General features: G+C 39.0%; 5 protein-coding genes and 1 long non-coding RNA gene across 28 annotated transcripts; 3 read left to right on the top strand and 3 right to left on the bottom strand.

Annotated features, from left to right (window-relative positions):
* Positions 1 to 157,057: 157,057 nt before the first annotated feature.
* ZBTB18 (zinc finger and BTB domain containing 18) lies at positions 157,058 to 165,311 on the bottom strand. Of its 4 annotated transcripts, none has more exons than XM_036887654.2 (3): positions 164,514 to 164,863; positions 163,072 to 163,155; positions 157,058 to 160,725 (listed from the first exon to the last, which is right to left on the bottom strand). In XM_036887654.2, the coding sequence occupies exons 2-3, from the start codon at positions 163,082 to 163,084 to the stop codon at positions 159,143 to 159,145; spliced, it is 1,596 nt and encodes a 531-aa protein (XP_036743549.1). In that variant the 5' UTR covers positions 163,085 to 163,155; positions 164,514 to 164,863; the 3' UTR covers positions 157,058 to 159,142. The 4 variants fall into 4 exon arrangements, with proteins under 4 accessions (XP_036743549.1, XP_036743551.1, XP_036743552.1 ...); XM_057507850.1 differs by lacking the exon at positions 164,514 to 164,863 and having other exon boundaries at positions 159,699 to 159,925; positions 160,038 to 160,725; positions 163,072 to 164,491; XM_036887656.2 differs by lacking the exons at positions 163,072 to 163,155; positions 164,514 to 164,863 and adding an exon at positions 165,184 to 165,311.
* Positions 165,312 to 272,607: 107,296 nt separating this feature from the next.
* LOC118913596 (uncharacterized) lies at positions 272,608 to 275,883 on the top strand. Of its 2 annotated transcripts, XR_005025268.2 has the most exons (3): positions 272,608 to 272,702; positions 273,326 to 273,617; positions 275,615 to 275,883. XR_005025268.2 is itself a non-coding variant. In XM_036887666.2 (2 exons), exons 1-2 carry the CDS (start codon positions 273,214 to 273,216, stop codon positions 275,655 to 275,657), a joined length of 447 nt encoding a protein of 148 aa, XP_036743561.2. In that variant the 5' UTR covers positions 273,212 to 273,213; the 3' UTR covers positions 275,658 to 275,883. The 2 variants fall into 2 exon arrangements, 1 of the variants encoding a protein (XP_036743561.2); XM_036887666.2 differs by lacking the exon at positions 272,608 to 272,702 and having other exon boundaries at positions 273,212 to 273,617.
* Positions 275,884 to 337,063: 61,180 nt separating this feature from the next.
* Positions 337,064 to 676,886, top strand: AKT3 (AKT serine/threonine kinase 3). Of its 3 annotated transcripts, XM_036887665.2 has the most exons (15): positions 337,064 to 337,297; positions 346,777 to 346,931; positions 399,210 to 399,271; positions 489,582 to 489,707; positions 514,946 to 515,057; positions 539,711 to 539,855; positions 544,333 to 544,464; positions 560,174 to 560,239; positions 561,600 to 561,668; positions 589,999 to 590,121; positions 596,600 to 596,728; positions 607,243 to 607,457; positions 632,308 to 632,395; positions 667,700 to 667,802; positions 674,449 to 676,886. In XM_036887665.2, exons 5-15 carry the CDS (start codon positions 514,957 to 514,959, stop codon positions 674,532 to 674,534), a joined length of 1,257 nt encoding a protein of 418 aa, XP_036743560.1. In that variant the 5' UTR covers positions 337,064 to 337,297; positions 346,777 to 346,931; positions 399,210 to 399,271; positions 489,582 to 489,707; positions 514,946 to 514,956; the 3' UTR covers positions 674,535 to 676,886. The 3 variants fall into 3 exon arrangements, with proteins under 3 accessions (XP_036743560.1, XP_036743559.1, XP_036743558.1); XM_036887664.2 differs by lacking the exon at positions 399,210 to 399,271 and having other exon boundaries at positions 337,158 to 337,297; XM_036887663.2 differs by lacking the exons at positions 337,064 to 337,297; positions 399,210 to 399,271 and adding an exon at positions 341,945 to 342,040.
* A 2,688-nt stretch (positions 676,887 to 679,574) lies between these two features.
* On the bottom strand, positions 679,575 to 954,874 carry SDCCAG8 (SHH signaling and ciliogenesis regulator SDCCAG8). 3 transcript variants are annotated; one of them, XM_057507847.1, is made up of 18 exons: positions 954,668 to 954,874; positions 935,989 to 936,141; positions 935,207 to 935,292; positions 932,474 to 932,587; positions 918,120 to 918,245; positions 901,065 to 901,205; positions 886,036 to 886,100; positions 881,562 to 881,750; positions 850,525 to 850,663; positions 835,458 to 835,610; positions 827,535 to 827,669; positions 824,650 to 824,766; positions 786,013 to 786,155; positions 753,790 to 753,917; positions 751,568 to 751,676; positions 742,470 to 742,601; positions 687,247 to 687,373; positions 679,610 to 679,849 (listed from the first exon to the last, which is right to left on the bottom strand). In XM_057507847.1, exons 1-18 carry the CDS (start codon positions 954,732 to 954,734, stop codon positions 679,820 to 679,822), a joined length of 2,154 nt encoding a protein of 717 aa, XP_057363830.1. In that variant the 5' UTR covers positions 954,735 to 954,874; the 3' UTR covers positions 679,610 to 679,819. The 3 variants fall into 3 exon arrangements, with proteins under 3 accessions (XP_057363832.1, XP_057363830.1, XP_057363831.1); XM_057507848.1 differs by lacking the exon at positions 679,610 to 679,849 and adding an exon at positions 683,407 to 686,262; XM_057507849.1 differs by lacking the exon at positions 687,247 to 687,373 and having other exon boundaries at positions 679,575 to 679,849.
* On the bottom strand, positions 700,140 to 706,971 carry LOC130684937 (uncharacterized). The gene is made up of 2 exons (XR_008999319.1): positions 703,222 to 706,971; positions 700,140 to 702,165 (listed from the first exon to the last, which is right to left on the bottom strand). It is a non-coding gene; the product is annotated as an uncharacterized LOC130684937 (long non-coding RNA).
* Positions 954,875 to 955,384: 510 nt separating the features above from the next.
* CEP170 (centrosomal protein 170) lies at positions 955,385 to 1,087,253 on the top strand. 15 transcript variants are annotated; one of them, XM_057507840.1, is made up of 21 exons: positions 955,528 to 955,843; positions 983,693 to 983,838; positions 997,096 to 997,185; positions 1,005,373 to 1,005,454; positions 1,020,150 to 1,020,205; positions 1,020,289 to 1,020,454; positions 1,021,267 to 1,021,401; positions 1,028,791 to 1,029,267; positions 1,033,547 to 1,033,710; positions 1,033,896 to 1,034,189; positions 1,045,338 to 1,045,487; positions 1,048,480 to 1,048,606; positions 1,050,192 to 1,052,024; positions 1,058,784 to 1,059,018; positions 1,067,720 to 1,067,897; positions 1,069,818 to 1,069,988; positions 1,073,288 to 1,073,376; positions 1,082,591 to 1,082,684; positions 1,083,392 to 1,083,443; positions 1,085,005 to 1,085,130; positions 1,085,596 to 1,087,253. In XM_057507840.1, exons 2-21 carry the CDS (start codon positions 983,734 to 983,736, stop codon positions 1,085,604 to 1,085,606), a joined length of 4,635 nt encoding a protein of 1,544 aa, XP_057363823.1. In that variant the 5' UTR covers positions 955,528 to 955,843; positions 983,693 to 983,733; the 3' UTR covers positions 1,085,607 to 1,087,253. The 15 variants fall into 15 exon arrangements, with proteins under 15 accessions (XP_057363818.1, XP_057363823.1, XP_057363821.1 ...); XM_057507835.1 differs by lacking the exon at positions 955,528 to 955,843 and adding an exon at positions 955,385 to 955,521 and having other exon boundaries at positions 1,085,005 to 1,087,253; XM_057507838.1 differs by having other exon boundaries at positions 1,058,892 to 1,059,018; positions 1,085,005 to 1,087,253.
* The last annotated feature ends 66,180 nt before the right edge of the window (positions 1,087,254 to 1,153,433 follow it).

Here is a 1,153,433-nt window from a genome sequence, read left to right as displayed (position 1 = left end):
TAAGGGAAACAATGAAAGGAACTGCATCCGCTCCTGCAGCATGAAGCTTTCACGAGGCCCTCAGCTCTCCCTGGCCTAATCCTGTTTTGGGTGAGGGAAGACACTGCTCTGAAGTGGCTGGTCTGTGTGTGCGGGGGAGGGGTGAGCATGACGCCCAAAGATCCCTACAGCCCTCGTAGTTTTCAACAATGAAATGCAAAACTGCCTCCTGGCTCCTTTCTGCTCTTGTCTTTAAATGTTCCCCTTGCCCCTTCAGGTGGTGTTAGAAGAAATGAAGAGATTGTCAAGGGCCTGCCTGCCTTGGCTGGCAGAGTGGCCACCAGGGGCATTTCTTTCTGCCCTAACTTGGAAGCAGAACCCTCCTGCCAAGGCCCATCTCTCCTAAGAGCAGCCATTATTGTGCCCTGTGTACCCTGCTAGCTGCACAGGAGGGACCCTTCCCCCAGGACAGGGATAAAGGAGCAGGCCCTTTCCCCCTGCTGTCCTGGAGGTTTCACAGGAAGTAATGGCAGTCTATGTCTCCCCTGCTCAGCACAAACCTGGGGGGCCACCACCAAGCCCTCCACGCAGACGGACAGCAATGGTGTCAGGCTCCTGTGTGCTGGGGGCAGGAGGCTGCCCTGCTCCTGCGGGTGCCCACAGGAGGGACGCTTCCCGGGAACCAGCAGTTCCCACTGCTCTTGGTTAAAGCACAGGGAGCCCTGGAGCCCAGAAACCTGGTGGGCACCAATTTCCCTGGGGTAACTGCTCTTCCCCAGTTCAGCGCTGTCCCTGCCCGTTCCCATCTCAGGGAGGGACATGTCTCCACCCTGAGGTGGCCCTCTTCCCTTCCACCCCTCTGCCCCTCCCTATCTCCAGCCTGGACCTGCCACCCAGTCCCGTTGCAACATTAATGCTGTCATGCCAGGGTTTCCGCCCCCCGGGTTCCCTGGATTGTTTAGAGGACTCCTGACTCTTGTTAGTGCTTCCTCTGTATCCTATTTGTTTATTTCACTGCAGGGTGGTTTTGTGGGTGAGCAGCATGGAGCTGATTTGTGTAAAGCAATCCTACTCCTTTTCGAATGAACGCATGTTTTGAACGTTAGCTGTTTACAAGGCACTGAGCTCAGAGCTTGAGGGGAGACCAAAATGCTTAAGAGAGAATTCCTTCTCCCTGGGGTTTGACATTTAGAGGCTCTAATAAGTGAACATGCCAATACCCCCCAGCAAAGCAGACCAGGGTAAGTGGCCCTAGAGAGGGCCAGTCTCTGCTCTGGAGATGAGAGTGGGCAGAAGCGCAGGCCTGGGGGAACCGCAGCGTGCCAACTGAGGCCGGGGTCCTGTGGGACAGCCCTGTAGTTAGACCTAGAGCTGAAAATTGAGTGTGCTTCAGTTCCACCTCCCTTAGGCCTGCTCTGCCCACCCCAGGCCTGCTCTTGCTTATTCCCATCCTGGACAGCAGGATGGGTGCAGGGCCCCTGCGTTCAGGAGCAGTGCAGCTAGGATGGAGCCTCAGGCCTTCTTCCTCAAAGCTGGACTGGCTGGGGAATTTCACTCTTTGTACTAGGTGCCATGAAGATCCTTCAAAATGTCTTTCTGCCAGGGAAACACCTCAGGGCAGGTGGGAACTGCCAACAACCGACCGGAGAGGAACAAGGGAAGAGAGTGCTCCTCCTCGCTGTCTCCTTTCTCATGGGCTCCTCCGGCTCTGCCCAGCCACACGGTGTGCAGTCGGGGCGGTGTCCCACTCGCTCCATACTGAGTCTGCAGTGCATAGTCTCCCTCTGGTCTCTTCAATTTGACAAAGACTCTCACCGCTGTGGGCCAGGCTGACAGACAGCACTTACTGGGGCACATCGTCCTCTGCCTGTACAACATCCAGCCTCAGATCACAAAGCCACACAGTGTCGCCCCAAGATAAGCATGGCCGACAGGCACCTTGCACAGGTAGCACTTTGTGCATCTCCAGGGAAGGCGGTTCCTCTCCCTCCAGAGCATCTGCTGGGGAATCAATAGCTGCTCCATCTCCTGGGACCAGGCCTTCAGTTCATTCCAGCCACACTGGAGCCTCACCACCCAGGCCTGCCCAGGAATCTCCTTCTAGGTCAAGGTCAACGATACCCCTGGATGGGGGGGAGCAGGAGGGGTTCTGAGGCCACAGTGTTGACGAAAGGACCAGAAAGAGGTGGCAGCTGACTTCTAACTCCTCCATTGTCCCAGACTTTGTGCTTAGAAAGCAAAAGACATGGGGTGGTCCATGGAGGTGAAATGGGGCTTTGATGGATGGAGATATAATTGGCATATAACATTAGATTAATTTCAGGCGCATGACATAACAATTTGATATTTGTATATATTACAAAATGATCACCTACTGTAAGTCTAGTAAACATCCTTCACCATACATAGTTATAATTTTCTTTCCTTGTGATGAGTGAGTTAGTTTATTCTGATTATGTGGCTAAGGACAATTGACCAGAAGGAGATGAGCATCATCACTGTGAAATATCTATTAATTAAATGTGAATGAGGGTGAGTGTGAATGTATCAGTGTCTCTGTGTGCCTGGGTGCCATCATTTCCCATTTTCAGGGCGCTGTGACATTTTGTGCTTCTTCCCAAATTTCTCTCCCACCTGCATCTGCCCACGTGCTCCGAAAAATGCTGTATGGCATGGACTTTTGCATTCTGTAAGAACATGTATTATTGTACATTTTTTCTACTAACACCCATCCCACATTTAAACTCCACATCTCCTTAGAATTGTTAAATTTAAACCAAAGTAAAGCAAAATTGATTTGGAGACTTTCTGAGAACTTCAGCCCTCATCCCCTCACAACTCGATCTCCTGGCCTATCGCTGTCGTGGTCCCATGCCTGGGAATCCTCGAGGAGGAGGGCAGTGAGGGACCTGGCCCACCGTTTCAGCATTCTTGTCTGACCATTACAGGCTTGACACGTGTGGTGTCTTACTCAGGCCTGGTTGCCATAGCAGAATACCTCAGACTGGGGGTTTAAACAACAGGAATTTGTTTTCTCACAGTGCTGAAAGCTGGAGGTCCAAGATCCACATGCCAGCATAATGGGTTCTTATGAGAACCCTCTTCCTGGCTTGCAAGACAGTGAGAGCACGAGAGAGAGAGCACATGAGAGAGCAGGCAAACGCTCTGGGGTCTCTTCCTATAAGGACACTAATCCCATCATGAGGGCCCCACCCTTGAGACCGCAGATAAACCTGATCTGCTCCCAAAGGCCCCCCTCCAAATATTGTCACACTGGGGGTAGGGCTTCAGCATGCAAATCTGGGGGAGACACTTCAGTCTATAACATGCAGGTTTCGTGTTTGATGTCGTTCCGGTAGTAGTGGCAAAAATAAGAGCCAACTTGTCAGGGTCCCAGTGACATGAAAATCCCTAGGTGTGTAAAGTATATTGATTTCTGAACCCCCTACCCAACTGCCACACACATGATCTCACTGGATCCTCACAGAGCTGGTACACTTGTCCCTGTTTTTAAATGAGGAAACTGAGGTTCTCCAGAGTTCAGGGGTCTGAAGTCCCTCCCAAAGTCAGAGTGGGAGCTCCGACTAGATGTCTTCTTCTCCAGATGGGAGACCACGGTAAGGAGAGAAAAGAGTGGAAAACAGTGGAGAAGACACGAGGCACAGGCACACAGAGAACATGTCACCTGCCAGGGTTTGAGTCGCAATAGCTAGTGGCACAGGTGAAAGCCCCCTCCTCTTCCTTTCTGCTCCTGGGACGTGCATTGCTTCTCCCAGGGGCCTGGGGACATAGTTCTCAGGGTCAGGGACAGAAGGTCCAGGAAAGCAGGTGTCTGTCCTTAGCTCATGACTGGCCCCTGGACCCACAGTGGCCACTCTGCTCTCCGGCTCCACACTGCCCTCTGAGCCTTTCTTCTCCCCTCTGACCAAAAGTCAAGGGAAACTTAGTAAGATTGCTACTAGTGGCACTTTAGCTATTGGTTCCCCAATGGAGTCCCCCCTCCAGAATCTTGGCAATAGTTATAGGCTCTTGTTTCTGTTTTTAGAAATAGCAAAACAGCATGATAGGACAGTGCTTCTCTGATAAGGGGCCACCTGATAAGCATTGGCCTCCTCCCACTGCAGCTGTGGCTGGGGGCTTTTCCCCCTCGGGTCACACCTGCCTCTATCCTGGTGGCGGCTTCCCCTGCATCATGTCCCTCTGCCAAGTCCACCTAGGGCTGCTACCTTGTGGTCCAAATCAAAATATGTATATGTGTGTATATATATATATATATATATATGCCATTAGATACATTATATATGCATATATATGTATATAGACTGACCTGTACACTGTATACATGTATATGTATACACACATACATATTATATACACATGTAGATGTCCACATACGTGTGCACATATGTGCATGTATATATGCATGGATGTACCTCCTTTGTTAGTATTTGCAATGCAGCCTGGCCCTGTGCTAAATCCTTTGCTCATTTTATTCTCACGCCCACTCTCTGAGGCAGGGAAGGGCTGTTCTACAGATGCGGAAGCTGAGCGCAGCTGGTGTCAGTTGGCCGCCCAGGGTTATGTGGCCAGTAGGTAGCAGAGCAGGGATGGAATCTAGTGTTTACTCACTCCAAGGAGGAGTTCTGTGCTCCACTCTGTGCCAGCCCTTTACATTTCTGAGTGCAGGTGGCCTATGGAATGAGCCCCCCGCCCTGCAGGTCCCTAGGCAAGCACTTGGACTCCCTCTGAGGCAAACCAATGTGGCTGAGCTCTTGCTCTCTTCCCAGACCTAAATTTTTTTCTTTCCTATCAATTTGACTTCATGTATAGACTGTTCACATTCCTCAGGAATCCATCAGGTTAATCAAGTGCTGGCTATAGACCACATCTGAGGAAGGGCCTGAGCCACCAGCCGGGTTCATCCACAGTTCACGTGGCAGAAATGAGTGAGTCACTCCTCAATGGCACAGCCAGGGCTGGATTACCCTGCGGCTTCCTTCCTTAAATGGACAGAGATTCCAACTGCTGCGTGAATAACAAAGACCGTAATGTCCCCTCACCAACGGAGAACAGGCCAGCGAGCAGAGGAACCACGGCAGCTGCTTTTTTCCAGAGCACTGAGGGCTGCAACCCTAGCCCCCCTCAGCTGTCACGGTCAGGCCTTGTGGGGTCCGACAGAGAGCACAGATGGCCCAGAGCCACCGGTCCCACCCTGGAAAACAGCAAGCGGAATCCTCGTGTCCTGCGGCCAGGGCTCCCTGGTGCGCTCGGCGGCCGGCTCCCTGCCAGGGAAGCTTTGCTCTTATTTGAAGGGAAATGGCGATAGCTGGCAAGGCTGCGGGTGCGGGGAGGACACTAAGAATGTACAGGACAACACGCCTTATCTTCTCCCTCAAACTTTTAGGGCCTTATCTACTTCTCACTTTCTCTGTCTGTCTTTTCATTCCCGGCTCTCCGCTCGCTCGTGTCTGTCTTTTGGAGCACTGGCTAAGTGCTGGATGACTATGAAGCGCTTAATGTGTTAAATGGTCACCGTGCGACGTACTTGCATGTAATTAAGCTGCAGCTGAGGGATAAAAAGATCACCCCATCCCGACTTCCTATTCTCTCCCTCATGAAGTGTAGGTCAAAGAAAAACTAAGCCTTTGCGTTCATTATAATCACCTATAAAAACTCAGGATTCTTCTTATGAAAAGGAGGAAAGAATCGATGGTAGAGCAGACAGAATGCTGTAAAGGGGATTGGGGCCAACGCAGAGAATGGGGTAAGATTACAGGGTCTGGAACTGGGGTGTGAGCCTGCCAGTGTTGACTCTGTTACTCTCTTGCAGGACCCTGGGCAGCAAGTTCTTTAAGCACTCTGCACTGCAGCTTTCCCATCTGTGAAATGGGGACAATAGTAACTTGCCTAGGAGGGCAAATAAGGAAAAGTGGGGTACTGTAGTCAGCAAGAGCTCAGGAAATGTGAGCTCTATTCCCCTACCCCCCTCACCCCCACCACCAAGGAGTGTTATTTTCCAACTCTAGGGAAAACATCACTTGGATAGGCTTTGGCAGATAATTGCAGGCAAGTTGGCTGTCCAGAGGAATTTGCTGCAGTCCTAAGACCTCTCCACATTAATAGCGCTGATTGTGTCGAAGCTGATGGAGCCGCTGGGTCTTGGCCAGAATGCAGAGGCATGCAGACCTCTTTCATGCTTGTGAATGACTGGGTTTGGTGAGCTTCTTTGATGAGCTTTTTTGTCCACTTTCAATGGGGTCAGTGTCCCTTCCCTAGAATGGGAATGGGGTCAGTGTCCCTTCCCTGGAAACATGGCCTCTGTATCTTTGCCCCTGAGAGAGGCTGCTTTGTTGCTGTTGTTGTTTCATCTAAACTTGCTTTAAATTGACCTCCCTTCTCCATAGTGTCTGCTCAAAGTCTGGGCCACCGTCAAATGCTTCTGCAGGGAGCCCTAATGCCTTTGGTTAAATGCCAAAAAACAGTCTCCCATGGAAAACTACCTTCTAACCTCCTTCAAACCCTGCAGAGCCCGGGGATGCTAGCCTCTGTGCTCTTGCAGAGGGCAAGAATCCCAGGGTCTCTCCCCCAGAGCAGAGAGCAAGCGCAGTGCTTGCCTGCCGTGTTCCCGATCCATCTCCCCACTCTTTGTCCGTCTGCCCTGCAAGGCACTCCTGCCCCTCTGGCTCTGCTACTGGTCCAGGATCAACAAACATGTTGACTTACAGTAAGTCCTCTTGGCTCCCCAGTTGCCTGCTCCCACCCAGTGCTGAGAGCTATTACATGGAGTTAAAACGTGGTTCAGAACCCAATGAAGCTATTGTGGTTTGAACCCACTGAGCACAACCTGACACTCCATGAGGCTTGCTGGGTTTCAGTGGCTAAAAGTGTCCAGTGTGTTCAGAGTTATTTCCTGACACAGATTTCAGCCTCTAAAATGGCCTCACAAATAAGGATTGTGGGAATTATGATTCCATTTTGAGGGTGGACTTGAGAAAGAGAGCGATCTTGAAGAATGTAAATAAAAATGTTACAAGTTACATGTCCATTATGGGATTATAGTTCCTTTACTTAATTTTTTTTTGTAGTTGTATTTTTCTAAATTTTTCCTGATGGTCATGTTTCATTCTTGTAATTAAAAAAAAAAAGATAAAAATTTAATTTTTAAAGTAAAGATTACCAAAGCAGTTGCCCATAAATGCATCATTCTTTCCCCCAGGACGAGCCAAATGCTGACAGCTTTCCCTTTTTTTTCAGGTATAAATCATTATTTGCTCTGTGTGAGTTGGTGAGTGCTATTTACAAGGCTATTTTAAACTAACAAGCTTGTTTTGGAAGGTTATGATAGACTTAGAGGGAATTACAGGATTTGAGTTGGGCAATGTCTTGGATGCAGTGCCTGTTGTGATGGACAAGAGAAGAAATGACTAAATGCCTCTTTGGCTGGAAGGAAGCAGGATCAAGCGTCTTTAAGTTTATCATGGATTCAGGTAATGGTATCCTCTTTTATGTCAATTAAAAGTCCATAGCCCCTTAAAGAGGCTATGCAAGGACCATCTCTGTCCTTATGTTTTGCCCTTAGACTATTTTCTTAAGGAAGGAATTTGGCTTGATTAGGACTCTTCGTGCTTGCAAGTATGAGGGCTGATGTTTTTGTCAGTGAGGGGCTACCTCATTTTTCAGAACCTCAGGTAATATTTGTAACATAGACATGTTAAGATGACTTTCCTGCGGCAAAGCAGAGGCTCTAGGCTTAGGTGCCAGGTGACACATTATGGAGGTGGGGGCTCTATGACCTGCACTAAAGTCTGGGGAAGGTAGAGGGCGCTGTGGTCAGAATTCCCACGTGTTCCCCATGTGTGCTGTCTGGATGGAGCCCACTCTGCGCTCCAGTACGTTCTCTCTGCCCATGGATAATGGGACTTGTTGATCCGTTGTTTCATTGAGTGTTTTCTGTCCGCCTCCCCTGTGGCCCAGAGAGGTGCAGACAGACGTGCCAGGGCCGAGGGCCTGTGTGCCCTGGCTATGGTGTTGAGGGCTGCCGCTGGCTGGCTGGCACTGAGACTGGACCAGAAACAGCATAGCTGTGGAATGCCAACTTTCAAAAGAGCAGATAAGGCTGGATTGACCCCGGCTCTGGGCAGGCCGGTGAGCCCTCCATTTTGGAAAGGCTTAGGAAGGCATCGGGAGAATTTGGCAAGCCTCAAGCCAGCTACAGAGAGTTGGTGCTTCTCCACCCTCCTGGATCTGGTGAAGACTTCGTAGACATGGCAGGCTGGTGCCAGGCTTATAACTCAATAGCCTTCCAGAATATCCCGGGGCTAAACTAAGGGGAAGTGCTGGAGAACTGCTCTCAGGGTGACTGGGAGGGGAGCTTTCGGTGTCTTCATAGGAAATGATTTATTTCCTTGATGTGTAAAAGAAATAAATGCAAACACATGCAATCATGTTACTGCTACATGTTATAAATGGTTTTGTATGCAGAGCCAATGGGGTGGGCTTGGGATCTGGTAAAGATCATAACCCTGGTACCTGTATGATAAGGCAATTTTTTAAAAAAGAACATTTAGTATCAGACACTTTCATCCAGGAAATTAGGATAAAATGTAGTTAGTTCCAGTATCTGACCCCTTAGAGCACGCTGGTGGAGTTTGCTTTATGTAATAGGAGTTCCCATCAGGGTTGTTCATGAGTGCATTGTTTTGTGGTGGTGGCAGTGTAAATCCTGTTTTCTTGTTGACTTACATTTCGAGTTCATAGACTGCCAAAATTACAAAGGTAGATCTTAGTTTGGACCATATACGTTCAGAGTTTGTGATAACTCAAATGTGATCTGTGAAAGATTATTTCTGTCTCCTTGGCTAGCTGGGTCTTCATAGAGAATGCAAATTATCTGAACAAAAACACTGATGAACAGTGTTTCAAAGCATTGGTGGAAGAAACTATGCCCAAGTACCCTCAAATGTTTTAGAACTAATTATAGAAAAATTACCATTGTCCTAAATAAACAAACATTATTGAACACTCTGCTGGTTACTATGGGAAGGATGGGGTAAGGATATAAAAATAAATAAGACAGTTTCTGCTTTCAGCCTTTAAAACCAATGCCTTGGCCTTAAATACATTGACTTTCATTTCCAACCTTCTTAAAAGGGGATCCTAAGGTCCTTGCTGTCCCTTCTGCACCCTGTATTCAAATCTCAAGCCCACGAAGCCTGATTTCTAATCCTACCAGTCAAATGAAATATTTAGCTTCACAAACCAAAAGGCAATCAAAAGTCTGTATTCAGTTCTCTTCCTGATTAACATTTTAGCAGCATTCTCTGCAGCTGACTGTTTACAACTGGTTGGTAGACCACCATCGCTGTCTTGCTTAACTTTCTGGTTTCCATCCCATCTCTGTGGATACTCTTTTTGAGTGTCTTACCAGCTCTGCTGCCATTGTTTCCCAAGGGTCCCATTCTCATATGCTTCTCTTCTTGCTCTGGATACTTGCTCTAAACAACCTCACAAGCTCCTGTCACTCCAGCCACAAGTTATAGTATCATGACTCAGAAATCCGCCCTTAATGCTGACCTGCCCAGAAACAAGAGGAAGCTGCCAAAACTTCTGTGCAGTAAGTGACAAAGTGGTGGCCATGTGAGTGATGGATGGATGGGGACACGATAGAGAAGGCACATGGACTAGAGACCCTTCGTGTCCATTGAGAGGTTATGAGCTACTTCCTGCACATTGATCTATGGCACAATCATTCTACTTCCATTATGCTTCTTGCCACAATAGTCCAAGACATCTCTGTGTGCACCTGCCTCCTCTACCAGGCTATGAGCTCTTTGTGGGGGGGACTAAGACTTTCAGCTTTGTGTCTTTGGTTCAGTGGGAGTTACTGGTGCCAAAAGAGCAGCAGAGGGTTTGGAAAGGATGGACCAGGGAGGACATTTGGGCTGTTGATGATACTTGTTGACCAGTTAGATGTGGAGCTTGAGGAGGTGGGATAAGGTAGGGGGACTCTGAGCATCAGGTTGGGGTGTCTGGCAATGGTGAGACCACTGATTGAAATCAAGCATACAGAGAGGAGGGGGTGGTGGAGCCGACATGCTGGTTTGGGGTGTAGAGATCGAGGCTCGTGGAATCTGGATGTGGAGGTGACTGGGAGGCAGCCAGAAGCACAAAATTGCACTGATCCACAGTGAATTATCCCATGCAACCAAAAGCATTAGAACTGGGAATTTAAAACATGAATTACTGATTGAGTAATAGCCTCTCTGGGTTTAGAAAAATCTTTAAAAATCATCTCATCCAGTTACTGGTCTGTCAAACGCCTTTATCCTCTGTGGGCTTTCCCGTGGACCCTCCTGCTTTGGTCTTGGAAGGCGAGCTTCTTCGTATCTCCAGTATTTCCCTTTCTGATTCGCCTTTGAAGACTACAATCCCTTTTACTCTCAGTTTTATATTTCTTTGGCCTTTTTATCAGAACAGACTTGTATAAGCCAGCTGTTTAGAGAGATTTGTATTGCACATTGATTTGTCAGGCTTGGGTGTTCACAATTTTACTATCGGACCATCTGAAAACAGGGTTCCTCTAGACTGTGTAAAAGGGGCTTTGCATTAGTTGAAAGACAAAAGGCAAGATCTGGGTTAGCTCGCAGCATCTGCCTCTTCTGATCTCCAAGACCTCCACTACTCCTGGATTTTCTAACTCTGGGGGAAGCTGGAAGCGGACAGCCTGGGTGTGGATCTTGGCCGTACTATATACCAACAGAAAGAAACTGGGCAGATGACTTAACTGCTTGGGGCTTTGGCTGCTTCCAGTGAGTGGAGATACTGATGGTGTTGGTCTCATAGGCTGAAATAATCTCTGACATGTAGTAAGCCTTAATAAATGTTCATTCCTGTTATTACTATTGCAGGCACACCCATCCACCCATAGATCAAGACCCACTTGGGGAAACATCAAGAGAACAAGTAAAGATGGCAGAAGCCGTCCTCGCCTCACCGAGTGGCAAAGAAAGGAAATGACTGGAATCAGTGAGTCTAAATGTAACAGAGAGGAAGCTTCAACCCTGAGCCAGGAGTCACCCTGCTCACAGTTTTGCAAGGGAGAGAATTACGGGAAGATGCAGCTTCCGGCATTTAGAAGTGAGAATGTTTTCATAATCATTGTGAGGCCTATTTTAAATAGTTTGGCTAATTAGGTGATGATTAAATTACACTGCTCCCATATGTTTGTGCTTTCTTCTCTGCAGAATGTATCTGCCTGAAAAGTTGTATGTGAATCATGCGTCTTGAAAGTTGTAGGTAACTTACGTGTTTGCGAAGGAATTCGTTGATGCTATGCACAGAGTAAGCATTCAAATGTATTGAATGGTAAATCATTTTATAAAGCTAATAATAGTAATAACAGCTAGTATGTTGGAGCACTTACTATGTGCTTCATAAAGTCATCCCATTTGGTCCTACAATAATAACTATTATTATTTCCAATTAATTCTTGAAGAACCAAAAGTCTAGACAGCAATGAATCCTTAGTGTCATTAAGATCTCTTTCTCTCATTTCTTTGTTTTCATGTTTGGATTTTTGTTGGGTATTCTTAGAACAGAATGCACCTGCGGAAGAAACGATAGAAATAAATTACTTTCAATGGATCTCTAAATAGATGTGGCTGTTAAAGAATCAGGAAGGATGGCATATGGCTAAGCCAAAGATAGGGCCCGTGAAAATGGTGTGGTGACTCTCAGAGTGTGATGGGCAGAGAAGGGGTGAGAAGCAGAAGAGTGCGCAGAAGCCACCTTTGAAAAGCAGACTTGCCAAGAGCCCATGGCAGAGTAATTATGGGTAAGCTTGTACGATGCTGGCCTTCTGGTCCCCTAAGACAGTGCATTATAAACTGACCCTGGTCAACCTGTTCCCCCTCATCTCTTATTTCCTCCTCTCAAGCCCTCCTTACCCAATGCAGTTAGCTAATTTTTGTTGCCAGAAAATTGTTTCTTTTCATATGTCTCATTTTTACACAAAGTATACCTTCTCTCTGAAATGCTCTTCTTCACAGACCCAGCTGGCTAATTTAATAAAACCACCCCTTATTTCATGCCCATTCCTTTGCCAACATTTAACATAGATTATCTCTAATTGCTATAACAATTCTGCAAGGTAGGCATTATTATTTCCATTTTGTGGATGGAGAAACAGAAGCCCATCCAGACTAAACAATGGAACCCAATGTTACACGATTAGATCTAGGTTTAGAAGGTAGGTCTAATTGATTTTGAAGTCTGTTATTCTCCTTTTCCCACTCCTTTAGAAATTCCCAGTCACCCCTCAAGGTGCAGTCCTAATGCCATTTCCTCAATAAAGCCTTAATGGAATTCCTCAGATAATTTCATATTCCTCTATAGTCCTGTAATACTCTGTACACATCTATAAAAACAGTATTTATTAAGGTTGTATTCTAATTATATGTCTATATGGCTGTCTTGCTCCCCCAGTATGGGCTTCAAAAAGAGAGGAAAGGGGTATATCTTTATACATCTTTATAATATCTTCTCTCTCCTCCATCTTCCAACCAAGCCTCCCATATTGCTTGTCATATAAAATGCTCTTAATAAATTATTATTGAATTAATGAATAAATTAATTACTGTGAAGGAGCTCATTTGTGAAGCTGTGAACTTCCTCCTCTTTGCCAGATTATTGATTCTACCCTAAGTATGTTCCCTGTCTGCATCCCACACTAGCCTGATGGGCATTAACCAGATGGCTAGCCATGGAGATGTCCAACCTTGGAACCTGAAGCCTGCTTCACAAGCCAGTGTGCTGGAAACGACTGGAGACCATACCAGGCCCTCGGCTACCTTCTCTGTGGCCTCAGCCACAGCAGCAAAGGCATGACATCTAAGGACCAGGTGAAACTTTTGGATTAACCCTTCAGGACCTGGCCTTGAAGCAGAAGTCTTTGCCATTCCCAATCTGAACCCATTTTGTAGTGTCTGCTGAGTCATTCACATCAGTACTCTTCACACAGACATGCTTTTAAGTGCAGTGGCTGCTCTGGCGGCTGCTTTTTCCAAATGCATGCTGTAGCCAAGTGTCCAAGCCCCAGCACTAATCTGCAGTATACATTTTAATACAAGCAGAGTCATTCAGCCTCTCAGAGGTCCACCCGCAATTCTTGTCAATCATTCCCTGGCCTCTCTGTCAGTTAGATTCCATCCACCTCTCCTTCTTCAAAACATTCTGTGGATTGTTTCCAGAACAACTGTCTAGAAACTGAGATGACTGGATAATGAGCTAAGCCAGCCTCCATCGTGGAAAGGGTTAATACTCCTTGCTAACAACTGACCAGAGCTGAGCTGCCACCTGGGTATAGATAGGGACATGTGGACACAGTCAAAACAAGGTGACAACAGGCATCCTCTGTCCTGGAGAAGCATTTTCTCCAGTGTTTTGGCCACAATGTGCAATGGCAATAAGTCACTTAAGCTGATTCTCAGAGTCGTTCTACAAGGACCATAGACTCCTTGCCAGAGTGACCATCCATCCTGGTTTATGCCAAGGGTTACCCAGCCTAGGTTTGCATTTGTTACAGACAGAAATGTCCAAGTTTGGAAGATATACATTTCCCTCCTCCTTGCTGTCCCCTCATCCCGTCCCAGCCCACTAATAGGACACAAATCCAGCTAGATATTAGGCTGAGGGTTTATTTTCCCATGCACCTGAGTGTGGGAAGAATGCAGCCATCCAAGGGCACTGGGTAGGCCAGGCTGGGCACACAGACACTTGCCAGGAACTTTCAGGAGACTGCTTTTTTTCTGGCTAAAGACATTATGTAAATGCTTATGGAAGAGCCATTAACTGATTAACAGATGAGTATAAATTAGCTTGTATGATGAAGTGATTAATACCTATTGTGAACTAGCAGAGCCCAAAGAGAATAGACTTTGATGAAATGAAACTAAATATTTTGCCTTTGCCATCACAAGGTTTTTAGGTAGGCGGTGGCTTCTCATTTGGATGTGATTTCTTCTGTTATTTTGTCACAGGGAAAGTAAAGATGATGAAGGGTGGAGGAGCTAATCTTTAGTAAACGTAGATGCATTGTACACATCACCACCTTAGCCCTCCCGGCAGCCCCGTGAGGAAGTGGCTGCTATCCCCACTTTGCAGATGAAGTGACAGAGCTCGGAGTGGCCGAGCAAATCATCTGAGATGACAGAACCAGGATGGCAGCCAAGGTGGACCAAATCCCATCACCGTTCCAGTCTTCCAATGGTGAAAAGAAACAGGAAAAGTGTGGCTTGTTCTGGAACCAGTGGTAGGGATCAGGGATAACTGTGAAAATGACAGTAGGGAGAACGTGACCTTGGGGCCGGTGACCACCGTTTTAAATACTGGGAACCAAGCAACCTGATAAGCTTTTCACAGTTATTATTTTATTTAATCCTTACAAAATGCCTGTGACGTAGGTGTCATCAACCTCTTTTTGCAAATGAGAACAGCCAGATTCAAACTCAGCTCTTCCTGATGACCAAGCCAGTGTGCTTGGGCCCCGCTCTCGCCAACCCCTGGTCTGATGGAGTGGGCGCAGGAGAGACAAAAACTCCCAGCTAGAGCCTGATGCCGAGAGGCCTCCAAGAGACAAACTCTGGAGACAAAGCTGGAGCTAGAACTTAATTGATCTCCATCAGGATTTTGACTCAAAAAGAAAAATTTTGAGTAATTTAATACTAGAAAAAAGTCTAGCATTAAAACATGTCTAACATAATCAAATATTAGTTAGAAAAGTATGGAGCTGGATCTAGGAAGATGTATTTTCTTAATTTTATTCTCTCTACTGTTTTTGTAAAAAAGATTGGCAGCCATGTTAACTAATTTAATTGGTTATACTGAGACAGGGAGAAAAGATAACTGAGCCCAGAAAGGTCTATTGTAGGAAGAGATTGAATGTTCAAGGGAAAAAAGGGACATTTGGAGGCTTATAGGTGAGAATCTAGCCAAAGAAGCCCAGGGTGGGGCTGGGGACTGGAATACAATTTGTTTCTTTCCAAAATTGCCTCCATGGGCTGAAACTAATGACAGAGTATTTTACTTGGGAAAAGCAAATCAAAAGCATAAATTCAAAATGGGATGGTGTTGACTTCGCTTCAGGGAGGACAAAAATTGACCTAGGCCAGGATCTCAGGCCTCAGCACATCAGTGTCAGCCAAGCTATGGGGTGGGGAAGCTCTTCCATTAGTGCCCCCCTTCCCATCTTCCTGTGCCCTTCACCGAGGTGCTGGGGAACGGAAATGGCTTTGGGAGATCCCAGATCCTCAGGGTGAGAAGATGGGGCCCCGGTTTCAGGCTTCTTGCCCTCTCATCAGACACTGAGCCTTCCTTCTGGGACAGATCCATGCAGGTACTCAGCAGGTTGCTATCAGACACTGAAGCAGGAGGGACTTCAACCATCAGGTGTGCTACCCAGCTGAGCACCTTACAGACCAGGGCAGGTGCTGTGCATAGGCCCAGACAGTCAGACCTGAGCCCAGGGCAGGTGGGGCTGCTGGTGGGACAGGGTTGCCACTGGGGAGAGCATGGAACAGGCCAGTGGGTGGAGGCGAATCGCCACCAGGAATACCAGGTGTACCCAGCCGCTGATCTCAGACAAATCACATTGCTGACTCGGGGGTTTTCCCCAGTAATGTGTGACAGAGCCTGTTAGGATAGGGACCCAAAGGACAAACCCTTTTGTTTGATGCAACCCCCTGAGTCTCTTGAGGGTGGGAGCACATCCTATTCCATGTGGAGCCAGCATGTTCTCCATACAGGTGTTGATTAATGTCACCAACACTAGTGAAGAGGAGAGTGTCCAGAAATTATCTGCCCTTAATCAGTGGCTCAACTCTTACTATCTGAGCACCTTATGATCCATATATCAGTATGCCATATTTTCTGTCCCACTCTAAATGTGAGGTCTCTGGTTTTTCTGTGTTATCTCCCTATATTTTTATGTTTTTTAACACATGTTCCTGCAATCCACTCATGAAATAAGTCAGTCTGTAAATAAACCAGTAAATAAAATCCTACAAAGCCCAGATTTGTAGGATTATCCAAGATCTACCCTGGCTATATTTAAAAGCCCCTTTTAAGAAACATGTCAATATCATTTGCTTTCTAGGTCCTCTAAATGGTCTTTTTCTGGACCTTCTCTTTGTGAAGTTTTATGAGAATAAGAGGCCACCATTTAAATGTATACTTTCCTCTGAAATCACTTTCTGTCCAATACTTTTTTCTATACTTAATGTCTTTGGAAATCTCTGCCGAAGTCGCCTGATGAATGTCAGTGCTTTGAATGCCACAGATGCATTCAAGCTTTGGGTTTTTTAGTATTTGCAAGTAAGGTTTAAAGATTGCTTACCCCAAGGGAGGGGGCATCAATTCTGTGGAAATCTAGGACACCACAGCATTAGGGGACCTCGTCCCCAGGTCCCCAGAGCAGGAGAGCAGGTAAATCAGAGCCCAGTTTGTGCCCAGTGTTGGCCACGCTGTCCCTGTCACTGGGGTTGGGAGGTACCTGAAGCCAGGTGGGCGAGGAGCAGAGCGGCTGTGATCTCTCTAAGGCAGCCAGATGGCAGGGAGCTGCCTGCTGGGCATGAGAACGGCCAGCCTGGGCATGGACACTTTTTGCTGGAATTTGTTCTCTGTTATCAGGGCGCCAGGTGACATGGGTCATCTTCTGCTTCAAGCCAAGTTACAGGACAACAGGAGGAATCTGCCACCTGGCCAGGACACCTCAGTGAACAGCCCTCACGTGGGCTAAGTGGCAAGTCAATGCTCAGAGAACAAAAGTCTTGTCTGGTCCTAAAGGGCTCCTCCTGTCCAGGCTGCCTGCAGGCCTTTGAAAGCCCTAGAAGCTTCCAGCCCACCTGGGAATCTCACTGTTGGGAGGCAGACCTAACTCCAGCCCCACCCATGCCTGCTGGGACCCTGTCCCTGTCATCTGTTTGGTTTTGTGTTGTTTATTTGAAGGCATTAGGATGAGTGGAGGTTGAACAAAATGACTTTACAAAGAAAGATAGTTTCATAAAAAATAATAGCCTAAAATAGAGAAGGTTGGGTGTGGAGGCAAGAGTGAGTGGTGCTGTCCCACAGGAGTTACTGGCTCTTCTAGCTGGGTTCTGGGACTTGGGGGGTTGCACCAGGAAAGGAAGGATCTCAGTGAGGTCTGCCCTAAATCACTCCCCAAGATGAAAGATCACAACTCCTCTTAACTATCCTCAGCAGCCTTGTTACTTCTCGGTGACTTGCAGGTGCTATAAATAGCATCAGAATCAGGGAACAGGACAGGATCTCACAGCTGCTCAGGCCCACCCCTCCCTGCAGGGGGCTGAGGCATGGGTGAGGGTTAGGTGTTTATGATGGGATGTCCCCGCACAGATTTTGTTAACATTCATTAACATTTGCATATGTTCTGAGGCCCCCTTCCCTTCCCACCCCTGCCAATAGTTTGAGAAAGCCCCTGCAGTTAGCAAATCATGGCAGAGAAGGAGGGTCAAGCCCCCACACAAAGAATTTCATCTGATCTGAACTTCAAGTTGGAGGCAACAAAACTTCAGGAAAGACTGGGAACTTTGGCTTCGGAGAACAGCCTTGATTCTGAGTCCTGCGAGGTTCTCCTTTGTTTTGTGAATGCATCTTTAGGAGTCTGAAGTATAAATGCTGACTTGGGGCCTAAGGTGAATAACCTTTTAGATGTGAGTCAATCCAGAAATAATAGCAAAAACAGGACATTGTGAGGCCCCATTGGGAATCGACGTGCTTGGGACTGAAGAAAGTTGTACTAGGATCTTGGAGATGAGAGATCCCATCTCTCTGCAGGGGCACTGGGAGACTTCCAAGGAGGGTGGGGGCACTAGCGGGAGTGGGGGTGGGGGTGGCAGGGGGAGTCCCTGCAGTCCCTGCCAGGCCCCAGCACACTCATGCGTGTGTACCGCTGGAAGGAGGCCAGGCTCTGGCCCAGGGGGGTGTCCTGGCAAGCGGGAGAGAATGGACAGAGCAGCCCTGCATCCAAACTGAGGAAGGACAAGCAGACAAGGCAGGATGAGGGTGCAGAAGGGGCCCGCCAGGTGAAGGCGTTGGGGAAGGTCCTCTGCAGGCAGCTTCTGTTAGTGCTCAGAGCCTTGCCCCGGCTCAAGTCAGCTCCTGACGGATGGTGTTTGGCAGTCTGACAAGTACCCAGAAGCGTGTGGGTGCTGCTGGTTGGAGGACCAGCTTTGAGTGGTGAGTGGTAGGGAACACACCTGTCCATCAGCCCATCTCTGCTGATTCAGTGAGGGTGAACTCAGCAACCATGCACAGCATTTCTGATATGTGGAGACCCCAGGAAGGAGGCCCATGAGGAAGGAAATCCCAGGGGGAGCAGGAGCCTCCAGTCCAGAGCTGGAGCCAGGTGACCACCGGTAGCTGTGACTGCACAGGCACCGCCAAAGTTTCAAGGATAACTTGTGCCAAGCTCAGGACTGGGATGGTGGGCTACTCAGGGCACTTACCTGGAGCCCCACCCATCATTCTCCCTTTGCTCAGCTTCCTCAAAAGCCCCCAAACATGCCATTTTCCTTACCTCTTTCTTTCCTCCTATCTATAGGGAATCTCTTCTATAAATAATGTTATAAATTCTTTCATCTGGGAGTATAAATGATGAGAAAACTTACATATTCCAGAAGGTTTGATATTTTAAGAATGGCAAGACCTTGACTCTAAAGAAGGAAGTCCTGGCAGAGTCTAATAAACAGGCCTGAGCAGTCGTGTGTGTAGTTTAGCACATGTGAGGGGATCCTCACAGGCGCAGACTGACCTGGGTCCTATATGGAAGGAGTGGGCCCAACACTATAGGTGTGGTTATGTTGTGTGCGTGGTGGAAGAAATGCTGGGCCTGCAGTCAGCTTATCTCCATCTCTGGATCTCTGTTCTCAGCTGATAAAGTGAGCAATCTGGCCCAGGTACATGACATTTAAGAGCTCTCTGTTTCTTGAAGTCAGCATTTTCCATCACAGAGAACCCACCATCCTGAGCCAGGAGAAGCAGCCAAGAACCCTGGATGCTAGGTCAGAACCATCTGGAAAGAGACCCTACCAGAATGGACACTGGAACATTCAAGCCTTTCAGAGTAATGTCAACATGACACTCACACATGGTCTCTTTCGAAGGGACGGGAAGGAGCAGGGAAGGTCAACACCAGAACGGGTAATCTCTTCTGCAGCTCCTGGCACTGACCCTGGGCCAAGATCAGCTTATAAGGGTTGGTATCATGATGTAAAGCTTGAAACTTGATCCTTTCTCAAGGAACAGAATGGGGGTGCGGCTCCTGAGAAACCAGACTGAACAGAAATGAGCCTTCACCAGCTGCTCCTGTTATTACATTTAAATTCAGTTAAACTAAGTTCTTACACTTGATAAAAGCAGTTGCCTTTCCAAATTATTCTCAGACTCATAGTATTTTCAAACACAACACAGATACACTATGGCCAGGTTAGAAGGTCTTTCTCTCTGGGTTTTCCTGTCACCCTGTTATTCTTGGCCTTTTGCTGGAATACAGTTTTTTGTTCAGAGCTCGGAACACTGAACTGCCCTATTAGCATAAGATTCTGTGACTCATTGACTCACAGATTGTAAATCAGACTAACATTGGATTTTAATTAATTATATTAATTTTAGGGGAAACAACAAAATTGAAAATTCTGCAGTGCTTCATTTACTGAGAAACTCTGAAATGTCTTTTATTTTTAGCAAGAGCCATAAAAACATCTCATACTGAAATAATGTAAAAATCAAGGAAGGGTTGTATTACTCAGCGTGATCACGCCCTTTAAAAGGCTTTGACATTTTCTTTATTTTTCTAAGTTTTTTTAGAAAAAAAAAATATATATATATATAATATTACATACACATCCACACACGCATACTCTACACCAGACCCACTCTGTGTTCAATCCAATATAAGGTGTTTCTATTTTAGATCCTCTCAAAGGGAGATTAATTACTGAATTATCATAAAGAACTTGCAATTAGTTAGCTTCACTGAGGAGACTGCCCTATGGCAAGAAACTCTCAAATACTTTTTGGTTATACATACACACTTCATTTATTCTTTATTATTCATTTACATTTATTCATTCACTCAAGTTAACATATATTAGTGCCTACTATGTGCTTGACACCTGGGCAGGTGCTGAGAGCATAAAGATGGACTTAAGAAGACCACAGGCTAGAAGCTGAGGTAAACAAGGCTCAACATGGTTAAATGGCATAACAGAATGAGATATGGGATTGTGTGAGCAAGGAGAGGCGTCTGAGGACCCCTGGGGGAAATGGGAAAGACTCAGAGGTGAAGCCATAAGGGAAAGCCAAAAGTAAAGATCTATAGTTTTTAGTTCAGGCACAGTGACTATTACCTGCCTTGTGCATTTAAGATGGTGATCAGGGGCTGGGGACTTCAGCAGTGAACAAGCTAGACCTCCACATCTTTGGAATTTACAAACTAGTTGAGAGATGTTAATTAAATAATAATAGGAGAATTAAATTGTTATTGTGGTAAGAGCCTTTAAAGAAAAGTACAGAGGCTTAAGAGTATACTTTGCAGGGAGCTAAGCTATATAGTAAAAATTAGGATAGGCTTCCTTGAGGAAGTGACATTGGAGCAGAGATCTAACCAGTAAGTAGAAGAGGCCAGCAGAAGGAAGGAGGGTGGAAAGAGTATCCTAGGCGGAAGGGACAGATATGCAAAGCACTAATTGGAGAGGAAGCTTGGAGTTTTCTAGAAACTGAAAGGAAGACAAATTGGAGCATAGCAAGGTGGGTAAGAGGATATTAAGACTAGGACTGGAGAGGAGGGCAGGAGCAAGATCACTTAAAATTTGGGCTCTAAGAGCAATAAAAGCATAATAACACACTCAAAAAAAAAAAGGAATCTGGGGAGAAGAATTATGAATTTAAAGGTATCTAAGACTGAAGGCTTAAGTAAACATGCCTGAAGCTTAAGAAAATTAATCCCTGTCTTTCTGTACTCAGCCTAGATCCTCTGCTAGGTTAATTTACATCCTCTGCACCTTCATCTTGGTCTCTAGGACTGTATTCTGTCTTGTTGTTCTGATTTTGATTCCTAACCTAGTTTTTCAACCTGTCCCCTGCCTCCAAGATAACCTATGATTTCTGCTATGATTACATAGCTGGTTGATGGAATTGCACATTCATCTGATTATTCATTCAACAAATGTTTCCTGGATACCTCTTTTGTACAGTGATCCATTCCTCTTTGAGCTTACAGTATTGCAAAAGTTTATACATGCATAAAAATTATAATACTGCATATTATACTGGAGACCCTGGTCTGTGCACTGAAGTTGTAATAGTAAAAAAAAAGTAAGAAAGTGTTCATAGGAAATCTAAATAACCTACAAATAATTATTAGAATTAATGAAGGACTTTACAAGGCTGGACACAATAGCAGTATAAAACTCAGGTGTATTCCCGTAAATCAGCAACTATATATATCTGTACATAAACAAGCAACAGAAATACATAAATATGTAAAAATTTGAAACAATTAATACAAATATTTTTGAAGATATCCAGAACCACTATGGATGAGTTTTAAAAGCTATATTGAGAGGTATTAAAGAAAATCTAAACAAATTAAGAAATATACCATATTCATGGATGAGAAGACCTAATATTGGAAAGATACTAATTTTCCCAAATTGATTTGTGGATTCCATGTAATCTGGCTCTCTTGAAGAAAAGCAGTGAACTAGGAGGACTTGCTCTACCAGACGTGCGATGTGATTTAAAGCATGGTAGAGGCAGTGTGCTATTAGCCCAGAGATAGACAAATTGACTAATAAGCAGAATAAGAGAGCAGAAAAAGGATATGCATCACATATACACTTACTATATGCTGGAGGTGAGTGGCAGGTCAGGGAGGAGTGGAATGTCTTTTCATGATGAATTCCAGGCAGATTAAAGATCTAAATGAGAGAGACAAAAACTATAAGCTTTTAGATGATAATATAGAATCTCTTCATATAAGAAATATATGCAGTGTTTCCTTAATCACAATTCAGTAATGAAAGATACATGAATTTGATTACATTAAAATTAAACACTTGTGTCTTTCAAAAGATAGGATGGAAGAAAGTATAAATGTTACTGTTACAGTATTTATAATATACAACTGATAATAAATTGAGAACCTATATAAAGAAACTACTCCATATCAATAAGAAAAACTTAACCCAATAGAAAAATGCCCAACAAATTACCAAAGAAGAAATCTGAATAGCCAATAAATATATGTAAAAGCATTTTATTAGTAATGAGGGAAATGCAAATTAAAACCGCAAAGAGATAACACTACATACTCATCAGACTTGCAAGAATTTAAAAGTTTGACAATAGCAAATATTTGCAAGGATGTGCAATAATGAGAAGTCTGTGGAGCAGAGGAGAGGTATAAATTGGTATAACTGCTTTGGAAAACAAATTAGCATTAACCCCCACATTTGAAGATATACACTTACAACTCATGGCTTTTGTACACTACATATGTCCTAGAGAAACTCACCACAGGACCTAGTCCTGCATAAGGATACAAAGAGGGAATTACATGGGACTAGGCTCTATTGGAATAGGGCATGGAAAAAAGAGACAGCCCACACACAGAACAGCAAAAACCTAAATCCTTAAGACAACATGCATGGTGTAGTTGCTGTTTAAGGGCAGTCATTCCAGCTCACAATGACAGTTGATCCCACTGTATGGCTGCCTTTAGCAACTCTGAGCTCTTCCCATCCCATTTACTGGAAACGGGATGCGGGATGGGGGTGGACAGATCATTTGAAGTGGACTAATCAGATTTTCTTTCTTGGAATTTGAAATTAGGATTAGTTATTTCCTGTTCAAGATGGCAGAATGAGCAAAGTATTTGTTTCTGAGGCTCCAATAGGATGTCAAGAAATAAATCCACAAATACAAAAAGTATCATCAGCAGACGATATTTCAACACATTTCTGGAGTATGAGGAGCACTTGGAAGCCTACTGGCAGACCAAAGTGAGGAAATATCAGCCCAGGTAACCCAGGCAACTACAACCAGTGGCCAGCTTGCTCCCCAGATGCTTGGAAGCTCCAAGCTCAGTTGTGGGTACCAAATCCTACACATACTGAATGGCTGCACTGGTCATTTTTCTGCTTCCCTCCCCTCTGCCCTCCACCATCCACAGGAAAGCAGCCCAGTTCCTTACCCACAAGCAAAACAAACAGGAACCAGTTTACAGAGGACCAGTTTACAGGGCTGCTAGGGTGGTGGTCAGGGCCTCTGGGGAAGGACCTCCCTAGCCCCAAATCTGGTACTCCACTTTGCCAACTCCTCTTCTGCTTACTCTGAAGGGAAGCCTGCCCATTGTTGGGCCCTGCTCATATCTACAAATGTCCCAATCATTTTGTTTATGAAAGAGGAGGAAAACAGACAAGCACACACACCGGCAGAGAAAACCCACCTGGCAGCCTAGAAACACTCAAGTCACTCTCCTATCCACAATTATAAACAAACAAAGTCAACCACATCACAGAATGAAATGAGCAGCAGGAAAACAGGACAAAACATAATGAAACACAATCAGCTCACCCTGGAAAAAGGAGATAATTAAGGGAAAACAAGAGGAAATTGAAAACCAAATGAATACACCATACAAACAGCTAATTCGTATCCTAAGTGAAACAGGAAAAGTCTGGAATTCATATGACAAGAACAGGATGCTTTGAGAAAAGAGCAGAGAAGACAGGCAAGCAGTGCAGAGGAGACAAGGAAGTGCTTGGGTGCGCCAGCCACTTGACTGCCAAGGGAAAATTCTAACAAGAGGTGGCTGTTCTGTGTGGGATGGGATTGAGGAACATTGGCAAACTCAGGCACAGGGTTAACTGTCTTCCTCACAGGAAGCAGCAACAGAGGAAGTCGACCTCAGAGAAGAGCAAAAGAGCAGAGCAAACAGAAAACAGAGAAAAACAGAGCAACAGTACAGCCTGGATCCCAATTTCTTTCCAGTTAGTTTTTGCTCCTTGAGAAGTCCCACTGCCTTTGACAATCCCCCCAGAACTCTCCATTAAATTCCCCTCTTGGTTCAAAAGGGCTCAAGCTGGTTTTCATTAAAAGACAAAGGAGCCTTAGCTAAAAGAAGGGTCAGAAAGATGGAAGGCAAGATGTCTCGCATCCCTTAGAATCGAATGTAATGACCTGGACGTTCAGAAGAAGAGTCAACCCAGTGAGAATCTTGTGCCTTGTTCTTGCAGTTAACTTTTCCTAAACATCACACTGACATTCAGATTGTAAAGTTGGACAGCAGATGCCCCACATGCAGTGTTACCTGCATTTACATTTATTTTCTTAACATCTTGAAAGAAAGATGGGGTTTAGCCTGCCAAATCTCTTAGCACCTTATAATAACCTATTCAGACATCATATGGAAGGATTAATTTAGCCATTTCACACATTGATACAGTAGCAAACAAATTAAACTATCTTTTCATGTATCCAAGGCAGCCTGGGAATTTTTAATGCAACTGTGGATTTACCTGAAAATAACATATTGTATCCTTAAAGCCAGATTTGGGAGAAAACAAAATAACTGAAGAGAAAGACAGCCTCAGATTAGCAGTTTGAGTGGGAGACCATTGCATCAGCCCCTAGTTCGCTTCCTTCCTTCTCCAGATGTTTTCCCAAAATGTCCTTCCTCACGTTGCGCTCTGGAAGGCACAGGAAGCCAAGTGCCCTGGAGACATCTCCTAAGCGGACCTTGGCATGCTCCGTCATGGGGAGAGCACGGCCCTGGAATGATCCAGCTGAAGAAGAGAAATACAGCTTTGGTGGGAGAAAAAGAAAAAAAAAAGAAAAGTTATCAAAAAAATGGAGATCTCACAAAAGGAAAGATGCACGCACTTTCTGACGCTAAAGCCAGTGTTCCCTTTTTCAAACGTGGTCATTTTATTTTTCTTTGTTGATTTGGATCCTGTATGTGTGCAGTTGGGGCTTGAGGCAAGTTGCTTTCTCAGGCCAGCCATGGTCCATGAATCTGTTGTTTAACCCAAATCCAATTGAGTGTTGCAGGAAAGAGAGAGGAAACATCTCACACCCAGGCGGCCCACACCACAAACAAAGGGGAGTCTTGCTGTGCCAGCTCTTGGCTTCAGTCAGGCCCAGCAGGAAGCTGATGTCCCCGTGCCAGGGTGAGGGCAGCCACGGAAGCAGATACTGGGCAACTGAGGGGGACTATTGATTTCAGATGCACAGATTCCTCGGGGTGGCCACCCTCCTCCTCCTCGGGGCGGAAGGGTGGAGCTAGCTGGGAGTTGTGCTGTCCACTGCTGGCTGCCAACGCAGCTTGAGCTGGGAGAGTTGTCACCAGCCTCTGGCTCCAACCAGGTTTGTTAGGAATCAGCATTGTCTGTTTATGAAGATTTACGAAGAAGCCAACAGACATGAGGCTTTAAAGTGGAACTCGGGTGAGCTCTCTCGTGGGGGATTCAGGAAGGTGGTTGGGATGATCAAGTATGATGTCTTCTCCCCTCTGGTTCCCACTGGTTTTCCAACCCTGGATCTGGCCCAGGAGGAAAAGTGAAGGTGAAGTGTGCATGGCTTTCTGGCTATATCCATTCTTCTTCAGAGAGAAAGAGAGGGACTGGCACTTTTTATGGCATCTCACACAGAGGGGAAAGGCCAAGATAAATGGATAGTTTCAAGGTCATTATCTTCCTGAGCTCACGGTTTGCAGTGCTCTGCCAGAGGGCTGCTTAGAGAGGTTATAAATGTTTTGCGGCTGGACCAGGGGAGCCCATTGCTGGATCTGGGGCTTTGAGACCTACTGCCGGTGGCAAATTTGGCCACCGGTCTGTGGAGTGTGCCTCTTGTCCCTACACACACATGCCTGATAGAGCCTAAGCTGCAAATTGGCCTTCAGAGAGGGCAGGGAACCCAGGAAAAGCTCAGAAAGGTTCCATTGGTGTTCAGTCTTTCTAACCTAAGACAAAAAGAGACATGAATCAGAAAGACAAAGTTTTAAAAAGAAGAGGACTCAGGGGCAGGCAACCTGATGGTGGGGGAGGTGAGAAGGCAGGGCAGGGTGGGAGGGGACAGCAAGGGGTTCTCAGCTTCACTGCACTGGGATCTGAGTTTCAGTTTTGTCTCTCTTGATTGCTTTCTGGGTGCTCCAATTCTCTTTGGCTATATGCCACATCCTTACTTCTCTTTTTTAAATTCAAATTTTTTTATTGTGACCTTAAGGATTTCACAGGCAAAAAAAAAGAAGTAAAGTTAGTTTCAACTATTTCATGGCTCCAAATGTATCCCCTAGCTTTGAAATTGTACACGGATGCATTCTTACATCAGTGTGAGCTATGCTGTGTTCTGTTTTGTCCATATGATGTTATGCGTGTACATTTCCCCAAACATTAGCACAGAGGGTGTTCTTATCCTTGTAAGTGGACTTCAGATGGGCCACTGTAATGACAGCCCATTCCACTATTCTGGATATTTGGGTTGAATATGTATATATCTGTATCTGTAATTTAATCTCAAGATGAAATTTATATATGTGTATACATACATATATTTTTATTTATAAATGTATTAAAAAATTTTTCTTCTTGCATTAGAGTTAGTGCTTTTCTGTTTTCCAAGTCAAAAAATATAAATCTATCATAATCCTTATTATCCGTTTGGTTCTCCAAGAAATAGAAACCAAAGTCTGATATCCAGTGCTGATAGCAGTGTGCAAATGAAGAGGTTTCCTCTCCTCACATTCAACATAGATTTTTCAAATCATTTTTCTTGTGCTTGTGGGAAGTCAGCCCTCTTCCATTCCTGTTTTGCTCTAGTTGACCTTTTTCCTGGACACTCATTTTCCCCAACCACTCTTGTGCATATCCTGTTTTCTCTCTTCACAGCTTGTTTAGGGAAACATCTAGCATGCTGTACATGGGGCAAATGATGGCCCCCATGCCAGCCACCCAATAGGCTAGCTTAGTGAGGTGCTCACTGGGGAGGTGTGACCTCCAGGTGCAGGATTTCTGGGAAAAAAGGTCTCTTCATTTATGCTACGTGCTGAGTCTGGTGCTTTCCAAATTCACCTTCAGGGGGAAGATGGAAGCTGGTGGGAGTAGAAGGTGAGGAAGGGCCCATGGCCCCAGCTCAGCTTTCCAGATGTGGGGAGGCAGGAAGCAGGAATGATGGGATGTCTTAGATGGGTGTGGCTATCCCATGGCTCCCTGCTCAGAAAAGGTCTCAGTGGCTGGGTAACCCTGTGAATGACCATCCTCCTCCACCAGAGATGCAGGCTCCCAGTGAGATGAATGGGCACAGGCAGTTCTCCACATGCTCTGCCAGACTGAATAGTACACCAGGGTGGGATTTTCTCTCGGGGAGGAGGACAGGGCCTGGGGACAGCACTCAAACCAGAGGCTTCTTGCAATGTGGTGACTTCCTGGAATTCTGGACCCACTGGGGCTACCCTCAGTCCCTCACTCACGGAGATGATCAGTTTGGGACTCAACCTTTGAACAGCCACCAATAAAGTGTTAAAAAGAATCCTAGCAATGGCATTACCAGAGTCCTTGGCACCCATTGGTACCCATATATTGTTTGGGTCCATCTGTAATGGTGGGTTTATGATGTCCACAAATGTGCCCCCTGAGCAATTTAACTTGTGGGTGCTCTGTGAAAAAGCAGCTGAGACTTCTACAGTGGATCACGTGAGTAACATTTCAAGGCCCCAGAGATGTCGCTGGAGCAGGCCCTTTCCCCTTCCTGTGCAGTCATCTCATTGGATCTGCCCACCTGTATCCCATTTAGGGCAGACGCTGAGGAATGGGTGCTGAACAATCGGATAAGCAAAGACGTGCTTAGTGTCCTATTGTCCTCGCTTTAGTGACGTGGAGACTTTGGTCAGGAAAAAGTTTAACAGCTGACCCCTGGCACATGGCTATCTGACAACCCCTGGACCAGAATAAGCCTTCTGCTTCCCCACTGGGCTCTTTCCTCTTTGTCTGTCTTATGAAGTAGTGATGACTAATTTTTGTTCATGCTTTCATAGGGCAAAATTTGAGAAATTAAAGCAACATAAAGAACTTGCATTTTGTAACTCTCTGAGGTGATGGATGTTAACTAGACTTACTGGGCTGATCATTTCACAATGTAGGCAAATATCAAATCATCTGAAACTAAAATATTGATATATGTCAGTTATACCTCAATGCAAATTTTATAAGAGAAGTTATCTACCATCAGGGTAACATAGCATCAGAGAGCACCAGGGACCAGCTCTGGAATCCCTCTCCAAACAAAGGCTTTTAAAGAAAGAACAGTCCCATCCAGTCCCCAGCACCACACACATATCATTGTGTAGCTTTATGCTGTCTGCAGAGCATCTTCGTTTCCATTACCTCAGGGGGTTCTCACAACAATTTTGTAGCTAGAGGTATCATCGCTACACTTTTTGAGGAGGAAAATGGGATGCAGAGTGGCCATGTTCTTTTCATGATCACACAGCTTGTAGGGGGCAAAACCAAAATCAGAATATACAGTATTTCTCACGGGCAGCCAGCCCCAAGGATAAGGGCCAGTGCTGACAATGTTAACAGTGGCGACCTGGGGACCATTATAATTGCTAACACTCCTTAAACACCAGTATGCCAGATGTTAACTTGTCTGACTCTCATAGAGACTCTGAAATGGACACGATCCTCATCTCCACTTTTCAGGTGAGAAAACTGAGATACAGAGAAAACGATAACTTGGTCAAGGTTATCCAGCTGGTAAGTTGCAGAGGCAGGACTTGAACTCAGATGGTCTGCCATTAGATCTTAATCACTAACCACTCATCTCCAAGAAGAGGTGAAGATGTGTGTGATCATGGCTATCAGATGCCTTCTGGAGGGTCTGCTTGCTTCTTTTAGGACAGTGTCAGAGGGGGCCCTGAAAGGCCGGGGAACATCCCCCCCCCACCAAGGCAGGACAGGCTGACACAGGAACTGGCCCCGTGTATCAGAAGCCTTTGTGACCTTAAGTCCTGAGAGACTCCCCAGAACAGGGAGGAGCAGAGCATTTAAAGCCGAACCCAAATAAGTCCAATGAACTGGAGAGGTGTGGCCCCCACTCAGCCTTAGGTGACAATCGGGTTCTCAAGGGCAGAAGTGTCAGCAGTATCCCAGACCTGGGCACTGGGGCTTGGCACTACAGGGTGTGCTCTGTGAGGGCAGGTACTGGGGTGTCCCTGAGTGAGAAGAGAGAGCCCTGCAAACCCAGGAACACAGAGAGAAACTGCTAATAACTCTGATGCATCAATATCAGCTAGTAGCCCTTAGCCAAAAGAAAAGGAATGACTTTTGCATTTTTCTTGAAGCTGCTCACTGTGGGCTGGGAGCTGCTATCCCCCAAATGTCAGAGAGGGACAAGGGTCTGGAGGGTTGCTGGATGAAGCGATTTGGCCGTGGTAGCGGAAGGTAAACTGGCACGGCTCCATGAGGCCTGGGCTTCGGAGGTGACATGCATGACTGCTCCCGGCAGCGGCATATAGGTTCTGACACTGAGCCCGGAAGGCCTGGCGGCTCAGAGATGGGGGACTGGCGCCCAGAGCCCCAGAGTTGGACAATAGGACTGTTCACAGTTGGGCCACTGTGGGCTGCTACTGGTTTCGGCTTTAGCTGGATGCTGTTTCCTTTTTAGCATCCCCTCCATTCAGGGTCCCCTTATCTTCCCTTCTGTTTCCATCCTCATCCTACATAAAGGATGAGGCTGAATGTTCAAGGCCCCCCGCCCTAGTATCCAGTCAATTAACTCATTTATTTATTAATTCATCCATTAATCAGTCATGGGGAATCATTTCATCATTTGCTGGCCCCTGACTGTACGTGGAGCCCTGTGCCAGGCCCGATATACGCAGCTCGGATATAAGGCCCAGCGCCTCCCTTGAGGAGTTTCTAGACTGCTAGTCTGGAAGGTCAAAAGCAACAATCAGTTGCAGCAGGAAAATAATTAACCAAGGATCCATGAGCCACTGTACCATTAGAGTCAGAATGTGGGGCTGATCCTCATTACTGAAGAGTCCCTGGGAAAATGGTCCTGGGTTGGGGTCCCATGATGTGACCATCTTCATCTGCTCTGTCTTCAGAGAGGAGACAGGAACTCAAATTGGAGCAGGTTGGAGTTCCAGTTCCCTGACTATCCCAGTGACTCGGAGGCTCTTCCTACTTCCCTAAAGCACTAAGGACTCAGGGACTAGTGTGGAGCCCGCAAGCAGGGAGGAAATGAGGGGCACGGGGGCCAGTAGCAACTAGCTGGAAGAATGTTTTAAAAGAAAATCTCATTATGGAGAATACTTTCATGAGTGTCTGCTACATGCCGGGGATTTTATATCCATTGTCTCTAGTCTTGTAACAAGGCTGCAAGGTGGGCACTAGTATCTCCAGCTTGCACATGTGGCAACTTGAAGCCCAGGGAGGTTTAACCTGTGCTGGTCTCACGACTAGCTAGGGACCTAGCAGAACTTGAATGCTACTTGTAGCCCACATTGCCCCTAAAGAGGAGGTTCTGGTCAGCTGTCCCACCAAGACCATGAAACTGGGCCACCCAGACTTGGGCAAAAAGACTCCCAAAAAAATGTCCATGGGGGAGTCAGTCAGCTGAACTGTGACTGAAAGGATGACTTTGAGTCTTGTTTCTATGGGCTTCTGGTTTCTGTTCATTTATTTAGGGAGAAGCCTGCCCCACATTCCCAGATGCGGAATAACTTGAAGCAGTGTGAGTGGCTATCACTACAATTCATTTAGTAGATTTACCTGAACAGTCACAGAGCAAGCACATGAGGAAAGTACAAGATGGGGACAGAAAAAGGGTCTGCCAGAGCATGCACAGTCCTGTAGAAGGGGCTCCGTGGGCCCTGTAGCCAGGAGAGCGGGAGGAGCCAGGTCCCTGAGTGGGCGTGAGGGAAATTCCTGGCAAGGTGAAGAGAACAGTGCCTGGGACTTTCAGCGACTCCACCATCCACTGAGAGCTGGTCCTGGAGGGAAGAAGATAGCACGTCCCACTCTCAAACCATAGAGTTTTCATCTTTGAGAGAAACTTCCAGATCGTATAGGCCACTTCTCTTGTTTTCAGAATAAAAAACCAGAAGATAAAGGGACTTTCTCAAAGTCACAGAGGTAATTAGAGATAGGGCTGAGCCGTGGCTGCTGATGAGCTATTTCTATGCTGCCATACTGCAGGCTGCAGGTCAGCACTCTCTCAGGAAAAGGTCAAATAGTATATGTTCTAGACTTTGTGAACCACACAGAGTTGGCTGCTACTCAACTCTGCTGTGGTAGCCCTGAAGCAGCCTGTGGCAATACAGAACCAAATGTGCATGATGTGCTCCAAGAAAAAAAAAAAAAACAGGGGCAGGCTGTGTTTCGTCCACAAGCCACAGTGCGCTAACCCCTGCTCTAGGTTTCTCTTCTTCAAACCTGCCACCATGGTAAGGACATGGTCAGCTTAGAGCCGGTGATAGATAGTTTGGAGGACAGAGCTTCAGCTTCCAAAACCCAGGGCTTAGAGGGCAGCCCTTAGCCTGTGCTACACTCTCACAGGAGCAAAAAGAAGTGGGATGCCACTGTGTGAGCTTGGCCAAAAGACACCATTTGAGGAAGAAAGAGGCAAGGCAACCCTGACAATTCATACTTTCTAGCTCAAAGAGAATGACTAATGAGGGGTGATTGTCAGTTATATGGCAGGGGTCATGCATGCCAATTTTCCAGTTTACCTCCAGGAAGCCTCTTCTTGATTTTAGAAGGGGTTCAGATTATAGCTGATTGAAGAATTGAAACAGGTGGATAATTGCTCCCAGAACCATCCCTCTGACACTCTGAAGGGCAAATGGATTGAAAAAGACCTCGTTCAAAGGCTGGAAGGTGTCTGGCCAGGTTATGACTAAGCCCACGTGGGGAAGGAAAAGCTTTCAGGGAGCGGAGATGCATGCAGAAGGCCTGTGAACCCACAAAGCCCTTTACTCAGCATAGCTGTACATTTAATGGAACTGCTTTCCTCAAGACTCAGAATTGATACATTTATGTGAGTTTTCAAATTTGGAATCATAGTATCCTTTATAGGATAAATCTCCAAAGCAGTAATTTTCTTTAATGGCATTTTTTTTTGTCTTTGGAGTTTACATCTTTCTGGGAGATTGTATTCTCTCTACTTCTTAAGAGGAATGATCTCCAAACTTTTAAGACTCAGGATTTCCCAAAGGAAAGACTCCAAGTGGGCTCATAGTCTCATGGTGTTTAGCTCACTTGGAAGTATCTAGAAGGTAAAGGATAATAGAAATAAATTTTATTGGCCTCTGCCAGTTTTGAAAAGTCTCTATAATTCCACCCTCTCCCAACTTGCTGTTTTCCCATGATGGACGTTCTAAGAGTACTTGGAGCTGGGAAGGCACACAGCTCCCCTTGAATCTTCCAGGCCTTGTCACTGTGTCTAGGGGCAGGAAGGCAAGGGGCAGCAGAAACTGTGGCATTGGGTAATTTGGAATTGATTATAAGATTTCTTAAATGCACCATGTAGTGGGTCACAAGTACAGCTTATAGATAGATTCAAAACAAATGATTTTGCATGACCCCTTTAAGAGCTTAGAGAAGGGACCAATAAGAACTACTATTATAAGCATCTACCTGAGGAGCATCATGCTAGTAGTATCAGCTTTAACTCTGGGATTTCAAATGAACTCTTTTCATGCCCACCAGCAGGGAGCTCTTGGGCTATGAGCCCATGAGGCTGTCCTGCTCGTGTGAGTATCTGTGACCCTTACTTTATTGGTTCCCTATCCTCTCCCTATTGGAACACTTTTGACTACTCTGAAAGGAACTAAAATTTACTGATCATCCCTATTAGGTGATCTCAACTTACTTTTGGGTTCTGTGAAGTGAATTTTGATTGCTAGGAGCTGAACCATTTTTAACCAAGTAGAAACAATATGGAAACATTTCCGCCTTGCCGTTCACATTTGATTGATACTTTTCACTTTGAAAGCTAATTATATCTGATGTGAAAGAAAAATGGAATTCAGAAATGTGGATGTTCTTTTCATGAATTTTCACTCTGAAGACGTGGGTCATCTGTTCAGTTTTCTTGTGCCTCAGTTTACTCACCAACTAGCTAAGGATCATTCTCTGTCCTCTAAGAAGCATATGTTGTAGAAGTAACGGTTATAACCCATGAATCTCAGCACAGGAAGGACCTCCAGGGCCACTCCGTCTGTCCCTTTGCTCATCGCAGGAATGTTCTCCACAGTGTCTATGACACATGAGGTCCAGCCCTGTGTAAACTCTTTCAGTCCCTGTAATTCAGGGCAACCGTTTCATTTCTGAATAGGTCTAATGATTAGCACCTTCTTCCTTATACTCAAACACCTTCTTGCTTTCTCTTGCTACCTCTTGAAACAAAACAGATGGAACTCTTCAGTCTGACTTTTCTCTTATAAACATACTTTAAGTTGTTTGAGGTACACTGTAAAAGAGCACTTTGAGAAAAATAAATGAAAAACAAAAATACATTTGTTGTGGACGTTGCGGTTATTAGTGAACTCTCAATTAAACAAGAGAACAAAACATGTCCCAGTGAAGTGAGAAACCTATTGGGTATGCTCGTTCACCACATTACGCTTCTGAGATGCAGGTAACTTGATTTCTGTACCACATATCACTAAATCCTGCCTGCACAATGGCTTTCCTCCCATTTGCAATGTTCACACGGCTCATGAGATCACTGTGTTTTCAGTCTGACTAGAGGGTAAAGGTCCCAGAGTTCCATAGGCCTTTCAGATGAGATATATTGGATATGATTATAAATGTTAGCACTTACTATCAAAAGATTACAGTACCATTTTTATTGAAGCCCCCACCTTATAGAATGGACAACATATTGTTCATTTATTTACTCAACAAGTATTTGTTGAGAATCTATTATGTACCATACAGCATTCTAGATTTTGTGTTATGTCAGAGAACAAACAGACAAAAATCCTTGTCTTTATAAGGCTTATGTTCTGGTGAGGGGATTTAAAATGTGCAAAAATACATCAAAATAAATAAATAAATTACCTTGTAAGTGAGAAAGTGTCAGGTGTTTTAAAGAATCAAAAAACCAAACAAGGTTAAGCACAGGCATACTGGGAGGGTGGGGTGAGGTTTGTGATTGTTGACAGGGTGTCAGGGTGGGCTTCCTGAGAACGTGACAGTTACACCAAAAGACTTACTAGGAAGGACCAAGGATGTATGAAGAAAACCAGTGGACAGTAAAATATGCAAATACTGCCTTGAGTATTTTTAAAGTCATGGCAGAAATCATTGAGGGGTGCCTTTAAAATGCTCGATGTACTTTGGTCCCTGTGAAGTGGAGATCTTGCCTTGCATGTGAGGGTGGGTCTGGAAGAGGAAGGTGGTATCTGCCAGGCTGAGGGTAGCGATGCCTAGAGGGTAGGGTGGGACAAAGCCAAAAGGTGTTGTTGTGAAACTCCTGAAAATGGCAAATTCCTACGGTCAGAGCCACACCCAAATGAACGGCCTGAGGCAAGAAGGGTGGACCTTGTTGGAGATAGGCCTCCACAGCACAGAAAAAGAGAGCGGAGCCCACAGTGTAACACAGAGCAAGTTCAGTCAAAAGGAAGGGCTCCTGGTTCTGCCTATGTTAACCAAGGGGTACTCAAGATATGCATCTCAGGTGATCTCTGCCCTGTTCAGAAAACAGAGTAAATCAGGGAGGTAAATCAGAGATGATCCCTCATCTGAGCTGAGAAGGAAGTGCTTGCCCACTCTCTTTGCTCCTAACAAGATTAGAAATGTTGTGCCTTGGGCCTAAATCCTAGGGAAACTCTCTGCTGAGCCAATACACAGGATGCAAAAAGCATGCCTTGGGGTCTAGAAAGACAAAGGATGAAGCCTTTGTCAAACCATTATCTCAAAGGTTAAAGACCTATTGAAAAGGAGATTTTAAAAAAAAGGGAGCAGAAGAAAGTGTGGGTCTCATTGTTTGCATCCTTGGAGCCATACTGGTGACAGATGTCTGCCATGCTGTGCGTCTCCCTGCCCTCCTTGCCTCCCAGGGCACCTAAGTGAGCACAGCGCTCCACTGTGGGAGAGCTATGGAGACGGAGAGCTGGGGCGCTCAGGCTGCAGGGAGGCAGAGAGCAATGAACGGAATCCCCCCACCATGCCCTCATTCTCGAGGACATGGTACAAGCCATGTGGGGCCCAAGAAAGTATTTGAGAACTGAAAAATGTATTGGCCCAAAAGAAAACTGTAAAACCAAAATGAATCAGTGTTTAATTTGCAGAACATGATGACAGGATGACCGCGTCTTTAATGCCTAAGCTTAGTATTAACAAAAATGGCACCACACTCGAAAACAGTGCATAGATTTCCTCTTCACAAGAACTCCTAGGTGCTGCCAGGAAACCACTGCCACCAACCATGATCTAAACGACTCACAGGCAAATAATTTCCAAAGCAAAATTACAATTGAAAATTTTATTTTTATAGTCAAAAAGAGATACTCTCTAATGTGGGATGTGGGTACTTTATTATAATATCTGATAAGGAGTCAGTCCTAAAGTAAGGTGTGGACACAGCCCTGACCTGAGGTCATATGAGGGTGGCAGGGGACAAGCATCCATTTCATACGTACAGGCGGGAAACCAATGTATAAAAAGAATAAAATAGCAGTTACATTCTAGGCTTTAGAGAAAAGGTCTCCAGGTCACACACCAGGTTCTGTGATAGAAAAGCCTCTTTGTGCAGCTTCCTGCACCTGAGCTCCACCCAGCCCCTGTCCTCACCTCTACCCCCCTTCATTCCATAACGTGGCTCCATTAATTTCTCCCAGTAGCTCTGTTCTGGAACAAATTCCCATACTGCAACCCTTTCCAGAATGCTACAGTGACAGAGTTTTCAAAGGGTTTGATGGATGACATTTGAAACACTCTTTTTGGAAATATTTATATTTGATCCCTTTTGGACAGACTGCACATAACCTGAGTTTATCACATTGCTGGAAATCATGGGCAGACTCGGAGAGACAGCAGCCCTGAGTCAGCCGAGGGCTGGGAGTGTAAAGATTAATATTCATTTGTGCTTTGCCATCTTCAATCCCTGATAACTGTAAATAGTGTTCGGAAAAGATTGGGGTGCATCATCATCTATTATGTGGTGGCTGTGATTCTGGTTGTTAAGTCTTTGACAGTGATTTATCATTCTCTGTGGTGACACAAATCATGGTTCTTGCCTGACACTCTGGAATGTACGTACATATGATCCGCTGACTGGAACGGTGATGAATTTATATCATAATATTTTCCCCCTGCTCAACCTGACCCCCTGCTCCAATTTGGAAATGAATCGAACATAAATTCTGAAAACCTCTTTGGTTTTGCTCGTATTATCATAAGATCCTCTTTTCCACCTCTTGAGGATTAATGAGAAGTGGTACAAATCATGAGAAGGTCAAATTTGAGAAAAAAACATTTCCCCACTCTTTTCTTACCTGTTATTCTTTTTGCATCAATAACATAGTGAGCAAGGGATCCGTACAGACTTGCCTCGTTCCAGCAATCCACCTCCGTCTTCAACAAAGAGAGCCTTGGTAGTTTGATCTTTCACAATGTGAAAACCAAGAAGAGTCTGCTAATCTCTCCCTGGGTCTTTCTTTTAAACATGTGTGGGCTTCCGTGCACGTGCCTGTGTCCGTGTGTATACACACTTGTCCCGTGAGTGGGGTAGGCGACTGAATCCCGGCCTTTTCAGGCTGCCCTTGAAATGCAATAACTTTCTCTGAAACAGAGTCCAGTGACTCAAGAAGGTCTTTGGGAGGTTCTACATTAAAACATTATATTTCTTTGAATCACATTCCTTTCTGTAAAGTGTGGGAGGTGTTTAAAATACCAAAAAAAAAAAAAATCTTGTCTTTCCCGTCTGGAATGATCTTTCCTATTCTATTCAAATTGACTGTTTTTTTTCCATTCATCTAAGGAACCCAAGGATCTTGGTTTAGGAGGTAATACTTGGATTGCAGTTTTTCACATTTATATGGACAGCTTAGAAAGGAAAACAGCTGCATTTTAGACCAACACCTTTTTTTTTAAGGTGTTTGTCCCAGATTTTCAGTTTTGAGACAGAAAATGGAATAATATTCCAACCTGGCAAAGCAGTGAGGAGGGTGCACTTTTCCCCAGGGTTCACCTTGATTAGAACACTCGCCCCACCACCCCAAAGTTAGTAATGGGCTCTAGCCTTGCCTTACTCAATGCCCCTGCAGTGTCCTTTCTCACTCACAGATTGCCCTCTGTTTTCAAATTCCTGTCAACGAGCTCAGAAGACAAATTTGCCTGGTATACTGTGCTGAGGCAGTATGCATTTTAGCTGAAGCCTCCTGAAATCCTGTGTGTGTGCTGCCGAAGCCCGTAGTGCTTCGAGGGTGGAATTTCAGGTGAATGTGAATCCAGGGAAAAGTGGAAGCGGGTCAATACTGGTTATAGCCCTCCTTGCACCCAACAAAGATCTGATCTCTTTTCTGCCTTATTTTTCTCATCTTTAGATGCAGAATTCTAAGTCACTCTCAGAACAATAGCAATTTCACAAGTATTGCCAAAAGTGACATTCATTTTCAAATTTAAAATGCGGATGAAGAGGAATGACAATGAATTTTCAGAGCATACCAGTACCTTGTCATATACAGCGGGTTATTAATACCGCCCTGGAGCCTTGGCAAACACCATTCTTTGCCACATTCTACTTTTCCATAAACATCTTATCTCATCCAACCCAACATAACTCCTAATACTTTATATAACCATGAAATCCAACACTCCACCTTCTTTTCCAAAGCCCAATCTTTCTTAAACTCACTTCATATGACAACAACATTAATTGCTATTTTATGCACATACACAGACAGACTTCTTCACAACTTTACTTCTTGGTAACTTACAAGTGCACTGGTTGACAGCATCTTCAATTAGCAGAGTCATTTCCATATCCTGGACATATACATTGATCAGAAAAGATGACAATTTATTTTTAGACAGACGCAGGCTGCATATTTTAAATATATTTCCCATTTGGCAAAAATGGTGTTGTAGCTAATGTATGTACAATATTTCCAAAAACATTGGTACTTTCCCATAAATATCTTCCATATTTTTTTTTCAGTGAGTAATAAAAAAGGTTGAGGTGGGATGTGTTTTATCCCACCACATTATATCATTCCTATTTTTCCTCTTTGTTGGATGGCAGTCAGGGGCCCTGATGCCAAGCTTTGGAAGCAACAGCATCTGGCTCCTTGGCAGATCCTGCAGGCAGACTTGTTGCCAGCCTCTAAGCTGTGTCTGGGTCTGTTGCATGGTTTGGCTGCAGATGGACTCTCTGGGTTGCCTCGTGCTTCTGGAAGCCAGTCCTGGCTTTCCTTTGATTCTGAGGACTTTACTCATTTTTATTCATTTGTGAAGACGGGTCCGTCCAAATGCTTTATGAAACCAAAGCTGGAGAACATTAATGGATCCAATTTTGCCTTTGAAAAGGCAGAGGTCAGTGTGTATTTGGATAGGAGACCCAACATGCTGAAGATGGGTCTGCATATGTCCATGTGTCTGTCCATGAACCTCTAGTCTAAGGAGTGTGGAAAGAGGCCAAATCTGTGTTACCATCTATCCCTGTCCCAGGACGAGGCTGTGTGGTTACCTTCAAAGACAGACACATGGGAGAGCTCAGGCTTCCTCAGATCAGTAAAACCTCCCATTTCTTTTGTCTTTTCAATGAATCAGACCCTGAGAAAATGAACACACATGACAAGAGAGGTCCTTTCATCTTATCTTGCTCCACATCATGGCCCATGTGAGTATGGGATTAAAACATGTGGGAAAGAAGGAGAACATTAAGTCTTAGTTTAGTCTGAACTTAGTACACGTATCAAAGCCAGATCACTTCCATTGCGTTCCCCAGGACTCAGGTCTCTGGGGAAAGGCTATCCAATTTCTTAGCATGGTGAAACCCTCCCACTGTCGACTTTTAAAAAATCACACTTATCTACTAAACAGCTGCCCTGCACACACATGCACACCTACCTTATTAAAACAGAATTTATTTTTGTTTTAAGGATTATTACATGAGTTTCACAAGAGTTCTTGGGTGTATCACCTCTCTCACTGATTCATTTGTTAGCAGCTATTACTCGCTGAACAGGAAGCTGCTCTCAGGCACTTTACATGCCCCTGGAAGAAGAGGGCAATGAACCAATGATCAAAGCGATTAACAAGAAAATTGTAGAGAGGGACTGTGCCATAAGGAAAATAAAGATGGTGCCGTGAGTCACTGGATAAGTGTTGTGGGTCAGAAGTGAGATATATAGGATGATGCAAAGGATTGCTCAAGGAAAGGACTTTAGATCTGATACCCAAATGTCAGGGAAAAGTGCCAGCTAATCTGGGAGAGCAGAGTTCCTGGAAGAGGAGGTCATGGAGGCAAAGGCACTCTAGAGGAAATAATCTTGAAACATGGAGGAGCAAGAAGGCGTTAGATATAATAATAGAGGGTAAGGAGAGGGGTGGTAAGAGCCGACTTAGGGTTATCATCCCCATTTAGTAGGTGACAAAACCATACGATTCCAACCTATGTAGATCTATTTCAGGAAGGCATGCTACCTCCTCATGCTATGAAACCAAACCAGAGTAGAAAACCATTACTGTTTTTTCAGTGTGCCTTCAAATAAGAAAGATATGAAATTAAAAAGGATACAGACAGATATATCAAAGCCTTACATAATAAAATGACAAAATTATTTCACAAACTCTATTTGGGATTAAAAAAATCATCATGGCAGATTGCTCTCAGAAAACATGAAGGCTTCAGATGGGGAGCTGTTAATGAGGGCGCAGATTACCTTTCTGTGCAATTTAAGAATCATGAACGAAATTTGGTTTCCTGTACAGAACAGTTGGGTTTTCCTAGAAGACGTTACATGGGCTATTCCTTCACCCCTAAATTCCAATAGCTTTTTGAATGCCTCCTAGTACACCTGCGGGGCATGGAAAGAAAGAATTCCTCCCCCTGAATTGATCAGGTGGAGGGTTGCACATCTCTTTCAGTCACCAAAGTTATCGATTTACTTGAGTTGATCTGGAGATATTGAGATAATTCAGCTCTAATATACCCAGAAGTGAGAACAGGCTCTGTCCACAGAGTTTTGGATATTTACTGTTGTCTATTTTTGCACATGTAACAAAAAACACAAAAGAACTACAAGCTAGCATCACTACCACAGAGATGACTATCTAATGGGGGAATCTGCAATATACCCTTTATGTGTCAGTTAACTTCTGTACTAGGTATTCCCATCTATGGTAACATTGGGCAAAAGAACACTGTGTTCAGATCATCATGACTTAGTTAACTTCATCAATTCTTGTCTTTTCTTTTTTTAATCATTACAAATGCCAATTGCTCACTACTTTTATGCTTGTTCCCACTTCTGGTAGCTTACCACTTTCTATAATAGCAGAACTTTGTTCTTGTACATTTGTAGTAAACATCATCAAACCTGTTCATATAGTTCCAATAAGTCTGAACTAATTATTGTAAACTAAAGTTTTTATCTTTACTGAGCAAGCAGATGTGACTGACATGGTGCTGTGCTCATTTGGACTCAAGTGATAAAATCCTTTGACACAAATGATCAGAAATTTCTTTATGTTAAAAATCAAATATGACTGAATTGACTGGTTATTTATATGCTCAACCAAAGTATTGAAATCACTTTCATTTGAAGCCCATTTTTTACTAATACCTTTAAACAAAATATTTTCCTTTATACTAAAATTTTGTATACTCCACCTAGGAGCAAATACTTCGTCGAAATTCTGCCACCTGCTTTCTGTCAGTTGAAAATGTTATATATTGTGGAATCTTCCCTACAACTTATTACTGAAATGTAGTTAGCTTCATAGCCTTGTTATGACAGTCATTAGGGTCTTGAGATTCCCCATTTAGGCATGAGCAGGGACTGTCACTGTTCTAATAAAAATACTACAAACTAATAAACAGGCATGGTCTTGAGGACTGACATGTCCTCTTTACTAAGTGGCTCAGAACCTTCCTAGAACATTTAACTTTTCTGGCTTCAAACCTAACAGCTTCTGAGTTTCTTCTTTAGACATGGAGTTCTTTGAAAACATGATATTCGAATTTGGGTAATTAGAATCAGATTCAGGAGAGAGGTCTGGTCAGCTTGGAAGCTCCTGGGGCCCAGCATTCCGTAGGGCACTCGCTCCATTGTAGGTGGTCTCTGGTGGGTCACAACATGCATGAGACTCCTGCACTGTAGCATTCTGTAGGCAGCCTGGTGGCACAGTTTACAACGGTTAAGTCTTTTCAAGCCATTTGATCTTCTGGCTGTGTGGCGAGGGGATTGACACTGCGGGTCCCAAGTCCTGGGACTCCCCTAAGTGGAGAGGGTCTGCAGGGTGTTGTGACAGTTTATGGCTCCCAGGGGGTAGCCCTGATGAGGCTGGAGCAAAAAGTGGGAGTGCATTCTGGCCGCCCCACCAAAATGGTCTTAGCAAACATCAAGAAATGCATTTAAGTTTCTTCTCTTCTCCTCTCCAGAAGCTTGCATGGACTTGCTGCTGTCACTGATGCAGGGTGGTGTTCTGAGGACCCCGCTTTCCTTGGAGCTCTCTCAAGTTGGAGCTATTTTTTTCTACACTCTGCATATCACAAGCCCTGGAGGTCTCTCACCACCGACAGTGTCAGCACTGAGCTCTTGACTTGTTTCGTCTCCTCAGGTCACTTCCTCCTCATCACAACAAGCTTTCAGTACACAGCACCATTGTCCACCCAAGTGCTCGGACTAAAGACCTGGGAGCCATTACTGATTCTTCTCCTTGCCGCAAACTCTACACAACCCATGAGCCAAATCCCAATGGTGCTACTACTTCTAAAAATGTATCTCCAACCCAACCAGGTCTCACTATCTTCTCTGCTCCAACCAGGCTCTACGGTCCCACCGCCTCTCATCTGAACAGCTTCCTCCTCCCTTCTCGCCCCTACCGTCCACCTTGCACAGGGCAGATGAAGTGATTTTTCTAAAGCATAAATCATATTTATGTCACACCCCTGCTAAAGCTCTCTTATGTCTTCAATTATGTCTAAATTAAAACTAAAATTAAACCTAAAGGGGCTGCTGTGGTCTGGACCCTGCCTTCCCCTCTACCTCCCCTGAAGCCCTTTTCCCTACTGGTCCACCAGCCCTGCTGTACTTTCTGCCATGCTCATTCTCCTCTCGGCACCTTCTCACATGCTTACCTGGTGGTTTGAAGTACCTTTCCTCAGACCCATGTGCTGGCCTCCCTCCTGCTGCAGCTTCAGAGGGCCCTCCTGCAGGAGCCCCACTCTCACCCTGTTTACTTTCCCTAGATTAGATTGGATCCCTCCTTACAGTCCCAGAAGCTCTCTCCTACAGTGCCCTGTGTTACCTCAGGGTGCATAGAAGCACCTGAAATGGTCACCTCTGTTTGCTCTTTCATGTGCTCCCTGTCCCCCTCAATTAGAATACAATTGAGTATTATATTCTCAATTCATAGTCCAACAGAGTAAAAGCTATTATGTCTCTTTCTATCTATCATAGAAACATGCCATATGGTTTAATAACATGCACCTATCTCTTTAATGTGATCATCCTCATCAGCAACTCTCACAGTAAGGAAGACACCAAGAACACCTGGTCTATGTACCCCCTACAAAGCTCAGGGTGAAACATGAAGAGATCACAGACCTATCTGTACCTGTATGGCTGGTATCTGTGTACTTCATGGTGATTAACTGGCAAGAACAGGTGTTTAGAGAGTAGTGACTACCTCTCTGAGAGGCTTTAGTAGGGTCTACAGTTGACTTTAGATTCCATCACTGAGATTACATGAAGCCCATGGTTAGGATGGGTGTGTTCCTGCGAACAAGGCATGATTTGCTCACTTTCCAAAGTGTAGCTTTTGTTCAGACTGACACCAGATGCAACTGATGCCTCCTGGAATTGGGACTTGCCCTGTGAGGGCTGCTCCAGGCCCGCTTATCTAACTGTGGGAGGGTTGGGGCAGCTCTATGGCACTTCCTTAGGCACGATGCAACCTACCCAGGCCCAGAGTGGACCACGGAAGGGGCTGGGGACACACCCCCAGGGACTGCCCCAGGCTGAGGCCAGCAGGGGTGATGCCAAAAGCTATGGAGATGGCATCATGTGGCCAGGCACACCTTCAGCAAGGCCTGGGAGCATGACGAGAGGCAAACTGAAGAAGCAGGGGGAATAGCACAGGCATTCAAGGAATCCCTTTGCACTGGGAGTACAGAGGCGGAATCCTGTCTGGGGGGCAGTGAGTCAGAGCTTGCCTACAGCACTGGAGGAGGAGCACAGTCATATTTGAGGCAGCATACATCCTTTAAACAATTCTCAGGTTTTTTTCATGTTCTGTTATGGAATCCTAGAGAAAGTGTCTTAGGAAGAATCCGCTGGTGGGGCGGAACAGGTCTGGGGTCTCTCTCTCTGAAGGACAACACTAGGGGCCCCTGAGGCCTTTCTGGTGCACCCAGCACCTTCCTGGGAAGTTAGCAGTTCAGAACGCTATGCCTTTCCTCCATTTAGCATATCAACTAATGCTGGATATGGTGCATTTAGGGAGGTGATCCCTAGTTTACATCGTACTTAGATTCCTAAAGCCACCTACAGTAAGTGCTTAAAATAAATTACAGAAAATCACACAATCTTGCAAACATTCATCTAATGCTTAAACAAAGGCCACCAAGAGACAGAGAAAGGCTGCCAGGAAGTGGTGTGCAGTTTGCCCGGGAGCCCTGGGGAGCAGTGGTAGGAGCTCGCAGGGGAAGCAGCCCGTCTGGACTGTAAGCAAACTCCATTTATTTTACTCTCTTTTTGCAAAATGTTTTATCCAATCTAATCTAAACTCATTCTCAGAAATTGAGGGGCAGCTCCTTTTCATCTTCCACAAACTAACCAATTTAAACAGCTCTGTGAAGCCGCTGAATTCTAGTGAAAGGATAAAACCTGACTGCACATTTCTCCCTGGCTGTGGAAGACCTTGTGTGACTCATCCTGCCATGTGGCGTGAAATTCTCATGTGAAACATAGGTGGCCTTGGAGGAGAGAAGGATCCTGGTGTCGCCACTCATCTCCTTATGAGGAAATGGGAAACCAACTATAAAAGCAGGCAAACAAACTGACATGTGTGGGCAAACAGCACTGCCGAGCCCCAGGAGAAGTGGCGATGTGCCCTGTGCCTCACCTCTTGTGGCATCGCCAGGGGCCTACCATGTCAAGGGGTGATAAGAAGCTGGCTGTTACCCTGATGGGTTCCGACTCACCATGGATGCTATCACCATGAAAGATCATTGCAAGTGTGGATTAGTAAAATTTATTTGACATTCATTCACAATCTTTGGCCCATTCTCTATGGGTCAGACTTGCGGAATTCCTGGGGACCCAGAGAGAGAGAAAAGAGCTCTCAAGGGGTTCTCAAGGGCCAGTGAGACACAGACCCATAGGTTGGCAATGACAACTCTCAGGGTCACCCTGTTTTGGGGGGCGTGCACAGCGAGTTGTGGGGGCTATGTCATGATAAGGGTACAGGGTAAGGTACTTAAGCCGAGTTTTCGAGGAGTGAGAGAAGAGGAAGAGAAAATACAGTCCCATACCCAGAAGAACAGCCCCTGGAGCCTGCATGTGGCAGGGAGCAAGGCCCTGTCAGAGCTCTGGCTGGAGGGGCGGGAGGGTGTGGGCTCCAGGGAACAGCTGAAGCAGGCAGGGACAGAGCAACAGAGATCCTTCTGGGCTGTACTAAGGATGTTGGCATTCACTCTGGAAGCTGTGGAGAGCCTGGTATTTTAGAAACTGCATCTTGGTAGGGTATAGGGACAATACAGAGGGGCAATACTAGAGGTTTAGGGTAAGGATGAAGGTGTGGAATTGAAAGATACCCAAAAAGAATTGACCCAAATGGATCATGCACTGTATCAAGAGGGAAAAAGCTGGCTGTGCTGTCCAGGATTCTGATTCTAACAAGCCCAGTTTGTTTGTAAGTGCAATGTCAAAGGGATTTTGTTAAAGGACACAAAACTTTAAAAGTTTCCAAAGCAAACATTTTAAAGTTTCTAAGGTAAACTCAAACATCTTAGTGTGACAAGCTTATGCTAGGTTTCACTTTGACTTTGAATCAAGAGACAGGGAGCTTTACACACCCAAGAGAAATCTAGATTGCAGAGTTGAGTTATGATGGCTTGATGTTCTCAGGGTATATTACAATTCATTCTTAAATGGGGTGTGACCTTGAATGCACAAAGGACGGGGATCTCAAGACCAGACATTCTGCTGCCATGCAGGCAAGAATATAAATATGAATGTCAAGCCACTCCAATGCGTGAAAGGCTTTCTAAAAGGCCAAGAGTTCCAAAGTGCACTGGGCCTCACATAAGCACAATGAAATGGTAATGCAGGCAACCAGTAGCGGGGACCACCCACCAGCGGTTTTATTGCTGTAACTAGGAATGAAGGGTCTCCCTGGAACTATTGACACTGGATGGCATTGTCATTTTTAGCATGTGCTAAAGCTGCCTTTGTGAAAGGAATTGTCTCTGTTAAACTCAAGCCAGACTATTTATGGACATCCCTGCTCCCACCACATTCTGGTGCCATGGCCATAGGTAGGAAAAAGTGGAAAATGGCTGCTTGGTTGCCACACATTTTCCCATGTTCCCTGTCTATGCTTAATTAGCTGAGGAAGAAATACACTTCAGAGACCTCTTTCTGGAGGGCCTCGAGTTTAAGTTCAGCACAGGCCCCTACCTTCCTATTTATTCCATTGTCTTCTGGCAAACCTCAGGTCACAGTCCCTACTCAGGCCACCCACAAAGCTATAGGTCAAGGACAGCCCCTAACCCTGAGGCAGGTTTTCTTTCTCCAACACTAAGAGACAAAATCACCTACTTTAGTATGTGGAATGCAAATATTCAGTATTAATAACATCATTGTCCTGGTTTAGACACACTCACATGCACACGTACACACAAAATGCTCCCACAGTCTAGGCTTTAGGAAGTGAGCCCAGAGACACAGGTGTTGTGCCATCTTTTCGTTTTACCACAGTTAAGGATCCTTGGTGCATGGAGAGTGTGGGGAGACATTACTGGCTTTCAAGTCCTTCCTACCGGATAACTCAGTCGTCCAAATGCACGGACAGGAAGAAAGACAGAGGGATGAGATGTAAGTGGTCAGCTTGGGCTTTAGCCGGCTGGGAGGCCAGGCCAGGCAAAAGACTCTCGGGTCAAGTAAGTTCATGTATCTTCCTTTCCTCCAAGAAGTGTGGTCTCTCTCATCCTCAGTGCTCTGTTCAACTACACATTTGGCTTTTTCCATTTGTTTGTTTTTAGGTGACTTCTGGAACAAGGGATTCATTCATTCAAGAAATGTTCCGGAGTGACTGAGGGGGTCCCCCTTGCAGCAACTACCGGGGCTGCCCAGCTAGCGGGGATTCTGCCAAGGCCAATGGACTGGGAGGAAGCCCTCAGGACCTAGAAAACTTGTGAAACAGACACTCATCCAACAAGCATGGAGACCAGAAATGTGCTGGTATAAAATAAAAACTATTTCTACTGTGTAGGTGAGTCACTTCATTAGGACTTGGAGAGCATGGACATCAGGAAAAGACACGGTGAAGCCTGAAGCTTACAGCTGATGATTAGTGGCCCTTAAGCTGTGACAGGCCACCGGAACAGCACCCCGACCACAGTGAAGCATGTTTGGGAGCCAGAGTGAGACACACCTGGCCTTGATTCTACCACTGCCTTTCACAAGCCGTGTAACCACAGGTATGTCAGTCTTGAGACTTGGTGTCTTCATTGGTAAAGTTGGGTATGAATATAACAAAACTGTTATTGTGGAATTGGCGTGAAATAGCGCCTGGAACATCATAGTTCAATGATGAATTAGCTATTAGTACATGATTGTATTCTATGGGGCCAGAACCAGGAGTGTGGGTAGGTGACAGTCCCAGGTTTAGGTACAGAGTAGGGAATGCATGACTTGTGACCCTGAATTTTGACCAGAATTGTGACTTCCCAATTAGACATAGCTTTGGAATATGAGACCTATTCTGGGTATTGCTGGCCTTGTTTACCCCCCATCTCACCTGTATCTCCACCCCCACCCCCTGCCACAACCACTGCCAACCTGCTTCACTGCTCATCCCAATGCCACAAGGATTTATAGGAACATGTCAGGCCACTGTCACCGATGATCTGTAGAATGTTTTGTTTTCAGCTTCCAAAACTAACAAGGAAAGTATGTGCTTGAGAACCCACTACCCTTATTTGACCACTTTCAGCAAATTTTCACATTGTTTGCATGTAAGTTTTGCTGCATTTCCAGCAAGAGCCATATACCAAATAGGCCTGCGGTTATACACTGCTAAGAAAATGCTCCATTTTCTTACTAAGGAGAATTATTTTTGACTGGAGTGGAACCAAAAGCTCCCCAGGTTATAGTTCTAACTGAGCCTCAGATGCGTCTACATCTCACAGACAAGTCGAGCTACAGACAGGCATATGGCAAATGCACACAGCTTCCTGTTTGCTAGCAGGGCAGGATGCAGGAGAAGAAGGGAGAAGGAGGAGGGTGGGAGAAGTGGTCTAGGAGGTAGACGGGAAGGTGGGCGGGAGTATGAGAAAGTCACTATATGCTTATCACAGATGGAATCTGACATGGTTTGAGAGAAGAAGATCCCTGAATTTAGAAACAGTAACTTTCTTATCTAATGCCTCCAACTGAAAGAGGAATAATTTTTATTGGTAAATTTGGCTACTTTTTACTCTTTATAGTTTCTAAAGATGAATATGTATTTCATTTTTGATGTCATATTACAACTATCGCTGAATGAAAAATTGAGGATATGGTATGGCAAATCATAATTCATGTAAAAAATTGGATATTTGTACCAAAACAATTATTTCTTCTTACACACCATCATGCAAAAGACTCTGGGCCAGAATGTAACATGTTGGTATTACTTGTTACAACACTGTGTACATCTAAAAGTCATGGGACTGTGAGATTTTAACTAATAATTCTTGATATAAATTCTATAATGTTCTTTGATTATTTAAAAATAAGCTTTAACATTTAAGTTTGTTTAGAACTGAGTTAACAGGTACTTGCATACACACAAGGACTCTAAATATTTTGAGTTAGGTTAAACTTTTCTCAGAAAATCCTTAGTATACTAAACAGATATCTTTATTTCCAGTTAGCTCTAAGCTGTTTATCCTCAAAAAGAAACCAGATTTATCTTATTCACATTAGCCAAAAGGTGGAAATAACCCAAACGTCCAGTGGCAAATGAATGGATAAACTAAATGTGGTATATCCATAAATGGAATATTAATCAGCCATAAAAGGAATGACATTCTGATACATGCTACAACATATAAGAACCTTGAAGATACTATGCTAAATGAAATAGACAAGGCACAAAAAGACAAAATTGTATAATTCCACTTATATGAGGTGCCTAAAGTAGGCAAATTCATAGAGACAGAAAGAATAGAGACTACTAAGGACTTGAGGGAGGGGAGTTATTGTTTAGTGGTTACTGAGTTTCTGTTTCAGATGATGAAAGTTCTGAAAATAGTGATGTTTACATATGATAAAGGTACTTAATGTCATTGAAGTGTACACTTAAAATGGTTAAAATGATAAGTTTTATGTTATTTATTATTCATCACAATTAAAAAGAATAGAAAAGGAAACGAGAGAAAGAAGAAATAAAGAAAAAGAAAGAAAAAGAGAAAGGAAGGAAGGAAGAAGAAAGAAAGAAAGAAAGAAAGAAAGAGAAAGGAAGGAAGGAAGAAGAAAGAAAGAAAGAAAGGAAGAAAGAAAGAAAGAAAGAAAGGAAGAAGAAAGAAAGAAAGAAGGAAAGAAAGAAAGAAAGAAGGAAAGAAAGAAAGAAAGAAAGAAAGAAAGAAGGAAGGAAGGAAGGAAAGAAAGAAAGAAAGAAAGAAAGAAAGAAAGAAAGAAAGAAAGAAAGAAAGAAAGAAAGAAAGAAAGAAAGAAAGGAAGGAAGGAAGGAAGGAAGGAAGGAAGGAAGGAAGGAAGAATTTGGACCTATCTAAAACTTGCAGATAACTTTTTTTTTTTGCTCTGTGTTCTAACAACAGACCATTAAACTACTCCTCACAATGCAATCAGGGTTCCCAGACATAATTTCTAGTTCACTAACTAGGCACAGACATAGAGACAAAAGAAAGATGTTCCCAAAACTTTCTGATTATTACATATTATGACTGAAGAAAAAAGGTGGGGGATGGGAGGTTTTAAAATAAAGGCAGTAAAAATATCAGAGTTTTAAAAGAGAAAAGGATCAGCAGTGAGAAATGCAGTGTCAAAAAATGAATAAGGGAACTATTTGTAGAATGATATCAGAAGCTCTACATGCAGTACTAGAAACTTCTTGCTCGCACATTTTTTTCTTAATCCCTTCAGGAGAAGTTGACATTTTTTTTCCTTTTCAAACATTTAGTGCTATTTAAAAAATAAAACACTAAGCAGTTCGTGTATTAGCCTATTCTAAACATTCACTCATGGTGATTAGGATTATGTACACAGGGGAGCTGACCCAGATTCCCCTGGGAGTTCACTGTGGATAAGCCACCTTAACCTGGGTGACCTTGCTGTAGACCCACTCAAGATCACCAGCGGTCAAACAGGTTTGGAATTATTTAGAAATAAAATTCTTCAGCCTAAGATATATGTACCAAGCTACAGATGCAACTGGTACCCTTGGAGAAGACAGAGTGGAGAACTCAGAGAAAATTGTCTGATGGGCTTTGAGGTTAATAGGGAGCATTCCAGCTAAGCTCAATCAGCTCAGTATCTGGGAATAAATATTGAGTATTACTATGAACAACATGGCAACAGCCAAGATGCAGGGGGACACCCATTAAGAAAGAACTAAGATAATTTAATCAAATTTAGTTTGTGGTGGTGAGCTGTCCATGTGCTTTGTTTCCACACCCCCCTTCAACCCTCCCTGAGACAGAAAAAGGGACAATAAACACAAATCTATCTATGATGTCCATTCCTCTTGGAGATGTTGCTTTGGGGAAAGAACCAAGAATGCAGCCAGATGGGGTTGCCCAGTGAGATGGTAGAGATGTCCCTCAGGCCCACTGAGCTGAGAGAGAACTCCCACTTGACCAGAAGCCCCCATCCAAATGACTCACACATAGAGATGACTTCTGACTGGAGCTTGCAACTGCTGCCGACAGAGCCCTGTGCACTGTGCCTGCTGGGAGGCTTTGCACCCGAGAAAGTTATTCTGTCCCTCCCTTCTGAGGCTTGAGTCAGGCCATCCGTCTGTCACCCTGTGGACGCTGCTGCTGCTGCTGTTTCTCAGCTGTCCACAGCAAGGCCATGTGCTTGACGCTGGGCACAGTGTGCCTTTGAGGTGGCTCTTTGGTCCTTTCATTGCAGCTGTCCCACCTGTGCTGGCACCGAGCAGCTGCCGGGCCCCTGCACACATCCTGCCCACAGAGCCCAGCACAGGCCAAGTGCCCCTTGGTACTGCGAGGCAGCTCAAGCCACTCCTTGCTGTCCCCCGTGACCATGTCTTATGTCCAGTACTGGAGGAAGACCTTTCTTCCAGTTGTTTAGCCCAGATCATGAGTCTGATGCCCATGTGGTCTGGTCAGTCACCCAAACTTGCTCTGTAACTCCAGAAGTCTCTACTAGCCAGGAACCTCGTAAATGTGAGCCCTGATTGCAGGAAGGCTGGTCAAGAAAACGTGGTGGAACTTATGAAAAGCTGTCAAACCTCCTGCAAAAACACCCCAGAATTTGCTCTCTGTGAACAACAGGCTTGTAGGAGCCCCAGCATCCTCAAAAGTGTATTACCCTCCCCACCTCCCCACTGATCTTCAGTGATATATTTAATGATGCGAGTCTTTAAATACACTATTGCCTTAATTAAAGATTTTGTCTCTTAGCAGTTTTTTGACTATACAACAAAATTTATTAATGATAAAATCTTGCATGATTTCTGTAAATCATTGGGGCATTTCATTGAAGAGGGCTGGAAAATTAAGTCAGTTTTGCCTAATCCAGCATAATGGGCTAAATTTATAAATTAGATAAAAATAATCTCCATGAACTCTATGTCTATTACAGACTTTAAACATATATACTGTTCCTACAGGATTTTCTCAAGGACTAAGAATTAAATTTATAGTATATTGAATAGGAAATATTTTCCCAGAGGGAGTGACATTATCAAGATGACAATATAGGTTGTTCCCAACTTCAGACCCCTCACAAAAAGACCAGCTATTCATTATTCACTGACAAGACACCACTGTGAAAATCCCAGAGCCCAGGAATGAGGCTACAGCACCCCTCAGATCACAGAGCTCAGAAGGGCTGCATTAAGAGGGTAAGAGAAGTAGCTATACTCTGACAACATCCCTTCTGCAGCCGGCACAGCCTGCACCAGAGGGCTCCACCGGCCTGTGGTTTCTCTGGGGGAAAACAGAGCCCAAGGTGGACACCCTCAGCACTGAAGGATCCTTCCCAGGAGGCCTACTTGGGTCTCAGCTCATGGGGATCACTGGGGATCAGACAGAAATGGAGAAGGATGCAAGGCTTGCAGACCAGCAGTCAGATCTTGGCAGACCACATTTCTGTTTACAGTGCCCCCCAAGCAGAGAACCCAGCCAGAAGCTCTTCCCATATACAGAGCCAAGCTGGTAGCCCCATATGGCCAGGGAGCTTGATTGTCAGCCTGGGCTGTGCTGGTCAGAGAGCCTGTTCTATGACTCTGCCCAGATAGAGAAGCAAAGTCATGGCCTCACTCACTTGTTGAGTATAGATAGCTTCCAGTCCTGCCTTACCAGGAAACCTGGCCAGAGAACTTAGGCAGCCATGGAGTACATTCTATAGCCCCAGTTGGTCAGGGAACAAAGCCAGCATCCCTGTCCAACTGTTAATATGGTGCCTGCTCTAGTCCCACATAACCAGGGAGCCTGAATAGTGCCCCTGGGTAGCTTTGGAGCCCAGCCTATGGTAGCACCAGTCACAAAGCCCAGCCTATAGTCCTGCCTGATTACTGCATACAACCTGTGGACTCTCCCAGGCAGGGAGCCCAGACTATGACCCCATCCATTTGTGGAGCACAGTCTTTAGCCCCACCCAACTCTGGGATACAGCTGGAGGCCCTTCTCAACCAGAAGGCCCAGCCAGCATCCCTTCCCAACTTCAGGGCACAGCCTGAAACCCCACCTGATCACAGAGCATTGGCTAAGGCAGCATCTGACTGTAAAGCCCTGCTTGTGACCCTGCCGGAACACAGAATCCAGTCAGTGGCATGTCTAGTTAGAGAGCAGAGCCTGAGACCCCACACAACCAGGAGTGATTGCAGAGTCTAGCTCATAGCCTGCTTCATCACAGAATCTAATCAGTGGCATTGCTGGCCAGGGAATACAGCCTGCAACCTCATCCAAACAGAAGGGATTATGAGCCCACCTAGTGGCACCACATGACTGCCATGCACAGCCAGAAGCCCTGTCCAGTTGGAGAGCCCACTCAGTGCCCTGCTTGAATGTGGAGTCCAGCCAGCCAGCCAGACCAACCACAGAGGTCAGCCAGTAGCAGCCCTGCCTTGACCTCAGAACAGAGGCAGTGGCCCTCCCTGATCAAAGATACCAGGAGCAAGTCCCACCTGCCCACAGATTCTACCGGTTGAGTCATCTAGTGATCAAGCTGAGCTGACTGGGGGAGGTCTCTCCATTCCAAAGTGAACCTGTAAAGTTCACTGCTTACTCAAATGCACATCTGCCAACACAAGGACTCAAGGATCATAAAGAATTAGGTAAACATGACAGCACCAAAGGAAGCTAATTAAGCTCCAATAATTGACCCTAAAGAAATGAAGACATGTGAACTATCTGACAAGGAATTCAGAATAATCCTCCTAAAGAAATTTAGTGAAGTTTAGGAAAACACAGATGGACAAATAAACAGAATTAGGACAACAATGCATAAACAAAACAAGAAGGTCAAGAGGAAATAGAAACCATTTTTTAAAAATGGAAACAATTCCCAGAACTGAAGAATATGACTGAACAGACTAATTCAGTAGAGAGCTTCAATAGCAGATTCAACTAAACAGAAGAAAGAATCAGTGAACTAGAAGATAGGTCATTTGGAATTATCCAGTCAAAGGAGTAAAAAGAGAAAAAGAATAAAGGAAGCTTAAGGGACTTCTGTGATACCATCAAAAGAAAAAATAAACACATTAGGAAATCCCAGAAGAAGAAGATAAAGAGACAGAAATTCTAATGAAAGCAATTAATAGCTGAAAATTTCCCAAACTTGGGGACAGAAATGGACATACAGATTCATGAGGCCCAAAAGACCCAATAGGTTGAACCTGAAAAAGGCTACACTGACATATTTTCATTGCCAAAAGTCAGCAAAAAGAGTACTTTGAAAGCAGCAAGAGAAAAGTGACTCATCACATGCAAGGGCACCCCTTTCCTGCCACAAGACCATCAGTAGATTTTTCAACAGAAAATTTGCAGGCAGAGATTGGAATGATATATTCAAAATATTGGTGGTGGAACGAACCTGTCAACCAAGAAGAGTATATCTGGCAAAGCTGTCTTCAGAAGTGAGGGAGAGATAAAGACTTTTCAGAACAACCAAAAACTGAGGGAGTTCATCACCATAAACCAGCATTACAAGAAATTCTAAAGGGTGTTGTTCAACAGAAATGAAAGGATGCTAATTAACATCATAAAAGTGTATGAATGTGTAAAACTCTTTTGTAATGGAAATCTGTAGCCGAAGTCATTCCCTAATATTGCAATGGTGATGTGTAATTCACTCACAATTCTAGTTTAAAAGTTTAAAAAACTTATTAAAAATAATCATAACTACAATGACGTGTTATTGGATACACAATATAAAAAAAGATGTAAACTGTAACATCAATAACCTAAAATGTGAGGAAGGGACAAGAAAAAGTACAAAGTTTCTGTATGTTATCAAAGTTAAGTTGTTATCAGCTTAAAATATGATATTATAAATATAAAATATTTTATGTAAGCTTCACAGTAGCCAAAAGCCTGTAGGAGATACACAAAAGATTATGATAAAGAAATCAAAGCATATTACCACAAGAAGTCAACAAATCACAAAGGAAGACAGCAAGAGGAAGCAAGGAACAAAGGATTTACAAAACAATAAGAAAACAATAAAATGGCAATAGTAGTCCTAATCAATCAAAACTTACTTTAAATGTAAATGGATTAAATTCACCAACTGAAAGACAGAATGGCTGAATGAACTTTTTAAAAAACAAGATTCAGTGATATGCTTCCTATAAGAGAGTCACTTTAGGTTGAAGGGAAACTGAAAGTGAGGGGATGAGAAAAAGATATTTAAAGCAAATGGTAAGCAAAAGAAATGAAGGGTAGCTATACTTACATCAGAAAAATAGAATTTAAGCTAAAAAATGGCCAAAGAGACAAGGAATGTCATTTTATAATAATAAACGAGTCAATCCATCAGGAAAATATAACAACTATAAATATGCACCACACATTAGAATACCTATAAACAAACAAACAAATAAATAAAGCAAATATGAACATAACTAAAAGGAGATATAAATAGCAATACAATAATAGATTTTAATACTCCACTCTTAACAATGAATAGATCTTCTAGACAGAGAAAAAATAAGGAAATAGTGGATCTGAATAACACTATAGACCAAATGGACTGAATAGACATATACAGAACATTACATTCTACAGCAGCAGAATGCACATTCTTCTCAAGTGCGCACAGAACATTTTATAAGATAGACCATATGTTAGGGCACAAAACAAGTCTCAACAAATTCAAGAAGAGAAGTTATATCAAGTATCTTTTCTGACTACAATGGTATGAATCTAGAAATCAATAACAGGAGAAAAGTGGGAAAATTTACAAATACATGGAAATTAATCAATGTATTCCTGGATCAAAGAAGAAATAAAAAAATACATTTTAAAAATCTGAGACAAATGAAAATGGAAACACAACATACCAAAACATGAGGCAGCAAAAGAAGTTCTAAAGAGGGAAGTATATAGTGTTAAGTGCAAACATCAGGAATAAAAGAGAGATCTCAAACAATCTAACTTTATACCTCACGGAAACTGGAAAAAGAAGAATAACTAAGCCAAAAATTAGCAGAAGGAAGGAAATAGTAAAGATTAGAGCAGAAATAAATGAAATAGTGAATGGAAAACAATAGAAAAGATAAACAAAAACAAAAGTTGATTCTTTGAAAAAATAGACAAACCTTGGACAGACTAACCAAGAAAAAGACAGTCAGGACCCAAATAAATAAAACTATAAAGGAAGGAGGAGACATACCACACAGATACAAAGGGTTATACAAGATTACTGTGAATAATTATACGCCAACAAATTGCACAACCTAGAAGAAATGGATAAATTTTTAGAAACGAAGAAGAAACATAATCAAGAAGAAATAGAAAATCTGAAAGCCAGTAACAAGTAAGGAGATTGAATCAGTAATTAAAGACCTTCCAATGAAGAAAATCCCTGGACCAGATGGTTTCCCTGGTGAATTCTGCCAAACATTTAAAGAAGAATTAATGCCAGTCCTTCTCAAACTCTTCTGAAAAGTTAGAGGAGGGGACACTCCCATATTAATTTTATGAAATCAGTATTATCCTAATATCAAAGCCAGATAAGGGCACTACAAGAAAAGAAAACTGCAGTTTAATATCTCTGATGAATAAAAATGTAAAAATTTTCGACAGCATACTAGCAAATGAAACTCAATAGCCTTGAGAGAATCATATACCATGGTCAAGTGTGATTCATCTTTGGGGAGCAATCAATGCATTCACCATATGCAAATCAATAAATGTGATACATCACATTAATAGAACAAAAACTAAAAACATTTGACCATCTCAAAAGATGCAGAAAAAGCATTTGACAAAATTCAACATCCATTTATGATAAAAACTTTCAAAAAAGTGGTTATAAAAGGAAGGTACTTCAATATAATAAAGGCCACATATGGCAAGTGAATAGCTAATAAACTCAATGATGAAAAGCTGAATATTTTTTCTTTAGGATCAAGAACAAGAGAAGGGTGCATAATCTCACCACTCCTATTCCATATAGTATTAGAAGTTCTAGTCAGAGGAATCAGGCGACGAAAATAAGTAAAAGGCATCCAAATCAGAAAGGAAGAAGTAAAATTGCCTTTGCAGATGATGGTATTATATATAAAAAACTCTATGGACTTCATCAAAAAACTCCTGCTAGATCTAATCAATGCATTCAGTAAAGTTGCAGGAAATAAAATCAACGTCTAGATATCAGTTGTATTTCTGTACACCAACAATGAAATATTTGATAAAAAATAAAGAAAGCAATCTCATTCACAATAGCATCAAAAACAAGAAGATTCTTAGGAATGAATTTAATCAAGGAGATGACAGACTTTATGTATACTGGAAAACATAAGACTTTGATAATGGCAATTGAAAAAGATGGAAATAAATGAGGAGATATACTGTATTCATGTTTCAGGAGAATTAATACTGTGAAAATGTTCATACTACCCAAAGCCGTCAATGGAGTCAATGCAATCCCTATCAAGACTCCAATAGCATTTTTTAAATAAGTAGAAAAAAGCAATCTGAAAATTTTCATGGAAGCAATCATGATGAGGCACAATGAAATCTCTTTGTTGCCACTATATAAAGCACTCTAAAACTTGATAAAGAGATTGGTCTCTTGTCCATATCCCAATAATTAAATTCTGTCATCACTTAATTTTCTGTCCACTTCCGGAAATCTGCAATCCCTACGAAGATGTAACTAATTTCCTCCAAGGCCTCAGTTGGGTTTGTGGTAATCTTTTACTTTTTTGTGATATGTGAATATCATCTTAATGGATCCTGAATATTTCCCAACTCTTGCCTGCTCAACTCTGTGCACACGACCAAAACTAATGGCAGCAATGGGCCATGTTAAAGGCAATGAAAGAAATATGCAGAGATGCTGTGGATGAGGGCTATCTAGCCCAGCTTGACACACAGGAGCCGGCAAAGTAAGAATGGAAACATTCTGGTTAAATCCATGGTTTAGCGAGAACTGCTGGCAGCAATGGGGACAATTTATTTTACAGGACTGAAGGCAGGGAGTGGTTGAGAAAATCTTAGTAAGAGATGCTAATTAGACAGTGAGAAAATATACACAAAAAGGAGACAAATGCATATATATTTAAGAGGTAAGTTGAGCAAGGTAGTGATTAACTGGAAGATAAAGAAGAAGAGTCTATATTTTTTCAAAATTCAATGTCTTAAGCAAGCTTCCAAAACAGTAGAGTTTGGACTGAAATTTTCAATAAGTGCCTGTAGGTAGGTATCCCATGTTGCTGCTTGAAGTGAGAACAGAAATTCCTGAATAGCAACTGCATTGGGGCTCGATGGGAGGACAAAGCTGTGTGTTATGAGTACTCAAGACCTGGATTGTACCCTCACTGTTTCTGAAGGTCATCTCTTCCCAGGCGCTCTCTATTCTGTCCAACTCCATGAAGGGGCGCTTGCCTGCAATTCCCCAGCTCTATGTCTCCCTTGAATCATACATCCAAGTTGTAATTAGGTAATTATTCATAGGGTTCTTTGGACAATGTCTCTCCCACTCTGAGAGCTGGGACCACATTTGTCTGCCTTGCTCTCTGACAAATCATTTGTTTTATTTCAATGGTAGAGAATTATATATTAAATAATCTGAAGCAATGCAATTGCTTCAAAATCAGCCTTCAGTATTTGCCTTTATCTTACTTTGCCTTGTATATAAATGTATAGAACCTCCTAGAATGTAGACAAGGGCATCAGTTTAAGCTCTACAAATAAGAGGAAAGAGACTGGGGAGGGCAGTCAGTAGACCTGAGATACTAGGCAACTCTTAAACATTATGTGTAGCTCTCAAAAACCATCAGAAGACGATTAGCACATATAATGTAGGCAGGGGGGACATGGGGAAGGCAGTATAACACAGAGAAGACAAGTAGTGATTCTATAGCATCTTACTACCCTGATGGACAGTGACTGTAATGGGGTATGTGGTGGGGACTCGATAATAGGGGGAGTCTAGTAACCATAATGTTGTTCATGTAATTGTACATTAATGATAGCAAAAAAAAAAAAAAAATCAGAAGAAAAACAACTCCCTTGTGAATTACACTAACAAAATGATTAAAAGAAATACTAAGTTGGAAACATCTTAAATGGCATTACAACATAGGGCCTATGAATAATTTTTTTTTTGAACTCTAATTTTAAAACCATTTATTTCCAATAACCTATGAGTAATTTAACCCTGATGTTTCATTTATCACATTTATCATGTACATCCAGCATAATAATTATTTTGGGTATTACATTTAAAAAACACAAACTGTAGAAAAAAATTTTTTTATCATTGGGAATTCTGACCCAGAGGCTTACATGAAAGTTGGGTTCTCGTTTATCTCCAGGCCTATGATACTCCAATTTATAGTAACATTTTAAAAAATACAAATTGTAGGCATGTTTCATATTACTAGGGACTTCTTACTCCTAACCTTACACTGAATGTGGCCTCTCAAGTTTATTGCCAGATTTATGGTTTTATGGTGCTCTGATTTATGATAACTGGAAAAGTTACTATAAGGCATTCTGTTTTTTAATTATACTCATCTTTGAATATTTGTTTATGATCATGTTAATGTTATGTTTTAGTATTGTTGTGCTTCTGAAATTTTTCTGGCCTGCAAGAAAAGGATCCACAGGATACCCACTCTGCCAACAACCCCGGGCCCTCTGAAACAACTCCTCTCATCAGAATTTATTGACATGGTACCACTACTTCACATAAAGCAATGATGAGAGTGTGTTTTTTTAATTAAGTGATATAAGCAAATGACTTATTCTATTAAACATATTCAAGACATTATTACAGATATTGAGTAGATTGTAATCTGCAATCAATGGCCACAGTCATTCCCAGAACACGTTTTAAGACCCTTGGAATTTTAGAGCTTCCTTTAAGTAGCAGGAAGTCAGAGGGCTACCAAGTGGGGCCAGGGGCACAAAGCGCCACCCTCAGTCTATTGCCTGTTGAGCGCTGTTCCCATTCCAGCTGGAACTGTCAGCAGAAAAGCAGTGTCTTGGGGATGAGGGGTCCTGACCAGGGCAAGCACCTCCCTAATGTGAAAGTTTTGGCTGCATGTACTGTACACAGAGGGCGTAAAAATTGGGCCAAAATGCAAATGAAAACCCACGTCCATCTCCACGCCTTGTGGGAGAGCACATGGAGCTCAGAATGCCTGATGTGCCCTCCCTTCGTCATGACATCGGCAGCCAGAGGAGGAAGGAGGCCTGCCCACTGTGTTCTCTGACGCTAGCTTCCAAAGATGTGGCGCCCAATCACTGTCATGCATAGCTCTGATCATGCTGCAGCGCAGCTGTGAAGTGTCACAACATTGGCCTCAGCGGAGTGGGCAAGGTCCCTATTTGTACATCACAGAACTTGGGGATCTGGGACCTGAACACGAGCAAAGTATTTCCAACTGATTCCTGGCCTTCAGGATCTCTGCATGGTGCCCTGGGGAGGGGGAAGCCCAGCAAGTGTACTTACCCCCTCAAACCACACATCCCTTCCAATAGGGTGGCATGTGCACTTGATTGACAGGCTGAGTCCAAGGCAGGAATTCCAGGGCTGTGGGTTGAATTCCTGCTGTGTTGGGTGACCCCAGGTCAGCCTCCTGTCATTCCTTCTGCCTCTGTGTCTGCATCTGTAAAAGGCAGGGAGGGCTGTACAGCTGGTAAGGATTAGTCCTGTGTTGCTGTTGAACTGACGCATGGGAGGCCCGCGGAGCTCTGTCACCTGCTCTGTAGAGGATGTGGAGCCACCTAGGGTTTCCTTAGATCCTCATGCAAATGCCTCATCCCATTTCTGGATAAAACCTCATCTTACTCTTCTTGGGGGTCTCCAGCCTGGCAGTGCCCTTGCTACGATTGCCATCTGATGCCAGTGCAGGTTGAAACCGCAGCGAGAGAGGGTGAAGAGGTGAAGAAAAAGGGAAGATCAGAGGCATAAAATGAAGCCATACCCAGGTTAGAGGTGCTTGGTGCCTAGGGACCCCACGGGCCTTAGAGGGAGGCACGTCTGTTCAAAGCCCACATGCGTGTGTGCCTTAACAGTCCTACACCTTACCTTCTCCATGAATAAAATGAAAATGGCGATGGTGCCACAGCACAGCGTTGTGAGAAGAGGAAGCCACAAGCGCACGCAGAGCCCTCAGTGCGCAGTTGGCATTTGATAAGCGGTAGCGAATCAGAATCATAACAATGCTGCGGCTCATTTGTGGAGGGTCTGGCTTCTTAGTTACCATCCCACCCTTTACGTGTGTACATCCCGTGGCCTAACTTGGGAACTGAGATCTGGCTGTGAGAGGGAGATCTGGACTTACTGTACATTATGCACCTTGGGAATTCACCTCCCTGTCAGTGCTTCCATGGGGCCCTGCTCATAGTAATAAGGCCTCGGCTCCTGCTTTTCTGTGGGAGCTAATTCCCTCTGGAGAAGAGGCACTGAGTAAAGCCAGAGCAGCCTCTGGAAGCAGCTGGGCAGAAGTTCAGGTGCGCCATGCAGGAAGGACAACATAGGTCTGGAAGAGCCTTGTAGGAAGACTGCCCATCACATGACATTACAGTCACGTGTCTCTCCGAGTTGTCAACCCCCTAGGGGCAGAGATATTGGTTCCCAGAGGTTGCAAAAGGAATGTATATAGAGTGGCCCGCACACTGACTGACACAGAGTTCTCAGAAAATGGTACCTCTCCAGATGCTGCTGCTCATCCTGATAGCCATGTTGATATTCGTAGGTTTTGGCCTGGAGGAGCCACTCAATAAACCTTTGTCAAACTTTTTTTTTTTATATCTGTGGCTATCATTTATGGAGTCTATTCCCATCCTGACTATATGATTTGATATTCTTGAGCCTACAAAGTAATGAGTAATGGAAAAAATTCTATTTTGTCTGACAGTCCAGGGAATGTTGTAGCTAAATCTAGGGGAATGGTTTCCTACCATTCAAGATGGAAAGGCAAATGGCAGAAAATCTCACAACTTCCCCTCAGTCACCCAGGATCCCAAACATTCAGACACATTCATTCTCAACAAAGTGGAAGTTAGGAAGTGGTTTTATTTTCCAGTGAACATTGTTCTTTCATATCCATTAATCTTATGTTGAACTATTTCAACCTCTCATTTTCTTGTAGTGATGGTCAAATATTGGCATCATAATAATAGAGGTGACTTTCATCAACATGTATTTCACTGAAAATATACTTGGGTTTCAATGTCCATTTCATAAAATGAGAAACTTGTAATGGCTCAACAGTTCCAACCTTACCTTCACAGAATTATGACCAAAATAATCTACATTTTCCTTTCCTTTACAGCAACAGGCTGTGTAGATGATTCATTTTTTTTAAGGCTTACTCTGGGAATTATGTTATCACTGAACAATTAAAAAAAAATTAACAGATACCCAGACAGAACTTGTTATGGGCCAGACACTATTCTAAGCACACTGTACATGGTAACTCATTTATCCTCTTAACAATTCAATGAGGTAGGTACCATTATTATCTACATTTTATAAAAGAGGGAATTGAGGCATAGAAGGGTTAAAGAAACTTGCCCAAGGTCACTCTTAAAGAATAGAGACAAGCTACATTTCTCACTGCTATACTATCCCTTTGAGATAGGGACCATGGGCTTACACAGAGCAAGGTGAGGGCCTCTGGAAAAAAACAAAAGCAAGATAACCATTGTGAGATTTGCTTTGGCCTGCTGGGGGTGCCCAGCTTATTTTTCTAACTTTACCCAAGTGCTGCTTTTCTTCCTCCAGCCCTAAACAAATGGTTTGTTGCAACTTAGGCGATGTAGCTAGCAAGTCCAAAACAGCATAGTAAAAACAGGAAGGATTCTATCTTAAAACCCAATTAGTTAAAAAAAAGTTTCTTAACAGACAATAACTCAGCCCACCTTGGGAGCAAAGCAGGCAGTCTTGAGTGATATGCTCCGAGACCAGGAAGCTGCTATCCTGGGAGGAAATCAGAGCAAATTCTTGTAAATAACCAGGAAGACTAAAAGAAACAGTGTTTCTTCAAACGTATTTGAGACCACTTAGCAGGCTACCTCCCTAGCCCTTTGTCTCTCAATTCCTATAAACCCCTAGACAACCCACCACCCTGGGACTCTCTTGTTCCCTCCTGGCCTAAGCCAGGAGTTCTGTCTTCTTGCTTTCTCTCTAAATAAAAGCCTCTGCCTTACTCTCCTACCTAGAGTGTTTGCAAAGTCCATTCTTTGACTCAGTGAACAAGAACCTCGGCATCACCTTCATGTTGAGATGGGCACTGAAATAATGATTAAGGAAGCACATAGGTGGACTAATACTGCATTTTTCTTCTTCTTTTTTTTTAATACTGCATTTTTCATGTCTACCAAAAATAGTTGACTCTGTATTATTATATTTTTTATGTGGTCAAATAAATTGGAATGACTATCCAGATTATTTGGTTTATGTTTATACAGTTTATATTCCATATAATGTATATATAATGGGAATTAGGATTATTGTATTAAAAAAGCTTTCTGCCACTTGTTACGGCACATCTGGTTATGGGGTCCTAACACTGGCAGGGAAAACCTCACAGCCTCACAGACACGAGTGGATTCCTTTCCATCAAAGCCCAAATTTAAGGGTATATTCCATATAACCTATGAAAGTAAACAGGTAAGAAAATATTCATATATTTGAAAGTGTTTTTTCCTGGTGTGTGTACCCATTTTGGTATACACAAAGAAATCCCAAAGACATCTAAGGAAAGCCCGGTTACCAAAGTACAGTTGAATTGCAACTCTACCGCCCATCAGCTGCAAGACCTTGGGGAATGTACTTGACCTTCCTGAACCTCTGTTTTTCTCTGTACAGGGGATGTAATAACACTTAGCTTAGTGAGTTGTGATGATGATAGGAAATAACATAAGCACAGTGCCCAGACAGTGCCTGGCTCTGGTTATTAGCACAGATTAGTGCATGTTCATTCCATCCCTACCAACTTTCAGAGCTCACAAGGTGGGCACTTAAGAGAATCCACCATGCTCAAAGCGAATTCCTCTTAGGCAAAATTCTAGCACATGTTTTTTCTCTCGACATTTTTTCAACAATTATAAGAACTGGATTCAAGTACATTAAAATCGTCAGTCATTTGTTCAGGGGAAAATTAGAAAATAAGGTTAAAAAGTTTAGGAGTTTAAAGCAAAGATGCCAGAGTAGAGCTGTTGCAACAAAATTTTTGGGAAGAGAGGCAGCGCAGTGCAAAGAAATCAAGTTCTTAAAATTGGACTTTGATGGAAAGGAATCCAGTTGTGTCTGTGAGGCTGTAAGGTTTTCTCAACCAGTGTTATGACACCATAACCAGATGTGTTGTGGCAAGTGGCAGAAAGCCTTTTAAATGCAATAATCCTAATTTCCACCAACAGTGCAAAACCCGGAATGTGAGAATCAAAAATGACGCAAATTTAAATATTTGGGTATCTGGAGAATCAAATACAGAGAGTTAGTATCTTTGCAGGACGGAGGTGTGATGATATAACCATTTGATTAAATGTTTGAAAAAGAAATTCTAGTAAAGAGTGCGTTGTAGATAAAAGTAAATTTTGTAGTATTTATTATTACCAGTTTGAGCAGTGCAAAACATCATTAATGCTTATCAATTATTGCTGTGCTATTTTATTTCAGGGAATATAAAAATATATACAAAGCTTTCATAAATCCAGTCTGTGGCCTCTGTCCTGGTAATCCTGTTTTTCCTACAAGATCTCAAGTTCCTCAGCTGTGGATTTTCTACCCTTCAAAGTAGGAAACTAACTCTTACTATCTGAGGAGCCCCCGAGTGGTACCTCACATTATTTTTGTGTTTCAGCTGCCTGGGAGGGACACTCTGTGGTACTTGACTGATGCATCCATTGGAAGCTTTGAAATTCTGTGACAATGAGAAAGGACACTTTGAGTGACTTGTTCACCACTGTTTCAGGTATACTCAATAAATATTTGGTGAAAGAATAATGTACTACTGTTTCTTTCCTTTAGTCACTTGAAATAGTTCAACATCATTAAATGACCACATATGCCTTGCCTGTCAAGAAACTCAGAACCAACCGCTATGCTTCGTTGGTACAGCTTTTCTAGGCAGGATTTCTTGACCTAATCTTTCTCCTCTTCTTGGCTGTTACCGTTTATTCCTTTAATTTTTTGATAATTGTTTGGGGCATTATTGAAGATTATAATTAAAGATCGCTGGAATCTTATTAAAGATTGCTGGAAGCCCCCTTCCCACATCTTCTCAAAGATGTTCATGATATATAAATAATTAAATAGCAATTTCAAATCCTAATATGGATGAGCCTAGGAGACATTGTACAGTTCAGGTCTTGGTATTTATTTAGTTCTTTTCTAACTTTTTTTGAAAGTGTTGGTTTTCAGGACACTTAGGCAGAACCCATGTTTCACTATGCATTTATTTAGCTGACTGGACACATTTACATTCTGTGGCTTTTTGCCTGCATTTATTATAGTCTAGGTTTTTCAATAGTGCTATTGACTATTTAAATGAATTATTTGTGAATACATTTAGTGCGCTTATATTTGCATTTAAGATAGATGCAAATCATTGCTCAGAAGATTGCATTTTAGCCTGTGGTGAATTATAGACTAATAATGAATAGCAGTAATAGAATGAAAGAAAAATTCTCCAAATTTATGTACAGGTAGCAAACACTGAAATAATAAATTAAAAGATGAGAAGCAACCAAAGTTGTCATAAAAAAAACTCCTTGCTTGCCTTCAACCAAAATCCAAAGCTGTATCAGAATCAAGAGTATATCTGATCAAGTCGTGAAGCTTTCTAGAGAAACAGCCCCTGCATCTAACAAGACACCGATTTCTAAACAGCTTAATTGAATTAACGAGAAGATTATTCACTTGGCAGGATGTTGTGTGTGGAGTGGGGGTGGAAGTTGTTGATCACAGAGCAGCCAGATTCAGGCACAATTGGCTACTGCTGTCAATTTAATTAGTAGTATAGATCCCATCTCAAATAGTTCTTCATTCCAGTATTTGGTGTTAAAAGAAGTATCAATCATCCTTGTTCTATTTGGTAAAGTGCATAATCTACTTCCCTGCTTTTCAAAGATCCCGTATCTTTTACTCTCCTATTCACTCACTCACGCGCTCAGCCTTGAACACCCACTGTGTATCTGGGAACTGGGGAACCAGATGATGCAGAACCTTAGAAGATGGACACTTTCAAGGCCATTTAGATGGGCTCAAGGAAACCACTTACTTTGCCTCCAGAGATTTCCTTTATGGCTTCGCTGACAATTCTGGGTTTTGCTTTGAAGATGTATACAGAACAACTTATTAAAATGTTAATGTCAGAATTCTAGGATTTAAAAAAATACTGTTTTTACCCCCTGGGTTGTGGCTTTTGAGATTATGTTCCCCGAAATACTTTGTGTTACGTTTTCCAGCATTGTCATTTAACATGGTAGAAGCAGAATTAGGACTCATTGAGGTCATTGCATGGGACAGGCTGGCCTCATGGCATACTGAACTGGTGGCCTTGTGAGTAGGAATTCTGTACGACAGCAAGACTAGGACAGGGGCACCTGAGGGTGGGGGACAGACACTTGCGAGAGGGGAATACAGGAGCTTGTAGGGGACTAAGGAACTCTGCAGCAACCACACCTGGTCTACACTAGACCCTCTCATCCAGCGACATTCAGAGAGGAGAGAAGGAGATCCGGGGTTTCCCCTCCTCGATTTCTAAGAGCCGGGCTGCCCTTCCTGATCCCCGTGAGGTGTTCAGTGTTTGTTAGCAACCCCTTGAGTGAAAACCCTCTGAGGACCTGCTATTTCATAACCATCGTACATGTGAGCATCGGCTCAACAGCTCAAGGAATGAGCCTCCCTGTTGGGTTGTGAGCGGAGCCATTCGTCTCCAGGGCCAGGCTGTGTGCGGCTAGTGGATTAGCAAGTAGCAGAAACAGACTGCCGAGTGGGTCCCAAAGCCACAGAGACTGCTCTTTGTCACAAGGAATAAGTACTGGGTTCGGTATAGAGTTCAGCCTCACTGATCTCTTGGCAAGCCCAGATAAGAACCTTGCACTCCTGCGCTGCTCTCCCAAGGCTGAGGCTATGGCAGCCTCTCACGTCCCTGGAAATGTAGTTTTATGTGCTCCCTGTGGGAAGGAGCCCAGTCAGAGCTCTTGCTCACGTTTGTGGCTTCAAGCAGTCATGTTCCCATATTCAGTGGTCCTTGGCTAAAATGAACATCACCAACATGAGCATCTGTATCTGTATGTAGTAACCGATCAGAGTAATCTGCTTCAGAATAGAAGTTATGTTTAATGGGATAATCTATGTGCTTAAGCCACTCTGGGAATGTCATGATGATGCTTTTAAAAGAATGTCTTATATGGGAGGATGTGTAACTGCAGCCATGTACATACAATTCTTTTCAATATTTAAAGTACAACATCTGAAGTGATTTATGCAATAATACCAATCCCTTTAACAGAGAGTATTCTGGTCATGTACTGCTGCAGAGTAAATCACCCATTAGTGGCATGAAACACCAACAACAGTCATCATTTACTATTATGATCATTATTAGATGATGATGAGGTTGATCATCTCTCACAGGCTGAGGGTTGACCAGCTCACGTGGACAGCCCTCACGCAGGGTGTCTGTAGTCAGGCACAGTGGCTGGGGCTGGAGTCATCTCAAAGGCTTCCTCACTCACACGTCTGATGTTGATGCTGGCTGCCAGCTGGTCCATTAAGCAAGTTGTTTTATTCTGATGCTTTGATACCTGGGCCTTGCTGACCCTTTGGGACTGCCCCTCCAGGGCCGGCTGATTCCCCAAGACAGCAAATGACTTTCATATGCAAACCAACTAATCCAGAGCCTACCCCAACATCACCTTTATTCAGCTCTCACACTTCAGGCCATTATTCTCCTACTTGATCACCCAGGGCCAGGTAGCAGACAACTAGAGGCAACTCCTGCATCCCAGAGCCCAACAAAAGTAGTCAAAGAAGCCAGTGCAAAGCCTTCTTACACTGCCTCACATGTTCCTTCCTGTGGAACTGCAAAGCCTCTCGCCCACACTTTGCCCTCCGTCCTTCTGCCTCCTGCCTGACCTTGGGGCTTCTCCATGTTGTCCTGCTGGCATGCCATGCCTTCTGTTTACAGGGGTCTAGAACATAAAAACCTCTGCATTCATGACTCTCTTTTCCATGTGTCTGCAAGTCTTACTTACCATATTTGACTAAAATAAATCCTGGGTACATTTTAATACAGTTGGGACCTCAGTCATTGGCCAGATCCCCTACATGTGGCATCTCCATGTGGCTTGGGCTTCCTCCCATTATGGCAGCTGTGTTGCAAGGAGGAGCATCCCAGAAAAGAAAGAGCTATGTGGAAGCAGGGCTGCCTTCCTCCCTGAGCCTCAGAAGTCTCTCAGGACCCCTTCTATCACATTATCTTCGTTAGAAGCTAGTCAGTAAGGCCAACCCATATTCAAAGGGGAGGGAATGAGACTCTGCCTGTCAATGGGAGCTGTGCCAAAGAATTTGCAGCCATGTTTTAAAACCACCACAGATGGATTTTATTCATGATCTATTCATGGGTCCTTAAATAACTAATGAGCTCAGTTTGAGAAGGACAGTTTTGCTCTGTTCAGATGGTACCACATGTGGAAGTCAAGTTCAGTTTTACAAGTGCCATTTTTGTCATTCACTTTGATCATGGCAATGTACGTAGTCAAGAAAGTGTACCTCTTCTAAGATTTTATGACTCCTTGCACTGTGATCTCTAATGTCTTAAGTAGTGTTCAATTATTTTAAATAATTCAAAATTATTTTAAGTTCAAATTTGAAATTTTATGCTCATCTTCCTGTCAAGCCTTTGCCTTAATACAACTTGGAGAACAGTTTCACTCAGAGAACTGGTTGTGGGCCAAAATGAAAAACAAAAATAAACAAACACTTAAAATCAGGCAGTTAAAATATTATAGACATTAGTCTGTGTGGAATGTGAGAAGTAGAGAGTAGATTTTAGCTGTAGTGTTTCTTAGAAGATCTTATGTTTTCCTAATCTAATTTGCTGCTTTGATTTTCATTAATTTACTTGAAGAAGGAAAGGATTTGAGGAAAATGATAGAGAGAGCATTCAACGTCCTAACTGATGCTGAGGTGATAATTCAAAATTCTTGATGACTCTTTTTAGGACAGTAGATGGAGAAAGAGGGAGGCTGTTATATAGTGGTCTGGTTTCCATGGCAAGTAAGACCAGAGTAGCTGAATTTTCTTCAAGAAAGTATGATTAGGACATTTGAAAGGTTGGCCTCAGCCTGAGGAAAAGGAAAAACTTGATTGTCTGGAGAAACTCTTAAAAAATAACCAACATGAGATGAGCTTCGAGTTTTGGAATGAAGGAGAACAGCCTAGGCATAAAATCCTACAGGTAACTCAATACGACCAAAGCAAGAAGGGAGATGTAACTTAATAAGGCCTTGAGAGGGGAAAGAAAGCACCCTTCAAGGCAATATGCAGGAGAGCAGGGAGAGAAAACCCCTTTCCTGATTTTAGATAGGTCTTACCAGCAGAAGACATGGAAAAGGCTGTCCTTTTTCTTTTAAGTAACAGCTTGGTACTCAGTAAAACAAAAGGGCTGTTTTTAAATCTACAGGTTTGGAAGGCTTCACCCCCTAAGAAATTTTTCAGGTCATTGTGGAGGTAATGGCTCTCCTCTTTGTGACAAGATGAAGCAGACAGCTATTGCAGAAGGATCAACACTGTTTGACAGCACCGACAAGAAAAGGAGGAAGTCTAAGAACTCTGGCCCCTCATCTCCGGGAAGGACCATTTCCAAACTCAGCTTGCTCAGCTGATGCCACCCTCCTCCTTTCAAAAGGCTGTAAGAGCACAGGAAGGCTCCGTGTCAGGCAAGGACTCTGAAGTCCCTCACCCAGCTCTCCTCCATGGCTCTGCTGTAAGAATGCATCTGTCTTATCTTCAGACCCTAAAACTGTGTATTAACTTTAGCCTCTCTGTGTTAGAAACCTCTTTTCATTTTCATCTGTGAAATGAAATGTGTCTATCCCTACTAATTTTCCCTTAAATCATGCAAACCAATAGCAGATTCCCTCATAATTTATATTTGCTGAACTTTGTTTAGGCATCCAAATGTCAGGTTCTTTGTTTAAGTTGTGCAGCCCTTTGCTGATTATTATCTTTAACCCATGAGACACTCTGACCCTCAAGATCTTTTTCTGTTTTGTTCCAAAATAACAGTAACCACTTCTACATCTTCTCTTGTATTTATGCAGGGAACGTCTGTCCCTAATTTTTCAAATGTTGTAAATTACAGAGTAATTCAGAGAAAATGATGCAATATTCTACTTTGCATTAGAATTTTTTGTGTTTTATTGTTCCTATTAATTAAAACTCCTAATTGGCAGGTACTATTTATGACTTACTATTGTGTCTTTTATAGTGTTCAATCAAGAGCCTTGCACAAACCTTTGTCAACAGTATAATATGTGTCTCTATGTGTATGTCGTGTATCTATCATACCATAGGGTAATCACTACTTACACTTCTTTATCTGCCCAACTAGACTGTCTTTCATGTGATTTTGTATACCCAATAACTGGCACTTAGAACACATGCAAAAAATGTTTTTGAATGAGATGTTAGTTAGATAAACTTTCGTAGGATGGATGGAACATCAACTTACAATAGTAACCAAAATCAGAATAAATTTGAACTTACACAGGTTTACTTCTATCTTACTTTTAGGCAGTCTTCAATCTGATTAAATGGTTAACGATTCAATCATCTTTTAATAAATTAACTAACTTAATTAAGTAATCCGTTTAATTAAGCTAACTTTTTAAAGTCATGAAACTTTTCTGAAGTGTTTTCATTTACAAGTACTATTGGAGTTCTGGGAAGAGGCTGTGCAGAAATGGATGGTGTCCCAGCCCTGCAGTGACCTGAGCTCTGTAGCAGACAAGTCCCCACGCTGGTGCTCAGCTTGCACGCACTCTGAGGCAGTGGGCACCAGAAGAGCTGCAGAAACACACTGTTCCTGTGCTGTTTATTTTCCAAATAGCAGCAGCAGAATGTTTTGGGAAGAGGTCATGAGCTGCTTGGAGGACATGGATCTGAAATGCCTGGGGAGGTAGAGGGAACAGTGGGAGCCCGGAGAGATCTTGGAAAGTGAGGATGGGGCCCTGCTTCCACTTAGCCATGCTGGGGCATTTTGCTGAGGCTCAGTTCTTTCATTAGGAAAATTTGGGGGTTGAACTGCTTGATTTTTGAAGTACATTCCAGCTGTCAATTATCTTGGTTCTATGTGAAGCCAACATCAACAAAAAATGATATCTCCTTCTGCATATGTTCTTCTAACCCAGTAGGAAAGTGTGAAGCGTGTTTCCAGCAATCTGCTTCAGAGATACCAATTCACAAGCCATTGTCTAATCTCAGGAACGCTGTTTGAATGCCTTAGGAAAGGGCATCTTTATTGTGTGTGGGCCAGGGTGTGCATGTGTGAGACGCAGAGCAAGTCATGGGGGGTATTTGGACTATTACCCCTAACTATAAGAGACCACCACTCTTAACACCACACCATCCATCATTTGGTTCATGCCATGATTTTCAAACCCATCAGTATTTTAATACAAATATTCCCAAAACATGGCCTCTCTTACTTTCTTTAAAAAGGAAGGAAGGATTGGAGGACTTCTGGGAAGATGAAAGAGCTTGAATCCAGCTCCTCCCACCTTTATACCCAAATCTGCACCTACGCATGGAGCAATTCATCTTGAGGAAGAACTGAGGACTGAGTGAGCACCTTCTGCACAAGGAGGGACAGAAAGAGCACATGAAAATGGCAGGAGAGATGGAGACACAGTACAAACATGCTAATGGAGGGAACCCTACCCCCAGAGTAATAGTAAAATTGTCACCATTTGTAGATGACATAACACTATATATAGAAAACCATGAAGACTCAGCAAAAATCTAATAGAATTAATGATATCAGTAAAATTGCAAGTTAAATCAATATACAGAAATCTGTCTAATTTCTATATGCAAATAATGAACAGAAAGAGAAATTACAAAAATAATCCCATTTACAATTGCATCAAAAATAATAAAATACTTAGAAATAAATCTAACCAAGGAGGTAAAAGACATTTACTCAGAAAACTTCAAGACATTGATGAAAGAAACTGAAGATAACACAAATAAATGGAAAGATATTCCATACTCATGGATAAGAAGAATTAATATGGTTAAAATGCCATACTGCCCAAAGCTATCTACAGATTGATTGCAATCCCTATCGAAATACCAATGGCATTTTTCAAAGAAACAGAGTAAATAATCCTAAACTTTATATGGGATCACAAAGGACCTCAGACTAACAAGATAGCCAAAGCAATCTGGAAAAAGAAGAATGAAGCTGGAAGTATCATGTTTCTTGATTTCAAACTGTATTACAAGGTTACAGTAATCAAAACAGTATGGTACTGGAAAAAGAACAGATAGATAGACTGATGGAACAGAACAGAGAGCCCAGAAATGAACCCACACCTATATGGTCAAAGGAGGCAAGCATGTACAATGGGGAAAAGATAGTCTCTTCAATAAATGGTGTTGGGAAAACTGAAAAGCTGTATGTGAAAGAACAAAACTGAACCACTGTCTTACACTGAACACAAATAAACTCAAAATGGATTAAAGACCTAAATATAAGATCTGAAACCATAAAACTAGAAGAAAACATAGGCAGTAAACTCTTGAACATCAATATTAGAAATTTTTTTCTGGATATGTCTCCCTAGGCAAGGGGAACAAAAAAGCAAAACTAAATAAGTAGGACTGCATTAAACTAAAAAGCTTTGTATAGCAAAGGAAGTCATCAACAAAATGAAAGCAACCTACTGTATGGGAGAATATATTTGCAAATGGTATATCTGAAAAGAAGTTAATACCCAAAATACATAAAGAACTCATTTAACTCAACACCAAAAAGCCACAAACAATCTGATTTAAAAAATGGGTGAAGGACCTTAATAGATAATTCTCAGAAGAAGGCATATTGAAGGGCAACAAACACATGAAAAGATGTCTAACATCACTAAATATCAGGGAAATGCAGATCAAAACTACAGTGAGATATCACCTCACACCAGTCAGAGTGGTTAGTATCAACAAGACAAGAAATAACAAGTGTTGGTGAGGATGTGGAGAATAGGGAGCCCTTGTGCACTGCTGGTGGGATTGCAAGCTGGTGCAGCCACTGTGGAAAGCAGTATGGAGGTTTCTCAAAAGACTAAAAATATAAATTCCAGATGACCCAGAAATTCTACTTCTGGGAATTGTCCCAAAGAAAACAAAATAACTGATTCAAAGGGATATATGCACCTCAGTGTTTATTGTAGCATATTTACAACAGCCAAGATATGGAAGCAACTGAAGAGTCCATCAATAGCTGAATGGATAAAGATGTGTTATATCTATATCTGTATCTATATCTATATCTATATCTATATCTATATCTATATCTATATCTATATCTATATCTATATCTATATCTATATATCTATATATCTTTATATCTATCTCTCCCTATATATACACATATAATATATACAATGGAGTATTATTCAGTCATAAAAAAGAAGAAATCCTGCTATTTGCAATAACATGGATGGACCTAGAGGGTATTAAGCTCAGTGAAGTAAGCCACACAGAGAAAGATGAATACTACTTGATTTCACTTAGAATGCAGAATCTGTAAACAAAACAAACCAACAAAACAGAACTAGACTCATAAGCAGAGAACGTATGGTTGGTTAACATGGGGGTAGGGGGACAGGTGATAAAGAGGTACAAACTTCTAACTATAAAATAACTTAGTCACAAGGATGGAAGTATATAGTATAGGGCACATAGCTCATAATACTGTAGTACCTTTGTATGGTGACATGATAACTACACTTATTATGGGGAACATTTAGTAACATACATAGTTGAAAAATCAATATGTTGTTTATCTGAAACCAATATAATATTGTATATGAACTATATTTCAATTTTTGAAATCTACACAAAATTTTTTAAAAAGAAAATGAGGAAAAACCATTATCTGCACTCCTGTTAACACTCAATTCTACTGTGTTTCTGTACCTGTTTTTTCTTAATCCTACAGTGTCAGAGATACGCATGCATTTTGTGGCTGTCTTCTTTGTTTTCAAACTGCCTTAAAAATGCTAGCAGATTCAAAGAAAGGAGAAGAGGTAACACTGAAGCTGCTTTTGCGGGGAGTGATCACAAGGCCAAAATGAGAATCTTAGGTGCCATTTGCCTGGAAAAGAGAGTAATAGGGAGACAGATGTTTCCTTGTTTCATTTGGAGATGCCATGGCTGCTCTGATAGGCACCATCTGAGGGCCAGCACAGAGCACAACAGCTGTGCATTACTATGCTTGTGACTTCCACCAAGGTGCAGGGAAGGAAACTGTAGCTTGAACTTCCCTCCCCACCTTCCCCACACTCCACGCCACTTAATTTAGAGGCCATGGATTTTGAGGGTAGAAACTCTGTAAGAAGCAAAAAACTAAGGAGGCAAATGGGCAAGGCCAAGGCCTGATATATCCCCCTTCTTTTAGTTTATTTTGAAACATACATGTCATTTTTTTTATATCCCAAAGGGCTGGGTTTCTGCTGCCTATTAGCACCTTTGGACACAGGTAATGATTTTTTCAGGTTTTCTAATTCAGGGAGAATGTAAGCATCTTTCCCAGGTTCACTCAAGCCCCAAGCAACCAACGGTCCAGGAAGTGCTGCATTCTTGTGTGTGTTGGGCAGGATTTCCTGCAAAGGGTCAAGAAAACATATTTTCCCATTGTCTTTGTTTAAACTGTAGAAAGCTCCTGTGTCCAACTGGAGACCCTGTTAGTCTCTGCCATGGCAACTAAGGGCGATGGGCAGGTCACTCTGGCCCTGATGGCCACCTTCACAACAAAAGCAAATGAGAAGACAAGGTGTTTCTGAATCTGTCCCTGGGCTCCCCATGCTCCACCCCCTTCCATTCAGCTGGTCGGTGAAATGGAAAAGCTGCAGCTGGAACTAACTGCAAGTAACAAAATATGAACCAGCACACTGGAGGAGCAGCTCGGTTTATGGGCACTCTTGCTTAATAGTACTTTTTATGATACATCTCCTGATGAATAATAGAAAAGAGTGTAGGTTGATGTGTAGGAACAGGGGAAGAGAAGGTCAGAAATAACCCCATGAATCTTGATGTGATTGCCTCAAAGTCTTGCCTACAAGATAAAATTGTAAAGGGACAAGTGATGTTATGACGGAGAGCCAACAGAAGGGGTGAATCATCTAGAAGGTGGTATTCTGGTCCCAGATTTGGTACAGCGTCTAACACTGAATTGGCACCAATGTCAATGACAATAGAAGCAGTGAGCAGAAAATCCTGGTTATGACTCTGAAGCTCAACAGATCTGAAGCTCTGCCCACCGCAACCTGGAGTGTGGAGCATGTTTCCTGTACTGCAGGCTCTGCCAGCTGGATTTCCCTTATTATTCAACTTCTGACTCCCTCGATACCCTTTAAGCAGCTTGTTCTGCTGTGAAATTTATAGAATTTGTTTGTGGCTGTTTGCAGATGGACAGTCGCAGTGAATACACTGCAGCCGTTTGCTAGGTCTGTTCCCCATAATGGCTCCATTATGAAACTACATTTCAAGGGCTTATTTCCTTATCTCTTAACAACTCATTAGCTTTGGTCCTGAGTGCAAAGTAGAGGTCAGTGCCTACCAGAATACTGAGGATTGAGAAGGCTTATAACATAGATGAAAATGAAGTGAAGTGTAGAAAAGTATTCTCAGTAGGGTTGCATGTTGGTTTTTTACAAAGGACCAGCCTGACTTTCAGCAAGAGTTAATGCTGATAATCTATCAAAGAAATTTTAAAAGAAAAGAAAAAGGAGACTAGGCCATAGGTGTAAGGCTGCTTTGATAGCCAATGGCAGCTGGGTGTTCCCTAGGCTGGGGAGGAAGACTGGACCACTTGCCATACCACTAGTGGTACGTGTGACGCTCTTGTCAATCAGTAAAGTCACCAGAAGGAAGCTTTCGAGGCTAAGAATAATGTTTCAGATAAACCCAAAATGTCAGCAGTTAAGTTCACTCCAGTCTGGAGAACTGTTCATTAATACTATTAAGATGGGAATAAAACCTGATTTTTTATTCTCATGCACATTTTCAGAAGTGCTGTTCAAATTAGGCAGTGATAAAGTGACCCAGGATAATTTTACACATGCTCAGTATAGTGTCCTGGAATGATGACTAGAATAAAAAACTAGATTCCCTTTGTCAGACAAGTTGTTGGTAAGGTCCTGGTCCACATCTCCATGAGCTTGGGTGGATTAGACAGGCTGGGAAGAACCCAGATTAATGTATTCTGTCCAAGGCACTATTCTAGATTCTGGGTTTTACTACCAAGAAGTTAACATAAAGAAACTTGCATTCTCATCATTAAAACACACACACATAATTTTTAAAATACAGCAATCTAGGAAGTATGTTATAAATGCCTAAAGATAAAACCTATGTGATACTATTTATATAAAGTATGAAATAGTCAAAAACTAGCTTATGCTCTTACAAGTCATCAATTACTCTTGTTTGGAGGGTGAGGGTTACTGAGTCTAAGGAGTTTCTGGGGTCCTGGTAGCATTCCATTTTTTCTATCAGGGTGCTGGCTACATGAGTACACTCAGTTATAATAGTGTAAATGTATGCACACTTTTTTTGCATATATGTTAAGCTTCAATTAAAATTTATCTAATTACCCAAAGATGCTATAGACCTTATTACAGATGCTCAGAGGAATCACATGCTAGAGTCTGGCCTACATTATGGAGACCATGAGATGGAAGCAAGTATTAAATTGACAGGGAAAATTTGAGTCAATGGAGCCAACTCTGTCTTGGAAGCCAGACCTGTTCCCAGGCCACAGCAGGATGTCAATGAATAGCTTTTGAATAAGTCAATGAATGAATGAAGTATGTACATTTTCCAAGCAAAAGATTCAATACCAGTTTTACAGATTGACTGATCAGGTGGAGCTTCTGCATCCTTTTCTAAACCTACCTGTCAGTAACTGCATTACAGCAAGTCAGCTTACTGCAGTAATGCAATTGTTAGAAAGCTCAGGCCTCCCGTGATGTGCCAGTATACAGGTATGCATGTCTAGACACATACAGATGCACAATCTCCCACTTGGAGCCAATTTTTGTTTGGTGGGTTCATGCAGCATGTGAACTAGGGGGCTGGCCGACAGACTCAGCAAATGACACACAAGTGTGTTCTGGAGTGTGAGCTCTCAAGGGCAAAGACCCTGTTTTACCCATCTTTAATTATGAAGACCTACCACAGGGGCTGGCACACGATAGATGCTCAGAGAATGTCTGCTGCTGGGTGAGTGAGAACCATTCCTGATTGCTCCACCTCCTTTGTGGGCTCACTAACTATAGGTAAATGCTAATGTGTGTGTGTGTGTGTGTGTGTGTGTGTGTGTGTGTGTGTATTTGATATTTGGGGTGGAGAGTGAAGGACAGGGAAAATTCTAGCCAGTTACTTGAGTCTCAGCTTTAGAAGGCGTCTGCCCTTAATATAACCTACGAGTCCAGGGCTGGTCCTTAGTTTTCTACGTCAAGAAAGTTATCTTACACTACTTCACCCAGGAGTGACACCCTCTAGAAAATGACTCATAATAATCAACCACACACTCAAAAATTGATTTTTAATCAAAGATTATATGGAGACATAGTTACATGTAAGATGAGAACATTGACATCATGTCATTAGTACTGTTTATTTCTTGTCCAAAAGTTTTCTTGAGAAATTAAGTTAGCATGAGAAGGCTGTTTGGTGCATGTAGTCAGAGTAAAGGGAGATGGCTGACCTTGTTGAGCACATATTTCAGTTTTATTGGGCACCTACTATCTGTCAAGCACTGTGAAGGGCTCTAGGTCCTTTTATATATTATTTCATTCAACCTTATTTAATCATCCCAGTAATCCTGTAAAGTTAATGCTGTCATGTCACAGATGAATTAATCAAGTTCAGAGAGGTCAATTCATATTCCTAGTATCATGACCAAGCATAAATAGACAAGCAACAAGTGCTTACAGAGTAAGTAAGTAAATTAATGAGTGGAAACCTGTTTCCCAGCGAGTAAGTAGCAGAGATAAGATTTTAATCTAGGTCCCGTGATTCCATGTTTATCACTCTTGAGATTATAATCACTTGATGTGCTCATGGAAAATGTAAGCATTTTCTTGCCAGTTAGATTGGAATATATCAAGGGACTCTCTTCCCCAGCTACTAGTAGAGATATATGGACACGTTATTTTTCTCATGCACACGTTCATTCATTGCTTCAACAAAATTTTAATGAACACATGGTAAGAGCCAGCACTATCAGTTAACCACTCAATTTTAGATAGATGGTATGTAAAGCATAGCAGCTACTACCTCGCACCTACTGTCAGGGCAAAGGGATTAAAGACACAGTTCCTGCCCACGAGGAACTCAATCTAGCGGGGAAAAGACAAGAAACCAAGTGAATAGGGCATGTAGGGAATTTGTCTTAGTTTGGGCTATTATAACAAAGTATTATAGGCTGGGTGGTTTATAAACAACAGAAACTTATTTTTCACAGTTCTGGAGGCTGGAAGTCTGGGATCAGGGTGCCAGCATGGTCGGGTTCTGGTGAGGACTGTCTTCTGGGTTGCAGACTGCCAACTTCTTGTTGTATCCTCCCAAGGCAGAGAGTGGAGGGAGGAAGCAAGCCCTCTCATGCTCTTACAAGGGCACTAATCCCATTCATAAGGGCCTCACCCTCATGACTTCATCTAATCCCCATCCCAAAGACCCACAACAAACATGACATCCATAACAAAACTCATGGATGAGCCTTGAGAGACTTGTCATTTTTATTTTGCCTTTCTGTTACTTTGATAAATGTGATAAATGACAAAATAGTGTTTAATATCAACCATATTGTTATGGTGTCATTTTGTCTCTAACAAGTGCAGAGTGACAAGGCATGCTATTGTACATGGTCAGTTGAGGCAAAAATCATTGTCACATGATATGACACTGAGATTAGCTTCCTATAGATAACAAGGAAAGGAATTATACCCTGGCATCTCTGCCTTTTTCATGGGATATAAAAATCACAGTGTTCTCATGTGGCCCAGATTCTCCCAGTGGAAACAAATCCAATTAAACTGTCTATCCTCTCAACACATCAGGCAAGGTAACTATTTTTGGTTGGAAGCTTTCCAAAATGGGGCTGTGCTTCAACACAAAAACTTTGTTTTCATGCATCTCTCAAAGCTGCTTATAATATTCCTAAGGAAAAGAATCCACATACAACCATACATCCTGGAAAATAGTCAAAAGACTTCTAATTTGGATCAGAGAAGGAATATTGAAACAGCGTCTCTTTCAAATAAAGTCATCCATTCCAGAATCACCAGCATTTAAAAAATAATTTCTTATAACCATTTGGTGAAGGTCATGGAAGAATTGGCTAATAAGCCATTCCCCTTGAAGGCAGTTACATCTTTCAATGCATGTAGCTCTTGGTTTTCATCCATTAGGTGTCCACTAATACTATCAGAGAATTCCTATTTTGTAACAACTGCCTTTTGGAAACCTCAAAGGCCACTGACATCTTTGAAACTGTTAAAAGTTTTTTTGCCAAACAAGGTCTGACTTGGACACAAAGTCATGGTGTTTGTTGAGCTGAAAGCACATGTTATGCTTGACATCAACCCACCTGGTTTTGGTTCTTTGGTAAATAAAGGAGCACAACATGCCTTTTGACATTGGCATGTGTTCACATCTAAGACTTGGCCAAAGGTTTTGAAATCATGTCCATTGTTGCATAACACTTGTCAATTTCATCAGCATCAGAGCCTTTAATCATTCATTAACTATATATGATGAAGAAGAGGCACTATTCAAGAGACTGTCAACGAGGTGGAAGAGAATATTACATTCTTCCTTAACGCACATAATTTCAGTGACTCCCCAAGTGTTAAGTCTTGAAGTATTTGCTTGAACCTCAGGCTAAAGCTGTTTTGTTTGCACTGAGAAGAAAGAAAGGCTATCTCTCAGAAAATAGAGAGACAGCTTATAGACTTGTCTTACTTGACAGATAATTTTCTCCAACAATAACGATTTCTATTCTTCCATTTCAGGCTTCATTAAGAGTGCTGCCACTCTGGAAGAAAAGAATGTGGGCAGACAATTATGTAAACTTTCTAGTTCTGAAGGAAGTTCTTCTTCAGGTTGAAATCAGAAGGGCCAAACCTTATCAATGTCTTTGAATGAAACTGATCTGCTGTGTGGTTATCAGCCTTGAAAGTGGCCCTCCACGAGTCTCCCCTCCTAGTATTCAGAGCCCTGTGCAGCCCCCCTTACAGGGAAGAGTGACTGGTGTTATCAGTAGGAAATTACAGAAATGATGGGATGTAATGCCTGAGGCTAGGTCATAAAAGACATTTGACTTTGAAATTAATTTATGTTCTTATTAGCTTCCATTTCTAAGTGTGCTATTTTGTAAATTATGTTCCCTTTCAGAAGGAGCATCTTTTCTGAGGCCAAGAGCTCCTAAGACTTCTAATGGGCACCTGGAACCCCCTAGAAGGCAGTCAGTATAACCAGTAAATGGGTTTGGGAAAAACAAGAGGTAGCTTCAGTGACTGGCTATCCTTGGGGATGCTGTCTAGTGACACAGAAGCATGGGAATTTCCTTTGTCTGCTTTGACGGTGTGCAATGCTACCTTTCCCTTTGTCTGGGAGAAAATCTGTTTAAAAAGAATCACTGAGATTAAGACTTATGGTCAGGATTTTATAAGTCTACTTTCCATGCAAAACATGAACAAATTTTGTCTAGGTACGAGGAAAAGAATTTTTAATCTTTCACCCAAACTGAAAGGTACTCAGATATATTCAAGCTTTATTAATTAGCAGGGATATCTGCGTTAACACAGAATCATTAATTTATGATCTAGTGAGTCTTTTCCACCTCTGACTTCCCTGATGAAAGAGAATGAAATAGAAAGGGACTGTTTGATCAAGATTTTACCCACAGTTTTAAAAGATGGCCCTTGAATAACATTAACAATATTGATTTTGCTGTTGTCTAGTGTGTTGTGAGATAAACATACTAACAAAAATGAAGGCATTAAAATTCAGATTTTGTATTACTGCTTGCTAAATCATTAACATGAAAGCACATTGCCATTCTCTTTCAATTCTAAATAGAACCAAACATCAGTAATGCTACTCCAAGGTGTACCATTTCTTAAAACTAAAATCACAGATTCCTCTGAGGGACTATCAGAAAATATGATTGAAATAATAGTTTTGTTACACTTGCTCATTTAGGGCACATCTTCATTCTTCCATATACATTGTCTTCTCTGTCTGGGTTTGAATCTTGGTGAGTTTTCCTTATATAACATTCTGGTAGCAGTCAGTGTCATAAATTCCAAATAGAATCCTTAGAAACAAAAAGAAATATGTATCACAGGTGTATTAGTTTCCTATTGCTGCTGTAACAAGTTGCCACAAACTCAGTGCTTTGAAACAATGTAGCCGTATCATCTTACCGTTCAGGAGGACTGACGTTTGACCTAGTGTCACTGGGCTAAAACCATGGTGTCCAGATGGTTCTGTTCCTTTCTGGAAGTTTCAGTGGACAGTTTGTTTCTTTGCCTTTTCTGGTCTCTGAGGTCACCTGCCTTCCTTGACTTGAGACTCCCTTCCCCATTTGCAAAGGCAGCAATGCAAGGGGGCTCATTTTCACGTCATAGCGCCCTGACCCTTCTTCTGTGGTCACATCTTTCTCTGCCTCTGCCTCTGCATCTTTCTTCCACGTTTAAGGGCTCTTGTGATTACATTAGGCTGCCTGGATAATCTCTCCATCTCAGGACCTTCCATTTGCTCACATTTGCAAAGTTGCTTTTGCCATGTAAGGTAACATATTCACTGCTTTAGGACATGGGCGTCTTTGGGGAGGCCTTTATTCTGCCTACCATAATATTCTAACACTCATTTAGCATGCGGTGCATTCTTCCTCCTGAAAAATTGTCTTGTAAGTTATGAGAAGCAAGTGAATCCCCCAGGTTTGCACCCACCAAACAATCAAACAGACCAACCATGGCAGCCAGCAGCAAGGGTAGCTGCTTCCCCTGCAATGAGCTTCCCTCAGATCTAACCATAAAAAGAAGAGCAGGAATGCACAGTCCAGGAAAAGCACTATCTAGAGAGGATCAGTGCATCTCACAGTAGCGGTATTGTTTCTCTTTTTCAGATTCCTCACAGTATCAAGCATTAGTCCTAAAAATGTTCCTGTCACATGTAGAAATTTTTATTTTTAAGAAAAATTTGATCCATAGGGAAGGAATATATGCCTTATATTTTTTACACATGAAAGAAATAGGGAGGGCAGCCAAGATTTCTTTCCATTTGGCATTATCCTAGTCTCTCTCCCCAAGAGGCAGGCACATCATGGATCCGTATTTTGGATTATGTCAACCTCTTTTTTCCCAATATTCAGAATTTAGGGACTTGAGCAAGCAAGACATTTCTTAACCATGTTCTTTTTCTACTAATACTTACAATGTGTTCTCATATGCAAATTTCTAAGTGTTCTTATTTGCATGATATACAATTGGTATCTTATAAAATTGGAATGGTTTCATAACTCTGATAGTATGGTATGTGCTTGATAATTTAATACATACATGTATGTGAAATTCCTTCACTTTTGGTCAGATTAGGACAAATAAATGAAAATGAATTAGCTACAATTACAAAGGACACATTTTAACCAGCCAGAATTTTCTGCCCGATGGATTAAATTCCATATGTGAATTTAATATACCTGAAAATGCTACCTGGAATTCCAAACATGAAATAAGATGAAACAGTGTCCATTTGGGCTTCTCAGATAGAAATAAGAGCAAAAGTGAGTAAAGGAAGATTTATTTCTTTGCTGGGCAAATGGCACAGATTTCCTTTTGATGGTCAACTGTTTCTGACACAGAAGGAGCCCTGGTGCTGTGAGCTCCACCTTGATCATAAACATACTTAAAGTTACACTAAGGATAAATGTAAGACATGTGCAGCCCACATTTTTATTCCTATAAAAGTATCTCAGACAAATGAGAAGGAAAGGCAGAGTGTTTTTTCAAATCCTACAGGTGGTTTCAGTTACTCAGTGTTTGTCTAATTGCTCAAATGTTACTTACACAGTATGGAGAGCAGACACTCTTTTATATAAAGTTCCTTAATCAGCTTCTGGATGTTGCCTGCACCTTCTTTAGCATAAATCTCCCATTTTCTGCATGCAAAAGCAGAAATACACCATGTTCTTATTGTACCCTTTGCCATCCAGTTTCAAGAAGCTGGATCTGACAAGCATAGCATTAAAAAAAAAAAGGGGCCTGGGACTGCCACCAGCTGTTGCTAATAAACAACCACAGCCCCTGTGATGTAGCTTCTTCCTCTAACTGCCTGTCCCCGTGGTGTTGGCAGTAGTTGGGAAGGGGGTTATAGGGGCATTTTGCTTCCAAGGAAGACAATAAGAATATTAATATTAATGCAATTGCTGCACCTTCAGAGGGGAGCAGGTAAGATGAAATGATTTAAAGAAGGTGTGATCAATCACCATTCCACTTCTTGGCAAGAAAATGATGCCTTTGCATTTAAGAAAGAACATCTGGGTAGAATCACAGTGGTTAAAAGAACTGGGTGGTTGGCAACCCAAAATTCACCTCTTTGATGGAGTTGGATTTTCCCTCCTCTGGGATTTCTGGCCCTGCAGAGGCAAAACAAAACTTTGAAATGCTTTGCTTGGAAACATGCAATTACATTTCACACTCTTTTTGTGACCTTGCTGCTTACTGATTTATCAGCGGGGTCTAAGGAGGCATCTGGGGGAGGTGGTCAACTTGTCTGATTCTGAAGAAAGGGTGGCCACCCTGGGAGCCTCTCTGACTCTGTGACCCCACATCTGGCCCATGAAGCTCTGTCCGCTCCCATAGCAGCTTGAGAAGTGTCTGCAACCAAGACCTCTTTGGAGCAATGTGGACAGTTAGGCCAGCCTTTCAAAGGCATGGAGAGTCAAGAGGTTGCTGCCTGCCTGTGATCAGGGTACCAGCAAGGCTGCAGCACAAAAGGAACTTGCACATGGCAGATAGACACGGATTTCTTAGGACATTAAGTTTTTCAAGGTTTTGCTGCTGCAAGCACAAGTGGAGCCTTGTGTATGAGACAAAGATGTGTGGCCTCAGGGAGTGGGTGGGGGCTCTCTTTGCTTTGACTGTTCTCTCTCTAAACAGGGATGACCCAGCGTGGAGACGTTTGTGACCTGCATCCCCCTTGCCAGATGCCAGACAGCTATTCGTTAACTAGGGAAGTGGCCTTTCCAGTGACGTTTCTGCCACCTGTCCACTCTCCCAGCTTTGGGAGTCAGAACTGGGGGTACAGAGCAAGGTGGGCTCATCAGAGAAAAATCAGCACACAAGACAAATGTGGGGGTTGCAGGAAGGCAAAGGCACCCCAACTCCAAGTCAAAATGAAGAGGCAGTCTTCTAACTTCATGTGAATGTTCAAGATCACAGTCACACCCAGAAGAACCCTCACCTTCCCAAGCAGTGCTCACTCACACAGTCTTCATGTTTGTCTGTAATACCTTAACTGTACAACCCCCAACACACCTTTGTAAGCTTTAGGACAATGAGGCTTACCCTAGATCTAGCAGAATCTCCAGCAGAAAAAACCTAGGAGTCACCTTATCAGTTACAATTGCTCCTAGCCTCTCTCCCCTTTTCTTTGTTTCCCTGCCTTTTTAATGTGTTGCTCTCTGCTACTGTATTCTTACAAAGTATTTAAAACATTATGAACATCAGAAAGGAGCACTTTTATATGCATATTTGCTCACAATGTGACATTCCTTGTTTAAAGAGAATTTTCTTGTCTCTCCCATAGATAAGCTCCATAATGTCACAGAGTTCCCAGTGCCTAGAACTGTACCTGACATATAGGTTCTTAAGAAGTATTTGTTGACTAAATGAATTAATGAATGAATGCCAATTTATTCCCTGCCACCTAAGAGCAGAGAACCTAAGAAAGTATTATACATATGACCAAAAGCCGAAGGCTGACATAATCAGGCAATAAAATACTGGCCAAGTTCCAGCTCATAAGATGAGGCAGCAACCTCTGTTAACATTGTTGTGCCATTTTTGGACCACGGGCAGGTGAGAGGCTTCAAAGCTCTTCATGGAGACATGCATCCATACACGTGGTTTCTAAAGAAACACTATTCCGCTGTTCAGTACATTATGTTATTGCTATGGAAACAGCAATATTTTAAAGAAGAACACTGGAACTTTCCAAATACAGTATTTATTCTTCTTGTACTAGCAAAATAATGTGCTTTGCCCAAGAACTTGTTAGGTGGCCTGCAGCTAAATATAAAGAAACAGATTCTCATCATGTGTAAGCCGATGGGAAAATTTGGACCACCGGCTTTTCAAGATACATTTTAAAATAAACTCAGTGCAAAACTCTAGACATAATTGGGGCCTTTGATGAAGCACTTAATATGTTAGACTTGTTTTTCAGTTAGAAAAACTATTTATATTTGAACCCCAAAAATCTGCTCTGCAGGATCACAAGCTGGCACTGCCTTTGGGTTTTCAGAGGATCAATTTCACTTGTTACTTTTGACTGTCACTTATGGATGCCCATGCAGTGCTCAGCTGCCTAATGTGGTCCTAGCTTTCCTGGGCTGGCATCACGTTTTAGCCGAAAGGTTATGGGGAAAAGCATGAACCCACATCTAGGCTCTAATAGCACAAGGGAAGGGGAACCAAATAGGACTGGGGGTTATCAAAGGGTCATTCTACTTCACACACCTGGACATTCAGTAAATATCAACTGACAATATCCATTTGCACAATCTTGCCTTCCTGACGGATCTGTTTTAAAAGCAAACACAGATAGAAGTATTTCTAAAACTCTCTTCCTGCTAATAAAGAAAAATCAGGAGCAATTTGTTAAGATGTACATTACAGGGGTCATAATTTCTACCTTATATCATGGGCAAAACTGATAGTGCTTTGGTATTTGTTTTTATTTCAGTACAGCTTTGGGAGTCAGAACTGGGGGTACAAGGCAAGGTGGGCTCATCAGGGAAAAATCAGCACGCAAGACAAATGTGGGAGTTGCAGGAAGGCAAAGGTACAGGTGGTAACACCTTCCCTGCTAGTGATGGGGAGACCTTAGCCTCGAAGCCAGTGACACCTGGGTAGCTCCTACCTTGGCACTTACGAGCTGTTCGCCCTGGAGCAAATTACTGCCTCCCTCAGCCTCACTCAGTTTCTGATTTTATAGGGTCACCTACATGAGAACACATGTGAAAAACCTAAAACAGACCTCAGTAAACATCACTTTTCTTCCTTTCCCTGATAATCTAATGTAACCATTGCATTTCTCCTTATTTTTTCCAACCTGTTCAAGTGCAAGCATCTTTCAAGCTTCCAGCATTTGAAAGATATTAGAATCATGTTTCCATGGACATAGTTCACTGAAACCAAACATTTCTCCCCTTAATAATTTAGTTCAGAGGAAAGATAAACACTTACTTGACATAATGCATCGCTCACATTGTTGTACCTTGTAATTACGTGTTGTCTTCTCTGCAAGAGCTCAAAGGGCTTTGCAAATAAAAATACTTGCAATCTATAAGGATATAGGTAAACATTCTATTTCCTATTATTATTATTATATAATAACAACAAATTAAGTGATTTGAACAACACTTAATACTATACTGGTGATGTACCTGAGAAAATACAAAACTTCCACATTCTATTTAAACTTCATGAGTGACTAGCACGTGCCATACATTCCCCTCTCGCCTCATCTGTGGCCTCACCACCACCACAGATTGATGGCAGCCCTGTTCACAGTGATCCTCAGGATTTCCAACACTGCACTCCAAGCTGCCACCGTCAAGCAGGCAGAGCTGGTTTGTTAGTTTGTTTGCCTTCCATGAGTTAGACCATTTCCCAGGTGTCGTCTAGGTTAGGAATTGAATTTGCATAAAAGAGCACAAAGCTTCATTTGCATGCCTCCTTTCTATTGCTTTTTAATGGTCATTAAAGTACATATTTGAAAATTATTTGTCAGTTTCAAGCGGACCTGGCACAATTAAAATCTCAATATATTAACCCTGAGAGACAGAAAACTTGCTGAAAATTCTCCTTCTCTCCCAAAACCTCCCTCACACCCAACCTGGGCTCTGTCTTCCTGTGCTTCACTACTGACCCTGTCTCCTCCTGCCAGCTCCCCAGGCCCGGCTTCCCCACAGGGCCTCTTTCTCTTTCTCTCTTTTGTGCCTCCTTTTCTTGGATCTTACCCTACTCAGATCATTAGAGGAAATCACCATCCTGTCTGGCTCCACCGCAAGGGCATGAATCCCTGTTGCAGCTGGGCCCTCAGGACTGCGCAGCAATCCTTCCACATAACCACCTTTGGCGCCTTTCCCATCCATTTCCTCAGAGCTTCTGAATCTTCATCAGTCTTCTCAGTACCCACCCCCTGGCTCCTTTGACTCAACAGATGCCAACCTGTCACTGAGAACACAGATGCCATTAGGTATGGACTCCCCAGCTCCCAAGCTCTGCCTGAACCTCTGCACACACTCGTTCTTGGCTTGGCCTCACCTTCTCTCTCCACGATGCTCATCCCGCCCCTTGGCCCTGTGCCCCTCATCTGATCCAGGACTCTCTGCTGCTGATTTCCCACCACTCCCTCAACACACCTTTAAAATCTTTTCTTGGACAAATTCCTCTGAGCCTAGAAATGAGATCAAGAGCATTCCTCCCAGAAAAGCAACAAGCAAGGAGGCAGGCAAGAACCCAGCACGCTCTTCGAGCTTGAGCCTGGCACTCGTGCTTCACCCCACTTCTATCTATGTGCTTCCCTCATGTCTCCTCTGCCTGGGGTAAAATCCTGCCTGCATCTGTACATCCAAATCCTGCCTGTCCCTTAAGACCCAAACTGAATGGATTTTCCTTCCCCAACATCCCCAAATGCGAAGCATCACTTGCTTTCTTGAACTTGTGTAGCAGTCTGTGCCTCTCTTACTAACAGCCTCTGTTGTGTCTGGCATCATGATCACGTGTATGTCTGCCCTGATAACTAATGGAAGCTAAATAAGGTCAGGAGCTGAGTCTGATGTACCTTTGTATTCCAGAAGTGCCCTACCTATGCCCATATACAGAGGTACTTATGTAGTCACCGCATTTGAGAGAGATTAGGAATCTGAGATGAGAAGGTCTTAGTGAAATGCCCTGAAGTGCAAAACTTGTAAATGGCAAAGTTGCCACTAATTTTAGTGCTCTTTCAACTCCTCACTCAAGTCCTGCATTCTTGCAGCTGGGTCACAATCATACCATATTTGCAGCCTGTAGCACGTTTCTTTTAATGTCTATTTTCCAAAGGCTTTTCAAACCCTTTAATTTCATGCTGCACATAGTTGGAGCTAAATAAACGTAGAATGAATACATGAGTAAGTTTTGGATGATGATAGCCATAGAGCTCAACTGTGTTAAGGATAGAAATCAGAAGTGTTTTGGTGAGAGAGACCCCACAGGAGGGGCCGTTCTGCTCCCTGCCTGGGATGTGCACCCTGAGGCCAGGCGGAGTGTGCGCTTTGCTGCAGACCATAGGACTGCTAATGAAAACAGCTGCCCCAAGGCCCAGCCGTGGGGTACCATTCTTTTTGTCTGCTACATTTCCATATTTAGGATCTTAACATATTTTTAAAATTACAATGTAAGTGTCATTTGTTTTGCAAATCTAGTTGTCAAATTCTGATCCTTAGGGTCCGAGATAAAAATATTACCAGCCATAAGGAGAATATTAGGAGATGATTTACTTCTGCTCCCAAATTTCATCCTGAAGAAGGATCTTCAAATGCTGAGCCAGGAAAGCAGTTTCAGAAGATTGAAGAAAACCAGTCAAGACCATTTTACTGTTCACTTTCTAAAAGGCCAAGTGGAATATAACTTTCAATATGGGTACAGTGGGGACATCTCCACTGAAGAGAATTTGGGCACCTTTGGTGCTTTTCTGGTTATTTATAGTAAATGATGCTTACCTGGATCTAAGTTCCATTATGTTTGATGATGATAGAATTATGTAAAAATCTTATAGCACTACAGGTATTTCCAGGAGATCAAAGTACAACTCTAAGATAATAAGCAATGTGCAAGTGCTGAGGAATGCACACTGTTATGGACAGTGCACACTGATTCTGAACAGGGCTGGTGAAAATAGGGCACATGAACCTAAAAGAAGAGTCTATTATCCAGAGTGTAAGAACTCTATTGCACCTTAAAAAACAAAAAGAGGTGTGGTAGCAGACAAGGAGAGTAATATCTCCCAGCACAATTTTCAGTAACTGCCTCACTGAAAAGGCTGTAGAGTAATAGAGCAATCACAAAATGGTAAACTTAACTGGGATAAAGAAATGATTGAGTGCATTGAGGTGGGACAGCTGAAGTTTGGATGTATTTGTTTTTCATTCCTCCCAGAAGGGCAGGAGCTGTGTTTTGTATGTATGGGAAGGAGCCATAGGACTGAATATGGAGATTAAAATACATCCTAATTGCTTTGGTCAAATGAACAGATTTTATATATAAAGGGGACCTGTAAGCATAATTTAGGGAAGGTTTTGCATGCAAATGAAGTGTCAGTTGCAACTCAGTTCCCAGCTACCTTACACAACTTGTCTCCCCAAGATGGATATTTTAATCTCTAATTTATTAAAACATGAAATGTTGGAATGTTGGATAGATTGAAATCATTTGTCAGATCACGAAGTCCTCATAACATTTCTCAGCCTTAATAACACATCTGCTCTTAGAATGTGGTCTCTTGATAATAGCTGTCTGAAAGTGTCTGAATTTAGGGATTATTTGAGACAACAGATTTCCTTCTATTTGGAATTGCATGTGGCATCTGCTCCCTCACCGTTAGCTTTGTGTGATAGTCTCAAGGCATTCATAAAAGGGCAGATCATTTTGAACATTATGAGAAGCAAAAAAGACCTTGACAATATGAGATTTGGAAACAGAAATTAAGAACCTTTAAGGCGGTGTGTTATGTTTAGAAGTATTATCCACAGTTCCTCTTCCCATCTGGGGAGAACACGGGCTAGAATCAAAGGACTAATACTTTACTCCAAAACTAACAATTTAGAGAAGACCTGGGTAGAACACTAAGTAGAAATTCACAAAGTTTTATCTGATTTGATTCAGCACAACCAGCAGAACTCAGTGGAAATGGACACTCATGATCATTGCAAAGACCATAAGCCAAAGTAAGCGTCCAGCTGTAAGAGTAGACTAAACATAACGAAAAATAATACCTAAAAATTACCTTCTCCATTTTACTTCCAAGAAAGAATATTCCAAAAGATGAAACCTTAGCAAAAACCCCTGTACAAGTTCAAGAATAAACTATCTATACAAAAAAAAATGGAAGACCTCTTTGAAAGTGTTTGACTGGTAAGTAGGAGGCCATTATCAGCTTCTTGATTGCCTTTAATTATGAAAGTTCCCATTTCTAGTTGGACAGGTTCATTTTAAAAGGATGGAGCTGCCCTCTTTTTTCCCACAAGATATTCTTTACCTTGAGAAAGAAGTAAAAGGAAAATTTTTTGCTAAGTTTCCTGATATTTGCATGTTGTCATCTTATAGATAGCTCCACAGATGGCTTTAATGGGTCTGTAACAACAGTGAGATAACATTTTCAATTATAAAACCCAACTCTGCCTATGAATCAGTTCATTTAATATGGACATATACAAACATATACACAAATAATGCATATATTAGATACATGGCATCTTTAATAGAGCTAGATTTTCAGATTGCACAACTGTACAAACATGATGATAACAAACATGAAAATTAGGCCCTATGTGAAAAAATTGCAGCTGTCCAATTACCTACCATACAGGACAGCACCTGATTGTCTGGGTATGTCTGGTGGTGTGATGAGAAACACCTCCCCAGTTGCCTCGTGCTTTTCAAGGCCTCCCTTTGTTGGTTTTTTGGTTACATTTGACACCATAGATTCTCCTCCCCTTGGAAGCCTTTCTGCCTGGGATTTTGTGCTACACTATTATCTCCTAGACCATTCTTTCCCTAAATCCAGATTTTCTTCCCTGGAGGGGTGCTCAATGGTCTTGGTTTGGAGGGTCGGAAACCTCATTCTGTGGAGAATTTGGGCCTTGTGGAGCCTTTTCCAGTTGCCTTAGTGATTGGGAAGTGTTCCTGGCATCTAATAGGTGAAAGGGGAAGGGGAGAGAGAAGCAAGAACTCATTTTCCAGGATACACAGAGCAGTCCCAATGACAAAGGCTTGCTGTGCCAAAATGAAAATAGCACAACACTTCTGAGAAACACTGGGTGGGAAAATTCCTGACCTTTCACTCATTGTTTCTGAACCCCTACTCTTGAGCACTTTGCTTCAACTGGGCTCCAGTCTCCCCTGGGCACACCAGACCTCCAGGTCATCTCTCCCACCTTGTCCCTGTTATCCCAGGCTCTCAAGCCCATTGCTGCCCCAAGTCTCCTCCTCGTGGGCTATTTGGACGAAGGTCCCCCAGAAGCCTGGTAGATGTTGAATCTCTTTTGCCACTTCTTCCTCCTTTCTCCCCACATCCAAATGACTGAGTTCTACCGATTCTCTTTACCTGCAATGTTTTTTGGAAATGTTTCTTTTCCAGTGCCATGGCTCTGCCCCAGTGGACACTCTGCTTACCCCATATATACCCTAACCGGCTTCCCAAAGGCAATCCCTGCCCTTTGCCATCCGCCTACACACTGTTGCTACAAAAACTATTTTCATGGACACCCCCCCCACGTTTTAATATCACTATGACAGAGCTTGTTTCTGAGTTCCCATCATGACTCTGCCTCCCACCTGCACATCCCCCTTCATCTGTCACTGTCCCCTTGCCTGTACCTTCTGCCTGACAGCACATGTGAGTTTTCAGTCCTTCCTGCATGTCTGTCACCGGTACTGTCCAGTCCCCTCTCTTCCCTTGGCTAGATCAGCAACAGAGCTGTGTGGACCCACATCAGAGACTGAGAAAAAAGGAAAAATCCATAATACTGACCCTGTTTTTCTTTAAAATTTGACATTTGGTTCGCTGTTAATTCTGATTTTTAAAAACTATTGCATTACAATATCCTTTACCTTGATTACTCAGGTTTTGGCACCCATTACATTTTGCTCCTCAGGCAAATGCCTCCCTTTACCCACCCTGCTGTGTTTCCTTCCTCCAGGCCTGCTCTTCCCCCAGCGACCCCCTGATGCAGGCCCCTGGTGTTGAGAGCCCCTTGACCTCATCCTTGTCTGCCATCAAGTACACTGGGGGGATATGTTGCCAGAAGAGGGTCTCGTCATCTGCAGGCCTGGGTATTCGTTCCCCAGCTAGGACCAAGGTTCCTGTGTGGGGCTAAGTACCCTGCCCTCCACTCAGTGCGTGCCTAACAGAGGTCTGTGAGCATCACAGAATACAGGAGTGGGACCGGGACTGGAGCCTGAGGAACAGGAAGGTTGGCCTGAGAAAACATAAGAGAAACAGACAAACAATAGATCCTCACATTAGTCCACTGCTTTTGCTTTGAAAATTATCTGTGAATAGGTTAGGTCTTGCTCATCAAGAATCCTAAAAGTCCATAGAAGAGTGAAGTGCGCGTTGGCACCAGTACTGTGTTACGGTCGCTTGGAGCTGAGCTCTGAGCACCCCCTGGCTTGTGCTGGATCCCCTCCCATTAGTCACTTACAAAACTGCCTCTCCCAAGTGTCCAAGAACCTTTCGGTTCAAACAGTCCATCTCTTTCTCAGTGAGAGTCTGAACAGCTCCTCCTCCCTCCGCGTGGAAACACATGGATGTCACATAACAAGGTTAAGTACTTCTGAGGCATGTGGCAGAATAAATTAGTTTCATCTCACCGAAGAAAGAAGACATACCATATTTGAAGATAAGCACTATGAATCTGAATGTGGGACTATGGCACTGAGCAGCCCTTTGGTGACCTTATTTTGAAAATGGATAGAATCAGATATTTCGACTCTTTAACATCAAACTTTTGGAAGTTCTGCTCTCTGCCCCTCCCCCAACAGCATCTGAGTGAGTTCTGATATTCAAAGAATGGGCAGCTGGGAATCTAGGCCAGACCTGCTTCCTTTCTCCTCTGGGCCCCCTTCTCCATGTCCCCACCTCCTCCTCACTCACTTCCCATCCAGCTGCTCGCCCTCCCTTCCCACCCAAGCCCCCTTTCACATACCCAGAGAAGGTTAAGAGCCCTAACAGTGCAAGAGCAAAAATAAAGTAAATTTGATGGTAATAAATTGTTTCTCTGGAAATATATACCTTTCTAAATAGTTTCAATGTATGTTAATTTTGATGCAGAGCAAACACATAAATAATACACAGAGCTGTTCCAGGCACTTTTAAAATGCAATCACTTCTCTTAGATTTGATTATTTTGAACATTAGACAGGAGTCAATAAAAAAATAACTTTTTCAACTAAAAAGGAACAGGAAAAGGGATATACATAAACATGAATCCTCTGTTGTTCTGCTGGGACCCACCTAACTCCCAGTTCTGATAAAGTCATTCAAAGGAGGCGTGAAATTGACCATCCCTCGCAGAAGGCAGCAGAGAGACTTAGGTGCGCTCCTTTGGGGCCACGCGGGCTGTTGGAGGGTGGGGGCTGAGCACAGAGGAGGCTCCCCGTGGGTCTCTGCCGCCCATCTCCCTTCCCAGCAGGGCTCCTCCCCCAAGGTATTAGCTCACTGGGTCTACTGGCATCAGTAATGCTCTAAGTGCTACAGCAAAATTTTGAATTTACTGAACAAAAGTTCTCCTATTTTAAAATATCTGAGAAGCCAAGAAGAGAGACATTTGAATATCATTATATATCTGTCCAAACAATATTTTCTATTTTCTGACCTCTAAACGATGACATTTTTGAAAAACCATTGTGAAGCATGGAGAGGGGTTTGGCAAGCACCAATGTTAAAAGAAAACATATGAAATGTATTTTATAGAAATATATACAATACATACAAATAGAAAAAAAGGGAGAGCATACAATCCAAGGAGAACACCTAAGGATAATATGAGAGAGTGTGTTAGTTTCCTGTGGCTGCTATAACAAATTTCCACCAACTTGATTCACTCATAGTTCTGGAGGCCCAAAGTCTGAAATCAGCATCTCTGATTGGCAGCTGCTCTGTTCCCCCTCCTGAGGCTCCAGAGGACAACCCAAGCTCTGGCCTCTTCCAGTTTGGGGGCACTGCTGTCTTTCATTGTCTTATGGCCATATTGCTGTAATCCCAGCCCGTCACAGTGCCCACCCACCCCCACTTCCATCTGGGTCAAGTTTCCCTCTGCTTCCCTCTTATAAGGACATGTGTGATTATAGTTAGGCCCACCAGGATACTCTCACCATCTCAAGATCCTTAAAGTTACCACATTGGGAAAGTCCCTTTCCCCATATGAAGTAATGTTTAGATTCCAGGAATCAGGGCCTGATACCTTTGCGGGCCATTAGCAGCCTACTCCAGGAGGCTGAAGCCCAGGTGTGCTGGTGAAATATGCCAAGACTGACAGAATGGCTACTGGGCCACCCGCAGAGAGAGATGATGGCCTCAGAAGCACAGGCTTATTCTGTAGGGATGAAAACAATGGGGCTACTCAGTTCCATTTTGCTTCTAGTGTTTCCAAAAGGGAGAACAGTCCTCACATTTGAACTGTTGAACACATCAACAGTTAAAGGCCAAGTTGAGGGAGGACCTGTGAAGTGCATGTTTAGCTCTTTGGGGTGAAGTGGCAGCTGTGGTCAGAATCCCACTTCCAGGGCCCTTCGGCATTGCATGATTTCTTGTTCTTCAGGTCATAGCTTAAATGCCACTTCTTCACAGTGTCCCTGACTGTCCCCCCAGTGGCCTGAGAACTCTGCAGAACAGGAATGGTTTCCTTTCACCAAAGTACACCCAGCCCCAGGCATGGCCCTTCGTACATGGGAAATGCTGGATCACTACTTGTAAATGGTAATAGCTAACATCTTTGAGTACTTTCTATGTGACAAGCACTTTTCTGAGTGCTTTATATGTACGTATGAACTCAGCAAGGAAGGGAGAGCGGGAGGGTGGGAACACAGGGAGGAAGGAGAGAGATCAAGAAGAGAGGAAAGAGAAGATGGACTGACGTAAGTCTGCATTTCCCAAAGGAGGGTTAACAAGAAATGGAAAACAAAAATTAGTGAGCCCAATGTGTATCCCCAACAAAAATCTGAAATGAACTATTCAACACAGAGAGGGTTTGAATAAGCTTAGGATGCATCCATAAAAAAGGCCTAAATGCTAGTTCCCCCAAACCCTTTATATGAGCACAGGGCCAATAGAATATATGTGAAACAAAATGAAATGAAGACATAATGCCTCAGCCTCATACCAAGATGAGTTAGCATTATGCTCCAGGCAGGAAGAAAGTGTCGTCAACATCCAAGGCTCCAAACAAGGAAGGACCGGGTCCCAGTTATGGGAATAACAGTGTGGGTAACACAGCTGCAGAGAAAGAACATGTGACTCAGGTTGACCTAGGGGACGTGAGCAAATTACTTAAAATTTCTGAGGTTTTCTTTATTCACCTACATAATACATGCCTGAAAGAGCTATTATGTAGATTAAAACAAATGAACAAAGAGCCCGGCACATGGTGACTTTAGTGTGAGTCCCCTCTTCCTTCTCCTCCTTTAATCTCTCTCTATTGTGCTTTGTACAAGGCCCCTCCTGGGTGGAACAGTAAGTTTAATTCTGGTCACCACATTTTAAGGAACACAAGGACAATCAGTAGGGATAGCCCGAGGAAGGTACCAGACTGGGGAAGTGGCTGGAAACTGTGCTTTATTGTAGTAATACTATCTTATGTTTCCATAGTACCCGAGAATTTTCAGAAGGTTTGACTCCTCAAACAATACTATCAGGTAAGCAGTCAAATGATGTTTTATACATGAACCTATAAATGCCCAGAGAGACAGAGTGGCCCACCAGATGTGACTTCACTCCCAATTAACCAAGGTGGGACACAAATGCAAGTTTACTGAGCACTCACCTAGCAATTTTCTCTTTATTACACTGCCTCGCTTACAGGCAATGGTCAAAGGACCTGGGAAATACTAGGGACATATCTAAGGGGAGACATGATAACTGCCTTAGAATATTAGAAGATTGTTCTTTCTAAAGGAAGTAGATCACTCCTCCAAGAACAGACCAGGACCAATGGGTGATTACAGCCCAGAAAGCTTTGGCTCAACACCAGGGGGAACTTGGTAACCATTAGAGGTAAGCAACAATAGACTAAGGTGGACTAGTGAGATATTCAGGGATGCAGAGCAGAGACATCCACATTGAGTTGTCAGTTGAACTAGATCCGTTCATTTATTTCACTGTTAAATCCATAATTATTGAGCAAAACCCATGCTAGATCATTGAGCCATTGTCCCCAGCGAGGCAAATCACCTCAAATGCCCCCTACAACTTTTGATATCATATGAGTGTTTGACATTTTTATTGAAACAGATTTTTAAGACATTTGGGAAAACACAATTGGCACTGACAGTGGAGACTTCAACAACTGACAGAGTGATGCTTATATCCACCTAAATGTTACTTTATTTTTCAATATCAACTGGACGTATGAACAGGCTGTGCATGGCCATGTATGGCCACGTGAGCACAGTGTTTGTCTTTCTAAACTGGAAACAGACATCACGACAGGGAGGTGGGTGTTTTTGTACTTCCTCCTTTCTAAGCACTCAATCTACTTATTCCTAAATGCTTGAATCGAGAATGTTGGCTGTCACCTGGGGGGAGGTTGGGTCAGTTTATCTCATTCTCCATGCCTCTGAAATTTTTTTAATGGAACTCTGTGGTATTCTAAAGCACTTCAATATTTGCATTTCTAATTCCTATAAATTACAAGCATTTATTTTATGAAACTTGGAAAGATCCCTATTTGTCTCGAATTATACCAGTTATGCGGGCATCACACCAGAATCAGAATTGTGGAACATATGAGACAGAAACCTGACACTCAGTTCTCTGCGATGTGTTAAACAGAGAAAAAAAAATTGTACTGCTGTTTAAAAGCCTGGATTATCATTCTCAAACCTCAAATTAGAAGATCAAATCAATAAAGAAAGCCATTGAAAAGGTACACTGTAAAGAGAGTACAAGCAACATCATGGCCACTCAAGTAATGAAATCCAAACACACTTTTAAACCACCCTGTGATTTAGAATCTTGATTAAATATGGATTTTGCTCAAATCTGTAACTCATGTAAATTTTCCTTGACACGGCACATTGAAGTGCATTTAGGCAGTTTGTTAGGAAGTTGTTGCTACTTCTTAAAAATAACAGACTACACACTACTGGCACATAGGGAATATTTTCTATGATTGAGAGAAAAAAAGACTGATTATCTTTGCCAACAAATTAGTTTTAAAGGCTAGACCTACTGGTTCACAAGCAATTTGATGCCCACAAGATTTTGCCAGGCCTTCCCATATTTATTAGTGTCAAAATAATGATGCATCTGGTAACATCAGAGCCTTACAAAGTCATCAGAGAATAGTTCTATGGATCAAAGTTCTTAATTTTATTAAAATGTTTTCTTCACTTAGGCAGATTTATCTTTAACATGATCTCACATACCTCTATGCAGGGGTGCAGACCAGAGACATCCACATTGGGCTGTCCATTGAACTAGATCTATTCATTTGTTCCACTGTTAAATGCATAATTATTGAGCAAAACACCATGCTAGGCACTGTAGGAGATACAAGATCATTGAGCCTATGCAGGTATGACATATGCATGTATGTCCTGCATACCTCTAGCAACGTATCCCAAACTATGATGTTCACAGATTAAAGCAGATTGCTTACTCTGTTGGGATGAACAACACTTTGCATGGACGTTTGTTGAATATCTATTGATCTTGAATTCCTGATTCAAGTGCTGCATACATAGATATTTTTTTCTATGATTAATGATTAATTACTCCAAGAAGTAAAAATTAAAAACCTTCATTCTATCAAAAAGCTATTATTTTATTTCTTAAGCTTTCAGAATGGAAGTGGACTATAAATTTAAGGGCCAATCAATGGTTGAAAAATATGTCCCCCCCTAGGAGCAATGAAAAGGGGAAATTTTTTTCTCATGTCAATGGCTTTATAGTATTAAATCTTGTTCTTTCAGAATAGGAAAGAGAGAGAGGTCAAATTGTATTTAATTAACAAATATTAAATCAGGATAAAAGCCTTTTGTTTGATTCATTCCCTTGTTTCAGCAATAACTTATTTCTTGTCAAGTGTCATTTTAAGGTTCAGAGGGATGGAATCTCATCGAGTTTTGACTCTCATGCTGGTCTTACCAGGGCCTGCTTACATTTGGCTATCCTGATCTCAAATGAGTTGTTACTAAAAGAATGTAGTGCCAGGATGCTCTTTAGAAATGGAGGATGATTACAGAATCCTACCGCAAGAGGCCTGGACTTCTCCTTTGGCTCTGTTGCATTTCTGTTGGAAAAAAAAAAATCTATCCCGTGTTTTTAAAGGTTGAAGTGGAACAGACTCTGTTGTGTTCCTTCAAGACACATTCCTGCAGCTCACAACTCTGTACTATGGGAAAATATTTTATATGTTTAACCTAAATCCTTCATATTCTAGTAAGTATCCATTTATTCCCCTCCAGTTTATGACTGGTGTGTTACCATCCTCTGGGTGAGCCTCGCTCTCATAAAGACTAGACTCAAATAGCCCTGCAGCCTGCAGTGAGGTCTTCCCCCTAGTCCTGCTCAAGTGTTCCCATTAGGAATGATTTGCTTCGAAGTTTGTATGCCGTGGTTAACTACTTTAAGAAATCTAAGCTACATATTTCCATGTTTACAATAATGATAAAAAAAAAACAGTTTTAGTTGTGAGGCCTTGGTCCCTATGCCGACTGTAATTTTATTTTTAGGACTTCCACCTTCTACAGCAGCGCGATGAGATGGTGCAGTGAGGTCATGCCCAGAAAAGGCTTAGCACACTGCCTAGTACACATTCAGTCCTCCATAAATAAGAGTTAACATCACTTCAGAACTTTATAAGCTGGGTTATCAAATCTGTAGATTCAGACATTGGGTTGCTATAAATTTAGGGCATTACCATGGGCTGGAAGCTTAGCCTCCTATGTGACTTCAAAACCAGGTTGAGCCTTAATATCAGTTCACATCAAGGGACCCTTAATCATCCTCTAACAGCATCACAAGCACCAGGTATTCTAGTACCTGGAACGTTTTGAGTGGACAAACGTTAAAATGACGTTAAGAGATGGCCCGTCATGATGAGTTTCTCTTGCAGATGGGTTTGGGCTCTCAAGGATGGACCAGCGCTTTGCAACTGTTTGTGTTAGTTACTGAAAAATATTAGCATTTTCTTTAACCCATCTAGAGGAAGATGAGATGAGACAGTGTCCCTGACCAAGCCCAGTGGCTAAGAGGGGAAAGCAATGCTTAGAGGTGAGACTTCCAGAATGTGATCCAAAATGTGAGGAGCAAGGAGAGTGTTGATACAGCAGGGAGGGTGGTTACAATGCCATGATGTCCCTCTGGGAAAAACGGGAAACCATTGCTGTGAGCATCATGACATAGGGCAGGGCCTGATCCAAGTGTGGGCTGATGAACGGGTGGGAGGAGGAGAGCCTCAGGAATAGTCACAGTCCCCCTTTTGGTTGGGGAAAGCTGGGCTTAAACCCATGTCTCAGAGAGGGCTTCACGGTGTGAAATGTGTGCTGAGCTGGGATGGGGAGGGACAACACAGCCTAAATCACACTTCTCCTTTCCAATGCGCCAACTATCAAGAGATATTTTTTAAAGACTCTCTAGGCTACTTCATGTGATTGGGGTATAATACTTGAAGAGTGTGGGGAAGGCACCTTAGTTCTCCATGTTGTCCTTGTAGCATCTAAACTCAGGGGGAGTTGAGGGAGTCAGTTCCCATTCCAGACGCCACTTGTCCTCATACTTGCACAAATGCAGTTAAAAGCTTCAGCTGTGCCTGCCTGCTTCTCCGTCCTCTCTGCCTCCCTCCCTCCTTTCCTCTCTTCTCCCCTTTCCACATGCAGAATTGGAGCCCTTACGCTCACTCTTTAGTTATAGATCCTCTATAGGTTTTCAAGTATATCTGAATCGCATCCCAGTAATGGAAATCTTATCAACACATAGTACTTAATATGGAATATTTATTGAGACAGTAAAGGGAGATGTCCTAATTGTATTTTTAGAGCAGCATAATATGTGTGTACAGGATAGATGATCAATGGATAATAAAATTATGGGTTGACCTAACTGTAGCTATAGAGTCAGAAAGAGAACTTCTCTTTTTTAAGGTGGTTTCTTAGAATAAGACTTAGAGTATTTACCAGTAAAATAGACAAAATTATGAGGTTGACCCTTTTTTTTTAATTGGTTGCGTCTCACCCTATAGGTATTGCCCAAAAAAGAAGGAATTTTGGCCTCAAACTTACCAAAAATCCATTTCTGAAGGTAAATAGTACTTTTTAAAATCATTATTAGATGTACTCTTAGAGAAGTCTTGGAAAAGGGGCCAAAGCTTCGGTGATGTGAGGATAAAACACCCGAGGTAGGAGCCTGAGTCACTTGCTCAGGGGTGTCAAATCCTAGTTTTGATGAGAGTCTCCTCTTAATGCTTCAGGATCTCATTTCCTAAACTCAGGAAATGTTAGAGCTCAAAGGACCTTGGATGTTCCTGGTCCCATTTTTTAACTTTACACTGGGGACCCCGGAGAGGTAGGTGGCTTGTGCCAGGTCTGAGTTAGTCATTAGCAGAGCCAGGACTGGAAAGGAGGTCTCTTGAGTGCCAGTTTCATGCTTTTTCCATTACAACGTGCATCTTCTCTTGACAGAAATGGAACCTGCATCAAAAGTCCCCTGGGAGACACCATGTTGGTTTTTTATTTAAGTGTGATACATTTTTTATTCCACTTTGAAAAAAATGCTGCCAAACTGTTCTCTAGGGACTGAGCCTCTATAAGGAGAAAAGGGCTTCATGCTTGGAGCTCACAATGAATAATCATTCATTTAACACCTAGGCTGCATCCCAAAGGCCACAACCACCCTGGGGAAGATGATCTGACAGAGAGCATCTAAACTGGGCTCGGGAGGAAGGGACCCCAAGAGAAGTGGAGTGACTTAGCAGGCAAGAGGTATTGGGGTAAGACTGGAAAGGGAGCAAGACTAGAGAATGGAAGAGCTCTAGGTAGTAGGAGAGATGCTCAGATCATCTCTACCTTCTGGAAATACAATGTTATCTTTATGCATCTATAAAATATGTTTTCTTCATATCCGCTGAAAGCCCAGTAACAAACTGGATAGAGACACTTTGGCTATCCTAGGGAGCTGGGAATCCAGCACCTTATTATGTGTGTGGCTTTTTTCATTCATTAAACCCTTCAGGAGTAGGGAACAGTGTGGGAGAGTAAAAGAGTCTGGACGGATTCAGACCGAAAGAAAAAAAAAAAAAACACCCAAAGATGAACAGAACTGAAACCTAAAGGGCGGGGATGGGGGTGAGACAAGCACAGTGTTCGTGCCCAGCTCAGCCTTAAACCTGTGATCAGTTTCCTGAAGACAGATACAGCGTGAGGATTTCCCATTTTGTCATAGAATACTCTCAAGTGGGTTTCCTTTATTTACCAAAAAGCTTATTTACATTAATCTAAGCCTACAGAATGAATCTAGGCATTCTACATTAACTACCAAAGTTGCAGATAGGACTTTAAAAAATTACTTTCTTTTCCAGAGAGTATTAGATATTGCCATATCTAGCATATTTCTTCATCTGTGGTAGGTGTTGAGTAGACACTGGTTTAGTAGCTATACAGTGGCTTGTTAATGGACTTCAGACGTAGTACATGTTTGATACCTAATTACTGACTTGTGTATATTCAGGAAGCATGCTTCATGCATTTTCTTCTTTAAACAGTCTCAGAGTGCAAGAAATCTTTAAAGATCTCTAAGTGATTTGAGATATCAAATTGATCTTATTTTTTTTCTTTTTTTCACTGATATTGAGAGAACAGTCTTTTCAGCTATTGCTAGGAATAATGCAGCTTGATGTTTCTTAGGTTTTTCTCTGCATGATCTGACCACAAAACAATGCAATGATGGGAAAGACCATATTCTTTCTCTGGATCAAGTTCGTGTTAATTCTGAGAGCAAGTCTTCTGAGATCTACGTGTTACCCTAATGATGAATGCAAAGACCTAGTAAGATGGAGAAAAAAAAAAGAGACAGGTCTTCCTTAAGTGTCTTCCCTAAGGGTCTTAGATCCTTGTCTCTGAATGCAGACCGTCCAAGTCCCTCTCAGAGGACTACCTGCTGTCTATACCCAGGGAGCTCTGCCAACGCAAGTGCCTGCACACCCCTAGATATTCCAGAGGGTTCATGGGAAGGGCCTTGAGTACAATTTTACAATGAATGAGTGATTCCCACTTCTGACCAAATTTTCAGTTATGACTTCTTCAAAAGAGAGCATCTGAGAAAACAAAACCATTTCTACTCACATGAAAATATAGTCAACAGAATGAAAAATGAAATCTCTATCCAGATAAGTATTAAATTTCCATTATACTTTCAACAAACTCATAAACACCACAGGGGGCTTGTTGTGACCCCTGAGTCATTCCTGTCTCATCCAACAGGCCCCCAGGCAGAGATAAGCAAACCAAACCCTGAAATTTTAAATGGGACCACACCCTCTAAGAGGGTGGTATTTCTAGAAACATGTAAAGGTTACATTATATTTCATCTGAAAGAAAAAAGATTCTAGGCAAAAAATTTTCTTTGTGACTTAAAATTCACTATTTTTTCTTTTTTCTTTTATTTCTAATAAGTAGTTTTGAATAGAACACTCATGATTTTCTAACATACAGCCTTTAAGCAATCCTAATGTTTCTTGTCACATAATAATAATAATATCATCATCATCATCATCACAGCTATTTCCAAATCCAAGGAACTATGCTTCCATGCTGTTTATTTGGAGTACCTTAAACTGGATCTTCCTTGAAAACACTGCTATGTTTTGTGATGCATTTGAATTAAAATGCTTAGAATTCAGTATCAACAGCAGCAAATGACCTTTTTAAACACACCCAATTTATTGAGTCCATTAGGTTTATGATAATAAATAAAACCTCTGCAATGCTGCATAGTAACAATAATGCCTTTCAAATGATTCTGCACTTAATGGCCAATTTCAGAGCATTAAATGTTGTTAACAATCAATTTCCTGGCTATCACTGTGCTTCAGTTTACAAATATCAAATTATATAGGTCATAGCGTTACCTTTGCAGGCCAGTTGCAGGATTTATATTGATATTCTGTAGAATAATTGCCAGACATCCTATCATCATGAATTTTTTTTTTTAAATCTGCTTCTCTGCAGGTTACTAGGCTCTTGCACTGACACTTTTCTCTAAGTTTCTCCCCCTCAGGATCAGATAATTAAAAAGGTACTGATGCAAAGGGAAGCTGAACACCACATGGCTTGGCAAAGTGTTTCCATAAAGTCCTGTCCTGTAGCTGTGGATACAAACTCAAGCTGGTCATGTGCAGAACTCCAGCATGTTGAGCCCACTACCCCTCGGCACAGCCAAATGTTTCAGCAGCTGCCCTTTTGTCCTGTTTCTTAAATAAACAAAGAACAGATACAAATTAATGACCTAGATTTATGGCAAAACATACTGCTTTCCCAGAGCAAATAGCCTTAAAAGAACAGATGCTAAAATCACATTTCTTACTCACAGACCCCCAGAGAAGATACTTCAGTGAGCAGGTTGGTTTATAGTCTATAGAAACTAATAATTGGTAGAAATGTAATCATGTTGTGCAATGTCACACTTACTTCCGATTTCACGAGCTTCCAGGCACAGGCACCCAGTTTGTTTCCTGATCTGCGGCCCCATTTTAGTTGTCTTATTTCACCTTTGCATTTTATTTGACTTTTTTGCTAAGAAAGATCAAAAGATCTTTTTTTCTGGGATTTTAGATGATAATGAATGGATTTAGTTAATATCACAACTATGGTTTCTAAAGAATAACAGGAATGTCAGAAAATCTCCTTTGTTTTACTCTGAACTGCAGGATGGAATTCTAAGAAAATGGGGTTGTTTCTATCAAACTCAGTTCGAAATTTTTCTGCTTTTTTTTCCTTGGTTTTTGTTATAGCCAGTGCCAACTGCACATACCAAAACCTGATAGAAACAATGAAAACCTCACTGCCAATTTTGCATCCAGAGACTTAGCACTAGCTTCATAATTTATGGCAAATGGGACGGGAGCTAGGTTACCTCCAGGCAGGCATTAGAGTGAAAAGGTATAGCATGTCATTGGCCACACGTTGGGCATTCTCTTTATCCCACACTGTACAATATTTCCAATCTTATTCAATAATTTAATATACATTTTCTTGTCAAGCTTCTTGGCAGCAGGCTATGCAGCTTGCAAGATGGACTGAGAATGCCACAGGTGGGCTGATTAGCGGGTGGCATTTCTGAATTCTAACAAGCTGTTAGCATTATGTCTGTTTGCTTTAGGTACAGATGTGAAATGATTTGACAGTAGATTTCAAAAGTGTGTGAGTACATTTTTGTATGTCAAACTATGGAAATACTTTTAAAAAAAATTTTGCACATTGATGATATATATTGTATTTATTAATTTCAGAAATGATATGCCACTGACATGACATAAAAATTACAAAGCGGTATCCATAATGTATAAAATGAACAGATTGAATAAACATCCCACCCCCGGTTAATCAGAAAGTCTTATCTTGTGCTTCAGAACAAGTCAGAGGTTGGCTATCTCAGCCAGGAAATAAGAGTCTTTGAAAAGTTTGTTTTAATTGGTTTTATGGTGGGATGGTGATTTTTTTAAAAGGAGGGGGGAAAAAAAGAACCAAAAGGGAAAACAACGACCACACACAACAAATGGCGTGCAGAACACTTGCCCATCACATGAAGTGACATCTGCCCTTGTCTAAAATTTCAAAGGTGATTTCAGGATTTCTCAAGGGAAGTCTGCTTGACATATGAAAAGGAAATTTAAAATAAGTCTTAGAAATTTAAGTTTTTGTATACGTTTGAGGCTACAACACAGACTAGGAACCAGAAAGACACGCCCAAGTTAGAGAGCAGGTGAAGCTGGGCTGGGGGAAAGGGAGGCTGGCGTTCTGAGGGCAGGCCAGCCACTGCACAGCAGGAATTCGAGGGGGGTATCGGGGCTCAGGTTTGCGGGGACAATTCTGATGGGAGGCTGCGGTGGACGATGATGATGCTTCGGCCGCCAGGAGCTGCCTTCTCGTAGCAGCCCGTGGAGCATCCACCCCACTAGCTGCAGCCCCACCTCTCCCTGCAGAAAAGCTTTCAAGTAGGTGTGGATGGGAGGGTGGTAGTACCTGAGGGTTCCTCGGTCACATTCCAGCAGGGGCAGAAGGAAGTCCTCAGAATCTGAGCATTGCAGACACTCAACATAATCCCACTGCTCACACAGGAAGCACTAGAGTGGACACCATGGATTGCAAGGAGGAGATAGCCCCAGACAAACCGTGGTCGGAATTCTGCCACCTTTGGGCACAGATGGAGGCTACAGGATGGCAGTGCCAGTCAGCACATATATCATCAGGCCTGAGACGTCATCGCAGCAGGCACCAAGCAAAGAGGATCAGATTTTGTCTCCATCAATATCATGGATGTTAAGAGAGCAATACGATCTTCTAAAGAATAGCAAGTGCGACCTTCTCATTTTAAAGACAAAGAACCTGTGGCTTACAGAGGGAGCATGTCAGGTCACTTCGCAAGCAGTTTGGTGTGTTCATCCCGGCAACACTATGGGGTGAGCTGAAAAGCCTGCTTCTCAGGTGGGCTGTTTGTTTGTGGCCACACAAAACTCCGAGTCCACTGTGGCAAGGTTGTCACTAAGTAGCTTCACAGTAATAACATTCATTCAGCCCATACTTATTGGACACTGACTTTCTGTGACACTTTTCTAGGTGCTAAGAATAAGCAGTGAATAAAATTGACAGAAATCCCTGCCCATGGGAGCCTGCCTCCCGGTGGGACAGACCAGAGATAAACACGATGGAGAAGTGTCTGGTGTAGTATTTTAGAAGGTGAAAGGGTTCTGGAGAGAAATGCAGCCCTCAGGGGTGACTCAGGGTGTGGTGGGTGGAATGATGGTGGTCAGGGAAGCCTCCCTGGAGGAAGAGGCACTGTTCCCCAGGCACTTCCATCCATTTCAATGATGACAATTTTAAATAAAAATCATCATCATCCTAGCTCTTAATCCTTAGAGACTATTTTCTTGTCTGTTTAAATTAATATTCCTCACAAAAAGCCTTTGGCTACTAAAATAATCTCTTACATTTCTTATATATTCTACCTCCTCGAATACACCCAAACCTTAAGAGCAACAAGAAGAAGAGTACAATAAGGATCCCAGATGGAGCCTTCAAGCCTCACCTGAATGAGGATCTGAGTTGTCACCCCTTGTCCTCCATACCCGGATGCTGTGGGTGCTTAGCAAAACTCTCTTGAATGCTAAAAGGCATTTTCATCAGAAAAAGAAAGTGGATAACCAAGGAAAATTATTTGTAATTTTACCTTCTCATTACAATGATAATGTGAGCTCTTTCCTCCTCCATCATACAACCTATTCCAGAAATAGCACATGCAGGAGAAATGTGAAGTTGGCTTCAGAAGGCAGGGGGCCAGCAGAAGACCTGTCTCTCCTGGGTCAGCATCCTGGGAGGGGGTTATACACAGAAAATGCACTGGGTGTTATTTCTGGCTGATCGGCTTTGATGTCTCCTACCATCCAGGACCCTTAGGGAGAAGTCAGTGTCCACAAACACGGCCTGACTCATGCAGTGGTCCAGCTGCTGCTGGTAGTTTCAGCCTCCCTGCTGGAGCCCAGCTGCTCAGGCTGCCATCGCGTGCCTGACATCACTCACCCACGAACAAACAGCAAGAATTCCTGGGGACTTGAGGCTTCTCCTAGGGACTTTTGCCTGCACCATACTTTTAAAGAGCCCAAATGATGAGGTAGATACCCGCCTACATTTATTTTCAGCACAAGAGAAAAAAAGTCTTCCTTCAGAAACAACACTGGTATTGTTAAAGAGCATTTCTTCATTGCATCGTGCCCATCTCTGAGGAGGAAGAGAATGCCTCTTGTTTGCTTGTGGAGGACCGGCACTTAAATGATGCATTTGGAGAGATGATGGATTTGCACTGATCCATCCCCACTCCCAGCTTGCCTGATCCCCCTGTGACCAGTGGCAGGCATTTGTGAGACAGCTGGCAGGGTGAGGGGTGCAGGCTGTGGCTGTGCTAGAGCTCAGTGGCCTCTGCACGGATCAAAGATTCATTAGCATCCCGCTCTCACCAAATCAACTTATTGGCTCAGACGAGCTGTACAGCTTTAAACCTTTAGACAGCTATAAAATTTATTTGTCAACAAGGCAGGGTTAGGATTTGATTTTTGACAGGTCTCATCCAAAGACAGAAAGGTACACAGTCCCAAAGCCACACATACTGCATATCCTATAATCCTAGGGTTTTTGGCAAATACAAATTATTACTTATTTCCCAAAGTGCCAAAATAATAACTCTGGGTTATAAAACATGACAAACGTAGGTCACAAGAAAATGCAGAAAATATCTCACCTGGAAGATCTGGTGACAAACTATTCAAAATATGACTTGTGGTTTGTGATGTTTTGAGAATTTCCTTAAAGATTTATAAGATTGCAGAATTTACAGTAGGGTTGTGTGTGTTTCCTGGTCTACTGACGATGAGTTTGTGTGGCTCAATGAACAAAATGAGAGTTGGGAACTCCAAAGATAAGGAGTCTAATTTAGATTTTACCCCTGACTTGCTATGTGTCTGGTATAAGTTATTTTAAGCCTCTGTCTCCTGATTTTGTCAGAAATAAGATAGGAATCACAATAGTCAGCTATTTACCCTTTGGGTAAACTGTGAAAAGAAAGATTTTTTAAACCTTGAAAAATCTCTTTATGAAATATAAAGGTCTAGCTACAGGATAATGAGCATTGCTTTTATTTATAAGGGAAACTTCATTGCTGATGTGGAAAACTTTACATTTTGGCCATGTACATTTGCCCATCCTGACGATTCTCTGTGTGGACTGTCTGGTCTGCTAGAAATAGTGAAGGTACCAGCTTTTCTGCTGTTCATTTTTCTTTGAAGAATCCTTCAGTCCCCATAATGAAAAGAAGGCGGCAGCTTATTTTCCAGCAGGAGCCCATGCTGTCTGTGTGTGTCTCAGGCACTCACAGCACCGGGAAGCACGCAGCCTCGGTGATCCTGTCCTGCCGTGAGCCCCCAGCAGCGATATCGGCCATGGCGTTGGCACGGTGCGCAAACTGCTAGGGCTGTGGCCCTGGTGGCTCGGGTCTACCTGTCCAGTTCATGGAGATGTTACACCTGTGGCAGCCAGACTCTTGTTTTGTGATGTCAAATATAGTTACTGGGGATGAGGGAAGATGAACAGTTACTTAGATTCCAAAAGGAAATCATGGAAGCTCTGTAGAGATCTTTAAAAAAAAAAAAAAAGGCTTTAAAAAACCTAACATTGTAAGGAGTGCAAGCAGGAAACAGCTGTTTGGTGGATGCGATAATGGGTGGCTGGTCCCATGAGCAGCGCGAGGAGATGGCTCTGTGGTCCTGGGCAGCAGCAAGGACGCCCCTGTCGTGGGGGTGAGAGGAAGCGTCAGCGCCATAAATCAAGTCAGGAATCCCAACCATTGCGTTTGCAGTGAAGGTCTGCTTCTCGGTGGGTTGCATTTTCTCACTCACAATTCTCCTCAGTGGAAGAGAGGAAAAAGTGAGGAAAGCTTCAGGACCATTTATATGATGAGCCTACCCGGGGACACATCAAATTAAACACTGCCCACTTTAGAGCTGACCTCGAATGAAGGACCTTCTGCCTTTTCCTTTTTGCTAAGCATATAATTAGGCACTTGAATTACTAACCATACTATATATGCCAGATAATGGGTGTACAGTTGTTTATATGACTTAAAATCAACTTTAAAATTGGAGAGGCTCTCCCTTTGATGTTTTCTGAGCCTAGACATTTCAGATTCTACATCCACATCTTCTACATAGTGACTCCCTATACACTGTTCTATGCAAGTTAAATAGTATGTCTACAGACATATTAGCATTTTTAATAGTTTAAAATCTTCCATTTGAGTATATATAAATTAGATTTTCAGATGCTTTGCCACGTATTCATACTTATCTATACAAGGTTAAATTTAGATCAGACTAATAAACCGGTTCATTTCTCCAGCGATAATAAAATATGTATAAGGGTGTTTAGTGAGCAACATGTTTGCACATCCAGATTGAGCATGTTGCTAGTGTTGGTTTTTTTTAATTCTATACATTTTACTAAAAATAGTTACCAAAAGCAAAGTCTGCTTTAATTTAATTGTGCTCTTAAAAAGATCCATATCTGCCAGGAATTAGTTACGGTAACGTTAGAATTTGAACTATAGTCAGCAGAACAAAAATCCCAAATGAAAGAAATGTCTCCACCAGGATGCAGAAATGCGTCCACTTGCCTTTCTCCTTTCTTTTCTGTGCTGGGTAGGTCACAGTTAATGGTGAAAGGAAAGGATTGGAGACAACCTGGTGTTCTGGGAGGTGGGTGGAGGGCTTAGCTGAGCACCACGGGATGACGCATCCTCTTGATGCTGATACAGAAGGAAGGGTCATCACCATGCCAGGACAGGAGCAGCAGGGGCAGCTGCCACCCCCACTGGCACATGCCACTTGACTTGGAGCCTAAAGATAACAGAACAGAGCCATAGGAAAAACAGAAGAATTCCATTAGCCCGAGCAGTCAACCTTCAGAAGAGGTGAGCAGGCTTCAACTTGCCAGAGTTGCATGAGTAAATTCATGGGTTCCACACTTCTCAGCCAACCTGTAAGGTTTCACTACGCCAATCAGCAATTTAACATGTATGTTTGTCTATTGGCCGCTCCACTGACAGGCTGAATGGGCAGCTTGGAAAGCCGAATTGCCTCTGTCAGTGAGATGCTGCCTTCCTCAGTGAGGAGAGCTGTGTTAACAGTTAGTACAGAAAAGGAGAGGAAGAGGAAAAAGGAATAAAAACAATACAGGCAGCAGGGATGCAAAGAGAGGGAACATTAGACACTGAAGTTAGTTTAGTGCCGAGCAAGGGAATATATGATCAGCAACAAGAATCCCACCTGCCGTCCTCAGGAGAGTTTTGCTGCTTATTCAGAAAAAGAATATGGAAAGGGGAAATCAAGATGTACAAAGGAAAAAAAAACCTCCAAGCAAAGGAAAGAATGACTATAGCATGAAGATAGAATGTGAGGTCTGACCCAAAAGTCAGAAAATGTGAGGTATCACAGGAAACACTGCAGGAAGGGTGGCCTAGGTGTAGAAATATGTAAATAGGAAAGTCAGAGAACAATAGAAAAAAGCAATCAAAAGGAATTTAAATTTCAGCTAATGTAAGTAAATTATTTGTCAATGTCATCTTTTGTTACCCAGACTTCTGGATAATTCAAGGTTAACCTGGAAAACCTTAACTGTGCCACTAAGCACTGACAGGTGAACACAGCTAACTATTGCCTTGAAGACTGAGGAATTCTTGTAACTTCAAGCCATCGTGAGCTTCAATTCTTACATTTTACTAGAAGCCCATTGTCTCTGGTTGAGTGCAGGGCTGAAGAGCCTGGGTCCTGAGTCACATGAGTTTACATTCGGATACCAGCTCTTCTCCTTACTAGTTGCAGAACTATTTATGTAACTAGTTATGATTATAAGCAAGTTGCTTAAAGCTCAACTGTATGATGGGGCTAATAATAGTAACTCAGTCTTAGGATGTGGTGAGGATAAGTGAGGCAATGGATGGAAATCACTTAGCACAATGTCAGCTCACAGTAAGCGCTCCACACACCTCAGCTGCTGTTTTATTATAACAATTTCCATTCTGTACGAGGAGATATAAAAGATCTACCTGTTAGCCCAAATACAGTTACCATATCACTTACAGCTATTACACACTTATTTTCCTGGGAGGCTCAGTTGTGTGTCTTTAAGATGGAATACATGGGAGGTGGGGTACACAGGCCAGGAGGGGAGGGAGAATTTGATCAATTGAGGGTTACAGGGAGGTAGGCTACAGTTCATTTTCATTGATATTTCCACTATGATGCATTATAGTGTATCTAGACACAAAATCATATTTGTAAATTTGTTCCCATCATAAAATGGAAATCCACTCCCACTTTGTTTTATGTCTCCCAATACTGAGGTTTCAGTTTTTTAAAATAACTCCACATGCAGCCAGTCACCTCCAGCAGAGCATGAAATTCTCAAACTATTTTTAAAACATTGTTTAGCCTAAATTCCTTTCTAAAAATAATACGAAAACAAAGTAAATACACACTAAAAAACTCTGAAGCACAGAGCCTAATTTTCGTGGACCACCGACTCAGGGGCAGCTGGAGACAAGCTGGCTCTCAAGGACTCGGGCCTCGCTCTCGCCCATTGGCCGGCAGCCGCGCGGGGAGATCAGCGCGAACTCGCAAGGGCGGAGAACCAAGTGGTGGGGCAGACAGTGAAGAGGGAGCTTTCTGATGTAACCAGGGGCTTCTGCAGATCCCACATAAATACCTGCGGGATAGGAGGCTGACTCCTCAGCCTAAACAGGACTTGAGGGGACCTGCAGGTGAGCCTTAGAATATAGAGACATTTGCAGTCAGAATTTGATGTCTTTTTTAGGAAATGGTGCGTAACAGCCCAGAGTCTCTCCACACAATGCAGGAGCAGGCACCGTCGGAGCCCTTCAAGTACATCCTTCCCCAGGACCAACCCTACTTAGCGTGGAGGAGTTGACAAAAATCATGGCCCAAGATGGTATGACAGCAGCTTGATTAATAACGATTATCACAACAGATGGAAAACTGTAGACAAAACTTTCCATAGAATGAGTCTACCACAAAATTTCTTGATGAGACAGAAGGATGGGTAGTTACTGCAGAATTATTCCTTACTTAACAGAATAAAGTTGCTGAATTTCTACCCACCCCTTTTGAAAATTGTCCCAAATTTCCAGTGACTTACACATGCACCTCAGACCCCTCATTGACTGCTGACAGGCATGGCTTCTGTAGCCCCGGGTGATACTTCCAGGAGCTGCAGAGTGTGCATCTGAAAGGTGTGTGCGTGAATGTGTCCCTGAGGAAAAGCCACAGCCACGCTGTGCTCCTAGTGGGTCGTCTTTCCAGTGGGGACATGAGCCTGGGCCTCTGCTGCTCAGAGAAGTGAGTTGCACACCCGTCCCCAGGACATTTGGGGATCATTTGGGTGGTTGTGCTGCATCCTTGAGTTTTGTTGTTAAATTTTGTTTACAGAGCAAATAGCCTCGGCAGACGCTAACCATTAATTCTGGAAAACAGAGCCAGTCTCTTTTTATTCTCTCCCTCCCCATGCGGCCCAACTCAGCAGGGCTGGGAAAGACTCTGCTCTCCTCCTTCTGCCACTACTGGAAGGGAAGGAGCCCTGGGTCCCCTGACACGTGCTGCAGGACAGAGGGCCCAGCAGACCCAGTGGGTGGGAGGGCTGCAGTGCACCGGCTGCCAGACGAGGAAGGCCCAGCAGCCAAGACAGCAAGAAGCAGGAAAGGCTCCTGTTTGGGACCCAGAGAGCCTTCCAGTGCCATGTACAGAGTGCCAGGAGGTGCCCGAGTCTTCAAACACCACCCCCCTCTCCCGTTCCTGTGCCAAGGAGAGCACCCTTTAGCAGCTTTGCCTAATTACCCTGGTTTCCTGAGAAGTTAGAAAACCCCCCTCAGCTGAATTGTCCACAGAATGAGCCTGAACTGCCAGCATTTTCCTGTCATGTATACCACTCAGGGTATTAATTATACCACTGAACATTCTCTGATCCTGCCCCACTGTTGAAGAACCAGCAAAAGGTGAATGAGTTTGCTAAGCAAACCTCAACACACGAAGCTCCTCAGCGAGAGCCTTTGGGAAGCCGGGAGGGAGAGCCACCATGTCTCTGCACTGGTTTGAGTTAAACTACTGGTCACAGGACAGTCATGGGTGAGGACAGAGGCCAAGCAGAAGGACTCTGAGCTGGGCCGGAAGATCTGGGTTCCAGTTCCTACCTCCATGCTCACCTTCAAGCCTTTGGACTAGTTACTCCTCTTGCTCAGTTTCCCCGACTGTGAAACTTGATTAAGGAATTCACACACCTGTCGTAGGAATGAATAAGATAACAAAAGTCAGAGCACTGCGTGGACTCAAAGGTACTGAAGAAATGCAGTAAGGCCAGGATTAAATGTAGTTTTGGGATCAAAGAGACTGTGTTCAAAACCTTTCTCTGCCACTTGCTGTGCAACGTTGGGCAAATTAACCATGCCAAGTCCGCATTTCCTCCACTGGAAAATGGGAGCGATTATGGCATTGCCTGCTGTTGGGTGATGGTGATTATTAAATAATGGGAGAATGCATGGTAAGCATTCGGCCCAGGACCTGGCACAGGGTCAGGATCAATAAATGCTATGCAATCATTATACTATGGAGTACAGAGCACACATTCTGGCTGTTCTGTCTGTAAATCTGTAAATACAGTGGGCACTGTGAGATATGGGAGTGTTCAGCCATTCATTTGAGCCATTCATTTGAGTTACTCTTTCAAACCACTCAAGGTTTAGTTCAAATGCTACCACCACCATAAAACCTTTCTAGATACAGTCCCAAAACCTGCTCTCCAGGTTGTACTAATTTAAGTGTTAGCCTTATGGACTAAGGCCTGTGCAACAGGAAAGGGCCCCACACTTGGTTTAATCCTTGGCTATTGTTGTCTTTTTGAACAAGGAACCTGCATTTTCATTGTTCATGGAGCCCTATAAATTACATAGCTGGGCCTGGCTAAAATACTTTGTTTTTGCCTCAACTCTGCCTTGTAAGTTTTATAATTTGTTCTTAGCATGCCTTTTAGAATACAGCTGATTTGCATTTTTCATGGATTCCTCACTATGCCTTTTGGTGGTGATTTCACTGTTTGAACTGGCCCCCAAGCATAGTCGGTAAATGCTATGCAGTATTCCTAAGAAGGCTGTGTTGTTCCTTATGGAGGAAATAGGTGTGTGAGGAAAGCTTTGTTCAGGCATGAGTAACAGTACATCTGGCCATGAGTTCAATGTTAGTGAATCAATGTTGTACCTTAAATAAGGTGTCTTTAAACAGAAATGCAGATAAAACAAGTTTATGTATTGACTGACTGATGAAAATGTTGCGGCCAAAGGTTCCCAGGAACCTAACCTGGGCATCCTGTAGGAGGAATAGTTCAGTATTCACTTAGCAGTGTTTGCAGTGGTTTTGTGGACAAAACCCCACTAGCAATGAGCATTGCCTGTTATTGTTTTAAGGGCAGTGACTGTTTTATTTATATTCTCATTTTCCCATCTTCCTGTTTTCCTTTCCCCAGTGCCTACAAGAGTGCCATGAACATCCTGGGTTCAGAAAAAGTTAACTGAACTAAGTTATGATTCTGGCTTGAAGAAGCATTTACAGCTGCTTGTCAATTCTGATATTTTACTGCTTGTTCCCTATGAAACCAGAGTCCCCTTACAATACAGTGGTTATAGGAGAGACTGCTCCACAGAGCAAAAGTTGTAGGTTGATCTCAGTGCTTTCCTTGGTGAAATGAAAAAGAGCCCAGCAGCGAATGGTCAGGTTCTGAGGCATGTAAATTCTTCATTATCTCTGACAGTGTTGACGCCCTAGACTTGAAATATGGTAAGAAGAAAGTTGTCATAGAGTTCTAAAGGATACATAGCAAGCAAAGGGGCCTGTATTTTTAGATAAACAATTTTGGATATCAGAGAAATTTCTATCTTGAGTTCCTCTCAACTGAACCATTTCCAAGAGGTTAGCTGGAATAAAGAGCCTGGCAATAAATGGCATCCACTATTGGGACAGGGGCTATAGACTTGTAGAATAAGTAACTCACTTGTCATCTGCTTACAGCAAATAGGATTACTGGATCCCAGACTGGGAGTGCCTGAGGGTCTGCAAAATGTAGAAGTGGGTGAAATAACTTGCCCCAGTTACCAATAGGATGATGGTCATGCCCATTCTATCATAGATGAGACTGTCTCCAAATCGGAAACATGCATTTTCTATTGGCTGAGTCCAAAACCTTCTACTGAAGATCTATCATGATCCTCCTTGGAGGAAAATAATTAGACTTAGTCATTCATGCATTTGAGGAATAAGGGGTATCTAAAGAGGTCCAATGAAGTCAGCGCCTGGCTCCGGATAGTTACTCTCCTCACTGCCCCATCCCCTCTATGCCTGTGGCTCTTGGCCTCTGGCTGCTGGCTCTGGCCCCTCAGTCTTCCTTCTATGAAAGTGTGTCCATCGCTAGATGAAGTGGCCTTCTTCAAAAGCAGCCAGCACAGACCACTAAGTAAACTAGTAAGGCTAAGATGGGCTTGTACACAGGGAAGATGAGGTTCAGCTTTGATGAACAACCCACTAATGAGATATAACAGGTAATGAAGAAACTACTGCTGCATCCTAAGCCTACGTGCAAGGTGCTCGACTATGTGTCTTTTGAGAAGAGAAAATAAAAAGTCCTTGCCACCTTGATGACAATGTCTCTGACTTTGGTTAGTTAACAGCAATAAGATTACTTGACTTGGAAGGCAGGTGAGGAAGAGGAGGTTCCAGTCAATGGGAAGAGCAGTCCACCGGGCCTGGAAGGAAGCTGTGGGACTGCAGACAGGGCACTAGGGTGGGCGTGTACAGTATGATGGGGGAAGGGGAATAAAACCTAAATGAGTCACGTGATACAAGCCCAATAATCAAGAAGAGATATGTCCTCCTCCAGGCAGCCAGGAGTCAGCCTCTTCCAGCCAGGGAGTCACACACTTAGCACTGCAGGTAGCAGAGGAACGCAGCAGCCAGGCATAATGGCTGGAGAAAGACAAGAACATGGAGGGAGGCCAACGGCGAGGCTCTGGCAACAGGAAACATCAGGGAGGATGAGGAGCACAGTTCCAGAGGGAATGACATATCGAAGCCTTAGTCTGTGGCCTTGGAAACTGAGTGTGGGGGGTGCACAGGGAGAAAGGTATTCGAAGATGGGGATTTTGAGCCCCAGAGACTGGGAAGCAGAGGTGTTTGGTGAGTGAGGTGGATAGAAGGTTTTGGCACATTGTATTTAAGATGCTGTAAGCAAATGAAAATTGGCAGAATTTAGATATGACTTCATCTGAATTACATTTCAGATAATAGTGTGCCAACTGTTCTGACTTTGTTTCTTTGTTACCTACCAATATTTCTCCAAGGAAGTATGTCCAGTCTTGATTTCTTCAACCTGAGGCAGTCTAGGCAGAGTGTAGCCTGACTCTGATGTACCAGTGTGTGTTAGAGATGAAATTTCTCCCAAAGACTCTGAGTGGAGATTTTGACACCTCTAGACCTCAGGTTACTTACAGAATTACTAAAATTTTTATCTCATCCTTTTTATTACCCCTCTGCCCCATCTCATTCTTCCAGTTAAACACACACACACATACACACACACACACACACACACACACACACACACACACACACATGCACAATATTTAGTTTAATGTTCCAAGCCCCATGGAGCATCTGTAAAGAACAGGTACCGAAGGGAAGACAACACTGCTATCTTGAATAGAGTTCATAATCTGGGGGGGACTCCAATAGCTGGCTACACTATGGTTAGGGGCACCCACTATGCACTGAACATGCACTGAACACTGATGTGGGAGGCCCTAAGCAATGTTGCTAAGCATGAATTGTAGTAGCTGGTGTGGGGATCTGGAGCCAGATTCACTAGGCTCAAAGTGTTGCTCTACTGCCCATTCACTGAGAAAACTTCAATCAAATTATTAAGGGTCCTGTTGTCTCACTATTCTTATAAGTAAAATGGGAGTAACAATAATTACTTTGTAGGGTTTTATGAAGATTGAGTAAGTCAATACATAAAACCTACCATATGTGCTAGGAATACCTAGCACATGATAAGCCCACAGTAAATGTTAACCAATATTAGACAATGCCTTCATAAATACAATCTGATTTAATCACTGTATTAGTTCTGCAAAACTAGTATTATTTACTCCATTCATGAATGAGGACCTCAAGACTCAGAAAGAATAACTGACTTTCCCTGGGTTGCCATGAAATGAAGGAGCCATGGCGTGAACCCAGGTAAATCTGGTGCTCATTCAAAAATATTTCAATACATCTTGGCACAAAGTAGAGTGAATTAAAGAAAGATGTTATAAATGTCAACCTGATCTAAATTCTTAAAACTGGAGACCATTTTTAAATGGCTAGTAGTTAATTAATCAATAATGATAATAGCTGCTAATACAATTCCTTAATTTAAGCTTATTCTACAGATAACTTTTTAACATTATATGATTGTGATAATGAATTAGATTGACCAGGTATGTTCCTCTTTGATTTTGTGAACTACCTCTGGAGACACAACTTATTGAAAAATTAGATTCTAATTTCCTATGTTTAAAACTAGTTTGCTAAAATTAATAAATAACCTGATGGATTTTTTAGAAAACATCAAGTTATAGTCAAGCATCTGAAGGCTCAGGGATATAATACACGGAGGCACATAAGGTCAGTAAAGAGGCTGCAAGAATGAGCTCTGTGTTGCACAAAATGAATCACATCATAGGGGTTGGGCACTTCCTGCCCGCCATGCTGACATGAAGAAGTCTAGCCAGGCTGACTTTCCCTTGGGCTCCCCATAGTATTACTACATTCCTCCTTTAAGATTCTTGTCAAGCGCTACCTTCAGTTTGCCATCTGGTCAACCTGGAAGGACTAAGCGTGGGTCTGGCTCTTGCTCAGGCTAGGTCAGGTAAGATGCTTGCCTGGAGAGGCCCCCAAATAATCTACATAATCCAAAGGAAGAACATCACATAATCCAAATCAACCCTAGCCAAAAATGAAAGCCAGAGATTGGTACAAAAAGATTTGCACCAGCTACTAAGACAGGGAGCCAGGTGAGATTATGAATGAAAACGTGAGATACATCTGGAATCAAAAAGATTCAGAATGGTTCCTGAGAGAGAATGCTGGGTGTGTTAAGGGGGACCCACTGTTCCTGACATACCGAAGCATTCCAGGCCATTCTTCCTGGGTGCCAGCCTGGATCTACCCAGGAGGGCAGGTATTTATACATGCGTCTTCTCCACACTGAACTAACTGTAAGCCTCTTGAGAGCATGATATGTACCTTGTCATTTTTGTATCTCCAACAGTGATCAGTTGAAAAATGCCACTGTCACCACAGCCACTACATCAGCCACTCCTAACACCTATCACTTTTTGAGCATTGAGTATGTGCCCAAAATTGTGCTAAGCACTTGCTGTATATATATATATATATATATATATATATATATATATATATATATACATTTTAGTTAATTCTCACAAAAACCTTATAAAGCAGATGCCATTCTTAGCTCATTTGATAAATGAAGAAACTAAGGCTTTGTGAAATTATCTTTTCCAATTTGCATACCTATCAAATGACAGAAAGAGCACACTAAACCCAAATCTGTCTGACCCTCAGTCCATAAACCTGACCAGACAATGTTCCTGTTTTGGAAGCCCAATCTTGCTTGGATTCAGTCTGAATTGGATTCTTAATGTTGTGTAAGAGAATTCCCTATACACCCATTCAAACCCCCCCACGCTGAGCTCGGGACCCCTCTTCCATACTCTGTGGCATCTGTCTCCACCAGTACAGTCAGCACATTGTCAAAATTCTGTTCAGATGAGCATCTTGACCCCAGGGACTTGTTCACTTAAGTTCCCTTATTTTGAATAGCATAGTGCCTGGGAAACAGTAAATGTTAAATAAATGTTTATGGAGTTGATTAATTATTGACTTCTGAATAAATGACGGTCATTTAGAAGACTATGTTTACTATAGACTATTTTGATTTTGAGCCATGGATTCCCTCATGTGCAGATGGAAAGGTCTGAGAGATAAGATAAATAAGGCTGATTCAGCACCTCTCAGCAGCTACCTCTGGGGCTGGATTTATTGCCTTCTTGGGTGACGTGCTGGTCCTCAACCTTGCTGAGCTGTCAAGAGCAGTGATTTTAGGCGTGGTGCTGTTGACTGCCAAGCTTACTTTCCAAGTCAAAAGTGCCGCTTGGCCCTGGTATGGGAGGTCTGTTATGAGGTGTTAACAGGATCACTGGACCACCAAGCTGGTGGGGAGGGGTGGCCAGGAGAAACAAAAGACGCCTTGTTCCAAACTTTAAAATAAACATAGCAAAACAATGGGAGAAATTTTGAACTATAAAAAATATAAAACTTTCAGGAAAAATAAAGATAATAATAAGAGCATCTTAGAGTGGTGGATAAAAGCATGGTCACTGGAATTTAACGTTTTCAAATTCTGGTTCATCTCTTATTGCCTGTATTATATAGGGCAAGATACCAATTCTGAGCCTCAGTTTTCTTGTCTATAAAATGGTACTGATAGTGTCTACCTCATATGGTAAGCATTAGGTGATACATGTGAAATATTTTAAAAGGCACCTATTATATAGCAAAGGCTTGATAAAAGATAGTTGTTATTCAAGCAGTTAAATTTTATTCATTTAATAAATATTTATTCAGCACCTGCTTTACCAATTAACATAGAATGGTGAGCACGTACATACAGGCTGTGTATGTCCTCATAGAGTCTCATGGTGAATTGTAAATGCGGCCACAGTCTCTTCCTCTCCCTGTATCCACACCCCCACTGTGCCCTTTGAGTGCTTTCCCACTTTAACTCTGAACTTGGCCATGTGACTTGTTTTGACAAATTGGGTTTTGGCCAACATGATACAAGCGGAGGTCTGAGTGGTTTGTCTTGTTGAGGACAGAGGTCCTGGGTGGCTTCTCTTAGAGCCCTGCCACCACTGCCATGTGAAAAATCCCCAGCTAGCCTGCTGGGTGGTGAGAGACATGAGGCCCAGTTACTGTTGTCTCCTAGGTTATCCTAGGATCATGGTCTCCAGTTGACCCACCTGCTGACCACAGACACAAGAGAGAGCCCAGCAGAAATCAGCTGATTAGGCCTAAACCAGAAAATCTACCTAGCCAGCTCATAGAATTGTGGTGTTTTAAACAACTACATTTTGGGGTGGTTTCTTACACAGCTAAAGCTAACTGATACAAGCTTACAGCCTAGCATGGGGGTCAATACATTTTTTCTGCAAACGGTCTGATGGTAAGTATTTTGGTTTTGCAAGCCATAAAGCCTTTGTTGAAATGACTCAGCTCTGCTGTGATAGCCTACAAGGAGCCATAGACAATATGGAAATATGAATAGTCTTGTGTGATTTGGCCTGAGGGCTATTGTCTGCTGACCCCTGATTAGCACAAGAAATAGATGTTTTCTTAATAATAAGAGCTTAATAAATAAGAGCTGTTCTACAGCAAAGGCCTATCTTGCTATAAGGAAGAATAATTGGAGAACCTATCCCATGTTGGTCATTCAGACAGCATCTTGGTTAGATTTCCCCAGGAGCAAACCCTGAGATAAGGATGTGAGTGCAGGCAGCGTGTCTGTGAGGTGGCCTCAGGCTTCATAGTAGGAGAGTGGAGACGTGGGACAAAGGAGAAGGCTGACAGGAAGCATGTTAGTGAGCAGGTTACCCCATGGGCAAGTGGGCCTCTGAGGATGCTCAGTGCGCCCAGGGGTGAGGAAGCTGGGCTGTGCATTCTCCAGCTCCCATCTGTCACTGCTGGAGGGTGGCTCCTGGTGCCCTTCTCCTGTGTTCTGGCCTGCCCTCACATGCTCCTGGAGCCAAAAGAAGACCTCAGGCAGAGAGGAGCACTTGCAATAAGAGGCCCAGAGGTAGTGAGACGTGCCAAGGGACGTGGGTGGGCACCGACAGCTGCTGCCGCAGAAGGCTTCCCTGTGGGAAACAGGTCTGAGCTGAGTTCTAAAAGGTGGGCAGGATTTACAGGTGGAGAAGCCACAGCTGAAGCGCTGCCATGCAGGAGGTCACCTGGGGAGGAGGATGTGTACAGAAATGAAGAGGGCTAGAGCTAAGTGTTCAGAAAAGCCTACATGTAGCATAGGATGAGCTGGAGAAGAGACTGTGTGAGTTCCCTAGGGCTGCCACAACAAAGTACTGCATATTTGGCAGCTTAAAACAACAGAAATGTATTCTCTTCCAGTTCTGGAGGCCTGTGAGGGTCAAGGTGTCAGCAGGACATGCTTCCTCTGCAGGCTCTAGGGACTGTCCTTGCTTGCTTCTTCCTCGCTCCTGTGACTCCCGTGGCACTCCTTGTTTCATGGTGTATGGCTCTCTCTGCCTCCGCCATCACATGGCCTTCTTCCCCCTGTTTCTTTCTGTGCCCAAATTCCCCTCTTATGGGGACACTTGTCATTGAATGGGGCCCACCTTGTCACCCTCCTCTTAACTTGACTACAGGGGCCAATGCCCTGTTTCCAAATAAGGTACTAGAAGTAAGGCCTTGAACATCCCTTTGGGGGAGACACAACCCAACCACAGCAGCAGAGACCAAGACAGCACAGAGGAGGGAAGTCAGGAGAGTGAGCTCTCCAGGGCACCTATGGGAAGGCAGTGCTCCGAGGAAGACAGGGTGATCGACCTCAGTGGGAGAGGGCCTGGAAGCATTCCCTGGAGTCAGAAACAGGAGCTAGTTCAGTGGTGACAGGCAGCATGGCAGCTGCGAGGAGCTGTGTGGACAGGGGACAGTGGAGTTCAGCTGCACCAAGATGCTGGGCAGCAGAAGGGAATAACAGGGAGTTGGAGGCAAGGGGTGATGAGCTGATGGGATATTTTCTAAGGTGGCAGAGACTGAGTGTGCCAGCAGGGAGGGCCCAGTTTGAGGAGCTGCGGAGCATGGAGGTGACAGCACCATGCAGGGCCCTGAGGAGCCGGGAGGGGTAAGGTTCCCAGGAGCAGGCTTCTCTGTTGTAAAGGGAGGGGGAAGCAGGGGCCAGGATCATCTCCTCTGTGTGCTAGGCCCTTGTTCTTCCCACCAAATGATCCCATTTTCCATTTGCCAGTCTTAGGAGAACCGACATGGTAACACTACATATGGTAACACTACCAACCAACCTGCCCTGCAAGGAGAGCAGTCGCTCCATGTGCTCCTAGTATTTCCTTTTCATTTATGACCCTTTACCAATGTTTATCAATAGGTGTCTGCCATGGCCCTGTCTAAAAAGATTGTCCTGGAAGGAGGGAGCATAGGGCACAAGGTTTTGGTAGATGCATGCATTGCTCTATTGATCTCAGAAACAGCCCCAACACAAAGGCAGGACAGGATTATTACCTTCACTTTACACAAGAAGAAACTGAGACTCCAAGAAGTCAATGCTTTACACAAGATCACCTGGATTTAAACCCACATTCTTGGATATCTTGTTGGGGCTTTTTCCACTGCAAAGAGCTACCTCCCTCAATTAAGTGTGGTTTAGAAACTACATTAGAGCAGGAAAATTATGTCTTCCAAAAGGAAATGGGACCTTCAAGAATATTTATGGCCTTGCTTTCCTAGGAATAAGGAAAAGGGTTGGTATCTTGGGAATTAAATGTGCCTACCTTAAGAAAGCCATACAGCCAAATGATCCAGATGAAATTATACAGAAACTATCTGCCCATCATCTTAGAGCATCATATAGTCGGCAAACATTTACAGAGCTGCTACCATGTGCCAGGAACAGTCCTAGGAAATCTGGGATAAAAATGAGCTGGGCGCCATTCCATTTTCAAGGACCTCAGAATCTGCGGAAAAGGCAGGCACGTGGGTGGGCAGGCCCCATGGTCACGTGGAACCATGAGCCCTAGGAATACACCCCTGTGATTGGAGAATGATGATCCTTAAAGGGAATTGTTGGGACAGAGTCTGCGGGAAGGGGCTGGGGAGAACACAGGGCCCTATGGGGAAAAGAGGGGTCAGACCCAGGAGGCAATCATAATAGCAAAAGTAAAATAGGTTTGCACAGCATTTACAGCTCACCAAACACTTTTATGTTTCTTGTTTTATTTAATCTTTACAACAGTGGTCTGAAAAATAAACAGTAAAGCCCTTTCTCCCTGCACAGGTAGCTCTGGAAATGAGCTTTCCCCAAGCAGCAGTGTATTCAGAGTGGATGAAGTAAGAACTCTCCCCGTATTATACTACATATTCATTAGACTTGTCTTTCTGAGTTACACTGGACAGCTTTTGCCTGGTGTGTGTGTGAGGGGGAGGTGGGTGCAGAACACTCTAATTTGTCATGTTTATCCCGAGCAGCATTCCACACTGTCTGGTCTTAAAGGTTCCTCATGCTGCCAACTGAACTCTGAAAGGTGGTCGACATCTTCATCCCTGCCCTCCTCACGTTCCATTTCCTCACCCAAATATGTATCTGCTATTACACGGCTGCAGCCCTTCCTGTCCTTGTGTTCACATTGGCAATGAGGGGACAAGAACTGACAGCGTCAGCTGGAAAACTCATTTAGGTGGAGTCCTAAGCAAGTCTCCCAATGATGAACTTCCTCCTTAACGAAGAGATTCATACAGCCCCGTTCATTTGTCAATCCACTCAATCAATAACTGTACCGAACACCTCCGATCTGCAATACACACTGATAGACTTTGTAAAGGGCTCAAAATAAGAAGAGATGCACAAAGGTATTTGGAGTCTACTGGGCAGGACAAAGATGTGCATGCAAATAACCAATATGCAGGTCAAAGTGATATATGAGAATGGGAGCTAGGGTCACACATTAGTTTATTTCTTCAGAAATCATTTATTAAGCACCAATTATCAGAAAGGAACTGTGCCAGGTTCTTTCCCATATGTTACCGTGTTTAATCCTTGAAACAAGGAAGTGGATGTTCTTAGCTTCGTTTTACAGATGTGGAAGCCAATGCCATCCTTACTTACTTCCATTTCGGGGACTTCAGGGAAGAATTTTTTTGTTTCTTTGTTTTGTTTTCTTCGTCGTTGTAACTTTTGTTCAAACGTGAAGCTGGTAGATCACGGGAAGATGGCAGTGTGAGTAGTTCAGAGGAAATCTCCTCCCCAAAACATATATATTTATGAAAATACAATAAATATAACTACTCCTAAAAGAGACTCCAGTGGATGCAGTACAACAGCCAGGATACATCTACATCTGCGAGAACTCAACATCACGTGAAGGGGGTAAGATACAAGCCGCGGCCAGGCAGGACCTGAATGCTCTCTCACCCCAGAACCCGGCAGGAAGAAAGGAGTCGGAACAGGGAGGGAGTGAAAGCCCAGGACTGCTAAACAACCAGCTCTAGAAATCTGCACCCGGAGCACAGACACAAGGTGCACGGGGTGCTGGATATTAGAGAAACGGAAAAGCAAAATCTGTGGGCAGGTCCCAGCAACCAGTGGCTCTGAGACAAAAGAAAAGCGAGTGCTTTCTGCAAGTCTTAAAGAGACAGGGACCCCATAGTTGGATTTACCTCAGAATTTTATTAGACATACAGAGAAGACATAATACCCATTCTCCTTAAAGTTTTCCAAAAAATAGAAGAAGAGGGAATACTCCCAAACTCATTCTATGAAGCCAACATCACCCTAATACCAAAACCAAGCAAAGACCCCACCAAAAAAAGAAAACTACAGACCAATATCCCTGATGAATGTAGATGCAAAAATACTCAACAAAATATTAGCAAACCAAATTCAAAAATACATCAAGAGGATCATACACCATGATCAAGTGGGATTCATCCCAGGGATGCAAGGATGGTACAACATTCGAAAATCCATCAACATCATCCACCACATCAACAAAAAGAGGGACAAAAATGACATTATCATCTCCATAGATGCTGAAAAAGCATTTGACAAAATTCAACATCCATTCATGATAAAAACTCTCAACAAAATGGGTATAGAGGGCAAGTACCTCAACATAATAAAGGCCATATATGATAAACCCACAGCCAACATCTTACTGAACAGTGAAAGGCTGAAAGCTTTTCCTCTGAGATCGGGAACAAGACAGGGATGCCCACACTCCCCACTGTTATTCAACATAGTACTGGAGGACCTAGCCACAGCAATCAGGCAAAACAAAGAAATACAAGGAATCCAGATTGGTAAAGAAGAAGTTAAACTGTCACTATTTGCAGATGACATGATATTGTACATAAAAAACCCTAAAGACTCCACTGCAAAACTACTAGAACTAATATCAGAATTCAGCAAAGTTGCAGGATACAAAATTAACACACAGAAATCTGTGGCTTTCCTGTACACTAACAATGAACTAATAGAAAGAGAAAACAGAAAAACAATTCCATTCACAATAGCATCAAAAAGAATAAAATACCTAGGAATAAACCTAACCAAAGAAGTGAAAGATTTATATTCTGAAAACTACAAGTCACTCTTAAGAGAAATTAAAGGGGACACTAACAGATGGAAACTCATCCCATGCTCGTGGCTAGGAAGAATTAATATCATCAAAATGGCCATCCTGCCCAAAGCAATATACAGATTCGATGCAATCCCTATCAAATTACCAACGAACTGGAACAAATAGTTCAAAAATTCATATTGAACCGCCAAAGACACTGAATAGCCAAAGCAATCCCGAGAAGGAAGAATAAAGTGGGGGGGATCTTGCTTCCCAACTTCAAGCTCTACTACAAAGCCACAGTAATCAAGACAATTTGATACTGGCATAAGAACAGAGCCACAGACCAGTGGAACAGAATAGAGACTCCAGACATTAACCCAAACATATATGGCCAATTAATATTTGATAAAGGAGCCATGGACATACAATGGGGAAATGACAGTCTCTTCAACAGATGGTGCTGGCAAAACTGGAGAGCTACATGTAAGAGAATGAAACTGGATCACTGTCTAACCCCATACACAAAAGTAAACTCCAAATGGATCAAAGACCTGAATATAAGTCATGAAACCATAAAACTCTTAGAAAAAAACATAGGCAAAAATCTCATGGACATAAACATGAGTGACTTATTCATGATCATTTCTCCCCAGGCAAGGGAAACAAAGGCAAAAATGAACAACTGGGACTAAAAAGCTTCTGTACAGCAAAGGACACCATCAGTAGGATAAAAAGGTGTCCTACAGGGCGGAGCCAAGATGGCGGCGTGAGTAGAGCAGCGGAAATCTCCTCCCAAAACAACATATATCTATGAAAATATAACAAAGACAACTCTTCCTAGAATAAAGACCAGAGGACACAGGACAACATCCAGACCACATCCACACCTGCGAGAACCCAGTGCCTCATAAAGGGGGTAAGATACAAGCCCCAGCCCGGCAGGACCCGAGCACCCCTCCCCCCAGCTCCCAGCGGGAGAAGAATAGGCAGAGCGGGAGGGAGACGGAGCCCAGGACTGCTGAACACCCAGCCCCAGCCATCCAGGCCAGAGCACACACACAGTGCATGCTCGGGGGGGCCCTGGATACTAGGGAAACAGGGCAGCAAGAACAGTGAGCGGGTACCGGAGGCCTGGCACCAGAGGACATAAGAAAAGCGAGTGGCCATTTTTTTTTTTCTGTCTTGTTTTGGCAAGCGCTTTTTGGAAGTCTTAAAGGGATAGGGACCCCAATACTAGGGAAACAGGGCAACAAGACCGGTGAGCAGATGCCTGAGGCTGGCGCTGGAGAATAAAGAAAAATGAGCGGCCACTATTTTTTTTTTTTAATTAAAAAAATTTTTTTTTTTTTTGTGGTCATTGTTTTGTTTTGGCAGGTGCTTTTTGGAAGTCTTAAAGGGGAAGGGCAGGGCACTTAATCCAGAGGTAGAGAATCTGGGGATCTCTGGGCACCCTAATCCCCTGGGCTGCAGGGAGCTCGGAGGCCCCTTACGGAGATAAATAGCCTCCAGGCTGGGCCCCCTCCAACGAGACTCCACCGTTTTGGAGGAGCAGCCTGAGCCAGGCCACGCCCACAGCAACAGAGGAGATAAACTCCATAGCAGCCAGGCAGGAAGCAGAAGCCCTGTCTGCACGCAGCTACCCAGCACAAGCCACTAGAGGTCGCTGTTCTCCCAGGAGAGGAGGGCCACAAACCAACAAGAAGGGAAGTTCTTCTAGCCGTCACTCATCCCAGCTCTGCAAACTATTCCTAATACCATGAAAAGGCAAAACAACAGGCAGACAAAGATCACAGAGACAACACCAGAGAAGGAGACAGACCTAACCACTCTTCCTGACAAAGAATTCAAAATAAGAATCATAAACATGCTGACAGAGATGCAGAGAAATACGCAAGAGATATGGGATGAAATCTGGAGGGAGATCACAGATGCCAGAAAAGAGATTATAGTCTGGAAGGGTTTATAAGCAGAATGGATAGGATGCAAGAGGCCATTGATGGAATTGAAACCAGAGAACAGGAACGCATAGAAGCTGACATAGAGAGAGATAAAAGGATCTACAGGAATGAAACAATGTTAAGGGAACTGTGTGACCAATCCAAAAGGAACAATATCCGTATTATAGGGGTACCAGAAGAAGAAGAGAGAGGAAAAGGGATGGAAACTATCTTGGAAGAAATAATTGCTGAAAACTTCCCCAAACTGGGGGAGGAAATAATCGAACAGACCATGGAAATACACAGAACCTCCAACAGAAAGGATCCAAGGAGGACAACAACAAGACACATAATAATTAAAATGGCAAAGATCAAGGACAAGGAAAGAGTTTTAAAGGCAGCTAGAGAGAAAAAGGCCACCTATAAAGGAAAACCCATCAGGCTAACATCAGACTTCTCAACAGAAACCCTACAGGCCAGAAGAGAATGGCATGATATATTAAATGCAATGAAACAGAAGGGCCTTGAACCAAGGATACTGTATCCAGAACGACTGTCATTCACATATGATGGTGGGATTAAACAATTCCCAGACAAACAAAAGCTGAGGGAATTTGCTTCCCACAAACCACCTCTACAGGACATCTTACAGGGACTGCTCTAGATGGGAGCACTCTTAGAAAGAGCACAGCACAAAACACCCAACATATGAAGAATCGAGGAGGAGGAATAAGAAGGGAGAGAAGAAAAGAATCTCCAGACAGTGTATATAACAGCTCAATAAGCGAGCTAAGTTAGGCAGTAAGATACTAAAGAGGCTAACCTTGAACCTTTGGTAACCACGAATTTAAAGCCTGCAATGGCAATAAGTACGTATCTTTCAATAGTCACCCTAAATGTTAATGGACTGAATGCACCAATCAAAAGACACAGAGCAATAGAATGGATAAAAAAGCAAGACCCATCTATATGCTGCTTACAAGAAACTCACCTCAAACCCAAAGACATGTACAGACTAAAAGTCAAGGGATAGAAAAACATATTTCAGGAAAACAACAGCGAGAAGAAAGCAGAGGCTGCAGTACTAATATCAGACAAAATAGACTTCAAAACAAAGAAAGTAACAAGAGATAAAGAAGGACACTACATAATGATAAAGGGCTCAGTCAAACAAGAGGATATAACCATTCTAAATATATATGCACCCAACACAGGAGCACCAGCATATGTGAAACAAATACTAACAGAACTAAAGGGGGAAATAGACTGCAATGCATTCATTCTAGGAGACTTCAACACACCACTCACCCCAAAGGATAGATCCACTGGGCATAAAATAAGTAAGGACACGGAAGCACTGAACAACACAGTAGAGCAGATGGACCTAATAGACATCTATAGAACTCTACATCCAAAAACAACACAATATACATTCTTCTCAAGTGCACATGGAACATTCTCCAGAATAGACCACATACTAGGCCACAAAAAGAGCCTCAGAAAATTCCAAAAGATTGAAATCCTACCAACCAACTTTTCAGACCACAAAGGCATAAAACTAGAAATAAACTGTACAAAGAAAGCAAAAAGGATCACAAACACATGGAGGCTTAACAACACGCTCCTAAATAATCAATGGATCAATGACCAAATCAAAATGGAGATCCAGCAATATATGGAAATAAATGACAACAACAACACTAAGCCCCAACTTCTGTGGGACGCAGCAAAAGCAGTCTTAAGAGGAAAGTATATAGCAATCCAAGCATATTTAAAAAAGGAAGAACAATCCCAAATGAATGGTCTAATGTCACAGTTATCAAAATTGGAAAAAGAAGAACAAATGAGGCTAAGGTCAGCAGAAGGAGGGACATAATAAAGATCAGAGAAGAAATAAATAAAATTGAGAAGAATAAAACAATAGCAAAAATCAGTGAAACCAAGAGCTGGTTCTTCGAGAAAATAAACAAAATAGATAAGCCTCTAGCCAGACTTATTAAGAGGAAAAGAGAGTCAACACAAATCAACAGTATCAGAAATGAGAAAGGAAAAATCACGACGAACCCCACAGAAATACAAAGAATTATTAGAGAATACTATGAAAACCTATATGCTAACAAGCTGGGAAACCTAGGAGAAATGGACAACTTCCTAGAAAAATACAACCTTCCAAAACTGACCCAGAAAGAAACAGAAAATCTAAACAGACCAATTACCAGCAATGAAATTGAAGCGGTAATCAAAAAACTACCCAAGAACAAAACCCCTGGTCCAGATGGATTTACCTCGGAATTTTATCAGACATACAGGGAAGACATATTACCCATTATCCTTAAAGTTTTCCAAAAAATAGAGGAGGAGGGGATACTCCCAAACTCATTCAATGAAGCTAACGTCACCCTAATACCAAAACCAGGCAAAGACCCCACCAAAAAAAGAAAACTACAGACCAATATCCCTGATGAATGTAGATGCAAAAATACTCAACAAAATATTAGCAAACCGAATTCAAAAATATATCAAAAGGATCATACACCATGACCAAGTGGGATTCATCCCAGGGATGCAAGGATGGTACAACATTCGAAAGTCCATCAACATCATCCACCACATCAACAAAAAGAAAAACAAAAACCACATGATCATCTCTATAGATGCTAAAAAAGCATTTGACAAAGTTTAACATCCATTCATGATAAAAACTCTCAGCAAAATGGGAATAGAGGGCAAGTACCTCAACATAATAAAGGCCATATATGATAAACCCACAGCCAACATTATACTGAACAGCGAAAAGCTGAAAACATTTCCTCTGAGATCGGGAACTAGACAGGGATGCCCACTCTCCCCACTGTTATTTAACATAGTACTGGAGGTCCTAGCCACAGCAATCAGACAAAACAAAAAAATACAAGGAATCCAGATTGGTAAAGAAGAAGTTAAACTGTCACTATTTGCAGATGACATGATACTGTACATAAAAAACCCTAAAGACTCCACCCCAAAACTACTAGAACTGATATCGGAATACAGCAAAGTTGCAGGATACAAAATCAACACACAGAAATCTGTGGCTTTCCTATACACTAACAATGAACCAACAGAAAGAGAAATCAGGAAAACTCCATTCACAATTGCATCAAAAAAAATAAAATACCTAGGAATAAACCTAACCAAAGAAGTGAAAGATTTATATTCTGAAAACTACAAGTCACTCTTAAGAGAAATTAAAGGGGACACTAACAGATGGAAACTCATCCCATGCTCGTGGCTAGGAAGAATTAATATCATCAAAATGGCCATCCTGCCCAAAGCAATATACAGATTTGATGCAATCTCTATGAAACTACCAGCAATATTCTTCAATGAACTGGAACAAATAATTCAAAAATTCATATGGAAACACCAAAAACCCTGAATAGCCAAAGCAATCCTGAGAAAGAAGAATAAAGTAGGGGGGATCTCACTCCCCAACTTCAAGCTCTACTATAAAGCCATAGTAATCAAGACAATTTGGTACTGGCACAAGAACAGAGCCACAGACCAATGGGACAGACTAGAGAATCCAGACATTAACCCAAACATATATGGTCAATTAATATTTGATAAAGGAGCCATGGACATACAATGGCGAAATGACAGTCTCTTCAACAGATGGTGCTGGCAAAACTGGACAGCTACATGTAGGAGAATGAAACTGGACCATTGTCTAACCCCATATACAAAAGTAAACTCAAAATGGGTCAAAGACCTGAATGTAAGTCATGAAACCATTAAACTCTTGGAGGAAAACACAGGCAAAAACCTCTTAGACATAAACATGAGTGAGCTCTTCTTGAACATATCTCCCCGGGCAAGGAAAACAACAGCAAAAATGAGTAAGTGGGACTATATTAAGCTGAAAAGCTTCTGTACAGCAAAAGACACCATCAATAGAACAAAAAGGAACCCTACAGTATGGGAGAATATATTTGAAAATGACACATCCAATAAAGGCTTGACGTCCAGAATATATAAAGAGCTCACACGCCTCAAGAAACAAAAAACAAATAACCCAATTAAAAAATGGGCAGAGGAAGTGAACAGACAGTTCTCCAAAAAAGAAATACAGATGACCAACAGACATATGAAAAGATGCTCCACATCACTAATTATCAGAGAAATGCAAATAAAAACTACAATGAGGTATCACCTCACACCAGTAAGGATGGCTGCCATCCAAAAGACAGACAACAACAAATGTTGGTGAGGCTGTGGAGAAAGGGGAACCCTCCTACACTGCTGGTGGGAATGTAAATTAGTTCAACCATTGTGGAAAGCAGTATGGAGGTACATCAAAATGCTCAAAACAGACTTACCATTTGACCCAGGAATTGCACTCCTAGGAATTTACCCTAAGAATGCAGCAATCAAGTATGAGAAAGACCAATGCACCCCTATGTTTATTGCAGCACTATTTACAATAGCCAAGAATTGGAAGCAACCTAAATGTCCATCGATAGATGAATGGATAAAGAAGATGTGGTACATATACACAATGGAATACTACTCAGCCATAAGAAAAGGGCAAATCCTACCATTTGCAGCAACATGGATGGAGTATTATGCTCAGTGAAACAAGCCAAGCGGAGAAAGAGAAATACCAAATGATTTCACTCATCTGTGGAGTATAAGAACAAAGGAAAAAACTGAAGGAACAAAACAGCAGCAGAACCACAGAACTCAAGAATGGACTAACAGGTACCAAAGGGAAAGGGACTGGGGAGGATGGGTGGGTAGGGAGGGATAAGGGGGTGGGGAGAAGAAGGGGGGTATTAAGATTAACATGCATGAGGGGGTGGGAGAAAGGGTAGGGCTGTACAACACAGAGAAGGCAAGTAGTGCTTCTACAACATTTGCTATGCTGATGGACAGTGACTGTAAAGGGGTTTATAGGGGGGACCTGGTATAGGGGAGAGCCTAGTATACATAATATCTGTCATGTAAGTGTAGATTAATGATACCAAAAAAAAAAAAAAGGCAGTTCCTGTGTGGAGACCTCCAATGAGTCCTACACAAGGGTATAAAGGGCATATAAAAGTGTATGCAAAGGGTCTGTTTGTGTTTATACAGAGGATCAAAGCCTAATTGGGCTACCCTGAAAATGAACTAAGATACGATATGAAAAAGAACTTCCAACATCAGCACTCTCTGGAAGACTCATGCCAGAAGATGATCATCAAAAACCCCAACAAAGATCCACGCACTGCTACAGCTGTAGATGCACTCATCCCACCAATTCCTGGACTTGCCATGGGAATGATGAAGGAGATATCTAAGCTGGCCTGTGCATACAGTAAAACAACAAATTTGACTGGATCTATACTGTTGGAACTCAAACAAGAATTAGGAGAAGTGCAAATTGTAGCGCTCCAAAATCTTACAACTACAGACAATTTACTGTTAAAAGAGCATATGGGATGTGAACAGACCCCAGGATGGGTTGTTTTAATTTGTCTGATTTCTCTCAGACTGTTCAAGTTCAGTTGGACAATATCCACCATATCATAGATAAGTTTTCACAAATGCCTAAGGTGCCTAACTGGTTTTCTTGGTTTCACTGGAGATGGCTGGTAATTACAGGTATGCTTAGGTTATGTAACTATACTCCTATTATGTTAATGTGTGTGCGCAATTTAATTAGTAGTTTAAAACCTATACATGCTGAAGTTACTGTACAAGAAGATATGTCAAAGAAATAATCAATCTTCCCATGTTTTCTTCCGCCTACTAGTTCTATAGCTTTTCTTCTTCCTTCTTAATTACAACCCTTAAATAGAATTCGTGCCTCATATCAAATTTACCGAGTATCATAATTCTTCCAAGTGGTAAAGATACCTCAAGACAAATGCTGGGCATAGAAGCCACAGGCCATAAATCTGCAAAGAAGTAAAAAGCTAACCTTTTCAAACAATAAGGCTTCTCTCTCACTTACCAACTTTACATTTCCCTGTATGGCCCCGGAAGATGACTGGTTAGCCAGAGACGGGTAAGATTCCTCAAGGGAGGAACAACCTAAGACAGGCACAGTCGCAGGGGGGCCATCAGGTGAGAAATTGGGGATCAACAGAGGTGAGGCTTAGAACCTCACCCCCCCTGTTCTGAGAGAAATCTTCTGCATACGTGGATGTTTTATTGCCCTTGTCTAGCTTGGATTAACACATAGTCTACAGGCACACACCTGATCATCTACATTTGCTCTCTTACAACACTAAACTATGTTTTCTACCTTTATCTTGTATCTACCTACCACTTCAGCATTTTATTATAAATAATAATAATAAAGAGAGAAAGGTGGTATCCACATATAAATCAAGTATAAAAATCAAATGAGTATTTATATTTGAACTGACTGTTTATAGTTCATAATGCATGAGCAAAACCAAAAGTTTCTGTGATGACTGCCCTTGTGCTGTTCACCATGTAACTTATTCACTATGTAAGAATTTGTTCTCCATGTAAGAACTTGTTGGTTATGTTTGAGAAGATTGGAGACTGATGAAAATTAGGCCTGGGGTGGATTAGTGATTGTGCATTGAGCATTGATTCCCCTATACAGAATTTTGTTGTTGTTAACAACCATTTGATCAATAAATATGAGAGATGCCCTCACAAACAAAAAAAAAAAAGGTGTCCTACAGTATGGGAGAATATATTCTTAAATGACAGATCCGATAAAGAATTGACATCCAAAATATACAAAAAGCTCACACACCTCAACAAACAAAAAGCAAATAATCCAATTAAAATATGGGCAGAGGAGCTGAATAGACAGTTGTCCATAGAAGAAATTCAGATAGCCAAGAGGCACATGAAAAGATGCTCCACATCGCTAATCATCAGAGAAATGCAAATTAAAACCACAATGAGATATCACCTCACACCAGTAAGGATGGCTACCATCCAAAAGACAAACAACAAATGTTGGTGAGGTTGTGGACAAGGTGGAACCCTCCTGCACTGCTGGTGGGAATGTAAATTAGTTCAACCATTGTGGAAAGTAGTATGGAGGTTCCTCAAAAAACAAACTAGAAATTCCATTTGACCCAGGAATTTCACTTCTAGAAGTTTACCCTAAGAATGCAGCACTCCAGTTTGAAAAAGACAGATGCACCCCTATGTTTATCGCTACACTATTTACGATAGCCAAGATATGGAAGCAACCTAAATGTCCATCAGTAGATGACTGGATAAAGAAGATGTGGTACATATACAGAATGGAATATTACGCAGCCATAAGAAAAAACAGATCCTACCATTCGCAACAACATGGATGGAGCTAGAGGGTATTATGCTCAGTGAAATAAGCCAGGTGGAGAAAGACAAGTACCAAATGATTTCACTCATATGTGGAGTATAAGAACAAAGGAAAACTGAAGGAACAAAACAGCAGCAGAATCACAGAACCCAAGAATGGACTAACAGTTACCAAAGGGAAAGGGACTGGGGAGGATGGGTGGGAAGGGTGGGATAAGGGAGGGGAAGAAGAAAGGGGGCCTTACGATTAGCATCTATAGTGCGTGGGAGGCACGGGGAGGGCTGTGCAACACAGAGAAGACAGGTAGTGATTTTACAGCATCTTACTATGTTGATGGACAGTGACTGTGAACGGGGATGTGGGGGAGATTTGGTGAAGGGGGGAGCCTAGTAAATATAATGTCCTTCATGTAATTGTAGATTAATGATACCAAAAGAAACAAAAAAAGTGAAGCTGGTATAAGATTTTAACATTTGAGCTGAGGACCAAAGGGAAACTGAAGAAGCTTGACGGGCATGGACCTTCGGTTACTTAACAAGGGTTCCTACGGTCCTGGGAGGAGCCTTGCAAATGTGCTCACATTCTCAGATGTTTTTGTAAAATTTGACAAAGTAATATATTTTAGCAGTCTTTTTTCTTAATTGCACACTTTCAGGTCCCACAAAATCTGGATTTGCCTGTGCATTTAAAGGTAGAATGAAGGGCATGTGAAAAAGAGGAAACCTCTGAGCAGATGCAGCAAGGTGGGGTGGGGGAAGCCGGGCACACGTACTGTGGGATTTGAGGCAAAGGCGGCCCCAAGTCCTGGCCCCACACCCCAGGATATCTGCATCTGCGCATCCTATCTTCTTGGCAATAGTGGAAGGGGTTCCCCACGGCCACGCCCCCTCCCAGCTCAGACTCCCTCCCCAGCCTTCCCTACAGCTCCTTCCCTTCCCCTCCTTCACCTGCTCCTCCTCCCCTGGCCCCTTCCCAGTACACACCATGATTCCCCTCCCCAGGGAGAGGCAGGAGGGGCAGGCAGGAAGGAAAGACAGAAAACCTCTTCTGAACGTATTTTTTCTCCAGACCCCGTCTTTCTCCTCCTCCCCATCCTTGGCCGGGGTTCTGGACAGAAGTCACCCTCACTCGCGTTTCCATCGCTCACCTTGGATGACTTCTCAGCCCTGCAGTCCGGCTTCACCCCTGCCAGCGCCACCTCCTCGGGAGCCTCTGCCAGGTTGTTCACACCTCCCTGCCCAGGACGACCTACAGCGCCCTTTGTCTTCCCTTCCTCGGCGTCCTGACCCTCAGGGCCCTCTCCCCTCCAGCCCCTACTCTGTCTCTGCTGCAGGTGCTCCTGAAACTCCGGCTCCTCAGTTTCTGTCCTAGGATCTCTGCTTTTCCTCAATCCCAGTGACCATTCCTCCTGATGAGAGTCATAGGCATCAAGGCTGGTACTGTCCCTAGCGGAGTCACCACCCCAAGCAGCCACCCCAGGTCTATGCTCCCATCCCAGAAACAGCACAGTGTCCACACGGGTGTCCACGCCAGAACCCTATGACAGGGGCTTGTCACCTCCCTTGCTCTACCACCCACCTCAAATAACTGCCACGACCTGCCCATTCAGTGCTCCAACATCGCCCACATCCGTCCAGTGCGGCCCACCTCATGTCACCCTCCATGGTCACTTCTGCCCGGATTCTGGGAAGAGCTTGCCAACCACTCTCCCAGCCTCTCTTCTGCCTCCTCTTCAGCCATTGCTCAGAGTGCAGGCGGAATGACTTTCCCACAGTGCACATCTGTTCAGACTGCTCTTCTGATCCAGCCCTCTCCTGGCCTCCCGTTGCTCTCAGGAGTAAGTCTGAGCTCCCCCACAGGTTTTTCAAGCCTTTGTGATCTGGGCCTACTTGCTTCTGGGGTCACTTTCCTCTCACAGGCAGATTCTTTTGCCTCTGAGCTCCTCGCTCCCCTGCACCCTCTCTGTCTCCCTGCCCACCCACACCTGCCTGTCTCATCAGGCCCCCTCCTACACCTTCTTCTGGAGACTTCAAGTGACTTAGATGAGTCACTTTTCCTAGGAAGCATCATTGACCTCCCAGGACTGGTGAAGGGGCTCCGGCTATGTAGTTCCCCACTGCACTGTAAAATCCTTGGAAGCTACCAGGACTCTGTCATTTTGTATGCACAGTGGCGATCCCAATGCCTGACACATGGAGGAGCATGTGTTGAATAAGTAGTGAACAGAGGGTTGGAGGAGACTAGATGCCTGTGTCCTGAATGCCAGGCTGGAGAGCTTGTGTTTCATTCTGTGAGTGGAGGGGAGCCACTGTCGGATTTGGAACAAGGGAGAGAGGACATCCAACCTCTGCTTTAGAGCATTCACTCTGCCAGTGCTGCGGTTGATGGCTTGGTAAAGCAGGAAACCCACTTAGGAGGCTGTTTGAAAGGTCCAGGCAGGAGGTGACCAAGCCCCTCCTGGGGCACAGGCAGGGGTGGGTGCTGCTGGGGAGCACACTGAAAGTCCCAGTTGATTAGATTGAGGGTGGGGAAGTGGGGCATGAGAAGCACAGAGAAAATGGTCATGGGTGGCCCTGGAACTGACATCAGCAATGACCAGGGGATGGGATGAAATTGACCGGCCTTTCCTCTGCAGTTCCAGCACTTGAGACTTTGTACTTCTGCCCCAAACTTTACACATAGAGCAGATATTTGCACAGCACTGGGTTATTATTGCTGTTTTTGCTATTTATCCAAAGAGAACTTTAATCACAAAATTGCCAGTGAGTTGCACTGGGATCTCTGCGCACAATCAGCCTCCCCCCACCACCAGGACTTTAAAGACTATCTAGGGCAGAGATCATGGGTTTGGCTTTTTACTTTGATTTTCAATCTTTAAATGTGCTTCTCACCGCGTCTCAGTGGAGCTGTCTCCCTCACTTTCCTGGGCAGCTGTGGCCACCATCAGTGTGGACCACTGTGTCACAGCTTTGGGGGCAGCAGCCACTGTGCCCACTGGACACAGGGACCACGGTCAGGAGGCCATAGGCTCCCACTGAGTGGAACCGGCAAGGAGCTCACATCTTCTCTTCTGCTTCCCCCCAAGCTCAACCTTCAGGGCACAAGGGCACCTTCCATTTGATTTGTTGCCCCCGTAGGGCCTCTCCAGCCTCCCTGGGCCCTGCAGTTCCACCAGGCTCAGTATCTGGAGCCTTTATCCCTGTTGGACCAGCTGTTCTCATGGGAGCAGGAAGGAGAGACGAGAATGTTTTTCCTGAGCTGGGATGGTTTCCCGATGGGCTGGGCTGTCCTCACAGGTAACACAGATCTGTGCAGTGAAGTGTGTGGACCTGGAGGCCAGACCACCCAGACTTGAAGCCAGATTTGCCATTTATGGCATCATGACTTGGGCAAGTCATTTAACTTCTCTACACCCCAGTTTTCCCATCGGTGAAGTGGGTGTGATCAAAGCAACTATGCCGGGGGATTATTATGAGCATTAGATGAAATGAACCATCTAAAACGCTTAGTCAGTACACTGGAACCCTTAGAGTGTGCGATTTTTCACCCTGCAGACCTCAGATCATCCAACTGGCCATCTGATTCGCATTCCAGGCCTTAGGGTTCCCCATCCCATGAGCTTCTTATTCTTATTGTTTTGTTTTTAATTCATGACATTATATTCCTTCTTGAAGAGAGCTTCCACAATGTGACTGCCCTTGGAAATGGTGAGCAATACCTTTTTCTTTCCTTGCCTTTTCTTTACATTTTAAAAATTGTGGTAAAATACAGACATGAACTGTCCCATTAGTGACAGCTAGTGCATTCACAATGTTCGGCAACCATCACCACCATCTAATTCCAGAACATTTCATCACCTGAACAATACTCTTCCCCAGGGGCAGTCAGCCCTCACCCCAGCCCCTAGCAACCACTAATCTGCTTTCTGCCTGCATGGCCTTTTCTGGACATTTCATACTCAATGGAATGCTTCTTTTATTCCTAAGGGAAAGCTTCATTTCCACCTGGAAGCCATAAGCTCAGTCAGGCCCCCCTGGGCCTGAGCCCGGCTCTGCCAGGCCGATGGGGGAGTGTGGGAATTATCAAACCTTTCTACAGCTTGGTTTCCTCCTCTAGAAAGCAAGCATGAGAGTCCTAGGCCCCTCACCCACAGCCATGGGAGGAACTCATAACATGGCACATGCCCATGGCGCAAGAAGCACCTGTGTGCTGGCAGTGGTCAAGATGCTCTTTCCAATGACACAGTAAAGCAGGCATTGAAAATGATTTGGGAAGCAGAAATGTATACAGAAGACAAGGAATCCACCCACGTCCCCCAGTTGCACTGCTGGCTGAAGTCGGTGCCCGCGTCTTACCTTGGTGCTAGCAGCAGCTTCAGTAGCAGGCTGGGGATATGTGCCCTGAGCCTGCCTCACTGCCCTGTCATCCTCTGGGTGGCCTTGGACAAGTCACCTACCTCCTGTGAACCATTTCTCATCTGTCACAGGGGAAAACATCTACCCCAATGTGAGAATCAGAATTGATGCCCGCTGTCAAGTGTGTGACTCCTAGGAGGGTCTCAGCCACCCAGGGCACTGGGCCCAAGGGGGGTACACTGAGAACAGCCATTCAGTCACAGGCACAAACTGGTGGCTGTGCAGAGCTGGAAAGAGTGGGGGACTGGAGGCAGTCAGCATTTCCAGGGCCAGGCGAGGAAGGACTTTGCAGGTGGGGAGAAGGTGCGGAGCATGGAAGCTGTGGGCCTCTTGTTTCCCCAGGTGACCTTCATCCTCTGCACTTTCGCCATCCCATTGGCTCTTCTCCAGGTTGCTGTGGCCTCAGGAAAGTGCTCTGTGAGGATGTGGAAGACCAGGAAGCCAGGAGAATGAGAACCACCACAGTGAGGGCGGCTTCCCCTTCCCTTTCAACCCCAAAGTGGGCCTTCTGCTGTCACGAGCCCCTGAGGACGGGCGTGGAGGGCCTCCACAGGCCTCACCTCTTCAGAGTCAAGGAGCCGCCTCTGAGAAGGAACAACAGAGAGGGCAAACACAGACTTTATATTCAATTCAGGAAGACTAGAAAGTAATAGGCCAGTTCCCCTCAGGTATTGGAACCTACTCTACTCCAACCCCCAGGCCAGAGCCAAAGAAAGGCCACCTCAGCTCAGAATATTCCAGACATCATTAAATGTGAACAGATGTCGTCGTGCACAGCGGAGCTGACACAGGGCTAAGCTTGCTCACTGGGTTTAGCCGACACGGCACCAGGGAAGCCTGACTCCTGGCAAAGGGCACAGCTTGGCTACAGGTACCCCACAGCGCATTGATGTTGGGAATAACTGCACTGCCATTTGCTCCACCAGATAAGAGGTGATGTAATCATGCTGAGCGCCTCCATGGGCCACGGATGATGAGGGGTAATGCCATCTCTTTTGCCATGTTGAGTAACTCCAGATGCAGATGTCACAATGGGCAAAACCAAGTCTCATCTCCCAACCACTGTCCAGCTGTGTATCCTTAGGCCAGTCACTGAACCTCTGTGGGTCTCAGTTTCCATACCTTCCGTAACAAGGGACTTGGCTGAGAGAATCTAAATTTCCTTCTAGCTCTAAAATCCTTTTTTGGGCCTTCTCACATTGACTTTGAGAATCAGCAAATGAGGTCAAAATGAGCTGTATATACTCTTCTAGAATGAGCCCCAAACACCTCAGCCAGCAAAGCCTTCTGCAGCCAAGTGAGGGACTTCCTGAAATTGTGGGTTTTAAGTCAAATGAGTGAAAACTGTACATGAAAGTTCTAGAATCACTCAGAACTTAAAGGTTTAAAGACCTGAATTCTTTTGCCATGGAAAGAATACTTTTGTAATGCCCCTTTCACTGTTTTTTTTTTAACTTGAATTTTCACAAGCAGATTTAATAGACTTTGGAGTCAACAGAACTGGTTGGAACCCTGGTTTCTGGAGAAGTTACTCCCTGAACCTGTTTCCTCACCTGTGAAATGGGTATTTATACCTACTTTGAAACAGTGTTGGAAAGATTAGCAGGAATTTGAATTGAGTGACACAGAATGCGTTAAACCTAAGATGCTCATTAAATGTCAGCATTTTTGTGATAGTCTTAAAGCCAAATGCATGTGCATCTACACTTGCCTTTTTCTCTCTTGACCCTCCAGAATAGAGCCTTTTCTTATTCTCCTTGGCCAACCTCACAGTGCCCTGCACAAGGCTGAGTGGAATAAATGAATTCACCAATTAATGAAATTACTCTTTCGTTCTTCCCTAAGTTTCTGCTTTCCCAGAGCTCACCCTGTTTCTCCCTTCCTCACAGCCACAATCTCTTTGAGGTGGTGGGTTTAATCCATCTCTCCTAACTTTCATTACAAGTCCTAGAGACTGTCCCTTATGAAGAGGACTCCTGACGCTTGCATCTCCCAGCAGAGCACATGCATGGGTGTAATGTCCCTGAGAGCCATAAGGTTCCAGGCAGCCTGAAGGTGGAAGGCAGAGGCCCTGCCACCACCCCTAAGAGCCAGCCATGCCCCTGTAGTGGGGTGGAATGTGGGAGGCCCTCCTCTTTGTGCATGCCCAGTCCCAGGAAACCACGCAGATTTTTATGGCCACTCCTGAAACGTGGTTGCAAGTAAGTAAGATATGAGATTTTAGTCCGGCCCTCTGGGCTTGCCAGACTAAGAACAGTGGGTATGAATGGGAGGGAGGTGGCAAGAGACAGCCAGGTAAATGTTGCAAAGGAGACTGGAGATACGCCCAAGAGGCAGGGAAGGGAGGGTGTGCTTTCTGAGGCAAGACCAGGCTGCTGCCATTCCAACTCCTGGGACTCAGTGCCCGGGTTAGACTGCAGATGCTCTCTCACACTCCTCTTTACTTTGCTTGTGGAGATTTCAAAGCCAGAGAGTGAAGTTGTGAACCCAGTGCATCAGGAAAGTCCGAGCTACCTGGTGGAACTAAGCTTTGTGTTCCCAGCCACTCCACATGGCTGCTGTGAGTGGACACGCAAATGCAGGAAGGAATCAGTGGGTGAATGAATGGCAGCAGGGATCAAAGTACACAAGTACTTCAGGCCTCTCATCAAGGGGCTGGGACCATCCATCTCACAGCTTGTGTGGTTTAGGAGTAACAAGTGAGAGAATATTTGTGGAAGGTTCTGGGATGGTGGGAATGGTAACTGTGGGCAGGTCTCAGGAGAGAAAGGGGGCAGGTGGGGGCCAGCTGCCCTGGAAGCAGATGGGAGATGAGGAGGAGGAGGGCACAGCTGAGGCAGGGGGAAGTCCCAGCAGGAGAGGGGGTTGGTCAGGCCAGGGAAGGAGAGAGAGCTGGCCCACTGCGGGTGCCTACATGGGGCCAGGCCTTAGCCAAACACCCTGCACATGTCACCATCTAATTTTTCCAAGAGCCCAGAAGTCAGTATTATCATCTCCACTTTACTGAGGAGAAAACTGAGGCTCAGAAGAAATAGGAAAAATAATCAAGGCCAAGAAGCTGGAAAGTCAAACCCAGGTCTAGCTAATTCCAAAGTCCACATTCTTTCCCTCTCTCAGTGTTGAGTCCTGGGGAAAATTAGTGTGGGGGCCACACAGCAGCCCTGACCATCCCTCTGCCTAGGTCCTACCCCTGCCACTCCACAGCCAGTCAACTCCACGTCCTGTTGACCTACTTTCCTGAGTAGATCTATGGTCTCTTCACTCAGCCTGACATCAGCCCCATCCCCTCACCCTCACTGGAGCCACTGCAATGCTCTCCTGCCAGACCTCAGCCCTGTTTCCCTCTCACTGCCCACTGATAGTCCACTTCCACAAAACAGTGCATTCTTTCTAGAATGCAAACTAAGATATCACTGGCCTGCTCTAGGATGAGGTCCAGATCCCCCAGGTCCTGGCCTTACCTGTCTGTCCAGAGCCACTCTCACTGCTCGCCCTTCTGTTGTGGATTAGTGTCTTGCCAATGGGTTTGAGCCCTGGGCAAGTTCACTATGGATTCAGTGTGACCCAAGAAAATGACAGCAAAATGCTCTTTGGGGTGAAAGGGTTATACCCAACTTTATTCTCACAGTGGCAGGTCAGTCACTAGAATCCCATTCACTCAGAGCGAGTCTGTATGCAGCAAGCCAGTCTCTGCCTCTGGGCCCCTCTGTCCACACAGCTGTCCTCTGGGCTTCTCTGAACAGCCATCCCACACAGCCATCCTCTGGGCCTCTGTCCTCGGCGCTGCCACCACTCCAGCCTCTGCTCTGCTCTCCTGCAGCCTTGCAGCCCTGCCACCATATCGTACCCAGAGCACTGGGCAGAGCTCTTTTTATAGAGTCAAATTGCCCACCTGGCCCTGGTTGCAGTGAGCTAGTCAACCAGGGCCAGGTGAGAATCCTGGCCACAGGAACTCTTATATTATCCACAGTTAGACAGAGGCCCCAAAAAGGTATGTCACAACTTATACCCAGACCCTCTGAATGTGACCTTCTTTAGTAAAAGGGTCTTTGCAGATATAATTAATTAAGGATCTTGAGATGAGGAGATCACCAAGGATTACCCAGGTTGGTCCTAAATCCAAGAACAAGTGTCCCTAGAAGAAGCAAAAGAGGAAAAAACACAGGCATACAGTAGAAGATGGAGGCAGAAACCAAGAGTATACAGCCACCAGGAGCTGGAATTTAGGAGGCAAGGAAGGATTCTTGGAAGGATTTAAGAAGCAAGGACATTTTGACCTTGGACTTCCAGCCTCCAGAATGGTGAGAGAATAAATTTCTGTTTTGAGCCACCAAGTTTGTGGTGTTTGTTGTGGTGGCCTTGGGAAACTAACACCCTCCAGGGCTCCAGTCATATTTAATGGCCTGAGAAAGAACTAACAGCCTTCCCAGAGCTGCCTGTTTTCAGTCTGGACCTTTGCACATACTGATCCCCTTTCTCCAAAATACTCTTCCACCTCCTATGTTGTGACTAATTCCTGCTCTCTTGTCACTTCCACTGAAAAATCCTCTATGACCCATCAGCCAGGTTGGACTCCCCTTATTGAGTGTTCCTGCTTGCAATATATATCCCTTTTCGTAACACTTTTGATGCTTTAGTTCTTTGTTTAATTGTTTCATTAACAGAAAGTTTGTTCATGAGGCAGGGCTGCTGCACCCCAGGGCCAAAGGTACAGTAGTCACTTAAGAAATATTGGCCCTGCATCGTATCTCTTTCCCCCTCCCCACACCCAACTCAAATCTGCCTCCTCTAGGCAGGGTCCCCTGAATAAAACTCTCCTTGTCCTTGGTTTCTTGTGTTTGGCCCCTCCTTCCACCTCTGGGAGGTTTGAATTAAGGCTTCTGCTAATGATGCTGTAAAGATCCTATTATGCAGCCCCACGCTTGCCCAGGCATGAACCCCATTTCCTGGTCATGGTGACCAGCTGTGGAGAAGCACACTGGGTCAGGTTGGAGCTCTTCCCTCGGGACTTAAACACACATGTTCAGAGGTGCCATCCTCTTCCTCCTGGGGTCGCTAGCTGGAATAGGGCAGCTGGCACCATCTTTGTCCACACCCAGTTCCCCCATCGTGTGAGGAAAGCCCACTTTCCGCTGCAAACACAGAAATAAGCCCAAGAAAACAGGTGGGAGGGGGCAGACAGAAAGACAGACGTTGGTGTCACACCCTCTGAGTCCCAGGGCCCAGCCATCCCAGAGACCTTTGCCACCCCTGGACTTCTTGGAATTGTGAGTTAGTAAATGACCTTCTGGCCTTTTCCAAGGTAGTCCCAGGCCACTTTCTGTCACCTGTGACCAAAAGGCTCCTGGCAGATGCAGTGCCTTGCCAGTCATCCTGGCCCAGCCAAGGGGATGGGGACATCTCTGTTTTAGTGAGGATGCCTGCCAAGTGCACAACCATGGTACTGGTGCCTGACCTGCACCCACTTCTGCCCACTGCCCAAGCACGGCCTCTCCTGTCCTGGCACCCCACAGCCTCCTTGCAGGAGGAGGGCAAGACAATGGTTGGGAAAGAGGCAGCATCCTCTGTCAGCCCTAAAGGTCCCCAAGGTAGACTGAGCTAATCTGAGTAAAAACAGCAACAATGAAATCCACAGTGCCTTAAAGCCTTCTGCTGGTTTCCTACAGTCTGTGTGCTCCAACTCAGTGAGTCTTATCCTTCTCCTTGGCCTTGAGGACCTAGTGTTAACCAGGTTCTTCCTTCAAACTATGATTATTTTGCCTCTTTAGCAATGGGACAGTTAGAATCTAAGGAGCAATGAGCCCAAACAGCCTGGGTCTGCATTTGAGGCACTTTGAGTGTTCTTTTTCCCTCAGCCAAGGGGGCCAGTCTCTTCTTCCAACAGCAGGTGCATTTCCCAGCTGTGACCCTGGCACGTGAGAGGTTAGTGCAGGTTTGCTAGGAGCCAAGCCCCTGGCTTTGAGGGCGTCCTTCACATTAACCAACACTGGCCCTTGGTGTGGCTCTGCATTCTGCCCTTATGGATACCTGCGTCCCCAGCAGACAGCATACGTTTCTCGCCTGCTGTGATGCACAGCTGTATATTGCACTGTCTCCTTCCCCATTCTATTCCCCCTGTTCTATTGTGTGATCACCCTCTCCTTGCCCATGGGCACACAGGTCATTATTACATAGTTGAAACTAAGGTCAGAACCAAATTCCATGGCCTCCCCAGGAAGAGCCAGCTCTGAGATTACAAAACAATATGTAATTTAAAGGAGATTAGATGAGCTAATCTCCCTTAAATTGAATGAAAGTTTGTATTTTATACTTTAAAAACCATGCATTCTTTCACTTAACTATTTGGCCATGGGTTAGAAATTAATAACTGCTCTTAGACCACAAGGGAGAGTATATGATTCTCCTTTCCAGATAAATAGCATTTTTTCCATTTGTCTTTAATTTCAGTAGAGAAATGTAATGGGCCCCTATTGTCTCGTCAGCTCAGCACATTTCAGGGAACTGTGTCCTTATCCCGTGGGGCTGTGCCCATGCCCTCCCATGCATGTGGTCACCACAGGGACTGCCAGTTGAGACAGTGGGCTCTACTCTTGGCACAGTCCATTGGTCAAGAGGTGGGCACCCGCTCCAAACAGGCCAATCAGAGTGCTCACCCAGGATTCGGGAACTGCAACCAACAAGAGAAGTCACCCTCTCCGGGGTGTCTGAAAATGAAGACATGTAAATGCAGAAGCAGTTGGCAGCCCTGTTCCACCATGTGGACTGAGGAATAGAAAATGCCAATCAGCAGAAAGAGAATCAGAGGCAAGGAAAGAACAAATCTTAACAGCCTTTGAGTTCCTCCTTCTAGCTGCTCCCCAGGCCTACCCATATTCCTCTTTTAGATCCCATTGAATCCAAGTAGCCTTATAATAATATTCTTTTTTGGCTTAAACTAGCTTAAGTTGGATTTCTGTTCTTACACCCGAAAGAGTTTTAATGAATATGAGAATGTAGTCCTATTTCAGTCTCACTTACATGCCAATCTTAAATCCCTTAACCATTTTACTTTGTGACTTCAGAATGAAAAAAATAAAAGTGAAAACATTTAAGTTAGATTCTTATACAAATTAGCCCACAATCATTCTCTTGGACTGTTTTTTTCACACAACACTTTGATAGGGTTTTCCTTCATACCAGAATGGACTAAATATGTGCTGGAAATGCGGGGAATGATGAGGTCAGTAGTCTGGTTGTCATGGGATTTTTATGATAATCACTAAGAATGTGGTTGTCCCTAATTTGCAGTCCTTTTGTGCATGTGGTGTGTTCTCTTTTGGTGAGCCACCTAACTCAAATGATCTTTGATCGGTAGACCTACCACCAATCTCCCTGGACACTCCAGATTCCAAGAAACGTGCCTACAGCAATGATTTTACTATGTCCTTTCCTACAGAAGCCACCTGGCCACCAGAACCAGCCCTATCCTGGGCAGGGCCTTGTCCTATCCTAGAAGGCGGCAGGGAGCTGTCCAACCAAGCCTCTCTAGATGAGCTGAAGAAGCAGAAAAAATCATTCTGCAGTACCCACAGGAAGGACTCCTCAGCCAGGGGCCCTCGCCATGTGTTCATTGCTAGGTAAAATAATGAGTCACAGCAACAAAAGTGACACTATCCCCATCCATGTTCCCAAAAGTATATGTGCAGTGTAAAAACACCAAGGAACTAGACAAGCTCTTGCCTGTTATCTTTTTAGGATTTCTCAGGCTCCTCCTGTTAAAAAAAAAACAGAAATTAACCCAAAACCCTTGGGTTAATTGACCAAAGGTAAGAAAGCAAGTGTCTGGCACATGTCTAGCATGTGCACATGTAAATATAGTTAGACATTAAAAATCCAAAGGCCAGTAGAAATGCTTTCCGGCCCCACCAGCCCTCCCTTATCTAAGTGTGCCTTTGATCACAATGCACCTCAGAAGCCTAAGCAGCAAATTAGTCACCATTCCTGCTCTAATCGGGAAATATTTTCTTGTTATCAGCCCAAGTTCAATCAGCATTGCGGTTACATGGTCAAAAAATACCCAAGAATTTAGAGCTGGAAAGAACCTCAGAGTCATTTGGCCCAAGAGGTTTATTTTAAAGATGAAGGAAGAGAAGCCCAGGGGATGAAGTCACTCGTTCAAGACTGCACAGCCAGTTAGCAAAGCCAATTCCTTACAGACTCTTAGAAACAAGCACTTTGCAGCAAGCCTCCTGAACCTTGGGAATCTCCCTTCCCTGCACGTGTGGAAGCTGCGGACGTCCAAGGAATGGAGGCCACGGGCTCGTCTTCCTTCTCTGGGGAGAAAGCTCCGAGGCGCGGGGTGCCGGTGCGGCTGGGTTTTCAAAGGCCTGCGGCGGGCGCCCTGTGAGCAGGGCTGCGGTCCAGATGTCCTCAGGTCCCCTCCGCAGGCGCAAGGCTCACACTGCTGCAGGGCACCCCACCTATCAGCAGAGCTGCACCAAGCAACCCGAGCCCCGGCGCACATTCAGCAGACACCTGGGATGCTGCCCTGAGTCCCCGCTGAGGGGAAAGGCTGTGGAAGCCTGTCCTCCTCTCCTGCATCCTCCTGCCCCCGTCGGTTGCAGGGGCCGCGCAAAGAAAGCAGTGAAACTGCAGGGCAAGAGGAGGCCACGCCGACGCAGAAGCACCCCGGAGGGAGGGCCCCACTGCTCAGCAGCTCGCGTGGGGCTGTGAGCAGACGGTGGAGGGGCGCGTTTAGCAGAGCAGGTGGAGTTCAGTGCAAACCCCAGTGTCCTGCTGATCTTTGGAAATGACATCTTTGTTCGGGTTGGACAACGGCAGCTCCAGGGGCATTTTTTCTTCCTTGAGAAAGGGACTGTGAAGACAATATACATTCGTTTAAGCTCAAGATGTGAAACTGATGTCATGCCTTCTCTGCTTTCTGAGTTGGGGTTGATGGTATAATTTAGCATCTCCTGCAGTAGAATTACGGATTCCATACCCGCGGAGAAATTGTCCTTCTCCAGGCCCCTCATCTTCTATTGAACAATAGACATGCCCAGGACACGTGGGTTTTGGAGCTTCCATTGGGGAGAAGATCTCTATGTGGAGGATTTCTCTACATGGATGATGTCTCAGTTCCTATCACTCCACTCGCTTTGCATGGTTTACGTGTCAGCTGCTACCTGAACAGAGGTGGCAATTCCATATAGGCTGGCTAAGAGAAGAAAACTGTTCTCACTCGGGCTCTATATATTGCTCACATTCTCACTTTAATATCAAGTATGATATGTATTAGAGTGCATGGTTTTGGCAAGAATCAATCTGGAAGGCTGTCAAATAAAAAATAAAATAGGAAAATAAATCCGAAGTAAAATTTATGACATGCTTTCACTCCCATTACATTCCACTTAACAAATGCATATGTTTTACAATATCTTTAATAATAATTATTAAACATAGTAAAATACTTCCAAACTTGGCTCATTGCATAATTGTACTTCGAGCAAAAAAAATTATCTGAAGCCTTGTCAATATGCCACTTCCTCCACCCCCAGCTTTTAACAGAAGCAGCCTCCAGTGGAATAATCCAAGCTGTGTTCAAGAAGTTGGCAAGTAGGTCCAATTAAATGTGGTTTTACTGTATTCTGGCGTTTGCATATCTAGTTTGCCAAGAAGTAATCTTTCACAAAAAAAAAATCTGTACTGGCCCAGACACAGCCTGGATGGCTCAATGCATCACATAACTTTACCCCATGACTAAGATCATCTTTTTTCTTAAATAACTGTGGAAAACCTATCATACATCCATCATATTCCTATATGAATCACAAAACACCATCCTTTATGGAGCCTCTTACATTTATACATGACAAACTGAAATTCATCTTAATAGCTCTGTTTATTTTAATTATTGAACTCAAAAGGGGTTACTTTTAGCCACCTGAGCTTGATGTATTTATTCAGGTGTACTCCAGTTGGATTATCTGAACGAGGCTCTAAATGATCCTATTGACTATTAAATGCCGACTTGTCAAAGCTGCAGTCATACACATTCACAAACGCAGATACCTGGAGCTCAGGGAGTGAAAGGCTTCTCTGAGCTTTGCAAATGAAATCCCGGGCCGTTCTTTGCTGATGACTTGCACACTCCTGATTTCTTATGGAGGAGCTGACTCTCGTAGCCCCTTCCAGCTAACCGATGCTCTACATGAACCTTCAGCCGTATCCAAAGTCCAGATGGAAAGCTGTCAACAAAGAGACTCCTTCCGCTCTGCCTACTGCATGATTCATCCCTGGCATGAAGACAGGCCCGGAGATGGCCCCACCACCTTGACTCCCATAGGTGAGCCAGGAGAGGAGCACAGGTGCCCATTCCCTGAGTCAGCAGGGAGGGATTAGTTCAGAAAATGCTGCAGAATACACAACCTGGTCTTTGTTACAAACCTTCATGAGCTCATTAACAACACATGCAGAAATGGTTAAACAAAACCCTCTAAACCTTTTACAAAATTGCCAGTCTATTAGAAGGACTAAGCTCACAGCAAACTCTCCCTTCCAATGTGTGCAATGGAGCAGCTAATGTCCTTTGGACTCTTGTCTATGGCACCAAGTAGGGGCAGGGGGTGGGGGGAAGTGCTTGTTTGTTTTTGGTTCTTGTTGTGGTTTTTTTTTAACTGCTTTTTACACCAAACCCTTAAATGTATCAACCACAAGGACTGTTTCACCAAACGTGTATTGTTAAAGTCATTGCCTTTTGAAAAATGTCTGAAAATTATAAAATAAAAAGGGAGATTTGTGCCATCAGATAAAGGGGAGAAAGAAGGAAGAGAGAAATAGATGACGGGTGTGAATGCTTTTGTGAAGTGGCATTGTATCAAAGAGTGAAGTGGATGCGCTGAATGGGGACTGGAGGCCTGTTTTGTGGAAAAGTTGGATAGCAAGTTTGATCCGGGCAATATTTCCTCCCAATCTCCCACTTGGAACACAGCAGCATTGCATTCCATTGAGCCGTGGACTTTCCCCCAGGTGCATCTTCCTCCGAATGGATTTATCCACTATTACACAATAAGACCACGGATTTGCATAATACCACAGTGACGCTCTGACAACTCATAAAATAGCACATTGGTGACCTGAGTCCTGAGACTGAGACACTCTGAGCTCTGATCTGGCATGGGCCACCTCCTCCTGGTGAGATCAGAGGAACTCATTTAAATCTCTGGGTAAATCACTTTAATACGTGTGTCTCCCTCGGAAGTTATGCCTGGTCACAACCATTATATATGTTCATCACTCTGGTGTTTATATTAATGATGCAAGGGTCAAAATACACCTAAGCTTCTGGTCTTTGTTTCTTCAGCCCTAAGAGAAATAATATCTCTATCCAATTTAGACTTTTAAGTTAGATTAATCAGAGAGAGTTGAAAGGGCTTTAAGAGATTTGTCAAAAGGGCCACCAGTATGATGGAAGCCCCGTGAGGTCTGCATACCTGACGTGTACAGCCCACAAGCCCAGCTGAAAACGTGGACTATGGCACTTTAACTCACATTTCGTGTACACATTGCTTTCCTTGGGTCCTGCTTAAAATGGAGAGAAAGTTGAAACTATTAGTGCTCAGTGAATTTAAATAATAAAAATCGACATTGAAAAAGCCTGCATTGGTAAGAAGGCTTTATGATAAGGAGATACTTCATCGTAGTGTAAAAAATAATGATTCTAATAGTGATGTCACCTCTAAGATACACAGCACCTTTTTTCTGAGAGCTTCATGCTTTTGCATATTTGCTTCCACATTACTCTAAGAAAGAAGGTGAGGTGGGTGAGGTGAGTGTTATTATTCTGGCCTTACAAATGGAGAAATGAAGGTGTCAGGCTGGGGTTCCTCCTGCTCACATTGGTAAACCCTCCCTAACTTTCTCTTGAGTCTTTCTAGCAGATGATGCTGAGAGAAGGCAGGGAGAAACATTCCAAGAGATCTAGGCCAATTTTCAGATTAAGTGGAAAAATATTCAATCCTCCCATTCCAGCAGCAAACACGTTTTGGGTTCCTATCTGCCTGTCACCTCTGCAGTGTCTCCTCTCTCCTTCCCGCATGTCCCGCACTGGTTCCAGCAGCCCTACAGTTACTAGCCTGCAAGTAGCAGTGCCCCTTTGTGGTTGAACAAATGCCGTGTTTTGGAAACCCAAGCAACCCTTTCATGGCTGGGAGCAGTGAGGGGAGCGCATCAGTTGGTAGAGTCCTGCCAGGGTTTCAGTTCTCAGGGAGGCTGAAGAAGAGGGGCCAAAACATGTCCTCCTCGGACACCAGGAGAGCCGAGTTCTGCTCTAGTGTTTTTTACATAATTGACAGGATCCAAGTCAGGAAGAGAAATAGTATCATTCCAATCTTGGGTCCAACTTGTAAGTATACATTGCAGACAATGGTAAGAGCAATGATGGTAAATACATGTTTACATATGCAAATTTTATTACTTGGGGCATAACGAGAATGTTGATTTCAGATTCAGAATTAATCAAGATGTTCCCAGAGCAAGGAACTCAACCTTCATGTATGTCTAAAGAGAGGAAAACCTCATGTCTAAGATGGCTTGGGGAGTATATAATACGTTTGCAAAGTCCTTCGAACCCCCTCCCTTCCCGGACACCTAGCCCTGCACCTGTTCTCTCACTTTTAGGATGAACAAACTGGACGTCACCTTGCCCCTTCCAGCTCTAAGTTTTCATGATTGTGGATTCGTCTCTGTGGAGGACCATGTGATACAACAATCTGTAAGGGGCGAATCTCAGACTCACAACACAGAGCTTCAAATAATGGGGAGTAATTAGGCCATTAGATTATTATCAAATTCTGGTCATTAGATTTTTGCAATTTGAATAACATAATTAACTCATTATTTCAAAAGCAACCAGTCCAGAATGCAAATCTTAAAATTCAGGATACAGATGTAAGCTTGGAATTGTTTTTCTTTGTAATGACATTAAAAGTTACATTATTTTAGGAGAGAGATAAAATTACATATGTATTATTAAATAAGAATAACAATATGAGGATTGATTGCCTCATTCCTCGAGGGTGTTATCTGACTGGCCTTCTAACAGAAACACTTCAATCATTTAAAAATCTTTCCATGCTGGTCAAGCCTACAAACTGCCTGTATTTTGACTAAAGTACTATTTTTACTGCTAGATAAGCACCTTTACAAAGCAAATTGAATAAACGATGACAAACCCTCCCTCCTCCTTTTGCATAGAATTGATTCTAGTACTGCTTTGAGGCATCCCTCAAGTAAAATAACATATAAATAGAATGTGAGAAATCACCACATTTTCTAGACTTCGCACTTAGTATGAAAAACAAAACTTCATTGTGCCCCAGCAGATCCTCTAATTTTTTTTTTCTTCACCTAAGGATTTCATCCAGTTTGATGTGGTTTATTATAATAAGACTTTGGAAATACATGCCTCAGCGCCTTGGTCCACATGCTCTGCTCCCCCTTCCCACCCCCACTTGGTATATGCAGTTCGTTGATGCAGACTGTACGTACATAAGGCCAATCTCCAATGTAGTTTACATTTCAAATCTGTTCCAGTTTTTCCAAAACGGTAAAAATCCAGACACAGAAAACAACTTGGTTGGAAAATCCAGTCGTGCAATAGCATCAAAATCACTCAATGCGTAAAATTTACCCTCCTAGAATTAAGAAAAGGACACTGAGAGAAACAGCAGACTATAAAATATGAATTTTACTTTCAGTCTCAGCAAAAGTAAGAACCTGAAGGAATATTCCATCTGCCAGCCCTCAGTTTCTTTCAGTTTATTTAGTTGCAAAATCTTGGGGATGCTGAAGAGATCCTAAACAAATTTTACACTCAGGGCTTGCGTATAATGTCCATACTTTGAATACAAACATGTAATATTTTTCCCTTCTGCCACATCCTTCAGAGACCCTCTTTCTCAAAGGCAGTTAGTTATAGAAATAACTTTATAAATTGGATTTTCTTGGAATATGGTTCTATGCTCAGATTTCTTGTATTCAGTGAGGACTTTAAGTGACAGAACAGTTATAAATTAGAAGTAGGGTTTTTACACTAAATACAAGTAGATGCCACTAACTTCTATGGCTATGGCTCACAGATAATAAGTATTTTTCTTAAATGTTTTAATTACCTATTTTTGTACCATTGTTCTTTTCTAAAAATTGTCCAAACAGATATCCTTGGGCAGCACTGTGTGTGTTTAGTAAGCATTACCAAACAGCTGTTTGTCAATGATGCCCAACAGCTCACTTACACGATACAGTTCCAAAGAAATGGTCCACAGAAAAGGTATATGTATGCTTTAGCCTGCTTTTAAAAGAAATTTTAAAGATTCAGATGAAAAACTTTAATGTTCTTACTTTGATCAAAGATCATTTCAGAGCATTAGACATACAAACATGTCAGGGTCTTTCATAACTCAAAGTTGAAGTGCACACAGCATTAAGTATGATTTTTAATGAAATGCATCTGTCCTTATTTATAAACCGTTTTAACTAGCATATATTTTTAAATCATATGTGGTTAAGATACATTCTTTTAAGCTCTGTCACATAACAAAAGCTAGCTTTGGTTTGGCAGAGCACCATAAATAAGGTTATGCTATTCTCTCAAGTTCAGTGTCATTATATATGCATTATGTTTTGAAACAACAGATTTCATCTATCCTTCAAATGTTTACCAATATTCAAATACATTTTTCCACATACCACTTCATAACTATACATATACTTTTTATAAACTTCAATATTTAGGCCAATGTGACTTTTAAAAATTCCCATGTAGTCATATTAAGCATGCACACTGACATTATTAAAACAATTTGGCTTAATGATTAACTACAGAGATAATAACAAACTGTAAATAAGTCATTTCCGTGAATGGACTCTATGGGTGTCACGGCCTCTCAAAGCCACTCTAAATATCCTCACTAAAACTGTTACTAATGTGCTACACTTTAAAGCCAAATTGGGTTTTTACTCCTCCTACCAAACTAGAGAATGCCTCCTATAGCAAAATGCAAGCTTTAACTCAAGCCCGTTCCTAAGGAAGATTAGAAAAGGTGGGTAAGTGCCTGAAAATTCAAGAAAAATTTTAGTTTTGAAAGAATTGCTTTGTAAACTAACCTTCAGCCCAAGGAAAGTACCACACTCACATAAACCTAGGGATTGACTAAAAGTAAATTAGTAAATGTTAGAATAGAATCAGGCAAGTTAACTGGATAATTCATCCTTCTTAAAAAAAAAAATCTGATTTCTTTCAATTGTTTGAATACTTTAGGAAAAAGCTATTCTATGAGCCTCAGTTATCTGGATAACTAAGTCACCCATTCAGAGTACGCAGATCTGATGTGGTATTTGAGCTTAAAAGAAAAACTTCAAGCTACTGTGTTATTTTTATGACCTTACCTTTCTGGTTACAATGTTTTAAATTTGAAGAGTTCAGCTTCTTTCACAAGAAATTACAAAAATTAACTAGTAAAGACTTTTAAGGGGTCAGTTTGCAAAAATACTAAAAGTTTAATCTCTAAAATGTCTCTGAAAATAAATTAGTATCTCTAAAAACCTCCAGTGACATCAGTAAGACTTGACTGCTTTAGCTATCATTTTATGATATTAAGAAAATCTAAGGAGTGGGAGGGGCTAGAAACATTGAATGTTTCTTTTTATGTAACTAAATCAAACTTAAGGTCAAAAGATAAGTGGCTGTACATTTTAGACCAAAGGATTGCATACAAGGATTGTTTTGCCATGTTTCTGGAGGCAAAAGGTAAAAAAAAATTTAACATAAGGGACAAAATTCTGTCAGCTTGATAAATTTGGACTACAGCCAAAATGCAACTCCTAACAGCTATTTGCTTTAAAAAAAATAGAACTATTGTTTTATTTTTCAAAATGGGCAATTATCTCTAGCATTTTAATGTCAAATGACTTGAATGACAACCATTGAACTCTTCTGTCCTGGATTTCAAAATTCATACATACACAATTCATTGTACCTTACCAGCAATTTCAAACATTCTAATCAAACAATTATGACAAAATATGGGTCAATATCTACAAATTAAATCCAGAATTATCTGAGTTTTCTATGTAGGAGTATGTAAAAGTTTCCCTCGTTATATCAGAAATCAAAGAATGTTTCAAGTGTTTCAGAGTAAAATGTAGTCCTACGATATAGGAAATTTGGAGATCTTTAGACTTTATTATCTTTAATGGATTTTTAAAGTCTAGTTTTTATGTACTTTGTGTTTCATTGATAAAACTTGGGAGAGTCAAGCATTTTTTAAAGTAGTGTTACTTCTTGGGTAAAAAGCCCAATGTTTTCTTTGATGATAGTTCAAAAGATTTACTTGGAAAATGAGTTATTTCAGCCATTTTAGTGTGTGCTATTATATAACTTGAATAATAGTGTTCACCTTTTTCTAATCTTCCAATAACCTGTTTGTAGATAATCATGGCAGTTCTCTTAAAGAAAAACTCCAGACTCACCTATTCATGTGACAACATAATTTACTAGAAAGAAAATCCAAAACCACTGACCTTAACATTTTATACTTCTTGGACATTCCCTAGGGCACAACTAGCACACAATGCTGGGCCCACAGGAATCTAGGGCACAGTCGATTATTTTTAAAAAAAGATGATTCCAAAAGCAAATGAAATCACGTATTTAAAATCTACTTATGTATCAGCCAGATATCAAAGGGGGATCAATTTGCATGGTTTCCAATGTTACATCACGAATTAACTTCCTTTTAAAAAATGTAGCAAATAAATGACCGATTACTTATCAAATGTAGTGATTTGTGTAATTAATATCCTGTTCTAGCTTTGCAAGGAATGTTTTAAGAAATTATTTGTTCCATATTACATGTCAAAATACTGCTTTTGTAAGTATGTTCAATTAAGTTTGTCAATACTCCCCATTTAAGATTAGTTGTTAGTCAGTGAAAGTAAATTGTAGCTCTCAGCATCTTCAGAAATCTTTTGAGATACTGTGACCAGTTGACAGAAACTGAAAATATAATTTTCCTCCTCTCCCCCCTGCCCTGTTCTCTTTATATGAACTTGTAATTGCTCAATAAATTATTTTATGGAGCTCAAATGCACATTCCCCTTTCTTCTGTAACAATGCTTAATTAGTTAATGCCAAGTGAATTGCATGTAATAGAAATCCTGTTTCAACAACAAAAAGAAAAATACAGGATTCCAAATTGTAAATTGTTGTGCGCCATGATAAAATCTTGGATTCTCATCCAAAGCTGTCAGGGAGCTCACAAATGACACATTTTTAAGCTTCAGACCTTAAATCCCACTTTTTCTACAGAAGTTAAGAATACTAACCTTACAATAGGCCATTTAGTATAAATGTATTTTGACAGTAGTAATGTGAAACTGTTTTCAAATGTAACTTTAAGGCTGGAAGTTATGAGCAATTACAGATTTCAAGCTCTACAACTCTCTCCATGTTCATGCTGGCCCTGCTCACATTCAGGACTGTGGGTGACAACTCCTCTACTGTTAAGTGTCCTGCACATGTGAGTGTTCCATCAATTGCTTAAGTCAACTAGCAAGGCGTCCCACCCTGGCATGCCCAACAAGATAATCATGAAGTTGGAAATGATCATAAATATCAGGGAACAGGGATCTTCTATGGTTGCATATACTTAATTACAATTATTCTTAAATTAAAACTCCAGAATTAAAATCTGGGAACTTTTGAGTTCTCCCAGCAACAACAAGGATGTGTAGAGGTCAATCTTGAATAATCGAATGCCTGCTAATTTGATTGCCTAGATTTCCAGTCATTAGCCAAGCCGTCTTCCAAATTAAGACATCCGGTCTCCTTCAATTTTCCACTTAAACCAGAACACAGAAGAATAGACTTGACCAGTCAACTTGGGATAAATTACCCATGAAAATGATTTCGGGTGTATGGCTAGGTAGTCATACAGTGTGCCATGAAAAACCAATGCTGCCACTTCATGCAGGTTTCATGGACTCAGATTCTCAGGGAATTACCTTAACTCTCCTGATCTAGGTTGTTGAAAATGGGTCACATATTTTAAATGTGCATTTGGTTTCTTCTTAAATGACTAGAAGCAAAATTTTTGCACATTTCCCTGAGTGTCTAAGGTATTGTGTACTAACTTCATAACCTTTGACTATAATATGAAAGATGCCATGTAGGATATATATTTAGGATCTATAGAGTACATAATCACAATTAAAACTCAAGAAATTCTCAGTTCATATAATTTATTGCAGTTAGCACACAGTTTAAAAATTCACCAACACACCAATAGTACAAAACTAAACAGCATTATAAGTTATTCCCCCCTCAGGAAAATAAAACATACTATGATTGTCAAAGCTAGATGTCAGTCTAAGTTTTAGAACGAAGGAAGAATGTGAAACTAATAGAAGGAAAAAAAGCAACCACTCACAATGACCACAAAAAGAAAATCCAAAAGAAAGTCCATTTTCTCAGACATTGATTGTCTTCTCTAAATTAATAAAAATTATTTTAACATAAACTGTATTTAAAAAAAAAACTAGAAACTTTTCAAGTAACTAAAGATAATGCTCCAAGGCCATTTTCACAGCTTTTTTTTGTTTGTTTGTTTGCTTTAAATGCCATTACAGCCAAATTAACACACATTTGACCAAATATTTCCAAAACAGTCCAGCAACACACAATGGAGTTTTCCATTCAGTATCTTAAGCACAAAAATAGGCTATGTTTACAGTAGTTAAGGCGATCAAATTTTAAACAAAAGCAATTTAAAAAAAAAAGGGAAAAACAGCAAACGTTTTCCATGCTACTCCCATAGACCTTATTTGTAAGTGCAAGACAGGAAAACAAACACTGTGCAAAATGCTTTTGCCCTGGTGCCGGTCATTAAACCACACGTTGGGCTGCAGCCTCTGCTGCCGCGATACACATAGTCCACTAAACCCCTTCCCCATGTCAATCAAGGCATCCAGTCCTTTCAGCCTGGGGCTTTTTCAGTCCATAGAATCTTTTCATGAGTTGGGGGGGATGGGTGTTGGAGGCGGGGAGGGAGGGTTAGGAAGAGAAGGGGAAAAAAGAAAAGGGGAGCAAAAAAAAAAAGAGAATGACCTATTGTCAATTTGTGCAGTAGTTATTCTAAAAATGCTCAACTGGGTAAATGTGTACACCTAAACTTTGAGCTGGCATGGGTTTTGTGCAATTAGAAGTTTGTTATGAATGCACACTGCACATGCAAATCTTTAAGCCGTTTGTAAACATTTATATTTTCCTTGTTATGTAGCGAAGTTATCAATTTGCAGCTTAAGTTTTTATTCAGCTTAACAGTTTCAACTTAAAGACAGTGGGAAAGTCAATTTAAATTATATAAAATAAAAATAAAAACAGTGCATTTATGTTCTTCATAACACCAGTTTTTCCCCAAATGGTGCTATTTTTCTAAGGAAATTAAATAATTTTAAACTCACTCGTTAAAGTTATACAAGGCAAACAAAGACAAAAAATATATTGAAACTCATGCATTTCTGTAGCGTTAATATTTACTTTTCAAGACTCAACTAAGAGCATCAACACAACCTGTCAAGTTCTTTGACACCCCCCCAGCCCATGTAATCAATTACAGTATACAGTAACAGTAATTCACATTTTTTAACACACAGTTCAACACTGCTGAAGCTGCAATATCCTTTTTCATCCCAAGCAAACCTTCACAAAGACAGCGTCCCAGTGACCCCAGTGTACTTGCAGAGCTTCTCTCATTGGGAACCGTCAGAAAACCAGAAGTTGCCACAGAAAGTTTTTAAGTCAACTGCTTGTTTAAAAATAGATAATCCAGCATTTCAGAAATTTTCCATTTGGGTCTAAAAGCATTCAGGTTTCCAACAGCCAGAAAGGATTCATGCAATTTGAGACATATAAAGAGGCTAATAAAACTGGAGGGTATTTCTACTTTAAAAAAACAAAGAAAGGAGAAAGAAAAGAGCGCTCAAGACAATGCAGTGTCGACAGAATTAAGCCCTATGGAAGCATTTTGTGATAGGACGATTTGTTTCAAAGGTTCTTATTGGCTTACTTCCACTAACCCCTAACCCCTGGAAAGAAAAACACCTCTCTATTCTCTGACTTGCTCTAAAGTTTCTGTTCTCAGAATGCTAAATTAGTGAGATTCTCATGCTATTCTAAAGTGCAAAAACAAGTTAATACCCCAACTTTTGAGTTCCAGGAAACAAGACTGCTTTTAGACCGTACCACGACTATATAGAGATCTATGTATATATATATGTGTATATATATATTATTTATATATATATAAAATTATTTCCAAAGTTCTTGAGAGCTATCTTCTAAGGTCCAGTCTCTGACCGTGGGCAAGCTCAGCGCTTCGCTTTTGACAGACAAGGAGCTCACCAGCTCACAGTGGAACTTGCGGATGTGCCTGTACAGGTCCCCGGACTGCGTGAACCTGCGCTCGCACCACTTGCAGGCATGTGGCTTCTCGCGTGTGTGCACCACGGCATGGCGGCTCAGGTTGTGCGAGTACTGGAAGCTCTTGCCGCACTGGGTACACGTGTAGGGCTTCTCGCCCGAGTGAGTCCTCTCGTGGCGCTTGAGCGTGTACATGCAGGAGAAAGTCTTGCCACACAGTGAGCAGGTGGGCACGTTGACGTCGGTGGCAGGCTTGCTGCGCAGGCCGTCCTGCTCGCGGAAGTGCGTGCTCAGGTGGATCTGCAGGATGTGCGGGCTGGGGAAGACCTTGTTGCACAGCGGGCACATGAAGATCTGGCCGGCTGGGCTCAGGATGTTGGAGACGTAGGGCAGCAGGCTGCTCTCCATGCCGCCCTCCACCGGCACGCGCTCAGTCTCCGGGCTCATCATCTCATCATCACTGGCTTTGTCCTCCCGCTCGAGCTCCCTCAGGACTGAGTCCTCCCTCAGCGGAGCCAGATGGGCCGGCTCATACTGTACCCTGCTATTAGCGCTCGCACTCTCTTTCACAGCGCTATGTTCCATGTCATACTCATTAGTGCCAACATCACTCTCATCACAGGACGCCTCTTTCTCCACCTTCACCTGCACCAGGTTGCTTCTCAGCACGTCCTGTGAAGAGAAATAAGAGCTGTTCAGATTTTCAACTCCTGAAAGGCTGGACTTGACAGACAGGTCCAGCACACAGTCAGCATCTGCTGAATCCCTCACGGAGGTGACAGACCTCTGGGACAAAGACTCTGTGGAGCTGCAGGGGCTGGCTACTGTTTTTCCAGCTGCCGTGGCGTGTGGCTCTGCCTCTCCGCCGGCCTGGGGGAGGCCTGTGGAGTCTGAGGGCAATCGCATCCACATGTTCCCAGGCTCGGCAGCCAAGTCCCTTTTGCTGGGCAGGATGTTCAATTTTTCATCTTCTCCTTCATCCTCATCACTGGGCAAATCGCCTGCCATGTGGCTGCTGCCATCCGAGAGGCTCTCGACTTTGTCTGAACAACTTGAAGCATCTTCCTCCTTCTTGGTGCTGTCTGCCTCTGTGGTGGCTTTCTCTTTCAGCTTCTTTTTGCAGACTTTGACAATGTCATACATGTGGAGATAACTGGCAGCTGCTAGCACGTCTTCAATGGGCAAGTCTTTGAACTGGAGTTTCCCTTCATACATGAATTCAAGCAGGAGAGCGAAAGCTGGGGCTGTAACAATGTCGCTGTTCAGATGAACAATGTCTCTTTTGTCCAGCTGGTCCTTGTAAAAGAGGTGGAAATACATGCTGCATGAAGCCAGTACAGCTCGGTGCGCTCGGAACTGGGCATCTCCCACCAGAACAGTGCAGTCACAAAGAAAACCCTGATGTCTCTGCTCACTCAGACACTGCAGCAAATGTCTGCTGTGGTCTGGAAACTCCATACTGTCTTCATAACCTGGGAAGAGAGAAATTTCTCATGAGAGCCTGGTCAGGAACAACTTTGCAACACTCTGGTCCCCTCTTAAAAAAAAAACAATCAGCTTGGGCTGCCGAGGTACATGTCCCTGAATTTTAATCAGGATTATGACCCAAAGGCTACCAGATCACACGCACAAAACCTAAACGCGAAAACAATGATGTACACCTTCCAAACTTCCTTATGCCAGCCAAACAGACTCTGATGCGTCTCCATCTACCTTGAACTTTTTCGGTCAAGTTTTTAAAAGCCTTAATTTCAGAACAGTCTCTTAACTGGCAAGAAATTAAAATCTCTTACAGAAGAACTCTACCCACCAAATTATGTCCTGCAAATCCCACAGAACAGCTTTCATTTCAACGGGAACAACTCCTATAAGGAACAAAGAAAAGTCCCAAACACAGTCTGGGAGATTTCATAAAACTTGTTCAGCCACCCTTTTTATTCTATTACTTTTGATACTCGACTGCACTTAGAAAGCACAATTTAAACACACATTTGGCTGAATCAAGAAAAAAAAAAAAAAGAAAACTGCATAATTAGTCCAGAAATTAGCAAACAACTTACTTTTAAAGTCAGAGTGTTAACAACAACAAAGGCCCTGTGTATAAAAACAGATGTTAATGCCTTAAGATCTGCAGGTACAGCACACATGTACGAGATCAGAAAGAACGACACCAACAGATGGAAAAGATCATCTTTACTATGATCAAATCCAAATTTTTTTCAATGAATTGAGAAAAAAAATGGTTACATTTCTTTCTAAAATCTGTACATCTAGGATATTAGGAAACAAAAGGGTTTTATTGAACTCTGAAAATTCTCATCTAAACTTTGATGAATGGCAAGGCAAAATGAGTTGCATATTAAAATTAATTCAAACTTTTAAATAAAGGCATGTTATGTTCAGATGAAACTTAAAAGCTTTACGGTTCACCAACCCCAAAAGCCTTGCTAGAAAAAGAAAAACTTTTTTTTTTCCTTCTGACTCTGCCTTACCTCATTCAACAGAATATACTTTGTTTCAACATAACTTGATATATTTTGTTTTCCCACTAGCTTCTATTCTCCCAAATGCATTGTCGCCCTTGTTTTCTGGGGAAGGAGCGTCTAGTAGTGGGAGAGGAAAGGTGAAGATGTACAAAGGGTCAGAATTCAACTGCAAAATTCAACTCCTTAAAATAATGAAAACCCGATTTCCCCTTTCCTGTAACCAGAAGCAAGGAAGGTGCCACACCAACCGTCTCAGAAAGTGCTTTTTGGGAATGGATACATTAATACTCAGAATTACTTACCTACTTTTTCTACACTTTGCCCAAGATGGACTGAAACTTTCACCCTAATCCCAAATACATTGCTAGAATAAAGCAAGATGCCACTGCTAGAATAAACCAAGATTTACAATACAATCACTTTAAGTGCCCCACAGCTAACATCAATCCTAATCCTGAGAGGGCTAAAAATAAAGATTGGAGGGCAGCTCACAAGGTAGCCGTGATCAAATTAGGAGGCTGAGAGGACAGAGAGGGACGAAGAAGGAAGCTTATAAACATCTGATCCAGCTGACTGTGGCCATATGGCAGCTGCTGCCCAGATAAAGAGATTAAGAATAGAGGACTGCCATTACAGCTGTCTGGCCAATTCAGGCGGCTCAAATCTACAAGTTCTAAATTAGTCACTAACACAAAAACTCCTGCAAATAATTATTGTTATGCTGAAATAAAAGATCTCTTAAATATATATTTGAAAGAGAAATGAGGAAACCAGTCAAACTATTCTCCTGGGACAAAAGTTTTTTTTTTCTTCTTTTGAAAAAAACCTTCGGTTTCAAAAGCACTACAGCTGTATGTTTCAGTAGTGCTGAATGTTTTGAAGAATAAAGTTTCACAGTGGAATTAATTACACAACAATTTAGCTTCTTAACTAGAATAATCTTCTCATATAAGTTTTGAATGCTGGATTCCAGTTTACTATTTCTCCCTCCCATCCCCACCCCCCGCCCCAAAGCAAAAGGAATCTAAAAAGCAGTGAACAACAAAAAGCATTTTAATCCAAAGTGATCTCAAAAACCAATAGTTCAAAGCCTTGCTTAACATTTCAAAACTTGAAATTTTTCTGTGTATTATTTACTTGCTCAAGCAGAAGGGATAGGTAAATTAAAACTAAAAAAACCCAAGACTTTGAACTCCAGTAAGATGTTCATTTAATACTCAATTTCATATATTACTCCTAAACTGGGTTAGAAAAGTAATGTGATTTTTTAAAATTAAATAAACAAAACACCAAAACAGAAATATGCTCAATCTAATCTCTTGCTACTCCTACCTTTAGGACACATAAACCTGATTAAGTCCTTTCCTCTGAGTCTTGCTGGCTCCAGGTCTGTTACATCGGTGGAAAAAAAGCAGACTAAGAGAGACAGATGCAAAGTGGAGATGTTAGAGAGGAATGAGACACCTTCTCCACCGCAGATCCGCACACACTAACTCCCTGTCTGTGTGTTAGAATAAAAGGCTGAGGGATGGCAGGCTGTCAGCTGCTCTGACATCATGTTCAGATGGAAATGCTACCTCCAGCTGTGCTCCTTTTAATGCCATATGCTACTCCTCTACACTCCTGCCACCAGCTTTTTCTTAGGAGAACTTTTCTCTTCTGTTAGTATAAACAAAATACTTCAAAGTCTCCCTTTTTTCCCAAACTTTCTAACAGAAGAAATTGAAAAACTCAGCATATGGAGTTCTACTGTATTTATGGAATAGCAACACTTCTGTCTGAAGTTGGTGGACTGGCTTACATACTGACAGCACACTCAAGCCACGGTGCTATTCAGGAAATCCAGATTCACTTTTATTCAACTCCAACGTTTGTTTCAAAGGCAGCTTAGGGTATTTTTAAACCAACCCATTCCACATCTCCAGTCCCATTTCAACATTATTAGGGTACTTTCATTTTTTTTTTCTCCTGAGATAATGGTATACATGTCTTAGAATGTTTCAAGACCGTTCCAAACTATTACTTCAGCCTGGTTCACCTTATTATTTCATTCTCATTTAACTACTTATCTACAACTACCTTCTCAGTAAAATTTCTCACACTGCCCGTTAATGCAAATTTCAATTCTCAGTATCAACAAGCTGAAACTGCACTTTCTGAAATCCAGGAAAGTGCGCCTTTCAATTCAATGAGACAGTTAATGAACTAACACAACCTGCTACCGCCACTTAAAATGAATGCTGCCCTGCACAAATGACTTTCTGCTCAGAAAAAGCAGAACTCTGTCTTCCCCTTGATCTGTGTCCCGTAACCATCTTTTTTTTGGGTCACTCTGTAATGTTCACGATCACAAGAAAACCTTTCAGAGGGAAAGGAGGTGGTGGGAAGCCAGGTTTAGTAAGTTTGGGAACTTTTTAGCCAGATTTTTGGTCTTCCCCAAGGGCTGATTAAATTGTAACGCAACCCGGGCAAGGTGACCGGTGTTCGGCAAGGTGCTGCGACATCTGTGAATGTCACATGCATCTCCACAGACTCTCGGGAGGGTGAGGAGCAGGAGAGGAGCCGGGGCCTGGGGCGTAGGTCGCAGCCCTGGTAACAAGCATTCTGTTCTCATTAGAGACCCACGGCCCCATCCTGTCCTCCTGGCTTCTCTGAAGTACAAACCTAACTTTCTCTAACTTCACGACGAATACCACCACCACGAGTGCCTACTTCGGAAATAAATTTCTCTCGGCCACAGCACCGACGCCCTGCCAACCCTAATCCGTCCTCACCGATCGGACTTCGAGTCCGCACTGGCCGCGGAGCGGCGGGCGGCGGTGTGAGAGTCCCAAGCAGCGCAGGGACCTGGAGGTTCCGTGGGCCAGGGGTTCCGGTTTTCGGGGAGGTGGGGGCGAGGGTGCGGAGGGGTGGGGATGCAAATCTTTACGTAGCTGGCTGTGCACAAAACGCACGGGAAAGAGGAAGGTTAAACCACAGGGAAGGAGGCGGCGGGCGTAGAGCCGGTGCAGCAGGAAAACACCTTCGGCACTAGCGCGAGCGCAGAGCCGGGTCACGGCAACAAAAGAAAAGTCGAAAGAAACGGCCGGGTGGCGGCCCGCGCCCGGCCCCGCCCGCGCGCTGCACCGGCCTCGAGCGCAGCGTCCCGGTGCAGCTGCGGCGCCCAGGCCCCCTCCCCCCGCGCGCCCCCCGCTCCGAGGCGCCGCAGCTGCACCGCCCGGCCGCCCGCCGCAGCTGCGCCGGCCGGGGCGCCGCGCCGAGCCCGCACCGCGACCCGCAGCTGCGGCGGCCCGGCCCGAGGCCTCCCGCAGCTGCGCCCCCGTCCGCCCCCGCCAACTAACTCCGCTCGGGGGCGCCTCCGCCGCCCGAGCCCCCGGCCGCCGCGCAGCTGGCGCCCCCGCCCGCGGGCCGGCGCGGGTCGGCCGGGCCGGCGCCGGGACTCACACGGAGCGGCCCTAAGTCACCGCGTCCCCGCCGCCGCGTCCTCCGCCTCCTCCTCCTCCTCCGCCTCCGCCTCCCGTCCGCCGCCGCCGCCGGACTTGGTGGGCTTCCTCCTCCTGCAGCCCCCCTCCCTCCCGGCCCCCCCGCCCCCCGGCCCCGTCGCCCGCTCCCTGCCCCGCCCGCCCACCCCGCTGGCAGCCGGAGGAGCGCGGCGGAGCGCAGAGGGCCCCACTCTCAACGGCTCCCCATGGCAGCAGCCCAGCGGCGGCCGCAGCCTGCCAAACACAGCAAGGGAGCGAACGCGGAGCGAGCGCGGAGCCGGCCGGGGGGCGGGAGACGGGCCGCGGGGGAGGGGCGGGGGCGGAGGACGCACACGCACGCACGCGGCGGCGCCGGCCAGATGTTGCCCCCCCGCCCGCCTGGCCCCTCTACCCGCTGCCTCCCTCCCTCCCTCCCGGCGCCGGGCTCCTGCTATTGACCGAGAGCGGCGGGCCCCACGCTCCCGCCCGCCCCCAGCCCGCAGGCTCCTCCAATAGAAGGGCGGCTTTTCAGGGGGGCGGGGAAATAGGCGGGCAATCGTCGGACTGACGGGTTGGCCTGGCCAGTGGGCGAGGTGAACGGGAGCTGCCGCTCGCGCGCGCCAATCGCCGGCAGAAACTGTTAGGGTGGGCGGAGCCGGGCGGGGGGCTGAGGAGCGCGCGGGGCGGAGTCGGCGGCGCGGCGGCGGTGGCGGCAGCGGCGCCCCTCTGGTGACTTGGCCGTGAGAAAGTGAAAGGAGCCCGCAGGCGGCGGCGACAGCTGCGCTGGGAGGGGCCTGTTTCCAGGCGCGGAGTCCTCGCGCGCCCCGGGGGCGCGGCGCGAGCGTTTCGGTGCGCATCGTGACAACCAGAAGCACACTTTGAAACCTAGTGCAGCTGGGCTGCTCCGAGTACGCAGGTGCTCTAGGCACGCAGGGCACCAGGGGACGCCGGACGCCGTGGGCCCGGCCGGCGGCTCCCCGCCCCCCACTGCGGCGCCACCGCCCAGGTGTGGCTCGCCGGGCGCGGGGACGGCTCACCCCACCGCAGCCCGTCCCCAGGTGCTCGGGGTACGGCGGCCGCGCGGCCCGAGGGCGGCTGGGCAGGCAGAGCCTCCTGTCACTTCGGTGCTTCCCTGGTCCCAGTGGACATTCCCAAGTGACCAGATTTTAGGGAACCACAGTGAAATTGATACTTGTTAGAAGCCTTAGCCTCATTCCTTAATTGGTACGTATCTAGCCACCGCGCTCACCGACCGAGGGAAGACGTCAAACCGCTGTGTGGCCGTCCTGCCCTTCAAGTAAACTTTTCTGCGATTCCCCTTCTTTCAATTTAACTGTGTTAGTCACGGCAACGAAGAGCGTGGAAACTTCCCTCAAGGAATTGGGAGATCTTGTTGAGGACGCAAGGACTACGAGTAAAAAGTTGAATAACAAGTTAAAAAAAAAGGTTCAAGAACATAAAATAGGAAACTGCAGAGTGAAAGAGTCAGTACACTAGTAATTGTCAAACGAAATGCTTGTTCTTTGCTAAGTGAACTGGGACTGGCAAGTCTGTTGCTAGCCAACTTGCCAGGAGACCTTTCAACTGGGCAAAATGTGGTTTCACTTTGTTCCAGGTCAAATGGATAAACTAAGTTGAAAGTATTGTGTGGGCAAATCAGACATGTTGAATTACTAATGAAGTGAAAAGAGGAGCACACAAAATTCCTGGAACTGAAATACTATTGAAATATCCTGTTAATAAACGCTAGTGATATCTCTACTCTTCCCTCAACCTTTACAGATGCCCTTATGAGTGATCGCTGAGGTCACTACCATCCTGTGATAGCTAGAGATTTTTATTCCATGAAATGTATTGTTGTATCCGTGCTTTTGATGAATTCTAGATCTTTTAGTCTGTTGGTAGAAGGCCAGATTTCAACCTGACCTGTTGCAAGTTTGGGAAATTTATAAATGTTCTTGATGGATGAAACACACCAAAAAAAAAAAAAATGTGAAAAGGAGTCCATGCTATGCCAATAAATTCAGGAGAAAAAAGGAAAAAGAAATGTTCCCATTCTCAAAGCTGTTTCTCACCTACGAAAAGTTACAGAGAAAGAAACAGATCTCTGAATGAATGGACATAAAGTAATTGATAGTGTCAAGATACTGAATAATAAATTCACCAAAAATTAGAACATTCAGATTACCTAAAAACGTTTAGAAACTCTGTGGCATGTAGAGCAAAGTCACAGCTCCAACAAAAGATATTTACAGAACATACCTACAGGTACAATAATAGATGTGTTGGGGAGGCTTTGATGCATCAAAAGTTGTATTATTTTCTGGATCCAACAGTAATTACTAGAATCCATTTTGAGAGCTGAGTGGTGTAGCCAGGAAGTACAGATTAAATGGGTATTTAAGGAAGCAAGTACATTGTCCCTCAATTATGTAAAAGATTTTATAAATTTATGGAAATGCATGGAATATTCATAGATTGTCAGCATTAATAAAAGCATTTCTGGAGTATTTATTGTGCTCAAGGAAGGTACTCTAATGGGATATGGAAGACAACCAAAAAAGTTTGAGACAGGTTCTCTCTTTCCTGGGGTTTAGACTTAGTTGTGAAAAAAATGGTGTAAATATATACAAACCTGAAATAATAGAGAAGCTAAGTAACAATATAATAGAATGTGAACGTCAGAGCTAAATATAATATTAGTTGTTACAACCCTCTTACCCCTGGTTCCCGGTGTAGTTATATTTTCTGTGCCCTTTTTTTACTTAAAAAAATTTTTCTTTTTACTCTTTGAGTTCTTTAAATGTGTCACCACTCTTACTGTATAGATAGATGGTACTTTTAGTTGTCTCTGGAAAATCATCAACATAAAAATTGTAAATAAATAAATAAAACTTTTTATTGAGCACCCTTTGGCACCAGAGAAGGTAGTAAGTCAGACTTTAAATAGCCCCCCTCAAGTAAGCTCCTCAAAGTAGGGTGTGGTTACCTCTACACTATAGGCTTAGCAAATTTCCAAGACACAAAACTACTTGACAGAATTTGAGAGCCAATACTCTGTTTTTTCTCTCTCAGTGGGAAAAAAATGTACAGTCTCTAAACTATTAGAAAAATACACCATTGCTTCCCTCCGGAGGAATCCCAATTCTGTACAGTTCAAACTAATCCATCCTTTTCTGGGAATTAAAAATGATGCAAGTCAACCTAACCATCTATGGTCAGATTTTTTGCCAGAGAACAAGTTTTATATTCTAATAACATGCATGTTGACCAATAACAATTTAACAGTGTAAAATATTGAAGGACCAAATCAACTTAAATTTGATGAGCAACTCCATAAAGTGAATGTCTGACTTTTAAATGTAAACCACAGGTCAAGTCTCTGGAAAAAAAAAAATCAGTGTTTTTATTACACTTTGTGCAATAGGTCATGTTGCAAAAGTTATCTAGGAAATTAATTTTTAAATATAGACTTTTTATAAACTTCATATGTAATTGAAATTTTTTCTTAAAACACTAGGGGGGCAATCATTAATAATAAAAGACCAGAGAGTCCAACGTGTGGTATTTTAAATACAGTAACTATAAAATGTAACAAAGGTAATGAAATGTGAGTAGAAGTCAGCCTGGTTTTGAATCTAGAGAGACAAAATACAGTAAGATGATAATTTGTTGAAGCTTCTATTAAACCTACTCACTTTCCATGTCACAGCATGTATGTAATACTATTCATTTATTTAGATTATCTCTCTTTCCTCCTTCTCTTCTGTGTTAGAAATGAACAGGTTGAAATAGCCTAAAGGGAGGGGGAGACACAGAAACATAGCTGAGACAATAATTTAAAAAGTAAATGAACAAACTAGAATGCACACCACAATAATGAAATGAACAGGGAGCATATTTCCTAAAGCATGGTTTTAAAATATATATATTTTATAATTCCCCAAAACACATTCTATACCAAATTACTCCTTGGGTTATAAATTCTGTAATACTTGAATCTATTTATTAAATTCCTGAACTGTGATAAGCCATAAATAGGAGATAACTCATCCTGATTCTCAGCTATGAAGACAAATCACGTTACCATAAACTCCTGAGGAAAGGTCCTTAGCAGATTTACAAGGGGCATGGGGGATATACCCCTTATACTGAAAGCAGAATGAGCCCACACTGGTAATTCAAACCTGTCTCAAGGTTAAGGGCAGAGAGGAGCAAAAGACACAGTCTTCCCAGAACTGTTTGTGTAGCCAATTTTCAGTTGCTTACTGTAAACCAGTGCTTTTACACGACCATCATAAATCCAGAGACAGCATAATGGCTGGAGGAGGCTGATAGTTCAGACTTGGTTGAGACCAAGACTGGCCACTTTAGAGAATTTAGAAAGATAGCACGGAGCCTCTCAACCCACACCTCTTTCCTCCTGCTCAGTTTCTCGTTCTCTCTCTCTCTCTCTTCTCTCTGTTTCACTCTCTCTCCACTCTCTCCTCTCTTTTTTTTTTCCTCTCCCTCTCCCCTCATCCCGCCCATAAATGCATTATGCCTATGGCATATGGAAGGAAAAAAGACATACAGTGATGCTTTTTAGTTACCTTTGTGCCTTAATACACGCATTATTCGCTTTGTATATGATCACAGGCAAACTTTTAAATCCCAGGTTGGCTCTCTTCCTTGCCACACAGAAAGCCTTCCTGCCATCCACTAATGTGAGTTCATTCAGTTAGAAATTATTTAAATACTATCCTAAACACCATAAGTTTGTATAGACAAGTCTACATACTTGAAAATCACATGATACCTCTAAAATCCAGGTGTCAGAATCGTTGTTTTGGAGGCGGCATTAATTTGGATGCATTCATTTCATCTGTGGGGTTTTTTAGATTGAATTTTTTTTTAAATATGATGAAACATAGGACTTCTCCAGATGAATATGTTCTGCTAAAGAAAGATTTAATATGAACCTATAATATTCATGCTCCATTTTTTAATAATGTAAATCTTTCAGAGTGTTGACTGTTCTAAAATTCTGTAAGATATATAATAAATAGAGGTCGTTCAAAATGAAAGAATAAAACTTTGTTGTGTTCAGAATGGAAGAATATAACTTCCAAATATTTAAATGCAAATATTCTTAATTATATTCCATTGCTTAAACTGGAGCTTGTAGACATTCAGGGGCAAATGAACTTGGTTATAAAAGGTGGAATAAAAAGAACAAGAGAGATTACCAGTAGGTATTGACACTGTGTACCTACTATGTGTCAATTAGGTGTTGTGCTTCTGACCAAAAGGTGGAAACATCTATCTTGTCTCCTGCACTCAAGTGCAGGGAGAAGTTTTTCCTTCCTTTTATGCTTGTCCCACCCTCAAATACTGCACCTTCTTGGACTTTAAACTGGCAGAAATGAAAATGATACATCCCATGCTTATTTACTGGGAACTTAGAATACACTAGAGAAATAGGCAACTGCATTCTCATGGTTCCTGTAAAATTTCCACCATGTGCTAGATGCCTACAATGCATGAAATAATATCATTCTCTCTTATATTTAGGACTTTCATTATGCATAAATGTCACTGTAATCCCACTGGACAAAGATATTTCGGTTTTTTGCTCAGTGGCTAATAAATGCATACCAACCCTAACTATTGAACATAAAATTCTCTTAATAAAATTCTTTTCTTATAAAGAAATTCTATAAATGTGATGCAGAAGTCTTAATACATACCAAATTCAAACTATTCCTGGTAGTAAAGGCAGACAGAAGGTTAAATTTCACTCCAGAAATTTACTTCATCCTTAGCGATAACATGGAACTCAGGAAGTTACTTCTCTTACAAAGAACTAGCATTTATGCTTAAGACTAAAATGATTATTTTTAAAGTACCCATTTTACAATGCAAATGTGTATCTAAATTAAACTCAGTAAAAATAAGCATTTTAAATTGAAGCTGCAGTAATGATTTTATGCAAGACAATAGGAAAAGTGGTTCTTGAATGTGAACACAGGGAAAACAGATTTCAAATTCCTTCTAGGTGTCTTGAAGCTTTCTTTGTTTCCCAGCTCTGTGCCTTAATGTATGGGCATATGCTTAACTGAGAGCCCATGGCTTTGAAGTTGTTCTACAAATCTGAGGCTATTCTTCAAGGTCATAGCCAAAAAAAAAAGGTGGAGTCAAAAGTAGAAACAAAAGCAAAAAACTGACAACTGGTCTACATTGCCAAGCCCTGCCTTAGCACTTGGAATATGGGACAGAAGCAGGAATACAGGCTCACTAAGCCAGAACAGCATCAAGAGTCTTTGTAACAAAGATGTAGGCACAACAGAGCATTTTAGACACAGATGAATGGCAAAGAAGGGCAATACAAGACACAGCAGCTTTACAGCAGAAAGGAGAGCTCTAAAGAGGAGTGGGAAGGTGGGGACAGGATAGATGGATCATTGAGGAGAGGTGGAGAGAAGGAAAGACCCCAAAGGGAACTGGGCTGTGAGCGAGGTCTTGGTGGAGGAGACTGTGCTGGGGGATATGGGGGGCAAGGGAAATCAAGTAGATATCCATATTCCTTCCTGGGCTCTGCGATCCTGTTCTACTATTTGTTGTCAAATCACATCTTGCTCATTATCCTTAAATGATGCTTTATGAAATAGCTAGCTGAAAGTAAAGAGAATTAGACTATACTTGGTATTTAACTCTTCCCAGATATTAAGTTGCCACACTCAGGACAATTATGTGTGTGTACACATGTGTGTGCATGTGTGGGCACATGCACGCTATGTCATTAGTTTGACTGGCTTTTCTCATAAGACCATTTGATGTAAACTATATTTTCTTAATATAAAGTCAGAGCTTCACTGAGCACACTCATTACACAGTTTTCGGTTGACCTTATAGAGAAATTGTAGAGGTGTATTGACATTTCTTTGAGGAGTATGAACTATTTATTTGCCTAACTAATCACATTTCAGAAATTCATTCATCCAACAGTCCTGAAACATCTAACACCATGCCTGGTGGTAGGCATGTTGGCCTCCATATCAAACTACTGGCATGGATCATGACCAGATGGATGAACTGGCATTGGAAGGAAAGGGTTGAACCACTTCAATAAAGTTAATGAGGAAAATTCCCATGATCTAAGATACTATTTTTGGTTTATTATTGTTCTTGATAGGATATAAGCTCCCTCAGAAGGAGGATGGACAGAAGGGAGGAAGGAAGGACAGAATAAGGCAGGGAGGAAAAGGGGGATGGAAGAGAGAACTCAAACCATTGCATTCTTCCAGGGCTGGAGGGAAGAGCACAGACTTACATGTTCAACAGCTCCCTTCAAACTCGGGAAAAAGTGAGAGGTACAGCTTGTGCAGTAGGCTACCAGAAAATTGCCTTTCTTGGGGGTCCTCTGACTCAGTAGAGAAAAACAGGGATGAATTGGTAGAGACTTTACTCCTGCTAGAATCATAGCAATTATCTAGCCTATGTAAAGAGTAGTTCACCTTGGAAGCATTTTAGAAATGAATTATTCCTCAAAGTATCTCACAGGCACAGAATGTGTTGCTATATTTGTTACTTGGAGGAGAATGTTGATAGGGAATGGCTAAGTGGCTTATCCAAGGGCCCAAAGTAAGACTGGTGAGTTGCAGAACTAGTTCGTCACCAGTTCATTGCATCGTTGCCCTTCAGATTTTTAGGCCACACTGAAATTGAAAGAAAAACCTCCATTGTTTTTATACCGATTAAAATCTGCTGTGCTTCGAAAAACTACAGTCTATTGCGTTTTTGTCCTTAAGGAAAAAGTTCATGATCTCAACTAAACCACACAGTTGAGCTAAAAATAGAATGAAAGGAATTATTCCTGACTTTTCAAGTGTAGCTTCAACTAAAGACAGATGCCATTGGTGGATGTAAATGAAGATGCCCCCAAGCAAGAGATGTTTTCCCTTTCTCGAGATCCTATTAAGACAGTAGGGTCCTAGCAGCAGTAAATCTGGCACAGAGGAATCCATAAGACTGTATGTATGGGTGCATCCTGTGTCAATGAAAGATAAAAGATTGTATTTTCATTTGCATGGTTTGCTGGGTTTTATTTGGCAGATACAATAATACAGGCTACACAGAGCCCATAAAACAAAGTGAGAACAGCGGCTCATTCGGTGGCAGAATGTAATGGTTATGGCTCAAGGGCTTACATAATTCATCACAAACCCTTATGCCTATATTTATTGTTGTTTAAATGAAAATCAAGCTCTCACAGCCATAAGGAGGGATCTGGTCAGAAATTTGTCTGAGATCCTTTCTTCTTACACAGCTTCTGAGAATATCAATCTGCAACACTTAAAAAGAGCTACAGAAATTACCAAGAGTAAGCATGCCTTACCTCAGCACATTAGTACTTCATTTCTCCAGTTCTGGTTCCCTAAACAACTCTATAATTCCCGCAGAATGAGAGTGAGTGAAGACAGGCCTTGGTCATGAGTCTGACTCAGAATTCCTAGTTAGACACACAGAAGACTTGGAGCAATTGTAAGCCATGGTTAAGAGATACTGTTTAACATTCAGATGATGTTTAATATGAAATAATACCTGGACAGGAGGGTCACTAGGAAGGGGGTGTACAAAAGCAGGGTTGAGTCATGTGATATTGACCCCAACCATTTCACACAAGTATAGTTTCTTCTAATAGTGCTATATGTATTTTCTTTTATATCATATTTCTAAAAGAAGATTTTTAAATTTATTATTTTAAATCACTTTGTTCTTGTTATGTAGCAAGAGTGAAAACTTTGGCTCTCAATTTTGAATGCTCAAGACAGTAGATTTTGCTGTTTTGCAGGAAGATTTCTTTCTTATTTTTAAGATTCAAATCTGAAATATCATTTGTTAAAAAGAAGTCTATACCATATTATCAAATGTACATCTGGATAAAGTTTAAAAATATCAGTGATGATCACACCAATTTAGTGAAAATGGAACTATATGGCTTAAAACAGGTGTGCAAAATAACATTATAGTTTTATTTTCTGCAGATCTCATAAAGTAACATATATAATATTGATATATGAACATATATTTTATAATGTTAATTAAAATTGCATACCCTTCAATGAGATATAAAGGTTTAGTATTTCTGGGCTATTGTAATATTTGTAATTAAAATAGTCTTGAAAATAAAAGAATGTATTAACTCTTAATCATTTTTAAAATGACCAGCATATCCTCTCTATACAAGTTAAATAAGTATGATAGTAAATATAAATACACGGCCTAAATTTTACCTACCATGAGCAAGTAGCTATTTTTGAAACTGGGTTATCCCTTTTCATTTTAGACATTCTTCATTATTTTTAGGTAAATCAATATGGTATTAAAGTGATTAGCTCTAACTTTCCAAATCTTTAGATTATATGCCATTTAGGTGGTTGCTATATACATACATGAACCAATTTGGAGGGGAAAGATAAATTTTTTGCGAAAAACCATTTTAAACCACAGCTAAGTGCAAGTAAATAATTCATCTTCTAAATAATGAGATAATTGACAGACTTCATCTGCTTTGATAGTAACCATGAAGTGTGTGTGTGTGTGTGTGTGTGTGTGTGTGTGTGTGTGTGTGTGTGAGAAAGCATAGCTTTCATCACACATTTCTCAAGTTTAATAGGAAACATACAAAGAAAATAAGTAAATCAAGGAACAAGTAGGCTACTATATATTTTCATTTCAAATGAAAACTTACTGTCAGAAATGTATGACAGCCTTGTGTATTTACTCTTGTCAGGAAGATGTTTCATTGCAAATCCGTATTTATCCTTCATTCAGCTGATTTGATGGCCTTGCAGTAGTTGCAGGGAAAAATGTCAAGTGGAAAGGAAAAAAAAAAAGGTAAGCTAAGACTGATAAGGAGAAGAAAAGAGAAAAAGAGAAGAAAAGAAAAGCAAAAGGGGAAAAAAGGAAGAAAGGAGAATGGAGGGAGTCAAATAGAATTAGGCAAAGTTTTAGGAACAAAACAGCTTTACAAATTTTTAGTTAATTCATTTTTTCCCTAACATACAGTTTTTTAAAATTGGAGACAATATGCCCTAATTTTTAAATTTAAAAGCAAATCTCCTTCATTAAACTAAAGGCATCTGATGCCTTGTAAACATGAATATTCAAATTATAAAATCTTGATAGCTAAAGGGGTAAGGCCACTCTTTCGGACTGTCATTCCCTGAGGGATGTGTGGACTTCTGCAATGAGAGAAGTGAGTAAGAAAATAAACAAAAAATTTTCTTTCAGAGACATGCTAGCATGAAGCATCATCATTCTCTGAACTGCCTGTTCGCAAGGCAAGTATTGATGACAGTTTGGTCAGTGTGAACATCTCAATTCTAGTATCCGCAGTGAGTGAATGGAGTAATTTATGTTTTTCCCACCTCCATGCTATGTGCCTTCAAACCTCATCTCCATCACAAACTCTTTTCTTTACTTTTTCTTACTTTTGAGTTCTTAAAGTATATTATTATTATTTTTAGTATTGCAATCTCCAGTAGTCCTCATTTTCACTCAAAATTACAATACAGGGGACTATGGCCAATGCTATGCAGATGGCCAAATAGATAATAAAGACTCAGTTCATGAATAATATCCACTCAGAAAGAGGACAAAAGCAACAGGAAAAAAAGAGCCCAAATTGGACAAAATGTGCATGCTATATTTAAAAAAAAAAACACACGCACGATCATTGTCAGAGATCATTAGGGATGCCCTGTAGTTTTAATGATATGCCAGGGGCACCAATTTGATGTGACTGTTTGCTCTTATAGTCAATAAAAAAAAGTCATAACTGCCATCAAATTTAAATTTAATTTATTTTCTACACAGCCCTTTCTGTTTTCCTTGTTTTTTTTTTCTTTTATAACATTAACACTTTTTTTGTTAAAAAATGTGTGAAAGATTAATTTGTAGAATGAAGGGAGCTGTGGGTGCACAGCACAGGACAGATGGCATGGGTGGGACATGACAGTTTTCGTCTGTGGCATCATCTTTTTGTTGCCGTTGCAAGTGAACAAAATAAAGCTACTGCTATTGCGATCATTTTTTGGGGGGCCCCTCAGATAAGGTGAGTTGCTTTTCTTCATGCCGGGCCCTACACATGGGGACACTGCCACTCTCTACCCTCTAACCAGCCCACTCACGAACACTGTTAGTCAGCCTGAGAGCACTTGAATTTAAAAATTGCCTTTATGTAGAATCCACCTCGTATACAACAGAATGCAATGTGTTCTTTCTGGGTGAGCTGACTGTTTTGGAAATGAATTAAGATCTCTTCTCTCTGAGATCCCGCATCATAAACCTAAACACATGAAACCATAGATGCAAAAAGGAATGGATTCATTACAAGGAGGGAATTTTCTCTTTTTTTCCCACACTGGTCAAAAATTCTTTTCACATTCCAAAGAAGGGGGACACGGGGCAGATTTATATTCAAACATTTGCTTTCTGCCTTGGAACAGCCCTGATTTACACATGAGTATTGGAGGAGTTTGCTATTGTAAAGGTTCTTACTGAAAACTAAAGGCATACACCAGAAAATTGCTGTCATATGGCACACACAGACATTCCGGGAAAAAGTAAAACTTTGAGAAGGAGGAAAAGGGGAATTCAGGACACCATGTGGGAGGGAAGATGCAAGTTCCTTTTTATGCACAAAGGGATCCGTGAAGAGTATCTCCGTTTCCCTCTTCCTCATTAGCTAAACCAGACCCCAAAGACAGGATTTGGGAACAAGGACGGGTGAGTCAGTGATGGCATAGGAAAATGGTTTGTGGTGAATTCATGGCAACACAAGCTTTGCCTGCAGCAACTTGTTCATAGAGACTTGCCTCCAACTGGTGCTCCTGCATAGGAAGGCAGGGTGACCACAGAGGGATGTTCACAGCCACTGAACAGAACACAAAATTCTTCTGTGGTCACAAGGCTGACTTAGCCTTGAGATCAGGGTGATCTGGTGGACGGGGCATCCGGGATGCCAGTCATTTTATATTATTGTGTTACTTTCCTAACTAGACCGTAGGCTTTCTCAAGGGGCAATGCTCCACAGAGGGCAGTGCTCCCCGAATGTGCTCAGTTAGCACAGCAGCACAGGGGATGGACCCACCAGGGGCCAGGAAGGAGGCAGCATGGGAGGGTGGTGGCGAGCATGGGCTTTGGAGGCGGACTCTTTGTACTGGCCAGCAGGTTGCCCCTGCCTGTGTAAATGTCAGCACATTCTGTTATCATGTCTGAGTCTTAGTTTCCACTTCTATATAAGCATGGACTTTACCAGAGAGTTTCTGGGGAATGACAGAGATAGTGGTTTATAAAGCATGAAGACAGTGCCTGTCGGTAGGTAACCGGCCACTTCCTAAGAGTCACTTTTTGGGCTTTCCCAACACCTGGTGCCCAAACGCACTCAACACCCCAAATCTTCTATTTCACTAGGGTGGCATGCAGAGACAGTGTTGGAATGCACACAGTTGGATAGCCAATGAGAGAGAAAGGTAGGTACAATTTTAGAACCAAATACACAGTATAACATGGGGGGGCTGATGTCATAGGTAGTTGGGGGACAACCAGTATACATATTACATGCCTGTAAAATCATGTACACAGAAAGGAAACATGGGGAAGAAAGGTGTCTACCACACATCTGCTTTAAAGAGAGTTAGACCTTTGGTATTTATTAGTTTCACCAGAATTTCTCCATGATTCAATATACTAGTAAGCATTCTAGAAATGGAGAACAGCATATTCTTGCCATTCACTCAAACACATGCAAAGACGTCTATAAGCCAACTCAGAACAGAGAACATCTAGCCATAAATCAACACCACAAAGACTAGCTCTACTTAAATTGAAACAATTTCAGACCCTGTTATTTATATGCATACTCACATGTAATTACTTATTTCTATGCATCCTGAAACACAAAATGTAAAGTATCCTTACTCTTCCTTTGTTGTCTGATGCAGTTATGTTCATGCCCAAAACACTGGAGAAAGGTTAATTCACTAACTTCAGAGGAATTCTGATGGGCTGACTAGGGTGGGAATGGTAAGCTATATGCATTACGTATTTTTAAATAAAAACAAAAATCTGTACATATGTACACAGATATATGTCTAATTTGCATTCTGTTTAAGTCCATTTTTCCTTCACAAAAAGAAGTTTGTATGTAGTAAATGTAGAAAGGGCTTCTGGGAATCAACCTCTGCATCTGCTTTCCCTTTCTTCTTTAGTAATAAAACTCTCAGTTTTTACTAAGCACATTGCTGCCCCAAATAAAAACTATAGTTCCCAGCTTCCTTTGCAGCTAGGTTTGTCCATATGATAAGTTTTGGAAAATGACAGAAGTGGAAGTGTTTTGTGGCAGTGTATAGGAAGCTACCTCTAAAAAATAGTTAATGGGCCTTTTGACCCCTTTCTTCTCTGTCCCTTTCTCCTGTCTGGAATACGGATAGGATGGCTGGAGCTTGGTCTCATATGATGGACCACGAGAATGAAAACTACACTGTAGGGAGACTGGAGCAGTAAGCTGAAAGAAACTCCTGGATTTAATGTTTTCCTAGAGTAACCACACCAGCCCAGGACTACCTACCTCTCAGCTTTGTTTCTATGAAAGAAATCATGTCTATCTTGTTTAACGTCTGGTCATTTAGAGTTACTTCACATGTAGGTAAGCCACACTCTTCTAACTGATGCTTTATATCTGCAGTTTCCTAACACCCAGTGGCAAGTAGGGTCTATGTTGCCACTAAGGCGTGCACCTTTAAGTTGAATGTATCATGTAAACACAGCAACATAACAAAGGCTATATTTAAATATTAGATTTTAAGATATTTAGAAAAACACATACTTAATAAATGTAAAAATATTAGTTAGGGAAAAGTAGTGCTAGCTGTTAGAACAATCAATTTCACTCCTAACCCCCAATCCCAGTGGCTTAGTAAACAAAGACTATGTATGATGTAATAGACTACTGTGGACTGTTCGGGATGGAGGAAGAATGAGGGAGCCTCTGTTCCATGGAGTTATTCAGAGATCAAGGCCTTGTCTATCTCAATCATCAGAGACTCGGGCCATTTTCCATATATGGCTTCATAAGTTTCAGCAGAATAGAGAGTAAGTGTGTAGGATAAGACATGAGAGATTTTTAATGGTCCAGGCCTGGAATGGTTTGATGCTCTACCCACATTGCTTTAGTGAGAACTCAGTCAGATGGCCCAAACCAACTGGAAGAGAGGTGGGAAATGTAGTTGAGCTGTGTTCCCAGGAAGAAGAGAAGGCACAAGAGAGCTAGTTCTCTTACCTAATAAACACACAGAAAATATAGCTCCCAGTATCCCTATTCCTAACATCTGTTCTAAAGGCCAACTTGAACGAGGAGTACATGCTCAAGGATATAAATGTGTAGGAAAATATTCTTTTTACGGCATTTTAATATTGCAACATCTAAAACTCAACATTTCTGACCATGAAAGAGGAGCTCCCCAACAGTGTGGCTTCAATCATAAGTTCAGGCCAAATACTGTTCTTTTTAAAAAAAATTTATTGTAGAGAGAGAGAAAGAGAGATACTGGACATCTTTAAATCATTCTATATAGGGGTTATAACAAAGCATTATAGATTGGTTATGGATAGAAAGGATCAAGTCTGATTCTTTTATTTTTTAAAACCAGTATGTGAAAGCCTTCCCTGTAATATACTTAGTTCAATATGCTTTATATTTTTAATCAATATTTTTAAATGAAACTCCAAAATAATTTCATAGCTAGATTACTTCAGAGGTCAAACAAAACATTTGTCCAACATGAAGACTTCTTTTTAGTTTCTTTCCAGCTTTATTGAGGTATACTTGACAAATAAAAATTGTATATATTTAACATGATGTTTTTGCTTTGTTTTTGTTTTTTTCTTTTTGCCTTTTGACCCCTTTCACCTATCTCTCTAACCTCACACCCAGTGGAACCACTCATCTGTTCTCTGGATCTATGAGCTCGTTTTGTTGTCTGTTTGGTTGGCTTTTTGTTTTGTTTTGTTTAGATTCACAAGTAAGAGAGATCATATAATATTTATCTTGCTCTGTCTGACTTCTTTAACCAAATGCCCTTGAGGTTCACCCATCCATGTTGTCACAAATAGCAAGGATTCATCCTTTTCTGCCATTTACTATTCTTTTGACTCCTACTATTTCCCCTTCTCCCTATTCATGTACTTTTCCCATAGAGGAGGAGTAATTCTTTAACATCTATGGAGGACATAGCAAAATTTTCCATAGGGCTTTGTATTGCTGAGAAAAACAGTTAAACCATGTCAAAGTAGTGGTCTGGGAGTAGATTGTTGGAAATAATAATGGCCTGTTAAGACCAACGGAGCTTTTCCATTTCTTCTTATACTATTTTGTGCTTATGTGCTATTCGATACTTGTGAAAAATTAAGATCATTTAGGGTATTTTTAATAGGGTCAGACCCTCCAAAAACAGACTGAGAGAGGAAGAGAGAGGGGTAGGGGAAAGAGATGATAGATAAATAGGTGGGTGGGTGGATGGGTGGATACATAGATAAAACACCATTTTTCCTCTGAAAATCCATCCTTATTGTTTTATTGAGCCAACATTTCCCTCAATTCTAGGCACTTATTAAAGACAACCCATTTGAGGAAATGTGACTGAGATAAAGAATAATAGATGCAAGAGGAATAAAGTCCAAGAGTTCAACCAAATTACTACTTTGTAGTTTGCATACTAGGAGAAGTTATTGTCCATCACATTTTATCTTAAGAATCCTTCCTTCATTTTTGTAAGTTTGCAACCTCCATATTCAGAACTGTCCAGATGTTGTTACTATTAACTATTATTTCCTTTCATAGTTTGATTTTGAAGGTCCACCCTCTTCCAGAGGTTTGAGGCATATGATAGGTAGAAGGCAAATTTTAGAGTATTTGTCTATTTCCCAAGTGAAATATAAAGCAAGTTTTAATGTTTTGGATTGTCCACTGGAAAGATGAGTGGATTTTATATTTTTGTTTTAATGAATGAAATCTGAAGTATTGACGTTCATATAGAACAAAAGAAGAAACTGTACAAAAATGCTTTTGTAGAACCAGAAGAATTTTAACTTCAAAATGAAAAGCCTTTTGATTTTTCTGTATGTTTCAAGGAAGCCCTGATTTAGGCTCACTGGGCCACAAACTAGGATTACTTGCTACATATCTAAAAATTCTGCCATGTAGTGGGCCTCATGTAGTTTTTGAGTGAGTATATGTGAATGACCAGGACCCCAGAGGACTGAGAGAAGAGGAGCCTGGTTAGAGACAAGAGTTGCTGTGTTCTTTACCTTCAGTGAGAAAGGCGAGGACACCCAAGGCTGAGAGCCCAGCAGGATGAACACCTGGACAAAAGGGATTCTACATTTCTCAAAAGACTAGTAAATAATGTTCCCAACCTGGAAGAGATTCCTCCCTTCTGATCAGCCACAGGGAATCGCCATGCATCTGCCAGAGTTTTGTAGCATAAGGAGAGATTTTTTTGGCTGCCTGACCATGGCTCTAAAGTTTAGGAAAAACATCAGGGATTCTGCAGCCTCCCTATGCTTTTGGTGTGAGGCCAGAACTGAGCTAATCCCTCCAGGCCCTCAAATTCTGGGCAGAGGTCACTAATTCATACCCTTTAGTGCTCATTAGAATCACCTGGGGGCTTTTCCCAAAATACTAAGCCTGGGTAGCTCAGACTTACTGAATCCAAAGTGTTCGGTAACATGAGTTGGGACGCGGCATCTGGAGATTGTGCCTTAAAAGCCTCCCGGTTGAATCTGTTACTTGCCAAAGATTGAAAAATTCTGGCCCACCTCCGCTCTGCAGTTGAGTGAAATTCAGTTCAGCAAATCAGGGCTTTGAATGCAGTTGTCACAGCTTTCGGTCACCCACTTGCTATAAAAGGACTAAATCCATGTTCTCACTTGTCAATGACTGAGTGACCAAGAGTAAAACATTTCACCTAACAGCAGTTTCTACCCCCATCTTGAAGAGGCAGAGCATGGCCTAGGCATCTTTACAATGTGCCATTGCCTTTAATGCTTACGACTTACCTAGCACCTGACTTTTGGATTGAGTTCCTGTGAACACAGGAGCACAGAGAAAGGAAAGACTGCATGAGTGCAGGTGGACTAGTTAACAAACAGGAAACCAGAACTCACAGCCTGGCTACTCATTTAATACCATGAAAGGAATTAATGGCATTTCTTAGTAAATAGCAGGCTTGAGTAGATGCAATACAATAGCTTTTTTTTTCACTTAGAAAGTCCAGAAAGTAGATTACATCCAGTTAGAACAATTTGGTCTACAACCAAAGACTTTCAAACAAGAGCCCAAAGTCAAATACTGGGTTGCTGTTATGAGACGATCAAATAACTAAAAAATGGGATCATCCATCACCATTTTTCAGGTTCTTTTTATTATTGCCAGCACTTTAACAAATTGCAGACAGAAAGAAACAAAGGACTGCTTGGGATTAATATAGTACAGTATTTTTTTATTTGGTCTGCTGTCTTTTTGAAATACTGATTTCCAGCTATTCTAAGACTTTTGATATAGATCAGTTAAACTTAAATGAACAGAGTCTTCTAGACTAGTTTGCCTTATCCTAACAACTAGAATGGAGTGTGCTTTTTTTCCCCCTTCAATAGTTTATAAATAGTCTGTATAAAACTGCCCACTATCTTTTTATACATACTAAGCTCATTATTGAAAAATTACACCCCCTCAACCTCCAGGCCTTTCTGCATCTAAATGAAACTCTTTGCATTCAAGTATATGTGGCAGGAAAAATCAGCAAATACTAATGTTTGAACCCCAAGGGGGCAGCCTGCACACAGATGAAAATATGACCGTGCATGTACACAGTATTTATTGCATGACACCAGGCCTAGAGGACATATGGAAAGCCTGCATTAAAGATTTCATTCAAAGAAGTAAAAGAACACAGTGCTGGGATATATACAAACTCGTATATGAACTCAAAAAATTCACTAGAAATCCTGACATTGTTTCAGACCACAGCATAAGATTAATAGTACATAAACCACCACACATTTTTTTAAAAATTCACATTTAGTTAATAATACACGACAAACTGCAGTCAGATGTCGAGGCAGCAAGCAAAACAAGTTATTTTTAGGAGTCTAGCCAAGGACCATTTGCTCATTCATGAGTGGGTTCTAAGAAGAAGGCCAAAGCCGAAATATCAAGACAGGCTATTATCTGAGCAGTGGTTGCAGGGCCAGACTGCCTCACAAGGGGAGTGCCGTCGGCCACACAGGAAACTAGATGAGAGACAACGTGTGGTTAACACAGGCCCATTACTATTACGAGAAAAACAACTATAAGCATAAATGCTGATGGTGGTCACAGCATTTTGTATTCAAAGAATGGCCAATGGATTAGTTTGGCTAAAGACCTGGCCAAGGGGTGTAATGTGCAAAAGCATCTGAAGACTAATTTGCTTCCTAGGAAAGGGATTAAGGTGAGGGACGAACAATAGCAGCAATTACATTTAATACTGAAACGTAATTTACTTGGTTCCTATTTTGCCTAACTGCTGCCAGAGCAGCAAGACCATGCTTCCAGTTCTCATCAAGACGAGTCATGGCAAGTCAGAAGTTATTTCAGGCTTGCAGAACGCCCTTTTTGATGTGGTATAACTGGGGTCTGCTGGGAAAGGACAGCAATAAGCAACGAAATGTGGAGTTACAGAAACAGATGCCGCCTTCATTCATTTGCTCAAGAAGACTGTTGAACTCTTTCCACGCGGCATGCACACTTTAGGAAGGAGGGATACCAAGACACACAGCGCTGCCCCTGCCTTCTAGGCCCCTTCATCCACACTTTGATGGATGGGTCACCACCATCGTCTTCATCATACCATAATGTAAACAAATACTCCACACAGCAAGTACAGCTCCTAGAGTTTCCCCTAAGAGAAAGGGACTGAAACATCTATCTGCCCTTGCCATTGATACTCATTTTTGGATACTGATTCTCATTTCAACTAGTACAGCAGGAACGGGGTTGCCGGCCACACTTCCCCTTAGGTGGAGCCACGTGACTAGTTGTGTGCAATGGGCTGTGACTGTGAATCTCACAGGTCAAATCTCAGAAGAGGCAGGCTCCGCCCTCCAGCTGTCTCTCTCCTTGCCAGGACAGTCAACGAGTCCTGATGACGGGCAGGGCTGCAGCATCAGCCTTGACTGTTGAGTTCCAACATGGGGGATGGAGCCTGGGAGGGTCCCCTGGGAGGGTCCCCTGGGAGGGTCCCCACCCACAGTGGACTTCTTGAGTGAGTAGTCGTCCTCTGTGGTGGTAGGTTACCGAGACTCAGGGGCTGTTCTTTACTGCAGGATAACATACTTATCCTGCCCAATACCATTATTAATGCTTGCATCGCTTAGGACTTCTACAGGAGACAAGGAATCACTGACATTGTAGAAATGGAAGGAACTTTACGGATCAATCACAGACTCACCCAGTGCATATAAAATTCCCAGTAGAAAACCCAACTCTCTCCCCGTGTCTTTATCTCTCAGTGGACTGCACCCTCACTGACTCTTGCCAGGATGCTGGGCTCTGACAGCTGCTGCTCCCTCATGCCTGGCTCCCTGGGGCACCCAGATGCCTGCAGGTATTCCAGCCTTAGGGTGACCAGATCTCCTTTATCCTCAGTGTAGTGGAAGCAGTATTGGGATTTGCCAAGTGGAGCCTTTTACTGAGAAATGAAGATAAAGGAAGTACCAACGTATAGAAATGTAGGGGTTTGCCGAGTGTAGACTTCTAATCAACGTATATTTGAGCCTCCTCTTCCAGAACATTGGCAGGATATTTTCTGATCCTTGGATTCTGAATCCATTGAGTTAAGTCATGCCTCAAGCAGCAGGGGAGCTCAAGACACCTCAATTGACGGCCAGATGTTTATTCACCCACAATTACAATGACATATAAACCACACTCCTTTCCATAGGACAGTCGTACTCCTTATGAACACTACAACTCTTCAAGAGCAATCTTCTCCTTAATAATTAATTTGTGATTTTACAGCACTTTGTATGTTCAAAGGAATAACGATAGTACTGAGAACAATAATAGTCATCACCATATTTTAAGCCCATTCATGCACAGAAAAGAGTAAGGAAGTTCTTTATAATGTAAATTGTTCCTAAGCCCTAGAAATTCAGTTTATCCTTATAAACATTACTTAATTTCAAATTCTCCTATTAAAATATTTAATTGTTGGGGCAACAAGCTCCATATTTAATTGCCAATTCTTTCAATATATAAAACTATATTGAATCTCACTTTGGGTGAGAGAAAAGTGACCCGCAGATGGTAAGTTAATGCTTTCAGGACACAGTTTAGCTCCCTAGAAGAAGGAAGTCACATTTACTTCCTGTTTAAAAAATGTAAGCCCTGTTCTTCATGTATTATGTTTTAATTTACCATACACCCAGTGTGTAACAGGGGGCTCAGAGCATCTACTCTGAAGGTAGATGTGTGGGTTTTATTCCTCCTCTGCCACTTAACTGGTTGTGATCTTGACCAACTTCTTAACCCTCCTGGGTCTCATTTACCTGTAAAATGAAGACTGTAGTTGTCTCTACCTGAAGTACTGCTTTACTTTTAAAAAGTTAAAGTGTTTGTTGAATAAAAATTAATTCATAACCTAGTTGTGAAATAGAAAAGTGAAAAAATACCAATCCTCGATTCTCCACAAAACTCCAAAGTTGCATGCAGACAAGATATTTTCCCACGCCAACCCCAAAAGCAACGGGTACAGAAGCTGGTAGTTTGAGGAACTCAAATTCAGAGGACTCTCTAACTCTGGGTAATTACATAGTGGCGAATTAGTCCTTCAAATATGCCAAACATGGATTTAAGATTTTCTAGGGCTAGATGGTCTCCTGGGGCCCTGCTGGTGAAAGGGAACACCCCACCAGCAAGTCCAGCGCAGTGCCCACAAGACCTGCTTTGGGAGCACAGGTGCGCATATGCAATCACAGAAGCCAGACACCAAAGGCTGGTTGGTTGGTTGTTTTTGTAAATGAAGAGCAAACTCATCCTGAACAAAGGCATCAAAACTCATCCTGAATGAAGATGAGGCCCTTTAATTTCTCTCTTTTGGTGTGACTCTTGATACATCTCACTAAGGGCACAATACTGCCTCTGTTTTGGTGCTTCCCCAGACCTCACTGGGATGTTAGGTGCCATGTTACCTTCCCAAAATCTGAAAAATCCTGAGGGCCATGTCCCATCTGGCCCAGAGGATTTCATAAAGGGATTATGGATAAACACCCAATGTGCAATGCTTTCATTTGCAAATGGGGAGGTCATTGACAGCTCTGTGCTGTCTCCAGTGTTGAGATGTGAGCTCCATGGAATCTTTTCTCTTACCTCCTTCAGGCCAGAAGGTGGGAAAAAGAATGGAGCCTCCAGCAAGAGAGGAGTCTTTTCAAAATTTTATAATCATTGTGGAAGTCATTTATCCCAGGGACTGCTGCCAGGAGGTCTGCTGTAAAGATTTACAAAGGGTGGCTGCATGGGGCCCAGGACAGAAGGCCCGGCTGATCAAGCCTGAGGGGCTCAGCAGCAATAATGTAATTCCTCCTCAGGAAGCCCTGGGCTGGGACTTAGCCCCAGAGAGGGAGAGGGCCATTCCCAGGAAGAGTGTAAAGAGAGCGTCAGCTTGGCATGGACCACACAGAGCCCCAGCAGAAAGGCTCCGCTGCCTACAAACCATGTTTGGGTTTGCAAATGATAACTAATGTGTTCCATCTCATCCACCGCGTTGACTTCAAACATCCCAGAAGGCAACCAAGTAGGTAAAGTGATACACAGCCTATTCTTCTTGCTCATCATAGGGATTTGCATGCAGTCATCACTTATCATTTTTAGAGGTTGGACTAGATGGCCTCTAAGTTTGTCACTTACAAACTCACAATCCCTACAAAACGATGCAACCCAGACAACCCCAGGGGCACTGCTACCTCTTGAAACTAGATGATTAAGACTCTGAGTCCCAAATCCACAGCCCGTAGAAGTCCAATCCCCTCCGTCCCCAGGCATCTATGAATTTCTGGGAGGCCTGTCTTCCTCATAATACCCTCTTCCTACATGAGCTGTCTCTCCCTGTACCAGTGCCCCACCATGAAACTTAATTTCTATTCACAGAAAACACACTCAGCATAGAGCAAGTTAAGTATATAGTACTTCTGCAAAGATCTGGAGGGAGTCCAGAAGGGTTTTAACACTGCTGCAACTCAAACAAGTTCAATTGATCATTAGGCACCACTGTGCATTAATAATAAAACCATCCACCATATTGTAGGGGCATATTTAGCTGGTCCTCCTCATCTTACTACTGACTAACACAGCACCATCCAACAGAAAAAGCCATATACACACCTCAGTATTTTCCAGTGGCCTCATTTAAGAAGTAATTTATTAGTTTTCACATATTTTATTTAACCCAATATTATTTTGGGGAATATTAGAGTTTCAACACATAATCAATATTTAGAAGTATTAGTGAGATCTTTTGCATTCTTTTTCTTAAACTCTCCCAACACATGTCATGTGCCTATTACTCTCAGCACACCTTAATTCTGACTTGGCCACATTTCAAGTTCTCAGTGGCTCATGTGTCTGTCACTGCCACCCTGTACAAACCAGGGCTAGCCTGGCCTTCCTCCACACTACCTCTCTTCCTGCCTCATGAATAGTCCCAGGAAATTCTGAATCCCTCTTGATCATATGAAGCCCTTCCCCAGTTTCTGTTCTTGTATCAGGGGCCTATTTCTCCTTAGTCAACTGCTATTTTAAGAGAGCCACTTTCCTTAGAATAAGTTGGGCATTCAATAGCAATTTCTTTTTTTCCTTTTTTCAATAGAAATTATCATCAGCAGCATGATCTGGCAGACAGGGAAACTTAGGTCCCAAGGTTAAGGATTTATCACAGACACACAATAAGACCCTGGAGCACACGGTGAGCACAGTGAGCTCATGACCCCTCTGGGCCTCTCATTAGCCTATGCAGGGCCTCCAAAGTCAGGGGCTGCTGAGCCTTTGATCCATCAGCCTGCATCCTTGGCTGTGTGCTAGAGTTCTCCTCCCCAGCCTGCCCCTCTCGCCCTGCACATAGTCCAGCTCCTCTGAGGCCTTTGTCTCTATTAACCCAGACTCAGGTCACCTTTGGTCCTGGCCCTTCCTGGCCCACATGCTGCCCATCTCCATGCCCTGCTGACTACAGATTTAAAAAAGTAATCTCAAGATTTATCATCAGAAGTTGAAGGTTACTAGGTCATTTTACTAAGTTTGTAAACACGATTCAAATGTCTGGTAGAACTTAAGAGTCACCATATTTATAACTCCCAATTTACCAAATTTAGCAAACTTTAATATGGGGAGGTTTTGCTTGTCAGTCATTAACTTGCCAGATCAGGCATTTGAAAGAAAGTTAAGTGTGTTACATTCATCACTGTGGTTTAAGGGAAGTTAATAGTTCATGTAAATGGCACTAGTGGTTGAGGGGGATTTTTTCTTTTTAATTTGAGTCACTCGAAAATGAATCAAAGGTGTTTCCTCTTATTATATATATTTTGGTAACTGGGCTCTTAAATGTGAAATTTTAGTAAGCTGAATATTAAGTTAGGCCCCTGGTCTATTGGGTTCCTTGCACTGGGGGGCAGCTTCCATGACAGTCTCCCACTGGGCCTCCACACGGCTGAGTCGGCCGAGGAAGACCATGTTCAGGAAGTTTCATGTGTATGGATGAGGGCTTGGTGATGCCACAGGAAGGCAGCGAGAGGGGCCTGGGGGCAGGCAGGAGCCGGTGGACAAGAGCAAAGTCGGATACCCAATCCTGAACCTCCTCAACCTTAAGGGGCTGGATTCCAGAGAATAGAAAGAGGCTTTCATCAGCAGTGTCCTTCCTCCACACGCTCAGGGCTGGCCTCGTCCTCCGAGCCGCTTTGTGGAAGCCTTCTCATCCGCTCACGAGCAAGCGGGTTAGCTCCAGCTGTCCGGCTGCGCCAACAGAAGTTCTGTGAGGTGCAGGGATGTGCTATCTTTGTCCATTTGAGCTGCTACAACAAAAACATCATAGCCTGGGAGGCTTAAACGACAGACATGTATTTTTTACAGTTCTGGAGGGGGGATGTCCAAGTTCATGGCACAGGCAGATTTGGTGTCTAGTGAGAATCCACTTTCTGGTTCACAAACTGTATCCGCATGTCGGGGAAGAGCCTAATGGGCTCTCTGGGGCCTCTTTTTTAAGGGCACTGAGTCCATTCTCAAGGACTCCACCTGCATGATCTAAGTGCCTATGAAAGGCCCACCTCCAAAACCATCACACTGGGGATTAGGTTTCAACATAAGAATTTTGGGAGTTCACAAACATTCAGTCTGTAACACACATTCCAGTCCCAGGACAGGGCCAACAGAACCTGATCTGAGATGTGGCCCCTGGTTCTCACGTCCCATTGTTGGTAGAGATCAGACACAAACTTTAACGGGAAGCACAAGGGTCCTGTCTAGCAAACTGAACCAACCCACAAGCATGTTACATGGACATCCTGAGATAAGGCCTGAAAATACTTGTTGTGGCCTTGGTGCTCCTATTCAGTGAATGTGCCTATTGTCTCTCTCAGCGGATCGCATTTTAATGACACAGCACTGTCCCCAGCAGGAGACTGTCTGGTGAGTGCAAACAGGGCCAACAGCATTTACATCACATTACACATCACAGACTCTCCAAGACGGAAGGAGAATGCCCTAATTAAAGTTTTGCTAGATGGATGCTTTAACTATTATGAATTTTTTATCAAAGCAGGTCTTCTATAGAGTGGTTCAGGGCCACCACCTTCACAGATGAAACTCTGCTTCTGAGGAGAAGGGGGGCGCACAGCACAGAGTAACAGGTATTTCACAGATGCTTAATGGAATAAAAGGTGGAAAAGACAATGAAGCAGGAAAGCAGCTAACCCATTCATATTTTTTGTTTGTTTCAAATCAATTGTAATTAAGAGGCAAAATAGAAGTTAATAAATGAGACCCATCATCAGTTGTCATTTTAGTCATCAAACCATATGCCCACCATCCTCTTTGATAGTAGCTGAACGCAGGAATTGGGAGGAGAACAACAAATTGTCATGGTACTGGGAAAAACAGTTTCTCCTGCCCAGTAGAGCTAACCTTTGTCACTTCTCTGAGTGATAAAAACAATGATTTATATGTAGAGCTGTTCGATTTAGCAAATAAAATACAGGACACTCAGTTTCATTTGAATTTCAGATTTAAAAAAAAATAACTTTTTACTGTTAAGTGTATCCCAAATGTTGCCAGGGAAATAATAAACTCCTTAGGACATCCTTATACTAAAAAATTATTACAAAAGATTTTTCATCGTTTAGATTAAATTCATATTTAACCTTAGGACATCCTTATACTAAAAAATTATTACAAAAGATTTTTCATTGTTTAGATTAAATTCATATTTAACTGGGGGTCTTGTATTTTATCTGGTGATCCTCATGTATGGTCATCAGGCTCATGTATGCCTAACATATATTATTTTGAATTAACATTAATGGAAAAAATAAGCCAGCATATAGCACTCGCACTGTCTTCTTTAGTTACTGTCTCACGGTTGGACAAAGAGATCACTCCTAACCTTAGAGAGTTTCCATCCTAGAGAAATGGGGTGTGGAGGAACTTTCCCAGGGTCCCCCAGTTAATATGCAAGGAAGCCAAGATACAGACCTAGGTCTGTGGGAGTCCGAAGCCTGTTCTTCACCATGACCCTGCACCACCTCTCAGATATTGAGTTAATAATGTAGTTAACGACCCCTTTTATTTATTTTTTATTCTGGTAAAATACTTGTAACATAAAATTTGTCATCTTAACTACCTTTAAGTATGCAGTTCAATAGGGCTGAGCACGTTCACATCATTGTGCAACCAATTGTCAGAACTCTTCATCTTGCAAAACTAAAATTTTGTACTCATTAAACAACTGCCTATTCCCTCTCCCCCAGCTCCTGGCAACTACCATTCTACTTTGTGTCTCTGAATTTGACTACTCTAGGTATTTCACAAAGTAAAATCATACATGTTTATCTTTTTATGACTGGCTGACTGCATTCAGTGTGTCTCCAGAGTTCCTTCATGTTGTAGCAGGTGTAAAGAATTTCCTTCTTTTTGAAGGCTGTATGATATCCCAGTGTGACCACATTTTGTTCATCCATTCACTGGTTGATGGACACTTAGGTTGCCTCCATCTTTTGGCTACTGTGAATAATCCTGCTGTGAACATGGGTGTGTCAATCTCTGTTTGAGATTCTGTTTTCAATTCTTCTGTGTGTATACTCAGCAGTGAGACTGCTGAATAATACAGTAATTCTATTTTAAGTTTTTGAGGCATTGCCATAGTGTTTTCCACAGTGGTTACACCACTTTACATTCCCACCAATAGTGCAAAAGAGTTCCAATTTCTCCACATCCTCGCCATCACTTGTTAGTTCCTGGACTTTTGTTTGTTTGTTTCTGATGCCATCACAGTATATGTGAAGAAACATTGTTTAGCCTCTGTGACCAATATCAAATAAAAACCATCATAGTTTGATATTTTTTATACTGATTTAGCTATTTGTTTTGCTGGAATCTGAAGAGACTGGTTCACACTATATTTGCAATTATAACTAACATCAGTTATTATTAATAATAATGACCAGTGTGCATTGAGCACCTGCTGGAGGCCAGGCATCGTGCTGAGTGCTCTGCAACTGTGCCCTAGTTGAGGCCTCACAACAATCTTATGAAGTAGATACTTACTATTATTGTTTCCACTTGACAACTGAGAAGAAAGATGCTTACAGAGAGGCTAAGCATCTTGTCCAATGTTACAAAGCTTGTAAAGCTGGGATTTATATCCAAGTAATCTGAGTCCTACACATGACCCTGCATTTTGGTGGATGTTGATAAGACAAACATCTTCTGAATCTAATTGATCCATTTGAAGGAAATTAAACTTTGCTATATCATGAGATCTTTGGAATATGAATCCTTTAAGAAAATATTAAAGTTCCTAAAAAAAAGTTTTATTGAGATATCATTCACTTACCATAAATTCATCCATTTAAAGTGTACAACTCAAAAATGTTAGTATGTCCGCAGATATGTGCAACCATCACAGTCAACTTTAGGACATTTTTTCACCTCAAGAAAGAAACTTTGAGAGAAGTGGTCCAAGATATCAGCATAGAAGACCCTGAACTCACCTCCTCCCACACACACCAAGTCTACACCTACCTGCACAGCAATTGCTCCTGAAGAAACACTGAGCACTAATTGAACTCCTTCTGTACAACAAACAATAAATGGGTCACATAGAGAAGGTAGGAGAGATGGAGACATAGTAATAATAGGAGTCACACCCCAATAAAGCAACCTGAGGTAGGGAGGGATATCGCTGAGACACCCTGCACAGACTCACCCACCCTGGGGCATAGTAGAGGAACAGCATTTTAAATAAAATTTGACTATAAATGATGGAAATCTATTCACTAACCCTATAGTGACTGTAAAATGGGTGGGGAACTGCTGGAATGCTCTCAGGTCAGAGGCAATGGTGAGCACCATTGTTTATACTCCTGCTCCATTTTGGTAGCATAGGCAGGATCAGGGACCAGGTGCTCTACCAAGCTTCCTGGGGCCACCCCAGCATGCCCTGTACCCCTGGGCCACACCATACCCACAAAGTGACCTTGGTACAGCCTGCCACACCCTGGACCCCTAGGACTGCACCTACTTCAGTTCCAGTCATCCCACTGGGGTGGCCCTGGTATAAAATGCCTCAGGATCCCCTGGCCCATGCCCACTCCAGCCATCCCATCAGGTGGCTCTGGCATAGCATACCCTGGAATCCTTTCAGACCAAGTACACACCAACTTCAGCTGACTCACTAAGGTGGTCCCAATGCAACGTGCACTGGGACCCTCTCCTGGGCCTATGCCTACTCCAGCTGGCCTGCCAAAGCATCCAGGCACATGCAGTCTACACACGGAATGCTGCAACCTTCAAGACTTGGAGAAGTAGCTGTTCCACCTAATTCATAGAAACAAAAAAAGAAAGTAAAAAGTAAAAAAAAAAACAAAAAATGTGGTGCAGAGGAATATGTTCCAAACAAAAGAATAAGGTAAAACCCCAGAAAAAGAAACCCTAATGAAACAGAGATAAGTAATTTACCTGACAAAGAATTCAAAGTAATGGTCATAAAGATGCTCACCAAAATGGACAAAGAGTGGAGGAATGCAGTAAGAACTTCAACAAAGAGAAAATATAAGAAAGAACCAATCAGAGTCAAAGAATACAATAACTGAAATGAAAAATACACTAGAGGGAATCAATAGTAAATTAGATGATATAGAAGAGCAGATCAGTGAAATTATCCCCATTGGAACATCAAAAAGAATAAAGAATTTTAAAAAATGAGAATAGTTTAAGAACATCTGGGGCAACATCAAGCATACTCACATTCACATTATAGGGATCCCACAAGGAGAAGAGAGAAAGAAAGCAGTGGAAAACTTATATGAAGAAATAATAGCTGAAAACTTCCTTAACCAAATAACCTAGGAAAGGAAACAGATATCCAGGTCTAGGAAGCACAGAGATTTCCATATAAGATGAACCTAAACATCCACACCAAGGCAAATTATTATTAAAATGGCAAAAAGTTAAAGATAAAGAGAAAATCTTAAAGGCAGCAAGTAGAAAACAATTCATCACAGACAAGGGAAAACTTGTATGCCTATCAGCTGACCTTTCAGCAGAAATGTTGCAGTCCAGAAGGGAGTGGCAGGATATATATTAAGTGCTGAAAAGGATAAAACTTACAATTCAGATTATTCTATCCAGCAAGATTATCATTCAGATTTGAAGGCAGGGTAAAGAGTTTCCCAGACAAGCAAAAACTAAAGGAGCTCATCACCATGAAACTGGCCTGGTGGGATCTTCTCTAAGTGGAAAAGAAAAGGCCATAACTAGATAAGAAAATATCTGAAAGAAAAATTCTCATTGATAAAGGCAAATATATAGCAATGACAGTAGATCATCCACTTAAAAAGCTAAAGAATTAAAAGACAAATGTAAACTCAACTATATCTACAATAAGCAGTTAAGGGATACAAAAAATAAAAAGATGTAAAATATGACATCATATACATAATTTGTGGAGGGGGAATAAAAATGCTGCTTTTAGAATGTATTCAAACTTAAGTGAACATCAACTTTGTATGCTGTTTTATATATAGGGTGTTATATATGAACCTCATAGTAACCACAAACAAAAATCCTATAAAGATATACAAAAAATAAAGAAAAAGGAATCCAAGTATAACACTAAAGAAAGTCATCTTGCAAGAGAGCAAGAGAAGAAGAAAGGAACAGAGAGCTACAAAAACAACCAAAAGAAAATTAACCAGATGGCAATAAGTACATACCTATCAATAATTATTTTAAATGTAAATGGAGTAAATGTTCCTTTCAAAAGAAATATGATGGTGGAATGGATAAGAAAACAAAAACAAAACCAGGACCCATCTATAGGCTGCCTACAGGAGACTCTCTTCAGACTTAAAGACACAAAGAGACATTTTCCACACAAATGAAATGAAAAGAATGCTGGAGTAGCAATACTCAGATAAATAGACTTTAAAACAGAGTGTAACAAGACACAAAGAAGGGAATTAATTCATGATAAGGGGATTAATCCAACAAGAGGATATAACATTCATAAATATTTATGTACCCAATGTAGGAGCACTTAAATATATAAAACAAATTTTAACAGATATAAAGGGATAAATTGACAGTAATACAATAATAGTAGGGGACATATACCCCACTTACTTCAATGATAGATCATCCAGATGGAAAATCAATAAGGAAACAGTGGCTTAAAATAATCTATTAGACCAGATGGACTTAATAGATAGATATATACAGAACATTTCACCCAAAAGCAGCAGAACACACATTCTTTTCAAGTGTACATGGAACAAACTGGTCTCAATAAATTCAAGATTGAAATCATATCAAGTATCTTTTCTGACCACAACAGTATGAAACTAAAAGTCAGTTATAAGAATAAAACTGGAAAAACACAAACATGTTGAAACTAAACAACCAAAAGGTCAACAAAGAAATCAAAGGGGACAAATGAAAATGGAAACACAACTTTCCAAAATCTATGGGACACAGCAAAAGCAGGTCTTAGAGAGAGGCTCATAGTGATACAACCCTACTTCAAGAAACAAGAAAAATCCCAAGTAAACAATCCAACTTTATAGCAAAGGAACTAGATATATTTTTTGGATCAGCCTCTTCAGGCAAGGCAAACAAAAGTTAAAATAAACAAATATGACTACATCAAACTGAAAACTTTTGCACAACAAAGGAAACTATCAACAAAATGAAAAGGCAAGCTACTGAATGGGAGAAGACACTTGCAAATCGTACATCTGATAAGAGGTTAATATCCAAAATATATAAAGAATTTACAGAACTTAATATCCAAATAAATAAAACCTGATTAAGAAATGGGCAGAGGACTTGAATACCCATTTTTCCAAAGAAGACATACCAGATGACCAAGAGGAACATGAAAAGCCACAATGAGATATTACCTCACACCTGTCAGATTGCTATTATCAAAAAGACAAAAAAATAACAAGTGTTGGCAAGGAGAAAAGGGAACCCTCATACACTGTTGGTGGGAATATAAATTTGTGCAGCCACTGTGGAAAAAGTGTGGTGGTTCCTCAAAAAATTAAAAATAGAAATACCATATGATCCAACAATTCCACTGCTGGGTGTTTGTCTGAAGAAAACAAAAACACAAATTCAAAGAGATATATGCTCCCCTATTTTCACTACAGCATTATTTATAATAGCCAAGATAAGGAAGCAACCTAAGTGTCCATCAGTAAATGAATGGATAAAGAAGATGTGGTGTATATACAATGGAATGTTACTTAGCCATAAAAATAATGAAATCTTTCCATTTGTGACAATATGGATAGACCTATAGGGTATGATGCTAAATAAAGTTAAGTCATACAGAGAAAACCAAATACTTTATGAGCTCATTCATATTTAGAATCTAAAAAAAACACAGAGCAAAATAGAAATAGACTAATAAAACAATCTGGTTGTTGCCAAAAAGGGAGGAGGGTGATGGGGAATGGGTAAAATAGGGGAAGGGGATTAAAAGGTACAAACTTCCAGTTATAAAATAAATAAGACACATGGATACAATGTACAGCATAAGGAATATAGTTAATAATATTGTAACAGCTTTGTATGGTGACAGATGGTAGCTAGATTTATCATGGTGATCATTTTGTATGTGTATAAATATTGAATCACTATGCTGTACACCTGAAATTAATATAATAATGTATGTCACCTACACTTCAGTTTAATTAATTAATTAATGAAGTCATAGGGATGTAATGTGCAGCATAGGGAATGTAGTCAATAATATTGTAATAACTTTGTAGGATGACAGATGGTAACTAGACTTTTGATGGCTAGGGGATCATCATGATGGTAGGGATCATTTCACAATGTATAAAAATAATGAATTACTATTATGTTATCCTGAAGTTAATAGGATATTGTATGTCAATAATACAATTTTAAAAATTAAAAGAATATGTGTATCCTTTAGTTATCACCCCTTATCCCCCATTCCCCACCCCCAGCCCTAAGCAGTCACTAACCTAGTTTTTGCTTCTGTTGACTTTACTATCCTGGGCCTTCATACGAATGGGATCATATAGCATATGGTCTTTTGTAACTGGCTGCTTGCACTTAGAATAATGTTTTCAAGGTTCATCAATGTTGCAGCATGTATCAATGCTTCATTTTTTATGGCCAAATAAAATTCCAGATGAATACTCCACATTTTGTTTATCTATTTGTCTACTGATGTACATCCACCTTTGGGCTGTTATGAATAAGGTTACTACATTCATATACAGATTTTTGTGTGGGCAAATGTTTTCATTTATCTTGGATATATACTTAGGAGTGGAATTGCTGAATCATATGGTAACTCCATGTTTAATCACATGAAGAACTGATTTCCAAAGCAGCTGTACCATTTTATATTCCCACTAGAAATATGAGGGTTCTGATTTTTCCACATCTTTTCCAAAACTTGTTCTTATCTTTTTTATTCTAGCTATCCTATTTGGTGTGAAGTGGAATCTCATGGTTATGATTTGCATTTCCCTGATGACTAATGATGGTGAGCACCTTTTCATGTGCTTACTGGCCACTGGCCATTTGCATAAGTTCCTTGGAGAAATGTCTGTTCAGACCTTTGGCCCATTATAAAACTGAGTTATTTGCCTTTTTATTATTATTCACTTGAACAAGTTATTTATATATTCTAGAGAAAAATCCCTTACCAGATATATGATTTTCATATATTTTTCTTCCATTCTGTGGGTTGTTCTTCATGTTCTTGATGGTGTCCCTTGATGCATAAAAGTTTTTCATTTTGATAAAGTCCAGCTTACCTATTTTTTAATTCTGTTGCTTGTGCTTTTGCTGTCATATCAAAGAATCCATTGCCAAATCCAAGGTCATGAATATTTCTCCAAAGAGTTTACTTTTTTTTATTAAGGTATCATTGATATACAATTTTACAAAGGTTTCACATGAGCAACATTGTGGTTATTACATTCACCCATATTATCAACTCTCCCTACACACACCTCATTGAACTCACTGTCCATCAGCATAGTAAGATGCTATAGAGTCACTGCTTGTCTTCTCTGTGCTATACTGTCTTCCCCATGACCCCCCTACATTATGTGTTCTAATCATAATGTCCCTTAATCCCTTTCTCCCTCCATCCACACCCATTCTCCCAACCCCCTTCGCTTTGGTAACCGCTAATCCCTTCTTGGAGTCTGTGAGTCTGCTGCTATTTTGTTTCTTCAGTTTTGTTTCATTGTTATACTCTACAAATGAGTAACATCATTTGGTACTTGTCTTTCTCCACCTGACTTATTTCACTGAGCATAACTCTCTAGCTCCATCCATGTTGTTGCAAATGGTAGGATTTTTTTTCTTCTTATGGCTGAATAGTATTCCACTATGTATATGTACCACTCCTTCTTTATCCATTCATCTCCTGACAGACACTTCAGTTGCTTCCTTATCTTGGCTATTGTAAATAGTGCTGCAATAAACATAGGGGTGCATATGTCTTTCTGAATCTGAGAACTTGTTTTCTTTGGGTAAATTCCTAGGAGTGGAATTCCTGGGTCAAGTGATATTTCTATTTTTAGTTTTTTTAGGAACCTCCATATTGCTTTCCACAATGGTTGAACTAATTTACATTCCCACCAGCAGTGTACGAGGGTTCCCCTTTTCTCCACATCCTCGCCAGCATCTATTGTTCCTTGTCTTTTCGATGTTGGTCATCTTAACTGGTATGAGGTAATATCTCATTGTGGTTTTAATTTGCATTTCACTGATAATTAGCAATGTGGATCATCTTTGCATATGCCTGTTGGCCATCTGAATTTCTTCTTTGGACAACTGTCTGTTCATATCCTCTGCCCATTTTTTAATCAAGTTACTTGTTTTCTGGGTGTTGAGGTGTGTAAGCTCTTTATATATTTTGGATGTTAACCCCTTGTTGGATCTGTCATTTACAAATATATTCTCCCATACTATAGGATGCCTTTTTGTTCTACTGATGGTGTCTTTTGCTGTATAGAAGCTTTTTAGTTTAATGTAGTTCCATTTGTTCATTTTTGCTTTTGCTTCCCTTGTCTGACAATATGTGTTCAGGAAAAAGTTCCTCATGTTTATATTCAAGAGATTGTTGCTTGTGTTTTCTTCTAAGAGTTTTATGGTTTTATCACTTACATTCAGGTCTTTGATCTATTTCAAGTTTACTTTTGTGTATGGAGTTAGACAGTAATTCAGTTTTATTCTCTTACATGTAGCTGTCCAGTTTTGCCAACATCAGTTGTTGAAGAGGCTGTCATTTCCCCATTGTATATTCATGGCTCCTTTATCACATATTAATTGGTCATATATGTTTGGGTTTATATCAGGGCTCCCTATTTGGTTCCATTGATCTATGAGTCTGTTTTCTGCCAGTACCAAATTGTCTTGATCACTGTGTCTTTGTAGTAGAGCTTGAAGTTGGGGAATATAATCCCCCCAGCTTTATTCTTTCTTCTCAGGATTGCGTTGGCTATTCGGAGTCTTTTGTGGTTCGACATGAACTTTAGAAATATTTGTTTTAGTTTGTTGAAGAATGTCGTTGGTATTTTGATAGGGGTTGCATTGAATCTGTAGATTGCTTTAGGCAGGATGGCCATTTTGACAATATCTTCCTATCCATGAGCACAGGATGTATTTCCATTTATTGGTGTCTCCTTTAATTTCTCTCATGAGTGTCTCGTAGTTTTCACAGTATACGTCTTTCACTCCCTTGGTTAGGTTTATTCCTAGGTATTTTATTCTTTTTGATGCGATTGTGAATTGAATTGCTTTCCTGATTTCTCTTTCTTCTAGTTCATTGTTAGTATATAGGAATGCAAGAGATTTCTGTGTGTTAATTTTGTATACTGCAACTTTGCTGAATTCAGATATTAGTTCTAGAGTTATATGTTCCAGAGAATCGTGATTTTGAAAACCTAGTGTTAGTTTTTAGGAAAAAAAGAAAAGTGAAAAACCATGAAGTTATGATTCTCTGTGAAATTCTGCAGACTCTCTCTGCCTCCACTGCAGTGACTAAGATTTACATTAAGTCCAAATGCTGCACTTACAAGTGTGACCTGGGGCAAGTTACTTAATCTCTCTGTGCTGAGGTTCTCTCTTCTGCAAAATGAGAAAAGGCATGCAAAGCACTTAGATGTGCATCTAGCCAATGGTAAGCAATAAATACATATTAACTATTGTTACTATTAGAGGGTGAGATATCCTACGTAAGCATGATCTGTGTTTACAACCCATCAAATCACTTCTCATTGTCTGCAGAGTGAAACCCAACGTCCTCAGTATGGCCCAATGGGCACAGTCTGGTCTGTATTTACCACTCGTTTTCTCTCTCAGCAATCCACCTTGAACTCTCAGCTTTATTAACACCACACAACTTGTCATTTTTCCAAACACCATGTTGTTTATAGTTCCACAACTTGCTCGCCTCTGTCTTGGCCCAGTTAACATGCACTGAGCCTTTAGGACTCAAAGAAATTGGGCTAGGGGCCTCTCCCATGGATTTTCATTGCCTCCTTACCCACCCTTTTATATTGAAACTGTCTGTTTAGGTGTCTGTCTCCACCAAGTAGAAAACACTTACCATGTGCCAGTAAAGTGTTATACTTTAAGGGTATAAGGAGGAATGACAAATATGGTCCCCATTGAGCAGAGTCTGGAAATAAAAAGGGACTGCATCTCTGGTGCCTGTTTATGTCCTTGAAGCAAAGCACATGTTTGGCATATAGTAGGTATTTAATGTTGTTGAGCCAGCCAGAATCTCATCTGTAGAGAAGGACAACCTAGCCTGGTACCAAACTTCCTCTTAACGTGTATTTTATTGAGTGTTTTACTGGAAGAACTGGAGCTAAGGAGCAGGATAAATTTCAGGTAAAATGTGTGGCACCTCTCAGGCACACTTCCATGCTTTAAGTTTTCTCTAGCACTTTTTGAGGCCACCAGTCCTTAGATACCAGACCCAGCATTGTCTTAGCTACCTGTGGGGTCCTGACTACTTGTCCATCGCAATATTTCCTCCCTTTTCTTGCAGAACAATGAATAGAACTGGTTTTATTAAACAAATCAATTCCTTTCAGGTTAAACAAAAACTCACCACTTTAGAGCCTAAAATTTAGCCTATATCCTTTTCCTATAGCATTGGCCTTTTTGATATGGAAATATAATGTAAAATTCTCTTATATACAGGGTAAAGAGCTCTTGCTGTCTGGGATTCAAAGATAACATTACTGCAAGTAGAGAATTAGCCCCTGCCCGTGAAGAGGCAATATCTAGACTATGGGAAATTTCTACCAGAAGAACTTGAGAGTCCTGAGGATTTCAAATTAATATGGTTAATATAAAGTGAAACTGGCTAAAGAAATAAGCTTCCTAAAGATGACTCATTTAAGAGGAAATGTTAATGCTGGCAGTAAAAATTGCCAGCCATATAGGAAGACACTGTTGGATGAAGATACATTCCAGGTACCAGCGGAAACGTTCAACATCCTGAATTACAATTATTTTTCCTGGATGGGCATTAGTGGGTCAGTTTATATATGTAATATTATATCAGATAAGTAATAATATTTCATATTACATTGGATAATATGTTCTGACTGGTACAATTCAGTTTAGTCCCACGGATAGTTAAGGTTACTTCACAATGTCTATGGCCATGTGATACCCAACCTCTGGGATTTTCCCAGTACACAGTCTCAGATAGTCAGGAAGGACGAGTGTGTGCCATATTGGATAAAGAGGTGTGACTCTTTCCCACCACACTGTGAATTCCATGAAGGCAGAGCCTTGGGCTCATTCATTTCTGGATCTATAACGGTGGAAAAAGAACCCAGAACTTCCTGCTGAATGGTAGAAGGAAGAAGGCCAGGAAAGAAAGAGAGAAAATGAAACTAAGAATTATCTTGGGTCCCATAGGGCCATAGATGGCTGCACTCCAGGGACTTAGATGGACAGTTAAGGTGGTAAGGACAGTGGTATCATTTACACTAAACAACTATAAATGGAATTCCCTTTGGCTAAAAGGTAAGACAATTGAATTAAATCAGTTTTACCAAAAGCTCTGTTGTTTCATTTAATTTTGTCTTCAAAAGTTGCATAGATTATTGTACATTTTGTCAGCTATAGAAGCAATTAACACTGTTATAACTGGAAAGTTGTCATAATAACTCTTTTCCAATTGTTCATAATATTAGAAAATTTCAGCATTTTGGCTAAAGTTTTCTCCATTTGCTACTAGCTCAAAAGCAACTTTTGGAAATTTGAGAAATAAATAATTTTTAATTTGACAAAAATTAAACCCTCATTATTTCCCCCTTATAATAAAACACAAAATAAAATATAGAACCAAATAATATATACTCAAGGTAAAACTATAAGAATTTGGGGTTCAAGTTAGGAAATACAAATTATTCTCTTTTTCTGAATGTTCAAAAATAACATTTAGTTACAAAGTTCACTTTACCGTTTTTTACACAGTCATAAGAACATTTTATCTTTAAACAACCCAAAGCTAAATTATGTTTTCTTTCAAGGAGGATGTGATTTCACATTGAACAAGCACAGCATTTTTCAGGCTTACCAACTAGGTCTGCAGAAGGGATTCTCACCCTTCAGTTACTATCCCTCTTCCTTAGCAAAAACTCAGAATGAACTGTAAAGGCACATATAAAGGTTAGGGAAGCAATCCAGTAAAGTGGAGGAACCTGGATGCTAAATTCTAAGAGCACCACTAATAACTGTTGTGTTTGGCATTAATATTAGTGTTCCTGCTTTAGAGAGGAGGTATTTCCAAACTTGGACTTTGGCATTGATTAAACTTGGAGTTTAATTTTGCCTCCCATCTTTCTTGCTCTTCTGTGGCTGGCTTCATTGAACAATCAAAGTAACCATTTGTAAAGTCAAATAACAGGAGTGGTTTTTAGGAAACCTGCAGTCAAACCCATTCACCGCGTTGGCCTCCTTCCCAGGGATAAAATAAAGCTAGGTAGTTGTAGTAGCAGTTATCCTGGGTGAGAGCAGAATGGTTACATTCAGGATTTCCAACTGCATGGCCGGTCAGGCGAGTTAAAGAATGTCTAGGATGAGAGTGATAATGGAGGGGCCTGGGCTGAGCAGGGCTTGAATTAAGTTGGTACATTCAAAGTTGCCATAGAAACCCTGTCTGAATGTCCTCACTTCTGCAGAACTGATTTGATGTTTACATGTGAATATGCCTTCTTACATTTAATGATATATGAAATACAGAGTAGATGAATATGGAAGAAAACATACTCTAATGTCTGAAATGCTTAAGCATGGAACATTTTTCCAAAGCTAAGTCATTCTTTTAAACCAATGACCGGGGAAGAGGTAGCGTGAGTAGCTGACACTGGGAGCTGTTTAGGAGAGTCTTTATGCCTTTACGTCAAATGCCGCACTCTGAAAGGCACTGCTGTAATTCGGCTAACCCAGCTTGCACTTGAAGCCAAATGAAATGCAAAGTTGCCTTTCAATAGCAAACCTCGCTGAGGAAATGACAGTTAGTAATTGTGAGAACTTTCAGCTACTGTATTTTCACATATTCAATTTTACCAGTAAACGTCCGTGAGAAAACATTTGGAGGCTCTTTAAAGCTGGCTACATTATCAATTAATCTATAGTATGTTTTAAATAAATATTTCTATTTAATGTAACAAAAACCAGCATTTGTATTGCTTGCACCTAAATTATCATCATCATTGCAAAGCAGATGCAGAACGCGGACTAGGCAAACAATCGGCGCTGTAATTTGCCCAGTAACATTGTTTTAGATCTAATTAGTGCTTATGCAGATCCTTTACAAAAATGTGAAAAATGCACCAGGATGTAATTGTTTAATGAATTTAGTGCAAAGCACATCTGCATAAATTCCATTTTAGCTGAAAAAACTGAGTTCAACTGCTATTTGCTCCAGAGCCAAAACATTGTGAATTGTGCCCACTGTGCGTTAGCCCTGCTCTGCTGGCTTGGATATTTCAAATAAATACTACAAAGTTAAAGGCTCCAGCTGCAGACCAACCCATCTGTAGATGTTTGTTATATTTGGCAGTATTGTAGAATGATTGTGCCTTCCTGCTAGAAAAAAAAAAAAAGAGGGAGAGGGGGGAAAAAAATAAGGTCCTGTCAGCAAAAAAAAGAGTAAAAGTTTGAAATATGCATCACTGAACAAAAGTAAAGTTTTGAATCTGAGTCTAGTTTACCTCGCAGTGAATTTAAACACCTGTTCATGTTGAGCCCACCGTGTTAGCCAGATGATAGCCCTTTTCTCTTTTCTTCCAAACATTTAATTTGTATTAAAGTCACAAAAGATTGAATTGGACACAAATGTGATGGAAATGTAATTTGAGCCTTTCACTTTTCAGAGACTTTACTAGTCGCTTTTTGTGATCAGCACTTAAATATAAAAATCTGTAACTTCCGCAAAACGAGATGAGTTAATCGTGGATATTTACACGATTGCCTGGAAAGGTAAAACTTCTTAGTGTTTTCTTTCTTTTTTTTTTTTTTTCTGTTTTCGCTTCAGCCTTTATTTGTGGTGCAGCCCCAAGGAACTGCTGGGCCAAAGCTGTTGTGTTAAATGACCCCGGTACAGGCGGGGTGTTGTGGGGTGAGGGGCTGGGGGGCTTGAGGATGGGCCCGTATAGTGGCGCTTGGGCCCAAGTTAGAAGAATCTTGTAAAATGATAAACTATAGATATCATTGTTCATCACTCACCTGAATGCTCCAGTCTGGGCTGCAACAATCCTGGGAACCTCACGTGTTCTGTTTCTGTGGAGTTTCTATCGCAGATCCAGTCTCAGAGTGTCAGGGTCAGGGCCCCTGGGAAACAGCCTTGGAGGAGGCCCACCTGGGCTGCGGGCCGTGCACCTGCGCAGGAGGCAGGAGGGCGGGGCAGGACCCGGCGCAAGAGGGCGGGTCTCGCTGCGGGCACCACGGAGGCCGCAGCTGCCCATAGGCAACTCCAGAGCCCAGCGTCCAGAGTTGAACTGAACTGTGGGAGCTGGGCTTTGGCCCCGCTGGGGCAGCGGCTGAGGCTGGACAATGAGCGCCTGGTCCTGGTGCAGGAGGAGGGGGTTGGCGATGCACCCACTCTGGTCCAATCCTTGCACACTAGGGCCCAATAATTTCGTGTAATAACTTCATCCCATCTGGGAGTCGTGCCTCCAGGATTTTCATTGGTTTCCTTTCCTGGAGAAACTTTGAGAGCAAGGTTAATGGGAGGAATGATAGCCCCTGTGGCTGTAGCTGGTCTTCACCGCAACTGCTGTCATCCCCACGTGCCACCCCACCCCCTCACCCATTCTGTATTCCCCCCAGTCTCTGCACCTCCGCTGGTACAGATGGCGTACTGGTGGTACCCTGAGCCACACTCCTTAGCCTCTGGTCACCCTGCACGCTCAGGCTGGGCATGCTAGACTTGTCTGTTGCTCCCAAATTTGCCCAGGGAGCACCAGTAGCAGCCAGCGTAGATCAACTGCCCCGTTGCCTGACAGCAGCCCTTCCTCCTTCAATAATCAGTTACTCCGCCAGGATGGCGATTCCTCCTTGGTCTGATGTCTCTGGTCACAAACATCCTGGAAGAACCAGTGGCAGCTGTGACTTCAAGTTCAGTGCGACTCTTGTTCTGCCCCCTAGTGGAAGCATCCCCTTTCCTGGAACCAAAACACTAACCAGGCAAATCCCTGGTGGAAGGGCTGGGAAGCGCCAGTTCCCTATGTGGGTCCCTGAAGTGCTAGCAAGTGGAGCTCTGCCTCCTTTCCCTCTCTGGTTCCCAGACCTGTGTATTCTACCTGCTGGCAGCACAGTATAATGGTCACTGACTTAGGGTCCTACAGGGTGGTGTCCCATACTTACAGGGACTCATCTTCAGGCCAGAGACTTAACTTCCCTGTTATAAGCCTCCTACATCTCTCTGTCAGGCCATAAGCTTCTAGGTGGTACAATATGTGAGGGGACTAGTAGAGCCCATGATCACAGGCTTCCCACTGCATTTTCTTTGCTGTAAAGCAGGTTGCTTGGTCCAGTGCAATGTTGTGTGGACTCCTCTGTCAGTGCAACAAACACTCTGCAGGCCTTCAGATAGTAGCTTAGGCCCTTGGGCAGGAAACTGAACTTATACCTAGGATACATGTCAGCTCTAAATCAAGGAACATCACCGCCCTTTCTGGGGTGGAAGGGTGCAATGTAATTAAGTTCCCACTAAGTGGCTGTTTGTGGGATTTGTCTCTGTGGCATGCAGGTTGGACATTCAGTGGTGGTCACAATCAAACCAGCTTTGTTGAGTGGGAGCCCATGCTGGTGAGCCCATACATAGCCTCCATCCTTGAAGGGGTAACTACTGTTTGTCAACAACTGTATCAGCCCCTGGGCAGCAGGGACAGAGGCTGGCTGACATCGACTGGCACATCATTTTATGTTTTGGTGGCTGAGTGCCTCTTCTGTAGTAGATGCTCTCTGGGGGGCATTAAAGGTGTTATGAAGGTCCTCACTCTGTGCCTCTTCCCCAGGGACTTAAGATGGATTGCTCGCAGGCCTGCCTGATGTCATGACGGCGGGGTGAACAGATCCCAGATTATCATGGGTGTTTCTAGTCCATGGGCACTCATGCCCCATGGTTGGGCACTCCAGCTCAACCAGGGCCCATTGCATGCCAGGAGCTATTTTTTCAAATGGTACATAATTCTCTGCTGCAGATGGCATGGCCTTGCTCCAGAAGTCTAGGTTTCTACACTGTGAATCTCCTATTGGGCTTGCCATAAACTCCACACGGCATCTTTTCCCGCCACACACACCTCTAATAACAGAGGGTCTGCTGGTTGTATGGTTCAAGCAGTGGAACAGCTTGCATCATGGTCTAGACCTGATGCAGAACTCTTGCTAACATGGTCCCCATGCAAAGTTGACAGTCTTTCATGTCACTTGGTGAATGTGCCCAAATAGTATTTCCAAGGGGAGAAATACTGCCTCCAGAACCCGAGGCGGCTTACCAGGTGGTGTCCTCCTTCCTAGTGAGAGGAACTGTGCAGGCGACAATGTGCCCTTTACCTGATGTCCACAGTTACTGGGGGCACTTCAGTCCTTGTAGGGCTTATCACCTACCCTCTGCAGCACATGTGACATCAAGGTCTCTAATCACTTGCCATGTCTTGCTCATATAGACCTATCAATTTGGTGTCATCAAACCAGTGGACAAATGTGATGTTCTTCAAATGTCAACAGTCCATATTCCCTGTAATTTGTAAATTTTAAACATTATGTTGTTGCAAAGAGCAGAAGAGTTAATAGTTCTACCTATTGCTCCTGGTACCCTGTATGGTAGAAGTGAAAAAGAACACATTTGCCAGATCAAGGCCACATACCATGTACCTGAGATTGTGTTTTCCTGCTCTAGCAAAGAAAAAGAGAGAGAGAGAGAGAAAAGGAGGGAGGGAGGAAGGAAATAAATAAATATCCGGAGTAACAGTAGGAATTGGGACTGTTACCTGGGTGACTTTTCAGTAGTTTATATCCTCCAGAATCTGTCTGATTCATTTTAAGGCCAAGACTGGTGAATTAAATGGGGTTTATGATTAGAACCACTGCACCCAGATACTTGAGGATTTTATGGTGCCAATAATCTCTATTACTCTCCCTAAGATGCAGTATTGTTTTCATTTAGGACTGTGGCTGGGAAGAAGGAGCCAGTTTCAAAGAGTTCTTGTCTGGGTTTCTCTACTATACTAGTTATTACTTCACAAACTCAAAACTGTGGAGTCATCATGAGGTTTTGCTAGTGATCCAGTGTGCCCATTCCAGAGCCTGAGGAATGACCATTCGGTGAGTCCATAGACCCAGGGGCCCACATGAATCAGTCCAGGTCCAGGTTTCTGTTTGTTCCCTGACCCCCATATGCTCTATTCTAACAAGAAGCATGCTGACACTTCAGAGACTCAAGTATGAATGTGAACTCAGACCCTGTGGCCAATAATTATGTTTATATAAATGCAAATATATTTGTAACAAAGAAGGAGGAAATGCTCATGACAATTACAGCACTCATTTCTGTAATTGGTCACATGATGGTAGCTGTTCTTTGTAACTACCATATTCTACTACCCATTCTGTATTCTCTGAGCCTTCAGCAAGCAGGTGAGCTGGTTGTGTTTCTTTACCTGGCAGAGTGGCCCAGATCTTCTTTCCTGAAAGGTCTGGGTCATTACTGATCCTGCCTACATTGGGATGAGTGTAGTTTTCCTTCAACCTTAATCACAGGACATGGTAGTATCAAGAAATGCCCTGAAAGATCTCCTGTACTCCCAGCATACTCTTCTTACCTCCGTTGTGGAGTTCTAGTTGAATTTGCCCTTGGAGTCAGGACCAATCACCCAGCCAGCACCGTTAACTCCCTTCTTTGCCTGTTGATCCAGAACACTGAAGAGCTCAAAGTGCCAGCCAGCAGTTTGAACTTCCGGCCCAATGGAATCATTGTTGTGTCTTCTGGGGGAAGCATTCCTCCCTCTGCAGCTAAGACCTCTAGGCCAGTAGAGCATAGGCATGGGAACAGGAAGCGAAAGTTTTGTTAGTGGGTCATTAGGAGTACTAATGAAGGTGCCTCTGCCATTTCTAGCCCTTGATTCCCAGACCTGTGAATCCTGGCTATTAGAGAAACAGCACCACATACTAGATGCCACTTCGGAGTGTACCCAGCTTTCTGGAGAACCTTGCCCCAGACCTGCAAGGTACTGCTACTTAGCTGGTGCTGCAACTGAACTTTAAAAGGCCTTTCTAACCTTCGGTCAAGCCAGCTGCTTCAGGATGGTGGCAAACATAGTGAGACCAATGAATACCCTGAGCATGTGTCCTTTGCCACCCTTCCACAGCAGTGTGAGTTCCCTGATCAGAAGCAGTGCTGTGTGGAATGCCGTGACTAGGGATAAGGCGTTCTGTAAGCCACGGATGGCAGTTTGGGCAGAACGTTGTGTGCAGGGGAGACAAAACTGCACCCAGAGTGTCTATTGCAGGAAGGACAAAACACTGCCCCTTCTGTGATTGAAGCAGTTAATGTAATCAACCTGCCACCAGGTACCTGGCTGATCACCCCACTAATGATGCCACAGTGAGGGCTCAGAGCAGTGTCTGCTGCCAGCCAACTGGGCACTCATCTGTGGTCTTAGTGGGGCTGGCCATGGTGAGTGGGAGTCCACCTTCTCTGGAGATACACTAACCTCATAACTAAGTTCTGGGTTTGATCTTCAGACCTTTTCCCCCATCTTTTTTCTTTTGGCTTCTGAGAGAGCTAAGCACACTTCATGGGCTGCTAAGGAGGCCCTGTAACTCCCAGTTTGCCTTAATTTGGGGATTAGTCACTCACAGCCTCTCACTGTCTTTCTCCAGGTGCTGGCAGCATGCAGCAAGCTCAAGCAGATGCTGCTGCACCTTTCAATACTATTCTCACCCACCCTGTGACCTTGTCAGACACCCGCGAGCATCCTAGGCCACTGCTGGTACAAATTCCAGCAGCTGCCCTAGGACATGATGCCAGGGGGGTGTGATCTGATTCCAAATCTCACTTAGACCCACACCCTGGCACTGACCATCTTAGGTCAGGTAATGAGCTCTGAGAGAGATCTGTGTGCATGAAGTTTACCAGGGAAGTGCCTGGGGCACAATGCCTGGGGAACTGAGAGAGAAGCAGGATTCTCTCAGTCTCACTTGCTCCTTGGCAATCAGGCACCTAGCATTTCCCACCTCTTCAAACAACCCTAAAATCTTCATCTTGTACCCTTCCTAAAGGTGGTCCAGGATTCCACAGTTTTGAAATAGATTCTAGATGAGGTAAGGATCAGATCACCCCCACCATCAATGTTTTGCTCAAAACATTCTCCTCAGGTAATTCCAGGTGTCTCTGTAGTTTTCCTTTGTCTCTCACTCCCCAATTCAGTCCACATGCAGACAGGCAGACAGACACACAGATGCACATGCACACACACCTCCCAGAACCAGTCCGTTCAGCTATCATAAGATGTGTGTCCACACCACTGACTCCCCAGGGATCTGGGTAAGAGACCGAGCATGGAGGGCTAACCAGTGATCATTAGACAACCGTTCATTTGTTTTACTCTTTCTTTATTGTCTACACTGGTGAAGAAAGAGGAGGAGGAAAAGGTGGTAGGGGTGGGGAGAAGCAGCGACTTTACCCTTGTGGTTTCCTTGAATTCATATTCATTCACCATATGCAGTTTACACTCTTTATCAGAAAATAATACGATTTCTCAGCATCTTCCTCTGTGGGGGGTTTTGTTGTTTTGTTTGCATCTTGAGCAGAGTCTCCCATAGAGAGAATCTCTTCTCAGGAGTGTAACCTGGCTCCCAACCATGGTGGGTTCACGTCACCGTGCAACTCACCACTCTGCTGAGCACACTTACAGGATCCAGATCTTCAATTTGCTCCTATTCTCACTCTGATTTCTTGCCTTTTCTTGGTTTCAGAAGAGATGGCAACTGTCGTTTCTGTTGTTTGTCCTCACTTGAATATGGAAACATTTTACCTATTTTATTTTAAAGGATTTTCTCCTACTTCACATGAGAAAAGACTGTGACCCAGGTTACTAGTTGCTTTCTGCACAAAGAATTATTCCATAAGCTATTAGAAACCATGTTACTCCAAGCAGGAAGTCTAGCATATTAACAACATTTATACCACTTGGAGAAACTGAAATTGACAGGTTGCAGTGGCATAATAGGATTAAGGTATTGGAAAGAGGTTTAGGGATTCTGATGGAGAATCTGTTACATGCACATGTCATCTACACGTTCCTGATGAAAAGCAGGGGGAAATACTTTTGCCTTATCAGAGCTTATCAGGAAAACACTGCGAGTAAGTGCCTCCAAACTAGCCCAGCGCAGGGAACAGAACCAAGCAGATTTCCCTAGTCTGTTTGAGAGACAAGTCATTGGAGTGAGTGGTAAAGCCATTCAGCAGCCACTGAAAAGGAAAAAGAAAATATACCCGTTGCCTAATATGGAATCCTTAAGGGTGAACCTTCGTGATGACTTGCACAAGTTGGAGAAATGGACCCACAGAGAGGATGGTATTGAACGAGGCCAGTGAGTATATTCAAGCTGGGATGCCAACATAGCACAGTACAGCAGGAGGGCCATCAGCTTTGCTCTGGCTCGTACACCAGCTCAGCCAGTTGCTCACCCACTTCTTAAGGGCTGGAGGAGCCCTGTTGTTTGGATGACCCACCATGAGACTCAGGGGACGTCCTGGTTCCTGTGGACCCTTGTGGTCCTTGTCAGTGACTGGCTCCGGAGCAGACATGCCATGCATTCTGGCCCTTGGTCTCCAGGGCAGATCTCATGGTGGCTTCTGGGGCAAGGATCTTAATGCCAGTGAAGAAACATAACAAAAGTAGCTCCTTTTGTCGGGTGCTGCCATGTCTCGCCTGTGTCATGGGCACAGCAGCAGCCAGTATATCCCTGAGACAGCCTAGCTGAGGTTAGCCATGCCTGGAGAGCTGAGCAGGAAGGCGGGACAAGCCCAAATTGCTGATGTGGCTGAATTAACCAGTTCTGGACTGTCCTACCTGTCCTCTCTTTCAGGTGAGATGATACTTTGTAAATATTTGTTAGAAATAGTTTTATATTAACAAAAAAAATTTTGAGAAGACAGCATAGAGAGTTCCTATTACATCCCCCTTGGCCCCCCAGTTTCCTCCATTCTTGGTGACTTACATTAGCATGGTACATTCACTACAATCAAGGAACCGATATTGATATGCTATTACTAACTAAAGGCCACAGTTTAATTCTGACGTCCTCAGTTTTCATCTAATGTCCTTTTTCTGCTCCAGAATCCCGCCCCAGATACCACGTCACATGATCACACGCCATCGCATGTCCCTTTAGGCTCCTCTTGGTGGGACAGTTTCTCAGACTCTGTGTTTTGATCACAGTTTTGAGGGTTACTGGTAAAACATTTTGTAGGATGCACCTCTGTAGGGATATGAATACAGTGGGGTTGTGGGTCCTGGAGGATGCAAACCACAGTGGGAAAGTGCTATTTCAGCACTGCGAAGGGTGTGTCCTAGCAACATGGCTTATCACTGTAGCTACTAACCCTGACTGCCTGCCTGAGGTAGCACTTGTCAAGTTTCTCAATCGCAATTTACTCTTCTCCCCTTTCCACGCTGTCCTCTTTGGAAGGACATCACTATGGAAGCCCCAGCCTTAAAGCAGTGAGGATCTCCACTTCCCGCCTAAGGCCAGAGTAGTTGTAGTAATTATTTAGAATTCTTTTGTGGAGGAGATTTGTCTCTTCTACCTCATTTAGGTATTTATTCAATTATTTATATCAGTATGGACTCATGGATATTTATTTTATATTTTGGCTTGTAATACAATATTACTTCATTTTGTTACTTGGATTGTCCCAGTGTTGGCCAGAAAACAGCCATTTACCCTCTTTCTGTACTGCATGGCCTGATCTAATTAGAAAACAAACAAACAGATCACCCCACTCCAGAAATTAAAACTGGTCCTTGACCTCCTACTGAAGGGTATCATAAATATAGTCAGATTAATCAGACTAAAAATTGGGATGCTGTAATCAACTCCACTGGAACTATTCAGTCATACATAGAGATACTTGGTAATGAATTACTTTTGTTACAAAGGCGGAAATCACAGGAATAGCAATACAATTCAGTGAAAATACATGTCAACTAATATCATATTGTAATCTTTGACATCAGAAGTTTTTTGGAGACCTCACGCGTCTGAACCCCAGCACCAGGCAAGCCTCTGAGCCTTTCTGCCAGGAGTGTCCTATTTAAAAGGGGATGACAGTATCTCACTCCTACAGCCACAGGATATGCTTGTAGAGATAAAAATGATGTGATAACTGAAAAACTGCTTTTAAAAATGTAAATACTAATATAAATCCAAGGTGTAATTATTACAATAAAGTTCTCCAAATGTGGGGACTAATTAGGGTACTGACATGATTAAGCACATATCACCTCTTTAGTCCTGTGCAGCACTGGAAATCTCAGACGCACATTTTTTGTACAGGTAAAATCAAGTCAGTGAACATCAGGAGCAGGTGAGAAGAAAACAAGTCACAAAATGGCAGCAGTGTGCATGTATGTGGCTATGTGTGGATGTGTAGTCTGCATGTGTGTGTGTCTGTGTGTTGTGGATGTGTGTGTGTGTATCTATGTATCTGTGTGTGCGCCTATGTAATCTGTGTGTGTGTGATGGGGAGAAGCCCATATCCAGCCCTCCCTGATGTTGTGTGGTGGCAGGGGGGCTGTTGGACTGATAGAGGCAGGGTGCAGTGACCAGAGACGGGAAGGGAGGGTGGACAGGGGGGGACTAGAATCCAGCTGCTCCTTCTTTTCCCAGCATTGATGGCAGAGCCACCTCTTTCCTAACAGCTACATCTAAGTCACTGTCTGGAGGCTGATGGCAAAGTGCAGGGTCAAGGGGAATCCACTGTGTCACAGAAGGATCTTGGTCCCACTGCCTGAAAGAACCATTAGGGAAGACAACGGCTCTTCCTATTGGATACTTACTAAGTTTCCACAGACCTCTGCCAGGTGCTGAAGGACAAAAATCAGCATGGCATAATCAGATTTTGATGGAAGCAAATTTGGTTACAGCATGAATAAAATAATTTCTAGTAGCCTTTGGGACATTTATAGACTTTGGGGAGGAGTGATCTTAAAATTCCAAAGTAGCTGTCCATTTCTAAAATTGAAACATTTCACATAAAACCTAGATCTCTGGCTTCTCTTGAAAGTGTGAGATCTGGCAAATCTGGTGCTAAATTCTTTCAGGGGGACCCAACTGGAGCTGAATGGTGGCAGCCTTCTCCTTAGCCAGGGAGTCCCCATACACCCCTCCTTTGTTACCACCTGCTCGCCATTTAAAATACCTGTGTGACCTCAGTCAGCACTTTGAGTATTCAAGCTCTGCCCTGTGCAGGAGGGACAGAAACAGTAAGGAGAGGTGGGAGAAGGAGGTGCTGATTCAAGGTCTGGGTTTAATCAGCTGGCAGGCTGAAAAGAGGGAAAGAGTCTTTTCAAGGATAAACTCTATTGGATGAATAATATCAATTAGATATTGGGAAACATTCCTGACTAGAGATTTTTAAGAAAAAATTTGGGGGAAATCCAACAGCTATATTTCTGTGGTAATTAAATGTAGCTACACAAAGATAAGCAGCTAGATGTGCTTTATAATGAAGGATTTTGTAAAGCACATGTTTGCAAAGTTTAGTTAGGGCTCAGGATCTTAGAAGCTCTGAAACAACAGTTCCTCCTAGTTGGGGATTGTCTCACATAAGGGTTTCATACCTGGGCAAGTTTACTTGGATTCAGTGAGACCAACTAAGCGCAACGGAATGTTCTTGGGGTAGAAGGGTTTATACCTGGTTTTATTCTCACAGTGGTAGATTAAGCACTAGAATCATGTCTGCATCCAGCAGTCTGCAGGTATGTAATCCACCTCCATCTCTGCCTCCCCCCAGACCACTGGGCAGAGCTCTTTATATAGTGACTCAGTCAATAACAGCTCCTTGCTAACAGGTGTGGAAGCAGTAGCCTAGCAGTAGGCCAATTACATCATCAAGTAGGGTCAGGTGAGGATATGCTGGCCCTAGGAACTTCCATTTCTCCACAGGGAAATCTTTTAAAATTACCCTGAGACCAGTTCCTGTGCTCACCTCAGGGGTGGAGTCACATCAATTGGGTATATTTCCATTTCTGAAAAAAGAAGTGTCTTGGCAAAGGATTTCAGCCCTGGGCAAGTTCGCTATGGATTCAGTGTGACCAAAGGAATGACAGTAGAATGTTCTTCGGATGAAAGGATTTATACCCAACTTTATTCCCATGGTGGCAGGTCAATCACTAAAATCCCGGTTACTCAGAATCCTGTCCCCTCAGAGTGAGTTCGCATGCAGCAAGCCATTTTCTGTCTCTGGGCTTCTCTACCCATGCAGCCATCTCAGTCTCTGCCCTTGGCGCTACCACCATTCCAGTCTCATCTCTGCTCTCCTGCAGCCTTGCAGCCCTGCCACGGTGTCTCCCAGACCACCGGGCAGAGCTCTTTATATAGAGTCAATAACAACGTATTGCCCACACATGTGTAGTGAGCTAGCCAACCAGGGCCAGGTGAAAATCCTGGCCAAAGGAACCTTCACTTTATCCACACTAAGTGTGGAGAAAATGGGAGTTCCTAAGGCCAGGATTCTCACCGGAACCTAAACTACTTGATGGTGTAACTGGTTTACTGCTAGGCTACTGCTTCCACACCTGTAGGCAATGAGCTATTATTGACTGAGTCACTATATAAAGAGCTCTGCCCAGTGCTTGGGACAGCGACAGAGACAGCGATGGATTACAGACCTACAGACTGCTGCATGCAGATGTGATTCTAGTGCTTAACCTACCACAGGGAGAATAAAGCCAGATATAAACTCTTTAACCCCAAGAATTCTGTTGTCATTTCTCGGTTTCACTGAATCCATAGTGCACTTACAAGGGATGAAACCCTCAGGCAAGACACTAAGTAAAATATCCCAATTTGATTAAAAATATTCCATATATGCCCCCCAAATTCTTGATATTTAGGAATAAAATTACTGCCAATGAACTGGAGCTACATGTGATCAGAAATTAGCAAGAAACTGCTTATTTAGCCTCTTCAAACAAAAAATGAATTGTTTTGATGAATGAGAATTCTTTAATGAATTATCATATGACATGCCATTAATTTTTTCAATGTTAAGGAGAGAAAGTTTTAATCTGTCTGTTGTTGGGCTACAGCTACTTAAAAATTATGGAACATCATGGCTGCTGAGACAACACTTCTCATGATGGCCCTGCAGAGGCCAGATGTACTATGAGCCTAAAGGGAGAGGGGTGAGCAGATATAGCTCTCCTGGGACCTCCAGATCTCTGCCTTGGTCTTATTTCTCTACATGGAGATATGTGGTGACATTTAAAGAATCCAGAGGAGGACATCTGGATACCAGCAGAGGTGTGTCCAGATTTCATATATTCTACACTGTCAGCACAAGGGTTGGGTGTTGTGGATGAAATGAGAGTTCCTGTGGCTAGGATTCTCACCTGGCCCTGGTTGAGTAGCTCACTGCACACCTGTGGGCAATACATGGCTGTTGACTCTATATAAAGAGCTCTGCCCAGTGCTCTGGGCATGACACGGTGGCAGGGCTGCAAGGCTGCAGGAGAGCAGAGGCTGGAGTGGTGGCAGTGCTAAGAACAGAGGCCCAGAGGCAGAGACTGGCTTGCTGCTTGCAGACTTGCTCTGAGTGAATGGGATTCTAGTGACTGACCTGCCACCTGGAAATAAAGTTGGGTATAACCCTTTCACCCCAAGAACGTTTTGCTGTCAATTTCTTTGGCCACATTGAATCCATAGCAAACTTCCTCAGGGCTGAAACCCATTGGCAAGACAGGTGGCCACTCTTGAAACTCTAGGCACATGGGTTGGGGACAGTGTATAAAAAAACTTGAGGGATGCTGAGTGAGTGGAGGGTTGGTTGTGGGAGCTTGAGATGGAAAGGAAAAAAGAGGATGCCTGATAGAAGCACACCATCAAAGTCAAGGTCTGAAGCCCAGAGGGTAGCACGCAGCCCAGATGCCCAACCAGGCACTCCCTTAGGGCTCAGGTGAGATCACATTTGTGGGAACCCTGAGGTGGGTTTAAGGCCTGTCTTGCCAATGGGTTTATTCCCCGGGCAAGTTCACTGTGGATTCAATGTGACCAAAGAAATGACAGTAAAATGTTCTTGGGGTGAAAGGGTTATACTCAACTTTATTTCTACAGTGGCAGGTCAATCACTAAAATCTAATCATTCAGACCAAGTCTTCATGCAATAAGCTGGTCTCTGCCTCTGGGCCTTTGTACCCGCACAGCCATCCTGTGGGCCTCTCTGCCTGCACAGTCGTCCTCTGGCCCTCTGTCCTCGGCACTGCTACCATTCCAGTCTCATCTCTGCTCTCCAGCAGTCTTGCAGCCATACCACTGTGTTACCCAGAGCTCTGGGCAGAGCTCTTTATATAGAGTCAATAGCAATGTATTGCCCACACATGTGTAGTGAGTGAGCCAACCAGGGCCAGGTGAGAATCCTGACCACAGGAACTTTCATTTTATCCATACCTGGGAAAGTTCACTGTGGATTCAGTGAGACCGAGGAATGACAATGGAATGTTCTTGGGGTGAAATGGTTTATTACCCAGCTTGTTCTCCCAGCACTAGAATTACGTCTGCATCCAACAGTCTGCAGGTCTACAATCCTTCTTTGTCTCTGCCTCTGCCCTCTCTTTGTATAGTGACTCAGTCAATAATGGCTTATTGCCTATGGGTGTGGAAGCAGTAGCCTAGTAGCAGGCCAGTTACATCATTAAGTAGTTTAGGTTCAGGTGAGGATCCTGGCCACAGGAACCTTCACTTTATCCACAAGACCCTTTTAAGAAGAGGAGACCAGTGCCGTCTCTCTCTGCAGTGTGAAGACATGCAAAAAGGTGGCCATCTACAGCCAGGAAGAGGGCCCTCACCAGAACCCAATTCTGCTGACACCCCATCCTCACACTCCAGCCTCCATAACTATGAGAAATAAATGCTTGTTGCTTGAGGCCCCCGAGCTCTGATATTTTGTCATAGCAGACCAAGCTGACTGTTGAGAAAGTGAAGGTTCCTATGGCCAGGATTCTCACCTGGCCCTGGTCAGCTTGCTCACTACACACGTGTGGGCAATACTCTGTTACTGACTCTATATGAAGAGCTGCACCCAGGGCTCGGGGCTGCACAGCTGCAGGAGAACAGAAGCTGGAGTGGTGGCAACACCAAGGACAGAGACTGAGACAGCTGCCTGGGCAGAGAGGCCCAGAGTCAGAGACCAGCTTGCTGCATGCAGACTGGCTGAGGGGACAGGATTCTAGCGAATGACCTGCCACTGTGGGAATAAAGTTGGTTATAAACCCTCTCACCCCAAGAAATTCCACGGTCATTTTTTTTGGTCTCACTAAATCCGTAGTGAACTTGTCCAGGGCTGAAACCCATTGGCAAGACACTGACCAGTGCACTCCACCACCTTTTCCCTCTGTCTGAGGGCTTGTGAGCAGGATTTGATCACATGGATGAGGACAGCACCCTGGGGGATGGCAGGTGGCCAGAGAGAAGGGCTCTGGGCCCCAGGGATAACACTGTGGAGCAGTGCCAGTGGAACTGGACTGGACACTCTATCAGCTCAGACATTTATATAAGAGAAATGAATCTACCTGGTTTGACCCTCTGTTTTTCATCTCTGTGAAAACAGCCAAGCCAATATACTAGTAAAAAACAATTTCGAGCTGTAACTGTAACAAAAGCGCACACAGGTCCCAGGTAACCCACCCTATTTCTGGCCTTTATACAGAACGGGCTGTCATTGTATTGTAGAAGTCAGTCACGGTTTCTACGTAATGGTTATGGATTGGATACGTCAGAATCAACCTGTCGAGGAGCTTTTTAAAGACTTGAAAGGGCTCTAGCAACCATCATTTGACCCAGACAGTTCTGATGTGAAGCTCTTGGGCCAGACTGCTCACCCAGTGTTTGCCCCTCTGCTCCGGTGCCCTGCTGCCCTTGTGCTCTGTGCGCATGCCTCCTCCAACTCTCCTCTGATCTCCTTTGGCTTCCTCCCAGCTGCTCAACAAGGCTCACCCCCCAGCTGTGGGGTCACAACATCTTCAAAGACGAGGCCCTCATTCCACCCCTGAGGCCTGGAGGAGCAGCTCACTGTCCAGCACAGCACCCACCTCCCTGCCAGGAAGGGGACTGGAACCCGGCAGATGTGACAAACACAGCCCACCCAAGCTGCGTCCTGTGATGGGGAGGGTCTACCAGGCCGGCCTATTCCATGACCCCCAAGAGAGCCATGGCCAGGTGGCCTGTGAAGGGAAGGCCTCTAGCTTTCCCATGTTCCAGGCAAAGATTGCAGGCATGGCCTCCTCTATTCATTGCAGAAGTACCTGGAGCATGGAGCCCTGTGCAGTCCCCCGGAAGTGATTTGTCCCCCTGTGTAGGTGAGCCCTGGAGAGTTCTCAGTCACTTCCTTGAATCACTCCAGGTACTTCAGGGAGATGTGCTGGTAAAGATCCCCAGTGAATCCCTCCAAGTCACTGGTTTCCTCAGAATCCCAGAATTCTTCAATCTTACCCAGTGAATCCCTCCAAGTCACTGGTTTCCTCAGAATCCCAGAATTCTTTAATCTTACCAGAATCCTCTATATAAAAAGCAGAGCTCTGTATATAGAGTCAACAGCCATGTATTGCCCACAGGTGTGCAGTGGGCATTCTGACTGTTGGAGGGCTTGTTATGGCACAGATCGCTAGCCCCACCCCAGAGTTTCACATTCAGCAGTTCAGGGGTGGGGCCTGAGATGGTGCAAGGCTAGTAAGTTCCAGGTGATGCTGAGGCTGCTGGTCCAGGGACCCCACTCAAAACCACTGCCGTAAGCATCCAACCCTTAGGAGGCGGCAGCTATGGGAACTTCCCTATGCAGCTCAGGTGTTTTAGGCTGAGTGGTTCTCTACAGGTAAGAGGAGAGAGCAAAAGGGAGGAAGGGAACCAAGAACAGAAGACAACACGAGATCACAGGCTGTGGAGTCCGACAGAACTCTCTGGGGTCTAGTTATGTCCTGTACTGGCTGTGTGACCAATGTCTCTAAACCTTCGTTTCCTTTTCTGTAAAAATGGGGATACAATACCCATTTAATAGGATCACTCAGAAGATTAAGTTAGGTAATGTCTAGGAAACTCCTGAGTGACTGACTCAGGTAGGTGGCCAGGAAATATTTCAAGCCCCCACCTCAGTTTCCCACAATTGTTCCCCATATAGTTTATGAGATCATTCAGAAAATCTGAAGGCACCATACTGACGAATTTCCAAGACTAAACACCATTTGTGGATGAAGCCTTTCTCATTTCTGAGTCTCAGAGTGAAGGAAGTTTACCCATAACATCTGCAAACATTATCCTCCACTTTAATAGTTTTATGTGATCAAGTCACACATGAGATGAGGGAATTAATTCCATTTTCTCTAAAATTACACACAAAGGGTATGTTTTCCAGGAAGATGGCCTTACAACTGCTGTGATTCACATGAGCGGCTCACTTTCCAGGTTGGGAGTTCCGAGGTCCTTTCCAAGAGACAAGTGAGAGGGTGAGAAGTGCAAAGCCTGCCCCAGCCCCAGCACTTTCCGGAAGCTCCCCTGGGCCCTCCAGCCCTTCCTTCCCAAAGAGGAAAGCAAGGGGCTCAGTCGCCGGCCCTGGCAAGCTCCCAGCTTCTGTCCGTGGGACCTTCTGATCATCAGCCATGCTTTATTTCATTTCTTAAGAGTTAATCATACAGTTTGTGGACTACCTAGATGTTTTGCTTCTACTTTTTCTTGTCTTGGGAGCAGTTTCTTTTTTACCTCTTAAAAAATGAATAGAATGTTCTGTACACAGTGGACTCAATAAATATCATTGTCTGGCTGAATGATGTCTTCTGCCTGCCTTTTTGACATTTCTCTGTTCATAAGTTCCAGAGGAATCAGAAAAAACTAAAGGAAAGGACACTCAAAGCAGGTAGAATTTGTTAGCCAACTCAGGGAAATGTGGGGTGGGGGGCTTACAAAAGCCAGGAATGTGGGTGCCTGTGGCTTAGTCACCATATTGGAGAATTTCTAAGACTTAACCATCTGGGTTCTTCCCTTTCCACTGTCACACAATTCATTACTGAGGTGGGGGCTTGAAATACCATTTCCTGGTACTTTCACATCCCCTCCCAGTTATGTTACCTAATGGCCTTTCTATACTGTTCACCAACTGGTTTGGAAAATACTTTTTTCTAGAGAAGGGCCTTAAACAATGAGTCAATGTTCTATGGAGGTAACCAAGGTGGTATATTAGGGGCAATGGAAGAGCAGAAGTAGGACATAGACTCCCTGTAAGCATCACAGTTCACACCTTACCTTCTTCCAGGTCCCTCTTAGTGAATAACACCATCATTCACCTAGGTGGTCAAGTCAGAAATCCAGGAGTGATTCCTGGCACCTCCCTCTCCCTTGAACCTTCCCCATACTCAATCCAGCACCATGTCCTCCCAAAGCAATTTCCCACTTAACTTCCTATCACATCTGTCCACTTTCTGTTACTTCTGCACCACCCCAGTCCAAATAATTGCCTCTCATCTGGAGCCTGAGATTGTCTCCCATCTGGCTCGCCTGCAGCTGTGCCTGCCCCCTCCAGTCTCTCTCCTCAGCACAATGGCAGAGCCGTCTTTCCATGTGCAATCTGGTCGGATTACAGCTCTTCTCAGACTCATTCAATGATTTCCATTTGCTTTTAGGATGAATACAGAACCCCACCTCACTGGCCCCAGTGGTCTGGTCTCTGCCTGCCTTTTCAATCTTACCATTTGCACAGTGCCTGATATATAGGGAGCTCCTCCATGTTTGTTGAGTAATGAATATGAATGAATAGATAAATGAGCATGCCACCATCCCCTTAGGACTTTGCAAAATAATCTCTCTCTATCCACCAGTGGACTCTTGAAGGGGGCTCCATGGTAGCAGACACAAGGCTCTTATAGAAAGTTAGATTCGACTGTGGTCCAATGTTCTGAATCTCAATTTGCTTCACTCACCCCATACCTAACTCTTGGCTTCCTTTTCACAACCCATCCTGGCAATGATTTCATCATCTCATGCATTTAATTCTTGATGCATAATCTTATTTTTCACAACTTAGTAACTCAAACTTAGTAACTCAGCTGTCTTCTGAATATGTTTGAATTCTTTCTTATGGATCCTGTGCCCCTCCAGTGCTGCCAGTCCTTTGGGGCCTTCCTTTCCTTCTTCCCAGATGGGCATCTCCCATCTGGTCTGTCCTAGGATCACAGGAGAGACCACACAGAGCCAAGGCGCTGAAGTTCTCAGGTGTCAGGGCCGCCAACCCCGGAGACTCTGGTTTAGTAGCTCTTGAAAGGATCCAAGAATCTGACTTTTTTACTAGCTCATCAGATAAGTTACTGTTCTGCATTCGGGTCACAACACCTACCCCAGTAGTTGCCTAGGAATCCTTCTGCTGACTCTCTGCTCTCAGCCCTGTGTCTGCAGGCTAAGATGTCAACTTTTTCTATACAAGAGTCTCAAGGGATGGCCTAAGGAAACATCCGTCCCTCCAATAGAGTATTTCTTAAGCCATCAAAGTGTTACTGAATAGTTTGATGGATAACATAGTTCAAATTTTAGTATAGGTCAGAATTTTAATTGAACAGGGAGAAAACAGGACTCTTACTTCAGACTGTATGTCCATTGGCATGGAATCCATGATCAGTTTATACTCTAAAGCTCTGGTTTTCACTCATGTAAAAGAATGTCTTATGAAGATCTTAACATAGAGTCTGGCACAGAATAGGTGCTCAATAAATGCTTTTTGAATGAGAAATGATTCAAACATACTCTCTCCCTCACCAAAAATCACCCTCTCAAATTGCATTAATGGATTGCCTTTGAAATCAGGGCTGGCAACTGTACCAACAGACATCCTCACAAGCATGTTCCCATTTTCTGTACTTGGTCCAAACACCAGGCAGTTGAACCCTATCTGACTGAATGCAGAGTTACTGATTGTCCTCAGTGTCTGGGATACTGAGATAAAATATTAATCAGACTATTGACTGAGTTTTGAAATGGTCTCTTTTGTATATAAAAGCTATATACATTTAAGTACACTTAAAATCCAATGGCTTGCACATTTTACTCTGAATGTCTTACCAACAAAATGTTAGTTGAAGTCAAATTAGTGTTTCTTTCATATTTGAAAAGACAAATGATAATATGTTAAGACTGAAAAATAGAAGAGTAGCATGGTGTGTTGCCTCCTCCCCTGAATCTACTTCTGGTTGGAGATGCCACAGAACAGATGGAGAGACTGAGGCTGGGACCACAGGGCTGAGCTCAGCAGCCAACATGGGAAGGAGTGGTCTGGAGTTAGAGAGGGCCAGAGCCCCTGGGTTCCTTCCCTCCTGTTCCCTTTCCCTCCCTTACAATTGTCTGGGGAGATCATTTTGTGCAGCAGCATTAGCCTAGCACCTAAGAAAGGTGGAGCTGGGAAGGTAAAATGAGGGTAACACCAGTGTTTGCCAGAATGGAGCACATGGCAGAGAGGCCATCGGGCTAGCAAGAGTCAGAGTATTTTCTCCCTGTCACCTACCTGTAGCCATCTTTCCTTGGGAGATCCCTGGGGGACAGATTCTAAAGTACAAAACCAGGGAATGGTTGATGAGGTATAATATTCACGGGTCTGTTCACCTTGACGGGCAGTCCCACCTTCCAAACCTAAACCAGCCTGGAAAGCACAAGCAAGCTTTTCTCCCCTTGTCCAAGGCAAATGCTGGTAGTCAATGGAGCTGAAAGTCTCAACAGATGAAAAGATGAACTCATAAGGAAAAATAAGAAGACAACTGCTTCAGAGGAAGCAAAAATAATGAGAAAGACAGAAGAAGGATTTAAAATGAGCATAATTAACATCCCCCAACAAAAAGGAGGCTATGGGACCCCTGCAGGAGGAACAAGTGGCTGAAAATAAAGGGACTAGAAATATTGTATATAGGAAAACATAATTTTCCAAGTAAAGGTTTTAATGGGTAGATTAAATGTCACAATGGGTACAGCTGAAGTAAGATTTTTATGAACTGGAAGGCCAGGGCAAAGAAGTATCAAAGAAAGCATTAGGAAAGGAAACAATGAGAGAAAAGCAAGAAGATATGGAAAACACAAATAAAATAATCACTATTTGCATCATAGAGGTCTCAAATGGAGCAAAGATAATAAATAAATAAGGAGAAAGATATTTGATGAAAGAATTTCCCAGAATTAAAGAAAGATAGAATGTTTAGATTAAAAGTTCTCATCCAGTGGAAACAAGAAAAGGGGTGAGAAAAAAACATAATTAATTAGATATATCATGATGAAATTTAGGAACATAGAGGCTAACGAGAACATGCTAAAAGCTTACAGAGAGGAAAGGGCAGGTCGCCTTAAAAGGAGCAGGAACCAGACAGACACCAGGCTTCTTGACAACATTGAAGAATCAGATTCAAAGCATTGCTCTTCAGCCAATTTTTTATTTAAATGTGAGGATAAAATGAAGATATTATGAAACTTACTGGGTCTAAGGAAAATTTATGCCACAGATTTATGCCTCTTTGTGAGACTTCTTAGGGTTACACTGTATGAAGGGAAATTAATCCAGAAATAAGCAACAAATATTGGGAAATAAAAAAATAATAAAGTACTATATATGATATAACTGAATGAACCTTGAAAACATTACTCTAAGTGAAAGAAGCTAATCTAAAAGGTCACATATTATATGAAATGTCCAGAATAGGAAAATTCAGAGACAGAAAGCAGATTAATGATTGCTAGGCACAGTGAGGAGTACTCCATTAGTGGGTATGAGGTTTCTTTTTTGGCGTGATGGAAGTGCTCTGGAATTAGATAGTGGTGATGGTTGCACAACTTTGTGAATATGCTAAAATCCACTAAATTGTATACTTTAAAAGCAAGTTTTAAATAAACTAAAAAAGATATTAGATAAGTCAAGTTAAAAAAAAGAGCAATGATCTGCTCCCTCCTCTGCCAAAAATAACTATAACATTTCAGATTTAAAACTCCAGACAATAGCAATGTGCCAGGAGGAGAGCGTGGAGGAAGAAGAGACCAGAAAGGGAGCAGACATAAATATGCATAAGCTTTAAGCATTGATAGGGAAAAATAAACGTAAGCAGAAATCTAAATAGAGCTGGGAGCTGCCACCAGAGAAATAACAGTATCTAGTGTAGTTGAGTTCGAGTACTTATATATTGCAATACAATTTTTGCCAAATTACTTTCCTCTTATTTATTTCCTTCTTATATTTAGTAAATATGTACTATATATATTTATATATTATATATAAATAAAATATATTTCATATTTATCATATATAAACTAAGGCATTTTATATTTATTTCTTATATATTTATATAAAATGTATTTATAAATGCACTTCATACTTAAAGTGCATTATATTAATGCACTTTAATAATTATATTTGTAGATATGTTATATTTTCTATGAATTTCATATCAGGGTAGTAAATGGAGCACTACAAACTTTCTTTTTTAGGGCCTTGTGTTTGATGGAGAGGGATCAACGGATTTAAACCATCCTGGAGTACTGCCTCACTAGCTGATATTTTCCTTATTTACGTCTTTGTTTCAAAGCGCTGGAATGCAGGCCCCATGTGAGCTGGACAGTGACAGCCTGTGATGTACCACATCCCCACTGCCTGGAAGGTGGGTGCATGGCCCCAGTGAATCCTGTCCATCCCCCACACTGTGCCCAACAGAGTGGAGCCAGGCAGTTCAGCTCTGAGCCCCCCCAAAGAAAGATGAGGGATTGAAAGTGCTTTAATTCAAAAGCCCTGGAGTCCTTCCACCAGCTGTAACAAGAAGGGGCAGCTCACTTTAGTGGAAGAAACCACTTTGGAAACAGCAGGTGCTACAGGAGAAATGGGCTTCCCAGGCTTGCACTTTGGATGTGATTCCCAGAGGAGCCCCTTCTCAGTAAGCATAGTGCCTCTGCAGAGGAGCACATGGAGTGCAGCCCACCTCATCCTATACCAAAAATTCCATCAAACCCCTACTCGGAGGGTTTGGAGCCTTGGAGACAAAGAGGGTCAGGTGGAGCAGAGGGGCTCAGAAACAGTACAGCCCCTGTAGCTTCGTGGTTGTACTTCATGGCAACTGCTGGCCATGTGGAGGCCACCTGAGGACATAGGATGGCAACTGCTTCCTCAGGGTTTGCTGTAGGAGGAATGAAAAAACAGTGCAAGGGCCTACTGGTGTCCGATGTGCTGTCAGCAACTGACAGCCCATTGATGTCTGCATGGAGAATGACTGTGCCTGGCCCAGAGTCTGACTCCTGGCTTGTCCTTCAATCAAAGGCAGCACTTACTTAGGCCTAGAGAGAAAAACAGAGACCCAGGTTTGAGGGAAGGGCAAGAACTGCACAGAACTTCTGGGGGTTCTCTACAATGTAGTTCATTTGGGGAGATGTCTTCATTTGATAGTGGTTCCTTGCTTGATAAAACATTCACCATAGGTTTGTTTTAAAAACTAAATCTTTTTCAAAATAGCATTCCACATATCACAAACTTATTTACACCCCACTTTACTGAGCAAATCTATTGCTTTGACTCAATCACATCTGTATTAATATTTTAATAATATAAAAAGTGGTAAATGAATGCTTCTTATTTTACTGGGGAAACCGAAAAGAAATTAGCTTAATTACATAAGAAGGGCTTAGTGTAGACATGAGGAAAAAGCACATTGTTATTAAGGGCAACAGTGAACACAAAGAAATTCCCAATTGCATTTGTTATGTGAATACCCCCCAGTTGCATTTGTTCTGTGAATCATTAAAAACACCCAGCAGTCCTCGGACTTTCGCAGGCTATTTTGGAATTGAGAAAGTCAGTTAATGGAGATCCCTCAATATTTACCATTTCTATGTTTCATTATTTTACAAATGCACTTGCAATCTGGTTATTGCAAATTTTTTTTTTTTAATAATTATTTTTTATTGAAGGGTAGTTGACGCACAGTATTACATTACATTAGTTTCAAGTGTACAACACAGTGGTAGAACATTTATATACATAATTCTAGGTTCCAGCTATCACCCTACCAAGCTGTTACAATATCTTGACTATATTCCTTATGCTATACATTACATCCCGGTTACTTATTTATTTTACCATTGGAAGTCTGTCCTTTTTTTTTTTTTTTTTTTTTTTTTTGTGAGGGCATCTCTCATATTTATTGATCAAATGGTTGTTAACGACAATAAAATTCTGTATAGGGGAGTCAATGCTCAATGCACAATCATTAATCCACCCCAAGCCTAATTTTCATCAGTCTCCAATCTTCTGAGGCATAACAAACAAGTTCTTACATGTAGAACAAATTCTTACATAATGAATAAGTTACATAGTGAACAGTACAAGGGCAGTCATCACAGAAACTTTCGGTTTTGCTCATGCATTATGAACTCTAAACAGTCGGTTCAAATATGATACTCATTTGGTTTTTATACTTGATTTATATGTGGATACCACATTTCTCTCTTTATTATTATTATTTTTAATAAAATGCTGAAGTGGTAGGTAGATACAAGATAAAGGTAGAAAACATAGTTTAGTGTTGTAAGAGAGCACATGTAGATGATCAGGTGTGTGCCTGTAGACTGTGTTAATCCAAGCTAGACCAGGGCAATAAAACATCCACGTATGCAGAAGATTTCTCTCAGAACAGGGGGGGTGAGGTTCTAAGCCTCACCTCTGTTGATCCCCAATTTCTCACCTGATGGCCCCCCTGCGACTGTGCCTGTCTTAGGTTATTCCTCCCTTGAAGAATCTTACCCGTCTCTGGCTAACCAGTCATCTTCCGGGGCCATACAGGGAAATGTGAAGTTGGTAAGTGAGAGAGAAGCCTTATTGTTTGAAAAAGTTAGCTTTTTACTTCTTTGCATATTTATGCCCTGTGGCTTCTATGCCCAGCATTTGTCTTGAGGTATCTTTACCACTTGGAAGAATTATGATACTCGGTAAATTTGATATGAGGCACGAATTCTATTTAAGGGTTGTAATTAGGAAGGAAGAAGAAAAGCTATAGAAGTAGCAGGCGGAAGAAAACATGGGAAGATTGATTATTTCTTTGACACATCTTCTTGTAGAGTAACTTCAGCATGTATAGGTTTTAAGCTACTACTTAAATTGCGCACACACATTAACATAATAGGAGTATAGTTACATAACCAAAGCATATCTGTAATTACCAGCCATCTCCAGTGAAACCAAGAAAACCAGTTAGGCACCTTAGGCATTTGTGAAAACTTATCTATGATATGGTGGATTTTGTCCAACTGAACTTGAACAGTCTGAGAGAAATCAGACAAATTAAAACAACCCATTCCTGGGGACTGTTCACATGCCATATGTTCTTTTAACAGTAAATAGTCTGTAGTTGTAAGACTTTGGAGCGCTACAATTTGCACTTCTCCTAATTCTTGGTTGAGTTCCAACAGTATAGATCCAGTCAAATTTGTTGTTTTACTGTATGCACAGGCCAGCTTAGATATCTCCTTCCTCATTCCCATGGCAAGTCCAGGAGCTGGTGGGATGAGTGCATCTACAGCTATAGCAGTGCGCGGATCTTTGTTGGGGTTTTTTGATGATCATCTTCTGGCATGAGTCTTCCAGAGAGTGCAGTTGTTGGAAGTTCTTTTTCATATCGTATCTTAGTTCATTTTTGGGGTAGCCCAATTAGGCTTTGATCCTCTGTATAAACACTAACAGACCCTTTGCCTACACTTTTATATGCCCTTTATACCCTTGTGTAGAACTCGTTGGAGGTTACCACACAGGAACTGCCCTTTTTTTTTTTTTTTTTTTTTTTTGCTTTGCTTTTGGTATCACTAATCTACACTTACATGACGAATATTATGTTTACTAGGCTCTCCCCTATACCAGGTCTCCCCTATGAACCCCTTTACAGTCACTGTCCATCAGCATAGCAAAATATTGTAGAATCACTACTTGCCTTCTCTGTGTTGTACAGCCCTCCCTTTTCTCCTACCCCCCCATGCATGTTAATCTTAATACCCCCCTACTTCTCCCCCCCTTATCCCTCCCTACCCACCCATCCTCCCCAGTCCCTTTCCCTTTGGTACCTGTTAGTCCATTCTTGAGTTCTGTGATTCTGCTGCTGTTTTGTTCCTTCAGTTTTTCCTTTGTTCTTATATTCCACAGATAAGTGAAATCATTTGGTATTTCTCTTTCTCCGCTTGGCTTGTTTCACTGAGCATAATACCCTCCAGCTCCATCCATGTTGCTGCAAATGATTGGATTTGCCCTTTTCTTATAGCTGAGTAGTATTCCATTGTGTATATGTACCACATCTTCTTTATCCATTCATCTACTGATGGACATTTAGGTTGCTTCCAATTCTTGGCTATTGTAAATAGTGCTGCAATAAACATAGGGGTGCATCTGTCTTTCTCAAACTTGATTGCTGCATTCTTAGGGTAAATTCCTAGGAGTGGAATTCCTGGGTCAAATGGTAAGTCTGTTTTGAGCATTTTGATGTACCTCCATACTGCTTTCCACAATGGTTGAACTAACTTACATTCCCACCAGCAGTGTAGGAGGGTTCCCCTTTCTCCACAGCCTCGCCAACATTTGTTGTTGTTTGTCTTTTGGATGGCAGCCATCCTTACTGGTGTGAGGTGATACCTCATTGTAGTTTTAATTTGCATTTCTCTGATAATTAGCGATGTGGAGCATCTTTTCATGTGTCTGTTGGCCATCTGTATTTCTTTTTTGGAGAACTGTCTCTTCAGTTCCTCTGCCCATTTTTTAATTGGGTTATTTGTTTTTTGTTTGTTGAGGCGTGAGAGCTCCTTATATATTCTGGACGTCAAGCCTTTATCGGATGTGTCATTTTCAAATATATTCTCCCATACTGTAGGGATCCTTCTTGTTCTATTGATGGTGTCTTTTGCTGTACAGAAGCTTTTCAGCTTAATATAGTCCCACTTACTCATTTTTGCTGTTGTTTTCCTTGCCCGGGGAGATATGTTCAAGAAGAGGTCACTCATGTTTATGTCTAAGAGGTTTTCGCCTATGTTTTCTTCCAGGAGTTTAATGGTTTCATGGCTTACATTCAGGTCTTTGATCCATTTTGAGTTTACTTTTGTATATGGGGTTAGACAATGGTCCAGTTTCATTCTCCTACATGTAGCTGTCCAGTTTTGCCAGCACCACCTGTTGAAGAGACTGTCATTTCGCCATTGTATGTCCATGGCTCCTTTATCAAATATTAATTGACCATATATGTCTGGGTTAATGTCTGGATTCTCTAGTCTGTTCCATTGGTCTGTGGCTCTGCTCTTGTGCCAGTACCAAATTGTCTTGATTACTATGGCTTTATAGTAGAGCTTGAAGTTGGGGAGTGAGATCCCCCCTACTTTATTCTTCTTTCTCAGGATTGCTTTGGCTATTCGGGGTCTTTGGTGTTTCCATATGAATTTTTGAATTATTTGTTCCAGTTCATTGAAGAATGTTGCTGGTAGTTTCATAGGGATTGCATCAAATCTGTATATTGCTTTGGGCAGGATGGCCATTTTAACGATATTAATTCTTCCTAGCCACGAGCATGGGATGAGTTTCCATCTGTTAGTGTCCCCTTTAATTTCTCTTAAGAGTGACTTGTAGTTTTCAGAGTATAAGTCTTTCACTTCTTTGGTTAGGTTTATTCCTAGGTATTTTATTTTTTTTGATGCAATTGTGAATGGAGTTGTTTTCCTGATTTCTCTTTCTGTTGGTTCATTGTTAGTATATAGGAAAGCCACAGATTTCTGTGTGTTGATTTTGTATCCTGCAACTTTGCTGTATTCCGATATCAGTTCTAGTAGTTTTGGGGTGGAGTCTTTAGGGTTTTTTATGTACAGTATCATGTCATCTGCAAATAGTGACAGTTTAACTTCTTCTTTACCAATCTGGATTCCTTGTATTTCTTTATTTTGTCTGATTGCCGTGGCTAGGACCTCCAGTACTATGTTAAATAACAGTGGAGAGAGTGGGCATCCCTGTCTAGTTCCCGATCTCAGAGGAAATGCTTTCAGCTTCTCGCTGTTCAATATAATGTTGGCTGTGGGTTTATCATAGATGGCCTTTATTATGTTGAGGTAGTTGCCCTCTATTCCCATTTTGCTGAGAGTTTTTTTTTTTTTTTTTTTTAATTATTATTTTTTATTGAAGGGTAGTTGACACACAGTATTACATTACATGAGTTTCAAGTGTACAACACAGTGGTAGAACATTTATATACATAATTCTAGGTTCCAGCTATCACCCTACCAGGCTGTTACAATATCTTGACTATATTCCTTATGCTATACATTACATCCCGGTTACTAATTTATTTTACCATTGGAAGTCTGTCCTTTTTTTTTTTTTTTTTTTTTGTGAGGGCATCTCTCATATTTATTGATCAAATGGTTCTTAATGACAATAAAATTCTGTATAGGGGAGTCAATGCTCAATGCACAATCATTATTCCACCCCAAGCCTAATTTTTGTCAGTCTCCAATCTTCTGAGGCATAACAAACAAGTTTTTACATGTAGAACAAATTCTTACATAATGAATAAGTTACATAGTGAACAGTACAAGGGCAGTCATCACAGAAACTTTCGGTTTTGCTCATGCATTATGAACTCTAAACAGTCAGTTCAAATATGAATACTGATTTGGTTTTTATACTTGATTTATATGTGGATACCACATTTCTCTCTTTATTATTATTATTTTTAATAAAATGCTGAAGTGGTAGGTAGATACAAGATAAAGGTAGAAAACATAGTTTAGTGTTGTAAGAGAGCACATGTAGATGATCAGGTGTGTGCCTGTAGACTATGTGTTAATCCAAGCTAGACCAGGGCAATAAAACATCCACGTATGCAGAAGATTTCTCTCAGAACGGGGGGGTGAGGTTCTAAGCCTCACCTCTGTTGATCCCCAATTTCTCACCTGATGGCCCCCCTGCGACTGTGCCTGTCTTAGGTTGTTCCTCCCTTGAGGAATCTTACCCGTCTCTGGCTAACCAGTCATCTTCCGGGGCCATACAGGGAAATGTGAAGTTGGTAAGTGAGAGAGAAGCCTTATTGTTTGAAAAAGTTAGCTTTTTACTTCTTTGCATATTTATGCCCTGTGGCTTCTATGCCCAGCATTTGTCTTGAGGTATCTTTACCACTTGGAAGAATTATGATACTCGGTAAATTTGATATGAGGCACGAATTCTATTTAAGGGTTGTAATTAGGAAGGAAGAAGAAAAGCTATAGAAGTAGCAGGCGGAAGAAAACATGGGAAGATTGATTATTTCTTTGATATATCTTCTTGTAGAGTAACTTCAGCATGTATAGGTTTTAAGCTACTACTTAAATTGCACACACACATTAACATAATAGGAGTATAGTTACATAACCAAAGCATATCTGTAATTACCAGCCATCTGCAGTGAAACCAAGAAAACCAGTTAGGCACCTTAGGCATTTGTGAAAACTTATCTATGATATGGTGGATATTGTCCAAATGAACTTGAACAGTCTGAGAGAAATCAGACAAATTAAAACAACCCATTCCTGGGGACTGTTCACATGCCATATGTTCTTTTAACAATAAATAGTTTGTAGTTGTAAGACTTTGGAGCGCTACAATTTGCACTTCTCCAAATTCTTGGTTGAGTTCCAACAGTATAGATCCAGTCCAATTTTGTTGTTTTACTGTATGCACAGGCCAGCTTAGATATCTCCTTCCTCATTCCCATGGCAGGTCCAGGAACTGGTGGGATGAGTGCATCTACAGCTGTAGCAGTGCGTGGATCTTTGTTGGGGTTTTTTGATGATCATCTTCTGGCATGAGTCTTCCAGAGGGTGCAGATGTTGGAAGTTCTTTTTCATATCGTATCTTAGTTCATTTTCGGGGTAGCCCAATTAGGCTTTGATCCTCTGTATAAACACTAACAGACCCTTTGCCTACACTTTTATATGCCCTTTATACCCTTGTGTAGAACTCGTTGGAGGTTACCACACAGGAACTGCCCTTTTTTTTTTTTTTTTTTTTTGCTATCACTAATCTTCACTTACATGACGAATATTATGTTTACTAGGCTCTCCCCTATACCAGGTCTCCCCTATAAACCCCTTTACAGTCACTGTCCATCAGCATAGCAAAATGTTGTAGAATCACTACTTGCCTTCTCTGTGTTGTACAGCCCTCCCTTTTCTCCTACCCCCCCATGCATGTTAATCTTAATACCCCCCTACTTCTCCCCCCCTTATCCCTCCCTACCCACCCATCCTCCCCAGTCCCTTTCCCTTTGGTACCTGTTAGTCCATTCTTGAGTTCTGTGATTCTGCTGCTGTTTTGTTCCTTCAGTTTTTCCTTTGTTCTTATATTCCACAGATAAGTGAAATCATTTGGTATTTCTCTTTCTCCGCTTGGCTTGTTTCACTGAGCATAATACCCTCCAGCTCCATCCATGTTGCTGCAAATGATTGGATTTGCCCTTTTCTTATAGCTGAGTAGTATTCCATTGTGTATATGTACCACATCTTCTTTATCCATTCATCTACTGATGGACATTTAGGTTGCTTCCAATTCTTGGCTATTGTAAATAGTGCTGCAATAAACATAGGGGTGCATCTGTCTTTCTCAAACTTGATTGCTGCATTCTTAGGGTAAATTCCTAGGAGTGGAATTCCTGGGTCAAATGGTAAGTCTGTTTTGAGCATTTTGATGTACCTCCATACTGCTTTCCACAATGGTTGAACTAACTTACATTCCCACCAGCAGTGTAGGAGGGTTCCCCTTTCTCCACAGCCTCGCCAACATTTGTTGTTGTTTGTCTTTTGGATGGCAGCCATCCTTACTGGTGTGAGGTGATACCTCATTGTAGTTTTAATTTGCATTTCTCTGATAATTAGCGATGTGGAGCATCTTTTCATGTGTCTGTTGGCCATCTGTATTTCTTTTTTGGAGAACTGTCTCTTCAGTTCCTCTGCCCATTTTTTAATTGGGTTATTTGTTTTTTGTTTGTTGAGGCGTGAGAGCTCCTTATATATTCTGGACGTCAAGCCTTTATCGGATGTGTCATTTTCAAATATATTCTCCCATACTGTAGGGATCCTTCTTGTTCTATTGATGGTGTCTTTTGCTGTACAGAAGCTTTTCAGCTTAATATAGTCCCACTTACTCATTTTTGCTGTTGTTTTCCTTGCCCGGGGAGATATGTTCAAGAAGAGGTCACTCATGTTTATGTCTAAGAGGTTTTCGCCTATGTTTTCTTCCAGGAGTTTAATGGTTTCATGGCTTACATTCAGGTCTTTGATCCATTTTGAGTTTACTTTTGTATATGGGGTTAGACAATGGTCCAGTTTCATTCTCCTACATGTAGCTGTCCAGTTTTGCCAGCACCACCTGTTGAAGAGACTGTCATTTCGCCATTGTATGTCCATGGCTCCTTTATCAAATATTAATTGACCATATATGTCTGGGTTAATGTCTGGATTCTCTAGTCTGTTCCATTGGTCTGTGGCTCTGCTCTTGTGCCAGTACCAAATTGTCTTGATTACTATGGCTTTATAGTAGAGCTTGAAGTTGGGGAGTGAGATCCCCCCTACTTTATTCTTCTTTCTCAGGATTGCTTTGGCTATTCGGGGTCTTTGGTGTTTCCATATGAATTTTTGAATTATTTGTTCCAGTTCATTGAAGAATGTTGCTGGTAGTTTCATAGGGATTGCATCAAATCTGTATATTGCTTTGGGCAGGATGGCCATTTTAACGATATTAATTCTTCCTAGCCACGAGCATGGGATGAGTTTCCATCTGTTAGTGTCCCCTTTAATTTCTCTTAAGAGTGACTTGTAGTTTTCAGAGTATAAGTCTTTCACTTCTTTGGTTAGGTTTATTCCTAGGTATTTTATTTTTTTTGATGCAATTGTGAATGGAGTTGTTTTCCTGATTTCTCTCTCTGTTGGTTCATTGTTAGTATATAGGAAAGCCACAGATTTCTGTGTGTTGATTTTGTATCCTGCAACTTTGCTGTATTCCGATATCAGTTCTAGTAGTTTTGGGGTGGAGTCTTTAGGGTTTTTTATGTACAGTATCATGTCATCTGCAAATAGTGACAGTTTAACTTCTTCTTTACCAATCTGGATTCCTTGTATTTCTTTATTTTGTCTGATTGCTGTGGCTAGGACCTCCAGTACTATGTTAAATAACAGTGGAGAGAGTGGGCATCCCTGTCTAGTTCCCGATCTCAGAGGAAATGCTTTCAGCTTCTCGCTGTTCAATATAATGTTGGCTGTGGGTTTTTCATAGATGGCCTTTATTATGTTGAGGTACTTGCCCTCTATTCCCATTTTGCTGAGAGTTTTTAACATGAATGGATGTTGAACTTTGTCAAATGCTTTTTCAGCATCTATGGAGATGATCATGTGGTTTTTGTCTTTCTTTTTGTTGATGTGGTGGATGATGTTGATGGACTTTCGAATGTTGTACCATCCTTGCATCCCTGGGATGAATCCCACTTGGTCATGGTGTATGATCCTTTTGATGTATTTTTGAATTCGGTTTGCTAATATTTTGTTGAGTATTTTTGCATCTACGTTCATCAGGGATATTGGTTTGTAGTTTTCTTTTTTGGTGGGGTCTTTGCCTGGTTTTGGTATTAGGGTGATGTTAGCTTCATAGAATGAGTTTGGGAGTATCCCCTCCTCGTCTATTTTTTGGAAAACTCTAAGGAGAATGGGTATTATGTCTTCTCTGTATGTCTGATAAAATTCCGAGGTAAATCCATCTGGCCCGGGGGTTTTGTTCTTTGGTAGTTTTTTGATTACCGCTTCAATTTCGTTGCTTGTAATTGGTCTGTTTAGATTTTCTGTTTCTTCCTGGGTCAATCTTGGAAGGTTATATTTTTCTAGGAAGTTGTCCATTTCTCCTAGGTTTCCCAGCTTGTTAGCATATAGGTTTTCATAGTATTCTCCAATAATTCTTTGCATTTCCGTGGGGTCCGTCGTGATTTTTCCTTTCTCGTTTCTGATACTGTTGATTTGTGTTGACTCTCTTTTCTTCTTAATAAGTCTGGCTAGAGGCTTATCTATTTTGTTTATTTTCTCGAAGAACCAGCTCTTGGTTTCATTGATTTTTGCTATTGTTTTATTCTTCTCAATTTTATTTATTTCTTCTCTGATCTTTATTATGTCCCTCCTTCTGCTGACCTTAGGCCTCATCTGTTCTTCTTTTTCCAATTTCGATAATTGTGACATTAGAACATTCATTTGGGATTGCTCTTCCTTTTTTAAATATGCTTGGATTGCTATATACTTTCCTCTTAAGACTGCTTTTGCTGTGTCCCACAGAAGTTGGGGCTTAGTGTTGTTGTTGTCATTTGTTTCCATATATTGCTGGATCTCCATTTTGATTTGGTCATTGATCCATTGATTATTTAGGAGCGTGTTGTTAAGCCTCCATGTGTTTGTGAGCCTCTTTGCTTTCTTTGTACAGTTTATTTCTAGTTTTATGCCTTTGTGGTCTGAAAAGTTGGTTGGTAGGATTTCAATCTTTTGGAATTTTCTGATGTTCTTTTTGTGGCCTATTATGTGGTCTATTCTGGAGAATGTTCCATGTGCACTTGAGAAAAATGTATATCCCGCTGCTTTTGGATGTAGAGTTCTATAGATGTCTATTAGGTCCATCTGCTCTACTGTGTTGTTCAGTGCTTCCGTGTCCTTACTTATTTTATGCCCAGTGGATCTATCCTTTGGGGTGAGTGGTGTGTTGAATTCTCCTAGAATGAATGCATTGCAGTCTATATCCCCCTTTAGTTCTGTTAGTATTTGTTTCACATATGCTGGTGCTCCTGTGTTGGGTGCATATATATTTAGAATGGTTATATCCTCTTGTTTGACTGAGCCCTTTATCATTATGTAGTGTCCTTCTTTATCTCTTGTTACTTTCTTTGTTTTGAAGTCTATTTTGTCTGATATTAATACTGCAACCCCTGCTTTCTTCTCACTGTTGTTTGCTTGAAATATGTTTTTCCATCCCTTGACTTTTAGTCTGTACATGTCTTTGGGTTTGAGGTGAGTTTCTTGTAAGCAGCATATAGATGGGTCTTGCTTTTTTATCCATTCTGTTACTCTGTGTCTTTTGATTGGTGCATTCAACCCATTAACATTTAGGGTGACTATTGAAAGATATGTACTTATTGCCATTGCAGGCTTTAAATTCGTGGTTACCAAAGGTTCAAGGTTAGCCTCTTTAGTATCTTACTGCCTAACTTAGCTCGCTTATTGAGCTGTTATATACACTGTCTGGAGATTCTTTTCTTCTCTCCCTTCTTGTTCCTCCTCCTCGATTCTTCATATGTTGGGTGTTTTGTGCTGTGCTCTTTCTAGGAGTGCTCCCATCTAGAGCAGTCCCTGTAAGATGTTCTGTAGAGGTGGTTTGTGGAAAGCAAATTCCCTCAGCTTTTGTTTGTCTGGGAATTGTTTAATCCCACCGTCATATTTGAATGATAGTCATGCTGGATACAGTATCCTCGGTTCAAGGCCCTTCTGTTTCATTGTATTAAATATATCATGCCATTCTCTTCTGGCCTGTAGGGTTTCTGTTGAGAAATCTGACGTTAGCCTGATGGGTTTCCCTTTATAGGTGACCTTTTTCTCTCTAGCTGCCTTTAACACTCTTTCCTTGTCCTTGATCTTTGCCATTTTAATTATTATGTGTCTTGGTGTTGCCCTTCTTGGATCCTTTCTGTTGGGGGTTCTGTGTATTTCCGTGGTCTGTTCGATTACTTCCTCCCCCAGTGTGGGGAAGTTTTCAGCAATTATTTCTTCTAAGATACTTTCCATCTCTTTTCCTCTCTCTTCTTCTTCTGGGACCCCTATAATACGGATCTTGTTCCTTTTGGATTGGTCACACAGTTCTCTTAATATTGTTTCATTCCTGGAGATCCTTTTGTCTCTCTCTATGTCAGCTTCTATGCGTTCCTGTTCTCTGATTTCAATTCCATCAATGGCCTCTTGCATTCTATCCATTCTGCTTATAAACCCTTCCAGAGTTTGTTTCATTTCTGCGATCTCCTTTCTGGCATCTGTGATCTCCTTCCGGACTTCATCCCATTTCTCTTGCGTATTTTTCTGCATCTCTGTCAGCATGTTTATGATTCTTATTTTGAATTCTTTTTCAGGAAGACTGGTTAGGTCTGTCTCCTTCTCTGGTGTTGTCTCTGTGATCTTTGTCTGCCTATAGCTTTGCCTTTTCATGGTGATAGGAATAGTCTGCAGAACTGGGACGAGTGACGGCTGGAAGGACTTCCTTTCTTGTTGGTTTGTGGCCCTTCTCTCCTGGGAGAACAGCGACCTCTAGTGGCTTGTGCTGCGCAGCTGCGCGCAGACAGGGTTTCTGCTTCCTGCCCGGCTGCTATGGAGTTAATCTCCGCTGTTGCTGTGGGCGTGGCCTGGCTCGGGCAGCTACTCCAAAATGGTGGAGTCGCGTTGGAGCAGGAGCTGCTGGGAGGCTATTTATCTCCGTAAGGGGCCTCCCTGCTCCCTGCAGCCCAGGGGTTAGGATGCCCAGAGATCCCGGATTCCCTACCTCTGGATTAAGTGACCCGCCCTGCCCCTTTAAGACTTCCAAAAAGCACCCGCCAAAACAAAACAACGACCACCAAAAAAAAAAAAAAAGAAAAGAAAAAAGAAAAAAAAAGTTTTTAATTAAAAAAAAAAAAAAAAAAAAAGGTGGTCGTTCGTTTTTCTTTATTCTCCGGTGCCAGCCTCAGGCCTCTGCTCACCGGTCTTTCTGCCCTGTTTCCCTAGTATTGGGGTCCCTATCCCTTTAAGACTTCCAAAAAGCGCTCGCCAATACAAAACAGCAAAAAAGCAAAAAAAAATGGTCGCGCGCTTTTCTTATGTCCTCTGTCGCCCAGCCTCCAGTGCCTGCTCACTGTTTTGCTGCCCTGTTTTCCTAGTATTGAGGGCCCTGCACTCTGGCCCGGATGGCGGGGGCTGGGTGTTCGGCAGTCCTGGGCTCTGTCTCCCTCCCGCTCTGCCTGCTCTTCTCCCGCCGGGAGCTGGGGGGAGGGGCGCTCGGCTCCCGCGGGGCCGGGGCTTGTATCTTACCCCCTTCGCGAGGCGCTGGGTTCTCTCAGGTGCGGATGTGGTCTGGATATTGTCCCGTGTCCTCTGGTCTTTATTCTAGGAAGTGTTGTCTTTGTTATATTTTCATAGATATATGTTGTTTTGGGAGGAGATTTCCGCTGCTCTACTCACGCCGCCATCTTCCGCCCCTTGGTTATTGCAAATTTTTTTATCTGTAAAAGGAATCTGAATAGTCATTTAATTGAATCTTAACATTTTCACAAGTATAATCTGAGACCCAGGAGGTGGAGCTGATTTCCCAAAGTTTGCACAGTCAGTAAACTGTGCACTCAAGGACTGGAGCCCAGTTCTCTCAAACACCATTTTGGTGCTCTTTTCTTCTATATTATATTATTACCACCCATTTATCCTCTTTCACTGCTGCCCTCTTAAGTCTTAATTCACTCAGCTCTATCCTCTATATTAAATCCAAGTTGGATCCCCCAACCGGTCTCCTTCTCTTGCTTTCCCGGTCAGTGTAGATGCTGCCCCCTCCTCATCACCTTCTTTATTTCACTTGGCTGGAGTCATAGTCATGCCTGGTAAGGGCTGTATCCTCTCCAACATTACATTCAATGGAAAATATATTCAACATGCTTAATAACAACATTCATGATGTTGATTATAGTAACGAGGAGTTACAGGTGTAAATCGACTTTTACCATTGAAACCATAATTTTTAGAAATAGGAAGAAAAGTACGGGAGAGTATTCTCACCACTGGTGAAGAATCACGTTTTCACAGGGTTTGCAAACAGGGAAATATTTGTGGTTTTGTCTCATATGTTTTTCTTTTTTTGGCAAAAGCAAAAGGCAGTTTTCTTTGCAATAAAAACGGCCTTTCGTTTTCGCCAATGCTTCACATCCATTTTTGCCAAGCAAAAAAGCTGTTTTCCCAGGAGGAAACAGCTCAAGCTGAAATAAAAGTGAAGCACAATTTGTAATATTTCCCTCTTTGAAAACAAAAATCATACCTCAATGCGAATGCCACCTAAGGGGCTTTGCACGGAGAAAGATAATAAGGAAGCATGGTTGAAACATACATATAAACAAGCTTTCTAGCGGATATAAAAATAAGTCCAAAGTCATATGGATGGAAGTCTTTAAATCATGCCAAGAATTAACCCGGTGAGTCCAATCTTCACCTCTGCAAACTACGTGTTGCCTCAAGAATAACTCTTAAAACTTTTCTTGTTGATCCTTCTGTGCCATGTAAGCTGCATGGCTTCTGTATTATAACAGCACCTTACATTGTATACCATTATCCATTCTGATACTTAATAAAGTCATGCAAATTAGAAAGAACAGACATTATCTCCATTTTATGTAAGTTCATCACATTTAATGCAGAAGAAAGTGTGTCCCTTTAATGGCTGGCCTAGATAAGAACATCAAAACTCACTAGGGCTTCTTTGCCTATTATGTACCAGAACCTGGACTAGAACTCAGGTGTTTTGACTCTTTTTGGGGTTTTACCACAGCACTCTTTATAATAAACTCTGATCAGAATTTCCAAATGTGGTCATGGAATTTGTTTTTATTTCTGTTCTATTTTGTTTTGCTTTGCATTTTCCTAAGTATAATGATATCTGAGTGCTCTTTGAAGTGTCATACATATTCTCAGCTCATCTCTGCTGTTAGAAAGATGACCCCTCTAGAAAATTTTAGTTTTGAAAAGATCATAAGTTTCCAATACCCATGCCAGTTGTAAACAGATGATAAAGAAATTGTCATCTTTATGGAAATGGGTCACTTATTTTACAGAAAGACTGAAAGTATTTTTGATTGATAGTAATATTTAATGAGTTATTCTTTGAGACTTAGCCTCTGGGAAGTTATTTTATTGAATGTATTCAAACAAAAGCTGTAACCAGCTTGCAAAATTACTCTCAAGTTCTTATTATGTTGAAAATAACATTTTTTATTTTAAAACTCCACATTGATCAGAATTCTTTTATAATTCATTATTTCCCATTCAAGCAGCCACAAAAGATAAATGTAAATATTTTTCATAATTTCTAATCTAGACATGAACTCAGGTAAATCTTGTTGGTGTGTCACAGACAGACACACCTCCACTTTCCCCACTAGCTATCCCAGTCCTAGCCATCTTCTTTGAGCCCAAGCCATACCACCTCTGAGAACCTCTCTGATCTTCTGCTTTTCCCAGTTTCTCCAATCATTCCAGTCTGCACTACAAAATGTACCACTATGTCCCAGAACTGTACTCTTAAAAATGGTAAATCTTTATGGTATATTTTGTTTGTAAATTTATCACAACAAAAACTTCAGAAAAAAACAGGAGCTTATTTTCACAAAAGACATGTTTAGATCTAAACAGCTTAAAAATAAAACATTTATGTAATTGTCCCCTTAAAAATATTTGCCACTTAATTGCATATTACTTGGATAGTTTCATAAATGTACATTATTTATTAAGTAACTAGATTGATTGTAAACTTCCTAAAAGCTTGAACCATGTCTAAACCTTTCTAAGTCCCTCTCAGAATTTAAAACAGTGCTGTGGCACAACAGATAACAAAACAATAATTATTGATTGATTAGGAAGGATTTAGTTGTACACAGCTCAATTTGATGATTCCCTTAGAGTTTTAGATAAATATTGGAAAGACAGCCACATGGAAAGTAATAACATCTCATTGCATTTATCTCAACTTTGTTAATTAATATTATTTAATCACTTGATGCCTTATCCATAACTACCCTTCACATTTGTGAGTAAGAGATTTCACAGGAGCAAAAATGGAGCATAAGCTCTGGCAGTAAATAGCAATTTGCAGTAAATAACTGTAGGGTCGGTACCTTGGACAGCACCTTGGCATGTTGCATGATTTCAACACTCATTTGATGGACTGACTGGGATATTTGATCAAGTGAGCTTTCGGAAAGCAAACAAACAGCTAAGAAAAAAGGGATGGGTGGGGATGGAAGCAGCATGAGAGACAGCAGAACAGTGATACTCAATTAGTGCATTAGTGCACTTCAGAAACCCCAAGGGCACTACTTGGAAGTCTTGGGCTTCCTGTCTCTTTGTATATCATGGGCTCCCCAGAGTCTACATCAGTCAGATGATGGCAGGACATCTGGAGCATGTCTGCTGATGCTGAGTCGCTCTATGTTGACAAGGGGAGAGGAGGCTTGGCTAGCTCCAGCCTTATGGCTCTGAGTGTGCACGCTGCCTGCCCTCCAGCACTCACCATGGGAGGGCTGTCAGTGCAGCAAGGACAGGATGGAGTCTGTCACCCTTCCCTCTCCAAAGTGAATGTTAAGAAGCTGACATTTATCAAAATGAACAAGCACCTGCTGCCAGTGAAGCATGCCCTGAACAAGGGCACATAAAAGAGCAGCTATAGTTTGTGACGAAAACCAGAGGCTCCTGAGACAGAGTGCCTCCAAATGCAAGCTCTCACTTAAACCATGTGTGACCTTCTCCTACCACCAGCTATACCCCTCCAGGAAGGGAATCCTGCATCCATAATCTTACTTTGGGGAAGTAGAGGAAACAGTATGCAGATTTCTTCTTGAGATATAGCCCAGACTCTCAGCCTTTGTTTCTTGTTTCTCATATACAGAAGTTCATTTATATTCCACTGGGCTTCTGAACATAAAATTTATCTCTGTGTGGGTGGAAGTAGCCCCAACTTACTTCCGCGCTGTTCACAGAGTTATTTTCATTATTGGTACATGATGTTGCTATCTCTGTAACTCACTGTACTCAGAGAAATAAGTGTTCATTCTCAGGGGGTAAAATCCACTTTAATTGCCTTAACTCTTTTGTTGCCATCGGGGTAAACATTGCTCTCCACTCTCCTCACCAAATGCCTACATCACCAAACCTGGGTCTATACCTTCAGTAATAAAACTGGTGTGGATTTCAGTGACTTAGAATTTGAATTGTGCTCAATGCCCTCCATTCCTATCACAGAAATGCAAATTGGTGAACTAATTTGATGTGGCCTGTATCCCTGCTGAGAAACTTAGTCTGGCCACCATGTAAGATCTTAAACATAATTTCAATCACCTGCAGGTAAGGATTTGGTCTGCTTTCAGGAGACAGAGAAAACATGTATTGAGTGCTTTCCATGTGCGAGACATTTTTACAGGTCTTATTTCATTAATTATGCTCATATCATTCTGGAAATTGAGTATTACTAACCTTATCTTGTGGATGAGAAAACTGAGGCATAAAGAGGTTAAATAATTTGCCAGCAGCCATGCAGCCAGTAAGTGGCAGAGCCAGGATGTAGATCCAGGACTGCCTCCTTGCAGGATCTATGTCCTTTCTGGGCACTGTGCTGTCTCTCTTACCGAGTACAGGACCTGGGAGCCAACACTGCCATCAAGTATCATTTGGAATACAGCAAAAGAAAAAGCCAAGCAGATCCTGATCAGGAAGTAATAAATGCCCTCCTTCTGCCTGATGTATGATGCCGTGGTGCTCACGGGAAGAAGCAGGCCTCCCTTCCATCAAGCCCCTTTGGAGGAAGCTGAATACAGCTGGATTACTACACATTCTTTCTATCACATTTCAAAAGCATTGTAAGGCACTGTTAGTCTTAAATTGCTCCCAAATATCTGACTCCGGCATGCCTGCTTCTAGATAAGAGGATATACCTGAAAGGGCTGCAAGAAAACCCCTCCTCAAAACCAAGACCTCAGGGCAAAGAGCATGAGAGCTGTCAGTCTCCACAGGTTATGGGGCCAGCCTGACTACGTTCAGATATGGCTTTGCCACTTACTAGCTGATTGGTCTTGGGCAAATTGCTTCCCTTTTCTGCATCTTGGTTTCCTCATCTGTAAAAATGGAAATAATAACAGTCCACACTCACAGGGTTTTGGTGGGGGTTTGATGAGCTAATGCACACACAGCACCTACATGATATCTGACCCTTAAAAAGGGCTTTTGACTATTGCTTCCATGTAGGCAGGTTTTCCCTTTGCACTTGGGGCAATGACCCTGGGAGATTTCCTTGCTCCCTCTGGAACCACGGCATCGCTGAGCAGGAGTCTTGATGAGGACTTAAGACTCACCAGGGCTGGGGAAATGCAGTTTTTGTTTTCTGTTTGATATGCCCTTGCAGCAGGCCTAGGTTCTTGCCTTTGTGTGCATGGGTTTACTCCTCATTTCAGACTTCTGTTACTTGGGAAAGGCAAGGGGGCAGGGCTAGATGTTTTGTGTTGGTAATGCTCTTCCACTGAGAATGGGACCTACCTCACGTCCTTCCCCCTGGCCCTTCCCTGGTGTCCATCACGACAATACAGCTCATGTAATAGGCCGGGGGTGTGCCCTGTGTCCTACAATTGTTTTAGAGGATCCAAAAGAATTGTTGAAAAGGAGGCCCTTGACCTCAAGGACCTTCCAGCCTGTATCCTTTTGTTCATCCTCCAATTTCCTTTGCATCTACAAGAATCCAACCTATGGATTTGTTGCCCTTCTGATGGTGGTAGCCTGGGATCCATGTACATATTCAGGTGAGATTGCAGAAGTTAGCAACATTTGCTATATCCTGATAACTTGATGCAGCTGTAGTTAAGTACCATGCCTGTGTGTATGCTCACACAAGTATTTTTAATGTCTCCTTCCTCCTCCATTTCTACAAGTAGAAACATTTGAAAAATGTGTAATGAGATATTTCTGTAAGATCTTGCCCAACATTTTAGAAATATTGGCCCACCTTTATGAGCCAAGTATTGTCCTCAGCACTGGAGAAAATACAAAGAAGAAAGCAAGCAAGTCTCTGCTCTCAGGGAACATGCATTCCCAGGAGGAAACCACCAATAAACAAGGCAACCAGACAAGCAGGATTATTTGTGCTAAGTACTATGGAAGAAAAGGAGGAAGAGGCAGAGGAGGAGGAAGGAGGAAAGGCAGGGAGAACAGGGTGATACGATAAAGAGTAAGTTATATTAACAGTGGCAACACCAGGGCTACTTGTGATTTGAGTCTGTGGGAAAGTCCTTTCTGAAGCAGTGACATTTAAGTTGAGGCCTAAAGGGGAGGGAGCCAGACACTTACAGAGTTAGGGGATGAACATTCTGGGCAGAAGGAACATCAAGTGCAAAACCGCAGCGGCAGAAAGAAGCATGGTATTCATGCCCAAGAGAGCATGCCAGTGTGGCTGAAGTGGGAGAGGGGTACAGTGCGAGACCAGAGGCATAGATGCAACCAGATCACCCGGGCCCTTGGGGGCAATGGCAAGTAGTTTGCATTTGATGGTGAAAATGTGTCTGGCATGTTAGCAGCTTGTACGGCATGCAGGCTCCACACAAAGATCTTTCCTTCCTTGGTCTGGCACACTCTTCCTCCAACTTTAACAACCATTTGCTACACCAAGTTTTTCAACAGTGCTCAAGCAGAGGAGAAAAAGAATAGGAAGGAAGCAAGTTTTAGAGAAATTTTGCAAAATCTGAAGTGCTCATAGTTTTAAAACTGCAGTGGCTCTCATCTGGTCTGTCATGAGAACAAAGATTGGTCAGGGAACAGCAATTTAAGTTCCTTTAACAGTTTTGGTGGCTTTAAAGTGAATTATTGATATCAGAAAAGGCAAAGTTTATCAGTTATAGATGCATTCAAAATCCCAGATGTAACTCATCAATTAATTTGTGTGAATAACATAACTTTCTCCTGGTTTCTGGATCTGAACTTGAAATGAAACAAAGCTGAGAAGCTAATTTCTGTTATGTGTCAAAAAATCAGAGCTCAGTATTCAGAAACAAATCCTGTGGAAGAAGGTAGCATAAATCCCTTTGATAAACTAGATATTAGATGATACTTTAGATAATTGCTCTGTATGATTTGTTAATTTACCTATTAAATGTTATTGCTCCACTAAGAGAGTATCTATTTCTTCTAGAATGTGGTCCAAAGTGTTATTTTAAATAACCACTCAAATAGTTTTAGAATATTAATACCACTTATTTTTTAAGGTCCTTTATTTTATTGTTTGCCTTAATTTATCTAAAGACTGCTGTGCCTTTTGTAACATTCAAAATGAAAAAAATAAGAAAGCCTATAGTGAGACCACATAACAATGATCACTTTCCCAACCACAGTGAATAGAAGAGAAACCCCTTGATTTAGTAATAACTTTCTCTCTGGCAGATTTAATTAAATATCTAAATGTTAATAAAGCACTTGTCAGTGGACTATTTAATTGCACTGAAAGCAATCCACTCCCCCATGTTCATTTTCCAGATGAGAAATCTGAGAATCACAACCATTTAGGAAATAATCTCCAGGACAATGCACTTTACAATCTCCAGCCAAGAAGAAATCATCTCACCTTATTCTCTTTCCTGTAAAACTAATGCTGATCATTGTCTTTCCATGTATTTGAAGCCAGGAAATAAAGATCTCCCCAAATTTAAAGAATAAGATCATTTTTCTAACATTTTCTTTTAGAACAGGCTCTGCATTGCAAAATAAAAAATACAGCATACATCTCCTGTCCGTATTTATATCTTCTGTATTTACATCAGAGTGAATTTTAATTTAGGAAGCACAGCAACTTGTATTTTAAGAACCAATTAGCCTCATTAGCTAGTACAAAATGCTGCCGCTCCCCAGCTATCACTTTGAAATTTTTAAAAAATTAGATTGATCTTTCCTTTGCCGTCAGAAGCCAACCCTCAGATTAAATGACAGCCTCCAGCCATACAGAGAGATAAAATGGCAGATCGATCATTGCTTCGGTCACTGCCTTTGCAGTTATCAGGAGCACCCAAAAAGATGGAGAAGATAAGCCATCTGCCACAAGCCCTTATATGGGAAACATATTGAAACCAAATTTTGAAACAGCCACCTCTGAGTGCAACTTTGTAGAGGAACATGCACCCAGGAAGATTTCTGGGGTCTGACAGATGAGCAGTTCCACGTAATTCTTCAGGATTGAAGGTCATGACCAGTGTAAATCTACTAGCTTTGGAATAAAAACTGTGATAATGATGTAAACTTGTATTTTTCCAGCCATGGCTCTCCCTTTACTCCCCTAAAAAGATACTTTAATAAACTCATAGCTTTTACTCACAAGTTTTTCTCCTTGTAAATTTCAGTCCTCCATTTTAAACCACAGTGTGTACTTTTATGCTAATGACACTTTAATAATTCTTGACTCATAGGTAAAAGACCAGGAAAACACACTTAAATTTAAATGCTCCATTCTTGCTACTCTTATAAACCAAATCACACAGCCCATTTTTCTCATCAATCTGCCCAACATTTATTAATCACTCTGTTGCTTTATGCTGATTTCCCTCTCGTTCCTCAATATCTGTCTGCTCCCAAGATATACAGACCTGAACACAGTGTTCCAGGTGCGCTTCTGCCAAATGCACTAAATTACTCCACCTCTCCCTCATGACGTGGTGTCTCTACACATAGAGCCCCAAATCACATTAGTTTCCATGGCATATTGCAAACACATCTAATTTGCTGTCCACTCTCCCCTAGTCTCTCTGGCATTATGGTTTTCTGGATTTTTCCCTCTTGCTGCTTACTTTTATAGCTTGTTTTTACCCCTCCAAAGCATTGGGATTACATCTGTCTCCCTTAATTCTCATTTTCTTTGATCCTTTCCACATTTTCAACCTCAGAAGCCCTGTGTAGCATTTTTCTTTATTCACTGTTGTGTTTCCAATGCTTCTTGATTTAATTTCATCTGTAAATCTAATTAACATGCTGTTTACTACATTTTTTCCCAGCTACGAATGGACATGCTCAGAAAAGAAAATAGCACTAACAGAGATTGCCGGGGCCCTTCTCAGCCCTTCTCCTACCAGGACAGCCTCTGAAAGTGCAATTAACTTTCTCCAGCTCAGGGGATGGCTGCTTCAGCCACTTTATACTATTTTGATGGACAGCTGGGTCTCTCCCCTGATCAGCCAATTTGGAGATAGAACAATTACAAAAGACAGCAATTACTGAATGCAGTCTGTCGTTGTGAAGATGGGGGTTGAAAGGAGGAAGAAAAAAGAAGAAATGGCCCAAGTTTGGAGACAGAAGGTGAGAAAAGATCTCAGCCCTATTAGGGAGTGAGCATAAACAGGGGGGCCTTTGAAAAGCAAAGACTCCTAGGTTTGGGGTGGTGATGATGCAGGCCTAGTTTTCCAGCAAGCCCCCATATATACTTTCTCCATATTCAGTGAAAAGACAAAAAAATGGGATACTAATCAATGAGAAAATATTATTTCTCAGTCGGTCATAGTCTTACCATACAATTAGAAACACATCATAAGAAAGACAATATGCATCTCTATTTAAATGTGCATTTAATGAGGACAATTTCTAATTAAATGTATTTTTTGTAATACAGGAGCAGGAGAACAAGAAAAACAGTTTAAAAAAAAGATTGAATCAATAGCAGAAGTTATGTTGAAAACTAGTGGGGCTTAATAAAGAAATTCTTCCCAATGTAGACTGGACATGTATCAGGAGGGGTAGCAAGACAAACCAAAAGGATGGTTGCCAGGGAGAATTTTGTCACATTGAGGGGAAGAGAAATCTTATTAGAGGAGCTTTTGAATATTTTACAAAAGTCTTGTGCCTTATTTCTCTCCAACTTTTTCTCCGTTCTCATAAAAGAAGGAAAAGGAAGGGGAAGCCACATAAAAGTCCAGCTTCCCTGTAAGCATTAAAAGGAGAAAAATATTTTAGGTGGGAGATGCCTTCAAAAGATGAGAACTGTGAAGGAGACCACATGTCCTCCATCAGGTTAATAGAAAACAGATTGTGGGAAGCTTTTGAAACAAAAGCACATAGGAACCTGAAGCAGGTGGAACATGCTTACCCTGGAAGCTTCTGCCCTGGAAGCTATCCAACACCTTGGGTAGGGTTGGGCTGCAGAATAACTAAAGCTCTCAAGGTGAAAGCAAGTCAAACATCTCTGTGGCACAGAGGACAGTCAGTCCACACTGGATTTAGCGGTGATCTCGTTGCTGGCTTTATCCTCTTCTGGTTGTGGGGTCTTTCCTCAGACATTTGATCTCTCCTCAGCTCAGCTTTCCCATCTGTTCAATTAACCCCTCCCACAGGGTTGTAGTAATGATCAAATGAAATAATGGAAGTGAAACCTCAAACTTCATACAGAAATAAGACATTTTTCATAGGTAAGACTGCACAAAAACCTGAAATGTTTTATCGTTACTGAGAGTATTCATAGTTCACTATTAATCCCCACTGGCAAAGCACTCAATTTTATATTCATGAATCCCAGACCTAGACCAGTGATATTAATACTTGCTTTCATTTTCAAGACCAGGAAACAGATAAGATTTGAAAATATTAAGACATTGGAAATGTCTGTTAAATATGTAATTACCTACACTTCCAATTGTACTTATTCTCTATTTTAAACAATCCAATTTGATATACAGTTTTTCATAGGCTTTCAATCTGGATGTTTATATTTTGGAATTATTTTATCATTTAAGTATTTTGCTTTATTTCCATTTATTTTATTTCTTTATCAATGATGTGATGTAAAAAGCAAGTCATGTACTGTGTACCACATTTAAGTTATCAAATATTTGACAATCACAATGTTGAATTTTCAAGCAATTAATAATATGGTAGAGGTACTTAAATTCATTTAGCCATTAGCATTCCTGAGATAACCAGACCTATCACTTGTAGACTGGTTGTATCAATGAATAGTTGATTTGGTTGCAAATATGGCTGAAATTAACCAGACTACTAATGTTCACTCAGATTACTGCAATTGCTCACTGATCAGTGACCTAATCCATTATGCATTGGTCAGCCTGCAAACAGTCTGTGCATTCGTACACACAGAGCATAGTTCTGACATAGCCCCCAGCAGTGTATAGGCAAGAAAAATACATGTAAAGTGTGCAATGGAAGAATTTCAGGTGTATTTGTGTGTGTGTGTGTGTGTGTGTGTGTGTGTGTGTGTGTGTATGTAAACTTGATAATGCCTACCGGCAATTCTCTAATAATACAAATGTCAGAGATTTTGTGTTAACAATTAAAGGACTTCCTGGTGATTATACGAAGATATTGAGATATCCATGTGTGAGAGGAAGATTAAGAATAGATGAAAATAGCCCTAAGGATCAAGAATAGATAGACCTGAATTTACCAATCAGTCTTAGCATCACTATGAGTGGGACAGCAGGACAGTGCATGCTCCATAACATGATGCAACAGGAGGTAATGAGAGCCCCAACTATGAAATGCTCCTGCCCACAACTTGAGGCTGAATCTAATCACATCTAAAGCTCTAAATACCAGTGTATAGAAAATACAGGGGTGAAGGGCCAGGGTAAATGTCTTTACAAGGAAGCAACTGGCGAAACTAAGAATGTAGGACATTCTAAGAACAAATGACCTGGTCTAGGCAACTAAAAAATGGAATTAAAAGGCAGAGAATAAAATTAACTAAAGGAGGCATAATCAGGACCTTGTTTTGATTTGAACAAACGAACGGTATAAAACCCCCTTCTGAGATTCTGAAGGCGGGCTAGGAATTAGATGATATTGAAGAAATATTATTTTTGGGCATTGTGTTTTTTTAAGTTTCCCTTGTCTGTTAAGGATGAAATGACAATTTGAATTTGCTTTAAAATACTCCAGAAAAGGGAGGGAGCAAGTGTGTAAGTGGATGGCAGAGGGAAAAATGAAATAAAATTGGTAAAAAGTTAATAATTATTAAATCTAGGTAATAGATACCTAAGAGTTTATTATTCAGTTCTACCTACTTATTTTGTAAGTTTTAAATGTTTTCATACTAAAACATGTTCAAAAGAGTAACTGTATCTACACTTCACTTAATTATTTATTCACATAACACAATGATACATATCAGCATAATGGTTTGGGGAAACAGATTGTAGCTTAAATCTTGATTTGCTGCAAGTTCTAAACTACAAATCATCAATAATAAACTCAATTCTAAGCTGCAATGAAACAATAGTCAATGGTCTCCTTACAGGACTACTCTGGTTTCCATTAAAAAAAAAGTCTTGCCTATTTCTCCTTCCCTCCTTTCCCACTTCCAGTAGATTAACATGAGTGGGTCATTTTATAGCTGTGCCATTGCATCTTTATAATCAGGCACAGCCTTCTGCAGTGGACTGCCTTCACATAAGCAAGCTGAGAGCTGTACCTAATGCATGAGTTGACACTCATCACCCCAGAGAAGAGCTGGGGCTGGGGTCTAAGATAAAGCTTGTAGCCCACGCCTCAGGAGAGCAAAGGGAATGTAGAAGGAGATGACATCCAAATATAAAATTTCCCCAATTCTGGAAATTCATATGCAAATTTCTCTTGGATTTTTTTTGTTTCACATTTTAAGTTTCATTTTAAATGGATATACTTTATTTTTGTTCCTCACCTCTCCAACATAACAGACTTTTTTTTAAGCCTAGGAAAAGCATGCCTCCTGATTACCATGTGCACAGGAGAGAAGCTGCCCCAGGGACAGTGGGGAGACATAATGTAGAGCAACTGTTTGAAGGGTGGAATGAAAGCACATCCTGATGTCTTGGAGCTAAGAGAAGGAAAAGGATATTTACATAAGATGAGACACCAATAAATTGGAAAGTTCAATGTGCATAGAAATAGATAGTGGCTGGGACAATCATAAAGGAATCATGTAGCTGCAGCAGATTGCATCTTTTATGTTTAATTTCCATTTAATTCCTGAGGAAGGCAGAGGCTGAGAGGAATGACTCACTCTCATCTTCATCCTTCAGGAGAACTTTTGCCGGCCCTTCAAATGCCAAAGCCTGGAAAAACCCCTATTTGTTACTCCCCCACACTGATCATTTTTCATATGGCATTTGTCAATTAAAAGCAATGTTCATCTGAGGTTCAGCCATGAAGCAGTTTCAGACCAGGTGAAGAGGTACAAGGTGGACCTTTCCATCCTGTTCAGCTGAACTGACTGACCTTCTCTTCTGTCTCTCAGTTGCTCCATCACACAAGGACAGTTAAAATTTAAGGTATTCTACCTGTTTTAAGCAGAAACATTTTTGTCATCTCAATCAAGAAATGCGCTAAAGTTAAGTGATAGAATTAAGTTCTGAATAATAAGAATAGTTTAATTGGGTTCAGTGTGAGGTTATAACAAAATAGAAGTAATGGAGAAATTGAAATCAAATATGTTTAAATTACCTTAAACAGTATTTTTTAATGATTAAATATAGGTAACAATATGCAGGGCCATCTGGAAACAAAGGCAGCATGCTTTTAATGGTCAAGAATTTGACATCCAATGAGAAATAATTAACCCTTATAATAGAGGTTTCCCAAAAGTCTCAAAGCACATAGACAGCATTCACTGTGTTGCTTTGATTATGAATAGAAGCTGGTTTATTATGCTGATTTTAGTTCAAGATAAACTAAAGAATTCTGGATTTTCTTGAGGACAGAGAGTAGATGACATCCAACTAATCTTTCTCATCTATGATTTCCCTTGAAGAAAGGAAGTTGGCTAAAATGTACGTGTCAAGTCTGGGGCTTTAAGGAGGACCAAAACCTTTGCTTTGTTTCTTCCTAACAGAAGATTCATCATTAACATGGAGGGTGATTCTTGATTTTTTAAAATTCTGAATACTGGTATTTCATAGTTCATGCATTCAACAAGAATTGGAGCATCTACTATGTTTAAAAGAATGTGCATATGGTTTAGAACCTATTAATTTTAATCCTTTACTATGTTTCCATTATGTTATAATGAGGTAATCATTTTTTTTCCCATAATATGAACAGACTTTGGTTACAATAAAAATATTAGAAGAAAACAGTGATTTCTAGCCACTAACAAACAAGTTGCTTCATTCTCTCAACTTTTCATCTGGCATTAAATGTTGCCCAAAAGATTTTCCTATATTGTATTTTTAAATCAAGCCCAAATTATAGCATTTTAGATGAAATTAGAGCCAAGTCCCATTGGTATTTGAAGGTGGCAATATCATGATTTCTCCATCTTATGTATTCCAGCGTTTTTTTTTTTTTCTCTCTTCTCCCAACCTGTTCTGTAGACAGGTTTCCAATTCTGAATCATGTCTTCAAGTGTGATTCTCCAGGAAATTTCACATTATTGGGAAATATCCACTGTATTTCAGAAACAGCCATCTAATTTGATAACAAATTTTGGGTTAAATGCAAAGGGGACCTTTATTTCCCAAAAGCTGACCTTCATTTCCCACAGAACTCCTAGGAAGACACTCCATTCATGAATTTTATTGCAATCAGAACAAAAATATCTAATCGCTTCGTCTATGAAGTCTGCATTTATCAATTATGGCTTTCTCCGGGAAATTCTAATTTGCAAAAATGCTCTATATTCCAAGCTTTAACAGTTGGAGGTAGATGTCCTTAAGGATGGAGGGGAAAAAAAGTTCTTTTTTAAATGGCACATTTACTAATTATAAAATGCTCTTATCTCTCTGCAGCAAAAGCCAAAATGAACATGTGCCTTGTACTAAGAAATCCCAGGATTGTCACAACTTGTGCCAGCTGTTGAGGTTATGACACCTGTGCCAGCATCGCCAGCTCTGCCCACTGTCATCTGTTCCAACTGTTCCATCTGCACTGTTTGTACCAATTCTCCCATTTCTGCATCTGTACCTTCTGCAGAAACGTTTCCAACAATGCCAGCTGTGTCATTGGTGCCAAATATGCCAGATGTTCTATTTGTCCACCCCGGGCCAAATCAATACAGTTCTGTGCTCATTAGTTTTAGCTGGTAGATTCTATTTTACAATTTTTTGAGATGTATTTAGATTGAATCCAGGCAAAAATTCCCCTTACAACAATTGTATATCTCTCTATCCATCTTTTTGCCACCGCAACTTTCTTGACAACACAAAGTTGATGTCATCTTGATCATATTAAACCAGTTCTTGATAACCAGTTCAGCATTAACTGTGGTAGGGCATTTCCCACAACACGGAACTATAGAGAAACAAATATTGCAGAAGCCATAGAGCACAACAATAAATTGGCAAAGTCAATTTTATTATTACAAATTTGTTATTTATTTACAAATTTATTATTATGAGAGAATAAACTTTGTTCTGATAAACAAATTGAGAATGCTCAAAAATCAATATGTTAAGCCAATTAGAGTCATTGATGGTATTATGTTCTACTAAGTTGCCTGTTTATTGGTCTTTTAACTGACACACATGCAGATTGATGCGTATGTCATACATTCCCATTTTCTGGGCTGGGCTCTGGGGAGTATTAACCAAGGGTGCGAACACAGGTTGGGGCCACATCCCTTGCACTAGCTGGTAGAAGTAAGCAAGCTCAGGACCTGGTCCTCCAGCCAGAAGCTAGCTTCTCTCTCCTCTCTCAAATGTCAATTCTACAAGTGCCAACACAAACCATTCTCCAAATAAGAGTGCTCTTTCAGCTTCAAAGCTGAGAAAAAAGTATTTTCATACTCAACATCTTTGACATTCTATATCACCACACCATAGAAAGTGATGTTTTCCTCTTTTCATTTCTTCCCTCATTCAGGAAAGACTGTTTTGAGCATTGGCACTTAGTCTTTGAATTCTAACCCAGATTCCTTTCTGTCAAATCATTTTCCGATGTGTAAGATGAGCCCAGAGTTTGTCATTTGAAAACTGGTGCTTTACCAGAAACGTGAGGTCCAGAGGACATGAGGTTACCTCCTGTTTATTCAGCCTGGATTATTCAACTTGTCCTTTCTAATGATGAGAGTTGCATCTATTCACCAGTGCTTGAAAGTTCTTGACAGTGGATAAAATATCAGCTCACAACTACATCCAAAGATTTGTACTGAGTCTATACATGTGACAAGGTACAGTGAGGAATTATCTCAATAGCCTTACTAGGTTTTCAAAATCCACACAGAAAACACTAAGCTTCCACAGTGACTCACCAAATTGCCCTTACACGAATGAATTTATCTGGGTCTTAAGTTAAAAATCCTACTAACATCATTTCTTCCCAGACAGGGGTCTGTGTGTGACACTCCAGCCTTATGTAGTCAATGGTCTCAGCACATGCCAGGATTCCGTATGGAATACAGAATACCCTCCACTCATTCGCACTTTTTCCTTATAGGGTCAGTGAATATTTCTCAATATCCCAAGTCCTTCACTCTCTAACCCAGATTTGATGTGTTTCTGATCTTTTCCTCTGTATCGTTTCTTAATCTTCTCTTAACATGGAGAGGAGATTGAATAAATATCAATTAATTAAAATGGTGTCTTTCTATCAAAATATGCCCAGTTCTTAGCTTTGAGGGATGCAGTCTGAGTCCGCAGACCCTACTTCTAGAAATGCCATAGACTTCTTGATGCTAATTCTCTACATTGATAGATGCCAAGAGGGAACATCCTTAATTAGAATTAAAATAGTTTTATGACTCATTGGAAGTGCACCCTGTCTCTTCTAAGAACATTTTAATTAATACAACTTCTGCTCCCTGCTGACAAAGACGTTTCCTATGATGTTTGGCCCAACATATTTACCGCCTTCATTGATGTGAGTCACTTGAATAGTTGGAGGAATCCATAAACTTTATGGTTTCATGTCAAATAGAGAATTGAGTGTTAGAAGTGCCAGGTAGGCATACACAGCTGAGGATATTTTCCATGAGTTACCTGCCTCTTTTACATAAATTCTTAATACAGTGACCAGGAGAACATTCAGATTCAGAGATAAAGAATAGAAAACCGTTGTCAATAAAGATGTAAAACCACTTTCAAAAAGAGAATAGTAAAACACTTATCTCAAGGTTCCCATAGCAAAGCAAAGACCCAAATGATTTTGAAATCTGCTATCATTATATTTCACTTCCCCTTTAGCCAATTGTTTCTCTAGAATAAGTAGGTCACCATGGAGAAGAACTTTCCAAAGATCCCCTGGCCATTTGGAATAAAGATAGTACCTCAGTCCTCTTAAGTTTCTTAGACATTTTTCTATCTACTTCCCCAATCTCACTGTTCATACTTTAATTGGTACCATTGCTATCATTTTCATCGCTTTCTCACTCATTCCTACACTATATTGTCTTCAGGAAAGTAATATTGCTTGATTCACTAATGTTCCCAGACTTATATCCAGCTTTTAAATGGCAGCCTCCAGACTCCAGTGTTGATTATGTAAGTAAGCAGTCTACACCCAAAAGTGAAGACTGTCCAAAGGTGGAAGAGTTTGAGAGTAGGAAAAGAGGTTAAGAGCAAAGTAGGGCAGAAAAAAATAGATGAAAAAAGGCAGAAAAGAATAAATTACTGCACCAAATCTGTAAGAAAACAGGCTATGGCTTGGCTAAGGAACAGGAAGAGCAGAGATTGTTAGGGATTAATAATTCACAAACTTACTGAAACCACCAGATAGAAAGGAGCCTTAGAGACTCTAATCCAATCAAAGAATAGGTCCTCAGAGGTTAAATGACATATCCTGGCTTACACAGCTTATTAATGGCAGAATCAAGTCTATGATTATCCTATCTTCAGGCTCCTCTTCTGTACAAGGACGATGATAAGGACAGTATCTAACCCATAGAGTTATTGTGAAGATTAATGGAGTTAATGGATGTAAAGCATGCAGAACAGGGTTTGGCAGGTAATAAACACTACATGTTAGCCATCATCATAATTAATGAAATACTTGAATTTGTGTGCTTTTCTAGGACCATACTAGCTGAATCTTGCAGATCTCAGCATCACTTTAAGTCATACTTTTATCCTTGGCTATATATCATCTTATTTCCATGTTTGTACTTTGACCATCAAATTTGTATTGTGAAAAAAGAAGTTGGAATGTGAGTCTGGAATTAAGCAATGACCCAACTACTTGATTTTCTGTATCCTACCCAGCACCCAGTGAAGATAGTCAGTCAATGCAGGGAACTCTGAGGTGCCCATGTTCATGGAAGGAAGAAAGGCATGATTAATCTAGGCCTACAGATGACACAAAAACAGGAGCATTTGGCAGTAGAAAGAAAGCACATCCACAATCAGTAGCATGCACACACATGTACTCATGCAGATACTTTTCAGCTACCTGTTTTGTGCTAACCACAGGTATGTGGGTCCTGCCAAGTGATAGAAAGAATAAAGCCACAGGGATTTCTGAAGAAAAAACTCCACTCCAAATGGAATGAGTAACCCATATTGGGAAATTAGGAGGAGAAGACAGAAAGGAAATTACTACAGTTACATAATAAAACTCATGTTTCATATTTGTAAAGCACTCTAAACTTCTCAGTTTTTTATTATCATCTTCTGATTCCAGGCTTCAGCATGTGGTGGCACATTAGAATCACGCAGGTGGACAGGGTGGAGGGTGGGGGAGGCTGTAAACAGGGTGCTAGACCAACTGAGTAGAATCACTTAGAGATGGAGACCAGACAGCTGTGATTTTAAGAGGCTCACCAGGCTATTCCGATGCACCAGGATAGTTAAGAAACCACTTTGGTAAGCCCGGCCAGTATTCTTTCTTCTTCATTAAAGCAGCCTCCTAGTAAAAAAACTTAAAGACCTTAAAATTAATTTTTTGTAACTTCAGAACTTTGAGCTTTAACCCTGAAATGTTACTTCATTACAAAAATTTGGATTAAACTGGGGTAAGTTTCCTTTCTAGGCTTCTGTTCTCAGAGTGATTTCTTGCCTCATCCCAATACATTCAGGTTGGACTGAATCACAAAGCCGGGGATGACACATGAGCTCCTGAGTTTGCTGCCTATGCTCTTATAGGAGTTTGCCTTGTAGTTAACCTTGTTACAACTCAAGATCCATCATAACAAGTGGGACGAGTGGTGATGCAGATGGAAACACGTTAGCGAAAGAGGTCATCATGCTGACATTTAGGACTGTCACAAATGCACAGGGATACCCAAACCTCACTCCTAAGTGTGATTCCACAGTACGTTGGATGTACACTAGGCAGCTTTTTTCAAGCAAACATTTCAGATTGTGTTTTTAAAGCATTGTTTGTTTTTCATGACGCTGACTCTTCTGAAGAATCCAGGCAAGCTGTCTTATGGAATGTTCCACCTTCTGAATCCATCTATTTACTTATGCTTAGATGTAGGCAGGAAGGGCATTACTTTCTTAATATAGAGGAAAGACAAAATCTAAACTAAGTGAATGCATTGAACTTAGTTGAGAACCCTCTCCAGAGTCGCTATCTTACTCCCCACAGAGTGCCCATAAATCAGTCACAAAATGGCACTTTCCACAGGCCAACATTAGGTAACCACTATGTACAAGACAAAAATGATTCTGCCAAGACCACCAGCCAACAGATGGTATCCCTGGAAAGACACCAGGTCTTCAGAGCACCAGCCTAAGGTTCTGCCGGGCTCACTTACAGGCACTGGGGCAGTTGTTCATTGCAATCCATTTATTAGGCTGGCATGGCTTTATCTTCCCTGGATACTGTCGATGGTCAGAGTAAATGTGCTGGGGCCCAAGGTCTACTGAACAGTTAACAAAAAGGACTTGAATTCAGCACCACTACTTGCCAAGGAGCCCATGCTAGACTTCTGTGGGCAGCACTCCAGGTACTAGGGAGGGCTGGAGCAGGGCCTGCAGAGGAAGCAGGATGGAGAGGCCCACCTACCTGCTTCAAGAGCTTGCTCAGTGCCTGGAATGTCCTAATTACCATGGGCCCTGTTTACTGCAGAGATTTCCAGTCATGACCAATAAAAGAGAAACACATTCACACATGAACAAAATGTTCTCTCATGAAACCCTGACTTGCATCAAAGGACTTCCTTAGTTACACTGATTCAGATTACAGTGCATGACCCCAGAGTCCAGGCTTGGGACAGACCCTGGGCAGGGTCACTGTCTCCTCCCTGGGATAGAGGGCTGGTCTTCGTGGGGTAATAGTTGTCTCCTGTGAGGAGGACTGTGGCCTCAGGTGCTGCCCTTCACTCCATCAAGGCCTTTCCTTACCCCCACAAGGTGCATTTAGGGGTGAGGCAAGAAGGAAGAGCTGCAGCTGCCTCTCAGGCTGGCAGGTCTGCTCCACTCCTGAGTCTGCCCCTCCACCCGGTGAAGGGTGTGCAGTCCAGAGTGCCAGACAAGGGAAGTGCGCTCCCAAGCGTCACGAGGCAGATGTCAACTTATTTAAAATGGACACTCATCTAGGATTTGCCAAAGGCTTACAGTAACAGACACTTCTCATGTGGCTTACTCCACTCCCGGCCCATTCTCCACGTCTGCTTCAGGCGGTTCCTGAACTCACTGCCTCGCAAGGCCTGCACTGCTGCTTCTCAGACCCGGTTCAGCCAGAGATGGCAGAGTGTGCACTTGGCACTCCCGTGGACCCTGCACACCGCCTCACAGGGCCCTTCCATGTTCTCGTCATCCACTCTGTCTCAACAGGACAGAGGCTGGGCACCAGATATTCAGAGAGGAGGAAGAAAGGGGTTCTGGTTGAGAAGGCTTTGCTGGACTGGCAAAAGGGATAAAATAAAACAACAAAGAAGGTCATAAGGGTCTTACTAGAGGGAGGGTTCCAACTACCTGCAGTAGGTGCCAGGACATGCAGTTAGGAACCACAGGGCCTTTGCACTTGAAGCCAGCCAGATGGCATGTGCTTTTTTCAGGGAATGGTAGGTAGATAAGATAGGTAGGCTTCATATGGCGATCAATCAGGTATGGCAGAGTCAAAGGGAAGAATCCCCTGACTTAGAGGTTTCTAGCCTGAGAACTTAACCTGTACATAAGGGCCATTCGCTAGTAAAAGAAATTCTGAGTGATTATGTTTGGAGTGGGGCAAATGAGTCATTTACTCATTTATCTTCCAAAAATATTTCATTAGCACCTACTGCGTGCTGGGAACTCTGCTAGTTTGGGATATATTGATTTTGACATGCCATCAGCATAACTAAAGGAAATGTTAATTTAACTAATTTTAAACATGAATCAAACCCCAATGAGCAACTGAAGATGGAGATATCCATTCAGAAACATCAGTGTTGGTCTCAGAACAAATTCTGCTTCTTCAAATACTATTTTCTCTTTTGACTATATCCCTTCTCTGTACACATTGTCTGTTTAACTGGGTTATATATTTATTCAGGATATTTAGTAACTGTCTGGCCCCTGTTCTGCACACCTGGCAAAGATCTGTATTTTTAAATTGCAATTGATTAAATTATATTCTGAGTTCTAGAGTCAACCTACTATCCCGGCCTATCGTTTCCTAGCCAGTAATTCATTACAGGTTGAAAACAAGACAAAAAGAGAGTATGTGTACAAGGTCAAAACTTGAAAAAGATCTAACACCCAGAATCTATTACATAAAATCATCAGCTTTACAGAGGAGCTTGTTTCTCATCTCATAACACTCTAAGATTATTCACTCTGCCATTTTATGGCCAGTATGTTAACCTGTTTTAAAAATGGCTAATTTTACAAAAATTAAAAAGAAACTGTAAAATGTGGTTATTATCTAGATCTTGGACAGACCACATGGTTGAAGATTTCACCTGTGGGATCAGACACCACCAGCCACATGGTGATTGCCTATCCTAACTTCCCACCTGCAAAGCACAAATATAAAACAATACAATTATATCCAGTGTCACCATCTCCTTCAGAGAACTCAACAAACCATTCATCAAGCCAAGGAGATTCATTTGTTGAAGATAAGTCATGCTGCCTTTGTTGGCCTCACTTAACTGAACTCACATCCTTCACTGGTATCCCAAGGTGATCCTTCCCTTGCACTGGAAATTTCCAACTTATTAAGAACACAGCAGTGCACTGTGTAAGACTGAGTTCCCAGCCTCCGGTAACAAACACCACTGTAATCCTCTCTGGCCCATCCTTGAACCTGTTCCACTGGACCCAGTAAACTGAGACTTTGACTTTTGGCTGCTGATATTACTCTGGAAACTCTGTACATCCCATGAGATAAAAAGTCGTTGGTACAATCCAGCTTGCCTGTCTCAGAAATCAGCATTGTTGCTCATTAAACCTTCAAAAGACAAACACCATGTATACGAGTTAGGGGAAGGGAGGTATGTCCATTTCCCAGGGCTGCTGCAGCAAAGGGCCACAAACTCAGTGTCTAACAACAGAAATTTATTCTCTCACAGTTCCAGAAGCTTAAAGTTCAAATTCAAGGGCCACTCTCCCTCAGAAGTCTCTCGGGGAGGCCCCTTCCACGCCTTTAGCTTCTGGTGGTGGCCAGCAATCCTTGGCATCCATCTTAATTGTCACATGGCATTTTCCTCATTGCTGTGTCTAAGTCCAAACTCCCCTCTTCTCTTAAGGACACAATCACTGGACTAGAACCTACCCCAATCTAGCAGGACTGCATTTTAACTTTATTACCTTTGCAAAGACCTAATTTCTAAATAAGGTCACTTCACAGCTAATGGGTTAGCTCTTGAACACATCCTTCCAGAGGACACCATTCAACCCACAACAGAAGGAAACTGCAGTTTTTCGGCCTTTGTTCTTTGTAACAAAAAGAGACATAGAAATCTTTTTGAATAAGTCCGGGATGCTGCAAGTTTTAAAGTTACAAAATAGAGATTTTTATTATAATTGTAAGATACACCTTACAAATTAAAAGATATAAACATCTGAAAATGTTATTAGCCTCACTGGATTGTAATTTGAACTTTTAACACATGACTCAAGCATGTTAATAGGACTGATGGAGACTCAGAGACAGAAATGCTACATGGCAGCAGTTTGGTAGAAATGGCAGTGGAAATGAAAAGAATTCCTTGGCCCCCAAAGATTCAATTTTGGCAATGACGCCATCAGCACCTCCAGAGACTATTGGTCATATCAAATGTTTAAGACTCCCATTGCAGAAACATGGCACACAGAGCCAGAACACCATGGTCATACACATACTTGCAATCTAGCAAACCATCCTCATGTCCAGCATGAGAAGCACAGTAGGGCCGCACAAAACCAAACACTGGACATGGGTATCCAGAGAAGACCACTGATTTAAATCAGCAAAGACAGCAGTCCACGCTGCTGGAAAGGAATCGCCATATGTGTTAGGCTTTTATACAACTATCTCTTCCAGCAGAACCAAATTGCTCTACCACCTTTCAATCCAGATTATCATTTTAAAGTGCTTCCAAAGCCATTTGTAGCATTTTGCTTCTTGAGACCATACGCTGCCTGGACAGTCACGCTTACCACCATCACTTTCTCATGGAGATTAAAGGGCAAGGATCAGCTCCAGAATACTGGAAGTTTCAACAAACGGATTTGCAGTCGCTCCAGAATAGCAGGTACGCGCCAGCCCACCAGCCACTCCCTACCAGTCGCTGCAATTATGAAGGGCAACAGCAGTGTCAGAAAAGTGAAACTGTGGCAGTAAATCACTCTAGCATTGGCTTTCTCACTGTAAACCTCGCTGTTCCCTGCCCTCCAAGGTGGGACTCAAGAATAAACCAGCTGTCACTTTTCCTGTCATCCCCCCGGGCTCCTGTGAAATAGTTCCAACAGAGGTTCTGCCCAACTGAAGGCAGGCAAAGGCTTCAGAGGTCACCTGATCCAGGGCAGTAAACACTCAAACCTGTCAGCCAAGCCTGCCAAGCCCTGGGTTATCACCTTGGTGGTCAAGGCGCACAGGAGATCTTTCACAGGCTGTTAAGTGAAGGGCAGGCTACAAGTCCTCTGCCCTGTAATATTTCCTTTGCCATAGAACCAACATTTGAGATTCTCCTTGCTTTCTCTCCACCTCCTCCCAAAGGCCTTAGCTTATCTAATGCAGCATCAACCACACTGCTCATCTGCTCCCCGCGACAGACTCCTCCAAGCAGGGAGCTTCTCTCAGCCATCTCCACACCCCTAGGCCTAACTCAGTGCCTGACACATAGGGATACTCAGAAAGTTTTTGTTCAGTGAAAAACTGCTCCTAGAAAGGACAGTAAGGAGGCCTGCCTTTACAATCTAAGGATAAATTTGTTGCATTGAAGTTTACCAAAGTAGCTACTTCACACAACATTATGAAGGGAATGAGATGTGGTTCTGGTGCATGTTTTCATAGGGACAGCAGGAAGAATGGAGGTAGAATTCAAAGATCTATTTAGGAAAATTACAGGTTTAACAGCAAATTCCAATCATCAACAGGGTAGGAGGAAGGGTTGGGATAGGGGTGGCCGACCCCTAGGACTGGCCAAAGGCACTGGGGCCCTTGAAAAGTGGGCAGAGTCTTCAACATGCAGAAGTCAGGGGCCTGGGAACAAGCATTTCTCCACTTTCCAAAGTGACATAAGGCTGTTCCTGCTATTACTCTTGGCAGGTCAGGCTAGTTCAAGCAGGAAGACATTTAACACACATTGTACTTTGAGTAGCCTAAGGAATACCTATCTCAGGCTAATTATCAGCAGTGAGGACAAGCCTCTTTTTATGGGTGAAGTTAAACAGTGCCTTGAGTCAAGACAGCTTCTTGCTGCCATGCCACAGAGATGCCAAGACCCTCCCTGTGACTGGCTTTGCACTCTCCCTTCACCCTTTCCGGCAGAAGCAGCCAGATTCCAAGCATCCTGCTGGCCTCTGTGGCCATAGACTCCAGCTTGTCTGGTGCTTTCTCCCCCTCCTCTCCCATAGCAGGGACTCAACGTGTGGTCAACTTGGGTGTCTTTTGTCTACGTTGAGTAAAGTTAACTCATTACTTGTATGGGGGACTTGCACAGTCAGAGGGTCCATGGAGTGAATGAAGTTTAAGATTCAGGAGGCTTCTCTTGCCCAGGAGTCTTCTGAGGGAGGATCCTTGGCAATATTGCATTTGTCCCAATGACATGTTCTTCAAGTGTGCATGTGCACACACACACATGGACTGCATTCCAGAAATCCGGCCCCACACCCGGAGCCATTTCTGATCTCACATAAAAGGCTTGCACAACCACTGACTATGGCTTCTCACTTAACTGCACCATCAGGCAGCCTGACCTGGCCTAGAAAATTCCATCCCCCACATCCAATCTCTGAGGCTCTCCCCAGGCCCTTCCACTGACAACAGCCTTCCATGCCTCCCATCTGTTTATCACAGATTACTACTTGTCTCTGATCTCTGAGCTTTTCTTGACCAGAATCTGGGGTTGTTCAGATAAGAGTTTTGTCTCTGCCTTGGCTTGCTTCTTTGTTTTTTCTAAGGCTTCCCCTTTTTAGTCATTTTCCCCCCACTGAGACTATAGTTCTTTCCTGCTTTTAAAGGCACATGTCATGGTACAAAATAGAATTCTGATTGGTGACAGAAATCACAGCACACCTGAAAGTCATAGGGTAAAACTAGGCAGCAGAATTCAAGGTCAGTTTGATAAGACAGATTCCTGAGCTTTTGTGCCTCTCTCAGAAATGATGAATTAAATTCTAGATCACTAGTTAACTCTAGCTACTCAGTTCATCTTCACTTGGGCATTTCTCCCTGTCCCTGAGTGATGCAAAGCAAGCAGTTCTTATGACCTTCTCATAAGTAAGCTCATCAAAGGAGTAACCTCTTTCCTGCCCCAAAGCATTTGAACCCACTTTCCCTCAGCCCAAAGTGCTCTCATCCCACACTCAAGTAGACTGACTCCTTCTCATCCTTCAGATCTCAGTAATAAATAGGACTTCTTAAAAGAGATTTCCCTGACTACCTAAATGTCTGCTGTCATTCTCTCTTTGCACGTTTTGTTTCCTTATCAGAATATGTAATTATGTATATATTTGTTTGTTTACTTCTTTCTGTTTTCTTTCTGTGCCTCCCTGAAGGCAAGGGCCACATCCATCTTTTCTCCATTGTATCTGCAGCACAAAGCGCTATCTGAGGAAAGATCATCCTGTAAGATCACCTTACAGTCCAGACAACAGAGGCATAGAACATTGTCCTAGTCTCCTGGGAGGGCTCTTCCCAAATGGGCAGGAAACTTTGTTATCAGTGTCATCTTTTTTGGAGCTCAGGAGCTGTCCTTTGACTTGTCACTGGTAATGGTGTGGCATCTCCAGGGCCTCCATTTTCTCTCCTGCTCATGACTTTCCCAACAGGCTAACCCCCCTGTGCTGGCTTACTGACTCAGAGAGGGCAATGGACACCACACAGGGCTGACTGCTATAACCAAGTTCCAGGTAGGGCTTCCCTCCACTTGGGACAATAGAGTTCCAAGAGACACAGACTATTTACGTAACTCTCCCCCACAGCAGAAACAGGAACAGGGCCGATGGTTCAGTTCAACACCCACAACAGCTCCTGGGCCTGAGGGGGCCAGGGGATTTCTTGTGCTCTGGTGCTGTACAGGTTCCTGGGGTGCAGCCCCTGCCCCATCGTTCCTTTGTCACAACTTTGAGCCACACTCCCTGTGTACTAACATCAGAGGTTCAAAGAACCATTAAAAGGGCCTATCGGGTTGAAGGCCAGGCTTCACTCAGCTGCAGAGCTCAAGGACTTTCCCCTGAGCCTAGTACCTCAGACTTACACCTGGCACATTGGGAATGTAGTATGGCCGGGAGTTGGGGGGGAGATTCAGAATTTTAGCTCCTTCCATCAGGAATTTGCAGTCTGGTCAAGTTGGGTTAGTCTTGGCAAAATATTAACTTGGCAGTTATTTGTTCCGGCTGCCTTTTCCTTTGTTCATTCCTACAGAACAGGATATATACATATGGATGTTGGATCAGAATACCTGCGAAGCTAGAGCTTGCCTCTAAGACAAATGGAAAACAAAGTAGGGTCCTCCAATATCTTGGAATGTCTAGGACCCAAGTCTTCCACTAGCTTTTAAGGATACAGACTTCCTTAGAGACTTGGAGTCAAAACAAGGGTCAGAAACATGGACTGTTCTCCCAGGAACACTGGCCCCGAGGCAGTTGCAACATGTTTAGTGGTTCTGAGGGCAGGACAGCTCTCGCCGGCGTGCCTTGAGGTAGCTGTGGAGATAGCTCAGAAGGCGCCAGCCCTGATGACCCCACCTATAGCTGGAAAAACCACCAGAAAAGATTCTCATTGGATGTAGAGTGGACTGTTTCTTAGGAGTTGTGTATTCCAGTCAGAGCACTGCAACCCAAGGGAGTTAGCAGATCAGTGAGAACAGGTTAGTATAGAAAGTGACTGCAAAAGAAGCCTTTCTTGGACTTGAACATTGTATTGTGCTGCACTCTATTTTTGCTACCCATTGATTGAGAAAATAGGTAATGACAAAAAGATGCTCTGCATTCATTGGTGCCTTTAGTGGATTTATATTTAATTAGATACAGAAGCATCCATCCACATTTCCAAAACATGATGTGTGTATTTACAGCAGCTGTTCCACATTCAGTGCACAATCAGTCTATAATAGACATGGGATGCTTGGACCCCTTGCAACATTTCAGCACTGTCTAGGCATTATTGCCCTCATTTTCCAACCAGCAGTCTCAGATACAGCTCTTCAGACACGACACAGACAGGCATCAGTAGGGTTTGTTCAAAGGGTGGCAAACCCAAGCAGTGTCCTGCCTCCTGGAACCAGAAACCAGGTAGATCCTGGGATTGCCAACCCAGTGAAGGAGGCATAGGGCGTGGACCAGCCCCAAGGAGGAAGGTGAGCAAAAGCCACAACTGGTCTGAAGAAATGCATCCAGCAGGCTATGGCAGGCCTGTACTTACTAGGAGCTACTAGAGGTAGGAGTGCTAGAGCCAGGTAGACATCTGATGGACTGGCCGCCCCAGGGCGGTGCAATACAACACACGGAGGGGCATAAAGAGCTCGGGGCTTACTCTCAGGGCTGGCCAGCAGCAAACGACACTGGCAGGCATGGGAAGTGGTGCAGCTGTGACCCCGAGTCTGCAGGACATTTGATTTAATTTTCAGAGCTACTGGATGGTGGATAAGGCTAAGATTGCAGGCATCTTTCTATCATCAGGATTGACTCAGGACCCAGGGCCAGACCAGCTCACCACTGGCGGGGCGGCAGAACATTCAGCTGGAGGGACTGAAGACAGGGAGTTCCAAGGCAGCAAGCCCCTGCTGGCAAGCCCGAGAGAGGGAAGGGACAGCCCAGCCTGGTAAAACAATGTCATCCAGCGGCCTAGGAGCACATCAGCTTGCACTCCCCAAGATGCTGAGAACTCAGTGAGCTATTTAGGAAAAAGGAGAGAGCGCCATGGGATAATTTCTGAGCCCCCATCTTTCTGCACTCCACATGTATAACTGCACTCAGTGGGGGAGACATGAATACCCGGGGCCTCACTCCCAAAAAAGAAAATGAGAGTGAAACAGCTTCCCAGGCAGAATCTTTGTGGGCTCTCTTGATTCAAATCCTTATTGTAATTCAGGAGCCAAAAGCTTTCCACACCGCGCCCCCGCAGCTCAGACTGAAGCTGCCTCTCCAGACTGGAAGAAACAGCTCCTAGAAACAGCCCCTCCTAAGCCCTACAGAAACAGCTCCACATCCTTTGTCTATGCATCAGAAACAGGATGATTAATGTAGATGGTGGTAGATGCTTAAAAAAGCAGCCCTGAGACCCAGGGATGTTATCTAACTGCAAGTGTCTCAAAAACACTTTTCATAAACCTCAAAGAACTCTCCATCAAACACACCCAATGGAGCAGCCTCGAAAGGCCAGGACAATAAATTGAGAAGAATAGTGTTTAGATAGTAAAAAGTTCTAGGAATGGGAGAAAGTCAAAACAATGCACTGTGGTGGGGAGGAAATTCTGCCCTGAGAGTAGCATTCATGGATGGTAATAAATAAAAACTTCAGAAAGAAGGAGAAAGCTCAAGTCAGGAAAAGTGCAAGCACAGGGCTGATGGGAGCTTCCTTAGGGTTCTGCTGGGGGACACACACAGCCAGCTCCACCTGAAGCTTTTGGGGAAGAGAGGATTACAGTTAATTCAGGAAATTTTCAGGTGAAGTCTTTCTATTCTGTGCTAGCTCAAATCCCTTAGGGGCAGTAAGGATCCCTACTCGGACTGAGGTTTCCACACACCAATGTATGAAGGAAGGCACCCTAGGATAGAGCTGACCCAGCCTCCCCGTCTACAGCTCAGATCAAGTGGCTTCCTCAGAGCCTATTTTCTTTCCTTCTGGCTAATCACATCATAGGAGAGTTTCCATGGCAGGAGGAGGCACGGCTGATCCTATTCTGACTTTATTATCTCCCTCCCCATCATATGTGAAGTTCGAAATATATAGTGCATCTCCTAAAGTCACCAGGCTTTAATAATCAGCAAAAAGAACAGCACCAAGAGCTGGTCACTTACTGTCTCCCAAATGGGGGCTCTTTGCCACATGCTGTCCATACGAAAGGCACTGCCCAATGGTTTCTGGTGTAGGAGACACATCTGGTCATCCCAGCCCCTCCACTCCTCCCTCCTTTCTTCCTAAGGGAACCCTGATCAACCTCTCTCCCATGAAGCTCCAGCAACACTGGAGAAATGGACCCCGACCCCATCTCTGGAGGTAGACGCTGATGGGTTGACATGAATTATAATGAGCCCATTCTTCTTGCCAGAAATTGGCTCAGGAATGCAGACAAGCTCACGGCCTTCCTCTAGCAACTGTCTAGGGGTGGGCATATGACCTAGGTTGACCCACTCAGCCTAAAGGGAAGGACTTCTGATGGATGCTTTCTTGCTCTCTCTACCTCCTTCCCTCGCTCCCTATCTCTCTGTCGCTCCTCATCTGGGTGTGAGCAAGGGAGCCAACAGCCCCTGCTCCTGCTGGTAGTCAACCACGTGGGAGGCCATTCTGAGAACCAAGCTGGCATGGAGATGGGCTTGGTAAGGGATCAGTGAGCAGTTTGACCAGGGCCCTAATCATGCTATGCCTGGAACCTCCCCTGCCTCAAGATTTGCTGGTAATTGAGATGATTGATGCCCTCATCGTAATTCAGCCAGTTTGAGTCAAGTGTTCTATTACTTACTACTAAGTGCATCTTTACTGATACATCAGTTTGGGGGTGAGAGCATGAGAGCACTATGCTTAAGGATCCAGTTCTTTCTGTAATTCTCTTTCTTGTTCTTTCTCTTGTTCTTTCCTTCCGCCCTTTCTGAGGAGGACTCCAATGCTGTGGCTTTCCTAGCTGTGTGAAATTAGGCAAACCTTTCAACCTCCCTGTCCTGAATATGAGGTCTTCAATGTCCTCATATTGAATGAAGGAGCTGGACTAGAATGATCTGCAAGCCCCGTCCAAGGCTAACATTTATGGTACAAGGATTAAATAGTATAATACTTCTACTAAGAAGGCAAGTGTCATATTAAATAAGTAAACCACTGAGATTAGTTCAAACTGGTTCAAGCTTAAGACACAGAGTTGCCAAGGCAATAAAAAAAGAAGGCTTGAGAAGACATGAAGCAGCCTCCCATACACAGCGGGCTTCAAGTCAATGAACACAGAAAATCAATGAGGTGAAAACTGTGGACCCCTGAGAATGAACGAGGTAAAAATAAATTGACCACAAAATCATATGTTCCCTTTTATACTCAGCCAAACAGACACTATCCTCCCAGTCACTCTGTTGTGATTGTGCCTCCTGGCTCTGGCTACCCCAAGAAGATAAGGAGGAAGGGACCGGATACCTTATTCATGAGAAAAGGAGAAGAGAAAGCACTGGAATGACTGGAGAAAGAAGGAGTGTTATACAGGCAGAAGGCTCTGAGAATCAATAGTAGCAGCTTTTTTTCCTTCTACATTCTCGTGGACATTTGTTCATGTTCAGTCTCCAGTGTACTGCCAAGACCAAAGACTGTCTGAGCTCAAAGGAGTTTTGCCCAGGAAAGGACTGCACAGGAAGGCTTGCTGCTCTGACCTATCTACTCCCACCAACAAGACGGGGGTACAGTGAAGGAATCAGGAGCACAAGTATTGGGTAGCAGGCAATTGGGGGGTGAGAGCAGGAGAGTACTCTGCTTAAGGATCCAGGGACAAGCAAGGCACTTTAAGTCCCAGGTAGCGATGGCAGTGAAAGCTTGGGAACAGTGCCCTTGGGACCCAAGTCAAGAAGGGAAGAGGATGCTTATTTATACCAGCTGGGATCTCTACAGCAGGGACACTCCAACATTTAGCATGGTCCTGGCATGAAAGGCAGTTTTGCTGCATTGAGGACTAAAGTGGGTAAAAATACAACTAAGGCAATTAAGATACTTTATGGCAACAAGGTACAGGGGACATGGAACAAAGGCAGGAGTAGTTGGGGATTGTGACTGGAAAGAAAAATGGATAGGGATCCAGTGTAGAAGAAAAACATTTGTACTACTGGTTCTCAACCCTGGTTGCACTTAGAGAGATTAAAAAACAACAATCATGATGCTTGAACCACATCCCAAGGAATTTCGATTCAGCTGGTCTGGATCAGGATTAGTTTGGACCCACTGGGCAGGGGTGAAAAAGCATGGTTCAAACCAGCTCTAACAGTGGCTTCAAGTCCATGGGGTTTTGACAGACAGCTGGCAGGGTGCTTTTTATGGTCGAATGTGTCCATGCTTTCGTCTCTGCTCACCACCACCAGAACTGTCTTCCCAAAGACTTCTCCTCCATTACTTTAAGGCTCCCCATTACCTGCAAGTTAAAAATCCTGGAATACACTAATGACTTTCTTATGCCTTCCTTTCTTATGATTCATCAACTGTCTTAGTGTCATCCTTTACACTTAGATGTGTCCCAGGGAGATTTCTGAACTTCAACAAGAAAATTTAAAAGAAAAAAAGAACTTTTCAGAAAATTGAGTTATGATCACTTGCTTCAAAAGAAGAGCCCCAAAACAAACTGATATGAAGATTTATCTCCTGTTGGACACATTTGTAGGAAAAAAGGATGGGCTTGAAAAGAAACTCCTATTAAAAATCATTAGATTCTTCCCTGATGGACAGTGACTGCAATGGGGTATGGGTGGGGGGGAACTCGACAATAAGGGTGAATGTAATAACTACATTGTTTTTCTTGTGAAACCTTCATAAGAGTGTATATCAACGATACCTTAATAAAAAAAACAGAAGGAATAAAAAAAAATCATTAGATTCTTGATGGACAGTCCACTCATCTCCCAGAGGCAGGCTCTCTTTAAGCTCATTAAAGTTTATTTAAAAATTACTTAAGCATTTTATCAGGATTGTTAATTTCTTCCCAGAAGGAAGTTAAGAAATACTTCATGCAAAAAGTTCTATCCAGACCAGGTTTAGGAAAATTTTTCCTTTCAGGCGGCATTCTTACAAAGCAACTTGCTTTCCTTTAATTTCTTCTAGAGAAAATTTAAAAAATCATTCTGACACCATCTCATACTCAATCCTAAAACCAGAAGACAATGAGTGATGTTTTCTGACTTCCTAGAAAAAAGTTGTGTGATCCACAATTTCTATACCTGACAATGAACTGTTCATATGTAAGGGCAAACTAAAAATATTTTTGTTATGCAAGGGTTCTAAATGTATCCCACTTTATACTTTCTGGAGAACTAATTCAAGGACGGACTCTAGCAAAACAAAAATCAGATTGCAATAAAATTTTTAGGAAGAGGGAAGCAAACTATGTAAGAATTATGGTAAGTGATCAATTAAATAAAATCTAGGGTTAAATAGGTGATGATGTTATTGTGAAGTGTAAAATAAGTGCTAAGAAAGGCTCTGTTAAGAAATAGAAGCACATATGAAAGAGCAGCAGCAACACTCCCTCCATTCTCTTTTGTGAGGTTCATTCATTCAGTCTCTGTTGTTTGAAGCTTGGCACAAGGCAGTAGGTAGGTAAGTGGCCCATGAGTCTTCTACCTGGTGGACTGAATTTTTTTCACATACTGATCTTAGCTTATAGCAACAGTACCAAAGATTGAGATATTCTCAACTGATTCCTAAACATGGCACTTCTTAGAAGTAACCCTAAAAAGACAATTAGTAAATAAAGCAAGATATTATAGTACGATATAAATATGAGAATGACCAGCATCTTGGAATTTTACCCTCCTAATCTCAAAGTACAGAGCAATGGTCAACTCCAAAATGCCTTCCTAAAAGAAGTTAGAGGAATTGCCTGACACACTGGGCAATCCATACATGATTTTTTGAAAGGAATTAAATGGAAACAACCAATTTAGCTGATTTACCTTTCCACTGAAATAATTTATAAGAGTATGTTTGGTAAGTAATGGGCAACCAGAGTTAGTGATCGTAAAGGCTCTTATTCACCTGATTTGTTAGAAGTGGCAGTTAGAACTCCGCCTTTGTAGGATTGCTCTACTCCTAAACTGCAAGTTTGTAACAAAGATTTGGCAGCCGAGCAGGTGGGAGGGGCCTGGGAACATCCCACAGCCTGGGGGAGGAGGTCACATGCCCAGCCCCAGCGGTGCAGCCTCAGCCCCTCCCTGGGAGCCACCCCTACTGCCTACAGCCCAGTGTCCTGCTCCAGACTCTCTAGCTAAAGGGACTTTGAAAGTCAGAGGACCCACTGGAAGGCAGCAATGGCTGGGAGTTACCAATCGGTAACTATAAATCTATCCTTCTGCATAACGTTGAAAATGTTAAGCTAGCTAGCTCCTCATTCTTTAGACACACACAAACTCTTGTCTCTCTTCCCCCACCCCCGCTCTGGGACCACAGCCCATCTCAAACATTCTGCAGGACCGAAGGCTACACGGACAGAGGCAACAGGTGACCTGAGCCCTTACGCTCCTAGCAACCAACATCGAAGTTTAGTTGGACTTGAGCAGGCGCAGTAGAAAGCCAGAGCCCCGGCGCAACCCTAGTCCTGCCCCTGTTTTCTCTCCCTCGGGCCTCTCCTCGGAAGACCCGACAAGGTTGCATTGCGAGGGTAGCAGAAGCGCCTAGCCACGGTCCGTCGGACCTGAATCTGCGTTTTCTGACAAGTGAGACATGCTTGGAGTTTCCTCCTGTGCCTGACGCCGTCCACCTATTCCGATACTTCGGTCTTTAAACGCCCAGCAGGCTACCCGGTGCCGAAGTCAGGGTCCGGCCGGGCTGGGGCCGGAGCGGAGCGCGCTGGGGACCGGGCGGCGGGGGTGGAGGGTGGAACGGGGCCGGAGGGCGGGGTGAGGGGACGGGGAAGCCGGGGGGGGCACCCAGGGAGAAGGGGTGGGACCCGCGGGCGGGGAGGCCTGGGAGACCCAGGAGCGGGAAGAGGGGAGGGGGGCGGCCGTGGGGGCACAGGAGGGCGGGGTGAGGGGAGCCCGAGGGCGACGGGGACGGGGGCCGGAGGGCTGGAGGGGACGCGGGAACCGAGCGGGGGGCGGTAGGGCGAACGAGGGCGGCGGACCCAAGGAGAGACGGGGCGCGGAGAGCGGGGCGGCGTCGCGGGCTGCTCCGCGCCTCCCCAGCGCGCGTCGCTCCCGGGCTCGCACCGCGGAAACCTCGGAAGGAATGAGAGGAATGAGCCGAGGTCGCCACCAGCCGCCCCCTCCCCAGCGGGACCATAATCCCCTCTTTGTGCCTCCCCAGGCCCAGCCGGTTGTCATTCCTGTCCCTCTTCCAGGTCCCAGGCGCCCGGCCCCGGCCGGCTGTGAAGCCCCCGAGACCCCGGGCGCCCGGGGTGGCGGCGCTTCCCACGCGCCCCGCCGGGAGCCCGGCCTCGGAGCCGCGCCCGCCGCCCGCCGCCCCGCTCCGCCCCCAGATGAGACGCGCGCGGGCCCCTGGAAAGCGAAAGCGGCTCCGCTCAAAGGAAAGAAAGCCGCAGCGACGACTGAATCCTTGCTGAGGCCCCGGGCAGGGGTTCGGAATTGGCTCTCTCTCGCAGAGCTACTTCGAAGCGGGCCAAAATTCCAGGGGTAGGACTAGAAACGGAGCTCGGCTGAACTTAGATCAATATACCCCGAGATGACTACTGGGCTGCAGTGTTCTGTAGGACGCTGCAGGGTAAAATGTAGAATAAGAAAGGCCTTTAAGAGAGAAGGAAAAAGAGAGATTCAGAGAAGGGTGGGGAAAACTAACTAGTCAGTAAAAATGAGAAAGTTCCCTGCACACTGTGTATATGCCCGGAACCTCCTAAACGGCTCAAATGCCAGGTCAGCTTTAATCTCGCCCCGATTGGATAGTCTGATGCAGATAATGCTATCACTCCCATGTTCCAGAAGAGGACACGAAGCACAGCAGAATTAAACGAATTTGGGACTGAATGGAGGTTTGAGTCAGAAGTTCAGCTCCAGCGCTGGACGGAACTCCCCTTAGTACTGTTCCTTTTTTGTTTCTCAAAACGAGGCTAGTTGGCAGGCCCTTGGGAATTTACCTGGTTTCACGTCAACTCTAGCTCCACTGCTTAGATAAATCACTTAATCTGAGTTCCAGTTTCTTTATGTGGAATGAGGTCGATAATTGTTGACTTTTCAGGAATGTTGTACAAATCAAATGAGATCATGTATTTCCATGTAGTTTGCAAAGTAGAAGGCACTTACCAAATATAAAATACTGTCATATTGTCCTAGTCCAGCCCTGGGGCAGAGGTCTTAAAAATTTCTCCTGAGAAGGGCATTCATGTACCCTCAGAGACACTTCTCCTTCACCACCACCATTTGTTGTACAGACATTGAAAAAGCCCCTATTCCAGATGGGCCTCCTTCCCCTTTAACAGACTTCTTTGTTCAATATTTGAATGTACTACTGAATTTAGGTCGCTTCCCACAGGTATTTCCTTATAACTAGAAACAAAGTACTAGACGTTGTGTTGGTTCTGTGGTTAAAAGCCTGGTCTTGGAGGAGAGTAAGGGGAGTCCAAGTCCAGTTTCCTTTTGAAGCCTGGGGACTGAGCTTGGGAAGGCACCAACTACCTCTTCATTCACTGCCCAGGTCAGCCTCCACAGCTGTGGTTGGGGGGCAGAGGGCTGTCTCAGGCCCACCCCTGCTTTTCAAATGCTGCATGGGGGACTGTCTGAGAAAATCAGTCAGATAAGCTCAGTGGAGGTCCTCCAGGAAAGGAAAAAGAGGCATGCAAGGCCCTGCACAAGCTGGTATATTATTAGGCCACTAAGGCTGCTGCAACAGTGGGCCACACACTGGGAGGCTTCAACAACAGAAATTTACTTTCTCATAGTTCTGGAGGCTGGAAGTCCAAGGTCAAGGTTTTAGCAGGATTGGTTCCTTCCAAAGGTTTTGAGAGAAGGCTCTGTTACAGGCCTCTCTCCTTGGCTTGTAGAAGGTCTTCTTCTCCTGTGGATAAGGTCTTCTCTCCATGTATGTCTGCATCCTAATCTCTTCTTCTAAGGACACCAGTGATAATGGATTATCTGCTACCACCCTAATGACCTCATTTTAACTTAATTACCTCTTTAAAGATGTTTCCCCCACCCCTAATTATAGTCACATTTTGAGGTAGTGGGCGTTAAGACTCGGATACATGAATATGGAGGGACACATTTCAGCCCATAAAGCTGGCAAGGAAACAGGGTATATCCTCTGCAACACAGCCGATAATAAATGCTTCACTAGAACCAGCACATAAAGTGCTGACCCTACACAATAGACTGTTGCTGAAAGAAATGCCTTTTGCAAGGCCTGCTGTGGCCTAGGTGCAGAGGTATCTTTCAGTTGCATGTTGACATTGCTCCACCCACGGTAGGAAGCCCACTGTAGTAGTCACTATTAGATAAAATTGCTGCTTGTTGCCTAGTACAAGAATCTGTGGCCGAAGATGCATGCCAGAATTTTTGTTAAGGCCTGAGAGGCAGGAAAAATTTGTTAAGTGGCATGCGTTTTTCCATGAAAATGTGAACTCAGAAATTGAGATTTCAAATTTTACATACCATATTTCCTTTTTTGCTCTGATAACCAGGAAACTCAGATCCAAATTTGTCAGCCAGTCTCGGTGGCCATAGAAGATGCTGTGACCCGTGCATCTCCACACCATCTTGGATCATGGTTTTCCAATCCTACCCATATTTTCTCTAGCCCTGATTCTATATTTATATTTTCTCATTATTATGCAATAGATCTTCTATATATGATATGCACCCCCTTGTGGAACATGGGAAGTAATATAAACGGGTAAAATAAATTAATTTTTCTACAACCCTCTAACTGGGACCAATAATAAACATCATCTAAGGAAAAGTTTCCTGTGCTGCGCGCCTGACTCCTCCATATACCTGTGAAGACACTAACAGGAATTCAATAAGAATTAATGATATAGCAGCTCTAGCGAACTTTAAGCTACTTCAGAAGCAGTGAATTTATCAATAAAACCACAACCACCAAGGAAGTTAATAGTCTTCTGAAACCAAGTAACAGCTCAGCTCTTGATGTCTTCCGCAAACCCTGCCCCTCCCTGCTCCTTGCCCCCCTCCCCCTCCAGTGCCAGCGCTGTTGCTTTATTTTCACAAATGGTTTTCTGGTGTTTGCCTTCCCTGCCATAACTTACAAAATTGCCCCTTGGGATCCTAAATGCAGAATACCTAGTTGGCAAAGCCAAATCCAAATGAACAGAGCAATATTGTTTATTATCATGATTAGATACATTAAAATATCTGCTTTTGTCTCATAATGAACTACAGGAGAGTAAAGTACTGCTGTCCAAATAGTTTCAATTAAGGTGGCAGGAGATCAGACACCACAAGGGCTGGTGCCACCTGAAGCTAAATTATCACTTACTATACATAGTGAGCAGCCAATGTCCAGAAGCCAGCATCAAGCTCCTTGCTAACATGAACAATGGCCATCTGTCCCCACAAAGCCAGGCAGCATGACCTTCAGTCCCAGGTGTTGCTTGCATCGCTCTTTGCCCTTGCCCGTGATGAGGGATGAGAGACGGAGCTGCTCTAATGATTTTCTGTTATTAGCAATAACAAAACCAAAGTGTTTGCCTCTATTTTTATTACGTATTTTCTCCTTAAAGAAAAAAAAGGTAGACAAAGAATCAACAGGAACCTGGACAGCAAATTAAAGCTTAGAGATGTGCAATTCCATCTCCTTAAAAGGGAGATGTATGCATGTAATTAATATGCAATCAAAGAGCAAAGCAGTGTACATGCATTAAACCAGGAATTCCTTCATGTTTTATTAATCTAAGCTACATGAAAATATCTAGCTGGAACAAAAGCCACAGCTCAAAACCTAGGCCTCTAAATTTCTGTTGATAAACATCAAGTTGCTCTACATTCTGTGGCTACTATTGTTGGCATAGAGAAAGTAAACAATAATAGAGGTAGGTGAGAACAAATCACTACAAAGATATAACTTTTCCAGTGAGGGGTTTGTAATCTAGATTGACTCATTAAATCCTTATGTGAATTGAATGCATCCCCCCATTTGTCTCCCGCATTCTTTTCTGTGTCTGTCATGCAAGGAATTGTGAGCATCATCAGAACAAAAAGGGGCAAAAAAAAAAGTAAGTGGCTGCTTTTCGGTGGGAATCCATCATTTGACAGAGAGTAAAATAATAATGTCCAAGATCAACAAAACCAGACATTATAAAATGTTTCTTCAAGCTTGAGTGGTTCTCACAATATCAAGCAAATATGTACATCGTGTGTTATTTTTGTAAAGAATCCCATTTTTCCATAACCTTTTACTTAGCTCTCAGGATTTAAAAAAAGAAGAGTAAGTGCTTTCCCAACAACTTGTTTTAATAGAAATATTTAAAGAAATAGTAAACACACACAGAGTTGTTAGTGTATCTCTTAGCATGAGTTAGAGCATGAGGGAAAAACCACTGGCCGTGGCTTACACCATACAGACTGTCCACAATCGGCCTCACAGGAGTCTGGCGGGTTGGGTGGCCTTGGGTCATTCAGCAGCTCTGCCCTTGAGGGCCCTTAGTCTGCATCCTGCTGTTCCACCATCTTCTGTGGATTGGCTTTTCATTCTAATATTTGTCAGCTCAGAGTCCAGAGTTGGGTAACAAAGCTTCAGGTATCATATCCCCTCCGTGGCGTGGCAGCGAGAAAGGACTGAGACCCGCATTTTGTCCTTGCTGGGCTCCCTCTGTATTCGGGAAGGGAAGCCCTCTGTAGATCTCCCCTGGCATCTTATCAGCAGAACTGGATATTTTGATTGTCTGTAGGCCAATCACTAGTGACAATGAAAACATGTTTAGGCCAATCATGATTCACTCCCTGAAAGAATCTCCTGAGAATTGCCGGGGAAAGATACTGGCCAATGGCTGTTGTGAAGGCAAAGAACATGGTCCATCCCACTGGGCCAGGTCCCAGCCTCCTCCACATTCCGCAAAAACTCTGCCATCGCATAGAATTTCCTTAGCTCTTGTCAAGAATAGCCCATGTACAACAGCTGCACACCGGATAGGGTATTATATTCAAAATCTGTTTCCTTTCTGTCTTTCCAGGTGTTTTCCTGCCATTTTTCATTCTTCTGTTGTTCTAGCTTTGGAATTTTACTTCTGGTAGCCTGAGTCTCACTCACATCTGTCTCTGAGCATTCATTCCTATTGCCTCCCTTCTTTGAACAACCTTGCCTTTATACGTCTGCTGATCTACTTCTTTTCCATTAAAAATTCAAAAATTCGGGTGAGTCTGCTTATAGTTTCTATAATCAGGTTTGTGTTGTCAGTGCTGTGACATAGTGTCTGCTGGGGCAGGTTTTCTCAACCACAGCACTACTGGAATTTGGAGCCAGGTGGTTCTTGTTGGCACCTGGCCTGTGCACTGCAGGATGTTCACGGCACCCCTGGCCTCTACTTACTAGACGTCTGCAACACCACTACGGATGTGACAACAGACAGTGTCACCAGACAGTGCCAGGTGTCTCTGGGGAGCAAAGTGTCCCGCAGTCAGAGCTGACAATGGAAGGGTTCTTCAGTGACAACACAGATACAGACAGAAGGACAGGAGAGGGGTTCCCTCAAGGCTCTTGTTATTTATCTTCCATGAGCATTAGATGCATTTCCTTGGACAACCCAATCCTCTTTAGAAGAAAGGGCTCCTGCCAGACTGCCGGCTCACCACTGGCTTCTGTCCACCTCTCCCCCATGGCAGGGCCCAGGTCCAGGTCTCCTGGGCAAGCCTGGCTGAGGCAGGACATGCTCAGTCTGTAGCACCCCCATGCTCTGGGGCTCTTCTTGCCTGTCCAGTCCTGACAGAACATCATCAGAAAACTGTTGGTTTCCTTAAAAAAAGAAAGAAAGAAAGCTGTATCTGCCTAGAGAGACTGATGGTGAAGGGAGAGTCTCCTGTGGGAAGAGCAGAGGGATCTTGAGGCCCAGAGAGGTGTCTTCTGCTTTCTGATTATCAGCCTCACCACAGCCCAGGTGGCCATGCTGCGGACCACACTCCACCTCCAGTTTCCTCCTAAGTCTGTGCTACAACTGATGTGAGGTTGCATCATAAACAAGACTTTTCTAAAGAGGCAAGAAAAAGAAAATAAATGGAAATGTTTACAATTAGATGATCTAGCTTACTACAAATGTGGCTTATTTATGGCCTTCTGGGGTCCACTTCCAGCCTGACTCTAGGCTCACCTTCCTACATCAGAAGCCATCTGCCACAGACTGACAGAACGGGGGCTCTCTGGAGGGCCAAAGGCTGACAGTGACACACAACTGAAGATATGCTGCTCAACCAGAGTGACTGCGCCCCAGAGACACCTGGCACTGTCTGGTGACAATGCTGGTTGTCACAGCCAGAGTGGTGCTGCTGACATCTAGTAAGTAGAGGCCAGGGGCTCCACGAACATCCTACAGTGCACAGGACAGCCCCAGCAAGAACTGCCTGACTCTGAATGTCAGCAGTGGCTGTGGCTGAGAAAACCTGCCTTAGAGATACTGGCCCACCTGAGCAGGAAAAGCTAGGAGGCTGTGGCCCTCGTTCTGCCGCCTCAGCCCATCACCTGGCTGAGGCTTAAAAGGGAGATGAATGAGGAGGCAAAGTGCTGTGTAGTAGAAAGCCTCAGGTGATCTCTGCAGGTCATGGCAGGGGAAGGGAGTGCTTCCACCTCACTTCAAGCCTGAGTAAGAGGACACTTCCAGAAAGCCACCCCACCAGCCACTAGATTTGGGTCCTCTGAAATTTAGGGGAGACAAGACCTTGCATATGGCTTTCTGGGGTAAGAATCCAAACCTAAGAGGCTCATTATAGCTGGCAAAGTAAAGAGAGCAAGAGGTCCTTGGGAGCCAGCACACCTTTACCAGTAACAGACAAGGGCTGGCCTGGAGCTGTCTTAGAAAATAGCAGGAAGACCCTACCTACAAGGCCCCCAGCACAGGGATGGACTGAGAGAATCCCAGGGCATGCACAGGTGAGGTAGGCTGTCCATGGGCACAGTTCCCTTGGGGGCTGGAGAGAGGGCCACAGTTTCCTGTTCCAAAACAGGAGGTTAAGACTTGGGAATCATGAAGAGTGCTTCAATTTGGGAGAGTCTGGCCTCTGCCTTCAGGCATTTCTTTTTAATTTCAGTGCTTGGTTATTACAGATACATTCTGTGTGAATACACCTCACAACAAATATTAACACTCTAACAATTGAGATTTCAATGCCAACTATTGAAAAAGAGCTTTGACCTGGTTTCAAACCCTGGCTCTGCCTCTTACCAGTAAGGCCTTGCCCTCCTGCTTTTGAAATTTGATTTGTAAAGGAGGCCTTCAGTTGTTACACGTATTAATAAGATAAAGCACTTAGCACAGAATAAGTGTTAGATAAACAGCAGCCTTCTGTGTGTGTGGGTGTGGCCTAAAATGAAACCCCATGGAATTGCAACATAGAACTTTTCTTTAATTCTGCCTGGGCAGTTATAGTATAAAAAAAATTACGAACACGTTCTGCTTCTATTGGCAGACTAACGTATACGTCATAGTGCTTCCCAAGGCTACATGCATCTGCTAGGATGCTTCCACTTTCAAGAACAGAAAACAAAAACTAAGTTAAACCAACAGAGCATTTATTATCACACATAACATCTATAAGTGGAACAGTTCTAGGGTCAACTGGCAGCCAAGTCTTTGTAATCAAGAATCTTTCCACTCTCCCTGGAGTTTGTTGTTTGGGGGCTTATTGATTGACTCAGGGTCTTAGGATGGCTGCAGTTTATCCTTACATGATGGCATAAAGAGGTAGGAAAATGAGGACATGCTCTAGTGTTTTCTTTTGAAAAGCAGAAAACCCTTTTACAGAGGATCACTACTCAGCAATCTTCCTTTCACACCCAGTTGGCCAGAAGTGTATCACATGCTTATGCTTTACCCATCACTGGCAATGGGAGATGAGGCCAGCAAGAATGGTTTGAGCCAATCAAGACTCACCCCAGCAGCAAGGCCAGGTATTTCCCCAGCATAAGGACAGGAGGAGTAGACAAGCAACTGTGGTTGTTACACCATTCAGAATATCTCCAGGCAAATACATTGTGAGAGCCCCATGAATTTCATCCCTCACATGGGATAAATATCTGGCACAAAGGGTGGGGAGACATGAGCTTGGAGTTTCTACCAGCAAATTGGGCATTAGAAAAGTTAGTTTCCTTTGTATCTTTTTGAATAGTCTTTCTCCTCAAGTTTCTGTCTTGTTTGACCAGATATTCGTTTTTTAAATGTAATGATTAAATTGTTTTTAATCTACTTATTATTTTTTAAATGAGAACTGCAGAAAATATAGGGAAAAAAAGTAACAAATCACCCCAAATCCCACTGCCCAGAATTAACCAGTGTTAACATTTGATGCACATAATTGAAGACATCATTGTATGTGTGAGATGGATATGGAAACGGAGACCTAGATGAGAGAAATAATTTAATAAGGACATGCTATTATTCTCTTAATAATTAAAAGTATTAAATTTAATTTTACTCGATTTTAATCAGCAGGAAAAATAACTTGAAGTGAAACTGAAGGTATCATGATATTTTAGACACAAATATTTCTTGACCATAAGATAGACTGTTCCCTAAAATATCTAAGCTTTGAAAAAGAGGAGAATAAAATGTTTGAGTATTTTTATTTTTTTAAATACAAGCTTAACTTTCGACAGTAAGGACTGGTAGATGAGGTAATTAGCCTCCTCCCATCCCTTAGTGATATTATTTTTATTTTGTCAAGTTTTATATTTGCACTTTGCTCAATAACCATAGTTCTGGGGCCAGGGGTTTTTGAACAAGTCTCCCTTGCTTTCTTCCTTCAGGCCTTTTTGAAGCAAAGTGCCTGAAGCCCAGGCCTCCCACCCAGATTCCAGAGCACGGATTCTCCATCTGGGCAAGTGGCAGCTTCACTGATGAACCGTCATTCCTCATTTGGAGCATTTTAATATCCTATTCCTTTCTTTCAGATTAACCAGGTCCTATCTGTTCTTCAAAGGCTCTTTTAAGGCCCAATCCCTAAGATGTCTTTTCTGTCTGCTCCATTTTACATCTTAATTTTCACCTTTCCTCTGAAGTCCTCCTAAATGTATTGTCTGTGCCATTCATTTCATTCTTGCATCTTCTACTGCTTGTTTCACATCTGTGTGTCATTTCTGCAGGTAAATCATTAAGTTCCTTGAGGGCAGGGACCAAATCTAATGCTGCATTTTTTGACAAGCATTTAATATACACTCAATAGACAACTGCTCTGTTGAAATTGCCATGTGCAGACTAAAAACAAAAGCAACAGATGCTGGTATAAAAGACTTAAAGCTCAGATATATCCCTGCTTGCTAATCACAGATAGCAAATGGCTGCTTTGGTAAAACACACAAAAGCATGTCTCTTGGCATTGAGAAAGATACTCTGTCATAGGAAATAATAATATGACTGGATCATTTTCTGTAGCTCCCACATGAAGAAATTTAGAAATTTTAATGCCAAAAGTTATAGGTCAGTGGAAGGATGGTATTTTCAATTTATGAAAATCCATATTTATTCACTAATTTGACAAATATTATTGGACAATTACTATGTGCTAGAACCTGGCATTGGTGAACTTGATATATATGGACTGTGTCCTCAAGGCGAATAAGGGAGTGAAAAAGACATTGAACAAATCAAAGCTATTTTGATGGGTAATTCAAGAGAAGAACTGCAGATGCTAATGGAGGCCAGGATCTAAGGGAACCCAATTGTTCCAGGGCCAAAAAGGCTTCTCTGAGGAAGGGCTACTTAACCTAAGAGCTGAAAGGGAGAACAAGTTCCCTTAATTTAATTAGAAAAATTTCCACTGGAAGGTTAGGCTTAAGGAAACCTCTGCATGCGGGTGTGGAGTAAAATGTTAATGCAGACGGAAGGAATGGCTTCAGAAGCCCTTCAGCAATGAATTTAGGGTAAAGAGAGAAAAAAGCCAGAGGTGACGTGTGTTACCATAGTATTCGTCAGAAGACTTCAAGCTTTAACTGTGAAACAGAAAATCAAGCTTGACTATCTCCTTAGTGAAGAAAATAAATCTTTCCGTTCTTGTATTTCAACATTCTCCCTCACACTACCACTGTCACTCTGATTTAAGTGGGGCCAAAGCCTCCTCTGACTGCCACAGAATCAGCTAAGTGGCTTGTTAAATACAGGTTCCCAGCCCCACCCTCAGAAATCCTCACTCAGGTGGGGGCTGAAGCCAGGGAATATGAATTTTGGTCACCTCCTAAGTCATTCCAAAGCATGGGCAGATTGGGGAGCCATTGCCAACACCCTCCTTGAGAAGTGGCACTTTCTCTTAGAAGCCTTGCCTCATCCTCGCAGCTCTGCCTCTGTTCTCCCAAGCAATGTATTTGTATTTCTATGTTTAAAGCAGGATATCTATCATAGTACTCTTCCTAGTCCTACCACAAGGCTCAGAATATTGTAATTACTTGGACACGTTTGTGGAATGAATTAGTAACTGGACAAATCGGGAAACACCATTCACTCTTTTTTGAAGATGCAGAGGTTAAGATGCGGTCTAGCCCTGGGGTCCTCACGTGTGTCTGCTGAGACCCTCTGTGGTCTTTTCAGGTGGGCTCGCCTGGCCAGCAGCAGGTGCCTTCCCCCCAGCCCCACCCAGATGGCCCTTCTTCCAGGAGTCCTGACTTTAAGTTTAACTCCCAGGATGGTTTCCTTTCCTTTTGACCAGGAGCAGGGTGGCAATATATAAGCTTCACCAAAAACGGACGTCTAACTGCAAAATTGCAAACTTGAGACTCCAGGTACTGAAATAGATCAGATTTGAGTGAAAGAAAAACACGGGGAGACGTGGGGGTAAATTTTGATAGGGTATCCCTGGCTTCCAACACCAGAACACAGTGCCATTTTCTGGGGACTAAGTGCCAAATGAGATGCCTGTGGGCAATTGCCTACTAGCCGTCTTCTGAAATCCTCACAAGAATAGGTAGGGAACGAAACACAGAAACGAGTGTGCAGACACGCGCACTGCCCTCTCCGCGACGGGAGGCGGCGGGCGGAGTCCTTTGCAGAGACTGAGACAGCGAGCCCAGGACGCCCCGGTGAGAGCGCCCGAGGCGCGCTCCTTCTCTACACCGCACTCGCGGTCGTCGCGTAAACAGGAAGGATTAGAGTGACCCAGGCGCGGAGCCCGAAGCCTGCAGGGAAAGCCCTGGTTATCTCGCGTCCTGAGCAGCCTGGCCTTGGTGACAGCTGTCGGGGATCCGCGCCCTTTGTGGCTGGTGGGAAAGCTCGGCTGATCCACGCCCTCACCCCCGGCTTTGGAGACAAGTCTAGTTAGCCTGGTCTTTTCCCTCGAACAGTACTTTCTCTGTTCCACCTGAGAGTTGCCCCACTTCTTAACCCGCCCCCCGCCCCCCGCCTCCTGGACGCTCTCAGGTTCCCTTCTCTTGGTTCCGTGAGAGCGCTCTGGCTCCAGGCTCTGTCCTAAGCCTTACAGGGGTAACTGATCTAATCATGCTAACAACCGGCAAGGAAGGTATATTTCACTGATGAGGACCCTGAGGGACCAACCAGCGGGGCACGGTGCTTCCAGACGCAGCTCTGCACCGCTCAGCCAGTGTTGCTGCGACTGCCACCAGCACAGAGCTTTTCTGTAATCTGCACCCAGAGTCGCCCTGACATCCGTGCATCTGTGTTTCCATCCCAACTGTTTTCTTTGGCGAGATGGAGAGTTCATACGCCAGTCAAATGGAGAAGACCGGCCGGAAGGGCAGGAGGAACATTCACAGCGGTTCACCAGGAAAGCGTGGCCACGTGCAGGTTCCCGTGCTTCTGTCAGAGCTCAGGGTCAGTGACAGCCCACATATCCACCAGCTCCAGTTTCCCCATTAAAGAGACTGAAAAAGGTCTGCTGGAAGGCAGGTGGTCTATAGGGGCTTCTTAACTGAGGACCAGTATCTCCCTGGTATCCTGGAAAATGCCCAAAAGTCTATACTCTGAACCTGGGAATAATTTGATAATTCAGAAAACAGCAAGACAGTGAACCACATCAAGAAAGTCTAAGCAGATTTGTTAAGGTTTACAGGCAAATTAAACAGAAAACTCTACTGAGTATGGAGGTGGTGGGGTAGGGGTGGGGGTCTTCTTCATTAGTGATTAAAGACACAAAACTAAACAACAGATACCAAATTTTTTACCTGGCCAAAACATAAAAAATAAAAACAAAACACAATTTGGTAGAGTTTGTCATCTCATATACAGCTGGCTAGAGTGCAAATTGAAGCAAATTTGTAGGAGACGATGTGGAAATACTTACCAAAAGCCCAAAAAGGTACACATTTTCGACCCAGCAGTTCTACTTGTAGAGTTTTATCCCAAGGCAATAATTTAAAATATGCCAAATAATTTGGCTAGAAGAAGAGTGAACACAACACTGTTCTTAATACCAACAGAATGAAACAAATGTAGATACCCATCAATAGGGGAATGCATAAGTAAGTGATGGTAATCTATACAAAGGAAAACTGCTATAATATATTGACAGGAAAAAAGATTGAGAAGAGTATGCATATTCACGGTGCCTTTTCTGAAAAGAAAAAGAAATGTCTATAGGAATATATCTGGAAAACATGAGTAACAAAGAAAAACAAAACATTTATTTTTAAGGAAAGCACATCTCGTCTGTTTCACTCATAGTGTAAATGGCAAAAGGAGAGCAGCCTCTGAGTTAAAGGTGGAACAGTCCTGCAAGTGGGTGACAAGACTTGTCAGGTTCTACCACTTTCATAGTGGAATATGATTCTTGTCACTTGGGTGTCTCGTACCCAAGCATAGAATGTCCTTGTCAACAGCACAGAGTGCATACACAGGCCTTCGGCTCTCACCAGGGAATTTAACTGGCAAGTATTGTCCAATGCTTGGCAGGTACCCATCCAAGAGAAGTAAGATTTAAAGTGGATAGTCTAAGGGGCTTACTATCCACAGCTTCTGTAGGTAGCTTATCACCAGTAAGATCACTAGCTTAAAATCTTTCTCATATTACAATTAACCAATAATTTTTTAATCACAGAGTATTACTTACAAAAGACATAGCCTGATACCATCCCAGTCAACTGTCTTGAATGCTTTACAAGAAGGCTAAGAAATTGAACAGATTTAAGTAGCTCTTTATGGAGGTATGACCTCATGATTGGAAGTTTCTAGATACCATTAAAACTAGCCTGTTAAAGATTTTTAATTTTTTTGGTCTACCAACTAATATGAGCATTTTTTAAGAATGAAATATATTTAATATGCAACATTTGTAAGTTTAGGGTGTACAAGTTATTGATTTGATACATTTACATGGCAATATGATTGCTATTGTAGCATTAGCTAACACCTCTGTCATGTCACATAATTATCATTTCTTCTAGTGTTAGGAACAATTAATATCTAGTCACTTAGCAAGTTGAATATTTATAATACATTTTTTTTGTCTATAATCACTGTCCTATGTGTGATTATAAGTCCTCCAGGACTTATTTATTTACTTAAATATAATTTTCTACAAAAATAAAGAAGTGATTATGTTGTAAAGATCACAAATACATACAGCTGACTCTTGAACAACATGGGTTTGAACTGAGTGAGTCCACCCATGTTGGATTTTTTTCAAACAGTATACTGTAAAATTTGGGGGGTATTTGGGACAATTTAAAAAACACACTTTTTTTCTCTACATATTTTATTGTATATGTAAAACATAACATAAAATATGTATTAATTGCCTGTGTATGTTATCACTTCTGGCTAATGAGTAGCCTATTAGTAGCTAGGTCTTGGGGGAGTCAAAAGTTATCATGGATGTTTGACTGCACGGGGGTCAGTGCCCCTAAACCCTTCATTGTTCAGGGGTCAACTGTACTGTAATTGTTTCCTAAGACTGTCATAACAAACTATCCCAGACTGGGTAGCTTAAAAAAACAAAAATTGTCTCACAATTCTGGAGGCTAGAAGTCTAAAATTAAGGCATGGGCAGGAACATACTCCCCTGAAACCTACAGGGGAAAATCCTTCCTTGCCTCTTCTGGCTTCTGTGTTTGGTGGCCATCTTTGGCACTCCTTGGCTTGGGAATGCATTATTCCAATCTCTGCCTCTTTTATCACATGGCTGTCTTTTCCTTGTGTGTCTTACTGGCTATCAGCTTAGGGGCCCATCTTATTCCAGTATGACCTCCTTTCAACTAAATATGTCTATAAAGATCCTATTTCCCAATGTCATATTCTGAGGCCCTAGGAGTTAGGATTTCAGCATATCTTTCTGAAGGGCACAATTCAACCCGTTACATATACCTACAGAACAAATTTTTTAAAACCAACTGGTCTTGTGTAAATGATATTTGTGTCTTGAGATAAAACTTCAATGATTACATCAAAAACTGCTGTATCCCAAATAAATTAGATGAAAAGATGATGTTCTCTAAAAAATTCCATAAGTGGCTCAAAAAGCAGCTTTTTTTGATGACAACGCTGTGTAAAAGTTAGTGTTATGTGTCAGCTCGACTGCCATGGGGTGCCTAGATGAAATATTAATTCTGGGTGTGTCTGAGGGTGTTTCTGGATGAGATTAATATTTGAATGGATGGACTCGGTAAAAAGTAGATTGTCCTTACCGACCTGAGTGTGCATCATTCAGTCCACTGAGGACTTAAATAGAATAAAAGGCAGAGAAAGAGAGAATTTGCCCCTTTTTTCTGCCTCCCTGCTTGAGCTGAGACATTCCATCTTTTCCTACCTTCAGGCTGGGATTTTACACCATTGGATCCCTTGGTTTTCAAGGCTTCAGACTTGAAATGAATTAAACCACTAGCTGTCCTGGTCTCCAGCTTGCAGACTGTGGATCATGGGACTTCTCAGCCTCTATAATCATGAGCCAATTCCTCATTATACATCTATCTAGTGTAAGTAAATATATGTATGTATATAATATATATATCATAAATATATACATTATTTAAATATCTATAAATATCCTGTTTTCTGGAGAGCCCTAATACACACTGACATGAAACATTCATTTAAAGAATTTGAATAAAATTATTCTTAACAGTTAGGAGTTGAAAAAGCACACATTCTAAATTAATATTCTATTTTACAGACTCACGATCCCTTAATATATAATATACACTGAGTTTCCTGATAATATTTTATTTGAAAGAATTCCAATTTTTCTTTTTAAGTATGAGAATAATCCTGGACTCTTGGCTTAGGATCCTACTGTATAATTTCTTCCTTTTCTATCCGATTTTTACTTTTTAAGCTTTTTTTTAGGAACACTATTAATGGGTGCCTATTATATATATAAAAATACTTGCTAGACACAGGGGAAATAGTAGTGAATTAAACAGGTGTGCTTCCTGCTCCTATGGCATATCCATCATTTATATTGAAAATTGCTTTGAATTCTGTTTAGAAGTGGGTAAATTAACACTTAAGGGACAATAAGAGATTATGAAGAGAAAGGATGATTTAATAAGGGGTTATAGGTGAACAATATTTGGTGTCCTCAAATTGTTAATCTTTAGAAATCAATGATCCATATCCTTGTATCTAGGCTGGGCAAAGATGGACTACATATAAAAGAAAAAGTAGTGTGCTTTCAACCAATCCACTAAAACAAACTCCCAAGCCATGACTATGGCCCAAGGGATAGAGCAGACTCCCAGACTGTGAACCTCCTTGTTCCAGGCCCAGAGTCCATGGTCTGCCTACCTGACCACTCACTGGGAAAACTGACCATCTATTCTCATCTTCTTCCCATCCACGGCCACAACCTGCTCTTCCACTGTGTCCGTGACAGAAAATGGCACCACTCTCTACTAGGTTACTCAGACATGCAAATCGATCTTGAATCCTCCTTCTCATCACCCCTATCATGACTACTATTGAATTAATCTCCAAGACTTGGCAATTCTACCTCATAAATATATTTTGAATCCACACACATACTTCCATAGCCACTGATAGAACCCTAGTATTAAAAATAAAGATTAGTATTATTGAGCACTTAATTTATCTTAGGCACATGTAAACCCTTTATTTGCACTGACTTCTAATTCCAACTACACCTCTATGTGATAGGTACAGTTACTATCCTGATTTTAGAGTTGAGGGAAGGAGGCACACAGATAACTACATAATATTCTCAAGGTCACACAGTAAGCAAGTAACAGAGCTTGGATTCAAACCACAGAAGACTGTCTTCTGAGCCCACATGCTTTATGACACCCTCCACAGCCCAGGGAGCCTGCTACTCTGCCAAGAAAGTTGGCTTCTTCTCTCAGAGATGAGTAGTATTCCTCAGACCCCCCTACCCCTGTCCTCCCTCCTCACTCTCAGCTGATGACCTTGCTTTCCTTGAGAAAATGGATGCCACCAAATCCACAAAGCGGCATTCAGCAGTACCCATCTGTGCTAATGTATCTCCTGGGTTATAAAGGAGGAAGTGCTCAGAGACCCACAGGAGTCCATGGAGATAATTTAGGAGTTTTGTGAACTTAGATGGAACTTACAGCTCTCTTTTGATAGCAAGACCTATCTTTATGAGCAGTGGAAATCACAGATGTTTTGATATGAACTGCAGTTTTGCAGATATCTCCAAATAGCATTTATGCTTCATCATGACTACAAAACTACAGTAGGTCTTATACCCACTGTTATATCTTGTAATGTAGTACATTACTAAGAAAACACATGTTACTACATAGTAAACTTGCCTTTTTTAACTACATTTACTAACAAACCCTTCCCCAGTCTCCAGATTTATAGAGCCAGCTACTTCCTATCATCTCTAGTTGAGTGTCTAGCAAATACTTCAAAGTTAATATATCCAAAACAGAGCTCTGATTTTCCTCCCTAACCCTGTGGCTCCCTTAGTCACTCACACCTCAGTGGACAGCTCTGCCCGCCTCCCAGTTGTTTACACCAAAGCCTAGGAGTCCTTCCTCATTCTCCCTTTCTCTCAGTCCCCATCACCACACTCTGCAGGTACACCTGCCAAACCTCTGAGCTCACTACCTGGCCTCTGCTCTCCCAATCACCACACTCAGCCTCACAGAACTTCTTTCTGTCCAGGAACATTCAAGGCTTGCTCTCTTCTCCAGGTCTTTGCACTCACTGTGCCTCTGTGTGCATCTCCAGATCCCCACATGGCTCTCACTTCCTTATCCTTCGCACCTCAGCTCAAATGCCATGAACATGTTTTACAACCTGTACCTCGGGCTTCTAGGTTCCTTGCCTGTTTCCTGCCTCTTTTCTAGAACAGGAACTTTATGAGGGGCAAGGGTTCTGTATGTTGTTTAAGTCTTGTGCTTCCCCAGAGCCTGCATATGGACCACATAACAGACCACTACAACTGTATTAGGTGAATAAATGCTTCATTAACTAATTAATATGTGGCAATTTTGAGGATTAAATAAAATAGTGTGAGTTTGTCCCTCTGCATGGTTCCCACCTGGGCAGTGCAAAATCACATTCCCTACCAAGCCCTCATTTCCTCCTAGCAGCAGCTCCACAGGCATGATCTAAGGTTGGTCTGACAAACGCATTCTCTTGATGACACAGACATAAAGCTGGACTTCAATTAAATCGCAGAAGAGGACACTGCCCGCACAGAATGCCTTTGGGCCAACTGAAATAGATGCAGGGTTGATTTATTTAAATAAATGCATGCCAGCAGCCCTTTTGGTGTAGTGGGTAGTGCATCAGTCTCATAAATAAATACATGCCCCCCAAAATAAATAAATAAATAAATAAATAAATAGACTCATGCCAGAAACAGTATGGATTTTGGAAGGAGGTGGTCCTGCTTTCAATTCCTTGTGTCTTTTCTTCCCAGATCTGCATATTGGCAATTTCTTCAAGGTCTCTGAGCCTCAGTGTTCTTAGCTGTACAAAAAGATAACAATAGCTACGTTACAGGCTCTGAGAGCCATGGGTCCTAGCAGATTAAGTGTACTCCATTCATTGCAGCCCCTCTCCCTGGTACCATCTCATTTGCCACTATAGCAAGTCTCCATAAAAGAGCAAGCACTTAGAGTTGCAAGGAGCCTGGCAGAGCTCCTGTTTTGTCTCATTTATCATTTTGATAATTTAATGTCAGGTGTCATGAAGTTTTTTGTTTTTTAAATCTACATACTTCACAGAATACACTGTCATAAGCAAGGAGAATTTATCAAGTATTTCTTTATGGCATAAAATTTTCTTTTTCTTTCTTGCCACCACTGCATCTGAATGAATCCTTTCCCCAGTAATCATGCTGACATGGAATCATATCTGTATTCAGCTTAGCCTCCCACTGTTCTTCAGGGGTAATTTTCAAATCTTTCTGCACAAGTCAACATGCAGCTCCCATTGATAAATAACAGACTCTGTGCTTTTACCTCCTGCATACTATTTTGACAGATTACTACCCTGAAGAAGTTTTTGTGTTTCAGAAAAGTAATTTGTCTAAAGGAAGAGGGTACTTTCAAACCATACTTTAAAAAAAATGTCAAATAAGAGGAATAAAGGATAAGATAAGCTCTGGAGTAAAAGAGCACCTGAACTGGAAAGAGCAAGAGAGAGCACCAAAAGGGAAATAGGAATGTAAACATTCATTCAAAGTAGGAAATGAAAATGTAGGTGCATTCTTATCCGGTTGTGAGAGCTTGAAATGATGTGTCAGTGTTGGCCAAACAGGAAAAGTGATATTTCAAACCAGGGGCTTTACCCTTTGAAAAAGTGTCTCTTTTTGTTTAGGATTTCAGGATAATTAGAACAAATTGCTGGTGCTCATACACACACACAAGTGTTCATTGTTGGTGATTTTCCTTTAGTAATTTTAATAAAATTTATAACTTCAAACAGAGATAAGAAATTAAGTCATAGTCTAACTCCAACTATACAAAATGTGAATCACTGAGCCATTCTGTTCAATGAAATACTAAACAATTTGCCGGTGCCCAGAGGTATATTCTGTAAGCCCCACCACAATGAGTCTTACTCAATTTTTACCTACAGCCTTTGTTTCATTTGTTTGTTTATTTTCATGATAAGATTTACTTAAAAGACTCCAAAACAGATGTGGACTTTAGAAGGCAGTTTTTATTGACCAAAGTCCTGAAAAACAGTTTCTTCATTAAATGGAAATTTCTTTCTCCAAGAATTTATTTCTTAGCAACCCTTTATAGTTCATGTAAATCTATCCTTAAATTCCTTTATTTCTTTAATCACTTGCCATTCTACTCTTTAGTGTTGGTTTGTTAATACTGCTCCACATTTCATCTCCCTGTCCTAAAAAAAAACACAGCCATATCAAACTGTAAAGCAATAATTTGCACTGAAATTTTGAATTTTTAAAAAAGAGTATTGAATAAGGGGTTGACATCCAAAATATATAAAGCAGTCACACACCTCAACAAACAAAAAACAAATAAGCCAATTAAAAAATGGGCAAAGGAGCTGAACAAACACTTCTCCAAGAAATTCAGATGGTCAACAGGCACATGAAAAGATGCTCCATATCACTAGTCATCAGAAAAATGCAAATTAAAACTACAATGAGATATCACTTCACACCAGTTAGGATGGCCACCATCCAAAAGACAAACAACAACAAATGTTGGTGAAGATGTGGAGAAAGGGAAACCCTCCTACACTGCTGGTGGGAATGTAAACTAGTTCAACCATTATGGAAAGCAGTATGGAGGTTCTTCAAAGAACTAAAAGTAAAAATACCATTTGACCCAGAAATTCCACTCCTAGGAATTTACCCTAAGAATGCAGGAGCCCAGTTTGAAAAAGACAGATGCATCCCTATGTTTATCTCAGCACTATTTACAACAGCCAAAAAATGGAAGCAACCTAAGTGTCCATCAGTAGATGAATGGATAGAGAAGATGTGGTACATATACACAATGGAATATTATTCAGCCATAAGAAGAAAACAAATCCTACCATTTGCAACACCATAGATGGAGCTAGAGGGTATTATGCTCAGTAAAATAAGGCAGGTGGAGAAAGACAAGTACCAAATGATTTCACTCATATGTGAAATAAAAGAACAAAGGAAAAACTGAAGGAACAAAACAGCAGCAGAATCACAGAACCCAAGAATGGACTAACAGTTACCAAAGGGAAAGGGACTGGGGAGGATGGGTGGGAAGGGAGGGATAAGGGGGTGGGGAGGAAAGGGGGCATTACGATTAGCATGTATAATGTTGGGGGGCACGGGGAGGGCTGTGCAACACAGAGAAGAGAAGTAGTGACTCTACAGCGTCTTACTACACTGATGGACAGTGACTGTAATGGGGTTTGTGGGGGGGACTTGGTGAAGGGGGGAGCCTAGTAAACATAATGTTCCTCATGTAATTGTAGATTAATGATACAAACAAAAAATACAAAAAAAAGTGCGTAGGTATCTGGAAACCTCATTTAGTGCTCTGAACAAAGAAAGAAATGAAAGTTTACTGGCTTAAAGCTTACCTGCCTTCTTCTAGCTCAATCACATTCTCAGTGACAGACTTTATATTTGGTCACTTTTTCTCCTGTTTGAATAGCACGTTACAGTCAAGAGTTTCACTCACAAGTTTTGCTCCTTTTCTTTCTTGTTCACATATGTTAATAGGAGCTAACATATATTGTGCATCTACTCTGTTCTAGTTATGCTATGATAAGCACTTGATGTATATTCTTTCATCTGCATGGATAAGAAGCTGGAGGCTTATACTGGATCAGTCACTTACCAAGATCACTCAGCTCTCAAGTATGGACCTGGGATTTGAGTCTCTCTGGTAGTGCTATCTGGATTCTTAGCAGCAAAAATAGAAACTGACTAGGTGGTTTTAGCAAAAAGAAAAAACAACTATTGAAAGGACAGTAGACCACTTATAGCATTTCCAGGAGAACTATAGACACAACCACGGAAAAATAGCTAGGAGCACAGGGAGGCCTTGCAGGCAGAACACAGCCCAAACCATGCCACCAAATTAGTCAGGCTGGGCCCTCTAATGGTATTTCATTCAGAAGTAGTCACCTCAGACCTGTACCATAGTAACTTGCAGCCCCAGCAGTACCAGTACCAGGCACTGGGCATGGATGATGTTACGGCTGTTCTTGGAGTCCTGGAAATTAGATGTTGCACCTATGACTTCCACCTCCAGAAAGCATCTTTCACTCTACCTGCTTTTTTCAGATCACCAGATCCTGATGAGAAGCAGGTGAGTCTAATTGACTGAGTCTAGGTCACGCACCTGAACTCCAGCCGCGAGGAAGACTGAGAAATGAGTAGGCAGCCCTTTGTGCTTCAGCGCCAGAGATGGGCTCTCAGGTGTACCATGACTCCTATGAGGAAAAATTTCCACCGAAGAGGAAAAGGATCATTTCCTTCTCATCCTCATCACACTTCAAACACTTAGCATAATACTGATACTAAGTAGATGTTCAATAAATATACATGAAACGAACAAATGAATGTATGACCCAGTTGTCTCTGGGGGTTTGGCACAAGGAAAAACAAGAACACACTATGAAGAACGGATAACACGATTGAAACGGACAAAAGGGAAGTTGTACTAGTGGAAAGCTCTGGGTAGCCAATGAGTTAAACTGGAACCCCCACTCTAGAACATGAAGCTGGAACTGCCAAGGCTGGGCCTGGGCTGCTGCCTTACATCCTGGGCATGTCATCGTCCTGGAAGAGAATGCCTTGGAAGGGCCTCGAGCCCTCAGTTCTGGTCACTATAGCTGCTGTTAAGTAGGTCAGAAGCATCTCATCCAGAATTATGGAGAGAGCCCTAAGTGCTTGCTCTGTGCTGAAGGTTTTAATGGCATTATCACATGTAATCATCAGAACAACCCTGTGAAGTATCTACCATATGTAGCTCCATTTTAGAGAAGAGAAGAGCTAAGTCTTAGATTGTCTAAAGTTGCGTAACTAAGAATGGCAGAGTCTGGCTTTGAAACCAAGTCTTATTGATTCTAAAGCCACAATCTTAAGAACTGTGCAACAGTATACAACAGAAACTTAAACTGTGAAAACAGTTTTTGTGGAAGGCATTTCTATTACAAAACTTACTAGTTTCAATGTCAATTTATCCCATTATTTCCTATTTCACATTTTTCAAAGGAAATCAGCCTCCACTTGAGCTGGCTCCAGTGAGGGAAATGGAGGGCTGGGCTTGATGCTCTCCAAGGTTCTGAAAAACCAATGTTTGAAATTAAAAATGTAACTGCCAGAGTAAAGGTAGTATTATTTTATATTGACTCTTCAATTTTTACACCTGGGGCAAGGCCATCTGTGAGCGATGAAAGTGAAATAATTATGAAATTTAGGCAGTTCTTAAGAAACTAAAGTTTTCAACACACCCACATCCATTCACTAAAATTAAGGGATATGAACTCTGAGAACAGACTTCCTTTCTACATTTTTGGCTTCCCTCCACGGCTATGAAAGTCAGTCCATGCCAGTAATGTCTAAAATCACGATGGGAATTTTCAGAGCGCTGCACTAAATGAACCCTCGTGGTTATGCATCATCAGTCCTGGAACGTTGCTGAGCCCGGAGGAAGCATCTGGAACCAGGGTACCTGGTGGCAAAGGCAAGAAACAGTCAGTGGGGGGAGGCTCAGAGTTAGACTTGGCAGCAACAGTCTGGAAGAAGAAAGTAAATCAAAAGGAAAGGAGGGGAGAAAAGATCTGAAATAAAGAATGAGAAAAACTAAATGCGTGAATGCGGCCAGTCAGGAAGGAGATTAGGCTGCGGCCAGCGGTGCGTCGTGGCTTTCACTTCGTGGGGAGAAAGGTATCATCTGCTCTCTCTTTGCTCTAACACCAACTGCAGTGATGCTGTCTCTTTCCAAGTCTTTCTACACGGCTCCGCAGGGGTCGGCATTGGGCTGGACTGACATCTGCTGCTGCTTCTTGCTGCATTCTGTGCTATTTGGAGATGTTCTATTGATAGCATCCTTCTTTGACCTTGCTTCACTCTGCCCCCTCCCCACACTCCTTCCGCTGGCCTATTTGTAGCAACCGCTTTAGTCCACGAACAAGGGCTCTTTTATCTATTGGTCCTGCTCTTGCTTTTGTTTCTCTTGTCTATTTGGAGTTAGGATCTTGATATGAAGCCAGCACGAATTCTCTCTTGTCCTTGGGAAGCTGTTGAATGTAGCTGACTTGCTAGAACTAGCAGGTAAAAGTATAAGCTCATTTTATGTTTCACAGTAGTCTGTTTAGCTTCCTTAAATGGTAGCTAAGCAAATAACCATTTTCCTTTGCAGAAACTGTCATCCTGCCCTTATAATCACAATCTCAAGCCACGAATTACAGAGACCACATGTGTTTTGAATAAATAAATAAAAAGAACTGAGCTCCTATGCATTCTGGCTTAGGCTGTTTGGACCCTGCCATTGCAGCTGAAAACAGGTTGCTGCTCACAGAATACTAATTGCTATTACTATTCTGAACTGATCTCTCTTGTGAAAGAAAAAATATGAGAGAAAATCTTATTTGGGGTTGGTCACTCCAAAATCATAAGCTTGAATGGGAAGAAATTTTATGTACCAAATACATATATCTCCCGAATTTTTGCTGAAATGCCTTTGGGTTTGTACCAAGTCAGAAGTGTCATAATTTTTTAGTTATCATATAAGTTTTGTGACAATACTTACTGAGTCTGTCAACAATACGTACTGAGGTCTCTTGTGTACACAGAACAGTAGAAGGCTGATCTTACTGTTTGTTTGACTCTATTTAGATAGAACAAATTGACCTAAAAGTCTGTTTACCAGAGAATCACTGTTGATCATGAATTCTTTGATGTCCCTTCTCTTCAGTGGATTTAACATCAGAGGTTAACAAACTTGAAGATAAGAGGAAAATCCCTGTGACTGGATGGAATTTTTCTTGGCTTGGTGGGACAGCTATGGATTTGGAGTCTGGGGGACCTAGGATCAAACCCCTGGCCTTGTTACTTACAAGTTACTTGATCTTCAGCAAAAGACTTACTATTTTTGAGCTCTAGTTTTCCATCTCTAAAAGAGAGGTAAAAACCCAGGCCTGACTATATCACAGGATTATCATAAGGATTAAGTGAGACCATGATATGAATTAGTTTTGTAAACCGTGAAATACCCCATAATGTAAGGGATTAGAAATTATGATCATAAATTAACACAGTGACTGTGAAATGTGCAAACTGTCAGGATTTAGGATCACAGTACAGAGGATGGCCACTTTAAATTGTCAGCCTATTTTCAGTACAAGTACAAGCTGATACTATTATAATAAATTCAAAATATGCTTTGATTTTCTCCTGGGGTTCCATTCCACTGGACAAATTAAAACTGAAAAATCACTAGTAGTGGCTGGAAGTAATTTGGTTCAACAAAGCTCTTTTCACTTTAACAATATTCTTTATAATGTGTATACTGTAAGAAGGATCATTAAAAGAATCTAGAATATATCTGAATGTGTCCCACCAAAAAATGAAGCAATTGCATACATTTTCTGATTAGTTACCTCCTTCCAGGCACCAAATGTGGAACAGGACCATGAGAGGTACTTTCAGAAAGATACATCCTCAATGAAGGCAGTTCTAAGAGGCATTAGAGAGCATTCTAAGAACATTCTCCTCAGATGCGTGTTCTCTGGGTAAGGTACCAATTCTGGCAACAATCTGGCAAAGCCTAAGTTCAAGTGTCACAAAAGAATTGAAGAGGGGATTCAAATGGTACATAGAGATTTGGGCTAAATCAGTAGGACCTAGTTTAGGGTCACCAACCTTTTCCCCTCAAGGTAAAAAAATCAACTTTCTCCATAATTTCATATTTTAAACAAAGGGCTATCTTCATACAAAAAAAGTAGTAAAGGGGCCATCTGGTGAGAAAATGGGGAGCAGCAGAGGTGAGGCTTAGAACCTCCCCCCTCATGTTCTGAGAGAAATCTTCTGCATACATGGATGTTTATTGCCCTCATCTAGCTCGGATTAACACATAGTCTACAGGCACACACCTGATCATCTACATTTGCTCTCTTACAACACTGAACTCTGTTTTCTACCTTTATCTTGTATCTACCTACCACTTCAGCATTTTATTAAAAATAATAATAATAGAGAAATGTGGTATCCACATATAAATCAAGTTTAAAAATCAAATGAATATTCATATTTGAACTGACTGTGTATAGTTCATAATGCATGAACAAAACCGAAAGCTTCTGTGATGACTGCCCTTGCACTGCTCACCATGTAACTTATTCACTATGTAAGAATTTGTACTACATGTAAGAATTTGTTCGTTATGCATCAGAAGATTGGAGACTGACGAAAATTGGGCTTGGGGTGGATTAATGATTGTGCATTGAGTACTGACCCCCCTATACAGAGATTTGTTGTGGTTAACAACTATTTGATCAATAAATATGAGAGATGCCCTCACAATATATATATATATATATATATATATATATATATATATATATATATATATATAACACACTTCCAATTGTAAAATAAAAAAAATAAAAAAATAAAGTAGTAAAGCTATCAAACCACAAAATAAAGAGCAGTCCTGAAAACAGAATCATTTAGGTTATTGAAAAAAATCACTACATGGTGTCTAGATTTTCTTTTTTATCTCAAACCAGAAAAGCTTCCTCAGAAGCCAGCACCAGTCATTGGGCCAATATTTGGTAGTAGCCTGGGAGGCCTTTCAGTCTTGAGACAGCACGATCATAAAAATGTGTCAAGACAAAATTCTTTATTATTCTTCAAGTACAAAATAATACATTTTGGTTAGAGTATGTGAGCAACTATTTCTCAGGTTATGGATAATTTCAAATTTTGAGAGCCTCTGCCATCATTTCAAGTTTTGATGAAAAATGATTTGCCACTTTCATCACTGAAATTCTGGTCACTCACCATCATACCATGAATTCCCTTAAATGGCTAACAGAAAAATGGGAAGAGAAAAATAAACGAGAAAATATCTACTGCGGCATTTCTCTACTGATAAAAGTGCACAAGTTATTCAGATATTGTGAAAGTGGACACCCACATTCTCCCCCAGGTGAAAGGAGGTGGACAGTTCAATTTCTCAGGATGTTGCACCAGTGATTTTCAGCTGCTCTTTGCCAGGAGTATGGGATTCATCTGCTGTTTGCTATTTCTATTAGCTGTGAGTTTCTCTGCATTCAAGTGCCATCAGAGAAACTGACTAATCTTAGCTCATTCCAGAAAGAACAGCTCCCACTAGGGAGGTGTCACTGGATAAAGTCTCACAACCTAGGTACCTGAGAAATACAAAGCCCCACAATTTTGTTCATCATAAGAAAGAAAAAATATGTTAAAATCTTTGTCATCATTTTTCCTAGCCATAATCAGATATTCACTAGGATGGGCCATTTTATATGGGAGCTCATGAATCAGGATAAATTATTTCTTTACAGAAAAAGAATTTTTTAAAACAAGTAATGTATTTCCTATAAATGGAATGAACAAGATCGTGGCTGTGTGATAATATTTCAAAATTTGGTAAATGTGCTATACATAGCACTTGCATTTAGTGTTTTAGGCATTCTCTGCCCAGTGGAGTGGCTGCAATGCATAATAGTTTGTCAAAATCAGGTTTCCTTTTTTAAAGCTCCTGAAGGGACTGAGTTGATTTCTTGTCCTTATTTTCTCCCTGTATCACAGCCTTTCCTGAACATTAGCAAATGCAGGATGATGAGTTTAGGGAGAATTAACCCACGCTACACTAATGTCCATACATTAATCTGCTCACTCCCTTATTCTCTGAGTATTTGTTTATGCCATGCAAGCAATTGTGCTAAATTCTGGGTTTACCACTCTGAATGAAGAGTTCATGGTATGATGGGATCTGAGTTAGCATGCATAAACCCTGAAGTGGTCAGGACAGTATTTCTCAAAATCAAAACTTTTTTTTTTAACTACAATCCACAGTAAGAAATAACTTTTATAACCCAATTTGGCACTCACGTACACCGTCATGAGCACATGTGCAAACACCTCATACAACCAACCAGAATGAAATTTTCACAAATCAAACGTCTCCTTTCACATATGATACACTGTAATATTTTCTGTTCTATTTCCTTTAATTTTTTTAAAGGCTCACATGCATGACTAAATTGATTTCAGAGCCCACTGCCACAACAGGCAATCTGAAGAGGGTCAGTAGGCAGCTAAAAATATCAAGAAAACAGTCAAGAAGCACATTGGATATAAAACCAAAATACAGTACTAAAATAATATTAGCATATTTAGGCTGATTTACAATAAGAAAGATATTAACCACAGGAAAAGACGGGACATTCTTTGCCATGGCAGTTGACAAGCTTAGATCTAATACAATAAGTACCGCTTCACAACTTATTAACTAACGAGTAGAGAATTTTAGGCCCTGATTATACTGCAAGTTGTGGTAAATATGGAAAAAAATGAATAGCTAAAAATTACCTGAATTTAATCTCCTGTTCTACATCTGCTCAACACATTTGCACACTACATCTTTTGCAGTCTAAAGAGAAGAAGGTGATGCGAAGATCTGATACAGTTTTCAGACATACGTCCAAATATTGCAACGAGCAGCAGAGAGAAAGCTGAGCTGTAAATGTAATTAGTATTAAATACACTCAAAGGTTAATTGATAAATTGTCTAAAATAGTAGTCTAAAACTGCATCATGTTTTCTCAGGGTATAAGTGCCCTGTTACTTCATTTCGGTTTCCCTTGAATTGTCTACTTAGGCTGCTCCCCAGAATGCCTGTCTTTTGCTCAGCATATCCTCCTTTGGTGATCCACCCATTTTCTTGTTTTGGACTTTCTCCCGAAGGTATTGACTGTGTAGCCATCCTAGGTTTCCTCCAGACACATCAGGCGGCTGCCTGGGGGCCTATAGATGCTGAAAATGCCAAACTCCCACCCCCTCAGGACAAACCTGCTTCTTTTCCTGTGCCTCCTAACACGCTGTGTCACCACATAGAATCACGCCCTTCCCACCTGAGAGTCACGCTTTCTCATGTCCCAGACTCAAGCAATCAATCACAAAGTTCTGCCAATTTTACTTCCTCAATATGTGTTTAAATCTCTGCTTCTCCTTCATACCCAGTGACTGTTTTGCTTGGGCCCTCACCTCCTCTCATCACCTCTCTCCACCTCTCACCAGTACCAAGGCCCTCCAGCTGCTCTCCTGCCTCTGGCCTTGCCTTACGATGCACAGGCCCAGGCAGGGTGGCTCCACGCTCATTTCTGAGGATCTCAGTGTGTCTGCCAGGCCTACAACCCCCTTCCTCGGGGGTTTCCAAGCCAAAGTGCTTCTACAGTATACCAGAAGCCCTAAATGGCCAGAGCATCTGACCCGAAGACAGCCAGGTACAGGCTAAGGAGGAGGTCCAGCATCAGAGACCAGCCTGGATGAGGCAGGAGCAGACGCTTCACCTGGATTAGAACTGGCTGCTGGCAGATCCTCCCTCTTGGGTTGCTGAGACACAGCAAGAAGCTGAGGGGTGCAGCTGCATTTCTGTGTGGAGGCACATCTGCCTGAGCCTGGTGGGTAATAAGAGGCACAGGGACCCAGGCTGTGTAGGACCAGGAATAACACTGTTCTGGTTTCCATGTTACCTGGGTGTGCGGTGGTTGACATGATACATGTCTTCCCTGTGTTCTCCACAGACCCACCCATAGTCCCCCATGAGCTAAGCAAGCCTCTATCCCGCACACTTGGAAGAGCCCAACACTGCTCACCTTTTCCAGTCCACCTCCTGCATGGCTGCAAATGTTTCTCCAAAATACAACCCTGGAGGCCCATTCCTGCCTCACAGTTCTCTAAGGCTGCCCTTTCCTGACAGGTGTCGGGCAGGTCATGACGTCCAGTCTCGCTCTTTCCCCTGGGCCTCAGCCCCTACCTCCCTGGCAGATGAACTCTACCCTATGCTGCAACCTCTCACATGCTTAACTCTATAGGCCTCTTCCTTGGGCTTCCATCCTGCCTGCTTATCCCCCTGACTTATTCATTTGTCTACTCACAGTTTACATACTTTTCCCTTAGTAACACCTTTCCTGTCTCCCAAACAATGCCTTCTATAACATCCTATGGAAGATATCTCCTTGTGCATTGTAAACATTCAGTCTGTGTCCCATTTCCAGCTAGGATGGGAAGGCAGGGCTTTGCTTTGTAATGTCTAGTGGTCCTTCCTTTATTAAACAAATACTTATTCAACACCTACTATGCACCAGCCTCTAAAAATACAACAATACATAAGGTGGACATCGTCTCTGCCTCCCAGAGCTGGGCAGGGAAGATCAACGTTAAACAATACAATGTGACAGGTGTTATGTTGTAGGTAAAACAGGGTGCCGTGGGAGGTAACCGCACAGTTGGGGAAGGCCTTGGTGACCCAGTGACATTCACATGTGACCTTAGTAAGGAGCACAGCTCAGCAGACAAGAGTTTTGAGGGAAAGAGAAAATGTGAAAAAATGAAGGAAGACATTAGCAGGAAGGATATAGTATCTGCAAAACCATTAAGGTAGGAGCAGCGTTGTAAGTTCCCTGCAGCTTAGAGCACCCAAATGTGCATGGCAGATGGGTGGGGAGGAGAGGGGCAGTGGTCAGCTCACCCTGGGCCTATCGGCCATGCCATTGACATGGAATTTTTTTCTGAGGGCAGTGATCACTTTTAAGCAGATTTTATTTTTAATTATCAGCTAGTTCAAGTATGAATTTGAGGGAGAGGAAAGGAGGGGAGTTAGAGGACCATTAGAGTAACTTAGGGACGCTCTGATGCAGCTGGGAGACCAAGAGGTTGAATGATCAGGACTTGGCGATGCAGGTGAGGTGGCTTCCTAATGTGTCCACTTGGCTGGGCAGAACTACCCTTCCTGGGATTCCCTGTTCTGTATATTTTCCATTAAGGTGAGTCATAAGAGAGATTCTTGTGGGTGATCTGGAGGACAGAGTTAAGTTAATTAAACAAGGAGACCATTAGACTGAGGTGGCTCTAATGCCCTGGTGGCCCACATAAGCAACTCAAAATCTAAGCCCTTAAATGCCTCAAGCTTTTGAAATCAACATGCTAACAACAGGCAATCACAAAGCTATAGGCAATTAATAATTTCCTCTCTTTGCTTAGCCACTGTCTCTATAATGTGTTTCCCCAGGCTCCTGTCACTGGAGGGCTCCTAACCACTTCCGGTTTGGCATTGCCTGAATGAATTGATAAATGCTCAAATAAATGCTTAAAATTGTTAATATGCCCCATTTCATCTTCTAACAGTGAAGCAACAACTATTTTGTTGCTCACACATGTGGTCACTTGTCTGCAGGCTCCCACACCTCGCTGTGGGGGCAGCGGTCAGGCCAGTCTGCCCCACCCTGCCCTGGACCCCGTGCAGCATCTCCACCCTACCACCTCCCCAGCTCTCGGTCCAGCTGAGGGGCCCATACTCTGGCTTGGGCAAGACACCACACTAACCAGGTCAGAGGCAGCAAGACCTCACTTGGGGTTCAGTCTGTCCTTGGGGTTCAGCTTGTGCTTATGAACTCCAGACTCATCTTTCCTTCCTGATTGCCCATCCTGTGGCCTTTAAGCTCCAACATCAGATGCAAAGAGAATAGCCTTTCAGAGACACATAACCAGAGCCCACATTGTGTGAGATCAAATCCCTGAAATAAATCCCTTGATGTGTGTGTGCGTGCATGTGTCTACTTACTCATATCTGTCTATAGATACACAGACATGTAAGGTGCAGATATCTTCTGGTGCTTATTCTCTCTGATTGGACTCTGATGACCCAGTATGGTTAGAGGTGGGAGGGAGAGGTGGGAATCAAGAATTACTTCTAGGTTTCAGACTTGGACAACTGGATGGATGGTAATGTATAGAAATAGACCCTGGGCAAAGAACAGGGTTGAGGAGAAGATGAAAATTCCATTGTGGACACGTTGAATTTGCAGCACATGTAAGACATAAGCGCAACAGGTAGTCAGACAGGGCAAGCTGAGCTTGAGGTTTAGGCAAATAGCATCAGTTGCAATGACCAAATTTAAAAACAAGAAGAACCCAACCAAAATTTCCTCAATTAATGTTAACAATTCTGTATAATAACAATCTGAAGCATTAATCTTTCTTCTTATTTAGTATGTAGTGATCATTTAAAATGGGGAATAGCTGGGAAGCTAGTTTAGTGTTTAAAGCAGAATAGCATGTAGTTTCCTAGTTGCTTATCAATAACCCAATTTGCTAATAACTTTATAACTTACTAGAACACACAAGTTTTATTATACCTACAAAAATTACATCAACTGTCATAACTAATAAAGATAATATCCTCCTCTCTAGTCTCACTCAGACCTTTGATATTCCCATCACATTCACCAGATTAAGAGAACACAAGAATCTGCTTTTACAAATGTCTTCTAAAGCTCCCTGACAAAGAGAGATGGACATGACAATGAAGAAGCAGAGTAAGGAGGGAAGGAGAGTGTGTATCTCAACTTCATTTACACCCATTAACATGTTTTCATCATGTGTGTCTGGTGTCATATTTTTTAAAAAAAGATTGTGCCCTGAATTAGTTTAGATCTCAGGTTTTCAGGTGATAGTGCTCCTTTTTCAAATGACAATGATAACCTAGCCACCTGTCCAAATTACTACATGTTTCAAAATGTGCTTGTTATTCTAAGAGAATAATATATACTTAGAGAACCTGTCTTATTACAAAAATGCTCTTGAGATTTCCTTTACTGCTCTAAATAAACAGCTGCGTGGTTCTCATTTGCACACACCCACTGTCAGTATCAGAATTCCAATATAAAAGAAACCGCTGGGAAATTCGTTCAATAAATTCAAAGAATTCTACACAGTAAAGATCTTCAGCCTTAGGTGAAGATCTTTTCTGCAGAGTGAAAATACTACATGATCTCAATATCCGTCATAATAGATACTGAGCTCACTCTCCCTGCTCTGCATGAGATAGTTCGGTATGTAGTTCTCATATTTTCCAGGAAGGAAGGAGTACCAAGAAGTTGCATGATGTGTGGCAACATAGTAAGCAGCTATGCAAAAACTAGAATTTACAACTTTTAATTCTCAATACCCAAGGTATTCAAGCCATAGTTGTACAAATTCTGCTTTCCCCATAATAAATGCCAACTCTATTATATATCTGAATTGTAAAATGAAATCTGCTATAGAATTCGATTTACCATTTTAACTAGAAAATTGGAAAATACAATCCAGGAGAACATGAATATTAAACCTGTAGATAATCTTTTTTTATAAATTGAAAAGTTTAATCAAACCAACAGGGCAGGTAAGGCAATTCTGTTATTTAGTGACAAGCCTCAGCTGTTTGAAATAACCATCTTAAAATCAATACCATGTTGAGACTTTCACCTAGCATTTATTTTAAGGGATGTCTTGTTTTGAACAATCATTTTAAATCCTAGTAAACTGAAGAATTAATTAGCAAGCATGTAGGCTCAGCAAACTAATGCTTTAGTCTGTCTAACCATCTGCTCAGAAGCACCCTTCTCAAATCTTGGTGTTATTGAGGATGGGGGCACACACTATTTCAGTGCTGTTGCTGGTAGACAACTTGTTCCTGAGTGTTCACTGATTCCATCTTCAAATATTTATGAAGACACTTGGTCTCAGGGATACACTCATAAAAGTTCTGCCTCCTTTTACACTTATGGTGAGAACCAACATCTTTCTTTAAGGGCAAGGGCCTGGTTAAAAAATGACTTATCTACCCAAATAAGGATTGTCCCTTTCAAAACAGGTATCCGAGGAGGTTCTAGTCTTAACCAATAATTCTTCTACTCAGATCACTTTTTTTTTTTCCGTTTATTATGCATTTATTTGTATCATTATGGACTTAAAAATTCCTCATTTTTTCCAGTGGCTTTTACTCTATTTATTTATTTATTTATTTATTTTTTAAATAATTATTTTTTATTGAAGGGTAGTTGACGCACAGTATTACATTACATTAGTTTCAAGTGTACAACACAGTGGTAGAACATTTATATACATAATTCTAGGTTCCAGCTATCACCATACCAAGCTGTTGCAATATCTTGACTATATTCCTTATGCTATACATTACATCTCGGTTACTTATTTATTTTACCATTGGAAGTCTGTCCTTTTTTTTTTTTTTTTTTTGTGAGGGCATCTCTCATATTTATTGATCAAATGGTTGTTAACAACAATAAAATTCTGTATAGGGGAGTCAATGCTCAATGCACAATCATTAATCCACCCCAAGCCTAATTTTCATCAGTCTCCAATCTTCTGAGGCATAACAAACAAGTTCTTACATGTAGAACAAATTCTTACATAATGAATAAGTTACATAGTGAACAGTACAAGGGCAGTCATCACAGAAACTTTCAGTTTTGCTCATGCATTATGAACTATAAACAGTCAGTTCAAATATGAATACTCATTTGGTTTTTATACTTGATTTATATGTGGATACCACATTTCTCCCTTTATTATTATTATTTTTAATAAAATGCTGAAGTGGTAGGTAGCTACAAGATAAAGGTAGAAAACATAGTTTAGTGTTGTAAGAGAGCAAATGTGGATGATCAGGTGTGTGCTTGTAGACTATGTGTTAATCCAAGCTAGACCAGGGCAATAAAACATCCATGTATGCAGAAGATTTCTCTCAGAACAGGGGGGGTGAGGTTCTAAGCCTCACCTCTGTTGATCCCCAATTTCTCACCTGATGGCCCCCCTGTGACTGTGCCTGTCTTAGGTTGTTCCTCCCTTGAGGAATCTTACCCGTCTCTGGCTAACCAGTCATCTTCCGGGGCCATACAGGGAAATGTGAAGTTGGTAAGTGAGAGGGAAGCCTTATTGTTTGAAATGGTTAGCTTTTTATTTCTTTGCGTATCTATGCCCTGTAGCTTCTATGCCCAGCATTTGTCTTGAGTCAGATCACTTTTTAAATTCCATTTTTGGAATTTTACATTGTTCTGCATATTCATTCTCAAACAGTGGGAAATAATCCTAATCTATTTAACAGATATTTCATGTAAAAATGTTATGTAATCATAAACTTTGTTTCATAGTTTATAAACTGACTCAGGTGGCAATTCAAAAATGGAGTTCCAAAGCAAAAAAACCAAAATATTTTTTAGTAAAAAGCAACGTGATTTGAACAAGCATATAGCTTCCTAAGGGGCTACTTGTGTTTGGGTATAAAGGACTTTTTTTTTTAAGTCTCATGTCCTTAAATAAGACCACATGATTAAAGTATAATCCTATTGCTTTGTCTCCTTGGCATCTACCCTTCCCTCTTCTGTTGACAGTATACAGATTTCCTTTGGGAAGGAGTCTCATACCCATTTTCCATCCATTTAGCTACTTGAGATGGGGGACAGCTCATACCTGACTAACCAGCTAATGCCAAAGGCTACAGCCATTGGTTCAGGGATGGGTCCAGCCTGAGATTCAATTCCAGGACTTTGGCTGAAAGGTCTTTGGGAGAAGGAAACTTGCTTTCTTTTGGAATTACCAATTTAAAAATATGAATCTGTGACTGCTAAAAACCATCATATGGGGAGACCTTCCTGAGGATGATGCCAGCACTGAGTGAAGCAGAGCCGAAAGATGGAGAAAGAGAACCCTAATGACTTCATTTGAGTAGCTAGTCCAGCTCCACCTGCAGCCAGTCCCTCATCTTCTCAGTTATATGAGCCGAAAAATTCATTCTTAAAATTTATACCCACTTAAGTGTGTTTCCTACGTAATGGGTTCAGTCAAGAAAAGACAAGGAAAATATACAACTTATACATATATAAGTATAATGTGGCTAAGGTTGGGCCCCCTTATCTTGTCATTTACTGGTAGTTTGACATCTTTAATCATGCATATTTTATTTTTTAAGTTCACAGCTACACAAAGTATTTTTAATTTCTGATCTATTTGACAGTGCTGGATATCTAGTGATGGAATGGGAAGGAAAATGTGGTTAATGTTTAAGGTTGTTTTCATCAATGATTCCTTAACTTTGGAATATACTGATTTTGAGTAAGATATATTTGGTCTGCCACATTACGTTAAAGGACTAAGAGACTTTAAACCAGAAGTCAACCATGACATCTTTTACCTTCTCCATGTGTTATAACCTTCCCTTTGCCTCTCAGATTAGCAGCTCTTCGAGTCTGGCAGGATATTTCCTGGGCTATCATAAAAAAACACTTCTGGTCTATCCTATCTCTACATAGTAAACCCACTGTGGGCTGTTTTTCTCTAAAAATCTGATCAATACATCTGTTTCCCCAGGGTTAGAGAAAGAACAAACAAGTCCTGATAAACCTCCTCTGGCATCGCTCATTTCCTCAAATGCTATACATGGCACACACTTGTTACTCCAGTTATCTGCTATTAATAAGCCTTCTTGAGGAAACAGTAAGAGCTCTAATTCCATCCAGATGCAAGGAGCATGTAATACCAGGCACCTCATCCCTGACGTTCCAGTGAATTACTAAGAGCACATCATGACTCATACATTCTCAAGTATTCCTCTCCATTCGAAAACCTGAAACCAGGGAATTTGGAGCACGTTGCCTTTTGGCAATTGAGTCTCAGCTACTGTAACTCACCCTGGCTCTGTGGTCTGTGTTCTCTCCTGGCAGAGGGAGGCAGTAAGCATTAATGAATGAGCTCAGGAGTTCACTTCCACATCCTTAAAGTCCCTCAGAGGAAAATTACAATGCAGCTCACTGCAAACCCAGAGCGCCATCAAAAGAAGATTTGCAAACAAGTCCTTTGCTGCAGATTCCACAATACTGGCACTCCACAGGCACAGAGTGGAAAAAATGCACTATGCTGTCAGGCCAGATAGAGAGAAATGAGTAAGAATTAGGCAGTCTTTTACATGTTGAACCAAATCCTCAGACACAATGCAATGATGAGCCCATGATTTCTATCTGTTCCTTTTTTCTACAGGAAACCCAATCTCCTGGTCCCCAATTGCTCAGTGAAACTTGCCCATCCGTCCTTTCTCCCACCATTCCCTTCCATATGATAGTCTGGATAGTACATGCTTCTGAGGGGCATTAGCATTGAAGAACTTCAGTAAATTTTTCAAGATGAGTATTCTGGAAACTTTGTGATAGAAAGTTTAGGAAAGACTATTTCAACCATTCAAACTTCTTATGAGGAGCTTCACTAGACTCCACCAACCTGCCTCAAGTCAGACTACATTAAGGAGGAATATCTGTTCAGAAGAAAAATAAGTTTACTGGAAGCTCCTGTTTTTGTTTTGGAATAATCATGGGCCTTTTGAATAAGATTATAGCTGTCAGAGGAAGACAGCAAGCCCTGGGATGAAAAGGCAGGGTATTTCTACAATACTGTTTTCCCTATTAAGTGTATTTTGGGGAAAGCAAGTAAGACATGGGGAAAGGTGAATGTTTTAACAGAAGAGTGGATGTTGATACAAAACATTGTTAATGAAAATGTTGCTTACTCAAAAAGTTGCTACTGCTTCTTGAATTCATTTCAAATAAAGGTCTCTGTTTAGGATCTTTGAAAGTAAATTTACACACATCACAATAACAATTGGTTTGAATTGTCTTTTGTCATTACATAATTTCCAAGTTTGAGGAAAATACTAGTATTTATAGATAATATTCACAATCATGCAAATTGAAAACATAATAGACCTTTAGTTGCAATGTCACATCACCACACAGAGTGACTAATTTTTCAAATTAGTAAAGGAAGTTAGAACTATGAGTCAGTGAGTAGACCAACCTAATGAATGAAAATAAAATTTATGCTTCTCCCAGATGGACTGTATTTTATTTTATTTTTTTAAATATTTATTAAGGCTTATTCGTTTTGTGCCTAAATTTTGTTCTCCATATGTGTTTCAACTCTTCAGTATGGTATAGTGTTTATACAGGCACAATCTAATATTGAGTCAGACATGGAACTTGACTGGTAATGAAGAAATACAGATAGTACAGAATACTCTAATTCACTCAGAAGTGCTGACAGGTCACCCTATTCTGTTGCCCCACTGGAGAACCATTGCTATATTTAACATCGTCTTCAAGGCAGGAAAGTAGTTCTGTTCTGCTAATCTAAATATCACCTACTACAACTTAAAAATAGTGATGAAACCCTTTATATGTCTACTTTTTAGGTCTTGTCAAGTTTTGCATTTAATTAGATTTGTGTAGCAGTTCTTGTTCAATGTAAGGGAAATCATCCTCTTATAGACTGAAGTAAGTGTCTGAATATATTCAAGTTTTGCTTATTTATTAAGCAAACATTCTTGAGCACCTACCACATGTCTAGCACTATTCCAGGTGCTGTGGTGAGCAAAAGAAAAGCAATCTCTGAGTTCAAGGAGCTGCACCCAGCATAGAGGTGACCATGTAAACAGATAAGACAGGAACATCATAGTAGGCTTCCCAAACGTATACGGAAATGGCTACTGAGTGAATTGTGCACAGATTAGAAATTATAAGGCTCTAGTTTCAAAGGGTAATGAGTTAAGATCAAGGGAAACAGGCTGATAATGAGTGGCATTTATTTAAAAAAGTAATAACACCAAGATTCTTGTGATCAGCTATGAGTGGCATTTATTTAAAAAAATAATAACACTAAGATTCTTGTGATCAGCATACAGAGCTTAACAGTGTGGCCACATCTTTTCTGGAAGAGAAAGTTGAGTTCCAAAGGGAAAGAGGCTAAAAAACCTCAGGGACTCGCATCAGTAGCAAAGGGAGTAGAGGCTGAGAGCATATACCAGGGGCTATGAAGGAGTCTTACAGGGACTTTACCACCAAAGTTCAAGAGCTGCTGGAAGCCCAAATATATTCAACCTGAGCCAATGAGTGCAGTGGAATCAGAGAGAATAAAGTCACCTGTTAATTAGGGCAGCTGAGTATTGTAGTCAAAAAGTTTTTTAATGCAGACCTGGCCTAAAGTCTCAGAATCTTATAAAAGTGGTCTCACTCCAAAAGAGATTTAGGATGAGTTTGATTTGCTTCCTTCTATTGGTTATTATTGAATTCTAAAGGAAAATTGGGCTGGAATAAATTACAATTACAAATTAATTTTGCAATCACAAATAGGTTAATTATAAAGGTGCTTCAGTTGCCTAAATTTGTATTTATTTTATAAATATGCTTACTTATTTTATAAATTTATACTTGTATTTCTTTAAGTTTTATTCCAGTATAGGCCAACTGGCTGCACTGTTCTTCAACATGTGTGCAAAGCCATTGCAATAAAGAAATATGTCTGTATAAAATATATGTGATTGAAATCAATAATCTTTTCAACTCAGTTAATTATGCTTATGGTTGTTTGGATCTTTGGGAGCCATAGTACCAAAAATCAGCACCTCTTACACACACACACACACACACACACACACACACACACACACACACACACACACACCCCTATAAAGGCAGTTTATCTTAAATGCAGGCAAGATGAATAGGAACAATTAATATTTGCCAATGTTTGCTCTATGCCAGGCATATATCAATTATTTTGCATGTTGTATTTTTAATTAATTATCTCAAGTACCTTAGAATCTAGGAACGATAATTATCACCATCTTATACATGAGGAAACTGAGAAGAAATTTGCACAAGTTTGCACAGTTGGCAAGTGGAGAAGCCAGAATTCCAGGCCAGAGGAGATCTGACTCCAGAACCCACACAGTGCAAACTTGTCTCATTTTTTGAGGTATAAGTGGCAGGTGGGTCCTGGTTTCTGAGTGAAAAGAGAGGAAACTGAAATGGGGGAAGAGCAACTGAGAAAGTGGAGCTGGAGCGAAAGTCGCGAAGAACAGAGACAGACGAACCCAAAAGAAGGAACATAGCAAAAACGTCATCACTGAAAACAAGGTTTGTGAGGGCTTCCTAAACACCCCACTCCCTTCTCACCTGATTCCCCAGCCCCAAACTCTTCCTTTCCCTCAAAACACTTGCCACAATCCTTATTTTTCTTTTGTTTTTAATCTTGATTATCTCCCACACTAGATATGTTTTCCTCCAATGTTCGTATAGTACAGAGCACTGCCTTGCACATGATCAGCAAGCAAGAATCATTTGTTGAATTAATGATTAAATCAATCAATCAAATAGTATAATTTCCAGAACTGGAGGCTAAGTTCCCAATCACGTGTTTCACCAGCCAGCTAAGAATTACATCTGCTCTTTTCCAACAACAGGAGAGACACTACACAGAACATCTCACAGCCTTGTCTCTGCCTCCCTGACTGGGAATTTATGTTCGTTCAGCAGTCAGGACTCAGAGACATATGGAAAGGAGGGAATTGTGTTTCAGGGGAGATGTATGGTCCTCCTTGAGATCAAAGATAGATTATTTTGATTAGTAGATTCTGTGCTACTTACATTTGTCGTTAAAATAGTTTTAGAATTGCCTTCCCAAAAGAGGTGAGCTTTGCTGGAGGAGTAGGTAGGAGAAAGGTGATGTCAGATGGGTAAGAGAGTTTTGTTTCCACCATGTAGGGCCATGTGGAAGCACATGAGGAGGTGGAAGTATAAGGGCAGAGTGGGGGTGGTAAGCAGTTGTGATTTAAGACAGTGGAGGTAGCAAACGTGGGAAGAGGAGGAAATGACAGCACTCAGTTGAGCAGTGGGCTTAACAATCTGGCAATAAACTGGGAGCTAACAAGGCCCACCTGGGGTGGTTAGCAACAAAAGACACATTTGCAGCTCACCAAGAAGATTTTAATTGAAGAGAAAATAATACGACGTTTGGCTAGCATGAGATGCATGCTCTGTCTTGGACCCAACTTCTTTTGGAATTTTGAAGTGGGCAAGAAATGACTGACATGCATGTGCTTCTGAAATGAGAGCTTGTTTCTTCGGTGGTGTTTTAGCACCCACGCCAGCATTATCATTGTTTTTCCATAGTGATTTCGTCCTGACTTTCATGTTTCTTAGCATGAGACATTTGTTACTACTATATTCCTTATCAAAGCTGTTTTGTTTTATTCTTTGGTTAATTTGTTAGCATGGAGGTACTTTTTGATACTAATTATAGATTTGTTTCAATCACAGATTGAAAACAGTATTTTATGATAGTTCATGATAGATATTTATAATAGTTCAGATTTGCTTAGTGATCCTTTTTGCTGTATGCTCATAAAACCTGTGTTCCATTTTTAGTCATAAAGGATTCATTCACCTTAGAGATTTCCAACATTCATTTTGTTAAAGCCTATGGTCCATCTGTTACCATTTCTTCTGACACTACATTTTGTTACCCTTTGTTGTTTCCTCCAACTTTTGGCAGAAGAGACTAATTCTCCAATAAGGCCATTTACTTCATATGACAAGGAATATATCAAGTTTTTATCAGCTTTTGCCACAGGCAAATCTTTAAACTCATCCCAAAATGTTTACAAATACTACTTGTTCATGTCTCTGATGCTGCGTGGGGTGAGGGCGAGGACATCACAAAAATGGAGGAAAGATCTGAAAATCAGAGTGCTGTATTCATTACCTATTGCCCTAGAATAAATCATCACATGCTTAGCAGGAAACAACACCCACGTTATCTCAGTTTGTGCAGGTTAGAAGTCTGGGCTCAGCTCAGCCGGACCTTCTCTTCAGGGTCTCACAAGGGTGCAGTCAACATGTCCGCCAGGCTCTTCCTCCCTGGAGCGCAGGGTTCTCCTCTGAGTTCCTGTGCTTGTTGGCAGAGTCCCACTCCTTGCAGCTATAGGACTGAGGTCCCCATTTTCCTGCTGGCTGTCAGCAGGGCCACCCTTGGCTCCTGGCAGCCATGTATGCCCTCACAGGCCATCCACACCACAGCTCACCTTCCAGGACAGCAGACTCTCACTCCATAGATAGCCCAAAGAAATCATAGGAGTATCTACCCCAAAACCTGGTGACACTGCTGTGTCAGTGGAGACCGGCCCCCTTGGTTGTACTGTTCTGCCCTCTACCCTCTGGGGTCCTGTTGGAGTAAGCCTGCAGAGGTACCGGACTTCCATGACCCTCCCTCACACTGTACTGAATTATGTCCCCAAATTCTTATGTTGAAGCCCTATCCCCCAAATGTGACTGTATTTGGATTTAGTGCCTATAAAGAGGTAATTAAGGTTAAATGAGGTCATGAAGGTGGTGTCCTGATACAATACAAGAGAGGTTGGTGCCCACCCTCTCTCTTTCTCTCTCTTTCCCATCTGAGGACACAGTAAGAAGGTGGCCACCTGAAGGCCAGGAGAGAGCTCTCACCAGGAGCCAAACCCTGCCAGAACCTTGAACACAGACTGCAAAGAAATGAATTCTGTTGTTTAAACCAACCAGTCTATGCTATTCTATTAGGGCAGATTAAGACACATTGGTAACAAGACCAAGCTTTTCCCCACCCCAGTGTCAGTGGAGGCCATCTGGGGGGCAAGAAGGAAACCCCTACCCTACTCAGCTTGAAAGTATCAGAGCAGGCTTTGTAGGGAGCCAGAACTCCACCCCGACTCAACAGCAATGAGGAACGTTCCCCCATAAATGGAATAAAAAATAGAATTTGTCAGCAAAAAAACCTGAAAATATAAAGAAGAAAGATACTGACATTTTCAAATTAAAAGGACAATAACTGAAAGAAAAGAGTCACTTGATGGGCTCAGCCACAAAACAGAGAGGACAGACGAAAGAATTAGTGAACTTGAATGCAGAACAATATAAATAACCAATCTGAAATTAAGAGAAAATATACTAAAAAAATTTTTTAAATGAATAGAGCCTCAGCAATCTGTGGGACAACAACAAAGGACTTAGTATTCATGTCACTAGCATTCTGAAGGAGAGAAAGAAACTGAGGCTGAAAAATATTCAAAGCAATAATGCTAGAAAATGTCCAAAATTTGGCAAAAGACATACATCTACAGATTCAAGAAGCTGAGCAAGCACCAAACATAACAAACCTAAAGAAATCATTGTCAAGACACATCATAGTCAAGGTTCTAAGAAGAAAGAAAACTAAAAGAAAGAAAAACTCTTGAAAGCAGCCAGAGAGAAATATCACCTTCTATATAGGAGAACAACATTTCACAGACAGAGATTTCTCATCAGAAATCATAGGAACTACAGGGAAGTGGCACATTTTTTAAGCACTTAAAGAAAAGAACTGTCAACCCCAAATCCTATACTTAGCAAAAATATCCTTCAAAACTTAAAGGAAAATTGAGAAATTTTTATAACAAGGAAAATAAAGGAATTTGTTACCTGCAGTCCTGTCCTAAAAGAATGGCTGACTAAAGGCAACTCTTTAAACAGAAAAGATAAAAGAATAGACTAGGGAACATCAGAGAGGAAGAACAATGGAAAGAGTAAAAATATGGCAAATCTAGTAGATGTTCCTCTTCCTTTTGAGTTTTCTAAATTGTGGTTGATGGTTGAAGCAAAAATTATAACACTGTCTGACTTTGTTCTCAGTGTATGTAGAGAAAATACTTAAGATGATTATTGTACCAGGGATGGAAAGGGAGGTAGGATTTCTACACTTCACTCAAACCAGTAAAATGTCAAAATCAGTAGACTGTGCTGAAGTGCATATAATGTAATACATAGGGCAACCACCAGAAGAGCTATACAAAGAGATACACTTAAATATGCCATAGATAAATCAAAATAGAATTCTCAAAGTGTTCAAGTAGCTCACATAAAGGCAGGAAAACGAAAGTGGAAAAACAAAAGACAGAACAAACATAAAAGTAAAATTAAATTGTAGACTTATGCCCGAAAATATCAGCAATTACCTTGTATGTAAACTGTCCAAATATACCAATTAAAAACAGAGCTTGGATAAAAAAAGCATAACAACCTATATGTGCCTAAAAGAAGATCACCTCAAATATAATAATGCAGGTAGATAGAAAGTGAAATGATGAGAAAAGATATGCTGTGCAAATGTTAATTAAAAGAAGGCAGGAATGGCTATGTTAATATCAGACTAAGTAGACTTCCAAGCAAATTAACTATTAAAGTCTATTAAAGTAGATGAGAAATAATTACCTATGAAGCAAAGGGAATTACCAGGGACAGAAAAGAACATTACATAATGATAAAAGAGTCAATCCACCAAGAACACATAGTAACCCTAAATATGTATGTTTACCAAACAACAAAACTGCAAAATATTTGAAACAAAAACTGATAAAACTTAAATAAGATAAAGATAAAGCCACAATTGTAGTTGGAGACATTAACATATCTCTCTTAAGAAGTGAGAGAACAACTAGAGAGAATTATCAGCAAAAATACAAAAGAACTCAACAATACTATCAACCAACAGGATCTAGTTGACATTTATGGAACATTCCACCCAATGACAGCAAAAACACATTCTTTTCAAGCACCTGCAACACAAGTACCAAAATGGATCTTATTCTGAACTATAAGACAAGCCTCAAAAATTTTAAAGAATTGAAATTATACACAGTATGTTTTCTGACTGCAATGGAATCAAAGTAGATATCACTAACAGAAAGGCAACAGGAAAATTGCCAAACACTTGTAAACTAAACAATGTGCATCTAATAATCCATGGGCCAATGAGGAAGTCTCAAGGAAAATTTTAAAAGTACACATAACTGAAAGAAAATACAACATATCAAAATACATGGGATGCAGCTACAGCAGGGCTGGAAGGGGGAAATTTCTAGCAAAAAAAAATGCTTATCTTATAGACAAGGGGTTGTGTCTCAAATTAATAATCTAATTTCCTACCTTAAGAAAATGGAAAAAGAGCCAAATAAACCCAAGAAAACAGAAGAAAGGAAATTATAAACATGGTAGCAGAAATCGGTGATACCCAAAGCAGAAAAACAATAGCATATTTCCCATGCTTAATGGTGAAAGAAAAACAAGGAAACAATGAGCTGGCTCTTGAAAAAGATTAATAAAGTCAACAAACCTCTAACAGAACTAATGAAGAAAAAGAGAGAGTAGATATAACTTGCTAATATCATTAATGAAAAATGGGATATAACTAGAGTCTCTGCAGACAGACACCAAAAGGATGTCTACGCACATAACTTTGGCAACTTAAGATGAAATGGATCAATTCCTTGAAAAGCACATAACTCTCATGACTAACCCAACGTGGGGTAGATACTTAGTAGTCCTATAACTGGTAAGGAAATTGAATTTGTAATTTTAAAACTCTGATAAGAGAAATATCCAGGTCCATATTGTTTCACTGGTGAATTCTACTAAATGTTTAACTCCTATTAACACCTACTTTACACAATCTCTTCCATGAAATGGAAAAGGAGAGAACACTTCTCAAATCATTTTATGAAGTCAGTATAACACTCATACCAAAACCAGACAAGGACAGTACAAAAAAAAGAGAACTACAGACCAATATCTCTCATAAATATAGATACAAAATTGTTTAAAAATGTTACCAAATGCAATTCAGCTAGATAGATAGACAAAGAACTATACACCATGACCAAGGAAGCTTTATTCCAGAGATGCAAAGTTGGTTCAACACTTAAAATCAATAAATGTAATCCTTGTTAATAGGTCAAAGAAGAAAAATCATGGCACTAAGTAAATGATGTAAAAAAAGCATTTGACAAAATTCAACAACCATTCATGGTAGAAACTCTCAGAAAATTAGGAATAGAGGGAAACTTCTCAACTTAATAAAGGATATCTACACAAAACCTACAGCTATACCTAATGGTGAAAGACTGAATGCTTTGCCTCTAAGATGAGGAATGAAGTAAAGACGTCCACTTTCACTATTGCTGTTCAACATAATACTGGAAGTTCTAGACAGCAAAGTAAGACAAGAAAGGAAATAAAAGGCATACAATTGGAAAGAAAGAAAAACTTTCCCATGTGTAGATGAAATGAAAATATACATAGAAGTTCTCAAGGATTACAAAAAAAAAACCATATAAAACTCTGGCTATTATCAAGAAGACAAGAAATAACAAGTGTTGGATGTGGAGAAAAGGAAACCCTTGAGGAGTACTCTTGGTGGGAATGTAACTTGGTGCAGCCACTGTGGAAAACAGTATGGAGGTTCCTAAAAAAATTTTAAATAGAATTATCATAGGATTCCAGCAGTTCCACTGCTGGGAACTTATCTGAAGGAAAGAAAAACACTACTTGGAAAAATATCTGCACCCCCATGTTCATTGCAGCATTACTTACAATATCCAGGACATGGAAGCAACCTAAGTATCCCTCAGTGAATGACTGTGGTCAAAAGGCACAAGCTACCAGTTATAAAAGAAATAAGTCATGGGGATGTAATGTGCATCATGATGTTAGTTAATAATACCATAGTGTATATATGAAATTTGCCAAGAGAGTAAAACTTAAAAGTTCTTATGACAGGAAAACAGATCTTTGTAACTATACGTAGTGATGGATGTTAACTAAATTTGTTGTGGTGACCTTTTCACAATATATACAAACAGAGAATCATGTTGTACACCTGAAACTAATAAAATGTCATATGTCGGTTATATCTCAATAAAAAAATAACTTAAAGTATTTGTGAATTCAGCAAGTTTGCAGGATACAAAATAACATAAAACTCCAGCTGACTCCAGCCATCCTGCCCCACCCCAAGGAGGGAGAGAAAAACTAGTGAAGAACATATGTGAAGTTCTCAGTCTGAAGGCATAAACTCAGTAAAAGACTCTTATGGTACCTAATTTTAGGACTATAGAATACTTTCTCTATCCTCATTTTTATCCCATTACCAAAGACCTCTTTACAGCAGTTCCTTCTACCCAATATATAAGGCCCAGCTATCAAGAAAAAAATTACAACATGTGCCAAAAGGCAAAAACACAGTTTGTAGAGACAGAGCAAGTATCAAAACCAAACATGGCAGGAAACTCAAAACTATCAGGCCAGAAATTTAAAACAACTGTGATTAATGTGATGGATATATAGATATAGATACATAACATATAGATTACCTATGATAAAGTAGACAGCATGCAGAAATAGATGGGCAATGCAAATAGAGAGACGGAAATCCTAAAAAATAGCCAAAAAGAAATCTGGAGTTTAAAAAATAAAAAAAGATGCTGTAATAGAAATAAATGCTTTTGATGGGCTTTTTAGTAGACTAGACATGACTAAAGAGTCTCTGAGCTTGAGAATACATTAATAAAGCAAGTAGACAGAAAATCTGTGAGAACATGAAAAACTTGAATATTAGCAATAAACGTGACCTAGTTGACATTTATTTTGAAATTTGCTCTTAAACTGCTATAATCAGTTGAGCATGGTATTGGCTTTAGTACAGATGTATTAATTAATGGAATAGAATAGAATAGGGAATCTAGAAATAGTCCCACATATATGGACACTTCATTTTGACAAAGGTGTAGAGTTAATAGTCTTTTCAACAAAAGATACTGGAATAACTAGATAACTATAAAGAGAAAAAAGAAACCTCAATCCTTGCCTCACACTACACACAAAAATTTAGCCCAGAATGGCTCATAAACCTAGCTGCAATAAGCATGATTATAAAATGTTTTGGGGAAAATATTCATGCAAAAAATTTCTAAGACATGACACAAAAAAAGCATAAAGAAAATATTCATAAATTGGATTTCATTAAAATTAAGAACTTCTGCTCTTCAAAAAACACCATTAAGAAAATAAAGGCACGACCAACTGGGAGGCAATTTAACAATTCATATATCTAACCAAGGATTTGCACCCAGAACGTGTTATGAACCTTACAACTTAATGACAAAGACATTCGAATAAGCAATGGGTAAATGACTTAAGAAGACATTTCATAAAAGAAGGTAAAAGCATAGCCAATAGATACATGAAAAGATGCTCAACATCATTAAAATTAAATTAAAACCTCAATGAGATCACACAGCATACCCATTAGAATGGTGAAAGTTAATGTGACTGATAGCACTAAGTGCTGGTGAGCATGTGAAGTAACTGAAAGTTTCATACACTGCTGGTGGAAATATGAAATGGTACATCACTTTGGAAAAGTTTTGTACTTTCTTACAAAGTAAGCGTATGATGCATTTGACCTCATTATTTCACTCTTAGGTATTTACCAGAGAGAAATGAAAAGAGTATGTTCACCCAAAGACTTACACAGGAATGTACACAGCAGTTTCATTCATAATGGCCAAAAACTGGAAACCATTACAATTCATCAGCAGTTGAAGAAACAGATCCACACAATGGGTATCTAACCAGCTGTGTTATAGAATAAACAGCTGGTACACACAACATAGGTGACTCGAAAACAGTGTGGTGAGAAAAAGACGCCAGATACAAAAGAGTACATACTGCATGATTCCATTTATATGAAATTCTAGAAAGGGTAAAACAAAGCAGTACCTGAAAGCAGAAAATAGTCACCTGGGATGTGGAAGTGGGGCATGGGGCCACTTCCATTGGGCAAGAGGCCCAAGAGGAATCTGTGCTGCCATGCAAATGTTTTTTATTTTGACTATGGTGGTGGCTACAGAAATCTATATATTTGAATATATAAAATAGACACTTGTATTCTATGCAAATAATGTGTGAATAAAGTTGATTTTAAACAAAAGAAACTAGAAATCCAAATTTTAAAAATGTGACACCTAATGAAATCTTTTAGAAAAATACCTACATGAGACTAGGGTAATACATCTGTGAGTCAGAATTCTGCTCTATAGTTTACCAAGCTCTGACAAGTCTCTCATGCTAACTTTACAACAACCATGGACCTAAGTACTATTATTATATCCATTTATAAGATGACAAAACTGAAGTTTTACTACATATTACATATTACATATTTTGCCCAGTTTCACATAGCTAGTGCATATCAAAGCTGGGGCCCAAACCAAAATCCCAGTCTTCAATCCTTTATCCATTTCACTCTATCATGTTTATTTGCAGGCTTTTCTAGAGAACATATTAATAATCCTAAGCCTCTCCTTCCTCAATGCTGTGAAGAACTTAATAAGCAAATGACCTCAAGCTACATTTATTTCCTTTTTTATTTTGTTCAACAGGAATAGTCTCAAAATTGTACTTGGTGTCAGCATACCTCCCTTGAGTTCTTTTTATTTACTGAATTTGTAATTGTTCCTTGCACTAAGTGCCGCCCCAGTCCAAATTTCCATCCTGGGGAATTTTCTTAGTGATTTCCCTCCTTTTGTACTCACAGGATTATGGTTCTTTAACCCATTTACATCACGTACTGTTAATAAATATAACATGGCAGCCACCGTTCTAACCTCCATGATCTAACTAAAAAAAAAAGAAGCATAAAATGTTATACAAATTTTATCATCAGAAAAACCACTTCTCCATAGTACACCAATGAAGGTGGGTCACTGGAAAAGGAGTTACTTATCAAATGGCAAAAATAATACAATATACTATTCATTAATTAGACAAATACAATCTCTGTAAATTGTTATGCTCATAAATATGCATACACATAAGTGCTACAGTTACTGCACTCAAAACAAATTTGGAACTTAATAAAATTTATATTGAAATTATGAACATATTTCTAAGTAAGCACTATTAATCAACCTAGAAAAAGAGAAAGACTCCTTTGATACAACATATAAAAGCAGTAACAAGTTCCAGTTTCCTATAAAGGTGGTTTTCCACATGAAGAAACTCTTTGGCAGCATAGCCTAGTACAAACATATCTTAGGATCCAACACTTACACTCCTGGGTGAAATAGAAATGAAATCATACATATGTGTAGCAAAGGACATACAAGAATGTTCATAGAAGCATTATTGATAACACCTGCAAATTGAAAATAATATAAATGTCCATAAACAATGGAAAGGATTTTATTTTTCAGTGTGACCTTTTTATACAATGGAATACCATATACTGATGACAATGGGCAAAATATTGCTACAGGCAGCAACATGTGAGTTTCAACAACATGATATTGAGAGAAATGAGCCAAAGGCTTAAAATACAGTATGATTTCACTTATATAACCTTAAAAACCAGGCAAAACCAACTGATGACTAGTCATTAGGATAACAGTTACCTTTGGGGTTGTTAGGTAGGGGTAACGGCTTGGAGGGGTACAAGGGCTTTTACATGGGTGGATCTGCTTTGTCAAAATTTATTGAGCAGTACACTCATGATATGTACAGTTTCTATATGTATGTTGTACTACATTAAAATGTTCAATTTTTAAAATGAAGGTTTTCAAAAGATATTTTCAGACACATAAAAATTGAGAGTACATTACTAGCAGGTGGGTCCTTACTAAGGAAAATGTTAAAGCAGTATTGTTCAAAGCAAGGTCCATGGACTAATGTCAGTGTGTAAGTGTTTTCCACCAGTCCAGATGAGAGAAGTCCAGGAGCTAGGAATAAGCATTTGGAAAATTTATAGCAGTTTGACAGAGTATATTTGTGTATATTGAATCTAATAACAAAATCTGGTGCTTTTAGTTGGTATGTCTTTGGTTTTTCCATTAAATTTTTCTTGTAATTCATGTTATTGTACATTAAAAAAAATTAGTCTGTGATGATTAACAAAAAAAACCCCCATGTCTTTCACCACAGATAATTCAAGGAGCATTATGTTAAAGAACATGTTTTTGGATGAAGGACAGTTTAAGATGCACCAGGAATGGGGAGAAAAGAAAATAGTAAATATTTGGATAAATAAAACAATCACTGATTACATAAACATTCATAAAAATGTCTTTCATGGATTTTAAAAATATATATATTTAATTAAGATGCATAACTGCAAAAATATACTAACTTAGTATGTGGGGAGGGAATTAAGTTCAAGCATTTTCTTTTTTGTGCTCTCTATCACTCCAGGAGGAGGGTAAAGGTATAGATTAACTTTAGACATTGATATGTTAATTTTGCATATTGTAATTTCTAAAGCAATTACTAAAATAATAGACAAAGAAAGTAATTGCCAGATCAATAGAGGATCAAGAAAAAGATAAAAAGTAATCAGTCAAGGTGGTGAGAAAGATGTTGGGCAAAGGAGTATGCACACATATATCACTAGCATGCCAGGACATCAGCATGAAGTCTGGTTTATTAGGGAAACTTGAACACACAGAGCAGCTGAAAATAACCACCCAGAACATTTCCCATAGTGAGGTAACTTTGAGGAGCAGAAGCTCCAATAAAAGGACCCTGTCCTATGAAATTCTAGCTTTATGAGGGACCTAAAAGGAGGCAGGGGACACCAATTCAGCTCTGTAACAGTGGGGGACTTGCTGGCCAAGAAAACGGCCTTGTTAAAAGGGGAGCCCCTGGACCTCAGCTGCATTATGTCCTTCCAATGAGCTAGGATCTGCTGAGGGTACTTCTTAGTAAGATACAGAAAGAAGAATAAATAGAAAGCATCAAATAGGCTGGTAGATTTCTTAAACCCAATTTTTGTCAATTGTTGTGTGAAATGTAAATGAACTAAATGTTCTGGTTAAAAAACAAAGTTGTTAGATTTTATTTTAAAAATTTCATATGAAACATAAGTATACAGAAAGGTTTAAAGAAAGATTTAAATAAAAGGTTGAAAAAATAATGTACACACTAACAAAAGAAAGCTGGTATAGCTTTATATATACACACACATAACATACACATGTATGTACAATGTATATGTATATGTGTGTGTATGCATGTATAATAAACATATGCAATTAATGAATTATATAACGAGCATAACATCAATAGTCATCTAACCTCAAAGTTGTATTTCTTAAAACATTGGTAAAATTGACAAACCTCTGGTGAGAACCAACCAGGAGAGAAGGAGGAGAGAGAATAAATAAGCAATATCAAAAATGAAAAAGAGAACATTACAGAATCTTCAGACATTAAAGGGAAAATAAGGAGATATTATTCTTTAAAGCTTTGTCACTAAATTTGACAGTTTAGATGAAATAAACTTAAAAATTATTAAACAATCACATAGTGGAATATTATACAGCAGCAAAATGGAAACCATACAGCTACTCAAAACAATATGAATCAATCTTAAATACATAATATTGAGAACAAGGAGAAAGTTGAACAAAAGCAGACTTATTATTTATGGACTGCTAAGTTAGAGGAAATACTGTAATGAAAACCAAAGAAATTATTATTCCAAAAGATAGGGTAGCAGTTAGTTTTGAGGGGAGAGGGGCTGAGTTGGGAAGAATATATTGCATTCAAACTACTGCCTATGCTCTAGTTTTTTGACCTGGATGGTAGTTACATAGGTATTTGCCTTAAAATTATTGGTCAATCTCTATATATGTTTTCTGTACTTTCTGCATAAATATTATTTTTCACAATTAAAAAGTGAAGATGAAAAATCAATATAGGACTAAAAAGAAAGTCCTATGTGCATTCTTTATTTCACACATATTAGCTCAATCTTTCTCCCTCTCATGCAAATATAGTATGTTGCACACGAACTAAACAAGACACCCTTTTCTAAGGAAAACAGTTGAGATGATTATGTCTCTTCTTAGAATTAGAACCTGGCTTCCCTATACACATATTTATGGAAAGCAGTCCTTTTAATTAAGAATTTATGAAAGCAAGAGAATTGAATATTAATTAAGCAAATTTAAATATTCCTATAAATTACAAACATGAGAGTTTCTATGCTAAATTTCAGTTTCTCTTCACCAAACTGGTGAGAATTCTTAGCCAGTAGGGGTAAAATAAGATCCTTATTCAAGGTTTCAGCCCTCATAACCCTTTTCTCTTTGTCAAGGTTCTGCTGATGTTCTTCTGTGTCCCACACTCTTATTGGTCTACGCTGCTCTGACACTTTCTTATACTTGGGTCTTTATTATTGTTTGTGGGAAACGATTTCTATAACTACTCAGAGATCACTTACTTTAAAAATCTTTTTGGCAGGAAAAAAATAGCTTCCTTCTGAGGGTTTGAGAAAAGAAAATGCTTTCTTATTGTACATAAATGTGGTCACCTTGACATTCTAGCTCATCGTTATCCATCCCCTCCAGGCTTCCTGTTTACTCTTTATTTTCCTTTTTTAAAATTTCTTGAGTCCCCCACTTCTTTGTTTTTAATTGAATAAATTTGACATGTAACATTGTATAAATTTAAGGTGTACAACGTGTTACTGTATTATGATGCTGTAATAAGATTGCTGTTGTAGTGATATTTATCACATCACATCATTGTAGTACATATTGTTCTCTATATGCCTTACACTGGTCATTAGGTCGCTATGGTTATTTACGATTCACTGCAAGTTTATACTCTTAAACAACATCAATCTTACCTCCCCAGCCCCTTCGCCTGTTAATTACCTTTTCACTCTTTTTTCGAGTCTGACTTTTTTCATTCCCACTATGCTGTAGGCTCTGCCATAGCACACTTAATTAACAACTCGGGGCTTGTTCTTATGTGTATACATCAAATATAAAGCATCAGTTGATTTGGAGAAAGGTATCAGGTTAATCAAGAAGAATACTGAGAGAAAAATCTAAGTTGACCAGAAAAGAAGTTTTGAATTTAAATATTCTGAATGGTTGAGACAAGTCCTCAATTGAACTGACGTCTGAGTTGAAGTCTGCACTGAAGGAGGGACCTTTTTTTGTGGCAAAGAGTGTTTTCTCTTTCAAAGTCGGGACAGGAATCATGTGATTGGTAAATGGATTTGAAAAAATACTCTGGGCTCAGGAGTAAAGAAGGCCTCTGATAAGCATGGAAACAAATAAAAATAAGGTGAGGAGAGAAGGTCAGGTTCCAGTTTTAAGCTAGACGTCCCAGGAAAGAGCAGCAGTTGTTGCAGTGGGTAGCCCTCTAAGCAGTCTTGGGGCAGTCAGAAGGGTACTCCGAAGGCGTGTCTTGACAACTGGGAAAATAATTCTGGAATTTGCAATGGAATAAGATACCTAAAGGGAAGCAGCCTTGCCTCCTGTTCTGTTTCCCCTAGTTTAGAGAGATTCATTTAAGGATAATTATTATTTAATTTTTAGTGATTTTTTTACAGTTATTTGGGTTGATACACAACTTGTATATTTAAAAAATTACCTCTATCTCTTTCTAAAGTTAAGATGTTATGATCTGAGACTACATTGGCTGAATTTGGGGCAGTACTCAAACACAACCAGACTCAAACGCTGAGTAGATGGGTTGACAAATGAGGACACTGTTACCAGTTTAATCCCCATATGGGCCAATTAGTTTCACATAGAGAAGAACTCTGTCCCAAAGCCACAGATTGCACCATTAACCTCAGTCAGCTGGCTCCAAATTGCTTGTCATTGATCACAAGAGGCCCTGGTATGAGTGTCAATAGCTCAGAGCAAAGCTATCATCACCTCCAGGAGCAGTCATTCTGCTATCTTGCACATTCTTCATCTCATAGATGGCAAGGAAAGCTACAGTAAGATGGACAAGGTGAAGGCCTCTCCATTCCCCTATTTCCTGCACCCCGTCATCTTTTTATAAAAGGTGAAAAATTACAACTGCAGAACTCCCATTTCTGTAGGAAACCTGGGTGCTTTAGAGGAAACTGATAATGGGATCATTGATAAGCAATGCAATGTGCCAGCAACAAGTGATTTATTGATTCACTTCATCAATACTTAATGGTACCCTAGAAATCCTAACATTGACACAAACAGATGAGAAAAGCCAAACATATGCTTTCCAGCTCCTGCAACCTTATTGTTTCTGGTTAGTTTGTGGAATAATAAAAACGAATTTTGGAAGCTGATTTATATGAAATGTGATATCTGCAAAATATAACACTGGGAACACTCAACAGACTAAGATGTAAATGTGTCTGAATCTTGTTTATTCTCAAAACAGACAAAATCCTACCTAATTTCTTAGAATAGAAAAAGTTTCAGAGTCATCCTTAACTTGGGACTAAGCCTGAAAAATTATCTCGAGAAGTAATTTGGGGTAAAATGAGGTTAAATTAATTTAAAAATACACATTAATAAAAATAGTGTCATCCTTAGCATCACTTCTGCAAACCTATAATAGATGTTTTGATATGTGGATCCACTTAGCATACTTATCTTTTGGTAATAAAATGTAATTAAGTTAATGGTAAAAGGGATTTTAGCAAAAAGCTGATGCAGTTCTTTGTAGCAGAGCCAATGCTCTTGGTTCTTTATGAATCTTTTGAATTAAGCCAAAAACTTGGAGAATAAAGAAAAATGATTTAAATCTAATGACTGGGAACTTGGGTAGATTCTGTTTGTGATTAACTCTCTCTGGTAGAACTGCTTTGCACACAGGACTAGAGTTCATGGATATTTTCTAAATGTTGGGACTGCTAAATTTTTCTTTCTATTCTACATTATGTTAATTTTTCACATTCTATGTCACCCTTTCTTTTCCTCACCCCAAAAAGCCACCCAAACACCAAAGAGTGGTTCCCTTCCAAAAGTGACAAAAACTTCAGAGAGTAAAATAATTTCCCCTTTCCTCCTTGTAAATTTGGGTCCTAATTGAGAAATACAACACAAAATACAGACATTGGAAAAGGAAAGGGAGCTTTATACTGTAGAAGTTGGGTTTAAGACTGTGCACTTGGGCCCACAGACAAGCAACTTTGCTATCACTTCACCCCAGAAACAGGAAACCACAGGCTGTGCATGTAGAGCAGGCCTCTTTTGGCATGGGGGAGCAGACTTGTCTCCAAACCTGGGGACCCCAGGATGGGCTGAGTGCCCAGTTATTTCCCTCCCAAACTTCTCCATCAGATAGTTCCCTTGGGGAGGAGGGAGGTCAGGAGTGTCACTTTAATCCTCATGGAAATGAGGGCAGGAGAGGAGGTTGTCTTCCACCACAGAGCTGCTCCTCTGGGGAGCTCATGTTCCTGAGGCCTGCTGCTGTTTTTGCTGAGGTTGGGTTCCCAGTGCATCTGGGTGGAGACTGGTCTGCAGCAAGGGTTTGGGGAGCTCCCTCAGGATGAGGGCCCATCAGGGGAAGAGAGCAGGACTGGACAAGCCCCATCTCCAGGAAGACCTGCGTTCATCTGTCCTGGATGGGGGCATGGAGGTGCACAGACTGGGGGGCCTGTAGACTTATTCTGAACTGAGGCAGAAGCAGACCTTATATATAAGACTGAACAATCACTGGGAAGGGGTGAAGCCGGGGTAAAGTGGCTCTCAGTTGAGGGCATTTCTGGGAAAGGGACTTACCTAAAAAGTATCACTGAACAACAATCCTAGCAGCTGCAGAAATGTCTGCTTCAGTCCTGGAAGGAGGGGCTGCAGATCTGGGCATAGCGCCACTACGGTGTGGAAGGAACTCAATCGAATGAATGACCTGTACCACTGGTGTTCAAGGCACTAAAATGCAGGATGTTAGGACTCAGGCTTCATCCTACATGTGCTACACTCACTGACACTTGGCCCAGCCACCTTCACGCCATCATGAAGCACCAGCACAGTCAGGTCCCCTCACCCCCAAATTCTTTCTACCTATACAAACCCTCCCCTGGTCACTCTTGTCTGGGAGAAGTGCCTGCCTTCCATTTCAGGCTTATTCCTTTATCTTTGTTCTCCTCCCATATATCCTTTAGAAGGTTCCTCCATAAATAATCCCCTATGTCCTTCATTTTCAGTCTCACCCTCTCAACCTCTCCTTTTCCCTTTACCCAGTTACACTGTCTAATTTCTCTCACTCTTAAAAATAAAAATAAAAATAAAAATAAAACAAAGTCTCACCACCTTGGATCTGCTTCTGATTAGCACTCCTCTTCTCTGCCAAACTTTTTGAAAAAGCAAAGTATACTGATGGGAAGAACATTGGCTTCAGTGTTAAGGCCTTGGTGGGAGCCCTGGCTTTCTCCTGTTAGCCTGGGAATGTTCTTTCATCTCTCTGAACCTGTTTCATTATCCATAATGTGGGAATGGCAACTCCTATTCAGTGAAGTTGTCATGAGGATTAAGTGTCAGAAGATATAAATGGTGGGTATGCCTTTAACTTCCCAAATTCAAGTGTCTAGGAAGTGTAACTTTATTTCTAAAACTCAACTTTATTTCTATTTTGAGTCTCCGTTTGGTCAGAAGCTTCCTTCCTGCCTGGGATATGATGAAGTCCTGGAATGAGGGCAGTGGGGAGGATGGCTTCCACAGCACCAGTTCATGGGAGGAGAAAGGGCTGTGGGTCTTGACTGGCTGCGTGCACTAGCGTCCTCTGAGACGTCAGGCATCTCCAGGGTCCCTTGGTGGTCATCCTTCAGTTACTGCTGTGCCGTTGCTCAGTTCACTAAGTATCATTTGCTGACACTGGGACTGCAAGGCTGGGACTGCATCCCTGCTGAGCATAGGGATCTCGAGTGTCTGCCTGTAGCCCCGTGCAACCTCAGAAATTCTGATTCCACAGGAATCAGTGTGTTGCTGCCCATGTCATGCTGGGCCCCAGGAAGCTCTCCGAATGCCTACATTAAAGCACAGGGACAAGTCAACCACGGGTCCTTCCCTTCATCCTGGCTCTCATAAGGGCAGAAACATAACTTCAGCATTTTTTGGAATCCTGAAGACGGTCAGGTTATATACTTGTTTTCCTACTAGGGCTGGTGCCAAAAGGCAGGGCATAGGGCCATCCCTTCCCCAGAACCCCAGCCATTAACTGCTGTACTACCGCTCTCTGCTAGCCCAAGGAGCCTTCTGGCGGTGGTGGTGGTGTACAAGTGTGTGAAGCCTGTTCTTGGTATTGCATACTCTCTCAAGTCAGCTGTTTCAAGCCCTAGAGTCACTTCCATTTCCCCCGAGGGCTAGGCTTTTGAAACAAAAGCCAGGAAAGGACTCCTTTCCTCATCAGCTGCTCTGCCATCTCCTTCCCGAAGCAATGATTTCCTAGCTGTCTAACTGGCAGGGAGAGCTAGAGGAATCAGAAACCAGAAAACAACGGTCAATATTTCAAGCTAGCCTCCTGCCACCTGTAAGCAAAGTGCCAGCATGGAACTTAGCTCATAGTAGGTTTCAATCAATATTAGTTCCCATTCCCGTTACTGCACCACCTCCTTCCTCAATTGGCCGGTGTCTCTTTAACTTAGTTCAGTGAAGCTTCAGCCCCATTATACCATGAAATTACTTCCACAAAGGCAACCAATGACTCCCCAGTTGTAAAAATCTACAGGGACTAGATATTCTCTTTTATTCGATCTCCTTTTCAGCATTTCCCCTGGTACATGTCCCCTTTTTGAAACTCTCTCTTACCTCGGCTTTCATAACTTCTTCTGTCTCCCTTCTTAAGTCATTTGGCTATTTTTTCTCCACCTCCTTCAAATGTTAGTGTTCCCCAAGGCTCAGTTCCTATGCCACATGACTGCCTGGTGCCATGTGCCCCTGCTCTGATGCAGACCTGTATATTCAGATCAGGTCTTTTAGTCATATCTCCGTGTTTTCATATCCCCAATTGCCTATTAAGTGAGTTGATTCCTGTAGAGTGTTTAGCTCAGTGTGTGGCACAGAGTGGGCACTAAATCACTTTAGTTACTATGTTTATGACTGTGTCTACCTGAAAGTCTCACAGGTGTAAGTTGTTTTTAACATGTGCAAAAGTGCTCATTTTCTCTTTCCTTCCTTCCTCATAATCCAGTCTCCTGACACCCTCCTCCTTACAAAAGCAATAGTGTGTGCATGCTCACACACACACACACACACACACACACACACACACCATTCCTTTTCCCAGTGCTAGTAGGAGGGCAGAATTCTGGGCACCAACCTTCATTCCTCTTTCCTTTACCCTCTGCCCACCGTCTGATCACTGAGTCCTGATTATTCTACAGCAAAACGCTTCTCTGGAGAGTCTGTCTTCTCCCTCTCCACCACACTTGCTTCAACAGAGATGCTTATTTCCCCTCATGATTATTCTTCCAGCCTAGCTCAAATGTCTTCATGTCACTAAAACCTTCCCTGCGCCCATCTTCTTTTCCTGGAGTCCTTGATATTACCCTCTCTTGTTTTTCTGTGTTCCTTTTGCTGCTGGGAGTGTCTCCTATCTGATTAGCCTCTGATCTCACTTTAAAGCTCTGCCAAATTGTCCTTAACCTCTCCTTAGGTGGACCTGACTTATTCCCTCTCTCCCCACTGTGAACTGTTCCCCAGTGTGTCCTTTTATCCCTTCATACATATTTCTATTGTCATACTCCTTTGAATTAAAGTTTTTATTTCTGTTGGCCTCCCAGTGGATGAAACAACTTGACAGTAGCCTGTGTTGTGCTCATATCTGTCTCCAGACTTTTGTCTGTCTGAAGGGTCAGCAAGTATTTATGGAATTAAATTGTTGAAGTGAATGTTAAAATGTGGACTTACGATCTGAGGACAGGCAGGACAATGGGACTTTACCCAAAGGTAGATATGCAAATAAATTTTATGAAACCCTGACTGAAGATTTAAGAAAAAGAGGTAGTGGTAACCCATCATAAAGGAGAAAGTGCGTGAAGAGTTAACAACCATGGGGACTTTGCCGTTTTCCTCATTCTTCATAAGTTTTCCCTCATGGATCTTCTAAATAAGCTTTTGTTAATAAATAAGATTTCTGCATGTCATGTAACTTGAGGACTTTGCCAGATATTTGGAAGTAGACATCTATACGGAAGTAATCTGCCAGAAGATAAGAAGTGGATGGAGGACTTCTGTGGCAGGTGCAGTGTGGGGTTAGTACACTGTCACTCTAGGACTTTCAGTCTCAGGATCACAGCAGCACTTCGAACCAAGCGAGATAAAGTTGAGCTTAAACTCGACACCGAAGTCCAATCATTTTCTGACTTTGTTATACTAAAAGAACAAAGGAAGGCAACTCCTCTTTGGGAATCACCGGCATTCAAGTAAAATCAAGGCCGTCTAAAACTGTTTTTAAAAAAAACTCTGTGTTTTGAGATTCATGCCTGTGTCCTCGGGTTTTCAAGGCTCAATGCAATCTTTGTCCAAGTGACCAAAGTTTGGTAAGAATTATACTTCTGTATTTTTATTTTTGGCTTTATTTTGATGGCATATTTACACATCAATACTTACATATCATGAGCTCTTTAGAGAGAAAATTTCATAGTGTCCAACTGTAAGTTTTTAAAGAAAGAATTTTGAGAAATTAACCAACGTCAAGAGTCTAAATATTTGATATCACTGATGTAGGTAACAATGTATGAAAAAGGCAATTTGTTGTCACCTATTTGTCAAACAGAAATGCAGAAAAATGTGGAGAAGATACTATTTTAATTAATTTTGTTCCCTGAACACCTGTTAACCTTAATATTTTTTTTTCACCATCTTAGAATTCTCAATTCATTTTTGACAAGGAGTCCAGCATTTTCATTTTGCCCTGGGCCCTGCATATCCTATAGCTGGTTTTGAGTGTTAGGCCAAGAGAGTGTAAAGCCAGCTTACAATAGTTCCAGCTGGATAAAAACTGTTAGTCCTTTGGCAGAGTCAGACTTGTGGAGTGGAAGAGAAAAAGGGATAGAGAGACAGAGAAGCTGAGCCTGCTTTCCTGGCTGCAGGCTTTCAGCCCACAGGAGGCTTGAATTCTAAATCGAACTCAGTGTTTTGATTAAAATCCAATTTCTGAATTGAGATAGTGTTTGCAGCTTAAAGTGGCCATAGTTCTGTCTAGTAAATAAAGGCCAATAGAAAAATTCTGACATTGAATTTCTTCCATGAAAAAGCAAACCAGTATTATGCAATTAAACATTGCAAATTCAACAGTTGAAGGACTTCTTAGTGGGTTAAGTAAAAAAGAAGTCAGTTATAGATTTGAAATTTGCCAGTTAATTCTGAAAGTATTTTCATTAGCAGAAGAAATTGTGTTTTAAAATGAATGGGAAAACTTTCTGGAACTGAACTGTATTTACATGTGATAACTATTCTCAGAAAGGAGTTGAGGTAATTATATGGGCAAGGGCTGGAAATTTACTGTCATTATTTCCCTGCTAGCTGTTGTACTGAAAAGTTCAGTCCCCACAGAGCAGTTCAGAAACAGCTAAGAAATGCACATCACCTCAGGAAGTTAAAATTACATCCTAATGAAGCTCTGGGATTACAATATGGATGTATTAGTTTTATTGCATGCCTTGATTTTCCAACACAGCCAAGAATAATAGTTATGCATGCTTGTTGCTTTGGAATTAGAACATGAATTCTAGCTCAATGCCCCATGGGCAGTTATTTAATTGTGGTCAATAACTTTCTGTGACCCAAGTGTCCTGAAATACTAACCGTAATGTCCAGAGATTGTTTAACAGACACAGCTAATAGAGAGAGAGAGAGTGACAATATAAATGAAAAAATTTTCCTTCATACTCTGGTAATGTAGCAGGATAAAAAATCCAACAGTGAAATAAGAGGGAGTTCCAGAGAGTTCTAAGTACCCCTGTTTCACAGGGCATCAGATCAGTGACATACCTGTTCCTCAGGTATTTTCATGTATTACTAATACACATATTTGACCTATACCATAAGAAAGACATCTGTGAAAAAGAGAAAAAGACATTTAGTGTTTCCACTATTGCAAAGGACTCTTCTGCTACTTATGTCTGGATTTAAACTATGCATTTATGGAAGCTGCTCTATTAATTATCTAGGATGTTCATTAATTCCAACTGTAGACTTAACATTATTATTTCAGAAACCCACCATGGCAGAGTCTGGCTGGCTGTTCATCGTATGTATTTTATTTCTTCCTGGACTAGACTCCATTTCATGGCCTGCCTTGTAGTTGGGTGGCTCGGGAGAGTTCTAATCAGTGGAATGTGAATGGAAGTGATGAGCATGAAATGTTCCCTGGGTGATCCTCCATGCTCTTCCCTTTTCTGCCAGCTTAATTATGTGTTGAACATGTCAGAACTCTGACGTGGAGGAAACTCTCTAAGCATTTATAAGGATAAGTGCTTAGAGGAGGCTTGCCTGCCATTCAGAACTTTACCTGGATGAGAAATATACTTCCATTGTTGTGCACCAGGATAGCTTTTTGTATTTGTTGTAGTAGTTGGTGTTAACAATATATTCCCATTTATGGTAAAAGAATTTTAGTTTGCTGACTACTCGCTATGTTTTAGATTCTATCTACTATTTCACCACATTTAATTCTCATAAGCTGTTTAAGTGGTCATAACATTTCACAAATGAGGATATTAAGGTTTAGAAAAGTGGAGCAACTTGCCTGAGACATAAATTCTGCTAAGAAGGACTTGAATGCAGGTCTACAAATCTGTTCATGTGTTCATGATCTTCCCATTAAGCCATCCTAAGAGATGAGTATGTATGAATTGCACATAAGACACAGATTTGTCTATTTGCTCATTCGCTGACTTATTTAACAAACACTTAATCTGTGTATCCTTCGTGCCATCTCCTATCCTAGACACTAGAGACAAGATGCCCTTTTCAACAGAGAAGCAGTAACTGATGTCTTAAAATTCAAAATGTACCTTGTTGTTTAAGTTTGCTCCCAAGAAATGGTGGAAGTACTAAGATATAGCTCTCAGTATTTAATTTACTCACTGGTAGGCAAGAAGAGTGAATACTTTTCTTAAGATGCATAAATTACTAATAAGATGTTAGCCTTAAGAATTTTTGGCTTCATGATGGCTTTCTCTCCTAAACTTAGAAGGGATATTCCCATGGATGAACATGACACTGCTCCCAGTATTAGTGGGATGTGATGACAAAGAAGAGAAGTGTGGCATGCACTCTCTTTGGAGGACCAACATGCCACAATTGGCAGATTCTGCCAAATTAGTGAGTGGCACAGTCTAGGAGAAAGAACAATGCTATTTAATAGCTTAATATACATAATAGTTCTATAACAAATAGTACTTCTAAAGCTGACACGCTTTTATTTTGGAAATTTCTGAAACTCCTGTAGAAGAGCAAAGTAGAGCAGAAATAAAAGTTGGTAATTTTTCAAATACGTGAAGCACAGAACATAATCCACTGTACATTATATAACACTTAATTTTAGGATTTAATCCAGCTAAGATTTAAAGTAAACTGATGAGACTAACAGAACTATTTCGAGGCAGTATGCTCAAAAGACCAATTTGTTTTTCACAAATGTTTGTTAAAATTGGAAACAAATGAAAATTGATGAGATACCTAGTAATTCAGAATGCCACAGCTTCCAGAGTTAAATATTTAAAAGAGCTTTCGAGACACTCTTAGTGCTGGTGTCATAGGGGAGTTCTTCCTTAAAAATAAAAAGTGGGTTGGGTTACTGCAGAATAAAAATATGACCCATTTTTGTGTTTACAGCAAGAAATCTGTAACTTTATCATTTTGCTAGTAGAGACTGTTAGAGGTCTGATAATTATGGGAATAAATTAGGTATATTTTATACACAGATAAACTAAATACAATTAGGGTAGTCTGTGTATATTAATCAGTTCATGACCTGCTGGGAAATAGGAGAAAAGGGAAAAGCAGCAATTGAGGACTTTTCTCTTAGATGGATTGTGTATCTTAAAATCGCAAAATCTACAGTGATCAGGGAACCGTTTCCCTTACAAATGGAGAATACTGACTTTAAAAAAAAGCCTTTCTTTTTTACTAGGTTTCATACTTCTGTTCACAGTCCCAACAGATGTGCATTTCATAAGAGAAAAGATGTGGACATAGATGTATAAATAGAATTCAGTATGTAAGTACCAGGGATATAGAATAAATGAATGAAAACTATGACAAATATGGTCGGGAAATGGAAAAGCAGAGGGAAATCCACGTCAGGAGAAACTCTTCTACAGAAAGTTGTCAAAAGCATTAGTAAGAATCTTGCAATGGGAGAAATAGCAGGTACACCAACAAGTCTAGAATCATGTGGCAAAACAATAGTTTCTTCAAAGTGTTCCAGGAGCGACAAAAACATAGTCAGAAAAAATAAACTTTCGTAACTTTAGGGAGTACGCTGTAAGAGAAAATACGGCTATTTTGCAAAAACAGTAGTCTATATACAAGTATTCTCAGGAGCCATGAACTTCAAAAGAAAAAAATGGTGTGTCGTCTTGTGGTGAAAGCAATACATCATGGCCTCCCCAAAGTCGATGGAAACAGATATTCCGAAAAAGGGGGTGATTTTGAGTGAGTTACAATGCCTCCGCAACTGGTGTGCGGTGTATGGCGATGACTGAACACAGGAGCTCGGAGGCAGGCTCTGCCGAGTGGGTCCCGGCCTGGACGGCGAGGTCAGGCTGGTGGGGACAGGCTGCACGTCGCCAACCGACCCCCCGGCGCAGAGGGGTGGGCGCGTCCCCGCCGGGCCCGCACTCTCGGGTCACCTCCGCACCCCGGGTGCCCAGGTGCGGCCCCGCGCGGTCCCAGAGCCGCGGGGGCGCGGAGGGGGTGGCGGGCTCCTCCCCGGGAAGGTACCTCCACTCCGAGCCTCGGGCGCCCGCCGCGGCCACGAGGGCGCAGGGAAACCCAGGACTTCCCGCCCAGGAACGGCGGCACCCGTTCGCGGCTCGGCTGGCTGGGGGATGTTCTCGCGAGAGGAGAGGGGGCGCGGGGCGCCGCGGGTTTGGGGGGCGCGGGGAAGCCTGAGGACGAGGGCGCGGCCGGGAGGGGAGCTAAGGCGGCGGGCAGGGCCGGGACGCGGGGAAGCCGCTGCCGCCAGTCGCCTAGAGCCAGCCCCTGACGTCAGGAGTTTTCCTCAAAGTCAACAACAAGCCCCGCAGCGGCGGCGAGAACCGAACGGTGGCGGCGGCAGCCCCGAGAGGGAGGAAGAGGGGGCGGCGAGGCAGCGGGATCCTCCCGGCGAGGCGCGGCCGGGCGACGAGGCCGCAGCCCCCGATCTGCACCGGACGCCCTAGGGTCCGCGCTGCCGAACCGCGGCCCCCGCCCGAGCGTGTTTTCTGGCGATGAATTGAATTTGTAGCCGATATCCGATTCCCACGTAGAGTCTCCGCCTCCTCCGCCCTCCGCCGCCTCCCTCCGTCCTCCCCCCGCCGCCGCCGCCGCCGCCGCCGCCGCCTCCTCCTCCCGCTCCAGCTCCGCGGCCAGGCACGGCCGGCTCCCTCCCTCCTCCCTGCAGCCTTCGCCTGCCCTCCCGCCGGCCGCTCCGGGCTCAGGGGGGCCTCAGGCTCTGCGGGGTGGGGGGAGGACAGGAGGGGAGGAGGAGGGAGGGGGGACCCCCGAGTCGCCCCCTCTCCTCCCCCCGCCCCCCGGCTCCATCGCCGCCGCCGCCCGAGCAGCTGTGGGGCCGCCGCCGCCGCCACCGCCTTTGCAGGTAACAGCCACCGCCCCCACTCTCGCCCCCTCCCCGCCTAGCCTCCACTACCCCGGGCCCCCGGCCCCGTCCGCCCTCGCGCCCTCCCGGCGGGCTGGCGCGGGGTGGGGTGGGGCGGGGGCGTCTGGCTTCTCACCGCGCCGGGGGCGTGGGCGGGGGCTGGGTCCCGGCGGCTGTGGCTGTGGGTGGGGAGGCCGGGGGATGCCCGCCGCGGACGACTCGGCACCCGCTCTTTCCGGGGGAAGCTGGGGGGCGGCGGGGAGCGGGGGCCGCGAAGGGTGTTCCCGGCCTAGCGGTCCAGCCCGCGTCGGGGCTACCCCGGCCCTGGCGCCTCCGGTCTTTGCGCCGCTCCCGCGCCCTCCTCCCCGGGCCGCGCGGCGTGGGGAGGGGGCGCCGCGCGGCCGCGGGTGGTGGCGAGGTTACATAACGCGCGGAGCGTGTCTGTGTGTTTGGGTGTGGGGGGAGGGGGCCGTCTGCGCGCGCGGGGTGGGGTGCGGCGAGGATGCGCCGGCGTCCCCGGGGTCCCCGTCCTCCCGCAGCGCCCTGCCGCCAGCGCGCAGGAAAAGACGACGCTGCGGTGGGGGAGGTGGGTAACGTGCTAGCCTGTGTTTTTAATAGTAGTGGGGTTTTAATCCTCTTCGGAGTTGTGTGCTAAGAATAGAAATGTGCGGAAGATGCTGGGTTTGGCGATCAGCGATGCTGTCGTTATTGGCGGCGGCCGCTCAGGCTGCAAGTAAACAAACCAGCCTCTTCCTCGTCCACCTCCGCCTCCTGCGCATCGGTCTGCATCAGCCATGATGCCGATTGGGCCCTCGGAGCGCAAAGTTGAAGCCTGGCGGGTGGCTGTGTCCACCCTGACTCCTAGGCGTGGGTCACCACTCGTTCGGGATTTCCCGGGACTGTACAGTTAGGCTAGACTGACTCTCCTTGGGGCCAGGTTTTCAATCCTGATATTTATTGTTTATACGCTGAAAGCAGAGGAAATACTGACCTGTAGTCCAGGATAGGGTGCTCATATTTCTTCCATCAAAATAAAGCTATGAAAATAAAACCAACCCATTTCGCCAATGTGGTGACTGGTTGAAAGCCCAGTAGCTTGTCGTGGATGACATTTCCAAATAGAAATTTAACAGAGACATCTATATTGATTAATTACTAGTATTGGTAAAACGTTCACACATTTTTAGTTCTTGTGGCTAAAGGATATGAAATAATGACTTCTTGCAGTTAGTACGTTGCCAGTTGCCCCAAATCCTTAATTTAGGTATGTGTTCCATATTTATTAAAGCATGGTTATGACAGTATTGTTTGGTAGACTATAAATCACTAGACAACCACTGGGTTTTTTTGGTGGAAACTCATTGAATTAGGTTATACATTGTTAGGAAATAACTGTAAAAGCAAAAGCTAGAAGAGTCCAATAAAGATGGTTTAGGAAAGTTTGTTCTGAGAACTTGAGTATCATTGCAAAATATGTATAAATGAATGTGAATATTCCAGGAGGTGGTTGTCCAAAACACAAACATACATATTCAGGAGGAAATTGTCTAAAATATGAAAATACTTTTTATTAAATTATGTACCTGTTAGTAAATGAGTAATTTTCCAAAGCAAATGAATGCTCTATTATTTGCAAGATACTTATCAGGACTGTAGTTTTTTTTTTTTCTTTTGCCAATACATAATCTTGACTTGGAAAGTTTACCCAAGGAGACTCAAGATTGCTTGTTTTTCTGTTTAGTGTTGACCCCAGTGTCTTTGATTGGCTTGAGCTTCTAATTTTAAAGTGAGGGAGTGCATGTATAGCACATGAATGAGACAGCATTGGGATTCAGATGATTGTAGACGTTTTAATTTTCAGTTGAATGTTTGCACTATGTATTTGTAAGGAGTATGTTTTCCTATCTAAAGTCATTCTCTGAAAAAATTTTATGAAACCGTTGTTTGTATTTTGTCTCTTACATCCTTCGTCCCCATAATGATTACTTCAGTGAATTGTTTTCCAACGTAATTTTTAGTTTGACTTTGACGCTGAATTTAAATTGCTTATGTCAGTGTACTGAAGGGTTCTGCTTTGGACTTATTTCATGTGATTCTAGAGCTGTAAAATGTTTTAAGTAAGATTTCATTCATTCATTCAACAAATAGTGAGTGTGAACTGTGTGCCAGGGGCTGGTTTGATGAAAAACTTTTCTTATTTATATTTTATAATATCCAGAAGATCACTACCACTTAGAAAGAGAGTTTGTTTTCAGAATCACTGCAAATCTAAACATGTTGGTTAAACATATGAGAAGTGTATCTAGCACAGTTTTGTACAAAGTAGATTTAAGATTTTTAAAAATTCTAGCTTTTGTTTTAAACGACAGATTTTCTTACAAAAATTCAATGGAAATTTACAACATTTGGTATTTTTTTAAAAGAGGAACCTGTTTTAGAAATTGATTTTGTGGAAGTTTAGAATTTACTTAAACTTTGCATGTTTTTCTGAAGAGATAGCTGTACTTTCTTTTGTTGTTACACTTGTTAGTTCAGGAATTCACCCTTGGGAGGATAAGGCAATTATGTTAACGATGTGTTAATTGGATTTTTAGAATGATTTGATAGTATCTTGTCTTTATAGTGTGATTAAGTTTCAAGCATTGAAAAATACTTAATTTAAAACCATTTTGATTTCAATAACATAAGATCCAAGATAGAAAAATAAACCATTTCATTTTGCTTTGACTAAATCAGACTTGTAATTTGACATGCATTTTTATTTTTCTTAAATTAATATAAGTTAATGCACATAATTTTTATACATTTTGTTAGCCTATTGAAATCATATAAAATTGCTCTGTTTTCAACTACAGGTCTCAGAGTTTGTATCTGTTCTAAATCCTGGTTTCGTACAGCATGCACTTTTCTCTGGTTGCCTGGAAAGCTAGACCTGAATTGTCTGATGTTAACTTAATATTTTATCATGGTCTTTTTCCCATGATAGAGCTAGGTTCAGGTTAGAGTTAATGCTAGCCATTGCCTGGTGGGCACTTGCCGTGCGCCAGGCACTGTTGTATGTGCTTAACAGGTATACATTGATTTAACCTTTAAAACAGTCCCTGCTCCACTTTTGAAAATGATTTTTGTATGAGAAAACACCCTGGCATCCATTTTAACTTTCCTAATTCTGAAACACCTTTTCTTATTAGTGTTTTTCCTAACTTGTTGGTACCTGTTATTAGAATTCACAGTGACAATGCTAAATTTCCATAATGTAGTATTTCCACAGAAATCAACTGAATAAAGAGTATATTGACTGATTGATAACATTCTTTTTTCATTTTAGTTGTTTGAAAGTGCCAAATCAAATGCCTCAGATGTTTACACATTTTATTGTAGCACCATACTCTCTCAGCATATTAGATGTAAACACATTTCCTTTGCCAGGTAGTCATGTAGTCTATAGGTAAATTAATATGTGCTCTTGACCTGTAGATTTGCTTCCTAGTTTTTTTTCTTTTCAGTACTCTTTTTATATTTAATTCATTACCAACTGCAAGCATTCCACATTTCTAAATGGGCATATTTTGCTAAAATTCAGAGGGAAAGTAAGATGATTTAATAAAAGAAATGACTCAAAGGCTTTCAGATCAGAATTTGGGGAGTCTGGGGAGAGAGGGAGAACATGGTATTTTGCCATTATTGAAGTTTAGTCCAGATTTTGCCTTAAGTGGAATTATTGTTTGAATGTTTTATCTTCCCAACTATATATTAAATTTAATGACGACAGGAACTTTGTATAATCATGATACTGTCATCTAAGATGCCATCTGTAAGTGAAGTGGATACTCAGTAGATTTGAACTTGAAGAATCATAAATATTAGCTCTTGAAGAGCTGTGGAGCTATACAGAGTTCATGTAATGCTACGGTTTCATTTTTATGGCTAAGGAAACAGACACAGTGAATTACAGGACCTTATTATATAGCATCACTTGGGGAGGGGCACAGTTGGGAACAGGGACCCAATTTCTTCACCCATCCAGTGCTCTTTCTAATGCACCACTGTCGTGTACTTTGTCATAGGATTCCATGTCTACTGGTAAACTTTAGTTTAATTGGGGGTGGAATCTGTCAGACTAATTCTTGACATGTAATTAATGTTCCATATACCAATTGTACTTTGTGTATATGTGTGGATTTTTTTCATTCCCCAAGGCAGATTTTAGGAGGATTTTATATATGTAATGGAAAGTAATGGCCAACTGTGCAACTGAAATTCCCCCTGTCTGTTGTTACTGGTGCCTTCACACAGAGACATGACACACTTCACCTGAGAAATGTAGGGGATTAATTTGCCCACAGCTTGTTCAGTGGTTTAGGGAAGCCAGAGGAATCCAATATGCATTTTCCTAGTTATTTCAAATTAGAGTATTAAATGTATCACCCTAGCACGAGTTGCTTTATTTGATTAATGATGGATGTGTCAGTTGAAATAGCACTGAAATGTCCTAAACAGGGGGAGGGAATCAGGGGAAATGCTCTGTTTTTCTGTATGTATTTCGAAGTTTTTAAAGTTGATTTTTATGAGTTTTTAGAAAATTCTTGGCACTTTGGGAAAACCAATATTTTGTGTGAAAGTTAGAAATCTTTTATGTTTATTCAGGTATCTTCCCATACATAGTGTGAAACTGTGAAGATATGACAGAAGGAATTTAAAGAAAATCCACAAGTGAATTATTATACTCTGAAGAAAGGAAAGGTATACCAAAATAGAAATAGTTTGTGTGGCTCACTTCCCTGTGTGATACGTTTTTTTAACAGGATAACAACTCTGAAAAGGGAGAGACTGGCTTAGAAGTGCAGAGCAAGTTGCCTTGAATTTCCCTTACACTTCAGTATTTTTCCTTTCCCTCAAATCTTTTAAAAAGTTTTTTATAGCCTTATGCATTTATTGTGGCATGTTTTAGTTTCATCTCTTTCTTGAAATGACTAAATACCAAAGAATGATATTAGTTACCTTTGACCATTTGTATTTCCAAGTAGCAGCATTCTGTTGTATTTGGACATTAGCGATCATTTATTAATTCAGATTGGCTAGTATATCTAAAATCTATGAAAAATTGTGGTGCAGAGCAAGTATATTGTACATAGTGTATTAATCATAGCCAAGTTTATAGTTTACAGAAAGTTGTACTATAGAATTGTATTGCTGGCTTTTCACTTAGAAATTAACACAAGGGGAATCATTGACCTAAGCATTTTGTTCATACTGGTAATAAAGAGTTGCTGGGGTGCCTTACAACTTTATGTTAACCTACTTTTAGTTTTCCATTGTAATTTTGTGATGCCACAGTATCACTTAATTTTGAATTCATTTGAAAACATTGTGCTTTCCTGGACTTCTGAAAAATAATTTGATATCAGCAAATATTATACATATTTTTGAGAGTTCATATTGTGTATCAGCATACCAAACTGGTAGAAGAAATGAACTGCAGGTACTCTTGTTACTTGTTACTAACTTGTTATGGTAACTGGGGAAATACTGGCATCATTATTGGTTGGTCACAGTTTTCCTAGGTTCAGAATTGTAGCTGCAATGGCTACTGCACAGATTCCATTTTTAGAGTCATATGAGGTGCTATATGTGAAAGCACTGTGATTATAAATTATTGTAGATTTGGAAAAGATTTTTAAATACTTTGCTTTCCTCCTGTATAGTTATATAGTCCTTGTCACGGAGTAAACAATCAATACATACTTATTGGATGTATTAATGTATGTGTATTATATGTTTTCTTGAGTGAATGATACTTAGTTTTAGTTTGCTTATACTTAGTATTAGTTTGCTTTCTAGTCTCTTCATCATTAGTTATCTAAAGCTGCATCTTCATTCTTTCATTCATCCACTCAATTCATTTATACCCTAGTTGCTGAGCCTATCTTCTGTGCCAAGTACTGCCAAACTGCTTTACTAAATAGTAGTGCTATTGAATGAGGTAAATTTTGTGATTAGTGAAGTGACATTCAAATGCAATTATTGTTATCAAATTCTCAGATCGTTCTGAATGGAAGTTCCTTTAGTATAACTGCTTTGTGTAAATTCTAAATTGAATCTGACAAGAATTTTGTGTGAATTTTTTATAAGAACAGGAAAAATTAGATTTTTCTAATTTTCAAGAAATGTCCTCATTTCTTAATTCCTGACTGCTGAATTAGATTATCTAGCAATGAAATGTTTAATGCAATAGGCTTAAAAGAATAATGAACTAAATTTTGTCTTTCATAGATCATTGCATAGAACACACAGGATGGTAGGAAGAGGTGAGGTTCACTCTACCTTAGGAAACAGATTACAGATCCGAAGTTCAGGACATCATTTTGGAGATTAGGTTTTCTGTAACACTGAGTGGGAGAGTGTAGATGATTTGGTTAAGAGTGTTGCTGCTGTAGAAAAAGTAAATTGAATAATATGATTTACTACTAAAGAGTCAGCATTGGCTTTATACACTGAAGATGGCATTTATTTCTAGCTTATTAATCATAATTGTAGAGTGCTATACCTTTGAACATCTTCTTTATGTCCAAAGAATGTATTATTTAGCCAGTAGAGACTCAGGAGCAATTTTAAAACTGAACATTATGATTATGGGTAGAATTTTGTGACATTTTAAGATGTAAATTGATAGAACCATTTCTGGGTTCACTGGCCCTGATGAAGATTATCAATTTGTCCTTAGATTTAACATACATTTTACAATGTAAATTATTTAAGCACTGGTGACCATTCTAATCTAAACTAGTTTTTGAAAGAGTTTCGTTTTATAACAGTTCATCGATTTTGGGCTGATCTAGATATTTCAGTATATTGTTCTGTACTGAAGAGGCAATGCTAGTAGAAAGAGCATGTGTCTGGTTCTCTGGTCTTGATTCTCATGAAATCACTATGACTTTGGGCAAGTCACTTACCTGTCTTGACCTCTGTCCTCAACTGGAAAAGTCCCCTTCCAGCTTAAGATTCTAACAATCAAGTGTCCACTTAAAAGTACAGAATCAATTTTGAAAATACTCTTGTTTTTCTAGTGTTCTTTTTAAGGGTATTGTGATGCAAATTATCTTAATAGGAAAGTATGTATTTTATAATATGTTAATTGATATGTATTATTTTTTGACTATTACTAAGTGTTGATCCCTGATCTCTTCCATTTCCAATCTCAAGAAAATGAATTTTAATATACAAATTTTCTTTTTATTCAGATTATACAATTTTACAGTCAGAAATAAAAAATGGCTTTAATAGACGTGAGGCCCCTTACGCAGACTGCAAGTATTACCAAAGAGAAGGTCTGCAGTGTACCTCTTCTAAAGATGATATTTTGCACTAGTGTTCCCAGTGTTTACGACTTATAATTATTTACATTATATAAAGAGTTAACCCTTTCAGTTCCTTAGCTGTATATTATGTAGCTTGTTGACCCTATTGAGGTCTTCAGGAAGTTACATAAATCAACTTAAAAAGATGTTTGGATTCTTAAGGTTTTTTGTGTTTTTTTTGCCTGCTTTTAATGGTGAAATGGGTCTTGAATTATGTAGTCATTTCCTGTGGTCATTTCTCAAAGTGTGTTTCTCTGAACATCAGTACATTTACTAAAGGAAAAAAAAGAGCCCTGTGTGTTCAAATAAGCTTAGAATTTGCTGAGATAAGTAAGATTATATTTTGCACCTTTGATATGTTAATAATGATGTTTCAAGAGAAAGACATGGTTTGTAGAATTTCCCAAGCTTACTTAGCCAAATAATTTCTTTTTCCAGCTTCCTTTTTCTTTGTATTTTTCTGGAATTCTGTTAGTACTGTGTCAAGCATAGTTTGGGAAAATACCTCCAGATTCTAATATCCCTTTTGAATCAGTAACAGACACTGAGGATTTTGACAGCCTTGGCCTCACCTGAAGGTGCTGCCCTCATCCCCACGGCACTGCATGCTGTGATCTTCTCTTCGGCCACACAAACTTTGTCAGTGTAAGAGAATATTAGTCTTGATTCCTGACTGCTAAATGATTAGGCTCTGCACTTAATTTGTATTGGAAAAAGAGCTGTAATTCAGTTTAGTGCTACCTGGGGAGTCTAATCTTGAACTTAACTGCTATGAACTATTTTTCAAAACCCAATTTGAGGAAACAGTATATATTCCATCCACCCATTTTTCTGGTTATAAAATTATGCCTGTGTTCCTGGACCGTGTAATGCTGGTGTACCTGGACGTTTTTGGGTCCCTTTTTTGTGGAAGTGCTGTTAACTCAATTTTTTCTTGGCATTTTCCTTTTTAGATTGAGAGGGACAATAAGAAATAGCTCTGTCATTGCTATGTATATGTAAGAATATTTTTAAGGACCTTGTTTATTATACGACAAGGTATCTTATAAAGATCCAAGGGACAAATTTCAGATTTTGTCCCAGGAAGAACTGTATTTTTTCTGAGCAACTTCTTTTTTAAAAAATATTTATGGATACTGTAAATACTAAAACTAATTGTGTTTCCTTCTTGGCATTGCTTCCTGCAAGCTTGGTGCTAAATTTTTGGCCCATCTTTCACTAATACACAGACTTCTACTCAGGTTTCCATTTATCTTTACTTAATTAAGGCAGTACAGTTTTAGGGTTAAGGATGCAGGCTGTGAAATCAGACATCCTGGGTTCAGATCTTGGCTGTATCATTTATTAGCTGTGTTGAAATCAGTCAGGCAGTTTAGTCTCTGCAAGCCTCAGTTTCCCCATCTGTGAAATGGTGTTCATAATACCCTCATAGGATTGTTGTGAAGATTACCTGAGAATAATAGATGTAAGCACCTATAATAATTCTTGACACGTCTTGAATACTCCATACTTTTTTCCACTTTCATATTCACTTTGTTTCAGTTTGTCTACTTGGTTATACATTATTTATAATATTTTATTTACTGTATCTAAAATTTTGTTGCAATCATGTTATGGTAATCTAAAGTATTTCTTGTAATGAGGCAGAGTATGCATACATAAATGTCATTTTTTTAACACATTGTATTTTACATAAAATGATCAATTAAAAACATTCAGAATTGCTTTGCCATAACTATTTCTGAATTTACAAGGATTTTGAAACTAGAGGTACATGAAGATTTAGTTCACTTTCATTCCCTTCCCTTTTTATCTGTAGCACAGAGCCCAAACAGTTTTTCTGGATTATTTCTGTAGGTGTGATGGTGGTTTCCTTAAGACATTTTTTTGTTGCAAGCTCTTAGGTAAAAAGTTTCACTATCATTTGAAATGTCACAAGACCAGGGAAGTGCATTCATTATGGAACTATATAATAAATAAGTTCCCCAGTTTAAAGAGCTAGACTTTTATGTGAGGTCAGGCCTGTTGAAGACATTTACAAAGAATTAGTTGTTTGTTATTGCTATGTGAGTTGCAAGAATGGAAAAAAAAGAAATTCTTTTCTTCAATACTTCCTTCCAGGCTGAGTCATCACTAGCGAGTGGGAAGGGCAGCCGCAGTGAAGCCAGACCCCAGAACTGGTATCACAGAGTACCCTTTCTCCAGGTTGGGGGCTCAGAGGGGAGCCATCATGAGCGATGTTACCATTGTGAAAGAAGGCTGGGTTCAGAAGAGGGGTAAGTGTTCAACAAAACCGAAAATAATATGCTTGGTAAGTGTGCTAACAGTGCTGTTAGGGAAGTTGATATATTTCTGATGCTGTTAACAAAGTAAACTGTGACATACTATGTCCAGTCAGAGAGAAATGATTCCCATGTGTGTTAGAAATTTGCTTGTTATGTAGGGATTGTTTATAATTCATGATTTTGATCACTTGTCATTAAAGTTATGAAGGTTTGGCTTTTTGCTGTGTTGTGTGCGTGCATGTTACAGAAAATCCGCGTCGTATTTTTCTGTTGTCCACAGGTTTTACAGTCCAGAGAGATGCCTTTGAATGATTTAATATCTAGAAAAGTGTCTAACTTGTATGCATTTGAAGATGTGTAAATATATAATAAAAGTACTCAGTTATAGTATGCCAATTTGGGTGGTGGTGGGGGAAGGACTTAAAGTAGCCCAGAAGGAAGGGTTCCCACACAAACTCAGGGATTCAGCAACCCCATAAATTCAGTGAGAAAATCCTAAAGTAAAAGACCAAATGAGGAACGGATTTTTGTGTGTGTGTTTGTGCTTACTTCCATATTTTTATTTTTCGTGCTCTACTTTCAGCATTTCTTGTTCACTCTGACTTTAGATACAATTCATGTGCATTCTTCTTTTTTAATACTAAATGAAGAACTCTTCAATGTAAAGCATAGTTTATCTTCTGTGAAATCACCTGCTAGTGTGGTCAATGTGTTCATTAGAAATCTAGAGTTTAGACTAGTTGCTAGGCAACTGCTGTTTATCCACATGGCTAAGTTCAGTAGGATGAGGACTGTTCCATTCTCAGGACTTCTCTAAGTTCCTGTACATCTATTTTCTGGTTAGAAGTTACCTCTTAAATAGTGATTTTAATATTCTTTGAAGGTCTGTAGTTAATACCTGTGATGAAAAGTGATTGTCAGTAGTTAAATGTGATTATGTATTATAGAGTTTTTAAGAATAGTCTCATTGAGTTATAATTTACATACAATAAAATTCACCAATTGTGAGTGTGCCCTGTGATAACTTTTGCTGCCTTTATCCAGTAGTGTAACAAAGAGTACTATTGTCCTGTGGATCACTGTATCAGATCCAAAGGCTCCCTCCTTCCTCTGAAGTTGGACCTCTCCTCCTCTCAGCCCTGGCAGCCACTCATCTGGTGTTACCATAATTTTGCTCTTCTAGAATTTCATATAAGTAGAGTCATACAATGTACAATCCTTTGTATCTGGTTCCTTTCACATAGCATAGTACTTCAAAGATTCTTATCATTAGTATGTTTCTTTCATTGTTGAGTACTATTTCACAGTCTGGACATACCACAGTTTTATCTGTTTACCAGTTAGTTTGATGAACATTTGGGTTGTTTCCAGCTTTGGGCTGTTATGAGTAAAGCCCCTCTAAATATTCGAGTTCTTGCACACATCTTTGTGTGATATGTTTTATTTTTCTTGGACCAATGACCTAGGAATGAGATTGCTGGGTTACATGGTAAGTGCATGTTTAACTATAAAACTGCCAAGCTGTTTTCCAAACTGGTTGACGTATTGTTACATTGAATTTCTTTCATGTTATTAAAAATGCTATAATAATGTGTTGGTGGTATAGTGGTGAGCATAGCTGCCTTCCAAATACTTATTTGTATTATAAATATATATTGTAAATTGTATACATTTGTAAGGCATTTTCAGATTTCAGTGTTGTATGAACATTTTTTTGGTTTGTTTTTTTAACTTATCTATTATATTAATATTACCTTTCTTCCTTCGTTTGGGGCAGCAAATCACTTAAGCCTTTTAGAGTTTTACCTTATTAAATTCTAAAATCTGCTCTCACAAGATTATTTTGAGGATTAAATGAGATAATAGATAAGGATGTGTTTTGACATTTCAGACACAAATGTAAGCTATTGCTGTCACCACATTTTATAAAGGATTTAGGGTGGTTCTTGAGTCTGTTTAATTGACTGTGTCTCATCTGAAATACCATAACAGAAGGCTTGTATATAGTGCATGGGTTACAGAAGAAAGAAAAAATGAAAAAAAATTCATATTTTTCCTGCTTTGGTTAGGGAAGGTGGAGTCTAATAATTTGTGTGTGTGTGGTTTTTTTTTTTGTTTGTGTGGGTGTATTTATTTTGGGAAGTAATAGTCATACAAACATAAGAATTTGGGTAGTTTACAAAGGTGTAAGATGAAAAGTAAAAATCTTTCTACTCTACCTCTTCCAACTAGTTTCTCCCCTTAGAGAATAACTGTTTTAGACTTTTTCTGCTTTCAGTTCTTTTATAATTATCATCCCAATTTTATATATAATATGCTAAGCTTTAGTTTTGGCTAATCTTCAGTGACTAGTATATTCCTATTGTGAAAATGAAGAATATAACTTTTAATACCTATTCTCTATTCTCCCCTCCTCTTTTTATTTCGGCCTTTATGGTTAAACTTCTGGCTCTTGCACCATTAATTCTAGAAAGAATTTAGACATCATATCTAAACTTGCCACTTTCTGAGTTGAGAGAAATTAGTACCGCTCAGAATCTTTCCCTTGACTTCCTCACATTTCCTTCCCAGTTTATGTCAATTACTTTCTGTTGTCAAGGTTTGTAGTAGTAACATTTGTTGATTCTGGAAAGCTATAATCAACATGAGGATTATATAGGTAATGCTACTGCTAAACAGAGAAGTATTGTGGGATCCACAGAGAACAGATGAATTTCTTATACTCTGTTGGTATTCAAGGTCATGCCATACTTTAGTTTGGTTGTACTGTTTTTCCTGGATTTTCTAGTTGCATGTTTTCCAATCGGTAGAAGAACATAACCTGCCTTCATCATATCACTTGGTTATCCAACTTTTTAAATAGTACTGTTTGTTGAAATTCTAATATGAACTGGCTTTTTTCTGGGTGTGATGCTCAGCTAATATATTATTTAATTGAATTCTTAGACAAGTTCTATGCTTTCTTAGATCTCATATCTTTCATCTCTTTGTTTTGCACGTGTTTTACAGTTTTCTAGAGTACTCCCTGAAGGAATTTTTTCAAAAAGAATGTGTGTGGGTGCTTGTCAACACAATGTGTGAAAATGTCCTTTTCACTTTCACAGCTGGTACATACCTTGGCTGGGTATAGAATTCAGTTTTAAAATCACTTTCCTTCAGAATTTGGAAGGTTGCATTCCATTACCTTTCAGTAACCAGTTTTACTGATACAAGGTTTAATGCCAGTATGAGTAATTCCTTGTAGGTAACCTGATTTTGTTCTGGAAGCATTTTTTGTTCCTGCCTCTCTATTCTTGCCATGAAATTGAAGGAGAATAAGTTAACAGTCCTTTTCAGTTCATCCTGTAAAGCATTTGGTTTACCTTTGAATATGCAGGTTAGGTCTTCTTCAGTTCTAGGAAATATGTACTTTCATAATTTCTTCCCTTGTAAAAGTATTCTCTGTATTCTCTCATCGCTTTTTCTCTAGAGCTTCTATGTCAATGTTCTGTTTTAAAAGTTTCGTTTCCATGTCTTTATTTTTTCTCTTTGCTCTGGGAGACGTCCTTGACTTTTTCTTCCAGCCATTTATTGAATTTTTTATTTCAGCTATTATTTTATGTTTCTGGGAATTCTTTCTGTGTATAACTACTTGGTTTTATTTTACAGATATATCATCTTTAATCTTAGAATACTAAATTGATTTTGTTTTCCAGGTTTTTTCCTCTGTTTGAGTAACTTTTTCAGTTTGGTTATTTTGGTATTTTTTTTCTTCACATGTCTGGTGATCCCTGTTTGTCTGTTTATATTTGTGGATGAAAGACTTGGGTTACTGGTAGCGTCCTCTACCTACTTTAAAGCCTATGTATTTCCCCTATGCTTATGACAAGTTCAGTCTACTGAGTGAGTAGTGTTTAACTGTACCTTGAAAGCATTGGTGGGAAAATTAGGGGAAACCAACATGGGCATTTTTTTTCCCTCCACCATTCTTAATTTAATCCTTTGTTAATTTTCAGCATTAATAATAATTTTGTGATTTAGTCAAGCAAATTTCATTATACAGTCTCTTGTTATTTGTCTATATTTTGGTTCAAAGGATTTCTTCTAGGAGAGCATTAATATTTGCTGCCTGTTTACTCTGGGCAGATTATCATCACCTGGACTTTGATGCACCTGCTTGAAAATAAATATGGTAATAATATTTGCCTCTTTATCTCAAGTGTGGTTGTAATATGTGTAAAAGAGTATTTTTAAACTTAATAAAAGCTATTGACATAAAGAAGTTATAGTACTTATCAGTCCTTTTTCTCAAACCTGTATTTATCAATCAGTTATTAGCTCCTATCTAGATATAATATCATTTTACTTGTACTTTTAATGTGAGCACTTTGCTCCTCAGTGCTTTTCTTCCTGGAAAAGGGAAAAAGACAATTAATGATATGTAAGATAAATGCTTTTCTTACTTTGGTTACTAGTGATATATCAGTAATGAAACCTTTTCTTCTGTACTTCTCTGGAGCAGTTACAAAGGTGAATATTAATTGAGATAACACATTAACACAGTATTGTTGGTGTTAGGAGACATCATATGGCAAACCTGGAGTAAAGTACTGCCTGCATTTTCCTCCTGATGCTCCTGGAAGAGCATCTCACAGTCTTCTGTACGTCAGCATAGGAGACAGCCACATAACACTGGTTAAATTACCTCCTTCAGTGACTGGCCTATAGGTATATATATGTTAGGTGACTCAAAATCTCTAAACCAGATGTATTAAAAAAAACTAGAAAAGATGTCTAAAAAACCCCTAAAAAACACAAAAAAAGTTTTGCTGTCTTTGTTCCATTAAAGCCTAGTGGTGAAGAAACTTAACTGCATTAATAAAGTGGGAAATTTAACCAACTTAAGAGGTCTAATTGTGGAATTAAGTAGATTTTAATAATAACCATCAAGGGTTTATTGTAATTTGTGACATTCCATTTGCTTAATAGTACTGTTTCTTAAAAACTTAAGTAGTCTCTTACAAATGTAGAGAGCCAGTTGCCTGATAACAAGTTAAACTCTGTAATGTATGTCTCTGGCAACTCAAAATCTTATTGTTTTGAAACTAGTATAAATCTAAGAGGTAGTTTTATCATTAAAAACATTTTGATTGATAAAAATGCTTCATGTATTAATTTTTTCACTTTTTATTGTATTAGTATCTAACAAAATTGAACTTTCCTGTTGTGTTCTGCATATGTAACCAGTTTGTGGTTTCAAAGAACTTTTTCTCTTAGTTTCCAATTCAGGGATATCCATAAACTGTGTCCTTTGAATGATGTTTGTTTTATATTCTAAGTAATGGTCTGTTTAGATGAACTAGAAAGTTATTATTTGGTAATTCTAAGATAAAACTTCATAAATCTATGAATTTTCTCACAAAAGGGCTTAGTCCTACTGTGCAGAATATATTTTAATAAATTGAGGATTGTAAGCTAGGTTATGTTTTAATGTGTGATTGTTGTGATCTAGCCAATTGTAAGCTTTTGTAGAAACAAAATGCACAGTTTTTGGGTGCTCACCTAAGTTGAAGGGCCTTTTTTTCTTTACTTTGTACATACTTGTGTACCTTTTGTTAATATTTTATTCACAAAGTGACTTTTGAAATAAATTATAAAGTGATTAAAGAAAAAGAAAATGACAGTATCATTTCCTGTTTACCATTCGGCAGAAAGCATTTTCCATAGGGTAAAGTGCTGTGGTAGTGACTGTATAAACCACATGATAGATTCAAAAGCTCACCTTGACTGTTGACATTGCAGATGGAGATAAACATGAAGAATTAAATTTATTTTCTAATGGCATTGAAACTCTACGATTTCATGTATTTACAATAATGTGAAATTTGCTTTTCTTGTACTTTCAATCTATTTGTTTTGAAAATTTTAATCAAGTAAACCAAATGGAGAGAGCTATCAAAGAATAAGCTTTCACATATGCATATTAGAGTTACAGAATTGTAAAGTTGCTGTTAGGCACACAAACACAGTTCCTTCCAAATCAACAATTGCATTTTATGTATTGACACTGTATCCTGCAGCTTTGTTAAAGTCACTTATTAATGTTAATTACTTTTAAGATTTTCTATGGAGATGGTCAAGTCATCTGCAAAGAGCCACAGTTCTCTTCTCCTTCCTCCTTTCCAACCTTCATGCCTTTAATTAGTTTTTCTGGTCTTATGTCATTGGTTAGGACCTCCAGTACCAAGCTGAGTAAAAGTGGTAAGAGTGGACATTTGGCTTTATTTCTCATCTTACTGGGAAAGCATTTATTTTTCCACTAAGTGTCCGTGTTAGCTGTAGGTTTTCCATTGCTTCCCTTTATCAGATTGAGAAAGTTCCCCTTTCCTATTTGGTGAGAATTTTTCCATAAGTGGTTGTTCAGGTTTTTCAAAAGATACCCTACATCTATTTAAATGACCATTTGATTTTTCACTTTATTTTGTTAATATGTTAATATAGTATATTACCTTCATTGTTAGAATAAATCCTATTTGGTCATGGTGTACCAGTTTTGAATTACTAATATTTTGTTAAGGTTCCTTTTTTTTTTTTGCATTTATCAGAATATTGATGTATAGTTTTCATTTCAGGTTTTGGTATAATGGTTATGCTGACTCATAAAATAAGTTGAAAAGTATCCCTCAACTTTTGAAGGAATTTGCTTAAGATGGGTTTTATTTCTAACTTCCATGTTTGGTAAAATGCGTCAATGAAGCCATCTAGGTTGAAGTTTTTTGTAAGGTTTTTAAAAATAAACTCAGTTTCTTTAATAGAGGACTGTTCAGATTTTCTGTTTAATCTTGTGTCAGTTTGGGTAAATAGTGATTTTTTAAGGAATTTGTCCTTTCTATTTAAGGTATTGATTTATTGGGCATAAAGTTCTTAATATTCCCTTATCCTGCAGGATGTATAATGATAATTCCCTTGTTAAATTCTGGTATTGGTAAATTGTCTCTTTCATTTCTTTAATCAATCTTGCTAGGGGTTTTTACATTTTATTAGTATTTGCAAAGAGCCAAGTTTTTTCTTTGTTAGTTTTCTTTGTCCTTTGTTTTTTATTTTACTGCTTTTGCTCTTTATTATTTTAATTTGCTCATCTTTAGCTGGCTTCTTAAGGTAAAATACTACATTGATTTTAAACCTTTCTTAAAGTATAAGCATTTAGAGCTCTGGATTTAACTTACTTTAGTGCTTAACTGTATCCGACAAGTTTTGATATATTGTGTTTTTATTAGCATTTAGTGTAAAATGTTTTCTAACTTCCCTTGTGTCTTCTTTGAACCATAGGTTATTTAGATGAGTGTTGTTTAATTTCAAAATGTATAATGTTTTGAAAATTGTAATTACTGAATATACTCTGTAAAATTTCAGTTGTCTGAAATTTTTTTTGTGTTTTTTTTTAATGGTCCACCGTATGGTCTACATTGATTTTCTGCTATTGTGAGTGCTAATGTCTGGTCAAGAGGGCTGATAGTCATATCTTCTATATATTTACTGATATTTTTCTTTAGTTTTATCAGTTACTGAGACAAGAGTAAAATCTCCAACTATGATTGTGAATTTATCTATTTTTTTATTCTTCCTGTTTTGCTATATATATTTTAGGGCTCTGCTCTGAGATGCATCCACATTTATGATTGTATCTTTTTGGTGTACGGTATCTTATCCTTACAAAATGTCCATCTTTATCTTTGGTCTTGAAATTCAGTGTGTCTGATATTGGTATAACCACTCCAGATTTTTTATGATAAATGTTTGCATCTTATATCTTTGTCAAAGTCCTTTTATATTTAGACTGTCTGTGTTTATATTTAAACTACCTTTCTTGTAGCCAGCATATGTGTGGGTCTGCTTCTGTTTTTGGCTTTTAAATCTCATTTAACAGTCTTTTACTTTTTTAATTGGAGGTATTCTGACCATTCATATTTATTAATGTAATTATTATTATGGTTGGGTTTTCTGTTTGTCCCATGTGTTCTTTGTTCTTTCTTCCTATATTCGTGCATTTTTTTTAACTCTTCCATTTAATCTCTGCTGTTAGCTTGTTAAGTTATGACTCATCTTTAAACATTAAAAAAAGTCTATAGTAAATGTTACTGTTGATAGGTTGAGTTTAGGTCTACTGTTTTATGTTAAAATTTCTATTTGTCTCACTGAAAAAAATTCCTTTCTATATTTTTTGGCCTTCCGTTGGGTTAATTACATTTCTAAAATATTTCGCTTGAATTCCTCTTTTAGTATGCATTCTCAGTGGGCGGGAAATCTCCCTGAAGGGGACAACAATTGGTTCTTGGGGTGGGGGCGCAAAAAAACTTCCCTTACAATCATTTGTGCCTAAGTAGGGCACAATATAAACAGATAAAGAGTGTGTCTGTGGCATTAAAGTTTCATGTGGGAGGCTAGGAAAAAAAATATGAAAAGTCTCTGTAGGTGGCCAAGAAGGAAAAAACTTTGAGTAGCATTGCTTTATCATCATTTAGCTTGTATTACTTCTGTAGCGGTTGTTGTAGGCCAGTGGTTTTTCAGCCTGGGTTATTTTATTCCCCAGGACACATTTGGCAATGTCTGGAGACATTTTTGATTGTTATGACTTGGGGTTGTGTGCTCCTGGCATACAGTGGGTGAAGCCCAGAGATGCTGCTAAATATTATACAACCCACAGGACAGTTTCCCCCAAACAAAAAAGTTTTCCACTCCAGAATGTCAGTAATGCTGAGGTTGAGAAGCCCCGCTGTTAGCATTACATTGCACATCCCTCATTGATCACATTCTGTGCTATGTTAATACTTTACTACTTCATGTAAAATAAAAGACCCTTGTAATGCCCTAATTACATTTACCCTTCCCCTGAGTGCCTTGTGCTACTATTTTCATATATATTAGATAGAAATATTTTATAAACCCCATTATCCAATGTTTTAATTTTTGTTTTATGTCTTTTTATATGTCTTTTAAAGAAGAACAGGAAATACAGTATTTGATATATACTTGTTTGTAGTCTTTTGATTTCTTTATTTCTTCCTATAGATTTGAGCTTCTGTCTGATATTTTCCTTCAGCCTGAAGAATTTTCTTGAACATTTTTAGAATAGATCTTTTGGCAAGCAGTACACCCTTTTTTTGTTTAATCTTAAAATGTTTTAATTTCATCTTTATTTTTGAAGGATCTTTTTCATTGTCAGAGTTCTGATTTGATAGTTTTATTTCTTTTATCACTTTAAAGATGTTATTTGATTTTCTTCTGCTCTCTGTTGTTTCTGATGAGAAGTCAGCTTTTATTTTTGTTTTGTTCCCTATGTATAACCTGTTATTTTTCCCTCACTGCTTTCAGTATCTTTCTTTCTTTGATTTTCAGTAGTTTGACTGTGATGTGACTAGGTATTGTTTTCTTTGTATTTATCCCGTCTTGGATTTACTGAAATTATTTTGGATCTATGAATTTATGTTTTCCACCAAACTTGGGAAGTTGTTGGCCATAATTTCTAAAGAACATTTTCTCTCTTCTGCTTCTGGGCCTCTGGTTACACCTATGGAGACCATGTGATAATGTCTCACAGGTCAATTAGATTCTTAGTTTTTTTCAAACTTTTTTTCCCCCTCAGTTCTTCAGACTGTATAATTTCTATTGTACTATTGACTTCACTGACTCTTCTGCCATCTCTCTTCACTTATTATGACCATATTTTTTGTTAAGTCCTTAAATATTTTTATAATAACTGCTGTAAAGTCCTTGTCTGCTAATTATAGCATTAGGATTTTCTTGGTGTTAACTTCTGTTGATTGTATTTTTTTTTTCGCCTCTTTTCTTGTTTCATCATGTCTGGTAATTTTCAGCTGTATACTATTCATTGTGATGATATATTGTACAGCCCTGTGATCTTTTATTTTCTCTGAAAACTGTTGGTTTTTGTTCTTACCTTGATTCTGTTCACACTCCAAACTTACTACCTCTGTTGTGAAAAGCAGCTAAAATCTCTGCTTTGTTCTTCACTTTTTACTTCCTGCTTTCAGGCTCAGTGGAGTCTTTCCTAAGCTTACACCATTCAGCGGTTAGCCAGGATTTGGGCAGAGTTTACATGTACATTTTGGGGCTTCCCTTCTGTCCCTCTCTCTCTTGAGGAATATCCCTCTCACTTGCCAGCCATTTTGATACCGCTGAACACCATCATCTGATTTTCTAAGCCAGGAAGACTATAGTTTTCTGTCTGAGTTTTATCCATCCTAATCTCAAACAATGGGGAACCTCCCAGTCAAAAAGCCGCATAAATGTAAATCTCACCCAATGCATGCAGGTCCCTTCTTTCAGGTGCCAACTTCCCTCCAGTTTCTGTTTGCTTTTGATGCTTTCCACTGCCTTCAAATAACTGTTTTTTATATTTTATACAGGGTTCATAATTTTATGTAGGGGAAGGTTAGTCTAATACAAGTAGTCACCTACACCTACTTTGAAGTGGAACTCTTGCTAGGTATATATATTATAATGTACAGATACAAAAATTTTTTAATGTTTATAATTCACTTAATTTTGTTTTTTATTATTTAATTACTTATAACAAGTTATGCAGAGTAGTAATTACACCTAAATTTATAGCTGAGGTAACTAATGGGTTTAACCAACTGAGTTCCCATAACCTGGAAACATAGCTGAAACTTTTTTCCACGTGAGATTATAGAATTTTAAACAGAAGCTTTGGAGTTGTCTGGTGTTATACCCATTTATCTTACAGATTGGAAAATAGGTCATTTTTTGAGTTAAGGGCAGAGCCAGGCCTAATACCTGAGATTCTTTATCGCCAATTTTGTGATATTTCACATGTTTGTTTTCCTTGACATTTGGGTATGTATCAGAGTTTTTTGAAAATCATTTATTAGTACCTGGTGAGGGAGAGGCTCAGAACTTTTGGACAGGAAGGTTTAAAACCCTCTGAGAATGGAAAATGGGGAGTATCTTGCATCTGGTAGAATCCTCGAGCTGTTTGAATAGTATCATTCACTGCTCTGTGTCCCAGAGGGGAATGCAGGGAAGCTGTACATTTTGACCTTTTTGTGTTATCTCCTTTGGAGAAACTGTCTCTATAGTTTCTATATCCTTTGACATAAAGAAACTGTCTTTAATATTCTATTGGAATTCTGTAATCAATTACATTATCTTGCTGATGTAATAACCGTGCATCCTCCACTGTATTTTCTTCTATGTATGTTTTTGTTTATGTCAGTTTTTCTATTTGGCATATATATATTATGTCCTTCTGTCTTTGTCAATGAAAATCTTCTACGTCCTTCAAGGTCAAATTCTAGTATCACCTCTTCAGTATTTTCCCAGATTGGAGTCTGCCACAGTTGGAATGATTTCTCTTGTCTAGTATTACATCACTTTCATGCCTTTGCTTTCTTGTGGCTTTATATTGACCGGTTATTACATAGATCCATTCTTCTTTTGTAAAATCCCTGAGGGCAGGGACAGTGTCAATACAAGAATATTTCTTTCCCATGTGGGGTCTACATACCTTGAACATAGTAGGTTCTTAATCAGTCTTTGATGAATGAATGAGGAAAAAGAGGAAGAAAACAGTTCAAGAAGTTGAAATAGTAATATGTCACAGATTTCAGGGCAAGGAACCAGAATTAGGACAGTTGAGGCCAAGCAGGGAACACAGAATAGATCACAGGTGTGAAAGCAGCCTGTGTCTGGGGCAGGGTTTTGGTAAGGGCAGTGCTGGGTTTCTAGATCAGTTTGGATAACTCACACTTTGTGTGTAGGAAAATGGAACTAATAGGGTAGGAATTGGTAGAGCTGATTGAATGCTTATTTCTGACTGAGGTGGCTGGACAGAAAGAACCCTGATAATCCCAGAATGGATTAGTAAATATAGTATATAAATTAAGTGGGATACTGTAGTGAGAATATAATAGTAGTCATATTTCTGGACGATTTATCCATATTTTAAAGGTAATTTTTGTTTTACTCTTAGAACTTTCTATGTTCATGAAACCTAACTTTTCAAGCTTATAAGAAGAATCTTTTGTATCATGTTTTGAGGGATATCATCCCAGATATTGTGGGTAGCTAAAATCTCACTATATAAGGCACAACTATTTTCATTAAGAGCTCTTAGCACTGGTGGTCTTTGTTTTGCCTTCCTAAGCAGCATAAAACAAGTTCTGTTCTCCATGAGATAGGCCTTTAGGTATTTCAAGATCACTATAATGTCTTCTCTAAAATGTTTTTTTAAAGCAAAATGCTCTCTTTACATTTGTTTATCGTATGACATAGTTTTGAGCCTCTCATGATCTTGGTGTCCTGCTATGGAAATAATCTCACTTTGTCAATGTTTCTTTTAAAATTTGGTGTACAGAAGTCAACCCCAAACTGCAAAGGTGTCAGTGGGGTAAGAGCTGAGCAGGCCCACTAGCTCCCACAGTCTTTCTCAGCAGGTCTGTCACTACAATCTAAGGCTGCAGTCATTTATTTCAAGAGGTTTTACCTTTTAAAGGAAGTTTTACTATGTTTTATTTGTACAAACCATTTACATATGTCAATTTGTTGTCCAGATGTTACCAATTTATATTCCTATCACTGGTATATAAAAGTTTTTACTTTCTCATATGATAGCTGTCACTGTCTTTATAGTTTTTGCTATTATGTTGTTATTTTGTTCCTTTGTTATTGAGGTTTAACTTTGTTAATGCTCTTAGTCATTTTTTTTTCTATGAATGAATTGCTTGTTCTTGTCCTTAGTCAATTTTTATAGAGGCCTGTGTCTTCAGTCAAGTTTATAAATTTTACATTCTTACTAATAATGTAAGACCTTTTTATATATTCAGTATACCATTTTTATTTTTGTTGCAAATATTTTGAATATACCTGTTAACTTTGTTATATTTTTGTCATATTAAAGTTTTTGTTACATAGTCTAATATCAAACTTTTGCCTTCTGAGGAGGCTGTAGAGGTCATACTTAGAAACTCTTGCCCTGTTTTCTTTAAGCAAGATTCTGATTTTAAAAGTTTGCGTTATCTAAGTAATATATTAATTCCTCTTGTAAAAGATTCAAGCGGTAAATAAGTAAGTAGAGTATGATTTGATTGCTCCACTCCCATTTTCTTCCCAGAAATAACCACGGTTAAGTGTGATGTGCCTATGTAAAGCCAAAATTTTTCTTAAATATGTAAGAGTCAGAAAGATAGACATCAAACTAAAAGTAGTATTTGCCTCTTGTTAAGAGATTGGGATTCAGAGATTAGGCCAGGAGGAGAAAAGGGACATTAAATTAAATAATTGAGACTTTTACACTTTATGTAAGTATTTGGATCTTGTTATTTTGTCTCACTTTACATTAATGGCATTGTAATCACATAACAGTATGTCACAGGGAGTTGTCTATGTCACTGCAAGATGGTAACTCAGAAAAGAAAAAATGGTTAGTTTGGTGTAACTTGATTTTACTGAATCTCTTCTCATCCATCTACTTTTTTCATTTTTAGGTACTCATATACTGTCAGTTTAGTCCAGTGGTTAAGAAGATAGAACTTAATTTCAAGTCTTGGCCTTGCCATTTAGTAATATCTGTCGCCAAAATACTTAATCTTCATATGCCTTAAATTTGTGATCTGTAAAATAGTGATGGTAATAGTGTCTATTTAATATGATTGTAAGACTCAAAGATCATAATGCTTGATTAGCTCTTATCACAGTGCATTGGACATACTAAATAAACAACAGCTGCTATTATTTTATAATAAACTTATCCTTGTTATAGGATATTGCTAAATTTGAAATCAAATTTGATAACAAATAATACTTAGGCTCACCCATTGTTTCTTCTTCTATAAAAACAGTAAGGATACTTGACCTTTTCAGGTTTTTTTTTTTTAATACCCTTTTGATGCTTTGCGTTTCTCAAAGATTATTGATGCTAACTGGTGCTAACTGGAGCTTAGAGTGATGTTACTGTCTCTGCAGTACCTTTGGACATCAGTGTTTGTATTGTGATGGTTCTCTTTTGAGAAGACAGAAGTAAAAGAGGAGTTACCAGTATTCCTTTCTTGTTTGCTTGACTGAATCTCATGCTCCCATCCTTAGGCTTCATCTTTCACAATTAAAAAAATTCATGTTTGTAACTATTTTTTTTCAGTTCATTATAGGATTTACAAGTTCTTTTAGATGTTTTCTGTATATGTTCTTTGTTTTGATACTTCCCTTTCTTTCCCAACACTTTTTCTTAAATGAATCAGTGCTAATACAAGTACATACATATTTTTCTTGCTTACTCAGGACTGGGTAAGGCCACATGATGTTCACATTTTAATCCTGTGGTTGAGTTTTATGACTATAAATGCTTGCCATTTAAGAAAACTAATTTCTTTATTTTACACAGTTGGAAGCTAAGATTCTAATATTTCAAATTTGTAGGTCAAGAAATAGAGGCTTAAGCATAATTTTAAAGTTACATCAATATTAGAAAAACTAAAAGTGAAAATAAAATTCATAAAAATTGGGAAGAAGGGTAAAGAGAAACTGAATTTTTCACCTTCATAGTGGGAAATCCGTTGATGTGGTTACAGGCAATAAATCAAAAGAGGCATAATGCCAAAAATACTAAAAGTGGTTATTTTTGAGAAGTGAATTTGAAACTGAAGTGGCGCGTGTGTGTGTATGTGAATGGTGGAAGAGATACTTTTATTTTTAAGTTGTACATTCTTTTCATATGCTAATTACTTCATGCATATATTAATAACAGTAATAAACTATGTTCTGCATGGTCCCAACTTATGAAAATAGGAAAACAGTTTTTATATTGATAGATGTATAAAAATTGATTGGAAGGAAATACACTAAAATATTAAGACTGGTTATTTCTAGTAGTGACTTTTTTCCCTCATATTTTTCTGTATTTTATAAAATTTCTTAAGTGAATATATTACTTTTATAGTCAGAAAAAATATTATTAAGGGAAAGTGTCTGGTACCTCCTGGACTTAATTTGTCATGCTTATTTGGCACCAACATGACTTTTTTATTTATACAAGTACTATAATTTTTTAAAAATTAAAATTGAACACCTTATTCTCTAACTTTGTAAATGCATTAGTAAGGTAGGCATTCTGCTACAATGATGGAAAACCCAGTCAACAGTAACAAAAAAAGACAGGTTTATTGTTTTCACTTAAGAAGGGTAAAGGTGGGCAGTTACTGGTTGTTTAGCAGATAAGGATAAAATTATCAAAGATTCAAACTCTCTTTTGCCTCTTCACTTTTAGCTTGTTGACTTTTTGTTCTAATACTTGTTCTGTAAGGTGTACTATCAGGCATTACATTCCTGTTCAGGTCACACAAATGGTAGAGGGCTATTTAGTGTCAGTCTCTCTCTGTCACTTTTATTAGGAAACTAGCAGCTTTCTCCAAAGCTCACCACCAGACTTCCTTCTCTATTGTCCATAACTGGGTTATATGTCTCCTTAGTTGTGAAAAAGCAAGAACAGGCACATCTCAGAGACATTGTTTGGTTCCAGACCACTGCAGTAAAGCAAATATTGTAATAAAGCAAATCAAATGGATTTTTGGGTTTCTCAGTGCATACTAAACTTATGTTCATGCTACGATGTAGTCTATTAAGTGTGCAATAGCCTTATGTCTAAAAAATTTACAGACCTTAAACAATTTTTATTGCTAAAAAGGCTCACCACCATATGAGCTTTCAGCAAGTTATAATCTTTTCTGCTGGGGGAAGGTCTTGCCTTGATGTTAATGGCTGCTGACGATCAGGGTGGTGGTTGCTGAAGGCTGGAGTGGCTGTGGCAATTCCTTAAAATAAGACTACAATGAAGTTTGCCACATCGATTGATTCTTTATTTCATGAAGATTTCTCTGTGGCATGTGGTGCTGTTTGACAGCATTTTATCCACAGTAGAACTAGTTTCAAAATTGGACACTCTCAGACACTGCTGCTGCTTTTTCAACTAAGGTTATTTATAAACAAATCTTTTGTTTCATTTCAAGTCATATTAGGGAAATCACTCTCTTTGCTCACCCATAAGGAGCAACTCATCTGTTCAGGTTTGATCATGAGATGCAGCAATTCAGTCACATTTACAGGCTCCACTTCTGATTCTAGTTCTCTTGCTCTTTCAACACCTGTAATTACTTCCTCCACCGAGGTCTTGAACCCCTTGAAGTCATCCATGAGGGTTGGAATCAACTTCCTCCAAACTCCTGTGAATGTTATTTTGACCTCTGCCTATGAATTATGAATGTCCTTAATGGCATCTAGGATGGTGAGTCTTTTCCAGAGGGTTTTTGTTTACTTTTCCCAGAGCCATCAGAGGAATCATTGTTTATGGCAACTATAGCCTTATGGTATGTATTTCTTAAATAAGACTTGAAAGCTGAAATTACTCCTTGACCCCCTTAGTTTGCAGAATGGATGCTGTGTTAGTGGGCATGAAAACAACATTCATCTCCTTGTCCATCTCTGTCAGAGCTCTTGGGTGACCAGATGCATTGTCAGTGAGCACTAGTGTTGTTTTTTTTTTTATTTTATCCTTTTTTTGAGGCATAATTGACATACATTAGTTTTCAGTATACAGCATAATAATTCAATATTTGTATATATTGCAAAGTGATCGCCACAGTAAATCTAGTTGATGTCTGTTGCCAAACTTAGTCATTGAATTTTCTCCTTGCAATGATACCTTTTAAGATTTACTCTCAGTAACTTTCAGGTGTGTGCTTGGTATTACTATTATTTTTAAAAATTTTGATATCAGTAATGTACAATTACTTAAACAACATTATGGTTACTAGACTCCCCCTATTATCAAGTCCCCCCCATACCCCATTACAGTCACTGTCCATCAGTGTAGTAAGATGCTAGAATCATTACTTGTCTTTTCTGTATATACTACCTTTCCCTTGTCCCCCCCCAGCTACATTATGTCTGCTAATCGTAATGCCCCCTTTTCCCCCTAATCCATCCCTTTCCACGCAACCTCCTGAGTCCCTTTCCCTTTGGTAACTGTTAGTCCATTCTAGGGTTCTGTGAGTCTGCTGCTGTTTTGTTCCTTCAGTTTTTTCTGTGTTGTTATCCTCCACAGATGAGTGAAATCATTTGATACTTGCCTGGCTTATTTCATTGAGTATAATACCTTCTAGCTCCATCCATGTTGTTGCAAATGGTAGGATTTGTTTTCTTCTTATGGCTGAATAATATTCCATTGTATATATGTACCACATCTTCTTTATCCATTCATCTACTGATGGACACTTAGGTTGCTTCCATATCTTCGCTATTGTAAATAGTGCTGCAATAAACATAGGGGTGCATGTATCTTTTCTAAACTGGGCTCAATCCATTCCAAGGAGTGGGATTCCCAGGTCAAATGGTATTTCTGTTTTTAGTTTTTTGAGGAACCTCCATATTGCTTTCCACAATGGTTGAACTAGCTTACATTCCCACCAGCAGTGTAGGAGGGTTCCCCTTTCTCCACATCCTCACCAGCATTTGTTGTTCTTAGTCTTTTCGATGCTGGCCATCCTTACTGGTATGAGGTGATATCTCATTGTGGTTTTAATTTGCATTTCCCTGATAATCAGTGATGTGGAGCATCTTTTCATGTGCCTGTTGGCCATCTGAATTTCTTCTTTGGAGAATTGTCTTAACCTCCACCCATTTTTTAATCAGGTTATTTTCCTTTTGGGTGTTGAGGTGTGTGAGTTCTTTATATATTTTGGATGTTAACCCCTTGTCAGATATGTCATTTACAAATACATTGTCTTGTACTGTAGAATACCTTTTTGTTCTATTGATGGTGTCCTTTGCTGTACAGAAGCTTTTTAGTTTGATGTAGTCCCATGAGTTCATTTTTGCTTTTGTTTCCCTTGCTTGAGGAGATGTGTTCAGGAAGAAGTTGCTCATGCTTATATTCAGGAGATTTTTACCTATGTTTTCTTCTAGGAGTTTTGTGGTTTCATGACTTACATTCAGGTCTTTGATCCATTTCGAGTTTACTTTTGTGTATGCGGTAAACAGTAATCCACTTTAATTCTCTTACATGTAGCTGTCCAGTTTTGCCAACACCAGCTGTTGAAGAGGCTGTCATTTCCCCATTGTATGTCCATGGATCCTTTATCTTATATTAATTGACCATATATGGTTGGGTTTATATATCCGGGCTTTCTATTCTGTTCCACTCGTCTATGGGTCTGTTCTCATGCCAAGTTAGCGCTAGTGTTTTGAAAGGAATCTTTCTAAGCAGTAGGTCTTAACAGTGGTCTTAAACTATTCAGGAAACCAGATATATTGTAAACAGATATGCTGTCATCCAGGTTTTTTTGTGCCATTCCTAGAACATAGGCAGAGTAGACTTAGCATAATTCTTAAGGGCATTAATATTTTCAGAATGGTCATTGAGCACTGGCTTCAGCTTAAAGTCACCTGCTGCATTAGCTTCTAACAAGAGGGTCAGTCCTTTGAAGCTATGATGTCAGACATTGACTCCTCCTCCCTAACAGTGAAGGTCCTAGATGACATCTTTTTTCAATAGAAGGCTGTTTCATCTGCATCAAAGTGTGTTGTTCAGTGTTCGGTAATCCACCTTCCTGAATTACCGCTGCAGTTTCTCCGTCGGCACTTCCTGCTTCACCTACATTTTTATATTCTGGAGACGACTTCCTTCCTTAAACTTCATGAACAACCTCTGCCAGCTTCAAGCTTTTCTCCTGCAGCTTCCTCACCTCTCAGCCATTATAGAATTGAAGAGAGTTAGGGCCTTGCCCTGGATTAGGTTTTGACTTAAGGGAATCTTATAGCTGGTTTGACCTTCTATCCAGACCACTAAATATTTCCCTATGTCAGCAATATGGCTGTTTTTGCTTTCTTATCATTCGTGTCTTCACTGGAGGAGCACTTTAATTTCCTTCAAGGGGCCCAGGTTTTGGCCTCTCTTGGCTTTGAACATGCCTTCCTCACTAATCTTAATCATTTCTAGCTTTTGATTTAAAGTGAGAGATGTGTGACTCTTCATTTGAAAACTTAGAGGTCATCAGAGGGTTATTAATTGGCCTAGTTTCAATATTGTTGTGTCTCAGGGGAATAGGGAGGCCCAAGGAGGGAGAGAGAGAGAGAGACAGGAATGGCTGGTTAGTGGAGCACTCAGAACCCACACATTTATTCATTCAGGTTGTTGTCATTTATTGGCAGTGTGGTGCCCCAAGGCAGGTATAATACAACATCAAAGATCACTGATCACAGATCACCATAAAAAAATATAACATTGAAAAGGTGTGAAATATTGTGAGAATTACCAAAATGTGACACAGTGATAGGAAGTGTGAGCAGATACTATTGGAAAATGGCACTGGTGGACTTGCTTGTTGCAGGGTTGCCACAAACCAAAATTTGTGAAAAAGTATCTGCGTAGTGCCATAAAGTAAAGCACAGTTAAATGAGGAATGCCTTTGTCTTTCAGTCTCTGTAGTGAGGGGTTGCAAGGGTAAAAGGGCCTGGGAATTGATAATGTGTTAGCCAACCAACAGTGTCCACCACAGAAAGTTTTGATGTGCATAACTGCAGTGTTTGTACTGCAGGATTTCCAGGAGAAACAACAGCCTTTCGAAGGTCGAATTGAAAATTTTGCACACAAGCATTCTCTAAAATTTACCCCTGTGGAGATTCTTCTAAAATGTAACCATTTTGTCTGGTCTTAGGAGTACTGGCTTGTGTTCCTGTCTTAAAAAATGATAGTTTGGATCCTAAAGTGAGAGTGAATTAGGGGGCATGTTTGTGAAATGATTTCCAGTTTGTTTTTGTTTTCCTTACAGAATTCAAATTTCAGTTTCTAGCCAGTAATATGAGGGTTGTGAGTTTTTAGTGTATCAAATAAATTATGTAAAGGTTCTTGTTTTTGTTTTTAAGTTAGAGCCTGCAATGAAACTGGTAGTCACAAGTTTTAAAGCTGATGACTCCAGCTCTTCAACTCAAATAATACTGGGTTAGCTGAAAATACCCAATTACATCATTCAGAGAATTAAGTCTTACATTTACTTGGGACTTTTTCATTCACATAGCTTAATGGGTATTATTCTTTATTTTATTATTCCTCTGTCACCGACTTGCTTGAAAAAACTTTTTTAACATGCAGACTTATATAGCTATCATTGTGCTGTTGTTGATGGGTGTCTACATTTAAATTGTGCTGAATAAAACATTATCAAATTAGACTTGTTGATAAAAGTTTAGGACTTAATAGTGTCTATCAGTGAATTGATAAACTTTTACATAACTTTTTCTTACCAGTTAACCTGGAGATATTTATTTGGCCCTAAGTTATTTTGTTCTTATTTCAAAAGGTGTCATTGCCTTATGCTTTTGAGGAGTGAAAAAATTATCCTTGTAAAGTAAATGAGTATAGTCACTTTTAATACTTGGGCAAACTAATTTCCTTAATTATAGACAGAGAGCTATGTGCAGGAGACTGGGGAGGATAAGGTGATAAAGAAGTTGGCCTCATGGACCCTGGAGTCCAGTGGGGGAAAAGACTCTTTAAGATGAGTCACTTTAGCCATCTGTGAGGGTGGGGGTAATGGGAGTTCTTAACCTATGTCATGAAGATTGTGAAGAGTGAGTGAGTTAAATCATGTGAAAGGCTTAGAATTATGCCAGGACATAGAAAGTGCTTCATAAATGTTAACTGCTATTACTATTATAATTGCAAAATAGAGATTTTTACAGTGCCTTGGGAGTGCAGACTAGGCAGGGATTAACTTTCTGGAAAAGATAGGGGAGTGATAAAATTTTTATGTGTCTTCAATTCTGCTTCATAGTTTCCTTCTTCATCTTTGCCACTTTAAGGCCCAGTGTATAGTAAGTCCTCAAAAATCTGTTGATAAGTGACTCAGAATGAGAAACACTTAGACGAGTGGAATTTTCTTAAAACATCTTGAAAGTAGATGTTGGTAAAATTTGAAGGTGTATTATTAAAATTTATTGCCCAGTCTTCCATGCCTGATGTAATCCTAGGATAGAATTTAGAATATTTTTTCAACTAAGTAAATATTAGAAAATAATTTAAGAAATAGAAAAGCTGTAACTTTAAACTAGTCTTCTGAAACAAGTTGGGGTTCTTTAGAAAGAAATAAACTAAAGGAAGTATTGTTAAACAAAAAGGAGCAAGGAACTGCTGCTTTTGAAAATTCATAGCTTCCTCATATGATCAGTATTACTACAATTAGGACGTAGACTCTGGGAAAGATCAAATCGAGGACACACTCAGGAAAACTTGGTCTAAAAATGAAGCTGAGGATGTGACTTTGAAATCCTCTAAGATCTCAGGAAGACCCAATGTGTTAACTCAAAGAACTCTTTAGTCAAGCAGAAGGGGTTCACGAACATTTGGAGAGTTGGTGCTCAGTGGGCTGAGGGATCCTCAAGAACAGTGGGGCTTCTCTCAGACAGTTGTGGCCTTTGTCTCATAATGGAGGAAACCATAATAAAATCCACAGGATATCTACAAAGTTTCTCCCTTCCTCCCTACTTCCTTCCTTTCTCTTTGAAGGATAATTAAATTGGTAGAAATATTGTCAGCTTGGACTGAAAGAGACAGAGACAGTACAAATGATAAGCAGTCTTTGGATCCTTGAACCTCAACTGGCAGGAAGTATGCTGAGAAACTATATAGCTTCAAATGTGGTCTACCCTTTATAGAAAAGAAAGGATGAGCCCCAAAAGCAGAGCCAAGAGCATAGAGGGCAGAACCAGGCCTTGTGTTTTCGTCAAGAATTGCCTGTGTCCCACTGGATTTCAGAATTGCTACGAGCCAGTGGCTCACATTCACCTCCTGTTTAGTCCTTTTTGAGCAGCCATACTATGGTAGTTTCCCTATGCCTTTCTCACCATTGGTTCTGAGTTCCTGAGCCACAGAAAAGGTGAGATAATAAAGGCTTATTATTATTTTTAACATACTAAGTTTTGTGCTATGCAGTGATAGATAACTAATGCAACGACAAGGTGAAATTGGAAGGCTGAGATGACAGTCCTGAAAAGACGGTAGGCAGTGGGAGTGGGGGAGGACATTAATGCAAAGGAAGAATAAGGCATCCAGTTTCAAAGGTCATGAGCTCTTAGAATGGAATGACTGTATTTCGTTGGAAAAGATGCAATCTCAAGAATATTCATAAGTGCATATCATACTAAACATTGGACAAAGGAGTTATCTGACCAGTATTTATTGTTAAGAACTACAGAGTTTTATGTGTAAAATGGGGAATAACTTTTTCTACTTCTTTTACATTTAGTTTTACCATTTAAGCTTGTTTGTTAGTAAGTGAAATTGTGTTTACATAGTGTTTTTTCTCAGAGGTTAACTTATTTTGTAGAAGTGTTTGAAATAAATATTAGGTACACTAGGGCTCTATACTCAGCTCTTCCTATTTACTTATCCTTGAAGTGAATGGAAAGAAGAAGAAATCACTTTCACTCCTAACTTTTTATTTTGAAAATTTTAAATACACAGAACAGCTAAATGTGTGTGTATAATGTTAATGAGCACATAAGCATCTAATGTTTTGCCACATTTGCTTTGTGTATATTTTTCTCCCCAGCTTTGTTGAGGTTTAGTTGACAAATAAAAATTGTTTATATTTAAGGTGTGCAATGTGATGTTTTGATATTTGTATATGTTCGGAGATGATTACCAGAATCAGCCTAATATATCCATCACCTTATATAGTCACAATTTTATTTTATTTTTGATTGAACCATTTGAAGGAAAGTTGTAGATGTGGCTCCATCCCTAAATTCTTTTAGCCTGAATCCCTAAGAATAAGTTATTCATAACTTCAACACAACTAACACAGCTAAGAAAATTACTGTGTTCACTAATCACATCTAATATGGCAGTCCAAAGAAGCTTTAAACACATTTAACAATCCAGGATCCATACTATATATTTGGTTATGTCTTTAGCCTATTTTATTCTTCCATAATAAAACTTTGATGTTATATTTCTTTCCATGACATTTCTTCTAATTTTTTTTTAAGGATTTTATGCCTCAGGTTGCTTTGTAGAATGTCCCACATTCTGAATTTGTCTAAGTTTTCCTCATTATTAGATTCAGGTTGAAACTTTTTCAGTGAGAATACTGCATAGGTGATGTTCATGTGATCAAGAAGGTGACTTATGCGTCTCTTCATTATGAAGATATATTTTTCCCATTAATTTATTTATGGGGTCATAGTTCCAGCAGTCCTTCCCCTTAGATTTAAACTTACATTGATAATACTTGCCTGAATCAATTTTTACACTCTGAATTATAGGGAAATTGCTTTTTAATGGCCATATGTAGTAGAACCATATTTGCAAGGAAAGATGCCCTACCACCACTGAAAGAACCCACTGTTGCCTTTTCTTTTTAAAAATAAATATATTATTTGGATCATGGATTTATTGTCTGAGTTTCATGTATGTTTGTTTCCCTTAATGAGTAATTTTGAAAATTTTTTATTTAATTTAAAATATTAAGTTAATAACAGATCAATCAGTTTTTTAGAATTCTTAACATTGAGGCTCATGGAACAGTCATGCATTACTACTGAATGTCTGCTAAAGTGCAAGGAATCACACCAGACAGTATAATGCACCTAACATTAAAACCTGTAGCCCTCAGGTACTTATCCAGTTGGAAGATAAGAGACATATGCATATAAAAATAGCAGATTAATCACAGCAGGAAACCGTAAATGCCAAATGACTGGTGTAGTCAATAAATGCTTTCAGTGTTCAGAAAGCTATCACTTTGAACTTTGACATGTGCAAAGTAGTGTAAGTATATGAAGTGTTTTCAGATGTCCATGACATTCTGAACCTGGGACTTTCAAGTGTACTTTTCAATAAATATCAAGTGATTACCATGTTATAGCAACCAAAGGGAAAGAATAAAACATGTCCCTTGCCCTGAAACACTTACTGAGATGAGAAACACAGGAATGTATATTACATAAAATTATAAAAACGTTATGAAAAGTTATCTATTTAGTGCCATGGCTCTATAGGTGAGAGAACTGGGAACTCATGTTGCTGAGGAGATGAGTGTGTGACTAGAAAGGCTTCATGGAGGGAATGGTATTTGCATCTCTTGGGAGGTTTTTAAATTGTGAATGGAAGAGTATTCTAGGCAATAGAAGATGGACCAAAATGCCCAGAGGTGTGATTGCACATGCCATGGTTTAGATGCCATTTTCAGGAACTTGAGGAGTGGTCCTGATTTGGGAGAGATGATAGGAGTGGTTATTCAGCCTTTCCTGTGTGTGTAATTTTTTTCTCATACAATAGAACAACACAGTTGGAATTTTAATGGTGGGTACAGTTTTTTAAAAAAAGTACATGGAAAGATGAACAGTGGACTGAAGAATAAACGTGAGGAACATGTTACAACGGGGAGTGGGAAGCAAAGGAAACTTCTTTAGGAAAGTGCAAAAGGAGCCTTTATTTAGGAAGGAAGGGAGCTAAAGGAGTAATGTCATTGGAATCACTGGGCAGGAAGTTTTAAAGAGGATGGTTAATATCACATGCAACAGTGTCCAAAGAAAACGGAAACTAAAAGGCCATTGGCTTTGATGATAGAAGAATGTTGTGAATTCTGTTTCAGTGCTTTGGTGGGGCAGGGAGAGGGGAAGCCAGATTTCTGGGGGAATAAGGAGAGAATGATTAGATGCTTAAATATCAGATTTAAACCATTTGTGTGAAAACATTGGCTGTGAAAGTAGGGTAACGACAGAAAGAGGACAGCTAGGTCAAGTGAGATTTAATTTATAGGTTGGAGAAAAACTTGTGTGTAGCTAGTGGCAGAGGGGAACATGCTAGTGGGGCAGGTTACAGTTGTCAGAATTGATGGAGTCAAGGGTGGGGGAAAGTATGGGAAAAGGGCTAGTCCTGGAATGCAGGAGAGGCAGTCAGTTAGTGCAGGGGAAGGAAGTGAGCATGGAGGAAGAGTAGAGCAGGAAGGATTATTAAGGAAGAGAAAGGATAACAGGAACCTATATGTGGTGACATTATATTGTCTGAATTTGGTGAAGGCACAATCATCTTGGCTTTAGAACTTCCTCTTCCATTTATGTATCCCAGAAGCATAAATGGAAGAAGTGCCCACCCGCCCAGTATAGTCTGAAGTTGGAGAGTAGCATGGCAGAGGGCTGAAGAGCAAGGGAGTAGACAAATGGTATTTTCTACCACTGGAAAATTTTAGTATGAAGAAAATACTGAACACCAAAGTACTCTAATGTTTAAAAATGCAACTATTGTTCATACATAAAGATTTAAAATTACCTTATTTAGGAACACTAAATATTACTGGATTTAATTTTAAAAGTGTTGATATGTAAATTTAAAGGTTTATTTTATGTAGATAAAATTGTTAATCTGATTTTTTAATGTTTAAACTTTTGCAGCAGTTTTTTTTTAAACTGAGAACTTTTCTCTATGAGGATAATTAGGACTCAAGATTTTAAACAACAAGAACCCAGCACAAGCTTAAGCATTGAAGGGAAAATTAAAAGGGAATGGATTTGTTAGATTATGTAAGTAAGGAATCCAAGATAGGCTGATTTTAGGTATGCCTGAGTCCAGGAGCCCTGATGATGATGTCAGGCATTCTTCTCTATTCTGCTCTGAGTCTGTCTGTGATGGTCTCATTTTCAAGTAGGCCTCTGCTCTGTAGCAGGCATGTGGTTACTAGCAGTCCCATGGCAACATCATCATGGCTCACTATACAGAAGAAAGATAGATTCTTTCGTACAAGCCATATGGTACATCCCAGAGTAGATTCTGTTTGCATCACTTTTCTATTCCCAATTATTACGGTAGCCAGGGGTATAGCATACTCTGATAGTCCAGGGCCTGGGGTATGTGATGATTTCTTGAAGGAGGTCACCCTGATTGTGAGTTGGAGAGGTGGTGCTCTAAAATTTTGGCATATTTTCTTCCAGTCTTAAGTATATGTATGTGTGTTTGTAAGGTGAGTATAGTGTATGGTTTGTTCTGTAAAAAACCAAGGAGTCTAATGAAAGCCTTGTGTTGAAGTTAAATTCCTTAGGAAATAATAAGCCTTTGATGACTTACATAAATGAGTCTTAAGAGCTTTTTAAGTTTATGATTTCATAAAGATACTGTAGAAGCCTTTTCTTTTTTGTAAGTAAAAATATTTTCCATGCTCCATACATAAACAGCAGCTGTATATGGGTTAATTTCAGTAGTAGCAAAAATAAACAAAAAGAAACAAAACAACATTATAGCACACACATGCAACCTGGGTTTCTGGTTGGGATTATGAGAGCAGTATGATGGAAGTGAAAGTATAGCTGGCTTTGGAGTTAGGCAGATCTGGATTTTGAAGATTCTTGGAAGGACTCAGGATAATTACATAGGGTACTTTACATAGTGTCAGGCATCAGTAGGTGCTTGATAAGTGATAGCTATTATAATTCTTACTGATAAGCATTGATCTTTTGCGATGTTGGGTGTAACTGTATGTGGATCTAGCAGAAGTTTTTTTTAATCATTAATCTGTTACTAACTGTGTAACCAACACATAAAACTACTTGACATCACTGGGGCTGTAAAATAGGTAGGTGGATTAGAGATTTTTGTCTAAGCTTCTACTATTTTTAATAGAGTAATTTGGGTTACAGAGAAATGTAAAGTAGGAGGAATCAGTATACTATAAAGAAAATGAATTATCTTAGTTTTGGTGTTAGATTTGGGTTTGAATTCCAACTCCTATACACACGAGTTTGCATCAACTTGGACAGATTGCTAAACCTTGTCTCCTTGTGTAATAATAATAATAATAGTACCTGCTATGAAGTTTAAGGATAGAAATGCATTTGATTTATCCTCAATAAAATCTTACTTTGATTAGTATATGTAAAGTCCCTTCCAGCTCTAAAATTTGACATTTGAAATTATTTTTGCTACATGAATATTTGTTTCTTCTATCATTTCTTTTCTGGTAGATTGTAGCTAGGAAGATTAGTAAAAGTCACAAGTATATATAGTTAACGAATGTGACTTGTCACAGTTAATGTTATGCCTGTAACATGCCTCTGGAACTTTGAGACCTTGTAGTGTAGAACGTTCATATGGACCTTTTCATAACAGGATTTGAGGACTTAATGGTTAGCTACCTTACCAATAGTTAGGCTTAATATGGATTGTGTTGGAATGAATATTCCTGATGAAAGGTAAATCGTGCCAGCAAAAAAGATGTGTATAAACTTACCAAAAAGAAAATCCCAACCAGGCATTTGGAAATAAGCTGTAGACTTGGGATCTACTAAGATTCCCACAGTCAAGCAAGAGTTAAGATTATTGTGAAGATCAAAGGATAATGTATGCAGGTCCTTTAGCACAGTGTTTTCCATATAGTTTGACTAATACTATTACTATTTTTGTTTTTAAGAATGTTTTTCTTCTTCATGAAGCCACGTTTATTCAAGAGCAAATCCAGTGGAAAATCCAATGCAGTTTTTACCCAAGGATTCTACTAGAATCTTACATCAAAAAACAAAACACAACAAAAAATAAAGAAGCTCAACCAAAACCCCATACTAGAATTTTATTTTCTTTATGATCTAGCCTTAATTACTGAAATCATTTTTCATGAGAAATGTTTTTAGTATTACTCATTCAACAAATACTTATTTAGTACTCAGTATGGGCTAGGTACTGAGAGAGCAGTGAACATAGATAGGTAATGTACTTTATATTTTAAAAAAGCCAGTGGTTCACTTAGATTTCATTTAAGATAACCTTGTAGTTACAAAATAAAATTAATTGAAACTATAAAGTCAGTTAAGACACTATAGTATACTAGTGACTTTTGGGTAGGCTAGATGGTAAAGAAAGCTTGTTCAACTTTATTTTGGTGTTCCTGAAACTTTTTTTACCTATTCCACCTCTAACCCCCATGACTGAACCCACTTTCAGAAATAATAGTATATGAGTAAGTTTCTCTAATTGGAAGTGAACAATATTAGTTTAACTATAATATTTATAGGGCAGAAATGGTTGCATATCAAAGTACTTTATGGTTCATCTCATTGGATGACACTGACCTAGTTTGCCTAAGACAATTCTGGTTTTTGCCTATTGCTCCAGTGTGATTATTAGTAGTCTCTTTAAATCTTGGAAGTGCCCTAGTTCGATGGTAAATTAGATGGTCCCCCTATAGCTAACACTCACGGATCACTAGTGTGTTGCAGCTGACACCCTAAACACTTGGTATGTACTAAGTCAATCCACTTAATGGCACTGTGGGTTGCAAGTGTTTTAGCCTTTTTTTTTTTTAAGAAGACGAGTAAATGGAGGCACAGTTACTCATTAAGTCTTAAGTTTTAAGGAAAATGAGAAAGTAGTCTTCCAAGAAGTTTCATGTGGTGAAGGGGACTAGAAAAGATTACAGGTTGAGTGTGTAGTAAGATCAAGTGAATGTTTTTTTATAATGAGATAAATACCTTTGCTACTATAGAATTGGCAAGGTGAGACTTAAGGTCACGAGAGAAGATAATGAAACAAAGTCCTGTAGGAAATTAGAAAGATAGTATCAGGAACATAAATAGAAAAGATTTTGTTTGTTCTTGTTTTTTGCTACCTAACATTTGAATTACAGAACAAAATAGATCACACAGCTTTATAATGTGGAAACTCTTATAATAACTATATGTGCTACAATCATTTAAAAATAAATTAGGTGAACTATATTGTCATGTTATCAGGTATTCCTATATGAAAATAATTAAAAAGTCCTCTTTTATCCACACCTTCCCCTTTGTTCAATCCTCTAGTCTAAAGCAAATGGGCCTTCATATGTAAGAAAAGAAAGGATCTATTTTAAGGGTCAGATGTGTCAGATTGTTCTGACTAGCTGAGGGGAGGGGTGCTATTTGACTCATACATAACAAGTTTTCTGTTTTTATAAATCAGTGTCCAAGAATCCCAGGATTCTCATTCAATAGGTCTGGGTTGGGACCTAAACCAATTAACTCATTTGTCTGCTGAATGCCTATTGAGTACTTTCCTACCATATTCCTATTACTATGATGTGTAGGTGATTCTGGAAGGTGGCCCAGGTGCCTACTCTGTAATTGGAGGACAGAGGTAATAAACAAGTAATTAAGTAAACAAGGATAATTTCATACAGCAATGGGTGCTAGAAAGAAAGTAAACCATGGGGTGTCCTAGAGAGTTACCCTGGCCAGGGAGAGAAATAACTTTGCTTATGGTATCTTGGAAGGAGTCTTTGAAGAGGTAACTTTTTAAAAAATCTTGCTTTTTAAAAACACTGTGAGGATGCCTATAGGAAGTATAATACTGTGTTCTTCCGAAGTTCCCAAGAGGATCAGCAGTGGGAGGAACCAGGTGCTGAGGAGGATAGAGGTCAGAAGTGGAGCTGAAAATGGGGGATTAGTTGGAAAGTCTGTATACTTACAGGTGTAGTCCTTAGGTTCTCTCCCCATATACCCTTGTAGATAGGTGCCCTCCACCCCCAACCCCTAGCTTCAGGAGACCGAGGTTTATTATTCATAAAATTAAAGAAGTGGTGCCTGCATTCAGAAACAAGGGGCAGAGGGCAGCTGATTGATTTAAAACTGGAAGATTAAGAGAAATCAACATCTGAACTGTGGCACTCTAAGCTTATTTCTTCTGCTCTCCTTCTAGAACTTCCCAGTCCAGCCTGTCTGCTCATCTCCTGCAGAATACTGAAAGATATTCAGATACTGATAGGCTCGCCAGCAGTGCACCCTAAGTGAATTCTACCAGTTCACGAGCCCTGTTCCCATACACAGATCTGTCAGTCAATTCTTTTCAGAATCCAATTCTTAAATATGAACTAATATCCAAGACTATTGTACATTTGGGGAAAGCCACTAGAAAAAGAGAGATCAAAATATGCATATAGAAATTGAGGTTGGAGGAGGGAGTGATACTTGGAGTACTAGGAGAGAACAGACACTGTGGGGATCAAAGGAAAACCTAGAAAAAACAACCTCTAATAATATTTTCAGAGAAGGTGCATATTTCTCTTTCCACTAAAATGATAGAGAAAACAAAAGCATTGATTGATGAGGGTTAAGAGAACTAGATGAGAGGCTGTCGACAGCAGACAAAAAATATCAAATAAATACGGGACGTGGAGAACATCATGCACGAGTGGTAGCTGATCTAGAAGAAGAGCAGAATGTAGTCCTGTGGCATGGGTAGTTTTGTGCAATCAGAAATTGTCCTCCCTTTAATTAAGGTGTGCTTTTGCTTTATTTGGACGCCAGTTCTTATTTCTTCAGTAGTATGCTTGCTCCCAACTGAAGCGGTTAATGTGCTATCCACCAATGGAGAAATCAGAATTAAGATGTAGTTCTTGTTTTCTTAGGGTTCTCTTACATGGTTAAGCCTTATATCCTTCTAATGGTTTGTGAGCCAACATTGCAGAGAAGTGGGTAGCTAATGCCTTTCTGGGTGGCAGTGACAATGGAGTTGAAAAGGATGCTGCAAAGAAAATACAAGCAATATTCAACCTAACAATGTATTCTAAATTTTGTTTGTAAAGCAGTTGTTTAAAACTTGGTACTTTCTTTTGAAAAAACGTAAAAAATTGACTTAGGTTCCCAGACTAAACATTAAAAGACTTTTTTCATCAGCAAGTAAATGGCATTGATAAGCTCTCTGGGAGACTTAACTGTTCTGTGCAATATTTTCCTACATTGATTTCAAGTCAGACAGACTTGAATTCAAATTCTGCCTCTGCCATTTTTCTGCTGTCTAATTATGGGTAAATTATTTAATGTTTCTAAGAAAAGAAGATTAAAAATATCAAACTCAGAGGATATCTGTGCTGGTTAAGTGACATTAAAATGGATAAAGAGCTCAGCCTAGCCCCTGAACCCCGTAGGTCAACAGATGTAGTCTCCTTGGCTTCTGTGTGGTAAACTGTAAGAAGATATATTATTTTTCTATGACTTATGGGAAGTGCAGGTCAATTGAAGCTATTTTATATTTTTGAAATGAAGTTCCTGTGTTTTCAAAATTTGCTTTATTTATTTGCAACACATACGTTCCTTGTCATTTGATGTATTTACTGCTACGTTGTAGAAAGAACATAGGAATGGGGACTCAGGAGATCCAGGGTCCAGTTAGCCTCCTTTCTACTATGAACTAGATGAATTATGTTGTATATGTTACTTCCCCACTTTGGACCCCGTTCTTGGTTTGCAAAATGCAAAGTGTTTTATTAACAGATGATTTCTAAAAGTTTGTTTCTGCTTTAACATTATGTGAACCTGTGATCCTTGCAGCTGAAGGTGTCTTTTTGTGACTTGGGTTTTATGGGGTGTTAAGCTTAAGATACACTTTTTATTATAAACTCAGGTTTAATTTGTTTGAAGCACTTGAGGTAATTGGACATTACTAGACTAACAGCTGATATTTAGCTTTTTCATTGGAAAATAATTCTAGCTATGAAACCTATTTTTGAGTGGAAATATACCAGGAGTGGCCATTGCTTTTCTTCTACAGAGATAAGTGATCTTTGGTGCTGTGTGTTTGCATGAAGCTGTTACCATTATTTTCAAAGTCACATGGATTTTTACCATTGCTCCTATAAACCTTTTTCCTGGCAGTGGTTATGGACATTCTTATTCTTAGGATGATTTGGGGTGTGTGTGTGTGCAGTCATATGTTTGTTATGCTGATCTCAGCTCAGTTGTCACTAATAAAGAAATCCTCCTCTGACCCCTGGGTAGATCATGTTGTTTGTTTACTTGGTATTTTTTGGTTTTCATAATTCGGAATATATATGTCAGATTTCATAATAGTCTTCCCAGCTAGATTGAAAGCTCTTGGAGGGCAGTGACTGAAACTCTCTTGCTTATTTTCATCTATAATATCTGGTACATAATTGACATCCAGAACATACTTTTTAAAATAAATGAATCAATTAAACTTGTCTCCCAACAAATACTAAATGAGTAGAAATATAATGGTAAATAAAAACTCAAAAGATTTACTAGAATTAACTATGATAGCCTTTGCTATTACCATAGAGCGAATTTAAAAGGAAAGGAAAGAATAGTCAAGGTGGTTGAATAAATGACTTTTATTATTGTTTGTGCAAGAACAGTGAACATTCCCTAGTACAGGAAGCAACTTTTAAAAACTGCTGGCAAAACTAAGAAGTCAGACTGTCCTTGACCCTTAGATCAGATGTTTTAGAGCCCGAGTTTCCTTAAATCTTCAGTTTAGAATAAACATTTTGACACAATGAAAGATTTATTCTGCATTTTTTTTTGCTGTTCATGAACAAAGAGTTTAACTACATTTGCTATAACAGAAAACAACTTTCTAATTCTTGACTAGTTCCATTTTTAAAAAGTTCGTTTCCTTTCAAGTGTATAACACTTTAAAATGAGCTCAGCTGTATTAGCAGATAAACATGTTGATTCATTTGGCCCCAAACTACTGAATGAAGCCTGGAGGGGCACAGTTTGTTCTTTCCCCACCCAGTGGCAGAATGTTTTTCTTCCTTTCCTCTCTGTTGAAGGAAGGGGACAGGAATAAGTGACTCTCTTTATTTAGGTTCACCTGAATCATTTTAGGAGGGAAGGGAAAAAGATTACTCCACCATGTACTTCTCCTCTCTGTTATTTTAATTTTTACCATTAACATAAGGCATATGTTTCCCATCCAATGTCATACTGCCAAGGTATGTTGCATAGTAACTTACTGTCATTATTACTTCACAGTTTTTAAAAAAGCCATTTTACTTAATAATCTGAGTAATTAACTTATTATTGTGAGTCAGAAGTGTCTTCAGGTGTGTTTCATTTTGAGGATGGACTTAATTTTGAATGCAAAGTATGCTGTATCTAGTGGTGTTGGGTTAGGATAATAGACTCACAAATAATGATACTGTAATACAGATTTTATGAAACATAAAGAACTCAGAAACTTAGGGTAATCCTTGGTATTTTGGAATAGTTTTTAGGAAATGACCAAAATATGTGACTTTTACTATTACATAAATCCTGTAGATAATTGTTTCAGCATACATTGTTTCTTACATGTTTCCAATGATGTTAATAAGAAATTTTCTCTTCCCTGAAGTAGCTTACCATCTGTGTACCATTTCCCAAAGGTAGGTAGATGTTCTTCAAAAATAGATTACTGTCCTTGAATAAGTTTTGGAAATAACTGGACTAAACAGAAGGTTTCTTTAGTACAAGGTTCTCAGAAGTGTACATTGTGGTGTTCCAGAGGGTAATTAAACTGTAAGGTTTTCCAAAATTCCTTGACACAAATTTTTTGCTCATGAAACTTCTGGAGTGGGATCTGAGAGTGAGCATGCTCAGGAAGAGGGTGCTGTGTGTCACAGAATGCTCTGGGAAATGTTAGACCTAAGGTACTAAATTTACTAAATGTTAAACTAAGACTGAATGTTACCTAGCCCATGCCTTTGAGTGCTGCCTCAAAAGTCCAGCGTTTACTGCAGAATCTATTTATGCCTTGTAATCTTTTATAGGTTGACTGAGGGGCTTGGATCTTTTCGATTGAACTAGTAAAATGGAAGTGGAGTGTGGCGAAGTTGGGGTTTCTATGACCAGGATCCTCACTGAACTTGAACCACCTGATGATGTAACTGGCCTGTTGCTAGGCTACTGCTTCCACACCTTTAGGCAATAAACTATTATTGCGCTATATAGAGAGCTCGGCCCAGTGCTCTGGGAGGAGGCAGAGAGGCTAGTGCTCGACCTACCGCTGGGAGAACAAGCTGGGTAATAAACCCTTTCACCCCAAAGAACGTTTTGCTGTCAATTTCTTTGGTCACATTGATCCATAGCTAACTTGCCAGGGGCTGGAATCCATTGGCAAGACAATTGGCAAAAGTCAAATGGTTCATTGTTGACCAAGGAAAAAGACAGGCTGCCCTTATGGGAGGGGTACTTCAGTGGGCTGCCCCTATGAATGGGGAGACAGTGGACTGTCCCCCAATGGGTATGTGGTCTGAGGTGGCTTGCCTTCTAGAGGACTGGGCCCCACCCCAGGACTGGAGCCAAGTGGAGGTGACACCTGAGGCTGTAGGGGTGGCCCTTGGTATAATAGTAAGTAGGTTTTTTGAGAAACAGAGTGCCTGTGAGGCAGCGGGAACTGTGGGTTGGCTGCTTCTCACAGTATTGAAAAGGTCTACAGAAGAGACCCAAGAAATGGTGGCACGAGAATGTGAGCTGCAAACTTCTGTGGATTCCCTGAGGAAGGAAATGGCATTGATGTGAGAGGAGGTGACACAAGAATACTGGCAGCAAGGTGCCATTGAAGAAGTAAAAAATTCCTTACAGAACGAGATGGCAGCACTGCTAGGTGTTCTGAAGGAGGAAGAGGCCATCAAGGAAAAAGATGAACTCCTGGGGGAAGCGCAGGCGAGGTGGCACAAGAACATCAGCTGTGAAGCGTTGAGGTGAAGGTAAGAGAGCTTCTGAAGACTGAGGTAGCATTGCTGCGGGGCACAGTAGAAAAGGTAAAGGTTGTAGCAGAGGAGGCACCTGGGGGAGGGGAGAGAAAGGTGCCATCAGCCCCAGAAATGGAATTGCTGGGGAAAGATAAAGGGGTGGTGCCAGAGGCACTGGCCCCTCCTGTATTGAAAGCACGCCCAGTGGTTGTAAAGAAAATAAAGACCCAGAAGCTGAAAGTTCCCCAAGGAGAGGAGCAGCCCCCTCCCCAGGTTGTGGAGCACTCTATGGTCTGCCCCTATACTCAGGCTGAACTGGTGGATTTGGGCTCCCAGTTTAGGCAGAAGCCCTTGGAGTCAATATCAGCTTGGCTCATGCATCTGTGGGACTTAGGGGTGGATGGAATTGTTCTGTTGGGATCAGAGATGGGAAAGCTGTCTTCTCTGACAGTCAGCCTGCCTTGGGGCAGCGATTACAAAATGCACATCAGACCCCAGGAAGTCACTCCCTCCTCGATTGGCTTATGGCTGCACTTCGTGCTGTGTGGCTCAGTCTGGGTGATCTACCATCCTCATCTGTTAGATTGCAGACATATGCTGAGCTCCAACAGGTGTTATGAGAGCTCGGCATAAGAAATGCCATCTATAGTCCAGAGAATTATGGCCCATATGAAGAGATTTTCACTACTGGGATGAGAAATATTGTACTTCAAATGGCTCCCACATCCCTCTTTGGGTCTCTAGAGGCCATTCTTTCCCCTCACTTAGGGCAGCCCATAAGCGAGGTAACATGTGCAGTAGCAGACTTAGGAGAGGCTGAAGCAATGAGAACCCGAAAGAAATAAGATCTGTTACTCACAGGAAGAATTTACAGGGCCCCATGAAGGTTATGAGGACCTAGATGTGGGTTAATTTAATATGGGCAGGAGCAGATGGAAGGAAATTTGATGGGAAGTCAAGTAGGATCTTACTAGAGCTATGGCAAGAGCTGAAACCAGAGCAGAAGTTCCAGCCATGAAGACCAAAAAGGCAGAGGTCAGAGACTGAGCCACGAGTCCAGCCTGTGTGCTTGCAAAACATCCTGCTGGAGAGCGAACCAACCTCACTTGAGCCCACACAGGAAGGTGATTGGGGAACCCGGTTTGACTGAGGGGAAGGTCAAGGTATCTGCCCTGAGGGACCAGGGGGCACCGGAGGCCACATGTTGAAATAGCTATCCATTGGTCCCCAGTGAGCATACGTGTCCTGGCTCTGGTGGACATTGGGGCTGAATGTTCACTGATTCATGGTAACCCTGAGGGAAGCACAGGTAGAGGTGACCCCACTGTCATAGATGGATATGGGGGTAAGACTGTCAGAGTGAAAAAAGCCCAAATCCCTTTGGGAATAGGGCATCTACCCCCAAAATAGTGTACCGTGTATATATCCCCTATCTCTGAGTATATTTTGGGGATTCATATCCTTCAGGGTCTATGGTTGCAGAACACTGCAGGTGAGTTCCGACTGAGAGTACTTGTGGTGAAGGAAGTTCTGAGGGAACATGCTGGGCATCCACCCATAGCTTTGTGCCTCGGGGTGGTGGGGGGCTGGGGGTGTCTAATACCGAACAATACCAACTGCCTGGAGGGCATAAAGAGATTGGAGAAACTTTCCAGGAACTGGAAAAGGTGGGTATTATAAAGCCCACCCATAGTCCTTTCAATTCCCCAGTGTGGCCAGTAAAAAAGCCAGATGGCTCCTGGCATATGACTGTGGATTACAGTGAACTATGCTTGCTGCTTCCCCTCTATTGCAGGCTCGATGGATACCCTCAGGAACATACCATTATGTGGTAGATCTTGCTAATGCCTTTTTTTCCATTGACATTGAGCAGGAAAGTCGGGAACAGTTTACCTTCACGTGGGAAAGACGGCAATGGACTTTCACCATCCTCCCACAGGGATACCTCCACAGCCCCACCATCTGTCATGGACTTATAGCCCAGGACTTGGCTACATAGGAGAAACCACCAATGGTGCAGCTTTACCGTTATATTGATTATGTCATGCTCACGTCCGATTCTCTTTCAGATGTAGAAGGTGCAGCCCCTAGACTTCTGCAACATTTACAGGAGAAAGGATGGACTGTGAACAGCACCAAGGTTCAGGGACCTGGTTTATCTGTCAAATTCTTGGGGGTCGTCTGGTCGGGTAAGATCAAAGTTATACCAGAAGCAGTTGTAGATAAAAGTCCAGGCCTTTCCTACCTGTACAACTGTAGCATTGCTACAGGAGTTTCTGGGTTTTCTAGGTTACTGGAGAGTGTTTATCCTACACTTGGCACAAATCCTGAAGCCTTTATACTGGTTGGTACAAAAGGGTGTCAGGTGGGACTGGGATGAGACATGTGTATCTGTCTTTACTACAGCAAAATGGGCAGTCAAGGCCATGCAGGCCAGGAGTGTGATAGACCCATCAAGGGCCTGTGAGCTGGACTTTCATGTGACTGAAGACAGTTATGGCTGGGGTCTCTGGCAGCAGCTTGAACGAACTTGCCAACCTGTTAGATTCTGGTCACAACTCTGGAAAGGGGCAGAGCTACAATACACTTTGATAGAAAACAACTGGCTGCCATATATCATGCCTTACTGGCTACAGAACCCATCACTGGAATGTCCCCCATAAAGGTAATAATCACCTATCCCATCTTGGGGTGGGTACAAGACTGGACCCAAAAGCCAAGGAGTGGTGGGGCACAAACACCCACACTAGCCAAGTGGGGTGCTTACCTACAGCAGTGTAGTGCCCTCTCTAGTAGCCTCTTGATTGAAGAACTCCAATGCTTATGGGAGCTGGTGACATATACTAGTGAAAAGCAGGAAGAACCTGCTTTTGAACCATTAGTAGCAGAGAGTCGCTATCGGGAGGGAAGAGCCCCTATACCCAAAGATGCATGGTACACAGATGGCTCCAGCCATGGGCAGCCCCCCAAAATGGAGGTCCATAGCTTTTCATCCTAAGACTGAGACAATATGGATGGAAGATGGTGAGGGGAAGAGCAGCCAATGGTCAGAGTTGTGGACTGTGTGGCTTGTGATCAGACAGGAGCCCTCCCCTATAGTCTGCACTGACAGCTGGGCTGTCTATCAGGGCTTGATCCTGTGGCTACCAACCTAGTACCATGCCAACTGGCTGGTTGGTCACCGACCCCTTTGGGGGCAAGAATTGTGGCAAGACCTATGGGCCTGTGATCAGACTAAAATAATTACAGTATACCATGTGACAGGTCATTTGCCACTGGCATCTCAGGAAATGATGAAGCAGATAAATTGGCCCAGATAACGTTGGGTAGAAGGAAAGCCTGCTCTGATGTAGCCCAATGGTTACATCAGCATGTGTTGCGTGCGGGGCAAAAGACAATGTGGGTTGTAGCCCGTCAGTGAGGTTTGCCTTTGACCTTTGAAGAAGTCAGCAGAGCCTGGCAGGAGTGTGTCGTGTGCTCCAAAAGGGACTTACACCGAGTTCCACAGCAACATGGGACAATAGCTAAGGGGCCTATACTCCTCATCAGGTGGCAGATAGACTATAATGGGCCTCTACCCGTATCAGAAGGATATCGGTATGCTATGACCTGTGTGGACACAGCTACTAGACTTCTGGTTGCTTTTCCTACCTGTTGTGCAGACCAGCAGATGACCAAAAGAGGCCTGGAATGTCTCTTTGCTGCCTATGGCTGATCACGGGTAATTGAGAGTGATCAGGGCACCCATTTTACTGGCTATACACTGCAGGAATGGGTGTGACAGCTGGGAATCAAATGGAAGTTTCATGTGCTATACAATCCTACCGCAGCAGGCATGATAGAGAGGCACAATGGCTTGTTAAAATCCGGACTAAAGTCAGATACCAGTAGTCTGCGAGGATGGTCAGTCCGCTTATGGACTGTGCTACGGCATTTGAACAAGAGACCCCGAAAGGGAGCCCTGAGCCCCGTAGACATGTTAACACATCTGGCTGCCTCCCCTTTTCAACTGCAAGTACAAACCAAGGAAGAATCACTGAAGCCGAGGTTTGGCCACCAGAATAACATCTTGCTGCCAGCACCAACTGCACTGAACCCTGGAGACTCCATTGAGTGGATGTGGCCTTGGACCTTTCGATGCATGGTTCAATGATGGCTGGCTCTCCTTGCACCTTGGGGACAAGGCCTGGAAGCTGGCCTCCTGTGTATTCCTGGAATAACAGCAGATTGGCCGCCAAAGGTCACAGTAGTATATCCTGAACAGCCAGAAGGTAGGAGCATCATTATGGCCAGTTTTGTTTTATCATTATGGCCAGTGCATGCACCTCCAGTAGCACTATATGTAGACCCTTCAGTAACCCCCACAGGAAAAGGAGCAAAAGTATGGTATACTAGACCTAGAAGGGACCCCCTTCCTGCTACAGTCCTATCACAGGACCACTCTTTTGCATGCATCCTACCTGATGGACAAGATTTGCCTATGTTGGTGTCATTAAAACATGTGTCTTATGTCCCCTAAAGTCTTTGTGGATTGGGAACTTCCTCTGGCTTGCGGATTATTATTTTTCGTTATTAGGAACCTCTTCTCGCCTGAGGATTATTATAATTTTTGTTACCTGTATCAAAATCTTGCTGTATCTTAATTTTTACTATCTTTAGGTTGTTGTTGTCCTCTGTTGCTATTGTGGAATCTGGTTACAGTGCTCCAGCTTTCTCGCACACGGACCATTGCGGAAGATTGAAAGTGTATAGATTGTAAGGCAAGAATCCTGGAGGGGTAGAGTGTGGGGAAATTGGGGTTCCTGTGGCCAGGATCCTCACTGAACTTAAACCACCTGATGATATAACTGGTCTGTTGCTAGGCTACCGCTTCCACACCTTTAGGCAATAAGGTATTATTGCACTATATAGAGAGCTCGGCCCAGTGCTCTGGGCGGAGGCAGAGACGCTATTGCTTGACCTACTGCTGGGAGAACAAGCTGAGTAATAAACCCTTTCACCCCAAAGAATGTTTTGCTGTCAATTTTTTTGGTCACATTGAATCCATAGTGAACTTTCTGGGGCTGAAACCTATTGGCAAGACATGGAGATTAGTAATTAATATGAAAAATGGTATGTGCTTATCTCAAACTCAGCTTGTTTCAAAGCAGACTACCCATTTCTCCCAAAGCAGTTACACCTCCCATCTTTTCTGTTTGGTTATACTGTTTTACCCCTTTTCTAGGCACTTAGGCATGAGACCACAGTCATTAGTGACCTTTTCCTTGTTCTTACCCAAGCATGGTGCCAATGCCTATAACCAGATCCTGCCTAATTTTTTGTTCGTGTTCATCAGTTTTTTCCCCATTCCCACTGCTATCATCTTGCTCAGATTCACATGAAGTAAGTGATCAGTAACTATGTGTCAAATGATAGAATATGGAGTACTGTAGTATCTTCCAAGGACAGATGTGCCCCTAGACTCATGGTACTCTTTTCAGTCCCATACCCCTTTGTGATGTGGCACTGTACAATTTATGTGTGTTTCTTCTCTAAGCCCTCAGTAGCTCACTGTTGCGTAGAAAATGACCCAAACATTGTCTACCATCATTCCAGCCTCAACCTCAGTACTTGATGATTTATACCATATGCTCTTTCTACTAATACAACTGCTTACCATCTCCCATGAATTTCTTTCTTTTACAGCTTCTATCTGATGACTTTTTCATTTTTTCTAAATGGGATGCATTTTTTCGGGCCACATATTTAATTACCTAAATCTTTCCCATCAATAGAACTCATGTTGATACCTCCACAGTCTCTCCAGCTAAGAGTACAGTTGTTTTTCTCTGAATATATATCTTTCTGTAAATAGAACATTTTACTACTCTTTTGGTGCTAGTTGTATTATATTATAATAGATATTAGTGTATCTGGCTTATATCCTCTAACTTAAGTTTGAGGCAATATGGTATAGAGTTTGACTGCTTAAATAAATAAACTTGCAAATCTCAGTGGATTAAGATAATTTGGGTTTTGTTTCTTGCTCAGTAAAGTCCAGAACAGATATAGTATTACTGGTTGGTAGGTTCCTCTGTCTTTGTGCTTCCATCGTTTTTAGCAAATGGTTTGACTTGTGCTTATCTGCATGAGTTGGAAAGGGAAAGATCATCTGGGAGAGTTTTAGTGGGCCAAGCCTGAAAGTGGCACTCTTCATTTCTCATATGTAATTAGCTAGAACTCAGCCAAATGGCCATATTTGACTGCAAGGGAGACTGGGAAACATGTGTCTAGGTAGAGAGGTTTTTGGGAACACTGGGCAGTTTGCCAAAGTGCTCAAAGGCTTGGCCTCTGAAGTCATACAAACCTGGACTTTAATTCTGGCTGTATCATTTACCAGCTATGTGATCTTGGACAAGTTGTTATGTTTTCGTATGTGAGACTAAACTAGTAATGCAGGTGAAGTACTTGGCATGTAGTAATTACTCAGTAAATTTTAGTTGTCATTGTCATCTTCAGTGACATATCTTGTGCCTTTGTTACATACATGCTTATTAAGTAGTTATTAAATGACTTTAAACATGGCTAGTGTAAGGAGTTTCTTGTGTCACAACCCCTTTTCTTTAGTTAATTGTATTATGGTAAGAACTATCAAGAGATAAATCTTTACCAGAACCTATAAATTATACAGTATTAAATTACATTATTCTTGCTAAATTGAGTATTTCATAAATATACTTTGAAAAGAAGAATAAACAGTATATTTTGGAAAGTTAAGAAGATAAAGTAGTGAAAGAGAAAATACAAAAGAAAAAGCTAGGATAATTAGAAGATTGGTCCAGAAGTTTCCAACATCAGAACATACACTTTCAGAAAGAAATCTAAAAAATCATGACCTTTGGTTCTAGAATATTTTCTTGATTTATTTCATTAATGACTTCCCCCCTCTGTTTCTTCTGATTGAAAGGGCCCATTGAATGACCATACATGGTTGATCATAGACCCACAATAACACCCATCATTGTGAAATTTGGGAACTAGACCCATGTATAATAGATGAGGAATCTGTCTTTGGAACTCTCAGCTATAGTAGCAGGAAGACAGTGGAGCACAGTGCCTTTAAAATTCTGAGGAAAAGCGATACCCAAACTAGTGTAACTAGTCTAACAAACTATTAATGAAGTTTGAAGGTAAAATCTATTTTCCAAAAGACAAGGTCTCAAAAAAATTCATCTCCCAAAAACCCTCAGGAAGCTGAGGAATGTACTGTCAAAATGAGGGCATATATCAAGAAAGGTGATGCCTGAGGCAGGAAAGAGGCATTGGGACCTGGGAGAGGGTGAAAGAGCACATCAGAGGACACAGAGAGTCTTCTTCAAGAAGTTGAAATGTGTAGAAGGCTGATGTGGATGAGTATGTCAAAGGAGATTTGTCAGACTGGAGATTCTGGGTTAATTAGGGGTAAATATATAGCCGATTAGTATATAGGGGTAAGTATGTAGAAAATGAAGTAAATGAGAAACCAGACAAATATTAATTCTAAGGATGACAAACATTGTCAGGAAAAGAAAGGTAATTATTTTTACTGTTTGGCTCAGCTCGGAACACCCTGTGTAGTCATGATGTTATGAGCCTTAAATATTGATTTAACCAAAGTATTGACATGGTGGGGGTGGGAAGTATGGAGCGTGGCAGGACTAGGAAACAGAACTCAATTTTGAACTTCATCAACAGGCAATTGCTAGGAAATACCCAAGACTGACCCTTTAAGAAGCAGTTATATAAACACACTATATTACTTAGAGATCCTGAGATAAATTCCAAAACAGCTAACTGAAGAAAGTTTTGGGGGAAAGGGAACATTGGAGAGGGGCACTGGAGACTAGTTTTTCTTAACAAATCTTGTAGATCTAGTTGATTTAAAAAAAATATTGGTGTGCAACATTTATTTGTGAAAATCTAGATTTTGGAGAATCCATTAACTTTAGCAATTTTTTTCTAAATTAGAATTTTTTCAGTTGTTTCAGCTTTTCCCTGAAATGTTATCTTAGTTAGGTTAAAGTTTCTGTAGTGTGTAACTGGATTTGCAGCACACAGATCTATCTTGCCATTGTCCTCATTATTTTGCTCCCAAAGACCCTCCTTATGGGGGAGGGGATGGCTGGTGGTTCTTCTGCAGTGACCGCTCTAGGACCAGGGCTTCCCAGATGAACCTGATCCTGCAGTGCTGGTATTCTCTGTCTCCCACTTCTACATTTGTCATCCATCTGCGCTGTGCTGTTTTGTGTGTGTAAATTCCATTGTGTTCTCAAATCAGCTCTTAGACCACCCCCAGCCCGCCCATTTTTGCCTTCCCTAATTAACTCTTCTGCAGTTTCTCTTTCGTTAGCATCTTAGTAGCAGGGCTGCTTTGGGAGTTAGAAGCTGGTGTGCTCTCGCTTGATACCTCTCCTTGAAGCAGGGATTGAAGGGTGGAAGGGGAGACCTGTGCGTTAGTCGCGAGGGTGAGGTAAGCCATCACCATCATCCTCAGCTCTTCTGGTTCAGCAGCTTCTAGTCATCTTGCTATCTCTACCCCCAGTGCTTTTAATAACACTAGAGTTTGTTACTGGCTGGTTTACTATTTCTTGCTTATTGCATACTGACCTATTAAATTCAGAATTCTTAATTGTTTGTAAAAACTAAGTTACTGGGTAAATTTTGCTAATTTAAGTGGGAAGAGGATTTATTAAGGATATCGGAGGTTTCCCTGAAGCATCGGATGGTCAGACTATCAGGATTTGGGCTACACAGCTGTTAACAGTGCCTCCACCCCTAAAATAGTTGCACTCAATGACTGATTATCTGGCTTTGGAAGGTTGCCATTCTTTATTACATTAATATAACTATTGTACTCTTTAATGATAAACTTGTAAGTTAAGAAATTATCATTTTTCTTTTCAAGTAGAAGTCATTGTGGGGGAAGTGATGGCATGACTGCATTTGTACTTCCTGAGATTTAAAATCCAGAGATGGGGATAAAGAGGCAACACAAATATTCAGGAAATGAAAGCATCATTTTGGTCTACTTTGAATACCCCTATTTGAGCAGGGTCAGAAGGTAGCCTTAGGTCAGCACATTTCCCAGTGTATTCCGGTTAAAACATAATTCAGATTCTTTGATTAAAATCCTCCTGATTAGTTTCTTCAGAATCCAAACTGATAATCTTTAAGGCTCAGAATGATGTGGACAGAGGTGGATTTTCCACGAAGCTAATTAGAGTTTAAGGCCTTTTGCTGGGATGGGGGCTGTTTACCAGGCTGGACTTGAGGGGCAAGGTCACCATAGTTTTCCACCTGCTCCCTGTCACACTTCCATCCTTTCAGGTTATGTGGGAGTGGACACAGGCAGTATTGGAATCCTAAGGAGAGATGTATGGGCTGTATTTGTATGGTTTGCAGTTCTTTTCATGTAGTGTAAGAACGCCTCCCAGCTGGGTCCTCGCATGAAGGCACAGGGCCGGAGAGGTGATCTGAACTTGTCCTGTGGTACCCAGCCGACACTGGAGAATGTGAGTAATGGCGAAGAAGCCAAAATTGGCCATCTGCAAGTTTGTTGAATATTCTTTTAATGTTACAGCTTATATGTATAAGAATGTAAAAGATGTTTTCACAAATTTGGTAATTTGAAATATTTACATCATCACCAGTAGTCAGTTGTGAAGCTGAAAGAAACTTTTCTAGGTGAGAGACTGAACTATTCTCTGGTATCTCTATAGAAAATGATACTACTAAATCATTGTCATAGGAAGAGGCAGTCAAGTACTGTCCTGCCAAGATGTGTAGGAAAATTTATTATAAACAGATGCCAGGGAGTTAATTATTAAAAATAGTGTGTCATTATTTAGGATTTTTTGACGGGGTTGACAACTTTTGAAAATTTATAATTTGATGTAGTTTCCTTTGTCAGTCTAAAGAAACGCTCAATTTAGGGCCTCATTTTTTTTTCATAGCTTTGTGTGCCTTTTCTTTAGAAAGCCCTTCCCCCAGGTGCATATGCTGCAAGCTCCCTTGACACCTGAATTTCCCCAGGATCCCCTTTGTCTGCCTGTTTACCCCCACCTCGTATACACCCTCACAGTCTCTGTCCAGCAGGTTGTTGTCTTCAAATTATTTTGTCTGTTGTCATGTCAGCCTTATGTACTTGCCTGTCACACTCCCTTTAAAAGGACTTTTCATTATATACTTCTTACTATTATTTATGAATAATATTTACTTTTAATTCGCAGGTATCTTCTCAGAGAGTCTTTGATTGCCCAATCGAAAGTGTCCTTTCCTTCCTTCCTCATCCTTACCACATCACCTGTTTTATTTTCATATCGTTTACCAGCGTCTGATTTTTGTTGGTTTACGTTTTTATTGACTGCCCCCACCTTTCTGAGTAGAAGCTCAGTGTATGAGAGCTCTGTTGGTCAGGGCTGTATTCCTAGCGCCTAGAATAGTGTCTGGAACTTACAGTGCACCCAGTGGGTACTTGTTGAATGAGTTAATGAGCCCCAGTTTGTACATTTGACTGTATATTTATTTGCTAGTACAATTTCTTACATTTTGTTATTTTTTCATATCATTTGTGTATTCACTGTATGTGGTGCTGGGTTGTCTTACCAATTTGTATAAACTCTCATTTGATCTTTTCTGCTCTAAACACTGCTTAAGCCTATTATCTGCCATTGTATTTTGGTTCAGAATATTCTGTTTCAGAATATTCAAACATAGACACAAAGTATGGAAAGTAATAAAATGAGGGCTCAAGTGCCTATATCCTAGCTCTGTCATCTGTTAGTATCAGGCCCTTCCTTCATTTATTCATACCAAGCATTATAGATACCCTTTAAGTTCATGCAATCCTTCCTAATGTTACTCTCTGCTTTTATCCTCCTTATTCAGAGGTATACTTAGTTCAGGGTTTATCATTCTCATGCATTTATATTTAAAATTTTTATATATAAACTGTGCATAAGAACAATAGAACCATGTGTTTTTCAAGCTTTATATAAATGGAACTATACTGTATGTATCTTATGCAACCTTTTTTAAACATCATGTTTTACAGATGTATTTGTTTTGATTCACAGAGTTTTAATTTCTTAGTTTTTCACTACTCTGTGGTGTTTCATGAATAAACCATACTTTATTTAACTGTTCTGTTGAGGGGCTTGAAGTGGTTGCTGGTTTTTTTCCCTATTACAAGCAATGGTGCAATTGGGCATTTTTATACATGTCCCATGTGTATATGTGAAATTTGTTTCTGGGACATATTATTGCAAGTAGGCAATTGCAGGTCACAGGGTGAGCTCATCTTGACCTTTACCAGATTCTGTGTGTTGTGTTCAAAAGTGGCTGTTACCAGCTTACCTCCACCAGCAGTTGATGAGGAGTGTCCGCTTTTCATGCCCTTGCCATCACTTTCTCAAACATAATTTTGTCAATCTCATGTGTGAGGAATGGTATTTGGTGTCTTATATTTGCATTTTTCTGGTTATAATGAGGTTCCAAGTTCTTTTGGTATGTTTATTGCTATTTAATTTCTTTTGTAAATTGCTTTTCCTATCCCTTGTCTCCACCCCCATTTTTGTATTGGATGATTTATCCTTTTTTATTGATTTGTAGAAATTCTTCAGGTACTGCTATTATTTGTTATTTGAATTGCAAATATCTTTCAGTTTATGCTTGTCCTTTTAGTTGTATTTGTACTATTGTTGTACCCCAAATTTTCATTTCAGTACAGATACATTTATTAACGCTTTCTTCATAACTTTGTTTCTGACACCATATATAAGAACTTCCCTATATTGCAGCTATAACAGTAGTCTCTTCATAATTATCTATTGCTGCATAGCAGATTATCATCAAAACCTATTTGTTTAAAACAAACAGTAAACATTCATTATTTCTCCCCATCTCTGGGAGCAGTGAGGCTGCTGTGGTACTGGTCTTGGTCTCTCATAAGTTTGTGGTCATCTGAAGGTATAACTAGGGCTGGAGGACTTGCTTTTAAAGATAGCACACTTGTGTGGTAGGTGAGTTGGTGTGGGTTGGTGGTGGGAAGCCTTAGGCCCTGTTCATATGGTCCTTTACTAGGGCCACTCGAGTGTCACCGTAGTAATGGAGGCTGCGAGCAGGGAAAGAGAATGAGGTGGAAATGAATATCTTTTATGATCCAGCCTTTGAACTTGCAGACTGTTGTTCTGCTCTCTTCATTGTGAGAGGAGGCTGTTCTGGGCTGGAACATTGGGGTGTAAGGGTCATGGGAGGATCTTGGAGGCTAGCTACCAGAGAGTCTTACATTTTCTTATAAGATACCTGAAAGTTCTGTCACATTTAGGTCTTCACTCCACCTTGAGGACCTTGTAGTTTGTGTGTGTATGTGTGTGTGTGTAAGGTGTCAGGAAGAGGATCTGGTCTTCCAACAAATGCGTAATGATTGTCCCAACCCCATTTACTGAATAATTCACCGTCATTGTTCTTTTTATATGTGGATTTATTTCTGGGCTCTCTGTACTTCTTCAGCCGATTTTTATATCCCTATGCCAACACAACTTTACAACAAGTATTGATCTAAGGTGAGTCTTAAACTCTTGTTCTTCATGGCTGGTTTAGCTCTTCTTGTCTCTAAAGGGCCATTAAGAGAAATTGTTAAATAAATCCATTTGATTTCTAGAATCAGTTTTCCAGGTTCCATGAAAAGTCCTGTTGGGATTTTGCTTATTTTAAGGAATATAAAAATATGACTGTTTTTTTTATTTAAAAAGTGCTCTGTAAAGATTACTGAAAAAAACCTTAATAAAAAAAAAAATCATCCATAACCCCATCACCGAAACATCATCATTGTTATTATATACCATTAGAAATCCTTAAGGATTTGATTTTGTAAAAATTAAATCTTCTCTATAACAAAAGGTATCATATGGTGGGGGAAAAAAAGGATTAAGATTCTTATTATATAGTGTGCTTCCATAAATTGTTAAGAAAAAGATAAATGACCAAGTAGAAAAATGGGCAACAAATCTGTTTAATTCCATTTTAAAATGTTTGCAGTATAACTTAAACCTAGTTTTGGCACAGCCTGAATTTATGCTTTGTAGTTGTAAACACTGGCCCACAGTATAATGTTCCTTAACTACAGAGGAGGATATACAAAGAAGTCCATATGTCTCCTCAGGTGTTAACGTAGTTTCACATTTGCATTACGTTTTTCTTTCTGCCTCCTCCCTTCCTCTCTGTTCCCATGTTTTAATCCCTGCTGCCCCTCCCTATACATGGTATTTTAAATATATTTACATACAAATATTTTAACTATATTTAAACATACATAAATATACTTATGTTTAAATACATAAAACTTTTTTCTGAACCATTTGAGAGTAAATTTGACATGTGATGCCCCTGTTAGCCTTTTAGAATGTGATACATTCTTAAGTCTGTTTCCTAAAATAAGGACTTTTAAAAATATAATTGAAGTTACAAAATGAAGAAATTAACACTGATAGAATACTGGTATCCAGATGGTGCCAATATAGCCTTTATAACCCTTCCCCTCCAAAAATATCTTGGCTGTTCGTGCAGGTCTCGTTATGCGACATCATGAAGTTTCATCATGCTGCTGAGACATGTTTTTCACGTCTCTTTAATCTTGTTTAATCAGGAGGTACATGGTTGTTGATGTGTCCCAGTACGGTAACTTTGACCACTGGTTCCGGTGGTGTCTGCTAAGCTCCTCCATTGTAAAGTTATTTTCTTTTTGTAATTAGCAAGAATCTTGTGATATTTCATGACTATATAAATATCTGGTTACTTCTCAGACTTTGGCCCACCAGTTGCAGTTTCCTTTATGGTTCTTGTTTGAATCCGTTATTAATGATTCTTGGTGATTTTCTTAGTTGTTGCTTTCTCATTTTAGTTGAGTTTTTAGTAGAATAAATTTCTTTCTCCCTTATTAATGCCACTTTACTCAATGGATTCTAATCTTTCACCATAATTACTGATTTTGAAATGCTCAAATTATCCTAAATTTGGTCATGGAAGTTCTTTCAAGCTAGCTCCTATATATTCTTTTGATGTTCCCATCAATGTGTGAAGACTTTCAGACATTCTGATACAATACAATATTCTAGGCTCATCATATACTTTCCCTTCTCTGCTCTAGAATCAGCCATTTCTCCAGGGAGCTCTGGTTCCTTTTAGTGGAGAATAATATTATCTTTCTTTTACTATATTTTTATTCTTAATTACCTTTATTCTTCAGTACTCATTTTTTATGCTATCCTGATCCATTCTGTTTTTGCATGAGTACCGTACTGCTTTAATTATTTTAATTATTTAATTATCTTATTAGATCTCTCTGATATATATTGCCTGTCCTCTAGAACCCCATGATTCTTGTTTTTTCTTAACCTCCTTGTTTATCTCATTTTCTTCTTGGATTCCCCCTCCTTGAATAGGTTTTTAAAGGGTAGAGGTAGATTCTGCTTTTCCTATGGGGAACTGGGCATTCTCACTACTCATTGTTGGTGGGACATTTACACTGGTTTCATCAGTCTGGTGACAGTTTAGTAATATTTAGAAAAATTACAAATGTGTATTCCCACTTCTCAGAATGTATCCTTCAGGTATAGTTATACATTCCATAATGATGTATGTAGAGGTTTATTTGTATGAATATTATGAGTAATAAGATTTGGAGATTATCCATAGTAATCTACAAAGTCTATTAATGTTCTCCTACTCAGACCTGCATGATGATAGATTTTCTTATACATGTCAACCAAAACAAAATACTGCAACAAAGTGGAAACAGAGCCCAAGTGTCCATTATAGTGGATTGGTTGAGTTAGTTATGATACAGCACTACAATGGAATATATACAGTTGAAGAGGAATAGGAAGAGTGGTATTTATATGGGAAATCAAGGAAAAACCACTGCAAGTAAAAAGGAAAAGAACAAGGTACAGAACATATTAAACATTACTTTTTGTGTAAAGGAGAGGAAATAAGATTATCTAGTTATATTTGCATATATATTGGCATACAGGAACTCTTGGAAGGAAAAACAAGAAACTAACCTTTTACCCCAGGAAGCAGTGTGATGAGGCTCTTTACTATATACCTTTTTAATCTTTGATTTTTGACATGTGAGATACTACCTGTTTAATTCCATTTAAAAATGTTTCCAGAATAACTTAAACCTAGTTTTGGCACAGCCTGAATTTATGCTTTATAGTTGTAAACCACTGGCCCACAGTATAATGTTCCTTAACATACTATTTAAACCCCTTTTTCTCTTCATGTCTTTGTATTTTCTACATACTCATAAGGATCAGTTTGTCATCTTCTCTGGGAAGCCATCATGCACCTCTGTGGGCTGAGTTGAGTGATTCTTACAACATTCAGTTTGTTACTGCTCTTATCATACTGCACTGCAATGATCAGTTCCCTTATATTACCAAGACATAGATGCTGAAAGATTTGCTTTGATTTTTTTTTCAATAGCTTTGCTTGTCAGGTAGGAGCCATTTGTCACATAGTTTATAATCTTTAATGGAGACAGACATGCAGGAATGTATTAACATAAGAAAGGGTGTAATAAGTGAGATACTAGGCACTATTATACTTCCAAAGGAGGTTTTTCACATGGGTCTTGAGATGGGCCAGAATCCAGATGGAGACATTTTAACAGCACCTATAAAGGAGAAGCAAATAATCTGGTAGCTTTAGTGTAGAGCAATCATAATTCAAGGTGAACTGCGAAGGAAAGGAAAAGCAGAGACAGGTTGTGAGAGGTAACATTCTAGTCTAAGGAATTTAGATAGTATCTTGTAGGCAGGGTAGGACTATTGAATGTTTTTGAACAAAGAATCAATCTAATCTGTGTTTTAGGATGATTACTCTTATTCTTTGCATAGGGCAGTTTGAAAAAGGAAGGAGTGAGAGACAGGCACCTGTTAACATGTTTTATATTGTAAACTACAGGTTAAATATGGGATCAGAAAAAAGAACAGTCAGCCACATTTTAAATACCATGCTTTTTTTGTTCTTGCAGTCCGTTCAGTCTGGAATTCGCTTTCCTTCCACCAGTGAAAATCTGTTCACCTTTGAAAAGATAGCTAACTGTTCTTTTATTAGTGATCCTTGATAAATTCCCTCCAAATATAATTAATTGTGTCCTATAGTGACTGCATGTCATTTATTTCTTTTGTAACTCTTTTCATACTTTACTTGTCTTAATAGTACCTTGTCTTATCACCCTCAAAATTATTTGCTTCCTCCTGGAAGCCTCAGCTTTACAGTTTGACTTACTCATATAACACTTAATCATATTGTATTGTTTGGTTTTTCTGTTTATGTCAGTAAACGTTTCTTGGGTAGCAAATCTGGAGGAATTGATACTTTGGAGTCCATATGCTTGTCTGTAACATGGGATTAGATGTATGAGCTCCTTCACGGCACCTTCATTTTGACCATTGCACTTAGCACGGTCAGCGATACTATTAGGCGCTCAGTGATGTAGAGCCATAGTGGAACAGTGGTGGGTAAAATCCAGGCTTGAATCTGGTCTACCACTCCAGCCTCAGTCCACTCTAGGGAAGTCATTTAGCCTGTTAAAGCCGTAATTTTGTTACTTGTAAAACTGGGAATTAATGTGGGCTGCCATAATAAAATACCATAGATTGGGAGGTTTAAACAACAGAAAGTTATTTTCCATAGTTCTGGAGGCTGGGAAGCCTGAGATCATGGTGCCAGCACAATTGGGTTCTGGGAAGGACTCTCTTCCTAGCTTATAGACAACACCTCCTTGCTGTGCCCTCACATGGTAGAGAGCGAGCGCACACTCTGGTGTCCCTCTTAAAAAAAGGGCACTAATCCCATCATGAAAGCCCCAGCCTTGTGACCTCATCTAAACCTAATCATCTCCCAAAGGCCCTACCTCCAGATACCATCACATTGGGGGTTAGGGCTTCCACATACAAATTTGTGGGGGAGGACACAGTCGATCAGTCTATAACACTATCTTATGCAGTGGTTATGAAAATTAGATAATGTGTAGAAAATATTTAGCACTGTGCTTCTGACATAAAAAGTGCTGTGTTTATTTAACCTGTCATTATCACCATTATCATTACTTTGACTTGGCATGAATTTTGCGTATGGGGTAATGGAGGAAAATTAGAAGTGATTTGGTGATACTGCTCTTCATTGATGGAGAATAGGTGATAACATTAAGAAAGAAAATGTAGGAAGAAGAGCAGGATTGCAGGCATGCTGATGTGAGATGTTTTCTTTATCAAGAGATGGAGAAAACAGTTGCAGATATCAGGGTTATAGGTAGAACATAACTATGCCAACAGTAGGAAAAAAAACCTTAAGGTTCTGTATGTGTGTGTGTCCTTTAAAATGTAGTTCTTAATTTGTTTTTATTCAAATCTTGATTTTCTTTTCTCTGATTTTATTGGTAGGTTGAGTTTTTCTGTGAGCCTGGGAAAGAAGTGCCACTTAGATCTTTATCACAAATTACATCAACTTAATTTTGCTGGATTTCAAAAAGTTCTGTTTCAAACATTTTGAATCTTACACATATGTTGATATTTTAAAATGGAGTAGAATCTACTCCTACTCTCTAGTATTTAGAAATAGACTTTGTTCTTTCTAGGTAAATACATCAAGAACTTATTTTATTAGATTTTCTAGAACTGTAAGAGTCTCCAGTTCTTCACTTTTGGCAATAATTGTCTCCACATTTACTTTATAGAGTCCTCTTTGATGGAGCCCACAGGCGGAGAGGAAGCACAGGATTCATAAGATGGCGGGCGGGTGAGTGACTAAGAATTGGGGCTGGAACTTGGATAAAAAATGGGTAGTTTTGTTGCCCCTAAAAAACAGTAGTAGAAGTAGAAGTGTAAGTTTGGACATTAGCTTGTCTTGGTGAGGTCCATAAAGACAGTTTAATGGCTTTGAGATTTTCTTTGTGTAAGCTTGATTAATATTTTAGATGGTATAGCTGTCATGCCATCTGTACTCTGATTTTATCAAAATTCATATAGTGACTGGGCACACAGTTGACACTTTGGGGAAACACAGGGCAAATAGCTTATCCTAGAGTACATCCTTTTTTTAGTGATAGTGGTCAAAGATACATCATTAAAATGCAGTTTGGGACTTCCCTTTTTCATTTTAAAACAAACATTTTAACTTAACAGTAAGTACTATTTTAATTATAATAAACAGACAAATACTCTGGAACCACAGAAATCAAACTTGAGAGACAGAAAATAAGAAAGCTTGCAAGGAGATGGTATATAATTAATATAAAATAATCATCAAGTGATAAACATTTTCATTAAGAAACATGTGTGCCCAAGATCCACCTTATTATAGTACATATTATATAAACTCAAAGCCGTGATTTGATACAACAGAATCATTATTGCATCAAAGACATAAAGGCAGTAAATTGAAGTGATGAAAGGAATAGAGTTTGTAAAAGTGGAACCATGTGAAAAAAGGAAAAGTCTCTGGGTCTGTATCTATGGCAAGTGCTTTTATTTCTCAATATTAAAAAAAACCTTAAATTGGTGTATGGTTTCCTGTTGAATTTATAGGTCTTCTATGAATGTATATAGTTGGATGAAACTGGTTATGGGTAATAAGATGAAGTAGAAAAAGTTTGTCTTTGGGGCCCTTTTTCTCTTGGTCCTTCAAGCTCCTCAGTCACTCTCCATAGTGCTTTCCCTGGTTCACACTAGCAGAGCTTCACAGTACGTTTGAGCCTTGACACGTTAGCTTTGAAAGATGAATACATACACTAAATGATTCACTGTTTTACATTTTGAAAATCCAAACAGATTTATGTGTAACTCAGTGTTCATGTGTAAAGTTCGTTACCTTGTAACTCCCAACATTGTCATCTATTCGCGTGTTGGGGGATATATTTTTAGAGAAGAGATTTTTGACTCTGCCCCTTAAATCACAACCTGTTGCCAAGTAGGAAATGACACTATTACAGGTCCATTATGTGCTGGTGTCTGGGTGTCTGTGCAGCCCCTGTGAGCTCGTGAGATGGGCATTTTCATTCACACTTTGCCGGAGGAACTGCAAGGGTTACAGAGAGGTGAGATGGCCTTTCTGCAGAGGTCACAGTGAAGGCACATCTTAAATCAGGGCTTTCAGACTCCAAAGATTTTACCTTTCCTGCTGGACCAGTATTTCGGTCATTTGTTCTTTTGTTTTACACATTTCTTTTTGAACATGAAGTATCTTGCCCTCAGGAATTTCTTTACAGGCTTCTATAGAGTTGTTTCCCCTGCCACCTGGTGAATTACCACACCAGACCATGTGGCTTGTGGTTGATTAGTCTTATTCAAAACTTTTGTTGTGTTTTTGCCTAGGAACGTTTTACTGGCAGAGCTGGTTGACAACTCCAACATTCAGTTCTAAGCATGCTCAAGTTGGTTTGTTTTTTAGCTGATTGGCTAACTCTGAAGTTTGTACTTAAGAGTAAGGACATATGGATGAGTTATGTGTGAATTATAATGTTTGGAAATGATCACAGTAAGAATTAATAAATTTCTTGTTATGGACACTTTTGAACAGATATATTCAGTACTACAGTTTGAGAATGCTCATTCAACAAAGAGCTATAAAGTGCTTAGTGTATGTCAGGGCTTTGCTAGATTGTATACTGAACACACAGGATTGCTGCCCTTGATGGGATGGTAGCTCGGAAGGGAACAGTATGAGGTGCTGATTAGGATACGCTGTAATCATTATGGTAGCAGAGGTGTGCAGAAGGAAGAGCAGGTCCTTTGGAAGAGGTGGCTAACTGTGCTAGGGGACCCAGGGAAGGATGCAGAGGAGAGGTCGTAGTTTAACCTGAAGTGTGAACTTATACTTGACTACGAGAAAATCCATGATCTGCTTGTGCATCCTGCACATACCACATTTCCCTCACATGCACACACAAATGCAGTAGTGAGCTTGAACCCTTGGTGTCTTCCCTGTTCCCCTGAGTCATACTTAATCATGTACCCACCCACTGTATATTTAAGAAGGCTTTTCATGTAGCTGCTCATTCATTTCCCTTTATTTTTCTACTTTCCAGCTCTTACATTTCTCTGGTGTTTGGAAGCAGGCAGGCTAATTTCTGGGTAGTAAAGGAAAGTCAAATTAATGTTGATTGTTTATTTCTGCATTTTTTGCAGCACTTACTAGTGAGTGCAGGATTGTGGTGGTGGTGGGAAATGGTGAAGCAAAGGGTCAGTACAACTAGGCATCTCAACTGCTTTATCATTTTTACAGTCACATAAATGGTTTTCTTCCAGCATTGGAAGAATTTTGGTCCTACCTCTGCTCTAATCAATTTGTTCTCTGCCTTTGAGATAGTCAGTTAACCTCTCTTAGGCCTCAGTTTCCTGCTTTTAAAATAATGGGGTATGATAAGGCTCCCTAAGCTATTCTTTTTTTTTTTGGGGGGGGTATTATTAATGTACAATTACATGAGCAACATTATGGTTACTAGACTTCCCCTATTAAGTCCCCACCACATACCCCATTACAGTCACTGTCTGTCAGCATAGTAAGATGCTATAGAATCACTACTTGTTTTCTCTGTGTTATACTGCCTTCCCTGTATCCCCCCCGCTACATTATGTGTACTAATTGTAACACCCCTTTTTCCCCTTTATCCCTCCCTTCCCACCCATCTTCCCCAGTCCCTTTCCCTTTGGTAACTGTTAGTCCATCTTGGTTTCTGTGGGTCTGCTGCTGTTTTGTTCCTTCAGTTTTTTCTTTGCTCTTATACTCCACAGATGAGTAAAATCATTTGATACTTGTCTTTCTCCACCTGGCTTATTTCACTGAGCATAATACCCTCCAGCTCCATCCATGTTGTTGGAAATGGTAGGATTTGTTTTCTTCTTATGGCTGAATAATACTCCATTGTGTATATGTACCACATCTTCTTTATCCATTAATCTACTGATGGACACTTAGGTTGCTTCCATATCTTGGCTGTTGTAAATAGTGCTGTGATAAACATAGGGTACATATGTCTTTTTCAAACTGGGCTCCTGAATTCTTAGGGTAAATTCCTAGGAGTGGAATTCCTGGGTCAAATGGTATTTCTATTACGAGTTTTTTGAGGAACCTCCATACTGCTTTCCACAATGGTTGAACTAATCCACATTCCCACCAGCAGTGTAGGAGGGTTCCCCTTTCTCCACATCCTCGCCAACATTTGTTGTTGTTTGTCTTTTGGATGTTGGTCATCCTAACTGGTGTGAGGTGATATCTCATTGTGGTTTTAATTTGCATTTCTCTGATGACTAGCAATGTGGGGCATCTTTTCATGTGCCTGTTGGCCATCTGAATTTCTTCTTTGGAGAAGTGTCTCTTCAGCTCCTCTGCCCATTTTTTAATTGGCTTATTTGCTTTTTGTTTTTTGAGGTGTGTGAGTTCTTTATATAATTTGGATGTCAACCCTTTATTGGATACGACATTTATGAATATATTCTCCCATATTGTAGGATGTCTTTTTGTTCTACGGAGGGTGTCCTTTGCTATACAGAAGCTTATTAGTTTGATGTAGTCCCAATTGTTCATTTTTGCTTTTGTTTCCTTGCCCAGGGAGATATGTTCATTAAGAAGTTGCTCATGTTTATGTCCAAGAGATTTTTGCCTATGTTTTTTTCTAAGTTTTATGGTTTCATGACTTACATTCAGGTCTTTGATCCATTTCGAGTTCACTTTTGTGTATGGGGTTAGACAATAATTGAGTTTCATTCTCTTACATGTAGCTGTCCAGTTTTGCCAATACCAGCTGTTGAAGAGGCTGTCATTTCCCCATTGTATATCCATGGTTCCCTTATCGTATATTAATTGACCATATATGCTTGGGTTTATATTTGGGATATCTATTCTGTTCCATTGGTCTATGGGTCTGTTCTTGTGCCAGTACCAAATTGTCTTGATTAATGTGGCTTTATACTAGAGCTTGAAGTCAGGGAATGTAATTCTCCCTGGTTTATTCTTCCTTCTCAGGATTGCTTTGGCTATTCGGTGTCTTGTCTTGTTCCATATGAATTTCAGAACTATTTGCCCTAGTTCATTGAAGAATGCTGTTGATATTTTGATAGGGATTGCATTGAATGTGTAGATTGCTTTAGGCAGGATGGCCATTTTGACAATATTAATTCTTCCTATCCATGAGCACAGGATGTGTTTCCATTTATAGGTTTCTTCTTTAATTTCTCTCATGAGTGTCTTGTAGTTTCCTTGGTTAGGTTTATTCCTAGGTATTTTATTTTTTTGATGCAATTGTGAATGGAATTGTTTTCCTGATTTCTCTTTCTGCTCGTTCATCATTAGTGTATAGGAATGCAACAGATTTCTGTGAATTAATTTTGTATCCTGCAACTTTGCTGAATTCATATATCAGATATAGTAGTTTTAGAATGGATTCTTTAGGGTTTTTTAGGTACAATATCATGTCATGTGCAAACGGATAGTTTGATTTCTTCCTTGCCAATCTGGATGCCTTTTATTTCTTTGTGTTGTCTGATTGCAATCTGGATGCCTTTTATTTCTTTGTGTTGTCTGATTGCCGTGGCTAGGACCACCAAACTATGTTGAATAAAAGTGGGGAGAGTGGGCATCCTTGTCTTGTTCCCGATCTTAGGTGAAAAGCATTCAGCTTCTTGCTGTTAAGTTTAATGTTGGCTGTGGGTTTTTCATATATGGCCTTTATTATGTTGAGGTACTTGCCCTCTATACCCATTTTGTTGAGAGTTTTTATCGTGAGTGGATATTGAATTTTGTTGAATGCTTTTTCAGCATCTATGGAGATGATCATGGGGTTTTTGTCCTTCTTTTTGTTGATGTAGCGGATGATGTGGAGGGGGCAATGGGGAGTGACTGCTAATGAGCTCTCGGTTTCTTTATGGGGTGATGCAAAGTCCTGGAATTTGATAATGGTGATGGTTGCACAATATTGTCAATATACAAAAACTCACAAATTGTACACTTTAAAATGGTGATTTTTATGCTATGTGAGTTACAGCTCAATAAAATGTTTAAGAAGACTTGGCCCTTTCCTATCTGGTGCTAAAATGAACCGTTGGTATGTAGGGATAGAAAAGCTTCCTGAGAGAAGGACAGGTATGACATTCTGTGTGTGTGTTCAGACTCCTAGAAAAAGTAATATTTAAATGGAAGCTGAAGAATGAATTGAAGTTACTCAGGTGATATTTATTTCTGTTTGCTCTTAGGTGATAAAATATTAATAAATTTCAAACAGGTACAAAGTAGAATAGTATGATCAGCACCCATGTAATCCACACCACCTTAAAAAATTTTCAGCTCATCACCCATTTTATTTATATATCTACCTATTCTTTTACCTCGTGGATTATTTGGAAGCGAATTTCAGAGGTCACATCATTTCATACATATGTTTTGTTTCTCTTTAAATGACAAGAATTCTATTTTTAAAAACATATTGAGTATTTTTTAACTTGAAAATTTTTTTCTTTTGGAAAGAAATTAAGTTAACAGTTTCTAGAAATGGTTACTGTGTTACTGTTTTATACAATTTAAAAAAGTGCTTGCATATTCTTTTCTAATAAATATTAGGTATGCTTATAAAATAGTAAAATTGATGTTATGAGAATTTGGTTCATATATTAGTCTTTATGCTTCTTGTGATTAATTATGATTAACCAGGACTTACACATGACAAAATTCTTCTTTATAACTAGTAATTAACTTCTTTTATCATATTCAATGGCCTTTACTGTTTTACTTTCCAGGAGTGTCCATATAATTTAGAAGTATTTTGGCCTACCCACTCCTTATTGAACACATATCTCTCTCTGGCTTCCCTGAAACCAGATTTCTTTGTTCAGCCCTGTGTTGGAACATTGTACTGACATTTTCTTTTGATACTCACAAAATGTTATCATATGCATCCTTACTGTCTTCTTGAGCCTCTTCTGCCCTCTGTGTATACTCTTAGTTCTGCTGTAATGGCTGTGGGATACATCATCCATGTATTAGTGAATCCCAAGTATTTGTTAGTAATGAATGAAAGGACCTCTCTTCAGAGGTCAGGTTGAGCATTTAAAATGTCCCCATGGATATCCCACAGTCATCATAAATTCAGGTCTTCAAAACTGAGTCCTTCTTCTGTTTTACTAAAGCATTTTCCCCTTCAGCTTTCCTCTGGCTTATGTCTTCAAATCCTTGGTTTGAAATACTAATACCTTCCTCTTCCTTCATATGCTTTGCATGTGTTACTTTTTTATTTTTATTTTTATTTTATTTTAAGGTATTATTGATATACACTCTTAGGAAGGCTTCACAGGAAGAAACAATCTGGTTACTACATTTACCCATATTATCAAGTCCCCACCTATACCCCAATGCAGTCATTGTCCATCAGTGTAGTAAAATGCCACAGAGTCACTATTTGCCTTCTCTGTGCTACACTCTCCTCCCCGTGACCCCTCATACCATGTGTACTAAACATAATACCCCTCAGTCCCCTTCTTCCTCCCTTCCCACCCCACCTTCCACACCCCTCCCTGTTGGTAACCTCTAGTGCCTTCTTGGAGTCTGTGAGTCTGAGTCTGTTGCTCTTTTGTTCCTTCAGTCTTGCTTCGTTGTTATACTCCACAAATAAGGGAAATCATTTGGCACTTGTCTTTCTCTGCCTGGCTTATTTCACTGAGCATAATGTCCTCCAGCTCCATCCATGTTGTTGCAAATGGTAGGATTTGTTTGTTTCTTATGGCTGAATAGTATTCCATTGTGTATATGTACCACATCTTCTTTATCCATTCATCTACTGATGGACACTTAGGTTGCTTCCATATCTTGGCTATTGTAAAAAGTGCTGCGATAAACATAGGAGTGCATGTCTTTTTGAATCTGAGAAGTTGTATTCTTTGGGTAAATTCCAAGGAGTGAGATTCCCGGGTCAAATGGTATTTCTATTTTGAGCTTTTTTAGGAACCTCCATATTGCTTTCCATAATGGTTGAACTAGCTTACATTCCCCACCAGCAGTGTAGGAGGGTTCCCCTTTCTCTGCATCCTCACCAGCATTTGTTGTTCTTGACTTTTTCAATGCTGGCCATCCTTACTGGTGTGAGGTGATATCTCATTGTGGTTTTAATTTGCATTTCCCTGATGGTTAGTGATGTGGAGCATCTTTTCATGTGTCTGTTGGCCATCTGCATTTCTTCTTTGAAGAATTGTCTCTTCATATCCTCTTCCCAGTTTTTAATCGAGTTATTTGCTTTTTGGGTGTTGAGGCGTGTGAATTCTTTATATATTTTGGATGTTAACCCTTTTATATATTTTGAATGTGTCATTTACAAATATATTCTCCCATACTGTAGGATGCCTTTTTGTTCTGTTGATAGTGTCCTTTGCTGTACAGAAGCTTTTTAGGTTGATGTAGTTCCACATACTCATTTTTGCTTTTGTTTCCCTTGCTTGAGGAGATGCGTTCAGGAAAAAGTTGCTCATGTTTATATTTAGGAGAATTTTACCTATGTTGTCTTCTAAGAGTTTTATGGTTTCATGACTTACATTCAGGTCTTTGATCCATTTCGAGTTTACTTTTGTGTATGGGATTAGATAATAATCGAGTTTCATTCTCTTACATGTAGCTGTCCGGTTTTGCCAACACCAGCTGTTAAAGAGGCTGTCATTTCCCCATTATATGTCCATGGCTCCTTTATCCTATATTAATTGACCATATATGGTTGGGTTTATATCAGAGCTTTCTAGTCTGTTCCATTGGTCCATGGGTCTGTTCTTGTGCTAGTACCAAATTGTCTCGATTACTGTGGCTTTGTAATAGAGCTTGAAGTTGGGGCGCCCCACAGCTTTATTCTTCCTTCTCTGAATCACTTTGGTTATTTGGGGTCTTTTGTGATTCCATGTGAATTTTAGAACGATTTGCTGTAGTTCACTGAAGAATGCTGTTGGTATTTTGAAAGGAATTGCATTGAATGTGTAGATTGCTTTAGGCAGGATGGCCATTTTAACAATATTAATTCTTCCTAACCATGAGCACGGGGTGTTTTTCCATTTATTGGTAACTTCTTTAATTTCTCTGAGTGTCTTATAATTTTGAAGGTATAGGTCTTTCACTTCATTGTTTAGGTTTATTCCTAGGTATTTTATTCTTTTTGATGCAATTGTTAATGCAATTGTTCTCCTGATTTCTCTTTCTGCTATTTCATTATTAGTGTATAGGAATGCAACAGATTTCTGTGTATTAATTTTGCATCCTGCAACTTTACTTAATTCAGATATTATATCTAGAAGTTTTGGAGTGGATTCTTTAGGGGTTTTATTTATGTACAGTATCATGTCATCTGCAAACAGAGACAGTTTAACAACTTCTTTACCAGTCTGGATGCCCTTTATTTCTTATATGCTGTTACTTTATCTGGTTAGTTCTTCCTTCAAAATATATAACTTACTTGCAATTTCATTATTATTGCGTATTCTAGCCATTTTTTCATTTAGTAAACTTCCTAACAGTTTTTAGGGCAGCTTAGTGCTCTTTTCTGTGATCTACAAACTTGTGCTCTCCATAGTCCAGATGATCCATTTACATATCTGTCCCTCATTAGAACTAAGCTCTTCAGGGCCTAAGATGGATTTTATTCATGCCTACACCATAGTACATGAGACATTGTAATATTCATTAAAAGTTAATTGATTTGAGTTGAACTCCTAATCTCTTTACCTATATTCTTGTAATATCTACCTAAGGTCTTGTCTTTTCTTTGCAAGAATATTCCATATAAAGTCACCGTAGCTGTTTGAGAATCTAATGAAAGAAGTGGAGTCTCTTTAAATGTACTCTGTAAATTCCCATCGTAGAATTTATTGCAATCTGTAACTATTATTTATTTTCTTTTTTCTTATGGATTCTCCCCCTGGAAAAACACTCTGTGACATGGTAGGGACCATGTCAGTCTTACATATTTTTGTGTCCTTTGTATAAACTTACACAGGATAGGACATTAGTAAATACTGAATGTGAATGTGTACTCTCCCTCCTCCCCGATTGCCAGCAATACACATATATGTAACATAGGTAATTTCACAGAAGTTAACAAACCTTAGACTTTGAGTCTTTGCTTTATTGTTATCAGACTCATCTTCCTAAAGCAGTATTTTATTATTGAAAAGTCCAGTTAGACTCCTATGCCAGCCTTCAGATAGATTCTGGGAACGCAAAGGTACATAAGAACATCATTCCTGCTTTTTATGGAATCTAGGAAGAAAGAGGAAGAAATACTTAAATCTTCTTGAGGAGGTTAAAGAAAGCTCCCTACAGCACATCTGGTCTCTCTGAGGTTTTTTTCCAACTCAAAAAGCATAATTCACAGGTGCCGTTTTTTTGCAGCTGGCAAAAACCTGGGTAGCTGCAAAGCAAGGACTGCTGGCCTCCAGCAGTTGTCCCCCGCTGCTGCTCCTGTGGCCGCCCTCACTCTGACTCACTCGAACATTTACCAGCCTAAGGGGTAACTGGAATTCAAACCCAATTCCTTGCTAGAATAGGGAGTGTTCTTAATCACCCGATGTGGTACCTGAAAGGGGAATTCACTAGGTGCTGCATGGCTTCCCTGAGGCCAGAGTGTTTGTTGTCTGTGGTTGGTTGGGTTTTTGTTTGGTTAACAGGGGAATCAGGAAACACGGACCTTAGCTCTACTGATACATTATTTACTTATACTTATTTATACTGCTAATTTACTTCTTATGTTTATTTCTTTTCGTTCTCGTTGGAATGTAAGTTCTATGAGAGCAGGATTTCTGTCTTGTTTCTCTCATTGTTTAATAAATACTTGTGAAATGAATAGTTAGGACATTGGTAGCCTTAATAAAATAACTTAAGTAAAATAGTGGAGATAGAAGCTGGTCTACATGATTGATTTAGATCAATCTAAATCAATGGCTGGTGATTTAGAATCAAACAGGAATGGTTTCTTCTCCCCCCCCTTTAAAAAACTTTGGTAAAGAGAATATTTATGAAAATTCTCTCCTTAGTCACTTTTCTTTTCTTTTTACTCCTGACAGTCTATAAAATGTCTTTTAAATTATCATGCCCTCTTAGGTTTCTTTTTTGTAATTTATATAAGTTTTATAGTCATTAAATTTATTACTGTAAGTCATATGATTGCAACTTCTTAAGACTTTAGATTTTTAGAGAAAATGACTGGTATTTTCTTCTTCAGCCTAAATTCAGCTTTGAAATGATGTATCAGAAAATGGTTTTAGGTCCTAATTTAATTTTTTTTTTATTACTAAGCAAACGTGCAGCAAAAGTAAATATATGTGTAAATTACTTTACATTATTCAAAATTCTAGAATTAGACATCTGTCTAGTGAATGCTACTCTAAATGTTGCTAAGTGATTAATAATAATTAAAAGGTTAAATATAAGCTGAAGAAAGCTTTGAATTTTGAAATGTTTGCAACAGCTAGTAATCTGACTGATGCAGACGTTTTTGTCAAAGTTGAAAAAGTTAGAACTAATTAATTTCTTGGGAGACATATGATGAAATTGTAGGTGTGATAACATATTTGAGTAACATATGGTAGCCAAGGGGGCACCTTTCTAATGACTTAGCAGCCAGTTAAATACAGACTTTTTGGTGTTTTTCTTTCATTATCCTTCTTTGTTACTGTGTATTTTAAAACTAATCTTGTTTTCTAGAGGTCAGTCCTCAGGATTTAAAGATTTACACTTAAAAATGATGACGTGAACATGTAATTCTATTGTAAATCGCCATAAATTTTGACATTAAAAGTTTTCTTAAAAATTCAACCAGTTTTCTCACAGTGTATACATGTGTTTATATGATTAAATCAACCGTGTAAAGGGAATTATATTCTCAGTAAACATTGTTTAACTCAGAATACCCTTGAATGAGATTCAAACAATGTTACGTGGTTACCTTTGACATACACACAAGTTGTTTTTTTTTTAATTTTTAAAATGGAGCTGTATTTTTCTCTCATAAGGATTCAGTATTTGCATTTTAACTAATTTCTTTTCCTGTTTTTCTTTCCAAATATTGCTTGATTATGACAATAGATGAAATGAATTAACCATTCTGTTATTAAAATAGTATGTAACATTTTGGTAGGGGAAGTTTTGAGTTAAGAATTGAGTGAGAAGAGGCAGTTTAAGGAGTGACTTACAGTTTTTTCCATTTAAAGGTTGGATTTTTGCGAAAATTTATATGATTATAATCTGTCAATCGAAACTATCCACAGTATAACAAGAGTCCAGGGTGCAGATGCTTCTGCAGAGCCAGCCACTGGAGGGGTGTTCAGATCAACTTCCCATTTTCTTAATAAATGGTGATGAGATTGGTGAAATGAAAAATAAGGCTGTGCCTTTCCAAGTCTTCTGATATGAAAGCAAAAGTAATATTTATATCCAAAATGAGAGAAACTGAAAGGAAATAAAATTTTAAACCTTAAATTGTGGAATTGTTAAGGATATAAGTGTAATATTCCTATGGTTTCTATTCTAGACACTATTCATAATGTTGCTATATTTTTGAATATACTTACTTTAAAAATTGGTCTATGCTTAGAGGATCTAACATGTCTAGAAACCTCCTAAATTGATTTACTAAGTGTGCTGTTATCATCATTGTTTTCACTTAAATTTGACTATCTTATGAAAAGTTTTGGTATGGACATCTGTTCTATGAATTCTTCCTTATTCTAAATCTCTTGCCAGTTTTCCTTGTCAGTTGACAGGTTTTTGGCCAATGACAATAAAGGCAAATATCCATGAGGAAACTGCTGGAATATTTTGTTCAAGGTGGGCTCTGAACTCAACCCTTAAGTAATCAAGGTGAACATTGAAATGATTCACAGTAAAGCATTAGCTTCTCCTTCGTTTAATAAAACCTGTAAAATTTGGATTATTACTTAATTATCTGTGAACACTCAGTTTTAAAGATAGCAGAATTCCATGAAATATGGCTTGAGAGTATGAAAGATGGCTTTAGGGATTTATTCTGGGACTGTAAACTTAAATTTAATTGGTAAGATTATTACAGTGATTACAGTCTCCAGAAACGAAATCCTAGTGGATAGCCTATTCACTTCTTAAAATTTATGTGAGTTTCAGTAGAGTAAAATCATGATTGAGAAACTAACTTATTGGTTTTATTAATTATCAACAATAATAATGTAAACTTTAAATTGGATCACTTTTCTTTATTAAAATAATCCACATAATCCTGTGTAGCTAGTAGGAAGTATTTAATGAATAATGGAGAGGTGACAATTTTTTCATTCAGAAATTTGATATTGGAGTTGATCTCAGAGTTAAGTAATTAATTATACTTAGAAAAGGTGTTTTTATTTTTATTTTTTTTGCTTTCATAAGTTCAAATATTTTCTATTCAGAAATGTCTATCTTGGTGACATATTTACTTGCTTAAAGTAAGCAAATGACAGGTACCAGATCGATTAGCCAACATTAAAATTCACTATAAAATGCTTGGCCCCAGTCCTAAAAGGTGTGTTTAATTCTAGAAATGTTTCTGGAACAGTGAATGAATAATTCCGGAAGATCAGAAGGTTCACGTTTTAAAACACCATCAACAACCCTTACCCTGCTGTGTGTAATTTGTGTTGCCAGATGTGCTGAGGTCAGTATTTCAATCACTCACATATCTTACTATTTCCTGAAATGACTTTAGTATGTCTTAAAGGGACTTATGATTGAAAAGAAGGGTTTGAGACAAAGTATGTTAACAGTCTTATGGGAAACAGTCCATTTTGTGAGCATGATTCATTCTGTCACATAGAAACATTTTTTTGGATACTTTCATAGCCATCTGTAGAGGGTGGATCATTGATTATATGTAAGTCAGATACAAAAGATAATTTTGAATTTATCTTTCCTTTCCTAAATACCTTGCTTCTGTGAATGGCATGATCAAATCATCATATAGGAGTCTCAAAGTTGGCAATTAAAAAAAATACAGTAAATTCATTATTTATGATCTTATTTTAATATTTTTTTTGTTGACATGAAAAAGTTTAAGAACAGGTGATCAGCAATCTAGCCTGAGAATAAATGATTATTTTTTGCCTCTAAGGATGAAGGATTAATTTTAATAAACATATTTTACATCTATTCATTTCACATAATTTAGTCACTAAACATATGTTGCCAGAATTTCTCAGAAACTAACAATTACTGTGAAGAAATTAAACTTACTCTTCAGAAATTGAGGGGGGATACCATAGATGGTTTATTCATTTACAATTAGTAGGTATACATGCTGACAAAAATATGTTATTTTGACATTCAAATTGTCCTAGGGTCATCATTTCTTATGCGATACTGGGCATTTGGATTAGTGTCAGTAGTTCAGCCAGCAAGAAGGATTCCTGGGTAAAGGAAGCAAAATTCTGTGCATTTTGGCTTTAATAATTTTTATTTTATTTCTTAAGATGCATCTTTATTATATTCCTTAAAATACATTCATATTATTTTCCTTGAAAACATTGTCTTTAAGTTAACTGGTATCCTTAGCTAATGTTAAGTTCTTACTATATATCAGGCATAGTGCTCTGTGCTTTGCATTAGTGTGATACTTATGTGTTCAAATGGTTAGAGAGGAAAAAAGATGGTGGCATGAGAAGTGTGGCAGGTGGAAATCTCCTCCCAAAACCACATTTATTTTGAAAATACAGCAGAAACAACTATTCCTATAAGAGTTACCAGAAGTAACTACACCAGCCAGTCTACATTTGGGAGAAGTGAATATCTCACAGAAAAGGGTTAAAGTACAAAGCTGCAACCCAGCGGGACCCAACCACTCCTCCCACCCCAGCTCACTGCTGGGAGGAAGAGAATCAGAGCAGGGAGGGAGTGGAAGCACAGGACTGCTAAATGCCAAGCCCTAGAAATCTACTCTGGGAGCACAGACCCACATTGCATGGTGCTCTGGAGATGAGGGACTGAAAACCAAAGTCAGAGACTAAGACTGCCAACAGGTTCCCACAAATGGCTGCACTGGGACAAAAGAGGCAGGTGCTTTGAAAGACTTCTCAACAGTCAGAGGGCTGCTAAGGAGCAAGGGTTTAGGAGAAGTAACAGGTGGACAAAATCGTCCCGCAAACTCAGCCCAGCAGGTTGGGAACTTTGAGGAGCTTCAGGTGTTCCATCCCCCTGGTTGGCAATGCAGCCCTGAGGTACCTCACTGTGATCAGCAGCCTGCTGCTCCTTCCTCCCTGCCAGTACCTGCACACAAACCCGCTGTCCCTGCCATTGTTGCAGACCAGCTGGAGGGCAGACTTGCCTACAGCAACTACACAGCTTAATGCAGAGGCTTCTCCCTGCGTGTGGCTAACTGGCCCTGACAACAGAGACAGACACAGAGACCGGGAAGCATGAGAGGGCTTTGTCCTTGTGGCAAACACCTGCGCTGCTCACCTGTGACCCCTGCCATTGCCCTAGGCCATCCTGATGGCCGCCCCACTCATGACACCTTAGGGGATTAACCCAAAGGCTGCTCCCTGCATGCGACTAACCAGCCCAGACAGCAGACACAGGCACTGCGACCGGGAAGTATGACAGGGCCTAGTCCTTGTGGCAGACACCTGTGCCACTCACCTGTGACCACTCCCATCGCTCCAGAACTATGAAAAGGCAGAAGAACCTTGTTCAATCCAAAATCCCTCAAGCACCAGAAAGAGGGCTCGGTGAAACTGAAATCACCAATCTTCCTGAAAAAGAATTCAAAGTAGAAGTCATAAAATAAGCATGCTAATGGAGCTACAGAAAAATATTTGTGAGAGCTAAGGGATGAATTCAGGAGGGACATAGACACCTTAAAAAATACAGTAACTGAAAGGGAACAAAAAATGCAGGGATTTAAAAGCAGATTAGATGAGGTAGAGGAGACAGTAAATGGAATAGAAATTAGAGAACAGGAATACAGAGAAGCTGAGGCAGATAGAAAAAAGGATCTCTAGGAGTGAAAGAATATTAAGAGAACTGTGTAACCAATCAAAATGGAACAATATTCATATTATACAGGTACCAGAAGAGAGAGAAAAAGGGATAGAAAGTGTCTTTGGAGAAATAATTGCTGGAAACTTCCCTGATCTGGGGAAGGAAATAGTCTCTCAGGACATGGAAGCCCACAGATCTCCCAACACAAGGGACCCAAGGAGGACAACACCAAAACATATAATAATTAAAATGACAAAGATCAGTGATAAAGCCAGAGTATTAAAAAGAGCCAGAGAGAGAAAAAAAGATCACCTACAAAGAAAAACCCATCAGGCTATGATCAGACTTCTGAGCGGAAATCTTACAGTCCAGAAGGGAGTGGCATGATGTATTCAATGCAATGAAACAGAAGGGCCTTGAACCAAAAATACTCTCTCTACCCAGCAAGATTATCCTTTAAATTTGAAGGAGGGATTAAACAATTCTCAGATACGCAAAAGTTGAGAGAATTTACCTCCCACAAACCATCTCAACAGTGTATTTTGGAGGGACTGCTCTAGATGGAAGTGCACCTAAGGCTAAACAGCTGTCACCAGAGAAAATAAAACCACAGCAGAGGAAGTACACCAATTAAATACTAACTAATGCAAAAGTAAACCAGCTACCCACAAAGTCAGTCAAGGGATACACAAAGAGTACAGAATATAACACCTAACATATAAAGAGAGCAGGAAGAAGAAAAAGAAGGGGGCAGGGGAAAGAATCTTCAGATTGTGCTTATAATAGCTCAATAAGTGAGGTAAGGTAGATTGCTAGATTGTAAAGAAGCTCCCTTGAACCTTTGGTAACCACAAATCCAAAGCCTGCAATGGTAATAAGTACATATGTATTGATAATCACCCTAAATGTAAATGGACCAAATGCAGCAATCAAAAGACATAGAGTTACAGAATGCATAAAAAAGCAAGATCCGTCTATATGCTGCCCTACAAGAGACTTCCTTCAAACCGAAAGACATATACAGACTAAAAGTGAAGGGATGGAAAAAGATATTTTATGTGAACAATAGGGAGGAAAAAGCAGGTGTTGCAGTACCTGTATCAGATAAAAAGACTTCAAAACAAAGAAACTAATGAGACAAAGATGGACATTCTTTAATGATAAAGAGGTCAGTCCAACAAAAAGATATAACCATTATAAATATCTATACACCCGACATAGGAGCATGCAAATATGTACAATAAACACTAACACAATTAATGGAGGAAATATAATGCAATGCATTCACTTTAGGAGACCTCAGCACACCATTTACTCCAAAGAACAGATCAACCAGACAGCAAATAAGTAAGGAGACAGAGGCACTCAACAACACATTAGAACAGATGGACCTAACACATGTATAGAACACTCCACCCAAAAGCAACAAGACATGTATAGAACACTCCACCCAAAAGCAACAAGATACACTTTCTTCTCAAGTGCACATGGAACATTTTCCAGAATAGATCACATACTAGGCCACAAAAAGAGCCTCAGCAAATTAAAAAAGATAGAAATTGTATATAAAAAACACTGAAGAATCCACTCCAAAACTACTAGAACTAATATCTGAATTCAGCAAAGCTGTGGGATACAAAATTAATACAAAGAAATCTTGCATTCCTATACACTGATGATGAACTCACAGAAAGAGAAATCAGGAAAACAATTCCATTCACAATTGCTCAAAAAGAATAAAATATCTAGGTATAAACCTAATCAAGGAAGTGAAATATCTACACCCTGAAAACTACAAGACATGAGAGAAATTAAAAAGGACACTAATAAATGGAAATTCATCCCATGCTCTTGGTAGGAATAATTAATATTATCAAAATGGCCATCCTTCTTAAAGCAGTGTACAGATTCAGTACAATCCCTATCAAAATACCAACAGCATTCTTCAAAGAACTGGAGGAAATAGTTTTAAAAGTCATATGGAAACAGAAAAGACCCTGAATAGCCAAAACAATCCAGAGAAGGAAGAATAAAGCTGAGGGGATTATGCTCCCCAACTTCAGGCTGTACTACAAAGCCACAGTAATCAAGACAATTTGGTACTGGCACAAGAACAGACTCATATATCAATGGAACAGAATAGAGAGCCCAGATATAAACCCACACATATATAGCCAATTAATATATGATAAAGGAGCCATAGACGTACAGTGGGGAAAAGACAGCCACTTCAACAACTGTTGTTGGCAAAACTGGACAGCTACATGCACGAGAATGAAACTGGATTACTGTCCAACTCTATACACAAAAGTAAACTCGCAATGGATCAAAGACCTGAATGTAAGTCATGAAACCATAAAACTTTTAGAAGAAAACATAGGCAAAAATCTCTTGAATATAAATATGAGCATCTTTTTATGAACATACCTCGTCGAGCAAGGGAGACAAAAGCAAAAATGAACAAGTGGGGCTATATCAAACAAAAAAGCTGCTGTACAGCAAAGGACACCATCAGTAGAACAAAAAGGCATCCTACAGTATGGGAGAATATATTCATAAATGTCCTATCTGATAAGGGGTTAACATCCAAAATATATAAAGAGCTTTCATGCCTCAACAACCAGAAAGCAAATAATCTGATTTAAAAATGGGCAGAAGATATGAACAGACACTTTTCCAAAGAAAAAATTCAGATGGCCAACAGGCACATGGAAAGATGTTCCATATTGCTAATCATTAGAGAAATGCAAATTAAAACCACAATGAGATATCACCTCATACCAGTTGGGATGGCCAACATCCGAAAGACAAATAACAACAAATGCTGGTGAGGTTGTGGAGAAAGGGGAACCCTCCTACACTGCTGGTGGGAATATTAGTTGAACCATTGTGGAAAGCAGTATAGAGGTTCCTCAAAAAACTCAAAATAGAAATACCATTTGACCCAGGAATTCCACTCCTAGGAATTTACCCAAAGAAAAGAGGATCACAGAAAGTCATATGCACCCCTAAGTTTATCACAGCACTATTTACAATAGCCAAGATAGGAATCAACCAAAGTGTCCATCTGTAGGTGAATGGATAAAGATGTGGTACATATACACAATGGAATATTATTCAGCCATAAGAAGAAAACATATCCTACCATTTGCCACAACATGGATGGAACTAGAGGGTATTAATGCCCAGTGAAATAAACCAGTTGGAGACAAGTACGAAATGATTTCCCTCATCTGTGGAGTATAAGACCAAAACAAAAACTGAAGGAACAAAACAGCAGCGGGATCCCAAGAATGGACTAATGGTTACCAAATGGCAAGGGACTGGGGAGGGTTGGCGGGGAGTGGGAGAAGGGGATTTAGGGGCATTACAATTAGCACACACAATGTAGGGGGTCACGGGGAAGGAATTAAAACACAAAGACAAATAGTGACTCTACAGCATCTTAGTATGCTGATGGACAGTGACTGTAATGTATTTGGTGGGGACTTGATAATAGGGAGAATGTATTAACCACAATGTTGCTCATGTGAAGCCTGAGCATAAGGCTGTGTATCAATGGTACCTTTGAGAGAGAGAGAGAGAGAGAGAGAGAGAGCGGTAAAGTAGAGAAAGTTCTTTAGAGCTGTGGTTATAGTCATGGGGATGCTTGTTGTATTTGTGCCCAGGCATCTATGTAGCAGGGCTAGGCTCTTCGTTGATGCTTCAGCTGACTGTAGGATAATCCCAGAGATTTGGGAAATTTTTGTAAACTTTTGTTCCTTGCCCAACTGGGTTTTCAGGAGCCAGGGAAGATGTTCTTTCAACTCCTAAGCTTTAAACTGAAAATTTGGGATTCAGTAAGTACTGGAAGCAAGGACTTAACATGGAAGGACTTACTGAAGTAAAAGAGCTTACCAGAATGGGAGTGGGTCTGGCTTCAGCCAGATGTTCTTCATCCATTCATTTATCCATTCAGTGAAGAAATGTTTGTCGGGGACCTCGGCAAGGGGAGGAGTCCCATTTGGTGAGGTGCACCTACTGTGCTGGCGACCTTATCAGTGAGCAAAGTCAAGTCCTCCTCCGCCTGGTTGATGGGCTGGTTTGATTTGTGCAGGTGGTTGGGCAGGAGTAAGCATAACCCTGGCCTCTTCATATCTGGGATGCTTATTCCTAGGCAGAAGCCACGGATTTTCTCAGCTGACAGGATGGGCCACCTATAGTGTGGAACCACATCATGCACCTATGGGACAGTTTGGGAGTACCATCGTGAATGCAGAGGGTCCTGTGGAATAAAAGCCAGGTGCCTTCCTCCATATAGAGGATGCAGTCTATGCTTACTGTTCATTATTGAAAGAAAGAATATTTTATCCATAGAAGTATATTCCTTAACATCACAGAAGTATGGCTACCTTGGTGGTCTGAGTAATTGTAAAAGAGAGACTGATGTTCTGAAGATACACATAAAATTAAATCAGTATTGTTATTGCTACTTATGGCTGTTAGTCTGGCTTTATCCCTCACCTACCATCTCTTAATAGTCTCTTTCTCCTTTAAGAAAATATAATATGTTTAAAAGTGCAATACATTCAGGTTAGCAGTGTGCCTCTAACATAGATTTACACCAGGATGAAAGATTATAAAGTGAACTTCCATTTGGTCACCATGCAAAGGAAGAGGTAGAACATCACCAGTACCCTTGGAGCCATCCACAAGTTCTTTCTTGATCACTTCTTGTTTTACATCTGGAGGTAAACCTACAAGTATTTGTTCTCCTGACTTTTCATTGTGTTAACTTACCTAGTTTTATTACAGTTTTAGTATCTGTATATGTCTCCCTAAGCCAATGTTTTGTATACTTCAAGTTAATATACCTTGGAATAGTACTTCTTGCATTCTTTGTATCTTAACTTTTCCTTATATATTATATTGTAAGAGCCATCCATATTTTGTCCATTGATTTTCTTTGCTGTGTAGTATTCCACTGTGTGATTGTGCTACAATTTATTTTTTATTTATTTTTATTTTTTACCCTCCTACCCTGCTTTATTGTTATCAATAACACAAACTTATTTATTAACTGACAGCCAGTCTCCTCTAATAGATAGAACCTCCAAGACCATGAGGACCCTGCCTGTTTTGCTCTCTGCTGTATTTTTTTATTAAGGTATTACTGATATACACTCATACAGATTTCACATGAAAAAACAATGTGGTTACTACATTCACCCATATTATTGATTCCCCCCCAAACCGCATTGCAGTCACTGTCCATCAGTATAGTAAGATGCCACAGAGTCACTGTTTGCCTTTGTGCTACACTGTCTTCCCCATGGTCCCCACCACACCATGTGTGCCAATCATAATACCCCTCAATCCCTTTCACCCTCCCTCCCCATCCATCCTCCCCAACTCCTCCCCTTTGGTAATCACTAGTACCTTGTTGGAGTCTGTGCGTCTGCTGCTGTTTTGTTCCTTCAGTTTTGCTTTGTTATTATACTCCACAAATGAGGGAAATCATTTGGTACCTGTCTTTTTCTGCCTGGCTTATTTCACTGAGCATGATACCCTCCAGCTCCATCCATGTTATTGCAAATGGTAGGATTTGTTTTTTTCTTATGGCTGGATAGTATTCTACTGTGTATATGGACCACAGCTTCTTTATCCGTTCATCTACTGATGGACACTTAAGTTGCTTCCATATCTTGGCTATTGTAAATAGTGCTTCAATCAGTATAGTGGTGCTTATGTCTTTTTGAATCTGCGAACTTGTATTCTCTGGGTAAATTCCTAGGAGTGGAAGTCCAGGATCAAATGTTATTTCTCTTTTTAGTTTTTTGAGGAACCTCCATGTTGCTTTTCACAATGGTTGAACTAACTTACATTCCCACCAGCAGTGTAGGAGGGTTCCCCTTTCTCCACATCCTCACCAGCATTTGTTGTTCTTAGTATTTTTGATGCTGGCCATCCTTACTGGTATGAGGTAATATCTCATTGTGGTTTTAATTTGCATTTCCCTGATAATCAGTGATGTGGAGCATCTTTTCATGTGCCTGTTGGCCATCTGAATTTCTTCTTTGGAGAAGTGTCTGTTCATATCCTCTGACCATTTTTTAATCAGGTTATTTGCATTTTTGGTGTTGAGGCATGTGAGTTCTTTACGTATTTTGGATGTTAACCCCTTGTCAGATATGTCATTTACAAATATATTCTCCCATACTGTAGGATGCCTTTTTGTTCTACCGATGGTGTCCTTTGCTGTACAGAAGCTTTTTAGTTTGATGTAGTCCCATGTGTTCATTTTTGCTTTTGTTTCCCTTGCACAAGGACGATGCGTTCAGGAAAAATTTGCTCATGTTTTTATTCAGGAGATTTTTACCTATGTTGTCTTCTAAGAGTTTTATGGTTTCATGACTTACGTTCAGGTCTTTGATCCATTTCGAGTTTACTTTTGTGTATGTGGTTAGACAGTAATCCAGTTTCATTCTCGTGCATGTAGCTGTCCAGTTTTGCCAACACCAGTTGTTGAAGAGGCTGTCATTTTCCCATTGTATGTCCATGGCTCCTTTATCATATATTAATTGACCATATATGGTTGGATTTATATCAGGGTTCTCTAGTCTGTTCCATTGGTCTATGGGTCTGTTCTTGTGCCAGTACCAAATAGTTTTGATTATTGTGGCTTTGTAGTAGAGCTTGAAGTCACGGAGCATAATTCCCCAGCTTTATTCTTCCTTCTCTGCATTGCTTTGGCTATTTGGGGTCTTTCGTGGTTCCATGTGAATTTTAGAACTATTTGCTCTGGTTTAGAACTATTTGCTCTAGTTTATTGAAGAATGCTATTGGTATTTTGGTAGGGATTGCATTGAATGTGTAGATTGCTTTAGGCAGGATGGCCATTTTGACAATATTAATTATTCCTATCCTTGATCAAGGGATGTGTTTCCATTTATTGGTATCTTCATTAATTTCTCTTGTGCGTTTCTTGTAGTTTTCAGAGTATACGTCTTTCACTTCCTTGGTTAGGTTTATTCCTAGGTATTTTATTTTTTTGATGCAATTATGAATGGAATTGTTTTCCTGATTTCTCTCTCTTCTAGTTCATTGTTAGTGTATAGGAATGCCACAGATTTCTGTGTATTAATTTTGTATCCTGCAACTTTGCTGAATTCATATATTAGATATAGTAGTTTTGGAGTGGATTCTTTAGGGTTTTTTATGTACAATATCATGTCATTGCAACAGTGACAGTTTAACTTCTTCCTTATCAATCTGTATGCCTTTTATTTCTTAGAATTGTCTGATTGCTGTGGCGAGTACCTCTAGAACTATGTTGAATAAAAGTGGAGAGAGTGGGCATCCTTTTCTTGTTTCTGATCTTAAAGGTGTACTATTTATTTTTTCCATTCTGCTGTAGATGGACATTTGAGTTGTTTCATTTCTTATTATTACAAACAGTTCCTCTGAATATTCTTTTACATGTCTCCTGTTGAAAATATGCACAGATTTCTCTAAGGGTTTATATTCAGAAGTAGAATTACTGAGGCCTAGGGTATGCATAGCCTCAACTTCACTAGGTCATGACAAACTCTTCTGCCATTGTTCACGTTTGTTGACAGTATTTGCTCTGTATTGTCTCCAGCCTTTGGTATTATACTTCTGATTTTTTCCAGTGTGCTGTGTGTGTATAGCAATGTCTTATGATTATTTTTGTTTGTAATTCCATGATTGCTACTGAGGTTGAACAGTTTTTTCACATTTATCTTTCTTTCATTTCTTCTTGTATCTATGATCTCTTATCTGGTATTGTTTGTTTTCCATCTTAAAGGTACTCCTTGTGTATAATTGGCTGGTAGGGATTTTTTTCATTTTTTGGCATTTTTTTTTATTTTTCAGTTTTTTCTTCATAGTAAAATATATATAGCTTAGAAGTTATCATTTTAGTCATTCTTAAGTGTACTGTTCAGTGACATTAAGTGCATCATTCAGTGACATTAAGTGCATTCACACTGTTGTGCAACCATCACCACCATCCATCTCCAGAATACCTTTCATCTTGTGAAAGTGAAACTCTACCCATTAAAGAGCAACTCTTAATCTGCCCCCCATCCCTTTGCAACCACCATTCTACTTTTTATCTATGAATTTGAATACTCTAGGGACATCATACAAGTGGGGTTCATACAATATTTGTCCTTTGTGCCTGGCTTTTTTCATTCAGCATAATGTCCTCAAGGTTCATCCATGTCATTGCATATGTCAGAATTTACTTTTTAAGGCTAAATAATAACCTGTTGCATGTGTATACCTCATTGATTTATCCATTCTTCTATGTCCGTTCAGTTTTAGTTGTGTGAAAATCTATTTTGACTATATTCTTGAAAGATAATTTTACTGAGTAGAAAGTTCTAGTTTGGGATTTATTTTCTTTTACTCACTGAAGATATCATTCCTCTGTTTTTTTGAGTTTCCACTATTAGTGTTGAAATGTTAGCTGTTAGTGTATAACTGTTAGCATTGGAAAATAAACTCTTTCTTCTCTGGATAGTAGTAAGATTTTTCTCTCTGTGTCTAAATGTAGGTTTCTTTTTTATCCTGACTCAGTACTCATAGCTATCTTGAATGTATAGATTAATGTCTTTCAGGAGAATTATTAGCCATTCACTCTTAAGGACTTCCTCCGACCCATTCTCTCTCTGTTGTAGGATACCAGTTAAAAAGTTGTAAAATTTTCTCTGTGTGTGCTGTATGTATCTTATCCTCTTCCTGTGTTTTCTATCTTTTTTCTTGTTGTTCTTCATTCTAGATAGTTTCTTCTGACAGTTTCCCAGTTCCCACTATTAATCCTCAGTGGTATCTACTGTGATATTAAACTTGCCCATTGAGTTCTTTTTTTTTTTTTTTTTTTGTACTTTTCAGCTCTGGAATTTATTTTTGTGTCTTTCAGATTAGCTGTGTCAAGTTGTATAGTTTTATATTTCACTGCTGAAAATTTCAAGTTTGACTTTTATCTCCTTGAACATAATAAGCTTAGTTGTTTTATTTTCCCTCTGTGGTACTTTCATTATCTGAATCCCCTGTAGGTCTGTGTAGTTTGTTGTTTTTGCTTCTGGTTTTGTAGATCATGATGTGCTCATTGTAAATACTGTCAATTCTCATTATTCATAGTAGCTCTGTGTTATAAAGTATTACAGAGAATCCAAATACTAAGTTATTGTATCTAGGGGAAATATTACAGGGTTGGGTTCCTGCAAACTTCTGGTTAAAACATTTTTATTACCTGATTGATACATGACCTTGTTTTATATGTTTTTTGTTTAAAGACACATTATATATATTTTTGATTTATTAACATTAGAACTCATGGTCAAAATCACTGTAACTCATGCCTGAATGAAGCTTATTTAACATACATATATTAAGTACATTTCTTAGAGTTACACTAAGAAATGGCCTTCAGCTTACTTTTGTAATATCAGAAATAAATACGCTGATTTTAAGAAGACTGGGAGTTGGAACAAGATCCTGAATTTCTTTGTTATTTTTCTTGTTTTTTATTAAAGTTAAACTTCAGGTTTCATATTATTTTGGAAAGTATAAAGCATGACTTATTTTAGCTTTCACATAAAGTTTTATTGTATTTTATAATTTTGGACTGGCTATTGTAGAGAAGTTAAATTTGATTAATGTTACCCTCTGACCAAAACTGTTCTTGTCCCCTTTTACTCTCTTTTCCAGCAGGAGCCCCAGTGATCCTATTAAACCTTAGGTCAGATGATGTGGCATCTCTGCCCAGAAACTTCCTATAGCTTGCCATCTCACTCAGTGTCCTCTGTCGGATCTGCAAGGCTCTAGATGGTCTGTGGCTCCTCATTACCTGGCTGACCCTGTTTCCTACTTGTTCCCTCGTTTGTTATGCTCTAACCATTCCAGCACTTTGTGTTCCGGGAACGTGTGAAGCATGTTCCCATCTCAAATCCTTGCTGTTTTCTGTGTGAAGAAAGTTTCCTCCTCTAGTTACTGCATCTAGCTTCCTCACATCTTTTCAGTTTTTTCTTAAAAGTCACTTTCTCCATGATGGCATCCTAAGTTACATTATCTAAAATATCAGTCTTCTCCCACAGTCTATATTTTCTCCCTCCTTGTTTTGTGTTTTTCTCCTTAGCACTTGTCAATATCTGATACACACTCTTACTTATTTCTCCTCCATCAAAGTATAAACTCTGTGAAAGCTGTAACTTTATCCACTTTTTCCTACTCTGTTCCTAGGGCCTACCATTGAGTAGGACATTCAGTATTTGTTGAATGAGTAATGAACAAATGAAATGTATTGCTAGAACCTATTTAGAGCTCTAATTGTTAGATAAGTCTTTATCAAATGCAAATAGAGAATGAAAGTGTAAAAGTCTTCACATTTTATATATTTTAATTTATTTTTGAACTAATTTCAAACTGACAAAAGTTTTAAGAATAACTCAGTGGCATTTTTCCCTGATCCACTTGAATGTAAGACGCCTCATTGTCCTTGAATACTTTGTACATTTCTTACAAACAAGGACGTTCTTCTATATGGCAAGAATAAAGCTACTAAATCAAGAAATTAATATAGATCCATCAGTCACTACAATTGGCAGGCCCTATTCAGATTTTGCTATTTCTTCCAAGAATGTTTTTTATTGAAAAATTGTAATCCAGGATCTTGCACTGCATTTGTTAGTAAGGTCTGTTAGTCTCCTTTACTCTGGAGTGGCTCCACAGTCTTCACCTTTAGATCTTGATGCTTTTGAACATTATGTCCTGGTTATTTTGTAGAATGCTGCTCAATTTGGGGTTGTCTTGATGTTTCTTCACTATTAGACTCAGGTTGTACATTTTGACTGTGTTCTTGTTATATCCTCTGAGGTGGTGTTCAACTTTGCTTTTCCCCATTGCTAGTGATGTTAACTGATCACCTGATTAAAATAGTGACTTCTAGTTACACTATAAAGGTGCTCTTTCCCCTTTAGTTAGTATCATTTTGTAAAACTGCCTTTTAAGAGATTTAGGCGTGTTTTTTCACCTATTCCTTTGAATCAGCTTACATTCTTGTTGCCTCCTGTTGGTGGGGGGAAGATCATAAATTTTGAAATTCAGGGCATTTGGGGAAGTTAAGGGAGATGAGGATGATAGGACACAATGGAAGAGATGTGAAGACCTTGAAATTTATAGAAATAACAATAGGATGTGTGTGGATAAAATGAGAGTACCTGTGGCCAGGATTCTCACCTGGCCCTGATTGACTAGCTCACTGCACACCTGTGGGCAATACATGGCTGTTGACTCTATAAAAAGCTCCGCCCAGTGCTCTGGGTGCCACACGGTGGCAGGGATTCAAGGCTGCAGGAGAGCAAAGCAGAGGCTGGAGTGGTGGCAGTGCCGAGGGCAGAGGCCCAGAGGACGGCTGTGTGGGACGGCTGTGCGGACAGAGGGGCCAGAGGCAGAGACCAGCTTGCTGCATGCAGACTCACTCTGAATGAACGGGATTTTAGTGACTGACCTGCCACCTGGAAATAAAGTTGGGTATAACCCTTTCACCCCAAGAACGTTTTGCTGTCATTTTCTTTGGTCACATTGAATCCATGGTGAACTTGCCCGGGGCTGAAACCCATTGGCAAGACAATGTAGGAGAAAAGTATGTATTGGAAAAGGATGTGGGAATTATGCCAAACGTACACTTGCCAATTTCAGTATTTGTTTATGGCCAATTCTGTTCCTGTAAAGAGGGATAAAAACTTTAATTTCCTTTTCCCCACCCTTCTATTCCAAGGACCTTGATTTAAGGCTGACTTAGCTGGTACTGATTAGTACTGTTTAAGTTAAGTAGACTTTTGTGATGACATCCTCAAATTTAACCACTATTTACAGTATTATTTTCTGGAACAAAGCATTGAGAGTACCCAAAACTTAATAGAGTACAGACCACTTATAAAGCAGGGAACTACCTGGAAAGTTTGAGAAAATAAGTTGAAAACACCAACTCTAAGACTTGAATGTAATTGAAATGAGCTGGTTTTTTTGAAAATTAAATTTGGCAATAGATTAATCCTTAATAAAGAATAATATTTTATCTATTTTAAGGATAAATTAATTTACAAACCTATTATTATGTGAAATTTAGGTAGTGAACATGGGCAGTACATAATTTCTGTAACATTTATAGCATCACAAAAAAGGCAGAATTAGTATCATCCAATACAAAGAGCATTCATTTCAGAATCAAAGCTGTTTGGAATGCACTGCTTGTGGTTACTATAATTAATTCAGCTTTTCAGGGCTGTTGGAAATGCTGTGCCATGTCACTTTAATAGATGCACCTTTCAGGTGCTTACATGCTTGAACTGTATAAGTGTCACATTTTTGTACTTCCAGTGTTAAGTAGATTTTTGTCTTAGTTAAAACTGTTCTCTTCCAGTGATTTTTGTTTTCTTATCAAAAGTAAATAAATTTACAGTTACATTAAATCATAAAACAGGCTTCCCCATGAGCACTGTTTCAGATCATGTACATAGCATTGGCTCTGGTTCAGCAGCTGGCTCTCATTAACCAGTCAGCCTTGTGTAGGTAGGTTCTCCTACTTTTCCCTGGAGCCAGAAGAAATTTCCTTGGGTGATACCCATATGAATAGGATATTGGCTAATCAAAGTAGTCTCAGGCCCAGAGCTGAAGTTCTTGACGGTCAGCCAACCTTCTGAAACCCCCTTGATGCCTTGAATACCTGTCTAAATCTTGCTTTCCTGGCCCTCCCCTTCCCAGTCTGTTCTCTGGTGGGTTGGATCCTGTTTCAGCTCTTCCTTGCATATCTTAGGCCTATTCCTGTAGACTAAAGTTCACTCAGGAGTAAGTGTTTCTTCCTTCTTTATTTTAAAATTCTGAATTGGGGTCATGATGTACCTCCCAGATCAAATTACTTCTCGTCCTTCAACTGTGGACTAGATTTGCCAAGGCCCTTTAGAACATGGCCACATAGCAGAATATCCTGACTCCCTCTTCACTAGATTAAGGGGGAAAATAAACAAAACAAAAAAACAAAAACAAATAATGTCCCATTTTAAAGATGAATATAGTATTCCCCCTCCAAAAAAAAGGGGAGGGATGAGAAAATATTATACATTAAGTTTAAGAATATTACTCATTTTAGCTTTCTAGGTACTTAAATACAAATTAAGCATTAGGCAAAAATGTCTACTTATCATTGCCTTGGATATATTTTAAACAGTCCATCACAGTTGGTCTATGAGTGATTCTTTGTAAACTTGCCTTGTGGCAAATGTCTTCACATTAGTGAAGTTGGATAGATGCTTAAAATGTGTTCTTCATGGTTCTGTACTGATAATTTTCTAGAAATTAGATTCTGTACTGATAACTTTCTTCCCTTTAGTAGTCTTTTTCAGAAACACTTTAAAAATGTATATCTGGTTTGATGTAACTTAAGAGTTGTGGCATAAAGCCATTTTCAAAGTAAAATTGGGTCAGATACCTCAGAATTAATAATCTTCTTTCTGAAGCATTATGTCGCTTCTTATGTTTATAACTTAATAGTGTGAGTACTAGCAGCTAAAACAAAAGGAAGTCAGTTTTTTTCTTTTTTTAAAATATGATTTTATTGTTTTTCAATGAATTGGCTAGTTATTTAAATATTAGACAATTTTAATCAACAAATGTTTACTAAGAAGCTAGTGTGTTCTAAGTACTAAGGGTAGTAATATGTTTAGATTCAAAGCCTTTTAGAGAAATAATCACAGTTGGAGGACAAAGGCCTTGAGATTGCTACCCTTGTAAAAAAAAAATGGGGGTGATGGGGGTTATAAAGGGGAGGAGGATGAGAGGAAGGGGAGGGATGGGGAGGGGAATGCTTATAGCAGTTTCAAGTAAACATGATGTAAAAGACCTTAGGACACGTCTAAAGATGACATAAATGTATTTTAATACAGTGTAAAATTTGGCTCAATGGAGACAATGAATCATGATTGGAATAATCAGGGAAGGTTTAAATGAAATAGGTTTAAAGCAGTGGTTTGAAGGAATGGAGGGCAGGCTAGCAGAATGTAAATTTGGAGTAAGTTCATAGGCAAATTAATTTCCACTCACTGAACCACTTTTTTCATAGAAACAATACTTATGTCTTTATTTTGAAGTGTACAGGAGATCATTCTGCATTTAGGCAGCATGAGAAGTAGTAGTCAGGGAAAGAGTCAGGAAGGAGACAGGAAAAGAAAAGATTGCAAAACCATAGAATCCAAGTGAGAGCAGTTATCACAGTGCCATGTAAGGATGTAAGGAGGAGGCCTGAAAAGAGGCTACTGATGGCCTCATTAGTGACCTACTAGTGATCAATTTCAATAGAGTAGTGATGATAAAAAGCAAATTGCAAGGAGTTGATGAATGGATATTGAACAAATGGAGAAAGTCATTGTAGATTTTTCTTTTGAGTTGTTTTTGACAAAAAAGAAAATCAACTGCAGCCGGTCAAAGAAAGATGATATTTGGATGGGGTAAACATGTTTATAGATTGTAGGGAAGGAGTCAAAATGCATAGGGAAATTGTGAAGATTTAAGAGAGATAATCATTGACATAACCAAATCTTAAAGATAGATAGCAATAAAAATGGGACACAAGAATGGGGGCTAGCTCTTGAAAAAGAGGATGTATGTCCTCCATTGAAATAGGGAAAGAGAGTATTCCAAATAAAGGGACTTTCAAATGGAGAGTTGAGAAGTTGAGGTTATTTACATTCAGTAGTTTACATGCTGTCTAGGAAGTAAGTTTATATTATAAGATGAGAGAGGTGGGGTTTGGGTATAGTGGAGAACATGTGGCATGACTGCTTTTGGTACGTGATCTGTCAATTTGACTTGATAGATAGATCAAGCCAACTAGAGGTGAATTAAACCATTTCATAAGTTTGCATGAATTATGGTAGATTCATTTGGCTTAGTTTCATGATTTAATGTAGTCATACTCAGAAAAGTTAACACAGAAAATGGATTATATAATACACAGAGGGTTGAGATGAGTAAAATGTGTACAATGGAAGAAAAAGTAGATGGGAAAAATACAGACCAACAGAAGAGTCCTTAGAGAATGAGATGTATGAGGATGGAAGGGGAACTTACAGACTGAGAAAACAGGGAGGGAATGAAGGAGAAGCAGTGGAAAGGAAAAAGGAGGAGGAAGTCCATTAGGAGTGGAAAAATTGTAATATTAGCTTTAAATATTAATGGTAGAGTAGTTTATTAATGCTAGAGTATTTGGGTACATACTGTGTGCTTAGTACCATTCATCTAGTTGCAAGGGATGTATCAAATGCATACTGTTCTACAGAGTTGCCACTAGATGTCACTCTGACTCATATGGCAAGGCTAGTCTTGACATACTCTTCAAGTATGGGCTTTGAAAGTCAAACATACATAAATGGGCAATCTTTAAGAAGTTGTGCAGACTGATTATCCAGGCATCTTATTTGTAGAGGGAATACCTCCTTTAGGACAAAAGCAAGTCCTGAAAAGTTCATGTGATTAATACCACTTTGCACTGTTGATTTACTTTTGCAGTGTTGATTACACTAAATAGTAGTCTTTCTCCAGTGAACTTCAAAATTTTCTGAAATTCTACATCAAAGTTTGTGAAGCTGTTTTCTTTCCTTAATACTGTCTTAGCTATTCGTCTGCTAGACTGGTTTTGGTTTTAGTGGGACTAATGAATTTTTATAAGCATTAATGAAGCTGCTTATTTCTAAATGGCCAAGGTTGTACATGTCTATACCAGAGCTGTGAGGGTAGTTTTCAGCTATAAGGAAAAACAAAATATCTATCCAGCTCCTTTTAATCCCATTAACATTTCCTGTCTCAACCAGGTAGAATCACCAAGTACCATTTTCTTTGCATCCATGTTCAAATAAAGGAGTCATGTTTAGAAAGCTTGTTGGACTTCCTGTTTACCCGTAAGGTTTTCCAACTTTGTCTTCTTAAAACCTCTGAACAATTGTGGACAGCTATTCAGTGTTATTATTAAACAAACCTGCAAAAAACAGACAAACTGACAAACCATGTTGTTGTCCTCAGAAATACATGGAAATAATACCCAGTATATTTTCTAAGACTTATTATTTTATAAGATCTGTGTATGTTCTGCTTTTCTTTACATTAATTTTTCTTCATTTGACTGAGGAGAGAGTGCTGGAACTATTGGGGTCTCAATAGAAAACAGTGGGGAGGTTATTATAGTAGAAAAAACATAATGTCATACTGTATGCGATGGCTAAGCACGTATATCCCAGTCCTTTTTACAAACCTCATTTCATTGCTGAACTTTAGTTAGCTTGTGATTCAGTATGATCTTAAAAAATTTCTAGCCATATTTACAAAAAACCTACACTATGTCCTAAGTAAGCTGTCTTAAATTTATCCCCTTTGAATATTGTGTTTATGGACAAAGTCAGTTTATGTATTAATGTGGTTTTCTGTGGTACTTCCCAATATAATATTAACACATTTGGAAAGACACCTGTTTGCTAGCATCCTTGTAATCTCTATAAAAATCAATATTAATTAGAAAAGTTGTTAGCATCAAGTGGCCAGGAACAGAAACTGTGGCACAGACTTGAAAAGCTACAAAGGATGAACATATACATTGTTTGGAGTAACTGAAAATTGGCAAAAGATGCCACTGTAACTTGCTTTGAGAAATGTATGTAAGGTTTTCCCCTGAGTGGAAAAATAATGTACTTTTTCACTTGTTTTTGAGATCAGTATTAGGTATTATTTTGTCATATTAGTTGCAGATATCTTACTTTAATGTCTTCATGTCTCGAAAAAAAATGTCATTTTGTTTTTTTGGACAAGCGCACACGAACATGTCATGATTACTGGGAGTATTGGATAGAATGCAAAAACAGGAGGCCATGAAAGCATCCCAGCAGGGCCATCATAATTCTGCTTTCTCAAAACTGTGTTGAACCAGTCATTCTAAATTACTGCCTCTATGATAAAAAAGCATTAGAATATGATGCAAAAGTGCTCCATTAACGAAATTCCACTGGAAGTTCTTCTGCAAGTTTTTATTCTTAAATTCACTTTGCCATGTAATTTTCAAAAGGAAACTTCTGACATTTTTGTTGGGTCATGAAGTGTTCATTTCATTTGTTTGTACATTGAAAATATTGTATAGTCCTTTTTAGGAATATATCCTTTGTTATGCTAGGAACAGTAAGTTTATTTAGATAATGGCATCTGTACTCTATCACTAATCCCCAAAGGCCTTAACCTCTGTTAGGAACAAATGTAGAGTTTTGTTTGCTTGAAATAGCTTCCTGGGCATGTAAAAACTCTTTTGACATCATTATTTAGGGATGCCCATCCTCCCACTGGGATCACAACTTAATACAAAACTTTCCAGCTGGTGAGCTTCCAAAGCTCCTTTTGACGATTGTTTTTAAGCTCAGCATGGCAGCTTGCAGTTATTCCTTTCCTATCCTGGTACCCCTCCCCACCCCCATGCTCATGCTCTTTAAGACAATAAGAATTCTCCAGAGGTAAAGTACAGGGCTGAAAATTTCTGATGCCTTCATCATTTGTTCTTTCTAATTCTTTTCCATATGCATATTCATAAAGTTTACTGGAGATTTTCAAGGGAAAGACCCATCTTTTCTCTCTGTCTCTGTCTCTATCTTCTCTGATGCCTCACTGTCTTTAATAAATTAATTTCTTAAAAGGTTTTTAAAGAAATTATCAGTGGCAGTAAATATCCAGAGGTTATGGAACTCCTATTCTCTTTAGAGTGTTAGGTTTGAGACAGAGCAGGGAACAGAGGTTCAATCTGAAGTTCTGACTATTTATCAAACTTTGAAGTTTCCTCACCTCTTAAAACGTTGTTCTCTGTTGAGAAAATGGGGCTATAAATAACCCAAGAAAGTGGTAGTTAGTGACTTACTAACTCAGTGACATACTAGTTAACAAGACATTGCCTCTAAAGTTTTTTTTTGTCTTGATTTATTTTTAACTAGCTTTATCTAATACCAGCTTATATTGGAATATTTAAAGAGAAAAGTATTACTCAAGATAACTAATGATTAGCTCATTGACATGTAAAAATGGAATGCATTTTAATTGAATAATTAAATAGGGTATGATTTAGATACTATGAAAATATGTAACTGACATGATCTAAAAAGACAAGTGACTAATAGGCCCAGTTAGAGATGGGTGTTATACTACTGAAAAAATATACAGAGAAATATGTTTGAATATAAAGTACTACCTATATTTTGAATTTAGTAAAATAACTATTAAATTAGGGCTAACTGGAAACAGAACAAAGCAAAGTGAAAAATCAGCCAGTGAATCTGAAAGGTCTTTTCATTTTGGTTCCACATTAGGAATTTGTGTTTTTGCAGTTTGTTGATACTTGCAATAAGGTTGTATTCTTGAGTCAATGCAGATTTTGCTAAATTAATTTTTTTAGAGGTCTACCCAATGCACTGATTTTTTTAAAGTTGATATAATTGACATATAACCATTATATTACTTCAGGTGTACACATCAATTGATATTTGTATATATTGTGAAATGATCACCACAGTAGGTATAATGTATTGTGTTTTGAAAGTTGTTTCATGATGAATGCTACTGTTAGTACAGGTACTCACTTTGTATAATTATTATGTCTTAAATCACTAAATTCAACTTCAGAGACATCTTAAAGGAAATCCCTTTGCATACTAAAACCTCCATTCCTAGTACCAGTGACTAAATAGGCAGGAGGATAGACCAGAGTTAACAATAATAGACTCTCATCTGGAGAGCTGAGTACTATTATCATCTATTACTGTCTATTTTCATGAACTTGGACAATCATTTTACCTGTTTTTTTTTGGTTTTTTTTTTGTATAATAAGAAGGATTGACCTAAATTATCTCTAAAATCCCTACATGTTTTAGCATGGTGTATTTTAAAATGAATGTTTTTGGTGCTGTATTTCAGTTTCTTACATAGTTATGCCCCATACGTCTATATTAGTACTGAGATCTTCCACATAATCATTACAAAAAAATTTTAAACCTCTACTACTTGCAAAGGAAACATCTTTTTGAGAAATTAATGAAAAAACATTTTTAATGAATAAGTAAAAGTATAGTTATCACAAATGAGATTCCCACATAGTGATGAAAATAGTCATTTCAAGAATTACCATTGAACATAGTAAGGACATTGAAGCTTTTAGATAATGTTATAAATATGTAACAAATGAAGAGATTCTATTTTTGTTACCAGTAATTATTTTTTAAGATAAATTTTTTCTTAAAATATGAGACACCTACAGAAAAGTAAAAAAATCAGAAGAATACCCCTATATGAATTTTCACAAAGTGAGCATACCATGCAACTAACACCCACAGAAAAAAACAAAACATTACCACTTAGTTACCCTCCAGTCACTATCCTCCGCCAAGCTAATGGAAGGACTTTTACACCTTAGATTAGTTTTACATGCTTTTGAATATAGAATTGTATGGCTTCTTTCTTCCAACATTGTATTTGTGAGATTCATCCATGGTACTGCGTGTAACTGTTTCATTCATGCTATTGTCCTGTTATGTTCCCATTGTATGACTATTTGTTCTGTAGGATACCTGCATTGTTTTTACTTTTTTGGCTTTGCCTTTTGATGTGCTGCATACTGATTTCTTCAGGTTATACACCTAGAAGTGGGACCACTGGATCACAGGATATGCATACATTCAACTTTTGTAGATACTGTTAGATACTTCCCTGAAACATTGGTTCTTTACATTCCCATCAGCAGTTTATGAGAGTTCCACTGGTTCTGCATCTTCATCAACACTTAAGATTATCTTTCTTATTTTAGTCATTCTGGTTGGTGTGCAGTGATATAGCATTGTGATTTTAATTTGGATTTTCCTGATGGCTACTGCCATTGAACACTTTAAAAAAATATGTTTGCTGTTTATTTGGAGTACTAAAATAATTCTATGACATTACATTTAAAAGAAAACATACGTGAAGAAGAGACATTAAAAATTAGATGTTATCTAAAACATTTGGCATAATCACTTGCTAATCTCTGTATTGGATAAATTGTGAAATTCTTTGGAAGTATTTTCTAACTTATTGAATCTACTCTTTGTATTTCAGACCATGAAGTTAATTTCAGATACTTGTCTTTAAGTATTCTTAGCCTCTTGATAGCAATTTTGAACAAAAAAAACTTTCAAAATGAAGTTAGTTTAAAAAAATAGCATACAATTTTTCCCACTGGGAAAAAAAATGCCAGACATTGTAGAGAATGTAATTTAAAGTTGATCTCTTTAACTGATTTTAGTTTTAATGGTCAGTTACAACCTTACCTTTTAACACTGAGTGTGCAATTAACTTGAGCAGTATTTTAGAGCTATTTTCTGAGATAGATACTAACTTTTATTTTCCAGCTTCCTCTGCAGTTCTGTTGGATCCAAAGGAGTAGTTTCTGGCCAGTGGATTGTGAATGAAAATATTATGTGTCACTTCTGGGCTGTTGCAGTGTACCTCCTTCCTTGATATTTGCTCTTGCCATGGTGACCTTGGAGGCCCTGTACTCCAAGTTTAGGTATTAAGCCTGCCAGTGCTGTGTGCTATGGCAGTCAGCGCTAATAACATAATACTACTTCATATCAGTAAGTGGTCTACACATTTGAAAAAGAAAAGATACCCTGAAACCTCTGAAATATTTTCATGTCCATGATTCTTGTGAGCAGAGTGCTGTTTTTATTTAGTAGAGTGCAGAGGATATGTTTACAAAAAGTAGGTTTATGATAGGAAAAAAAAATCAGAAAGCTTGTTTTACTATACTATTAAATAAGAAGAAAACAGAAAAACAAATGTGTGAGGATGGGGATTATTCAAGAGTCATATTTATCATTTACGTAGAGTTCCATTGTTTAACTTTCTAAGTTTTGTGTTTTAGTTTTCAACTTAGTAAGGTAGCAACTTTCACAGGAGGCATATGTCACAGAATATATTGAAGGATTATGAAGAAAGTATTGTAGTCCACAAGGATTTGCTAAATATTGTGAATAAAAGAATTTAGAACTTGAGATGAAAATACATTTTTTAGAAAAATAAAGCCCTTTTCATCTTCATCTACCATTTAAGGTTTTTTTTTTTATTTTGCACAAAAGTGATTTCTTTGAAAAGCTCTAATTTACTTATTTCTTATTACTGGCTTTGTTCTAGAAAGAATTTCCAGCAACCAAAAATAATCCTGAGGTAGGAAGTATTTTATATGCTATCATATGTCTGCTAATCTTCTTGTATTAAATTTCTTAAGCAACTTTAGTATAAACTTTGGAAATGTGAGATGTCTAGCACCAGGGAAATGATCTTAAATAGGACAAGATTCATTAAGAAATTGAAATGAATACAAAGTGTGATAACAATATGCAACATTCTCATTGACCTGTTTAAATATTTTTTTTTTTACCTTTTTAAATTTTTTTATTTAACAACATGTATATAACACATTTGTCAGTCACAGTACAAAGTCTTTACAACTACTAACTCATTTAATTCTCTTAATAGCCTTATATATTAGGTATTATTTTGTTTCCAATTTATGGATGAAGGAAATGAGGTACAAGGCGATTGTAACTATTACCCAAGTTACTCAGCTAGTACCTAGCAGAGCTGTAATTCAACTCCATCTGTTTGGCTCCAGAGTGTCTATATGCTGCTTTTCTGGCCCTATAATATCAATTTTAACTTTAATCTATATTAAGTTCCTTTTGTTTTTCTTCACTATTTTTCTAATTTCTTGTTTTCTATTGATTATGTTATAATCAATCTTTCATTTTAAAATATAAAAGCAGATGAAATATGCATTTTCCTATGATTATGATTCTAGAACTTTTTCATTGGTTTTCATATGAAGTTCTCATCCTTGTTGGTTTTTAACTAGTCTGTGATTTCAATTCCATTCCTTTGTGAGACTGTTTATTTATTTATTTATTTATTTTTTTGAGAGGGCATCTCTCATATTTATTGATCAAATGGTTGTTAACAACAATAAAATTCTGTATAGGGGACTCAATGCAAAATCATTAATCAACCCCAAGCCTAATTCTCAACAGTCTCCAATCTTCTGAAGGATAACAAACAAGTTCTTACATGATGAACAAATTCGTACATAATGAATAAGTTCTTACATGGTGAACAGTGCAAGGGCAGTCATCACAGAAACTTTCGGTTTTGATCACGCATTATGAACTATAAACAATCAGGTCAAATATGAATATTCGTTTGATTTTTATTGTTTAAATATTTTATGTAAGATTATTGGACTGTGTTCTATAAACTTGTAAAAGTAAAACCTTAATTTCCTCTCTTCAGCTTGTTTATAGTGAAGATCAATATTCTTACATGTAAATTTTTACAAGTATACGTGATAGAATTGTCACTGGCTAAAAGGTTTTAGTTTCAACAACATCAACATGAGAAAAAAAGACAAATGCTTCTTAATAAATTATCAGAATAGTTCCTTACTAGTATTACTGGAAATAAGTAATCAAGTGCCACTTTTTGTGTAATATTGATATGTTTTTGAGAGAGAAGCACAGAGAGAAATATTCAAGGAAACAAAAATCGGTAATGTCCAGAGACTAAAAACTTTTATAGAAAGTACAAGTACATGCTTTCATAAAATATAGGGCATAACATGAAAACTTAACACTGTAAGACTTTGAAGAACAAGGCTGGAGTTTAGAGTGCTAGTGTTCTTTTACTGACAGTAAAAGTAATGTACAATTATGAGTGTAATGAGGTTAAGATTAATGATACAAATTTCCCAGATGGAGAGAAAACTGATTTCCAGGTACTTCTTTGGAAAAGTACTTCACTAAGATCCCTCCCCTCAAATTTCATACCCTAGAAGTTTATAAATACATCTGGAAAATTCATATGGATGAAGGGTTGAGGTTTCCAAGGACACAGTAAGCAATCACTCTTTCCTTCCTGGTCCTCTCTACAATATTAGCTATTAAATGAAAAATAAAGGTGGAGGCCAAAACACACTCCTGATAAAATTGGAGGTCTTTGTATGAGCGCCAAATGACTTGCTGATTGAATTGCAGAATTAGGCAGACTTTCCCAAGTGCATTTCTGGTAGTACAAGTAAGACAGTGCTGTAGAGCCTAGGTCTTTTTCTGTAAAGGGCCAGTTAGTAAATAGAACTGTAGACCATAAGGTTTCTGTTACAATTCTGCTACTCAACTCTGTGCCTGTAGTGCAGGAAAGGAGCCATAGAGAGTATGTGTGGGTGTGGCTGTGGTCCAATAAAACTTTAATTAGAAAAACGGGCTGCAGACTTTGTGTAGTTTGCTGATCTCTTGCATATAGGAACAAAGGCAAATTTGAATTTTCTGAGCCACTAGCTCTAAAAGAAGAAAAACAGCAGAGCTTAATTCTGAGTATGAAGGTTTTTTCCCCCCAGATTTATCTACCAGATAAGTTACTCTTTCTCACCAGAATTAAAAGAGTGAGTAAAGGGAGAGAAAGAAGCCTGGACTTAACAGTAACTAATGAATGCCATTAGCAGCAGTGTGGAAGGTTTTCCCCTGATCTTCAGGTGTACCACCTTTCTAGTGGACACACCAGAATCTATTAGGCACGAAGTGTCACTCATGGTGAATGTCCCAACTCTGAGAGTCTTCGGTGTGTCAGGGTTAATTTTGGTATAGTTTCTTACTGGTCAGTCTATTCTTGGCTAGTGGTAGTAAAGCCACGTTAATGCGCTCACAGGAGAACTTCCTGCCACATGTGTTGATGTGAGGCATGTAATACAGCTCTATTATTCTGCTGATTGGTTCATACTTATTGAGTGCATACCAAGTGTCAGGTATTTTGGTAAGTGCTAGAGAAACAAGAGTGAACAAGACAGACACGGTGCCTTCCCCACAGAGGCTTGAACAGGCAGGGATTGGAGAAGTGATCTCTAAAGTTGATGGCCGGGCCACAGCAGTGGGGAAGGTAAGGGGGCTCGGGGTAACCACACAGGCCAAAGGGAGAGAGAGAGCTCTGCGTGCTCCCTCTAAAAGCCTCGTGTGACTGGAGCGCAGTGTAAAGGGGAACATGGAGAAATGAGGCTGGAAAGGAAGAGGAATTGAAATTGCAGGGCCTCTGTAAAAGTTGGGTTGTGTCAGACCCCTGAGAAGGGGGTCGGAGGACCCTAAGCTTTAGGTATTTTAAGAAATGGTATTTTAAGAAATATTTTAAAGCAATGTAATAATATTTACTTTTTCTTTTTAGCTCACATTTTAATGCAAACAGTTGAATTTTTAAATATCTTGAGTCTGGTTAGAAGAGGCAGAGGGCTCCGTGCTGTGGTTGTCCCAACACAGTTGCCCTGCACTGCAGGTGGCTGCCAAGCACTTGGGAGGTGGCTGATGTAGCTGAGGAACTGAATTTTAAGTTTCATTTAATTTTAATTAAAACCTGAAGCAATACAAAATATTTTTCCTTTAACTTTATTGTTTTGGTAGGTTGTTTGGTGACTTGTCAAAAATGTAGCTTTCGATTTTGAGATTTGGTATAGGGGTAAAATACATGCTGGATTTTGAATTTATGCTTTGGGGAAGAAAAGAAGGTAAAATATGTCAAGTTTTTAACTGATTACTTGTTGGAAGATACAATATCTTGGATATACTTGGCTAAGTAAAATATATTATTTAAAATAATTTTACCTGTTTCTTTTTTCCTTTATAAATATGGTTTATAGAAAATTTAAAATTACATACGTGGCTGGCATTATGAATCTGTTGGACTCTGGCCAGAGAGTAGTTTGGAGGCTCTTGAAGGAAAGCAGAGGTGACGTGCTAATCTGAGTTAGGGTTGTGGGAGTGGGGTTAGATGGAGAAGTTGCAGAGTTGTCTAGGAGGTAAAACAGGATTTGGCATTTGATTACAGAAGAGAGGTGGTGAATTAGTTGCAAGAGAGAAAAAGGGAGCCTCCGAGCACTAAAATATAAGGAAATGTATAATGGTAGCTGAATAGCAAATAAAGAAAACAAAAAACAATGCATCCTATTTTTCATTGATACTTGAACTAAAACTATGTAGTTAAAGCAGTATATTTGTGCTTTTACTATGGATTTTTTAGTATTTTAAATGTTTAATGTTCAGTAGATAGTTCAGTAGATGCTACCTAGGAATTACTTAGAATTACATAATATTGCATTTCTTAGATTGTAGCTGAAGACTAAATTTTGCAGTGTAATGTAATGGTTTGCCATCTTGATATCCTTGTCATTTATCTCCTTCAATCAATTACCAAGTGGAAAATAGGACACAGGGTTTTTATATCATTTTGAATATATGAATGGTCTAAACAACCTCAAATTTGATATGGTAATTGCAATTTATTTACACTTTTTCTTTGAGATTAAGTTTATTCCAGTTTAAAGAATAAGCACTGTATTTACACGCGAAGGTTTACTAGCCCCTTCTCCAAAGTTGAAGCCATAAAGTATCTGATGGAGTCTAAATGTTTAATACTTTTTTCTATTGTCCTCCTAAGAAATAGGATGCATTTCTCGCCTCATTTTCCAGTCTCTTAAGCTTATGAAAGTAGTCGAGACAGTTTGTTGACCCCAAAGAGACCTTTTAGTCTCTGGCTTGTTAGACAACAGGGTCTGTACTCTTCATTGGCATTCAGATCACAGGCAGCCGCTGGGCTCAGTGCAAAGCCAAGCCCAGCTTTAGGATTTAGACAAAGCCACTCTGGCAGAGGAACCCAGTTGTCAGGGTAGCTGGCTGTATTGTAAAGAACTGTTGCATAATGGGGAGACCAAGTAGAACTATTAGGATGCAAATGTGAAAAAAATGGTTGAGCTAACCTGCAAAAACAAACATTTCTTCTTTCGTGAAGAGTCTATTCATTGTTGCTTTCTGCTGTTTAACTTCTCTGGGCTATAGATGTAGTTGGTGCAATTTGAGTGTATTAGTTTATCTTAATCTCTGGTTATAATGCTACACTATATTATTTTAGAATGAACAGCTAATTTGGATAAAGAGACTGAAGTACTTCAGTGTTTTGGAATCTTTTCATAATTTACGAGTGTGTCCTACTTTAGCTTAGATCAATTTCTATGTGTGATTTTTATTTCCAGATTAGGATGAGAAATCCTTTTGACCCTTGATTTCATTTCATCTGATTTATAGCAAAATATTTTTCTCATCACTGACACCCAGTAACTTCCCTAATTGTTGTCTTCTTTAGTGTAGAATCTTTAGGGGCTCAAGAGGAAAGTCATATCCTTGAAACAGGAGATCAGTTTCATTTCAGTAATCTCTGATTAAGGAAATCTACCCTTTCTCTTGTCTCTTTCACTCTGTTCATCCCTGTCTTGAGTGCTCACTTTTCCTTTTGCCTTCTGCTTACCTCTTCATTTTTATTTTTCTCTTTCAACTTTTCATCTTTCTTGGAAAATACAGTGGAATCCATATTATGGCAAATGGCATGGTAGGTACAGAGATGTAATAGTAATAATATGTAAAAGAAACTCTTAACAAAGGTAGGTATGCCTTACTGAGCTGTTACTACTTGCCAAGCACTATTTTAGGCACTTCACATGAATTACCTCATTTAGTTCTCAAAGCAGTCTCATGAGGTAAGCACGAATATCCCCATTTTGCAGGTGGGCCTACTGAGGCATGGAGAAACAGAGTGACTTGTCCAAGCTTTTGCATCTTACACATGAGAGAGTCAAAAGAGGCTTTCTAGAGGTTGTGAAGAAAGTAAAGCCCTGACCTAAAGGAAGAGGAAGAATTAACTGTTAGAGTGGGAAAGGCAGCAGTTTACTGAAAGAGACTCCAACAAGAGTGTGAAGAATGGAACCTGGACCCTTCTGGAATGAAAGGAGATCTGTAGGGCTGGAGGTGGTCTGTGAGGAGGGGACGGGTGAGGAGTGATGCTGGAGAGAGAACTCCTGTGTGCAGGTGGTGTATTTTTGATGCTGTGGAAGTGATGCACCATAGACATTCATTCAGCAAACCTTTCTAAGTGTCCACGAAGTGCAAGTGTCACAGGCACTACCCACTGGGAGGGTGGTAAGAAAGCAGCCAAACGGGTAGTGTCTTGTCTGCTGGAATCAGTTGGGTGTGAGGTTAAAAATAGATGAATCTTGAGCAAGCCTCTATCCACCTCTGGGACATGTCTTGCTTTCCCACTTGTCATTGGGCTCCAGTGCTTCATCTTAGCACGTGGCACTTGGCAAGATTCCTAGTTTCTCCAAGATTGTCCTATTAACACTAGTCTTCATTCTTGTTTTGTTTTGCCTTTGAAATATCTTGAAGACCAACACTGCTGTACAGCTGTTATTTTCCTAACTTTCTAAACTTTTATCTATAGAGCCAGTTTCTTCCTAATTCTTGCTTTCTTCCAGAACTATGGTTTCTTCAGTACCCTTTTCAGTAAATTTTATTACCATTGGGCATCAGATGCAGCCATTGAGGCCTTTTGTTATTTCCTTGATCTCAGTTTTTTGGAATTTGAACGTTGATTTTTATAGTTGGTAATGATTGGTGATTGTAATTTCTAACATGTATTGATCACTCACTACAGTATGTGCCAGGCACTATGCTGAGTGCTTTATGTATATTGTATCGCTTAAGCCTTGTAACAACTTTATGTGGTGGGCATTGTATTATTATCCAGTTCTACAGTGAAAGAGATAACGAAGAAAAACGCTTTGAGGGAATATAGGACAAAGTACGTTTCTGGATATAAAATGATATTGCTCATTATTGTATGAGTAGCCTGTTAAAGTTTAAAAAATCTTGCTAAAATGGTATTTTAAGAAATATTTTAAGGCAATGAAATAATATTTACTTTTCCTTTTTAGCTCACATTTTAAAAATCAGTCATTATTCTAGCATTTCAGTTTGTTAGTGAACTTCACTTATTCTCTCATTCACTCCCTCCCTCATATACTCATTCATTCATGAGTTCTTCTGTGAGTCATACTTCCTGTTCACTGGAAGTGCTAGTACAGGAGATACCCTGACACAAGGGGCTGACACAACCCTGTGCCCATGGACTTGACAGTGTATCTATCACTGGATTGGAGTTTAGGAGGATCAGTATTGCCAAATTTTTCCAATTGTGACAGCCTGCCAAATTTGACGTTTTTGTTTTTTGTGCTTTGTGTTAATATATTTGAAAATCCTGACTTTTAGAATTATGCTTATAGTAATACAGGTATTGATTTGGTTACTCCAATAGGTATTGATTTGGTTACTCCATACTTTTTATGATGGTTAGCCTTTACTTCTTAGCATTCTGAAATTTCCTTTTTTTCACTCAGTATTATATTTTGTGCTCTACCCATGCTTTGTAATTATAGCTATATCTGTTAGTATGTGTCTCTCCTGAGTGTTTCAGCGCCAGGCAAGTACGCTCTGGATTTGGGGAGACTGAATAACAACAAACATTTTGGGGTTAAAGGTCTTACAACCAAGCTTTATTCTTGTGATGGCAGGTCAAGTGTTAGAATCACATCTGCCTCCAGGGCAGTCAGCATGCAGCAAGTCCATTTCTGCCACCAGGCCTTCTCACTCTGCCACACCAGGACACCAGGTAGGGCTCTTTATATGGAGTCAGTAGTAGCTCATTGCCATCACATGTGCAAGCCTGCACCTGCCAGCACTGAACAAGCACAGTGGACGAGCAGGCCAGGGTCAGGTGAGGATCCTGGCCATGGTAGCCTCCATTCTCCCTACAGCATGGCATACATTTTTAACTGCTGCATAGTATTCCATTTGAATAAATGTCACTACATTTTACTTACTCTTTGATTGATAGACTTTTAAAATACTTCCTCTTTTCCTCACCTATTTATCAGTACTACAGTAATTTGGGTCTTTCCTCAGTCAAAACCTTAAACAACTTTGGAAAAAGAACTTCTTTGTCTTAATAGCATATGTTTTAAAACAAAAGTTTGGAGTTTTGTCTTTAGTACTGATTAGGCTGTTTTACAGAAGGTTACTATTAAATTAGTTTAAATTGACTCTAGTCTGTCCTCTTTTTGTGCCTTAAGAGTGAAAGCCCTGAAATGGTCATTTTACTTAGAGTGTTATGTGTAGGCCCTAGCACAGTAATGAACAGGTAGAGGGAAACAAAGTGTAGGAAGGCAGCTAATTATAGTAATTGCAGCTGGTTTCAAAGTACTTCTAACAGTTTGTGCATAATGCTTACTTGAAAGCATCAAATGGGTGCTAGTTGTGAAATAGAACACCTGTTTGTTGTTGAGCATGTGTTTATGCAGATGATTGTTGCTGTCAAAGCACCTTGATGTAGAGTAGTCCTGTTTACATTTACATTCTCCCCAAAGGATTAACAGTGTTCTCTCAATAAATTTGCAGTCTATTCTCCTCTCAAAGGCTGCTGTTTGGAGGGTGGTGTGAAAGAGGCAACAAGTGCTTGCTAATCACTTGAATATACATAATTAGCTACAGTCTGGTGCACTGGATTCTTTGTAGAACCACAACAATGCTGGTTGGCAAGAGCACATGACAATGATGTGTTACGTACAGTTGTTGAGGGTCTTTGTTGTTTCTTCATTGGTATTCTTTATTTTTCTGAACTTGAATTAGGTTTTTATTTATCAGTACACAAACTTGTCTTTTTTTAAATGAACCAGTGTCAGTTATACAACAGCTCTTTAAAGTCAGCACTAAGCAGTAGTATATCAAATTTCTAGACCAACCGGAGTCTGCAGCTATTATTTAAAGACACATATGACATAATTTAAGAATTACAGAGATTGTGAAATATCTAAGCTTATTGGTTAGCTAAATTTAGTCCACACTGGAGAATTTTTAGACCAATAAAAAAAAATAACTAGGTTTAAATGAATAGATCTATCTTTTAAGCAAAGAAGCAGATACTTCATCTTATTTCTTAATGTTCTAACTTTGCATCACATTGTTGAATAGCTCTGCTGTAGGAATATTTACACCTCAAACTTTATGTCTTGAAATATGGGTGTGGATGAGAAATATGGGTGCAGATGAGGGCCACAGGCATTTCAAATGGCCATCCATATAACCATTAGTCTGTGGCAATTATTTCAACTTCTTCCACACTCAGACTCACTCAGACTTCTGGGCCTGGTCCCTGTTAAGCTGTGGACAGATGGTCTGACTTAGCATTCTAGAGTCTAACTGTTTTCCTCACGCCATAAAATACTCTTGACAGTACCATCAGACTTCAGAAATTCTGAATTAGAAGTATAAATAAAGAAGATACTTTTTATAGAGATTAGAAGGGAAGCTTGTTAACTTTATCTCCATAAGAGGCTATATATATATATATATATATATATATATATATATATATAGGGTTGGCCTGTTTCGCTGAGAATCCTGCAAGTGGTTAGCAGTCCCATCTATACCCCAGGTGCCATGCGTCACTTCCCAAAATGTGACATTTGATGATTGTTTCAGGTAGTACATGTGGGGGGACATTGTACCTTTTATTAATTTACTTTTTTCTATATATCTAGAAAAATGTGACTAGCCTATCAGACCTGTCCTTTCATGGTGTGGAAATTAACCCACACTATCCACAAATGAGAACAGAGAAGATTTACTCAGTTTTCATGGCAAGGTAGTCAGCCACCTCAACTTCTGTGTGGCTGATACTCGTCAGGCAGGGAAAGCTTTAGAGTAAACACAGAAGGCTTCCTGAGGGAGGCTGTTGGCATGGGGAGGTGGGCATCATATGTGATTGGTTAGGGGAGTGGATTTAGCTCTCCTCTCTCTGGTTGGTCAGAGTTGGAAGCAGAAGCAAAATTTGGGGAAGTGGTGGTCCTTGCCCAGGGCCTGAGTGTTCTAGCTGCAGAGCGATTTGGCTCCCCGAGCTGGCTGCAGAGGTGGTGGACCAGAGTCTGTTGTCGTATATGGTCTGATCATCATATGTTTTCATACTCAGCCTCTCAGTAGGTAGTATTGTTAAGGTGACTACATCTATTTAGGAAAAATATATGTACACCTATATAAAGAAACATATTAAATAGGTAATGCAGATGGCATATGGAGATGACAAAAATTATGAACAAACTAAAAGTTGTTAAGTTATAATTACATATCAGGTTTTACACTAAATATTATCCATATTTCATTTCATTCACTTAAGAGTGCTCCAGGTAGAATATTACAATCCTGAAATTAAAAGTGAGGATCCTAAGAGTTAGTGAAGTAAATGCTCTAAGGCTGTACAGCCATTAAACAGGAGGTCTAGGAGTCTAACCCAGAGCTTTCTGATTTGGAAGACATTAAAGTGAGGCATGACTTCTTAGTTTACAAATATGATCATTCCATGAGCTGAGATACTGGGCTGTATTATCTCAGCATTTCACTTTCAGTGCATTCTTTTGTCTCTCTTTTGTCACAGAACACTACTTTTTGGACAAAGGGGCATACAAAATAATTTCCCTATTGACTTTTAAATATTTGTGGCTGTTAGTTTCTAGGTCTGTGGCTATATACTTCTTGTGTGAAGCTGACGTTCTTTGTGCACAGAAGAAACTGGACTCATCCATGTTGCTAATGTGGGTCCTTCCCATTACCTCTTTTTCTTGCTATATGCAAATGTTCTCTAAATTCTTGTAGACCGTCCTCTGTGGCCTTATTATTGGTGATCTTAATCATTAGCTTAACTTAAAAGTATAGTAGCTATGGAAATAAACTGCTGCAACATGAGATTAGCTACAGCAGGTTGTTGTATTCTTTTGCTTTTTCTTTGGCTTGTAGTGGATTGCTTTTAATGTCCCAGATATTTACGTGTAAATTTTGATGTTATAAACAAAGTGATCCAAAGACATTTTTGAAAAACATAAATATTTAATGATCTTTGGAAGAAGTAAGTTGAGAGGGAAACATTTACAATATAGGCAAAATGAAAACAAATTATTCTGGTATTGAAAATGACCCATTTTCACTGGGGGGGGGAATTAAAAGTATTTCTGAAGAAGAAAAATTATAGTCTTTTATAAAATTTTATTATCCAGAAATGTTATTAATGTTTTGTGTTTCCATCATTGTATGTATTTGAAATCCAACTTTTGAAATTTTGTATCCTACTGTGGGGAAAGTTGAGGTTGACTCATTCTCCAGCAGGAAGCCTTGCAAACACACAGGCTGGACTTGCAGCTCTGTCTCTGGCCTCTGCCTCTTTGTTTTTAACGGCTGGAACTACTACTCTAGTTTCACTTGTTGCCACAGCTCCAGTAAGATTCTTTTTGACTTCCCATCTAATTACCTTCTGTCTGCTCCTTCCCATATTAAATCAACCCACATCTGGGTCCTTGTAACCTTCATGGGGCCCTTTAAATTCTTCCTCTGAGTAGCAGACCTTCTTTCTTTCTATGTTCTCACTGCTTCAGCCTCTCCTAAGTCTGCTACTGTATGGGTAACCTCACTTATGGGCTTCCCTAAGTGAGGGGCAAGAATGGCCACTAGAGGCCCAAGAGGGATGTGGGAGCCATTTGAAGTACAGCATTTCTCATCCCTGCAGTAAAAGGCTCCTCTTCTGGGCCATAATTCTCTGGACTATAGATGGCATTTTTCATGCCTAGTTCTGGTAATACCTGTTGGAGCTCAGCATATGTCTGCCATGGGAGGATGGTGAATCACCCTGATTTGGCCACACAGCATGAAGTACAGCCATAAGCCAATTGAGGAGGTAGTGATTTCCTGGGGTCTGATGTGCATTTTGTAATAGCTGTCTCAAGGCAGGCTGAACTGTCAGGGAAGTCAGCTTTCCCATCTCTGATCATGACAGAACAATTCCATCCACCTCTAAATCCCTCAGATGCAGGAGCCAAGCTGATACTGACTCTGAAGGCTTGTGCTGGAACCGGGAGCCCAAATCTGCCAGCTCAGCCTAAGTATAGGGGTGGCGCATAGAGTACTCCACGACCTGGGAAGGTGGCTGCACCTCTCTTAGGGGAACCCTTCATTGCTGTGTCTTTATTTTCTTTACAATCACTGGGCATGCTTTCAGTAGAGATTCTTTCCCCAGCTTCTCCATTTCTGGGGCTAATGGCCCCTTTCTCTCCACTCCCCTGAGTGCCTCCTCTGCTACATCCTTTATCTTTTCTACAGTGCCGCCTCGTCCTGTGCTTCCTTCAGGAGTACATCCTTCTCTTCCATTGCCTTTTCCTCCTTCAGAGCACCTGACAGTGCTGCTGTCTCATTCTGTAAGGAATCTTTTACCTCCTCCACTGGACCTCACAGCTCACGTTCTTGCACTGCCTCTTGTGCTTTTTGCAGACATCCGTCCTTTTCCTTCACGGCCTTTACCTCTTCCACAATACCTCATAGTGATGCCATTTCAGTAACCAACAAGTTTTTTACATCCTCAATGGCACCTTGCAGCCAGCGTTCTTGTGCTGCCTCCTCTCATAAAAATGCCATTTCGTTCTTGAATGAATCCACAGCAGTTTGCAGCTCACATTCTCGTGCTGCCATTTCTTGTATCTCTTTCAGGAGCATGTTCTTCTTATCTGTGGACTTTTTTAATACTGTGAGAAGCAGCCAACCCACAGTCCCTGCTGCCTCATGGTACCTACTTACTATACCAAGGGCCACCCCTACTGCCTCAGGTGTGACCTCCACCTGCCTCCAGTCCTGGGGTGGGGCCCAGCCCTCTAGGAGGCAAGCTACCTCAGACCACATACCCACTGGGGGGAACAGTCAATTGTCTTCCCATTCATAGGGGCAGCCACTGAAGCACCCCTCCCACAAGGGCAGCCTGTTCTTTTCTTTGGTCAGCAGTGAATCCTGCCAACATCACCAGTTGTTTTTCCAATAGGTTTCAGCCCTGGGCAACTTCACTATGGATTCAGTGAGACCAAGGAATGACAATGGATCATTCTTGGGGTGACAGGGTTTATTACCTGGCTTGTTCTTCTGGCAGTAGGTCAAGCACTTGAATTATGTTTTCATCTAACAGTCTGCAGGTCTGTAAACCTCCTTGGCCTCTGCCTTTGCCTAGAGCACTGGGCAGAGCTCTTTATATAGTGATTCAGTCAGTAGTACCTTATTGCCTACGGGTGTGGAAGCAGTAGCCTAGCAGCAGGCCAGTTACATCATCAAGTAGTTTAGGTTCTGATGAGGATCCTGGCCATTGGAATCTTCACTGTATCCACATTCACCACTTTAATCATTCACATCAGCTTATAAACATGCACTAGTATCTTCTATCCTAAAGAGAAAAGCCTTCCTGGACAGCTTGCATCCCATTGCAATTACTGCCTCTATTTCTACTTTCTCTGTCAATAAAATTTCTTGAATGATTTGTCTACATGGCCAGCTTACACCTTCTCATCTTCTAGTTACCTTTCTATTTCTTAAACCTTTTGTCTTGCCAATGAGTTTCAGCCCTTGGCAAGTTCACCATGGATTCAGTGAGACCGAGGATTGACAATGGAGCATTCTTGGGGTAAAAGGGTTTATTATGCAGCTTGTTCTCTTGGCAATAGGTCGAGCAATAGAATTACATCTGCATCTAACCGTCTCCTGGTCTGTAATTCATCTCTGTCCCTGCCTCTGCCCATCACACTGGGCAGACCTCTTTATATAGTGATTTAGTCAATAATAGCTCATTGCTTATGGGTGTGGAAGTATTAGCCTAGCAGCAGGCCAGTTACATCATCAAGTAGTTTAAGTTCACGTGAGGATCCTGGCCATAGGAACTTCAGTTTTCCCCACACCATTCTAGCCAATTGCCTTTCTTATCATGCCACTGAAAAGGCTTATGTCTGGTTCATGACGATCTCCATGTTTCCCAATCCACCAAACATTTTTTGTGCTAATATTTTTCTTCGATTTCTTAATACCATTCAGCACAATTAGTACTAGTCCTTTCTTATTTGGCTTCTCCTAAATCATTGGCCATTCCCTTCTGAACTTTTGTTGGCCCTTGAAACTCTACCTGCTGTCTAAATAATGGAGAGCCTTGTGACTCAATCTAGGGCTCTTTTCTTTAAAGAACTAGGTTCCTTAGGTGCTTTTATCCCCTAGTAATTCCCTCCCTCTCCTGGGAAGTCTGATATTTGACTCCTGCCTTAAAGTCTATATTGGAAATGGGTTTGTAATTTTAAGGATGTGTACTTTAAACTCAGTATCTTAGAAAGCTTTAAGATTTTTGGTTGTTTTGAGGTTTTCTTTAGGTTGATTATCCTTTGAAACCTTGAAGAATTGACAACATAGGACTAACATGACAATGTAGTTTTTCTAAAAGAGCATTGTGATCGTCTGTCTAGCCTTAACTGTTCTCATATAGTTTTAGCTAAAATAAGAAGTTTTGTAATCCAAATTTATAATTATCAGTATGATGGATTAGCAAGCTGAAAGTTCCAAAGAAACTCTTTGCATTTTTTTCCTGAAATAATTAATATTTATAACTGGCTTAGTGTCAAATGCTGGCTTTCCAAGTAGCTCCTTCACAATGTGTTGATAGTACAAAGCTGTGTTATTGTTTATTGAAAAGTAGGGGAGAACACCACCTGGACAGAATAAAGTCAGCATTTATTGAGGACCAGAGTTTAGTTTAAGTTGATAGATTTAGTTGATATAGAGTGAGAGTGTGTGTGTGTGTGTGTGTGTGTGTGTGTGTGTGTGTTTGATTAAGATTATATAAAGTTTTGATACAACAGTAAGGGATTCAAAGAATCTGAGAGAGCAGATTCTCTGTTGACACTTTCCCTTGAATGGGTGTTTTGGGAAGTGGCTGAAATGAACAGACCAGACCATTTGCCTTGGCTAGTGTCTCCTGGAGTAGTAAAGGTCTATTAATGTAGATAGTCAGTTGTTTAGGGAGTTGATAGTTTCCGTCTTCAGTATACAAGTTGTATGTAGTTTCTGTTAACCTATTAGTGTTATAGGATTACAACATTCTACTTTAAGCTGTTGAAATGGTGAATTTTTTTCACCTATTTTAGAGAGAAGTAGCTGAGTGCCACACAAGTCAATTCTTATAAAATATCAACATTTCACTATGGGTAACACAAATCAGTATTGTAATTCCCTTATTATTTTTTTAAACTCAGATCAGGATTAGATCTATTAAATTTTTGAGTTGGTGTTTATATAAAATATTCATGATGCTTCATTTTCTTGCTTTTACTTTTTTTAAATTAGAAATGCTGTGAAATATGAGGGTGAAGGTTCCTTTTCTGTTGACTAAGAGGATATGAAACTTAGTTTCATGAATTCTAATTACCCCTAAAGTATTGTTTCAAGAAGAATAGTTTTCAACTTTGCATGTTCCAACCTATAAATTGCCGTGAAGAGCAAGAATCCTTGTAATAATAAATCTTCTGGTAGGCAGATTTATGAAGACTGACCCAGAATTAAATGTTGCCTGTTGTCTGCTCTTTATGCTTCCTCTCTTAACAGATGTCAGGTTAAGCTGCCTTGTCCTGATTTTGACCAGCAGTGTGTATTCAGCCTCAGTATGTATTACATAGTTTGGGCTCCTTTTAAATGTTAATGTGTTCACATTAACTGAAAACATTTACATTCCTGTGAATTGCTTATTTTCTGTCATAACCAGGAGGTGTGGAAGGAATCTGTTGCTCACTGAGTGGGGCCCAGGAGGCAAGTTTTACGGCAGTGCTGACATCTCTGTCCTCTGTTCAGGCAGGAGTGTTGGTTGGGCCACCCATGCAACTGCCCAAATGGGATGGGATTGGCAGAATCTTACCTGCCTTGCTCTGATTTTATATGGATAGATTCACTGAAGGGTGCCAGCTGCTTTGGTAAAATGAATTCCTTTTTTCTCTCTGTCTGCATTCCTCCCCAATTACCTGCTTTTTCATGAGGATGCTGTGGCTTTCAAGGGCTTTAAGAACCATACAAAAACTAAAGAAGAAAAACTGGACTGTTAATTTGAGCATTCTGACCCATTTTGAACCTTGTATCTTAAACCTTTGGTCCATTTTTTTTCTTGTGTTCTTCTGACAACCTCTGTGGATGTGGGACTGAGCCCTTGTCCACAGATAAAGAACTTCCTGTTAGTTGGGAGAGTGTTGATCCTTAAGTAGAGTAACTAAAAATGAAACAATTTTAAGGGAAATTGTTGCCTGTTTTGAGAAACTACTTTTGTAAGTTATTATAGAAATTGAATTTAGGTATTATTAAGACCATATTAAATGTTTGCAATATTTTTGGTTGTTATTTCCACTAGTTGAAATCATTTAATGTGCATAAAATATTTTTACATCTGGTAGGGAGGTCAAATGATATTAACCCCATTTTTTTGGTAGATTTTAAAAAACTGACTCTTCTTCTAGGGAAGTTTTCCAGATGTTACCACTAGAGTTTACTTAAGTGCCCTCTCATGCATATGTAATCAATCTTGTTCTTTTATTATCTACCTTTTGTAAATAATTGAAGTAGATTAGGCTTACATGTTGGGGAGTATGTTATCTCCCCTTTGGAACTCCAAATTGATTAAACTTAAGATCCATTACAATGGTCCAGCAACAGAGTTTTATCAAAACAGACTTGAAAAGACCATTAGCCTAATAGATACATTATTGTTGGTGGGTGTTAAAACTCCAGATCTGCCCTGTAGTAAGCTTTATGAGTACTAGTACTAACCCTCTAAAAAGGGCAGTAGCCTTTCTTATCTTCTACCAAGCACTTGATAAATGAGTGAATGCACATACTCAGACTTCTATGTGGTTTTAGCTCCTCTGTTGAAAATTGTAATAGTGTCTTGCTTATTCATTCTGAACTGATTGTGACATCTTATAGCCACATATATGTGGCATATATAGTCTTACATTAATATACTGTATAAGACTGTTACCATTTTCACTCATTTGTCTTGTCAGTGATGTTTTGGAAGAATTGGATATATATGAGCTGCATAATTAAAAAGCCAAAGTGGCCTTCGAACAGAATGTAAAGACAGATGATTCTCTTATACACGTTATTTTATTTAGTTGCCATTGAAGAGCTAATCTTTTTCCATGGTTCATATCCCCACCCCCTAGTTCTTGCAAATCACTTTGTTCAGTGAGCAGAGTTAATGCTGGAGCACACTGCTGTTGTCTTTGAAGTAGACACAGAAAAAAGGCCGACATGTATTGCTCTGTTATCCAGCCATGTAGGTGGCCTTTTCCTGGAGAGTGGCATGTAATTCATCTTCCTGCATCTTTGCAGACAGCCCTTTCCCCTCCTGGAGTACAGTAGTCCCCCTTGTCTGTGGTTTCAGTTACCTGTGGTCAATCACGGTCTGGAAGCAAATGATCCTCCTTCTGATGTATCATCATCAGATCAGTGGTAGCCTGACACTGTGTCACAATGCCTGTGTCATTCACCCCACTTCATCTCATCATGTAGCACTTTATTACCTTATATCATCACAAGAAGGGTGAGTGCAGTACAGGAAGATACTCTCAGAGAGAGAGAGAGACCACATTCATGTAACTTTTGTTGTAGTCTACTATAATTGTTCTATTTTATTATTAGTTATTGCTGTCAATCTCTTACTGCCTCTAATTTATAAATTAAATTTTATCAGAACTGTGTATGTACAGGAAAAATGTAGTACCTATAGGGCTCGCTATTATCTGTGGCTTCAGGCACCTACTGGGGATGTAGGAACATTTCCCTCGCTGATTAGGGGAGACACCTACAGGTTCTTCACGACAGTCAGATGGTGACATCCTGCCCATCATTCCTTCAAGATGTAGTTCAAGTGTCATCACTTTCATCCAGTTTTCCCTTGTCCCATGCAAAAATGAATTCTCCCTTTGGAACTCTGCCGGCACTTTGTGGGAACTTTAGTTTTATTACTTGTGTGCCTTCTATATTTCAGAATAGTAGTTGCCTTTTATTCTTCTTTTTTTCCCCAACACCTCGTAAGTTTTTGTTGACCAGTGATTTGAGGAATGAAATATGGATTGTAATTTAAAATTCAAGTGTCTTCTCCCAGTAGAAATGTAGCATTTAAGGTAGAATTTCATAAAGGTTAGGCTATAGCATACCTATATTAGAATCCCTTGGAATGCTTATTAAAAATGCAATTCTCCAGAAACTGGAATTAGAATTTCTAGCTTTGAGATCCTGCAAGATGGGTATGTTTGCACTAAGTACCATGGTAATTCATATTTACACTTAACTATAGGACTCTTTCTCTTAAATTGTGATGGAAATCAGTAAGAAAATGTATTTCAGCTTAGAAATGTTTAATACATAATTTTGTCAGATATAATTTTAAATTGCAGTAAGTTTTATAATGTAGAAAATTTTTCCTGATTTTTGTATATGAAAGAAAGTCTTTGGAAACTAACTTTCTTACTAATTTTCAATATTTGATCTTGATTACTGATTTGTTCACATATTAGTTCTCTAATATGTATAGGGTTTATATAACAAAAAAATGGAGATAAAACCCACTGATTCTGTTACTATGCAAAGGAGAAAATAGGGCAACAGTACATTTAGTAATGAGTAGTCTTAACCTTTCTCTGAATTCTTAGCATTCTTTTTCCTTGCTTTTTCTTGATTTTGTCCTGCCTAATTGTCTCATCTCCTGGGGGTAAACTTTTTCCTTTGAGGACATCAGGAAAAGGGCTCTGTCTTCCCACCTATCTCACAGGACATTGGTACAAGTATTTCTGAATAATTTGAGAATTATCAATTTGTTATAAAATGGAATTTATTGTATCTCACTTATAAAAAATAAGGATGTACATTTCATAGGAATGAATTTTTTAAAAATTTTATTTTGGTATCATTAATCTACAGTTACATGAAGGACATTATGTTTACTAGGCTCCCCCCTTCACCAAGTTCCCCCCACATCCCCCATAAGAATGAATTTCAAATGAAGTTTCTTGAGAGAGACAACCTTATTTAACTTGAATTTCGTAGTGTCATCTAAAAAGAAGCCATTGAAAATAATCTAGTTTTTGTTGTGCCATTTTCCTTAGGAGTTGATGGCTGGATTGTACTTTTGTATCTTAGTTGTGAAAATAATGGCAAGGTAAAGGCTTTGAGCATAGGGATCAGATCCTTGAATCCGTCACAACATAAAGTGAGAAGGTAGTGTGACCTAGTGAATTATCTAGAATTCTAGAAACTCTGAGATCTAGAGATGGAGGGGCAATGAGTTGAGTCAGAGTCAACTGAGTTCAAAGTGATGAATTGTTTAGTTCTACTATCACATACAGAAAAAGAAATGGCTTTGAAAATATGGTTTTTTTTTCTTTCTTCCTTTTTCTTCTTTTTTTGAACAGTGTCAGGCATCTATGAATAGTGATGAATTCAGGAAAACTCCCAGGCTAGACATTATCTTGACAGTTGGCAGACAGATGCTCCTGATTTGAGTGTGAGACTGAGGTATTCAGAAAGCACTTCAAAACACTCAGGCCAGCTAACTATTTCCTTATACTGGGATCGAGTTTTTAGCCGCTTTGTAATAAAGGTTCTTGATAAAGAACCTGGTAAGAACATGGTCAGATATTCATAATTTGTATATTTTGAGTATAACAACATTAGTCATATTTATAAATTGTCTTTCAGACCTTGTTATTACTTTATACTGATGTATAAGAAAAAAAGGCAATGTATGCATATCAACAAGTTCACTTCGAATGTTTTGTATGGAAATGATAAATGAAAAGTAGCTTTGATAATTTCAAAAAAGAGTGTCCAGATTTATTTCATCCATTCCTTGAGAAAGATTAATTACTTCCTAACAAGGTATCTAAAGTGATTTCTGTATTCTATATTACTCATGTCTAATATTTGAAGTGTGATTTGCCAGGATATTTCTTGTTCTGAGTTACTGGATATTTTATTGAAGACATGTATCTTTACTTCATTTGTTGACATTTAAGAAGAAATTCTACTTTTCTAGTGGGATTTGGGCAGGGCATTTGTCATCCAGGGTTCTGAAGTTTGGAATTTGTTTTTGCTACTTTGAAAGAATTTGTTGACTCTATGTACAATGTAAGGGCTCTCTAACTTTATTTAAAGGCTTTGGCCTGGGGGGTGTGATGGTCACTGGAAACGATGAAGTTTTGTGATTGAGGAATACCCCTTGTAAAACAAATTTTTGGTAATTATATCTTTTCTCTTTAGCATTTTCTTCATATACATGAACTCAAAAGATTGCATAGAATATGTTTTAGAAATGTAAAAAATTAGATGGAACTGCTTTGATGAAATTATGAGTTTATGTGATAAATTTGCTTCTGTTTCAATTTATATATCTTTTTCTCTAAAGTTTTGTATTATAGTGTTCCTCATAATAATAAGTTCATATGTAAGCATAGTTGCAATATGAATTTAGCAGATATGTCAAATGTATGAATTGTTCTTAATGTTAAACATTTTGTTTGCAAGAACAATGTAACACCTGCTGTGACCTTTTAAGCTATGTAAATTTTAGTGACTATAAAATTAAAATGCATTTGTTTCCGAAATGTTTTGGGAAATTATTTGGACTGTTTTATGCTTGGCTCTTTTAGAGATTTTATTATGTAAAATGAAGAGATTAAATCTGGTATAAAAATGAAGTGTATCATAATGCCAAGTTATCTTTAAAAACTTACCTTTTTCAAAAAGTTATCTGTAGGCTAATCTCACCTCTGAAGTTTTTTCTTCAGGAGCAGCAGAAAGTGTTGTTTGTTACTACACTAATATCTATTTCCTTTTAGCACTGACATTCTTTGATTCTATGAATATGCTATACTGAGACCTTCTTAGAGGTATCAGATAGACAAGATTATACTGGAATAATAAATTTGCCAGGGTTGTGAATTCCTTTTTCTCTCCATGATATAAAAAATGGTAAGAAAAATAAAAGAATTTAGAGTACTACTGTTTATCTTTGGTAGCCCTGTTTGCCAATGGATTGTATTGCAACATACACTTTAAAAGAATGGTTTATATGATTATTTTTTTCTGAGAAATATACTGTGAGTCAAGAAGATAGTAAAAAAAAAAAGGTTGTGATTGCATTTTGATTTGCCCCTAATTGCATTAAGTCTTAATATTTATTGATTTGTAATTTTCAAAGATCCTCATATTTGAAGAAAGTATGTCTTTAACTGGTTAAACTTACCAAGTGTGTTTTTCTTCTCACATCTTTTAGCACAGAGCAACTAGGCCAAGTCAGGTTGAGGCTCTACTTAGGATAATGTCATAGGACACTATGAAATATTGTAAATCACACGAAGAGTGTACTTATTAGTTTTTACTTATATTTGATACTTGCTCATATTTGATGTATTTTTTATAATTAAATGTTTTTTGACTATTATTGTGTATACAGTTGTGTATCTTACTTAGAAGATTTTAAGATCCTTAGTGCAGAGATTACTTCTTTCTTTTCCCTTCCTTTTCTTTTTGTCTTAAAATGTACATAAGATTTAGCATGTTAACCATTTTAAGTTGTGTAGTTGCTTTTGTTTCTTATGTGTTCCTCACAGTACAAGGTAGTTAAGTCAAAATTTATTTAGAATACACAGCAGATGTGCAATATAGCAGTGATTGGCTGCTTGTCCAATAAATCCATTTGTATACCTCTCTCACCCCTACCCCAGCATACAGCTAGACTGTGTTTCCCAGCTGTCTTGGTGTCAGCTGTGGCCATAGGACTAACTTCTGGCCACTGAAATAGCGCAGCATGAAGGTATTTCACTTCTAGGTGTGACTCAGAAGCATCTCCTGTGCTCAGTCTTCTTTCTTTTGTCCCTCCTAATGGCAGTCATGAAACAGGAGATGATGGAGCCTCTAGAAGGAAGGAGTCTAGGTCCTTGAATTACTGCCTGGAGGAGAGCCCCTTACTGATGACGAGCATTTGTTTGACTTTACATGAGCCCAAAATAAAATTTTGGTTGTGTTAAGCTACCAGTTGCTCACAGTTTCTCTCTCTCAGCAGCTCACTAATACACTCAGAATTTGTTAAGAGTGAATGATTTAGTGTACTCAATATTTAATTTTCAGTTGTTTGGAATTAGAAGTGGGAGTCAGGAATACAAAACCTGGAAATTGGGAGTGTGAAATGAGTCTGACTCCAATTAGCAGGAGGAATGTCCCAAAGAAGGGAGATGAATAAAGGATAGTGAGAGAAATTTGGAATGTTAAGGAAAAAAATAGAGGACTGTGGGGCAGGGATTTACAGTACAAACCAATTAGGAGAGCAGTCCTTGGGAGTTGGAGGAGGAGGGGCTCGGAAATAAGAAAATCAGATCTTTGAGAGTTGGGTAGGATTTTAAACACTATTGGTTTTAAAAAAGAGGAATTTTTGCCTTGTTCCATATGCAGTTTACAAATGTGGGGTTGTTTTGCTTATTACAGGTTAATTAATGAATATCTTGACAAAAGCATGTTATTCAGAAAAAGGTGGCATGTTGAAATGAACACAGTTGCAAATCTACATGTCTTGTGTGCTGTGGTTTAGATTCATTACTTGAATAATTTCCTGAACGAGTCAGTCTCTTAGGTACATGAAAATAATTGAATTATGGCTATGTTTTATGCATATATATAAAAAATGTATCATTTTTACACTGGCTGAACATTGATGAAATTTGCTCTGAGTTTTAGACATGTAAAATATTAAGTAGAATATTTAAAAAGAAAAACATTCATTTTTTTATTCTTCATATTTTAAGTTTATTGATACCATTTAACTTTGTGCTGCAAAACAGGATATTATCAGCCAATAAAAACTAAAAAGCTTAAAGGTTAAATATTTGTGGCTTAGGTAGTTTTTTTTAAAGCTTCAAAAATGAAGAGTTAGTAATACATATAAGTTAAAACTATAATACATGACTGACCTGATTTCAGTTTTTATATAACAGAGAACATGGGCTGTCACTGACTTAGGAATACCCCTCCCGAGTCTCATACGTGGTAGCAATGGCTGTTAAGAGATGGGGATTTTCTTACCTACTGCTCATGGCTGCTTCAGCTGCAGATGAAATTATGCTTTTACCAAATGCTAAGAGACTGTGTGACCTGGGCCTTGGGTGTTCTTGTGGATGCAGTGGCGACTTCTCATTGAAGAGTAGGTTCTCTTTCTTCCTGTGCATGCATAGAGTCCAGCATAAACAGAACAGAGCTCTCTTCTTTTACCCTATACTACTACTATCCATATAAAAGATGACAGATGGGTTGTATATTCAGTGTCCTGTATTCAATACAGTGCATTTCAAAGTTAGACGTGCTATTAAAGGCAATTTGAGTCTCTAGGATTTTTTTTACAGGTAGAAATGTAGAATATGTGCTCATCAGCTGGAACTGCAGTAGACTTGAAGTCAAAAGAATGAACCCGTGGCCATGTCTCTTAACAGCTCTAAATCGTGGTTTCCTAATCTATAAAATCATAATATAGCAGAGTCTGAGTGTTAAAAGTGACCTAAGGAACAATTTGGCTCAAGCTTACACTCAATTTCTTTTGTAATATCTTAGATATATGACCATCCATTGACAGGCAGCTCAGTATCTCATCTTCTTCTCTCATCCGGTGCTTAGAGTTTGGAAACTCTTGAGCAGAACGTCTCCCCATTCATTGTGTGCTGTCTGTAGGAGTAGAGACTACTAATGGGAATATTAATACCTGACGTCTCTTATCTCACAAGTTGAGGGGAGAGTCACATGAAATAATGGGGTGAAAACAAAGTGTGATTTATGAAAATGCCATGTCATAATTACTATTGGGTAGTGCTTTTTCAACTAATGATTTATGTAGGAAACAACTACCATTTATATTAGTAAAAGTTTTTCTGTGATAAAATAAACTAAGCTTTAACTCTCTGATGAATTAAATTACCTTTGGAACCTTGCCTGTTTGTCAGATGGAGTCTGCCAGTGCTTCCAATATTTTTTATACTACCTAGTCTTTGAAAATTAAGATCTTGACCCACAGTTTAAAAAGTACTGGACAAGACACTTCTTGGGGAGACATTTAGACTGCTAGTGTACTTACTAGAAATAAAAGACTATAATACAATCTGAACTTACATCACAGTTGTATGGAAGTCACTTATACTGTAGCCCCCCTTTATCCAAGGTTTTGCTCTTTGTGGTTTCAGTTATCCACAGTCAACTACGGTCTGGAAACAGATGATCCTCCTTCTAATGTATTGTCAGGCCAGTGGTAGTCTAATGCTGCATCATGATGACTATGTCATCCACCTCACTTCATCTCAACCCATAGGCATTTTATCTCACATCATTACAAGAAGGGAGAGTGCAGTGTGAGAAGATATCTTGAGAGAGGGATAGAGACCATATTCACATAAATTTTATTACAGTATATTGTTATTCTATTTTATTATCAGTTATGAGAGAGGAATAGAGAGACCATATTCACATAATTTTATTACAATATATTGTTATTCTATTTTATTGTCGGTTATTGTTAATCTTTTACTGTGATTGATAAGTGGTATCAGGTATGTATGTATATGAAAAAAGCATAGTATCTACAGAGCTCAGTACTGTGTTCCAGGCATCCACTAAGTGGAGATACTGTATACTTCTGCTTCAGGATTAGTGCTATTGACTATATTATGTAACAACAGTTCACTAGTATAAAAACATGACTGTATTTTAAGTACTAACAGTGAGTGATAGACTCATGTTGAATTCTGCCCAAATACCTCAATAGTTCTGTCTAGTAGTCAGTCATATAAAACATAAAACAGTTTTGGGGTAAGTTTGTTTTTTAACGTTTCCAATAACTTAATCCACAAAGTCATTAGTAATTTTTCCAGTTGCTAAAACTAGTTCAGTAACCTAGAAATCTGTTTCTTTATGCACACGGCTGGCATGGCTAAGTGTACTAGAGATGGCAATAATTTACTGTTCTGTCCGTAGCCCTTTCCAAGGAAGCTGCTCTACCCTCACCTGCTATTGTTTGGGGAAGACACCTCCCCGCCCAGTCCAGCTGATCAGTGGACATCTGACCCAAGAGCTTCTTCAAGGAGTTGGAGAGGTGAGAGACTAGAGAAGCTAAGAGATGGAGAGGTGAAACCATGACACGAGATTAGAATTGCCGTGAAGGGCCAATGGCAAGGTGAACTAAATAAGGAAACAAAACCTCTGAGCAAGCCAAGGGGATAGTGGGTACAGAGAGTGTGGAAAATGCAGCAGATGTATTGTGAGAGATGCAGAGAGGAGTGGTGGAGAATAGGGTAGAGGGAGAGAGATGAGGGACAGATGGAGACAGAGGCAGACCATGCACAGTGCCTGAATAAAACCAATGGACATGGTGTTTGTCATTTTCTGGATCTGATCTGCTCAAGTTCTACGTACACAGCTCCCATCCTTGGATGAGGTGTTTGTATTCTTGTAATAAATAACTCTTTGCTTGTATTAGCGTCAGTGGGTTTTGCAACGGAAAGAGATCTAAAAGAGCACTAAGGTTAAAGATGAAATATCTTTGTCTGAGGCTTGCTTCTGAATACTATTCTGGAAATAACCTCTTCTCATTGTTTTCTGATAGTTTTCATGATAAAATATTAAATAATCATTCATTTGTCACTTTGAGACCCTCTTAATTTGAGATTGTATGGTAGACATTCTTATTGCTTGATTTGCTTTTATTAGAGAAATGACAAGTTTGTTGTGAACTGGTGCATTGCTGTTAACTTCCGCTGAGGAATTCTGTATGAATTATGGTAGCTTCTTGACTCTTGAAGTCTTGGATCTGGTTTGCCAGCAATGTTAGGGCCTTAGTAGGCCACTGCATGGTTTTCTTGGTGTGTCACAAACTGTGATCAAATATTTGCAAGTATGCAAGAGGACCCCATACATTATAAAGTGTATTTGGTACCTACCTGTTAATCTGTTATGAGGACTTCAGTTATTCTTTCACATTTAACAAGAAAACATCAACTTTTTACTTCTTTGGCATACATGAGCTCTTAAAAAGACATATTGTAGGTATGTCACGTCAAAATGAGATGCTTACCGGACACACTAGTATCATTTGGTTCTGTAATTCTACTTTATGAGCATTTTTCTTAACAGCTTGTTTTTGTCTCAGTTAACTTCTTCCATTGCCATCCCCAGTTAGGTAAAGGATAGCCTTCAGAATTGTGATTACACACAAAAAACATTTGTTACTACTATTTGTACTCTTGACAAATGCCTCTTACTAGAAGAGGCTTTTAAAATAGTCTTAGTTCTTGGGGACAGTTAGATTTTTTTAAATGGTTTCAGATAGTCTAGAATTATTGGTAGATTTAACTAAGAAAAACTAAGCTCAAATGCTCTAACAACACTTTTTCTGAAGTCAGCGCACCATCCCATTAAATTTTCAGATCATATGTTCATATCCAACATCCTAAGTATAATTAAATGGGCTTTTAGCTTACAAACATTTCCTCAGCTTGATTTTCCAAAAGAGAATCAAGATCACATTTCTCCACAAAGAATGGCTTGTTATTGTTGTGTGATTAAGAGATCAGTCTTTTGATTGTTTCACTGAACCTGTTTTCCCAAAATACTATTCTTATTTCTTTTGCTAATTTAATTAACCAGGATGATTGCTATATAATTCTGCACAGTTTTAGAAAAAGTTTGATTTTTCCCCTTCTGCTGAATGAGTCCTTGTTTAAACCAGATAGTGTCATGACTTTGTTAATATATTAGGATTCACCTAGTTTGAAAGTATACAGACTCAGACATGTCTTGCTGGTCAGTTGGTCCCCAAACAAAACATCAGTGTATGTCAAACCAATTCTGATCTAGCATAATGGACTTTTCAGACCCATTTTAATTTTTTTAATCAAATGTAATATTTGAAAATGTAAAGTATAAAGCAGAATAAAAAAAGGAAATTTTCTTTATTTTAAGGTAAATTGGCCCAATAAGCTGATACTAGTAGCATAAGAGAAATCACTATACCAGTAGTGAATGATTAGTGGATGATAAAGTTTTTATCTTCTAATCCAAGATAGAAATTTATCGTAGAAAATTATTGGTGGAGCTTGTTGGATGTTGCTGTTCCTTCTGAGTGTAATCATGCCTACCTGTCTTGGTGGGATTATAGTGTTACTGTACACTGTTGGGATATTATTACCTTTGGTATATATATATTTAGAAGTCACAGACTATTTCAAGCTTAAGTAGGGACTCTTGAGTTCTGTATTGAGCTCTAGTAATTTGTTAAAATATTTTACTTTTTCATGTCCACAAAATACTGATCAGAACAGTACTTGTAGATATAAGTAAACTAGAAATTCAGAGCTATTTTATTTCACTGCAGTTGAAGTTTTAATGATTCATGTGAGTTCTGATGAGTATGTCAGAATGTTTAGAAAAAAGTTTACAATGATAAACAGTTTAAATTTTTATCTAAAGAGGTACACAACTGGCATTAAAATCAATTTACTTCTGATTAGAGAAAAACTAATCTTACAATTTTTTTCTGCACAATTTTTTTTTTCAGAAAAATATCACTGGTATATATTGGGCCTTGAGAAGCAATACCCTAATGTTATTGAAGATTTTTTTCAAATAGTAGGCAAATTTTCATATAATTTTGAAGTGGATAAACAAAATATTAAATGAGTTTATGTTCAACTTTTGTTTTAGAAATTTAAAAACTTTTTGACATTATAGCCTCCTCCTAGTGCCTAGAATGATGCTTGGCACATACTATTTAATAGCTAGTTAATAGCTGACAGATTTTCTTGAAAAATTTTGGGTACATACAAGGAAATTCTGTTAAGTCTGGGTTTAGCTGATATATATGGAGAAGGGTTACATCTGCTTCAGTGAAATATAAAATTGAGCCAGACGGTCTTAATGAAAGGTCACTCTCTTGGTGATTTGGTATCTTTGAAATGGGTCAGTAAAAATCTTTCCAACAGCCATAGCTTATTGTTTGGGAATTTTCAAAATACACTGTACCTTAACTTAGGAAAACTCCATTGAACCTGTATTCATTCTTTTTTATTGAGTTAAAGAAAAAACATTTTACAAAGTGGACACATTGTTTAATTTTGTTTTGTATTTACTAGATTGCAGTGCAAGGCCAATAAATTAAACCCGGGCAGTTCTGTTGCTAATTACACACAACTTCTCTTGAGCATCAGATATTCAAATCCATTTTATGAATATGGTACAGAGAATAACAACTGTAAAACAAAGCAGTGTGCATGTAAGTGACTGTTAGCGTGCATTTCAGAAAGGATAAATGCTCACCATATGGTACAATTACTGTGTCCAAGTTTTCAAATTAGCTTCTCTCATCCTCCTTATTACTGTCTTTAAAAAGAGAGGAAAAAACCCAACATGATTTATCTACTCTGCAGCAGAACTCTTGACGCAAAACAGCAGCCCAGTTCTGTCCAGTTTTTTTTCCCCTTAGCATAATAGAGGCTGTCGGACTTTTTTATACTAATTACTGTGTGAGCCTCAGATGAACCCCCTTCAATTCACAGGGCTTTGTTAAGGGAGGAGCTGTCAATGTGTCTGCCCGTTTGCAGCTGTGCTGTGGCTTTAGCTTGCTTAACATTATGCTGCTTTTTAGACTTGACAGAAGGGATTTTTTTTTTTATTAAGGCAAAGCAGCCTTGTAGCGAAATGGTTTAAGCAGCTGCATTGTAGGGAAGCACAAAGAAGTTATTATTGTGTCTGTTTAGGGGGGTGTGATGGAGGGGGAGATATTCGGCTGCTGTTGATGCCGATTGTTGACTTGCCATCTGCCAGATAGGGAGAAGGAAAAATGACAGCTCCAGGAGGGTGTTCAAGAGGTTGTTTGGAGAGACGCATAAACATGTGCAGATGTCGAACTGAATAATGGCTAGAACTTGAGACGGTTTATGATGCTGCTGATGTTTGTGCAAATACAGAATGTATGTATGTGTGGATTTGGTTAACCAAGGGTACATACTAATTATCATTGTTTTCCTGCAAGCCCCCCCCTCCCCCTTATTTTGTTAATTAGTTTAGGGGCTTAATACTTCTCTTCCCTCTCTTATTCACATCTAGTTTTAGAAAGCAACTTCTTCTTTAAATGACAACACAAACTTTCTTAATTTCTCAAAGTAGAGAATAGATCATTTATTTGGTTAATATTAGGTGTGAATTGCTATCCTGTACCAGGAAGTCAGGTGAATTGCCATGTGTGTAATGCATACATTCACAGTTTAACACTAGTCAGTATTTAGAGTATTATTTGAAACTGAATTGATTTGTTTTATAGCTTCCCACTAGGGGTGAGATGAAGATTACCAAGTTTTTTACTAAGTCATTCTATCATGCTTTGAACTTAGATGTTGCTAATTGTGAAAGTTATAAGGGAGCCTGGCCTTCTTGGTTAATACTATTTCTCTTGGTTGTCCTTTGATTCTATAAATGACAGGCATGCAAATTCATCATGGAGTAATGATTTGGATGTATATTTTCATATCCAATCTTGTCATTAAGTATTAGAAACTTTATATAATCTGTGTTTTAAAATGCTATGATAACACATTTAGGGTGAAGTGAATGTTTAAATGTCTGTTTAATTACTTTCACTTTAAATAACTGAGAAGAAATAGTGTTGTTAGGTAATATTTTCAAAGGTACTTGTATTCTAAAACACAAAATTTTTGTAAGATTTCAAAGTATTCACAGTATGAGTGAAATTATTATTAGGTAATGTAAAGGAAACCCTCACTTTTTTTTCCTATGGGGATTTATGTTACCAGAAAATATGTGTATGCATAATTATTAAGCAAAAATGCCCAAACTGTGACTGAAAGGCAAGTATACTGGCAGAGCTTTGTGCCCAGGGTAATGTCCTTCTGAAAGGACTAAAGGAAGGTTGTCTGTTACCTTTTAGTCTTTGTAAAGAAATAGGGATCAGATCTGTTTAGAAAAACTTTCTGTCTCACTGCCAGTTTTTCCTCAACCGACTTTTATCTGTATTTGCTGAAAAGGCATAGAGAATCATCAGCGACACTGGGCCCTTCCTTTGTCTTGTCTGTTTATTTTTTTCTTTTATTTAGGAGGCCATGTGTCTGTACGTTTGTATATGGAATTATGTACATATATGTTTCTAATTTTTTAATCGGTTCTGATATCCCTGCTAAGTTTGGGAGCAAGCAACATGCCATTTTCCAGGTAGAGGTATTACTAAAATGAGAGTGAGTTTGACAGCAGCCTGCTCACAAAGGGTTAAAGAAAAGCAAGTTTGTGTGAAAGCAGACTTGCTGTTCTGTGTTTTATTCATCAGATCATATTACTTCTTTCTTTAGAGCCATTGGCAAAACTTAGTAGTACAGGGAAGTATACATACTAAGTTGATTGAAATATTAGAGGCAGGGTGTCTTTGAAGTTACACAGACCAGATTTAATTATCACTTGACTTAGATGAGTGACTTTATGAAAGTCCCTTAACCTATTTAATTGTTGGTTTTTTCATCCCTTAAAAGATGGAAACTAACTGCTGTGCAAGAATCTTGTGAGGACTAAATGAGATAATAATTTATTTTGAATGTCTGGACCATATGCAACTGCTAGTAATATTTTTGTTAGGTGTGATGTGTAAGTCTACAGGTCTGTAATTCTTGTAATTGAAGTCCTTATATGATGTCCTGATTTTTGCAAAATGAGCATACAAAGTCCTAGAGGCCATTTTAGAGATGTCAGGTTGTTTTCTTTAGAACCTTTTGTTTATTTACTGATTTATGATTGTTTCATAAATCTGAAGGGAAATCAATTGCTTAAAAAAAATAAAAGAAAACTGTTGAATGAAGCTATTTTTGGGGTGTGATATGAGTGGTTTTTCAGTAATGATGATTTTATATTACAACCTATAAAATAATGTTTCTACTTAAAAATTCAGCATGAGATTGCTTAAAATTGTATTTATTTTAATGCAGTATTAATCTCATTATTTCAGAGCTGCATTTTGTTTTTATGCTATAGCCTAAATACTTAAGCTGTATTTGGGCCATAAATATTTTTAAGATAAGATTTTGGAACACATTAAAGTTAATAAATACAGTAATTGAATAAACAACACTAAAAATAAATGTATCTCCTTGTGGAATTTTAAAGCATTATTTGATTGTCACAACTCTTTATTTTGCAGATGAAGAAACTGATCAAACTCATATAGGGATGGAAGTGCTGGTATAAGCAGAAGTATTTTCTTGGAGGTGTAAAGAGGAAATGGCTTTGACAGGCATGAGGGGCTCAGTAAATTCAGTGTATACTGACTTCCCACCCAGATGTAAGGTGGCACTTCAGGTTTTTCTTTTAAAATTGTAGTTTCTGGCAGGCATTTTCTCTTTACTAAATATTCAGTAATTTGAGATGAAGAATCAGGGAATGTTGCAGCTGGGAGAGAGCTTCCTGATCCAGTTTCTGAAAGTATTTACTAGGACTGGGTGGGTGTAGTGACTAAGGACTTCTGTTTTGGTTTTGAAGAGTAAATTGGTTATACTAAAGGAAATAAACCACAATTTGAATGCTGTGCTAACTTCATACAAGGACATTTTAATGTTTAATAGCACATGTGGTGGATACTAGTATTCATATACAAATAGTGTTATCATCTAATGTTTTTTTTAAAAATAATGCTGTGTTTACCAAAAACAACTTACAATACCAAATAAGTGGAAATACCTATAGTCTATGAAATGCTGTATCACAGATTAGGATGAATACATCCTAACAATGAAACCATCCTTAACAATGAGGACATTTTCATTTATAAATGAAGCTGTTCTTGGTCCATTTTCAGGATAATTTTTAAAAACTTAGGGAACTTCTAGCTTTAATGGTATATAGATGTATTTGAATCATGCCTCAGAAAAATCCTGCGTGAATAGTAATTTTAAAAAATATTGGCCAGTATGTTGAAAGAAGAGTATTTCACTGTCTGACATATTCTTTAAGGCATCTTGCTAAATGTTTTGGCTTAAAATTTTTAATGTGTTTTAGTCTCAAGAAAATCTGATTAAAGATGTTGGTAAACTTGGTAGCACTTTTTAGAACAGAAGATGATTAAGACACAAAGGCAGAAAGACAGAAACCGTGAAGTTCATATATTTTTTGGCTAGGCAAGTCACTTATTTGCTTGAGACTGGAACACAGCATCAAAGTTCATAATTTTATACTTTTAAGTGGAAGCACATAGAGCAGCAGCTGTTATTTCCTGGCATCTTTCAGAAAAGATATTTAAAGTTAAGTATATATATATATATTTATTATAGAGAAGAATTTTATGAAATGACCTCTCCCTTCTCTGTATTTGCATTATATTCAATTGACTCTCCTAAGATAATTCCTTGTACTTTCTGTATTAGTAAAATAGGCTTTGGAGCTTAATTAAAAAAACTTTTTCTTTGACCTTAAAAATTGCCATGATATATTTTAATTTAGTTCCAGCAGTACAGATTTTAAAAACCTAATTTATTCACAGTTTGCCAGGTAATGGCATAGTTCCTGAGTAGAGAGTTAGACCTTAAGCAGGGACTTTTCTTCAAAGTAAATACACATTTAAATAAAAATGCATTTCTACTAAATAGAAACCATGTGTCAGGAGATCTTACTGTGTAAAAATAAATTTGGTAATTCATATGCTTGGAATAATTTTTATCTTCCTTCAGTAGGTCACTCACTGCAAGATAGTTCTTTGTTTTTTAGGCTGGGTTTATTTTCAAGGGAGGTAGTAGTGGTGTGCAGCTTAGGCTTGGATAGTCACTAATTAACTTACATGTAAGACTCTGATAGAAAGATTAGCACTCTTTATAAATTCTTAACTTAAAAGTCTGTCATGCCACTGTTAATACATAGAGCTGGTTATTCAGTGTTTTGTACATCCTAAAAAATCTTTGACAAGATAATGTCAGGAAACTTTTTTCTTACTCTGGGAATAGGTACCTTCAGAGGAAGAGGAATAAATGCACATTATTTTAGATTCTGGAAAGTAAATTAATAATCCTTTGCTATATAAAAATTTTACAGTTTCAGAATCTGTATGAAAATTAAGTGGGTTCTTTGACCCTACACTGCCAATTTGCATTTGTATTATACTTTATTAATAAATGAGGGATTTGTAACAAATGTGCCTATTGGCTGTTGGCTGCTTATAAGAAGAAACATAATCAGTCATCTTAGGTTTGGGACTCAATGTCAATCTCTTTGAATTTATCTTTACTGAAAGATTTGTATGTTCTGATATCCTGCAATTTTTAAAAAAACAAATTATTCTTCAGAGACCATTATAAGAACATAATAGAGTATTTACATAATATAGAATCATATAAATAATTTTTCATTTTATTGTATTTTGAGTGATTTCCATGATAGTGAGGCTTCAAGTCATTTTCCTTTATGATGCTTGTTTTTAAGAAAATCTTTCCTTTCAAACTTACTGAACACATTTGAAAACAAACATTATTATGCTTGTAGAGGTATGGATAATGATGAGGAAAGGTATGGATAATGATATAATAAACAGATATACCCATTTCAGGGTTTTTCTTCCAATTAATTTTTTATTAGTATCGTAGATAAAGATTGTTTTCTGAAATTTCTGTCTTTGTGTTAGGTAATACTGCCCTCAGAGGGCCAAGGTAAGTAAATTCATTTTTTAAATTGAGAAGCAGCTTTTCTTCTATTTATCTGATCTATATGCTTGCTTTGAGGAGGAGAAATGGGACTTCTTTGAATAACTGAATAGTAGTTGATGTGTGGTTACATTTCTTTGATTTGTTGTGTTCTTTAAAAAATATTAGGTATATCTGTGCACTTCAATTTGATGACGATATTTAAGCACATTTAGTTCTTTTGTAAGAAAATGGTAACAGATGACTGATCACAAATTGCCAAATTAGATCGATTTACAAAGAGGATAAGAAAATTATGAGAGTTAAGATGATTGTACCTGGGTGTGTTTTATTCTTTGTCTCTTTGGTAACAGATACTCTGGTATTTAAAATTATTTGAACAACAGTTTTAAATGTACAGCAGTATTCATTGAATTGGAAGCATTATATTATTCCCTTCGGTTGTATAAATGTAAGCATAATCACATCTTTAAAATGCAATATAAATCAAGAATAATTGACTTCACTGTATATGTAATTGTTATATGTAAATATAAATACACTAGTATTTGATATATACTATTATTTCTAAACATTTATAAGAGCCTAGCATTTGTATGGTTTAACATGTCTGAATTTAGAGTATTTGAGATTCAGTGGTAATTAACTTATACAATAAAAAAGGAACAGTGGGAAAGTCCTGATGTCAAAATAATGAATTGTATAATTTTACTTTTGCTGTTTTTATATAGTAACTTTCTTATGAGATAATTTGAAAGAATCTTTGAGATGTTTAGTTGTAATCCAGCAGAGTGCTTGATTTTTTTTGCCCCCAGAGTCACTTGATATTGAATTAAGAAAAACTGTTTCTGTGACAGTATTTTTTTTAATGAAGTATTTCAACTTGTCAAGCATTAAATGATACATAATTCATTATTATCACTATAATGGGAGATGAAAATAGTGAATGACAAAAACTGAAACTATAGCCACAAAAACCCATCTACTTTGCACAACTGATGTGGGACAATGATAGTCTGGACAAATGAAATTAACGAATTACATTTTATTTTAAATACTTGATTTACTTTTGTCTAGCTAAATATGTCATATGTATTAGATACTCAATCTTTTTTGATTAGACATACTTTAAGAATTTTATTCATTTAACAAATGCTTGTATAATGCTTACTATGAGCCAGATGTTGTTCTGTGAGCTTTACAAATACTAATTTATTTATTTTTCACTATTATTGTTCCCATTTTCTAGAAGAAGAAGCTGAGGCACAGAGATTAAGTGACATGCCTGAAGGCACATGGCCAATGAGTGGCAGAGCTGACATTTTGAGCTCTGGATTTCAGAGTGTGTGCATTTATAAGAGCCCAACATTAGTGTATGGTTAGATACAGTGTAATATACCCCCAACTGTAATATAATGCCTCATTTTGAGCTTGAGTAGTGTGGCAGTGTGGATTTTGTTTATTTCAGTAACATCTGTTCAGATCTCAACTTTGTCCTTTACTTGTTCCTGGTGTCTCAGAGCCTCAGTGGGTTGTCTGTGCAAAGTGATGCCTTGTAGCACCCATCTCTCCAAGCTGCTGAGAGGGGTCTCTTTGGGGGAAGCTGAAGCCCAGTGGCTGGCTGAGTGTACCCACTCAAGTGTCCTTTTCTTCTTTGCTTTCATCCCATCTTTCTTTATGCCAGTATGTCCCATAATACAAGTCTCAGGAAGCATACGCCTAGGAAAACAAAGGAGAGAAGAAAGGAGCTGTGAAGGCCTGGGTCCATCCTCAGAACAATAGAATTTGGGGTTTGCTGCAGTATCACTTTTGGGTCCCATGCTACAGAAATTTATTATAGGGGACACTCTGTTGGTGAGAAGCTAAGGTAAAACCCTATTCTATTTTATTGAGTTTTATTCTGTAAGGCAATGATTTTAATACAGGGTCAGAGGGTTGAATCACCTGAGGGCTTTTTCAGAAAGCACAGGCCCCCTGATGAGCAAACACTTTCCCCCCCACACACACTTCTCTGCCAAGTCCCCATTACTGCCAGAGGGAGACAGTTATTGTAGCTGCCCACCCATCAGGCATGTTAGAACAGAAGATAGATTGAGCTACACAGGGTTGTAGTGTAGTTAAATAGTGAGAAATCTGTTTGAGAGAGCTTTTCTGACATGAGTATAGTCCTTATTTTGCATAGTGGTAAGTTATTTATCCATTTAAGTAATGGATAAATGCCAACCTGCTCTGTGGTAGATGCTGGGAATACCTGGTGAATAGCTTTGCTTTGTGGACTCACTGCCTCCATATTTGATGTGCATTAAGGCTGTTTACTGCAGTGTACATGTACTGTGCACTGTTATGTGGACTTAAATATTTAGAGAATGTGGTGTGAAATGGACCACAATTTACAATGAGGAAGCTGTAAAATTGCTAATGAAATTAAAATCAGTCCATTTCTTTGAAATAGTTTAAATTTCTGTGGCCCTAGCTACTTTGTTAAAATAGTGCAGGAATGACTATGTTTAGTGCAGTGTGTGGAATTGGAGACTTTTTGCTGTAATGCAAAAAGCAAACTAAAAAGAAAGCTCTGCTTTCACAGTCTACAAGGGTGTACATGTAAGCAAAATAATAATTTAGTTCAAATTTAACCCAGCAGGAAGCCGAGTACAGATTGAGTAATTCTCTACAACATATCTACTGCTGTGTAAACTAATCTCATGGTATATTCTTCATTAAATTTCCATGATGCTATTTTTCTGTTGGCTAGTTTGTATGGATGCTTTGTTCTATGTCTTTCTCCTTCCCTCCTCTCTCTCCAGCCACCTTACTTTTCTCTCAAAGTAAAACTTAATACCATAATTCTATTAAGATATCCTATGTTTAAGAATAATTAATAAGCATCACATTTGATTTATTTTATTTTTTTTTATTTTCAAGTCATATATTACACACAGCTCCAATATTCAGAATATAAAAAGAATTCATACAACACAGAAACAAAAAGATAAGTAACCCTATTTAAAAATTAGTGAAGAGTTTGCATAGACATTTTACCCTAGAATATATACAAATGGCCAATAAGCATTATGAAAATGTGCTCGACACTGTTCGCCAATAGGGAAAAGCAAATCAAAACAACAATGAAATACCACTTCATACCCATTAGAATGACTAAAAAATAAAATAACAAGTGTTGGTAAGAATAGGGATGGAATTGGAACCATCATACATTACTGATTGCAATGTAAAATGTTGCACTCATTTTGGAAAACTGGAAGATCCTCAGAATGATAAACACAGAGTTACCATATGACTCGGCAGTTCCACTCCTTGGTGTATACTCAAGAAAATTGAAAACACATAAACAAAACTTTTACACAAATGCTTATGGCAGAATTATTCATAATAACCAAAAAGTGAGAACATCTCAATGTCCCATCAACTGACAAATGGATAAACAAAATGTGGTATATTCATACAATACAATTTTATCTGGCTATAAAAAAGAATGACATACTGATACATGTTACAATATAGATGAACTTTGAAAACATTATGCCAAGTGAAAGATATTAGCCACAAAATACTACATATTATATAATTGTGCTTTTATGAAATGTCTAGAATAGGCAAATCTATAGAGACAGAAAGTAGAATAGTACTTGCCAGGGGTTGGGGGCTGGGGAAATGGGGAACGACTGTTAATGGATACAGGGCTTCCTTTGGGGATGATGAAAAGGTTCTGGAATTACATAGTGGTGATTATTGCACCACTTTGTAAATATGCTAAAACCCATTGTATTGTACACTTTTTTTTTTACCATTCCAATTTTACTTGTAATTGCGTAAATGTTCAAGGTAAAATATTAGGAAAAAATTAAACACAAACATAAAAAGCACAATGAGCAAAATGGGTTTCACAATGCAGCCACATCACTACACTCCTATTCAAACTCCCTGTGATTATGAAACTCTTAGTTTTACCCTACATTTTCATTCAAAACATTCCATTTTCATTTATCTAAAAAAAACCAGCTATGTGGGAATCTATGTTAGTTATTTTTCAGTTTTTTTTATTGTTCATTTTGTTATCATTAATCTACAATTACATGGAGAATATTATGTTTACTAGACTCCTCTCTTCACAAAGTCCCCCCCACAAACCCCATTACAGTCACTGTCCATCAGTGTAGTAAGATGCTGTAGAATCACTACTTGTCTTCTCTGTGTTGCACATCCCTCCCTACACACCCCCCCACATTATATATGCTAATTGTAAGGCCCCCTTTCTTTATTCCCACCCTTATCCCTCCCTTCCCACCCATCCTCCCCAGTCCCTTTCCCTTTGGTAACTGTTAGTCCATTCTTGGGTTCTGTGATTCTGCTGCTCTTTTGTTCCTTCAGTTTTTCTTTGTTCTTATACTCCACATATGAGTGAAATCATTTGGTACTTGTCTTTCACCGCCTGGCTTATTTCACTGAGCATAATACCCTCTAGCTCCATCCATGTTGTTGCAAATTGTAGGATTTGTGTTCTTCTTATGACTGAATAATATTCCATTGTGTATATGTACCACATCTTCTTTATTCATTCATCTACTGATGGACATTTAGGTTGCTTCCATTTCTTGGCTATTGTAAATTGTGCTGCGATAAACATAGGGGTGCATCTGTCTTTTTCAAACTGGGCTGCTGCATTCTTAGGGTAAATTCCTAGAAGTGGAATTCCTGGGTCAAATGGTATTTCTATTTTGAGCTTTTTGAGGAACCTCCATATGGCTTTCCACAATGGTTGAACTAATTTGCATTCAGCATCACATTTTTGGTTTAAAGTTTCATGTTTCTTAAAACAAAGGGGACCAAGATTTGATTAACTAATTTACAGAACATCATGGAACAAACACCAGAATGCTTAAAGATAGATGGTAATTGTGTAAATTTTTGGATAACAAAAGAAAATTATAAAGTAGATAAAGTACTGGTAGACCAGCCACTCTGACATCTGAGAGAAGTTGGCATTCTACCATCTGTGGTATTCAGTGCATAGGTGCTTTTCTCATCATTGCGTCAGCTTCAAACCCAAACATGGATTCCAGCCTTCTTTAGGAAGTAGATAGGAAAATTATGTATGATATAAAAAATGACACGTTCATACATTATGCAGTGGAAGCAAAATATCTTGACTGTAATATACTTTTCAAAATAATCATGAAAGAGCATGTGAGGTAAAGCAGAAGATTGTGGTACATCTGGAAAACTTTTAAGGCATCCTGGAAGCAGGATGCAAAATCACCAAAATCGTAAACACCTTCCATCTGGTCAGTTGCTGTGATGACATTGACCAGTACAAGAGCAGACAAATCTCTCAGTGACCTTAGGTGATAGCCACACAACCTGGATGAGATCATCATAAAGATTTGAATGTTCTGCAATATGACCTCATTAATCAATACTGTGCAGAAACCCATGAGACAAAAAGACAAGCATGGACAGCATCTTGACACTTGAAAGTCTCAGGTGTGTTAAATGTTACGCTAGATGGAAGTAGCATCATAGACCGTATTTCTGTGCTTCTGCTTGTATTGTCAGGAAGCTTCAAAGAGAAGCGGGTGCAGTGTCTCATCTCGGAATCAACACAGCAGCAGAGCAGTTCTTCCACAAAATATTAGATGGTCTGCCATGTCTCCCAGCCCCTCCCTTGGAGCAATGCATCAAACACCAACTATCATTGAACACTTTTTCACAAGGCATGTAGGATGCTATTTGAAAATGCCAAGGCATAGAAGACACTGCCATCCCTTTGTGTGACTTCTTAGATCACTAAGAATGATTAGAGAAGTGGGAGAAATTTTCATACATCATCCACTTTTCTACAGTTCTCTACTCTCAGCGTTGTCTACACTTACAGCTCCCTGACAGCAGGGAAGGCATGCATCCTTGCATTCTCAGTTCTTATGCTTATTCTGGCACTCACTAAGTACCTCTGAATGAATTAGAAGCCCAATTTTTCCAATTCTAAATAAAAATCTTTAAAGTACCTTATTCTCTGAACAGTGGTGCTCATTGAGCAGTACCTCAAAGTGAGTGAGCCGAACATGAGTCCGTAATGCTTTTGGAATGTTTTGTAGACATCACGCAATTTTCAGAGACTATCAACACACATCCAAAGCTGGTTGAGGACAATTGGTCAAAGAGATTGCATAAATGGCACCATGGACTTTAACACTTTTAATTTGCCCAAGAGCAAGGAAAAGAGCACACTTGAAAGGACTTCATAGTAAGGAGAATGATAACCTAAAACTTTAGGTATGTAGGAGCTGGAAAACCTAATAACATATTTAGTATTCACCCACAATATGCAGAAAGACTTCATTTTTTTAAGAGTTGCCTTTCACATTGTCTCTGTGTAGTTGAAAAACTGTTACTCTTTCCCACTGCAGTGTAGATAATACAAAAAAAATCCTTACGATTATTTTCATGACATCTGTAAAAGAGGATGATGATTTCAGTGAGAAACAGATTTCTTCCCCCTGAGAGACATTAATAGGGCTTTTACTTGGAACCAATTAGAGTATGATATTTGCAACCCACTATATAAAAATGTAACTGACAATTTCAAAGACTTCAAATTTTTTATTACATTTATCTTCATTGATTTCTTCAGTAACTATATTTGGTTTTAAGATATTTAAGATGTAGCACACTATTATGAATTACATACTCAGTATTGTTTATGGTGCTAATATTTATGAAAATCCACTAGTGGAAAAAAGGTTCTTCTGTATTTTTCTTGTAGTAGTTCATATGTGTGAATTTGATTGGCATCTCTCAACAAGAAACTAAATACTTGATATATTGTGAGCCATGAAATTAAGTAGATTTTAATGTGGAAGTTAACATTAAACCTCTTTTTGTCTTAGGTAACAGTTGACCCATTAAAACTTTTATTTAAGAGTAATGCCTTCTTAAAGTCACATAAATTTACTTCTACTGAAAGCTGCCACTTTCTGGTTTATAGCTCTTTGGAAATTCTTACAGTATTTGTTTTTTCATGGTACTGTACCCTGGGTATGTCATTTATTAGAATAACTCAGAGAGGTCTAGGACTTAAGCTCTTCTCTTTGAAAAACCAATTACCCCTCTGATATTCTATACCCCTATCTTAAAAAGGAAGTGAAAGTGTTACATTAATGCTGTGTTTTGATATTGGATAGCCTTTTCATTTACTTAGGGAGGATTCAAGTTTTATAACCTGACACTAGCTAAATTAGAGATTTTGTTTTTGCAGATGGAATAAATTTATTACTGATATTGCCCCGTTTGCTTGTTTATGTAAGTACTCCTGAGCAAGTGTGATACTGATTATAGAACAGGGAGCTTGGAGATAAATTATAATGATATTACCATAAATAATAATGCCCTTTTGTACTACATAACAGATATTTACATTGTGTCTTTACCAAAATCCTTCAGTTGGTACTGTTACAGTTCTCACTTTTCCGATGAGGATCCTGCGGAATAGAAAGGTAAAGGTCTTGTAGCTGATGAGTGGGAGAGTCAGACCCAGACCCAAGCTGTGTGGCCTCAGAGGCCTTGCCCAAGGGCGTCACATCTTACCTGGGGGATTTCAGTGAGAGACGGCCTAGGAAAAGAACTGAGGTGCTTTGAGATGCTTATTGACCTTATTTTCGCCATGACAATTTCTTTTACCTTTTATTACCCAACATAGCATTAGTTTTAAGTAAAATTTCTTTTGTTCTGGAAATTTGGCCACATGCCTTATCACAGTGACATGGTCAACTTTCTTTTTTGGCATAAAAATTATTGGCTCTTTACCTCTGTAAATAATGAAGGTTATAAAGAGGTTATGTTTTATTAAGATGCATTAAGTATGTATATCACCTATTCATTTTTTTCCCTCACAGATGACAAAGACAAATAATACATCTTAAAGACTTGGATTGCAATTAAACATGGAAATCAAACATAACAAATATTCTCAGGAAAGCTAAGCTTATAATTGTTTTATCTTTATGATAAGTCAAAACAATAGTGCATCTTTCCTGACATACTTGTGAGAATGCTTTCCCTTCTTAGGAGGTGATTAGTTTTTGAAGCCTGGGTTATAGCAATAGGAGTGGCTGTTGGGAATTTAGGAAGGTGTATCAACTGTATCAGTTATACAAATTAGAATTTCACTTTGTAGTACAACTGTGGTAACTGCTATCTTTTATTTTCTTTGTATTTTACCTAGGGAAGTAGCATATTTTAAAAATGATACTTAAGTATTTTGTCGTCTCATTAAATTGTAAATGATCATGGTTTAATGGGATTTGTAAAAACAGTGCTGTAGTTGTATAGATTTCTGGATTGAATCTGTATCCATTTCAAAAACATTTCAGTTAATCGGCCTAATTGTGTTTTTAGTATGTGACAGTTGAGGCTAGGCTTCCAGTAGAGGAGTATCTGTGAGCTCATCTCAGCCAGTATATACTTCACTGTACATCTAATGTTCTGTTTCTTGTGAAGTCAGAGTTACAATCAGGTTCTGGAGCACAGCCTAGCCTTAAAATAGAACCACATATTCATCAACATGATTTCATTTGTGAGGACACAAGCTGAATTACTTCAGAGTCTTTTTACCATTTGTATGTCTAAACAGACCTAGATACTCCCTAGTTATCCTAAACGTAAGACCATTTGAACATTAAAATCTGCATTTTTAGTCCTTAGACATATACGTTCCCAGCTCCTACTTTGGCACATTCTGATGATTTCAGCTTTTAAAAAGTGAAGATGTGATTATCAGTAAAGTGGTATTTGAAATTAAGTGAGCGGTAGGAAATGAGCAGTCAACTTTTTTGGATAACACAGAGTTGAATGCATATATATCATCCCTAATAAAGATGATCCATTTAAGTATTCTATCAAAATAGTTTAGGAGGAGAATATGAATTTAAACTCATACCATCTCTCAACTGAGGTTGTTACTAAAGATGAAGCCTGAGAGACAAAATACTATTTGTACTTAGCTGGGAAAATCAAGACTGTTTTGCATGGCCAACATTCACTCAAAAACATTAAGATGTTTTATTTGTTTTAAGAGATTATAGCATTGCAGGTGAAGGGGATAAAGAGGCACAGAATCTCAATCATTAAAAAAAAAACTAAAAGATTACAGGAAATATGTTATTCATTAAAAGTTGGCAAAAGTCCAGAATCTGAAGTCATTATAACTAAGTAAAACTAAATTCTACTAAGCACTCTCTTCCAACCCCTACATTTTCATAAAGAGAATTCTCTGCTAGTTACAGGAGTGATATGGGTTTTCCCTTTTACTTTCAGAAGGTAATAATATGAGTCTATACATTTCATGCCAAGAACTCAGTCAGTAGGGCTTTTTATGGTTCTATAAACAAGCCTCTGGTTATAGTGCTGAGAAGCTACAATTATACTCTTTTTTTAATTTTTATATTTTGGTATCATAAATCTACAATTACATGAACAACATTATGATTACTAGACTCTGCCCATTATCAAGTCCCCACCACATACCCCATTACAGTCACTGTCCATCAGCATAGTAAGATGCTATAGAATCACTACTTGTCTTCTCTGTGTTGTACAGTCTTCCCTGTGCCCTGCCCCACTACATTATGTATGCTAATTGTAATGCCCCTTTTTCCCCCTAATCCCTCCCTTCCCTCCCATCCGCCCCAGTCCCTTTCCCTTTGGTAACTGTTAGTCCATTTTTGGGTTCTGTGAGGATGCTGATGTTTTGTTCCTTCAGTTTTCTCTTTGTTCTAATACTCCACAGATGAGTGAAATCATTTGATACTTGTCTTTCTCCGCGTGGCTTATTACAGTGAGCATATACCCTCTAGCTCCATCCATGCTGTTGCAAATGGTAGGATTTGTTTTCTTCTTATGGCTGAATAATATTCCATTGTGTATATGTACCACATCTTCTTTATCCATTCATCTACTGATGGACACTTAGGTTGCTTCCATTTCTTGGCTATTGTAAATAGTGCTGCGATAAACATCGGGGTGCGTATGTCTTTTTCAAACTGGGCTCCTGCATTTTAGGGTAAATTCCTAGGAGTGAAATTCCTGGGTCAAATGGTATTTCTACTTTTAGTTTCTTGAGGAACCTCCATACGGCTTTCCACAATGGTTGGGAATAGTTTACATTCCCACCAGCAGTGTAGGAGGGTTCCTCTTTCTCCTTATCCTCGCCAACATTTGTTGTTTGTCTTTTGGATGGTGACCATCCTAACTGGTGTGAGGTGATATCTCATTGTGGTTATAATTTGCATTTCTCTGATAACTAGCGATGTGGAGCATCTTTTCATGTGTCTGTTGGCCATCTGAATTTCTTCTTTAGAGAAGGGACTGTTCAGATCCCAGCCCATTTTAAAATTGGATTATATGCTTTTTGTTTGTTGAGGTGTTGTGGGCTCTTTATATATTTTAGATGTCAACCCTTTATCGGATATGGCATTTATGAATATATTCATCCATACTGTAGGATGCCTTTTTGTTCTATTGATGGTGTCCTTTGCTGTACAGAAGCTTTTCAGCTTAATATAGTCCCAGTTGTTCATTTTTGCTTTTGTTTCCCTTGCCTGGGGAGATATGTTCATGAAGAAGTTGCTCATGTTTACGTCCAAGAGATTTTTGCCTATGTTTTTTTCTAAGAGTTTTATGGTTTCATGACTTACATTCAGGTCTGTGATCCATTTTGACTTTACTTTGGTATATGGCGTGAGACAATGACCCAGTTTCATTCTCTTGCATGTAGCTGTCCAGTTTTGCCAACACCAGCTTTTGAAGAGGCTGTCATTTCCCCATTGTATATGCATGGCTCCTTTATTGTATATTAATTGACCATATATTTTGGGTTAATATCTGGACTCTCTATTCTGTTCCACTGGTCTCTGGGTCTGTTCTTGTGCCAGTACCAAACTGTCTTGATTACTGTGGCTTTGTAGTAGAGCTTGAAGTTGGGAAGTGAGATCCCCTCTGCTTTGTTCTTCCTTCTCAGGATTGCTTTGGCTATTTGGGGTCCTTTGTGGTTCCATATGAATTTTAGAACTATTTGTTCCAGTTTGTTGAAGAATGCTGTTGCTATTTTGAAAGGGTTTGCATTGAATGTGTAGATTGCTTTAGGCAGGATGGCCATTTTGACAATATTAATTCTTCCTAGCCAAGAGCATGGGATGAATTTCCATTTGTTAGTGTCCTCTTTAATTTCTCTTAGGAGTGTCTTGTAGTTTTCAGGGTTTAGGTCTTTCACTTCCTTGGTTAGGTTTATTCCTAGGTATTTTATTCTTTTTGATGCAATTGTGAATGAAATTGTGTTCCTGATTTCTTTTTCTGCTAGTTCATCATTACTGTATAGGAAAGCAACCAATTTCTCTGTATTAATTTTGTATCCTGCCACTTTGCTGAATTCAGATATTAGTTCTAGTAGTTTTAGAGTGGAGTCTTTAGGGATTTTTAGGTACAATACCATGTCATCTGCAAGTAGTGACAGTTTGACTTCTTCTTTACCAATCTGGACGCCTTGTATTTCTTTGTTTTTTCTGATTGCCATGGCTAGGACCTCCAGTACTATGTTGAATAACAGTGGGGAGAGTGGACATCTCTGTCTTGTTCCCAGTCTTAGGTGAAAAGCTTTCAGCTTCTTGTTGTTAATTATGATGTTGGCTATGGGTTTGTCATATATGGCATTCATTATGTTGACGTACTTGCCCTCTATACCCATTTTGTTGAGAGTTTTTATCAGGAATGGATGTTGAATTTTGTTGAATCCTTTTTGAGCATCTATGGAGATGATTATATGGTTTTTGTCCTTCTTATTGTTGATGTAGCGGATGAAGTTGATGGACTTTTGAATGTTGTACTATCCTTGCATCCCTGAGATGAATCCCACTTGATCATGGTGTATGATACTCTTGATGTATTTTTGAATTCAGTTTGCTAATATTTTGTTGAGTATTTTTGCCTCTATGTTAATCAGGGATATTGGTCTGTAATTTTCTTTTTCAGTGGGGTCTTTACCTGGTTTTTGTATTAGAATGATGTTGGCTTCATAGAATGAGTTTGGAAGTATCCCCTCCTCTTCAATTTTTTGGAAAACTTTAAGGAGAATGGATATTATGTTTACTCTATATGTCTGATAAAATTCAGCAGTGAATCCATCTTGCCCGGGAATTTTATTTTTGAGTAGTTTTTTTTGATTACCGCCTCAATTTTGTTGCTGTTAATTGGTCTGTTTAGATTTTCTGTTTCTTCCTTGGTCAGTGTTGGAAGATTGTATTTTTCTAGGAAGTTGTCCATTTCTTCTAGGTTATCCAGCTTGTTAGCATATAGATTTTCATAGTATTCTCTAATAATTCTTTGTATTTCTGTGGGGTCCTTTGTCATTTTTCCTTTCTCATTTCTGATTCTGTTCATGTGTGTAGATTCTCTTTTTCTCTTAGGAAATCTGGCTAGAGGTTTATCTATTTTGTTTATTTTCTCAAAGAACTAGCTCTTAGTATCATTGATTTTTTTTCTATTGTTTTTTCTCAATTTTATTTATTTCTTCTCTGATCTTTATTATGTCCCTCCTTCTGCTGACTTTGGGCTTCATTTGTTCTTCTTTTTCCAGTTTCAATAATTGTGACTTTAGACTATTCGTTTGGGATTGTTCTTCCTTCTTTAAATAGGCCTGGATTGCTAAATACTTCCCTCTTAGAACTGCCTTTGCTGCATCCCATTGAAGTTGGGGCTTTGTGCTGTTGCTGTCATTTGTCTCCATATATTGCTTGATCTCTGTTTTAATGTGTTCATTGATCCATTGATAATTTAAGAGCATGTTGTTAAGCCTTCATGTGTTTGTGAGCCTTTTTGCTTGCTTTGTACAATTTATTTCTAATTTTATTACCTTTGTGATCTGAGAAGTTGGTTGGTACAATTTCAATCTTTCTGAATTTACTGAGGCTCTTTTTGTGGCCTAGTATGTGGTCTATTCTGGAAAATGTTCCATGTGCACTTGAGAAGTATGTGTATCCTTCTGCTTTTGGGTGTAGAGTTCTGTCGATGTCTTTTAGGTCCATCTGTTCTAGTGTGTTGTTCAGTGCCTCTGTGTCCTTACTTATTTTCTGTCTGGTGGATCTGTCCCTTGGAGTGAGTGGTGTGTTGAAGTCTCCTAAAATGAATGCATTGCATTCTATTTCCTGCTTTAATTCTGTTAGTATTTGTTTCACATATGTTAGTGCTCCTGTATTGGATACATATATATTTATAATGGTTATATCCTCTTGTTGGACTGCCCTCTTTATCATTGTGTAATGTCCTTCTTTATCTCTTGTTACTTTCTTTGTATTGAAGTCTATTTTGTCTGATACAAGTACTGCAACACCTGCTTTTTTCTCCCTATTGTTTGCATTAAATATCTTTTTCCATCCCTTCACTTTTAGTCTCTGTATGTCTTTGGGTTTGAGTTGAATCTCTTATAAGCAGCATATAGATGGGCCTTGCTTTTTTATCCATTCTAATACTCTGTGTCTTTTGATTGGTGGATTCAGTCCATTTACATTTAGAGTGATTATCGATAGATATGCACTTATTGCCATTGCAAGCTCTGGATTACTGGTTACCAAAGGTTCAAGGGTAGCTTCTTTACTATCTAACTGTCTAATTTTCACTCACTTATTATGCTATTATAAACACAGTCTGATGATTCTTTATTTCTCTCCCTTATCCTCCTCCACTCTTTATATGTTAGGTGTTTTATTCTGTACGTTTTTGTGTTTCCCTTGACTGCTTTTGTGGGTAGTTTATTTTATTTTTTGCCTTTAGTTAGTATTTGGTTGTTCTGCATTCTTTGCTGGAATTTTATTTTCTCTGGTGACATCTATTTAGACTTAGGAGTACTTCCATCTAGAGCAGTCCCTTTAAAATACCTTGTAGAGGTGGTTTGTGGGAGGCAAATACCTTCAACTTTTGCTTATCTGGAAATTGTTTAATCTCTCCTTCAAATTTAAATAATAATCTTGCTGGATACAGTATTCTTGGTTCAAGGCTCTTTTGTTTCATTGCATTAACTGTATCTTCTGGCTTGTAAGGTTTCTGTTGAGAAGTCTGATGATAGCCTGATGGGTTTTCCTTTGTAGGTGATTTTTTTTCTTTCTTTGGCTGCCTTTAATACCCTGTCTTTGTCTTTCATCTTTGCTGTTTTAATTATTATATGTCTTGTTGTTGTCCTCCTTGGGTCCCTTGTTTTGGGAGATTTGTGGGCCTCCATGGTCTGAGAGACTATTTTCTTCCCCAGCTTGGGGAAGTTGTCAGCAGTTATTTCTTCAAAGACACTTTCTATCCCTTTTTGTCTCTATTCTTCTTCTGGTACCCCTATAATGTGAATATTGTTCTGGTTTGGATTGGTCACAGAGTTCTCTTAATATTCTTTCATTCCTAGATCCTTTTATCTCTCTCTGCCTCACTTCTCTGTATTCCTGTTTTCTGATTTCTATTCCATTAACAGTCTCTTGCATCTCATCCAGTCTGCTCTTAAGTCCTTCTGTTGGTTGTTTCATTTCTGTTATCTCCCTCCATAGTTCATCCCTTGGCTCTTGCTTATTTTTCTGCAGGTCCACTGGCATGGTTATAACTTTTATTTTGAATTCTTTTTCAGGAAGATTGGTTCCATCTATCTAGCCAGGCCCTCTCTCTGGAGTTGTTTGAGTGATTTTGGACTGTACCAGATTCTTCTGCCTTTACATGGTGATGGAAGTGATCACCCACTGTTGTTGCATGTGTCAGCTGGGAGGACAAAGTCCCTTCCTGTTTTCTGGTCACCTTGCCCTTCTCCTCTGCCTGTGCTGGTTACCCACACACAGGGAGCAGTCTCTGGGTTAATTCCCTGAACTGCCCTGGGTGGGGCAGCCCTCGGGATAACCTAGGACACTGAGGCGGGTTGCAGATGTGCTGGGTATGTTCTCCTGTGAAAACTGCACCTCTTCATGCCTTCCAGACCTTGCACTGGCTTCCTCTGCCAGTGCCGGACAGCTCCGTGCTGGTGGCAGGCTCTGGGTCTGTCCTGGTTAGCTGTGCTCTGGGAGAAGACTCTTTGTGGTTGCTGTGGTCGGGGCTGCTCCCCGGCTGGTCCACAGCAGTGGCGGGTCATCTGGTTTGCTTGCAGTGCCAGCGTGGGTGAGTGAACGGCAGTCTGCTTATTGCCGTGAGGAGCTTCAGAGCTGCATTGCCACCCAGGGCGTTAGGGTGCTTGAAGTTCCTTAAGATTTCCAGCTTGCTGGGTTGAGCACTCCCGGATGATTTTGTCTACCTGTTAACCCCTTGTCCCTTTAAGACTTTTAAAGAGCCGGCTTTTCTTTTGTCCCAGGGGAGCTGGCTGTGGGTACCTGCCCACAGTCTCCTTCTCTGAGTTTACTTTTCCGTTTCTCTAATATCCAGTACACTGTGCCATGTGTGTCTGTCGTGCGGGTGCAGATTACTAGAGCTGGTTATTTAGCAGTCCTGTGCTTCCACTCCCTCCCCACTCTGACTCCTTTCCTCCTGCCAGTCAGCTGGGGTGGGGGGAGCGCTCAGGTCCTGCCGGGTCACAGCTTTGTATCTTACCCTTTTCGTGAGATGCCGAGTTCTCGCAGATGTAGATGTAGCCTGGCTGTTTTACTGTATCTTCTGGTCTCTCTTTTAGGAATAGTTGTATTTGCTGTATTTTCAAAAATATATATGGTTTTGGGGGGAGATTTCCACCGCCCTGCCCATGTCGCCATCTTGAGCGCCTCTTCCTACAATTGTATTCTAAGGCTGCTGTAACAAATTACAATAAATTGCGTGGCTTAAAACACTGGACACTTATTGTGTCACTGTTGTAGGGGCCAGAAGTTAGAGGTCAAGGAGTCAGGCAGGTCACACTCTCTTTGGAAGCTTTAGAGGAAAATACATTCCTGTCCTTTTCAGTATAGTGTCCTCAGGTGATCCTTGGCTCCATCCCTCCAATCTCTGTCTCCGTGAGCTCATTGCCTTCTCTTCCTCTTTGTGTGTCAAATCTCTCTCTGCCTTACTCTTGTAAGAATATTGTAATTGGATTTAGGGCTCACTCGATAATCCAGGATAAACACCTCTTCTGAAAATCCTTAATCACATCTTTTGTCACATTAGGTATTATTCCCTGGTTCCGGGGATTAGGTTATATATGTACCTTCTGGGGTTTGCCATTCAGTCTCCAAAAAATCCAAAGTATCGATTCTTTTTGGGAAATAAATATATGTGTTTTGATATTGGCGCCAGCATGGTTCAAAAAATATATAAAGCCTCCAGCCAAGGTGTATGAGAAGGAATTGGAAGCACCCTTAATGTAGATAGAAAGGTGGGAAGAGGTTGTGTCGGAAATGCCCAGTGTGACTGTGGTGCTTACTGAAGCTTTCTCAAGACAGTGCATGCACATTGTGAATGTATATTGGTGGGAGTCATAGAACAATCTTTTCACAGGACTTGGCACCCCTTAAATGCCGCTGCTCTTTTTAACAGAAGTTTCTCATTATATCCAGGCTGTCTCTTAAAAAAGTTGAAACCTGTGGGCTAGAAGTATGACACATTTGGTTTTAATGTAACAAGTATAAACTTCAGTGTAAATTCTGTTTAAAATAAAAGATGTGGCGGACTTTTAGTAGTCTGTCTTAAAAGGATTGGCAGCGCAGAGGGTACCTTTGTTTTTGGTTCTTAGCCCCATAAATGCCAAGAATTTGTGGCCGCATTTTTTGAAGAGCCTGAGAAAGTAGTGCACTTGCACTGCCTAAGCTACTGAGTCAGTGAGGAAGGTACTGAGGTCCTTTTCTATGACCAGCTGGACAAGAGCCAGTTTTCTCAGAAACCCCAAGGCTAAAGAAACAACTCCACTTTGCTAGCACTGTGCACATAAAAGGTATAACTTTCATACTCCCTGAACTAGGATCATCTCCTTCATGTGTGCTGTGTCTAATAGGTGGCAATAAAGTATATTTTTCTGTTTTATTTAAACCTTGTGAGTTCGTATCCTCTGTAAGGCCCATTTGTTTGGAGGATAAAGAACCTCATCCTCAGTTTCTCTTTTGGAACTAGAAAATAAATAAATAGACTAACACATCATGCTGTTATGTGAACTTTACTTGAGAATGTTAATGGGAACCTATAATAAAGGATCTGCTTTCAGAAAATATTCAGAACCATTCTCCAAATTTTATTGGGTACCTCAAATCTGGTGTAATACTGGAATATAAGTTCTATGTGTTAAAGATCTTGTCTTTCTTTCTTTTTTATCAACTCCTATGTCTCCAGTGTCCAGAATGAATAAATGAATGAATGAACATATAAGTAAACACACTCTAAGCATCTTTTCAGAAAGCCCATTCATATTACAGATGGAAAATGACAAGAAAACAAAAATCAGGAGTCTTCCACTGAAAATTTGAGATCTACTGTTAGCTTACTGTGTCTGTGTAATTGTTGATTAATTTAACTGAATTGGTTCAAAATTATACCGATATATATGTGAGAAGTAATACTTATTTTTCTTTTGTCAGGAAGGGACACTGACTTTTCAGTTGTTCTCCTGTATGAATGACTGTGGCACTGCCTTGTTCTATCGTGTGTCAGGAATGCACAATAGATTTACTCTCAGAGAACTCTTTGGCAATCCCAAGTCCTGCTTTAGGACACAAATGTTTTGAATGTCCTGAGATTTATGTGGTGATGTTGCGTGGCTTTCATCTGAGCATGTAAATACTTAACTGACTGACAGGAAGTTATTCTTAGAAATCAAAACTTGATGTTTATTTAATTCCTATTTCTTGAATAAGGGTATTCAGTACTTTTGTAAAATGTGTTATCCTAGTTTTATATGTGTTACCATGTCATTAAATCTTTTAAATGAATTTGTTTCATTTTCTCTTTGGAATACTTATTAAAGTACTACTTATTATTTAGTTTGACAGATAAAACATCTTGTTCCCGTATAAATATGTTACTGTTTTATAGTAGCATTTGAAATCTAAATGTTATACCACTAATTAGAGAATTAGTATCTAATAATTTAATATTTTATGTGGAATACATTAAAGTGGAAAAATAAGAGAAGTACAAGAAGGAAGAAACTATTTCTTTGTTAAAGGAAACCATGTCTAACGTTCTCAATTTTCAGATTTTTTAACAGTAGGGCCATATTTTTTTCAGTAAAACAAAAGTGAGGAGGAGCCTCAGGTTTTCTTTTCCTTTTCCTTCGAGTTCCTTTTATGTGCTGAGATGATGTTCATACACACATCCTTCATTTATTCATTTAGTAAATTTTACTGAGCCTCCATCCAGTGGAAAGCACTAGGTTCAGCACTTTGAGTGTATTACTGCGAGGAAAAGGAACTGACTGTATTTACTGCCAAAATTAGAATTTTGGAGAATCTCTCTGCCATCGTGAGCTGGACATCTTCCTCCTGCTTCCTTTTCTGATGAGATCTGTAGGGATAACGAGTGTGATTGCATAATGAACTATGTCAGTATTTGGAAGATTAGTAGTATAATTCAGTGAACCAGTGTTTTTTAAACAACCAATGTATGATGTTACAAAGTTATGCATAGTGTAATAGATTCATTCAATATACAGTATAGACCAATGAATTTTCATGTAAGAGTACAGAAAGTTCATTGACATGGTTTTAAATTCCACACTGCAATGAGCCTTTTTAGAAAACTACCACTGCCAAATGCTGGTGTAGTATCAAAGAAAGATGTCCATAAGTATCTGAATACTCTCCCCTTTTCCAGCTATGTATCTGTTTGAGTAAGGTTTTTTCCCTGTATTTCAACCAACACAACACACTGCAACAGATGGAATGCTGAAGCAGGGATGAAAATCTGGCTATCTTCTATTAAGCCAAATGTTAAAGAGATTTGCAAAAATGTAAAGCAATTCTCCTCACAATTTTTTTTTGTTTTAGAAAATACAGTTATTTTCATAAGAAGATGTTATTTGTTAGGTATTTATGTAATGAGTTTATTATTTTTAAAGGAGGTAATAAAAAAGAATTTAAATTTTCATCTTTGCATGCAGTAAAGGTTATAGATATAATCTACATAATAGAAATTTGTTGGCATTCTCAGTAAAATTTAAGGGTGTAAAGAGGTCTGAGATAGGAAGTTTAAGAATTGCTGATTCAGAGGAATGATTCCACATCTAAAGTATTTGTTGGGGTGAGATTATGGAGTTGCTTATGTTTTATGCTCAGAGACATGTACTTAAAAGTGACTAGTAAGGAATCAGAATGTTTGGGGGCAGAAAAATGATGAAATCAAAGTGGCTCACACAGACACAGGTGACCTGGAGCTGACAGACGGATGCGTTAGGATGGAAAGGCAGTCACAGAGCAGGAGCAGAAGGGCAGGTGCATGGTGTGGGCCCAGCGCTGGCAGGGCCAAATGAGAGAGCCTTGTGAAGGCAATGTTGACCTGGCTATTGCCAGGGGAAGGAGAGGGGGCTGTCCAGTGTTGGTTTGAGCTTGGGTAACAGGTCAAGAGAAGTTGATTTGCAGGGAAAGTTGAACATTTTCAAATTTTTGTAGTTCTATGATTAAGGATTTGAGATCGAATAACCAGGTAGAAATACCCTTTAGGGAACAAGAAATGTTGGGACCAGGTAGCCTTCCAGCTTTTGTGGTATCAGTGGAGCACCTCTGTGCTTAAAATTAAGAAGAATCCATTATGAGGTAAGCAAATGGTGATCTGGTTGCTAAAAATTTATATTTTGGTAGCTAGGTAATAGTTTATGTCAAAATTGACTAAAATACACATTTATTGACTATTATGTGCTTGGCACTGTACGATGTGTTGTTACAGATATTACAGACTGTGTGTGTGTGTGCATGACTTTTAAACTCTGTTAACCTATGTTCTTTCATTCCTTTGAATTAGTTACAGGCTTATACAGAAGATTATTTTCCTATACAAAATAGCAAAATATTGTTTAAATAAGTTATGAAGATTTAATGATGAAAATAGACTTTTTTCCATTTCTTTTTAAAAAATGACACACTGAATGTTTAATGGAACAGAGACATCTATTTCTTATCCCTCTTTATGATAAGTGGTTTTCATCGAAATTCCTTGATAGTGTGTGGATGATTTACCAAAGCTTTCTAAACAGTTGAAAAATATGCTCTAACAACCATCTGATAAAATGAAAAACTGAACAAAATGTGTACTCAGACGAATAATTTTCTGAAGAAATAATGGTGCAAATGAATTATCAAAGTGTGAAATCACTAAAAACAAAACATGTTTGGGTTTTTATTGAATCTTAATTGCAGGCTTATATATTTTCTTTTGTGAGCTACGTTAAAAGAAAATTGCCTAGCCAAATTTTTGGAGGCCAGTGTTGTAGGACAGATATTGTACCCTAATTTATTTTTCACATAAAAGCTGCTGTTCATTTTTTTCTCCAGCATTAACATGCATGCTTTCCTCATGCAGGAGAATATATAAAAAACTGGAGGCCAAGATATTTCCTTTTGAAGACAGATGGCTCATTCATAGGATATAAAGAGAAACCTCAAGATGTGGATTTACCTTATCCCCTCAACAACTTTTCAGTGGCAAGTAAGTTAATTATAATTGTTTACTCCCCTTGTATTTATGTTATGACCTCATGTGTTGGATATCTTGAGATACATGAGAAGCCCATGAAAAAGTTTAGGTTTACAGTTAAGAGCAGAGAAATTTTCAACTTAGAATTTCAAATTCCTTAATATACAGATTATTAGTAATATGGTCTTTTATGCAGTATAGTTCTATATTTTTTACAATTAATGAGTATGATATAGTTTCCTGAATATATCCCTGAAATTTTTCTTTATAAAACGTAGACAGAGACCTTTGAACTTGGTTGTAAGATGCCGTACTTGGTGCATTTCTAATCAAAGTTTCCTGTTATAATCGTAGCTCTTTTGATTAATTATATAATAAAAAACAAGTAATTTACATTAGAAATTATTTTCTGGGGAGATTTTATGTTTACAGTTAAGTTTTTCTTATTGATATTTAATAAAAGTGTTTGTAATTTAAGCTTATTGAGAAACTACGTATTTGCTTAAACATAGCACAGAATAAACTGAGAGATGATGATGACAAGGTTTATTATTGCTCTGACCAGGCTCTTCAGACTGTTCAAATTCTGATGAATCAATAAAAGGGTCTTTCTGTGTTAATTCAGAAGTAAAGCATTTAAACATTATGCTAGGTTCAAATAAATTTATATAAGAGCTAATATCTATATTATTGAGATAAAATCTTTAATTGAATACCATTCTTAATTTTGATTTTGGTTGTATGTTGTTTTCTGTTAGCTTCAATATGAGGGAAAATTGAAGCAAAAAATACAATAAAATAGCAACAACAAGAAATTCAAGATAATGAAAGTCTTGAATGTTATAAAAGTCATTTTGTCATTCTGTAGAGCCCCAGCCTTTCTTATGGATAGTATCTTTAATTTTCTTAAAGAATAAAACAATAAAGGGTTTGTGAAATTATTTAAATGATAAAGATACTAACTTTAAAAAAAGAACCTTTCTATTTATATAGATGGATTCATATGTAGGGATTTCATTTTTTAAAAAGAACACTGTGATATGTATATATTAGTTAAGGAAATGATTTTTCTCCCACTGAAATGCTCTTTGGATATTTATGACTTTCTTTCAACAGAAAATTATTTTTTAAACCCTATTGTCAATTGGAATAATATCTTGTATTTTGTATTGACTTAAGAACACATTTTCATTCTAAAGGTCTTTTGGGCAAGCATTTGCTTTAAAGTGATAGAAATTGGCTTTTAAAACCCTAGCAGCATACATTATCATATCCTACGTAAAGCCAGTATGGTTTCTTAGTTTCTCTATTTTATGAGCAAATGCTATTGGTTTGTCTGAAATAATTTATAAAAGTACAGAACTCCTGTATATGCTGATCAAAATGCAGCATTTTTTGACCTTATGAAATTTCACACCCCAACAAGTTTTAAAGACATACTGTATGTCAGAGTCTGCCAACATCTGCTCCAACACTTCCACTGGCAGAGGCTGAAATCAATGCTGCACTCTTGGGGAGAGATCCTATTTAGTGACTGACAGCCAGCTTATCCATGAAATAATTAATAGCTGACATCTGTAATCTTTACTTGTATAACCAGGTAGTTGTAGGCAGTTCACTCAAACTAGCAAATAAAGTTATAGACCAGCTGTTTAGTGTTTAGAAGTGTACTCACATGGATCACAAACTAAATAAATGATTTTTAGTTAATTATTCTTGAAGGTAAACTTTTTGCATTCTTAAACAGTCTACTTAATAATTACCTGAGGAAATAATGAGTAGTGAAATGGACACTGGTTAGACAAACAGTTCAAATTTCAGCTTTGCTACAAGCCCTGGGTATGACCTTGGGCCCCTCATTCTCTGAAACTCTCTGGTGTTTAGTTCCTTCATCGGTATAGTGTAAACATTTGGACGTACCAGATTGTCTCAAAATTCTGTGATTCTGAGAGGGAGTGAATAAGTGAATAAGGAGTTAAGCAATCATAATAGAAATGAAGGACGTTCCAGGCAGAGGGGGACAAAGGACGTCATGGGGCATTAAGAGAAGGAATGGTTGGAGCAGGAGAGGGTCACTTTACCAGTGCTTTCCCCTGTTTAATATATGATGAAAGAGACTTTTTCAAGGTATTTTGGGAAATGTTATAAATACCTATTTCCACAGATAGCTACCTGTGAGTCTCCAGTTTTTCCTGGTAATTAAAAGTGGTACTTCAGATTTATTCGATGTGAGTTTTAATGGAATTTTACCAAAAATGGGTTTTTTATCCATATGAAAAAATAAAGTATGAGAACTTGGAGGCACTTGGAATTGATCTTTCCAATCTCATTAAGTTTCAAGTTCCTTTCCTTCTGACTGAAATTTTCTGAAACAGTAGACTGTAATTGTCAGTCCACTGCCATCTAGCTTTCTGTTACTCACTTGATTGAAACCACTTTAGATAGTTCTCCAGTGACTCCTCAATTGCCAGGCCTGGTAGGTGGTTTTCAGATCTTTTCCTGGATTCAGATCTAGGCTGCATTTTGTCCTGTTGATCACTAGTTTTGTCCTGGGATAATCTCCCACTGTGTTCTGGAATGCTCCTCTCTCCTGGCTTTCTTCCTTTGCCTTTTGCATGCATTTTGGTATCTAACTGGGTCCTCGCCAAGCACTCCTCTCACTTGGTCCCCTGTCCCTGCAGTTGTCACATTCCCGTCTAAGTAAGCCATGTAAAGGTAGTATGCAGCTTAGGTACCTTCAGGACAGGCCTCTCTCCTGAGCATTAGGTTACTGTAGTCAACTGACTTCAGGGCGTCTTTACCTAGATATTTTTTGGATTCAACAGGTCCTAAGCTGAACTGAAGATAATCTGGCTTGGTTTCCTTTATATTCAGTATCCCAGTTCTGTTTTGGGCAGAAACCTGGATCCATTTCATTCTATGCCTTTTTCTCTATAATCTTCACTCCAATTCATTTCTAATCTTGCTGATTTTGCTTCTTATTTCTTGAACTTAAAGCCTTTCTCTGCTACAGATTCCTAACAGAAGCTCTGCCTCTGCTTTCTACCACTCTCATTCTTTCTCCCTTCATGTGACTGTCAAAGTGATTCTAAAATTAAATCCTAATGATGCGTTCAACTTTGAAAGCCCTGCCCTGGTTCTTTGTTGCCTACTGGATGAAGTCCAGCTTCCCGAATGTATCATAGAAGAATCTGCTCAACCTGGCCTCTGCTTTCAGCTCTCACTTCACCTCTCTTGGGGAGTTTATACTTTAGCAGATTGAACTGTTCATAATTCCCTGTACAAACTATATTGCCTTTTTACTCTGAGCCTTTGTTTATGCTGTTCCCACTGATTGGAATGTTCTTCTGTCCTCTTTTTGTCTGGATAGGGTTTTTTTTCCCCATCCTTTAAGACGTAATTCAGATTTAAATTCCCAACCTCATTCTTTGCTAAATTATTCCTCTGCCCTTCATAGAGCTGTTATCTTTTGTTGTTATCACATTATTCCTTGGTTATCTTCTTTATGTGTTAGGTCTTATCTTTTGTTGTTATCACATTATTCCTTGGTTATCTTCTTTATGTGTTAGGTCTTTCTACTAATCTGTGAATTATTTTAGGAGGAAGAGCCTACTGTTATTATCTTATATCTCCTAGTGCCTACCTGTTGTTAGGGCTTAATAACTATTTTTGAGTGAATGTCTGAAAACATCTAGTCCAGATTTCTCCTTTTTTAGATGAGAAAAATGAAGCCTTTAGAAATTCAGTGATCTGAGGTTGCTTTACTTGTTAATTGCAGTTAAGTATCAAGATTAAAGCTCATATTTGTCTACTGTCATTTAAATGTTATTTCCCTGCCCCACCCCCATACTATGACATTTTCCCTAGATTAAGAGCTTTAAGATCTGATTTTGAGTCTTCTAGCACTTAAATTGCTAGATATCCTTTGGCATGCAGAATGTAAATTTACCAAGCCCTATAAATTGTGGGTAACAATATTTGACCTTCATCCTCACCCTTCTTTGGTGGATCAAATATGAACTACATGTGAAAGTGCTTTCTAAATGTAGTGCTGTAAAAATTTAAGTAAAAAAATTATTTTCAAGCAAAGTATATCTCTAATCAGAATTATGGTTTGGTAAATTGCTAATTATAGATTGAGATTATCTTTGTCTAGGGACATTACATTTTGAGTGAAAAATAATGCAGGGTACACACAAGCATTATTATAGAGCTGTGTTCAAAGGCACTTCTTTGAGCACAAAAGCTGTCTGCCCAGTTGTCATGGTCTCTGACATTTTGATAGTTTTCAGCCCAACTCAAAAGTGAAACAGTTCTCACTAGAGAACTTGAGCATTTGTCTAAATGTGTTGGTGCTCATCCTACTTTTATCTGTTCGTTGTTACTCTCAGTGGTGGGGAGGGAGAAGTGCTGGCCTGTCCCCAGAAGCACCTAAAATTCTGCCTTATTCTGTTACTACTTCTGGTCCACTCTGACAGCATTCCTTTCTTTTCTGAAACCTTTCTTCCATCCCTTTAAAAAAAAAAAAAAAAGGTTGGTGTGCAGCTTTTAGGCCAGTTTTAAAAGCAAAATGAAATATTTACTTACCTGTTTTTCTTCTCTTCGAAAGAAAGTAATCATGGGGTTTGAGCTATGACTAAGTACTAGACTGAGATTTTCAATATGTATAAAAATCAGTTGAGTCCTATTAATGCTACCACTGGTTGTTCATGGGGATAAATTACCTTTGACTTGATTCTTAGTCTTATGTAACACATAATACAACTGAGAATAACAATCCTATAAATCTAGAATATCCCTGTAGTATGTAAGTATACAGGGATTATGAGACAAGGATTATGAGAGGTCAGAATAGCTCACTTTTAAAGAGTTTAGTTATCAAACCAGACTAGATATTAAAAGTAGTGTAAAATACAATTTTTGTGTGTAGGAATTTGTCATTGACTCTGGAAGACAGGCACATAGAACACATAGTAACATGAAGAAGAACGAGATTAATAGCCAAAATGAATTTCATAGAAAATAAATGTTGTACAAGTTGAGAGAATAGGTAAAGGAAAGCTAGGGTGACTAGATAAGGATTTATTCATGAGCTGAGATTAACGTGAGTCCTTAAGGATGGGTGACGTTTTAGTTTTTGGAAGAAGGAGGGCATTCTCTGTGAGGTTCACAACATGAGCAAACTTGAAGCCTGGAATTAGGGAGTTGCTTGTGTTGTGCAGAGTTTAGGCAATGTCCTGGGTGAACAGAGGATTTATGTTGGAGAAAAGAAAAGTTAAGATTAGATTGTCAAAGCTCCTGGATACCAGTTTGCTTTTAATGGAAACCAGTTGGAACCCTAACCCTGTTTTTGTTCTGCGTGATTTTTTTAGATCATTATATGTACTTGACCAGTTGAAGATTTGGTCTTTTTTCCCCTAATTATGATCAGATTTTTAGTAAACAAAGTTGTATTTGGGGGTAATAGGTGAATCTCACTGTAAGGAATTGATGTGTTACTTAAAAATTCATCAAGTGAATAACTATGAATTGAATCCTCCTTTCTTCCTGTCCTTCATTTTTATAGGTGGTACTGTATTCATGTATTTGCAAAATTTCAGTCAAGTTTGGAATGGGGAATAGGGAATACCTTTTTAAAAATTACCTTTAAAGGAGATAGTTTTTAGAAAATTCTTAAGAGTAATAATACCATGTTTAGTCACATATTTTCTTCCTCTCATTCAAATCACACTCCATTTTGAGAAGAAAAAAATTCCCACAGAATTTCTACTCTTCCCTTCCTCCTTTTTTCTATGTTAGACAAAAACTGTGCAAAAAAGAAAAAGTGAAGTCTCGTTTCGATGGATGTGACTGTGACCGTCTAGAGTTTCAAATCCAGCTCCTAGCAGTCCTCCACATCTCTGAAAGACTTCCTCAGTTGTATGTACTTTATGAACATGAATATATATGTGTATCATTTGAGCATTAGATAACCTCACGATTTTAATAGTTCCATCATTACAGCACTAGAGGTGATCTCAGATTTCTCTTAGATCCTGTGTCTTCCTTGTAGCTTTAATGATTTCTTACTCTCTTTCCTGATTTGCTTCAAAGCTAATTTATTTAGTATCAGTCTTTACCTTCTAAGTACCATTCATCGATATATAAATTGGTATGGCATGTATCTAGCATCAAGAGGAGTGATAAGCTTCTAGAGCACAGTGACTGTGTCTATTGTATTCATTTAAAATTTTTCTATAATGGTTATTGTAAGAGTTGCTATACTGGAAGGTTATTGGACTTGGAATCTGGAGACCTGAGTTTGAGCCTTGGTTCTGCTACTTTACTAGCTGTGTGACCTTGGGAAGATCACATAAGTTCTTTGATCTTCATTTCTCTCATCATTAAACATGAGGTTAATAATATCCATACCTCAGGGTTATGGTGAGGATTAAATGAGATGATATATGTGAAAACACTTCGTAAATTGTGAAATGCTATGCAAATAAAAGTATTGATATAAGATACTCAGTAATATTTGCTCAGTTGAGTGAAATGCATTCTTTCCACTCCAGCTAAATTACATAGGAGTAGGGAGGAAACTACTTTGTTGAGTTTTCTATAAAGAACATGGCAAGTCCTACATAGAACCTGTTCACAATAATCTCTTGCAGTTGAGGCCAGCTATTATTACTTGGTTGGGGGAAATATCCTCGTTTGCTTTAATGCCAGTCTGTAGGGACTTGCCCTTCTTGTAACTCAACACCATGAGCTAGACCCCCCAATCCATGTGTCTGGCCTCCTCTGGCCAATGAAGAAAATGTCACTGCAGCTGAAAGGCAGCACCACTGGACTGGCCTTGGAGGGACCAGGTGCAGACCAAATTCTTTGGCCTTTGGAAGGGAAAGCTTCTACAGGTGGATGCAAGTCCATGTGACTTTTGTTACCCCCTTTTTAGTGATAAGTTGTTTTGTTTTTTACTAAAAGTAATAAAAATCCTCAAATATCTTTGGGATTGGTTCTAAGAGGAGCCCTTGGTTACCATCCATTGGGGGGAGGATTAATTTGGTTCTTCCTTTGATGATTACTCTTCTGTAAGATGGAGGATGCAATAGGGATTGTTCTTAGGGGAAGGCAGGTAAGGAGTGATAATCTTTGTTTGGTAGCTTACATTAAGTGATGGGAGAACATGGAAGATTCAAACAAACCAGCCTCTTTTCCTTTTTCCTTCTTTCCTTTTCCCCTTTCTCCCTTCTCTTCCTTCTTTTCCTCCTTCTCTCCCCACCTGCCTCCTTCTTCCTCTGTCTCTTGCAGCTTCACCTAAGGTCAGCAGTTAACCATCATCATCCAAAGATGCCGCTGAAGTAAAAGAATGTTCTACATGTAATTGTTTCACTGAATTATTCTTAAATATGTTACTCTTGACTCCTTCCTTACTTCATTTCCTAGTCGTCCCAGATAACAACCTCACACCCTTAATTTCTATTTTTGAAATTTCCTACCTTGTGTGCATATGATATAAACACAATTTAGAAACATAGGAGTTATCACAATTAATATTTAAACATATTTTTTAAAAATCTAAGTTCTAATGAATAGAAAGCTTTTATTGAGGGTTTATTGTGTTCTCAACATTGTACCAGGTACTGAGGGAAAAAAGAGGGAAATAAGGAAACCAGCTTTTCTTTGAGCGTTACTATGTGCCAGGCACTTTCACGTGTTATCTCATTTAATCTTCACAACAACATTCTGAGATAAGTATTATGTTCTCTATTTAAAGAGACTGAGAGAGGTGATGTGACTTACCTGGCAAATGAACCAGAATTTCAGCCCATGTCAAGCAGAATGCTAACCTTGAAACCCGTGTCCATTTCGTTAATTCACAGACATATGATAGAGCCTGTTGTTTTGGAGAATTTATAATCTAGTGGCAAAAATCTGCCACAAACCCTTATTTGTATTTTTGATATGATTCAGTTTTGAAGTAAGTTTCACAACTAACATTCAGTAAGAATTTAGCAAAAGAAGGATCATTGAGGACTGGATCATTAAGAAAAGCTTCTTGGAAATTGAGATTGTTTGGAGAAATGGTGAGATTTCAAAAGATGGAGTATAAACCAGGTAACAGGAATAGCATTAATTTGAAAATTTACTTCTGAGAAACTTCAGCTGAATCTCTTATTGTTAATTTAAAATGAATATGAAATTCTCAGATATGAATGAAAGCTCCAGATGGTATGTTACTTTCTTTATCCCTGAACAAAAGTAAAAATATAAAAGGAAAAATGATAAATGCTAAGATTAAATGTGGCACTGGAATTTCTTAGTGGATTGCCACAATCATGTCCAACACTCTGTTTCTCAGGGTCAGATTCAGGCACCTGGTCCCCTGTTAACTTACCTAGTGTTATATGTGCAGTTCCTGTATATTACTGTTCACCTTCTTGCCTAGTAGAATACAAAACAGTTGTACTGATTTTAGCTTGGAAAAGGGTATGTTATCTGTTTATTAGAAAACAAACATAACTTGTTAACGTGTAGGAGAGGTGGGGAGTGGACAGTGGGCATGGGAGGGTCACCCCTACAGCCTGTTTGTGATAAGAATCTATGGTGGATTTATTGTATAGTTTTTTTATATTAAGTTAATCAACAGGTAACTTATTTCAGTTTTTCCATAAAAATTTGCTGAGTGTATAACATCACCCAACACCAGCAAGCCTTTGGTGCCAAGGATCCTTGTTTGTCTTTATTACTGATTCCCACATTTTCCTCCATGATACCCTTCCATATCCGAAGGGTAAAAATAATTCTGTTTGCACACCTTTCTGACTATACTCATTTATAAACTGATTACATTTATAGATCATTTTTGATTAAGTTAAATGTAGATCCTACCTGATTTGTTTAATGTTTACTTTTTAACTTAAATTTTTATTTTCTAGAAAGTAGAGGTTTATGTGCAATTAGTTTTTGAAATTAAATTAAAAATGATTTATGCTCATCATATTTGGTGCTTTAATGACATCTGACCTGTAATTAACACACAGGATATTGAGGGACTTGGTGGGGGGAAGAGAATTGACATTTTATAAGAGCCTACTATGTACAAGGTGCTTTATTTATATGACCACATTTTGTCATGACAAGAACAACATGAAATAAATAACACCTTAAAAAAAACCTAGATAGTTAAACTAAGACCTCGAGAGATTAAGATACTCTCCCAGAGCTTCAAAGGCAAGTACATGGCAGAATTGTGATTTAGACTCTGGTCCATCTAACACCTGACTTGAATGCATTTAGTCATGTATGGAACTGAGAGATGACAGCTGTCTTAAAGTAATGTTTATCAGCATCGACAGAAAGTTTGTGGTATGCAAGTATTGTACACCATAGGTTAATAGACTGTCATTGTTTTGAGAGATGTATTTTATGTTAACAGTGATGAGAATTTATGGTATAGTAGAGGGATAAGCATGGAGGTGGTAGCTAGGTGGCTGATTATTGTATAGAAACTTATTATGCAGTAATTGGACTGGTCACTTAATCATGCTGGACTCAAGAGTTTCATCATCTTTGGTGTGAAGGAGGTAGAATGAAGGATCTCTAAAGTATTTTATTCTAAAAATTAAATGATTTGCCTATCAGCAATATATAGTTTCTTGAAACATTCAGTCTATGGAGAAGAAATAATAATTACCACTTGTTAAGCACCTGTGTGTGCTATGTAATATACAGAGAGATGTTGATCCTGCTAACATTTTTGCAGGATCCAAAATAATCTCTTCTTTATAGCTGGGAAAACTAGGCTCCTTGAGTTTCCAGTGGTCTTTTAGGTGATGGAGCTGGAAACCAGACCAGAGCTTTAAGGTTTCCAGGTCAGTGTTTTTTCTACCCCACTGCTTACCTAAAACATCTCTGGCTGCCTTAGAGTCTTGAGATCAGAGGTCTTCTAACATGGGCAGTTCAGAAGGTGTGGGTTTTCCATGCCCATGCCTGTAGACCAGTTTTTGTGCCATTACCACAGATCAGTTCTTGTCTTTCTTCAGTAGTATGTGAAGATACATTTCAGAGCGTTTGGGTTCTTCTGTGTAAGGAGAATAAACCTTAATACATAGGATTCACTAGTATGTGAAGATTTCAGCCTTGTTCTTCTAATTATGTCAAAGAAGTCACGGGAGAAACACTAATTTTTAGAGGTGGAATCATCTGGGTATTTAGTATGAATATTGCATTTTTAACAAATCAGAATTGAGAGACACATGTTTTGTTGATCTGTCTGCAGATACATGCTAAATCACTGCTTTTCTGATTCTCCCTCTATATCTTTCTGTTAATTTAGAAGCATTTATTAATTATGCTTGAATAAAGCTAAATGAGGCCCAAGGCCTTAGTGGGTAGAAGGGCCTATAAGCTTTAGAATTTAGGAAAGATACAGAAGCATTCTTTTGGGTTGGAAATAATACACAATCAAGCAGATGCTAATGAAAAAATGAAATGCAGGGAAAGAGAAAAGAGATTAGGGTGCCTGTTTGAAAGTTTTATGGAGGAGAGTACATTGCCCCTTTATTACAATGATGTTTCTGCACTATAATAAGGCCTTTCATTGCAAGTTCAGCTTTTTTCATTCATTTGTTTTGTGCTCTGCTTCCTGTTACTAATTGTCAGCACAATGGTTCTTCCAACTATGAAGTCTCAGTGTCCTTTTGGACCAATTTGTCATTGTCTTTGTCCCTCAACCCCAACCCATGCACTCAGAATCTATTACTATGGCTCTGCATTTTTAGACATTTTTTATGTTTTAAAATGGCAATGCTTTTCAAACATGCCAGATAGTTTGTGATAATTGAATCATCTGACCAGCAACAGTTATGGCTTCCAAAGCACACTGATAAAGTTTGTTTCTATAGGATATTCTTGTAATTAAAAATAAACAGAATACTCTTTTTACATAAGATTACTTAATATGCATTGTTTCCTTTGAGCTTCACAATTGTCCTATCGAAATAGGACATTTTGTTACACTGTATTATTTACAGATTGACTGTTTACCTTTTGCATTCTTTGAAATTTCTGTGACTTTAAGTTGCATTTGATTGTTTTCCTATTAGTGACTCTTTATTCTTATAGGTAAACTTTTTTATTATAACTAAGGAATCACCAGCGTTGGCTTAGATTTGACAAACCTGAATTCCAGCATCACACTTAAGGCAACTCTGGTTACAGGTTAATTCATGTTAGATTTTTTTATATTTTGGCCAATAAGTCTTTCAAATGTGCCCTCAGCCTTGTACCAATAATCTAATATTGGCAGAAAGACATTTCTCAAATGTGATTTCTATAAAGAAACCCTGAAATACTGTTATTCCCTGACAGCTTTTCTGTCACCTAGAACTTTCCCATCTTATCCTCATATGCTCAGAATTCACTGGTTCTTTTAATTGTAATACCCTCACAATACATGGCAATTATTTTTAGTGCATGAATTCTCAACAGCAAGTTTGATCAAATTTCTTCTAGGGAAAATGATTTCAGTACTCTACATGTCACCTCTTTCTATCAGTGTAATTGCAGAAACTAGAAAGAGTATATAAGGCTTGTTTTCCCTCTCTTGTAAGCAGCTAACACTCCTAAAACAATATATGATATACTAAGAATTTAGACCTAGAAAACCTGCATTAGATATACAGTTTTACAACCTTAATGACTTGATGATTTTGAACAAATGACTTAAAAATTAGACAGCTTCCATTTTCTTATTTATGAAATGGAAATGATGAAAATACTTTGGAACTTTATTGGAAGGATTAAGTGAGAAATAATGCATATAAAAATCTTAATGTTGTGGTGAAGCAACTGATATTAGGCTAAAATAATGATTTAGCAGTTAATTGTTTTAAAAGAATAAATTTTGGAGAAAGATACAATGGAAATCAAAGTTTCCCTGCTGACCTAAATTGGCAGAAGATTTAAGATGATATTTTATTTTTTCTATTCTGCTAGAGATGAGTGAGCTGATTATTCCAAAGTATGCTCTTCATTTAGCTTGCAATGCATCAGTTAAACTAGATTTTTAAATGAACTGTTCTTCTGCTATAGTAGAGACCCAGAGATCTCTTTATGGCTATGATTGAAACCTTTTAAAGTTGCTTATTTGGAGTGAGAATTCCTGAATAGAAAGAGAGACATCTGTATCTTCTTAATGTTTCAAGAAGTTAGAGTGTTTTCCAGAGAGGTCAAATTCTAATAATGATTCTGGTTATCTTTATAATGAACTTATTAGGACTCTTTGTTTACAGTCAAAAATCCATTACTTTTTTGGATAATTCTGTGCTTTACTTTGGATAGGCCTACTTTTTTTTAATCCAAGGAAAAAGTCCTTTATATAAATTGAATCCTTCTATCACATTCCTAGGGAAAGAAAGAAAGATATCTCTTAAGTCTTAGAGCTGTAGCTGTGCAATCAAGAGTTTGATTAGGCTTTAAATATTTTTTTAATGTTAATTGGATTTCTTTATACATACATAAATAAATAAATACGTATATGCTTAAAGTATATCTCCTAGTATACTTATTACTAATGTTCTCAGAGGTGGTCTAAACTGGACAATTTAGACTTTGAAGAAATAAGCAACTTAGGTCTTGGGGGGAAGGAGATCATGAAGGAAATTTTGTTGCTAAAGGAGTGTGAACTTTAAAATATTGAGATTATTTTACAAGAAAAGGAGAGAATTGTAATAAACTCTGTGGAGTTGGGAATGTTCCTGAAGCATTTTTGTTTGGATTCAGTCTGTGTACATAGACTGTCATGAATAAAAAAGAACTGTAAGAAGTATTATAAATTCCCTGAAGCTTATAATATAGTTAAGGAGATACACTGGAAACAGTTAAATAGCACTTTATAATCAAGTATACTAGCATATGGGTTATAAAAATTAAGTACAATAGACCTTGAGAAGTAGAGAGGAAGGATTAGAGCCATTCAAGATAATTTTGAGTGACTAGAATCCGGTAGACAGTAAGGACTCTGTTTTAGGTGAGGGTGCTGTGTGAGTTAGATCCTGAAGTTAAGGATAATCAGGAATATTTAGGGGACAGTGGAGAGATATACACATCAGCAGAAACTACTCACTGTTTTTATGGTAAGAAATAAAGTTTGAAAAAGATTTGGCCTTGCTTATTAATAGCTTTGAAAGTAGACCAAGGAATTCGAACTTTATTCTGCACAGAAGAGTATATTTTTGAGGAGAAGAAAGACGTATGGGGTGAGAATTTGAGTGAGACTATCAGCTGTGGTCTGGAGGATGGGCTTGGATAAGGAGAAGCCTGGAGAAGGGGAGATCCTCTGGGGCCTAATGGGGATCCAGATTTGGGTAATGAGTTCTCTGGTTGGTGTCAGCAGTGATAAGAAGGGGTGGTTCAAGAGACGTTATGAAAGGACTGTTAGATGGAGGAGACTCAGGTGACTGAGGATCCATTTCTTTGGTGTCAGGACAATGGTACAGAAATAAACAGAAACACTGCTGATGTGGTGATTTTCAGTTTGGAAGACAAAACAAAAACCAAAAAAAAAAAAAAGCCCTTTTTAGACAGGTAGAGAATGAGGTAATAATAGGGCCTTAAAAGAGAGATGCCTGTTGTGCCATGTGGAAAGTGTGCTCAATGGAAGGGCTGGTCTTGGAGGTGCGGGTCTAAGAGTCATCAGACATCAAGTGATAATTGAGGCAAAGCCATGATGGAGCCTCTCCAGAATTATATCCAAGTCCTTACCAGGCCACTGAAGATCTCTGACCTCATCTCCTACCATTTCCCTAATGCTATTTGCTCCAGGCTCACTGGACTCCTTTCTGTTTCTCACCACCTGTGTGCACTCCTGTCAGCCAGAGGCTTTGCAACTGTATGCCTTCCATCATGTCACTCTTCCCGGCGAGCCGCACTGGGCCCTCATTTCATCAAAAGACACCGTTCAAACTACTCTTTCTAAAGTAGTACCACCTCCCTGTCATTTTAAGCTTTCTTCATAGTTACTAATAAGCACCTACTTTGTCACAAATCAGTAGTTTCACTTGTTTATTGCATGACCACTCATCCCCTTAGTAAGATACGAGCTTCATGAAAAAGGGGACTTAGTTTTGCTCACTACTGTAGTTCATCGCCTAGGCTCTTGCCTGGCATATGGTGGACACACAATAAATTTTTGTTCAATGAATGTCTAAATTTATTAAAGATGAAATTAGCATAAAAGAGACATATAACACAAGGGCTAAGCCTAAGGGAGTAGTTCAGTTTGGAGGAAAGAAGACTAATGAGTGGTCAGAGAGGTGGAAGTAAACCCAGGCAAGTTAATGTCAGGGAAGCCAAGGGGGGGTGACTCAAAGGTTGGGAGCCAGGAATATCACATGCAGCATAGCAATGAAAATGAGAATAAGGGGAAGACATCTGATGAGGAGATTTCAGGAGAGTGATTGAGAAACCGTATCTTAACTAATTGGCTCAGAAATAGGTAACGAACAAAGGCCACTCTTTAGATAATGTGTTTGAGTAGCAGTCCATTGGGGATGGAAGGTAGCATTCAGTGCACATCTATCTTGTCTGTCTATATATTTATTGTTTATTCACCTGCTGTGCATTGATAATCGACTATGAAGATCTATGAGTGGGAAGTGTCCCACTGAAACAAATAGAAGCATTTGAATTGTACATTAGAGTTGATACGAAATAACCTGATTATTCCTACAGTGATACCTTAAACTTCGATGCCCAATGACACATCCTGAAATTTAAATGAATTTAATTAACTAGAAGGTATTTATTTTAGATATTCTTCTTTTTATATATATATTTTAATGATTTCCTTTTCAACATTCAACTGGTTAAACTTTCCCTAGTTATTTCAGTGATACTTTGGGGAAAGGATCTAATACTATTTTGGAGGGGTTTTCTATTTTTGACTTTTTATCATGGAAATTTTCAAACATACAGATAGGTAGAGAAAATAGCCCATTGAACTTGCATATATCCATTACCTAACTTAACAATTAAAATTTTACCATATTTACATCATTTAAAAAAATACTTGAAGTAAATTGTTATCATGACATATTATCCCTTAATTCTTGATCATGAATCTCTATAAACAATGACATTTTCCTACATTGTTATAGTACCACTATCACACCTAATAAAATTTAGAAATTTTTAGTATCATCTAATACAGTTCATACTCGTGTTTCCCCAGTTCTTGCCTAAAATATCTTTTACAACTGGCTTGTTTAAACCAGAATACATGAAGGAGCACGCATTGCATTTGATGGGTCCATCTCTGAAACCTCTGTGAGTCTGGAAGGTTCCTCTGTCCTGTATCACCAACCCATTTCAGTTCCATTTGATAAGGAGACTAGGGTATTTGCCCTATAGCCCCTCTTCCTGAATTCTCTGATGATTGTTTCTATGAAGTGTCATTTAACTGTTTTCTTTATCTCTCTGTTTCCTGCAAAATGGAAGGTAGATCTAAAGATTCCATTATATTCACATTCAGCATTTCTGTGAAAACAAGTTCCTTGGTGATTCTGGGCAGCTCTTATTAAGTCATGTCAGACGGTATGCAATACTTGGTTAGCCAGTGTTAGCAGTGCTGTCATTGTTCACCAGTTTAAGGTGGTGACACCTTGATTTCTTCATTATAAAGTTGTTTCTCCCTTTGTGGCTGGCATATAATCTGTAGGTTGACACCTTAGCACCATGCAATATTCACCTAATGACTTTGGCCTCTTCTGTTGATCCTCGCCTGAGTCTTATTATTTTATTGCCTGTAAATTATTATTATTATTATTTTTTAAATTTTTTCTTTGCTTTATTTTTTAAATTGAAATATTATTCCTATGATAAAATTCCGCATAAAACTCACCATTTAAAGTGTACAGCTCCGTTGTTTTTAGTATATTCACAAGATATATGCCACCATTACAATTTTTCAATTCCCGGACATTTCCATCACCCCAACAAGAAACACCACCCATTCTCAGCAGTCCAATTTCCTTCTTCCTCCAAACTCCAGGCAACTACTAATCTACTTTCTGTATTTATGGATTTGCCTATTCTGGACATTTCATATGAATGCAATCATATGTGGCCTTGTGCACCTGGCTTCTTCATTTGGCATAGTGGTTTTTCAATTTCCCTCTATTATGTAGCATATATCAGTACTTAAGTCCTTTTCATGGCTGAATAATATTCAATTATATACAGGCATACCTCATTTTATTGCACTTTTCAGATATTGCATTTTTCACACATTGAAGGTTTTGTTGGCAGCCCTGCATCAAGCAGGCCTATCAGTGCCATTTTTCCAACAGTACCTGCTCACTTGGTGTCTCTGTGTCATATTTTCATAATTCTTAACAGTATTTCAAACTTTCTCATTATTATTATATTTGTTATGGTGATCTATGATCAGTGATTATGACTTGGTGAAAGCTCAGATGGCTAGTATTTTTTAGGATGTGCTATTTTCTAATTAAGGTACATACATGTTTTTTTAGACATAGTCCTAATGCACAGCAGACTGCAGTATAGTGTAAACAACTGTTATTTGAACTAGGAAACCAAAAAGTTCCTTTGACTCACTTTATTTTATTTTATTTTTTATTTTTATTTTTTCTTTAAGAGCAGGAACTATGTTTTATTCATATTTCTATTTTTTTTGAGCAGCAACATAATCTGACTTTAATTTTAAAAAAATTTTTTAATAAGGTCTGATTGATATACACTCTTATGAAGGTTTCACATGAAAAAACAATGTAGTTACTACATTTACCATATTATCAAGTCCCCACCCACACCCCAATGCAGTCACTGTCCATCAGTGCAGCAAGTTGCCAGAGATCCATTATGTGCCTTCTCTGTGCTACACTGTTCTCCCCATGATCCCCCACACCATGTGTACTAAACATAATATCCCTCAGTCCCCTTCTCCCTCCCTCCCCTCCCACCCTCTCACACCCCTCCCCTTTGGTAACCACTAGTTCATTCTTGGAGTCTCTGAGTCTGCTGCCATTTTGTTCCTTCAGTTTTGCTTCATTGTTACACCCCACAAATGAGGGAAATCATTTGGCATTTGTCTTTCTCCGCCTGGCTTATTTCACTGAACATAATGTCCCTCCAGCTCCATCCATGTTGTTGCAAATGGTAGGATTTGTTTCTTTCTTATGGCTGAATAGTATTCCATTGTATATATGTACCACCTCTTCTTTATCCATTCATCTACAGATGGACACTTAGGTTGCTTCCATATCTTGGCTATTGTAAAAAGTGCCACAATGAACATATGGGTGCATATGTCTTTTTGAATCTGAGAAGTTGTATTCTTTGGGTAAATTCCAAGGAGTGGGATTCCCGGGTCAAATGGTATTTCTATTTTGAGCTTTTTGAGGAACCTCCATATTGCTTTCCATAATGGTTGAACTAGCTTACATTCCCCACCAGCAGTGTAGGAGGGTTCCCCTTTCTCTGCATCCTCACCAGCATTTGTTGTTCTTGACTTTTTCGATGCTGGCCATCCTTACTGATGTGAGGTGATATCTCATTGTGGTTTTAATTTGCATTTCCCTGATGGTTAGTGATGTGGAGCATCTTTTCATGTGTCTGTTGGCCATCTGAATTTCTTCTTTGGAGAACCATCTCTCTATATCCTCTGCCCATTTTTTAATTGGGTTGTTTGCTCTTTGGGTGTTGAGGTGTGTAAGTTCATTTTATATTTTGGATGTTAACCCCTTGTCAGATATGTCATTTACAAATATATTCCCCCATTTTGTAGGATGCCTTTTTGTTTTGTTGATGTTGTCCTTTGCCATACAAAAACTTTTTAGCTTGATGTAGTCCCATGAGTTCATTTTTGCTTTTGTTTCCCTTTCTCGAGGAGATGGGTTCAGGAAGAAGATGCTCATGCTTATATTCAGGAGATGTTTGCCTATGTTGTCTTCTAAGAGTTTTATGGTTTCATGCCTTACATTCAAGTCTTTAATCCATTTCGAGTTTACTTTTGTGTATGGGGTTAAACAATAATCCAGTTTCATTCTCTTGCATGTAGCTGTCCAGTTTTGTCAACACCAGCTGTTGAAGAGGCTGTCATTTCCACATTGTATGTCCATGGCTCCTTTATCCTATATTAATTGACTATATATGGTTGAGTTTATATCAGGGCTCTCTAGTCTATTCCATTGGTCTATGGGTCTTTTCTTATGCCAGTACCAAATAGTCTTGATTAGTGTGACTTTGTAGTAGAGCTTGAAGTTGGGGAGCATAATTCCCCCTGCTTTATTCTTCCTTCTCAGGATTGCTTTGGCTGTTCGGGGTCTTTTGTGGTTCCATATGAATTTTAGGACGATTTTCTCTAGTTCATTGAAGAATGCTGTTGGTATTTTGATAGGAGTTTCATTGAATCTGTAGATTGCTTTAGGCAGGATGGCAATTTTGACAATATTAATCCTTCCTATCTGTGAGCATGGGATGTGTTTCCATTTATTGGTATCTTCTTAATTTCTCTCTTGAGTATCTTGTAGTTTTCAGAGTATAGGTCTTTCACTTCCTTGGTTAGGTTTATTCCTAGGTATTTTATTCTTTTTGATGCAATTGTGAATGAAATTGTTTTCCTGATTTCTCTTTCTGCTAGTTCATCATTAGTGTATAGGAATGCCACAGATTTCTGTGTATTAATTTTGTATCCTGCAACTTTGCTGAATTCACATATTAGATCTAGTAGTTTTGGAGTGGATTTTTTAGGGTTTTGTATGTGCAATATCATGTCATCTGCAGATAGGCACAGTTGAACTTCTTCCTTGCCAATCTGGATGCCTTTTATTTCTTTGTGTTGTCTGATTGCTGTGCCTTGGACCTCCAGTACTATGTTGAATAGAAGTGGGGAGAGTGGGCATCCTTGTCTTGTTTCTGATCTTAAAGGAAAAGCTTTCACCTTCTCGCTGTTAAGTATAATGTTGGCTGTGGGTTTGTCATGTGTGGCCTTTATTATGTTGAGGTACTTGCCTTCTATACTATTTTGTTGAGAGTTTTTATCATGAATAGATGTTGAATTTTGTCGAATGCTTTTTCAGCATCTATGGAGATGATTATGTGGTTTTTGTCCTTTTTGTTGATGTGGTGGATGATGATGGATTTTCGAATGTTGTACCATCCTTGCATCCCTGGCATAAATCCAACTTGATCATGATGGATGATCTTTTTGATGTATTTTTGAATTCATTCTGCTAATATTTTGTTGAGTATTTTTGCGTCTATGTTCATGAAGGATATTGGTCTGTAATTTTCTTTTTTGGTGGTGTCTTTGCCTGGTTTTGGTATTAGAGTAATGCTGGCCTCATAGAATGAGTTTGGAAGTATTCCCTCCTCTTCTATTTTTGAACTTTAAGAAGGATGGGTATTAGGTCTTCACTAAATGTTTGATAAAATTCAGTGGTGAAGCCATCTGGTTCATGAGTTTTGTTCTTAGGTAGGTTTTTGATTACCAGTTCAATTTTGTTGCTGGTAATTGGTCTGTTCAGATTTTCTGTTTCTTCCTTGGTTTCATCATCCTTGGAAGGTTGTATTTTTCTAGAAAGTTGTCCATTTCTTCTAGGTTATCCAGTTTGTTACCATGTAAGTTTTCATAGTATTCTCTAATAATTCTTTGTATTTCTGTAGTGTGCATAGTGATTTTTCCTTTCTCATTTCTGATTCTGTTTATGTGTGTAGACTCTCTTTTTTTCTTGATAAGTCTGGCTAGGGGTTTATCTATTTTGTTCATTTTCTTGAAGAACCAGCTCCTGCTTTCATTGATTCTCTCTATTGTTTTATTCTTCTCAATTTTATTTATTTCTGCTCTAATCTTTTTATGTCCCTCCTTCTGCTGACTTTGGGCTTCATTTGTTGTTCTTTTTCTAGTTTCATTAATTGTGAGTTTAGACTGCTTATATGGGATTGTTCTTCTTTCTTGAGGTAGGTGTGTATTGCAATATACTTTCCTCTTAGCACAGCCTTGGCTGTGTCCCACAGATTTTGCGGTGTTGAATTATTGTTGTCATTTGTCTCCATATATTGCTTGATCTCTGTTTTTATTTGGTCATTGAGCCATTGGTTATTTAGGAGCATGTTGTAAAGTCTCCATGTGTTTGTGGAATTTTTCATTTTCTTTGCGTAATTTATATCTAGTTTCATAGCTTTGTGATCTGAGAAACTGGTTGGTACAATTTCAATATTTTTGAATTTACTGAGGCTCTTTTTGTGGACTTGTATATGATCTATTCTTGAAAATGTTCCATGTGCACTTGAGAAGAATGTGTGTTCTGTTGCTTTTGGGTGTAGAGTTCTGTAGATGTCTGTTTTATTTTGTTGTTCATCTGTTTTATTTTGTTGTTCAGTGCCTCTGTGTCCTTACTTATCTTCTGTCTGGTTGATCTGTCTTTCAGAGTGAGTGGAGTGTTGAAGTCTCCTAGAATGAATGCATTACATTCTATTTCCCCTTTTAATTCTGTTAGTATTTGTTTCACATATGTGGGTGCTCCTGTGTTGAGAGCATAGATATTTATAATACTAATATCTTCTTGTTGGATTGACTCCTTTATCATTATATAATGTCCTTCTTTGTCTCTTGTTACTTTCTGTGTTTTGAAGTCTATTTTGTCTGATACAAGTACTGCAGCTCCTGCTTTTTTCTCTGTTAGTTGCATGAAATATCTTTTTCCATCCCTTCACGTTTAGTCTGTGTATGTCTTTGGGTCTAAAGTGAGTCTCTTGCAGGCAGCATATAGATGGGTCCTGTTTTTTTATCCATTCAGTGACTCTATGTCTTTTGATTGGTGCATTCAGTCCATTTACATGTATATTATCTTTTAACTTTTAAAAAATGTAGTTAGCCAAGGCACAAATACATTACTGAATTTGACTAGTGTTAGTCACATATTCTTCTATTATTATTCTTTTATTGAGGTACATACAATAAACCGCACAAATTGAAATCTATAGCTTAGTGAATTTTGATACATGTATACACTCATGTAGCCATTGCCCAGATCAAGATCTCAAATATTCTCATGTTCTCTATGTTTAGTCACAGTTACATAATCAAATTGTGTGGATCTTGCCCTCAGGGAATTTGCAATCTAACATACATTCTTGTTGGTTTTCTTTAAAATTTTGTTATTAAATCCTACTTTCATCATACTTCAAATATAAATTAGTTTTTCTTACTGAGTTAAAACAAAAACAGTACTTATGATTATTTTTTAGATTTTAGCACAATGCCCAAAGCAAGCTATGTTAAAATGGTTAGATACCATCCTGTTTACATCCAGATAACTCTTTTCTATTTGTTCCATGGATTATGTTCATACATAAACTGCTTACTCTGGTATATGTGTATAGTAAAGTTCTATGCCACTATTAAATAAGATTATATAGATCTTTATTGAAATGAAAGAGTCACAACATGTTAGATAAACAAAGCACTTATGTAATATATTTCATGTGTTATGGTCTCATTTTTTATTTTTAAAGTTTTTATATTGAAGTACATAAAATGCACAAACCTTAGTGTAGAACTTGATGGATTTTTGATATGTGTATACACTCATGTAGTCGTCACCCATTACTCTCCCTTTCTGTTCACTCTAGTCCATCATTTTTGAGTATTTGTCAGACCTGCCTAATTTTTAGTGTCTGTCCTCCATTCCTTACCTTAAAAGCCAGGTAGTCAGTTGCTCAGTCGTCCAGTATTTACTATGTGTCATATGCGCCGTCACTGTTGTAGGTGGTGTGAGGAAGTCATACACGTAATTTATATAGCTAGGGCATCAAACTAACATACATTACATACCTGTGGGACAATGTAGTGAACTACTGGCTAGAAACCTAACAGGAGTTTTGTGAAAAAGGAAATGGTGGAACAGTGGGCTTCAAAGAGAATCAAATTCATCTTCTCTCTTATAGGTGGAGTAAGTCAGGAAATTATGTGGTTCTTTATTGGTATAAGTTGGTATAATATCTTTGATATGTAAAAATTTTAATATTTTGAACAAGAATATAAATTGGCATACCGTATGTGGTATTTTTAACATTCATATTTCAAAAAGTATGCAACACTGCTATAAAACACTTAACTGTGAAACAGTAGATTTTAATGGTCTCTCCATTCTACCAACTTTTCATGATCTTACACACCACCAGGTTCTCACTTCCCCCCTTACCCATCTTAAATTCCTTTGTTGATTATCTAAACCAGTCCCTTGTCTTGCATCCTCACTTGTGTTTCATTTCCTTGCTTTGTCAAACTTGCTTGGTTAAATTACAGCTTTGCTTAAATCCAGTCCTCTGTGCTCCCTACCTGCACCCATTCAGCTGAATCTATCTGGGGGAAAATACACAAGCATAATCCCTGGTATTACTTTGAATTCTTGGGCACTAAATTAATGCTTCTCAGCTGTCATGTTATAGTCTCTGAGTCTTACATTCTCCAGGCAGGCTGTCTGTTCTCTTCTGTAAGTTGTAAGCCCTAATGCATCCTCTTCCAACCTTATTCTTCAGGATGGTTTTACATCCTAATTCATTGGAAAAAATGGAAGCATTGAGAAAATTATTTCTACCAGCTCCTACTTGTATCTATACACCTAACTGCATTTGGGCCTTTTTATGTTCACTACAACCATCACTAAATTGCCTGTCCTAAGTAGAACCAGCTCTTTACTTGTCCAGTAAATCCCAACCTTTCCTGACCATGTAAGGAAGTTGTTCGAGAAATTTTCTCCTTCCTGTATCACCAGAATTACCTTCTTATTGTATTATTACTCTCAGAAGTCATTCACTTGGAAATACTATTGTCTGCTATGTTTTAGGCACAAGTTTAGGTGCTAACAATATATAAGTGAAGCTTGCATTCTTGTTGAGAAGACAGACAATAAACAAGAAAGATACTAAGTTAATCATCTCATGTGTTCTAAGATAATAACATGCTGTGGGAAATAAAAAGTAGAGCTGCCAATTGGTGTTGGGGAGTCCTGAGTAAGGGGTACAGATTTCAGTAAGTAGCATGGTCAAGGTAGGCTTCAGTGTGAAGGTTAGATGTGATCTAAGACTTGAAGGAGGTGAGGGGATTAGCTATGGCGATGTGTAATGGGAAAGAATGCCAGGCAGAGAGCACAGCTAGACCAAAGGCCTGAAGGAGAGAGAGTGCGGTGCCATGCTGACAAAATGCAGGGAAGCCATGGTGGCTGGCAGAGTGACCTGAAGGAGACCCTTAGGGAAGGAGAGGGAGGTCAGAAACTTAGTGGGGTTGGTGGGAAGCCCAGATTATGCAGGACCTTTGTTGATCACTTAAAGACCTTTGTCTTCTAAGTGAATCAGAAATTACAGAATTTCTTTGCAGTCATTCATTGTAAGATTTTTGGCTGCATGTGTTGAGAACAGACTACAGTGAGGGGCGGGGGAGAGCTGTTCTAAGGTTGTTGGAGTGTTCATATGAGTGGTAATGGTGGCTTGTTCCAAGGTAGTGGAAAAGGTGAGAAGTGATCCTGGATGTATTTTGAAAGCAGAGCCAATAGGATTTCCAAGATGAGATGTGAAAAAAGAGAGGACTTAGGATGATTGCAAGGTTTTTGACTTGGCAGGGCAGTGGGAGTGAGAGAAATCAGGAGTTCAGTTTTGGACAAGTTGTGATGTTTTTTAGAATTCTCTATCTTTGAGTAACTTGTCTAGCCTTTACACATCTCTGAGTAGGAAAAGGTCTGGTTTTACATACATGGGGAGTTTTAGGCATTGGATGGCGAGAGTAAGAAGTAGGATTGTGTTAGTGGAATAGCCAGGTGATGTCAAATACTACTGATATCACAAAGAAGGTCACCCCATGTTTTTAGTCTAGATGACAGAAAAAAGAAGAAAATCCAGGAGGAACCAATTTGGGGGGAGAGCTAGTGGGTTTGGATTTAGGCGTGGTAGCAGTGATTCAACCAGGTAAAAATATATCCACTGTATAGTTAGACATCTGTATCATAAATTAGAGGTCCAAGATAGAAAGAAGTTTGGATTTTGATGTTGTTAAGCTGAGAGATGATGGCTGTAACCATGAAAGCTCTTTAAAAAGATAAAAAAGTAAGTGGAGACCATTGGGTGAATAATCTTTTAGTGTAAAGAGTCAATGAAGAATTAGGCCAGGTGACTAATGACTTGGTCCTATAAAGACACAGAGATGGTAGTTGATAGTCGCTACTGATGGAGATAGGACAAAATAGATAAGCACTGAGAAAACCCTGTTGAATTAGTTAAGTAGGGGTAAATTAGTTTCTTTGAAAAGAGCAGTGTCTATAGACAACCCTTACCCTCTTGTTGTCCAACACCACGTATCCTTTAAAGTCCAGCTCAGGTGTACACTTAATGATAATAGCCAACAGGTATTTTAAACTTAACTTTGTATCATGCTGAGTATTACACTGATTTATCATTGATTGCTTAATGATAATAGGTACTCTTTTTATGGTTTTAAGATGTAGGTACTCTGTTGTTTCCCATTTAATGCATGAAGACCAGAGAGATGAACTAACATGAAGTTAATGGTAGGAAAAAAACTGAATCCAGGCACACTGGTGTTAGAATGCATACTTGTAGCCATTACACTGTGCTCATTTTCTTTGAAGTCTTCCTGGATATTTCCTGACAGAATTTATCTTTTTGCGGACTGGCTGTAGAGGCTGTGATTACCAAGAATTTCAGGCAGTATATACTAAAAATATCTAAGGGATAAATATACCTTCTTAAAGTGATTAATAATAATGTTAAGTGAAATGAAGGATACAATAATAGAATATAGAAGGGGGATGATCAGGAGAGGACCAGGTTGTTACAAAAATGCTTTGTGGAAGGAGTAGGATTTGAGCTGGACCTTAAAGGACAGGTATTCTTTTGCCTGTTGGTGATTGCATTATGGGTGAGGGTAAGATAAATGGAAAGCTTTCCAGATAGTAAGAACAACTGGAATAAAGGTATAGATACAGGAAAGAACTAGATACATTTGGGGAAAGGTAAGTAGTCCAGTGTGGCTAGTTAGTAGAGCATGTGGCCAGAATGGGCAACGGGTCAGAAGGCACTCTGAGGTCAGGCCGTGACCAGCTTGAGTGCAGACCCACAGAAAGTTGGGAGATTGCAGGGGCTTTGAATACAGCTGTGCTATTCTCAACTACTTACTTCTTGGTTTAAATATATACTCAAAGAGACATATTTTATTTTATTTCTAGAATGCCAGTTAATGAAAACAGAACGACCAAAGCCAAACACATTTATTATCAGATGTCTCCAGTGGACCACTGTTATAGAAAGAACATTTCATGTAGACACTCCAGAGGAAAGGTAAGAACCTCATTTTTTCTATTTTGTGAAAAAGCAACAATCAACCTAAAGATATGGGTGTATCTGACTTCACCATTTGTAAGTATATGTAAGTATATTTGTAAAATGCTCTACAAATAGCCCCTAAATTATTCTGTTTCTGGTATAACAGATGAATAACAGAAGCTTTAGAATATTAAATCAAAACCTCTAGAAGTGCTAAAAGGTAAACTTCTTAAAAGAAAACAGAACATTTAAAAGTTAAAATATGAAGAAAACATTTTTGTAACTTTTTTTAAAAAACAGTAGAATTAATTGTGTGTATATTTCAAATTCTGAGGCTAGAGATAAAAGAAAGATTACAAGTAGCAGGCCATGATGTAAGTGCTTCCAGGAGTTTTATGTTGAGAAGGATTCTGTGACTGGGTCTATGCTCAGTGAGATAAACTATATCAGGGTTGATTGGCATTGACTGTCATCATTACTAAAGGGGCGGGCAGTGGCACCACATTGGTAATAAGCTCACCAACTTCATCAAGGCCACATTTTCATCCTCTTGGTCAACTATCAATTTGTGCTACCGCCCTCCCACCTCTCAAATCTGTCTTTTTTTTTTTTTTTTTTGTAGATAATTATTTTTTATTGAAGGGTAGTTGACACACAGTATTACATTACATTAGTTTCAGGTGTACAACATAGTGATTCAACATTTATATACATGACAATTCTAGGTACCAGCTATCACCATACCAAGCTGTTACAATATCTTAACTATATTCATTACATCCCGGTTACTTATTATTTTACCATTGGAAGTGTATACTTTTTTTTTTTTTTGTGAGGGCACCTCTCATATTTATTGATCAAATGGTTGTTAACAACAATAAAATTCTGTATAGGGGAGTCAATGCTCAATGCACAATCATTAATCCACCCCAAGCCTAATTTTTGTCAGTCTCCAATCTTCTGAGGCATAACAAACAAGTTCTTACATGGAGAACAAATTCTTACATAGTGAATAAGTTCTTACATGGTGAAGAGTACAAGGGCAGCCATCACAGAAACCTTCAGTTTTGCTCATGCATTATGAACTATAAACAGTTCAAATATGAATACTCATTTGATTTTTATACTTGATTTATATGTGGATACCACATTTCTCTCTTTATTATTATTATTTTTAATAAAATGCTGAAGTGGTAGGTAGATACAAGATAAAGGTAGAAAACATAGTTTAGTGTTGTAAGAGAGCAAATGTAGATGATCAGGTTTGTGCCTGTAGACTATGTGTTAATCCAAGCTAGACCAGGGCAATAAAACATCCACGTATGCAGAAGATTTCTCTCAGAACAGGGGGGGTGAGGTTCTAAGCCTCACCTCTGTTGATCCCCAATTTCTCACCTGATGACCTCCCTGCGACTGTGCCTGTCTTAGGTTGTTCCTCCCTTGAGGAATCTTACCCGTCTCTGGCTAACCAGTCATCTTCCGGGGCCATACAGGGAAATGTAAAGTTGGTAAGTGAGAGAGAAGCCTTATTGTTTGAAATGGTTAGCTTTTTATTTCTTTGCATATTTATGCCCTGTAGCTTCTATGCCCAGCATTTGTCTTGAGGTATCTTTACCACTTGGAAGAATTATGATACTCGGTAAATTTGATATGAGGCACGAATTCTATTTAAGGGTTGTAATTAGGAAGGAAGAAGAAAAGCTATAGAAGTAGCAGGCAGAAGAAAACATGGGAAGATTGATTATTTCTTTGACATATCTTCTTGTAGGGTAACTTCAGCATGTATAGATTTTAAGCTACTACTTAAATTGCACACACACATGAACATAATAGGAGTATAGTTACATAACCAAAGCATACCTGTAATTACCAGCCATCTCCAGTGAAACCAAGAAAACCAGTTAGGCACCTTAGGCATTTGTGAAAACTTACCTATGATATGGGGGATATTGTCCAACTGAACTTGAACAGTCTGAGAGAAATCAGACAAATTAAAACAACCCATTCCTGGGGAATGTTCACATCCCTTATGTTCTTTTAACAGTAAATAGTCTGTAGTTGTAAGATTTTGGAGCACTACAATTTGCACTTCTCCTAATTGTTGATTGAGTTCCAACAGTATAGATCCAGTCAAATTTGTTGTTTTACTGTATGCACAGGCCAGCTTAGATATCTCCTTCCTCATTCCCGTGGCAAGTCCAGGAACTGGTGGGATGAGTGCATCTACAGCTGTAGCAGTGGGTGGATCTTTGTTGGGGTTTTTTGATGATCATCTTCTGGCATGAGTCTTCCAGAGAGTGCTGATGTTAGAAGTTCTTTTTCTTATCATATCTTAGTTCATTTTCGGGGTAGCCCAATTAGGCTTTGATCCTCTGTATAAACACAAACAGACCCTTTGCCTACACTTTTATATGCCCTTTATACTCTTGTGTAGAACTCATTGGAGGTTACCACACAGGAACTGCCCTTTTTTTTTTTTTTTTGTTTTGGTATCACTAATCTACACTTACATGACGAATATTATGTTTACTAGGCTCTCCCCTATACCAGGTCCCCCCTATAAACCCCTTTACAGTCACTGTCCATCAGCATAGCAAAATGTTGTAGAATCCCTACTTGCCTTCTCTGTATTGTACAGCCTTCCCTTTTTTCCTACCCCCCCATGCATGGTAATCTTAATATCCCCCTACTTCTCCCTCCCCCTTATCCCTCCCTACCCACCCATCCTCCCCAGTCCCTTTCCCTTTGGTACCTGTTAGTCCATTCTTGAGTTCTGTGATTCTGCTGCTGTTTTGTTCCTTCAGTTTTTCCTTTGTTCTTATATTCCACAGATAAGTGAAATCATTTGGTATTTCTCTTTCTCTGCTTGGCTTGTTTCACTGAGCATAATACCCTCCAGTTCCATCCATGTTGCTACAAATGGTTGATTTGCCCTTTTCTTATGGCTGAGTAGTATTCCATTGTGTATATGTACCACATCTTCTTTATCCATTCATCTATCGATGGACATTTAGGTTGCTTCCAATTCTTGGCTATTGTAAATAGTGCTGCGATAAACATAGGGGTGCACTGATCTTTCTCATACTTGATTGCTGCATTCTTAGGGTAAATTCCTAGGAGTGCAATTCTTGGTTCAAATGGTATGTCTGTTTTGAGCATTTTGATGTACCTCCATACTGCTTTCCACAATGGTTGAACTAACTTACATTCCCACCAGCAGTGTAGGAGGGTTCCCCTTTCTCCACAGCCTCGCCAACATTTGTTGTTGTTTGTCTTTTGGATGGCAGCCATCCTTACTGGTGTGAGGTGATACCTCATTGTAGTTTTTATTTGCATTTCTCTGATAATTAGTGATGTGGAGCATCTTTTCATGTGTCTGTTGGTCATCTGTATTTCTTTTTTGGAGAACTGTCTGTTCACTTCCTCTGCCCATTTTTTAATTGGGTTATTTGTTTTTTGTTTGTTGAGGCGTGAGAGCTCTTTATATATTCTGGACGTCAAGCCTTTATCGGATGTGTCATTTTCAAATATATTCTCCCATACTGTAGGGTTCCTTTTTGTTCTATTGATGGTGTCTTTTGCTGTACAGAAGCTTTTCAGCTTAATATAGTCCCACTTATTCATTTTTGCTGTTGTTTTCCATGCCCGGGGAGATATGTTAAAGAAAAGGTCACACATGTTTATGTCTAAGAGGTTTTTGCCTATGTTTTATTCCAAGAGTTTAATGGTTTCATGACTTACATTCAGGTCTTTGATCCATTTTGAGTTTACTTTTGTATATGGGGTTAGACAATGGTCCAGTTTCATTCTCCTACATGTAGCTGTCCAGTTTTGCCAGCACCATCTGTTGAAGAGACTGTCATTTCGCCATTGTATGTCCATGGCTCCTTTATCAAATATTAATTGACCATAAATGTCTTTGAGAATGTCTGGATTCTCTAGTCTGTTCCATTGGTCTGTGGCTCTGCTCTTGTGCCAGTACCAAATTGTCTTGATTACTATGGCTTTATAGTAGAGCTTGAAGTTGGGGAGTGAGATCCCCCCTACTTTATTCTTCTTTCTCAGGATTGCTTTGGCTATTCGGGGTCTTTGGTGTTTCCATATGAATTTTTTAATTATTTGGTCCAGTTCATTGAAGAATGTTGCTGGTAGTTTCATAGGGATTGCATCAAATCTGTATATTGCTTTGGGCAGGATGGCCATTTTGACGATATTAATTCTTCCTAGCCATGAGCATGGGATGAGTTTCCATCTGTTAGTGTCCCCTTTAATTTCTCTTAAGAGTGACTTGTAGTTTTCAGAGTATAAGTCTTTCACTTCCTTGGTTAGGTTTATTCCTAGGTATTTTATTTTTTCTGATGTAATTGTGAATGGAGTTGTTTTCCTGATTTCTCTTTCTGTTGGTTCATTGTTAGTGTATAGGAAAGCCACAGATTTCTGTGTATTGATTTTGTATACTGCAACTTTGCTGTATTCCGATATCAGTTCTAGTAGTTTTGGGGTGGAGTCTTTAGGGTTTTTTATGTACAGTATCATGTCATCTGCAAGTAGTGACAGTTTAACTTCTTCTTTACCAATCTGGATTCCTTGTATTTCTTTGTTTTGTCTGATTGCCGTGGCTAGGACCTCCAGTACTATGTTAAATAACAGTGGAGAGAGTGGGCATCCCTGTCTAGTTCCCGATCTCAGCGGAAATGCTTTCAGCTTCTCGCTGTTCAATATAATGTTGGCTGTGGATTTATCATAGATGGCCTTTATTATGTTGAGGTACTTGCCCTCTATTCCCATTTTGCTGAGAGTTTTTATCATGAATGGATGTTGAACTTTGTCAAATGCTTTTTCAGCATCTATGGAGATGATCATGTGGTTTTTGTCTCTCTTTTTGTTGATGTGGTGGATGATGTTGATGGACTTTCGAATGTTGTGCCATCCTTGCATCCCTGGGATGAATCCCACTTGGTCATGGTGTATGATCCTTTTGATGTATTTTTGAATTCGGTTTGCTAATATTTTGTTGAGTATTTTTGTATCTACGTTCATCAGGGATATTGGTCTGTAGTTTTCTTTTTTGGTGGGGTCTTTGCCTGGTTTTGGTATTAGGGTGATGTTAGCTTCATAGAATGAGTTTGGGAGTATTCCCTCCTCCTCTATTTTTTGGAAAACTCTAAGGAGAATGGGTATTATGTCTTCCCTGTATGTCTGATAAAATTCCGAGGTAAATCCATCTGGGCTGGGGGTTTTGTTCTTTGGTAGTTTTTTGATTACCTCTTCAATTTCGTTGCTGGTAATTGGTCTGTTTAGATTTTCTGTTTCTTTCTGGGTCAGTCTTGGAAGGTTGTATTTTTCTAGGAAGTTGTCCATTTCTCCTAGGTTTCCCAGCTTGTTAGCATATAGGTTTTCATAGTAGTCTCTAATAATTCTTTGTATTTCTGTGGGGTCCATTGTGATTTTTCCTTTCTCGTTTCTGATACTGTTGATTTGTGTTGACTCTCTTTTCTTCTTAATAAGTCTGGCTAGAGGCTTATCTATTTTGTTTCTTTTCTCGAAGAACCAGCTCTTGGTTTCATTGATTTTTGCTATTGTTTTATTCTTCTCAATTTTATTTATTTCTTCTCTGATGTTTATTATGTCCCTCCTTCTGCTGACCTTAGGCCTCATTTGTTGTTCTTTTTCCAATTTCGATAATTGTGACATTAGACCATTCATTTGGGATTGTTCTTCCTTTTTTAAATATGCTTGGATTGCTATATACTTTCCTTTTAAGACTGCTTTTGCTGTGTCCCACAGAAGTTGGGGCTTAGTGTTGTTGTTGTCATTTGTTTCCATATATTGCTGGATCTCCATTTTGATTTGATCATTGACCCATTGATTATTTTGGAGCGTGTTGTTAAGCCTCCATATGTTTGTGAGCCTCTTTGCTTTCTTTGTACAGTTTATTTCTAGTTTTATGCCTTTGTGGTCTGAAAAGTTGGTTGGTAGGATTTCAATCTTTTGGAATTTTCTGAGGCTCTTCTTGTGGCCTAGTATATGGTCTTTTCTGGAGAATGCTCCATGTGCACTTGAGAAGAATGTATATCCTGTTGCTTTTGGATGTAGAGTTCTATAGATGTCTATTAGGTCCATCTGCTCTACTGTGTTGTTCAGTGCTTCCGTGTCCTTACTTATTTTCTGCCCAGTGGATCTATCCTTTGGGGTGAGTGGTGTGTTGAAGTCTCCTAGAATGAATGCATTGCAGTCTATTTCCCCCTTTAGTTCTGTTAGTATTTGTTTCACATATGCTGGTGCTCCTGTGTTGGGTGCATATATATTTAGAATGGTTATATCCTCTTGTTGGACTGAGCCCTTTATCATTATGTAGTGTCCTTCTTTATCTCTTGTTACTTTCTTTGTTTTGAAGTCTATTTCGTCTGATATTAGTACTGCAACCCCTGCTTTCTTCTTGCTGTTGTTTGCTTGAAATATGTTTTTCCATCCCTTGACTTTTAGTCTGTACATGTCTTTGGGTTTGAGGTGAGTTTCTTGTAAGCAGCATATAGATGTGTCTTGGTTTTTTATCCATTCTATTACTGTATGTCTTTTGATTGGTGCATTCAGCCCATTAACATTTAGGGTGACTATTGAAAGATATGTACTTATTGCCATTGCAGGCTTTAAATTCGTGGTTACCAAAGGTTCAAGGTAAGCCTCTTTAGTATCTTACTGCCTAACTTAGCTCGCTTATTGAGCTGTTATATACACTGTCTGGAGATTCTTTTCTTCTCTCCCTTCTTATTCCTCCTCCTCGATTCTTCATACATTGGGAGTTTTGTGCTGTGCTCTTTCTAGTAGTGCTCCCATCTAGAGCAGTCCCTGTAAGATGTTCTGTAGAGGTGGTTTGTGGGAAGCAGATTCCCTCAGCTTTTGTTTGTCTGGGAATTGTTTAATCCCACTGTCATATTTGAATGATAGTCGTGCTGGATACAGTATCCTTGGTTCAAGGCCCTTCTGTTTCATTGTATTAAATATATCATGCCATCCTCTTGTGGCATGTAGGGTTTCTGTCGAGAAGTCTGATGTTAGCCTGATAAGTTTTCCTTTATAGGTGACCTTTTTCTCTCTAGCTGCCTTTAAAACTCTTTCTTTGTCCTTGATCTTTGCCATTTTAATTATTATGTGTCTTGGTGTTGTCCTCCTTGGATCCTTTCTGTTGGGGGTTCTGTGTATTTCCGTGGTCTGTTTGATTATTTCCTCCCCCAGTTTGGGGAAGTTTTTAGCAATTATTTCTTCTAAGATACTCTCCATCTCTTTTCCTCTCTCTTCTTCTTCTGGAACCCCTATAATACGGATATTGTTCCTTTTGGATTGGTCACACAGTTCTCTTAACATTGTTTCATTCCTGTAGATCCTTTCATCTCTCTCTATGTCAGCTTCTATGCGTTCCTGTTCTCTGGTTTCAATTCCATCAATGGCCTCTTGCATTCTATCCATTCTGCTTATAAACCCTTCCAGAGTTTGTTTCATTTCTGCGATCTCCTTTCTGGCATCTGTGAACTCCCTCCGGACTTCATCCCATTTCTCTTGCGTATTTCTCTGCATCTCTGTCAGCATGTTTATGATTCTTATTTTGAATTCTTTGTCAGGAAGACTGGTTAGGTCTGTCTCCTTCTCTGGTGTTGTCTCTGTGATCTTTGTCTGCCTGTAGCTTTGCCTTTTCATGGTGATAGGAATAGTCTGCAGAACTGGGACGAGTGACGGCTGGTAGAAGTTCCCTTCTTGTTGGTTTGTGGCCCTCCTCTCCTGGGAGAACAGCGACCTCTAGTGGCTTGTGCTGGGCAGCTGCGTGCAGACAGGGTTTCTGCTTCCTGCCCGGCTGCTATGGAGTTTATCTCCGCTGTTGCTGTGGGCGTGGCCTGGTTCGGACCTCTGCTCCAAATTGCTGGAGTCGCGTTGGAGGGGGAGCGGCTGGGAGGCTATTTATCTCCGTAAGGGGCCTCCCTGCTCCCTGCAGCCCAGGGGTTAGGGTGCCCAGAGATCCCCGGATTCTCTACCTCTGGATTAAGTGTCCCACCCTGCCCCTTTAAGACTTCCAAAAAAGCACCCGCCAAAACAAAACAACGACCACAAAAAAAAAAAAATTTTTTTTAAATAAAAAAAAAAATTTAAATTAAAAAGAAATTTTTTTTTAATTAAAAAAAAAAGGAAAAAAGGTGGCCCCTCGTTTTTCTTTATTCTCCGGCGCCAGCCTCAGGCATCTGATCACTGGTCTTGCCCTGTTTCCCTAGTATTGGGGTCCCTGTCCCTTTAAGACTTCCAAAGAGTGCTCGCCAAAACAAAACCGCAAAAAAAAAAAAAAAAAAATGGTCGCTCGCTTTTCTTATGTCCTCTGTCGCCCAGCCTCCAGTGCCCGCTCACTGTCCTTGCTGCCCTGTTTTCCTAGTATCCAGGGCCCTGCACTCTGGCCCGGATGGCGGGGGCTGGGTGCTCGGCTGTCCTGGGCTCCGTCTCCCTCCCACTCTGCCTGCTCTTCTCCCGCCGGGAGCTGGGGGGAAGGGGCGCTCGGCTCCCGCCGGGCTGGGGCTTGTATCTTACCCCCTTGGCGAGGCGCTGGGTTCTCTCAGGTGTGGATGTGGTCTGGATATTGTCCTGTGTCCTCTGGTCTTTATTCTAGGAAGGGTTGTCTTTGTTATATTTTCATAGATATATGTGGTTTTGGGAGGAGATTTCCGCTGCTCTACTCACGCCGCCATCTTCCGCCCCTCTCCTCAAATCTGTCTTAATACCATTTTATCTGGTGGCTCTGATCCTGAGTTAGGTTCAAAAACCATAATTACAAAATCATTTCCCTGCACATTTGTTGCCATATTTGATCCAGATCAACTTTGTGAAGTTAAATGTTACTAGCATTGTTTTGCAAATGAATAAATTAGACGAGACTTCTGTAAGACTTAAAAGGAAACAAAAATCTAGTAAATAGTAACGTTCATTTTTTTGATCAATAGACAGTAAACTGTAATGTATGGTCCCTTTAGGAAATAGAGCAAAGAAAGAAAAACAGAAGAGAACTATAAATTATTCACTGTTCTGGTTTTATAACCAGAGTTAAAGACTGACAGTATTTTCTTGTATACACATCAGTCTTATTCTGTGCAGCTGTATTTAGGTCTTGAGTACAATTTGGATGTCTTCCCTCCCTCTCTACCACCATCTTCCCTTGTATATTTTTATATATGCTGAGTCCTCATTTTACTTCTATCTCCTTTCATAATCGTGGTTGGGCTAATTAATTCCTATTAAGATCTGAGCTTAAATTGTCACATTTCCTACAAAACCTTCCCTGACTCTTATAGACAGGTAGGCCTCCCTGCTATATACTTACTTTCTCCTTGTCCCTTTTATATCAAGTATATCACCACTATAGTTTTATATGCCTTTCTCAGCAGACTAGAAAATTCTTGATCATCAAGAATCATATCTCCCTTGTTCATTATTTTATCTTTGCACAGTGTCCAAGGGCTGACATGGTATTTGTTGATGAGCTGAGTGAATGGAACTTTCCCCATGCCAGAATATATTCTTTGAAAATACTATTCTTGCTGGATTTGTAACATCCTATTGAAGCATGATTCATTTTACCATTGAGGTTTGCAAAAGCATGACTTAAACCATATCTTAAGGCTTTAGGTTAGTTTTCTGTTCCTGCAATAATATCACACTATTTTCTGACAGTTTTCATTTGTATTTATGACTAGAAGAAAGCAGTCTTAGTAAAAATGGAAAACAGCACATTTTTATTTGCCATTAGAGTGTATTTTTTCTATATACACCTAGAATCTTGTGTTTAGAGCTCTTACATAACTTTCATGTTAAGATTTAGAAAGACATTGTGAAAGCTAGAGAAACTATTAATTTTTTTTCTATATTCTGCCTGCTGATCTAAAATCCTTACCTGATGTAAACTAAACGTATATTTCTGTCTTAAGAAATCTTGTAGTTATTTCAGTGCATGATGCAAGTTTGGAGTCTTTTTTCCAAAATATGAGACCGTTGTCACAGCCTCATTTATTGAATAATTCATTCTTTTCTCACTGATTATGGATGGCACATATTCATAAATATTTGTACTTTTAGTTCTTAAAATTTTTTCCTGTTGATTTTTCTGTCATTCTAGTACTAGGATCATGTGATTTTAATTAGAGAGCCTTATAAAACTTTTAATTTTAATAAAACAATTACTACTATTATTTTGAAATGTTCTTAGCTTTTCTAGTATATTCTTTTTTACTTGTTATATATATAACATGAAATCTACCCTCATAACACATTTTAAAGTGTACAGTATTGCTAACTATATACACTTCGCTGCATAGCAGATGTCTAGAATTTTTTACCTTGCATGACTGAAACTCTGGGCCCTTGAACAGTAACTCCCCATTTCCCTCTCTCCTAGCCTCCCTCAGTTACCATTCTGCTTTCTCCTTCTATAAGTTTGTCTACTTTAGATATCTCACACAAGAGGAAGCACACAGTGTTTGTCTTTCTATGACTGGTTTATTTCACTTAATGTCCTCAAGGTTCATCCATGTCATAGCATGGGTCAGGAGTTCCTTCTTTTTTAAGGCTGAATAAATATTCCATTGTATTTTTATACCTTTTTTCTTAATCCATTCATCTGTCAGTAGATGTTTTAGCTGTTTCTGCCTCATGGCTGTTTTGAATGATATTGCAGTGAACATGAAAGTACAGATACCTCTTGGAGACCCTGAGCTCACTTCTTACTAATAAATAGCCAGAAGTAGGACTGCTGGATCATATAATAGTTCTATTTGTTTGAAGAACCTCCGTAGTGTTCCCATAGTGACTATAACATTTTACATTCCCACCAGCAGTGCACAAGGATTCCAGCTTCTACTCGTTTTTGCCAACAGTTGGTCCTTTCTCCCTGTCTGCTTCCCTCTTCTCCTCCCTTCTTTCCTTCCTTCCTTTCATAATGATCATCTGAACAGGTGTGAGGTGATATCTCATGTGGTTGTTTGATTAATTACCCTGACGATTAGTGATGCTGAGCATCTATTCATGTTCCTCTTGATTGTTTGTATGTCTTCTTTGGAAAAATTACTGTTCATGTCTTCTTGCCATTTTTGAATGGTTTATTTATTTGCTACTGAGTTGTTGTAGGAGTCCCTTACATATTTTTGATATTAACCTCTCATCAGATACATGGTTTTTCCCATCCCAGAGCTTGCCTTTTCACTCTGTTGATTTTCTTTGCTGTGCAGAAGCTTTTTAGCTTGATGTAGTTCCACTTGTCTATTTTTGCTTTTGTTCCTAAGAAACCTTTGCCAAAACCAGTGTTAAGAAGCTTAGCTCCTATATTTTATTCTATTGAGTGTTACAGTTACACGTCTTAGGTTTAAGCTGTGTATGGCATAAGATAAGGGTGCAATTTCATTATTTTGCATGTGGATATCCAGTGTTCCCAGCATCACTTATTCAAGAGACAGCCCTTTCTCCATTGTATAGATTTGGCATCCTTGCTGAAGATCATTTGACCATATATATGCATGGCTTTATTTTTGACTGTTTTCTTTTGGTCTATATATGTCTTAATGCCAGTACCACACTATTTTCATTATTGTAGTTTTGTGATAGGTTTTGTAGAAAGAAACAGTGATACTTCCTGTTCTGTTCTTTCTTGAGATTGTTTTTGCTGTTTTTGGTTCCATGTGAATTTTAGGATTGTTTTACATTTCTCCAAAAATGCCATTTGAATTTTGATAGGGATTGCATTGAATTTGTGGATAGTATGGACATTTTAACAATATATTAACCTTTTAATCCACGAGCACAGACTGTCTTTCCATATCTTTCTTTCTTTAATTTCTTTCATCATTGTTTTGTGGGGGTTTTTTTTTTTTTTGGTATCATTAATATAAAATCACACAGGCAACATTGTGGTTACTAGATTCCCCCCATTATCAAGTCCCCACCACATACCCCATTATACTCACTGTCCATCACTGTAGTAAGATGCTGTAGAGTCACTACTTGTCTTCTCTGTGCTATACTGCCTTCCCCGTGCCCCCCTCTGTGTTATGTGTACTAATCGTAATGCCCCTTATTCCCCTTCTCCCTCCCTTCTGACCCACCCTCCCCAGTCCCTTTCCCTTTGGTAACTGTTAGTCCATTCTTGGGTTCTGTGAGTCTGCTGCTGTTTTGTTCCTTCAGTTTTTGCTTTGTTCTTATGCTCCACAGATGAGCGAAATCATTTGGTACTTGTCTTTCTCTGCCTGTATTATTTCACTGAGCATAATACCCTCTAGTTCCATCCATGTTGTTGTAAATAGTAGGATTTGTTTTCTTCTTACAGCTGAATAATATTCCATTGTGTATATGTACCACATCTTCTTTATCCATTCATCTACTGATGGACACTTAGGTTGCTTCCATTTCTTGGCTGTTGTAAACAGTGCTACACTAAACATGGGGGTGCATAGGTCTTCTTCAAACTGGGATCCTACATTCCTAGGGTAAATTCCTAGGAGAGGAATTTCTGGGTCAAATGGTATTTCTATTTTTATTTTTTTGAGGAACCTCCAGACTGCTTTCCACAATGGTTGAACTAATTTACATTTCCACCAGCAGTGTAGGAGTGTTCCCCTTTCTCCGCATCCTCAGCAGCATTTGTTGTTCCTAGTCTTTTCTATGTTGGCCATCCTAACTTGGTGTGAGGTGATATCTCATTGAGATTTTAATTTGCATTTCCCTCATAATAAGCAATGTGGAGCATCTTTTCATGTGCCTGTTGGCCATCTGAATATCTTCTTTGGAGAAGTGTCTGTTCATATCCTCTGCCCATTTTTTAATCAGGTTATTTGCTTTTTGGGTGTTGAGGCATGTGAGTTCTTTATATATTTGGGATATTAACCCCTTGTTGGATATGTCATTTACAAATATATTGTCCCATACTATAGGATGCCTTTTTGTTCTACTGATGGTGTCCTTTGCTGTACAGAAGCTTTTTAGAATGATGTAGTCCCATTTGTTCATTTTTTATTTTGTTTCCCTTGCCTAAGGAGAAGCGTTTAGGAAAAAGTTGCTCATGTTTTACATTCAAGAGATTTTTGCCTATGTTTTCTTCTAAGAGTTTTATGGTTTCATGACTTTCATTCAGGTCTTAATCCATTTTGAGTTTACCTCTGTGTATGGGGTTAGGCAATAATACAGATTCATTATTTTGCATGTAGCTGTCCAGTTTTGCCAACACGAGTTGTTGAAGAGGCTGTCATTTCCCCATTTTATATCCATGGCTCCTTTTATCGTATATTAATTGACCATATATGCTTGGGTTTATATCTGGGCACTCTAGTCATTGGTCTATGGGTTTGTTCTTCTGCCAGTACCAAATTGTCTTGATTACTGTGGCTTTGTAGTAGAGCTTGAAGTCAGGGAGTGTAATTCCCCCCACTTTATTCTTCCTTCTCAGGAATGCTTTGGCTTTTCCGGGTCTTTTGTGGCTCTATATGAATTTTAGAACTATTTCCTGTTGTTCGTTGAAGAATGCTGTTGGTATTTTGATAGGGATTGCATTGAATCTATAGATAGTGTTAGGCAGGATGGCCATTTTGACAATATTAATTCTTCCCATCCATGAGCATGGGATGTGTTTCCATTTATTGGTATCTTCTTTAATTTCTCTCGTGCGTGTCTTGTGGTTTTCCAAGTATAGATCTTTCACTTACTTGGTTAGGTTTATTCCTAGGTATTTTATTCTTTTTGATGCAGTTGTGAGTGGAATAATTTCTCTTTTGGCTAGTTCATTGTTAGTGTATAGGAACACAACAGATTTCTGTGTATTAATTTTGTATCCCGCAACTTTGCTGAATTCAGATATTAGATCTAGTGGATTCTTTAATTTTTTTCATGTACAGTATCATGTCGTATGCAAACAGGGACAGTTTAACTTCTTCCTAACCAATCTAGATGCCTTTTATTTCTTTGTGTTGTCTGATTGCTGTGGCTAGGACCTCCAGAACTATGTTGAATAAAAATGGGGAGAGTGGGCATCCTTGTCTTGTTCCCCATCTTAAAGGAAAAGCTTTCAGCTTCTCGCTGTTAAGTATAATGTTGGCTGTGGGTTTTTCATATATGGCCTTTATTATGTTGAGGTACTTGCCCTCTATACCCATTTTGTTGAGAGTTTTTATCATGAATGGATGTTGAATTTTGTCGAATGCTTTTTCAGCATCTATGGAGATGATTATGTGGTTTTTGTCCTACTTTTTGCTGATGTGGTGGATGATGTTGATAGATTTTCGAATATTGTACCATCCTTGCATCTCTGGAATAATTCCTACGTGATCATGATGGATGATGTTCTTTATGTATTTTTGAATTCATTCTGCTAATATTTTGCTGAGTATTTTTGCATCTGTTCATCAGGGATATTGGTCTGTAATTTTCTTTTTTTGTAGTGTCTTTGCCTGGTTTTGGTGTTAGAGTGATGTTGGCTTTGGAATGAGTTTGGGAGTATTCCCTCCTCTTCTACTTTTTGGAAAACTTTAAGGAGGATGGGTATTAGGTCTTTACCAGATATTTGATAAAATTCATCAGTGAAACTATCTGTTCCAGTGTTTTCTTCTTAAGTAGTTTCTTGATTACCAATTCAATTTCTTTGCTTGTAATTGGTCTATTCAGATTTTCTATTTCTTCCTGGGTCAGCCTTGGTAAGTTGTATTTTTTTAGAAAGTTGTCCATTTCTTCTAGGTTATCCAGTTTGTTAGCATATAATTTTTCATAGTATTCTCTCATAATTCTTTGTATGTCTGTGGTGTCAGTAGTTTTTTTTCCTTTCTCATATTTTAATTCTGTTTATGTGTATAGACCCTTTTTTTCTTGGTAAGTCTGGCTAGGGGTTTATCTATTTTGTTCATTTTCTCAAAGAACCAACTCCTGCTTTCATTGATTCTTTCTATTGTTTTATCCTTCTCGATTTTATTTGTTTCTGGTCTAATCTTTATATAATGTCCCTCCTTCTACTGACTTTGGGCCTCATTTGTTCTTCTTTTTCTAGGTTCATTAATTGTGAGTTTAGACTGCTTATATGGGATTGTTCTTCTTTCCTGACATAGACCTGTATTGCGATATACTTCCCTCTTTACTGCATTCTAGAGATTTTGTGGTGTTGAATTATTGTTGTCATTTGTCTCCATATATTACTAGATCTCTGTTTTTATTTGGTCATTGATCCGTTGATTATTTAGGAGCATGTTGTTAAGCCTCCATGTGTTTGTGGGCTTTTTCATTTTCTTTGTGTAATTTATTTCTAGTTTCATACCTTTTTGATCTGAGAAGCTGGTTGGTACAATTTCAATCTTTTTAAATTTACTGAAGCTCTTTTTGTCACCTATTATATGATCTATTCTTGAAAATGTTCCATGTGTACTTGAGAAGAATGTGTATTCTGTTGGCTTTGGATGCAGTGTTCTGTCTGTTAGGTCCATCTGTTCTAATACATTGTTCAGTGCCTCTGTCTCCTTACTTATTTTTTGTCTGGTTGATCTCTCCTTTGGAGTGAGTAATGTGTTGAAGTCTCCTAAAATGATTGCATTGCATTGTATTTCCCCCTTTAATTCTATTAGTATTTCTTTCACATGTGTAAGTGATCCTGTGTTGGGTGCATAGATATTTATGACAGTTACATCCTTTTGTTGGACTGACTCTTTTATCATTATGTGATATCCTTCTTTGTCTCTTGTTACTTTATTTGTTTTGAAGTCTGTTTTGTTTGATACAAGTACTGCAACTCCTGCTTTTCTCTCCCTATTATAGTTGCATGAAATATCTTTTTCCATCCCTTCACTTTTATTCTGTGTATGTCTTTGGATTTGAAACGAGTCTCTTGTAGGCGGCATATAGACAGGTCTTTTTTTTTTATCCATTCAGTGACTCTGTGTCCTTTGATTGATGCATTCAGACCATTTACATTTAGGGTGATTATTGATAGGTATGTACTTATTGCCATTGCAGGCTTTAGATTCGTGGTTACCGAAGGTTCAAGGGTAGTTCTCTTAGTATCTAACAATCTAATTTAAGTCATTTAGTATGCTATTATAAACACAACCTATAGGTTCTTTGGGTTTTTTTCCTCCTTTTTCTTTCTCCTCCATTCTTTGTGTATTAGGTATCATATTCTGTACTCTTTGTCTATTCCTTGATTGACCTAGGGGGTAGTTGATTTGATTTTGCATCTGCTTAGTAATTAATTGTTCTACTGTCTTTGCTGTGGTTTTATTTCCCTTGGTGACATCTTTTTATCCTTAGAAATACTTTCATCTATAGCAGTCTCTCCAAAATGCACTGTAGAGATAGAATCTGTAAATTCTCTCAGCTTTTACTTATCTGAAAATTCTTTAGTCCCTCCTTCAAATTTAAATGATAATATTATGAGATAGAGTATTCTTGGTTCAAGGCCCTTCTGCTTCATTGCATTAAATATATCATGCCACTCCCTTCTTGCCTGTAAGGTTTCTGTTGAGAAGACTGATGTTAGCCTGATGGGCTTTCCTTTGTTTGTGATTTTTTTCTCTCTCTAGCTGCTTTTAAAAGTGTGTCCTTACCTTGATCTTTGCCATTTTAATTAGTATATGTTTTGGTGTTGTCTTCCTGAGGTCCCTTGTGTTGGCAGATCTGTGCACCTCCATGGCCTGAAAGACTATCTCCTCCCCCAGATTGGAGAAGTTTTCAGCAATTACCTCATCAAAGACACTTCTGTCCCTTTTCCTCTTCTTCTGGTACCCCTATAATGCAAATATTGTTCTGTTGGGATTGATCACACAGTTCTCTCAGTAGTCTTTCATTCTTAGAGATTCTTTTTTCTCTCTGTGCCTCAGCTTCTTTGTATTCCTCTTCTCTAATTCCTATTCCATTTACCATCTCTTCTACTACATCTAGTCTGCTTTTAAAACCCTCCATTGTATGTTTCATTTCAGGTATGGAATTTCTTAATGATTGAATCTCTGTCCTAAATTCTTCCCTGAGTTCTTGAATATTTTTCTGTGCCTCCATGATCATGTTTATGGTTTTTATTTTGAACTCTCTTTCAGGAAAAATGGTGAGTTCAGTTTCATTTGGCCCTTTTTCTGGTGTTTCTGAGATTTTTGTTTGACCCAGGTTCCTTTGATGTTTCATATTTGTATGTGGCACCCTCTAGTGCCAAGAAGCTCTAGTCTCTGGAGCCACTCAGCCCCTGGAGTGATGTCTGGGGTCTCAGAGGAGTGCCTGGGGTGAGGGAAGAGCTGTTTTCTGCTTCCCGGCTGATGCGCCTTTCTCGCTGTCCGAACCAGTGGGCTGAGCACACAGGTGTAAGCCTCTGTACTTTGTATCTGCAGCTGCGGTAGGCGGGGCTCCCACTGGCATGACTGCCGCTTTGTGAGCCGGTGCCTGCAGGGCAGGAGAAAGGCATAGTAGGCTGCATATCACAGTGGGGGCCTCAGAGCTGAGTAGCCAGCCAGGGGCATGGAGCACCTGAAGTTCCTGAAAGTTCCCAACCTGCTGGGGAGAGCACGCCCAGACAACCTTGTCCACCTATCCCTTCTCCCGCGTAGCAAGTTACGTGCAATTCCTGCCCTTCAGCAGCTCTCTCACTGCTAGGAAGCCTCTCAGACTGCCCACCTTTCATTTGTCCCAGAGCAGCCGGATGTGGATCCCTGCCCCCCACAAACGGCTGGAATCTCAGTCTCTCCAAGTATTTCGCCTGTTTTAGCTTTCCAACCCCACTAATCTCCAGAGCACCATGCAATGTAGGTTTGTCCTCCCAAAGCACATTTCCAGGGCTGGGTGTTCAGCAATCCTACTTTTCCACCCACTCCCCACTCCGTTTCTCTTCCTCCAGCCAGTGAGCTGGGGTCGGGGAAGGGCTTCGGTCCTGTGGGATCAAATCTTTGGTACGTTACCCTGTTTCGTGAGGTCTTCTCTGTTCTCCAGGTATATGCAGTCTGGTGCATCCTTCTTTCCCATTACTCTTTTAGGATTAGTTGTAATAACTGTATTTTCATATTATATGTGGTTTGGGGAGGAGTTCTCTGTCTCACCTCTCACGCCACCATCTTGAATCTCTAATTCTCTGTTTTGTGTTTTTTAGCATATACGTCTTTCCCATCAACTTGTGCCTGGGTTAAGTTTATTCCTAAGTATTTCATTCTTTTTGATGGAAAAGAAAGTAAGTGGGATTATTTTCTTAATTTCCTTCTCTTGTTAATGTATAGCTTTCTTCTCCTTTCTCCTTCTCTTTTCTTTCTGGGAGTGCTATAGGGTGTTTAGTGGCCTATTTGATGGTATCCTGTACATCCCTTAGGCTTTTTTTTCCATTCTTTTCTCTTTTTGCTGCTTTTCCTGGATAATTTCAAAGTGACATGTTTTTGAGTTTGCCAATTATTTCTTCTCCTTGATCAAGGCTGCTATTGAACACCTCTGGTTAATTTTTTCTATTCAGTTATTGCATTCTTAAGTTCCAAATTAAAAAATATATATATTCTCTCTCTTTGTTGATTTTCTCATCTTGTTCATGATTATTGTACTGAGGTTGTTGAGCATCTGTCTAATGGTTATTTTGAATTCTTTGTCAGATAATTGATATACGTCTCTTTCTTTAGGGTTAGTTATCAGAGCTTTATTTCATTCTTTTTACTGGGCCATGTTCCCTATTTCTTTGTTTGCCTTGTAAGTTTGTGCTGGATTCTACACATTGGAAAAAACAGCCACCTCTCCTGTCTTTACAAACTGCCTTTGTATATGGAATGACCTTCGCCACTCAGCCCAGCTAGAGATTCTAGGGACCTCTCATACCTTTTCTGTGAATGTCACTTCTTTGGATTTCTTAACCTAAATCTCCAATTAGAGAGACTTGTGAGTTTCTTTCTCCTGAAGCTCATAATCTCTTGTTCTCTGTAATGCCTGTCTTTAGGATTTAAGGTTCTCTGGAGCTACCACAAGCCCTTAGCTTCTCAGTACCCCCTAGGCTTCTAGATTATGTCAGGTCCCATCAATACTCTGAGGCAAGCAGACAGAAACCAGTCCCATAGGCAGTTCTCTGAAAAGTCAGGATATTGGATGCACACTCCACTCTTGTCTTTCCTCCCTGAGGGAGAGACTACTGAGTGGTATTATCCTCTCTCTGTTATAGTTGTGACTTGTGCAGCAGCAGTAAGCCACACAACTCCCTTTAGTTCTTAGCAGCCTTCAAATAGGCAAAAAAGAAACCAGTTCCTTGGGCAGCCCCTTTAAATGCTGGGACATTGGATACATGTTCCGACTCTTCCCTTCCTGGGGAGAAGCCAAGATTTAAAGATTTTCTCCTGCTTATTCTACACTGAGCCAGGAGGAGGGGAAATGGTGAGTTAGTGCATGCTAATGCAGACTGCCACCTTTGTTCTCAGTGACCTCTGACCTGGTGCCCTTTACTATCCATGCTTAGACTCTGGCAAGACAGAAACCAATCTCTCAAACAGCCTTCTTGAAATTGAGAATATTGGACATATGGCCCAGTCTTCTTTTTTGCCTCCCATGGGAAAAGCTGTGAGTTACCTGTTGTCCCTGCCAGGGAGCCTGGAGGAGGGGACTATGGTGATTGAGTGCCACGCATTTCCCTACTAGCTTTGATACAGCTGGTTTCATGTTTGCTTGGGATGCAGGAGCGTCTCAACTGGATTTTGGATTTGTCGCAAAGCTAATTAGTCTATGTATTGTTGTTGAGTCAATGTCTCCATGAGAGGAAGGGAAGGGCCTGGGGCTTCCTATTCTGCCATCTTGCTGCTATCTCTACTGCATTCTTTAAGGAGAACTTCAGGTTATTTTTTTAAGTTCTAAAGAAAATTCCTGTGAGTATTTTTAATGAGTTACCTTAAAACTTACAAATTAATTTGGAACACTCTGATACATTTATAATATTTAGCATTCCACTATAGTACATGTTGCTTATATTTACTTAATTCCTTTGGTAGTTTTTCCCTCTTTATTTGAAGTAGTTGATAGTAAGCTTATTAGTAGCTATTTCATATTTTTACTGCTGTTGTGATCATGATGCTTTTTCATCATCTTTTCTTTTATTTTTTGTTTTAGCTGTTGGTTTCTGTTTATTTTGTAACTCAAAACATTTATTCTCTTATGGACATAGCATCTGCAGACTGAAGTCTAGCTTTATTTCAGGTTATTATTTTTTATTGTTATTCAGGCTGTAATTATTTAGTTAACATGATCTACTTTTGCTTGTCTCCTTAGAGCCAGTTAAAAGCAAATATAAATAATCTTTAAAAGAAGATTAAATCTTCCTAGGCATCAGTATCTTTTTACTTTTTTGTGTATATTGTACAGTACTCATTAAAAAATAAACAGGTACACAGAGAGTCAAGACAATGTGATCAAACCACAGAGGCAAAACATACAACAGAATTGTATTCATAGGGGCTCCAGATAATGGAGTTAACTGATAGAGGTTAAAAGAACTGTGAATTAATGTGTTCAAGGGTATAGAAGTTAAGATTGGGAAATACACAAAGCTAGAAGTCATAAAAAAAGAATAAAATGGAATTCTAAAATTGAAAAACAAAAAATTAAAAAAATCATGAGTGCTAGTGGATGTTTTTTAACATTAAATTAGGCCTAACATTAGGGAAAGCTAGTAAACTCAAAGGTAGGTTTAACAAAATATCCAGAATGCAACATAAAGAGTTGAAAGGATAGAAAATAAGAATAAGAGCAGAATGTAAGACAAAGGAAATGCAGTGAGTTATTACACATAATTGGAGTCTTGGTATGGAAGAATGAAAGAACGGGACAAAAAGTAATTGAAGAGATAATGGCTGGGAATTTTCAAAAATGACTGAAGATACGAAACTACATATTCAGGAAGTTCTATAAATCCCAGGAAAAATTACAAAGAAAACTGACATAGTTCCATCTGACTTTTCAAAACAAAAGGCAATGGAAAAATCCTCAAAGCAGATAGAGAAAAAAGATACTTTACCTTCAAAGGTGCAATAATTAGACCAAAAGATCTATGAAACAATTGGCATGAAATATATGGATGGCATGATAATTGGAGGTAATAGAATGATATCCCCAAAGTGCTGAAAGAAAATAATTGCTAAGGAACAAAAATACTTTCCAACAGTGAAAGTAAAATGAAAATAGTTTAATCAAATATTTCAGTAATTTCAGGAAAAACTGATAGTTTATCACAGCAAATTTGCAGTTAAAGAAATACTAAGAGTGTCCTTCAGACAGAATCAAAATAATCTCAGATGGGAAAAGAGATGCAGGAAAGAAAGAAAAACAATTAAAATGGTAAATAAGTTGTAAAAGCTAAATGAGTATTTATCTCATGAATAATAATAACATTTTGTGATTTAATTATATAAAGAATGAAAATATCTGAAATAATATATAAATTGATGCTGAAGGAAAAATGGAGTTCTTACAATGTTGATGCATTTTCTGGGAAGTTAAAAATATGAACCTATATTAGACTTTGCTAAGTTGAGGATGAATGCTATAATTTCAAGGATAACTACTGAATGGAGAGCAAGAGTATGATAACTAATAATAAAGAGAATTAGAATCAGGAAAAATTTATTCATCCACAGTACATTACATAGTGGACAATGTAAAGGTAAGGATGTAGGTAAAAATAATTCAGAAGAAAGTATTGCTAAAAATTTAAAATTTTTTATGAAAAAATTTAGAACAAGAACAGGCAGGAGAAAAAGGGACCAAGAAGAGGAGAAAGTAGAAAAAGTAAAATAGTAGACTTATGTGTAACCATATGATTAATTGCATTAAAAAGTAATGGATTAAACACTGAAGTTAAAAGGCAGAGAGTTTCAGAACTGATGAAAGTACAAGGCCCACATGTGTACCATCTGTAAAAAATGCATTCTAAATATAAAGACACAGCTAGGTGAAAATAAATGGGTTGAAAAAGATATATCATGCAACACTAAATGTAAGGAGGAGATTTGCTATATTATATCAGGTTTCAAAATAAAACATATTTCTAGAGAGTACCAGGGTTTATTGAACTGGATGATATAACAATCATGAATATTCATGCAATAACAAAATTGGAAAGAGAAAAATTGCAACCTCAAAACTATATGTAGAGATTTTTAAATTCCTTTCAGCAATTAATAGAGCAGCTAGACAAAAAATCAGCAAAGACAGAATGAAAAATAAAAGGACATAGATCAACCACTTTGATAAAATTGATACTTATGGAATAGTGCAACCCCAAAGTGGCAGAATACACATTGTTTTCAAATGGATATGGTACATTCACCAGAAAAGATAATATTCTGAATCATAAAACAATTCTTAATATATTTAGAAAGATTGGAATTATACAAAATATGGCCTCTGGCCTCAGTAGAATTTATTAGAAATCAGTAAGAATAAGAACCAGAAAACTCCAACTATTTGGAAATTAACATCCCTGTTAACAATTGTTGGGTCAAAAGCAAATTTCACAAGAGCCATTAGAAAATAGTTTTAAGTGAATGATAATAAAAATTAAGTGTATCAAAATTTGTGGATGTGACTGAATGAGTGATAAGAGGGAAATTTATAACCTTAAATGCCTATATTTGAAAAGAAGAAAGTTCTGAAGTCAGTAACTTAAGTTCCATCTTAAGAAATTGGAAAAAATAAATTAATCCAAAGCCAACGCAAAGAAGGAAACAATAGAGATTGAAATCAATGAAATAGCAAACAGAAAAACAATGGAGACTGTTCATTAAACCAGAGCTAGTTAGTTCTTTTTTCTGGAAAAAAGGTTAATAGAATTGAAAAACAATTGGAGGTTGTTAAAGAAAAAAAAAAAGGAAAGGCACAAATTATCAGTACTGACCCTGAAAAAAACTAGAAAACTCAAACAGCAGCATCAATGAACAGAACTGAATCAGTAATTAAAAAGCCTTTCCTCAAATAAAATTCCCAAATGTAGATGGCTTCACTGGTGAGTTCTGTCAAACACTGAAAGAAGAAATATTGCCAATCCTACACAGTTTCAGAAAATAGTAGAGACAACACTTACCAGCTCATTTTGTAATGCCATTGTCACCCTTATTACAAAAACCAAGCAAAGCCGCCATAAGAAGAGAGAACTATAGACTGATATACTTGTGAACATGGATAAAAAAAATACGTTAACAAATTTTGAAAAAATTCAAAAATATGGAAAATGGGCAATTCATCATGACCAAATGGAGTTTACCCCAAGAATTCAGTTGCATTAGCATCTGATACTATTCAACTAAATTTGTTATATTAATAGGACAAAAGAGAAAAACTGCAGGGTCATTTCAACAGATGCAGAAAAAGCATTTGACAAAATTCAGCACCCTTTCATAATAAAAACACTCAACTGACAATGAATCATAGAAGGGAATTTACTCAACCTGGTTAAGGGTATCTCTAAAAAATCTATAGCTCACATAATACTCAGAGATAAAATGCTCAACATTTTCTCTTTAAGATCTAGAACCATGTTAAGAATGTCTGCTCTCATCTCTTTAACATATTGCTGATGGTCTGATTTAAGGCAAGAAAAAGAATCAAAAGGCAAATAGATTGGAAAAAAAGAAGTAAAACTGCCTGTATTTGTGGACAACATAGTTGTATGTATAGAAAAACCCAGAAAAATAAAAACTACTAGAATGAATAAATCAGTTTAGTAAGGCTGCAGGATATAAGGCCAACATATAAAAAGCAACTGTTTTTCTAAATACTAGCAAGAAAAATTACAAAATGAAATTAAAAAAACTCCACAATAGTATAATAGAAGTTCAATTAAAGATGTAATTGTTCATTTAAAGTAAGTTCAATTAAAGATGTACAAGACCTTTTCATTGAAAATTAGAAAACATTGCATTGGGAAATTAAAGACCTAAATAAATTGAGAGCTATACCATATTCATGGATTGGAAGTTTTATTTATTAAGATGGTAATTTCCCACAAATTGACCTTTAGATTTAGTGCAGTTTAACTCAAAATCCTAACAAACTTTAAGAAATTGAGAAGCTTGAGTTTTAAAGTTCATATGGAAATAAATGATCCTTGTTCTGGTAGCACAAATGTCAAAAAATAAAAGCTTGATACTAGTGCTCCTGACTCTTATTTTAGCTACAAACTATGCCTATTATTATTACTTTCTTTTTTTAAAGAAACGTATCTATGATCTGGGAACAATAAAAAGTTTTGGCTTTGAAAACTTTTTCTTAGAACTTCTATTGGACTATGGTAAAGTTCTTGAGTATGCCAATGATGAACTTACAATGTCTAAGCAAAATGTTTTAAAAGGTGCAGTAGAGTAAATTTACTTTATACGTAAGATGTGTAGAGATAATCAAGACTTAACTGTACTTTTAAAAGATTGTAACTGAATTTTCTTATAATCCTTTCATCCTTATTTAAATTTAACATACCTCCAAATAAATAGTGCTACAGACTTTAGGCCTATAATGTAAAATGCTTTTAGGATTAATTTCAAGTGGGAGTAATAGTGGGAGAATATGTTTATGTATATGTGTGTGTTATTCTGGAATAGGCTTTATTTGTGTTGATCTCATATTTTATAAAAGAGAAATACTTGAATCATTTACTGTCCTCTATGAATGGGAATTCATACTTGTTTTTATAGGGAAGAATGGACAGAAGCTATCCAGGCTGTGGCAGATAGACTTCAGAGGCAAGAAGAGGAGAGAATGAATTGTAGTCCAACTTCACAAATAGATAACATAGGGGAAGAAGAGATGGATGCTTCTACTACCCATCATAAAAGAAAGGTAGAAAATAATCACTTATCCCTCTACTCAGCATGACATTTATGTATGGAAGAAACGTGCTAAAAATTACTATGTTCAAATTATGGACAAGAATTACTATGTCTGATTATCTTATGATATGCAAATATATGGGTGTGGGTGATTTTTATTCAGGTGAATCTGAAACACTTATCATTGTTTAAATCCAGATAATCAAAACATCACTTCATTTCACTGGTTCAGCATTTGGCCCTGAATGCTGCTAGGGTTTGTTAGGTAGGTGTTGACTGATGTACCATCATACTACTCATAATTTGCATTTTTCTCATATTGTTTTTAATGTCGTTTTAGAAACTTGGAAATAAAATGTGCTTCTGAATTATTTGGTCCTTTTCCATTTGGCATTCTGTGTGCTCCTGAAAGCAAAAGCAGAATAGGCTCTGGTGTACTTCCTGCTTAGTGCCCCAGCCTCACTAATGTCACCTGGAAAGTGAAGTCTTGGAAATAATAGTTTTTTTTATTTTGATGGCTGCTCCTGTCTGTGCCAATGAGGGAAACAGACTTTTCCTTCCTTCAGTGCCAATTTATGTATTTATGGAAATTGTAAATTATGTTTTTCATTGCTAAAGCAACTTCTTTATATAAAAAATGGTATTTTAAGATTCACCTAAAGATATAGATGTTCTGAAAAGATGAACATGCCATTTATCATGTTAGAATGTATTTATTATAGTAAACTAAATTTAATCTTAAGATGGGAAGTTCTTACTCCAGTTCTTCGCATTTTATTACCTATTGCCTGGCTACACTAACCCGAAGCAGTATGTGGCAGTATGTGGAGATTGAATGCAGAAAGAAGAGATGGTGGGCCCTGCTGAAATCATGTGATCTCTTACTGCCTGTTCAGAGAGGGCGGGCAGCAGAGTCATGGTTCCCGAAGTGCACCCATCAGATTATTGCTTAGAAAGAGCCAGAGGAAGTGAGGAATACGTGGGCAGAAAGGCAACTTCCTCAGAGCCTCCCTTTTTACTTAGTGCCCCATGTGGCTCTTACATTTGTAAATGTATGTGGAATTTATCTTTACTGACCAAATATGCTAAAACCTCAATATTATTTTCTGAAAGGTTCCTTGTATGCCTCTTCAATCATCTATTCCTGTCTTTTAATCTAAGTTTTGGACTAGACAACCAGTCTTTTTCTTATATTCTAACATGGGTGATATGAATGTTTTTTAAGCATTTGTTATGTATGCACACTAACCTCTTAACCTAAAACAGCCACGCTGACACTTCAGAGATTTTGTAAGAGGAAGAATATAACTATGTAAAATATTTCCTTAATAAATGCTTAGGATTGGGTTTTGGCAGATTAGTTTTTCTGGAGAATATTCATGCTCTCATTTTTAAAATAAATCTTATTATATCTCTTTGCCTAAAATCACCCAGAAGAGGAAAACACTTTGCAATAACTTATATTTCATTTGTAAAAACTAGGAAATTATTGTGTGTACCACCCTGAAAATAAGCATTGGTACCAAAGATACTTTTTAAATTTTTTGAAATTTTGTCAAAATAGATGTGAAATATTCTGATTTTAATCACAGTGTCTTTTTACTTACATTAATTTCCATCAAATTTGTTTGTTTTTTGTTTTTTGGGGTTTTTTTTGTCTTTTTAAGATTGACAGTCAAACTGACAGAAACTGAAATTTTGAGTTAAAACTGTCATACTTTTTTTAAACTTCCTTGTCCCTAAGAATTGCAATCCTTAAGGAAATAGTAATATTGTATAATTGTATATTAATTTTCATCTGAAAATGTCATCATGTAATTTATAAATTCCTTTCTAATTTTTATCCCCCAGAGTGCAGTTTCAGTTTATATGGTATTTAGGAACAGGGCACAGCAAGTACCATTTTCCAGTGTTTTTAGAAGAAAATTGAGGGAGGGTTCTGCTCAAATGAAGCTCTTTATTGCCACTAAATGAACCACCCAAGTTTAATGTCTTAAAACAGTAGCAGTATGCTATTTCTGATGGTTTTGTGGTTGGGGCAGTTCTGCTGGTCTCACACGGATCTCTGAAGCAGCTGCTGTTAGCTGGTGCACGGGCTGGGCTGGAAATCCAAGAAAGGCTTTCTTACATGTCTGGATTCTTGGTTCTGCTCCACGTGATCTCCCTGCATATGTTATCTCTTCTTCCAGAGCTTTTACATGGCCTTTCTCTGTCTAGCAGAGAGCCTGGACTTCTTATACATGACTGCTGGCTTTCAAGAATGACTTTTGCAGAGGTAGAAAGCAAAAGTTTCCAGGCGTAAAGGTGGGGTTTGGAACTGACACAGCATCACTTTGATCATGTTCCATGTAAAAAGTAGGACACAAGGCCAGCCCAAGGAGAGGGAAAGTTGACTCCACCTCTTCATGGGAAGAATGGCATGTGCACAGAGGGAGTGGGGGGGATTAGTGGCAGCCATTTTTGGAGATTAAGTAGTTCAAATAGCTTTGTAGTTATATGGAGTTCCTTGATTTTTAAAAAGCTGTTAATGGAAATGAAATTACTTAGTGTTATCTGTTATTCAAATGGCACTAGCTTTGTTAACTATATTCTGTATATTTGGTGCCACATGTTTGATTTTTAGTTGAATTTAAAAATGCATTTTATTTTCCCCAATACCTTTTGCTACTTTTCTTTTAACTAGAGCATATTATTGAGTGGTTAAGACATTATAACTTGACATTTGGAAAAGGTATTAAAATTATAGGCAGCAGAGAGTGTTGAAAATGAATGTAGACATTCATTTCTAAAATTTTTAGGATTTTTTACATATATCTACTTGAAGGATATTGGTCTATAGTTTTCTTGTAATGTTTTTGGCTAGTTTTTGTATCAGAGTTAAATGGATTCATAAAATGAAATGCAATTTTCTGTAGGAGTTTATAGAATTGGTATTTATTTTCAGTTTTCTGTAGGAGTTTATGAATTGGTATTTCTCAATGTTTATAAAATTCATGGGGTTTTCTTTGTTGAAAGGTTTTTGATCATCAATTTCCTTAAATAGATATAGGGCTATTCAGCTTACCTTATTTATTTTTGAGTGAGCTTTGATAGTTTGAGACTTTTAAGAATTTCATTCATCTTATGTAAGTTTAATGTTTATGTTGATTTATGGGCATAAAAATGTAAGCTGTTTATTAAAATTCCCTTGTGATCCTTTTAATGTCTGCAGAATCTATAGTGATGTCACTTCTCGCATTCCTGATACTGGTAATTTGTGTCTTGCGCCTTTATTTTCCTGATCAGTCTTGCTAGAGGTTTATCAGTTGTATTGATCTCAGAAAACCAGATTTTGGTTTCACTCATTTTCTCTGCTGTTTTTCTTTCTTTTTAAAATTTAATTGATTCTGCTCTGATCTTTATTATTTCCTTTCTTATAATTCTTTTGTATTTAATTTGCTCTTTTTCTGGTTTCTTAAGCTGGAAATTGAGATCATTGCTTTGAGACATTCCTGACATTTACTTCAGATGGGTGGTAAAAAGGAAAAAAAAGTTAGAAAAAAAGCATAAAAATCTTAAATAGTTTCTGATTGGGAGTGAGATAAAATCCCTAATTTATTATTCATAAACCCATGTAAATTGAATTTAAACTTAAGATGGTAAACTGAGGATACCATTACCTCTTCTTCCATTTAAAGCCCATTAAAATGGTAGTAAAGGATTTAAAAGGAGCAAGTCCACCAAAGTGCAAAGCTGGGTGTGGAAAGGGAATTAGTGGACAGGCAGTATTGGAATTTTGAAAGTTTGTGAAAGAGTGTTCATAGATAAAGCAGTGCAGGAAAAGCACACATAGAAGGGTCTATACAAACAGATCTGTTTGGAAAAATCCTGAAAATCACTTAACTTAGAAATGGGGGTGAGAAATGAAACTGAAAATAAGCAGATTAATTAAAGGCATTCTTGAGTTCCCCGATTTTCTGTTCTGAACTGCACCAATTGCTTTCTTAGAAGTTACACTGCTGTCTCAGATTTCTCCGCACTGGGTTCCAAGGTTGCTTTCAGCTTTTCTTATACACAGATCTTTCACTTTCGTGGATTCTATCCTTACTTTGCTAGATTACATTCTCAAATAACTCTCTTCAAAAGTACTGCTCCCTTAAATATATTTGGAAATGTTTGTGGGGAACATTGTCTGGGGATGTTGGCACTCCTAAATCCTTAAAAATTTGAGTCCTTGAAAGTGAGTGAAAATGATTTTATTTTCCCTTTGCTCTTACACTTGACTGATAATTCAACTAGCTGAGGAATTACAGATTCCACTAAGATGCTTAAATAATTTCCATTATCGCTAATGAGACAGACAATGCCAGTATAATTTCTGCTCATTTAAGAGTGCTTAGAAATTGATAAAATTTGCTTTTGAGTAGATATTGCAAATATATGCATATGTGTGTACAAATAAATGGCACCAATTTTTCTAATTGTATTTTTTAATTTGTATTTTTCAGACAATGAATGATTTTGACTATTTGAAACTGCTAGGTAAAGGCACTTTTGGAAAAGTTATTTTGGTTCGAGAGAAGGCAAGTGGGAAATACTATGCTATGAAAATTCTGAAGAAAGAAGTTATTATTGCAAAGGTAACCGATTACTAGAGCTGATTACTAGATTTTTGTTTGTGGTGTGCACACGTGGTGTGCTTATGCATGCATGCCCATGTCTCATAGAACTACCATTAAATAACCAAGATGCTGATTGAAGGCTACTGCTACAGTAATAGCTGTATATTAAGATTTATTTATAATGTTAAAATTTTCAGAAGTATATAATACTATCTGAATATCATATACCAGAACTATTCCCTTGAGGATATAGAAATATTTATTCTATGTTTGTATGTTTGGGAGAATGTTTTTACTGTTATATTTGTGACATATATCACTAAATTAAACTAGTGTTGCTTTTTAATACTTCCCCCAACATCTGAATTTCGTATTAAATAAATGGTAATTAAAGTAGTGTAGATGATTTACACACATAAATTTTTACAGCTTTGGTAAAAAACAACATTTAATGGAAAAACATCCTTAATAGATTTGAAAATACTTGAATAATGAAACTAGAAGAAATGATAGGCTTTGAAATTCTTCCAGGAGGCCTTAACCCCCACCCTGGTAACTTTATTCAGCTTAGACCTACACAGTAATTAACATGTTAATGGTGCCAATTTGCATTCAGAGTTCTGAATTGAATCCCAGTTCCCTCAATAGACAAATTTGATATACTTTACAAACTGGTCCATGCTTTATGTCTTGCTTAATTCACAAATGATGTATGATTTATTGTTATGCTGTATAGACTACTTTCACTTTCAGTTATTTATGTGGTTTCCTCATCAGGAGTATGTGGTTCCACATGTTTTGTGAAGCAGTGCTCCCTGTCTTTGTACCTTTGTTTCAATTTCAACTCCTTCACAAGTCAGTGTCTGGTACTAGAAATAACACTGACCTTGAAGTTACCTAGATACCTATACCAGCTTTGCATCTTACTACCTACTGACATTTAGCAGCAGAGTTTGGGGGAGTACTGCTCCCTTAGGGACATTTGAAAGTGGTTATGGGGGAGCATATTTGCCTATCACAATGAATCAGAGAAGGGAAACTAAAAGGCATGCTAAATATCCTATGACATGTTGACAGCCCAGCTGAGCCTTAGTTTTTTTGTTTGTCTGGTTGTTCTATCCCATTATTAAGAGTAGGATAATGGAGTCTCCAGCTATTATCGTACAACTGTCTGTTTCTCACTTCAGTTCTGCCCATTTTTGCTTCATATATTTTAATGATTTATTATTAGGTACATAAATGTTTGTAATTATTATTTTTGCTTGCTGTATTGGACCTTTTATTAATATATAATGTGCTTTCTCATCTCTTGTAACTTTTTAAAAAAGTTTTGTTTGATGATGGTATAGCCATCTCTGCTCTCTCTTGGTTATTATCCACTTGGAATATATTTTTCCATTTTTGCACTTTCAACATATTTGTGTCTTTGTAGTTAAAGAATCTCTTGTAGATGGTGTACAGTTGGATCATGTTTTGTTTTGTTAATTTGCTTTGTCAGTTTTTATCTTTTGATTGATGTTTAATCCATGTAGATTAAAATAAATACTAATAAGGAGAGACTTCTGTCTCTTTGTTATTTATTTTCCATGTGGTTTATAGTTTATATATCCCTCAATGTCTGCATCACTGTCTTCTTTTGTATTTAGTTGTTTTTTTGTAATGAGACATTTTAATTTCTTCTCATTTCCTTTTTTTATATATACCATAGCTATTTTCTTTGTGGCTGCTGTGGAGATTACATTTAATGTCCTAAAGTTATAGTATTCTAATTCGAATTTATACCACCTTAATTTCGAGAACACAAAAAAATTGTTTTTCTTTCTCTCTGCCCCACTCCTCTTAAGTGATTTATGTTGTAAAATTATATCTTTGTGCTTCTCTGTCTAAAACATACATTAATAAAACTTTTATGTATTAGTCCCTTAAAACATGTAGGATATAAAAAGTGGAATTACAAGCCAGATTTACAATAATACCAGTTTTTAATATTGCCCATGTATTTGCCTTTACTAGAGATCTTTCTTTATTCATACAGTTTCAAGTTTCTGTCTAGTGTCCTTTCAGTTTAACCTGAGGGACTCTCTTTAGCATTTCTTGCTGTGCAGCTCCAGTAGTAATGTACTCTCTCAGCTTTTGTCTATCTGCAAATATCCTAATTTCTCCCTTAACATTTAGAAGGATTGTTTTGCCAGATAGAGGATTCTTGGTTACCTTTCTTTATTCCCTTCAGCACTTTGAATATATCACCCACTGCCCTCTGGCAAAGCTACTGATAACCTTATTGAAGAGTTCTTATGTGTGATGAATTGCTTCTCTCTTGCCTTTACAACATACTTTGTCTTTAGTTTTGACGATTTGCTTATGATGTGGTGCTTTGATATGGGTCTCTGTGAGGTTAACCTGCTTGGAGTTCACAGAGCTTAGATATTTATGTTTTTGATCAAATTTGGGGAAGTTCCATTATTTCTTCAAATAATCTCTCTGCTTCTATCTCTCTTCTCCTTCTTGAACTCCCACAGTGTTGGTACACTTGATGGTCCTATAGATCCCTTAACCTCTGTTCACTGTTCGTCAGTCTTCTTTCTTATTCTCTCAGACTGTGTAATTTCTATTATCCTATCTTCCAGTTTGCTGATTCTTGCTGCTGCTTCCTCAAATCTGTTTCGAATCTTGCTAGTCAATTTTTCATTTCAGTAATTATACTTTTCAGCTCCATAATATCTTTCTGGTTCCTTTTCACATTTCCTGTCTGTTTTATTTAAAATGTAGATATTTTGTCATTAGATTAACCTTCAATTCTGACAGTCCTAAATATCCAAGAGCTACAGATGCTGTCTGATTGCCTTGCTCACTCACTGTCACATTTAGCAAACATCTGTGGAGTGCCTGCTTTCTGCAGGCACTGTACTTACCAGTAAGACTCCATCCTCAACCTGAAAGAAAGCTAACAGTCTGGTGGGATGACCAACCCCTGAATAGATCATTGTGGTACTATGATAGAGCTATGCCGGAGTATGATGGTATAAAAGAGGGCAAGCAAAGGTAGCTGATGGTGGGACAGAGACTTCCTGGAAGAGGTGGTTTGATCTTAAGTCTTTTTTAAAAAAATTGAGATGTAGTTGACATAATATTGTATTAGTTTCAGGTGTACAACATAGTGATTCTATATATATGTATTTATTATAAAATGATCATTGTAATAAATCTAGTTGAAATGCATCACAAACACACATAGTTATAAATCTTTTTTTCTTTGATAACTTTTACTTAATCTCTTACAACTTTCAAATATACACTAGAGTATTACTAACTGTGTTCACCATGCTGTCTATTACCTCCCAGAACTTACTTATTTTATAACTGGAAGTTTGTACCTTTTGACCACCTTCACCTGTTTTGCTGTTTTGCCTGCCCCTGATCTCTGCCAACCACCAATCTATTACCTATGTCTATGAGTTTGGGTTCTTTTGCACTTTCTTTTTTCAAGATTCCACATATAAGTGAGATCATATGGTATTTGTCTTTCTCTATCTAACTTATTTCACTTGGCATAATGCCCTCAGAGTCCATCTGTGTTTTTGGAAATGGCAGCATTTCCATTTTTTTTATGGCTGAATAATATTCCATTGTATTTTTATACGACATTTTCTTTATTCATTCATAATTCATGAATGGATAAACTTAGGTTGTTTCCATGTCTTGGTTATTATAAGTAGTGCTGCTGTGAACATGGGGGTCGCAGATATCTTTTTTGAGTTACTATTTTCATTTCTTTAACCCCCCATTTCAATTCAGTCCCCCCAGAAGGGAAATTAGTGGTTCATATGGTAGTTATACTTTTAATTTTTTGAGGAACCCCCATAATATTTTCTGTAGTGGTTGCATCAATTTACATTCCCACCAAGAAGGCAAAAGGCTTCTCTTTTCTCCATATCCCTGCCAGCACTTTTATTTTTCTGTCTTTTTTATAACAGCCATTTCAACAGGTGTGAGGTGATATCTCATTGTGGTTTTGATTTACGTCTCTCTGATGATCAGTGATATTGAGCACCTTTTCATGTACCTATTAACTATTTGCATATCTTCCTTCGGAAAGTGTCTGTTCAGATCATATTCCAATTTTTTCAGTCAGATTGTTGTTGATGTTGTTTTGAGCTGTACATGTTCTTTATGTGTTTCTGATAATAATCCCTTATCAAATATATGATTTGCAAATTATTCTCCCATTCGGTGGGTTGCCTTTTCATTTTGTTGATGGTTTCTTTTGTTGTGCAGAAACTTCTTAGGTTTATGTAGTCCTGTTTATTTATTTTTGCTTTTGTTGCTGTTGCTTTTGGTATCAAATCAAAGAAATTGTTGCCAAGACCAAATGTCAAGGAGCTTACTTGACTGTTGGAAGTGCCATTGGAATTTCGATAGGGGTACTTTAAATTTGTGGATAGCTTTGGGTAGTATGGACTTTTTAATGATGTTAATTCTTCTAATCCATGAGCATAGCATATCTTTCCATTTATTTGTGTCATCTTCAGTTTTTTACAGCAGTGTCTTATAGATTTCATGTAGAGTTCTTTCACCTCCTTAGTGAAATTTATTCCTAGGTATTTTATTCCTTCTGATGCAAGTTTAAGTGGAATTACTTTCCTAAATTCTCTTCGTGATAGTTCATCATTAGTGTATAGAGGTGCAACTGATTTTTGTATATTGATTTTGTATCCTCCAACTTTATTGAATTTTTTAGTTTTGTTTTTTGGTGGCATTTTTAGGGTTTTCTCTATATAAGATCATACCATTGGCAAATACAGTTTTACTTTTTCCTTTCCCGTTTGGATGCCTTTAATTTCTTTTTCTTGCCTAATTGCTTTGGCTAGGACTTCCAATACTGTGTTGAACAAAAGTGGTAAGAATCGGCATCCTTGTCTTATTCCTGATCTTAAAGGAAAAGCTTTTAGCTTTTCTCTATTAAGTATGATGTTAGCTGTGGGCTTGCCATATATGGTTTGATTATGTGGAGGTGCAGTACCTCTTTACCCACTTTACTGAGAGTTTTTATAACAAGCAAATGTGGAATTTTGTTAAATGCTGTTCTTGCATCTTTTGAAATGATCATATGAATTTTATCCTTAATAATGTGGTGTATGATTTTGATTGATTTGTGGATTTTAAAATGTCTTTGCATGCCTTCAATAAATTCCACTTGATCATGGTGTATGATCCTTTTAATGTATTGTTGAATTCATTTTGACAATATTTTGTTGAGAATTTTTGCATCTGTGTTTGTCAGGGATATTGTACTGTAATTTTGTCTTCTTATAGCATCCTTGCTTGTTTTTGGTATCAGTGTAATGCTAGTATTGTAAGATAAGTTTGAAAGTGTTCCTTCTTCCATTTTGGGAGAGTTTGAGCAGTATTGGTATTAATTCTTTTTTAAAGGTTTGATAGAATTCAGTGAAGGCATCAGGTCCTGCAGTTTTGTTAGTTGGAAAGTTTTTGATTACTGGCAGGTTTTGATGTCCTTATTGATATTTCCATTTTGTGTGGACATCATTTTCTTAACTTTTCCACATCTTCTGTAGTTCCTGAACATCTTTAAGACAGTTGTTAGTAATGTTTTTGTCTAGTAAGTTATCTGATTTTTCTCAGGAACTTTTGATTGCTTTTTGACCCTTCTAATGTTCCATGCTCTCCTGTTTCTTTGTATGCCTTGTTATTTCTTGTTGAAAACTGGACATTTGCATCTTACAATGTGGTAATTCTGGAGATCAGATTCTCCTCCCTTTCCTAGGAATCAGCCTGAGGTACCAACTTTTGGTTTTCTCATGTCTTTTTGAGTCTGTGCCTTTCCTGGGACAGGCTAACTTTATAAATTCCCTTGTATATATGGCTGCTTTTGAATGTCTTAGTTCTTAATTGTCTGGCTCCAAAAAGAGGGACAAGAAAAAGAAAAGGGGGAAAATGCCATTGGAAGTTGCTTTAGCTGGGGTGGGTTACAACAATGGCTGCCTGCCTATATGCCTGCCTCTGTGATTAGAAGCAGCGATCAGTCCTTACAGCACAGATTCCTGACATTTGTCCTTTCTGGCTCCCTCCATAAGCTGTGTTTAAGCTGCATAAGGAGTGCATGCACAGTTGCCTATTATAGGGTTGAAATGTGTAGATGGGTACTGCAACCCTGCTAAGAGCTGAAGTTTACCAAAATTAATGCCAGTTTACTATCCAAGCCTTGCTCTGGAATTTCAAAGCCTTCGATATACTCCAGAGTTCCTAAATAGATTACTTGGATTCTACAAGTGAGTTTTCTAGGTAGAGAATCAGATTCCTAGAGTTTCCTACTCCTACAAAGAGTGTTCTTTGTCCTCCATTTATTTATTTATTCAGTAATTTATATTAGTACAGAGTTATGGATATTCATGAATACTTATTTCATTGTACAGATTATAATCCTATACTATCATTTAGTTTATTGTTGAAATTTTTCTAGTTTTAGGTATTTGGACTCCATCAGGTTATTTCTCTTTTTATATACCCTCATCTTCATTTTAGCATTTCCTTACCTTTGGCACCACAAGATTCTCCATGCTTCTGTTGTATTTCCCTGCTCTAGCCTTGGGCTCGCCATTTCTCCAGGGATCTCTGCTTTGAGTCCCTTATTTTTTACAGGTGTAGAAAATTTCATGATGTTATAGATATTGCAAGTACTTGGTCTAGTAGTAACATAAATTGAGTAGAAGATACCACAATCTGGAATAGACCAAAGAAGGGAATGTAGGTTAGGTGGGAGTCTTCCTGTCTGGGAAAGTCCCATAGAAATACCCATGACCCCCCCCCCACCTCCCTTTATTTATTTATTTTTTAAAGCAACTCCTGAGAGTAGAAGTAGATAATGAAGCAGCATACAGGCACACCTCAGAGATATATTGCAGGTTTGGTCCAGACTACCACAGTAAGACAAATAATACAACAAAGTGAGTCAAATGAATGTTTTGGTTTTCCAGTACATATAAAAGTTGCTTACACTATCCTGTAGTCTGTTAAGTGGGATTGGAAATGAATTTGGGGGAATAGCTGAGAATGAAGAACCAAAACTACAGAAATGTAAAAATCCTGAGAGAGTAGTTAGGACTCAATGAAGCCCCAAAAAAGGAAACTCAACATCTATAAGAATTTAAGGGGGAGAAAAGATTAGATCTAATAGGAGAAAATAAAATTTATCAGAGCTGAACAAGTCTTCAGATTGGAAGGGTCTTCTAAATTCTGAGCAGAAGAAAAGAACAGCAGACTCTATACACACTCTTTTACATCTTCAAGAAATTTTTTATTTTAAGGCTAAAAGGATAATCTTAAATGTTTTCAGAAAGCAAGAAACACATTTCTTCCAAGCAAAAGAATGTTGAAAAAATTTTGTCATACTTCTCAGCAAAACTTAGAAGGATACTGAAGAATCAGAGATAGAATCCATAAAAAAATAGAACTAAAATTCATTGTAATGATAAGAAATCTCAAGATCACATATGTATAAATAGCCACTCAGTCCATATTAGATTATTTGACATCATTGATCCTAATGGTAGAATAAAAAAAAAAGGAGCAAAAGGGGCTTAGGAAGTTAGAAGAAACAAGTATTTATTTAAGAAAGTTCAAATGTGAAGCAAAATAACATATGGAATGATTTTAAACAATGGGTGTAGTAAACGAAAGAGAAATTTGGCATCATATGAAACCCTGTCCTTTGGGGAGCCCAGGATTATTCATGTAGAGTAACCTTTCTTCCATTACCTGTCTAACCATACTATTTGGTTCCACTGTAAATGATATTTGCTTATAATTCTGCAAACGCTAAATTGTTGTTCAGTTTTCAGAATCAGTCAATAGATAAAGCAGTGAAGATAGAATTATAGTTACAGAACAGAGTGGAAATGTTACAAACCATGTCAGAGCCCTTGAAGTAAAGGAAATGCTGGCCTTGTAAAAACAGTTTGGAAGTATTTCTTCCTCTTATTTTGAAGAATTTGAGAAGGGGTGGGCTTAATTCTCTGGGGATCAGCTTAGTGACTGAGGATTCCAGGTAGAGGGGGACATAGCAGGGGCTTGGGACTTGAGGGCAGGAGCTGTCGTGCACACCTTGTGGATGGTCTGTCAAAGACCCTACTCTGGCCCCAGGAGTTGCATAACAGGAACATCTTAGCCCCAGTGATACTGGGTCAAGAAGCTTCTAGGGGTGGGTCATGGATCTGTGGCTCCCAATCTGGTGATGATGGATCAAAGCTCTGACTTAAAACCTGGAGCTGGGTGCACATGAGCTACAATGGCGTGGTCCGTGTGATGATGGGTCACAGCTCTGACATAGGAGACATAGGACTGTGGCGGGGTGCAGAGCAGCAGCAGTATGGCCCTGGTTATCATGAGTCAAAGTCTTGGCTTAGGGCCCACAGCTGAGGTGCAGAGCGGTGGCAGCTCAGCCCCATGGATGGCAAAGCTGTGTGGTATCCCAGTCCCAGAGTGCAGGGCACAGTAGCCCTGGGCCAGTCTCACTGCAGCGACACTCCAGTCCCCAGAAGGAGATGCAACATCAAGGACTCTGGGCAGCTGTCAATCGAGATCAGTGTTAGTGAAGACTGTGAAAATCCTTGGTAGCAAAGGCCGCAGACATCCAGAGTGGTGATAAGGCTTGCTGGGTCTCTCCTGCTCTTATTTTTCCCATGAGGTGAAATCCCTCTGATGGGGTGCCTCTTGGTGCTTGGCCACTCTGGACTGGGGGATGGAGTATTGCAGGTAAAGCTTCCTCTGCTCTTCCATCCTTGGTTTTAGCTCTGCTCCTTCTGCTGTTTCATTGCTGCCTGCTGATTTCATTGTAGTCCAGAGCTTTCCCAAACTATTTTTATCAGTTTGTAGTTTATTGTTTTGTTGTTTCTGTGGCAGAGACTAGCATGAGGACCTCCCAGCCCTCCATCTTGTTGACCTTTTGCCTAACAAATTCTACTTCTGCTACTAACTGTGTCAGTGTCTCCCAGGCTCAGTATTTCATTAAGACTCACAGGATTCAAAAAAGCTGTTAATACTCATTGTTATGGTTTATTATAGCAAAAAGAACCAGATTAAAATCAGCAAGGGGAAAGGCATATGGGAGAGTCCAGAAGAAACCAAGTGCAGGCTTCCAGGTATCCTCTCTCATGGAGTCATGTGGACATTCTTAATTTTCCTGGCAACATTGTGACAAGTGCAAAGCTCACCTGAGCCTTGTCCAGGATTTTTATTGTAAATCAGTCACTTGGGCAGGCAGTACCTGCATGACTTTGCTTGGCTGCTCAGATTCTAGCCACCCTAAGTAAAATCAGGCACATAGCATATATCATTCTTACTGTTGTTTGCATGAGCTGTCTAGTCAGACTGGTATCGTGTGGCCCAAGATCTCTGGCAAACACTCTTATCAGGCAGACTGTTCCAGGGGATCAGGACTTAATCCTGGCCAATGGCCAATCCTGAATACTGGCTTTTCTTGTGAATGTGCAGGGTTTGAGCAATCCAGGCCTGCTGAGTTAATCCTTTCCTACACGTGCGCCTAATTCAGTACCAACCCAGTTCTTTGGCTTGACCACTGACATCTCTGTCTCCCCGGACTCTTAAGTTACTACTGGTGGACCTAACGAGAAGTTCTTAACATCATCTGCCAGCACCTTTGTTTCATTTTTCAGATTCTCTTGAACCTCTGTGTTAAACAGTGTACACTGACAGTGGTTTTCAGTAGAAGCACATAGTGAATGTGTTCATTTTGATCTGCTGTTTCCTCATCAGCTGTCATTGTGCTGTTGGTGGTTTGTGTTGGGAAGTTGCTTTTTGCAGTTCATGAAGCTTCCATCATTCTTCAACAACATATGCTGTGGTTATCACTCATTTTTTTTACTGATTAATTCACTCATTCTTTCAGTAAATATCAACTGCACTCCTAATTATTTGCTTGCTGTGACTCTAGGCATTAGGACTCTATGAATGCATAAAACTGACAAAAATTCCTCACTTATTAGAAATTACATCCTAGTCAGGAGACAGATGATAAGCAATATACATAAGTGAGTAAATTATATGGTATATAAGAAACTAATACATACTATGGGAAAAATAAAGTAGGAAAGGGAAATAGGGAGTAATGGTGGTAGTGATTTCTGTGGTCTGTGCATTTTTAAGTAGAATGATCATAGAGGGCCTCACTGAGATGAAATTTCAGCTGAATATTTCAGAGGTAAGTAAGCAAGCCATGTGGATATTTGGGAGGGAAAATTTTCCAGACAAGGAATCACAATTGAAAAGACCTTGAAGAAACAGCATACTTAGCATGTTCTCAGAATAGCAAGAGGTCTAGCATGACTTATACAGAGTAAGAATAATGTACAATTATTTAGGTACTTGTAGATGTTGTAAGAATATTGGTTTTTATTCTGAAAGAAGTGGAAAGCCATTGGAAGATTTTAAGCAGTACAGTAACATGATCTGCTTTTCATTTTAATAGTAGCACTTTAGCTGCACATTGAGAATAGACTGGGTGGAAGCAGGGGCTTGTTAGGAGTTAGTTGCTGTAATTCAGGTGATTGGTGTTGATGGCTTATACCAGGGTACTGGCAGAGGAGGTGACAAGGGGTCATCGGATCCCAGTTGTATGTTGACAAAAGAACCAGCAGGGCTACCTGACAGATTGAATGTAGGGTATGAGATAACAGAAGGGAGTTGAGGGCAATTGTGAGATTTTCAACCTGATCTCCTAGAAGGATAGTGTTGCCATTCACTGCATTGGGACTGATTTGTGTTGTTGTATATTTTTTTGCTAGAGGAACAAGCTTTTTGATGGCACATTAGAAATCAAGTTTGGCCATGTCAAATTTGATATTTTTGTTAGACACCCAAGTTTAAGTCATCTAATAGACATCCATGTCAAATAGGAATTTCTGGAATTTAGGGAAGAAGCCTGGATTTGAGATACAAATTTGGAAGTCCATCACCATGTAGACTGTATGTACAGCTATCATCTGAATGAAGTTACCAAGGATACAGGTATATACAGTGAACAGGAGCAGTTGGAGGACTGAGTCCTGGGGCACCCCTGGAATAGGAGCTCAGAGATGAAGAGCCAGCAAAAAGACTGAGAGAAGGTAACCATTGAAGGGGAGGAGATCAAAGAGATTATGATGTCCTAGATACCAAGAGAACATGTTTTCAGGACAGAGTGATCAAAAGCATCAGCTATTATTAATGACTTCTATTCTGAGTAGGAAGTAAGATCACATTTTGAAAGTGTGAAGGAGTGAACTTGAGAAAAAGAGACAACTTAATGAAAAGCACTTGGGTGGGAAAGTCTGATGGACCTGGGTCCCAGTGCCTGCTGAGTAGCTTAGCTAAGTAAGGAAACCTTGTGGGGTGTGTACATTTTCACACACACCAAACATGGTGAAAATAGGAATATAAAAGTGACACAGTAAAGGTGGTTAAAAAAACCCTCAGAAGATTCAGTTGAGATGGGGAGGGAATTGTTTAGTGCTAGTCAGTATGTAGAGAGATCTCAAGGGGATCTCTCCCCTTTAGATGTGGAATAGAGAGGTGAGGAAGTAGACTGACTTATACCAATATTGGGAATTGGAAATGACAGAAGGAAAGAAGGAAACATGAAGGGCATTTAGACAAGCAGTGTCTCCACAATTTCAGAGACTAAGTTCCAAAGTGATTATATCCTGGTGAGGAAGTCCTCCATCCAAGTAATGTTTGTAACAGGAGCATCAAGCACAAAGCATCAAAAGAAAACACTTGAGAAAGGTACAATGTTCACAGACAACAGAGAACAGTTGTGTTTTCATTTTGTCTATCAGGTGAAGAATCTTCAGAAGGAGACTAGAATCAAGGAACAGTGAGGACAGTGTGGCACCTGCAGAATGGGAGAAGTAGAAGGCTGGCTCTGGGTCAATACTCAGGTTTCAAAAGAGGAAGTTAGAACCCAGAAACTCAGAGCTTAGTAACTGTGACATCTTTTCAATGAAGATAAAAGCAGATTGCTAGCATGGCTTGTCAGGACAGAGAACAAGTAAATAATGATCACTGGTAGTTGTCGTGGAGTACGTCTTATGTAGGGTATGAGATAACAGAAAGGAGCTGAGAATCAGTGTGCCACGAGAAGACCACCTCCCTGCTTTCCCACCTGCTCCGTCTTACCCTCTTGGTCTCAATTACTGCTTTGGGTGAATGAAGGACATGCTTTAGACTTGATGTTTTTTTATTTCAGCTGTCTTCTGAGAGACTCAGTCATTACAGTCTTGTTCAAGATGAAGAAAATAATGGAATAGAGTTAAAGTGCCTAGTTGAGTAGATACTAAGCTGTTTGAAGTGGGAAGTGGTGTTGTGAAGCAGAAATGACCATTAATGTTGGACTCAGACATGGAGTTGATACTGACCTTTCACTCGCAGCACGAGCAGTTTAACTTCTGTGACCCCATTTTCTCAAATAAAATGGGAATTATAAAACCTACCTTGCTGAGCTACTACTACAGGGAGTGGAGAGATGACACCCTTCGTGTCCCCAATAGTGGAGTGGAGATGTTCTCTTTCTCGGCTTCTCTGCCATTTCCTACTCCTTGTCCCCCACGAAAACCAACTACCACTGAACAGTAAGTGGGGAGATGAAAGAAGAATTTGAGACCATGTGCAGTAGGGGAAGAGTTCCTACTTCATCGGGGGGATGGGGGAGTGACTGCTCTAGTGCCTCCTGTCATTAGAAAAGAAGTTCCATTTCCCCAAAGTCGCTTCTTCGAAAGAAACTAGATTTAATAATGCATTATTTAGTATTTTACAGTGGATGAATATATATGAAACTGTATTTCAAAAGCTTTTTCATGAAAACATTATACTTGTATACCCAAGCATTCTTAGAACTCTTCATTTATAATCATGATCAACGAATGTATTTTATAAAAAACTTCACATTGTTTTAGCCTCTAAGCTTTATCACTGTTATTTTTAACTTTTTGTTTTGACATGTTGCTTTTAACTGTAATTAAAAATTATTGGCATCTGTGTTTACTTTTTAGCTCATGCATACCTTATCTTTACAGCAGAAACTAATTAGTATGTGAAATACAGTACTGTAAATTTGCATTAAAGGGGAAAAATTCTAATCTAATCATATGTAAAATATGGTAGAAATACATTTTAATATATGAAAGATAAGTATGTGGTATTAATTCTGGTCCATTCTTATAACAAAGAAATACCATTTTAGCATTTGTTGCCATGTGCCTGTACTGGGCTCCTTCAGTGTGGTTAAACAGATTATGGAATTTAGAAAAAAAACTAGTCGTCTTTTATGAAACTTACCTAGTGTTTAGAAAAATAGCAATTATATGTTATGGGCTTGTTTTAACAAAGTGAAACACCCTACAGAAATATTTTCTGAAGCTCCAGAATATCTTTTCTGGTTCCACATGGGTTTCATACTTACCTTTCTTTTTAGTCTTAACTGCCTTAAGTCATTTGACATCTTAAAACATAACAGGCAAATGTTGCCTCTTCTGTGGTTCTCTTTCTGATGGACTGTGAAGAAATGTTTCTTTTGATTCACCCTCATTTTGGAGGCATGTAACTTTTAGATTGTTACTGTCAATTTTTTAATCTCAAAAATATTTCAAAACTGTTCACAACTTTCCTTTTCCTGCCACCATCACAGCGGTCCAAGTCATCCTCATTTCTCTCCTGAAGTCCTGTTATTGTCTCCTAACTGATCCCTCCTATTTCTGCTGATCTTCTTGGAGATTAACGTTTAAAAACAGAAACTTCTCACCCTCCTTCTAACTCCCATCACATTACTGAATTTATATTATTCCAAGAGCATTAGTTTTCCTTAATTACTCCATTTACAATCGTAGATACCTCCATTTTTTCTTGATACCACTTACCATAATTAGTAATTATTTATTAAATTGGATACTTAACTTGTTTGTTATGTCTTCTCCACCAGCCTGTGATTCCGTTTTGTGAAGGGATCATGTCTTTTTTTAAACCAATTTGTACCTGCATTGTTCTTAGCATTTAGTAAGTGCATATCAAAGATTTTGTTTTTTAATAAATCGGTTTGGTTCTGTTTATCACAAAAAAGCCACTTACATAAAGTTTAGTTACGAATTTCATACTCATTACCTGATGCTCATGAATTGCACTGTTCCCTTTTCTGCTTCTGCTCTGTTTTTCCATTGACACTGATCACCAGCCACCAGACTGAAAGTTTCTGGGAGGGCAGGGACTCTGCCTATGTTGTTCAGTGCCCTGTCTTCAGTGTGTAGAACGATGCCCAGAATATATTTGTTGAAGGAATGAGTGATTGAATAAATTAAGTCCCACACACTTGACATCTTGGGTTTCGTTCCTATGATAAGCAATTCAGTTCAACAAACATTTATTCAGTATCTACTACATGTCAATCATGCTAGACACCATGGATATAGAGATCAGTAAGTTATGGTCTCATTCCTGCTTCTGATTTATTTTGTATTAAGATGTTTGCTTTTCTAATTAATTTAGAAATTATAGTATGCTATGACAGGGGCTTTCAAGTTGTTTGAGCACTTAAGCCTGGCTCTTATTAAACAAGTAAAACTGGAGTGGTTACATACTCAGGCTTTGTTTCACTCATTTTAAATACTGTGTTAATTACACTTTACTTTCTGTTCAAACATAATTGGTCTTACCCTCTTGGAATGGTTTTTGGATCTTAGCATCTTTGATCAATCTCTTTCTCATTTATCTTCTGGGCCTAAAGTCAGATGCTTTTGTAAAGATAATAAGTGTAATGCAGTACCGTAATGTTTTGCTCTCCACAGCTTATAATTTAATTGTGATTTGCTGACATTATTAAGATATTGATCCAGCAAGGGCTTTATTTGGGATCTTGCCAGAAGCATAGACTAGAGACGCTGTTAGTTTCAGGAGTGATCTTCCTTTTTCTTTAAGGTGGTGTTATTTTTGAAGCATGGAACATTTTTCCAGTTCTCTATTTGTTGAATAAAATTTCTCCTGGTTCACTTTTGATATCAAGATGAGATTTATGTACAGAATTGGGGAAATACTCTTATTTTTGGTTTGTAATACACCCAGATTTTAAAATTTTCACCTCAAGTGGTTGTGACTTTTATTTTAAGAAGCATGTTAAAAAGCCACTAGCAAAAAGATACAATTTTTATACTTTATTCCTATTTTTAGATTGTATAATGCAGAATTAAATCTTACATGTATATTTTGTGTTCCCATTTTCAGTAACTGGTTTTTCTTTTAAGTAGGAGACTTACAAATTCTGTGATCCTTACTGAAATATATCCTTTATATCCAAACATGGAAGTACTACCTACTCTGTGGCTAAATGTTAGCTGAGAAGGCATTCCCTGCAAGGGAAAAGCCTCACTATCTAATTTCCTGTGTCCCTGATCACCTTTTTTGTGTTTTTTGTATCATTATTGATGTACTTAAAGTATGACCAAGTTACAAGAGTTTTTAATTTATAGCCATCTGTTTTAAATCATTACTTGGATTAGAAAATTTTTTTGTGTGTGGTGGAGAAGCATAGCAGTAAAAGGAACATGGCACTGTGTTTTTAAATCTTTTTCTGTTTCTGGGCTTAACCTTTCTTTGTCTTAGAGAAATATAGAAATTTTTATATTATTAATGCTTAGTACATATGTTAAAGGCTTGCCTTTTTCTTTTGTAGGATGAAGTGGCACACACTCTAACTGAAAGCAGAGTGTTAAAGAACACTAGACATCCCTTTTTAACAGTAAGTGACTAGAGGACATGTTATAATCATAACATTTTAAATTTAAGGGAGTTTTATTGCAGAAACTAAGCCATGAAAAATAATATTTTACAAGATGTGCATTTAGATATGCCATTTTCTTTGTGGAAAGACTTTCAGTCAGATTTCCTTGAAATTACAGGAGTCTATGAATTAAGTGTACAATGTGCATGTATTTGTAATCCCTCCCCTTATGCACCCATTATTTTCTTGAGACTTTTTTTTTCTCCTATGAATTTCACTGCCTTAAAAAAAAAGCACCAAATTAATCACCTTTGACATTTTAAGGAGACCACTGAGAAACTGGTAGACTTAAAAAATATTCTCAATATTAAATGTAAGGATTTTTTGTTTCTCTTGTTTATTGGATTCTGATAAATAGTTAAGGGCTCAGACAGCATTGTTTTCAAATATGAAAGGCAGAGATCTTTGCTGAGATAAATAGATGAAAAAGAGATCTATTTTTTTATAGAATTGAGACTTCATACCTTAAGAAATACAAGAATATGGAGTACATTAAAGATAGGATAAGTCATGTTTTCTTCACTAGACAAAGTGTAAACTGTGACTTACATGCATATTACTTAGTTGTTTTTTAAAAAAAAAAATTTTTTTTTTTAGTCCTGCTCTTAGATTGCTTTTAATAGAGGCATAATTTGTAGAGTTTCTGTATTTTCCTGGCTCCAGTGAAGTATATTAAGATGAAAATTAAACAGCTAGACTTTCAAAAGTGGGAACCTTTTAAAGATTTAGGATTATCTAAAGTAGGAATTTTCAGAGGTGTCACCAGATACGTAGACTTTTTTCCTTTGTTGTGTGTTTGTCCAGTGTCATAAGATAGTTCTAAAGTTATGGTATCTTTATAACCTATAAAATTACATAAGCCAACTCTGTTGGATTGGGTCAGTTATGCAGGCAGTATGCAAAAAATGATGTTGAAAGGATATTAGAAATCCAAATGTAACTATTGTAACTACATTCCCAAGACTTGACTAGAGTAATGTGTAGTCCTCACTTTAAGGTTGCGTGCATAAAAGCCTTGGGGACTAATACACTTTCAAATAAGTTGAGAAGTGCTCATCACAATTACTAAGTTTATGATTACTTAAAATTTTATTTAATTTGAATTTTTCCCCTAACAATATCCAATGCTAATCTAAATAAAATTTGTTGTGTGTTTCTCATAAACTCTTATTTAAGTTCTTTTAAGAAGTAAATAGACTCTTGAAGAACAAGAACAATTCATTTCATCAGTGATGCTTACTGTTTCTAAGTGTTCTGTTTTTGTGCCATTATAAGAATGTAGGATTACAATATAACATTTTTTCTTTTTCATTTCAAGTCCTTGAAATATTCCTTCCAGACAAAAGACCGATTATGTTTTGTGATGGAATATGTTAATGGGGGAGAGGTGAGTCTAGAAGCAAACCCAGCACTTGTGTTTGCATGGTGGTATTGTCATTTTTTAAAAATTAAAATATGATAACATAACTGTTCCTTGTAGGGGCTTGTGTAGCTTTTTCTACTGTTGAGTTAGGTGGGAACTGAATAATTTTTAATAAAATGTAGTGATTGTTTATTTTTTATGGCTACTTTTAGATACTAGAAAACATAATCATGTCTGTTTCTTCCTTTTTTTTTCAGTTTACAAAATTTTACCACACGTGTGATTTTTGAAGTCATGTTATTAAATTTTGAAGATCAGAAATACAGAATTTGTGATGCTTTACAAAATTCTTCCTCAAGTTTTTGTGAAACTTGTAAAAGATGTTTTAACCTATTTTAAACTTTTGAATAATAGTACATAGACATACTATGGCTGAGTTTTTTCTTCTTCTACATAGTAGTTAGAGTAACATTGACTATATTTAAGAGATTGTAAGGGATCTTATAAAGTTTTCAGGAGAAACTCAATCAGTTCAGTAGGTAATTTCACCTATTCCTTCATTTCTTGTCCTTTCTCCCCCTGCCTATTTTTAATCAAAATCAATGTGAGGGAAAATTTTAATTTACTGGAATAGTTAATGGAAATATTTTACATTGGGCTTTCCAAAATAAATATAATTATTAAGTAGAGGCTTATGTCTCACAGACCTTAAAATGCTCCTCTCCTTTTCAAACTAAAAGAATAAATTAAATATCTTCTAAAGAATTTTCTCCTATAGAGTTATTTGACTTGTAAGGATTACTTTGCTGCAAAATTCATTCATTCATTTGACAAACACATTTTAACTGCTGAGGCAGTGTAGGATTGCCAAAATATGTTAAGACATCCTTTCTATGGAGCAGTTTATAATTTAGTTTGTATCATAAACTGCAGTGGATAGTGAAGAACTAAGTGCTAATAAATTCATTAGGGAAAATGCTTTCTGGATGATCTAGAATTTAGGTTAGGCCTTAAATGCCAAATGAGATTTCAACAAGGATCTGATTTGAGAAGATACTACAGGCAGAGAGGATGATGTGTGCATAGTCATCACCCATAGATGGTGGGTGAGTGTAGAGTAAGAGGGACTTGAGCAGTTAGATAATAGCCCAGCATTCAGCATTGGGCTTTTTCAGAACTGAGAAAATGCAAGGGAGATAGACATCATGGAATTGTATAGGATTGATAGGTCTTAATGACCAATTAATTGGATGTGGGTAGAAAGAAGTATCAGAAGTGGTTTTGGGTTAGAACCAGGGAGAATTAATAGATAGAGTGAACTTGTGATGAATATGTTGCAGATAAAGTTATAAATTTGGTTTGGAAAAGGTTTTTCCTAAGTCTCCAAGAAAATGTATATTTAGGGATATCTCAGAAAATAAACAAAGGGTCAAAACTATGAATATGGATTTGGGAGCCATTCCCATAAAGGTTATAATTTAAGTTATGGAGGTAGATATTTCCATTTCATAGGAAATTAAATAGATGAAGCCTCTATGTTAGTATCTATCAAAATTAAAAAATGCATCAAATTTTTGGACCTAGCAATTTTTTATGGCTACTTTTAGATTCCTCCTTGGAGGAATTTACCCTACAGACATACTCATAAGTATATCACAGAATGATACGTGGATAAATATATTCATTGCAGCATTGTGACACCTTAAACGAGCATCCAGTAAGGAGACTGCTTAAATAAATCATGTTAAGATATGTTATGAAGTGAAAAAAAGAAAACAACAAGGTACAGAGTGTAACACATGCTAGCACTGTATTGAAACCGGACCATATGTGTGTGATCTGTGTTTCTATGTGCCCTAAATATCTCTGGAATTATGTGCTGGGCATTAGTGCTTATCTTTGGGCAGATTCTTTGAGTGGCTGGGAACAATATGGAATGAAAACTAGCTCTTCACTTACGTATTCTTGAGCAGCTTTTGTATTTTGTACCAGAGATGTATATTATCTGTTCTAAAAATGGAAGGAAGTTAGGTAGGTGGATGGATGGATGATCAGAAGAAAGAATAATATTGGGAGAATGATAAACAATGACAAAAACTTGAAGAAACACTCTTAAATTGGAAAAATATTCTTACACAGTATCATGTATTTACATCTGTTAGAATTATCACATTGTTTTATAATGGCCTTTCTACCTGTCTGTCTTTCCTATTAGACTGTGAGCTCCCTGAGGGCTTTGTTTACTGATATAACCTATACACCACCTGGCACAAGTAGGATATTGACAAATATTTATTGGATGATTTGAATGAATGAATAAATAAATGAATGGATGAACAAATTCCCTCAGAAAACAGGGAATAAAAGAAGTTAACAAAAGTGGTAAACTAGGAACTGCTGAGAAGTAGGAAGAAAAATAGAAAGTAATATACTACATAGTTTATTTAGAAAGAAAGTGGAAAATGTTTTTTCAGGAGGGAGTATCTTTGAATACATTTAAGAAATATGTATTTATTAAGTCTGTGCAAAGTGTTCTGGTAGATATTGTGGGGCATACGAATCTCAAAGAGTTTATATTCTAGTGGGGAAGAAAAAATACCAAATTTACACTGAGTGTAGAGTAATAATTATCATTCATATCAGATTAAGTACCATGGGGCTTCTCTGGAGAGAAAGAAGAATTTTGTGTGATAGGAGCTACCTGGAACCTGTAAACCTACAGTACTTAAGAGATTAATTAATTGATTGTTGAAAAAATTTTGTACACAAAAACAGATTTTCATTCTAGGCAGATGGTTTTCTTTAGCATTGAAGCTCCTACATCATTTCTCTTGTTTGTCATTTCTTCTCTTTTTTAGAATTTCTGTTTTGGGAATGTGTTATAGATAAAGATTAAATTAATGTATTGAAGCAGGTGAACTAATTCTGGATCTAACATAGTTTTAAAGTACATGAAAAGAAAAGCAATTATAGCATGAAAAGTAATTAAAGTACATGAAAAGTAATTGAGGTACATATATAGAAAAATGAAAATTTCATTATTTATAGTTACATAATTTTAGTAAAAGTGAAACATTTGTATATGTAATCTCCCACCTTTTTAGTCTTTATTAAAAATACTTTTAAACATATTTTAAATATACTTTATAAATACAAATAGTTACTTAGTTCTTGGAACTTACTGGGATTATTTCAATTCTTAAATTTATTATTTCTGGGAAGGAAATCTATGTTCAGTATATCCTTGTGGTGACTGACTTAATTTTGATTTTGCCTTAGGTTCACCAAGCCATTTACTTTGCCAAGGGACACTTCTTAGAAATGCAGAAAATTCAATTGTTATAGAGTATAAACACAATACTGATGTTTTTTAAAGACTGAAATAGAAGTAAAATAAGGGGAGCTGTAAACTCACACAGACAATCTACACCAACTCTTATAGATACACCTTGAGTTACACAATGGGGAATATTGTGATATCTAGGAGACTTGAGCAGAATGCTGGCCTGTTGAAAACTAAGCTCAGGTGAATTGATGGGACTCACACAAATAGCAACGTCCTCAAACCTCTTTCTGTCCAGCTTTTGCCTAGAGATGGGCTTCTCTAGTGGACTCACTGAAGTAATTATAGTAGCCCAATTTTTATTTAATTCATACTGAGTGATATTTTTATTTAATTTATACTTATTGTTTGTTGATTTTTAATTAGCAATAACGTCCTTTTAGCCTATGTTCTGGAATGTTATCTTGAAATATAAATATAACAGTTGACACTTCCCTGTATTTAGACTTTCTTCACTTTTTTGTGAATACCTGAACTTATTTCAGCCTAATAGGCCCTGCAGGAGTTTAGCATGCTCATGGCCATGCTTGCTGCTAAATATTCTTGATGGAAGTGGGTTATGAGAGAAATACTGACTGTGAAAAATCAACAGTAGATGCTTATAGGCATAATGGAATCACAGCATAATTGCATTTTACTTAATATGAATCCAAAGAAATAGGCTCAGCAAGAGAGAGCATGCATTGTGGATGGATGTAATATGGTGATTCTGCCATTTTGGTGAATGTATTCACTGACTGACCGCAAGATGAGAGAGAGAGTAATTTGCTGCTGTTTTATTCCTTGTGAGTTCCTACTTGCCATCCTTAGAGTTTCATTGGATATAAACTCAGGTGCTCAAAAATACATAGCTTTCATAAGATACTGTCATTTAATACATTGCAACTACAGGTGTTCATTTAAAGAAACTATTATTTCAGTGCTGGAGGAAAAGCTGCCGACCTTAACTATATTGAGACAGTATGTTGTGTTTCCAGTGTAGTACCTCCTAAGCAATTTTCCACAGTGATTTTGATTACACTTCATAGTTTATGTATTAACTTTAGAACCCACTCCATTATAGTCCATTTGCCTATTAAAATTTAATGAGCAGCTACTATGGGCTGAACTTAAGAGGTTGTAGAAATGAGGAAAAAGTGATATTTCCTGTAGAAGATGAGTGTCTAATTGTAGAGATAGGAGTATGCATTTACTTTGTAGTGTAATTATTGCTGTGGTAACACTGGTTGCTTTGGGATTTAGCTAATGGGCACTTGAATCAATCCAGAAGGAAGAAAGAAGAGGAAGGGGGAGAACACCAGGGTAGGAAACACTCAGAGTGGTTACTAACTAAGACTTAAGTGTAACTGTAAGTTAGATCAGTAAGGATGAGAAGGAGGGCATTTCTACACAGAGGAAATAGAATGTGTAGAATGTACAGGAACATGCAAATTCTCCCCCCACCTCCCTAGGTACAGCACAGGATGGATGATCCTTAAAGTCCTGCGCGGGAAAGCCAGAGGAGTCTGAGAAGCAGTCAGGGTCATCTCAGGACAGATCACCTCTCCCACTTAATTTAGATTTTATCCTAGAAGCAGTGGAGTGTCATCAAAGGATTTTATAAGAAAATGTGTTAGAAAGAATACTTTGTAGTAGTGTGAAGCTTGGACTGGAGAAGACAAAACTGGAAGCAAGGAAACTATTTGGGAGGCTTGTTGCATTTTGAAGGTTTTCAGTAATCCAGTTATTAAAATGATAAAGTCATCAATTGAGACAGTATCAGTGAGAAGGAATTAAATTCTAACAATGTTTATGTACTGGAATTTCCAGGATGTAATGACTAAATGGAAAGAGAAATATCACAGTTTCCTACATGCTACTTGGGGAATCGTATGGATACTGGTGTGCTCTTAAAGGCAGGAAACATGGGAAGAGGAATGAGTTCTGGGGTGATCATCCTGTATTTGAGGCACCTAGTGAGGCTATCAGGTCAGAGATAACAAATAGGCCTCATCAGCACTGCTAAAACCAAGGAAGTAAAAAAATGTCAAGTGTGGGAAAACTATATAGAATGAGAACATTCTTGGCCAGAAATGGTGCCTGGCGATAATACTGGCAGACATATTTGGTGATGAGAAGCTTCAGGAGGGTCCTGGGCAGAGGAGCAGACTTGAGAAACCTTAAAAGTGAAGTGGAGAATAGAATGTAGTAAATCCTACAAGAAAACACTTGAAAAATATCCATTGGATTTGACGCTGACTAGTTCCTAAGCAGAACCATGGATTCTGCCTTCTTTCTGGATTGATGCATGGTGTGCACTTTGGCTTGTAGTACAGAATGTACAAGGGTTGGTTCAGAGTTTAGTAGGGCAAAGTTAGGAAAGTGAGCTCAGTGCAGCCTTTGGTGCACAATGACTCCACAGCTGGAGAACTAATTATAGAAGCATGCTGATACTGTGATCAGTCACACTGCAGCTAACACCCACACTGCTCTTTTTGTAGCTGAGGTATTACCAAGTTTTACATGAGGAGCAGACAAGTATTCTGAGGAAAGAAAAGTAAACTCAAAAGTGACTAAGTTGATGGTGGTGGTTAGTTTGGTTCAGAATGTTGCTATTTAGGATTCTTCCCCAAATTCTTTCTTAAAACTGCATTTCTTTCAGGCCTATAAATTGGACCTCTGTAAATCCCCTCTCTGGGCTGAAACCTGGAGGTTAAGAGATTCATTAGGGGATAAAGGAAAACCATTATGTAGAAGTGCTATTCATCTGATAAATTCTTCACATTCCTCTATATTTTACATGTAGCTACAAAGGAATCTAACACTTTCAGTTATTTACTATCCTTGTCCTTATTTAATTACTTGTACACTCTAGATTAATTTCTTTGATAAAACTCATTTTATTTTCTGCATATGACTTTTAGTTTCATGCCAATCTTGAGATTCTCTCATACTTATTTCAGATTCCCATTATTTGGCTGGCATTTTTGTCTTCATTGAAACCAAAATCATCTCATTTTAAATTCACATAAGACCGAAGTGCCGGCAGGCAGCATTCAAGTTCTACTTACTAATTTATGGAGGTGCAATTTGAGTGATTTGTAAATTAAAAATATCATTTCATATTCATACTGATGATTTTAATAATTCGAGTAAATTTATATGTATATAAATATGTTTATTGTCAGGAGTCTGATGAGCTAATTTCTTTGCTATTTTAGTTATTAATATTGTACATAGTTTATATCAGAATTCTATTGCTTTCATCCAAAGCTTTTCCAGAAATTCCCAACCCCAAAAGGATGCATATTCAAGGGTGTGTATGAAGTTCAAGATAAAATAAATTTGGGAATATTTTTAATATACATACTTTTATAATATTTCATGGCTAGTTTCCTAAAATAAATCATTAAATCAGTATATCACTACATCTAAAGTAATAATCCAAAGACTTGATTAGCCTCAACATCTATGATGCTCACTTTGATATGTAGACTCTCAGACAAAGTGACTGAAACTACAGGAGCTGACCAGACATTTGTCTTTCCACACTTCGTTTGCAAATGGTTATTATGGCACAGCATGACAATTTCAATTAGTCAAACTTCTTACACAAAACTTGGATTACCCCAGAGTGAGCATTTCAAGAGAATGAAAACAGAAGGTACAATATATATAATTGGAGACCCTGAAGAACTAAAATAGGATATTGGAACAAAGCTATATTTGAATATTAAAAATTAAAATCCTCAGACAACAGTATGAAGTTATTTGTGTTCTGTATCTTTGACTTGTGTAATACTTTTAAAATTTATCAATACTGTTGCATGTATCAGTAGTTTTTTTTTTTTTTTATGGCTTCACTCGATTATACGGATGTATCATTGTGTGTTTATACAGTCACTAGAAGATAGACATTTGGGTTCTTTGTTGTTTGGGACTATTATGAAAAATACTTGTCATGGTTGAAATACAAATGTTTATGTGGATGTAAATGTTCAGTTACCTTGGATAAATACCTAGGAATTAAATTTCTGTGTCATTTGGTGTGTTCAGCTTCATAAGAAATTGTCTGTACAGTTTTGTATTTCTGGGATGTTACTAAACATTACCACACTTAACAGTCAATATTTTTAAATTTTACATTCTAGTAGGTATATAGAGATATCTTGTAGTTTTGATTTGTGTTTTCTGAACAATTCTGATATTGACCATCTTTTTCTGTGATACTGGCCACTTATATTATCTTTGTTGAAGTATCTGTTAAAATCTTTTGTCCATTGTCTAACTGGGTTGTCTCTCCTTTTAATAGTGAGTAGTCAGACTTCTTTACATATTGTAGATACAAGTGCTTTACCACATATATGTTTTGCGGATATATTCTCTCAGTCAGTGGTCTGCCTTTTCACTTTTTTTCTAGGAAAGTTTTTCCTGTGCATATATTTGTTTAAACCTGTTTTCAAATCTTCATGTATAATTTACATTCAGTAAAATTCATCAATTTTAAGGGTACAGTTCAGTGAGTTTTGAAAATGTATGAAGTAGTTTACCAATCTCACAGTCATAATATAAAATGTTTTATCACTTTGCCCTTGTCCACTGGTATGCTTTGTTTTTTGAAGGAATCAACTTTTAAATTAAATGAAATACAATTTATCAATATTTTTATGATTTATGCATTCTGTATTTAATATAAAATGTCTTTTTCCTAGCCCAAGTTTCAGATTTTTCTCCCGTGTTTACTTCTCAAAGTGTTAATAGTTTTACCACTTACATCTAGGTCTGTGATCCACTTCAAGTTAATTTTTGTATATGTTGCTATATAAGAGTCAAGATTTTTTTATTGTAATTGGATATCTAATTGTTCCAGCATATTGTTGGAAAAGCTATCTTTCTCCCATTAAATTAATTTGGCACCTTTGGCAAAAATCAGTTGACCAAGAATGTGTGGGCCAATTTCTGGATTCTTATTCTGCTATGTTGATCTGTATCTGTCCATTTTTATGCCTGTACCACACTATATTTAGCAGTTTTGCTTTAGAGTAAGTGTCAAAATTAGGTAGTTTGAGTCTTCCAGTTTTGCTTTTCTTTCTAAAAATTGTCTTGGCATTCCTATTTCCTTAATACTTAAATATAATTTATAAGCTAAGATGGTTGATTTCTACATAAAGACTTCGATTTAAATTGGGATGGTGTAAAATCTGTTGAATTTGGAGTGAATTGACATGTCAGGAAATACTGTGTTCTGATCCATGAATATAGTATATTTTCCCATTATCTAGATCTTCAAGGTTTTCAACAATATTATGTAGTTTTTAGTGTACAAGTCTTGAATAGCTTTTGTTAAATTTATCCTTAATTATTGTATGTTTTTGATATTGTAAGTAAATTGTTTAAAAATTTCAAGTTTGAATTGTTTGTTGCTATTGTGTAGAGATGCAGTTGTTATTTCCTTATGATTAGCCTTGATTTATGCATCTTTGCTAAAAGTTTTTTGTAAATATATTGAGATTCTCGGTATAGATGATCACATCATGTGAGTACAAACAGTTTTACTCCACTGTTCAATCTCATTCATTTTCGTTCTTTTTCTTTATCAACCTGTCTAGGACATTTTTTTTTTACTAAGGTATCATTGATATACACTCTTATGAAGGTTTCACAAGAAAAACAATGTGGTTATTACATTCACCCTTATTATTGAGTCCCTCCCCATATCTCATTGTAGTCACTGTCCATCAGTGTAATAAGATGCCACAGAGTCCCTATTTGTCTTCTCTGAGCTACACTGTCTTACCCGTGACCCCACACACACCACATGCTCCAATTATGATACCCCGTAATCCCCTTCTCCATCCCTCCCCACCCTCCCTCCCTCACCCCTCCCGTTTGGTAACCACTAGTCCCTTCTTGGAGTCTGTGAGTCTGCTGCAATTTTGTTCCTTTAGTTTTACTTCATTGTTATACTCCACAAATGAGGGAAATCATTTCCTATTTGTCTTTCTCTGCCTGACTTATTTGACGGAGTGTAATACTCTCGAGCTCCATCCATGTTGTTGGAAATAGTAGGATTTGTTTCTTTCTGATGGCTGAATAGTATTCCATTGTCTATATGTATCACATCTTCTTTATCCATTTATCTACTGATGGACACTTAGGTTGCTTCCATATCTTGGCTATTGTAAATAGTGCTGCAATAAACATAGGGTTGCATATGTTTTTTTGAATCTGAGAAGTTGTTTTCTTTAGGTAAATTCCTAGGAGTGGAATTCCCGGGTCATATGGTATATCTCTTTTTAGTGTTTTGAAGACCCTTCATATTGCTTTCCACAATGGTTTAACTAGTTTACATTCCCACCAGCAGTGTAGGAGGGTTCCTTTTTCTCCGCATCCTCACCAACATTTGTTGTTCCTAGTCTATTCTATATTAGCCATCCTAACTGGTGTTAGGTGATATCTATCTCATTGTGGTTTTAATTTGCATTTCCCTGATAATCACCAATGTGGAGCATCTTTTCATGTGCCTGTTGGTCATCTGAATATCTTCTTTGGAGAAGTGTCTGTTTATATCCTCTGCCCATTTTTTAATCAGGTTATTTGCTTTTTGGGTGTTGAGGTGTGTGAGTTCTTAATATATTTTGGATGTTATCCTCTTGTCAGATATGTCATTTACAAATATATTCTCCCATACTGTAGGTTGCCTTTTTGTTCTGCTGATGGTGACCTTTGCTGTACAGAAGCTTTTTAGCATGATGTGGTCCCATTAGTTCATTTTTTATTTTGTTTCCCTTGCCTGAGGAGATGCAGGCAAAAGTTCAGGAAAAAGTGGCTCATGTTGATATTCAAGAGATTTTTGCCTCTGTTTTCTTCTAAGAGTTTTATGGTTTCATGACTTACATTCAAGTCTTTGATCCATTTTGAGTTTACTTTTGTGTATGGGGTAAAACAATAATCCAGTTTCATTCTCTTGCATGTAGCCGTCCCATTTTGCCAACACCAGCTTTTGAAGAGGCTGTCATTTCCCCATTGTATGTTCATGGCTCCTTTATCCTATATTAATTGACCATATATGCTTGGGTTTATATCTGGGTTCTCTAGTCTGCTCCATTGGTCTATGGGTCTGTTCTTGTGCCAGTACCAAATTGTCTTGATTACTGTGGCTTTGTAGTAGAGCTTGAAGTTGGGGAGTGTAATCCCCCCTGCTTTATTCTTCCTTCTCAGGATTGCTTTGGCTATTCGGGGTCTTTTGTGGTTCCATATGAATTTTGAACTATTTGCTCTAGTTCATTGAAGGATGCTGTTGGTATTTTGATAAGGGATTGCTTTGAATCTGTAGATTGCATTAGGCAGGATGGCCATTTTGACAATATTAATTCTTCTTATCAGTGAGCACGGGATGTGTTTCCATTTATTGGTATCTTCTTTAATTTCTTTCATGAGTCTCTTGTAGTTTTCAGAGTATAGGTCTTTCACTTCCTTGGTTAGGTTTATTCCTAGGTATTTTATTCTTTTTGATGCAATCGTGAATGGAGTTGTTTTCCTGATTCCTCTTTTTGCTAATTCATCATTAGTATATAGGAATGCAACAGATGTCTGTGTATTAATTTTGTGTCCTGCAACTTTTGCTGAATTCTGATATTAGATCTAGTAGTTTTGGAGTGGATTCTTTAGGGTTTTGTATGTACAATATCATGTCATCTGCAAACAGGGACAGTTTAACTTCTTTCTTGTCAATCTTTATGCCTTTTATTTCTTTGTGTTGTCTGATTGCTGTGGCTAGGACCTGTTGAATAGAATTGGGGAGACCATCTAGGACTTTTAAGAACAATGTTAAATAGCATGGTGAGAGCAGACATCCTTGCCTTATACTGATCTGAGTGCAGAAGCATTCATATTTTCACCACAAAGTGTGTTGTCAGCCATAGGTGCACTTTCTTAGATGTCCTTTATCAAGTTGAAGTTCCTTTCTATTCCTGGTATGCTGAGTTTTTTATTAAAAAAGTCCTAGTTGGACGTAGTGTTTTGTCAAATGATTTTTCTGAATCTGTTGTGATGGTCATACAGTTTTCCTTCCTTATTCCATTGATATCTCACATTTCATTGTTGGATTTTTTTTAATGTTAAGTGAACATTGCATGTCTTAGATAAACCCAACTTGGTTATGATGTATTATCCTTTTGATTATGTTGCCTGATCCAGTTTGCTAAAATTTTGTTAAGTGTTTTAAATCTTCATTCATTAGATATATTATATAGGTGCCTCCTCTTCCCTACCCCAAGTAATGTTTCTGGGTTTGGATTCAGGGTAATGCTAACTTCTTAAAATGAATTGAGAAGCATTGCTTCATCTTCTGTTTTCTGATAGATTGCATCACTGGTATTTTGGGACCAAGAGTTTTCTTTGTAGATTTTTAACAATGAATTGAAATTTTTAAAATATGTATATGTGTGTGTGTGTGTGTATATGTAGTCATATTTTTTATCTGTTTCTTCTTGATGAATAAGCTTTGGTAGTTGTGTATTTCCCAGAATTTCATCTAAGTTTTTAAATATATTTGCTTAAATTGCTACTATCATTCCCTTATTGTTGTATTAATATCTATGAGTAATTAAGTTCTCTTTTTCCCCCTAATACTGCAGTTTGTGTTTTCAGTCTTCCTAAAGGCTAATAATTTTTATTCATAATTGCAGCTGTAGGTTTTATTAATTTTTCTTCTATCAATTTTGAGTTATCTATTTCATTATTTTTCTTATATCTCTATTAATGCATTCATATTGGTTGCTTTGGGATTAATTTGCTTTTCTTTTCTTTGTTTCTTAATGTGGAAACTTAAAGCATTTACTTAAATCTTTTATCTTTTCTACTATAAGCATTTAATATTATAAACTTTCCTGTAGGCACCAATACTTATATATGTAAATATTTGTAACATTTTTAATGATATATGTTTTTACATGTTATTTTGTATCTGTTAATACTTTCCCCAAATTTCCTAATTTCCCTTGCCATGTTTTCTTTGACCAATGGACTATTTCAAGGTGTATGTTCTCCAAATAAGGTTTATTTATTCATTCAGAAATCTTTACTGAATACTTACTGTATTCCAGTCAGAGAGTGAATAGAACAGTCCTATTATAAAATAAGCCTAGTAAATGTATTCTTGTAATAGCAATTAAATGAGTACTATGACATGAGAGAATAATGGAGAACCTGCTCTAAACTGAGTTCTTTCTTTGAGGAAGTAGCATTTACATATTTGATAGCAAAAAGTATGGGGAAGAGGGTACTGGGGAAGGAACTTCCTGTGCAAAGGCTATGATAAGAGAAACTCTTTAAGAATGAGACTGTAGCACATAGTTACAGATGCATTGATTTTTTTAAACAAACATTAGGTGAATTCCTATCTAGTTCTAGACCTCAAGAAGGCAGCTGTACCCTGCACAAAGTTCTTTCTCTTATGCAGTTCATATTATACAATTACAAAGGGAACTTATGAATGAAATTTCTACTTAATGGAATAATTTATATATTTAACATACTAAATTAAAAAGAATTGTACTTAGTATAATAAATAGGATGATATGCTTTAGAGATAAATGACCTAAGTTTGAATTCCAACTCTATCATTGAATAGCTATGTGATGCTAAGTTTAAAAACATCTCTGAAATCTGTTTTTGCATCTTATGATGGAGAAAATAATTGTGCCTATTTTATAAAGTTGTTTTGGCAATTATACAGGTAAGTTAGCACCATGCCAAATAAGAATCAGTACTCAAAAATAGTACCTATTGTAGTAGTAATAGTAGTAATAACTTAACATTTACTATATTTAATCATCTGTAATATGGAGATAGCATTATGTAGCTTTTATGATTTTTAGAATATGATACCCTTAATGCTCAATATGGCAGTATTTATTATTTTTATTGTATTGGTGTTGGATATATTTTATAAATAGTCCAGCTCTTTCATATGTATTCTAATAGATTTAAATACTTAAAAATAATTCCTTGAGAATTTTTACTCTTCTAATGGTTTATTTTATTCTCCAAATGAAGAATCTATTAATATTTAATGTGGTAAAACTGAAAAATCCCTTCTTTAATCTTGTTAATACTGTTTTAATATAATATTTAATATAAATTATTTTAATTATACAAATAATTTGGGAATTTAAAAATTATTTTTTAAAAGAACAATTTTTATACTTACCACATTATTAAGTATTTTCATTAGGTGACATTTTTTATTGAAATATGGTTAACATATGTTGGTTTCAAGTATATAGCATAGTGAGTTGACATTTATATACATTAAATGCTGACCCAACTAGTGTCATAGCTTTCAACATAGGAACATGTTACAGAACTATTGACTATATTCTCTGTGCTGTATGCTCATCCCTATAGCTAATTTATATTATGATTGAGATTTTGTGCCTCTTTATCCCTATCACCTATTACACCCACCCATCCCAAGCCCTCCCCCATCGTAACTACCAGTCACTTCTCAGTGTTTACGAGTCTGTTGCTGTTTTATTCATTTTGTTCTGTTTTGTTTTTAGATTCCACACTTAAGTGCAATCATATGATATTTGTCTTTTTCTGCCTGGCTTATTTCACTTAGCATAATACCCTTTAGGACCATGCACATTGCAAATGGCTGGATTTCTTTCTTTTTTATGGCTAAATAATATTCCATTGTGTATATGTACCACATCATCTTTATCCATTTATCTATTGATGGACATTTTGGTTGCTTCCGTATCTTAGGTATTGTAAATAATGCAGCAGTAAACATAAGGATGCACATATCTTTACGAATCAGAGATTTTGTTTTCTTTGGGTAAATTGCTAGATGTGGAATGACTGGGTTGTGTGGTATTTCTGTTTTTAGTTTTTTGAGGAACCTCCATACTGCTTTCCACAGCAGCTACAACAATTTACATTCCCACCAACAGAGTAGGATGGTTCCTTTTTGTCCAGCACTTGTTATTTCTTGTCTTGTGGATAGTGGCCATTCTGACTGCTGTGAGGTAATATCTCATAGTTTTTATTTGCATTTCCCTGATGATTAGTGATGTGGAGCATCTTTTCATGTGATTGTTGGCCATTTCTCTTTCTTCTTTGGAGAAGTGTCTGTTCAGGTCCTCTGTCCATATTTTAATCAGGTTATTTGTTTTTTGGGTGTTGAGACATATGAGTTCTTTATATATTTTGGATGTTAATCCTTTATCAGATGAGTCATTCACGAATACGGTCTTCCATACTGTAGGATGCCTTTTTTTTTCTGCTGGATGCTATCCTTTGCTTTACAGAAGCTTTTTATTTTGATGTAGTCCCACTTGTTCATTTTTCATTTTGTTTCCCTTTCCCAAGGAGATGTCTAGGAAAAAATTGTTCATGTTTATATTCAAGAGATTTTTTCCCTATGCTTTTTTTCTAAGAGTTTTATGGTTTCATGACTACATTCAGGTCTGTGATCCATTTCAAGATTACTTTTGTGTATGGACTTAGACAATAATAAATTTCTGTTGTTTATAAGCCACTCAGTCTATGGTATTTTGTTATAGCAGCCCAAAAGGACTAAGACAATATTGTTGATTAATTTCCCTGTACGTGAGTTAGAGCCATTCTTTTCATCTTGACTCTTTTGGTGAATTCAAGGGATGTGTTCATCAGCATTATTGCACAAACTGCCATGTCTTTTTGTATAATTAATTAGTTATCTTTAGGATAATCAGATTCCAAGGTCAATATTACAATAATTAAAGTAATCACTGAAATTAATGAGATGTATATTGATCATGTATTGTTATTCTCTAGTTAACCAATCTTTTACCATTACAAAGGAAGGACTAAAAATTATATAGACACTATTTGCAAGAAGAAAAAGATGATTAGGTTTAAAATCTTGGATTGTAGTGATAATTTTCAGGATATTTTTTAAGTCCAGATTCTTATTTTTTTGGGGAAAGTTTGTTGCATGAAAAACTAAAAAGCGTTTGCACAGCAAAGGACACAATCAACAAAACAAAAAAGCAACCTACTGAAAGGGGAACAATATTTGCAAATCATACGTCTGATGGTTAATATCCAAAATATATAAAGAGCTTACACAAATTAGTATCAAAGAAACAAAGAACCCAATTAAAAAATAGGCAGAGGACTTAAATAGACATTTCTCCAAAGGAGACATACAGATGTGGCCAACAGGCCTATGAAAAGGTGCTCAGAATCACTAATCATCAGGAAAGTGCAAATCAAAGTCACAATGAGATACCATTTCACACCTGTCAAATTGGCTATTATCAGAAGACAAAAATAACAGGAGTTGGCAAAGAGAAAAGGGAACCCTTGTGGGAATAAACAGGTACAACCACTGTGGAAAACATGGAAGTTCCTCAAATAGTCAAAAATAGAAATGCCAGTGATCAAAAAAATTTCAGTTCTGAGTGTTTATCCCAAGAAAATGAAAATACTAATTCAAAACAATGTAAGTACCCATATGTTCATTGCAACATTATTTATGATAGCCAAGATATGGAAGCAACCTAAGTGTCCATTGATGCATGAATGGATAAAGGAGATGTGGTACATATATTCAGTGGAATATTACTCAGCCATAACAAGGAATGACTTATTGACATTCGTGAAAACATGACTGGACCTAGCAGCAACTAAGTCAGACAAAGAAAAACAAATACTGTGTGATTTTGCTCATATGTGGAATCTAAAAAACTAAACAAATGAGCAAACGAAACAGACTCATAGATATTGGAAACAAACCATTCGTTACCAGGGTAGGGAGACTTTGCGGGGGTAGACAAAATAGGTAACAGATACAGAGTTCCAGTTTTAAAATAAATAAGTTATAGAGATGTAATGTACAGCATAGGGAATATAGTTAATAATATTGTAGTAACTTTGTATGATGGCAATAACTAAAGTTACTTTGGGGATCATTTCATCATGTACAAAAAATACTGAATCACTATGATGTATACCTGAAACTAACAAGATATTATATGCCAATTGTATAATTTTTTAAAAAGAATATAACTATTTTTTAAAATGCAGCCATTTATTTTCAAAATAAGCATTATGGGTTTATGATGTAATACAGATTTTTATGTTTAGTATGTTAATGTAATCTATATTAACATAATTTACATTACTGTGTTCCTATAACATGAGTAAGCACAACACAAAATAATATGTAGTCTTTGCCTAAAGGTACTTAATTTCTAAAGATATTCTCCTTGCATGAGCAGCATATAACTTACTCTTCTTGAAGAAAAACAAAGTTACTCAGTTACTCTATGATTTTTTTATGCTTCTAATAAAACTACTCTATCTTCAAAACCCTTCTCTGCAGAGTATTTTTGAATTTAACTTTATTCTTTGCAATACCTATTTATTATAGTTTGTATTACATACTAGCCTTGGTGCTGAGGATTCAAAGCTATAGAGTAATTTCATAGACTCTTTTTTGTCTGTGTCTCTGCCAAGAAAAGAAAAACAGCATTTAATTTGTCACAAGCCTAATAAGTCAGCACAGGGTCAACAGGACATTTATTTAAAACATTTATATAATTTTTTTTTCAAATTATAAATTTAACAATAGTGCGTGTTCATTGCAGAACATCAAAAAAGCCAGTTACTTCAATTAAATTGAAAAAAAAATTTACTGACTGCTTCCTACAATCTGTCATTGTGCCATGTACTTACTGTATAACATGAACATGACAGATTTTCTCCACTTTAAGGAAAGCATACTGTTCTAGGGAGTGAATATTAACAAATAAAATCAAGAAATTTTCAAGGTATGAACCAGAAGATAAAGCCACTGTAAATCTCACCTAGCAATAATTGCTATTTTTGTACTGTACACATTTTCCAAGTTACTATAGTAAGATACATACTAATAGGCTAGTGACTAATTATGTAAATACACTATAACTTATTAAATTCTTACCAAATTTTTGAGCTTTTAGATTGTTTCCATTACTTAATCAATTTTGCTTGGGTATGATCTACATATGTGATAATGTATTGTACACATGCAGGTAAATGACTTTGCATAAACATATAAATGCATGTACAGTAAAGATGTAGAACATTTCCACTGCCTTTAAGAGTTCTGCCTTACCTTTTTGCAGTCATTTTTCCCTGTATCATAGTGTCACCTCATCCTGCACTCACAACTGGCCCTAGGCAAAAATTGATCTACTTTCTGACACTAAAAACTTGACTTATCTTTTCTACAATATAGAAATGAAATCACACAACATTTACTCTTTTGTGTCTGTTTTCCACAGACTAACATTTTGGAGATTATTTCATTACCTCTCTCAGTAGTTTGCTCCTATTACTGCTGAACCATGCTCCATTGCATGGCTATACCAAGGTTTGTTAATCTACCCTGTTCTTGGGGTGCATCTGGATTGTTTCCAGTTATTGCCAAATATAAATAAAGCTGACAGGCATGTTCACATCCAAGTTTTCACTTCTGTTGGATAAATACTGAGGAATATCATTTTTGAGTTTATAGTAAGCAAATGTTTACATTTTTAAGAAATTCCAAACCTGTTTTCCAGAGTAGTTGTGTTCCATTACATTCCCGTTATCACTGTTAGGAGAATTCTTGTTCTGTTCCTCACTAACATGAGGTGTGGTCAGTCTTTTATTTTTAGTCATCCCAGCGACTATATAGAAGTATATTGTGGTTTTAAGTTGCATTTCTCTGCTGATTAATGATATTAAGTATCTTTTCACACATTGACTGGCCATTTGCATACATTTTTGTAACATCTCTGTTCAAATAGTATGCCTGTTTATTAGTTAGTTTTCTTATTATTGAATTATAAGAGGTTTTCTTTTATGTCTTCTGAGAAACAATAGTTTCTCACTTAGTATAACTTGTCTTTTCATTTTCTTGGATATTTTTTTGAGTAACATAAGTGTTTAATTTTGAAGTCCAATTTATCCAATTTTTATCTTCTTTTTTTTATATTTACTAAGAAATGTTTGTCTACTCTTTGTCACAAATATTTTCTCCTATGTTTTCTTTTTTTAAAATTTATTTTTCATATAAGTGTAGTTGACATACAATATTATATTAATTTCAGGTGTACCACACTAAAGTTGAAGATTTATATACATTGGGAAGTGACCACCAACATAAATATAGCTACCATCTATACACTACAAAATTGTTGCATGTTAACTATGCTTCCTATGTTGTACATTGTATCCTCATTTCTTAATTTATTTTATAATTGGAAGTTTGTACCTTTTAATCCCCTTCCTTTATTTCATGCATCCTGGCAACCACCAGATTGTTCTCTGTATCTATGAGTCTGTTTCTGCTTTGTTTTTGTTTTTTAGGTTACATATGAGTGAAATCAGAAGGCATTTATTTTTATCTATCTAACTTATTTCACTTAGCATAATATACTCTAGGCCAACCATATTGTCACAAATGGCAAGATTTGGTTCTTTTATATGGCTGAGTAATTTATTGTTTTTGTATGCCACACCTTTATCTACTTATCTACTACTGATGGACACTTAGGTTGCTTCTGTATTTTGGCTGTTGTAAATAAGGGTGCATATATCTTTTTTAATTAGTATTTTTGTTTTCTTAGTATAATTACGAGAAGTGGAATTGATGGATCATATGGTATTTCTATTTTTAATATTTTGAGGAACCCTTCTACTGTTTTCCATAGTAGCTGCACCATTTTGTATTTCCACCAGTAGTACATGAGGTTTTCCTTTTACCCACATCCTCACCAACACTTGTTATTTCTTGTCTTTTTAATAGTAGCTATTCTGATAGATGTGAGGTGGTATCTCATTGTGGTCTTGATAGGCATCTACCTGATGATTAGTTATGTTGAGCATATTTTCATGTGTCTGTTGACCATCTGTATCTTCATTGGAGAAATGCCTATTCAGATCCTCTGTCAACTTTTTAAGTGGATTGTGTTTTTGATAGAGTTGTGTGAATCCTTTATATATTTTGGTTATTAAGCCCTTGTCAGGTGCATGATTTGCAAATATTTTCTCCCTTTCAGTAGGTTCCCCTTTTGTTGATGTTTTTCTTTGCTTTGCAAAAGCTTGTTAGTTTGATGTAGTCCCATTTGTTTATTTTTGTTTTTGTTGCTCTTGCCTGAGAAGATGCCAAAAAATATTACTCAGACTGATGTCCAAGAGCTTATTTCTAGGAGTTTTATGGTGTCTGATCTTACATTTAAATTTTTTTTCCAGTTCGTTTAGTTTTGATATATATAAAAGTGGTCCAGTTCCATTCTTTTGCATGCATCTGTAAAGCTTTCCCAACATCATTTATTGAAGATACTGTATTTCCCCCATTGTATGTTCTTGCCCCCTTTGTCAAAGATCAATTGAATAGATAAATTGTGAGTTTATTTCTGGACTCTATTCTGTTCCATTGATCTATGTGTCTGTTTTTGTGCCAGTACCACACTGTTTTGATTACTGTAGCTTTGTAGTGTAGTTTTAAATCAGGGATTGTGATACCGTCAGATTTGTTCTCCTTTCTCCAAATTGCCTTGACTATTTGGGGTCTTTTGTGGTTCCGTACAAATTTTAGGATAATCTGTTCTAGTTGTGTGAAAATGCCATTGGTATTTTGATAGGGATTGCATTGAGTCTGTAGATTTCTTTGGGTAGTATGGAAATTTAATAGTATTCTTCCAGTTCATCAGCACAATATAACTTTCCATTTATTTTTCCATTTTTTTCATTATTAAAGAAAGCATTCTTTCTTTAAGGTTTTGGAAAAGTTTGATGATATATATTAATTTTTCTTTATATGTTTGATAGAATTCACCTATGAAGCTGTCTGGCCCTGCACTTTTTTTTGTTGGGAGTTTTTTGATTACTGATTCAGCCTCATTCTTAATAACGAGTCTATTCAAGATTTCCTATTCTTAATTCAGTCTTGGAAGATTGTATGTTTCTAGGAATTTATCTATTTCTTTTAGGTTGCTCCATTTGTTGGCAGATAATGGTTCATAGTAGTCTCTTAATGGTTCTTTATATTTCTGTGGTACCAGTTAAAGTTTTCATCCCTGTTTTTATTTGTTTAAGCCCTCTTTCTTTTTTTCTTGATGAGTCTGGCAGAGATTTATGAATATTGTCTATCTTTTCAAAGAACAGCTCTCAGTTTCATTGATCCTTCTTGTTGTTTTTTAGTTTCTGTTAAATTTTTTCTGCTCTGATCTTTATTATTTCCTTCCTTGTACTAACTTTGATCTTTGTTAATCTTTTTCTGAGTCCTTTAGGTGTAAGGTTATATTGTTTATTTCAGATTTTTTGTATTTCTTGAATTAGGTCTGTATTGCTATAATATAAAAGAGATTAAAAACAAGAAAAGTCAATCTATATTTACCCATAAAATTAACCATTCGAAGTCTCTTCTTTATTTTGTGTATATCCAGTTTTCCAGTTGGTATCATTTTCCTTCAGCCTGAATTAAAGTATTACCTTGAACATTTGTAGTGCAGTGTTTTTGGTGATGATTTCTCTAACCTTTTGCTTGTCTGGAAAAGGCTTTATTTTGCAGTCATTTTTAGAAAGATACTTTGCTGTGTATAAAATTCTAGTTTGCCAGTTCTATGTTTAATTACTATAAAGATGCCTCCCTTTGCAGTTTCTGACCAGAAGTGTGACTACATTCTTACCTTTTTTCTTTATGCTTAATGTGTCTCTCCATGCCTCCACCCTAGTTACTTTTAAGTTTTCCTCTTATCACTTGCTTTCAGCTATTTGATAGTGATGTGCCTTGATTTCATTGTCATGGCCTGGTTAGCCTTTGCTCTGATGGTTTTCTTCACATTTCTTCTGCTTCAGTTCTTTTTTTAAGCCTTCATAAATCTATAGGCTTATAGTTTTCATGAAATTTAGATACTTTTTAGACATTATTGTTTAAGTATATTTTTCTGTTCTCCCTCATTTCTCTTCTCCTATCCTGAGAGTCCACTTACACATATGTTAAACTGCTTGATGTCAACCCACAGGTCTGTTCCTTTTTCTTTTCTATTTTTTTTGTCTTTAATTTTAGATATTTTCCTGTGTCTTAAAGTTTATTAACATTTGTTTCCTCCACTGTCTAACATGCTGTTAATTCAATACAGTGTATTTTTCATCTGAGACATTTCAGACTTCATTAATTGATGTTTAATTTCGGACTTTTAAAAAATATCCCATTTATTTCCTTATTATGCTTCCTTCTCTACCTTTTGAACATTTAGACTATATTTTAATAACTATTTTATCCTGATATCCTTCTATTTCTGTCATCTATTATTTTTCTGAATCTTTTTCTATTCATTCATTTTCTCCTAGTTATGGGCTATATTTTCCTGGTTTTTTTTATTCCTGAAAAATTTTTCTTGGATGGCTGACATTGTGAATTTTACATTGTTTGAATTTGTGTTTTTTGGAATCACACACACACACATACACACACTCTTCCTACTTAAAAGCAGTATGATCTTTTCCAGGCTTGCTATGAAGCTTAGACTGGCCTGGTTAGCCTTTGCTCTGATGGTAATATTGCTGCACTACAGGGGCAGTATGCTTAAGGACTCTGTTGGGTGCCACATTTCTTAGGAAGTCTTTCTATTTTGCCTGGTGAGGATAAAAAGTATTTGGGGCTCTGTGTGCGGCTATGGTTTTTCCCCCTGATCCTTTCCAGTGACTCTTTCCCCAGCCTCAGAATCTCCTCACATACATGTGTTAATCACTTAAGACTTGAGGGCACTACATTTCAGATCCCTGGGTCTCTTCTCGCTGTGTTCCCTGCCTCATGAATTATAGCTACTTTAATATCCTCAATCTCAGCTCCATCCTTAACTCAAGGATCCACCAGGTTCTGTTGTGGTCTTCCCTTCATTATGTTACATCCTGGATAGTGTCTTGAGGCGGCAAACTTGGACAATCTTAATTATCCCTTTGTTTCCTTTTCTGTGGATTCACTATACTCAGAAACCTAATGTTTAATTATGAAAATCCTCATTTTATTTATTTTATGTGGTTTTCCAGTTGTTGATGAAGGGATTATAAATATATCGTCACTCAATCATGATCAAAATAAAAGCCTCTTATCCTCACATTTTACCAATATTTCCACTGGATCCAGAGTTTTAGGGTACCTTTTTGTTTTTTCTTTAGCAATTTGGATATATTATTCCTTTGCCTCCTTGATTATTATAGTCTCTGAGGAGAAGTCTGAAATTATTCTCCTAATTTTTCCCCTTTATCTAGTGTTTTTTTTCCCATTGTAATTTTGAAAAGATTTTCTCTTTACATTTCACTGGTTATTCAGAAATTTGAATTTGCTCTGACTTGTTATATTCTGAGTGTTTATGCATGTTTGCATAATTTTCATTTTATTGGGGTTCATTGAGATACTTCTGTGCATATATTGGTTTTATCCAAGTTTGGAGAATTTCAAGCATTATTTTGTAAATATTTCCATCCTCCTCTCAGGAATTGCTGTTACACAAATATTAGGCTCCTTGATGTTATCCAAAAAGTACTGAGTCTCTCTCTTTTTTTTCTTTTCCAGTTGCAGTTCATATACTTTTCATGATTTCATGTTATTGGTCTTTTTCCCTGCACTGTCTAATCTGTTATTAATCCCATTTAGAGGATTTTTCTATTTCAGATATTGTGTGCTTTATTTTTAGAAGTCCGATTTATTTCTGTATCTATTTCTTCTGATCTCTTCTTATGTCCATGTACTGTTTTAAAGTCACTTGTCTATTAATTCCATCATCTCTGATTTTTTAAGGTCTGTGTCTAATGACTGATTTTTCTCTTGGTTATTTGGTGCATATATCTTATATCTAGTAATTGTTGATTGGATACTAGCTAGTCTGGATTTTATATGAGTGTCTGGATTTTGTTATCTCCTTCAAAAAGTGTTACACCGTGTTTTGAATGCATTTTTTTGTAAATATGGTTGATATTCTATAGTCTTATTTGTTAACATTGTTAATAGAGGTTTAGCTTTTCTTCTTTTTTCGTAATATCTACTGAATGCTTGGGTGTTCAGTAATGATGCTTTTCTGACTGGTTAGAAATTGAATATCTCCAAGCACTGTGTGAGCTCTGGAAATTATTTGGCATACAGATCTTCATTCTTCTCTGCTTGTTCTCAGAGTTTAACATTACAGTATTCAGCAGCAGACTCAACTGTGCATGTTTTGTAAACTTCTTTCTCACTGGTGTTTTGTCCTGCAAATGCCATCTACCTTGCCTTCCTCAGTATCTAATAATCAGATAATTAACTCTCCAACAGTAAGACCTCTGAGTTATGCTTGAGATTTCTTTTGCTGCATAATATTCCAGAAAGTGCCCTCAGACAGAAGGTGGTGATTTTAGGGCTTATCTCATTTGCTTCTATTTACACAAAGATCATGGTCATGCACTGCTATTGTCTGATATATAAAAAGAGTTCTGTTATATATCTACAGTTTTCATTTCTTGTTTTATATGTTTCTGTCCAGTTCTTTAGGGAAAGAGGGTAGGTAACCTTAGTCTCATGAATTTTTTATTCTTACTATCTAGTTCTTTAATTTGTTTCATATTTCATATTAATTACATCTGAAATTTATTTTGTTATGGAATTAGATGAATATCTAATTTTGTTTTTCATCGTGGTTAAAAGGCTGTTTACACATTTATGTCATTGCCTATACTGTTGCAGAGAATATCCTTGTGTAGAAGACTTCTAAATTCCCTTTTTTTCAAAGGAGATTTCTAAAAGATTAACTACTATGCTTGAAAAATTATCATGATACCTATTGCCAACTGTTCTGTGAAAAGTTTCTGTTTATATAACAGCCATTAGTGCCTAATGATAGTCGTCTCACCTTACTTTCGCTGACAATGCAATATATCTTGATGAGATGGCATGTTGTCATATGCTTTGTTTGTATGCTATTTTAATTGTGTCCTTTCCCCTGTTTTTCTTTGTGTTCTAGTCTTATTATTTTTCATATGATTTCTTTATAGAGTAATGATATGAACCGTATCACATTTGTTATAAAATATCCAATTTTATTTATATTTTTGCTATTGAATATAGTTAATTCTACAAGTTTCTCCTTTTATGATTTATTCTATAGGCATACATTGTTTTATTGTGCTTCACTTTTTGAGCTTCACAGATACTGCATTTTTTACATATTGAAGGCTTATGGCAGCCCAGTATTGAGCAAGTCTGTTGGCACCATTTTTTTAATAGCATTTGCTCACCTTATGTGTCTGTGTCGTATTTTGGTGATTCTCAACAATATTTCAAACTTTTTCATTATCACTGTGTTCGTGATGGTGATCTGTGATCAGGGGTCACAACTTGCTGAAAGCTCAGATGATGGTTGGCATTTTTAGTAATAAAATATTTTTTAGTATATGTATTTTTTTAGACATAATACTGTAGCATACTTAATTAGATTACAGAATAGCATAAACATGACTTTTATATGCACTGGGAAAGGAAAAAATTCATTTGACTCACTTTATTGTAACATTTGCTTTATTGTGGTCATCCAGAACTGAAACTGCAATATATCCAAATTCTGTCTGTGATTCCTTTCTGGTTGGAAATTCTTCATTATCCTGAGATCAAATAGTTATTGATTCCTATTTTCTAGCTTTTGAAAAATAAGTTTCATATTTTATGTTTGAAATTTAATCTGAAATTTATTTTGTTACAATGTCAGATGAAAATGGAATTTTATTTTTCTCCAAAGTAAAGCAAATATTGTGGCACCATTTATTAAGTGTTTTTTTTTCCCATGTATTTTGTCATCAACTTTATCATCTATTAAAATCTTATTAAATAACTTGTTTCTGGCTGACTGACATCATTGATCTTTCTTTTTAGTTGGTGTGCATCCTGTACGTGATTTTCAACATTGTGGTATCTCTCAAAGTCTTAAGGCAGAAGTTTTCTTATCATTGTGTCTTCAGCTGCTCACAACAGTTGGAGTACATAGGTGCTCAGTGGCACTTTATGTGTCATTCACCTGACTGTAGTCTCAGATCTTTTTAATTGATTCTCTAATCGCTGTCAGAGTTCTTTTTAAAATTATGCTGATTTTTTAAACCCCAACCCTTTGACATTCTGTATTTATAGGATAAATCTCAAACCTATATCATGTCAGTCAAGGTCCTAAAAAAATCTGGCCTCACCTTTTTTTTTTGCTGAAATTCTGTCATTGCCCTGTGTATTATTCTTCAGCTACACGTGTTCCTTGTGTGTTTCCTCGCCATTGCTTTTTTCTCTATAGAATAAATTCTTTCTACAAACATTTATTAATTGTCTGCTGTGTGCAGTTAATATACTAGGCTATTATATTAGAAACATAAAGATGGCTAAAACTTGCATATCAGTCTTTTGTAGGCTTCCCTCATATCCTCCACTTGTGAAAAATCCTACTCTTCAAAAACCTAAGTGAGGTAGTACCTTATCTGTGAAGTCTACTCAGATCATTCCAATAAAGATTAATCACCCTGTGCCCCCAAAGCATTTTTAATATCAGAATTACAAAATTTATCACAGCCCTCTTGTTTTTTAATCTATTCATGTATCTCCTTCCTTGGGAAATTATGGTCAGGGATTATGTCTTAATCATCATTGTATGCCTCTTTTCCTCTTTCTAGTGCCCAACACAGTGACTTTAATAAAAGAGTTGATGCTAACTAAATGGAAAGATGGTTAAAAGCCAAGGTAGAAACAGAAAGAATATCTAGAGGGTTGGGTTGGAAATCAGGAGAGAGTTGTATTATCAAAGCCAAGGGAGGTTTTCAAGACGAATGGAGTGATGGGCAGTGCTCCAAGCTCCAGAATGGGAAGAAAGGGTGTAGACTGTAAATAGATCATTGGATTTGGCAAGTAAGAGGTTCTTGGTTATCATAACAAGAATAAGTTCCGTTAAATAACAAGGGTAGACATCAGAGGCCAGCAGATTGAGAAATAAATAGAATTCTTCTCCTTAAATATCTTTTTTTTTTTAGCTGATATTTTCACAGAAATTGGCTGGAAGACAAATTGAAGATATATGATCTAAATAAAATCTAGAAGCCTGCATATATTATATTGATTTAGGGAAGATCTATATTTTTTGTATAGCAGATGAGGTAGGCCTGACATTATTTTTGAAAATGTAGAAATCTTACCAGTTTTCAAATTTTCATCCCATTGGAAGACTACCACAAATCTACATAGAAGTCACAGGGATCCTTTCATCAAAGTTAGTGATATTTTGTGTAAAACATGGCAGAAATTACTTTGTCCCAGAAATTTTTCAGAATGGTTTTACTGATGATCCATCATGCTTCTTTCTATTTACTGTACTTGTTTGAATGGTAATGCATTAATAATATATATATGACAATGTAAAATGAATGAATTTTGGGAAGTATCTCTGAATAATTGTATATATATATGGTTTGACTTTTGGATACTGTATGTGATCATTTGTAAGACATGTTTAACATTTCTGCAGTCAGAATGCCTTTTTGATGTGTCATAATTTCATTTGGCAACATTTTTTTTTCTTTCTTGGTGTTAATAAAAAAGGATGATGCTGTTGCAGCCAATAGCATTTTAGATTTGATAAAACAGGACAATATAATAGAGAGTACTAACACCTAGAGACTATCTGTCATATATTTTAATTTTGCTATAACTGATGTTGAGCCACCCTTGTTTTGGAAATAGTTACATGATATTACCCCCTTCTCTTTATTATGACAAGGGGTTAGGCATGAAGTTTATCTTAAAACAACGATAGACTCTTAAGTGAAGGTATAGTGGGAAAAAGGAAGAAGGAATCTGTAAGGAACCTTTTTTATGTTACCTAAGTTGTGATTTGGTGTGTAAGGAAGAAATCTTAGTTAACTGTAATTCTTACAGTTTATAGAAGGACTCAGGGTCAGTTCATGTGAAGGTTACTTAATTTCTGATCTTAAAGTTAAGGAATCATATACTGATTAGTTCATTTCTTTCATCACAGACATATATTGAGTACCTGCCATGATACATGGCAGTGTACTCAGCACTGTCAACAATACTTTACTGTTCCTGAAAGATTTCTTAAGACATTGAAAGGGTACAACAGACGTCAATAGTCAATTCACAGTGCTGGAAACCTATTCCTACCTCATCTACCTTGTTGAACTGAGAGATGAGTTGGGGTTTCTTAACTAAAGAGGCTGGCCTACATGGAGAGCGGGGTGCTTGGGTGCAGGGAGCACCCTGTAAAAACTTGCCGACTGCTGAATGGTGTATTAGAGGACTAACAGGAAATGAGCGGGCTTACAGTATTAAGTGATTATATGAGGAAAAGTTGGTGCTGGAATTTATTATTGAAAGAGAAGGAATATACAATGAGAACAGTAAAGGGAATAAGGGGAGCTTCTCAGTCCACCTTGGACATTACTAAAATAAATTAAATCCTTATAGTTTCTTACTGTAGAAAACATAGATTCAAACTTTGAAAACATTTCTAGAGATACCAATTATGGAATACAAGTTCACATAAGTCAGTTGCAGTGAATTATCAGTCCTTTCTTTAAATCAAATGTAAATAAAGTAAGTAGAAATATTACCTCTGCTGTGTTCATTTATTTTAATAATATCTCAATACCTAATCCATGAAAGAGCAAAGCAACAGTATAGTGAGGGGGAAAAGCAATCTAAGGATGCATACTTCTTTCCTCTGGTAACTGAAGGTTAAATGGGTAGCAAGCAGAATGCCTTAAACAAGATTGGGATATTGATTAAAACGCTGATTTAACAGCTCGCAGTCTCCCCTTGGAAACCTGGAAAAGATAAGCCAGCTGCTGTCTAAGAGTGCTCAGTGTCCACTGAGAGTATACTATCTATCATCACAATATGGTGATGAGAGGTGTTTTATGTTTGTGTTAATTTCCCCCACTAAATCAGTAATTATTACAATCCTGTCCCTGCTGTTTACCCTGCAGCTGTTTTTCCATTTGTCGAGAGAGCGGGTGTTCTCTGAGGACCGCACACGTTTCTATGGTGCAGAAATTGTCTCTGCCTTGGACTATCTACATTCTGGAAAGATTGTGTACCGTGATCTCAAGGTAAAAAAAGGAGTATCAAAATTTTTTTTTGCAGGGACTATAGGGACAAACACAAAGTAATTACAAAGTTACAGTTTGGAGAAAAGCAGATTTAGCTAGGAAAGAAAGCACCCTGTTTAAGAATGTAGTTCACTGCATTTGATAGAACATTTCATTCACTGATATATAAGTAGTCCTTTATGCCCAAGTTTTTGATGAGCAAAATTACTTATGCGTGACTGCTTTGAACAGTCTACCAATCCTGTTCCATTTTTCTGTAAAAGTTAGAAATAATGTTAAACATCTGATTAAAAGTTAAGTAACTTTTCAAGTGAGTTTTAAAATAAATTTCATTATGTTCTAACATCATTTGATGTATTATGAAGAAACTTCAATAATAAGTAAGATTATTTGTTGGGAGGAAAATACTTGTTTTGGTTTTGGTAGGTTTAAATACCTGAAGCATTTTAATAGAGCCTTTTAAAAATGTGTTTAGTTTCCATTTTTAAAAGTACTGTATTGTTTTATGGGCAATAGTGACTTGATTTCTTTAAACTCCTTTCTAATGAGACCCTCAGAATAGGTCAGGGTTGGCAAACTTTACATAAAGGCCAGATAGTAAGTATTTTCGGCTTTGCTGCCCATAGAGTGTCTGGCACCTCCTCCACTCAGCTAGTGTAGGGTGGAAACAGCCCCAGGAAGCTCATAAATGAGTCTGTCTGGCTGTGTTCCAGTAAAAATTTATTTACAAAAAGGGGCACCAAGGCTACATTTCACCCACAGGCCATAGTTTGTTGACCCCTGGAGTAGCTCATAAAAGGTAGTAGGAATTTTCATGACACTGTTCTGAATTAGATTCACATTACGGAAATTTGTACCCATGACTCATTTTAAACAAATTCTAAATGTGACAATCTTATTTTCTTACAAGGTAAATCATATCTAATTTTTTAAATTAAAATTTGCACAGGATTGCTTCATTTATCAAGTACTAGTTCATTTAAACTATGATTTGTAGAAATCGAAGTTACATGAGTCTTTATGAAATTCTGTTTGTATGAAGTGAGGAATATATCTACATATTATGGCATGTGAAAGAAATCACAGTTTAGCCCCTCCCATCTCACTCCTTTCTAAACACCTGTGATTCTTAAGTGACCTAATTATTTAAGCTGTTTTCTAGGTTATTTCACGATGTTCCTATCATGTGCCTTTATGTTATGAATGACCCTAAGGAGTAACTGTCTCAGAAAGTTTCATTTACACAAGGACAATGAAATATAGGACGTATGTTCACATAACATAACTGAAAAAAAGCTTTTAAAAAGGTATAAAACGCTGTATTTAGGAAAAATGAACTATATAACAAACATCTTGATCAGAAATGACCAGCTATCTGATTGCTGAATGGAACAAAGGTGAATATAAATCAGCAGGTAATGGTGTTTATCCTGAAACTTTTTATAACCAGGAATGTAACAGAATTCAGCATCCCTGTATCTTGATGTCTGTATGGCCAAACAATCCTATAATGTTTCAATATCTTGAAACTAGATTTTAAAAAAAATTAATTAGTTATATGGCATGACAGAACTTACAAATTGAGTTTTTTGGCATTTCCAAATTTACTTAGAGATAGTTAGCTGTTCTCTGCCTGTGTCTACTCTCCAGCCACTTTGTATTTTGTGATTCCTATTTGTAGGGAGAAAGGGGGGAATTTCCTGAATTCAAGAAAATGAGAATCATTTTGAAGTACTGAGTAACATACTCAAAATTCTTGAAGCTGAAGGTAGAATTATTAGCCTAGAGAAACAAAGAAAAGAATGCACATTGGATTACCAGCATTGATTAAGAAATATAATTGAGATAGTCTAGGTCAGCATTCTCTATTAAATGAATGAACATATTGGTGTATTGACATTCATTTAACATGAGTTTTATTGTCCCATCCTTTCTGATGATGGAATTAGACTAAATTTATTAAACTGCAATATAAAGTTCCTGCTTAATACCAGCCATGTAGTCACCATATGCAGATCACTAAATATACTAGACAATTAAGTGGTGTCTTTAAGGTTTTTAAAAATAGAGCATTAACTTAAAGGTCTAAGTAAATATATAGCATAGGACAGAAATAATATGAATATACTCCAAAAGAATACACATAATGTAAAAAGCCAAGCATTCAAAACGTACACAAGTGTTATTTGTATCATAGTGCACAGGGTTATGCATAATTGAATGATCATAAAATAGGGCTTACAGGTGAGGTCACTGAAGCCGAGAATAGAAGTCTAGTAAGTGATTTATTCAAAGTAGTGGACTAAGTTGGTGATATAGTCAAGATTATTGGAACCCATGAATCCTAGCTCCAGGCCTAATGTTACTTTCATTATACCATTTTGCCTTTCTAGAGTTAAAATGAAATCTAGATGGGAGAATGAATGCATTAGATTAATATTGGAAGATATTTGTTAAGTCTAAAATCTGAGTAAAGCTAGTGAAGATAAGAGAATGAGTGTTTTAAATATCCTTATACCGGATGTAACAGCATCATCAAAAACTGATTTAGTATCTGCTTTGACTGATCACAGATTGGTCTTGATCGTCTCCTTACTAATGAGTTTGTGTTTATTCAAATGCAAATCCATTGGAGGTGCCTATGGTAGCTGCACCTCTCAAGTGAAGCAGTACCTATTTGCTGCTGCCCCATTATTTCATGTGCAAGTTAATTAATTTTATCAGCTCAGAGTAACTAATAACTTAGTGTTCATAGCAACAGATAAATTATTGCAACCTTCGTTGTACTTTAAAAAGTCAGTTTGCTTATTGGTCTATTAATATATATCATGATATGAAATTTTGTTTCATAAAGACCCAGATTCCTTGTGATTACTTGGGAAAAACTAATGTTGCTTCATGATACCATCTAAGGCTTTGTCAATAGCACAGATTAGATAAAAAACTTCTTTTCTGCTTAGTTCTTATTTTGCAAGTATTACCTTTCTTTTCAAAGACCATGGCCATGCAAGTACAGAATAGGCTGAATAGGGACATTAGCAAAGGTGCATATAATGATACTGAAATTTACTAAGAATTAATTCACCAGGAGTTTATGACAGGCCAGGGGGTAGAAAATAATACATAGGTTGCTACTCTCTTTGTGAAAAACCTAATCTTGTTTTCTACCTAATCAGAGTTTAATGCTTAAGTTAGCTCTTTAAATTATTAATAAATTCCATTACATTAGGAGAAACCGCCAAATAGATTTAATTTCTAAGACTCGGTGATGGCACAGAGTGATGGTTTCAAAGAGTCTTTTGTCACAGCCCTCCCAGTCTTCCTCATCTCCCTGGTGTTAACTCCAAATAAACCGACAGTCTAAATGAAATCAGCATGCCTTACATGCTGAGTCTCAAGACACAGCCCCCAGCACCCGCTTCTAACAAGGCAGTCACTCTGGATTCCCTCTTTTACAGAGATTTAAGTAGCTCTAAAATTAAGTTGTACTATTGGTCAAGGTTCCTTATTTGTAGTAAATACTTAAAGAGCTTGCTGGGGTGTCTGCTATTATACATTATGATTCTGTTCCTAGCTTAAGAAAGTTGAAAGTGAAGAAGTGTCTTCCTTTCAGTATTTTAGCACACCCTCTTACTTCCATGGTCATAGGTCAGCTTGCAAGACGTTTGGTACTTTGATACCCATAAACCTATCCAGTGCAGTGTACACAGGAGGATTTCCTCACTGCATTCTTGTGCCTAAGGCCATCTTGGTACCAAGCACAGTTTGATGTCACCATGCTTGCTACCCTGGGATGTAAGAGTGAATGACAGGAATGGTTTGTTTACATTGCTGCTCTTAGGAACTGCTGTTCTCATTCCTTTTTAAATCACAAGTCAGCCATTTAAATAAAATGACCTCAAAGATATATACATATATGACAGATAGATATTAGAATGTAACATACATATCTCAGGAGTCAATGATATGCTCATAGGAGTCAATGGCACATCCACAGTGAGCTGCCCAGGTTGGCAGGGCACAGCCCGAGCACACACAGAAGCCCGGCTGTGCTCCATGATCATACCCACGTGGCTCTACCCCTCCCATGTGACACATGCCTTGCCTCCTTCACCACGGCCCTTACCCCATCTGTTCAGGCCGTACCTTAGGCTGACCTTAATTCTTACTGTATCATTAGATTTTTAAGCTGATTTATAAAAGAAGTAGGATGACCAGTTGTCCTGGTCTCTTGAAGACTTCCCCTGTTAAGCCCTGTGTCTTGAAAACCCTCCCAGTTTTGGGAAACTGGGACTCTTGGTCCACTTCAGCCTGCCCCTTTCTCCACCTCTATCCCTGCATCTTGTCTCAGTCCTCCTCCCTGAACCATTGGTGTCCTAGAAATGAGGTAGGAGATTAGAGAAATAGTTGCAAATCAGGACTTTTTAAAAATATATATACTTCTTAGTATTAAAAACAATGTTATGCATTTGATACTTACGTATCCATCCATTTCAAAATGACCTTGTCAAAATGTGGAGAAATAGTGCATGTATCATGTTTCCACAAATACTTCCCAGTGCATAGAAAGAGGAATCAGCATAATATACAGCAAACAGGGATGGGAGTTGGAATGAAATGGAGTAGATAGGACATTCACGTTTTATTCAATATGATTATGTATTGAAGTTTTTAAGGAATTTTTATACAACATTAAGAACTAATTTGCTCTTGTTTTTATGTAGTATCATATATTCATATATTAAAACAATAAGCATATTTTTCAAAAAGAGGAGGGCATAATACGTTTCTATTCAACAAAACAACAGTCTCCAGTATAAACTTCTCTGATGGGGAGGGAGAAAGAAGGGGGTGTTTTTTGAAAGAGAAGAAAAAAGGAGAGAAAATAAAGCAGGAAGAACAAAAAGTCCAAGGCAGAGAGAAAGATAATGGCAAGAAATAGAAGTAGACAGTGAGATTCTCTCTTGATGCTTCTGACTGATTTCAGTACTTAGGACTTATTGTCATCTGTGTAAAGTGGGCTTAAGTTTAGCTTCCAGTTAGAAGGAAGTAGAAGGAAGATGCAGGGTATGACTTCAGACAAAGTAATAGAACTTTTCTTTTTGAAAGTTTCAACAGTATGTTTAGGGTTCATTCAGCTTTCTACAGACAAGTAAAAGGAGACTCACTTCTCAGAAGTAAATACAATAGGTGAAATGTGCATTGAGCATGAAGTCCAGTGGGGCAGCACATGTAAACACTCTACCTGAGTTCTGAGGTCTCTTGTGACCGTTCCTGCCATGAGCACAACTTGCTTAATTGTACTTAGTTTCTGGTCTGTAAGACATTATAAACAAGATCTTATGGATAATATAACAAGTGTTTCATCATACTTGATTTGATTGGTATCTTGTTTATGCTCTTACGGAGTTCTGTGTTGAATTTGGTATTGGCATCAGAGTTCAGGTAAGCACTTTGATACACTATCACATTAAGGAGTAGAATAAATATCTACTCCTTAAGTAAATTAATTTTCATTTATCCTGCGAACATGTTTTTCACCTGTTTCTTATTTATTTCTTATGTGCACCTTTAGGTTGTATCTGCAAGACTGGGAAAGGTTAGGGGCCCCATCTACTTAAGGTTATAGGATCACAACTCATAGCTTATGTATGTCTTTGATGATAATCATAACTTTGGTTCCAGTTAGGAGGAAAAAGAGCAATTTTTGTTGCCATTTTTATTTGCACTGGCTTTGCACAACTTCCTTCCCTCCTTGCGTTTCATAATTTTCACTTGAGGCAGATGATCTTGCTACTGGGTTAAACCTTTAATATTCTCTTTGGTGTTTTTGAATTAAAGGTTTCAAAGAGATTCCAACTTTATACTATTTATGATATATATTTTCATTACCTGTTGAATGTTTGACTTTGATATTTTTTCTTTTTATGTTTAAAAGGGTTGGTATTTCTTTATTACAAAGAAGTGCCAAAGAAGTGCAAAAGAGGATATCGCCTTACCTTACAAAATAAGATTTAGGTTTGATTTACAACCACCACCAAAAAAACATTTCTGTAAGTGAACATTTTATAGTAGCAATAGGTTCCCAAGAGAAATTGTTGAAAACCATCTATATGTATGTAGAACAAAAGTTCATTTCTTTGGGATTGTTTACATTATAATTAATTTTTTTTAAAAAAGGATTGATGTTTGCTTTGAAAAGTCATTCAAACTTCAGTCTTCAGAACTTACACAGTAATGGCTTTGACTCCCATTGGTTTAAAATTCAGTAATTTTATCATTGTGAAGTATTTGATAAAATGTTTCTTTTTACATATGAGTTAGAAATTACAGGGTTTGTAATTACTGAAAGTTTCGTTAACTACAACTATATCCTTTTTCCAAAATACCGTACTCAGCAGTCATTAATTTTTTGAGGCAGTATTTTCCTATTTTTGAAGACCATAGAACAAATTATGTGATTTTTCTTACCTCACAGTTGGAAAATTTGATGCTGGATAAAGATGGCCACATAAAAATTACAGATTTTGGACTTTGCAAAGAAGGGATCACAGATGCAGCGACTATGAAGACGTTCTGTGGAACACCAGAATACCTGGCACCAGAGGTAGGCTGCGGCTCCACTTATAGGGAACAAAAGCATTAACATAATGTTGTGAAAAGGAAAGCACTTAAGCACTTTTTAAAATTACAGTACCTCCTATTTTTTACTTGGATTTTAACATGAATCAAATCTATTTTGCTCCCAGTTGTTTAACATAGTTTTACAGGGCAAGAATATATAGATATTAAATTTTATGAACTTTATGAGTACAAATGTACTAACTCAATAGAGTAAGTGCATTTTTATTTCTTGGCCATATACATTTCTTGGTTATTCCCACTTTGGTTCATTTATTACAATGAAATAATTGAATGACTTCAGCAAGAATGTTTAAGTTTTATAAACCATCTTGGATTTTCCTTAGGAACAGAAATAATGATAATTTGGATTTGTGGTATTGTGGCCTTTCATACTTAATTATCAGAAAGTAGTTCATTGGGAAAGTTAATGAAATGACAGTAGCTGCATTTTGGAATTCATGCCAAAGCAAGCTCCAACCAATGACATCCCCATACTGAGGGTTCCATAAACATTCATTAATTTGTTTACTCAACAAATATATTTCATGCATCTACCGTATATTGGGTATTTTTCCGAGTGATGTGGTTATAGAACAAGACAGAAAGTACCCTGCTCTCAGGAAACTTACTTCTCTGGTGGAGGAAGACAGAATAACAATTAGTAAATAACATAATGTCATGAATAAATGCCAGGAAGGGAAAAACCTAAAAAAAGGGAAGAAGGGTGTGGTATGCTGGCTATTTTCAATAGTGTTCAAATTGCTATTGCTGAGTAACAAATCACTGCAAAATCTAATGCTGAAAAACATCTGTTTTATGTGATTGCACATCCTGAGTTGGGAATATAGTCAAGGGACAGCAGGGGTGGCTTATTTCTGCTCCACAGTAAATGAGGCCTCAGCCAGAAAGACTTAGAGTAGGGGAGTGACTGGCTGGAGCCAGAGTCTGGAAGCATCTTCATTCATATGTCTAACGTTTGGTGCTGTTATCAACTGGTGCCTTAACAGAGCTATCAACAGAAGCATTTATAGATAGCCTCAGCCTCTGATTGTGACCTGGGCTTCCTCATAACCTCATGGCCTAAGGTAGTCAGACTTCTTTGGCTCTAGGTTCTAAAGTGAATATCCTAGGGAGCAAGCCAGAAGCTGCTTCCTTTTTTTTTTCTACCCAAGAAACCATCAAGAAATGCTTTATTAGGTTTTTGAAAATTTATTCACAGTATTTTAAATTTTATTAGGGTGCAAGTCATGTACCATAAATAAAGTATGCAGTAGTGGTTTTTAGTAAATGCACAAAGTTGTGCAACCTACCACTAAATCCAGAATATTTTCATGCCTCCACCAAAGAAACCCCATACCCATTATCTCCTCCCCTGTCTTCCCTCCTCCCCAGGAAACCACTAATCTACCTAAGTCTCTATAGAGCTGCCTATTCTGAACATTTCATATAAATGGAATCATACAGTATGTGGCCAGTTGTGTCTGGCTTCTTCACTTAGTACCTTTTCAAGATTCATCCATGTTTTAGCATATTATTAGTACTTTATTACTTTTTATGGCCAAATAATATTCCATTGTATGGATATACTACTTTGTTTATCCACTCAGCAGTTGATAAACATTTGGGTTGCTTCCAGTTTTTGGCTGTAAATCTGTGATGAACATTCATGAATGCATCTCCCTTATGGCCTAGTTTCATAAATCACACATAATTTCTGTCATGTGATTGTTGGTTAAGCTGCCCTAAGCCTATGCAGATTAAAGGTGTAGCAACACAGACTTCCACCTCCATTGCAGAAGAGAATGTGCGAGATACTGTTGCCTGTCTTTAGAAAATAAAATATTTTGCAAGTAGGGTGGACATTCAGAAAAAGTGATGCTTGGCCAGAGAACTGAATGCTAAGGAGGCAGCTATTGTAAAAATAGGGGAAAAGAACTTTCCACACACAGAGAGCAGCTAGTGTGGAAGCCTTGAGACTGGAACAAGCTCAGTTCTTCCCTCAAATTCCAAGAAGGTTAGTGTGGCTAGAACCAAATAATTAATCTTTGATGGATGAAGATTGCTTTTTATTGAGCATCTGCTATGTACCACATGCTACATAAGTGCATTACATATAAGGAGTAACCTTTTGTGATAGCAAATCTGTTTTTTTAAAGGTGAAGGACCTGAGAATCACAATTTTTTTTACGTTTCTGTACACAGCTAGGAGGTGGTGGAGAAAGAATCAGTTCTAAGTTCATCTCATAAAGCCCAGTTTTACTCTTCTAGCTACACACATTATGTCCCAAGGAAGTCACAGTTTCAATGACATTAATAGATGTATAAATGTAAATAATTGTTATTTTTAACTTGGATGTTTTATATATGCTCAACAGGAAAAGGTGATGAAAAGAAATTATGAAGGAGGAATGGATTCAGAATGATGCTTGTATTCCTTATACATATAATAATAACTCAGGCCAGTTTATTGTAATAGTTCTTTTCAATTAGGGATTAAATTTATGTTTTAAAAATATTGAGTTATTGTAAATAAGTGCTAATCATTTGAAATACATGAGATTTCTAAATATTTTCTTGAAGGCTGACAAAATTACCATTTTATTTCTTAGAAAATCTGGAGTTTAAAATTCTCTTTTTTTGTGGTTCCATTAGGTAAAATTTTAGAAATGCTTTTCTTGTTTAGTCAAATACAAGACCATATTTTCTAGAGTAGGGTTGTTTTTGTGAATGTCATGAAAAAACATTCTTTGTTCCTCTTGAGAGTTCAGTTACCTCCACTATATATTTTCCATGGATGATGATGTCCCATTTAAAACAAGAAAGAAAACATTTCCTTATACCTTTTTTTGAAATGTTGGAGAGGTCTGGCTAAAAGCAGTTTATATGCCTGTGACTGATGTATGCTGATTAATAATTAAAATCTTAACACCTTATTTTTATAGGGAGAATGATCATTGAAATTACTATTTAAGGATGACAAATTTTGAAACAACTAACTCTATCATGCGGTTTAATTCTTATATTTTAAGTATTTGTGTCAAACACTGCATTTTTGTTAAATTAGGATAACTTGGAATGTTTACTCTTACTTATGAAAAACAAGATTTTAAGTCTTTTTTTCCTGGTCTCTGATATGGGTCATTTCATTGAAGAACACAAATACATTCATTAAAGAAATATTTATTGAACACTTACAAGCTGTCATATGTTATGTTAGATGCTGGGCATACACAGCTAGTACGAAATGGTTTTTGTCCGGAAGTAGGCTGCCATTTACCAAGGTGGTAAGATGTGGCAAACAATCATTATTCTGCCAGGAAATGATTGCTTTACTGGAGTTATGTACAGAGCAGAGGAAGGAAAAGTAAAGGTGTGTCAGCCTGTGGGGCAGTGGGCAGCAGCCGAAAGCCAGATACGGACATCGGGGTCCAGATGTAAAGTTTAGATTTGATCTTAGGGTTGAGAGAAAGTCACTTCTCAATTGAGATCAAGGCAGTAACATGAGCAGACATCCATGGTTGGAGTTAGAGAAGCAGTGCTGAAACCAGCCTCCTCCTGTGACTTAAGAGGGTGTGACTTAAGAGGGTATCCCTCACTTTCTCAAATCTTGAAATGTCTAGTAAATTCTATCATAATACTAAACTTCTCTTGACAGTATGTGAGCAGTGGTGGTTGTTTCACGTTGCTGAGTGCTGCTTCTGCTGTGAGTGGCTCATGGTCAGGATTGTCCCTTCTCTCCTTAAAGAAAGCTGTTTACCCATTATGGTGAGCTCTTACTGTTGTCTGTGCTCATCAAGCAGTGGTCGTTCTTTACCTTTTAAGTTGTTTTACTCTGGTAGAAATGCTTTGCTATTTAATGATAGATGAAGGGATTTAAAAGAGACTTCAGAAAGACTGTTAGGAACAGTTTAAAACAGGTTAACTGTCCTATGTATCAGATTCATAGATAATTTTTAAATAAAGTTTTAAATGAACTTAAGTTTCTTTTGTGGCAAAGATACCAGAGAAGGTAACTCTTACAGTACAGAAATGACATTTTTTGAAAAAAAATACTTTTTACAAGGATTTGCTCTCTTCTTTTGATGAAGAATTATAGATCTTCATTGTTAACAGGAAAAAAATCATGTCTTTTTTTTTAAAGGTTGCAGAAATACAGTTCTAGCAGGCATCTGAATCATGTGTTTAGTGTTCTGCATCTCTAAAAATGCATTAGTATATATAATTTTAAATGAATGATTTTTGTTCTTACATTAGAAGGAAATAAACTTGACTTGCCATACATAATGGACCATAGATATTTTGAGGGGATTTTGTTTTCGTAATTTATATTTTCACACCTAGAAATTATAAAGGAAATTAGAAATCACATATAAAATCTTACTGTTAAATTTTATTATTTGATTTGGCTCCCGTTGAATCCAAACCATTTTATGCAGTGCTAATTATTTAGAGTCTCAGCTTTGCTCTTGAGTTAGCAGTACCTGATCAACTTTCCAACTGTAAAACAGTTTGAAAATCAAATGTAGCTTACATGCAAGACCCAACAAAATTAAAAGTGTTAAGTACGTTTTGGCAGTTCACTTTTATTATGCCCAGTCCTCAAATGTACCAGCAGATAATCATCTGAATGTTAGTTATTTTTCACATGCTTATGTGATCACACAAAAAGTACATGCTAAAAAGAAGCAGATGGTGACAGATGGGGAAGGTTGAATAAGGTGGTTTTGGAAACCTAGAGAAATGCACTTCTGTAATAGTGTAAAAGTAAAAATTATTTGATAATCAAGTTAGAACTAACAAAAATATTGCAGAAAATGACTTGATTGTTGTAAATTCATAGAATCTAGTTGTGGTCGCTATTCAGGAAAAGAAAGTATATCATTTTATTTCATATAGCATAAAATATTATTTCTTTCAGTGGCTAAGATAACTTTTTGATGCATTCTTAGTGTCCAAAACCTCATTTTTAGGAAACATTCACTTGCTGCTGGTCATTTTAGTCACCTTTTTTTGATGCCTACTATAGTTAATATTTTTTAGACAACATATATTTTGAAAATACCTGAAAAGACTAGAATATTTTGATACAAAGATATACTGGATAGGTAATAGCATAAATGGAAATTAAATTTTATATAAATTTAAAGTCAGAGATGTACATTAACTGCTTTGGAATGAATTGAGAGAATCATATAAATTAAGGGTAAAAGGCAATAGCTACCATGGAGTAGTGTAGGTGGGAAGAGTAGTTAGAACCTATGTTGATTTAAGTGCCTTTATTGGAGTTTTACTTATGATTTTAAATGGAAAAAAGAATAAATGTAAAAGACATCATTTTATGGGCTGTGTCAAAATTATCTTTAGGAGATCTTAGGAGAGATGAATGAGGCTAAAGTTACATATGCTTGCACATTTAATCTGTACATGGTTATATTTTGCTTATCCCTTGGATGAAATTCTGCTGCTACAGATTATGAAACTGAGTCTTAAAACTTCCAGCTTTTTGTTAAAACAAAAATGTTGTCTTATTAGACTTTCTAAAGTTGTGCACATCCCTAATGTTTAATTATTAATAATTCATGTAACACTTATGCTTTTGAGGTGTTTTTGAAAACTATCATCTTCCTGAATGGTTCTGAGAAGGTCTCATCACCAGTATTAAGGGAATATTCAGTAAAGGAGCATAGTGATTAATTCAGATAGAAGTTGTCTGCTTTAGAGTTAGAATTTATATTTAAGAACTTCTGTCATGTGAGTTGGCTTACTATTTATACTGTTTCTGGATATTAAAAACCATCCCATTTTATCCCCAAATTCAGTAGTGTTTAAATATGAACTAAAACGGCAGTTTTTAGTTCAATGTTAAGGTCTCTCAAAGGTTGTAAGTAGTGGCTTTTACTTTCCCAGACATCTGTCGGTTCTTACAGTAGCTATTTTCCACCTTAACTTCTTCTCAGTGCTATAGGGTCTAGGGTCTTATGGCTTTAATAGTCAGAATATTTGCATTCGGTACTTTGGAATGAGCCTAGTTTAAGCACAGATTTTATTTTAAAATTTAAAGGTTATAATAATATAATAATTTTTAATGTTCTGAAGCATAAGAATATAGACAAAACTCACCCTAACTGGGAACACAAGTGATTACCTATAGTATTTTACAATGGCTATTTTTCCTTGGATTACAAAGACCTAGTTGCTTGGAATCCCATAATGTCAGGATAAAAAGGAAGGAGAGAAATCTCTGGGAAGATGTAAATAAGTATGATTTAATCACCAGTATTGTATCCACTTAGCTTTTTTCTTGTTTGGAACTACTGCCAGTTCTAGCCAGAGATGGTTTCTGAAAATACGATGTTAGTTGTATGAAATACTTGTGTGTGCATGGTAGGAAAATAGCCATAACGCTTACAGCTTTCTAATTAGAGCAAGTGGTATTTACAGTTTCGTCTCTTAATTATTAAAGCATCTGAGAACTGGGTATAAAATATATGTTTCTGAAGAAAATATTAAAAAACCATGGAACTTGGAATTCTTAGGAAATACGTACTTCTCCCGAAGTGGAAATACATTTTAGAATCTGAATTCAAAGTTTTATTTATAGACCTCTCTCTCTCTCTCTTTCTTCTATTTTTTTTTAATTCTTGTGATATTAAGAATATGTAAAGGATGTCCATAAAAGATAAAGTATATAAATGTGTATTTATATATAAAATACAAACATTATCAGTTACCTGAAATACAAGGTTACCAGAAAAGAAATTTTTTTTTGAATTAGTAGTAAATTGGTTCATCCAAGTTCGCAGTTTACTTTCACAACATAGGTGTGCAGACAGTTTGTTTAGATGTTTAATTTTTTCCCCCATCTGTTCTGTCAGGATTATTGATTGAGCAGTAAGCCACTCCAGGGCATACATAGCCTCCTTATAATTGCCTGCCTTGGGTGCATGATTGTGTGGCCTGGCTGAGAGAACAAGCTGAGAGGGGTATTCCTTCAGCCTCCCAGTAAATCCTAACTGGTAAAAAGAATATTGAAGTGAATATGTTCTTTAAAAGTGCCCAATACCCAAATATTTACATTGGGAACTTTAATTAATAGTATCATTTTTTAAATAGTTTATTATTTAAAATCATTATTTGACATTAGTAACCATTCGAGAGCTATTCATGGTGATTTCTTAACTCATCTGGTGGTTTTACCAATGGAAGTGTCTACATCAGATACTACTAAATTAATATTAATGGATACTTGCTGTGATCTCCTTGAATCTTAGATTTTATTATATCAGAAACTGAAGAAATGTCTGGCTCCTGATAGAAAAATTGAAACTAAGCCTTATTTCTTCGATGTTATGCTCTCTTTGAGTGTCGATTTGATGTGATCTCTCATCACTTCTAACATTTACATTTCTTTTAGTGTTCTGAACCACCTTCTGTCCTTTATCTCTGTTTGGGCATTAATGTCAAATGGAGGTATGAAGGAAAGCTCCACCTTTGGTTACAGAGGGCAGTACGGATAGAAGGAAATACCACATGTCTGCAATCATACCTAAACACTGAGTTAGTTTAGAGCATCAATTTTTATGGAAAAGATACACTTGCTTAAGATTAATTCAAGATAAGCCTTTCAGTGGATTATTTCTCTAGGAGCAGGTTTTGATCTATATTTATATCCAAATTATATAATTAGTAGCATTGTAATAGAATTGAAATATACTTTACCATTGTTGTACCTCTACATTATCAATTATCCTACCCTTTGGATTAACCTTCATGATAACCAAGAAGTCATTATTAACCTTTTTATTGGGGAAAAAAAAATCATCAGATATAGCCAGGAAAATATAACAACTCTTAGCTTAAAGAGTATAAATTTTATTTGTTACTGTGATTTGGAGAAAAAATGCTTTCAGTAAGGGAGGAAAATTATATTCTAAAAGTAATGTCAAAGGCTGTGAATTTTCATTTCACTCTGGTTTAAGGTATTTCAAAAATATTATATTGTGTACATTAAATACAAAAAAAAGTATTTTGAAATAGATTTAAGGAGAGAAATGCTGTTGTATGAACAGTGGTAACATGTTTTATATATCTACATGCAGAATATTATAATCATTTTTATATTTTTATTTCTTGTGTATTTCATCCTGTTTGGAGATAGGAGTTGAATAGAAATCTTTCTGTTTAATTGATAGCAAAGAGTTTTTAGACAAACAAGGTTGGCAGAGTTGTTAGGGTATTTTCTCCTCAACATTGCTGAAGTTTGCATGTCAATAAGATAATACATCAGAATTGTTCAGCACACAGTAATACAGCAAACAGTTCTAATTGTAGCATTATGTATCTATATATCAATTAAAGCACGTATGTTTAAAGGCAAAACCACGTATTTTGAGAACCAGTGTTCATTTTACAAAGCTAAATAAAATATATTTTATTTTATCAAACAGGTTTTTTTACAATGCGGTTTTATTTTTCAGTTGTTTATTTCTCTTCAAAAATAAAACCCTTTTTTTTTATGTACTCACTTTCCCTTCTGGCTGCAAACCAGGTATTTAAACAAAAATAAAGGGTTGCCAGTTTTGCCAGCTGGGGATGAGATCCCGGCTGGTGAAACGTGGGTCCGGGAGGCAGTTAATCCAGCTTTTATGCTTTTTATGTTTTTATGAAAAAAGAGGTTAAAAACCGCATTGGCTCTTTTTCATGTGCCACTGTTTTGTTGATGTTGTAGGAATGTAGTAACATTAAAAAAATTTTTGTTACTGGGTAATATCCTGGATCTACTTAGATAAAGGCTCACAAACAGCAAGCACATTCTACTAAATTAGACATGAGATAGATTCCTGAATAATCAAAATAACTGATATTTTTAAATTTACATGTATAGCATTTCCTTTAACTTCAGTGCACATGTCGAATTCCTTCTTCTTGTTTTCTGGATGTTCTCACAGTACTCATTTCAAACAAGTAGAAATTTGAAATATTTTTGGCAAAAGATGGAAACTAAAATTTGTTGTTCTTCCCAACAATATTTTGTTAAGTTTGTTATTTATAAAACATTTTTGGAAAAACATAGGAACTGGACTTGTGCTCCTGTCATGCCAGTATTGTCCCTCGTTGTCCTTAGCTACAAAATAAACAGTGGTACAACTAAATTAAAAATCTTTTCATAACATTTGAAAAACACTACTAAATTAACTTGTAAGTAACAGAGTTTTTTCTTGCACTTCTGTTCTCCAACTTTAAATACCCTGTCTACCATAGTGCCTTTCATGGTATTTATAGTAATCATTGACTATCAAAAATATATGCAATTCTATGAAATTACTGGTAAATGTTAAATAAAAACCACAAAGGGGTAAGTAATCTTCAACAGTATGTTTACTTAATTCAAACTAAGAAAGTTTGGAACATGAAGACTTCTTTTTTTCTTATCAAATTGTCTTATGCAATCAGTTATAAGATATTTTTTAATTGATAAATTTCATGTTTATGGTTTTTGATATGTTTATACCAAAGGTAGCATTATCTGATAAAATAAGCTTTAGGATTATTCAAATATAGTGATTTAAAATAAAATATTGAAAGATCCAAACAGATGAAGAAAATTCCATGGGATGAGATGCATATCTAATATAAAAGTAAAATTAAATTTTTCCTGGGACAAATGGAAGGTTGTCATGTTCCAGTTTGGACAGGTTGCTCTAACATAGCCTGATACTTTCATATAATTTCTTAGTAAATTTATTTTGCACATAATGTATTTTGGGAAATAATGTCAAGGACATACTACGTAGATATTGAATCTGTGATTATTACTGTTAGCATTTACCAGAAATTCTTGTAGTTACTAAAGCTTTGGCTGCTAAAGTTTACTACAACCCAAATAATATATCTTTGTATTTGCTTTGTTGACTACATATTTCCTAAAAGAGTGTAAACTTGTGGGGGCCTCCAACAAAAAATTTCAAATTCATTGCCATGATTGCCATGCCCAGTACACTTCTCAGTTATGCTGTCTTTGTTTACTACTCTCTTTCCTTGTTTGATCTGTGTGACTTAGTTCTTCTCCGTACAGAATGAGTAAAGCACATGATATGCTGCTCTGTAATCAGCATGGTGTAGCTCTGAGTCACTTAGAATCCACATTAGCGGAACCAAAATGAAAAATAAAGTCTGCATCAGAGAAAACAGGCAAATAGGCTGGCAGTTTTCATCGACCCTAGTACTCTCATATACTAATTCACCTGGGATTTGTTGGATGGCCTATCCCCTTTTTCGTACACTGACCATTTCTGGGTCTAAATGGAACATTTCACATATTTGGTATGATTTATATCTTTTGTAGGATACTTCATAGTTTAAATGTCACAATCTCAGAGTAGCCTATCTAGGCTTTGAAAGTTAGGATTTACTTTTTATGTTAAAATTTTATATTTTATAAATAATGCTTTATAAGTCAATGTGTAGTAATTAATTGCCTACTGGTTTCACTTCTAGGTGTTAGAAGATAATGACTATGGCCGAGCTGTGGATTGGTGGGGCCTCGGGGTTGTCATGTACGAAATGATGTGTGGGAGATTACCTTTCTACAACCAGGATCATGAGAAACTTTTTGAACTAATACTAATGGAAGACATTAAATTTCCTCGAACCCTCTCTTCAGATGCAAAATCATTGCTTTCAGGGCTCTTGATAAAGGATCCAAATAAACGGTAAGCCACATATGACACTCAGTGAGCTACTGATGAATGTGATTAGAAATTGTGACATGGGAATTAATTCAAAAATGACTAATTCCAAGAAGCAAGTGTTTGGTGTAGAATCTTCCTAGTGAGATACTGACTTATCTTAACTGCATAACAGAACTTTAAAGAATGTCCTCATCTCTTTCTTAACTTGGAAATTTTACAGATTTTACCACATGAAGATTTTGAGAATATTATTATCCATATTATGAGCTAACAATTTCTTGCTAATTGCCTTGGTGTTTGTTCTTCTGGGGATGGAAGGATCTCTTTTTTTCCTTTCTATCTCTGACCTTAATATTTCTGCTGACTTACATTATAAGAACGATGGGACTTCTCTGTAGTCTTCTCCTACCCTAACCTGTGCTCACATATCTACTACTTTTGTTTGGCATTTGAAGATACTGTTTTCTGTGCATAGCTAAAAAGACTAATGGCAAGAAAATTCTTCGCCTACTTTTTCTTTTGTAGCTATAGCTTTGACCTCAAGAGTCCTACAGCCCTTTGTTTAATGAGCTATAGTATTTTTTGTTCATGTTTATATATTCATTTACATATATATTTTGTAAGTCATATGTGAAATGACTATTAATTCAAAAATGTCCCCTAATCTGTGTGTTTGTGTACACATATATATATCCATCTTTCCTTCTAGCTATACATGTACAGTATTTCTCTGAAAATGTCTTAGATTGTAAGCATCTTAAGGATAGATCATTTCATATATGGTTGAATCTTCCATAACACCTCACATAATTTATTTTTACAATATTTTGTTTATGGCTCAATATGTATCTGTTGACAGACTGAATTAATGAGTGAAGGAATAAATGCATCCTAAACTTTGGATGTTGTCTACCTCAGAGATGTTTTCTTTTACATACTCATAGCTTCTAAATTTATGAGGAACATGATTTACCTTCAGCAGAAATAAACAAACATAATAAAAGAGGTACCATCTTTTTGCTTTGTGAAGAACCATTCAAAAGTGTGTTTTATAATCCTACTAACTGAGGTCTCACCCTGTATTTGTAAAGTGGTTTGTTTCCTTTTTCAGGCCATTTGCATGTCTGTTGTTCCCTTGCTTTTTCAGTAGCTTTGGGAAGTAGGTAGATAGAGTGGGTATTATTCTCATTTCTGTTTGATTGAAGAGAACACAGAAGCCCAGAGAGGGTTAAGTGTTTTTTCATAGTTCTTACAGAAATTTTACATGGAACAAGAGTAGAAATCAAACTCTTGGTGCCTATTTGATATTTCTCTAGTATTTTCATTGCAGTGCATCAACTTCTCAATTGGTTCAGACTTTGAATTATGTTCCATTTAATGTGATTATTTCACAATTAATGTAAAAAGCGTTTAGTGATAGGTAATCTTTAAACAGAGCTAGGATTTCTATTTTATCTACTACGTTTTGAGATCCAATATTTGGCTTCGGTTTCAAGGAGAGTAAATTTTCACCCCATCCTTTCCTGACTCCTCCAGGTAACTTTGAGAACCTTTTCCTTTGTGACCTTCTCTTTAAAATTAAGTGTCTGTTAGAATAAAATTATATTGTAGTTTTCATGTCTGTGTCTTATTCTTTTTTTTTAATCATTAATCTACAATTACATGAAGAACATTATGTTCACTAGACTCTCCCCTACCCCAAGTCCCCCCCACACACCCCATTACAGTCACTGACCATCAGCATAGTAAGATGTTGTAGAATCACTACTTGTCTTCTCTGTGTTGCAAAGCCCTTCCCTTTCCCCCATCCCCAACATTATACATGCTAACCATTATACCCCCTTTCTTCTTCCCTGCCCTTATCCCTCCCTACCTTCCCATTCTCCCCAGTCTCTTTCCCTTTGGTAACTGTTAGTGCATTCTTGGGTTCTGTGATTCTGCTGCTGTTTTGTTCCTTCAGTTTTTCCTTTGTTCTTATACTCCATAGATGAGTGAAATCATTTGGTATTTGTCTTTCTCTGCTTGGCTTATTTCACTGAGCATAATACCCTCTAGCTCCATCCATGTTGTTGCAAATTGTAGGATTTGTTTTCTTCTTATGGCTGAATAATATTCCATTGTGTATATGTACCACATCTTCTTTATCCATTCATCTACTGATGGACACTTAGGTTGCTTCCATTTCTTGGCTATTGTAACTAGTGCTGCGATAAACATAGGGGTGCATCTGTCTTTTTCAAACTGGAGTGCTGCATTTTTAGGGTAAATTCCTAGAAGTGGAATTCCTGGGTGAAATGGTAAGTCTATTTTGAGCATTTTGAGGCACCTCCATATTGCTTTCCACAATGGTTGAACTAATTTACATACCCACCAGCAGTGTAGGAGGATTCCCCTTTCTCCACATCCTCCCCAACATTTGTTGTTGTTTGTCTTTTGGATGGTAGCCATCCTTACTGATGTGAGGTGATATCTCATTGTAGTTTTAATTTGCATTTCTCTGATAACTAGTGATGTGGAGCATCTTTTCATGTGTCTGTTGGCCATCTGAGTTTCTTCTTTGGAAAACTGTCTGTTCAGCTCCTCTGCCCATTTTTTAATTGGATTATTTGCTTTTTGTTTGTTGAGGTGCGTGAGCTCTTTATATATTTTGGATGACAAGCCTTTATCGGATCTGTCATTTACGAAAATATTCTCCCATACTGTAGGGTACCTTTTTGTTCTATTGATGGTGTCCTTTGCTGTACAGAAGCTTTTCAGCATGATATAGTCGCACTTGTTCATTTTTGCTTTTGTTTTCCTTGCCTGGGGAGATATATTCATGAAGAAGTCGCTAATGTTCATGTCCAAGAGAATTTTGCCTTTGTTTTTTTCTAAGAGTTTTATGGTTTCATGACTTACATTCAGGTCTTTGATCCATTTTGAATTTACTTTTGTGTATGGGGTTAGACAGTGGTCCAGTTTGATTCTCGTACATGTAGCTGTCCAGTTTTGCCAGCACCATCTGTTGAAGAGATTGTCCTTGCCCCATTGTATGTCCCTGGCTCCTTTATCGAATATTAATTGACCATATATGTTTGGGTTAATGTCTGGAGTCTCTAATCTGTTCCACTGGTCTGTGGCTCTGTTCGTGTCCCAGTACCAAATAGTCTTGATTACTATGGCTTGTAGTAGAGCTTGAAGTTGGGGAGTGAGATCCCCCCCACTTTATTCTTCTTTCTCAGGATTGCTTTGGCTATTCGGGGTCTTTGGTGTTTCCATATGAATTTTTGAACTATTTGTTCCAGTTCATTGAAGAATGTTGTTGGTAATTTGATAGGGATTGCATCAAATCTGTATATTGCTTTGGGCAGGATGGCCATTTTGACAATATTAATTCTTCCTAGCCAAGAGCATGGGATGAGTTTCCATTTGTTTGTGTCCACTTTAACTTCTCTTAAGAGTGTCTTATAGTTTTCACTTCTTTGGTTAGGTTTATTCCTAGGTATTTTATTCTTTTTGATGCAATTGTGAATGGAATTGTTTTCCTGATTTCTCTTTCTATTGGCTCATTGTTAGTGTATAGGAAAGCCACAGATTTCTGTGTGTTAATTTTGTATCATGCTACTTTGCTGTATTCCGATATCAGTTCTAGTAGTTTTGGAGTGGAGTCTTTAGGGTTTTTTATGTACAATATCATGTGATCTGCAAATAGTGACAGTTTAACTTCTTCTTTACCAATCTGGATTCCTTGTATTTCTTTGTTTTGTCTAACTGCCGTGGCTAGGACCTCCATTACTATGTTAAATAACAGTGGGGAGAGTGGGCATCCCTGTCTTTTTCCCGATCTCAGAGGAAAAGCTTTCAGCTTCTCGCTGTTCAGTATGATATTGGCTGTGGGTTTATCATATATGGCCTTTATTATGTTGAGGTACTTGCCCTCTATACCCATTCTCCTGAGAGTTTTTATCATGAAGGGATGTTGGATTTTGTCGAATGCTTTTTCAGCATCTATGGAGATGATCATGTGGTTTTTGTCTTTCTTTTTGTTGATTTGGTGGATGATGTTGATGGATTTTCGAATGTTGTACCATCCTTGCATCCCTGGGATGAATCCCACTTGGTTGTGGTGTATGATCCTTTTGATGTATTTTTGAATTCGGTTTGCTAATATTTTGTTGAGTATTTTTGCATCTACATTTATCAGGGATATTGGTCTGTAATTTTCTTTTTTGGTGGGGATTTGCCTGGTTTTGGTATTAGGGTGATGTTGACTTCATAGAATGAGTTTGGGAGTATTCCCTCCTCTTCTATTTTTTGGAAAACTTTAAGGAGAATGGGTATTATATCTTCTCTGTATGTCTGATAAAATTCCGAGGTAAATCCATCTGGCTCAGGGGTTTTTTTCTTGGGTAGTTTTTTGATTACTGCTTCAATTTCTTTGCTGGTAATTGGTTTGTTTAGATTTTGTGTTTCTTCCTTGATCAGTCTTGGAAGGTTGTATTTTTCTAGGAAGTTGTCCATTTCTCTAGGCTTTCCAGCTTGTTAGCATATAGGTTTTCATAGTAGTCTCTAATAATTCTTTGTATTTCTGTTGGGTCCGTCGTGATGTTTCTTTCTCATTTCTGATTCTGTTGATGTGTGTTGATTCTCTTTTTCTCTTAATAAGTCTGGCTAGAGGCTTATCTATTTTGTTCATTTTCTCAAAGAACCAGCTCTTGGTTTCACTGATTTTTTCTATTGTTTTATGCTTCTCAATTTTATTTCTTCTCTTATCTTTATTATGTCCCTCCTTCTGCTGACTTTAGGCCTCCTTTGTTCTTCTTTTTCCAATTTTGATAATTGTGACGTTCGACTATTCACTTGGGTTTGTTCTTCCTTCTTTAATTATGCCTGGATTGCTGTATACTTTCCTCTTAAGACTGCTTTCACTGCGTCCCACAGGAGTTGGGGCTTTGTGTTGTTGCTGTCATTTGTTTCCATATATTGGTGGATCTCCATTTTAAATTGGTCGTTGATCCATTGATTATTTAGGAGCATGTTGTTAAGCCTCCATGTGTTTGTGAGCCTTTTTGCTCTTTTGGTACAATATATTTCTAGTTTTATACCTTTGTGGACTGAAAAGTTGGTTGGTAGGATTTCAATCTTTTTGAATTTACTGAGGCTCTTTTTGTGGCCTAGTATGTGGTCTATTCTGGAGAATGTTCCATGTGCACTTGAGAAGAATGTGTATCCTGTTGCTTTTGGATGTAGAGTTCTATAGATGTCTATTAGGTCCATCTGTTCTAGTGTGTTGTTCAGTGCCTCTGTGTCCTTACTTATTTTCTGTCTGGTGGATCTGTCCTTTGGAGTGAGTGGTGTGTTGAATTCTCTTAAAATGAATGCATTGCATTCTATTTCCTCCTTTAGTTCTGTTAGTATTTGTTTCACATATGCTGGTGCTTCTGTTTTGGGTGCATATATATTTATAATGGTTATATCCTCTTGTTGGACTGAGCCCTTTGTCATTATGTAATGTCCTTCTTTATGTCTTGTGACTTTCTTTGTTTTGCAGTGTATTTTACCTGATACTAGTACTGCAACACCTGCTTTTTTCTCCCTATTGTTTGCATGAAATATCTTTTTCTATCCCTTGACTTTTAGTCTATGCATGTCTTTGGGTTTGAGGTGAGTCTCTTGTAAGCAGCATATAGATGGGTCTTGTTTTTTTATTCATTCAGTGACTCTATGTCTTTTGATTGGTGCATTCAGTCCATTTACATTTAGGGTGATTATTGATAGGTATGTACTTATTGCCATTTCAGGCTTTAGATTCGTGGTTACCAAACGTTCCAGTTTACTCTCCTTACTATCTAAGAGTCTAACTTAACTCACTTAGTATGCTGTTACAAATACCATCTAAATTTTTTTCTATTTCTCCTTCTTTTTTCTTCCTCCTTCATTCTTTATATAGTTGGTATCAAATTCTATACTTTTTCTCTATCCCTTGATTGACTTTGGGGATAGTCAATTTAATTTTGCATTTGCCTCGCAATCAGCTGCTCCACCCTCCTTACTGTGATTTTACTACCTCTGGTGACAGCTATTCAACCCTAGGAACACTTCCATCTATAGCAGTCCCACCCAAATAGACTGCAGAGATGGTTTGTGGAAGGTAAACTCTCAGCTTTTGCTTATCTGGAAATTGTTTAATCCCTCCTTCAAATTTAAATGATAATCTTGCCGGATAAAGTAATCTTGGTTCCAGGCCCTTCTGCTTCATTGCATTAAGTACATCATGCCACTCCCTTCTGGCCTGTAAGGTTTCTGCTTAGAAGTCTGATGTTAGTCTGATGGGCTTTCCTTTGTATGTGCTCTAATTTCTGCCTCTGGCTGCTTTTAACAGTCTGTCCTTATCCTTGATCTTTCCCGTTTTAATTACTATGTGTCTTGGTGTTGTCTTCCATGGGTCCCTTGTGTTGGGAGATCTGTGGATCTCCATGGCCTGAGAGACTATGTCCTTCCCCAGATTGGGGAAGTTTTCAGCAACTACCTCCTCAAAGACACTTTCTATACCTTTCTCTCTCTTCTTCTTCTTCTTCTGGTATCCCTATAATGCGAATATTGTTCCACTTGGATTGGTCACACAGTTCTCTCAATATTCTTTCATTTTTAGAGATCCTTTTTTCTCTCTGTGCCTCAGCTTCTTTGTATTCGTCTTCTCTAGTTTCTATTTCATTTATTGTCTCCTCCACCGTATCCAACCTGCTTTTAATACCCTCCATCGTGTTCTTTAACGATTGCATCTCTGACCTGAATTCATTCCTGAGTTCTTGGATGTCTTTCTGTGCCTCCATTAGGATGTTGATGATTTGTATTTTGAACTCCCTTTCAGGAAGAGTCACGAGGTCCATATCATTTAAATCTTTCTCGGGAGTTGTATTAACAATTTTACTCTGGACAAAGTTCCTTTGGCATTTCATGTTTGTATATGGCGCCCTCTAGTGTCCAGAAGCTCTATTCTGGAGCTGCTGAGCCCCTGAAGCAATGTCGGGGGTCGCAGGGGAGCGGTACTTGGTGTAGGAAAGAGCTGTTCCCCGCCTCCCGGCTGCTGTGCCTGTCTCCACTGCCTGAGCCAGTGGGCTGGTTACACAGGTATAAGTTTTTGTCCCAGAGCCTCCAGGTATGGATCCCTGCTTTCCACAAGCAGCCAGAATCCCATTCTCCCCAGGAACTCTGCCTGTATTAACCTTCCAACCCAGTAGTCATGCGAGTCTCAAGCAAGCACCATGAAATGTAGGTTTGTGCTCCCAGAGCAGATCTCTGGAGCTGGGTATTCAGCAGTCCCAAGCCTTCCACTCCCTCCCTGCTCCGTTTGTCTTCCTCCCGCAGGTCAACTGGGGTGGGGGAGGGGCTCGGCTTCCGTGGAGCCACAGCTCTGGTATGTTACCCTGTTTGCTGAGGTCTGCTCTTTTCTCCAGGTTTGTGCAGTCTGATGCCGTCCTCTTTCCTGTTGCTCTCTCAGGATTAGTTGCGCCAGTTAAATTTTCTAATTGTATCCAGTTTTAGGAGGAAGCCTCTGTCTGTCCTCTCACGCCGCCATCTTTCTAGAAAAGCTCTTACTCTTTTTTTATTGCTCCCTGTACCACCTCCCCCCAAGCAGGGGAGGATAGCACATAGTAGGTGCTTGAGATAAATTTCTAGAGTGTTAGTGGCCTGGTATGTAGGACAAGTATTAAAGGCTTGTCCACACAGAGTTTGGTATTGTCTAAAGAGAAATGTGCTATTTTCAGTTATCTGCTATTTCCTTCTAATGTAGATGTGTCAAATCCCTCCATTGCTGCATTAAAATATTGGGAATGAAGGATGAACAAGACAAATAACCTCTGCTCTAGATGCTCATAGAATAATGTGAGGCACAAAACATACTCACTTCTGCTCAGGTTCGGCCACATGCACATTACTGTTGAAATTACCAGTTCTGTCTAAGGGCTTGGAAGACTTGAGCTCGCTCCTCAAGAAGTTTGCATTGCTGTTCTTGCAGAGAATTGACATATAAAAAACAGCTAGAGTTGCAGATGCACATGGCGTTTGAGAAGCTGAGTGAGTAAACCTTGTTATTATTCCTATTTTAAATACTGCCTGGAGTAGAGTGTAGAATATGAGTTGAGTAACATTAGGAGACAAAGCCGGTGTGTTAGATTGTAAGACCTATGTTCCTTAGAAAATATTTGCTCTTTATCCAGAAGGGTATTAGAAGCCACTGAATTATTAAAAGTAAGGGATGGTTATATTTGGGTTTGTGATATAAAAAAGAAATTGGCAGCTTTGTCATTCATGGATCAGAACAGTGGCAAGTAGGCCAATTATTTAAAAATGCATGTGGATTGTCCAGGTGAGAAATGGCGTCTGACCTAAAGCAGGGCTGAAAGAATGAGGAAAAAAAGCCTTTTAAAAAATGGTAAGGAAGTGGAAGTAGTCAGGGATCCCTCTGAGGTTTCCACTATAGATGACTAGTTTAGGGCAGGGAGTATTGTTAACACATGGGGAGTATAGGCAAAGGAGGAGGCTTGGTGGACTTGATTTAGACACTAGCTTTGGCTACACCTAGGCTGAGGTATCTGTAGAAAACTAGATGGAAATGTCAGGTAAGCAGCAGAAAATAGTACCAGTACCTAATAGAATCACAGTAACACACAATGCTTTTGGTATCCATAGACATCTAGGAGGTAATTGTCATCCAGGAAAATAGTGGAGATTGTAGGGTATAAAAAGAAAAGGGCTTAGGGCAGAATCCTGGGAAACATTACAATTTAAGAGCTCCAAAGAAAAGAAAGAGCCAACAGAGGACCCTGAAAAGTCTTTGAAACATAACCGAAAATAGCATTATAGTAAACCTTGTTATTATTCCTATTTTAAATACTGCCTGGCTTTTTCTGGTACTCTTACTGAATTGCTATGGACAACTGTCATTCATTTTGCTTTTATTCTTTTTTTTTGGTATTAATCTACAATTACATGAGAAACATTATGGTTACTAGAATCCCCCCATTATCAAGTCCCCACCATGTACCCCATTACAGTCACTGTCCATCAGCGTGGTAAGATGCTATAGAGTCAATACTTGTCTTCTCTGTGTTGTACAGCCCTCCCCATGCCCCCCCCACCTACAATATGTCTGCTAATCGTAAAGCCCCCTTTTTCACCTTGTCCCTCCCTTCCCACGCATCCTCCATAGTCCCTTTCTCTTTGGTAACTGGGTTACCATTCTTGGGTTCTGTGATTCTGCTGCTGTTGTGTTCCTTCAGTTTTTTTCTTTGTTCTTATACTCCACAGATGAGTGAAATCATTTGATACTTGTCTTTCTCCACCTGGATTGTTTTACTGAGCATAATACCCTCTAGCTCCATCCGTGTTGAAGGGAATGTCAGGATTTGTTTTCTTCTTATGGCTGAATAATACTCCATTGTGTATATGTACCACATGTTCTTCATCTGTTCATCTACTGATGGACACTTAGGTTGCTTCCATTTCTTGGCTTTGTAAATAGTGCTGTGATAAACATAGGGGTGCATATGTCTTCTTGAAACTGGGCTCCTGCATTCTTAGGGTAAATTCCTAGGAGTGGACTTCCTGGGTCAAATGATATTTCTATTTTGAGTTTTTTGAGGAACCTCCATACTGCTTTCCCCAGTGGTTGGACTAATTTACATTCCCACCAGCAGTGTAGGAGGGTTTCCCTTTCTCCACAACCTCGCCAACATTTGTTGTTGTTTGTCTTTTGGATGGTGGTGATCCTTACTGGTGTGAGGTGATATCTCATTGTGGTTTTAATTTGCATTTCTCTGATGATTAGCGATGTGGAGCATCTTTTCATGTGTCTGTTGGCCATCTGAATTTCTTCTTTGGAGAAGTGTCTGTTCAGAACCTCTGCCCATTTTTTAATTGGATTATTGGCTTTTTGTTTGTTGAGGTGCATGAGCTCTTTATATATTTTGGATGTCAGTCCTTTATTGGATATGTCATTTATGAATATATTCTCCCATACTTCGGATGCCTTTTTGTTCTATTGATGTCCTTTGCTGCACAGAAGCTTTTCAGCTTAATAGAGCCCCAATTGTTCATTTTTGCTTTTGTTTCCCTTTCCCGGGGAGATATATTCATGAAGAAGTTGCTCATGTTTATGTCCAAGAGATTTTTGCCTATGTTTTTTTTTCAGAGTTTTATGGTTTCATGACTTACATTCAGGTATTTGATCCATTTTGAATTTACTTTTGTGTATGGGATTAGACAATAATTCAATTTCATTCCCTTACATGTACCTGTCCAGTTTAGCAAACACCAGCTGTTGAAGAGCTGTCATTTCCCCATTGTATGTCCATGGATCCTTTATTGTATATTATGTTTGGATTAATATCTGGACTTTCTCTCTTCTGTTCCACTGGTCTGTGGGTCTGTTCTTGTGCCTGGACCAAATTATCTTGATTACTATGGCTTTGTAGTAGAGCTTGAAGTTGGGAAGCAAGATCCCCCCTGCTTTATTCTTCCTTCTCAGTGTTGCTTTGGCTATTCAGGGTCCTTTTGTAGTTCAGTATGAATTTTAGGACTATTTTTTCCAGTTCATTGAAGAATGCTCTTGGTATTTTGATAGGGATTGCATTGAATCTGTAGACTGCTTTAGGCAGGATGGCCATTTTGACAATATTAATTCTTCCTAGCCAAGAGTATGGGATGAGTTTCCATTTGTTAGTGTCCTCTTTAATTTCTCTTAGGAGTGTCTTGTAGTCCTCAATGTATAGGTCTTTCACTTCCTTGGTTAGGTTTATTCCTAGGTATTTTATTCTTTTTGATGTGATTGTGAATGGAATTGTTTTCCTGATTTCTCTTTCTACTAGCTCATCATTAGTGTATAGGAAAGCAACTGATTTCTGTGTATTAATTTTGTATCCTCCAACTTTGATGAATTCAGATATTACTTCTAGCAGTTTTGGAGTGTATTCTTTAGGGTTTTTTATGTACAATATCATGTTATCTGCCAATAGTGACAGTTTGACTTGTTCTTTACCTGTCTGGATGCCTTGTATTTCTTTGTTTTGTCTGATTGCTGTGGCTAGGACCTCCAGAACTATGTTGAATAAAAGTAGGGGGAGAGGGCATCCCTGTCTTGTTCCCGATCTTAGGTGAAAAGCTTTCAGCTACTCGTTGTTTAGTATGATGTTGGCTGTGGGTTTGTCATATATGACCTTTATTATGTTGAGGTACTTGCCCTCTCTGCTCATTTTGTTGAGAGTTTTTATCATGAATGGATGTTGAATTTTGTCAAATGCTTTTTCAGTATCTATGGAGATGTTCATACGGTCTTTGCCCTTCTTTTTGTTGATGTAGTGGATGATGTTGATGGATTTTTGAATGTTGTACCATTCTTGCATCCCTGAGATGAATCCCACTTGAGCATGGTGTATGATGGTCTTGATATATTTTTGAATTCAGTTTGCTATTATTTTTTTGAGTATGTTTGCAACTATGTTCATCAAGGATATTGCTGTGTAATTTTCTTTTTTGGTGGTGTCTTTGCCTGGTTTTGGTATTAGAGTTATGCTGGCTTCATAGAATGAGTTTGGAAGTATTCTCTCCTGTTCTGTTTTTTTAGAAAACTTTAAGGAGAATGGGTATTATGTCTTCTCTGTATGTCTGATAAAATTCAGTGGTCAATCCATCTGGCCCTGGAATTTTGTTCTTTGGTAGTTTTTTGATTACCGATTCAATTTCATTGCTGATAATTGGTGTGTTTAGATTTTCTGTTTCTTCCTTAGTCAGACTTTAAGGTTGTATTCTTCTAGGAAATTGTCCATTTTTTCTAGGTTTTCCAGCTTGTTAGTATATAGATTTTCTCAGTATTCTCTAATAACTCTTTGTGTTTCTGTAGGGTCTGTTGTGATTTTTCCTTTCTTATTTCTGATTCTGTTTATGTGTTTAGATTCTCTTTTTCTCTTAATAAACCTGTCTAGGGGCTTATCTGCTTTTTTTATTTTCTTAAAGAGCCAGCTCTTGGTTTCATTGATTTTTTTCTGTTGTTTTATTCTTCTCAATTTTATTTATTTCTTCTTTTATCTTTATTACATTCCTCCTTCTGCTGACTTTGGGCCTCATTTGTTCTTCTTTTTCCAGTTTCAATAATTGTGACGGTAGACTATTCATTTGGGATTGTTTTTCCTTCTTTAAATAGGCCTGGATTGCTAAATACTTCCCTCTTAGAACTGCCTTCGCTGCATCCCACAGAAGTTGGGGCTTTGTGCTGTTGTTTTCATTTGTCTCCATACATTGTGTGATCTCTGCTTTAATTTGGTCATTGATCCATTGATTATTTAGGAGCATGTTGTTAAGCCTCCATGTGTTTGTGTGAGCCTTTTTGTTTTCTTTGTACAATTTATTTCTAGTTTTATACTTTGTGATCTGAGATGTTGGTTGGTAGAATTTCAATCTTTTTGAATTTACTGAGGCTCTTTTTGTGGCCTAGTATGTGGTCTATTCTGGAGAATGTTCCATGTGCACTTGAGAAGAATGTGTATCCTGTTGCTTTTGGGTGTAGAGTTCTGTAGATGTCTATTAGGTCCATCTGTTCTAGTGTGTTGTTCAGTGCCTCGGTGTCCTTATTTTCTGTCTGGTGGATCTGTCCTTTGTAGTGAGTGTTGTGGTGAAGTCTCCTAAAATGAATGCATTGCATTCTATTTCCTGCTTTAATTCTGTTAATATTTGTTTCACATATGCTGGTGCACCTGTGTTGGGTGCATATATATTTAGAATGGTTATATTCTCTTGTTTGACTGAGCCCTTTATCATTATGTAATGTCCTTCTTTATCTCTTGTTACTTTCTTTGTTTTGAAGTCTATTTTGTCTGATACTAGTACTGCAAAACCTGCTTTTTTCTCCCTATTGTTTGAATGAGATATCTTTTTCTATCCCTTCACTTTTAGTCTGGATATGTCTTTGGGTTTGAGGTGAGTCTCTTGTAAGCAACATATAAGTGGGTCTTGCTTTCTTATCCATTCTAGTACTCTGGGTCTTTAGATTGGTACATTCAGACCATTTACATTTAGGGTGATTATCGATAGATATGTACTTATTGCCATTGCAGGCTTTGATTCGTGGTTACCAAAGGTTCAAGTGTAGCTTCTTTACTATCTAACCATCTACCTTAACTCACTTATTAAGCTATTATAAACACAGTCTGATGATTCTTCCTTTCTCTCCCTTCTTATTCCTTCTCCTCCATTCTTTATATGTTAGGTGTTTTATTCTGTACTCTTTTGTGTTTCCTTTGACTGCTTTTGTGAGTAGATAATTTTATTTTTTGCCTTTACTTAGTATTTTGTTGTTCTCCTTTCTTTGATGGGGTTTTATTTTCTCTGGTGACATCTATTTAGACTTAGGAGTACTTCCATCTAGAGCAGTCCCTTTAAAATACCTTGTAGAGGTGGTTTGTGGGAGGCAAATACCTTCAACTTTTGCTTATCTGGAAATTGTTTAATCCCTCCTTCAAATTTAAATGATAATCTTGCTGGATACATTATTCTTGGGTCAAGGCCAATCTGTTCCATTGCATTAAATATATCATGCCATTCTCTTCTGGCCTATAAGGTTTCTGTTGAGAAGTCTGGTGATAGCCTGATGGGTTTTCCTTTGTAGGTGATCTATTTTCTCTCTCTGGCTGCCTGTAATACTCTGTCCTTGTCTTTGGTCTTTGGCATTTTATTTATTATTTGTGTTGGTCTTGTCTTCTTTGGGTCCCTTGTTTTGGGAGATCTGTGGGCTTCCATGGTCTGAGAGACTATTTCCTTCCCCAGCTTGGGAAGTGTTCAGCAATGATTTCTTCAAAGACACTTTCTATCCCTTTTTCTTTCTCTTCTTCTTCTGGTACCCCTATAATGCAAATATTGTTCTGTTTGGATTGGTCACACAGTTATCTTAATATTCATTCATTCCTAGAGATCCTTTTATCTCTCTCTGCCTCAGTTTCTCTGTATTCCTGTTCTGTGTTATCTGTTTCATTAACAATCTCTTGCACCTCATCAAGTCTGCTCTTAAGACCTTTTATTGATTGTTTCATTTCTGTTATCTCCCTCCAGACTTAACTCCTTAGCTCTTGCATATTTCTCTTCAGGACCATTAGCACAGTTATGACTTTTATTTTGAATTCTTTTTCAGGAATATTGGTTATATCCATCTCAGCAGGCCCTCTCTCTGTGGTTGTCTGAGTGATTTTTGACCTGACCAGATTCTTCTGCCTTTTCATGGTGATAGAAGTGGTCTCAGGCTGGTGGCATGTGTGTCAGCTGGGAGAACAAAGTCCCTTCCTGCTTTTTCATTGCCTTGTCCTTCTCTGCTGCCTGTGCCATCTACCCATACACCTGGAGCAGACTCTGGGACAGTCTCCTGAGCTGCTGTGGGCAGGGCCACCCTCGACTAGCCTAGTGCACTGCGGGGAGTCGCAGCCACCCTGGGTGTGTTCTCCTGTGAGAACGGCACCCCTTCTGGCCTTCTGGACCTTGTTCTGTCTTCCACTGCCTGTGTCGGTCACCCACACACCAGAAGGCAGTCACTTGAAAAATCTTCTGAGCTGATGATGTGGGCCCGGCCACCCTCGGGCTAGTCTAGAGCACTGTGGTGGGTCCCAGCCACACCAGGTGTGTTCTCCTGCAAGAACAGTGCTCCTTCATGCCTTCCGGACCTTGCTACATCTTCTATTGCCTGTGCCTATTACCCACACACCGGGAGGCAGTTGCTGGGACAATCTCCTGAGGTGCCATGGGCAGGGCTGCCCTTAGGCTAGCCTAGAGCACTTCTGGTGGGTCGCAGACACACTGAGTGTTTTTTCCTGTGAGAATGGCTCCCCTTTGTGCCTTCCGGACCTTGTTCTGGCTCCTGCTGCCTGTGCCGGCTATCCACACACTGGGAGGGAGTCTCTGGGACAATCTCCTGAGCTGCTATGGGCGGGGCCGCACTTGGGCTAGTCTAGAGCCCTGTGGGAGGTCGCAGCTATGCCAGGTGTGTGAGAACGGTGCCTCTTGGTGCCTTCCAGACCTTGCTCTGGCTTCCTCTGTCTGTCCCGGTTAGCTGCGCACTTGGAGGAGACTGTGTGGTTGCTTTTGGTGCAGCTGTTCCCCGGCTGCTCCACAGTTGTGACGGGTCAGCCAGTCTCCTTGCAGCGCCAGCCAGGTGGAATGAATGGCAGGTTGCTTATCACCAGGAGGGGCTTCAGGGCTACTTTACCCCCCAGGGGGTCAGGGGGCCTGAAGTTCCTCAAGATTCCCGCCTGCTGGGCTGAGTGTGCTGGCATGATTTTGTCCAGTTGTTGAGCCCTTGTCCCTTTAAGACTTCTAAAAAAGCACCCGCTTTTCTTTTGTCCCAGGGAGCCGGCTGTGGGGACCTGCTTGCAGTCTCTGACTCAGATTTTACCTTTCCATTTCTCTACTATCCAGTACACCATGCAATGTGTTTCTGTGCTCCCAGTACAGATTACTAGGGCTGGTTATTTAGGGTCCTGTGCTTCCACTCCTTCCCTACTCTGACTCTCTTCCTCTGCTAGTGAGCTGGGGTCCAGGGAGTGCTCGGGTCCCACTGGGTCATGGCTTTGTATCTTACCCACTTTGTGAGATGCTGAGTTCTTGCAGATATAGATGTAGCCTGGCTGTTGTACTGTATCTTCTGGTCTGTCTTTTAGGAATAGTTGTATTTGTTCTTTTTCAAAAATATATACGGTTTTGGGAGGAGATTTCCACGGCTCTACTCATACTGCCATCTTGAGCCCCCTCTTTTATTCTTTATTTATTGCTTATTCTCCATTACTTTATGATCATTCTGTCTCCTTTGTTCTCTGCAGTTTATTGGAAAAGCATCCAACAACACAAGGAAAATGTGAATTCTAGTATGTTCCTCATAATGAAGCATCCATACTTGGGGATTTCATTTGGTTTCTGATATTGGAATTTAGTGTTCTTAACACAAATAGTTTAGTGCAAATGATACTTTGATATTATGTTGAAATTTAAAATTTTATATCTGGAAGTTATTGACATTGAAATTTTTGAGTTTCACACTTTGAGAAGCTTGTGTTAAAGAATCTCTCCCAGCTTCTAAAATGGCAGTCTAAAATTAGATTCTCAGACTTTACATAATATTCAAGCTTTGTTTTATATGTATTTGATAAATATAGATTAAATGCTGGCTATGTCCGGAGCCAAACTTGTTGGATAACTGAGTGACATAAAAGGAATAATCAAAACTAGATTAAAACCTTTTATTTACAAAATGATTATGGTTCACCACACCAGCTCCCAGTTCACTCACCAGGTCATATATAATTCGGAATGAAAACAATACTGAAATAAGCAATAATGTAAGTGTAATAAAATATAGTCAACGTCTGATTTTTATTATGTAGACTACTTTGATGCATATTTCAAAGGCATACTTTTCAGAAACATGATTTTTGTGTTGCTCCTGTTCTGCTTCCCTAGCCACAAGTTTAAAATGCTTTTCAAATAATCAAGTACTGATTTCTGCCCTCAAAAGAATTTGCAGTCTACCTGGGGAATGAAATACACAACTTGGAATGAGAGAAGAGTGATGGCAGGGAACAGAGTTCTAAGTGTCTTAATATAGAATCACCAGTCTAAAATTTACAACTAAGGAGAGCTATGATCTTGTCCTACATAAAAGTTCTGCATCAGGGAGATTAAAGATGGCAGCATGAGAAGTGAGATAGAGGCCTCTGAAAACCATATATAATATGAAAATATAGTTAATACAATTAATCCTGAAAGAGCAACAGGAAAGAAGGCTGCACCAGACTGCATACACCTGGAGAAAAGAACAGACCTGACGGAACAGAGTAATGTACCAAAGCCGTGATCTGGCAGGACCCAAGCTGTTCCCCCACCCCAGCTCACTGACAGGAGGAAGAGAAATGGAGTGGAGAGGAGGTGGAAGCCTAGGACTGCTGAACACTCAGTCCTAAAGATCTGCTCTGGGAGCACAAACCTACACTACATGGTGTTCTAGAGATTAGTGTGGTTGGAAAGCTAAGACGGGTGGAATACTTAGAAAGACTGAGATTCTAACTGCTTGTGGAAAACAGGGATCCACATCTGGCTGCTCTGTGACAAAAGAAAGTTGGGCAGTCTGAGAGACTTCCTAACAGTGCGAGGGCTGCTAAAGGGACAAATATTGCACAGACCTTGCTGCTCAGGAGAAAGGACAGGTGGACAAATTGTCCAAGCACACTCTACCCAGCAGGTTGGGAACATTCAGCAGCTTCAGGTACTCCATACCCCTGGCTGGCTAAGCAGCTCCAAGGCTCTCCAAAGTGATAATGCAGCCTGCTGCATCTTCCCCCCCACTGACACTGGCTAGCAAACTGGCAGCCCCTGCCCTGGAGTCAGGCCAGCCAGAGGGAGGCCCCACCTACAGAAGCTACAATGACAAAGCATAGAGGCTTACACCTGTGCACTCAGCCCACTGGTTCTGGCAGTGGAGACAGGCACAGCAGCTGGGACACAGGAAACAGTTCTTTCCTCCCCCCAGGCACCAGTGCCTCTCCCCTGGGACCCCCAACATAGCTCCAGGGGCTGAGCAGCTCCAGAGAGTAGACCTTTTGGGCACTAGAGGGCGCCACATACAAATATCAAATGTCAAAGGAACCTGGTTCAAACCAGAATCCCACAGACACCAGAAAGAGGGTCAAGTGAAACTGAATTCATCAATCTTCCTGAAAGAGATTTCAAAATATAAATCATAAACATGCTCATGGAGATACAGAAAAATATTCAAGAACTCAGGGTAGAATTCAGGACTGAGATGCAATCATTAAGAAATACAATATCTGAAGTGAAACGTATAATGGACAGCTTTAAAAGCAGACTAGATGAGGTAGAGGAGACGGTAAATGGAATAGAAATTAGAGAAGAGGAATACAAAGAAGGTGAGGCACAAAGAGAAAAAAAGGATCTCTAGGAATGAAAAAATATTGTGAGAACTGTGTGACCAATCCAAGCAGAATGATATTCTCATTACAGGGGTACCAGAAGAAGAGAGAGAAAAAGGGATAGAAAGTATGTTTGAGGAGGTATTTGCGGAAAAATTCCCTAATCTGGGGAAGGAGATAGTCTCTCAATTTAGGCCATGAAGGTGCACAGATCTCCCAACACAAGGGACCCAAGGAAGAAAACACCAACACATATAATTAAAATGGCAAAGATCAAGGATAAGGACAGACTTTTAAAAGCAGCTAGAGAGAGAAATAAGATCACCTACAAAGGAAAACCCATCAGGCTATCATCAGACTTCTCAACAGAAACCTTACAGGCCAGAAGAGAATGGCATGATATATTCAATGAAATGACACAGAAGGGCTTTGATCCAAGAATGCTGTATCCAGCAAGATTATCATTTAAATTTGAAGGAGGGATTAAACAATTTCCATATAAGCAAAAGCTGAGAGAATTTACCTCCCATAACCCATCCCTACAGTGTATTTGGGAGGGACTGCTATAGATGGAAGTGTTCCTAAGACTAAATAGCTGCCACTAGGGGAAATAAAACCACAGCAAAGAAAGTAGAACAATTAATTACTAAGCAGATGCAAAATCAAATCAACTACTCTCAAAGACAGTCAAGGGATAGACAAAGAGTACAGAATATGATGCCTAATATATAAGAAATGGAGGAGGAAGAAAAAGGAGGAGAAAAAAATAATCTTTATATTGTGTTTGTAATAGCATTGTAGTTGTTATGTATGCTAACATATATGTTAGCATAGTAAGTGAGTTAAATTAGACTGTTAGATAGAAAGGAAGTTACCATTGAATCTTTGGTAAGCAAGAATCTAAAGCCTGCAATGACAATAAGTAATCACCCTAAATGTTAATGGTCTGAATGCACCAATCAAATGACACAGAGCCACTGAGTGGATATAAAAAGAAGACCTGTCAATATGCCGCGTACAAGAGACTCACTTCAAACCCAAAGACATACACAGACTAAAACTGAAGAGATGGAAAAAGATATTTCATGCAACTAATAAGGAGAAAAAAGCAGGTGTTGCAGTAATTGTATCAGAAAAAGTAGAATTCAAAACAAAGAAAGTAATGAGGCAAAGAAAAGCATTATGAAATGATAAACAGTCAGTCCAACAAGAGGATGTAACCGTTAAAATATCTATGCACCCAACAGAGGAGCACTTACATACTTGAAACAAATACGAACAGAACTAAAGGAGGAAATAGAATGCAATGCATTTATTTTAGGAGACTTCAACACTCCACTCACTCCAAAGGGCAGATCAACCAGACAGAAGATAAGAAAGGACACAGAGGCACTGAACAACACACTAGAATAGATGGACCTAACAGGCATCTACAGAGCTCTACACTGGTAAGCAGCAGGATACACCTTCTTCTCAAGTGCACATGGAACATTTTCAAGAATAGATCATATATTAGGCCACAAAAGGCCTCAGTAAATTTGAAAAGATTGAAATTATACCAAACAGCTTCTAACCCACAAAGATATGAAACTAGAAAAAAATTAGTCAAAGAAAACGAAAAGGCCCACAAACTCATGGAGGCTTAACAGCATACTCCTAAATAACCAATGGATGAATGACCAAATAAAAACAGAGATCAAGCAATATATGGATACAAATGACAACAATAATTCAACACTTTAAAATCTGCGGAACTCAGCAAAGGCCATACTAAGAGGGAAGTATATTGCAATACAGGCCTACCTCAGGAAAGAAGAACAATCCCATATGAACAGTCTAAACTCACAATTAATGGAACTAGAAAAAGAAGAACAAATGAGGCCCAAAGTCAGTAGAAGGAGGGACATAATAAAGATTACAGCAGAAATAAATAAAGTCAAGAAGAATAAAACAATAGAAAGAATCAGTGAAACTAGGAGATGGTTCTGTCAGAAAATAAACAAAATAGATAAAACCCTAGCCAGACTTGTAAAGAAAAAAAGAGAGAGTGTACACACATAAAGAGAATTAGAAATGAGAAAGGAAAAATCACTATGGACACCACAGAAACACAAAGAATTATTAGAGAATACTATGAAAAATTATATTGCAACTAGATAACCTAGAAGAAATGGACAACTTTCTAGAAAAATACAATCTTCCAAGGCTAACCCTGGAAGAAAATGAAAATCTGAATAGATGAATTAACAGCAACAAAATTGAATTGGTAATCAAAAAACTACCTAAGAATAAAACTCCTGGACCAGATGGCTTCACTGCAGAATTTTATCAAACATTTAGTGAAGACATAATACCTATCCTTCTTACAGTTTTCCAAAAAGTAGAAGAGAAGGGAATAGTTCCAAACACATTCGATGAAGCCAGCATCACTCTAATAGCAGAACCAGGCAAAGACACCACAAAAAAAGAAAATTACAGACTAATATCCCTGATGAACATAGTTGCAAAAATACTCAACAAAATATTAGGAAACCGAATTCAAAAACACATCAAAAAGATCATCCATCATGATCAAGTAGGATTTATTCCAGGGATGCAAGAATGATACAATATTCGAAAATCCATCAACATCACCCACCACATAAACAAAAAGAAGGACAAAAATCACATGATCATCTCCATAGATGCTAAAAAAACATTTGACAAAATGCAGCATCCATTCATAATAAAACTCTCAACAAAATGGGTATAGAGGGCAAGTATCTGAACATAATAAGCACCATATATGACAAACCTACAGCTAATATCATACTTAACAGTGAGAAACTGAAAGCTTTTCCTTTAAGATCAGGAAAAGACAAGGATGCCCACTCTCCCTGCTTTTATTCAACATAGTTCTGGAGGTCCTAGCCACAGCAATCAGATAACACAAAGAAATAAAAAGCATCTAGATTGGTAAGGAAGAAGTTAAACTGTCACTGTTTGCAGGTGACATCATATTGTACATAAAAAAACCCTAAACAATACACTCCAAAACTACTAGAATAACTGAATTCAGCAAAGTGGCAGGATACAAATTAATACACAGAAATCTGTTGCATTCCTATACACTAACGATGAACTAGCAGAAGGAGAAATCAGGATAACAATTCCATTCACAATTGCATCAAAAATAATAAAATACCTAGGAATAAACCTAACCAAAGAAGTGAAAGACCTATACCTTGAAAACTACCAGACACTCATGAGAGAAATTAAAGTAGATACCAATAAATGAAAATACATCCCGTGCTCATGGATAGGAAGAATTAATATTGTCAAAATGGCCATCCTGCCTAAAGTCATCTACAGATTCAATGCAATCCCTATCAAAATACCAACAGCATTCTTCAATGAACTAGAGCAAATTGTTCAAAAATTCATATGGAACCACAAAAGATCCCAAATAACCAAAGCAATCCTGAGAAGGAAGAATAAAGCTGTGGGGATTCCACTTCCCAAGTTTAAGCTCTTACTACAAAGCCACAGTAACCAAGACAATTTGGTACTGGCACAAGAACAGACCCATAGACCAATGGAACAGACTAGAGAATCCAGATATAAACCCAAGCATAGTATACTCGAAATGGCTGAAAGAACTGAATGTAAGTCACAAAAGCATCAAACTCTTAGAAGAAAACATAGGCAAATATCTCTTGAATATAAACATGAGCAACTTTTTCCTGTATTCATCTCCTCAGGCAAGGGAAACAAAAGCAAAAATGAACAAATGGTACTACATCATGCTAAAAAGCTTCTGTATAGCAAAGGACACCATCAGCAGGACAAAAATACATCCTACAGTATAGGAGAATATATTTTTAAACAACTTATCTGATAAGGGTTAACATCCAAAATATATAAAGAACTCACACGTCTCAACAAACAAAAAAAGCAAATAACCTGATTAAAATGTGGTCGGAGGATATGAACAGGCACTTCTCCATAGAAGAAATTCAGATGGCCAACAGGCAAATGAAAAGATTCTGCACATTGCTAATTATGAGGGAAATGCAAATTAAAACCACGATGTGATATCACCTCACAGCCGTTAGGATGGCCAACATTGAAAAGACTAGAAACAACAAATGCTAGCGAGGATGCGGAGAAAGGGGATCCCTCCTGCACTGTTGGTGGGAATGTAAACTAGTTCAACTATTGTGGAAAGCAATATGGAAGTTCCTTAAGAAAACTAAAAATAGAAATGCCATTTGACCTGGAAATTCCACTCCTAGGAATTTACCCAAAGAAAACAAGTTCTCGGATTCAAAAAGACATCTGCACTCCTATGTTTATCGCAGCACTATTTACAGTCACCAAGATGTGGAAGCAGCATAAGTGTTCATCAGTAGATGAATGGTTACAGAAGATGTGGTACATATACAGTGAAATACTATTCAGCCATAAGAAAGAAAGATATCGTACCATTTGCAACAACATGGATGGAGCTAGAGGGTATTATGCTCAGTGAAATAAGTTAGGCAGGAAAAGACAAATACCGAATGATTTCCCTCATTTGTGGAGTATAACAATGAAGCAAAACTGAAGGAACAAAACAGCAGCCAACTCGCAGACTCCAAGAAGGGACCAGTGGTTACCAAAGGGACAGGTGTGGAGGGAGAGAGATGAATGGAGGGGTATTATGATTAGTCCACATGGTGTTGGGTGTTCATGAGGAAGACAGTGTAGCACAGAGAAGACAAGTAGTGGTTCTGTGGCATCTTTGTACACTGATGGACAGTGACTGCAGTGGGTTATAGAGGGACACTCGATAATATGGGTGAATGTAGTAACCAGATTGTTTTTCTTGTGAAACCTTCATAAAAGTGTATTTCAATGATACCTTAATAAAAATAGTTCTGTGTCAGTGTTGTGTTTCATTCTGTAGGATCTGGGGATAGGACATCTAGATTGTGGGAACCATGGATCACCACTATACATACTCAAATACCAGTTAAGTGTTTTGTATTTTGTTCTGAAAGTGTGAGAGAATCCTGGATTCTTTCCAGTCATGTGTTTTTTATACCTAATAATAACCAGAATTCAATTGTATAATTGTTTTCTGTGACCTATTTGTTTTTCTCCCTTCCCAGTGGTTTGTTGGAGTTGACACGTACCAACTCATAAAGAGCCAATTGTTATATTTAAAGAATTTTGTGAACTGGTTGTTTCATACCATCCTTATTAAAATTAAATTATATAAACTTTAAATCAAGAACATTAAAATAAAAGGTAGCAAGTACTCAAAAACTCACCGCTCTTTAGTGATGATGTTACACTTCAGTGCTCCCTGTGCTCTGGAGGTTACTTGTGTCTGTTGTGTCTCTATAGAAATACCACATGAGTGTTTGTTTCTCCTTACCCTTCCCAGTTTGGTGCTGGGTGACATCAGTTTGCTAACTCGAATTGGGCCACAGTGAGAGTACTGACATCACTAAAATTGGCAACTGCTGTAAGTCAGGCCTGATTTACTGTTTTTAAGGAAATGATAGAGAAAATATTAATAATACAGATTAAAATTCAAAGTTCATTATATCTGTGTCCATTACATTGTGAATAGCACAAAAAAATGAAGAAATATTCTTCCACTGTTTCAGAATCATTAATCATTCAGCAGAGAAGTCACTCACACAACTGACAAACAAGCGAAGCTCTAACTTTGGTCTTAGTCTTTACCATAAACAAAAATATCTGCCATTGTTCCTGTTGGAACTACTCAGATGTCATTGGTGGCTTTGAAGTTCAGCAAAGTTGAGCATCAATTGGTTAAATTGCAGTAAAGAACATTATATATTTTATTGTTCTTAGTAAATTTTGTGCTTCACATCCTTTATATCAGTAAAATTTGTAATAAACTTGTTATAAATATGAATAAACATATTGAAGTAATATATTCATTTTAAATATATATATTAGCATGTATGTGTTTATGTTATATGTGCATAATTTTCCCCAGAGAGCCGGTGATTTACCAGCACACATCATTCTGAACCATGAACAAGACTAAATATAGCTTACTATATCAAATTCAGATTTGCATAGATTGCCTTTTCTTTCTTTTCCTCATTCTTTCCCTGTTCTTTTTTTTCCCTTTCCCTCCTTTCTTACATCCCTCCCTGTTTTTTCTGTTGCTCTCATTCTTCCTCCACAGTGACTTGTTACACACTGTATGAAACCAAGGAAGCCAGAAGACACCTGAATTTCATATTTTGTCAGGTGTCAGTTATATGAGTACCTTCCATGATTGGAGGAGCATTTTTAAATTTGTATTCTATATTGCAGTTTGCATATCAAATTATATTTCATACATTAACAAAGTCATTTCTGTGGAAATTCATTTAAGATATGAATATAGTGAGTTTCTATCTGTTAGTAATGTTCTAAAACCAATTTGTCTTTTCTAACCAGTTACTTAGTCATTTCAGAATTTATGTCTCAAGGGTGCATTTTGACTTGAGTCACTGTGAAGTGAATTTGGTTTATAGGATTGACAAAGATAATAGCTACCTCTTAATGTGCTAGGTGCTTTCCTGTTCTGTTTCTAACCCTTGCAATAATCCATGAGGCTGGTGTTGTTATTCATATTCTACAGATGAGAAAGCAGAGATTGAGCAACTTTGTAATTGTCACACATCTTGTAAGTTCTAGAGCTGGTAGCCTGTTTCAGGTCTGTCTCCAAAGCTCTTTTCAAATACCAGACTACCTTAGGTTAGTTCTTATTAATAGCACATTACAGAAATTAGATCTTACAGCAAAACTTTTTATTCTTAATGGCTGTTTATCTCAAGAACTATTTAACATGCAGAAAATTGCACTTCACAGAAACTTTCTTGTCATGCATTGGACTGATGTAAATGTTTCATACTCATTTAATTTTATTTCTTTCCTCATAGTCTTGGTGGAGGACCAGATGATGCAAAAGAAATTATGAGACACAGTTTCTTTTCTGGAGTAAACTGGCAAGATGTATATGATAAAAAGGTAAGTTATCTTCATGGCATACTCTTTATATATTCTGGTAAAATGAATTTACAGCAAAAAATGTTTTAAATGAATAAAAGGTAATAATGTGATATTTTTCATTTTTACTCTCATTTAATTGAATATTGAATTTCTTAGCACAAAATTTTATTGATAATTTTGACTTTCAAATTCATCTTGAAATTTTATTCAATATGATCTAGTTGATTTTTCTTTTTTAAATCAAAGTAATTTCTCAGTTTGCTGTTCATTGTTTCCTTAATATGGAAAAAATAAAGACATATATGGTATGTTATTTTTTAGAAGAACTCATGAGCAAAAACAATTTTTTTATTTGTCCTAAGCCTTTAATTTTTAAAGTGAACTGTTCAGATTTATACAAATCCTTATTTTGAAAAAATTTGAAACAATTTAGTTTTAATATTTAACAGAACAATAATTTTTTTATTTGGGACTTCTCCATTTTTTGAAACAGAGCTTTAATGCCCACAAAATGGATGCTACTAATTATATAACTTTATTTTTATTGCAGTATGCTTATTCCTTGTTTTTAATACTGTAGTTTCTGCTTAAGTTCAGGAATAGGAAATTGTTTTGTCTGTTCCATCATTGTTTTTATTTTATTTTACTATCAGTTTGTAGTATAGACACTGATTTTGATTTTTTGATTTTCAAATAGTCATAAAAATTCTATGAAATTTTTATATAAATATTTGCTTATAATTTGTATATAGTTAGTCCTTCCATTTCAATTTATTACAACTTTTCATATTTTTCTCTAAAACGTGTATCAGTCAACATTTATGGGTATCTGTTTTCTGCCAGGTATTCTTCTCTATTAATCCCTAAAGTAAAGAAGAAATGACTTTTATCATATGATGTATCAGGAATTGAGACAAGTATTTCATTTCTGTATTACATATGGTTGTAGGGAGTTTGGTGATTTTCTAAGCATTTCTTCTAAGTATGTCTTTAAAATAGTTGCCCTGTATGAAATACCTCTACTCAAGCTTAAGTTCAATTAAACTCTCACATCACTTGAGTTTCTACCATGTAGCACATGGGTAATTACGTATTGGGTCCTTCTCTTGTGAAGAAGGGCTGTGACCATTCTTAGAAGCATGTGACCATTCTTAATACTCCTCAGTGTTTATTAACTTCATGCAGACATTTATACATCCACTTTGTAACAGCGGCTGATGTTCCTTATGAGATGCATCTATGTATAGCCCTTTATGAGCTGTGTACTGTTTTTATCACGTCAGTACGCCAGAGAAGACCCTGAAAAAGATCAAAGTCTTGTTATGTCTCCCAGAAACATGGTAAGAGGTTTTCTTTAGTGCACAAAGCTATAAGCCACCACTAAATGTCCCTTTGATACACCCTGACAAAGAGGACTTCATTTAGAAAGAAGGAAAAAATTTCTTGGAGAGACAGTTTTGGAGCAGCAGTGTGATACTTCTGATTTAAAAACAAGGCAAAGCATAAATTTCTCTTCAGTCCTTCTAGGGACTAAGATATGCTGAAAAGATGAGTGTGCAGCTCTGTGCAGTGAATCAAATGACAGTGTGGCTTACCTGGGGGTGGCTGACAGCATCCTTACGTACATGAGGAGACTGCTGCAGTGTTACAGCAGCACCCTTAACTTTTGAGTCTCTTTCTAAAAGGCTGTGAAGATAGGATTGGGTCCATTTAGGTTAGTATCTTACCACTAATAAAAAAGGAATTATGGGAATGCTGATGCCAGTGTCTATTTTGATGAACACCCTTACAATTCTAGTGCCAGGGACAGTATAAATTATGAAATAATTAAAAATAAACACACCAGTGTCTTTATTTTTTATTTTTTAAAAATTTTTATTAAGGTATGATTGATACACACTCTTGTGAAGGTTTTGCATGAAAAAACAATGTGGTTATTACATTTACCCATATTATCAAGTCCCCACCCATACCCCAATGCAGTCACTGTCCATCAGTGCAGCAAGATGCCACAGGTTCACTATTTGCCTTCCCTGTGCTACACTGTTCTCCCCGTGATCCCCCACACCTTGTGTACTAAACATAATACCCCTCAATCCCCTTCTCCCTCCCTCCCCACCGGTCCTCCCCCACCCCTCCCCTTTGGTAACCACTAGTTCATTTTTGGAGTCTCTGAGTCTGCTGCTAGTTTGTTCCTTCAGTTTTGCTTCATTGTTATACTCCACAAATGAGGGAAGTCATTTGGCATTTGTCTTTCTCCACCTGGTTTATTTCACGGAGCATAATGTCTACCAGCTCCATCCATGTTGTTGCAAATGGTAGGATTTGTTTCTTTCTTATGGCCGAATAGTATTCCATTGTGTATATGTACCACATCTTCTTAATCCATTCATCTACTGGACACTTAGATCGCTTCCATATCTTGGCTATTGTAAAAAGTGCTGTGATAAACATAGGGGTGCATATGTCTTTTTGAATCTGAGAACCTGTATTCTTTGGGTAAATTCCAAGGAGTGGGATTCCTGGGTCAAATGGTATTTCTATTTTTAGTTTTTTGAGGAACTTCCATATTGTTTTCCACAATGGTTGAACTAGCTTACATTCCCACCAGCAGTGTAGGAGGGTTCCCCTTTCTCCACATCCTCACCAGCATTTGTCTTTCTTAGTCTTTTCAATGCTGGCCATCCTTACTGGTGTGAGGTGATATCTCATTGTGGTTTTAATTTGCATTTCCCTGATGATTAGTGATGTGGAGCATCTTTTCATGTGTCTGTTGGCCATCTGAATTTCTTCTTTGTAGAACTGTCTCTTCATATCCTCTTCCCATTTGTTAATCGGGTTATTTGCTTTCTGGGTGTTGAGGTGTGTAAGTTCTTTATATATTTCGGATGTTAACCCCTTGTCAGATATGTCATTTAGAAATATATTCTCCCATACTGTAGAATGCCTTTTTGTTCTGTTGATGGTGTCCTTTGCCATACAGAAGCTTTTTAGCATGATGTAGTCCCATGTGTTCATTTTTGCTTTTGTTTCCCTTGCTCGAGGAAATGTGTTCAAGAAGTTGTTTGTGCTTATATTCAGCAGTGTCTTTATTTATGAAATAATTTATGAAATACTTTTATGGGGCACTTAAATCTTTAAAACATGTAATATTCATAAGAGGTTAATTCATCTCTGAAGTCAGGCGTTTCTAATTACAGTTTAATAATTAATATGCTTTGGGCGCTACACTATTTTTTTGGAGGTTTATTTTTACCTGATTACTGACCATTTCTCTGTGTTTTGTGACAAATCTAGAGGTAAAGACACATGTAGAGATACTAGTATCTTTAGGGGAAATCTAGATTCCTCCCTAGGCAAAGTAAGAAATAAATTAATGTTAATTATGACTATCATGATATACCACTGTAAAGAGCACAGTGGTGAAATGTGGAAATTCTCATCCTGGATTTGCTTCTTCCTTCCTGTGTGGAAATGGACAGGTCAGTTTACTCACAAATGAAATTAGGATGTCTGAAGTGCCTTCAAGCTTTAACATCTCTGGTAGGATGTTTTATGTTAATTTATCCAGACAAATTTCTATATAGCTTTTACACTCAGTTTGTTAATGTCTACAAAAAAGTCTGCTGGGGTTTTGTGTGATACTGTGTTGAATCTGTAGATACATTTTGGGGAGAGTTGCCATTTGAAAGTATTGAGCCTTGAGATCCATGAACACAGTGTGTCTCCATTATTAATGTCTTTTCTGATTTTTCCTGTAATGTTTCATGATTTTCAGTGTTTGAAGTCTTACCCATATTTTGTTAGATTTATCCTTAAGTATTTCATGTCTTTTGATGTAAATGGTATTTCTAAATTCCATCTTCACCTTTTTTGCTGCCAATTTATAGAAATATGATTGATTTTTGTGTATGGGCCTTGTATCCAGCAAGCTTGCAAAACTCACTAGTTTTAGTAGCCCTTTTTGCAGATTATTTAGGATGCTTTGAATAGATGATAATATCTTCTGTAAACAAATACTTTTACTCCATCTTCAATCTGTATGCATTGTATTTCTTTTTTTGCCTTGTTTTGTTGGCTGAGACCTCACTACAGTGTTGAACACAAATGACCAGAATAGACATCATGACTTTGTTCTTGATCTTACACAGAAAACATCTTTTATCATGAATATGATGTTAATGACCACATCTAGTACCAAGATCGTGGTTTCTAACTGTTGTTCTCCAACAAAAAGAACCAAGGTTATTTGGAGAAGTAGTTGATTCCAGAACTGGGAAGGGGAAATAAAAGATGAGCCTGAGGAATAATGTGGTGCCAGAAAGTAAAAAACAAAAACAGATAGATAGGAAGGGACATGTTAATAGGACACTGAAGCCAACCTTAAATAATTCCCAGTAGTGAAAGTTAGAACAACTTCAGTAGCAAAATAAACATAGTATTATATTATGTTCCAAATAAGGAAGTAATGTAGAAATATAGAAAAGAATGAGGGAACTAGAGAATCAGCATGAGAGCCCTGGAGTAAAAATTGCTGCATGCAAGAACATACCAATGAACATTAAAATTAGTGGGCAAAAGTTTAAGATTGAGGTTTTTGGCATAGTCTCAACATATTTCTCCTGAAACATTATTTACAAAGATTGATAGTGGAGTAATCTAGCAGGCACTGTCTTAAACCAGGTGATGAAATTTAACATCACCGGTAGTAAGGCATACCAATATCATGTTGCCCATGAGACGAAGCCCCGAAAAGGATTTACCACTCTTGCAGTATTCTTCCTCAACATGCATAACCTCAGTATAGTCGTGAGGGAACCTGAACGACCCATGTGTAGGGACATTCCTCAAAGTAACTGGCCAGACAGTTTCAAAAGTGTCAATTTCATGAGATGCCAGGAATGATGTGGAACTTAAACAGACTGGAGGAGACTAAATGCAGTGTAGGATTCTGGACTGGATCGTAGAACAAGAAAGGGAGGTAGTGGAAAAATGGTGACACCTAAATAAAGTTGGTAGGTAATAGCTTCTTAGTTTTGGCAGTTGCACTATAGCTGTATAGGTGTTAGCATGAGGGAGGTGTATGTGTGAAGGGTATATGGGAACTGTTAGTATTACTTTTGTTAAGTCTTCTGTTAGCCTGAAATTATTTCAGCATAACAAATTATGAAAATTCGATGTTAGTGTAGGTTTTTTATACCTCCTTTATTAGCTTGAGGAAGTTCCCTTCTATTCCTAGGATGCTAATAGTTTTTATCATGAATAGGTGCTGAATTTTATTAGAGGTTTTCTGCATCAACATGATGCACATACAGTTTTTCTCCTTTATATTCTATTAGAATGGGAAATTATGTGATTGGTTTTCTCATGTTAAACAAACCTTATATTCCTAGGGGAAAACCCACCTATTCCTTTTGTGTTATTGCTAGATATGATATTATGTATTTTTTAAGGATTTTCGTATCCTTAAATCATGAGTGATACTGGAGAGTCGTCGTCTTCTCCTAAAATATCTTTGTGTAATTTTCATTTCAGGATCATTTTTGCCTTTTAAAAACAAGGTGGAACAGCCTGGTAGGGTGATAGCTGGAACCTAGAATTATGTATATAAATGTTCTACCACTGTGTTGTACACTTGAAACTCATGTAATGTAATACTGTGTGTCAACTACCCTTCAATAAAAAGTAATTATTTAAAAAAAAAAAAAAAAACAAGGTGGGAAGTACTCCCTACTCTCAGTTGTATGGATTTGTTTGTGCAGAATTTGTATTAACTGTTCCTTAAATCTTTGATAGAGTTTACCAGTGATGCCACTCAGGCTTAGAGTTTTGTTTCTTTGGGGAAGTTTTTAACTATGAACTCAATATCTGCAGTAATTTAGGACTATTTTGGTTATCTATTTCGTCTTCATTAAAGTTTGGTATCTTTATGGCTTTCAAATAATTTGTCATCTAAGTTTTCTAATGTTGGCTTAAAAATATTTGTAATATTCCCTTATTATTTTTATAGCAATTATTATATATGTATGGATGGCTTCTCTTTTATTCCTGATATTGTTCACTACTTCTCCCAGCTTTTCCTTACCCCTGTTATCCATAGTATCTTTTTTAAGTTCTTCACCTCTTGCATCACATTTTCTTCCAGAGTCAAGTCATGAGAGAACGTAGTTATCTTTATCTGTCAACACACTGCCCTTGTTTGAAGAATGCACATTCCACAGATTTGTGATCTGCACTTTTACTAATTTTTTGAGCAACAGCTACAGGTTTGAATAGCGCATTTAGCTCTTGTAATTCTAACTTGTGATCTTTCTTCAGTTTAGTCTCAGCTTCACTTTATGCTATCTGATGTGGATTTTGTTGACCAAATTGAATTTGATGAGTAACAGCCTTGATTAACTTAGTTGCTTTGGTCCTTTTAAGTTCTTTAGACCAAAAGTTTTATCGTCAATAATCTTCTCTTTCTGTTTTAACTTTGTGCTGTCCCAACCAGAGCCTATTTTGGGGGGACATTGTGGAGCTAGGTAGATACTTGTCAGGGGATCAGGGGACCCCACAGAGGAGAAGGAAGACACAGGCCACCTTAGCTGCCATACCAATCATTACTTTTGTCCTACTCATTAGATAATATATGACTTTTAAATGGAATGTATAGCACATTTTCATTTAATGCAATTATTGACATAGTTGAGTTTCAGTCTACCATCTTCCAATTTATTTTCAGTTGTTCCATTTTTTATTCCTTTATCTTTGCCTCCTTTTTTGATTTATTGAATATATTCATGGTTCTGTTTTTATCTCAGCTATTGTCTTATTAGCTGTACATCTCTTTTTATTGTTTTGAGGTTATTTCTAGAGTTTGCTGTATATATGTTTAACTTAATGCAGTCTACCTTCAGTTAATATAGCCACATCACATCCAACGGCATAAATCTATTTCCCATCCCTTCTGTATGCTCTCATTTTCATACATTTACTCGCACGTGTTACAAACATCACAGCACATGGTAATTTTATTTTGCTTTAGACAATTATATTTTAATGTGACTAAAAATGCTATATATTTGCTACTGTCAACACCCTCCATTCTTTTATGTAGAGCCATGCTTCCATCTGGCATCTTTTTTTTTTTTCTTCATTGTTTTTCTTTAGCCTTTATTCTAAGGCTCATTTAGCCCAATTCTGAAATCCTTAGGCTTGGAAAGGTTCATGGAAAAAGAGTGCATTTAAAATGATAAGAATGTAATATGTCAGAAGGGGAGACCTATATGGAAAAAAAGTAGTGTTGAATGGAGTAAGTGAAGATACAGTAACTGGGAAGAGCTAACAATTCATGGTGGATAGAAACTGGAAGCAAAAAATGAAGAAGTGTGCCTTAAGTCAGTGTAGTTTCTTGCAAGTTTAGCTCAGGTTTGCGAATTTAGATCCTGAAATAGGGAAATGATGTTAGATAATTGGACATTTCCAGGTCTTATTAGTATAGACTTGTAGGCAGAAGAGTTTGGATAAAAGAATCTCATTAAGAGACTGTTGCAATGATTTAACTGTTCTGTGATGGAGGCCCCAGTAAAGCAGAGTAAGGCAATGAGCAAGGAAAAGGAAGTGTGAATTCCATAGATGATTATAAAGAAATGAGAACTGGTAATCTAATCTGACAATACTAAGGAAATAGAGGAGGATTATAGCAGCTTTGGTAATATTAAATTCCATGCAGAATTATCAAAAGGTTATAGAAACACAACTAACATTTGGAAGCAGGAATAGGAAAATGGATATCTGGAAATTCAGTTATATTAGAGTTGTGGGAATGGGTGTGTTCTATAAGGAGGAGAGAGGTGAGGAAGTAGATGGGAAAGAAGGAGCACGTTAGGGAGGGGGGAGGTATGAACACAGCTGGGATTGAGTATTGGAAAATATTCATGGTTAGGAATGGATGTTGGTTTGAGGACACATTTTTGAAAGGTGTTTCAAAACCTTTGTGAAGTATGCAAATTCCAGTGTACTTTTCTCCAAATTGTGCCTATTCTCTGGCTAAAAAATTCACCTCAGGGAGTTTGGTGATTGATGGCACTTATGCAGATGTTATTGATTGTTACTGTTTTCATAAGTGAAGCATGAACATTAACAGAAAAGAGAGATAATAGGCTTAAAACATGCTTCTAGGTAGCTTCACATTGATATTCTCCTTATCACACAATGGTTCATTTTTAAACTTCAGGTTAGAGAAAGATAAGCTCCATATATCTACCAAACATTCTTATGGTTTAACATTAAAATTACCATCTTCTATTGATCATGTCATTGTACTGAGGATATACAAGAACTCAGACAGCTGTCAAAATGTAATTATGTTATGAAATGCAGAGTTTAAGAATTAAAGTTCCTAAAATTGAGTAAAAAAATATATAACTAGATGTAATATTGCTGTCACTAATTTCACTTATCTATAAGCCATAACTACTGTACACATTCTTGCATTATTACTTTGAACAAACTATCTATTAGATCAATTAAGAAAAAGAAAGAGTTTATCTGTGTTTATTCCTTCTCTAATACTCTTCCTTTTTTCCTGTAGATCCAATTTGCTGAGCTATTTAATTTTCCTTTTTTCTGATTAACTTTCAACATTTATTACAAGGCAAATCTGCTGGTGACAAATTGCCTCAGTTTTTGTTTGTCTGGAAAAATCTTTATTTTCCTTATTTTTGAAAGATAATCTTGCTGGATACAAAATACTAGGTTGATTTTTATCCTGTCTTTGATTTTCTGCAGTTTTAATAAAATACGGCTAGGTGTTGATTTTTGAGTGTTTATCTCTATTGATAGTCTCTGAACTTCCTGAATCTGTGGTTGGGAGCCTAGCACTAGTTTTGGAACATCTTTAAACATTATTGCTTCAGATATTTCTTCTTTTCCTTTCTCTCTTGTATTCCCATTACAAATACCTTACACCTTTTATAATTGTCCCACAATTCTTGGATATCCTGTTCTGTCTTTTATATTCTTTTTTCTCATTGCATTTCAGTTGTAGAAGTTTCTATTAACATTTCTTCAAGCTCACTGATTCTTTCTTTGGCCATCTCCTAATTATTGATAAGCCCATTGAAGGCATTCTTAATTTCTGTGTTAGGAGTTTTTGATATCTAGCATTTCCTTTTGATTCTTTCTTAGAGATACCATTTCTTCATTTATGTTACCCTTATGTTCTTGCATGTAGTCCACTTTTTCCATTAAATCCCATAGTATATTAATCATTGCTGCTTTAAATTGCTGGTCTGATCATTTCAGTATTTCTGCCATATCTGAGGCTGGTTCTGATGCTTTCTCTGTATCTTGAAACTATGTTGTTTATCTTTCAGTATGCCTTGTAATTTTTTGTTGAATGCCAGATATTATGTACTAGGTAAAAGAAACTGAGGAAACTGAGGTAAGTAGGTCTTTGGGGGAGGTTTTATATGTATCTCACTAATTTATCAGGCTGACCTACTACTTCTAGTACCCTACCTATTCTTTAAGAGATACTCTGTATACATGATCATGTCATCTCTTTCCAGTTTGCATGCCTTTAATTTCTTTTTTTCTTGCCTTGGCTAGTAAAATCACCAGAAAATATAGAAATGGTGAGAACAGACATTTAATTATTAATAACCTTGGAAAATAGCATTCACATTTCCTCTACTGACATTGATACTAGCTGTAGGTTTTTTTATACATGCCATCTCTCAGCTTGACAAAATTTTCTACTATTCCTATTTTTTTAAACATTTTTATTATGAATGGATGTTAGATTTTGTCAAATGCTTTTTCCTTTACTAGGATAATCATGTAGTGTTTCTATTTTGGTTTCTTAATATGGTGAATCATATTGATTGATTTTTCAAATATTACATCTATCTTGCATATGTAAAATAAATTTCAAACAGTTGTGGTGTATTATCTTTTATATATTGCTAGATTATTTTTGTTGGTATTGTGTTAAGGATTTTGTATCTATATTTATAAGAAATATTAGGCTAGACTTTTCTTTTCATGCACTCTTTGTCTAGTTTTAGCATTAGGATAATGCTGGACACCAAAAATGAGTAGTGTTCCCTTCTATTTTAATGGAAGACTTTGTTAGTTTGGATGTGTTTAAGGGAATTTGTAAAAGTTTTATCTAATTTAATTCATTGGCAATAAGTTGCTCAATTTTTGTCTTGATTTTTTAATATTCGTTTCAACTTGTTTTTAAAATAAGCTCTTTTTCTGGTTAATTAAGTTGAAAACTTAGATTTGAATCCTTTCTTCTTAAGGAGGTTTGTATTGCTATATATTTACTTCTAAGTACTCCTCTAGCTACATAATGTAAGTATTGTTATTGACATTAAGTTGTGATTTAATTTTCACATTGTGAACATTAATTTTCACATATTGTGATTTAATTTTCATTTCAAAATGCATTCTAATTCCCTTGTGATTTCTTCTTCGGCTTTTTGGGTTATTGAACTGTGATGTTTGATTTACAGTATTTAGAGATTTTTCAGCTGTCTTTCTGTTTAGGGCTGTAGTTTAATTCTGTTGTTAACATATTTTTTTATAATTTTAAATCCTTTAAATTTATTGACATTTGTTTAATGAAATTTGGTTTATAGTGATGAATGTTTGTGTGCATCTGAAAAGAATGTGTATTCTTCTCCTGTTGTATATAGTGTTCTATAAATGTCAATTAAGCCAAATGAGTTAATGGTGTTAAGTCTTTTATATCCTTACTTATTGCTTGCTTTTATCAATTCCTGAAGAAGAGAAATAAAGTCCTCAACTGTAATTGTGGCTTTGGCTATTTCTCTTATAGTTCTGTCCCTGTGGTTTACTTTAAAGTTCTGTTTTTCGTTGTTCCCAAACTTAAGATTATTTTATCTTCTTCATGAATTTACCTCTTTATCATTTCATCTAGGTTAGCCAATTTTTGTGTAGAGTGGAAATAAATGAAATAGAGAATAGAAAACAATAGACAAGATCAGTAAAAACCAAAAGTTGATTGTTTGGAAAGGTCAACATACTCAACAAACTTTTAGCTAGATTAAATATAACTGAGGGGAAAAAAAGAGAAAAATCAAATACTAAAATCATAAATGAAAGAGGAATATTACTATTTACAGAAATAAAAAAGATTATTAGAGACCACTCTGAACAGCTGTATGCTTAAAAAGTGGATAACCTATATGAAATGGATGAGTTCCTAGAAGCATATGCAAACAACCAAAATGACTCAAGAAGAAACAGAAAATCAATAGACCTATAATGAATAGGTTATTCATCATAACCTACTGACTAGGTTATAGATTGAATCAATAATCAAAAAACTCCAACCAGATGCCTCACTAGAGAATTCTATCAGATATTTAAAGAAATGATGCCAATCTTCCTCACATTCTTCCAAGAAATTGATGAGAGAGGGAATACTTACCAACTTGTTCTGAGGCCAGCATTACCTGATTCCAAAGCTACAGAAAGACATTATAAGAAAAGATAATTACATACCAATATTCCTATTTAATATAAATAGAAAATTCCTCAACAAGATACTAGCAGACCAAATCACTAGCATATTTAAAGGATTATACACCATAATCAAGTGAGTCTTACTCCAGGAATGCAAAGACAGTTCAACATACAAAAATGTAATATTCCATATGAAATATAGAATAAATAAAAACCCACATGATCATCTCAATTGATGCAGAAAAAACACTGGACAAATTCAACACCCTTTCAGTAAACGAGTACTAGAAGGAAACTTCTTAAACATGGTAAGGCCATATATGAACCTACACCTTACTATACTCGGTGGTTAAAGGCTGAAAAGCTTTTCCCCTACGATAAGAAAGAAGACAAGAATGCCCACTTTTGACACTTCTGTTCAACATAATACTGGCAGTTGTAGTCAAAGCAATTAGAACCGGAAAAAAAAGCAATCAAATTAGAAAGGAAGTAGTAAAACTATCTCTATTCACAGATGACATGCTATACGTATATGCAGAAAACCCTAAGGAATCCACACAAAAAAAACTTTTAAAGCTAACAAACAGATTCAGCAAAGTTGCAGGACACAAAATCAACCATAAAACACATTATATTTCTATATATTAGCTATGAACAATCTGAAAAACAAAGCAGTTTCATTTAAAATAGCATCAAAAGAATAAAATATTTAGGAATAAATTTAACCAAGGAGGTGCGGGACTTTTGCACTGCAGACTGCAAAACAGTGCTGAAATAAATTAAAGAAGACATAAATAAATGGAAAGACATCCCACAAAATAAACATAAAAAGATTGTAATAGAAAGCAGCCTTTTGAAAGAATCAAGAAAATACAGTAATATAAATGAGTACTAAAACAGACAAATCTCAAAATTACCCACTAAAAGCATAAAAACATTAGGAATGAAAATGGGACACAAGTACACATACAGAAATTAAAACATGATATAACAACCTTGAGGAATTTTATACTGTTTTTGAAAAAGAGTTAATGGATAATTTTAAGAAAACTGTAAATTACCACCTGACCAAAGAAAAACATGGACTTTCATCTAATCATTAAATTAGTATAAAATCTGTCATCTCTCCAACTCCAGTGTTCCCACCCCATTACAAAAACAGTTCAAGCCCAGGTGAGTTTTTTAGGTAATCTCCATGAAACATTCAAAGAAAAGGTAATCCTTATCATTAAAAATATGTTATATAAGCTGTTCTGGAAAAAAAGAAAGAAAGCCTATATCCTTCTCAAATTTATGTTGTAACCTTGATACCAAACCCTGTCAAGACTTACTGTAACCAAGAAAAATTATAGGCCATTTATGAATATTGATTTAAATATTCTAAATAAAGTATTAAGCAGTTATTTCATAATCCATAAAAATATTTATCTTATATCCCAGTTGGATTTAGTCCTAGAAATGTGATTAGATTAGAAAATGTGTTAATAATTAAACATCACATTTACAGATTAAGGGAGATATCTACATGATCAACTCAATCTTTATAGAAAAACTTTTATGAAAATAAAATTAGAAACTATTCATTCTTATTAAAAAATACTTAAAACACTTTTAGTTACCTAAAAGTAAAGGAATCTTCTTTAAGTAGATTTTTTTAATCAAAAACTTTTCTATAAACATTATACTTATTGGTTAGTGCAGCCATCACTACGGTCTGATTGCAGAACGCTTTGATCTGTAGTTCCTGCTGAAGAGCCGGATCCTCTCGAATCATTCCCCTTTGGCCTACAGAAAGTCCCTTATGTCTTATAGTGCAAGTCGGCTGGCATGGAATTTATCTGATGTCTCTGTTTTGCCTTCGTTCTTGAATTATATTTTCATTGAATTTAAAATGTGAACTCACCGCTTAGTGATTATGTATTCAATTATTTGCTCCCTTGTAAATGATGTGTTTCATTTCACCAGAACCTCTGGTCTGACTGAGCTCCGGCATCGCACAGGTAGCGCCGCCCGTCTGCAGCGCTAGGCCCACTCAGCGCGTTGGCCCGAGGCCGGATCAGGTTGCACCGCGCCATCTCCTCTGGGCCTTGTTTAGCTTTACCCACCCCCGGCCTCAGTGTGTGTTTAGCTCACGAGAGTGCATCAGGGACGATAGAAATGCCGTGCGTGCCTGTCTATGCCACTTCGTCCTTCTCCTTCCCACCCTCCGGCCCTGCCCTGCCCCACCTGTCCCCGGAGCGGAGGGCCGTTCAGACGCGCAGGCACATACACGGACAGACAGACACATACACAGGGACACGCAGACACACTAGTTCTGCCTCGGCGTCTGCACCCTAATACTTTGGTTTCCAGCATTTGACTATGATGTATCTGGGTGAGGCTTTCTTTGTGAGCCTCTTAGTTTTCCCTTACTTTGAAAGGGTTTTAGCCATTACTTCTTGAGATGTATTTTCTGCCTTGTCTGTCTCCCATCTTTTGTAATTTCAGTTACACTCACAGTAGACCTTTTGGTATGGTCCCGTGGGTCTTTGAAGTTCTGTTCATTTTTTTCTAATTTTTTCCTATACTCTTCAGATTGGATGATTTCTATTGATAAACATTAAAGTTTACTGACTCTTATGTAATCTTTAATCTCTAAATGCTTACAGTGAATTTATTTCAAATTCTGTATTTTTCCATTTAAAATTTTCCATTTGATTGTCTTTTTTAATAGTTCCCATTTCTCTGCTTTCATTTCCTATCCATTTATTAGGAACTTATTTTACTTCACTTCAATGAGCCTAGTTAAAAAAGCTGCTCTAAAATTCTCTGCTAATTCCAAACATCCAGATGGTCTCAGTGTCACTCTCCTTGATTATCTTTTTCTAGTATATGGGCCATCTTTTCCTATTTCTTTTTATGTTGAGTCATTTTGGAGTATGTCCTAGACATTGTGAATAATAGGTAGTAGTGACTCTGAATTCTGTTCGATTATAACAAGGATTATTGATTTTCATTTGTTTGTTTTAGTAGGTAATTTTTAATGGCTAAACTCAAACTGCAAACTCTGTCTCCTCTCCAGGGGGTGGCAGTTGTATTTCAGGTCAGTTTGTTTAGACTTCACTAGGGAACTTGGAGCCTGCCCTGTGCATTCATGGGCTCAGGAGTCAGCCAGAGAATTTGGGTTCCCCTCTCTTTAGTTCTCTGTTTTCTGGTATATCTCCTTCCTCACTTTAAAGCTGCTGTGCTTATTCTGAACTCTCTCTTCTGGTTCTTCATGTTAGGAAGACTGCCTTAAGTTTCTAATCCAAGTTTAAACCCTGCGTGGTTGAGTGGGGCCAACCTTCAGGCTAAAAGCCACAAAAATGGGAAGTTCACACAGTGCCATTCCCTTCTTCTTAGTGTCCAACTCCCATTCAGTATATACCTGTTTCTAGCTGCTTCCCATAACCTTCCGATTTTTCCAGAGTCTCCAGTTTTTCATATTTTTCCAGTGTTTATAATTATCTACAGGAGTGTTGACCCAATAGGAGCTGGTTGGCCATTAACAGAAGCAAAACTTTGTATTTGTTCTTAATTATGCATTATTGCATGCCAAATAGAAATCTTTTCTTCTGGGAACACAGTAATATTTTCTGTTCATGACTAATGTTTTCTGTTCATGCAAAGAAGTACCCCACAAATTCACATTTGTGCAACATTTTAAAGAGTTGGTGTAAGTGAAAGACCTCGTTTGAGCTCTGAATTCCCAGCCACTCTTGTTAGTTCACTGCATTCCAACAAGACAATCCAAGGTTGGTCCCTTCCCCCTTCTCCCAAGTCTCAGTAACAAACACAGGCTCTTCTAGAAATTGTGTGATTTTCATTGCCTTTCAGTGCCGAGAAGACACCAAGAGCTGAAAGACCAAAGAACCGCATATGAATATTTTCTGGATAGTCACATTTACTGCTTATCCACTTTGTATTGGGTATTAAGCTACATGCCGGGCATGTGAAGATAAGTAAGACAAGATCCCTGTCTTCAAGTTGCTCACAGTTTAGTAGAGGAGACAGATAAGCAGACTCACATTTCTATGTGATTAGTGCTTTGTTTCAGAGGTGGTAGGAGTATTTCAAAGGTTGTTTCACCCAGGCTTTAAGAATAAAGGACCTGGGAGGATCACGGGAAGATGGCGGCATGAGTAGTTCAGAGGAAATCTCCTCCCCAAAACATATGTATTTATGAAAATACAATAAATACAACTATTCCTAAAAGAGACACCAGTGGATGCAGTACAACAGCCAGGATACATCTACATCTGCGAGAACTAAGCATCACATGAAGGGGGTAAGATACAAGCCGCGGCCAGGCGGGACCCGAATGCTCCCCCACCCCAAAACCCGGCGGGAAGAAAGGAGTCAGAACGGGGAGGGAGTGAAAGCCCAGGACTGCTAAACAACCAGTTCTAGAAATCCACACCTGGAACGCAGACACAAGGTGCATGGGGTGCTGGATATTAGAGAAACGGAAAAGTAAAACCTGTGGGCAGGTCACCGCAACCGGTGCCCCTGAGGCAAAAGAAAAGCGAGTGCTTTCTGCAAGTCCTAAAGAGACAGGGACCGCATAGCTGGACAAAGTTGTCCCGACAGCTGGGAATATCGGGGAAACTTAGGCGCCCTAAACAGAGGCAGTGCACCTCTGAAGCCCCTCACAGGACTAGGCAGCCTGCCAGTCGTTCCTCCAACTGGCACAGACCCCGACACATGGGCCCAGTAGCAGGAGAGTGGGAGCGCGCACCAGGGGCGGAAGCGCTGGAAGGAACCGAGAGCTGATCTGTGCCAGCCTGCAGCAGTGCGACCGAACAGCCCGGGCACAGCTCGCGCGCACCGGCAGCAGTGAAGCCAGAGCCCGGTAGAAGCCTGTGCAGAAAAGCCTCGCATGCACCGGCAGTGGAGCCAGAGGGAGCAGGCGCGCTCCCAGGAGCCGACCGAAATCCCAGCCCAACGCACAGCCACCCAGGCCAAACCCAAAGGCCGCGGCTGCTACACAGCTGCACGGTAGGGGCACCGCTAGCACGGAGGAGCGCACCTGGCATGCCTGCCACTCCCCGCAGGGCTCCACACTGCTCTGACAGACACCCCTCCCACAGCAGCTTAGGAGATTAACCTGGTAGCTGCTCCAGGAGTGCAGGTAGCCGTCACAGGCAGTGGAGAAGGGCAAGGCATCCAGCAAGCAGGAAAGGACTTCCTTCTCCCAGCTGACACACCCGCAACCTGCCTACAGCCATTGCTATCACAATGAAAAGGCAAAAAAATGTGGTCCAGTCCAAGATAGTTATACCTGAAAAAGGATCTGCAGAGGCAGACCTAGCCAGTCTCCCTGAAAAAGAATTCAAAATAAAAATCATAAACATGCTGACAGAGCTGCAGAGAAATATGCAAGAGCTAAGGGATGAAGTCCAGAGGGAGATCACAGATGTCTGGAGGGAGATTACAGAAGTGAAACAAACTCTGGAAGGATTTATAAGCAGAATGGATAAGATGCAAGAGGCCATTGATGGAATAGAAACCAGAGAACAGGAACGCATAGAAGCTGACGCAGAGAGAGATAAAAGGATCTACAGGAATGAAACAATATTAAGAGAACTGTGTGACCAATCCAAAAGGAACAATATCCGCATTATAGGGGTACCAGAGGAAGAAGAGAGAGAAAAAGGGATAGAAAGTGTCTTTGAAGAAATAATTGATGAGAACTTCCCCAAACTGGGGGAGGAATTAGTTGCTCAGACTACGGAGGCACACAGAACTCCTGAGAGATGGGATCCAAAGAGGTCAACACCAAGACACATAATAATTAAAATGGCAAAGATCAAGGAAAAGGACAGAGTATTAAAGGCAGCCAGAGAGAGTAAAAAGGTCACCTACAAAGGAAAACCCATCAGGCTATCATCAGACTTCTCAACAGAAACCTTACAGGCCAGAAGAGAATGGCATGATATATTTAATTCAATGAAACAGAAGGGCCTTGAACCAAGGATACTGTATCCAGCATGATTATCATTTAAATATGAAGGAGGGATTAAACAATTCCCAGACAAGCAAAAGTTGAGGGAATTTGTCTCCCACAAACCACCTCCACAGGGTATTTTAGAGGGACTGCTCTAGATGGGAGCACTCCTAAAAAGAGCACAGAACAAAACACCAAACATAATAAGAATGGAGGAGGAGGAAAAAGAAGGGCAAGAAATAATCATCAGACTGTGTTTATAACAGCTCAATAAGCGAGTGAGGTGAGACAGTAAGGTAGTAAACAAGCTAACCTTGAACCTTTGGTAACCACAAATCTAAAGCCTGCAATGGCAATAAGTACATATCTTTCAATAATCACCCTAAATGTAAATGGACTGAATGCACCAATCAAAAGACACAGAGTAATAGAATGGATAAAAAATCAAGACCCATCTATATGCTGCTTGCAAGAGACTCACCTCAAACCCAAAGACATGCACAGATTAAAAGTCAAGGGTTGGAGAAAGATATTTCACGCAAACAACAGAGAGAGAAAAAAGCAGGTGTTACAATACTAGTATCAGACAAAATAGACTTCAAAATATAGAAAGTCGCAAGAGATAAAGAAGGACATTACATAATGATAAAGGGCTCAGTCCAACAAGAGGATATAACCATTATAAACATATATGCACCCAATACAGGAGCACCAAAATATGTGAAACAAATACTAACAGAATTAAAAGAGGAAATAGAATGCAATGCATTCATTTTGGGAAACTTTAACACACCACTCACCCCAAAGGACAGATCCACCAGACAGGAAATAAGTAAGGACACAGAGGCATTGAACAACACACTAGAACAGATGGACCTAATAGACATCTATAGAACTCTACATCCAAAAGCAACAGGATACACATTCTTCTCAAGTGCACACGGAACATTCTCCAGAATAGACCACATACTAGGCCACAAAAAGAACCTCAGTAAATTCCAAGAGATTGAAATCCTACCAGCCAACTTTTCAGACCACAAAGGTATAAAACTAGAAATAAATTGTACCAAGAAAGCAAAAAGGCTCACAAACACATGGAGGCTTAACAACATGCTACTAAATAATCAATGGATCATTGACCAAATTAAAATGGAGATCCAGCAATATAGGGAAACAAATGACAACAATAACACAAAGCCCCAACTTCTGTGGGATGCAGCAAAAGCAGTCTTAAGATGAAAGTATATAGCAATCCAGGCATATTTAAAGAAGGAAGAACAATCCCAAATGAATAGTCTAATGTCACATTTACCGAAATTGGAAAAAGAAGAACAAATGAGGCCTAAGGTCAGCAGGTGGAGGGACATAATAAAGATCAGAGAAGAAATAAACAAAATTGAGAAGAATAAAACAATAGAAAAAATCAATGAAACCAAGAGCTGGTTCTTCAAGAAAAGAAACAAAATAGATAAGCCTCTAGCCAGACTTATTAAGAGAAAAAGAGATTCAACACACATCAACAGAATTAGAAACGAGAAAGGAAAAATCACGATGGACCCCACAGAAATACAAAGAATTATTAGAGAATACTATGAAAACCTATATGCTATCAAGCTGGAAAAACCTAGGAGACAACTTCTTAGAAAAATATAACCTTCTAAGACTGTCCCAGAAAGAAACAGAAAATCTAAACAGACCAATTACCAGCAACGAAATTGAAGCGGTAATCAAAAAACTACCCAAGAACAAAAGCCCCGGGCCAGATGGATTTACCTCGGAATTTTATCAGACATACAGAGAAGACATAACACCCATTCTCCTTAAAGTTTTTCAAAAAATAGAAGAGGAGGGAATACTCCCAAACTCATCCTATGAAGCTAACATCACCCTAATACCAAAACCAGGCAAAGACTCAACCAAAAAAGAAAACTACAGACCAATATCCCTGATGAACGTAGATGCAAAAATACTCAACAAAATATTAGCAAACCGAATTCAAAAATACATCAAGAGGATCATACACCATGACCAAGTGGGATTCATCCCAGGGATGCAAGGATGGTACAACATTCAAAAATCCATCAACATCATCCAACACATCAAAAAAAAGAAAGACAAAAACCACATGATCATCTCCATAGATGCTGAAAAAGCATTTGACAAAATTCAACATTCATTCATGATAAAAACTCTCAACAAAAACAACAACAAATGTTGGCGAGGCTGTGGAGAAAGGGGAACCCTCCTACACTGCTGGTGGGAATGTAAACTTGTTCAACCATTGTGGAAAGCAGTATGGAGGTACATCAAAATGCTCAAAACAGACTTACCATTTGACCCAGGAATTGCACTCCTAGGTATTTACCCTAAGAATGCAGCAATCAAGTATGAGAAAGATCAGTGCACCCCTATGTTTATCGCAGCACTATTTACAATAGCCAAGAATTGGAAGCAACCTAAATGTCCATCGATAGATGAATGGATAAAGAAGATGTGGTACATATACACAATGGAATACTACTCAGCCATAAGAAAAGGGCAAATCCAACCATTTGCAGCAACATGGATGGAGCTGGAGGGTATTTTGCTCAGTGAAACAAGCCAAGCAGAGAAAGAGAAATACCAAATGATTTCACTCATCTGTGGAATATAAGAACAAAGGAAAAACTGAAGGAACAAAACAGCAGCAGAATCACAGAACTCAAGAATGGACTAACAGGTACCAAAGGGAAAGGGACTGGGGAGGATGGGTGGGTAGGGAGGGATAAGGGGGGGAGAAGTAGGGGGGTATTAAGATTAGCATCCATAGCGGGGTGGGAGAAAGGGGAGGGCTGTACAACACAGAGAAGACAAGTAGTGATTCTACAACAGGTTGCTACGCTGATGGACAGTGACTGTAAAGGAGTATATAGGGGGGACCTGGTATAGGGGAGAGCCTAGTAAACAAAGTATTCGTCATGTAAGTGTAGATTAATGATTAAAAAAAAAAATGCAGTTCCTATGTGGTGACCTCTAATGAGTTCTACACAATGATATAAAGGACATATAAAAGTGTAGGCAAAGGGTCTGTTTGTGTTTATACAGAGGATCAAAGCCTAATTTGGCTACCCCGAAAATGAACTAAGATACGATATGAAAGAGAACTTCCAACATCAGCACTCTCTGGAAGACTCATGCCAGAAGATGATCATCAAAAAACCCCAACAAAGATCCACGCACTGCTACAGCTGTAGATGCACTCATCCCACCAGCTCCTGGACTTGCCATGGGAATGAAGGAGATATCTAAGCTGGCCTGTGCATACAGTAAAACAACAAATTTGACTGGATCTATACTGTTGGAACTCAACCAAGAATTAGGAGAAGTGCAAATTGTAGCCCTCCAAAATCTTACAACTACAGACTATTTACTGTTAAAAGAACATATGGGATGTGAACAGTCCCCAGGAATGGGTTGTTTTAATTTGTCTGATTTCTCTCAGACTGTTCAAGTTCAGTTGGACAATATCCACCATATCATAGATAAGTTTTCACAAATGCCTAAGGTGCCTAACTGGTTTTCTTGGTTTCACTGGAGATGGCTGGTAATTACAGATATGCTTTGGTTATGTAACTATACTCCTATTATGTTAATGTGTGTGCGCAATTTAAGTAGTAGCTTAAAATCTATACATGCTGAAGTTACTCTACAAGAAGATATGTCAAAGAAATAATCAATCTTCCCATGTTTTCTCCCGCCTGCTACTTCTATAGCTTTTCTTCTTCCTTCCTAATTACAACGAATTCTTAAATAGAATTCGTGCCTCATATCAAATTTACCGAGTATCATAACTCCTCCAAGTGGTAAAGATACCTCAAGACAAATGCTGGGCATAGAAGCCACAGGGCATAAATATGCAAAGAAATAAAAAGCTAACCATTTCAAACAATAAGGCTTCTCTCTCACTTACCAACTTAACATTTCCCTGTATGGCCCTGGAAGATGACTGGTTAGCCAGAGACGGGTAAGATTCCTCAAGGGAGGAACAACCTAAGACAGGCACAGTCGCAGGGGGGTCATCAGGTGAGAAATTGGGGATCAACAGAGGTGAGGCTTAGAACCTCACCCTCCCTGTTCTGAGAGAAGTCTTCTGCATATGTGGATGTTTTATTGCCCTTGTCTAGCTTGGATTAACACATAGTCTACAGGCACACACCTGATCATCTACATTTGCTCTCTTACAACACTAAACTATGTTTTCTACCTTTATGTTGTATCTACCTACCACTTCAGCATTTTATTAAAAATAATAAAGAGAGAAATGTGGTATCCACATATAAATCAAGTATAAAAATCAAATGTGTATTCATATTTGAACTGACTGTTTATAGTTCATAATGCAAGAGGAAAACCAAAAGTTTCTGTGATGAGTGCCCTTGTACTGTTCACCATGTAACTTATTCACTATGTAAGAATTTGTTCTCCATGTAAGAACTTGTTCGTTATGCTTCAGAAGATTGGAGACTGACGAAAATTAGGCTTGGGGTGGATTAATGATTGTGCATTGAGCATTGACTCCCCTATACAGAATTTTATTGTTGTTAATAACCATTTGATCAATAAATATGAGAGATGCCCTAACAACAACAACCAAAAAAAAGTACACACTTCCAATTGTAAAATAAATAAGTAACCGGGATGTAATGTATAGCATAAGGAATATAGTCAAAATATTGTAACAACTTGGTATGGTGATAGCTGGTACCTAGAATTATCATGTATATAAATGTTGAATCACTGTGTTGTACACCTGAAACTAATGTAATGTAATACTGTGTGTCAACTACCCTTCAATAAAAAATAATTATCTAAAAAAAAAAAAAAAAAAAAAAACTCTCAATAAAATGGGCATAGATGGCAAGTACTTCAACATAATAAAGGACATATATGATAAACCCACAGCTAACATCATACCGAATAGTGAGAGGCTGAAAGCTTTTCCTCTGAGATCGGGAACAAAACAGGGATGCCCACTCTCCCCACTGTTATTCAACATGGTACTGGAGGTCCTAGCCACGGCAATCAGACAAAACAAAGAAATACAAGGAATCCAAATTGGTAAAGAAGAAGTTAAACTGTCACTATTTGCAGATGACATGATATTGTACATAAAAAACACTAAAGACTCCACTGCAAAACTACTAGAACTAATATCAGAATTCAGCAAAGTTGCAGGATACAAAATTAACACACAGAAATCTGTAGCTTTCCTATACACTAACAATGAACTAATAGAAAGAGAAATCAGGAAAACAATTCCATTCACAATAGCATCAAAAAGAATAAAATACCTAAGAATAAACCTAACCAAGGAAGTGAAAGACCTATACTCTGAAAACTACAAGACACTCTTAAGAGAAATTAAAGAGGTCACTAACAAGTGGAAACTCATCCCATGCTCCTGGCTAGGAAGAATTAATATTGTCAAAATGGCCATCCTGCCCAAAGCAATATACAGATTCGATGCAATCTCTATCAAATTACCAGCAGCATTCTTCAATGAACTGGAACAAATAGTTCAAAAATTCATATGGAACCATCAAAGACCCCAAATAGCCAACGCAATCCTGAGAAGGAAAAATAAAGTGGGGGGGATCTCACTCCCCAACTTCAAGCTCTACTACAAAGCCGCAGTAATCAAGATAATTTGGTACTGGCACAAGAACAGAGCCACAGACCAGTGGAACAGAATAGAGACTCCAGACATTAACCCAAACATATATGGCCAATTAATATTTGATAAAGGAGCCATGGACATACAGTGGGGAAATGACAGTCTCTTCAACAGATGGTGCTGGCAAAACTGGACAGCTACATGTAAGAGAGTGAAATTGGATCACTGTCTAACCCCATACACAAAAGTAAACTCCAAATGGATCAAAGACCTCAATGTAAGTCATGAAAGCGTAAAACTCTTAGAAAAAAACATAGGCAAAAATCTCATGGACATAAACATGAGTGACTTCTTCATGAACATATCTCCCCGGGCAAGGGAAATAAAGGCAAAAATGAACAAGTGGGACTATATCAAGCTAAGACGCTTCTGTACAGCAAAGGACACCATCAATAGAATAAAAAGGTATCCTACAGTATGGGAGAACATATTCATAAATGACAGATCCGATAAAGGATTGACATCCAAAATATATAAAGATCTCACACGCCTCAACAAACAAAAAGCAAATAATCCAATTAAAAAATGGGCAGAGGAGCTGAATAAACAGTTCTCCAAAGAAGAAATACAGATGGCCAACAGGCACATGAAAAGATGTTCCACATCGCTAATCATCAGAGTAATGCAAATTAAAACCACAGTGAGATATCACCTCACACCAGTAAGGATCGCCATCATCGAAAAGACAAACAACAACAAATGCTAGCAAGGTTGTGGAGAAAGGTGAACCCTCCTACACTGCTGGTGGGAATGTAAACTAGTTCAGCCATTGTGGAAAGCAGTATGGAGGTTCCTCAGAATGTTCAAAATAGAAATACCATTTGACCCAGGAATTCCACTTCTAGGAGTTTACCCTAAGAATGCAGCACTCCAGTTTGAAAAAGACAGATGCACCCCTATGTTTATCGCAGCACTATTTACAATAGCCAAGAAATGGAAGCAACCTAAGTGTCCATCAGTAGATGAATGGATAAAGAAGATGTGGTACATGTACACAATGGAATATTACTCAGCCATAAGTAAAAAACAGATCCTACCATTCGCAACAACATGGATGGAACTAGAGGGTATTATGCTCAGTGAAATAAGCCAAGCGGAGAAGGACAAGTATCAAATGATTTCACTCATATGTGGAGTATAAGGAGAAAGGAAAACTGAAGGTACAAAACAGCAGCAGAATCACAGAACCCAAGAATGGACTAACAGTTACCAAAGGGAAAGGGACTGGGGACGATGGGTAGGAAGGGAGGGATAAGGGCGGGGAAAAAGAAAGAGGGCATTACGATTAGCATGTATAGTGCATGGGGGGCACAGGGAGAGCTGCGCAACACAGAGAAGACAAGTAGTGATTTTACCACATCTTACTACGCAGGTGGACCGTGACTGTGAAGGGGTATATGGGGGCGTCTTGGTGAAGGGGTGAACCTAGTAAACATAATGTTCTTTCTGTAATTGTAGATTAATGATACCAAAATAAAAGAAAAAGAAGAATAAATAAATAAAAAAGAAAAAAATAGAATAAAGGACCTGTTCAGTATAGCACAGAGAAGACAAGTAGTGACTCTATAGCATCTTACTGTGCTGATGGACAGTGACTATAATGGGACATGGGGGGGGGCTTGAAAATGGGGGAATGTAGTAACCACAGTGTTGTCCATGTGATTTTATATTAATGACATTAATTAATTAGAAATTATAAAAAAATAAAGGACCTGTTGTGAAGCCTGTACTTCATAGTTGGAATATAATTAATTAGAAGTTAATTTGTATTATGATGCTTTTGGATAACTTTGACTAGTATGAAAATCTTTGGCCCCGGTTTTCATTTTTAAATTACGGGATTGGATTAGATCTACAAGATTCTTTTCAATGAAAATATTTTATAGTACAATTAAAAATGCATTGAAAAGGGACCATCCTCAAAAACCCACTTCATTCTTCTTTAGGAATTGCGTATTTCAGATCATTTAAAGTCCAGTTTAACTGAGAGTTTCCCCAGTTAGCAGGTAGTGTTCCTTTGCTGTTCTTCTGTGTTCTGTGGTTCTGCTCTTGAGCTGCCCAGCATACATCTGTACAGGGACCCTTGGACGCATAGTCAGCTTAGGGAAGAAAGATATGTGTGTGTTTAGAACCTCTTATGCCCCTCGCAGTTTTTTATGCCTTTCTGGAGCTGGAGCTTCACAACTTCTGATTCCTTCATTGAATTCCGGTTAGTGTCTAGAGGTCAGTGATCTAACACAGCACCTGGGCACAGGAGCTACCCCAAAATCCAAGTTCTCTCCCCGTAGTTTCCTTGCTTTTAGTAACTGCCTCTCATGAGAAAATGGTTGTGACGTTAAAGGCATTTGTCCATGTCAGCAGAATTGTTCAGTTTATTGATGTAAAGATTTTCATATTTCCTTATTATCTGTTTAATACCCATAAAATCTCTAGTGGTGTAACTGCTCTCATTCAAGATGTTAACAGTTTTTCTTCCTGCATTTCTGTTCAGTTTGGTTCGAAATGTATCTATTTTATTAGTTTTCTCAAAGAACCAGTCTTTTTTCCATAAGTTTTCCCTATTCCTTTTTCTTTTTTCCTATTTCATAGCCTGCTGCCCCAATATTTATTATTTCCTTTCTTCTGCTTACATTGGGTTTGATTTGTTTTTCATTTTCTAGTTTCTTAAGATGGACACTAAGGTTACTGATGTAGACCTTCTTTTCGAATATAGTTGCTTGGCACTAGTAATGTCCCTTGAAGTATTGTGGTTGCTGTATCCTACAGCTAATCATGTTTTGTTTTCAGTTGTAGTCAGTTCAAAATACTTTCTAATTTTCTTTTTGATTTTTTCTTTGATCCATATATTATTTAAAATTATATATAGTTTCCAAACACTTGGGGATTTTCTATGGGTCTTTGTTTTGATTTCTGACTTCATTCCTTTTCATTCAAATAGAACATGCTTTAAATTAGTCCAAATCTTTTTAAGTTTAAAGAGTTGTTTTGCCCAAAATATGGTGTATATCACAGTAAATATTGCTTAGAGTGTGACCTTGAAAAGAATGAGTTTCTTCTATAAATCTCAGATTAAGTTGGTTGATGATATTGTTAAAGTTTTCTATCACCTTAATGATCTTCTCTCTACTGCAATACCTATCTTCAGTTATTTGAAGGAAAGTATTGAAATGTCCAACTGTAATTGTAAATTTGTCTTATTTTTCTTTGCAGTTCTATGAGTTTTTCTTGTCTTCTGCTTCTGTGTGTGTTGTGGGGGTAGGGGACCATATGACCCAACTCTTCTGCTCTTGGTATTTGTCCAAAATGAATGAAATCTTAGGTCTCAAAGTCATGAACATAAAGATTCCTAGCAGCTTTATTTGTAATAGCCTCAAACCAGGAGCTGCCCAGATGTCCATTGGCAGGTGAATGGATAAACAAGTTGTGGTTCAACTGTAGGATGGAATGTTACCCAGCAGTAAAATGGATGAGCTACTGATACACGATGTGACATGGATGGATGTCAAAATAATCATGCTAGGTGAAAGAAATCAGACAATGTGTACTGTGTGATTCCATTGACATAGAAGTCTAGAAAATAGAAACAAATCGATCATGGCAGAAAACATGTCAGCCATTGCCTCAGTGGGTTAGCACTTGCCATCGAGTGAGGGGCACAGTCACCATCTTGATCATGGTGACAGCTTCATGGGTATATACCTACGTCAAAACTTGCCAAATTGTACATTCTTAATATTTGCAGTTTATCATATGTCAGTCACACCTCAATAAAACTGTTCCTTAAAATCCTTCCCTCACGGAATTTACATTTTGTTAAGAGGAGATATAACATTGACAATACACAAGTTTTGCATGTTCGTGTGTGTATGTGTGTCAGATGTTTAAAAGTCTTTTGAAGAAGAATAAAGCAGGGTGAGGATGGAAAGTAATAGAGGGCAGCTGTTTGAGGGAGTGATCACAGGTGGGCCTCTGTAGAATCATGACACTTGAACTGACTAGTTCAAGCTCCCCTGTAGTCATTTGAAAATGGTTGTAGGATCTGTTTCAGTTTTTTGAAGTGTCAACTACCATTCTCTCTCCCATCTAAAAGGACAGCAGCTTTCCCCTAACTTGAAGGCACATTTAAGTGTTGGCTGTCAGAAAGAAGCAGATGGGAAAGGTGGGCAGAGGTAGGCACAACCTACCCCACATGCCCAGTAGAAGCCCACTTCTGTCAGAGAAGTTACTTGGGGTTAATTTTAGATTGGGAAGATGGAACCTATTTGTGATCTTTGTAGAATGCTGAGTCAGAAGGGAGATGACAATCAGAATCCCAGTCTCCCTATTTCCTGCCAGGTGGAGGCAATTACCCTTAGTTTTGTAAAAGGCAGCTCAGCAGTTCTCAGCGCCTCTCTCCTGTGCTGTGCTCATGAGCACCCACGTGATGCTTGTGGAGCGAATCCTGTATCTGATGGAAGAAGGCAGGTTTCCAGCCATGGAGCAGGCTGCTTGCCTGCTCAGGCCTGTAAGAAAACAGCCAAAGCAGCAAGCTTCTCCTTCCTGCCCATGGAGGTGATTGTTCCAGGTGGGTTAAAGGACCCTGAGATGAGCCGTGGTCTCCCCAGGAGCCATTACCAGCTGATGAATGGAACCTGACTTGGTGCCATCCCCAAAAGAGTACTTGCCAGAACTAGAGACTTCAGAATATCTGTGTCCTGGGGGCAAGGAGAACAGAAAAATAAAAGGGGTGAAAAATGCTCTGTAATGTGCATAAACTGAAATTTGGCCTTTTATTTTGAAAACATGCTTTTAATTCTGCTCATTCCCTTTTGTTTATTTATTTTTATTAAGATATTATTGATACACTATCTTAATGAAGGTTTCATATGAGGAACATTGTGGTTACTACATTCACTCATATTATCAGGTCTCTCCCCAACACCCCACTGTCGTCACTACATCAATGTAGTAAGATACTATAGAGCCACTACTTGTCTTCTCTGTGCTGTACTGTCTTCCCCATGACCCCCCCTTCATTATGTGTGCTAATCATAATGCCCCTCAATCCCCTTCTCTCTTCCTCCCCACCCCACCAACCCCTTCCCTTTGGTAACTGCTAGTGCCTTGGAGTCTGTGAGTCTGCTCCTGTTTGGTTCCTTCAGTTTTGTTTTGTTGTCATACTCTACAAATGAATAAAATCGTTTAGTACTTGTCTTTCTCTGCCTGGCTTATTTCACTGAGCATAATACCCTCTAGCTCCATCCGTGTTGTTGCAAATAGTAGGAATTGTTTTCTTCTTATGGCTGAATAATACTCCATTGTGTATATGTACCACATCTTCTGTATTCATTCATCTGCTCGTGGACACTTAGGTTGCTTCCATTTTTTGGCTATTGTAAATAGTGCTGTGATAAACATAGGGGTGCATATCTCTTTGAATCTGGGATCTTGTTTTCTTTGGATAAATTCCAAGTAGTAGTGGAATTACTGGGTCAAATGGTATTTCTGTTTTGAGTTTTTTGAGGAACCTCCATACTGCTTTCCACAATGGTTGAACTAATTTACATTCCCACCAACAGTGTTAGGAGGGTTTCCCTTTCTCCTCATCCTCACCAGCATTTGTTGTTCCTTGTCTTTTGGATGTTGGCCATCCTAACTGGTGTGAGGTGATATTTCATTGTGGTTTTATTTTCCACTTCCCTGATGATTAGCAGTGTGGAGGATCTTTTCATGTGCCTGTTGGCCATCTGAATTTCTTCATTGGAGAAATGTCTTTTCAGATCTTGCACCCATTTTTTAATTGGGTTATTTACTTTTTGGGTCTTGAGAAGTGAGAGTTCTTTATATATTTTCGATATTAACCATTGTCAGATAAGTTGTTTACAAATATATTCTCCCATACTATAGGATGCCTTTTTGTTCTGTTGATGGTGTCCTTTGCTATACAGAAGCTTTTTAGCTTGATGTAGTCCCATTTGTTCATTTTTGTTTTTGTTTCCCTTGCCTGAGGAGATGTATTCAGGAAAAAGTTGCTCATGTTTATATTCAAGGAATTTTTGCCCATATTTTCTTCTAAGAGTTTTATGGTTTCATGACTTACATTCAGTTCTTTCATCCATTTCAAGTTTACTTTTGTGTATGATGTCAGACAATAATCCAACTTCATTCTTACATGTAGCTGTCAAGTTTTGCCAACACCAGTTGTTGAAGAGGGAGTCATTTTCCCCATTGTATTTCCATGGCTCCTTTATCATAAATTAATTGACCATATATGCTCAGATTTGTATCTGGGCTCTCTATTCTGTTTCATTGATATATGGGTCTATTCTTGTGCCAGTACCAAATTGTCTTGATTACTGTGGCTTTGTAGTAGAGCTGAAATTGGGGAGCATAATCCCCCCAGCTTTATTCTTCCTTCTCAGGATTGCTTTGGCTATTTGGGGTATTTTATGGTTCCATATGAATTTTAGAACTATCTGCTGTAGTCTGTTGAAGAATGCTGTTGATATTTTGATAGGGATTGCATTGAATCTGTAGATTGCTTTAGGCAGAATGGCCATTTTGACAATATTAATTCTTCCTAGCCAAGAGCATGAGATGAGTTTCCATTTGTTGGTGTCCTCTTTAATTTCTCTTAAAAATGTCATAGTTTTTGGGGTATAGGTCTTTCACTTCCTTGGTTAGGTTTATTCCTAGGTATTTTATTCTTTTTGATGCAATTGTGAATGGAATTATTTTCCTGATTTCTCTTTCTGCTAGTTCATCATTAGTTTATAGGAATGCAACAGATATCTGTGTCTTAATTTTATATCCTGCCACTTTGCTGAATTCAGTTATTCTAGTAGTTTTGGGGTGGATTCCTTAGGGATTTTTATGTACAGTATCATGTTATCTGCAAACAATGATAGTTTAACTTCTTCCTTACCAATCTGGATGCCTTTTATTTCTTTCTGTTGTTTCATTGCCATGGCTAGGACCTCCAGTACTATGTTGAATAAAAGTCGGGAGAGTGGGCATCCTTGTCTTGTTTCCAATCTTAGAGGAAAAGCTTTTCACTATTAAAGTATGATGTTGGCTGTGGGTTTGTCATATATGGCATTCATTATGTTGAGGTACTTGCCCTCTGTACCCATTTTTTTTTAGAGTTTTTATTATGAATGGATGTTGAATTTTGTCATGCTTTTTCTGCATCTTTGGAGATGATCATATGATTTTTGTCCTTTTTTTGATGTGGTGTATGATGTTGTTGGATTTTCTAATATTGTACCATGCTTGCATCTATGGAATAAATCCCACCTGGTCATGATGGATGAACTTTTTGATGTATTTTTAAATTCAGTTTACTAATATTTTATTGAGTATTTTTGCATCTGTATTCTTCAGGGATACAGGTCTATAATCATCTTTCTTTTGTGGTGCCTTTGTCTGGTTTTTGGTATTATAGTGATGCTGTCCTTATAGAGTGAATTTGGAAGTATTCCCTCCTCTTCTACTTTTTGGAAAACTCTAAGGAGGATGGGTATTAGGTCTTCTCTAAATGTTTGATAAAATTCAGCGTTGAAGCCATCTGCTCCAGGGGTTTTTGTTTTTAGGTAGTTTTTGATTACCAATTCAATTTCATTGTTGGTAATTGGCCTGTTCAGATTTTCTGTTTCTTACTGGGTCATTTTTGGAAGGTTGTATTTTTCTAGAAAGTTGTGCATTTCTTCTAGATTATCCCGTTTGTTAGCATATTATTTTTCATAGTATTCTCTCATAATTCTTTGTATTTCTTTGGTGTCCGTAGTGATTTTTCCTTTCTCATATCTGATTCTGTTTATGTGTGTAGTTTCTCTTTTTTCTTGATAAGACTGGTTAGGGGTTTAGCTATTTTGTTGATGTTCTTAAAGAATCAGCTCCTAGTTTCATTGATTCTATTGTTTTATTCTTCTCAATTTTATTTATTTCTGTTCTTTATTATGTCCCTCCTTCTACTGACTTTGAGCATCATTTGTTCTTCCCTTTCTAGTTTCCTTAATTGTGAGTTTAGACTGTTCACCAGGATTGTTCTTCTTTCTTGAGGTCAGCTTGTACTGCAATATACTTTCCTCTTAGAATGGTCTTTGCGTTGTCCCACAGATTTTGGGGTGTTTAGTTGTTATTCTTGTTTGTCTTCATAATTTGCTCAATCTCTGATTTTATTTGTCATTGATCTGTTAATTATTTAGGAGCATGTTGTTAAGCCTCCATGTGTTTGTGGGCTTTTTTGTTTTCTTTGCATAATTTATTTCTAGTTTCATACCTTTTTGGTCTTAGAAGCTAGCTGATACAATTTTAATCCTGAATTTACTGAGGCTGTTTTTGTAGCCATACTAGGCCACATACTAGTGCTCTATCTGGAAAATGTTCCATGTGCACTTAAGAAGAATGTGTACCCTGCTGCTTTTGAGTGGAGTGTTCTGTGGATTTCTGTTAGGTCCATCTGTTCTAATGGGTTGTTCAGTGCCTCTGACTCCTTACTTATTTTCTGTCTGGTTGATCTGTCCTTTGGAGTGAGTGGTGTGTTGAAGTCTCCTAAAATGAATGCATTACTTTCTGTTTACCCCTTTAATTCTTTTAGTGTTTGTTTCACATATGTAGGTGCTCCTGTGTTCGGTGCATAGATATTTATAATGGTTATATCCTCTTGTTGGACTGACCCCTTTATCATTATGTAATGTCCTTCTTTGTCTCTTGTTACTTTTGTTGTTTTGAAGTCTATTTTGTCTGATACAAGACACCTGCTTTTTTCTCCCTATTGTTTGCATGAAATATCTTTTTCCATCCCTTCACTTTTAGTCTGTAAATGTCTTTGGGTTTGAATTGAGTCTCTTGTAGGCAGCATATAGATGTGTCTTGCTTTTTTTATCCATTCTGTAACTCTGTGTCTTTAGATCGGTGCATTCCGTCCATTTACATTTAGGGTGATTATCGGTTGCTATGTACTTATTGCCATTGCAGGCTTTAGATTTGTAGTTACCGATGGTTCAATGGTAGCTTCTTTACTAACAGTCTACCTTACCTCACTTATCACTTATCACTTCTCTAATTTCTATTTCACACACAATCTAAGGGTTTTTTTTTCTTTCTTCTTTTCTTCCTCCTCCACTCTTTATATGTTAGGTGTTGTATTCTGTACTCTTTGTGTATCCTTTGACTGATTTTTTAGGTAGGATTTAAGTTTGCATTTGCTTAGTAATTAATTGGTCTGCTTCCTTTGCTGTGGTTTTATTTTCTCTGGTGACAGCTATGTAGCCTTAGAATCACTTCCGTCTATAGCAGTCCCTTTAAAACACACTGTAGAGATGGTTTAGAAGATAAATTCTCTCAAACTTTTGCTTATCGGGAAATTGTTTAATCCCTCCTTCAAATTTAAATGATAATCTTTCCAGGTAGTATATTCTTATTTCAAGGCCTTTCTCTTTCATTGCATTAAATATGTCATGCCACTCCCTTATGGCCTGTAAGGTTTCTGCTGAGAAGTCTGGTGACACCCTGATGGGTTTTCCTTCTTAGGTGATCTTTTTTCTTTCTCTGGCTGCTTTTAATACTCTGTCCTTGTCCTTGATCTTTGCCATTTTAATTTTTATATGTCTTGGTGTTGTCTTCCTAGGGTCCCTTGTGTTGGTAGATCTGTGCACCTCCATGGCCTGAGAGACTATTTCCTTCCCCAGATTGGGGAATTTTTCAGGAATTACCTCCTCAAAGACACTTTCTATCCCTTTCTCTCTTCTTCTTCTGGTACCCCTATAACACGAATATTGTTCCATTTTAATTGGTTACACAGTTCTCTCAATATTCTTTATTTCCTAGAGATCCTTTTTTTCTCTCTGTGCCTCAGCTTCTTTGTATTCCTCTTCTCTAATTAATATTTCATTTACTGTCTCCTCTATCTCAGCTAATCAGCTTTTAAATTCCTCCATTGTATGTTTCATTTCAGATACTTTATTTTTCAAAGTTTCTATCTCTTTCTTGAAGTCATCCTTGAGAACTTGAACATTTTTCTGTAGCTACATGATCATGTTTGATTTTTATTTTGAAATCTTTATCAGGAAGATTAGTGACTTCAGTTTCCCTTAGCCCTCTTTCTGGTATTTGAGGGATTTGGGTTTGTACAATATTCTTTTGCTGTTTCGTCTTTCTAATGATTACTGTGGAATAGTAGCTTTGTGTAGGTGGTGCCCTCTAGTGCTCAGAAGTTCTACTCTCTGGAGCTACCCAGTGGGAGGTCACAGGTGTGCAGTGGGAGGAAGGAGCTCCTTCCTGCTTCTCAGCTGCAGTGTCTGCTTCCACTGTCAGGGCCAGTGGGCCTAACACGCAGGGAGGAGCCTTTGTGTTGAGTCTCTGTAGCTGCCATAGGTGGGGCCTTCCTCTGGCTGTGCTGGCATAATGGCGGGGGCAGCAGGTTTGTGAGCTGGTGCTGACTGGAAGGAAGGAGCTGCAGGCTGCGTATCACGGTGGGCGGCCCTGGCACTCTGTTGCCAGCCAGAGGGATGGAGTTCCTGAAGCTCCTGAAAGTTCCCAACCTGCTGGGCTGAGTGCCAGGGATAATTTTGTCCACCTGTCCTTTCTCCTGAACAATAAGCTCTGTGCAGTCCTTGCTCTTTCTGAAGCCCTCTCACTGTTGGGAAGTCTCTCAATGTGTCTGCTTCTTTTTTGTCCCGGAATGGCTGGTTGTGGGTACCTGTTCTCCACAAATGGCTGTAATCTCATTCTCTCCCAGTATTCTGCCTGTCTTTGCTTTCCAGCCCCTCTAATCTCCAGATCACCATGTAATGTGGGTTTGTGCTCCTAAAGCACATCTCCAGGTTTGATGTTTAGCAGTCCTGGTCTTCTACTCCCTCCCTGCTCCATTTTTCTTCCTCCTGCCTGTGAACTGGGATGGGGGGAAGGCTTGGGTCCTGCCAGATCATGGCTTTGCTACTTCACCTTTTTCTGTGATGTCTTCTCTTTTCCCCAGATGTAGGCAGTCTGTTGCAGTCTTCTTTTGGGTCACTCTTTCAGGATTAGTTGTGTTTGATGTATTTATGTGGTTTTGGGAAGAGGTTTCTGCCTCACTTCTCATGCTGCTATCTTTTTCTGCCGTCCTCATTCCCTGGTTTTTAAAAACATAGACTGTCTAGAGAATAAATATTTCTTGCCTTATTATTTACCATAAATTTGGTAACAGTAGGAGTGGGAAAATAGATTGATCTAAAACCAATTGCATATTTGTTTCTGTGATATTTTTATAAAATGTCCTGATTTCTGTCATTCTGTTTTCTACTTTTCTATCCACATGGGAATTTTATCCTAAAAGCAACATCCTTTTTTCTGAATTGTACTCAGCGGAGTTATGTACTCTAACTCCAGGCTGGGACCTTGCTTTTGTGTTAAAAGGAAACCTTGCACTTGCGCTGTGCCACCCAAGCTCTGAGAAGCAGGGGCCCATGTTGCCTCCTGGTCCCTCCCAGTCCTGTGAGGTCACACAGCTCAGGCTCCTGTGACCTTCAGCAAATGGCTGCTGCAAGTTTGAAGCAAATGAGTCCAGTCTGTCAGTCCTAGAGCATTACTGTTCACCTCTTTTGGGTCATGGTCCCCTTTGAGATCTCACGAAAAAGCTATGGACACCTGTCAGGAACCCCTATTCAGAGCAGGGGCAACTATGAGTGACCCTCTCAAGTAAGCACAGTTTTAATTCTTTGCCAGGTACAAAGGCAGAACTCTGTCTGTGGCTTAGGGTATACTTGCATATTAAGTTGTGTTTCTAATAATAGTGTGGTCAGCCGGGCACTGGGAGGGGAAGTGGGGGGGGCAGCAGGTGGTATCTGTGCTGCGCTGGGAAGAGCCTGCACTTCTGTGCAGCTGGGTGCATAGTTCTCTAGGTAGGGTTTTTATGGGGGAAAAATGAGGACAGACTTTTCAGTATCCCCTCCTCATCCTATTCTTTGGTTTCTCATTTTTTCTGTTTCACATAATCCCTCAAATTTTATATAGAACAACCAAGTACCGACTGTTCGGTGTTTAGACCGTTGGCTGGGAAGCCGAATGTCGCATCTCCCTTACAGTGACTCAGCAGTCTGGTCTCTCACACTGTCATTTAGTTATTTGCTCTCCAGTTTTATCCTAGAAATAAATTTTCCTAAATTGAAATCTGTTAATAGCATTCTTTTTCTTTCTTCTTCAGCTTGTGCCTCCTTTTAAGCCTCAAGTAACATCTGAGACAGACACCAGATATTTTGATGAAGAATTTACAGCTCAAACTATTACAATAACACCACCTGAAAAATGTGAGTAAATTTAGAAGGTGATTAATAACATTCTAATATATCATTGAAGAAACAGCCTTTTTTTATTTGGAAATTTTCAAGACCAAATTCCACATCAACTTATTCCATTCCAGTTAAGGCTCTGGAATTCCCAATGTGGAGATAGCTAAAGACATGTAGCTGAGAGAACGGTGTTTTGGGGTATAAAAACTCACATACAGAGAAATTATAGGCCAAATTACAGACTAATGAGCCCTTCCTTACTGTTCTCCAGTAGATTCTTTTGACATCAGCTGAAAGAATTCTGAAACGAGCCTCCTTGTTTCCCAGACTTGCTGCATCACATATCAGCTTCAGAATTTTGCTAATTCTGGTCTCCTCATACTTAGTATTTTTTAAATTCACTTTAAATTCAATCATTCTTTTTTACTTAGCATTATCTTAAGCAGTAATGTCTGTGAAGACATAATTGAATTTGGTAGTAAATTATTGATACATACAAGTTAAATTACATACCTCCTGTTTTTGTGTACCACTTAAGACCACACCACATACACTTATGACCACACCCCTGCTTTGATAGATGTCCTGAGTAAGTGGGCTTTAATGTAAGAACAGGCCATAGGTCGAATGTGTCACAGTTCTCTAGTGCTGGCTCAGTCTGCGCCTGTCATCAGTTTAGCAGTGTGGATCCTGGTGTTTCAGGGACAGACTCAGTCAACTGCAACACTGCTGCAGGTCACACGTCTTCTGGCTCACACAGGAACGCCTTGTTAGTTTTTCTTTGCTGCTTCTTTATCTCCTTCTCTGCCTTCTCAGGGCAGATGCGTTGAGAATGCTAAGGCTCCAAGTACCCTGAGAGGGAAGGTGTGGGGAAGTGCTGGTCCATCTGTGGCCATAGTCAGCTGACTGTGGCATTGACAGCCAAACAAGGAGTCATCCAAGCTGGGCCCTTGGCCTGACAGTGGGGGACTTGGAACTTCCAGAAATGGAGAATATAATTGTGTATGCATATAAGTACCTTTCTTCCTTTAAATTTGCAAGAAGCTTTAAGAACTGTTTAACTTTCATTTTGTAAGGGAAGAAATTGAAACTAAGAGAGAAATTGAGCTTCCCAGAGTTCTCCAGTTAGCGTCAGCCCCCGCGAGGAGCAGGACTCACCACCCAGGCAGTGCCTGCATTCAATGTGAAATAGGATGTTAAAATGCTGGTTGTTGAGTATTAGCAGTGGTGGGGCGATGGGCTTCCGTTCTGCTTCACGTGACATTGCTTGAATCTTAGCATCTCTAAGAGTAGAACACAGTGCCAGAAAGCCTGTGGAATTGGGGGCAAGTGGCTAAGGCCCGTCTGTGTAGAGTCAGTGGGCACAAGCCATGATGCAGTTTCTCCTGGCCCCAGCTTGGACTGACTGTGGGGATACAATTGTCTGGAAATCTGGGCAACACCAGTGGGTTGTCAGATTGGCCCATGGGTACTTTCCACCACAGAGCGTTTAAGAACTTTAATTGTAATCAGACTATGTCATGCCCCTGCTTAAAACACTCCAGTGGCTTCCCACTGCACTTTAAATCCAAACCACTCACACTGGCCCACACGCCCATCCACACTGGGTCCTGTTGGCCTCTCTGACCTTGGCCTGTTCCATCTTTCCCCACTGTCCCTGGGTTCCAATCACACCGTGATCACACCATGTTTCACAGTACCTTGGGACTGTTGTATTTACTGTTCTCTTGCCTAGAATTGCTCTTTCCCCCAACATTTGTGTGAACGGCTACTTGTTCTTCAGATCTCAGCTTAAATGTCACTTCATCAGAGAGCTTTCTTTGACCTCCAGAACTAAAGAACAGTGCAGCCTGTTGGACACCATCCCCCACCTCTTAATTCTCTACATTGATACCTTTACGTGCTGATACTCTTCTGGGTAATTTGTTTGTCTCTTTGTTTGCTGTCTGTTTCTCCAACCAGAATGCAGTAGCTCTGAGAAGAGTTTGGTCTGTCTTACTACTAGCCCCAGCTCCTGGTTAGTTACCAGACCCAGTGTAGGAATTCAATAAATACTACATAAGTGAATAAACAAGTTACGGTGAAGGCCAGGTAGTTTCTGGACTGGAAGCTCTTTGCAGACAGCGCCATTGACCATCACCACCCTTAATTCTGTAAGTTTTACTTCCCTTCCCACATGACATCCACCACAATGGACATTGGAGGGGTGAGGCCCTAACATGTCTCTGTCTCAGCCTTAGCCTCTTAGGGACAGTTTCCTTTGTTAAATGGAGTTTGGCGTTGTGGGCTCTTTTTAGGATAAATAAATATGTCATTTTATAAGTCAAAGAAATAGGTAGGCTCTGTAAATGCAAGACCACAAGTACATACTTTACTTCAGGAAGTTAAAAAGCAAAATCCTAGCAGGGAAGAGAGTGGTAAGATTGAAAAAACACAGGGCTCAGATCCTGTTTGGTGTCCTGGCCTTGCCATGCACTAGCTCTGGGACGTGGGAGGTCCCTTTGCCCTCTAGAAAAGGAAAGGACAAGCCTGAGTAATCTGGGGGAGCCCCATCTTCCCCCATGCTGTGGGCTGAGAAACCACCTCCTTAGGAAAGGCACCAAGAGCTCTACAGGCTTGAATATCCCTTTGTTTCATTTTATTTATGCATCAGATTAACAAATTCGTAGTGTTCTTTGTCCCTTGATCCACTACAGGAAGGGTGGTGATAGGCCCAGTACAGTAAATACCTAGCAAAAAAGAATGGACATGGACAGGGCGTGATGCCAGCAAATAGAAGACTAAATAGCACAGCAAAGTTTTAAGATGTATTTGATTGTAAATTAAATGAAAAGCTTTCTAATACATGCCTCTGTAGCCATCAGTTTCTTTTACATGATGGACTAGAATTTCAAAGCCCTAACTTCTCAAAAACTGAATCCAGGGTTCAGATGGAGTTATTTTTTAGAATAAGTCAGCAGCAGAAAGGCAAAGCGTCCCTTTCCTGCAAACAGCTGTTAAATTCATCTTACCTTGCCTTTTCCCTGACTCACATGGCAGTTGTCATGATGAGAACATATCATTAATAGTCATCTTATTGCTCAATTTACAGAACTTCTGAACTGAGACTGAAATGTTGTCAGGTGTCCAAGTCAGTTTCTAGAATATAATATGAACCTAGTATCTCAAGTTATTGATCAATAATATGAAAGAATTAAATGTTTTAATAGAATGTCTCTCCTGGTATGTCACATGTCATCACTAACGGCAACTCTGTTCCTGAAAGAAGAGATGGCATTTTTAGATGTGGGAAGCACTGTCTAAGCCCAGTGACTCGGTGTCTTTAAAGTATAGTAAGTATGTTTCTAGATTGAGACAGGGACAATAGGAAGCCCATACATTGTAATAACTTACAGAGGCGGGTATCAGAGTCTCCCTACAACTGTTAGCCTGTGAGAGTCTGGCTTTTGTGGGTGTCAGAAGTGGGCAGGGCCCTGGACGGCCCTGGGGTGTGAGTGCTGCAGCGTCAGTGCCCACGCAGCGCCTCAGAGCCGGGGGCAGGATGCTGTGGACTTGCCACCTTCTTTCCCGACTCAAGGTCTGCAGAGCAAACAGATGGAACACTCAGCAGAAGGGCCGAGGTTAAGGCAGGCCCAGCAGCCTGGCCTGTACAGCCGTTCCACACGGCTCCCGGACAAGGCTGTGGGCCTGGGCTCCTGCCGCCAGGCAGGCCACCAGCACTTGGAGCTGCAGCTCCTGGGTTCTTGCAGGGCACAGGGCGTGTGTTTAGCTTGATGGCCCTTGGATATCCTAGATTCCTTGAAGAGGCAGATCAAAGGGGAGATCGGTGGAGCCTTGAACTGTGATTACATTTAACACAATCTCCTCTTCCTGCAGTCTTGAGCAATGTTGCACGTGAGAAACCAGTGCAGCTCTCTAGCTGTTCTGACAGACGTTTTGTTCATAAAAGCCCACAGAGCACCATCAGTTAGCAAGTCTTCTCAGTTGCCACCCTGCTTCTGTAAAACAGAATGGAGTTATTTTTTAGAATAAGTCACCAGCAGAAAGGCAAAGGGTCCCTTTCCTGCGAACAGCTGCAGTGACAGGCCAGAGTGTCCTCACTGATGTTAACTAATGAAACAGATTTTGAAATGTGTCATCTTGCATTATAACCATTACTGGTCTTCTGCCTCCTTACAGAAAAAGAGGATTTCTTTGAGATCTAGGAGCTTTTGCTGTTGCTGCCGTATGATTACATTTGTTAAATGTTCTAAGAAAATTAGACAACTGATGCTACTTGGTCCAGGGTTCAGATGAAGAATGCACAGCTGATCGTTCTACTTTTCTCTGTTCAGAAGCTTGTTGCCTGGTTTTTAGCATAGTTGCGTTCATTGCCCTCATAGTCCCTGTGAACCTCCTTTCAGAGCAGGAGCGTGCGTTCACCCTCTGACAGGCGATGACAGCCTCCAGCTGGGGCGGTCAGCTGCCGGCCCACGGTTGCATCTAGCTCCCCTCTGTCCTTGGCCCCACCTGGCGGTGCGGCCCAGAGAGCCGGGGGAGCCCGCGTTCCTGCCCCACTGTTGACCCGCTCGCAGTTTTGGGGCCATGATCAGACCCTTGGCCCCACTGTTACCCAGCATGAGAGGACAGGAGGGAGCCAGAGCAAGAGCCATAGGATTGGTTTTCAGGGCTGTCAGGGGGTGGGGCCCACACATGTCACCCCTGAGAGTTAGCTCACCTGTATATCCAGCAATGTGATTGATTTGTTACTGAAGTGACAGAATGAAGACTCTTCATTCTCGGCTGACATGCAGCCTCATAGCAGTAAATACTCCTCCTCCTTCACAGGGCCTGGCCGAGCGGGACTCCACACCTCCTTGCCGGCCCGGCTGTGGCCCTGGCAGCAGGCAGCCTCTGCCCCTCTGACTGAGGCCAGACTAGCACAGGCTTCCCACATGTGCTGTCTGAGGCTCTGCACAAAACAGTGTTTTCTGTGCAGTAACACTCTCAGCAAACCGAAGCTGTCACTGGGGAAAACTGTTTCTTTGAAATGTGATTGGCACATCTGAATCTAAGCATTAATCTCAGCTAACTTTTCTCTAGAGCGTTTTTATATTTTGTGACTCAACAGCAGAGAGGCCATCAGAAGCTTCCCCTTTATGAAGTACAGCTAAAACCAGTGTGGAAGGTATTTGACCTGAACCATGCATGAGGCTCGCTTGGTGCCTAACCACTATTTTCTGATAAGGAGGCAGAAATTTCCCAGAATCACCCTACTATCTGAAATGCTGATTATAGCCAAAGAGGTGTGTTTGCAAAGGAGAGAGGCCCTCAAGAGGCCAGTGGTTCACACGGAGCAGGGAGCCACAAAGGCGATGGATAGAACCCCACCTAATACAGTGACATTTTCTAGTACACGCAAGGCCACAAATTTTGATTAGCAGCATGACCCCATTTCTACAATCTTCTGTATTAAGAGCAGAATACTGCAAAGAGCAGTGAGGAAAGGGAAGCACAGAAATGTTTTTCTTCAGAGACGTGCAGAGCATCCTCCTCTGTGAGTGATGGGGTCCATGCCCATGATCCACTGAACTGGCCTGTGTTCCTGCTCCCACTGCGTGAGGCTGACGCTCTGGAGAGGCTGGGAAGCTAGTAAGAACTTGTGGTGTGCTTCCTGTGTGTATCTGAGGAAATGGGATTATTTTGCTTGTAGAAAAGAAGGATGGGTATTTGAAAGACTCTGACTTACCTCACCATAGGACAGCACACAACCCAGTGTGGTTCAAGTAGAGCAGAGAGCCGGGGGCACCCCACACACACGGTGCCCCCCAGAGAGTGCGGGGACTTTGCCCAGAGCCCACGGGCTGAGTGGCTGAACGTCCATCCAGACCTGAGGAAGAGCATCCTGACTTGCAGGGTTTCAGTCATCTGATCAGTGTGGGGAGAGGCTGCGTGGCCATTTGGAGTCTTTCAAACACAGGAAAATGGGCAATGATGGGGAGCAGCCCCGTCCACCCCGTCAGGCCGCTTCCCCCTGTTGTTTGCTGAGGGGCCCGTACTTGGATGTGCCCGTCTGTCCCACCTTCCCTGGTCTTTGTCTCTTCACTGCGGTCCGCAGCTCTGTCATAGGGAAAGCAGGAATGCTGCAGTAAGGCCAATATTAGATGTAGAATAAATATGTAATGTGAAAACCTTAAACATGGACTCAAGGTCTTAAATGAAATGGAATTATGTGAAGCTTTATTTTGCAGTCACATCTAAAGCACCATGAGGAAAATATAAAAGCATTTGAAGACGGTGGGTACTGGGTTTCCGGCACTGCCTTAGGACTCCCTGCCTTCTGTGCTTTTGCCATGCATAGTTTCATGAAATTAAAGGATATTGAAGGCCTTTTGTTCCTTCTTACTTAGAAAGTGTTTGTTAACAGTATTTTTCCAAGTTTGTTGAGTCTTGAAATTTTAGTATCTTAAAGGAAATGATTTGATAGTATTCTTCATAGGTATGTTTGAAAATGAAAATAGTTTTTAAAGTAAGTTTAATTGCTATTTGTTTTGTTGATAAGCACAAGTTTCTGGGTGCTGTTGCGTCAGTTAATCTTTAGATGTTAGAAGTTAGAACTATATAGGCCAGAGATAAGGTTGCCAAAAATAAATGTAAACTTAAAGTAGTCAATTCCTGCCTACAGACGATGAGGACGGCATGGACTGCGTGGACAACGAGCGGCGGCCGCACTTCCCCCAGTTCTCCTACTCTGCGAGCGGGCGGGAGTAAGCCTCCGCGGCCTGCCCGCCGCTGTCACCTCAGAGCTGCCACCGGACACGATTCCTGGCCATCCCAGCAGCCCGCACTCTCACAGCCGCAGGAGCGCCTCCACACGGCGGCCCGGCCCGCCCTCACCCTCGTCGCCTCCCACCCACCGAGAACACACACACTCCAACACTCTTGTTTCTGCATGGAACTGTCTCTGTCTGAGGTCTCACGCTGTTACTGCTGCTGTCCTTCTCTCATAGCGACTGTAAGACGTGATTCACAGTCTTCGGAAGTCATGAGCCCACTATTGTTCATGTGTGCACCAACTGTCACCTTCTGGACTTTAGTTTTTGTTTGTCCCTAACAGTGAAGGCGAAATGAGATACACTGATTCTAGGTACATTTTCTAACTTTCTAGAAGATAAATAAAAAATGAATTAGACTAAGAAGATTTAGTTGATAATTCAGAACAAGCAGTTGTGGGAGGGTGGTGATGTGCATATGCAGAATTTTAGCAAAGCCTGTCAGCTCAGTGCATGAAGTAGGCATCTGTCCCTAGGCCCTGCTGGAATTTATCAGGAGGCATTGGAGAGAAGGACCAAACACCTGGTGAGGTAGAGAGAGACACATGCGTATTAAATTCCTGTTGGGTACTGCAAAGGAAGCCCGTGGTACATGTGGACGTCCATGGGCAGTGTTGGCAAATGAACACATTTGGCAATGAACATTGGCAATGGCAAATGAACATTATTCTTCCAAGGAAGGAGGCATATGCACAGCAGAGTCCAGGTCACTTGAAGGGTCTCTGATATGATTTGCACCAGAGAGCATTTTTCCCCCTGTGCTTGGAAGCCTTTTTCCTTTCTTGGTATTTATCACCTCTGATGGCTGAAGAATGTAGACAGGTGTGATGATCCTGCTTTTCACCAAAATTTGTACACCAAGGTGAACAGGTGTTTGCCTTACTTGTTTCAATTTTTTACTTTCAGTTCTACATGAATTAGCTTTTTCTCAGATGTTAAAACTTTGTCCTTTTATGATTCTGTTTATATTGCAGTAGTATTTATTTTTTAGTGATGAGATTGTATGTCCTGTTAGCAAATGCAGCTCCAACTTACCTAAAATAGACTTACTGCAGTTTAATTTTGACCCATGTGCAAGAAATGCGCACACCAATGAGAACCATGCACTTTTTCTCCTATGTAAAAAAATGTTTGATGAGGCTCTGAAATTGTACATGCTGCTTAGAATTTGGCTTTTGGAGAAGAGATGCTGTCATTTAACCCCTTGGTGCTACTAATAAGAAAATCCCCAACTATCCATGCCAAGGGGGTAGTGAAAAATTAATGTTGCTGTTTGCTCATTTGAGAATTGAAATGTTGTGTTGGCCTGGCAACATAGTGTAATGAAGAAAATTGAGACCTGATGAGATGATAAGAAATGAACTTTACTTGGCAAAATGAACACATCGAGAGTATTTACAAAGTAGGTAGTAAAGGATAAGAACCTGGTGTGTTTATTTTGATCATGGTACATTTATCACTGAATTAGCTATCAGGGAAAAAAAAACTCAAACAAAAAAAGAACACCTCCAACTTTTCTTTTTCTGTTTATATTCATGTCCCCAAATTCCAACATTTCTCACTGAAAGGGGATGTGTATGCAAACCTCATCTTTCTCCTTCATTAATGATGATCTTCAGATTAAACCCTTTGGTGCTAGGAGCTGACATTTTCCAAAGCAGCCTAAGAAGTCCAGGGGGCAGAGGACCCTTGTCCCGGCACGCAGGAGGCGTCTGATCCCGTGGAGTGATTGTGGAGATGGGTTTCAGTTAGACTTACCTGACAGCTCCCAAATGGAAGACCACAGCAGGATGTAGTATCAGCCCTGCATTGTATGAAACAGCGAGTGACTTTCTAGGTGGGATGAATGATGTTTGAGGGCAGGTGTCTCAACCTCTTGATGTTAGAAGTGTGGCTTTACAGACATGGCACCCCTGCTGGCTGGAGGGGCCACTGGGACGGACAGGGCTAAAGGGCATTTACTAAGGCAGCTAAGACATATTCAGACGTAGATCTTACCTTCACTTCCCATTTCTACCTGAGTGAAGTTTATCATTAGCATCAAATAGTAAGTTACAGGAATTGGTAATTCATTCTCTTACATAGCTCAACTTTTTTTTCACTTGGAATTACGTTGAACGTTTCACTTTGACAAGAAAGTAGAAGTATGTCTTGTAAGTTGTCTTGGATCCATTATATAAGAAAGAAACAGGAGGAAGAGAAGGCCGCTGAGCTGGCAGACGCTCAGAGCATCACTCCTTCAGAAGGAAGGAGTGTTACCGCACGCTAAGCACAGTGATGGCCTTTTTTTTTTTTAATTTTAAGGTGATTTCCATGGCCTTGGCCAAGGATGGTTCCTGAAAGCTAAGGACATCATTGGCAGTACCCTGGGCCAGCCACGCCTCACAGCTGGCCCTTAGGCCCCAGCCAGTGCCCAGGAGCTGTCACCACCACCTCCAAGATTCCAGTAGTGTTTTCTTGGCGTCAGTTGTGGGAATCCCTCACTTCCGGTCCCAGATCTCAGTTAGCTGGCATGGAGGAGTACCAGAAGAACAGCAGTGTGTGTAGCAGGAGATTGCTAAAGCTTCCCTTGTGTCTGCCCATAGCGGTAGTGTTGGGTTCTGGCAGATGGGGAGGCCTAAGCCCTGGAATCGTCCCACCAGAGTGCAGTGTGGCCTGGCGGGCTCCGTTCTCCACTACCTCGTGGGGCCTGCCCTCTTGTCCCGGTGCAGCTGTCATGGAGGAAATGGGCCATTTCTGCTTGGATTTGGGCAGGGTTGCTCACCGCTTTGCTTTCTGCACTAATGACACAGCATTACTGCAGTATTGTTTCCATTTCCCGTCCCTGGCTTCTGGCTTCCTAAAGCTGACTGTTCTCGCCGGGGCCACGTGCTTCTCTGCGAGTACGAGCGTCAGGGCCTCCCTTACTACCGCAGGGCCTGTATTTCCCCCCTCAGTGTCCGCACTTTGCTGCTACTGCGCCGTCCACAGCAGAACTTCCTTATCTTGCTCCTCGTAGTGCATTACAGGCAAGCATGAAATGTAAAGTATTTATTTAAATAAAAAGAAAACCTCTAAATTGGTAATCGAATTACCTCCCTGTAGCTTTATAGTTTGTGACATTTCTTGACCTTGCTAGTTCTTTCATTAGATCCGCACAAGATCTAGTCATCTGGTTAAGGATTTCAAGCAGACGCAACTACAAACCCAAGAGACTGTATTACTGTCACTGTCGGTCATCCTGAAACTGTTGATCTCCTTAAGTATATGACCCACAAGGGTGTGAAATAACTATAAGAAACTGTTTTTGTACACTGTACATCCTTAGTATTTTTACACGTATATGATAGGGATGCACATTATTTTCCTTCGTACAGACAGCTTAAATAAAGCACTATGTCAATCTGCTACTTCTCTGCTTATTGTTGTTGGATGTGGTTCTGTAACCTCAGAAAATTACATCTTACTCTTTTCTGAAAAAGAGGTTTTCAGTAGCTCCACCTTATATTAACCTGACCTATACAAAATGTGACAGGAAAATATGTGAATTTCTTACAGCTCAGAACACGCATGGGGTTATTTTATTGCTGCAGTACAATGGCAACTGCCCAGTCATACAAACTTTGATGACGGGCTGCCTCCGAAGGGGAGATGCTGACCTCTGAACACCAGTTAGAACAGATCTGTGAAGCCAGGGATGGAACAAGTCTCTGTGGAGACTTGTTAAGACCCTAATAATCTTCACACCAAGCACCAGATGGTTTGGACCCAGAATTCCTGAGGAGTGTAGCACATCAGTGATGTCTTCCTGATGATGCGTTTCTCTGCATACCTCCTCCTTAAAGTCTGTTCTGGCAAATGAACAAACTTAGATGTGAGTAGTGGATGGGTAAGATTGGACTACAGTCTGAGTTACCTAGCCTTGTTCTGGATAGGGCCTTTTTCTGATTTTACCTCATAATTCTATCATAGAAACTTGGCTTTGCTCCTGTGACTAAACCGGATAAGGAGTGAATGGCTTTGGGACCAAAGTCAGTGAAGCGTGCGCGCGCATGTGACGCACTCAGATCAAGGGCATTCTTACCCGTGCTCTTCCTCACAACCACAGGCTGACAGACCCAGGAGTCTGAGACAAAGTGACCTCTGTAGTTCTTTAAAGGTGCTATTTTTAGAATATTGTATGATCTATTTACTGTATTCCTGAAACAATTAGGGACAATTAACATATCTTAGGGGACAACTTTAATGTCTAGCACAATCCAAAACCTATGCCTCTAGATAGCTGTACTTTTTCAGGCTTGAACCTTTTCCACCCTCCAGACTCAAATGGTCTTTGCATGGGTATCATCCTGCTGCCTCCAGAGCCCAACCACAGCCACACTGAGAGGCAAAGGTGGGAAGGATGGTGGAGGGGCAGGGGCGCATCCCAGTGGCAGCCTCGCCTCCGGGGTTGCACTGTCACCCTCAAAGGCAGCACACGCCTCCGTGCCCGTGCTCATTACTTTAAAGCATTTGAGGGCTTAACTGTGTACAGCAGAAATACTATTTTAAACTAAAATAACCATCTGTGTACAGGTATTTGATAGAATTCATAAGTAAATTTTGCTATTTCATTCAGTACGTGTGTTTTTAGGCTCCTCCCAAACCCTGCATCCTGAAGAAGAACCTGACACCACAGAGCCAAAGATGCTTTTTTGTCTGTTTTTGTTGTTAGAGGAGAAGGTAATGCTTAGTGCTTCCTGGTGTCTCCCGATTGTGCACAAAATAAAGGATGATAAATTATGGAGTCTTACAGGGTGTTGATTAAGAGCAAATAAAGTTGAAATATGATACAGATCATGAAGAGACAAAACATGAATGGCAGGAAAGTTTTGTCCTTAATATCCTTTGGCTGAGTTAAAATATGTGCCTTTTTGGTGTATTTTGTTCATCGCTACAAGGTAAAAAGGGGACATGATAACTCTAGTCTTCACGAAGGTCATTTATTGAAACTCGTGTGTAGTACAGCATCAGATGAGCAGATTTAAAAACATAGTGACTTCAAGCCATTTCTGAAAACACACCAGGGGGTCTCCTACATAGTGTCAGATGTGTCAGCTCCAGTCCGTCCACCTTGCAGGGGCCACTTGGCAGTGAACGTGGGGCGTCCGCTGGAGGGTCATGCTGCATTGAGGCACACTACGTACAAATCAGATGAATGTAAATATCTCTGTAAATCATTTCTTCCACTCTGTTTCACCCAGGTCAGCAATCAGATTGTAGCATGCTGGGTAACTGGAAAAAAATTATAATAAAAAGTAAGTTTGAATAGATCATGTTCTTCAATGTCATTTCTCTTCTAACTGGTTTAGTTTAGTTACCTCTTCTAAGTTTGTGGAAAAAAAATTTTTCACTAAAAATTGTAAAAATGTAAGAATTGGTTACCAATTGTTTGAAAATTTTGTGCTTCAACTTGATCATAGGTCAGAGGCCTTGTTGAAGAAGAATATAAGGTGAACTCTTTTGTTTTAATGCTCTAAATCTGAAAACAACTATATTCCAGATGTTTGTGTGTCTCTCAGACAAGGGAGATCTGGTGAGAGGGCGTGGCTGGGGCCATCGCCTCCCCTGCCCAGGGAAGGAGACACTGACTCGTGCCTGGGCCTGTTCACTGATGCAAGGCTGTCACCACAGGGAAAGCTTGCGAGACAGGAGGCCAGCCATGTCCCTAAGGAGTTCTTGGTGACCTGATACCAGCGAAAACCTCCACATTTGTAGGTGCAGATAATTTACTGTAACACATATATACAAAAGCATTTGCACGTGGAAACCACCTCCCACGTGCTGGAAGAGGGAGTTTGCGGGTGTGGTCTCTCAGTTTCAAACAGGAATAAATGTCTCAAAACTAGCTTATGAAAGCAGGGTTGAGGGTGTCACCAGTTAGGAAAGTGCTGGCACCACTGCCTGCCCTGGCTGCCACGGCTGGTCCGGGTGGTATAGACTATGTCGGGAAGTGGTTTCAGGAAGCTCTGGAATACTTAACAGTCCATAAAACATTTCTTGAGTACCTACTGTGCATACCTGGGAACATGACTAGGACGCAGTCCTTGAGCTCTAGGAGTGTGAAGTCCCTAAAATGATGGGGCCTAGACAGCAAGATGAGACTCCCCAGCCCCCTGTTCACAGTGGTGGGGCTGTGGGCCAGAGCCACTGGCCCACTCTGGTCTGCCTTCAGCTGGGCCTTTGTGCCGCACAGTGTGGGTCTCCTGAGCTAATTAAAATTAAATTTAATTAAAATTAAAATTGTTTAAGCCACAATTTCCACGACAGGACAGCAAGTGAAACATCAGAATCCACACAAAGGAAATAGGAGAACCAGCCTGTTGCCTTTTTTAGAAGAAAAGGTAATGTTTACATTTCAAGTAGATTCCCAGTATGTGTGAGACACTGATCATGACTTAAGGAAGAGCATTGTGTGTGTGGCCCGTCTCCCAGGGACCCCAGCTGGGGTGCAGCAGGAGGCACTGCACAGGGGGAGCCTCTTCCTCGGCCCCCAGGGCTTCTGTTCTCTGCACCCTTTGGAGTGGGCTGCAGGGAGGGCACTGTGCCCCAGGGCCAGCTGATGCAGAAAGGGCTCCCTTCTGTCCTCGAGCAATACTGCACAGCTGCCACCAGCTGGGCCTGGCCCTCAAAACGACATCTCCACCTAGATCTGTTTTGCCTTCCAGTCTCAATGGAACTGATGCAGTGGCTGAGTGGAACGACTCCAGAGGCTCTGGAGACAAGCTTACTGGCTAACATTAGAGATTCAAGGATGTCTGAATGCGAGGACAAGCACAAACTACAACAGGCATTTTTCAAAAAGACGATCTACCTGGATGTGAGAAAACACATCCCTGGAATGCGCAGGAGGCAGACAGTGGTCAGCCCTGCAGGACCTGAGGATGTGCTGAGGCTTGTGTTTAAACGCAGCTGCAGGAAAGTGGCCTTTCTCAGGAGGAGCGTCTGCAGGGCGACCTGCGATTTACCTCCACCCGCCCCATGCGGGTGGCATGCAGACCTCAGTGCCGAAGCCAGGACCTCAGACACTTGGGAGCGGCGCAGCTGCAAGGTGCCCACTGTGAGCAGATGAACCCAGTTCCTCCCGCTGTGGCCAACCTGTGTTGACGGTCCATCGCTTTCACGTTCTACTTGGTTTCAGCACTGAGCCCTGCCTGCATTTGTCCCCGCTCTCCTCTCACAGTTCCTCCGTGCACTGCTGAGCCCACGCACACACTGCTGCCATGTGAATGGCTGTGACAGGCATGGTCTCCTTGCTCAGAAAGTGCTCAGCATTGCCCTTTGTTGCCCGTCTATAGTAAAGGACACGTCTTAGAGCTCCCCCAGCCACATCCTGCAGCCCATCCAGAGACAGAAGCTTCCGTTGCTGCCTATGTCTGCCTGATTTGCCTGGCTTCTTAAGGACACACCAGGCTTTTTCCAGGACCATGGATCTGTCATCGCACTGCAGTGGTCATGGTGTCAGAAGAGACCAGGACGCCTGTGCAGTGGGACATCAGCTGGTTTGAGCTCAGGCTCCAGCCCTCACCCACCACCTTTCTGCCTTCTGCTTTTCAGCCTGTCACCAAGGCCCCTTGCAGTGGCCTCCTGGTGGCGTGGCCACATGTGCAGCTGTCTGTGACTGCTTTCCAGACTAGAAGCGGGCTGACGGCACCCTGACAGCTGCTCTGAACACCGTCCCCAATGAGAGAAGTGCTCCCCATCTGCAAGCCACTACCCCTGCCCACTGTCTTTATTCTCACATAAATCCTAACAGAGCCTTCGAGCCACAAACCCTGACTTTTGTGTCTAATTTATTTCTGAAGTTTGTCTTTAAATTCAGAGTTTATAAATGAGTCTCTCTGGGTGACCTGAGTTGTTCCCCAGGCAACCACGCTGTGGTGTCACATGGAGCCCTCTCTGTGGCTTTGTTCCCAAGCCCAGCCCAGGGACAGCAGAGTGGCACCTCGCCCTGCTTGCAGAAGGTGCCCACAGCCTCACCCTGACCCAACTTCGCTCAGCAGCTTGCCCCAAACAGAACCCCTCCCTGCTCTCTACCATGATCATTTGCACATTTTCTCCCTGTGTGGCCAGGTCAAAATATGGTCTTTTTTCCTGTGCCTCTGGCAAGAAAGAGTGTTTTTTAACCAGAGAGGGCAGAATCCCTGCCCCCATCTGCACGGGTATTTTGGAGCTGGCCCTAGGTTGACAGCTCTGGGAAGCTACTGATACTGTGGCTTTGGGAGACCGGGCCCAGGGCCTCCTCACCCATTGGGACATGCTGGCTCCTCCAGCCCAGGAATGAACACCAATCTCTTGAAGTTCACTTCCCAGTTCTATCTACTTCATTTGTCCAGGCCTTAATTTCCTTCTGTATGAAAAGGATGTTGAATAATGTACCCAAGTGGCCCTTCTGAGCCTGTGGCAATCTTGGTGTGGACCTCCTGGCATCTCCGTCTGGCTCCAGGTAATGCACAGAGCTTCCTTTTAAGGGGCAACCGGTTTCTTGTTAAGTTGTATATTTTTTTGCATTTTTATCTTTACTTTTTACCAGAAACTGGAGTGACAGACAAGCTGACAGATTTCCCAAAGAAGAGGGACAGAGAGATTTCCCAAAGAGGCCTCAAAGTCCAGGCTCTTCCATGCTGCCCTGACCTGCAGCAGATAAGCAATCAAGTGGTATTTGTGGGACTGAGTGCACGTCAATCTGGAAGGCAGCCTGGAATGAGTGAGCCAGGAACCACCTCTGGGTGGTCACCAGTCTATTCAGGCCTCTGCAGAGCTTTATGGGAATGTGGCCTTAGGATGGGAATGCAGTCATTGCTCCACCAAGCCACAGGGCATGCAGTACAGAGTCCTGTGTTTCCCCAGCTCCAGCGCCCCACCCAGCTCTGGTGCAGCCCTTCACAGAATCCTTCTGGCTGTCACCAGCTACAGAGCAGAGGTAGGAGTTCACGGCAGGGTCACCGGAAGGCCCCACCATTCATTCTTCCCTGCTGGCTGGCCGGCTGGGCCTCTGACAGTGACACCACGCAGTTGAGGGCAAAGCCCACAGCCCTGGACTCTGGGGCCTGCCTGGTTCTGCCTCTGGGCCCCAAGAAGACAAACACTGCAGAAGCCAGAGAATGGAAAGGGAGAGGCAGGAGAGCCTCCCCACGGGAAGGAGGTGGGGACACGATTCCTCAGCTCTGGGCAGCAGCATCTCAAGTTGCACTTGGGCCTCGGGACACAGGGGCAGGAGCCCTGTGCACGGACAGGGTCTGGTGTAGAGGACGCGTGCCAGGCTCGGCCCCAGGCTCTGCTCCCCAGAGCACACTCAGACACAAGAGGCCTCCCACAAGTTGTGGCGTCCTGAGTGTGTCACCTTCCAGTGTTCTTGACTCCCTTAAGTCATGGAATGTCCTCTGCACATGGGCAGGTGTCTGCGTTTTATATGAACCATGTTTCCATGGTAAATAGATTTTACGAATTCCCAAAGGACAGACAGTGTCACCAACAGCAGAGAGTGGAGCCTCTGGCTGCCTCATGTTTGAAAGCGTTAAAAATAAAGACAACATTGACATTTGGGGTTGTAATGTGACGGAATTACAGTCTTTTAAAGGCAAGAACCACTTATCTGCACTACATGTAATATTCAGTGTTTTGTTCACTTGTCTAATTGGATTAAAATATTTAGCTCCCTTTAAAATCTTGATTGTGAATTTATATTGCAAAATGTAATGTCTGACTCGGGAAGCAATAAGAGGAGCAAATGTCTCTGAAGTGATATAAAATTCAATTTATTTTTCTTCCATGAGTCTTATTCTGAAATTATTCACTCTTGGACAAAGTGAACTGTTAAGGAAGAGCGAGTTTGGCTTAAATGAAGCTGTATGTATGTTTCAATATTAATTCCACACAGGGCCGGGCCACTAGTTTAAAAAAAAAAAGTTAAACTATACTATTTGAGTTGCTTGGGGAAGTTTCTCTGAGAGCCGTATGATCCTTATGTTAGACAAGCAGCACCAGGGGTCTTATGTCATTCTTTACAAACACTCAGGCAGCAGGGAGTTAATGACATTTTAGCTGCATATGTTCAAGTTTATTTAAAAAAATATGCAAGTCACTTTGGTTGACAGTGTCTTGTACACAGTTTTGAAAGAATCAGGGCAAACTTTAACAGAGTCAGTTTTTATTTGAAAAATATTTTCTGGGAATGTATCAGTGTTTATTTTTGAGACTGACAATTCGGGTGAAAATCAGGATAAAAACAAAAAAACAACAATTTGGTTGAAATCAAATTGTTTGTTTTCATCTATTTAGAATTCTTTCCAAAAAATCCTCGCTCAGGAGGAGGCTTTTTAATTTACTTTATTCAGTGTATATGCTGTTCTATTCAAGCACCATCTGTCTTGCAGGTAGCTAACTTCATGGAGGCTCCCCCGTCAGCTGGGCCAAGCCCCCAGGGCTGGGAAGGACCACCGTGACCCATGCACACCTCAGGTCCCAGCGAGGGTGGCCCTCGCCCTCGGTCCCCTGCCCGCACGGCTCCCCAGCTGGCCCTCACTCCGGCTCACATCCACTCGCTTCAGGCCACAAACAGGCCTGCCCCCACCTCATTTCTGGGTCTGTTTCTTGTGCTTGCTTTCACCTCCTCCGTGGGGCCTTTGGTTTAATGGGGTAATGTCTCCCATCTTTAATATAATCACACATGGCTGCTGGATCCATGCAGAAGTTTAAATCAAATTAGAAAGTAAATTCATTGCCAAGAATGCTCAAATGTCATAGGGCCAACTGATTAATCACTGATAAGTCAGTTTCAGAGGCTGTTTTCTAAGCTGTAACATCCAAAGGGTCTAAAAAGGAATCCCTCCTAGGCTGAATTCTGAGGGAACCAGACAGCCTGTTAGTTGGGTGAGTGGCTACCAGAACACATGTCCTGGTACCACATTCATCACCGAATCCATGCATAAGCCCGTAAGATCACCTTGATGTAGCAGATAATCCTCTATTGGTGGAGTTTCCATTCTTCCCAAGACAAGACTACTTTCCTCACTATCTGGTGCCCCCTTCCTGGCCAGATGTTAGACAGTAGGTGGTGGGTCACAGACCCCTGAGCTCGCTCCCAGCTGCTGGGCCTTGCCTGAAGTTCCCACCCTCGAGGCCACCCCCGCCACCACTGCCACGGGTGGGTCCTCCCCTGGGGTCTGCCTCCCGGGAGGCAGCGGAGGGACGAGGCTGGTGCCAGAGGTCTCTGTGTCTCCACAGGGACCGGCACAGCCAGTTCATGTTTTAAAAGGCATTTATACACGTCCTTCTGCCTCCTACCCCAACCAGAGGGAGGCAAGGATTCATAAGGCCGTTGTTTTTAGTCATTCTTAACTGGAGAACAAGTCAAAAAGAAGTCTTGGGCTCTGTGGGCAGTGCTCCAAGCCACAGCCCCTGCCGTGAACTGCAGATGCTGTGAACCCCGAGATGCTGCCTTGGTGCATGTGAGGAGAGGCCCTGGAATCAGCTTCCTTGTATTTATTGTTTACGAGCATCCCAGGTGACTGCAGCATGTGGTGTGTGGTTCAGACTATGAGCAGCGTCCCCACCTATTCCTGGTGAACCGTCACAGGGGTGTGGTGGGGACAGCTTAGGGATCTGGTGGGCTGAGTGGGAAAAATCACTCAGAGGAAATGTTCATTCTGAAAGACGAACAAGAGACAATTTCTCATTATTTTCATTTCCAGATGCATTTTTCCCATTAATCATTCCAAGCACTTACTATGCGACATCTCCAGGGTACTTCTGGAGCACCTAAGTGTGACCCTAATTAGAGGCTGAGGCCAGGGCCAACCTGTGGACCACCACAGTATCCTAACAAACTGCCTGATGGGGTAGCAATCACAGCCTCAGCGACAGGAAAAGGAGCAAGTTAGGAAGAAAAGGTTGCATTCCATACTCCAGACTCACCCTGACTCTCCTTCCCCTTGTTATCCCTGCTAGTGACCCCAGATCTGACCTGAACAGGGAAGTCGGACTGTGGGGTCAGACTTAAGTTCCATTTGCAGTGTCCCCACTTGCTAGCTGTATACACTTTTTTGAGCCTCAGTTCCCGTCTGTAAATTGGAGACAATAATCAATCTTGCAGCTTGTTCAAGGGTAGAGAGAGTTAATGCACATTCTGTAACAGGCCCTCTGCAAGCAGCGTGATGGAGCTCAATTAGCAGCAGGCTAATCTAGGACAAGACTCCTGCTTTCCACTCACAGTGACCCCTGTAACTGGGGCACCCCTTTTTTCCACCCATTCAAACAGAACATATCTTCTAGGGGCAGGCAAAACCTAGCCCCTCCTGAGAGCCTTCCCCTCTTCCACCACCTGAAGCCCTCTGCAGCTGGGCCTGTACTTGATGTGCTTTGTTGATTCACGAGTCTCTTTTCCCCACTGACTGTAGCTCCCTAAAGAGGGCAGGCCAACAGCCCGCACTGCTCTGTGTTCCCACTCTGCCTGCAGTCTGCAGGATCTCCCGCCCTGCCTCGTAGCTGACCAGTGTGTTCACTGGGAATGGCAGCCTGTTGAGATGCAGCTCTGAAAAAGGAATGAGAAAAAGCCCCATGTGCTGACCCCAGGGTGTTCTCTGGTGGGTGAGGCCGCCCTGAGGCCCCTACCGCACCGGTCTGCACAGTACCTGGGATCTCAGACGGCCCACTTCCTCCGACAGGCTCTGTCTCTCCAGCAGGAGCTCATTCTGCTTGTTGAGGAGCTGTACCAGCTGCTGGGCTGTGGCCTGGCTGTGCTTGTCCAGCTGCTTGAGCCTGGAGAAAATCCACTGCAGTGTTAGAGATGGGTCTTGAGAGCTGGGGACAACTGGCTTCAGAGAGCAGGGGCAACGCCCAACTGAGCCCTCTCAACATGCTCACTGCTGTGTCTCTACAAGGGGAGGCCTGACAGTGAGCCGTGGGCCAAGAGCACGGGGCGACCCTGGAGTGTGGTGTGCGGCTTCAGCTAGCAGTGGGCTGGGGAACTCACTTGTTAAATTGAACGGAATTATATCAAATGTGAAGGGGAATTGGGAGCATTCTCAATGAGTTGCCAATTAGAAAACACACAGATAAATTGAGTACTAGAGGAAAATCTGAAACCTAATCTCACAGAGGTCAAAGGTGAGGGGCCTAAATGACTCCTTTGTTTAGCTGGAAATGTCTCTGGCTGGCTGGAGCAGAAGGTGGCCCTGCAGGGGAAGCAGGTAAGGGCTGGAGGGTGGATACACTGAACTAGGGCTTTCCATTATTAATCACCCAGTCAATCACAAGCTCTGGCATCGCTGACCAGATGTCTTTAAAGATCCTAAATTTGTCATTCTGCTGATGGGCTCTCCTCTCCAGACTTGCTAATTCAAACTATTATCCTCTTTTGTCCACAGACAGCTTCCTACAGCCAGTACCACACTCACCCGTGGAAATGTAGGCTTGAGATTAAATTTAGAGCTGAACAACTACCCAGAACTGTTCTGGAAAGAAACTGGACATGTCATAGATGCCTTTCCTCACAGTCCTCACCCACCAAAAACACCAGCGGTGAAATTAACTTGTATTTTCACTGGAAAAGGGTTTTGAAAGCTCAACATGTATTTTAGACCCCAAGCTATGTGTCCAACACTGAGTCAAAGACCTTGAAGACTGTTCTGCAGACTCTGGCCTTGGGCTGCCCTCCGTTTCAGCTCCTGTGGCTGCGTTTTGTGTGGGCTCTGAGCACAACTGCCCATTTTACAAGGATAGAGGTTCTGGCCATTAAAGGTGGGCAGACTCATTTACTAAAAGTGATGCATTATCTGGAGACAGGTACGACTGCATTCCAGGAAACCTAACAGTAGTCTAGTACTTCACTCATGCTTTTCCGAGATCCCTCTGCCAAGTGCAACCTGACGGCACCTGCCATTTACCTCTCTGGCCCTCTCACCCTCGGTTGGATTTTGCAGGCGTCTTCATTCAAGGTGCTCCAGAAGCTCACCTGCTGCCGCCCCGGTGTCCACCCTGTCTCCTCCTCCAAGAACTCAGTGGCCCCTGGTTTCCCATCACACCCAGCCTTGGGTTACTCTTGCCACACTTGTAGGGCAGGTAGGGAGGAAACAGAAGAGGCGGCCTCACCCGCCCGGGCCACGCCCTCTGGCCCCTGCCTGTAGGACCAGAGAACGGACTGCGGTTCCACTCGGCCCTCCCCACCTTGCCTGCAACTGTTAGGGGAGGCCTTGCGCAGCCTCCCAGCCCCTGGATCAGGCCGGGGTGATCCCCTCAGCAAGGGTCTTCTGTGTCGGCGTGGGTGCCGCCCTGCTTCTGTACTGTAGAAATGATGGTGATGCCTTCCTTCCCCCACTACCCTTACCCTGATCTTGGAGAAAATACGTTTCCTCAGGTGAAGCCATGGCACTGCAGCTTTGGGGAGCCCCGTGTGCCCCCACCAGCATCCACACGCTGTCACGTGGGTACAATCTTCCTGAGAACACAGTCTCCACCCCACTCATCAGACCAAACAGAGGTCCTGCCCCGCTGCCTCCCAAGCGGGGAGCGGCTGGGAGAAGCAAGGACATCTCGGGCGGGCAGCAGAGAAGCCGGGCAGGCTGCCTGGGGGTGGGAGAGTCACGGGCATTCTGTCCCAGCTGACCACCGACAGACACAGGCAGCCACCACTGTTAGAGCAGTTACCTTGCCCTCCAGCACTGGACTGGGGCCCCATTCAGAAGCAGAGATGATGAGAACAGCCTTTTTCCTTAAGAAGTGGACAGTCTAAGGCTTCCATACTTAAATCAGACGGCAAAAAAAGCATCATTAGCAATTGAGCTCTCTGAACCCCGTGAGTGGCTTTCCCCCTCCAATCAAGTTCTAGGTGTGGAGCCACAGGCTAAGACCTACTGAGGCAGTAGCCCTCTGGCTTCATGCTTGCTCCAAACAAATGGAGCAAAAATGTGATAAAAAGAGAACAGCATTAAGGCTCCATGGCAGAAGGGCGCGAGGAGCGGCCACTCTCCATGTGGCCCCTGTGCTTTGATCACACGGGACAGTGGCCCTGCGGACTGGTGGGTCCACAGCATGTTCTGGGCTCCGGAACGGGGCGGCTGCCTGATCCCAGAGCTCTGGGCCAGGCCGGTGTCTGCTCTCACGGCCTGGAAAGCTGGCTCACTCGGTGCCCTGCACTCTCCTCCTATGGGGCCCAGCTGGCTCTACAAGTCGCGGGCCTTGGATCACCAGCAGCTGGCACCCTGGGGGTCTCATTACCATCAGTTAGAAGAGATTTCTCCAGGCGGGTCCTGCTAACACGGGAATTGTCTTCATTTTCCATGGTGGTTATCCTCCCATTTATGTTATCTTTCAGGGCATCAGCCAAGCCCAGCTGACATTTACTGAGCGCTGGGCTTTTCCTCCACACTGATTACCCAGTTAAAAGTTCATTACAATTCCGTGAGGCAGGTGTTAGTGTTCCATTTTATGGATGAGAAAACTGAAGCTGAGATGCTGGACTAACTTGCACAAAGTCACACAAGAAGTGACAGAGTGTGGGGGCAAATCCAGGCAGTGCCCAGATGTTCCTGAGCCTGTTACACACGGTCGGTTAATTCACTGAGTTGTCAGCAAACCAACCAATCCTTGGTAAACACGTCTCATGGCTCGGGTACCAAGGCAGATACTGGGACTACACCAAAAATCACAAATGGTCCATACCCCCAGGGTCTTCCCAGCCATGTGAGGAGAGAGCAGCTTGGAAACAGGAAGGCACTGCACTGAAGCAGCTTCCTGCGACTTCCCGTGACGCAGTCTGGTGGGGCGGAGCCTGCCTAGGAAACCAGGCCTCTTCCTACTCGTCTGCTTGCTAGTGACACGCACTGTGCAAGTGCTCATTTTTTATTAACTCTTTAGTGCTCACGACAGTCCCATGAGGCAGGACCTATTCTTATCCCTACTTTAAGGGTGAGGAGACTGAGGCACAGCTAGGATAAATGACTAGCCTACAGTCACCAGGCTGGCAAGCTGGGTTGGGAAGAGGTGACTGGATGTTGTTCTGGGCAGGAGGCAGGGCTTTCCTGTGTGGGAAACAGCACTGCCAAGGCCCTGGCACCTGGAGGCAGGGGCTGGGCAGTGTGTCTCTAACAGAGGGAGTGGGCTGCTCAGAGGGCAGTAACGCTGGACCCAGGACAGCCTTGCAGCCAAACTAACCAGTATGGACACTGTCCTTCAGACAATGGTGGTGCCATTTACCAAGCAAGAGAGGAAGGGAGGAGGGACGGAGCTGGGGTGGAGTTCTGGGTCAGGTTGAGACACCCACTCACTGAGCAGTTTTACTCAGAAAGGGTCTGGCTGGGTCTCCAGCTGTATGAACTTCCTCTCCTGCTGAAAGGTGAGGCTGTGAACATGGGGCAAGATTCACCCAGGAAGCCAGTGGAGATTTTCCAGTTTATTAAGGCTGCAGATATCCAAGCCCCCCACAGCCTGCTGGCAAAGAATGTCCCCCGCAGTGAGAGGACACAAGGACGGGGCCTTGGGGAACAGTCACATGTGAAGGCTGACAGAGGACGCAGAGCCAGCAAGACACTGAAGCTGATGACCAGGAGGCAGGAGGAAAGCCGGGAGAGCAAACCCTGGCGTGTGAGGGAAATGAGGCCCCCGAAGAGGAGGGGCGGGCAGTCGGCGAGCTGAGCCGGCTGGCTGTGGACGAGGGCGCTGCGCCCAGCCGTGGACGCCCGCTGCTGTGGGAGGTGCGGCAGAAGCCTGGCGAGAGGGATGAGAGGGGACTGTTCTGGAGAGGAGCTTGCTGAGGTCAGCAGAGCAAAAGGAGGGGCAGAGGGCGGCAGAGACTCGAGCAGATGGGCAGGAGGCCCTGGAGGAGGGAGGGGAAAACCTCAAGGCAAAGGGTCCCAGGGCAGCAGGCGCCTGGGCAGGCAGGAGCCTCCCTGGGGCAGGAAGGAGTCCTGCTCGGCAGCCTCCATTTTCTGCCCAGGTAGAGGGCAAATGTGTGCCAAGAAAAGAGGCAAGGTGACAGGGTGGTGGCCTGGGGGCTGCCATGAAGGGTGAGGGCACTGGCCAGCGGCAGGGACATAGAGGCCACGCTGAGGAGCACCCCTTCCCAAATTCAGCAGGGCCTCCTGCTCTTTAGTCACCCAGGTGGCCTTCTGCCCCTCTTGCCCATGATCCCCCATTGGTGGTTCCCTCCACCTGAATTGGGACTCCTGTTGGTTTTCACAGGGCTGGAAACTGGTTTTTCAATGTTCAGGTCTCAGCAAAATTGCCATACTGAGAGGTTGCAATTTCTTGTTCTATTTGCATCCCTTGTTTTGAGCCCTTTCCTCTACAAGGCATGAGGTAAGCAAAGGAGAGAGGGGGATGCCATCCCCTCTCCATTTAGGGAGCATCCCCCCTGCGAGGGGGAGCCTGCACCTCCAAACCGCACGCATGTTCCAAGAGAAGCACAAGAGGAGTCATCAGATTCCAGAGCTCTGTCCCTAATTTGGACCTGCCTTCCCCATGACCTGTATCTCGTCCCCACCACAGGCAGGTATTCTGTTCCTTCCCAGAGCCTCCAAACTAGTGAGAATCTGCCCAAACCGTCATGGTGCCCAGGGTCAGCTGGGCCACAAGGAAGGTCACTGCCAGGCTGCTCTGCACCCCCCACTGGGGTCACCATCCTGAAGGTGGCACAGGGCCCATTTCCTTAAGGCTCGGCCTCTGCCCAAGGCTGCCGCTGGGAGACCTGGGGCCTCTTGTGGCCAGAGCAGCTGCCCGCGCTGGGATAGAGCCTGGGCCAAGGCCCCGCAGAAGCTGCGGGTGGGGAGAGCGGCAGTTAGCATGGAAACAAGCAGGCCCAGGTTTCCAAAGCCCAGGCTGCAGATAAAAGTACAGGAGACTCGCCTGTGTGCTGGGCCCAGCACATCTCTATTGATCCAACAAGTGAGCCTCTCCGCCACACCCCGCCTGCATGATCAGAACCAACATTTTTTCTTTAAATATGCAAGACTTCAAGATAAGATGGAGCAAGTGGTGAAATACAAAACAACTTTATAGAGCTGAGTGGGCTGGGTAAAATATCTTATGCAAAACAGAAGCGGTGCAAGCTGCCAGCTCTGGTCCTATGCTTCAGACACTCATTTGCTATGAATACTGTGAAAGCAAGTGAATACATATATTTAAATTTTTTTTCTGTTGTATGTGATACATACAAATTATATGCAGTTATAAATAAGTTATGAGGTATAATCATCAAATGAACACTTGTGAACCCAGTACCAGTACCGTGGGGCCACCCCTACGTATTTCCCCCAGGCTAGCCCCTTGTTCCCCCAGAGGTGGCCAGTATCCTCACAAGATGTTTTTTGATTAGAAGTTTTAGGTTAACACTCAGCAGTTTTACCTGGGACTTCTTACATATTACTGTGTGGGTTTTTACACACTGCTGTGCGGGTTTTTGTTTTGTACTTTTTTGGTGATAAAATGTCTTCTGTCCTGAAATGCTTTCCAACTGGGGCCCCTATGGCTACAGTACAGGTTTCCCTTTCCCTTCCTAGATAAGTGTTCTCAAGAAGCTCGGACCCATGAAGTCCCTGGGAGAGAGGGCCTCCCCATGGAAAGGACAAACATTTTTCAAAACGTAGATCAAAAAGGTACAAATATTTTGACTATAAAATCTGCACTCAGTTCTCTACTATTCCTAGTAAGTAGTGAGCATTTTACATACATTGACCAACTTAATAATCCTCATAACAATACTGAACAGTGAGTGGTATTGTCATCATTTCTTGCATGAGAAAAGCAAGGCACAGAGGAGTCAGTCATTTGCCCAAACTCACGCAGCCAGAAGCAGCAGGCCAGGGTTCCCAAACCACAGGGGCATGCTCCTCCCTCTGAGTTGCTCTTGAATGGGTGGGACCATCCCGGTCCTCTGTCTCCAAGTCAGTCCTCCTTGCCTTCCCGCTTCCCTCCATGTCCACGTGGCTGGCACCCCCACTTCTGTAGATAGGCCTCCAAGTTTCTCACCTCTGTGCTACCCCTTCACATTCCACCAGCCCTCCCAGCCTCACTACAGCCATTGCTTGTCAGCCTCTCCCACAGGACGATGACATTCTTAAGGCCAGAAATGTGAATTGTTTAGCTCTCCATCTCCAGCACTTAGGGAGAAAAAGCCTGACATTTAAACTATGTTTGAGAAACATGTAGGAACGAGGGAGGGAACTACTTACAATGGACAATGCCTGTACCAAATGTAGGGCCTGTAATTTCCTCTGTATACAAGTATGCTTTTGTATGTAATACCTTTGCTCCTGAAAGAGCATAACATCAAATTAAATAATTTTAAGTACACTGCTTAAATTTGCCACATAATTGAAAGAATCCTAGATAAAGGCGTGCTGGACTTGGAAACTGGAGACATGGCTTTAGTCCTACCACAAACTTCCTACTTTACTTGGGCAAGAGGCTTGATCTCTCTCAATCTCAGGCTCTCCATTGCTAAACCTGAGGAAAAATACCTTCAGACCTCCGGAATCAGAAGCTCTAGGAGTGGGGCCCAGCCATCTTGGCTTTAATAAGCCCTCTGGGTGTGCATGAGGAATTCATGTCCAAGAACCACTGGTAAGCTGTCATTGACAGTATTAATCACACACAGAAAATCATTCTTCTGGAGAATACATTTTTTGTGTGGCTCCAATTTTGAGTCTAACTGAAAACTATCTTAGTCTACTTCTAAGTTCTGGTGTCAGTCATGAAAGGCTAAGCAGATCATGTGACCACTCTGAAGTGCAGTTCACATGCGAAAAGAGAGGACAGGCAGGCACAGGGGTCATCAAACTGGACACCACAGGCTAAACCCCCAGCCTGGTCCCCTGCCTGGTATTGAACCATCTGTTAGTTAAGAACGGTTTTATATTTTTAAATGATCGAAGAAAAGATCAAAAGAAGAATGTTTGGTGACATAAACATTGTGTAGAACTCAACTCAGTGCCTCAGATAAACTTTGAGACATAGCTATGCTCATTCATTCAACATTTGTCTGTGATGGCTTTTGCACTCTAACAGCAGAGCTGAGTAGCTGAGACCACAGGACCACAAAGCCTAAAATATTTACTACCTGACCCTTTAGAGAAAAAGTTTGCAGCCTCTGGGCTAGAAGACAACCAAGTTCTCTTCCAGCCCCTACCTTCCATGTACTCTGACTTCACAGAATTCGCTGTGCTCCTGTGTGTTCAAGCACTTCGGCTCCCTAATCCTAACAATTCACCTAGGTTGCCCGAGGTGAGGTCTTAAAAACCCATTTACCCTAATTACTGCTCTAGGTTATTAACTTTGGTGAACATGCCATATCAATTTAAGTTGTACACTTTGTTCCAGTAATTGAAAATGGCTTGCTGCGTTTACAGAATTCCATCTCATTACTGAGGTTGTACAGAATCAGCGAGGATAAGCCATGTGTCTGGGAATCTGGAATACATTCTAAGTGGTTATCCTCACTTAGGAAATTAAGGCAGTTTCAATGGCTGATTTGCCACTTAAACTTCGTTTGCCTGAATCCACCCTCTTCCATAGTGGTTTCAATAGAGTAATTCATTCAAAGGAGCGTGCAGTTCTGCAGGGAACTGACATGTCCAATAAAGAGAATTTCCATTACCTCAAATTTCCAATCAGCTCTGGCTGTCTGTAGAAGAAGAGCATGTGGCAGCTTAGGGGCAGTAACTGGGGCAAAGACCCCTGCTCTTCTCTTCAAGGGATCAAGCCATGAAAGAGCTGAAAGGGGCTTGGAGGCTGTTCATCCCAGCTCATTGTGGTGAACCAGACCCAGAGACTACCATGGACTTGCCCCTGGTCACACAACCTGTAGTAAATGAAGGACTGTCTCTCTCAACTTCAAATCCAGTGCATTTCAGACTCCTTCTTTAAAAGGCCTGACTTCTGTTCCATACTAAAAAAAACATAAGGATTTTTAGGCAAGGACTTTGAGGTGGGTAACACAGTGAGGCATGGGGGCTAGAAGGGAGCCCCAGACTGGTGTTTCTCCACCGAATTCAGGGAAGAGAACCAGTCTGGGTTTTGTTTTTTGCTCTTTTTAACTGTCACTCTGTTGCAGACAGAGAGTTCTGTGAAGTACAGTAAAAATGCTGTTGCACTCCTAAGTGCTATGAACGTTTCTAAACAGTCTCAATTTCTGTCCTTATCCTGTCACCAAGCAGTTTGAGGACTCCTCCAACTGGGAACCACACTGGACTAGCCCACAGACTGCTGCTGGCAGGAAGCATGCAGAAACGGGAGGCCAGATGCGCCAAAGATCAGCTTGGGAACTGGCCACCGGCGGCACTCTCTGCGAGGGCTCAGAGAGGGCCCGAGGGCCAGGCGGCACCCGAAGCCCCTGCCAAGGTCACCCAGGCTCCTCACAGACCAGCGGCTTAAAACAGAGTCCCCAGACCTGAGATCAGCATCATCCACAGCATCAAGATTCAAGTGCGGCCTGAGCCAGGGGGTGCTGAGCCTGAAGAAAGGGTCCTGGCATGAGATGCAGCAGGGGCAGGAGTCAGCATGTCAGAGTCTTAGGCTCTCAAGGACCTAGGAGATTACCACCTAAAGCCTCAGTTACCTGGGACCTGCTTTTTCTAAAGCAAAAGCAGAGAGGTGGTGAGCACAGCCCCCCTGACTGAAGAAAAGCAAGGCAGAGGAATGGAGAGCACTGATGACCACAGTAGAGTAGAATCCGTCTGGCTCTGGGTCATCTGGGTGCACTGGCAGAAAAACCCCCACTGCCTCTCAGAGCATCTCTGCCTGAGCCGACATGGAAGCACCCTCTTCCAAAAGACTGTTCATTTGGAAAGAATTTCATACGTAAAACAAGTTGCAAGAATAGTATAAAGAATACCCACATGCCATTTATCCAAATTCACCAGTTAACCATTGTACTGCATTTGGTTTCCTAGTCTCTCTCTCTATATATGTCTTTCTGTATGTATATATATATATATATATATATATACACACACACTCACACAGATACACATGTGTATATATGTATGTACATGTATAATGTACTTTTTCTGAACCATTTGACAGTAAGTTGCCAACACTGTTGTCCTTTCTCCTAGCTACCTCAATGTTTATTTCCTAATGATACTCACATAATCTCCCCTACTACCAACTACGGTAACTTCACATTGACACAACCCTTTTACCTAACCTACTGAATTCCAGTTTTGTTGCTGGACCAGTAATGTACCTTTTCCCCTCTAGAAAAGATCTTTTGCACTTAGGTGCATGTCTATTTAGCACCCTTTACTCTGAACAAGTAAAAGATGGGTTTATTTTGGTGAGTGCTACCCACACTTCGAGCACCATAGTCTTCAAGGGGGACACAGACTCTTAGAACCTGAGGCTCCTGCCTTGTTGCCCTCTGGGGTTTGCACACGGTGTGGTGGTTTCCGGAGGAGTCTGTTCAAATGAGGTTCTCCTGGTGCTGCCAGAGGGCACAACCCTCCTGAGTGGCCTGGAGTCCCCACTGTGGTGAGGCTCCCCTCTATTTCTGTCATGTTGACCATCCGCAAGCTGGTCAGATTGGTCATAGAGGGGTGATAGAAGAGCAGCAAGCCCACGGCAGCTAAGTAACTAGATTCAGTCATCAGTCACAACAGTGCACTTATTGGCACTTATCTTAGATTTTAATGCAAGTAATTTGATAACTACTCCTGGCCATCCACTACAGAACAGTCAATACTGAAAGCTTTTTATTTTGCTCCTCTTCTGTCTATACCAAGGCAGTGTCCCTGCTGACCCTTGTCAACGAACCCCATCTGCTGGTTGCCACGGTAACTGAAGGCGACCAATTGAGCTGAACACAGTGACTCAGAAATAAAATTTGCAATCAAAGGAATTCTGCTAAGAGTAATAAATCATTTCGTAAAAGGGGGTCCTCACACAGTGTGGAGTGTGGGGATAATATGATGGCATGATTCCTCCAGCTAGAAGGCCCACGGCAGAGCGGTGATAAGGCCTGCCGGAAGACCTCCACGGCAGGAGAGCCAGATCCTGCCCAGCTACATGCCATTGTGTGGGAGAAGGAACCAGATAAATCAATTGTTTAATGTTTGAGCTAGGAAAGTTTGAATTTTCAGAGGTGCCAAGAGAACCAGTCCAGGCTTGTAATGCTTGTAAAGTAGCACAAGTAAACAAAATGCCCCACGTAGCCCAGGAAACCACTGTGGCCTTGACGAAGGTGGTAGAAAAAGCACATATCAAGAGTGCTTTGCAATAAGAAAGGCACCAACTCTGCCATTAGTCAACTTCTAGGTGCTCCAAGCAGAAACCACCTATGTGCACAAGACACGCAGTCCCTGAGGCCACAGGGGACAGGGGTTCAACTCAGGGCTGGGGGACCATGGCAGGTTGGTCTCTGGGGTCAGGGGCTCTCTCTCCACAGGAGTTGGTAGGTGTTCCTAGTAAGATTTCCTGAATAAGAGGGGCGGAAGAGAAAAGCAAGAGAGGCCTTCCCTGCAGCTGTTCTGGGTGACTACAGGCAGCACATTGCTAGCCTCCAGCAGTGGCTCCACGCTGTCCCTGAACCCCTCAGAGGCCAGGCCATTGCATCCAGTCATGCCCCAACTCCTGCTGATCACCTGCTGTGTAGACTAGGAATCCCCTTCAGTCACAGTGTCCAGATTTTAGGAAGAACCTCCCCAAACCCCCCAGATATGCTACATCATCCATGTAGCATTTAATGTCTGTATGTGTGTCTGTTCATGGTTGTGATGGGAGAAGACTCGGCATAGGAACAGCTGCCCTGACAGCCGATTACAATCAGGGTGGGGGCTACCTGGCCTGTGTGGGGAAGTGTGGGTGCCCGTCCTGTAGTCTGCAGACCATTTTGAGAGGGGCACGAGGGACGCCCATCCTCCCGCCCCCGGCCCGTATGCTAAGTCACCCCCAGGATAATTTTCTGCTGCAGAAAAGAGCAAAAGGTGTGTCTCCCCCATCCTAGGTGCTGCCAGTAAGAGGCTTCATCCTGGAGTTTCAGTGCCGTTGACGGGGCCCCCAGCCGGGCCGCACCGCGCCTCTGCGTCCCCCGGGCAAACCTCTCCCGCGGCGGCAGGTGCCTCCTGGGCCGCGGCAGCCCCCACCGGTCCCCACCGACCTGGCGCTGCGGGAGCGGGCGGGGAGGCTCCGCGGGCCCGCAGGGCCTCGGACTCTGGCAGGACGCCGGGTTGAGCCGGGATGGCAGCTGGAGCGCGGCGATAGGCGAAAGCGTCATCAACTGCAGGCGCCAAGTCCCCATTTCTTTCCCCTGAGAAGTAATGTGTAAAAAGTTCGCGTTCCTTTTTTGGAAAAGGTGCTGCGTGACTGCAACTGCTTGTCTTGCCTTCTCATTCCTTATTTGTAAATAAAATTAATCATTGTTTGTTGAAGATCATGGAGGACTCAAATTTTAATTAAAGAGGACGAAGAAATATTACAACCCGTTTTAATTTCTCTGTTTGTGATTCAGCTTCTCATGTGACTTACTGAAACTGGCAAATGTCTTAAGAACGCAACGGGATGAAAATTAAACGGTGCTGGGCAGAACATTTCTTTATCCAGCCCCACTTCTCGTCCAATGACTAAACTGATTTCTAAAATGTGCCATGGAAAACAGGAGTCTCTGATTCCATATTTTGAGTGAGTACTGTTTATGACTCATTGTTCGTACTTGAATTCCCTCTCCCTCCTTTCAAGTTACCATTAGTTTCACTTCTAAACAATACTTCCAATTCTTTGTCTCTGCTCACTCTCCCGAATTCCCCTCCATATTTCCATTCCCAGATACTCTTGAACGTTTGCACACGCTGCCAGTTGGAGCCCGCACAGAATAATCAGTATATTAATTCCACTCGGAGACAGTGAAATTCTTGTAACACAATCTGCCCAACCTGAACTCTTTCCCTCAGAAACACTTTGCCTTTAAAAAGAAACTCCCAGCATGAACCTCCTAAGCGACATGTAACAGACAGTGCATGTGGCGCTGAGCATGCAGCTCAGAATTAAAAGAGAATTTTTTACTTTGTTTCTTCGGTGCCATGTGCATAATGTACATGTGGACGAAACTGACATCAGACATTTAAAGCAAAAAAGGGGTGGGGGGAGAGGGATGTGATGGTGGTGGGAAGGAAAGAGAAAATATGTTGATAAAAACAGTAACTTCTGTTAATCTACATTTTTCAGTTACTGTCTTAATTAAGAATGTTAGGAAATATGTTGCAGTTTAATTGCATTGTTTCAAGAAATTCAAATGCTGACAAATTTGGGACCATGTACACTTGGATGGCAAAAGGGATTAAAGTGATAATTCCTTCCAATTGGTGGAAAACAATCAAAATCATGCTTTCCACTGACACCCACCCCTCATCCTGAATTCAGAAGACAAAGTAAGAATAGCCCAACACTTAACTCGTTTGGCTTGAAACAAGCTCTGAAAAAAAAAAAAAGGAAAAAGGAACTTGTTTTAAACCTATGTATGTGAGATAGGCATAATTTTTTAGTACAAAGAATTCGCAAAATAAAATAGCACTTTATCTGACACTTCTGGATGACATCATTATCCTTGAAGAAAATATTTATTTATGAAAGAAATTGGTAACAATCTTCAAATGATTCTCAGATGACCTTAAGAAAGTAAAAATCATCTTTCTCACTCAAGTACATAAAAATGATTACAGTCTGAAGGCACATTCAGATTTCCAGATTCTGTGTCCTCTCCTCGCATGGGAGCCTCACCACACATGCTCTGGTCTCGTTTCTCTTTGGGGGGGAAGCCTCTGCCTCACTGCACGGCAGAGTGAACTCGGATGCATTGTCATTGCTCAAAGTACCTTTGGCAGAGGTTGTACACAAGCCTCCTCTGTCCTACAGTGGACCACAGCTAACTCACTCAGCATGGGCGCTACAATTCTTACTTGATCTGTTTTCCGGGGCCTTACTGCCTGTGAGAAGGGAGGGAGCAGCTCGACCCCTAAGGAGGTGTTTCTGTTCAAGCTGTTCTGCTCCCATGGGGGGCAGTATAAACAAGGCAACCCCCAGCGACTCCCACTGCCCTGACTGACCACTTACTTCATCAAACTGATTGGTGGTGTGGTCAGATAAATTGTCCAGTTCTTTCACTGAATCTACTAATTTTACCTTCCATTAACCACAGTTATGATACCCCATAGCCTCAGAGTTAGTCATCCATCCCATTGAGGGGGTGGACCTAACTTTTCTAGCAGTAAAGATATTGCATTGCATACATCAGTGACCCTACCTACAATGACAACAGAGATCTCTTTGCCTAAAAAGTAGCTGAAATGTCCAAAGAGCTTGGCTAAGACAACAAACTTGAAAGATCTGCTCTTGCTGGAAGTTCTCAAGGCTCCTTCTGCCTTAGCCTCTCAAAACAAGAATGGTCCAGGAACTTGACCACAGCTGAAATACTGCCAGTAGTATCATTGTGACTCAACTCTTAAACTTACATTTTACATTTTGTGTTAGGGAGTTGAATCCCGACGTCTCAAATTGCTGAGTAAACGGCACATGAGATCCAAAGATCCAAAGACATCACTGCTAGGAATTAGTGTAATTTTTTTTAATGCCGCACATAAGGTCCAAAATAGTGAAGGGACACATCTCTCATGTGCTCAACACTTGGGACTGTACAAAACCTCAGCTGACTTACTAAGGAATGAACGATTTTCCATCCTGGGGGTTTTTGGGAGATTCTGGTGGGAGGGCACATTTCCCCAGTGGCCAGGCAACCTCCCCGAGAAAGGCACTCGAGTGTGGGTGGGCTGAGCCTCGCCCCCTGCAGAGGGCTGGGGAGCTCATGCGGTGCTACCGGGGCATCATTAATTACAAGATCAGAGAGCAAGGCAGTTCAGGCAGACACAGAGCAGGGAAAGCCTGCCAGCCTAATTAGAAGTTGAAAAGTTCTGAGTCAGTTCTCAGAGTTTGATGAACATTAAGAGTGCATAATACTGGGGGAGGGGAGCAGTACCCGCCCGAGGGCCAATTGCCTCCCCAGCAGCGGCAAGGCTGTTCCTGGGCTCTGAGGACCATTTGTTCCATTACACAATCTCCTGAAGCCATTTAGAGAGAGCTCAAACAACTGCCTGTACCAACACGACACATGGCTTCCCATCCCGACTCTTTGCTAATCCAGACGCTCCGACCATCTTTCTTTAAGATGCCATATGGTTGGCAGAAGCCTGCAGACGTAACAGCACAGCTGCTTGTTCGCTTCCCCTTCCCGCCACCCCCCCAACAAAGGGGGAGACAGACCGCGAGGAGGGCAGGCAGGGCACCTCTGCGCGGACCGTGCCTCTTTATAAGGCTCTAACTGAACCGAACTATTAAAGGGGTGACTGCGAATTATTCAGGGCTCCACCATTTTTAACTAGACCACAGTGATAATATCTGCTTTCCAGTGATTTAAAACAAGATGAGAAAAACAAAGGATGGATGGTCCCCTCTCTCCAGAGGATTATTACTTGAAACCTACTGCAAAGCACTCCCTCTGCGAATCCTTGGAAGGCTTTCTTGACACAGGAGAGGAACAGCACCCTCATCTGAAGCTATTTCTCCTTTTCTTTCTGGTCAAGGAAGACAGACAAGCTGAGAAACCATCAGATACCCAGAGCCTGCTTTGTCAGCAAGCACGGCGCGGCTGTATGCTAATGAGCGGGCACCGACACACTGCTTTTTTGGTATGATGAGCAAAGATTGTTGACACTGTTGAAATCCTGGCTCTCCTGGCCTGTGAGCACATGGGCTGCCTCCTTGGAATCTGGCCCCCAGAAAGACAGGCTGCAAAAAAATAATACATTCTACTCTCCTGATGACTGAAATCTGGCCGTTTGTAACTTACAGCAGTTGCGGGGGTGGCGGATGGGGTAGTGGCACATTAGAAAAATATTCTAAAATATTCTATCAGGCCAGGACTCGAAAAGACACAGGTGAAAATTATGGGTTTCTTCCAAACCAGAAGCTAAACCTGTAGCCACATGTGAGGGATCAAGGCCAGGATGCTAGCTTCAGGAGCAAAACCTGAAAAGCAGACGTGAGGGGCAGTTATTGCGGCCTCTGTGGGACTTTTGCTCCATGCCTGGGTGGAGGGCACTCTGCAGATGGGACAGCCCCATCTCAGCTACAGCTGAAAAGCTAAGTTTCTGATCTTCTTGTAAATTTGTTTGAACCATGTGTTGGGTGACCTTGGTCTTCCAAGTCTACAGAAATATGATAGCAAAAAGCAAAGCAAATATTCCACTGCTGCACAGTAGACCTTTATTTTATTTTATAAGTAAAGAAGGGTAGGAAGGGTAGCTGTATCTTTTGGGTGCTGGGAATATTAAATGAGATCCCTTTACTTGCCCAGAAACTCTAAAAGAGAAGTATTATCATTCCAATTTAACAGATGAGGAGACTGGGGCTTAGAAAGGACAAATAAAAGGACCTCCTTGCCCCAAACGTTAGAAAACCTATGAGCTAGGAATGCTGAACTCAAAAGGCCACGCCTAGCTCACCACGGAGCAGGAGGCTCCCTGTGTGCGGGCAGGCATGCACACTGACCCGCTTCCCCAGGGGTCCTCCTGGGACCCAATGTGCCAGCCAGGCAGATCCAGTTAGCTGGTGAGCATGGAATGAATTACCATTACTATGCAGGCAGGGGCACCAGTTGTAAATTCCATTTACTTGTAATCCACAATATGAATGAAAATTCATGTAACTGAAATGTAAAAACATGAGGAGTGACTAAAAAAGCATCAAACATTATAATAAAAACATAAGAAGTCACCCATTCAAAAAGCATGCCCTTCAAATTATCCCCCTTGGGGATACAGTCCGTGTATCAACCACACTGCCATTGCCGAGGACTTGCTGACATGTTCCTTCTTTTTTGGAACTCCCTTCACAGCCCCCAGCTTAGTGCGTGGATACACATGCAAGTTTGTGAATGAGTACACAGTAAATGCATTTCATCAAAATCATGTCTTAACATCAAATACATGCAGTGTATGCTAGCTTACTCAGTGATGACACGACAGCCCAGACTAGGAGACAGGAAGGAGCTTGAGTCTATTATCCACAGGAACAACAACCTAGTATCAACAGTTCTAGTATTATCATTGAGATGTGGCTATGTAGAATGGTAAATTGAATTAAAAAAAAAAAAAAGATCTAGGTTGAAATCTGAGCATGATCCCAGGCAAATTCTTCTAAGCCTGTTTCATTTCCAGTAAAAAATACCACCACCTACCTTAGAGCATTGTTGTGGAGATTTAGCAATAATATGCAAATGCCTGGCATTTAGATTCTCAATAAATGAAAACATAAGCATTATTGTTATTATTTCTAACAGAATGCTTCAGCGCATATACAGAGTGTGTTCACATACACTAGCTCATTCAACTCCAAAAATAGCCCCAGAAGGTAGGACATGTTTCTTCCATCTAATGAATGATTTAATTGAGATTCAATAATAAAACAGCTCAAACAATAAACCGTATGAGCCATTATTATTAGTGTTATTACTATCATTACTTATTAAGCCCTTTCTGCATGCAGTTGTTGTGATAAGTGCTTTTCCAGCATTTTGAAATTATAACAGCAACACTGTGAAAAAGATATTATTGATATTATCATGATCCTCATTTTATAGACTGGTAACTGAGGCTGAGATGCTACCAATATCTTGCCTAAGTAAGTGGCACAGCTAGAACCACAATCCTAGGTCTGTCTTTCAAACCCATTATCCTAATAAATAGATTCTATAAAACAGTGAAGACGGGACCAGAAGCCAGATTTTTCTGTTTAAAATCCGGTGCCTTTTTGTCTACACCACACTGTCCTCAGGTGGAACTTATCGAAAGCTACTGGACATTTGACAAGGAAGTTTCTAGCATAAAAACCCCTGCCCTCAATAATCTTCATGTATGATACCAAATCCTATATATAGGGCTCATGGTTCAAGCATCACATGTGTTTATACACATTCATACAGAGCATGAATGCTGGGTGCTCCCTACACACTGAAAACTTAAAGCAGTGTCATTATAAGATGGCAGGACCTGCTCCATGCATTTCAATGCACTGCACACATAACACACACCTACAAAGCTGTCATCATATATTTGGAATCTAATTTAACATCACTGAAATTGTCAAGAGATTTCTTATGAAGAGAATAATCTTTCAATAAAAATTAGTTATCAATAGAAGGCTTCCAAATCAAAATTATTTGCTAGGAATGCTAGAACATTTAGAGGCTGCTGATCAGATGCTGACATGAGGAAATGGGAGCAGCAGCAACTAAAATCTGGATTTATGGTGCACAGATGTGCTGAACCACACAGCGCTCTTCAGATAAAGCCCCTTAACTGCTCTCGTGAACTCCCTTCTCACTTCTGCTGCAGCAGGAGAGGGGAGCCATAGTCTCAGGTAGGCTTTTCCATCCCTCTGCCCGGTCCTTCCTGTGTCTCCTTTATCTGACTGGACCTGGAAGTGAAGTTCCCCCACTGGTTCTCTCTGTACCACCACGGCTTCCAGGTTCCTGATTTCATTGCTGACTTCAACCCAGTTCAAAGAGGAATAGGATTCTAAACAAAGCCTTTGCAATCACTCCCAAGCTTCCAAATTCGTAAGTCTTTGATCACAGTCTCCGTCAATGGTCAAGAGCAGTTTTTGGGAGGTCTGAGCACCACAGATTGTGAATGGAGGTGTGTTACTTGGAATGTACTGATGTGTAAACACGAGGTGCCCCACGGGTTTCAAAATTAAAGGATATAAATCTCAAAGGCTGCACAGCAGTATTCTGGAATGTGTCATTATGAGGCAGCCTCTGATCTACCCAGAGTGGAGACCTGCATTAACTATGGCGCATATTAACCGTCCCACTGAGAATTAAGACTAGGTTCCCCAGAGGCTGACATTGTAAGTTATTTGTCCTTTGTTAATTTCATAGCTGGAGCAGTCCTGGGTTGTAGCAGAACAAAAATACTGTTTCATTCTAACTTTGCTAAAGGTATGGGTAAGATGGGCTTCCCTTATCAGACTGAGTGTGCTTGCCTTATCTGCTCTGAATTGGACCTACTGAATACTCACCTCCCAGAGCATCTCATACAGCTCTAACTTCCTATTGCACAGGTTCCCTGTGCTGAGCACTTTAGCAATCACATAGCTAATGTTTTTTTGGGCACTAAGTACATGCCAGGCACTGTTTTGAACATTCTGTGTAGTAAGTCATTGAATCCTCTTAAAAACTCTGGGAGGTGATAACACAATGTCATCATCTAGACATGAATAAGGTTAGGCCCACTTAAGTAGCATGCCCCAAGTTGCACAGCACAGAAGTGGCAGAGCCATGCCACTCTTAATGACCTTTCCCCTCCATGACTCTCAGAGATATTAAGAAGGAAAGGGTATGATGTGCAGGCTACCAGCCATGGGAATCTGGTGACCTTTAGTCCCTCTGGGACAGAATTCAAACTAAACTGTCATTTTAACAATACTTGAACCACCTACCTGTCTCAGGTAGGAAATTTTATGTGTATGTGTTTATATACATGTTCACTGCTTTCTTTTTCTCATGTGCAAAGGTCTTTTCTAGGCCCAAGTGGGTTGTGCCCTCTTGGAGGGGAGGGGCCGGTATCTACTTGGTAGCTGCTGTGGCCAGACCTCATAGTTACCACCACTGTCATCATCACCTCATAAATTGCCACTTTGGGTGCTAACTGGGGCCCCCAAGATGAAAAGCCAAGTGTCCTCCGCTTTGCCAGTGAGAGACGGGGCAAAGACCTGCACATCCTGCACATGGTGCCGACATACCTTTTCCCAAGTGGTCTTAACTGCACTGAAAAGGCAGCAGGATGGACCAGCCCCACGAAGCTATGAAGTGACAGTCTGGCAAAACCTGGGGCAAAGAGAGCGCTAGCCCGCTTCTGGAGGCCCACGTGTGCAGGGACTCTGAAAGTAACACCCCAACCACTGACTAAGCACAGCTGACAGAATGAAAAGGGGGACAAGATTTTATCTAAAAAAGAAATCCTGCCTCTCTAGGGAGAGAAAAATCGTTAATACAAATGAACAGCTGTTTGGGAAGAAAACAGTATATTTCCAAAACCCAGACAAAGCTCTATTTATTACATTTCAGAGACACCTAAATTACAGTGTCTGAAAACTATCTTCCATGGGTAGTTTTATGGGTATCTCTGACACCTAAATTATACAAAAATCAGGGAGGTCAGGCCAACATACAGACTTTACTGCTAAGAAAGGCTTACAGGGAGAAAGCTCTTCATTTTCCTCAAAGGACCAGGTGACTGAATTCACTACGTAGCATAACCCAATGAGTACTAAGTTCCAGCACTAAACTTTCTGGAAACCCAATAGAATATTACATGCAAAATTCATTCAGAGATGCTAATACATGCAATTTAAAAATCTAAATGCCGTATCATAACTCCTCCAAGTGGTAAAGATACCTCAAGACAAATGCTGGGCATAGAAGCCACAGGGCATAAATATGCAAAGAAGTAAAAAGCTAACCTTTTCAAACAATAAGGCTTCCCTCTCACTTACCAACTTCACATTTCCCTGTATGGCCCCGGAAGATGACTGGTTAGCCAGAGACGGGTAAGATTCCTCAAGGGAGGAACAACCTAAGACAGGCACAGTCGCAGGGGGGCCATCAGGTGAGAAATTGGGGATCAACAGAGGTGAGGCTTAGAACCTCACCCCCCCTGTTCTGAGAGAAATCTTCTGCATACGTGGATGTCTTATTGCCCTGGTCTAGCTTGGATTAGCACATAGTCTACAGGCACACACCTGACCATCTACATTTGCTCTCTTACAACACTAAACTATGATTTCTACCTTTATCTTGTATCTACCTACCACTTCAGCATTTTATTAAAAATGATAATAATAAAGAGAGAAATGTGGTATCCACATATAAATCAAGTATAAAAACCAAATGAGTATTCATATTTGAACTGACTGTTTATAGTTCATAATGCATGAGCAAAACCGAAAGTTTCTGTGATGACTCCCCTTGTACTGTTCACTATGTAACTTATTTATTGTGTAGGAATTTGTTCTACATGTAGGAACTTGTTTGTTGTGCCTCAGAGGATTGGAGACTGACAAAAATTAGGCTTGGGGTGGATTAATGATTGTGCATTGAGCATTGACTCCCCTATACAGAATTTTATTGTCATTAACAACCATTTGATCAATAAATATGAGAGATGCCCTCACAAAAAAAAAAAAAAAAAAAAAAAAAAGGACAGACTTCCAATTGTAAAATAAATAAGTAACCGGGATGTAATGTATAGCATAAGGAATATAGTCAAGATACTGTAACAGCTTGGTAGGGTGATAGCTGGAACCTAGAATTATGTATATAAATGTTCTACCACTGTGTTGTACACTTGAAACTAATGTAATGTAATACTGTGCGTCAACTACCCTTCAATAAAAAATAATTATTAAAAAAAAAAAAAAAATCTAAATGCATGGTTCACAGCTCCCACTGGTCTGTTCTATGTTCACATTTGTTCTCTTGTCCTTCCACTGCACCAAGCCTCAGGCCAGCCTGGGTGCTCCACGGAAGTCCTGGGAAGTTCTCTGAGTTTGGAGATGCTGGATAACGGCTGCCAATTTGTTCCCATCGACCCTGACCCTCCCAGATGGCTTGCACTGTCTTTCCCACTGACTAGCATATGTGTGACTGCCTTTAGACATTTCTGGAGAATGGATTGTCACTCTCTAGTAAAAACCCTGGCTAAGGAGAAAAAAGGAAATGACATTTGGTTGGACCTAGGAAAGTTAAACAATGGGTCAGGTGGCCAGATGCAGTGTAGATTTAACTCTGCATCTCTCCAGCGCATCACTCCTGTCAACTCAACTCAAGTAAAATACAGGCTTCAGTCTAGATTGGTAAGATGTACAAAAAAACCGGCACCAAAAGCATGCTAAAATCCACGATCACTGCAGTCCATGTTTCCTTACAGGGGCAGGGGGGACCTGAACTTGACTGAGGGGCTACCCAACAGGAGGCTTGCTTCCCTATGCAGGCACCCCTGCCTTCCTCCCTTCATCAACTTCTTGTTTATTGTTCTACCTTACTTCTGACACACCTCATGGGGTGTTGTGAAGCTTGGAAGTTAGTGAAGGCTTGAAATTTTTCTAATGAAAGGTGTTATGGTGTTATGTAAATACACAGTATTATTTTGTCTTTATTCCAGCAATACTGGTTTGAAATAGTTTGGTGTGTGTAAATATGTTGAATAATGTGTATTAATTGGATTTTTTTAGTACTTCCTGGCGCCCCAGTTAACCAAATGGCAGCAGGCTTACTTACACGAACAAATATTAACTACAGTCTCAGACAACTATCCATTGGTCTTTGTCCCTTCAAATCAAATGCTAGCCAGATGAGTCCTCTAAGAGCTTACAGTCATTTACTTGAATACTAGACAGGAAGTTGCAACCTCCCATGAAAGTAAACAGAAGCAAAGGCTGAAGTTCACAGCATAGTAAGCAGCGCATTCCAGAGGATGGGAACACGTGGGTAAGTTCCCTGTAAACAATTAGCATCACTGAGAAGTCTAAGTGTACAACATTCAGAAAAAAATTTTAAAGCACCACCATATGCTTTAAATTGGAATTTCCAAAAATATTACTCTGAGGGTAAAAGCCATGTGACCTCTTGATAGCCACATTTCTTCCCTTCTGTAAGTGCCATGATGGCCATCCAGGGCTGAGGGTATCTGACCACGGCAACCAGCTTTCTTCATTAGGTTCGGAATAAAGGGTTATGTCTAGCCTTCTCTCCAGACAAGTCACCTACACCTGCTGGCTCTCACAGGAGTGCCGAGGGCTCATGTCACCACATGGACAGACCTCTGGAGGAGCTCTCATTTTCGATAGCCTGTGTGGGCACGTGCCACTGGCAGCGTGGTCTCGCTATCCTCCCCATCACAGACAGCAGACACCACCTCCCATGCAGTAGAATCACAAGCATGGGCTCTAGAATTAAAGTTGGGGAGAAGGTGTAAATGGATTACTGAAAAACTCACAAAACTCATCATATGGTGAGTTAAATGAGTAATGTTTCCATAGATAACATTTTTTGTTGTGTGTAGTACCTTCTCCCTCTCAAGATAAAAAATCTGCTCAGAGGCCCATACTGTGATTAGATTGTGCTGCACAGGTTTTATAAGACATGACTTGAGTCAGTGTAGCCCTGGGGCTGCACAGCCACAGGAAGGCTGCAGGCCAGCTGGCTGGGCCGTCTGGAGGTCCAACAAGGTACAGAACCATGATGTGACATTGGGAATGTGAGGGCGACCAGCCAGAAGTCACGGCTGCTTCTAATCTGGGGTCTTTTGTCTACAATGGTCTTCCAAGCTGTGGAACCCAAAGAACATTATTAAAGTGCCTTATTCTGCTCTCTGCATACACCCTGTCTCTCCTGGGGGGTCAAGTGTCACTCCCCTACAGAGCCTTTTCTGGCCCCTCATACCTGCTCCTCTTCTGTGTTTCACATTATGGCACCCTTACCACTGCATCACGACTGTCTGTCGATTCCTGCACGAAAATATTAGCTCCTTGCGAGCAGGGGCTGAATCTTACAGGAACCCATAGGTTCTAGCAGAGGGCCTGGCACAAGTAGGTGCTGAATGGAAGAACGAACTGAAATGACAGCATCATAGATTGTGCTTCTAAAGCACCTGTTGGCTTGGGATCAGATGGCACCACAGTATAAATTTAAGGCTCTGTTTACCCTTTTTATATAGATGGCTTTCCGAGAACCACTGGCAAATGCTGCCATGTCTACCCTTGGTTGAAGTAGAGTACTAGTTACATTTGTGGCAGTCATGCTGCTTTTGACTTACAAAAAGCCTGGGCTATTTACTTAATTATTTGCAAAAAGATTAGATGAAAGAAGGCAATGCTTTGGTGCAGGAAAGGCCTTGGGGACTTAATGGGAAAACAGTTTCATTGGCAGCAGCTAGGGACACAGCACCACTGTGATCTTGCTAAAGCTGTTTAAATGCCATCTACACTATAAATGCTGGTTTTGCAGCTGATCAAGATGCAGGACCATAACACAATGTGAATAAACTTCCACAATATTCATTTGTCCTATTACTCACTCATTCATTTGTTCAATAAATATTTATCAGTCACCTACAATGTCTTCTCTATTGTGTATGGGGAAACTGGAGAATAAGGCAGATAAAATTTTACTCCCAAGAAGTTGTGCAATTGTTAGCAAGATCCACATTTGTGGAGGTTTTGCAGAGATGCTTCTAGGAAATTACTAATGGGGAAACCTTGCTGGTGGAAAGAAGGCAAGTTAAATTAAAACTTCAGATTAAGGACTCAATGATCTCATCTCAAAGATGGTGCCTTTCAGTGACCTTTGTTTAAACAGGAGTGCAAATACATTTTATGAGCTCTGGCCACAGTGCCTACCTGAATGTATTAGATACTAGCCCCTCCCCTCAAAGCAGTCACAACCCATTTGGGAGCAGAAAAGACCCTTGCACATGGGAAAAATAAAGCAGTAAAGTTATATGAGGGGAGTGGCCTGGTGAGTGGTCTTAGAATTTGTAAGAGAAATTCATTCAAGAAAACTTCTCAGTTGTGTATTATTGATAAGAAACGCAACAGTATATTTATATGCACCAATAAACCTGAAATAAGGAGTTGGATGGAAATGAAACTGTCTCATGGGTAACAACGGTTTCAAAGCAATAAATTTCAAAACCCAGTGGAATGTAATGGAGCTCAATCTGACTGGTATGCCAAGAAAGAAAATGTTTCACATCGATGCAAATTTTTTTTTGGAGACTAAGGAAGTGGACTTCTACAGCCTCTTAAAGATTCTGCAAGTCATGCCACAGACAGTTACAAGGAACTGGTAACTCCTAAAAACCATGTGCAGGATTAAAACAAACCCTGCTGCTCTCCCCAGCCAGAATTCATGGGATCACAAGGTCAGGGACACCTTTCAGAGCACATACGGGAATAGTCAGACTGACCCAATGTACTTTCTCTTTGATCAACCTTATATTTGACTGTATTTTAGTAAATTATCCATGTAGTTGTATTTTGACAGCTCTCTTTACAGCAGTAAAACAAAATGTGTGCATCGCAAATGGCAAAGATTCAAATTTCAGCTATGTTTATCCAAAATAGCACTGAACTGCTTCTGTACTTATGCTATACTGCCTACAGCTCTACGGAAGGGAAGACAGATGGGATGAATTTAGCAGGGAAACAGCTGTGGCTTGAAGAAGAGACAAGCAAAAGTTTTGCTATCAGGCTTCATTATGTATCAAGGTACCAGTAAAATGTGTATCCGTAAGGCAGCCAAAAAAGTGTTTTTCATTTGACTAGTGATAATTACCTGTTCTCAGCAGCTGACAATGTTCTAAGTGGCATTAAATAGGTATAATAATTAAGCAGTAAGATACAACAAGGCAGTGCCTTGCTGGGAATTATGGTTCTCCCAAGTATGCTGGGAGGCACAGGCTAAAATAGACACTGGCTTCACCATCTAAGAAACAGCCCAAGAAGTTGCTGGGGGGAGAGCTCAACAATAGTGAAAAGGGGGGAATCTCTCCAGGGAGACTGGAATCTAGGTGCTGATTTGTGTAGCCATGACATGACCAAAAGAAAGTTAAGTAAGCACCTACCTCTGCCTTTCACCCATTTCTGAATAATGAACATGCAACATGCACACTTGGCCCCAGTCAACTGGACCTGGTATTCCTTCAGCTGGTGAAAATGGAGAGTTGGGCCGGTTACCTCCTGAATCATCTTTGTCTGTGTTAACAAAGGACAACATGAGATGTCCTTCAAGACTGATGTGCTTCAACTTTCCTGTTTTCACAGGGATGAGTTGGTGGTCTGTCACTTTGCGAGTGACCTCACTCAGCATGACTTTCCTCGCTGGTGCCCATCCATTCTCGCCATGGCCTCAGGAACACTGACGAAGGCGTCACTGCCAACCCTACAGACCTGCACACGGTGGTGCTCCCTGTACGAACTTTGGGCTTAAAGTAAGAAACCATGCATTTTGCCAAAAAAACTGTGCCTTTTATTAATTACCTGAAGTAGAGGCCTCTATATCTAGTGACCAAATATGTGTATGTATAATACATGCACATTATCAACACCTGATAAATTACTCAATGAAACAGATTTTTTTTTTATGAATCTAATTTATGCCACACTGGTGACCAGCATCATGCTCCACCCAGGTCAGTAACATGAATATTGCCACAGTGACAGGAGAAAGGCAGAGAAAGCCTAAAAGGGGAGCAACAACACATGGCATCTATGCAGTAAACCCTGGTGTGACAGTGACACTTGGTGACATTAAGTTTTCCTAAAATCCTTGGAATTACTATATCACCATTGAGTGATATTAAATGGAAAGCATTAGCATTCTCAAAAGCATGTGCAAACTCTAGAAGCTTATTTACTTCCCAAGTATTTTACCAACACCTTCCATTCCCACCAAAGTACTTTACCGACACCTTCCCTTCCCACTCTTATTAAAGGCTGTGCATCTTATTCCTTTTTATGTACAACTACTCCCCCCTCTCTAGCTTTCTCGTGCAGCTCCTCTACTTTTCTGGTGACTTTTGCTCCTGGCAGCATGCCTCAGGCCTTCACCTGCCTGCGTCTTTAAGAGCTCCCTGACAGGCACTGGTTTCCTGGGTCCATTAACACCACCTGCTCTTTAGAGGCAGCAAGACGGTGAGATACTGCAGAGAGAGCCCAGGCTTTGGAGGCAGGCAACCCTGTTTACAATCTACCTTTGCCTCTCCTGGGCTCTGCAACCACACTCACACTTCTTCCCTCCCTTTGAGTCTCAGTTTCCTCATATGTAAATTGTGGTAACCCTTGGAGGGCCATTGTAGGGCACCCAGTGTAATGTCAGAGCAAACTGTCAACAGTGAGAAATGACTTTTTTTTAATTTTGGGAAAAAAATATTTTGCTGAATTGCCCTTTCTGCCATTCTTTTATTTCAAATTATTGCTTCCCTTCTTTTTCTTCTGATTATTCATCAATCTACCTTAAATTTAAGGTAATATGAACATACTTGAGACTGTTAATACTTTATTCTCTCTACCACATTTTATCCCATCTATCAGAATATCGGCTTTTCACACACAGACAGAGGATACTCAAGGTAAGATTGGCAGCAACAGCTGAAGGTGTGCCCGCTGGGACTCAGTTTCTAAACAGGCCAGGTGCTCCTTGTGCGTCAACAGTGGTTTAGTGGCAGGAAAACAGGTCAGAGAGCAAAGACTAGGAACATAAACTAATGCCATACCTGACTGGAACTATAGCAGGAATTTTAACAAAAAAATTGCTATTATGGGAGCTAACATATTCCTAAGATTCTTCCTATCAGCACTTGGAGGCAACACTGTCTGGATTAAGTTCTGGCTGTCACGAAGTAGCTGTGTGACCTTGAGCCAGTTACTTAAGCTCAGCCCCTCAGTCTGCACATTGGTAAAATGGAGAAACTGCTAGTCCTTGCCTTAAAAGGATGTTACAAGGATTAAATGTGTTACTAAAGGTAAGTGCTTAGAACAAGAACAGTGGCTAGTGTGTAGGAAGAATACCTAAGGTTAGCTGCTGCTACAATAACGATAATAATTATAAGGATAACTGTTATTATGTATTGATTATATGTTGTATAATTATATGCCATAAGATTATCACTATTGTTAAGAGGTGTCAGGAATTTTGCACATGGAAGCAAAGGTGTAATACAATGTTCGGTGCCTCTCAAACTATAGAAACTGGAGAACCAAGATGAGGGCCAGGAGATAAGAGGCCTTACAGCACAAAATGAGAGCAGACAGAGTCCTGGGCCAAGGAGAAATAAATACACTGCGATGAACTTCTCTTATAGCAAAGATCATCTATTTGAATAGTTAGACTTCTTCATAAGAAGTACTCTCCTAAAATCAGTAACTTGCTCAGACTCACACAAAGGCCAAGATCATATAGAACTTTGTCTTGAGTCTCCTGGGCCCTTATTTCATGACAGGACCTGAAGGTTCCTACTGGGAGTTCTCAATCCACACCAGGATGCTTGGCCATTGTATTTCTGACAGAGAGGGAGATCTTGGGTATGGCAGCCAAAAAGAGGAGAACACACAGCACAGCCTTCTAGTAGCAATGCTGCCCCACGGCATTGCCAATAAAAGCCCTGCCTCTCTGTCTCCTCCTGCTGTTAACAATAACCACCCACACTTCCCAGAGGGCCTGGAGAGTGCTAATGGACCTTCAGAACACACTCCTGGGCTTGCAGCTATGTAAGCACGGAAATGAACTCTCTTTTAAAGATCAGTTTTGAGTGACTTAAATCAATGTGTTAAGGACGGAAGCTTTATAAAATGAAAGAAAAACTGGACATAGATACTGTACTTTGAACACCACCCATCAGCATTACAAATGTTATGTCTGCACAAGGACTGCTACCAACAGAATGTTCAGAAATAAATACACTGTATTTGAAACACTGTTTCTCAATGCACGATGCCAGTAAGCAATGCAGAGCCGTTGTAAATATGGAAACTGGTAGGCCAAGCAAAGCAAATACATTTTTATTTTCCCTATATTTTCTACAGGGTTCCTATATTACATTTAAAATTATCAGCTATACCAGGCAGAAAAAGACAAGTACCAAATGATTTCACTCATCTGTGAAACATAAGAACAAAGCAAAAACTGAAGGAACAAAACAGCAACAGACTCACAGAACCCAAGAACGGATTAAGAGTTACGAAAGGGAAAGGGACTGGGGAGGATGAGTAGAAAGGGAGGGAGAAGGGGAATAAGGGGCATTATAATTAGCACACGTAACATGGGGTGGGAGCATAGGGAAGGAGGTACAACACAAAGAAGACAAGTAGTGATTCTATAGCATCTTACTATGCTGATGGACAGTGACTGCAATGGTGTTGTGGTGGGGACTTGATAATGGGGGGAATCTAGTAACCACAATGTTGCTCATGCGATTGTATATTAATGATACCAAAATAAAAAAAAATTTTATGACAAAATAAATAAATAAAATAAAATCCTAGTACAGACAAGAAAGAAAATTATCAGCTATAAATGATCAATTTAAAAGGAAAAGACTATGCCTTGGATCCAAAACCAACTATTAAGCAATGTGGGCCTTTAAGTGAATTATCTTCAGTTTTGTGATAATTTTCACTGTTGACCTGCCACTGAGGATGGCATTTCTTTCATGTCTTCAGGACACAGGCTGAGCTTGAATATTACAAGGTTCTTTCCATACAGAAAAATATGAAATGATCAATAAACTAACTGTTACAAGGCAGAATGTATCTGACCAAGTAAGAATAGAAAGTCCATTTAAGCAGCAGTGTTTCTGGCTAGTGTGATAAATGCCTCTGATTCCTCCACCTATTTTCCTTTTTGGAAGTTCATCACGGTATATTCTGTGACAGTCTGCTCCCTTAGAATATGGAATTTGACTAAAGAACAATTGGTTGCCCCCACCCCCTATGCCCATGAATGCACAAAGACCCTCAAAAAACAAATGTTCTTTAAAAGACAGTGTGAGGAGTGTATTTAACATTTATTAAAAATACAGCACCTACCAAAAAGATCTTCAAGCTGAACCCTAGCTCTTTCAGTCCAATTCTACAATGAAAAGTTCAGTAAGACAGGGAAAAGGTCTAGGAAAAGCACAATAGGAAAGAGAGGGATAAAGATAGAAGACTACCTCCCAAAATAAAAAGAAAAGAAAGCAGTAACTTCCCACCTCACCAAAAACAAAAAAGTAAACTACTTCCCTGCCTTTTAAAAAAATGCTGGGAATGATCCAGTTTGACCTAGGTATATTGGTTCAAAAATAAAAGCTACAAGACTGGTTTTCCTTATACATTTGCATGAAAATAATTAAAGACACAGCTCACAGCTCCCTTTAATTTCTTGTAAGAAATCATTTATTTTCTTTAAGCAGATTTTCCCATGTCAGTTTCATTACAACTGGAGGCATTCATTTTTTAAAATGGATACTATTTATTTTGCCTCCATCTCCCCAAATCTGTCATCTGACTATATTTCTGCAGGTTTGTTAAACTATCCCGATAGGTGCACACTTAGCTTTTGATAACCTGACTGGCCCAGCGACCTAGGTCACCTGCATGGCCACAGAGTTAATCAGGGAATGTCCCAAAGGGCAGGGCAGGATCAAGGATGAGAACAGAAGCTGACCACTCTCCTGAGCCCTGAGCAGTCAGGCTTTCCCTTCCAGGGAACCAGGATGAGAGAAAGCTGAGGAGCAGGGCTTTTCATCAAGATAAACTCTACATGCTCCTGGTTTATCCAGTGGATAATGAGTTGGAGGAGACGGAAAAGCAGAACGATGACAGCTGAAGAAGGGAACCAGTGGTCTGAGCATGCCTGCCTGTGCAGAGGCCCTTCAGGGCCAGGACGGTGCCAGACCAAGCACAGTGACCACTATGAGACCGCTGGTTTGTTGGGTGATGCTTTTAAATGTCCTCTGCCCTTGAAATGTGGCACAAACAGAGGGTTCTTATAAACGGAATCACATTTTACAAGCACTACAAAGGGATCTCACCACAACAGATTATGTTGCTAAGTAAAGAATGACCACTTAACTAATCCATTTTGTAAATTTGGATTTAATATGTTGGGTTTGTCTAAAGTGAGATATAGTGACAATAGCTTTGATTTCTATCAAGCTGAATTTGGAATTAGACATTTTGAGTTAGGGTCATTTATTAAATTTCAGAGCCTCCAGTCTCTCAGTGCAATTGAGCAGGGGAACAAGACAGACGTAAAGCAATTATGTGTTTAGCAATTTGCCCACTTTTTCATGTTAGGGGAAAATAAAAACTTCAAAATTCCCTAGGAATTTTTTGTTATAGCTTTAAGACCTTTCATTCTTTTATTCTGAAAGTTTCTCTTCTTTGAAAAATTGTACTTTTCTTTAAGAATGTGCCTGAGATTTTTCTTGTCTTAGCATTATGGCATTTTTATCATAAGAAGCTTTATATAACTTCATGTAAGTTTAAACTTACATCCATTTGGGTTATTCAAACTAAAATGAACACTATTACAAAATTATGTGATGATGGATTCAGCTTACCTCATCAGGCATTTATTTCTCCCTCTTTTGGGAGGTTTTCTCTGACCACCCAGACGCCCAGCATGGTGGATGGCACATTTGTCATGTTTACTGAAATCCTGACCAGACAAAGCCCCCTTGGGTTGCCAGCTGCTGGGTTGCTCAACAAGATTCAGGAACAAACACACTCTTCTCTCCAGTGGCTCACCATCTTGTGGGGAACCCAGGACCCTGTACCTGGGAAACTGAGGGTTACAGAAAGAGCATGGGCTTTAGAAATCTCAGTTCGCTAATAGTTTAACCTCTGACAGAGACTTTCTCCTTGACCAAACCTTTGCCCACGTGCTCTTCTGCAGCAGGCTTTGACCTTGGGCTTCAGTGTCTGCTGGTTAGGAAGAGTCTTGTCAGTTTAGAGAGAATCTCCCACCCTCCATATCTGATCCACCTTGGTACCTGATCACAATTCTTCATCCTTCACCTGTTCCCCAGGCGACATCTGATCTTGGCCTGCTCTCAGGAAGAATCCTGTTTGGTCTGTTTAGCTAGAATGCCCCTTACCGTGGGTGGTCTTCTCGGTAATTTTCCACCCACTGATTCTCCCACCCTGCTCCCTGGCTATAACCCCCCACTTTTCCCTGTTTTATCTGAACTTGAGCCCAGTTCTAGCTTGAGGTCTCTCTCCCCCTACTGGCAATGGTTCCTGAATAAAATCCCTTTACCGCTTTAACTCTTGTCAGGCTCCGTTTTCTCTTCGACATCTCCTGAGCTTCACTTTGCTCATTCAGAGAATGAATGATAAGAAGTGGGATAATGTGTTATGCTCAGCTAGAGCCAAATGCATTCTAGTTACTAAAAAACATGCCATTTTTTACTTATACTTAAAATATATGTCCTAACACCCCCCAGAGGGCACAGTGATACAGGCAGTCATCCGCTTGGGACGGCAGGGCAAGGAGAAAGGCATTTGGAGTGGAGGCTTCACTTCACAGCTCCAGACAGCCATGGGGCAGGAGACCGTCAACAGGAAACTATGAATTTTAGCTGTGTCACTATTTCCCAGATGCTCTGCTTGGCCTCTATGTCTCATATTCATGGTGTCAAAGGGAAGACAATACTAATAATCCATTCTGTAAGGTATATATGAAAAGAAATATCTGTTTCATATTTTAAAGGTCATTGAATATATAACAGCTAGATAGTTAAAGCAAAATACCATATTCATCAGTGAAATAAAAAAGTTTAGCAGCATTCATCTGTTCTCATTTTAAATTTACCACAGTATGTAAATTAGAGGATTTAAAAAAAGCATCAGGCAAAAATCTGAGCTAGGTGCGAATGAAAAGCACAATCAGAAGCAAATTTGTGACTGCTTCAAGTGTGCGAGTTTGCCAAATGGGCTGGTACTTAGGTTTTACTACTAATCTGAGTTTATGTAAAGCCAATAGGAAGATCCCAATTATTGTTAAATACCCAGAGTAGAGATTTGCTGCTAAACTGCTGTATAATATAGGTCTCAGGTTGGCTTTTGTAAACATCTTATTTCAAGTGCTGAAATTATCACAGGAATACCACACAGAAAGCTGAACTTTAAACACACAGTCCCAGCCATACATACAGTCTGAGGAAAATAAACCAAATACACTTTGCATTAGAGGCTGAATTACCTGATTTTTAAAGTATTTTCTTGTAGCTGAGAGAACCTTCTCAGCCAGGAACAGCAGTTATTCTACCAAGTTAACATCTGAAGATACGACCGATGGCAGAATGAGGCAGCCTGATCATTCTTACCAGGCCTTTCTTACGTTCAGAACACTCACGCTGTAGCAGAAATGTAGAGGCGGTGCGTGATTCACACTCCTGGAGATCTCAGTGGGCCGATACGGTACACTGAGACATCAGCCTCCTATTTAAACAACACCCTGTCTGGTTTCTATGGAACAAACTACCTTCACAAACAAAATGAACTGCATTAAATGAAGCCATGGGGGCATGAGAGTGAGAGTCCTGAGTACCGCATTTCTCCAGCGCGAGGCTGGCCGCCTGGGCTTGACACCATGCAGCTCCATGGAGCTGGGAGAGTCCTCCGGGCAGCTGAGAGGAGCGACCCACAGAGTCAGCATCCTGCCTGAGAGGAAAGGAGACAGACACCCATTGGGTGCCAGGTTAAGCCCTGCTCCAAGACCAGTTCTGTGGCAAGACTGTAATGATCATTACATTTTGTATACATTTTCTGGAGAGTCACAGCCCATCTATGGATTTCAACTTAAGAATCTTTATTGTAGAAAGACAGGAGAAGGGGTCTATGGTGATGATGAACTGAAGACAGGAGGAAAGGTCTGAGAACTAGGAGGAAAACATGATAGAAACAGATTATAACGCAATAATACAAACGCTGGGCAAGATAAATCAAAAGGGCCAAATGGAAAAACGGACAGATGGATCTAACCCTGCTTAGAAGGGGTTAGTGAGGGAAGGCTTCAGAGATGTAAAACCTGAGCTGAGCCTTTTTCTTACTGTTTACATTTCCTTTTACAAAGGTGACACGGGCACAGTGCAGAAAACTTACAAATTATCAGAAAAGGTGAAGAAAGAAAATATACCAAGAGCCCCACTGCCTATAAATGGTTCATACATTACATTCCCTGCGGTTGGTGAGGGGGTGTGCGAGTGAACGAGGTTGCAAAGTTAAATTTACTATTTTCTTGAGATCCAGGCTAGTTTGGGTATATGTGTATTCTAGGCAGGAGCTGGGGCAGATCAGATTTTTCTGTACACAGAAGGGTAATGAATTTGGGGCCCCCAGAACATGAGAAAGCAAAGAATTTGAAAGGTGTGGGGAGAAGGGAAGCAGGAGAGAGGAAACATTTCCAGAGTGGAAATATAGCCTAGAAAGGGCTTTCAAGGAAAGCACTACCCTTGAGGATTGTGCCACTGTTCCAAGGACCGCGTGGGGTCAGTGCTCTCCATCTTCCTTACACATCCTCAGCACAACCATGCTGACCAGCACTGCTTTGTGCACAGAAGTCTTTTGGGACCTCAAGGATGCTGGGTTCCCCAAGCAAGCTGGCATGGGGAAAATCTGAGTCCACATGTGTGGGATACAAAAGCTAGAGTGTGAAGAAGACATGATATGTTGGGTACATATCTGTATTTTTTGCAAAAAATGGAATCATATATACTCTTTTATTGTATTTCCCCTTGGGGAACTGTATTTTGAACATCTATCATGTCAATAAACACTTTTCTTTCAACAAGTGATTTTAATGGAATTTCAGAATTCCATTGTGGGAAATTTTGATCATTTAATATTGTGATTTGTTTATTTTCAATGTCTTCTATTAGAAATAATAGAGTTGTAAATATAGGGCTGGCCAAAAAGAAGTATTGTTATACCTATTTACTGTATTTTATTACCTATTCAGTCTGTGCTGTAAGGGAAGACTCATTTACATAGCTCCAAGGTCAGTGCCAAGGTCAATGCTAGGGGCATGGCAAGTGTACTTCAGGGAGGAGGGCTCAGCCTGTCCGGAAGGTGAAGGGAGGTTATATATTGGCAATGTTAGGAATTGGTATTTCAGTGACAGTCTCTCTTCTGATACAATTCTTGAAACCCATTTCTTGGGATTTAAAATACTTATTGTAAAAACTATAAATCTAGTTTGAATTATCACAGAAATAAGGGACACTAAAGATAAAAATGTAGACTTGCTTTAGGGAAAATGTAAACCAAATGAAGATATGACTAATAAAGATCATTTAAAAATCATTGACTTTTAAGGCATTCTGTAGGTTCATTCCCAGAGACAGAAAAATATGTCATTGGAATTTAGACCAAAGAAACAGGTACTAACAGGAATAGAGACACAAATTACTTGATTCCTCCTTTTTTCTCACTTCTCATGTCCTATCAATTGTTAGCCAATTTTACCTCCTAAATACTTCTCTAATCCATCCCCTCCTCTTCATCATTATTTCAGGTGCTAATCATTTCCTATCTGGTTTTCCTGCCTTCTTCATTACATCCTTCCTTCATGCTGCCACCAGAGTGAGTATTTGGAGCGCAGGTCTGCCATGGTGCCCTGTTTAAAACCCTTCACTGGCCCTCTCATAGCCCCAGGACAAAGAGACAGACCCCTGGCCTGGATCTTCAGTGGGCCCCTCCTCTTCCACTCCAGCAGCACGGCCCCGGGGTGGCTCCCACTCCACATGACTTCACTTCTCTCTTCAGAGCTTTCTCCAGTTTCCCTCTCCGCCTGGCATGCAGCCTTGTGCAGCCTCTAAAGTGAAATTTTGGCCTCCCTTCCTCCAAAAAGTTCCCCATCTCCCAGGCTGAACTGTGCCTCTCTTCACTGACTCTATGCTGGCACATGGGTATCTCTACTGAAGTCCTTACTTACCACACAGGCTGGTGTGGCGGCGCAAGGGCTTTGTACCTCTTTCTGCAGAGAAAAAGAGGCCAGTGCTGAAATCTATCTTCTCTGTCTCCATGACCTGCAGCTCCTATCATGACACAGGCACCCATTCACTTCTGTTGGGTTTTTCATGTTTTGGGTGGGTCAAACCCTACTGTAGTTTAAAAGAGTTGAAAAATAGCTAATAAAGCCAGGTGAGTTCCAATCCTAATGGACTGGTGGTAAGAAATAGGATACATATGGAATCAGCATATATTAATCCTCACCATTAGCTAACAGCTTGTAAGTTAAAACTATTTCAGTTCCTAGAGAATTATTTATTAATTCAACATAGTTTTATACACTGGGACTTCAGAGACTGGTAACACACATTTCACACTGAAGACTTCACAGTCCATGAGAGAATGACATAAAATGCCATGAATATGGGGCTCTAAGTGCTAGAAAATAAAAACATTGACTTTAGCGTCAAGAGGGAGACTAACTGACCAGAACTGAGGAATGCTGGCTCCTGGTGAGAGTGCAAATTTTCTTTCAGTCCCACCCCAACACAGCCCCCAATCCTACCCCAAGATTAGCTTGTGGAGTATCTGGAGTCAGGCCCAGATACATTTCCCAGCCTTTCATTGGGGTCATTTTACTCCCATAACGAAGTGGGGGAGATCTAGAACCCCTAGTGGGGGTGTGGACCAAAGGGAAAAGGGCTGGGGGCTGCCTGGGCTTCTCACTGGCAGTTGCTTAGGCCGCCCTGTTCTGGAGCTTCCAATATGCCAAAAGGAGTCCAGGACTCTACAATCCAGCCAGGCCCCCGAAGGAGGTAACCTGGCGGGTGAGCACAATGCTATCACTCAAAATACGAAATATGAAGTGCAACACCAACACTATGTTTTAAGAGCCATGTGGAGAAACTTGAGCACATCCAGAAGTAGGGCATAAAAATGATGCTTTTAAATGGGAGAGATATAGAAGTACATATTTGGTATGAGTAGGGAATGATAATCTCTTCCCAAGGATCATTTTCCATGGGCTGTTCTGCTTGGCCATGTAAAAGAAGAAAAATGTTTCCCAGTCTCAATTTTATATTATCTCCTTTGTCTATGATACAGAAATCACTAGTGTTATATAAAATGTCAAATTTCACTGATTAAAAAAACTTCTCACCAGATATGCCATTTAACAGTCATTTGTTAATATATCAGGCCACTGGGGAAACCAAAAGCTTGGAAAACATGTAATTCATTCCAAATGACTGTCCCAAAATTTGTAAAGTCAAAGTCATTTACATGACTGCTAACAACCTTAACAAGCAGCTTCATTAAACATGACCCACAAACCTTGCAAAATAAGGACAAACTAATAACATGACGAAAAATGGCCTAAACAGAGTGAGGGGGCCATTCTAGTTTTAATGAGATCAAAGCATTGTTAATAGTTGTGACTAATACTTACTGAGTGCACATCGTTATACAATAAAAATGTAGATTTACATTATTCAATGATAGTAATTAGACACGCATATATTTATTAGTTTCTCCAAATGTGAGGATATAGAGACAAGGTTATAAAATATTTCTTAAAAGTTGTATGTACACATCAAACTGTTCTTTTGTCTTACTATTTTTTCCCTTCTACAGTTTGGGAGACTGAAAAAGATGAGCTCGAAGATAAAAATGACTGCAAATTCATGTAGTGAGTGCCATCTAAGTGCCTGGCACTGGCTACATGCTAGAGAAACAGATGACTGGGGAGTCGTTTCTACTCTAGAGGGACTCCTAGTCTGAGAGTCAGACATTCAGAGGATGGTTTTATGATGTCCTGAGTCTTGACCAAAGTACTGTTTGAACAATGTGTTGAGCAATGCAGAAAGTGGGGGAAAGGGCACTTCACCCAAGGCATGCCAGGCTTCAGGAGGTACAGGCAAGAACAAAGTGTGCAGACTGAATTCTCAAAGGCAGGGATTAAGTCTTTTAAATCCCTACACCAACTACCTGTCCCGTTACTATAGTTGGCACTCACTAAATACCTGAAGATTGTAGGTATAAACAGTGAATGAACATGGATCTTTCTTCTAGGTATATATTCATGATTCTAGATAAAGAATGATTCTAGATTAAGAGTCACTTGATCGAGAAGAAGGAAGAATATGACAAAAAAAAATCTCTTTGAGAGCCCATGAACTAAGAAAAAGTACATGTTTACTTTCTTTGTCCTTCACGACCAGACAGATGGTAATAGAGATGGCAGAGTTATCCAGGACCCATTTCTCTTTAAATCCATTCCTTGACACAGTCTCAAGGCCCGGGAAATCATACCACAAAGTCCCCGTGTAGATAACTGACTCCTGTTGTTTGGCACTGTGGGTGTATGCAACAGCCATGAGCAGCAATTCCTGCCTAGGAATTAGAAAGCAAGACTTGGCAATTCACACTAGAGTATAAAGGAAATAAAGTGCAAATATAAACCGGGTTGGAACAAGTGGGGTGAAGGGACTATAGAGGATCACAGAGCCACGGAGAAACTTTGCAGGTCCTCTGTGAAGTGCCAGTTGGTCATTTCTGTACTTAGACTGGTGACGTGTCTCATAAACCAGCCCTTCAGGGTGGTGGTGCCCTTCATGCCATATCCTCATACCCTTATCCATTACATTTTTCATTTTTTTCAAATATTTTTATGTTAATTTAATTAAAGTCAACTTAAACTTAAAAAAATGATTAATAATTTCTAAGATTTATCAAGGCTTTTAGTATACTACTGTGCATTTTGACTCTCCAAAGAGTGAATAGTTACGCAGCATGTCCCAAACTAAAACATCCTGCATTTCTTTTTTCAAAGGCCCTTTTGTAGGACTGATTGTCCATTGAATACATATGAAAAATGCTGCCCCACCCCTCTGGGCCACAACAAATTAGCAAGGGAGTGAGGAGGCAGTTATGCTGCACTTTTTTCTTTCTTTTTTTTTTTTTGTGAAGCAGCTGTGTGCTATAATAACCATCTAATCAAGAAAAGAAAACAGAATGGATGCTTGGGCCAAAAAAAAAAATGGTAAAAGGAGAAGTGAAAGGATTATATTCACCCAATTTAGAGAGAAGATAGTTGTTCATTGCTTGTTGGTTTGGTCGTTCATTATTTAGGAATGAGACTTAATGCACGCCCAGGACCCTTTAAAAACCAGGCATGGCTTCTTAATCCAAGAATTCATCTAACCCATTTTGAAACCACATGCATTTTTAGCAGTGCAACCTCCTAAGAAAGCAATCTTTGCAGACTTTATGCCAGGAGCAGATCAGCTCCCTAAAGAAAGCAGGGCTGCAGCCCTGAGCATCCCCAAATAAGTAGCAGGTCACTTTATTCAGTGTGTATGTGAGAAGGTTCTCCAGGTTAAGCAGTGGTGCTGCTTCGCTGCCAAGCAGCTGGGACAGTTTCTTTGGTGTAAGAAAGCCCCCTTGGTCTGTCTTCTGGGTGGCATGAGGCTGGCCTTCTCTATATGGGGGAAGAGAAAGCAAAAAGGAAACAAAAAAGTTATCTTTCTTCTACTGCAGGTTGGCTGCCTCCTCCCTGGTATGTGGCCAATGCAACGCATATGCTTCTTCCTTCCAGTGAACAACAGAAGCTTCCTGGATGGATAGCCACCTTCCCTGGCCACCCAGGAAACCACCACTTTCCTTTTCTCTCTGTGGAATGACGTTCAGGGCAAACTCAGTACTTATGGCCACTGACTGCTCCCCCTGGTCACGTCATACTTCCCAGGCAGTTGTGTTTCTCCCACAGCCTGTTTGTGCCGCCTACATAAGCATAACCTAATGTTCAGTGAACTCTGAAATACGACTGATAGTTTGCTGATTGTATGAAAACAAAGTAGAATAATTTAGAAAGAATCAACAAAACTGAGGTTAAAAAAAGGGTCAAATTAGGTGTGCATGAAATAACTATAAAAGACTTGGTGAGAGAGGGTCATTAAAACAGCAAATTCTACATAGAGGCTGCTTCCAAGTGCCTTTGTGTCCTCAGCTGGTTTAGAAACCAAAACTGGGCACATGAAAACATGCGATTTTGGTGTGGTTTATCCAGGAAAAATGATGTGGCACTCCATTTACGTAAAATGATTAAAATAAGATATGTTACAAACATAAAATTGATCACTGATATCCTTATAATTTGAGAATGGGAAAAAAGCCTCAAGAGGTTACATCTCAAATGTCCACCCTTTCTATAATAAAAACTTTTGGAAGAAACTATCCTTACAAATTTACAGTTCCAAAGTGGATTATAAAGCTGAAGTTTTATAAATAACATGTAATATCAAATTGTTTAAATAATTTCCAGGATCAGTTTTAATTTTACAAATATGAAACTACAAACAATTAATGATTGAGAAAATGAACTGCTCAAAGAAACACACACTGCCTTCTTTAAAGTCTTTAGTTTTGCATCAGAGCTAAAATGAAAAATCAAGCTCAAGTCTCAGCTTAAGTCATAAGTGAATCTCGTCAGCAGCAAGGAGGCTCGTCAAAAATGTGTGATTCTAGATAAAATGAAAATTATTAGACAGCATTGCCTATCACATTGTTTTCATATATTTTCATTTTAATTAGAAAGGTGCCTGAATTACTCTTTATGCCACAAAAATTATACAAACTAGACTCAGAGAGGAAGGTAAGAGATTTAAATCTAAATACACATCATCTGCCATTTGTGACAGGGAAAGGCACCTGTGGTGTTCAGTTCACATGCTGCCTTGGAGTCCGTATCAATTTCAGCTTTTCTTTACAATTCAGCTATTCCAAGAGTCTGAAAATATTTCATTAAAAATTAATGTGTTATCCACACAAATGGCAAATATTGCAAGATAGGAATATAAATAAAAAATAATAAAAATAGTAAGTCTACTAATACTGAAGAGGAAGGAAGACAGGAGAGGGAGGAGAGCATGTGCAAGGGAGAGAGATTTTAAACATCCGGTTTCTATTCTGGACCGTTTATAGAAACAGACAGACACAGCAAGCAGGAGCCAGATATATTCTCGGGCTCTGACAAGATCTGTTTTCTATCTTGTCATTATTTTTACTATATTCTTCCTAATAATACTTGTACACTGTTCTAGAGTTCCTGATCGACAATGCCTGTCTTCTGAAGAACTCACGAGCTGTGGAGGATTTGGGCATACGCGTGGAGCCTACTTGCCGGGGATTTGAAGCTTTCCCCGGAACCCTTCAGCACAAAGGCACACGACCAAGGCAACTTCCTCCCCCGTCCTAGGCAGCCTCCCCAAATCCCTCTGAATGAGTTTCTTGGGACCTAATACAAGATCGATCCCCGGCAGAGCAGCAGGTACTTGGTCTATCGTGCAAAGGGAAAGATGCCTGTGTCACTAATGCTGGCACAGTGGTAACAAACTCAGTCAACACGCATCCTCTTTGCTCTTTTTAAAAGCGTGATTTCTTGTTACATAGCAAGTAAGTACTTACCTTATTCTATCTCAACCCTTTCAATTTAACTGGCATCGAGAGAAAGTCACACTGCTCATTCAACATGCAGCCATGGACACACACTTATCCCTATATCAAAATGAAACACAACTGAGTTCCCCTTCACCAAAGATAACGAGGGGACTATTTTGAAAATAGGGAAGATTTGTTTGTGCAGACTATAAAAACATGCCTTTGCATCAAAATAAGTGTTCCTCTTTATTGCACACTGATTATTTTCTATAGAACCTAAATTGTACATGAAAGTATAATTGTGCCTTGTTTAATGTAAATTGATTGTCTCAATTATTGGGAAAGGATTTGAATTTTAATGGACTACTTGGTGGGAGATGTGCCAAGCAAATCAGCAAAGCCCCTAATAGCTCTAACGTGGAGGTGCACAGCCAGACATTTAGGGAAACCAGGAAGGGTGGCATGGTCTCAAGGACTGATGCTCAAGTGGCCCAGAATGGTTAGTAAGCTTTTCTCCATGAAGAAGAAATCAGCCATTAACTTCCAGTGTTGAAGGAAGTTGTGACAGTGAGGCTGTAATTTGGTTTTTCTCTCTGAAAAAAAGGGTGAAACCCACATATTAGTAGAAAGGACTTTTGAGGCTACTGTTTGGTTTTTTTTTTTTCTTCAGTTTAGATCATCCGTGAAGATCAGGGCTCTCCCCTGAAGGTGGAGAGAACATAAAATCGGCAGCACTGTGTCACACTTGACGTCTGAGGGAAGGTCGCCCCAGGAAGGTGGCTGCAGACACATCCAGCAGCCTGTCACAGAGCTGATGCTCGACAAATCTCCTTCTTAGCAATCCAGTGTCTGTAAAGCCAGACAAATCTCCTCCATACTTACACTCACAGGCTAGAGCAGCGCTCAGCCGTTTTGCAACCCAGATGGTTGCAACATTTTTATAGTTAAATTACAACCAGTGATGCCGAAGGTATAGATCCACATCTGCCTGCGATTGCCAGCTTTCTAAGATTTTTTCCTCAAACACTCAGCCTCAAGAAAGCACTGCTGATGGAGGTATAAAAATCATCTCCAGGTATAATAGGATGAACAATTTACTACACAGCCAGATTTATACCTCAGCTATACACCATCATGAACTTATTTTAACTGCTATCTATTTGAGATATTTAAAATACAGTTTTATCACTTCAGTCTTAAAAGAGCCTCTTTTTGCAATGGGGACCTTGTGGTATTAATCCAGACATATATACAGATGTCATGTACAGAGCATACAATAAGATTTGGGCCGGTGAATAAGGATTTCTTCTCCTATTTATCAGCTCTCCTGAATGAATTTCTATCATGCTCAAAAAATCAAGCTGAAGGCAAGGCATTTCCTTTTATAACAAGTCCAAAAAGGGTGATAAATTATGACCAACTATAATTTCGATTGATTTCTTTCCTTGCACAAAACAATCTCAATGTTAAGATAGCGCAATGTCTACCTGCCCTATAACTTTTTTTAAAAACCAGGGTTTCCTGGCAACTAGGTGCTTGGTTAAAATTTCATGTTTCACAAATAATGAGTCTCAACTTTTGGATAATAACAAGCCTAACTGTGAATTCTAATAAAATGCACACGTAAGGTGCACTGGTTCACTGAATAAGAGAATGAAATCTGGCTACAAGTGGGTATTTAGAAATAAAGAGCCAAAGCAAAGCAAGAGAACCATAAAAAGAGAGGGAAAGTAAAATAAAAGTGGGTGGAGGGGCAGACAAAGCGGGAGGTGAAGAAGTAGAAGATGAACAGTGCCAGCCAGAAAGCAAGTCCACAGGAACACCCCGTGTGGCATCTCCACCCTGCCCATCCCCTACCCTTACATCTGCAGAGGACTACTGAGCTTCACTTAGCAGTCAGAGTCAGCAATACATCAGCTAGATGGATGTCTACTTTCTCTGAATGACCCATTTGCCTAGCACATAAACATTAAAATTTGCATTGAGTGGAAAAGAATGACTCAAAAGCCACTTGAATGTTGCTTTTCCATATTTCTAGAAAATGCTTTCAAAATACCTTTGAATGCTGTTTAAACTGCTGCATATCTTCCATGGATGATAAGGAGAAAATGGTTCTGCCCATGCTCATGTACATACAAAAAAATGTATTTCATGGATGGCAGCCATTTTAAAAACCAATCAATTTCTAGAGAACAAATGCCCAGGAAACATCATCAAGATATGATCACAAAACCAAACACTTTCTTTAATCTGTTAAATTTCCATCACCAGCAGTCTGCATGTTACACATGGTGAAACAATGCATGAAATTGCTTTTATTCCCCTAAACATACATGTCCAATTAAACAAAGGAAAACCCTTCTAAGAAGGACTGAAGGCATTGCTCTCCTTATGTAATCACCTCAGAAGTTATTTTGTTAAAATCACTAAAGAATTCAAAAACAACATGGAATCCAACAAAGGAGTCCATTCACTATACTTAATTGATTCTAGATTTCAATCTTTTGTCCAACATCAAAGAGCTAAAAAAGCACCCAAGCAGCATAAAGCCTACAGCAGGTTCACCTCCAGGCACCTGCCAGCCAGGCGGGAGAGCCCTGCATCCTTCCCTGAACGGACCCACAGGCTCTTCACCAGGCAAACGGAACGGCCAGTTCTCACCCTGTGAAGAGAAAGGTCTGCCTTGGAATAAACCCCCACAAAAGCAGCCTAAGATGGTATTTCCTGAGAGAAAAGTTAGTTGTTTGCTGTCCTATCAGTGGAGTTTATTTAGTTTTAAAGGGAGACTTGTTATTCTGTGTTTTTCTTTTCCTTCAGATTTTATTTAATGATGACATACTATTAAATTTGAATTGCAAAATAAAACCCAAGAACTTGTTACTTTATTTAACAAAAGCATATACTGTTTCCTGTGTGCTAGGCCAACTTGAAGCCTCTTCCAGTCTCAGGATGGGCCTTGGCACTGGGAACCACTCCTTCTCCTTTCACAGGTGAGCAGGCAGGGTCACCCAGTGAAGTGACTTGTCCAAGGCCCACGTGCTTCAGTGGCGGTGCTGGGATTAGAACCCGGGCAGAGGGCTCCAGAAACTGCATGTTCTTAACCACTATGCACCATATGCTCTATTAGTGATTTAAAAAAATTTTTAAAAGCTCATTTAGAGTTTCTATAACCTGGGGAGATCTCCAAGCCACATTAGCCTGGAAGGTCCCTAGCACAGAATTTGAGTCTAAAATGCCACACTGTCACTCACAAGTTGGAACAGGGAAATCTGCCAGGGAGCTTTGAGGGCTGGGGCTCTGGGGGCCTGGAGTCCAGAAGCAGCTCTGGGGCTGGCTTTCTGGGAAAACTTGGAGAGGCCCCACAGCACATTGGTTAAGGGGTGAGCTCCCACGTCAGAACACCCTACATTCCTAGACAGGCAATGCCACATATCAGCTAAGTGGCTGTGGGTAAGTCACATGACCTCTCAGAGCCTCAGTTTTCCCCTCTTAAAAGTAGGTCACAAGAATACTCTCAACAGAGTTGATCCGATGGGTAAATTTAATATGGCTTCTCTGCTGCAGATTCTTGAATTATCAAACTGCAGTCTTCTGCTAGAGATCACAAAGTCCTGCTGTTCTGTGAGTCCATGATGCTGCGACTACAAGGCAGCTGACTCTAATCCTACTACTCTGCCATATTGACACAGTGCTCAGGTTTTTCCAAAACTGTTCATACCTATGATCTGATTTCATCCTCAAAACTGTCCTGCATGGTATTTAATGCTCATATGGATAAGGAAGTTAAGGCTGAAAAAGCTTACTTGGGCTCCAAAATCGTATGTTGGCAGGTGACATGGCCCACAAACCATGAACATTTTCCCCCTTACAGTGTTCTCTCCTTGTTATAATTTGCTAGGTTTCCACAGAAGACATGATACTTGCTTGCAGTAAGCTACATTATAAGTAGAGAAAGAGAATATGAAAAAATAGAAATAAATACTAATTGCTCTTAGATCCTGGAGAGAATGGAGTATCTGTCTCCGGTTGGGGTCTGTTATGTAGCTGTACAGGGGTGGGGTGAGGGGAGTTTACAGCATCCAAAGAGCAGAGAGCACCCAGGCTAGCTGGGAGAGGAAAAGAAGCCAGGAGGGACTCCAGGAGGAATACAAAGAAAAGAAAAATGAGGGAATGATGCATTTCCACAAATGCTCAAGTGTGGTAAACAATGGCTCTGGAAGGGAAGGGAAGCCAAGCAGTAGAGAGGGTAGGGATGCATGTGAGGAAGTCTCTCTCAACTGCTGGCCTGGAGGCCGACATCACTTACTCTTATTACCCACAGCAGGTGTATCAGCTACTCTCAGTGCTAAGTCCCCTGTTGCTGCAGCTCCAAGCTCACCGATGCCACCGTGGCCCCTCTTGGTCCACCACCCGAGGCTCCCTGCACACTCCTCAGGGCTGGCGCTCCTCCTGCCACTTGGAGTCCAGTGACATGCCAAACCCTAGAATTTAGGATTTGGCTTCTGAAGTGGCTGCTATTGGTTAATTTAATTTAAAATGCAGAGGAATTATCTCCCATGGGGAAAGTTTTGGAGAATTTAGGAGACATGAGATGGAAGCTGGGCAGAAAAATTCCCTTTTTTCCTCCCTCCAGTAAGCTATCTAGAGGCAGTTTCTCTGTTTAGCCTGCCCAGAAACACCCGTACGGTTGTGCCTCTGTGGTTTATCATCAAGTAGGATGACACACTGTCTTCCTTTGTATTCCATTTTTCCATGCTTCACCTTCCTTACCCTCACTCTTGCTGCCCTGACACTGAGGCCATATGAACATTAGCACTTAATCCTTGCTCAAGTTCTCAGACAATAGAAATGAAGGAACTGGCAGAATCTTCATTGAAATCACTGGCTTGGTGTAGAAAGATACACAGCAGAGGAATATGCCATAGAAATGGAAGTCATCTGATAATACAAGTAAAATGATGAAAAAGTCAATAAACTCAGGAATTAGAAACAATTTACAAAGTTAGAGGAAATGATAAGCAGAAAGCTATCAGAGGGCAACTCTGGCTCATCAAGTATGAGGTAAACATCACAGTGTATAAAGGCAAACATCACAGAAATGTCTCCCTCTGCTTAAAATCTTTCTCATAGTGCTCAGAATAAATTCCAAACACTTTTATGTGATTCGGAAGACGCTACTACATTTTACTTCTGAGGGGCTCACCTTCTCATAGGATGTAGGAAGCCACAAAAGAACATTAATTACTCCTACCCTAATAATGAGAAACAAATATAATCAACAAAGGAATCATTTTTCTTGCACTATAAGAGAGCTAAATGAGCAGGTAAACTAAATTCTAAAAGGCAATATGCCCCTGGGAGGACAGACAGAAACATGTTGGCTGTGATCTTTGGCAGAGCTTGGGAAAGAGAAATGGCCAGTATAAAAGTAGATAGAGGAAAGCACGCAACATTTTAGGGATTCTCAGAGTGTGGGTTTGACAGCCTAGAACCACCGGGAGCTCCAGACCTAGGAGGACAAGAGAAGTCCGCACTTGTTCTCAAGCACTTCTCACAGGTTTCCTTCACTGGCTGCTGTAGAGAAAGCCTGGGGCCAGGAGAGGAGACCTGAGAGCCCCTCCTGCCCCCTTCTCAGGGGCATAAACACAAAACCCCATCTACTCACTAGGTTCTATTTTTTCATATGAAGAAAAGATCTTAAACTTATGGAGGAGGGGAAAGAAACCTTTCCAGGAAAAGGTTCACCTCTTCTGGGGACTGGTTAGAAGCAAAAGCTCTTTTCCTCTGGAAGGTGGGTAGAAATCTCTTGCACTGGCTCTAGAATAGGGAAACTTTCACTGAGGGAGGTGGAAGTAAAATTTCTCAGTGGTGTAATGGCAAATGTTTGAAATCTAGCTTTCTGGGGGAAAAGAGGTCCTGTTTCATAGTGTCTGCCAATTTCTGTGATATGAATACTTCTACAATGGCCATTTTAAATCTACCAACATGATGTCAAACGGTCTGTGCATTCCTAAACATCTAACAATCAGCTCCAACATGGCACCTGACCCTGAGGAAGCAGCAGGAAAGCCCATCCCCATCTTCAGCCCCATCATGAGCCATGATGAGAGTCAAATGAAAAGGTTAGAAATAAAAAACAAAACACAGCATTAGAAATAAAGAATTCCTTTAAAGGGCCTGTCATCAGAATGGATTAAACAGAGGCGGGAAGATGAGTAAATGTGAAGATTGGCCCATAGGAATTACCCAAGCTAAAATACAAAGAGAGAAAGTTAGGGGTGGGGGAGGGAAGAGACTAGAACAGTGCATCTAAGAGCTGTGGGACAACACTGGATGATCTGATGAATGTGTAACTGGAGTCCCAGAAGGAGAAAAAGGAAGCAAATAGGGAGACAGAACTCTTGCTTACTTCCTCTTCCTCATCTACTGCCAATTTTTGTTTGTGTTTTAAAACCATAGTGCCGGTTCTTTAAGAGACCATGTTCTCCTTGACCTGTGACCTTCAGACATGGATTCTTTTTCTCTGTTAAGATTACTTACTTCTTTGCAGGATTCAGTTATAAATTATTCCTCTAAGAAATTGTACCTGTTCCTCCAAACCTGGGTAAGGTGCCTGTCTGAGCTGTTCCCAGAGCATTCTGGGTTAATCTCATATTATTCCAGAGCATATTATTCCTACGTGATTACTGTGTGCCCCACCATTGGGATTGGATGATCCCTAAGGGTAGAGATCATAATTTTTGCTTTTGAATGCTCAATGCTCAATAAACATTAATAAGTATAGAGGTACATTAATAAGCTAGAAGATAGAACACAAGCCAGGCCATCTACTTTAGGTTTTCATACTTAATATGCAATCTTTAAAATTATGGAGCATTTACAGCAAAACAACAAGCAATGTCACAGAAATGAAAAACAGACCCTATTTAACTTAAAAGCACTATATTAAATTTTAAGTCATAAGGTTTAGGATAATGAAAATGCTAATCATAAATTCTCAATCTACCTGAATGATAAAACCAGAAAGAAATTTAGCTTTAAAGAGTGAACTCTCAAAGAGGATAAAGGATAACTTTAGATATAAAATAAATTTTTAGGATTTTAAGCCTGGAAATACACCTTTTGTCCTATAATATAAGAAAAGAAACTTACCTGCTCTGTCTTTTTATCAAAAATTCTATCCATGGAATGATATTCAAATGCTGTGGGTTAAACAGCAGTATTTCCAGAATCTCTCACCTGGCCTTGGTGTATCTGCATATCAATAGGTGTCTCCAAGGGGTGGAGAGCAGCCCATCTCCCTATCAATAGGTGATTATATAGCATAGGGAGGGCATATCCCTAACTATCCAGAGAGGTTTGGGTGGGTTCCCTTTCTGCAGCCTGGGCAAGAGAGACATGGGCAAGCAGAAGCGGACAACTGCTTATAAGCAACAAATGGGTTTCTCCCACTTTATTTCTCCCTTTGACTGATCTGGGTTTCAAAGGTAATTTGCCGCAGGTTGGGAATGTATCTTCCCCTGGAGTTACAAATGCTCATAACCTCTCTTGGCTCTTTGTACAATTCTAACATGTCTTTAGCACTTCTTTTTAACTGAGTATTTTTTATTATCCAGATTTAACTATGGAAAAATCAAAATTAATAAACACTACAAAAATATTTAAGCTGGCTGGTTATTTGGCTTGCTAGAATATTTGCCTCCAAAAAGGCATTAGCTATTGCCTAGTACTTTATGTTCTTAAGAGGTTTTTCTTCTTTAATTTTTAAATAGTGTAACATTTTCCCTCCTAGGAATAGAAGTTAAAATCTGTTAGGCTTTTTTTTTTTTCTAACAAAAAGACCTTATAGATAAAGTAACAATTAGGAATTAGAAGAGGGATTCTCACTCCTCACTATGCTGAAAATAAGACTTTTTAAACAACAAAGTAAATGAAACTCTTCTGAAATTGTATTTGGGGCTCATTTTGAAAACTTTCACTACTGAATAGAGGACACAAAAAAGCACACACATACACTCACATGCTCAAAAACACTTAGAGTATCACAGGCATATTCTAAGGATTATTTAGGTAATTATCACAACTCTATAAGGTAGCATTTTTCAGATAAAGGAAGTGAGGGACATGAAACTTAAAATTAAAGGATTATGCTCAAGGCCACATGGCTAGGAAGCAGTAAACTAGAAAAAAACCGAAAAGCCTGGTTCTGGGGTGTATGTTCTTAACTACTATACATACTATCTCTCTCTACTTTCAGTTTTAGATTCTAAAGGCAGAGGTCCGGAACCTGAAGGTAGCTTAGAGAATGTATGTTCCATAAGGGCAGGGATGTCCATTTGTCCAGTGATTTATCCCAAGCACATCAGTGTCACATAATAAGCACTCAAAAAATATTGATGAATAAGTGAAATGGAGTCTTGTGCTGGGTACTGGGCCAACTCTAGGAATGTCTTAGGCATTTTCCTCACTCTCTTATGTTGGATATCTTTCCCATTTAATCTCCCAAGTGTTCAGTTATGATAGCGCCTGCCTTGTCCCAACAACACTAACTGCACAGGCTTCTTTAAATGACTTATAATCCACACCCAGATCAGAATTCTAACACCTGTAGTCAGAACTGTTAGGCAGAAAAGCAGATATGAGCAGGATGAAAAAAGGCTGGAGACCACCAAGAACTCAGGGAGTTAATCAGATTAAGCCAGAGAGCTGGAAAGGATGCATGTCCTTTGCAATGTGAGTTCATTCTACATGCTCTGAATCTGGGCTGACCTTGAGACTTGCTCTAGCTAATTCAGGTGAGATAGAGCAGAGACAAGGGACAAGCACTTTGATTAATTTTCCTAAAAAAATGCCAAGAGTAGCATAATAAGAACAGGAGGTTATATTAAGGCTAAGATTTCACTTTTGAAAGAGAATTCAGAAGTTAGATTCCTAACATTCTTTGGTAATCAGCCAATGACTTATTTTAAGGCAAGCATTCTTAAAGAACCCCAATACCTTAGAGAGGAACAAAAGGTTTGTCCTACTGAATTACCTAGAGGACTGGCTATAGACAATGATATACTGTCTCTCACCAGAGATAGACATCATGGGACTGCCTGACAAGTCTACAACCCCTGCCTCCCACCCCCAACCCTTTACCTTTATCCCATTCTTAAAACTCCTTAAAAGATAGAATACCAGCTTTTGGGTGTGCCTTCCCTCTCTGAGGTGGCCTGCACTCACCTTTCTTTGAGTGTGTCACTGTCTCTGTCCTATTTCAGATTAGTAGGGAGGAGCTGCTGAGAGCTCTGATTTGGGCTTGCAAGTTCCCATCACTTGAGTGACCTGGATGGAACTGTAGCTATACAGTCATGCTTCTTAGTTGTCTGCCTGAAAATCTCTTTTCTTTGCTTTAGGAAGTTACCAGAACATAATCTCACTCCATCCAGTAGTCTGCGGCTCCCCCAAACCCTGGGGTGGTAGGAAATTGGTTCTCATGCCATGCAGATTCAAGCAGACACTGGACACTGGGTGATATTGGCTTTAGCTGGCAAGGGATTATGCTGAACAGCAATTCAGTGGGCTTCCCTTTCCTCCATTTTTCCTTCCTCTCTGCTTTATTCAAGTAAACTTGCGTTTTTTTTCTACCTTGACTCTAGCTTGCTCCTCCTTGGAGTGTATTCAAATAAAACTTTCATTCTGCTTCACTACTGTGTCTCTGCCCTACAGTTCTTTGTTGTGGCGGGGACAAGAGCCGAGGGGAACAAACTCAACCCTCAACAGAATCTCCTGTTATTGCGAAGAAAGTGATCTGAATTCAGGTCTTCCCAATAAAGTACAATGGAACATGGCGTCCAGTCCTCTTAGGAATTTGTCAGTAGAATAACTGAATTTTAAAGAGATTGTTTGTTAACCCCAATTGGCTTATAATTTTGGAATAATGTGGTTTTCACTGCTTCCTCCTATCCTCTACAAAATATTCTCAGGTTGTTTGTCCTTACAGGAGGCACCCTACCTAATCCACCCATTTCCATGAAAGGAAAGCTAGTGACAACATAGAAACATTTCAAAACAAACAAGTTGCAATGAATTTCTTAATTAGGAACATATGGATTATTTAACATTTTTCTACAAATTGACATTATAAAATAAAGGCATATAAATCTAAAATAACATAGCAATGATGTTAATGTATGTTTAATAGCTATGTTGTCAGTTATTTGAAAACATAGATTCCCAAGCAACACATCACATAAGGAGTGCCTTTCTAAAGTAAACTGGTGGGGGCAGGGGGACATGGAAAGTGGGGATTATGCATACATTTGCTTTAGCAAAAGATGCAGATAACTTACTTCTGAATTACAATTCATACAGGACTTGAAACACTGTTATTGAGAAACCAATACACTGCTGGTGAAAGTATGCAGTATTGCACTGTAGGAGGTTAACAAAACAAATCCCAACAAATGAAATTAATTATCATGAAGCTAAATTAAGAGCATTTTATAATTAAAAGCAAGAATAGTAGCATCTGAAAAACCAAGGTGACCTCAGTACAACACTGATAATGCAATAATAATTAAATGTCCTTCCCCCAAGTCATCAGAAGTCAAGTGACTGGAGCTTGTACAGTATCACAGGGGCTCTGCAAGGCATGGAGCCCAGTGGAATACTGTACTTCCTTTCTCAGTAAATTGTTTTATCCTATAAAATCCAAATGTCAGTACTTTAAAAACATTTACTTAATACTGTTTAAAACTGTCCATAAGAACTGCAGAAAGCAGCTGTGATTTGGGGTCAGTTTTCTGGTCATCAACAAGCCAAGGAGCTTTGGTCTATACTTTGATTGCTCTTCTAAATGAGGCATAATCAACTCAAGAAATTTCCTTAGGGATAGGGAAAGTTTTATGACTATATATTTCAAATCTAACATAAACAGACTTTTGGTTTATACAAAACAGAGAGATGAGATTAAAACAAAAACAAAAACCCCCACAAAATTCCACAGTAACCAACTCCTGCCAGGTTGCCAGGGAGATTAGGAAAGGGACTGACTTTCATATATTAGCCTTGTATCCTACAACCTTGCTCTAATTGCTTATTAATTCCAGTTTTTTTGTTGTTGATTCTTTCAGATTTTCTACATAGATGATCATGTCATCTGTAAACAAAGACAGTTTTATAACTTCCTTCCCAATCTTTATATCTTTTATTTCTTTTTCTTGTCTTACTGCATTAGCTAGAACTTCCAGTATGATGATGAAAGGAGTAAAGACAGGGAACATCTTTGCCTTATACTTAATCTTTATAGGAAAAGCTTTGAATTTCTCACCATTAAGTATGATGTTAGCTGTAGATATTCTTTATCAAGCTGAGGAAGTTCCCCTTTATTTCTAGTTTACTGAGAGCTTTTATCATGAATAGGTTTTGGATTTTATCAAAAGCTTTTGCTGCATCTATTGATATGCTCTTGTGATTTTTCTATTTTAGCCTATTAATGTGATTGATTAAATTAATTTTTTAATGTGTTAACAGCCTTGCATACCTGGGATAAATCCTACTTGGTGTGGTGTATAATTCTTTTTAAACACTGTTGGATTCTATCTGCAATATTTTCTCTTATTTTGTTTTAAATGATGAAACAAAGGTTAAGATTTTAGGCTTCTATCAAGCACTTCTCTGAAAATAGTGAATTGCCTTAATTCCTAAGATTCTCCCAAAATGAAATGTCAAATTAGATAAAAATCAATTCTCTATTTCCTATTTTTATACTGGTATTGAAGGATTAAAATTTATATTAGAAAAATACAACCTACAGATTTGATAACAATCACTCTGAAGTAGTTTATAGAAGAATTACCAATTTAAAACTCATTATTAGTTTGCTACATTTCAATCAGCAGATTCATGTCTTCAGTCAATATTTTTATGTATGTAATTTAAATAAAGAAAGATAGGAAAAAAGTATAATATGTAACTGAGTGACAAGCAGGATTTCTAGGGGTTGGTGACATAATACTTGACTACCTGAGAGCTCAATGGGTCTCCACTAGCTCTAGAGCTTATTCCTTCTGTACACATTGTAGAGTTTTCACATGGTTCTATTTTCTAGAGAGAAACATATAAATCAATACTCATTTAAAAATATAACTAGAAAAAAAGTGCCATCACTCACTATCTTTAATGTAAGTTCTCTGGACTGTCTTTGTGGATACCAGGAGTTTCAAACTACCAGTTAAAAAATGTAACTTTCCTGACTTTACAACTTGAATGATCTTGACAACCAGAATTTAATATTCAAATCTAATTCAACTTCAAACAAAAAATTACCTGTTCCAGAGTGTCCCTCCTAATACATCCCCCACCAGCACTTGGTTGTTCTGTCTTCTTGCTTCCCACTTTCCCTTGCAGACAATTCTCATGAAAATGTTGTTTAAACTTACTATTTTGGCTTTTCAATCTACTCCACTATGTTTTCTGTACCCACTCTTCTACTAAAAACATTTTTGTTAACATAACCAGTGATGTCCATATCACTAAGTGAGATGGATACTTTTCAGTCTTATTTAATCACTCCGCAGCATCTGGTTGATTCCTGAAGCATTTCACACCCTCCGCATGCATGATAACATGCTCTTCCAGTTTCCACTTGTTTCTCAGGTTACTGGTCTCAATCTCTTTTGCCAACCTTACCTTTAAAAATGTTGATGTTTAGGATTCAGAAGTCCTTCTTCCTTCTTTATTTTTTCTCTAGGCAACTTCAATTAAAGTTTCAAATATCCTCTATCGGCCAATGAAAGTTTCTATCTCCAGTGAGAGAGTCTCCTGAACTTTATCCTGGAGAGTCTCCTAGAAAGTCTCCTGAGCTTTGTCCCTGATGTCTACCTTAAACATATCCACTGTATGATGTATTTGAACATCAAATTCAATGAGGCTGACACTTAACGCTTGGTTTCATTCCAAACCCAGGCCATCTCCGCCACACACCTGCTTCTTTTGCTCCATCTCTAGTTCTCAATAAGTGGCACCACCAAGTACACACTGCTTATTTCAGAAGTATGGGTGTTATCCTTGACATGACCCCCTACTCAACCCAATAGAACAAATCAATTATTAAGTCTTGCTGATTTCACATCCTATAAATTTCACCAATCTGTTCACATACCTGTCAACATTATTATCATTATTATCACAACATTATTATCATTATGATCAATATCATAACATTATTATTACCACAACCATCATCACTTGACTAACTGCTCCAGCAGCTCCCTGACTGGTCTGGTACTCTAATCCCTTATTTACTCTCGAGCTGGGATGTTATTTTTAAAATGCAAATTTGATCCCACCATTTTCCTAGTTTTTATAAAAACCTTTTGATTTCTTCCCTTTAGTAAAAGGTCTGTAATAAAACGTAAAGACTCTGCCTTTAGGTCTGGCTCTCTCCTGCCTCTCCAACAGCATCATGTGCCACTCTTTCCCTTGTTCTTTGTGTTAAACACACATGGTTTCTTTCCTTCCTCAAAAGTCCTACCTCAGGACCTTCAATTTTACACTTTTCCTTTCTTTAGAACAGGAACTGGCAAGCTTCTTAGGAGAGAGGGCCAGATAGTAAGTATTTTAGGCTTTGTGGACCAACAGGTCACAATCTCTGACTCAACTACTCAATGAGCACTGCAGCACAAGTGCACAGCAGCAGCTGCAGACAATGTGCAGATCAATGAGCCTCTGTTCCCAGCCGTGCAAAAAGGGCTGCGGGCAGGGGCAGTTTGCCAGCTCTTGCCCCAAGGCTAGTAATCCCTGCCCAGTGGCCTAAAGATTCAGTTCAAGTGTCATTTCTCATCGAAACTTACCTACTCACGTTAATTCCCCTTATTAAATGTGCTTATACCACACAGTATATTTCTCTTTCATTGAACTAATTATTACTGTAATTAATTAGGTACCTGTGAAATATTTTTGCCAAAATTCATCTTTTCTATAAGGCTATAAACTCTTATTAGACTGGGAACTGTATTTACTTGGCTATTTTATTCCCAGCATGTGGTGGAGAACATGACACATAGTAGCTGTCAATAGTGTCCATTGCATGAATGAATGATTAAATTTCTACCTGACCTTCAGTTGGCAGCTTTATCTTTCTGAGCCTTAGTTCTCTATCTGGAAATGGAGAATAAGTTATTTCCCATGTTTGTTTTATGGTAAAATAATCTGGGGTGAGTGCATTTTGTGAATTCTTAAGCAATATACAAATGTAAGAAAAGAAATATTAGAAAAATAAAAGAAATAATAGAAAAATGTCTTATTTGCCTAGAAGGGGGCAAATTACAGCCCAAAGGCCAAATCCTCCAGCTTGTTTTGTTGTCCTTCTAGTTAAGAATAGTTTTGCATTTCTAAAGCATTGTAAAAACCAAAACTAAAACCAAAACAGAGACTATGTGTGGCCCACAAAGCCTAAAATATTTTACTCCCTGGCCCTTCACAGAAGTTTGCTGACCTCTGGCTTAGAACAGTAATTTTACTCTGGTTTAAGTAAAATTTTAATGAGTAAATAAATGAACGGTTAATACTTCACAAATATTGCCATATTTTAATATTTTGGTGACTGAAAAGCAATGCCATTTTCTGACTGCCTTTCTTCTCTTCAGTAGAGTGAGTGGTCAAAGTTGTAAGATTAATGCGCCCCCCCTCCCCAGGGGGGACTTCAAATTTTAAAAAAAGTAAAAGGAGTGTAGAAACATTTTCATTTTTTCCTCAATTATATCAACAATTGGTTTTTGAAAGAGAGAAGGCATAGAGTGTCTGGATAGCTGGAGGCAAAGAAAACCATCTCTACCAGAAGGTTTTAAACCAAATATTCTATATAGGTTGCTTTAGTTGCTTATTAAACCTTTATTACCTTTGCTTCATTATCTCATGTAGTCTCCCATGTTGGACACACTGTTCCTCCAATTCATCATTTCTTCTCTGTAACTTTTCCAGTTTGTCATACGTATACCTTTTTTCTTGACTGAGCTGAGCTATTTCAGATCTAGGGAGGTAGAAACACAGAAATGACAGATGTTACAGGTGCCTATTACCCAAGCATGTTTTTATTGTATAACCTTTTCATTCTTAAAATCCACAGTTAAATGTAACAGTGTAAATAAAAATTATTTTATGTAAAATATTTCAGAAATTGTATAAAATATTACAGAAATGTCTAGTACAGAGATAGAGCATTGCAGGGACTCAGGTGGTAGAAAGATAAAGGAATAACAACTTGAAGAGAGATGGCTTCTCCAAGGAAGGAGACAAAAATGGTAACGATCAGATCCCATTTTAAAAAGACTATCATTTATTTACCAAATATTTACTGAGTGCCTAATATAGGCCAGCCACCATGCTGTTAAAGCAGAAACCCAGGCCTAATCTCTATGACAGAGAGTTAGTTCTTTAATTAATTAATTAACATAGCTAATTTAATGACACATGATTAAAACCATACAGTTACAAAAGGCATAATAATGAAAAATGGCAGTCCTCTGCACCCTGACCTCATCTTCAGCTTGTCAATGTAATTACCAGCATTTCAGTTTGTAGTTAAAACAGAATCAGTATTTACATTATAATGACTCCCTAAATATTGGTCCTTGCTAAGTAGTATATTATGATTACATGTGCACATGTGTACATTTATTTTCCCCAAACAAGTGGCTTTAGCATAGAGTGACTGAGCAGCAAGCCATCTATTCCGATGGCAGATTCCCCAAAATGGTATCTGTAATTCGTCCCACTGTGGCAATTCTGTTTCTCAAGAGAAGGATCCTCCAGTTTCCTGCTTGTTGTGTACAAGCACTAATGGCCTAGGAGCTGGCTTGAAACAGAGGAGTGGGGATCTCACCTTTAGGACTGCACACTTTTAATTTATCCTGTGTCCTAACTTCAGAGCCCCCATGTTACCCAGAGCCTGCTGGTTTAATCTCTTCAGTGAGGAAGCTGTGAGGTCTCTGAGTGGAGGAAGGACATAGGGTGCATGGGGTCCGAGCAGAGCTATAAATTTTGGTTTCAATCCTATGTTTCACACCTGCCTTCCAAGCTTTTTTGGAATCCTGGGAGTAGATCAGCTTGCTTCACACGTAAGTATCCCCCTCTGTACACACTTAAGATTCACCTTCCTTCACTTTGCGAAGTCAGGTGCCATGCCCCCTGCATTCCCTCTCCACATATTTCATCTGGGATCACAGATGTTTACTTTGGTGATGGTTGATGTCCCTCAGGAAAACGCCTCTTCTTCAGTGTCTTGGAGGACAACCTCAAGTCTCCAAATTTGAAGATAAGAAAAATCTCTATCCAACAAACACTGTATCCCTGTCCTTGTTGTGATTCAACATTGCTCCTACTGCCACCAGCTCCTCATGCTCCACTGTCTCAGAGGTTAGAACTGAGAGCTCAAAACTCTTGCATAATAAAATACAAGTAGCTAACAATTGGTTTCTTTACTGAATTTTAAGTGACACTCTTGACGTAAAATTATTTCTTTCTGAAGAAAGGATTCCTCCAATAGACGGGATAGCCAACGGGACAGGCTTTTCTTCCTGAATATTTGGAATTGCTGGGGGAATTCATCCCAAGGACCAACCAAGCCGTGCCAAATACATGAAGCTATCTCTCACTTTTAGGTCACCCCATTCCTCACTGTGTTTCCATTTTGGTTCAAGTTCATCTCAAAGAAAACTTGCTCCGATTAGTATCCTGCAGTTCCCAATATGTCAGCACATTTTTTTTATACTACCTCTAGCTTTTATGCATATATTAGCTTATAATTTATTCTTCTGAATTGTGTTTCATGCCTCATCTTTCTTGCTAGATTATACACGAGGGCACAGATCATCTCATTTTAAACTCAGATCAAGCACTCAGTCTACATTTGCTTCTCCTAATAAGAATTTACCTATATTTGAAATAGTCTACACCAGTTAATAATGACTGCATTTCTCCTTTCAAAATCAAATACAATATAAAAGAATTTAGAGTCTGTTGTAAGAAATTGTTAATTTAGTATTCTTTCAAGATTAGTATCTCCTATCACAATATGCACTGTGCACTAAAAGAAATTCTAAAGGAACAAAAATATTCTTATAGCAGATCAGGAAAAAATTCAGGGTCTCTCTCTGTTCTCAGGTACTTCTCCAGAAAACTGTCAGTTTTTAAAATAGAAATCACAAAGGAAACATAGATTTTACAATAAAAAAATGTAAAACATTTGCAGAAAAAATAATAATGTTCATTGTGGCACTGTTTCTAGAAGCAAACTTGCTCTGCAACTCAGTATCTGGAAACTTAACCCCAAAATTTGTCAATGTAAGTAAATACAAAAGAGTACCAAGATGCTACTCTGGGGTTATTTATTGAACTAAAAGCATGACATATTGGTAAGAAAGGAAGATATTAAAAATCAGCTGATATAGAGATATAATTTTAGAATTAAAAATATTTTGACATATGTACCACATATTAACATTGATTATCTCTAGGTGTCAGGATTAGGAATTAAAAAAAAAAAAAATTTCCTTTAACATATTTTCTGGGTATTCACAATGGGCATATATTGTATTTAAAAGACAATGATGACTTTAGCTGAAACTACTGTGGTAATCATTTCACAATACATGTAAATCAAACCATCATGCCATATGCCTGAAATTTATAGTAATGTATGTGAATTATTTCTCAATTAACACTGGAAAAAATTTCATTAAAGTCTTCTTGATTTTTAAAAATTCAAGAAAAACAAAAAGAACTGGAAAGATTTTTTTCAAAATTTAGAAGAACTGGGAACACATAAAACAATGAGACAAATGAAGTTAGAAGCATCATTTAATAAAAGGTCATCCTCAATCTCCATCAAATTTCCAATAAGGTAAGTACAAGCAGCATGAAAAATATTCACAGAGGAAGAAACATAAATGGTCAATATACACTTATAAAATAATTTCATTTTTTATTCAAAAAAAGGCACAATAAAACCAGATTATAGTCAAATCTTTATTGCATGCCTTCTCTATGCCAGAGAGTGAAATCCATCTTTTACATTAATGGTGTGAAATGCTACAAATAAATGTGTATCTCCTTTTCTCTGTGAGGTAAATATGAGGTTTAATGATTTGCCTAAGATCTCCCAATGATGATTATCCACAGATACAAACACCTCTGTCCAACGCCCACAGAGTGTTCTACCCACTATGCAACAGTGCCTCTCACTCATTTTTTTGTTGTTGTTCTTAAACCTCTCACTTCTTTTTGTCACTTACTGAAATGTGTACATACAAACTAAGCACAATTTAGTGTAGTACTTGAGCAAAGTAATACACATTAATAGGCTTAAAAGGGTTCAGAGACTCTGGACCAGCAATCTCCTTTCAGGCATCTCACCTAAGAGAATTATGAAAGATCCAGATTTATGTGCAAAATTATTATTATATTATTCATTAACAGTTAAATATCTTGGAAATATCTTAAACATCTAATGAATTATTGTGCATACAAATGATGCAATTAAATTTATTTCCAGAGTACTTAGTGATATAGAAAAATGTTCCTCGGATAATAATAAGCGAAAAAGCAGGATGCAAAGGTGTACTTTTGGCATTACCTCCCTCACACTGTAAGAGTATGTACACATACACATGGAAAATGACTGAAAGGAAATATGCCAAAAGTTAACAAGAGCTAGATGGTAATGCCACAGAAAAATTTCCCTTAGTTCTTCTTTGTATTTATATGCCCTTTATTGAGGATGTCTTACTTGCATAACCATAAAAATATGTTATTTGTAAAGTATGTATTTCAATCAGGTATTTTATTGCTACAATGTTTTTGTCTGCTCTGCATATATTTTTCTTCTCTGTTTACAATGGTAATTTGCCTACCAACTTCCAATATTCAATAAAAATTTGGTAAATGTACATGGACATCATCTTTTGTCTGTAGTAGAGCCCATGATAAAATGAAAAGTTCAAACTTACAAGTTGCTGTGTAATTTTGAGATTACATTTGTGGCATGATCATCCTGATGTGGTATAAAAAAGTAATTGACTCTAATCAATGTTCAGAGAAAATTTAGGTAATTTCTGGATGGCTTCACAGAAGCATGAACTTTCCCCTACATTTTTATATACCAGTTATATTGTGTAATCACATTTGCATGAAGTGTAATATTTTACCGCTAAAATTAGAATTACAGTGATAATTGCTTTTGAAGGGAAAACATGACCCCTTAGTTTTTTTATTCTTTGATATTCTCCTTTGACTTTTGGTAACAATTAGCAGAGCCCAATATCAGTCTGTTTTTGTAGTATATAATTTTTGTAGCATCCCAACCTAACATCATCTAAATATGCAAGGAAAAAAAAATAGTTCGACTGGGTGTATGTTCTTTACTTCAATTAAACTGACACAGTTGGACACCTACTGTTGCCAGAACAGTAATATAATTTATACATTATAGTCCACACAGTAAAACTACACTAAAAGTCATTTAACAATATTTATAACACCATAAAATACAGTGTTAAAATATATGAACTGCAATATGTACCAAAATCATAAAATTTGTTTCTCATCATCAGTGATTAAAACCAGGATCATTGCTCTAGCCTCAATATCCACAACCCTGGTGACAGATTAGAATTCAAATCTTAATGATCAATTTACAATTAACAAGATAGAAGTGAAACAAATTAAACCAACCATTATATATAACGAGACCCAATGGACTCCCATTGTTCCTCTTAATTACAAAATGCGAATCACAAATACACAATGGGCAGTGTTAGACATCAATCCACAAGCCTAGCAACCCAGAAAGTGACAATGACAAAGAAAGAAGAGAAGCAAAACCATGGACAGAGACACCCAGCTTCTGTGCTCTGCATCCTGTTCTTTTCAACATGCGAGTGTTACGAGGCTGAAGCCTGGCACAGCGTGATCCCCACTCCACAGCTGGCGGAGGCTCCCTGCTAGCCAGGAGGCAACCTCCTGAGCTCCTCCCAGACCACACTGTAGATCTCCTGCAAACTGTACTGCAAACATTTTGCTGCTGATTCATCTAAGTGCCTAGGGAGAAGCACTTCCTTCACTTCCATAAGGAAAAATCACAGTGGCACCAAAGATATTTAAATATCTCTGCTCACCAGCCTCAAAAACCACCCCATAACTAATAAGCTCTCAGAGTCCTGGGGAATAAAGACGAAAGGGTAGCTAAAGTTTATGCGCGCTTCAACTAAAACCGGTCAGAATGTGCGCCTGGTGCCAATTAAAAGCAAAAGGGAATGAATTATCTTGTCTGATGGTCAGAAACCAGCTACATAAATTGCACAGAACCAGCAGTGCATTTTTAGTCTGTCAGTGGGATGTGCCACTCACAAACCCTGGGGTTACAGACGCCACTCCAGCCCAAGGGAAGGCACGCTGCGCGGGAAGTACTGTGCTAATCACTGTGGAGGGCTTCCAGAGAGCAGCAGCCAGAGGCCCTGCGGGAGGGACGGCGCCTCCCGTTCACTTGGGGAGAAATGCGCAACACACACGCGCGCACATACACACGTGCGGAGGAGCCGTTTCTAAACACACGCACAGAGCAGCCTAGCACGAGGCTGGGGTAAGAGCAAGAGAGAACGCGCTTGGGAGCCCAGGCTGTCAGCGCCCCGGCCGGGCTGGCTGGGCTCTAGTCAGATGACTAGATCTGTGAGTAAAGAAAGCTTATTTTAAATAGTATGAATCCACTTGTTTAGTATGGGGTTTGAATAACACAACACTCTCAGAGAAATGTCACGAGATGTATGAAAAGGGGAGCAAAATTGTTTTAAGTTGTTGATCAATACAAAATAAATAAAACTACTTTCAGGAAAATGTTTACTATAGTACTCTGAGGAAAGCCTGGATCGCCATCACCATGTGGTGGTGTAAACAATCATTTTGAAGATTGAGCTGTGCCACAGTGACACTCAAAAAGTGCAAAACCTCCAAGATTTTCCTCACCTCAAAGCACAGAGGAAATGATTTCTCCCAAAAGTTCAGGACAAGATGTGTAGAGGCTTCTACAGGTCTTAATAGTAAGTTTCTAATTTTTATTAAAAAGAGATACTCTGAGCCCTTCCAGTTATATAGGCAGTTTCAAAGCAAAAGATAATATCAAATGGAATGTTAAATTTTGCACGAATTTTGAAAATTTCATAGTCTTCATGTAGGGAGACAAGGAAATACACGGATTGACGAGAAATGAAGAGTAAACAACCAAACAGCCTTAAAATAATAATTTAGCCTAACTACTTGTAAGATACATAAAATGCATACTTTATATACTTTTGGGGCTCTTAAAAATTTTAACCATACTAAATAACAATTTATTGAGAGATTCCTATTTGCCAGGCCTTAGTTTTGGATCAACTTGTAAAGTTACAGGAGATGCCTATTTTAATTCTTCAGAATTACAAAACAAGATACCAGAGCCAGACCTGAGACTCGAGCAGAGCCACATTTTCCTGATCCTGCTTTGCCTTTAAAAGGATTTTCACTGTGGTACAGACTTTATGTCTGCCAGAAAATGGTACTCAGAGCTTCCCTGGCAAAGACAATACCAGCCAGGTGAAGTGATAGCCAAAACGCCAGTCAAGACCCATTGAAACAATGCCATCAATGCCAGCCGTAGCCACTGCTCTACTTCTGCCTGTCAAGCATCATGCTATGTTCTTTATTCATGCATGACTGGATGTGTAGCTACCTCTCTCAATATGTATTTCTAATTTCCATAATAATCCTGAAAATTTGATTTTAGAAATGTTTCTACAGATGGAGAAGCTGAGGTGTTCAGAGATTAGGCAATGCACCCAAGGTTAACAAGCTAAGTGGCAGAATGAAGTTCAAACCCAGTTCCTTCTGAATCCCAAGTGCTTTTTACTGCACACTGTCTGCCATCAACAAAGGAACAGGCTGGTACCAGAGACAGACCAGGATATAGGGGGCAGCACCACACCTGTTTGTTTCATTCATTCATTCGATAAATATGTATTGAGTGCCATCTGTGTGTCTGACATAAAGAAACATATTCAGTTTACAAAGCAGTGGTCAAGAGCTAGATGAATCAGAAGCAAGAGGAGCCAGAAAGGGACTGAGGTTCAAGTTCACCACATCAGTACATGGTGAACTGACTGATCTAGAGCAGGAAAGAGGGGGGCCTCTGGGCACAGGGCACAGGTTAACCAAGGGTCACAAAGGGCACAGATTAACTCTCACATGCCAAATGGGCCTATTTCTCCGTGGGAATTTAAAGATTACTTTTTCTTTCCCAAACTTTCTCATAACTACTTTGGCCTGGATTTTCTTTAGTAAGTAGTAGATATAAAATATTAGACTTATTGTAAGAAAGACCATTAAGCTTTGGAAGCAGAAATAGCTAAGTTAGAAGTATAGCTCTCCCACTTAGCTATGGAAACATGAGTACCGGTTTCTCATCTGGAAAGGAAGAGAATCATAAAAATAATAATTCCTGTGTCAAGATGTTGTGAGAATTAAATAGTATATACCAGCATATAGCACCTCCTTCTCTTTTAGACACTGAAATTCCTGCATTATGTTTCCTTAGAAAGCAGGATAATTAATAAGCAACCATAAAGCAATGTTAAGAGAACACAATGTTTGAAGCCCCAGATCAATAAAATTTTTTTCTTAAATTACATAATCCAATTTGTCTCTTAACAAAGTACTTACTTTTGGATCTACGTGAGGCAAAGTAAAGGTTTATAGTCAGGAATAGCTGCTGTTGATATATTATGAGGGTCTCTTCCTTGACAAAATGTAGGTCTCTTTGCAAATTTCCTGAAAATATCTGGTATTTTGGCAACTTGAGATTTTTCCCTACCCAAACAAGATATTTAATCAGTGTTTGCTAAGTGCACATGTCAGAGCACATTCTGGATGGCTATAGGAGTCTCTGCCTTCCTGTGAGCAGAAAGAACTGGATTCATAAGCCCTCTGATTCCCTATAAGATTCAGGGTTGGGGATTCCATCAACTAAGCCAGCTTATTGATAGGACTCAGCGTGATCAGATGTGCTCTGATCCTCCTGGAAATTCTTTCTGAATGAGATACCTTAGTTGGTAGTTTGTTTGCTGAGCTTTATTGCTTCCTGTGTAGATCTAAGTGAGTTTCAGAAAATGCAGAGAAGATATATAGGTTATTTTTCCATTAGGTTAATTGCAATGTGATGTTTCTAGTTATATGATGACGCTTTTTATATTCAATTCAAGGTGATTCTGTCCAATACCATTCATTTACAAGAGGAGACCACAGGTCAAGAGATTACACAGGTACTGTCAGAGCTGAGATATGAACACAGGCTTCTTGCAATTTAGAATATAAAATAATTCATTCATTGAGATAATGTGATTAGAAAATGTACAAAAAAATTCATTAAGATCCTACTCAGTGGATTTATAAAAAAGCAGTGCACCTATAAACTAATGATGGCTGTTTTATTAAGATAAAACAACTTTAGGAGAAACAAAGGATGGTTTTGGTTTGTTTCAAAGTATCATTTTATATATACACATTTCACCTATTATCATTTGATCTAAGACAGCTTTCATGTGTTCATGGAGAACTGTGATAATAGGTTAAAATATTTTAACTGTATCAACATAAGACTTAAAAACTGCTTGATTTATTTGCATCCTTTATTAGAATAATTGCCATCTTGACCTCTGTGTTCTGAAATTTCAGTTTCCAATTCTAAACATTAAAGAAGCCAAATAAAAGTATGCCTACAAAATCATGGAAAAACACCAAAGTGTAAAGACAATTAAGACAATGTTCATACAAAGAAAATATTTTCATAGGAAATATGTCAACATGTCAAAATTTGACATTAGACTATAAAACAGACAAAATGCCATTTTTAAAGGAAAAAATTACAGTACTCACACAAACAGTGCTCTGGAAGTATTGTACAGTATTACCTACCTGCTTTTTTGAGAGATCTGTTCCAGTTTCTTGGCTAATGTGCAGCACTCTTCCTTTAACTTTGTCAAAAATGTATTCTGGGAGGTCAGCAATGAATACTGTTCATTTTCTAGAAATAACAATAAATCCCCCAACATAAGATGTTTATGGCTGTGACACAGCAGCACTTCCATATGCAGAGTGGGAAAATTACTAAGACCCTTACACATTCCCTGTAAGCCAGTAGGTCAGTTCCAATGTCCTAAGTCAAAGGACTGCTCACTTGACAAGACACTAGATCATGTGAGACATTTATTTTTCTCATAATTACATACCAGAAACATTTTTTATCATACCAGCTTAGTGTAATATCTCAAGATGCTAATAAATTTTCAAATACCTCAAATGGAGTCATAGATGCTTATATCTTTGTATTATGCAAGATTTTCCATTTTTATTTTGACAATTTTACTATAAACAGAGTGTCAAAAATGATCACAACCACATAATTCAAAACTAAAAAAACTGAGGGACTCTCTTCTACATTTACTCATACTTTATGTTTCCTATTTGCTCACATATTTCACTAACCACCCTCCCTGCCTCCTGTATACACTTCTCTAATTATGAAGGTGAAATTTGTAATTTTCCTTAGAATTTTGATTTCATTGTCAACAGTGTGCGCTTCAGTGACGATCCGGTCAAAGAAATTGAAGAGAGTGTGATACTTCTGCACAAAATAAAAGGAAGTGTTCTTTAAGTAGCTCTGACAGTTAAACACTCTTATCCAGCATTCAGAGATTCTGCCCAAGATTCTCTGATCATTAGAGTTCTGCTAGCAGTGGGGCAAATGATAATACCCCAAAATATGCTCCTTTTGCTGTTAGCTGAAAAACATCTCCTAAGTCTGGTGGATTTTCATTTCTCCAGGTCAAGTGCTGTTAGAAAAAAAATCTCTACTGAAAGTGCAGGAGGGAATTCTGTGAGTCAATATGAGATGTGCCTCTTTATTAGTAAACAGATTACTTAAAGAATTTTACATTAGCAATTTTTCACCTATAGGACAAGCAATAATGTTTTGCCATGTCATCAAATATAGTATATGTTAAGTCACATGAAAGCTAGTAAAGTCTAGTAAGGCCCTTTATTTCTCTTCAATTTTAGCTAATGATTGTCCGAAAGCATACAGCATACAAAGCAAAACAGATCAAGGCACTAAAAATTAAACAACATTTTTCTGGAAGAGAGAGGATCAATTAAACTTTTGTTGTAATAGTACCATCAGCTTGGAATATGTGGTGTGGAATTATAATGACTAGCACTGTCTTGTTTTGACTCACACTGTCTGTGAACACACAACTCAAGAGTGAAAGGAACTACATAATGCTCCGACTGAACGCATCAAACTGCCTATTTTCAAAGTGCATTTTACTTTCAAATTAAAGGTAAAGAGTTACTGGCCAACTCAGTCAGCAGAATAGTGCCAATGTGATGAAAGATGGCAATTTTTAGCCAAGCTGCCAGCTGTGGTCAATGCCTTGTATTAGTAAATTTTAACAGCAGTTGTGAGAACTTGAAGAATGCAAAGGATTAAACATCACTCTAGATTGGGCTGGGGAGGTGGGGAAATCATACAAATGCTAAAAATGTTCGAAGCTGCAAAGATTAAATAAAGGAACATATCAATTTGGAGCCACTGAATTACATCCAGCTGCGACAGTGAATTAAGAACCGATTAATGGCTAAAGCTTTTCTCCAGTTTGGATGCTGAAGCAAACTCATTAGGCTTTTAGAGTAGCTATAATGTGTGTACTGTGGGAACTGTTCAGTGCTATTCAGGAGACTCTAACTGTAAGCTCAGAGCATTTCCCGCAGAGCTTCTGATGCTATTTTCTTTATATAACATGTGTGCTGGAAAACCCAGCCAAAAACAAGCCCTTTGTTTTTCTACTTTGTTGTGGTCTCTCTCAGCTTTACATTTCTTGAACACAGGTAAATAAACTCATAATCCAGATGGTGCAACAGATGTGAGAGCAGCACTCTGAAATCAACAGACAGTGGGCAATACTTTCCATTTTCTCTTTTAAACGCTAACTAATATGTAATTCGGAAGCTCCGGTGTAGTTAGCATCTGCTCCCTTCGGCCAGCCAAAGGTTACAGGTGTTCCTGATGCCATTTCACAGTAAGGCGTGGGCCTGGCTTGTGAGCAAGCGCCCGGGCTCTAATCTGTCCTACCACCTACCCGTCTTGTCATGCTGGGCCTCCATTTGCTGTATCTTCTGTGTCAGCTCCTGCTCTCTTTGCTGGGCCTGAAGGGCTTGGGCCTTTGCTTCGTTGCTAAAGCTCTGCTGAATGCTATCTTTTTCCAGTCTACAAAGCAGAGAGGAGACAGACAGAAATTTAATCTACAGATGCACAAACCCCTATCATTTCCCCCACAGACCACAGAGGGCTGATACGTAGTAAATTGTTAAGCATAAGAACACAACAATCTTTCTACAGACAACCCCCTTTTAGGGGGAAAATCCAAAGCACCTTCCATACAATGTTAAATACACACCATAAATCCAAAGGGACAAAAGTATGCAACTTTAAAAATAAAAAGATCCGACAACTGATAATGGTATTTCATACTTTAAAACACAAACATCTTTCTCGTTAAGATTCTCAGTGTTTCGTTCCATCACTTAATCTTTTATCTTCTGAATGGCCATTATCTCCTAAAGATCCTGGAGTAATAAAAGCAGCATAACTCAATACACCAAAACTTAAATTCTTGAAACTAAGCTTTGTAGACTACCTCTGCTTTTCCTCCCAAACTTAAAATGGAATCTCAAATACAACATAGGAGATTCATCTAGAGGCAAGAAAATGACTCTGCAATGCTACATGCATGTTTTTGTTAAACAGTTTCACACATTAGACCATGTAATGTTAATATAAATAGGAATATGAAAATGAATGACTTCCCCCAGTATTTCAGAATCAAATCCCTTTGGGTTCACGTTGAAAGAAGCTGCAGGATGAGAAGCTTCCATCATCAAGGACAATATCCCATCTCACTGTGATTGGATATCGACCCATTGGGTGGCTACATAAGAGAGAAACTTGCTAAATAATTAGAATCTGAACAATGCAAAGGACCTTGTCGCTGGCAGTACTGTGGATATTACCAACACTGCACATGCACACACACACAGACTTTGTTTTTCATCCTTTAAATATGGTAAGTGAAGAGAGCTTCCTTCAATTAACTGACTTAGTTATTTCTAAATTTTTGTCTCCTGTGGGCATTTCTCCTCCATGCTGCTCAGTTTACTAATTGAGATATTTACTGCCTTGCCTTTGCCAAACTAAAAATAAACATTTCCATAAAGCTATCACTACTGGTCTAGGTACCGCTGTGGAACTTCAATCCACTGGCTTCTAATTGTAAAGCAACATAAGGAAAGTCTGTTATGAAATTGGTCAATTCATGAGGTAATGTTATAGTGTAAAATTCCAGAATGAAAATACACCCATACCTCAATGGAATCATCAGGGGTCTACACTAAATGTGAAATAAGGTCCCTTCTGGTACTTCTAATAATAACACCCCTTGGATTTGCTCTAAGACCTTGCTTCACACTCAGTTCCAAACTGGTACATTGCAACAAATAGATAGTCACTCTAGGCCACTTTTTGCCTCCCAGTCACACCAGGTACTTTCTGGCCATGGATCACTTCACATGCCTGTTTTCTTGGGATGTTGCCCCCCGGCCACCTCCCAATGCCTGTCCCTCTGCTCAAATTCTCCTCCTCTTCTTCCAGTCTCCCCTAAATTAACTCTTCTTTCATCAGTGATCTCAATATATATTGTATATGGATACGTTTGTCACACTTCAGTTACTGGGTTACACGTCTGTCTGTTTTTGTCATCTTTGTCTCTATTCCTGAGCCCAGCTCAGTACTTGGTATGTAAAAGTGGACAGTGAATTCTTAATGAATAGATGTTCTGACACCCTTGGCATAGGGGAAGGAAGGCAGCAATCTTTAAGTGAAGCTGGAGAATTTTCTCAAGTCTCTTATGAAGAGGCAAAAACTTCAGACGTTTTAAAAAGAAGAGCACCTGAAAGAGAATGGCTCTAAAAACAGCTTTGCCAGCTGGAAACCATGTTGCTGAAGGAATCAGCCTAAAAAGAGCACAGCAGAGTCTCTCCCAGTAACCATCTCCAAATCAGGCCCCTAGGTAGAGCAGGAGATACAGAGAGGAAGACCTGGAGTTCTGATATCCCTAAAAACTGGGTGAACATTAAGTGCTCTGCTCAAAACCAATACCCATTTAATAGTGAAAAGGGGCACTATTAATAATTATACTGAAACAACAGTCATAATTGGGACTGCCCTTTGCAAACTGGGGCTTATGGGTCCCCTACATAAAAGGGTTGCAGGCTCACCCTCAAGTTTTAGAGTGAGAAGCTGCCTAATTACTGATATCTCAGATTTACTATAAAAAAAGAACTACTATTATTGTAGTTCTCCTTATAAAATACAACAATTTAAAAGAATACTCTACCAACAAATGCTGTGTTACCCACTGACTTCAGTTTCTTGAAATTCTTTCCCAATTTTAACTGTATTTAAGAAACTACACATTTTTTTAAAATTGAGATATAATTAGTTTCAGATGTACAACATAATGGTTCGATATATGTTCATACTGCTAATCATCCCCACAATAAATCTAGTTAACATACATTGTGTTTTTCATGGCATAAAAATGTGGCATATTTTTACTTTCCTACCTCCTCCCTATCAACCCCCTTTCCTCCTCTGTTGCCTTCTCCCCTTGCAGATTCTTTCTGACTTAGCAGGCTTCTTATTAAACCTTAGGATGTTAGAACTTTGAGGGAATCTCAAATTGGTTTAATCAAACCCTCTCACACTACAGCTGAGAAAAAAAAAATTAGGACCATAAATAATTAGAAATCTGCTCAAAGGCTGTACTGTAAGTGATGTAAAGGCAGAGGTGGGATCTGAAGTATTTTGATTTAGGGAAACCCATTTTAAAACACTGAAGAGGTAAGGAAATAATAGAATGAAAGAACTAATAAAAACTACTTATATCCAAGGGAAAGGGTGAGGGATGAATCTAAATGAATACATTTAGTATTTATTCTAACTCTATTATATGAAAGACACTCTGCTAAGCACTGAGTCAAAAAAGTTAAACATGGCATCTGATAGGGAATTCAAAATGGCCAAAATAGAAGGCAGACAGTGAAATACAGCATAAGAAAGATACAAGCATAGAAAAGTGAAAGGTCAGGTCTGGCTGGTTTGTGAGCCTCATGGAGGGGAGCTGAGACAGTCTGCCCCACTGGTTTTTCTTTCAGTTTATACTCAACACATTGATGATCTCACTCAACCAAACTTGTAGTCAGTCAGCCAAATTGGAATAAGAGCAATGACAGTAAAGTAGAATTTCTTGGTTGTTTTATAGTGAAGCTGAAAGATTTATTCACAATAGCTAAAAACTGTAAATAACCAAAATGCCCATAAACTGCTAAGTGGATAAACAAATTGTGGTATAGCCTTACAAGGGAATACTGAGAATAGAAGCAATAAAAAGAAACAAGCTGCTGTTACATAGGACACATGGCTGAACCTCAAAAGCAGTGCACTTAGCTACAGAAGCCAGACACCAAGGACATACCATATGATTTCATTTACATGACATTCTAGAAAAGTTTAGACTGTGGCAGATCAGTGTTGCCAGGACCTGAAGGTAGGGAACAGGCATGAGGGAACCAAGGGGTATGAGGGAACTTTCTAGGTTGGTGGAAATGTTCTATATTATAATTATGATGGTTCCACAACTGTGTACATTGTCAAAATACATTCAATGGCACTGATCTTTAAAAGGAGCAAATGCAATAGAATAGGAACATCTGCCTTTTCCTCCAATATCCACGTCACCTGTGACCACACATGCATGTGTGGACCATGCTGATATTTTCTTGATAACAATGTAGTTGGAAGGAGGGAGCAAGGACTGGACAGATCTCAAACATGGACTAGTACATGTACAGGTTTAGTTACTCCTGTTTTCCTACTATAGTGCTGGTTGATTATATTTTGTACAAATGTCTGGAACAATATTTACCATCCCATTAAAAAATTGGACTGAAGAAATTAACTTCACATTTCTGACTCTCAGCTTTTCCATGTCATTTATTATTTTAAATGCTGCTATTAAAAAAAATCCTCGTCACACAGCAAAAAGGACTTACTAAAAAGATTTAAGTATTATTTTTAAGCATGTTACATTGAAGAACTAAAAGTTTCTGATGATGCTAAAATTCATCAATGAGTCTGGGACAGAAATGATGAAAACCTCAAGTCTAACTTGAGAGTGAGGACCTAGGAGTGGCAGTGATTTGAGGCCATCTGCCACATTTCTATTCCTAACCTTTTACTGATGACTGAAGTTCTAGTATTAAGCATTAAACCCTTTTGGTTAAGAGGTGTTTCCCTTTTGAAGAACAGTGTGAAGAGCTTTGTGACAGAACATTGGTATGACAAACTTATGAGACCATTTGTAACATGTTTACTAGCTGAGAGCCATTCTTGATGGAATTAAATAGCGGAGAAGCAAGGAAGTACAGGGTGCTCCTGTGAGATGAGATGCATAATTTCCATTTGTCCCAATATTAGTAATATTATCTTTGATCACTTGGTTAATGTTATTGGTGTGCTGGAAAATGTTTAATTACTGGCCTCCAGGGGGAAAATATGCTCCTTTGTAGTGTTTACCAATTTTCAATGTATTTCTACCAGGGGCTCTTTCAAGCTACCAAAGTGACACCTCTTTGCACAGAGTTGGGAAGAAATGCATACAGCTGGTTTTCATGGGTGGAATATGCCAGCTGTGTCACACCTGGTTAGGTGGTCTCTCCCAGGCTTCTCCACTGTAAGATTACTCTTTTCTCTTTGTAATTTATAGGTAATTTGTTGGGAGATGCTAAGACAATGCAAATATCCTATTTCCCATCAAACACTCATCTCCTAGTTTTATATCCAATGGTAACTTTTCTACTGTTACATTCTTTCTTATTTATTAGTTAACATTGTGCTGTAAGGAAGAGCTTCCCTTTCTTTTCCAATTTATTAATTTATTGATTTAGCATAGACTCATGTATTCTTATTTTATTCAGTAGGTTATAATCTTATTATGATCATTATTTATTTTTATGTTCAACTCATCCTAGATTTGGCCAGTGGGAACTGCTTCAAGCTGGCTCCTGTATGATATCTCTGTTACTCTTATGTACTTCTTGGCTTTCTATTCCCACAAGATATTCCAGGCTCATCCTGTACTGTCCTTCTGCCAGTCTTAGAATCAGAATTTGTCCAAGGAACTCTTGTCTTTTAGTGGAGAATGGTATCTAGAAACCAAGGTCTGTCACCAGGTGGTGCTTATTGCTACTGAGAAGTCTTTGCTTCTAGGTCACCTTAGTAGACAGTCAGGATATGAATATACATATAGATATATAAACATACATATAAGTATTTTTCTATATGTTTATATGAATATATACACATACATTCATACTGATGTTTCTAATTATAATCCATAATATAGATAGAACTTTGTCTCCTGTCTTTTCATAATTGTAACTTCCCTTCCTCAACAGTGAGAAAGAAACTTGGCTCCCATTATCTTCAACATATTTACTCATTTGCCCAAACTTAGTGTACATAGAAAGTACTTTCATAATTGCTAATACTATGGAAAGCAAATCTAATAGTAACTAATTAAATATTTGCTTACAGTTTTGTTGCTTCATTATTTTACAAATGCATACATACCATTTTCAGTTGATTCTCTTTGTGTTCTGGGAAAACTACGTCTTGAGAGGCACTGGAGTATTGCAGAAAACCCACAGAGCTAGAGGGTCCAAGTATGGCATTTACCTCCTTTTTACTTATTGGTCATGGACAAGTAACTTGATTCTTTTAATCCTGGGGTTCTTTATTCAAACAGAACAGAAAAAAACAATCCTACCTTAAAGGATTAATAATTTATGTAAGCTACTGTTATTAATGTTTACAATAAGCTAAGCATTTTTACATGTAACTTTGTTGAATCCTCACACCAATCCTTTCTCTTACTATCTTTATAAATGAGGAAACTGAGGCCTAGAAGGTTATATAATTTGTTCAAAATCTAGTTCTTAAGGGGCATAGCTAGGAAATCTAGGCTACCTGACTGTAAAGTCCATGGTATGAATATACTTCAGTCTCTTACTTTATCAGGGGTGGGTGCAGAGAAATGAGAGAAGGATAAAAGGATAACAAGAATCTTACTTCAACTATCCACATATGTGTGTCATTTAATGCCTATATTATCCATTTTGACAGGCAAATACCAAGCTAGTTCTCCTACCCCTTTCCCATTTGCCCCAGATGTTACTGGATCACTCCTCCTACAAAAACTCCATCAGTTAGTTGTATTCTTCTTAAAGAAATATACTGATCTTTAAGAGAATATTGTAAGGCACACAAATGTATCTCCTGCCTCAAACTGATCAGATTCCTAGGGAAAATGAAACATGCACATCTTATCTGGAATGTAAATTCCTAAAGAATAGAGACCTTTGTTTGTTCATTAATTTATTTCAAGAGGCTGGAATGGTGGTGCCTAACCAGTTAATGTGGTTAACAAATATTGAATGAATGAATGAATGAATGAATGAATGAATCACTGTTAAGACATAGAAAGTACTAAGAATCCACTCAGGTTTAAGGATCTTCTTATCTACTGATTAGAAGAGAATGGCATTAGATTTTGGCCAATAATTTAAGTTTTATTCTTGTTATTGATATAATAATTTTAAAAAACAATTAGTAGACAGCATGATGTCTTCCATTTGTGAGAACCAAAAATCCTATACTTGTTTACTGCTAACATGGGCTATGTTCTAATATTTGGGCAGATGCAGAAATACTGGGATGGGACAAACAGGGAAAGGAAAACACGAGAAGATTAGGATTCAGTAACTCCTATTTCCTCAAGTATGCAGAACACTAATGGCATCATACATAGTCCCTAGAAGAAATTATTTCTATTTTCTTCACTGCAAAGTATGTCAGAATATTTTAAGTACATTGTTGAAAGATGAGTTGTCAGATCAAAGCGTGAGTCACTTCTAAGGAAAGGGAGGAGAAACAGAAAGGGGGTCAACTTCTTTCAAAGGAATACCTAAGAGAAAGGAAATAAAGAGCAGAAACATCCTTAGAAATAATTTTCCCTCCAAAAATGTTCTTGTATAATATCTTCAAAATGATTTGAAAACTAACCTTCAAGGCAAAGGAGGGTATGCTTGTCTGGATAATGCCTGCTTCTATTACACCTTTTGCACAGCTCACATTTACCTGAGACAAAACCATAGACTGACCATCTCATCATGCTCCACGTGTCTGTGCTTTTGGTTTTACACAGCACATTCAAATGCACTGTCCTCTCTATTCCTCATGACAAATCTGTCAGGCAGGGAGATGGAGCGGATATCCCACCCAATGTGACAGATGACGCATCTCAAGTTCAGAGAATTAAGAGATTTGTCCAACTCCATCCAGCTGATAGTAAGTGGCAGTGGCAGTGCCAGGACCAGTCTTCTCACACCAATTGCCAGTCCTTTGCTCTCCATGGCATTGTTTCACATAAGGGGTTCCATCAAACTCATACTGCTTATCCACCCAACAAATACTTAAACACCTTCTCTGTGCCAAGCACAAAAGTATAGGGATGCATCATTATATAAGACACAGACCATGGGACAAGGAAGAACAACTAAATAGTATGGTAAATATTAGAATAGGGCTGAATTCCTGCTATCACTCATGTAGACAGGGCAAGAGCTGGAGAGTGGCTAGGTACAGTGATGGAGGATTTCAGGAAGCTTAAAAATTATTTGTTTGAAATGAGTTGTAATTAGCCATGCAAACTATGAGAAGAACATTGCTATGAGTGAAGTGGACAATGTGTACAGAGATCCAGGGAAGAGAGATAAGCAGATGCCTTTGGAAAATTGCAAACAATTTTGGCATGCTTGGCAGGTGGAATATGTATGTCGTGGGGTAAAAGCGAGCAGTTGGTGTAGGGGAGATTGAAGAAAGATGAGACTGGAGATGTAGGCAGGAGCCAGAATATGAAGCTATTTTTAAGGACTTCATCCTGAGGGAAATAGGGAGCCAATGTAGGGTTTTAAGCAGGGGAGTGTGTTGTGATCACGCTCATGCTTTAGAAAGATCACTCTGGCTGCAGTGTGGAGAACAGATGGGGAAGGGACAACATTAGAAGCAGGGAGAGCACTTATTACTACAGCAAGAGCAAGAGCAGTTTCTGTGATTGCTTCTTAGATACAGTAGGTACCGTAGGTAGATACTGAGACTGAACAACCATCAAATGCACATTTCAGTAATTTTTAGCCTTAAAATATTTTTGATGGCTCAGAGGACTCTGATGCATCAAGTGATGGTATAAAGCAGAGTTCCTGTGGGATAGGAAGGCCCTCCTATATTAGATTTTACAATTCACCAGACTAAAGAAAAAGACAAATATGGTACCACATAAAATACATGAGATCACGATTTTGCCTTTGCAACTTTATATTGTCAAAATATTTATATTTTCCATTTCTAACTTTTCTGTGTAAACTATCACTTTGGTCCATTCTTGCCTCTCCTCTCTGAAAGAATCCTTTATCTATGCATTCCCAATAATTAATCCCTCTGATGAGTAACTTCAAATCAGACATCAGTAGGCTCAATATATATTATAAAGGCCTTTCTGTAACTTGTCAATGGATATACAACACTGCCAAACTTTAGTACAACTGATAAAGTTTCTATTCTATTATTAAAATGTTTTTTAAATTAATTTCTAGGATCCATGATTAAGTGGGGAACATGTTGGTTATACTTTGCAGTTATTAAATGTATTCAGAAATATGCTATTTAATAGCAAGAATTACAATGATTAAATACACTCACTGTATAAAACTTCTTAAGCATGACAGAGTAATATTTCCTTTATCTGTATCTGGAATGTTAGGATGAAGTTTTCCAGATGAGAGAATTTTCCAGGTAGGTGTTAGACCTGTAGAAATCTGGCCATTTACAGTAGAAACATGTCTAAAATATGTATTAGTTATGTCTTTGTTCCTTAAGCAAACTGCACCAAATATAACAACTCTTCTTGATAATCAAGGTTCATAATTTCAAAGGACAGAGGCCCTCCTGCTGGGGCTCCACTGGTAGATCCCTGCTAGGGACCACTGCTCATTGTTGTACTGTCAGGGGTTTAACACAGAAACTTGGAAGCAGAAACACTACGTAATATTTGCTGCATGAAAGACCTCAGGTGCTAAAGAATCCGACAGCATACAGAAGCATACTGATCTGCAGCCATGTTTTTTATTTCATTTTGATTCGCTTGATAATACAAACACAGTTCACTTTAAAAGCTTGATTGAGATCTCTCCAATTTGCACACAATTAGTTCATTTTTAAAGCTTGATGGAGATTTCTCTGTCTTGCACACAATTCCACTTACAGAAGACAAAACTGATCTGAGCTCATGTTCTCAGTTCCCACTCTACAATTATTCTCACTCTCCCAAGTAAGACATTGTTCTTGCCATAATAATGAGGCGATTTTCTTCAACAAAACATTTTTCCTTTCAGTCATTTTATGATTTAACAATATTTCTATTGGCTTGTAATGCTTGCCATTATTTTTATCTACATTCTTGGCTGTTTCCTCCACTTCGGTAACTTCAGTGTGTGTTGGATCTTCCTTTTTCTCTAGTCATTTCTAAGCCACCGTGTTCACCACAGTGTCAATGGTGTCATACCCCATAAAAATTAGACATTTCTACTTTTTTCTTAATTAATACAAATTAGGTATTTTACTTTTTTTTTCTTATATTTCACAACCCAGTGCATATTACTTACATTAACAGCTCATCTCGCGTGAGTCTAGCCACATCTCAAGTGCTCAGGAGCCACATATGGCCGGTGGCTGCTGGGCGAGCCATCATAGCCCTCCACCTTTTATTCCTCCGTTTCCAGCTTTGGAAACGGAAATGAATTATAATCTTTTAATCTAGATACAGCATTTCAAAGGAACTGCTGGCTTGCTATGTCTTACTCCTAAATATCATATAATTGATACTCTGACTCAAAAAATAAGGCCCAGCAGAGCAGAGATAATATATTCTGTCTTGGAAATACATGTAGGAAGGATCAGAAAATAAAATTCATCAACAGGCACAGAAAAATTTAAGTATCTTTCCTCTTTCTCTCAGAAACCTTATCCTCCCAGAAGGTAGGAGTGAGGGAGTGGAGATACACTCCATATTATGATCTATAATCCACAAAGGCCAGTGTAGGTGCAGTTAGTGTCTCTTGAGCCTAAACCCTGCATTCTGTTTCTACAAAAATTGGAATTGTTCTATTGAAAACAAGAAAATCATATCAGATCTTTACTTTGGAGCCAGCAGGCAGGATTGTTTTTGATTAGTCCTTTTCTGAAGAGCTGTCACTGAGGAAGAGGAGGAGGAGGACAGAGGAGGCTGCCCTTTTTGCTCCTGAGGACCAGCATCCACCTTTATCCTAAGTCTATGTTCAAACTCATTTCTACAAGGTAGCCTGGCCTCAGTCTACCCAAACCAAGGGAAATCACGCCTTGAGAAAGACTACAACACATCTAAAACAATGTTGTGCTATCAGCCTTTACCCTAAGCAGGTGTCACTTACCCTATGACTCAGTTTTCTCAAATGTGATGGGGTTAATAATAGTACCTGTCCATGTAGTACTAGAAGGATACTATGTCAAATGTACTTTGTACAGCAAGGGCACATTGTAAGTGTTCAGTGTTCAAAATACTAATTAGACCATTATTATTGTTATCATTATTTTCTTCTGGAGGATGACTACTCAAAGTATAACAATCATATAATTATAAGAGACAAACAACCATGAGGAAAGAATAAAGTTTCCTCAATTTACTGATGAAAGCTACGTGGGGAAGTGCTATTACCTAACAGTGGAGGGGAGCCTGGGCTTCAGGCACACAGAGGCCTGGATCTGCCACCCGGCCCCACCATGCGCTGGCTGTGTGACACTAGACTGCAACTTCAGGCTAAGGTTCATTTTCTCATCTAATAAATGATATTACTAGGATCCCTGAGATATTCTACATAAAGCAACCAGCAATGTCCATCCCAGATCACCATTTCAAAGGCATCTAAATTCAACAAATAGACTGGCATCTAGTTATTTAATTGTCCAATTTATTTTTAACAACTCTTAAGGTGTAAAGACAGTGACAGGACAGTAAGCTCTGAAGATCTCATTGTAATGCACTGCTGGGACACTGGTCTTCAATGTCACCAGCTGCTCTTCAAGTCACCAGGAGTAAGTGGCAGCCTCCTCTGTCCTCCTCCTCCTCTTCCTCAGTGACAGCTCTTCAGAAAAGGACTAATCAAAGACAATCCTGCCTGCTGGCTCCAAAGTAAAGAGCTGATATGATTTTCTTGTTTTTAATAGAACAATTCCAATTTTTGTAGAAATAGAATGCAGGGTTTAGGCTCAAGAGACACTAACTGCACCTACACTGGCCTTTGTGGGAAAGGTGGAAATGGAGGAATGAAAGGTGGAGGGCTATGATGGCTCACCCAGCAGCCACCGGCCATATGTGGCTCCTGAGCACTTGAGATGTGGCTAGACTCACACAAGATGAGCTGTAAGTGTAAGTAATATGCACTGGGTTGTGAAGAATAAGAAAAAAAAAAAGAGTAAAATACCTAATTTGTATTAATTAAGAAAAAAAGAGTAAAAATGTCTAATTTTTATGGATTACATGTTGAAATCAATACTATTTTCTAGATACTGGGTTAAATAAACTATGCTATTAAAATTAATTTGACCTGTTTCTTTTTACCTTTTAAAATACAGCTTATTTGAAAAATGTATCAAATATGTGGTTTGCATTGTGTGGCTCTCACAATGTTTCCCCCAGAAACTGTCGGTCTGATCTTTGTCTACTTCCCTGCAGCAAAGCTGACATCTTTAATCCCGATGTTCCACAAATCAAGATCACCATGTGGCCACAGACTGCTAATTGTAAATGCCTCAGGAAGATATAAAATCCCATAATTTTTAGGGAGACCAAGAACATTAAGACAACATTTTTTGACCTTGATAAATTTCTCACTTGAGTCAGACAGTCACCATTACTTGAAAGGAGAAGCACAGGAGAAGAAGTATTCTGATAGAAAACTAAGAAGAGCTGATGCTGAAGCAGCTGCCATATTATTCAAATGTAGGGAACACAACCTTTTAAAAACATTTTTTGTGTATCAGATCTGGTTTGGAGCAACTCCGAAAAATACATGTTCACATTTAAAATTAAATTATAAAGCAGGCTAAAAAGATTATTCCACACAGCCAAGCTGGCAGATTATAGAAAAATGTCCAGTTATGTAAATGGATTACAGATTCCTAATAAATTAGTGTATATACAATTAGATAATCTTCATCATTTAATAGTCTTTCTAATAATTACTAAATGGGAAATGCAGATTCTCTAAGCAACTTTTTCCCCACAGATTTCTTTCTTGAATTTCCAGTAATCAACCTCGAGTCATCTACCACTTGTTTCTAGTAAAAAATGAACACTTGAGAGGTTTATCAAGAGAACCATGTAGTCTTATTAGTTAGCCAATTAATCTGTCAGCCAATTTAATAAACTACCCCACTGCCTGGTAAATTAATCTGTTGCCTTGGTAGTTTTCACTTATTGCAAAACATTATTTGCACTTTGTGGAATACAAATCAACCAATGAATGGTGTCAAGCCCCTACAAAAATTACTGGAGTTTATTTGTTGGAAGAAACATAATTCAAGAACTCAGAAAGCGGGTAGGCAGGAAAGCCAGGACCACACATAGTCAGCCCTGGTGTGAATCACATTTCCAGTCATCATTATCATTACAAAATCATGATTTATAGAGAATCTCACCAACAGAAGCTGCTCAAAATAATTATAATTATAGGCACCTCCAAGTGTATTTAGAGAAAAGTGCATACATTATGAGTGCTGAACTTTTTGGCCTCCAGAGCTGACTGTCCGTGAGTTTTTCTATTGCTTCAGAATATAGGAAAGGATACACTTGAAGGGAGGATTGCCAGCATACTAAAGGTTGGAGGACAGTAAAAGCTATTGTAGAGTCTGGTGTTGGGGCCCAGACTTTAAATCTGTGCCAGTAATTCCTGGCAAAAGATTGTCTAAAAGGATTTATATCCAAAAGTATCCACAATAATTTGCTCTATGAAAGCTTAATTCTGAGAGTCAAGCTTTGAGTGGTCCTAAATTCAATTAGCTAACTGGCACCTAGTTATTTAATTATCAAATTTATTTTCAAGAACTCTTAACATATAAAGGCAAAGTTGGAACAGTAGATATGGGAGAATTCATTGTAATGTGACTCTGACACATTAACTTCAATTGATGGTCAAAGTTGCTCCCCCACTCTCACCACTTTACAGGACTGACCTAATCTAAGTGGAAAGTCACCTGCCTACCTGCTCTCCTCAGAAATGAAAGTCAAGTGGGGACCTAGGCAGGGAGAGAAGTTCCAGAGTCACTGATGAGAAAAGAAAATAAGTAATTACTACAGGAGTATTCTAAGATGTCTTATCACAAATTAGTTTAGATTAGTTTTTCCTAAAGTGCATTCCGTAAAACCTGATTTCAGGGAGGTATGTGGAGATTTAATAGAAAAGTTTTCATAAGCATTTAAATTTGGGAAACACTGAAAACTAAATTCCTTCCTAAGAGAGTCACAATGTGTGTTAGCATATTAGAGGCTCTAAAAAGCCCTACTGTCCAGAGCCCTATTTAATTCAACTTTCCAAAAGTAACTGACCACAGAATCCATTTTCTCATAGCAACCACTATCAGAAGCAAAGGGAGAAAACTGCTTTCTGGAGCTGAACTGCCTAGGCTTGGATCCTAACTCTCCCACTTGGTAGGGCTGAGACTTCTGTCAAGGTATTAATCTCCCTATTATTCACATAGAGATGCCTCTAGCAGCATCTCTCTCTTATCTATAAAATGGCAGAATCTACCTGGAAGGGTGTGTAGAGATTAAGTTAATGTGAGTAATGTCCTCATCAGGGAGTAAACAGTGTGTCCAGAAAGCTGTCTTTACCACCAGCCCTGGAGGAGTATCCAAGGAGGGCTAATTGCTATCTATAAGCTACAGCTCTTTTTTTTTCTTCACGAACTAGTAACCAGGTGCCAAAGTTCAGGAAGAAAATTATTTTCCCTTTCAGCAACAGTTTGTGCAAGGCTTCTAAAGAGAGATTTTAATGGACTTACTCCAACAAGTCATATTATCACTGACTACAAAGGAGTTTAATGCATATCACAGAGAAGAGCACCAGGCTGAGAGCAAAATGGAGATTCTACCTCTAGCTTCCACTAAATGACTTCTGACCTTGGGCAAGTTACCTAGCTTCTCTTAATCTTAGTTCCCACATATTGTAATGAATGTTGGACTAGATGGGTAGTTTCATGAATTCATTCATTAAGATGATCTTGAGTTAAAGAAAATTTACAAATCTAGATATTGTTTTCTAGAGTTTACACACACACACAAGCACGCACATATCCACACTTGCACATGTTGTAGCTATGTAAAACTTGACCACTAGGTTGTAGAATACCTGTAAAGAAGGATCATGCCCTCTTCATTTAAAAAATTTAGTGCCTGTGGCAGCTGGGATAGAACACCCACTCAATAAATGTTGAATGAATGCCTGTTTAAGAGCAATCAACCCGTTACCCATCCATTCAAAAAAAAGTTCCAGACCCCTATGATCTAAGCCACTATGTTAGGTACAACTAAAAACATATTTCTGGAAAGCAATTAGTTCCATCTAGAAGAGCTTCCAGTTTAATTTGTGGTTATGTGTATCAAATGATGTCACCAATCGTTGCTGTTTCTTTTTACTAATTTCAGCTTGAATCCCATAATTCAGGTGAGTTTTATGGTATTATTGTACACAGTAGCACCATGCTAGTAAGTAGCATTATTATATGAAGTTTTTCAGAAACTATGATGGAAAAGATGGCTAAATCAGTACATTACAATTAAAGCAAGTATGCTCTAATCAATTTTGTATAAAATTTTAGATTAATAGGAATATCTAATGCATGAAAACTTCTTAACGAGTGGGGGAAAAGAGGCACACTGGGATCTGATTTTAAAATACAGGTTACCAATTTCTTTTATTAGAAGAAACCACTTAATATTTTTCCTTCAAATATATAGTTGTACATAGCCTCATCCAGTCTTAGAATGACCAAAAATGTTGATCTCCATAAACAACATGGGTGTAAATAAACTTCTTCTATAATTGCTCATCACGTTTCAGTTCTTTCTTTTCACTGATAAAAGCAAGTCACGTGTCACAGACATTATCTCTAAAATGAAAATTTCCCAAAATGCCCTGCCCTAATCAAGTACAATCTACTTGATCCAGGCTGCTCCGAAATGGGGAATGTGAACACGGTGCTCACTGAATTGACTCTGAGCATTTAATTTTTGTGACAGATGTGCAGAAACTCTTGTGGATAAATTACTAGATCTTTGAAATCTCAAAATAACTGTGCATTTTCATCATTTTTCCTAGTGACTGCTTCGTATCAGCTCCTCCTCTAGTGGCATCTCTTTATCAGTAACGTAAAGAAGTAAGCTTTTCAAGGACAACAGTAGACAAGGGCCCACGTAAATGGTGTGCTCAATGTGACCAGACAGATGACTAGCAAGGCCATCTTTGGTTTGCAGAAAGTTTAGTATTAATAGGTGTAAGAAAGTATGAAAGTCCTCCTTCTTTGCCCCACTGTATTTTGTTCCTATTGTAAATGATACTTAAGTTTGCCGGTGTCTGCCAGAAGGCAGGTCAGTGAAAGTCAGTGAAAATCAGGGCAACCTCAGCCGCAGCAATTAACCTGCAGATTGTGGCAGGCAAATGTGTATTTTACAGAGCGTAACCTCAACCAAAACAATCAAACTGGACTTCATAAAATGAACAGAGACTCAAAACAACAAAAGCAACCAACGGCATCCATTCTAACATTGCAAATTTCTTAGATATTACAGATGTCACCCAACAGTGCATGCATTTGCTTCCCATATGTGAACAAAACTGAGGCATCACAAGATAAATTTGAATGGAATGTTAACCTTCTCTTTAAAATTTCTCTTTTCCTAGCTGACGATACAATTTTAGCATTATCACAACGGAGCTTCTGGCTGGAAAAAAAATAAATTAATGGATGGATAAAAAAAGCTTAGAAACTTAAAAAAAATAAACAACTTTCAAATATCTATACTTGATCATGTCAAGAGCCAAGATGAATGTATTTCAATTGCAACTTCCAAACTAAACTCACAAATTACTACCATTATGCTCAGCGTCAGCTACCCCACTGTGCAGTTTTGCTTTGTGAATTTTTACCTTCCTCTATGCACACTTTTAGCCACTGATCGCACAGCCTTTCAATGTTTTCTGCCTTTTCCTTTAAATAAACTGGCTCTGGCTCCTTCCATCTGGTTCCCCTTCCGTCAGCAACCCTGCACCTGTTCACACCTCCTCTCCTGTTGGATTCCACTGAACATTTCCTCCTCTGCCAGGGCTATTCTGGCACTCGCAACCTTTCTGTCATTCAATCCATCTGTCAGAAGTGAACTTTGTTTACCGCAAGCTTCTGCTTTCTTCCTCAAGAAGCAAAGCCCCTCAAGGTCATTGTCAAATGAACTGTCGGCATGGATTTAAATCCTCTGCAGCTAACTAGCAGAAGATGGAGTTCTGTTGTGCAATGTACTTGTGAAAATTACTTCTGGGTTTGGGAAGACAATAATTTGGAGTCAAAGTAGTAAGACATGGTGTTTTAATGATCATTTGTAAAACCAGACAGCTGATATATATTTCCTTCATGTGTGTCTGCACTTCTTATTATATCAAGTAGGCACTATATGTATAAGGAGCAAAATAAAAGTTTTAAAGTGAAACCAAAATATCATAAACAAGTTTACACTATGTAAAAATTGCTTCATACTAGACAGCATTAACTTGAGGAATAAATATTTTCACTAATGAATTAGCCAAGGGAAAGAGTATTCCAATTAAGAAATTTTACACTGAAATGCCTAAAATGTACAAGTATGTACCATTTCAATTATAAGCTATAGATTAACACATAGCTCCAGTGCTGCTTTGAAAAACTTAACCCATAATATACACAGCAATTTGAGTGTATTTTAAATTCCATCATTTAGAAAATAAATGATTCTGCTTCAGGAGTACTCACGGCTATGTTGCCAAGCAAATGCATTATCTATCTAAAGAAATATAAGTTGTTTCAATAGGGCAGTTCTGTGAAAAAATAAACTCAGAGAAATTAGGTGAAAATTATACTCTCCTCTGAATTTACTGTGCCATCTACAGTTACCGAGTACTTACCTCCCTTCATAAATTGGACATGAAATCACTGTATATTGAGTTATTTACCAGTGTTTGGGACAAGCATATTCTTTAGGAAAGGCAAAACAATAACTCAATTGAAATTTCTCATAAGGAAAAGGGAGGTCACTTTTTAGGAGAAAATACATGACAAAAATTCTAACCAAGGCACTGTTATAAATGTGAAGCTAAGTGGCACTTTTCATTTATAATGCTGCTTTTACATTTGGAAGAATTACCCCAAGGTTTGAAAATTAATCTAGTCTGTCTATGTTTCTAATTTTTTTTAAGAAAAAATTAAAATTAAAGATTTTTTCAATGACATAAAACTGAAAGCAGGTTTTCTTAATAAAAGCAGTCTAACCTTGTGTAATGTAAAATTTAAATCTTAAGGTTTTAGTTGATTAAATATTTATAATTTATAACGAAGTCTTTGTCAGAACAGTTTTTCAGATGTATTAAATAATTTTGATGCTAATACAAAAGCAAAAACAAAAAATGAAAAAGCTAAAAATCCAAGTGCAAAGACATTTTTTAGCTCTAATTTCAATTTTCTCACTAATCTCCAAAATACCCCCAAATCCTATAAATCATTCTTATGTAATGTATGTAATATAATTTAGTATATGGATTTGGAACACAAAATAGGCATATTCTAAGAGGGTTTTCTCTTTCATCTTCCTAAAACATAATTTTTAAATAATTTCTTTTCATGTAGAGGAAATGTCAGAACTTGTATCTCATTTGCCCTGCAAGTTTGTTCATACTTTTCTAGAAATTCTTTTCCCTTTAGTGCAACCTGTGCTTGATTGTAGTTTGGTTACCCAGATCCCTAGTCTGAATCACATGGAAATGGCACGGTAATTCCATCACTTCCCCAGTCTGATTTGTTATATCAAAGAAACAAGTATTAGCAAATGCCAGATTAATAGAAGCTGCTTAAATCACCGTGAAGGAGCTCTTCATTCTCAGCAAATTGTGTTTCAAAAACACACTAGTAGGCTTGTTTGGGAAAATTTGTATACGAACATCAACAAATGAAAAAACATTCAATTTCACATCACTTATACTCACACAGATGCATGAATGTGCACACACACACACACACACACACACACACTCTCCCCCTCCATAAATACGTAAGAAAAAGAAAAGGGAAGTAATATCTGATTACTTTTACAAATGGACTAATTTAAAGAATTCAGAGAACACTGTTAATATTCATCTGCCAAAGGTGTAAATGCTTATTTTATCTTTTAAATAGAAAAACTAGGGAAAAAGTTTTAGATAGCTTGATATCAACATCTGAAACAAATTTTACAGGAAAAAATCCAGAGGCAGTGAAGCAATGTTGCCAGGTTGCACCATTGAACAGCAAAGCCGTTTTTAAGTGTGCGGCTAGAGCTGACTTCGTTCACATTCTTTAGTATCAGTTTTCCTAAAACAGCCTGTGGGCATAGGATGGAAGGTAAAACACTTAAATTCCTTAATAAAGAACTGACCTTAATTTTTCTATGTTTGGAATGAGACAAACAGTTTTGCTTTCCTAAGAACTGAAAATGGTGAAAATACTACTGTTCTCTGGCTTGTTCATTTTCCTGCCTGTATATTCATGAAGTCTTTTAACAACAGGATATTCATTCTTCCACCCCCTTCCTCAATTACCTTAAGGCAAGACCTTCTTTCAGATGTGGAAATATTTGCAGGACTGCAGGACAAAGAACTGGGACATTTTCATAGAGTTGATCAAGGGGGAAAGAAAGATTTGCGGGATTCTGTTAAGAGTAAGAGACTAAATGACAACTTTAAATCTGCCACAATCATTTACTAATGTGCTGCTATATCAAATAAGTCTAATTTTTTGACAGCACCAAATTAGATTTATTGCAGAAACTGCTGCATAAATAGCATATGGCTATGTTATACCACCTATTTCAAATCCTGGTAATGCTTCTCCCACCCCCTTTCAAAATGAATAAATTGAGCCAAGCTACAAACCTTCTGCAAAAAGAGAAATATACTAGTTCAAAAACAGATGTAGGAGATCTGGATTTCTTTGTTAAAGTAGTAATTTTAGCATGAATGTCCCAACTTTCTATTTTAAAAAATATGTCTCCTTAGTAAGGTATTAAATGTAATAGATCAGTTTTCCCTTATATTTCTTTCAGAATGACAATTTGATTTTTGTTTTAAGGTTTGGGGCTGAATTATGCTTAAACATTTTGATGTTCAATCCACAGTTACACAGTGGAAAAAAGAAGGACAAGTGGCTCTGAATCAAATGTGGCTTAAATTAGGTTATGAGAAATTACTAAGCATTAATGCACATAGTGTATGGGCTGTTTTTGGTTTTCATTTGTGAAAAACACATGTGGTAGAAATCCTATCGGAAAGTCTTTTCTGATTCAAACAATAGCCTTGATACTGTACACTCTTTGATGTATAAAATAGATACAGTGATCACTCCATGTACCACACTATACACATTAGGATGGCAGAGCCACAAAAACAGCAAAAATCAGAGTCCCATGGAAGATGCGACTGAACACTCACACCACAAATGCCGAGATGGACAACTCTTCCTTTCTTGATCTCTACCCTGATTCCCACCCTGCCCCCCAACTGTGATATAATTCAACTCAATTTTCTTTTTGAACAAAAGTTTCAGTTCTTGTAGATGGGAAAGACATTGCAAGGTCTTATCTCAGACCAATGGGCACACCACTGCAAACATCATGGCACTCAGCTACCCCGCAGACTCCCTCTCTGTGGTCAGTCTTCCCAGCTGCCCTATCTGTTACTGTCTGATTAGTTCTGCTAAGGAGCCCCTCCCCTGCCAGCTTTCGGTGCCATCTGTTCTACACAAGATGGCTGCTGCCCAGCAACCTCACACTGCCCTCCTACCTGGCACCCGGCTACCATCCTTACCCCAAAGTGCTAACACAGGTTCTCACTGCTGGCAAAGTCAGGATTTCATTACCACTACTTTGACAAGTGCAGGGTTGTTTGTAATTTCTCTTTTATCCTGATTTTGATTGTACAACCACCTCCCACTGATTCAGTTTGCTTCAGTTTTGTTGCTCACAGATTTTACTCTCCACATTAATCTCCCTCTGGCATGTTACTGCATCTGTTCCCTTTTTTATTATTAATTTTCAAATTCCCACCATTTTTGACAAAAAGGAGGTAATCTACACTCTGTTTCTGCCCATTTCATTTTCTTTAATTTGGAAGATAAGTATGAAAGCATGCCAAAGAAGTTAATTCTCCGTTAACAGTTTATTTTCTGGCATCCCTAAGCCTTTGTATATGAAAAACAGATAGGAATAAATGTTGACTGAATCACAACACAGTCGAAACCATTCCTGAATTTAATGAAAAGCAAACATATGAAACAGCATCTAAAAAGTTTATTAGTTACATGAGTTGTCTCAGGCTGTCATTCTTTCTTCTACTTTTAACAGACAATTCTTTGTGCAAATCAGTCTGAGCATAGGATCTGAATTTGGGTTCCTCTCAGGTCTGACATAGGCTCTTTTTCACTGCAGATGAATGTTATTTGTTATTCCCTAATATCACTATCATCTTTCCTCAATCCAAACATTGTTGACCAATTCAAAAGCAAATGATTCTGAATAAATGCCTTATTTCAGAAATAGGTTCAGAACAGAGAACTGTCATCAGTGGAACAAAGCAGAGCTTAAAGAGCCCTCTGGTGCAGAGCTGCTTCCCTTAGATCTTGTTGGGCAAACAGTATCAGGAATGGTAAAGTGGCTTTTCCTCTAAAGACAAAGAGGGTCATTTAAGAATTTGACAAATCATATATTTAACGTATATTCTGTGTCAACACCACCACCTTGCCAAAAAGGACTTCCATAATTTGATCATTCCTCCATTGCTCTAAAGTGTTCTAGATTGAACAATGCATTATGATTGCTTGTTATTTACTTTACATGAATTCATGTTAATAGCATTAGAGTCCCTAAATAGATGAGCGCCACCTCAGATTTACAGAAACCTGAGTGAGTCTCAAGGATTTTTTTACTCATATACCTCCTCATAAATTACAGTTAAGATCTGTAGGAAATAAAGTGCAGTCAGAGATTTTCCCAAGGTGACAGACGATCATCAGAAATGGAACTAGGACTAATGTCAAAATCAGGCTATGCCCACCTCAGTGAACCACACTTAAGGTCAGCTCCTGGAAAGAAAGCAGATGTCGAATGCTGCTAAAACCCACTTCTGATGCCCCACCTTGAACACTGCTACCTCCACCCTTTACATATATTCCAACAGTGACTTGTGACTTTAATTTACATACTTCTTTTCCCGGTATAGTCACATTTATAATAATAACTCCCTCAGCACTGGGGGCATTCTTTTGGTGAATCTCCTGGTCAGAAATAGGCTTCATGGAGGTAGACACAACCTAGGTGTCAGAGGGATCTATTAGTTGGACACTGGTGCCCTCCAGCAAGCCTCCTCACACTCAGCCTGTTTCTCCCAACCCTCCCCGACTTGGTCAGAGCAGGAGATGCTCAGCCTTCCCACAGGTGAGCCAGGCCTGCTCGGGGAGGTCCCACGGAGCCAAGGCAGCGCAGGCTTCCCCTCAGCTGGACATCAGCTTTACAGGCTCCTTCCAAATGTTTTCCAGCCCATCTGGTGTCCATTCTGAGTTCCTGCATTTGGGTAAGCATGTCCTCTGCTCAGCCGCTATAACCAAGGCAGAGCCTAACACAGATGTGTTCCTGCGCAGTGTGGGCCCTGGGTCCCCAGGAGACATGGCCTGGATAGGCACTGAGAGACAGGCTATTCTCCAAGCCTCTTTTTTTCTTGGAGTCCTTGAAAGAAGCTTTGATTCCAGGACTTATCAATCAATGAAACACTGTAAAACCTACTTGTGGTATCAGGGAAACATTAAACAAGTGAGTAATGCCTAATAATTGGTCTAACACATCTAATGAGGAAGAGGTGCTTATGGAGAGTTTAAACATCATTAAGTTGGGGATTTTTTTCCTGCTTCTTTTACCCTAAGTTAATACTGGAGAGCAGAGCTTTCTTTTAGAAAAGTATTCCTACTTAGGGATACTAGAATGACAATTTTATGTTTTTATTTTTTCTCCTCCTATTTTCATTGAACTTGACATTCATTGTTGTTGAGTCAGGCAAGTGGTGTGGGCAATACTGTCTGGGTTTCCTCTGGGTTTCCACAGAAATGAATTGGCAGTCACCACCACCATGCTCCAGGCTATGGGCCTGTGTGGCAGAGAAGAGCTATCCCAGCATAGATTTCCATTGCACACACATTGGGCTTCACAGAACTGCAAGGAGTGAGCCAGGGAACATTAGGCACAACTCGCAGAGGCACATTCCCTGGCAGCTCTGGCTCTACCCTCTCCCACCCCAAGGCATGCCGAGACCAGGGTCCTGGCCCACCAAACAGGTGGAGCAGAGCAGCTCAAGCAATGTGGGGTCCACCAAGCAAAATGGAGCGTCTTTTCCTTTCTGGCTCTCTGACAGTTTGTTCTGTCTGATACTGGGTGGGGGAAGGAAAAGAAGACGCAATTTAAAACAGTACCAAGGCCATCTATTTCAAGACTTGAAGATGTTGGTTGCACATATATCCATTTAAAATTATTTTTGACACGTTCTCTGCTTAATTTATTCATGAAAGGAATACAAGAAAAAATGAGCTTAACTTTTAAATGGGAACTTTAGGCTAAAAATTCTTCAATAAAACTCAGGAGGAGAAAAAGATAAAGTTCACCATGGAATAGCAAAAAAACATGTCAGTGTTATACTATCCACTTCAAATGAAGAGAGATTGGACATTTGTCTTTTGACCTAGACTAAGTGTCACCTGAAGATGAGTGCAGTTCCTTCTGAATCTTCCTTAACAATAAAGAACAGAGGCAAATTTCTTCAATGTTCAGAGAGAACCTGCCCAACTTACCCTGATGCCAAACTATACAGGACACACAGAGATGAGGGAGACCTGCTCCCTGGCCTAGGAACGGGGATTGTACAATCCAGAAGGCATTTCTGTTCAGCTTTGAAATCTGTGTTGGCACTTATTTGCGAAATGTAACTTCCAGAGCACAGGTCTGGAGGCTGACGGACTTAGTTCAAACCCTGCCCCCTCTCCCGTGCCTTCCTCCTCCCAGCTGTGTGACTTCATGCTTCAGTTTTCTAAGAAGTCAGCTTCCTTGGGCTTGCTGTCAGGACTGAGAAGGCAAGGTGTTCAAACTTCTTGTGTAAAAGACAATTTTAAAAAAATTTCTGACCCTTAGCAAAGCATTAGCTTTGTAACATGGACTAAAAATGAATTACTAGAAAAAAATGAAATATTTAAGAGCTACAAAAAAAAAAAGCCCACTGATCATGCACATGGATATCGTGGCAATTTAAAATTGATATATGTGTCCAAACACTCTCAATTTTTATACTTTTTCTCATTGAAAGCTAGTAACATGCACCCCACCACTGCCCACATTTCATGTTAGCACGGCTGTAGGGAACTGTGCAGTGTGTGGCCAGTGCCAGATGCTCATCTAAGCATCCTTTACATCTCTCTTTATATCTTGAGAGTTCTGTAAGGAAGACCATGAAGCAACTCTGAAGAACAGAGCATGCCTCTTTGAACCTAGACATGCTGACAAGTGGAGGATGTCACTCAAACCAAAAGGAAGAGAGATGTACTCTTCTTTCCCTTCTTTACACTTAAAACCACTCAGTTCAAGGAAAAATCAGGGATTGTATTTTTCAAAAGGCAATAGAGAGGACACCTGCTGTTTTATTTACCCAGGGTCCCTGACTCCCTCCCTGGCTCCTTGCAGCTCTCCCCGCCTATTCTGTGTCTGCCAAGGCTGCTGGGTGCGGGCATACCCGTGACTCAGCTGATGTCCAAGGGGTGGCTGTGGAGCTTAAGGTGTTGGAATTGGAAGTGGAGAAGCTAGGAAGTCGTGTTCACAGCCTGAAAGCAAGGGCCTCCCCTTCATCCTCAGGTCAGAGTGCAGGATGTGACTTCATGGTACAGAAGCACCTGCAGGAAAGACCCAGTGTTCAGGCAGAAGTCAAGTCCTGAGATGGACTTCTCCCAATGAGAGCACCCTGGTGCTTCTGTGAGTCCCCACTCCGAGAAGCCTCACAGCCAGCTGCACCTGGATTTTACCTGATCTGGTTAGCAAACTGATCACTACCCCCTTTGGGGGTTTCTGTTACTTCAACCACAGAGTACTGACTTACGCTAGTAATCTAAGTGGTCAAACAACTAAATTCAAGACAGCATCCACATAGTTAAGTATGTGGAAGCTAAATGCTCCACAGTGCTCTGGAAAGGAAGGCTTAACCATCTCTCCCCAAGTACACCACCAATGTGACAGGGTAATTGGGTGCTCCTGTGGTTGGCAGATCTCTCTCACTGCCAGAAAGATACCAATAGCATAGCTCAAGTTGCTGTCTTTCTAGGTGATAGGAGAGATCTTCCCACTTGGATCACAGAAGCAGGTCAGAGCATAGTACCCACCTATGGGCTTCACTAAAATTCCTACTCTGAGAAACCCTCGACATAACATTGTCATCGGGAACATCATTCATGTAAACGGGTCATGAACACGTGAGAGGTGGTCCTGCTAAAACGAGGCAGACCCTGCAGGCTTAAGGGCAGGTCAGTCTCCTGTTGGTTTTGCACACAGGGCAATGCAAGCTAAGTGCTCTGGGCAGTGAGCAGGGCTTTGCCTTAGGTACCTTTCATCTAGGTCAGCTCTCGGGGAAAGGTGCAGGATTCCAAAGAGTGCGTTTCTACATGCAAACAGGTATGGAGAAGTGTTTGCCTGGATAAGTAGTTATCAACAATCACACAATCATGCAGGAATGGTTATTTTAATATGTCGTACCATAAAGTGATCTGCCCACACATGTGTCAACAGTACATTTGTGATAGGGATTTGAAACCTGTAACGGTTTGGATGTATTAAATACACGTGAAGGAATTTCCATTTTTTTAATGAAAGCCTCTCTTTCCTCTTGGGTCACAGAGTGACATAGGAAGTAAAGGAGAATGACAGTTGTGCCATAATATATTAGTGACTAAGGCAAATGATGAGCCACAGGTTTTCTTAGGAAAAGCCCCAGCAATGACAAAAATTCACTGGCATGTGTTTGTGATGGTGTGTGAGAGAGAAGCTAACACTCACTTCTATTATAAACTTATGTTACTGACTTCTCAGTTGTTTCCCAATTTTTGGGAACAGTTGCGTTACTCCATTTTCCTAGTAATTTACATAGATTTATAGCCTGATGGGTAGCAGTACGGGCTTTATAGGCAAACTACTGGGGTTCACGACCTCCTTCCATAAGATATCAACTGTGAGACCTTCGATGAAATCATTTTACTTCTCTGTGCCTTAGTTGCCTCAGCTGTAAATCTGGGAGGATGGCAGTCTGCCTTACAGAGCTATTGGGAGGACTAAATGAAAAGCACTCAGCCCAGTTCCCAGAACACAACAGGGCTTTGGTGAATGACGGGCCTCTGCCATTGGCTCCTATGGCTATGACTTTCTAAAGAGCTACTACATGTAGTATGGTACCAGGCAGATCCTAAGATGAATACCTTCTGAATCTTCAAGACTGATTAGACATTTAAATGACAAGTTGTGTGTATTAAACTTACTCTCATGTATACCTCCCAAATGCCATTGTTGCACCTATTGTTCCCATTTCCTATATCCAAATGCTACAAGATCAGCAACAAGTTATCTGTCCCTCCAATACTTTATCTGGCATCTCCCTCATTATCTTACCAACTCTTTATGACGTTTTCTTCTTCTCCACTAACCTGTCAGCTCCTGAAGGGCAGCACCAGAGGCCATTTGATATCTCTATCTCCCAGCATCCTCAGCTCAGTGTCTTGAAACAGGAAAGGCTCCATGTGGAATGAGCAAAGAAATGAATGGGTATTTTGAAATATACTTGAAAAAGAAAAGGGAGAAGTCATTTGAATACCAGTAATAAATACAACTAGAAGAAAGAAACCTTGCTGTTCCTTTCCTGTGTGGCTGTTGGGCACTGGATTCAAACATGGTCAGAGAGGCCACCTTTTAATTACAGAGAGCTCCAGTTTAAAATTGTGTGTATGTGTGTGTGTCTGAGGTTTTTAAGTGAGCATATTTAAGTGAGAGATCTGGTACACTTTACCAACCTTACTTGAATTGTTGAGATTATCATTTGATTCTGCTATGCTTAAATATATATTGCATACAAAGTTAAAAAGGAAAAAGGCTAAACTATTATAAAATGATAATAGAGTATCATATGGACAAGCAAAGTTCCTAATCAGAAACTTCTGTCTCATCTCCATCTCATACTTTTTACCCTGATATATCTGAGAAGATATCTATCTACATACCTACCTATGGACCTATCAATACTGGGCTTTCAAAGAACAGTCATAAACTTTCAATACAAGAACCATTTCTATATAATGACTTATTGAGCTCCAACTCTTTACAAAGGGCTAAGCTAGGTGCTCTGAGAAATATAACATTTGTAAGACCTCTCCTACATCGCTTGAAGAATAATACATTCCAGAAGGGAAGAAAAGCAAGTAGATAAAAATCCTCAGAGTATTAATTTGTTTTTTCAGATTTTCATTTCTCCTGTTTTAAGGAATCCATCCAGTATGTAGTGCCTTCAGCTGTAAGTGGGAAGGAGGATTCAGAGGGAGGTATGCTCTCCTCTGGCAGGGGTGATCAGGGAGGACTTATTGTGGAAAAAATTAGGACTTCAAGGAAACCTGGAAAAGAAGGTAAGGTTATATATAACAGAGCTAGAGAAGGTCCAAGGAGTATTCTAAGTGTAGAGAACAGTAAAGGGGGTGAAAAGTCCAAAAGTGAAAAGGTGGCTGCATCTGTTTAAATTTGGCTGGACATTAACGAGTGAGAGGACAAAATCGGAGCAATGAAATAAACTGGGAAGGTTGGGACCCTGTTGGGGAACCTTAAATGTTGAGTAGTCGGGCCTTCTATAATAGCATGGCATCAGGGAAGGTTTCAAGGGCAGGTGACAGAGCCACTTGGCAACAGTTGGCAAAAGAAATTGGAAGGATCCTAGGAGACTGTTTTCATAAACCTTGACAGAGGTCACTAGAGCCTAAATTATGATGCAGGTAAATGATCGTATGAGGGACATTTCTATGAATGAACTCTGAGGTTCAAACTAAGGATTCATCTGAAACAAATATTCTAAGCAATTTAAATGCCTAACATCTGGCAATAGGAACTTAATAATGGGATGTGTTAAATCATTGCTAGAATCCCTGACTATCAGAGCTAGAAGGAAGCTTAGAAATCATCTAGTTTAACCTCATTTCACAGGTAGGTAAACAGGTTAAAAACATAAGTAACTTGTCACAAGTGAATGTCTGGGGAAGATACTAAAACCTAGTTTCCTCAGCCCTGGGATGCCTGAGGGCCTCCCCTAAGAAAAAGAGTATGGTTTAAATTGTTATGTCACCAAGGCATCCACTGAGTTATCCTTTCCTCTTTCTTACACACTGAAGGTGCATCTCAGCATCTTAGGCTGGTGGCTCACCTTCCATGGATTTTAGTAACATGTCCTCACCATGCACTTTCACCCACTTCCTTGGCCACAACTAAACCTTCATGTAAAGGCACCCAGATCTAGTCAGAACCTTTCTCCTCACATCAGACCTGCCCTGGACATCTCCACTGGAGTTCCAAAATAAAGCATATTATTTTTCTCTATCCCTTCTTTTAAGTTCCCAAGTTGGATTAATGGATCATCCAGTTAACATAGACTAGAAACCTAGGAGTCACCTTTAATTCTGGCCACTTACTCACTACCCTAAATGCCTCTTGAAGATGCTATTTCCTTTCTGTTTTATTGGCATAGCCATGGCCCAGGACTAGTGAGTTATTACCCCCCTGGACTAGTGAGCTTATACTGTAGTGGGAGTCCCTGCCAATCATCTCATCTCCCTCAACCAATCTATTTTCAATTATCTTCCTTAAATACAAATTTGAACCCCTCATAGTTCAAGCTCTCTGGACTTCTTACCTGGATTAAACAGCCTCCTAGCTGAAATGTTGGTAAACTTTTTCTGTAAAGGGCCACGCAGTAAATATTTTAGGCTTTGAGGACCACATTCAACTCTGCCATGAGAGTCCCATATATAATACATAAAGGGTAATCGTGGCTGTCTCTGATAAAATTTTAGTAATGTGTAATTTTTATGTGTCACAAAATATTATTTTTCTTTTTTTTCCCCCAACCATTTAAAAATATAAATGCTATTTCCTTTCTGTTTTATTGGCATAGCCATGGCCCAGGACTAGTGAGTTATTACCCCCCTGGACTAGTGAGCTTATACTGTAGTGGGAGTCCCTGCCAATCATCTCATCTCCCTCAACCAATCTATTTTCAATTATCTTCCTTAAATACAAATTTGAACCCCTCATAGTTCAAGCTCTCTGGACTTCTTACCTGGATTAAACAGCCTCCTAGCTGAAATGTTGGTAAACTTTTTCTGTAAAGGGCCACGCAGTAAATATTTTAGGCTTTGAGGACCACATTCAACTCTGCCATGAGAGTCCCATATATAATACATAAAGGGTAATCGTGGCTGTCTCTGATAAAATTTTAGTAATGTGTAATTTTTATGTGTCACAAAATATTATTTTTCTTTTTTTTTCCCCAACCATTTAAAAATATAAAAACCACTTTTAGCTCATGCATCATATAAAAACAGACAACAGGCCCTATCTGGCCAACAGGCTGCAACTGCAGACTCTGCCCTAACTGGTCTTCCTGTCTCTGCCATCGACTCTCCAAGTTTGTTCTCCCCACTGCTGATTTAGGTTCCCAGTTCAAAAAGTTGATCATGTTAACAGCCTGCTTTTAACACATCAGTAGTAACTCATTACTCCCAGAATGGCCAACACTCCAGAAAATGCCCACAAGGTCCTTCCTCTGGTCCCTGCTTCCCTTTCCAGGATCTCCTGCCAAATACCTAACCTGATTGTAGAGTTTATATTCTCACTCATCTTCATGTCTTTTCTTATATTGTTCTCTTTACCTAGGGTACCACCACACCTTTTTCCACTTTGAGAACTCCTACTCATGAACTCATTAATCAGAATAGCTACCAAATATCTCCTCCTCCAGAAAACTTTCCCTGACAGTCATCCTCACCTTCAATGCAGAAAGAGCCAGTTCTCCTTCCTACGTGCTCCTGCAGTAATCTTTGTTTTTATCTTTGCACCATTACCTCACACTCTGTCATAACTGCGTATATAGATCTGGCTCCTTGGCAGGAGGTGTGCAACAGGAACTGAGTCCTATATTTTTTCTCTCTGCTCAGGGCCAAGCAATACACTTAAAAGATAGTAGGTGCTCCATAAATATTAGTTGACTAAGTGAATGCTATACTTACTAACTGGGTCCTTCAATAGATGTTGAGTTTCTATGTTCTACTTTTAAGTCCAATTAGACAATAAAGGGGAACCCAAAAAGTGATAGGTTATTTTTCTTTCAGATTAGTCTACAGATTGATATTCTGGCCTTTAAATTGCCTTTGCCTTGGAAGATCTGGATTCTTATTTCATCATTATTTTACAACATGTTTTTCATATTCATTTGCAAACTTTGTTTAGCATATGCCATTCAAAATGTTTAAGACTACATGAGAGCTACCTATTTGAGATTTATTTATTTCAGCTGGCCTACACCAAAAAAAAACATAACGTTTCTCAGCCACACCTGAGTATACTGAATTAATAAAGAATGGTCAGGGGAAGCAAACTCTAAAAAACCCCAAAAAAGTAGATCAGAAATATTTAGCCCAACAACCACGTCACACTTCCAGTGCAAAAGAGAGATGCATAGTCCCTTTATTTCATTTTAAATTGTCATCTTTAAATTTCTAAATGTAGATTTTATAAAACACAAGCATAAACTAAGTATAAAATGCTTACAAAAGAGTAATGCACTTAAAAAATAGGTAATTAAGTTTTATTTTCTATAAAACTAGGTTTAAATTTTTATAGACTTGATGTAAATAGAGCTCAATAGAAAAAGCTATGGAACCACACAAAACTGTTCCTCTTAAGAACAAAGGAATTAGTTACCACTGGCCCATTTTCAGCAGTTGCTGAATCTTAATAAGCTCTACTTGCAAGAAATTGATCTTGTCAGACAGTACAAATTGATACTGCACAGGAAAACTCTCTACAGGACTTTGACTTCAGAAATTAACTCTCTGGATGAGATAGAATGGCAAAGGGGCAAAGCAGCATTAATATTTATTTACTGAAGCTCAGCCACACTGAGACTTTGAAAGCTGTCCTGTTTCTGCGGTTTAGTGGTGCTTAGCACACAAATGGCTGGTTCTCAATGGAAATCTGACAGAAGAAAAACTATGAACAATGATGAAGCTAAATTCTGGAACTTCTAAGATTAAAAAACCATAGGAGCTACTTTCACATTACATCCTCAGTTCTACAAAGACAGTACTTTAAGTGGGCATTAAAAGAACAGTTACTCTGCAGTATTAAGCAGTTGTTTCTCATCAAAGTGTTTTATCTATTGAGATTTTTCCAGATACCACACATGTATAAATGACCTATTTTCTTTCTTCCTTTCTCTTTTTCTTTTTCTTCCTTCTGTTTTTCTTTCATTGTTTGAAAGGAAAAAGTTGGCAAACCATTTGGAATATTATCATAACAAAATGTTTTTAACAAAGTTTGATTTTAACAGAACTAGAGGCATCTTAACACTAACCCAAAACTTTGGGAGGTTCACCAACCTCTACAATATTTTTTTCTCCAAACGCAGGCTGTTCAAGTGGTGCTTTTCTCCATCTGTTGTCATACCGTGCTCAGAATTACATTGTCATATTTAATGTAAGAGGGATCAGTCCCCTTTCATAGTTTAAATTCAACATATTACTATGATTAGAAGACCATGTTTTTCTAATTTTTGAACCGAACCAAATCTCATAAACTTATGTGCATATTTATACAAAGTTCTCCATGAAAATTGGAAAAACTCTAAGAACTGAACAAACCCAAAGACTTAATCTGAAAAATGAAGAACTGTACTAAAACACAGAGTGAGAAAAAACCACTTATATGGTAATGTGAAATATGTACAATCTCTATTTGAATTTTTCTTGATTTATGTGTATTATGTATATGTGTGTGTATATTTTCAATACAGCAAATTACACAATCTTGCTATCTAAAATGCCTTATTGTAATTTAGGGCTGAGCCTAGTTTTACTTAAATGATGAACACATCCCAGTATCTCATGACAGAAACAATACAATTTGAAAGCACGGTGGTCCAAGCATGGTTATAATAATAGTTTGAACACAAGCAGTGTCAGTCGGCTTCATGTCCAAGTTTCACCCCTCCTGGGGACTCTGTTCCTTACTGAGTACCAGTTCCACTCAATTTGCTTCTTAGGATGTTTCTACTTTGTCTCTTTCACCACTAACAGCATCTGATTCTTTTCCTAAATATATTCCTCAGATCCTTCAGTTCAACATTTTTATCAGACATAGAATTAACAGGAGAGGTAGGGTGGTGGTAGGGTAAATATGTCACTTGGCTTATATTGATAGAGAGTCACCTAAATATTTGAGCACTGTAGTTGAAAGGTTTTGTAATATATCAGTAATTCCCTGCCACACTTATCATTCACATGTCTGGGTGTTTTGCTTACCACATCTCCACTTTTCTTAATATGCCTGAAAGCTGTGTGTGAATTGAATGAGTAAGACTAACTCTAACAACAGTTTGAAAGCCGGTGGCAAACACCAGTGGGGTGAAATCAGAGCTGTGGCAAGTAAGGGACGAGGGAGTACCTGGTGAGGTGTAGTCGGTGCTCAGATTCACCCAGCAGCTCTGTCAGTGTCAGGCTCTCCTCTCTGGCCCGGGCTGCCTTCTGCAGCTCCTGTTCCAAACGCTGCTTGCTTTCACTCAGTTCTAATTTCAATTTCTCTATTTCCTTAGATAGAGAGAAGAGGGAAAAAACATATCCACTTAACTTATTATCTTGTTTTTATTTTTGCCATGACTTTAAATGAAATGAAAAATTATTAGAAAATTTAGGCTAGCATCCATTTTATGACAAAGGGAGTTAACACAGCCAAAAATGCACATTAGTGAGGTTTTCTTGGATCGTGAGATGAAGACTGATTTTAAAAATGAAGTGAGTTAATGAGAGTACTCAAAATGGATAATTTGTACTTTCATTCTTAAGGCTCAATCTCTTAAAAATAAAAATTAACTCAAAATGTCACTACTTTGAAAATATAACATTTTGTCTGTGAGATCTGATCAGACATATGCAGTGATTCACATCAAATATGTGAGTCTTTATCCTAAAAGGTATATTTATGGTTTTATTTGGATGTTTTGAAAACCAAATTAAAGGGTAAAATAATTTAAGACATCCTTTAGAAAAACGTGACATAAAAGAAGGCATTGTTATCTAAACATTTGGAAAAAATAATTTAAGAAAAAATATAGCATGAGAACCTTTAATCATTTAGAGTGAATGAGATTTCTGAGCTAAAATATTATTACCTGAAAATTGCATTTTAAAAAGGCAACAAAAGCACTCTAATTAATAAATATGAATCTAAAATATGAAAATTTATGATGGTTTATTATTTGGTCTCAGGGTGAAATTATTCTTATTTACTCAAATTATTTCAAAGCAAAAACACCTTATATAGAACATAGTAAAATTTATATATTAAGGTAGTAATATTTATTTATCATAGGGCATCTATAAAAAAATTTTTAAAAGAAAATAGATAGATATCAGACTTAAAACAAGAAAAAGAGGAAAGGGAAAATAAAAAAATAGAAACATTTCAAATTCAACATAAAGAAAGAAGCAATTTTAATACACAAAAATATGGTCTCCTTTTGGAAAGCAAAATCATATCTAAACTTAGTATTTAAGTATATTTCAAATTTCCTCACATCATTACTCAATATTCTGAACAATCTCCAACTATATGTAATACATCAGGCAAGATAAACGAAATAGTTCATTTGTTAAAATTTATTATGCTACAAATATTCAGTTTATCCCCATCCAAACTGTGCATTACCAATAATATAGTAAGACAACTTATTGCAAATTCTAAAATATTATTTTATTTTTAAAACCTTATGTAATAATGAGTATATCACTTTCATCATGAGTAGATTTCCTATTATCTTTCAGGTTAGAATAGTCAATGAAACTGATTTCTTCGAAGTATTTTAAATTGTTAAAGTTATACCAATATATTTCTAATCTCTTAATTAAATGTAACTAAAAAGATGGAAGAATACAATAGAAAATCTACTAAGTTTTGTCTCACATTTATGAAATTAACAAAAGCAAAGAAGTAGAGAATTGAAATTGTATGTTGACCTTAAATTTCAAAAATACATTCATTAATTTTTTTAGACATGCTATATGCAAAAAACTATAGTAAATATTATGGGGGACTCAGAGTTTCCATCTCTACACTCCGGAGTTAATAATTAAATTGGGTAAATGAATATAAACACACAAAGAGACTATCAAAATATGAAGCATATAAAAACAACAAATGAGTAGTAGATAAAGTCTGTGCCTCAATAGGCCAGAGGAAGGATATAGTAACATGGGCATGAAAAGAGGGAAGGAAGATAAGGGTACATAAACTCATACAATAATAGATTAGACCACATTATGAAAGGTACTGAACTCTAGATTGATAAAGTTGTATTTTTCTCATTGTAATGGGTTATCTCTCATAAATGAAATATGAGAGAAGCTGAACTTAAAACAACTGAATCAACATGTATGACCAATTTAAGATGTCAGAGAGTGGTGGAAGGAAGAGCATGAAGAGATAGTTGTAATTTTCCAAACATGAGTAGAGACACAAGATAGAAATACAAAGAGAACATAGTAAATAGATGGAAATGAAAGGAGAGCTTAAGGGAGACATCAAAGATGAACTACAGAACTTTGAATTGAGAGCATACAAAAGAATGACAGATGTAGAAAATGTAACAAAATTCAAACTTTCTTAAAAAGAAAATATTTTCTTTTATATATTTTCAACACTTTTTATAAGCATTGTACAACAATAACAATGTATGTAACCTTACATTGGTAGTTAGGCTTTAAATATATATCAGTTGCTTTCTTACTCTCATGTAATAAAGTCAGAGGCTGCACTGAAAGCTAGTCAAGCATAGAGATAAAGAACATGGGTCCAAGAGTCAACAAAAATCCATTTCAGGCACAGTTCTGGTACTTTCTGGCTCTGTGACCTTGGACAAGTCACTCAACTGTTATGCAATGTCTGCATTGTGGGAGTGATAACTGTAGTCAGCCCCTAACGTGATTGTGAAGGTTGAATGAGATGAGTACTTAGCAATGTCTTCCACATTGCGCTGAGTAAGACACCTAGTAACATTATTACTACTGATTTTTTTCTCTACTTGTCTTTTAAGAACACCAAGTGACAAGTAGGAAAAATGGCCAAAGGATATATGGCTGTCCCTGAGAACTAAAGAGTTCTTGATTTAATCCAATGAAATTCCCCCACAAAGCACTGTTTTGGTGAAAACAGAACAAAACCTTACATAATTTAAACATGCAAAAAGTGTTTTTGTTAGGAAGATGAAAAATTACTTCCCACTTCTGATTATTTCGCCAGAAAAGAAAAGAGCTTACTGGTGCAGATAAATCAAAACCAACAAATAATCAAACCAGCTGGACCAGGCCTCAACATTGACTCCCTGAGTCAGGAAAATCTGCCACAGCACCAACTCCAACAGTTAGAAGAGGTATCTTGTGCCAGAAATGCCATGCTCCCACTGGCATGATAACCCCATGTCTCACCCAACTAGGTCAGGGCTGCTTTGCTGGCTGTATATAGTGGTTCAGGATGAAAGACCAAGAATCATAGGCCAATTGTACATTACTCTCCAAGTACATTATTAACCTGCAATGTCTACAATGCAGTTGATGTAGCCATCTTTTGGCTAACTGGACAAAGACAAGTCCAGATAGTTTTACACTTTATAAAAAAGATACGCTTCAAGTCATGAATGTAACCACCAGAACAACTAAAGGTGGAACTTTTAAAAGTGGCTACCTCAGGAGAAGAGTACCAAGGTGGAATATAGAGAAAGGGAGACTTGTTACTGTTCATTTATAATCTTCTACACAACAGAAATTTTTTTTGTCTTAATCGTGGACATATGTAACTTTATTTCTATTATTAATTAAATTTTCTTATCAAAGTAATGTACTTGAGTTAAATAGTACTTAACTGCTCATAATGAAGAAGGGCAGGGCCCATTCTACACCTCATCCATCTCCAAGCTTAAGTCTCAGTGGTACACGCTATCCACTCTTCTGATACTTATCTTCATATTTTTATATGACATAACTTATAATGCTATTGCTTGATTTTGCAATATTAGGCATTATCTTTGACTTCTTATGTTATAAAAAAGTAACAATTTAGGTCTCTTATATCACTCTCCATATAACAATTTTGGTTAAATCATTAGTCAGTAAGTCTTTTACATTATGATGATTATGGAAATATTGTTCACTACTGAGACAAGCATTATTTTAATTTTTGTGTACAGCATTTTATTATTTCTGGAATTAACCGCCTAGTTTTTAATAGTTTATTTTTCTAGTAACTGACATTTTACCCAAATGTTCAAACAGATCTGTCAAATAACCACCAATAATACTTTTTCAAATAATGAAACACAACAGACAAATGATCAGTTCCTTTTAAATATTTTTCCTAGATATATCCTTCTTGGTGCCTTAGGTCTGGCCTGGTTGATACCTTTCTTGGGTCAAGCCCTCCCCATGCTCCTATTGGAGTTCCCATTTTTCTGTTTTCTGGGTTTTAAGTCATCCTGGTTTTCAGTTTACTCCCCTTTTTAAATTTTTAAATTTGCTTTCAATGTTTACTTATTTTTTGTAAATTTTATAATGCACATGGGTTAAAGAGGTCAGCAGAGTCCTGAAATAGCAGTCCCCATTCCCAATGAGAGAGGCAACCATCTTTAACTTTTTTAGCTGAGTCTTGATATCTAATTCTGTATCTCAAAATAGCATGCTTATTTGGTATCTTCTTGATTTTTCCTTTCTAGGTAGCATTCAGAGAAGATAACTTCAGCTCTCTTTGAACTTCCAACACACACCAACACCACATTTTCATTTTTCACATCCCTTCAATATAGACATGCATAATTTTGTTAAAAACATTTTTTTTTCATTGAAGCACATTCTCTAGGTAGCTTTCAAAAGAAAGGGCACATGAATAGTACATTTTAAAAAAGTGTTTGTATGCCTGAAAATGCTGTTATTCTATGCATACATTCAACAGTTTGGCTAGGTATAAAAATCTATGTTGAGGGGGCTACTCCGCTGTCTTCAAGATTCTTATAATCAAAAAGCCCTATACCATTCTGATTCCTAATACTTAGTCTATGCTTTGCCCTTTTGTTTCTGAAATAAATTTTACAGTGTTGGACTTTGGAATGAGCCTTTTTTTCCTTTGTGCTGGGTTTTCAGTGGGCCCTTTTCACTCTGGAGGCTTGCATTCTTTAGCTTGGGGAGGTTTTCTTGTATTTAGTATATTTTGATGCCATACATTTTAATATTTGCTTTTCCTGGAACTCCTGGACAATGGTTTTTGGCTCTGTTGGATTGATCATCTAATTTTCTTACATTTTCTATCTCTTAATCTTCTGATTCTAACTAATGGAAAATTCCCTTGACTTCATTTTCCAAAATTTCTAGTGAATTTAAGAAAAGATTTCTATCACATTTTTCATTTCCAGAAGCTATTTCTTGTTTTAACTGTTTTACATAGCATGCTATTTTTATCTTATGGATATGGTACCTTATCTATTAGAATATTATAGTATTATAAATATTTCCCCCGGCTTATTATATATTGCCTCAATTTCTCTTTTCCTGTTTATCTGTTTTTAGACATTTCCTCATGTTAGAAGCTTTCCTCAAATACATGGCAATACTTGGCTGCCTTTTCATATTCAAGAATGAAGTAGCTAACAAAAATGGTTATTGGATAATGTGATAGTTTAGATTATTGTTTAGCAATTATACACTGGGAATGGAATACACTACATTTCCCCAGTGACTTTGGCTTCAGCCATATGATTTAACTTTGCCAATGGAATTTTCATGGCTATAATATAAGCAGGAGTCATTAACATATTTGTGTGATTTGGCTTCAGTTTTGTATTCTGGTGATTCTCCATAAGAAAAGCATGCCCTGGATAGCTGCTGCTCCTTTTGCCTGTACCACAGAATAAATACATGTGATACAGAACCAAACTCAAACCACAGCTCAGACACCCTACAGCTGGAATCAGAGCCACAGTCAAATGCAGCCTAGATCAGACAATCTTGGTTGACTTGCAGATTCCTAAACATGAGCATAAATTATTGTGATTGTGAGTTTTTCTAATATAAAATGAATGATAAACCACTTAAAAGGAATAAGGAGTGCTATGACTCTACATCACCTTAGAATTTTATTTGATTTTTGGAACAGCTACATGAAGCACGTAGGGCAGGTATCCCTGTTTATACAAAAAAGAAGCTGAGGGTCAAAGACATGGAATGATTGCCCAAAGAAGTAAATCTAAGATGTGAACCAGATCTTCTGACATTACTGACTCTACACCACACTGTAAATTAGACAAAGGCTTTCAATCTTATTCTTTTTAAGCAAGACCTATAGTAATAAATGCATTTTACATCACAATTCAGAAAATACACACTCACACACATGTGTATTAATGTAACTATCATTTCATAAAATAATATTGATCCTTACTACCTGTGAAGCCCTCAGATATGTCTTATTCCTTCTTATTCTATTCTACTTATTTTAAAAAACTTTTGGTTTCAACCCATAATATTGGTTTCACAATCCTGCAGTTTGGATGCATTTCTGGTAATTAATAATGTATATTTTAACATAAATTAAGTAGAATCAAATAAAGAGTTTCAGTAAGACAAGTTCTATTAATATATTTCTCCTGATTTCCTAGGAAGAATATCTGAATAAATGAATAAAAATCCTTTTGAAAAGTATATATTATTTTAATATTAAAGGAAAACTTTATCTGGAAAGAAAACATAGCATACAGGAATTATTTTAATCCAGTGGTAGTAATTTATCCCTGCTACTAAACATTATGTGACTTAAAAAGGTGACACTAGCTTTAGGAGTTGGCAGGAGACTTGCCTTACGCTAAGCAGCAGTTGAATGAGCTTCCCTTTCCTCCATTATTCAATTAAACCTGCCTTGGTCTCCTTGGACTCTGGCCTGCTCCTCCCTTGGACTGTATTCAATAAAACCTTAATTCTGCTTCACTACTGTGTCTCTGCCCTTCAATTCTTTGTTGAGGCAGGGACAAAAACTGAGGAAAATAAACTCAACCTCCCCCCACCAACATTAAGAACAATTTTACCAAATTATTAATAAGGTTTTATTTGTAATTACACTAGCTACCTGTGGCTATTTAAATTTAAGTTAATTAAAATAAAAAATTTGGTTTCTCAGTTGCACTAATCACATAAGTGATCAATAGCCACTTGCAGATCATGGCTGCCATACTGAACAGTGCTGGGGTAAAATATCTTCATCACCACTGAAAACTCTATTGGACAGTGTTGCTCTAGAATATAGCAAAATTTATTTCTAATACTCACTCTCCAAACCAGACTCTTGGAAAACCAGCCTATGTGAATAAAAGGATAGTATAAGAAGCAAAAATGTCATTTTAGAAACAGACAAAAATGGTTGTCCTCTTTACTATAGTAGATGTGGAAGGCTGATGATAACCATTCTAGAAGTTTTGTTCATGGTTATCATTATTGAAGGCACACAACATTGATTTAGTATGTTTTTACTGCAAGTCTAAACTAACATTGATGCATACCATCTATCATTTCTGAGTGTATACCATATGCCAGGCATTGTCTTAGCATTTTGTATTTTTAAATTTTTTATTTTTTATTTTATTTTATGTTCAGGATAATTTTGTAAAAATAGGCACCCTATCCCTGTTTTATAAATGAGAAAACTGAAAATCACAAATGTTTAGTAACTTACTCAAGATTATATAGTGTCAGAGCTGGGATTCAAAACTGGGTTAGTCTGATTTCAGTTCTATAATCTTTCCGCTCTACCATATATTGTCTCCCTAAACAAACCTTCTAAATGTAGTAGAAGATGAGGAAATGACACAATGTGCTTTATAAAACCTCTCTGCCTACAATCTGGCAGGGTAGAGAACACAAATAACAAAGACACTGGTTAAAGAGGTAACTCAGATGGCTGGATCAGATATCACACTAACAAACACAAGCGTCTTAATTTGCAAAGCCCTGGCCAAGATTCACGTTGAAGAAGCATTTCTCCAGGAGGCTTTAGGGGTGGTGACTTGAAGTGGCGTTTGTATTTGCTTAGCCTCAGGTCCCGGGTTTTACAGCTTTTACAACACAATGACTTTACACTATGTAAGAACCAACAGCCACTTGACCTTTTAGCCTTCCAAGTAAAATGTGTAACATTTTGGTGGAATTTTTCTGTTTTCTAATTGTCTCTAATGTGACTGCTAAACCAATGCTGACTTTAAGCAACTGTTCTTTAAAGAATTTTAAGAAAAGGTGTTTTTTTCTCTCCATGTTAAGAGAAGCAGCATCAACTGATCACTTATATTCAGAAGCACTTCCTCAGAGCTAAAGTAACTCTCAGCCAAAACAAGTGTTCAAAACAGATGAGATGGAAGTGTGGCAGAAAGGAGTGCCTTTCCCAAAAGTATGTATCTAAAGAAGAGAAGGATCTAAGACATCTGATAGAGAGCTGATTCTGTTACACCGTGACAATACTGCAGACTTTTTGTTAAGCCAAGCTTATACTGCTGTTTGGTGAAGCCAGGAGACTCAAGGCAAAAGTAAGAATCATTGCAGCTCTATGGGCAGTTCACAAAAAGGAGCCCAGATGACACCTCTGCTTTGCGGAACTGGTTTAGTGAATGCTTTATGCTTGCTAGAAGCAGAGAAAGCGCTTGCTTTGCGCTCTCATGAAAGTTTCTGTTGTCATAGAAAAAAAAAGCAGTCATTCATAAAGTTCATGATTTTTCTTTAAAATATTGAGGTGCCTTTTTTTTTTGCCAAATCTATCACGCTTTTTCAAGTGTCCTAAAAGGGTAAAATATTAACAATGTTCAAATTATCATATGCTTTTACATTCATACTATAAATGCCATGGAAGGAGAGATCTTGACTTTTTATGTCTACTGCTATTAGGAGTACAGTATTATTGGAAATATAAAGGAGGATTACAATGACCCTAGAGGAAGTGAAATCTGAAATGAAGTGTTGTATTTTTCAAATGATGCATTGAAAAAGGGTTGTTAAGGTTGTATGACCATGGCTAAGCGTGATTGGGAGAGCCAGGTACAGGTTGCAGATGGAAATCTACAAAGACCCAATGCTGGGTAATGTTGAAATAAATGGAAGATTCTTAAATTAATGATGGAGTCAAATACACAAATTTGAGGACTGTTGACCACACCAGTTATCACTATCAATGCCGTAGAGTTTTAAAGTTGTCTGAGAATAAATTCTGCATTGCTTCAATACCAGAAAATGTATCAAGAGCTGCGCTACAGAAAAAAGAGACAGCCATCCATCATGTTAAGAAAGAACTTACTACTTCAGAGGCACACCTGCCTCCTATCAGGGCTGAATCCTTCCTTTTCTACTTTGAAGGTCCACTGTCTCTGCTCCATGGTTTGATGCCAAAGGCCCTCAGTACAGGCAATTTCGTGTCACCCTGCTGTGTGGCACATTTCACCCTTGTCTTGATGTATCATGATCACAGAATCAGACAGTTTAGAGTTAAAATTACTGCAACAGGACTATGTAGTGGAGTTGCAATGTGTTAAGAGAAGCAGCATCAACTGATCACTTATATTCAGAAGCACTTCCTCAGAGCTAAAGTAACTCTCAGCCAAAACAAGTGTTCAAAACAAATGAGATTAAGTATGGCAGAGAGAAACAAGTAAGTGGAAGTGACTATCCACCATTTAACTCAGTGGGTGAACACCTTGGAATGAATGGAAAGAGAAGGCATGCATCTGTGGAGCCCTTGGTGGGTCACGGTACATGTGTACCTCCCACGGTACGAACACCCCATCACACTAGGTACAATTGCATCTCCGAAACAGGTTTGAGCCCACAAAACAAGCCACCTTGTTTATATCATCTCTGACTGAACAAACAGCAATCTGTCCCAATAATGGAAGTAAAATTATCTGAACTAAAGTTTTGGAGTATGAATTTCTCCAAAGGGGTAGCAATATATGGCTCTAAAATACACACAAAATCAACACAGACAAATCCATGCAGATGATGTAAATTAAGAGCAATTTATGAGATTTTCAAAAGTAGTTTTGACCATATGGAATATTTACCTTTCAAACTAAATTTAGAACATAACCCCCTCCTGAAATGTCACTCTCCTATATGATGAAATACAGAGTTTATTTTAGTAGTGGAATTTATTTCAATAACTTCAAATAATTTTAGCTGTATATTTATAAACATTCTAGATGTTGAAGGGATCAATTATACTTTACTGCACTTAATGGGGGAAATTAATTGCTTTTGCTATCATTGGTAAAGAACTTAGCATTTATCCCTACAAGTATCAAGGGTCTCCTATGACTTCAAAGATTTGGAAACAGCTTCCTAATACCATCCCCTGCCCCACAGCTGTGAGTTTGCTGAGTTAACAAAGCAGACTACTAGAGACCTAAAGTTTAAGTATCTTTAAGTTAAAATGTCCTAGGAATGGTTGTTGATCACTTATAAATCCACCTACTTGAATTATCATCCAAGAGAATATTTCTATGTTCTATTGTTCTATTCACAGCTATGTCATGAAAGATATGTTAACAGAGTTAATAAGCTCAAAACACTTCAGATTATTGGCAGCTCCTTGTTTTACAAAGCTGGTAATCCTATGGCATCTATTCTCCTGCACATATCATAAAATGCATGTACATTTATAACATAAACATGACAGTCTTGTAAGGTTGTTTATGGAGAGAACATAAATAAAAAGACTAATGTATGGGGGGGGTCTCACTCCCCAACTTCAAGCTCTACTACAAAGCCACAGTAATCAAGACAATTTGGTACTGGCACAAGAACAGACCCACAGACCAGTGGAACAGAATAGAGACGCTAGACATTAACCCAGGCATATATGGTCAGTTAATATACAATAAAGGAGCCATGGACATACAATGGGGAAATGACAGCCTCTTCAATAGTTGGTGTTGGCAAAACTGGACAGCTACATGTAAGAGAATGAAACTGGATCACTGTCTAACCCCATACACAAAAGTAAATTCGAAATTGATCAAAGGCCTGAATGTAAGTCATGATACCATAAAACTCTTAGAAAAAAACATAGGCAAAAATCTCTTGGACATAAACATAAGCGACTTCTTCATGAACATATCTCCCCGGGCAAGAGAAACAAAAGCAAAAATGAACAAGTGGGACTATATCAAGCTGAAAAGCTTCTGTACAGCAAAGAACACATCAATAGAACAAAAAGGTATCCTACAGCATGGGAGAATATATTCATGAATGACAGATCTGATAAAGGGTTGACATCCAGAATATATAAAGAGCTCACAATATGAGTCAACAACAAAAAGCAAATAATCCAATTAAAAATTGGGCAGAGGAGATGAACAGACAGTTCTCCAAAGAAGAAATTCAGATGGCCAACAGACACATGAAAAGATGCTCCACATCACTAGTCATCAGAAAAATGCAAATTAAAATCACAATGAGATATCACCTCACATCAGTAAGGATTGCCACCATCCAAAAGACAAATAACAACAAATGTTGGTGAGGTTGTGGAGAAAGGGGAACCCTCTACACTGCTGGTGGGAATGTAAAGTAGTTCAACCATTGTGGAAAGCAATATGGAGGTTCCTCAAAAAGCTTAGAATAGAAATACCATTTGACCCAGGAATTCCACTTCTAGGAATTTACCCTAAGAATGCAGCAGCCCAGTTTGAAAAAGACAGATGCACCCATATGTTTATCACAGCACTATTTACAATAGCCAAGAAATGGAAGCAACCTAAGTGTCCATCAGTAGATGAATGGATAAAGAAGATGTGGTACATATACACAATGGAATACTATGCAGCCATAAGAAGAAAACAAATCCTACAATTTGCAACAACATGGATGGAGCTAGAGGGTATTATGCTCAGTGAAATAAGCCAGGCGGAGAAAGACAAGTACCAAATGATTTCACTCATATGTGGAGTATAAGAACAAAGAAAAAACTGAAGGAACAAAAGAGCAGCAGAATCACAGAACCCAAGAATGGACTAACAGTTACCAAAGGGAAAGGGACTTGGGAGGATGGGTAGGAAGGGAGGGATAAGGGTGGGGCAAAAGAAAGGGGGCATTACGATTAGCATGTATAATCTGGGGGGAGGCACAGGGAGGGCTGTGCAACACAGAGAAAACAAGTAGTGATTCTACAGCACCTTACTACACTGATGGACAGTGACTGTAATGGGTTATGTCGGGGGGACTTGGTGAAGGGGGGAGCCTAGTAAACAAATGCTCCTCATGTAATTGTAGATTAATGATACCAAAATAAAAAAAAACAACAACAAAAAACACTAATGTAGGTGTATATTCCTGGGATTTATAAAGGAATTCCTAGGATTTATAAAGGAAATCCTTCAATATGCTGTAACCACCCCATGTTATAATTTTTAAAACAAAAAGGATTTAAAAAGGTAACAGCTTAGCTTATTTTCTAGAAAGAAATTTATGACAACAATGTACTTAACATTCCAATCTAATAAAAAGAGAGGCTATTTTACATTTAAATTGTTAATATATAAAATTAACTTCATAGGAATGTAAATTGTTACAAACGCTATAGAAAATAGTATGGAGGGTCCTCAAAAGATTAAAAATAGAACTACCATATGACCCAGCAATTCCACTTTGGGTATTTATCTGAAGGAAGCAAAATCATTAACTTGAGAAGATGTCTGCATCCTCATTCATGTTCACTGCAGCTTTACGTACAATAGCCAGGCATGGACACAACCTATGTATCCATCAATAGATGAATAAAGAAAATATGGTACACACATAGGGATATTATTCAGCCATAAAAAAGAGGGAAATCTTGCCATTTGTGACAACACGGTTAGACCTTGAGACAATACGCAAGGGAAGTAAATCAGACAAAGACAACTACCACAGGATCTCACTTACGTGTGGAACATAAAACACTGACCTCATAGATACAGAGAACAGACTGGTAGCTGCCCGAGGTGGGGGGTGGGCAAAATGGGTGGAGGTGGTCAAAGGTACAAACTTGCAGTTGTAATACAAGTAAGTCCTACAGACATAAGTACAGCATGGTGACTTAAGTTAACAATAGTGTATTCTTTATTTGAAAGTTTCTAAGAAAGCAGATCTGAAGAGCTCTTATATCACAATACAAAAAAATTGTAACTACATGAGGTGATGGATGTTAAATGAACTTACTGTGATCATTTATATATATATATATATATATATATATATATATATATATATATATATATACACACACACACATATAGCTAATAAAAGGTTATGTGCCAGTCATATCTCAATAAAACCAGAAAAAGTAAATCAAATTAAATTTATTCTTACATATATTTACATATAAACATGTTTTAAATCTGTATATATTATACATTATAACCTATATGTACATATATATTATGTATATCTGCATATATATATAAAATATATATTCAAATTAACTTCTAAGGCTATTTAATAAATTAATAGGGGACCTTGGTAAGAAAAAAAAGCCAAGAAAAAACTGGCTCCTTGCATTCTTCCCTGAGAATGATCCCTGGGAGACAGCAGGGGGTGGTTGGTACAGATAACTCTACTGCTTCTGAGGAGCAAGTCACCAAAGCAAAGGAGTCTTTGCCTGTATTTCCTATCAAATTGACACAATTGTTCTTTATATTAACTCTAAATTTAATTCATGTTAAAAAAAAATGTCAGACTAGTCTAACCCAATCCCTTTGATGGCACTTCAAACATATTTTGGTTGTTACAATAATCAGAAGAAAAATAAACCTGGAGCTGTTTCTCTCAAAATGAGCTATAATAAAAACAGGAAGACCTCTTTTCTGATGGAATACCCAAAAACTTGTTTCATATGGTTTTCCCTCATATGAAAGAGAAACTATCTAATATATATGGGAGTTGAAAGAATTCTTAAAGAAAAAAATCGTTTAGTTACTCCAAACTCAAATGTTCATTATAGTTGATGATTTTTATTACCATTTGAAAGTTGTTTTGTCACCAATTGAAAAAAATCACCCAAAGCAAAAATAAAGTAATTCCAATTTAGGAAAACAAACTTAATTTATTCCCTTAAGCAATTCCTTCCCAAGCCCTCAATTCAACACATATTAGTAGTGGGCAATATGACCTATTTTTGAGAGCCTACTATGTGCCAGACATTGTATAGTATGTATATTACATATACAATCTAGATTATATGTATTATATATATACAATCTAGATAGCCAATATATATATATATATATAAACTTGCTATTCAATTATATATATGTAAATAACCAATCTGCCACTCTTCACCTCACTGTGTCTTTTTTGTCCTTCATCCTTTATAACTATAACTATAAAAATATAAACTGATTCCCTTTTATTCTGATAAAAAGGCAAACTCAATGATACACACCTAATTTATCATATCATTTCCTTCTCAAATTTACAATCATCTGGGCTACAGTAAATAAAAGAAACACTGAACCACTTTGTTTGGGTCTTGTGAACATTTATAGCAGAAAAAGTCATATAAGCATTAATATTAAGGCTCCAGGATTCATGTTAAATGAAGCCTAACCATACCTTTCACATTATATTATTATATTTTTTGATATGCCGTTCTTTTTATTGCCATGTGTTAAAGCTATTAATATTTTCCAATAGGATTATTTAATTGAAAATACATTGAAATTGAAATATAAGATTAAAATAACTTTGGTCATATTGCCCACTACTAATTACAGTGTTGTTCCTAATGCAGCATTCCCAATGGGTAGAAATATAACTAAACATAAATATGAAAATAAGACTAAATATAAAACCACACTAAAACAATTTTAATAAACAAGAGAAGGAGAGGCATTTTCAAGTAAGAGAAAGATGCTTTCACTATCTATAAAGATAAATAAACTGAAATGAACTGAAAATATTGCTATTCCTAAAGTCATATCTGATTTTGCTACAGGAAAACATTGCAAGTAAATTTTTTTTTTTTAGTGTACAAGTCAACACTTTTTGTTAAATTTATTCCCATGCATTTTATTATTTTTGAATCTGTCATGAATGAAATTTTTAATTTTAATCTTTTTGGTTGTCATTGCCAGGATATACAAATATGATACTTTTTGTATCAGTTTCTGTATCCTTATGACCTTTTCATATCAAATTTTGTACTCTGTCACCTATTGCAAATAAATTAAATAGGTGAAGTTTATTATGTATTTTTGGTTTAGAAAATATCTTTAATGTATTTACAATACCTTCAGGTTCTCATGAGAAGATTAAAAATATGTAAAAAGGCATCAAGGATATCATTTACAAACCTAAATTAAGTAGTTTTTGAAAACTATTACCTTAAATGAAGTCATTGCTATATGGTAGTTCAACAACTTCCTATATTTTCCAGTTATGCTTCAAATGTAACATTTTTCTAGTTATGCTTGAAATATAACATTTTTTGAGATACCATAATTAGAGGAATGCCAGTATAATAATCAAGTATGCTTTCCCAAGCCAAGAATTTTTTAGAGTAGTCATAAAACTATTGACAAGTACAAAAATCACAATTTCCCAAAGAAAACTAGTTAATAAATCTGCTACTATTCCAATAGTAAGCAAGGTTTCAGTTGCTGTATTGGCTATTAAACACTGTGTGAAAATAAATTGGCCCATTTATTCTTAGCCAGAAAAACAAACAATTCTGGCAAAACTATTTTGTGTCTTAGATAATGCACAAATGTGTATTATGCTCCAACTAGATCAAATTAAAACTCTTATATTCAATGTTATTTTATTAGTTGTTGTCAGAAAAATATCTGTTAAAGATTCTGATTCCTAAAGGGAAAATACAAAGAAGGTTAGGTTATTTTACACCTAACTTTCACGATTTCCATGTACATTTTTAATTTACCACACAAAATTCCTCTTCCTTAAATATTGTGCTAACTATGTTTCTTTTAAAATGTGCTCCTGACAAAAGGACCCTAAAACATTTGGGCCCTGGCTCCCCTGATTACCCTAAGACTTTGTTTAATAAAAATAAAGGCCTTTAAAAAAAGATACAATTAGAGATAGAAGATACCTCAGTCATCTTTATCTATCCCCTCTCCCTTTACCCAGGAGTCCAGGGAGCTTACAAGACCCACAGAAGCCCATCAACTGGACTAGAACCCAGGCTTCGCACTATTCGTCAATACCTGTTTCCCTTTAAATGTGGAATAATGCCAAACCACAATGCTAACTCAGTTATGAGCAGAAACAAGCTTCTATTGGCAATAATAAATTTTTAAATGCAATAAAGAAAATACATCATCTGTTTCTTCTCTGACAACTGTTATTCAACAAAAAGTTTTTCTTTCTGCTCTGTGTATTCTCCTGTTAGTTAAATTCTGTCAATCTCTGACAATCAGAACAAATCTAAGACTCACACACCCTTTTATAAAAGCTTGTTTCATAAGATCATACATACATCATTTCTTAATTTAGAGAAAAAATGTACTTTGTTGGATTTTATTTTTATCAACATTACTATGTAGCACAGGTGCTGGGGCAAAATAAAATATTTCTTTTCTCTCAAACCAAGAAAAGCTTGAACATTGAGATGCATTCAAAATCTCCCACCCTTTCACTTCAATTTGAATTATTTTATTTTAGATGAAATCATATTTTAACGATCAGTTGCAGATGACTGAGAAAAAGAAACCCCTATCTAAGGAGTCTGGACCACTTTAAAGTACAGATGATGGACTAGAGCAACTCTGCCTCCCCATGCAAATAGAGCGGGCCTCCATGAGGTCACGTCTCTTTCTACCTACCCAGTTTCTGTTACTCCTTGGTACACCTGGTGACAGAGAACATCAGTACCAGTGCTCTGGCTGTAAAACTCCAAAGAGTAAGAGAGGTAGAGTATTACTTAAAGCATACCTAGAGCATTCAAACCTACAGCATTCAAACCTTCCCTGAATGCTTACTTAGGCTTGGTTTCAAAATATCCTAATGACTGAAACAGCATTCTGTCTTCAACTCACCTCTCAGCTGCTAATCTGCTGATGATGCAAAGAGGATTCTCTTCCACTGGAAAACTGGACTGTTTAACCTTATCTTGTTGGAGGGTTTTCACCAAAATTAAGGAGATGTTCTTATGTGAAGAGGAAACAGCAAATTTTAACAACAAAACTAGGTTTATTTTTAGAGACATAACTGATTGAAAAAAAAAATCCTTCTGTACTGAGACATGGTGTACGTGATCTCACCTTATGGGGAGTTTTTGGAAAATTCACTTTAGCTGTGAATTATATAAATATTTCTGTAAAATCCTATTTGGATAACTTAAGAATTTATTGTACTTCACCTCAAAAATAACAATATTTCCTAATTAATGTTGGCAAGAAACTTCCAATGTAAAGTAGATGCTTTAGTAATTTAATTTTTTTTTAGGATGATTCTTTTAAATTAACAGCATCCATATACAGAGGAGTAAATTCACCTGTTTTATCATAAAGCTCTACATATGTGTATGCCTTCTCATAGTTTGGAAAATGCTTTTATATACAATACTGACTTTACATGCTGAGGATGAATAGAAAACAAACATAATTCTTGACTTCTCTCATTTTCATAAAGAAAAATTAAACAGGCATAGAACAGAAACATAGGGTAATAATTAGGACAAAACACCTTTTTATTGAGATATAATCATCATATAACATTGTATTACTTTTAGGTGTCTGATGCAATGATTTGATATACATATATGGACACAACACTTTTCAAAGGAAAGCAGATAAACAGACCGAATAGATGAAACCTCAAAAAACTATTTTACAGACTCTAATTTCTCAGTTTTTCAGTTTCCTCCAATTAACTAGATTATTCAGATGAAGAGGCTAGAATATCAGGTAGGGCCATTCCTCCTCCACTGGGAGATCCCCAACACAATTTTAAGTCCTGCCCTCTATGAATCTTCCATGTTGACAAAGGCACTTTGATTTCTTAGCCATCCATGCCTCATTTCTTCATTATTTGCCATCAGTGTAAGCTTCTGTCACATGGTTCAATGATACTTATGCACAAGTGTACATAGTAGGTACAAAAGTAAATGTCTTTTGATTTGACTAGATTTACTTTGAATAAGACAAATGGTCTGGTTCTTAAACAGGAAAACAAATACATCAGTTAAAAAAAAACAGGGAAAACAGAATGGAAAGTATCAGGCTATAAGGAGGTGTGCGGCTGCAGGTCACAGGGCTCTGCCCTATCATCTGTGCTACACTGTTTAAACCACTGAATTTAATGACGACACTAGTGTTATGCTGGTCAAATCTGACTGTGACATAAACCTGAGAGGATTAATTTATTATGGTGAGATGTCAAAAATGGAATCCAGAAGGGTTCAGACAAGCTGACACAAAAGGTCCAAACTAAAATGGCAATTTCAGAGAGAAAAATGCAAATACTTGTATTTATTGCCCAACTGTAGGGTACCAGACATTTGCCATTAGGGGTTTTTGAATTGAATTTAAGCTCCATAGAGTTCACACTGGGACATGTTTGATAAAAACATAACCCAAATGATAACTGGCTCTCAAGGTAGATTAATGTAAGCTTGGATGACAATGCCACTTCTATGCTCTGGTCAGGTCATACAAAAATACCATATTCAGTTATCATCATGACTCTGGAAAGCAGCTAGGTAAAACAAAACACAGTCAGGAGAGAGAGATAAGGATGGAGGATGTAAATCATACTCATAACAACATGTAAAAATAGCAATTATTAACAGTTATACATCAGTTATTATATGTCATGTACTGTGCTATTAGGTTAACATAGATTATCTCAAATTTTTCAGAACCTGTAAAAATAGGTAATTTTATCTATTCTTATTTCAGAGATATTACTGAGTCTTGGACATATTAAGTAATTTTCCCAAGATCACCAAGTAGCAGGTACTGAAGTGAGAACCTGACTTCAGGACCTGAGCTCTCAGCATCCCCCCTGCCCAGCCACCCTCCAGTTGCTGTGAAGCACTGAAGCACTGCCATGCACAAGCCTGAAGGTAAGAGTCTCGGACCTTGAATAACTTGTGTTCCAATGACAAATTCAGATTTTTAAAGGCAAAAAATAGTAAAATAATGAACAATTATAGGAAGTTCCATGAAGGAAGGAAACAAGGTACTAGGGGAGTGGAAACCCAACAAAGAGAAAGACCTGGTTAAGCACAGGACAAGTGAGAAGCACATAGGCAGACATTTGCCCAAAGGCCCTGGCATGTTTGAGAAGCTAAAGGAAAACCACCGAGGCTTGATGCAGTGGAGACAGGAATAGTAGGCGAGCAGAAGGTGAAGAGACAGGTAGTGGTCAGATTACACAGAGCCTTGTACATAAGCTACGGAAGGAATCTGGATTTATGTTTCTAAATGCAAATGCGAAGGCTCCCCAAGTCATTAAATAGAACAGTAATGTGGCTCAAGTCACATGTTGCTTTTAATAATTGCTGAGTATGGACTGAGAGACATGACTTCATGAAGCTAACACAGTGGCAAGGGGAAGACAGATCATCAACAAAATAAACGACTATGATAGGGAGTAAAGTAAAGCAGAAAGGAGAGTAAGAAGTACCAGGGGAACGGGGTCCAATGTAGAATATGGTGGCCAGGGCAGGCCTCACAGAGGAGATGAACCACAGCAGTGATTGAAGGCATTGAGCTGGTAGGCCACAGGCTATCATGGGAACAATGCTCCAGGCAAAGGGAACAGCAAGAGCGGAGGCCCTGAAGTGGGCATGTGATGTGTTTGAGGAGTAGCAGAGGAGCCAGTGCAGCTAGAGCAGAGTGACAGGGGAGGAAGCTGGTGATGAGGGAAAAGAGGCAGCAGAGGGCCAGACCACAGCGCCTTGTAGATCATTTCAATGTGACTGAGACAGGGAAGCACTAGATGGTTCTAGAAAGAAGAGTGACAAGATCTGAAACAGGTTTTAACAGGATCCCTCTGGCTGTGAAGGGACTAAAGTGGGGAGAAGCAGGGAGAAGGGAAGCTAAGTAGGACATTATCACAATAATACTGGTGAAGATGACAGTATATTGAATCAGAGTATAGCAGCAGATATAAATGCAGAAGATATAGGGATGGTAAGTAAGCACCTGAAAAGATGTCTAGTATGATTAATCATTAGGGAAATGCAAATTAAAACAATGAGATACCATTACACTCTCATTAGAATGGCAAAATATAAAAAGACTAGACAAACATTTTAAACAAATAAAACTGCTAAAATATAAATATCATGAGAAAATAAGTTATTTTCATTCTGATTCTAAAACTTTCTGCCTGATATAGCACAACAAAGATGAACTGGGAGTTAGAGGACGTATAATCTAGTTTAGGCACTATTACTAATTACTTAGAGTACTTAGGCATTCAACCATGTTGTACAATTTATCAGTACTTCATTCTTTTTTATTGCCAACAGATATAGATACAGATATACATGATCACACTTTGTTTATCCATTCATTAAATGATGAACATTTGGGTTATTGCCAGTTTTGGGCTATTATGAATAATGCTGCTATGAACATTAATGAACATGTCTTTGTGTGAATATGCTTCATTTCTCTTCCATACATATATAGCAGTAGAATTGCCAGGTCATATGTAACTCCATGTTGAGACTTTTGAGAAACTGCCAGTCTGTTTTCCAAAGCAGCTGCACTGTTTTCCAAAGCAATGGAATAGGCTATAAGCAATGGATAAGCAATACCATAAGCAATGGATGAGGCTCCAATTTCTCCATATCCTCACCGACAACTATTACTATCTGTCTTTTTTATTTTAGCCATCCTAGTAGGTGTGAAATAGTATCCCACTTTGGTTTTGATTTGCATTTCTCTGATAGCTAATGATGGCAAGCATCTTTTCACTTACTTCTTCACCATTTGTGTATCTTCTTTGGAGAAACAGCTATTAAGATTCTTTGCCTGTTTTTATTTATTTTGTTTTTTATGAAAATAAAATGAAATTGTTTTTAAAATATTTTTTTATATTATTTTTTTAATTGAAGTATCATTGACATACAATCTTATATTGGTTTCAAGTATATAACACAATGGTTCAACAGTTGTCCGTATTATTAAATTCTCACCGCTGCTAGTACAGTTACTGTCAACATAGGAAGATGTTATATAATCATTGGCTGTAGTTCTCCATGCTGCACTACCATCCCCCTGACCAACTTGTATTATGATTAAGAATTTTTGTGCCCCTTTAACGCCCTCCCCTCCCCACCTACTCATCCGATCCCCTCCCCCATAGTCACCACCAGTCACTTCTCAGTGTCTATGCATCTACTGCTATTTTGTTCATTTGGGGTTTTTTTTTATATTCTACAAAAAGTGAATCATGTAGTATTTGTTTTTCCCTGGCTGTCTTTGCCTGTTTTTAAAATGGATTGTCTTTTTACTATTAAATTGTAAGCATGGCTTTATAAATCCTACTTGCAAATTTCTGATGTATCAATCAGATATGATTTATGAAAATTTTCTCCATTCTGTGGGTTATCTTTACACCTTCTTGATGGTGTCCTCTGAAGCACAAAAGGTTTTAATTCAGATGATGTCCAACTTACATATGGTTTTCTTCTGTTGCTTGTGCTTTTTATGTCTTCTCCAAGAAACCAATGCCTAGTCCAAGGTCATGAACATTTGTTCTCATTTTCTTCTAAGAGTTTTGAAAGTTTAGTTCTTACATTGAGGTCTTCCATGCACTGAGTTAATTTTTATATGGTGTAAGGTAGCAGCCCAACATCATTCTTTTATATGTGGGCATGTAGTTTTCCCAGCATCATTTTTCAAAAACAATTCTTTCCCCACCGAGTTCTCCTTTTATCCTCGTTGAAAACTAATTATGAGTGGAATCTTTTTGAACCCTTTCTCATCACAGTAAGACACCTCTTCCACTGAGTGCTCATCTTCTCATATTTAACTTCCTCACCAGACTGGGAGAGTTGTTTTCTTATTTCTCATTGCAACCCTCAGTGCCTACTTGTGAGTAACACATAATAGGTTATCAGTAACTGTTAAATAAATGAATGCATAAAAATGAGGTGGTCATGTTTACCTCACTCACAGTCTAATCATCTAAGAAATGAAGGGGATAGACTAAGTCATTAGTATTTTTGCTCTCAGTGCCCATCAAGTCACTGCTCTTTACTACCTGAGGCCTTTCCTTCATCTGGAGCCACTGAAACAAGGCAGACTAAAGATAAAAATGACCTTCATGAATTTTATTGCTATGTGGTTAAAAAGCATCTTCTGAAAAATGCCAAGCTACATGAAGATAATTCAACAACCAGCAATGGCTGAAGGGTAGAGAGGTGGGGAGAAGGAGGTTATCATAGCAATTATAGTTTTTAAAATCCATTATTGTGGATCCCTCCTGAAAATACTGATGAAATATAATGATGGATCTGTGGTCATGTTTGCCTCTTCTGAGTTATAGTTTAATGTGAAGCAGAATAAACAGAGGCAAAATCTCAGTTGTTCTTAGTGTCAATGTCCTTATAATGTCTTCTAAAATCTTCCTTATTTTCTCCTCCTACTTTTTTCTCCTTTTCCTCTGCTCTTCTCTTCTTGTTTTTATAACTGGGACAATTGTAAGATCTTCTTTCTTTCCTGGCTAATGAAGTAAGTCTAAGTTATCCTAAATTCAGCACTTAGAGACTTTAGACTTAAAGATCTGCTCAAGAATAATTATCTGTTAGTCAAACCCCTTGTATTACATATCTAGTAAGATGTGTATAAGATAAACACCATATATAAATTTTAAATAAATAGATATTTGACCCATTCATTGTCTAAACCCCCACTTTGGACTAAAACATCTGGCTCTTGTTATATGAACACTTACATGGCTTCAGTCACTCTACACATAGTGGTCTTCAGTAAATTAGGTAAGAAACACTGCCCCAGTCCTATTATTCTACGATAAACTTAAGTGTGGAGAGTAGTTGACACTGACACCCTAAAGTTTCTAATTAGGATTTAACAATTACCTTTCAGTATGAGTGAACTCGCATTTCTATGCATAAAGTTCTGAGCAAGAGAAGGAAGGGTCCAAAAGAAAAGGTAGTTCTTGCAATGATGGGACAATCTTTCAAGTGGAACAATTCTCCTACCTCTTCTTTAAGCTCTCCCTGAAAGTTTTTACCTCCCCTCTTCCCATGGCTGCCACTCTCTCTAAGAAGACTGGAGCACCCCCTCACACTTTAATAGAAAGTTTCGACCACAGCTTGAGTCATCATCTCTGAAGCCAGGCTAATGCTATTACATGCATGGTTTTTGACCATGGTAAGTGAGAGAGAGAGCAAGAAAGAGAACATGAATGAATATCAGAACTTCAGCTGTAAGTAGAGATTCTATTCAAAGAAGAATTTTCCATTCCTCATAGGGAACTCCACAGAAACTCTCATAGAGAAGGCAGAAGGCAGGCCAGGAATAAGGACACTACTGCTTTCCTGTCTTTTCCCTAAAAACTAAATGTAAGTGTAAACTGATCCACTTAAATACAGATGTTCATACCAAAAAGGGTTAAGTTACCTTGACCATTTGTTAAGAATAGTGTGAACACCTAAATACCTTGCAATTCAGCACAAGCCCTGAGCAGCCTGCAGCTGTCTCTGGGACCTCTGTCCAGGGCCGTCCCTCTCCTGGACCCCAGTGAGGGTGAGGGAAATGTGCCAGGGATATGTGAAATCTCTGAGAAAAATGAAAAATGGTTTGTTTTCATTCTGATCATTAAAAAATATATCAAAATACAAAAACTTAATATTTGATCATATTCTGGATCATCTGGGTCCAGAACTGCCACAGCATTTCACTCCAGGGCTGTACTTCATGAAAATGGAGAGGGAAAGTATTAACTACCAGGGTGGCATTTCTCCAATGGGCACATGCAGATGTATTCGTGGGGATCAGGGCTTCAAGCAGATATGAAATGAACCAAGGATATTTAATTCCACACGTTTTCATGAAAGCTGGCTACTCCCCTAAAATACTACCTTGGGCAGTCCGCCTAAAACCTTCCCAACAGAACTTCATTCTTAATTCAGAGTAGGGTTTAATCATTGCAAATTAGATTATATCTGTCTTATAATTAAATTCAACTGTTTAAAACGCTAGACATTTTATTTTCTATTACTGATCATAATGAAAAGAACATGATATAAAATTGATGATAGTGATAAGATGTCATTCTTATAATCTTAACACAAGTGTCATTTTTATAAAGTCAGGGTAAGTAACTAGAATATTTGGAATGACAGTAGAGACTCCATGTAATTTTTATTGATTTTATTAATAGTTAATTCATAATTAAGGGCAGAGAAATATTTCCTATGTTTCTGGAAACAGGAATATAGAGCTAAACAAAACCTCAGCTGTCACTTATTCAAGCTTTTCACTTCACTGGGGAGAAAGGTAAGGATCTGAGAGGTTCACAAAGAATTTAGCTGAAAAGCCCAATCAAGAAGTGAATCTTTGGACTCACAGACCACAGATAAGTAGTGCCCTGAACATAGTGTGTTTCAGCTCCATCATTAGTCATGTAGAAATCTAGTACGCATCATTAAAGTACTGCTCAGTTCTTTTTTTTTAGAAAATGAATCCTACTAGATCTAACATTGTTAATAAAATGACATGTTATTACATGTTATCTGAATTTGAAAATCTTAAAATTATTCTATTTCATAGAACATAGTACAAAGGACATAAAAAACCTATGTAGGGGGCAGAGCCAAGATGGCGGCGTGAGTAGAGCAGCAGAAATCTCCTCCCAAAACCATATATATTTTTGAAAATACAACAAATACAACTATCCCTAAAAGAGAGACCAGAAGATATAGGACAACAGCCAGACTACATCTACACCTGCGAGAACCCAGCGCCTCGTGAAGGGGGTAAGATACAAGCCGCGGCCTGGCAGGACCCAAGTGTCCCTCACCTCAGCTCCCGGCGGGAGGAGAGGAGTTGGAGTGGGAAGGGAGAGGGAGCCCAGAACTGCTAAACACTCAGCCCTAACCATCTGCACCGGAGCGCAGACACACAGTGCGTGGTGTGCTGGATACTAGGGAAACAGGACAGTAAAACCTGTGAGTGGGTCCCTGCAGCTGGTGCCCCTGGGACGAAGACAAGTGAGTGCTTTTTGAAAGACTTAAAGGGACAGGGACCCTACTGCTGGCTGGAAACGTCCCAGGACACTTAGCCCAGCAGCTGAGAATCCTGGGGAACTCCAGGCGCCCTAATGCCCTGGGTGGCAGTGCAGCTCAGAGGCCCCTCACGGAGATAAACAGACTCCTGCCTGTTTCCACTCAGACGTGGCTCCGCCATAATGGAGAAGCAGCCTGAGGCTGGCCATGCCCACAGCAGCAGTGCAGAGATTCTTTAACAGTGGCCAGGCAAGAATAAGAAACCCCATCAGCGCACAGCTTCCCAGCACAAGCTGCTAGGGGTCTCTGTTCTCCCAGGAGAGGAAGGCCACAAACCGGCAAGAAGGGACGTTCTCCCAGCCGACACATGCACCAGCTCCCCACAACTAACTCTATCACCATGAAAAGGCAGAAGAATTTGATACAGACCAGACTAACCGAGACATCTTCCCCAGAGAAGGAATCTGGGGAGAGAGATCTAACCAATTTTGCTGAAAAATAATTCAAAATAAAGGTCATAACCATGCTGATCGACCTGCAGAGAAATATGCAAGAGCTAAAGGATCAAGTTAAGAGGGAGAATACAGAAATAAAACAATCTCTGGAAGTATTTATAAGCAGAATGGATAAGATGCAAGAGGCCATTGATGGAACAGAAATCAGAGAACAGGAACGCATAGAAGATGACGCAGAGAGAGATAAAAGGATCTCCAGGAATGCAACAATATTAAGAGAACTGTGTGACCAATCCAAAAGGAACAATATCCACATTATAGGGGTACCAGAAGAAGAAGACAGAGAAAAAGGGATAGAAAGTGTATTTGAAGAAATAATTGCTGAGAACTTCCCCAAACTGGGGGAGGAAATGGTCGCTCAGAACATGGAAGCACACAGAACTTTCAACAGAAGGGACCCAAGGAGGACAACACCAAGACACATAATAATTAAAATGACAAAGATCAAGGACAAGGACAGAGTTTTAAAGGCAGCTAGAGAGAGGAAAAAGATTACCTACAAAGGAAAACCCATCAGGCTATCATCAGACTTCTCAACAGAAACCTTACAGGCCAGAAGAGAATGGCATGATATATTTATTCCAATGAAACAGAAGGGCCTTGAACCAAGAATACTGTATCCAGCACGATTATCATTTAAATAGGAAGGAGGGATTAAACAATTTCCAGACAAGCAAAAGTTAAGGGAATTTGCCTCCCACAAACCACCTCTACAGGGTATTTTAGAAGGACTGCTCTAGACGGGAGCACTCCTAAGGTGAAACAGATGTCACCAGAGAAAATGAAATCACAGCAAAGAAAGCAGACCAACCAAATACTAACTAAAGGCAAAAGATAAAATCAACTACCCACAAAAACAGTTAAAGGAAACACAAAAGAGCACAGAATAAAACACTCAACATATAAAGAATGGAGGAGGAGGAATAAGAAGGGAGAGAAATAAAGAATCACCAGACACTGTCTTTAATAGCTCAATTAGTGAGTTAAGTTAGACAGTAAGATACTAAAGAAGCCAACCTTGAACCTTTGGTAACCACGAATCTAAAGCCTGCAATGGCAATAAGTACACATCTTTCAATAATCACCCTAAATGTAAAAGGACTGAATGCACCAATCAAAAGACACAGAGTAATAGAATGGATGAAAAAGCAAGACCCATCTATATGCTGCTTACAAGAGACCCATCTCAAACCCAAAGACATGCACAGAATAAAAGTGAAGGGATGGAAAAAGATATTTCATGCAAACAACAAGGAGAAAAAAGCAGGTGTTGCCGTACAAGTATTAGACAAAATAGATTTCAAACAAAGTCACAAGACATAAGGAAGGACATTACATAATGACAAAGGGCTCAGTCCAACAAGAGGATATAACCATTATAAATATATATGCACCCAACACAAGAGCACCACCATATGTGAAACAAATACTAACAGAACTAAAGGAGGAAATAGAATGCAATGCATTCATTTTAGGAGACTTCAACACACCACTCACTCCAAAGGACAGATCCACCAGACAGAAAATAAGTAAGGACACAGAGGCACTGAACAACACACTAGAACAGATGGACCTAACAGACATCTATAGAACTCTACATCCAAAAGCAATGGGATAGACATTCTTCTCAAGTGCACATGGAACATTCTCCAGAATAGACCACATACTAGGCCACAAAAACGGCCTCAGTAAATTAAAAAAGATTCAAATTCTACCAACCAACTGTTCAGGCTACAAAGGAATAAAACTAGAATTAATTGTACAAAAAAAGCAAAAAGGCCCACACACACATGGAGGCTTAACAACATGCTCCTAAATAATCAATGGATCAATGAACAAATTAAAATAGAGATCAGGCAATAAATGGAAATAAATGACAAAAACAACACAAAGCCCCAACTTCTGTGGGACGCAGCAAAAGCAGTCTTAAGAGGAAAGTATACAGCAATTTAGGCATATTTAAAGAAGGAAGAACAATCCCAACTGAATAGTCTAAGGTCACAATTATTGAAATTGGAAAAAGAAGAAAAAATGAGGCCTAAAGTCAGCAGAAGGAGGGACATAATAAAGATAAGAGAAGAAATAAAATTGAGAAGAATAAAACAATAGAAAAAAAAATCAATGAAACCAAGAGATGGTTCTTTGAGAAAATAAACAAAATAGATAAGCCTCAAGCCACTCTTATTAAGAGAAAAAGAGAATCAACACACATTAACAGAATCAGAAACGAAAAAGGAAAAATCATGACGGACCCCACAGAAATACCAAAAATTATTAGAGACTACGATGAAAACCTATATGCTAACGAACTGGAAAACCTAGAAGAAATGGACAACTTCTTAGAAAAATACAACCTTCCAAGACTGACCAAGGAAGACACACAAAATCTAAACAAACCAATTACCAGCAAAGAAATTGAAGCACTAATCAAAAAACTACCCAAGAACAAAACCCCCAGGCCAGATGGATTTACCTCGGAATTTTATCAGACATACAGGGAAGACATAATACCCATTCTCCTTAAACTCTTCCAAAAAATACAAGAGGAGGGAATAGTCCCAAATTCATTCTATGAAGCCAACATCACCCTAATACCAAAACCAGGCAAAGACCCCACCAAAAAAGAAAATTACAGACCAATATCCCTGATGAACAGAGATGCAAAACTACTCAATAAAATATTAGCAAACTGAATTCAAAAATACATCAAAAGGATCATACACCTTGACCAAGTGGGATTCATTCCAGGGATGCAAGGATGGTACAACATTCGAAAATCCATCAATATCATCACCACATAAACAAAAAGAAAGACAAAAACCACATGATCATTTCCATAGACGCTGAAAAAGCATTCGACAAAATCCAACATCCGTTCATGATAAAATCTCTCAGCAAAATGGGTATACAGGGCAACTACCTCAACATAATAAAGGCCATATATAATAAGTCCACAGCCAACATCATACTGAACAGCAAGAAGCTGAAAGCTTATCCACTGAGATCGGGAGCAAGACAGGGATGTCCACTCTCCCCACTGTTATCCAGCATAGTACTGGAGGTCCTAGTCATGGCAATTAGACAAAACAAAGAAATACAAACAATCCAAACTGGTAAAGAAGAAGTTAAACTGTCACTATTTGCAGATGACATGATATTGTACATAAAAAACCCTAAAGACTGCACTCCAAAACTACTAGAACTGATATCGGAATACAGCAAAGTTGCAGGATACAAAGTTAACACACAGAAATCTGTGGCCCTCCTATACATTAACAATGAACTAATAGAAAGATAAATCAGGAAAACAATCCCATTCACAATTGCATCAAAAAGAGTAAAATACATAGGAATAAACCTAATCAAGGAAGTGAAAGACCTATACCCTGAAAACTATAAGACACTCTTAAGAGAAATTAAAGAGGACACTAGCTAATGGAAACTCATCCCATGCTCTTGGCTTGGAAGAATTAATATCATCAAAATGGCCATCCTGCCCAAAGCAATATACAGATTTGATGCAATCCCTATCAAATTATCAACAACATTCTTCAACAAACTGGAACAAATAGTTCAAAAATTCATATGTAAACACCAAAGACCCCGAACAGCCAAAGCAATCCTGAGAAGGAAGAATAAAATGGGGGGGGGGTCTTGCTCCACAACTTCAAGCTCTACTACAAAGCCACAGTAATCAAGACAATTTGGTATTGGCAGAAGAATAGAGCCACACACCAGTGGAACAGAACAGAGACTCCAGACATTAACCCAAACATATCTGGTCAATTAATATATGATAAAGGAGCCATGGACATACAATGGGGAAATGACAGTCTCCTCAACAGATGGTGCTGGCAAAACTGGACAGCTACATGTAAGAGAATGAAACTGGATCACTGTCTAACCCCATACACAAAAGTAAATTCGAAATGGATCAAAGACCTGAATGTAAGTCATGAAACCATAAAACTCCTAGAAAAAAACATAGGCAAAAATCTCCTGGACATAAACATGAGCAACTTCTTCATGAACATATCTCTCCGGGCAAGGGAAACAAAAGCAAAAATGAAGAAGTGGGACTACATCAAGCTGAAAAGCTTCTGTACAGCAAAGGACACCATCAATAGAACAAAAAGGTACCCTACAGTATGGGAGAATATATTCATAAATGACAGATCCGATAAATGGTTGACATCCAAAATATATAAAGAGCTCATGCACCTCAACAAACAAAAAGCAAATAATCCAATTAAAAATTGGGCAGAGGAGCTGAACAGACAGTTCTCCAAAGAAGAAATTCAGATGGCCAACAGACACATGAAAAGATGCTCCACATTGCTTGTCATCAGAGAAATGCAAATTAAAACCACAATGAGATATCACCTCACACCAGTAAGGATTGCCACCATCCAAAAGACAAATAACAACAAATGTTGGTGAGGCTGTGGAGAATGGGGAACCTTCCTACACTGCTGGTAGGAATGTAAATTAGTTCAACCATTGTGGAAAGCAGTATGGAGGTTCCTCAAAAAGCTCAAAATAGACATACCATTTGACCCAGGAATTCCACTTCTAGGAGTTTACCCTAAGAATGTAGCACTCCAGTTTGAAAAAGACAGATGCACCCCTATGTTTATCACTGCACTGTTTACAATAGCCAAGATATGGAAGCAACCTAAATGTCCATCAGTAGATGAATGGATAAAGAAGATGTGGTACATATACACAGTGGAATATTATTCAGCCATAAGAAGAAAACAAAACCTACCATTTGCAACAACATGGATGGAGCTAGAGGGCATTATGCTCAGTGAAATAAGCCAGGCAGAGAAAGACAAGTATCAAATGATTTCAATCATATGTGGAGTATAAGAACAAAGAAAAACAGAAGGAACAAAACAGCAGCAGAAATCACAGAACCCAAGAATGGACTAACGGTTACCAAAGGGAAAGGGACTAGGGAGGATGGGTCGGAAGGGAGGGATAAGGGCGGGGTAAAGGAAAGGGGGCATTACGATTAGCATGTATAATGTGTGGGGGGGCATGTGCAACACAGGGAAGACAAGTAGTGATTCTACAGCATCTTACTACGCTGATGGACAGTGACTGTAATGGGGTGTGGGGGGGGACTTGGTGAAGGGGGAAGCCTAGTAAACATAATGTTCTTCATGTAATTGTAGATTAATGATAACAAAATAAAAAAAAAACCTATGTAAAAGTTGCCAAAATATAACAGGACTCTATGCCTGACTTCAGACATGCAGTATGTTTTATAGGCAATTATACTGGGACTTGGAGCCTTCTAGAAGCCCATTTTCCAAGAGCAATCCTTTGTAATAGAGATGGGGTGCTTGCAATGTTGGGGTCAGTTCTACAATATGCTGTGGAATCAAAATTCACATATGTTCCCTGAATGCATCCTCTCCCCCAACCAGCTCCTCCCCACACTATCCCCATTCCTTCGTTTAAGCTGCCACATTGGACCTTCCAACCAAAATGCCTTCTCTCCCATCTATGTTGGGCAATGACCTAACCATCCTTTAAAGATGTCATCTCTCCGTCTTTTAAATTCCCATACCCTTTTGTAGTTGGGAAGTGACAGTTACTATGATCTCTTTGACAATATATATTTGCATACCTGTCTTAAATATTCATTTCTTCAAGAACTTCTAGGCCAGCACAGTGTATGCAATATATGATCACTGAATTAAAACAACAAATGAAGTTTAGGGTGAAAGGATTCTAAACTTGTAACAGTGTCTGTTCTGTCCAAAACCTGACTTATCCTTTCCCTTCTGAAGTACTGTAAATGGCCATGTTAAAGTGGCCACCATGAAGAATAAGCAGTGGGACTTAAAAGTTCTTAAGTTATTGTTCAGTGAAAAAACTAAAAACCAAAATTCTATCTAGGCTCTGTTTCCTGCTTGCAAATATTATATATGCATATGGACAAACAGTGGAAAGTAAAACAGAAAAATGAAAACAATTTGCTCTTTTGGATGATGGAATTATTGGCTTCTGTGAATGTGCTTATGTTTATACAATAAATATTGTTTTAAAGTGTATACATATGTAGCAATTAGCAATTTTTATACTGGTACTGATATGCCTGGACTTTAAAAAAGTGGATGTAGTTGTCCTATGCCTGATGCCTCTCAGCTGGCTGCCTGCAAGGACATACACTCAAGGAACTGCTGCCCCGTGGTACTTTCCAGAATTGCAGACGTGGTACCTGAGAAGGTATTCTGCAAGGCTGGCAGGCTGGCCTTGTGAGTCCAACTTTTAAAGTTAAAATAAGCATGCAGAAAAAATTTTAAGGACCAAAATAGGTATCATCCACTGTAACCGAAAATGTAGCAAAAATTATTTCTTGTGGGCCAGTAGCTGATAAATCTTATGACTTACTTAAAACACAAAAATATTCCTTGAGTTCAGTTTATAGTTTCATATTCCTATTCAAAGGCAAATATTTATATCTAAATGTTTATCCCACAAGGCATATTATTTCTCAATGGTCTTGTTTTGTTTCCTATTTGTGCCCTTATGTATAAATAGCCCTAATTGCTATCTTCACATATACTGTTTCTGCTTGGACGTTTGATTTAAAAAATATGTATTATAGTGAATAGTATTATCATCTTTGCTAGTGAATCAAATGACTTTCTTGAGCATATGAATTTGAATGCTTTTATGAATGAGGTAAACACATACTGCCACCTAAAACCATTGCTCAAATCATTAACCAAGTTACTAAATGTTAAATGCACCAAGGATTTCTAACTTGGTATTATTCACTGGACTGATTTGGAACTGTTTCTTTGTGCAAAAAAAATCAAACTCACTTTTTTACTGCTAATTTTGTGACTTTACCAACATAATTGTGATTTAAAATGAAGAAATTAACTTTACATGGTGTTTTAGAAACAGGATAAATTCAATAATCTCTTATTAAATGGAGATGTTTTAAATTATTTACATAATCCTATTTGTCCCATTCAAGCATCACACAGAGCAGGAACAAAAGAGGCTGATTTATTAGACATATGCCAGGCTGAAGAATATTCTCAGAATTCTTGGTTAGGCTGTGATAAGAACACAAATTTATCTAAGTATGCTGAACAATGCTTTAGGGCATACTTAGGGAAGATGCTATAAAAAAAAAGCTTTATTGCATCACACACATGGAACCAGATTCTCCTTCTCATGGGCTGTAGCCAGCATGAAGTTCACACTACATTAATTTGCACTTGTCGATATGCTGCTTTGCAAGTATTTTAAGGCATGTTCAAATGTGTACTCTGTCTCCTCAACTAGAATATAAACTCCCTAAGGGCAGGACCTGGGTCTTCTAGTTCCCACCCCCACTGTGCCTAGCATCCTGGTCTGAGTAGGCCAAGCCCTCCTGGATGGCTGTTGTCTGAGTGAGAAGTAAGGAAAGGAATGTGCTAAGCCTCCAGCCCTGGAAGAGGGTGTGAAGAACACTAGAGAGCAACTCTGTCATCACCAGGACCGAGTGATTACATGTGCTACCGGCATGCCCAGGTGGCCCCTCTCCCAGTCATACTTTAGAGAGAGAAGTGAGACCGCAGTGGTAGCTGGATACACACACCTCTGAAGCCTAGCTCTCCAGAAGCCATCCGTTATCTCAGTATATTCCCCAAAAGCCTTCTGAAGAGAGTAAACAGCTTTACAGACACAAAGCAGAGAACAAAGTTGGACAGGATTTTAATCTGTAGGTGCTAAATTACAAGTAGAAAAGACTAATACCATCATGAGCCACTTTTAGCAGATTCAATGAAATAACCCCAGGATGTTTCCAGAATCAAAACAAAGACAGTGGACCTCAGAGGTCCATTAGCTGGGTCTTCAGGTAAAGCATACTGCTGCTACTGTGTAAAACTAAACATTTCAGGAGAGAAAGTTCCATGGCCTGTTGCAGCAATCTGTTTCAATCTTTTTGCTGAAATCAGAAAGTTCTTATTTCAGGCTATTGTGATTTCCAGTTTATTGTGATTTAATTGCTTTGTTCTTATTCTTTCCATATTGAAGATCAAGAGCAGGTGTTTAACATTCTCCTTGAAAGAATCTGGCAAGTCCTTGAAGATGGTGAAGCCATGTTTGTCTTTGCCAAGAGAAAAGGCCAATTCTTCAACTTTTCCTTATTGCTTTTATTTTTCTGGCCTTAAGTAGGACTTACTTTTAGGACTTGCTGGGCTTCCTCTCATCTTTAAACAAAGCCTTACAAAATACATGCACTTCTTCCAACAACCTAATTAATTCCACTAAACTTATGAAATAATTCCTATGTTGATACAGTCCACATTTAAGGTCAGTATTCAAGCGCTGAATCATAGTGCTGGACATAGGAGCAACCCACAAATTCTTTTTTGCCCTAATTCTTCCAGTCAAAATTTTCTAACTTATTTCTTTTGTGTATGTGGTCCACTCTTATAGATTTGCTTGGATTATCCCAGTCAGATAATTTTGAACTTCAATGCTTCCTACTCAATTGTAGCCTCTACTTCAAAGTTAATAATTTAAACAATAAAGGTAAGAAAGTCTTATCTCTGAAAAAAACTGTACCAACCTAAAAAAATTATAAAACAGTTTTTATGCTTATATTTATGTTCCCAGCCAAGCCATTATTAAGCCATGTGCCACTAATAAGATAATGACATTGTGACACTGACCTGACAATATCAAGAGGTAACTAAGAGACAGAAGATGAGGCACATTTGCTGTAATGCAAAATACTCAAAAACCATTACGTTATAATTTAAGGCTGATAGGTTTTCAGACTCAAAGCTCAAATTGTAGTAAGGAGGGTTTCTCTTAAAACACACAGTTGTGTTTCTGTACTTAGGGAAGGGGATGGCAAAGTTTTTCTGTAAAGACTCAGTAAATATTTTGGTTTTTGCGGGCTCTGTGGTGTCTGTGGGAACTCTTCAACTCTGCCTTTGTAGCAGGGGGGCAGCTGCAGACCCCTTCACAAATGGGTGTGGCTGTGCATTAAGCTTTGGTAAAAAATGCGGCAGATCATATCCGGCCCAGGGCTGCAGCTGGCCATGCTCCCGCAGACACGGGGCACGTGGGTGTGTTAAACATACACGCATGTGGTGTATGTAAGTGAGAAGTGGTGTGTACCTCAGCACACGAACTTCCACCTGCCTATCTCCACGGCCATGGTAGCCTCATGGGCATGTGACCAGTGCAGTCACACAGGGCCCCCAGTTGAGAAGGGCCCTGGCTGCTGTTAATGCTGTGGCTGATGTCTTGAATCCTTAATGCCTTTATGTTAGAATTTATGTTTTGTGAGGGAAACCGATGGGCCACTGGAAGCCCTGCCCCCGTCTATGGTCTTCCTCTCACTTGCAGCCCTGGGAAGTTCTCAGACAGTTGTACACCCCCAGCTTCCTCTTTCCTGTCCCTAATTTGGAACCCTGCTGGCCTCTGCCTTGGGTGGGACCAGGTCCTGGCGGGGTGGGGGCAGGGGGAGGCACATATTCTGTTCTTATCTTTTGCCTCAGATGTGAGTCCGGATGTGAGCTGGGGAAGGCTGGGTTGAGTGTGTCAGGGCAGGAATGGAGGTGGCCACCCCTCCACTGCAACCTCTAGGGGGTCATCCACCTGACCACCTTGGGATGGAGAAGATTCACTCCCTCCCCTCCCCACAGGGGTGTAGCGTGTCACTCCTGTGGCTCGTGGCGAGGAGAACCCACATATCAAGGGCCCATGTGCTCACCCAGTCATGGGGCACTTGCGGGGGTCTGCACTCCCCCGTGAGTATCCCTGTGCTGCAAGGAGGCCAACAGAGACAGACAGAGTGCAGAAGAAAGGAAAACATCTTATATTTTAGTACCTTTAGTATCACTTTTTTTCTTGTAGTTTCCTTTTGCACTAGGGCCTGATCAAAGGTTAGGAGCTAAAAAGAATCACCTTCTGAGATTCATCTACAAGAATGAAAGTTGACAAAGAAAATCCCAAGTATGCATCACTCAGTTCAGAGTCAGCTACCTCTGTAAGGCCAGGGTAATGACAGGGCTTCCTGCAGCATTCCTAAACCTTAAGTGGAAGGCTCTGAAATTGTTTTGGGTTTCAGACTCTACAGGGATCCTTTCAGGGCATGAAGATTGGGGGTGCTGTGGGATAGCCATTTCCCTCTGATAGTGTGATACAGGACTGATTCCTTTTTCTTTAGAATGATGAGAAGGTATCTTATAAATACAAAGCACAATCAGAACATTATGTATGAAATGTAGGAAGACAGCAACAGACCGAGAAAGCTGAACATTTTCTAAGCTTTCCCTTCATTTCCTATTTCCTATTAAAGAAGGTAAGACATCACATTCCAACATACAAAAACATACCTGTTTCCCGTATTTGAATAAGGCAACTGTGAAACACACACTATTGAGATAGTCTAATAACTCTGAGTGATGGGTTGGGCTTTATATGACATTAAAGAACTACTGTTAAAATGGTTAGTGTGATGATGACATAATAACTAGGAAAAAGTCCTTCCTGAAATAACATGATGTCTGAGACCTTTAAATATATCAGCAAAACAAGTGGACAAAGAAGAAAGAAAAAGAGGATGAGGAAGAAGAGAAGATGGAGAAGAAAAAGATGGGACAGAGATGACACAGATGATGAAGACGAAGAAGGAGAAAAAAATGTGAGATGGAACCGAATTGGCAAAACGATGAACCTAGGTGATAGAAATGTGGGAATTAATTAAAATACTCTCTTTATCCTCTCACATATGTTTTTAAATCCCCATAATGTAGAGTGTGTGTGTGTGTGTGTGTGTGCTGCCTAAAAATTAGAATTCAGGTTTTTCCTTCTTCTCTGAACCAAATGTCTTTTTTTTGTGTATGCAAGAAGCATCCTCTGAGGCTGACCAGAGCTCTTCACGATGTGATGCAAAGGAGCTGATGGAAAGGATAAACCTAACACAATATAAAAAAGAAAAGGAGAAAGTGGGAGGAAGAGAGTGCCATTGTCACTCTCCTGACCTTTCCTTCTAATTGTGCCAGAGTCAAGCCTGGGTCACAAGAAAAACAATTTGGGTGGTCAACCATTTGCCCTATTTTGTATACATCAAAAAGCTCTTGTTCTCCCCACATTCCAATCTCACAGTTTCCCACCTACTTTTAAAATGTTATCAAGAGGCCAGATTAACAAAAATATGAATCAAATGATTGTATTACAAGGAACACTTTGTTTGTAAACCTAGAGATACCCTTCTTATTATTCCAAATAGAATGACATGTAACTTTTTAAAAGTTAAATATGCTTTATATTATTATAGGTATTTCAGGTAAGTGCTGCACATGCCCAGCTTTCAAAAGTTAAATGTAAATTTCTCTCTTGAGTGCAGATGGCGGCCAAGCAAAGTAGCTCTTGGGTCTTCCAGACAGAAGGTCAGGTCATGGCTGAAAGACCAAAGAACAATTGCTGCTTTGCTACTCCAGATCATCCGTGGAATGAGACACCACTACTTTCTTTTTTGAAACTGGGCAATACAAGACCGTTACAAAGAGTACCTATAAGATTTCCTTACATTCTGTACAAGAAAAAATGGTAATAAGCATTTGACATCACAAACATCTTGTAACCATTTGTAGGTTTTATTTCTAACTCTCTGACCTCGTAAAAATGCATATCTCTATCTAAAAGCAACACTACACACCACTATGAAAACTGTTAATGCTTCACTATTTTGCAGGAACTGTTTAAAAAGAAAACTGCCCCTCTTAAAATCCAGCAACTTCAGAAAAACCAAAATCATTACAGATTAATTGAGATAAAGTGCTAAAAGCAAATATTACATACTTTCTCTATCCATGCTATTAATTTACAAGTGATATTATAATCTTACTGTTTTGATAAAATCTCATTGTTTTTTCTCTCCAGAATATTATAATGTAATTTTCAACAACTCAAGAGACTTCTCCACTATATTTTGCCAGTTAGTGCAAAATGTTATGCTGGCATATGCTGTAGAATAACACAAAGGCATAATAATGCTAGTGGGCCTGCCAATATGATACCTTAAAAAAGAAATCATAACACATCAGGAAAGGAAAGTTCTGAGTTTGGTTTGATAGTCCCACAGCTGATAGAAAGCATTTTCAATTCCACTATCAGGCACGCCCCCAACTGGACGGAATAAAATAGCTTCATATTCTGAACATGTTAATAATGAAAATTCTTCTGAAAATGTGAAACTCATAATACTTGGAATATAGTGATACAGAAGCAGAATTTAAGTATGGCTGTTTAGATTTTAATTTAGTGCCAGGGATTTCAGTTATGACTTGGAAAACTCTGTACTAAATTTCATTATCATTCATTTTTAATACTTATCACAATTATCTTCATGTCATCTGCACAGAGTTGATTGAGTTGAAAGGAAAACATGGGAAAATACAATAAAAAGCTTTGAACTAGAAATATGTCTAAAAAAAAATTTACTTGGGGCTACCTATTTTGAAATTGTGGTGAGTTCTTTAAAATATTGCCACTGAGAACTCAGTCTTATTTTAATTGAATAGATTTATCAACCTGCTTTCACTGAATATAAAGGAAAAGCCTTCAATGTTCTGTATTGCAATGTAAAAACAGAAAATCAAAAGCCAGCCTATTAGAACTGCATCTCTAAAAACTTTATCCACATTGTCAATTAAAATTGGAGTATCTACATGGTCTTAACAAAGACATAACATAAAACATCTGCTCAAAATGAAATTGAAGTAAGCAGCATTTTCCCCTAACATTTCTAACTTCACTGTATTTAGGCTTCCTGAGCGAACATATTCATGGTTATCTTAGTTAAAACTGGTTTCACTCTGCCAACAATCAATTTGATTGACATATTTACATATCAACTCATCTCATCTTACAAATTTTAAACTTTTTCACTTAAAATTGGATTCAAGTTGGCATCTTTCAAGAACTTTATGTACGTATATTTTAGGTTCAAACTGTGCATTAGAATGTTTTTTTTTTTACTTTTGTAAGTAATAGATACACATATCCAAATGTATATTTATGACCTGTCAGATTGGAATTTTATATGCATGCAGTTGTATTCTTACCATTTCATGTGAAAGGTGATAATTTTAGGCAACTATAAATGAAATTCTTTTAATAGTATAAACTGGATCGTTCCATTAGTTAGAAACAATATAATACAAATTAATGTCTCAGGAAATAAAATCACCTCAACTTCAGAAAGAACATTAGTTATGGCTTTAATTGCTGCAGTTACACTTGAATCATTTCTTACCTGGTCTTTAATGTCGAGTTCCATTTTAGTTTTTGTCCTGTACTTTCTGTGCTCCTTCTCTTCCTCCTCCTTCTCCATTGTGGTTTTATTCAATTGATAGCGCATTTCCCCACACACCTGTTAGATTATTAAAAACTAGATCAATAGCTGCTGAAATCTACCAGGCAGTGACTGCAATTAGATCTTTTGGTGCCCCCTAGAGGTCATATGAATAAACTACAATAGAACTTTGCTAAGAATGGCATTTTCTGTCAGAATATTCAATATATTCTGTTAGAATGTGGAGGCAATCTCAGGTATTACTGAGTCTAATAATTTTAAATTACAGATAAAGAATGCATTGCTAAGGAATTTAAGGAACATGTACAAGATTTTTTATGGAAAATAAGTTTTAATTGCATACTACCATCCAAAAATGTACTATTATCTCAATTTTAACTAGGTAAAATTATTAATTACAATATTAAGGTATGTTATCATTCATTACAATTGCTATGGTTAAATAGACATTATAAGTCATAAAACTCCTTTAAATATTTTATCAGTTAGGTTTTTATTTAAATAAATTTATAAAGTAATTTTTCTCTGTTAAACTACACCATTGATATTTAGATATATGGTATTTACATATCAGTAGATAAAAATCAATCTTATCATGTACAATACTATGTACTTAAGTTAAGAAAGATTGTGTGGCAAAAGTCACAGACTGGATCTAAGCAAAATCTACATCTATAACTGTAGCATTCAACACAATAGGAAAATATTAAAATGATGAACACACACAGTATCTTTAAACTGTTGTATATCATCCTTTATACACTTGTTTTTTCAATCCAGGGCTTATACAAACAGGCAGGTATGTTCGAAAATTCAATTAGCAGATAAATCTAATTCATGAAATTATATGAGCCTATGAGATAACTGAGAACCTACAGAGAGATCAATTAATACAAGAGACTGCTAAGTCAGGTTCTAATGTGCAAATATAAGCTTTTAAAAATTATGCATCATCCAACGGTTATACTTGCTTGAAAATTTTCAATTTTGGTATTTCTCCAAAAGTAATGATTAGAACTTTAGAAATTAGTTTCATCATATTGAAGTACTAGACCTATAAATCCTATAAGCATTTCCTATGTTCAAATAAAAAATACTTTAAACAATAAACTAGTTTGTGTTTAAAAGTTCCAGTGACAAGACAGAAGAAAACGTCAGTAAGCTTCTCCCCAGTGGCCCTTAGAAAGCTACAAAAAGGATAAAATTCCTAAAAATTCTATTTGAAATTCAAACATCTTCAGTGTGAGTTGATCCTTCCTATTTCAAAAAAAGTAAGTTATAAAAAGGTATTAATTTTTAAACTATATAAAATTTAAAGATTAAGAGTGACAGAAAAAAATAAGGTGCCCAAATTACGTTCTTTCTTAGTTTTTCACTATTCCAATCTATTTGATTTACATATATTGAGAAATTTAAAAGTCCAAATTGATAAGAAAGACCAGAAAATAATAATTATACAACCACAGTGTTTGAAACCCAACATCAAAACAAAGTTATTATGTATAATAAAGGTCTAAGCATTAGGTCCTATTTAAAAGTGTTTTATCCCTTAATTTTATCTTCAAAGTTCCTTTGCCTTACACTTAGCCATAACACTTAAATTCCATCTAACATAAGTCAATAAATTAAATTGTACTAGAATTATATTATCCCAGGGTTGGAAGCAACCTCAAGACATTCTTCTGATACTTGAGGCCTTTTGGACAATTCTATAGACAAAGGGCTCTTTCTTCACTGTCACATTTCAACAGAAAGTTCTCTCCTGGTAATGAACTGAAAACACTCATAGCTGTCACCCATAAATTTGGGTTAACTATTTCCATTCCTTTGCACCAATTACCTAACTTGTACCCCTACCTCCACACAAACTCATCAGTTATATTGGCAAATATGCTATTTTTAAATGTCTACATTAGCTAGCCAGAATTCTAGAAAACAAGTGGAAAATTATAGAATTTCAAGGCAAAATAGGTTTTCTTTCCCAAAATATATTACCTTTACTTACTAAACTATAAAGCAACAATGGCATTAAAACTGTGTCAGCATTTAGGAAACTATGTTGAGAAGTAAAATATAGTATGAGAGGGGTATACATTATCTATGTATGTATTGGTGAAAAATTGATTTAACTTACTGTATCATGCATACCAGTTTTCAGTTTCTTAGTTTCAAAGTAATTGATTGCTGAAATCTACATGGGTTTCTGGTGTTTCTTAAATATGTACCTTACATTAGCCAGTTAAGATCATGAAACATTTTAGTTCTTGGCTCACAAATTTGTGATACCACAGATTCTGTGGTATTTTAAAGTATGAATTTAAGGACCAATAATAAAATAAGAAGTTTAGTATTAGAATCCTAATTTTAGAGACCAGGTCTGAAAAGGAATGGGAAATGGAGAATTTTTTGTTAAGCATACTTTTCATGTTGTAACCGTATGTCTTAAGAGTATTATCGTGAAGTCCAGACCTCTGTGCTATCTCTGGCAAAAATGACTCTTAACTGACTAATTTAGAAATACAAGTTTTATCGAAGATTAGATAATTAAAGTAATAAAACTTGCTTATTTACAAGTCTGGGCTACTTAACTCCTGAGCTCTTCAAGGACACTGTCTCTGTCCGATTCATCTTCTTATTGGGGGCGCTGGGCACAGAGCCTGCCAAGAGGAAGTCAGTGTCTGCCAAATGGTCATCATGCGCACCCTTATTAACTTGAAATAACAAAACTTTTCTATTCCAAATGTCTTTCTGAGATTTCTACATTAGGAAAACTTTTTTCAAATAAAATATTTAAGTCCTTACTAAACTGAAATCTCTCTTTGTACCTTTGTGATATCCATTTCCCGAGAAGTGAGCTGGCTTTGAATTTCCTCTAGTTGATGAGTCACTGAAACCTTCTCCCTTGTAACCCTTTCCACCTGGGCCTCCAGCTGGGCAATATTCTGAGACAGGGTCAACATCTGTAAAGGGAAATGAAAGTCCTAAACAATAATGTCACTTGATGATAAAAATATGAAAGCTATCTTGAATTAAGAGAGTCTCAGCATGGCCACTGGTCTCTGAAAGTCACTTCTCTACTTCTCAACTCCATTATCCCCCATGACTTAAATATGTACTTCCCCCCAGTCATTCTTTGGTCTTCACACTCATTTTGGAAAACACATAACAAGATAATGAAATCAGAGATTTGGTTGTAATTCTAGGGTGACAGGTATCAGCCAGCCATGTAAGCTATGGAAGAGACTGACATGAATACATTTCAGTAGAGATGTCAAGGAATCAGACAACTCTTGAGCCCTTCTCCCACATGGAAGGCATAAAAGGACTGACTGGGAGAGCTGGAGAGGTACAGGTCTTTGGAGAGAGCCACTGGTGTCTATGAATCCCAACCCTCTTCCCCCAGTATCAACAAAGAGGAGGTTCTATACAATGCCCTTTGTTGGTAAAACCCCACCAGCCCTCCCATCATCCAGCTATCCCTGTTCCTCTCAGCATCATCTCCTCTCTTCCAGGAGGGCCTCTTTGACCTTTACCTCCCAGCACAAAGAAAGAGTCCCAGTTGCTTTTCAGCCAGTGTAGACTGGGAATCATGCCTACTGTCTGCAGCTGGCATCCACTCTCACTGGCTGCGGCCCCTGCTGTACCTGTGGGTTAATATTTTGATTATCACTCTGGCATGTGCTTCTACAGCAACCTGTGTAAATTTCTACCACACCCCCACCTCTACTTAGCTTTAGCACACTGTTATCACACTGTTTTTAGTTGTTTGCTTTTCTCATTAGACTAGAAGCTCCTCAAGGGCATGTTCTTGAGAAGCAACAAATTTGATGAATGAATGAATGATTAGAATAAACGGCTTTCTGAGAGACTCTGTATATCAGATCCTTAGTTTTTCTTCTCAGGGTTAGAAATGCTTTCTAGATCTCAGATTTTTGTTTGCAATTACATTTTACTCTGCTCCAGTAAGTCACAGTTCTCTAGGCTCTTAATTCCTCACTTATATTATCAGTTCTAAGATGAAGAAAAATGCTACCCTCCTCCAGAGCAAAACAGATAACAATATCTATCAGTTTTTAATCTGCTAAAACAAGAACAAGTAACAAATTTGAAATAATATTTGAAGCCTACTGTTTTGCACTGACATGGGTGTAAATTCAGTTGTACAGCTGAAATCAATAACTGAAATTTTATGGCAAAAGTCAAGAATTGCCTTTCATTATAACTAGCTAAGGCTGACACATGAAAATAATGAGCCCTGGTAGCCATTTGCTGATTAGATGGCAGATGTACTCATTAACTTGCCCGGGGATCGTGAAGAATAGTTTATTTGACTAATAGTTGTTTACATGTCCTTCTTGTCATCAAAAGATCAGCTAGAAATCTAGTTTGCACATAAAATTAGTTTTACTAATACCAAGCTATGAGCTATCTTAATGCATATTATAAGCTGAATCTAAAATTAAAGGTCAAAAGAAGTTAAATGTAACAAATAGAAAATATTAATTTAATTTCCTTAATTTAAATATTCAAGTCCATGAGTATCCATATTATGAATGTGTAATTAGAGCTTTTCTGGAACCATCCAACAGCAAACTTCAATTATCAGGTACTAAAAATATGTAGGTGGAGCTACATCTTATGGTAAATGTATTAACATTGTGTGGTTTTGGAAGCAAATATGCAGACATTTATTTTGCTGCCTGTAAATTCTGAGTCAGTTTCTACTGTAAGGCATGTAACACATCACACTCTTTCCATATGATTCCCTCCCTTTGCCACCCATCACTTCTTTCCTCTTCCTGCTACCTGTCTGCTTCCTCCTGTCACCCACTTCCTGAGGCTTCTGCTCCTGTTGTCACACCTTCTTTTTCCCCATGCCCACCATCTGGAAGTCAACATTACACCGCAGGAGCTTCTCCATCCACATCTGTTGCAGAGAAAGAAGTAACACAGCCAGCTGCAACACTGCTGGATGTCCAGGGCATCGACATCAGGTGAGTCCTTTAAACTTTGACAGGGGCAAGTCAGATACAAGGACACGCAGGCAGGGAGAGTGTGATAGAAATCTCTACACTAAAGCAGTCCCTAGCATGCTGAACATGGTATAAAGCAGTACTCCCTATATAAGAAGGACAAGGGTTCTGGATGCGGGCCAACAGATTTTGCTCTTATCAAGGGAACCAACTGAAAAAAACACACAAGTCATGGGGGGCACTTAATAAATATATGATGACGGCTGACCTAACAAACCTAGCGGTACAGGGCAGGCAAGGACCATCACCAAAGACAACAAACCACCTTACAGCAAGTACTGTTCATGGTGGATGATTCAAAATCTGTAGAGGTGGGAGGCATCTGCTCTCCTAGAGCATCCCGCACAAATGAAATTTAAAAAGAAGGAGTAAGAAGGAAGGAGAGAAGAAAAATAATGAAAAGATAGAAAAATCTACAAGTCTCGAAAGCACTCCTTACTCCCCTAGGAGAGCAAGGGTGGCTTGCTCTAGCATGAATCACAGAGCACTCAAAGTGTTAGGATCAATTGCTCAGTCTCCTTATTAGATTAACTTCCTGTGCTAGGCAGTGCAATTTACAGTCTTTTAATCCCCTTTGATGAGGAATTACATCAGTTTAATTTTCAGTTGAAAAAAATGAGATTCAGAAAATTTCAGAGAAGTAATTTTCCCCACTACATTCAAGCTATTAAGTAGAAGGGTAGGCTTTATATTAATCTGTTTGCTTTTATTAACACAAAAGTCCAAGAAACCTGTCCAAAAAGGCTACTTCTCCCTTTCTCAAGAGTAAGCATGATACTAGCCACAAGCTAAAATTTATTACATGTCTACTCGAAGCCAGGTATTATATCAGGTACTTATAAAACATGTTCTTATTTAATCCTGTCAATTCCTTGAGTAGATCAACTCCATTATTTACTCCCCTGAAATTTGGAGAGGTCAAATGAAATGTTCCAGGTCACAGAAAGGTCAAATTGGTTTCCATCCCTAAACCCTTTTACCCAAAGCCACTTTCTGCTGCTGGCGAAAGCACTCGCCTCAGGGCAGGACCACTTTCAGCTCTTCACTCCATACATCTTTATTGAGGGCAGAACCTTAAGATTATGTGTCAGCCAAGGTTTGCTGGGGGCAAAACAAATGACTCAGACTCAGAAATACATTGCATTTCTGTTGCCACTTTTCTTCATGAAATAATTGTCAGTGTAAGAACGAGGTTCTGTTACACACCAAAGTCCCTGGAATGCCGCTTGCTGCATTTCCACTTCCCTCTGTCCTTTTTTATCGGGAATTCTTATCAATCTATTTTTATCAGTAAAGCAAAGGTTTCCACTGAGCAACACAGAAAATAAGTCTCCTAAGTGTTAACAGTAGTCTTTGCTATTGATATTTTCTCTTACACACAGCACTCAGTTTACAACTTTACCTCCCTCCACACCTTATTTATTATAATGGCTACAGCCAGTGTTCCTTCCCCCATATTTGAATTCCTAAATCCTACCTATTCTTTGAAGCTCAGCTAAAAGGCCACCTTCTCCACAAAGTCTTCCATGATCTCTTGAAGAGAGGGACCTTTTCTGAGCCTCTGAATCCTCGCATTTTAGTCATACTTTTCCAAAGTTACAGGCTTTTTTTCTTCCCATTGTATTATATTCATTCATTCAGCAAATATGTATTTGTCATTGAAGTGGTGCTTATAAATGAGGTAACAAAAGACTTAAAAGCTAGCGTGCCTTTTCAGCTGTGCTCGCTTACAGGAAATGACAGGATGCTGATGATTCTTAGGGCCACACTGCAGAACTGGTGAACACCAGGAAACCCAAGATGGCAGCTGAGCTTCAGCTTGAACCTGCTTGTAACTCATTATACCCTCATAACAGTAAAAATCATGCCCACGAAGGAGATGCACTTTGCTAGGCACATTTTGAGCCATGTGCAAAATCAGAGAAACTGCACATGCTCCAGCGGTCCCAGAACTCTCGGCCCCTTTCCTGGGATGGAGAGGTTGTTCCAGAGGCTCTGTCCCCCAGTCCCTGGAAAGATAGCTGTCTTTCTCCCCCAGGGAGAGGGTGCCATTCCCAGCATGAGCTCACCTTCTCCATTCTTTGATCAAAGAATAAAGTTTCTGCTCTTGTATACCAAACCCGATGAGGTTGTATTGGAGTAAATGATTCCAGGCAAAAGTCTTTGAAATTAGGATTTGTAACATATTGAGCACATTTTGTGTGAATGTACCAAGCAATGAGGATGATAACAGACCATATATTCAAGGGTCTCCCAGGAAATTAGGAGAAACAAACAATTTAACAAGACATTTCAATAAATTGAGTTATGGGAGCCCATTGGAGAGGCTCCCAGTCCAATTTTGGGAGACTTTGAAGGGAAGTGTTACCACAGAGAACTCTGAAGAGTAAGTCAGAAGGGGCAGAGGAAGATTCCCCTAGGCAGGAAGCAAAGCACAAACAAAACCTTGAAGTGAAAAGATAGTATGGCAGATTGGCATGTCTACACTTCGAGGAGGTGCACGTCAGTCAGTGGGGTGGCAATGCAAGGAAGAAAAGCAAAGAAAGGTGACAATGGAGAGCCAAAGAGAGGAAGACAACTGTAGAGTCCTTTTGCTATGCTAAAGGACTGTAAATTTTATCCAAGGGGTTGCAAGGAGACAGGAAAGGATTTTAAAGCAGGAGGCAGACATATGACATGTTCACTCTGGAAAGATCGCCCCGAATGTGCTTTACAGAACAGAGGGGACAGAGGTGAACTTGGAGCAAGGAGACCACTGGGGGCTGCAGGAATCATCCAAGGGTGAGCCATGGATGGCCGTGGAATGGAGAGGCAACGGGAAACTCTTATGGGCCTGAATCTCTAGAACTTGGTGACAACGCGGGGGAGAGTGAGGCAGAGGGAGAGACAAGGTGACAGCAAGAGCCTGAGTCTGGGCAACTGGACGCACAACACTGAGAGGGCGGATGGGACGTGAACTGGTTTGGGGGCTCACTTGAGAGCTACAGATTTAGAAATCTATATCTTATATATGAAATTAGAACAGCAATAGTGCTAAAGATATCTAAATCTAAAGCTCTCTGCTAAACTCTAGAACCTTCTATCAAGCTGCTTTCTGGATGTGTCTCTTTCATTGTCTCAGAGGCACTTTAAACTCAGAGTAACCTAAAAGGATCTCATTATCAGTCCCCCAGACCAAGAACATAAATTCAGAGAAACCACAGAAAGAACTAAAAAATATTCACTAAAAATAGCACGAGGAGGTCTTCAGTGACTATGGCCATGGTAACTTCACTGGCTGTGGGAACAAAAGCTGAAATGCAGTGCGCAGAAGGGTGAACAGGGGTGAGAAGATAAGAACATGTGTGGGCAGATCCTTCATGGACCTTGACTAATAAGGGAGAGTGAGGAGGGCTGTGGAATCACTGAGGTGGCTTCCGACTTTTGGCCACACCTGGGAATCACATGTACAACTTCAGCAGATGCTGACACCTGCGTCCCACCCTCAGGTGTTTTCAGCTGACTGGTCTGGGTTGCAGACTGAGCAATGAGATTTTTGACACTACTATGCTGCCAGTGACAACCACTAAATCAGAAGAAAGTTTCTTTCTTTCTCCAGATGAGAGAAGTTTACAAGTATTTTCCTGATAAGGAAGAGGCTATGGTGAAGGTCAAAGACTCAGAAGAGAGGGGCAATCTAACAGGACAATGTCCCTGAGGTGGTGGAAGAGGGTGAGATCCAGGGCAAGGGCCAGGACCCAGTGAAGCCTCTCCCATCCTGACAGGGTGAAGACATAGAATGTCCTCTTGAAATTCTACTTGAAGGCAGAGATGAGGGGAGATAAATAGTTGAAGTGGATACCATCTAATGGCTTCAATTTTCTTTGGTTAGGTAAGTAAGGTTGTCTGCTGAAAATGAGTAGAAAGGTGTATGGTAGAGAATTTAAAGAGAATAGAAGTGATTTGAAATTGTCCTTGAAAATGGGTCCAGGATACCATCACTTCCCACCCAGACTACTGTAATGGCCTCCCACCTGACCTCCAGGCATTTATTCTGTTTCTCCTCCCAGTCTATTGACAGATGACTTTTCTCAAATATAAATGGCATTATGGCACTGCCCAATTTGAAACTATTCAATGACTTTCCATCTCTTTTTAGATAAAATTTAAAATCCTTCACATGGATTTTAAGACCATTCATGATTTGGTCCCTGCATGCTTCTTCAAATTCATTTCCCATAATTCTGTCCCTCACTTCCCATGCTTCAGCCACCTGGGCCTTCTCTAAATTCCTAGAAAGTATGACGCTTCCTGGCTTCAGAGTCTTGGGGGCATTGTTTTCTGGGTCTGAAACTCTTTCCCTCACCCCTTCGCCTGACCACTCCTACTCAACTCTTTTGAGTCTCACTTTCAAAATCTCATCTTAGGAAAGAAAGTCTTTCACGACCGCCTAGACTGTGTCATACCTGAGTGTCCTACATTCTCACAGTCCCCTCTGTGTACCACTGTGCCTTCATCACAGAGGTAATAAAAACCTGCTTGTGGAAGTATGTGTTTAATGTCTACCTCTCCACTAAGCTGCAAGCTTCATAAGGGAATTGCACTGGTTCTGTGACTACCACATTCCTGGGCCGTCCAAATGATATCTGTTGAAAGCTGAATGAATGTGAGAGATTAGAATGTGTGGGAGGAATGCCAGACAGCACTGGAAACCCAGACACTGAAGTCCAAGTGTGTGCGGTGGTGCCATCTGCAAGGTCATAGGGTTTTCACCACTGAGACCACCAATCCAGGCTGGAAAAGGTAGATGGTTAGACTGAACTACAGTTGAGTTTTGACAAGCACAATTTTAAAAAAAAGGATTAAGATAAGGGAGTTTACGTAAATGCCTCAGATATCCATAAAACTTAACTCACTGAGCAGAATTTATGATTTTTGTCTTTACATATTCCCAGGCTTGCAAAGTGCCTCGCACACAGCAGCTACTCAGTAGATATTTGCTAAATGAGTTAATTATCACATGTTGGAATCTTAGAACAACACAGCATTAAGGGTACAGGCTGTGAGTTCAGCATTAAGGGTACAAAACAAAAACAAAACATGAATCAGTTGTGTTGGTTACTTTGTAACTTTAAAACTAGGTTTCACTCAACTCTGTATTCCAGTTTGTTACTGCTTTTCAAACACTGCCCATTTCATGTTACCTGTTTTTTTAAATTTCTCCTTCCCATTTATTTACCTGGTTATGATCATTTTTCATCCTGTAATTTGCTAGAATCCATTTTATACAGTGTATATAATCACCTTTTCTTGGTTATTTGATTTCCTACATGTGTTCTACCTTCTGCGAGTCTAATTAGGGAGTGGGGAATTAGGTGGGGGACTCTTCTCTCCTTGATTTTAGTCAAGATTGAAATAAAATCTGGGTATCACAGGGCATCTGCTCTCCTCTGACAAACATGAGAGAGGACCAAACAGAACGGCAGGATTAAAGTAAATTTCACAATCTCATTTCATGGAATCTAACTGGTTATTTCATTTGGAAAGGTCGGAGAATACAACTTTTATTGACAATACACAGAAAAACAGAAAATTTTTAGGAACTCTAAATTATAAGCAACTCAACCACTTACAAGGGTTCACTCAACATTGCAGCCTATAGAATCATCAGTGATATTACCAATTACCACAAACATTTCCTCTGCAATGTAGGTAACAAATTTAATCTGCAGTTACCTTTGATTCCATTTCTTCCTTTTCTTTTGTCATTTCTTTCTTCATTATTTCTTTCTCAAAGGCTCTTTTTTCTTGCTGAGATGCAAGTTCTTTTTCAAGTCGCTCTGTCTGCCTCTCCAGTTCATTCTTCAACTGCTCACACTGGATTAAAGCCTGCCAGAACAAGACCAAATGAAAATGGACCATAGAATTAGAAAAAGTAAGGAGAAAATGAAACAAGCTTTCATCTTATTTAACATAGTTGCAACTCACTATAAAGTTTATTATAGTAATTTTATATTTAATGATACCACTTATTGACCTAAAATAATATTCAAATGTTACATTATTCACCTATTTCAATTCTCATAATTATGGCTATATTAACTAATCAACTAAGAAAATTCAGGTAACAGATTTAATGAAGGTCACAGATGAGCCTGAATTTTGAAAAAGGGGTCAGAAAAACCAAGTGTTCTGGTATTTTCAATTATATATCATGTTTATATCACATGAAATATGTAAGTATCCAATTTAATTGATTTTTCATTTGCATATGATTAACAATTATTTGAATACTTTAAATGATAAATAGATCAATAATTTTAAATGAGGTGTTATAACTGTCATTACATACAGGAATTTATTGTTTAACATTACATAATAACTGCTTACTTAAATATAACTAAGATATGATTTAGCTCACATTTCTTACAGATATAACTAAAGTAAAAAATAGATAATAATCAAAAGTTTAGATAAAGTAAGACTTAAAACAGCATTTACTACTTAGTTTTATAAATGAAAGTACCATCTTTCACTTCTGGCAATTTAAAAGTCCACGACTGTCTTTTACACAAAATTTCCAACTCTCAATTTCCAGAAGTGAAAAAACTCTCCAACTTCCTTTTGGCTACATTCACAATATCTTCATGCATAACACCCAAAACAATTAGCTAACTTCAAAATTCCAACTAAAAAATCCTAATAAAGTTAAAATGCTTAACACAGAAAATCTGATCATTCTGTGATGTCTTAGTCTCATCCTAGTGGCCCTTATCTATAATATCCACCTCGCTCAACCTCTATGTTCCCCTGAATTGGCAGAAAGAAACCCAAGTCTCATATGTCTTATATGTGTATAATTACAAATTTGGTAGTCACATTTGTTGTTAATGTAGATGGAAGTGGTCTCAGTTAAACACTGCAATTTTATGCATAGCTATGTTTCCCTCTGGTGAAAGCTATAATAAAAACATTTATTAATATCTAGGATATGTGAATTTTCTTCTCTTCATCAGGAAAGCATTAAACCCTAATTTCTTTCAAACTCTTCTGGAAAGTTTCTGTACTCATAGGCATATAATATGAGCATAAAATCCAATTGTCTCAGATTAACTGATAAGCATATATGACTGAAAAATGATTTTCCTAGAGAGTTAGTCCCAAGTCCAATTCTAGTTGAGAATGTCTGGAAAATAAAATTTTACATTAGATTTTAAAAGATGTGAAAAACAATATTGCTATAATTTAAGCCCTTGGAGCTTGAAATGTTATCAATTTGAGACTTTTGTGCTTCAGAATTTCAGAGGGGGGGTTAAGTTTGTTCTCCTCAGGTCTTGTCCCCACCACAACAAAGAACTGAAGGACAGAGACTTAGTGGTGAGCAGAGTTAAGGTTTTATTTGAATACACTCCAAGGGAGGAGTGGGCCAGAGTCAAGGCAGACAAAGGCAGGTTTACTTGAATAAAGCAGACAGGAAGGGGAAGTTCCCTGAACTGCTGCTTTGCATAGGGCACATCCCCTGCTAACTCCTAAAGCCAGTGTCACCTGGTGTCCAGTGTCCATTTGAATCTGCATGGCATGGGAACTGAGTCCCTACCACCCCAGGAAACGGGGGAGCCGCAGAGCACTGGATGGAGTGAGATTATGTTCTTAGAGCTTCCCAAAGGCAAAGAAAGGGGATTTTTAGGCAAGCTACTAAAGAGCATGGTCATATAGCTGTAGTTCTGTCCAGGTCATCCAGGCGACAGGAACTTGCAAGACCAAATCAGAGCTCTCAGCAGCCCCTCCCTACTTATCTGAAGTACGACAGAGTAACACACTTGAAGAAAGGTGAGTGCAGGCAACCTCAGAAAGGAGGCACACTTAAGGGCTTAGGATTCTGTTTTTTAAGGCTTTCAAGAATGGGGCAAAGGGCAGGAGTGGGGGTTGTTGGGCGTAAGCTTGACTTGTGGTCTTATGATGTCTCTCTCTGGTGAGTGACATTATGTTACTATCTACAGCCAGTCCTCTAGATAATTCTGTACGATAAACTTAACACAAGGAATTTATTGATCTGGCTCCTTTCCAAGATAGTGGTTTCCCTCAACCACTGGGAATATATCAGTTAAGACTGCTTGCCCTGTCAGTGAAATAAGCCAGGCAGAGAAAGACAAATGCCAAATGATTTCCTTAATTTGTGGAGTATAACAATGAGGCAAAACTGAAGGAACAAAATGGCAGCAGACTCAGAGACTCCAAGAATGAACTAGTGGTTACCAAAGGAGAGGGGTGTGAGAGGGTGGGTGGGGAGGGAGGGAGAAGGGGATTGAGGGGTATTATGTTTAGTACACATGGTATGGGGGATCATGGGGAGAACAGTGTAATGCAGAGAAGGCACATAGTGGATCTGTGGCATCTGGCTACATTGATGGACAGTGACTGCACTGGGGTATGGGTGGGGACTTGATAATATGGGTAAATGTAGTAACCACATTGTTTTTTCATGTGAAACCTTCATAAGAGTGTATATCAATCATACCTTAATAAAAAATTAAAAAAAAAAACTGCTTGCCCTGCCTTAAGATTGAGTGGGTTGTTGTCTGATTAACAAATAATATGTTAGGAATCTAACTTCTCAACTCTGCTTTTAAAATGGAATCTTAGCCTTAAGCTGGAGTCCCTCTTGTCCTCACTAAGCTATGCATATCTTGGCATTTTTAGGATAATTGTCATGATGCTTTCCCATGTCTCTGCTCTATGTCACCTGCATTAGCTCAGATTCAGGTTAGCTCAGATTCAGAGCATGTGGAATGAACTCACATTGCAAAGGGTGTTAACTCTGTGAGTCCTTTCCGGCTCTCTGGCTTTATCTGACTAACTCCCTGAGTTTTTGGTGGGCCCCACCTTCTTTTCAGCCTGCTCATACCTTTCTGCCTAACAAGAACACAACTGCTCTTGTGAAAAATACCTTATATAAATCCAGTAAAAATGTTCATAATTTTTGCTGACACAATGAAAACTACTAGCATAAAGTAATAAAGTGATTGCCAACTATAAACCAATAAATTCAACCAGTAGGTTTTTCATTGAACAAGAACTCAAGAATCAACATTATTAAGGGCAGTAATAGTGGAAGGGACAGCTGAGTGAAGAACTCAATAAATTCAGGAACAGGGAATAGTAAATGTTCCTGACAGGACTAAGAGGCTAACAGTAAATGATCCTAACAGGATAATGCCAAGATAAGATCACATAAAAGCACAAAGCAAGAAGCTGTAAATCACTTAAACAGAACCAGTGCTGAAGCCTTGGCTTTATGGATGGCCTTATCTCAGGACTAGCCACTACTCACTGACGATGATGAGTAAGGATGAGAACAGTTATGAAACACTGAATAAAAATATTAGTTTAAGAACTGGTTATTGCTGACTCTTGTGTATAACCAATGATTGTACAGAAAATAACTTCTTTTCGTTTTGATTTTAATAGATACATCTGGTCACAATGAAGAAAATATTAAGGATTAGTAACACTTGGAATTGGGAAACTGATTTAATTTTTCCAACAATCTCTCTATTTCAATGTGACCTTACATACTAGAATATGAGGGTCTACTAAACAAATATTTATACACTATTTCCATTAAAGTTTTGTCTTTTATTCTAGGGCCCCTCTCCTGGTGGCCAGAATCTTGGCTGATTTAGAACTTCCTCATTATATTCATCTAATCCCTCAGTAAAGTCATAATAACTAAATTCTGAAAGGCTAGGTTAGTAAACAGTCAATTACAATGAACTGATAGTTCCTCATGGGTGACAGAGTTCATTTGAAGCCTAAGCTGCCATTTCTCTCAGTAGTTCCTTTCTTCTTTCTTTCTCTGAGCACAGCCCCTTTCTTGGTGGAAATGGCTGTATGTCCCAGAAGCTGGGGAACCACATTATTCCTCCCATGCAGTAGGCTCAATCCTTAAGGAATGTCTTCACTTCTGGGAAATTTCTTTATTTGTGGTTATTCTATGTTGGCCACATTAACATATTCTTCAAAAGATAACTTATTGGATTTGATATTCCTGGTTCTGGTTTTATTGAGCCAAAGAGTATGCATTACTATCTTAATAGGGTGAAAACATTTTCCAAAACAAATTTACATCTAGTCAATTCAATTTTTTAAATAGGAAACCTATTTTAGTACACATAAAAATCCTTCCCAAGTGCCAGGGTTAGGTTCCTAGAAATCCTTGTGGTCAAAGAATTCATGACTAAATAATTAAAGATCTTATGAGAAATAATAGTGTTCACACTCACAAGCATAAGCTTAAAATTTATGAAATTGTTTTCATTTTTATGAAATATGGCCCACAAAATACAAATGATTGTCAACATGTTTTAAGCATTTAACTTATGAATAATGCAAACTATTGATTTGTAATTTAATATTTTTTGCTCATTAGAAACCTAACACTCAGTCTATCCCTATCTCCCATTTTCAAGGTTTTATACTTTGTGTTTCTTTTGTGGCAGAAATGTACATATGAAGAAGTGTTATTTTCTATCTCTGTACTTACAATCAAATGCCCAGTGCTTTTCTGATTTTCTTTATACTTTGCATTTCTATCTCTTGGCTTCTGATTCTGCTATTATCCAAGAAAAATAATAATTTGGGTACTTGAAAAGGAAAAAAAGGTTTTAGGGCTATATATTCAACCTACTTGGCATTAAAAAAAATCTTTCTTCAGAGGGTTATCTCATAAATATGCTCATATAACTTCATGCCAAAGCTAACAATTTCCCTTTGAACAGATAAAAGAAGGTTTAAGGTCTGGTTAACCTTTTCATCTTGTAGCTTTACTAAGGAATAGCTGCAAAAGCCTCTGCTTTTCCACCCTTATTTACCCCCGGGTTAATTTACTACTCCTTTTTAAAATTATCCCCAGTTGTAATGACTTACAATTTTCAAAGAAAAATAGAAAGATTTATTGATCACTTACTATGTGCCAGATATTTTTTTGCTTAAATGGCTTACATGGATTAATTAACACCCTCACAAAATTTTTTTTTTGGTATCATTGATCTACAACTACATGAGGAACATTATGTTTACTAGACTCCCCCTTTCACCAAGTCCCCAACACATACCCCATTAGTCACTGTCCATCAGTGTAGTAAGATGCTGTAGAATCACTACTTGTCTTCTCTGTGTTGCACAGCCCTCCCCGTGCCCCCTCCCACGTTAGGTGTTAGCACGTTATACATGCTAATCGTTAGGCCCCCTTTCTTCTTCCCCCTCTTCTCCCTCCCTTCCCACCCATCCTCCCTAGTCCCTTTCCCTTTGGTAACCGTTAGTCCATTCTTGGGTTCTGTGATTTCTGCTGCTGTTTTGTTCCTTCTGTTTTTCTTTGTTCTTATACTCCACATATGATTGAAATCATTTGATACTTGTCTTTCTCTGCCTGGCTTATTTCACTGAGCATAATGCCCTCTAGCTCCATCCATGTTGTTGCAAATGGTAGGTTTTGTTTTCTTCTTATGGCTGAATAATATTCCACTGTGTATATGTACCACATCTTCTTTATCCATTCATCTACTGATGGACATTTAGGTTGCTTCCATATCTTGGCTATTGTAAACAGTGCAGTGATAAACATAGGGGTGCATCTGTCTTTTTCAAACTGGAGTGCTACATTCTTAGGGTAAACTCCTAGAAGTGGAATTCCTGGGTCAAATGGTATGTCTATTTTGAGCTTTTTGAGGAACCTCCATACTGCTTTCCACAATGGTTGAACTAATTTACATTCCCACCAGCAGTGTAGGAAGGTTCCCCATTCTCCACAGCCTCACCAACATTTGTTGTTATTTGTCTTTTGGATGGTGGCAATCCTTACTGGTGTGAGGTGATATCTCATTGTGGTTTTAATTTGCATTTCTCTGATGACAAGCAATGTGGAGCATCTTTTCATGTGTCTGTTGGCCATCTGAATTTCTTCTTTGGAGAACTGTCTGTTCAGCTCCTCTGCCCAATTTTTAATTGGATTATTTGCTTTTTGTTTGTTGAGGTGCATGAGCTCTTTATATATTTTGGATGTCAACCATTTATCGGATCTGTCATTTATGAATATATTCTCCCATACTGTAGGGTACCTTTTTGTTCTATTGATGGTGTCCTTTGCTGTACAGAAGCTTTTCAGCTTGATGTAGTCCCACTTCTTCATTTTTGCTTTTGTTTCCCTTGCCCGGGGAGATATGTTCATGAAGAAGTTGCTCATGTTTATGTCCAGGAGATTTTTGCCTATGTTTTTTTCTAGGAGTTTTATGGTTTCATGACTTACATTCAGGTCTTTGATCCATTTCGAATTTACTTCTCTGTATGGGATTAGACAATGATCCAGTTTCATTCTCTTACATGTAGCTGTCCAGTTTTGTCAACACCAGTTGTTGAAGAAGCTGTATGTCCATGGCTCTTTTATCATATATTAATTGACCTTTGGGTTAATGTCTGAAGACTCTATTCTGTTCCACTGGTCCATGACTCTGTTCTTGTGCTAGTACCAAATTGTCTTGATTAATGTGGCTTTGTAGTAGAGCTTGAAGTTCGGGAGCGAGATCCCTCCCACATTATTCTTCCTTCTCAGGATTGCTTTGGCTATTCGGGGTCTTTGGTGGTTCCATATGAATTTTTGAACTATTTGTTCCAGTTCGTTGAAGAATGCTGTTGGTAAATTGATAGGGATTGCATTAAATCTGTACATACCTTTGGGCAGGATGGCCATTTTGACGATATTAATTCTTCCTAGCCAAGAGCATGGGATGAGTTTTCATTTGTTAGTGTCCTCTTTAATTTATCTTAAAAATGTCTTGTAGTTTTCAGGGTATAGGTCTTTCACTTCCTTGGTTAGGTTGATTCCTAGGTATTATTTTTTTTTGATGCAATTGTGAATGGAATTGTTTTCCTGGTTTCTCCTTCTATTAGTTCATTGTTAGTGTATAGGAAAGCTACAGATTTCTGTGTATTAATTTTGTATCCTGCAACTTTGCTGTATTCCGATATCAGTTCTAGTAGTTTTGGAGTGGACTCTTTAGGGTTTTTTATGTATAATATCATGTCATCTGCAAATAGTGACAGTTTAACTTCTTCTTTACCGATCTGGATTCCCTGTATTTCTTTGTTTTGTCTAATTGCCAAGGCTAGGACCTCCAGTACTATGTTGAATAACAGTGGGGAGAGTGGGCGTCCCTGTCCTGTTCCCAATCTTAGAGGAAATGCTTTCAGCCTCTCGCTGTTCAGTATGATGTTGGCTGTGGGATTTTCATTATATGGCCTTTATTATGTTGAGGTACTTGCCCTCTACACTCATTTTGCTGAGAGTTTTTATCATGAACGGATGTTGAATTTTGTCGAATGCTTTTTCAGCATCTATGGAGATGATCATGTGATTTTTGTCCTTGTTTTTGTTGATGTGGTGGATGATGTTGATGGATTTTTGAATGTTGTACCATCCTTGCAGCCCTCAGATGAATCCCACTTGATCATGGTGTATGATCCTCTTGATGTACTTTTGAACTCGGTTTGCTAATATTTTGTTGAGTATTTTTGCATCTATGTTCATCAGGGATATTGGTCTGTAATTTTCTTTTATATTGGGGTCTTTGCCTGGTTTTGGTATTAGGGTGATGCTGGCTTCATAGAATGAGTCTGGAAGTATTCCCTCTTCTTCTGTTTTTTGGAAAACTTTAAGGAGAAAGGGTATTATGTCTTCTCTGTATGTCTGATAAAACTCTGTGGTAAATACATCTGGCCCAGGGGTTTTGCTGCTGTGTAGTTTTTTGATTACCGATTCAATTTCTTTGCTGGTAATTGGTCTATTTAGATTTTCTGTTTCTTCCTTGGTCAGTCTTGGAAGGTTGTATTTTTCTAGGAAGTTTTCCATTTCTTCTAGGTTTTCCAGCTTGTTAGCATATAGTTTTTTGTAGTATTCTCTAATAATTCTTTGTATTTCTGTAGGGTCTGTCATGATTTTTTCTTTCTCATTTGATTCTGTTGATGTGTGTAGATTCTCTTTTTCTTTTCATAAGTCTGGCTAGGGGCTGATCTGTTTTGTTTATTTTCTCGAAGAACCAGCTCTTTGTTTCATTGAGTTTTTCTATTGTTTTATTCTTCTCAATTTTATTTATTTCTTCTCTTATCCTTATTATGTCCCTTCTTCTGCTAACTTTAGACCTCATTTGTTCTTCTTTTTCCAATTTTCATAATTGTGTCTTTAGACTGTTCACTTGGGATTGTTCTTCCTTCTTTAAATATGCCTGGATTGCTATATACTTTCCTCTTAAAATAGCTTATGCTGTGTCCCACAGAAGTTGGGGTTTGTGTTGTTGTTGTCATTTGTTTCCATATATTGCTTGATCTCTATTTTGATATGGTCGTTGATCCACTGATTATTTAGAAGCATGTTGTTAAGCCTCCATGTGTTTGTGAGCCTTTTTGCTTTCTTTGTACAATTTATTTCTAGTTTTATACCTTTGTGGTCTGAGAAATTGGTTGGTAGGATTTCAATCTTTTGGAATTTACTGAGGCTCTTTTTGTGGTCTAGTATGTGGTCTATTTTGGAGAATGTTCCATGTGCACTTGAGAAGAATGTGTATCCTGTTGCTTTTGGACATAGAGTTCTTAGATGTCTATTAGGTCCATCTGTTCTAGTGTGCTGTTGTTCAGTGCCTCTGTGCCCTTATTTATTTTCTGTCTGGTGCATCTGTCCTTTGGAGTGAGTGGTGTGTTGAAGTCTCCCTTAATGAATGCATTGCATTCTATTTCCTCCTTTAATTCTGTTAGTATTTGTTTCACATATGTTGGTGCTCCTGTATTGGGTGCATATATATTTATAATGGTTATATCCTCATGTTGGATTGACCCCTTTATCATTATATAATATCCTTCTTTATGTCTTGTGACTTCCTTTGTTTTGAAGTCTACTTTGTCTGATACTAGTACTGAAACAACTGCTTTTTTCTCCTTGTTGTTTGCATGAAATATCTTCTTCCATTCCTTCACTTTTAGTCTGTGCATGTCTTTGGGTTTGAGGAGAGTCTCTTGTAAGCAGCATATAGATGGGACTTGCTTTTTTATCCATTCTATTACTCTGTGTCTTTTGATTGGTGCATTCAGTCCATTTATATTTAGGGTGATTATTGAAAGATATGTACTTATTGCCATTGCAGGCTTTAGGTTCGTGGTTTCCAAAGGTTCAAGGTTAGCTTCTTTACTGTCTTACTGTATGACTTAACTCACTTATTGAGCTATTATAAACACAGTCTGATGATTCTTTATTTCTCTCCCTTCTTATTCCTCCTCCTCCATTCTTTGTATGTTAGGTGTTTTGTTGTTGTTGTTGTTTTATGCTCTTCTGTGTTTTCTTTTACTGCTTTTGTGGGTAGTTGATTTTACTTTTTGTCTTCAGTTAGTATTTGATTGTTCGCTTTCTTTGCTGTGATTTTATTTTCTCTGGTGACATCTATTTAGCCGAAGGAGTGCTCCCATCTAGAACAGTCCCTCTAGAATACCCTGTAGAGGTGATTTGTGGGAGGCAAGTTCCCTCAACTTTTGCTTGTCTGGGAATTGTTTAATCCCTCCTTCCTATTTAAATGATAATTGTGCTGGATACAGTATTCTTGGGTCAAGGCCCTTCTGTTTCATTGCATTTAGTATATCATGCCATTCTCTTCTGGCCTGTAAGGTTTCTGTTGAGAAGTCTGATAATAGTCTGATGGGTTTTCCTTTGTAGGTAATCTTTTTTCTCTCTCTGGCTGCCTTTTATATTCTCTCCTTGTCCTTGACCTTTGCCATTTTAATTATTATGTGTCTTGGTGTTGTCCTCCTTGGGTCCCTTGTGTTGGGAGTTCTGTTTGCTTCTGTGTTCTGAGAGGCTATTTCCTTCCCCAGTTTGGGGAAGTTTTCAGCAATTATTTCTTCAAAGACACTTTTTAACCCTTTCTCTCTCTTCTTCTTCTGGTACCCCTACAATATGGATATTGTTCTGTTTCTATTGGTCACACAGTTCTCTTAATATTCTTTCATTCCTAGAGATCCTTTTATCTCTCTCTGCGTCAGCTTCTCTGTGTTCCTGTTCTCTGATTTCTATTCCATCAATGGCCTCTTACATCTCATCCATTCTGCTTTTAAGTCCCTCCACAGATTGTTTTATTTCTGTATTCTCCCTCCTTAGCTCTTGCATATTTCTCTGCAAGTTCATCAGCATGGTTATGACCTTTATCTTGAATTCTTTTTCAGGTAGATTCGTTAAATCTATCTCCCCAGATTCCCTCTCAGGGGAGGATGTCTGGGTTAGTCTGGTCTGTATCAAATTCTTCTGCCTTTTCATGTTGATAGAGGTAGTCATGGGCAGTTGGCGCATGTGTCAACTGGGAGAAACAAGTCCCTTTCCACTTGCTCCTGGCCTTCTTTTCCTGGGAAAACAGTGACCCCTAACGGGTTGAGCTGGGCAGTTGCATGCAGACGGGGTCTCTGATTCTTGCCCAGGCCACTGTGGAGTAAGCTCCGCGTGGTTGTTGTGGGCGTGGCCGCTTTCAGGCTGTTGCTCTGCTATGGCAGGGCTGCGCCGGTGGGAGAACGGGCGGGAGGCTGTTTATCACCGTGAGGGGCCTCCAAGCTGCCCTGCTGCCCAGGGGTTAGGGCGCCTGGAGTTTCCCAGGATTCCCAGATGCTGCGCCGAGTGTGCTGGGACGCTTCCACCCAGCTGTGAGGCCCCTGTCCATTTAAGACTTTAAAAAAGCACTCACTTTTTTTTGTCCCAGGGATTCTGGCTGTGGGGACCCACTCACAGGTTTTACTGTTCCGTTTCCCTTGTATCCAGCACACCACGCACTGTGTGTCTGTGCTCCCGGTGTGGATGACTAGGGCTGGGTATTCAGCAGTCCTAGACTCCCTCTCCCTCCCAGCTCTGACTCTTCTCCTCCCACTGGGGAGCTGGAGTGGAGGGCACACTTGGGTCCCACAAGGCCACGGCTTGTATCTTACCGCCTTCGTGAGGTGCTGGGTTCTTGCAGGTGTAGATGTAGCCTGGCTGTTGTACTCTATCTTCTGGTCTCTCTTTTAGGAATAGTTGTATTTGTTGTATTTTCAAAAATATGTATGTTTTTGAGAGGAGATTTCCACTGTCCTGCTCATGCCGCCATCTTGGCTCCTCCTCCTTCACTAAATTTTACGTGGTTCTTATCACTCAGCTGAAAAGTCTGAGGCTTTGAGACATTAAGAAACTTGCCCAAGATCCCAGACCCAGAAAGCGGCTGTAGAGCGACTGGATCCAAGGCAGTTGTATGACTCAGTCTATGCATGGCATTAAAATTTTCTCACGTTATAGATATACTTTCTTATGAAATCCTCATGTGTTTTCACTGTCACTATAAATGTAAATACGTAATTCCTATTTGCTTAGCATGCAGTATGCAAAATGGAACACTAGATGGCAACAAATGTCAAGGAACTATAAGAACAAAGTAACCATTTCCCATGTCAGGAATATATAAAGAGGCTTTAAAATTAAAACATAATGCTGTTTCACTTTTTACTTTCAGAAAGCAAAATTCCAAATGTGTTTTAATGTACATACTAGAACTGCACTGCATTTTGTACACTGCTTAAAAATCAGTCACTGTTTTATTACTAATTAAGTGAAAAATGCAATAGATTTATAACACACAATCGTCTCTCTAGTTCTTAACTGTTAAATTTTTAAATGCACTAATTACAAAATTCCTATTAATATTTAAAGCTAATAATTGGTTTCAATTTAACAAACATTTATCATGCAATGAATCATAAGTGGCAATGTGAGGAATACAATAATAAGATGTCATAGACCTGTCTTGTCTTTTAGGGTGTTTTAGTGGAGAGCTCTGTGAATAGCACAAGTATACACAGCTGAAAAGGAATATAAAGGAGGAAGAGAGTAATTCAAACAAGAAGGGGCTAGGGAAATGTTTGGGTAGACTGCCACCTAAGTTGAGCCTCCTAGGCTGAAGACATATTTCACAAAAGGGTACAGTGCAGAAAAGCCTACAGCATGCTTTCCCAATTCATGGAAACTGTCAATTGTAGGTTACATTTAGTAAACAGCACAGGTTACATGAAAGGAATGTAGTGGAAGATACAATTGGAAAAGTTAGAGTGGGGCCATAATGTGAAAGATCTGGAAGGTCACACTAAGGACTTGGTCTTTTATTCTACTACAAGAGGGGAGATACCTGAACAGGGAGAATTACAATTCAAGTAGACTTTGGCAGCAATGTGAGAGATAATGGAAGGGGCTGGAACTGGAAGAGACCTGAAGGAGACAACCAGAAGGCTTCTGCGATCTGCACAGGTTGCAGAAGAGAATGTGAAGATGAACCAGGGCAGGGGCATGGGAATGGAAGGGGTGGTAGGGCAGGCACAGCTCAGCAAGGGACTGTAAAGAGAGAATGAGGTGGGCAACCGACTGGATGTCCAGGGTGAGGTATGAGGATGAGCCAAGATATCTTAAAGGATGCAAACCAGGGCTGTTGGTAAGATGATGATGTCATTACCTGAAAATGGCAGAAGGAAAAGGAGTACAGAGGAAGGTAGAGAGAATAATTTGGCTGTAGAGAGTTTCAGATGTCAAGGGGATATCATGAATACCAATCTGTTAATGTTGCTTTTCTAAATGAAGGAGAGGACAACATTTAGCCTCCCAGGCAGGACACGGTAGTGCACAAAGGTGCCATCCAACAAGCAGAGAACACACAAGTTTAGGGGAGTGAATACAATCAGCTCAGTCTGGGACTGTAAAATCCATATTTAAATGGAAAGAGAATAAGACCAGCCCAGAGACAACAGATAAATGAGACAGGAGAGGAGGCTAGAGGTAGGAATGGGAACACTGAGTAGATTTACCTGCAATAAGGGGAAACACCTAAAACTGCCCTGGTCAGAGAGAGTGGTTTCAGAGTCAGGGATCTCACAGACACCTCAATTCATGTGCAGTTACAGCTGAATACAGGAAAATGGTAGCTTTAAGGAGGCCAATGTGTGTTGGGCTGAGGTGTTACATTTAACGTGAATGTAGAAATCTTTCAGAAAGGTGAATGGAGATAAGGTGCAGGGTGCCACAGACTGTCTGTGGCCACCAAGTTCATAGCTTGAAAGACCTCCAATGTGATGGCGTTTGGAGGTGAGGCCTCTGGGGGTGCTTAGGTCATAAGGGTGGAGTCTCATGGGTGGGATTAGTGCCCTTATAAAAGAGGCTCCATGAGCTTCCCTGCACCTTCCTCCATGTGAGAACAGAAAGAAGAGAGCCACCTCTGAACCAGAGAGCAGGGTCTCAGCAGACACGCAATCTGCTGGTGCCTTGATCTTGAACTTCCAGCCTCCAAAACTGTGAGAAATAAATGTCTTTCAAGCCACCCAGCCTATGGTACTTTTCTCACAGCAGCCTGAATGGATAAAGACAAGGGGGAAAAAGGATCAGATGTGAAAGATCTTAAAAGTGTTGAAGATCCTGTAAGTATTTTATAAACCCAAGTAATAAAATGGATGATTTTACTTTTTAAAAGAAGTGTAATTAGTAACTTATAGATTGAGAGTTTATATTGATTACAGTATGGGAGAGAAGAGACAACAATCATTTCAAAGAGGAGTGGTAACCTAACTGCAGAGAGGAATGGTAACTGAAAGTAGATGCCAAAACAGAGGCTGGGAATGGCAGGAAGGAGTGAAGGAAACGTTGATTCCTCCGCCATGGCCAGATGAGAGGAAATGGGTGGCAAAAGACCTTCACTGAAGGTTTCAAAGGTCATGATATCATCAAGGGACAGCTAAATTCAGCACAAATGATGAAACAGAAGTGTCTGAGGAAACATTAAAGTGTGCTAGGGAGTTTGGATGAACATGAGTTTCAGCAGGTGCAGAGGCATTAGCAACGTGAACAGTGAGGATCAAATAGTCTGGGAGATTTAGGGATGCACTGGCCAGAGGCAAATGGATAAGGCAATGACTGAGAAGCAGCTTAATACACAGTTGAATAGTCTAATATTTTAATAAATGCTGATATTACTATATAATCTAGACGAATGCTATCCAGAAGAGCTTTCTGTGATGTTGGAAACGTTCTTTATCTGCACTGCCCCAAACAGTAAGCACTTGCTGCAGGTGCCTATCATGCCCTTGAAGTGTGGCTGGTGTTTCTAGGGAAAATACATAACAGGCTTTAATGGAGGATGCTGTAGCCCCCAAATAGCAATGAATCAGTAGTAACCTCCTATTATTCCATGTCTTCAGAACACCGCCTGATTGCTGTTAACTATTACTGTCATTATCATTATTAATGTGTTTGACTTAGCAAACAATGGAGCCACAGTAATAGCTGAGGATTCTACTAAATACACATGTCTCATTGGATGTGGCATTTGGATGTCCTCAAAATTTCCCAGGTATAGAGGAAAAGCCTTAGTCTTAGTCATACAAGAACCCATACAGATGGCGGACTATGAGTATTATGATTTTCACAGCATAAAAATGATTAGCAAATAAAAAGATTAAGCAAAGGAGTCTCTTAAAGTACTTTAACACATTGTACGCTAGTCCCTGAACAGTGACGTAACAAGCAAATTTGCAGAGGAATAAGAATTTCCCACATAGTAAATCTGTTTCATAGAAAAGTCAACATTAATAGATTGGCATTCACTTCAGATGTTTGGGAAAAAAAAGAGTGTAGTTATACAAGAATAAGCAAAGAAATACTCAGCAATGAAAACAGGGCAATCATGGCATGCCTGTATTTTAATCTCGTTAGACTTGCCTTGGTTTTTTCAAAATGGGCTTCCTCAGTCATATGCACCGCTTGCTTCACCTGCTCATAAGCGCGTGCTTCTCTCTGCTGCACATCTGGCAAGCTGCCCTTTACGGAAAGTAGTGCAGACATTAAGTCGTCTCTTTCTCTGTCAGCACAAAAAGAACATTCAAAGCAAGAAATGATCAAACACTCGTGTATTTGTAAGTCAGGAAGGAAAAAGCATTAATACGCCTGAGAAGAGCCAGGGCACTGGTGCCCGGCATATGAAAGTGGTGCCCAGAGAAAGCCCCTCTGTCCTCGCTTGGCCAGCAGCCGGCGCAGTGGCCAGCAGGGCTGTGAGCACTCATGGTCCAATGCATCTGGGTGCGACAACGCCCGATTGTGAGGACTGCAGGCTGCAGAGCAGAGCCCAGAGAAGAGCAAATTAGCTTAAAATTAGGAGGGGGAGGGGGTGGAAAAGGAATAAGAAATCAGCAAAGCAGAGAAGTGGGGATCACCCCTCCAAGTATAAGTAAATGTGTTAAGATGGGGCTGCCATGGCTCCAAGTATACTACCAGCCCTCCTTGCATTTACTTGAAAAAATATATATCCTTCCCTTCTTTTCTTCCTCCGCAATCCTCATTTTCACCCTTCTTTTTCATTACATTCTTTCACTGACTTATGAACACATTTATTCTTTCAACAGAAAGTCCTGCTGAATCCCTCAAATGCCCCGGTTATGAGAAAATGGTCATAATTTACCCAAACCTTCTCCCGCTGGGATGAGCCTTGCCTAGCCCCACTCCCTCCCCAGCAATTGTCAGAACTGCCCTAAGCTAACCTATTTCGGGGGGACAGAATTGAATGGAATGCCAAAATGCTTTGGCATGTAAAAAAGCAGGTTCCAATCTCATGGGTTAAATAAATTTCATATGAGAGAGTCCAGGATATTTGGAACTTATCCACTGGATAAAAATTACCAGTGGGGGGTGTGTGTGTGTGAAGCCAAGATGGCGGCATGAGTAGTTCAGTGGAAATCTCCTCCCAAAAACATATATATTTATGAAAATACAATAAATACAACTATTTCTAAAAGAGACACCAGTGGATACAGTACAACAGCCAGGATACATCTACATCTGCGAGAACTCAACATTACACAAAGGGGGTAAGATACAAGACACAGCCAGGCGGGATCCAAATGCTCCCCACCCCAGAACCTGGGGGGAAGAAAGGAGTTGGAATGGGAAGGAAGTGAAAGCCCCAGGACTGCTCAACAACCAGCTCTAGACATCTGCACCCGGAGTGCAGACACAAGGTGCACGGGGTGCTGGATATTAGAGAAACGGAAAAGCAAAACCTGCAGGCAGGTCCCTGCAACCGGCACCCCTGAGACAAAAGAAAAGCAAGTGCTATTTGCAAGTCTTAAAGAGACAAGGACCCCAGAGGTGGACGAAGTCGTCCCGGCACACTTACTCAGCAGCTGGGAGTCCCAGGGAATTTAAGGCTCTCTAACCCACTGGGCGGCAGCGCAGCTCTGAAGCCCCTCATGGCACTAAGCAGCCTGCCAGTTGTTCCCACAACTGGCGCAGACCCCGACACACCGGCCCAGTAGTGGGAGAGAGGCAGAGTGCGCCAGGGGCGGCAGCGCCAGAGGGAACTGGGAGAGGTCTGCGTGTGCCAGAGGCACCAGAGGGGACCAGGAGCAGCCTGTGTGAGCCCAACGCAGAAGTGACTGAGCAGCCCGGGATTGGCCTGCACGCGCCAGTGGCAGCAGCGCCAGAGGACGTGGGAGACGACTGTGCAAGCCCGCGGCGGCAGTGACCGAGTGGCCCAGGAGTGGCCCGCGTGCGTCAGTGACGGCAGCACAAGAGGGGCCTGGGAAGAGGCCCGTGTGAGACCGCAGCGGTGGTGACTGAGTGGCCTGGGAGATGCCCGCGCGTGCCAGCAGCAGCAGTGCCAGAGGGGCACGGGAGAGGTCCGTGCGCACCTGCAGAGGTGCCAGAGGGAGCAGCCGTGCTCCCAGCAGACAAAAGGAATCCCAGCCTGATGCACAGCCACCTGGGCCACACCCAAAGGCCGCTGTTGGCACGCAGCTGCCTGGAAGGGGTGCCGCTATCATGGAGGAGCGCACCTGGCATGCTTGCTACTACCCGCAGGGCTCTGTGCTGCTCTGATGGAGGACCCGCTGACAGCAGCTTAGGGGATTAACCCGGTGGCTGCTCCAGGAGTGCGGGTAATCGACACAGACAGCAGAGAAGGGCAAGGCGTCCAGCAAGCAGGAAAGGACCTTCTTCTCTCAGCTGACACACCTGCAACCCACCTACAAACACCGCTATCACCATGAAAAGGCAGAAAAATTTAGTCCAGTCCAAAATAGTCCAGACAACCCCTGAGAGAGGATCTGCAGAGACAGACCTAACCAGTCTCCCTGAAAAAGAATTCAAAATAAAAATCATAAACATGCTGATGGATCTGCAGAGAAATATGCAAGAGCTAAAGGAGCAAGTACAGAGGGAGACTATAGAAATAAAACAATCTCTGGAAGGACTTAAAAGCAGAAAGGATGGGATGCAAGAGGCCATTAATGGACTAGAAACCAGAGAAGAGGAAGGCATAGAAGCTGATACAGAGAGAGATAAAAGGATCTCCAGAAATGAAACAATATTCAGAGAACTGTGTAACGAATCCAAAAGGTACAATATCCACATTATACAGGTACCAGAAGAAGAAGAGAGAAAAAGGGATAGAAAGTGTCTTTGAAGAACTAATTGCTGAGACCTTCCCCAAACAGGGGGAGGAAAGAGTTTCTCAGACCACAGAAGCACACAGAACTCCCAACAGAAGGGACCCAATAAGGACAACACCAAGACACATAAGAATTAAAATGGCAAAGATGAAGGACAAGGACAGAGTATTAAAGGCAGCCAGAGAGAGCAAAAAGGTCACCTACAAAGGAAAACCCATCAGGCTAACATCAGACTTCTCAACAGAAACCTTACAGGCTAGAAGAGAATGGCATGATATATTTAATGCAATGAAACAGAAGGGCCTTGAACCAAGAATACTGTATCCAACACGATTATCATTTAAATAGGAAGGAGGGATTAAACAATTCCCAGACAAGCAAAAGTTGAGGGAATTTGCCTCCCACAAACCACCTCCACAGGGTATTTTAGAGGGACTGCTCTAGATGGGAGCACTCCTAAAAAGAGCACAGAACAAAACACTCAACATATGAAGATTGGAGGAGGAGGAATAAGAAGGGATAGAAATAAAGAATCATCAGACTGTGTTTATAATAGCTCAATAAGTGAGTTAAGTTAGCCAGTAAGGTAGTAAACAACCTAACCTTGAACCTTTGGTAACCATGAATCTAAAGCCTGCAATGGCAATAAGTACATATCTTTCAATAATCACCCTAAATGTAAATGGACTGAATGCACCAATCAAAAGACACAGAGTAATAGAATGGATAAAAAGCAACACCCATCTATATGCTGCTTACAAGAGACTCACCTCAAACCCAGACATACACACATTAAAAGTCAAGTGATGGAAAAAGATATTTCATGCAAACAACAGGGAGAAAAAAGGAGGTGTTGCAGTACTGGTATCAGACAAAATAGACTTCAAAACAAAGAAAGTAACAAAAGACAAAGAAGGACATTACATAATGATAAAGGACTCAGTCCAACAAGAGGATATAACCATCATAAACATATATTCACTCAATGCAGTAGCACCAACATATGTGAAACAAATACTAACAGAATTAAAGGAGGAAATAGAATGCAATGCATTCATTTTGGGAGACTTCAACACACCACTCAGTCCAAAGGACAGATCCACCAGACAGAAAATAAGTAAGGACACAGAGGCACTGAACAACACACTAGAACAGATGGACCTAATAGACATCTATAGAACTCTACGTCCAAAAGTAACAGGATACACATTGTTCTCAAGTGCACATGGAACATTCTCCAGAATAGACCATATACTAGGCCACAAAAAGAGCCTCAGTAAATACCAAAAGATTGAAATTCTACCAACCAACTTTTCAGTCCACAAAGGTACATAACTAGAAATAATTGTATAAAGAAAGCAAAAAGGCTCACAAACACATGGAGGCTTAACAACATACTACTAAATAATCAATGGATCAACGACCATATCAAAATAGAGATCAAGCAATATATGGAAACAAATGACAACAACAACACAAAGCCCAAACTTCTGTGGGATGCAGCAAAAGCAGTCTTAAGAAGAAAGCATATAGCAATCCAGGCATATTTAAAGAAGGAAGAACAATCCCAAATGAATAGTCTAATGTCACAATTATCAAAATTGGAAAAAGAAGAACAAATGAGGCCTAAGTTCAGTAGAATGAGGGACATAATAAAGATAAGAGCAGAAATAAATAAAATTGAGAAGAATAAAACAAAAGAAAAAATCAATGGAACCAAGAGCTGGCTCTTCAAGAAAATAAAGAAAATAGATAAGCCTCTAGCCAGACTTACTAAGAGAAAAAGAGAGTCAACACACATCAACAGAATCAGAAACGAGAAAGGAAAAATCACGACAGACCCTACAGAAATATAAAGAATTATTAGAGAATACTATGAAAACCTATATGCTAATAAGCTGGAAAACTTAGGAGAAATGGACAACTTCCAGGAAAAATACAATCTTCCAAGACTGACCAAGGAAGAAACAGAAAATCTAAACAGACCAATTACCAGCAACAAAATTGAAGTGGTAGTCAAAAAACTACCCAAGAACAAAACCACCGGGCCAGATGGATTTACCTTGGAATTTTATCAGACATGCAGAGAAGACATAATACCCATTCTCCTTAAAGTTTTCCAAAAAATAGAAGAGGAGCGAATACTCCCAAACTCATTCTATGAAGCCAACAACACCCTAATACAAAAACCAGACAAAGATCCCAATAAAAAAGAAAACGACAGACCAATATCCCCAATGAACGTAGATGCAAAAATACCCAACAAAATATTAGCCATCCGAATTCAAAAATACATCAAGAGGATCATACACCAGGACCAAGTGGGATTCATCCCAGGGATGCAAGGATGGTACAACATTAAAAAATCCATCAACATCATCCACCACATCAACAAAAAGAAGGACAAAAACCACATGATCATTTCCATAGATGCTGAAAAAGCATTCAACAAAATTCAACATTGATTCATGATAAAAACTCTCAACAAAATGGGCATAGAGGGCAAGTACCTCAACATAATAAAGGCCATATATGATAAACCCACAGCTAACATCATACTGAACAGCGAGAGGCTGAAAGCTTTCCCCTGAGATCGGAAACAAGACAGGGATGCCCACTCTCCCCACTGTTATTCGACATAGTACTGGAGGTCCTAGCCATGGCAATCAGACAAAACAAAGAAATACAAGGAATCCAAATAGGTAAAGAAGAAGTTAAACTGTCACTACTTGCAGATCACATGATATTGCACATAAAAAACCCTAAAGACTCCACTCCAAAACTACTAGAACTAATATCAGAATTCAGCAATGTTGCAGGTTACAAAATTAACACACAGATATCTGTGGCTTTCCTATACACTAACAATGAACTAATAGAAAGAGAAATCAGGAAAACAATTCCATTCAAAATAGCATCAAAAAGAATAAAATACTTAGGAATAAACCTAACCAAGGAAGTGAAAGGCCTATACCCTGAAAACTACAAGACACTCTTAAGAGAAATTAAAGAGGACACTAACAAATGGAAACTCATCCCATGCTCCTGGCTAGGAAGAATTAATATCGTGAAAATGGCCATCCTGCCCAAAGCAATATTCAGATTCGATGCAATCCCTATCAAATTACCAATAGCATTCTTCAATGAACTGGAACAAATAGTTCAAAAGTTCATATGGAAACACCAAAGACCCCGAATAGCCAAAGCAATTCAGAGAAGGAAGAATAAACTGGGGGGGATCTCACTCCCCAACTTCAAGCTCTACTACAAAGCCACAGGAATCAAGACAATTTGCTACTGGCACAAGAACAGACCCACAGACCAGTGGAACAGAATAGAGACTCCAGACATTAACCCAAACATATATGGTCAATTAATATTTGATAAAGGAGCCATGGACATACAATGGCGAAATGACAGTCTCTTCAACAGATGGTGCTGGCAAAACTGCACAGCTACATGTAAGAGAATGAAACTGAACCATTGTCTAACCCCATACTCAAAAGTAAATTCAAAATGGATCAAAGACCTGAATGTAAGTCATGAAACCATAAAACTCTTAGAAAAAAGCATAGGCAAAAATCTCTTGGGCATAAACATGAGTGACTTCTTCATGAACATATCTCCCCAGGCAAGGGAAACAAAAGCAAAAATGAACAGGTGGGACTATATCAAGCTGAAAAGCTTCTGTACAGCAAAAGACACCATCAATAGAACAAAAAGGTATCCTACAATATGGGAGAATATATTCATTAATGACAGATCCAATAAAGGGTTGACATCCAAAATATATGAAGAGCTCACACACCTTAACAAACAAAAAACAAACAATCCAATTAAAAAATGGGCAGAGGAGCTGAATAGACAGTTCTCTAAAGAAGAAATTCAGAAGGCCAACAGACACATGAAAAGATGCTCCGCATTGCTAGTTATCAGAGAAATGCAAATTAAAATCACAATGAGATATCATCTCACACCAGTAAGGATCGCTACCATCCAAAAGACAAACAACAACAAATGTTGGCGAGGTTGTGGAGAAAGGGGAACCCTCCTGCACTGTTGGTAGGAATGTAAATTATTTCAACCACTGTGGAAAGCACTGGGAGTTTCCTCAAAATGCTTTAAAGAGAAATACCATTTGACCCAGGAATTCCACTTCTAGGAATTTACCATAAGAATGCAGCAGACCAGTTTGAAAAAGACAGATGCACCCCTATGTTTATCACAGCACTATATACAATTGCTAAGAAATGGAAGCAACCTAAATGTCCATCATTAGATGAATTAATTATGAAGATGTGGTACATATACACAGTGGAATATTACTCAGCCCTAAGAAGAAAACAAATCCTACCATTCACAACAACATGGATGGAGCTAGAGGGCATTATGCTCAGTGAAATAAGCCAGGCGGAGAAAGACAAGTACCAAATGATTTCACTCATATGTGGAGCATAAGAGCAAAGAAAAACTGAAGGAACAAAGCAGAAGGAGAATCACAGAACCCAAGAAGGGACTAACAGTTACCAAAGGGAAAGGGACTAGGGAGGACAGGTGGGACGGGAGGGATAAGGGCGGGAAGAAGAAAGGTGGCATTACAATTAGCATGTATAATGTGGCGGGGGTAAGGGGCAGGCTCTACAACACAGAGAAGACAAGCAGTGATTTTACAGCATCTTACTACACTGATGGACAGTGACTGTGAAGGCGTATGTGGGGGGGACTTGGTGAAAGGGGGAGCCTAGTAAACATAATGCTTTTCTTCATGTAATTGTAGATTAATGATACCAAAATTAAAAATTAAAAAAAAAAAAAGACCAGTGGTAGAAAGAGGAAGTGAGGTGGAAAACTACACACTGCAAAGCAAAAAAAAAAAAAAAAAAGTTGGACTGTTACGTATGCTGTTCCATGCTTTGTTAAAGAACTCAAGTTTTAAACTGTGCTTTCAAATTCTGCTGAAGTAACTGCTTGCAATTTCCTTTTCATTGCCAAGTTTTAAACTACCAGTAAAGATCCAACTGTGATTTTTTTTTTTTAATTTAGCAACCTTTGGGGAGCCATAATTTAAAAGATTTTATCTCTGGGTTTGAATTGTTTTCAGGATTAACCAATGACTCCATTGAAAAAAATCTCTTAAGATAATTTTAACTATTCATGGTACTTGGAAAGCAGCATATTTTAAAGAAATATGTAATACTGAGCAAAGTTACAATTATTAGAAGTCTCATAAAAGCTCTTTTTGTTTAAAAAAAGAATAAATTGCTACAAATACAAAATTCATGGGAGCATGGGGGTCTTCCTTTTAGAATTTCCTGATTTGTTTTAAATTGAGAAAAATCACTTACTTTTATTTTTTGTTCTAAAGTTAATGAAAAAAAGAGTTAATTATTTTGATCAAACATAATCAAACATAATGGTTATAGGAAAAAGAATTAAAGCAAGATTAAATTATTCTAGTTCAGTAAAAAATGAATTAATTATTTGCATTTCAAAACAGTTCTAACATAAAAGGGGACGAGCTTCATCAAGAATAGGCACTCCAGCTGGAACCTATAATTCTAGAAGAAAATAAAAATTCACTTTTTAAGGACAGCAAGTCAAAATGGGCATCATTTAGAGTTCCAAGACCTACTAAAAAACAAAAGTTAATATTCAATGATATTCTTACCTGTTCCCCATCACCAAAGTGAAAGTTCTAAATAATTAACAAAAAAGCTCAGTGTTTATGTTAACAGACAGATCACAAAAACATCAAAGTCTACCAAATTTGCCTCTTAAAGGAGACTTAGGTTTAGTACATGTAACATCTTTTCAGTATATCCTGTTGCTAAGAGTAGTATGCCCCACAGTATTCAGTGAAATAAATGGCAAAAAAACAAATGAATGAAGAATGACTCTGCTATAGGGAGTCATTAAAAGAGGTGCAGTAGAACTCTCAGTTCTAATATTTTGCAACCTCAATTTAAAAAGTCACCAGATCTTTTAGAATTGTAAACTCTAGTTCAAATTTTTTTGCACAATATTAACTCACCAATGTCAGACTATTAAACCACAGAAAATCACTGAAAACCCCAAATACCAATGTCTTATTAAGCTCATCATTCAATGGTGAGACCTTAAAATGATTATACTAAAAATCTGGGTAGCCACTGGACTGACACACTCCAGTTTTCTCTAAGAGAAATGTACTACATGCTCCAACCATCAGGGAAGCTCAGGAGAGATACCTAAATTGTCTGTACACTTACAGGTGTAGGTAGTCGTTTTGGCAGTTTAGGATTATCCACTCAGTCACTACTTTTTTTTGCTTTGTTTTGTTTCAACTCAGCCAGTCCCTGTACCAAACAGAAAGCACTCAAAAGAGCAGCTCAGGGCATGGTGGCACTGTCGCCAACACACGGCCTTGCTTCCTGTCCTGCTGCTACGGTCACCTGGCTGTCCCCTCTGGAGTCAGCTTCTATGCTAGGCCTCATGACGGCCCTGTCAGTTGCAGTCCTGCTGCAGAGCTCCCAGTCTGCAGGGCCAGGCCTGAGTCAGCCTCTCACAGTGGAAAGTCATAGAAGTACACTTGATATATCAATGTGAGAGTGAGAGGACAGTGCTCCAAAATGCCCTCTTCCAGGGCAAAAGATCTGTGAGTGCTTAACACACTGTGATTGCTCTGATGAAAGATCAAGGAATCTTTTGAACAAAGCAGGTAACAGCATCAATGCTGCAGCCTCCTGGGACCCAGATGAAAGGGCAGCTCAAGTAGATGAGATAAGGACACTGGTGTTGGCTCTGGGTTGAACTAACCACTGAGCATGTGATATTTAAGGAACTTAGTGCAATAGTCAGAGCAAAAAGAACTGAGAAAGTCCCTGAATAATCTTGGCCAAATGTTTAAGATAAGGAAAAGAGAGAGTTGGTCTGATACATATATCAGAGCTTTATCTTGAAATATGGAGCGCCCAAGAAATACCATTAATTCCGAAGTTATTCCAGTTATTACCGATTTTGAGCGTTATTAAGCATCACTAATATGTATTATATCACTGTTTTTAAAAAGTCTAAAAGGCTGACTGCAATGTTTCCTTGTTTCTCATTTCTGGGAAGTTCCTGCCATAGTCTTTCAGAGCCAACGACATCGCCAATGACCCACACCAAAGTCAAAGGCTGCGCTAACATCCCAGGACAGCACAGTGGTGATCATCTCTGCTTTCTGAAAGTACACTGAAACTTCTCCAAGGCACTTGGTCTCCAGAAATGAATTTAATATAAAGCAGTTCCATCTGGACTCCCATTTGAAGTATTTTGATCAGCAGGAAAGAAAGGTTACTGTTGCTCTTAATCTACCTTATGGCATAATGAGGCCTAAGGAAAAGGCAGAAGTTCAGAAACACTATGAGGACTTTCAATCTACTTTTACACAAGTGTCATCACTAGTTGTTAAGTATACTCTTCAAATAGTCCCTAATGTCCTGACAAAACCCACAGACATATGGATGGTCTGGTCTCTGGGCCATGCCTGACCCTCTTCCTTTCAAGTGTCCAAGTCCTTTCTGTCGTACTTTCAATACATTACATGCTACAAAATCAACAGAGGAGCTTAAAGCTGCTGTCACAGTACCACCTTGCAAACAGAGGCCAGGCAACTCTTTTGATTTACCATACCTGGGATATAATTTTTAACAATTCCATATTAAAGCCTATAATACAGGTCACTGCATAACTGTCAATAATTATGCTTAAAACTAAAAATTAAAACCTAGAAAGTATTGGCCACTGTTCAAAGTCAGCATAGCACTTAATATTCAGCATTCTGCATTAACAAATTGAGAGAAGCCTTAGGCCAAAGAAATCATATAGACAAAGATTTTCATTGACAATAAAAGCAGAAACCTTCCACTGTATTCTGTTATTAAAGTAGAACAGGAGCCAATGATATGCTGACAAAGCATAAAATTTAATTGAGAAGGTTGACATTTATTTTAAAAGGCAAAGAGCTGAAATTAAGGATAAAGACAAAGGAATACATAACTGAGAAAGAATCCAATTTCTAAATGACTACCAGACTTGGAATCAATGTAAACATTATAGCTTCCTTTTAAAATATTTTCTGATGACCTACAAGGATAATATGAAATGCAACATACTCAGGGGGAAAAAACCCTGTTTTTTTTATTTGTGACTGGTTTGCTAATGTAGGGAAAATGGAAGTTCCATGGACAGGATCCTCATCCAATACCCATTTATATGTCCGAGGAGGTAATACTTAGCCCACTGTGCAGGTGGATGCTTGTATACACATTGGCAATAAGCCATTACTGCCAGTATTGCTATAAAAAGACATTCCTTGGTGCTAAGAGCAGAGCCTAGAGAAGAGAGCAAGAGAGCAGGAGAGAGGGGAATAGGAGCTGGAGGAGAGGGCAGAGGCCTAGGGCAGAGGCTGAGCAGGAGGCAGACAGGATTCTAGTGACGACCTACCACAATGAGAATAAAGCTTGGTAGGAGCCCCTTTCCACCCCCAACATTCTGTTGTTGTTATTTGGTCTCATCGAATCCAGAGTGAACTTGCCCAGGGCTGAAACCCTCAGGTGAGACAGCTAGATTACTGAAACTCTGCCCCTATCTGTGTGACTTTGAATAAGATTTTTCCCCCTTTTACATTAAATTTTCATTACATTTTCCATGGATATTAATTACCAATATGATTAAAAGTCCTATTTGACAAATACTTTTAATTTCAATGCCTTCTTCCACCTGTCCAGTGGTAATCACTGTTAAATACTTGGTGTTTATTCTTTCAAATATTTTTCTATGTTAAGTATGAACCCAGAGAAAATATATAGTATGGCTGTATATGGACTTTTTAAAAATACAAATACAAGTGACATCATACCAGGTATCACTGGCCCCCATCCTTAAAGGATTTCCAAAAGTCATCTCATTAACATAAACTCAGGTGTGGCTGAAAGGGACTTGTTAAGAATAACAAAAGATGTTCCTCTAATCTTTATGCTCCAAAGCTATTGCAGGAGCAGAGGACAAAAACAAAATATTATAATAAAAGATGCTCCTTTTGCTCGTATCACTTAGGAAGTTACAGGGGTTTTAGCAGCTCTGTCCTGGGAAATAGAGATTTGACTAAAACACTTATTTCTTATTATATCACAATATCACTATTCTGTTGCAAGTAATGCTGCCAAAAGTATTCCTTATAAATGACCCATTATGCACATATATACATTCTCTACGGCAGATTTTGAAATGTGTAATACACAATTTAAATATTAATGGCAAATGCTCAATTATGCTCCAAAGTGACACCAATTTATACTTCCACCAGCTGGGTATGAAAATACTCCGTTACTCGAAGCTTTACCAATTCTTATGATTATCAACCTTAAATTTTCACCAATTTGATGGATTGTATTGGATTTCCCTGAATAATAACAGAAAGAGTATCTTCTCTTGTATTGAAATCTTCCTCTTTCATTACTCACCAATTTTTAATCTTTATATACTTTGCAACCGGGCAGTTTGTCCATCTCGTTTGTTTCAAAGAAAATTCCTTCTACATGATAGCAGTTTTTTATGTAAGATGTAAATATTTTTCCCAGTCTTTTTATTTCATTTGTAATACTGTAAGCAAGGAAGTATTTTTTAATGAAGTGAAAGGAATCGCTTTTTTTCCTTTATGACTTTCACTTTTCATGTCATGCTTAGGACATTAGCTAAAGGCCATAAAGATATTTTTCTGTATTTTCTACTAATTTTACAGTCTGAATTGTCTCTGGGTCTTTAAACCATCTTGAATTCATTTTTGCAAGGTACAGTTCTACTCTTTTCTTCAAATAAAAACAGGCAAATTTTTAACTTTTCTGAGACTCAGTTATCTTAGCTGTAAAATGGGGATAATAACATTTACCTCACAAATGCTTTACTAAGATTTAAAGAGATTATGTTTATATATTCCTTAGCAGAGTCCTTAGAATATAATAAATGTTTGCTACACATTAGCTGGATCTGAAAATATACTTAATGTATATTTAGTAATTTATAAAGTCATATTAAATACACTAATAATTTAATAATACAGTCAACAATATAATATTTAACACAAAATAAATATTTAACATAAAAGAATTTCTCAGCAAAAATAACAAAAACTACCAGTTACAAAAATACATCAAAAAGATCATCCACAATGATCAAGTAGGATTCATCCCATGGATGCAAGGATGGTACAACATTTGAAAATCCATCAAAATCAACAAAAAGGAAAAAAAACACATGATCATCTCCATAGACGCTGAAAAAGCATTCGACAAAATTCAACATCCAATCATGATAAAAACTCTAAACAAAATGGGTATAGAGGACAAGTAACTCAACATAATAAAGGCCATATAAGACAAACCCAGAGCCAACATTATACTTAACAGCGAGAAGCTGAAAGCTTTTCCTTTAAGATTGGGAACAAGACAAGGATGCCCACTTTCTCCACTTTTATTCAACATAGTTCTGGAGGTCCTAGCCATGGCAATCAGACAACACAAAGAAATAAAAGGCATCCACATTGGTAAGGAAGAAGTCAAACTATCCCTGTTTGCAGATGACATGATATTGTACATAAAAAACCCTAAAGAATCCACTCCAAAACTACTAGATCTAATATCAGAATTCAGCAAAGTTGCGGGATACAAAATTAATACACAGAAATCTGTTGCATTTCTATACACTGACAATGAACTAGCAGAAAGAGAAATCAGGAAAACAATTCCATTTACAATTACATCAAAAAGAATAAAATACCTAGGAATAAACCTAACCAAGGAAATGAAAGACTTATACCCTGAAAACTACAAGACACTCATGAGAGAAATTAAAGATGAAACCAATAAAAGGAAACACATCCCATGCTCATGGATAGGAAGAATTAATATTGTCAAAATGGCCATCCTGCCTAAAGCAATCTACAGATTCAATGCAATCCTTATTAAAATACCAACAGAATTCTTCAGTGAACTAGAGCAAATAGTTCTAAAATTCATATGGAACCACAGAAGACCCCAAATAGCCAAAGCAATCATGAGAAGGAAGAATAAAGCAGGGGGAATTATGCTCCCTGACTTCAAGCTCTATTACAAAGCCACAGTAATAAGACAATTTGGTACGGGCACAAGAACAGACCCATAGACCAATGGAACAGACTAGAGAGCCCAGATATAATCGCAAGCATATATGGTCAATTAATATATGATAAAGGAGCCATGGATATACAATACAGAAATGACAGCCTCTTCAACAGCTGGTGTTGGCAAAACTGGACAGCTACATGTAAGGGAATGAAACTGGATTATTGTCTAACCCCATATACAAAAGTAAACTCAAAATGGATCAAAGACCTGAATGTAAGTCATGAAACCATAAAACTCTTAGAAAACATAGGCAAAAATCTCTTGGACATAATCACGAGCAACTTCTTCATGAATGTATCTCCCTGGGCAAGGGAAACAAAAGCAAAAATGAACAAGTGGGACTATATCAAACTAAAAAGCTTCTGTACAGCTAAGGACAACATCAGTAGAACAAAAAGACATCCTACAGTATGGGAGAATATATTCATAAATGACATGTTCAATAAGGGGTTGACATCCAAATTACATAAAGAGCTCACGCACCTCAACAAACAAAAAGCAAATAAACCAATTAAAAAATGGGCAGAGGAGCTGAACATTTTTCCAAAGAAGAAATTCAGATGGTCAACAGGCACATGAAAAGATGTTCCACATTGCTAAACATCAGAGAAATGCAAATTAAAACCACAATGAGATATCACCTCACACCAGTTAGGATGGCCAACATACAAAAGACAAACAACAACAAATGTTAGCAAGGATGTGAAGAAAGGCGAACCCTCCTACACTGCTGGTGGGAACTAATGTAAATTAGTTCAACCATTGTGGAAAGCAGTATGGAGGTTCCTCAAAATGCTCAAAATAAACTTACCATTTGCCCCAGGAATTCCACTCCTATGAATTTACCCTAAGAATGCAGGAGCCCAGTTTCAAAAAGGCATACGCACCCCTATGTTTATCGCAACATTTACAATAGCCAAGAAATGGAAGCAACCTAAGTGTCCATCAGTAGATGAATGGATAAAGAAGATGTGGTACATATACACAATGGAATATTATTCAGCCATAAGAAGAAAACAAATCCTACCATTTGCAACAACATGGATGGAGCTACAGGGTATTATGCTCAGTGAAATAAGCCAGGAGGAGAAAGACAAGTATCAAATGATTTCACTCATCTGTGGAGCATAAGAACAATGCAAAAACTGAAGAAACAAAACAGCAGCAGACTCACAGAACCCAAGAATGGACTAACAGTTACCAAAGGGAAGGGAACTGTGGAGGATGGGTGGGAAGGGAGGGATAAGAGGGAAAAAGGGTCATTACGATTAGCATGTATAATCGTAATTGGGCAGAGGATCTGAACAGACATTTTGGCTGCAGCATCAGGAATCTAACAGGAACGGGTTCTGCTTTAGGGAACAGGGGGCAGTTTGTGGTTCTGAGAACACAGAATACTTGTGTGGCTTCCTGTCAGTACTTGGCCATCTGACTTCATTTGGGGGACATGGGGAAGGCAGTATAACACAGAGGAGACAAGTAGTGATTCTATAGCATCTTACTATGCTGATGGACAGTGACTGTACTGGGGTATGTGGTGGTGACTTGATAATAGGGGGAGTCTAGTAACCATAGTGTTGTTCATGTAATTGTACATTAATGATAGCAAAAAAAAAAAACTACCAGTTACTCCATAGTGAAGAAATTCAGTTTAATTTTAACCAACAGGTTAGTATTGTATGGAAACCATGGCTACTAGACATTTTGATAGCTCTTCAACTATGCGATTTTTAATATTTAGCAAGAATTTACTACATGGCAATAACTGTTTTAAACACTATATAGGTATTCTTTCCAATGACCCCCTCAAATAGCCCTATTAGGTACTTACTAGTTATTAGGTGTCTCCATTTTAAAAATGGGGAAATTGAAGCATGGAAGGTTAAGTAACATTTGTGAGGTTATATAGTAAGTTAGCAGTAGAACCATAATATAAATCCTGGCTGTTGACTCAAAAGCTAGTGCTATACCACAGACTTATCAGCCTCAGTAAAAATCCCAAGAGATAGATATCATCTTCTCAAACAAAAGGAGACTCCAGATTCAGAGAAGTAGTTTGTCCAAATGTCAAAACATAGAACAAAATCAGTCTGACTTTAATAACCAAATCTTTCCATTTTCCACACCAATTCCAACTTGAGGATCTCTGACTGTTAAGCAGTAAATGACAAATGCCTTGTCATGCAAACAGCAAACATTTACTGAGGGACTACCATAGGCTAGTTACTCTGCTACAAGCCAGGGTACAGAAATAACTAAACACAGCTGTTGCATCCAAGTACATATAATTTATTATAAAATCACAGAACAAAGGAGACTAAGTCATTTGAGGACAAAATGTGGTGAGGCTGGTAAGAGAAAACTTCTAAAAGGAAGAGATTTTTGGCCCTTTAAATGAGCCCCAAAAGACAGAGAGGTGACCTTGAGCATAGAGAAAAGTAAGGGGCATGGAGAACACACTGCATAAATCACTACTGGATAGTACTGCAAAAATAAGATCAAACCAAGTGAGTCCCACCTCCTCCCAAATCCAGCTATGCCAGAAAACAAGATGGATTCCGTCAGTCTGAGGCCCAAATAAAATGAAGTCAGATGGCCATGTACTGACAGGAAGCCACACAGGTATTCTGTGTTCTCGGAACCACAAACTGCCCCCTGTTCCCTAAAGCAGAACCCGTTCCTGTTAGATTCCCGCTGCAGCCAAAATAGACAATGGCTGGAAGTCCACCAATCAGCTACAACCTGCATCAGCCAGTCAGGACTAAACAACCTTGCACCTTTCATTTGAAAAAAGGACCTGAGGAGGCTTAAAGGTGGTGGTGTAAGAAATGAGCCAGAAACTTACACCAAAACCACATATAATATGGAAAAACAGCAAATACAATGAATCCTGAAAGAGCAACTGGAAAGAAAACTGTGAAAGACTGCCTACATCTGGGGAAAAGAGGAGACCTCACAGAAAAGGGTAAAGTAGCAAAGCCATGACCCGGTAGGACCCAAGTCCTCCCCTTAATGCAGCTCACAAGCAAGTGGACGAGAAAGGAAGCGGGGAGCAGGGTAGAAGCCTAGGATTCTTGAACACCCAGCCCTGGAGATCTGCTCCAGGAGCAAGAACCCACATTACATGGTGCTCTAGAGTTTAGTGGGATTGGAAAGCAATGACAGGCAGAATACTTGCAGATTCTGGAATTTGAAGCTGCTTATGGTGAACAGATACCCACAGCTGGCTGCTCAGGAACAAAAGAAAGGCAGGCAACAGCAAGAGGGCTGTTAAAGGGGCAAGGATTACACAGAACTTGCTGCACAGGAGAAAGGAGAGGGGGATAAAATCAACCTAGCACACTAGCCTAGAAGGTTGGGAACTTTCAGGAGCTTCAGGTGTTACATCTGCCTGGCTGGCAACATATGCTGAGGACCCCCACCGTGTATGCAGCCTTTTACTCCTTCCATCCAGCCTGCACCAGTTCGCAAACCTACTGTCCCTGCCGTTGCGCCAGGCCAGGTAGAGGGAGGCTCTGCCTACAGAAGCTATGGGGAGATAGTGCAGAGGCTCCTCCCTGAACACTCGACCAACTGGCCCTGGCAGTGGAGGCAGAGGTCTTTCCTACACCCAGTGCCACCCAACTGCAACCTCCACCATTGCTCCAGGTGGTAGGCAGCTCCAGAGAGAAGAGCTTCTGGGAAATACAGGACGCTGCCTACACAAAATTTTTATTGCAGAGTAAGCAGTAGAAATATGAAATGACAAAAGAACCTGGTACAAACCAAAATTGAACAAAAAACAGAAACAGGTCTAAGTGAAATTGAAATCACCAATGTTTCTGATAAAGATTTCAAAATAAAAATTATAAACATGCACATGGACCAACAGAAAAATATTCAAGACCTCAGGGAAAACTTCAAGAAAGGGACAGAAACTTTGAAAAATACAGTATCTGAAATGAAACATACAATGGAGGGATTTAAAAGCAGATTAGATGAGGCAGAGGAGATGGTAAAAGAAATACAAATTAGAGAACACAAATACAAAGAAACTGAGGCACAGAGAGAAAAAAGGATCTCTAGGAATGAAATAATAGTAAGAGAACTGTGTGACCAATCCAAACCGACAATAATTGCATAATAGCCGTACCAGAAGAAGAAGGGAGAGAAAAAGGGATAGAAGGTGTCTTTGAGGAAATAATTGCTAAAACTTCCCCAGTGTGGAGAAGGAAAAAGTCTCTCAGGCCATGGGGTTCACAGATCTCCCAACACAAGGGACCCAAGGAGGACAACACCAAGACATATAATAATTAAAATGACAAAGATTGAGGAAAAGGACAGACTACCAAAAGCAGCCAGAGAAAGAAAAAAGATCACATACAAAGGAAAACCCATCAGGCTATCATCAGACTTCTCAAGAGAAACCTTATAGGCCAGAAGGGAGTGGCATGATGTATTTAATGCAATGAAGCAGATGGGCCTCCAACCATGAATATTCCATCGAGCAAGATTATCATTTAAATTTGAAGCAGGGATTAAACAATTTCTAAATAAGCAAAAGTTGAGGGAATTTACCTCCCACAAACCATCTCTACACTGTATTTTGGAGGGACTGTTATAGATGGAAGTGCTTCTAAGGCTAAATAGCTGTCAACAGAGATAATAAAACCACAGTAAAGGAAGTGGACCAATTAATTACTAAACAAATGCAAAATTAAATGAACTACCCACAAAGTAAGTCAAGGGGAACAAAAGAGTACACAATATGACACCTAATATATAGAGTGGAGGAAGAAGAACAAGAAGGGAGGAAAAAAAAAAGAACCTTTGGATTGTGTTTGAACTACCATACTAAGTGAGTTAAGTTAGACTGTTAGATAGTAAAGAAGCTAGCCTTGAACCTTTGGTAACCATAAATTTAAAGGCTGCAATGGCAATAAGTATATTATCTAATGATAATCACCTTAAATGTAAATGGTCTGAATGTACCAATCAAAAGACACAGAGTCACTGAATAAATTTTAAAAAAGACCCATCTATATGTTGCGTGCAAGAGACTCACTTCAAACCCAAAGACATAAACAGATGAAAAGTGAAGGGATGCAAAAAAGATATTTCATGCAAATAATAGGGACAAAAAAAGCAGGAGTTACAGTACTTGTATAAGACAAAACAGACTTCAAAACAAAGAACGTAACAAGAGACAAAGAAGGACACTACATAATGATAAAGGGGTCAGTCCAACATGACAATATAACCATTATAAATATCTATGCACACAACATAGGAGCATCTACATATGAAAAACAAATACTAACAGAATTAAAGGGGGAAACAATGCAATTCATTCATTTTAGGAAACTTCAACAAAACACTCACTCCAAAGGACAGATCCACCAGACAGAAAATAAGTAAGGTGACAGAGGCACTGAACAACACATCACATGGACCTAACAGACATCTACAGAACACTCCACTGAAAAGCAGTAGGATACACATTCTTCTCAAGTGCACATATAATATTTGCAAGAATACATCATATACTAGGCCACAGAAAGAGCCTCAGTAAATTCAGAAGAATTGAAATTGTACCAACTGTACCAACCAGCTCTTCAGACAACAAAGGTATGAAACTAGAAATAAATTAAGCAAAGAAAACAAAAAAGCCCAGAAACACATGGAGGTTTAACAACATGCTCCTAAATCCTCAATGGATCAAAGACCAAATAAAAACAGAGATCAAGCAATATATGAAGAAAAATGACAACCATAACTCAGCACTGCAAAATCTGTGGGACGCAGTGAAGGCCATGCTAAGAGGAAAGTATATTGTAATACAGGCTCACCTCAAGAAAGAAGAACAAACCCAAATGAACATTCAAAACTAATAATTAATGAAACTAGAAAAAGAACAAATGAGGCCCAAAGTAAGTAGGAGGAAGGACATAATAAAGATCAGAGCAGAAATAAATAAAGTTGAGAAGAATAAAATAGAAAGAATCAATGAAAGCAGGAGCTTGTTCTTTGAGAAAATAAACAAAATAGATAAACCCCTAGCCAGACTTACCAAAAAAAAAAAGAGTCTACACACACAAACAGAATCAGAAATGAGAAAGGAAAAATCACTATGGACACCACTGAAACACAAAGAATTATGAGAGAATACTATGAAAAATTATATCGTAACAAATTGGATAACCTAAAAAAAATGGACAACTTTCTAGAAAAATACCTTTCTAAGACTGACCTAGGAAGAAACAGAAAATCTGACCAGACCAATTACCACCAACAAAATTGAATTGATAATCAAAAAACTCCCTAAGAACAAAACTCCTGTACCAGATGGCTTCACTGATGAATTTTATCAAACATTTAGTGAAGACCTAATAACCATACTCCTTAAGGTTTTCCAAAAAGTAGAAGAGGAGGCAATACTTCCAAACTCATTCTATGAGGACAGCATCACTCTAATAATACCAAAACAAGGCAAAGACACCACAAAAAAAGAAAAGTACAGAACAATAACCCTGATGAACACAGACGTAAAAATACTCAACAAAATATTACCAAACTGTATACAAAAATATATGAAAAATCGGAGGAGCCAAGATGGCGGCGTGAGTTGAGCAGCAGAAATCTCCTCCCAAAACCACATATATCTATGAAAATATAACAAAGACAACTCTTCCTAGAATAGAGACCAGAGGACACAGGACAACATCCAGACCACATCCACAACTGCGAAAACCCAGCGCCTTGCGAAGGGGGTAAGATACAAGCCCCAGCCCCGTGAGAACCAAGCGCCCCTCCCCCCAGCACCCAGCCAGAGGAGAGGAGTCAGAGTGGGGAAGCAGAGGGAGCCCAGGACTGCTGAACACCCAGCCCGAGCCATCCGGACCAGAGTGCAGCAACAGTGCATGCGTGCGGTCCTGGATACTAGGGAAACAGGGCAGCAAGACCGGCAAGCAGGTGCCTGAGGCCGGCGACGGAGAACAAAGAAACGTGAGAGGCCATTTTTTTTTCTTTTTTTTGGTGAGTGTTTTTTGGAAGTCTTAAAGGGACAGGGACCCTAATACTAGGGAAACAGGGCAGAAAGACCGGTGAGTGGGTGCCTGAGGCCGGCACCTGAGGACAAAGAAAAGCGAGCATTTTTGTTGTTCTTGTTGTTGTTGTTTTGTTTTGGCAAGTGCTTTTTGGAAGTCTTAAAGGGACAGGGTGGGACACTTAGTCCAGAGGTAGGGAATCTGGGGATCTCTGGGCACTCTAAGCCCCTGGGCAGCAGGGAGCACAGAGGCCCCTAACGGAGATAAATAGCCTCCCAGCCGCTCCTTCTCCAACGGGGCTCCACCATTTTCAAGCAGCAGCCCAAGACAGGCCACGCCCACAGCAAAAGCAGAGATAAACTCCATAGCAGCCGGGAAGGAATCAGAAGCCCTGTCTGCACACAGCTGCCCAGCACAAGCCACTAGAGGTCGCTGTTCTCTCTGGAGAGGAAGGCCACAAACCAACAAGAAGGGAAGTTCTTCCAGCCGTCATTCCTTCCAGCTCTGCAAACTATTTCTATCACCATGAAAAGGCAAAATTACAGGCAAACCAAGATCACAGAGGCAACACCAGAGAAGGAGACAGACCTAACCAGTCTTCTTGACAAAGAATTCAAAATAAAAATCATAAACATTCTGACAGAGCTGCAGAGAAATATGCAAGAACTAAGGGATGAAGTCCGGAAGGAGATCACAGATGCCAGGAAGGAGATTACAGAAGTGAAACAAACTCTGGAAGAATTGGTAAGCAGAATGGATAAGATGCAAGATTGAAGCAATAGAAACCAGAGAACAGGAACGCATAGAAGATGACATAGAGAGAGATAAAAGGATCTCCAGGAATGAAACAATATTAAGAGAACTGTGTGACCAATACAAAAGGAACAATATCCGTATTATAGGGGTACCAGAAGAAGAACAGAGAGGAAAAGGGATAGAAAGTGCCTTTGAAGAAATAATTGCTGAAAACTTCCCCAAACTGGGGGAGGAAATAATCGAACAGACCACGGAAATACACAGAACCCACAACAGAAAGGATCCAAGGAGGACAACACCAAAACACATAATAATTAAAATGGCAAAAAACAAGGACAAGGAAAGAGTTTTAAAGGCAGCCAGAGAGAAAAAGGTCACCTATAAAGGAAAACCCATCAGGCAATCATCAGACTTCTTGACAGAAACCCTACAGGCCAGAAGAGAATGGCATGATATATTTAATACAATGAAACAGAAGGGCCTGGAACCAAGGATACTGTATCCAGCACGACTATCATTCAAATATGACGGTGGGATTAAACAATTCCCAGACAAACAAAAGCTGAGGGAATTTGCTTCCCACAAACCACCTCTACAGGGTATCTTACAGGGACTGCTCTAGATGGGAGCACTCCTAAAAAGAGCACAGAACAAAACACCCAACATATGAAGAATGGAGGAGGAGGAATAAGAAGGGAGACAAGAAAAGAATCGCCAGACAGTGTATATACCAGTTCAATAAGCGATCTAAGTTAGGCAGTAAGATACTAAAGAGGCTAACCTTGAACCGTTGGTAACCATGAATTTAAAGCATGCAATGGCAATAAGTACATATCTCTCAATAGTCACCCTAAATGTAACTGGACTTAATGAACCAATCAAAAGACACAGAGTAATAGAATGGATAAAAAAGCAAGATCCATCTATATGCTGCTTACAAGAAACTCACATCAAACACAAAGACATGCACAGACTAAAAGTCAAGTAATGGAAAAACATTATTTCAGGCAAACAACAGCGAGAAGAAAGCAGGGGTTGCAGTACTAATATCAGACAAAATAGACTTCAAAACAAAGAAAGTAACAAGAGATAAAGAAGGACACTACATAATGATAAAGGACTCAGTCCAACAAGAGGTTATAACCATTCTAAATATATATGCACCCAACACAGGAGCACGAGCATATGTGAAACAAATACTAACAGACCTAAAGGGGGAATAGACTACAATGCATTCATTTTAGGAGACTTCAACACACCACTCACCCTAAAGGATAGATCCACCGGGCACAAAATAAGTAAGGACACGGAGGCACTGAACAACACAGTAGAACAGATGGACCTAATAGACATCTATAGAACTCTACATCCAAAAGCAACAGGATACACATTCTTCTCAAGTGCACATGGAACATTCTCGAGAATAGACCACATACTAGACCACAAAAAGAGCCTCAGTAAATTCCAAAAGATTGAAATTCTACCAACCAACTTTTCAGACCACAAAGGCATAAAACTAGAAATAAATTCTACAAAGAAAAAAAAGGCTCACAAACACATGGAGCCTGAACAACATGCTCCTAAATAATCAATGGATCAATGAACAAATTAAAATAGAGATCAAGGAATATATGGAAACAAATGACAGCAACAACACAAAGCCCCAACTTCTGTGGGATGCAGCGAAGCAGTCTTAAGAGGAAAGTATATAGCGATCCAGGCACACTTCAAGAAGGAAGAACAATCCCAAATGAATAGTCTAATATCACAATTATTGAAACTGGAAAAAGAAGAACAAATGAGGCCTAAAGTCAGCAGAAGGAGAGACATAATAAAGATCAGAGAAGAAATAAACAAAATTGAGAAGAATAAAACAATAGCAAAAATCAATCAATGAAACCAAGAGCTGGTTCTTTGAGAAAATAAACAAAATAGATAAGCCTCTAGCCAAACTTATTAAGAGAAAAAGAGAATCAACACAAATCAACAGAATCAGAAATGAGAATGGAAACATCATGACAGACTCCACAGAAATACAAAGAATTATTAAAGACTACTATGAAAACCTGTATGCCAACAAGCTGGAAAACCTAGAAGAAATGGACAACTTCCTAGAAAAATACAACCTTCCAAGACTGACCAAGGAAGAAACACAAAAGTTAAACAAACCAATTACGAGCAAAGAAATTGAAACGGTAATCAAAAAACTACCCAATAAGAAGACCCCCGGATCGGACACATGTACCTCAGAATTTTATCAGACACACAGAGAAGACATAATACCCATTCTCTTTAACGTTTTCCAAAAAATAGAAGAGGAGGGATTACTCACAAACCCATTCTATGAAGTAAACATCACTCTAATATCAAAACCAGGCAAAGACCCCACCAAAATAGAAAACTACAGACCAATATCCCTGATGAACGTACAGGCAAAAATACTCAACAAAATATTAGCAAACCGAATTCAAAAATACATCAAAAGGATCATACACCACAACCAAGTGGGATTCATCCCAGGGATGCAAGGATGGTACAACATTCAAAAGTCCATCAACATCATCCACCACATCAACAAAAAGAAAGACAAAAACCACATGATCATCTCCATAGATGCTGAAAAAGCATTTGACAAAATTCAACATCCATTCATGATAAAAACTCTCAGCAAAATGGGAATAGAGGGCAAGTATCTCAACATAATAAAGGCCATATATGATAAACCCACAGCCAACATTATACTGAACAGTGAGAAGCAGAAAGCTTTTCCTTTGAAATTCGGAACTAGACACGGATGCCCACTCTCCCCACTGTTATTTAACATAGTACTGGAGGTCAGAGCCACAGAAATCAGACAAAACAAAGAAATACAAGGAATACAGATTGGTAAAGAAGAAGTTAAACTGTCACTATTTGCAGATGACATGATATTGTACAAAAAAAGCCCTAAAGACTCCACTCCAAAACTACTAGAACTGATATCGGAATACAGCAAAGCTGCAGGATACAAAACTAACACACAGAAATCTGTGGCTTTCCTATACACTAACAATGAACCAATAGAAAGAGAAATCAGGAAAACAAATCCATTCACAATTGCATCCAAAAGAATAAAATACCTAGGAATAAACCTAACCAAAGAATTGAAAGACCTATACCCTGAAAACTACAAGTCAGTCTTAAGAGAAATTAAAGGGGACACTAACAGATGGAAACTCATCCCATGCTCGTGGCTAGGAAGAATTAATATTGTCAAAATGGCCATCCTGCCCAAAGCAATATACAGATTTGATGCAATCCCTATCAAATTACCAGCAACATTCTTCAATGAACTGGACCAAATAATTAAAAACTTCATATGGAAACACCAAAGACCCTGAATAGCCAAAGCAATCCTGAGAAATAAGAGTAAAGTAGGGGGGATCTCACTCCCCAACTTCAAGCTCTACTACAAAGCCATAGTAATCAAGACAATTTGGTACTGGCACAAGAACAGAGTCACAGACCAGTGGAACAGATTAGAGACTCCAGACATTAACCCAAACATATATGGTCAATTAATATACAATAAAGGAGCCATGGACATACAATGGGGAAATGACAGTCTCTTCAACAGATGGTGCTGGCAAAACTGGACAGCTACATATAGGAGAATGAACCTGGACCATTGTCTAACCCCATACACAAAAGTAAATTCAGAATGGATCAAAGACCTGAATGTAAGTTGCAAAACCATAAAACTCTTGGAAAAAAACATAGGCAAAAACCTCTTAGACATAAACATGAGTGACCTCTTCTTGAACATATCTCCCTGGGCAAGGAAAACAACAGCAAAAATGAACAAGTGGGACTATATTGAGCTGAAAAGCTTCTGTACAGCAAAAGACACCATCAATAGAACAAAAAGGAACCCTACAGTATGGGAGAATATATTTGAAAATGACACATCCGATAAAGGCTTGACGTCCAAAATATATAAAGAGCTCACCCACCTCAAAAAACAAAAAACAAACAATCCACTTAAAAAATGGCAGAGGAAGTGAACAGACAGTTCTCCAAAAAAGAAATACAGATGGCCAACAGACACATGAAAAGATGTTCCACATCGCTAATTATCAGAGAAATGCAAATTAAAACTACAATGAGATATCACCTCACACCAGTAAGGATGGCTACCATCCAAAAGACAAACAACAACAAATGTTGGCGAGGCTGTGTAGAAAGGGGAACCCTCCTACACTGCTGGTGGGAATGTAAATTAGTTCAACCATTGTGGAAAGCAGTATGGAGGTTCCTCAAAATGCTCAAAATAAACTTACCATTCGACCCAGGAATTCCACTCCTAGGAATTTACCCTAAGAACACAGCACTCAAGTTTGAAAAAGACAGATGCAGCCCTATATTTATCGCAGCACTATTTACAATAGCCAAGAATTGGAAGCAACCTAAGTGTCCATCAGTAGATGATTGGATAAAGAAGCTGTGGTACATATACACAACGGAATATTACTCAGCTATAAGAAGAAAACAAATCCTACCATTTGCAACAACATGGATGGAGCTAGAGGGTATTATGCTCAGTGAAATAAGCCAAGCAGAGAAAGAAAAATACCAAATGATTTCACTCATCTGTGGAGTATAAGAACAAAGGAAAAACTGAAGGAACAAATCAGCAGCAGAATCACAGAACCCAAGAATGGACTAACAGGTACCAATGGGAAAGGGACTGGGGAGGATGGGTGGGTAGGGAGGGATAAGTTGGGGGCAAGACGAAGGGGGGTATTAAGATTAGCATGCATAATGGGGGTGGTGGGAGAAAGGGGAGGGCTGTACAATACAGAAAAGACAAGTAGTGATTCTACAGCATTTTGCTATGCTGATGGACAGTGACTGTAAAGGGGTTTATGGGGGGACCTGGTATAGGGGAGAGCCTAGTAAACATAATATTCTTCATGTAATTGTAGATTAATGATAAAAAAAAAAAGCAGTTCCTATGTGGGACCTCCATTAAGTTCTTCATAATGGTATAAAGGGCAAAACAAAGGGTGGGCAAAGGGTCTGTTTGTATTTATTCAGAGGATCAAAGCCTAATTTGGCTACCCAGAAAATGAACTAAGATACAATATGAAGAAGTTCCAACATCAACATACTCTGGAAGAGTCATTCCAGAAGATGATCATCAAAAAACGTCAACAAAGATCCTGGTGCTGTTGCAGTTGTAGCTGCATTCATCCCACTGGTTCCTGGAATTGCCATTGGAATGAAGAAGTAGATATCTAAGCTGGCCTGTGCATACAGTAAAATAACAAATTTGACTGGATCTATACTGTTGGAACTCAACCAAGAATTAGGAGAAGTGCAAGTTGCAGCGCTCCAAAATCTTGAGACTACAGACTATCTACTGTTAAAAGAACATATGGGATGTGAACAGTTCCCAGGAATGTGTTGTTTTAAATTGTCTGATTTTTCTCAAACTATTCAAATTCAGTTAGACAATATCCATCATATCATAGATAAGTTTTCACAAATGCTTAGGGTGCCTAACTGGTTTTCTTGGTTTCACTGGAGATGGCTGGTAATTGTAGGTCTGCTTTGGTTATGTAACTGTATTCCTATTATGTTAATGTGGGTACGCAATTTAATTAGTAGTTTAAAAACCTATACATGCTTAAGTTACTCTACAAGAAGATATGTCAAAGAAATAATCAATCTTCCCATGTTTTCTTCCGTCTGCTACTTCTATAGCTTTTCTTCTTCCTTCCTAATTACAACCCTTAAATAGAATTCGTGCCTCATATCGAATTTATCGAGTATCATAATTCTTCCAAGTGGTAAAGATACCTCAAGACAAATGCTGGGCATAAAACCCACAGGGCATAAATCTGCAAAGAAGTAAAAAGCCAGCCTTTTCAAACAATATTGCTTCTCTCTCACTTACCAACTTTACATTTCCCTGTATTACCCTGGAAGATGACTGGTTAGCCAGAGACGGGTAAGATTCCTCAAGGGAGGAACAACCTAAGACAGGCACAGTTGCAGGGGGGCCATCAGGTGAGAAATTGGGGATCAACAGAGGTGAGGCTTAGAACCTCACCCCTGCTGTTTTGAGAGAAATCATCTGCATCCGTGGATGTTTTGTTGCCCTTGTCTAGCTTGGATTAATACTTAGCCTATAGGTACATACCCGATCATTTACATTTGCTTACTTACAGCACTAAACTATGTTTTCTACCTTTATCTTGCATGTACCTACCACTTCAGCATTTTATTAAAAATAATAATAACAATAATAATAATAATAAGGTAGAAATGTGGGATTCACATATAAATCAAGTATAAAAATCAAATGAATATTCATATTTGACCTGATTGTTTATAGTTCATAATGCGTGATCAAAACCAAAAGTTTCTGTGATGACTGCCCTTGTACTGTTCACCATGTAAGAACTTATTCACTATGTAAGAACTTGTTCACCATGTAAGAACTTGTTTGTTGTGCTTCAGAAGATCAGAGACTGATGAGAATTAGGCTTGGATTGGATTAATGATTGTGCATCGAGTCCCCTGTACAGAATTTTATTGTTATTAACTGTTAACAACCATTTGATCAGTAAATATGAGAGATGCCCTCTCAAAAAAAAAGTATATAAAAAAGATCACCCATCATGATCAAGTTGGATTTATTCCAGGAATGCAAGGATGGTACAATATTAAAAAACCTATCAACATCATCCACCACATAACAAAAGAAGGACAAAAATCACATGACTATCTCCATAGATGCTGAAAAAGCATTTGACAAAATTCGACATCCATTCATGATAAAAACTCTCAACAAAATGGTTATAGAGGTATGTACCTCAACATAATAAGGACCACATACGACAAATCCACAGCCAACATCATACTTAACAGTGAAAAATTGAAAGGTTTTCCCTCTTAGATGAGGAACAGACAAGAATGCACACTCACACCACTTTTACTGAACATAATACTGCAGTTCCTAGCCACAGCAATCAGACAACACAAATAAATAAAAGGCATCCAGACTGGTAAAGAAGAAGTTAAACTGTCACTATTTGCTGACGACATGATGTTGTACATAAAAAACCCTAAAGAATCCACCCCAAAATTATTAGAATATCTAAGTTCAACAAAGCTGCAGGATACAAAATCAATACACAGAAATCTGTGGCAATCCTATATACTAATGATGAACTAGAAGAAAGAGAAATCAGGAAAACAATTCCATTCACAATTGCATCAAAAAGAATACAATACCTAGGAATAAACCTAACCAAGGAAGTAAAAGACCTATACCCTGAAAACTACAAGACACTCATGAGAGAAATTAAAGAAGACACCAATAAATGGAAATGCATCCCATGCTCATGGGTAGGAAGAATTAATATTGTCAAAATGGCCATCCTGCCTAACGCAATCCCTATCAAAATACTGACGGCATTCATCAACAAACTAGAACAAATAGCCACCCTATTGTATGGGACAATATATTTGTAATGACATATCCGATAAGTGGTTAACATCCAAGATGCCTCACATGCCTCAACACCCAAAATGCAAATAACCTGATTAAAAAATGGGCAGAGGATAAGAACAGACACTTCTCCAAAGAAGAAATTCAGATGGCCAACAGGCACATGAAAAGATGCTCCACATCACTAACTATCAGGGAAATGCAAATTAAAGCCACAATGAGATATCACTTCATACCAGTTAGGATGGCCAAGATTGAAAAAACTAGGAACAACAAATGCTGACACAGATGGGGAGAAAGGAGAACCCTCCTTCACTGCTGGTGGGAATGTAAATTAGTTCAACCATTGTGGGAAGCAATATGGAGGTTCCTCAAAAACTAAAAATAGAAATACCATTTGACCCAGGAATTCCACTCCTAGGAATTTACCCAAAGAAAACAAGATCACAGATTCAAAAAGACATATGCACCCCTATGTTTATCACAGCACTATTTACAATAGCCAAGAAATGGAAGCAACCTAAGTGTCCATCAGTAGATGAATATAATTCAGCCATGAGAGGAAACAAATCCTACCATTTGCAACACCATGGATGGAGCTAGAGGGCATTATGCTCAGTGAAATAAGTTAGACGAAGAAAGAGAAGTACCAAATGATTTCACTCATTTGTGGAGTGTATCAACAAAGCAAATCGGAAGGAAGAAAACAGCAGCATACTTACAGACTCCAAGAAGTGACTAGCAGTTACCAAAGGGAAGGGGTAGGAAGGGTTGATGGGGAAGGAGGGAGAAGGTGTTTAAGGGGCATTATGATTAACACACATAATATAGGGGGCTCACAGTGAAGGTGATATAGTAGAGAGAAGAGAATTAGTGACTATAGGATCTTACTATGCTAATGGACAATAACTGCTGGTGGGTGTGTGAGGGGGACTGGATAATATGGGTGAATGTAGTAACTACAATGTTGCTCATGTGAAACCTTCATAAGATTGTACATTAATGATACCTTAGTGAAAAAAAAAAAAAAGAAAAAGAAAAAGAAGAAAAGGACCTGAGTGGGAACGTGGGTGATAACTTTTTCTATGAAAACGACCCCCTCTCTGGTTCTCTAGCATACTTGAGGTTCACAGCCAACCTATGCCTCCCAGTTTGCAAACTGTCCCATTTTTTCCTTTTTTTTTGCAGTGAAGTTCTCTACTGAACTTCCTGTATTACAGAGAAATTTATTAAAAGTATATTAAATAAAAATTCTCTGGAAACAATGAAAAGGCTTCCTCTATAACAGTGAAAAGAGAACAAAAAAGATGTGCACAGTACTGTGGTCTTCAGCCTAGATGAAACTTTGTCCAAATAAATGCTCATTTCTAACCTGTCCTTAGGTGATCCTCAAACATTAACACTGGCATATGGTGGGTTCTTCTGCCAATGTACAACAGGTACACAATGAATACATTACAATATACTGTACCTAAACAGCAGGGCAATCCAAGATACAGTAAAATCAAAAGAATTCCTCTCAAATTCAGTAGGAATAGTGCTGGATTTGTAGTTACAGTGATAAAAATGAACAGAATTGTAAAAATTATCTACTTCAATTCTCTCAATTCAAGATAAGACAGAAACCAAGAGAGATCAAATTATACTTGTCGAAAATGACATGAATGCACACAGTTGGCAAAACCCACCTATTCTGTCCTCAAGAAAGCTACAATGAAGGAACCTTTTAAAACATTTTATTTGAAACTTAACATTAGTCACATGTGACTAGCATGGGGCTAAAGAACACAATGCCCCTTTAAAGACATCGTTTTCCATGTGCCAAAGGCTCTACAAGTAGAAACATACTTACTTCGTCAGCCTTTCAATAGTCTGCTTGTGGACATCATTATGGGTTTGGGAAAGCACAGCTTCATGCTGAGCACATTTCAAACACAGACCACTAGCACGGTTAGAAATATTAGCAGCAAGAAGAGACTCTTTGTGTTTTAGTCGCTCTTTAAGATCTTCACAGTTTTTCTGAGAGTCAGCTAACTCTTTCCTAAAAAGAAGGGAAAAACAGTTTCAGCAAATGGCCAGGTAAAAGCACACTACTTCCAAATGTCTCATCATAGTGATAATGACTACCATCGTTTATGGGTGTTTACCTTATGAGGTGCTTTAGGTACAATATCTAATTAATTCTTGCCACAATCCTGAAACATAGATGTGATTACCCTGACAGTTTGAATAAAATGAGACTTAAATATATTAAATAATTAGCCCAAATTCTCATGTGACATTTTAACACAGATTGGTTTGCCTCTGATACTGGCTCTCTTTTCACAGGGTCCCATCTCCATTACATTATTATTACTCACAAAACAAAACTAAAACTCCAAACACAAATCTTAAGTTGTTTTGAGATAGAGCAGGGACATGGAAAAGCACCACAATGAAAAAATGCCAAGTTATAAAAGTATGGTAAGAACAGGAGAGACTCCATCTTAAGACTAAAATTCCATTTTAAAAAATGGAGTTAGGAGGCAAGATTCCGAACATTTTATGGTGATTAGCCAATCTTAAGGCAGAGCAGGCAGGTTCTAAATGATATGTTTCCACTGCTTGAGGATAATCACTATCATGGAGAAGAACAGGATCAACAGATGCCTTGTGTAAAGTTTACCTTACAGAATATCTAGAAGACTAACTGTGGATGGTGACATAATGTCTCTAACTGGAGACAGACATCATGAGACCACACATCAGCCTACTTTCCCCTGGCCCTTTTTCCCATTCTTGAAATCCTTAAGAACCCAAATTCTAAACTTTTAAGTGCACCTCCCCTCTGAGGTCTCCTGCACTCCACTCCTGTCTATGTACTATCTTACCAAGTAAACTTTCTTGTCGCATAAGCCTATTTCACTTCATCTCTGAACTGTTTTTTCATGATAAAGACAAGAACTCACTGATCTCCACCTCCACTGGTAAATGTGCTTGTCCCTTTGCTCTTTCATTCAATTTTCTAGTCTTAAGCACAAGTCTTCTCTCTCTCTGTTCTACTTCAGACAAGCAGGGAAGGGCTACTGGCATCTCTGATTTGGGCTTGCAAGTTCCTGTCATCTGGGTGACTCAGATGGGACTGTGGCTGTGTGATCATGTTCTTTAGCAGTCTGACCAAAAAAATCATTCTTTGCTTTGAGAAGTTCTCAGAACATAATCTCACTCCATCTAGTGCTCAGTGGCTCCCCCAAATTCTGGGATGGTGGGGACTTAGTTCCCATGCCATGCAGATTCAAGCAGACACTGGATGCCCAATGACCATGGCTTTCGGAGTTGGCAAGGGATTTGCCCTATGCTGAGCAGGAATCAATGAACTAAACTTCCCTGTTTCTCCTTGCTCTCTACTGCCTGCATATGTGCTGCCATTTGCTATGAATTCCTTCCTTACTTATACTCATTCAACCTGTTTGCAAATTCTTTCTTCACCAGAGTCAAGAACCCTCTCCCAGGTTGAGGTCTCACCTAGCATGCAGGGGGATCTCTCCAGATTGGATTGCCAAAGAACAGTTTCTATTTATTAACAAAGAGGTGGGGTGGCAAAACACAACATCTTTGAATTGAGGGAAAGACCTTATTTCAAGTGTTAACTCCTTAAAATTTGTAGAGTATCTTAAAAGATTATGTAAAGGACATGGATTTTACCCATGAGTAATTCATTTTACCCATTTTTCTTCAGGAGGAAAAAAACATTAAAAAATGATCTAACTACAAAGTTCTATAAGGAGCTTTTTCAAAAAAGCATAGGCTACAAAAATAAGTCATACAGAATCTGCCAATCATAGGATTTTGTATGTAGCAGCTATGGGCTGGAAATACACAGTTTGCTAAAGAAAGGGCTGGGAATTTGTGTATTTGTGTGTGTGTGTGTGTGTGTGTGTGTGTGTGTGTGTGTGTGTGTGTGTGTATGTGTGTATTCTTTGTTTTTATTTATAGGACAGTCCCTGCATGAGGTTTTTCTCCAAGTTGACTTTGTAAGGATAAAATGACCATTGTATGGACTAGGTTTTCCACCTCTTCCCAGTAAAGCTTTGGTAAAGTCAACTTGGGAAAATGAGCTTCCTTGCATAGACATACCTTTCCTACTGTGTGTATATTTATATACACACACACATACATACATATATAAAGACCTAACTTTAAAAAAAGAAAATTGCTTTTAAATTTTTGGACTACTGAAGGCAGGCATATTACCTCTAGTTCAGTCTACTCTTGCTGTCAGCTGCTACTATACTCAGAGATCTAACACTACCCTAACTTGCCCACTGTCACAGAGAAGAAGTCAATAGTCAAGACACTGGGCTGACCCAGATTACCTTAATTCTTGGGATTTGGGGGATTTTCAGGAGCCCAGAAGAGGTGGAAAAGGTCAACAGGTAATCTAAGGGTTAAAAAAAGAGCTAATCTAATGAAGTTGAAAAAAAAGGAGTTGTTTTTGCTCCATTCCAAAGATAATATCTCTAACATAATAAAGTTTCTTTTAAGTATCATATATAGAAAAACCTGACTTTCAAGGACTTTGAAAAAGAGTCAAAGGGTCTCCATTACAATTTCTGTCAGTATCAAATTCAAAATGCTCAGGTAGATTTGGTTACTTGAAGTGGCAAAAAAGAAAATATAAAAGAAAGGGGTACCATAAAGCCAGAGTTTCTGAGAGTAGTAATTTTCTTTCACTCATCAGGATGAAGTATGAAAAGCATAGAGCAATGTGAAATAAATGAACAAAAACATGTTCAGTGAAAGCCATAAGTTCTGGTACTTAGTATTATTCTAGTTACGTCTCTACACAATATATGGCCTTAACTATTTAAATTTTACTTCAAGTTGGACTAACTAAAATTGTAAGAACTATTTTAAAGTTTATTTGATTTGAAAGTATTTCATTACTACTATCTAAAATGACGTTTAATAAACAAAAAATTAATTCCTGTAATCTTTTCCTATTCATAATACATAATAAATCACTAATGGCTAATCTATAATATAAAGGTTTTATGGGAATTAAAAAAAATACATCAAAAAGTACATGAAAACACACTATGTATACAGTAGTCCCCTCTTATCTGCAATTTCATTCCATGATTTCAATTACCCACAGGGGACTGTGGTTCCGAAGCAGATGATCCTCCTTTCTGGTGGATTTTCAGAAGGCCCATGGTGGCCTTACAAGACATCTCAATGCCTACATCATTCACTTCACTTCATCTCAGCACGCATGCACTTTATCATCTCACATTATCACAAGATGAGGCATGAGTACAGTACCATAAATACCACATTCACGTAACTTTTATTACAGTGTATGGTTATAATTGTCCTATTTTACTTTAGTTATTGTTAATCTCTCAGTATGCCAAATTTATAAATTAAACTTTATCACTGGTATGTATATATAGGAAAAAGCGGTTTATATAGGGCTCAGTACTACCCCCCGTTTCAGGCAGCCACTGGGAGTCTTGAAACATGTCCCCTGCAGATAAGGGAGGATGACTGTACTTAAATTCATCATGTTTGCAAAAATACTCCAACTTATATGATTGTTGCAACTTTATAATTAGATGGGTAATACCTAAAGAGAAAAAATATTTGCTTGTAATATGGAAACTAGAGTGCTTTATTTTCACTACTTATTTTAACAGTATAATTTCTCTAAGAGCAGCCAGTGATTCTTACTTATATAAGAAAACACAAATATGTACAACTAATAAAGCATAAAATTTATAATTTATCTCAAGTCTTTGAAATGGGATTTGGAAAAGGACTTCACAATTTTATGCCCCCTTATCCTTTAATAATCGGAGGACATCTCTTTTTATTTTTAGCTATCAGTTGACATTGAGCATTGAGTACCAGACATTGTAAAAATAATATTACATATGTGATTTAATTTAGTCTTAAGTACCCATAACATTGGTATTTTTTTAATTGAAATATAGTTGATTTACAATATTATATTGGTTTCAGGTATACAACACAGTGATTCAATAATTACATGCATTTCTAAAGGCTCACCACAAGTGTAGTTGCCATCAGTCAACATAAAAAGATATTACAGTATTATTACTGATATTTTCTATGTTGTACTTTCATCTCCATGGCTAATTTATTTTATAACTGGATGTTTGGGCCATTTTATCCCCTTTACCTATAGGAAATTTCATATATTGCCTAAAAGTGTCATCAGGTAATTCTTACATTGACTAAAACTGTCATTTCAGCAAACATTCAAATATATTTTAAGATTATTATGCTTTTGCTATGACTTTAAAAGGATGATAATACTTTACCTCAAAAACTTCAACTGGGATTCCAGGATTTCACTCTTTTCTTGGTAAGTAAGTTTTAGCCTCTCCTTTAGAAAAGAAAAAATATGTACATTTTCTCCATGTCCTATGCTTTAAAATCAAATTTTAATAATATAAAACTCAATTTTTTCTTTTTATCCAAGAGGAAATGTGTCATCTTAGAAAACACTTTCCCTAGTCCACACCAAATTTTCCATTTTTATTGAGTGTATGCCTGCAAAGGACTACTAAGTCATAAAAAGGCGATTACTGAAAAAATATTTTTTGAAATTGTATACATGAGGTCTTACTGTTAAAAGTGTAAGGTCCAGGAGGGCAAGGGTCAGATCTTACTGGACTCCCCCATTGTGACTGCTGCATATTTGACATACAGTAAATATGTGCTGAATGAATAATAAAAGGAAAGTTATAAATCACATGATGATAGACCAAACTGAATACTATCTACAAGCCTCTGTTAGTATCTGATTATTCCTTCATTCAACAAATGTTTATTGTTATCAAGGATGAAGATGCCTCTAACCTTAGGAGCTTCTATTATTAGGAAGGAAAGGAGAAACAGATGAACAATTTCAATGATGTATAATTCACTCTAGTGAGGAATACAGAAAGTTAAATGAAATCAGAGAGGCAGGAAATTGTAATTCAACCAAAGATAACTAAAGAAGGCTTCATAGAGGAGGTGTTAAGACTTAAAGGACGATTTCCAATTGAGCAAAAGGCACATAGGCTGGAGAAGGCACACTATATATTTGGCCAGTAAGTAGATCTGTATTGCTAGAATGTAAAATACTAGGTGGAATGGTAAAAAAGAGATGGGTTGAATAGGTAAGGCTGGGTCATGAAAATAATAAAAATATTAAGACCTTTATCTAGACAAGTTACATAGTTTCCATATAGCAGAGGCACTGGGTGAACACTGAAAACTTTATATCTGACTGGAATCTTAAATCACTCTGAAGTATGGAAATAGAAGACCAATAAAGAGTGACCACAAATATATCGGTGAGAGACAAGCACATGAATACGAACAACCAAGATGTGAGAATCAGAAATAAAGAATTTAGTGTATATATATATATACAAATGGACAGAATTTTATGACTGAGTACACGAGGGACAAAGACATTAAAAATAATCCTGGGCTTCTGACTTGAGCAACCAGGTAAATGCTGATGCTAAAGATTTTTGAGACTGATAAAAGGAGGTGAAATGGAATCATAAAAATATTCAGGAAATTCAAAGGAAGGCAGGAAAAAAGGAAAAGAGGGACAGAATAATAGATGGGAAAAAAAAGAAGTCAAATAGCAAAACAGTAGATTTAAACCCAAGTGTATAAATAATCACATTAAAAGGCAGATAGTATTAGGTTGAGTAAAAAAGCAAAACTCAGTTATATGTTGTCTATAAGAAACCCATACTACATCTACAGGTACAAATATATTAAAAGTAAAAGGATAGGAAAAAATATACCATGCTAACACTAATCAAAAGAAAGTGGGAGTCAGTCAAAATATGAAAACCATGTGTTTTTCTCTATACCAGCAATGAGGACTTAGAAAAATGAACACTTTATATATATATATAAAATATAATTTATGATAACAGCAAAAATAATCTAGGAATAACTCTACATAAAAGTGCACAATAGAGGCGGAGCCAAGATGGCGGCGTGAGTAGAGCAGCGGAAATCTCCTACCAAAACCACATATATCTATGAAAATATAACAAAGACAACCCTTCCTAGAATAAAGACCAGAGGACACAGGACAATATCCAGACCACATTCGCACCTGAGAGAACCCAGCGCATTGCAAAGGGGGTAAGATACAAGCCCCTGCCCGGTGGGAGCCGAGCGCCCCTCCCCCCAGCTCCCGGAGGGAGAAGAATAGGCAGAGCAGGAGGGAGACGGAGCACAGGACTGCCGAACACCCAGCCCCAGTCATCCGGGCCAGAGCGCAGACACAGTAGGTGCCCAGGGGGCCCTGGATGCTAGGGAAACCGGGCGGCAAGAACACTGAGCGGGCACCGGAGGCTGGGTGACATAGGACATAAGAAAAGCGAGTGACAATCTTTTTTTTTCTTGCCATTTTGATATGGCGACCGCTTTTTGGAAGTCTTAAAGGGATAGGGCCCCCAATACTAGGGAAACAGGGCAGCAAGAACAGTGAGCGGGCACCGGTGGCCTGGTGCCGGAGGACACCAAAAAAGTGCGCGACCATATATATATATATTTTTTTGGTGTTTTGCTCTGGCTAGCGCTTCTTGGAAGTCTTAAAGGGATAGGGCCCCCAATACTAGGGAAACAGGGAAGCAAGACCGGTGAGCAGATGCCTGAGGCTGGCGCAGGAGAATAAAGAAAAACGAGCGGCCACTTTTTTTTTTTTTTTAATTTTTTTTTTTTTGTGGTCGTTGTTTTGTTTTGGCGGGTGCTTTTTGGAAGTCTTAATGGGGCAGGGTGGGACACTTAATCCAGAGGTAGGGAATCCGGGGATCTCTGGGCACCCTAAACCCTGGGCTGCAGGGAGCAGGGAGGCCCCTTACGGAGATAAATAGCCTCTAGGCCGCTCCCCCTCCAATGCGACTCCACCACTTTGGAGTAGCTGCCCGAGCCAGGCCACGCCCACAGCAACAGTGGAGATAAACTCCATAGCAGCCCGGCAGGAAGCAGAAACCCTGTCTGCGCGCAGCTGCGCAGCACAAGCCACTAGAGGTCGCTGTTCTCCCAGGAGAGAAGGGCCACAAACAAACAAGAAAGGAAGTTCTTTCAGCCGTCACTCATCCCAGCTCTGCAAACTATTCCTATCACCATGAAAAGGCAAAGCTACAGGCAGACAAAGATCACAGAGCCAACACCAGAGAAGGAGACAGACCTAACCAGTCCTCCTGACAAAGAATTCAAAATAAGAATCATAAACATGCTGACAGAGATGCAGAGAAATACGCAAGAGAAATGGGATGAAGTCCGGAGGGAGTTCACAGATGCCAGAAAGGAGATCGCAGAAATGAAACAAACTCTGGAAGGGTTTATAAGCAGAATGGATAGGATGCAAGAGGCCATTGATGGAATTGAAACCAGCGAACATGAACGCATAGAAGCTGACATAGAGAGAGATAAAAGGATCTCCAGGAATGAAACAATGTTAAGAGAACAGTGTGACCAATCCAAAAGGAACAATATCCGTATTATAGGGGTTCCAGAAGAAGAAGAGAGAGGAAAAGAGATGGAAAGGATCTTAGAAGAAATAATTGCTAAAAACTTCCCCAAACTGGGGGAGGAAATAATCAAACAGACCACGGAAATACACAGAACCCCCAACAGAAAGGATCCAAGGAGGAAAACACCAAGACACATAATAATTAAAATGGCAAAGATCAAGGACAAAGAAAGAGTTTTAAAGGCAGCTAGAGAGAAAAAGGTCACCTATAAAGGAAAACTCATCAGGCTAACATCAGACTTCTTGACAGAAACCCTACAGGCCACAAGAGGAAGGCATGATATATTTAATACAATGAAACAGAAGGGCCTTGAACCAAGGATACTGTATCCAGCACGACTATTATTCAAATATGACGGTGGGATTAAACAATTACCAGACAAACAAAAGCTGAGGGAATCTGCTTCCCACAAACCACCTCTACAGAACATCTTACAGGAACTGCTCTAGATGGGAGCACTCCTAGAAAGAGCACAGCACAAAACACCCAACATATGAAGAATCGAGGAGGAGGAATAAGAAGGGAGAGAAGAAAAGAATCTCCAGACAGTATATATAACAGCTCAATAAGCGAGCTAAGTTAGGCAGTAAGATACTAAAGAGGCTAACCCTGAACCTTTGGTAACCACGAATTTAAAGCCTGCAATGGCAATAAGTACATATCTTCCAATAGTCACCCTAAATGTTAATGGGCTGAATGCACCAATCAAAAGACATAGAGCAATAGAATGGATAAAAAAGCAAGACCCATCTATATGCTGCTTACAAGAAACTCACATCAAACCCAAAGACATGTACAGACTAAAAGTCAAGGGATGGAAAAACATATTTCAAGTAAACAACAGCGAGAAGAAAGCAGGTGTTGCAGTACTAATATCAGACAAAATAGACTTCAAAACAAAGAAAGTAACAAGAGATAAAGAAGGACACTACATAATGATAAAGGGCTCAGTCCAACAAGAGGATATAACCATTCTAAATATATATGCACCCAACACAGGAGCACCACAATATGTGAAAGAAATACTAACAGAACTAAAGGGGGAAATAGACTGCAATGCATTCATTCTAGGAGACTTCAACACACCACTCACCCCAAAGGATAGATCCACTGGGCAGAAAATAAGTTAAGGACACGGAAGCACTGAACAACACAGTAGAGCAGATGGACCTAATAGACATCTATAGAACTCTACATCCAAAAGCAACAGGATATACATTCTTCTCAAGTGCACATGGAACATTCTCCAGAATAGACCACATACTAGGCCACAAAAAGAGCCTCAGAAAATTCCAAAAGATTGAAATCCTACCAACCAACTTTTCAGACCACAAAGGCATAAAACTAGAAATAAACTGTACAAAGAAAGCAAAGAGGCTCACAAACACATGGAGGCTTAACAACACGCTCCTAAATAATCAATGGATCAGTGACCAAATCAAAATGGAGATCCAGCAATATGTGGAAACAAATGACAACAACAACACTAAGCCCCAACTTCTGTGGGATACAGCAAAAGCAGTCTTAAGAGGAAAGTATATAGTAATCCAGGCATATTTAAAAAAGGAAGAACAATCCCAAAAGAATGATCTAATGTCACAATTATCAAAATTGGAAAAAGAGGAACAAATGAGGCCTAAGGTCAGCAGAAGGAGGGACATAATAAAGATCAGAGAAGAAATAAATAAAATTGAGAAGAATAAAACAATAGCAAAAATCAATGAAACCAAGAGCTGGTTCTTCGAGAAAATAAACAACATAGATAAGCCTCTAGCCAGACTTACTAAGAGAAAAAGAGAGTCAACACACATCAACAGAATCAGAAGCGAGAAAGGAAAAATCACAACGGACCCCACAGAAATACAAAGAATTATTAGAGAATACTACGAAAACCTATATGGTAACAAACTGGAAAACCTAGGTGAAATGGACAACTTCCTAGAAAAATTCAACCTTCCATGACTGGCCCAGAAAGAAACAGAAAATTTAAACAGACCAATTACCAGCAACGAAATTGAATCAGCAATCAAAAAACTACCCAAGAACAAAACCACCAGGCCAGATGGATTTACCTCAGAATTTTATCAGACATACAGAGAAGACATAATACCCATTCTCCTTAAAGTTTTCCAAAAAATAAAACAGGAGGGAATACTCCCAAACTCATTCTATGAAGCCAACAACACCCTAATACAAAAACCAGGCAAAGACCTCACCAAAAAACAAAAACTACAGAACAATATCACTGATGAACGTAGATGCAAAAATACTCAACAAAATATTAGCAAACCGAATTCAAAAATACATCAAAAGGATCATACACCATGACCAAGTGGGATTCATCCCAGGGATGCAAGGATGGTACAACATTCAAAAGTCCATCAACATCATCCACCACATCAACAAAAAGAAAGACAAAAACCACATGATCATCTCCATAGATGCTGAAAAAGCATTTGACAAAGTTCAACATCCATTCATGATAAAAACTCTCAGCAAAATGGGAATAGAGGGCAAGTACCTCAACATAATAAAGGTCATCTATGATAAACCCACAGCCAACATTATACTGAACACCGAGAAGCTGAAAGCATTTCCTCTGAGATTGGGAACTAGACAGGGATGCCCACTCTCTGCACTGTTATTTAACATAGTACTGGAGGTCCTAGCCACCGCAATCAGACAAAACAAAGAAATACAAGGAATCCAGATTGGTAAAGAAGAAGTTAAACTGTCACTATTTGCAGATGACATGATACTGTACATAAAAAACCCTAAAGACTCCACCCCAAAACTAGTAGAACTGACATCGGAATGCAGCAAAGTTGCAGGATAAAAAATCAACACACAGAAATCTGTGGTTTTCCTATACACTAACAATGAACCAACAGAAAGAGAAATCAGGAAAACAACTCCATTCACAATTGCATCAAAAAAAATAAAATACCTAGAGATAAACCTAACCAAGGAAGTGAAAGACTTATACTCTGAAAACTACAAGTCACTCTAAAGAGAAATTAAAGGGGACACTAACAGATGGAAACTCATCCCATGCTTGTGGCTAGGAAGAATTAATATCATCAAAATGGCTATCCTGCCCAAAGCAATATACAGATTTGATGCAATCCCTATGAAACTATCAGCAACATTCTTCAATGAACTGGGACAAATAATTCAAAAATTCATATGGAAGCACCAAAGACCCCAAATAGCCAAAGCAATCCTGAGAAAGAAGAATAAAGTAGGGGGGATCTCACTCCCCAACTTCAAGCTCTACTATAAAGCCATAGTAATCAAGACAATTTGGTACTGGCACAAGAGCAGAGCCACAGACCAATGGAACAGACTGGAGAATCCAGACATTAACCCAGACATATATGGTCAATTAATATTTGATAAAGGAGCCATGGACATACAAAGGCGAAATGACAAGTCTCTTCAACAGGTGGTGCTGGCAAAACTGGACAGCTACATGTAGGAGAATGAAACTGGACCATTGTCTAACCCCATATACAAAAGTAAACTCAAAATGGATCAAAGACCTGAATGTAAGTCATGAAACCATTAAACTCTTGGAAGAAAACATAGGCAAAAACCTCTTAGACATAAACATGAGTGACCTCTTCTTGAACATATCTCCCCGGGCAAGGAAAACAACAGCAAAAATGAATAAGTGGGACTATATTAAGCTGAAAAGCTTCTGTACTGCAAAAGACACCATCAATAGAACAAAAAGGAACCCTACAGTATGGGAGAATATATTTGAAAATGACGCATCCAATAAAGGCTTGACGTCCAGAATATATAAAGAGCTCACACGCCTCAACAGACAAAAAACAAATAACCCAATTAAAAAATGGGCAGAGGAACTGAACAGACAGTTTTCCAAAAAAGAAATACAGATGGCCAACAGACACGTGAAAAGATGCTCCACATCGCTAATTATCAGAGAAATGCAAATTAAAACTACAATGAGGTATCACCTCACACCAGTAAGGATGGCTGCCATCCAAAAGACAGAGAACAACAAATGTTGGCGAGGCTGTGGAGAAAGGGGAACCCTCCTACACTGCTGGTGGGAATGTAAGTTAGTTCAACCATTGTGGAAAGCAGTATGGAGGTACATCAAAATGCTCAAAACAGGATTACAATTTGACCCATAAATTGCACTCCTAGGAATTTACCCTAAGAATGCAGCAATCAAGTATGAGAAATATCAGTGCACCCCTATGTTTATTGCAGCACTATTTATAATAGCCAAGAATTGGAAGCAACCTAAATGTCCATCGATAGATGAATGGATAAAGAAGATGTGGTACATATACACAATGGAATACTACTCAGCCATAAGAAAAGGGCAAATCCAACCATTTGCAGCAACATGGATGGAGCTGGAGGGTATTATGCTCAGTGAAACAAGCCAAGCGGAGAAAGAGAAATACCAAATGATTTCACTTATCTGTGGAATATAAGAACAAAGGAAAAACTGAAGGAACAAAACAGCAGCAGAATCACAGAACTCAAGAATGGACTAACAGGTACCAAAGGGAAAGGGACTGGGGAGGATGGGTGGGTAGGGAGGGATAAGGGGGGGGAGAAGTAGGGGGGTATTAAGATTAGCATGCATGGGGGGGAGGAGAAAAGGGAGGGCTGTACAACACAGAGAAGGCAAGTAGGGATTCTACAACATTTTGCTATGCTGATGGACAGTGATTGTAAAGGGGTTTATAGGGGGGACCTGGTATAGGGGAGAGCCTAGTAAACATAATATTCATCATGTAAGTGTAGATTAGTGATACCAAAAAACAAAAAAAAAAGGGCAGTTCCTGTGTGGTAACCTCCAATGAGTTCTACACAAGAGTATAAAGGGCATATAAAAGTGTAGGCAAAGGGTCTGTTTGTGTTTATACAGAGGATCAAAGCCTAATTGGGCTACCCCAAAAGTGAACTAAGATACGATATGAAAAAGAACTTCCAACATCAGCACTCTCTGGAAGACTCATGCCAGAAGATGATCATCAAAAAACCCCAACAAAGATCCACGCACTGCTACAGCTGTAGATGCACTCATCCCACCAGTTCCTGGACTTGTCATGGGAATGAGGAAGGAGATATCTAAGCTGGCCTGTGCATACAGTAAAACAACAAATTTGACTGGATCTATACTGTTGGAAGTCTATCAAGAATTAGGAGAAGTGCAAATTGTAGCGCTCCAAAATCTTACAACTACAGACTATTTACTGTTAAAAGAACATAAGGGATGTGAACATTTCCCAGGAATGGGTTGCTTTAATTTGTCTGATTTCTCTCAGACTGTTCAAGTTCAGTTGGACAATATCCACCATATCATAGATAAGTTTTCACAAATGCCTAAGGTGCCTAACTGGTTTTCTTGGTTTCACTGGTAATTACAGGTATGCTTTGGTTATGTAAGTATACTCCTATTATGTTAATGTGTGTGCGCAATTTAAGTAGTAGCTTAAAACCTATACATTCTGAAGTTACTCTACAAGAAGATATGTCAAAGAAATAATCAATCTTCCCAGGTTTTCTGCCACCTGCTACTTCTATAGCTTTTCTTCTTCCTTCCTAATTACAACCCTTAAATAGAATTCGTGGCTCATATCAAATTTACCGAGTATCATAATTCTTCCAAGTGGTAAAGATACTTCAAGACAAATGCTGGGCATAGAAGCTACAGGGCATAAATATGCAAAGAAATAAAAAGCTAACCATTTCAAACAATAAGGCTTCTCTCTCACTTACCAACTTTACATTTCCCTGTATGGCCCCGGAAGATGACTGGTTAGCCAGAGACGGGTAAGATTCCTCAAGGGAGGAACAACCTAAGACAGGCACAGTCACAGGGGGGTCATCAGGTGAGAAATTGGGGATCAACAGAGGTGAGGCTTAGAACCTCACCCCCCCTGTTCTGAGAGAAATCTTCTGCATACGTGGATGTTTTATTGCCCTTGTCTAGCTTGGATTAACACATAGTCTACAGGCACACACTTGATCATCTACATTTGCTCTCTTACAACACTAAACTATGTTTTCTACCTTTATCTTGTATCTACCTACCACTTCAGCATTTTATTAAAAATAATAATAATAAAGAGAGAAATGTGGTATCCACATATAAATCAAGTATAAAAATCAAATGACTATTCATATTTGAACTGACTGTTTATAGTTCATAATGCATGAGCAAAACCGAAGGTTTCTGTGATGGCTGCCCTTGTACTGTTCACCATGTAAGAACTTATTCACTATGTAAGAATTTGTTCTCCATGTAAGAACTTGTTTGTTATGCCTCAGAAGATTGGAGACTGACGAAAATTAGGCTTGGGGTGGATTAATGATTGTGCATTGAGCATTGACTCCCCTATACAGAATTTTATTGTTGTTAAGAACCATTTGATCAATAAATATGAGAGATGCCCTCACAAAAAAAAAAAAAGTGCACAATACCTTTATGCAAAACTGTAAAAAGTTAATTGACAAAAATTAAAGATGACCTAAATAAATGGACTGATATGTAAGTTTAAAGGATTAGATGATGTAATACCATAAAGATATCTGTTCTCCTCCAACTGACCTATAGCTTAAAGACAATCTCAATCAAAACTCCATAATGGCTTTTTGGAACTTGACAAATTAATTCTAAAATGCATCTGGAAATGCAAAAGCCAGAAATATTCAGGACGCTCTTGAGGACAAAGAACAATGTTGCATAGTGCCATACCAATCAAGAAAGGACAGCAGTAGCACAAAAACCAAGGGAATAAAACACAGAGCCCAGACCTCTATATATATATATACACCTGATTTATGATAAAGGTGGCAGACAAAGGGCTGTCTTTTCAACAAATTGGTGCTGGGATATATAACTGTATGGGAAAAGAACAAAATGTGAACCCCTACACTTCACATCATATACAAAAATAAATGCCAGGTAGACCTGGGGTAGGGAGACACTTTTTATATAGGACACCAAAAACACTAACAATAAAGGAGGAAAACTGATAAATTGGACCACCTTAAAATTAAGAAATTCTAGTTATGAAAGAAAGAAAGGAAAAAAACTATCAAGAGAGTTAGAAGGTAAGCCCCAGACTGGGAAAATACAACCAGATACAACAGATACAACCAACAAAGGGCTTTTACCCAGAATACATAAGGAAGTTCAAAAAACAATGTCAGATAATTCCAAATAATGAGTAGGATATTTGAACAAGCACCTCACAAAAGAGAACATCAAATGACCAATAAGTTTATGAGAAGATACTCCACATGGATAGTCAGAGAAATGAAATGAAAATCACAGTGAGACAGCACAGCAAGCCCACCAGTAAAACTGACAACACAATGTTGGAAGGATATGGAGCAATGGTATCACTCATGCTGCTGGTAGAAATGAAAACTGATAAAACCATCTTGGAAAAGTTGCCCCTAACATATACATAAACATAGCCTCAGAAGAACAATCACACTCCAAGGTACATCTGAACATAAATGTATGTAATGTACACCAATAGAGATATGGTTCACAGCAGCCATATTCACAACAGGACCAAGTGGAAACAACACAAATATCCATCAACAGAACAAATAAATGAGTTGTAGTATATTCATACAGTAGACCTACCAGTGATAAAGTGAACAAACTTCTGCCACATGCAACAATGTGTAGGAATCTAACAAATATAATGTCTAACAAAATGAGCCAGACATGAAAAATACATTCTATGTGGCACTATTTATATAATGTTTAAAAAATCAGCAGATACCAACAAGAGTGTTTAGGGATCTTGCTTAGGCAGTTTTCATGGACATCCTGATGGTGATTAGCTACCACTAAGTCGGAGAATTAGGGGCAGTGATTGGGGGCTGAGTATGAAGAGGGCTTCTGGGACATGGCAGAATTACACATTTCAAGGGTGACAATCATCTGGGTGTTCATTTGGAGATATATGATTAAGCTGTAAATTTTTGTTTTGCAAAATTCTCTGACAGAAGAGAGAAATTCATTCTCACATGGGAAAAAGAAGACTGGATGCATGTAATGAGGGCAGATAGAATGTGAGGGGGCATTTGAACTAAGAATTGTGGGCTAGAAACATTTTGGTAGGAGGATGATAAAATGGAAACATTTTAGGTAGGGGATGACTGCAAAAAACAAAGCTAGTTATTCAAACAGAAATTGAAGTGGGTAGTAAGTTTGTGCAGCAGTAAGTAGTGAACAGCCCGTGTGCCTAATGGCCAATGCTTGTAAGAGTGATGGACTGAGAGGTGAGTCTGGAAAGGTGGTTTGAGGCAAACGGTAGAAAGCTCATGAGATTGGCATTTTCCAACAGGCAGTAGGCAGCTGGCAAAGATTATTCAGCTGGAAAAAAACTACACAATTTTTGTCTTTCAGATTTTTTTAAAGAAAAGTAACTCTCCTAAATAGTAGGGATAAAGCTTAGATTAGGGACTGAGAAAGGGGAAGGAGATTGGGGCCAGAAAGAGCCTTTAGGAAACAATAACAATTAACACCTAGAGATGATAACGACAGCTGAACGGCGGAGTCATTTCACCTTCCCCCAGAACACTCCATTTCCGTTGTTATTTTTACATTTACATCATTGTTGATCAATTCTGCTATGTCAAATTTAATGCAAAGAAGACTTAAGCGAAAGGAAGGAAAAAAAGGTCTGTTACACAGATCTTGATCTTAAAATTATTTTACTCTTTTGGGAGATGTAGACATTCAAAAGCAGCTGTGTATAAGGGCAATTTAGAAAGCCACAAGCATGCCTAGAGAAGACACATGCTCAGAACAGTCCTGAGCAGAAGACTTTACGCTTTCACTCAGGGCTAATCTCTAGGCTCAGAGAAAACCTAGCTAAATGGTGGAGAAATGCCACATCACAGAGTCAGTCTACCAAGACTGAGAAAGGTGGTTGTTCTGGTTTTTTGTTTTATTTTGTTTTGTTTTGTTTTGTTTCATATGTGTGTGTGTGTGTCTGAGCTCCTGACATTTAAGCAAATCTCTGTCAAACATAGGTGAACATGAGCTAATGAAATAGACACCTGTGATCACACAAGGCAAACAACAGTCTTTACAAAATAGTTTGGAAAGGTCTCAAACAAAAGGACAATAAAGCCTTCAACAATAAAAAAGATAGAAAACCTTGGGGCAAATGGAATATCTGATTTCTAGAATTACCATGGTGCAGTAGTTCAGTTCAATGCCCAATTCTCGACAACAAAAATCACAAAGCATACAAAGAAACAGGAAAGCATGGCTCACAAAGGAACAGGATGACAGAAACCATCTTAAGAATCCATATACATCCCACATATGGTCAATTAATATACGATAAAGGAGCCATGGATATACAATGCGGAAATGACAGCCTCTTCAACAGCTGGTGTTGGCAAAACTGGACAGGTATATGCAAGAGAATGAAACTGGATTATTGTTTAACCCCATACACAAAAGTAAACTCGAAATGGATTAAAGACTTGAATGTAAGTCATGAAACCATAAAACCCTTAGAAGACAACATAGGCAAACATCTCTTGAATATAAGCACGAGCAACTTCTTCCTGAATGCATCTCCTCGAGCAAGGGAAAAAAAGCAAAAATGAACTCATGGGACTACATCAAACTACAAAGTTTCTGTACAGCAAAGGACACCATCAACAGAACAAAAAGGCATCCTACAGTATGGGAGAATATATTTGTAAATGACATATCCGACAAGGGGTTAACATTCAAAATATATAAAGAACTTACACACATCAACACCCAAAAAGCAAATAACCTGATTAACAAATGGGCAGAGGATATAAAGAGACAGTTCTCCAAAGAAGAAATTCAGATGGCCAAAAGACACATGAAAAGATGCTCCACATCACTAATCATCAGGGAAATGCAAATTAAAACCACAATGAGATACCACCTCACACCAGTAACGATGGCCCACATAGAAAAGACTAAGAACAACAAATGCTGACAAGGATGCAGAGAAAGGGGAACCCTCCTACACTGTTAGTGGGAATGTAAGCTAGTTCAACTATTGTGGAAAGCAATTTGGAGGTTCCTCAAAAAACTAAAAATAGAAATACCATTTGACTCAGGAATACCACTTCTTGGAATTTACCCAAAGAATTTAATTTCTCAGATTCAAAAAGACATATGCACCCCTATGTTTATAACAGCACTTTTTACAATAGCCAAGATATGGAAGCGACCTAAGTGTCCATCAGTAGATGAATGGATAAAGAAGATGTGGTACATATATATACACAATGGAATACTATTTGGCCATAAGAAAGAAACAAATCCTACCATTTGCAACAACATGGATGGAGCTGGAGGACATTATGCTCAGTGAAATAAGCCAGGCGGAGAAAGACAAATGCCAAATGATTTCTCTCATTTGTGAAGTATAACAATGAAGCAAAACTGAAGGAACAGAATAGCAGCAGACTTGGAGACTCCAAGAAGTAACTAGTGGTTACCAAAGAGAGGGGTATGGGAGGGCAGGTGGGGAGGGAGGGAGAAGGGGATTGAGGGGTATTATGTTTAGTACACATGGTGTGGGGGATCACGGGAGAACAGTTTAGTACAGAGAAGGCACATAGTGGATCTGTGGCATCTTACTACACTGATGGACAGTGACTGCATTGGGGTATGGGTGGGGTCTTGATAATATGGGTAAATGTAGTAACCACATTGTTTTTTCTTGTGAAACCTTCATAAGAGTGTATATCAATCATACCTTAATAAAAATAAGAAAAAAGAATCCATAGACATCAGACTTACTAGACAGAAACTTAAAACAATTATCTTAAATATATTCGAAGTGTTAAGAGAAACATGAATAAAGAACTAACAGAAATCAGGAAAACAAATCATAAAAAGGAGCTAGACAGAAATTCTGGAGCTGAAAAGTAAAATAATGGAAATGAAAAATTCACTAAAGGGATTCACAAGCAGATTTGAACAGCAGAACAAAGAATCAACGAACTTGAAGATAGGAAAATTGAAATTACTGAGGCTAAGAAGCAGAAAGAAAAAAGAATGAAGAATTACCATATGATCCAATAATTCCATATCAGGGTATATACCCATAAGAATTAAAAGCAGGGACTCAAACAGATACCTGTGCATAGATGGTCATAGCTGCCTTATTCATAAGAGCCAAAAGATAGAAACAGCTCAAAGTCCATCAACAGAAAATGAAATATGAATATTTAAAAAGGGATGAAATTATGATACATGTTACAACACAGAAACATTATGCTAAATTAAATATGCTAGAACACAAAAGGAGAAATATTGTTTAATTCTACTTATGTCTGGTACCTGGAGTAGACAAATTCATAGAGACAGAAAGAGGAGGTTACTAGGTATTAGAGAGAAAAGGGTATAGGAGTTATTGTTCAATGGGTATAGAGCCTTTTTGGGATGATGAAAAAACTGGAAATGGATAATGCTGATGGTTGCACAACACTGTGAATGTACTTAATGCAAATGAGTTATAACTTAAAACAGTTAACTGGCAAATTTTTAAACAGCTAAAAGGGAAATTTGTTTCCCTTGCCCAAGGAAATGTGTTCAGTTCAAAAAATTTTAATTTTTAAATTTTTTAGATTTAAATTTTTTTAATTTTAAAAGATTTTAAAATTGAAATTCTGTGATGAAAAGAATAAAAAAGCTAAATTTGGTATGTATATTTACCACAATAAGAAAGTACAAAAAAAGTTGATGAATAAGAGAAAAGCACCCAAATACGCACTAGTTCGAGCTTCCATTTATCACCCTCCTCAGCAGATGCAGCTTTGATAGTATCTGCATTGCCATGGGAAAGTGGTCTCTTGGCAGCTTCATCCACCCCAGAGTCTTCACCTGTTGTAATCCAAGAATTCTGCATGTTTCCCTGAAATGAAGTGCACCAGTAATTGCAATCAACATTTAACTTTTACATCAACATGCATGTTTTACAATGGAATACCGATTCTGTGAGGAAAGGAATAAAAAAGCAGATGATTTTAAACTACAAATCAAGAAAAATTTCACATGCTCAGGCTATTAGGGTCATATTCCACAACAAGTGTTATAAAGTCAAATTCCTTCAGGAACAGGCAATAAAGTAAATGAGCAAAGAGGGCTAGATGTTGTACTCAACAAATTGTCTCTTACTTCTCTGAAGACATATACTTTTTTTTTTTTAATCAAATGTACAGCACAGTGGTTCAACTGTCCTTCTCCCCCCACCCCAGCCCACTCCCCTCTTGGTAACCACTAGTCACTTCTCAGTGTCTGTGAGTCTATTGCTCTTTTGTACCTTCTGTTTTGCTTTGTTTTTATATTCCACAAATAAGTGAAATCATATGGTATTTGTCTTTCTCCGCCTGACTTATTTCACTGAGCATAATACCCTCTAGATCCACCCATGTTGCTGCAAATGGAAGGATTTCTTTTCTTTTCATGGCTGAATAATATTCCACCATGTATATGTACCCTCTCTTTGTCCATTCATCTATTGATGGACACTTAGATTATTTCCATATCTTGTCTATTGCAAACAGTACAGTGCTAAACATAGGGGCGCATATATCTTTTTGAGTCAGGGATTTTGTTTCTTCAGGTAAATTCCTAGGAGTAGAATTACTGGGTCAAATAGTATTTTTATTTTTATTTTTTTGAGGAACCTCCATACTGCTTTCCACAGTGGTTGCACCAATTTGCAGTGTCACTAATAGTGCTGAAGGGTTCCTATTTCTCTGCATCCGCCCAGCATTAGTTATTTCTTGTCTTTTGGATAGTGGCCATCCTAACTGGTGTGAGGTGTTATCTCATTGTGTTTTTAATTTGCATTTTCCTGATAATTACCAATGTGGAGCATCTTTTCATGTGCCTGTTGGCCACTTATATTTCTTCTTTGGAGAACTGTCTCTTCAGGTCCTATGTCCATTATTTGATTGGGTTATTTGTTTTTTTGGGTGTTGAGATATATGAGTTCTCTATATATTTTAGATGTTAATACCTTATCAGATGAGTCATTTATGAATATATTCTCCCATGCTGTAGGATGCCTTTTTGTTCTGCTGATGGTGACCTTTGCTGTACAGAAGCTTTTTAGTATGACATAGTCCCATTTGTTCATCTCTTATTTGGTTTCCCTTGCCCAAGTAGATGTATTCAGGAAAAAACTGCTCATGTTTATATTCAAGAGATTTTTGCCTATGTTTTCTTCTAAGAGTTTTATGGTTTCATGACTTACATTCAGGTCTTTGACCCATTTTTAGTTTACTTTTGTATATGGAGTTAAACAATAATCCAGTTTCATTCCCTTACATGTAGCTGTCCAGTTTTGCCAACACCAGCTGTTGAAGAGGCTGTCATTTTCCCATTGTATATTCATGGCTCCTTTATCGTATATTAATTGACCATATATGCTTGGGTTTATATCTGGGCTCTCTATTCTGATCTATTCATCTATGGTTCTACTCTTGTGCCAGTACCAAATTGTCTTGATTACTGTGGCTTTGTAGTAGAGCTTGAAGTCAGGGAGTGTAATCCCCTCAGCTTTATTCTTCCTTCTCAAGATTGCTTTGGCTATTTGGGCAGGGGCTGTTGTGCTTTCATATGAATTTTAGAACTGTTTGTTCTAGTTCATTGAAGAATGCCATCAGTATTTTGATAGGGATTCCACTGAATCTGTAGATTGCATTAGGCAGGATGGCCATTTTTACAATATTAATTCTTCCTACCCATGAGCATGGGATGTATTTCCATTTATTGGTGTCTTCTTTAATTTATCTCATGAGTTTCTTGTAGTTTTCAGGGTATAGGTCTTTCACCTTATTGGTAAGGTTTATTCCTAGGTAGTTTATTCTTTTTTTCATGCAATTGTGAATGGAATTGTTTTCCTGATTTCTCTTTCTTCTAGTTCATCATTAGTATACAGGAATGCAACAGATTTCTGTGTATTAATTCTATAACCTGCAACTCTGCTGAATTCAGTTATTAGATCTAGTAGTTTTCTGGTGGATTCCTTAGGGTTTTCTATGTATAATAACATGTCATCCCCAAACAGTAAGAGTTTAACTTCTTCCTTACCAATTTGGATGCCTTTCATCTCTTTGTGTTGTCTAATTGCTGTGGCTAAGACCTCCAGTACTATGTTCAATAAAAGTGGGGAGAGTGGGCATCCTTGTCTTGTTCCCAATCTTAGAGGAACAGCTTTCAGCTTTTCACTGTTAAGTATGATGTTGGCTGTGGGTCTGTCATATATGGCCCTTATTATGTTGAGGTATGTACCCTCTATAACCATTTTGTTGAGAGTTTTTATCATGAATGGAAGTTGAATTTTGTCAAATGCTTTTTCAGCATCTATTGAAATGATCATTTGGTTTTAATTCTTCTTTTTGTTAATGTGGTGTGTGATATCGACGGATTTTTTAATATTGTACCATCTTTGCATCTCTGGAATAATTCTCACTTGGTCATGATGGACGATCTCTTTGATGTATTTTTGGATTTTTGCATCTATGTTCATGGATACTGGCCTGTAATTTTCTTTTATTGTGTTGGAAGACATACACTCTTGAAATACATAGCCCTGTCCTGGTTTGTCTTTCATTTCCCACATTGTATAAAGGCATGACTAACAATAATAACTGTTAACACATACTGTATTTACTATGTGCCAGACACTGTTAATGTGCTTTACATATATTAACTCATTTAATCATTATGACAACTCTCTAAGTTTCATTATCTCCATTTTATAGGTGAGGAAACTGACTCACACAGAGTAACTTACTAAGAGTCACAGAGGGAGGAAGTAGCTAATCAGTGAATCAGTGATACAGCTAGGATCTGAATTCCTGCCCATCTGGTTTCAGAGTCATGCCTGAAACCATTGTGTTCTTCTGCCTTTCCAGAAAATGGTTTGCCTTCAGTAAGAAGAAGTGCATGGTGATAAATAGACAGTACTGACATGCAGCCTGAATGGCAGGGATTCAGAAAGGAGTGGAAGGGACCATGGCAAACCATCCAAAAGCAGCAACCACTACTCAGATCTAGTCAATTGCTGCCATGTGTGAAGGCAAACTCATATATTACAATTTTTTTCTAAAAAGATAAGCCAGATATCTGGTTCTTCATTTGAAGTACCATTAAATATCAGAAAGTTCAAAGTTCATCAAACAAACAAAACATATCTACAGAGCAAATCTAGTATATCTGTTGATGGTTTGCTACCGCTGGCAAACTTTCAACATTCAATGAAATACACAGCCCAAAGATCTAGATAATTTATATTCCCAGCAGGGCAATACTTAGATGTATAAATACTTATATTAATTTAATTAAAGAAATAATTACTGAACTCTTGCTAAGGGCCACGGGTTATGGTAGTACTTATAAGAGAGGACAGGCCCCCAGACACAGAACTATACTGCAGTGTCATATCATGCTAGAATGGGGAAAACTGCATTCATACAAATTAGTATTGAGATTCTATTCCACATTTTTCCAGAAGTACAGTTAATACAAACATTTGGGTATAATACCTACTATGTTCAGGACATTATGCTAATAGCTTGGAGGGTAAAAATGAGCAAGACCAATCTTATCCTCAAAAAGTTTAATAAGAGACAATCAAATTTCAATTTAATCAGGTAAGTGCTAAGGCAGAGGTTTGGATGGGGGACTATGCCAGAACAGAGGAGGGACACTAAGAGAAATCAGAGATTCATGGTTTTCTGGAGAAGTTTTGACACTGGTGTCATATTTTAAGGAGAATAAGTGTTAAGTTAGATTGGAAGGGAATGGCAGGAGGAGAGAACATTATGAGAAAAGTCCCAGAGGTGTGAAAGAGCTGGTGATTGCAGGGCACTAGGGCACTTCTGCATTACTAGAGGTTGAACACAAGGCAATCAATGGATATGGGAAGGTGAAGCCAGAGAGTTAAACATGGATCAGGAAAATGTGGCATAAGAAGCATGAACTTGGTTCTGTGTGTAAGAACAAATTTCTCAAGATCTGATTGCACTCAAAGTTGCCTTTGAGAGCAATGGAGGGTGGCACTAATTTCTTAAAAAGAAATTGGAGAAGGCATGTAGAGCACTGGCTTATGATATAAAATAGTGGCATTCTTGGCAAAGAAGTGCTAGTCTAATTGACACTTTGTTTTTTTACAGATGGCTTTTAAAAATATGAATGGTATTTGACCAATTTAAAAAATCTAATTACATTTCCACATCCCTAAAGGTCACTGAAAAATCTTTGCTTTCTTAATTAAGGGAAGGGGTTGGTAGCAGAAGGGATGGGAGTAGATAAAGAAAGAAATGGCTCATAAATTTTCGACTTTTAAAATCTCTTACATTTCTGAATGAATACATGTGCTAAAATTTCCAATAAAAAGCATATTTTAATTTTATTATAATTTTTTGAACTCTTAAGGAAGTCTTTCATGAAGAGAAATTTTGTAAGAAGGCAAAGTGATGGAAAATGAAGATGGAAATGAAATCTCCATTGAATGGTTTTAGTTTTTAAAAAATTATCTTGCTTGTTCAATTGCTTGTCATAAACCAGGCTAAAAGCTAAAAACCATGTAGGCTACCACCATCCAAGTGCAAGGCCAAAACTCAGAAACAATAACACGGAGCCTCTTCTCTTCTCAGGGTAATCTTCTATCCCATGGCAAAGACAGTTTGGTTCAGTATTGACAAGCTATTCCTAATTTATGCAGAAAAGCAGTACAATTCAAAGCTAGGTGGAAGGAATGAGGGAATCTGACAGTGCCATGTTTGAGTCCTAGCTTTGCCATTTTCTAGCTTTGTGACTTTAGACCATTTACTTCAGTTACTTAACTGCTGTGTACCTTCATTTACTCATCTGAAAATAAACGTAATAACATGTTTGTTATTGGTGGCTATTGTAAAGCTGAAATAATATAAATAAAGTTCTCAATACCATGCCTGGCACATCATAGCCATGTAGTCACCAAAAATTTTAATTACTGCTATAAACTATTTTAATTATTTTTCAAAGAAAGTATTAAGGTATAATGAAAGAAATCTATATTCAAATCTGCCAATAAAGATGGCTTCCTCCTAAAACTGGATACAATTAGAAAATTTAATTGGCGCAACTAATCCTGAGAGAGCAACAAGAAAGAGGACAGCGTCAGACTGCACACACCTGGAGAAAAGAGCAGACCTCAGCGAACAGGGTAACATACCAGAGCTGTGCCTCTGCAGGACCCGAGCCCCTCCCCCACCCCAGCTCACCAGTGGGAGGAAGAGAAACAGAGTAGGGAGGGAGTGGAAGGCTTGTGACTGCTGAATACGTAGCTCCAGAGATTTGCGCCGGGAGCACAAACCTATATTTCATGGTGCTTTCATGAGACTCACAAGACTACTGGGTTGGAAAGTTAATACAGGAAGTTCCTGGGGAGACTGGGATTCCGGCTGCTTGTGGAAAGCAGGGATCCATATCTGCCTGCTCTGGGACATAAACATACCTGTGTGACCGGCCCACTGGCTCAAGCAGTGGAGACAGGCACAGCAGCCAGGAGGCGGGGAACAGCTCTTTCCTCCCCACAGGCACCAGTACTGCTCCCCTGCGACCCCTGACATTGCTTCAGGGGCTGAGAAGCTTCAGAATAGAGCTTCTGGACACTAGAGGGCACCATATACAAACATGAAACGCCAAAGGAACCTTGTCCAGAGTAAAATTATTAATACAACGCCCAATAAAGATTTAAATGATATGGACCTCGTGACTCTTCCTGAAAGGGAGTTCAAAATAAAAATAATCAACTTTCTAATGGAGGTACGGAAAGACATCGAAGAACTCAGGAATGAATTCAGGTCAGAGATCCAATCGTTGAAGAGCACGATGGAGGGTATTAAAAGCAGGTTGGATATGGTGGAGGAGACAAAAAATGAAATAGAAACTAGAGAAGAGGAATACAAAGAAGCTGAGGCACAGAGAGAAAAAAGAATCTCTAAAAAATGAAAGAATATTAAGAGAACTGTGTGACCAATCCAAGCAGAACAATACTCGCATTATAGGGATACCAGAAGAAGTGAGAGAGAAAGTGATAGAAAGTGTCTTTGAGGAGGTAGTTGCTGAAAACTTCCCCAATTGGGGGAAGAAGATGGTCTCTCAGGCCATGGAGATCCACAGATCTCCCAACACAAGGGACCCAAGGAAGACAACACCAAGACACATAGTAATTAAAATGGCAAAGATCAAGGATAAGGAGAGACTGTTAAAAGCAGCCAGAGGCAGAAATTAGAGCACATACAAAGGAAAGCCCATCAGGCTAACATCAGACTTCTCAGCAGAAACCTTACAGGCCAGAAGGGAGTGGCATGATGTATTTAATGCCATGAAGCGGAAGGGCCTGGAACTAAGATTATGTTATCCGGCAAGATTATCATTTAAATTTGAAGGATGGATTAAATAATTTCCAGATAAGCAAAAGTTGAGAGAGTTTACCTCCCACAAACCATCTCTGCAGTCTATTCGGAGGGACTGCTATAGATGGAAGTATTCCTAAGGTTGGTTAGCTGTCACCAGAGGTAGTAAAACCACAGTAGGGAGGGTGGAGCAGCTGATTGTGAGGCAACTGCAAAATCAAATTGACTATCCCCAAAGTCAATCAAGGGATAGACAAAAAGTATAGAATTTGATACCTAATATATAAAGAATAAAGGAGGAAGAAAAAGGAGAAGAAAGAAAATAACCTTTAGATTGTGTTTGTAACAGCATACTAAGTGAGTTAAGTTAGACTCTTAGATAGTAAGGAAAGTAACCTGGAACCTTTGGTAACCACAAATCTAAAGCCTGAAATGGCAATAAGTACATACCTATCGATAATCACCCTAAATGTGAATGGACTGAATGCACAAATTAAAAGACACAGAGTCACTGAATGGATAAAAAACAAGACACATCTATATGCTGCTTAAAAGAGACTCACCTCAAACACAAAGACATGCACAGACTGAAAGTCAAGGGAAGGAAAAAGATATTCCATGCAAACAATAGGGAGAAAAAAGCAGGTGTTGCAGTACTAGTATCAGACAAAATAGACATCAAAACAAAGAAAGTAACAAGAGATAAAGAAGGACATTACATAATGATAAAGGGCTCAGTCCATCAAGAGGATAAAACCATTCTAAATATATATCCACGCAACACAGGAGCACCAGCATATGTGAAACAAATACTAACAGAACTAAAGCAGGAAATAGAATGCAGTGCATTCATTTTAGGAGACTTCAACACACCATTCACTCCAAAGGACAGATCCACCAGACAGAAAATGAGTAAGGACACAGAGGCACTGAACAACACACTAGAAGAGATGGACCTAAAAGACATGTATAGAATTCTACATCCAAAAGCAACAGGATACACATTCTTCTCAAGTGTACATGGAACATTCTCCAGAATAGACCACATACTAAGCCATAAAAAGAGCCTCAGTGAATTCCAAAAGATTGAAATCCTACCAATGAACTTTTCAGACCACAAAGGTATAGAACTAGAAATAAATTGTACAAAGAAAGCAAAAAGGCTCACAAACACATGGAGGCTTAACAACAGGCTTCTAAATAGTCAATGGATCAATGACCAAATTAAAATGGAGATCCAGCAATATATGGAAATAAATGACAACAACAACACAAAGCCCAAGCTTCTGAGGGATGCAGCGACAGCAGTCTTAAGAGGAAAGTATATAGCAATCCAGGCATATTTAAAGAAGGAAGAACAAACCCAAATGAATAGTCTAACATCACAATTATCAAAACTGGAAAAAGAAGAACAAATGAGGCTAATGTCAGCAGAAGGAGGGACATAATAAAGATCAGAGAAGAAATAAATAAAATTGAGAAGAATGAAACAATTGAAAAAAATCAATGAAACCAAGAGCTGGTTCTTCGAGAAAATAAACAACATAGATAAGCCTCTAGCCAGACTTACTAAGAGAAAAAGAGAGTCAACACACATCAACAGAATCAGAAGCGAGAAAGGAAAAATCACAACGGACCCCACAGAAATACAAAGAATTATTAGAGAATACTACGAAAACCTATATGGTAACAAACTGGAAAACCTAGGTGAAATGGACAACTTCCTAGAAAAATTCAACCTTCCATGACTGGCCCAGAAAGAAACAGAAAATTTAAACAGACCAATTACCAGCAACGAAATTGAATCAGCAATCAAAAAACTACCCAAGAACAAAACCACCAGGCCAGATGGATTTACCTCGGAATTTTATCAGACATACAGAGAAGACATAATACCCATTCTCCTTAAAGTTTTCCAAAAAATAAAACAGGAGGGAATACTCCCAAACTCATTCTATGAAGCCAACAACACCCTAATACAAAAACCAGGCAAAGACCTCACCAAAAAACAAAAACTACAGAACAATATCACTGATGAACGTAGATGCAAAAATACTCAACAAAATATTAGCAAACCGAATTCAAAAATACATCAACAGGATCATACACCATGACCAAGTGGGATTCATCCCAGGGATGCAAGGATGGTACAACATTCGAAAATCCATCAACATCATCCACCACATCAACAAAAAGAAGGACAAAAACCAGTTCATCATCTCCATAGATGCTGAAAAAGCATTCAACAAAATTCAACATCCATTCATGATAAAAACTCTCAACAAAATGGGCATAGAGGGCAAGTACCTCAACATAACAAAGGCCATATATGATAAACCCACAGCTAACATCATACTGAACAGCGAGAGGCTGAAAGCTTTTCCTCTGAGATCGGGAACAAGACAGGGATGCCCACTCTCCCTACTGTTATTCAATGTGGTACTGGAGGTCCTAGCCATGGCAATCAGACAAAACAAAGAAACACAAGGAATCCAGATTGGTAAAGAAGAAGTTAAACTGTCACTATTTGCAGATGACATGATATTGTACATAAAAAACCCTAAAGAGTCCACTCCAAAACTACTAGAACTAATATTGGAATTCAGCAAAGCTGCATGATACAAAATTAACACACAGAAATCTGTGGCTTTCCTATACACTAACAATGAACTAATAGAAAGAGAAATCAGGAAAACAATTCTATTCACAATAGCATCAAAAAGAATAAAATACCTAGGAATAAACCTCACCAAGGAAGTGAAAGACCTATACCCTGAAAACTATAAGACACTCTTAAGAGAAATTAAAGAGGTCACTAACAAATGGAAACTCATCTCATGCTCCTGGCTAGGAAGAATTAGTATCGTCAAAATTGCCAACCTGCCCAAAGCAATATACAGATTCGATACAATCCCTATCAAATTACCAAGAGCATTCTTCAATGAACTGGAACAAATAGTTCAAAAATTCATATGGAACCGTCACAGACCCTGAATAGCCAAAGCAATCCTGAGAAAGAAGAATAAAGTAGGGGGGATCTCACTCCCCAACTTCAAGCTCTACTACAAAGCCACAGTAATCAAGACAATTTGGTACTGGCACAAGAACAGAGCCACAGACGAGTGGAACAGAATAGAGACTCCAGACATTAACCCAAACATATATGGCCAGTTAATATACGATAAAGGAGCCATGGACATACAATGGGGAAAAGACAGTCTCTTCAACAGATGGTGCTGGCAAAACTGGACAGCTACATGTAAGAGAACAAAATGGGTTCACTGTCTAACCCATACACAAAAGTAAATTTGAAATGGATCAAAGACCTGAACATAAGTCATGAAACAAAAAAACCCTTAAAAAAAACATAAGCAAAAAACTCATGGACAAAAACATGAGTGACTTCTTCATGAACATATCTCCCCAGGTAAGAGAAACAAAGGCAAAAATGAACAAGTGGAACTATATGAAGCTAAAAAGCTTCTGTACAGAAAAGGACACCATTAAAAGAACAAAAAGATATCCTACAGTATGGGAGAATATATTCATAAATGACAGATCCATAAAGAATTGACATCCAAAATATATAAAGAGATCACACACCTCAACAAACAAAAAGCAAATAATCCAATTAAAAAATGGACAGAGGAGCTGAATAGACAGTTCTCTAAAGAAGAAATCCAGATGGCCAAAAGTCACATGAAAAGATGCTCCACATCTCTAATCATCAGAGAAATGCAAATTAAAACTACAATGAGGTATCACCTCACACCACCAAGGATGGCTGCCATCCAAAAGACAAACAACAACAAATGTTGGTGAGGCTGTGGAGAAAGGGGAACCCTCCTACACTGCTTGTGGGAATGTAAATTAGTTCAACCATTGTGGAAAGCAGTATGGAGGTACATCAAAATGCTCAAAACAGACATACAATTTGACCCAGAAATTGCACTCCTAGGAATTTACCCTAAGAATGCAGCAATCAAGTATGAGAAAGACCAGTGCACCCCTATGTTTATCGCAGCACTATTTACAATAGCCAAGAATTGGAAGCAACCTAAATGTCCATCGATAGATGAATGAATAAAGAAGAATGTGGTACATATACACAATGGAATACTACTCAGCCATAAGAAAAGGGCAAATCCTACCATCTGCAGCAACATGGATGGAGCTGGAGGGTATTATGCTCAGTGAAACAAGCCAAGCGGAGAAAGAGAAATACCAAATGATTTCACTTATCTGTGGAATATAAGAACAAAGGAAAAACTGAAGGAACAAAACAGCAGCAGAATCACAGAACTCAAGAATGGACTAACAGGTACCAAAGGGAAAGGGACTGGGAAGGATGGGTGGGTAGGGAGGGATAAGGGGGGGGAGAAGTAGGGGGCTATTAAGATTAGCATGCATGGGGGGGAGGAGAAAAGGGAGGACTGTACAACACAGAGAAGGCAAGTAGGGATTCTACAACATTTTGCTATGCTGATGGACAGTGATTGTAAAGGGGTTTATAGGGGGGACCTGGTATAGGGGTGAGCCTAGTAAACAAAGTATTCGTCATGTAAGTGTAGATTAATGATGAAAAAAAAAAATAAAGCAGTTCCTGTGTGGTAACCTCCAATGAGTTCTACACAATGATATAAAGGGCGTATAAAAGTGTAGGCAAAGGGTCTGTTTGTGTTTATACAGAGGATCAAAGCCTAATTTGGCTACCCCGAAAATGAACTAAGATACGATATGAAAAAGAACCTCCAACATCAGCACTAGCGGGAAGACTCATGCCAGAAGATGATCATCAAAAATACCCCAACAAAGATCCACGCACTGCTACAGGTGTAGATGCACTCATCCCACCAATTCCTGGACTTCCCATGGGAATGAAGAAGGAGATATCTAAGCTGGCCTGTGCATACAGTAAAACAACAAATTTGACTGGATCTATACTGTTGGAAGTCTATCAAGAATTAGGAGAAGTGCAAATTGTAGCGCTCCAAAATCTTACAACTACAGACTATTTACTGTTAAAAGAACATATGGGATGTGAACAGTCCCCAGGAATGGGTTGTTTTAATTTATCTGATTTCTCTCAGACTGTTCAAGTTCAGTTGGACAATATCCACCATATCATAGATAAGTTTTCACAAATGCCTAAGGTGCCTAACTGGTTTTCTTGGTTTCACTGCAGATGGCTGGTAATTACAGGTATGCTTTGGTTACATAACTGTACTCCTATTATGTTAATGTGTGTGCACAATTTAATTAGTAGTTTAAAACCTATACATGCTGAAGTTACTCTACAAGAAGATATGTCAAAGACATAATCAATCTTCCCAGGTTTTCTTCTGCCTGCTACTTCTATAGCTTTTCTTCTTCCTTCCTAATTACAACCCTTAAATAGAATTCGTGCCACATATCGAATTTACCGAGTATCATAATTCTTCCAAGTGGTAAAGACACCTCAAGACAAATGCTGGCCATAGAAGCCACAGGGCATAAATATGCAAAGAAGTAAAAAGCTAACCTTTTCAAACAATAAGGCTTCTTTCTCACTTACCAACTTAACATTTCCCTGTATGGCCCCGGAAGATGACTGGTTAGCCAGAGACGGGTAAGATTCCTCAAGGGAGGAACAACCTAAGACAGGCACAGTCACAGGGGGGCCATCAGGTGAGAAAATGGGGATCAACAGAGGTGAGGCTTAGAACCTCCCCCCCACTGTTCTGAGAGAAATCTTCTGCATGTGTGGATGTTTTATTGCCCTTGTCTAGCTTAGATTAACACATAGTCTACAGGCACACATCTGATCATCTACATTTGCTCTCTTACAACACTAAACTATGTTTTCTACCTTTATCTCGTATCTACCTATCACTTCAGCATTTTATTAAAAATAATAATAATAAAGAGAGAAATGTGGTATCCACATATAAATCAAGTATAAAAATCAAATGAATATTCATATTTGAACTGTTTATAGTTCATAATGCATGAGCAAAACCGAAAGCTTCTGTGATGACTTCCCTTGTAATGTTCACCATGTAACTTATTCACTATGTAAGAATTTGTACTCCATGTAAGAACTTGTTCGTTATGCTTCAGAAGATTGGAGACTGATGAAAATTAGGCTTGGGGTGGATTAATGATTGTGCATTGAGCACTGACCCCCCTATACAGAATTTTATTGTTGTTAACAACCATTTGATCAATAAATATGAGAGATGTCCTCACAAAAAAAACAAAACAAAACAAAACAAAACAAAAATATATATATATATACACACACTTCCAATTGTAAAATAAATAAGTAACCGGGATGTAATGTATAGCATAAGGAATATAGTCAAAATATTGTAACGACTTGGTATGGTGATAGCTGGTACCTAGAATTATCATGTATATAAATGTTGAATCACTGTGTTGTACACCTGAAACTAATGTAATACTGTGTGTCAACTACCCTTCAATAAAAAATAATTATCCAGAAAAAAAAAAAAACTACAATGCCTAACTTTAAGTTAGGCACCTTAGGCGATCACACCAGTAAGGATCGCCATCATTGAAAAGATAAACAACAACAAATGTTGGCGAGGTTGTGGAGAAAGGGGAACCCTCCTACACTGTTGGTGGGAATGTAAATTAGTTCAACCATTGTGGAAAGCAGTATGGAGGTTCCTCAAAATGCTCAAAATAGACTTACCATTTGACCCAGGAATTCCACTTCTAGGAATTTACCCTAAGAATGCAGTACTTCAGTTTGAAAAAGACAGATTCACCCCTATGTTTATCGCAGCACTATTTACAATAGCGAAGAAATGGAAGCAACCTAAGTGTCCATCAGTAGATGAATGGATAGAGAAGATGTGGTACATATATACAATGGAATAGTATTCAGCCATAAGAAGAAAACAAATCATACCATTTGCAACAACATGGATGGAGCTAGAGGGTATTATGCTCAGTGAAATAAGCCAAGCAGAGAAAGACAAATACCAAATGATTTCACTCATCTGTGGAGTATAAGAACAAAGGAAAAACTGAAGGAACAAAACAGTAGCAGAATCACAGAACCCAAGAATGCACTAACAGTTACCAAAGGGAAAGAGACTGGGGAGAATGAGAGGGTAGGGAGGGATAAGGGCGGGGAAGAAGAAAGGGGGTATTATGATTAGCATGTTTAAAGTGGAGGGGGGCATTAGGAGTTCTGTGCAACACAGAGAAGACAAGTAGTGATTCTACAACATCTTACTATGCTGATGGACAGTGACTGTAATGGGGTTTATGGGGGGGACTTGGGGTAGGGGAGAGCCTAGTAAAAATAAATGTTCTTCATGTAATTGTAGATTAATGATAACAAAATTTTTTTTAAAGTAAATAAATAAATAAACAAATAAATGAATGAATAAATAAATAAGAGAAAAAACAGCAGTAGAAAAAAAAATCTGCCAATAGCTTTGGCAAGATCTACCATCAACATTTAACAGATTCATTTAAAATAATTCAGAAAAGGAAGATAATATCTTTGTTCTGTTTAAAATATTCTAAAAAGTTTAACTTATGTTAATATTATGTTAACATAAATTTATGTTAATATTATGAAATATTTATGTTAATATTTCAGCATAGTTTGCTGAAATCCCTCAATTCACCTACACAAGAAGTGGGGGTGATTTTATAACAAATAAGACTAACATTAAAATTGTTATCAGGGTCACCTGACTCATCTGCAATCATCACTTGATATTTGCATCATATTTCAGCTCAGGTACGTGTCTGAAACAAAATCCTTTCTATGACTTTGTTTTCGCTATTATTAGGCTGCAGTTTTCTTTAGTAAGTTCCCTTTGCTCATGTGGCAAAGCATGTGTGTTTTTTATCATCATTTCCTTCCCCTTCTGCATTACTCACTTCTCTTGCTCTCTGATTCACTTGAGTTCTTGAGTCAATAGTGTGAATTTTTAACCAGCTGCACACATCATTTCAATATCATTGGACCACATATTGAAGAACAGTGGATTAGCTGATCCCTATAATTCTGACACAAAATTCTTGTGATCATATTTAAATAGTGTTTGAACTTAACATCTCCTAATTTCCTTTCTCACTTCATTTCTGTTTCCTCTGCTTCCTTGCCACTGTATAAATATTGAAGACTATGAATAACTGTGTCACTGTTGGCTAAGTGACTACATAGTTGGAAGAAAAACAAAAGGATATGTTTATTTTTTAAAATGAGCTACTTGCAAGTACTTTTCATATGGCCATATCATCTTTGAGTTGACATCAAAAGAATAACCAATAAACCACTAAGATGGAATTTTAACAACTAATATTCATAATATAATAACAGAAGTATTCAGAAAAAGTCATATTGTGAAGGGAAAATAGCTGATCACAAACTGAAATATAACTGCAGAAAAATAAACTGGAATACTAAGCAGCCCACTTTATTATTCAGAGTTAACACAATGAGCTACTTCTAATTATAACACAGAACTCAAGGATTACAAATGAAACATCAGGTAGGAGAAATAAAAGCACTTCAGGAACAAAGCATGAAGACACTCATATTTTTTCTTAACAGAAAAATCACTAAAATCCATTGCAAAGTAAAGTTGCAACAGACAAATATGAAAACTTCCCCACGGAAAGTTGAGTTTATCTCAAAAAGCAGAACAAGTGGCAATTAACTGTGTCCTGTAGCAAAGGAATGAAAAACATTTTGAAGGCAGAAGTATCTCTGACAAGTCATAAGGAGATGTTAAATTCAAACACTATTTAAATATGATCACAAGAATTCTGTGTCAGAATTATAGGGATCAGCTAATCCACTGTTCTTCAATATGTGGTCCACTGATATTGAAATTATGTGTGCAACTGGTTAAAAATTCACACTATTGACTCAAGAACTCAACCCAGACCAAATCAGTTAGACTAGGAGGATATAGAGCTCAGAAATCTGCATTGACAAGTATCCAAAGTGACTGTTATTCACGTGAAAGACTGATAACTGGGTGAATCTTCCCAAATTGCCAATAAACAAACAGAGGACCCATAATGTTAAGCCTTGTTTGAAAGCCCTATAATCCATGCTAAACACCCAGCTTGTTAGGGACAATGGGAAGACTGACGTTTTGATTCTTTGATCCTCAGCCCAGTGTTCTTTCTGCTACACAGTGTTGCTAGTTTGGCTTAGGAACTCAAAGCTCAAGAAAAATTTACAGAAATATAACTGAAATCTAAGTAAAGTTCTGAATAATTTCTGGATTTAACATAGTCCTTCCTCTAACATACTTCCTGCTCTTAGACCTGCTCTTTACATACAGAAAAAAACAAATGGTTCCTTTACGGTTTCTGGACAGATTCAATGTGTCTGTGTTGTGTCGGGTGTGTGTGGAGGAACAGAGAAGAGAGAAGGTCTCCCCACTCACAACACCAAGCAATTCTCTAACACCAGCATGGTGTCTGAGAACTCAACTCAGTTCTGATGCTGTCTGCCTGAAGGCAGCAGATAAGGTTCTCCAGGTTAAGGGCTCTGACCTTCAAGACTGCCCTCCCCAATCCCAACCTCCCCATCCAGACACCCATGCCAAGCCCCAGGCTATTGCCTGTACTTCTGACCTACTCACTACAGAATGGAGGTTCCATGTCCTTTCACTTAGGTTCAATTAGTTTGCTAGAGCAGCTCACAGAACTCAGGAAAACACTTAGGAATACCAGTTTAATAAAGGATACAATTTAATAGCTAGATGAAGATATACATAGGAAAAGGTCCCAAATAAAGGACTCCTATTCTTCTATCATGGAACTTGGGGCTTGGCTGGGTAGCACACACAGAAACATTCTGATTCCCCAAGCATTGGAGCTCTCTTTAACAGAGAACCAGGATGCAAAAGAAAGAGGGAGCAAAATGCTCTTCTCTTGGTTTTTTATGAAGGCTTCATTATATAGTCATTAATGACTAAATCTCTGGCCACTGGCTGATTCAACCTCCAGCCCACAACCTCGAGTAGGATAAAAAAGTCTCTCATTAACTTCACAAGACACCCATTTCACCCTTATGATCCTGAAGCCATTTTTCAGGGACTGTGGATGAAGACCAGATGTACCTGAGTGATGTATTTGGGCCACCTGAATGATCAAATATCTATTTCTTGTAACTCATTATGTTGCAATGGTATTCTCAGAGAGGAAACTGGAGTAAATATTAGGCATGACTATAGCATTTCATTTGAGGATTCCTTGCACCACTGTGAATTTTAATTTTTGAGGCCCCACACAAGTACCAGAAAAATACTTTTGCCAAACTTCAGGGAGAGAATCTCAGGTGTTTAGAAAAGGTTTGGGGGTGGGGAGTAGGGAGATGTTAGAAGGGAACATTCAAACTAAAATATATAGTTTTAAAAAATGCTCACAGATGCATCCAGAAGTGTTTGCTCCCTCATTGCTCCTTCTTGTCCTTGAGATTTCAGCTCTTGTTGGAGCCTTTCATTTTCAAGCACGACAACTTGTACCCGGTTTTTCATTCCAGAGAGTTCCTCCTTTAAAAAGCAGAAACAAATACCAAATAAATTAAACATTTTTAAGTAATGTTTTTATTTGTTGATTACTAGATGAACAACATGACATAAAGTGTGGAAGACTTATGTCTATCTCTATCTTCTGAAATATTATAGTTATATTTAGACAAAGTAACTGAAACATTAGCTAACAAAGAGAAGGATGGGAGAATGTAGGAGAGGGCCTTATCACAGAAGTGTGTGGTTTACAACAATTTTTTTATAGGCTTAAAGAAAAGCCTTATTAAAGAGGTTATCTAAAAGAATATTAAAAAAAGACTGATCACAGAGAGGAGAAGCCAAGATGACAGCGTGAGTAGGGCAGTGGAAATCTCCCAAAACCATATATATTTTTGAAAATAAAAGTACAACTATTCCTAAAAGAGAGGCTAGAAGATACAGTACAACAGTCAAGCTACATGTACATCTGCGAGAACTCAGCACCTCATGAAAGGTGTAAGATACAAGCCCCAGCCCGGCAGGACCCAAGCATTACCCCCACTGTAGATCCCCAGTGCGAGGAGAGGAGTTGGAGTGGGGAGGGAGAGGAAACCCAGGATTTCTAAACACCCAGCCCTAGCCAACCGCACTGGGAGCGCAGACACACAGTGCGTGGTGTGCAGGATATTAGGGAAACAGGAGATTAAAACCTGCAAGCAGGTATCCGCAGCTGGCACCCCCAGGAAAAAAAGAAAGCGAGTGCTTTTTGCAAGTCTTAAAGAGACAGGGACTCCACAGCTGGACGGAACTGTCCCGGCACACTCAGTCCAGCAGCTGGGAATCCCAGGGAATTTCACATGCCCCAGCCCCCTGGGAGAAAACGCAGCTCTGAAGGCCCTCACGGCGATACACAGCCTCCTGTCCATTCCCCCTCCCGCGCAGCCCTGCCACAGCAGAGGAGCAGCCTGAGAGCAGCCGCGCCCACAGCGGCCACCCAGAGCCTCCTCCGCACCCACCCGGGCCAGACTCAGAGGCCCCAATGGCGTGCAGAAACACAGCACACACAGAGGAAGCTGGGACAGGGCGCAAAGGGTCGCCATTCTTGCATGAGAGCACACCTGGAGCGCCTGCCTCTACCCATAGGGCACTGGGCTGCCCTGACGGCAGCACTGCCTGCGCTGGCTCAGGAAATAAAACTGGAAGCTGCTCCCTATGTGCGGGTAACCAGCACAGGCAGTGGAGAAGGGGAAGGCACAGGAAAGAACGTTGTTCTCCCAGCTGACACACACGCCAACTGCCTACGAATACTTCTTACACCATGAAAAGGCGGAAGAATTGGATCCAGTACAGAATTACCCAGACAACCCCCAAAAGGGAGCCTGGGGAGATAGATTTAACCAATCTTCCTGAAAAACAATTCAAAATAAAGGTCATAACCATGCTGATGGACCTGCAGAGAAATATGCAAGAGCTAAAGGATCAAGTTAGGAGGGAGAATACAGAAATAAAACAATCTCTGGAGGGACTTAAGAGCAGACTGGATGAGGTGCAAGAGGCCGTTAACGGAATGAAGATCAAAGAACAGGGACACTGAGAAGCTGAGGCACACAGAGACAAAATGATGCACAGAAATGAAAGAATATTAATAGAAGTGTGCTACCAATCCAAACGGAACAATATCTGCATTATAGGGGTACCGGAAGAAAAGAGAGAGAAAAAGGGATAGAAAGTCTATTTGAAGAAATAATTGCTGAAAACTTCCCCAAACTGGGGGAGGAAGAAGTCTCTCAGACCACAGAAGCCCACAGATCTCCCAACAGAAGGGACCCAAGGAGGACAACACCAAGACACATAATAATTAAAATGGCAAAGATCAAGGACAAGGACAGAGTATTAAAGGCAGCCAGAGAGAGAAAAAAGGTCACCTACAAAGGAAAACCCATCAGGCTATCAGACTTCTCAACAGAAACCTTATAGCCCAGAAGAGAATGGCATGATATATTTAATGCAATGAAACAGAACACCCTTGAAATAAGAATACTGTATCCAGCAAAATTATCATTTAAATATGAAGAAGGGATTAAATAATTCCCAGACAAGCAAAAATTGAGGGAATTTGCCTCTCACAAACCACCTCTACAGGGTATTTTAAAGGGACTGCTCTAAATGGAAGCACTCCTAAGGCTAAATAGATGTCACAAGAGAAAATAAAATCACAGCAAAGAAAGCAGACGAACAAAATACTAACTAAAGGCAAAAAATAAAATCAACTACTCACAAAAGCAATCAAAAGAAACACAAAAGAGTATAGAATAAAACACCTAACATATAAAGTATGGAGGAGGAGGAATAAGAAATGAGAGAAATAAAGAACCACGAGACACTGTGTATAATAGCTCAATAAGTGAGTTAAATTGGCAGTAAGATACTAAAGAAGCTAACCTTGAACCTTTGGTAACCACGAATATAAAGCCTGCAATGGCAATTAGTACATATCTTTCAATAATCACCCTAAATGTAAATGGACTGAATGCACCAATCAAAAGACACAGAGTAATACAATGGATAAAAAAGCAAGACCCATCTATGGGCTGCTTACAAGAGACTCACCTCAAACCCAAAGACACACACAGACTAAAAGTCAAGGGATGGAAAAAGATATTTCATGCAAACAACAGGGAGAAAAAAGCAGGTGTTGCAGTACTAGTATCAGACAAAATAGACTTCAAAATAAAGAAAGTAAGAAGAGATAAAGAAGGACATTACATAATGATAAAGGGGTCAGTCCAAAAAGAAGATATAACCATTATAAATATATATGCACCAAATACAGGAGCACCAACATATGTGAAACAGATACTAACACAATTAAAGGAGGAAACAGAATGCAATGCATTCATTTTAGGAGACTTCAAAACACCACTCACTCCAAAGGACAGATCCACCAGACAGAAAATAAGGACACAGAGGCACTGAACAACACACTAGAACAGATGGACCTAATAGACATCTATAGAAGTCTACACACGAAAGAGCAGGATACACATTCTTCTCAAATGCACATGGAATATTTTCCAGAATAGACAACATACTAGGCCACAAACAGAGCCTCAGTAAATTCAAAAAGATTGAAATTCTACCAACCAACTTCTCAGACCACAAAGGTATAAAACTAAAAATAAATTGTACGAAGAAAACAAAAAGGCTCACAAACACGTGGAGGCTTAACAACATGCTCCTAAATAATCAATGGATCAATGACCAAATTAAAATAGAGATCAGGCAATATATGAGACAAATGACAACAACAACACAAAGCCCCACCTTCTGTGGGATGCAGTGAAAGCAGATCTAAGAGGAAAGTATATACCAATTCAGGCATATTTAAAGAAGGAAGAACAATACCAAATGAATAGTCTAAAGTCACAGTTATTGAGATTGGAAAAAGAAGAACAAATGAGGACCAATGTCAGCAGAAGGAGGGACATAATAAAGATCAGAGAAGAAATAAATGAAGTTGAAAAGAATAAAACAATAGAAAAAAATCAATGAATCCAGGAGCTGGTTCTTTGAGAAAATAAACAAAATACATAAGCCCGTAGCCAGACATATTAAGAGGAAAAGAGAATCTACATACATCAGCAGTCAGAAACGAAAAAAAAAATCACAACGGACACCACAGAAATACAAAGAATCATTAGAGAATACTACAAAAAATTATATGCTAACAAGCTGGAAAACCTAGAAGAAATGGACAACTTCTTTGAAAAATACAACCTTCCAAGACTGACCAAGGAAGTAACAGAAAATCTAAACCCATTATCAGCAAAGAAATTGACTCGGTAATCAAAAAACTACACAAGAACAAAACCCCTGGGCCAGATGGATTCACCGCTGAATTTTATCAGACATATAGAGAAGACATAATATCCATTCTCCTTAAAGTTTTCCAAAAAACTTAGAGGAGGGAATACTTCCAAACTCATTGTATGAAGCCAGTATCACTCTAATACCAAAACTAGGCAAAGCACAACAAAAAAAGAAAATTACAGACCAATATCCCTGATGAACATAGATGCAAAAATTCTCAACAAAATATTAGCAAACAATTCAAAAATACATCAAGAGGATCATACACCATGACCAAGTGGGATTCATCCCAGGGATGCAAGGATGGTACAACATTCGAAAATCCATCAACATCGTCCACCACATCAACAAAAAGACGGACAAAAACCACATGATCATTTCCATAGATGCTGAAAAAGAATTGGACAAAATTCAACAATGATTCATGATAAAAACTCTCAACAAAATGCATATAGAGGGGAAGTACCTCAACATAATAAAGGCCATATATGACAAACCCACAGCCAACATCACACTTAACATGTGAGAAGCTGAAACCTTTTCCTCTAAGATCGGGAACAAGACAGGGATGCCCACTCTCCCCACTGTTATTCAACAACATATAGTACTGGAGGTCTTAGCCACAGCAATCAGACAAAACAAAGAAATACAAAGCATCTAGACTGGTAAAGAAGAAGTCAAACTGTCACTATTTGCAGATGACATGATATTGTACATAAAAAACCCTAAAGACTCCACTCCAAAACTACTAGAACTAATATCGAAATTCAGGAAAGTTGCAGGATACAAAATTAAAACACAGAAATCTGTTCCTTTCCTATACACTAAAGATGAACTAGCAGAAAGAGAAATCAGGAAAACAATTCCATTCACAATTGCATCAAAAAGAATAAAATACCTAGGAATAAACCTAACCAAGGAAGGGAAAGACCTATACCCTGAAAACTACAAGACACTCTTAAGAGAAATTAAAGAGGTCACTAACAAATGGAAATTCATCCCATCCTCTTGGCTAGGAAGAATTAATATTGTCAAAATGGCCATCCTGCCTAAAGCGATCTACAGATTCAATGCAATCCCTATCAAAATACCAACAGCATTCTTCAACAAACTGGAACAAATAGTTTTAAAATTTATATGGAACCACCAAAGACTGCAAATAGCCAAAGCAATCCTGAGAAGGAAGAATAAAGTGGGGGATCTCCCTTTCCAACTTCAAGGTGTACTGCCGGGAGCCAAGCTACTCAAGCTGTGTAGCAAAGCTCAGGCTGGAAGAAGACCCCCTAAGGCAGGGGCCTTCGCAGCTGGCTCCCTCTATTACCCACCTTGATTTTATTATTTTCCATTATACTATTGGCTTTGTTTTTGCTTGCATTGTTGCCAAGGGTTAACTAATCTTTGCTGAGCAGTGTGGAAAGGATGAGAACATAAACTTCCCAAAAGCTTTTCAGGACAATGCTCCTGAAGAACAGAACACGCAGGGGCCAAATGGCAATCTTAGCATAAAAGTACCGAAACCTGCCGTTAGTTAGTCAAACATTGACCACCCCGTTTCCACTGAGAATGCTCCCCTTGTTTACAATGCTAGTGAAACTAGTGATGGAAAGTTTTATAGAAATAGAGTCATGAGAAAATATTGAATAGAATAACTCTGTTGACACTTAATTAATCATTTCATGTTTTCTTCCCTCTACTACTTCTATAGTTTGCTTTTCTTCTTTCCTGATCACAGCCCTTTACTAGAATTTGTGCCTCATACGTGAAATTACCAAGTACCATAATTTTCCAGGAAGTAAAGATACCTCAAAACAAGTGCTGGGCATAGAAGCCATGGAGCATAAATCTGCAAAGAAGTAAAAAACTAACCTTTTCAAAGAATATTACTTCTCTCTCACTTACCAGCTTTACATCTCCCTGTATGGCCCCGTAAGATGGCTGGTTAGCCACAGACGGGTAAGATTCCTCAAGGGAGGAACAACCTAAGACAGGCACAGTCACAGGGGGGCCATCAGGTGAGAAAAAGGGGGCCAACAGAGGTGAGGCTTAGAACCTCACCCCCCCCAGTTTTGAGAGAAATCTTCTACAGCTGCAGATGTTTTGTTGCCCTTGTTCAGCTTGGATTAAGACCTGGTCTGTAGGCACAAACCTGATCATCTACACCTGCCTTCTTACAGTTCTAAATCATGCTTTCTATTTATATTTTGCATTTACCTACTACATTAACATCCTATTAGATTCATATATAAAGTATAAAAATCAAATAAATAATCATACATTATATTTGACGTGATTGTTTATAGTTTAAGGTTTGTAGTTAAAACAGAAACAGTTTCTATGATATGAATGCCCTTGCATTGTTCACCATGTAAGAACTTGTTTAGTCCCTGCAGTAGTGGAGTCATAGAGTAGCATATGTCAGAGAAATTTTGGTATCCACGCAGAAGAAAGAGAAATGTAGATAAAAATGGGAAATTTAGTTTGCTGCCTACTGTGCCCTATAAAGGGGTATAAGGTGAAGATATGAGTTTATGATTTTAGATTGATTATAAATTTATTAAAGCCTCTAAAAATATTTTTGTGGGAAAGAATCCTACCTAACTGTGGCACTAGGTGACCTGTATTTCACCCTGAGCTGATAGACTCCATAGTTGCTGCTACATACTGCACGCTCCTACGGTCACATGCACTACTTAGAAACTGCATTGCATAGAAACGTAAAACACAATAGAATACATGTGGATAGGAAAAGTTTTGGTCAAGGAACAGAAAAATAATCACCTGTCTAACACTTGACCAACCATGAATAGATTAGAAAGTAAAAGAAAGAAAAAGGCTTGCCTATACTTATTAACCAATTACCTATACTAATTAATCATCAGAATAATAAAAAATAATCATATCCTTGTGCAAAATGGTATAAATAAAGCTGTCATCGGCACTTTGTCGAGAGACCACCTCCATCTGACTCTGTGTCCTGTCTCTCCACGCACTGACTCCATCTCATCCTTTTGGGCTTCACTGCCCCCCGCTGGAGCTGGACTCCGGCAGTGTACTACAAAACCACAGTAATCAAGACAATTTGGTACTGGCACAAGAACAGACCCACAGACCAGTGGAACAGAATAGAGAGTCCAGATATTAACCCAAACATATATGGTTAATTAATATATGTTAAAGGAGTAATGGACATACAATGGGGAAATGACAGCCTCTTCAACAGCTGGTGTTGGCAAAACTGGACAGCCACATGTAAGAGACTGAAACCGGATCATTGTCTAACCCATACACAAAAGTAAATTCAAAATGGATCAAAGACCTGAATGTAAGTCATGAAACCATAAAACTCTTAGAAAAAAGCATAGGCAAAAAACCTCTTCATGAACATATCTCCCTGGGCAAGGGAAACAAAAGCAAAAAATGAACAAGTGGGACAATATCAAGCTGAAAAGCTTCTGTACAGCAAAGGACACCACCAATAGAACAAAAAGGCATCCTACAGTATGGGAGAATATATTCATAAATGACAGATCTGATAAAGGGTTCACATCCAGAATATATAAAGAGCTCATACACCTCAACAAACAAAAAGCAAATAATCCAATTAAAAAATGGGCAGAGGAGCTGAACAGATAGTTCTCCAAAGAAGAAATTCAGATGGCCAAAAGACACATGAAAAGGTGCTCTACATTGTTACTCATCAGAGACATGCAAATTAAAACCACAATGAGATATCTCCTCACACCAGTTAGGATGGCCATCATCCAGAAGACAAACAACAACATATGTTGGCAAGGATGTGGAGAAAGGGGAACCCTCCTACACTGCTGGTGGGAATGTAAACTAATTCAACCATTGTGGAAAACAGTAATGGAGGTTCCTCAAAATGCTCAAAATAGACTTACCATTTGACCCAGGAATTCCACTCCTAGGAATTTACCCTAAGAATGAAGGAGCCCAGTTTCAAAAAGACGTACGCACCCCTATGTTTATCACAGTACTACTTAAAAAGCCAAGAAATGGAAGCGACCTAAGTGTTCATCAGTAGACGAACAGATAAAGAAGATGTGGTACATATACACAATGGAATATTATTCAGCCATAAGAAGAAAACAAATCCTACCATTTGCAACAACATGGATGGAGCTAGAGGGTGTTATGCTCAGTGAAATAAGCCAGGCAGAGAAAGACAAGTATCAAATGATTTCACTCATATGTGGAGTGTAACAACAAAGAAAAAACTGAAGGAACCAAACAGCAGCAGACTCACAGCACCCAAGAATGGACTAAGAGTTACCAAAGGGAAACGTACTGTGGAGGATGGGTGGGAAGGAATGGATAAGGGGGGGGAAAAAAAGAAAGGGTGCATTATGATTAGCATGTATAATGTAGGTGGGGGGCACGGGGAGGGCTGTACAACACAGAGAAGACAAGTAGTGGTTCTACAGCATGTTACTGTGCTGATGGACAGTGACTGCAATGGGGTTTTGGTGGGGGGGTGCTTGGTGATGAGGGGAGTCTAGTAAACATAATGTTCCTCATGTAATTGTAGATTAATGATACCAAAATAAAAAATAAAAATTAGAATATAAATAAATTTAAAAAGACTGATCACAGGTGACTATTGTCTATGATAAAATCTCAACTGCTGGAAAATAAGGTAAGATATATTGATACTCATTCTCAAATGCCAATAACTTGTTGTAAACTGACAGAGGATTAAATAATAGAACACTCTGAGATAGAAGGCATGGAAAGTTAACAACAATTATCAATGAACTGGTTGGCAGATGGAGGGAAATTATGACTGAAATAGTTTACTGGAGTGTTTCCTCAGCCTTGCAGGATATAGTATAAATAATTACAAATATACAATAAGTAGACTAGCTCATGAGTGGCATCTCACTCTCTGAAACAATGTAAGAAATATCCATATACAAATGGTATAATACTTCATCTTCATTAACGGTGTAATAAAAAACTATTATCAGTATATGCAAATTCCTTTCAGTTACTTTATTCAGAAAAAAAAACAAGCTGTAATTTAAAAGACTACTGCAAACTTTCAATTTGGTGCGTGGCATACTATGAGCTTGGAAGACATCACTCCCATCTTCACAACAGAAAAAGGCCAAACAAACTGAAAAATCAACCACTCTCCTAAGATCCATCAAAGAGAACTGAGGTCACAGGGAAAATGGAGAACAATCCGCTCATGCTGCTTCTAATAGGAGAGGGCAAGAAGCCATTCTGAAATAGGCCCAAAGCATTCTGTTCTTAACAAGACCTGTCTCAAGTGAAACTATTTTACCAGAGCCTAAATAACTGGGGTTATTTATATGACACTAGCCAGGTTAGCTTAAGAAAAAAAGAGAAAAGACACAAATTACTAAAATTAGAAATGAAAAAGGGGTCATCACTACAGATCCCATGGACATTAAAAGGATAATAAAGCAATACTATCAACAACTCTATGCCTATAAATTTGATAACCTAGATAAAATGGACCAATTCCTTGAAAACCAATATACGAAAACTCACAGGAGAAACATATAACCAGGCCTACATGTATTAAATAAGTTGAATGAATAATCAATAATTTTTTAAAACACAAAGCACAAAGCCCACCATTGGTTCACTGGTGAATTCTACCAAGCATTTAAGAAACAATTATACTAACTCTCTATAATATCTTCCATAAATACCAGAGGTAATACCTTGTAACTCATTCTATGAGGCCACCATTACCCTAATATCCAAACCAGGTGAAGATACTACAGGAGTAGAAAACAACAGACCAATATACCTCATGAACACAGATATAAAATTCCTCATCAAAATATTAGCAAATCAAACCCAATAAGGTGTAAAAAGAATTATACAACAGGACCAAACAGGATTTACTCTAGGTATACAAGGCTTGTTTAATAATTAAAAATCAATTAATGTAATCCACCACATCAACAAGTCAGAAAGAAAAAATCATATGGCCATATGCAGATCATAGATACAGAAAAAGCAAGTGATAAAATCCAGTAGATAAAAACTCTCAAAAAACTAGGAATAGTGAAAAACATCCTCAAATAACATACAACTAACATCATACTTAATGGTGAAACAATAGATGGCTTTCCACTAAGAATAAGAATAAGAAATGGATTTTCCCTCTCATCACTCCTATTCAACATCCTACTACAAGTCCTAGTTAATGAAACAAGACAAGAAAAGGAAATAAAAGCTATACATATTGGGAAGGAAGAAATGTTTTAAAAAGACATCTGTCTTTATTCACAGATGACATGACTGTCTATGAATAAAATCTCAAAGAATCAAAAACGCTGCTAGAATGAGTTACAAGCAGATTACAAAGCTAATAAACAAAAGTCAATTGTTTTCTTACATATTATAATGAATAATTGGTATGTGAAACTAAAAACACAATGCCATATACATTAACACCAAAATAATGAAATATGTAGGTATAAATCTCACAAAATATATTCAAGACCTGTATGAGGAAAACCATTATCTTATCCTAACAATAAGAAAATGAACGACCTGATTATAAAATGGTCAAAAGACCTGAACAGATACTTTATCAAAGAAAGCATATGAAAATAGTGTTCAATATTATAAGTCATTACATTAACACCAAAATAATGAAATATGTAGGTATAAATCTCACAAAATATATTCAAGACCTGTATAAGGAAAACCAAAAAACTATGAAGAAGGAATCAAGGAATGCCTAAATAAAGAGACAGAAATTCCAGGTACATGAACAGGAAAAGCAATATTGTCAAAAAGTCAGTTTTTCCAAACTAGACCTATGGATTCAACATAATCCCAATCAAAATCACAGCATGTTATTTTGTGAATACTTACATATGATTTACAGAGAGGCAAAAGTCCTAGAATAGTAACACAATATCAAATGAGAAGAACAAAGTTGGAGGATTAATACTACCAGACTTCAAGACTTACTCTAAAGTTCCAATAATCAAGACAGCATGGTACTTGTAAAAGAATAAACCAATAGGTCAATAGAGCAGAATAGTTAGCACAGAAAGAGACTCACACAATCATAGTCAACTCTTGACAAAGGGGTAAAGGCAATTCAATGGAAATAATCTTTTGAACAAATGGTGCTGAAACAACTGGATACCCACATGCGAAAAAAAAAAAAAAAAAAGAATCCAGACACAGATCTTACACCTTACACAAAAATTAACTCAAAATGGAGCATAGATCTAAATGTAAAACAAAATTATAAACTACCTAAAAGAAGAAAGGAGAAAATATTGGTAACCTTGGATTTAGAAATGATTTTATAGATAAAACATCAAAAGCATAATTAATGAAAGAAAAAAACTGATAAATTGAACTTCATTAAAATTAAAACCTTCTGCTTTGTGAAAGACACTGTTAAGATAATCAAAAGACAAGCCACAGACTGGGAAAAAAGAATTGCAAAAGACATAGCTGATAAATGACTGGTATCCAAGAATCCTAACAATAAGAAAATGAACAACCTGATTATAAAATGGTCAAAAGACCTGAACAGATACTTTATCAAAGAAAGTATATACATGTAAAATAAGCATATGAAAATAGTGTTCAATATTATAAGTCATCAATGAATTAAAATTAAAACAACCATGAGATACCACTATACACTTCTAATATACTAAAATACAATACACTGACACCACCAAATGTTGGCAAGGATGTGGAGCATCAGGAACTCTTATTCATTGTTGGTGGGAAAGTTAAAATGGTACAGTCACTTTGGAAGACAGTTTGGCAGTTTCTTACAAAACTAAACATACTCCTACCCTACCATGTGTTAGCAATTGCACTTTTATTTATCCAAGCTAAAAATTTATGTCCATACAAAAGCCTGCATGTGAATGTTTACAGCAGCTTTATTCATACTTGCTAAAACTTGGTATCAAGCAAGATATCCTTCAGTGGATGAATGGATAAACTATGTTACATCTACACAATAGAATATTATTCAGTGACAATAGGAAATGAACCATCAAGCCATGAAAAGACATGGAGGAACCTTACATGCATACTACTAAGTCAATGAAGCCAACATGAAAAGGCTACCAATTGTATGATTCCAACTATATGACATTCTGGAGAAGGCAAAACTGGAGATCAAGTAAAAACATCAGCAGTTGCCTGGGGTTGGCAGGTAAGGAGAGGGCATGAATAAATAGAGCACCGATGATTTTTAGGGAAGTGAAACTATTCCTGCATGCTACTGTATCAGTGGACACATGCCATTCATTATATATTTTTCAAAACCTATAGAATGTATGACAGAGTAAACACCAATATAAACTATGGAATTTAGTAAATAACAGTGTAATAATATTGGTTCATCAATTATACAAATGTACCACACTGGCACACGATGTTAATAACAGGAGTATCTGTTTGGAAGGGATTAAGGGGAGTATGTGGGACCTTTATGTACTTTCCATCCGATTTTTCTCTAAACCTAAAAATGATCTAAAAAACAAAGTCTATTAAGTAAACAAACTAACAAAGTATTTCTAAGCACTTAACATACATCCATTCTGTTATTCCTTGTTAAAATATATCGAATTCATACTAACTTCCAAGGCTTTTGAAATCTTTCTTTTTATCAGTTCAACATTATTTTAATTATTCCTAAGACATATCCTTGATTGTAGAAATTTAGAATAGATGCTTCATGGCCTCCACAAATAAACCATATTCATACTGAATATATCCTTTCATTGTTGCCATTTTCTCTATGAAACTCCCTCATCTCCCTTCTGCTGATGTAAATGATCCTACTCCTTTAAGATTTTCCTGTAAAACATTCCCAAAGATGCTAACTTTTAGTAACCTTCTCATTATGATTACAGTTTATACTATGGAATAAAGGCTTATGCTGTATTCTCTATAGAGCTACTCTGGTGTTCATAGGTAATAGTATTCTCTCCTCAACTAAATGGTAAGTTTATTATCATTCATATTGAAGAGTGGTAGAATCTGCGACTCCAAAATGTGTGACTTTGGAATTGGAATTATTTGAGCTAAATGCACTTAAAGAACAGCAGATACAAGGAGAGTGCTCTGACCTCCCCCAGTTTCTTGTAGATGATAAAACTCCATGTGAAGGATGTCCTCCCTATATCAGGAGGAAAGATTCTTATTATGAGAAACAGGGAGTGGAGGCTGAGAGGAATCCATAAGAACAGACTTGTTAAAATAACTCATCTTCTTTTAGCCTTCCCATTATTTTAGTTGGTTTCCACAACAGCCTCCTTTTGTCCAACCTACTATAAAAGCATTCAGGTTTTGCCACCTCTTTGGTCCTATCTTCCTTATGAAGGCTCTTGTGTCACATAAAGCTTATATTGAATAAATGTGTATGCCTTTCCACTATTAATCTGTCTTATATCAATTTAATCCTCAGGCCCAGCCAAAGATCCTAAGAAGGTAGAGGTAGTTTTGTCTCTCCTACAATATCTTTCAGGTCTTACCCACAGCATCTTAGGGATTAATAGAAGCTTGTCAATGGGATGAGTCCTAGGAAAGTAATTCAGTTTCTGTGGTAATCCAAGAATACTTGTATAATAATGATTATATCCTCCAAGAACAAAGAGAAAACAACATGCTAATATCAGAAACTCCCTTGAAAAGTCAAGACACACAGACCTGTACCTTGGAAAAGGGGCCAAAATGTTAAAAACACAGTACGTACATTAAACAAAAAGTATCAGTAATTCTTTTAAAAAATATCACATGATCTGATGTATTGATATTGCAAAAAAGGAAAGAAAAATAAAACCAGTAACATTTGAGAAGGCAGGAAGGCTCCAATGGCATTAATGACATTACTGAACTGTATACAGTCAAGCCACATAACCATCCAGCATAATAGACAACAGGTGGCACATTCGGTTTCTGACTATTATTATCAGGACCCCCACAAGCCATTCTATTCACAGTCAAGGTAAGAACCTGACAACGGAGTAGATTTAGTCTCCCAGCTTAGAACCACAGTTTCAACAGGTTGACAAGTATGGGAGAATGACTGGAATTACTGTTCCAAAGCATTTGCCATCCACTGGGCTAAAGTAAATGGGGTAGAAAGGAAAAATTCTGAGAGCATAATATCAAAATAGTAGCCACAGGTATGGGCCACTGGGAATTCAAGCACTCAGAAATGTCATGGTCAGGAGGATCATTCCCAAGCCCAAGAAGCTCCTGTAACACATCAGTCTTTCCAACCATATAAGGATAGCAGTGGTCAATGTATTGCTATAAACATGAAGGTGAGTAATGGCACATTTTCATACAAGATATCATTAATATAAACTTTAATTTAAATGATCGAATTTTTAATGAGAACTTACTTTGCAGAACTTGACTTCTGCCTCTAAATGATGAATGTATTGAGACTGGTCATTGATGATAGGAACAAGATTGTGTACAGCAGGTGCACTGGTTTCCTCATGGTCTGATGACCTCTAAGGAAAAAGCAACAAAACAAATAAAGCATGCTTGGACTTACCAAAGAATGAGCTAATACCATGTCCATATTCAATTTAGCACTGATGTCATATAAACATAGACTAGATTACTATGTGGCTAATAATAGTTATTTATCTATGCTATAAACTCCACAGATAGGTAAGATTCAGGGATATGAGTATCTTTTTTTTAAATATGGAAATTTAAAGTGGTTGTAAAAAGCATATGGCAAATGGGAAAATGCCGGGGTAGTTTGGACAGCAGATGAACAGCCTATTTCAGCCATCTGAAAACGTGATATTCCATCCAGTAATGCTGGGATAAAGGGGCAACTCTCCTCACCACAGAAGGGCACTGCTAGCTAGAACAGTGGGACAGCTGCCTGAAGAGGGATTCTTCAGACAAGTGTTTGATGCCAAGGGTGTGTCAATGAGGTAAAATTTTACCTACAAAGGAATACACTAGCAAAACATGGTTTTTGATTTTTGACCCTAGCACTCAAGGCAATTTGCAACTATGTTGTTCTGGAGCACAGAGCCCCCAAGACTAAAGCACTAAAGCAGATTCCCACAAAGCTGAGAGGTACACTGCATTAAGGAGGCCAATGATGAGCCTTCAGAAGGGTTAATTCTGTTTCCTTCTGCAGCATTCCTGGAATTGACTTTTAATGTATATCTTATCCTAAGATGATCTGACCATGATTATTTTTTTAAAGAAAAAACAAAATCAAGAAAAAGGGAAAATGAGCATCAATCAGTGAGTGGAACCCAAAGAAAGCCTGAGATGAGAAACACAATGATTTTGTTTCTCAATCCCTCAGAAATTCTTAAGAGTGATGAAGTGGTAGCTCTCACGGCAGAATAATTAAGTAGAGCTTTGCTTTTTGTCATATTTAGGACATGTAAAAAACAGAAACTTTAATTAAATGAATTATGTGTTAAGTAGAAAGCAACTAACTATAATAATTTTATATTAACAGAAGTGGGTCCAGAACATATGCACATAGGAATTAAGCATTACTATGTGTATATAGGCAACAGCCTACGTATAAAGTTAAAACTCAAGCTAATACGATGTGGACAATGAAGTCATATGTATATACTTTGAAGGGTTTATTATAGTTTGGATGTCTACATGTTAAAACTGTAAGTAATAATACCTAGGTGTATTTTCCATCTCAACAGTGCCTCAGTTTCACTCTCAATAGAGCCACATATTTCTGATAAGTCATACTGGCTATGAAAATGAATTCTAAAAGGTACAATTTTCAAAAGCTACTTATTGTTATGGCTTGTAATTATTACATGTAGTCTGTATACATTCAGAGTCTAAGTTCCACACTTTCACAAGCTTCATATAAGCAGACTGGTGTATTTGCAAAATATATACTATGCATATGTAAATCATGTCCTTCATGAGACTCCCCCTACTTATACAGATTCAATCAGCTGTAACATCACTGCTCCATTTTACCTTTAAAACGCTAATAAGCATGTTTGAACATTCAACAGCAACTTCACCTATTTGACTTAAAATTACTCTACCCACTGTGTGTGCTTAAAAGTGTTCTAGAAACTAGGTGTCAACAGTAATAAATTCACTGAATTATGAAATGTTATCAAAATTATAATTTATACCTATAAATATTGAATAGGAGTATGCAGTACATTTCTTTCAAGCGGGACTTAAGCATGAAAGTATGTGTCAGGCTGGAATGAAGTATTAATATGAAGACACTGTTATGACATTACAGCCCTGAGGAAAGGAAGCTGACACGTCTCCATGGTTTCCAGCATGCAGCCCAGGTATCCAACCATCACACACATTGAAAATGCAAGGTGGTTACAGCTGTTATGACATGTTATATTTGTGTCATACAACATAGGTTTCTGAAGAATTTTAAATACATAATTTTATTAATACCAAAGCCCTGTGAGAGGCATAATATCCTTCTTGAGAGTACGTGGTAGACCCTAGATAGACTGAAGGCCTAGACTATTATTCTGGTCATTTAAACCTGACCAGATCCTTCCCTCCTCTTCACTCACACCTCTCTTTCCCTCACACTCCTCTCAGGCTTTACAATATCACATTCACTCTGTCAAAGCAGTTAAAAACAATTTCAGAAGAAACAGAGTATAGCTTCTTAGAGCACATGATTTTATAACCATGTATCTTTAAATATAGAATAAGATAACATATTTTGGTTTTGGCATTAAAAATAGAGAAGTATTATAAAGGACAGCTAGAATTATAATTAAGTAAATTCTAGAAATGGTAAAATATAACTATGGCCCTCCAAAATAGAAATGGCTAATCTTTTCCAAATATTGTTCCTTTTCTATATTTTCTAACAGTGACAAAGTAAATTCACCAAACTATTTCCTCACTCACATTGTTCAAGTGAATAATTACTTAGAAACACCAGATCCCCTCTGCCATGGAAGTCTCTTCTTCAACCAGAAAAAAACAGTGGAAAGATTGTTTCTTTTAATGCTTGACACTAACAATGCCCTGCTAAGAATTTGTCTACAATGTGCACTACCAAAATGACCCCATAAAATGAATACATACAAAACTAATGCTTTTGTCAGGGTACAAAAGTTGATACTTACCAAAGGGGACATTTTTTGTCTTCTGGAGGGAGATACCTCACCTTCTTTAGCTGCTTGTTGGCGCAACAAAGCTTTGAGTTGATTGACTACAGAGCAAAAGCAATGGGTTTTATTAACCTTTTTGAGACCCATGGCTTATCATCACCCATCCATCCTTCCACTCATCCAACAAACACTGTTCAAACATATACTAGGCATTGGAAACCATGCTATTGACTGGGGGTTCAAAGACAAAGATGAGGAAACCTCTACCACTAAGAAGCTAAGAATTCATCGAGCAACAGAGATAAACTAACAGAATAAAAGAATACAAGTTCGCATATAGACCTAGAGCTATATGTAGTACTGTGAGAAGAAGCACCTAATTGTGCCTCTGTTCAGAGAAGATGGAGCACTGTGAAGGCCAAGCAGGAGATCACCAAGCAGAAAAGGGTGAGGAAATGTCCAGGGAGAAGGTATGATACATGCAAAAGCACAGAAGCATGGCAGTGGGTTGGTGTGGCTGGAGAATGGCTTGTGAGAGGGAGGATGGGGAGGGGGACAGAAAAATGAGCTTGGAGCCATCTTAAAAAAACATTGCTGTGACATACAGAGAATTTTGGATCAGCCTATTGGCATTGGAAAGTCAAAGAAAGGATAATCAGCAAGGGAAATCTATGAGCTGACCCATATTTCAGGAATAAAATCCTAGTAGTAGAATGGAGGATGGCCGGGAGTTATTACTGTATGGAGTTTAAAGAATTCCCTGGGTGATTCGGGGCAGGACCAACATTCACACTCACCGGCATGGCTGTGCTGCAGTTCATGCCAGGCAGTCCGAGTGTCCTCATTTCCTACACTGGCACTAAAAGAAGGATCCAGCACATCTTCCTCAACAGTGGCCTCACCTTCTCTCAGGACACATTTCAGTTGATGAATGCTTCTATTCGCACGTTCTGGAACAACAACATGATGAAAATTCAGGCCAGTGAGACCTGGGCGACCACATGCACACTTACTTAAGAAGACAGTTTCTACAGGGAAAGCAAATTATTCTGATAAGATATTGAAAAAAGCAGTTTTGTTTCTAGCTTGCTGAGGAACATGCTAATAAAGGGAGCCAGCAATCAAGTTCCTTGGGTAGGGGTTAAACCTAATGATGTCTCAGGTCCCTGACACCTCAGTGGTTGCTATTCACTATTGGTACTAACTCTACCACCAAGGAGGGCTGAAGGGAAGAGCTCCTTCTCTGCCCCCACAGCAGTAACATGACCCAGGGACGCTCTTTCCTTCTCCTCAGTGCCTAAAAGTCCCCTGCCCCTCCCTGGGAGATGCTGGGGTGGGTGGGCAGAACAATCAAGAGGGACTCCAGTACACCAAGTTCCCACCCAGGAAAGCCTCCCTGTCTCTGTGGGCTAGATGTCCCTCCCGAACCAAGAGACAGCTAACTGCCTGGTGTAGTGATCAAGCACTGATTATAAGCACTGAATAGTTTTAATGCTTATAATGGCAGCCTCCTTAGTAAATTGCTTCTTCTGTACTGCTGGCTGACTACAACTCATGTCATTCTTGCTAGTGCACCCCTAGAATTGAAGTTTAAAGTCACAAGCACATACTTAACATAAACATCTAAAATAGCCCATAAGCAACCCAGCCTCATGCCCTTTTCCCCTCCCAGGCTGAAGCTGAGCAGGCCTGTAACTTGCATAAGCCAACAGAATGCAGTGAAAGTTACACCAAATCAGACCAGGCCTCATCCTTAAAACATCTGATACCTTCTGCTTCCTCCCTTTTGGAATACTTATTTTTGTGAGGCCTAAGTCCCTAAGTAGAAAGTCTGGCTGTCCTGTCCGAGAGATTGTGACGGGTCCTCTGGAAAGTAGAGGCCCTGAGACTACATGGATGAGAAGCTCCGTCCTGCTAACAGCCCAGTGCAGCCGCCAGATGATGCCGAGGCCATCTGACTTCAATGGCATGAAGAGACCTGAAGTGCTGCTCTGCTGACCCCAATCAACCCACAGGTCTAGGAGGCACTAAAATGCTTTCAGTTGTCGCTGGCAGCCACCAAGCTTAAAAGTGGTTTATTATGCAGCAATAGATAACTGAACTCATTATTCAGTGAAACACTCACCCAAACACATTTTCATCAGAGGATCCAGGTCTTACAACATTAACAACAGAACTATACTAGTGACACTTGTGATGACATTAGTAATAATTCTCCACTACTTTAAGGATATTTTAACATGTATAACAACTGGAGGACTAGGCACTCAATTGGTAATTTCATTAATCAAGGTCCAACTACTTTTTCAGGTTTAAACTTATCGTTATTGCTGATCTCTTATGATTAAATTCACTAGTTCCAATCAAGAAAACATGAACTGTATCAAAAAATGCTCCTTGCACTTTAGAGCTGGGACCCAGATTTCAGACTATTTTCATATTTTGACATCTATATTTGAAAGCAATTTTTAAATTAATTAATTAATTGCCAAACATTTACATATATCTAATAGAAATTTATGTTAGAAAAAGCCTAGTTCCCATACAAGTTCATGTACAGCTATCATCCACTTCAAATCTATTCCATTTAAACCATTCTTGAGATCTTCAGAGAGGATGGTACTTTACCCAGGTGTGGGGAAAATTTAAGTTCCTATGTCAGGATCCTCAGCTGACCCCAAAGTACTTGATGATGGAACTGGCCTACTGCTAGGCTACTGCTTCCACATCCGTAGGCAAGCTATTATTGACTGAGTCATTGTATAAAAAGGTCTGCTCAGTGCTCTTTATAGGACAAAGGAGGATTACAGACCTGTAGACTGTTGAATTTAGACATAAATCTAGTGCTCTGCTTATCCACAGGAGAACAAAGCTGGCTAATAAACCCTTTTACCCCAAGAACCTTCCATTGCCATTCCTCAGTCTCACTGAATCCGGAGTGAACTTGCCCAGGGCTGAACCACTGGCAAGACACCAGGTAAGAGCAACTCGTAACAATGATGGTCAATAAAGTTCTTACTTTTGAATTCCCTTTTTTGACAATTTAGATCTTTCTTCTTGTGTCCTCAGGAGAAACAGCTCCTATTCCTTGCTCCTTACATGGGAACCCTAAGAAAGCTACAAGTCAATTACCTTTTCAATACCAGTCATGGATGGAAATATATTTATACACATATATTCTACACAACCTTGAAAAACAGATTACATTTTCTCCAAACTTAATTTCAATGTTTGAAACAGAAAAAAAATAGAAAAAAAAATATATACTCTATGTTATAAAATGTCTATTATAGGTTTTTTACCTACAGCAACTCATTTTCTATATTGATTAAACTAAAGAGAACAGGTCTTTCAGGTCAGGGTTCAACAGTGAAATTCTATTATTACTAACTACATAACAGACCCAGTAAATTTATCACTACACTTTTATGCACACCAACCCTATTTCCACAAAGGCCTTTTTCTGACAGGAATTTGGTGCTGACTACTAACTAAGCCTGACCTCCTCTCACTGATCATGAGTTTAAGAAAAGTCAGATAAGATGCATGCTTGGTTTTAGCAAAGACCCAGCAATAGTTTTCCAATAACTTTGTATTTTCTAAAGAGACTTGTTAATGGAAAAGGAAAATCAAAGCTTACATGATAAGCAATTTAGTTCATAGAGCTTCAGGTTTATGCACTTACATCTATGAAGACAGCACTTATCTTTACTGCATCTATTAGAGAGGAAATAGAGGTTTGGCTAACATTGAGAGTGTGCTCTGTGTAGTTACCAAATGACTTCACCTCTAAGACAAAGAATAATTATTTATACCTAATCTGACTAAGAGCTAATAAACCATATTAGGAAAAAAGAAAGAAAATCTGGAAAAAATTGCATAATATCTATAGGAATTTCTCATCAGATTACAATGATGGCAGTTTCATGAATCCACTTAATCCTTTTCCCGATATTCTTGTTTAATCTTTTAGAATTTGAAACATTTTAAGACCAGGTATGAAAATAGCATTATGTGAACTACTGAGATATTGAACTCAACAACTATCCAAAATAAAAGTGAAATACAAGGCTTGGGGATTTTTTGCAATTACTGACTTTAGTTACTAGGATCAGAGAGGAAGAGAAGGAATTTGCAAAAACTGTGTCCTAAAACTGAAACTAAAGAGGTAAGTGATACTTTTAAGTCATTTCAATACGACATTGCAAAAGCATGATAAATACTTTTCAAATATATACATAGCAACGTAATTATACACTGTAACAAAAGTTAATCCTGAGGAATAATAGTGCTTTGATGATTCAAGACAGATGAAGCCCCATTGCTCTTCAACTGGAGCCACTGCAACTCAAGGCCCCACAATTCTTATTAAGAATACTATTACCCAGATGCAGTTATCTGCTGCTTACATGTAAGGAAACCAGATTAGACTGGAGTTATGGTTTCCTATCGCCCTGCTAATGGACACATCTTTCTGTCTCTACCCAAGAGACAGAATACTCATTTCCTCTTCTCTCCTGAGAGGATAGTAAGGGCATTTAACAATGAATGCATCCTTATTTCCTCTCCCCAGCACCAACTATGGGCTGAAAATAAACCTAATTATGAATACAAACACAAACAGGACCTCTGAGTCCTACAGATCACATAACATAAATACAAGTAAATGATATTTCTGGCAGTCCACCATCCAAACATCAATCACTAACCAATAAGCACTGGGAAGGTTACTGAGCTGCTGTCTGTCTTACTCATTTTTGTAATCCAGTTTCCCTACTTTCTAAGTCCTGGCTCACCACTGTGCCTCTCTTCATCAAGGTGTTTTTGAACAAAAGGCAAATATTGTTTTTTTCAGCCTAGAAGGCTCATTACTTATATATGTACAGTGAATTATTAATGTCTACATTCTCCTTCTGTACTGGAAGATGTGAACAAGAATTCTCTCGGTGACAGGGAGGGGGAACCATGCCCTGTGACGCACCCAGCTGTCTCTGAGAAAATACTCAGTGAACCATACTTCCCTAGGCCAAGATGCCAGATGCACTATGATTCTCAAAACAAGCTTAGCCCAGGGCAGGCAAGTAGAAAAAGGAAACCACAGGGAGATAAGAGATACATGTGTCTGTCCACACTTGACTGAGCCTCAGCTAGTTCAGAAGACTGCTGACATAGTTTACTAGGGGATTGACAGGTAGTATGACCAAGATAAAAACAGCCAAAAATCAGACAAAACTAGCTTTGTAAAAGCAATTACTACAGTGACAGAGATTAAAAGTGCCAAAACTAAAAAGTCTCATTGAAAATACCACCATAAGACTCAGCCAAAAGACTCCTGGCACCAGGAGTGAAAGATAATATGAACAAGAATGTAAACACCCTAAGACAGCACCTTCTAGAAGACCATTAATGATGCATGGATGTTGGCAAATCAGGGAGATTGGCTATATGCAGTATGAGGGATACACCTGGTATTTCTTTGGCACCAACTGAGAGGACTTATGCACCTGTCACTTTTCATTGATAAAGAAGTAATCCCAGCCAGACTGGCAGAACAAAGGTAAACTCACCAGCCACTACAATCTGTATCTTTAATTGTGATTACTCCTAAGTATGATTCTTGCAGAGCTGGGGCTGAGTAGAGCCTTGTTACTTCGAGATCATGGTTTCTCAACCTCAGCACTATTGACACTTGGACCTGATAATTTTTTTTTGAAAGGGGAGTTGTTGTGTGCGTCTAGCAACATCCCTGGCCTCCACCCAATAGATGCCAATTGAACATCTTCCTCCCTGGCCTCCAGTTTGACTACCAAAAATGTCCCTGGGTAGAAAAATCACCTGCGCTTGAGAACCATCAGTTTAGATCAATAAAACACTGACAGCTAGTGTTCAGTCTTGAGGAGAGAGTTTCCACATTGTTACACTGTAACAGCAATTGCCTCTTTAGTGAAAATGAGCAGGACAGGGAGCTATTCTGCTGAAGCAGTGGTGCTTGGCAGTACCCAACCCATGACCATCACTTCAGTGATGGGGCACTTCTGATTCAAACAGCAGGAGAAGGTGTTGAATCTACTGTACTCAGCAACTTGGAATTCATTTTGTTTCAAGGCCTAACACATGAAGCAATAGTTAGGCTCTGAGGCCATTTCTCAGAGCTACCCTCCAGGGCCATTCCTTTAAATATTCCAGCAGGCTTTGCTGATGTTCCCCCATGATTGAGTAGGCTTTGCCAAGTGCACAAGTGCATTCCAAGTGACATTCTCTACCTTTTGACCCAGAGAAGAGGATCACTATGTGAACAGGTAGAAAACATTAGGAAGTGATCAGAGGACAAGTCTTGTAAACATCCCAAGAGAGAATATAACTATTCTCAGTATCTCAATAGCTTATGGAGAACTTAATTTAGTTCTTTTTCTGTCCAGGAACATGTGAAAATACCCCCCCAATTTCATAACACCGAACCAATGTTTTGTATTAGATTATTCTAAGGATGACTCTTTGCTTATTTGGCACCCCTTTCTGGCTACTAAATCTTGTCCTTTGCCTATTTTACCTCCTCAATGGTAGGGAAGGAAAAATGGAATTCTACTAGCTTTTTGTTATTCTGGTAAAAGAAATGGTCATAAAAGTTAAAATTACTAAGAAAAGCCATATGAGTATATAAAACAAAAAATGAGTATATGTAATTTAAATTTTATCAGCAAAAAATAAACTCAAATGTTTACAAATATTATTTCATTACCAATCCTTATTTAATAATAGCCAAACCATTCCACTTCTTTAATTTTTAGAAAAGAGAAATGTTTTGGTCTGCACTGAAATACCAAAATAATTTCCTCATTTCATTAGGAATGCTTCCAGAGACTTTATGACATTGTTGCCTGTCTTGCCTCAATAACTATATATACGCACACACATACTACATATATATGTGTAGCATATGGCAAAGAATATAAAAAATATTCAGAAAACATCTAAGAAAAACAAAAACAAAAAGAAGAAGAAATACAAATTTGATGAATAAAACTGAGAAAAAGAAGAACTTTTATTTTACTTGTTACACATATGTTTTCTTAAGTTTGCCAAAAGTCCAGATGATATCACTGCTGGCTAATTCAGGGACCAAATTATTGGCTAGAAAGATTAACACAGGCCTTCTTCAGATGTGAGCTCTTCCTTGAAACGAAGAAAAACACTGTACGATCTGGAGGGATGTGCCAATAGTATACAAGTAGAACACAGAACATCAGCTTTATATTCAGTTTTCTCAAACTAGTTCAATTTACAAAGATAAGGATCACCCCCAAAGTTATATCTCTTCTTCCCATATTCTTACTTTGTATAACCACTAACCTAGTTCCACTCCTTACTCTCATTTTTATAAAACAGAAACTTAACTGTTACCATTTATGTGCTCCCACCCAGTATTGACAGAAGGGAAATTAGAAATCCAGGGTCTGAGAGTGGTACTTGGAGGGGAACCAGGCTCTCAGGTGTGTTTTGCTTGTTCAGCACAGTGTAGGAGGAAAGAGAAGAAAAGCCTCATCATCTCCTAGTGCCTTCCACTGACTCCATCACACATTTTTTCATCTGCTTTCCTCCTAAAGGCAATTAACTCCCCCATCTAGTCTGAAAGAATTTTCTTCTTTTCCTGGCTTCCTTATTTTACAGATAAGGAAACAAGAATTCAAGGACAATTAATTTGTCTTAACAAATAACACAGAGGGTTATCAGTAAAGCCTCAGTAAGAGTTCAGTGACCTAGTTCTACATCTCCCCTCTGACTCTATCATACTCTTCCACAAATTCAGTCTAGAGCCAGAAACACCAACATGTTGAAAGAAAAAGGGGGAACCAGCATACAAAATGTATACAGAAAATAATGATGTGTTTTTGTCACAGTACAGGTTTTTTCCATATTTATGCCCACCCAACCAAAGGTGGCTAGGAACTAGATGAATAGGTGAGTCATGGGTACAGGAGTTGTTGATGAAACAACATATCCATAGTTAACACTGCACTGGTATTAAGGCCAAGACACTGCATTTCTAACAAGTTCTCTCCTAATACCATATCCCTACATTCAAGTGTGCAGAACTTGACACAAGCTGGATATCTCCTGGTGTTCTGTTTTTTTCTGACCCTTTCTTAGCTATAAACTAGTTTATTTTACACCGCATAGTCTTGTACAATGATGTGTTGAATTTAAATTAGAGGAGGGGGAGATATAAGAGTACATGCCAGAAGGGGCGGAAGATGGCGGCGTGAGTAGAGCAGCGGAAATCTGCTCCCAAAACAACATATATCTATGAAAATATAACAAAGACAACCCTTCCTAGAATAAAGACAAGAGGACACAGGACAATATCCAGAACACATCCACACCTGAGAGAACCCAGCGCCTCGCGAAGGGGGTAAGATACAAGCCCCGGCCCGCCGGGAGCCGAGCGCCCATCCCCCCAACTCCCGGCGGTAGAAGAGCAGGCAGAGCGGGAGGGAGACGGAGCCCAGGACTGCCGAACACCCAGCCCCAGCCATCGGGTCACAGTGCAGGGTCCTGGATACTAGGAAAACAGGGCAGCAAGAATAGCGAGCGGGCACCGGAGGCCGGGTGCCGGAGGACATAAGAAAAGCAAGCGACCAATTTTTTTTTTGTTGTTGTTGTTGTTTTGTTTTGGCGACCGCTTTTTGGAAGTCTTAAAGGGATAGGGCCCCCAATACTAGGGAAACAGGGCAGCAAGACCAGTGAGCAGATGCCTGAGGCTGGCACCGGAGAATAAAGAAAAACGAGCGGCCACCTTTTTTTTTTTTCTTTTTTTAATTAAAAAAAAAATTTATTTATTTATTTTTTTTTTGTGGTCGTTGTTTTGTTCTCACGGGTGCTTTTTGGAAGTCTTAAAGGGGCAGGGCGGGACACTTAATACAGAGGTAGGGAATCCGGGGATCTCTGGGCACCCTAACCCCTGGGCTCCAAGGAGCAGGGAGGCCCCTTACGGAGTCTCCAGGCCGCTTCCCCTCCAACGTGACTCCACCACTGTGGAGCAGAGGCCTGAACCAGGCCACGCCCACAGCAACAGCGGAGATAAACTCCATAGCAGCCCGGCAGGAAGCAGAAACCCTGTCTGCGCGCAGCTGCCCAGCAAAAGCCACTAGAGGTCGCTGTTCTCCCAGGAGAGGAGGGCCACAAACTAACAAGAAGGGAAGTTCTTCCAGCCGTCATTCCTTCCAGCTCTGCAAACTATTTCTATCACCATGAAAAGGCTAAATTACAGGCAAACCAAGATCACAGAGGCAACACCAGAGAAGAAGACAGACCTAACCAGTCTTCCTGACAAAGAATTCAAAATAAGAATCATAAACATGCTGACAGAGATGAAGAGAAATACGCAAGAGAAATGGGATGAAGTCCAGAGTGAGATCACAGATGCCAGAAAGGAGACTGCAGAAATGAAACAAACTCTTGAAGGGTTTATAAGCAGAATGGATAGAATGCAAGAGGCCATTGATGGAATAGAAACCAGAGAACAGGAACGCATAGAAGCTGACATAGAGAGAGATAAAAGGATCTCCAGGAATGAAACAATGTTAAGAGAACTGTGTGACCAATCCAAAAGGAAAAATATCCGTATTATAGGGGTTCCAGAAGAAGAAGAGAGAGGAAAAGAGATGGAAAGGATCTTAGAAGAAATAATAGCTAAAAACTTCCCCAAACTGGGGGAGGAAATAATCAAACAGACCACGGAAATACACAGAACCCCCAACAGAAAGGATCCGAGGAGGACAACACCAAGACACATAATAATTAAAATGGCAAAGATCAAGGACAAAGAAAGAGTTTTAAAGGCAGCTAGAGAGAAAAAGGTCACCTACAAAGGAAAACCCAACAGGCTAACATCAGACTTCTCGACAGAAACCCTACAGGCCAGAAGAGAATGGCATGATATATTTAATACAATGAAACAGAAGAGCCTTGAACCAAGGATACTGTATCCAGCACGACTATCATTCAAATATAATGATGGGATTAAACAATTCCCAGACAAACAAAAGCTGAAGGAATTTGCTTCCCACAAACCACCTCTACAGAATATCTTACAGGGACTGCTCTAGATGGGAGCACTCCTAGAAAGAGCACAGCACAAAACACCCAACATATGAAGAATCGAGGAGGAGGAACAAGAAGGGAGAGAAGAAAAGAATCTCCAGACAGTGTATATAACAGCTCAATAAGCGAGCTAAGTTAGGCAGTAAGATACTAAAGAGGCTAACCTTGAACCTTTGGTAACCACGAATTTAAAGCCTGCAATGGCAATAAGTACATATCTTTCAATAGTCACCCTAAATGTTAATGGGCTGAATGCACCAATCAAAAGACATAGAGTAATAGAATGGATAAAAAAGCAAGACCCATCTATATGCTGCTTACAAGAAACTCACTTCAAACCCAAAGACATGTACACACTAAAAGTCAAGGGATGGAAAAACATATTTCAAGCAAACAACAGCGAGAAGAAAGCAGGGGTTGCAGTACTAATATCAGACAAAATAGACTTCCAAACAAAGAAAGTAACAAGAGATAAAGAAGGACATTACATAATGATAAAGGGCTCAGTCAAACAAGAGGATATAACCATTCTAAATATATATGCATCCAACACAGGAGCAACAGCATATGTGAAACAAATACTAACAGAACTACAGGGGGAAATAGACTGCAATGCATTCATTCTAGGAGACTTCAACACACCACTCACCCCAAAGGATAGATCCACCGGGCAGAAAATAAGTAAGGACACAGAAGCACTGAACAACACAGTAGAGCAGATGGACCTAATAGACATCTATAAAACTCTACATCCAAAAGCAACAGGATATACATTCTTCTCAAGTGCACATGGAACATTCTCCAGAATGGACCACATACTAGGCCACAAAAAGAGCCTCAGAAAATTCCAAAAGGTTGAAATCCTACCAACCAACTTTTCAGACCACAAAGGCATAAAACTAGAAATAAACGTACAAAGAAAGCAAAGAGACTCACAAACACATGGAGGCTTAACAACACGCTCCTAAATAATCAATGGATCAATGACCAAATCAAAATGGAGATCCAGCAATATATGGAAACAAATGGCAACAACAACACTAAGCCCAAACTTCTGTGGGACACAGCAAAAGCAGTCTTAAGAGGAAAGTATATAGCAATCCAAGCATATTTAAAAAAGGAAGAACAATCCCAAATGAATGGTCTAATGTCACAATTATCGAAACTGGAAAAAGAAGCACAAATGAGGCCTAAGGTCAGCAGAAGGAGGGACATAATAAAGATCAGAGAAGAAATAAATAAAATTGAGAAGAATAAAACAATAGCAAAAATCAATGAAACCAAGAGCTGATTCTTTGAGAAAATAAACAAAATAGATAAGCCTCTAGCCAGACTTATTAAGAAGAAAAGAGAGTCAACACAAATCAACAGTATCAGAAACAAGAAAGGAAAAATCACGACGGACTCCACAGAAATAGAAAAGAATTATTAGAGAATACTATGAAAACCTATATGCTAACAAGCTGGTAAACCTAGGAGAAATGGAGAACTTCCTAGAAAAATACAACCTTCCAAGACTGACCCAGAAAGAAACAGAAAATCTAAACAGACCAATTACCAGCAACGAAATTGAAGCGGTAATCAAAAAACTACCAAAGAACAAAACCCCCGGGCTAGATGGATTTACCTCGGAATTTTGTCAGACATACAGGGAAGACATAATACCCATTCTCCTTAGAGTTTTCCAAAAAATAGAGGAGGAGGGGATACTCCCAAACTCATTCTATGAAGCTAATATCACCCTAACACCAAACCCAGGCAAAGACCCCACCAAAAAAGAAAACTACAGACCAATATCCCTGATGAACGTAGATGCAAAAATATTCAACAAAATTTTAGCAAACCGAATTCAAAAATACATCAAAAGGATCATACACCACAACCAAGTGGGATTCATCCCAGGGATGCAAGGATGGTACAACATTCAAAAGTCCATCAACATCATCCACCACATCAACAAAAAGAAAGACAAAAACCACATGATCATCTCCATAGATGCTGAAAAAGCATTTGACAAACTTCAACATCCATTCATGATAAAAACTCTCAGCAAAATGGGAATAGAGGGCAAGTACCTCAACATAATAAAGGCCATCTATGATAAACCCACAGCCAACATTATACTGAACACCAAGAAGCTGAAAGCATTTCCTCTGAGATCGGAACTAGACAGGGATGCCCACTCTCTCCACTGTTATTTAACATAGTACTGGAGGTCCTAGCCACCGCAATCAGACAAAACAAAGAAATACAAGGAATCCAGATTGGGAAAGAAGAAGTTAAACTGTCACTATTTGCAGATGACATGATACTGTACATAAAAAACCCTAAAGACTCCACCCAAAACTACTAGAACTGATATCAGAATACAGCAAAGTTGCAGGATACAAAATCAACACACGGAAATCTTTGGCTTTCCTATACACTAACAATGAACCAACAGAAAGAGAAATCAGGAAAACAACTCCATTCACAATTGCATCAAAAAAAATAAAATACCTAGGAATAAACCTAACCAAGGAAGGGAAAGACCTATACCCTGAAAACTACAAGTCACTCTTAAGAGAAATTAAAGAGGTCACTAACAAATGGAAACTCATCCCATGCTCCTGGCTAGGAAGAATTAATATCGTCAAAATGGCCATCCTGCCCAAAACAATATACAGATTCAATGCAATCCCTATCAAATTACTAACAGCATTCTTCAATGAACTGGAACAAATAGTTCAAAAATTCATATGGAAACACCAAAGACCCCGAATAGCCAAAGCAATCCTGAGAAGGAAGAATAAACTGGGGGGGATTTTGCTCCCCAACTTCAAGCTCTACTACAAAGCCACAGTAATCAAGACAATTTGGTACTGGCACAAGAAGAGACCCACAGACCAGTGGAACAGAACAGAGACTCCAAACATTAACTCAAAGTTATATGATCAATTAATTTTCGATAAAGGAGCCATGGACATACAATGGGGAAATGACAAGTCTTCAACAGATGGTGCTGGTAAAACTGGACAGCTACATTTAGGAGAATGACACTGGACCATTGTCTAACCCCATATACAAAAGTAAACTCAAAATGGATCAAAGACCTGAATGTAAGTCATGAAACCATTAAACTCTTGGAAGAAAACATAGGCAAAAACCTCTTAGACATAAACATGAGTGACCTCTTCTTGAACATATCTCCCCGGGCAAGGAAAACAACAACAAAAATGAATAAGTGGGACTATATTAAGCTGAAAAGCTTCTGTACAGCAAAAGACACCATCAATAGAACAAAAAGGAACCCTACAGTATGGGAGAATATATTTGAAAATGACACATCCGATAAAGGCTTGACGTCCAGAATATATAAAGAGCTCACACGCCTCAACAAACAAAAAACAAATAACCCAATTAAAAAATGGGCAGAGGAACTGAACAGACAGTTCTCCAAAAGAGAAATAGAGATGGCCGACAGACACATGAAAAGATGCTCCACATCGCTAATTATCAGAGAAATGCAAATTAAAACTACAATGAGGTATCACCTCACACCAGTAAGGATGACTGCCATCCAAAAGACAGAGAACAACAAATGTTGGCGAGGCTGTGGAGAAAGGGGAACCCTCCTACACTGCTGGTGGGAATGTAAGTTAGTTCAACCATTGTGGAAAGCAGTATGGAGGTACATCAAAATGCTCAGAACAGACCTACTATATGACCCAAGAATTGCACTCCTAGGAATTTACCCTAAGAATGCAGCAATCAAGTATGAGAAAGATCAGTGCACCCCTATGTTTATCGCAGCACTATTTACAATAGCCAAGAATTGGAAGCAACCTAAATGTCCATCGATAGATGAATGGATAAAGAAGATGTGGTACATATACACAATGGAATACTACTCAGCCATAAGAAAAGGGCAAATCCAACCATTTGCAGCAACATGGATGGAGCTGGAGGGTATTATGCTCAGTGAAACAAGCCAAGCGCAGAAAGAGAAATACCAAATGATTTCACTTATCTGTGGAATATAAGAACAAAGAAAAAACTGAAGGAACAAAACAGCAGCAGAATCACAGAACTCAAGAATGGACTAACAGGTACCAAAGGGAAAGGGACTGGGGAGGATGGGTGGGTAGGGAGGGATAAGGGGGGGGAGAAGTAGGGGGCTATTAAGATTAGCATGCATGGGGGGGGAGGAGAAAAGGGAGTGCTGCACAACACAGAGAAGGCAAGTAGGGATTCTACAACATTTTGCTATGCTGATGGACAGTGATTGTAAAGGGGTTTATAGGGGGGACCTGGTATAGGGGAGAGCCTAGTAAACATAATATTCGTCATGTAAGTGTAGATTAGTGATACCAAAACAAAAAAAAAAGGGCAGTTCCTGTGTGGTAACCTCCAATGAGTTCTACACAAGAGTATAAAGGGCATATAAAAGTGTAGGCAAAGGGTCTGTTTGTGTTTATACAGAGGATCAAAGCCTAATTGGGCTACCCCAAAAGTGAACTAAGATACGATATGAAAAAGAACTTCCAACATCAGCACTCTCTGGAAGACTCATGCCAGAAGATGATCATCAAAAAACCCCAATAAAGATCCACGCACTGCTACAGCTGTAGATGCACTCATCCCACCAGTTCCTGGACTTGCCATGGGAATGAGGAAGCAGATATCTAAGCTGGCCTGTGCATACAGTAAAACAACAAATTTGACTGGATCTATACTGTTGGAACTCTATCAAGAATTAGGAGAAGTGCAAATTGTAGTGCTCCAAACTCTTACAACTACAGACTATTTACTGTTTAAAGAACATATGGCATGTGAACAGTCCCCAGGAATGGGTTGTTTTAATTTGTCTGATTTCTCTCAGACTGTTCAAGTTCAGTTGGACAATATCCACCATATCATAGATAAGTTTTCACAAATGCCTAAGGTGCCTAACTGGTTTTCTTGGTTTCACTGGAGATGGCTGGTAATTACAGGTATGCTTTGGTTTTGTAACTATACTCCTGTTATGTTAATGTGTGTGCACAATTTAAGTAGTAGCTTAAAACCTATACATGCTGAAGTTACCCTACAAGAAGATATGTCAAAGAAATAATCAATCTTCCCATGTTTTCTGCCGCCTGCTACTTCTATAGCTTTTCTTCTTCCTTCCTAATTACAACCCTTAAATAGAATTCGTGGCTCATATCAAATTTACCGAGTATCATAATTCTTCCAAGTGGTAAAGATACCTCAAGACAAATGCTGGGCATAGAAGCTACAGGGCATAAATATGCAAAGAAATAAAAAGCTAACCATTTCAAACAATAAGGCTTCTCTCTCACTTACCAACTTTACATTTCCCTGTATGGCCCCGGAAGATGACTGGTTAGCCAGAGACGGGTAAGATTCCTGAAGGGAGGAACAACCTAAGACAGGCACAGTCATAGGGGGGTCATCAGGTGAGAAATTGGGGATCAACAGAGGTGAGGCTTAGAACCTCACCCCCCCTGTTCTGAGAGAAATCTTCTGCATACGTGGATGTTTTATTGCCCTTGTCTAGCTTGGATTAACACATAGTCTACAGGCACACACCTGATCATCTACATTTGCTCTCTTACAACACTAAACTATGTTTTCTACCTTTATCTTGTATCTACCTACCACTTCAGCATTTTATTAAAAATAATAATAATAAAGAGAGAACTGTGGTATCCACATATAAATCAAGTATAAAAATCAAACGAGTATTCATATTTGAACTGACTGTTTATAGTTCATAATGCATGAGCAAAACTGAAGGTTTCTGTGATGGCTGCCCTTGTACTGTTCACCATGTAAGAACTTATTCACTATGTAAGAATTTGTTCTCCATGTAAGAACTTGTTTGTTATGCCTCAGAAGATTGGAGACTGATGAAAATTAGGCTTGGGGTGGATTAATGATTGTGCATTGAGCATTGACTCCCCTATACAGAATTTTATTGTTGTTAACAACCATTTGATCAATAAATATGAGAGATGCCCTCACAAAAAAAAAAAAAATGTACACACTTCCAATGGTAAAATAATAAGGAACCGGGATGTAATGAATATAGTCAAGATATTGTAACAGCTTGGTATGGTGATAGCTGGTACCTAGAATTGTCATGTATATAAATGTTGAATCACTATGTTGTACACCTGAAACTAATGTAATGTAATACTGTGTGTCAACTACCCTTCAATAAAAAATAATTATCTACAAAAAAAAAAAAATTAGAGGAGGGTATTTGCTATTCTCCCCAGTTACCAGTATAGTTCTTAACCATTCTTTGGGTCTGGATTCCAGCTGCCTATAAAGTGAATGAACACCTAACCTTACTCCCAAGTCACTTCTAGTTCTAGATTAAACTACATGCCTTCCAGGATCCCTGGATTATGCCCCCTTTTACCAAACTGGAAAACTTCAAATCATGTATAGAGATGAATAACAGTACAGGTCTGTGGGGCAATGAAGCTTTTAGTTTTTTCTCTTAGAACTCTTACTTTGAAGGAGAGTCACTAAACCTCTCCAATTTCTTGCAGTAGGGGCACAGACAACCCAAAGCAGTAGATATCCTTAGGGGACAAACACTGAGTACATATGAAAACATAAGGGAAAGGATGAGAGGTGAGTGTGGGGTCTGCAAATGGGCTCCCTATTTCCGTGGCTATTCTAGGACTATTGGAGTGAAGGAGAGGCAGAAATTCCATCAAGTTTCAAAAACAAGAAAACAACTTTGATTCTGCCTTTCACATCAGAACTAAAAATTCTTAATGTACTCTACTAGTACCAAAAACTATCTTTAAATTAATGAGGTCAAGCTATACAAAATGAGGGACTATTGTGAAAAACTGTGAAAGCATTTTGCATTTTTATACAGTGACTTTCTGCCTGAATATAAATGAAGGGATATTAGTAATGATTACATGTACAGTTATTTCAAAACCAGAGTGAAAACTTGTGAGGAAGCACTAAGAATGCTCATTAAGACTTTCTTTAAGCATGTACAAGGCAAAACTTTTGGGGAAGAAATGGCAGATAGACAAAACCAACTAAACCAGGACAAACAACTTTAAATTGCCTTGTATATGATTGCATAGTAACATAATTCTCAAGTTAATAGGTACAAACACTTAAAATAATGAAGTTCCACAGGTAAAATGGTGCTACTCTACTCTGTTTATTCAGAAATGCAAATTTTGACTTTAAAGGGAATTATCCTACTTAAAAGTGGTAATTTGTATGAAGTGAAGAACTGATCATGCTTTACTTCAGAATTAGTTCTGTTTTGTTTCATTCCATAAGCTGTTATTTAAACTAAACAAATGTAAAAATTAAAATGCTACTAAATAAACAATATGTCCTGAAAACCCATGAAAAATTTCAGGTTCCATTTCTTGATTCACTGTTAAAACAATCACTAAAAACTGAAAAAAAAAAAAAAGCTTTACTTTTCTCTCTGCTTTATGGGTGCTCTTGATTATAAATTTTTTTACTTTCTTAAATTGTTATCACACTAAATTTAAATTTTATCTTAACATGTACTACCTTTAAGTGAAAACTCTTCACTACAATTACTAAAAGCAGTATCATGGATATTAAACATAGTACCATAACATTAGTTTGAAATGAACCACTCTACTGAATAACATTTCTTATATTAAAAAGACTCTAATGCTTACAGGTTCAAAATAAGGTCAAAAGAGGAGAAGCATTTAGGAAATACAATGGAAAACAAAACTTTTTTTACCAACCTCAAAACTTGAACAAAATCATTCTAATATATTACCATTGTGCACAGGATTTTTCTTGCTTTTAAAAGTTATCAATTGGTTATTTCTGTTATCTAACAGCTCTTGAAACATCAGCAGGCTGATGAAGGTGCTCATCAAGACCAATTATTGTACTCTTTTAATTTGCATACTGAGAATGTCGACACTTTTTAACACTGAACACAGATGGAAATAAATAATAACCCTTACAAAGTCTAGTCACTAGAAGATTAACTTTCTAATCTCCTTGAAAAATCTTCACTTTGTTCCAAGTACCACTTATAGCTAGCCGCTAACATTTAATGAGTGCTTTTTATGTGCCAAGCACTGATCTTTAACCTTATTTCCTATTATTGTAATCTGTAATTATTTTTTTGTCTTTCTCCTCCACTAATCTAAAGGCTCCACGGAGAAAGGGACTTTATCTAATTCCATATTGTTGCTTAGCACACAATATGCCTAACACATAGTAGTAGGCACTAAATAAATGAGTCAGTGTTCTAAAAGTTTTAAATAATTTTTTTAAACTTTTGGGCATGATCTGTGGGGGCTAAGAAAATGAAAAAGAAAAGAAAGTAGAGTGTATTACATCTAATAGAATATTCTTTAATGAAACTTTTAGTTTGTATGTATGTATCCTATATAAAATACATTTCTTGCTTATGGGTAATACTAAGAAGAAAGTGTGAAAATCACTGCTCCTCACAAATAATGCTAAAGACAATACCATAAGTTCTACTTTAAAATAACAGAACTGGGATTTCTGGATGTTATATATGATGTCCAAGATGACAGTTATCTACAAATACAGACATCACTTCTATAGATGCTCACTGGCATGGTACTATATTAAGAAAATCTGAATTAACTAAATAAGGTTTCAGTGATAGTAACTGTGACATGATTAATAAGGAAAAAAAAATAGACATCTAAGGCACACAGGCTTGTTTGAATTTAATACCTGGTTCTGCCACTAGCCAGCTGTGTGGACTTTGGCCTAACTTACCTTCTTTGCACCTCGATTTCCCCATTGAGGGATAAAAGAGGGATAGTCATAAATAATAAATTCAAAAAAATAATTTTTTTTAATTATGTGAAAGGAAATTCATAAAGCAGTTGTCAGTTTTAAATTATTTAATGTATGTAAACAGTGTAGGCCTAGTGGGCTAGTAAAAGCTATTGTGATTAAAATACTATTATTGTCTTTTTTTCCTGGCCCAATAAAACACATTCAATCCACTGCACCATGATTTGAATGTGTAAAAGTGTGAATCAGGAATTTACTGGATTAAAAAGCAAACGCTGGGAACTGGGCAAAAAGAGGCATGGAACCTTTACAAGAGTTTCTGCTGCTGTTGGGTAAGAAAAGATGCCCTAGTCAAGATCAGGGAGTTGGTGTAGATTAACTATGGGAATCCAGGGAAACCACACTGCTTCACCATTAAAACAAACAACTGCAGCCTCCCTCACAGTTAACATCCATTTTCTTCCTCCACATCCTGGCTGGGGCCAAACCAAGGTGTTAGGAAACGCACCTGGTTAGCTCCCGCCAACCAGGCCCTGGTACCAAGGAGTTAGGGCACAGAGGTTAGGAGTCACTCACCCCGGAGACTCCGTTGATATTGCCCCAGAATCTCCTCCAGGGTAGAGTTCTCCGGGGACTTCGCCATGCATACAGTCGGGCCTAGAGGTGGCAGTTACGTAGGGAAGTGTCCTGTGTTCTCTCCTCCGAGAACACGAGGCCTTATAGCAGAGCCCGAAGCGCGCCCGCCTGCTTCCTGCCGTTGCTGTCACTGGGGAGCACGGAACCCAAGACGGAGTTCGCGGGGGCTCCTTCCATCTACTTGCCCTCACGGTGCACGTCGGGAGTTGTAGTCTACAAACTCCAGGCCCGAGGCCTGGAGGCTAGCGAAGCTCTTCCTTTACACTACAAGTTCCAGAGGGTACCGCGGTGCTAGCGCCAGCTTGAGCTGTTTGGCTGCCCTATCTGGTTGCCAAGAGACAGCCTGGAGGTTCCGCCCTTCTTACAAACTGTAGCCCAGCTCGGCTGAGTCCTGCCTTTATCCCGTCCTGCTGTTCGAACCACCCAACTGACAACAAGGGCTTCCTGAAGGCTTTGACCTGTCTAAATTTGCGACTATGCTGTTTACCCTCCAGGCTTCTAAAGAACGCAAATAAGAATCTCTCCACCCTTCAGCCGCGCCATTGCCAAAACGGCCAGACCAATTCTCAAGAAAAAGAAGCTCTACATCTTACAAGCAGCATAGCTAGCGAAGGAGGCTGGCATTACAAATCCTAGTATGCCCAGTAGCCCGAACGGCCCTGGGAGCTGGCGCACTGCCCGCTGGGAACTGTAGTCCCCGTTGGTGGCGGTCCGCTAACGCCCAGAATCCTCCTCCATTGTTCAGGCCGGTCTTTGGGGCACGCCTGCGCAGTGACAACTGGAAAAGCCAGTGGGTGAGACCCTCCGTACAACCCCCTTTCATTGTCTGTATTTGGCGCCTGCGCAATGCGAGATCGCTGGGCCTGGGCTGTAGGAGGGGAGCGGGCCGGGCTCGTCGCCCTTGTCCCGGGCGCCTGCGCACTGGTGCCGCTCTTTGCCGTTACCGCTATGTGTGGGGCGTGTGTGGAATAACGTTACTGCCCAACGGAGCGGAGGGGCAGAAGCTCGACCGCGGCGGCGGCGACGACGACGGGGTGGGGGGAGGACGGCGTACGAGAGATTCACGGGACGCAACGCGCCCCGCCTCCCCCGTCCGGTCCCTCTCCGCTGTGAGGGGTAAGTGATGCGCTAGGCGTTCGCGGTGGGCGCTGACCGTGTGGCCGCTGCCCGTGTGGCCGCCGCTGCCCTTCCACATGGCCTCCGGGGCGTGCGGCGGGGCTCGGGGCGCGGCCCACGGGGAGCGCGGGGCTGGGCCGGCGACCGATGGACGCTCCCTGCAGGCGCCGCGCGGAGCCACCGCCCCTATGCTGCCAACTGGGCCGGGGGGCGCCTCTCACCCCACGCCCCACCCCCACTGCCGGTCCCACTCCTGCGGCCCCGGCTCGTCCGGCAGCCGACGCCTCTTCCTCTAAATGCGTCAGGTCGTTCCTAGCTCTGCGGGCTTTGTGCAGAGCTCCCCCCCGCCTCCGCCGTGGTTATTGGCTAGGGTGCGGAGGTGCGGCCTCTGTGGAGGGTCTACCCGGGTCGCAGTCCCTGGCAGCGCCGAGCCCTTCCCCGCTGTGGGTTTTGGGCTGTGGGGCGGATGCGGGGAGGTCAGGCGAGGCGCCTGCGGGTCGCGGCTGGAGGGCGTGGACGTCGTGGAGCGCGCACTCTGCCGGGCGGCTGCACCCTACTGAGGCTCGGCCCCCGCTCTGTAATGAGCCCTGTGCAGGAGAGTGGCTTCCTCTCGGCTTCATTGTCCTTCCGTTGTGATTCCCTTCATTTTATGCAAGGAGAAAAAAAATACTGGCAGCTGTTTGACACAGGGCGGGAAGACGTGAGATTTGTAGTCTCAGCCATATAATCTCCGCGTTTTTGATGATCACTGCGGCTTATTTATTTGAAGAATGTAAGCAGGGGCAGTGCCTGCCAAAGCATTGCCAAGATGATCGATATAAAATTACATGACCATGAAGATTGGCCTAGGAAGGGCCCGACAACTAAGCTGTTATGCACCAGGGATATGAACCAGCAGAATTTGTTTTTATTGGGTGGTTAACGCATTTCATGTTCCTAAGGGGACAGATTAGGTTACATCTTTCCGTTTTGTTTTTTAAGCAGTAAGAACAAACAAAAAATAGGCCTGGTACATTTATGTTTCTGAATTTGTTTATACTTCTTTATCTTAATGAAATTCACCCATTTGAGAGAAACGTGTCGAAGCAGATGATACATTTGATTGAAAGTATTTTTTAAATGATTTGATCCTTAAATTTCCAATGCTTACAACCGCTTGTTGGTATATTAAAACAAGCAGGAGAGAGAATGAAGCCGAATGAGGAGGAGCAGGTGGAAGAATGATGGGGAGGAGATATTTACATTCTTAATCCTGTATCTGGGTCTTCATTGATAAAACCGAGCTGGGTATGCTGCAGCGATTTAGGAATTCAGCTCTGGAAATGCTGCATTGCACGTTACAAGCGATTTTGTATTTCCATATCATCATTATTATTTTTTTGGTGATGTCTTTTTTTTTTTTGGAATCATTAATCTACAATTACATGAAGAACATTATGTTGACTAGGCTCCCCCCTTCACCAAGTCACCGGCATATACCCCTTCACAACAGTCACTGTCCATCAGCGTAGTAAGATGCTGTAAAATCACTACTTGTCTTCTCTGTGTTGTAGAGCATGCCCCGTACCCCCCCCCCATATTATACAAGCTAATTATAATGCCCCCTTTCTTTTTCCTCACCTTTATCCCTCCCTTCCCACCCATCCTCCCCAGTCCCTTTCCCTTTGGTAACTGTTAGTCCATTCGTGGGTTCTGTGAGTCTGCTGCTGTTTTGTTCCTTCACTTTTCTTTGTTCTTAATACTCCACATATGAGTGAAATCATTTGGTACTTGTCTTTCTCCGCCTGGCTTATCTCACTGAGCATAATACACTCTAACTCCGTCCACGTTGTTGTGAATGGTAGGATTTGTTTTCTTCTTATGGCTGACTAATATTCCATTGTGTATATGTACCACATCTTCTTTATCCATTCATCTACTGATGGACACTTAGGTTGCTTCCATTTCTTGGCTATTGTAAATAGTGCTGCGATAAACATAGGGGTACATCTGTCTTTTTCAAACTGGGCTGCTGCATTCTTAGGGGGAATTCCTAGAAGTGGAATTCCTGGGTCATGGTATTTCTATTTTAAGCATTTTGAGGAACCTCCATACTGCTTTCCACAATGGTTGAACTAATTTACATTCCCACCAACAGTGTAGGAGGGTTCCCCTTTCTCCACAACCTCGCCAACATTTGTTGTTGTTTGTCTTTTGGATGGTGGCTATCCTTACTGGTGTGAGATGATACCTCATTGTGGTTTTAATTTGCATTTCGCTGATGACAAGAGATGTGGAGCATCTTTTCAGTGCCTGTTCGCCATCTGAATTTCTTCTTTGGAGAACTGTCTATGCAGCTCCTCTGCCCATTTTTTAATTGGATTATGTGCTTTTTGTTTGTTGAGGTGTGTGAGCTCTTTATATATTTTGGATGTCAACCCTTTATCGCATCTGTCATTTATGAATTTATTCTCCCATCCTGTAGAGTACCTTTTTGTTTTATTGATGGTGTCCTTTGCTATACAGAAGCTTTTCAGCTTCATATAGTCTCACCTGTTCATTTTTGCTTTTGTTTCCCTTGCCTGGAGAGATACGTTCATGAAGAAGTCACTCATGTATATGTCTAAGAAATTTTTGCCTATGTTTTTTTCTAAGAGTTTTATGGTTTCATGACTTACATTCAGGTCTTTGATCCATTTCAAATTTACTTTGTGTATGGGGTTAGACAGTGATCCAGTTTCATTCTCTTACATGTAGCTGTCCAGTTTTGCCAGCACCATCTGTTGAAGAGACTGTCATTTCCCCATTGTATGTCCATGGCTCCTTTATCAAAAATTAATTGACCATATAACTTTGGGTTAATGTTTGGAGTCTCTATTCTATTCCACTGGTCTGTGGGTCTCTTCTTGTGCCAGTACCAAATTGTCTTGATTACTGTGGCTTTGTAGTAGAGCTTGAAGTTGGGGAGCAAGATCCCCCCCAGTTTATTCTTCCTTCTCAGGATTGCTTTGGCTATTCGGGGTCTTTGGTGTTTCCATATGAATTTTTGAACTATTTGTTCCAGTTCATTGAAGAATGCTGTTAGTAATTTGATAGGGATTGCATTGAATCTGTATGTTGTTTTGGGCAGGATGGCCATTTTGACGATATTAATTCTTCCTAGCCAGGAGCATGGGATGAGTTTCCATTTGTTAGTGTCCTCTTTAATTTCTCTTAAGAGTGTCTTGTAGTTTTCAGGGTATAGGTCTTTCCCTTCCTTGGTTAGGTTTATTCCTAGGTATTTTATTTTTTTTGATGCAATTGTGAATGGAGTTGTTTTCCTGATTTCTCTTTCTGTTGGTTCATTGTTAGTGTATAGGAAAGCCACAGATTTCTGTGTGTTAATTTTGTATCCTGCAACTTTGCTGAATTCCGATAATAGTTCTTGTAGTTTTGGAGTGGAATCTTTAGGGTTTTTTATGTACAAAGTCATGTCATCTGCAAATAGTGACAGTTTTCACTTCTTCTTCACCAATCTGGATTCCTTGTATTTCTTTGTTTTGTCTAATTGCCATATCTAGGACCTCCAGCAACACATTGAATAACAGTGGGGAGAGTGGGCATCCCTGTCTTGTTCCTGATCTCAGAGGAAAAGCTTTCAGTTTCTCGCTGTTCAGTATGATGTTGGCTATGGGTTTATCATATATGGCCTTTATTATGTTGAGGTACTTGCCCTCTATACCCATTTTGTTGAGAGTTTTTATCATGAATAGATGTTGAATTTTTTGAATGCTTTTTCAGCATCTATGGAGATGATCATGTGGTTTTTGTCCTTGTTTTTGTTGCTGTGGTGGATGATGTTGATGGTTTTTTTTAATGTTGTACCATCCTTGCATCCCTGGGATGAATCGCACTTGGTCATGGTGTATGATCCTTTTGATGTGTTTTTGAATTCTGTTTGCTAATATTTTGTTGAGTATTTTCGCATCTACATTCATCAGGGATATTGGTCTGTAGTTTTCTTTTTTGGTGGGGTGTTTGCCTGGTTTTGGTATTAGGGTGATGTTGGCTTCATAGAATGAGTTTGGGAGTATTCCCTCCTCTTCTGTTTTTTTGGAAAACTTTTAGGAGAATGGGTATTATGTCTTCTCTGTATGTCTGATAAAATTCCAAGGTAAATCCATCTGGCCCGTGGGTTTTGTTCTTGGGTAGTTTTTTGAATACCGCTTCAATTTCATTGCTGGTAATTGGTCTGTTTAGATTTTCTGTTTCTTTCTGGGTCAGTCTTGGAAGGTTGTATTTTTCTAGGAAGTTGTCCGTTTCTCCTAGGTTTTCCCGCTTGTTACCATACAGGTTTTCGTAGTATTCTTTAATAATTCTTTGTATTTCTGTTGGGTCCATCGTGATTTTTCCTTTCTCGTTTCTGATTCTGTTGATGTGTGTTGATCCTCTTTTTCTCTTAATAAGTCTGGCTAGAGGCTTATCTATTTTGTTTATTTTCTCAAAGAATCAGCTCTTGGTTTCATTGATTTTTTTCTATTGTTTTATTCTTCTCAATTTTATTTATTTCTTCTCTGATCTTTATTATGTCCCTCCTTCTGCTGACCTTAGGCCTCATTTGTTCTTCTTTTTCCAATTTCTATAATTGTGACATTAGACTATTCATTTGGGATTGTTCTTCCTTCTTTAAATATGTCTGGATTGCTATATACTTTCCTCTTAAGACTGCTTTCACTGCGTCCCACAGAAGTTGTGGCTTTGTGTTATTGTTGTCATTTGTTTCCATATATTGCTGGATCTCCACTTTAATTTGGTCGTTAATCCATTGATTATTTAGGAGCATGTTGTTAAGCCTCCATGTGTGTGTGAGCCTTTTTGCTTTCTTTTTACAATTTATTTCTAGTTTTATACCTTTGTGGTCTGAAAAGTTGGTTGGTAGGATTTCAATCTTTTTGAATTTACTGAGGCTCTTTTTGTGGTCTAGTATATGGTCTGTTCTGGAGAATGTTCCATGTGCACTTGAGAAGAAGGTGTATCCTGTTGCTTTTGGATGTATAGGTCTATAGATGTCTGTTGGGTCCATCTGTTCTAGTGTGTTTTTCAGTGCCTCTGTGTCCTTACTTATTATCTATCTGGTTAATCTGTCCTTTGGAGTGAGTGGTGTGTTAAAGTCTTCCAAAATGAATGCATTGCATTCTATTTCCTCTTTTAATTCTGTTAGTATTTGTTTCACATATGTTGGTGCTACTGCATTGAGTGAATATATGTTTATGATGGTTATATCCTCTTGTTGGACTGAGTCCTTTATCATTATGTAATGTCCTTCTTTGTCTCTTGTTACTTTCTTTGTTTTGAAGTCTATTTTGTCTGATACCAGTACTGCAACACCTCCTTTTTTCTCCCTGTTGTTTGCATGAAATATCTTTTTCCATCACTTGACTTTTAATCTGTGTATGTCTGGGTTTGAGGTGAGTCTCTTGTAAGCAGCATATAGATGGGTGTTGCTTTTTTATCCATTCTATTACTCTGTGTCTTTTGATTGGTGCATTCAGTCCATTTACATTTAGGGTGATTATTGAAAGATATGTACTTATTGCCATTGCAGGCTTTAGATTCATGGTTACCAAAGGTTCAAGGTTAGGTTGTTTACTACCTTACTGTCTAACTTAACTCACTTATTGAGCTATTATAAACACAGTCTGATGATTATTTCTATCCCTTCTTATTCCTCCTCCTCCATTCTTCATATGTTGGGTGTTTTGTTCTGTGCTCTTTTTAAGAGTGCTCCCATCTAGAGCAGTCCCTCTAAAATACGCTGTAGAGGTGGTTTTTGTGAGGCAAATTCCCTCAACTTTTGCTGTCTGGGAATTGTTTAATCCCTCTTTACTATTTAAATGATAATCATGCTGGATACAGTATTCTTGGTTCAAGGCCCTTCTGTTTCATTGCATTAAATATATTATGCCATTCTCTTCTGGCCTGTAAGGTTTCTGTTGAGAAGTCTGATGATAGCCTGATGGGTTTTCCTTTGTAGGTGACCTTTTTGCTCTCTCTGGCTGCCTTTAATACTCTCTCCTTGTCCTTCATCTTTGCCGTTTTAATTATTATGTGTCTTGGTGTTTTCCTTCTTGTGTGCCTTCTGTTGGGAGTTCTGTGTGCTTCCGTGGTCTAAGCAACTGTTTCCTCCCCCAGTTTGGGGAAGTTCTCAGCAATTATTTCTTCAGAGACACTTTCTATCCCTTTTTCTCTCCTTCTTCTGGTACCCCTATAATGCAGGTATTGTTCCTTTTGGATTGGTCACACAGTTCTCTTAATATTGTTTCATTTCTAGAGATCCTTTTATCTCTCTCTGCATCAGCTTCTATGCATTCGTGTTCTCTGGTTTCTAGTCCATTAATGGCCTCTTGCATCCCATCCATTCTGCTTTTAAGTCCTTCCAGAGATTGTTTTATTTCTGTGGTCTCCCTCTGTACTTGCTCCTTTAGCTCTTGCATATTTCTCTGCAGATCCATCAGCCTTTTTTATGATTTTTATTTTGAATTCGTTTTCAGAGAGACTGGTTAGGTCTGTCTCTGCAGATCCTCTCTCAGGGGTTGTCTGGACTCTTTTGGACTGAACTAAATTTTTCTGCCTTTTCATGGTGATAGTGGTGGCTGTAGGTGGGTTGCGGGTGTGTCAGCTGGGAGAAGAAAGTCCTTTCCTGCTTGCTGGACGCGTTGCCCTTCTCCACTGTCTGTGTCGATTACCCGCACTCCAGGAGCAGCCACTGGGTTAAACTCCTAAGCTGCAGTGGGCGGGGTCTCCGTCAGAGCAGTGCAGGGCCCTGTGGGGAGTGGCAGGCACGCAGGGTGCGCTCCTCCACGATAGGGGCGCCCCAGCCAGTCAGCTGTGTGCCGGTAGCGGTCTTTGGGTCTGGCCTGGGCGGCTGTGCGTCGGGCTGGGATTCCTGTCGGCTGCTGGGAGCACAGCTGCTCTGCGGCTGCTCCTTCGCTGCTGCCACCAGCTCCCGCAGGCCGCTCCTGGGACCCTCTTGCGCCGCCTCTGCTGGTGCGCGCGGGCTGCACTCAGGCCCCCTTGGCACCACTGCAGGTGCGCGTGGACCTCTCCTGTGCCCCTGGTGCCGCTGCTGCTGGTATGCGTGGGCTGCTCCCAGGCCTCTTGGTTGTGTCCACCGCGGGCTCACGCAGCCCTCTCCTGGGCCCCTCTGGCACTTTGGCTGCCTGCACACACGCGAACGCCCCTGGACCACTCGGTCACCACTGCCACGAGCTCACGCCGGCCTCTCCCAGGCCCCTCTGGCGCCACGGCCGACGGCGCACACGTTCTGCTCCTGGTCCCCTCTGGCGCCGCCGCCCCCAGCGCATGCTGCCGCTCTCCCACTTCTGGGCCGGTGTGTTGGGGTCTGCGCCAGTAGTGGGAACGACTGGCAGGCTGCTTAGTGCCATGAGGGGCTTCAGAGCTGCCCTGCCCCCAGGGGTTTAGGATGTGTAAAGTTCCCCAGGATTCCCAGCTGCTTGCTAAGTGTGCCGGGATGATTTCATCTAGCTGTGGGGTCCCTGTCTCTTGAAGACTTGCAGAAAGCACTCACTTTTCTTTTGTCTCAGGGGCACGGTTGCGGGGACCTGCCTGCAGGTTTTGCTTTTCCATTTCTCTAATATCCAGCACCCCGTGCACCTTGTATCTGTGCTCCGGGTGTGGATTTCTAGAGCTGGTTGTTTAGCAGTCCTAGGCTTTCACTCCCTCCCCATTCCGACTCCTTTCTTCCTGTCGTGTTCTGGGGTGGGGGAGCGTTCGGGTCCCGCCGAGCCGCAGCTTGTATCTTACCCCCTTCATGTGATGTTGAGTTCTCACAGATGTAGATGTAGCCTGGCTGTTATACTGTATCCACTGGTGTCTCTTTTAGAAATAGTTTTATTTATTGTATTTTCATAAATATATATGTTTTTGGGAGGGGATTGCCACTGAATTACTCACGCCGCCATCTTGGCTCCACCCTCTGTCATTATTTTTTAAAAAATGAAACCAAGTCTGCTTTTAGTTCTAACTTTGTAGGTACTGTAGCATTTTGGTGTTTTAAAACTGAAGAGTCAATTGCACTTGATAGAGACAGAAGAAGACACAAAAACTTGGAAAGTTGACTGACTTTCCAAAGTTAACTGTCTCAGTCAAATTGCTTGTGAAAGGCAGAGCCAAATAAAGCCAAGGTCTGTTCTGCATAGTGCTCTCCTGCTGTGCACCCCAGTTGTTCTACCCTGTGAAAATTATGGAAGGCTTCTCCATATGAGCTTTGAGTTGTTTAACAATTGAGTTCATTGATACCCCAGTTCCATTGATCTTGGCCTTTTCTTTGTGTTGTAAAAATAATAATTCTACCAAGTAGAACTTCAGTTTTGCAGATTAACTTGCTGATAAAGAGAATGATGCCCTAACGGGCTTTTCATAAAAACAGAGACTGTTGGAATTTTTTCCCTACTGCTTACTACAACCATATTTACTATTTCCTGATATTCAGTAGCATTTAATAGTATGATCAGGTCTATTAACTCTTTATCCTTTAATTCTACATTGCATTTTAATAGACTTTAAAAAAAGAATTTGTTAATACTCAAATTTCAATTTAAAATAATCTGATTAAATTCAGCATGTAGAATTATTTTAAATCATACTTCAAATGAATTTTACTGATAAATTTCATAGTCTTCTAAAATTACTTTATATGAAAATACCCATCTGCATATTTTCTATCTTAGCATTGGAATAGTGAAACTGACACTGTAAAATTATCTTACATTATGTCATCTCATGCAAATATCAAAGTGCTGTAAAAAATTCTATGCTTGATGATTTATTTGTTCCAAGTGTCAGTTCCTTGTTCCTTTCATCACTGAAGAAAAAAGAACTGGTTTTATTGTCCTCTTAGTAATCAGGTATTACTCACCCAATACTAAATGTGTTTAAACATGGTTTTTTAACAAAATTCTCTTTCTAAAAAGAATAATAGTTTTTGCTGTTTTAGTGTGTAATGATTTTTGTCTTATCTAGCATGAGCATTGGGGTGTTAAGCAGTGTGCTAGTCTAATGAATATCTAACAGACAGCATGATATTAAGTGTCAATGAAAATATCTGTACAGTTGCAAATTATTCTGGAAGTATAACAAAAGAGCAATTACATATACTGTCTGAAAAAATCCTTGGTATATAGATAATATTGGCTTGAGCATTAAATGTTGATGTGTTTCAGTAAGAAATGCGTTTCTTAGGGCAAGAATCCTCAGACCATCTTTATTTCATAAACCATTGTTAATAACCAAGATTTCTAATAATTAACTAACCTTGATGAGATGGGACTTAGTTTATTTACCCAAACATTTCTTGAGAGCAGTGCTCAGCAATGAGTTAGCCAGTATGGACAATACAGAAGAACAGGAAAACATCTGTCTGGTAGTAGGGTTGATTAGACTGGATATATAGTCCAGTTTAGTTGAAGTGATTGTGCAACAATATATTTGACATATATATAGTTCCTTTTTTTTGGTCCAAAAAAAAAAGACATAGCCAGTATGTTCTGAAAGTAAGGCCCACTTTTCTGTCAAAGTAGAAAGGAAACCAACAAAACTAAGAAAAGCTTCTGAAAGTTACTTAAAAGAGAAATTCTAGAAAGCATAGAAGTGAGGAAGGATCCTGAGCATGCCTTGAGAAAATGAAATGTGGCAGAGGATAAGTTGTTAAATATAGCAATAATTACTACATAATACAGAAAATTGAACATAATTTTTATTAATAATTATTAATAAAATACCCAACATGTATTAAGCACCTACTAAGTACCAAGTTGTGTGTGTTTGTGTAATTCATGCCACAGTCTTACAAGGTATTATTTTACACATTTAAAGTTGTGAATATTTGACCCAGAGTTAGTGAATAATTTTATCTGTCAAACATTATTAAGTGGGCCAGAATTCTTTCCACTCATCTTCTTTATGAAAAGCTACATTTATTCCTTCTGATTCACAAAATTTTAGAGTAGACTCTAGAAGTCATCTCATACGATCTGCCATCCACTATTAACATCTCTGAGATTTTGTCCAGCTTATCCATGAATGACACTTCCATGAACAAATGGGCATAGAATGGCTCAGCTAGCTTTGGGAAAGTGGGATAGATACTCCTTAAATTGAACTTGTGTCTGCTTTACTGTGTAACTTCCTCCCACTGGTTGCAGTTCTGTATTTAAGAGTAGGATACAGTAAGGTTTTTCTCAGTATACTAGGTTTTCTCTTTTCCAAATTAAATACTACAACCCCTACAATTTCATACATGGTTTCCTTTACCTTTCACATCTCTGTCAGCTAGATTCAGTTTTGTAAGTGCTGTTCTTTTTTCTTCTGAACTGGTTTTCCTGTTTCTGCAGTTCAAATGCAGTGTAGTGAAGTGATTCCTTTCCTTAATTCAAGCCATACACTTGAGTTTGCATCTAAAACTGTGTTAACTCTTTAATAACAGTACATCTTTGCCAGTTCTAAGAAAAAAAAATGTTATATGGCCTTCCAAGTTATATTTATGCAGTTTAAGAGATGATTTTTTGAGATTATTTTATTTGTGTAATCTTAAAATGACCTTTCTTTATGCAATTACAGTGTTAGTATGTGATAAGCTTCTTTTGATATTGGTCATGGGTTTTGTTGTTTCCCAGTGTTCTTAAATGAACAATAAAGAAGTTGCAGCTTTCTATTGTTCCTCATTGGGTTTTTTGAAAAATTTGTCTGGAAACCTCTAATGTAGTCAGTATAAACCAGCATCTTTTTTAAGTTAAGACCACTCCTGTCCTGTATATACTGTAGTGTTTTTGAAGCAGTATTTATCTTTAACCCTTTTAAATATACAATTTCCTTGAATGCAGCAATAGTTATAACTTGAGATCTTAAGTCGTGATTCTTTCATCCAAGAGATTAGCTTCTTTTCCTGGCTTTTGGACATTTATAAATGCAACAGGCCAGTCCTCTTATATCTTCATCCTGGCCATGTATGTACTGGATATAGCCAGGGACAAAGCCATGCATATTTATAAATAGAATTAATTTATATATAAATAAAATATGTTGGAGGAAAAAGATGACACAAAGATAATGAAAAACATTTTGAGTATTATTTGTTTGTTTTGTTTTTAATTAAGGAGAAAACCATTGTGTCCTCCACTATTAAGGAGTTGGCTGAAGCTTCCAGTCTGGTGGGGGCTATGGATAAGTAAATAATTCCTTGATACAAAGTCAAATAAGCATAGGTGCTCCTAAGAAAAATAAATCCAAGGATAGAGAGTAATGGAGAACTGCTTTTTTAAATTTAATTAGTCATTCAAATAGTAGAATATTCAAATGATTTTTTAAAATGAAGCAATATTTTAAAAACAATGTGAAGAACCTTACCACTTTTCTACCTTACCTGCAGAGTTACCACATTCCCAAACCCAGTTGGTAACTTTATTCTCCTTTATATATCCTTCCATTGATTTTTTCAATTTAGGAAATACAGTGTATATTCTTAACCTGCTTCCCCCTTTTACACAAAAGATAGCCTCTACTTTAGAGTGATTAGGGAATAGTGCTCTCTGAGAAGATGACACTTAGCAGAGACTTGTGTTAGTTAAGGAAGTAAGTAAGCCATGCAGGTATCTGGTTGGGAGAGTACAGTGGGCCTGAGACAGGAATGGAATGAGTGAATTCAGAGAACAAGGAGGCCAGTGGCTGGAGGTGAAGTGAGCAAGAAGAAGGAAGAACCAATGAGGTTGATTAGAGATTGTATTGGTTGGTTTTATTTAAAGTACCTTAGGAGTTCATTGGAGGGTATTAGAATAACAAAAGAATTGGGTTTTATTTTTAAAGTATGGCTTTGCCTGATTTGTGGATAATAGAGAAAAGAACGGGAACTGAGTTGCAATAAGAAACAAATGGCAGTAATCTCCAGACTAACAAACTGGTGGTTTAAACTAGAGTGATAATAGTGGAGACAGTGGAAGTTAACAGGTTCTGGTTTTTAAAAAATGAATTTTGGGCATGTTAAGTATGAAATACCTACCAAACTATTAAGAAGTGGAGATAACAGTTAGGCAGTCGGATATACATCTGGAATCCAGAGGAGACGTTTGGATGAAATATTCAAATTTTAAGTATCACCAGTAGACCATATTTAACATTGTAGGACTGAAAGATACTGCTGAGGTTGAGAGATCATTAATTAGCTTGAGAAGAGGTCTAAGTCCATTATTGAAAGCTTAGCAAGAGAGAAAGAGCTATCAAGAAGGATTGAAAAGAAGTGGTCGGTGAGGTTAATGAGTGAGTGGGTGTCCCGGAAGCCAAGAATGTATTATTAGAGATAAAGAACAATCAATCAACTACAAAACCTTTAATCACCCTAACATTTCACAAGAAATGAGGCAATATCTACTTTATAGATGGGGATGTTCAGTTATTCTCCCCTAGAAACTTCTAAATCGAAAGCCCTGGATGAAGTTTTACTCATTAACAGGCCCCTGCTTTTCTTGGGTGGCTGTGCTACTGAGGTTTGAACAGGTTTTCTCAGTACAGCTTTGGATGCATTCCTTACATTTTATATAGCATTCAAAGAGTTTTTACTTTTTATCCCCTCTTTTCTCTAGAGTTAATTAATGAGATAAGCTTTTTTTTTTTAAACACAGAGCTTTGTGTATGTACTTTATTATTCTTCTAGATTCTTTTTAATATTTCTAATGAAAAGTCAAACACAGAGGGCAGTTGAAAGGATTTCCTAGTGACCACTCATACACCCACTATCTTGATTCTACCTTTAATATTGTATTATATGTTTTGTCATGTATCTGGCCATGCATCCATTGTCTGTTCATCAGTTCATCTTATATTTTGATACATTTCAAAGTGAACTGCAGACGTTGAGTTTGTGTATTTGTAAATAAAAGGGCTCTTAAAACATTTGCAATTAAATGTTTCAGTTTTAAGTTTTCTGAATGTGCTATTGAAACATTTTCTAACAGTCACTGTCATATTAAACAGTTGAAAAATGAAATCACAGTTTTCTATTCCAGTAGTGTTATTGAACTCAATTTTTCTGTAAATAGCTAGCTTACAAAATTGACATTGATGACACTGAGCTATCTGTCTTTTGAGGGGCAGAGGCATTGAGAGAGAGAGAGAGAGAGAGAGAGAGAGAGAGAGAGAGAGAGAGAGTGTGTGTGTGTGTGTGTGTGTGTGTGTGTGTGTGTGTGTGTGTGTACTTTTAAAGAGGAATGGTAAATAGAATTCGGTTTTTGGTTTTTGTTGCACCTGAAGAACTGTTGAAGGAAACATACTCTTGTGTCTTTAATCTAGTGATTTTACCATTTCCTTCAGTAGCAAATCGAGGAGTGAAAGAGTTGTTTTCATTACATCCACTTTCACTGTTCCCCTACCTGTCAGCTTTGTGAGGAATTCTCTATTGAGCTATTCAGTAAAAACCAGAGCCTTTGCTTGAGGTGAGAGAGCATGGCACAGTTTGACTCTGTGATTATAAGTAGTAGGCAACAAGTTCAAGAACGCTAGAGATCCACTTACTGTATGGAAGCAGGAATTTAAAATTTGTAAATTGGAGAGGTGGGAATAAATAGAATGCAATTAAATGAAGGGTAAATGAAGTAAAATTTAGAAATTTGGGGAGGCTGTCCTGGGGAAAAGGTGGGGCTGTCTGGTGTCCAGCAGAAGCATGTCTAATAATTATTGAAAATAAAATTCAAAACCTAATTTGTTAATAGAATCTGGCACCTTTTTGCTAATGTATTTTTTTTTTTAAGTTAATACCCCTGCCCCCAAAGATAATAAGATGAGTATTTCATCAAAGAAAGCTGTTTGGACAACCATTTATTTCATCTACTCAGTTTATTTTTGCCACTAGGGTTTCTAATGTCTGACTTGTTCTTTCCTTTCTCTCTTTTTCTTGGTTCCAATTTGTAGTTTCCTCCTCTAGTCTCAGGATTCTATATCAGGAATTATATATTTCCTGTGCCCTAGTATCTTCTTTTCTTTCTTACTTGTAACTCTTCACAATTAACAGCTATTCCCCCATCCATATTCCCCCATGTTGTCAACCCAGTCAGTCCAATCCAAAAGGGTCTTTTTGAAGAATTAGAAAATACACATTTTCATGATAAATATCAGTGACTTATCTAAATAAAGGGAAACTGGGAGAGTACTTGGGTGGTTGGTAATGCCATTCACCACGATAGGGAAAACAGGAGAAAAGGCAGATTTTGTTCAGGAGATGGAAAAATTCAGTTTTCTTTTTTAATTCTTTCTGAAGAGTTAGTGAGGACATTGAACTGAAAATAATTTGAGAGCAATTAAAGCTGAGGTTTGTATCTCAAAAGGGGCTTTGACTGAAAGTTTAGAAATGTGACTTAATGTAATAAGCAGTATTTGAACTCCAATCGTTTCAAAGAAGTCTTAAAGCAATCATGTACTGGGAAGTAACCCCTTAAAAAAAAGGGTTTAAAGAGAAAGACTTCTAGAGAGATTGAGAAGTGTCCACAGAAGGGAGAGGAACCAAAGTTATGTCTCTAGAAGGCAAGAATGGTCAAAGATACTGAGAGGTGATGATGTAAGATAAGGATGTTAAAAATCACTGGAGTTAGCAATTAGGAGGACATTTTTGACTAGTTCACTAAAGGTAGGTGAGGAAGGAAGAGGACAGAAACTCAGTAAATCTTAAGTACATAAAATTAATTCAAGAATAGTTGAAAGGTAAAGAATTAGAATTAGCAACACAGACCACTCTTGAAAGCCTGGCTCTATGGGAGAGGAGGGAAAGCCCCCATCAGCAAACTATGTGCTGTTTGTATTTCATTTTCTTTTTCAAAGTTTTTAATGTTTTTTTCACGCTTTCTAATTATTTTAAAACACATTTTAAACTGTTATATTGTGAAATATATTTTCAAAATGCTGAACGTTTAAAACAATAAGCTCTTAAAACATGACAATACATTAATCCCTTTTTCTGAAAGTTCATTCGTTTTAGGACATTCTTAAAGATTTCAGCCTTGCTGCATGTATAAGGAGCTAGTAACAAGAGCTGGGTTAAAAGCAGGAAATAACATTTCTTAAAAATAGTAAAGCAGCTTTCAAAATTAGTTGGTATCTATGGGTATCATGTTCAAACCCAAAAGCTGCTTTGGCTTCGAAAATTCAAATTTACTAATAATGGATACTGAGTTCTGTTACAAAATGACTTTCTGATTAGATTATTTCTGCTTTAAATGTAAGTTTTTGCATTTTGAAAATTTGTTTTACAGTAGAATTTACCCCATAATTATTTTCAGCAAACTCTTACATACCTCATGGTATTACGGTAATGATGAACTTAATCACTTTAAGCATCAGTACTGTAATAAGTTATAATATGTGAAAGATAGACTTACAGATATAGTAACAGTTGAAATGATTACTGAAAAATTCTGGTCAAAAGAAAGGCTTGATTACTTATGTAATTTACTGACTTGTGTGAACGCTGTATGACTTCATGAGTGAAAATATAAAGCTCTTTTATGCTTTTTTTTGCTTAGATCAAAATTTTTCTTTCCAACATAAATTATTTCCCTTTCAGCATTTTCTGTGAATTTATTTTCTGTGTGTGTAGTTGAAGTATTTAACTAAAACCATCCTTAATTGTATAATTTAACATGAAGGTAGGAAGAAATACTTCATAATTTAGGCTAATGATTAACAACTTGTTATTAGGCAAAGAAAACTACATGTATGATTTATTTATAAAATATATCCTTGTTTAAACATTCTGAGACTTTTAAGTTTTTCTGTACTTGAAAGTTTTTTTATGTCAGTTTTCATGTGTTGTGCTCATACTGTGGTTCAAATGATATATATGTTCACCTCCCAAATAATTAATATATAGTGAATTAAAGGAGGAAGGTAGTTTTACAGGGCACATTAGGCAGTGATACACTAAAATTCATTACCGACAAATGACAGAAATGAGAAACTGTCATAGAGTGAATCAGAAACATTTGGCTTGGAGGGTCCTATAGATCCTTAACTCAGACTGCTTTCTTCTCACTGTCACTTCATCCTGTAGATGCTATTTTTGGTTCTTTGAGACAGCTTTGTGTACTTTTTCCTCTCCTAGTAATATATGACCTGTCAGATTCATAGTTGTTCAGTGAGCTTAGAGGTAGTTTACTCTTCTTTCAAATTCTAGATTTCTGATCCATGCTGTACCCTGATTTTCTAAATTTAAGTCATTCCTCTAGATGGGTCTGCTGATTTTTGGCCTCTGGTTTTAATATAAACTGACTCTTACTTGTCTGTGGACTTAAAATCAGGGAGAGGATCTTGCAGTCGATTGGTGGCCAAGTGGGAGAGTAAGAGGTATATTGAAATTAGACTGTATTTTTCATGAAATTTCAGTGTTTGTTGCTCAAAAAGATAGTATCAGAGAATATGTCCCTAGGTAAAAGCATATTTCTTTTCAGTCATGTTCAAACTCTTTAGCCAAATCCAAGTCTGTAGGAATTGGTATCACTACCATCTTAAAGTGTTCTTGAAAAAAATACAAAGGAGACAGTGGTGGTTGTGTAAAAAGCCCAGAATTTGATAATCTTAAAGCCCAGGTTTGAAATCAGATAGCTGTCACTTAATACTAGTAGATTTGTGATCTCAGGTAAGTCATTTAACTTGAGCTTTTTTTGAAAGGAAAAATGTTTTTTTCATGCTTGTTTTGGGAGGTAAATGAAAGCATGAAGGTATAAGCAATTAATACAGTTGCAGGCACAGAGGAGGTACTTGATAAATGTTTGATTCTCAGTCTTAATGATTTGTTGGTATAAAACAAAAGTATGTTTTAAACAAAGTTGTACAGTTCTACAAAAGATAAGTCAGAGTTTACATTTTTCATAAACTGGCAGAGGAAACGTGGCAAGAACTTCTAATTCCTAGATAATATATGGAAAAGTTTAACTTGTTTTCTCAAGCATTTTTTTTAAGAAATGCCTTCATTTTTTAAGAAATTATGTTTTATTAAATCACTGGCTTTTTCCATCAAATCTAAGTCTTCCTTTGAAAAGATATAATACATGCAGATATGGAATATATGACTCAATATTTGGAATATCATTTTTTATGAACTTTTTAAAGTGAAAGTTTCATTCAGTTAAATTTTTTTCAATACATATATGCTTTAATTTTTTTTTAAAGATTTTATTAATTATATATGTGGCAGATGATAGAGGTAAAATTTGGAGAACTCATTCCAAAATGACCATGAGTATGTGAAAGCAGAAATTTTCAGTACAGAGTTTGTTCACATTTATCTTTGAACAAGTATCTTGGTAAGTATCCAAGAAAAGCACAGCTGTGGAGTTATTGTTTTGGATTGACTGTACAGTTCCAAGTGGGGGTGGGGATTTAAAAGAAATAAATTTTTCCCAAAAGTGTATTTCCTTATCTGTCCTGGGTCAAGTTAATTATACAGCAGTGCTAAATTTTTTAATGTGTTTTAAATGTATGTCACTTTATCAGAGAGCTCTTTTCCAGGGACTACTTAGTCTAAACACGGCCCTAAAACTGTTACATCATGCTGTTCTCTTTGTTTTTTCATGTTTCTGTCTTCCCATTGTTATTGAAGTCTTACTCATTTGTTTAGCTCTTTTTTCTGTCTGTTTTTGCTTATAAGATCAGGAACCTTTTCAGTTTTGATCCTTACTCTCTCTCCCTGTTATCTGTAATGCTTAGTACTTAAGTACTTGTGAATGAAGAAATAGATTCATTTTATAGTACTCTATAAGATGGAGTCCTTTTATGTAATTGGTGTGTGTTTGTATCTATTTTCTAAAACATACTTTTTACAGTTAAAAACAGTTGTATGTGTGTGTGGGTGTATGTGAACTTCTTGACAGTATCTAGCACATAGTACATGATCAATAAATGCTACCTATTATAAATATTAGAGAAAATCATGTCTATTTGCTTTTATAACAGGATCAATCATACCTGCATCTTATTTGATTCTGAGTCCTTAGATGAAATGCAACCCTAATTCTTCTCTTCATTTTCAGAAATATATGGTGTTAGAAGGCAGAGACTTTAGTGTTGAGGGTATTTGCTATTAAGGAGTTAGTACAGGGAAAATATATGAAATATGAATCCTGAATTTATATATTTCTTTAAAATGTATTCACTTCTCTTTTGGGTACTTGGTATAATGGGATAAAAAGACCTGGTATTCATAACTGCCAAAACTTGGGAGCAACCAAGATATGCTTCAGCAGGCAACAGACAATGGAATATTATTATTCAGTACTGAAAGGAAATAAGCTATCAAGCCATGAAAAGACATGGAGGAACATTAAATGCTTATTACTAAATGAAAGAAACCAATCTGAAAAGGCTATGTACTGTAAGATTCCAAGTATGACATTCTGGGAAAGGCAAAACAATGGAGGCAAAAAATGATGAGGGGTTTGTTGTGGGATAGATGAATAGGCAGAGCACAGAGGATTTTTAGGGAGGTGAAAATACTCCATGATACAATAAGAATGGATACATGTCACCATACATTTTCCAAACTCATTGAATGTACATCCACAAGAGACAACCCTAATGTTGGCTGTGAACTTTGGATGGTAATGATGTGTCAGTGTAGGTTCATCAACGGTAAAAAGTGAATCACTCTTGGGAGGGATGCTGATAATGGGGGAGGCTGTACATGTGTACAGGCAGGGGATATTGTGAAATCTTTGTAACTTTCTCCTCAACTTTGTTGTGAACCTTAAGCTGCTATTGAAAAAGCAAAATCTTAAAATGTTTTAAAGACATGTTATAAGGCCTATATGTCAGTTGATATAGCAGCTTAGTTCATTTTAATTTATATGCTTTATTCCTGGTTCAAATGACAATTTCAGGAGGTAAAGTTTATCATTTTTCTCCTTATAAGTTGTTTTAATTGTTATGAAAATCACATCTTTCTCCTACTATTTATTCATCCAGCAAACAGAGCTAAGCACTGGGCCAGCCCCATGGAGAACATTGTCACCTTTCATGCCTCTTGGTACCAGAATAAAAGTTGTCACATGGATACGTAAATAGATAACATTTTATTAGAATGAGAATTGCACAGGTTAGAGGAAAGCATTTTCAGTTGTATAGATTGATAGTCCCACTGTGAGGCCACTTACTTCTTACGCTGCAATAGCAGGAGTTGTGGGGTAAGAGGAGGTTCATTTTCTGTAAAGCCATCTGGTGATGAATCAGCCAGCCGATTGCCAGAAGCATAAGGGTAGACTGCCCTTAACATGTGTTTTAGCTCAAGTAATTGCACACACTGATGGTCCTTCATATCATAGTTTTCCTTCCTCAAACCTTTTTTTTTAATTGTGGTAAAATGCACATAACTTATCATTTAGTATCTGAGTAAACTGTTCTTTGCTGTAGGTTATGTGATGCATTATTTCATAGTTCTATTGTGATGTTATATATCAACTGTACTCTTGTCACCTCCCTCACAGTTCTAGCATTAGAGTAATTAAGATAACTCAGACTCTTCTTGCCATCAGTCCTCAGTATGAATTTTATGTGACTGGAAGCAATATTTTTAAATGTAAATAAAAGCAGTAAAATGTACATAATGTTGAAACTTAAAATTGCAGTTGGAGCTTGTGCTCTGCTGAACATTAGAGTTTTTGGTTTGCTTTTATTGAATTTAAAGCTTAAATATTAAGTTTTTGTCCAGTAGATACTGAAAAGAGCTCTTACCTAACAGGAGAGTCGGTTTTTAAAGCTAATTAAAGAGACTAGGAACACAGATTTGGGGACCAAGCTTCTGGGGCAGTGTTTACCTCCATCTGACCTCCAAATGTCAGAGCTTTAAACTTTCGTCAGAAAAGAAGCTAGTGTGAAAGGAGATAAAGAATATGAGACAGACCACTGAACCAGGGAGGGTGAAAAGGATATAATGGCTAGATTTAATTGTAGCAAAGGTTAGATGACTAATTTTTCACCTACTATCCCTGGAGATTTATACATATTATCCACCTCAAGAAGACTTGTAGCGTCTCCAGAACCACTCTTCATTCATTAAAAATAACTTGTCAAATGCTCACTAGAAGTGAAACACTGGGGCTAGGCTCTGGGGATGCAGAGATAAAATGTCTCTATTTCAGCTCTCCACTGACTTGGAATGATACTTCCTTCAGGGTCCCCATCCACTACCCCGTGTCCCCACCCCAGTCTGATGTAATGACAACTTCCTGTTTGGGGTTACCTTAGGCTTCTCTGTCATGGTGTCTACTGACCAGCCTTCCCTGAGGACTGAGTTCCTTGAGGCAAGGATTTTGGTTTGCTTGCTTTGTCTTTATGCATCCTAAATGCTCAGAGTGCCTGGATTTGGTACTGAAAGAAGTGGGGTTGGAGGAAGATAGACTTTTCTTGCTTTCAGAGAGCTCACCAACTAGAGACAAAATCATACAGAAGTGGTGTGATATCATTATGCAAATGTAATTATAGCTTAAATTATAGCATAATGGGTGTTAGTATTGTAGTGTTATAGAAAAGAGAACAGTTTACTCTGTCATGGGGAAAGACTTAATAGAAAGACAACCACCATCTGTTTTGTACTTTCTCATACTCTGGGATTTTGTAAATGCTGAAGTTAAGCACAGAAGTTGAGCCTAATGTAGTAATTTTGTATTTTGCCTAGTCTGCATATCTAAGGTTGTTGGCTTTTAAGATTAAGTTTACCACAGTGTTAGAAAAGACAGTGAGGATTGCTAGTTTGAGGAATGGAAGAGTTTTGTGTTTGGTTTTATTGTTAATCATTTTAAATGAAGCAAAGAAAATTTTATTCATTTCTCAATAGTACGCTTTCATATTTGTAATTCTTAACTGAGAAAGAGTGGGACTATTACAATTAGAAATGACTACTGACAAGCTGGAGAAGGCAGAAAAAGAAAATGTGAGTACATAGTCTCAGAAAAGTAGAACTATATAGTATTAGGGCAGATACATCCATAATCCTTAATAAAATCTGAGGAAATCATTACTTTACAGCACAGTTTAATAATTGCTGATAATAGTGATAATCATGAGCCACTAATACAATGTCCAGTACTTTGGGTTGTAAACGGTAGGTAGATGTGAAATCTACTTTAAAGTAGTTGCATCCAAAATGGTACAACTAAAAACTGGTATTGATACTTTAAGATAGGGGTGGCAAACCTCTTCTGTAAAGGGCCAAAAAGTAAATATTTTACACTTTGTAGGCTATATGATCTCTGTCACGTCTAATCAGCTTGGTGGTTTTAACACAAAAGCTGTTCTGTGTTCCTATAAAACTTTATTCACAAAAATAGGCAGAAGGCCAAAGTTAGCCAGTCCCTGCTTTAAGGGAAAACTCAGTTCTGTGGAAATCTTGAATGTCCAAAATATCTTGTTTTAAGATAAAAACAAATACAAAATTGAACAAAACAAGTTTTTGCTATATATCCAAATTAAAAGGAGAGACAGGGCAGGGGGAGAAGGGTTTGAGTGACTTTTGTTCACAATTCCTTTTTTTTTAAATTGTGGTAGAATATACATAACATGTCATTTAGTATCTTAACCATTTTTAGGCATACAATTCAGTAACATTAATTACATTCACAGTGTGTAACTGACATCATTATTTCTAGAACTTTTTCATTATCTTAAACAGAAACTCTGTAACTATTAAACAGAAACTCCCCATTCTCCTCTTCTGACAGGCCCTTGTAACCTCTATTCTACTTTTCTGTCTCTATAAATTTGCCTATTTTAGGTATCTCATATAAGTGGATCATATATTTGCCCTTTTATGACTGGCGTATTTCACTTAGCAAAATATATTCAAGGTTCATGCATGTTGTAACATGTATCAGAATTTCGTTCATTTATATTTATATATTTACTATATATATATATATTTATATTTACTTATATATGTATTTATAATATCCCATTGAATACATACTATATTTTGTTTACCCATCTGTTGATGGACAACACTTCAGTAGTCTCTACATTTTGACTATTGTAAATAATGCTGAAATGAACTTTGGCATACAGGATCTGTTTGAGTCCATACTTTTCAGTTCTTTTGAGTGTGTACCTAGAATTGGAATTGCTGGATGATATGGAAATTCTCTTTTAGCTTTTTGAGAAACTACAGTGGCCTCTACATTGTTGTATCCCCACCAGCAGTTCATAAGGGCTCCAGTTTCTCCATTTCCTTACCAACACTTGTTATTTTCAGATTTTGATAGTAGATACCCTGATGAGTGTTAAGTAGCATGTCATTATGGTTCTGATTTGCATTTCCCTCATGATTTATATTCTAGATATTAAATCCTCTATCAGATAAATGATTTGCAGATATTTTCTCCTGTTCTTTTCAGTCTTTTGATGATAGTGTCCTTTGATGCATAAAAATTGTTAATTTTGATGAAGTCCACTTTACCTGTTTTTTTTTCTGTTGCCAGTGCTTCGGTATCATCTTTAAGAAATCCTTACCTAAAGGTCATTCCCCAAGTCATGCAAATTTTCCCTATTTTTTTTCCTAGGAATTTTATATAATTTTAGCTCTTACATTTAAGTCTTTGATCCATTTTGAATTAACTTTTGTATATGCTGTTTTATAGGAGTCTAACTTCATTCTTTTGCATGTAGGTATTCACTTTCCCCAGCATTATTTGTTGAAAAGATTTGTCTTCTTCCCCACAAGTGGTCTTGGCATCCTTGTCAAAAATCAATAGTCCCTATATGTGAAGGTTTATTTCTGAGCTCTGTATTATATTCCTTTGGTATATAAATCTGTCTTTATGCCAGCACCATACCTTTTTAATTATTGTAGCTTTGCAGAAGTTGTGAAATCAGGAAGTAGGAGTTCTTTGACTTTGCTTTTCTTTTTCAAGATTGCTTTGGTTTTCTGGGGTTCCTGAGATTCCATGTGAATTTTAGGATAGGTTTTTCTGTTTCTTCAAACATTGCTGTTGGGATTTGATAGGGATTGTATTGAATCTGTAGTTTCTTTGAATTGTTTTATCATCTTAATGAGTCTTAATATACATGAAGATGGTTTCTTTCCACTTACTTAGGTCTCCTTTAATTTATTTCAGCAATGCTTTGTATTTTTCAGTGTGTAACTCTTGGGCCATCTTGGTTATATTTACTCCTAAGTATTTTACAATTTTTGATGCTGTTATAAGTGGACTTTTTTCTTAATTTCCTTTTAAGATTGTTCATTGCTGGTAAATAGGAATGCAATTCATTTTTGACTGCAACTTTTTTGAATTCCTCTATTAGCTTTAACAGTTGCTGTTGTTTTCTCTTTTTGCTTTGTTTTTTGTGGAATCTTAAGCTTTCTGCATGTAAAATCATGTTACCTTTGGGCAAAGATGATTCTACTTCTTCCATTCCAATTTTGATGGCTTTAATTTCTCTTTCTTACCTAATTACTCTGGCTAGAACTTCTAGTTACTATGTTGATTAAAAATGATGAAAACAGGCGTTTTTACCTTGTTCTTGATTTTAGGGGCTAAGATTTCAGTTTTTCATCATTGAATATGATGTTAGCTGTGGGCTTTCCATATTTGGTTTGTATCATGTTTATTGTAGAGTTACATAGTACGTATTTGTATATTATATAATTATGCTTGATATTGTCTAATGTCTGTTCCACATTCTGTTATTTACCTTGAACCAATAGGCTAGCAAGAGCTTGTTTTTGTTTTGGTGTTGGCAGAGGTGCAAGAGGGCAGGCCCAATTACTTGAACATATTTTAGACTCTGCTTGTATCACATCTATTAATATCATTCCCATTGACCAAAACAACTCATAAGGCAGAGCCCAGAGTTACAGAGTGGGAAATTACACCCCACCTCTATGGAAGGAATTGCAAAGTCACAGGGCAAAGGTCATAGTATGAGGGCCCAGGGCTCTAATCCACACAAAGATTAGTGTTGCTTGTATGCTACTAAGACTTTAGATCCATAAAATGACCTGAAAAATCTTCATGTTTTGAGAAGGTGTTTTAGGAATTTTAATCAGTGATCCATAAATTTACCACTTTAGAATTGAAATACATTTGGAATAAAGACTATATAACATTTTAAATTTTATTAGTAAGCTGTAAGCCATATTATATTGTCATAATTTTTACTCTAAAATATTCCTTTAAGTGAATATTGTTAGAGCACTGACATTGATTATATTTAGTATATGTTCATTATTGGCTTGATACCTTCCCAGTTTCAAATTATGACCTTAGGGGTATTATTTGGCAGAAAAGATGAGGAGTAGAGGGAGAAAAGGAACCTTAATTGAGTGTCTCCTGTATGCCAGGTTGTGTAAGATACTATATCTGTTATTTCATTTTGCCTTTAGATACTCTCATCTCTTTTTTTTAATTTCTTTATTTTTACAGATAAGATACCTGAAGTTCAAAAACATGTGGGGGTGTTTTTGGAAGTCACTTAGAAAGCATGAGGGACTAAAGCTTTAACTAAGAAAGTCTCCTCCAAAACATGTCATCTTAGCTAATTCAGGAACTGCAAAGAAAAGTAACTGCTGTCATATCCAGTTAAGATTTTGGGCATATTTGTACAATTAGCAAACCCAAAAGTCCTTTTTCCCTCCCTTTAAAGGGCCCTGAGCTGAAACCTATGTCTTGGTTATTGGTGAAGCCCCCAGCCAGTTTTCCGTTTGCTCCATGTGTGAGCGTCAGTATTACTCAGTAAGAAAAGCATTGAAACTGAAGGACCAGTGAGAAAGCTGGCTTAGATAGGAGAGAGGCCTTAGCTTCATGTTATGTCTTATTCCTTCCCATTGCCGAGAAGCTACAAGAAGACTTTAGGTCATTGTCGCACCCCAACAAATCAGTAAATACTCATCTTGAGGAGTATATGTTTCATTTTTGTTTTTCAGAAAATATGTTTTCTTTTAGTTATCTTTTTAACCTCATTGAAAGTCAACACAAAAAACCAAAAGCCATTATTTGTATATTACTTTATATAAATGTTTATTTTGTGGAGTTATATTTGAATATTATATAATTATGCTTGATATTGTCTAAATACTTAAAACAACAGTTTTATAGCATATGAATAACATAAAATTTTTTTATTTTGAAAATGTTAAAAAACTTCCTGTTGCCTGAGTTTGGCTCTGTGTTTTAGTTTACTATATTTAGACAAATTTGATTTATTTTCAATATGGCTTTCTGTAGTTTTTTAAGTTAGCTTAAATAAGTATATGACTATTGACCTACTTAATAATGTCATGTTTTAAAATGTTATGTCCTTCCTTGAAAAGACAGTATGCAAATTATACACGATATTTAGATTGGAGGGTTTTTCTTGGGTAAAATTCTTTTTTGATTTTTTTTTTTTTGACTTGGCCAGGACATACCCATGAAATGCTCAAAACCAATTTGACAGAAGATAGACAGATGGAAGACTAAAACAACATCTGCATCAAGGAGTTAGGTGGATGGAAAACTTAATAATCCATATAAATTGACCTGACCAGATAAGCTGAAGGAAGTAAAGCTTAATTGTTTTAGCTTTACAGAAAAGTATTTGCCTGTCTGGTGAGACTTGTTTTATGTATGTGTAGATAAATTTATAATGTATAGAATTTTGACCTTAACATTAAATTCTACATTTTATGGGATTTTTGCTTTAATGTATAGGTACGTTTCTTACTGCAGAATATTTCATTTCATTGTAATAGAGTTGTTTCTAATTAAACTGTCTGAGAATATGCCATTTCATGGCAAAAAAATTTACAAGAAGTTTTCTTTTGATTCATAAGAAAAACCATTAAGTAAACACTATTGTTTTCCTCATTTTACAGAGGAGGAAACTAAGGTTGCCAAGATCAGGCAGTATAATAAGTGGTGGGACCAGGAGTCAGACTCTTCTGTCAATCTTTCTACTCCAGTGTTGATGCTCTTAATGACACAGTTGTATCCTCCAGGACAGTAGTTCTCAAAGTGCAGTCCATATGCCTCTGGGAGTCCCTGAAAGCATTTCAGTGGTCGCAAGGTCAAAACTTTTTTCATAGTAATATCAAAATATTATTTGCCCTTCTTACTGTATTGACGTTTGAATTGATAGTAAAGAAACAGTGGTTGGTAAAGCTGCTGGCTCCTCAGCATAGATTGAGGCATTGGTACCAGACTGTGTGAACAGTAAATGTATTATTCCTCACTGCCATGCACATACAACTAAGAAAAAAAGCCAGTTTCACGTAAGAATGTCCTTCATGAAGTGGTAAAAGTGATTAATTTTATTAAATCTTGACCTCTGAGTCACGTCTCTTTAATATTCTGTGTAAGTAATGAGAGGCACACATAAAGCACTATGCTGTATACCCACGTGCACAAGGAAGAGCATTTTTCATTATCTGGACTGTGAGCTGAACCTAGGCACTTGTTTCATAAGCACTGTGTTTACTTCAAACAATGATTGACACACAGAAATGGTTTTGTAGACTTGACTATTTGGCAAACAAAGTGAACCAGTCACCTTAAGGAAAAAAATTGACAGTGTTTTTTGCCAGTAAAAATGGAGCTTTCAAGAGAAAATTTGAATTTTAGAAAAGTTGATTCTACCACCGTAAACTTAACAGCCCCCCAGTACTTAAAGATTTTTCCGGTGAGGTGGTTGATATTAATGACAATGAAGTGTGCCATCTTCTGGAAGATCTGTGTAACTCAGGGAACCAGTCTTTTCCAAATGACCAGTGCATGATGCTGTAAAACCCCTTCAGAGATGAATTTTCATGTAACATAGTATGAAGAGTTTTATTTTATGTTGCAAATAACTTTCAAGAAACTACCACTTATGAAGTTTTGATATAGTATCAAAGAAAACTACAATTATTGGAAAAGACAATTAAAGTAAATTTCCTTTTTCCAACTATTTATCGGAGTGAAGCCAGGACTTTTTTAAATATTTCAAGTTAAACAGTATATGACAAAAGATTGAACACAGAGCAGGTACAAAGTCTTCTATTAAGCCAGACATTAAGGAGGTTTTTAAAATGTTAAATAGTGCTACTCTTCTCATTAATCTATCTGTTCTGGAAATAGTTCTTTTTCATTAAAATGTTATTTTTTGCATGAAAGTGATTTATTGTTTTAAACATTATAAACACTGGTTTTTAGTTTTCATTCCTAATATAAATATTAATATGTATAACCCATGTAAACAAAATGTTCTTTGGGGTCCTTTTTTTTTAAAGAAATGTAAAATGGTCCCCAAAACAAAAAGTCAGTAGATTCGCTGCTATAGAAAAATGCATTAAGAAAGTAAAGTACATGTGGGGACAGAGAAATTGAAATTGCACATTTTTGGAAGTACATTCAGCGATTTACACTTGGTAGACAAAGAAGCAATTTCTTTGGTTTGTGTCATTCTTAATCAGACATCATATATATTCATTTGAATTTAGTCTTAAATCATTTGTAAGTTAGACATTTATTTGTATAATATTGCTAGTGTTTACTGAAGTTAACATGATACTAATGTGACCATTTATTTAGGGTTATAGACCTTTTAAGCTTATGCTCAGAGCCTCTCAGGAATATGATAAACGTTTATTACTTGACTACCTACTTAAATGACTGATGTCTTTCTTTTTAATTGCGCTCTCAGTGGAGTCTGTGGATTAGTGTGCTGGTGAGAATTTGGTAGATACGTCATTTCTTGGGACCTTTGGACTGTTTATTTAGTCAGAGGTAGATGTTGAATGCAGTTCCATTCTTAGGCTTACTTAGAGGATTTGGTGGATAGAAACAAAACATAAAACATCTAAATGTATGTTTTTTTCTGAATATCTCTCTGCAGGATGACGTAGCTTTGCCAAAGACTTAGCAGCTAAGCGGAAAATGAGCTTAACATCCTGGTTTTTGGTGAGCAGTGGAGGCACTCGCCACAGGCTGCCACGGGAAATGATTTTTGTTGGAAGAGATGACTGTGAGCTCATGTTGCAGGTAATTGGATCAGCCTTCTATCTGTCCACTCAAAACCTGTAATTGTATAAAATACTACTCTACTCTTTTGGAGAACACCACCTCTTAGATTTGAACTTTTCTGACTCTCCCTTTGGTAGCTCTACCTACCAGTTTAATTAATTTTTTCTCCTTGAATCATCTAAAAATAAGTTCTGAGTCTTGAGTATTTGAAAAATGGTAACAGAGTACAGAAGTTTATTCTTAAAGAAGAAGCATCACATTAATACTTTAAAAATAAGACCTGTAACTAATTCATAAAATTAGCATAGCATGAAATACAACTGAATTTTAATCATGGATACTTCAGTGATACTGAAATTAGTTTTTTTGCTTCTTTTAGAGATATTCATTATGACACCTTCCAGTATTTTGAGCATAACTAAAGATTATTAGTATTTATTGAATTATGTAGAAAGGAGTTACTTTTAAAAGATACTTTTAAGTTATCATTTAGTGATATAATTAGCAGACAAGTAGACTTCCAGATTTTTGAGGATTTAGTTATTTCAGTAGGTTCTGGCAATCTAGAATAATTTTAATTTAATAAAAAATCTCATTCCCTTTTTCTGTTGTTAAAAACTCTAAACAAGTACTTAGAGAAGAAATGTTTATTCTGTTAGCTCAGTGGTTCTCAGTAGGGGCCATCCTGCTTCTCTTTCCCCCAACAAGGAACATTTGGCAGTATCTGGAGAAACATGGATTATTATAAGGGCAGGAGGCAGTAGTAGGTAGCAATATCTAGTAGGTAGAGGCTAAGAGGTCAGGGGAGCTGCTAAACATCCCAAGTAGATGGCATACTTCTCCCCACCCCCACAACACACACAAAAAAGAATTCTGTGGCCCCAAATATCAATAGCATTGAGATTGAGAACCCTGCTTTATCCCTAGAAAAATCAGATTTGCATATGTATAGATATACTCTTACTGTAAAATTAAAGAACTTACTTTTTTTGAGACAACAAAAGTAAAGCCACTGTACAGCTACATGAGTCACTTGCATATACAAGGACACCTCAAACAAATTCAATGAGAGAAATAGAGTATTACAGAGATTTTCTGGATTCCTCAGCAAGATGGATTGGTGAGAGTAGTAAACTGGAAGAATTCAGACTGCATCTCTGAACTCAACAGCATGTTAGCTTTAGGAGGACAGCATCCATGTTAAAGGAATGCAGTGGAAATAGTGTTCTCAGAAAAAGCCATTATTTCAGTTAAAGGAAAAAAGTCAGAGGTAGCCACTCCAGAGAGCTTGAGAATGAAGAAGAGTTTCAAGTGAAGTGGATTCTCAAGAGGGCAATGCAAAGCCCTGGAAAGAGGGCTTTATGGAAAGAAAGAACATAAAGGGAGGAGGTATACTCTTATGGGGAAGTAGACAATAAAGAGACAATGATTAAACTCTTAACATTTTTTTATTACTGAGATATAATTAGCATTATATTTGTTTCAGCTGTACAAAACAATGATTGGCTATTTATATGTATTGACAGATGATCACAGTAAGTCTAGTTAACATCTGCTTCCCATATGTAGTTAAAAAAGAGTATTTTTTTTCTTGTGGTAAGGACTTCTGGAGTCTTGCATTTTTGCCAGAAGCTTAAGGTAACAAGATAGGGCACCTGCTATCTTGCAGTTAAGCCTGGGTCAGCTAAGGTTTTCCCATCAGTATCAGAAACTTGATAAAGTGAAGAGTCTTCATGGGGGGTTAAATTACAGGTTTCAAGAGATTATTAAGTTTTCATTGAAATATCCAAATAGGTTGTGAAAATTCAGTCGCAATGCATTTTCTCTTGGCTCAGTTTGATCTGGAGGAAATGTGCATTTGATTATCTGGAAATGAAGATGGATTAATTAAGGCTTATCTGGTTAGATGTAAATAATGAATCTTCCTAATTTATTCAGTTTTTCTTGACCACTCGTGATGTGTTATGTTATATGATCTTGATTTTCTGCTTAATTTCTATGGTGCTTAATAAACATTGACACCTTGAAAACATTTAATAACCAAAAACATTGATTTGTTTCCACTGTTATTTTTTTTGAAGAGTTACCCAATTGGGAATGACTTGTTCTGAGTTGTAAACTTATTGAGGATATAGTAAATAAGTTGCTTTGAGTTCATAAGACCAGCCTTCTCAAAAAGTTATTACCTTCTTTATTAAAAAATAAACAAAAAGGGGAGAGGGGCAGAAGATGGCGGCGTGAGTAGAGCAGCGGAAATCTCCTCCCAAAACAACATATATCTATGAAAATATAACAAAGACAACCCTTCCTAAAATAAAGACCAGAGGACACAGGACAATATCCAGACCACATCCGCACCTGAGAGAACCCAGCGCCTCGCGAAGGGGGTAAGATACAAGCCCCGGCCCCGCAGGAGCCGAGCGCCCCTCCCCCCAGCTCCCGGCGGGAGAAGAGCAGGCAGAGCGGGAGGGAGACGGAGCCCAGGACTGCCGAACACCCAGCCCCAGCCATCCGAGCCAGAGTGCAGGGCCCTCGATACTAGGAAAACAGGGCAGCAAGAACAGTGAGCAGGCACTGGAGGCTGGGCGACAGAGGGCATAAGAAAAGCGTGCGACCATTTTTTTTTTTTTGCTTTTTTGCTGTTTTGTTTTGGCGAGCGCTTTTTGGAAGTCTTAAAGGGATAGGGAACCCAATACTAGGGAAACAGGGCAGAAAGACCGGTGAGCAGAGGCCTGAGGCTGGCACCGCAGAATAAAGAAAAACGAACGACCACCTTTTTTTTTTTTTCTTTTTTTTTAATTAAAAAAATTTTTTTTTTTTTTTTTTTTGGTGGGCGTTGTTTTGTTTTGGCGGGTGCTTTTTGGAAGTCTTAAAGGGGCAGGGCGGGTCACTTAATCCAGAGGTAGGGAATCTGGGATCTCTGGGCACCCTAACCCCTGGGCTGCAGGGAGCAGGGAGGCCCCTTACGGAGATAAATAGCCTCCCAGCAGCTCCCCATCCAACGCGACTCCACCATTTTGGAGTAGCTGCCCGAGCCAGGCCACGCCCACAGCAACAGCGGAGATTGACTCCATAGCAGCCGGGCAGGAAGCAGAAACCCTGTCTGCACGCAGCTGCGCAGCACAAGCCACTAGAGGTCGCTGTTCTCCCAGGAGAGGAGGGCCACAAACCAACAAGAAAGGAAGTCCTTCCAGCCGTCACTCGTCCCAGTTCTGCAGACTATTCCTATCACCATGAAAAGGCAAAGCTACAGGCAGACAAAGATCACAGAGACAACACCAGAGAAGAAGACAGACCTAACCAGTCTCCCTGAAAAAGAATTCAAAATAAGAATCATAAACATGCTGACAGAGATGCAGAGAAATACACAAGAGAAATGGGATGAAGTCCGAAAGGAGATCACAGATGCCAGAAAGGAGATCGCAGAAATGAAACAAACTCTGGAAGGGTTTATAAGCAGAATGGATAGAATGCAAGAGGCCATTGATGGAATTGAAATCAGAGAACAGGAACGCATAGAAGCTGACATAGAGAGAGACAAAAGGATCTCCAGGAATGAAACAATATTAAGAGAACTGTGTGACCAATCCAAAAGAAACAATATCCGTATTATAGGGGTCCCAGAAGAAGAAGAGAGAGGAAAAGAGATGGAAAGTATCTTAGAAGAAATAATTGCTGAAAACTTCCCCACACTGGGGGAGGAAGTAATCGAACAGACCACGGAAATACACAGAACCCCCAACAGAAAGGATCCAAGAAGGGCAACACCAAGACACATAATAATTAAAATGGCAAAGATCAAGGACAAGGAAAGAGTGTTAAAGGCAGCTAGAGAGAAAAAGGTCACCTATAAAGGGAAACCCATCAGGCTAACGTCAGATTTCTCAACAGAAACCCTACAGGCCAGAAGAGAATGGCATGATATATTTAATACAATGAAACAGAAGGGCCTTGAACCAAGGATACTGTATCCAGCACGACTATCATTCAAATATGACGGTGGGATTAAACAATTCCCAGACAAACAAAAGCTGAGGGAATTTGCTTTCCACAAACCACCTCTACAGAACATCTTACAGGGACTGCTCTAGATGGGAGCACTCCTAGAAAGAGCACAGCACAAAACACCCAACATATGAAGAATCGAGGAGGAGGAACAAGAAGGGAGAGAAGAAAAGAATCTCCAGATACTGTATATAACAGCTCAATAAGCGAGCTAAGTTAGGCAGTAAGATACTAAAGAGGTTAACCTTGAACCTTTGGTAACCACGAATTTAAAGCCTGCAATGGCAATAAGTACATATCTTTCAATAGTCACCCTAAATGTTAATGGGTTGAATGCACCAATCAAAAGACACAGAGTAACAGAATGGATAAAAAAGCAAGACCCATCTATATGCTGCTTACAAGAAACTCACCTCAAACCCAAAGACATGTACAGACTAAAAGTCAAGGGATGGAAAAACATTTTTCAAGCAAACAACAGTGAGAAGAAAGCAGGGGTTGCAGTACTAATATCAGACAAAATAGACTTCAAAACAAAGAAAGTAACAAGAGATAAAGAAGGACACTACGTAATGATAAAGGGCTCAGTCAAACAAGAGGATATAACCATTCTAAATATATATGCACCCAACACAGGAGCACCAGCATATGTGAAACTAATACTAACAGAACTAAAGGGGGATATAGACTGCAATGCATTCATTCTAGGAGACTTCAACACACCACTCACCCCAAAGGATAGATCCACTGGGCAGAAAATAAGTAAGGACACGGAAGCACTAAACAACACAGTAGAGCAGATGGACCTAATAGACATCTATAGAACTCTACATCCAAAAGCAGCGGGATATACATTCTTCTCAAGTGCACATGGAACATTCTCCAGAATAGACCACATACTAGGCCACAAAAAGAGCCTCAGAAAATTCCAAAAGATTGAAATCCTACCAACCAACTTTTCAGACCACAAAGGCATAAAACTAGAAATAAACTGTACAAAGAAAGCAAAGAGGCTCACAAACACATGGAGGCTTAACAACACGCTCCTAAATAATCAATGGATCAATGACCAAATCAAAATGGAGATCCAGCAATATATGGAAACAAATGACAACAACAACAACACTAAGCCCCAACTTCTGTGGGAGACAGCAAAAGCAGTCTTAAGAGGAAAGTATATAACAAATCCAAGCATATTTAAAAAAGGAAGAGCAATCCCAAATGAATGGTCTAATGTCACAATTATCGAAATTGGAAAAAGAAGAACAGATGAGGCCTAAGGTCAGCAGAAGGAGGGACATAATAAAGATCAGAGAAGAAATAAATAAAATTGAGAAGAATAAAACAATAGCAAAAATCAATAAAACCAAGAGCTGGTTCTTCGAGAAAATAAACAAAATAGATAAGCCTCTAGCCAGACTTATTAAGAAGAAAAGAGAGTCAACACAAATCAACAGTATCAGAAACGAGAAAGGAAAAATCACGACGGACCCCACGGAAATGCAAAGAATTTTTGGAGAATACTATGAAAACCTATATGCTAACAAGCTGGGAAACCTAGGAGAAATGGACAACTTCCTAGAAAAATATAACCTACGAAGATTGACCCAGGAAGAAACAGAAAATCTAAACAGACCAATTACCAGCAACGAAATTGAAGCGGTAATCAAAAAACTACCAAAGAACAAAACCCCCGGGCCAGATGGATTTACCTCGGAATTTTATCAGACATACAGGGAAGACATAATACCCATTCTCCTTAAAGTTTTCCAAAAAATAGAGGAGGAGGGGATACTCCCAAACTCATTCTATGAAGCTAACATCACCCTAATACCAAAACCAGGCAAAGACACCACCAAAAAAGAAAACTACAGACCAATATCCCTGATGAACGTAGATGCAAAAATACTCAACAAAATATTAGCAAACCGAATTCAAAAATACATCAAAAGGATCATACACCATGACCAAGTGGGATTCATCCCAGGGATGCAAGGATGGTACAACATTCGAAAGTCCATCAACATCATCCACCACATCAACAAAAAGAAAGACAAAAACCACATGATCATCTCCATAGATGCTGAAAAAGCATTTGACAAACTTCAACATCCATTCATGTTAAAAACTCTCAGCAAAATGGGAATAGAGGGCAAGTACCTCAACATAATAAAGGCCATCTATGATAAACCCACAGCCAACATTATATTAAACAGCGAGAAGCTGAAAGCATTTCCTCTGAGATCAGGAACTAGACAGGGATGCCCACTCTCTCCACTGTTATTTAACACAGTACTGGAGGTCCTAGCCACGGCAATCAGACAAAATAAAGAAATACATGGAATCCAGATTGGTAAAGAAGAAGTTAAACTGTCACTATTTGCAGATGACATGATACTGTACATAAAAAACCCTAAAGACTCCACCCCAAAACTACTAGAACTGATATCGGAATACAGCAAAGTTGCAGGATACAAAATCAACACACAGAAATCTGTGGCTTTCCTATATACTAACAATGAACCAACAGAAAGAGAAATCAGGAAAACAACTCCATTCACAATTGCATCAAAAAAAATAAAATACCTAGGAATAAACCTAACCAAAGAAGTGAAAGACTTATACTCTGAAAACTACAAGTCACTCTTAAGAGAAATTAAAGGGGACACTAACAGATGGAAACTCATCCCATGCTCGTGGCTAGGAAGAATTAATATCGTCAAAATGGCCATCCTGCCCAAAGCAATATACAGATTTGATGCAATCCCTATGAAACTACCAGCAACATTCTTCAATGAACTGGAACAAATAATTCAAAAATTCATATGGAAACACAAAAGACCCCGAATAGCCAAAGCAATCCTGAGAAAGAAGAATAAAGTAGGGGGGATCTCACTCCCCAACTTCAAGCTCTACTATAAAGCCATAGTAATCAAGACAATTTGGTACTGGCACAAGAGCAGAGCCACAGACCAATGGAACAGACTAGAGAATCCAGACATTAACCCAGACATATATGGTCAATTAATATTTGATAAAGGAGCCATGGACATACAATGGCGAAATGACAGTCTCTTCAACAGGTGGTGCTGGCAAAACTGGACAGCTACATGTAGGAGAATGAAACTGGACCATTGTCTAACCCCATATACAAAAGTAAACTCAAAATGGATCAAAGACCTGAATGTAAGCCATGAAACCATTATACTCTTGGAAGAAAACATAGGCGAAAACCTCTTAGACATAAACATGAGTGACCTCTTCTTGAACATATCTCCCCGGGCAAGGAAAACAACAGCAAAAATGAGTAAGTGGGACTATATTAAGCTGAAAAGCTTCTGTACAGCAAAAGACACCATCAATAGAACAAAAAGGATCCCTACAGTATGGGAGAATATATTTGAAAATGACACATCCGATAAAGGCTTGACGTCCAGAATATATAAGGAGCTCACACGCCTCAACAAACAAAAAACAAATAACCCAATTAAAAAATGGGCAGAGGAACTGAACAGACAGTTCTCCAAAAAAGAAATACAGATGGCCAACAGACACATGAAAAGATGCTCCACATCGCTAATTATCAGAGAAATGCAAATTAAAACTACAATGAGGTATCACCTCACACCAGTAAGGATGGCTGCCATCCAAAAGACAAACAACAACAAATGTTGGCGAGGCTGTGGAGAAAGGGGAACCCTCCTACACTGCTGGTGGGAATGTAAGTTAGTTCAACCATTGTGGAAAGCAGTATGGAGGTACATCAAAATGCTCAAAACAGACTTACCATTTGACCCAGGAATTGCACTCCTAGGAATTTACCCTAAGAATGCAGCAATCAAGTATGAGAAAGATCAGTGCACCCCTATGTTTATTGCAGCACTATTTACAATAGCCAAGAATTGGAAGCAACCTAAATGTCCATCAATAGATGAATGGATAAAGAAGAGGTGGTACATATACACAATGGAATACTACTCAGCCATAAGAAAAGGGCAAATCCAATCATTTGCAGCAACATGGATGGAGCTGGAGGGTATTATGCTCAGTGAAACAAGCCAAGCAGAGAAAGAGAAATACCAAATGATTTCACTTATCTGTGGAATATAAGAACAAAGGAAAAACTGAAGGAACAAAACAGCAGCAGAATCACAGAACTCAAGAATGGACTAACAGGTACCAAAGGGAAAGGGACTGGGGAGGATGGGTGGGTAGGGAGGGATAAGGGGGGGAGAAGTAGGGGGGTATTAAGATTAACATACATGGTGGGGTAGGAGAAAAGGGAGGGCTGTACAACACAGAGAAGGCAAGTAGTGATTCTACAACATTTTGCTATGCTGATGGACAGTGACTGTAAAGGGGTTTATAGGGGAGACCTGGTATAGGGGAGAGCCTAGTAAACATAATATTCGTCATGTAAGTGTAGATTAGTGATACCAAAAACAAAGCAAAAAAAAAAAAAAAAAAAAGGACAGTTCCTGTGTGGTAACCTCCAACGAGTTCTACACAAGGGTATAAAGGGCATATAAAAGTGTAGGCAAAGGGTCTGTTTGTGTTTATACAGAGGATCAAAGCCTAATTGGGCTACCCCGAAAATGAACTAAGATACGATATGAAAAAGAACTTCCAACATCTGCACTCTCTGGAAGACTCATGCCAGAAGATGATCATCAAAAAACCCCCACAAATATCCACGCACTGCTACAGCTGTAGATGCACTCATCCCACCAGTTCCTGGACTTGCCATGGGAATGAGGAAGCAGATATCTAAGCTGGCCTGTGCATACAGTAAAACAACAAATTTGACTGGATCTATACTGTTGGAACTCAACCAAGAATTTGGAGAAGTGCAAATTGTAGCGCTCCAAACTCTTACAACTACAGACTATTTACTGTTTAAAGAACATATGGCATGTGAACAGTCCCCAGGAATGGGTTCTTTTAATTTGTCTGATTTCTCTCAGACTGTTCAAGTTCAGTTGGACAATATCCACCATATCATAGATTAGTTTTCACAAATGCCTAAGGTGCCTTAATGGTTTTCTTGGTTTCACTGAAGATGGCTGGTAATTACAGATATGCTTTGGTTATGTAACTATACTCCTATTATGTTAATGTGTGTGCGCAATTTAAGTAGTAGCTTAAAACCTATATATGCTGAAGTTACTCTACAAGAAGATATGTCAAAGAAATAATCAATCTTCCCATGTTTTCTTCCGTCTGCTACTTCTATAGCTTTTCTTCTTCCTTCCTAATTACAACCCTTAAATAGAATTCGTGCCTCATATCAAATTTACCGAGTATCATAACTCCTCCAAGTGGTAAAGATACCTCAAGACAAATGCTGGGCATAGAAGCCACAGGGCATAAATATGCAAAGAAGTAAAAAGCTAACCTTTTCAAACAATAAGGCTTCCCTCTCACTTACCAACTTCACATTTCCCTGTATGGCCCCGGAAGATGACTGGTTAGCCAGAGACGGGTAAGATTCCTCAAGGGAGGAACAACCTAAGACAGGCACAGTCGCAGGGGGGCCATCAGGTGAGAAATTGGGGATCAACAGAGGTGAGGCTTAGAACCTCACCCCCCCTGTTCTGAGAGAAATCTTCTGCATACTTGGATGTTTTATTGCCCTGGTCTAGCTTGGATTAACACATAGTCTACAGGCACACACCTGATCATCTACATTTGCTCTCTTACAACACTAAACTATGTTTTCTACCTTTATCTTGTATCTACCTACCACTTCAGCATTTTATTAAAAATAATAATAATAAAGAGAGAAATGTGGTATCCACATATAAATCAAGTATAAAAACCAAATGAGTATTCATATTTGAACTGACTGTTTAGAGTTCATAATGCATGAGCAAAACCGAAAGTTTCTGTGATGACTGCCCTCGTACTGTTCACTATGTAACTTATTCATTATGTAAGAATTTGTTCTACATGTAAGAACTTGTTTGTTATGCCTCAGAAGATTGGAGACTGACGAAAATTAGGCTTGGGGTGGATTAATGATTGTGCATTGAGCATTGACTCCCTTATACAGAATTTTATTGTCGTTAACAACCATTTGATCAATAAATATGAGAGATGCCCTCACAAAAAAAAAAAAAAAAAAAAAAAAAAAAGGACAGACTTCCAATGGTAAAATAAATAAGTAACCGGGATGTAATGTATAGCATAAGGAATATAGTCAAGATATTGTAACAGCTTGGTAGGGTGATAGCTGGAACCTAGAATTATGTATATAAATGTTCTACCACTGTGTTGTACACTTGAAACTAATGTAATGTAATACTGTGCGTCAACTACCCTTCAATAAAAAATAATTATTAAAAAAAAATAAATAAATAAAATAAACAAAAAGATGCTTTTCCTGACCTGACATAACATCCTCATTCCTTCACTCCTAAATCCCCAGAGTTGGAATAGCATCTCAATTCACTGGACTCTGTTGTCTTCTTATGCCTTAAGTGTGCTCCTCATTTTGTAGTAGGTGTTGTACTTATCTACTGCCATAAACAGTTTGAGGGCAGGATGCATATCAGATTTCAGATATTCTAGGTTTCTAGCAAGTTGTAAACTTAGTTAAGTGGCTCTCCTAATTATTTCCTCTTCAAACCACTTTTTTCTCCTTACGTCTGATCCATGTTGACCACTTCCCTCAAAAGTTGCCATTCCTGGCTCCTTGAGCAGCTCTCTAACTTATTTCCTGTATCTAATAGTAACTTTTAACTTTCCCTTATGATTTTCCTTTTCTCAGCTCTCATTTTAGATTTTTCTCCTCCTTGAATTTTTTTTTTCCTTTTGAATTTCAGTACACTGTTCTCAGGTTTTTTGCTTTTTCTCCATATTGTTTTTCCTCACAGAAAGATTATTTATGATGCTCCATCCAGTATTTATTAAGAACCTGTGTATACTTGAAATCTCACTTCCCTTACAACATGGAAAGATTTTTTATTCTTAAGACTAATTCAACTTGATAATAAGGAGAAATTATTTTCTAGTGGTGCTACATTTGTTTCCTGTCACCCTAATAACTGAATTTAGTTCTTCATTATTTTAAACAGAACAACAGTTTAATAAAACACAACAGTAAAGACTAAAATGAAGTTTAAGTAATTTTAAGATTTAATGCAGATGTTTTGCAGTGGTTATAGTTGTAATTTGCCATAACAACTGGTTTTTCAGGTAAGCTGTAAAGAAGCAGTGGTAATACTGCTTTTATGAAGTTACACTTAATTCTGAGATTTGCAGTTTGTCCTAGAAAAATTGGGATTTTAAAGAAAATAAAACAAAGCCAGAAAACAACTTTTAAAACCTTCAAGAAGAACAGGAGTATGGAAGTGATGAATCTTTAGGTTTTCTTGGAAGATTGTTTTAAGTCACCTACTATTTCTTCCTAATGTCAGGTCCTTTAATATTGCATTCTGGAAGGAAAGGCCAAAACTTTTTCAACATGGAATTTAAGTTAATTGGGAAGAAGACTTAATTTCAGTGCTGTTTATTTGGAAAGGGTCAATTCAACTAGAATTTACAAATGTATTGTTGTATCAGTAACTGCCAACCTTGCCATTTTGTTGATGTGGCTGGGAGTCAGACCTTGAGTACGGTTTGCAGTAGCTGAAAATGTCAGAGGTTAATGTGTTCTCGAGTGCCCTTGTTTTTGTCTTCCCTGTTTCCCTAGAGGCCCTTTCTTAAATAATCTGTGCTTTGCATATATTTCCATTTTAATGCCTTGTTGTTCTTAGAAATACATGTAAATCCCTGTTGATGTGATGGTAAGGTTTAGGGGGAAGAGAAGCATTCTGTAATGCTAGGATGAGTTCTCAGTCTCTCAGTGGGGCCATGACTTTCCTGAGTGCATCTCAGCATCATTTTTCTGTCCTGGCCCCCTCCTTAGATGACAGGAAGCTAGAGGAGGCTGGCATGGGTGTTTCCTTTTTCCCATGTCATCTAGGCACTGATAAAATAGTTTTCCCCAAGGGCAGGCAGGTGAAGAGAACTGAATGCTCAGGGTGTATTTCAGAATACCTACTTTCCCCTCAACCTGTGGGAAGCACAGGAAGTTTTTTGTCTAGTTATCACCTGAGGTCCCTGTGGGGCTTCTGGAGTTAAACTCACAGAAGAGCTATGTTCCCCCAAGGCTGTGCCCTAGTTTTCATCTTTCAAGCTAGTTCACACTCAGGTCCCCAGCAGTTAGTCACTTTACCTCCACATTTTCTGACTGGTTGCTGCTGGCTTTTGGAAAGGTTTCTGCTCCCAGGAAGCTGTGATTCCCTGCATTTGCCTCTCTCTCCATTTTGCAGGGTGGCAGTTGATGTTATGTTTTATCAATTCCCTGATGAAACTAAGATAACTTTTTTATTTTCAGTTTGTTCAACTTTTTTCTTTGTGTAAGGATGGGAGTGATGACTTCCAAGGTCTTAACGTGTTTGACTGGAAACTGGAAGTCACATCTCCCTTTTATGGATGCTTCATTTGCTTTTAGTATCCAAAGTTCACATGGTAACCTGTAATAAATGGTTATTGAGTTAGGTTCACTGGTTCTGAGTATTTTTTCCTATGAATATACTGCTATTTCCTTTCAGTAAAAAGTACATCCTTCAGGTGTTTTCCATCTACAGGCAACTTACTAAACTGTGGAGTATGTGTGTGTGTCTACTTCAAAAGAGACTGAAAAGCAGTTTGCAAAAGTTTTTTTGTGGTTTTTAATTCCTTTTTTCTTTGGCTTTGTCTCCCTTTCCCTCTTAAGAGTTGTTCCATTAGTTCCAGTTTTAGGACCCATGTTTTAAGTGAGGATAGTTTTATTCAGGAGTGTATCACATTCTGTCCCTTCTCTGGACTTCTCATATAATTTGTTACAGTTTTCTGTATTGAAAGAAGAATCCTATAAAATCTTTTTTTTTACAATAAGACATAAAAAAAAATTGTAAAATTAAAATTCACATGATTTCCACTTGACGGTTTTGAAGTATAAAAATTATCACTTGATACGTTTAACAAAGATAGCTGGTTAAAATTCTCTCAAAAGTAGAATGTATGACTTTGGTAGGAAAGAATGTCGTTAAGTTTTGGCTACTTTCCTCTTTGGGGAGTGGTGCCAAATTTGTGTTGTGTAAAAACACGATACTTACTCCACTTTTATTTGATGTTGCCTTATAATCACCTACTGTGCTATTAATATAAGTAGATAGCCCAAAATCTTTGTGTATGCTATTTACTATTTTCTTGACTTCATTAACTTAGAAAAATTCATTTCAGTCTCGTAGTGTGGATAAACAGCATGCTGTAATCAATTACGATGCCTCTACAGATGAACATTTGGTGAAGGATTTGGGCAGCCTGAATGGGGTAAGTTAAAAATTCATGTTTTGTCTTATTTGAATATTTGTTTTTGATGCACTTGTCGAGTGACTGGATTAAAGCAGAAGGAGATAGGCAGACAATATTGTAAGATGACAAATCAGATTACACTTCCTGTTTGTCTTATATTTGCTTTTCTTTAGTTCGCATTTTACATTAAATGCTCAGTAGGTACATAGTACTTTGGGGACTGTGCAATAGAATATACAGCTAGCCCATGTTCCAAGAAACTATAGGCAGTAATATACCAATTCAGATGATTGTTGGTTGTTATTACCTGTAATGGTTAAAAAGTCTTCTTTAAGGAGATGAGATGAAAGCTTGACCTCACTGAATGGCTTGACTATATGTGAGAAATATGGAAGGCTGTGACCTAAGAATGCAGGAAAGCAGTCTTGGGAGATAGCAAAGTATGGGTTAACTTTAGAAAATGTAGGTGGAAATGTGGTTTGATGCCAGGTGGAGGACCTTCTACACCAGAGCGAAACTAAGTGAAGCACAGCCATTGTACCTTAACAAATACGGAATGTGACCTAAACGCCAGTGTTCACTGTTGCTTCTTCACACTGCCACTTTGAAGATACTTTTGTGCTGCTGCAGTGAATTGTTTCCTAATTCTTCATTTGATCTTTCCACACTGACAGAATATAAGTACCTACAGAATAAGAGAATGCTAAAGTACTGAATTATTTATCATATTTTTTTCAGTTTTCTTATGGCTTAGCTAACATAAACAAATACAGTATTTTTCTATGTCTGTGCTTGTTGAAATTCTTAAAATGAATTTTATAGAAACTAAATGTATCCCAGCTGCTTCTGTCTGTTGCTACTTTTCAAATATACATTAAGCATTATATGAAAGAACGTGTAGAAATTTGGTGAATACAGTAAAACATTTTTTTCCTATCTGAATTGGCCTGCTATTGAAGAACTTCTGTGTTTATTTGTTGAGATACTGTCTTTTTGGGCATGTTTTTTTTTCTTTTTCTTTCCAATCTCATTTTTATTTGACTTAATTCAGTTTTACTGCATGATATTTACATTAAATCAAGTTGCCATGGAAATAACAGTGAGATCAGACATTACATCATATGACATTATATGACTTATTTCCCCTTAGTTTAATAGGATGAAAATTGAATTTGAATATAAGATGCTCTAAGGAAAATTATAACCAGTTTTTGCAGTTGCATTTCTGTTCATGTCCCTTTTACTTGAGACAATAAGAAATCAATGTCTTAGTAAGACTAGTTTAAGAATCATCCTGTTATCCATTGTCCTTGATTAAAGAAGTATTTGTCAATGTATTTATTTGTACAAGACTTAGTACACTGTACCAAAATTCACAGGATATAGCAAGATGTATTTCTTTTTTTTTTTTTTGAGAGGGCATCTCTCATATTTATTGATCAAATGGTTGTTAACAACAATAAAATTCTGTATAGGGGACTCAATGCACAATCATTAATCAACCCCAAGCCTAATTCTCAACAGTCTCCAATCTTCTGAAGCATAACGAACAAGTTCTTACATGGTGAACAAGGTCTTACATAGTGAATAAGTTCTTACATGGTGAACAGTGCAAGGGCAGTCATATCACAGAAACTTCGGTTTTGATCACGCATCATAAACTATAAACAATCAGGTCAACTATGATTATTTGTTTGATTTTTATACTTGATTTATATGTGAATCCCACATTTCTCCCTTATTATTATTATTATTATTGTTTTTTTAAAATAAAATGCTGAAGTGGTAGGTAGATGCAAGATAAAGGTAGAAAACATAATTTAGTGCTGTAAGAGGACAAATGTAGATGATCAGGTGTGTGCCTATAGACTAAGTATTAATTCAAGCTAGACAAGGGCAACAAAACATCCACGGATGCAGAAGATTTCTCTCAAAACAGGGGGGTGAGGTTCTAAGCCTCACCTCTGTTGATCCCCAATTTCTCACCTGATGGCCCCCCTGGGGGCATGTTTTTCTGTTGGTTTTATTCAAGCCTGTATTTGTTTCTCAGAAAACATAGAATTAAGACCAAACTCTTCAGATTTGAACTGAAACACCTCACATTTGGCATCACCCACTTTCCCAGATTCATGTTCCACTTTCCCTTGCTGTACCTCCAAAACACTAGTTTTCCTACGATATTGACTATATAAATAATTTGTTAGATTTTCTTAGTCTAGTAGTTCTCCCATCTGCCTTGTCATTTATAAACATTGTATTTACTTTTAAAAACAAACCCAAATTCTACTTCTTCCTGAAGGGAGCAAAGAGAAGGTATTTAGGAATATTTACTTGCTGATGTTAATATGTTGAGTGACTGGATTAAATCAGTAGGAGATAGGCAGACAAGGTAGAAACTCAGATGAAGGATTAGGAAACAATTCACTCAGTAACACAAAAGTATCTTCAAAGTGGCAGTGTGAAGAAGCAACAGTGAACACTGGCGTTTAGGTCATATTCCATATTTGTTAAGGCACAATGGCTGTGCTTCACTTAGTTTCACTCTGGTGTAGAAGGTCCTCCATCTGGCATCAAACCACATTTCCACCTATATTTTCTAAAGTTAACTCATACTTTGCTGTCTCCCAAGAGTGCATTTCTACATTTTTAGGTCATGGCCTTACATGCTTCTCACATATAAAGTCAAGCCATTCAGTGAGGTCAAGCTTTCATCTCATCTCCTTAAAGAAGACTTTTTTAACCATTACAGGTAAAAGCAACCAACAATCTTCTGAATTGCTGTATTATCGCCTATACAGTTTCTTGGGAACATGAGCTAGTTTCATACTCTTTTCTTGTTCACAGAATTCCTTCTTCCTTCTCCATACCTAAAAACCTTTGTTTTAATCTCTTATTTTGGGTATTTTATCAGCCTTATATTAAAACTTCTTTTATATGTCTGTCACTATACTGGATTATGAGCTCCTGAACAATTCAGGAGCCTTTTGCTTCTATAAATATACCACAGGGCCTAGCTCAGGGCTCTGCACAGTGCATAGACATGGTAAATCATTTTTATATGTAATTGTATTAATTTTCTATATGAAGGACTTTATAGGAAAATTTTTAATTACCTCTATATGTGAAATATTTTAACAATGTTACATTTGTTTTTAAGCCTCAAAAGTTCATCTTGGCCATAATGCTGTTCATAGCTGTCTTTATATTATTATCTTGAAAGATAATAAGTGAGAATTACATCACAATGCCTTTATCCTTTAAATGACTAATCAAATATAAAAATTATTTGGTGTTGGTTGTAAAAAAAAAAACTCAGGTGAAGTATTATTAACTTCTGAATTTCTCCAGGCCAGCCTTTCTCATAACTTGTTTATATGCAATAACTTTGTGAAATAACTTAGCAACATGTGCATTTTGAACTTCAAATCAGGACCTGGATTTAAATTTCAGTCTAATTTACCAGTGGTATCACCTGGGTCAAATTACTTAACCTATCTGGAATGCGGTTTCCTTATATTTTATTCGTATTGATTCCCAAAGTTGTGTGAAGATGTAATGAGTTTATGAGTATGAAGACTCAGTGCAAAATCTGGCTACCTTGTTTTAGCTTTAAAATAGTGAAATGGTAATTAACCCTCTAGTATTGTTTCAAGGAATAAATGTGACAATACATGAGAGTGTGTGCCAATAATAGAACTTTAAAAAACATTACACAAATGATAAGTGTACTATTACCCAAATGACAACCTAGGAAATCTGCTGGAATGGTTTGGTAGCCAGCCTGTGAATTACCAACTGTCATGCATTTCATTCATAAGAGAACTTGGTGGACCATTATTCACAGCCTATTTACTCTTAGTATTTATAGCATTCCAGAAATTTGAGCATCAGGTTAAAAGTAGTAATTTCAGAAGTAAGGGAGCACAATGTACTGGTTATGAGCCCAGCTTGGAATTCTTACTGTGATGTAACCTTGAACAGGTTACTTAATTTTTCTGTTCCTCAGGTTTTTTTTTTTTTAAGAAAAATAGTAAAATGGTAGTCCTTTCAGGTTGTTACGAAGCTGTAAAGAAGTTAATAATTGTAAATGCTTAGAACATGCCTTGTAAGCATTCAGTAAGTATTATTTATCATTGTCAAAGTGGTAAGAAAAGCATTTGTGAAGACACGTTTAGCATCCCATAGCCTACATACTTTTCAGTGAATACAGTGCTGTATTTTTAAAAAGCACTTACCAGCTAAACTTATAAGTAACTCTACCTGTGACCACTTCCACTCCTACTTCCTTTCATCCTACCCTAAAATACACTCCCCAGGGACCTAGATCTACACATGATGCTATTGCTGCCAGAAATGAGGTTGTGTACTGCCTGGGAAAGCTGGGACTGGTTTTGTAGCTGATACTCTATAGGCCATTTCCCTGTAAGCCCCTAGAAGCCTCTCTTTTTGTGAGAACCTTTGTTTACTTTCAGTTGGTCCTGCCTCCTCCCTCTACTGGAACACTTGTCCCTCTGGGAGTCACCATGGCCTCTTCCATGTCACCCCCATACCATTCCAATTCTGCCTTTTGTTACTAGGCTGCCCCTTGGGCCCCCTGTGTTCCACCTCCTGCTGTGTCCCCTTTTCACACAGGAGTTCCTACCAGCATCCGACTAGTGTATGAAATGAATGGTTAGGAAGGAAGAGTGACTTCTGTCACTGGCAGTGGGATTAAGATGGTTGTGTGCCTGGCCAGTCTGTTCAGATTGCCCAGAGCATTAATATAATACATGGTGGTTATATGGTATTATGCTATCAACTATGTAATTCAGTTGAACATAAATAAAATAAGTATTTATTTAGTTCAGTTTGCTTCTGTGAGGTTACTGGTTGGCATGGGGGAGTTTGAGGAGCTGGCCCGGCTTCAGCACCCAAGCTTCCTTGATGTGGAAGAAAATGTGATACATCATTCAGAGACCTGAATTTGAAACCCATCAGTTCCATTTCTGAACTCTGAGATTGTTAGTCACTCTCTGCCTCATTGTCTACATGTCTACCTACCAGGTAGGAGTGTGAGCAAATCAAATGTGTTAACATAAGAAACAAAACTTTTTCTTTACACATTTAATTTATTTAAATGCTTCATAATTGATTTATTTAAATGATTTTTTTCCTGTTGCTTTTGAAAATTTTCTCTCCTTTTGAAATTTTTGACTTATAGGAGACTTTATCCACCCAGATATTTTCACTTGAATTTATGTGAGGTGAAACTTTGTGTCTGGCTCATATTTCCTAAGCCTTTTTAGATCTTAGGGGATATTTCTGTCATAAATGCCAGTATGTTAAAATAATATGTTTCTTCATCTCTGAAAGTATCTAGTACATATGTTAGACACACAATAGGTGCTTAATGTTTAAAGAGAGTTAAGCAATCTTAAGCTTTAAGTGGATCTTACAAGTCATCTTAGACCTTTTGAGGAATTGTGGTGTTTTAGATTGAGAAAGATTTAAATAAAATTGGCTTAGTACTGTGGTATTCCTGTTATGTGGTATATTAACTTGATCTTCTGCATACCACACATTAGTGAATTAATATTTTCTTTTCTTCTTCTCTTTTCTTTTCCATCATTTTCCTTAGCTTTTCTGTTAGAATATTTTGGTGAACATAAGATACCAGTTTTAAAACACTCTAAAATGTTCATTTTAGAAATGACCCTGACATTGAAGTTTATAAATGCCTGAAGCCTTCGAATTTTCTTTACATTAACGTTTCAACCTTTCTGTGAAGCATTTTGGAAGCTTGTGATTTAGGATTACTCATTAAGTCATTCTATGGTGTGCTCTCAAGTGTCTCTATATATCCATGCTTGTAATTAAGATTGTAATTTCTTCTAATTTTTTTGGTAGACTTAAAAACTGGTATTCTGTGACATACTATAAAGTGCCAATTTTGCATAGGAATTTGAGAATATGACCATTATATCATAATCCCCTTATGTACTTTTCTGTATGTCATTCAGGACCCTTCTAAACAGCCTCCCATGGAGGGAAGCTTTCCAAGTATGAAAAAATAGAAAATTTTTTGGGAAAATTATATCATTACATCATAATCTCCTTATGTACTTTTCTGTATGTCATTCAGGACCCTTCTAAACATCCTCACCAAGGAGGGAGGCTTTCCAAGTAGGAAAAAATGGAAAATTTCAGAGAAAAACTTATTGGGTATTTATATAATGCCTGCATTCTGGGCAGTTAAGTATATTACTGTTCTATGTTCTATAACTATAGCAAATTCTAGGTCTTTAAATTACAGTATGCCAGGAAAAATAGTTATCAACATTGACCATCTATGTCTGATGGACCCCTTAAGTCTTTTCACAAATAATTTGCAGAAGTAAGGATAAAAGGATAATTAAAAAGCTTGCAATTTTAATAAAATTAAATACACTATACTCAGATTTTTATTCCATATTTTCCTGGTTTCAAAAGACATATAATACACAAAATGGGTATTTCTCATCAGTTGTCATACATTCACCTGGGAAATATATCCATTTTATAAATGTTGATTCCAGATTTCAAGTACATTCTCTAGCTGGTTTTAGCTGATCATTATTTCTACTTCTTGCTCTTCCATGGTCAAAATGCATTATTTTTAGGACTTTAGCAGCTTAAAATTTTACTAAAAGGATAGCCATCTTTCTTTCATAATTGCAAAACATTTCTTATTTTAGATTTATGGGCAAGAGAAGATCAATTCATAAGTTAACTTCTCTATCATCTTTCCACTTAGTTTTGTAAGTAGACAAAAACTCAAGACATGTTATCTATACAAAGGTAACTAAATGGAAAGATGATACAGAAGTTAACTTATGAATTGGAACACAAACATCAGAAAATGAAAGAATACTGTCAAAATTTCTTTTAAAATACAGAATGGTTCAAGTTCTTGTTGAATTTTCTTACATTGTTACAGTTTTATCATTACTATTAGAGACTAGAATGCTGCTGTCTTTTCTGTTCATCTCATAATGGTGAAATGTCCTCCTGTTTTCTTCTCCTTGCCTTTATGGGTGTTAAGTGAAAAATTCTGAATTCTTAGTCATACTCTTTGATAGCTAAAAAAAAAAAGGACCAAGATAATGTCACCAGGTATCTTTTATATCTTCTTGGAAAGATGGTGCAGTATTTTGGACAATGCAGTAAGAAAACTAAAGGTTGATGCAATAGTGGTGATTTATTTCATGATTGCATCATCCTCCTACCTCTGCATTTCACTACAGTAGCCATTAGCCATGTGTGACAGCTTTTGAGCACTTGAAATGTGACTAGTCTAAAAAGAATCCAGAAAAAGAATGTGAAATACCCTGTTGCATTTTATATTTATTATTTGTTGAAATGGTACTATTTTGGACATATGGATTAAATTAAAAGCATGTTATTAGAATTAATTTCACTGCTTTCTTTTTACTTTTTTAATTTGCCTACTAGGAAATTTAATAGTATATGTGTTGTTTGGATTTGTGGCTTGCAATGTATTTCTGTGGGATAGTGATGTTCTAAGTAGGTAATTTCTTTATTCCATTATTATTTTGGTCATTTTTGGCAGTTTAGAAATAGTAATGAAGAAATAATCATGGGATGGTAAAACAGCAGAATGTTTCAAGATACAAAAAAAATAAAATCACTAAGACCCTATGATGTATCTCAGAGTCATAAAAGGTCATGAAGTCCTAAAGACTCATATGGTAATTGTAAAATAAAATGAGTTTTATTCCATATATTTTAAAAAGTAAGTTTCCTTTTTATTCTTTGGGTGAATTCTAAGAATAAAAGTAATGAAATTTCAAACCTCACAAATAGTTAGAATTGTCCAGAAAAGCTGAAATTGAGTCCAGTGGACCCTGATGATATGTTGAGAGTAAGGTATTTTTACCCTTTACAGTTTGTCAGCATCAAATGAGGAGCTCTTCTTGGAATCATCTTTAGGTGCCTCAGTTTGTCTTGGCAGCATGGCGGACTTAGAGGCACTGCAACCGAATTTTTGTGTGGTACTGCTAATAGTGGTAAAGGGCTTCGCGTGAAATAATTTATCAGCCTATAAGATGCCTGGCACATTTTGTAATAGACAAGTTGTATTTACCACATATTATATATATTTGTCTGAAATGTAATAGTTGATATTACTTCACGTAATAACATAACATCTTTTTCCTTCCCTTGTAGACTTTTGTGAATGACATAAGGATTCCAGAACAGACTTATATCACCTTGAAACTTGAAGATAAGCTGAGATTTGGATATGATATCCTTCTGTGATTTTGTGCATTTATTAAATTTTTTCAAAAATCTGTTCTCTGGTATAAAGTAACATTTATTGAGACATAAGAATTCACAATATAGGCGTAATAGTAGTCTGTGTGCTCCTATATTAAAATACATGTTTAAAAATAATATATATAAAAATATCTATGTACATATGCACACATATATATATATTTGGTTATTGTGCTTGTTCCTAAAAGCAGTCCTTGAAAAGTTGATGGACTCAGCTTCCCCCGTAAGCCCCCACACCCATATACACTATCATCAGAAGTCTCCCTGCAGTGCTGTTGCATCTGTAATTTGGTGATCAAAGAATGTAACTGGGGAGAGGACCAGAAAGTATTTAATATTAGCCTGGCCCAGGGATTTTTTCTTTTTATTTTTTTTAGGGTTGGATGACAGTGGCACAGATCAAACTCCTAGGAAGAATTTAACCCTTTGTTTCCTTCCCTCCCTCCTATTTTTTCTTCCATCCCTACTTTTACTCCTTTTAATGCAGTTCATTGCTATTGCCTATTTAATTGAAAAATTTCAATGTCCTATGTCTCAGAGACTGATACTCCCTTAAGTATTATGCATTTAATATGGATTTGAAATTCTTTTGTTTAAAATTCTGAGGACTAAACAGGGACATGACTGTGTCCTAGTACCTAGGGTGGGTAAAGAATCACTGTTGAAGAGAAGGGACACAGCTGATGAAAAACATTTCTACTCATACAAGGCAAAAGCTTTGTAAAATGGACTTTTATTTAATTAAAATACAGATATTCCACATGATGCTGAATGCTTATTTTGAGTTTTAATTTTTTCAGTTCCATTTATCTGGACTTCATTAAGAAGGAATTGATGTTAAATGCATTGGCAACTTGGATGAAATTTTTTCACTCTAGTGGGAAAAATGTGATCTGAGCTAAGAAGAGTTGATGCTTAAAGTAAGTGTACTAACATTGAAAAATTAGTTTTACACTATAACTAATCTTTTAGATTTAACTTTTTTTAGAATTTATAAAAATTATACTTGAAAAAATAAATTATACTTGAAGAGCCAAAGGAACATGAAAGTGAAACCACTAAACTTATGAATACTTTGAGTTACATGTTTTAAGTACTTTTTAATATATACGTATCACATAAAATGATAAAGAATTAGCATCAATGCTTTGATTCGTGGGTCATTTTCCACCAGTGTAAGTTTCATAAAAAATAAATACAAATACATGTTGGATTTAAGTATCTGTTTAATCCATTTGATACCAGCTCTTTTAAAACATAAGAACATGATAGGAAATTTGAGTTTCAATGTAACTATGAAGTTTACTTTCAATTTTTTTTTAATCATTAATGTACAATTACTTGAACAACATTATGGTTACTAGACTCCCCCTATTATCAAGTCCCCACCACATATGCCATTATAGTCACTGTCCATCAGCGTAGTAAGATGTTATAGAGTCATTACTTGTCTTCTCTTTGTTATACTGCTTTTTCCTTTGTCCCCCCAACCCCCTGCTACATTATGTATGCTAATCGCAATGCCCTTTTTTCCCCCTTTTCCTTCCCTTCCCACCCATCTTCCCCAGTCCCTTTCCCTTTGGTAACTGTTTGTCCATTGTTGGGTTCTGTGAGTCTGCTGCTGCTTTGTTCCTTCAGTTTTTTCTTTGTTCTTATACTCCACACATGAGTGAGGTCATTTGATACTTGTCTTTCTACGCTTGGCTTATTTCACTGAGCATAATACCCTCTAGCTCCATCCATGTTGTTGCAAATGGTAGGATTTGTTTTCTTCTTATGGTTGAATAATATTCCATTGTGTATATGTACCACATTTTCTTTATCCATTCATCTACTGATGGACACATAGGTTGCTTCCATATCTTGGCTATTGTAAATGGTGCTGCGATAAACAGGGGTGCATATGTCTTTTTGAAACTGGGCTCCTGAATTCTTAGTGTAAATTCCTAGGAGTGGAATTCCTGGGTCAAATGGTATTTCTATTTTGAGCTTTTTTGAGGAACCTCCATACTGCTTTCCACAATGGTTGAACTAATTTACATTCCCACCAACAGTGTAGGAGGGTTCCCCTTTCTCCAGATCCTCGCCAACATTTGTTTTTGTTTGTCTTTTGGATGATGGCCATCCTAACTGGTGTGAGGTGATATCTCATTGTGGTTTTAATTTGTATTTCTCTGATGATTAGCGATGTGGAACATCTTTACATGTCCCTGTTGGCCATCTGACTTTCTTCTTTGGAGAAGTGTCTGTTCAACTCTTCTGCCCATTTTTTAATTGGCTTATTTGCTTTTTGTTTGTTGAGGTGTGTGAGCTCTTTAAATAATTTGGATGTCAATCCCTTATCGGATATGTCATTTATGAATACATTCTTCCATATTGTAGGATGACTTTTTGTTCTGTTGGTGATGTCCTTTGCTGTACAGAAGCTTTTTAGTTTGATATAGTCCCATTTCTTCATTTCTGCTTTTTTTCCCCTTCCCCAGGGAGATAGGTTCATGAAGAGGTTGCTCATGTTTATATCCAATAGATTTTTGCCTGTATATTTTTCTAAGAGTTTTATGGTGTCATGACTTACATTCAGGTCTTTGATCAGTTTTGAATTTACTTTTGTATATGGGGTTAGACAGTGGTTCAGTTTCATTCTCTTACATGTAGCTGTCCAGTTTTGCCAACACCAGCTCTTGAAGAGGATGTCATTTCCCCATTGTATATCCATGGCTCTTCTATCGTATATTAATTGACCATATATGCTTGGGATTATATCTAGGCTTTCCAGTCTGTTCCATTTGTCTGTGGGTCTGTTCTTAGGCCCGAACCAAATTGTCTTGATTACTGTGGCTTTGTAGTAGAGCTTGAAGTCAGGGAGCATAAGTCCCCCTGCTTTATTCTTCCTTCTCAGGATTGCTTTGGCTATTCGGGGTATTTTGTGATTCCATATGAATTTTAGAACTATTTGCTCTAGTCATTGAAGAATGCTGTTGGTATTTTTATAGGGATTGCATTCAATCTGTACATTGCTTTAGGCAGGATGGCCATTCTGACAAATTAATTCTTCCTGTCCTATGAGCACGGGATGTGTTTGCATTTATTGGTTTCATCTTTAATATCTCTCATGAGTGTCTTGTAGTTTTGAGAGTATAAGCCTTTCACTTCCTTGATTAGGTTTATTCCTAGGTATTTTACTTTTTTTGATACAGTTGTGACTGGAATTGTTTTCCTGATTTCTCTTTCTGCTAATTCATCATTAGTGTATAGAAATGCAACAGGTTTCTGTGTATTAATTTTTTTTCCCCGCAACTTTGCTGAATTCAGATATTCGATCTAGTAATTTTGGAGTGGATTCTTTAGGGTTTTTTTATGTACGATATGTCATCTGCAAACAAGGACAGTTTGACTTCTTCCTTGCCAATCTGGATGCCTTTTGTTTGTGTTGTCTGATTGCCATGGCTAGGACCTACAGAACTATGTTAAATAAAAGTGGGGAGAATGGGCATCCTTGTCTTGTCTCCAATCTTAAAGGAAAAGCTTTCCGCTTCTCGCTGTTAAGTATAATGTTGGCTGTGGGTTTGTCATATACGGCCCTTATTAAGTTGAGGTGCTTTCCCTCTATACCCATTTTGTTGAGAGTTTTTATCATGAATGGATGCTGAATTTTGTCGAATGCTTTTTCAGCATCTATGAAAATGATCATGTGGTTTTTGTCCTTCTTTTTGTTGATGTGTTGGATGATGTTGATGGATTTTTGAATGTTGTACTATCCTTGCATCCCTGGAATAAATCCCATTTGATCAAGATGGATGATCCTGTTGATGTATTTTTGAATTTGGTTTGCTAATATTTTGTTGAGTACTTTTGCATCTATGTTCTTCAGGGTTATTAGTCTGTAATTTTCATTTTTTGTGTTGTCTTTGGCTTGTTTTGGTATTAGAGTGATGTTGGCCTCATAGAATGAGTTTGGGAGTATTCCCTCCTCTGCTTTTTGGAAAACTTTAAGGAGGATGGGTCTTAGGTCTTCACTAAATGTTTGGGAAAATTCACTGGTGAAACCATCTGGACCTGATAGGTTTGGTAGTTTTTTTTATTACCAATTCAATTTCTTTCCTGGTAATTGGCCTATTCAAATTTTCTGTTTCTTCCTGGGTCACCCTTGGAGGTTGTATTTTTCTAAAAAGTTGTTCATTTCTTGGTTATCCAGTTTGTTACCATATAATTTTTCATAGTATTCTCTCATACTTCTTTGTATTTCTGTGGTGTCCATAGTGATTTTTCCTTTCTCATTTCTGATTCTGTTTATGTGTGTAGACTCTATTTTTTTCTTGATAAATCTGGCTAGGGGTTGATCTATTTTGTTTATTTTCTCGAAGAACCAGCTCTTGGTTTCATTGATTCTTTCTATTGTTTTAGTCTTCTCAATTTTATTTATTTCTGCTTTAATCTTTATTATGTCCCTCCTTCTACTGACTTTGGGCCTCATTTGTCCTTCCTTTTCTAGTTTCATTAATTGTGAGTTTAGACTGTCCATTTGGGATTGTTCTTCTTTCATGAGGTAGCCCAGTATTGCCATATATTTCCCTCTTAGCACAGCCTTCGCTGCATCCCACAGATTTTCCGGTGAGTTATTGTTGTCATTTGTCTCCATGTATTGCGTGATCTCTGTTTTTATTTGGTCATTGATCCATTGATTATTTAGGAGCATGTTATTAAGCCTCCATGTGTTTGTAGGCTTTTTCATTTTCTTTGTGTAATTTATTTCTAGTTTCATACTTTTGTGATCTGAGAAGCTGGTTGGTACAATTTCAGTCTTTTTGAATTTACTGAGGTTCTTTTTGTGGCCTAGTATATGATCTATTCTTGAAAATGTTCCACGTGCACTTGTGAGGAATGTGTATCCTGTTGCTTTGGATGGAGTGTTCTGTAGTTGACTGTTGGGTCTGTCTGTTCTAATATGTTGTTCAGTGCCTCTGCCTCTTTACTTATTTTCTGTCTGATTGATCTGTCTTTTGGAGTGAGTTGTGTGTTGAAGTCTCCTAAAATGAATGCATTGCATTCTGTTTCCCCCTTTAATTCTGTTAGTATTTGTTTCACATATGTAGGTGATCCTGTGTTGGGTGCATAGATATTTATAATAGTTATATCCTCTTGTTGGATTGACCCCTTTATCATTATGTAATGTCCTTTGTCTCTTGTTACTTTCTTTGTTTTGGAGTTTATTTTGTCTGCTTTTTTCTCCCTATTATTTGCATGAAATATCTTTTTCCATCCCTTTACTTTCAGTCTGTGTATGTCTTCGGGTTTAAAGTGTGTCTCTTGTGAGCAGCGTATAGACAAGTCTTGTGTTTTTATCCATTTAGTGACTCTATGTCTTTTGATTGGTGCATTAAGATCATTTACATTTTGGGTGATTATTAATAGGTATGTACTTATTGCCATTGCAGCCTTAGATTTGTGGTTACCAAATGTTCAAGGTAATTCCCTTACTATCTAAGAGTCTAATTTAACTCACTTCCTATGCTATTACAAACACAACCTAAATGTTCTTTTTTTTTTTTCCTCCTTTTTCTTCCTCCTTCATTCTTTGTATGTTATGAATCATATTCTGTAATCTTTGTCTATCCCTTGGGTGACATTTGTTTAGCCTTAGGAATACTTCCGTCTATAGGAGTCCCTCCCAAATGCTCTGTAGAGGTGGTTTGTGGGAGGTATCTTCTCTCAGCTTTTGCTTATCTGGAAATTCTTTAATCCCTCCTTCAAATTTAAATGATAACCTTGCGGAGTAGAGTATTTCTTGGTTCAAGGCCCTTCTGCTTCACTGCATTAAATATATCATGCCACTCCCTTCTGGTCTGTAAAGTTTCTGTTGAGAAATTTTGATGATAGCGGATGGGTTTTCCTTTGTATGTGATCTTTTTTCTGTCTCTAGCTGCTTTTAAAAGTTTGTCTTTTTCCTTGATCTTTGCCATTTTAATTATTATATGTCTTGATGTTGTCTTCCTTGGATCCCTTGTGTTGGGAGATCTGTGCACCTCCATGGCTTGAGAAACTATCTCCTTCCCCAGATTGGGGAAGTTTTCAGCAATTACCCCCAATCACACTTTTTATCCCTTTTTCTCTCTTCTTCTTCTGGTACCCCTGTAATGTGAATATTGTTCCATTTGGATTGGTCACACAGTTCTCTCAATATTCTTTCTTTCTTAGAGATTCTTTTTCTCTCTGTGCCTCAGCTTCTTTGTATTCCTGTTCTCTAATTTCTATTCCATTTACTATCTCTTCTACTACATCTAATCTGCTTTTGAATCCCTCTATTGTATGTTTCATTTCAAATATGGAATTTCTTAATGATTGAATCTCCATCTTAAATTCATTCCTGAGTTCTTGAATATTTTTCTGTGCCTCCATAACCATGTTAATGATTTTTATTTTGAACTCTCTTTCAGGAAGATGGTTGATTTCACTTTCATTTGGCCCTTTTTCTGGGGTTTGTGAGATTTGTTCTGAACCAGGTTCTTTTGATATTTCGTATTTCTATGTGGTGCCCTCTAGTGCCCAGAAGTTCCTGTTTCTGGAGCTGCTCGGCCCCTAGAGTGATGTTGGGGGTTGTAGGGAAACAGAGCTGGTGCCTGAGGGAAGGAAAGATCTGTTTCCTGATTCCCATTAGGCGGTGCCTGTCTCCAGTATGTGGAGCAGTGGGTGGAGCACACAGGTGTAAATCTCTATGCGTTGAGTCTCTAACTATTGTAGCTGGGGCCTCCCTCTAGCTGGCCTGACGCCAGCACAGTGACTGGCAGTTTGCGAGCCAGTGCCCTGTCAGTCCAGGAGGAACCCTCAGCAGGCTGTGTGTCACAGCTGAGTAGCTAGCCAGGGGGATGGAGTGTCTGACGCTCCTGAAAGTTCCCAACCTGTTGGGCAGTGCGTGGCCAGACAACCTTGTCCACCTCTCCCTTCTCCCGTGCAGCCAGCTCTCTGCAAACACCCGCCCTCCACCCCTTCAGCAGCCTTCTTGCTGCTAGGAAGCCTCTCAGACCGCTCACCTTTGCTTTGTTTCCAGTACAGCTAGATGTGGATCCCATCCTCCACAAACAGCCGGACTCTCAGTCTCTCAAGCACTCCACCTGTCCCAGCTCCCAAACCTCCAGAGCACCACACAATGTAGATTTCTGCACACAAAGCAGATCTCCAGGGCTAGGTGTTCAGCAGTCCCAGGCTTCCACCCCCTCCCTGGTTCGTTTCTCTTCTCCCCACTGGTGAGCTGGGGTCGGGGAACGGCTCAAGGCTTTCATACGTTACCCTCTTTCTTGAGGTCTGTATGCAGTCTGGTTCAGCCTTCTTTCCTGTTGCTGTTTTAGGGTTAGTTGTATTAACTATATTTTCAAACTATTTGTGGTTTTGGCAGGAGTTCTCTGTCTCACCTCTCATGCCACCATCTTGAGTCTTCAATTTCCCTACTTTGAATTTTAAATTAAGAAAAAACCATTAAGAAATAACTCAAGCTTTTACAATTTGTACAATGATTTCGTAGTTTGTACAGTGTTTTCTTAGTAATTAACTAATACTTCATTCTTATATGCCAGTCATTATATACTTGTCAAGTTTTCTCCCAAAGGACGTTTTTAGTGTTGCAAGTCAGCGTTGAGCCAGAACTATTTGAATCCTTAGTCAATTTTATTATTTTAAAATAACATCTTTTATTGTTTATGATATTTTAGGACTCTACATAAATTGAGCTGTTACAGTGGCAGAAATTTTATCATATGGTATGAAATTTTAAAAACATTTTATGTATTACACTTACTTGTTTTATATTTTAGCTGTATTGGATTTAAAGTAATTATTGTGCATTATGCATATTTAAATTAAGCTGACTATTTAGCCAGTCTACAACTGCTGTACCTTGGAGTGGAAAACTATTTCATTTAATTAAAATGCCACAGCAATAGAAAAGAACATTTTACCATGAATTGAGACTATAACTAGGAAACAATTTATCTTCCAAAAGCATTTTGTCTAACTAAAGAAGTTGATTTGGAAAAGCAAGCAGAGAAATATCTAGGAAATGACTGAATTTATGAGGGCTAGTAAAATCTTAGAGTAATCGAAATAAACTTCAGTAAGAGCTTATAAATCTCTAAGTGTTCAAATGCAGGAGTTAAGCAAGCTTGAGTTTATCCATTTCACAATTATAAACGTCTTCTGTGTGCCATACATAGCTCCCATGGTCTGAGGATATAGTAGAAAAGAAAATGGACCACAGCCTGTCCTCTAGAACATGCATACATGTTAATGGTGTTGGAGAGAGCTGACAGCACACACAAAAAGGAGACAAGGGCATTAAGCTCTATGGAGAAGTGTGCATGGGAGACACAGAATGCTAGGATGGTGAGGGATAAGTTACAACTTTGAAAAAGATATTCATTAAAACCTTACTGAGAAGCCAACATTGGAGCAAGGAAATGGAGAAAGTGAAGAAACTGGCTGTATGGATATCGAGAAATTGCTTGTCAGGCACATGGAAGAGTTAAGTGCAAAGGACTTGAAAGCAGGACTGTGTTTGGCATGTTTGAGGAACAGCATGAAAAGTCTGTGGCTGAAGCCAGTGAAGAGTAGGAGGATATGGGGGGCCAGGACATGTCAGCCATAAGAGGCTTTGACTATTATTATTCTAAGTGAAATGGGGAGCCATTAGAGTGTTTTGACCAGGAGAGTGACATGACAATAACTCATGTTTAAAAAGATTCCCTGGCTACTCTTGCTCAAAGAAGACTTCAGTTTGAGGTGGGCAGGTTTAAAAAGAGGGAGACCAGTGAGGAGGTTATTGCAGTAGTCCCAAGTGAGCAAGAATGGAGATTGGACCAGGCTGATGGAAGTAGAGTGGTAAGAAATGATAGGATTCAGGATATCTTTTGAAGATGGAGTCAGTAATATTATTGATTAGATTGGATGTAGAGTGAGAAAAAGAAAAGGATGAATCCAAGATTTTGCAATCATTTAAGCAACTGGAGAAACACAGTCACCCTGAACTGGCAGAAAATTATGTGGTTAGAGAATTTATGGAGAAAATGGGAATACTCTTCTCAAAAAAAAAAATGAGCTTTTGGTTTAATTAAATTTTCTCTATGGTTACAGTTCTCTACTTGAGTTCTGCTATCTTACTAATTACTGTCCTCTAGATGAAAGCTGAAGACATTCGAGACCTTTATTTTCTTATATAGACATTCAGTGCTATAAATTTTCTCCAAGTACTGCTTTAATATTCACATTTCTTCCTAATTTCTCTTGATTTTCCTTTGAGTTACAGATTATTTATAATTTTGTTATTTAGTTTCCAAATACATGGAGATCCCACCAGAGATTTTTTGTTAATTCTAATTTAATTCTGTAGTGGTTAGAAAACATAACTTTGTATGTTTCAAATCCTTTTAAATCTATTGAGACTTCTCTTGTGGCCCTGAAATATATCTGGTCTATCTTTGTAATTGTTCCAGATGTATTTGAAAAGAATGTGCATTCTGTTGTTTTTGGGTGGAGTATTCTATTAATGTCAGTTAAGCCAAGTTGCTTCACATCTTCTGTGTTTTACTGATTTATTATCTACTTGTTCTACCAGTTACTGAGACAGAGGTATTGAACTCTCAGGCTATAACTAACTGAATTTGTCTGTTTTTTCTTTGCAGAAGTTTTTGCTTCATTTAATTTGAAACTCTGTTGTTAGGTATATAAACATTTAGATCATTGGGTCCTCTTGATGAATTAAGCCCTTTCATGATTATAAAATGATGTGCTTTATTCATGATAATATTGTTTGCTCCAAAATATGGTTTGTCTTGACATTGGTAAATAGTTGTTCCAGCTTTTTTTGATTAGTGTTAGCAAAGACTGTTTTATATGCTTTTACTTTTAACCTATGTATGTCTTTATACTTAAATTAGGCAGCATATAGTTGGTCTTACTTTTTTATTCAGTCATTTGGGAATTTAGGTCATTCACCTTTAATGTGATTTAAGTTTTAATTTATAATCTTAATATATGTGTTCTACTTGCCCCATCAATTTTTTGTTTTTTCTCTTAATTTCTTTTGGATTTTTGAGCATTTTATATGATTGCATTTTATCTCCTTTGACTTACTGGCCCTTTTAAAAAATTATCTCTTAAAAAATTTTTGTTGCTTGAAGATACATAATTGCATCTTTAATTGTAAGTCATATTTCAAGTGACATTATATCACTTCACATATAGTATGAAAACCAAACAGTACTATAGTTTTATTCTTCTGTACTGATTTTTATGCTGTGGTTGTCACACATTTTATTTTTATATATCTTACAAACCTTGTGTTTTATTGTCATAGTAAAAAGTCAATTATCTTTTAAAGAGATTTAAATTTAAAAAAATATTTTTGTCTGTTTTACTCTTACATCTTAAACCAAACCATGTAGCTACCATTTCTAATGCCCTTCATTCCTTATGCTCTTCATTCCTTTTTAGATCTGTATTTTCATGTAGTATCATTTTCTTTCTGCCTAAAGCCTTCTTTCAACATTTCATCTCATATGGCTTTACTTGTGATGAATTCTGTCACCTTTTATGTGTCTGAAATTTCACCTTAGTAATTGAAAGTTACCATAGCTGGGTATAGAATTCTAAGTGGTGTCTTTTTTTTTTTTTCAGTACTTTAAAGATGTTGCTCCAGTGTCTTCTCACTTGCATTGTTTCCCATTATTTCTGCTTTTGAGCAGTTTGATTATGATACTGGTGTAGCTTTTTCTCCTGTTTCTTATGTTTGGGGGGGGTTGGTTGAGCTTCTTGTATCTGTGGGTGTATAATTTTAATCAAATTTAGAAATTTTTCAGCCATTATTTCTTCACATTTTTTTGTGTGTCGCATACTTTTCCTTCAGAGACTACAATTAAATGTGTATTAAGCTACTTGAAGTCTTCCAGCTCACTGATGCTATGTTAATTTTTAATATTTTTAATTATCTGTTCTCTCTGTTTTCCAGTTTGGATTGTTGTTATTGCTGTGTCTTTAAGTTTCCTAATCTTTTCTTTGGCAATGTCTAATCTGTCATTGACCTTTCCCATATAGCTTTCATCTCTAAAAGTTCAATTTGGATTTTATTTTTTATATTTTCCAAAATTCTACTTAACTTTTGAACATACAAAAAATGATTATAACTGTTTTAACATCTTTGTTAATATCTGTATCATTGCTGCATCAGTTTCAGTTGATTTTTGCGTGGATAGTAATTTTTGGTTGGATGGCAGACATTGTGAAGTTCAACTCATTGACTATTGTATGCATAGTTTTGTGTTCAAATATTTTTGAGCTTCGTTCTAGGATACAAGTTACTTGATGAAATTGTTTCAGTTTTATCACTTTGTGTCTTGCATGTAAAATTTGACAGGCTTCTAAAATTGGTCTGGGGCTAATTATTCCCCATCACAGAAGGAAGAGCTTTCTGTATACTCTACTAGAGGGACCAGCAAACCCATTGGCAAATCTGCCTCTCAGCGTGTATTTGTAAATAAAGTTTTATTGAAACACAGCCATGACCACTCATTTGCATGTTTCTCTGGCTGCTATTGCACTTCCACAGCAGAGTTGAGTTGTTGCATCAGAAATTAAATGGCCCCTCAAATCTAAAATATTTACTGTCTGGCCATTTACAGAAAAATTTGCTGACCTCTGCATTATCCAGTGCCTCATTCATGATGTTTTCCAGCCTAGCTATTAAGAGTGCACACTGTTCCTGGCCCTGTGTGAGCACTGGACACCTTTCCTCTAATGCTTGCAGGTGGTTCTTACTCCAGGCCTAGGTAGTAGCTCTCACATCTGTGTGCTGATCATTACTCAGCTGAATACTTGAGCAATACCTTCTAAAGATCTCTTCTCATCAGTACTCAGTCCCATGAACTCTTTTACACCTTGTTCTCCCCACACTCTCAATCCTGCTTCCTCCATAGCATAGAGGGTCTGCCAGGCACTGCCTGGATGACCTCTTCTTACAGTGTGGCCTGGAAGCTCTTTTAAGGTAGTGAGCTGGAATAGTGATTGGACTCACCTCGATTAGTTTCTTTTCACTCAGGAGTCACTCTTATTTGTTGCCTAACGTTGATTTTTTTTGAAAACCATTGTTTCATGTATTTTGACCTTTTTGTTTTTGGTTGTTTCAGATGAGAGAGTAAAACTGGCTCCTTTTAATCTTGGCAACTTGCATTTGGGTATGAGTAAGAACTTGATAATATGGGTAAATGTAGTAACCACATTGTTTTTTCATGTGAAACCTTCATAAGAGTATATATCAATCATACCTTAGTGAAAAATTTAAAAAAAAAAGAAATCTTAAAAAAAAAAAAAAGACTGGCTCCTGTTACTCCCATCTTGGCCAGAGGCAAAAGTCTGAGAAGGTGATTTCAGACATCTTGGATTTATAAGTTGAATCCAGGGGAAAAATACAGGCTAAAGACAAAAAATTGGAAATTTTCATTGCATTAATAATATTTAAAACCTTGAGACTAAAAGGGTTCATCAAGGGAATGAGTATAGATTAGTAAGAGGCCCAAGATCCGAAACCTGGGCCCAGTATTAAGAGGTGGGCGAAATAAGGAACCAGTAAAATCGATTAAGATAGAACTACTAGTAAGCTGGGAGGAGAAGCAGTATGATAGGTTTCCATGTTTAGTGGCAAGTGATTTAAACATTACTTAAATACCTTAAATCTCAGTATTTCCCCGCTCCTCCCCATCCCAGTCAGGAGTCATTATAAGAACTTAGCATATTAATATTTTAGAATGAATTCTTATTTTTTCCCAAAGAAGTTGTCTGTTTCTGTTCCTGTCATAATGGCCCACAAAATAATTAGGTTAATCATATTAAAAACAAAGAAATCATTCTCATAGCTTCTAAAATCATGATTTATCTGTACTTGGAATACTACTGGTAGCACTGTTGGCTTGGCAGTCCAGATAATCGCTATTAAAATGATTAAGGGGGGGATAGACATAATTAAAAATGAAGGACTCTTCATTCAGAGAATATTTTTCATGATTAATATGGTTAATACCCGCAACAAAACATGAACACACCTTCCAAATCTCAAAAATAAAGGACATTTTTCAAAGCTTGAAAGAACTAAATTTAAGAAATCGAGATGAGCTAATAGTTAAAAACATAAAGTCAGAAGAAAAGTTAAAAGCAGTTGTTTAAAAACTGTGTTGCTGTAGAAGATGATCTTCTACAAGTTAGACAATGTATTCATCTGCTAAAATATCTTTCTCAAGATACAGACAAAATTAAGCTAATAGAAAACTGCTTTAAAAACAGAATTTTCCCTTTTAAAGTTTTCTGTCATAAACTTTCTTTTAAAACTTTGACATCTCCTAAGACCTGCCTTTTTAATAGTTTGGAATCTAATTTAGTGTAATAGTATATTTCTTTATCAAATATAACCAAATAAAGGAAATTTCCATATTTTTAACAAAAAGATCCAAAAAGGAAAGTTTTTGGCTAACTTAAAGGAAATTTACATTTCCATGTATGCCAGCAAGTACGTACCAGCATATGTACATAACAGAAAAGGAAAGTTTTAGTATTTCACAGCTATAAGAATCAATGTAAAATTATTGGGAACCCCTGGATTGGGTTTCAGTTGACTATATTGTTGCTTTGGCTTCTGCCCTTCCAGTCCTCAAGTTCTTGTTTATATAATTGGAAGGTGGGTTAATGGTACTGAACAGGATGTTTCTCAAAAGCCCTCTACAATTCTTAAAAATTCTGAGTTTTATTATTTAACTGAGTAGAAATGTAGGACCGTAAATTCTCATTAACAAGCTTACTGCTCCTTTTGCATGGGAAGTCTATTTTTACCCCCAATTGGCCATGGGGTAATTACAGCTTTCTACCCTTGAAGTTATAGGGTGCTCTGAATTGGTAAAGAATAGAATTTAGTACATGGTTATAAAAGTCCTTTCATTGCAGGGTTAAGTAATGGTGGGAAATGTGACCTCTGCTGTTCAGTGGAAAAAGATGTTTAATATACAGAGGCATTGTTCTTTTTGGCATAATAATGAAAGCATTCATTATATCCAGCACTTTGTTCTAATCTCTATAGAATCAGTTGCTTGATAATGAAATGTGACCCTGATTGCAGTTTGTGGAGGAAAGAGGAGGTTGTGGTTGCTCTAAGGACCTTAATTATTAATTATAGCATTTCTTTGGCACTTTCAAAATGAACTTCATTTTTATCAATTTTATCAATGCTTGTGAAATCTGAGTAATTGAATTCCTCAGGATTTAGTGTTGGGTAATCACTAATGAGATACTTCCTTTTGCATTTTTGTGATTAGCTATCAATATAATTTGATCCAGGTGCTTTTCTTCTTTGTAGTCATATTGTTGGTGAAAACTGAAAATGTCTCTTGTGTTCCAACTACTCAGTTATTTCCTTCTTGAAGGCCATTATTACCTAAATTTAGAATACTTGCTAAATTTTAAGATTTTGTATAGTATTTAAAAATAAAAATTTTATATTTGTGATCATATTTTAGCATTTAAGAGGAAAATAATTCTGCTGTAATTACCCATTGAAAATAGGACAATTTCTAAATTATTTTTGATCATTTTAAGATTATCAAAATAATGAAATTATATTCTTCCTTAGCCCCATTTACATACAAATCTTTTCACTGTAGTACGAGGAGAAATGAGGGTCCCTGAAGAAGCTCTAAAGGTAAAGTTTTTTACTTCTTTTTTAAACCTACCATTTACTAGGGTTGATTTCATGTTTCACTTCTATTTTAAAATGTTTTATAGCATGAGAAGTTTACTATTCAGCTTCAGTTGTCCCAAAAATCTTCAGAAGCAGAATCACCAAAATCTACGAAATGTGCCAAAAGCACAGATTTGAAGGTAGCAGATACTGCAGCAGAAGTGCAGCACAAAGCTACAGAAGCACTAAAATCTGAGGAAAAAGCTATGGGTAAGTAAGCCTCTTTGAAATATCGTAGTTCTACTTGATCATGAAAAAATTGCATGCTTTGTTCTAAAAACTTGGCAAGGTCCATATAAAAATAATTAATAATGACAGTTCCAGAGAGTATTATATAACATGTAATTACATATGGCATTTATATGTATGTGTGTTTAGTATGTTTAAATATTTGAAGGGAATAAATATAGTTTACCTTACTAATTTTATTTTTTCAAGTTTGTCTGCTTTTCTCTCCTTGAATTATGATATAACTGAAATGAATTAAAAGGCAATATCCAGTAATGTTGTATCATCATAATTGTTACCATATTTTCATGTTCCAGGATCTATAAAAATATGCTGTATTGTAAAAGTGATTTTTTTAATTGATGGAAATTACCAAATTTGTCCAAATATCAGTCTATTAGCTGTGTTACTAATTAGTTTAAACTTAGTTACTGTGCAATGCCTTTAGCTTTAAAAAAATTTTGTAATGGTCACTCCTGCCTCTATACTAAAGTTTAGTTTTGTCTCTTATTTAGACTTAGTGAACCACTTCTAAATACAGAGAACTGATTACATTTTAACAAAAAGATATGGGGCTACAGCAGTTTGCATTTGAATCCCAGCCAATGCAGGGTTTCATTCATTTAGTTATTTCCAGTGTTGAATAAGGTTTTACATAAATATGAATGTTTTATGTTTTTCAACAGAGTACTCTTTAGCTGTCTAGACTCAAGCAGACTATTCTAGCATTCTGCAAAAGTATGTTTTTTTTCTGTTTCAAGTGCTTTAGACAGATTTTTCCCACCTCTTGTCAGATATTTCTGCGATGCCCCGTGGCACTCCGTTATATGGGCAGCCATCATGGTGGGGGGACGATGAGGTGGAAGAACAAAGAGCTTTCAAGTCAAATGGAAAACCTGAACAGAAAAATCATGAAACTGGAACATCAGGTAAAAATAATCTCAGATTATGACATGATATGAATATTTGGGGTTGAATTTATAATTTAAGCAAAAGTCCATCTACCCTGAAAAGAAGTATTTGATTAAAAATGGTGAATGTTTTAATGACATTGTCATTTAATATGTCAATTAACATAGTGTTAATTCTGATATTACTTTGACTTAAAATTTTTTTTCCAGCATATGAGATTGTTTTAACTTGGAAAATAGATTAGAAAATATTATTGGGCTTTTAAGTATTTTAAAATAATTATTAAAATGCTTGTTAGACCAAAATAGTAGGTAAAAATCAATTTTGTGTTTTCATTAGATTTGTAGGCATGTAATCATACTTTTTAAATCAACAATTTCTATTATGTTCAAGAATGTGATATGAAATTAAAACTTCTTTAAAACCTCCATGTGCCTAATTTGTTGGGCTATGATAGCAACAAGATAAGCTGAATTTGGTAGTCAGAATAAAAAATGTTCTGGATCACATTCTTAGATTAATAGTCAAGAAACATTATTTTGTTGCTGGAGGGGTTTAGTAATAAACTAGGTGTCCATAAGCCAGAAAATAAGGATTTCCAGGAAATAAAATGAAGTATCGATTTTCTGTCATGTAAGGACTTGGCAATTAGACATCAGCACCAAAGGATGGAGTAGCCAGTTTCTTTGATAATGGCAGATAAGGATCCAGGACTGGAGGAATTGAATACAGGCTTCAGGAACAGTGTGAAAAACCAACTCTGACTGAGTCAGGAATAGATTCCATTAGAACTATTATAAATTTTCTACTTTTGACCCCTAGTTCTGCAAGATAAATTTTCTTACCTGGAGAATAAGAACACTAGTTCATTAAAAATGCTCTAATTTTACCAGGATACAAGTCTAAGAAAGTTGGACTTACCAACTTAATCTTACAGTGTTCCAACTGAAACCGTCAACTTTGCAAGTGAATTCCCATTGCAGCTTCCTTGCTTCTGTCCACCAACAGTTTTCTTCACACCCAAGCTCAGAAACAGTGTGATTTAGGATTCCCTTGGATGCAAGTAACAGAAATGCTACCTGAGACTAAACAGGAAGGAAATTTACAGGCTTAAATAGCAGCGTCTTGAGGGTTGGTTAATGCACCATCAGAATGGCATCCTTGACTAGCTAGCTTCTCTGTTTCTCATTCCCTCTGTCCGCAGTAGATATGTACTGAGGGAGCATCCCCTCATTCTCATAGGCTGCCTACCAGCAGTAGTTGGGGGTACCTGCCATTTAGATCACATCCAAGAGCAAATAGAAAAGGCTGTTTCCAGAAGGCCCGCAGAAGTTGGAGCACATCTCTCACCTCATTGTCCTCTCACAGGTTCAGGAGTAGGTCTCCAGCAAGGGTTATGAGGTTATCCTTAAGCCAGTTTTGCTCATCCTGAAGCTGAGTGTGGGGTAGTTTTCCCCAATGGCACAGGAGCCATGTCAGGGAAGAGCTGGAGTCGTTTTAGGAAGGAGGAATGGGAAATGGGATTTGGAGTTGATCAAGAATGTCTACTGTATTTGAAACTGTTTGTGTCTTCCTTCCCCTTCGGCTCTCTAATGTTTTACCTGCCTCTGTTGCCTTTTCTTTTCATTGAGTCATAATTGAACTTCCTGCTTGCAGCTTGTCAACCCTCCTGCAGTTCATTTTGCATAATAAATCTCAGCTATCCTTTGCTTTTTTTCCAAGAAAATACAGTGGCTGCCTTTTATCAGCCAAATAGATTTATGTCGGAGTTCTCTCTTTTGTCCTACTTAGAGCCTTATAACCTATTACCAGTTGTTTTTAGTACTCTTTCCTAATGCATTCTCACACAAATGATGCTGATCCTGCTCTTCTCCCACAGACATATACACACACTCATCAGGTGATAGAAAATTCTAAATGATATGTCTGTGTATATATATTGCTAATATGTAACACAGTTGCCTTCACTCTTGTGTGTTCATGCCTTCTCATCTAAACTATAAGTTCCTTACTTCAAAGATCACATTATTATTGTGCACTAGAGTCACCTAGCAGAGAGAGAGAGAAAATGTACTAATTATAAGTGGTTAATTTAACAGAAAATACAGCAGAATGTCACTATTGCTGGATTCCAAAAATAACTGTTAATGATTTTATCTAGCCATTAAAAATCTGTCCCTCCCTTCTCACATACAGAACAACTTTTAAAATCTGAAGTACATAACTTCTAGAATACAGTGAAGTATAAATATGCTTTTTGTACTAGAGACAGAACCATGATTTATTGATAGTGATGCTTACCCTATCCAGACATAATTTTCTAAAGTGCTCTGCATATGTTTAATTATTTCATCCTTACAGCAATACCTAAAGATGGCTACTGTTATTTTCTCCACTTTACAGGGAAGGAAACTGGGGTACAGCAGTGTGAATTTACTTATTACTACGGTCACCCGGCTAGCAAATAGTGTAGCTGAGATTCGAACCCAGGCAGCCTGACAGCAGAGTCCATGCTCTTTATCACAAGCAGTTGACATTTCAGTGATCATTATACAGACACACACACATATGCATACACAGTCTTTCCAAAAGGACATATTTTGTAGAATGCAAAGATTTAAACAAATACGCCAAAAACAAATTGGCATAAAAAATTTATCCCTCATACTTCAGCACAATAAACTAAACTTAGAACTATGGCACATCCAGCAATAATTTCATCTATGTGAATGAAATTGAGTTCTTAAATGATAATCAGCCTTTGTGGCCTGTCTCATTGAGTGTCATTTCTGCCAGATGACAAAAGCTGTCTCATAATCTTGGGGTTATTTCTGACTAAGAAGGAATTAACTGATTTATGTCTTATGTTAAGTAGCTTACAGCACCTTACCAGATTCAGCTGATTAACAGCTTGTGAGTGTCTCGTTTGTTTTCTTATGTTAGTATGAAGGTGTTATGTTTCAGATTTATCATTTGCAGGTTTTTAAAATACAGGGTGAAGGAAACAGTTTACTGACATAAAATAATTTATGATACCAGCAGAGTTTGTAAAATCAAATTTGAAAATGTATACTAAATGTTATTTTATTTGATCATTTTGAAAATGTTTTTTTAATGTCCCAAATGATGGAATATAGATGATGGATTTAATTATTTATGCACTAAGTAGACTCTTTTGCTAAAAACAAAGTGGTTTGCTTCTTGGCTACCAGTTTTTAGAACATAAAATCTTAGTACTTACTATGAAAAGTAAACATTCCAGAAAAGATATCAACGTATCTACTACCTAGTAATTTTTTATGTCCCTCTCTGTGGGGCCACATGTATCCAGAATCTCCTAGAGACTTACCGTGTAGTCTAAAAAACCCTACAAGCAAATGTGTATGTTGAAGCAGTCAAGTTCTCCTGAAACTGTGTGAATGTTTAGTCCTATTAAAAAGGAGAATTTGTCCTCATTTTACCAACAGGTATGCTCTCCTACCTGCTAACTTGGTTTAAATATTTATTTAGATCGCAGGTGAAGGCCTTCAAGAGTTGCATACATTTTGAAAAAGTCTGTGCAACCATGGGGAGTAGATTTTTGGCTTCTTTACATTGACTTTTAATCTACTCAGACTAAATTTGGAAACTAAAGTTGTGACTCCCTTTTAGCATAAGGTGTTTTCTAGTCTTTGTTACTTGAAGAACTTGAATACACTACATTGGTTGGATATCTTAAGCAGTTGGATATCTTAATTAATAGTCTTTGTCATCTCAAGTGAATTTAACATTTCATTTAATTTAGTACAGAAGAGTGAAAGGAACATTTTTTTCTGGATTATGTGTATTACAAATTTCCCTGAAGGATCCATATAATGACAAAATACTTTAAAAACTGAAGAAATATTATCAACAATTGCTCTTCTGATTTAGATAAACATAATTCTAGCATAATCCATTATTCGTTTTAAATATCTAGCAATCACAAAATATTAGTATAAACAAAGTATCAGTATAAATATTAGTATAAACAAAATACTAGGATATTTAGTATAGTGTTTAATTTAGTATAAATAAAATAGTTTTTGAAGAAATAAATGTTAAATTCATCAATTCTAGGATATGTTCTGTTGTGTCCCAAGAGGAAAGCTGTTTTATTTTACTATATTAATTTGGAAGATCCCTAGGAATTTTTCTAGTAGGCCTACACTTCCCAAGTGCAGTAGACCCGCACTTGATCTGTTTTGATCATCTTTAGAGAAATGAATTCCTCTGCACAATGAGTTTCCCAGATGACTGAACTTTTACAAATGACAATTTTTTTTAAAGTTTGACCAATTTCTAAATTTCTTTTAAATGAATTACCCTTATCACTGCCTTCTTAGACAGAGAAGGCTGAATATAATTTAAAATTTTGGTTTATGATTCAGAGTCATCATTATGACTATCAGCCATTGAGCTATGATACATACAGTGATGTCCTTGGGAGACTGAACTGTGTAAGACTATTTGCCTATTATACTGAATGGTTTGGGGCTACTGTGTTTTTGAGCCAGGTATCTGCTCTTGATTGCTTTTTGTGTTATCTCTACCCTTTGACCCCATACTGTAATAAGTCTGAGTAATCCTCACTTCTACACCCCCTCCAGATTTGCCATATGTGTCTGAGTGAAAGTCAAAAGGCTCTCAGTGATGGACTTTAACATTCATGAATAAGGAAGTGCAGGTGTTGTCATATCTGTCTTTGGTTTTTTAGAGTTAGATTTTTGGTTTTAGTTTTTTGTTTCCCTTAGCCTTAGGTATGTTGCAGAGTCCGGGGAGAGAGAGAAACATTTATTTGACTGCTTACTTTGTGCCAGGTGGTGGTCTGGATAACTTATATGATCTCACTTTACTTACCTTGCTAAATATTCACAGCAATCTTATGGATAGATAATATTATTTCCCCATTTTACCATGGGGAGAATGAGAATTAAAGAGAGAGATAGGATTTATATGAGGTCAGATCTCATCCCTGTTTTCCACTGACCTTGGTAGTAATCATCTGCACATAACAAGCTGCCTTTCCACTCTGTTGTGCTATTTGACATTCTTAGACAACTTGTTTCTGGGTAAATTAGGTGTTAACTTGTGTAAGTCTCAGCTCTTTTGTCCTTGGAGTAAAGGCAGTTTTGAAGTAGGACTAAGGAAAAGATAACCTTAGAAACAGTGGTGTGTGGTTGTTGAACTCTGCTGTTTTAATGTGTTATATAATGTGAAAACATGTTAAAAGTATGCCAGTATATTAACTGTGAACTTTCCTTTCACAAGGAAGGAAAACCAGGAAAATATTCCTTGGAATCTTGTGAGTGACAAGTGGATGATAAATGTTACACCCCTGGACCAGCTTTTTGTGGCTTTTGTTTTGTAGTTCAGCAGCAGCATTTTATTTGGGTATTAGGTGGTGGCAGCAGGAACCACCGCCCCTTGTCCCCAGCACTCTTCTCACCAGAGGATGAGAAAAGCAAAATGGATGGATGGATAGGTCGGTGGATATATGTGTATGTGTGTATATGTCTATGTTGATAGGATAGGCTTATAAATCAGTTGTGTTACATGGAATTAAGTACAGTACATTTTCCATAATAAATAAGTCAATATATGAAAAAATTTAAAATAACATTTATTCATGACTTTACTAATACATGTAGAGTGGTAAATATATTTTATTTTCATGGCAATTTTAAGTGACAGGCCCTCAGAATAAACATCCAAAGTTCAAGTGGATATTTAATTATCAAGAAAAAGATAAATTAACTTTTTAATAAAATTTTTAAAATGTGACTTCAGATTATTGAGTATTGTATAACCTCTTCAATTAGCATGTGAAAGTTTTATTTTGATAATACAGAGTTTTCCTTATTTTTAGTGGTAGGAAAAACAGATTTTAAAAAGCATAATTTTGAAATTGAAAGTTGATTTTGTTAGATTTGTTGTTTACCTTCTGTGTAGATTTTTTATGTTTTTACTCTTTTTGGAACTGGAGCTTGATGTCTTTTATAACCTGTCCCATGCATTTGATCACGGAGACGTTGCTGTCCCACTTCTATAACCTACAAGCGAACAGTTCTGTGTTTGTTCCATATTCAGAGTTTTGCCAAGAAGTCAATTACAGCACTTAAAGAATCCCATCAAGATTTAATATTTGAAAAGGTTTCAAAAGACCAAGTATTTGACTTAATTACAAAATGACTGGACACAACCTAGTCTCCTTGTTTGGCCTTTCCTTCCTAATAAATTATCTCTTCTTTTCTACTACACTCTTTAAAAGTAGAATGCTTTTTTGAGCTTTAGGGAAATATTTTTCATTTGAACTACTCTTCACCATGTTGATAACATGGTTGTTTTCCTTACTGAAAAGCAGGGCATTTTCATCTTCATTTATTTGCATTTGCACTATCTCATAACACATACTTAAAACATTTCAACTATCATTTTCATTTACGTATTTTGTTTATTTGATTTGCATATTTTATGTATAAGTACATTTTTAAAAATACCTGTATATTTGTCTCTGAGGCAACAGAATAGTGGTAGTGCTCCAGAGTTGCTTGTTTCTACCAACTCTTGTCGTTGATGATTTGAGATTTATAATTCAGCTTACCCCCCAGGGATTTTTGACACTTATTCTCCTGTATAGCAATATACTTGAATTTTCTTGTGGATACTGGCTGGCAACTGAATTTTCTATTTTTGCATTATTTCTGTCACAATGCTGCTTGGATTGCAATGCTGCAAGCAAACCACATGTTTTATCTTTAATCATTCTTTTATTTATAAAAATGTATCTTCTTGCAAGGATCATACATCAGTAATGTAATTTTTCTCATTCTGAAAGTATTGTCTCTAGTGTAATGATGGTGAAGAGTGGTAAGTAGAATCATTACTTGTAGAACATTACTTACATGCTGACTTCATGTTGATTTCCTCACTTAAGCACCTCTTCCCCTTTGGAGATCTGTTGTGTTGACAGATATTTCAGGTATTTCATCTTCATGACGATGAGAAAATTCATGTTTTTTTCTATCACTCTAGATATATATACATTGAGCACCCATCTCTAGCTACATTTGATCTCAGTTCTTTTGCACCTTTATGAATTCTAGGTACAATTGGAAAAAATAATGGACCTAACGTGCAAGGTTCATCTCTCTTGACTTCTTTGCTCTCCTTTGCCATAGCTGTTACTTATTTTGCATCTCCTCTTAGTAACTGAATGCCATGTTTATAATCAAAATTATTTCTTCTCTGATACTTGCCGTTGTTTTCCGTCCAGTCTATGAACTGCCTTCTGGTTCTCATGGCATAATACAAAAGGCCATTACTGCACTCCCTCAAGTGCTGAAAGCTCCCAAATACTGTGAATTTTCTCTCATTTCTCTCATTAGGGTGCAGCACAGATGGCAAGCAAGTTGAGGAACAATCTGCAGCTGCAACTGAAGAAGTGCTTTTTCCTTTCTGTAGGGAACCGAGTTATTTTGAAATCCCTACAAAAGAATTTCAGCAACCTTCACAAATAACAGAGAGCACTATTCATGAAATCCCAACAAAAGACACACCAAGTTCCCACACAGCAGGTGCAGGGCATGCTTCATTTACCATCGAATTTGATGACAGTACTCCAGGGAAGGTAACTATTAGAGACCATGTGACAAAATTTACTTCTGATCAGCGCCACAAGTCGAAGAAGTCTTCTCCTGGAACTCAAGACCTTCCTGGGATTCAAACAGGAATGATAGCACCAGAAAACAAAGTAGCTGACTGGCTAGCACAGAACAACCCTCCTCAGATGATATGGGAAAGAACAGAAGAAGATTCCAAAAGTATTAAAAGTGATGTTCCAGTTTATTTGAAAAGGTTGAAAGGTAAAGTGAATCGATCATTTCAGAACTTCCTATTATGCGATAAAGAAAATTCAGTCTTCACAATTACCAAACTATTATTAGATAACTAATTATATGGAGGAAAACTTGGGCTTTTTCAAAGCTTTTCATTTGATTCTACATGCAGTAGCAAAACATACTGCCCATGTCTCACTTAGTCATCAAAATAGTCTGCCTTCATTTTCTTGCCAGAACCAAATTGGCCTCATGAATTTTCCTTTTTTCCATTAAATATGTTTATTTTTCCTATGGAAATAAAAGATACATTCAGTTTCACAGTGAAATTCCTTGGAGATAATTTCATCATTTTCTTGACTTAAGAGAAAGTTATATTCAGTGCTGTTCTTTATTGTGATACTTCCAGTAAAATGGCAATGTCTAGATTTTGAAAGAAATTCTAAGCCATTTGATATTGGGCCAAAAATTCTACTTTGGTAACATAGTCACATTTTTGATAAAGTGTTTCAAACTGTCCTCAGCAAAAATTTTTGGTTTAGAAATACTGGTAATCAATCAAATTAAACATTTTCTCAATATTGAGATTATAATGAAAATCACAATTGAATGTTTATTTGTGAAATAATTATATATATGCTTTATTAGTGTAACACTTGGTCAGAATTGGTAATTCTCTATACCTGCACATTGAGGGAACAGCTAATCAATTTTTTTCCATTGGATTTGCTTATTAAATTTATTTTTGAATTTATTTAATACAGATTTGTGTTATTTTATCTTTTATTTAACAAGTTCTCTATAAGGGAAAGGATTGATTATTCTGTTACTATACAGGGAGTTAATAAGCTTTAAAAAAAAAATACTCATGAGGCAGAGACTATTACCTTTTATCTCTAATTCTTCACCTGAAACTTGAGTATGTGAGAGCTACTCAGTAATTTGAATAATGAATGAATGACTTCACTACTGATGACAAGACTGACCCTGGCTTAACCCATACCTTTTGCCCTGGGATTCTGATCAAGTAATGAAGAAATAACCTATTTCTGATTTGCTAAGACTTTTTCTAAGACATTTCAGGATAGTGATATAGTGAGATTACCTGATTCTTTATTGGGATCTATTACTATATTTGATTATAATCATAAGCAGTTATCTGGCATATGTATTTTTGACATGTGATTATCATCTTTTACTTCTATTAGATAATATTAAAGGCACATTTGAGACCTATTATGTACGTATAGGTTAAAATGCACAAATAAAACCTACCCATTTGTAAATTGACCATTTATATGAACTCAATAAGTAATACTGATATCTTAATGTAATATAAAAGGTGGCATAACCCTTGAAAATTTAGAGAAACAGTACTTTTTAAACCACTCTTTAATAAATGTACCAAAAATGAGCTAAAAGATTCTTTTTAAAGCTACCAGTTAAAAAATATATTTATTAAACCATTTTGTTATTTTAGTATTCATAACTATTTTTTGTATGAGCTATTTCTTTTCAGCCATCATTTTTAGACAATCTTTGTTCTTGAACAAGGCCCATTTGTAAGCCTTTTTACAAATAGAGGCATTAATGTCCATATGATTAGATATTTTGAAAACTTTACCAGAAATTATGCAATCAAATTACTGTTTCCTTCAAAGTTGATTTATAGGTAGACAATATTCCAGTATGTTGCCATTGTTCAGTACCCTTCTTTTAGTTTTGCCATCAGACCATTTTACAGACCATCCAAGAAAATGTCTTCATGAGCATAACTCATTTTTGGTTCAAGACGAATCCATTTTATTTCTCCAGACATATTTGTGTATGACATCAAACTTTTCCCCAAAGTCAGAACTGCCATCATTAAATAAAGATTTCCCACAATTTAGGCCATCAAAGGTATATACCTATACTCTAAATAAATGTAATTATAGCAAATAGTAACAATTCTACAATAATAGGACTTTCAGCAAGTGTTTAGATCAAAAACTTGAAAGTAGGCAAAACAAAACAAAAGCAAAAAATGTGGCTCCTACAAGAGTAAAGTGCACGCGCTTTGGGACAGTGAAGAAAATAATGTTCACAAAGCCCATACACTTTTACCCTTTAGGAGAGGTGCAGCTTCTTTTGACCACATCTACTGACATAGTATCGCTAGCCCCTTCATTTGGTTTCCCTCCCTACCCTAAAAACATTAAAAGAACTTCAGCATATTTAGGCATGGCTAATAATAGACAAAACAGGAAGACAGGAACTTGGTGAGGTGAGTTTCCTAGTGATATTTTTGTTCAGTAAAAACAGAAATTGCAGTTTGGACCAGATGTCTCACTTGTATAACACTGAGAAACACAAGAAGGAATAATAGTTTTCTTACAGAAAAGAAAACAGCTAATTAAAAAGGGCAAGTTTTAAACTACAGCTTAAAGAAAAGATACTGAAAAACCTGATACCACATAAATGCCCAATTTTGAATGTTGGGACAAGAACTAAATTCTGTAAAGATGGTGTATTCATTTTGTGTATGACTGGGATGTGGTTTATTTGGTCTTATTATACAGGAAATAATTTGAGTTCAGTTATTTCCATCTCTTACAAGCTGGATTCCTTTTCAATTTATCCAGTGCAACAGTGAAATAGATTTGAAAATGTCATGTTTTAACAAGTTTTGTATTTGAACTGATGGTTTTGTCTGGTTTTGCATTCCATCTGTCATCCCTGATTCCTAGCTTAATTACCTGGGGTAGGCATGAATTAAACACCTTCTTTTTTTCTTTTTAGATTGCATTTTGAATAGTTGCTAATTTGAAGAAAGATTTTCAGCTTTGTTGTCATGTCTGATGTCAATAATAGCAGTCACTATCACTCTGCTGGGAGGTCCCCAAACCCCTTCATTTGGTCTCCTTCCCCCACTCACCTGCTACTTTTCCAACTGTCACCCTTTTCTTTGTACTCAGTGTTTCTCTCTTCTGAGTCTTCTCATGCCTTTTATGTACCACATTTTTACAGCCAGTCCTCTTGTATTAAATCATTAGCATCAGTTGTGTAAATCCTAAATTCGTTAGAAACAAGCCATGACTGTTAGCTCAGCCTTTTCTTTGCACAGGTGTCCTTGAGCCTCACAGTCCCCACATCTTTCAGGTCTGATCATTGTCTTGTGTGATGCCACGTTATTCATCAGCTATTTAGATTAAAGTCTGTAGTCTCTGAAAATGTGAAACTCGAGTTTAGTCCTGGATGCATTGGAGTGTACCTGGTTGACTAGATAAATTTGTAGTTTTCTTCTGAAGATGCCATCATTTAAGCCCTCATTTTTTATTCAGTCTAAAGCATGAATAGAATAAATTTTTGCCTTCCTGATGAATTTATGGTATAATATAATAATTATTTATTTCTTCTGATACTTACTATTTAGGTAGTAGAATTATGAATTAGTGAAAAATCAAGTAGTTTCAATAAAGTTTCATTTAATCCCTATAGAACTAGGTAGGGTAACAAAAACCTCTGTTAGGAAGTTGATATTTCAGAATTTAAATATATTCTAACATGACTGTATGCTTTATGGAGAAAACAATTTTTATCTGTTTATATTTAACACCAAGCCATTTGCCCAGTAGATGCATAGATGTATGTAAGATTTCAGAGACTATACTTTTCCATGGTAGGCCTTTTAGCATGCTTTATTTAACTCTTTGAAGCCATAAATTTAGAGCAGAAATGCAAATTTTCAAAAAATTTCTTACAGTTAGAAAGGCATTTGTAAGGAATTGTACAGTCATTGGTGGAAACTACAAACATGCATCTTTTTTATTAAAATACTTTTGGAAGTATTGAACATCATTGAAAGTTAAGATTCATCAGCTTTTTATGGCATTTGTATTCTCTTTTCCTGTGTAATGATGAGTGGAATCACCCTTTTTTCTGTTGTCCCTTTTCCTCTCTAACGCTAGAGACAAGTTTTTGATTGCTTAAATAGTCAATCAAAGGATCAATGTTTGTTAATGTTATAAATACACACTATTACAAATGATATTGCATTGCTTATCTATTAAGGCATTGATGAGTCATTATAAAGTTAAAATTTGTAGAAGGAAAAGCAAATGCATTCAGTTGTTCACAAAGGCCCTCATTGTTGGTTGAATTAAAATTTGAGGGAAGTTCACGAGCCTGTTACCAACAAGAACATAATGACTTTGGATTGTAAGGGGGGAAAGTACAAAACAAATAGCACTTTTGTATATGCTTCTGATTTTCTACATGGGATTTTATTCCTGCTCTATTATGTGGATTCTTTTTTTGTGTCCAGGGAATAAACATGATGATGGTACACAAAGCGATTCAGAAAATGCTGGGGCTCACAGGCGCTGTAGCAAACGTGCCACTCTAGAGGAACACTTAAGGCGTCACCATTCAGAGCAGAAGCAGCTACAGAAGGCCCCGGCTGCTGAAAAGCATCAAGACCATGATGTTGTAAGTCAAACTGCTTTTATGATTGCATTTTTTAATGAAGACAATCCCAGATAAAGAAGGTCTTGTTCTTTTACTCAGAGTAGGGGAATCTGTGTCAGGAAACTACTTTTTCAACACCCCATACAAAACTTGAAAAAACAAAATCTCCAACAGCAGCTGCCAAAGTGGTTTCTTTGTCTTTACAGACTAGCTCTACGCATCACAGAGGGGGGCGTGGTGTTCCACATGGGAAACTGTTAAAACAGAAATCAGAGGAGCCATCAGCGTCAATTCCCTTCCTACAAACTGCACTATTAAGAAGTTCAGGGAGTCTTGGGCGCAGACCAAGCCAGGAGATGGATAAAATGTTAAAAAATCAAGCTACTTCTGCTACTTCTGAAAAGGATAATGATGATGAGCAAAGTGACAAGGGCACTTACACCATTGAGTTAGAGAATCCCAACAGTGAGGAGGTGGAAGCAAGAAAAATGATTGACAAGGTAAATAATAAAAATTGGGGTACAGTGTTTTCATTTGGTGTACTGGACTTTTGGAAATTATTGGAGGGTCAGCATGCAATGTACTCATGCAGTCAGTGCTGGAACTTTAGGATTTCACTACGGAACTGCAAGACTAATAAGACTGAAATGCTTTCTGAGTTTATTCTGTTTACATTCTGAGTTGGCCTGGGTTTCATATGTACAGTCCTGTATATTTAAGCTATTTGGGCCTTTTTTTAAGTTGTATAAATTTAAGTTAGGATTGTAAAACAGAATACTTTGGCCATGCTGACTTCACTTATTTTTAAAACTAAAAACTAAAAGAGAGCCAGATTGCTATGACTCTTAATAGAAACATAAATGTTAGCTGATAGTAGTTAACCACAGGTTTCCTGCCTACTAATGTCATGTTCGAAGTAAATGAAAATGCATGTTTTTTTTTTTATTAAGGTATCATTGATGTACAATCTTATGATGGTTTCACACAAACAACACAGTGGTTTCAATATTGACCCATATTATCAAGTCCTCACTCACTCTATTGCAGTCACTATCAGCGTAGTAAGATGCTATAGAGTCATTAATTGTCTTCTTCATGCAAAGTACATCGGTTTTAATCAATTTTGTTCTTTGACCTTATGTTCTTCTTTTGATTTCTATTTACTACTGTCTTTGGTGTATAAAGTTTAAGAAGGAAAAAAGTGTATGAGAACCAAATGAGTTTATGATACTTTGAATTCAGACAAGTGTGTGCCCAGTCATGCTGATAATTTCCATTTCAGATTTGTTCTTTGATGTTAGTAGTTCATGTATATAATGTTTGTTGTATGGTTGAGAAAGTAATTTTTCTCAATTTTGCCCATGGAAATGGAAAGTTGACTTTAGAATCAGCTGTTTGTTTACTCAGTGGAAACTAGCAGCATAAGTTTGGATAAACATAAATCTCTTGCTTACTTCTTGTGATTTAGCATCTGAGGCATTAGCATCACTTAGGAATTCGTTAGAAATACTGAAGAATTTCAGGCCTAAACACTGGATCAAAGTCTGCTTTAAAAGCACAGTCTCCACGTGATTCATATGCACAGTAACACTGGAGATAAACTGGTACAGATGTTGAGTTAATTAGAAGTAGTCTTTCAGGGAGTAGACAAAGTAGCCCTTTGGGATGCAGGAAAATGACTTGGGCTTCTGTTTATTATTAATTTCATAGGTTTTATTTCCACTTTGAAGTGAGCTCTATAGTGTATGTAATCTATTCTTCTATTGGCATACACTTATAATTTCTAAACATACATTTATTGAGGAGCACATGTTCAAATTTATGTGCTGTTGTTGGGTATAACTCCAAACTTTTGGAGACCCAGTAGTCTAGGAAATATTATGTGAGCAATTTCATGATAGTTATTAAGAGAAATATAGCATGTAAGAAACAAATGAATAAAGCAGGTTATCTGACTATATTAAAGGAAGTCTAAGGATATAGTGTTAGCATAGAAAATGACTTGGGAATTTTGTATAATTTTCATTATTGGGAATTGATAATGACATTTCTTTCAGATTATTTTAAAGTTTGTAGTTTTCCTTCTGGTTATTAAGAACAAATGTATTGTTATTTAAAATACTGTCAAGTAGAAATTAGGTTTTGATAAAAACGGTAAAAAGTTTTAAAATTCAGATTAACATTAATTTTGTCCTAATCTTTTGTTTGGTTTATGGATGCTTATAGTTATCAGTGTTTTCTCTAGTAAAAACACTATTTTACGGTGAGAGTTTATAGTATTTAAGAACGTGAATGCTTGCAGGCAGACAGATCTGGGATTAAGTAAAAACTGCATATGCTATATGTGTGCCCTTTAGTAAACTAAACTCTTTAATCTTCTGTTTCTTCTCTAAAGTGGAAGAATTTGGTTAGAAATTCATTAGGTTATAAAAAGAATTTGGTAAAATAAAGTGCTTATTACAATGCCTATATTATAATTAGAGGTCTATAAATATTAGCTATGTTATTGCCTTTGCAAGGAGTTTCCACATATGAGTCTCTAGACAGAGTACTAATAAATCCTGGAATGTTCTTTCAGCACTGAAATGGTCAGTTTGAAACCCAAGTGGAAGTTAGAGCCCTAGAGCACAGCCTGGCCAGAGCAGCAGAAGCCAAGAAAGAAGTCATTGTTGTAGATGAGATTCTTTAGGAAACTGCTGGGTAGAGAGGGCGACCACAATACCTGATGTACACCTGCTGTCTGTAATTACCATAAACATCTTATTTTCACATCCAAAGGAGTCCCAGTTTCAGTGACAAATTATGGTCACACTATGGATAAAGAAAACCAAGATTTTAAAGCAGGATTCATTAAAGGGAATAATGACAGCATGTGACTAAGTAAATAATTCAGAGTCATTCTTAGTTTGTATAAACCAGAAAATAAAACTGACCATAACTGCAGGGAAAAGCAAAGGTCTCTTCATTACCTTGTGAATACCAAAAAAAGCTGAGATTCTTTTAAGATTCTATTAAGCTGTGGTTAAAGCTAGAAGCCAAATTCAGGCCAACTGTAGTCAGGCTTTGGGGAAACAAGCAGGGAGACAGGAGTCAAATGTGAAGATGAAGTAACCTGAGGGCGTGGAGAAAACAGACCAAAAATAGCCCAACTCAAGGCAGGAGAAGCACTCTGGGAGGATAGGAGTAATGCAGGTGTCCCATAAAACTGCTAGGATGGTTCTGTCATCTTGTTCTCCCTTATGAAGTTAGGGGTGTGGTATAGACCTGGGGTCATTGGTACTGACTACCTGAATTTATTGTTGTTGAGTCTTGAAAACTTGAATATGGTCTCTCTTGCACTGCACCATTTGAGAGCTGGCTTATTTCACTGATTTACTGAGTTAACAACATTAGTGTGTGCCAGGCTTTGTCTTAGGAGAGAGAAATTCAAATTGAAAGACAGTTCTTCCTTTCAAGAAATGAGTAGGTAGAGGGATGGAAATACACAAATAAAAACATATGAATTAAAAGTAGTCTGATGAATGCTTTGATAGACATAAACTGTTGGAAGAAGGTACCAGTAGCTTCCAAGAGGAGATGTCAGATTAAATATCCTTTCCTCAAAGAAGTATTTGGCTGTGTGATCTTAAAAGAACCTCCCCAGTCACTTCTTGTTTCATTTTAATCACAAACTTTATCACAACTTGATAGTTTTCTGTTTTTCACCACCTTACTCCCCCATCACACACATACATACACAGACACATACACATGAATGTAAACTCCATGACAACAGGAAACATAATGCCTTGGTGTTTTAGGTGTCCTCCATAAATATTGAATTTAGTTGCCAACTGTGTTCATTTTGAAACAGGTAAAATTAATTCCACAACAGGCATGGCATTTTCCTGAAATACAGGATTTTCCTGAAATACAGAGCGACCTGTTCAAAAGCATGGGAGGTGGAGGACTTGTTACAGGACTAGTTACTTTAGAAAGATTGGTTTTGATGTTGAACGCCCTTGTGTATCATATATGAAGGAGTCTAGGGTTTTTAATACATGCTAAAAGCAGTGGAGAATAATTGAAAACTTTAAAGTAAAGCAGTGGCAATCTAACCACTGTCATAAGTGTGAAGAATGACTTGACATTTGGAAAGGCTGGAAGCAGAGAAGTCAGTTAGAAAGCTACCACATGTCCAGTAGTCCGTTGGATATTAAATGTCTGGATCTTAGGTAAGAGGTCTGAGCTAAAATACTAATTTGGGAATTATTAGAGTGTAGCTGAATGCAAAATAATAGATGAAATCTGTTAGAAAGAAGGAACAGAGTGGGAGGAGACAGTATGGAATTCCTTGTGGCACTAACATTGGTGGACAAAGGAATGAGTGAAAAGAGGAGGCTGAAAGGGATTAAACAGAGGAGAAAAAAACCGAGATAAAAGATCATCTTGGAACCAAAAACAGAATTAAAAAGGAGTAAGCCACAGTATCACATGATACACTGATGTTAAGGAAGATAAGCACTGAGTGCCTTTTCTGTTTTGTGCCTAAATTCATTGTATTCCTGGGTCTAAAGAAGATAAGCAGAACATACATTTGTGTCTTAACTCTTGGGAAATTGCATACAGTTAAAGCGGGACCTCTTTAAAGAGATGACCAAGCTGAAATGCCCTGTCTGTGCCTGTTGTGGTTAAAAGGTATTGAGCTGTCCACTCCCCAACTCCCAAGTTACAGGCTTAAAGCATTGGATCATATTTTTATGCTATGTTTGTCAGTAGATAATCTTATTTTGTGGATTGTCCCAGAATTTACCTCTTATAACATTAACGTGGATGCCTATTATTTGTAAAGACCTCTTAAGTTTCACATCTAAACTCTCATGGAGATACTCTACAGAATGAGAGCTCTGTGATTGGCTGAGCTGGAGATAGCTGTCTTCCTCCCCACCCGCCATCCTTCACCTCCCTGTGGCATCTGGAGAGCCCATTGGAGTACCAGTTTCTTCTTCCCGCTTCTCCATCAAATAGACACTGCTGAGGGAAGAGAGGATGTTGTCAGGGCTGCTTCCTGGCCTTCCCAGGTTGAATGAGAAAAACTTGGAGTGAGAACAGAACACTAAATATTATGTGGACAAGAAAAAAATTGGGCAGTGTAGAGGGTTTGAGGCTTTATTCTTCTGAAAAAGTGTTTTTCCTTCATTTAAGTGTTATCCCATAGACCAATTCTGCCAGACTTTTCCTGTCCTGAGTTTTAATTCCTGTCTTTTGGAGCAACATCTCTCTCCTAAAGTGCCTCTTATTAGGATATTCTCTTGCCTTGTGGGTCCTCAGAGCTATGAGTGCTAGTTCTATTGGCAAAAAGTCGTAGGGAAGAATCCAGAACCTGGAGCACTATAACAAGACTGGAAACACAGAGTGGCGATATAGCATCTACTGGAGTGAGTCAAACAGCCCTGTAAGGTCGGTGCTGAGAGCCTGGATCCAGGTGTACGCAGTTTGGAATGGATAATTCCAGCCCTGACGTTCATAGCAAGATTTTAGATTAGGTCCAAGTCAAAGCCTGGGGACCCATGATAAACTAGAGTCAAAATCAAGGTAGACAATTCCAGATGAGCAGAGGAAGGCCCCGTATCCAAAGTCCATGCTATTACAGGTCAGATGTGTGTGGAAAGAGAAAGAGCAGATGACCAAATAAGAAATAACATAAGACCTAGGTAACAGGCAGCATTTGGATTTGGACTTAATATTTTTTTCTACTTCATGCCAATTCAGAAACATTCTTAGGCCAAGGCAAATAGCAGTTCATAACAGGTAAACCCTGACAGGTTGATTTTCTTCCTCTTATACTAATGTTTCTTGCCCTCCTCACTGAGCAATTTCTTTAAAAATTTGCATCAGGAAGTTCTACTTTTGGTTACTCTGGTTGATGCTTCTCTCCCCTCCTTAGCACCCCATGTCCTTAGGTACAGCAGCCTCTCCTGTTAATTCCCGAAGCTGCAGAGGGGAACCCTCACCTTTTTCTGTCAGAAGCTTAACATTTAATAGCTTCACCCTCATTTTCCTTTCTCTGTTATATGAAATCTTGTTTATTTTCCTTTGTAGACTTACCATTTACCATGCCTTAGGGTAGTCAGCCCCTCCTTGTGTTTTTTGTGTGCCTAGCTCCTCATAATTCATTTTCAGAGGCCCTTTCTAACCATGCAATGCAAAGTAGCCCAGCATTCACCTCTTATTTCTACATCAGATTACCATGTTTTATTTTCTTTAGAGAACTCACCTCTCGCTAGTTTATTTTCTGTCCTTTCTAGAATGATCTTATTGGTCATGATCATTTCTGTGTTTCTTGTGCCTAGAACAGTGCCTGGCACATAGTAGACACTATCTTTTGAATGAATGAGAAAAATTGATGAGATGCTTTTTTATTTTTGTCAGTATTTGTATGTAATTTAGCTATATAGTCTGTGAATTATACAGACTATTCTATATGTGAATTATTTCAGGGAATTTATAGATTGATCATATCCAACCAGACTTTCTTTTATTTTATGTGATGAAACAGTTTATATACTTATCCTAAAATAACTTGTTAAAATGTGTAGTTTTAAATCTTGTATGTATTAATGAGCTTACCTTTAAAATAGTAATTATAAAAGTTAGAAAAGAATGTGGTTTGTGTCAGGAGAAATATGTAAGTTTCAGGAGAATTGCCTTGATTGGTAGAAGCCTAGAGATATCTGTGAGTGTCTAGCAGTACCTAGCTAACAGCTGAGCTCCTGAAACACCTGCTCAGCCAGGAACAGGTAAGATGGGCGTCAGTGAGTAGGCAGATTTTAGGGATGAAAAGAAGGAATACATGGCAAGTAAATGAGCCATAAAGAGGAGATAAATTGGACATTTTAACTATAGAAGCATGAGATTAGACCTGAGTATAATGTGAAGGTATGACAGAAGGTGCTAAAAGAGTAGGAATGGTGACCAGTGGTGGAAAGGAAGGGATTGTGGACATAATTCTCCTAAGGAGTGGAAGGAATCCAGGATGTGGAAAAGATTCAGGGAGAGGGCAAAGAGTTGACAGTGTTTTCACCCAGAGAGAGATAAAAAGGAAAAAGATAAAAGCTAGATGGCACCTTTAAGAATTTTTTTAAGTAAAATTCACAAAACATTCACCATTTTAACCCTTTAAAGTGGACAGTTCAGTATATTCACTGAGTTGTGTGGCCATTAACAGTATCAAAGCCCAAGACAATTTTCATCCCCCCAACCCCAAAAGAAACTCCATACCCATTAAGTAGTCACTTCCCCTTCCTCTCTCCCCCAGCCCCCAGCAACCATCAGTCTACTGCCTATGGCTATGGATTTGCTGCTTTGGAGACATAATCAATGGAATTATATATTATGTGTCCTTTTATGACTAACTTCTTTCAACTAGTATGTTTTCAGGGTTCATCCATGATGGGACAGGTGTCAGTACTTCATTGCTTTTTATGACTGAATAACTTACCACTGTGTGGATATGCCACATTTTATTTATCCATTCATCTGTTGGTGGACATCTGGGTTATTTCCACCTTTTGGCTATTGTATACAATGCTGCTATGAATCTGCACGTATTTTTGTTTATTGGTATACCATGATAAATTATGTCTCTTCTACTCCCATTCTGAGCTCCTTTTTCTAACAATTTTGTCTAAATTTTAAATTTAAAGTCATTTATAAAGATCACAATGTTAAACATTCAGAACAATTTATTCCACTGAATTTTACAGTTTTCTTTTTAAAAATGAAACTCCATTTTTATAGAAATTACTACAAGTTTAAAAAAATTCTCCTATATTAAATCATCCTGATTTTGTTCCCTGTCAGTGGCTAGAATTCTGTGTAGTTCTTAAAGTATTTGTGTCAAGTGATTTTTTCACAGAAAGGAAATGGCTAGTGGGAACCATTACTTTTGACTTGAACTGGTAGAGATCCTGCTTTCCTTCCCCAGGAGGGTCTTGCTCACTGATGGAAGACTTGTTCTGGTCCTCTGAGATTGAAACTTGAGTGCGTTTCTACTGAGACACTTTGATATGACTGATAAACTAATGCAGTAGTTTCTTCAGTTGTTATTTTAAAGCAAGCCCACAAAAGCTATTTAACCTACCATTTTGTTTCTCATTCTGTGGGAAGATGAATTCTGAATTTCAACTGAATTGAAAATTTTAAAAATAATTAGTTACAGACTGCTGGCTGTTGAATTACCGTTTTGCTCTACTTTTATATTACTGTATTTATATGCCTCAGTCCGCCCCCTTCCCCTTTTCACACTGGTCTCTCTTTTGTCACAATTTGCAAACTGCCTGTATCTGATGTTACCAAATAGAATTGGACCTCTTTTTACAAATATTCAGTAGCCAGGATATTTACCCCCATGAAAATTGACCCAGTATTCTTTGGTTTGATATATGATTATTCTCCCTTCCCCAGCCCTGCAATTTCAGAATTAGGAACTATGGACATTTTTTGTGTAGTCTGAGCTTTTAAATAATAACAACAATATGCTAGTGGAAAAAAGCAAGGTCAGACATCTCAGAGGTTTTTTTGTATTATACATACTAGTCCTTTATCATCTGAACAATTTCATTTATTTAAATTTTAAACTAAGATCTAAAAACACAGTCTGGTTCTTATGGAAGTTTTAACTACCCCTCTGGATGGGTCAGGTGGTGATGTTTTTTTTTTTTTTTTGTAAGCTTCCTGTATTAGACCTAAGCTCCCTGACAGCAAGGACTAAAATCAGGTATTTTTTTGAGGCCTATGGTGGTTAGTAGCCTACAGACAGTAAGTACCATACCTCAGGATCAGATTGATTGTTAAAATTGTTTAGATTGCCACTGAGTGTAGACATTAAATCCCAAAGTGAGGTACCAGAAAACACATGCACATATTCAAAGGAAAGATTGAGAAGATGTCCCATAATTCTTGGAGTGGGATGGTGAGGGAGGTGCTATCTTCTTATCCTAATCCTATCACTCCCCAGAATAGAGATGTGCCACCTGAATGAAAGGAACTATAGGAGAGAGCATTTGAAAGCCACTCCCCATCCCTAAGATTAATGAGTTATCTTTAAAAGTCTGCCAGGTCCAGAGAGTTCAGGTAGTACAAATTCAAAAATAAAAGTTCTGTCCCTTACCACTCCTTCCTTTTGCTCCCTCCTGGAAGAATTAGAAACCGACTGGCAAACCTGGGATGGAGGGTTCTATTAGAGAGGGAGCGTAAAGGTTAGACAAGTATCTCGTCTCTGTCCCTCCTCCACTTTAGACTTCTAGCCTAAAGAAGTTGCCAGCTGAATGAGAGACCCCAATTTTGTCCTGTGTGAAGTTGGGGAATTAATTGAACCCAGGTCAAAGTAGGGAAGAAAAGAAATCATGAGCCTGGGTTAACATACAACATTTGAAATACCTTTGTGTCATCTGGGGAGAGAGGACAGTCAGGTGAGTGGCTACCTATACTTGGAAACTGAAGTGAAGCTTGGGATGTAGATGAAATCATGTAGGGACAAAATTTGTAATGAAAAGAAAGTCTGGCAAACTTGATCTCTGCTCTGAGGTACTCACCTCAAGTTCCCCCCAACTGTTAGACTATAGTCAGATTATACGTACTTTTTAAAATGTGAAAAGTATATTAGCTTTGAAGTACATGGACAGTATAAGCGGTTTATGTCCACTTTGTTTTCACATGAAAGTTGTTACAAGTGGATGTTTTTGTACCTACAACACAAAAGAGACAATGTGGAATTGAAGTTGGGGTAGTCATTGCCATCACAAATTTTTCAAAACAGAACTTGAAGGCTTCTTTTCCCATAAGTAGTACTTAAGGCCCTATCACTTATTTGGAAAATAAATAATTGTTACTTCTCTGACAGATAACATGTCTACTGTCCCTAATGCTTTAAAAGGAATCTGCAAGAAGTCAGCTGAGTACTCTTTACTGTATAACTGCAGCTCCCTTCCTAAAAGCATTGCTTCTTTGTATGTATGTCTTTGTTATCATTTCAAAATAGTGTCAGAGTAATTTGGAGAGATTTATTGTATTTTATTTGAAACTGCTGGTGCTTAGTTGTTTGAGGAAATTGAATTCCATTTTGAGTATGGATTAGAATGAGGTATCACCAAATTGGAAAATCACTTAAAATCATTTGTAAATTAACATGCCAAAAGATACAGCATGCTGGCATCACATGTGGTTATTTTTATCTTTTACTTCCAAACTTGAATTAGGTTTTTTCCCTAGTTATTATGAAAATAAGGATATAAATTTAGAGTTCAGTGACTTAATTTAGAAATTATTTACAGCAGTCACAAGTAGCTTGCGTATCTCTCATTTGTTTCTTTACAAATAGGGCTAAAGACAGAGCACACAGAAAAGTACATGCACTGTTTTTTACTGCTTGTTTTATTAAAATCTCTGATGTTTAGCAAAATGAAGCAGGCTTTTTTCCTTTGTACATTGTGTTTCTGTGTATTATTAATTCATATTTGACTCAAACTTAATGATATACAATATGCTCTTTAAAAAGTAAATTTGAATACTGAGTGGTTCAATAGAATATTAAATCATAATTCTTAAAAATTATTGTTATATTTGAATTAAATATTAAGTAATAAGGCCATCTAGTGGTAAAATTTCCAAATTTCAGTGACTTTGAAAATCTAATCCCTGCTTTACTAAATGTGAACTTGAGAATTTATCAGATAGGTGTACTGTATGATCATTAAGAGACCTAGAGAATAGTTTAAACCTAAGGCATTTTTCTCTTTTTATAGCAAATAAGGCTCTTTGCTTATGTTCTAAAGAGCCTTTCTACAAGAGCTAATTCAAACACATATTTTTCTTGATTGTAACAAATAGAACAATACATATTACCTATAAATAATAAGCATTGGGAACAAAAAACTTAATGGTATAATGCAGTGTTAATAAGTTTATGGAGTTAAACCTTTCTCCAGTTTATTTGACACCATCAGGTCCTGTTATGTGCCAGGAAATTTTAAGACTCAGGTCCTGCCCATCAAAGCATGTGCTTATTGATCTCTGTATTTGAAATAATTTTAAAAGTGTTGACTATGGACAACCTGCTTATTGAAAATGCTGATCTGTGTGAATAGACCCAGGAATCTGCATTTCAAAGGACTTTGAGTGATATTTAGGCAAAGCTTAAGACATACACTGTATTCTATACAAAGATCACACTAAAAAATCTGTTATTTCAGACCTTAGAAAATTATATGTATGAATATATCATACATGTAAATGTTAAACATTTGCTAGGGTAGGAACAGATAATGTCAGCCATATGCTACAGTTTTCATCACGTTTCTCAAAAAATAATAGAGCAAAGAGACAAGCTGAAGTGTTTCCTCTTTGCATTATAATTTTAACATTATCAGTATCTTTTAACAAATCAAATGTGATATCCTGAATATTTCTTATTATCAAACAGTACATTTGCTAAGTATTAAAAAGGATCTTTACATAAGCTGCCACTGCCCTGTTTTCCTCTCCTATTGGAACATTACCTTTTGAAATTAATTTAGAATATTTTGACTTGCCTCTGAAGTTATTGATAATAGTCACATACTAATCTGGTGCTCAGACTTTTCATTTGTAAAATAATTTTCTCCTCCTAGGTGTTTGGAGTAGATGACAATCAGGATTATAATAGGCCTATTATCAATGAAAAACATAAAGATCTGATAAAAGATTGGGCTCTCAATTCAGCTGCAATAGTAATGGAAGAAAGAAAACCACTGAGTACACCTGGATTTCACAGCTCAGAGGTACACACATCTCATACTTTTACACTCATGAAATGGAAATTTTTATCATTTACAATTATTTTAAGTAGTTGATATATCCCTTTGAAAAATATTTCTGAAACAAGTTCTCCCAAATTATTTCTAAAAAAAGCCTAAAACACTTTTGCAATAATTCCATTTCAGTTATTATTATTATGTTCTTTTAAATTAACATTATTTTGTCAGTGAGGGAAAATGTTGGGTATCAATAAGGAGTCACTGAGCTGCATGGTCACTGCTCTAATGGCATTATGAGATAAAACAAACATATGCACTGCTTAAACTTTCTAGGAGGCAGTGTATTTGGAATGGAAAGATGTGTCTGGTGTGCCAGGAAGCCTGGGCAAAGTAGTGCCTGTTAGATGCAACTCACATACCTAAATAAATGTCAGTGCAGTATAACCCAGGGTGTGAGATTGATTAAGGATGGCTTGGTTAACCTACTTAGGGAATCTGGGATAGGAGAGCTAGAAGGACTTGAGGGCAAGCCCCCGAACTGCCACATGTAACCCCCATCTACTAGAGGGCCTTTGAATTAGGTGCTTCCCCCTCTCATATCTTCAGTTGTCCTATCTATACAGATGGTGTTTTTGATAAAACCAACTTACAAGGAGTTTAACCAAGTATGTAAAGCATCCAGCGTGGTAATTGTCTGAGATTTATGCAGTGAACAAATGTTTGTTTCCCTTATTGGAAACAGTGTTAGAATTTCATTACACACAGATACATCAAGATGAAGTGTAAAAAAATGCATTAAACTGAGAAGAGTTGATTAATTAATTCTAGTTACTCAGATACTAAGAGCTCTCATTCAGTGGCAGGTTTGTGTGTGCCATTTGACAAATAAGGAAACTGAAATATGTTGAAACTACCTTGGCCACAGTCTTGAAACTAGCACCTTATAGAACTAGAATTTGCACCTTAAGCAGCCTTGATTTCTTAACTCATTCTCTTCCTCGTTATGTTCTACTGCCTCTCAGGAACCAAGTTAATTTAAAATATGTAGATGGTAAATAAGTATAAAACATAAATAAAATAAAATCTTAAAATATATATAAAACAAAATTATAAATAAAGTACTACATTTGTATAAAGTGTAAATAAACTACTTTTTATAGACTGGTAAATACACCTACATGTTTGTTTAGTAATGTTAAAATTGTCCTTTATGCTCTGGGCCTGAGAACTGTCAAAGCAGTTACTGTACAGCTGACCCTTGAACAACATGGGGATTGGAGGATCCATCTCCCACACAGCTGAAAATCTGCATAGAACTTTTGACTCCCTAAAACTTAACTACTAGTAGTCTTCTGTTGACTGGAAGCTTTACTGATAACATAAAGTCAGTTAACACAGGTTTTGTATGTTATATGTATTATATACTGTATTATTAAAATTAAGTTAGCTAGAGAAAAGAAAATGTTCTTTTAAGTTGTCCTAATCTCCAAAAAAAATTTCCTATCTATTTATTGAAAAATATCTGTGTATAAATAGACCTGTATATTTCAAACCTGTGTTGTTCAAGGGTCAACTGTATTTTAAGTGTTCTTTTTCCCCCATGATCTTACAGAATATTGATTCTGGTCTCTTTTTCTAAGATGCTTATTAATTTACTTATTGAAAGCAAGTAAACATTTGAGGCAATGTTTTGGTATACTGACTGCTCAAGGAAGGGTTCTGGTGAATGTGAACTTATAAGACTCCTTCCTCTTTTTTCTGTTCCTCAACCCATGCCAAGTGAGATTTATCTCTAGCCCCTTATGAACCTGCCTTTGATAGAGTCTCCGAAAGAGGCCGCTAGGTCAGTCTTCTCCAGTGGTTCTTCTGTCCTGTTGTAGATATTGCTAACATGGTGTGAATGGCTCTGCTGCTTCCTTCAGTACTGAGAGCTGTGGGCAGGTACCACAGAACCTTGAAAGGGAACCCAAGGGTTCAGCAGACTTTGCTATCCTTAGGCTTCATTGTATGTATGTCATCATATACACTTACTATTTTAACCTATTATTTTTGAAATCATATGGTATGTAGCAGATCTGTATGAACTATTTACCTCATCAGTTTCTAGCCTGTCATCATTAATACAGTAAATTTGACACTTCTAAGAAAATACTGTTTTGGATAATTCATAATAAAATTTTGGTCATAGCTTTCCATTCCTTATTTGTCATTCCAGTTATCATACTAAGCCTTGGCTTAGATTTTTAGTGAGAGAACCTAATTTGTTCTCTCCTACCTGGATCTTCCATATCCAATGCCTAGATTGTCCTGCTCTTAAGAATTACCAGTGTGTCCATAAGTCTGTAGAGCCATATCATGAATTAAATTCCATTTCACACTTGATTGTAAGGATTCAAAGAGCACTTACCTTAAGGACAGATCTGGACATGGGCAGGTCTAGGTTCAGACTGATTATAGAAAATTCTTAAAGGTTGAGTGATTTCTAGCTCCTTCTGGAAAATTTAAATTGTTATAAAAAGAAGTCTAAAGCTTTGGGTTTGTTTTTGAAATCTCTGAAGACACGACCTGGCAAATTTAATACTCCTTGAGACTCTGGAACCAGCTGATTCCCAGAGTCAACATAGAGGGCCAGAGAACAATTTAGAAATAGACCTTTAGACTCCCTGTTCCATAGAATGGAGTAGGACTAACTGCGCGGTTGTAGCCACAAAGCTTTGATAATACACCTAAGTTTATCCAGCAGCAATAAATTTTAAGCTCCGAGAGTTTTAGTATCATTGTTAATATTTAATAAGTAGAGAAAATTATACTACATTCACAGTAACAATAAAATCTAGTTAAAGAGGTTACCTCTAGAATCTTCATTTTATATTTGAGGAAGTTTAATAAGTGATAATACAGCATTGTGAAGTTTAAATATTGCCTTATATGACAGGCTAATGTGCCTAAGTGGAATTTACCTTCATGAGAATCACATTTGACCAGACTGTCTGATTTCTCTACTTTTCTCCCTTAGGAAAGCCCATCTTCATCTGGAAACAAACGCTGGGTTTCACAGTGGGCTAGTTTGGCTGCTAATCATACAAGGCATGATCAAGGAGAAAGGATAATGGAATTGTCTATACCTCCTCCTTTAGAGAATGGTATTCCCTTCCTCCCTCCCTTCCCTTTCTTCTTTTCTTTCTTGTATATCAGTATTTTAATATCAGTTTTTAAAAAACAAGCTGCATCTATATAGTGAGAAGTACGTTAAACCTAAATAAACCTATTCATACATTCTCATACTTACCTACAAATATGATTTCATTTTCACTAATAATGTAGCTACTGTTAAAATATAGCCCTAATGAAGGTGAAAAGATAATTTTTAGATGGAGCACATATATATATGAATTTATGTATATGACATGTTTAAATACTCCACATTATCCCACTCATTAATACAAATATTACTTAAACATCACTTTGCTCCATATATTCAGTGAAAAAGAATTAACTTAATATATACTCAATTTACTTAATGTATCTTTTGCAAATCTAATACATTTATTACCTTTTAATTATATTTATGAATTGAAATAGTTTCTTTTAAAAACCACAAATGAAATTATATGCTGCTAATGATTTTGTTAGATTCAGTTAATTACATTCTTAATTAAAAATAAGACTCTCAAAGAAAATTTACTTGCAACTTTTTATCTATATTCTTAATTTTGTTGTAATTGGAAATGGAAATGGAAATTTATTTCATTTCTGGCTTGAGGCACCCCAGAAATCTTGTTTAGGAAGTTCATAAATAGTCAGCAAGTATTTGAGCAATACATACAGCAGTTTACTAGAAAAGGTATATGATTTATTTACCATAGAAATTAGAAGTAATTGATAGTACTACCAAAAATCTTTGGAAAGACAGAGTGATTTGCAGATCAGTTAACATAAACTGGTCACTGGGAAACAAACCAAGTAGAGGGGCCAGGGGCTAGGAGACTTACCACGAATCCATTATACAATTATTAGGTGTTAGATGCAAAAGGCAAAATTCTACTCTTGATATTTAAAGAGGAATAGACCACTTGGCCTTCATTTTCATCCCTGTTTTATCATATTCTAAATGAATTTAGTTAGATAAGCTGATAGATCCACATAAATCTTAAAATGTTCTTGTTAAAGACTCATCCGTTGAGTGTGTGGTTGGATGAAAACCACCTTTGAGGGTTTCTTTTTTCTTTTTTTAGAAAACTTTGTTAAAGTTCTACATTTTACTTAGGAAATCCAAGCTTGTCATTCTTTCAGGTAGATATATGATGATAATAGTTATTAAAAACCAGGTATTTTCTTCTATACTATGTAACCGAAAGTGTTTATTAGACATTCTCTATGCAATTCTATAACACATTTTCTTGAGCTAAACTTTGTGGCTGGATACAAAAGCAAGAATGAACACAGTGAACTTCCCTGCCATAGAATGCATTAAAAGATAAAAAGAAGAGATATAGGCTTAAAATCAGAAGCCTCTAATTTTCATCTCATACAACTCGCCTTCTCGACTCCCCTATTAGTAATCTGCCTTGCCTTTTAAACCATTGTATCATAATGCTGGCTTATTCACTCAAAGATTTATACTTAAGCCATTTCTTAACTTATACTTCAGAATCCCATATAACATGATATTCTTTTACTTTTCCTTTTTTGCCCTAATAAACTCCTCCTTGTGGTTTTACTTTATAGATACAGATACCGGTGAGTCTGGTGTTTCAGTGAGAACTACTGGCCTAGCCACTTCCTTGGTTGGTCAGGTAGAGAGAAGGAGACGAACTCTGCCCCAGCTTCCAAATGAAGAAAAGTCTGTGGAGAGCTCCCGAGCAAAGGCTATAACGCCAAGGTCAGAGATAGGAGAAAAACAAGACACAGAACTTCAGGAGAAAGAAGCACCTGCACAGGTGTACCAGAAAGATAAACAAGATGTGGACAGAGCCCTGAATAAAATGAGCAGGGCAGTAAATGGTGAGACCCTTAAAACTGCTGGAGAGAATAAAGCTCTGCTTCACTTAGGCAGCTCTTCTTCTGGAAGGGAGAAAAGTGAAACTGATAAGGAAGATTCTTTGGTGAAGCAAACATTAGCTAAAATTCAGCAACTAGAACAAAAGGAGCAGGCACAATGGACCCCTACTAAGTTGTCTTCAAAGACTGTTTCAGGCCAGATAGATAGATGTAGGGAGGACTCTTTTAAGCAAGAGTCACAACCTCAAGAAAAAATTCCAGGACATTCTACAAGCAAAGGAGAAAGGCTGATACAAAACGAGGGCAAGCGAAGGAAAGCCGAAGAAATTCTGAAATGTCAAACTTCAAAGGGGGTTGACAAGAAGGAGTCCTCCAAGCCACTAGTGCGACAAGGAAGCTTCACTATAGAAAAGCCTAGCCCAAACATACCCATAGAGCTCATTCCCCATATCAACAAACAGACTTCATCTATGCCCCCTTCTTTGGCACTGACAGCTGCCAGTAGAATACGAGACAGAAGTGACTCTGTGGAAACTGATTCTAGTATGGACACAACTCTCATTCTAAAAGACACAGAAGCAGTAATGGCTTTTCTAGAAGCTAAACTGCGTGAAGATAATAAAACTGATGAAGGCCCAGACACTCCCAGTTACAACAGAGACAACTCTATTTCCCCAGAATCTGATGTGGACACAGCGAGTACAATCAGTCTGGTCACTGGAGAGACTGAAAGAAAGTCAACCCAGAAGCGGAAGAGTTTCACCAGTCTCTATAAAGATAGGTGTTCCTCAGGTTCTCCTTCCAAAGATGTTACAAAGTCGTCATCTTCTGGTCCTAGGGAGAAAATTGAAAAGAAAACTAAAAGTCGTTCTGCAGATACAGGTTCGAGAGCAGATGGTCGTAAATTTGTACAGTCCAGTGGAAGAATAAGACAGCCTTCAGTAGATCTAACAGACGATGACCAGACCTCGAGTGTACCTCACTCTGCCATCTCTGATATAATGTCATCTGACCAGGAAACTTACTCTTGTAAATCTCATGGAAGGACTCCACTTACCTCTACTGATGAGCATGCACATTCCAAACTGGAAGGAAGTAAAGTAATGAAATCTAAGACTTCTCCTGTAGCACCAGGTTCGTCCAGTAAATCGACCACTCTCCCAAGGCCACGACCTACCAGGACTTCCCTCCTCCGCAGAGCACGACTCGGGGAAGCTTCAGACAGTGAACTAGCAGATGCAGACAAAGCATCGGTTGCTTCTGAAGTGTCCACAACAAGCTCAACATCAAAACCCCCCACCGGAAGGCGCAGCATCTCTAGGATTGACCTCCTGGCTCAGCCTCGGAGAACAAGGCTTGGCTCGCTATCAGCTCGCAGTGACTCGGAAGCAACAATCTCCAGAAGTAGTGCCTCTTCACGGACTGCAGAAGCCATCATTAGAAGTGGAGCCAGATTAGTACCTACAGATAAATTTTCTCCTAGAATTAGAGCCAACAGTATCTCTCGGCTATCAGACTCCAAGGTCAAAAGTATGACCTCAACACACGGCTCTCCGTCAGGTAAATTGGACCCAGAGTTTTTGTAATGTTAGAACATTTCTTTTATGGTTTTGGACTCCTCTTTTTTTTAAATTAAACATCTAATGTTGCTTCTCAAAATATTCAACAGACAGGTTATGCTATAGAGAGTTTTTTCCCTATAAAAATTATTTTACTTAGCTTAGAGAAAGGAAAATTCAGAAATTAGACACACTTCCAGTGAGTGTCCTGGAGCAAAATAGTGATCTCAGAGTTAGAAGTATGGTAAACTAGTTTCTGAATTTTAATTGTGTAGTTGGTAAGATATCTGGATTTGTCAAAATTAGATTAGGAATTATCTGGTGCAAATAGTAGAAATGAGCATTGTGCTTCTAAAAGCATATGTTTAATTTTTAAATATCCTCACATAATTCAGAGCTCTCATGAACCTGAAGAAAAGCAGTAATGCCTTTATTACCCCTTTCAGAACTAAGTGAAATAATTGATATTTTACCCTTTTTTCCTATTTTTAAATGTCTCATATAATTTTTAAAGTTAAATCTATGGTTGGGGCACATGAAAACTAACTCTTAATTTATTTCAGTGGAAGAAGATGGATTCATGAGACAATCACAAAGTACATATGGGTCAAGCTGGGTTACAGAAATTTAACTGTTATGAGCATTGTCTCATGAAGTGCTGTTATGTCATTTCGTAGTAATTAGCTGTCATTGAATGTAATAATTACAAAAGTGACTTGACTACCCTCCAGAAATTAACTACTTCTGATGTATTTGTCAGTTTATATACTTCATATTCAGAGCTGTAGCCAGTGAGAATACATATGTGACCAAGCCTACTGAGACAAGATGCCTGTGTGCAGCCTGAAAACCTGGTCTCATTAGTTCCTAATCATCCCCATGTGTGGGTCTAGCTGGTGGGAAACCAGCATTAAGGACTTGAAGGTTTATCCTTGTCAGGTACCTAAGGACGCCCTAAGTGTTGAGTAAAGAGTGAAGGGAAAGTTGGTGTACAAACTTATCTTGTTTGTCATCTACCACAGTACAGCCTACAAGACCCCAAAGGAGTGGCACTCTGTGTTCATTATCTTTCCCTTTCAAGTCGTCCCCTGCTCCTTTTGCATTTCCCTCTCTGTCCTGGTCAATGGCTGTGGTAATGATGGTCACATCTGTGGTAGGAATGGATGTAGGCTGAATGTAGGTAACACATAATCATGATTACAAAGAATAGGTGGCATTTTCCTGCTAACCCCCATCCTCATTTCTACCCTTCCAGCATTGGTTGGTGGTTTGTGGATATATTGCCAAGTATTTAAAACTAACTACTGTGTTTGGTTTATGTCTACCTAGTGTTACTCTGTTGTACCTTATGGCTCTACCTCTTCAGCTCACATTTCCTTTGTGCTGCTTTCTCTGGTGTGTACCCGGAGAAATTTTCTTCTGCTTATTTTGTCATCTCATCTCTATTAAGTACATAAAAATGTCTTAAGTATTTTCCTGTCTTAAAAGCTGCACAACAGGTATATATACCAGGTGGCATGGAACAATTCCTTCTGTACTGGTTGCCTAGCTTTTAACACATGAATGATCTGGTTTTATTCCTGGGTGTTTAACATGAAGAGCTTATTTGAGGTGGAAGCCAGGTATGATTACTTCAGCAAGTCTAAGAAACAGCTATAAGGTGCCATAATTATATGCCTTTAAAAATTAATTTTGTTTACAGCTTCTTTGAATACAGAACTTAATAAACATGCAGTTTTTTATGTCCAAAAAGTACCTTGAATTGCTTAATAAAATTCCTTAGGGTAAATTGAGGTACATGATTTTGGGCTTCTTCAAACTTAATAGTATTATATTAAATAATTAGAATAATGAAATTCAAAAGCTAGAAGTGTTATATTCAGTTTACGGAACTAAGGCCAAGAGATGAAATAACCTGCCCCCATCACATGGCTACGGCAGGGGTGCAGTAAGAACCCAAGGCTGTTCATTCCTAGCCTGTCGTTGTCTCTACCCCATCTAGGCTACCTTTGGGAAATAGTCTCTGTGTACTTGTTTGAAAACTTGTAGAGGCCAGATAGAATCTTTTAGATTATTATCAGTAGTATATACAAATCCAATGTACAATACAAAGGTTTTGGTATTGTTCACTATAATCTTTGTAATTCTGTTATTTTACCAAGTTCATGTTCTCTTTTCTACTTTATGTGCATAAAGTCATATGTGGTCTGGGATTGTACTCTCAGATTCTCTCAAGGTGCCCATTTACAGTACTGTACTTTATCTAGAAGAACAGTTGCCAGGATCTTTTTACTCAGTGTTTGTAACATACTAAAATAATTACATGGGATAGGTATTAACAAAAGAAAACACAAAAACAAACATACCTTTCCAGCTTTGCTAATTGAGCTATCTTTGCTATTATGACATTTCTACTTAAGATAATTATAATCTCTTGAATGGAAAAAGAAAATAAAATTCCTTAGCTTTTGAAATGATTTAAAAGAACGTGAAACCGTACTGGCTTTGTACATTGTAAACTATAAAGGACTTAGAAATGTCTGAACCTAAAGCCTTGATGTTTCCCAATTGGCATATGTAAATATAATTCTATAATCTTTCAAATTCTCTAATTTAGGCTATATAAAAAAAGTTTTTCAAAGAAATTTATATGATAAAAATAGGAGAATGGAAAGCTCTGATTTAGCAAAATTAAGAGTTAGGGTTCTTTTGTGCTTCTTTAATTCTGATGTAATTTGCCTTTAGGACTTTAGTCCACTGCCAAACTTCCTTCAGTGATCCTTCAGTATCAAGTTATATTAAAATATCCAGATATATTCTGATAAGATACATTAAAACTAAGGATCCTGAATTATCAAAGCAGTTGGTTTTCATTATGTTTTAAGTACACATTCTAGAAAATAAAAGCATGATGTTAATATCTTTAGAATTTCTATTTGACTGTTTTTTTCCCATATCTAATCTGACCCTCAAAATTTATAGATGGTAGGCATTAAATGTTAGGCGTGCATGGCTTGACTTAATTCTTCCTGCAGGTCAAGCCCCAGTACAGAATGCTGTCAGGGATTTTTTTTTTCCCCCAAATGATCTTACGTGGTACTTGCTCATAAGTATACATGTAAACTGTGCTTGTGATTTAATTTCCCACAAAAATCCTCTGATATAAGTGCACAGCTGCAGTGTTTGTTTTCTGAGATGTATTTGTTACATCTGTAGATGTGGATGTGTCTTAATGACAACAAGTTTTGCTTAATGATAAAAGAAATCAGAGCATTCACAGATAAATGATCCTGATAACTTTTCCCCTTTTTTAATTTGTTAGACATCATGGATAGTGTATTTTTATAGTGAACATAATTTAACAAAGACGGAGTGTTGCATAATTTCATAACATAAATTTTATAGTTAATGTAATTAAAATAATTTTCAGGTTAGCTACAAAATTAAGCCCATCTTAGAACTTTGTCTCATTTTATTATATGTGCTACCTAGCACTTTATGAGCCAAGATGCCTCTTAGAGATTGGTATGTCAAATACCTTAAATACAAAATTTCAATATAATGGCTTACCTGAAGTTCCTTACTAGTACCAGTATATTGAATAAGCCTAATGATATAAATGTAAACTTAATTCTGTTAAACAGAATAAAGACCAAGAGAAAGAAGTAAAATTTTTCTTCATCACAGGTAGAAATCATAAATCATTCTGTCAGAAGTTCAGAATGCCTTTTAAAAAAATTTAGTCTCACTGGACATGTAAAAACCAAAAATAAACATTTTCTGACATGTAATTGTAAAATACTTGGAATAGCAAGGAATGAGTTTTGACATCTGGGAATCAGTAGAACTGGCTTAAACTTTGATTTAAGCAAGGCAGGACCTTTCTGGGCTTGTTTCCTCTCTCTGAATTGAGGAATTTAGACTATCTATTGACTAAGATCATTCTATTATAAAAGTCTATGAAATAAGTTAGCATTGGGAAGTTAAAAACAATCCTCTGCAATAACTAGCAGATTGTAGGGGTTTTCTTCGGTTAACATATATAACCACTATAGTTTGGAAGCAAAAATCAAGAAAGCAAAAGGTATTCAAAGAATTTATTTGAGAAATAGCCAGTCAGAGGTCTTGGCATTAAACTTCCTTACCCAGTTCCATCTCCTTCAAAGGCCCTCAGTTCACTCATTTGTCCACGCTGGTGTTAACACAAGCCAAGTGGTGTCCACAGGTAACACCATGTGTGTGTTTTCCACTGATAAAAGTAACCCTTAATTACTTAAAGATTTATTAATCATATTTTCATGCCTCTGTTATCCCCTACTTATTTTATCTCTTATTTTACACTCAATTTTAAGAGAACAGACCTAAAAATGTTACCTTGAGGTTTTTTAAATATGTTCAGTTGCTTTTCTTTTTAAAAGTAATATTAGATAATTCACTATTCTTACTGGCTTCTAGATCGACCTATAAAAATATGTGGAAAGTTTATGAATTTTTGTCTGGAAAGGTTTTTCTTTTTTCTCCAAACTGCGATTATTTTCTGATCTTGAGACTCAGACTAAGAAGAGCTAATTCTAATGTGATTCTGCTTATACATTGTCACCTGACATTTAGAACTTGGTTCTTAGTTTCTCACTCTGCTGTCACAGGTTCTGCCACTCATGGAATAATACATTAGCCTTGATGCCATTCTTTCTCTTACCTCTAAATTTACTACTTTAGTTCCATTATACTTGCTTATGTTTTCACATTTTCTGAAGTTTATTAAAACTCTTTGTTATTGGTTTTGTTTTCTCTCCAATTTTCAGTTATATGTATGGTTACTACAGTTTCCAAATCAAAATTCAGGAAATTTAATAAACAGTATTTTTCTTATTTATGAATTTACTTTTATGAATAATATTCTAAAATAGCAAAATAAACAAGACAGTGTTTAATGAAATGCCTTTATTGGAAAGTACAGACTGGTTTGCCATATTTCCAATCAGTTTGCCATGTTTCTAATTTTTTTTCTAAAACCTCTTTGCTCTTATTCCTAAACTTACCCTAAAATTATTTTCAAGTCTCAGGGACAGTTCAGTTCATAAGAGTTTTCAAATTTCTAGAAATGAGTAAATTTCCACTATGGTAAACATATTTATGTTAATGAATTATAAAATTAGAAATTAAAATTATTAACCCTTCCAAAAAATCTATGGTAAATTACCTAGAATTCTGCATATATGTTTGCATACACTTTTACAGAAAGCTATGAAGTTTCTGCATATATTCATTCTTTCATACCCATGAATCTAGTTCCAAGCTCTAAGAGCTTCATACAAGATTGTGAATCAGGACAGATAGGTAGGTTCTGATGTGTGGCATATTCCTGATTATAAATTTTCTGTTTCTTAAACCAACTCTCGGGGCAATGTATATCAGTCTTATCCTAGAGCCAACTCAACCTTATAGAGCCCCAGGCAAAAATGTAGTTTGGGGAGAAAAAGACAGGAGAGGTATAAAATTCTAGTGGAACAGGATGAAGGAATTCTGGATTTTACCAGCCTACACAGCCTAGGGTCAGTGTCTGTTTTAAAAAAGATAGAGAAAGATAAAGAAAACTATTCTAATGTTAACAGTGATTTTGGAATTTACAGCAGGTGCTAAGGTTTTGTCACTTTGGTGACCAAAAATATCATGCTTTTTGCTAGGTTTTTCTTAATTTGAGAAGAACAAATGGTCAGTATCTAGGAATTCATTCACTTACTCGAAAACATTTGCTAGCCAGACACTCTGCCAAGTGCCTACATATACATTAGTGGATGAAACAGGCATGGTTGCTGCCCTTGTGAAATTTACCGTGAATTAGCCATTATCTCCCTGTTTTTTACCTCTGTGCTTCGTATTATTTGCATGATTGATTCTCATTTTAACAGTAGTAGTGGAGTTAATTGGTCTTCTGATTTTTCAAGTGTCAGCAATACCATTTTCTAATTGTCTTCACTAACCTTAAATTGTAAAGTGATTGCCATTTTCTTTAATGTGACTATTCAATTATCTCCTGTGCCTTAAACGGCAGTGGTGGTGAGAACAGTTTGTGGAGTTTAGCTCCTTGTGGGTTTTATGCCAGTGTCTATTTTCATCATATGCTTTCAGTGTCAAAGTACCAGAGAGTTGTACTGAAGATGCTTTGTTGTGTCTTTACCATGTAAAAAGACTTTTTCCAATCATAGCATAACAGGATGTTGAATGACTGAGGTAATGTTTTTTTTCTGCCATAAAGGCATAATTTCCACAGCAGGAATTATGCACATCTGTCTGTTGGGAAGAGGGGTTTTTAACCATCTCTGTGTTGAAAGTCCATGTGGCATGAGGAAATCTTTTCCCTTATTTTCATTTTTGTTGTTGTTACTGTCAATTTTAAAAATTCCATGTCTTCACTCAAATGAGAAATACTTGCATTAAAAAGTACCTGAGTTAAATATTTACGAATAGAGCTTGCTCAGTTGTTTATCATTAGTGAATTTTTCATTTGAATGTTTATTCACCATACTATGGAAAACAGTGTTATGATTGTTTTTAATTATTCATTGTTTCTAATTCACCAAAGTGTAGTGTTGCTAGCTTTAAGGAGTGGTAGACTTATGTTTTTTGTGAGGTATGTGTATGTCAGTTACTGAAAATTGTGCTGTGTGTGTCTCATGGGTGTTTTTGAAATCATGATTTTTGATCACCTTTAAAAGTTAACATAGTAATTCTTTTTTCAATAATTAAACTAATTTAGTAAATTCAAGATGGAGGCGCTTTCCTACTGATTATGCTTCCACCTCAGAAGATGAATTTGGATCAAACCGTAATTCCCCTAAACATACTCGTCTACGTACTTCTCCAGCCCTGAAAACAACTCGGCTGCAGAGCTCTGGGCCAGCAATGCCTACTAGTTCTTCATTCAAGCACCGGATAAAAGAACAGGAAGACTACATCCGAGATTGGACTGCTCATCGAGAAGAGATAGCCAGGTTGGTTTTAATGGATCATCTTTGAGAGTTGAAGTTTTTCCTTAACAGTGTAACATGCACATTGTTTAGTTTTTTACTGAAGTCCAAGAAATGAAAGTCACATACTATGAACTTAGTTTTGTTGGTAGTGTTACTCTCTGTTTTTTGTTTTGTTTTTAATGCTAGTAATTCTAACTTGAAGTATATTGAATCCTATATTGAAGTATTTATTTTGGTTACACCCCACTTTCTTATTTCTAGTTGGCAAGTTAATATAACTTTGGAAAGGTGTATCAGCTCTACATAATTAAGAATCATGTGGCTAAATGTTCTATTACTTTTACTTTCCAAAGAGGTAATAGTGTACTTGTTAGAGTAGGTTGCTAATGTTGTCTGGGGATAATTAGAATAGGCAGACTTTTACTCATACTTGGGAGTTCATTAAGTACAGTTATCTCACCCTTTAATAATTAGATCAAAGTATGATTACTTTGAATATTAAATATAACCTTTAGATTATATAATAAGTAAAACACATGCTGCAGATGTGATTTTTAGTTGATAACATACTGTGGTTGAACACTGAAGAAAGGGTATACTCAAACATGCTATTGAAGTTAAAATACGAGGTTTTGTTTGTAAGATACTTTTATTGCGGTATACCATATATTACTTAAACATTTTCTTCATACACATGCTAAAATTATTTCTGCCTTCATTTTAATACCCTAATGTTCAAGTTTTACACTGGGCAACATAATGGAAAAACTTAAATATAGCAGTCCATAGATGCTTTTAAAAAAACTATAAACTTTTATCATAGCTTAATGGTGTTTTACTTTTTTGTTGTTGTTGTTGACATCTGTGAATTATTTTTTTTTCCTAGCTCATTAGTTTATAAGGTAATGTTTAGGGGATTTTTTTGTCTTTAATGACTATCTACTTGTAATTGCTTTTAATTGCTTGTAATTCTTTATAGAACATGCTCTTCTAATCTCGTGCTGCTTAAACATTTTTGTTTCACTATGTGAATAGTTTGTGGTGAGAATAATTGTCAGAACATTGTAGGCCAGGTCCTGTTAGAGGAAGGGTTTATGTGTGCTTTGGAATCCATGAGTGACTATGTGCCCACAAATTGCCATACATTCTGTTCTGCGGGCACAGCTCTTGCCTCATCATTGCCCCCTTCTCTTGGAGGTGTCCGCCTGCTGGAGCTAGTCTGTGTGTCTGCTCCCTCTTGGGGACTCCCTCTCAAGCTCTCTGCTCCAGACTGGGACGAGTAGACACCTTTTGGACCAAACCCACTTCCTTGCCCCCAAACAAAAAGGAGTTAAAATCCAAAGGAGAAAGTGAATAGGAACTGTGTTTTCTGTTTTCACTTGGCTCCATTTTATTATGTGCATTTGATATTGTCTATGGGCATTTTATTATTATCAACACCAGGACTCTTAAGGCCAGATGATTTTATGTCTTTTCCCCTAGTTTGTCAGGAGCACTGTGCTAATAAAACTTGCCATTGGGATTTTAATTTTTAAAGGTATATTTCTCAGCTGTATACCTCAAAAGCCAGATAATTTTTTTGTTTAGTTTTTTTTTATTTTTAAATTTCTAAAAAAATTTTTTTTAATTTTAAAGTTCAAATTTTTTGGTTTTGTTTTTTAAAAAAGAACAGATGGAAGGAAAAAAATGTTAATGTTGATATTTGGTGTTGCTGTGGCACACTGATAAGTTTGTTTACCACAAGAAAACTTATTTTCAAATAACTATGAATCACGAGCTAAATAGAATGTGAGAAATAGTTTCATGTCTTTAAACGAGTTCCTGCTGTCTGAAAACTCACAGGCCAAGAGCAAAACCTACCGAATAGTAATAAGTAAAGACCCTTTATTTGAAAAGCATGATAGTGATTTTACTTTATTACAAAAGGGTTTTGCTTTGATCTACTCTTGTTTAAAGTTTAGGACTATGTCACTTAACCAGCACATTGTAAATCTGTCCATAGTAATTATCTGCATTTAAACTTAAAGCACGAAACCAAAGTGCACTCAGGATATAAATAGTAGAAGCAAAATATAGTATATTTGGTCTTTCAATATGATGAGGAAACTTTTTTCCCACGGTTGTCTTTGATACATGTACGTATTGTAGTTCCTGCCTCAGTTTCTCTATTAACAACACAGATACAGATTTCCTTTCAGTAGGAATTTGATAGATTATAGGTTTTATGAGTTTTAGGATAAGCAAAGCTATGATAACCACCTTTCCAAATGACTAAGTAAAATACATTTGGCCTAAAATTATGCCAGAAGATTACATAATTTCCATTTGAATCAGAAGGCATTTAAAGATAGTTCAATGTTTTAGATTCATCATTGTACATAACAGTGTAAAATTAAAAGTTTTTTAGGAGAAAGTTCTAGTTAACAATATTTAATTTCAAGACTTAACAACCAGTTCCTTATAGATGTGTTGCACAAGAGGGTGAAATGGTAAAGGCAATGTCATATTCCACCCTAATGTTGATTGAAGGTATTATTTGCAAAGGTGATATATCCTATAACAGTTCTGTTTTGGACCATATTTATGTAACTTCACATATATTGTGAATATATATATATAGTCCCCATCCACTCAAAGAATTCTTAAGCAACTCCCACACATATAACATGGTGTTTAGGTTGGGTGGACTGTGAAGATGACTTAGATGTGGGTGTCCTTAGAGTTTGGAGTAGAAGGGAGGAAGTAAAGCAAAGGTGTGGTTACTGATAGAAGGCAGAGTGATACAGAGGTTTGAAAAAGTGTGAAGTTTCACTCAAGTATGAGATGTGAAGGTGTATTGTTAATGGATGGCCAAACTGAAGTCGTGCGAAACCAGCTAAGTAACAGGGGACTTCAGGTGTCAGCTCTCAGTGTGCATATTACTTAACGTGCTTTGAAACTTTGAAGAGTTTTGAACAGGAAGGTCACTTCTGATCTGTATTAAAGGAACCTAACTGAAGGCATTGCATAGAATTGTTTGAGAGAAGAGCCTAGAGACAGGATGGGGATCAATTTGGAAAGTTAATGTGCCAGGTGTAGATGAGCTGAGACAAGACAATATTAGTGAGGGGACACAAGAAGGAACAAGAGACACAGACATGTAACAATCAACAGTATTTGATGGTAGCCAGAATGGTAAGCAGAATTTAGATTGAGTCTGTGTTGTTCAAATGGGATATTGGAAACAGTGAGGAGCATAAAAGGCAGGGGGGAAAAGAGGGACTTCTGTTTTGGGTGTCCTGACATTAAGGTACTTATGGGACAGATATGTGGAAAAGTCTGGCAGACAGAACTATGGCTCTGAAACAGAGGAAGGTATTGAGAGTCAGATTGAGGTTAATGAAGTAGAGAGAGTGGTGGTAATAGATGGTATTACCAGGAAATGGTGAATGAGCTGAGGATTCTGCTGAACTCTGAGGCGTCACCTAAATTATAAGGACGCAGCAGAGCCGCATGGTCAAGAGCATGGCTCTGGAATCAGACCTTCTAGATCCAAACCCAGTTCTGCCGCCAGGTCTGTGTAACCCTGCACAAGGTTAATAACTGTTTTAGTGATCTTAAGAAAAATGGACAGAGCAGTAGTGCCAACTAGAGGCAGTTGACAGATTGATGCATATATGATTATATTTAGAACTTTGTTGTGAGCTTTCAGTTTTCTATCTCATAATTTAAATTTATGAGATCCCAGGTTTAAGTGGAGTTTCACAATTAACATTAAATTCCTGTATTGTAAAATAATCTCTTAGGCTTATCCTATTCATATCTAAGAATCTCAACCAAGTTTTGTTCAAATTGTCAATCCAAACACAATTATTTTGAAATGTTCTTTTGTTCTGACAATAATAATACTGATAAATAAGTGGTCTCTGCTTTTTCAAATATTGGAATGATTGTTAAAATAGATGTGTCACAGAACACCCACCAGTCCTATTCCCTGATTTAATTGACCCCAAGGTAAAATCATCTGACATTTCAAGATGAGAGGAAAAAGGCTTTTATTGTTACTAAATCTTTTACACATAAGATTATTATTAGTGAACTTCAAATGAAAAAAAACACTAATCAAACATATTTAAAAATATAACTGTGGTTTATATTTTTTAAGCCTAGACTATTTGCAGTTAGAATTATTACTGTGATAAATTACAGTAAAAAACTAAATTACTGTAATTTTAATACATTACTAAAAAGCCCTGTGCTTGTTTTTTTTGTTTTTGGTAAGAGCCAGTTTAGTTGAGTGGCCAGAATGAAGTGGTATGTGTTTCCTTAGAGTCTGTAATGTAATAAAACATATTTGTACACTGTAATCTATTTCAGCAAAAAAAGTCTTTCAAATGCATTATTGTTATAGGATATACTGCATTTGCAGGAGTGGGTGGATATGAGCTTTGATAATACTAAAGTATTTTTTATTTTGGAGAAAAGACTGAGAGCTAAAAATTACTTTATCAGGAAATCTGCTGGGTGACTTTTAAGACCTGATTCACTGGTTCAAAATAACTAACATCTAGGTTCAACCTGTTTCTGTTATTCTTTTGGGTTAGGCCAGATCCATATAGCAGGAGTTGGAATAAAACATCTGCTCACAAAGTTCAAATGGCCATTCTTTTTCCATTTCTGTATAGTTTTTCACCATTTCCTAGAACTTTACTCTGCCTTCATCATATCCTCCGGCCTGGTCTATACTACCTCTCTGCATGTACTTGCCTGTCTCACGCTTGCTCATTGAATACAGTACTCTCCTGTTAGGTGACTTCAGGCCATCTTCTTTTAACTTGCAGATTTTGTGTCTGGTGGAAATGGCATGGTTTTTGGTTTTTCTCATTCATTTAGGAAATGTTTATTGATGACCAACAGTATGCTCTAAGACCTTCAAAGTTATCTTCTTACCTTTACCTCTTGATTTGTGAATTGCTCAATTTATTTGAAGCATTTCATAGGTCTAGTTTTAAGACTTTCTGAGTTTTGCCAAATATAACATGTCTATGGTGCTAAGCTAGCATTGAACGTGGTGTCATTGACAATAATGGGAGGTATCTTTTTTTAAAAAATTAAATCCATACCTCTTTTGATTGCCGGGAACAGACTCTATTTATTCCTATCTGTGGACCACTAATTAAATTGCTCTGGCTACCCACGAGTAGCCTCCAGTTTCAGCTCATTGCTAACGCACCCTAAACCACTCTTTTGTGGCTCAGATTACTATTTCTCCCAATCCCCCATGCTTTCACTGAATGTTCCCTAAGGTTTGGCAATATTGCATCAAAATACCACCAACATAAAATAAATATAACTGACAGTTTTAAACAAAAGAGAAAGTTCTTTCCTTATCAGCAGGAAACTTTTCTATGAATCGTCCCTATAGTCTACACAGATCAAATATATATGTTAATCTTTAAGCCTCTTGAGACCTGGACTTTTTCTGATTCTTTATGTAGTGTCAGACTCAGTATAAGCTTTTCTTGGAATTGACTCCCAAGTGTCTCTCCTTCTTAAACAATCTTTTTAGTTACTTTATCACTAATTATTTTAGCACTCCTTGTCATTTAAAAATTAGACTAAATTATTTCTTAAAAGTTAAGTAATTAGAATTATAGTTACAAGCTCTTATTCAAAGTTAGCAGGAGGTTGATTTGTGTCATTAGCTTCAGTGTTGGGATTCTAAGCTAGTACACTTCATTCGTAGCTCCGCAGTTCCTATTTTCCAGTAATGTTGAAGGTAAACTCATTCTAATGGTTTCTATGTATGTCCTTTGGAAGCTTACATATAAAAACTTCTGAAACTTAATATGTTTTTAAAATATAAAGCAGATTTTATTCTTTATTGTTTTATTGTTAATTTAAAACCTAAAACAGTGTTTATGTTGGTAGTCTAAATAATTTAGTCTGGTAATGTGTTTGTCCATTGTGCTTTCCCGTCTTTTTACAAATAATGCATGTTTATTTCTACAAAATTTTTGGAATTGGATCATTGATTCTCACACTCAGAAAGAAAGAAAATTAACACTGATGTCATAGAACCTAACCCTTAATCTGTATTTTCTTCATTTGGGTCTGTTGTCCCATCATATTTTGTATCAATATGAAATTAAATATGAAAATTAGTTACTAGTTTTCAAATTGGAAACTTGAGGTTTTATTGGTGTTGCATAAGAAGGATGGCTTGCAAAACTCCAGATAAAATATTGCATCATTTTTTAATTTCTTCCTCTAGTAGATTTGATAGAAGTGGAGATTAAAACTAAAATGAGGATTGCAGACTTGGAACTTAAAGAACACAAATACAAGAGATATAAAGAAATAACATTATCATAAAATATTCCAGGAAGTGTAATCTAGAAGCATGATAGAATTTAATTAGGAAGCTTAGATTTAACAACTGTATGAATAGATCCATACTGTATATTGAATCAATAATAAATCTTCCATTTCTACTTTAAGATACTCACAACTTTGTGTTTTCTTTCTTGATAATTTTTCATTTTAAAATTCCTAATACTGGTTTTAGTAGGAGCTAAGATTTTTTAAGCATTGTCGATATAAATTAATTCATTGGTCTATATTAGTAAGTCAACTTTAAGGTGGACTTGCCATGCTGAGAAACGGCTGGCATGTACATCACATACTTGAAAATTTAAAAACGGCTTATTGGATATTTACTGACTTAACAATGTATGTTGTCTATACATTAAGAGTTCCTTAATTAATTAATTAGTTCCTTAATTAAGAGTAGCACAATTTTTACCACATGTTGAGATTGCTATTGTCTGTGTTTTTTCTAATTCCCACTGCTTCCTATAAATATCAGAAGTTTCATTGTACAAATGTCTGCATAAAAGTATTTACAAGGAAAAATAGATTTTGGGGTAAGCTAATGCTTGTCTATGTTTTACCTTATTGAGTTGGTTATTCTGCTTCTTATCCTAGTGCATTTATTTCAAGAATGCAAGAATTTAACATATCGTGTAAGGGAACACTTTAAACCTCTTCTCAAAAGAATTGTATCATCAGTTAATAAGTTTTTAAAAATTATATATGGAATGATAATGTGAAATAAAGCATGACATAATAAAAAGGCCTAGTTATAGCACTTACTATCTGTGACCCCAACCAATACACAGTCATAGAATTTCTCCTAATCCTCACTTTGCTCATCTGTGTGACATGATTAACCACCCTCTCCTCCCAGGTGGTTGTGAGAATTAAGTGATTTGTTGAATATAAAGCTTCTCTATAATGATGCTTATTATATTATAATGATGCTTATTACATTTAAGCTTATAAGGAAAGGGACTCTACTTCTTCACTATCTACTTCTTCACGGGGCTATCACAGTGCTTGGCACATAACAAGAGATCAGTAAATATTGACTGGTGTTCTTTCTACCTTTTTGTTTTGGTAAATAAAAGAAGAATTGACCACAGATTGCTACTATTGGTCCATAAGTTTCAATTTAGCTTCTCTTTTTAAATCTGTAGTTAAACTTTTGTGCAATTTACACATTCCCTGAAGTCTTTCAGGCTCACATTTTGTGTAAGAGAGCTGCTTGCCACTTGCTTTGAATTCTGAGTTGCAGAAAGCTCTCAACATGTACTCTTAAGAACATCCTGTTGAGAAGAACAGGAATATCATTGGTAGATTTTATAAATTTCTCCTTCTTAAAAAAATAACAGTAAAGGAAAAAAGTCAGTTTGCCCCTTTGATTATCACTAATAACAGTCATTTAGTTCTTCAGTCCACGTGGCTGAAAACACAAATGAATGTCATTATGGCAGTGAGTTCTGCGCCTGGATCTGCAGCCAATGTGGCCATGAGCAGACCACTCACCTCTGAATGTCCTTATTCATATCAGAGAAGTACCACCTCCCAAGAACACTGACTCTCAGATGACTTAATGTGTGCTGTGAAGTGCTGTGTTGGAGTTCCTAACCTCTTGGTACCACACACCCCTTTTGGCTGTCTGGGGAAGCTTCTTGAGCTCTTCTCAGAATGTTTCTAAAGGCATAAATATAAAAAGTAACATTTCAGAGAAAAGCAGTTATATTGAAATACAGCTATCAAAATATTTTTAAAAGTGATACGGTAATATATGGTTCTTTGTTACATACTAAATAGAACATTACTGCTATGGGTTTAATGACTGCTGTGGTTTTGAAGTAGTGATGACTGTAAATGTTTTGAGATGCCTATAGCAGCAGAATGTGATTTCTGTTGGTGACAAAAATCACCAGTATTGCTATTACCAGTATTGTTTGTTGCTTGTATTTATAATGGAAAAAAATGCTAAGTTTCTGCTAGAGATTAGTGAAAATAAAGTTGTAATTGCTTTTTCTCATCCAAGTGCATAGATTCCTAGAAATCTGCCCACTCTGCCCACTAGCCCCAAGTTTAAGAACTCCAGATAGGTCAAAGTTGGTCAACAACATGAACAATGTATCTTAAAAGCATGCCAGTACCTCAGGGTATTGACAACTTGCAGTTTATGTGGAATTTAGTTCTATTAATTTTTGGAGTTCAATATTTTCAATATCCAAACAGTTAATAGCATTTCCAAAGACTCTTTAAGTTTGGGGTACAAGTCTTTAATTAGATATACAACTTACATAACTGATTCTATCCTAATGATTGTTTCTAGTCATGTTACTTTAAAAGGATTAAACTTCTTTTTTAAAATTATTACCAGGATCAGCCAAGATCTTGCTCTCATTGCTCGGGAAATCAACGATGTAGCAGGAGAGATAGATTCAGTGACTTCGTCAGGCACTGCCCCTAGTACCACAGTAAGCACTGCCGCCACCACCCCTGGCTCTGCCATAGACACTAGAGAAGAGGTAGGAGATCTTCATGGAGAAATGCATAAGGTTCTTCCTTTTCTTTATTTCTTTTGCTTTTAGCTTTTTGCTTAGTTTATTTTAGTTACGTCTACCCTTCCTGTTTGCATGAAGCTCTGCATTTTCCAACTTTGCTTTAACAAATTTCTTTCATGTTTTTGTAACAAAACTAGTAAAGGCTAACATTTGTTCTACTATTAACATGAAGCTATAAAATAATTTAAAAGAAGCACTTTGCTAATTATTGGTCCATATTTTTACTTTAAAATAAGAGTATAAATGGAATCTGAAAAGCAGATATATTATTGTGTAAAGTTTACATAAAGCTTGGCTATGAAAATAATCCAGTTAAAAATGTATTTTCATAGCTAGTTAGCTAGGATATCTCTCTAATAGCAAAGGAGAAAAATCCTACAGTTTTCACTACTTGAGGTAATTCTGTTGATGACTACACACACACACATATACACAAGGATATTTAGAAATTGAAATGTGTATATACTCACACAGTACACATATATTCACTTTTAAAATATTCTTGTAAATTCTGGAATGTATGTTATTGCATGTAGACTGTTGCCCTTCTAAAACCAGGGCCTCCTGCTCTCTAGTCCAGGAGCACTATTTGCATAATATTGCTCTGAAAGATGCCTTTAACATATGACATAAAATTAATGGTGCTCTACCATGTTGGCTCTCTTGATCTGGTACAGAAATATAAGCAAAAGATTGACATTTGAAAGAATGAATCAAAGTTTTATTAGGACAAAGCCACATTCGTTTTAATTACTGTTTGACTGTGTGGTGCTACAATGTCAGAATCAAGTAGTTGGACAGAGACTATATGGGCTGCAGAGCCTGAAATAAAGCAGTGTTCTCAATAGTAACCACAAATAACTAGCCTTTTTGACAGATTTGATTCTGGCAAACTAATAATATTTTCTTCATTTGCTTTTTGTCACATTCCTTTTATGATCTAGTTCTTTAGTGGTCATTTTTTAGTTGGTTTTTTTCACCTTCATGTATTGTCTACTTTGGCAAACAATGTTTCATCAATCTGTGTAGAGTTTTGTTACCACATTGGTCAATTGTAAATCTATATAAATCATCCTTATTGGTGAAAAACAAAAGGATCTTCTTGGTGGCAAGACATACACAATTCTTCTGGTACATTTAAAATGGTAAAGATATTATTTTCTCAGCTATCTAACTAAATTTTATCTAATATGATTATACATTCACTCAGACCCAGTAAAATTATTTAGACATTTCATTGAATAGACTTTCATTTTTCCTTTTTATTTCTGAATATTGTACTAGTTTATTCCTTCTTCAGTAAACCTGAGTTACTTAATATTGTATGTGTAAAATTTGCACTGTAGATGGCAGTATATCATTTTTACTAGAACATTTCATTCCTGTAGCACTAATAATAAAAGTGATCTAAGACCAAAATACTCATTTTGTGGATTAAAATTTTTTTTCCTTTTGTAAACTTAATTGGAATTGGCAATTTATATTATCTATGAAGAAATCTGGGGTCTGGATTTAGGGAAAAAAGGGAAAATAGGAAACTAAAAGAAAAACATTATTTTACACTGGTAAGGCAATGTGAGTAAAATTAACTCCTTGTCCATCTACATGGCTCAGATTTTTTTTCTATTTACCATCTGTTTTCCAGTTTAGAGAAATATTACAAAAGAGTCAAATTTAATGTAGTTACATATTTTTGATTTTGAAAATAAAATCTATGTGGATGAACATCTATTTTATAAAATATAGGCACCTTTGAAGTACTTACTTAAAAAAAAGAGTAATTGGTTTATTGAAGATGTCGTGCTTCTATTACTACCAAAGAATGGGATAACTTCTGTCTAATCATAAAAATTATAATGCCAGTGTCTATCTTTTCCAAATTATTCTCATAAGGGTTTGCTTTTGTCTTCTTAGTTGGTTGATCGTGTTTTTGATGAAAGCCTCAACTTCCGAAAGATCCCTCCATTAATTCATTCTAAAACACCAGAAGGAAACAACTGTCAGTCCAGTGATCCAAGACCTCAACCAGCAGAGCCACCTGACCACTTAACAATTACGAGGCGGAAAACTTGGAGTAGGGATGAGGTAAGTAAACAATAAACCTTAACATAACAGCAAAGGAGGCATGTTCAATTGGAGGGAAAAGGAAGAACTATATACAAATAACTGAGACCAAATGAATTAAGTTCCTAAAGAATGAAAGCAAAACCTTAAAACCTTTAGTAAAAACTATAAGTAAATCTTTCAACATTATAATAGGTAACAATTTCTTAAAAGGCACAAAAAGCTTTGACTTTAAAATAAAAGATTGATAAATTAGAATATACCAAAGGGCTTTTGTGAAATATGCAGCCAACAAAGGATTAATATACAGAATACATAAAGAACTCTTACCAATCAATTTAAATAAAGGCAAAAAAAACAACAGAAAAATCTGCAAAAGGCATAAGCAGCATTTCACTGAAAAGAAAATACCTAAGGCCTACAGATTACAAAGAATTGTTCAATCTCATGAGTGTTCAGAGAAATACATTTCAAGGCTAGAAAGAGACAGTTTTACACTCATTCACTTAGTTGGCAGTAAATTAAAAGGTCTTAAAATGTAAGTGTTGGAGAAGATGTGGATAAATAGGCTTTCTTATAAGTTGCTGGTGGAAGTTTAATTGGTGCAGTCGCTTTGGAAAACAGTTCTGCATTATTTCCCAAAGCTGGTCATAAACATATCACATGATCTAGCCATTTCTTGCTAGTACATGCCCAAAAGAAACCCTTTCCCTTTGACAATGGAAGTCATGCAAAAGGATATTTATAATGCACTGTGGTCAGTAACAAACACTTAGTAACAATCTAACTTTATGTCAACAGAAAAGTGAAGGTATAAACTGGCATGTTCACAATTGAACACTTATAGAGTAATGAAAACAAATGAACTAGAGCAATATACCACAGTGGATGAATTTTAATAATATAACATTAAATGAAATTGGTAATTCTGAAAAGATTATATATAATGTGATTCTTTGTCATAAATTTTTAAAATGAAAATACACACTTAGGACAAATAGATCAAACAAGTTATACAAAAAGGAAAGCAAGGCAATGATGAAAGGACTCAGGATATTGTTTACCTTGGATGGAGAGAGCAGGGAGATGGAATGGAGGAAACTGTATGACTAGAGATAGGTTATATCAATCATCTATTTATTCATAACAAACCATAAAGATCTCAGTGTCATAGAGCAATAAGCATTTATTTATCACACACTTGTGGGGTAACTGGCACTGCTCAGCTGGACAGTTAAAAATTGTAGGTTGGGTCCAGGTTAAATCCATGTGTCTCATATTGTTTGGACCAGTGGACTAGCTCGGGCTTGTTCTTGCCATTGTTTTATCAGAAACATAAGAGGAATCCCCGCCATGCAAGCCCATATCAAGTCTTTACTGTCGTCTCTGCTAACATCCCATTGGTGAAAGCGAGTCACATGGCCGAGGTCAAGGCAAGCATCCTCCTCCCATGGTAATGGAGACGGTGGAGGAAGTGAATATTTTTGAACAATATTTATTCAATCACATTGGTTATTGTTAGGTCCTGGTCTTTGTTTTGGGTGGTAGATTCTTAAGTCCTTTTATTATTTAAGAGAAAGAAACAGTGGTCTGTGTTGAACCAATGATGTATGTCACGAATCAAGAATTATGATTAATTCTGTTTACCTGTGGATATATATATACCTGTGGATCCCTGGATTTAAGGACTAGGAGATGAAATTTAGTATGTAAGAATATGTCTGTTTGCAGTAGTACCAGGTAGGAAAAAATACACCTAATGTAAAAGCATGTAGCTAGCTCCAGAGTTGCAATTGCAGTATACTAGGTATTTTTAAAACACACTTTCTCTCTCCTGGCCTGATAGTTGATTTGTTGTTCTTGGCCAGGGTCTACTCTCTTATCTTATCCATATTCATTCTGTTCAGATGTCTAGGAAGATAAATTCTTCTACATGTATTAAAGCTATGTGGGAAAAGTTACATTTTTAAAGAGAATAGAAACTTCTAGATTGTTAGCTATCTCAAGGTTGTCATAAGAAAAAAAAAATTTAGTACATTGTGACTCTGAATTGCACTTTATGGAGTAGAAAAGAGAGAGATCCTGTTCTATGTTATCATCTTTCCATTTTTCCTTAGACTACTGTGCTGTTTCTCACTCCTTCCTAGTTAATATGTGTCTTCCACTCTTGTCCCTCAAGGCCACAAAATGCCATTTTGCTTATTTAGCCTTTCATTGCCTTTAGCTGCTTCTCATATCCAAAGTAATCTTTGTCCCCTTCTAACTTCAAATCCTTGTCATTCTCAAGTTCTAGTTTTCCATGATGCTTTTTTGATGTCACACTCACTGAATGCCCTTTCACTGGAATTCTTACAGCACCAAATCATGAAATTGAGCACTTACTTACATTATTTCTTATAAAATACTTAATAGTATTTCCTATATATGAGTATTATCTTCCCCACTGGTCTTTAAAGCTTCTTAATATCCAAGGCCATTTCTTCATTTCCTGGCTTTTCTTGCAGGGTCTAGATACAGTTCGGATATAAGGAGCTGATTTTTGGAACCCACATCTGTTCCCAAGTTCAATCTTTTTTCATGTTCTGTGCTGTGCCTTTTATAATTTAGTCCTTGGCAAACTGCAGTTTGCAGGCAAAATCAGGCTGCTGCTTGTTTTTATAAATAAAGTTTTATTTCAACGCAGCTGTTCCTCCTTGTTTGCACATTGTCTACAGCTGCTTTTGCTACAATGAGAAACTTGAGTAGTTGTGACAGAGATCATATGGCCAAAAACCCTCACTGACTCGCCCTTCCAAAAGTTTGCTAACCCCTAGTTTTGCCCTTAAATTTCAACTGTGTGGTACCAACCTCCATCATAAAAACTTACTATTTTGAGTAAATTTTCAAAAATTCTCTCTCCCTCTAGACTTTGCTCTGTAGAGCAAGGCTTATATTCTTGGTCTTTATAGTCATATTATTTGATGAAAGAACAGATAAATTTTAGTATTCTAAATTAATTCTCATTTTTCCTTTTATGATCATTTGAGTTGGGCAGGATTATGATAGTAATTGAAGATAGGATAATATGGATTGATTTTGGAAAGTGATGTGACCAAAATAATGTGGAAACTTGACAAGCTATTTAATAAAAAGGAACTCCTTTGTTAATATTTATTTGTTTCTTAATTTAATTATACATTAATTACATACTTTCTTGATCTTTACTAAAATTAGCATAAATGCTAAGTGCCCCTAAATATGGGGAGCGATGACTAGTCTTCTTGGTGGTTACACAATACAGTGGTAATATTTTAATGTAGTTTTTTCTTTGGCTGTTTCAGGTCATGGGAGATAATCTGCTGCTGTCGTCCGTCTTTCAGTTCTCTAAGAAGATAAGACAGTCAATAGATAAAACGGCGGGAAAGATCAGGTACTACTCTATTACTCTAACATCCTTGCTGCTGTTGTTCACAGCCGCCTGTTCCACTTTTTGCACACCTGCTGTCACAGCTGGCAGGAGCTGGTGAAGGCAGTGGTGCTCAGTCTTACTGCTGCCACCTCCATGTTCCTTCCTTGTAGATATAAACAATAACCATAAGCCAGATAGCATGAAGGGGACAAAAAGAGAAACAATTGTCCTGGATAATCAGCCCCCTTATAATTGAGAGTTAACAATTACAATCACTTATATTGGTTTCATCAATAATCAGAAACAGTTTACCCTTTCGCAAAACAATAGTGAATGTTTTAAATGAACAGTGTTGGGGCTTCTTTCCTAAGATCTCAAACTTCAGTTCATCCCTCTACAGTAAAGGAGACAGCTATACACTCCTACAACACTCAACGACTGCTTACCTGCTACTTTGTGTGGTCAGTCGTGAGGCATCAGAAAGGTGCTGCACAAGTAATATGCAGCCAAAAATAATTCAGTGATTGGATTTGGAGACATTATTCCCATGTAAGACTCTTTTTTTGTGTGTGTGTGTGTGCCTGATTTTTTTTTTTTTGGTATAGGTAATCTACAATTACATGAGGAACATTATGTTTACTAGACTCCTCCCATCACCAAGTCCCACCAACAAACCCCATTACACTCACTATCTATCAGTGTAGTAAGATGCTGTAGAATCACTACTTTTCTTCTCTGTGTTGCACAGCCCTCCCCGTGTGCCACCCACACATTTTACATGCTATTCGTAATCCCCCCCTTTTTTCCCCCCCTCTGTATCCCTCCCCACCCATCCTCCCCAGTCCTTTTCCCTTGGTAACTGTTAGTCCATTCCTGGGTTCTGTGTTTCTGCTGTTGTTTTGTTCCTTCAGTTTTTTCTTTGTTCTTATACTCTACATATGAGTGAAATCATTTGGTATTTGTCTTTATCTGCCTGGCTTATTTTACTGAGCATAATACCCTCTAGATCCATCCATGTTGTTGCAAATGGTAGGATTTGTTTTCTTCTTATGGCTGCGTAATATTCCATTGTGTATATGTACCACATCCTCATTATCCATTCATCTACTGATGGACACTTAGGTTGCTTCCATTTCTCAGCTATTGTAAATAGTGCTGCGATAAACATAGGGGTGCATATGACTTTTTCAAACTGGGCTGCTGCATTCTTAGGGTAAATTCCTAGGAGTGGAACTCCTGGGTCAAATGGTATTTCTATTTTAAGCATTTTGAGGAACCTCCATACTGCTTTCCACAATGGTTGAACTAGTTTACATTCCCACCAGCAGGGTAGGAGGGTTCCCCTTTCTCCACAATGTCGCCAACATTTGTTGTTGTTTGTCTTTTGGATGGTGGCGATCCTTACTGGTGTGAGGTGGTATCTCATTGTGGGTTTAATTTGCATTTCTCTGATGACTAGCAATGTGGAGCATCTTTTCATGTGTCTTTTGGCCACATGAATTTCTTCTTTGGAGAACTGTCTGTTCAGCTTCTCTGCCCATTTTTTAATTGGATTTTCTGCTTTTTGTTTGTTGAGGCATGTGAGTTGTTTATATATTTTGGATGTCAACCCTTTATCAGGTCTGTCATTTACGAATATATTCTCCCATACTGTAGGATACCTTTTTGTTCTCTTGGTGGTGTCCTTCGCTGTACAGAAGCTTTTCAGCTTGGTATAGTCCCACTTGTTCATTTTTGCTTTTGTTTCCCTTGCCTGGGGAGATATGTTCATGAAGAAGTCACTCATGTTTATGTCCAAGAGATTTTTACCTATGTTTTTTCCTAAGAGTTTTATGGTTTCATGACTTAACATTCAAGTCTTTGATCCATTTCAAATTTACTTTTGTGTATGGGGTTAGATAGTGATCTAGTTTCATTCTCTTACATGTAGCTGTCCAGTTTTGCCAACACCATCTGTTGAAGAGATTGTCATTTCCCCATTGTATGTCCATGGCTCCTTTATCGTATATTAATTGACCATATATGTTTGGGTTAATGTTTGGAGTCTCTATTCTGTTCCGCTGGTCTGTGGCTCTGTTCTTGTGCCAGTACCAAATTGTCTTGATTGCTGTGGCTTTGTACTACAGCTTGAAGTTGGGAAGTGAGATGTCCCCTTCTTTATACTTCCTTCTCAGGATTGCTTTGGCTATTCGAGGTCTTTTGTGGTTCCATATGAATTTTAAAACTATTTGTTCCAGTTCATTGAAGAATGTTGTTGGTATTTTAATAGGCATTGCACTGAATCTGTACATTGCTTTAGGCAGGATGGCCATTTTGAGAATATTAATTCTTCCTAGCCAAAAGCATGGAATGAGTTTCCATTTGTTAGTGTCCTCTTTAATTTCTCTTAAGAGTGTCTTGTAGTTTTCAGAGTGTAGGTCTTTCACTTCCTTGGTTAGGTTTACTCCTAGGTATTTTATTCTTTTTGATGCAATTGTGAATGGAATTTTTTTCCTGATTTCTCTTTCTGCTAATTCATCATTATGTGTAGGAAAGCAGCAGATTTCTGTGTATTAATTTTGTATCTCGCAACTTTGTTCTAGTAGTTTTGGTTCTAGTAGTTTTGGAGTGGAATCTTTAGGGTTTTTTATGTATAATATCATGTCATCTGCAAATAGTGACAGTTTGACTTCTTCTACCAATCTGGATGCCTTGTATTTCTTTGTTTTGTCTGATTGCTGTGGCTAGGACCTCCAGTACTATGTTGAATAACAGTAGGGCGAATGGGCATCCCTGTCTTGTTCCTGATCTTAGAGGAAAATCTTTCAACTTCTCGCTGTTAAGTATGATGTTGCCTTTGGGTTTGTCGCATATGGCCTTTATTATGTTGGGGTATTTACCCTGTATACCCATTTTGTTGAGAGTTTTTATCATGAATGGATGTTGAATTTTGTTGAATGCTTTTTCAGCATCTATGGAAATGATCATGTGGTTTCTGTCCTTCTTTTTGTTGGTGTGGTGGATGATGTTGATGGACTTTCGATTGCTGTACCATCCTTGCATCCCTGAGATGAATCCCACTTGATCATGGTGTATGATCCTCTTAATGTATTTTTGAATTCTGTTTGCTAATATTTTGTTGAGTATTTTTGCGTCTATGTTCATCAGGGATATTGGTCTGTAATTTTCTTTTTTCATGGGGTCTTTGCCTGGTTTTGGTATTAGAGTTATGCTGGCTTCATAGAATGAGTTTGGAAGTTTTCCCTCCTCTTCTATTTTTTGGAAAACTTTAAGGAGAATGGGTATTATGTCTTCTCTATATGTCTGATAAAATTCAGCTGTGAATCCATCTGGCCCTGGGATTTTGTTCTTGGGTAGTTTTTTGATTACCGATTCAATTTCTTTGCTGGTAATTGGTCTGTTTAGATTTTCTGTTTCTTCCTTGATCAGTCTTGGAAGGTTGTATTTTTCTAGGAAGTTATCCATTTCTTCTAGGTTTTGCAGCTTGTTAGCATATAGATTTTCGTAGTATTCTCTAATAATTTTTTGTATTTCTGTGGGGTCCGTCATGATTTTTCCTTTCTCATTTCTGATTCTGTTGATGTGTGTAGATTCTCTTTTTCTCTTAATAAGTCTTGCTAGGGCCTTATCTATTTTGTTTATTTTTTCAAAGAACCAGCTCTTTATTTCATTGATTTTTTTCTATTATTTTATTGTTCTCAAGTTTATTTATTTATTCTCTGATGTTTATTATGTCCCTCCTTCTTTGACTTTTAGTCTGTGCATGTCTTTGGGTTTGAGGTGAGTCTCTTGTAAGCAGCATATAGATGGGTCTTGCTGTTTCATCCATTCTGTTCCATGTAAGACTCTTTTAATCAGTGTTTATTTCATTTATTTATTCCTTGGGTTAATAATCCTCCCAGCATGCCCTAATTTTAGAATATAATTTTAGTGGAATTAAATTCCAAATTGTAGCAACAATGTCACCTTAAAGGGATGAGTACTTGAGCCAAACTTTAGACATGACTCCTGCTAATAACTAAGCATGTGAGTGGGCCCTGCAGGTTTGTTAATTCATGTGTAAGACTGATTGGTTAAGCATAAGTGTTTTTTTCTATAAATTTTCACTTGGGCTTTACCGCAGGGGAAGAGTGGACTGCATTTATCTCTGGCTACATGCTGTATGAGCAGTTCATAGAAGAAACGGATGAAGGAGAGCTCTCTTGTGAAAGCAACAGAAATCAGCACATGTAGAACACATATACCTCACCTGATATGGTAGTAGAGCTCTAGGCAATTAATCACTGAATATGATTAAAATGAAACAATACACTCATTTATAATAAGCCCAATCAGAAATTATAAAACGTGTATTTATAAATAGCATGCAACAAATTTAATTTGTTTAAAAGTAATATATGAACCTTAAAATGTGCACATTTTTTAATTTAGAAAGAATCCGAGGAAATTATATTGTTGTTAGACTTCTTATTTTATGTAACTAGAGATTTCAATAAGAATGAGTGGGCCTAGATGAAATATAAGTTGTGAATAGTAAATTATAGATAACATTAAAGCAAAATAATGAAATTAAGACAAATCACATGTATGTAGCAGAAACAGCTAATTTAATACAGTTTACTTAGATGAATGAGGTAGAATGTAAATTCTATGAGAGCAGTAGGGTGGGTGGGGGCATCTTTAATTATAAGTGCCTAGAATATGCTATATAACTATTTGTTAATGAATGAATATTAAATCATTATTGTGTAGAAAATTAAGTTTATTTAAAATAGGGAGATGTGAAAATTGATAAGAGTAAATTATCTTGAAAAAACAGTGGATGGCAACATAATGGTAGTCGTTAACATAATTTTTAAGAGTAGTTACATGTACAAAGTGCTCCTTTAAAAAGCCAGACATTTCATTTGCTTTTTAACTGTTAAGGTAGTATGCCTCATATTCCAATCAAATTTAGAGGGCCTGTTGATAAACTTCACTGATAATCTTTTGAAAAAGTAAAGATACTAAATGAAAAGACCAAGGAGTAGAAAAAGAACTATATTATGAGCTCATTTGTATAAATCTTTGAGAAATGAACCTGGAAGAAAGAAATATATGTATATATACATGCATGTATATACATATAATAGATATTGTATATTTTCTGAAATATTTGTATTTTTTAACCTTGTTCTGTGTTTTGTTAAAAAATTAAATTTAAAAGTAAAATAAAGAACAAGATAGTACAGATTACATTGCTCATTTTTAAATGAAAACTTAATTTTTTCTAGAAGACAAAGTGAAGAGAGTCTAGTACATTTTTAAGGAATATCAGTATGGGCTCAAGAGTATAAAAGAAGGCTCAAGGCAACTTTATGTAAAAATACTTCAGAAGGTCATTCATGCTATAACATTCCTAATTTTTATAATTAGAATTTTAAAATACAGTGAAACCGTGTCTGGACATGGTTTGTCCATTGTAATACTCCATGCAAATATAATTTTTTTTGTTATTAATCTACAATTACATGAAGAACATTATGTTTACTAGCATTCCTCCTTCACCAAGTCCCCCCCACAAACCCCATTACAGTCACTGTCCATCAGCGTAGTAGTAAAATGTTGTAGAATCACTGCTTGTCTTCTCTGTGTTGCACAGCCCTCCCCATGCCCCCCCATTATACATGCTAATTGTAATGCCCCCTTTCTTTTTCCCTGCCCTTGTGCCTCCCTTCCCACCCATCCTCCCCAGTCCCTTTCCCTTTGGTAACTATTAGTCCATTCTTGGGTTCTGTGATTCTACTGCTGTTTTGTTCCTTCAGTTTTCTTTGTTCTTAATACTCCACATATGAGTGAAATCATTTGGTACTTGTCTTTCTCCGCCTGGCTTATTTCACTGAGTATAATACCCTCTAGCTCCATCCATGTTGTATGCAAATATAATTTTATATTATGTTGAAATAATACATTTCCTCAGTGTCTAATGAGTATCAACAACCATTGTAAACACACATTGAACATCATTTTCATTGAATTATAAGGTTAACTGTCTAGTTTAAGAGAAGTCATTGAGATAATTTATTTCAAAAACTATTCAAAAGTATCTTTTAAAAATACTGTGTTTAAGGTGTTCTTAAAAAAATTTTTTATATGTTTTAAGTTACTATAAATTGGGTTGCTTTTATCTTCCAGTAAATTTAGAAGGATGACTCATAGCTACGTTTTTACATGGTTTAGTCAAATACTGGGTGAAGTGAGAGGGCTTATGGGATGATGAGAGATGGCACTGGAGAGATGAGGACAGACCTAGTTAGAACGAATTTGTTAAGGAGTTTGGCCTTTATCATAAAAGAGCCATAGAAATGAATACATTAAATATGGGCACTTTTGATACACCAGTGTTAATCCATAAAAATACCATGTAAGCCTCATGTGTTTGTATGACCTACCAACTAGAAAACCTCAAGGTCCTGTCACCTATGAATGGGCATCCCGGTTATTTCAAGCACCTACCAGAATACATGTCCTCTGCCTCATACACCCAGTCATTCATTCGTTCAGCATATTTTTGTAGAGTGTCTGCCTTGTGCCATTCTCTCTTCCTGTTGACTATTCCTTCCTGCAAAGTGTCTTCCAGTCCGCACTAAACTCATCCCTAGTTTCCTCCAAATAAATTTTTTGCATTTTTGACATTAAAATTGAGAACAAAGAACATGACTGATTGATTGATTTTGCTGTCTCAGAAATCAGAATTTAGAAAAGTAAAAAAAAATAGATAAGTAAAATTGCCTGAATGAATTTGTTTGAAGTGATTTTGTTTCCTTCAGTCTGAGCATTGAGCTTTACTTGTGAAAAGCACTGTGGTTGGCTCTTATTGTGGAAGATAATAGGAAGATAAAACATCATCCCTATTATTGAGTTTACAATCTGGTTGGCAAGGTGAAGCATATATATAATTAACTGTTATACAAATAGCATGTGATAGATGAGTGCCCAGGGAGAGGTAAAAGCAGAGGAAGAATCATTTATACCTAGGACAGTCAGGGAAGGCTTTGTGGAGAGGTAGTAGTCAAAGATAGGTATAATTCTTGGTAAGCAAATCTCAGGGTAGAGGCCTGGGTGGAAGATGCCTTTTGTATGGAAGATGCCAGGGTGGTTTGAGGAATGACTGGTCTTTAGGTTTTGTGCCAGGAGCTATAAATGCAAATGCCTACCCAGACCTGTCTAAAGATATGCCTATTTGAATTGTTGGAATACTTTCTAGGCACAGAAAAGTATTTATACGGGAACTATTTTGCAGCCTTCTCATTGTATTCCATGTGAAAGTGACCCTCTCCAGTTGTGCAACATGACCCTGAGTTGGTAGACCACCAGTTTGCAACCCCAAATTTGCCTCTTTGGGGGGACCATGCTAGAGAATAGATTGTGGACAACTCAGAATATGAGCCTGACTTTTTCCCTAAAACCAACTGCTTTATCAAAAAGAATTTTTAGCTTAATAGTTAAATTATTGAATGAAACTAGCTTTGGAACTTAATGTGTTTTCATGCTGGCATTTAATCTGACCATTATTTTGAATCCATAATGTAACATGATCACTTGAGAGCTTTGGCTTTTTCTGAAAGATGTATAATGATTTTTGAACAAAAACAGGTAACTTCTAAACCACAAAGGCCTAGTCTAAAGTTTCTTGGTCTAATTTTCTGCTCCCTTAGTTTTAAGTATTATATTAGGGTTCACTTTATAAAGCCAAAATGGTAAGTTTGGCTTTAAATCTGTGCCACAGTATGTACAGATCATCCTTAAAACAAGATTTTTTGTATCTCTTTAGTGGCTTAGAATTTCGGGGTGTGTGTGTGTGTGTGTGTGTGTGTGTGTGTGTGTGTGTGTGTGTGTGTGCGTGCACATGAGAGAGAGAGAGAGAGAGAGAGAGAAACATTCAGGAGGTTCAGGAACCCTGCTGACCATTCTGAGCATTTTCACCAAAGGTGAAGTGTGCATGATTTAACAGCTGGGGAAGCACAAACATTATACCCAGTAACTATTGACTGGCAGAATTCACTGTTTTCAGCACTCTGTGGCTAAGCAAAGACTTCCTGTATTGTAAGAGTCCATTGTAGTTTTAAGTTGCCCTCAAAATAGTCACTATGTTTTTACTTCCCACCAATACTAATGCTGTAAGGTCTCTTACAAAGCACATAGTAATTACTTAAATGCTTTAATATCATAGTAAGTAGGATAACAGCTCTTAGATGGCTAGCAAGGATGTTCAGTCTTTTGGGTTTAGAAAACTTAACACCCTTATTGCCTTTTTAACCATGGTGGTGTGTAATTGGAGATATTCCAGACTTGATTTGTTGATGAATTTCACATATTTAAATAAGTTGAATCCTGCATGTTGATCTCTAAAGAAATACAAATAAGAATGTAAGTTAGTTTACCACTTAAATAGTGATCAGCTTCCAACAGTAATAGTTTATTTGTACAGCGTTGATGCTTATATATGGCAGTTAAAGTACATTTTCAGGCTCAATGAAGTTTAGAAAAGGTATGTGATATTTACTTCTTGTAAAACTACACTGACTCAAGTCTCATAGATTCCAAAATATAAGGGACAGAAGACCACCACATTTGAAAGACATAAAAATTTTGTGGCACTTCATGAGTTAAGATATTTGAGTTTAGTTTCTAACATAAGAGTTACCTTTATTGGCAGTTATTTTTATCAGAGTCTTAACTCCTACTAGGTTATTATGTACAAATATATTAATATGAATTAATATTTTTAAAGAAAAGTACAGTAAGCCAGTTTTCAGCCTTTAAAATAATGTTCACACTTACCTCAATCAGTAAGATTCCTTTTCTTTTTTTATAAGAGGTCTTAACACACTCAATTGCTCATTCCCAATTCAGGCTGTTTTCATTATAAGTGGCGGTTATATGGTTAATTTATAAATATTAGATGAAATTTGGGAAGGTTATTTCATTTAACGTTTGTTTTGTACTTGGTTTTCAACAAAGAATGAGATGAATATGAAAGGGTTTACTCAGTTGCTTTTGTCATATAGATCTCTCAAGTAAATTAGTTTATGATGATACTGACTCAGTATTTAATTTACATTTCATGTAATGGTTAGTGGTTTCTTTATCCTTTGTAGCTTTGGAAAGATAGATTGTTGTTGTATTATTGTTTAAAATGTGATAGGTTTTTTAAATGTGAAAAGTAAAATGCTTAATATTTTTTGATTTATAGAATCTTGTTTAAAGACAAAGATCGGAATTGGGATGAAATAGAAAGCCAGTTAAGAGCTGAAAGTGAAGTCCCTATTGTGAAAACCTCAAGCATGGTATGGTAGTTTTTCTTGAATATTAAAACATTTTAATAGGTCTTATTTTAAGGGAATGATATGCTTATTTTTGAACTGTTGATTTACATTTCTAAAAGAAACTGTAAATGCACAAATTTGGGAAATTGTATTCCTTCAGCTTTCTCACAGGAGTTTAAAATGTTGATTGCTTCAAAGTTGCAGAGGGTATGAAAGAGGAACCTTTTATGTTTCTATTATACATCCTTGTTCTTATAATAATTATATATTATAGATAATTTTGAAATAAAAGCCATGCTCAAATATTAGTTGACGGCAGTCATTTCCATTTACTTAATATATTGCTTGTCTCTTCCTCATAAATTTGTAAAACTGAGATTGCAATGTATACATTTTCCAAAGAAATCTTTAGGCACTTTTACAAAATTCATGGAAGGTTGATCAATACAAGTTTTTCAAAATCTTTGCTTATACATACTATTATCTTGAACTTTACATCTTCTATCATTATCTCATTGAAAAAAATAATTCTATTTCAACATTAATTCAAAGATTTTAAAATTTGAATTTTGTTTACTGGGTATCATAATTATTTAATATATTGTTGCTACAAATATAGTGCCATTTAGATAATGTTAAGTATTCCATAAAAGATGAGTGTGAGATTCATTGTTTAGCAAACAAAAGTATTTTTCTTAAGCTAAATTCTGTCATTGCTTTCCCTACAGGAGATTTCTTCTATCTTACAGGAGCTGAAAAGAGTAGAAAAACAGCTTCAAGGTAAATTTACTCCTGAGTTAAGTATAGAAACAGCTAACAATTTAGGACAAATGTGTTCCAAGTGGTATTTCATAAAATATTATTAGACTGTTATTTAATTTAAATGTAATGATATATGGATAAAAATAAAGAGTTCTGCATGTCCAAATTACTTATAAAAAGGAAGTTGTGAAACCTAATGTAAATAATTAAAAAGATAATAAAGTTAAATCTTGGGCATACAGCCCCAAATATTATAAACTAATTCACAAATTTATATTATCTATTACCTATCTGTCTACATATATATATACACACACACACACACTCTAAAATAATGTGTTAAATATGTCTACAGCTGAAAATGCTTATTAACAATTAGCATTATTTATCTCATTTGACAATTCCTCAGTTTGTGGTGTAATTGAAATGAACTTGTATTCTAATACAAATAATGGTTGTTTGAATAGCCCACAAGAAATGAGTACATATTGGCTATATGTAACAGAAGAGGAGAGAGAGAAGAAAAAGGAACTATTTGCCTCCTAAACTTTGGCAGGCACATTGTTTTAGTGTGTGTCAGATCTTAATCATGCATTAATGTCTATGTGTATCTTGACCTGGAAGTCTCCAGTGGTACAACAAGCAGCTTCCAGAGTCAACTGCTAATTCTCTTCAATATTCATTGCTTGAATTATCATGGGCATAACCTTGATTCAGCCTCAGCACATCTACGGGTTATGACTTACCCATGAGTAAAATGGGCTTGCTCATAGAACAGTTGGTAGCTGGTTGAATGGGGGTATACTTTTAAAAGTAGGACCTCTTAACATGATTCTTTCCCCAGTGGTGCTTCTGTCTCTCAACTACCCCCACCAGTGCCAAGTTGAGTCACTGCCTAAGATTTTGGCTCTTCTACTCAAGGATTCAGTCTACATTTTGAATTGAAAACTGCTCTTTAACTGGCCCCTCCCATAAAGGTAGCAAGGTGTATTTGTCCTGCAGGGGCTGCCATGGGATATTAGTATCTAGGCTACTGGGGGATCCCTATGGCTCAGTGGTACATATACCCTTGAACACAGCATATATGCAAGCATCTCACCAGGATGCACAACAAGCTGTGGTAGCCCTCAGAGTATTGATATTCGATGTTCTTCTAGCCTCCACAGCCTTCCAGGTTTACCCTGAACCTCATCTTAGCAACTAATCCCCAATTATCTGAGTGGTACTTACAGCTAGGAATATTCATTAAAATCATAACCAACATTTTCACTATCCTCTCAGGATGACGAAAACAGGTTTCAAAAGGATCTTTCCTGAATCCACATCTCCAAATCCAGTCTTGCAGCAGTTTGCCCCTAAGTGAGCTTACTTAAGGCACCAGAAAGAGTGTTTAGGTCTGTACAAGAGAGATCAGCCCCAGGACTATTGAAAGTGGGGTTTTAAATACAGCATTGAAATTAGCCAAACTTAAACTCATATAAGCATCCATAGTTGAAATACAAATCATAAGCAATTTTCACATCCAAGTTTAACTGCATCCACAATGATCTTTTCTGTGTATTCCTTTTATTTCCTTCAGCCATCAATACTATGATTGACCCAGATGGAACTTTGGAGGCCCTGAACAACATGGGATTTCCCAGTGCTATCTTACCATCTCCACCAAAACAGAAGTCCAGTCCTGTGAATAACCACAGCAGCCCGGGTCAGACACCAACACTTTGCCAACCAGGAGCTAGGGTTCTTCATCCTGCTGCTCTCTCAGTCTCAGCTGAGTTTGAGAATACCGAATCTGAGGCTGATTTCAGTATACATTTCAATAGGTTCAACCCTGATGGGGAAGAGGAGGATGTTACCGTACATGAATGACTTTCTCTTCATAAAAATAAGTTACCTGTGTAATGACTAGGGATAGTGAAAACAGCATAGCGTTGATATAAAACAAGACAGCTTGGTCAACTGCAATCTTGTTCTCTCTTCTTAATTGTATTATTTATTTTTTATCGATAATGTGTCATATTAATCCCTTTAAGCCATTTAACCAACCACTTGATGCACAGATAGGAGAAAGCAGATTGTGGCCGTCTCACCTTTTGTGGTTTTATGATTTTCAAATGGAATTGTACAATTGCGTCCTTTCCCTTCATAGATCTTTGTTTTTTTCTTTAAGCCATGCTGTGACCTACAAGCAAACTACATACCCAGCATTTCTGACCCCATGTCTGCTGTGCCAAGCTGCTTCCTGAAATGGACTTCCTCTGCATCTGTACAGATTTGTTAAACACATATTTGCTTCTTAATAATAGGATTTGTATCAACATCACTACCATTGGATATAACAACATACTACTCTCCATAGTCAAACTGACCTTTCAGTACAGTTGTTCTTATGTTTTCAAATTTTCCAACATCTGTGTGATTTATATAACTTTGTTGCTACATAACTTGTCTTGGGGTTTACAGAGATGAACTATTATGTTTGCACTAAAATTTGCTCGGAGTGGTAGGTGAACAGAACTGTATATCAGTAAGGACTACCTGTCTTTTTTTGTATGTAGGAGATTGATAATACTCTATTTGTTTTAATCCCACAGTGTTTACTCCACTTTGGAAAAGATCAATTTGGCACTTTTTTCAATTTCTTTTTTTTTACTGCAAGTAAGACTTGGTCTCATTTTTAGGGTAAATGGTAACTAGAAAGATTAAACTAGAGAGATAGTTTAGGTGGAGCATATTTTTAAAACTAAGAACATGTATATTGGTCCTGTGTTACCAAGTTTATATGTGCAAGTTGAAAAAAATTTCCCTTGAAATGATCACGAAGTTAAAATTGTCTTCATTAGGTGTCTTGGAGAACCAGTAGTTGTAAGATTAGTTGCTAGTTTCACTCCCGAGCAATGACTTGGTTCTGTGTTTCCCTGTAGGACCCAATAGTAAATCCTGTCTCAGTCTTACACACTTATAAGGACCCTGCAAGATGGCAACTAAACAGGAAGCCTATGAAGAATACCTTCTGTAAACTTGTTTTTTCTCTTTCTTTTAAGTTCACATTTGGATAAGTTTAAAAAGAAAGTAATTATCTTTGTGTTTCCAGAACACTATAATTTGAGTGAATCTTAATTCAGTTTAATGTTGTTAGTAGACTTGGATTTTTCCCTTTACCCCATCAGTCTGTAATAGTTAAAATTACAACTTTTGCAACTTTTATGAAATGGTCTTTAATAGTTCAGCAATAATCCTGTGCTATAGTTCTTTTAAGAGACTCTATGTACTTCAAAACTGTACAGGAATTTTTTAAATCCTGTACTGTTGGCCAGTTAATAAAGACGCAAAAAAACCTTCTTATAGAGATGTAAAAACAGAAGCCTGTTGTATAATGGATCACGTTGTATTTCTTTTTTTAAAAAAGGGAAATGAGCTCTTCTCTTCCCCATTATAGCTAATAAAGGAAGACTGAAAAGATTTTAAAGATACAAATGCTTTGAAGGAATAAATAAACATTAAAACAGGGTCAATCCATTTGAAGAAAAAGTCAAACAAAATAATCACCATTGTTCCCTCTTTTAATTTAACTTCTGGGTACTGATCACATCCACATGGAAGTAGAAGGTAAGGAGTTGTTTAGGAAAATATTAGCATCAACTCTACTTACGTTATCGTTTAAGTGTTTACACAGTTTTGTTCAGTTATAAACATTTGGCCTTTTACTATGTTATTTTTATTTTGTATGAATACATTATTCTCCTTATTTATTTTTGTTACATTTATTATGTTATTTTGTTATGCATTTACAACTCCATTTTTAAATAAAGTGTTTCTGGAACTTTATACAGTGATTGTACTTTTTATTTGTTCTGCCATCAGGATTGCTAAAATACTAAGTAACTATATATATATATATATATATATATATATATATATATATACCATTTTCCAAGGCTTAATGAAAGAATCCTTCCAATTCTAAGTAATATGTGATAATTGTAAAACTTCATAACTATTTTAACTAAAGAAGAAAATGTTTTCTTAGCAAATTATAGTAAATGTAATTCTCTTAGCTTAATACTCTGATGTGATATGCACATACAAAACCTTTATTTTTAGCTGGCCTGGGATCATCAGAAAGCTTTATGACAGTGATATATTTGGGGAACAAAGAAGAAATTTAAAACAACTTGCACATCTTAAATTTGCAAGCTATCAGTTTAGACCCACTTTGTTTCATATCATTCATACCTAAGAATCTGAGTATCACCCTGTTGCCACTCAACTTCTGTTCTCAGCTTGACCTTTTGAGGCCTTCCAAACCTGGCTCTTTTCTCATGTGTCTGTGTACACCTGATACAGAGTCGGCCACACATTTCTGACCACCTTGAGCTTCATCTTCACTCTGCACACTTGCTTCTTCCCACTTCTTTTCTGCTTCCCCTGCCCCTTCCATTCTGCAGAGTGCCACCCATGTCCTCAACTGGGCCACAAGTAAGGGCTGTGCCACATACTTGTATTTTTCTCTTCCCTTCCCCCACAACATATGCACATGTTTCTTCCTTCTCAATCACTGAAATCATCTTTTATTTCCTGGTTAGACCCTGTACTTTCAAAGGTCGGTGCCATTTTGCTTCCTTCATCTGTCCTAGGGTTTGCTTGCCATATCCCTGCCTGACAGGACCCTATCTTTTGAAAGGAAACTAGACTTAGAAGTTGGGATCCAGACCCAGTCCTTGCTAGGTGAAATGTGTTTCTCCATCTTCTAATCTGCAAAATAAGAGGGTCATCCTATTTACCCAGGTCCCTTCTGACCCAAGTGGTCCAGGACTGTGAAGCGGTTAGCCTTTCTTTTTTCCTTCAGGAAGCCTCCTTTTATTTTTTGTCCTATAAAGACCTTTTCATTGTGTTCTCCTGCCACCCTGTACCCAGTTACAGGCCAGATTTTATCTATTCAACAAATCCTTGGCAGAGTGCCTACCACATACCCAGGCACTGAGATTCCTGGCAGTGAATAGAAACAAACTACTGCCCTCACAGACATGTTCTCTCATATTCCAGAGTAGGGAAACATGATAGAAACTAAAAATTGGATAAATAAATTGATAGTCAGATGGAGAGATTACATTCTGCCTCACCTCCATGAATTGTTTACATAGCTACCTCCCAATAGTTTCCTAAATGCACATAGCACTCAATGATTCAATTGGATACATTTTTATTCCAGTTTCAAAGAACTTCCTGTGGTCTGACTTCCAACCTCCCCTGTCTCCTTGGCTCCCCTCTTTGCTGTGTTTAGGACCATGGTCTCTTGATGCTCCTGAAAGTCACCTTCATTGTATCACATGATTAAACACTGGAGTATAGACAAAGTATGAGGACCTTTGCCCGAGCTGTGCTGCTGCTGCCAGATCCCTGAGGGCCCAGCTGGACTGCCAAGTTCTAGCCCAAGTTGCATGCAAGTTCTCCAAGCAATTACACCAAGAAGCTTTCTAAGCTTGGAGAAAACCATGTTTGCTTTATTCAGGTGTTAGACTGACCAGTACAACAGGAGTCCAGCTGAGGGGTATCTGAACTACAGCTCTCAATTCAAAGCCTGTCTAGTATCCTCCTGGCCTAAGAAGTTCCCACTCCCTCCTTCTCCAAGTATGGTCTGTCAGCCTCATACTTCCACTTGTTGCTGCTTTCCTTGGACCTTGTCCATAAGGACAGGCTTTGTGCCGGCCCCACTTAATCTGTCTAGTGCATTTCACTACCTGAAACTAATCTTTTTTAGATATTTTGTACTCATTTAGTATTTTGGTACATACTGAAATGTTCAACATGTTAAAATCTTTTAGACTTAATACTACTATAAATTTATTACTAATACTTCTGTGAGGTCTAACCTTTGAAGGGTGACAATTCTTTTAATTTTGAAGTATGGCATATTAGATCTCAGAATAACCATGTAGTTCAACCACCTCATCCATGTTTGAGGTATTTGAGGCATAAATAAATACAGTGACTCGTGCTGTGTGAGGGATTATTTTTTGCCAGGCAATCTTTTGTTAAATGCTCTATATGCATTATCTTAATGCTCACAAGAACCATGATAATCTGTTACTCATACACTAGAGATGACTACTGAGGACAAGGAACATGTTCATTGGCCCAACAAGCATTTTATTCAAGATCTATTTAACTTGGAAGTCCAAGTCCTTTGTCACTTGGGGGTCCCCCAGCAGACCTCCAGTACAGCCTGACAAGCCAATGCCCATTCTCTGTCTCTTCAATTCTCTGTCTTGAGGCCATGACCACAGACCTGAAAAGGTTATCAGGTCCTTTCTCCGCCTTTGTAGAAAGCTTCTTCACCTGGATTCTCCCCGTTTCTCCTAAAAAGCTCCTCCAGTGATACCAAGCAATGATTAACATCAAGGATATCTTCCTTTACATAGAACACATCACTTGAAAGACACCATGAACTCTCTCCAGGAAATCTGGATATTGGAAAACTACAATCAAGAACCATGATCTGGCTACCTGTGTTTCAAAGACATGAAAACCCAGGGCTGCAAATACAAAATGGCTGTTTGACTAGTAAGTCCCTATCAGAGCTGACCAGTTAGCTGTCTTCCAAGCTATTTGTCACAATGACTTGCATCAGGTCAGGCAAACTGGAGAGAAGAAAATAAGCTGGAGCTTTCTCAAGACAACCTGGATGGAGTGCAACAAGCTACTGTGTTAGGGGATAACAGCACAGCCTTAACCGGACACTGTATAAAATAGTAAATACAAGAGGGCCTCCTACGCCAATGTGCAATGATGAATGAGAGTGGAGCAATTGGACTGTCCTTGAATGAGAGTAGTTTCTGAAAATTGGAAATGATGTTAAAAAATATGTATATGAACACATTTATATAAATTATATTTTTAAAATATGTTTACATAATTTAAATATTATATTGTCCTTTTGTGCCCAAGTCTGAAGCTCTGGCCCTGCATACTTCCCCCTTGATTTTCTTTTTCTTTTTTTTTCTTTTTTTTTCTTTTGGTATCATTAATCTACAATTACAGAAAGAACATTATGTTTACTAGGTTCCCCCTTCACCAAGTCCCCCCGACATACCCCTTCACAGTCACTGTCCATCTGCGTAGTAAGATGCTGTAAAATCACTACTTGTCTTCTCTGTGTTGCACAGCCCTCCCCATGCCCCCCACGCACTATACATGCTAATCATAATGCCCCCTTTCCTTTTCCCCGCCCTTATCCCTCCCTTCCTACCCATCCTCCCCAGTCCCTTTCCCTTTGGTAACTATTAGTCCATTCTTGGGTTCTGTGCTTCTGCTGCTGTTTTGTTCCTTCAGTTTTCCTTTGTTCTTATACTCCACATATGAGTGAAATCATTTGGTACTTGTCCTTCTCCGCTTGGCTTATTTCACTGAGCATAATGCCCTCTAGCTCCATCCATGTTCTTGCAAATGGTAGATTTGTTTTCTTCTTATGGCTGCGTAATATTGCATTGTGTATATGTACCACATCTTCTTTATCCAGTCATCTACTGATGGACATTTAGGTTGCTTCCATATCTTGGCTATTGTAAACAGTGCACCGATAAACATACGGGTGCATCTGTCTTTTTCAAACTGGAGTGCTGCATTCTTATGGTAAATTCCTAGAAGGGAATTCCTGGGTCAAATGGTATTTCTATTTTGAGCATTCTGAAGAACCTCCATACTGCTTTCCACAATGATTGAACTAGTTTACATTCCCACCAGCAGTGTAGGAGGGTTCCCCTTTCTCCACAGCCTCGCCAACATTTGTTGTTTGTCTTTTGGATGGTGGCGATTCTTACTGGTGTGAGGTGATATCTCATTGTGGTTTTAATTTGCATTTCTCTGATGATTAGCGATGTGGAGCATCTTTTCATGTGTCTGTTGGCCATCTGGATTTCTTCTTTAGAGAACTGTTTATTCAGCTCCTCAGCCAATTTTTAATTGGAGTATTTGCTTTTTTGTTTGTTGAGGCATGTGAGCTCTTTATATATTTTGGATGTCAATCCTTTATCGTGTCTGTCATTTATGAATATGTTCTCCCATACTGTAGGATACCTTTTTGTTCTATTGATGGTGTCCTATGCTGTACAGAAACTTTTTAGCTTGATATAGTCCCACTTGTTCATTTTTGCCTTTGTTTCCCTTGCCCGGGGAGATATGTTCATGAAGAAGTCACTCATGTTTATGTCCATGAGATTTTTGCCTATGTTTTTTTCTAAGAGTTTGATGGTTTCATGACTTACATTCAGGTCTGTGATCCATTTGGAGTTTACTTTTGTGTATGGGGTTAGACAGTGATCCAGTTTCATTCTCTTACATGTAGCTGTCCAGTTTTGCCAGCACCATCTGTTGAAGAGGCTGTCATTTCCCCATTGTATGTCCATGGCTCCTTTATCGTATATTAATTGGCCATATATGTTTGGGTTAATGTTTGGAGTCTCTATTCTGTTCCACTGATCTGTGGCTCTGTTCTTGTGCCAGTACCAAATTGTCTTGATTACTGTGGCTTTGTAGTAGAGCTTGAAGTTGGGGAGCGAGATCCCCCACCACTTTATTCTTCCTTCTCAGGATTGCGTTGGCTATTCGGGGTCTTTGACGGTTCCATAGGAATTTTTGAACTATTTGTTCCAGTTCATTGAAGAATGCTGTTCGTAATTTGATAGGGATTGCCTCGAATCTGTATATTGCTTTGGGCAGGATGGCCATTTTGACAATATTAATTCTTCCTAGCCAAGAGCATGGGATGAGTTTCCATTTGTTAGTGACCTCTTTAATTTCTCTTGAGTGTCTTGTAGTTTTCAGGGTATAGGTCTTATACTTCCTTGGTTAGGTTTATTCCTAGGTATTTTATTCTTTTTGATGCTATTGTGAATGGAATTGTTTTCCTGACTTCTCTTTCTATTAGTTTATTGTTAGTGTATAGGAAAGCCACAGATTTCTGTGTGTTAATGTTGTATCCTGCAACTTTGCTGAATTCTGATATTAGTTCTAGTAGTTTCGCAGTGGAGTCTTTAGGGTTTTTATGTACAATATCATGTGATCTGCAAATAGTGACAGTTTGACTTCTTCTTTACCAATCTGGAATCCTTGAATTCTTTATTTTGTCTGATTGCCGTGGCTAGGACCTCCAGCACCACATTGAATAACAGTGGGGAGAGTGGGCATCCCTGTCCTGTTCCCGATCTCAGAGGAAAAGCTTTCAGCCTCTCGCTGTTCAGTATGATGTTAGCTGTGGGTTTATCATAGATGGCCTTTATTATGTTGAGGTACTTGCCCTCTATTCCCATTTTGCTGAGAGTTTTTATCATGAATGGATGTTGAACTTTGTCAAATGCTTTTTCAGCATCTATGGAGATGATCATGTGGTTTTTGTCTTTCTTTTTGTTGATGTGGTGGATGATGTTGATGGACTTTTGAATGTTGTACCATCCTTGCATCCCTGGGATGAATCCCACTTGGTCATGGTGTATGATCCTTTTGATGTATTTTTGAATTCGGTTTGCTAATATTTTGTTGAGTATTTTTGCATGTACGTTCATCAGGGATATTGGTCTGTAGTTTTCTATTTTAGTGGGGTCTTTGCCTGGTTTTGGTATTAGGGTGATGTTAGCTTCATAGAATGAGTTTGGGAGTATCCCCTCCTCCTCTATTTTTTGGAATACTCTAAGGAGAATGGGTATTATGTCTTCCCTGTATGTCTGATAAAATTCCGAGGTAAATCCATCTAGCCCAGGGGTTCTGTTCTTTGGTAGTTTTTTGATTACCGCTTCAATTTCGTTGCTGGTAATTGGTCTGTTTAGATTTTCTGTTTCTTTCTGGGTCAGTCTTGGAAGGTTGTATTTTTCTAGGAAGTTGTCCATTTCTCCTAGGTTTTCCAGCTTGGTAGCATATAGGTTTTCATAGTTTCTCTAATAATTCTTTGTATTTCTATGGGGTCCGTCGTGATTTTTCCTTTCTCATTTCTGATTCTGTTCATGTGTGTTGACTCTATTTTTCTCTTAATAAGTCTGGCCAGAGGCTTATCTATTTTGTTTATTTTCTCGAAGAACCAGCTCTTGGTTTCATTGATTTTTCTATTGTTTTATTCTTCCTAATTTTATTTATTTATTCTCTGATCTTTATTATGTCCCTCCGTCTGCTTACCTTAGGCCTCATTTGTTCTTCTTTTTCCAATTTCTATAATTGTGACATTAGACTATTCATTTGGGATTGTTCTTCCTTCTTTAAATATGCCTGGATTGCTATATACTTTCCTCTTAAGACTGCTTTTGCTGCGTCCCACAGAAGTTGGGGCTTTGTGTTATTGTTGTCATTTGTTTCCATATATTGCTGGATCTCCATTTTAAATTGGTCATTGATCCATTGATTATTTAGGAGCATGTTGTTAAGCCTCCATGTGTTTGTGAGCCTTTTTGCTTTCTTTGTACAATTTATTTCTAGTTTTATATGTTTGTGGTCTGAAAAGTTGGTTGGTAGGATTTCGATCTTTTGGAATTTACTGAGGTTCTTTTTGTGGCCTAGTATGTGGTCTATTCTGGAGAATGTTCCATGTGCACTTGAGAAGAATGTGTATCCTGTTGCTTTTGGACGTAGAGTTCTATAGATGTCTACTAGGTCCATCTGTTCTAGCGTGTTGTTCAGTGCCTCTGTGTCCTTACTTATATTCTGTCTGGTGGATCTGTCCTTTGGGTTGAGTGGTGTGTTAAAGTCTCCCAAAATGAATGCATTGCATTCTATTTCCTCCTTTAATTCTGTTAGTATTTGTTTCACATATATTGTTGCTCCTGTATTGGGTGCATATATGTTTATAATGGTTATATCCTCTTGTTGGACTGAGCCCTGTATCATTATGTAATGTCCTTCTTTATCTCTTGTGACTTTCTTTGTTTTGAGGTCTATTTTGTCTGATACTAGTATTGCAACACCTGCTTTTCTCTCTCTGTTGTTTGCATGAAATATCTTTCTCCAACCCTTGACTTTTAATCTGTGCATGTCTTTGGGTTTGAGGTGAGTCTCTTGTAAGCAGCATATAGATGGGTCTTGCTTTTTTATCCATTCTATTACTCTGTGTCTTTTGATTGGTGCATTCAGTCCATTTACATTTAGGGTGATTATTGAAAGATATGTACTTATTGCCATTGCAGGCTTTAGATTTGTGGTTACCAAAGGTTCAAGGTTAGCTTGTTTACTACCTTACTGTCTCACCTCACTCGCTTATTGAGCTGTTATAAACACAGTCTGATGATTATTTCTTGCCCTTCTTTTTCCTCCTCCTCCGTTCTTCTTATGTTTGGTGTTTTGTTCTGTGCTCTTTTTAGGAGTGTTCCCATCTAGAGCAGTCCCTCTAATATACCCTGTAGAGGTGGTTTGTGGGAGGCAAATTCCCTCAACTTTTGCTTGTCTGGGAATTGTTTAATCCCTCCTTCATATTTAAATGATAATCATGCTGGATGCAGTATCCTTGGTTCAAGGCCCTTCTGTTTCATTGCATTAAATATATCATGCCATTCTCTTCTGGCCTGTAAGGTTTCTGCTGAGAAGTCTGATGATAGCCTGATGGGTTTTCCTTTGTAGGTGACCTTTTTACTCTCTCTGGCTGCCTTTAATACTCTGTCCCTCTCCTTGATCTTTGCCATTTTAATTATTATGTGTCTTGGTGTTGACCTCTTTGGATCCCATCTCTCAGGAGTTCTGTGTGCCTCCATAGTCTGAGCAACTAATTCCTCCCCCAGTTTGGGGAAGTTCTCATCAATTATTTCTTCAAAGACACTTTCTATCCCTTTTTCTCTCTCTTCTTCCTCTGGTACCCCTATAATGCGGATATTGTTCCTTTTGGATTGGTCACACAGTTCTCTTAATATTGTTTCATTCCTGGAGATCCTTTTATCTCTCTGCATCAGCTTCTATGCGTTCCTGTTCTCTGGTTTCTATTTCATCAATGGCCTCTTGCATCTTATCCATTCTGCTTATAAATCCTTCCAGAGTTTGTTTCACTTCTGCAATCTCCCTCCAGACTTCATCCCTTAGCTCTTGCATATTTCTCTGCAGCTCTGTCAGCATGTTTATGATTTTTATTTTGAATTCTTTTTCAGGGAGACTGGTTAGGTCTGCCTCTGCAGATCCTTTCTCAGGTGTAACTATCTTGGTCTGGACCAGATTTTTTTGCCTTTTCATGGTGATTGCAGTGGCTGTAGGCAGGTTGCGGGTGTGTCAGCTGGGAGAAGAAAGTCCTTTCCTGCTTTCTGGATGCCTTGCCCTTCTCCCCTGCCTGTGACGGCTACCTGCACTCCTGGAGCAGCCACCGGGTTAATCTCCTAAGCTGCTGTGTGAGGGGTGTCCGTCAGAGCAGTGTGGAGCCCTGCGGGGAGTGGCAGGCATGCCAGGTGCACTCCTCCATGCTAGTGGTGACCCTGCCGGGCAGCGGCCTTTAGGTCTGGCCCAGGTGGCTGTGCGTTGGGCTGGGATTCCGGTTGGCTCCTGGGAGCACGCCTGCTCCCTCTGGCTCTGCTGCCGGTGTGCCCGGGGCTTTTCCACACAGGCTTCTACCGGGCTCTGACTTCACTGCCGCCAGTGCGCATGAGCTGCGCCCTGGCTGTTTGGTCGCACCGCTGCAGGCTAGCCCTGCGGTGCACGGATCTGCTCTTGGTTCCTTCTAGCGCTTCTGCCCCCGTCACGTGCTCCCACTCTCCTGCTACTGGGCCCGTGTGTCGGGGTCTGCACCAGTTGGTGGAACGACTGGCAGGCTGCCTAGTCCTGTGAGGGGGTTCAGAGCTGCACTGCCTCCGTTTAGGGCGCCTAAGTTTCCCCGGTATTCCCAGCTTCCAGGACAACTTCGTCCAGCTATGGGGTCCCTGTCTCTTTAAGACTTGCAGAAAGCACTCGCTTTTCTTTTGTCTCAGGGTCACTGGTTGTGGGGACCTGCCCACAGGTTTTGCTTTGCCGTTTCTCTAATATCCAGCACCCCGTGCACCTTGTGTCTGCGTTCCAGGTGTGGATTTCTAGAGCTGGTTGTTTAGCAGTCCTGGGCTTTCACTCCCTCCCCGTTCTGACTCCTTTCTTCCCGCCGGGTTTTGGGGTGGGGGAGCATTCGGGTCCCGCCTGGCCGCGGCTTGTATCTTACCCCCTTCGTGTGTTGCTGAGTTCTCGCAGATGTAGATGTATCCTGGCTGTTGTACTGCATCCACTGGTGTCTCTTTTAGGAATAGTTGTATTTATTGTATTTTCATAAATATATATGTTTTGGGGAGGAGATTTCCTCTGAACTACTCACGCCACCATCTTCCCGTGATCCCTCCCATTCTGATTTTCTAATAGTGTCTCTGCAGTGATGACCTTTCACAGCCAAGACTCCTGTCAGTTTTTCAGACTGATAATACCCATCACCTGTAGAATATGTGATCTTTGCCATGTCTGTTTTCCATTAAAAATTTGTGTCATGGTTGTATCCTAGAGTCTTCCCTTCAAGAGAAAATTATCCTGAATTATAAATCAGCACAGAAGATTATATTGAGAACAGCATAGAAAAAGCAAAGAAAAAATGGTACCACCACTGTGGAAAACTGTGGAAATACCTTAGAAAGTAAAATACACACCTCCCATATGTCTCAGGCATTCCTGCTTCGAGGTGTTTACCCAAAAGAAAGTTGGATGTCCACAAAAACACTTGTATCCAATGACCACAGAAGCTATATTTGTAATAGGCGGAACTGGAAACACTGATGTTCACTCATAGGTGAATAGTTACACAGTACTGACAACACTGATAAAATGAGATTCTATTGATCAATAGAAAAGAGCAAATTCCTGACACAGCACAGACCAAGCAAAAGCATGCTGCATTGGACTGACAGCATGCTTTATGATTGCCCTTTTTCAATCACAAGAGATAATACTGGTCAAATGCATGTGTGGTTGCCATCTCAACACTCAGGCAGCAAAACTGTACGTCAGGGTTTGGTGACTTAGCATTGGAAACTTACTAGTTTTCGCCCCTATGCATTTGAATTGAAAGAATATTGTATGCAATAGGTCATGCTCTGGCTTTCACAGAAAGTGGTACATCAATTCCGGAATCCCTCAGGAGAGTGTAGATAGATACAGTGTGTTTGGAGAAGATGACATTTATTAAAGGCCATTAGAGTTATTCTTAAAGTAATAACAACAACAAAAAATGTGTTCTTCCCCTTCACATTTTAGGTTATAAGAGTATGTTATAAGGACAATAATGACACAGGCCTTCCTTAGGGAATTATACGGCTTAGACTGCATTATTTATCTCCACATTCAACTTCAGATTTTCTAAGTAGCCAAGATTCACCCTCATTGGGTTTGGAGAAAAAAAAAATATCTGGAAATATTTTTTTTCCCCTGGACTCCAAGATCCTAATGAAGAATTTATAATTAAGTCTGTCTTACAAATAGCTGAGATAGCCTACTGGAAGTGTCAATACACTGGGCGTGTGCACCTGTATACTTGCATAACTGTTGACTCTTTGGAAAAGAGCGAGGAAGGATACTTTGCAAAGTTCATCTTCCAGAAGGCAAGGAGCATGGGTGAGTTCTCCAAACCCCAGGTTACTAAGTGAGAGAAATTCCCGGAACCTTCAATGAGGTAGCTTTCAAACAAAACTGGTGAAATTTTTATGCTTCAGTAGGAAATGTAGGGGACTCATTCCACCAAGCAGATATATGAAATGGAGATAAAACCTGCTTATAGCTTAAAAAAGAATCCATGGATGACCACATCATAATGTGTTTTCAGGAGAAAGGAAGATGCTATGTGGCATGTTGAGTTGACACCTGGAAGATAATTAGGTGCTGCTCCCACAGTATGCACTCACGATCCCAAAGACAGATACTGAACTGAGCAGACCATGCTCCCTAGCCAGGGGGCGGGGGCAGGGAGAGGAAAGCAGACTGAAATCTGTGGAGCACTCACAGTGTGCCACGCAGTTGCTCACACAATGTCCCTTTCATCCTCCCCACTCTTGTAAGATGGCCTAACATTGCCATTTTACAGAGGAGCTCAGTTTCCCAAAGGTGAGCAGTCCACTTGGTCACATGGCTTCACGGAGAGTTGTTCCTCACCTCCAGGCCTGTCCATCTCAAAGTGTCCCCACTGCCCCCAGACCACACCCGGGCCAGCTCCCCACCTGTGCTCGGCTGCTGCTTTCTAGGGCATGCAGTAAGGAGCTCAGTGTTAGACAGCCTCAGGGGGACCTGCTCCTGAGGGTCGGACAGCTGCTGTGGGACAGCTTCCAGGCAAGTCACAGGGTATTAGGTAATTACTATGTAATTTTTGATTGGATGAGTCACCAAAAGATTTTATGTTGCTCAAGGAATTCTATAGGGATTAGAGTATATTGAAATAAAAAATTAGCCTGTCAAAGGAAGAAAACAAAAATTTCAGTGTTTCCAAATTGTGGTTTTAGATAACTGGGATCTTGAGACTGTGCTATAATTTATTTGGTGTGTTTCATCCCAAATAGCCAGCTGGCTCCTTTGTTGGGACCCCCTGCATTGAATCACCTCAGAGTAGCAGGGGCAAGGCCCTTTTCTGCACCACGTTTGGGTTTGTGAGTCCTGCCATTGTCCTGAGTTGCTGAATGCTAGTAAGTCCTGGGGCATGTTTGATTGTTCCACTGCAAGGTGAGGAGAGAGGAATGGTCTAGTGACCGACTCAAGGTCAAAGAGCTTTTACATGGGAAGGCCAACATTTCCATCTGGGTCTGTTGACTCTGACCCATTGGCATCTAAGACACTGGGCAACAGAAGAGTGAGAACTGCTTCACCCAGGGTGGAAATGTATATCCCCACAGACTCAAAATTTAATTGGGTTAGTTGTGTCCAACATGTGAATTTTAATCATCTCAACAAAAAAGATTCTCTAGTTACCAGGCTCTAGAAAGACACATGCATGTTATCCACCCACTCTGAGGACTGAAAAGTACTGCACGTCACGCAGAACTAGCCTTTGGAATGACTGCCTAAATGCTATCCAAACAGAGCCGTACAAACATTGTATCTGCAGTTTGTGTCTGACTACTCCTAAGTCATCATCAATATAGTAATTGTTTCTTTGAAAAAAAAAACAACATAAATTGCATACTTGGATATGACATTGAACATCACATTACACATTAAACACTAACTTTGAAGAGAAATGCATCTTAGATTTGAGGAAATATGAGGTTTACTCTCATGATTGTTACTGTAGTTAAAGCTCAAAATGTAGGTGTGAAAAAATATCTCATTAAACAAGTTTAGATAAAGAGCCTGTATGAGTCAGCTTGGGCTGGCATAACAGAATGCCATAGCCTGGGGGCTTACACAACAGACGTTCGTGTCTCAGTTCTGAAGGCTGGAAGCCAAAGATCAGGCGCCAGCGCAGTCAGATTCTGGTAAGGGCTCTTCCTGGCTTGCAGATAGGTAACTGTCTGCTCCCTGTGTCTTCACACACAGAGAGAGAGCTTTAGGAGGCCCACATCCCATTGCAGGGGCCCACCCTCAAGACATCTAACCCTCATCACCTCCCTCCTTTCAGTACCATCACATTGGGAGTTGGAGCTCCTACATAGGAATTTGGGGGTGGGAGACATTCAGTCCGAAACAAAGACCAAAGGCATCTTTCTAACACTGAGGTCTGAACTTACCACTTCTTACCTCTGTGTCCTGCTTTCATCCTCCTGGACTTCACACTGCCTGGGGGCTGGGCTGCAAACTCCTGAGCTCAGGTCCTTCACAGCCAGGCTCTGTGCTCTTGTTCTCAAGTGCCCCAGCTCAGCCCATGCCTGGGTTGCGGCCCGCCATCCTCCCAGCCTTTCCTTTCTTGCCTCTGAGCTTGCGCTTGCTGCTCGTTCTAGCTGGAACACCCTGACTTCCTCTGTGTTACCCTAAAAAAGCCCTAGAACAGACCTGAGGCCAGTGTCCCAGAGCACATGTTCAGGTGAGAATTCATGCGCAGGAGTTAATAGTGTGCACGATTCAGGGTGGGTGGAAGGGCCAAGCTAGGGGGCTTTGAGGTGAAGGCCCACGGTGGGTAGCATCATCCTGATCTTGCAGGGACCATAGTGTAAGCAGCAGCTTGGAGCTGCCCTACACTGGGGCAGAATCTGACTTACCCCTGCGTGCTCTAGCAGCCACTGGCCAAGGGCTGCCTGATTATAATTCTGGGCCCTAGCAGCTCCTGTGTGTGCAAGTGAGAGGCTCCAGGAACTGGAGAGCAGGACCCTGAAAAAGGGCCAGAGTTGTGAGGTTAGGGCAGAAATATGGAAGCCAGGAAGGGGCACACAGGCACGGCAGAGCTGTCTGAGGCAGGAGGTGGAGCATGGCACATTCACCTAGGCCTGCATCGGCTACTGCCTCCTTCCTCTTTCTCCCTGACCCCACCCTGCATGGCACATTCACCTCACCTAGGCCTGCATGAGCTACTGCCTCCTTCCTCTTTCTCCCTGATCCCACGAGGCATGCTTAATTCCCCTAGGCGCCCTTGCACTGCTACACATACAGTACAGACGTATTACCTTGCATCTCACTTAGAATGTTTAATTTTCTTTCTAGGCTGTGAGCTTCACAAGGGTAGAGATTGTGAAAGACTTTTGTTTATACATCAGTTTAGCTCATAAAGTCTAGTCTGCAGTTGGTGCTCAGAGGTATACCAAAGGCATGAATTATGTTCATGAATGTTCTTAAAATACAAGATTAAGGGCACATACATCCTAATTCTTTTCTTTTTGAATTCTCACAATGCTTTTATTTTCAAAGGAGTAATAAGTTCACAGAGGTAACAGCTCTAGTCAGAATCACTATCATTTACTCCTTGTCTGTAATTCTCACCCATGCTACCAACACCTGGTACTGCACAGACTTCTAGTCTAGCTTCGGACACACTTAGGAATGCTGATCAGTTCCCACCTGCCCAGCCCATCAGCTGGGTCTGGGCACTGCCTGTCCTCTCACCTGCCCTTCCTCCTAGGAAAAAGTGACAACCACAGAGGGTATCCATGAGTCCCCCAGGAATGTGCCCGATGGATCTCTGGGATTCTGCCATCGTTTTCAATGTTTGTGACAAATACCAACTGATGTAAATATTTTCTTGTTCTCTGTATTTTTCTGCATCTCTAGGTTGGCTCAGAAAGGTAAGAATCGTTACTGCATTTTAAGTAACCCCACATACGAAAGAGATTGTATGAGATTTACCTGTAAGGCAGCTATTACAATTGCCATCTCCATGTTGTGAGTGAGAAAACTGAGGCTCAGGGACTTGAATTGACTTCATTGATGTCACTCAATTATAAAGTGACAGAACCAGGATTTGAACCATTATGTATCAAGAACTGTGAAGGATCTGAGATTTTACTCTACTTGTAAGTTAAGAGGTTAGTCTGCCACAGTTTCAGGAAGGCTGGCAGGGAGTATAAGAGACTGGGGCAGAGACAAAGGACTCCATTACTCTCACTAAGAGGAGTAACCAGAGTATCAGCAGTGTCTTAAGCTGGCTCTCCAAGCCCCCATGCCCACAGGGCTCCAAACACAGAACAAGGCACCTGTGTAAGCTGGGGGAGATGGGAGAGGAGCCCTGTACTGCCCATGGCCGCCCCCTGCTCTGGAGGGGGCACCTGTCCCCATCCACCTTCCAGGCTGTGAGAAAACCCGTCCTTTGTTCCAGAAGGAGACACTGTCTCTCTTCTAAGGCTGTTTGCCACACAAACACTGGAAAAGATAGTCCAGAAGAATGGTATGTGGGGTTACTTAAAAAGCATGCAAAATGTGCAGGACCCGTGGACAGTCATTTCCCATCACTAACTGCCTCGTGACTGTATCACTGGTATCTTGACTCAAACATCAGTTTCACGATGATACTCCTTGTGAGTGCTACGTAATGTATCTTCTTACTATGCAAATATATTTTAGGGGTGTGTTAAATGACCAAGAACTAGAGTGTGTGTCTGCTATCTATGGTGATAAAAAAGTCATCTAGATGGCTTGGAACAATTAAATTAATTCTTTAATTAAAATTAAATTAAATTTCTTCATAGTCTATTTTCATACTGTATATAAACTCCATAAATTATTCCTTGAGTGCCTATTTTTCACACAGAACCATGATAAACTGTGTAATAAAAAAACAAAACTCCCAAACAAAGGCAGTTCCTGATTTCAAGGAGTTAAAAAAAAGAAAGATCGAAATTCCATAAAGGAGTTGCCACAATTCATGATATGCCATCAGGTGACAGGACAACGAAGGTTTGTGAGTAAGAAAAGCAGGCTTCCCAGACTGCAGGAAGTAACTACAGCATATTTGCACTTACAGCTAATGAAACGGTAAATGATTTGAGGACCCAATAACATTAAGAATACTACACTTGTTTAAACCTTTGCTCTGCATTGCATCAGATTGCTTTTCAATGACACTGAGGGACATTTCATGAGAAAAAATGTTTGCAGTCCTCAAAGATTCAGGGCAGTGTCATTCTGATAATACCATCGTTAGGTCTGTCATTCTCCAACACAGGAAAACCTTTCCTAGATTGATCCATGTTTCCAGTTGTTGCTTCTTGGTAGCAAAGCAAGGTGTGTGTGTGTGTGTGTGTGTGTGTGTGTGTGTGTGTGTGTGCACGTGTGTGTGTGGGGGGGCTGCTGTAGTAAACAATATTCATTATATTCTCAAGATACACATTTAACAAATGCAAGTGCCTACTTTGCTTATGACATGAGATAAAGTGCTGTTAGTTCAAATATCAGGAAGCCATGAGTAGAATAGTGAATAAACTAGCCAGAGTATAGCAATGCTACATAAAAGTGCTAGAGCAAATAGAAACAGGCGCCTATACAGAATTACAGGAACGTGTTCTATGCATTCATAGGAAATTTGTATTTGCCAAAAAAAAATCATTGTATATTTTATATATAAGGATAATTATCATTTATATATTTTAAGAGGGTTTTTGGTTTTACAAAAGAATTTGCCATAGGATTCCTTTCAAGGGCAGCACTCCTGCTTGAATTAAAACTGTCCTTTGATCTGTGGCAACTGAATTTACATGCAACTCTTTGGTCATGTAGTCACTGGGTAAAAGATGTCACCAAATAACCTCCTTTTGTCCTCAATTTGCATTTAGTTTAATAATTAATGTTAAGCAGCCGCTGAAAAGACAATATCCCAGGATTGGAAGGTCACTAAAGAATTCCATTTACACAAAACCAAACCAATGCCTGTTTTATGTCCAAAAGAAACTCCTAAACATGCAGAGCAAACTTGAACCTCAATTTTTCTTACATGTTTTTTCACTTCTTGTATGCTCTGGAATATTGTGAAATTCTTTTAAAATAGGCAAGGGAGAAATATAATTACATCAGGTAGCTGGTTTCTCATCAGCTCATGAACACTAAGTTCCAGAAAACAGCACAGAGTTTTAATTTTTGCTCTGTGCTGAAATTACTTATTGATCCTTATTAAACAGCCACAGCTCCATATTCTGAACTGCACATCAATAATTCTGATGACTCAGATCTGCATTGTAAACATGCCTGCCTCACTGTGACTGTTGACATTTCTGGAATGGCACTTGCTTCTCTTTTGCCTTGGCCTGTTCACAGAAAACCAGTCATTATTTACAGATATAAACCAGTTTTCAGCTTCCTCCACCTTTCTTCCTCCTTAAGCTGTGTTGAAGCTATGAGAGTTCAGAACACTCATAATAATAGCAAAAGGTCTGTCTGCAGTCTGATCTTCAATTGTGATAGGTCCCAATTAACATAAAGCTCAGAGACTGTCAGCCCTGAGAACTAGTGGACCAAGAAGGACAAATGGGTGGAAGGTAGAGGGTGAAGAACTAAGAAGGATTAGAACCAAGAGATGAGGGACAGGACCGATCACATCATCAGGCTAGTGCTCAGATCTGCAGTCAGCTGGGCAAGGAGGAGTTGGCGGGGGTCTGCCAGGCAGGTGACAAGCCTAGGTTCATTCAGAAAGTATTGGCTGAGCATGTATTAAGCACAGAGCAGCATGCAGAGTCCAGGTTGATCAGGTCAAGAGGCAAGGATCAGGAAACAAGGTGCGATGATGGGAAGAATGGAGCAGGGAGGCTGCCAGAAGTCTAGAATCTGGCCAAAACTCTGCTAATAAGAAACCTAAGACAGGGTCTGTGTAAATTCATGTTAAAGTATGTTTTCAGTGTCCCCCAAACCTTGCCATCTTTAGCAGGGATTCTAAAATAGCGGTCTGTAGACTTTTAGCATAATTCTGAGGGGCAAAAAGGAGAAAGGGGGCATGAAAAATGCAGATTTAGATGCCTCATCCCAGACATACTGAATCAAAATCCTTGAGGGTTCTGAATTTAAGGAAAAATAAAATCACTCATTTTTCTAATTGTGAATCTTATGCAGCTTTTTAAGAATGACAGATTTAAAGAGGTCTTATGGCGAATGTTTTTTGTAAATAAAAAAAGATATATAAATCAAGATGTTCTTTGAAAAAGTGCCTGCTAAAGTTTGAACTAAAGCTTGCCCTTTAATACAAATTCCATGACTCTCTAGATCTCTGTTGGCATATGGCAGTCACTCTGCACACCAGTGCTGTGGGGACACAATAAATGATTCATCAGTTAGCTTTTTCTGCTTCATAAACCACCCCCAAATTCAGTGGCTTAAAACATCTGTTTTCATCAGGATCTGGGGACTGGCTTGGGGGTGGGTTAACCTACACCTGGCTCAGCTGAGTTTGGCTGTAAGCTGCAGGCTGGGTCCGGCACTCCTTCACGTGTCTCTCCTCCTCCTTGGACTATCAGGCTACCTGGGACTTGTTTTCCTCACGGCAATGGCAGAATTCCAAGAGCAAAAAGAAAAATACATATAACCTTTTGAAGTTTTGCATAGAAATACCAAACTATAACTTTGCTCCCATTCAATTAGGCAAAGGAAGTTACCTGGGCAAACCCAAAGTTTGGATTGGGGAAGTTTACATTTTTAGTGGAAAGACCTACAATTTTACATGGCAAAAAGTGTACATTGAGGGAAGGATGAACAATTGGGACCAATAATTTAAGCTACCACAGTTAGTGAGCATGAGAAAACCAAATTTTTTATAGTTGCTGGAGTACAGAATTGGGGACACGGGGAAGCAGGACAGTTTCAGTGTGGCAATGAATTACTTGCATCATAGATTCATTAGGAAGCCTAATTTATGAACTCTATGTGCTTGATGAAGACTGTTACTGGTAATTCATAATGTTTGACATTCTTTAACAATATAAGAATATAAGGGCCAATCATAGTTTGAAGTATAGAGGGAAAAACAAATATTCTTAGTCCACACATTTTGCAACTCGCTGGGATTTGCCTGAGCAGTGAAAGCAATGGCTGCCTATAATCATAATTTTCCCCTGGAGAATTGAAGTGAAATCCAGGTACAGATGTAGTTATGCCTACAAATGACCCATTTCTGGTTTAACACTTGATGAAGTCACTAAAACCTCATTAATCTTCTATTAGCCATAAACAGTCATCTCACTTCTTACTACGGTTTCCTCATCCTGAGAAACTATTAGTTCTTTCTGGACAAAGGCAATTATGTTAAGAAACAGAACTCACTGCACATCTTAAGTGTGGGTCTCCAGTCCATAGTTGTGTTTAATAGGCTGGCTGCCTGTGCTCCTTTATTGGTGCTGGCTGATGACCTGGGACAATTTCACCATGCAGTGACCCTTAGCATGTCTCCCTGGCTGCTTGCATCAACATGAGTGTTCTGGAAATCCCACTTCCTGATTGCTCCAGAGAAATGTTACAAGGATGAAAAGGGTATGTCTATCAGTACTACAGGGAAACAGGAGGTTGGGGCAGAAATCTGAGTCCCCAAATCTCCCAGAGATAAGAAATTGAAGATGGATATATATTTAGAGTTTGCAGTATAGAAGATATAACCACTTCAGCCCAGTAGCACAAAAACTCCCCAAGATTCCTTGCATCTCTTGTGGATTCAAATGGCCCTTGAATGACCTAATACAGGTTTTGCTCTATCTTTAAGACTATTAAAAATCTTATTAATGAGGGGAATCAAAATTGAAAGAGAAGCACTAAGATTTATCAACACTTAGAAATTGAAGTCTCTGTTGTTACTTGTCCCTTCCCCCTTGAACAGAAATACGGTGGTATGGGTGGTGATATGGGTGATGGTGATGGTGAAGGTGGTGGTGATAATGGTGATCATGTTGGTGATGGTGGTGGTAGTGGTGGTGTGTGTTTGTGTGTTTCCTACTTGGTTCCCAGAAACTCCGTCTAAAGAGAAGTCCCCCACTTGCTTCTGTTGCTCTCTACCCTGGGCCTTTCTATCAGGTATTCCTTACTGGGTACTATATTCCTTCCTTTAGACCTCCAAGGATCACTGTAAAGTCGTATTCCTGGGGGATGATTTGAATCCTGTCTGGCTTTCAAAAATGGAGCCATCTTTGCCTCTACATCTGTGAAGAACTCTGGCTGCCATTTTCACCAGTTTTTAGCACCAAGGAAACACTTTGAGTCCTAATTAAACTATTTCCAGATCTTCCCCTCACCAGGGCAAATGACCTCTGGGTCACCCCCAGGAAAGATTTTGTTGCCTCTTATTTTGTTATTATTGAACTCTCTTCTGTATCCCACTAATTAACCTCACGAGCTGATGCTTGGAAAATCATTCCTCGGAGGCAGCCAGGATTTATTAACTACTTAATTCCTTTCTGGCTCTTCCTGCATTTGCCAACGTCTTCCTTTCTGAGAGCAGATACTCTGTCCTCTTTTCCTGTGACCTCAGGCATCAAGGGGAAGTTCTCTAGAGATGGAACCTTTCTTTAGCATTATTTAGTGGGCTTGTGTTCTTGTAAATCTTTTTATCCAGTGTGTGGACTCTCCATTAAAAAGGCAGCTTGAGCCACTTGTACCTGGTGAATTCAGAGTATTCGGGCAGGATTTCTAAATACAGAGAAATGTGGTTCGAGAACAATTCATTATGCAATAAACTTAAACCACCCACAGACCTGTTTTTAGGTATCAGTGCTAATTGGGATGAGAAAGAGCCTGGACGCTTGAAATTCTCTGTTATCCACAAATGCCATTTTACTTGCTGCAGGAGTTTTAAATGTGTCAGTGTGGTTGAATTACATTTCCTGGAAATCTCTTTCCTATTGGTTTCTGGTAAGGATGGATCACTAGACAGATTCTTATGGGAGATTTCGGGGGAGCAAGTGAAGTTGCACACCTTGTTGCTTCTCTCCCGCCTCCCCTTGTTAGCATGAGGCAGGGGTTGGGCCTGAAATTGTACCACCACCCCCTGGATCCTCCTTCAACTCCTGGGTGTGTTTAGCTCAGTGATGAAGGGTCTTGGCTTCTTCAGGACATCCAGACCATCATGGTCAGATGCAACAAGAGCTGCCAAGGACTCCTGTCCACTCTTGTGGGCTCTAGCTCATGTTTATGGATTTCACCTTGTTCCTGCTCTCCCCCACTTTATATCCATCTTCTTTTCCCAACTGCCTGCCTTATGTATCTATATCTTCTATAAAATCTCCAGTGGCTTTGCTTCTCTGATTGACCTTGACTGACACAGCAGCTATGGTCAAATGTCTCCCAAGCAAACCACAGTGGTTGAGGAGAAGTATTGAGAAGGAGGAAAGCAAAGGGTCATATTCTGTGTGTAATAAGGTCTGGATAAGAGTGAGGGGCCTTGGCAATGGTGTAATGCTAACTGCAGTTTCCTGAGTTTGGGCTGGACCTTCTCCTACTTCTGGCTCTTAGGTGGCTTTTTAAGAGTTTTCCCTTTTAAATGGCTTTTAAACTATTTAATTAGGATATGCCTTGGTGTTATTTTCTTCCTTTTTCTGGTGTTTGGGAGTCTTGATCTTCTTAGATCTGTGGGTTTATAGTTTTCATCAAATTTGAAAAAATTTTGGTTATTATTTATTCAAATGTTTATTCTGTTACTCCAGCTCTGTCATTTCTTATTCAGGGATTCTAACTACATGGACGTTAGGTTGCTTAAAGTTGTCCTGATGCTCTGTTCATTCTTCTTTGATGTCTTTTTTCCTTTGCTTCATTTTAGTTTCTAGTGCTGTCTTTAGGTGAATTAATCTTTCCTTCCGCAATATCTAAGCTGCCATTAATCCTTCCATTGTATTTTTCATCTTGGCTTTTATCTGTGGAAATTTAGAGGTTGATCTGGGTCTTTTGAAAAACATATTTTTATATCTTTAATGACTAGTTAACATGCTCCAACTCTCCTCCACCTTCACAAACATAAGGCAATCCTCTTTGCCATTTTGGGGTCTATTCTGTTGATTCATTTTTCTCATTATGTGTCATAATTGCCTGTTTCTTTGCATGCCTGTAATTTTTGACTACATACTAGACATTTAAAATTTTACCTTTTTGAGTCATGGATTTTTTTTTTTTTTATTCCTACAAATATTCTTGATCTTTGTTCTGGGTTGCAGTTAGTTACTTGTAAACAGATTGACTCTTTTAAGGCTTGCTTTTGTCAGAGCAGTATAAGGTAATTTTGCTGCTCTATAGAGGCAAACCCTTCTATTGATATACCCAATGTCCCATGAAGTAGGTCTTTCTTCTCTATTTCCAGCCTTATATGAATTGCTAAAGTGCTGTCTCCCACAATCGTGCTGATCAGTATTTAGCTAAAGAATCCAAGAGGAATCCTCTGCAAATTCGTAAACAATTTCTTCAGCTCTCTTCTTCGGTATTTTGCCCTGTGAACGTTAGCTGTCTTGACTTACCTAGACTCCCAAGTCTGTCTTCTCATGTCTGGAAGACTGCTAGGATCCACCTGGGATCTCTTTCTCTGGGATGCAGCCTGAAATCAGTCTCCAGGCAGCGGGTTGAGGCAATTGTAGGATTTAAGTTGCATGCTGTACAGAGGGATTAAGTCATTCTGCTGTATTGCCTGATGGCCAATGTCTGAAAGCCCTTGTTTCATGTATTTTGTCTGTTTTTTTTAGCTGTTTAGGAAGGATAAAGTCTGGTTGCTTTTACCACATCTTAATTGGAAGTGGACATCTCAGTTTATGTAAACTAATTGTGAGATAAAGTTTTTTCTGCTAAGTCTGTAACCTAAGAGTATCCTGTAATTGTAGAACAGCTACTAAAAAATGAGTAAACAATATATTCACAAAGCTTTGTTACCACATACAATTACTCATATGTGTGAGTCATGATTTGTAATACATTTGTAAACCAAACAAGACACAAAAATAAACTACATGTCAAGAATGATGTAATATCCATAGCTCCAGTCTGAAATTTCTGTTTTTACTTTTAGTATCATTATCCTGACAATGTCAATGTACATTTATGGTAATGAGATTTTATTTTTTTCTGTGATATATATATAAAGATTGTAGCATTTTCTGTAAGAATTAATCTTTAAAGTGTGCTCCAATGCTCAGAAAAAGTTAAAAAAAAACTGTTTTAGGCTTTGAATAGAAACTTTCATAAAGGCAGTTGTGAAAGAATTCAGGGTGGGGCAATTGAGAGACAAGGAACCAGGTAAGTCTAGAAAAAGGGAATCCACCTAAGATAATAAATAGCATCAAGCCCTAATGATGTGTTAGGACATAGGCTCATTTCAAAAACAGTTTTGGGTAGGTGCTGCCTTAAGGACTCCTTTAATAGATGAAATTACAAAGCCTTTTTGCCTCCACTTTGAGAAGATCCTACCAAATTAAAGAAGAGTTAGAAAGCTCAGTGGACATTCACAACTCCACTCACAGGGCCTCCATTGGCTGTTGAGGGGTCCTTCCACCCATGATTATACTGTAGTTATCAGATAAGCTGATGGACCCATGGGGAAAACCTGCTCATGGAGGAAATGGGTGAGCAGAATTTCTCTCAGGTCCTCCTCCTACAAATGATGAACTGAAAGCTGATGTTCAGGGGCTGATATAAACAAAGTAAATTGGTCAAAGGTTGAATTGTGCACTCAGAAAGAAGGCTTTTGTTAAGTGCTTTAGACTTTTTAAAGGCATACTGTCTTAAATCCTGAAGATCTAGAATGTAGAAATATTTTGATTTCCATCTTGTCAAAAATCTCCCTGATTAATAAGTGGGTCAGTATCTTGATATTAAGGCTACAGTCCAATTCTTTGAGCAATTAAAACAACTGTCTTTGGAGAATCTCTACAAAATCAAATGTGTCTCTAGAAGCAATTCATAGTCTATCTATCCTTTTTATCAAGCCCCAAACCTCCCTTATTCATCTCAAAATGCTTGTAGATAATGAAACATTGGAAACAGAATTGTTCTATGCTAAAAAAATGAAGTAAAAAAAAATTAAATAGCAATTACCTAGACTTTTGATAATAGTCAAATATACCCCAAAATTCCTTGAAGAAAACTTGGATACTTTCTTTGTGTCTTAGTGATAGAGATTTTCTAACCCCATCTTCTCTAAGACTTAAGAGCCATTCTTTGAAACAAACTTTAGGGAGAACTTTCATCAAAAGGATAAGAAAGGAACAATTTGGAAACTGGGCAAATGAAAATCTTAAATGTCCTTTCCACATGTATTAGTAAAAAGCTTTAGCCATCTGACCAGGTAAGCCTACTCCAACTGTCAAAACAAAACTGGGATCCAACTGTTCTTTAATAATCTAGTGACTTTTGTACTATTGTACCTGACTTAGGGTTAAAATTTAGAACAATATCTGTAAGACATTTCTTACAGAGTTTGCCTATATATAGATGTGTATCCATGTATGTTTATATGTTGTAGATATGTGATATTTTTCTACTTCCAGGTATTGCCAAAATACCATGTAAAAGAGCTCTACTTATTTGTGTTGAACAGCAATTGCTTCTAAGGGTTGGCTGTTTTAAACTCTCTGAAATATAGAAAATAACCCAAATGTTTTTCAAATTCATGTGATCTAGGATAATCTTCAGTAAATAAAAGCTCATTGAAGTATGTTGGTTTAATTAAAATAGACATGTCTTCAGAGTTACCAGCATTAAATAGAATGCTGATACACAACTTCTATTCTACCTGGTTTAGTAATCAAATTTGTTATTTCTGTTAAAAAATTTGTCAGCAAGAAAAAATACATTGGGATGATGGCTGACTTTGTAAACATACCTTGTGCCACATTGAAAAACTGCATTATGAGGAAGCATATGCTTCTAGAAATTATGAAATATGTTCATAATTTGCCAACCTGAAGAATGTTAGTGTGACAGTCCACAATTGCTTACTTGTTAGTTTTCATTAGGAATTAACATTTCTAGGGGCTAAGAATAAAAGCTACTAGGAAAAATAAGGGCAACAACTATGTATGGAAGGAAAGTAGGATGTGTTTGTTTAGTTAGAAAAGGTATGACGTATGGAGGTGCATTTTTTTGTTGAGTTAAATGAAAGTGATTTTGTCTTAAAGCTGGTTATTTCAGAATTGGAAGGAGGAAAAATAAAGGACAAACTAAGTGAATATAAAAATTTAAAGAGAGAGGGAGGAGCCAAGATGGCGGCATGAGTAGGGCAGCGGAAATTTCCTCCCAAAACCATATATATTTTTGAAAATACAACAAATACAACTATTCCTAAAAGAGAAACCAGAAGATACAGTACAACAGCCAGGCCACATCTACATCAGCGAGAACTCAGCACCTCACAAAGGGGGTAAGATACAAGCCAAGTCCCAGCAGGACCCAAGCGCCCCCCAACCCCAGCTCTCCAGCAGTAGGAAAGGAGTCGGAGTGGGGAGGGAGAGGGAGCCCAGGACTGCTAAATACCCATCCCTAGTCATCCGCACTGGGAGCACAGACACACAGTGTGTGGTGTGCTGGATATTAGGGAAATGGAGCAGTGAAACCTGCGAGCAGGTCCCCACAGCTGGAGCCCCTGGGACAAAAGAAAAAAGTGCTTTTTGTAAGTCTTAAATGGACAGGGGTCTCACAGCTGGGTGGAAGCATCCTGGCACACACAGCTCAGTAGCTGGGAATCCCGGGGAACTCCAGGTGCCCTAATCACCTGGGGGGCAGTGCAGCTCTGAAGCCCCTCACAGTGATAAGCAGCCTCCAAGTCCATTCCCCCTCTAGTACGGCCCCACCATAGCAGGAGAGCAGCCTGAGCAGCCACACTCACAGCAGCTGCACAGAATCCCCTCCACAGCTGCCTGGACTGGTCTCAGAGGCCCCGTCCATGCACAACTGCCCAGCACAAGCCACTAGGGGTCGCCGTACTTACAGGAGAGGAAGGTGACCACCAAGCAAGAAGGGACTTTGTTCTCACAGCTGACACATGCGCCAACTGCCCACGACTACCTCTATCGCCATGAAAAGACAGAAAAATTTGATTCAGACAAAAATAACACAGACAACCCCCAAGAAGGAGCCTAGGGAGATAGATTTAACCAATCTTCCTGAAAAACAATTCAAAATAAAGGTCATAACCATGCTGATGGACCTGCAGAGAAATATGCAAGACCTAACAGGTAAAGTTGGGAGGGAGAATACAGAAATAAAACAATCTCTGGAAGGACTTAAGAGAAGAATGGATGAGATGCAAGATGCCATTAATGGAATAGAAATCAGAGAACAGGAACACAGAGAAGCTGAGGCAGAGAGAGATAAAAGGATCTCCAGGAATGAAAGAATATTAAGAGAATTGTGTGACCAATCCAAATGGAACAATATCCGCATTATAGGGGTACCAGAAGAAGAAGAGAGAAAAAAGGGATAGAAAGTATATTTGAAGAAATAATTGCTGAAAACATCCCCAAACTGGGGGAAGAAATAGTCTCCCAGAGAAATTCACAGAACTCCCAACAGAAGGGACCCAAGGAGGACAACACAAAGACACATAATAATTAAAATGGCAAAGATCAAGGACAAGGACAGAGTATTAAAGGCAGCCAGAGAGAGAAAAAAGATCACCTACAAAGGAAAACCCCTCAGGCTATCATCAGACTTCTCAACAGAACCCTTACAGGCCAGAAGAGAATGGCATGATATATTTATTGCAGTGAAACAGAAGGGCCTTGAACCAAGGATACTGTATCCAGCACAATTATCATTTAAATATGAAAGAGGGATTAAACAATTCCCAGACAAGCAAAAGTTAAGGAAATTTGCCTCCCATAAACCACCTCTACAGGGTATCTAAAAGGGACTTCTCTAGATGGGAGCACTCCTAAGGCTAAATAGATGTCACCAGAGAAAATAAAATCACAGCAAAGAAAGCAAACCAACCAAATACTAACTAAAGGCAAAAAATAAAATCAACTACTCACAAAAGCAGTCAAAGGAAACACAAAAGAGCACAGAATAAAACACCTAGCATATAAAGAACGGAGGAGGTGGAATAAGAAGGGACAGAAATAAAGAAACATCAGACTGTGTTTATAAGAGCTCAATAAGCAAGTTAAGTTAGACATTCAGATGGTAAAGAAGCTAACCTTGAACCTTTGGTAACCACAAATCTAAAGCCTGCAATGGCAATGAGTACATATCTTTCAATAATCACCCTAAATGTAAATGGACTGAATGCATAAATCAAAAGGCACAGAGTAATAGAATGGATAAAAAAGCAAGTCCCATCTATATGCTGCTTACAAGAGACTCACCTCAAACCCAAAGACATACACAGACTAAAAGTCAAGGGATAGAAAAAGATATTTCATGCAAACAACAAGGAGAGAAAAGCAGGTGTTGCAGTACTGGTATCAGACAAAATAGACTTCAAAACAAAGAAAGTAACAAGATATAAAGAAGGACATTACATAATGATAAAGGGCTCAGTCCAACAAGAGGATACAACCATTATAAATATAAATGCACCCAATACAGGAGCACCAATATATGTGAAACAAATACTAACAGAATTAAAGGAGGAAATAGAATGCAATGAATTCATTTTAGGAGACTTCAACACACCAGTCACTCCAAAGGACAGATCCACTGGGTAGAAAATAAGTAAGGACACAGAGGCACTGAACAACACACTAGAACAGATGGACCTAATAGACATCTAAGAACTCTACACCCAAAAGCAGCAGGATACACATTCTTCCCAAGTACACATGGAACATTCTCCAGAATAGACCACATAATAAGCCACAAAAAGAGTCTCAGTAAATTCAAAAAGACTGAAATTCTACCAACCAACTTCTCAGACCACAAAGGCATAAAACTAGAAATAAATTGTACAAAGAAAGCAAAAAGGCTCAGAAACACATGGAGGCTTAACAACATGCTTCTAAGTAATCAATGGATCAACAACCAAATTAAAATAGAGATCAAGCTATATATGGAGACAAACGACAGCAACAACACAAAGCCCCAACTTCTGTGGGATGCAGTGAAAGCAGTTTTAAGAGGAAAGTATATAGCAATCCAGGCATATTTAAAGAAGGAAGGACAATCCCAAATGAATAGTCTAATGTCACAATTATTGAAATTGGAAAAAGAAGAACAAATGAGGCCTAAAGTCAGAAGAAGGAGGGACATAATAAAGATCAGAGAAGAAATAAATAAAATTGAGAAGAATAAAACAATAGAAAAAAATGAATGAAACCAAGAGCTGGTTCTTTGAGAAAATAAACAGAATAGATAAACCCATAGCCAGACTTAGTAAGAGAAAAAGAGAACCAACACACATAAACAGAATCAGAAATAAGAAAGGAAAAATCACGACAGACCCCACAGAAATACAAAGAATTATTAGAGAGTACTATGAAAACCTATATGCTAACAAGTTGGAAAAACTAGAAGAAATGGACAACTTTCTAGAAAAATACAACCTTCCAACACTGACCAAGGAAGAAACACAAAATCTAAACACAAAATCTAAGACTAATTACCAGCAACAAAATTGAATTGGTAATCAAAAAACTACCCAATAGCAAAACCCCCAGGCCAGATGGATTTACCGCAGAATTTTATCAGACATACAGAGAAGACATAATACCCATTCTCCTTAAAGTTTTCCAAAAAATAGAAGAGGAGGGAATACTCCCAAACTCATTCTATGAAGCCAACATTACCCTAATACCAAAACCAGGCAAAGACCCCACCAAAAAAGAAGACTACAGACCAATATCCCTGATGAACATTGTTGCAAAAATTCTCAACAAAATATTAGCAAACCGAATTCAAAAATACATCAAGAGGATCATACACCATGATCAAGTGGGATTCATCTCAGGGATGCAAGGATGGTACAACATTCAAAAATTCAACATCATCCACCACATCAACAAAAAGAAAGACAAAAACCACATGATCATCTCCATAGACGTTGAAAAAGCATTTGACAAAATTCAACATCCATTCATGATAAAAACTCTCAATAAAATGGGTAAAGAGGGCAAGTACCTCCACATAATAAAGGCCATATATGATAAACCCACAGCTAACATCATACTGAACAGCGAGAAGCTGAAAGCTTTTCCTCTGAGATCGAGAACAAGACAGGGATGCCCACTCTCCCCACTGTTGTTCAACATAGTACTGGAGGTCCTAGCCACAGCAATTTGACAAAACAAAGAAATAGAAGGAATCCAGATTGGTAAAGAAGAAGTTAAACTGTCACTATTTGCAGATGACATGATACTGTACATAAAAAACCCTAAAGACTCCACTCCAAAACTACTAGGTCTAATATCGGAATTCAGCAAAGTTGCAGGATACAACATTAACACACAGAAATCTGTGGCTTTCCTATACACTAACAATAAACTAATAGAAAGAGAAATCAGGAAGACAATTCCATTCAGAATTGCGTCAAAAAGAATAAAATACCTTGGAATAAACCTAACCAAGAGAGTGAAAAACCTATACCCTGAAAACTGCAAGACACTCTTAAGAGAAATTAAAGAAGACACCAACAAGTGGAAACTCATCCCATGCCCTTGGCTAGGAAGAACTATTATTGTCAAAATGGCCATTCTGCCCAAAGCAATCTACAGATTCAATGCAATTCCCATCAAATTACCAACAGCATTCTTTAACGAACTGGAACAAATAGTCCAAAAATTCATATGGAACCACCAAAGACCCCAAATAGCCAAAGCAATCCTGAGAAGGAAGAATAAAGTGGAGGGGATCTCACTCCCCAACTTTAAGCTCTACTACAAAGCCACAGTAATTAAAACAATCTGGTACTGGCACAAGAACAGAGCCACAGACCAGTGGAACAGAATGGAGAGTCCAGACGTTAACCCAAACATATACGGTAAATTAATTTATGATAAAGGAGCCATGGACCTACAATGGGGAAATGACAGCCTCTTCAACAGCTGGTGTGGCAAAACTGGACAGCTACATGTAAGAGAATGAAACTTGATCATTGTCTAACCCCATACACAAAAGTAAATTTGAAATGGATCAAAGACCTGAATGTAAGTCATGAAACCATAAAACTCTTAGAAAAAACTTAGGCAAAAATCTCTGTTTTAGTAAAGACTCACACAAGCAACATACAACATATGAAATCAATAACAGTGCAAACCAATTCTGTCTCATGCAGAGTGACTGCAACCACCAGCAGTTCTCAGAACATTATGTTTGTGAAATGAGGCACTTGCTTGAGAATTATTTTTTAAATCCAGGTGACCACCATTTGAAAGTTTCTACCTGTGTTCTGAACAAAAACGGGAGAATTTGATTCACCTTTGAGACAGAATTCCTTCTAAAAAAGGTATGTTTTGTTTAGTGTCATAAGCTGAATATAGTCACTTTCTGGTTTATAAATAGTAGAAATCAAGGTTTGTGAGCATCAGAAGAAAAGGAATTAGAAGACCACCAAGCAGCTCATGGAACTCATAGAAAGATTGTAGTATTAGGGTCAGAAAATAAATAAGGAATATAGTGGATCAAAAGGGAGATTGTTTTTGGAAATCTCTTAGATTCTGTGCCATCATTTTGAGGCTTTGGTTATTTATGTTGTAATTCACTACTCTGATGGAAATTCACAAAAATGAAACTATTCTAACTTTGTTGAAACAGGTGGTCCCACTGTACTTTGAGCTTTCATAAATCAGCTAAGGAATGCGCATGACAGGGCTGAGGAGCCCAGGCCTCTGTGCTCCCTGCAACACTTTCCTTTGCCTCATGACAATGCACTGGTGCCGGGTGATTCCAGCTCATTATGTACAAGGAATATTGGAAGAAAACGTCCCAAAAAACTTTGCTTTTAAAATGAGTTAGAACTGGCTTAAAGTGGAACTCATGTTCTAGCATTTTCAATGCCTCAGTCTTTCCCACTGCTATTTGTGTAGTGTTGGGATTCTGGAGCTGGTAAAAGTCTAAAAATAAAAAAAATACTCTTTTCTGTCTTGATTTCATTGTGGTTAAAATGAGAAAAATCCAGTTGAACTAGAACTGTAAGATAATAATAATAGAGTGGCTCTTTTGGGTGTGTCTTCGGTACCCGGGATTTAACCTTAATTGAAAAGAATTTTGAACGTAAAAATATCGTACGAATAAAAAAATCACACATTTTTAAAGTATTTCAATCCCTGTGAGGTTTGTACACATATTAACCTTACACGACTGGTAAATGCTGAGCATTGCAATACCAGGTGATAATTCTAACAGCATAATGGCATAAAAATATCACAACACACCTGGGAACGAATATACAACATATATGAAATAACATTTATCTAAGAAGTGTTTGTCCTTGGGTGATCAAACCCTAACTTTTGCAGAAAAGATGCACATAACTATAGTAATAAATAAAAGAAAAAAATAGTTCTTCAAGGAATAGGAATTTTGAGGCCAAATGTGCCACTAAATAAAGAAAGATCAATATGACTCTACAATCCAGTTAAGGCAGAATGTTGTTCTAATGAAATAAATAAATAAAAATTCCCTGAAATCTGTCCTTTGCCAGGGTTTTGGGACACAGGACCCTTTCTACTTAAAGGAATACATACCAGCCTTGCAACACTGCCTGCAAATCCCCTCCCCACCCCTCAAAAAGAGAAGAGAAGAGAAGAGAGAGGGAAATGGAAAAAGAAGGAATGCAGATGCATATTAAAGATCACAAAAGGTTATTTTCTTCAAGGTGGGAGGGCAAAGTCTCCCCTCCCATCAGTGGATTTTTCCTGAGGGAACTTAGAAAGTCCTGGGCAGTGCACAATGGGCAGGGTGGTGTTGCTGATGCGTAGTGATTTTTAAAAAGCAGACACATTATTCCTTAGTTTTATTATTGTCTTTAAATTCTCTACAGACTATGCCTCCTTAATTCCGTGGGGGCTGCCCATTCCCTCTGCCCTACCCTTGATATGTTACTGCAGGACCTTTGGGTTTTATAAAATAAGCCATTTTAAGTCATAATCACATAAGGGAGTTTGGGGAGCAGAGTGGAACGCAGCTTAATCTCAGAGGTACTTGTGTGTTTTAAAGGCCACTGCTTCTCTGCCTGGCTCTGTTCTCCTTGTCTGTCTTGGGTCACTTGTGTTGTCTGTTTTTCTGGTTCTATATTGCTGAAATGGCTCCTGCAATTCATGATCCATGAAACTGCTTTAGCAGTGAATTGGCACACCCAAGCCAGGGCCAAAGCAAGTTTTTATGTCCCTTCTAGGTCAGAATCCAAACTATGGAAGAAATAAGGATATGCCAACCTTCCAAAGTCATCCAGCTTTCCAAAATTCTACCTAGCATGTAGTTGTGGAGTCCTCCTCTCTGTGAAACAAAGAAAATTTAAAATTTGAACAGAAGAGATTTTTCTCTAGTTAAAAGTACATTTACTATAGAAAATAGAGTAAACAAAAAGAAGAAAACAAGGCAATTATAATTCGACTACTTACAGATAACTAATATCTCTTTGCATATATGCATATTTTCTTTTCCCTATGTAGACTGAACATACACATTGTCTATATATGTGTATCTACACACATTTAGATAAACTAGTTCACAACCTTTTCTCACTGCATAGATTATGAACAGTTATCTGTGTTATTACCATAGCATTTTTTCTTGAAGACCTTGTAGAATCAGCATTTGCCCCTGTATCTGGAGGCCTCATACTATCAACAGGCCTTTACTATGTTGGAAAGAGCTTTTCTCACTGTAGTTACGGCCAGGAAAAGATGTGTAAGATGAGACCCACAGTTAAGCGCTGGGTGCTCTGGTTTGATGGCTATTTTGTTGTTTTGTAAGGATTTAGAAGCATTCTGAGCTTCAGACTCTTTGGTCACCACCCATTAACCTCTCTCAGAAGTGGTAAAGCTCAAAGATTGTTCATGGAGGGATTGATAGTTTAATGCCTATGTGTCAGCAGCAGGGCAGACATCAGAACAAATTGGAAACCTCGGGTCTTGCCTATATGGTGCTTTGTCTGAAGGACAGTCATTTACTTAAGTAGGACCGACAAGCGTGTCAGCACTCGCACCAGGCTGCCGGGTGGATCTTAGAGCTGTGAGGAAACATCCTGCCAAGTTCAGGACTGTCTTCCACAGAAGCCCCGCAGCAGTGGTAGCCTAGCATCTGACGGAACTCCAGAAGTCACTGATGTGACTCATGCCAGTGATGGATGGTTCTAGAGATCAGGAACTGACTGCTTATGTTGAGCTAATTTCTGCTTCCCAATAACTCTTTTGCATGTACCTAATACAGGCATACCTCATTTTGTCACACTTCACTTTATTGCACATCTCAGGTATTTCTGCATTTTTTACAAACTGAAGGTCTGTGGCAACTCTGTATTGAGCAAGTCTATTGCTGCAACACCATTTGCTCACTTTGGGCATCTGTGTCTTGTTTTGGTAATTCTCACAATATTCCAAACTTTTTCATTACTACTTCATTTGTTAGGGTGATCTGCGATTGGTGGTCTTTGATGACTAGTAGAATTGTTCCTGGGCACCTCAAATTGTACCCACAGAAGACAGAGAATTTAGTTGATGAAATGCTGTGAGTGTTCTGACAGCTCTGTGGACCAGTTGTTCCCTTGTCTCTCTCCCTCTTCTCAGGCCTCCCTATTGCCTGAGACACAACAATATTGAAATCGAGCCACTTGAAAACCTTCCAATGGCCTTGAAGTGGGAGGAAGAGCCACACATCTCACCTGAAACCGAAATCTAGAAATGATCAAGCTTAGCGAGAGGGTGTGCTGAGACCCGAGACAGGTTGAAGCCGGGCCTCTTGTGCCAGTCAGCCAAGTGGTGGACGCAAAGGAAAAGTTCTTATAGGCAATTAAAAGTGCTCCTCCAGTGAACACACACATGCTAAGAAAGGGAAGCAGCCTTATTGCTGATATGAAGAAAGGTTTAGTCGTCTGGACAGAAGGTCAAACCAGCCACAACATTCCCTTCAGCCAAAGCCTGACCCAGAGCAAGGCCCTGACCCTCTTTAATTCTATAAAGGCTGACAGAGGTGAGGCAGCTGCGGAAGCAGTGCTGGAAGCTAGCAGAGGTTTAGGGAAGGAAGCAGCCTCTGTAACATAAAGTGCAGGTGAAGCAGCAAGTGCTGATGGAGAAGCTACGGCAAGTTACCCAGAAGATCTGGCTAAGAGGTTTAATGAAGGGGGCTACACTGAACAACAGATTCCCCATGTAGAAGAAGCAGCCTTTTATTGGAAGAAGATGCCATCTTGGGCTTTTGTAGCTAGAGAGAAGTCAATGCCTGGCAGCAAAGCTTCAAGGACCAGCTGACTCCTTTGTCAGGGGCTAATGCAGCTGGGGACTTTAAGTGAAACCAATGTTCACTGACCATTCTGAAAATTCTAAGGCTCTTAAGAATTATGCTGAAACTACTCTGCCTGTGCACTAGAAATGGAATCACAAAGTCTGGATGACAGCTCATCTATTTACAACATGGTTTACTGAATATTTTAAATCCACTGTTCAGACCTACTTCTCTGAACAAAGATTCCTTTCGAAATATTACTGCTCACTGACAAAGCACCTGGTCAGGCATGAGCTCTAATAGAGATAGACAAGGAGATTAATGCTGTTTTCATGCCTGCTAACACAATATACATTTTGCAGCCCATGGATCAAGGAGTCATTTTTACTTTTAAGTCTTGTTATTTTAGAAAAACATTTTGTAAGGCTAAAGCTGCCACAGATAGTGATTTCTCTGCTGTATGCGGACAAAGTAAACTGAAAAATTTCTGGAAAGGATGCACATCTTAGATGTCATTAATAATACTTTTAATCCATGAGAAGGGGCCAAAACATTAACATTAACAGGAGTTTGGAAGAAGTTGACTCAGTCTTTATGGATGACTTTGAGGAGTTCAACACTTCAGTGGAAGAACTAACTGCAGATGTGGGGGAACAGCAAGAGAACTAGAATTAGAAGTGAAGCCTGAAGCTATGACAGAATTGCTGCATCTCATGATCAAACTTGAATGGATAGGGAGTTGCTTCTTATGGATGGGCAAAGACAGTCATTTCTTGAGATGGAATCTAATCCTGGTGAAGATGCTGTGAAGTTTGTGGAAATGACAAAGGATTTAGAATATTCCATAAACTTAATTGATAAAACAGTGGCAGGGTTTGAGAAGACTAACTCCAATTTGTAAAGAAGTTCTACTATGGGTAAAATGCTATCAAACAGCGTTGCATGGCTCAGAGAAATAGTTTGTAAAAGGAAGAGTCCATTGATGTGGCAAACTTCATTGTCATCTTATTTTAAGAAATTGCCACAGCCACACTCCAACCTTCAGCAACCACCACCCTAATCAGTCAGCAGCCATCAACGTGGAGGCAAGACCATCCACCAGCAAAAAGATTTGCTGAAAGTGGCAACTCACTGAAAGCTCAGATGATGGTTAGCACTTTTAGCAATAAAGAATTTTATATTAAGGTATGTACTTTTTTTAGGCATTGCTATTGCACACTTAATAGCAGTATGATGTAAACATAATTTTACATGCACTGGGAAAACAAAAAATTCATTTGACTCACTTTATTGCAATATTCACTGTATTGTGGTGGTCTGGACTGAACATGCTGTATCTCTAAATCTGCTTTTCACATTGGACCATAACAGATTAATCTACTTCTGCATCAGCCTTCATACTTGTCTTTCCTAAGTCTTTTCTACCCTAGAGGAAACTCCCTAGTTTTTGAACAGGTTGACACACCAGCTGGCTTTCTGGGGTGTACTTCTTGTGTAAATTTCCTTCTCTGCAAGGCATTCAGATTGAGCCTGATATTCAGTATATCCTGGTCTGTGCAGAGGCCACTAGGACTGAGATCTTTGATTATAAAGATGTAGAACATATATTTATAGACCTGAGACTGGATTAGCTTTGTCTATTTTTAGCATCAGAGCCTCCCTATTGCATGAGAAAGAATGTACTGATTATGGCCTATTTGCTTCCCTGCCAGGTAGGGGCTCCACCTTTATCCTCCCTGAAAGATACCCTTGGAGGTGGGATCTCTATTGAATGCACCTTTCAGTTTGCCTTGCTCTCTAGCTTCCCGTTGAGTTTGGCCAATGGGAGGCCCCAGTGAGAGTTTTAAAGGTAAGAGCAAAAAGGTATCGAACCACTAAAAATATGGGCATATCCTATGTATGGCATCAGCTCCTGTTGGGAAGCCATAGTGTGAAGTCCCTGAGTGATTCACTATTACTAGTTAGTTGCCTTCACCCTGTAAGCAATCCCTTCATTCAACTTTATTCTTAGTTAAAATTCATCAACAGTGCCACTATTTCCTACTGGAACATGGACTCATATTAGAAGCATACAGCCACTAAAATGCTGTGCAGTTTTTCAAATGAACGGCCCCAGAACAGAGATTTACAATTCTGTATGTGTAAAACTGTTTTTTCTTTTTTCCAACTCCCAAATATAGCACTTTGAGTTTAGCCCTCAGGGAGTTTTTATGTTGGGTGTTAGTCAATCATTTCATACCATCGGGGTCACTTGGACCTTGATTTTATGAACCATCTTAGCCTACCTTCTTAACAGTTTGCTAACTGCACAAATTTAATTAATACGTGATATGTGATCTCTGTCTCTGTCCATGGAGAGGCAGTATAGCCTCATGAAGAAAAATCGGCTTTGGAGTAGATAAACTTAGGTTTGAATTATTAACCGTGTGACTTTGGAAAAATTACCTAAACCCAATGAACTTCAATTACTTCATCTGTAAGATAGGGCATTGTGCTTGAAAAAATTGGTGTGAGTTTAGCAAAAATGTTTGTAAAGCCCCTAAGTCCCACTTGGTCGTGATGGGCACTCAGTAATTGGTAGCTTTGTATATAGGAGAGAAATGTGAGCTATCCCAAAAAGAAATAAAGAAAATAATACCATTTATACCAGTTATAAAATAAAATCAGTAAGACATGGGGATGCAATGTATAGTCTAGAAAATACAGTTAATAATATGTAACAACTTTGTATGGTCACAGATGGTAACTAGATATATCATAGTGATCACTTCATAATGTAAATAAAAGTTGAATCACTGTCGTATATGCCTGAAACAATATTGTCATGTATGCCCACTAACTTTCAATAATTAAAGAAGAATACCATTTGAGATACAAATATCGAACAAAAGGGGTACAATCTCTCTCTCATTCCCTCTCTCTCTCTGTTGGTGGGGGAGGGGAGTAGATAATAGAACTGCCCCTCAAACTTCCCATAGAGTGGAACTCTATGGGAACTTAATCCACTAGGAACCACAGTCATTTGAAAAGATGGCAGTTTGAACATTTCTTTCTGGCCTCTGGCTTTGCACCTCCAGCTGTCTTTGTTCACTGGGCTGTCTCTGCCTTCTGTCTTCTCGCCCCAACTATCTCCTCCATCCCCTAATTAAAAAATTTTCCTCCCTCCAGCTAAGACATAGTATTTTTATTTATTAATTAGTTCTATGTTTTAGTTTCTATTTTCATGTTTATTGATTCATTATTTCTGCTTTCCTGGGAGTAGTTGTTCACCTTATACTAATTTTTTGAATGCTTAATATTTTTATTTTCAGTCTTCTATAACTACTTTTCATAGGTAGCATTTTTACTGTCACTGTTTTTAGATATTTTGAAATTTTTATTTTGATTTCTTTTTGACAGAATTATTTGAAAGAGCTTTAAATTTCCATGCTGTAATTTGTAGCTCTATTACATTATGATAAAAGAATGTTATCTGCCAGCATTTCTACATTCTCTCCTTTGCTCAGATTTTTGGGTTTACTCCGATCTAATTTGTTCAGCTCTAGTGTGCTCAATTTTGTCAATATATCAGGTACATATAAAAATGTAATGTTTTCATTTTCTGGTTATAGGCTTTACTGTATAATTTTATGTATGTGTACTTTGGTTTCTGTATTTTTTTGTTGTTGCTATCTTTACCATGAGATTAGAGGGTAGGCTAAAGTCTCACTTGCCATCATTTTTCTTTCTATGTTTCTTTGCATTTCCTGAACTTTTATCTTCAAGAAATTTTTAAGCATAAAAATCATACATGCAGTTTTGTGTATAATATTTGGATTTTATCCTTATAAAGGAATTTTGTCCCTCCTTCCCTTGAATCTGACCTGTCCTTGTCTTAACAGCACAGGTCTAAATTTCCAGGGAGAAATTTGATTAGGAGTCCACAGGATCTCTGGGTTGCTAATAAAGGATTCAGGACCACGGACAGCTCCCCACCACAGGAAACATCTCTTCACCCTACTTCAGTATCTTGAACATTGTGAATCACTGTTAAAGAAGAGATTCGGAGAGTCACCTTAAAATGACAAACTGACTTCTCTTCTTGTATAAAACTTAATAGAAGGCTAATGGGCTGCATAAGTCCAGAAACTGTCCAAAGCTGAGGGGTCATATCTAGTGTCTTCAATATTACTATTCCCTTGGGCAAGATTATTGTTATTGTGGGCGACACTGCCTTAAGTTGTTTTGGCCGAGGCATGTTTCTAGAAGTTTGCCCAATTAATTTCCATAGCTGTGGTTCCTTGCACAAAACATTATTCTGCTTATAATTCAGCATCCCATATAATTCCATCTACAGGGAGAGAATGCACCAGGCACTATGATGCTAACATTTCAGTCTGTCACTGCAAAAATCTCTGTATCATTTGATAACTTGACACCTTGGTTCTATACATTATTCTCTGTGTGCTTAGTTAGCATGATGACTTTGCTTCAAGAAATACTCATACTTTCTCAGATGTGGATAGATCAGCTTTGGCATCTGCAAAGTTGAGAGTCAGAACTTACAGATTTATGAATTGTCTAAGATACTACCTGTGATGGTAATCTGCCAACTAGCCCCCTCTTGGGGACACTTACACTTCACTGTACACTTTCTAATAAAGCATGGACTGTGTGTGATCAAGGAGAGAGCCTTCTGCCACGTCACTGAATCCCCCTGCTATGTTCATATTGACTTATTAACAAACACCCACTATCACATGAAGCTGTAACTGAATCTAGGTGCCTGGCACAATGAAATGGTGTGAGGTTCAAGCAGAAAGGTGGATATTCAAATATCTGTGTATTTCCTGGAAGAAAACATTTAGTAAAAGACAAGTATTTTTTAACAAATGCTTTTATTTGACTAACAAAAAGCAAGCAAACTAATTTATGAATTTGGAAATTGATCTTCTCAACAAGAACATCAGTGTTAGATATTTATCCATTATTTTCCAGATTTTGCACAGAATACTTCCAAGGACTAACTGACATTGTGCCTACAATGAGTGCCTGAGGGATGGCTATAAAAGTGATCCTGAGGCTACTGAGGATGTCACAGTGGCACTTAGCTCTTTCGTCTGAGGCTTGCAAGCATTTTTGCCTGAATCCAGTACAATAAACTTGGTTCTAATTTATCCCATTCATGTAAGTACACTGAAGTTCATTTATATTTGGCTTATAAAAAACCTGTTACTAGGAGGTACATCAATGCATTTCTCCTACATTGATAATAATTAAGGCAGCGCTCCTTTCCTTCTAAGGCATTTTCTTAGGTGTTAAATGCCAGAAAAGAGGGCATTCCTCAGTTTCTACAGATATTCTTTCTTTATGAAGTCAAACAGCTACATTTAGTCAATTTCAGTTGATGGTACTTACTGAATACCACTGGAGCAGAAGTGAACACCAACAGAAAATCATATTCTGCAAAGACCTTTACCTATGTATCCTATCTGCCATGTCCTAATAGTTATAAGGCTTCTCCTCTCTCTGGTGGTTGGTCTGATTGTGGCTAGAGGAATACAGATGCCCATGTCATCTCCAGAGAGCACTTGAATGACCTTTCTAGAAGGGAGGCTGTTGGATAATGAGGAATTTTTAAAAGCTGGAATGAGTCAGCAGCAGAAAAGTAGAAGGAAAAAAATGAAAATGGTCTCTCCAAGAAGCCATCTGGCAGCTAAGGATTCTGAGGGAGACTCCTGGTGTAAGATGCAGCTCAGGAGTTACTTCTGTTGTATGAGCATGAGATGGCAGGAGACTGGGAATCCTGGGGATTAGTCATCTAATTTCTTGCCTCATCTCTACTTCATCATCAAATGATGAACAGCACTTCAAGGACTTATCCTATGCCACTGTAAAGTGTAACTCTGGGAAGAAAGTCCCGGGGCAAAATACCTCTAAAACTGAGATCAGTCAAAGGGAGAAGTAAAGTTAAGAAACCTTTTTATTTCTTAAAAGCAGTCATCCCCATCTCTCTCTTGACTCAGCTGCAGCAGAAGAGAAAGAGCCCTCCACCCAACCTCTCTAGTCCAGATAAACCCTTGCAAGCCCTTGTAATTACCTATTGATATGTAGATGAACTACCTCTCTCCACCCCTTGCCCCCACCCCTTGGAAACACCTGTTGATATGCAAATGCACTAAAACCAGGCAAGAGATTCTGGAGATAATACAATTTTACCCACAAAAGGGTATTTGTCACCTTTTGGCCCTGAAGCATCCACACAATTCCTACCAGCACAGCTCTCCCTTCATCAGAAATCTTTTCTGTGGGCAGTTTTGTTGGCATGGGTGAGGGCATGTGACTTAGTTTGGGCAGCTTGGACATTCTTAATGGGACTCTGAACAGTGACTGAGAAATGGGCAATCTTACTACATAAATGCACATAGACTAGAATGTCTTGTGTCAGCCTATGTTTTCTGCTGTCCAGCCCTGAAGAGGAGATGGGGATCCCTTTGTTTTGACTCTCCTTGTTCTCAACTCTCCTTTTCTCAAGCTCTCCATTACTTCTGTGAGTTTCTTCACCCATACTTCCAAATAAATGCCTAATTTTAAAATCTATCCAGAATACTCAGACTAAAATTTGATACTTGCAACCTAGGACCTTGACTAATGTGTCCTCTCTCAGCATTGATAGACTTCTTTATCACACATTTTTGTGCTGAGTAAGTCAGGATGCCTAGGTTATGCTGTATTTGATAAATATCCCCTAGGGAGCTCTGCTCATTATAGTCACTTGGGACCAGCTTCTGGGTGCCAGGCTACTATAGGTAGAAAATGTGTAAATCATTCTTGGCTCTTAAGGCTTCTACTGGAAAAAAACCACATCACTTCTGTCATATTTTATTGACTAAAAAAAAATCACATAGTCCTGCCTAACTTCAAGGATGGTGTGGTAGTGCAATCATGCCATGTTTCTGGAAGGAGAACCTGTCCTAATCACATCCACAGTACACATTTTTTGTTTTTTCCTGGATAATTATTTTTTATTGAAGGGTAGTTGACACACAGTATTACATTAGTTTCAGGTATACAACACAGTGATTCAACATTTATATACATGATAATTCTAGGTAGCAGCTATCACCATACCAAGTTGTTACAATATTTTGACTATATTCCTTATGCTATACACTACATCCCGGTTACTTATTTATTTTAAAATTGGAAGTGTGTTTATATATATATATATATTTTGTGAGGGCATCTCTCATATTTGTTGATCAAATGGTTGTTAACAACAATAAAATTCTGTATAGGGGGGTCAATGCTCAATGCACAATCATTAATCCACCCCAAGCCTAATTTTCGTCAGTCTCCAATCTTCTGAAGCATAACGAACAAGTTCTTACATAGAGAACAAATTCTTACATAGTGACTAAGTTACATGGTGAACAGTACAAGGGCAGTCATCACAGAAACTTTCGGTTTTGTTCATGCATTATGAACTATACACAGTCAGTTCAAATATGAATACTCATTTGATTTTTTTTTTTTTAGATAATTATTTTTTATTGAAGGGTAGTTGACGCACAGTATTACATTACATTAGTTTCAAGTGTACAACACAGTGATAAAACATTTATATACATAATTCTAGGTTCCAGCTATCACCATGCCAAGCTGTTACAATATCTTGACTATATTCCTTATGCTATACATTACATCCCGGTTACTTATTTATTTTACCATTGGAAGTCTGTCTTTTTTTTTTTTTTTTTTTTTGTGAGGACATCTCTCATATTTACTGATCAAATGGTTGTTAATGACAATAAAATTCTGTATAGGGGAGTCAATGCTCAATGCACAATCATTAATCCACCCCAAGCCTAATTTTCGTTAGTCTCCAATCTTCTGAGGCATAACAAACAAGTTCTTAAATGGAGAACAAATTCTTACATAATGAATAAGTTACATAGTGAACAGTACAAGGGCAGTCATCACAGAAACTTTCGGTTTTGCTCATGCATTATGAACTATAAACAGTCAGTTCAAATATGAATACTCATTTGGTTTTAATACTTGATTTATATGTGGATACCACATTTCTCTCTTTATTATTATTATTTTTAATAAAATGCTGAAGTGGTAGGTAGATGTAAGATAAAGGTAGAAAACATAGTTTAGTGTTGTAAGAGAGCAAATGTACATGATCAGGTGTGTGCCTGTAGACTATGTGTTAATCCAAGCTACACAAGGGCAATAAAACATCCACGTATGCAGAAGATTTCTCTCAGAACGGGGGGGTGAGGTTCTAAGCCTCACCTCTGTTGATCCCCAATTTCTCACCTGATGACCCCCCTGTGACTGTGCCTGTCTTAGGTTGTTCCTCCCTTGAGGAATCTTACCCGTCACTGGCTAACCAGTCATCTTCCGGAGCCATACAGGGAAATGTAAAGTTGGTAAGTGAGAGAGAAGCCTTACTGTTTGAAATGGTTAGCTTTTTATTTCTTTGCATATTTATGCCCTGTAGCTTCTATGCCCAGCATTTGTCTTGACGTATCTTTACCACTTGGAAGAATTATGATACTCGGTAAATTTGATATGAGGGACGAATTCTATTTAAGGGTTGTAATTAGGAAGGAAGAAGAAAAGCTATAGAAGTAGCAGGCGGAAGAAAACATGGGAAGATTGATTATTTCTTTGACATATCTTCTTGTAGAGTAACTTCAGCATGGATAGGTTTTAAACTACTAATTTAATTCTGCACACACATTAACACAATAGGAGGACAGTTATGTAACCGAAGCATACCTGTAATTACCAGCCATCTCCAGTGAAACCAAGAAAACCAGTTAGGCACCTTAGGCATTTGTGAAAACTTATCTATGATATGGTGAATATTGTCCAACTGAACTTGAACAGTCTGAGAGAAATCAGATAAATTCAAACAACCCATTCCTGGGGACTGTTCACATCCCATATGTTCTTTTAACAGTAAATAGTCTGTGGTTATAAGATTTTGGAGTGCTACAGTTTGCACTTCTCCTAATTCTTGGTTGAGTTCCAACAGTATAGATCCAGTCAAGTTTGTTGTTTTACTGTATGCACAGGCCAGCTTAGATATCTCCTTCATCATTCCCATGGCAAGTCCAGGAATTGGTGGGATGAGTGCATCTACACTTGTGGCAGTGCGTGGATCTTTGTTGGGGTTTTTTTGCTGATCATCTTCTGGCATGAGTCTTCCCGAGAGTGCTGATGTTGGAAGTTCTCTTTCATATCGTATCTTAGTTCATTTTTGGGGTAGCTCAATTAGGCTTTGATCTTCTGCATAAACGCAAACAGACCCTTTGCCTACACTTTTATATGCCCTTTATATCATTGTGTAGAACTCATTGGCGGTCACTACACAGGAACTGCTTTTTTTTTTTTTATCATTAATCTACACTTACATGATGAATACTTTGTTTACTAGGCTCTCCCCTATACCAGGTCCCCCCTATATACTCCTTTACAGTCACTGTCCATCAGTGGAGCAAAATGTTGTAGAATCACTACTTGTCTTCTCTGTGTTGTACACCCTTCCCCTTTCTCCCACCCACCTATGGATGCTAATCTTAACACCCCCCTTTTTCTCCCCCCCTTATCCCTCCCTACCCACCCATCCTCCCCAGTCCCTTTCCCTTTGGTACCTGTTAGTTCATTCTTGAGTTCTGTGATGCTGCTGTTTTGTTCCTTCAGTTTTTCCTTTGTTCTTATACTCCACAGATGAGTGAAATCATTTGTTATTTCTCTTTCTCTGCTTGGCTTGTTTCACTGAGCATAATACCGTCCAGCTCCATCCATGTTGCTGCAAATGGTAGGATTTGCCCTTTTCTTATGGCTGAGTAGTATTCCATTGTGTATATGTACCACATCTTCTTTATCCATTCATCTACGATGGACATTTAGGTTGCTTCCAATTCTTGGCTATTGTAAATAGTGCTGCGATAAACATAGGGGTGCATTGGTCTTTCTCATACTTGATTGCTGCATTCTTAGGGTAAATTCCTAGGAGTGCAATTCCTGGGTCAAATGGTATGTCTGTTTTGAGCATTTTGATGTACCTCCATACTGCTTTCCACAATGGTTGAACTAATTTACATTCCCACCAGCAGTGTAGGAGGGTTCCCCTTTCTCCACAGCCTCGCCAACATTTGTTGTTGTTTGTCTTTTGGATGGCAGCCATCCTTACTGGTGTGAGGTGATACCTCATTGTAGTTTTAATTTGCATTTCTCTGATAATTAGCGATGTGGAACATCTTTTCATGTGTCTGTTGGCCATCTGTATTTCTTTTTTGGAGAACTGTCTGTTCAGTTCCTCTGCCCATTTTTTAATTGGGTTATTTGTTTTTTGTTTGTTGAGGTGTGTGAGCTCTTTATATATTCTGGACGTCAAGCCTTTATCGGATGTGTCATTTTCAAATATATTCTCCCATACTGTAGGGATCCTGTTTGCTCTATTGATGGTGTCTTTTGCTGTACAGAAGCTTTTCAGCTTAATATAGTCCCACTTACTCATTTTTGCTGTTGTTTTCATTGCCAGGGGAGATATGTTCAAGAAGAGGTCACTCATGTTTATGTCTAAGAGATTTTTGCCTATGTTTTCTTCCAAGAGTTTAATGGTTTCATGACTTACATTCAGGTCTTTGATCCATTTTGAGTTTACTTTTGTATATGGGGTTAGACAATGGTCCAGTTTCATTCTCCTACATGTAGCTGTCCAGTTTTGCCAGCACCACCTGTTGAAGAGACTGTCATTTCGCCATTGTATGTCCATGGCTCCTTTATCAAATATTAATTGACCATATATGTCTGGGTTAATGTCTGGATTCTCTAGTCTGTTCCATTGGTCTGTGGCTCTGCTCTTGTGCGAGCACCAAATTGTCTTGATTACTATGGCTTTATAGTAGAGCTTGAAGTTGGGGAGTGAGATCCCCCCTACTTTATTCTTCTTTCTCAGGATTGCTTTGGCTATTCGGGGTCTTTGGTGCTTCCATATGAATTTTTGAATTATTTGTCCCAGTTCATTGAAGAATGTTGCTGATAGTTTCATAGGGATTGCATCAAATCTGTATATTTCTTTGGGCAGGATGGCCATTTTGACGATATTAATTCTTCCGAGCCACGAGCATGGGATGCATTTCCATCTGTTAGTGTCCCCTTTAATTTCTCTTTAGAGTGACTTGTAGTTTTCAGAGTATAAGTCTTTCACTTCTTTAGTTAGGTTTATCTCTAGGTATTTTATTTTTTTTTTATGCAATTGTGAATGGAGTTGTTTTCCTGATTTCTCTTTCTGTTGGTTCATTGTTAGTATATAGGAAAGCCACAGATTTCTGTGTGTTGATTTTGTATCCTGCAACTTTGCTGTATTCCGATATCAGTTCCAGTAGTTTTGGGGTGGAGTCTTTAGGGTTTTTTATGTACAGTATCATGTCATCTGCAAATAGTGACAGTTTAACTTCTTCTTTACCAATCTGGATTCCTTGTATTTCTTTGTTTTGTCTGATTGCTGTGGCTAGGACCTCCAGTACTATGTTAAATAACAGTGGAGAGAGTGGGCATCCCTGTCTAGTTCCTGATCTCAGAGGAAATGCTTTCAGCTTCTCGCTGTTCAATATAATGTTGGCTGTGGGTTTATCATAGATGGCCTTTATTATGTTGAGGTACTTGCCCTCTATTCCCATTTTGCTGAGAGTTTTTATCATGAATGGATGTTGAACTTTGTCAAATGCTTTTTCAGCATCTATGGAGATGATCATGTGGTTTTTGTCTTTCTTTTTGTTGATGTGGTGGATGATGTTGATGGACTTTCGAATGTTGTACCATCCTTGCATCCCTGGAATGAATCCCACTTGGTCATGGTGTATGATCCTTTTGATGTATTTTTGATTTCGGTTTTCTAATATGTTGTTGAGTATTTTTGCATGTACATTCATCAGGGATATTGGTCTGTAGTTTTCTTTTTTGGTGGTGTCTTTGCTTGGTTTTGGTATTAGGGTGATGTTAACTTCATAGATTGAGTTTGGGAGTATCCCCTCCTCCTCTATTTTTTGGAAAACTTTAAGGAAAATGGGTATTATGTCTTCCCTGTATGTCTGATAAAATTCCGAGGTAAACCCATCTGGCCCGGGGGTTTTGTTCTTTGGTAGTTTTTTGATTACCGCTTCAATTTCGTTGCTGGTAATTGGTCTGTTTAGATTTTCTGTTTCTTTCAGGGTCAATCTTGGAAGGTTGTATTTTTCTAGGAAGTTGTCCATTTCTCCTAGGTTTCCCAGCTTGTTAGCATATAGGTTTTCATAGTATTCGCTAATAATTCTTTGTATTTCTGTGTGTTCCGTCATGATTTTTCCTTTCTCGTTTCTGATACTGTTGATTTGTGTTGACTCTCTTTTCTTCTTAATAAGTCTGGCTAGAGGCTTATCTATTTTGTTTATTTTCTCGAAGAACCAGCTCTTGGTTTCATTGATTTTTGCTATTGTTTTATTCTTCTCAATTTTATTTATTTCTTCTCTGATCTTTATTATGTCCCTCCTTCTGCTGACCTTAGGCCTCATCTGTTCTTCCTTTTCCAATTTCGATAATTGTGACATTAGACCATTCATTTGGGATTGCTCTTCCTTTTTTAAATATGCTTGGATTGCTATATACTTTCCTCTTAAGACTGCTTTTGCTGTGTCCCACAGAAGTTGGGGCTTAGTGTTGTTGTTGTCATTTGTTTCCATATATTGCTGGATCTCCGTTTTGATTTGGTCATTGATCCATTGATTATTTAGGAGCGTGTTGTTGAGCCTCCATGTGTTTGTGAGCCTTTTTGCTTTCTTTGTACAGTTTATTTCTAGTTTTATGCCTTTGTGGTCTGAAAAGTTGGTTGGTAGGATTTCAATCTTTTGGAATTTACTGAGGCTCTTTTTGTGGCCTAGTATGTGGTCTATTCTGGAGAATGTTCCATGTGCACTTGAGAAGAATGTGTATCCTGTTGCTTTTGTATGTAGAGTTCTGTAGATGTCTATTAGGTCCATCTGCTCTACTGTGTTGTTCAGTGCTTCCGTGTCCTTACTTATTTTCTGCATAGTGGATCTATCCTTTGGGGTGAGTGGTGTGTTGAAGTCTCCTAGAATGAATGCATTGCAGTCTATTTCCCCCTGTAGTTCTGTTAGTATTTGTTTCACATATGCTCGTGCTCCTGTGTTGGGTGCATATATATTTAGAATGTTTATATCCTCTTGTTGGACTGTGCCCTTTATCATTATGTAGTGTCCTTCTTTATCTGTTGCTACTTTCTTGTTTTCTAGTCTATTTTGTCTGATGTTGGTACTGCAACCCCTGCTTTCTTCTCGCTGTTGTTTGGCTGAAATATGTTTTTCCATCCCTTGACTTTTAGTCTGTGCATGTCTTTGGGTTTGAGGTGAGTTTCTTGTAAGCAGCATATAGATGGGTCTTGCTTTTTTATCCATTCTGTTACTCTGTGTCTTTTGATTGGTGCATTCAACCCATTAACATTTAGGGTGACTATTGAAAGATATGTACTTTTTGCCATTGCAGGCTTTAAATTCGTGGTTACCAAAGGTTCAAGGTTAGCCTCTTTAGTACCTTATTGCCTAACTTAGCTCGCTTATTGAGCTGTTATATACACTGTCTGGAGATTCTTTTCTTCTCTCCCTTCTTGTTCCTCCTCCTCGATTCTTCATATGTTGGGTGTTTTGTGCTGTGCTCTTTCTAGGAGTGCTCCCATCTAGAGCAGTCCCTGTAAGATGTTCTGTAGAGGTGGTTTGTGGAAAGCAAATTCCCTCAGCTTTTATTTGTCTGGGAATTGTTTAATCCCACCGTCATATTTGAATGATAGTCGTGCTGGATACAGTATCCTTGGTTCAAGGCCCTTCTGTTTCATTGTATTAAATATATCATGCCATTCTCTTCTGGCCTGTAGACTCAACAAGTCTGTTGAGAAATCTGATGTTAGCCTGATGGGTTTCCCTTTATAGGTGACCTTTTTCTCTCTAGCTGCCTTTAACACTCTTTCCTTGTCCTTGATCTTTGCCATTTTGATTATTATGTGTCTTGGTGTTGTCCTTCTTGGATCCTTTCTGTTGGGGGTTCTGTGTATTTCCGTGGTCTGTTCGATTATTTCCTCCCCCAGTTTGGGGAAATTTTCAGCAATTATTTCTTCTAAGATACTTTCCATCTCTTTTCCTCTCTCTTCTTCTGCGACCCCTATAATACGGATATTGTTCCTTTTGGATTGGTCACACAGTTCTCTTAACATTGTTTCATTCCTGGAGATCCTTTTGTCTCTCTCTATGTCAGCTTCTATGCGTTCCTGTTCTCTGGTTTCAATTCCATCAATGGCCTCTTGCATCCTATCCATTCTGCTTATAAACCCTTCCAGAGTTTGTTTCATTTCTGCGATCTCTTTTCTGGCATCTGTGATCTCCCTCCGGACTTCATCCCATTTCTCTTGCAGATTTCTCTGCATCTGTGTCAGCATGTTTATGATTCTTATTTTGAAATCTTTTTCAGGAAGACTGGTTAGGTCTGTCTCCTTCTCTGGTGTTGTCTCTGTGATCTTTGTCTGCCTGTAGCTTTGCCTTTTCATGGTGATAGGAATAGTCTGCAGAGCTGGGACGAGTGACGGCTGGAAGGACTTCCTTTCTTGTTGATTTGTGGCCCTCCTCTCCTGGGAGAACAGCGACCTCTAGTGGCTTGTGCTGCGCAGCTGCGCGCAGACAGGGTTTCTGCTTCCTGCCCGGCTGCTATGGAGTTAATCTCCGCTGTTGCTGTGGGCGTGGCCTGGCTCCGGCTGCTGCTCCAAAGTGATGGAGTCGTGTTGGAGGGGGAGCGGCTGGGAGGCTATTTATCTCCGTAAGGGTTCTCCCTGCTCCCTGCAGCCCAGGGGTTAGGGTGCCCAGAGATCCCTGGATCCCCTACCTCTGGATTAGGTGTCCCGCCCTGCCCCTTTAAGACTTCCAAAAAGCACCCGCCAAAACAAAACAATGACCACCAAAAAAAAAAAAAAAAAAGAAAAAACTTTTTAAATAAAAAAAAAAACAGAAAACTTTTTTAATTAAAAAAAAAAAGGTGGTCGCTCGTTTTTCTTTATTCTCCGGTGCCAGCCTCAGGCCTCTGCTCACCGGTCTTGCTGCCCTGTTTCCCTAGTATTGGGGTCCCTATCCCTTTAAGACTTCCAAAAAGCGCTCGCCAAAACAAAACAGCAAAAAAGCAAAAAAAAAAAAATGGTCGCGCGCTTTTCTTATGTCTTCCGGCACCCGGCCTCCAGTGCCTGCTCACCGTTCTTGCTGCCCTGTTTCCCTAGTATCCAGGGCCCCCTGGGCACATACTGTTTCTGTGCTCTGGCCTGGATGGCTGGGGTGGGTGTTCGGCAGTCCTGTGCTCCGTCTCCCTCGCGCTCTGCCTATTCTTCTCCCGCTGGGAGCTGGGGGAGGGGCGCTCGGCTCCCTCCGGGCCGGGGCTTGTATCTTACCCCCTTCGTGAGGCACTGGGTTCTCTCAGGTGTGGATGTGGTCTGGATATTGTCCTGTGTCCTCTGGTCTTTATTCTAGGAAGGGTTGTCTTTGTTATATTTTCATAGATATATGTTGTTTTGGGAGGAGATTTCCGCTGCTCTACTCACGCCGCAATCTTCCCCCCCTCCCTCCTCATTTGATTTTTATACTTGCTTTGTATGTGGATACCACATTTCTCTCTTTATTATTATTATTTTTAATAAAATGCTGAAGTGGTAGGTAGATATGAGATAAAGGTAGAAAACAGAGTTTAGTGTTCTAAGAGAGCAAATGTGGATGATCAGGTGTGTGCTTGTAGACTATGTGTTAATCCAAGCTACACAAGGGCAATAAAACATCCACGTATGCAGAAGATTTCTCTCAGAATGGGTGGGGTGAGGTTCTAAGCCTCACCTCTGTTGATCCCCAATTTCTCACCTGATGACCCCCCTGCGACTGTGCCTGTCTTAGGTTGTTCTTCCCTTGAGGAATCTTACCCGTCTCTGGCTAACCAGTCATCTTCCGGGGCCATACAGGGAAATGTAATGTTGGTAAGTGAGAGAGAAGCCTTATTGTTTGAAATGGTTAGCTTTTTACTTCTTTGCATATTTATGCCCTGTGGCTTCTATGGCCAGCATTTGTCTTGAGGTGTCTTTACCACTTGGAAGAATTATGATACTTGTAAATTCGACATGTGGCACGAATTCTATTTAAGGGTTGTAATTAGGTAGGAAGAAGAAAAGCTATAGAAGTAGCAGGCGGAAGAAAACATGGGAAGATTGATTATTTCTTTGACATATCTTCTTGTAGAGTAACTTCAGCATGGATAGGTTTTAAACTACTAATTTAATTCTGCACACACATTAACACAATAGGAGGACAGTTATGTAACCGAAGCATACCTGTAATTACCAGCCATCTCCAGTGAAACCAAGAAAACCAGTTAGGCACCTTAGGCATTTGTGAAAACTTATCTATGATATGGTGAATATTGTCCAACTGAACTTGAACAGTCTGAGAGAAATCAGATAAATTCAAACAACCCATTCCTGGGGACTGTTCACATCCCATATGTTCTTTTAACAGTAAATAGTCTGTGGTTATAAGATTTTGGAGTGCTACAGTTTGCACTTCTCCTAATTCTTGGTTGAGTTCCAACAGTATAGATCCAGTCAAGTTTGTTGTTTTACTGTATGCACAGGCCAGCTTAGATATCTCCTTCATCATTCCCATGGCAAGTCCAGGAATTGGTGGGATGAGTGCATCTACACTTGTGGCAGTGCGTGGATCTTTGTTGGGGTTTTTTTGCTGATCATCTTCTGGCATGAGTCTTCCCGAGAGTGCTGATGTTGGAAGTTCTCTTTCATATCGTATCTTAGTTCATTTTTGGGGTAGCTCAATTAGGCTTTGATCTTCTGCATAAACGCAAACAGACCCTTTGCCTACACTTTTATATGCCCTTTATATCATTGTGTAGAACTCATTGGCGGTCACTACACAGGAACTGCTTTTTTTTTTTTATCATTAATCTACACTTACATGATGAATACTTTGTTTACTAGGCTCTCCCCTATACCAGGTCCCCCCTATATACTCCTTTACAGTCACTGTCCATCAGTGGAGCAAAATGTTGTAGAATCACTACTTGTCTTCTCTGTGTTGTACACCCTTCCCCTTTCTCCCACCCACCTATGGATGCTAATCTTAACACCCCCCTTTTTCTCCCCCCCTTATCCCTCCCTACCCACCCATCCTCCCCAGTCCCTTTCCCTTTGGTACCTGTTAGTTCATTCTTGAGTTCTGTGATGCTGCTGTTTTGTTCCTTCAGTTTTTCCTTTGTTCTTATACTCCACAGATGAGTGAAATCATTTGTTATTTCTCTTTCTCTGCTTGGCTTGTTTCACTGAGCATAATACCGTCCAGCTCCATCCATGTTGCTGCAAATGGTAGGATTTGCCCTTTTCTTATGGCTGAGTAGTATTCCATTGTGTATATGTACCACATCTTCTTTATCCATTCATCTACGATGGACATTTAGGTTGCTTCCAATTCTTGGCTATTGTAAATAGTGCTGCGATAAACATAGGGGTGCATTGGTCTTTCTCATACTTGATTGCTGCATTCTTAGGGTAAATTCCTAGGAGTGCAATTCCTGGGTCAAATGGTATGTCTGTTTTGAGCATTTTGATGTACCTCCATACTGCTTTCCACAATGGTTGAACTAATTTACATTCCCACCAGCAGTGTAGGAGGGTTCCCCTTTCTCCACAGCCTCGCCAACATTTGTTGTTGTTTGTCTTTTGGATGGCAGCCATCCTTACTGGTGTGAGGTGATACCTCATTGTAGTTTTAATTTGCATTTCTCTGATAATTAGCGATGTGGAACATCTTTTCATGTGTCTGTTGGCCATCTGTATTTCTTTTTTGGAGAACTGTCTGTTCAGTTCCTCTGCCCATTTTTTAATTGGGTTATTTGTTTTTTGTTTGTTGAGGTGTGTGAGCTCTTTATATATTCTGGACGTCAAGCCTTTATCGGATGTGTCATTTTCAAATATATTCTCCCATACTGTAGGGATCCTGTTTGCTCTATTGATGGTGTCTTTTGCTGTACAGAAGCTTTTCAGCTTAATATAGTCCCACTTACTCATTTTTGCTGTTGTTTTCATTGCCAGGGGAGATATGTTCAAGAAGAGGTCACTCATGTTTATGTCTAAGAGATTTTTGCCTATGTTTTCTTCCAAGAGTTTAATGGTTTCATGACTTACATTCAGGTCTTTGATCCATTTTGAGTTTACTTTTGTATATGGGGTTAGACAATGGTCCAGTTTCATTCTCCTACATGTAGCTGTCCAGTTTTGCCAGCACCACCTGTTGAAGAGACTGTCATTTCGCCATTGTATGTCCATGGCTCCTTTATCAAATATTAATTGACCATATATGTCTGGGTTAATGTCTGGATTCTCTAGTCTGTTCCATTGGTCTGTGGCTCTGCTCTTGTGCGAGCACCAAATTGTCTTGATTACTATGGCTTTATAGTAGAGCTTGAAGTTGGGGAGTGAGATCCCCCCTACTTTATTCTTCTTTCTCAGGATTGCTTTGGCTATTCGGGGTCTTTGGTGCTTCCATATGAATTTTTGAATTATTTGTCCCAGTTCATTGAAGAATGTTGCTGATAGTTTCATAGGGATTGCATCAAATCTGTATATTTCTTTGGGCAGGATGGCCATTTTGACGATATTAATTCTTCCGAGCCACGAGCATGGGATGCATTTCCATCTGTTAGTGTCCCCTTTAATTTCTCTTTAGAGTGACTTGTAGTTTTCAGAGTATAAGTCTTTCACTTCTTTAGTTAGGTTTATCTCTAGGTATTTTATTTTTTTTTTATGCAATTGTGAATGGAGTTGTTTTCCTGATTTCTCTTTCTGTTGGTTCATTGTTAGTATATAGGAAAGCCACAGATTTCTGTGTGTTGATTTTGTATCCTGCAACTTTGCTGTATTCCGATATCAGTTCCAGTAGTTTTGGGGTGGAGTCTTTAGGGTTTTTTATGTACAGTATCATGTCATCTGCAAATAGTGACAGTTTAACTTCTTCTTTACCAATCTGGATTCCTTGTATTTCTTTGTTTTGTCTGATTGCTGTGGCTAGGACCTCCAGTAGTATGTTAAATAACAGTGGAGAGAGTGGGCATCCCTGTCTAGTTCCTGATCTCAGAGGAAATGCTTTCAGCTTCTCGCTGTTCAATATAATGTTGGCTGTGGGTTTATCATAGATGGCCTTTATTATGTTGAGGTACTTGCCCTCTATTCCCATTTTGCTGAGAGTTTTTATCATGAATGGATGTTGAACTTTGTCAAATGCTTTTTCAGCATCTATGGAGATGATCATGTGGTTTTTGTCTTTCTTTTTGTTGATGTGGTGGATGATGTTGATGGACTTTCGAATGTTGTACCATCCTTGCATCCCTGGAATGAATCCCACTTGGTCATGGTGTATGATCCTTTTGATGTATTTTTGATTTCGGTTTTCTAATATGTTGTTGAGTATTTTTGCATGTACATTCATCAGGGATATTGGTCTGTAGTTTTCTTTTTTGGTGGTGTCTTTGCTTGGTTTTGGTATTAGGGTGATGTTAACTTCATAGATTGAGTTTGGGAGTATCCCCTCCTCCTCTATTTTTTGGAAAACTTTAAGGAAAATGGGTATTATGTCTTCCCTGTATGTCTGATAAAATTCCGAGGTAAACCCATCTGGCCCGGGGGTTTTGTTCTTTGGTAGTTTTTTGATTACCGCTTCAATTTCGTTGCTGGTAATTGGTCTGTTTAGATTTTCTGTTTCTTTCAGGGTCAATCTTGGAAGGTTGTATTTTTCTAGGAAGTTGTCCATTTCTCCTAGGTTTCCCAGCTTGTTAGCATATAGGTTTTCATAGTATTCGCTAATAATTCTTTGTATTTCTGTGTGTTCCGTCATGATTTTTCCTTTCTCGTTTCTGATACTGTTGATTTGTGTTGACTCTCTTTTCTTCTTAATAAGTCTGGCTAGAGGCTTATCTATTTTGTTTATTTTCTCGAAGAACCAGCTCTTGGTTTCATTGATTTTTGCTATTGTTTTATTCTTCTCAATTTTATTTATTTCTTCTCTGATCTTTATTATGTCCCTCCTTCTGCTGACCTTAGGCCTCATCTGTTCTTCCTTTTCCAATTTCGATAATTGTGACATTAGACCATTCATTTGGGATTGCTCTTCCTTTTTTAAATATGCTTGGATTGCTATATACTTTCCTCTTAAGACTGCTTTTGCTGTGTCCCACAGAAGTTGGGGCTTAGTGTTGTTGTTGTCATTTGTTTCCATATATTGCTGGATCTCCGTTTTGATTTGGTCATTGATCCATTGATTATTTAGGAGCGTGTTGTTGAGCCTCCATGTGTTTGTGAGCCTTTTTGCTTTCTTTGTACAGTTTATTTCTAGTTTTATGCCTTTGTGGTCTGAAAAGTTGGTTGGTAGGATTTCAATCTTTTGGAATTTACTGAGGCTCTTTTTGTGGCCTAGTATGTGGTCTATTCTGGAGAATGTTCCATGTGCACTTGAGAAGAATGTGTATCCTGTTGCTTTTGTATGTAGAGTTCTGTAGATGTCTATTAGGTCCATCTGCTCTACTGTGTTGTTCAGTGCTTCCGTGTCCTTACTTATTTTCTGCATAGTGGATCTATCCTTTGGGGTGAGTGGTGTGTTGAAGTCTCCTAGAATGAATGCATTGCAGTCTATTTCCCCCTGTAGTTCTGTTAGTATTTGTTTCACATATGCTCGTGCTCCTGTGTTGGGTGCATATATATTTAGAATGTTTATATCCTCTTGTTGGACTGTGCCCTTTATCATTATGTAGTGTCCTTCTTTATCTGTTGCTACTTTCTTGTTTTCTAGTCTATTTTGTCTGATGTTGGTACTGCAACCCCTGCTTTCTTCTCGCTGTTGTTTGGCTGAAATATGTTTTTCCATCCCTTGACTTTTAGTCTGTGCATGTCTTTGGGTTTGAGGTGAGTTTCTTGTAAGCAGCATATAGATGGGTCTTGCTTTTTTATCCATTCTGTTACTCTGTGTCTTTTGATTGGTGCATTCAACCCATTAACATTTAGGGTGACTATTGAAAGATATGTACTTTTTGCCATTGCAGGCTTTAAATTCGTGGTTACCAAAGGTTCAAGGTTAGCCTCTTTAGTACCTTATTGCCTAACTTAGCTCGCTTATTGAGCTGTTATATACACTGTCTGGAGATTCTTTTCTTCTCTCCCTTCTTGTTCCTCCTCCTCGATTCTTCATATGTTGGGTGTTTTGTGCTGTGCTCTTTCTAGGAGTGCTCCCATCTAGAGCAGTCCCTGTAAGATGTTCTGTAGAGGTGGTTTGTGGAAAGCAAATTCCCTCAGCTTTTATTTGTCTGGGAATTGTTTAATCCCACCGTCATATTTGAATGATAGTCGTGCTGGATACAGTATCCTTGGTTCAAGGCCCTTCTGTTTCATTGTATTAAATATATCATGCCATTCTCTTCTGGCCTGTAGACTCAACAAGTCTGTTGAGAAATCTGATGTTAGCCTGATGGGTTTCCCTTTATAGGTGACCTTTTTCTCTCTAGCTGCCTTTAACACTCTTTCCTTGTCCTTGATCTTTGCCATTTTGATTATTATGTGTCTTGGTGTTGTCCTTCTTGGATCCTTTCTGTTGGGGGTTCTGTGTATTTCCGTGGTCTGTTCGATTATTTCCTCCCCCAGTTTGGGGAAATTTTCAGCAATTATTTCTTCTAAGATACTTTCCATCTCTTTTCCTCTCTCTTCTTCTGCGACCCCTATAATACGGATATTGTTCCTTTTGGATTGGTCACACAGTTCTCTTAACATTGTTTCATTCCTGGAGATCCTTTTGTCTCTCTCTATGTCAGCTTCTATGCGTTCCTGTTCTCTGGTTTCAATTCCATCAATGGCCTCTTGCATCCTATCCATTCTGCTTATAAACCCTTCCAGAGTTTGTTTCATTTCTGCGATCTCTTTTCTGGCATCTGTGATCTCCCTCCGGACTTCATCCCATTTCTCTTGCAGATTTCTCTGCATCTGTGTCAGCATGTTTATGATTCTTATTTTGAAATCTTTTTCAGGAAGACTGGTTAGGTCTGTCTCCTTCTCTGGTGTTGTCTCTGTGATCTTTGTCTGCCTGTAGCTTTGCCTTTTCATGGTGATAGGAATAGTCTGCAGAGCTGGGACGAGTGACGGCTGGAAGGACTTCCTTTCTTGTTGATTTGTGGCCCTCCTCTCCTGGGAGAACAGCGACCTCTAGTGGCTTGTGCTGCGCAGCTGCGCGCAGACAGGGTTTCTGCTTCCTGCCCGGCTGCTATGGAGTTAATCTCCGCTGTTGCTGTGGGCGTGGCCTGGCTCCGGCTGCTGCTCCAAAGTGATGGAGTCGTGTTGGAGGGGGAGCGGCTGGGAGGCTATTTATCTCCGTAAGGGTTCTCCCTGCTCCCTGCAGCCCAGGGGTTAGGGTGCCCAGAGATCCCTGGATCCCCTACCTCTGGATTAGGTGTCCCGCCCTGCCCCTTTAAGACTTCCAAAAAGCACCCGCCAAAACAAAACAATGACCACCAAAAAAAAAAAAAAAAAAGAAAAAACTTTTTAAATAAAAAAAAAAACAGAAAACTTTTTTAATTAAAAAAAAAAAGGTGGTCGCTCGTTTTTCTTTATTCTCCGGTGCCAGCCTCAGGCCTCTGCTCACCGGTCTTGCTGCCCTGTTTCCCTAGTATTGGGGTCCCTATCCCTTTAAGACTTCCAAAAAGCGCTCGCCAAAACAAAACAGCAAAAAAGCAAAAAAAAAAAAATGGTCGCGCGCTTTTCTTATGTCTTCCGGCACCCGGCCTCCAGTGCCTGCTCACCGTTCTTGCTGCCCTGTTTCCCTAGTATCCAGGGCCCCCTGGGCACATACTGTTTCTGTGCTCTGGCCTGGATGGCTGGGGTGGGTGTTCGGCAGTCCTGTGCTCCGTCTCCCTCGCGCTCTGCCTATTCTTCTCCCGCTGGGAGCTGGGGGAGGGGCGCTCGGCTCCCTCCGGGCCGGGGCTTGTATCTTACCCCCTTCGTGAGGCACTGGGTTCTCTCAGGTGTGGATGTGGTCTGGATATTGTCCTGTGTCCTCTGGTCTTTATTCTAGGAAGGGTTGTCTTTGTTATATTTTCATAGATATATGTTGTTTTGGGAGGAGATTTCCGCTGCTCTACTCACGCCGCAATCTTCCCCCCCTCCCTCCTCATTTGATTTTTATACTTGCTTTGTATGTGGATACCACATTTCTCTCTTTATTATTATTATTTTTAATAAAATGCTGAAGTGGTAGGTAGATATGAGATAAAGGTAGAAAACAGAGTTTAGTGTTCTAAGAGAGCAAATGTGGATGATCAGGTGTGTGCTTGTAGACTATGTGTTAATCCAAGCTACACAAGGGCAATAAAACATCCACGTATGCAGAAGATTTCTCTCAGAATGGGTGGGGTGAGGTTCTAAGCCTCACCTCTGTTGATCCCCAATTTCTCACCTGATGACCCCCCTGCGACTGTGCCTGTCTTAGGTTGTTCTTCCCTTGAGGAATCTTACCCGTCTCTGGCTAACCAGTCATCTTCCGGGGCCATACAGGGAAATGTAATGTTGGTAAGTGAGAGAGAAGCCTTATTGTTTGAAATGGTTAGCTTTTTACTTCTTTGCATATTTATGCCCTGTGGCTTCTATGGCCAGCATTTGTCTTGAGGTGTCTTTACCACTTGGAAGAATTATGATACTTGTAAATTCGACATGTGGCACGAATTCTATTTAAGGGTTGTAATTAGGTAGGAAGAAGAAAAGCTATAGAAGTAGCAGGCGGAAGAAAACATGGGAAGATTGATTATTTCTTTGACATATCTTCTTGTAGAGTAACTTCAGCATGGATAGGTTTTAAACTACTAATTTAATTCTGCACACACATTAACACAATAGGAGGACAGTTATGTAACCGAAGCATACCTGTAATTACCAGCCATCTCCAGTGAAACCAAGAAAACCAGTTAGGCACCTTAGGCATTTGTGAAAACTTATCTATGATATGGTGAATATTGTCCAACTGAACTTGAACAGTCTGAGAGAAATCAGATAAATTCAAACAACCCATTCCTGGGGACTGTTCACATCCCATATGTTCTTTTAACAGTAAATAGTCTGTGGTTATAAGATTTTGGAGTGCTACAGTTTGCACTTCTCCTAATTCTTGGTTGAGTTCCAACAGTATAGATCCAGTCAAGTTTGTTGTTTTACTGTATGCACAGGCCAGCTTAGATATCTCCTTCATCATTCCCATGGCAAGTCCAGGAATTGGTGGGATGAGTGCATCTACACTTGTGGCAGTGCGTGGATCTTTGTTGGGGTTTTTTTGCTGATCATCTTCTGGCATGAGTCTTCCCGAGAGTGCTGATGTTGGAAGTTCTCTTTCATATCGTATCTTAGTTCATTTTTGGGGTAGCTCAATTAGGCTTTGATCTTCTGCATAAACGCAAACAGACCCTTTGCCTACACTTTTATATGCCCTTTATATCATTGTGTAGAACTCATTGGCGGTCACTACACAGGAACTGCTTTTTTTTTTTTATCATTAATCTACACTTACATGATGAATACTTTGTTTACTAGGCTCTCCCCTATACCAGGTCCCCCCTATATACTCCTTTACAGTCACTGTCCATCAGTGGAGCAAAATGTTGTAGAATCACTACTTGTCTTCTCTGTGTTGTACACCCTTCCCCTTTCTCCCACCCACCTATGGATGCTAATCTTAACACCCCCCTTTTTCTCCCCCCCTTATCCCTCCCTACCCACCCATCCTCCCCAGTCCCTTTCCCTTTGGTACCTGTTAGTTCATTCTTGAGTTCTGTGATGCTGCTGTTTTGTTCCTTCAGTTTTTCCTTTGTTCTTATACTCCACAGATGAGTGAAATCATTTGTTATTTCTCTTTCTCTGCTTGGCTTGTTTCACTGAGCATAATACCGTCCAGCTCCATCCATGTTGCTGCAAATGGTAGGATTTGCCCTTTTCTTATGGCTGAGTAGTATTCCATTGTGTATATGTACCACATCTTCTTTATCCATTCATCTACGATGGACATTTAGGTTGCTTCCAATTCTTGGCTATTGTAAATAGTGCTGCGATAAACATAGGGGTGCATTGGTCTTTCTCATACTTGATTGCTGCATTCTTAGGGTAAATTCCTAGGAGTGCAATTCCTGGGTCAAATGGTATGTCTGTTTTGAGCATTTTGATGTACCTCCATACTGCTTTCCACAATGGTTGAACTAATTTACATTCCCACCAGCAGTGTAGGAGGGTTCCCCTTTCTCCACAGCCTCGCCAACATTTGTTGTTGTTTGTCTTTTGGATGGCAGCCATCCTTACTGGTGTGAGGTGATACCTCATTGTAGTTTTAATTTGCATTTCTCTGATAATTAGCGATGTGGAACATCTTTTCATGTGTCTGTTGGCCATCTGTATTTCTTTTTTGGAGAACTGTCTGTTCAGTTCCTCTGCCCATTTTTTAATTGGGTTATTTGTTTTTTGTTTGTTGAGGTGTGTGAGCTCTTTATATATTCTGGACGTCAAGCCTTTATCGGATGTGTCATTTTCAAATATATTCTCCCATACTGTAGGGATCCTGTTTGCTCTATTGATGGTGTCTTTTGCTGTACAGAAGCTTTTCAGCTTAATATAGTCCCACTTACTCATTTTTGCTGTTGTTTTCATTGCCAGGGGAGATATGTTCAAGAAGAGGTCACTCATGTTTATGTCTAAGAGATTTTTGCCTATGTTTTCTTCCAAGAGTTTAATGGTTTCATGACTTACATTCAGGTCTTTGATCCATTTTGAGTTTACTTTTGTATATGGGGTTAGACAATGGTCCAGTTTCATTCTCCTACATGTAGCTGTCCAGTTTTGCCAGCACCACCTGTTGAAGAGACTGTCATTTCGCCATTGTATGTCCATGGCTCCTTTATCAAATATTAATTGACCATATATGTCTGGGTTAATGTCTGGATTCTCTAGTCTGTTCCATTGGTCTGTGGCTCTGCTCTTGTGCGAGCACCAAATTGTCTTGATTACTATGGCTTTATAGTAGAGCTTGAAGTTGGGGAGTGAGATCCCCCCTACTTTATTCTTCTTTCTCAGGATTGCTTTGGCTATTCGGGGTCTTTGGTGCTTCCATATGAATTTTTGAATTATTTGTCCCAGTTCATTGAAGAATGTTGCTGATAGTTTCATAGGGATTGCATCAAATCTGTATATTTCTTTGGGCAGGATGGCCATTTTGACGATATTAATTCTTCCGAGCCACGAGCATGGGATGCATTTCCATCTGTTAGTGTCCCCTTTAATTTCTCTTTAGAGTGACTTGTAGTTTTCAGAGTATAAGTCTTTCACTTCTTTAGTTAGGTTTATCTCTAGGTATTTTATTTTATTTTTTATGCAATTGTGAATGGAGTTGTTTTCCTGATTTCTCTTTCTGTTGGTTCATTGTTAGTATATAGGAAAGCCACAGATTTCTGTGTGTTGATTTTGTATCCTGCAACTTTGCTGTATTCCGATATCAGTTCCAGTAGTTTCGGGGTGGAGTCTTTAGTGTTTTTTATGTATAGTATCATGTCATCTGCAAATAGTGACAGTTTAACTTCTTCTTTACCAATCTAGATATTTTGTATTTTTTTGTTTTGTCTGATTGCATGGCTAGGACCTCCAGTAGTATGTTAAATAACAGTGGGGAGAGTGGGCATCCTTGTCTAGTTCCCGATGTCAGAGGAAATGCTTTCAGCTTCTCGCTGTTCAATATAATGTTGGCTGTGGGTTTATCATAGATGGCCTTTATTATGTTGAGGTACTTGCCCTCTATTCCCATTTTGCTGAGAGTTTTTATCATGAATGGATGTTGAACTTTGTCAAATGCTTTTTCAGCATCTATGTAGATGATCATGTGGTTTTTGTCTTTCTTTTTGTTGATGTGGTGGATGATGTTGATGCACTTTCGAATGTTGTGCCGTCCTTGCATCTCTGGGATGAATCCAACTTGTTCATGGTGTACGATCCTTTTGATGTATTTTTGAATTCGGTTTGCTAAAATTTTGTTGAGTATTTTTGCATCTATATTCATCAGGGATTTTGGTCTGTAGTTTTCTTTTTTGGTGGTGTCTTTGCCTGGTTTTGGTATTAGGGTGATGCTAGCTTCATAGAATGAGTTTGGGAGTATCCCCTCCTCTTCTATTTTTTGGAAAACTTTAAGGAAAATGGGTATTATGTCTTCCCTGTATGTCTGATAATATTCCGAGGTAAACCCATCTGGCCCGGGGGTTTTGTTCTTTGGTAGTTTTTTGATTACTGCTTCAATTTCATTGCTGGTAACTGGTCTGTTTAGATTTTCTGTTTCTTTTTTGGTCAGTCTTGGAAGGTTGTATTTTTCTAGGAAGTTGTCCATTTCTCCTAGGTTTTCCAGCTTCTTAGGATATAGGTTTTCACAGTATTCTCTAGTAATTCTTTGTATTTCTACAGGGTCCGTCGTGATTTTTCCTTTCTCGTTTCTGATACTGTTGATTTGTGTTGACTCTCTTTTCCTCTTAATAAGTCTGGCTAGAGGCTTATCTATTTTGTTTATTTTCTTGAAGAACCAGCTCTTGGTTTCATTGATTTTTGCTATTGTTTTATTCTTCTCAATTTTATTTATTTCTTCTCTGATCTTTATTATGTCCCTCCTTCTGCTGACCTTAGGCCTCATTTGTTCTTCTTTTTCCAATTTCGAGAATTGTGAAATTAGACCATTCATTTGGGCTTGTTCTTACTTTTTTAAATATGCTTGGATTGCTATATACTTTCCTCTTAAGACTGCTTTTGCTGTGTCCCACAGAAGTTGGGGCTTAGTGTTGTTGTTGTCATTTGTTTCCATATATTGCTGGATCTCCGTTTTGATTTGTTCATTGATCCATTGATTATTTAGGAGCGTGTTGTTTAGCCTCCATGTGTTTGTGAGCCTTTTTGCTTTCTTTGAACAGTTTATTTCTAGTTTAATGGCTTTGTGGTCTGAAAAGTTGGTTGGTAGTATTTCAATCTTTTCGAATTTACTGAGGCTCTTTTTGTTCCTAATATGTGGTCTATTCTGGAGAATGTTCCATGTGCACTTTAGAAGAATGTGTATCCTGTTGCTTTTGTATGTAGAGTTCTGTAGATGTCTATTAGGTCCATCTGTTCTAGTGTGTTGTTCAGTGCCTCTGTGTCCTTACTTATTTTCTGTCTGGTGGATCTATCCTTTGGAGTGAGTGGTGTGTTGAAGTCTCCTAGAATGAATGCATTGCATTCTATTTCCTCCTTTAGTTCTGTTAATAATTGTTTCAGGTATGTTGGTGCTCCTGTATTGGGTGCATATATATTTATAATGGTTATATCCTCTTGATGGACTGAGCCCTTTATCATTATGTAATGTCCTTCTTTGTCTTTTGTTACTTTCTTTATTTTGAAGTCTGTTTTGTCTGATACCAGAATTGCAATACCTGCTTCCTTCTCTCTGTTGTTTGCTTGAAATATCTTTTCCAATCCCTTGACTTTAAGTCTGTGCGTGTCTTTGGGTTTGAGGTGAGTCTCTTGTAAGCAGCATATGGATGGATCTTGCTTTTTTATCCATTCTATTACTCTGTGTCTTTTGATTGGTGCATTCAGTCCATTTACATTTAGGGTGATTATTGAAATGTATGAATTTATTGCCATTGCAGGCTTTAAGTGTGTGGTTACCAAAGGTTTAGGGTTAGCTTCTTTACTATCTTACTGTCTAACTTAACTCGCTTGTTGAGCTATTATAAACACGGTCTGATGATTCTTTATTTCTCTCCCTTCTTATTCCTCCTCCTCCCTTCTTAATATGTTGGGTGTTTTGTTGTGTGCTCTTTTTAGGAGTGCTCCCATCTAGAGCAGTCCCTGTAGAATGCCCTGTAGAGGTGGTTTGTGGGAGGCAAATTCCCTCAACTTTTGCTTGTCTGGGAATTGTTTAATCCCTCCTTCATATTTAAATGATATTCGTGCTGGATACAGTAGTCTTGGTTCGAAGCCCTTCTGTTTCATTGCATTAAGTATATCATGCCATTCTCTTCTGGCCTGTAGGGTTTCTGTTGAGAAGTCTGATGATAGCCTGATGGGTTTTCCTTTGTAGGTAACCTTTTTTTTCTCTCTGGCTGCCTTTAATACTTTGTCCTTGTCTTTGATCTTTGCCATTTTAATTATTATGTGTCTTGGTGTTGCCTTCCTTGGATCCCTTGTCATGGGAGTTCTGTGTACCTCTGTGGTCTGAGAGGCCATTTCTTCCCCTAGTTTGGAGAAATTTTCGGCAATTATTTCTTCAAAGACATTTTCTATCCCTTTTTCTCTCTCTACTTCTTCTGGTATACCTATAATTCATATATTGTTCCTTTTTGATTAGTCACTCAGCTCTCTTAAAATTCATTCATTCCTGGAGATCCTTTTATCTCTCTCTGCATCAGCTTCTCTGCATTCCTGTTCTCTATTTTCTAGTCCATTAATGGTCTCTTGCATCTTGTCCATTCTGTTTTGAAGTCCTTCCAGAGCTTGTTTTATTTCTGTATTCTCCTTCCTTAGTTCTTGCATATTTCTCTGCAAGTCCATCAGTATGGTTATGACTTTTGTTTTGAATTCTTTTTCAGGAAGACTGGCTAAATCTATGTCCCCAGGTTCCTTCTCAGGGGAAGATGTAGCATATGCCGAAGCTGTCTGGGTTAGTCTTGTCTGGATCATATTTTTTTGCCTTTTCATGTTGACAGGTGTTATTGACTGTCAGCTGGGAGGGCCAAAATTTTCACTTGCTACTGGCCTTTCTTTACCTGGACAACTGCGACCCCTAGTGGCTTGTGTTGGGTAATTGCGTGTAGACTGGGTCTTTGTGTCTTGCCTGGCCGGAAGGGAGGAATTTCCCTTTCTTTGGGCGGAGTTCGTCTCAGGCTGCTTCTCTGCTTTCGCAGCGCCCGGTGGGGTAATGGACTGGGGGCTGTTTAGCTGTTTACCTCCGTGAGGGGTCTCAGAGATGTTGCCCAGGGGTTTAGTGCACCCGATTTTCCCTGTAATTTCCAGCTGCTGGACTATGACCTGTTTTGTTTCCGTCAAGCTGTTAAGTCCCTGTCCCTTTAAGACTTTCAAAAAGCCCCTGCTTTTCCTTGTCACAGGGGCATCAGCTTCGGCACCCACTCAGAGGTCTTGTTGCCCTGTTTCCCCAGTATCCAGGGCCCCCCGCCCACGCACTGTTTCTGTGCTCTGGTGGGGGTGGCTGGGGCTGGGTGCTCAGCAGTCCTGGGCTCCGTCTCCCTCCCGCTCTGCCTATTCTTCTCCCTCCGGGAGCTGGGGGGAGGGGCGCTCGGGTCCCGCCGGGTCGGGGCTTGTATCTTACCCCTTTCACCAGTCGCTGGGTTCTCGCTGGTGTAGCTGCAGTCTGGCCACTGTCCTGCATCTTCTGGTCTCTCTTTTAGGACTAGTTGTGTTTGTTATATTTTCAAAAGTATATATGTTTTTGGGAGGAAATTCCCACTGTCCTACTCATGCCGCCATGTTGGCTCCGCCTTGCACAGTACACATTTATAGCTTATGTTACAGAATTTACTGTGTTCTCTTTGTGTGATTTCCCTCTATGCACAAGCAGGTAGGAAGCTCTTAAATGGAAAGAAAGAATTGTAAGTTTCTTTTAAAAGATGGCCTTTCAACTCTGGCATGGTGGGCATCTGAAATTCTTACTAATGGACTCAATCTCCTAAAAAAAAAGAATATTAGGAACAGAGGTCAAAGTCTGAGTAATGCAGATCAAAGGAAAAATTCCAGTGACCTTTTAAGATTATTGAGACGTTAACAACTGTGGCATCAATGCAATTTAATTTAATTATGTATTAAATAATTTGCAGAAAAGTGAAGATAAATTGATAGCCAAGTCAATATATCACTAAACCAGCATTTGGTCTGATTTTTGCTTAACTGACAAAATAAAGCAGCAGTTTAAGTATTATATAAACATGGCCAATGTTCCTTCAGAAAACAAAATTTCCTGAAGCATTATTACTGAAATTTGGAGCATATAGATAACTCTACTGGGTTCGTAGGCCATCTAGGAAGAACCTAAAAGGCAGCATAAAGCAAGTACCGAGTGTCATTTGGAAAATATAACCTTGGGCTGAAACAGTTTTGGATAAAGATGGCACTAAAATCTTAAAGCTTACCATATGTCAAATAGGAGGCCTTGGACTGAACATTCTTACTTTTTATTTCCCATTTTTTTTACCACCTGAAACACACAGGCACACACACACACTCCTGCTCATGCAATTGCATTCCTGTTGGCAACTCTGCTTTTATGAAGGATTGGTCTACAAACCCATTTTCTCTTTAGGGAGACTAAATAAAAGCAAACTCATTTCCACCCACTTAGCCCACGGGAACTGCTACTGTAATGTTAAAAAATTATTATCAAAGAGGTAATTTACTTACTGAAACAAGCTCATTGACTCCCTAAGTTGTTTGCTGTTAATATTTTGAAAAGTATGCTTTGAGCCCAGTGTGGTGACCACCAGAGGGGTTGGTGAGTTTTTTTCCACCCAGTGGTACAGAAATGCTGGCCACCTCTGAAGTATGGAGCTCCTATTTTCCCTTCAGAATAGCTGCCTCAACTAATTTATTGCTCATCTTGAAAAGCCACTGTGTATAGCTCACTGTGGTTGTGCCTTGTGTGTTTCTCCAGCTGTCCTGTAAAGGGTGTTGAGAAATTACTTTGGTAGATTTCTTGTGCTAGTGCTGACTTGGCAAATCACTCATTCATTATTTCCTAATGTGGACAAACTGTAAACACTTTGAAGCCCAGCACCTATCTCCTAGCACAGACACTTGCCTCGTGCCCTCCCTGTGTCAGGGTGAGCAGAGGACCACCTTCAGGGGCTGCATCCCCTTTGCCTAGTCAATCCTATCATATTATTCCAAAGAAAATATCAATTTCTAAGCAGCAAAGGATTCACAGAAAGATAAGACCATTGTGAGGTTTTATCACCTCACTGAAAGTTTACATTTTCCTGGGGCTTATAAATCTTCCATTGTTTATTAAACTTTCTTATTTGATGGTGGCTTATTTGTGGAGCACTTTCTGCAATGGGGCGAGCATCAATAAAATACATGATGCTGTTCATGTACAAATTGCTCCATTGTCATGTTGCAGTTACTATTGGGGTTGTCATTGTTTTTGATGGCTAGAAATCTACGCCAGACACTGTAAGCAGCATAAATGGTGTTGACTTTGATGAGTATTGCTAGTCCAG

Source organism: Manis pentadactyla, chromosome 9 (genome assembly GCF_030020395.1).
Source record: "Manis pentadactyla isolate mManPen7 chromosome 9, mManPen7.hap1, whole genome shotgun sequence".
Classification (NCBI taxonomy): Eukaryota; Metazoa; Chordata; class Mammalia; order Pholidota; family Manidae; genus Manis; species Manis pentadactyla.
This window is presented reverse-complemented; position numbering and strand designations above follow the sequence as displayed.

Excerpts from the sequence above, each read along its gene's own strand:
- LOC118913596 (XM_036887666.2), top strand. The coding sequence starts at position 273,214 with ATGAGAGGAATGAGCCGAGGTCGCCACCAGCCGCCCCCTCCCCAGCGG. Across the intron at positions 273,618-275,614 it reads AGCGGGCCAAAATTCCAGGG|GAAACTCAGATCCAAATTTG; the intron begins GTAGGACTAGAA and ends TCTGATAACCAG.
- AKT3 (XM_036887664.2), top strand. The coding sequence starts at position 346,886 with ATGAGCGATGTTACCATTGTGAAAGAAGGCTGGGTTCAGAAGAGGG. Across the intron at positions 515,058-539,710 it reads GTAGACACTCCAGAGGAAAG|GGAAGAATGGACAGAAGCTA; the intron begins GTAAGAACCTCA and ends TTGTTTTTATAG. Across the intron at positions 590,122-596,599 it reads TTGTGTACCGTGATCTCAAG|TTGGAAAATTTGATGCTGGA; the intron begins GTAAAAAAAGGA and ends CTTACCTCACAG.
- SDCCAG8 (XM_057507847.1), bottom strand. The coding sequence starts at position 954,734 with ATGGCGAAGTCCCCGGAGAACTCTACCCTGGAGGAGATTCTGGGGCAA. Across the intron at positions 935,293-935,988 it reads ACTGCAGCACAGCCATGCCG|TCAATCAACTCAAAGCTTTG; the intron begins GTGAGTGTGAAT and ends TTTGCTCTGTAG. Across the intron at positions 742,602-751,567 it reads CAGATCTCTCAAAAAAGCAG|ATCTGAAATAGCTCAGCTCA; the intron begins GTAGGTAATACT and ends CTACCTCCCTAG.
- CEP170 (XM_057507835.1), top strand. The coding sequence starts at position 983,734 with ATGAGCTTAACATCCTGGTTTTTGGTGAGCAGTGGAGGCACTCGCCAC. Across the intron at positions 1,069,989-1,073,287 it reads AAACTTGGAGTAGGGATGAG|GTCATGGGAGATAATCTGCT; the intron begins GTAAGTAAACAA and ends TGGCTGTTTCAG. Across the intron at positions 1,082,685-1,083,391 it reads TTGTGAAAACCTCAAGCATG|GAGATTTCTTCTATCTTACA; the intron begins GTATGGTAGTTT and ends CTTTCCCTACAG.